Source organism: Choloepus didactylus, chromosome 7 (genome assembly GCF_015220235.1).
Source record: "Choloepus didactylus isolate mChoDid1 chromosome 7, mChoDid1.pri, whole genome shotgun sequence".
Taxonomy (NCBI): Eukaryota; Metazoa; Chordata; class Mammalia; order Pilosa; family Megalonychidae; genus Choloepus; species Choloepus didactylus.
The window spans coordinates 98,743,998-99,897,430 of record NC_051313.1 but is presented as its reverse complement, the minus strand read 5'-3'; the positions used below and the strand labels follow the sequence as shown (position 1 = coordinate 99,897,430).

At 39.1% G+C, this 1,153,433-nt stretch overlaps 6 protein-coding genes, 3 non-coding genes and 3 pseudogenes across 18 annotated transcripts; 6 read left to right on the top strand and 6 right to left on the bottom strand.

Annotated features, from left to right (window-relative positions):
- Positions 1-109,563: 109,563 nt before the first annotated feature.
- LOC119541059 lies at positions 109,564-109,669 on the bottom strand. Its single transcript, XR_005218189.1, has one exon. It is a non-coding gene; the product is annotated as a U6 spliceosomal RNA (small nuclear RNA).
- A 68,158-nt stretch (positions 109,670-177,827) lies between these two features.
- On the bottom strand, positions 177,828-179,131 carry LOC119539843 (peroxiredoxin-like 2A). Its single transcript, XM_037843671.1, has one exon. It carries the CDS (start codon positions 179,110-179,112, stop codon positions 178,456-178,458), a length of 657 nt encoding a protein of 218 aa, XP_037699599.1. The 5' UTR covers positions 179,113-179,131; the 3' UTR covers positions 177,828-178,455.
- Positions 179,132-297,512: 118,381 nt separating this feature from the next.
- PKHD1 (PKHD1 ciliary IPT domain containing fibrocystin/polyductin) lies at positions 297,513-771,042 on the bottom strand. Of its 9 annotated transcripts, none has more exons than XM_037842918.1 (67): positions 770,873-771,042; positions 770,029-770,160; positions 768,448-768,525; positions 767,644-767,788; positions 765,046-765,179; positions 761,320-761,377; positions 758,086-758,164; positions 756,749-756,823; positions 755,645-755,709; positions 753,312-753,351; positions 752,352-752,422; positions 749,447-749,548; positions 747,917-748,012; positions 745,100-745,241; positions 742,738-742,852; positions 741,526-741,804; positions 740,853-740,942; positions 740,675-740,765; positions 739,787-739,929; positions 738,246-738,373; positions 737,280-737,455; positions 734,363-734,501; positions 731,451-731,578; positions 729,052-729,236; positions 727,996-728,118; positions 726,680-726,785; positions 725,901-726,176; positions 716,753-716,883; positions 708,761-708,896; positions 705,136-705,331; positions 703,489-703,556; positions 700,597-702,204; positions 698,519-698,662; positions 693,516-693,735; positions 687,855-688,005; positions 634,165-634,321; positions 612,917-613,129; positions 588,845-589,055; positions 587,653-587,810; positions 585,286-585,477; positions 582,376-582,501; positions 580,180-580,236; positions 579,801-579,934; positions 569,523-569,635; positions 568,161-568,266; positions 563,514-563,648; positions 557,891-558,026; positions 555,352-555,598; positions 543,533-543,710; positions 541,859-542,054; positions 530,484-530,549; positions 525,357-525,485; positions 482,406-482,543; positions 466,877-466,990; positions 463,669-463,756; positions 453,756-453,910; positions 452,284-452,436; positions 449,050-449,928; positions 448,165-448,333; positions 445,926-446,083; positions 356,161-357,178; positions 339,576-339,711; positions 337,959-338,046; positions 330,740-330,847; positions 320,843-321,001; positions 316,062-316,184; positions 297,513-300,108 (listed from the first exon to the last, which is right to left on the bottom strand). In XM_037842918.1, the coding sequence occupies exons 7-67, from the start codon at positions 758,097-758,099 to the stop codon at positions 299,654-299,656; spliced, it is 11,733 nt and encodes a 3,910-aa protein (XP_037698846.1). In that variant the 5' UTR covers positions 758,100-758,164; positions 761,320-761,377; positions 765,046-765,179; positions 767,644-767,788; positions 768,448-768,525; positions 770,029-770,160; positions 770,873-771,042; the 3' UTR covers positions 297,513-299,653. The 9 variants fall into 9 exon arrangements, 8 of the variants coding, with proteins under 8 accessions (XP_037698846.1, XP_037698839.1, XP_037698841.1 ...); XM_037842911.1 differs by having other exon boundaries at positions 765,046-765,154; XM_037842913.1 differs by having other exon boundaries at positions 579,801-579,931; positions 765,046-765,154.
- LOC119541037 lies at positions 301,911-302,103 on the top strand. Its single transcript, XR_005218171.1, has one exon. It is a non-coding gene; the product is annotated as a U2 spliceosomal RNA (small nuclear RNA).
- A 9,381-nt stretch (positions 771,043-780,423) lies between the features above and the next one.
- On the top strand, positions 780,424-888,584 carry IL17A (interleukin 17A). The gene is made up of 6 exons (XM_037844673.1): positions 780,424-780,486; positions 781,018-781,119; positions 885,476-885,581; positions 885,691-885,722; positions 886,839-887,035; positions 888,347-888,584. Exons 1-6 carry the CDS (start codon positions 780,424-780,426, stop codon positions 888,582-888,584), a joined length of 738 nt encoding a protein of 245 aa, XP_037700601.1.
- Positions 888,585-919,758: 31,174 nt separating this feature from the next.
- On the top strand, positions 919,759-922,731 carry LOC119540668 (annotated as a pseudogene).
- Positions 922,732-937,632: 14,901 nt separating this feature from the next.
- IL17F (interleukin 17F) lies at positions 937,633-944,628 on the bottom strand. The gene is made up of 3 exons (XM_037844597.1): positions 944,596-944,628; positions 939,143-939,363; positions 937,633-937,954 (listed from the first exon to the last, which is right to left on the bottom strand). The coding sequence occupies exons 1-3, from the start codon at positions 944,626-944,628 to the stop codon at positions 937,717-937,719; spliced, it is 492 nt and encodes a 163-aa protein (XP_037700525.1). The 3' UTR covers positions 937,633-937,716.
- Positions 944,629-978,049: 33,421 nt separating this feature from the next.
- On the bottom strand, positions 978,050-1,000,875 carry MCM3 (minichromosome maintenance complex component 3). The gene is made up of 17 exons (XM_037843283.1): positions 1,000,660-1,000,875; positions 999,454-999,566; positions 998,836-999,044; positions 998,235-998,365; positions 995,580-995,818; positions 994,976-995,084; positions 993,842-993,995; positions 993,358-993,489; positions 992,557-992,765; positions 990,478-990,652; positions 989,988-990,114; positions 989,085-989,235; positions 982,281-982,421; positions 981,229-981,332; positions 980,675-980,760; positions 980,132-980,201; positions 978,050-978,825 (listed from the first exon to the last, which is right to left on the bottom strand). Exons 1-17 carry the CDS (start codon positions 1,000,735-1,000,737, stop codon positions 978,627-978,629), a joined length of 2,427 nt encoding a protein of 808 aa, XP_037699211.1. The 5' UTR covers positions 1,000,738-1,000,875; the 3' UTR covers positions 978,050-978,626.
- LOC119540667 lies at positions 1,000,736-1,009,834 on the top strand (annotated as a pseudogene).
- Positions 1,009,835-1,016,595: 6,761 nt separating this feature from the next.
- Positions 1,016,596-1,017,533, bottom strand: LOC119540666 (annotated as a pseudogene).
- An 8,242-nt stretch (positions 1,017,534-1,025,775) lies between these two features.
- LOC119541006 lies at positions 1,025,776-1,025,883 on the top strand. Its single transcript, XR_005218144.1, has one exon. It is a non-coding gene; the product is annotated as a U6 spliceosomal RNA (small nuclear RNA).
- An 80,646-nt stretch (positions 1,025,884-1,106,529) lies between these two features.
- PAQR8 (progestin and adipoQ receptor family member 8) lies at positions 1,106,530-1,143,894 on the top strand. 2 transcript variants are annotated; one of them, XM_037843451.1, is made up of 3 exons: positions 1,106,532-1,106,649; positions 1,120,335-1,121,388; positions 1,138,192-1,143,894. In XM_037843451.1, exon 3 carries the CDS (start codon positions 1,138,256-1,138,258, stop codon positions 1,139,318-1,139,320), a length of 1,065 nt encoding a protein of 354 aa, XP_037699379.1. In that variant the 5' UTR covers positions 1,106,532-1,106,649; positions 1,120,335-1,121,388; positions 1,138,192-1,138,255; the 3' UTR covers positions 1,139,321-1,143,894. The 2 variants fall into 2 exon arrangements, with proteins under 2 accessions (XP_037699378.1, XP_037699379.1); XM_037843450.1 differs by lacking the exon at positions 1,120,335-1,121,388 and having other exon boundaries at positions 1,106,530-1,106,649.
- Positions 1,143,895-1,153,433: the final 9,539 nt, after the last annotated feature.

Below are 1,153,433 nucleotides of genomic sequence, written 5' to 3'. Positions count from 1 at the left end.
CATATCAACACACAGGCTAGACCACATATGGCCAGAGAGTAAGCTAGTTCTCACAGTGTAGTACATGCTGCATTAGCCTGCTTCCATTCAACACAAGTAACTATCAAAGGATGAATTTAATGCAATATTCCAACTTGTTGGGATGGTCTTGTCAAACCAGCCATGGGACTGGAATTTCTTAGTTCCATAATTTCCATGTTCCCCAAAGTAGAAAGATTGTGCCCAGTGATGCGCTGATAAATGCTTAACAAGTCAGTTTGTAGGAGAAGAATAAAGCCGTGATTTGTATTGTTTGCCTATTTCTGTGGTGTAAATACTCCTACCATGGCCAGATTCAAGCTAGCAACTTATGTCACTTAATGCAAAGTTAAGAAGAGATGTGCACAATCTGCTCTTTTGAGCTGGGGTTAGTTAACTTCAGCATACCAATGGGGATTCTACAGGTACACAGCTAATAAGAGCAGGAGGCTATATAGCAAAGAGGCTAAGAGCATAGGCTCTAATACCAAGAACATAGGATTTAAATTTTGGCTCTAGTACTTGTGCAACTTGGCAAATTGCCACCCTTGTCTAAAATGGTCATTACGATGGTACCCATCTCACAGAGAGGCTGTGAAGGGTGAAGTTTGAGATTATCCACACAAAGCATTTATCCATTTGTCACAGTGTCTGGCACATGGTTAATGCAGGAAGGCAACAGGGAGGTCAGGGAAGGCACTGCTGGGGCATACGTGAACTGGGGAGTTCTAAGGGAGATTTTTGGGTTTGTTTTTGAAAATTGTTAAACTTTATTGAGAGAATTTTAAGTCATATTTCCACCAGAAGAACAGTCTGCTTGGCTTCACCTTGTCTTCATTTCATTTAAACCTGTGGTTGTCCTTCACCTGTTTCTGGCATTTTAATGGGCTCTAGATTTGGAAGAATCTTCCCCTTGACATCAGGACCATCTCCACATTCACCCCCAGTCTTTGGATAAGCCAGTTCCTGTTGAAAAGCTTCCAGATCAAGCCCTTTAACTGGAGATGTTCCTTCATCTCTCTCTTGACCAGAGGAAATATCCTGACTTCGGATTGGTGGTAGCTCTTCTTCAGGTTGTTCATCACCAGGCTGCTTGGCAACCACAGGTCCAACTGACTGGAAAGGCTTCTATCTCTTCTTCCTCTATATTTGGATGATTTTACTTGCCAATTCATATTTCACATGGTTGAATCTCAGCCCGCGAGAAAGAATCTCTAAGGGAGTTTAAAGAAATTTTGTACTTAAAAAAATAAATAAAAGCTAACTGAAATAGCTGAGTAATATTATAACTATCTTCTCTCATTCCATCTACACTACACATAACATGAAATTAAGAATTCATTCTAGAGAATGATTCTTATATAGAAACAGGCAACAGAAAATGTTTACTTATTTTATAGGAATATTGATAGTTAAAAAATATTATGTAATCAGATCAATAATGTAAGTTTTCTACGGTCCATCTTCTGGGGACTTAGCTATTATTTAGTTCTAAGAAATTTTATGAGGCTTTTATGGATATGTGTCAGTAAAGTCAAGAAAAGGAGAATAAAGAAAGCAAAAAAGTTAGCTCATTTAAGAGCGAAAACATTTAGTGGCAACATTTCCATTTCAACAGCAGACATATTAATTTTAACATATATATTTATCAATACTTTTAAGAGATTCTTTAAGACTCCCTGCAACCAAGAGCCTAGTTGTAGTATATGAGTTTGGATTAATAAAGCTATATTTTCTTCAAAATACTCTATTTTACTGAGACATTTATTTAAGTCGGAATGACCTCACCACACAATAGTATGCCAAGTTTGGGCAAGTTATTGCAGTTTTAGTACATGATATGCTTGAATAAGAGATGGAACTTAGAGTCTTCAGCCTTCTAAATGAGCCATCTTTACCAAAAAACGATTTAAAAATGTTTCAGCCCTGACAGTCTTCATTCTTTCTGTCATACAAGCTTGGAACCTCAACTTGGTCTTTGGGAAAAAAAAAAAAAAAAAAAAGCACTACATATAAGGCTTTAGAAGAGTGCCTGGCATGTGGTAAGCTAGCTCGCTATCCCTGTCTGTCTGTCTGTCTGTCTGTCTGTCTGTCTATCTATCTATCTATCTATCTATCTATCTATCTATCTAATCTATCTATACATCTATTATCATAAATACCATTATAATGCTTCTTCTTGCACATAGATCTTTATTTGTGTTTTCACTAAATTATAGCCCCCCCTTTTTTTCCAATCTGGATTACTGCAGGGACGTTACACTTGTACACCTGGCACAATTCCTCTCCTCCTCCATACTGAGTGTGAAATATAAGAATTTAACTTTTTCCATAGTCTAGATCCAAAATGACATTTTGGCCCATCTTCCTCAATGTAACTTGCCAACTGATTTTCGTGACCATTACCTTTGGCTTTAGCAATTTTTTCTCTGAGCATTTTAAGTGAAATCTTAAAGACAGATTAGAGAAAATGTATGGATTAACCAGATAGGATACAGAAACTAAAAACACAAAAAATAACATCATATTTTTGTCCCCCAAAATTCATTTCCAACTGGTTGTGAAATCTCTAGGGGAATCTAATATTTGTGCCAACCAATTTCTTTTGATTGCTCTTTTTAAAAGACAGGGAATGACACCCACTGGGGTTAAGGAAGTAAATTTGTGCAGTGATTGGAGCAAGGACTTGGACGTCCAAATACGAGGTTCCCTTGTCTCATCTGCTCTAAAGACAGGGAAAACAACTGGGCAAATGAATTGCCATCAATTGAAAAGAACTTAGTTATATCTGATAATCAAGGGCAAGCTAACTCCTTCTATTTACTTATCTAAAAATGAGGAATTGGCAAAGACCCTTACACAATGCCTAATAAAAAAAGAAATGATTGCTCTGAGTCAATCTTCAACTGGTAGCAGTGCTACAAATATTTCAAAAGTGATGTGGATTTCAGCATGTTAACCATATAAAGAAATGAGCCAAAATATCATATTACCTTATAATCAGTAAATAAACCTCCTGATATTTCCCAACATGACAAGTTGTTTCAATTTTCAGAAGACTTAGAGTGACCTTACTCCTCATGGTGTATGTTCTATATAGTTTATTTCACACATTCTAGAAAAAAATATGTTGAATGTACCTAACTTTGAGAGAAGCTGAGAAATTTAGTGAATGCACTTGATGCTTAGACATTTTTTATAAAGTAAAAATTATGTTTTGAAAGCACTAATACGCAACCATATACATATAAAAAAAATTGGAGAAGCCCACAGTATTATTTAGACTTGTAATTTCAGTATCGAAATAAGGTTTTCCTTTTTTTTTTTCATTTCTAAGGGAAAAAGAACCATTTCTATTACTCCGTGTATGGAGGACCAGTTTGTGTTTTGGTAGCAGACACTTGACATTTGGTTTGTCCCAGTTTTGCTCCAGAGTAAAACCATATTGAGTAAGATGACCCTCTTACCTTAGAGGTTACTACTGCTTAACAGATTGCAGATTTTTAACCTGGGGCCACAGCATGAGCTGGAAGAAGCATTTCAAAACCTGTACCCAGAAACACAATCAGTTCTATTATGTGACTTGTTTCATGTTACATCCATGCTTTATTGAGTCCTGCTTTGACACATTTGTTTTAAAGGGATTTGTGTGTTTGCTTGCTTTTTATCCCCCTCAGATGTACATTTCTGGGAAATAGTTTTCTTCCCCTCACTCTCTAAAACATGAGATCAAATTTGGAGATATTTATTTCATGGGCATTACCAGAGTATTCACTTTGTAATGTTGAAGGCCAATTAGAATTCAGAATACCTAAAAACTCAGAGTCTACAGACCCATTCCCTCTCTAGGAAAGGAGAAAGAGAACGTAATATAAATGGCTTTGGGAGAAAGATTGAACTGGTGTAATTAACAAAAGTTATTTTTTCATAACTCTGTGTAAGCAGTTATAGCATTATCTGTAATTATTTGTGTGCCTGTCCCCTTCATCTAGCTGTGAGCTCCTTACCAAAAGAATCCATTATTCTTCTATGTACTATTCTTCTCTGTAGCCTCAGCATTTAGCTGGCACATAGAGGGTGCTCAATAAATGTGTGATGGGATAAAAAGTTTTAAATTATTTGACCTTCTTTGAGCTCTTGAGAGTACAGCAGCATTTGTCATCATGGAAGACATCTACTCCTGTTTGATAACCCCTAACCATAGAGTTATAATAATAATATCATCACTTAAAGCAAGGTTTCCTTTCATAGGCATTGACAGATAATTCTAAAAACCGTTAAGCACATAAAGATGTGCAGAAGCTGAAGCCCACAGTGCTATAAGAAGAGGGTGTGTCCTAGAAAATGCTACCATTGTCCTGCCCAAAAATGTAAGCTAGGTCCAAAATGAGGCAATATTGCCACAAAGTACCTCTAATCCACATCTAATATTCAAAATGATCAACTGAGAAAAGAAAGCAGTGCCAAGCCTAGGACATCTTTCCTTCCTGAGCATTGTCTGTTAAGCTATTGCCTATCCATATAGTTTCTTGTTTTGTTTGTTTTTCCCTTGCTTATAGCAACAAAAGTTTCTGGATTATTAAGTACGAAGTTTGAGTGCTAATGTCCATTGCATGTATCCTCACAGCCCAAATAAAAATGATCCTGAACCGCATGATTTAACTACCTAACGGTTTCTGAGGACAATGTAAATTACACTGAAAAAGTGTTTCATCCACTATCAAAATTCCTACTTTAAGCCTGTCTGTTATTTTCTACTCTTTCCTCAAAAAATGAAAAAAAAAATATCATAGTGAACTTTTATTTCAGCAAGGTATTTAAAATAGCTCCCACATTTACCTGGCCTTGCCATGTTAACCTAGAATAACACCCTGCCTCAAAGGACATTGAGGATGTTTGGGTAGGATCTGAACTCTGCAAACTGCTGACTTTTAACTCTGCTTTCTTCTCTAAGCCCATGACATTTCTCTAGTTAGTTGCTCTAAAATTTTGCCAAGGATTGAGGTAAAGTCAACAAATTGCAGTTTCCAGAATGTCCTTTCTCTTCTTAAAAGCTGGATAAATAGTTGCCGATATCTGGTTTATAAATATCAATAAAGCTTATAATGAAGAAATGAATGAGTGAATGAAATAAGTAGAATTTTGCATCAACACTGTATCAAAGATCCAGTAAATATTGCAAATATTGCAATCTAGATGCAGTTTATTCCTTCTTTCTCTTTGCCCTACTAAATAGGAACAATATAACCTTCGAAAGGTGATGAAAGTTAAATGAAATTTGACAATAAATTAATGAGATTGCATTTTAAACCATGGCAGATATTTACCCAAAAGAACATTGTCTGCTTCTAAGCAGTCATCAGGGAAAGCTAAATATTTGCCATGAAGCTGTTGCCATTGCCCACAATAACAGTTTTGGAACTTCTCTTGCACTATTGCTTTTCCGGACTATGCTGGTTTGAATCTATTATGTCACCCACAAAAGCCATGTTCTTTAATGCAATCTTGTGTGGGCAGACTTAGTCTTTTGATTAGGGTGGAATTTTGATTGAATGTTTTCCTGGAGACGAGACCCATCAACTGTGGGTGAGACATTTTGATTAGATCATTTCCATGGAAGCATGACCCCTCCTATCCAGAAATTAGTTCACTGGAGTACTTTAAGAGATGCTGAAAGAGACATTTGGGAGAGAAGCTAAGAGCCGACACAGACAGAAGGATGTTTGGAGATGCTAACCTAAGAGATGAAGCCCAGAGTTTGCCCCAGAGAAGCTAAGAGAGGACCCCCAGATGCTTAGAGAGAAATGCCCCGGGAGAACAAGCAAAGATGCCCAGGAGCTGAGGGGGAGATTCTAAGAGAGACAGAAGGCTAGATACATTTTGGAGAAAGCACTTTTGAAACCAGAACCCGGGAGCAAGGGACCTGCATACGCCAGCCTTCCCAGCTGACAGATGTGCTCTGGACTCTATCGGCCTCTCTTCCGTGAAGGTATCCTCTTGTTGATGCCTTAGTTTGGACAATTTTATGGTCTTAAAACTTAAATTTGTAACCTAATAAATTCCCTTTTTAAAAGCCAATCCATTTCTGGTATTTTACATAACGGCATCTCTAACAAACTGGAACACAGACTTTTGAATGTCCCCCATATGGAAAATCTTTATTTTCTGGTTGAATTAGATTTCTGGAAATAGCCAAAACTTTTTGAGAGCCAAGGTTGGCAAATGAACTTAATGCTTAGGCAGTGTAATGTCATTTTTGGCTGTTCTGGTATACTATGCCTCAGGAGAATGGTGCCTTATATAATTGTAAATTGTCTCCATTGGGGGAATAATGAGAACAATAATGCAACAGCTGGCCTACTTCCTTTTTCTTCAGAATTCCATCTTTTGTGGTCTGCTGTGCATTGACCTATTTCTACATAGTTAATAAACAGACACTTTTCAAGTGATTTCTTTGGTGGTTGGAATCCCTGTGAAAACACACACACACACACACACACACACACACACACACACACACACATACACACACGCAATCTCTTGAGGTCTTATTTATCTAAGTCTGTTCTTCATGACATCCAGCATGACGTACTGGAAAAAGTGGACTTATAGTCACAAGACTGAGCTCTAGTAGCCTAGCCATTTACTGGCCACTGGGCAAGTGACTGAGCCTCAGTTTACTTATCTGTAAAATGTACATTGTTACACCTGGCCTATACCCCTCATAGTGTGTTTGGAGTATTATATGAGAAAGTAAATGTGAAGGCACCATATACACTGCCGAGCGTGCCCTTTAAAGCTTTGTGTCAATGGAAAAAGATTATTACACTTGTTTCTCTTTTACTATACCGTCTCAATGAAGCCTTTGCTGACTTCTCCCTGTAAACAACGTACCCGGAGAGACTGGAAGCAGCCCCTGTCTTTGGCACTTAACTTACTACATATGTTATTCTTACATCATGTCTGTAATCCTTTACTACACTCATTTTGTTTGTTTGTTTGTTTTTGTTTGTTTTTTCTTCATTTTTTGTTTCTTTTCTCTCTTGCCAAAGAGTTTGAGCTCCTTGAGACAAAGGACTACGCAAGACTCATATCAGTATTCCAAGTTCATATCTTGACACTTAGCGAGAGCTCAATAAATGTGTTTTCTTTGTGGGGGTGGGGCATCCGAATTTATTCTCCAACGAGACAAAGCATCAGCAAGAAAAACTACAGGGATTTCTTTGTAGATCATACATTCATAAGGCATGATTATCCTGACAGTGAATAAATGGGTTTTGTAAATAAATATAGAAATTAATTGTCTTTCTCTCTGGGAAATAAAAAATTCAATTCCAAGGAAATATGCCCATTAACATTTTTACCATTATTCTTGGTTTCGTGGTGACTTTAATTGGTTGGAGAGATGCTACTTGTCTGTAATGTCCTTTTTATTTATTCATTCCCTCAGCAACTTTCTATATAGTTAACCTGTCCATCTTTTTTGACACTCTTTGTTTTCTTTGATTCTGTGTTAGTACACTTTCCTGGTTTTCCTCCTGCCTCATTGGCTGCTCCTTCTCCAACTCTTTTGCTGTTTGCTTTTCCTATAACCACCTTCCAAATGTTTGTGTGTTCCATAGTTATGATCCGGGTCTTCATTTTTCCAGATTCTTCAGGAATTCTGTCTTTTCCTTCATTTCTGTATCCCCAGTGTCTAAAACAGTTCTTGGAACATAGCAAGATGTCAATAAATACTTGTTGAGTCTGTGCGTACATTATTCAGATTCTTAGAAAAAGTGACAGCAAGCAATGTCTCCTTCTCCACCATTGGAGAGACATGACATGAATTTTTGGACTGTCTCTGGACTATTATCCGCTTGCATCTTCCTCTCTGGGTAAGATTACTCAGCAAGTAATTTTATGTGAGTGTATGTGATTGTACACAGAATAAAATAAATTAATGACACACTGACCCATACACAGAAAAAAAAAACAATGGAATGTTAAAAATTACTATGAGAATTTGCTTCATCTTGGCAACTAATATGGATACCTTGGTTTCTAAACTCGTTTTTCTTACCACAGATTATTTTGCAAATTGAATTATACAAGCAACAATTCTAGTTGCAATGTCCCTTTAACAGAACTATACAGTCTAGCTTTCATTTTACTGTGTTGTGCTCCGCCCTCTCCACCTTTACCAAATGGAGAAAGTGCTTTGTTTACAGTGTGTTTTGAGGTCAGGAATGAAAGATCTGCTAAGTCCCTGGCATTACAAGTACAATGTGTTTAAAGTGGCATAAGCCATTTGCACAGGCAAATAACACGTTCTAATCCATTTAAGAGCCTATGTAAGTAGTCAGGTCTCCAACCTCTAATCCATTGCATTATGCCTAGGTAGTGAAGCAAGGAGGGTTAGGTTCCTGCAATTATTGGCTGGTAAGGTACACTGACTACCAAAAGACAGGTTAGGCAATGATACTCTAAAGAAAGCACTCCTAGCCTGTGACCACATGGCACAGGGAAGGTTGGGTTGGGCTGGGCATCTGCTGAGATGGCACATCTTCATGCACAATCTGGTCTGAAACTGCCTAGATTGTCCTTAAGACAAGCCATCAAGTAAGGGTTGGCAATCACTATTCTGGGTAATGCTGGGCATTAGCGATACCCAAAGAAACGGCAGCCATAAAATTTGTACACCCAAATGTTGATTAATACACCTAATGAACTAATTTTTCTCTCCACAGATGGCTGTACTGAATTTTATTTTATTTTATTTTCTTCATCTAAGATCTCTCCCTGGTATCCAGAATTCATTCACATACAGCCTAATTTAAAAGTTTATATTAAGGCGCTGCTGATGACTCCGTGCCACAAGAGTTGAATTGCTCAGTGTCTGCTTGATGGCTGAGCTTGAACTGTGTCTAACATCTCCACAGTGATGGTCCCACCTGGATGTATCTGGAGTAAGGAAAATTCAACCATACAATCTCAACTTTGTATGTCCACATTTCTTTCAATCTAAATTTACCAAACTTTCAATCTAAAATATATGTCCTTATCCTCCTTTACAAATAACAAACCTTGGTTTCTCAGGTCAATATTCCTTGTGGGAAGCAAAATGTGGCAACCGTATTGTGGGTCAATAATATTATCTCCTGGAAAAGAAATCTATTAGGAACTATATGATCTTGTTTACTGGTCTTATCGACCTTTTCCTTTGTGTTTTACTTTTGTAAAATAATTTGTTTCAATCTGATTTGCATGAGGTCACTATAGACCTTGGTCACTTTTTAAAAATACTTCAAGGTATTCACTAAAACTTTATTGGCAATCAAGTATGATCATCCATTTGCTATAGCTGATTGTTTTCCCTCATATATTTAATGGAATCTTACTCAATATTTAGCTCTCAGACATTACTAAAGTTTGGATTAAATTTCTCCATGTCATGGAGTCTAAAGAGTGAGTGAATTCTGGACAGCCGTATCTTATTGCAAATAGAAATTTAAAAGACCTTGTGAATTGTTGTTTCATTGATTTGGTATCTCTTATAATTCAACAATTCTTGGTGTGGAAGTTTGCATTTCTTCCATATTTTCCATCTTTTAACTATGGAACTAAAATTGTAGGCAAACAAATATTATTAATTATAGTGTGGTTGTCTATTGGTTCCTGTAGCCTGGGCGTTTCACTTCTTGGAAAGTAAACATTTAGTTTAACTTACTCTTTGTCTTGTATATTTCAATGTAATGCAACATGATTCAGACTTTTTATTAAATTGAGTTAATTTCCCTCTTCTCCATACATGCATACACTCACACACACTTAATAGGAGTTATATTATAGATGATACTACAAAAGCTGTTTAGTGTGGTCACTAAGATGTTCAAGGCCTCAGGATTGTGTTTGGGTGCATGTGGAGGGGTGCGTTCCAGGTGAGACTATGGGAAGCAAAACAAAGACTTTTTAAAGAAACTTTACAGGAAAGGGTCATAGCATTAAGCAGCTGGATTTGAAGGTTTTTCTGGTCTTCCCCTAACTTCCTGGGAGCTGGCAGCCCACATAGCAGGGATTTTCCCAGCTATCAAGACTTCCATCTCAGCCCTTGAAGCATTTCATTCTTATAAGGCAACTGTACTCTTATGTGCAGAGGTGCAAAAGGATGGTGAGATTGGATATATTAATATTCTACTCTGCCTTAGAGGACTCCTTTCTATCCCACAAAACTTTCCTAACTATCCTGTATATCTGTACATTCTCACAGCTCTCAGGAGCCTCCCTCAAGAGGAAGTCAATCTGGGTGATACCGTTTGCTCCAGATTCCCCATTTCTTATTCCTATCAAAAAGATCTGCTTTATGTCTCATTATATCTTACCATTTGCTAAATTCATTAATGCATCCAAGCAGGTGTGAAGGATCACTGTGCAGTGATGCTCCTTCTCCTTCTCTGATGATGTATATTTAAGAAGGACCTTACAGAGGCAATGGTTGAAGGTTCATGTAACATGACAGGCTGGTTAAAGATCTATCTGAGCAGTCAAGAGTCTCGTCATCCCTCTCACAGCACACTATGTAGGTGTTGGATACCACAGTTTAGTATTGGGCTTGGGAAAAGTCACCACTCTGCCCTGGGTGAGTGCCATTAGCAGCAGAGAGTGCTTGCAGAGGTTACAGGTGGAGAACCATGTCCTCATACATAGTAGTAATTGCACTCAAGGGTTAACCAGGTTAGAATTGTCACTGTATTCAAAATACCAATTAATGGACCCAGAGGTTTGGCAAGAACTTGGGGTCAGCTGAGTGATGCTCATCACCAGTAATCTGGGCAGTGCAATTCATGAGAGAGCACAGTTGAGTGAGTGTCTTGAGTTCAGGTCAAGCTGGATAATCATAGAAGGATTTTGAGCTTACTTGCTCTACTGAACATGTGATAGGAAGGTTGTTGAGTCTATTGACCCCATCCAGTCCTACTAGAATCACAGCACACCACTGAGAATGACCAGGGCCTAGTTCTTCTGGTGACCAAGTTGGCACACAATTGCAATGACAGTTATCAACAGAATGGTTACTGAACTGACCTCGTTCAACTAAGTCCTCCTAATCTATAAAAAGCCAAAATATATTTAAAAAAGAAAAATATTCATCAAGCTAATGGACAACACCCATGAGTTTCTTTTATGGACTGGACTTTTAACTATAGATGGGTAGTGGTTATGGAGAAATGCTAACACTTGAATGAGCAAATAAATGAAAATGTCTAGAGCACTCATTAGCAAAGTTTTCCTTTTATTTCTATAATGCAGACTGATATTATGTTAAGCTATTACATTGTTCCCTTACAAGCTTATTTTTGCCTCCAATATTATTGCCATTTCAATTTATAGTGCATTAGCATAAATGATTATATTATAAAAGGGAGCTATATTCTTTTTTTAGTCCTTGTCCTAGCTTAATTATCCTTTAACTAGGCAGGAAAGCATCATGGTATTAGTAGTACAATTATAAAGACATTAAGTGGAATGTACAAGATGTCTGCATTAAATATACAGAATATTTTAGATGGGGTTTCCATGTTGCATTTTTTGCAGAAAGTGTATTTTCAGACACATCTACCATTGTGGAAAGAATGTTAGAAGGTGGTCATGTTATATTTCCTTACTGCTCACATTCCCTTTGCAATGGTGGTTTTCCCTTGATTCTTGGAACTGCATGTGTTAGCCAACTGACATTTTTACAGATGATGGCAAAGGCCTAAGTCACTTGTTACATACAAATTTTATGTCTGAAAGAGAAGGAAAGAGGTAAAAATAAAGATGTGATCGTTCCACCAAGCCTTTAATAGCATGAGGAAAAATAATATTATTAAGGAAATTTTAAATAAACACAAATGTTCAATATGATAGTTAGAATGTGAAATTTGAAAGCCACTGTCACTTATCATACAAAGTTTATGAAATGAGAAAAAAGTTGAGATTATATCATTTCTGGTTGAAATTTTTCATATAAAAATTGGCAGTATTTCCAATATGCCTACTTTTTTTAGGATTAAAACTTGCTCCCTTTTTGTTATTGCAAATATTTTAAAAATTATGTTACAGCTACTTTGGCTGATCTTACCCAAGAGAGATTTTATCTTATTTGAAAACTGTTTTGAATCCTCTGTAACTTCCTAATGTTTTTCAAAAAATCTTTAAGAGCTCATTGTTTCCTCTAAATTGAAAAAGGGGGAATGCATGGAATAAGTAAGTTCTTATGCACTTTAACATACTCACATACCTAAGATAATGGGAAGAATGTTTTATGAATTAGAAACACTTTTGAAAGGTTTATCTAAATTTAAATGTAAGCCACTGTGTGTTTCTTAGTTACTTTGAAAAAAATATATGAAAATACACATAATTCTGATGGTGGATGCGTAAATTGTAAATCTGCTATAAAAATAGTTTGACATGATTTAGAAATGTTAAAGATATCTATATTAATATGTCCCAGAAAAAATCTACTAAATATTTTTTTTCAAACTTTAATGTGCATCCAAACATCCAAATCATCTGGGGATCTTTTAAAAATTAAAATTCTAATTCAGTAGTCTGGATGGAGCCTGAAAATCTGTGTTTCTAATAATCTCCTATGTGATACCTCTGAGGCTGGCTGATGGATGACCTCTGAGTAGCAGTACCCAGAAGGGTGGTTCTCAAAGTATATTCCCCAGACCACAGCATCCTCATCACATGGGAACTGGTTAGAAATGCAGATTCTTGGGCCCCAACCCAGACCTTCGAATGCTACACAGTAATGGAAAGGAACAAACAACATTTACCTGTAGCCATATGGATGACTAGTGTATACAATATTGAGCAAAGAAAGCTAAATATAGAAGAATACATATATGCAATTCCATTCATATTAAATTCAAAAACAGGCACCATATTTTTAGGGAGGCCTGCACCAGATGTAAAACTATAAAGAAAGTAAGGAATGGCTACCATAAAAGTCAGGAAGCAGAAGGCCTCCAGTCAAAGGGAAGGGACTGTGATGTTGTCATGTGGGGACACATGGGGCTCCTGGATGGCTGGCAATATAACATGTTTTGACGTGAGTGGCAGTTATATCAGTTCTTGTATGAATAGTTGCTTTGTAATTTTTATTCATTGTCAATTTATGTTTCATGCAGTTTAAATGTTGCAAAAATATTAGAGAATAATAAAGCACATTTCTACCAGATCTATTTTTTAATGACGTATTTCTTTGTTAATGATTGAAGGATTACTCTGGAAATTACTTTGCTGTCCACAAAGTACCTCTGTTGTCCACAAAAAGTTATTTTTAAAGCAAATGGAAATTCAATCTTGTTTACCATAGTACAGAATTGAGAAAGTGTATTTGTAGGTTGAAGAAACGCCTATGACACTTAACTATTCAATACTTATTGTTTGTTAGTAATTAATGATAATACTCCAGGCAGTTTTATTCCCCCATATGATTATATTTTTTGCCAAAAATATGGATTAGGAACACAGTTTACATATTAGAGTGGACATCTGAGTCTTGCCTGTACTGCTTCTCTTTGGTTGATGAGCTGTGCTTTGCTTTCCCATGTGGCTCTGGTCGGGCTGTCACTCACAGAGCCATCCTGCCTTGAACTCCAAGGTGCATAGAGTAATCTAGGCCTGGCCAATCATGGTACCCCATCATTCTGCCAGTGTTGAATCCCAAAGAGAAGCTAGTCGGTCTGTTAGATTTGCTGCAAGGATGCTGGAAGGAAAGGGTTCTTTCTATTTATCAGGGATAGTGATTTAGGGGACCTTGGAAGACTGAACACAAATTGGTCATTTTCCTTTCACTTGGAAAGAAGGGACTTGAAAACGCAGTGAACACCAACACAGCAACAACAAAACAAACAAAAAAACACCAGAGTTGAATGATGCTAAAACAAGAAGGGAAAAAAACAAGCAAAAAAGTGTAACAACAAGATTTTGAACTCCTGAATCCAGCCATAATTCAATCCACTGGGTGAGCCAATAAGTTATTGTTGTGGTCTACTGTTTTGTGCTATTGCTTGAGTTACATTGAGTTCAGTTTCTAAAGCTTGCAACTGAAAGACTCCTGGTTAATTTTAGAAACACAATCTAAATATTGCCAGCATTCAGTCCAAAATGGCTAAATTTCTTCATGCAATTTAGCCTTTTGACCAACTTTTTGGAATAACAGAATTAATGCATAATTAATTATGCCAATGAAGATGTTAAAAGATGAGGTAGGTAACCCTGGATAATTGACCACATTAAACATTGCTGTTTCTCTGATAACAGGGATTGTTTTCTCCATTTTAATATGGAATTGGAGAGAGATTAAAACAAAAAGTACTGCAGCATAATGAAATAAGGTGGTGTCCTAACAAGGTTTTCGCATTCTCCTCTCATTCCATAAAATTTGAAGATTTTCTGTTTCACAACCTCACTGAAAGGCTTTGTATATTACTTAGAAGATGTATGTGTTTATTCCATAGGTGGAATTTGTATTAATTATATGGTTCCAAGTAGGCTATGAAGAAAGCTTCACCGAGGAGGGCTCTGAAGGAGTGAATGCACAGTGAAATCACCAGGAGATCCTTAAAAAAACTAATGCTTGGTCCAACTACCAAGAGAGTGTGATTTAACTGATGGGATATGGTCACAGCATCAGGATTTTGAAAGTATGTCTATTGTGAAATCATATTTGAGAAGTGCTGCATAATGGAACTATTGAATCACACAGTTAATTCCTTTTCAAAATCCTGATCCCAACTCACTGGTTTTGACAGACTTGCACTTGTGTTAGTGGAGAGAGTGGAGGTAGTGTATAAATGGCTAGACAGCTACAACTTCTGGGACTATTTGGGACTTATTCTCGGATGGCAGAACTCTAATGATAAGGAATCACTCCTAGGTCTGCTCTCATTTACAGTTTTCTTCTGAATCACTCCCACTACATTTTAACTGCCTCTCCTCAGAGCTCCTTATTCTTCCCTATTCACTATCAACAGAAAAATGAGCAGAAACTGAGAAAAAACTACAAGAGAAGATTCTTAGCCAAAGATTCAGGTACCTCAAAGGGCAAGCAAACCTGACTTGTAAAGATTTTTTAAAATACAATCCCATTCCCTCTCTTTCCTATACCCCATATCTATTTCTTCAAAATTTCTCAACTAAGTTCCACCAGTAATTGTGATCAGCATACCTGATATAAACATCCACTGAGAGCAAGATCCCTGGATGGGTTTCAAAAATTCCATGAAATGACCCCTTCGCCCAAATGGCAGACAACACTTTGAGCTTGTGCCTTTTGTTTGTGAATAGAAATAAATCAATTTGTTTTTAAATTATATTATTGGGATGGTGGAGGAGGAACCTCCAGGAATCAGACACTTCACCAAAACAGCTCTTGAACTAGCAGGAACTGCCTGAACCTTTGAAGCTCTGGAGTCTAGTGGAGCACTGTGCAGCATCTGGGGAGGAGTGGAAGGAAAAGGATGGTAAACTGAGATAAATACCATTCCTGGCATTCAAGGAGATCTTGTTCACATCACTGTCTGGATACAAACATAAGGGATGGACAGCTCAGAGACTAAATCCCAGAGTTAACACTTTAAAATATTAAAATGTATTAAAATGTACAGTGTGCAACAAAAGATAACAAGACAGAAACAGAACATGATGGCTCATCCAAGAAAACAAGATAAAATCCAGAAATCATCAACGAAGAGGACCAGACTTTGGATTTATGGAAGAAAGACTTTAAAAAAAGGATCCTTACTATGCTCAAGGAGTAAAAAGAAAGCACAGAGAAAGAAATAAAGGATATGAGGAAAACAATGAATGAACAATATGGGAATCTCTTTGAGATTCTCAATAGGAACTAAACAGAGATATTGGAGTTGGAGAGCACTGAAATGAAAAATTTGCTAGATAGTTTCAACAGCAGATAAAAGGGGCAGAGAAAAGAATCAGTGATCTCGAGGACAAAACAATTGAAATGAGTCAGTGCATCAAAGGAATTGTTCACCAAAGGATTTTATCATGAAAGTAAAAAGACCCTACACAATTGGAGAAAATATTTGGAAACCACATCTCTGATAAGGGTTTAATATCTAGTACATATAAAGAAATTCTACAACTCAACAACAAAAAAGACAAACAACCCAATTTAAAAATGGGTGAAAAGCTTGAATAAACATTTCACCAAAGAAGAGATATAAATAGCCAAAAAAACAGATGAAAAGAAGTTCAACATTAGCTATTAGGGAAATGCAAATCAAAACCACAATGAAATACCATTTCACATCCATTCAAATGCTTACAATTAAAAAACAGAAAATTACAAGTGTTGAAGTTGCGGAGAAAAAGAACTGCTCATTCATTGACATTGGGAATGTAAAATCGTGTGGCTGCTGTGGAAAACAGTTTGGCAGTTCCTCAGAAAGTTAAGTATAGAATTACCAGGTGACCTGACAATCCCACTTCCAGGCAAACACACCAAAGAATCGAAATCAGGAACTTTAACAGATATTTTCACACTGATGTTCATAGCGGCATTGCCAAAAGGTGGAAGCAACCCAAGTGTCCATCAATTGATGAATGGATAGACAAATATGGTGTATGCAGACAATAGAATATTATTCAGATGTAAGAAGGAATGAAGTTCCTATACAAGTGACAACATGGGTGAACCTTGAAGACATCATGTTCAGTGAAAGGAGCCAGACACAGTGATGTGAAATAATTAGAATAAGGAAATTCATAGAATCAGAAACTAGAATCTAGGTTACCAGGGGTCGGAGTGGAGGTTAGGAGTGAGGAGTTAATGCTGAAATTGTACAGAATTTCTATGTGTATTGATGGGAATTTTTGATAATGGATTTTGGTGATGGTAGAACAACGTTGTGAATGTAATTCACAGCACTTTATTGTATATTTGAATGTCTTTAAAAGGGGGAAAGTTTAGGTTGCTCAACCACTGAATATTAATTGATAATAATCACTAGCCATGCACACTTCCACGGTACTGGGAAGACACTCTGTTTGGGGAAGGTAGAGAACTGTGATTTTACTTAGGTTTAGGCATAATTCCCTCATTGTTTTATTAGAATTTATAGTTTTAAATAATAAAAATATATGTGCTTATAAAATAATTTCAATATAGTTATTCTTAACTACTATCTCTTCTCCCATTTCCTAGAGATGGCCAAGGGGAACAGGCAAGTACAAATGCATACTGTTGGGGTGTGTGTGTGTGGGTGTATTATGTGTAGCATTTTAAAACAAAAATGCTACCACATAATTCAACTTGCTCTGCTCACCGAACAATCTATCTTGGACATTTTTCCAGCTTGCAAGCCTGTGTTTGCTTTTGTAACAGTATACAATGCTATTTTCTGGTTGTATCAGGATCATGATCTCTTATAATGAGCACTCTTTCTATAAAATAGCAACAGCAGTGTAGTTTTTGAATATCTGAGTCAGCTGCTTTTATCCAATCAGGCTTCCCCTTCAGTTTCCTTCCCCCCACACTTACTTCATCGTCCACACCCCTCCACCTTCTTTCATTCACCCAGAAGGCAGAGCCCTCCTCTTGCTCACTCCAGGCAGCCCCTTCAGAAGACTATTGCAGGGCTCTGAGATTGCTTCTTGCGTTTGCTTCTGATACAGATTTCATTGAGGAACTCATTCGGTCAAGTGAGTGTGTTTCTGTCACTGTGTGTGTGTTTTTCCACTGTGAGCAAAGAAAAATCGATTTACCACTAAAAATACACCATCTGTGTCAATGTGATGGTGTAGATTTAAATTTGAGCATGTTTGCTAGTTTTAATTTCAAGACATCTAATGCTGCAGTTATTGTTTCCTCTAGCCTTCAAAAAAAAAAAAAAAAAAAAAGATCTTTCTGGGATCACCAAATTCTTCTTAGAAGTCAGGTCAAAGCATCTGCAGAAAAAGACCTGTCTTGGGTAGAAGCCACCCAGAGCTTCCTTGCCCAGCTTGTTCAATGAGTCTTTACATCAAAAACAGAACTGGTTTAAAGGCTACTAGGAACACAGTTAAAAGTGAACTCTTTTTATCTTCTGTCCTACAAATCCTTACTCTTCTGCCTTGTGCTTTGTATGATGCCTTGTTGCAACACAAATATTTACAATTAGCTCCCTCCCCCACAACTTGATATCCTCTTGTTGAAAAGATTCTTCTTAGTTTGAGCCCCGATATCAGGAATGTGGAAAAGCCAGTGAAGTTTTAATTGGATTAAACTCCGTGTCCCTCCACCCCCAAACCCTTTACTGGCAACTTTCTTGACAGCTTAACTAACAAGATAATATGCAACAAAGAGTTGAGGCATCCAGCAGGCCTCCCGCCTTACCTGGGGGGAATACACCTGGGCCAGCTGTGAGTAGCAACAGAGAAACAGGTAACTGACAACAGCCCCACTCTGATACTGTCACCAACTCTCAGGCTTTGTGCATTTCTGAGATGAAATTCAAACCTGAAATTTTAGCTGCTCAAAGTGAATAGATTCAGCAGGAGCCTCCTGAACTTGCAAGCACAGAGGGGGAGCAAAGCCACTTCCCTGGTCTTTAATTCCCTCGGCCAAGAAAAATCGAAATCTGTCAGTTTGGCACGTTTGAGAGGGAAAAAGGGCAATACAAATTTTCCTTAATAAAATAATGCCAGCTATTAAAGAGCAGTCTTGCCAATGTCACTTGACGCCCTTCTCCTACAGGGCTGGCGGGCACGCGGCCAGGGTGTGGGGAAGTGCGATTGGAAACATTAGTTACACCACCTTAGGTATGGTAGCAAAATAATATTTGATAAATGAAAATAAATCCAGGCAGACACAATTTCCAAATAGTTTTTAGAAGTACCTGTCACTTCCAGCCTTTCTTCTTAAGCGGAACCCTTGGCGAGCGAATCCATTTTACCGCTTCTTCTGGGGAGAAAATTTCAACTTTTCCACACTGAGGGGGACACTCACATTTTCATGAGAATCAGGGCCTCACTATGAAAGCTCTTTTCAGGAAGTTCTTCCTGAAACCGGAGTAATTGGATGTCGGCCCCCTCATTTCAGAAGCCCTGGGAAGAATCAAATGAGCCAAAAATATTGTCCCGACAGACAGAAGTGTTAGTGTCCTTTTTCAGGAAGACACCAATTTCAGGCCTTTAATAGAAATAAAGTTTAATTGAAAATGCCCCTGAGAAGGGTAGCTGTGCTTGAAAATTTTCACTAAGGTGGTGAATGTGCTGTACTTGATCTTCTCCTGAGGGAACGTTGGATAGGGTGGAGAAGTGGGGAATGCAGGGGAAATTGTAAGGAAGAATTTAAGATAAACTTCACATCTTGACTGTGCTTTTATCTAACATGCAAAAAATCTGACAATTTGGGGAAAGTTGGACCAAAAATTACCAAAAGTGGAGGAGGGATAAGAAAATGAAGATAAAAAAATAAAATAAAAATGGCATGGTGGGGCGGGGGAGAGTCTAGTTTTACATAGCTAGAGTTAGGAGTAGCACCATTTTTGACATTTCCATGTTTTGGTTTCACTGTACTCAATGATGCTGAAGCAAATATTATTATCATTGTGCAGGGAACATGATTGCATTAGAGTCAGATGGATGTTGTGGAGGGGAAATGTGCCAGGAGCCCTGAGCTCCAGTCCTAATTTGGCAATTGTGTGATCTGTGGTTAATCATTTAAAATAAAGTAAGTACTCACTATTTTACTGTCACTACATTGAGAACGCCCATCTCTTCTACCTAGGTTGGCCATTGGACCTTTTGTTTCCTCACAATCATGCTCCTTAATTTGAGGACTAAGTTTAATAATGTAAGTAACTGTTTGTTTTGACATGTATGAATCTTATAGTGCTTAACCCTCTATGACTTAGTTTCCCCAGCTGGAACATGTGGATAATAATAGTACCTACTTTATAGGGTTGATATGAGAATATCCATTTTAATCGCTTAGGAAAGTACTTGGCATATAGTCAACAGCAATCATCAATGTTATCAGGGTTTTTCCATTGCAGCTATTTGATGTTGACTAAACACTGCATTCATATAGGGATGAGAGAGTGAGAACATAGATCGAATTCTTTGGTCTATCCCCTATTTTCACCCTTGTCTTCATGAGAAGGGATTTGGTCTCAAGGCCACCTTCAACAGCAGGAAAAGAAACAATGAAAGAAAAGTACCCCATTCCACTGAGGCAGCTGGTGACATGGGTCATCCTAACACAAGATTCAGGCTGGAGGCTCAAGAAAACCAGCCCAAACAACTCATTCTACCTTGAGCTGTCAGAAGAGCCCGTTGCCAGCTTCTACAGATCAGGGGAGAAAAATAACAACATTCCAAAATGGGAAAGGAAAAAAAACAAAAAAAAAAAAATCAACAAATAAAAAATACCAATTCCCACCCTCTGAAAAACAAACCGGAAACAAGATTTTTTACCCCGCAGTACTGAAATCTAAAAAGCCAGGACTTAGTGGAAGGCAATGAAATGGGTTCACAGTTAATATTACAATGCAAGCCTTCTAAAAATAAAATATGAACTTCTAAGACTCTGAATGGTGTCAGTGGATAAAATAAGAAAGAAGGAATGGTCAGAGTAGGAATCATATACCTGTGTTTGTGAACCTGTAGCAGTTGCATGTATTGACTTCTAAGGGTTGAGGAAAACGCTAAAATTATAAGTTTAGTGAGTGTGTATCTACAACTTTTGTATAAAGGCCTTAGAAATTTCATCTGATTATCAAAGAGGCCTGAGACTTCAAAAGAGTTAAGAATGCTGGATTAGGGGACAGTACACTTACACATTTATAAATAAGAATCACTGTCTTCTTTATCTTTATACTGCACACAAAATTTCTAAAGGCACCACACAATAACTTGGCATCTTGGTGAAAGCAATACTAGCTCTCACCTTCTTGAGGGCCAATAGGATTTGGGCGATTGGAGATGCCCCAGGTCCTGGGGCTCTGACCTCCACTGGGGAGTTCAGTTTGCTTTTCTTGTGTTGACCAAGGGTGAGAGCTTTCCTGGCTCTGTCCTACACTCTACACAAACCATCCACAGTGGCCATAATTTTAGCATGAAGGTGATCTGGATTCTCAGAATCACTCCCATTTCTATCCGACCCCTCTCTAAATGGTGGCAAGAGGCCACCAGGTTAGTTTTTCTTTCAATTCATGCCTCAGACCTTACCTTAAGACACTTTGTGACTGTCCCCCTCCATTGGTCCTTAGGAGGTTGGGGTGAAAAAAAATGTTTCATCATGACCCATTCCCATCCTAGAGACCCACTAACAGAGAGTGAAGAGGATGTTCTTTCAAACAGTGCCTCATGTTTAAGGTAGCATTAATACTCTTTCTTAATATTAATATCTCTCATTAGTGAAGGTTTTGTTGCTTGTGCCAAACACTATTCTAGGCAATTTACGGACATTTTCCCATTAAGTCACTATGGCAACCCTGTAAAATTGGTGTAATGATTAGTTTGCAGATAAGGGAGCCAGGCTCAAAGAGGTTAAATAACTTTTCCCAGGTAAAATAGCTATCAAATATTAGAGAAGAAATGCATATCTAAATCTTTAAAACTTTACTACTGGTACAGGGACAGAAATTATACCAATGGAATCAAATTGAGAGTTTAGAAATAAACTCTCACGTCTAAGTCCACTCAATGGGAAAGCATAATTCTTCAAAAAATGGTGCTGGGAAAACTGGATATCCATATGCAGAAGAATGAAGTTGGACTCCTATATCACACCATATCCAAAAGTTAACTCAAAATGTATCAAAGAACTAAATATAACAACCAGAATTATAAAACTCCTAGAAGAAAACATAGGAAAACATCTTTAGGACCTTTTGTTAAGCAGTGGTTTTTTAGAATTTACACCAAAAGCATCAGCAACAAAAGAAAAAAAAATGATAAATGGGACTTCTTCAAAATTAAAAATTTTTGTGCATCAAAGAACATCATCAGATAATATTCAGATTATCTGGTTTAATATTCAGATTATATAAAGAAATCCCACAACTCAACTACAAAAAAAGACAGACAACACAATTCAAAAATGGGTGAAAAGCTTGAATAAACATTTCTCCAAAGAAGATATACAAATGGACAAAATAGCACATGGAAAGATGCTCAACATCATTAGCTATTAGGGAAATGCAAACCAAAATTAGAGTGAAATACTATTTCACACCCACTAGAATGCCTTCTATTAAAAAATGGAAAATTACAAGTGTTGGACAGGATGTGGAGAAATAGGAACACTCATTAATAGCTGGCATGAACGTAAAATGGTGCAGCTGCTTTGGAAGACAATTTGGCAGTTCTTCAGAAAGTTAAGTATAGAATTACCATATGACCTGGAAGCCCCATTTCTAGGTATATGCCCAGAAAAACTGAAGGCAGGGACTAGAACAGATATTCGCACACCAATGGTTCACTGCAGCATTATTTACAATAGCCAAAAGATGGAAGCAACTCAGGTGTTCATCAACAGATGAATGGATAAATAAAGTGTGGCATATAAACACAATGGACAATTGTTCAGCCATAAAAAAAAAAAAAAATGAAGTTCTGATGCACATGACAACATGAATGAACCTTGAAGTCATCATGTTGAGTGAAATAAGCCAGACACCAAACGACAAATCTTTATAACTTTAAATCCAAAGCTGTGACTCCTTTTCTTTGGTAACTTATTTCTTAGTTTAGCTTATATCTAAGTTTATTTGGAAAGAAGTACAACTGTTTTGTTGGAAAGGATTCTTCCAAGCTGCCTGCATGTTTGCAGGAATGAAGAAAAGATACTCCTGTGACTCTAAAGTGTCTGTTACAAGCCCACATATTGACAGTGAAGAGACATAAATAAGTGAAGTAGGCTCGTGGTACTGTGAAAAACTGGCATACATGTTGTGAATTGGTTAGGATCACACTTAACAATTAAGCATCTTTAATAAGACTTTGATTTCAACTTAATGAGAAATCTGTAGGTGAGCAATCCATGCCTGGCATGGTGGCTCAAATGTGTCTAGCCTACCTCTGTCTTCCTTCTTCACCATCCTTAGCCTGTGGCTTCTGTCTTCAAGTCCATAAAATGAGAGCTGCACCTCTAGCCATTGTGTCCATGTTCCAAGAAGAAAGAAGGGAGAAAGAAAGGGAAGAGTAAAGACCAATGAGAACACATGGAGCATGCCAGCCAGTTCTGTCCCCAGATCCAATCACATTGATATTCCTGGTTACGAGACAGACTGGCAATGAGTATCATGGCTGAGCACATCACCATCCCAACCTAAATGAGGCTCTGTTCATAGGAAGGGGATTATAGGTACTGGGAAGACAACTAGCAAGGTCAGCAACACTAAAAAGGAAGCAGACTTCAGGCAGTTCAGAAGCTTTCTTTTTCTCTAACTGTGAGTTAGTGGCATTAGGTAGCTGCATTGCCCATGCCACAAACCCTGGGGTAAAGCCAGGTTGGGGTCTGCATATTGCATGACCCCTAGGTTTCTGCGGAGTACCGTCTAAAATACGATCAAAGGACTCACTAAGGAAACTGGGCTGTGTGACACAAATAAGAAAGTATGGGCTTGGATTCAGAAGACAGAGTTCAAGTCCCTGGTCTTGGCCTTAGGCAAGTTATCAACCTTAGGTTCTTCATCTTTAAAGTGAAGATGATACAAAACTGAGAGAGATTAAGACATTCCCAGATAAGCAAAAGCTGGGGGAGTTCATTACCACCAGAACAGTCCTATAAGCAATGCTAAATGGAGTTCTTCAGACAGCAAGGAAAGGACACAAGACAGTGGTTCAAAGTGGCATAAAGAAATAAAGACCTGCAGTAAAGCTAACCATTTGGGTAATTATAAATGCCAAAATAATAATAATAATAAACAGTAAAAAATAAAGTGAGATGGTAATAATACCTAATATATGGAGTTGTTGTGAGGTTTAAATAAGATGACACAAAACCACTTTATGAAAGTTGAGATTGAATAGCCACTTGATTTGGTCACTTAATTGGTTTTGTTATAGATTTCACTTCATTTCATAAACTTGCATGTAAGCCCTTGCTCTACACAAAGCGCCATGCTATGCACTTGATGTTGTGGAAAGAGAAATAGGGAGACTTGTAGGGAGCATCCATAGGGTGCTCACGTATCACAGTGCCGATTTCCCCTTTTGGACGTGTCCCCATCTTCTTCATATTAGCTCCTCTTCAGGGCTCAGCACTCAGCTCAGGAGCATCTCCCCCAGGGGATTCCCCACCTCAGTGCTCTGTGTTCCTTCCATTCCATTGGCTTCCATAGCCATGCTCTTCTCTGGTTCTTCTCCAACTGTTCTTCCTTGTTGGTTCTGTTTATTCCTTTTGTCTCTCTCATGGATTCCTTTCTTCCACTAGGATGTAGGGACTCTCAGGTTTGGGTCATGCTTCAGCCATGACTCTTCCTAAATGACTAGCCCCACAGTTGGATCCCAGCCACATTTGTGGTTTCTTTTGTTTGAGCATGCTGGTGACTCACTCATCTGTAAATGCCGTTCAGACCTGTGTCTCAAGTTTCAGAACCGTATAACCAAGAGTTTGCAGGACATTTCCTTGGTGGATGTCTCGAACCTCTTTAAGTGCAAAATGTTCAAAGCTGAGCTCTTCCTCGTCCTGGGGACTCTAGCCCTGATCTTCTATTCTCTATTTCAGGTAGCCCCACAATCCACCCAGTTATTTAAGCTAGAACACTGTGAGTCAGTCCTTATCACACTCTCTCTTCTCTCCCCCATCCAATCATTTAACAAGCCTTACCCATTTTAGCTCTTATATTTTTGTCTTCTTCACCTTAATTGCCACTGTTAATTTGGAAGCAAAACTCCTGTCTGGGATAGCATAACAGCTTCTCATCTCAGTCCCAATGTTATCTCACCTCTCATGGCTGCTGGAGTAAGAGTGACCTAATTAAAATGAACCTTTAAACTAGGGACACCCATGAATTCCCCAGGCCCTCATCTTGCGTGGATCCTCTTTATTTTGGCTCGTGTGGATGCATATGTAAAAGGTCATGAGGTTCAGTGTCCCACAGCTCCATATCATCCCCCTACCCCCAAACGTGGGCCCAAGAACCCTCTTTGATTGTCTATGCAAGCAACAGCCCTGCGTGAACTAATTGCTGTGCCCTGAATACATATCTTGTTTCTTACTCTGAGACTTTCCTGAAGACCCTTCTGCTTAGACTATTCTTGTAACTCTCCCTTCCCCATCACTCTTAACTCCCTTCTCCTCCTTCCACCTTGCTCACTTCTGGTCTGTCTTTATGCTTAATCTCAGATGTTACCTGTTCTAGGAAAGAAGTCTTCTCAGAACAACTCCTCCCCCCAAGGCCCCCTCCTAGACTGAATTGATTGCTCCAACTGTCATTATTTCTTGGTAGGTTTTCCACTAGACTTTCTCCATCTCCAGGCAGGTACTAGGCTTTACTTATTCATTTTTGCTTTTTGGCACATAGGGACCACTCAACATATGTTTGCCAAATTAAGAAATAGATTAATTAATTACCAAATAAACTTCATATTTCTATTATACTCTCATCTGTATAATATTCAATGAAATAATCATTGATATTCTATCACTATAGAATATTAAAGCTGAGATAGATTTTAAAAGGCTTGTTTCAGGTGAACATAACTAGTTAGTGGTAAAACAGGGATTAGAACCAAAGTTACTAGATTCCTCAGTCTAGGGCTCAATCTACTGGACTGCACTCATTATTTCATGTCTATTTTTGTCAAATGGTTTAGACTGATTATTTTGATATTATCAGTTAAAATATTTGGTAACATTTTTAACACTAAATTTGTGAAGACTGGATCTCTTCATTCCTCATATTCTATAAACCCTGCATAACGTTATAGAGTAGAGTCAGGTAAGAACATGACAATTAGAAGATTGATCAAAATTCCTGAGTGTTTACAATCCCCTGGCCTCTGTCTCATTTTTTTTCTCCCACTGATGTAGCAGACCCATTAATACTGAAGAGAATAAGTAGTCAGAATTAGTCATTCCCTAAGACTGTGGGTAGGAAAAGTATGTCCTTTGATGTTAACCTTCTTAAATGGCTTAGATACCCTAACTCTACTTATGATGACATCACTCCTTTGTGTTTGTGTAAAAGGGCTAGATTAAGGAGATTAAGAAGAGAGTGGGTCAGAGGTAAAGAGACTGGAGGGGGGCCAGGGGAGCAAATCCCTCCCATTCTCTGAAAATAGGATTCACATCTTTACATGTATCTGGGGCAAAGCAGCAGGTAGACTTCTGAATCACAACCTCTGCTCTGGGCACTGAGCTCAATTTTCATCTCTGGCTTTAGCAATTGGAGGACAAGTGTCAAACCACAAGGGGTCCTGTTTACCTTTCAATCAAGACGAAGGGGAACCATCAGGTCCCACTCACAAGATGATGCCCCACCCCCCCACCAAAAAGCTTATTGAAATGCCTTTGCAAATAGTGAGGGGAAAAAATTTGCTGCCTAAACTTGATTATAAGTCCATGATATATTAAACCACTCCTCTCTGGGACTGACATGCTAATGAACAGTTTCAGCATTCATTTCCCAATTTCAAACAATTAAGTAAAAAGCTATATGTATTCTATACAGTATATAAGAATGATCAGTTTTAAATAATATGTTTTTAATTTTTAAAGAAGTTATTTAAATGTATGGATGGACATCCCTTTACACAGTAGAAGTGTTCCTGTCCAGTTGATGGTTCATTACTGCAGACAATATGATTAAAAAATACAATTCTACCCATAGCCTATTCTGGTTTGAAACCTATCAATATCTATGGAATTAGTTCCAAGCCTCCTGGCTGATGTCTAAAACCATTCACCCTTTGAAATCTGAGAGTATCTTTCCAGGCTTCCTTCCACATTAATTTCCTCATGTATACCTCACACAAGTAATAAGCACAAATACAGCATGTTCATATGGGCACACCCACTCACATATGAACTCATGTACACTTGTGTGCACATGCACAGCTCAACACACAAGGCACACATATATACATTGAATACACATGCAGGAACACCTATAAAATACACATGGGCTCACATAAAAGGTCACGCAAACAATTGTACACACACGTGGTTGAGCATGTATATGGGCATACACATGGGTATACACATTCTCAAGTATGTGTACACATGTATGTACATGGGCACACTACAAATGCACCTGCAGGGCACATAGGCACATCCAAGGACACACATGTGCACACGTGGGCATATATTTACATGGGCATACAGACAAGAACACACATATGGGTGTGCACATGCACACAGGGTTATGGAGACACATACAAGGACACACACATGCAAACATGGATGGACATCCAAAGACCCACACACCCTACACTCTAGCTCATGCAGATTAATCCTTGTTCCTTCCTTGGTCTCACTCCCAGTGAAGTGGTAGTGCCTTTTTTTCTGTTCATGAAATAATCAAGCTTCTTTCTTCTCCCTAGAGCACATTAATGCTACTCATGTTTTAGCTGATTACTAAAACATCTGGCTCTTTCCCTCACCTAGCACATAGAAGTCCTCATCACATATATAATGTGAGTCACAAATATGAGGCACAAATGTAATTTAAAATTTTTTAGTAGCCACATTGAAAAAAGGAGAAATGGGTAAAATTAATTTTAATAATGTATTTTATTTAATCCAACACAAAATATTATTGTTTCAACATGTAATCTTTATAAATAATTAATGAGATATTTTACATTATTTTTAGTGCTGGTCTTAGAAATTCAGTGTGTATTTTACATTTACAGTGTGGTGCAATTGGGACTAAACACATTTTAAGTGTCAGTAGTTGCATATGGCCAGTGGCTACAGTATTGTACAGTACAATAATAGACTTTCCAAGATCTTCTCTGGATAAAGTCACACCAGTAGCAAACCAGGTATTAATGGATAGGGAGCTTAGGGGCAGAAGTGTGGCTCATCTCCAGTAAATGTTTCTATGGAACTTAAAGCATGCCTTTTATGAGCCAACTTACCACCACGATTTACCTTGCTTTCCTCTTTTTATTTTCCGTCTGCCTTTTATTTTTGTTATTTTAAAGTTAATTTTAATGTTTAAATTTTAAGTTATATTTAGCAATACCTGGCTATCTAATATGCATTTTTATGAGCCATTTAAAATCCTTTTTGTTGTTGTTCTGATAATAAGGCCGGTTAAAAAGAATGAAAGTAAAAGAAGATGCTGTAATTTCCTGCACAGCCCTGCCCTTCCATATCTCAGTGATTTTTCACGCTCTTCTCTGGATATAGCCATTCCTAGACCCTTGTCCTCTTCCTTGAAAGATTGGTAGCTACTTGCTTCATGCAATTCAAGGGAGCGTTTTTTGCTCAGTCACAACTGTTCCAATACTACATATACATTCCCAACGATCACAGTGCTATGTAAAGCCACGCAACAAAAAACATATGACTAATGGGAAAAACAGGGTTAGAAGTTATAACATTCAAAAACTTTATCAGCAGCACATTAACAACAACAACAAAATGATAGAAACCCAGTGGAAAAGTAGCATGGTCCTACATATGTAAAATGGTTAAGAAATACATAAATACTACACTTCACCTTGAAAAAGACGTGATGTTTGCTTTTGGAAGTAGGTGTCTGAAGTATAGCTTGTGAATTATTATGAAGTGCTGGAAGGAAGGTTACCTGAACTCTGACAGAAAGTTGAGCACCAGGTGAGGATGGCTGTGGCGCATAACACATGCAGATATGTGTTTAGGTGTGTGTTTGCATGTGTACGTGCATTGTTGGGTACTCCCACACTGCGCAGTTCATCTGGGTACTGTTTTCTGTATTCACCTATTGTTTCACATAGATGAAATCATACTTAAGTAAGCAAATGCAAAATCCCATCATGCTCAAATTATTCTCTAATATTAACAATTGTGTAGGAACAAATTCAAGTATTTAAAACAAGCATTGTAGCAAGACTGATTGTGCCGGTTTGAATGTATTGTGTCCCCCAAATGCCATTATCTTTGTGGTCTTGTGGGATAGACATTTTGGTGCTGGTTAGATTTGCTTGGAATGTGCCCCACCCAGCTGTGGGTGGTGACTTTGGTGGGATACTCCCATGGAGGCGTGACCCCACCCATTCAGGGTGGGCCTTGATCAGTGGAGCCATATAAAACATGCTGACTCAAAGAGACTGGACGGAGTGCAGCTGTGAGTGACATTTTGAAGAGGAGCAAGCTTGCTGGAGAGGAACGTACTGGGAGAAAGCCATTTTGAAACCAGAACTTTGGAGCAGACGCCAGCCACGTGCCTTCCCAGCTAACAGAGGTTTTCCGGACACCATTGGCCATCCTCCAGTGAAGGTACCCGATTACTGATGTATTACCTTGGACACTTTATGGCCTTAAGACTGTAACTGTGTAGCCAAATAAACCCCCTTTTTATAAAAGCCAATCCATCTCTGGTGTTTTGCATTCCACAGCATTAGCAAACTAGAACACTGATGGTAGTTATTTCTATCACCACCACATTTGCATGTTTATTTTTTGGTGCCTTTGTGCCATTCCCTCCACTCTCTTGTCTAGACTGTGAATACTTGGAAGGTAAGACACTCATCTCATCTTTATATCAACTTTGCACCACCTCTGCCTTCCTATCCCAGTGCCTGGCACACAGAAGAGTACTCAATATGTCATTCAAGTTTTGTTAATCTAAATAATATTTGACTGCCTGTATCAAATTTTCAGTTCTTCAGGGGGCAAATATCACACCTTTATGTATATCTTCGACATCTTTCTTATTGGAAATGTAATTTTTGCAGAATCAAATGGAGAGCAGACACGGGCACAGTGGGCACAGTCTCCTGCCTAGCTCGTGCATCAACCACCCTCTTGTCATTCCCTTAGCTGGGGAGACTTCCCCCCATCCTCAGAAAATGTCAGTGACTTAGTCAATGGGTTCAGTGTCTTACGAGAGCAGACTAAGGGGAGCCAAAGCAGGCTACGGAAACAATGGTTGGTGTTGTTTTTCTGAGTCTTTCTCTGGTTCCTCTCCCAGCATGGAAACCCTTCCAGCCTGCCCTCCAGATCAGCCTAAACCCTTACCAGCCCTGTAGAAATGCTTTTGCACAGGACTAAGGTTATAAAACTGGTGAAAACAGCCTTCCTTTTCACATTGGCTAGGCTCTAATCATTCCTCACCTTGGGCACATGGGCAAGGGAAATTTGAGTAGAGAATTTAGCACATCAGGTCATTAAAACACACTGGAAACACCCAAAGGCCTCTAATCTTAAAATCCTTTCTACACCTGTAATTTGCAATGACAAAACAGTAAAGGAAATGTACAAAACAGCTGAATCCAGAAAAATCATTTTATTTTGTTCATATAATACCAAAGAGTTTCTCACTTTTTAACATGTGGTTTTGGAGTCTGAAATAAAACAAATATGAATATCCATGTGAGGGCCATGTGTGCACCATTGCCCTCTACTGGGTAAATTGGGTAATTTTGTTCCCTAATGCCCACACTTTATCATAATACATCAAACAATAGCTTATATTTACCGAGCATCCATCTTTTCATCTTTCAAAATGTTTTCACATGTACTGTTTTTATTTATCCTTATAATAAAGCTGTGCGATAACTGAACTATTTTCATTCCCATTTTACAGATTAAAAAACTGAGGCAGAGAGGTAAATTTATTCAGTCAATATACATCCTTTGAAGTGGCTATATGCAAGGCATTTTGCTTGACAGTTTATAAAGATGAATAAGATGGTGTCTACACTCAGGGAGCTTAAGATATGTTGCAGATAAGACATACACAAACAACTGTAATGAAAATAAAATTGTGAAATGTGAATAAATGAAGATTTACTGAATGTCCATCATGTGCCAAGTTCTCATGTATGTTAATTTACTTTATCCTCATGACAATCGTTTTGGTATGTATTAGGTACTCTGTTTTACAAAGGGCAAAATTGAGGTTGGGTGCTAGGAAGTCACATTTCACATGTCCACAGCCCAAAATGCTAAGGGAAATGAGAAGAGAATTTGCATCTTGTGTGAACTGAGGAAGGCTTTGTGAAGGGGATGCTATTTTAGCTAAAAGGACTTGAAAGATGGGCAAAAAGCAGATGTCATAAGGCAGGTCTGCTCATTGTGGGGATCACCCAGGGGTTGATAGGTCATGCACAGAGTGGAGCTTAGGCTATGAGAAAGGAACTGTTCCTGGTGAAGAAGATCTAACTGAAGGAAGTCTGCCAGGAGCCAGTGGTGAAGCCAGGGCTGGTCCAATCCCCTCCACTGTGCAGTGTGGACGGGGTGCCTGTGAGAGTGGTTTTTGGCCTCACTTCAGCCCCTGTGCTGGATGGAGGCACAGTGCCTGCCTGTGTGTGCAGCGAGGCTGCCAGTTATTAGGCCTGGTTTCTGTTGCTTATGGATGTGGTCACAGGTCAATGGGAGCCTGGCGTAGGAAGCACAAGCAGGCTATGGCAGTTTGTGATGCTGGGAATCAGTAAGGAATGTCGCATACAAGGAGAAATCTGAAAATCATTCACTTTCACATTAGAGGCTGCTGAACTGTGGCACCTCTTCTTTCCTTTAACAATCTGGACCAACGGCCTAAAAATGCAGCACGTAAAAAAATAAAATACAATAAAATTGAAGACACTGTAGCCAATGAAACAGGGCTCTCTTTGTCCTTTGAATGTGATGACAAGCCTCATTTAGTAGAGTACATAGGTGATTTTTGCCTCGAGTTTTCCTTTTATGCCCGACAATTCTGCAAGCCCTCAAGAGTAAACCCTTAACACCTTCCATGTATTCTGTTCCTTGCGGCCTCACAGAGAATCTCAGAGACAGAATAAATGACAGAGACCACTGAGCATTCTCAGGGCTTATAAGGCCCCACTACCGAAGGACTAAGGGTTGGGAGTTGAAAAGAAACCAAAGGAGCAGAAAAGCTAAGTCAGCTTACAGGAGTGGGTTGAATCCTTTGATAAAGAACACGCTGGATTGGAAATTTTTTTTCTACAAAGCTCTTCTATTGCTTTACCTTCAAGACACTGAGAAAGTAAAACAAGAAGGAAAGAAAGCACACAGTTGGACAGAGAGAGAAACAGAAAGACAGGCAGAGAGACATGTGAAGACTGATGTATAGACAAAAATGAACCTGGGGCAATCCTGACGTTGCTTTGACATTTCCTAGGAAAGGACCACTTCCATTGACTCAGTCTTGCCTCTCAAATGGCAGACTGGATTAAGACATTTCATTAGGTCTTTATTCCACACATTTATTGAACATGCAGTGTACCTCTCCATTTATTTTCTTATCAAGAATCTATTAAGTACCTACTGGATACCAGGAACTGGGAGGAGCAGGGAATACAAAGGTAAATAAACAAGGCCCCTTCCCTTAACTAGTTGAGAGAACTTTGCCTCTCCAGGTGCCTGCATGGACGGCAGGTTTAACAAACACTGGATTGAGCTGCTCTATTGTTGCCTCATCTTCAGCAGAGCTGGAACCTCAGAACACCAGTTCAGCCACTTTACTGGCATTACTGAGACAACACATAACCGCAAGTCAGATGATATTTTCTGACTGCTTATTCTTATTAGGCTCTAGCTCTGAGTTTTGAGTTTGGGAGAAAGAAACATAGGTTTGGCATAGAGACATTCAGGCAAAAAAGAAAAAAGTTCTGCTTCCTGCCTCTCTGGCTGAGTCATAAAACACTTCTCATCTGAAAATCACCACCTCATTACCATCTTTTCTGTCTCTGGCCAGACCCATGTGGTAAATGCCTCTAAAAGGAGATAGTATTTTTTCCCCAATATTGACACACCAGCCTTCCCCTCTCCACCCCCACCTGATACCTGATTTGGGAAAGGTGTGGACTGAGCGAGGTGGGATGTGGTTAGTTGACAGCTGCCTTGTGGCTTCATATCATCAGGAAAGGCAAATGGAAGTGGATGGTTTGTTTATCCTTTAAAATAGAAAAATAGACTATCTTGGAGTAACAGTCCTTTCCTTTCAGTGTGTTTCACCAACGGCTTTGCTTGGTTTTCACGCAAGTGGGTCTTCTTTCTTCCCATTGGTTTTACCTTTGTATTCACGTGAGATATCAAAGAAGGGCGAAGTTCCAGGGAGGTGGTAAAATGGGTGTTTTGAGCAATTAGTCAAAAAATGTGGATGAAGGAAAACTGAAAAATGATATAGCGCTAAAGCTTCCAGAATTTTTTTCTCCTTTTAAAAATCCACTGAAAGTTTCCAGAATTTTTCACATTCCCAAACCCTATACAAAGAGTGATCTCAAAATCCAGTTGGCGTCTATTCCATTAGTGCTTCCCAGACTTTGAATTTCAAGGGCCATTTGAAAGAAAAGAAAAGAAATCATAAAAAACTGACATAGAATTACCAATTTTGAATTTACTTTTCTAGGGAAAAAAAAGAGTTTAAAAAATAACAACTGCTACCATAGACTGAAGCCATCATTTCCTAAAAGGATGTTTAACACCACCAAAAGAAGAAGGAAACAAATTCATGTTAAAGGACCATCCCTTCAATTTAATCAATTTAGATTTATGAAAAATGCACCACACTGGCTCTGTGTTTTCATTTTGAACAAACCAGCCTGTGGTAGCCCCTTCCCTGAGCCACAAATTCCAGTGACTTAGAGAGGCAGTCTGGTGGGGGACCAAGTCCAGACAACTTTTCCAGGTAGAAACCTGACTCTTGCTGCAGGAGAAACCTCGGACAAGCTACTCTTGGCTTCCTCATCTGCAAAATGGAGATGCTGCTGTTTGCCCTGGGAACTCTCATGTGCGCTCCATCGCTCAGCGGACTGTGAACCTTGTCCCAGGCCCATGAAGAGATTATCTCCCTTATTTCCTTCCCCTTCTTAACAATAAGACCCTTGTATGCCCTGGGACACCTGGTGGAGGGCCTTGTACTTAATAAAGGATTGTTGAATTGAATTGTATATATGTGACCCACAATGTGGCATTTTATTACAAATCACCTAATTTAGTAATGTTTCTTCTTGTCTCCCTTACAAAAATCTACACACCTTTGGGTTTAGGGATGGTATCATCCTTTTTAACTCTATCATCCTCTTTCCACAGTGCCTGGCATGGTACAGGTTACATCCTAAAGGCTCTATAAATATTTGATAATTAGTCACTGCTTGAAAGGGAACAATCTGCCACTCTTTCTCTGGGTGCACTGAAAGGTCCTAAAAAGTGTGTCAGTGCATGTGTGCATGTGTGCATATGTGTGCACCTGTTTTATTTCTAGAGATCTAGACTTTGCCTTGGAACTCCAGTGATAATTCTGAGTTTGCAGACATTAAACAAGGATGATCAGATTGCACTTTTTGGAAAAAATCTATTTCAAGTGTGATAACTTGTATGCCAAGGGCAAGGATTTTTTCTCTTTACAGACAGCAGGCAGTAGCCCTGCTTACAGTACCCTCCTTTCAGAGGCAAGAGCAGTATTACCTTGTATAGGCAGCCACATTTTACTTACTTAGTGGTGATGTGATTATCTTGTTCTTAAGCATTTTAACTTGGCACTATCCATTCCCACAGAGAGTTGGGCAAAATGAGGAGGGCCTGTGGAAATACACATCTAATTTTATATTTCAGCTGTATTGGTAATTGCAACTTAACCAGCTTTACTGCTAGTTCTGGAGGGAAGGGAAATTACAAAGAATAATAAGATTTTTGGAGAAATGGATATAATACATAATACAAGAATTTCCTTGATGAAATAGCTAATACTAAGTACATATATAGAAGTCTAATAAATAAGTTTTTTATTATGGATAATTTGTTCACTAGTCAATAACAAAGTAATAAGGATGGACTATCCAGAGAGTGTGTGCTATGTCCTTGTTTTATGAATTAAAAGTTTGTCTTTCTCTTTAGTATAGCTTACATGGAAGGGTTCATAGAGACTCACATCCAAAATACTTTTTCTTAATTGAGATGAAATTCACATAACATAAAATTCACCATTTTAAAGTGTCATTCAGTGGCATTTAGTACCTTCACAATTTTGTGCAACCATCATCTCTATCTAGTCACAAAACATTGTCATCATCCTAGAAAGAAACCCCATATCTATTAGCAGTCTCTCCCCTGCCTCCAACTCCTGGCAGCAACTAATATGCCTTCTGTCTATGTGGATTTGCCTATTCTGGATCTTTCATGTAAATAGAATCATAAAATATGTGACCTTATATGTTTGGCTTCTTTCACTTAGCATAATGCTTTCGAGGTTCATCACATTGTAGCATGTATTAGTACTTCATTCCTTTCATGGCTGAATAATACTCCATTGTATGGATGACCCACACGCTTTTGCATGGAGACCCTTTGAGACTTAGAATCTTTATAATGACATGGATCCAATCATATTGATTCTAGGAAATTCTCAGATAATGATCCATGATATTGGTAAGCTGAACTTGATTATTAAGATCAGTATTTTTTTTTTTTTATCTTTTTGGATGCTGTGGCTTGATCAAGGCATTTTGAGCAAAAAACTCAAGTGATTTATAGCACATGTGTTGAATCATTTAAGACCCACCAGGTTTTGAAAGTGCCCTCTGTGGCCCAAAGGAAAAGTAACAGCGTTTTCTATCATTCAGTTCATTGTTCAACATTTACTAAATGTCTGTTAAGTGATAGGTAGTTTGATTCTGTATTACTAATCTCAAAGCTTAGCCCTAGTGCCAATTCTTGCTCACTATATGAGGGGATCAAAATGTAAGTACAAAAAAACAAAACAAAAACAATTATAAGTGGAACCACCAACATAAATCTAATTCCTATTAATGCCTCACTTTGTGGTTTATACTGGGACCAAAGAGCCCTTTCAGGGGAATAGGACTGTTTGTCTTCATGAAATAATTATAGGCATGCCTTGAACCAGTCTAATTTACTATTAACAATTAGTTATGCAACTTCATTTTCAAATTTATCTAAAAGCTTCCTGAGCTTATTTTTACTTTCAGCTCATATAAATAATTGGCATAATAAATTCCACATGTTACCTTATTTTCAGTTAAGAATTTCTTTTCAAACTTCAAGAATTTTCCTCTAAACTCACTATCACAGATAGGGGAAAAAAGACGTCTCTGATCATTGTGCCTCCTTAGTTTCCATCACTTTCAAACAGAAGCTTTGTAATCTTCAGTGCTTGACACTGAAAGTGACAATAACAATATTTTAAAGAAACTTTGCCTTGAAAGATAGCTTTATCTAAATGTTCAATTCGACAGTCACATACAGAGTTAATAGCATAGGCCAGATAAGGGGATGCAAATTAGAATATACAATGTAACTCCTGTCTTGCAGGACCTATCCATCTAGCCAGGGAGACAGAGTATAACTGATATCTGTAAATAATATGTAAAATATTATGGATGGAAACACAGTTGGGGGGGAAATTGCTCCTCAAAAGCAGGACTAGTGACAGCTGCAGAATTGAGGAAACGCTTGAGTCTTGAAGGAAAAGGAAGCCTTCTCTGGAAGATGACTGGTGAAAAGCATAAAGTGCTGGAGTTAATAGCATGTCCTTTCACTCAGACAGAACTGGATTCAACTCATGATGCTTTATATATGTGGAGTTTTTAAAATTTATACTTTTTAAAAGCAAGGTTTCCTCTGAAGTAAAGTAAAGATAATGATGCCTTGGCCTAAAAAGTGTTGTGAGGAACACCTGATATATTGTGTGTAAGACCCTGTAGGGCACAGTGCCTAGCACATTATGAGCATTTACATGGTTGCTATCATCATCATTGTAGTTGTTGTCATCGTAGTCTTCATCTTCATCATCATCATCACTGTTGTAATGATTACCCATTCATCATCACTGGGGCTCATTCACGTCATTATAATGTCATCATAATGCTTATCCAGATAGTTCTAAGTTCTGGCATAATCCTAAGGCTTCAGAGTAAGCATCCCGTTGTCTCTTCTCCTTTCTTGACTCCACAAGAAGTAGGTTCAGAGCCTTGGTCCTACAAATGGTCTTGACACCTTCACTGGAAGCTAGAGGTCTTGGGGCTAAAGCTACTCTGAGAGATATAAGAGAATGTCACAGATCAGTGTTGCTTAATGTGCAATCTGTGTACCCCATATCTGAGTCATCCAGGGCACTTGTGAAAATGCAGATTTGTAGGCTACCCTCCCAACCTATTTAATGAAATTCTCTGGGGATGAGAAGCCAGAGTTTATGTTTTATATGCTCAGGAATCTTTGTTTGCTGAAGGTTTCTCCAAAGACCTTGAGCCCCCTTTCCTCTCCCCACAACTTTCTGCCGAGTCCCATTTCTAATTTCTTACAGTTTCCCTTGAGCACCATCCTACCCTCACCTACAGGTTGGTCTAAGTGATACTTCCAATATTTATGCAGTAGATATTCCATCTTGACTCTCCTGCTTATGAATCCAGCTTAGTCCATGTCTTTTTCTGATCTCTCTCTCTGTCTCTCTTGTAGTCTTACCTTAAGAAGAGTTGTAGATCATGGATATGGATGTGGAAAGGCTGCCTAGCTGCCAATCGCCGTGGTTTTACACATCCTCCTTTCTGTCAAAAGGGGCCATCCACTGGCTAAAGAATTACAGACTTATGCCCCAATCCTTTCTCATATGTAGATATTTTACAACTGTCTTGGTGGTTTCTTGGACTGACAAGTTTTAATCTTTCTAGGAGAGCAAGATAAAAATGTGCAAAATAAATAGATACAAGTACAAAATCAAAGGTGCAGAACTTTAATTTGAGGTCTTGGGAGGAAAAGATAAGGTGTAATAAAGGAAACCTGAATTAAAGTTCAAGGCATTTGGGTCCACCTATCAACTCCAACTGTAATTAGCTGTGGAAATGGGGCAATTCACTTTGCATTTCCAGGCTTCAGAGTCGCTATTTCTATATATCAGGACTTGGACCAGGTGGTGTCCAAGACTCAATCCAGATTTTCATTCTAAGGACATGTAAGTTGATAATTCCTTCCTAGAACACTCTGGGCTCGGAATATGATAGTACAGTGGCTGAAGGACAGATTCCTGATATATGGCCAGGAATGACACCTGTGATTTTATGTATTATTTGTAATAAATAATGTATATTATAATAAATAATTTTATACTTTGTATATAGTAGTACTAACTCATTTTATAGTTTGTAGATTTTTAAATACATTTACAAAACAGCCTGTTAAGATGTGTAGCACAGTTAGTATTGTCTCATTTTCAAATGCGGGAACTGAAGCTAAGGAAGTTACATGATTCGTTCCAAACCATACTGCTCAGATACGAACAGGGATAGATCCACTCCTCTTTCCCCCATGCCACACAACTACTTAGATTTGAATAGAGACGATAACTTCTCTATGGGCCTAGAGTAAGCTGAACAATGGTGAAGCCAAAACTTCACCCCCAGCAGCACCTCTTTGAACCAGATGCTACAACAATGTGTGGCTCTCAGGGTGATGGGCATATCTACTCAGGCTGCTTATTTGTAAGATAAAAATGAAAATATCTCCTCTTTGTACATAAATCTGTAGTTTTCAAAATATACTGAGGTCTATTACTATGTAGAGATTTTTTAAATGACTCAAATTAAACAATGTGGAGAACTGAAGCTTGGAGAAGTTGAATGACTAACCCGATGCCATTAGATAGAGAGTACCAAGGTGGGCTTAGATCTGAGGCTGATCTGATCCTATATCCTAGGTTTTCTGACTCTTACACCCTGGAGGCACTCCACCACACAGGGTGACGCACTGTCCCACTTTGCCCAGGAGGGGTTTCCTCGGACATGGAATTCTCAGTGCCAAAGCTAGAAAATTTCCAGGCAAACTGGGACAAGTTGGTCAACCTACCTCACATTGCCTATATTCTGACACATACGGTCGTAATTCTGAATTTTATCACCAGGCAAGCAATAGTTAAGTGAACAGGTCTCTGGGATCACTAAGTGACCCATCTTGTTATCAAGATGAAGCAGGAATAATAAGGATAATTGTGTAACCAAGATCTTGATTATGATACTAATCAAAACATTTGACATAACAATGTCAATTATCATTAAATACCATTTCCTTACTTACAGTGTGGGAACCAAGCCAACAATATTAATAAACCACCCACGATGGAGTGAGGGGATGTTGCCTTTGTTCTGAAAAAGGACCACATAAAATAAACTCTATAGAATTATTTATAAACTTATGTGATAATTTATTTATTTTTAATTCTTTGGTCCTTTAAGTTTACTCCTGAGAATCCCAAAACAGAAAAGTGTCCACCCAGAACAGGAATTGATTATAAAATGTAGCCATTTGAAGCAATGGCACTCTCTCCAGTCATAAATAGAAAACAACTGCATGGAATTCTTATTTCTGTTTCTTCTTTTCTGGTACTCTATATAGTTACAAAATGTTTTAAAACTACCCTTAGACTGTGAATATATTTTTGTTCCTGTTGTCTCCCAGTTCGGATATCTTTGGTGCATTTATTCCAGTTCTGAGTTCCTTTTACCCGTCGACTTAGATTACGTCAAATTAGTTCTCATTTCAATATTGACAAAGATTTTGTTTGACAGCATGCATGACTTCTGTTTTTCTCACAAGGACATCCTCTTTATCTATAGAATGAATTGCAAGCTCTCTCTGACTCATTGACAGTATTTCCATTTAAATTGATTCAGGAACACAGGGGAAAAGGCTTAACATCATGGCGTAGGACATGTAAGTTAGACAGTAGGAAGCACTGTCTGATTTAATGTTTGGGAAATTCTGGGATTTATTCTTTACTCAAACCAAGGAATCTCTTTAAGTGGAAACTTTGAAGGTAATGTGTAGAGCTAGACTGATTTAGGAGTAGTTCTGACCCCATGTTGTAATGAATGATAAAAGTTTGATTGTAAGGCAAACAATGAAATGGGGTGGGTATGAGACGGTTGTTGGAGAAGAGAGTGGCCACGTTTGCAAAGGTTACGGGGTCATGAGACTATTTCTGTTTTGAATCTAGATTCCTAAAATTGATAGGTGTCTCTAATCCAGCTCCTTTCAAAAAGGCTGTTGAATTTCTCAGCTCTTGTGTCTTTTATATGAGATTGTTCATTGTCTTCTCCTTTCTTAAGACAATATATATTAACGTGGAAAGAACCAAGGAAATTAATTGAATGCTCTCATTTCACAGATGAGGATACTAAGTCCTCAAATGCTTTACCCAAAGCTACACAACTGGGAAGTTGCAGAGCTAGCCCAGAATACATGCTTCTTGTCCCTTTGTTCTGTGCTTCACTACAATTTTTCTGGTCTCATTACTATATTTAAGAGGTATTTTCCCTCACTACTTGTTAGCCTAGTTTTATGCAAGTAATCATAGCAGGTTGGTGAGACTAAAAAAGAAACCATCCGTCCTTACACATTTCCTGTTCTATGTTGGAGCTACTGTCAGCAGCTCTGCAGGTCTCTGTCACCCAAGCTCTCGATGCTCCTGCATATATTTGCATCATTTCATGTAAGCCATGGGGTCATTAGGAAATAAAATGTGTGCCCCCCAAATCAGAAGCAAATAAGGGCTTAGAAGGCAAATTGTGTGCACAAATACAATTATTTCACAGGCAATATACTTGATGATATTAAAATGAAAGAACATTAAGGTTTCATGAGATCCTCTTATTTGTTTCCAGTTTTTTTTTTTTTTTTAAATCAATGACAATTGGACTTTGATCTGAGATCAGGGAGCATAGGCTCTCTAATTGGTCAAATATCTTCACTTTGAGATGGAATTAGATTCGATCACAGTGTCCAGATTTACATATTCTGAATGGCTGGGATAGATATATTTGATTAAAATATATCAGACAAATTAACCATTTCTTATCAACAGTTTATTTGTTAGAAATCCTCCTACTCATCGAGTTTAAGCAGAGTGTTTCTCAAAGAGTTCATGGTGGGCACTTGGAGAGACAGTTTGGTGCTGAGCAGTCTCATGCTTTACAGGGTGCGCGGCACCCTTGGCCATGCACTAAAAGTTGGAGGGCTCAGACAACGGTGTAACAACCGAAAAGTGTGTCACACATTTCCAAACGCCCCTTGAGGGTGGGAGGGGAGGTGCTGCCTCTGGTTGAAAACTTTTGCTCAGATAAAAATAATAAAAATGGTGAAAAAATAGAGTATAGTTTATTATTAATTATGTGGCCTAGGAAAAATTTCTTATCCTTGGGCCTCAGTTTCTTTGTTTGTGTAATGAGAACAATAATAAGAAACTTTATAAGATTATTGTTAATGTGATTATAAGTAATGTGATAATGCATATGAAGTTGCTTGTGAATCATCTCATAAATAGTTGGCAGTTTATAATTAATTTATGTCTGTTTCTTTTTTCTCTTCTTAGCCTTTAATTTTCTTTACCCAAGAAAGATTAGGCTTGATTGCTGGACAGGCAGGGCTAATGTGGTAGATGTATCTAGACACAACAGGCCTAAGAAAGTCAGTTTGGAGATGAAACTGTTCCAGAAATGTTCCATGGTCTCTTTTGCAGATCTAAGCATCTCATTTGGTTGCAAATTATATGCATAGTTCACCCAGCAGAATATTTAATTTTCAGTTGGATAATAAGTTCACCATGTTGTCTATCAAAGTCAAGTTTCCTGTGAATATATTTTACCTGTTTCAGACTTGCTTGTGAAACTTCCTAGGTGTAGCAATAACCTTCATATCTGATTATTGTAAACAATGGCTCTCTATGCTAGGAAAAAAAAATCAGACTATAGATTGCCAGTCATTTCCTAAAAATATTGGGCTTCCAGAGAATAGCAGTCTTAAATAGGCATGCTCCCCTATTCTCACCTATGTTTGTTACTTGGAAGTGTTGTTTATGCAGGTTCTCTTCCCTAACTCTTCATATCTGAGCATGTTCCTACAACACAGTATCACATACAGAAAATCCTGGGGTTTCAATGTTGTTTAGCTTATCATAACTTATTAAAGGGAATGTTTCCTGGAAAGTGTTGGATTCTTCCTCTCTTCAAATCTAACTGCATAAAAATGTCCAAATGGAATTCTACACCCCATACAGCCTTCAATGTCTACTTGGAAATGGGAAATGAGCCAAAGAAGGGAGTGTTCACTACAAGATTTATTGTTTCCAAGATTCAGTAAATACTTATTGAAAAGTCACCATAGGCCACGGAGACCAACAGGAGTAGCATGAACAGCTGGTGAAGTAGGTAACAGCAATAATAATAATGACCATTATAACAAAGTTTATTAATTGCTTATTCAAATGTTCTAGGCAAGGTTCTGAACTCATTAAAATATTAATGAATTTAACTATCACTATATTCCTATGAGGGAGTTATTATTATTTATATCTTACTGATGAAGACTGAAGCCCAGTAAAGTTAAGCAACTCATCTGATGTCAGGTCACACAGTCCAGTAGGGAGCCAGGATTTGAACCCAAGCAGCTTGACTCAAGAGTTTAACCTAGAAGGGAAAGACTCACCATCTAGAGGAGCAGAGAAGACTTCCAAGAGGAGTTGTCCTTCATGCTATGTCTCAAAAGATAAATGTTTTTTTCTAAAAGATTTATCCAAGGAATGATACCCTAGGCAGAGGGTTTAAGAGTTTAAAACATGTAATACTAAGTATGCTATGGCACACTCAAAATAGTTTAATATAGGGACTAATTTAATGGCATGGGTGGAGTTTAGGGAAACCAAAAGGGATGGTGCAGTACCTCAGTGCCAGTGTCAGCACGGAGCATTACCAACCCCAGGCTGAAGGTGAAAAGGGGTAAGGCCACCCAGGACCACTTAGAATAGCTGTATGGAAATGGTAACTTTTATAGAGGGGTGCTGCCAACCCATAGCAACCTAGCAGGGGGTGAGCAGGAAATAAATACTCCAGATTCACTCTTTTCCAACCCTCTGAACTTATATCCATGCTGGCCATTGACTGAACTAGCTAGAGGCCAGAGGGCAAATGAATCCATGGATGCTGTCCATAAGGGTCAGCCTCTCTGGGTGCAGAGCAGGGTGGGAATAGTACAGTGGACCTAGAATGGCAAATGGCCAACCTCCAGAACAAAACAAAACAGAACAATATATTATGGAAGAGTTTCAGCATATTTTTGAATAGTTATGGACAACCTTAAATTTTGAGAAATTTCCAAAGGTCAAGTGTGCTGACAGTGGAATAGCTAGCTATTTCCTTAGAGAAAGAAGATAATAAAACCGTAGTTACTTTTGATGCAAATCTGTTCCCAGATGTTTCTGAAATACAACTCCACACAAATACAGTAGTAACTTAATACTAGCTTATACTGAGCAGGTTCAAAAGCAACTTTTTTCAGTTGCCCCTAATTTAATTAATATTTTCATAATTAGCCAGGAGACTTCCTGAGTGAAGATGAGATATTTGGATACTTTCAGCTATTAGTGAATTATCTGGGCATAGAAACAGTCCTATGTTTCTTTCAGACAGAAAAATAAAATGTTACTTTCATCTGCTTCTAATTCAAACTAGACAGAGTGAATTTGATTCAATGTTATAAAAAAAATCACCTTTTGGCTGAGATCATGCATGGAAAAATTCAACCCCAAAGGACAGAATTTTGGAACATAATATGCAAGACAAAAAAATGGGCTGGGTAAAATGGAAGGAAGAATAGTCTAGTTGAAATCTGTAAATAATAAGAACTTACCCATTAATGTTCACCTTTGCAAATAATCTAAGAAGAGGATTATAGTGCTACCACCAAGGAAGATTGAAGACTTACCCCTGCAGAGAAGCCTAGTAGCGTTTGAATAATTGAACTCTTAAATAGTAATTATAACAGGTAACATTTGTATTTGTCCAGACAGTGGAATAAGCATGCTTATTTAATCCTCTCTCCATGAAGTAAGTTTTATAATTAACTTCAGTTTACATAAAGAAAACCAAGGTTGGTAGAGCTTGAGCGACTTCTCCAAGGATCTATAAATGACATTTTAAATAACACTGACAAGTGACAAATTCAGGCCTTTTTGACTGTAAAGGCCAGCATATGTGAGTTAAGAAAAAGGGAGTGAATAGCAGGGTAGCACTGCAATAGGCATACTGATCTCTAACGAATTTGGTTAACTGAACTTACAGATAGCTGATGGCCTATAAGCTCAGTAGGTGGATATGCTGTCTCTGTTTGCTTTGTTCCTGAACTTCTCTTCTTGTGTATCCTGAATAGAATTCAGAACCACTGGTACAGTGGAGCTGCTGAGATACCATAGGTAGGCTGTGTTTTCCTATGAGGGATATATTAGCAGCCAATGAGTAGCCCAAGGCTGACCTTGAGCTCTGTAGTGTCTTGGAAAAATGGGCCTCGGAAACTTTGTGCAGTGGGACCTGTGCTTTCCCACAGGTTAACAATATTAAAAGTTGGTAAGGCAACTTCTTGGGAAGACGGTGGAGTAGGGAGCTCCAGAACTCTGTCATTCTGCCCAAACAACTATTAAACAGGGAGGAACTGTCTGAAAAAAAAACCCCACAAATTTTAAACTCTGGAGGCCAGAAGAATATTATACAGCATCCAGAGAAGAACAGGATGAAGAGGGTGACAAATTATGGTAAAGAACTATAAATTGCTGTCTCTGCGAGAGGCAGCTAATGGCACCCATCCCCCACTCTAGCTGCAGGCTGCTGTGGGGTCCAGTCCCTGGCTAGCTGCTGGTGACAGAAAAGGATGTAAAAATCCTCTTCCCCAAGAACAGGGATGGGCATGGCCTATTACTGATCAAGGCTTTTGTTTAACCAATTAGAGTCACTGGGTCCCAGCTCTCAGGGCAGCTACTATTTCAACCTGCTTCAGACAAAAGCAGTGGCAGCAACTGTTTCAACCCTGCACTGGACAAAAGCAGTGGCAGCCATTATTTCTACCCTCCCCAGATAGGGTGGAGGTGGTGGATATTTAAAGACACACTGCTTCTTCAGGGATATGGGGTTAGCTGAAGGGCTACATTTGCTGGGCAGGCCAGGAAAGCTCAGCTTTGAGGAGCCGTTAGAGAAGCGTTTGGTTCCTTTCATGATCCTCTCCCCAGGGCACTTTGGAGCCAGTATGTATCTCCTTCATGGGTCCCTGGCCCTGTTTTGGCTGGGAAACACTGAATTGAGAAAGTCCTCTCTGGGGTGACACTTCTCCCAGAATTTTCCCTCCAGGCAAAAGCAATGTGAGTCAATGAGAGGAGTATAAAAGATATACAGAAGTTGGCAGTCTGGGACAAATGCCTGACAGCCTCAAACACTTGGGAGAGAGAGGTCTGTTTCCTGGGAAAAGGGGACAAACAGACTCCTGTAAACAGGTGAACTCCAAAACAACTAACAAGCAAAAGCCCAGGACAGGAGAGAGTTCCAGAAAGACAGGGAAACCTCTGCATACTGCATTCATCTTGGGCAGAACTTCCTGATAGGTTGGCTGAAGCTCAAGAAAATCTCTGTCTTAACACAAGTTTTGATTACAAAACCAAGACACAGACATTCAAGGGAGTAAATCCCAGGGTTAACATTTTAAATATTAAAATGTACAGTGTGCAACAAAAGAGCACAAGACAGACAAACAAACAAAAACATAAAATGATAGCCCATCCAAAGGAAGAGGATAAAAATATGGAAAACACCAATGAAAAAGATGAGAATGTGGACATACTGAACAAAGCTTTTTAGAAAATGTTCTTAAAAAGGCTTAAAGAGTTGAAGGAAAGTACAGAGAAAGAACTAAAGGATATCAGGAAAACAATGAATGAACAATATGAGAGTCTAAATAAAGGTAGACATTTTTAAAAAGGAGCCAAACAGAATGACTGGAGTTGAAGACCACAGTAAGAGAAGTGAAAAATGCCCAGCAGAGTTTTAAGAGCAGCATGGAGCTGGGAGAAGAAACTTGAAGAAAAGACACTTGAAATGAGTCAGGCTGGGGAGTAGGAAGAAAAAGGAAATATGAAAGCAAAAATAGCCTAAGACATGGGAGGGGGCAAGATGGCAGCATAGAGAGGAGTGGAATTTAGTTAGTTCCCTGGAGCAACTAATAAACAACAAGGAACAAGTAAATAATTTGGAATAACTTCTGGGGGACAACTGTGACTGTCCACACATTGTACAACAACTTGGATTGGGAGGAATGCCTGAGATTGCAGCATAAAATCTGTAAGTAAAAACTGTGGAACCGTGCCAGGAGACCCCTCCCCCCCACAGCAGGCTGAGCTGCGAAACTTCACTGTGGTAGAAAGCAGGACTCTCTCAGCAAGCAAATATAGCTCAGCCCAGCTCCAACTGGGGTTTTATTAACAAATGTGGACTGCTGAATACAAGCTACAAACCCCTAACAAGCAGGCAGAGGCTTTTAGTGATGACTAACCTTAAAGAACCAGAAGACTCCTCTGTCCTAGGAGGGGGAGCCCAGAGGACCAGGTGCTACCTCTGGCCGACAAGTGAAACTGGGGAGCTGTGGACTTGTTCTGAAAGGGGGCTTTCTGTCCCTTTTTCTCTCTCTCAACCTGAGGGGCTCAGTGGAGAGAGCCTCAGCCATTTTCAGTTCACAGTGCTCTGAACCAGACATGGTGGAGATAACAGGTTCAGAGAGAAGGAGCTATTCAAATGCAGATGATGACTCCCTAGAGGGTGTACCTTCCATAAGATGAAGAAGGTGGGTCCCAGCTCTACTACTGGTCTTCCCTTCAGAACCAGACCCCAGAGCCTGGGGGAAAACAGCCAAACAGAAACTAAAGGTACCACACCTCCTTACACCACTTGGGAGTAGCAGGCTGACAGTCTCCACCTGCTGGGTGGGTTAGGAAAAGCACAGCAGCTAGAGACTTCATAGGAAAGTCTTTCAATCTCTAAGACCCACCTGCAGGGAGACTTGAAACTGAATCTAACCCCATTCTGAGATCTGAATCTGTTCTGGTCTGGGACAATCTGATTGGAGTAGCCAAGGAAACCAGATGCCTAGGCAACAGAAAACTACAGTCTACACTAGGAAAAATGATGATATGGCCCAAAGGAACAAACTTACACCTCCATCAAGATACAGTTGATATATTGTTTCACATTCATGAAACAATCTATTAAAGATTTTCAAAGAAATATGCTAAATCAAATCAAAAACCAAATCAATGAGTTCAGGGAAAATATGGCAAAAGAGATGAAGGCTATAAAGAAAACACTGTGTGAACAAAAGGTAGAAATTGAATTTGAAAAAACAACTGGCAGTATCTATGGAAATGGAAGGCACAACACAAGAGATGAAAAACACAATGGAGACATACAATAGCAGATCTCAAGAGGCAGAAGAAAACACTCAGGAACTGGAGAACAAGACACCTGAAATCCTACACACAAAAGAACAGATAGAGAAAAGAATGGAAAAATATGAGCAACATTTCAGGGAATTGAATGACAACATGAAGTGCATTAATGTATGTGTCATGGGTTTCCCAGATGGGGAAGAGAAGGGAAAAGGGGCAGAAGCAATGATAGAGGAAATAATCAATGAAAATTTCCCATCTCTTATGAAAGACATAAAATTACAGATCCAAGAAGAGCAGTGTACCCCAAACAGAATAGATCTGAATAGACCTTTGCTGTGATGGTTAAGTTCATGTGTCAGCTTGGCCAAGTGATGGTACCCAGGTGTCTGGTCAAGCAAGCACTGGCCTAACCATTACTGCAAGGGCATTTGTGGCTGCTTAATAAACCAGGAGGCTGGTTTATTAAATCATCAGTCAATTGGCTGCAGCTGTGTCTGATTACATCAATGAAGGGCATGTCTTCCACAATGAGGGAATGCAATCAGCTGGATTTAATCCAATCAGTTGAAGGCTTTTAAGCCAGACAGATAGAGGACCTTCACTTCTTCTGCTGCTGACTAGTGAAGCGTTTCCTAAGGACTTCATCGAACTTGCCAGTTCGTTGCCTGAGGAGTTCCCTAATCACATTCATTGGAGTTGCCAGTTTGCTGCCTGAGGAGTTCATCAGACATCTTCATTGGAGCTGCCAGTCTGCTGCTTGCCCTGTGGAATTTGGATTTGTGCATACCCACAGTTGTGTGAGACACTTTTATAAATCTTATATTTACAGTTATTTCTTGTTGATTCTGTTTCCCTAGAGAACCCTAAATAATACAGATTATCAAATGTCAAAGACAAAGAGAGAATCTTGAAAGCAGCAAGAGAAAAGTGATCCATCACATACCAAGGAAGCTTGATAAGACTGTGCGGATTTCTCAGTAGAAACCATGGAGGCAAAAAGGAAGTGGTGTGAAATATTTGATACTGAATGAGAAAAGCCACCAACCAAGAATCCTATATCTGGCAAGACTGTCCTTCAAAAATAAAGGAGAGTATAAAATACTCTCTGACCAAAAGACATGAGAGAGTATGTGAACAAGATACCTGCAGTACAGGAAATACTAAAGGAAGCACTACAGACAGAAGGGAAAAGACAGGAGTGAGAGGTTTGTAACACAATTTTGGGTGATGGTAGCACAACAATGTAAGGAAGGTTAGGAGCATCTGGGACACCAGAAGGAAAGAGGAAAGATAAAGACTGGGACTCTATGACTCAGTGAAACATAGAGTGCTCAACAACTGTGATAAAATGTACAAATATGTTTTTACATGGGGGAGAACAAATGAATATCAACCTTGCAAGGTATTAAAAATAGGGTGGTTTTGGGGAAAAATACAATCAATGCAAACTAGAGACTATAGTTGACAGAAACATTGTATTATGCTTCCTTTAATGTAACAAAGGCAATATACCAAAGCTAAATGCCTATAAGAGGGGGACATAAGGGAGGGATATGGGACTCTTGGCACTGATGATGTTGTCTGACTCTTTTATTCTACTTTAGTTTAATTCTTTCCTTTTGTTGCTTTTTAGCTGTAATTTTTTTGTCTTTCTTTTTCTTTTTCTTTTGTCTCTCTACCTTCTTTGGCTCTTCCTTCTTTGTGGAAGAAATGGAGATGTCCTTATATAGATAGTGGTGATGGTGGTGAATACATAAATACATGACTAGACAGAGAACCATCAATTGTTTACATTAGGATGGAAAGTATGGTTGGTGAACAAAGCTGTCTTAAAAAAATGAGTTGATGAAGAAAACTTGAAGGCACTATATTGAGTGAAATAAGTCAGACACATAAGGACAAATATTTCAGGATCTAACTGATATGAACTAATTATAATATGTAAACTCATAGACATGAAATATAAGTTACCAGGATAGAGAACAAGGCTAAAGAATGGAGAGTGTTTGCTTATTATGAGCAGAATGTTCAACTAGGTTGAACTTAAGTGTTTGGAAATGTACAGAGGTGATGGTAGCATATTATTGTGAGATTAACTAACAATGCTGAATGGTGTGTGAATGTGGTGGAAAGAGGAAGCTTAGAGTCATGTATGTCACCAGAAGGAAAGTTGGAGGTTAGAAGACGGGAATGTATAAAACATTGAACCTTGTGGTGGACAATGTCCATGTTAACTGTAAAAATATAAGAAATGTCTTTCATGAACTAGAACAAATTGTATGACACAGTAACTAGAAGGTAATAATAAAGGGAAAAAACATACCTAGTGCAAACTATGTACTACAGTTAGTAGTATTTTAACATTCTTTCATCAATAGTAACAAATGTACTATACCAATACTATGAGTCAATAATGGAGGTGGGGTGGTTAGGGGTATGGAAGGATTAGGGTTTTCTTTTTTTGCCTTTATTTCTTTTATAGAGTAATGAAAATGTTCTAAAAATTGAAAAAAATATTAATTGTGGTGATGGATGCACAGTGGTATGATGGTACCATGGGCAAATGATTGTGTACTTTGTGTCTTTGCATAATTCTATGGTATGTGAACAATATCGATAAAATTAAATAAAAAATTCTTTCATGAAGTAGAACAAATGTATGACACTATTACAGAGTTAATAATAGACTGGTATATGGGGAAAATGCACCTATTGTAAACTATAGACTATAGTTAATAGTAATATATTAATATTCTTTCATCAGCTGTAACAGAGTACCACACAAATACTAGGGGTCAATAATAGGGGGGATAAGGAATATGGGATGTTTTGGGTTTTCTTTTTTCTTTTTTGGGGGAGTAATGAAAATGTTCTAGAACTGATTGTGGAGATGAATGCACAACTATGTGATGATACTGTGAACCATTAATTATATACTTTGGATGGATTGTAAGGTGTGTGAATATATCTCAATAAAATTGCATTAAAACAACAACAAAAAATAGCCTAAGACAGCAATGGAACATCATCAAGCACAACAATGTATTGTTATGAAAGTCCCTGAAGGAGAAGAGAGAAAGGGGCAGAAGGAAAAGTCAAATAATGACAGAGAACTTCCCAAATTTAGCAAAAGATGCAAATATGCATATCCAAGAAGCTCAGAGAACATCAAACAGGATAAACATGAAGAAAATACACCCCTGTCATATATTGATCACACTATCAAATGCAAAGAACAAGGAGAGAGTTCCAAAGTCTACAAGAGAAAAACAACATGTTACATACAAGGGAGTCCGAATTAGCCTTATTAAACATTCTGTCTTCCTTAAGCATCAGTCTGCCCTCTTTCTATCTCCTGATAGCCTATGCTCTCAAATTTAATGCTCAGGGTTTGCTCATTATAGTTAGTTTATATTAGAGAGATCATACAATATTTGTCCTTTTGTTTCTGGTTTATTTTGCTCGATATAATGTCCTCAGGTTCATTCACTTTGTTGCATGTCTCACAACTTCATGCCTTTCTGCAGTTCCTCAATTTCCATTGTATGTATATATTACAGATCACCCTTCTGCTCATCAGTCGATGGGCCCTTAGGCCAGCCTCCACTCATTGCAAATTGTGAATAATATCATGTAAACATCAGTGTGCAAATGTCTATTTGTGTCCCTGCTTTTTAGTTCTTCTGAGTATATACTTAGTAATGGGAGTGCAAGATCATATGGCAATTCTAAGCTTAGCTTCCTGAGGAACTGCTGAACTGCCTTCCAGAGCAGCTGCACCAGTCTACATTCCCACCAACAGTGAATAAGTGTACCTCTTTCTCCACATCCTCTCCAGCACTTGTAGTTTTCTACTTTTTTGATAATGGCCATTCTAGTGAATGTGAGATGGTATTTCATTGTAGTTTTGATTTGCATTTCCCTAATAGCTAGTGAAGTTGCACATCTTTTCATATGCTTTTTAGCCATTTGTATTTCCTCTTTGGAAAAGTGTTTATCCATGTCTTTTGGCCGTTTTTAAATTGGGCTGTCTTTTTGTTGTTTAGTTGTAGGAACTCTTTATATATTCTGAATATTAAACCATTTTTGGATATCTAGTTTCTGAATATTTTATCCCATTGAATAGGCTGCCTTTTTACTTTCTTAACAAAGGTGGAGATCCCAATTATCTGTTTCTTTTTTCATTGCTTGTGCTTTAGGTGTAACATCTAGGAAACCACCTCCTGCACAAGATCTTTAAGATATTTCCCTGCACTTTCTTCTGAGAGTTTTATGGTCTTGGCTCTAATATTTAGGTCTTTGATCCATTTTGAGTTAATTTTTGTTGTAACATGTGAGATAGGGATCCTCTTTCATTCTTTTGGATGTGGATAGCCAGTTCTCCTAGCACCATTTCTTAAAGAAACTGTCCTGTCTTAGTTCAGTGGACTTGACAACCTTGTCAAAAATCAATTGACTGTAGATGAGAGTCTATTTCTGGACTCCCAATTTGATTCCACTGATTGGTACATCTATCTTCATGTTAGTACCATGTTGTATTGGCAAATGTAGTTTTGTAATATGCTTTAAAGTCACGAAGTGTGAAACCTCCAACTTTGTTTTTTCTCTTCCAAAATGTTTTTAGCTATTGAAGCACCTTGATGCTCCAAATAAATTTGATTATTGGTTTTTCTATTTCTGTAAAGTAAGTTATTGGGATTTTGATTGGTATTTCATTGACTCTATAAATCATTTTGGGTAGAATTGCCATCTTAACTATATTTAGTCTTCCAATGCATGTGCACAGTATGTCCTTCAACTTATTTAGGTCTTCCTTGATTTCTTTTAGCAATGTTTTGTAGTTTTCTATGTATAGTTCTTTTATGTACTTGGTTAAATTTATTCCTAGATGTTTGATTCCTTTGGTTGCTATTGGAAATTGACTTTTTTCTTGACTTCCTCCTCAGTTGCTCATTACTAGGGTATAGGAACACTAATGATTTTTTACACATTAATTTTGTATCCTGCCACTTTGCTGAAATCATTTATTGGGTCTAGTAGCTTTGTTATAGATTTTCTGGGACTTTCTATACATAGGATCATATCGTATGCAAATAGTGAAAGTTTTATTTCTTCCTCTCCAATTTGAATGTCTTTTATTTCTTTTTCTTGCCTAATTGCTCTAGCTAGAACTTCTAGCACAATGTTGGATAACAATAGTAATATTGGGCATCTTTGTCTTGTTCCAGATATTAGAGAGAAAGATTTCAGTTTTTCCCCATTGAATGTGATGTTAGCTGTAGGCTTTCCATAGATGCCCTTTATCATTTTGAGAAAGTTTCCTTCTATTCCAATCTTTTTGAAGTGTTCTCATCAAGAAAGGATGCTGAATTTTATCAAATATCTTATATGCCTCAATTGAGATAAGCATGTATTTTTTCCCCTTCAATTTGTTGATGTGGTGTATTACATTAATTGATTTCCTTGTGTTGAACCACCCTTGCATATCTGGAATAAAACTCATCTGTTCATGGTGTATAATTCTTTTAATGTACTGCTGGATTTGATTTGCAGGTATCTTGTTGAGGATTTTTGCATCTATATTTTTTTAGAGTGATTAGTCTGTAATTATCTTTTCTTGCAGTTCTTTGTCTGACTTTGTTATTAGGATGATGTTGGCTTCATAAAATAAGTTTGGTAGCTTTCCCTCCTCTTCAGTTATCTGGATGAGTTTGAGCAGTATTGATACTAATTCTTCCTGGAAAGCTTGGTAGATTTCACATGAGAAGCCATCTGGTCCTGGACTTTACTTTCTTGGGAGGTTTTTGTTAACTGACTCAATCTCTTTACTTGTGACTAGTTTGGTGAAGTCTTCTATTTCAGTCAGTGTTGACTGTTCAAGTGTTATAGGAAGTTGTTCACTTCATCTAAGTTGTTTAGTTTCTTAGCATATGTTTGCTTATAGTATCCTCTCATTATCTCCTTTATCTCTTCAGGATCAGTAGGTATGTTCCCCTCTCCCATTTCTGTTTTTATTTATTTGTATCTTCTCTCTCTCTATATATATATTTTTGGTCAGTCTAGCTAATAGTCCATTGATTTTATTGATTTTCTCAAATAACTAACTTCTAGTTTTGTTGATTCTTTCTATTGTCTTCATGTTCTCAATTTCATTTATTTCTTTTCTAAGCTTTGTTATTTCTTTCCTTCTGTTTGCTTTGGAGTTATTTTGCTGTTCTTTCTCTAGTTCCTCCAGGTGAGCAGTTAATTCCTTGAATTTTGCTCTTTCTTCTTTTTTAATATAGGTGTGTAGGGCAATAACTTTCCTTCTCAGCACTGCCTTCACTGCATCCCCTAAGTTTTGATATGTTGTGCTCTCATTTTCATTTGCCTCAAAATATTTTACTGATTTCTCTTGTAATTTCTTCCTTGACCAGATGGTTGTTTAACAGTGTGTTGTTTAGCCTCCATATATTTGCGAATTTTCCAGTCTTCCACCTGTTATTGATTCCCAGCTTCATTCCTTTATGATCCAAGAAAGTGTTTTGTATAATTTCAATCTTTTAAAATTTATCAAGACTGGCTTTGTGACCCAACGTATGGTCTATCCTGGAGAATAATCCATGAGCACCTGAGAAGAATATATATTTTGCTGTTGTGGGGTGCGATGTTCTGTAAATATCTGTTAAGTCATGTTCATTTATCATATTATTCAAGACCTCTGTTTCCTTATTGATCCTCTGTCTAGATGTTCTAACTATTGATGAGAGTGGCAAATTGAAATCTTCAATTATTATTGTAGAGGTGTCTAATTCTCCCTTCAGTCTTGCCAGTGTTTGCCTCATGTATTTTGGGACACCCTGGCTAGGTGCATAAATATTTATGATTATTGTTTCTTCTTGATGGATTGTCCCTTTTATTAATACATAATACTTCTTTGCCTTTTTAACCATTTTACATTTAAAGTCCAATTTTTCTGATATTAGTATAGCCAACCCCACTCTTTTTTGATTGCTGTTTGCATGGAATATCTTTTTCTAAACTTTCACTTTCAGCCTATTTTTGTCTTTGGGTCTAAAGTGAGTCTCTTGTAGACAGCCGGTAGATGGATCCTAGATTTTTTATCCATTCTGCCAATCTGTGTCTTTTGATTGGGGCATTTAATCCATTAACATTCAATATTATTACTATAAAGGCAGTACTTTCTTCAACAATTTTGTCCTTTAGATTTTATACGTCATATTTTATTTTTAATTTTTACCAGTTTAGCTACCCTTCCTGATAATCTTCATTTCTATACTCTTCTCCAAACCTCTCTCTCCTGTCTTTTCCTATTAGCCTGTAGTACTCCCTTTAGTATTTCTTGTAAAGCAGGTCTCTTTTTCACAAACTCTCTCTCAATCTCTGTTTATCTGTGAATATTTTAAACTCTCCCTTAGTTTTGAAGGACAGTTTTGCCAGATATAGAATTCTTGGCATGCAGGTTTTCTTTTCCAATATCTTAAATATATCATACCACTGTCTTCTCACCTCCATGGTTTCTGCTGAGAAATCTTCACTTAGTCTTATTGAGCATCCCTTGTATGTGATGGATTGCTTTTCTCTTGCTGAATTCAGAATTCTTTGTCTTTGGCATTTGACAATCTGATTAGTGTCTTGGAGTAGGTCTATTTGGATTTATTCTATTTGGGGTAACTTGCACTTCTTGACTTCAGCCAAGAATTTTATATCTTGTGAGTCTGTCTTTCAAAAATGAGGGAGAGATTTAGACATTCTCAGATAAAAAAAGCTGAGGGAGTTCATCACAGCTAAACCTGTCCTACAAGCAATACTAAAGACAGAAATGAAAGGACACTAGACAATGCTTCAAAGTAGCATAAAGAAATAAAAACCTGAGGTAAAGGTAGCCATTTGGATAATTATAAATGCCAGCATTATTGTATTGTATGGTATGTAACTCCACTTCTTACTTCCTACAGGTACTAAAATGCAAACACATAAAAAGTAATGATAAATCTAGGTTTTTGGACATATAATGTACTAAGACATAAGATGTAACAATTTCAGAAAAGAATGATGAGGGTTTAGAGGGGTATAGGAAAAAGTATATGTGTATGCTATTGAAATTAAGTTGGTATCAAACCAAATATGATTGTCATATATTTAGGATGTTAAATTCTAACCTCATGGTAACCACCAGGAATAAAGATGAAAAATATATCCAGATAGAAATGAGAAGGCACTCAATATGGTCCAACACCAAAAAGCAAATAAGTATAAAAACCAGCTTTAATGGAACTGAGGCACAAAGACTTACAAAGGCTAACTAGCAAAATGGCAGAAGAAAGTCCTGTATTATCAGTAGTGATGAAGTACTGACAGATATGACAATATGGATGAGCCCTGAAGATGTCTTGAGTGAAATAAGCCAGACACAAAAGGACAAATATTATATGATCTCACTGTTTTGAAACAATTAGAATGAGCAAACTCATAGAGTCAGAATCTAGAATATAGGTTACCAGGCGATCGGGTAGGGATCGGGTATGGGAAGTTAAGGCTTAAAATGTATAGAGTTCCTGTTTGGTTGGAAATGTTTTGGTAATGGATGGTGGTAATAGTGGCATAGTATTGTAAACACAATTAGCAGCACTGAGATGTATATCTGAATGTGATTAAAAGGGAAAATGTTGGATTGTATGTATGGTAAAAGGATAAATTTTTTTTTAAAATCCATGGAACTACATAAACACCCCTAGTCAAAACATGGATTTTAATTAATTGTACCATTATAAAAATATGCTATCACCAATTGTAACAAATGTTCCACACCAAAGCAAAGTTGGTGGTGGGATGGTATATGGGAATCCTGTATTTTATGTATGGTTGTTCTGTAAACTCACAACTTCTCTAATAATAGCAAAAAGCAAAAAAAAAAGTATTGGCCATAATAAAAATATGCCACCCATGTTTCAAAAGGAAAAAAAAGTTGGTAATATTCCCTGGTATTCTTGTTCTCCTTAAAACATGGTGATCAATCAACAGATACAAGTGAAAATATGCATTAAACCTCATAGAATTGGATCAATCACTATAGGTAAAATATGTATCAAATCTATTTTATTTTCAGTCTAAACCATCTCTTGAGGTTAGTTTATTTACATTTATGTAAGTGGTCTGAAACTAGGAACCCCATATATCTGCTGTTCTGGGATTAGGTAAGTAAGTCTTGGGCACATAAAAGCTCTGAAAACATGAATAGTTACTGAGTTATTGACTGGGTGAGGTGAATGAGTCCATGCTCACCTAATCCGTATTTTTTATGGTTAATTGACTTAATTAGCTCCTTATTCAGTTTTTATATTTACATATTGAAAAATGCTTTCAATATAGAAAAGATTTCTGTGCTACTAAAGTGACATATTAAGTCTGTCCCTTTCTTCCCCTTCTTTGTTCTGAAATATTATTCCTAAGTACTCTGAGGCAGTGGGTATGTAATTTGTTTATTCCACTCATGTAAAAAAGATCTGGACACACACCTACAAAAAGATCTAACCTCACAAGGAATTCTGGTGAGAGAGGGAGAGGGCATCTTCTCTCCTCCATTACTAGGAGGATGATCTTAGCATCTTCTCAAGTGCACGTGGCTCCTGGCACTGAGGCCAAGCCCTCCCTGACTATCCGGGAAGTGTGAGGCAATCTGGAATGTGAGCAGATGGTTTGTCCCTGACTTTGGGCCTGCTGGTATTCTGAGGTGCTGCCTTGTCCTTCCATCTGAATTCCCACATTTGAAATTTGCAGAAGAGGAGGCATTATCTCTAGAAGAACCCTCACTAAAAAGTATATTATGCTACCTGGGTGCAAAAGATGGATCAATGATCTGAAAGTAAACATGAGCTGCTTTTCAGGCTGTTGTAGATGACTCATTATCAGGAGTTTGGGAGCAGGGCAGTGTCCTTATCTGGGGGATTGGGAGTGTCTGGAAGGAGCCAAGCAGACTGCACCACGGGAGCCACGTCTGGGATAGCTGGGAGCCTTTAGACCAAGGAACAATAATCGTCACTGGAGACTGTGGATTTGCCATCGTAGGTTAGGAAATAGAAAAGGGACAGATTAATAAAAGAGCCAGGGATATGACTAGACAAGGGGGAGATTCCCAAAGAATCACTGCATCTCTTTTCCTATTTCCCGGTTTCACTTTTGGCCAGCCCCTGTCTGAAAGGATAGTGTGGCCTGTAGCAATTTATGACTAAAAGTATGTTTCTTCATTTAATATTTTTCTAGTAAAAGAAGGTTAAGACAAGAACTCAAGTGCTCTTTCTATGGCCAACTTTAGGACTTTGAGTTTCATCACTCTCTCTGTCTGCATCTTTTAAAATTAAGGTTAACATCTTCCATAACTCACAAGGCTATTGCAATGGCAAAAAATATAAGGTGTTTTAAAAATACATAAAGTGTTATATTAGTGTGCAAGTAAGATAAAAAAACATTTATTCTTTAAATTCTCTAAAGATTGTTTATTTTTAGGACTATTTGATCATTATATATATTTCTACTTTTATGCAGATATATGTGTTAGCTACATATACATATGTACACTACAGATACACATATGCACATATGGTTCTTCTTTCTCATTTTATAAATCAGTTACCATTTGATAGATGAAAAAAACCAGAAAAACATTTCATAAGTACTTAACTATGTAGAAAGAGTTGAAAAAGTACATAAAAAAGTTGGAAAAAGTATGTATAAAAAGAATAAAGACATTATATGAAAAAGAACTGACACAGAAGTGATTTTATCAGGAATATAAATCTAAAGCACTTGTAAGGTATTTACTTTTGGGATTTTAAGAAGGATAACTGTTAGGAAAGTCTCGTCTTCTCACTTAACTTTCTGGAGTGGATCTAATAAGTGGATATAATAAACAGTACTTTTTCTGTAGGTTCTAGGCCCTTTTATTGCATCAGTAGAAAGCTGCCTCACCAACAAAGTAACCAGTTCCATTTTCCCCACCTTAATCTGTTCCCTACTGCAGGGTTGGGGTATATTCCAATGTGGAATCAACATTCCCCTTAGATGTGAGTAGAGTGACAATGGTTTTAACCCAGCTCATCTTATTCTCACCCTGTCTGAAGGGGCCTGTACTGATGTGTGCTGAGCATTTTAGAGAAGTTGCCTCAGAAATGAGAGACTTTTGGGTAACACATAAGTGCATGGAGTTTTTACCTTAAAAAACTAAGGCAGTTACTCTCCTCTATGTGGGACCTGACTCCCAAGGGTGTAAATCTCCCTGGCAATGCAGGCTATGACTCCCAGGGATGAATCTGGACCCGGCATTGTGGGATTGAGAACATCTTCTTGACCAAAAGAGGGACGTGAAATGAAATGAAATAAAGCTTCAGTGGCTGAGAGATTTCAAATGGAGTCAAGAGGTCACTCTGGTGGACATTTTTACACACTATATAGATAACTCTTTTCAGGTTTTAAGGTACTGGAATGGCTAGAAGTAAATACCTGAAACTACCAAACTCCAACCCAGTAGACTTGACTCTTGAAGACGATTGTATAACAATGTAGATTACAAGGGGTGACAGGGTGATTGTGAAAACCTTGTGGATCACACTTCCTTTATCTGGTGAATGGATGGATGAGTAGAAAACTGGGGACAAAAACTACATGAAAAATAGGGTGGGATGGGGGGACGATTTGAGTATTCTTTTTTACTTTTATTTTTATTCTTATTCTAATTCTTTCTGGTGTAAGGAAAATGTTCAAAAATAGATTGGGGTGATGAATGCACAACTATAAGTTGGTACTGTGAACAGTTGATTGTACACCATGGATGATTTTATGGTATGTGAATATATCTCAATAAAACTGAATTAAAAAAATAACCAAGGCAGTTAAAAACAGAAGTATGAATTTTTAAAAAGGACTTACTTGAAATTGGAAGTAGTCTTTACTCTAAATTTGTTTTCTTGGGTTGTGAAAGTAATAACATGCTTCTAGAGATGAGATGAAGCATTCAAATAAGAAATCAAGTATCCAAGGAATGATGAACTGAGTGGTAGGGGAGGTAGGAGTTAAAGGAAAGTAATGACTTAGTCAATGGCCGAGATGTCCCTGTACTGCAGAACCCAAGATGAGATGTGTATTTACTTATACTTGCATTGGCAGAACTCTCTGAAACAGAACTCTTTTGGGGACCTGTGACCCTCAATTAAACTGCACTATAAACTGGGTAACAGGATCTTCCCTTTAATTGCTTAAGTTTATTGACCTTAAATATAACAGGCCTGAGGCAACTTGAATATGGAAGCTTCTTTAAGATTGTGACACATATTTAGCTATGAATAGTCAAAGGATGGGTGGATTACTTGTGTCTGGGCTTCTCAGCTCTTCAAAGTTTGTTAGGTGTCCCTGCTTCAGCCAGCTGGCCTATACATAGAGAGGGCCGATGGACAGGACCCTTATAAAATCCATGTGGATAACACTGCACTGACAAGACCTGCTGAAAAGCACATTGCTTCTCCCCTGCCAGAAAAGAAATCATCCAAACCTCTGGGGCCCATAACATTCCAGAGAAACTCCATATCCTTCTCTGCTGTCAGAAAGGGGAGGAACTATGGATTCCAATTCCCCTCTGTGTCAGTGATCCTTCCCCATTCTTCCCTGTTGGCTCTTGGGGTAACATTAAAACTTGTGGTGTTCTACACTTTTATTGTCTGCCTTTGGGTAAAATCTTAGTTCTTCAGTGGAAAAATAATCTGCTTGTAAATCCTTCTCCAAACTAGAAAGTTAATGCCACTCTGCAAAAGTATATTTATTTATCAATTTGTTACACTGCAGAAATTCAACAACTTCTATAGGAAATCAAAGCTTGTGCTCTATCATTCTATGATATTGGGACTTCTATGGTAGGAAGTCTGGTGGTATCTTAGAGATTGGCTTATGGAATAAGATTTAAATTCTGCTATTTATTAGTTTCTTATTGAGTCAGTCATTTAACCTGTCCAGGACCTGAGGATTCATCAGGGATATGTGAATAACAATACCTCTCTTGGGAATCTATGAGATACTAGTGAATTTGTATTGTTAGCTGTAAAACACAACCAAGCATCAAAGAGTCATTTCTTAATGTCTTCTACTGACCATCTTACATCCTGTAAAGATGTAATATGTCAGTCAAATTTTGCACATTACAAAAGAAAAACATGTTTGTTGCTTTGCTCCTTCTGTTTTATTTATCTTGGGGGTGGTTTAGAACCATTCAGCTGTTTCAACTGTAAATTTAACACACTTTTTAAAAAGCAGATACTCAATTATCATGCTCTGTGACCAAGTTATGATCTTTTCAAATGGTGGCACATAGTGGATTTTCAGTAAATGTGTGCTGAGGAACATTCAGGAAAGAGAGCAACCTGAGCATGTGTTTCTGACTCTCATTCCCTCTCATCTTCTTCAGCATGAGGCATCCACCAGGGAAGGCAGGATGGTAGATCCTGTAGCGTAGGTATGAGTACTTAGATTCCATGGAGAGAGCAGATCCATGATTTGGTTCTTGGCGGGCAGGAGCCAGAGAATAAATTGTAGAAAAGAGGTCTTGCTTGTACCTGGGGTATGAGGAGAAGCCCAGAATTCTGTGCTGCCAGAGATTAGTCAGCTGACATGATGCCTTTCCACGAATGTTGCACTGGCCAATTTTGTGTCATTGTGGGAAGGCTTGCCAGTCCAGCTGACCCACAAATGCATACAGGGCAGAGCGCTGTGGGTGCACTGATACTCCCAGTCCCTGTTATTAGGAGAGGGCTGCTACATGCTCCCAGGAGGTCAGGAAACAGAAATGCTCACCAGAGGGCTATTTGCCAATTTGTTCTCTTATGGTCCATAAGGACGGAAACTGCATTGTCTTTCCCCATTTTCTAGTACTCCATTGCTCAAAAGACCTCACAGTTTAATCAGAATTTGCAGGGTATAATAAGTTGAATCATGACCCCTACTAAGACAGATTCAAGTCTGAACTTCTGGTCCTGTGGACCTGAACGCATTTGTAAATAGGACCCTTGAAAATGTTATTTGCTAAGGTGAGACCAAATTGAATCAGGGTGGACTCTAATCCAATATAACTCAAGTCTTTATAAGCAGAAGGCATTTGGACACAATCAGGAGGAATGGACAGATGGGGACAGATGGCCACATGACAGAGGTAGAGATTGAGTTGAGGATTGCTGGCAAGACACCACCAGAATGTTTCAGACTTCAAAGAAAGCATGGCTCTGCTGATGACTTGATTTTGGACTTCTAGCCTCCAAAAGTCTGAGACAATAAATTCCTGTTGTTTAAGCCAAACAATCTGTGGAACTTTGTTACCACAATGCTGGCAAACAAAGACACAGAATATATAGACCAAAAGGAGACAAAGACAAATCACAACTCATAGGTACTAGCAATCAGAGCCAGGGAGCCCAATATGATTGTCTGGAAGAGGTGGCCCCCATTTAAGTAGAAATAATGAAAAAATAAATTGAGAAATTTAACAAATAATATGAGAGCTCTCAAGCGGGTACAGTTGGAGCACAAATAAAGGAATTTTGCTTTGAATTTAGGAAATATGGCCCATGACTTTAAAAATCCATTGCAAGATCTGAAAAAGAAGATAGACCATATTGAAAAGAGAAGAGGTGGACCAGAAGATCAAGGGAAGAAGCTAATCATACCATAGCACACAAAGGTGTAGAAACCATGAGAGGAAAGTGAGACGCTGGATGGCAGGTTCAGGGCTATCATGCAAGGAGCAGGAGTTTCAGAGAGAGAAAAATAACAGAGAAAGGACATGTAATATTTGTGTATATGAAGAAAATTTCCTTTATGTCAAGAAGGCTTTGACTGAGCAGATTGAATGAGCTGACTTAGTCTCAAGCAGAATTAATAGCAGGTACATAGTCAGGCTATCACTGAATCTAAGGATAAAGAGAATGCATCATAATCTTCCATTAAAAAAGTAATGCCACTTACAAAGAGGAGGGAATCAGACTAGCATCAGATTTCTCATCTACAACGTTGGAGGCCCAAAGATAATGAAGTAACAGTGACTACTTAGAACAAAAACAAAAATTCAGCCAAGATGTCATTTACCTGAGAAATAATTCAAGAAAAGATTCTAAATAATTAACAATGGACTCATAAGAGTGAGGCAAAAAATGATTAGTGAAAATATTGGCAAGCAACAAATCTTACAATACATAATTTAATATAAATGGTTAATAAATTTTTAAAAAGTCATATATTTTTTAGGTAAAGATTTTTTGAAACAGAAGATACATTCTGTTGTGGAAGAAATAAAACTAATAGCCCAGAATTAAGTTTATCTCAACAAAATCTAAGAGTTAGGAATAAGGATGGGAAGCAGGAAAATAACTTTAGAAGTCATATTCCATCTTGCTGGACTGCTGTGTAATGGGGACAAGTTGGAGAGTTACCTCTCATATTCAAATATGATAATAGAGGATTATAGGTTTAATTATAATAGAAATGTGAAAGTAATAACTCATCAAATTAAAAAGCTACTATGCTTTTCCAAATTAAGAGGGAAAAAGGGAATTAATAGAAATTTGATTAAGTCTTACAATATAGGAAAGGGAAAAAAAGGAAACAATATCAAACTAAAATATTACTATACATAACATAAGAGTAAAGTCACTCATGTAGTTATTCCACTAAATGTGAATGGGATGAAATCCTCTTTCCCCACCCAGGATACATGAATGGTGATAAGGTAATATTGACACTGAGCTCTGGCATGGAGACAAGAGCATAAATATTTTGTTGAATGAATGAAATTTATATGTGCAATTTCCTGGGTTTATTTTCCCAAGTTAATTAATGTATTCGCTATGCCATACACTGCCTTTTGTGAGTGTAGGTACGTATTTTTATTGTGTGCCATCTCAACAGCAGGCTACTCTGAGTCTGTCCTTTGCGGCGGACCTTGCTTTTTTTTTTTTTTTTAACTGTTTAAATGTAAAATAAACGTGTGTACTGGACATCAGGCAAGCCTGGATCCAACTCGGTCTCTGCCCTTGACTTGCTGTGTAGTTTTAGGCAAGTGATTTCTCCTTGGTGAGATTCCATTTCCTCACCTGGTGAGACACTGATCTTGAACAGTGGTTGTGAGGAATAAATTTATTAGTGTACCTAGAAATCTTAGGACATTTCTGGCACATAGCAGGCACTGAGTGAGTATGGGCTATTTTACTTTTTCCTCTTTCTGTCTTTCAACTCACCTATACACCTTCTCAAACTAAATTTCACAGAGTTGGATAAGCCATGTTGTTTAGGCTTGACATAGTCCAGAAAGAGTATGGGAAAGAGCACAGATATCACAGAAATGTTACCACACCTTATGTTTTTGTGGCTTTAGTGATGGCAAGGGATAGCAAAAAGTGCACCTGTCTAAACAATGTATTTCATGCCAAACTGGATGTATCCAAAGGCGAAGTTTTTAATTCTGCAGTATCTACCAAGCAATCTTTAATGCTGTCTGAAAATTTTCTGTTTAGTACTCAACTGTATTTTATTAAGTGTAGCCTTGACAATTATGTATATCTCATACTTACATTATTCTCCATATGCCATTCCTTATTAAGATCATTGAATAATAAAGTTTATTAAATTAAAGTCCCTCTCCCTTCTCTCCTTTGCTGTGCCTTTTAGAATTTTCGGCTTGGATTAATCTTTTAAAACCCTGTTTGGGATTTTCATTTTAATTTATTTCAACAAATACATATTGGACACTGATATGCATTGAACTGTATTAAAAGGGGGACTTCAATGGTGAATAAAACACACTCTCTGACCTTACAAAACTGAGGCTATAATGAGTACACAAGCAAGTAAATAAACAAAGAAGTACTAAAATAGAAAGAAACTCAGAGTGTTAGGAGAGTACCCAGACCTGGAGAACTTGAAAGTGGGTGGTCTGTGAGCTTCCTGTTCAAGGAAGAGTTGAATTTAGGCTTATGCAGTGTAGGTGGTGGAGTGCAGTGTTAGGAGGGCTGGAGAAGGAAGACCAAGGCAAGAAGGCATTGTCAACAAAGGAATAGTGAGAGCCAAAGGCCAGGGGTTACAGGATAGCTCTGTAGAGTGTTTGTGAGTGTTAATAAAATAAGAATTCTTACCAGACCCTGGTGCCACTGAGTATCCCAAGGACCTAGGCCTGATGGTTCCTCAGCTCCTTCCTAAATAGGAGGGTCTGTGACAGATTCCATCCAACAAAGTCTCTGGAGGCTTTTCTCCTTGGGGAAACGATCTCCTGAAGTGAGAATATTAGAATCTCTGGGATGGGAAGAAACATGTGCAGTTTTAAAAGAGTCATGTTTGTTATTCTTCTCATTGATGATCACAGCCATAGACTGAGTTCTCAAGGATACATTCCCTGTCTCTCTACAAAATCAGTCACTGAATCGACCCTACACCCCACATTGTGCAGAGTTCATTTTCTTTTCAGGAGTCCATTGAATCCCACTCCATTCTCCTGGACCTGTTTCTCTTGGCCAACTTCCAGTTTTTTTTTTTTTCTTTAAACCCCCCACACTGGAAGCACCAGATACTTTTTCCCACTTGGTTAAAAATCTTTACTATTCAGGGCTTACATATCAACTTACGTAGGGCTATGCTCCTGTTTTCACTGACTACATATCCCCTGGCTTCAACCCTTACTCTCCTGTACCACTGGAAAGCCCACTGAGGACCACAGTAATAGATTTCAGGCCTTTGGACCCACTGCCAGGGCCAGAGGAGCAAAATAGATATGCAATCAGAATGCCCATTGGCCACTACAGATCTTGCCTCCTTATCTTGAGATACCAAAGCTGTTTCATTAAATAATAAAGATTAAAAGATGGGGGGAGGGGAAAAGAAAATCAAAATGGATCTCATTACACTAGTAATTTTACAAAAACTATGTATGCTTTTATCAAAGATAATGTAACATTTTACCTTCAGACTTTATTCATTAAAGTGTGCACGCACACACACACACACACACACACACCCCAAGGCAGAAAAGCAAGCAAACTGTCTTCTAGTATAAGGGAACATTCAAAGTATGGTAACATCATTTGGGCTTTAAAAAGGAAAAAAAAAAAAAAAGGTCTTTTAAAAAGTTGAATATTTAAATTTATTTGCATAACTCTTAGAGCTTTCTTTTCTTTGTGGGAGGAACCCTCGTTTTCTTTCTCTCATGTTTTTCAGCAGTTGTTCACATGCTTTGAAGTATTTGGCGCCTTTATCCCATACATTTTTTTTGCATAAGGAATAGACTAGGGTCAATTTGATCATAATTGAGGAAAATAATTTTGTTGTTGGATCTGCCTCCAATTATTTCTTTCATCTTTTTAATATGACCATAGTTAAGTCTGCAGACCTAAGGCATTAGTGTTGTCGCCTGCAAAGTCCTGGGAGCAGGGTTGATAAGTTCTTTCACTTTCCAAGGAGATATGGTACTATGATTTGATAAAATGGGAGGTTTGCTCCTTTATTCGTCCTGGCTGCATCCACTCTACAAGAAAAGGCAGGAGCCCTGCGGAATTCCAATTTAAGGGCATAGTTTTCTTCTTTTTTATGCCTCAGCCTCACCTGATTTCTTATCTTCCAGCCTTCATTTGTCCTTTCTTTCCTCTGAAAACACCATTGTCTACTCTATGAACAATGGTCAGCCAGCAAAATCTTCAACTGGGTGGCAGACCAACCTGCTCCTAAATGAGCAGTTCAATACCTCACAGTTCTGTAAGATTCAGGTGGCCATTTCAGGGGACAATTTTTAGTGGGTTTACAGGAGATTATAATTTTATAGATTGGCATTAGAGCAGTAAAGCAATGCCCATTCTTAAATGTTGCAAGAAAAGAACTAGGAGTTGCCTTGAATAAGCCTAGATTATTACCACCTTGATTTCAAGCCTTCTTTGTATTCAGAGCCTCTGCAGCTCTCCTGCCACTTTGAGATACATAGTGTTGGAGAAGCTGATGGTGATTGTGTTGATCAATGACAATACACAGGTTGTAGGGGAAAAGTGCTCCTTATTAAAAGAAGGAGTATTTTGGGAATTGGGGAAATCTCCAGAGTCCTCCTAGCCTGTCAAATAAATAACTGAATAAACAAATTAATAAGAAAAAGAAATCCAGGTTGAAGGGCAATTCAGTCAAGCTACCCTAACATAGCCCATATTTTTGTCTATTCAAATGTGTTTGCCCTGGGGCCAAACAGCCAGCTGTGCTCTGCTGGGTGATGTATGAAGCAGAAAGAACACTGTCTAATTTTTATATCCATTTGAGCCTGAAGTACCTTGAGATGGGGAGGGAGGTGGCACATATCACTCCCACTCAGGGATTATCATTCATGCAAGAATCACTTGCATGAATCACTCGTCAGATATCCCCATCTCCATTAACCCTTCCGCCACTGGGTGGTAAAGAAGAGGGACTCGTGATCTAATTAAAATGAATTGGTTGCAGGCCAACTGACGAGGAGCTTTCGGGGCTTTATTTTATTTGGATGGGGGTGGCTGTGTTTTGCTTATTTTATTTTTCTTCTTTAGACATGGGTAAATATCCTATAGCTTTCATCCTATACTTTATGTTTTTTTCACTTTTAATTTGTTTTGGAGCAGACACCTGCATTGGAGTTATGCACTTAAGGAAATGGGGGACTGTCACAGATTACTTATTTAGCCATCTCCTTAGGTAGAACTCCTCACTGGAAGGCCCTTCTACCTGGGCCATTTAGATCAGCCAATATCCCTTGGCTTTTGTGGGATTCTGAGAAGTTGTTGTTTAGGTTTTTAATTTCCCTTTCATCCCACAAAATACCTATAAAGAACGATTTAGAAATGATCTTAGAAATGAAATAATGTGCAGAAAGAATTGAACAAAGGGCTCATTGCCTTTGACAATGACCAAACAGAGAATAGGCCTCTGAGTTCCCAATGTTCAGGGAAATATTAATTATTTTAATATTGCATTTATGTTCTAGGGACTCAATTGAAATAATACCTACAAGGTATCTCTGTAGCATTTATAGGGCTAGAAAGGAGACTGAGGCCATATATATACTATGGTATAATTAAGATTCAAGCACAGTTATTCCCATGCACTAAATCTGCTAAACCAATAAATAGGTTTGCTGTATGCTTGATCCAATTGTGATGCAAGGTACTAAAGAATACGTAAAATACTTAATAGGTACTAAAAATGCCTGTAAATTTCATGGCCATCTGTAGATAAGAACTTGGGAAACTCAGCTGTTAAAAGAAAAGTGACATATGGATTTTTAAACAACACTGCTGCTTTACAGTTCACCTGCCACCAGGGGCCTGGCATGCCCAAGCCATGCCTTCCTCGTGTTAGGAAGTAAATGGCAAAAGGAAGAGCTCGCCATGACTCAGCTTTGTTAGCAATGCTACACATGATCTGAGGAGCAGAACAGGCAGAATCCTCAAGTGAAGTCATAGTTCCAAATGTTTTTTGTATTAAGAAACAGAATGCTACTGTGTTAACCAAGAGTGTGGATTCTGGATCCACATTGACAAATTCCAGTTCTATTTCCATGTGACTTTGGGCCAGTAGCATAACCTCTCTGTGCCTGTTTCATCATCTATAAAATCTTGATAGTAATGGCACCTACCTCATACTGATATCATGAGGATTAAATGAGTTAATATTTGTAAGATGCTTAAAACAGAGCCTGACACATAGTGATGTTATTTTTTTAAACTTTTTATTTTGGAATAATTGATGCTCTCTTAAAAGCTGGGTACATAATACTTTTGTTGTTTTTTTTGTTGCTGATATTAAATCAATATCTCATGCCAAGTAAAATGCCTTTTGCTCATGTCCCATCCCATTTGCGAGGCAGTCCCTATCCAACCCATCTCTCACTAATTTCCACATCTCTGAATTGGAAAGGGAACTAATGTTTGTGTGTATGCACAACATGCTTGAAATTGTATGTTATTATTTATTTCTCACAATAACCTTACAAAGTGGTTATGATTAGTTCCATTTGACAGATGAGAAGACAGAGGAAAACCTAATTTATCTTCTCTTGGTCTTAGTTTGAACAAAGATACTTCCTTCAAAGAATATCCAATTAAAGTGACTTAAAAACTGTAGTCATTTAATCTTAGAGTTCTGAGCAGGAAGTATCAGTGATAGATATATGATCTCACAAGTTCGTCTGGCTCTGTGGAGTGTCTCTGATTCAAGTATGTCCAAACAGTCACTATGTATGGAAGGCACATATAACACATAGTATAAGCCCCTTCCAATCCTGTGGTCAGAGCAGGTTGGGGTATAGTTGACAAGGGCTACCAAGACTTTCTTCTTTGGCAGCTTCTCCTTTCACAGAGGCAGTATTGACTAATGGCTTCTCCACAGAGATTATAAAATGTACCCCTTAAAGGACTTTTGCCTGCAAGCTTAAGTGGAGTGATGTGGTAATCATGAGTTCTGTCCACTAAATATTCCCAGTTATCCTCTCTATCATGTGGTAGGATTAGTACTTGCAACCTTGAAGTTAGGTGTGGCCATGTGACTTGCTTTGGTCTGTGAAATGGGGTATATGTAATTTCTGGGTGTGCCGGTTTGAATGTATTGTGTCCCCCAAATGCCATTATCTTTGTGGTGCTGGTTAGATTTGCTTGGAATGTGCCCCGCCCGGCTGTGGGTGGTGACTTTGGTGGGCTACTCCCATGGAGGTGTGACCCCACCCATTCAAGGTGGGCCTTGATCAGTGGAGCCATATAAAAACATGCTGACTCAAGAGACTGAAGGCAGTGCAGCTGTGAGTGACGTTTTGAAGAGGAGCAAGCTTGCTAGAGAGGAATGTCCTGGGAGAAAGCCATTTTGAAACCAGAAGTTTGGAGCAGATGCCAGCCATGTGCCTTCCCAGCTAACAGAGGTTTTCTGGATGCCATCTGCCATCCTCCAGTGAAGGTACCTGATTACTGATGTGTTAACTTGGACACTTTATGGCCTTAAGACTGTAACTGTATAGCCAAATAAAGCCCCTTTTTATAAAAGCCAATCCATCTCTGGTGTTTTGCATTCCGCAGCATTAGCAAACTAGGACACTGGGTGAAAGGTTAATATATCTCCAACACACGAAGTTCGTGTAGAATCAGAGAGAAATAAACCTTGTTTTTTAGGCTGCTCACTTTTGGGTTGTTTGTTATGATAGCACAACCAAACCTATACTGACTGATACAAGTCGGAAATTTGTTCCTCAATGAGGTATACTTGGAAGTTCTGTTATATTACAGTAGCTACTTTTGAGATCTGCCAGGTCACATCAAGGAAGTGGTCAAGGATAGAAAAAAAGAAGAGAGAGAAGACAGAAAATAAAGTACTACGTATCACCCAACCAGACTTGTAGTGGTCACCCTAGCTTGATAGTAGGTACTAGTTCTTTCTGACAAGCATTTGCTTTTCATATGAAGCCTGATGCTTTTCCTGTAGAAGTTCTTCACATCCTTGTTTTCCCTCCTGCTTGCAAATAGCATGGTAACTCATTTGGAAAAATAAAAGGCCTATGGCAGAAAGTGAGGACACAACTATTAAAAACATGACAGCATTGCAGTCTGGTCATAGCAAAAGAAAGGCATAGAGTGGAACAGTTTCAAACCACTGCTGCGAAAAGCCAACTTAAGTAGCTTTTGATAGGATCAAAGGAACCAAAGTAATTTAAAAGAGACTCTCGTTTTCTCTAGTGTGTCAGACTTAGCTAAACCTTTAAATGTGTAGCCAGTCTAAAAAGAAACTCATAAAGAGGTGGGGAAAGGAAGTCCCTCTGGTGTCAGAAATGGAAAGGGAAATGAAAGCCAGAATGTAAGTCTCCTAAGCCAATATCATCAATGCCCAGATGAATTTCAGACTGGATATAAGCCCTAGGGGCTATGGAATGGGGCTTGGCTTGAGAACCCATATAAGGTCAAGAGATGTGCCCTTGAGCCTGTATAAGTTAGAGAATTTTAATCTACATAAAGCTAGAATAGAACCCTTAAGTGATAAGAGAATTGGAACAATTCTAGATTTCTCCCACCAGCTCAGAGAAGTGACCTGGGTATGTTGTTTTTGTTCTGGGTCATGGGTAAACAAAAGTATTTTCTGAGAAATTGAAAACCCAGGTTTGCCTGCACAAGGTGTAGGAGATAGCTGTAATTTCACTCTGTGCTTGCTACAGGACTTTCCCCAAGGGTAGAAATTAATACAAAAGGTGATCTGGACCAGTTAAATTCCTAGACTGCCACCAAGTAACAATTGTGAAACTTCTCTGTCACAAGACTTCCATAATTTCCAGCAGCCCAGAGGGAAAAACCTTCCTAAGGTGAGCATACATTAAAAATTACAAACCACATGAGGAAATGATGGATGTTAAGGCTTTGAGATATTGGAACAATCCAAAAGAGACTTTAAAACAAGCATATTTTAAATAATTAAAACAGCCTGTAAGCCATAGGAAAAAGAACCCATCATGAACAAGAATAGACAAATTTGAAAAAGACCAAAATAGAACTTCTAGAAATGAAAAATATAGTCATTGAAATTTTATAAAAACTAATCTTATGTGCTAAACATGTGGATTAGATTTTTATAAAGGATTAGTAAACAGAAAAACTATCTAAGACAATTACCCAGAATGCAGTACAGAAGGGAAAATTGGAAAAAAATCATGCAGAGGCCAAAAGACCCAGAAGCTAAAATGATAAGATTTAGAAACAGATAACAAAGTTAGTGGTGACCAGAGCTGATGGAAAATTTACCAAACTAGGTGACAAAATAAGCCTTCAGACTTGAGAAGCACAATGAGTACCAAGCAGGATAAATAGAAATAAATCCACACAAGGCATAGCTTGGAAAAACTGCAAAACACCAAACACAAAGTGAGAAAGGACCTACAAAGGAACATTTATATGCAAAACACATTGCTTGTCAGCAAAACATGGACAAAAAGATAAAGAAAAAAATGTCTTTATCAAGCTGAGTGGGGGAAAAAACTGCATCTTAGAAGAAATCCATTTACCCAAAGACTGAGAGTTTCCCATTTATAGAATGTCACTGAATGAAACTTTTCAAAGTAGGTTATTGTGGTTCCCACTCCTTTTATCCAGTGTCAGGACAGATGAGAAAAATGAGGGCAAAAAGTAATGAATAATAGGGAGGGATGGGGTGGTATGGGATGTTTTGGGTGTTTTTTTTAACTTTAATTTTTATTCTTATTCCTTTTTTGTGTGTGGTAATAAAAATATTCAAAAATTGATTGTGGTGCTGAATGCACAACTGTATAATGGTACTGTGAACAATTGTACACCATAAATGATTGTATAGTTTGTGAATATATCTCAACAAAAGTGAATTTAAAAAATAAATAAATAAATGAAAAGGTAGCTAAGAAGAACATTAAACCAGGAAAGAGAGAGTGAGATCCAAGAAGCAACAGTGAACAGGGACACTGGTAAATTGTTGGTAAATCTAAATAAGCACTAACTTTGAGGAAGCTGGTGAGCCAGAAGACCAATTTGCTGACTTGTCTGGGGCACTATTCATGGGTGTGGGGCTGTGGGGGAATGGGTGCTGGGCACAGATAGAACACAAGCTCTGCCTCATCTCCTAGAGGAGTGGGCCTGAGCAGGGGGAACAGGGAAAGCTCAGCTATCCCCAGGGGATATTGAGCTTCAATTTTCTGGAGGAATTTTTAATTTTGAAAGGTCAATGTCAAAGTCTTGACGTGCAATAAATACCAGAATGCTTGTTTGCTGGAGGTCTTAATGCTCAGCCTTCTCCTCTCCTTTCCTTTGAGTAGGCCCAGTATGAAAGAGTGGCCCCAGGTTACACTCTCCTCTCTGGGTCCTGGTCCCGTAAGACTTGCGAGGCAACAGCAAAGAAAACATGGGTCTTCAAAAGACAGCAGGAAACAGTCCTCCCCACATAGTGCAGCCCACCTTGGTTCTTTACCATCACCTGCCTGCCTTAGTCACCTGTTACCAATGGGACTCAAGGTCATGGTATTTCACCTGTTTGCTGTTGACTGTGTATTGTCCATACCTGGTGGTTGACCTCTCACCTCTGGTTTCACTCTCCTCATTCTTTACTGCCTTGTGGCCCATCCCACCTTCTCTTTCCCTCAACCACATGAATTTAACTTTGCTCTCTTTTGTGGTATTTATACTCCTGAGTCACCATTGACTCAGTTTATAACATTTGGAAACCCTGTATATTCATCTCTGTTCTCCAAGTTCCCTCCACATTTCTCTTGCTTTAAGGTAGTGGTTCTCATACATTAGGGGGCATGAGAATTACCTGGAGATCTTGTTATCTCTTGGCCTCACCCCAGAGTTTCTGATTCAGTCGTCTGAGGGCGGAGCGGTGGCGTGGGGGGCAGGGGGTGGCACTGAGAATTTGAATTTCTGAGTCCCCAAGTGAGGCTTGTGCTGCTGGTCAGCTTAGCATAAATCACTTCTTTTAATTTTTGTTCAAACTATTTGCAGCCCAATATCTGGCTGTTGGGGTTACAGGGAGGCAACTAGCATTGGAAGGTCTAGAAACTCTAAGTTGCTATCCTTGAAGTAGAGTAGGGAGCTAAGAGGAGGTACTTGACAACAGATAGCCAATCTGTTTTTCTGCAATTTTCTGCAAGGCTGCCTTCCATATTCATTCATAGCTGTCACTGCATGCTTAACATATGCTAAACACTATGTTAGATGCTGTAAACATTTAGTGTGTCCTCAAAAGAGTTCCATGAGGAAAGGGACACAGAGAGGTCAATGAACCTGCCTAAATATCTCATGGATGAAATGCCATAGAGCTGGACTCCAAGTGTGGTTGGCCTAACTCATCACCCATGCTGTTAGCCAAAACTACGTTGGGAAGGGCAAGTAGTATTTGCTTCTGGCCCTATGTACTTCCTGAGACATTCCTGGGAAGACTGAGGTCTTCTCAAGGTTAGGGGATAGGAGTTAGGGATTGGAATAAATATTGGACTAATGATGCATCCCTCTATACCCAGAAAGATCCCAAGGCCTTGAGGAACAAATGACACCCATTGTCCATCAATCTCTTGGTGAGGAAAACTTATGGGCTGTTCAAAAGATGATGTTTCTCTGTAAACCTGCATAATGCTGGTAGTTAGTAAATGCCAGCAAATCAGTGGTTTGTGCAATTGGTAATGACAAAATGTTAATACATTCTTAATCACTCCGAGAAGTTTTCTGTGGTGAAAACATCTCCTTTAGTATCAGTTCCAAAGAAATTCATGGCTGCATCATTCTTGATCTGGTTTATTACTAACAGTAAATTAATCTGAGGTCCAACTCCAGGTGACAATGTATAAAAATGCTAAGTGATTTCTGATAGAATTGGGGAGTTATTTTTGACTTGGAACAACATACTTGACATATCCCCAGGATAAACTGCCATGGGTTCCTTTGGTTGGTTGGTTGGTTGGTTGGTTGGTTGGTTGATTGGTTGGTTTGCTGAGCTTCAATCTACTTCCTTTTTTTTTTTTTTTTTTTAACTGGAGGATCTCCTTGGGTTTCTTTTGCATTCATTCAGGATCACTTCATCTCAAGTCAAAGGCCAGGGGTGAGTTACCTAATCAAATAGCATTGATACAAACCATATGTTGGAGAAGTTGAGATCTGTCCCACTGGTTAGAGAAAGAATTACACAGGTCTGGCCTTCATATAAGTAGTTAAATAGTTTTGGAACAGCAAGAGTCCTCGCTTACTCAGATTGCTGATACTTGGCATTTCATTAAGGCAGTGGTTCTCAAACCTGGTTGCTTTATAGAATCATATGAGGAGCTTTTAAAAAATATGAATGCCTTAAGATTCAAATTCAATTAATCTAGATGGAGATATGTATCAGTATTTAGAACAAAATAAAACAAAACAACAAATGCTCTAGGTGATTACAATTGCTTTAAGGCATTTGCCCACTATCTTTTTTTCTTTTTATCTAAAGCACCTGTGGTAAATGTTTCACTGAACTGAGGAACAAGCTGTTGTAGAGGCTAGGAAAGTGTCCTATAACAGAATTGCTTAGATCCATGGTTCTCAAAGTGTGGTCCCAGGACCTGTGGCATCAGCATCACTTGGAAACTTGTTAGAAATGCAAATTGGGCCTGATCTCAGACCTACTGAATCAGAGATTCTGGGGGTGGGGTTTGGCAATATGTTTTTCAACAAAGACTTCATGGCATTCTAATACCCACTGAAGTTTTGAGAACCACTGTGTTATAGCCTTGTAATGCAAAGTGTGTTCCAACCTGGGCATCTTCTGGAAGCCTGTTAGAAATTCAGAAAGGCACACCCCAAAAAAGACTCACAAAATCAGAATCAGCATTTTGACAAGACCTTGTGTCATTTTTATGCATTAAAGTTGGAAAAGCATGGTGTTAGAGGCAGAAGTATGTGTGTTTTATAGAATTTCACTGATCCCTTAAGATACATTAACTGAGGCAGCTATTGTAATGGATAAATTCAGAAATCTGAATGGCTTAACATAATGCAAATATATTTCTTGTCTCTACTTTTCACGAGACGAAAATGCATCACTGAGAGGTTAAATTTTTTTTCCAGGGTCACAGTGCTGGTAGATGCAAGGTTCCCATCTCCAAAGTGTATACTTATTGCAAAATATGACACAGTTATGGCAGACAAACTTTCATGTGTCCTCTATCATCCCTGCCTCTTGACGTACACACCTTTGTACAATCTCCTCCCCTTGAGTGTGAGTAGGACTTAGACTTGTTTCTAACTGATAGAATATTGCAAAGATGATAGGATGTCACTCCAATAATTCTGTTATGTTATATTAGACTCCGTCTTGCTAGTAGACTTGCTAGGGAGTCTCTTTCCATTGCTAGCTTTGAAGAAGCAGCTGCCATGAGTCCCACAGCTGCAAAGAAACAAATTCTGCCAGCCACCTGAGGAAACTTGGAAGTGGCATAGCTTAGCTGCATCCTCTGCTTATAAGGTCTCATAGGCAGCAATCAAGGTACTGGCTAGGGCTGAGTTCTCATCAGAGGCTCAACTGGAGAGGGATCCACTCCAAGCTCCCTCACAGAAACTGAGATCATAAATATGGACTGTTTTAAGCTGCTAAGTTAGTAATAATTTGTTATTATTAATAATTATTATAGTTAATTGTAATTATTGACATGACAGTTCTTCAAATCTCACCAGCTTCACAACCATGCCAGGGATAACTGGGACTTGGGCAAGCAAAATACATCCTATTCTTTTTTAGCACATTTGCTTTGGTTGAGAAATATCTAACAGAGTCTCTTTTCACTTGATCATCAAAAAAGCGTTGCTATTGGGCAAATAATTGTCTCCTGTTTAGGGGGAAATAAGCAAGTATAAGACAGCTAGTTTTGACCTCACCCAGCTTTGTTGGGCTTCAGAGAGAGAGACATAACTGTGCATTGACCAGCAAATTGATGATCTTCAGAATCTTTTCTACTCTATCACACCAGATTATACCCTTGCTCCAGACTACACCAATTATCAAAGATCAATATTCAGGTAAAGGTTTAAGATCCTCAAAGAAGATAGTCTAGGAAGAGTTCTGAAAATTCATAGCAAATGTAATTATTCTTTATATGCCTTTCTGTTGTATTGGAAAGGGGTTTTAAAATTTGTGTCTTTAAAATAAAAGAAAACTCAAGAATGTCATCAACGTGGTGATGTAAGACATCCGCTGTAAAAGTTTTCTACCTGATTTGGCTAACAAAAGGACAAATCCCATTTGCTTCAAATTTGAAGAATGACAGAGACTGAAGAAGGACTCCACAAACACTGAATCAAAGAAAAAGAAAAATAATCTACAAAATCAGGTGGGAAATTTCTATGCCAGACCTACCGATTCATACTACCACCCCTTCACTCGGACCCATGCAGTCTGGGAGTCATGCAGAGGCAGTGGCCCAGATCCCTCCAGCCATGGATACAGACTACAGAGCCACTCACAGCAGTGAGATAGAACCCTATACATATCTAGGGAGAGGACACAAGTCTACAGAGACCCAGGGAAGGACACAAGCCCCTAAGTCTTCCTGCATACATTGGGGCCCCCAGGCTGGGGGCAGGGAGACCACAATAAAACTGTGGTGAAGGGATGCACTTACTAAATTAAGTTTCTATTGGCTGGACCACTTATACACAAAATGGACTTTTCTGGAGTGACCCACCTTGTCTGGATTGACCCCATCTGGCTTCCCAGGGCAGGATACCCTAACAGGGAAGAAATTGGTGACAGAAAAGCCTCATAGGAAAAAAAACACACACACACATAACAGAGGTTAAACTGAACTGTTGTAAGATAGGAGGGTTCCAGAACTGTAAAATATAAGGAAAAGGGGGCACTGAGTGAAGGGGAGAATTTAAACAAATCATAGGAGCTGGGGAGAAGATTCTGCACAAAAACAAATAGAACAGATCAAGATTCCCAGAGAAGGAACGAAGGAAAGGAAGCTTTCTCCTGAAGGTGAAACAACTGCACAAAATGTGCAATCTTTAAAAATAGTACCTCATATCCAGGGCAAGAATCAGATGAAGAAGATCTGGGATAATCTAAGCAGTTAAACACAGGCTACTCTAAAGGTCTAAAATGAGTTGGACCAAGCATCAAGGAAGAGCCTTAACACAAAGCCAATTAAAAATAGCACCCTAGACAAGAAGGAGAAACTGACCTTCAGAGTTAACTCATCAAGTTAATCAGATGCCCAGACATTAGCAAAAACTACAAGCCATGATGAGAAACAGGAAGAATGGCTCAGTCAAGGAAACAAATTAAAATTGCAGAGGAGACACAGAATTTGGAACAACAAATCAAAGAAGTTCAAACAAATCTCCTAAATCAATTCAAGGAGATGAAGGAAAATATGTATAAAAAGCTAAAGGATATTAAGAAGACCATGTAAGAGCATAAACTAGAATTTGAAAGTATAAAAAGAAATATGGCAGAAACTATAGGGATGAAAGGCACAAAACGGATTAAAAATACGCTGCAGGCATACAACAGGCATAAAAAAGAAGCAGGAAACTAGAAGACAGGACAATCAAAATCATACAGGCAGGAGAAAAGATAGAGAAAAGAATAGAAAAATGTAACAGTGTCTCAGGGATTTGAGTGACAGCATGAAGCACACAAACTTATGTGTCATGGGTGCCCCAGAAGGAGAAAGGAAGGGAAAGAGGGCAGAAAAAATATTTGAGGAAATAATGGCCAAAAATTTCCCAACTCTTATGATAGACATAAATATACATGTGCAAGAGGCACAATGGACTCCAAACAGAATACATCCTAATAGACCTATTCCAAGATACATACAGAATGTCAAATGCCAAAGATAAAGAGAGGATCTGAAAGCATCAAGAGAAAACTGACTCATTACATTCAAGGGAGAGTATAAAATAATCACAGATAAGCAGAAACTGTGAGGGTTCATCAACAAAAGACCTGCCCTACAAGAATTATTAAAGGGAGTTCTGCAGGTTGAAAGGAAAAGACAGGAGAGAGTGGCTTGGAGTGTGAGAAATGAAGACCTTCAGTAAGGATAACATAAGGGGTAAATACAAAACACAATAGTACCGTATTCTCAATAAATAACTCTACATTTTAATTCCCGTAAGAGGCAGAATACAACCGAACAAGAAAAAGGCATATTTCCAGATAATGGACATGCAAAATATAAAGTGGGACAACATCAACATAAAGAGAGGAAACAGAGGGGTATAGGAGCAGAGAATGTGTATGCTATTGAAGCTAAGTTGGTATTTTTTCAAATTAGTAGGCTGTAAATTGTATAATATAAACTTCAGGAAAATCACAAAGAAAGTGTTTTAAAAGTATACAGAAACAGAAATGAGAGAGGGACCAATCAGATACACCAACTATACAGAAAAGGAGACTGCAATAAAGGAAAAGAGACAAATAAAGGTATACATGTAAAAATCAAAGGAAAAAATGGCTGAAGTAAGTACTGCCCTTACAGTAGTAATACTGGATGTTAATGGATTACATTCCCCAAACAAAAGACAGATTGGCAGAATGGATAAAAAAGCATGATCCAACTATATGTTGTTTACAGAAGACTCACATTAGACCAAAAGACACTAACAGGTTGAAAGTGAAAGGATGGAAAAAGATACTACATGCAAATAGTAACCATAAAAGACCTGGGATAGCTATACTAATATCGGACAAAATATTAATATTTAGTCAAAATATGTTATTAGAGACAAAGAAGAACACTATATATCAATAAAATGGGTAACCCACCAAAAAGAAATAACCATCATAAATATTTATGCACTTAACCATGGTGCCCAGAATACAAGAGGCAAACACTGGCAAAACTGAAAAGAAAAAGAGATGCCTCTGCAATAAGAGTTGGAGACTTCAACAAACCACTCTCATCAATAGATAGAACTTCTAGTCAGAAGATCAATAAGGCAACAGAGAACTTGTATAATATGATAAATGAACCAGGCCTAACAGACAAATACTGAACATTGCACACCAACCAGCAGGATATGTCTTCTTCTCAAGTGCACAAAACTGTCTCACTTTTTAAAACAGCTAACATTAATTAAACATGTATTTTGTGCCAGGCACTGTTTTGGTGCTTTCCATGTATTAACACACCCTATCCCCAGGGAGCAGCTATATTGTTATTCTAACAATTTTTACAGAGAAGTGAGAAATTTCCCCAAGATCACAGGACATAGGTGGCAGAACGAGGGCTTGAACTTGAGGGATGTCCATAGTCCATATTTTTAACCACTCTCTATTGCCTCTGTGTCTTATTTTTATGATCTTTCTGTGTAGGGAGCCGAATTTCAGTGACTGGATCCTAAGAAGATCACTACTTGGGTGTAAGTAGTGACCTTAAGGATATGTGAAACAGTAGCTGCTAATATGTAGTGATATAAAAGCCCCTAATGAAGAATGTACGCCCATCAGTTTCTACCTACCCTATCCCCAACCTACCACAGTGCCCAAATTCTCACCACTAGGCCCCTCCTTTGGGTTAATGGCACCAAAGGTGACTGGGAAAGTGCAAATGCCACCCAAACTTGGCCCTACTGAATAGGACTGGGAAAGGGTAAGCTTTTTGAGAAGAAAAAAGGAGAAGAAAAGCCCAGTCCTTACATTGCTGCCTATAGGAGATCCAACAAGTGATAATGAAAGAAAGACAGGAAAACCAAAGGAATAGAGCTTCTCATTTTGTTTAAAACCATTTGGTTAGAGCCCTCAGCTCCACTTTTGGCAAAACGTATGGTATCAGTCAGGGCTCTCCAAAGAAACAGAACCAACAATATCAACAGTTTTTATGTGTGTGTGTATATATATATGTGTGTGTGTGTGTGTGTATATACATGTATGTATATATATATGTACATATATAGATCAGATTTACATAGACCAGATTTTTTTAAAGGAATCGGCTCACATGACTGTGAAGGCTGGCAAGTCTGAATTTTTTAGGCAGCCCAGAGACTGCAGACTGGAAACTCAGAGAGGAGTAGATGGTGTAGTCTTGAGGCAAAATTTCTTCTTCACTTGAGTTCTTTGCTCTTAAAGGCCTCAAACTGATTGAATGAGCCTTGCCCACATTATTGAGGGCAATCTACTTTATTTAAAGTCAACTGATTATAGATGCTAATTCTATCTACAAAATTTCTCCACAGCAACATCTACACCAATATTTGGCCAAGCAACTGGGCACTATTGATATATAAATTAACCATCACAACGCTCAAACATTTTGGGAAAGCTGAGCGGGTTTCCCAAGGAATGCTCTCAAGGGTATCTAAAACCCTTTTGAAAAGAGAAGTAATTATGCCCATTTTTTTCTGTCTTAATTCACTTTTAGTTAGGCACACATGCACACACACACATACAATCATATCCATCACATACAAAACCTTAAAAAATGTAGAACTAGAAGATGTTTTGCCCTCCATCAAAGCAGAGCTGTGCTAAAGATTCAAATACTTTTATTTTGAAATATATTTATTTTCTCATGTCTACTTTCATGTCTTCATAGTGTCCCTGGAAACTGGAGCCCATCATGAATAATAATTTTATTGAGTCCTACCTCACTGTGTTTGGTAACTTTTCATTTCAAATCCACTTTAGTTAGGATGAGGTATTACCAGGGAGCAACTCAACACTTCCAAGCAGCAGAAGTGATTGATCTACCCTAATCATACTGACTGCATGTTTTCCATATACTCTGTAAATGGAACTAAGCAACCATTTGCTCTGTACTGCTCATACTCTTGTGGGTTTCCAAAAACTTAGCTTTACTAGTCTTCCTGGTTATGGTCAACTTGTTTGAAGTTTTTGGTCACATCATTAGATTCCTTACCCCAATAGCATTTAAAACATGTTCTTCAATTGTACCACAATTCACAAAAATAAGTGCATGGGCTATGTTTTCAAGGAATGAAAATTGGACAAATTGATTATCCTTCTCTGGAAAGGGCTACAACTTCAAGGGATGAATATTGGACAAATTGATTACCATTCTCTGGAAAATGCAGGGAATGATGCTTTCATAAGCTGATCTGTTTGCACAGAAGCAATTTTTCCACAGGACTTTTTTTTCCACTTGATTGGTTTATAATATCTTAAAATTTTGGCTGTATTTTTATGTATATTTAGTTGTCCCTGGCTTTTGCAATCTGATGTTTAGGTCATCGCTGATCTCCCATATGTACTATTGCGTTTTCTTCATTCAAATATTTATAACAGATACAGAATGATAACTGTTGAATTTTACAGTTACCATATTTCGAATGAACCCAGCATCCAAAAGGGGCAAATGATAATTTGATCATTTGTCAAAATTCCTTGACTCAGATTTTCAACAAACACATGGAAGAGTCTGGTAGTATCTTTTTTCTGACTCCCTGTTGCTGTCCATTTACTTGGACTTCCTTTACTAGCAATATTTTCCCATTATAGTGGCTAATGCAGCAGCTGCATCTTTGCTTTTATAAAATTCCATAGGACACTATGGATCATTGCTTGTATGCTCTGTTATTATTTTACAGCTTTTACAAGGTTCAATTAGACTGACTAACTGAAGTACAAGGGCTTTGGTCACTACTTCAGAGATGTTGCCTCCGTAGGGAGTCTTGTACTATACCCATCCTGGAGGCTGCGGAGGAGACATGAAGGAGGATAAGACCCTGGAGGAAGAGGCTGGGAAAATAGGGAAGAGGAGTTTGGGTTCCAACTGTGGTTGGAGGAGATGAGGACTATACCGAACTTCCACTTCTGTCTCTCTCTTCAGCCTACTCTGGATGTTTTGCTACAACTGGAAGACAGTGAAAGAGAAAGATGAACAAAACAAATTACTGTTTTTAAAGGTAGAAGGCAGAGTCTTCTATTTTCTACCACCAATCAGCTCTAAGCTGAAGTCAGAACTGATGATGTTTATAGGAAAACAGAAAAAAGAAAAAAGGTCTATAAACATTTATACTTTTTATTTTTTAATAGTCTATTTGTTTTGTTACAAGTTTCCATTATAGGATTTCCCTAAATAATACTACATCAGCACACTTACAGGTAAACTTGATTTTTGGATATAAAAACCAAAGGTAAATTCCACTCTGTTTTAGATACTACAAATTTAATTACCAGGATATTATCTGGCCTGAATATAGCACTAAGGTTAAGACCAAAGTGCTTGCCCTGGCTATACCCTTCCCTAATGCATTCCTTCATTAATTCACCACCTGTTGGCAACATGGTTTAGAGCCAGCTTGCTGGTTGATTTTGTAAAAAAAGTTTTATTGGAACACAGTAACCCCCATTCACTTATGTATTGTCTGTGGCTCCTTTTGCACTATAACAACAGAGTTGGAACAAGGACCAAATGGACTGCGAAACTGAAAATGTTTACTATCAGGATCTCTGTAGAAAAGGCTGTGACTCCTGGCCTGGAGGATCAGAGATATGATGCCTGGCTTAGTTTTCTGACCTGATTAATGAGAACATAAATGTCTACATTGTCCAACTTAAAACGTCTTCTCTATATATTTAAAGGTGATTTTAAAATATGAAGTGAAATAGCTATCACTTATCGAGAGCCTGTTGAGTCAGATGTTTTGCTACACACTATATATGGATTATCTCATCAAATCCTCACATCTAGGAGGCAGCTGCTATCACTAGTTCCGTGTGACAGATGAAGAAACTGAGGCACCAAGGACTTTAATTGACATGGCTAGAGTGACATGGCTAGGGCTAAGCTTTGAATCTGGGAGGCCAGTTCCCCAGCTCAGGAAGCTACCAGTCTCACACCCCTTATTTGTATAGAATAAGTATCTATCTCTCTCAGCAGGGCTGGAGTAGGGACTGAATGCAAAAGCCAAAGTAAAAGTCTGGCATAGAGTAGCTGCCCAATAATGCTAGATTATTTTAGGATAATCATCTTTAAGGACTATTTCCCCAGAGCTACCCAAACAATTCTATTTCAGTGTATTTGGACAATTTTTCACTTTGAGTGTATTTATTCTTCATGAGTACTTAGGCCCACTGATATAAAAGATGCCTTAGAAATTATATATAAGTAGTGTAAATAGTGCAAACTCACGTACTGTTGCTGTAGTGTATGAATGTCATAAATTCAGTTACTCAATTCAACCTGTCCTGTGCATCTAACAAAGTCTTAAAGGCTACACACTTTCTGTAGGATGCTCAACATTAAATTCTTCTGTTTCACATGTTCTACAATAAATCCTGAAATGGCATATGCTGTGAAAGATATTTGGGGTTGGGGGGAGGGAGCTGGTAGGTATGTAACCACCCTAAATGATGAATCACTCTCTGTTTAAAAGCTGCTCTGTTAATTCGAGTGACATTTTGACAATAGCATGCTGTCAGTCCAATGGTTTGACCTATACCACAACCTCTAATTATTACTAATTAAATAATTAATTATTCATAGAAGTGCATGCCATTAGCATAGCAGAGATGTGTTGGAATATGAGTTATATGCGGTTTATGAATCTTCAGAAAATAGATTCTTTAATAAATTAATAAAGGGGCTCTGGGGTTTCATTAAAAGGTGGCTGGAGGGTGTGCTTGCCTGTTTCCAAGGAGACCACAGGTGGTTCGTTGCTTTTTTTTTTAAGTTAAACTTGTTTGGGCTAGATGATTTTTTTTTCCACCCTTTTCTCACTGCTCTGTCCTCAGGCAGAGAACGGAACATTTTAATGAAACCCCTGTTGTCTTCATATCACTTTGATCCCCCTGTGTTCTCTCCAGTCTACACATTGGCCAGTCGGATGAAGGGTTTCAGATCTTCCCCCCCAGTATTAAGAACTGTAGCATGCCCTCCATGAATAAACAACGTTGCGGTGGAGACCCAGAGAAAAAGAAAGGCAGAGCAAACAAAGGGATAAAGGAATATGCATAAATTCAAATGACACCTGCTTCATTTACCCACCTAATTACCCTGACTCATGACTCTGTTAGCCACTGTGATTATTTTTCGAGTTAAGCTTTATGTGAATAACTTAGAGAAAAACAGGATCATAATTTTTTCCCCCTCAACCATCTCTTTGCCACATGGAGTTCCGCTTCTTCGTTATCTCACCATAATAATGATCATGGCAATATTAATATCTTCCAGCATTGCTCACACTAAATGGTGATAAAAATAGTAATATTAATGTTTTCTAACATCCATTTTTGATGCTCTGAGGCACATTATAAATTCTGTCTTTGTTCAAACAGTGGGGTACCCACAAAATATCATTACAGTTATCATTAGAACTCAAGGGCACTCTCTGGAAGCTGAAGCATGAGTGGGGCTATGTCAGCAAGCATTCCAGGACCATGGATGGAACAAAAAGAAATGAATAAAACAGAATTTTTTGTTCTGTTTGAACATTTGACCTATTTTGGAAGAGACAATTTTTTTTAACCTGCTGGTTATTCTCATAAAAAAATTGGGGAGCTCATTTTTCTGAAACCTGCCACAATCAGCCCTTTGTAGTCAGTAGGTCCCCATGAAGTTTTTCTCCCACTCTCTTTCCCTTCCTCAGCAAATAGGAAGAGAAAAATATACCCACTCAGCACCCATGATCTGTTTTCCATGGTTCAACAGCTGTGTCACTCTTTAGTTAGGTGGCATTTCATCCAGATGAGGGGTGATGGAAAGACAAGAAAGGAAACTCTCACGTGACTGAGCTGTCAGAGGCTGAAGAGGAAATATTGAGTACATTTTCATTACTAATGGGCCTGCTAAGTGTAAACAAAGCTTTCTCTGGAAACCTGTAAAAGAAAATATCCTTTAGCAGTGGGCTTAGTTTTCTGACGTCTCCTTTACGTTCACCCTCTCCATGTGAAGAACCAGCTGCGAGCTTTAGCATGACCCACCTCTCTGCTCTGGCTGCCAGTCACCAGGAGGCTGAGATCCCTTCTGCACATTTGGGAGGTGGTGGTAGTGCTTGCCCTGGCCTTATCCAAACAACCTGTTTCTTTCTTCTCCTTTTCCAGATCTCTGGCTCTTTTTTTTTTTCTCTGCCTTTGTTTCTCCCTTAAAAAAAAAATCTCTCCCCAGTTCGTCAGACATACTCCTTTCCCCTTGCTTCCTCACTGCCCTCCCCATCATTTTCTCCAAGCTGCCTGCTAAGTGGGCAGTTTTATCTGGCTTTTTAAAAATTCAGCAAAATGTATAGATGGCACCATTAGTTTGTAATATCTGGACTGAAACATACAATGAAGAGAGGTAAAATAATATCAAGCCATTAAGGTTAATTACTAACACAAATGGATGTTCACTAATACTTAGTTTAGGAATAGGAATCATTTTAGGAAAATGTTATCAACCCCATAGGGATCCAGAGCTCCATCCCACCTCACCCACCCACCCACCCCCCCTTTCTAAAAAATGGACTCAGGGAAGATTAAAGCCTTAATTAAACACATACACTATTTCTGTATTTAGTTTTCACAAACGACATCCTTTTAATGTAAAACTGACATTCTGGCATCGCTTACATGCCCAGAAGAGTCAGATAATCAACAACAGTTTATAATAACATTGTGCAAGAATAATTAATAAAGTCTGAAGTTCAATGAAAAGAAATGTGTTTTCCCCAGTAACACAATGAAGAGATATTTGTTTCCATGTGTGAAATTTAGAAGATCTGAAGTTCTAAAAATTAGAGAAAGAAAGGATTTGGGAGCTTATCATGACTTTGGCAAATCTATGCATTTTGATTTCTTATTTTTCTTCACTCTTCTTTTTTTCCCCCTATTTTACTAGATGAGAATAGCTCCTTAAATTCGATGGCTTTTAAAAGTACCCAAGTCCTAGAGCAAATTCAAGCCATGTTACCATCATGAGAGAAATGCCTGTCTTCTATGTTGTGATCTAATGATCACTTACATTCTTAAAGATCAGCTCTAGCTTCTAAGAAGGGACCAGGTGATCTCTTGAAATTCTTCCCAGACTTCCATGTCCATCATTAACTTAAAAACTTCATGAAAATGTCTATGGAAAGCAACTGAATTGCTGTTTTTTTCTGTAAAATCAAAGCAAGAGTTAAGTAAATTTGGTTTTTTCATACAGAGGATTGAAAACATGAAGTGAGCTTTTAGAAACAATATCTTACTTAAAATCATGAATAATATTATGATTCATAGCCATAGTCTTTCCAGCCATCTAGTCATCCATTAAAATTTCATCAAGTGCTGTGAGAAATAGCATTCCCAATCCTATTTGCAAACTTAGAAAATGGAAATGGGAACTTAAAACTGAAACCCCAGTGAGGGTTATAACACTTGATTCAGAAGCACATTTTAAACCCATGAAGGATCTGAAGATTGGCCTTCAAATTTAGCTACCAATCTGCTCTTTACAGCAAATTGTCTTGTTTACAGCTCTACTCTCAAGGCTGCATATGCTGTGTATTTTGTTTTCTGATGCCCATTGGAGCTGCGAGCAGATGGCTGATGGTAAGCAGAGGTCCACTGCTAAGATTTCCCCTCTTGCGTAGATATGAATACCTAACTCACCTCCCTCCCCCAACCCTCCCCACTTCTTTCCCATGTTTTTCATACAGACACACATGGCCATTGCTTTGCTAGCGTGAGACATTCTGAAAGGCAGGCGCTGTGTCTTTTTTACTTCTCTAATGTCAGCATTTAACTCATTGTCTAGCATATAAAAATGAATTTTTGTTGTTGAATGAATGGGTCAAATCAAGTCTATTGAACAATGCAGAATAGGTATTTGTTGGTGCAATAGGGGAGAATTTATTTAAGAAAATATTATCCTTGCCAAAGTCAGACCCAGCCAAAATTTTAAATCAAATGAATTTTACTTCTGACTCCCAAACCTTCATTTTGTGTCTTATTCTTCTTTATCATTATCCCCTACCACCTTCCAGCTTCTAGGTTTTCTGGGTGTGTACTTTTGGACTCCCCCCCACCATTAGCAATTGTCATCTCTCCCGGCCATAATCATGCTCTACTTTCCTAAGAGGACCTGACTTTTCATCCCATGCAATCATATTCTGTATGAATATTCTATATCATACTCTTCTAGACACTCACTCTAGGGCATTTACTTCTCTGGAAAAGAAATTTACTATTCTTGTAAAGAATGTCATTAATAACAATAATTGATGTTTATACATTCATCTACTTGTCTCTAAGGTGTTAATAACTAATAAGTGATAATGTACTGTGTTTCTCAGAGGCATTTGACTTTAAATATGAAATATTACCGTAATAGTAGTGTTCCATATGTAGTGGGGAAAATACTTTTTGACAGTGGAAACTTCAGTGTCTCCAAAATTTTGCTGCATATTTGTCTTGACCTGGTCCCTTCATTAACAACATTTAGTATTTTTCAAGTACCTGTACAGTCAGGTCTTTATTTCCTGAGGGAGTACAAAATCCTTTGAGTGAATCTCAAAGTATTGGTTTCCTATTGCTGACATAACACACTACTACAAATTTAGTAGCTTAAAACTACAAAAATTTATTATTTTTCATCTCCATATGCCAGAAGTTTGACATGAATCTCACTGGGCTATAACCAAGGTGTTGGCAGGGCTGTGTTTCTTTCTGGAAAATCCAGTGCCTTCTCTTTTTTACCTGCTAAAGGCCTCTTGTGTTCCTTGGTCCATGGTCACCTTTGTGGTCCCGTCCTTCACCTGCAAAGCCAGCAGTGTTGTATATCTGTGATCATTCTTCTGTAGCAGTGTCATGCATCAAAGGGGAAAAACTCTTAGTAAAAACCATTCCGTCACACAGATGCAGGTAGCATCCCAAATTGTGACCCATCCTGGGGCCTCCAAGCAAAGGTTTTTAAAGAAAAAGAAGATTATGTAAGTTGTTTGTAAAGAATTATGATTGGTGGATATTTGGAGCTTTCCAAGTGTCCTTCAAGTTAGACAGTTTTCTTTAACTTGTAGTTGGTCTGTGGCATCCAGATGTCCTCAGCAACACTGCTGCTTTTGGTCGTGCATACTTTGGCAGTTTGTGAAATCTGGCTGAGTGGTGCATAAGAGTAACTTCCGGAATGGCCTCCAGGCTCCATTTTTAATCTCTTAGCCATAGTAACTCCATTTTGTTTTATCACTTTTCTCAAGTACAAATGACAAGAATGTGTATTCTGTTAGAGTTTGGAGAAGTGTTTATAAATGTTAATTAAGTCAGTTGACAGTTTAGCTGAAGTCTACTATATTCCTGCTAATTTTATCAGTATATGTTCTATTGATTAGCGACAGATGGGCACTGAAATCTCAAAATATAATTGTGGATTTTTTTATTCATTTTTGATATTTGATAGCATTGTTTGACTCATTATTGGCGTCATAAATACTTAAAATTTGTATGTCCCCTTTATCATTATGAAATAAAATTATTTTGTCTAAGTGAAAAAAAAGAACTATTCCATGCATTGTCTGCTTCTGGATTAGTCATATGTGATATTTTATGGTCAGTTGTTAGTCTTCTTTCTATTTGTCTATGATTCTTTAATGATAACAGCAAACATACTGAGTAGTTATGATGTGCCAGGCATTGTTCTAAGTACTTTACCTGTACTAACCCATTTAATTCTCACAACAACCTTCTGTGACATTTTGTATTATCATCTCCATGTTATAGATGAGAGGAACAGACAGATGAAGGACACTGCCTAAGGTTGCTTTTGAGTCAATGACAGAGCTGGGATTTGAATTCATGTAGTCTGATTCCAGAGCCTTCTCTGTTAATCAATATACCCTGCTGCCTCTCTAGCTCATTCTTTTCTTTCCTTGAAATCTATCAGTTGTGTTTTGAGCAATAAAGAGAAAAAATTGGTGATTGACCATCTGGTCTTGATGCCTAATTGGAAAAAAATAAATGTTAGTGCTGTCAAGAATCCGTCTCTCAAAGGACTTTCAACTTTCTCAATGGCCTTCCAAATGTTTTTTAAGATCAGCTGATTGCCCAGCCTATGAAATATCCACCTTGGACAATGGCAGAGAATCTCATTTCAATGCTGCCCAGGAAAACTAAGGCTAATTGGAGTCAAAGGGTCGTGTTAAAACCTTCAGAAAGTACGTTCTTATGGTCACTGGATCTGCCCTCCTGATTGCATTGATCCACATCCTACTTATTTATTTATTTATTTATTTGGGGGGTTGGGTGGGTGTGCTGCTAAAGGTATAAGAAACCACAAGCACAGCTCCCTACATCTATTTTGTCTTTGCTATACCTCTCCGCCTCCCTGTAACCAGCATTAACACTGGGGGGATTTCATGTGAGATTTTCCAAGTGGCTGGGCATGTTTGACACACTGGATCCTTCCTGAACCCACCCCAGCTCTTTCCCTTCTCTGCCTCCTGCTTCCCTCCTGGTGGAACACACGCCCCTCATCTTTTGGATTACCGCTAAAGGTTCTGAATGGGCCTCTTGTGTAAAAGGAGAGACAATGGTCCTCATTTAATGGGATTATTTACAATAGAAAAAAATAGCTTTAAAAAGAGAAAGCTGGAGAGACAGTTACAGCAAGAGGCTGGACTGTGAAGCCTTTCTTTTATTAGGAGCCTGGCACCCTCCGCACCTTTTCCTGGCCCTCTGCCAACCACTCCTCCACTTGAGAGGGCCCTTGAGTTTTGTTGTAGTTTCCGTATGCTGCTGCAGAAGCCCAGCTCTGCGCTGTGACTCATTTCCGCAGTAAGAGTGCTCCGGTACATTAACAGCTCTGTCTTCATTGATCAAGTGACACCAGGGCATCCGTTCTCATGGCCAGCGCTTTCAGATGATTAGTCTTTTCCCAGGCACACCCGCGTGGAGAACAGAATGCTGGCTGTAGAGGAGGCAGCCGAGCCTGGCTCCGTAGGCAGAGTGTGTGCTAAACAGGAGAAAGGGCAGCTTAGTCCCAAGCCTGCCATGGCCCAGCCAGAACTGTCATGAGAATTTGAAAACCCTGCCCCCTGGGCGGATGATTAGGAAAGGTTGCCTCCTTGCAGTGGGTGCAGCCATCCAGACCCGCAGCTGAGGCCCACACGCATCCTGCACAAATGCGGGACTACAGGATGCAATACCCGTATCAGCCATTTGAGCTTCAGTAACCTTAGAGGGAAGTGGTGTGCTGGCTGGGAGAAGGGACCCACAGCCAGATTATATATGGCCAGACCACATCCCAATAATTCTCTCCCATTATCGAGTAATGAACATAGTGATGCTAACAATGAGTAGTATTGATTGTGTATGTTGAGTGCCAAGCAATGTGCTAACTACTTTGCCCATATAGTACTGTTTCGTCATCCCAACCATCTTCTGAGACAGATTCTTCTATTCCTCCCATTTTTCAGGTGAAGAACCTGATGCTCAGAGAAGGTAAGTAACATAAACAAGGTCTAAAAGCCAACAAGTAGCTCAGGGGGCATTTGGGGAAACCCCTTATTCCAAGTCTCATACTACTGAAATCTGCTTAAATCTGCATAAATTCATGGGCTCAAGCATTTTCCTTCCCTATTTTAACATCCTAAAACGTTGACTCTTTTTTGGAAGCAGAATTCAGAACATTGTGGACCCTGGAGCAGTCAGCTGAACAAATAGGTTGGTACAACTGCTTTATTTACAAATGACATGGAAGTGGTAAACTTATTTAAAATATCATGTCCACAATGGCATATATTAAAAATAAAGCATAGTGCATTGCCCCAACCAAGGAGTAAGAGTAATGGAGGGCAAAGGAATCAACCAGATCCTTTTTAGTTCCTACCAGGTCTCTAAAGACTGTGTGGGGCTCTGGGGGTCATCCCAGTGTCCTTGAAATCAGAGCATTGTCAGCCACAGACAGTTGTGCCTATTTGTAAGCCTCGTTCTGTTCTGTGTCCTGGCTAGGTTTTCAGGTAATACAATATCATTATTATTCTTAACATTATTAGTGTTGTTATTATTATTTTTAAAATGTAGATGCCTTTGTTAATAGATTCATTTTTTTCTCATTCTTTTCCTAAACTATTGTTTCCTTTATCTCCTCCTTATTTTATTTATTCAATTTTCTTCAAATTGCACTTGGCCTCAGGGGGCACTGGCTATTAAAACTACACTAATAATTTTAATTGACTTAAAATGATGTAAGAAAAGCACAGCTGCCAAGAAATACGAGGCCTCCAAATAGGTGCTGCTTCAGGAAGGATACGTTAAACAAAGCAAGGTAGCCTAAGGCTCTGAACCCCCCAGTTGAGCAGTATGTTACTGAAAAAGAGATGTTCTCATCAGAAAGTCCATGTGGGCTCCATTAGAATGCAGCTAAGCTATGCGTAGCTTCTAAGTCAAGACCATTATAGTGGAAAATTTAAGTTTCCAGAACAAATCATTGGGGCTAGGGGTGTTGAGCAGTGTAATTATTCACTATATAAACATTTTCTCCATTCAGTGGATCTCAGCATATTTAAAATCTTAATTTAAAAAATATATTCAGGAGCAATTATTCTAGCATGTGCCTTTGTCATAGCATGAGATGCATCTATACTGGTCCATAATGCTAACCAACCCTGTCCTAATATCAGATCTACCAAATAGTTTAAAAAGAAGAAAAAAGAAAAGAAAGCAAAGGCGGTTGGGGGGCATCTACTTTAGAAAAGTAGCTTATACGTAGGCTGGGAAGTGGTTGAAAAGATGATTGCCTTTCAGATGATATTGGGTAGGCATCTCAACTTCAGTTTTCTTATTTAAAAATATGAGAACACTAAAGCTTGCTTCAGCTACCTGGGTAAGTGGAAAGAAATGATGCATGATAGTTAAATGTTTCAACATCAGCACCCAGCAAGTGGAATCCAGCGGAGACACCATGGCACACAGACAATCCTAGCCATGGGTGATGGCAGCTCAATTTACTTTGTCTTAAGATAAGGCTGGAGAAAAGCTTAGCCATGCAACATGTTGGAAATATTAGAGATTAGTAAATCCATCTCACTTATTTTACATTGGAAAAAACTGAGATCCAGGGAAAAGTAATTACTTGCCCAAGGTAACCATTTACTTACTGGCAGAGGCAAGACTAGAATCAAAGTCTCTCAGTGATTCATTGTATGTTTTTTCCACTACCCTGCAATGTCACTCTCACTGCTTTATAGTTTAGAAGTAGTATGAAGACCCAACTCCTAAACACATTCACAACAACTCCATTTTAGTCAGAATTCATTATTTGACCTCCTTTGGAGGAAGTTGTGCATTCATGTGTAGTATCACATGAGTAGGGTGATAATCCATCCAAAACTGACTCAATTAAATATTAAGCTAGTATATAATGTACGTCTAATCAAAAGTCAACATGTGCTGTCCAATAGATAACTGATACCATGGAAATGCAATACCTTGGGATTTAGATTTTAGTCTTGCCTTTGCTACTATTTTTCAGTCTTTGTCATGGTAGAAAAGACCCATATTCTCCTTCCTAAGACCCTGTAATATTTAGAGCATATGTCTACTAGATTTTACATGATTTCCTCCAGGAAAAGCAGCTGAGATATGTCTAATGCCCAGCACAGTACCTGATTACCTCATAGGTGATGAATAAAAGTGTGATGAATGAAAGATAAGAAAGAATGAATGAATGGATAGATTTGGGAGTTCTAGCCTGTTGAGCTGGGGTTGATGTGAGTTATAAAGCTTGGGAGAGTCATGGTGAGGAAGACACAAGTCTGGATCAAACTAAATTGCTGGCTAGACTAGAATGAAGCTGGGGGATTGGTCTCACAGGGCAAACTGGTAGAATGGACTGAGAAGCACAATTAGGTAAGATCATGTACAGGCATTGAGAAAAATCCTTTACAGGCGCAAGGGTACAAAGGATTTCATCATACCATTCTCGCTTTTGATGTGTGTGAAATTTTCCATGACATAAGGTTTAAAAATAAATTTTTTATTTTGTCTTGTTTTTTAAGAAACTAGGTCTTCAAACAGGTTAGAGCTGGAACAGCAAAATATACGGAATTGGGGGCTAGGGTCTCAGTGGTGGCAGTACGAGGGAGAGCTCATAACAAATGCTGGTGCTTCTCTAGAAACCAGCTGTGGAGACATACTGGTGTTTGCAGATGCTACTGAGACCTTCTCTGATGACTCCTGTGCCTTTGAATGCCATCCTCATTGACATTAGGAGACTCAGGTCCTGCTCCTCCATTCTAGTACCTTGGGTTCATCTGCACCACTTTGTAGCTTTGGTAACTATGGTAGATGATAGCCATAGAACTTCTGGATGGGCTGAGGACTCAGAGTTGGAGGTTTGATCATTTCGGAGTAGGATGAGTATTTTTTCTTCTTCCTTCAGGAAGATCTTCTTTAAGAGAACCTTCCCCTACCTCGGGCCCCTCCTAGGATACTGAGAACTTAGCTCTTGGTTGGGGCCTTAACAACTGGCTGTGATTATGTGACTTTGGGAAGATGACTCTATATCTGTGGTCTCTTTATCATCATCCTTAAAATAAAGTGGATGAGCCTGATCAGAAATTTCAAAGGCATGCAATGTGTATCTCTATTCTTCCCTGCACCCATGGTAGACAAGGCTAATCAATCTCGCTGTTCTTTTGTTTCTGAGCAGAGATTTGCCCTCAAAATCCTTCTCAATGTATGACAACTGATCAAATGTGACATCTCTTCACACGATTTCTGATTATCTTTTAAATAGGTATGGTAAAATACTCCATGCCCAAATTCTGGCTTCTTGTATGTTTCAGGTTGGCCTCTGGTCATAAAATCAGGTGACTGAAATGAGGCAATCTTCTCAATATAACTTCAGACCTGAGTTGATTATATCTTGATCCCCTACATCCAAGTTTTAACCCATGCCATACGGTCTTCCAAAATTATCTATCCATTCATGTGTTCCTTAAATGAATATGGAGTACCCTTACTGTGCATTGTATTTTCCATTTGCTAGATAACTTAAAAAGCTGAGTTAGACAAAGAACTTGCTGTCTGGGAGCTTATAGTTTAGGAAGGGAAATAAGGTAAGGTCTATTAATTATTAAAATATGCTGTGAGATGTGATAAATGACAAAAATTAAAGCACAGATAAAATGTTTGGGACCTTAGGAAAAAAAGAAAATATTTCTCATGGGTGTTAAATATGGAATAAAAAACAATTTAGACATGAGGAAATCTATTAGAAGTGCTTTTGGTCTAGCTGATCTGAGAGTTGACTTCCATAAATGATGACCCAAATCCTACCATTAGCCAAAGAGAGTGATTTGGTGGTCCACCCCCCAAGCCTGGATATGTTTTACTGACTTTACTCCTATTTCCCATAAACTCAAAGGGACAATACTATGTGAATGACCTATTGTGCAAGGTTACTTGCTACAGCCTGAATTATATGGGAGTTGGCATTAGATTACAGAGTAAGCCATACAGCTGAAGAGCAGTTAAATGCAGTACATCTCTTTGACCTCTTATAGACATCCACTGATGGAAAGAGTGGGCATTTGCAGGGGGAGAGGGGTATTTGTGTTCTTTCTGGAAGTGAAAGGATTAGTGCCAGATTAAATCTGACACTTCTATAGTACACATTAAAACTTCTATCACTATGGTATTTAAAAACCTTGACACTAGCTTCATCTATTCAATGAAGAAACACATACAGAAAACTGAGAAGTATTTCTTAAAAACTGCCACTTCTACTTAATAGGAAATCTTAGATCAGAAAGCCACAATCCCTGATTTCCCAAGCTACCCCTAAGTCATCATCTCTTCTATTGCTGTTTAATTTTTTGTCTTTCCATTCACTTAAGTCATCTACCAGAACCCTCCCACCAAGTGACTCAAATCTTTCATACTTTGCAGAAAAGCTTATTCTACTATTATTGATCAATCCACACTGTAAAATATCTGGTAATCCTTGCAAGTGTTGCAATCATTGTACCTGAGCTAAGCCTGTTATTTTGACTGGCTCCATCTCTCCCACCTGGAAAGTTTCAATTATGGGGTGTTTCAAAGGGGCCTCATAACAGGGTGGTTAACAGGGTGATGAATGGCTGTGCTGAACTGAAGGTTGCTTAGGTGCAATTTTAAATCGCTCTCTGTATGAGGTGAACAAAGTAAGACTTAACTAGCTTGCTGGCAGTCTGCTTCTATTTTAATTCTCTTTAAAAGACTGAAAAAGCAGCATGCTAACAATGTTTTTGGAACTGTTTAATTTATAAACTTGATTTCTTGAAGTATGAACATGTTCCCTTTAAAGTACAACTTTTCTTGCCAAGAGCTTAGCTCCAAGAATTGGAGATGGATATCACATCTGATTTCTACATGCCTATGAAAGATTCCCCCCAAACACACACACGCACACACACATACACTGTAACTTCATAAATGTAGATTTACCTAATAGATGTGAAAAGGATGGAATTTACAATTATAAATACACGTGGACGGAAAGCCCCTTTGTCAGAGATAGCATAGAATTCTATGGAATGCACCTGGTGTCTGCTTGGCTGCAGTTTCTGCACCTGCACCCCACAGCCTGAGCAAGAAAAATGCAAATGAACAGGAGGAAGATAATGGGTGTGGCAGTAAAAGGAGTGTAGAAAATGTTTGATTTCATGCCTGCCCTCTAAATAACTTTATTTGCTATTTCTTTTCTTAACATATTAGACAGTGGTAACATTTCTAGAAAAGCAATATAATTGGGCCTGAACTGATAAAAATTGTGTTAAAGGAAGTGGCCAGTTTGTTCTTAGCCTCTTGCTTTTATCTACTGTTGTCTCAGTTCTGTTCTGTTTTCTTCCTTTTGCCTTTGCTTTGATTTAATTTTATCCAGTTCAACAATGCTTACTGAGCATGTGCTCTATGCTGGGCACTGGACTTGGCACCAGACTCTAGAAATGAGTGAGATGCTGCCCATGCCCCTAAGGAACTCATGGCCCAATGAGGGGGCAGCACTCAACACTGCACCGTTAACAATGCAAGACCTAATCCACAAAGGGTTTGGGAATTGAAAGGGGTGATAGGGTTTAGGGTAAGTCTTTCCAGATGAACTGATATATGAAATAAGTGTTCAGGAGTGAAGGGAACTTTTAGGGTAAAAAGGAGGAAACAGTGTTCCAGAAATGCATGAAGTAGGGAGAGAATATAAGTATCTAAGGAAACTGTTAGTCCAGTGAGGCTGTAATGCAGATTTTAAGGCAACAAATATCAAATGATAAGCAGGGAGAGCAATGTGGGATCCAGAAAATGAATAGAAAAAAAATTAATTTTGAAAAGTAGGGAATGCTTTCCTTTCTGTGTTCTCTCTTCAACCCCTCCATCCCTAGTTTTCCAAAGACTGCATTGGACTGGAAAAATAGAAGAACAGAAAATATGTTTTGTTTAATTTTGTGTTTTTCTTTTTTAGGTAGCAGAGCAGAAACAAAGAAAGCCACAGACTACTAGAAAGGCCTTCCGCCAAGTGTAGCAGCAATAGGGATCCACATAACCAACGGATTAGAGGTGTAAAGGTAAGTTAGAGGGTATGATCCTTCTAGATCATATCTTGTGCAGATATTCTTAGGTAGAATTCAAAGTTGAATGAGTGACACATAAGGCTTACACATTTTAAGGATATTTAAGTTGTTTCTAGCATAACCAATAAAAAAGAAAACTTGGGCATGATCTTTCCTCATTACCTATTCAACTAATATGAACTGAGCACCACTATGTGCTAGACACTGTTTTGGGTTCTGGGGATACAACAGTGAACAGGACAGATAAGGTCTTATAATGGGGCTTGAGGGTGGTGGGAAGACTGACACCTGAAGCTAAACAAATAGATGCACAAGGTAGTTTCAGATAGTGATGATGTGATGGAAAGTGAGTGGTACATGATGGGTAATAAATTAGAGAGGTTGGTCAGGGGGCACTTTCTTGGAAGAGATGTTTGTGCAGAAACCAGAATGAAGTGAGGAAACAAGGCAAGACATAGGAAGATCTGGAGGTGGAATTTTCCAGGAACAGGCTGCGGAAGTTGACAAGGCCATAAAGTGGGAATGAGCTTGGGTTGTTGGAAGTAAAGCAAGAAGGCCTGCATTATTTGGGCAAAGTAAGTGAGGAAAAAAGTAGAAGGAAAAGGGGTCAGAAATGTAGGAATGCAGCAAGCCGTTAGGGATTTGTGGGCCTTGGTAAGGAGTCTGAATGTTATCCTCAATGTAATGGAAGCACTGGTTAGTTTATGTGTAAGAGTGACATGATCTCATTTGAATGTTCCCTTTGTGATAAATATTGCTGACTGAATTTATGTACATAGAATCCACACCCATCATCAAGAAATGACAATGTGTATTTAACATGTTCAAAATAGTAGCAGTGTCTCTGAGCATCTGAAAAGATGGCTGCTATCAATTCCTTCCCTCCTTATACACACACACTGCTCCTTATATCGAGAGGCAGAGTCCCATTTCCATCCCCTTGAATCTAGCTGGCCTCAGTGACTTGCTTGACCAATATAATGAAGCAGAACATGATGATCTGGGTCTTCTGATGCTAGATCCTAAGGTATGTGACAGTATTCACCTAGTTCTCATGGAATGCTCCTTCTTGGAACACTCCCTCTCAAATTCCAACTACCACACTATGGGGAAACCTAAGCTACATGGAGAGGCATGTGTATGGCACCCTCCTTATGCACACACACGGCTCCATTTGAGCACCCAGCCAACAGCCAACAACTGCCAGCCATGTGAGTGAGGCATCCTAGATGTCTAGTCCAGTTAAGACTTCAGGTGACTGTAGTCCCAGGTGACATCTGACTTCAGTTGCATGAGAGTCCCAGGTGAGAACCACCCAGGTGGACCAAATCAGCCCATAGAACTCTGAGAGGTAATAAAATATTACTGTTTTAAGCCACTAAGTTTGGGGTGGTTTGTGATGCAGCAGTAGATGACCAGAAAAGTCTCTTTTGCCAATAATTCACAATCTGGTCCAACCATGGTCCTGGTGCCAAATCTAGTCCATTTAAGCAGCCCTAGTCCCTCTCTTCCTCTTTTTTTCTTTGCTTTTTCCTAGATTTCAGAGGTTTTCTTGCAAAATAGAAGCAGGAGCAGTTCCCTCATATACACTTGGCCCAAATTCAAGAATAAGTTAGCCATGCAGTTCTGGATGTCCCAGAGCTGAGCTCAGTGATCTCTCTTGAGAGCCATAAAGAATGCCTGATCAAGCACTCTCTTCCCAGCTCACTCTGACAACACTTCGCCTAGCTTTCTTTAAAAGACTTGCAGTTTCAGGCATTTCATTTAAGTCTTTTAGTGTTATTATTAATTAAGCACTCGGTGACCGATTTCTTGGGTCACCATGATTCTGTAGATATGTGTGTTACCTCTGGATTAGTTAGATGGTCATGATTGTAAGGTATAGGACAGTTCATTGGTCAATTGATCATCACAGACTGAGATCTCTCCCTCATATTGTGTCAAGATGACCCAAGACTGATAATCTCATGTGCTATGCACATATTAATTTAGGTAATAGCGTACACTTAATATTAGAACATTACTTACTGCTTAAATATCTGGTAACAAAAACGGTCATTCATTAATCTCATTCTGAATGAAAAAGTCAGTGAACTTATAGATAAGCATAGCTATGACCATAGTTGTTTCTACCTCCATAAATATGTATAAAGACAGGATTATATAGGACAGAACAAAAATAAAATAAAACCCCTGACTTCACACAATATTAAGATCTTTCTTAGAGAAAGACGGAAAAATAGAATAGATATCCTGTGGAACCTTTATGCATACGAATTCTGGGAGGTAAAAGGCTGAAGCCAATCTCAAATCATGGAAAACATTTTGACTTGGAGTTGCAGTGACTTAGTTTAAGTAAACAAATAGCGCCAGTAGTCTGTTGGCTCAGCAACCAATATGGAAATCAGTACCAATAAATTATTTTCTATGACCTTCCTAATCTAACACAAAGTAACTCTTCATTGTCTATCTGGGCTTTTTTTTTTTTTTTAAAGATGATTTGGGTGGCTCTAAATAGCTATCAATTAGCTTTCTGTTTCCTGTGGTAAAATGTGAGCATTACAATAGTCTTGAGTCACCCACGGTTTTAAGGAAAAATTCAGTTTGGTCCCATGACCTCCTCTACATGGGGCATAAATGTAGCCTTTATATATTATTAATCACAACCACAATGGGACTAATCATATTCTGATATCAAGTTCAATTGAGGAATTAGAAAGTCCTTTTTTATTTTAAGTCTTTGGAAAACTGGATGCAACCCAGAAATGACCCAGAGGAAATCGTCTTTCAAGGGCTTGGGTTTGCCTGAACCAAGTCTGATGAAGACGCCTTCTGTGCTTGGCAGCACACTGGTGTTGTTACACTGGTTGCTCTTGGAAAATATTGAAGTTTGTTTTGAATTATTTTTCCTAATGATGAAAATCAGCTGAAATTAATGAATGTTGTAAATTTAAATTTACACCATCAGTCATAAATATCTCAATAGCAAAGGAGCATATTACCATTAACATTTAAAATGATCAACAAAGCTGCTCATTTTCTCAGCTACATTGTTTACTGGGCAAATTTATCAATTTGAGGTTGGCTCATATCATTGTGCCTTGTTGATCCATTTTATTTGGCTGCAAGATACACCAACATGTTTTGCTTTGAATAACTGCTACTTTTTATAAAGTGATCTATTTTGAAAGGAGGTGGCCAGAGGGAGGAATGAGGAAATCGAGTTAACCTAATTACAATATAATGTTTTTTTCTTTTTAGTAATTTATATAGAAATGTCTTTCTGTAAAGAAAATGTAGCGTTTTTGTTTATCAGGACAAAGTGAAGGAAGATGCTATTTGATTTCAAATGAAATTATTTGGGTGAATCCTCACTTTGGATGTTTGAAGGAATAGTATTCCTATTCACACATAAATAGAACAAGTCAGATCTTTTAAGATTATTTTGGTCAGACCGTCTAAGTTTTATGAAAAAGGCTGGGTGGTGGCAGCCCTCATAGGAAATGCAGGGGCTGGTGTTTCCTTGGAAGTATCTAGCTCTGCCTTGTTCCATGCCAGCCCCTCTCCCTGGAATTCCCTTCCTCCACTTGACACTTTAGTGAAGACTCCCTCGCTTCCATCAACACATGTGCTCGGAAGTAACGTCTTCTGTGAAGCCTTCCCCATATGTTGAGGTTTTCTATTACAGTGCTCCCAGCCTTCCTTGTAGCATAGCTCTAAACTGCGCTTATCTGATAATATTTGCATCTCTTACCCCAATGCCATCCCCATCCCCTTTCTTTAAAACAAGTGATGGTATAGATAGATTGTTCTTCGATTTCAATGTGATGCCGGTTGGCTGAAATGCTTGTTAAAAATGCAGATTTTGATTCAGCAGTTCTTGGGTGGTGCTCAGGCACCTGCATTTTAAACAATCATTCTGGGTGATTTTAATGCTGGGGTTAACAGATTGTACTTGGAAGAGACACTGCTGTAAATGTGGAACTCTCTTAAGCACCAGTGTTCACACATTTCTGTGCACATTGGCGTGATATTTTTTCTCTCCTACAGTTAGAGTATCACATCATTAACCCAAAGTTCTGAACTTTTACTTGCTTATTAACTCCTTGCACTGAATTTATCACTCTGCTCTTATGGAATCATCAGGACAGCCATGGGCAGATGCTCACATCTGCCCACAGTTTACATGAGGCTGGGAGAAAGGGTGGAAACTGAGGTGGCTAACAGTACATGGAGGTTTTGCTTTTCTGTTGTACTGTGAATATTTCTGATTTTTAATGTCTGCACATACTAAAAAGGCACATAAGAGAAATTCCTTGTGAGTCAGCACACTAGTGCCCCTCTTCATGGAATGCCCTCACTCGTATGGCACACAGGGCTTGTCGATTCAACACCCATCCCCTGGCATCCCCCGTTCACTGTCCTGCTTGAAGTTGGTCAATGGCTACCACAGCCTCCAGCAATGAGTCTGAACCCTGAGCCCTGACTTATAGGCTCTTTGTGAGCTGGCTCCTGCCTTCCTCTCCTGCCTTGCCTTATCACCTGCCTCAGATACCTTTTATCCAACCATATGAGACTCCTTGCACTTTCTCTGATTTTGCAACCAGCTCTTTCATAGTTTCCATGTACGTGCTACCTCCTGCCTCAAAGGCCTCCTCAATTCTGACTGCCTGATAATGCCTACTCAGTCGTCACTGCTCAACTCAATTATCATCTCCAATGGAAAGTCTATGGTGGTACAGCCAACCATTCTGATGTGTTTAATTGCTCTATTTTTATATGCTCATCAACTGTCATAATAATAGTTAACACTATTAACAAGTATATTAAATACATATACTTAACACGAGCTAACCAAGTATTTTAACTCATTTGATTCCATTAACAGCCCTATGAGGCAGTTTCCCATTTTACAGATGAGAGAACTGAGGCATTGAGAAATAAGGTAATTTGCCCAAGTTCACACAGCCAACTGTAAGAGTTAGGATTCAAACTGGATAAATCTTGACTCTTGGTCAATACTTTTAACTTTTATACCAGGACTAAATGGTCTTTTACTTGTTTGCTTTCTCTGTTAGATTGGGAAATCCTTGAACACAGGAGCCATATCTTAATTATACTGGGATTCTGATTTCTTAGCAAACTAATACCCACAGCAGATAGTCAATTAATGTATGATTGGATATGTCCTTTAATGGGATCATATGCCTCTGACCAAGGCAAGGATTGTAGGAACAGAGAAGCCACAAAAAGATTTAATTGAACCGCCCAACCAGAGCCCATTAAAATCACCCAGTCATAACCTGCAGAGGCTACACAGAGACTTTTGATTTCTGCATTAAGCTAGAAATTAGTAAAATGCAATAAAATGCAACAGTGGTTTATTTGCACTTGACTTCTAGAGATAGAGATGTGAGTTAGGGATGATTTGTTCTTTCAGTCTCATGTAGCTATTTCTGGATTTCTTTGTGGCAAGGGACATTAGTTTCACCCCATGTGGTGTGGGGCAGTGATGGGCCCAGAGATCAAAGTGCCAATGGTGCTTTGTGCTCAGATGCTTCTGACTGCCTCTCCTTCCTGTCAATGTTCCCATACAGGCCAGCTCAACTTGCCAGCAATTGGGTTTTCCCAGCTCTCAGCACGTGCCTGATCTTGACAATGTCTTTTTGTTCCAGTAAGAGACCAACTTCATCTCTACCCAAGTGCATAATCTATGTTTTTGGGTCAAATAGACCTGGATTAAAAGTACAGTTTTACCGTTTACCATAAATGACTTTGGAAAATGTGCATAGTTTCTCTAAGCCTTAGTTACTTCATCTCAAAAGTGGTATCAATGAGAGTATGCAACTCTTAGAGTCTGTATGAGGATTAAATAACAAAATGTGTATCAAGCACGACTGTATAGGTCACATATCTTAAAAGGCCGTGGCTGAGAAACAAGTTTGTCTGATCCCAGAGCCTGAATGTGTAGCCCTTAGCCTCCCCAAAACTTGCTCAACTTGCTCAAATATATGCCTTCCTTAACCCTGTTGCCACTTCAACCTCTGTCCTTCCACTGCTAAAATTCTTGAAAAAATAGTCTGTCCTCATTGCTTTACATTGTAAACTACTTTTTTTTTCCCCTGCAATGCATTAGACTCTGCCTTCGGTCACCACTACACCACAGCAATTACTCTCTAGACGGTGAATGATGAGAGTTGACGATGTCGATAGTTCACACATCAACTATTCTCTTAAAATGCAGTGTTAAAACTTTGAGTTTATTTCTTGCTCACCTAACAGTGCTGAGTGGTTTTGGGTCAACAAGGTGGCTCTGTGCCACACATTCATTTAGAAACCTAAGCTGATGGAGGCTTTCTTTCATCACTTCGGGCTTCTACTGTGGTCATGTCCACTTTGCCAACAGAAAAGAGTATAGAGAAATACAGGGGGAGAATTCTAAGGGCAAAGCCTAGATACACATCTTCTCCACTCGCATTCCATTGCGAGCACATGCAGACTAACTGTGAAGCTGGGAGGAAGAGGAGAATGTGGGTTTCCTGGCCATCTAGCAACTCTGTCACGCTTACAGAAGAAAGTTAAATTTATTCACTTTAAATTTCTCTAATTATATCAGGTCTCAGTGTATCTCTCCAGCATTTTTTCTACTGTACTATCTTTATCAGACTGTTTGCTCTATCTGAATGTTCCAAATCACTTCCTTTCACATCAAAACCCTTTAAGGCACAGTACAATATCTTCTTTCACTAAACTTTCTCTGTCTTTCCTCTCAGAAGGAGGAGGAAAAGATAGAAAAATTTCTCTAAGTTCATTTAAGATCAAATCATAGATAGATAGGGCTGGAAGAGTCCCCAACAATATTTAGGCCAAATTTTTCTTTGTATGGATAAGAAGGTAAGGCCCAGAGAGCGAGATGGGTTGCCAAGGGCTAAGCCGGAACTAGAACCCAAGTCTACTGGACTCCATTCCTGTCTCTTTCTGTACCTCCTCTTGGTACAGAGCCAGCCCTATAGGGCAGTTTTACTCATTTATGTATTTTTTGGAATTTCTCCAGTGAATCCAAAATGGATATTAAAAACAATAACAATTTGGTGGTTTGTGAAAATAATGCCAACAAAATCTTCCTACTATAGACTGAGAGGTTGAAAGATTTTTTTTTCCCCTAGTTCTGCTGCGTGATCTCATATATTGTGAAAGTTACTTAGTATTTTCTGGTAATTGCTCAAATTTCAGTGAAAATAGATGAATATATATATACATATATATATGTACATGTATCATAAGTCTTGGCAATTAAGTCTAGTGATAATTGTTTTTGTGCATGCATCATAATCACTTTTTAAGCGGCAAAGCCTATTACTGTTACAGAGTGAATTTCAGATGCCCTGCAGATTTGAGTAATTTTGGGTAATGCAGCTGTGTGTGGTAAAAAGATTTTACAATGCCTATAAAATGTTGCCTCATGACATGTTCAGCAGTGAATCTGTGGCACCATATAGCAATTTCAGTGCTTTTCATTAAGTACCAGTTACCATTTACATCGCACAGTTTTTAAACAAGAGCCATTTCTGAGATTAGGAGAATCTACAAGTTGCAAGGCTTTCAGAATCCTGAAATGAGCGGAAATGTCTTGGAATAGTTTTTTTTCTGGAAACCAACACAAAAACAACAAAGAAGCAAAAAACATTACACATGAGAGAATTGTATTTGATCCACAATGGTCTTAGCTACATTTAAGAGTGTTAGTGCTTCTTTCTACTTCTCTTATCTCCCCACAAAAGATGAGAAGATCTGACTTGTAGTAAATAATTTGCCTGAAAATTCAGTTTCCCATGAAAACTGAACCAGAGAAGAACGGGAAACCACAACAGATTGTACACAATTTCTTTTTGGCATTTACAATCTTCTCTCATGGCTTCAACTGCCTTTTACTTGCAGGTAAGTTAACAGAAACAATCATCAAATCAATCATTGATTCATTCAAATCATTTAAACATACTTATTTAACCCCAATATGTGCTAGGTAACCGGGTAGAAGAAACTCAGGATAAGCAAAGGACATGAGAAAACAAGGATGAATTTTAAAAAGTGTCTGCCCTCGAAAAGATCACAGTGTTTTAGCTATACATCTGAAACTCTGGCTTCACATCCAAAGTCAAGACTCAACTGGACATTTTCTTTTTTGAGGTGAAAGTCATGTAACATAAAATAAACCATTTTAAAGTGAACAATTCAGTGGCATTTAGTACATTCACAATGTTGTGCAACCACTACCTCTATCTGGTTCCAAAATATTTTCATCATCCCCAAAGAAAACCCCATATCTGTTAAGCAATTGCTGCTTATCCCCCATTCCCTGCCCCCCACCATAGCCCCTGGTAATCACCAATCTGTGTTCCATCTCTATTGATTTACCTATTTTGGACAATCCATGTAAACATAATCATACAATATGTGAATTTTTGTGTCTGGCTTCTATCATTTAGCATAAGGTTTTCAGGCCAACTGAAAATTTTTCCTTGGATGTTCTATTGTCTCCACAAAATCAACCCATTCAAATATAAATTTATCATTGTTTTCTAAACCAGTTTTTATCCTTGACTAAATAAAATTATTGTATTTTAAAACAACGAAGCACTGTATAAGTGTTTGTTAGTAAAGTTTTCTGTACATCAATATTTCTCTAAGATTAAAAAAAATGAAATTTTGGATGTATCATCATTCCAGTTCCCAAGATCTGTCACAAATTTATTTACAATGTTTCCAGTATTCTCCCTTCTACTCCCCTAACTCACATTTCTCTCAGCCTAAGCAAATCCTTTCTGGAAAATTGGGTTCATTTCTCAATGCCTACTGCTCTGAGTTTGTCTCCTCTTCCAATCCATTATTCTTTACATGTATTCTCTGTTTCTCAAACATTGGGATATCATCCCAACTAGGTCACAGACTCTTGGAATTCAGAGCCTATATTCTTAAGCCTCTATTCTCAACTGTGACGATGACTGGGTATAAGTTTAGATCTGAAACCTGAGTTCAAACCCAAGCCAAAACACGAAGCAATTATGTAAGCTGGTGAAAGCTAAACCACTTTTGAATTTCAGTTTCTGCATCTGTGACATAAGGAGATTAAGTTCCAATTTACAGAGTTGTAGTGAGCATTAAAGAGAAAGTATATTTGACAGTCATTTATATATATATAGTCCCCACACAAATGTACATGATTAAAATATGTCCCATAGTTCCTGACTCAGCATAATAAATATCAGAAGATTTATTTACTGATTCTCAGCTGAGTCTTCCAAATGTACTAATGATCTGCATATTTAGGACCAATTGTTTGCTTTCATGTTTTAGGATGAGCCTTGAAACAGGTCCTTTTGCTTTTTGAGTAATGTATTTTCTGACAAGAAACTAAAGATCTACATCCAATGTTAATTGTGAAGCAGTATTTTCCATGCATGTTCTGGATTTCTACATCATGTCATATAATCACAGAGTTGAGAGTTAATCTCAAAGCTCGGTTAGGCTGCAGGGACATATTAGAAAGAACGCTGACCTTCATTTCTTCATTCACCCTTTTCACCAAAATTTCCTCAAGGTGTATGTTGTTATATGTAGGCATGTATTCTCTGTGCAGTTGATAATGCAAAGATAACATGCAGGCAAACAATTAAAATGCAGTATAACCTACCTGCACTCCTCCAGAACACCTACCTGTATTATTTGCTGTGCATCCATGGGCATGTTGCTCTACCTTTCTGAGCCTAAATTTCCTTACCTGTCAAATGGGGTTTCTGCATAGAGCTATTTTGAAAATTGAGTACACTAACGTATGTCTGACATGCAGTAGATAATACATGAGCATTTCTTTTCCATCCTGATTCCATGTAGCTTAGGCCCAAACTTCACAAGGAGATAAATGTCCCAGGCTGGAGGAAGTGTGCAATCAATGGCCACAGCCAGGGCCTGAGTGGAGGATACAGTTGCATGCTTTGTCCATGAAGCCCCCAGAGGGAAAATATCTGCCTTTCATTGACTGAATACCATGGGTCAGGAGCTTTATATGCATTATCTTCAGTCCTTTTGACCACCCAATATGCAGTATCGATATTTTCTTTGGCAACAAAATAGAAACTAGAAGAGCTTAAGCATGAGTGTTAGGAGAGTGGGCTGTGAAGGCAGGCTGCTTGAGGTGCAAATCCAGTCCCAGCCTTGCATAATATGTGACTGACCATGGGCAAGTTTTGTATCTTCCTTCAGCCTTACTTTCCCGACCTGTAAAATAGGAATAATGAGAACATTAATCACTAATTTTTCATTGGAAACCTTGGAGACAAAAAGGAAGTGGGAAGACATATTTAAAATGCAGACAGAAAATATTACAGTCAAGAATTGTATATCTGGCAAAACCGTCTTTCAAAAATGAGCGTGAGATTAAGGCATCCCAGATAAAAGCTGAGGGACTTTGTCACCACTAGACCAGCCCTACAAGAAATATTAAAGGCAGTTCTGCAAGTTGAAAGGGAAGGATACTAGACAATTGACTAAAGCTATTTGAAGAAATAAAGATCTCCAGTAAGGATAATGACATAAGTAAATATAAAAGCCAATACTATTGTATTTTTGATTTGCAACTTCACTTTTTACTTCCCACAGGATCTAAAGGCAAATGCATAAATGTCATGATGAATCAATGGTTTTGGAGTCATAATGTATAAATATGTACTTTGTGACAAGAACTCCCTAAAGGTGGGGGAGGGGGGGTGGTGAAGGAATATAGGAAGATAGTTTATGTATGCTATTAAAGGTAAATTTATATCAAAGAAAATGTGGTTGTTATAGATTCAGGATGTTAAATTGAAGCCCCATAGTAACCACAAAGAAAAATCTGAGAATATGCAAACTTACAGAGAGAAAGTAGAGTATAGATTTTCAGAGGTAGGGGACAAGGGCAATGAGGAGTTAATGCAAAATGAATGTAGGGTTTCTGTTTGGGGTGAAGGGAAAGTTCTAGTAATTAATAGTGGTGAGAGTACTACAACATTTTGAATGTGATTAATCCCACTGATTGGTAGGTTTGGGAGGGGTTGGGATGAGAAGATTTATGTTCCATAAATGTTTCAAAAATAAAAGAAAGAGAAATTAAAGAGATAATGACAGTTAAATGCAGTACATAACATTGGATCAGATCTAAGAATGGAGGAGAAAAGGCTTCAAAGAACATTATAGGAACATAAGAAAAAAATTATATTTAGAATGTAAGGTTTATATCAATTTAAACTTCTTGAACATGATAACTGAACTTAAGGTGATTGCATAAGTGTGGTGGCTGGGAGTTATGTTCTTAATCTTAATCTATTCTTGTGTGTGAAACCATTGTAAACAAGACCTTTTGATGAGGTTACACCAGTTTATGTGTGGCCCAACTGACTCAGGATGGGCTGTAATCCTATTGTAAGCTGGGATGGGAGGCTTTATTGAGGAGACCACAGAGACAGAAGCCATGGGGAGCCATCACAAGTTGGAAGTTAAGGGAACAAAGAAGAGAAAGAAAAGATGCTGCTATGAGCATTTCCATGTGATGGAAAAGCTAAGGAACCCCAAGGATTGCCAGCAGCCAGCCCCAATAATGCCACAGTCTTCAGGGAGAAAGCATTGTCTTGCTGTCACCTTGATTTTTTTAGTGCAATTTTATTGAGATATGTTCACACACCAGATAATCATCTGAAGTGTACAATCATTGGTTCATGATATCATCATATAGTTGTGCATTCATCACTACAATCAATTTTTAAACATTTTCATTACTCCAAAAAAAAAATACAAATAAAAAAGAACACCCAAAACATTTATTTTTTGTCTTTATTTTCATACTCATCTGTCTGTAAACTGGATAAAGAAAGTGTCAGTCTCAAGGTTTTCACAGTTGCACAGCCACACTGTAAAAGCTATATAGTTCTACAATCATCTTCAAAAATAAGGCTACTGGATTACAGTTCAAGTTTCAAGTATTTCCTTCTAGCTATTCTAATACAGTAAAAACTAAAAAGGGATATCTATATAATACATAAGAATCATAACCTCCAGAATGACTTCTTAACACTATTTGAAATCTCTCAGCCACTGAAACTTTATTTTGTTTCATTTCTCTTCCTCCTTTTGGTCCAAGAAGGTTTTCTCCATCCCACGATGCCAGAGCCAGGCTCATCCCTGGAGTCATGTCCCACGTTGTCAGGGAGATTTACACCCCTGGGATCATGTCCCACTTAGGGTCAGGGCAGTGAGTTTACCTGCAGAGTTGGCTTAGAGTGAGAGATACCACATCTCAGCAACAAAAGAGGTTCTCTGGGAGTGACTCTTAGGCATAATTATAAGGAAGTTTAAGGGCAAGCCCCAAGTTCAAGGGCTTGGCCTATTAAATTGGTAGTCCCCAGTGCTTGCATGAATATCAGGTATTCCCCAGCTGGTGAAGTTTAATATTTCCACTTTTTACCCCAGTTCCTCAAGGGGGCTTTGCAAATACTTTTTAATCTCTGCCCAAATTACTCTGGGATATAACAGGGAATCACACTAACCTGTACAAACCAACATGATCTCACTCCCTATTTAAGTTTCCATGAAATTATGGTGTTTGAATAAACTGACCATACAAGTTAAATTAGATAGTGTGCCACAGAAAATACAGATTTTGTATCAAATAAACTTCTCTTCCTTTCATCTCACACAGAAGTTGAAGTTTTAAAACACAATCAGTGTTGTCCTTTACTCTTTAGTTTGATTTGCCTTAGCCCTAACCAGATCAGCTTTATTCATATTTTAATTGAAGTCTGAGCTCTTCCAACTTTTTAAACAGTTACTATATGGAGTAATGCAGACTTTTATAGCTGCAGAACTCTAGCTCTGAGTCTCAGGTGTCACACAGATACTCAAAGTTCCAGGGAATGACCAGATTATACACAAAGAGCTCAGCATCTCAAAATTTAGAAATAGCAGTAACAATTCATGAATAGATGTGACTGCTGTAAGAGCTTACAATCTAGGAATGTTGACAATAAAACTTCCCCTGATAAACTATGCTCTCAAATTTAATTCTCAATGTTTATGCATTATATTTAGTCCATATTAGTGAGGTGTTATAATATATGTCCTTTTGTTTCTGGCTTATTTCACTCAACATAAGAAATATGGAACACTTCATGAATTTTCATGTCATCCTTGCGCAGGTCCATGCTAATCTTCTCTGTATCATTCCAATTTTAGTATATGTGTTGCTGAAGCAAGCACTGTCACCTTGATTTTTTACTTCTTCTAGATTCAAAACCATGGGCCAATAAATTCTGTTGTTTAAGACATCTTGCTGTATGAGATTTGTCTTTGCAACCAGAGAATTAGAACAGTTTTTGGTATCTGGAAGTGAGATTTGGCTACTACAAATAACTGAAAGTGTGGAAACAGCTTTGGAATTGGGTAATGGGTAGAAGCTAGAAGAACTGTGAGGCACTTGATAGAAAAAGCCTAGATTGCTTTGAAAAGACCTTTGGTAGAAATATGGATGTTAATGGTCTTAAAAGGAAATGATGAATGTGTTATTTGAAATTAGAAAAAAAAGTAATGTTTATTATAAAGTGGCAGAGAACTTGAAAAATTGTGTTCTCATGTCAGATTGAAAGTAGAACTTGTAAGTAGTCCACTTGGATATTTAGCTGAGGAGATTTCCAAGTGAAGTATGGAAGGTGCAGCCCGGCTTCTTCTTGCAGCTTATCGTAAAAGTTGAGAGGAAAGGAATAAGGTGAGAACTGAACTCTTAATCACAGAGAAATCAGAAATTGATTGATTGTTTAGAAAAATTGAAGCCTCTCCAGATACTATGTTCTGACACTAGGGCCAAAAGAGGCTCTACCAGAGGCTTCTCTGAGCTTTCAGGAAGTGAGTCTCCAGAAGACAGGGCTTCATGGGAGGGTTTAACTAAACAACCATTTGCTAAAGAAGATGTGGCTGAACATGGATCTAGTCAGCCATTTCAGTGGAAGTCAGAATTTGAAATGTAATTACTCAGGAAGGGTCTGTGAAAGTCCTATTGTCTGATGGTTTGGACCAATTTGAACTGTAGGCAAAACTGACAAAGTTTTTGAAAAATTTGTATGAGCAAAACCAGTGCCAGCCTGGACTGAAAGAGACAGAGAAGGGACAAACTGAAGGAAGAATGATTTCAAGGGCCAGACCATGAAAGCAAAGGTCTGCACCAAAAAGATGTCCTTGGGCCATGATAGGGAGTCCACTCATGTGTGTGGAAGGGCAGGCCCACCCATATGCTTTGGGGAGATGAGCCTAGTGCCCCATTGTTCAGGGAGAGTGCTGCCACTGCAGTGCTTAGAGAGGGCAGGGCCGGTGGTCCCAGCATTTCTGCTCTTGGAAGGGGTGAGACTGCTGTTCCATCAGGTCCGGAAAACAAAACATCCATTCATAGATGACTCTCAGACTTTGAAATCTAATGGTATATGCCCTGCTGGGTTTCAGAGTTGTTTGGGACCCACAACCCCGTTTTCCTTCCAATTTCTCCCTATGGGAATGGGAATGTATGTCTTATGCCTGTCCCACCATTGTATGTTGGAAGTAGATAACTTGTTTTTCAGGTTTTACAGGTCCACGGACAGAGGGGAATTTTGCCCGAGGAAGGACCACACCCATAACTGATTTTGATGAGACTTTGTATTTAGCATTGTTACTGAAATTACTTGAAGCTTTTGGGATGTTGTAATGGAATGAATGAATTTTGCATGTGGAAAGAACTTGTCTTTTTTTGGGTCCAGAGGGCAGACTATAATGGTTTGGAGCTATGTTCCCTAGAAAAATGTGTTCTTAAATTTAATTCATTCCTGTGGGTATGAACTCTTGTAAAGAGAACCTTTTGATGAGGTTACTTCAGTTAAGGTATGGCCCAGCTGGATCAGGATGGGTCTTAATCCTAATACTGAAGGCCTTATAGAGAAAGTCATAGAGAGGGAAGTCAGTGGGAACAGCCAGAAGCTAGAAGTCTGTGGACCCCAAAGACAACGAAGAAGATGCTATGTGCCTTGTCATGTGACAGAAAAGCCAAGGAACCCCAAGTATTGTGGATAGCTAGCCCCAATAATGCCACAGTCTTCAAGGAGAAAGCCTAGCCCTGCTGACACCTTGATTTTGGATTTCTCTTAGCCTCAAAAATGTGAGTCAATAAATTTATGTTGTTTAAGTCATTCCATTTGTATGGTATTTGCTTAGCAGCCTGGAAGCTAAAACAATAAATGAATATTCTTGTTGGTAGGGAATGTACATGGAAGTATTATATTTTCAAGGAGAACAATGCATGCAACCTGCTTTCAAATGTTCAAAAAATAGCTATATCAATAGATAGATGATAGATATATCAATAGATAAATAAAATGATATGAAAAGGTGGCAAAATATTAAAATTGGTGGTGCTGGGTATCTGAGGGGATGAGAGTTTGTTGGAGTTCTCTGTATGGGATTTGTAGTATTTTTGGAACTGTTCTGTAATTATGAAATTATTTCAAAATAAAAAGTTAAAAATAAAAAGAAAACCTAAGCTGATGTGGATTTTTTCAAGTTCCGGAGAATTGTGAAAAGAATTTCCCAGCCAAAATGTTTACTTTCATTACAAGTAATTTTTACTTAATCTTTTATAAAGAAGCAGGCCCATCTTGTAATATAGTGATTTAGTTTTTAACAGATAATTAAAATGGAAAAACCTCCTTCTGCCCAAATGATCTATGTGAACCAATAAAAGTCACTTTGGGGCCGGGATAATTATCTGGATAATTATCTCAACCCTTTAAACTCAGCTGTTCTGAGCTCATCATAGATGCTCAGTGGAAACTTGTTGATTGATTTGCTTTTGACTATAAAGACTTGACCCAATAATTCCTAAGGCCAAATGCATATTTATTTACTGTTGCTTATCTTAAAATCATAAAATCCTATAGAAAGTAGAAATTACTCTAGTTATAAAAAATGTTTTTTAAAAAGAGAGAATTTACCCAGCCTCAAGTGATGGGAAAGGACACTATCCCTGCTTTGGTAACAATTTTTGTTGACCTATATGCTCCTGAATCAAAAGTTCCCTCTTATATCTTATCTCAAACCACAGTTACTGTTATCATTTTCTGGTTGGTTAATTTAAGTTTTGACATTTCTTTTTCTCATTAAAAAATAAATATAGCGGTGGAGGCGGGGCAAGATGGCGGCATAGAGAGGAGTGCAAGCTAAATAGTCCCCCTGGAACAACTATAAAAAACCAGAAACAACTAGTAAATAATCCAGAATAACTGCAGGGGGACAAACAAGACCATCCACTCATCATACACCAACCTGAATTGGGAGGAATGCCCGAGAACACAGCATAAAATCTGTAAGTAAAACCTGCGAATCCAAGTCACGAGATCCCCTCCCCCATAGCCTGAGCTGCAAAGCCTCGTGGTGCCAGAGAGAAGCTCTCTCCCAGCAAGTGAATATACCTCAGCTGAGCTCCAACTGGGGTTTTAAGTAGCAAGTGTGAACTGCTCACTACAGGTACGCATCCCCAAAAAACAGACAGAGGCTTTGGGTGACGACTGACCTGGGAGAGCCGGACGGTCGTCTTGGACTGGGTCTGAAGGGGACTATCTGTTTCTTTTTCGGCTCAGTGGAGAAAGTCCCAGTCATGTTCAGTTTCCAGGGCTGTGACTCGGGGAAGGGTGGAGACAGCACAAGCAGAGAGGGAGACCATTGAAATGCTAATGACCTCCACCTGGGGGGTCTGTCTTCCCTAGGAGGAAAGGGGTGGGGCCCTTTCCATTCAGAACCAGACCCCAGAGCCTGGGGGAACATGGCCACACCTCCTCACACCAGTCAAGAATTATAGGCTAACAGGCATCACCTGCTGGGCAGAAAAGCACAGTGACCTGAGGCGTCAAAGGGTGGGGCAATTTTCTAAAACACACCCTCATGGAAACCAGATACTGAATATTTCTTCCCTCTGGGACCTGAGCCTGTTCTGGTCTGGGAAAACCTGATTTGGATAACCAAGGAAACCATGCCTAGACAACAGAAAATTACAACCTACACTAAGAAAAACAAAGTTATGGCCCAGTCAAAGGAACAAAAGTACACTTCAACTGAGATACAGGAATTTAAACAACCAATGCTAAATCAAATAAAAAAGTTTAGAGAAGATATTGCAAAAGAGATAGAGTCTGTAAAGGAAACACTGGGCATATATATGGCAGAAATCAAAAGTTCAAAAAAACAACTAGTAGAATCTATGGAAATGAAAGGCACAACACAAGAGATGAAAGACACAATGGAAACTTACAACAGCAGATCTCAAGATGCAGAAGAAAACACTCAGGAACTGGAGAACAAAACACCTGAGAGCCTACATGCAAAGGAAAAGAAGGAAAAAAGAATGAAAAAATATGAGCAACATCTCCGGGAACTCAAGGATGAAACAAAGTACAATAATGTACGTATCATTGGTGTCCCAGAAGGAGAAGAGAAGGGAAAGGGGGCAGAAGCAATAATAGAGGAAATAATTAATGAAAATTTCCCATCTCTTATGAAAGACATAAAATTACAGATCCAAGAAGCGCAGCGTACTCCAAACAGAAGAGATATGAATAGGCCTATGCCAAGACACTTAATAATCAGATTATCAAATGTCAAAGACAAAGAGAGAATCCTGAAAGCAGCATGAGAAAAGAGATCCATTACATACAAAGGAAGCTTAATAAGACTATGTGTGGATCTCTCAGCAGAAACCATGGAGGCAAGAAGGAAGTGGTGTGATATATTTAAGATACTGAAAGAGAAAAACCGCCAACCAAGAATCCTATATCCAGCAAAGCTGTCCTTCAGATATGAGGGAGAGCTCAAAATATTTTCTGACAAACAGACAATGAGAGACTTTGTGAACAAGACACCTGCCCTACAGGAAATACTAAAGGGAGCACTACAGGGTGATAGAAGACAGGAGTGCGTGGTTTGGAACACAATTTTGGGAGATGGTAGCACAACAATGTAAGTACACTGAACAAAGGTAACTATGAATACGGTTGAGAGAGGAAGGTGGGGAGCATGTGAGACACCACAAGAAAGGAGGAAAGATAAAGACTGGAACTGTGTAACTTGGTGAAATCTAGAGTATTCAACAATTGTGATAAAATGTACAAATATGTTCTTTTACGAGGGAGAACAAGCAAATGTCAACCTTGCAAGGTGTTAAAAATGGGGAGGCACTGGGGGAGGGATGTAATCAGCATAAACTAGAGACTGTAACTAATAGAATCATTGTATTATGCTTCCTTTAATGTAACAAAGGTGATATACCAAGGTGAATGCAGATAAGAGGGGGGGATAGGGGAGGCATGTTAGACACTTGACATTGGTAGTATTGTCTGATTCTTTATTCTACTTTGATTTAAGGTTATTTTTCCTTTTGCTGCTTCCTAGCTGTCATTTTTTTTCCCTCTTTCTTTTGCCTCTCTACCTTCTTTGACTCTCCCTCCTGCCTTGTGGAAGAAATGTAGATGCCCTTATATAGATAGTGGTGAAGGTGGTGAACACATAAATGTATGACCATGCAGAGAACCATTGATTATTTACTTGGGATGGAATGTATGGTGAGTGAACAAAACCATATTGAAAAAAAAATGGGTTGATGACAAAACCTCGAGGGCAATATACTGAGTGAAATAAGCCAGACACAGAAGGACAATTATTGCAGGGTCTCACTGATAGGAACTAAGTATAATATGTAAACTCATAGACATGAAATATAAGGTACCAAGATATAGGACAAGGCTTAAGAATGGGGAGTGGTTGCTTAGTATGAGCAGAATGTTCAATTAGGATGAACTTAAATGTTTGGAAATGAACAGGGGTGTTGGTAGCAAGATGTGAGAATAACTAACATTGCTGAATGGTGTGTGAATGAGGTGGAAAGGGGAAACTCAGAGTCATATATGTCACCAGAAGGAAAGTTGGAGGTCAAAAGATGGGAATGTATAAAACTGAATCCTATGGTGGACAATGTCCATGATCAACTATACAAATACTAGAAATTGCTTCCATGAACCAGAACAAATGTATGACAACACAATTAGAAGTTAATAATAGAGGGGCATATAGGGAAGAACTATATACCTATTACAAACTATATACTACAGTTAGTAGTATTTCAACATTTTTTCATAAACAGCAACAAATGTACTATATCAATACTACGAGTTAACAATTGTGGGGGGTTGGTTAGGGATAGGGGAGGATTAGAGTTTCCTTTTCTTTTTTCATCTTTCACTTTATTTCTTGTCTGGAGTAATGAAAAGTTTCTAAAAATTGAACAAAAATTAAGTGTGATGTATGCACAGCTTTATGAGGGTACCCAGGGGCAAGTGATTGTATGCTTTGGATCTTTGGATAATTGTATGGTATCTGAACAATCTCAATTAGAATGGAAAAAAAAAAAAACCACACACACAAAAAATAAATAAATATAGCAATGAGTTTTCAGATTTTGCTTGTATGCTGGAGTCAGTATCTGGAATTCCATGGGGATTCCCAGTGCTTTGGTTTTTAAGAATGTAAAGTGGATATAGTATCTATTATGAATTAAATTAGAGGTGCAAAGATATGTGCTCTCTCTCCAAACTCTAAGTCACAGATCACTTTGCCTGCTCTTGGACGCTATATAAATGGAATCGTACAGTATTTATGCCTTACTTTGGAACATTTAATTTACAAAGCACTTTCATTTTCATTATTCCATTAGACCTTACAGCAACAGGATGAGGCAAAAGTACCAAGATACTAATTTTTACAGATGGGGGCACGGAGGCTCAGAGAGTTTTCATAACTAGTCTAAAATCACACAGCAGCTGCATCGGAGGCAGAATTAAAGCTGGGTGTTCTGATTCCAGATTCGTGACTCCTTCTGCTGAATGCTAGTGGATCCTAGAAAGATATTCAGACTCATTATCAAACCATAATAACAACAGTAATAATTCTTATCATTACCAGGTCTGAATTCTGTCTTCTCCATTTTTTAAGTTGTGATTTGTGGTAAGGTATTTGATTCATTTCAGACTTAGTTACTTCATCTATAAGAGTGGGATTCCCAGATCTTGCTCACTTCCATTTCTCAAGTATCTAACACAGCAACTGTCCCAGAAGTGAGGTCATTAGAAGATCTCTGAACCTGTAACAGGCGGCCAGGAATAAAGACAGGCAAAGTTCCTTTAGTGAAAGGACTGGCCTAAGCCTTGCCTTGGGTCTACCGGACACTCTCCTAAATAGGTCTTAGCAGATGAAAGCTGTACCTCTGTGGTTCATGTTACTCTGACTGCACCTTTTGGGAGAATATTCTTGGGTTCATTGTTTAATAAGAGGGTATGGGAATTAGGATGAGTTTATTTTCATGGCTATGCTACAATAAAAATGGTAAATCATACCATAAATCCTTAAGCCACGGGATGGTGATACAAATCATTTGGAAGTAGAGAGTCAACCTGCCTGTTGGAGTTGGACAACTGTCGGGCCTGAACGGGACCACTTTGCCTCATCTGCATACACTTCCTCAGGTTTCCACCTACTAACTCCCTAGTGATGCCTTTTGCCAACTACCTATTGTTAACTGCTGCGCTGTGGTGGAATTAAGGGAAACAATAATGTCTGCTAATGCTGTCAACACCTTGGCAATATCTGCCTTTCTTCAATTACTTTTGTTTACAAATTACTCCTAATTTTGTTCTTAAAAGCTAGTTAAGAACAAATGCTGCTAGGATTGATGGGAAACTAACTGCATGATTAAGTAATTACGTTTTTAAAGCTTGCCTTACACTAGGACTAATGGTATGTCACCCAGTAGCAGAAACCCCAGATAATGAATGAGAAATGTTTATATGTACTTAGCTGCTTTCAAATCTCCCTTCACGCTAGAGCTGGTGCTATGCATGGGGTACTGGGAGGAAGAAAAGGAGTGATGGCTTAGCCTCCCCAGCCTTTGTGCAGAACTGCAAGCTCCCACGAAGGCCTCTTTTCTGCGCCAGTCCACACTTTATTTTTTGTAGGGCTGAATGTTCAGTTGGTTCACTGAAGAAAATGCTACATCGTTTTGTTGAACAGGGAACTGAATGAATTTAACTAGTAGGTGATTGTCCTTTCACTGCAGGGACCATATTTAGACTTGGGTCTTTTGAGTACATAGAATAAAATTAAGGGTCTGTTTCCCCTCCTCCAGCTATGGACTTCCATGGTGTGGGTGTTGGGGAGTAGGGGCAAGGCATGGGAGAAACGCAAAAGGAGGCCTCTCCACACTTTTATCTAAGCAACCTTAGGTCAGCCATGAGGATGTACAGCCTCTAGACTTGAAAGACATGCATGCATCACAGCTCTTCTGGGCTGCAATTCCGGAGGTAGAGTTGGAAGTCATTTTCCAGTGAGGATGATGCTTCCTCAGTTATAAAGTAGGTTCTCCAATTGCCCAGCAGTTTTCTTTGCCAGGTAAAGATAGTGGAAAAACCATTTTTGCATATGCGTGTGTATAAAATAGCTGTTTTAATATATTCAGGTATAATGTATGTGCAGATTATATGTGCATATATTTTTATGTATCATTTATATTTATATATTAATTATATTTACATATGGCAACATATACATATAAAAAACCTAATGCAGTAAGTACTCAGTAAGGTACTGTAATTATATGTGTACATTTATTATTATAATGTATGTACAGCCATCACACATTAATATACTGGTATATGCTACATACATTTGTACACTATACCCACAAATATACATATGTACATATTGCATGTCTACATACACATTCTCAAAGAAATATGTAACTTACAGTATCTGTTAGGAATGTATAAGTTAATAAGTATGTGATAAGTTATCCATTTGCTATACTGGTTGGTGAGAACAAAAGAGTTCTGCATTTAAATCTTGGCCCATGAGATGTAATTTAAGACACTTGTACACAGCTGCTTGACTTTCTTAATATCTTACTCAGTCTTTTACTTTAAAGTGCAGATTATAAATGCTAACCTTGTTGGATTGCTTTGAGAAGTAAATGAGATTATATATGAAATTCATCCAACTGTCCTCAAATAGTAGGTACTTAATAAATGTTAATTTCCTTTCCTAAGAACTGTTAACTTTGCTCAAACATTGACTAATAGTGACCCCCAAGAGAAGCAATGGACTATGCAATTTTCTCTACTATTGAAATTCAAACTAGTTATCTGACTGCCAAGTAATAATGACTGTAATAAACTAAGGAGAGTTCTATTTAAATAAGTGGATGAGTTTAGCTGACTCTGGAAATGTAAATGGACCCTAATTAACAAATGCCTTAATCATTCCTCCTGTTTTGTCTTTATAGGCACATTATCTCCTGCTTAAGGATGAATACATGGAATGTACACACATTCAGATATGACTACATATATGCATGTACTTTTTCCACGTACCAGCTTTAATTGAGAAGAACAAAGGATATTCATTAATTAGGGATACAAAAATCCATCTGCATCAGAATAAAGATTTTCCTTCCTTAGCCTGGCATATAAGGCCTTCTGAATCTGACTTCAGCTATATTTCATGACGTATTCTATTTCCCTGAGCAACTAGTTCCCACTCTTCTGAATTTCCAGAGGACTTAATCACCTACCACTCATTTGACATTTATGGCTTACTTAAAAGTCTTTTGCTATTACACTTCTCAGAGCAAGGAAACTACCTGTTGAATTTAGTTGATAAAGAATTTTCTTATTCCCTAAAAAATATATCTAATTGTTTCTTCAGTATAAAATAATTCAGACTTTTGACAGAAAATCTAATATATATATTTTTAATAAAATAAAAAATGAAAAGTACCTATATTTTCACTACAGAAATAATACCACAGAGAGATGCTGCTTAAGTTCTTTCAAAGATATTTCCACATTTGTGAAAAATGTAATAAATATTTCTGAATACTTAAATACATATCCCACATATGTTTTTTGAAAATTTAGGACCATGATAGGTGTGTGTGTGTATGTATATATGTATTATGGGCATTTTTAAAAATTATTATTTGGAATATTATTACTAAATATTCTTTGGAAACATTTTTAATGACTATATAATAATTCATCTTATAGGAATACCATAATTAACCTATCGATCTACTGCTGGTTATTTGTTATTGTACATTTTTCTGTTAACCAATAATTGTAAGCTAAATATCTCTACACACAAATCTATATTCCTCATGTCTGTACCATTAGATAGATTTTCTCTAAGTTAAGTCACTATTTTCAAAGAATATAAAGGTTTAAGAGTCCTGACACATATCAAAAAATTGTTTTCCAAAATACTTCTACTTATTTATACCACCTCAAACAATACTTAGTACCTCTTTCACTACCACCTCAATTTAGCATAGCCTGGTATTCCAAAAACATTTTTGGCAACATAACTCATTTTAAATTGCATATTTCTGTTTACTATTATCATAGAATATTTTTCAAATCATGAACTTTTCCAGTCTGGCAAAAACATCTGAGATTACCCTAAATTCATTTCTTTAAAAGCAACTTACTTTTCCCTCTTGACTGGTACTTGGATTTTTTAAAATCATTTTTCCAAAAAAGTTAAAGCTTGCTTGTTGTTGGTTTGTTTTTCTTGATCTTAGTCAGTGATTCCGTTGTGCAGGCACCAGCTCTGGGGACGTTAATCTAGTCAGGAATATCTAAACAATAAAGTGTAATTCTTTTGCTAGATGTCATGCATGAAAAGTTTGAAATCCTTAGTGTGATCCCACTGTCCTTCCTGCCTCTGCCCCATCTAATTCTAGATGCACATTCCAGGATTCTGGATATGAAGAATCACCATATTTCACTCCTGGTCATGCTGCATAATAGATGACAATGGCTCTCAAAGGAGCATCACAAGAGAGGTCCTGGTGGGGTTGAAAACAGAGAACAAAAAACAGAATTCAAGAAGGGAGCAGACACCTCTGAGGACCTGAGTCAGTGGTATCAACCTGAAGCTACATTATTGGTGGTGGAGCCCAATTCTCAGATACAAGTTGCTTTGTTTGTTGGGCTTTGTCTTGAGTAGACATTGAGATTTTGCAATTCATCCCACCCACGCTATAATTGAGAGTAATTCTTCCCTGAAATTGGCAAATTTTTCACCTATATACTTACCTTTCAGGCTTGATGCAACATTACATATTTTTCTGTTCTCAGAATAGATGAAAATGAATTAGGCACATATTTCTAGTTGCCACCATGCCCCTGGTGTTTTTTAAATGGGGAAACTTTTATATTTGGAGAATAACATCATAATGGCAATCATACTTCTCAATCTAGATTGTTGGTTCCTACAGCAAAGAAATGAAATGACCATTCTTCCTAGGATAAATAGATATGTATAGCCTATCTCAGTATTGCTTTTTTAATACTAAAAATTGCAAAACAGAAGTTATCATTTGTTGAGTAAATGTTTAATGAATTGGTGAAAAATAAATTTTGCCAATAATGATTTGCTGAAAAACAACTAAATTCACTTTCACATCCCAATACTAATTGCTACTGGGGCAAATTACTTAAGGCAGATGGAAAATAGTCAGTTACAGTTTTTCAATTTGAAATTCCTTAACCCATTCTCACCTCGTGCACAATCATCTTCTCTCTAATCCTGTAAGCTTACACATAAGGAAAGTGCAAAAATTAGTTCCCATATTCATAGTCCACTATCTTCAGAGCTACTAAAAAAGGTAGTTGCCTATGTTGTGGAATTCCATTTGGCACTCCCAAACAATGAAAAACTCTGTCCATTCATCTATCATTTATTTGTATCTATCATCTATCTATCATCTGTCTATCTCATCATCTAATCTATCTAATCTGTATTTTTAACCTACTTTCCCATGTCTGCATTGTTTTTAGTCTCCATGAGAGACAATGTTTGAAATGTAAATAACCCAGGAACAGATCTAGATTGACAAAATTAAGCTAAAGAAAAGAGGGTTCTTGGATCATTTGGGGGAGACAGGTTTTGACATGAGGAGTCAATCCCAGCAGTCTGTGTCATAATCTTGATCTGTCCCACCACTCACCCACTTCTACACTTGATACCACCACAGCTAAAATGAAAATGAGAAAGTGCATACCCTTTCTATACTATCTGTTTATTTACATCACCTACACATACAAAAGGTAGCATATTTGTATTATTGAATAAACACTTTTGGTGCACTTTTTCCTTTCGGATCCTCTGCTCAAAGTTCAAATTGGGCTGGGGTAAAAGTAACACTTTCTTTCATTTGGGGTTCACAGTGAAAATTAACTTCTAGCTCAAAGCAAGGGCATTTGACCAGACAGTGGTGAAATGTGTTTCCAGAACCATTAAATGACTTGTTGAGTGAGCCAAGCTAATTTGTTTAACCTTGCTTAGCTTCAAGTGCCTATATCATAAAAGTAATGTGGTGTTCATTATTCAATGAGATTTAAAGCTACTAACAATAGAGTAATAAAATATGAAGCATGTATTTTGGGCAGTGTAATTCCTTAGACCATATAGATATAGTTGTTATTATGGTTAGAAACCAATGTCCATTTTCCAGGGTGTTTAATTTTAATTTCATTTCTCTAATACAGTGGTTCTCAATGATTTCTGCATCACCAGAATCACCTAGGAAAGCTTTGACAGCATGCCAATGCCTGCATCCCAACCCCAGGCCAAATAATCAGTACTTCCTGGGACCAGGCCATAGTGATACTAATGGGAAGCCAGGGTTAAGGACCACTGTTCCAATGGCACCAAATACCACTTGCGTTGCAACTCAGATTAAATTGGGGTGGTAAAAATTGGGGAGGGAGTGGGGTTTTCCTAACACATGACTCCCAGCTAGCACTGGCTCTTAAAAATAAGGACAACTTGTTTAAACTAAAGTCAAGTAATGTTAGTGTGAGTCCCTTACTATTTCTCTGGCTATCACAAGCGACATATCTGCTCTCAGTGTTTCAATCCCAAATGTGTTACTGTTTTCATGTCATTACTCCATTCCACGTTACAGAGATCACTCCTGTCAGCGTCCCTTCATCTGGAAGGGTCAGTCCCACACTTACAACCTAAGGTCCCGCCTGTGTTCCTGACAAGTTCTGTCACATAGCGGCTGCCACCAGACCTAGTGTACATCAGCTTCACTCTGCTGCCATTTCACAACATGGTCAGTTGATTGTTAGGATTTTAACTTATCAACCACACCATCTGATGCTAGAACTGAAAAGAAATGCCAAAATAAATTACTTGGAGGAATCAGAGACTGTTGGACTTTTGGCCAAGTCACCCAGAGGTGATTTATAAGACTTTCTTGGCTCTGGCAAATCCCCTCCAAGGCATAAAGCACACAAGCACTTGAGCTGGTAGGGAATCTTTTAGGTAGTCTTGCAGAAATGTTCAGAAAATCACTTGGCTGTTTACTTTCCCAGGTAGGTAGTAAAACTGGAACTTGGGAATGAGTCCAAGGGTTGGGAGAGAAGCCATGCCTAGAGGCATTGTACACTGGCATCCTTCTCGTAATCTTACTTCCACCCATTGTAGGTTGGAGGAGTTGAAGATAAGGAATGACTGTGCATTGTTTTTCCATTTATTGATCTATGTTTTCACAACCCTTGTGGTAGGTAATATAAAATGAAAATTAGAAAGACAATATGGATATTTGCAGATGACATGGGCACCATTTAGTGCCCTAAACTATTTGGGGACAGTCTCATTTTGCTTAAAATTACTTAGGGACGTTTGAGATTCACTTTAAGAAAGACAGCAAGTGTTTCTCCAACAGCAAACCTCCCAAAATCACCTGTTCTAACCATCTGGTGAAGAGTGGCAGCAGATGACATACTCTAGATTGCCCCTATTGAATCACCACTCCAAGAGAAGATTATCCTTTCTTTACATTCTGTCCAACAGTTTAACAAAACCCTGTTGTCTATGAAGTGAACATTTACAGAAAGGTTTACAGAAAGCAGAGAATCACATTGGAAGGGATAGTAACACTTTATAATAGCTATGATATTAGAAATTAAAAATTTTCAATTGGCTTTTTAAAATTAATATGGTCAGACCTGCAGATTCAGTCGAATCCAACGAAGGCCACAAGAATCTCTAATAACACAATAAAAAGTAATACAGGCATACTCCTAAGAGAATGTGTTGAGTTCATGTGGATTATCTGTTCATCTGTCTAATTCTTATAAAAGTTACTATAAGAAAAAAAAATATCAGAAGAAGTATTAATAAACCAAAATACACTTCAAATGGAAAGTTGGAATTTTAATGTATTTTTCATCTCTAATTTCCATAGGGAAGGCTTCTCTAAAATAGCCATGAAAGTCAGTGGGAGTATGTGATTTTTTTTAACAGAAAAACACACCCTGGATATCATGAACTTCTCTGTAACAGTTTATTCGTCATCCTGAAGGGGTTAACTTAAAAGCCTGTACTCAAAGAGTAGTTGCACAAGTACTTACAAGCTGTTAAGGAATAGTTGATTTTTCAAACAATGGATCAATGTGTTCTTACTTAGCTTAATGATCACATACATTAAAATCCCCATTCTCTTAATGCTTTCTCTTTTCTCAATAAGGAAATCGCTTGGGATGGCATGGTAGAATCTGCACAAGCCAAAGCACCATGCTCACAAACGTTGACTTAAACGACCATTCTTATCATGATGCACACACAAATTCCATTTCCACCTCTGCTTGGGGTATTTTGAAAGGAATTTATAAATAATCATAATAATAAAAAGCTGAAAATTTGGAGGCTTACAAACACCAATGCCCCAACACTCTTGGTGTATATGCATCTGGCATAACAGAGTTTCTTGGTCTGGAGAGAGCCAACGCCTCCTGGCAGTCGTTCATGTTCTCTGGGAAGACTCAGCCCCTTCACTGTCACAGTGTTCAAGGACACAAACAAGTGTCCAAGGAGCTCCATGAGCAAACACTTGAGTTTTGTCCACCATTAGGGTTTGAATGTATACATGTGGCAGTCAATTTAGGGGAGAAGATGGGTTCAGTTGAATCCAAACTGCAGTTGGGTAGTAGATAAATGAGGAGGAAAAAATTCACTCTTTTTCAGCATATGTCTGGCAGGGTGGGCTAGATGCAGTAGCAGAGACAGATGGTGGGGACAGAGAAGTGATTCAGGAAATAAGAGACTACTTCTCACCCTCCCATACCCAGCTCCTTCCCTAGGGAATATGTACCCTGCAAAGGGGAAGAACGTGTAGTGAAACACACTGAAAAGACTGATTACTAGGTCCTAGCACTTGGGCTGTTGGTCTCCCTTCTGAAAGAGCTGTGTACCAGAAGAGAATATAATTTCCCCTTTGACCAAAGGAAAAGGTGAACTTCAGAGTCCCGGAGGCTCCCTAAAGAGAGCAGGGAACTCCCTATAGTGCCAGCAGAGAGTGTAAGAAAAAGAGTGAGTGAGAGAGAGACAATGCTGGCAAGCAGATTATGGGACATCAGAGTCCTAGTTTGGGTTACCCATTGGCTGAGCAATAAGAGTGGGCAGTTAAGCCTCAGAAATCCATAGCAAAGTGGTCTCAAAAGTCCTGCAATACAACTGCGGAAGAGCTCTGATAATATTTGAAACACGGTTCCTCTCCTACTCCCCTCCTCCTAGGTAGCCTTGATATTGAGGACAGGTGATGTTGGGGGAAGCTGCCGAGATTCTGCCACATGCTTGAAGGAAATGTTGATTGGCAGACCTGTAGACAAACCGTGAAAGTCACCTTCCCTTGGAATTTAGGGGGTGGCGCCTAGGGAACATTTGGTTTACGCTGTTGGCAAAGGGAACTACAGGCCAAACAAAAACACCTGTTACATTTGATTAGCAGCTTATTTTCCATTGTCTCTAAAATACACGTAGAAATTCCTTGAGTAAGTAATATGCAAGGGTTATGTCCTCACATTAGACTCCGTAGTCTGTGAAGTGCAGGTCTTACTGGTCACTGTGTGCCCAGTCTCTGGCATGGCAGCATGCACACAAGGGCGCTTAATTAATGTTTGTAGAAAGAATGAATAAATGAATAGAGTGATGAATGAATAATCTACCAGCTTGTATGCAGAATTAAGATCCCTAGAGTTACAAATGAAAATACATAACATTTGGCACACTACTTGTATGATATTATTCACCATGTGCAGCACAGAACAAGGAATGCATTTGATTAATTTCAAAATTACACCCTTGTTATGAATGGCTTTCCTAGTAGTCACAGACAGTATGCCTTGAATGCTTTATTAAAGAGCTGTTCCTTGTCACCAGCCAGTGCTAATGCATGTAAATATATACAAGCTGCATACCTTACCTGGGATTGTCAGTGGCCCATTAGGATGTGCAAATGATGTAAAACCAGAAATCCTTCAGTCAACTTCCTTCAAGACTCCAAATCAGGTACAAGATGGTTTGAAAACTGTTTCTGGCCTTCAGGCATGTTAGTACAAAGAAATAAAACCATTTAGTCTTTACTCCCAATTCTGTTTTATGTTCTTCATAGTGAGAGTTGCTAAGACCTTAGGTTCTCAGCTGCGAGGAGCCTGTGTGCATACTACACATTGGTGGGTTAAAAGATGACTTTGTTGTAAGGGGCCTGGAATGAGGGACGTAGCAGGTTTGCAGTTGTTGGTTGCGCGTCTTCTAGATGTTCATTTCATAATGTGTGGGGTCATAGTTCATTGGCGAAATCTAGAGAAAGACCAAGTGGTTTAGAACTACACTGTCCAATACGGTAGCCACTAACCACATGTGACTATTGAGCACTGGAAATGTGCCTGGTCTGAACTAAGTTATGCTATGGGTATAACACACATTGGATTTGGAAGGCTTAGTTTGAAAAGAAAAAGTTTGCAAAATATTGATAACATGTTAAAATGTTAATATTTTGGACATTTGGGCTAAATAAAATATATTATCAAAGTTAATTCCACCTCTTTCCATATTTTTTTAATATGGCTTCAAGAAAATTTGACATTGCACATTTAGCTTACATTTGTGGCTTGTATTTCTATTGAATAGTGCTAGTATAGCAAGTCCACCCAGTCAGGGGACTTGAGTGCTAGTCATTTATTTATGTAATTGATGAATATTTATTCAACTCCTATTATGTGTCAGCCATTGGGCCAGATGTGGATTTAATGGTAAGCCAAACAGACTCAGTGACATGTGGCTCACACTTGGCTTCTGATGCCTCAAGTTCTGCGCTCTCTCAGCTGCTACTGCAAAAAATTTTATCCCTTGCCATCTTTGGCCTCCATCCGGGTTTCTGTGCTCATCTCTTACTCTGTCATTAAGGAAAGAATGCCATCATTTGAGGCATCAGGGGAGGGATCCACAGCAAAGGTATGTGGGCCCTGACAGCCCAGTTCATGGATTTTACTTCCAAGTTCAACCTTTATGGAGTCTGGAGTTTAACAGAGAATTACAGACATTAATCAAATAGTCACACAACTTAAAAATGTGAATACAAACTCTGTTAAATGCTGTGAACTTAATGTGGAGGGAAGCATCAAATATGGTCTGGAGGTAAGCTTTAAGGGATGAAAATAGTGAACCAGGTACATGGGAGTTGGGGATGGAGAGAAATGAAAGTAGAGAAAGAACATTCCAGGTGGAAGATAGAATATATTCAAAGACCTGAGTTGAGAGGTTGTATACCAACTCCCTAGAACGGAAAGGAGGCCATCGTGGTTGGAATACAGACAGCAGTGGTGGGAGGGCTGCTTACAGGTGGTGGACCCTACTGTAGAAGTTCTTCTACGCCCTGTCCACTCAAAGTATCAGCAGATCACCAACCATGGCATCATCTGGAAACTTGTTAGAAATGTAGAATCCCAGGCCCAGCCTGACCTACTGAATCAGAACCTTGATTTAAACAAGATCTCCAGGTGATTTGTATACACATTAAACTTTGAGTGACACTGATCTAAAATTGACTAAAGTTTTTGTCTTAATATTCAGAGGAATGGGAAGCCATGGCAGGGTTTCTACAGGTTGGTGAAATGATCAACTTTATATCTTTTTAAAAGATTACCCTGGAGATGGAAGAAGGTTGTGGCATAGAGAGGAATGGAAGCTAGTTTGTCCCCCTGGAACAACTAATAAACAACCAGGAACAACTAGTAAATAATCTGGAATAACTGCAGGGGGACAAACGTGACTGTCCACTCATTATACACCAAACTGAATTGGGAGGAACGCCTGAGATCACAGCATAAAATCTGTAAATAAAAACTGTGGAACCAAGCCGGGATCCCCCTACCCTATGGCCCTATCTACAAAGCCTTGTAGTGCTAGAGAGCAGCTCTCTCTAAGCAAATGAATATCGCTCAGCTGAGCTCCAACTGTGTTTTAATTAACAAACGTGGACTGTTCAATACAAGCTATGAATCCCCGAAAAGCAAACAGAGGCTTTTGGTGATGACTGGCCTTGGAGAGCTGGAGGCGGCTGTGGAATGGTCCTGAAAGGGGCTTTCTGTTCCTTTTTTAGCTCGATGGAGAAAGCCTCAGCCATTTTCAGTTCCCAGCAGTCTGATCCAGACAAGGGTGGAGATAGCACAGGCAGAGAAACTATTCAAAAGTTAATGACTTCTCCCTAGTGGGGGTATATTCTCTAAGAGGAAAGAGGTGGGACCAAGCTCTATTACCTACCTTCCATTCAGAACCAGACCCCAGAGCCTGGGGGAAAACAGCCACGGGCCATACCTCCTTATACCAGTCTGGAGGTACAGGCTGACTGGTGCCACCTGCTGGGTGGAAAAGCACAGTGACGTTAGAGGTTAAAAGATGGGAATGTATAAAACAGTGAATCTTGTGGTGGACAATGTCTGTGATTAACTATACAAATATTAGAACTCTCGCTCATGAACTAGAACAAATGTATGACACTATAACTAGAAGTTAATAATAGAGGGGCATATAGGAAAAAATACATATACCTATTGTGAACTATATACTACAGTTAGTAATATTTTAACATTCTTTTATCAACAGTAACAAATGTACTATACCAAAACTATGAATCAATAATGGAGGGGGGCTGGTTAGGGGTATGGGAGGATTTGAGTTTCCTTTTTTTGTCTTTATTTCTTTTCTGGAGTAATGAAAATGTTCTAAAAATTGAAAAAAAATTAATTGTGGTAATGGATGCACCCAGCTGTATGATGGTACCTTGGGCAATTGATTGTACACTTTGGATCTTTGGATAATTGTATGGTATGTGAACAATGTCAATTAAAAAAGATTACCCTGGATGTAGTTTGGAAGAATGGGTGGACAGAGTAAAACTAGAGAGAGTAGATAAGAGACCAGTACAGTGAGGTAAGAGACCACAGCAGCAGTGACTGGGTCATCATGGCCTATACAGAGAGAAGTGAATGGACTGGAGAGATGTTGTGGTGATAGAATCACTCACTGGACCTTTGTGGTTAACTGATATATGGATGAGAGAGATGTCAAGGATGATGAGTGCCCAGCTTCCAGCTTACGCATCTTGATGAATGGGAACACCCCTCACTGAGCTAGGAAAAACTGGAGCAGGGCTAGTTATGGGGCTGTTTGGGGGGTGGAAATGAATTTGACTTTGAATATACTGAGTTTGAAGAGTTTTTAAAACACCCAAATGGAAATATGAAGAAGAGAATGATAGATTGGTAGATAGATAGATAAACAGATAAATGGGAAGGAAGGAAGGAAGGAAGGAAGGAAGGAAGGAAGGAAGGAAGGAAGGAAGGAAGGAAAGATTCTCTTTCTTTCCCTCTCTCTCCATTTCAGCCTTCTTTTCATTCTTTGCAGTTGGCACACTTCCTCTGAACTCTAGCATTTGAACATATACTTCCTTATGCCTGGATATTCCATTTTTCTACCTTCCTTCTTCCCCATTCCCACTACTCCTATTTACCTGGTTCACTTCATCATGCTTATGTGTGTATGCATACACCACACACACACACACACACAGACAAGGTCTGAGATGTAATATAAATTTAAGTTTCAGGGATGTGGAAGAGATGACCCACAGGAAGAGGTCTTTAGATGCAAGTCTTAGTCCTGACTCTGCTTGGGACTGAGTAAGTAAACTAAAAGTTTATTAATCTGACAAATAGAGGAGGGATTGTAACAGATGGCTACGGTGCCCAGCTGTTTTGTCAAACACTGGCCTAGATGTTGCTGTGGAGATATTTTGTAGATGGGATTAGGACATACATTCAGTTAACTTTAAGTAAAGGAGATTGCTTTACTTTACTCCAATTAGTTGAAGACCTTATGGGCAAAGAAATGAGGAGAGATCTGAAGGAATTCTACCTCTACTCCTTCCTATTTCTAGCCTAAGGAATTCAGACTCAAGACTTTGATATCACTCTTACTGGAATTTCCAGCCTACTGGCTTGCTCCACAGAATCAAACTTCAAATTTGCCAGCACCCACAATCAAGTAAGCCAATTCCTTATAATTCATCTCTCTCTCTCTCCATACAGTACACATAATATATGTGTATATATAATTTATATGCTATTTATATATATAAAATAGATACATATTTCTGTTTTTCTGGAGACCCTTGACTGATACAGGAGGGAAAAAACAATATATACAAACACACACACACACACTATAAATAAATATAGATAGTGCATGTGCTTTGAAAAGATAAGAAGTCTATTTTAAGACACACTATGCCCAGATATAGTATAAAAAGATATTAAATAAAGTCATCCTAGGGCCCCAGTTTTCATGTCTGTTAAAAGAGGAAGTTAGATGAGATTAGCTTTAAGACCCCTTCCAGCTCAATCTAGGTCTCAGTATAAATCATTTTTTTAATTCTGCAAAAGCATTCTTCTTTCCACCAATTTTGATTTTACAGTATAGAGATTAGGTCCCTGATACTTCTGTAGAAATGTTCAATAACTTTTATTCTTTCTCCTCTTTAGTTGAAGTACAGTTTCAGGACATGGAATGGCAATACTACATGTGCTGTTTTAAAGCAAATTATCAAATAATTATTGAGTGTCTGCTGTGTGCTGAGCACTGTGGGAGGTAAAAGAAGATTTCTCAATAACTGAACTAGCAAAATAAAGCATTAATGTATTAAAATAATGTTATCAAAATCAAATGACAATAAATAGAGATGTATTATGGCAAAACATGATTTATTGCCCAGGTAGAGGGAGAGGAGCTTTTTTTTGCATGGTGTACATGCTTAGAGCATTGAGATCAGAAAAAAGAGTCACCACGGTCAACTGAAATAGTCTGTGGAGATTTCAGTAGCTTTGGGAAAATGTGGCTAAGCCTAAAATATGTGTAAGGTTCTCAGATGAGAAGTGGGAAGGATGTTCCTGGTGAAGGGAATGGTGTATGTAAAGTCACAGATGTGGGAACGTACAACACGTCTACATGATCTGAACAGAAGCCTATGTAGGGGAAGAGAAATGATCCATGTAGGGAAACAGTGAGGAGTCAGGCAAAGCTTAACACATTGCAGACAAAATAGGGGGATTCGCAACTATTAGGATAAACAGTTTGAACTAAGAGACACTAGGTAATTCCCTGTACTTGAAAAGAACAAAGTCTAAACTATAAAACTCACACAACAAAAAAGTAGCCCTTTAAAACAATTAAATCCAAGCCATTCTTTGCATTTACATTATCTAATTTCCCTTTTACCATCGGATGAACATAGCAGATAATTTTCATCATGAAGAGTGTGAGGCTACTGGTGCACTTAGAATTCAGATGGCTATTTAAAGAGAAGAATATATATCATAGGATCCAAATGCCTTCTAATTGTTTGGATGAAGTACCTCACCATCACCAGGTATAAGAGGATAGAGCCAAAATGGAATGGGAAATATGGTATTGACCAGCTCTAGTGCAGTGGTTATGTAAGCTTGCTCTCACGCAGAAAAGCCCTGGAGAACAAGGAAAGTGTTTCCTTCTGATGAGGAAATCTTTTTCTGCACCAGGCAGGAAAGAACATCCTGACCTCTGATGTAGATCCCATACTTTTGTCACATGATGCACCATTATCCAGCCATGTTACCAGGAAGTATAAAATAGCCTCTTTACAAAAGACATTGGCAGAAGCCATTGTGAAACATTTCTCCATGTCTACCCCACCATCCTCTATCTCCACCATCTCCCACAATTATAGATAGAGTCCTAAGACTAGAAGGAAACTGCGTGAGAATAGTCTTTAACTCACCTTTCCTAAAGCAAACTGCACTTAGGAAAGTAACTGTCTGTATTTGGAAAAGAACTCTCTGGGAAAGTTATATGATAATTTGTTTTCAGTGATTCATATTACTTGGCACCTTGGAAGATTCTGTCACTGCTTAGACTAAAATTCTCCTAATATCTTTTGCTTTTGCTTTTTCCACTGTTGTAGGATACCACCTTCTTTCTCTCAGCACGTGAGCAAAGCCACTCTCTCAGTCTCCATTTTACAATTCACACTGGCAATCATAAAAACCGGTTAACTCGACATACATGTGCAACAGACTGACTCTACAACACTGGTCTCTGAGCAAAAGGGAACCCCAAAGAGCACCCTTGTCCTCCAGGGATTTGCAGTTTAGGGGGAGGCCTTTAAATCCATATCATTGATTGGCAGCACTTGGCGGTCTATGTTTCAGGCCAGAGAGAGAGCCTTTAGCCACATGGGCTATAGAAGATGAATGGAGGCTGGAATGATTGAGGAAGACTTCATGGAAGAGCACAACCTTCAAAATAAAGAGGGTATGAATAAGCCAAGAGAAGCAAAGATACTGATCAAGGTTGGTAGGACAAGATGGCAATGTAGTGACTCTGATAAACTTATAAAGAGCCTAGTCTTAAGAGGCTTTCATGGGAGCACCCCTGCAGTGTCAACCCATCTGAAAGCAAGTCTCCTTACCCGGCTTTTGGGCTAAAGCTAACCAGACTGTCTCCTTACACTAAACCATCTCTCCAGTTACATCAAGCTCCACCTAGAGTGAAGATGAGGATGCAATTGTCTCCCCTCAGAGTCCGACCTGCTAAACAAGTGTGCTGGTTTGGATCTATGTACCTCATAAAAGGCCATGTTCATTTAATGCAATCTTATGGGGGCAGACCTACTGTGGGTGGAACCTTCTGACTATGTTGTCTCCATGGAGATATGACCCCACCCAATCAAGGTGTCTCTTGATCCTTTTAGGAGAGCTCAAGGAGAGCGAGAGTTCAGAGAAGCTGAGAGAGACATTTTGGAGAGAAATTAAGATATGTAATCCAGATTGTGCCCCCAGGAGTAGCTAAGGAGAAGCTAAGACAGAAGCCCAGAGACATTTTGGAGAAAGCCATGGAAATCAGAAGCTGAGCCCAGCAGAGAAGCATCAGCAGAGCCAGCCATGTGCCTTCTCATGTGACAGAGGAACCCCAGATGCTATCGGCCTTTCTTCACAGAAGGTATCATCCCCTTGATGCCTTAATTGGGACATTTTCATGGCCTTAGAACTGTAAATTTGTGAACTAATAAACCCCCATTGTAAAAGCCAATCAATTTCTGGTATATTGCATTTTGGCAGTTTTAGCAAACTGAAACACCAAGCAAGACCAAAGTCCAGGAGATGTTTTTACCTTGACCCTCCTTGATCCATGTCCACATACCCACCACAAGTCCAGTCCCTTCCAGGGAACCCCAGTAAGTCCTAAGATTTCCTGGATCTTACACACTCTTGCCAGTTTCCCCAAGTGTTTGATCTCTAACCTGCATGTGACTATATCGATTAAAAAAACAAAAACCAAGAAAATTAAACCACCTCCCCCCAAAAAAAATTAGTTCTGTTAAAATCCTATTGTTCAGTCTGATGCCAAAAGTGAATGTTATTCTCCTGCTGTGCTACTTACTGCTTTTCATTCCTTTCCTCCCTTCTACAGTAAGGACCTATTATAAATTAGAAAACACATGCAAGTGTGCGTACCCACACACACACACACACCAAAATTTGGATTCTGCCTTTTCTAATTACAAATCACCACCTGTGGTAAAATTATTGAAAAACAGATGAGCTTTTCATTCCAGCAATAGCCTTAAAACAAGCAGCAGTTCCAACTGCCAGTGTGATATATAGACACCACGGAGGGCAGATGAGGGATTAATTAGGTCTCTCCTTGCACATTGCCAGGGGAGCACTTCTGTAGAGGTGATTGAAAACTAGAAAGAGTGGCATTAGTCTTCATTGTTGGTTAAAGGCAACAAAAATAAAGATGCAATTGAGTTGACAAAGCTTCAAGGTATGTGGCTGAGTCATTTGGAGGTGTCAAAATGATCAAACTATAATTAATTAGCTAAAGTGCTATATTTAATCCCTCAACTTTAATGAAGAATTCTGCACCCAAGAACAAATAGAAAAGAAGGTACCATCGGTTTCTGATACGGGTTAGGCTTGAAGGGAGGGGTGTTGCGGGAGAACTGAAGTTTTTCCTGGGCTGTAATGATCCACACTCCCTGCTTTTAATCTTATTGTCATTTCCCTTTCTGTTATAGAATAGTGGTGCTGTTCTCTGCATTTCTATGAGGGGAGCGATTATAGGCACACAAGCTTCCTTGTCAGTCTGTAACTTCTTTTTCACAGGATGCTTAGAAGATTGACTGTGGAGTCTCTACCTTTAGACCACTAGCAGACTCCTTGTAACATTTCTACCAAGTAATGAGTCTATTCTAGAGCTTCAGAGACCTTGCTTTGGGCCATAAAGTCATGAATAATTCCTAATTATAACCAGAAAATATTAACTGAATACCTACTATGTGTAGGTTACTACTTCCTTACCGCTAAGAACGTTTGCACGCGGGACAAACATATTATGCAAAATATTGCCCATGAAGATGATGATTTAATTTTTTCCCCTGTTGTCTGTAAATTTTTTTGCCCACATTATTATTTTCTAAATTAGTTTCTGAGCCCCAGGGGAGCAGGAAACAGGTCTGTTTTGTTCTCATTGTATGGGGTCTAACTCAGGCACTTAATGGTTCCTTGATGAGGCTCATGATTCAACCAGTTCTAAGCAAAGGCAGATGGAAATGTATTAATATTTAGTATTTTAATATATTGGCAATAATTTAGCAGATTTCCTCCCTTCTATTAAGTGTAATTTGTGCTTATTAGCTATAATTTAGTATTGGTTACCTATTTTCGAATTTGTAAAGTGCTTTGTTTTCTGTATTATAAATTATTACTCCCAATACTGATTTAGGAAAATCACCACCCTACTATAAAATAAAAGAAACAGAATTAATGACAAGATAATCCACATTCAAAAAAGCTATTTTTTTTAGCTTTTCTGCGAAGTTATAAGACTATACAGAAAACCCTTAGAATGAGAACTGTTTGAAGTGACCTCTAACATAGATTTCATGTACAAATAGTGTTTCCTCTGTCTTTAAGGATCTACAATGAACTCTCTATATTATTAGCTTTTAAAATACAAATCACTATTAAAAAGTGAGGAATTAAACCACATTCATCATTAGGCCTGGGACAAGTATTAGTTCAAATGTATTAATTAATTAAGTAGTTTAGATTTTTAATTCTCTGTAAATGTCTTCTTGCTTAGAGTAATAACATGAAGTCATATAGTAACTAAGGACTCCCTTCTAGTCTCCCTCTCTTAAGTAGAATATGGAAGTTATGCTTTTGGTCCTTGAGAATTGGAAATTTTCTCCTGGAGAAGACAGATTGCTGGATAAATGAAGACAGTTTGTCCTTACCATCAGAAGAAGAAAGGTTTCAAATTTTGAGAATGTTTCCAAAGAGAAACCATTGGGAAGTTAAGTAACAAACAATCTTTCCACTTCTACACTCTTCTTCCCCATTTGGAAACTAACCTTGTTCTGCTCCCCAAGATTTTTTAAGCATGTGACCTGTCTGTGTCACAAAATTTTCTATTCACCTGATGCTTTAGTGTTTGCACTTGAACTGCTCATTTCCACATAATTGTCATCTACCTCCAATATTAAGCCCCTTAGGGGTTGGGATTGTGTTTGTAAAAGAAAATGTCAGCTGGGAAATGTCACAAAATAAGCATTAGGTACAACAAAGACATGAATGCAGAGCAGCATTTCATGAACATTCCACACACCATGTACCCCCTTCAGTGGTTTTCTTTGCTCATGTGACAGAAACAAGCATGGGGCCACATGTAACCTCAAGCACCTAATGATGATAATAGTGGCAACAGCTCCCTTAGCTGCAGAATGAAATAAATGCATAAACCACGTACTTAACAAGGTCAACAGGTGATGGTGGATAGAACAGAATGCACAGGACCCAAACATTTACCGCACTTGCCTGCGTTCCACATCTATGATCTGCCAAAACAATGCACTAGACACTGAGCTGCTATTTAAACAACTAAATATTATTGTTAATGACATCTTGTACTTAAATGCCCCTTTATACTTTTTGAAGTCTTTCATAAGCAATCTCATTTGAGCCTTAACACAACTCTGTATGACAATTGAAATTATTCTGTTTTGAAGGTCCTTCAAAAACAACCTACGCAATTTCTCTAGCTGTTGTATCAGTCAAAAGAAGGGCCCCTTCTCCTTCTATCCATCACTATTGAAATGGAGTTTGGCATTAAACATCTTGCCTTGTTTAAATCCCAAGGGCAATTTCATAGTTGTTGGTAAAGCTATTATTAGAGGTGAAAAGAATTTTGTGAAATCTTGTGATGTGTACAATATATGTTATGCTGTTTGTTTTGTTTTTGTTTGTTTGTTTGTTTTGGAAAGAGTTGAGCCTGGCTGTGAATGTACCCTGTGCAGGGCTGAAAATACCAATTGAGTCTTCTCTTCTCTGCATAGGCAGAGCTGCAGCCATTCTTTGGAGATCCCTTTACAGGCTCAACATTGCTACTTTTGTTTCAAAAAGGACTTGTGCTCTTCTTTATTAGTGAGCTGCAAAGTGCATTTACTACCACTGATGGTGTCTGGGTTAGAGAGGAGGTTGGGACATGGGTATTTCCGGATTACTCATAGGGAGCAAAGAAAGGGTTTTGGACAGGAATGGCTAATCAGTTGGTCCAGATCTAAGAAAAGCTCCTACACAAGGAAAGCCATGGGCTGAAATGACTGGCATTTGCCATTCTCTTGCAAGCAATAAATTCCTGGCAAGAAACAGGGAAGGAAGGAAGCTCGAAAGGGCCTTTCGACAAATGGGTAGAAAATAGGTGACTCTAGCCCATCTTTCTCATCTTCTCCATCCCCTCTTCCTGCCATCCTAATTGCACTTGCATTTTCTCTGACCACTAGCAGAGGCAAAGTGAGGAGTCTGTTCCTTAAGAAAAATGTGAGGTCATAAGGACAACTGTGAGTGTACCGTTTATGGCAATGCACACAAGCAGAGAGAAAAAAATGTCAGTAGCAGATTTCTAGAGCTGACATGTAACAACACACACCTGAGGAAGCTTGGGCAAATTGCCAAGCTTTGTTAATGACAACATTAACTGGTGATCAAGGATCTTTGCAAGATCTTTGTTACACTTATAAGTTTAAATATGGTCCAGAACACTGTGGACATTTGGAAAGTGTAGAAGGGAGTGCCAGGCAGCTTCTAAGTCCAGTTTAACCGGTGTCATGCTCTTGCACAGATGGTATGTCCGGGCCACTTGTCATCTTGGTTTTCTTCCCCTGAGTCATGGAAGCTGTTGTGCAATAACTTTCTTTGTATATTTGCAGTACTTTTCTGTTATTATCTTGATATACTCGTAATAAAGTTTAACTGGTAGTCAATCTTAGAACACTGAATCCATTTATTTACTTGGGATTCTGAAAGGTGCACAGAGTGAGGCAGACATCCTTTATGTTTCTGGTTTCCTCCTTTACTGTTCCACCTCGATTATGCTATGGCTCTGAGTTTCTGCTTCCACTATGGTGTTGTAGCTTTGTGGCTGGATTTCTGCTACATCCATTTTTCCCCCTGGTTTTCTTGGTAATTGCCATGTGATTTTTGCTGTTGTTTTTTAATCAGCCATGGGGCTGTATATTGTTGTTGTGCCTTCCATCTGGAAGACATCAAAGATCAATAGACACAGAATCTCAAAAACTGTAAAATAAAAACAAAGCCCAATCCTCCAGCTCCTGTTTCCAAATCCCAAGGTACCACTAAAGCCCGACATATATAGACAGACCCCTACACAGGGCTTGAAGAGACAGAGAGGAAAGAATGGTTGAAAACAGGTTAAACAACACAAATCCAAGCCCCTTTGCTCTCTGGGAAAATGCCAACAACTTGTTTTCCACGAGTTTTACTTTCTCAAATGGTTTAGGGAGGGAGTGGAGCCTCTAAATCAATAGTTCCCAACTGGGGCAATTTTGTTCCTCTGGGGACATTTGACAAGGTGTAGAGACATCTCAGTTGTCACAATGGGGGGCGGGAGTGGGGGGAGCAGGTGGTGGTGGTACTACTGGCATCTAGTGTGCAGAGGCCAGGGACATTGCTAAACATACCACGATGCACAGGCCAGTCTCCACAGCAAAGAGTTATCCAACCCAAATTGTCAACAGTGCCAAGGTTGAGAAACTCTGCTCTAGATAAATAGATATGGAAATAAGAATTTAAGCAGCCAAGAGAAAGGTTCATCTGTCTTTCATGAGTCCTTCTCTTTTATCCATGAAATGCCAATTGATGAGGCATTGCAGTTAGAAATTTGAGTGCATATATTAGGAAGAAATATGAAAAGACGGGTGAGTGATAGATAAACAAGCTGATTCCGGAAAGGAACTGAGCATGAGTTGTAATGCCATCCAATCACCACTCAAGAGCTGATTTTTTTTTCTTCATAGTATTTATGAAGAAAAAAAAATCATATTATAGAAATACCTTCAGTTTCTTTCTTTACCCTAAGGAAAGGTTTGCCCAAGCATATTCAAAGCATCTTTTTAATTTTTTTTTTTTTTTTTTTTTTTTGGCCTTATCAGTCTTTGCAGTTCCTTGAGTTAAGGAGGGTGAACAACTTCATTCAGAAGTGACATTGTGATGATAAAGAGCTAGTACAAGGTAGTTCATGTTTCCTGATTATATGGATCTTATAAAAAGTAAGAACAAGATTCAGGAGCTCTTGAGTGAGTTGGATAAACAGTCACTGATGCTATAATGGTACTTGGGAGTAAAAGGGGTAATACTGGTAAAATTTGAACCATTTTCTGAGAACTTACTATGTTCCAGCCACTGTATTATGTTCCTTGTTTATCTTTATGTCATCTGTACAACACTTCTAGGTAGATGTTATCACCACTGGTATGGCTGAAGAACAGGCCGCTCGGGGAGGGAATGTCTCGTGTGGAAGGACGGGCAGCAAACAGGCGCAGTGTTTGCATTTGAGCTCTACTCACCGTGATCCCCAAAGCCTGCCTGTGGGTCTCGGGTGAGAAAACTTGGATGCGCCCTCTCTGGAGCATGAAGAGACAGCACTGCTTGTCCATCCGGGAATAAAAATCCTTTTGTATGCTAGAGCTCAGAGACAAAGACTCATAGAACTAATACAGGCTTTAGAGATTTCTTCCCTAAACCCTTTGTTTTACAAGTGAGGAAAAGAGGCCCAGGAAGGAAACCGAGGAGTATTATGCCTCACCCCCAGATCCTCTGTCTCCCCACCTGTACTACCAATTAGTACCTGGCGGCTTGTAAACAAGTCAATGGCAAGACAGCACCTCTTCCAGTCCACCGAGAAAGCAGGAAAAACCAGCCAGCTCCTTTTGCTGAAGTCCCTGATTTGCATTTCAGGGAAGTGGAGCCTTTTCTCTGGAATTCCCTTGCTCTTCCTCTGCTCAGACAAAGCCAGATTTACTTACCTTTAGGCCACAGCACAAAGCAGTCAGTTTAGTATGAGGAGCACACACTTTGCAGACTTTTTTTTTTCCTTCCTTCTCAACTTGGCTCCTTAAAACTCACTAAGTGCTAAGTCATAATACCAATGGGTAACAATTAATTGTGATGTTTATTTTGGTACATTGGCCTCGGGATCTGATGTGTGTTTTCACAAATCTGACCAATAATTTTACCTAGGATACCAGATACTATTCAGCCCCCATTAGCCACGATTGGATTTGAACCAGTGACCTGGAGGTGAGAGGCCCTGCATCACATTACTGATGCCCCGGGCCACGGAGTTTGCTTGCTGGCTGCTTCTTTAATGTAATTGCCAACAGCAAGATCAGCAGTGGGAATTCTCCCCAGTACATGGATCCTAAGGTCTTAGAATTTCAGCATCTGAGAGCTCTTCCTTTTTTTTGCCTTGGAGTTTGGACCTATTAACTAGCAGCATTGCTAGAGAAACTGCAGAGGGATAAAGGATGATGTATATTCAGCACCGTTCTCCTGAAGAAGTAGGATATCAGGTTATAATCATCTGCTTTCTTGTCAGGCTGGGTCATGGTTCAAGTCACCAATGCCCGTGTTAAAGGAAATATTCGAGAGCATTAATGATTTGCCAGTACCAAGAGATGCAATGAACGGTTTAAAAATACTGCCCCTCAATGGGAGAAAATGTATTTCTATTAAGGGACCAGAATTGTGCTACTCTTGTTGGAATTTTTGCTTGTGCACAGGAATTTAGCTCGAGGTCTATGTCTGTCACTAAAATTGACAACTGCCTATGGCTCTGCACAATTGAAACGTAGATCTTAAATTTCACATCATTATCCAAATAAAATGTATCTGCCAAGGGGGACTGGTATTACACAGTTAGAGAACTGTGATACCAGTTGTCTGATTAACATATTGAGAGGAATATAAGAATTTTTCACCTGTTTTCCAGAGGGAGGCTGGCTGGGAAGCTCCCATTAAATGGACTAATTGATCAGGATCTCTGTACTCGGCTCAGAGATGCCCAGCAACGTGTCTGGTCTGTGGAAGCAGGGATTTCCTGTGATGTGTAATATCAGTAATGCAAGAAAAAGAGATGGGAAACAAGACAGACATTTTGCTTAATCCTATCTTCCAAAGAGAGAAGAGGGGAAAATACTAACCCTGGATTACCTGCTCATGGCTTCAGATTTACTCTGTAAAGACTCAGAAGGAAGATTCACAGCCCAATTTGCTCTTCTCAAAGTCTTGTTTTGACAAAGATTTGACACCCTGAGAACCCTGACTTTCAAATATTCATGAAAAATGCCAGAGCCATGGAATATGAAAAATGAATACCTAATTTAATAAAACAAAAAATAATTGGGGTTTACTCAAAGATGTATGTCCCAGTAATTAGCACGTGTTGTGTCTGTTTTTTGCTCTGCATTAGATCCCTTGTGTTTCTTTGGTTTAGGGCTCAATTCCAAAATCTGATGGGTAAGTTAATACCCAAAGACCAGATTTATATTACAGTGAGTTAGCGAATCACAGATATATTAATTCTTTTCAAGCTGGAAGTAACCTTAGTGATCAACATTAGTGCAGCATTTTATTTCCCAGATAAGAAAACTGGGACCAGGAGTTGAAATGACTTATTACCTAATGTCTTAATGACATTTATAACGAGCTTCAAGATCTAAAGACTGGCAAATAAATATTATAATTATTCCCATGGTATCTGAGATTGATTCTGCCTTAGTTTAGCTTTGCAGGGGGTGTTTAGAAGTATCATCCCATGATGATTTTTATTAGCCTACAATCCAGAGTTACTAGTATATCTACAGCATTTCACTCAAAGTAATCTAATGCCATTCTTACAATGGTGATTAAAATCATGCTTCCCGTCTCATTTCTTTTGTACCAGCATAATACAGTTTAGCTCTTGCTCCTTTGCATGGTAGTATATTCAACCATGGTTTAGAAATGTAAGGCTGCAAATTTCAGTCTGATTCTTTTGTTAACTCACTATGAGGCAACTCATTCCATCACTTTCTGCTTTTGCTTCTTGGCAGGAAGTGGAATTTCTCATTCAGTTTTCTGAGTTGTGCTGAGTAGAGGTGAACAAATCCTGTTTCTATATTAGCTTCAGTGACTTTAAAGAAGAAGGCAAAAGGAGACAAAAATATTTTGGATCAGTCTATTCCCTCTGCGTCTCAATTTCCTTATCCAAAAAATGAAAATAACAATGCTATTGTCTCAGGTTAAATTCTGAGGATTGAATGAGAGTGTGGTATATATAAAAGCTCTTGAGACATTGACTGGCATTTAGGGATACTTTAGTATCCTTCCTGTCTAAGCAATCACCTCTACTTTATTTGGGCTGCTATATAATGCATTAAATAACATCAATAACTTTAAATGTGACACTTTTCACAGTATACCTTGTATTGCAGTTAGGGATTGTTCTGGTTTGCTAATGCTGCCATTATGTAAAATACCAGAAATGGATTGGCTTTTATAAAGGGGGATTATTTGGTTACAAAGCTATAGTCCTAAGGACGTAAAAGTGTCCAAACAAAGACATCAACAATAGGGTACCTTCACCAAAGGAAGGCCAATGATGTCCAGAAAACCTCTGTTAGCTGGGAAGGCACGTGGCTGGTGTCTGCTGATCCCAAGTTGTCTTCCAGTTCCTCTCTAAGCTCCTGTGCATTCTTCAAAATGTTGCTCTTGGGACATTTTGTCCTCTCTTAGCTTCTCTGGAACAAACACTGGGCTAGGATCTCCAAAGTGTCAGCAAAAATCTGCTTTCAGCAACCATCTCCAAAATGTCTCTCTTGGCTGCTCTCCAAAATGTCACTCTCAGCTGCTTCAAGGTCCTTCTGTTTGTGAGCTCTTTTATAGGACCTCAGTGATTAAATCAAGATCCACCCTGAATGGGTGGGGCCCATAACTACATGGACATAATGCAATCAAACATTTTGCTCACAGTTGATTGAGTCACATCCCCTTGGAAACATTCAATCAAAGGATTCCAACCTAGTCAACACTAATACATCTGCCTCCATGAGATTGCATTAAAGAACATGGTTTTTGGGGGGACCTAATACATCTAAACCAGCACAGGGATTAATTCCTTAAAATCCTAACCAGATTATAAATTTGTAAATTCATAGGAGATCTAGAATTCTGCCCCATATACATTTGTTTCCCCTTATAGCATTGAGTGCAATGCCATATTCATATCTATGTTCAACACAGTCTTTCTTTGCTTACAAATGAATGGAAAAATAAATTCAGGTTTATTGGACAATAGCTCTTCTAGGTGGTAATATTACAGATGAAGAATTAATTGAGAGGTTCCCCTTTGTATTATATTAACTACAACACTGTATCAATTTTTCTTTGTATCAGTATCAACAACTGATGAGAAACTTTTTCTCCATGCCATGCTTCATAAGTCATGCGATACACAAGGTGTTGGCCAACTGTGGCCCATGGGTTGGCCACTAATGGCTTTTATAAATAAATAAATAAAATCTACATGAAAACACATGTATTGAAATTTATTGTTAGACATTCCACTTTTCTTTATAACTGGAAAAGTTATAAGGTGTAAACAGACATAGACTAAGTTCTTGGAATTTATAAATCACCTGAAGTATTTGTTTATACCTATCTCCCTTCCAACCAACCATTCTATAATTATTTCACACCACCATACATATATTCATGTAGTGAAATCAGATAGAACTGAAAGTCTTAATTGCTTTTGCTTGTCAGGATCATAATGAACAATCTTAGATTTCAGAAACCATGGCCTGATTTCCGATAGTCACAGAGTCATGTGGAAGGAAGCTGTTAAATTGGGCCAATAAAGCAATTCTGTATACAGGTACAGTCTTTGTTTACTCTGAAAGCTCACTGAATGCCATTTGTGTTGTTGCTATAACCTTGGGGATTGTGTGTGTGTATCTCCCTAGAGAAATGTTGGAAGGGTGGGGGCTAAAGAGTTAAGAGAAAACAGAGAAAGTGAGAAATAAGAGAGAACTCCATTCCCTTGGGCTCTCTATTTACTTTGCTTTTAAAAAAATTTTCCCCTGGTCTTTACTGAGATTCATCAGTACTTTTTGAAAGCATAAAGTGTATTACCCTGTTCAGGACCCAGAGAATTTTATAGTACATACAACTTCCCTGTGGGTCTTGAATTTAGTCTGATCAGTATTCATCATTCCTCTGAAGAACAAACAAAAACACAGTCCCACTGGGAAGACAGAGAATCTCAAGCACAAATTGGAGTCTTTTTGTTCTTTTACTCTTTCCTTCCCTTGAATCCACAACCCAGCTCTGTCAAAGTCAAATAACTAGCAAGTGACGTGAAACAATAAAGCATCAGCCATTTGAAACCTACCTAGGAAAAGGAAGGTAGACAGATTGGGAAAAATATAAAATTATTTTCCAGAGGGTTTTGAAGATAATTTTTTTAAGGCATGCTACCAGGATGGAGGAGAAAGAAAGAAGTACGAATGATCAAGAAAAACAAGCCAACAGAGCAAGGATTTGAAACAGTTATAGATTTACCAACTGTATATTAATTTTGGCAACCTTGCCATCCAATCATGTTCATGAATGTTACTAAAAGACATAGTCGAAAGAGGGAGAGAGAGAGACAGAGAAAGACAGAGAGAGACTTGACTGACCACATACAAAGGGTTTTTGGCAGCACAGTAGTTTGCCCTGCCAACAAACTAATTGAAAGATGGTAGACAGAAGTGTCCAGAAAGACTCATTCCCTGTCTCTAATTGTGTTCAAACAAATGCTATTTTCCTTTACCTAGAACTGAAAACAGTAAGACAGCTTGCATTATCCTCTACCCACTACCCATCACCACCCACCACAATTTGGGCAAGAGACTGAGTTGTACGGGCCTGGAAGGATTTAAGGCTATTACAGAATGCAAGAATCCTACAGCTACATTACGAACTCAGCTTACTTTATCATCTCACCTTCAGAATCCTTAGGTAACCCTTTGATTTTCTAAGACATCTTGGGGAAATTACCTGTCCTTCCATAACTGACTAATTTATTGATTTTAATAAGATGGACTCTTTTCAAAGATATACTTTTCATTCTTACAAGCTTCCTTTACACATGCTGCTTGTCTCCTTCCTCTGTTTACCAATGTGTAACCAGAAGCCCTTCAAGAAATATCTCTAGAACTTGCAAGGGGAGAGAAAGATTGTTCTAGCTGGGATCCCCATATTCCTTCCAGCATAGACTAAACATTTCAAAGTAGTCCAGAAGCACACAGTGAGAATGCTACGGTTAAAAGGGTCCTACGACTTTATATGGTTCAACTTTCAACCCTGTTTCTATCATAGCTTTGTTCACAAATAGTAGAAACTCAAGCTAACTTCCATCAAATTAAGTACCTTGAGTATAGCTTGGCATGATGGAAAGGGTACTGGATGGTGACTCAGATTATCTGGTATTAAATCCTAATTTTGCCACTTCAAATTATAGGATGGTGAGCATCCCTTGGATTTTCCAAGACTTAATTTCTTAATCTATAAAATGGGGATAACAATCCTTTTCTTTTCACTGCATAAGATTATCATGTGGACATTACCAAGAAATGAAAGTAGAGGCACTTTGTAAATGGTTAAGTACCATAACAAAAGTAACAGATTATTTCATCCTGCTTGTCAAGTAGCATGGTATATTGAACAAGGAAGTGAGGAAACTGAGTCATGGTTATAAGTGGTGTCATGACTTCCATACAGTAAAATCCATAAAGTCATTTGTGCTACTTACTTGGGGGTGGGGATCAGAAGAATTTTAAACTTAAGTTCCTTCAAGCCTTTTATGATAATTCCAATCTTGATAAACCAAAAAAGTGCTGTTTTATTTTGAACCCAGTGGGCAAAGAATTAGATTTCTCAATCTTATCTTAGAAGAATTTATCTTACCTGGTACCTGATTTCTTTTACATACGTTTAAAGGTAGAGGGTATTTTCTGTAATAGCTTCCACCATGTATAAAAATTGCAGTACCACCTACATAGGACAAGGACCATGAATACAATGCACAGTCATATAAAACTAAACTGAATTCAGAGATTATGCCATTCTTTTCACAAAACTTTTCTTTAGAAAACTTTTCTTTGGAAATTGCAATTGACTCTACATTTAACCTATAAATATATAAAAATTATGAAGGCTGGAGAAAAAATTGAAAGGCAAGCATTGAAGAGCTGGTATGAACAAAGACATAAAATACATATTTTTGGAGACATATTACCTAATTAAATAGAACCACTGTGATCAGAAAGATTGGGCCTCTGAGTCCTCTATTTATCCCCAAATAAATACTGGATAAGAGAACAGCTCTTTGTTACCTAGTCCTGATCTCTGCTATAAACATTTAAATGAATTAGCTAACCTTCCAGGGTTCTGACTGAGCCTGGCTTGATAATGAAGCTAACGCAAAATGTTGAACTCTTAAGTTGCTCCCAACAGCAACAGGGAAACCCAGCTTCGCAAGGAGAAGTCTGAGGGAGAAACAGGTAGAACTCGTGGACATGTGCTAAAGCCACCAACACTCTTGAAATCAGCTAAATAAATTGTGTAACATTATTTACAGTTTTATTTGTTCTGGAAATTTTTGAAGTTTTTAATCCAAACAGAAAATGCAAACAAGAGAAAATCAATAAATACTTCGGGACAATTAAACTTACAATGATATTTCGATTGCAACGTCTTCTGAAGAGACACCACTGCCACATCCGAATTAACTGGGCCCCTATAAAATTTTGATTCTGTCACTACCAATCTCATCTCACTCTAATTCTTGTTTTAAGACATAATTTACAAATCCTTGAATCTTTGAGAAGGACGCCTGGCTCTTAAATGTGACTGCAGTATATTTCTTTCATGAGGTTCATCTTCTCATAAAATTAAATGTACTTGGATCTTTCATCAACCCAAGTCAAGGAGCAAGGTGAAGGTAACGTGGTTAGAAGGTAACACCAACCTGATTGAGGTTGACTTTTGAATTTGAGCCCTGATAAGCCATAAGCAATATTAAACCCCTTAGGTTCAAAGATGAATCCAAACATATTTTTGAACTTCTAGAAACTCACAAGTAACTCAGAAGGCTCCAAACAACATTAGCTGAGAATTTTGTTTGGCCTTGAATCTCTTTCTTGTATATAACTGGCTTTAAGACCTATACTTTATTGCAGTTATATGATGGTAAATAAAATCTAATCTCCAGCTAATGAAAGGATCAATTGATCATTGACAATTTAATAGGAACCAGCTTTCTTGAGCAGAAAATTAAAATTGCCTAATATCTTACTTTATATTCATTTCATTTTGTTTTTTTGTTTGTTTTTCATCTTTCCCTCTTATTCACTCAGCAAATGCCCTGAATGCCAACACCATCTTTCATAGTGCTAGACCGTGAATATCTAGAAGAGCACAAGCTGTTTTTACTCTCCATGAGTTTAGACTTTGAAATAGGAGTCAAATATACAAGAGAATCCTCCTTATCCTCCGAAATCATAAGCCGAATTCTCTCCTATGCTAGGAAAATAAGATGAATTGGGTAAGCTATGGGATCATATGAAGAACGCTCCTCCATATGTTGTATACGGAGTTCAGGGTATGGCTTGACCACTGAGTGCCTTGAGTTTGAAGGGCATGGATGTGGGCAAGATAATGATAAATTAGAGAGGGAATTCCTGCATATTTCCTGGCAAGGGTGACCTTTATAACTGACTCAACAAACAGATCCTGGAGCTCATTCCCACTGGTAGTAAATTAGCTGGTATTTTTGTCTAAAATATAAACAGAAGTTAGAAAACTCATCTCCTTCCACGTGTTAGTGAACATGTTTCTTAGGGAAAGAAGGACTTCACATCACAGCATTTGTTACACAATCTCATTCTCTATGGAATTACTGTCAGGGAGGAAAATTAAATTAACAAAGGTGCATGCTCTTAACCTTGCCCCACCCCCCTAAAAAATTATAGACTCATCAAAGATAGGATTAAGGGAGGAAAAAAGTTATTTTCTCCAGGAACATATCAAAAACTGCCTTTGTGCTGGTCTCTGATGCACGTACCATCAAGCCCTAAATTATTAGCCATTTTCCACATGCATATGGGCCAGAGATGAGAAAGAAAACCCATTATGGGGGAGGATAGACTTTGGCATTACCAAAGCACCTTGCTTAACTCTAAGCTCTGTAAGAGTAAGACTATGTTGTTTTGGCTCATCACTCTATCCTCACCATCCTGGACACATAAAAGGGATATAATATATATTGTTTAAATGAAGGAATAATTTAACCATTTGTGATGATACTTTCCCATATTGTCCTAAGAAAACCACATTAATATACTGTTTTATTTTTAACATCAGAAATACTTTTAGGCAGATGAAAAACTGATAACGTTGAAAAAAATGAAGTTTTACTGCCGTTAATAAAAATCAAATCATTGGTTCTGAAATCAACTCCCCATTAGACTCTCCCATTTCTATTTATAACATAGATATATTTATCATAATTCATTATGAAATAGACTATTTAAAACTTTCTCATTTCTTTGGAGAATTGAACCCAGATGTATTTTGGGTATTAACTAAAAGGGAAGTTTCATCTTGGTTTATATCAGAATCATTACACCAGAAAATAGCTATTATAACATTGTCGTTCATAGACTAATGCCACTAGGATTATTGTTTATTTTGATTAGAATGGATTTGTTATTAGAGACAATATTTTCTCTCAGACCAATTACATGCAACCACTCCCTTTTGGGAAACAGAATGAGTCACTGTCAGGAAGGCCCACAAGTTCCTATTTTCCTGCCTTTTTTGCCTCATGATCATGATAAAGATTTTATTTAGTCTTATATGTGTACTTTCACTATTTTCCAGCAGTTATTGTTGATATTTGCCTTCTCCCAGTTTGGGCTGCTCTAGTCCCTTAAAGCTTTCTATTTCCATCAACTTCAGATTTGAACTGGCTTCCTTCTTTCAAATGGAACTCACCATGTCAACCATAACAACCAACAAAAGACACTCATACATCCAAAAGCTTGCTCATTACTCACTGAAACCTAACAGTTTATTTGTACTAACTGCCATTGTTCTTAAAAACACGCAACACACCCATCCCCATAAACCTGCAGCACTAAAGGATGAAATCCTGGAACGTTTAATTATCTTGAAAGCGAATGGTAATTAAACACTTTTCCTAACACCAAGAAGCTGGGGTGGAGAAGGAAAGAAAGCTAGGGATTGGAATCCATTATGTGGCCGAGGCTTCTGTCTGGTCAATTTAAGCAGATTGAAGCGGAGGCAGTCGCACATCACCGCCTCAGGTGAGGGAGCGCAGTGTTCCTGTGGGGTTATCAAACAGGCCAGGCCTTGAAGGCAGAGCAAAGCCCTTCCATTGGGAAGTTCTTCCTAAGTGCTTGCATGGCATCCGCAGGATTATCCCACCCCACTCACACATCATCTGGCTTGAAACTTCAGCCCCTCTGGCAAAGAAGAGACGAAACATTCTATCTGTCCCCTCCTCCCTCTTATCCCCTGGTTCTGCCTTTCCCATCCTGTTTCTTAGCAGCCGCTGGCTGAGGCCTGCCCTTCTCTGCCAAGCACCGGGCTGGATTAGCTGCAAGCCAATAGCTGGGGGTCAGGATTAAGAGGCCAGGGTGCACTTTAATACAAGCTGCCTATAATTAATGGCATTATTAATAGCTTGACTGAAAAATTCATTAAAAAATCCATTAAAAATAAATACCCTTTACAAAAGGCATTGCCTTGGGTAAGAAAAACAGAAAAAAAGATAAAGGAAAATTGATTGGTGGCTTTCAGTTCACAGAAAGACAGACCATAGTTCAAACTGATTAAAATTGAACATTTTAGATTAAGTACCCTTGCCAAAATATTCTCTGTAGTTACCCAACATGCAAATATTATGGTGTGTCACATATTTATATTTTTATGCATTGAGGGTTGGGATATAAAATATTCAGGTAGCTGCTTGAATTAACTTTCTTTGAATGAATCTTCTTGACCATCGGAATAGCAGAACATCCCCTGAAATACAGGTTAATTGAATCTGATGTACTCAGAGCCTAGATTGCAAACAATCCGTTGAGAAGATAGATCATATGCCCCACAAGCTCACAACTCTGCCCGATTGTTCAGCAATCTGACTATTGCCTGTGCTAGCACAGGTCTTTTTCCTTCTTTTCTTTCTTTTTTTTGTATTCATACCACAGCTCTCCTCCTCCGTGTATCTGGCTCTGTAACTTGGAATCGATCTTATTGAGTTTCGCCTGAGCCCAAGTAAACAGTGTTGATGGTGATTGGAATGTCTGTGGTTCGGATGTTTGCTCAGAGAAAAGTGGAGATGGAATGGGAAAGTCCTGTTGGCTACGCAGCTTTCCCCCTGACTTCTCTGCTATAAAGGTTTGTTTGTGTTGATACTAAATCTGATCTTTTGGGTCAACTTTGCTCTGAGTCTAATCTGCTCATTGGTGTGAGATGAACATTGTCTTCCAGAGGTACAGGCGATCATGCCCTTTCAAAAAAAGATCCCATTCATGAGCGTATTTGCTTGAAGAGAGCTTTTATTCACTTCACCTGTTATGTTGTGCCTATAGAGCACAAAGCCAAGTGGAGATTAGGCAATTATCTGGTTAATAGGATCAACATAGACAAGAAGTTCATTCAATAGGCATTTCTGAGGCACACCACGCACAGCTCAGCCCTTGATGCGATGAGAGGCAGAGGGTGAGCAGAAAATACACCACTGCTTAGTCTGTAACATGATAAAGGAAATGGGCTGTAAACACAGACAACAACTGGTGCAAAACTTACAAGCAAGGGCATAATTGTATAAGATTCTATGCCCCAAAATCATGGAAGTATTACAAGTTAAAAATTACAGGAAGGGTTAAGCCAAGGTAAGTTTCTTGGAAAAAGCAATTCAATGTCTACGTATGTTCAGAGATCTCCAATTCACCACTTTTAAACCTAATAATTTCAGACAGTGTCTTCCCTTTTACCTTTTAAAATGCATTAAATCTCCTTTGTTGCTACTACACCAAGTTCCCACAATTTATACTGAAAATGGTATTTAATTCTTGGCAATACTGAGAAACTTATTTTTATCGGTTTCACAAAGGCATCCACAGATGTTACAACATTAGGTTAAAACTCGGGCATTGTTTCAGCTCTCATTGCCGCCATCCCCACCCCCCCTCCCCTTAATCACCCCTTGGTACTTGCAGAGGTCTTCAGAGTTACCAATGCAATGTGAGCAGTGAGCTTCTCATTAGAAAGATACTGATAAAAAAATGCTCTTGTTTTGTTGATCTCCACTTTTTTTGCTAAAATTCATGGCCCTAAATATCAAGGCACAGAACAACTTTCCAAGTACGATGTGTTCAATTGTCCAGCATGCCCATCCTCTTCTACTCACTTTCCATGACTTAAACTTATGGCGAATTGACCCTGAAGTGCACTATTGCAATTTTGTGAGATTCTGAAACTTAAAAGTAGGTGCTTGGGGGGAGGCTTGTACATGTAATAGTCAACTAATTTTTTACCTCTATCTTAATATGAAAATTCCTTTAAAAATGATAGAAATTTAAAAAATTATGTCAGTTGGCTATTTTGTCCATGTATGACAAGCACATTTGACCAATGTATTTCTGAAATGTCTGCTGATGGAGTCAAACAGTTGTTTTGACCCATGGTGGAGACAGACTGCATCTGGGCAATTATAAACAGAAGAATAAGAGGGGAGAGGAGGGTCTGAGATGAGAGAGGATCTGCAGGAATGAAGCAGGATAGTAGGTGAAAGGCACTTGAGAGGTTATATCTCTGTAAATTGTTTAGCCCTGTCACTTAGCACTTGAGAGATTTTTCATCAGGTGGATTTGGGGTCATAGTAGGCATTGGTTTTGGAAATAAAGGTCTTGACAGTTAGGAAGACTGACAAGGTTGTTAGTTCTCTTTTATTCATGCTGTAGTTCAGATGTCTGAGTCTGGTAGGACTTGATGATCATCTTCCCTCAAAGACAAACCAAATGATTATAGGCATGGGATGCAAACAATGTACCCAAAATGTGGAAAAAACGTAGCAAAGATTGGGAAATGAGAGAGGAAATTTCAGTAATAAATCATCAACCCCTCCTCACTGCCACTGAGGTCAAACAAAACCTGGCATGGTGGATTTAGACAGGCCTGAACTCAGAATCTGGATCTTTCTTTCATTCAGAAAACAAACAAATATCAAGAAATATTTATTTAGCACCTCCTATGTACTAGTAACTCTTCTAAGAACTGGAGATACAGCACTGAACAAAATGGGGAAAAATCCTTGCCCTTGTGAACTTATATTCTAGTGAGAAAGATGAACAGTAAATCAGAAATACAATTAAAATATATAGTATGTTAGTGATAAGCACTAAGAGGAACGAATAAATTAGGGGAGTAAGATAGGAAGTGTCAGAGGGGAATTTCTCACTGAGAAAGTGACATTTGAGTAAAGACCTGAAGCAAGTGAGGGAATGAGCTATGTGGATATCTGGAGGAAAAACATGCCAGATACAGCAACAACAGTCTAAAGTCTTTGATGGTGGAATATAGGAGTGATGACAATGGTAATCCTCTTCACAAAGTTAGGATGTATCTGAGCCCGTTGAATGCCGGCAAAATACCCTCAACTTTAGGCTGCCTCTGAGAAGCAAACGGAAGCCAACGATGAGGGCATGTTATGAATCCAGCCAATTCTGAGAATCATTGAGTCTTCTGTTAATGGGGCTTGCCATTACACTGTTTTCTCAATTACTACAATAAGTTGAATGGGTGTGAGGGCTATTAATTCTAAAACCTCTTCAGCTTTACTAAAAAATAACTGCCAAAAATGTTTCATGTGCAAAATGCTACTTTTTAAATTGAATTCTCTCTCTCAATGTCTTTTAGGTTGTAATTGGTATTGTGGCTTTTTCTCTAGTAAGAATTTTCTCTTGCTGATTATATCATATCATAACTATTGTGTGCTGTTTCAGCAATCTATTCATCTATATGAAGGTGTGGGGATCAGTTAAGGGATCATTTAAGTAGTCCAGACAAGAATTATGCAAGTTTGAACTAAGGTCCTATAAATGACAGTAGTACTAGAAGTAGCAATTGCAGTAAGAATGATGGGGATGTTATGAATATGAGCAATATTTAACAGCTGGAATGATGGGACTTGTTTGAGAGAAAGGGAAGAGTCAAGGATATCCACCTGTTCCTAGCTTAGCCAATCTTGAAGCATGGTGATGCCATTAACTAAAACAAGGAAGGAGCAGATTTGGGAGAAATGCTAAAATAGATTTTGGACAGCTTGGTCTTGACAGATATGTGTGACATCCTTATGGAGAAGCCAAGTCAGCAGCTGGACATGTAGATCTGGAGAAGCAAGATGTGGGTAACGGTGACACATTTCTGTTCAGTACACCTTGATCATATCTCTGATGTTTTGATGATTGACACACTGTACTTAAAACTGTGTATTTAATGCCTTCACTACTAAAGAATGAGCTCTTTGAGAGTGGCAACCACAGCTCCTTCATCTTAGCATCTCTGTTAGGAATCTTCAGCCTGGTTTCCACCTCCACACTAAATGCTGGATGATTCTCTCCTCTATGACATACTCCCATAGATGAACATAAGGAACTAATTCTAAGTTTCCCTCTTCCACTCCGGAAAGTTTACTAGAATACAAGTAAGTGGTATACCATTATTGTTGGAAAGTTTTTGAAAATTCTTTGTGATAAAAATTCTTGGCAACTCTTTCTGAAAAATCCTACTGTATATAAGCAGAGAGCTTGCCTTGTTAACCATTGTAGCCACAGGGGTCAGAACAGTGTCTGGCATAAAGTGACTGCTTAATAAATATTTATTGAATATATGAATAAATACTGAAATGTGGTGAGACACCATGACTGAGAAACATTGCTCTATGGTCTACCAGTGCTTAGCTGCCTGAAAGAGTTCATTTTGGTTGTTGATATAATGGATGAATGAGTGATTGCTATAGGCAAGGTTTATTATCTTTTGTGGCTTATAAGTCATCAAATCTGAATTCTGTATTAAAATAAGAGAATTTGGAAAATGACACTACCATGGAATGTGTAATTACTGGAATATAAAAACGGCTCTTTGGATTATACCATTTTATTTTAATGCCTCTGATTCTCATACAGTTAATCTTATATTTAGCCATACATTTTTCCATTTTTGTCATCCCCTTTTAGGTTAAAGCTGGATGGGGGAAACTTAGAATCTTCTCACACGGAGACTATATGGGTAAAGTAGAGTATTGCCTACCTTGTACAGTTTTAGGGGTCTTGATTAAAACTGCCTCCCCCTAACTACATTTCCTTTTGTTGGTGCCTGAAATTCACAACAACAGTTTCAATCTTTTTTCACATTTTAAAATATCACTTGTGCAATTTGCATTCCTCACACACAACAGTTATCAATCATTTATCCTTTGGTCTGAATTAATACCTAATGCTTAAATGAAACTTTTTGGAATTAGAAGGAAAGAAAAAAAAAATAGAATGAGAGAGAGGGAGAGAAATCATATGGACACAGGGATCCTGAGAGGAACGCTATTGAAAAGAAGAAGGGAAAAGCAAGAACTCTGAAACCCAACGTTTTCCCTGCAGAAGAGCGAAAGTAAAAGACACTTTGGTACACTGAAGAAACCAAATGGATTCATCAAACTAGGCATCCTCCAGATGTGACTTTGTTTTTTCCTTTTTAGCAGCTTAAAACACTCCAAGAGAATATCTCATCATTTCTTAAGTGGTTTGTACTGAAGATTTCAGAGTTTTCTTCTGGGCACAGAGTCCGGGGCCCCTCATAGTATCTCAGCTCTAGGGGACTTGGCTGGGGGAAGGTGGGGGATGTCTCTATCTGAGGCTGGGTGTGGTTTTTCTCTCCTGGATGTGTTATCTTCTTAAGGAACTTTTTACAAGTAAGTGGACAGTTCTTTCTTTCACTGACCTCCATCAACTTAAGCCAGAGCTCTTGTCAGGCCTTGTTCATCAGCAGTACAGTCACAGTAACACGGGCAATATAGAGTGCCAGGTAGGCTTGGGGGTAATCAAACCTGTACTAGGAATTGAACGAGTCAATAGTAGATAGACAACTCCTTATTTTCTCAAAGGCTTTGAATCTAATAGGGAATATGACCCAAATTAACAATAAAATAGCAGCATATGGTGACATTGTGGTGGGAGGTAGTAAGTGGGAGTGAGACTTTGCAGTTTGTGTTTCAGAACCCTTTTCTTGAGGGGTACATATAAATGAATGCAATGAAAATATGCCTTTCTATGAGTTGGAAAAATATCACAAATTCCCAAGGAGAGCAATTTGTTTTTTTTCACTCGGGTCAAAATTTATTTCAAGGAACTCTAAAGGAACTGTCCATATGCCTCTATCAGTTGAGAATTTGGTGGTATAAAGTTTTGCTTAAAATCAGTGGGACAAAACTTACAATATGGAAATCTCTGTGTATGGAATGTTGTTGGAATAGTATTGACAGTTGACCATATAGAGGTGGGCCTCAAAGTTAGTCAACTGTGTCTTGATACAGAGCTGGGGGTGAGGAAGGATAGAGGACATTTTTAGATTCTGGGTAGCCTAATGTTTCTAATCATTGGGAAGGCACCTATATAAAATATATCTGTGGCTGACAATAATTCAGTTCCCATGCAAAGAAAATGATCTTTTAATATTTGACTAACTGGGGGATCAGGACATGCATTTTTCAGGGACTCCCAGAAGATGAACAAAAGACACATGCCCAGTGATTTGTTAAGAGCTTTTAAGGGAAGCAAGAAAAAGCACCCTCTCAACTTAAACATGCTGAGACAAGAGTAGGAGGCCAAGAATGTTGACTTTCAAGTGAAAGTAAGCCAGAAAACTTCAGAAATATGAATTAAATAAACGCTGGCTTGAAAGAAACTGTTATGAAAAGAGCAAAAATTTTCTAATTATTTCGAAACTGGTCATGAAGTTGCCATGTAGAGAACAGAGGGGACTACCTCTTTTCCAAGTGTGAACTTTCCAGCTTGTGGTCCCAAGGCACAGGATGTCAAGAGAGGTTTGCAAAGCAGACAACTTGGCTGTGCTTTGTTTATGCACCACAAACCATTCAGCTGTCTGGCTTCCTCTTTGTAATTGACTCCACTCTACTCTGTACTTGCCAGACAGACACATCAGTTCTGACGGCATGTGCCCTGCTCTGTATGCAAAAGATATCCATGAGTATTAACTAAGTTTGCAAGAGGAATTAGGATCTGTAATAAATGCTTTAGCAAAGAGGCTTTTTGGGAATAAAAATGTTTCTTCAGGCAAAATTCTCATAAACTAGACATCATCTTTGATTTACAGTTTTATAGTATTTTCTTTACTGTATCCAATATTCCCAGCTTGAGGGCCCTGCTCCATGTGGCATGATTGACCGTCCAAGGTGGGAGGGTAGTTCTATGCACTGAAGTTAAGTCAATGGAATTAGAAATTGAGGAAAACACAAAACAAGAACTTTCAGTTTTTAAAGAACAGTTTAAAAAAATCTTTGTCTACTATTTCTTTCACCCAGTAGGAAACCATTTCAAATGTTTGACTCCCGTTTCAGAAAAGGTGATTCCCCACTATCTCATTTGATGTTAGGCTGAAGATGAAGGCCACAATGAGGAAGTTTTCCTATCATACTTTGTCCTGTGGTTTATCAGAGATTCATTTTCTTAGAGTTTTCACACATGGGCAGGAGACCCCTTGAGTACAGATGGAGGATGGATCTTTCAGCTCCTCCAACTCTCCAACAGATCTCACAAGTAAACAACTAGGAAGAAATGAGACATAATTAAACAAACTTGATTTGTTATCAACTCTGCTGAAGGCACCATGCTAGGCACAGTGGATGATAGTTTAAACTAGGTAATTGGCTGTCATAGGGTGTAAAGACAGTCCAGTGTCTTACAATCTACAAGAAGAGACTGTAATCATTAATTAATAAACACATGCAAATGATGAGGAAGTGATCACAAGTGTTTTGCAGAGATTTTGTCTTTTTATTGAGTCATACATATATTCAACACATAGGACCATCAGAATAATTCCCTTAAACATTCAAGAGTATTCTTTACAGAGCCATGAAAATAGGTATATTAATTTTTGGAATAAATATTTAGAGTTATTGTACTAGCAAATGGGTGCATAAGTATACGTGGTTTATAAGTTGCTTAGAATTAATTTATTCAGAGGCAATTAGATGGTCAAAAGCATCTTTGAGCATATTTACACTGAGAATTCAAATGTTATTGCTATTAAGCAATTTCTAAGCTAATGCACAGTTTACTATTAGGTTCCAAAATTATGATCTCCTTGTCCCTCTTTTCTATACCTCAAAAGTTACTTATCATTGGCCAGAAGCCATGAGAAAGCACATGATCATTTCCAACAAGATGTTCTCATGTATGTATGTTATTAAAAAAATGAGAAAAAAGAAGAAAGGTTAGAGAAAAACCTATTGTTGGAAAAGTAGCATCCTGAGAAAATAGAGGTTCTTCCAAGAAACCAATGAATGGTTGGAGGGGATATCTTGCTGTATTTGGGAACTTTGAAAAGTATGCTCCGGTAGCATGAGCTAATGCAGATGGGCAGAACAAAATAGTTCCATAAGGGAATTGCTTAAGCCACCTTCCCAGCCCCACCAGGAGCTGAAAAAATTTTATGGTGGCTTTGCACCATGTTTTGAAAAGACTTATGTGACATTAGTATGTATATTGGTTCCAGATTATCAGCTCTGTTTCTGGATTTGAGTTTTGTCATCTCTCAAAAATGTTCATGAATTCCTGGGAAAATCCCTGCTCTCACGAAATCTGGGTTTTCTATAAAGTGGATATACCAACAACCTGACCAAAATTTAATTTCTATTTCTCCAGAGGACACTTCCTGGATAGAAGCTATTTTTAACTTTCTTTTTCTAACAAAACTGAAACAGTAAAGGGGGAGACACTGTGAATATCCATGTTCAGCATTTACTATTTTTATAATGTCATCATGTTTTTATTCCTCTCATCTATATTGTCTTTTATCACAATGGCTCACAAGTATTCTCTATTTTAAAGAAAAGCTTGAAGCATTAAGAAAAATCAACATATTTGTGGCAAATCTGAGATTAATTAAATGTTGTTTGACACAAAATTTAGCTTCGCCATTTGAAAAAACTTATAGGGCTAAAATTAATGAAGGCAAATATTAAATCTGGAAAAAGAAAAAAAAAAAAGCACTCACTTTTAAGTTTGCACATCCGAAAGTTATGATCCAAATGGATGCTATTGAAACTTTGCCCACTGATTCATTTTGGTATCAAGTTGAGGACAGATGTTCAAGAAATTAGAGATGTCAAGCAGAGTAGATAAATTCTAGTGGGCATATTATGGGTTTTAGAGTAGTCATTTGGGCTTTAGCATGTTTAAGGGTCTAGAGTCCTTGAAACCTTTGGAAACAAATGCGCATATTCATCTATTAGCCCAAGAGAACCTGTGAAAACTATTTTCAAATAATTTTCTAACTCCATTGTTACTATGATGGATGAAAATGAAGAGTGAAAAAGCTTTGTTAGATCATGCATCAAACTCTTCTGTTCTTATCCAGGTGGTCTTCTTATCAGCAGAAACCATGGGGAACCTTCCCTTCATGTAGCATACAAATAGGACTATACAAACTGACTCTAAAAGCCTGTGGAAATGTGTGCGTGGAGATCAGTTGCCCTTCCTTTTTTTCTTTGAGTTTTATGATATGACCAGCAAAGTAAAGGTAAAAGGGTGATGAGGGTTACAAATAATAATGTGTATAAAAAGGATATGTAGAAATTAGAAAAATATGCAAGGTTTCTGCTTTTATATCTGGGTTTGGAGCAATCCAGTTCTCTTCTAATCCCCTCTTCTACTTCCTCTTCCCCCCACCAATTACTCTGGAATACCTACACAATTTAATGAAGAGGAAAACAAGCATATTTTGGAGACATATTCAGAGGGGGTGTGGGTGTGTGTGGAAGGGATGGGCAATCTCAGGACTTTTTAAGAACGTTTGCAAAAGCTATGGAAGTTTCTCCTCCTGGAGTACCGGTTGAGCCCTAAAATAAAGACAAACAGAGTCAAGGATGCAGTTCTGGTCTTTCCAGGCTGGCTTTTGGCCTCCTGTGGAGCAGCTGATTCTGTGAACTTGGAATCAGGAAGGGAGGTGCTAAACGAGGTGCCTCCCCTGTTCGTATTGTGTGGGTGTGTTAATCTACTACCCATGTCAAATTGCCTCAGCACTAAGTGTATTTGAAAGGTTCAGCTTGTGGGGTGGCTGAGGATTTGGGGGAAGGGTAAAAAAAAAGCTTGGCTTTTCTTATCTCATTCAAATTGGTTTGTCCATCGCTGCCACCATGTGTCTCATGAAAATCAAGATGGGTGATCTCCTGGGGGACTTTTAGTCCCTCCCCCTCCCACTGTCAGGGAAGGGTTATATCCTACAATCTGTTCCCTAGCGCTTTATACACACCCATTTAAAATAACTCCAGTAACAGGATCTTTAAATGACTCGGGATGATAGGGAGCTTCCCAGTCTGATTGTCGTTTTGGTTCAAAAGAAAAGAATGAAGTTGATTCTGTGCCTTGTGTCCGAGTAACAATACGTGAAAAGATTCATTTAGTCCTTAATCCTGTGGAGGCCTGAAAGGAGCAGATCGTTTAACAGCCACACAGTGTTCTGCTTTCGAGCTGTTTTTCTTATTTATGTCTTGGTTGTTAAAACTCTAACCATTCCCTTTATTGTTCAGTGAAGAAAAGAAAGAAAGAAAGAAAGAGAGAGAGAGAGAGAGAGAGAGAGAGAGAGAGAGAGAGAGAAAGACAGACAGACAGACAAATTGGTATTAGTAACTCAAGAATTGATGAGACTACATTTAAAAATGAAATCCTCTATAGTCTCCCAAGAAGGAAAAGTTTAATTTGAAATATTTTGTGTCATTAGAGAACAGAGCCTCCTATATAACAGGAGTTACCTTGTGGAGAAATATGGAACAATAAAATTGGGTAAAGGAAAACATCAGCTTTGAGTAAACCTATGCAAATAAAAAGAGCATTTGCCTTTATCTCTCTGGGTCTGGTCTGGCTTATACTATCTTACACAGTCATAAATGAGTTCCAAACCACCATGTGATTGCATAGGTCTAAAGATATTTATAGTGACAATATTGGACTGATTGGCATTTCCGTAAGTAAAAGGTCTTTTTTTTGGAGGGGGGGGGGGGCGCAGTTAAAAATTTTCTTTAAATTTCCATTTTCCCACAACATCCCCAGCAGTAAATCAAACTAAGACTATTTTATTACAAAATTGGAGAAGTGGGAGGTAAGGAAAGTATGCAGGCTAGTTACCTTAAGAAGCACAAAGATTAGTATTTCCTTTTATTCTCAACTAACAGGATTTGCAGGTCTCCATCTCTTATATCATCTGGTGAGCTATGAAAGAATAGCTAAACCAAAACCTCCTTAGATTTCCAAGGATGGAGGAAATGTAGGGACTGAGTGAAAATATGCTAATAAATATAATATTCTCTAATTTTCTCTGAAGTGTGAGTGGCTTACCCACTCAAATCAATGCCGCCTCAAGGTGACAAAGGTTGAGAAACCCAGTTTGGCTGGGATGTGAATTTTTATTGCCATATTGGATCATAATTCCAGATACGTGCATAAGGATGCATACTGATGCAGAGCAGCTCAAGAAGGTAAATATATAAATCAAATCAAAGCAAACAGCAGTGGCATATTTGTTAGAGTGGCACAAGGTACAATGAAAGGAGGGTTAGGTCCAAGGCACACGTAGCAGTTACTAAAAGAACAAAGATGGCATCTAGTGTCCCCCAGAAATCCTGATTTGGAATTTTTATTTTCTGTTTTATATTTTTGAGGGGATCAAAGAAATTTGGCTTTAGCAGTGTGGGAACAAATTTTTAAGGAAATTGGATATCAAGGAAGAAAATATTTACATGCAAAGTTAGTCCTTAAAATCAAATGAAATGACCTGAAAATAAATTCTTAGTCAAAGAAATTCTAAGTTATTATTGAAGTGATTTTGAAAAATGTTGTTAGAGGAGGAGTTATCATCAAGCTATAATTCACCTTGGGGATATAAAGCTCTGCTGCATAACTAAAGATATAGCCAAAGAGAAGAACAGAGGACCATGGTTGATCATAGTCTTTCATGAACAACTAAATGGTCCCATTTAGTTCTTTCCCACAGTAAGATTTGTGTTTTTATTAATTATAAGATTTAAAAAAAAAAAACACTTTTTACCAGTAGTAAGTGCTATTTTCACAAAATATGGAATAGAGGGCAAATAATTCGAATGTAGTGTCTTGTTTATCTTCTCTCATGAATCACCTAAGCTGAGGATGCAGGGCCATGGACCTGCATATGAGTGTGTAGTAAGTGGATCACCTTCTTTCTGGTATGCGTGAATGAGTTTCTTTGAACTGAAACATCTTCCTCATGAGTGTGGGGTACCCCTTGCACTCTGGACTTATTCTTTAAGATGAAAATATTCCTGAGAATCATTGCTCTCCTTTCCTAGGTACTTTTGAAGAAGGTGTTCATCTTTTTCTCCTTCCAAGTTAAACATGAGTAAGATGAAATCACTGGATTTTTAGTGACCTGTCCTAAAATTGGTTGGTGTCAAGAAATGAAGGCTAGGAGTAGGGATGAGAATGTGTCATAACAAGGAGTACATAATTTCCTTTCACACTTAACCTTTGCCTTAGGGGGCCTGCCAAGTCTTTGGTTGCCAAGGAAGAATTGGACAGAGCCTCCCCAAAGGACTGCTCTAATATTTGATTTAGCTAAAAAATTTTCATATCACTGACTCATTTTTTTTGAGCAATGAATTAAATATTTCCTTTATGACAACTTCCCAACTTTCACAGATCACTTGGATGAACAGACCAAAGTTACTCTTATCATTCCTTCAAGAGATGCCAAAGAGAGTCCTTAAGCATAAACCCCGATGAGTACTCCAACGTACAATCCTTTATGATTCAGTTCTCTGGCTCTGGATGTTGACAGTGTTCCATCAAAATATGCTCTAGACACATCCAGTTTGCCATATAATTGCCAGCAACACTGTGCTTTGTAGACATTTAAAATGAAATAAAAAATGAAACATTCTTCTATCTTCAAACTAATGTAACTGTGAGTTTGGTTTAGCTTGATTTTACCCTCAAATCTGAAGCCTCTAAACATGAATTTTTCCAAATGACATCACCAGTTCCTATCAAATATCTTCCAAGTTAATAAAATGATTAAACACTTTGGTAATTTTCCTAAAGGCAGAGTTTTGTCTTAGCCCCCTTTATAACCTTGCATGGTCCCTTTTATGATGCTTTGCACATAGTAAGCTTTCAATATATTTATTGATTTGAGGATTTAACACCAGTTTATAGCATGTAATAATATAATTTTGAGGTAGAAAACCTTCTCTGTAGTTCTGACTAAAGCAATCAGATTTTTCTTTGGGTCAGTTAATATCATCCAGTGAAACAGATGAAGGGAGGCTAGATTGGGCATTAGCAGGAAAATGGATGGTTAGTTTTCATTACCTTATGAAGGTGCAAAAGGCTGTGTCAACATAATGCTATAACTAACAAACAGCAACTTACAAGCAAGGAAGCTTAAAAGCAGCTAAACAATTGAGGCCTAGAAGATACAGCATAGCCAACAGGACCATAATGTCCTCCAGAGGCAAGCATTTTGCCTGTACTCCCACACACCATGCTACCGTTCTAGATCTTCACCTGGCACTACCTTGTTTTCTTTGATTCAGTTGATATCACCTGGCAGGCACAACAGGACATCGTACCACTGCCAACCCAAGACACCCTGTACTGGCAGATGAAGCAATAACAACTAGTTAAGTCGTTTAAGTAAAGGCATCAGAAAAATTGGTTGCCTTATTATTTTTTTTTTTTCAAATCACAAAGACCAAATCAATTGATTGACTTAAGAGCAGCACATGTTTCTGTAATGTCAAAAAAGGTGATTTGCTTCATTACAAGATGGATGAATGGGATCAAAGAAGTCCTTGAATTTCCCAGATGGGCATGCCAAAGATTCCAAAACTGCTGAGATGTTCATCATCACTCTTCCAAATCTAGAATGAGTGCCAGTCATGAAAGTCAGCTCAGATCTAGGGTTGAAAGTTTCATTTTTAGGTAACAAATTGTTTCTTGCCAAGAGCATGATTTATTTTAGTCTTAGTCTAGCTTTATATATAAACTGTAGGTCTTCATCTGAACCAATAAATCTTCATGTTCTTTGAAAATTGTGATGCATTATAAGTTCTTCCTTAGAAGGATAATTAAAAGCTTTTTCTTTTCCAATGTGCATCAAAAAAAAAAAAAAAAAAACAAACAAACAAACAAACAAACAACTACAACAAAAACCCAAAGCCTCAACAACTACAAAAAACAAAACAAAACAGAAAAACCCAAACCAAATGTGGCTAATGATCAGGCTATTAATTATTCAAGACTTGAAGCACATTTTACAAGTGTTAGTCTTAAATAGAGAAAATAAATTAACAAAATGAATGAAAAAAACCCACAAAAATCCAAAACATCAATAATTACTGTTTACATTTCAATAATTATATATATATAAATATGAAGAAACCGTTCAATTCATCAAACATTTTAATCCTCATGACAACCCTGCAATATATATACTGTCATCCACATTTTCAGTTATAAAATGTTAAGTAATTTGCCCAAGAATTCAAACTAATTAGCTCTGACCCCAAGTCCAGTGTTAATTTAATTTTATTTTATACCACAAAGCCACTGTAATAAGGGCTGGAGCATACTAAATTGGGATATGGCAATTAGATTCTTTTGTTGCCACTACAGTAGGCAGAAATAATGGCACCCCAAAGATATTCATTTCCTAATTCCCAGAATCTGCGTGGTTACATGGCTATGGTAAATTATGATTGTAGATGGAATTAAGGTTGCTAATCAGAGGCCCTAAAATGGGGAAATTATCCTGGATTATCTGATTGAGTCCAATGTAATCACAAGGGTCCTTAAGAGTGGAAGAGGGACACAGAAGTGGAGATCAGAGGGAGATCTGTCTACGGAAGAATGGACAGGGAAATGCAATGTGATTAGCTTGAAGATGGAGGAAGGGGTCATGAACCAAAGAAAGTGGGCAGCTTTTAGGAGCTGGAAAAAGCAAGGAAATGTGTTCTCTCCAGAAAGATCCTCCAGAAAGTAATACAGCTCTGCCAACACCTTGATTTTAGCCCGGTGAAATCCATTTCAGACTTGAACATGCCCAGCACAGTGAAATAACAAATTTGTATTGTTTAACCACTAAGTTAGTAGTAATTTGTTGCACATCCATAGAAAACTCATACAGCTGGTGTATGCTGCACACCCTGCTTTATCCACCTCCATCAGCTTTATGTCCAACCCACAGCTTCATTTTCCAATCTGGTCTCCTTTTATCTTTGTCACCTAAGCCTTGAAGTTGGTAGAACATTGAAAGCCAACCTAAGACCATCACTCTTGAATTTCCCCTAGGGGCACTACTGAGGACTTAGCCTGTGATTCTTAGGACACACTCTGCTTTCAGGTTCCAGCCCCAAGGAAGAGTGTAGGACAACTGGACACTAATGGCAGTGCTTATAAGAGTGTAATGCAACATCATTCTAAAGAATGTATTGTGAGCCAGTGATATAAAAATTAAATTACATGTTTTGAAATCTTCGTAGCTCTAAAGGTTGCAAAAGATTTTTTAGATTATCTGGTCTATTAGTCTCATTTCAAATCCTCATCTTTCAGATGAGGAAGCTGAAGCTCAGAGAGATTAGGTGATTTGCTCAGGATCTCACATCCAGTTAGAGATAGATCCATGTCTAGAATGAGTTCTCCTGATTGTGAGTGCACTGCATATTCCTGGCCGTCACTCAACCTGAGTTTGGTCTATAGGCAGTCTTAGAAGACCTGATAGAATAACTTGCTTGTTTTCCCCAGAACTCTGAGGATAGCCTGATTTCCTAATCCTGAAATTCCAGCCCAGCAGTCTTTCCCTAAACCTGCCACCATTAACTTGGCTTTCCCTTGTCTTCCCCTCATTCACCATCATATGTAAACTCTGATTTACATCTGACCAGGAAACAGACTCCAAATATATTCTTCAAGTATTTACCCAACAGTGCCCCAGGCAATGCCAGTAATGAAGAGCTAAACAATCATATATTATATATTTATTGTTGGTTATGGATATTTACTTTATGACAGAGCCTAATCCATTCTCAAATGGTTAGTAAATTCACTGGAACTCTTTACTGGAAGGATTTTAAATTTTCAAATAATTCCCCTTTATCTCAGGCTCACTAAATAAAACCTTCTCCTGGCCTTTAACCCCAACTTCTGACAGAAACTGGGGAGCATTTGTTCTTAAATAATGAAAAGGTTTCTCATTTTAAGTGGTTGTTACCTTCACCCTGTTAATTCAGGCATGTATAAAATTCCTTCCTCCAGTAGCATATTGATTTGAATTAAGCCCAAGATTCTTAGCCCTGATATGGCTCCTATCTTGTTTTCTTTATCTCATTTCCCTGAACATCCCACCTTGGACCTCACTTGCTAAATTTTTGCTAGTTCCTTAACTTTGCTGTAGTAGTTCATGCCTCAATGCCATTGCTTTTGCTGATTATTTTCCTCTAAAATATATTCATCCATTCATTCACATTTCCATTTAGTATAGAATGTATTTTCTGGTATCATGCTGACATGGTCATGAGGAAGGAATGCAATCCATGCACTCAGAGAAGGTGGGGCATAGACAAATAAAATGACAATTACATAAGCACATGCAATAGGTATAACAGACAGAGAAGAATACATCTGCCCTTTGGAGAGACACTTAAGCCTGTCTTGGTGGAGGGAGTCTGCCTGAGAATGAAATCATGGCTTATCCATCATTGTACAGCTTAGGAATGACCAGCTATAATGCACACTCAATAAATAAATGTTGATAGAATTAGTGGAAAGAATTGTGATAAAATGCTTCCAGAGACACAGAATTACTATGATTCCTTTGTTTCCAGTTCCCTTTGCATCATAAACATTCATTGCCTATCTAGGCAGAGCTAATTGAGGAGTGGTAGAAATAAGGTGTCTGCTTCAGGTTTATAAAAACAAAAAGGCTTTTGAGTTGTTTTCCCCATTGATTATCTATATTTCCTGACCAGACTAAATAAAGGCAGTCACTCCAATGATGAATAAAAGTTTTGGAGCTGAACTTACCAGGTTTTTAATGTTTCTGTGTGGCTACAGGCAAGTTATCTAAACTCTGTAAATCCTAGCTGACTAATGGGCATAAGAAGGAGCTCCCATAAGGATTACATGCAGTAATATGCAGAGGAACCGAAACAGTGGCTGCCACACAGTAAGCACACAATAAATGTTAGTATTCTTTGTATTTGCCTTCCCTTTGATGACACGTATTTAGCATAAATATTTGAAATAGCTGATAGTAGATGGAATTACACACAAATAGCTGAATTTCTACTTACCTTTTTGCACAGTACTCAATATCCATATACTAGGCTGAGAAGAATCAAGTATTGGAACTCCGTTATGTAAATGCCCATTCTGTCCCTTATAAACCTCCAACTCTCTACTGAACGATTGGAAAGAAAGGCAAGTAGATACATGATCCTCCTTCCACTCATCTTATTCTATCTTCATATGTAATGGACTGTGTATATGTTGTATCTGGATTTTACAAGTTACATCTCTTTTTAAAAATCATAGTATGATTTGGATATTCAATAAATTGGAAAGCCGATGGTGCAGGATATGTCATAAGGACTCTAACTAGTCGTCAAACCCATTTCCTCTTCTTCCTGGGCCCACAGTGAGACTACATTTCCATGTGACAGAGTTCCAGTCAATGGAATGCAAGTGCATATGACACATGCCACTTCCTGACCTGGCCCATAAAATCCTTCCATGCATGATTCTCCATACCCATACATCTTCTGGCTGACTGGGAAGGGACCAGTCCACAGGATGAGGTTGGGGAGATGGCAGAAAAACAGGATGGCGTGGGCCTGGGTTCCTGAATCTCTACTTGGAGAGTTGCCCAAACAGGTATATCCTTTTGGACTATTTGAGTGAGAAATAAACTTTTGCTATATAAGTTGCTGAGATTAGGAGGTTTCTCTTTTATAGCAACCAGCCTTATTCCTTCCCAATACATGACCTAAAAGATAAAGATTCAAAGACTTATTTAGTTCCAGAACTCTCTTTACCAGCAAGTGGCTTCATTTTACTAATGACCACTCCTTTCAAATAATTAGTTAGACTCTTTAAGGGGATATATAATTTCTTGGTTTTCTTTCTATTCTCAGTTCATAACATAGTGCTTAGAAGATAATAGTTGCTCAATAAACATTTGATAAATGAAATAATTCAATATGCATTTGTTTTTATACTGAGAAGAGTCTGTCTGATATAGTGTTTATGTGCATAAACTCTCCACACAGACAGTCTGGGTTCAAATCCTGTCTAAAACATTTAATAACTGACTTTGGCCCAATTTATTTAACTTCTCAGTGGCCCATTAAACTTGTTATAAAAAGAGTATAATAATAGAAACTTACCTTGTAGTTATCCCCCTCTACTATTGTAGGGGTTGTGCTGGTTTTGATCTATTACGTCCCCCAGAAAAGCCATGTTCTCTTGATCCAATCTTGTGGGGGTGGACCTGTTGTAGGTGGGACGTTTTGATTACATTATTTCCATGGAGACATAACTCACCCATTCAAGGTGGGTCTTAATTAGTTTACTGGCATCCTGTATGAGAGGATAAAAGCCAGAGACATTTTGAAGAGAGCTGAGAGATGCTTAGAGAGAAAACACCCAGAGACATTTTAGAGACAGCTGTTGAAACCAGAACCAGGAGAGAAGGTAAGAAATGAAATTCCAAGTTTGCCCCAGAGAAGCTAAGAAAGGACCCTAGACACTTAGAGAGAAATGCCCTGGGAGAAACAAGCAAGTATGCACAGAGCTGAGGGAGAGAAGCTAAGACAGAAGCCAAGAGATATTTTAGAAAAAGCAATGGAAACCAGAAGTAAACCCTGGGAGAGGCCCAGCAGACTCTGGCCATGTGTCTTCCCATGTGACAGAGGAACCCCAGATACCACTGGCCTTTCTTCAGTGAAGGCTTCCTCTTGTTGATGCCTTAATTTGAACACTTTCATGGCCTTAGAAACATAAATTTGTAACCTAATAAACCCCCATTGTAAAAGCCAATCCATTTCTGGTATTTTGCATTCCTCCAGCCTTAGCAAACCCGAACATGGGTTAAGGAGTTAATAGAAGTTAAACACTTAGAACAAGGCCTTATAATAGTAAGCAGTTAGTTATATCATCCTGCATTGAATATTTTTATATGCCAGACAATGTTCTAGTATTACCTCTCCAAACTCCAAGATTATGTTTTTTTCTATAGCCCACACCTGTATTTTGTGGAGATAAATTGGAATCCTATCTGAGTGTATGCTTTATTAAGAATGGTTTAGACTAGATTTATGAAACCAAGTGCAAGGAGTGAGATTATTTTTTGGAAAAATTATGGAGGTGGAGCTTCATACTTCTAGAAAGTAGTTTTATAATGGAAAAAGCTAACAAGAAGCTGCGAAAACATTTTTGCCTGAAATGGGTCATCCTAACCTAGCTGGATGTTCATATCTTAAAAATTCTTCACAGCTCATCTCAAATGTTACCTCTTCCCTAAAGCCTTAGGTGAGGGCCGCATGAGAAAGTTATGAGTTCCTCCTCAGAGTCATTCATATTATTTATATTTTCTACCTTGAATTTCAGTTATTTGTATGTTTTTATATCCCCTACTAAGACATAAGCTTCTTGAGGTCAGAGTCCATGTCTTACTCATTTTTGCATCTGCACAGTCCCTTCTGGTAGCAACCTTGAGTTGAAAGTATGAATGGCAATGGGAAATTGAACAAATTGGAAATTTCTCATACCTTATAACTTTTAGGCTTTCCCAAAGGAACATCAGAGAAGAATAGCAAAAAGTGTGTTTTTTAATTTTTTTAATTTTATATTTTTTATTATATATTTTTTATTTTATATTTTGGATGTATTATGTTATGATAAATTGTTTAAAGTTGAGAGAGATAAGGATTGTACAACCAAGTGAAAATAATGTAAGAAACTGAACACATAGCTTGGGATAGAATATATATTAAGTGAAATTAGGAACCCACTACTTAATAAATCAAGCCCTCAACCTGTGGCTTGCTCTTGTGAAACTTAGCAAAAATGGGAGGCTGAGCCCTCCTATAATTATGCCTAAGAGGCACCACCAGGGGACCTCTTTTGTTGCTCAGATGTGGCCTTTTTCTCTCCAAGCCCAACTTGGCAAATAAATTCATTAACCTCCCTCCCACAAGGGACATGACTCCCAGGTGAATGAGTCTCCTTGGCGATGTGGGACATGATGCCCAGGAATGAGCCAGGCCCTGATAGTGAGGAATTGAAAATGCCTTTTTGACCAAAGTGGGGGAGGGGGGGTTGGAAAGGGAGATAACAACCTGAGGTCACAGTGGCTGAGAGATCCCAAATAGTTGAGAGGCTACCCTGGACGTTTCTCTTATGCAAGCTCCAGCCAGACATCCCAAATGGTCACAGTATGCCATGCCCTTACCAAAGGTAGTTCCCAAATACCTAAGTCCCTACCTGAGATTCTATAAAATATTCACTCACTAAGTTTTATTTCTCAGAAATGTAAATCCACCAGAGTGTTCCCTATGTCAGACAAATCCTAAAACCCAGAAGCAACAGCTTCTTTAAGAACAACAATCAGCTGCAGCCCCCTTGCCCATACTGTTGACACCCCCTTTCAATATGAACAAATTAGGGTGTTCACTGTCTAGACAACCCTGAAGATGGAGAAAGAGATTAAGTGAGAGGAAGGGGTAGTAACAAACAAGATAAGATTTAACAAAAGCCTATGAATACTGAAACTTTATATATATATATATATATATATATATATATATATATATATATACACACATATAATATATAGAGAGAGATGCTTGGATGTTGGAATAGCCAGAAGGAGGTAAATGACATGGTGGAACTGTAACCTATAGCATCCTTTGAAATTTGCTCTATAGCTATTCATTGAATTGTGCTTTGAAAGTCTTCACCTTTCTCTATATACCCTATATTGCATAATAAGAAAAGAACTGAAACTGTGGAACTGTAACCCATAAACAAATTTTGAAATCACTTTTATATAACTGCTTGTTGAGCTGTACATCAAAAGTTAACACCTTTCTGTAGCATGTTATTTTTACAATAATGGAAATAGTTGAAGTTGTTAAACTGTGACCCATGATATTCTTTGAAATTTGCTCTCTAACTACTTCTTAAATTGTACTTTGAAAGTTATCATTGTTATGTATACACGTTAAAGTTCACAATAAAAAATGCATTAAAAAAGTATTTGGTGGGAGAGGCAGTTCTGTAAGAAAAATTGCTTGCCTTTATTTTAAAGAAATGATTGATGGTGATTTTCTGAAAAGGGGTTTCAAAGATCCGAGTTTTAAAGAACACAAGAATATTTAAAAAGTCCTCCATGAGGTTAAAAAACAAAACAAAACAAAGCAAACTGATGAGCCAAAGACCCATTGCTGTAGGGTCTATGGGAGTATCTCAAAAGACTCTAAGCCCTGGGAAGCATTTTAAAGTCATTTAAAGTCCTTTCCAACTCTGCAGCACACTTACACAGTGGCTGAGGCTTCACAGCCCAGTGCATGCAAGCCAAGTCCCAACTTCCACACCAATGACAGGGATCAATGATTTGTATAAATGCAGTCATCACCAGCCTTGTTTCAGCAGAAACACTTCCCTGGAAGAGAGAGCCCCATTTTCTTTAGCAGGTTCTGATCTGCCCAGCTCACCTGGGTTCTGTGAACACTGACAGTGGTGTGTAGAAGAAAGCTCCAGTCTGGAAGCCAAGAGAGCCCAGCTCTGGCCTTGACCCAGCAGAGGGTCTGGCCCAGACTGAAGGGACAAGCCATTTATCTTCCCTAGGCCTCAGTTCTCTCAATGAAGTAATGAGAGGGTTTGGATCATATTCCTTTTCAGCTGGGTGACTCTTGAGGGTATCCAAGTGAAAGCCTTTACCCCTTCATAATATCCACTTAAAAGACAGGAGGTAAGGTGTTCTAACTCCCTCACTCTCGACCCTCTCCAACATGTGTGCCAGTGCACACCCACATGTACACACACACACGTTTCCTTGTTTGTACAAGGAACCCCCCAAAGAACAGTTTACTGAATCATTCTCTAGGACTCTGTCTGCACACTGCACCTTCCCAAGGGCCTGGTGATGCAGGCAGTGACCAGCTGACTTTGAGTGAGTGGCCTCTGAAGTTTGACACTACTGATGAGATTATCATGGCTGCAGATATCACCTCAGTAGAAACCAGTATAGCCCAGAGATTTCTAAGCCCTGTGAATGCCTGCTTTAGTAATGCCATATTGTTTTGAGAACAAACATCCAGTTAACTTGAACATGCAGCTGAGCCTTTAGAAGTTATTATCCGGCATTTGAGCTAACTACTTCTGATCACCTTTTTCCTTAAATTGAGCAATATCTGGAAGGATCTGTGCCAACTAGCTCTAGAATTCGAATCTGAGTTTTTCTCTAAAGCTTGTCAAGCTGGAGCACTTATGCCTTTGCCAAGTAGAAAAACTAGTGAGATCATAGTCTATTCTTCGTGGTAATGTATCGAGTAGAGAAAGCTGATTAAAAAGCAAAGAAAGAGGGCTTCTTCTCATACACGCGCATGCATACAAAAACAGAACCGCCTCCCTGTCTCCCTCTGCAGCCCCAACTGTGCTGGCCCCTGTGCACATTAGCATTGAGCAGGACAAATGGCCTATTTTCAATCAGCTGGAGTCAGCTGCCTCGCACGTGCCGCGGCCTCGCTGCCTTTTTATTATTCTTCAGACCCCAGCAGCAGGAGGTGGCGGACATGTGGAGCCTCTCTCACCCTCTGGCCCCAAACCCAGGCCTTTTCATCACACCACAGACAGACACTTTCCAAGAACCTGAATGGTGATCCATGACCTCTCCTCTGATTGCTCATTAATCTGCCTGTTCAGACATTCCTCTGCCCCTTGGCTGGCCTTGCCCATGCCCCAGGAGGATATTACTTTGAGTGGAACCACTTCTTGAGAGCAGTAAGTACAATTCAGGAAGGCAGGGCTATCTAATACTATCTAAGTGTTAGCTATATCTTGGGTCCCTAAATATAAGCTCCTAACTGGATCTGGAGCATGTGCATTGCCATGAATAGTAACTTTGGAAGTAGTCTAGCTGAGGCTGCCATGAGCAAATCTCTCTTAGATGCTCGAGGATGATAAACAGGAGGCATTTCAGAGTTATTCCTGGCCTTAAAGAGGAAACGTTCAGAGTTAGTCCTTGCCTTTTTAATAAGCTGCTCTTCTAATTAGGAAGATAATACATGACCACATGAAGAGGAAGTAAATTCTCTGACCCTCTACGGAGTGTAACAGAGAGGAGGGGAGGTGGATTTCCAAGCTGGGGAGCCAGCGAAGTCTTAAGCGAATCCATGGAATTTAATTTGAGCTTTAAAACACTGGCAAGGTTTGCACAAATAAATCAGAGAGAGGGAAAATAATTTGAAGATCAGTGCAGGGAGGTGAGAAAGCACAAGGCATGGGAACACTGGACAGCAACCACAGTGGGAGGACAGGGACAGATGGATGGTGCAAGGGTGAGCTGGTGGCAAATCTGATGTACTGACCAGAGGGAAGTTCAAGAGACCATTATCTTCTTCTGTGACTGTTGGATAAAGAGTCATTGCCTGTTATCTGCTATTTCTAAGGTGAGCTAGGAAAGCCTCCCTTTAGTCCCTTATTATGATGTCATGTGGGTGACTGAGAAGCTGTTTGTAAAACACTTAGAAATAGATAGTCCATTCAAAACAAGAAAGATAGTACTCTATTATTTCAAACTTAGCCCTCTCTATATAATGAAACAGCTTCTTACCTAAGTGGCTCCCAGGTGTTCAGCAGGCAGTTTGGAAAGCAGCATGAAATCTCTGCCAGGCCCTAGGCTACTATTTAGCACACTGAAGCAGCAACTTCCGGTAGGGTCCTCCAGTGTCCTGACAGGGTCCTGTCTCCCTGAGATGCCCATTTGGCTCCCAGGGAAGGGGCTGCCCCACAGTTACAATCAAGCACAATGTGTAAGTTGCTGAGCAGAGCAAGGCACGTCACACAGCCCTTTTTCATTTCAAGGAAGAGAGTAAGTGTGAAAGGGGTCACGCGGCTGGGAGGGCAGAGTTTGCACTGCCAGTCTTGTTGGCGCTGGGAAACCTCATGAGGGAAAGGCAGCGTGAATACATGCTGTATTTCACTACTACAGAGCACCAAAGAAGCATCCTGATTTTGACTGCTCCCTGCGCCGTGTTGCCAGTGTGAACCCTCATATATCCTGGGCAGCCTGGAAAAGGAGGTGCAGATGCTATTTTTTTGGAGATGTGTATGCATATACCTACAGTATCTGCCTTGCTATACCTTAAATATGAGGCCATAGTCTCATCTAATCATTGAAAGCAAAGCAAAGCAAAGCAGTCATATGCACTTACCTCTACACATTTTAAAATGTGATATACGAGGTGATTTCTTCAACATTACTATCCAGTATTATTCAAAGAACCTACGTGGTTTCAGTGGTTTTAACAGGGAAAAAAGTTCACATTTTAGCAGAGCTGGGCAACCATTGTCATTCTAGTTTGGTAGATAAATGTATACTGCTTTAACAGCTTCTTAGAAGTATAAATACCATATCAATGTATGTACACACAGTAGCAGCTCTCTTATTTTTGCCTTTAGATCCAGGAAACACAAGTTTACAGAGGGAGTTCTCCGTAACAACAATCCAAAGAATGAGCAGGGTATCTGTAAAGGCCAGCAGAGAGCATCTCAGAGAAGACATTAGGCAGTTGTAAGGTAAGTCCAGTTTTCCCCCACCAGTGGCCTGGGAAGGGCAAGCACAGGTCTCCCAGGAAGAAAAACCCTCTCTTTTTCTTTTTCCTGCCTCCTAGATTACTAGAGGCAACAGGCTTATTCCCAGGTGCCCAAGGGAATCAGTAATCTGATGCTGAGAATCACCCCCACTGCACATACACACACACACCAATTTTACCATGCGTAAATCTTGGTTCTGGTTACCAGGAAAAAGATGATGAGTGACAGATGGGAAGAAATTATATTATACGAACTTCAAAATGATGACACTTCCTTAACTATCTCTTTTCTCACATCCCTGCTGACAATGAAGATGATGGGGTCCCAGAAATTCATGGACAGAGCATTTGTTTAAAAATTCCTTTATTGGCCTTCTCCGCTTTCCTGTCCATTTACCCCACCAACTCACAATGCTGGGGAGAGAAATATTCAATTATACGCTTTTTAATTCTCTTCTCAAACAGAGAGAAGTCCTCATTGTTAACACTTTCAATGCTTTCCAAGGTGAAGAATAGCACAGATACCAAATAAGGGCAAGAGCTCTCATTTATCAGTGATCATGATTTCCTTGATTCAGTCTCTATGTTTTTCCTCAAAACTATTTGCCTCATGAGGAGACTCTTCTAAAGAGCCATAGTACCCTCTAGTCTGACGCTCAAACTTTGGAAATTGAGCTAAAATCAGACCAAAAGCATCTCCTCAGTGAGTTACCTTACCTGGTTTCTTAAAGAAAAACTTTTGGAGGCCACTATTAGTTTTCCAGAATCCCCAAATAGGCTTAATGTGTTCTGAGGTATTTTGAAATCTCATAACTTCTTCTTGGGCAGTGTTTTTGCAACTACGATGGCAACCCATCAATGGATCTTGATCAGTAATAAATAAAAGAAAAAAATAGAATAGAAAAAATTTTTTTCCAAATGCACTATTTGTAAAGAGGATGTGTATTGCTTTATGAAACTTCTTTTAGTTACATACATTTAGAAACACATGCATGTGTAGGGTGTGTGTATATACTGGGTCATTCTGTAAAATCTGTTCATTACTGAAAATCTCGCTTAGAAATTTTCAACAAGCACTGTTCCGGGGTAAATAAAATGTTCTCAGGGAGCCACAGCCTACAAATGGCCCCCTAGCTCAGTGACATACTCCTACTGGGTCTCAGAGTACAATTTTGTACTCTCTTTGAGTTCATTCAACAAATGGTACCCCAATGTCCCCTAAGGTTAATGACCAAATCCTTTAATCACATATTCTTTATCCACACTGACTCACGCCAAAATCAAGCATTCTCGCTTCTAAGATTTCATGAATGGGAACAAAACCAACCTACATCTAATAATGTTGCTTTGTGAAGAGCTTGATACTCCTTGCGATTAGAGCATCTGCATCACGCTAGAGCATTGGCTGTGTGCCTGCTTGGAGCTAAGCATTTGCATATGTGCTAGGTCACTTCATTTCATTTCAGTCCATGGCAGGGGCTGCAGCGTGAGCTCAACTGCATGTGGTCTGATGTGCCCAGGCACACTGAGAGAAGAAGCAGGGCTGACCCAGCAGAGGACTGTTGGAGGGGCTGGAAAAACATCTGGAAAAGAGCACAGTCCTAGGAAAAGGGGAGTTTGTCCAGACAAACTTGACCAAGAAGCAAATTTGACCAATCAGCTTTAGTCTGAGTAGAGCATTACTGTCCTGCAGCCCTGCCTTTTGGCCATGATAACTACTGAGCCAAGTTTGAATCCTATGAAGCTAGAGAGGTGTGAGAAGAACAAAGAAAACTAACAACAACCTAAAGGAGACAGACTAATTAAAACTCAGTACAAAGCAGCACCGCCTTGGCATCCTTTTAGCAGAGCGGATGGGAAGACAGATATTTTCTGCCATCTCTCCTCAGCTGACCATGTGACTTTGATATCATGAGAATTTTCTATGCTTTGGCAGCAATGTCAAGTAGGAATCTGTAGGCAACACTTCCCAGTGGACAAGATGGTACCCACAAGAAGTGGCAGTGGTTCCTGGCAGGGGCAGTAGGTAATAACTGATTGAATATTTAAGAGTACATGTGAAACACCCACTGGAAACTCCAAAATTTACTTTAAAACTACAACTTTGAAATGATCTGTTGCTCTACACTGGATGGGAAGGAAAAGAGCCAAAGAAATATTGGTTATCCATATTTTATACATAGGTAATAAATTGCAAAAGCATACCATAAATCAAATGTTTTGCTTCAAGTGTCCTTTGGAGAATACAACCTATCATATTTTAGTTATGTGTTTTCCTGAGTCACTAATAAGGACTACACAGCATGTACAAGGAGATGCTCTACATAATTGGAAGCTAGATACAGACACACAGATCAGAGAATCTGGGTCACAAAGGAGAAAAATGCTTCAGACTTCCTGGACATGCACTAAGGAAGATACATTGCTTCAGGCAAGCTTTGGTAAGGAGTTACTAAGGAAAGAAATATGAATCGATCATTTCCAGATTCATTAGTTTACAGCTGACTCCAAAGGTGCACAGAGGTGTCAGAGCGTTTGAAAATTAAAATGATCAAATATTAGCTTTTTAAGCTCTGGCTGCAAGGAATTTCACTAATATAAGATATCAAAAAGTGTTATCTGGTTTCTCACTGCAGTGTTTTCTGTTTATCTACAAATGAGGTGATATTTTGATGTTAAATAACATATATTTTTATTCATTTTTCCCTTGTTTTACTTTAGTGTCATTTCCCATTTTTAAGTGAGAGCTACTTTAATTTCATTTGGGGGACCCAAATGCTATCATTTAAAAAAAAATTTTTTTTTTTTTTACATCTTTGTGTATATGATGAGCTTATGACCCGAAACCATCAAACAGTCTGGCAATTAGGGGGAAATGTTACCTGAACATTAATCTCATTTCCTGATGTTCACATGGAGATCAACACTGAATAGAGATGCTTACCAAAATAAGCATGGTCCTCAGATTTTTCAGACTGGAGAGTGGCATTCGGTAAACTCAAGAAGAGAATTGCTCTTCAGGTTTGTACACACAAGGAATTGGGCCAAAATTTAAAATGCATGCAGGCAAGATTCTTTTTTGATATTGAAAACATCCCTGTTCAATACCATTTATCAAGTGTCTACCATACACAAGGCCTTATGCTGTCTGTAAAACAGGCAAAGCTGAGTCAATATAATTGTACCCTTGGGGACTTGTGATCAGTAGAAACCAAGTAAAATACGCCAACCACTATTATACAGCAAAATATGAGAAATTATGTGAAACTGTTGAAGGAATGAAGGAAGACCAAGGATGAGGGGTAATTGGAAATAGGACTTAAGAATTGGTAAAAGTTGATAAGCAGAGATGGGTGCCTTTCTCTTCAGGGGGGGAGCATCACCAAGGTATGGCGGAAATAAAGTACAGGGAGTTGAAGAATGACTGTGGCAGCTGGCCTGGAGTGTGCAGGAGACGTGGGAGAGAAAGATGCACAGTCAATGTTGGGACTCACCTTGGAAGGAGCCCTGAACTAGCATAGGGAGATTATACTTGAGTTGATAGATGATTGTTTATTAGAAGCCTTCAGAATGAATTGAAGGGGACCCAGTGTGGGTATTTAGAAGGGTATTGCTGTGAACCATATGATAGAGTCCAAACTAGAGCAGTGGCAGTAAAAAAACAGAGAAGAGGACAGATTAGAGAGACGGAGTTAGAATTTGAAGTACACAAAAACTAAAATAAAAGAGAAAATAGGGAGTAGAAAATACAATAAGGGGGAAAGGAACATGCTGTTGCCATTACCAGAAACATGAATGTCAGGAAAAGCCCATTTAAGCAGTGAGCCAAGAATGAGTTCAGTTTGGATATGCAGAGTTGAAAGTCTTGCCAGAATAATTTGATGGAGATGTTCAGAAGGCAAATGGAAAAAATTGTGGAAAGAAGGTCAGGCTAAAGTCCAACATGCATTGCTTGAGGGGTATCCTTAACTCAAACAGCAAGACTCTTAAGAGCTCCAGTACCAAACTCTGACAGTCAGCATCAAACCATATTTTCTCCAAGTTCCTCTCTGTCCTTGGGAACGTAGTTCTGGTAGTAGGGACTCTGCTATATGATAAATACTAGTTCCTAACTTTTACATTCGTTCTGGTTATGTCCATTCTAGTTTATTTAAGTGCCCCACCTTGTGTCCAGTTTATCTAGAATTGAGATCCTTCAAGGTCCCTCCAGGTGGCTGAGGTCCTGAAGACCACTGCCTGTTTGCCTAGATTCCCAGGTATCACCTGCTATAGGACTTCACATCCTCATACTCTATTTTTTTTTTGTGATAAATATTTTTATTATTAGTTCTATCAGAAAAACTTGTATATATAGGTGATTTTAAAAGACAGGATGCTTTCTGATACATAATTTGTTAGAGCCAGAGAGGATCATTTCTTCTAGAAGGACAAACCTCTAAGGTTAGACCAGAAAACAATGGAAGAACAGATTTCACTTCATAATTACCTGTATCAAATCACCCTGGAATACATCAATTCCATCATATGAGTCTTATTTTATGTAACAAGTCATTAATAGAAAACACACACGCCAAAAACCTTATATTCTCTAATCTTTAAGTCAAACATCAATTTTTCTTAATTTTTGAAGGTGTGAACACAAAAAGCATTGCAAACAACAGCATTATTATTGTGATGAGAGCACTCAAGTTTAAGCCAGCTTTTAGCTGAAATAACCCTACTCATAGATTTTTGTCAGGTTTGTTTTGGAGCTATTTTGGCTTATTGAGCCTCAACAGGGTACAATTTTAAAATATGCTAATAATCCATACCGAGAATAAGGTACAAATGGATTCTAACTCCTTAGAGATACAAGTGAAACATTAACTCATCCCATGAACACAGGTGAGTATCCCCAATTATCCCTGAGCTGGGCAGTTTCAATGAGATCAGTTTTTCTCTGGGACTGAGGTCTGTGGTTTGATCTTCCTAGCGGCTTCCAGAACAGAAACTGGGTTTACCTTGTCTCCAAATTCTTTCTCTCCGTGCTCAAGAAGTATGCCCTGCTTTCCTGATCCCAACACAAAAACTCCCCCAAGGATGAAGCCCTCGCCATCCAGGTTTCCGGAGAAGCCTCCATTCCGGGCCCGGAAGAAGTTGTACCAGACATCCAAACGGATAAATCCCATAAACATCATCTTCCGTCTTTGGGGCCCATAGAACTTTTTCTTGTCATCCAGGAAGATTTCTCCTTTGAAGTATGGCTGGAAGTCCTGCACTTCAGTCCCAATCTGCTCCTTCACCACTGCATAGAGGGGGATGCCCAGTTCATGCAACCTGGGCTTCAGGGAGGACATGTCTGCAGCCTCCTCTCGACATAGGAAACAACCTGGCCTCCTGACAGCCATAATCACAGCTCCATTCTTTTCCCAGAGCTCCTTTGCTTTGAAAGTCCTTGGTTCCTTCTCCAGTGTTTTCAGGTCTATATCCTCCAGATACTCCAGCGTTGCTTTCTGGGGCTTGGACAGAAACACGTCTGTGTTGGCCAGAAGCAGTGCCACCGCAGCAGCCCCCAGGGCCCCTGCACCAATGGACCACATCCCCATGGTGAAGAAACTTGGGTCCTGCGCCATGGTGGAACCCGTCTACGCGGACGTCACGTGCCTCCCCTCATACTCTATTGAGATACCTTGGTTATTTCTTGTTAGACTTCCTTCCCACCAACCATACACATTACACAACATACACTCACACAACACTCACAGCTCACCACCAATATCACCTCTACTACCCCGACTGTCCAAATACACACAAATCCTGACTGTTATTTAGTGTCTGTTGACACTAATAACATTTAGTGTCTATTGAACTGACACTACACCATGGTGTGTATCTTATGGACTGAAATTTCCTCTCAGCACCTACAGTTGGTTCTTCTTTCCTAACATCTTAACATCAGGAATAATGCCACGCCCCATCCTCCCTGGTCTGCTCCATCACATGAAATTGACTGGGTCATGTAGGGTCATGACGATATTCTAGGTAAAGATGTTGCAATCATCTGTGTAGATATGAGAATGGAAGGCCATGGGAATGAGTGAAATGTCCAAGTAGTGGTACTGAGAAAGAAGAGAGCAAGAGAGGGAGTTTGGAAATGCCTGTGTTTGGGAGGTGGGAAAAGGAAGAGGAACAAAGGGAAGAGCTCAGATGGAGAGATCAGAATGTATGTAGGAGAAGAACCAGGATAGTGAAGAGTCACAAAAAGCCAAAGAAAAGGTACCTAGAGGATGCTGCGATCAAAAGTTTTAAATGCTTCAGAGAATTTAATGTGAAGGAAAAAGAAGAAAACTACATTCTTTTAGTTGGACTCCATCTCCATTTCATGGATGAGAAAACTGAGACTTAACAGAGTTTAAGTGACTTGCTTAGATTCATGCTGCCAGAAAACGACAGATCCAGAATTTTAAAAGGTCATTTTGACTATAAGGTGTGTATACTTAAGTAACATTGAGGATTACACTGAAATTAACCAGCTAACACTGTGAAGGACCAAGACAATATGGTATATGTGTATGTATATTAACTCACATTATACATATATATACACACACACATAAATATATATACGTTATATATATATATATATATATATAAAGGTAATACACATATACTTTTCCAATAATTCCTCATAGCCTAGAAGCTAGAACAGAGAAAGTAACTAGGGGATTTAACAAGAACGGGGAAATGTCATAATTCAGGATGGAGAAATCTAGAGGGAGTATTGGATGGAATGACTGATCCTGGGTAGTAAAATAGAAGAGCAACAAGAAAAGATGAAGTGATGAAATTGGGTGAATGTATCCTGTGGATGGAGCTTTCCATGAAGTCAAAGAATGAGTTCAATAGGATTGCAAGAGTAGAAAAGATATAATGACATGAAGAATATTCAGAGAGAGAATTTCAGAGTTTAAGATTGCATAGGTGGAGTAGTTGCAAATTAAAGGTGTCCGAAGCATGGACATTCAGGCAGGCAGTTGCTGAAACAGAGTTGAGATGAGTTTACTGATTTTGAAGCACTGAGGCCAGAGTAACAGAAGTGCAGTAATGAAAATCCACATGAGTCATTTAGAGATGCAGGTTAGCACTTACTCTTACACCCAACTAGCTAGGAAGTCTCTTGTTTTTCCTTGGAACAGGCATTGGGGTAGGTTTGGGAATCAAATTGGAGGAATGGAATTCTCTCATTTCTGGTTATAGCCCGTGTACCCCTGACTGGAATGGGAGAATAGAAAAGAATAACAATCACCCATATCTATATTTTTCTTCACCTTTAAATTCTGAGTGATCTGTTTTACCTTATAACTCACATGACCATTTTATATTTTCCATGAATATTTGGAGAAACCCAGACACAAATAGACAAATTTAGGGACACAGGAGCTGCATCCCTTCATGAGGACCCCAGATTTAAACAACTGACCTCATAGCACTTTGTTTCTGGACCTGCCATTAGAGAAAAATTGTTAGAAATAAATAACAACTCAAAGAAGGAAAACAAAACAACATATTGAGCACTTCTTCTGTACCAGAAAATGTGCTAATCACTAAACATTGGGTGATGGCATCTAAAATGGCCCCCAATGATCTCCACTTCCTGTTATTCATGCTCATGTGTAGTCCCCTCCCCTTGAGTCTGGGCTAGAGCTAGTGACTTACTTCTAACAAATACAGGCTGGCAAAAGTGATGGGATGGTATTTCCGAAATTAGGGTACAAAAGACTATGATTTCTGTCTTACACACTGCCTCTTGCCTCTCACTTGCTTAATCTGATGAAGCAAGTTGATATGTAACAAAGAGCCCTATGGAGAGGCCCACATGGCAAGAACTGAGGGTGGCTTCTGGCTAACAGCCAGCAAGGAAGCAAGGCCATTGCTCCAACAATCACATACACGAGTGCACTTAGGAGTAGATGCTTCCTCAACTGAGCCTTGAGGTTACCACTGCCCCAGCCACAACTTGGCTACAGTCTTGTGAGAGATTCTGAGTGAGGGGACACAATTAAGCCATGCCTAGATTCCTGACCCATGGGAACTGTGAGATAATAAAGGTTGTTTTAAGAAACTAAGTTTTGGGGTAATTTGCTATGCAGCAATAGATAACTAATATGCATTTCGGATAATCTTCACAATCATCTTATGTGGTAATTATCATTATATCTGCTTTAGAGGTGAGAAATCTGAGGTTTAGAGGTATTAAATAATTACCCAATGTCACATAGTACATAGTAGAGCTGGGATATTAACCAAAAAAAATGGAACTTTACTCTCTAACAGAATGCTTCACAATAATATAACTAACAGTAGACGGTATGATTGCAAAATGTGCATTTGTAGCAAAATGTTTTTCTGATATTATGCTATTGTATTGCCAATCATGACCCCAGTGCCCCAACAGGATTGAAATAATTCATCTTAAGGAAAACTATCATCGTGAAATTTTTATGGTCCCCAAAAGTCTTCATTTCCATTAAACCCATTTTTGGGACTAAACTGCAATTTCTTTAAAAAGCCCAGAGGGTGTGGTAACCTTTCATTTTCAAAAGCAGTGAGAAATATGTCACCCAATCATCTAATGACCTCTGGTGGATGAATCTAATTGATGATAAATGAAGCTGCAAAATGTTTTCTAGAGTCTTGTCCTATATTTAATCTTTTTCACCTCGAATGCTCAACCCAAAATCTTGAATATTTTTTCTGGGAATTCTTGAGATTCTTCTCTCTGGTCTACTTTCAGATATAACCAGAAAAAGGAGATTTGAGTTCCCTGTGTGTTCAGTCAAGGTTAAATATGCTGTAATCTGTTTCTTTCTTCTAAACTTTGCACTAAAGTATTTTCCTAAAAGCTACCATTTTCCTAAAAGCTACCATTTTCCTAAAAGCTGCTTGCATGGAAACTTGTTATTATATTTCCAGGGAAAATACCTTGCTTTTTTTTTTTTTTAAAGAAGCATAAGAAAATAAAACATACTTCAATTTACTATGAGCAGCAGCTCCTTAGATGCTGGTGTCTGGTGATCATGCTAAGGTTTCTTCAGGCAGTGATGTCAAACATAGAGTGGATGTGAGTATGTGTGAGTGTGGGATGTGTATTTGTGAAGGTATTTGTGTGAACGTGTAAGTGTGTGTGAATGTGTAATTGTGTGGGTGTGTATTAACACTCAGGTACTTCTGCAAACCTATGGCCACGTAGTTACTATCTTTATCTCTGTTTTTGACTAAATCAGTTTCCCTAACACTCTCTCTTATCTTTTATATTTCTTCCCATATCCCCCACAAAATTATAACCCAAAAATTAAAGCTCTAAGGGGACTTAGATAGGCTCTTCTCCCCCAGATTCCAGAAACAAATGAATCTCAGAAAGGACAGGCTAGTGGTATGGTAGGGGAAACCAGAAGTAATAATTGTCATTTATTGAGCACATATTAGTGGCAGGCACTCTTCTAAGAGCTTCATCTGTATGATCTCAGGTACGCATCAAGACAATTTTACCAAGAGATACTAAAAGTATCCATGTTTTATAGAAGAAGAAACCGAAGAACCAGAAACAGGAGAGTTAAGTAACTTGAAAAAGTCACATACGGTCTAAGGAGTGGAGCTAGGATGGAAGGACAGGGTTTGAATGCATGGAAGGCCGTGCTCATATCCTCTCCATTCAGAAACCATGTTAACATCTTTTTCTTCACTATATCAACCACTTTATGTCAATCTAGACATGTCAGTGTTCTCTTAGCCCCAGCTCCTGACTGTGTTTAATCTTGGGGAGGACTCTGGAACACTACCATCTATTCCTTTTCTAACCCAGTGGCTGTATTTGATGGGTTCATGAGAACATATTATAGTTATAAGAGCTTTTGTATAGTACAAGCTAAAATGTCAATCTTAATGCTTAACCTGATCCCTATGGTATAAACATAGATTATGCATTTCTACCAAAGATGTGTACATGGTGTATCTGTGATCCATAAACCACAAAGTCTTTAAATGATGCCATAAATGCCTCACAAAGTAATAAACACAATCATATGTGGTGTAACTGTTCATTTTGAGATCTGTATATCACTTTTCAAAAGTCCGGGAACAGTAAATATTATTTGAAGAAAAAAGCTATTTCAGTATGATCAAAGTTATCTTCATTCTACTAACATGCAATGTATGTGCACATATCATTAACTCCTTTGTTTCCCAAAATGAACCTTTCCTCACCTCTCTCAGGATCACCCATAGCTAGGCTAACAAGTCCTAAAAGCAAATAATATTTGTCATAGATTCTTACAATAGTTTATATACTGGCATCACAAAACTTGACAGTCACAACCTGTGTGATAAGAGTGAGAAAACAGGGTGTATATTATCCAAGAAATCAGAAGAGCACTATGATGACACCACCCCATTTCTATAAGGGATGCTGTGAGTAACTCCTTTTAAGTACATTTCTACTAATCAAATGAGCCTAATTTTCTGATAAGGGGTAGAAAATCAGAATTCATAGCCTCTAAGAATTAATGTGTGAGTGGAGAAAAAAGTGATCCCCTAAATTAAGAGAAGGCAAATGTTTTCTATAAAGGGCTAGATTGTAAATATTTTAGGCTTTGAAGGCCACAGGGTCTCCTTTGCAACTATTTAACTCTGTCCTTATAGTGCAAAAGCAGCCATACACAATACATAAATGAACAGGTGTGGCTGTGTTCCAATAAAACTTAATTTACAAAAACAGCAGTTAGTCATTTTGGGCTATAGTTTGCAGAACCTGCCTTAAGTTACAGGTTTACTACACAATACATTTCAACATCTACTTAGTAAGTCCCTAAATTGTGTAAGGCATTGTGTGGAATATAAGGAAAAAAAAAAAAGCAAGATAATTTCAACCCACTCAATAATATTATACTTTGGTGGCCAGGGGCAGTAGTAGAAGTATAATACCTTAACAGAAGAGTTAGGCAAGAAGCAATTGTAAGATCATATGCATATGTTTTCTTAGACTGTGAGAAGATCATAGGTCTAAAAAATGGTTAGGGACTTCAAGAGAGTTAATCCTTCACTCATTTAGGCATTTCTCAAATATTGTGGAATGCTTGGAATGACATTCTGGAAGGGTTAGAGAGACACAGACAAATTTTAAAGGCATCATGTGGTCCAGTCCCCAACTTCATATAACTCATTATTATTGTGATCCCTATTTCACACTAGTGAAGTGAGGTTCAGAGACATTTCCAAAGTCACCTATTTGGAAGTGATTCTAGAATAGCAGCTTTCAAGAGTAAGGCTATTTTCTTTCCCCAAAACTGCCTCTCTGTGTTGCCATCATTCAGCTCAGCAAAATGAGAGTAATGACACTTTATCCTTCCTACTTTGCATTTTGAATTTGGAAACTGTTTGCCCTGGAAATGTGGACAGTTTTACTATCCATAGTAATTTTATTGCAAAATCATTTACACATTATGGGGACCAGAATCTCCAAGGTTTGTCCTCATGATCAAGTCCACAGAATTCCATTCTTACTTCTAAGCCTGTGTGAATCTAAAGGAAGAGATGAATATTGAATTGCCAATATCCAAGGTGCTCTCTCATTTGGCTGGAGAAAGAGTGATCTGAACTTTAATTTTTAAGCCTCTGGTTTAAAATACACTTGCACACTTCTGATTAGCAACTTATTCATTTTTAGTGCCATTTACTGACACTCTACTGTCATGGGAGAGAAAGAATTAACTTGGAATTAGGCGTAATAGATGTACCCTGTAAATAACAATCAGTCCATTCTCTGGGTTCCAAGACTAAATGCCCTCCCTACTTCCTCTCCCTGGAATTGGAGCAGTGACCAGTTTGTAAGCCACTTGGTGGCTGTTACAGCCATGATACATATTAAAGACAATCTGGCTAATTTCACCTTCCCGTTGAATGGGGTATGTAGGCATAGGGAGAGAGGGTTGGAAGGTTTAGAAACCCTCTGCCCACTGCTGTTCTACAATCTCCTTTCAGGGAGAGGGAGCAGAGAACAAGATGAAACAGCAGCCTGCCAAAAACCAAGCCTGTAACCCAGATGCTCTCATTACCAACTATGAAACTAACCCTCACAAAAGTGTGGTAGCAAGACTTTACCTCTACGCTGGGTCCCAACCCCACTTGAATCACTCCAACCCCAAAGAAAAATAAACAAAGATGAGGGGAGACAGTGTGCAATCAATTACTCACTTACACTTTTCTCTCATTTCCTCTTTTGAAAGTTTGATGTCCTCTTTCTTGGGTCATGGAAGCTGGATGTTCTTTTAGGTCCTTAATGTCATTGTGCATGTGTGACAGTTAAGGAATATCAGGAAGCACTTCAAAAAGGAGAACTTTTGTGTGGATGCCAGAAATATTAAGGAATTCAAAATGCAGTCCGCAGTATTTCCGAGCTTTTAAGCTAACCATATTCCCCTGTAGTGTGGCCATGTAGCAAATGTAAAAATGAAGGAAATACATCAAAACCTGCCCTCAAGTATAATCAAAATGCTAAATTAATACTGGGTGTCTAAAAAACAGAAGTGTTTACGGTAGTGTTCACTTTTTGTTATTCTCTGCATGTATCATTTGTTGTAATAAAGGACAAAGTTGAATAGAATCAGATGGCGATTTAATCCCAATCCTCAAAAAGAAGGAAGGGCTCACGGTGGGGAGAGATTCTGTTTTGTTGTTTTGTTGTTTCAGTTTCCGAAACTCCTGTAATTATGTGCAATTACCTATTATGTCGGAAATTGGTTCTCAAAGATGTAGAACCTACTTTGTATTCTTAAAAAAAAAAAAAGCTACAAAATATGCAATTTAAGAAGGGAACAGTTTGAGTGTGGAGAAAAATGAGGCTACAGCTGTAGGATTTTGTTATGCTTTTAGTACCAAATCACAAAACCCATTAAATTATTTATCCTACAGGCAGGCGTTGTACTGCAAACATTGAATACAATTGCAGATTCCAGGAAAAGAAATGTGTGCATTTTAATTGCCTCTGATTTAAACAACCCCTAATTTCATTAGCCTGAATTTTTCTTTCTTCAAGAAATAAAGAGTTCATTTTTAGTCCTAGGACACAAATGATACTAATATATTTTTTTATTTCTTTTAAAGCAGCAGGCTAGTGAGAATGGAGCCATAGAAGAACACACACGTCCATACATACATGCAAGGAAGCTGCATACACATGCATAACACGTTCTCCCATATATACAATCTGCAATGTGCCCCCAAAGGATCCATGGAGCACCTATCGTATTCTTTGCTCCTCATACATGCATATAGATTGGCTTACTAAATTTCACCCCCATTGTTTCTCCTGCTCCTATGTTACGAATGAGGATATCCTCCAGGAGTCCTGCTCAAACAGCAGACTATTGTTCCCAGATGAAGAAGACATATAAATTTTTCAAGGGTTGGGGTAGCATGGGAGTGGAGCAAAAGTTCTCTCAAGTCATACTTTGGGTTCACTTGAAAATTCCTGGCTTTGCCATCCTCTGTAATTAAAACTCTTCTGTCTTAAGATTTATTGGTGCGGTAGTGAACGCATTTTCAAAATGCTTCTTTACAGCAGCTATTGGAAATCTCTAACTCTGCCTCAGGCAGGATGCCGTGGCTGCTGTACTTTTTGGGTTCTATTCTCCTCATGATAAATGAGCTTAACTTCAAAGATAAGTTACCATGACTCTCGGAGGGGAAACCCTTATTACTGTTAATATACACTACTCTCTATCACTGCATTTCAAATGCTGTTCCATAGAACAGAGACCATACAGGGCTGCTTAAATCTTCTTTTGTCACTAGTCAGGGTAAGCACATGTAGAATTCAACTGAAATATTGAATCATTGTTTCCACCAAAGTTATAGTTATTTTCCTTGTGTGTAGGGAAAACAGTTCATTGAATAATAGAAAATCCAGTTATACCACCTATGTGTATGTGTGAGCAACACCCCAGACATGGGGATAACAGTATTATTTATTATCTTACTCAATCTGTATCATGCAGCCTCGACCAAACTCAACGACCCCTTAAAGTGGGCTCTTTTATTTCATTAAATGGCTGCAGGGGTCTCTAAAAGGATATAGGTGACTTTAATGTGATTACGACTATATCATATTTAATAGTGTATTTTTCCTTTCAGAGCCCTTTTTACTTCCAGAAAATTTTGTCCTCTAGTCCTTTCTCTAAAAATACGCCTCCTGAAGTTGTTTAAACATTAGAATTTAGAAGAAAAAGTGAAAGGTATAGTATTTTTGTGATTTTGGTTTACCAAGTTACTAAGTCTACTCCACCCTGTCTTTCCACTGCGCTCCTCAGTTCAGCGTGTATTTGTTCTCCTTGCTGATGGATTTTTGTTCCTTCTCCTAGGTTGTTAGTAGAGCAATATACAGATGGATGGATGTGTGCACATTGGAGCTTGGCCCTTTATCCTTTGAAAGGGTTAAAGTGAAAAGGGGGCTTGTTGAAACTGGGGAGTCGATAGGGTGGGGGGGGCGTGAGGGATGGAAAGAGGAAAAATAAAAGGTTAGTGTTTTCTGTCCATTAAAGGGAGTATTCTGTTCTAAAACCAAATTGGTCATGCATTCCAGAAGCGTTTCCTGGTAGAGCAGGGTCTGACCGGAGCACCTGCCTCGCTATTGTACTGGGTCTGGGCTGATCTCCTCCAGCCCCTGCCTTTATATGAGGCAGAATCTGTCACTTATTACAGACAGATTGCTCGTGGGCCCAGAACGGCTGTGCACCACTGAGGGAAAGGGGGGGAACACTGTGACCACGTGAATCTCCACTCAAAGCCATCATGCACGTAAAGCTTTGTGTTTTCTCTCTAAGCACTTAAAAATGAAGGATGTGCAGTTCTAATGGCATCATGTCAGAGTGCTACAAATGAAATCATCAGAACGCAGGGTACATATGGGCTAATGTTCCAAAAGAAAGAGAAAGGGAATGCACAGAAAAGGTGCAAGCTGGGGGGTTCAGATTTTCAGGAGGATGGAAGGCAAAGAGGGCCAGCAGGCTGCAGGTGGAATCTATTAGACCCGTAAGGCTGTAGGTAAATAATCGGACTTGCTCTGTGGATCCTGGAAGGAGTTCCCCGGTGTCCCAGCTGTTTTTCTGTGCCACACAGGGTATCTCTGAGGATTTACGCCCTGGACAACCTCAGCCCTGAAGAAGACTTTACCCAGAAATGATGTAATTTGCTTTACTGTGCACGCTTCAACTCGTTACTTTAAAGGCATGTTGCTTAAGAGGCACACACATGGTGAAGAATTTTTTTAATGGGTACTTTAAGGGATTAGTTGGTTTCTCTTTCATCTAGTCATTTTGTTTTCTTCTTCATTCAAGAAATACCGTCATGAACAGAAGAAGGAAAAATAAGTTTTTTATTGCATTCTTCTTAATGTGTGTACATCGAAGGGAACTCGCTGTGATAAAATCCAGTCGTGGATGGTACATATTGCCCTGTTGTGGTTCAGATTAATGAAAGGTGGTCTTTGTATGCAAATCTTCTTACCCTAGGGTCGCCCTTGCTAGCCCTCTAGAACTGTCCTGCTGAACGTTAGACAGAAAGACAGACTTTAATATGTCAGTCTTTACCATCTTTGTTGGACAGATATTAATTATAAGAAAAACAATAGTAGAAATAGAGATGGTATAGAAAATATCTATTAAATTCAATTTTTTTTTAATCTTATTTTTTCAGTCTAGAGGTTTATTTAGGAAGAGCACACAGTAAAGACTTACACAGAGCACCCCTACCCCCTTGTGGCACAATAGCACTTGTGAAATGGAAATTTTATCCTTTCTTATAATTGTTGAAACTTTTGAACTCAGAAGCACCATTGAATTGGACCTTGAAGCACTATGTGTCCTGTTGAAGATCAGAACATGTAAAAAGGTAGATGATGTCTCTGCTCTCAGGAAGAAAGAAAAAGTCTGAGGGACTTTGCTTTTGTGCTATTTTAATTTTTATTTTGTTTCTAGGTTGCAGCATATTAAAATTTATGTATCCTGGTCAAAGATAAAGAACCCATCATTTATTTTTTTGTTCTTACATATTTGGGTCATCCTAGTCATAATAAATATAAAATTCATAGTTCATCAGAAGCTTTTACAACTGTTAATCCATTTGATGATCCCAACCACCCCAGGGAATAGTTTATGGATGCTCTGATTTTGTAACTGAGGTAACTGGGGCTCAGAATGTTAAGGTCTTGCCTAAAGTGATATCATGCTCAACAGAACGTCTTGGGGTAACTGGGCTGGTTGAGGAGGGAGCCAGGAACTGAACCCATGTTATCAGAAGCTAAGGCTCAGATTCTGTGCTACACTACTCTGTATCTTATAAGGTGGTACACAAAAAGGGCTTCACAATATTTAAAAGAAACCCTATGGCTTTATAGCCTGAACCACACAATTTAGCACGTATAACATGGTTCTCTCCACCTCCCCCACCTCTAAGATCTTCACCAATTTCTCTGCCCAAACTCCTGCTCATCCTTGAAAATGAAGATTAAATGTCACCTTCTCCATGAGTCTTTTCTGATTCCCATAAGCCATCAGTTATTTCCCTCTCTGTATTCTCTCTGCATGATATTCATTCCTCTTTTTTTTAACAGTTATCATGTTGCATTGGCATTATCATTTATTCACCTATATCTCCCTCTAGACTGAGTTTCCCCAGGGGAGGTCATGTCTCATTCATGCCTGTGTCTCGACGCTTACTACGAAACCTGACACCAACTGTCAGGAGATGTTTGGGGCTCCATGTGTATAAGTTAGTAATCTATGTGATAAACTGGTTTGCCCTAACTAAGCCCCTGCTTTGCCAATAATGATGGATTCTGGGAATTGTAAAAGAGCCTTTGTGTGGATAAGCTCCAGGATGCTTTCTCAGGACCTAGCTGTTGACTCCTTTGCTTTCCTGCCTTTTCTGCAGCAGACATCAGCTACCCAATGTGCTTCTGGCTTCTATTCATTCACTCACACATTAATTCAACAAATATTGAGCATCTGTTCCAGGGTATTCACAATGCTAAGTCCTGTGAATACAGAGGTTAAAACAACAAATGAAATAAATGGTTTCTTCCCTCAAAAAACTCAAAGGTTGATGGGGAAGACAGCAAACAAATAAGCATAATGATGGAGGTAGGTTGGATACTATGGCTGTTCACAATTTTCTATGAAGGGCAATTTTTAGGGGCAGGAGGTGGGTAGATGGATAGGTAAATAAAGTTTCCTGGAGGAGGCCATAACTGAGTAATACTTTGATGCAGGAGTAGGCACCAATTAGGCAGAGAATAATGGCAGAGCAATAGGAGATGCTAATTTTTCCATCATTGGAAAAATTAGGGGGGATAAAAGCATAGAGTTTATGAGAGAACATAGCATATTCAATGTAAGAGGAAGGTAGTGAGTAATTAAGCTGAAGGAGGGAGAGCTCCCATCATAAAATACTTTAAAAGTCATACCGAGGATATTATTCTGATAATATGAAAGCAACAAGGAGCCATTGAAGAATATTTAAGGAGGTCAGTATCATAATCAAATTTCCATGTTCTGGTAGGGTCACTTTGATAGAAGTGTAGAGAATTCCAGAAAGGTTCAGGCTTGAAGAAAGAGCTGCTGGAGGGAAAGGAAAAGATTGGAGGTGAGGAAAACAATTGGGATGTTACACCAACTTGGGTAACAATCCAGGTAGTAATCCGTGAGAGCCAGAACTAAGAGCACAGGAGCTCTGAAACATTTTTATGAGATCTATTTTTATACTGAGAGTTTAGAGGGCCGTAAAAAAATTCCGGTGGGAGGAAAAAGTTCACAGGGAGAAAAGAGAAAACAAATAGATGACCCACCACTAAAAATAAGGCAGGAGACCAAAGTATAAAAAATCAAGCACTAACAAAACAGAGATAAATTAAACTCAGATAAATTAATTTGATAGAGTATTCTGACAAAGGCTTCAAAATTAGTGTGTTTGGGATTCTCAAAGAGATAAGTGAAAGAATAACTTCTATCAAAAACAAATAAGAAAGCTTGAACCAGAAATAAGTAGAAATGAAATAAAAACTGTTAGGTACCCAACGGGGCCAATTAGAAATCTTATAAATGAAAAATAAAGCCATTGAAACAAAAAATGTAATTTAATAAATGATAAAACACTTTGCACTGGACATAGTTGAAGAAAGGATAAATATGCTTAAGTATTGACCCAGAACCTAGCACCAAGAGATAAAGAGATAAAATACATGAAAGAACTGTTAAAATTTATTGAAGAAAGATTGAATAGCTCCAATGAGTGTCCAATTAGATTTATGGTAGAAGAAGAATAGTGGGTATCACAGAAAAGTAATAGTAAAAAATACGTATCTGAGAATGTTCCAAAATTAAAGACAAATCGACATCAGAACTGCTCTCCTATCACCAAGTAGAATAAATAACAATAAAGCTACATCTAGGCACATCATAGTGAAAGTGTAGTACATGAAAAGTAAGGGAAAATCCACAAAAGCTATCAAGAGAAAAGATAAATTGCTTTAAAAGAATGTAAATTAGATCAGCCGAAGTCTTGCCACAAGCAACAACAGCTGCCAAAACCAATGGAAAGATGGAACAATACCTTCAAAATATTGAGGGAAATTAATTACCAGTCTAGTATCCCATATATTATCATTTAAGCCAGAGGACAAAATAAGACATTTTAAAACATACAAAACTCAAAACTAGGAGAGTTTACCCAAAACTCAATGAAATAACCATTAGAGGATGTTAAACAAGAAGAAAAGTGAATTCAGTTGAAAGGCGAAGGGTAATAATAACGGTGAATAATTATCTAGTATTTACTCTCAGCTGGACATAGTTCTAATTGATTTACATCATCCCAATCAATCCTTACAACAACCCAATGAGATAGACACTATTATTGTTTCCATTTTATAGTTTAGAAAACAGGCACAAGAAAGATAAATAACTTTCCCACAGCTAGGAATTGAGAGAGCTGGGGTTTAAACTTCAATGCCCTGGCTCTAGGGGGCACATGGTTAATCAATAGACATATTGCCCCAATATACGAAACAAAGATGAGCAGAGAAAATGATGGAGCATATTGCTAAAGGTAATCATTGGCTATAAAGATAACCACTTTTTTTAATTTAATAACTTTGTAAAAGAGTTATTAGAAGACAAAGAAGTAGAAACTGAAAAAGGCAACTCTCGCTATATAGGGCAGCAGTTAGAGGGTGATACAGAATAGGATTGGGTTCAGTATCTGCACGCCAAGAGGAGAGGAGGTGGTTGAGGTGGAAGCGAGAACGTAGTTGGAACAAGGCGACAGGGGCAGCAGGTCCTGGCAAGATCCAAGACACATGAAGCCTTCCTTGATTATTTCTGCACTCCTTGAGCTTGCCTTTTTGGATTCTTACAAGCTTTACAATCATATTCACCAACTTTAGCAGTTTATTACAGACTGAAATTCTCTTTGTATTTCCACACATACTATCATCTTGTTACCCCCAAGTGAACTGTGAGCTCTTAGAGGTGAGAAGTTACATTTTAAATTCTTTACCCCTACAGGTGCCTAGCACAATTCAGGGGGTGGAGGGGAAAGGCCTTAAATCATTATGATTGAGTGTTTTATTGTAGGGTGGTAATCCATTCAATAGGAATTACCTTATTATCTATGTATTAGGTGTCTCAAATAAGGAAAACAAAAATTTTCAAATTATTTATATTGTCATAAACCCTACAGATATTTCAAGAAACTTAAATATTTTAATTAATAAAATGGTAGAAACCTTGGAAACACTTATGTTGGGACTGTAGGACTAACCATTCTTAATTCTTTGGGATGAAAGTATTTATTTCCCCTGACAAATGTCTCCAGGAACTATAAAAATGTATAGTAGGGCTTGCTTAAGAAGCAATACCATCTGGTTCTTGGACATTTTCTACCCCTGAGCAGCCTCCACTAACTTGATATAAACCCAAACTCAGAGATCCTGGAAATGAGCCTGTGGAGAATTAGTTCCCTTATAAGAGGTAGGCATTTCTTTCAGTTGAATCACTTACCAAATCATTTGAGAATTTTTCTAAATGGATAGTCTCTTACTCCTCACCTTACATCCCACCAGCATAATCAGCTGTCTTCAAACATATTGATCGCTCTGAAATATTACTGCTGAGTTTGAGGTCAAGGGAATCTGCTCTGGAGGCTTCAATCCAAATGTCTTGGTTCATCTCCCTCCTTTAGAAGAGCCTCCATTCACCAGGGAAAACATATTTCTAATGTGCCAGACACTGGCCAGTTGGCATATGAAGCAAATCATTGATGCTTTTCCTCTGTAACTGAAAATAGACAAATGCAGATTAACCCACCTGACCATAAATCAAAACCTTGATCATCCCTCTTATCCTATCCTTAGGAACTGTAGGATCCCTAGAGCCAAGAGGCCATCCCTTGCAGAGCCTTTTCTCATCCTTCCTTCCTCCTGTCTTCCAACCCTACACACTAGTCATGTCCTGACTCATTCCTCTCCATGAGTGAAGAGCTCTCAAAAAATTTGTTTGGATAAGTGTACACAATCAAACATTGATTGAAAATCTTCTCTCAGTATGCCTGAGGATTATCATGGTATCAACAGTGCTCTTTTATTCTTGTGCAACATTCTTCTAACTTTTAGATTCAGACCTCTGCAGTGCTGAATATAAAGTCTTCCAAGATACCTTACTATTGTCCAGTTCTTTGTATCCCCAGTATCTAGCATAGAGATTGGCATATGGGAGGAAGAAAGAGGGAAATAAGGAAAGAGAGCAGGTGAATTAGCCCTCAAAACACAGAAATTTGGTTTTGGTACAGTTTTTCATTTCTGTAGTGGATGAGTTTTTTTGGTCTTCTTTGTATTTGCATACTTTTCTTTGGAGAACCCTTCTCCTTTCCATGTGGCCATGGTGAATTTGTCAGCACCATCTGTCATCACCACCTATCTGACCTCCAACTCCAGGAATTGGCCCATGCTGCATGAATCAGAAGCAGTGATTGATCTAAAGGCCGCAAAGGAGTCCAAGCTCAACAAATGATAGTCCTTCCCCAGAATTTTCAAAATTCATACTGGAGGGGTTAGTTAACTCTTTTCATGGGTGATGAAGTTGAGCAAAGAGCCTGCCTGAGAACAAAGCCAATATCAGTGAGAAGACAAACCAAGTGAGGGAGAGAGAGCTAAAGCTCTGGTTAGGGCTGCATTTGAATTTCCCAGTTGTAACAACTCATACTCTTTTTTGTTATTGTTTTTCCCTCTAAAGGAAGGATGAGGTGAGTTGCTGTCACTTTAAACTGAAGAGTCCTGACTAATACTTTTCTCCTTCAGTGATGACTTCAATCATCATCCCTTCACACTTCCACCCCAACCTCACACTCAACCGTCACTATTCACACCACCCTCCTTATTCATTCATATATTAGGCCTGTGTCCAAATATCCTAAAACCCACTATAAGTCTGCTGACCACTAGTGCAGGCTAAGGCATCTGCCCATCGTGTTAAATATCAGCTTCAAAGCCCAAAGGAAGACTGAGTTGAAGGAGGCATGGGGGAAGGGCTGCAGGGGCTTGGGGGTGTGAGGGCTCTTTCTGGTTTCCATAAATCACAAGAAGTAAGAAACTGGCTTTATAGATGAACAGTCCATCAATTTTTAGAAACACCTCCCTATCAGTTATTTTTGATTCTCATAATAGCCTCACAAGGGCTGTTTTTTAAAGATGTGATCCAAATGAGAATTTTCTCATAAAATGAAGCATTATAAAAAGCTAAGTGTACCCAGCAAATCAGTGACAAGGTTGGTTTGCATTCTATTTCATTAAGTCAAAGAAATATTGCATATTAGCATAGATTATACCATGAAGATGTGAGGATTGTATGGAAAAGATGATCTCACAAACAGTCAGCAGGTTCCTTTTAAATAAAAGGTTGTATTGAAATTCAAACTAATGTTTCTTGTGTAATTTTTTAGCAAATTTTCAATGGCTTTTTTTCTCTCTCTAGGGAAGCTCTTTAAATTTAAGTAATTTATTAAATTAGTAAATTAAGTGTATCAGTAAACTACAGGGAAAATGGAAAATATCACATATGTGATACTCATTTACCTATAGAGAGTGGGAAGTTTATTTTTTTGACTTAAACAATGACTTGCCATTGACTAACAAGGGAAGTCCCAGGGGGCATTCAAAGGAATCTCTGAATGTCAGGACATTGACAGGAGCTAAAGAAGCCACTTCTTCCAGGGACAAGAAGGGATACCAAAGAGTTTGGTAGTCTGTTCCTATCTCCCGCTTCCCGACCCAGCTGCTAACTAAAAGCAGTTTCCATCTGGCATAAGGCAACTGGGAGAGCCTCTTCATGAAGCCAGCGCTTTTCCCTGGAGCCACTTCCCAAAGTCCAGGGGAGGGGTACCTCTTCATGAAGACTCTCATGGCTACAAGTAAGGTGATTATGTTTTCTAAACACCTACTTGAGACTTCTGATAAGTGTGATTATAAGACAAGGAATTGAGAAACTGTTTTTGAAATTAGGCATTGCACAATTGCTCATTTTATTTCATGTGCAGTTTACTAGTATCTATATAATGTACTGTTCATCAAAAAAATCATTTTGAGTTCTGAATTTATTTTTCTGTAATACATTACTGTCTTATGTAACTCATCAGAGTGGAAGGGGTTATGCTTCTAGTAAATGTGGTGATGCATGACCTCTATAAGCTATCTGCCCCTAATGCTTTATCCCATTTAATTGTCACAGCAATCATATGAGGTTAGCACTTTCAGGGCACTGATTTTACAATTGAGAAGAAACTGAGGCATAGGGAGTTTTAGTATTGTACAGGCCCACACAGCTAGTATAAGGTAATGCTGGGCTGCAGACCTACAAAGCCTGACTCTATGGATCACTTTGACTCCTGTGATATATGGCTTCCATATTTCCTGACTGCTGCATGTGCACTGTACACTCACCATGTTGACCCATATATAAATGCTTGAATATAAGCTACTTTACAGTTTTAGAAATTTGTACAGATGGAATACCCATCTGCAGAGTTCATTGGCCAGGCCACTGTGATTCCAGTTATCATTAGGTCACACAGCTTCTCAGTATCCTGCTCTACAAAATGGTCACAGAAAGAAGCAGTCCCTCATAGGGAGGATAATGATGCGGCGAGTCAGGTTAGCTGGCTGCATAAGCTCTTCCCTGGGAATAAACCAGGTGCTTTTGGAAGCTGAATGGTTTTTCCAGTCACTTAGGACAATTTGAGGCATTATTGTTCCTATGCCCTAAATGTTCACCTAGCAGGCCAGAAGCTCCAGTACCTGCCCATCTCAGGTAATACACAAGAGCCCCCAGCCCTTCTAGCCTCCTGTGGCTATATGTGGGGAGATAACAGTTGCTCAGCAAGACAGCTCATTCTTAAGTTTTTTTTTTTTTTCTCTTTTTTTGACTTCTTAAAAGATAAAGCAACCTAATAAGCATGTAAATTCATGTTATGAACTGCTGGTTTTATTCCACCTCTAATTTTCTGTTTCTAATATTGCAACACATTTTTTAATACTTTATTCATCCACTCATTCAGAAAATATGTGCTGAGAGTATACCATGTGCACAGAAGTATGACAGCTAATGTGAGATTCTGAGACCTCTGTTTTGAGGGAATTGTCAGGGAGGGAAAGCCAAATAATCTGTTTATTTGCAGAAGTTATTAGACAGCCGGTGCACATCTTAATGCATTTTTAATGGAAAGAAGGAAGCTTACAGCTATTGAAAAATTGAAAAACTATCATGGATTACACATTGTGATACGTCTTTTACATATATCTGTTCCTCACTTCAATATTATGAAATTGATAAACTCCAGAAATTAAGATAGCAGGTCCAAGGCCACACAACCAGGGAAGGATGAGCTGGCCAGCTCCAGAAGCCAATGTTCCTTTCCCTAAAGTCTTCTCTTCATTCTAGTAGCTCTGAGGATGAACTGTTTATAATATTTGTCAGGAAGAGCCTCTGAGGAAGTATTACCCTAGGACCCTAAACCACCAAACTTCATATCTTTAGAAAGAACCTTGAAGACAATGGGCTGACGAACAGCCATGTTTTAACCTCCTGCATAAAGAGTGAGTATTTTAGGAGTTAGCATTATGTCTGAATTCTATTCATAGTCAGAATTCAAGGCATAGAGGCTGCCTGAAAGTTAGATCATAATGCTGGAGAGAAACGGGAATCAATGAGATGAGAGACTCATGATTAAATTTAGGAAAATAATTGGATGATAAGACATAATAGGGATTTTGGAGGTTCTCCCACTGAACCTCACTGAATGTAGCACACATCCTCCAGGTCATGTCAGCCTGGGGATAAAAATTCAGCCATAGTAAATTAACCTTTTTGGTTACAGCTTGCATTTGATATTGTGGAAGGTACATAGAAAGAGCTCACCCTTATTATCAGAAATCCTCTTCAAGGACTTTCAACCCCCACTTATTTCAAGGCATCCTGCATGAAGCCTCAGGAAGTTGCCTCCCCACAGCTATCCTTGCCCTTCCCATGCCCAGGCTGCCTCCAGAGACACCACCCCAGGTGGAGCTGCAAGAACAACTGATTATCCAGGAAGAGGGGAGTGGGTCTGGTTCTTAATTCCCAAAGCCACAGTCCCCAGTTGAAAGACTTCTAAGAAATGTTATCAGGTTATGCCCAAGATTGCACAGTGAGTTTCTTTAGTTTGTCTTAGACAAACAAATATGCCTGCTTTGGGTGAAGCTAAGTATCACGGAGAATACCAATATGAGAGCAGACAGCATAACCTTGAAAGTCGGTGTTTACGAGGCATGTGATATTTATCTGTTACCATGGACATAAACCCCTCAAAGACAGGGTACATGTCCTATCTGTCTCTGTATACCCAGAACTGGTTCATAGTATGTGCCCAGTAAATGTTGAGCATAACTAAAGTACAAGAACTTTCCCCGAGACACTTCTTCTGAAGCCTGCTTTGCTTGTCAGTCATTACCATCATATGCCTCTCTTCCAACAATATTCTTCTTAGTGTTTGTCATAGCGAGGAGCGAGTCTCTTTTTCATCATTTGGCAAATGACTCGCCAAAGCCTCCTTTCCAATGCTATAGTGTTTCCCTGTAGCATTTGGAACTCAGGCTACCCTTCTGGAACATTTCACTCATGGCGCTGTGAGGGGCTGATTGAAAAAGAAGGGGAAATGCACATGTATGCACGAGCCCATAACCCTGAAAATTCTTAATCTCCAACCCAAAGAAGTCAGGTGAGGCTAAAAGCAGGGAGGGGCATGAGTGTGATTATTTATATACTGAACAATGGTATGTCAAAGCTGTAAGAGAAAAGACCACCTAAGGAAGAAACCAAAAATGAGCAACTCCAGGGGAAGATTTTGACAGATATGGTTCCTGAACACAACACCCATTATAGAATAACATTTCATCTCCTCCTTTGTAAATCATAACTTATTATCGTGGGAAAATGTGTCTAGAACACCCAAACACAAGGGCTCTACTCTTCCAGCTTTTGCATTACATCCAGGCCAAAGCTGAAGTGAGTCATTCTATTTCTTAGAATCTTCATTTCTTCTTCTGATGAATGCTGCTGATAATAGTCACCTCCCTGCCCTACCCCACAGGAGCAGATTAGCTTCAATTGTGTATATATAAAATAAGGTAGCTACAAACAGCCCCACAAGCTGAGCCTTGCACAACTATAAGAGGTGTCATTTGTTCTAATGTTTGCTCTTGGATTCTAGCTCCTTTCAAAGCACTGGGCAGGTGGGAATCCCCAATTGTACATCAGTTAAAATTTTCCGAGTTTTCTGTTTTAAAACTAGCTCGGTTCATACTTGACAGGTGGCCGTGTTTGGAGGCCGCCTTCTGAGAACGACTTTACAAGAGCACCCCAGGCACCCTCTGCAGAAGTATTTGTGCTAAATTCACACTTTATTTCTTTTCTTTAGAGTCCAGTGTAGTTTACATCTGTTTGCCCCATGAGCCCACTCGTAAAACAAGAGTAGAATTAACCGTTTGTGAGGTTTCTCAGGGACTTTATATGTTTGTGAAAATGAAACTAATTCAGCCTAACTCCAACATAAGTGCTGAGGCACGCTGCGCACAGTGCCCTGCGCACGGTGGGGTCCGCTAAGTGTTGCTGACTGATTGATAAACAAGTTCCGGGCTTCTAAATGGCCAAAACTCTGGCTGCTCTGAAGATATGCTCTTTGGATGGAAGATCCAGCCTATATCATTAAGAAACAAGCAAAAGTGTTTTAGACTGAGGTTTAGAACAAAGGATTGTTCTGTATGGATAAAACATACCCAGCCTTGAAGCCTCCACCAACCCCTGACCCCTTATCCTTCCTGGGAAGCCCCAAGCTTATGTCGAGCCCCTTGGAGGATGCACTTAGACCCTGTGAGGGCATGTTAATAATGTGAGCCCCGAGGAAGGACCCAGGAGGCACCTGGCGAGTCAAGGGAGGGCAAGTTTTAGTCGTAGAAGAGAGAGCACTCAGACTCAGCAATAACTTTGTAAAAGGCTAGACCCTAGAAATGCCGGGATAAAAGATGCATGTCCTATTTTTCAGAAGTTCCCAGTCCAGTGGGGTAAAAGACAAAAAATTATGATACTGTGTGATGAGTGCTACTTGAAATGCCTTGAAGGGTGTATTAGTTTCCTGCGACTGCTATAACAAATTACCACAAACTGGGTGGCCAAATGTATTCTCTCAAAGTTCTGGAGGCTAGAAGTCTGAAATCAAGTTCTCAGCAGGGCCATAATCTTCCCCCAGCCTTTAGGAGAGGAGTCCTTCCTGGCCTCTCCAGCTTCTGGTGGCAGAACTTCAATCGCTGCCTCCGTCTTCACAGGGCTGTCTTCTCTCTGCATGTCTCTGTCTCTGTATCTCTTCTCCTTTTCTTACAAGGACAACAGTCATTTTGGACTGGAGCTCCACCCTCCTCCAGCACGATCTCATCTTGGTTGTCTCGTCTGCTGTCTTGTCTCCTTTGTGGACACTCATTGTCCTATGCCCTCTCTCAAGACTGTGGTGCCCCCACAAATCTGTGATGGTTCTCTTCTCTATCTAGGTCTTGCCCCTAGGGGAGTTCCTTCAGGGCCATATCTTTTAATCCAGTCTTTAGGTTGATGGCTTCTAAATGCCTGTTTTCAGTCTGACCTCTCCCCTGCAATTCCATGTTTGTATATCCTGCTGCTGATTTCATATCCTTGCCCAGATTTTGAACTTAACGTGGCTAAAACAGATTAATTGCCTTTCACACTCCAATCTGAGCCTTTCCAACTCTTCCCGTTTTCAATAAACAGCACCACTAACCACTCAGTTGCTTAAATTAAAAATCTGAGAGTCATCCTTGATTGTGTTCTTTGCCTCACATTCCACAGCTGAATCAAAGGTAATTTCTGTTGGCTCACCACTGAAATCATCTTTTAAATTATTTCTTACTATCTCAGCTTCTGAAACACTGGTCAAAGAACATCATCTCTTGCTTGGATCACTACAAGAGTCACTGAAAGGTTTTCACTCTTGACCCTTAAGGTCTTCTCTCAATATATTTTTACTTATTCTTGCAGAGCAATATCAGGTAACTTTTTTCCTTTTTTAAACTACCCAATGTCTTCACATTGCAATTAGAATAAAACCCAAACTCGTTGCCACAGTCTGCAGGCCCCTCCCTACCTCTCTGCCTCATCCCCTTCACTATCTCCTCAATTTCCCCCAACTCAGACCCTCCGGCCTTCCTTTGGGCCTTCAGTACCAGCCCTTTCCCATCTCAGAGCCTCTGCGCTCACTGCTCCCTTAGCTTAGAGTGCCTTTCTCCAAAACCCTGGAATACCGCTTCCCTTCTTTCAGGTTTCCTGTCACATGCCTCCTTCTCAGACAGGCCTTCCCTGGCCATTGGAGCCACAGCTTTCACCAATACCCCCACTGTCTATCCATGACACGATTTTATTTTCCTCTTAACTTTTATCGCTATCTGAACTTGTCTTCTTGGTTTATTTGTCTACTCATTATGTCACTCTCCCCCATGAAGGAAGGGCCATGTCTTTGTCTGACTCACCTCCTGAATCACTGCTACACAGTAAGGATCTGATAATTATTTGCACATGACCAAGTGAATTCTTTAACCAAAGGCAATCAGTTACGATGGGCCCTTGGGGCGTGTCTACCCAGCCAGGATCACTGTCATTAGATTGTGATGAGCTGAGCCCATCAGATCCTCTCTCTTAGGCATTTTGAACTGTGGATGCTGAGAAGAGAGTAAAACAGTAGGAGCAGGGGCAATAGAAGCAGAGACAGAAGAAATGAGTCACCTCATTGGAGGCACACTGGGGTGGAGGGGAGATAAAATCTGCCACCGAAGAGACAGCAAAATGACCAAATTGTCCAAGTGCTGCAGACCCTACAGTGTCATTTGATTTGCCACAAGACTTTACCCTACAGCTTATGAGCTGGTTTCTTGCTCTTTCTTATTTCTACATTAAGCAAGTTAACATAAATGTATCTTTGTCTCTTGCACCTTGCAAGGTCCTAACCAACAGAGGTAAATTATTTATTATACCCTTTCTTCAGTTATAAGGATGCTGGGACTCAGAGGGATTCAGTGACATGCCCAAGATTGTAGAGTTGGCAACTGCTGAGTCGGGACTTGAACTTTTCTACTATGCTAATTGTCTAATTTCAACTTCACAAATGTGCTATGAAGTAGAAAAGTAATGGTTGATTACCTTGAGATTAACAATCTCTTATCCCTCAGAGAATTTACTTGGAAGCTGGATGATTACTTTTAGGGAATACCATAGTGGATGCCCAAGTTTTATATTCATGGCAATAGACAAAATTGGCCTCTCAGGTAAATTCTATACTGAGAATCCAGGATGTAGCAGTAAAGGATATGGCTAATGCTGGCATGATTTGAGGCATCCAGCAACTCCCTGTAGGTTTGCCTCTTTTGCACAGTCCTTGGGGAAGAGCCACTCATTTGGAGAGCTAGGATTGATAATGCCTCTTCAGGCACTCCAGTCACCAAACATGCTCTTGGTTAAACTTCTGTTCAAGTTACAAGTCCATAGTTTTCTTCCTCATCTGGATTTCTTGCTGTCATTCTCCTTGACAATGAAGTGTCGAACTTCTGGTCCATGAAGCTTTTAGTTACCAACAGAAACCACAATGCCTCAGACTTGCCCTTGTGATGAAAACTGAAATGGTCATTTGGAAGAAGTACAGCAGTTACAGCATCAGTAGGTTCCCTCTATGAGAGGTAAGTCTGTGTTTTCATAGCACAGCAACCTAGCACCAGGGAAAGGTGATTTATACCTTAGCACAGGCCACTCTCAGCCTGGAGCTCAACCCACCATCCACAATCTTACAAAGTCCCATCTTACTGAACTTTCCTCAGAAAGGGTAAACAATGTCTGATCCAATCTAGCCCTAACATGATTCTAAGACCTCCATAATGGGACAGCATATCTCTTTCACACCAAACTATAAAATCTGGTGTGCAGAAAGTCTAAAGATCGGTTTCTGAGGTAGTTATCTTCCATGAGGTGCTGGGAGTCATAGGCAAAATTACTTGATCCTCTCAATGCCTTATGTTCAAAGTATCTGTCATTGCCTATGGAGGATCATATTCTAGGCACAGTTGTGCCTTCTGATCTTTGGGACCCAATGGTTCTCAGAGATTGTAATTGCATCAAATGTGGCAAAGCAACTGGAGACTCCCCCTTGGCAAGTTCTTGAATATATAGACACATGCTACTTGGATATTTCCACAAGCAGACATCACATGCCAACCTACGGAAGGCCCACATACCTGTACTAGGGAGGAGAAACCAGAGTGATAGGTTCAGGATTTTCTCTATTTCTTTTGAGACCTAAACAAGAAGAAATGGGCTCATCAGGTCATACACAGCAGGGATGCAGACTTGATCATCTTCCTTATTGAGGTAGCTATATCTCACAGGACTATTAAGGACTTTTTATACATAAGTTTGACTATTCATAAAATTATTTTGAAGCCACAGCACCTGAACCTGAGAGAAGCCAGCCCAGGCCTAAAAGAAACCTGATAGTAGAATGCAAATATTAATTTAAAGAATGTAATATAGGGCTTAGTGCACTAGACTTGTACTTTATATTAACAGTACTGTTAGATGCACTGGATACTGTGCATTGGTAATCACATTCACTGCCCTGAAGGTTTTTTGAACTAGTTTGCAAAGCAACTAGGCACTGCTGGTCTAGTAAAAAAATTCTGAGTACTCTCTAGCCCAAGGGAACAGCATGGGGGACTTAGAATATTTGTCCTCATGGGATCCTTTCCAGACCTCTATGGAGCCATAGCATTCAAAAGGAAAGGAAAGCAAAATAAATACCAACCTGCATGCATATTCCATTAACAATACTGATCAAGTGCCTTCAAATAATCAGCCACAAAAGCGAGCTAAATGTGCTGCTCCCCCGACTCCCACCCCCACAGCAAGTTTTAAAAAGTCTCCCAGATAAGCACAGAGTGGAGACCTTGAATGTCGTGCGGTAGTCATTCAGTGAAAAAACCACATTAACACTAATTATATTCCAGCTTGCTGTGGTGCAGCCAGTGTGACCCCACAAGGGGAAATGGCATCCATGGCACTAGGTGGCAACATTCTGACACATTTACAGACCATTAGCCAGCGCTAATATCATTTCTAAGGGCTTGTGTCAAAATGGGGAGGGCACCCTTGGAGTGCCCTCAGCCCTGTGTGATCCATGAGTAGAAACTTGGGGCTCCCGATGTAGAGGAAGGGATGGGTTGGACTGGGTGGGGTTGGAGGTTCATTCATGACATACCTCACTCCCTAAATGTAGGTCAGGGAGTGACAGGGCAGGTTGTATCCTGAGGCATCTGAAAAAACTTATAGAAAAAAAATGGGTGGGAGACTTCTTCAGGAAAAGCCCTTGCTTCATTAACTCATGGAAAGGTCCAAGGTCTTTGCCAGTGTCTGAGACTAGTGGCCGTGTGACCCAGATGCTTCCTGGGTGAAAGGGGGAGTTTGCTTCTGTAACTGGGGTTTCAGAATTAGGCCTCCCAGCCTTGCGGCCTTCTAACCAAGGGGTGTGAACAGGTTGACTCACTGAAATAAAGGAGATGCTGGATTGGTGGGGAATTCAGAAAGTTTTTGTAAAATTTAGAGAATTAGGACAGGAGACTCTCTCTAGAATTTATCTAAGCACTTGCTATTCAAAGTATGGTCCAAGGGCAAGCAGTGTGGACACTCTTGGGATGCTTATTAGAAATGCAGAATCTCAGGCCCCACCCCAGCCCTTCTAAACCAGGCTCTGCATTTCAACAAAATCTCCACATGATTCCTGTGCATGTTAATGCTTTAAAAGCACTGATCTAATCTATATTCCTGGAGGCAATGATGCTTTTCAAGAGAGAGGGGATATATCTGTGAATTTTTACATTCAAAACTATTTTATGGACTCAAGACCAGCCCTCCACCAACTTGCTTCTCATATCTGCCTTAGCTCCCATTTCTGCTCCTCCTTCTATATTCCCTGCTCTCTGTTCTGCCCTCTTGGCCATCTGGATGCATCCAGAACACCCAACCTACCACTAACACACATGAAGTGGGAAAAGCACTCAATTTAGAACTGAATATGAGCCTGAATTCTGCAGAATCCTGAAAGTAACTCAGTTTCCATTGCCTTAGCCAGATGAAATGAAATAGTCTATGTAAAAGAACTTTATGAGCTATAAAGCACTAAAGATATGCCTAACTCTTGTTCCTTAAGAGGATTGTATTGAGCACATGCTATTCATTGAGAGCAGTATTGTGTAAAGACTAAGAAGATGGGCTCAGAGCAGATTATCGGGGTTCAAATCCCAGCTCTGCCATTCCTGGGAGACCACATTTGACTCAATTTCCTTTTTAGTAACTGTACTTACCTTTTACCATGATAGGGCTGTCATGAAGAGTGAATGAGTTGATGTGTGTGACATACCTAAACATGTCTCAAGCTATAGCATCAGCTATGATTACTACTTACCCACAAATGTCTATAAATGTCAGCTATAAATACTACAAAGTATAGGACACTCATCTGGGATTTTTACCTGTATCTCATCTATAAGGGAAACCCAGAGATATGGGATAAATGTACAGAGCAGGAGACTCAGAGGCATCCAGTTTGAGGAGAAAAGAGAGAGGAGGAGAGAGTGCCCCAGTGATTCAAAGACAGAGAATGAAAGGCAGGCTTACTGAGAAGTAGTGTTGGGAAGATGAAGGGGTGGACTTTATATTATTCAAGAAAATTAGAGCTTTTGAGAGGTATTTGCAAGCAAATAATTATTTGTCACTAGCAAGTGCCAAAGAATTCTAAAGCCCTAAGTCAGGTGCTTTTCCGCCTGTCTGGATGGAATTGGCATTATTATTTATGGAGGCTATTTATACATAAGTTGTCATCATACCATGCCCTTAAAAAATGAACCCATGTGTGCCAGTTTGAATGTATTGTGTCCCCCAAACACCGTTATCTTTGATGTAGTCTTGTGGGGCAGACGTTTTGGTGCTGATTAGATTTGCTTGGAATGTGCCCCACCCAGCTGTGGGTGATGACTCTGATGAGATATTCCCATGGAGGCATGGCCCCGCCCATTCAGGGTGGGCCTTGATCAGTGGAACCATATAAATGAGCTGACTCAAAGAGAAGGAACTCAGTGCATCTGAGAGTGATGTTTTGAAGAGGAGCCAGCTTGCTAGAGAGGAACATCCTGGGAGAAAGCCATTTTGAAACCAGAACTTTGGAGCAGATGCCAGCCACATGCCTTCCCAGCTAACAGAGGTTTTCTGGACACCATTGGCCATCCTCCAGGGAAGGTAACACTGATGTGTTACCTTGGACACTTTATGGCCTTAAGACTGTAACTGTGTAGCCAAATAAACCCCCTTTTTATAAAAGCCAATCCGTCTCTGGTGTTTTGCATTCTGCAGCATTAGCAAACTAGAACACCATGTTAATAAGAACATAGTTTTATGCAACACAATGAAATGATGGCCACCGCCCCTTTCCTTCAACCCTGGGAATCCCCCTCCCAGACATTGCTCATACCTGCTTACATCTGCTTATCTTTGTCATGATGCCTCTTTCCTGGGGTCTGATCCCTTCTAGTCTTCTCTGTCTGAGAGACTTTTTGATATCTTCCTGGCTTGTGGTTTTCCAGACAGTTGACTCTACCTCTGCTTTTTCAATATCTTTGCTGCATACATTTGTATCCCAGCCCAGTCCAACTCCAGGGCTCTTGCTATTTTTGGCAGTGTGTAGCTTCTTTTAAGTTCCTTGTGCACATGTCCTACTCTCCTGGACATCAGATTAAAGACTATGAGCTTGAGAGATGGTCTCCAGGAGAGAGTTAGGTGGAATCCTGTTGCTTCATAAACGCTCTGAGATGGATGGGATAGAACAGATGGGAAAGTGACAGCAATGATGATAATTAAGGTTTGTCCTATGCAAATTATCAACCAATAGAATTTTAATCTTTGTTCTTCTGATTTTCATCCTTTCTCTTCTGCTGCAGAACACTTCTCTTGATTTTTGAGGTTCTTTTCCCTTCTCCCAGTGTCCTCATTCTGTGCTACATGGAACACAGCACCCCACCATTGCCATCTACTCAAGTCTTCCATTCTCAGGGAAAATTGATCCACCCCACTGGTCTGCCTTGTTGTCTGAAATTCCACCATTATATATCCATTTCTTAATGTAAGTATCCTCACATGAATATCAGTAATTAATCCTCTAATGGACATGGGTGAGAGCTCAGTGAAGGGGATCCAACACATCAAATTTACATTTTGATAGGATAGAATAAAATTCTACAGTGTGAGGAAGTTCCTGTTGGAACAAATGTCATCTAGTTATGAGAGAAAGTAAGTGTGTTACCTAGTCATGACCGAGCCTTAGGAGGCTGTCCTTTGCAATAGATGAGGCATAATGTGAGGGGATTTGGAGACAGCTCCTGCTTCTGTCATTCTACCTAATTATTCTCAGTGATAATTATATCAGAGTCCTCTAAAATAATTGGACATATGAAACCCCATGGATCTGTATTTGAGGCATTTAAAATTTCTTCAGTTCAAAGGACTCTACCCTTCCAATGGGAATTCATTAAACATCCTTGCCCACTGATACCAGGGTGCTGGTTCAAGTATTATTAAAAACCATGTGCTTTGGTAAAGTGCCCGGCGCCTTCTCGCTCGGTTTCACACGTCCTGTCCTCGGCCGGCAAGGAGAACAGAGGGAAAGAGGGAGAGACACAGACAAACTGACACTTGAGGCACACAATGGCAGTGAATGCAAGTCTTTTACTGGAGCCAGGAAGAAAACTTTCTTTGTTACATATTCCACACGAGGCTCTACACTCCGTGGGAGAACAACCTCTATGCGGCCGTCAGGCACGGCTTCCTGCGGGCTGTCTCCCCGAGGCTAGCTCGGGCAATTTCTTATATACAATAGTTACAATCAATGTGCTGGCACTACGAAAGCGTGTACAATAGGCTAGCAGCAACCGCTGCCCCATGCGTCATATGCGGAAACGGGATGCAGGCGCCATCTTGGTTCACTCGATGGGTGGGGGTAACTCTAGAGCAGGTCGCGGCGTGTCCACTAGGCTTTAACTCTAGAGCAGGTCGCGGCATGTCCACTAGGCCCTAACTCTAGAGCAGGTTGCGGCATGTCCACTAGGCCTTAACCCGGAAAGCGGCTCTCCACATCTCCCCCCTTATTATATATTTCAACCCAGTGTCTCCATTGATGAGTGTATTCCTGTGGGTTTGAGTGACCCACTACATGTTTTGGTGCTTTGGGGAGTCTGGACTAGGCCTCTGCCATCTTACGGCGGAACCTCTGGCACCGACTAGAATGCTTACTTCATATAGAGACCGGAGAGCCCGTGAGCTGGAAACGACGTGGCTCCCCCTACAGTACTTCGCCTCGTAACCGGGGAACGATAGTTGGGACAGGAGAGTGGCATCCAGCGTCAAAGGCGTCACTAGGCGTCTCTGTGCAATGGCCAGAGCTCTGTGTGGCCACAACCAGGACCCCGCCTAAGAGACTCGCCTGAGACAAAATTTGAGACTGCTGGAACTATCTGCTAAATCCGGGATATGGTCATGGACTTTGCCGCGAACCCGGCCCCAGAGCGCCCCACCCCGAGTGGCCGGGACGGGGACCGATCAGTCTAGAGCCTGCTGTCTATGTGAGGGGGGAGTAAAAAGGTTAACGGTAGTTCAGCAAGGTGGGGGCTCAACGTTGACAAGGCGTTCAGGCGATTGTTAATGGCTTCGCTGCTGCGGGCTAGGTGAAGGAGAGAGGTTCAAAGTCCAAGAGTTCAGAGAAGCCGGAGCTTGAGGTTGGTGTGATGTTTTGTCACCCGAGAAAGGCCTCGCGGTCGGCGGATGGACCGGTGGCGATGAGGTCGCGGAGGATTGGTTGTCATCTCGGAGGAGAGAGCATCAGAGGTGGCGAGTTGTTGGTAAAAAATAGCATCTGTTTGTTTTCTTACAAGTTGGACGATTTTGCGAATAATGCATGGCCCTAGAGCGAGAGCTAGGATAATTATTATTAGGGGGCCAAGAAAAGGAAGGATATATGGGAGGATGGGGGTGAAGAATAAGAAACTTGGCAGAGCTGTTGGGAGACGAGTAGCTGGCACAGGCTGTGAGATTGGGAGAGTTACTTGAGCGAGGGCGGATGCACTTTCCTGTATAGGAGACTGAATGAAAAGTTAGGGGGACAGTAGAGGTATTCCAATTGCACTCCGAAGGGCTGTCCTCCGTGTTTTCTGAAAAAGAGAGGTTGGAGGCGACTGGCTCATACAGGGGAGAGGAAGTGGAAAAGCAAAGCCAACAAGAAGAGGTAAGATTGGGGTTAGAGGAATTCACTGAGGTGAAGGCCGCTTGAATCAAGCCGAAGAGGGGAGAGGAGTAACGAGAGGGGGGCAGAAACGGTTGGGGTATACGGCTGTGAATGCCCCTCCCCCGGCCCGCCTGCAAGGGGTTTCGGGTTCCGCAAAGGCGGACCATCGCGATTATCGGATTTGGGCACTAGTGGGAGCTCTCGGTAAGGGCCTTTGACGGAACCGCCCAACCAGCCCACCGGAAGCCGCGGCGCTTTTTGTGACGCGGCAACAGGCGCCGGTGGGGCGGAAGGCCGCGTGGGTGGGGCGGAAGGCTCCTCCCAATCAATTAATGGAGGCGCTTCCGCTCCCTCACCGTCACCGCTATCCGATTTTGAGGCAGAGGTGTCCGAGCTACCACCACTCAACTCTGGCTGTTTGCCTTTATGGGAGCCGACCGCAGATGACACCGACTGGGTTTCTTGGAGAGCGTGCCGTACCTCTTGCAAGGCGGAGGACGGACTTAGGCCTGTAGCCGACTCCAGTTCAAGGACCGCGCGGACGGTCTCCCATATAGGGACTAGAATTGGATCCAGACAAACGCCCGTCTGACGCGCCCGGTCTATATCGTGACCAAGCTTCAGCCAAGAGGGCAGACTGAGGCTGCCGGTGGAGGGAAACCAAGGGGCAAAAGTTTCAACATCATCGAGAAACCTCTGTAGGGAGCTTTTCTTAACTGAAATACCCCTCTGCTTCAGGAGGGTTTTTAAAGGAGCCAACAAAGGTGAACTTCCAGACTGCCCCATGCTTGCAGTCGGCACTGTACTTTAACCACTCGGAGAGCTCTTCCGAGTCCCCGGGACCGCCTGAGAACCTACGGGCCCTGACTTTCACGTAAAAGAAGCACTCACCTTCTCGCGCTGATCAGGCGCGGGAAGTCCGCTGCGGTTAGCTCAGTTGGCTAGAGCGTGGTGCCGATAACGCCAAGGTCGCGGGTTCGATCCCCGTACGGGCCACCACTTGCCCGGCGCCTTCTCGCTCGGTTCCACACGTCCTGTCCTCGGCCGGCAAGGAGAACAGAGGGAAAGAGGGAGAGACACAGACAAACTGACACTTGAGGCACACAATGGCAGTGAATGCAAGTCTTTTACTGGAGCCAGGAAGAAAACTTTCTTTGTTACATATTCCACACGAGGCTCTACACCCCGTGGGAGAACAACCTCTATGCGGCCGTCAGGCACGGCTTCCTGCGGGCTGTCTCCCCGAGGCTAGCTCGGGCAATTTCTTATATACAATAGTTACAATCAATGTGCTGGCACTACGAAAGCGTGTACAATAGGCTAGCAGCAACCGCTGCCCCATGCGTCATATGCGGAAACGGGATGCAGGCGCCATCTTGGTTCACTCGATGGGTGGGGGTAACTCTAGAGCAGGTCGCGGCGTGTCCACTAGGCTCTAACTCTAGAGCAGGTCGCGGCATGTCCACTAGGCCCTAACTCTAGAGCAGGTTGCGGCATGTCCACTAGGCCCTAACCCGGAAAGCGGCTCTCCACAGTAAAGGGCAATTTAGTAACATTTGCAGACATGTTTGCCTACAAAAAGTTCTGGGAGGCAATTTTGGACCTGCTGGTCCATCATGTGTGTTATGCACAGTACCATGCCCAGAGGCAGCTGAACACAGTCAGTTGATAATAATGGTTGGAATAAATGATTATTTCTCATCTATTCATGAAAATCCTTTCCCTGAGTGGACTGAGTGCATTTGGATAGTGAGTTCATAAGCAAGACGAAAGGAACACAGGATGAAACTCTGACGAGTGCCTCTCCTTTGGTTCTTAAACAATCTCCAATATCCATTAATTATGAGCACGTGCACACATACATTTCACGGCATCAATATGTTTTTTATTTCAGTCAGATATGTGCCCTCACTGTCTCACTCTGCTGCTCACCTCTCTGTCTCTGACTCTCTTGAATTATTTAATGTTTTTCCCCAGTTAATCTAAATTAGAGTTGTTTTTTTTTTAAGGGGGATGGGAAGAAACTAAAAATAGTCGTGGAAGCCAGGATATATTACACCAACTGCTTTTGCCTCTGGTGGTTACTGGAGTTTCCTTTGTTGTCTTGTTTGATTGTTTCATTTATAAGGCAGGTTAGACAGCAACAGACTTCTGTTATTGCCTTTTCTCAGTGGTGGATTTTTTAGGCTGGATCCCCCGGAGGCAGCCACACCCCATCTGCAGCTGGTGACAAGAGGTGCTGTTGCTCTCAGTACTTACACCTACTGGAGAAAGAGCAACAGAGAGGCTATTAAGTGGCATAGAGTGTCTCCATTTTTAACTGTTTAGGCCTTTGTTGAGAGAGAGAGAGACTGGAACAGGCTGAGAGAGAGATCAGGAACAAATCACATCTTCTGGATTCTTTGCATACTCCTTTCACAGATGTTCGATTGCCTTTTTCTTTGTTCCTCTCTCAACCTCTTCTTTCAGGATGCTCTGACTTTTTTTTTTTTTTTTTTTTTTCTGCTGTCTTTTATTAATCAAACATTATGCAATCAAAGTATGTTAAAGTGGAAGATATTTGAAGGGGAGTTTTCGCAATAGAGTGAAAGTATGAGTATCCTTGGGGCTGTTTTAAAAGTTCTCCCAGGAAACTTTGGGTCATTAGTTATTTTCTAACTTTCTATTACTCTTTTAGCTAATGGAACCACAGAGCATCATCCTTGGCATAAAACTGGGAATGAGGAAATTTACAGAGGGAAAGGAAGTGAAACTTTGGACAATTAAATAGATTGGATGGCTCTGATAAAACTTAAGGCAATAAAGTAGCACAGCAAATTGAGAAGAGACCCCAAAGACTCTTCTCAACACTTGTCTTTTCCAAGCATTTCAGCTGCCTTTTGCTTTCCTTTCAGTCCATAGAGCAGAGACCCAGGGCAAAGAATCTCCAAATATGCATTAAGTATTTTTGGTGTTTAATGGCACTATGAACAAACTGAGGAAGCATAAGTTTAAAGGATCTCACCAAAACTTCAAGAAAGCCTAAACCCAGGACTACCTCAAATACCCACTGTACTTGTAGCACTGAAGTGTATTCTACCACACCCCAAAGGAAAAATAAAAATAATATCATAAAAGAGGGGATGGCAATTATCCTCAAGGAGATTGCAAGAGCAAGGCAGGAGACCTTGCTTTGTAAAGACAATGCAAGTGACAGCTGCAGTTAACTCACAATAAAGACCAAAGCGTCTGGTGTAGTCAGAGATGGCCTGAGTGGGGGGATATTTTAGTTGGGAATTTAAAAATGCATAGGATTTGGATAAGCACAGTAGATGGAAGGAGGCATTTAAAAATTTATCCCTCCCTCTGTCACTACAACCCTATGAGCTAAACTTGGCTCCATCTTTTGGAAGATGGCTGGAGCCCTGACTGTTTCTTCATTTGAATAAATCTGATGGATTTCTGTAAATAATCTGAACATATCCTGTGTGCAAACAGAGCACAAGCATGGTGCTGTCATACCGTAGAACACCACTACAAGAAAGTCAATGTCCTGTGACTTGTATTTAATTTCTAATATTAATTAGTCTATACTGGGCTTTTGTAATTTTTAAAATAGTGAACCCCCTTCACAGAAACATATAATCTTGTGGTCTCCCTGAGTAATTAATAAATAATTTCATCAATAATGTTTCACAAAGGATAAATAAATTTAAAAAAATAAAATGTTTTATTTTAAAACACTATGTAATTCAAGATTGCTCAGTGAAGTACATTCCATATAATATTTAATAATATTTATAACATATAAAATAGAATTTTACTTTTTCCCACTTAAATATACATTGTTTAATTTGCCATTTAATTTTATAAGAAAAACACATTTGTCTACAAATGATTTTTTAAATATGTTGAATTATATATATTTTTAAACAATATATTAAAATTTAGAATGAAATTAACTTACATTTTACATCAGCAAAATCTTAAAAATTCTATTATAATAACCTTTTACAAATTCTTGCATTCTGCACTAAAGTAATTGCTATTCAAAACTATTTTTTGTGTTTTCTAAATGATAAGAGAGTAGGGTTTTTTTGGATGCTATTTGCCTCATGTCTCTGCAAATAATCCATCTGAGGTAATCAAATTGGGCATAATAATTTCTGTTTCTCATACTTGTTTTTAAAGGACTGGAGACAGTGAAATAAGAATCCTGATCAGGTGAAGGTACTATGAGGGTCCCAAGGAGAATTTCCAGAGAGCCAGGACACTGTGATGACTAGAAAGGGGAACCTGGGACCAGGAACCAGAATTTAAACAACCCCTACACATACTTCTAGCTCTGTGACCTTGAGCTAGTGACTTAACCTCTCTGTGTCTCAGCTTCCTCAGCTGTAAAATACAGATAATAAGAGTGCCCACTCCTGAGATTTTAGGAGGATCGAATGACTTCCTAATTGTAAAGCAATTAAAACAGTGCCAAGCAAATAGTGAGTACTATAAAAATGTTAACTAATCATGTATATTTTCCTCATTAACTTGTATTAAAAATCAGTGCTTTTATATGGCCATTTCTTGTATAAATTTCACTGTGATGTCCAAGATTAAAAATGTTTTCAAATGTATAATGGTTAAAGTAATAACAGCGTTTTTCAGCTGAATGGCAACCCCCCAGAGGCTATCCTTCTTTGCCTATGTTCAAGCTCCTCCTTCTTTAAGGGAAAATACTAAGATAATTATTTTTTAATTGAAATTGAGATTGACATCATTACCACCTTTTAAAAGAGAATTTTCCTGGAACATCTTTAGAAACCCCAGGCCAACAGTATCTCTACTATACCTAGTCTGAAGGCAGTTCATAGAATCTTTGGGAAGTGTGATTTCATTTTGGCTCAGTATAGGCGAAATGTTTCCTTCCCCTTCAATCTTGCACATTCCCAGGGTTGCTCTGTACAGCCCTACAGGCTGTCTACTGCACAACTCCAGGGGGCCCTAACTATTGCCTATGTGAATGCTGCCTCCAGAGTTGTGTAACCAGGCAGCCCTGAACACAGTAGTCCCAGTGAGATCCCTTGGACCATAAAGACCCATCTCATCCCTCTACCACACTGTAATCCTTCAAATAATTGGAGATAGTGATTGTATTCTTCTCTTTTCCAAGCTAAACATCATAAGTTCCCTCCTGCTTCATATGGCATATTTCCAAATCCTAAATTTGTTAAGTCAACAGATATTTACTGAGTCCCAACTCTTTGTCAGGTGGTATACTAGGCTTTGGTGATTCTGAGCTAAATTAGACACAGCATCTGACCTCAAAGAACGTGTATTCCATGTCCCAGTTTGTTAGTATCCTCTTATATTCTGTCACTCAGGAACATATTCAGTTGATGAAGTCTAAATTATATCTAGCTTTCTCTAGTGCCACAGCATACGGCCAAGCTTGCTGAGTGCCAAAACTCATGCCCCATGCCTTTCCCTACCTAGGCTTTTGTAGTTTGGATTGTAAAGCTTTACATTTATTCCTGCTGAATTTTACCTTTTAAGACTTAGTCTATCAAGCCCGAGCTATCAAATATTTTAAAGTATGCAGTATATTCACTGAATGATACGGCATTTGAATCATCCTTTAAAAATGCTGGACAAGGCATCTAGGAAAAAGCTCCAACACTATTCCCATCCAAAAACCAATGTCCTCTGCCTTCTGCTCGTTGAACATTGTCTATTTACTTGTGTGCAATCTGTGGTCCTCAAACTTACCCACAAGGCTCTTGTGAGAGGCTTTTACAAATGTTTTCCTGAAGTCTTGCTTCTATATCTATTACATTTCTCTAATTATTAGTCTAAGGATCCTATCAAAAAAGACCTGGAGATTGAAGAAATTGCTTGTTTTTGGTGACCCCATGTTGGTCCTTAATGATCACTACTACATTCTCTAGGGATCTGTAAGCCAGCCCTTTAATAAACAGTCCTGATGATCTGGAGGGGGTAGGAGCCTCAAGTTAAGGGCCTTTGTAGGTTGTTTGCTAAATCTTCCTCTATTCCTCTTATAGTCTGGCAACTTGGGGTCTGCAGTTCTTCTGGCATCTCTCTTGCTCTTTCAGGATTCCTCTAATACCAAGGATCAGAGTTCAGCCACCTGAATTGCAAATATTCTTGGCAGAATTAAAGGTCTGGGTAGAACTCTCCAAAGCTGAGGAAACATCCCTTGCCTCAGACAGGATCATCCTAATTAATGATAATCACAGTAATATCGTGCTTTGCATTTTATCCAGGGACATCAGAATAGCCGAATGCTTTATGAACATTATTTAATTAAGCCTTATGACAACCCCGTGAGAGGAACCAGGAAACTGAAAGATCAGCTTAATCTCTGCATAGGTCAGGATACCTGTCAGGAGAGGCAGGAAAACAGTGCAGGAAGAGACTGGGTAGGAGGTTAGGTAGAGAGACGACTTGATGCCGATGTAAACATTTACATGGAGGAGACTCACACACCCAAATCCCTCTAAAATGCCCTGTGGAGTTTTATGTCTGTCACTCCACAATAATAGCAAAAGTTCTCTGCTCTAGATGTGATTCCAAATTTACCGAGGAGAATGCTTATTCAACCATGTTTGAATTTTCTCTCTCTCTCCTTGGCCACCTCTCTGGTGTTCAGATTGTTGGGGTGCCCCAAGACTGACCAAAGCACAATCAAGTAAAGGGCAATGAACCACGTTTAATGTTAGTGCCAAGCCTAGACCACATTCCATCCCATCTTTTTGGTCTGGAGCCTCAAGGAACATTGCCCAGAGTCACCGTCCACTCTTGCCCAAGAAGATGCCACCGGGGAGACAGTTTGGGGCCTGGGCTGGTGTCTGCTCCTTGCTGGGAAGCTGGACTCTTTAAAGGGCTTGCCCAATCACCTAAGAGAAAAACAGAATGAACAGATCAACCTGTTCTCCGTGTAACTCCCTTTAGAAACAAAGTCTATGTGATATTGGATAATGGAAAAAAGTAATTGGAAACTCACTATATTTGACTAAAGTATAACATGGAGCTGCTTTTATCATAGGAACTTTTGAAATGAAAGTTTTACCTCCCTGAGGAGTATTTGCTAAGCTAAATTGTCTTAACATAGCCCCCAATCAAAAAATCAAGGTGTGCTGAACTGAATTAAAATAAGTTTAGTGGAATGTCCTTTCCCTACTGAGTTTATTTTCTTCCTTTACACTTCACAACCCACCCTAACTCACACCTGAGAACCCTTTTAACATGTTTGCCTGGCCAGGGCTTCCTTTTCCTTTATCCACATCTCGCACTTCTATCTTTATGGCCCAACTAATGCACAAGAAGAAATAAGAGATGTGAATAACTGCTTACCGGGCTAAGCATCGACAATTGACCATTTAGGTTACTATGTACTCTCTGTCGAAAATCAATCAGAGGTGTGATTGCCTACACTATGTGGCAAATTGCCATGATTTTCCTTTTCACCTTTTCTCGGGGGAATAAAACCAGTGTAACAGCCATTGTGGGATTAGGCATATTTAGAACTGTGCACATCTATTTCTTGGTATGAATTCTTCATACATATATTCAAATATGGAGAGAGAAAATGAGCATACACTTAAATGTAGATGGACATAAATGTGTGTGTGCACATATGTGTGTATATGTATTCATATACACACATACATATAAACCACCTGTCATCCATTCACTACTAACCCAAATTGCTTCAGAAGTGAGGAAATGAAATGCTATATTGGCACAAGAGACTCATCTTTACTGCATACTGTCCTGAAAATGACCCAGCCTGCCACCCTTTCAGACCTCAAGGCACTGAAGTGCTGCTTTGTTCCAATACTTACTTTTATTCAAAGTTCGTGCTCAGAGATTAAAATGAGACTCCCTGAGCCAAAAGAAAAGCTTGCCCTGGTGTTGCTGCTGCCTGTGTGTTCTCCCTGCGTCTGCCCTACATGGGAGAAAAAGTAAATAAATTTGGGCTTTTCACAACTAGCTGCCCAATTATATTTTTAAAAAGATGTTTTGCTGACATCTAGAGGCATTTGGGTAATAACACTTATTAATAACGGTTCTTTGCACTTACAGGGAGGGGCGTCTTGCATCGCCTGAGCCCCCAGCTCTTTACACACATTAATTAATTACGCGTCACAGCCACCCTGTGAGATAGAGTAGGTAAGCATTATTATGGGCAAAGGATTTATTGATTTTTCAAAGCAATATAGAGCCCAGGCGCAGAGGGGAAAACCATAGGAGCATGAATTAAGGAAGGAAAAAAGAACAGATACCGTGAATGTAAAAGAAAACAAATTAAACTAGGAGTTGCCCCCCTTGTGCTCTTTAGAAAGGAATGGTTGCTTCACAAGTTCTGAAGGCCTGAACATTAACTAATTTGGTTGTTAGCAACTCATGCAAAAGCACATAGGAAATTGAAGAGAGGGAGTCATCAATGAAAATCCTGAGCCTTCTTTTTCTACTTCCTTCCTAATACTTCCTGCCATAGGTGCCGCCCAGGATTCTCGGGAGTCACTGAGGGGCTATGACACTGGATGGGTTCTTGGATTTATGATGGAGGCATCATTTTGTGTGTTTATGGCAGGGCTGGGGACGTGGGATGGGGTGTGTAGGAAGGAGGGGAGGAGAAATTACAACACAGTTTCTATGGAAAAATATGTTCAGAGGCTGTGGAATTTAAATTATACCACTGAGTACAACTACATAAATTGACTATCTCCTGGAATTCTTCTAGTCTTGTTTTATGACAGTGGATCAACTGCTATTTTTTGAAGTGGTAAGTCTTCTGGGTTCTTATTTTAGGCATAGTTCTTATTTATTTTCATAGAGCTAAAACTTCTGGGGCTTACTATTCATTTCTAAAGCTGAAAGGTAATATTCTCTTTAAAAAGAGAAGTACCATAAAACCACTAGCTTGCAGACACCAAGACATGATAAAAGACTGGAGAAATGCTTTATATTCTTCATATAAGTTATTGTAATGCTTTGTTTTTATGAGGATAACAATAAATTCCTTTAAAACAACTTACTTTGCTCAAAACTCTTACGTTCATTGAGTTTGAAAAAAATGTAATAAGAAAGGAAAGTGAGCACAAGTAGCTCTTGGGGATTTGAGGGTGTCTTCTCTTGTGGGATCTGGACACTGGAATTAAGAATTACAACATGCCCTCTGCCTCCTCCCCCACTATTACTCTTCCTCCACATCTCCAGGTGCATCAGAACTCACATCTGTCACCATCAGTTCCTGCCTCCATCGTGTCATTGTGGAAAATTAAGCCTTCAACCTAGGCTCAAAATTACAGAAGGAGGAAATGCAAACACAAGAAGGGCCAAGTCAGGAGAGCGGATCCCAGGGCACATTTTCTGTTAGGGTCCCTTCTTCCACTCTCTACTTTTTTTTCCCCATTTCATATTGCTTTAAGACTGAAATTCTACCAATTCAAGATTCATTTGCATGAAACATATTCCATTTCTTGTTTTTGTTGTTTCTTTTTAAGAGCTCATACATCTCTGATCTGTTAGTCATTTACTCATTAGTTTGATCAATTTTCCTTCCTACTTGAATCTCACATCAGATGTCTTGGTGATAGCGGGAATTTTGTTTAGAGGGTCCTTCTGAATCATGGGACACTTTGGAGAGGGTCAGGCCTGCAGTGTTATATGATACCAGGCTTTAGATTCCTGGGGACTTGGGAAGAGGGCTGTTGCTTAGAGGGAAAGAGGAGTCTACTGGAAAAGACGGGGGCAGATGCCAACTTAAAAATGTTGCCTGGGTCTGTCCTTATGACTCTGAAAGGGAGAAGAAACTGCTTTCTCCGCCTTCTCCCTCTCTTCCTCCTCCCCATTGAGCTTTGTCTGCTTTCCCTGACGTCATATCTGTGCAATAATTCAACTATGCTTTGGGATAAGGAGGTTTGGGGAGCTCAATACTCCCGAACACTATCAATACACCAAACACTATCAATAATCTTGTTTCTCGGGGAAAACATCTTTAGAGTTTCAAATCACAGGATGCAAACACAGTTTTGAAACTTCCTCTCTACGTAAATTGGGGACTGCTTCATCTTCAAACGAGTGCTAAGAGAGCTGAGGAATCACATATTAATCTATGTGACAATAGGTTTCTTTTAGTTTCAATGCATGAATAGTAGTTCATGAGTGTTGCAATGTATATATTCCTTGTTTTAAGAGACAAAGCATACTGTAAATTTTCTGCATACTATCTTTTCCTACAAACTACTTTTTCTTAGCCACTTACCTAAGATAGCAACAATTTATGTCAGGTGAATATTAACAGATATGTATTTCACTCTTTTTTTATGGTTATGTGTCCCCTGGGTGATGAGCAAGCTGGGTAGTTAAAACATCATCATGCGCTAGTAATATGTTCCTATTTGCAAAGCAACTAGTGGTATGAAAGAGCAAGTGTAAGTCCTAAAAATCAAGGCATTTGCTAAAACGACTCTCTAATTTTTTAGGACTTGCAACTTTGGAGGGTTATTTTTAGTTCCACATTCTTTTAAACAAAATTTTATTCCAAGAAATCTTTGGATTTAGAGGAGTCAGTAAATGGAGGTTTAAAAGGACTCTTTGTTGTTTGGCTTCATCTTCAATTCTGGGGTGATGTAGGGAGTTAGGAGATCCTGAGTAGAGACATGCTGTTAATCCCACACGGGCATCAGCACTGAATGCAGAGTTCAGCAACATTTTTCCCTCTTCACCATCACTGCTGCCTTTCTCACTGCCCTCGGGACTCTCCTTTGTTTTCATGATCACAGCAACAATCAGATTTGCTGTTTGGTTCACTCACCTGACCCTGAGTAGGTATTGGTCTCTGGTTCAAAAGATTAAGATATACTTTTAATATAAGTTTTATTCCTTGTCCCACACTCTCCATTGGTTTTCCATCTCATGAAGAGTAAAAGTCAAGGCCCTTATCATGACCCACGTGGCCCAACCTGGCCTGCCCTGCATTAGTCCTCTGACTTCAGCTACTATCCTATTCCATCATTCACTCCACTCAGGTCTTCTTGCTATTCCTTAGGCATTTCAGAAACTGCCTGCCTCAGGGCCTTTGCACTTGCAGTTTCTTCTACCTGCTGTTTCCCTGCTTATCTACATGGATTCCTCCCTCACTTCTTAAGTGTCACCTCCTCAGAACAATTATCCCTGGCCCTCATCTATTTTTTTAATACTCCTTTCCCTTCCCAACCCCTGCAAACATCTTATCCCCCAGCCCTGCTTTGTTTTTCTTCTTGGCACTCTTATAAACCTAATATTGTTTATATTTTACTTCTCTTCTTTATCATTGGTATCCCCTAACTAGGAAAAAAGCTTCTAAGGTCAGGAATTATTGTTTTTTGCACTGCTGCATCCTCAGGACCTGTAATAGTGCTTGGGATTTAGTAGGTGTGTGATAAATATTCGTTGAATGAATCTTGGGGAAGCTCCTGGGGATCAAGGGTGGAAATTGTTCATAGAAATCTGATGTGTTAATGCTGGGAGCACCAAGCAGCAAGTTTAAGCACACAGAGAAATTAACTTTCTTTAAAGTGGCCAGTTGAACAAATTGAAATCACAGACCAAATTATGCCATCAAGCCTTTAATGAAACTGCACAAGTTCATTCAAGGCCGCTCAGATGATTTCAAAAGCAATGCGGCAGACTGTGTCTATTTCAGAGTGATAAATGCATGTTCAACTGCTAATGTTTCTTTCAGAAATCTTGTGTAGCTTCAGTGAAGCTAATTTATAAACCTTAACTACTGTAGCTAATTTAACTCGCTAATTTCAGACATTGTGTTGAATTAAAATCTGCATTTTATTGTGTATCATTTTGTCTACTGCTAACATTAATATGCATTTTGTAATGTGGAACTAAAAATGCTTTAAATACATATTTATGCTTTAAGAAACATTTGTGTTAACTAGGTTTTTTCTTTTGTACATTTTAGAGGCTATCCTGTCTGATCATACGTCCACTAGGCAAAGTTGCATACGCTTAGAATCAGTCTAGAAAAAAGCAGGAAGGATTCTAGACTTTGAGGTCTAATAGGAACTTAGTAAACTCTTCCTTCATTTGCTTCTCTTCTTTGAAATAGCAAAAGAATGCAGTTTGGAGAAGTATGCGGAAAATATTGTCAACTGGTGTCCACATATGACAATTCAGATTAATGAGATGAAAGCATTAAAGGGGCTGTGTTGAAAAAAAAGAGGGGGTGTCATTGGCAAATGGATTCAAGGCAATGTATGTAACATAGCTGCCCTGTAAGCAATTGTGAAGAGCTGAGTATGTTTTATAGTCCTTTTCTCTATGCTCATTTAAATCTCATTACTGTCCTATGTCTCTATTTATGTTGACAAAATGCTTTAACTTTTCTGCCTCTGTTCCATGTATGTTCATTTTTTTCTTCCTTGAAAGTTTCTCAGAGGAGACTGGAAATTTGTCTGTTATTCTCACACTTTCTTTCCACCCATCAGTATCTTCCCTCCCAACTCACCACCTTCTGGTGCGTAAAACAATGCTCTGTATGTGGAAGAATCCCAATACATTATTGTTTACAGAACAAACAATTTTTAGAGTCATGTTTATGTGTGCTGCACCTGTCCCCTCTATACAGAGACACAGATACAGACATATCACTACAAAATTACCCATATCCCCAGAGTGGAGGTAAACATTTTTTAGGCTGCTTCTACAACTATTCAACTCTTTACTTCTTCAGGGAAAGACCATATCTTTTTATGATTTATTCCCTGCAACTGTGAGCTTTCATGAATGCATTTGGTGCTTATTAGTAGTAAGAACTTGCATTATACCACCCATCGGCACAAGAGTCGTAGAGTAAATGCTGTAAAACACTGGCTCTGTTATTTGCAGGCAAGTGCAGCACCCTATGTTGAAATACAAGAAATATGAAAAGTAACATTCCCTCTCCCACTTCTCTTAAGTATAATTGATATTTCCTTTGAGTTCTATAAAGTATCTTTAAGGGCCTTGCCCAAATTTCAATAAAAGTAATGAACGCAAAATAGAAAATACGAATACATAAAAGATATGATTTCACTTTGAAAGAAGGTAGAAAGGAATAGTGGAAAGGGTATAGGTTTTGGTAAGACAAGCGTGGGTTCAAATCTTGGGTCCACTGTGTACAAAACACGTCGCCTTTAGTAGCTGCACTTAAAACCACCCTTCGAAGTGAGTGCACTATCAAAACATTTTATAGATGAGGAAACTAAGGATCAAAGTGCTTACAAGAGAAAAATTTACTGAAAGTGTCTGCCACAAAGTCGAAGCTTGAAAAAGGTTATCTCCCTAAATATAACAATAGAAATAAGTTACTCACATGCAGCACAACATCATGCCCTCCCGAGGCTTCTCCTTTCCCTCCTTATGGCCATAAGCCAATCCCAACGTAGCTCTGTCAGGATCACAAATGGGAGCAGGTTATTTAAGGTACTTAGAGGGATATTGAGATAGGTTCCTAGGAGGATGAAAAATGTGCAAAGCGAAAGAATCAGCAGCAACTCCTTGTGAGCAATTTCTCATGGAGAACAATGAAGTAGAATCTGTCTGAAATACATGATAAATGTCCATGAAATTCAAAGGCATGGAGCCAAAAGATATGCATCCCGTATAGAAAGTGTCAGGAAGACTAAGAAGGCACATATGTCAGAAGAGCTCTGAACTCCCAGCCACAGATGACCGGAACACTATTTTGTGCTTTGTGATTTCCTTTCACCCATTTGTAAAATTCAGGCCTTTTGTCAAATCTAAACAATAGATGTTTATTGAGCGTCTACTGTGTACAGATTAATGTGTGAAAATTAATGACACACAGGAAAACCCATGTTTTTCAGCTTCCCTTAAATCACCACCAATGATCTCAAGTCATTGGAAAGTGTTCTTTGTTCCAGTTTTCTTAAGCTTTCTAAATTTTTTAAGAAGAGATTTAATGAAAATCAGCACAAATTTTGTCATGATCCATCTGAGGCAAAATGATATCACTCTATCTTTTCTCTAGAGATCTATCTACCTACCTATCTACATATACACACATACATACCCATAAACATAAACACATTCATGCATGCATGTTTATATGCACATACATGTGCATGTATATTTATATATATATATGTGTATAAGTATGATTAAGACTTATTACAAGCCAAGAGGCTTAATTTTATTGCACCAGATAGGGAGAGGCTGCACATATAAAAATAATTCGTGAGTATCCTTTCTTGTCCCACTGTGTTCTCTGCCTCACACAACTCTTGATTGTCTGTCTTTCTTCTCTCTCCCACTCTTCCTCCTCTCCAGTGCCACTTAGCTCTCCCTCTTTTTGCCCTCATTAAGGAGTCTTTGTCTATTTGCCAGAAGCAGGCCTCTAGGCGCTACCCCATGTTCTAATAAAGCAGCCCTTTTGTCAGGGGTGGTAATGATTACCTCTTTTGCAGCTGCCCTTGGTGTAGCATTTTGTAACACGATTTGGCCTCTTTGGGCTCTGGTTAGTCCTATTTAACGTACTGCAGGGGTTCCCTGTTTGATCTCTAATTGATATAATTGACTGGGAATAATCGGGAAGGCTTTATAGATTTTTATTGATAGCTGGTTTTCCTTCATCTATTGTTTAATTCGATAAAAGCATAACCTAATTTATTGTCACTCCAATAGGGATCCATTACCCTTTTGATAAATGCTTCTGGGGCCAACTTGTCAGTAACTGATTTCAAAGAGCTGTTAAACCCACGGAGTCCATCATTAGTTAATGGCAGTTTAGAAAGCTAATGATGTTATAAATTACAATCAATAAGAACATGGAAATCACAGTTGTTGAGCAAGATAACACTATATTATTAAACTAACACTACATTGTACCTTTGCTTAATATATGTGTGGAGTGTTTCTGAATTCATTTAATGATATTCATGGTTAGCAAAAAAAAAAAAAAAAGAAAACATGAATCAGCATGGAAATTGTAGTGCTTGTATTTAAAAGAACATTTCAAAAGGATAAAGGAATTGTACTACCTGATAATGGACGGAATCTGGACACTGACACACAGACACACAAGCACAAACACATACACAGCTCTCCATCTTCTCATATCTTTAATCTGATCTGATCACACTGTCTCACAAATCACATCTTAGCAAAAGTAACACCTTTGGATTTAGTACCATAGATACTTAATTGAAAAACCTTGGAATTTCTAGATAAAGTCATCTAATTCATTCTAAAGATCTGACTGGCAAACAGCAGTTTTCCACTTTAGACAAAACTTCCCTGTTCTACTTCATGTAGCATGGCCAAATATTTTACAAAATAAAAATTTTTATTTTTTTCCCTAAATAGTACCATCTGCCAATCTTCTAGAACTGCTGGTGCTCAGAACTGCAAACTAGAGTAACTGTCTTTCTCAGCAAAGCCAGAATTAATTCCAGATATCACATTGTGTCCCCTTACTTATGCACATGGTGGCCAGGTCTTTCTTGCCTGAGTTCTTGATGGCTGTCACTGGTAAGCCTTCTTAGGCTTATATGCCTATCTAGTTTTTGGCAAAGAGCTTTTTTTTTTTTTTTTTTTTTTTTTTCTGTTTAATTCTCTGAGTCTAGATAGTTCCTGGCAGTAGATTCTCATCTGCCTTAACCACTTGTCTGAGGAATAGAAGAATAAATACTAGTTCTTCCGATCATGCTTTCCACCTTCCAAGTCTATAGACTATAGATTTCCAGTAGGCTCTCCTTTGAGGACAAAAAGTTGTGTTTCATTACTTCCCTTCTTCTCACCTAAGAAGGCCATGGACCTTTGGGACCAGAGGATGGTGACTGAGCCATCTTCAGCAGAATCTAGCTTTTGGCACAAGTACTTTTACTTTTCCAAACTTTTTTTGAAGCCTAAATTATACAATCTAAAGTTAGACAAACTAGTAAGGCCCTATAGGTGGATAAGACTCAGTTTTATGGAATTGTCAACTTCTAGAAAATTAATATATAAGTTCTGATAAATAATGATTCTCAATAATAAGAGAAGACAAAGGATGAAAATATCTCTCCTACTAAGGAATTCATTACCTGAAGAATTAAAGGCGGGATTAAAAATCACATCTTAAGGTGAGGAAAGAAACCTATATCATACCTTGGATGTCTTTATTTCCCAAGAGTCTGTAAAACCTGGATGCAGAGCTTTACTGAATTCTGCCCTTTGAATCCTTCCTTAAAATCATTGAAATAAATGAAGTATGCGATAAATCCAGGAAATAACTTCTATTTTTCTTGTGTGATTTGTTTTTCCCCTACATGAATGTTTCTTATTTTTAAACATGCAATAATTCCCCTGTGAGAAGGTACACATTTTCTAACTAAATCAAAATTATTCTTCATTGACATGTTATTAATTTAGATCTCAGTAAGGGATAAACACTCTTTATAAATGTTACCGAAGTTTCAATTATTTAAAGTAATATTTTCTAAGGCAACGTTTTTCTTTTACACTGCATGTTCTAGTTTGCTAATGCTGCCAGAATGCAAAACATCAGAAATGGATCAGCTTTTATAAAGTGGGTTTATTTGGTTACACAGTTACAGTCTTAAGGCCATAAAGTGTCCAAGGTAAGGCATCAACAATCAGGTACCTTCACTAGATGATGGCCAATGGCGTCCAGAAAACCTCTGTTAGCTGGGAAGGCACATGACTGGCATCTGCTCCAAGTTCTGGTTTCAAAATGGCTTTCGCCCAGGACGTTCCTCTCTAGGCTGCACGTCCTCTTCAAAATGTCACTCTCAGTTGCTCTTGGGGCATTTGTCCTCTCTCAGCTTCTCTGGAGCAAGAGTCTGCTATCAACGGCCATCTTCAAACTGTCTCTCATCTGTAGCTTCTGTGCATTCTTCAAAGTGTCCCTCTTGACTGTAGCAAGCTTGCTCCTTCTGTCAGAGCTTATATAGTGCTCCAGTAATTTAATGCAGACCCACCCTGAATGGGTGGGGCAACACCTCCATGGAAATTATCCAACCAAAGTCATCACCAACAGTTGGGTGGGCACATCTCCATGGAAACACTCAAAGAATTACAATCTAATCAGCACTGATACGTCTGCCCACACAAGATTACATCAAAGATATTGTGTTTTGGGGGACATAATACATCCAAACCAGCAAACTATATAATAGTTTTGATATATTAACATTCAATGATTAAAAATTTAATATGAATGAAACTTATGGGGGAAGAAAACCTGTTATTTGGAGGATGCTCAAAACGCAGGTGACTGTACCTGTGTCCATCCATTATTCCATCCACCTGGATATTTCAGAGAACTTAGCAAGTAATCCTTTCATTTTTTGTTCTGGAACAGAAAAGAGAAGGTAAAGCAAGGCTAAGGGATGTTTGATGTAGATAGAATAATTCCAATGTAATCAATATTTTCTTCTGGATATTGTCAGAAGAGAGACTCAAATCTCAAGACTTCATTCATTCAAATGTTCCATTCATTCCATAAAAGTTTATTGAGTGCTTATTGTGGATGCACTATTGTAGTAGGAAAGGTGGAAAACACAAAAATATTTTCCATAAGGAGATCAGATTCTAATTGAAGAGATAAAACACAGAGTGCTAGAAAAGTGTGAAGACAAAATTTGAATTAATGATATAAATGACAATTTGGGATTTCTCAACCAGAATATACATGCCTCTAGCAATGAGGGATTATCTGGTGCTTGGATCAGAGATGACTTTGTGAAGAAGATGGAACACAAAGTGGGCATTGAAGTGTGGGCAGATTTGGAGAGGAGAAGGGGAACAGAGAAGGGACAAAGCATGAGTAAAGGTGAGGAGATGGGAATGGGTGTGCTATGTCCAGCTATGGGTGTGTAAGGTCCATTAGCCAGAATGGACTTCAGTGAGACACACTGTCAGACTACAGTGACTGTCCACGTCTCACACAATAAGACCTGAAAGCAAATGATATTGTCTAGAATAGAAAGGAAGAACAACTCAGAGCTATTTGGTGTAACTGAATCAGGATTAGACAGAATATGGGATGGGTAAAGAAAAGAAATACTCAAAAAATGTGTTACGGACAGTTGAGGGCCCTTTGTTAAGCTTCGAGCATAAATATATTCCACTTTCTCATTTCTAGTGGTGCCCTAGGAAAGCTGAAATGAACAAAATTATTGTCTCCAAAAGATAAGTCATCAACATCTGACATAGGGATTTATACAAAAAAATATAGCAAATAAATCATATCACTCAGACTTTGGAAGAAAATCTTCTGCATCTTACCCACCCTCACTAGAAATGTAAACTCTGTGGGGACAAGAATTTTTGTCTGTCTTGTTCACTGCTGTATCTCCAGCATTTGGAAGAGTACCTAACACAAAATGGATGCTCAATAAATAGTACTTGACCATATTTGTTGGTGGGGTTTGTCTTGGAGCAGTACTGATTTAAAGCAATCTTCTACCCTATTTACCTCTGTTTCTATAACACTATACATTTCATCTTTTCCTTCATGTATTCAATATTTTCTGAATATTTGGTATGTGCTCAATGAGGACACAACTACAAGAAAACCTGGAAGAGTCCCTGCTCTAGTGGAGAATATAGTCTAATCGGGAAGGCAGATATTAAGGAAGCAATCAACCAAGTAAAATGGAATGACAAACTATGTGGTAAGATCTATGAAAGGAAAGTACAAGGTTCTATAGGTATAAATGAGTTGTGGGTCAGCATGGTGACCTGAGGAACTAAAAGTAACTAAATTATCTTAAACCATGAAAAGCAGAACTTATTATTTGCTTGTCTTTTGGCACAGCATCTAGCTTAAGATTCTGTACACAGTAGTTGATCAATAAATATTTATTGAATTGTTGTTTTCAATTGGTAGTCCATGCATACATTATCATTTGTTAATGATATTATCCAATTAGCTAGTATACCCTATTATGTAATGATTCTAGATAAACAGGTACTAACTCATTTTTTTTTCTGAAAAAAAGAGAAATTATATGCATTCCTCCATAATTATATAACTTTGCATGGTGTATTATGTTAAATTAAAATCAAGGAGTGTGGAAATTAATTGTTTCCTATGCACATGGTTTATTCCCTTAACACATCAATTTGGTTACTGCTTCTTCTATGGAAGGGAGGAGGGAACTCTATTCGATGGTTATGTGTGATGTGGGTGTCGTGCATAATGTCTACTATTTCTCTCTCTTGGATTTTCACTGAACCACTGCATCAGAGAAACTCTTTCTAGCACATTTTTACTGTCCAAAGCATGAACATACTATCGTGCATATTTTATGTTTCCCTGAGGGCTCAATATTCAGCCACATCTCCCAGAATCTCCATTTGGGGGCAGAATGAGGAGTTTGGGGAACAGGACTTATTTCTTTCTCCCTTTCTCACCAGTTCTCTTCTCAGCATCTCTACTCCTTCATTGGTGGCATCAAAGTCATTTTTAGAAACCATTTGTAACCGTTTGTAAACTTGCAGTACTGGATTGTGATGTTGGGGTAGGGATAAAGAGCAGAGCAGATGAAATCTTAAAATAAGTGAAATATTCTGTGTCCAGGCATGGACCATTAACAGTAGGCAAGAGAGGTACGATACAAGTCCCGCAGAGAGAGCGGATCGGAGGAAACTGCTCATCTGTCTTCTGTAAGCCATTGGCTGCTCTACCACTGGGTACTCTTTGCTACTTTGAAGGCACAGCAGAGGAGGTAACAAGTCGAGTGAGCTGCTTGCAGATTGATTTCCTTGCTTCACTAGCTACTAGACATGGCAAAGTTTGGTTCCATTCTGTTTTCAGATTGAAAATTTATACAGAAATGAGAAGAACTACCACACCCAGCAATGAATTAATAATAGCTGCCAACTAGCTGCAAGAGCCATTATATTCATAATGCATCCCAGTGCTGTTCTCATTGCCTGCAAAAGAGAATTTGTCCTTAAGCTGCTTATTTTCAAACTACACGTGAAGGCAACAAATTGTATGGCATGTTTATCCAATAAGGCTTAGCAAGGAAACTAAAGAATCAGATGGGAGGGAGTGAAAAGAAACAGAAATTTAACAAGCAGCCAGCCTGAAATAAAGCAAGTAAGATTATGAGGCACATACAATTCTCCACAGTCCCTAAAGTCTCTTGTGAAAAGGTAGAAATGAACTAATTTATTAGTAAAATCACATCAGGGGCAGTAATTTCATGTTAGTGAATTTACATGTAATGACATTAGGCTCCCAACCTCCATTTCACCAGTGTGGCCCTCTCTGATGATGAATGAGGTGCCTAAAGAAAGATGATAGTTTGATTGTTTTCACAGCAAACAGATCAGCATTTTAATTTCTTGCCTCTGTGTTTATTGCTTATTTGGCCCCTTGCTCGGCTTGTAAAAACTTGGCTAAATGGAAATGAATAAATGTAATTACTGCGGGTGACAGTGGTAATCTGTGTGGGTTTTTCATATTGGCTTTGCCAGCGTTAATCTAATCACCAGAGGATATGTGTCACCGCACAAATGCACTGACAGAAAGCAGAGTTCTCAGTCAGTGCCAAGCACGCACAGGCTGAGAAGCACAGACGCCGATGGCTTGTTCCCCTCTGCTATATGGGCAGAAGCTGCCACAGTATCCTGAAAGGTGGAAGTGTGTGTGTGAAATGGTTTGTGGTTTAGGGGAATCCAAAAGAAGGAAAAACAAATGGTTAAGAGTGTTTTCCCTAATGTGGGGGTGACGTGGCCCAGGGCAAGGGGTGAGTGAAGACTAAGATGTCCATTTCTCTTCTCTACTAAATGGCTGGGAGGGCTGTTTAATGAGTGGCTTCACCTTTCAGGGTTTTGTTTTCCTTCTATGAGATGGGGATGGGACAAGTGAGATTGTTTGATGTTTGCATGGCAGGAGGAACAGCAGGGGGTGAACCAGGCAATCAGTGTGGAGTAGGAAGGATGAAATGAGATAATGTATGTTAAAGTGTCTTGAGAACTACAAAGCAAAGCTAAATGGAGCAGAAGAGAGTCCTCTGAAACAGACTGTATTATTTGTAAGATTTATTTTATCAAAGCGGCAGGGAAGCAAAGGATTATTCTGTAAATAGCAGTCGAATGGCTGGTTAGCATTTTGGAAAGAAAAATAAATCAAGACCTGTAACTCTGAATATTGGTCAGAAGTAATTGCAGACAGATAAAATAATTAAATATGACAACAAAATGTTAAGGAAAACCAGATGAGGAATTTAATGTTCACTAGATGTGGGGGATTTGGGAGAGGATGCTCTACACTGAAAAACAGCAAAAGAAATCATGAAAGAAGAGTAAACAAATTCGATGACATTAAAAGTTACAAACTCATACAGTTAAAAGAGGGTAGCTCAAATGTAAAAACTAATATTTTCAGCAGATAAAGCAACAGCCAACGACTGTGTTATACAAAAAATTCCCCAATGTTTATTTTAAAAAAAATTGGAGGGGGGAGTGGTTAGGGATAGGGATGGGGAGGATTAGAGTCTCCTTTACTTTTTTTTCTGTATTCATCTTTCACTTTATTTCTTGCCTGGAGTAATGAAAAGTTTCTAAAAATTGAACAAAAATTAACTGTGGTGATGGATGCACAGCTGTATGAGGGTACCCAGGGGCAAGTGATTGTACACTTTGGATCTTTGGATAATTGTATGGTATCTGAACAATCTCAATAAAAATGGAAAAAAAAAGTACATTAAAGAATATTATGTACATCAGGAAAAAAAATAAAAAGCAAGTATTTAGTCTGAAAAAAAAAAATGCAATGCATGAATTAAGCCATGATAAGTGACAGGAAACCTGGAAGGTGTAATAGTCAGCCAGGCCTCTCACCACAGAGCATCTCTGTTCTAGGAGTTGAACTTTAAAAAAGCTCAAGGAAGGCCAAGTCAAATAGCTAACTTCCAGAGATAGGACAACAGAGAACTGGGCAGACGTAGTGTTTATAAAATGCCTCTTGATGGTACTTCATTTACAGAAGGGATGATTGTGCATTTTGAATTCCGTCTCCTAGCACACATCTCTTTGACTGCATTTTGAGGAAGTTTAGAAGAAACTGGAAGAAAGAGTCTAAGCCCTGGAATAGAAAGGGATTTTCTTTTGGTTTATGGGAGGCTGTGAAAACATCTTTACTGAGAGAGAGTATATGGCTATTTGTCTAGAGTACTATTCTAGTTTGCTAAAGCTGCTGAAATGCAGATACCATAAAATGGGTTGGCTTTTAATAACGGGGATTTATTCATTTACAAGCTTACAGTTCTGAGGCCATGAAAATGTCCAAATCTAGGAGGCACCATCAAGTTGCTGTCTTCTTCCTGAAGACAGGCTGCTGGCCATCTGGGACTCCACTGTCAGATGGCAAGGCACATGGCGGCATCTGCTGGTCTCTCCCTTCTCAGCCAGGTTTCGTTGCTTCCCACTTCTTGCTTCAGTGGCTTCCTCTCTGTTTCTGTGGCTTTCTCTCTCAGCTTCTGTGTCTTTCTGTCACTGTTTTTCATGCTCTTATAAAGGACTCCAGTAAGAGGATTAAGACCCACCTGGGGGAGGCCTCAACTGAAATAAACTAATCAAGAGGTCCCACCCACAATAGGTCTATACCCACAAGAATGGATTAGCTTTAAGGACATGATCTTCTGGGGTATGTACGACTTCAGCCACCACAGATACGTACACAAGTTCTTTCTAGACCCTGGAAAACATATTCATTAAACACAGGGAGATCCTTTCCCACATACAGTTTTATGGTTCTTTAAGTCAGTGTGCCAGTTTGAATGTATTATGTCCCCCAAATGCCATTATCTTTGATGTAACCTTGTGTGGGCAGACCTATCAGTGTTAATTAGATTGAAATTCTTTGAGTGTTTCCATGGAGATGCGACCCACCCAACTGTGGATGATGACTCTGATTGGATAATTTCCATGGAGGTGTTGGCCCACACATTGGGTGGGTCTGAATTAAATTACTGGAGCACTATATAAGATCAGAAAGAAGCAAGCTGCCATAGCCAAGAGGGACACTTTGAAGAAAGCACAGGAGCTGCAGATGAGAGACATTTTGAAGACAGACATTGAAAGCAGACTCTTGCTCTGGAGAAGCTAAGAGAGGACAAATATCCTAAGTGCAACTAACAGTGACATTTTTGAGGAACTGTAGCCTAGAGAGGAATGTCCTGGGAGACAGCCATTTTGAAACCAGAACTTTGAAGCAGACGCCAGCCACGTGCCTTCCCAGCTAACAGAGGTTTTCCGGACACCACTAGCCATCCTCCAGTGAAGGTACCCGATTGTTGATGACTTACCTTGGACACTTTAGGGCCTTAAGACTGTAATTGTGTAACCAAATAAACCCCATTTTATAAAAGCCAATCCATCTCTGGTGTTCTGCATTCCACCAGCATTAGCAAACTAGAACAGTCAGTGATTTGGATTTTTATCATATCTGGGAACCATGGAGATTGTTTGTTTCCACTGATACCTGGGAAGCTGGAACCGGTGACCTCAGGGGCAGACATTTCAGAGTTCGGAGTTCACCCCATCAACCACCCAACTTTACTGCCAGTGGAAGGAAACAAAGTAGTTTCACTGCCTCTACTTTGAATGTGAGAATTTAAGTACAAACACAGTATTCTTACTTGACAAAAAATAAAGATGGGAAAAGTTTCTTTTATGTTTCAGGAAATTATTACATTTTGGTGAAACGCTTAGAGGTATAATATGAGCTAGATAATTTTCACAGCATTTGATGTAGTGAATGTTGTGGGGCTTTTCCATGACATATAATCAGTATTAAGCCAACATTTATAAAATAAAAAATGAAACCAAGTTTCTCACCAGGAAAATTGGTTTCTGTTCAACAAGATGTCCTAAGGCATCCTTATAATTTTTAGGTTTCAGTGTTTGGTACTCACTTTTACCACAAAGGAAATAAAGAAATTAGGTGTCCCCTAAAATGAAGCATACCAAAATGTTAGGATACTGTCCAACCCTGAGTAAATCAATATTTAATGATATCCATTGGTTTGCACCTTCTTCTGGTTCTCTTTCTATTAGGAAAAGCAACAAATTGCCATTTTCTTTTATTTTTCTCTTGTGAGTAATTTAACAGGTCAACCTTATTCCTAATATTACACAGTATTTAGTATAATTAAATAGATTTTGACTTGTCTGAGGACATCTACATGAATTGATGCTCTTGATATTGTTTAAATTTAAGGCATTGTACAAAATAAATTATAGTATAAGATATAATCCCTGCTCTTTAATAACAAACAATTGAACAGGGTAACTAGAATATATACACTTATAAAACTAGCAAATTTATCAAAAAATGGTCAGCACACCATTTTATCAAATGCATTTGGCATGTTTGTTAAAATGCACGTGCCTGAGTTCCATCCTAGAGTTACTGAGTCAGAAACTCTGAAGGAAGGGGCCTAGAGAGTTGCATTTGATGGAAGCTCCAATGTTTGAGAAATTTCATATTATATGAAGCTATCAAAAGGTATTAAAGACTAGAAATTCTCTAAGCAGGCAGAGGAAGTGGGAAATTGCAGCTAGCTGGGGTGATCAGGAAAGGAAATTGAATATGTGGGATTTGAACTTGATTTTGAATGATGAGCAGTATTTTGGCAGTTGTGGGGAGGAAGGTAACACAAAAGATAAGGGCGTGATATTTTAAAAATGTGGACAGGAAAAGGAAGTCAACTGGTTTGGCTAATGTCAGGAAGCATTTGAAGAAGAAGCTGGAAAGGTAATTTAAAGCTGTTAAATGCTAAGCCAAGATTGCTAGTTAGACTCTCCAAAATTTTTAAACTACTTTAGGTAAATATTTGGATTAAAAGAACGCAATTAAAGTCAGGAAAGTATTGCCTAATTTGAAGAATATAGGCATTTCGGGGTTAGTAGGAGAGAGACGGCATTGTCAGAACACTCACTATCTTAATAAAAGTATTGGGTCCCTCAAAATCACCTTTCCTAAAAGCGCTGTGCCAGCCTGAGAAAAGTTTGTGAGAAATACAAAAATTGCTCCTAAAACTGCCACAGTGGCCAATTGATTCTGTTTTCTACTTACAATTCAAGGAAGCTGATATACATCTTAGTCCTTACCCAAATGAATCTCATCTTTTTCACAGAAGGGGTAAACGGTGCACAAGTGGAAGAGTCTATTCTGACCCTGAAAGCTAAAACTCTTCTTCCTCTGGGAAACAAACTGAAAAGTTAACTGCTTTAAAGCCTGGCACAATGTATGTGCTGTGAATGTATCAATAGAATCTGCTGTGTATATATTAATAGACCAATTCCCACTCCCGCCAGTATCTGGGAAGGTAAAACCTGATACAAGCAGCATCTCCATTCCTTCCAGTGCCCTGCTGGTGGCAGCAGGAGAGTTATAGTACACTTAATTCACAATTATGTGTTAGGCAGAGGGAAGGCGCTGTCAGACCCAGGTAAAAGTACACCATGCTGTTTGAAAGATTTGATCCCTGGGTGAGGATGCCTCACTAATTCTATGAAGGCTTTCTCCTCAGGGGGGCAAACAAGATTTAAGTAAATGAAGGAGGAAAAGAAAAAGAACAAGATCTCAAGACACTCAAGACAAAAAGATCATAATTAAAAATAGATCTTACACAGCTAAGTCCAGCAAGATTTATGTTGCAACAGGAAAGAGATATATGGGGGGGCACGGCTTAACTTACACTTTAGCGAATATATCTTTGCAACTTTTTTCTCAGATCGACATGAAGCATGAAAATGAAGAACTCAAAAGAGATGGTACAAAACCAGAGGCCAAAATTGGAAGTTTAAACAAAGAGGTTAAAGAGGTGAAGAATGAGGATGAGAAGGAACTGAAGGGAACCAGTGAAGATGGAGTTGGTAAAAAAACAGGGTGGGGTTGGAAGGAGGTGGAGAGCCAAGAGATTTCTTAGTAGCTGGCAAAGCACACCTGAGGGAAACACAACAAACACAAATGAAGAAACGACTCTTCAAGCTCTTCTCTCCTGTGGTGTTGATGCCGTTTTTTCCTGCACAAAACGGGTGGGCATCTTCATAGCAAGGTCTTCTCCTTCCACAGCTCCCATTGCAGCTCTAGCTCCTCTCCCTCTTGCCCTTTCTTCCCCCACTTCCTATTAAAACCTGAAATACACTTGCAAATCTTCTGAACACAATTCTCATCTGCAACATCAGGAATGGCAGTAGCAATTATTTTTTTCAGGAAAAGTTATTTTTCAAACATACATGGTCTGGGGAATATTCATCATCATACTTTAGATTGAAATATATTGCCCAAAAACACTGGACATGTTAAGTAATCCCTTCCCTAGATTTTTGCCTTGCATTTCTTTCTGCTGTTTTGTTCACCTATATATCTAAAGTGAATTTGACTCTTCCTTTCTATTCAAGGAAGATTCTGATCTCTTGGGTAAAAATCTCTTGAATTTGTTCCCATTTTCTCTGTGTGACACAGTGTAGATGAGACACCCTGATGTAATAATAGTGCTTTATTGTGTCCTAAAATCTTTCTCAAAATACTGGAATGATTATTATATTATTATGAATAGCAAGAAAAATGATGATAAAAACAAAAATAGTTATTTGTTTTTAGATATTATTATCTAATATATGTGCTTTTCATATATTAACACATTGAATTCTCAAAATAAAGTTAGGAGGTAAAGGCAATCATTCTCCTCATTTTACAGATGTGAAAACTAAATCATAAAGAAGCTAAGTGGTTTGCCTAAGATTACACAGCTAGAAAGTGGCAGAGCCAGAATTTTAACCCAGTCAGTTTGAGTTCACAGCCCCTAATCCTAATAACTTTAAACCTTTTTCTAAAAATATAATTAAATATCGTAAGTGGTTATGGTGGCATTATTCATGATTTGCAATGGATGGAGGTGACTGATCGACTGATGAATGGAAGGGCACATACATATGATGGCTGCAGGAAAGAATGAAGTTACGTGGCATGCAACAAGGTGAATGAAACTTCAGGACATTATGTTCAGTGAAATAAGCCAGAAACAAAAGGGCATATATTGTATGGTCTTACTGATATAAACTAACTAAAATGAGCAAACTCTGAGAATTAAATTTCAGAGCATAGTTTGTTAGGGGATAGAAAGTGGACAGAGATTGGGCAATCAATGATTAAGGAGCACAGAATGTTCCATAAAGCTCATTGTAAAGGTTCCTAGATTGTAAGCTCTTAAAGCAGTCACATCTATTCCTTATTTTTAACTGTTATTTCTAAATTCTGACATGCTGTACTCCTTGTGTATCACCTGGTAGTTCCCTGGAACATTGTGTATCTGTGTGACACCTGAGACTCAGTGTTAGAGTTCCATAACTCTGAAAATCAGCATTATTCCATACAGCAACTGTTAAAGAAGCTGAAAAGAGATCAGACTTCAATTAGAAGTATGAGTGAAATGGATCTGGTTAGAACTAAGGTAAATCAGAATACAGGGTAAAGGATGATATTGTCTGTATTTTAAAACTTCAACTTCTGTTTGAGACCAAAGGAAGAAATGTTTATTTGGTCCACAAGTTAAATTTTCTGTAGCACACTATCTAATTTAACCTGTCTGGTCAGTTTATTTAAACAACCTAATTACATGGAACCTAGAATAGGGAATGAGATCTTGTTATTCTGTACAGGTTAAGGTAATACTCCAACATACTCCAGAGTATTTTGGACAGAAAATAAAAAAGTATTTGCAAAGCCCCCTTGAGTGAATAGGGAAAAATGTGTAACTACTAAACTTCCCCACCTGAGGAATTCTTGATATTTTCTCAAGCATTAGGGACTTCCAATTTAAACACCAAATCCTAAATCTTGAGGCTTGCCCTTATGAAACTTATTTCTGCCATGGTGAAACTAAGCCTACTTATACCTATGCCTAAGAGTCGCTCCCAAGGACACTCTTTTGTTGCTCAGATGTGGCCTCTCTCCTTAAGCCAACTCTGCAAATAAACTCACTACCCAGCCCCCGCTATGTGGGACATGACTGCCAGGGGCATAAGTCTCCATGTCAATGTGGGACATGACTCCCAGGAATGAGCCTGGCCATGGCATCATGTGACTGATAATGCCTTCTTGACCAAAAGGGGGAAAATAAATGGAACAAAATAAAGTTTCAGTGGCTAAGAAATTTCTAATAAAGTTGAGAGTTCATTCTGGAGGTTACTCTTATGCAAGCTTCAGCCAGTTATTGCAAATTGCCACAATATGCCAAGCCCCAACCAATAGTATTCCTGAAAACCCTAAAGAATACCCTGAGCTCTATCTAAGATTCTATAAGTGTTTTACCTAGTAAGTTTATTTTTTCAGGAACTTAATGCCTCCAGATTGTTCCTGTGCCAGATAAGCCCTGAAATCCAGAGGTACCAGTCTCTGCAAGAACATCAACCAGTTTCATTACTCTACCCTAAAAGGTTAACACCCTTTTCATGGTTAAATGGTTATTGCTCAGATTGTCCCTGAAGATTGAGAGAATGATCATATGAGTGGGAGGAAGTGTAACTAAGAAATTAGGATTTAACAAATGATTATGACTCCTGACTCATTACATAGATATTTCGTTTTAGTTTCTAGCTTATTAGAATAGCCAGAAGGAAATACCAGAAATTGTTGAGCTGTAATCCAGGAGCCCTGATCTTTGATAATGATTATATAGCTGTATCGCAAAAAATAAATCAGTTGCCTCTGTTTGTATGGATCTGCTTCTGGATGTTTTGTTCTATTCCACTGATCTATATATTTATTTCTGACAATGCTTTATTTCTTTTTCTGGAGTAAGGCAAATGTTCTAAAATTGATCATGGTGATGAATGCACAATTATGTGATGATACTATGAATCATTGATTGGATACTTTGGATGGATTGTATGATGTGTGAATATATCTCAATAAAATCACATTTAAAAAAAAGCCACACACACAAAAAAGGAAGAAAAAATCATATGTGGGATATATATTTCCACACATCTTCAAAACACAAGCAACAAACACACAGAACATTGTTTTTTACATAAGAGGAGTCTTCATGTGGCCAAGTATAGAAAACAAATTCAATACATATAGTCATGAATGATTTAATAATAAAGAGTTTGCAAGGGCTGTGTGCTAAATGAGTGATGATGGGACTGAAAAGAGCTATGTGTCAAAGTTCATATTAAAAGTCCCAAAGCAGTTCTGGGTCTGGATGATACCCTCTGTATTCCTCACACGGGCAAGCATCAGAATGGAGGGCAAGCTCCAGAAACTCTATGAATAAGTGGGAAGTCAGTATACTTCATATAGTGGATGCCAGTTAACTGGGCTTTGTTTGCCTGAAATGTCTAGAAGACGTCCATTTAAGAAGGCTATTTGGGGATTTCCATGATAACCAGAGTCAAGGCTTGGGTGTCTTTTGAGACCTTCTTTTTGATCACTTCCTGCTCATCCTACTGCCCACCATTGGTTACTTTGCTTTCATGTTTGAGAATGTGCAAGAACTGATCCCAAGAATAAACTCTTGAATTGGTAGTCTATGTCCATTGGCAACTGTCTCAAGGCCTACTCCCTAAGGTTTCATTTATAAAAGATACTGTTAACATTTTATAGGCTTCAATTTAACATCTGCTCCTGCCAGGTTTATTTAATCTGGCCCGGGAGAAATTATATAAGTAACACTTTTCCTCTCCCCTGCTCTGCCTGATGAAATGGAAAATAAAACAGAATGGTGGCAAACAGGGAAATATTTCAAGAGTTCCTTTCTCTTTGCTGGATTAACTATTCAGAGACCTAAAAGGAGAGTGTTAACAGGCTTAAGTGGTAAAGCAAAGTATATCAGACTATCTGATGCACTTTTGTTTTTCTTTAATGAATATAGAGCATGTGGATTATACATCATTCTGTAACTCCAGTTTACACCCCAATTAACAACTGAACTATGGAGGCTAAGTGCAGGAGGCTTGAATTTCAGAAGCAAAATATCAGGAACTAGGAATAAAAAAAATTTATGCAAATAAATATAATATGAAAAGTCAAAGAAGAAAAAATGTCATTAACCCTTACTCCCATTTCTAATACATTTAATAGGAAGTTTTAATGTGTAGCCATTGGAAATAAAGGCAGCAACCCTATGGATGTTAGACAGAGGTGCACAGAAGGGTCTCTTCCTAATTTTGCTGTCTACCTTGGGGCTCACATCGATTAGTTCATATAAAAAGTAATGAAAGAAGAATTGGCAATAAAAGCAGAATTAGCTAAAGAAAGATTTCTGGGATCAAATGTAAGTTAACTTCTTGTAGCTCTAGGAGAAGAATGGGTTATTTGTAATTTGATTTCTTTGTTATCTACCTATAAGAAACTTTGACTTTTTCAAATCATATTTTTTTATTGTGGAATATAATGTATCTACATAGAAGTGATAACTTTCCAAGTACAATTTAACAAATAGTTAGAGAGCACATTTCAAAGACTGTTATAGGTTACAGTTCCACAGTTTCAGTTACTCCTTATTGTGAAATGTAATATGTATATAGAAAAAGATAATATCTTCTGAAGTATGATTTAACAAGTAGTTATATAGAAAATTTCCAAAAATGTTAGTTACAGCACCATAGTTTCAGTTATTTCCTTATTGTGAAATATAACATATATACAAAAAGGTGATAACTTTCAAATTACAATTTAACAAGTAGCTATAGAAAGTTTCAGTGGCTAAGAGAATTCAAAAAGATTCAAGAGGCTGTCCTGGAGTTTACTCCTATGCAAGCTTCACCCTTTGACTTTAAACCATGGAAGTTTTCCCTAACATTGTTTCTTAAACTGTACTTGTTGAAGTAAGTCCTGTACTGGACTAGCTATTTCCTGTTGCAAATGTACAGCTGGAAGGATGGGAAGTGAAAGTGCAAATGGTCGATGAAGATAATGCACTTGATATTCTCTAGAAAATTTACTGATGGGATCATTTTAAAAATCTAGTGTGCAACAGTGAAATTTTAGATTAAGAAAGAGGTTAACATTTTAAAAGAAATGACCATGTTCCTGTAGGCATTCCCCCCAAAAGAATGTCAAATCAGAAAATTCACACTTTCTTGTGAAATTCAGGTTAACTCCTTTTTTAAATGAGAGGCTATAATTAATGTAATTAAATGAGACACTGGCTTACACAAATCGTTACATACGGTTACAATAAAAATATAAACATCAGCTCAGAGAGTGAATTTACTTTAGCTGGTCTCTGTTTAAGTACATCAGTACTAGTTCCTAAATATACTGACAAACACCCATATAAGAATTTGTTTCTAAGTAGGGATGTTTTCCTCATGAGGAAGCAAAGAGAGTACTCACTTGAGTACTAAGCTAGTATAGTTGAGTGCTGGTGAAACATACTCTATACCTATAGGAATAAAAGCACAGTTAGAATATCTATTATTAGCAAGATGATCAGCCAAATTAATACCACTGTAGGAAAGAATTTAGTGACCCCAACATTTTTAAGGTACATGATATATAGAATTATAACAAGGTGAAGTTTGAGTATTTATTTTCTACATAATCAGACAGGCAGACTAAAGCATCCACTGATTTTGTACAGATAAAATAGAAAATGTCACAAGTAATTGAATTTCTCTACATCAGTAGGAGTTGGAAAATGTAATTAAAATAATATTTATAGCAGTATTCCAAAAATGTCAAGGAATAAATCTATAAAAATATATGCAATTCTTTTATGGAGAATCTTATAAACTTTACTGAAAAACATTTAAAAAATTTGATCAAATAGAGATACATACTATGTTCATGAACAAAAATTCTCAATATTGTAAAGTCAAATTTTCCCAAATTGATTAACAGATTCAATGCATTTCAGTCAGAATGCCAAGGAACTTTTTAAATGAAAATTGACTAGATGGTTCTAAGTTTAAATGGAAAAGCAAAGCATTACAAGTAGCCACATATGCCATAAGAAGAACAAAAGGTGGGAGGTGTATGCCATATGCTAACCGGGGGAGATAATTGTTATAAAGCTATTATAGTATTGGCCCAGCAATAGACAAAGAGGCTTGAATAGAAGTCAAGCCACAAAATTGGCCCATGAATATTGGGATCTTGACATATCACAAAGCCTGTTTTGCAGATTGGTCGGTAAAGGATGGACTATTTAACACAAGGTATGGGAAATAAATTATTCATAGGGAAAAGTAAAATTAAATTACTACCTCACACTTTGAAAAAATCAATTCCTGATGGATTAAAGATTAAAATGTAAAGGGCAAGACTTGAAACTATTTTCAAGACAATATAGGAAATACTTTTAAGAACTAGAATGAAGAAAGGGTTGTTAAGCAAGATAACTTGTAAAAGAAAAGATTGGTACATTTAGTCATATTTAATTTAAGACCTATTGTTTAACAAGAGATACCATGAAGAGACTGAAAAGATAAGAAAATACTTGCAACACAGATAATAAAAGGGTTAGTATTCAGAACTTATACAAAACTCCTACTAATTAGTAAGAAAACATGGATAATATCTAGGAATAGAAATTTCACTGAAAATGAAACAAAACTGAATAATAAACATATAAAAAGTTATTCAACCTCAGCAATTATAACAGAAGTTACAAGATAAATAAAAATAAACTAGTATTTCATAGCTTTTAAATTTGAAAACAAATTTTTAAAAAGCATGGCAATATGACACATAAGCAAAGATTAATGCAATACAAATTCTCATCTTCTACTAGTGGCATTATTTAACCATGTTTAATAATTACATACCCTAACACCTAGAAACTCTATTCCTAGGTATACACTTGGAAAAGTACAGAAGAATCTTCATGGCAACATTATTTGTGATAGCAAAAACTAGAAATAACCTAAAAAATCATCTATGTAGAATGGCTAAATTAGTTGTGGTATGTTTATGCACAAAATGTAATATCAACAAAAATAAATGCTTATTCATAAAGTGAAATATTAATGAAAATGAAGAAAGTGAACTACATGTTTTAACATGGAGGTCTTATGAAAATATGATGTGAGAAAAAGGAAAGTCATAGAAAAATGTAGATCAAAAAATGCTGTTTATAGGGTGGGATGGGGGATGGTTTGGTGTTCTTTTTTTACTTTTATTTTTTATTCTTATTCTGATTCTTTCTGATGTAAGGAAAATGTCCAGAAATAGATTGTGGGGATGAATGCATTACTATATGATCATACTGTGAACAGTTGATTGTATACCATGGATGATTGTATGGTATGTGAATATATTTCAATAAAACTGAATTAAAAAAGAATGTTGTTTATATAATGATTTTTAAAAATTGCTTGTAATGATGACTGCACAACCAAGTGATGGTACTGTGAGACACTGTATACTTTGGATGAAATATACAGTATGTGAATATCTCAATAAAATCTGCAGATTAAAAATATATTCCATAAATTCTTCTATTTTTTAAAATACACTTTGAAGTGTGGCTAAGAGAGGACACAAAGTGTCCCTTCCACAGAGAAACTGAGGCACAAGAACTGACCCAGAATAGCAGGAAATGTACTATGGCTTTCTAACTCGTGACTGCTTCTTCCATTAGAACTCCCCCTTGTTAATGACACAAGTCCACAGAATATTTTCTCAAGTACAAAATCCATCAATAAATGTTTTATTTGTTTTTTTTTTAATCATATGCCTATAGCACTTTACAGTTTTACAAATTACTTTTCAAAATAGTCTAGTGGTTAATAGCTCGGTCTTCAGAATTAAATGAATCAAATTTCAAATCTTGGCCCCAACATTTTCTGTGTGACCTTGGACAAGTAATTTACTCTGTCTTAGCATCAGTTTTAGTGCTATGTGGAGTCAGCTCAAACTGGCTTGCAAGCAGATTGTCAGATTTTTTTAATTTTCAGAGCTCTGAGGACTGGTTGTTAAACATAGTCACTGTTAAAAATTAACATCATGTAGCTTATAACAAAAACAAAGTAATAAATAACTCAAAAAAAAAACAACGCAGAACATCAACAAACTTATTTTAGAAATCAGGCAAATATAGTAAAAATATAAATTAAAAGCATTGGCAAGATAAAGCAAAATTAACTCAAACTGGATCAAAGGCATAACTGTAAGAGCTTATTATAAAATAATAATATATATAAAACTATAAAACCTCTTAGAATAAAATACAGGAGTAAATTTTCATAACCCTAAATTTGGCAATGATTCTTAGAAAATATGCCAAAAGCACAAGCAGCAAAAGAAAAAAAACAGATAAATTTTAAAAAATAAAAAGTAAAAAATTGTGTGCAACACATAAAGATATACAACCACAATTAAAACATGGACAAAGGATTAATAAACATTTATTCAAAGAAGATATACATCAACAGCTGAAGATAAAAAAATAATATGATCATGTTAATAGATGCAGAAAAACATTTGGCAAAACCCAATACCCATTCATCATAAAAACTCTCAGCAAACAAGAGTAGAGAAGGCCTTCCTCAACTTGATAAAGAACATCTATAAAAAACCTACCACCAGCATCATACTTAAAGGTAAGAAACTGATGTTTCTCCTAGATCAGAAAAAAGACAAGATTATCCCCCTCACTACTCCTGCGGAACATCACACTGGAAGACCTAGCAATGCAGTAGTAACACAAGAAAGGACATAAACACTATATAGATTGGGAAGGAAGAAATAAAACTGTGTTCAGAGATGATATGATTGTCTGTGTAAAAAATCCCAAACAATTGACAAAAAACTTCTGAAAATAATAAGCAATTATAGCAAGGTTGCAGTATACAAGGTAAATATACAAAAGTCAATTGCTTTCCTACATACCAGTAATGAAAAATTGGAATTTGAAAATTAAAAATACCACACCATTTACAAGATAATGAAATCCTTGGGCATAAATCTAACAAAAATAGACAGATCTATTTGAGGAAAACCTTGTAAAACTCTGGTGAAAGAAATCAAAGAATATTTAAATAAATGGACAGATATCCCATATTCAGGATAGGAAGGCCCAATATTATATGATGTCAATTTCTTCCCAAGTTGTTCTACAGATTTGACATGATACCCATCAAAATCCCAGCAAGTTATTTTGTGGATATCAGCAAACTGATTCTTAAATATATATGTAGAGGCAAAAGACCCAGATCAGCCAAAACAATACTGAAGAAGAATATAGTTGGAGGACTGACACTACCCAACTTCAAGATTTACTATAAAGCTACAGTGATCGAATCAGTGTGGTACTACTGAAAGAATAGACATAGATTACTGGAACACAACAGAGAGTCCAGAAATGAATCCCACAAATATAGCCAAGTGATCTTTAACAAGAGCTGAGAGGCTATCCATTGGATAAAAGATAGTCTTTTTAACTAATGGTGCTGGAACTACTGGTCATCCACATGCAAAAAATATGAATCTAGACCCAGACTCTTTCACAATACAACTCAAAATGGATCATAGGCCTAGATATAAGGCACAAAATTATAAAATTTCTAGTAGATAATGTAGGAGAAAATATAGGTGACCCTGGGTTTGGTGATGACTATCTGAATACAACACCAAAAGCACAATCCATGAAAGAAAAAAAACTGATGTTGAACTTCATTAAAGTTAAAACCTCTCTTCTAGGAAATACAAATGGCCAAAAAACACATGAAAAAATGTTCAGCTTCACTAGCTGTTAGAGAGATGCAAATTAAGACCACAGTGAGTTACTCTCTCACACTAATTAGAATGGCTGCCATTAAACAAACAGGTAACTACAAATGCTGGAGAGGATATGGAGAAATTGGAATTCTTACTCATTATTGGTGGGACTATATAATGTTTCAGCCACTCTGGAAGACAGTCTGGCAGTTCCTTAGAAAACTAGATATAGAGCTACCCTTTGATCCAGCTATTGCACTTCTCAGTATATACCCAGAAGATCTGAAACCAGTGACATGAACAGACATTTGCATGCCAATGTTCATAGTAGCAATATTCACAATTGCCAAGAGATGGAAACAACCCAAATGTCCTTCAACACATAAGTGGATAAATAAAATGTGGTATATACACATGATGGAATACTATGCAGCAGTAAGAAGGAACGATGTTGTGAAACCTATGGCAACATGGATGAACCTTGAAGACATAATGCTGAGTGAAATAAGCCAGGCACAAAAAGAGAAATATTATATGCTACCATTAATGTGAACATTGAAAATGTAAATAAATGATTTATAATGTTACAATGTAGGAGACCTAGCGAATAGATAGCAATTAGTGAAAGGGGAACGATAACTTGATAATAACAGACAAGTTTATCATGGGTAAATTAACTTTCTGGGAATGCCCAGGAATGACTATGGTTGTTAATTTCTGAGGTGGTATGGTAAGAACAAGTTCACAGAAATGTTGTTGTCTTAGGTTATCTGTCTTTCTTATTTCCTTTGCTGGGTTATAGTCTGTATATTTTCTTGGGTAGAGTAGGAACATGTTTGGAAGCAATGTAGTTATTTTAGGTTAGGTGTCTCTTTCTTATTCCCTCGTTTTGGTTTGTTTGAAATGTTTTTTTTATTGTATGTTTTTTTAAATTTTTTGGTATAGTTAATAATTAGGTAAAAAAAAAAAATATGCAGATCCCCCTGAGGAGCAGGGGGAAAATGTAGAGGTGTTGGGCTTCCCCACCTGGATGGTTGCTGATGTGCTCACAGACATAGGGGACTGGTGATTTGGGCTGAACCCTCTATCATGGGACTTGCTCTTGGGAAGCCTGTTGCTGCAAAGGAGAGGCTAAACCTGCTTAAAATTGTGCCTAAGTCTCCCCCTGAATGCCTCTTTCTTGCTCAGATGTGGCCCTCTCTCTCTAGCTAAGCCAACTTGGCAGGTGGAATCACTGCCCTCCCCTCTGTGTGGGATCTGACACCCAGGGGTGTAAATCTCCCTGGCAACATGGAATATGACTCCTGAGAAGGAATCTAGACCTGGCATTGTGGGATGGAGAATACCTTCTTGACCAAAAGGGGGATGTGAAATGAAATGAAATAAAGTTTCAGTGGCTGAGAGATTCCAAAAGGAGCCAAGAGGTCACTCTGGTGGGCACTCTTAAATACAATATAGATAACTCTTTTTAGGTTTTGATGAATTGGAATAGCTGGTAGTAAATATCTGAAATTATCCAACTACAATCCAATAGCCTTGAATCTTGAAGATGATTGCATAACAATAGAGCTTACAAGGGGTGACAATGTGATTGTGAAAGCCATGTGGATCACACTTCCCTTTGTCCAGTGTATGAATGGATGAGTAGAAAAACGGGGGCAAAAAAACTAAAGGAAAAATAGGGTGGGGGGAGGGGGACAGACAATTTGGGTGTTCTGTTTTTACTCCTAACTTTTTATTCTTACTTTCACTTTTTCTGGTACAAGGAAAATGTTAAAAAAAAAAAAATAGATCTGGGTGATGAATGATGATGGTAATCTGATCAATGGATTATATACTTTGGATGACTGTATGGTATTTAAATAAATCTTAATAAAAAAATAAAAACCTCTCTTCTGCAAAAATAGTTGAGAATGAAAAGAAGAGCCACATAATGGGAGAAAAAATTTGCTAAACATGTATTTTATCCAAAATGTACAAAAAACATTTAAAACTCAAGGTAAAAAACAACCCATTTACAAAATGAGCAAAATATTTGAACAGACATCTCACCAAAGAAGAGATATATATGGCAAATAGGCATATGAAAAAAAATGTTTAATATCGTATGTCATTAGGGAACTGCAGATCAAAACCACAATGAAATCACTACACACTCACTAGGATGGCTATAATAGTAAAACAAAACAAAACAAAATCCAGAAAATAAAAAACATTGGCAAGAATGTGAAGAAATTGGAACCCTTGTACATTGTTGGTGGGAATATAAAATGGTGCAGCCACTGTGGAAAACAGTTTAGTGGTCTTTCAAAAAGTTAAATGTAGAATTACCATATGACTCAGCAATCACTCCTAGGTATATACCCAAAGAATTGAAAACAGGTATCCAAACAAATACTTGTACACAAATATTCATAGGAGATTATTCACAATAGTCAAATGACATTCACATCCCAAACGTCCATTGGTGGATGAATGGATAAACAAAATGTGATATATTCATACAAAAGAATATTATTCAGCCATAGAAAGGAATAAAGACTTGATGCATGTGACATGGACGAGCCTTAAAAGCATTATGCTAAGGAAAGAATCTATACACAGAAGTTCACATGTTACATTATTTCATTTATATGAAATTACCAGAATAGGTAAATCCATAAAGACAGAAAGCTGACTGAGGTTCTTCAGGGGCTGAAGGAAGGGTGGGAATTTCCTTTCAGGGTAATGAAAATGTCTTGGAGGTAGACACAGGTAACATTTGCACAATTTTGTGAATGTACTAAATGCTCCTGAATTGTGCAGTTTAAAATGGTTAATGGTTAATTTTGTGGTATGAGACACACACAGAAGGTTAGTAATGTTCTATTTCTTAAGCTGAGTGGAGGTACACAGTGTTTATATTATTATTTCTTAAGCTATATATGAAAGCTATTGAAACTTCATATGTGATATATTTTATATTTTAATTTTTTGTCATTCACATGCAGTGGAATTTCAAATTGAATCTAAAATACATCCATAACTGAGGCTGAAGTAGGTTTGGTGATTTCTGGTGAACTGATCTGTATGAGTAGCTGAGAACTCCTTGGGAAATAATACAGGACTAAAGAAAAGGGGCTAGACATATTACTTTTATTACTGGAAGCAATTATAAAATACAGAGGGGAGGTGCTTTATTTATAGAGGCTAGAGGTCCTGGTAGAGCATGGGATTAACTGTCAGGAAATTTTAGGTTATCTACATGTATTTCATCTAACCCTCATAAGAACTCTTTATGGAGAATTCCATTTTGGAGAAATGAGTTCATAATGTGCTACAAAGGGAGAGGGGCTCAATGATGTAATTTGTTCGATGGTCACACCTGAGTCAGCAGACTCTGTTCTAATCCAGAGTTTTTAATCGAGACCTTATTCTTTCCCCTAACTAAGAATTTCTCAACATCTGCACTCTGGACCTATTGGGCCATATAATTCTTTGTTGTTGGGGACTACCCAGTGCATTGCAGAAAGATGAGCAGAATTCCTGGCCTTTACACAAGAGATGCCAGTAGTACCACCCAGTGTGAAGAGTGTCTCAGGACATTGCCAAATGTCTTCTGAGAGGTAAAATCATTCCCAGTTGAAAACTACTGGCCTACACTATGCAGACAAAGAGACCATGGTTTTATATTTCCATTTGCATCTGTATACAATCTTAGAATAGTTTCTGGAAGCTGGGTTTTCTAGAACCCATGCAGAAATTACCTAGTCCTTATTAATGTTGAAAGTGAATGTAGACAAATCTATATAGAGGTGTGCATAATGATAGATATTTAAGGAAATACCAGATCACATCATGATTTTTAGATGCTGATATAGAGGGATACTACTTCATTCATTCTTTCTTTCTTTTGTTTTTAAATTTCCATCTCAAAAAGTACAGGTCAAATAAATCCAAATCAGTTGCAATAACTCCACACAATATGAAGGCAAACTAGGAAAATAAAACTGGCGGCTGACATACACATTAAATAAATCAATAACTTTATCATTTCTTGATTATTTGTTTTATTTATGGCAATACTCAATTTCACACAAATTTGGAGGTTTTCTCATATCTGTATCTATTGTACCCCAATAATTGATTCAAGATGCTTGTAATTTGTTAAATTGCAAATTGGAAAATGCAGCTCCACGAAGTTCCATGGAAGGGGTTGATCAGGAGAATCTGTCTGGAAATTGAGAGTATAGAAGATTTCATTCCTTTTTTAAAAAATGGTATATATTTAATACTAGAGACTCTGCTTCATATAGGTAGAAATGTGATGAATATATTTTAAGATTAATTAATTCAATGCTGCTTACGAGATAGTGTTCAATCTGTGGGTAAGAAAAATAGCAGAGCGTTTAGGCTGGTTTTGTTATGGAGCAAAAAGCTGCCTTCTTGGGGAATTACGATAACATGCATGTGTTTTGAAGCTTAGAGGAAAACAGACTTTGAAATCTGTTCATGATCTCCTTACACACTGTGCTTAATTAAGACTTTGGCATTGTCATTAGCAGCAGAGGGAATATTTCTCTTTTATCTGATCTCCATACCTGGGCCAATTTTCATCCCACTAAAAGGAGAAGAAAACTGAGAAATATATCAAGCATGATGACACTAACTTTATGTCAGGGATTTCTCTTCATCTGATATTTCTCCAATATGCTTTCTCTATATTTCTGCTTTATTAGTGTACACACAGATACATGCAAGAGTTTTCTGCTGGATTTATAAAAATAAGCTGTCATTATCTGAGGTTTTAAAAATATTAGTAATTGCCTTTATTTCAAGCATTAACTTCAACCAATGTAGCCATCATATTCATAGATGTGTGACTGTGTGGATGAATTTTGTGCAGAAAGAGATGCTATCTATTTGACAAACTGGTGATTTGTTACGTTACCTTATTATTACCAATATGAATACATCTTCCCCTTATAGATCTCAACACTCAGCACATGATATAGATCCCTCTCACTTTCCCAATCTTCTAAATGTGAAGACCTAGTTTTAGTGTCAAAAAATTTGTGGATTCTAAACTCATAATTACATTTTAAGTTTGTACATTAATTGGGAAAGCATAGTCTTTGAAAACTATAGTGCTATGAATTAAGTAATGATTTAAATAAATTTACATTTTATTTATCATAATAACATCTAAAAATATTTGGATATATATGTGAGAAATATTATTTAGTTCATAGAAAATGCTTGGCATGCAAAAGGAGTTTTCAAGCACTCTGCAGCTGCTCAGAGAGGAGTGAACACAAATTGGGAAATATGAGAAAGATAGAAGACACAGAAATTTTTCTCTGAGAACATAGAAAAGACAAAGCTGATCAGAGTCAGAACCAGTAGGGACCTGAGAGACTGTCAGGATGTCAATTTCCTTATGTAAAAACTGGGGTTTGCCTTCAGTATAAGTAAGGCAGAAATTAAAAAGAGTAACAGATTGTTTAATTGAAAAAGAAGCCATTGTGTGTTAAAGGAAGTCTTTTTCTTCTGAACTATTTTAGCCTATGTGACATTTAGTGCTTGGATAGAAAGCTATGTAGAGTGTTTTTAATTGTTTTTGTTGTGGTTGTTGTTGTTCAGGAGTATGTAACTTATGTCCCCCAATTAGATTAAAAATTTCTAAAAGACTTTTAAGTATCCCCAGATAGCCTCTTGCTTGTAAATCTCCAAGCACATCCTGTTTGTAAACTTGATGTCAACCAGCCTCTCCTTGCCTTTGAGATCTAAGTAAACTTGGCTTAAATCTTATTCTTCACAAAGGCTCCTTTGACTTTTTAGGGAGCTTAATTCTCTTTCTCCCAGTTTTAGCTTCTACATGCATGTGTGCATGTGCCTGCTGTTCTGTATTACAGCTACTTCTCCTTTTTTACAAAATGTCTCATCATACAACATACTCATGAATATGATAGGCTTTTACAGAAGGTGTGGGTGTGGAGAGGGAATATACTAGAGATCCCATGATAACCATAAACAACCATGAAGGGAACATTAGGATTTGGTGTTCTTACAAGGTCCTTTACCCACCCCACCATTAGAGAATTTTCAGTGGCTGGTCATCCTCTGTTCCTAGCTGTTTTCAATTTGCAAATTCCTCTCTTTCTCCTTCCTCCTCTGTTTTTGCATTGGTCACCTACTGTGGGGACTCAGGGCCTGGACCCCTCTCCTCCATAGTGAAAGTGAGTTATTATTTCACATAGCTGCCAACTTGACCTGGACAGACGGTAAAGGTCACCAGACCTCCCCAAGGGTGGAAAGAACGTACAAATGGAATTGTAAACAAAGCATTAAATCTCCCCTCCTCTGATCACTGTTGGTAACAAATCTCCATGCCCCTGTGTCCAAGACCCTGAAACTGTTCTCACACCCTATAGAATGTCTTTGCCCTAACCTTTATAAACCATACCCTGGCACCCCCACTCTTTGCAGAGCACTAACTTCCATCTTTCCTGGCCAGCTGCCACTGTGGAACTCTCTCTCCTCTCTGTAAGTCCCGTTAAATTCATGTCTAACTCCATGCCTGGAGTGTTCTTTGGTCTTGGGGCTGAGCTGGGTTGAAACACTTACCCAGTATTCATTTCCATTTTTCCCTGTAAACAGAGCCCCGATTTTGATCAGGTATCCAACCCTCCCTCAGCAAACTCATGCTTTAATTAGATCTGGAAATAGACCAGATCTCCAGCACAACCATTCCCATGAGTCATGTTACCTAAGCAGACCCCATGGTCATTGGCAGCTAGCTTGAAACCATGATGAAGCTGAAGAAGTGAGTGGCAGAGCAGAGAGAGAGAAAAATCCTGGGTCTAGCATTACATGATTGACCACTGAATTTAAACAAATTGGGCACCTGGACCACCTCTGTATTGCTTTTTATTTTTTTCCTTTTATTTATTTATTTTAAATAAGAGAAGTTGCAAGTTTACAGGAAAATCATGTAAAAAATACAGTGTTCCTAAATACCGCTCTATTATGACACTTCACATTAGTGTGGTAACTTTGTGACAATTGACGAAAGAATCTTAAAATAACAGTATTAACAATAATCTATAGTTTATATTAGATGTATTTTTCCCCATATATCACCCCATTGTTAATACCTTGTATTAGTGTCATATATTTGTTTATAATTCATGAAAGAATATTGTTATGCTTGTTCTATTAACTTCAGATTATCATTCACAACAGGGTTCATTGTGTTATACTGTCCCATGTTTCATCTTCTAACTTTCATTCTAGTAATTAGCATGACCAGAAACTTTCCCCTCCAACCATACTCACATACATAATTCAGCTCTGTTAGTTGTACCACAATAATATGCTACCATCACCACCATCCATTTCCAGATCTTTACAATCAAGCTAAATAGGAATTCAGTACAAATTAAGCATCAACTCCCTATACTCTAACCCCAGTCTCTCCTCTGTTAACCATACTCTATGAGTCTGGTTATTATAATTAGTGCATATCAGTGAGATCACACAATATTTGTCCTTTTGTGTCTGGCTTACTTCACTCAGCATAATGTCCTCAAGGTTAATCCATGGTGTTGCATGAATCAGACTTTATTTCTTTTTATAGCTGTATGGTAGTCCATTGTATGTATATACCATATTTTGTTTATCCATTCATTGGTTTCTGGATACTTGGGTTGCTTCCATCTTTTGGCAATTGTGCATAATACTGCTATGAACATTGGTGTGCAAATATCTGTTTGTCTTTGCTTTCAATTCTTCTAGGTATATATCTAGTAGTGGGATTGTTGGGTCATACAGAAATTCTATGTTTAGGTTCCTGAGGAACTGCCGAACTGTCTTCCACAGTGGCTGCTCTATTTTACATTCCCACCAGCAATGAATGAGTTTTCCTATTTCTCCATGTCCTCTGCAACACATGTAATTTTCTGTTTTTGTAATAGGCTAAGAAAGTCTAAGGAAACATTGCCTAACACAACATCCTGAAAATTCTTCCCTACATTTTCTTCCAGGAGTCTTGTAGTCCTGGCTCTTATATTTAGATCTTTGGTCCATTTTCAGTTAATTTTGGTATATGGTGTGTGATGGGGGTCCTCTTTCATTCTTTTGCATATGGATTTCCAGTCCTAGCATTTGTTGAAGACACTATTCTTTCCAAATTGAGTGGACTTGGCAGTCTTGTCAGAAAGCAGTTGGTCATAGATGTGAGGGTCTATTTCTGAACTTTCAAGTTGATTCCATTGGTTGATATATCTGTCTTTGTGTCAGTACCATGCTGTTTTGACCGCTGTAGCTTTGTAATATGCTTGAAAGTCAGGAAGAGAGTCCTCCAACTTTAATCTTCTTCTTAAAGATGTTTTTGGATTTATTTATTTGAAATGAATTTAGTAATAATTGGCTTTCCATTTCTGCAAAGTATGCTGTTAGAATTTTGACTGGGTTGTGCTAAATCTGTAAATCATTTTAGGTAGAATCAACATCTTAACAACATTTAGTCTCCCAATCCATGAACACAGAGCATCCCTTCCATTTATTCAGGATTTCTTTGATTTCTTTTAGCAATGTTTTGTAATTTTCTGTGTATAAATCTTTTACATCTTTGGTTAAATTCATTCCTGCATCTTTTATTCTTTTAGTTACTATTGAAAATGGAATTTTTTCTTGATTTCCTCCTCAGATTGCTCATTACTAGTGAACAGAAACACTACTGATTTTTGCATGTTGATCTTGTCCCCTGTCACTTTGCTGAATTCATTTATTAGTTCTAGGGGCTTTGTTGTAGATTTTTCAGAATGTTATGCATATAGGATCATGTCATTTGCAAATAGGGAAAGTTGTACTTCTTTCTCAATTTGAATGCCTTTTATTTCTTTTTCTTGCATAACTTCTCTGGCTAGAACTTCCAGTACAATGTTGAATAACTGTTGGAGTGGGCATCTTTGTCTTGCTCCAGATCACAGAGGGAAAGCTTTCAGCCTTTTGCCATTGAATATGATGTTAGCTGTGGGTTTTTCATCTATGCCCTTTATCATGTTGAGGATGATTTTCCCATTTTTCTAAGTGTTTTTATTAAGAAAGGATGCAGAATTTTGTGAAATGATTTTCTACATCAATTGAGATGATTATGTGGTTTTTCCCCTTCATTTTATTAATGTCCACATCTGTATTTCTGGAAACATGAGATAATAAATTTCTTTGCTGTCTAATACTGTTTGAACCAGGTTTTTTATTCCATAGAGCTGAAGGTATCCTAATTTATTCCGGCTCTCTTTTCTCTTTCCCTTCCTCTCAGGAACAAATAATTTTTTTCCTTTCTTTTTTTTTAATGCACTTATACAGAGCACTTTAGTGGTCATCCTTTGTTGTTTAGTCCCCTGCGGATTTCCATAAACTTGGAGTCTCACAATCTATTCTAAGTAGCTTATCAACAGAGTTTTCCAAATAAAAATAGGTTCCATTCTAAGAGGAATTCTGGCAACTGTTGTTAAGAAAATTACGGTTACCTCATTATATTTCCATTAATTATTATTTCTTCTCCACTTTGCCAAAGAGCTGAGACAGTCTAGCTTTCCTTCCCAGCTGAAATTTCCACCACTGCTGAGCCTGCCACTTGATCTTCCTACTAGAGCAAACTGAAGAAAAAGGACATCTTTTTGCTCCCAGTTGTTTAGGAGGAACGTCTGCTGAGAAAGCCTCACTCACCCCTTAGCTGTCTAATCATTTACAGTGAGAGTGAATACCCCGGAATCCCTTTTAATGCATTTAGATTGCTTATGCACTGTAGTGGATGCTGTGCTGTGCTGCCCAGATCTTCCTTCTGGTTGAAGGACTTGATGCTAGCTTTGGGGAGCACTGCACACATCCATCACTCTGCTTCCTTCCCTCTTCAGGAATTGTCCTCTGGTTCAACGTCATACCCCTTCAAGGGACAGCTCAGGTCCAAACAACCAAACCACTTATCTCAACTTGGTCAAGTCTGCACAGCCATCTGAGCTTCAGAGCTCCTTATGGATTATGGCTTCAGCACAGCCCAACTTCCCCTCTGCCCACCCGTGAATCCTTCCCTTCCTGCATAGGTGTTAATCCCACTAGTGCTCCCTCATAAACAACCCGTATACAAACCTGACCAATAACAGTTCATACCACGGGTCTGAGAAAGCATGGCTAACATGGAAATCTGGAACTGGTTCCCCTTCTAGCCAGTGGGTATTGATTTCCTCACCACTAGTGGAAAGGGAACAGTGGATAAACCTTATAAAGATAGCTGTGCAATTGTTAAAACTTTCACCTGGTGTGAACTAGGATGGTGTACTGGGGGAAGAAAATATATTTGTAAGTGTAATATATCAGGTATTGGAGAAATGTGGAGAAAATAGTAGTTAGAGGAATATGGAATTGAATATATATTTGGTATGAATAGAGGAGAAATATGGAGAAAATAGTAGTTAGAGGAAAATGGAATTGAATATATATTTGGTATGGAAAGCTTGCAATTTTGAGATATATTCACATACCATAAAAACATCCAAAGTGTACAATCAGTTGTTCACAGTATCATCATATAGTTGTGCATTCATCAACAAAATCAATTTTTTGAACATTTTCATTACTCCAAGCAATAAAAATAAAAGTAAAAAAGAATACCCAAAACATCCCATACTCCTTTCCCCCACTATTATTCATTTACTTTTTGTCCCCCTTTTTTTCTACTCATCTGTCCATACATTGGATAAAGGGAGTGTGAGCCACAAGGTTTTCACAATCACACAGTCACACCACATAAGCTGTATAGTTATACAATTGTCTTCAAGAATCAAGGACACTAGATTGCAGTTCAACAATTTCAGGCATTTCTTCTAGCTATTCTAATACACTAAAAACTAAAAAGGGCTATCTATATAATGCATAAGAACAATATCCAGAATAACCTCTTGACTCTATTTGAAATCTCTCAGCCACTGAAACTTTATATTGTTTCACTTCTCTTCCCCTTTTTGGTCAAGAAGGATTTCTCAACCCCATGATGCTGGGTCCAGGCTCATCCCTGGGAGTCATGCCCCATGTTTCCAGGGAGATTTATGACCCCAGGGAGTCATATCCCACGTAGTGGGGAGGGCAGTGAGTTTACCTGCAGTGTTGGCTTTGAGACAGAGGCCACATTTGGACAATGAAAGAGGTTCTTTGGGGGTGACTCTTAGGCAAAATTGTAAGTAGGCTTAGCCTCTCCTTCGCAGTAAAAAACTTCCTAAGGGCAAGCCTCAAGATCGAAGGCTTAGCCTACTACAGTGGTAGTCTCCAATGCTTGCAAGAATATCAGGAATTCCCCAGGTGGGGAAGTATATTTCCAATTTTTCCCCAGTCCCTCAAGAGGGTTTGCAAATACTTTTTCTTCTTTGCCCAAATTACTCCAGGATGTATTGGGGTTTCATTCTAACCTGTAGAAACCAATGAGTTCTCACCCCCTCTTCAAGATTCCATATAAATATGGTGTTTGAGTAATCTGACCATGCAATGAATATTATATAGCATGCTACAGAAAATATAGATTTTCCACCAAATAAACATCAATTCCTTTGGTCTCACACAGAAGTTAAAGTTTTAAAACGCATCATCATTTTCCCTTTAGACTGGTTTACCTTAGTCCTAACCAAGTCCATTTTGTTCATTTCTCTAATCGAAGTCTGCTCTCCTTTTCAGCTTCTTTAACATTTGCTGTATGGGGTAATGTTGACATTCATAGCTCCTGAAATCTGGCTCTGAGTCTCAGGTGTCACATAGATACCCAAAGTTCTAGGGACCAACCAGGTTATATACAAACAACTCATCACCTCAGAATTTAGAAATAACCATTAAAACTCATGAATAGATGTGACTGCTGTAACAGCTTACAATCTAGGAACCTTTACCATAAGTCTTACCCTGATACCCTATGCTCTCAGATTCAATTCTTTGAGTTTGCACATTATAGTTAGTGCATATTAGTGAGGTGTTATAATGTTGGTCTTTATGATTCTGGCTTATTTCATTCAACATACCGTCCTCAAATATCATTCACCTAGTTGCATACCTCATAACTTCATTTCTTCTTGCTGCCACTCAGTATACACCACAGTTCACCATTCCATTCATTGGTGGATATACCCTGAGGTCACCTTCATCCATTGTGAATTGTGAATACTGCTGCCATAAACACCAGTGTTCAATGTCCATTCATGTCCCTCCTCCCTGTTCTTCCAAGTATATACCCAACAATGGGGATGCAGGACCATATGGCAACCCAAAGTTAGCTTCCTGTGGAACCACCACACTGCCCTCCAGATAGGCTACCCCATTCTACTTCCCTACCAACAGTGAATAGTTACATCCCTCTCTCCACATTTTCTCCATCACTTATATCCTTCTGGTTATTTTTTGAACAGTTTTATTCACATGCCATACAATCCATTCTAAGTAAACCATCAATGATTCCCAGTATAATCACATAATTATGCATTCAGCACCACAATCTATATGAGGACATTTCCATTTCTTCTGCAAAGGAAGAGGAAAAGGAGGGGAAAAAATTGAATAAAAATACAAAATATAGAAGAAAAATAAAAATAAAGTAAAATAAAATGAGAAGGTCAGATAGCACCACCACCACCAAGAAACCCATATCACCCCCTTTTATCCCCTCTTTTAGACATTTAGCTTTGGTATATTGCTTTTGTTATAATTAATGGAAATATCCTACAATGCTAACATTAACTATAGACTCTAGTTTGCATTGATTGTATTTTCTCCCTATACCATCTAATTTCAACACCTTGCAGTGTTGACATCAATTTGTTCTCCTCTTTTAAAAACATTCTTATATTTGTACATTTAATCACCATCACTGACCACTCTAGGGACTGCTAAGTAATGCAATCCCAGTCCTTATCTTCTGTCTTCCCTCCTGGTGTCATACATGCCTCTAGCCTTCCACTTTCAACTATACTCACACTCATCTTTGTTTAGAACACTCAGAATATTGTGCTACCATCACACAGCATTATACTATCCATTTATGGATCTATACAATCAATCCTGTTTACCCTTATGTACTCCTTCAGCATCAAATGCCCATTTTCTAACTATCCATCTCAACTTTAACCTTCAAATTTCACTCATTAATATTAGTTCATATTAGTGAGTCCATAGAGTAGCCATCTTTTTATTTCTGGCTAATTTCACTCAATGTAATGTCTACTCTCTACCATTTTGTCTTTTGGATTTTATATGACATATCTTATTTTTATCTTTTTTCCTCTTTCTTTCTTTTTTACTCTCACTGATAGTCTTTGTTTCTACTCTCTTCTCCAACCCTCTCTCTCCTGTCTTTTTCTATCTGCCTATAGTGCTCCCTTTAGTATTTCTTGTAGAGCATGTCTCTTGTTCACAAACTTTCTCAGTATCTGCTTGTCTGAAAATATTTTAAACTTTCCCTCATTTTGGAAGGACAGTTTTGCCAGATATAGAATTTTTGGTTGGCAGTTTTTCTCTTTCAGTATTTTAAATATATCATGCCACTGCCTTCTTGCCTTCATGATTTCTACTGAGAAATCCACACAAATTCTTATCAAGCTTCCTTTGTATGTGACGGATCACTTTTCTTTTGATGCTTTCAGAATTCTCTTTTTGTCTTTAACAGTTGATATTCTGATATTATGTGTCTTGGAGGAGGTCTATTTGGATCTATTCTGTTTGGAATACACTGCAATTCTTGGATCTGCAATTTTATGTCTTTCCTAAGACATGGGAAATTTTTGGTGATTATTTCCTCCATTATTCTTTCTGTCTTTTTCCCCTTCTCTTCTTCTGTAATACCCATGACATGTATATTCATGCACTTCATGTTCTCATTCAATTCCCTGAGACTCTGCTCATATTTTTCCATTCTTTTCCCTATCTGTTCTTTTGTGTGTAGGATTTCAGATGGTCTTCACTCTAGTCCCTGAATCCTTTCTTCTGCCTCTTTAAATCTGCTGTTGTATGTCTCCATTGTGTTTTTCAATTTTTCTATTATGCCTTTCATCCCATAAGTACTGCCAATTGTTTTTTCAAACTTTCAAGTTCTTCCTTATGTTTGCCCAATGTCTTCTTTCTATCCATCATCTCTTGCCATATCTTCCCTCAACTTGTTGATTTGATTTTTTAAATGAATTAGCATATTTGTTTGAAGATCTTTAATTAATTGTTTCAACTCCTGTATTTCATTTGAAGTGTAAGTTTCTTCCTTTGACTAAGCCATATCTTCTTTTTTTTCTAGTGTGATTCATAATTTTTTATTGTCTAGGCATCTGGTTTCCTTGATTACCCCAATCAGATTTTCTCAGACCACATGGGCCCAGGTCTCAGAAAGAGGGTGTACTCACTATCAGATTTCCAGTTCTTATGCTGTGATCTCAGCTCTTCCACCCATTCCAGACTGTGTACATAGTTTATACTGTCACAGATGTCCCCTAACAGTTGTTACCAACTATTTACTAGTTGTTTCTGGCTATACACTAGTTTCTCTAGAGGACTAACTTATGCCACCATCTTGCCCCACCTCCCTGCTGAGGATATTTGATGCTTTGCAAAATAAGTAATGGAAAGCTGAGAATTAATCTGAAATTAAATGTGAGGTGTGAAATCCAGAAACCCCCTTGGTGTATGTAAAAGACATCCATCTCTTACAATTGAATGTGAGGAAAAGCTGAAGACCAAGCCCAGAATTTAATAATAAGAATGGTAGAACTCTAGAGAACTCCATAGCAGACCTCCTAAGTAGGTCTGCTATGCCAAGATCAAGGACTTGATTAGGAAGGGGTGGGACCCTAAGATAAGGGAAAGGGACATGTGACATGATACACTCAAACGCCATGAATCCCCCAGTTCCCTTAATCCAGGGTTTCTCAAACTTGGCACTGTTGGGCACTTGTGGCCAGATAGTTCTTTGTTGAGGGGTTTCAATGTACATTGTAGGAGGCTCAGCAGCAACTCTGACCTCCTCCTACTAGATGCCAATAGCACCTCCCCTTGTCACTCACTTTTAACCATCAAAAATGCCTCCAGAAATTGGCAAATTTCTGTTAGTGGGTGAAATCCTGGTTGCAAACCACTGCCCTAAACTCTGGACAGGCAGGAGTGGCCTAATTCTCCATGTTAGAGGCTACTATTCCACTGTTATTTGAAGACAATGCAGATTCCTATACTTTGCAAGACAACATGTGTCCCACTCAGGATTGTTACTTCCATCCTCTCTTTGTTCTCAAACAATGATTAAGTTTAAGTCATATTCTAATCCAGCTGTGGAAGTGCTGGGCCTTCTAAGGGAAGAAAAGTGCTATATTGCAAGAGTTGCAGGACCTAGACAGCATACACCATCATGGATCAAGGCCAGCAGGACCCAAAGTTGGGTAAGGTAGAGTTAATCAATTTGGGTGCCCTCTCCCAGGTCATAGGATTAACACCCTGGCAAGTACCCCAGAAATGGTGTTGACATGCTGTTCAGATGGCTCACAGAAGCTTGGAGAAAACTATGTTCCATGCAAAATGAAGTATAAATGCTAGAATTTCCATAGCAGATGGTGGAAGAAGGGATCAAAAGACTCAGACAAGTGGGCATGTTAGAGTGGGTATCAACTGTAAAGCTGAAAAATTCACTAGATGACTATGCTCCCTCAGGAAAGAGAAGGGAATACTTCATTTGCCAAAATAATAATTTAGAAAGTGTGCTTGAAAGGGAAAGCAGTATCAATGAGTAGGAGATGGGGGATGCCCCTTTAGAATAGGGTGCACTGATAGCAATAAGGATGATTGGATCCAGCAATAATAGAGGCAAGAGAGTGACACAATTATCATAATGAGACTTGGATCATCTGGGTGTCCCAAGGAACACCTTACTGGTCCATGTCACTGATGACATCGTGCTACTTAATCTGTATGAGCAGGAAGTGGCACATGCAATATTACACATGTACTCCTGAAGGTGGGAGATAGAGGATAAGAATTTGGCGTCCCACTGCCTCAGTGAAATGTTCATGGATGCAGTGGTCTAGAACATGGAGGATCATCTCCTCTAAAGTAAAGCATGAATTATTGTATTTCTTACCTTCCATCATGGAAAATGAAGCAGAATTCCTGATAGACCTCTTTCAGCTTTGAAGACAGCATTCTCTACAACCGGGAATACTTCTCCAGCCTATATCCCCATGACATGAAAGCTGCCTGGTTTGAGTGGAGCAATGAAAGGAATGCCTTTGCAGTGCAAGTGTCCCTGATGTTTCGGCCACATGACCCATCATACCCTATGGTATTGGAGGTATCTATGGTGGGAAAAATGCTATGAAAGTTTATAGCAAGCCTTAATGGAATCACAATATAGATACCTAGGGTTCTAAAATAAGGCAACTCCATTTGCACTGAGAATTGTGCACCCTTCAAAACAGAGCCCTGTTTTGCCACTGGGCTCTGGTTGACAAAGAGCACATGTCCATGGAACACCAAGTAACAGAACTACCCATCCTGAGCTGGGGGCTGTTAGAACCACTAAATCAATGGTTGTCCTGGCCCAGCAGCAGTCCATCATAATGGAGTGGTGTATCTTGGATTGAACATAAACAGGATCTGAGGTCACAAGTAAGCTGTACAAGCAGGCAGTCCAGGCTCTTATATCATCCATCACTGTTACATTATCTCTCTCCTTCAGAGCACCCTGAGGCCATACAGGGTATGGTCCTTTATGACCAGCCAGCAAAGAGAAAAAGCCAAGTTTGGTTCATGGATGGACTGGCTTAGTAGGTGGAAAAAAGCTCAAAATAGACTTCCACTGTACTATAACCACACTGAGAGATGGACTTAAGGGCCAGTGGTAAGGGGAAATCTGCCCAATTGGGTGGTGTACCTGGCCATCCATTTTGCATGGACTGTATGGCAGCAAGAACCATGCCTGTCTCCTTCAATCCTTTGTCTCCAAGTACCTAAAAGTTTACTGTCAGGAAAGAAGTACTCCATGAATACTTGTTGAATGAATAAATAAATTCAACCAGCCACATAATAAATATTTGGTGACATTAATTAAGATTCTTACTAATGCCATGCTTGGCACAACAGATTGCTTCAAGACAAAATCTGGGGAATGTGAAGAATCAGTATTAAAATGCAATGAGTAGTCAAGAATGTGAGAGATACATGCTAAGGATGGTAGAGCAGAAAAGCAGAAGGGATATGGATATTTTATCAACTCAGGACTTCCTATCTCTGTACCTCTTACAATGTGAAAAAATAAAAAAACATGTAATCCACTGTAGTTGGGTTTCTGCTACATGCATCCAACACAATCCCCACCTGATATGACATCTTGTTTATGTTTCTTTCTTGGTAGATGGGTGTTCTCCCTTCACTTGTCACTGGAGAAAGATGACTGCCCACATATTTACAGCTTATATAACCTCAGTTGATGCAGATAGTCCGTACTGAACTAGAATTTCTAAGACCTAATGAGAACTTCGTTGGTGAATCTGACTAGTCAAGCTGGTCAATCAAGTCTGTGTAGGGTCAGGATAACTTAATGCAAATATGGCTCCCAGGGCCCCATTCCTGAAAGAATTGAGAGAAAGCTTCATCATGAGTAAAGAAGGTAACTCCAATATTATAAACTGCTATCACTGTATTTAGACAGTGAATTAAACCACAGAATGACTCTCCCAATCACTTCTTTTACACATGTGCAGATACAACTGTAGCTTCATGATTAAAGTTACCCTCAGTGGGAGCATTTATAGGTGGAAAGAACTTCCTTTGGAAATTAAATTCAAGTATGCATATAGGATTGTCCTTGGTTTTTCATCAATTTTTCAGAATTTCTGTATGAATGTGTGCTTGTGTGTGTGTCAACTTAAAAACAAGTGCAGGCCAAATTGAATCAGATATTGTCCTGTCTAAACTGTCTACTTTTCAGATGTGCACCACCCATATGCAATGATTTGAAGATACAAGTGATATGAAACATGGTGTCTATCTTTTAGTACTAATAATTTACCTAGGGAGGCAGGATGTATACATAAAAATTAATAGTGTAAGGTTCCAGTTTCTCTGCCCCAAATATGTGATTTAGATCATAGTTGCTATAAGAGATTAGGAGAAGAAGGGAAGATGACCCTTTATCATTAAAATGTGCTCAAAAAATGAGTAATTGAGGTTCTTTTCCAAGGTTAAGCACATACTATAATGAAACAGAAAAATTAAGTGTACATTTTTCCATTGACTGCAGAATGAATGTCTGATAGGGTACATCTAAACATTTATAGATGTAAAGAAGAATAATTCACCAAACTCTTTTGCAACATAGAGTGAAATGACCTCCACTACTCTGAAGCTAATTGATTCCAGTATAATTGATGAGCATAGACCTGGTAACCTAAACTTGCTAACTGTCTCATGAATATGTTAAACAGAATAATGTCCTATGTCAGTTGTACTTCAAAACCTCAGGATCTCTTGGATTTATTTCTGTGAGATATATTTTCTATCACTGGGGTTTACAAAAACATAATAGAGGTGTTTTCTCAACACCTCCTTTTTAAATAGTTTAGACATTCTTTTTTTGTTTTTTAGAATGCAAACTCAATGAAGTCACTCTCATCTTTTTGTATTTAAAATTTTGATACATTGTAAGATCATCATTTAAAATTTGTATCATCCTCCACTGTATTATATTCCCCTGTCATTCATACAGTCACATGTCCTTCAGTCTTCCAGTAAATATTTATTGAGTGCCTAATAAATACCAGGGACAGTGCTAGCCACTGGGAACATGGTAGTGAATAAGACAAACAAGGGTCCTTCCTTTTCAGCAGAACTTGCAGACTCATGGGGAAGACTGACATTAACTAAATAATTCTAAATGTGAAAAATGTTATGAAAAAGCATGTATTCAGGCAGCAAATCTTGTGAGAGGGAGTACTTCTAAGCATTTAGAGCCTTTCCTGAGTGTCTAAATTTGAAGTGCAGGGTTATCAACCTTTGAGCACTATCTCTGATGAGGATCAGACCAGAAACTGCTAATTGCAAAGGAATTTCCATTTTCTGGAATGGTAACTTGGACTATTGCCAACATCAAACCAAAAATAAATAAATAAGCAATGGGACCCATCTATATGCAGCTGTATTGAAAATCGTATTCCATATGTGACAATGTATTATTAAAACAGCAAAATCATAGCTTCCATCTGCCTGTTGAGATGCATAGCATCACTCCTTTCCCTGTAATGTTCAACTTTATTGCATTTGTCAGCAGCATATTCCATTTTAATATTTGATAAATAGATATAGGAGGAATTGTTTCAAGCTCCAATCCTGTACTGCTTTGCTGTTCACCTCCTTTCTGAAACAAACTCTCTATCCTCGAACTAATATCTCCCCCAAAAGGAAAAATCAATTTAAAATGACTGTGAAAATGTGTTTATTTTTCTACCCTCAGGATTAAAAAGCTGAGAAATGATTAATAATAATTTGTCTAGAAAGATAATGCAGGCATTTTAGGGAGGTAGTGATTTTGCATCTTTAATTTTCATCAGTTCTAACATTTTATCATTAAAGCTGCATGAATATATATAAAGAGAGATAAAAGAAAGCGAGAGAGGTGGTAATACCTCACATCTCTTAGGCGATATTTCCTATGTTTCAGATTTCTACATTGTCTGACCCCATTTCAGTCAATTTTCCATAGCCTGCCTGTCTCATATCCACGGAGGGAACACACTAGTGCTGTGTTTATGCTAATTTTATGCTCTCTGAGTTGTGTCTGTTATTCAAAGCAGTTGAAGCAGTTATTGCCAGTAATCTTATTTCTGCGGGAGCCCCAGGGCAGACGAGGCCTCAAAATCAGGCCTGCAGACCGAGGCAGAACCATCACAGCCTGCTGGTAAATGGCAGTTCTTTCCCTCCGAATCTGATATCAGTTACTTCGCAAACACAGTAATAAAATGAAACAAATCAGATTTTCAAGTAAATAAACCAGACTTCAGTGGGAAGCAACAACGGTCAGGGCAACAGGAGTTTAATAAGTGATACATAGGGGAAAATATAAAAGCACCATGGCCTGCTCATCCACCCCCTTCATTTTAAAGCAAGCTCCCCACTGTCCCCAACACTGCAAAAATAAAAGGCGGTTTTAACCCAACAACAAGAGAAGGGGGGAAGTCAAATAAAACAAGCGGCGAAGTTGATGTTGACTTTCTCTTATTTGACATCAAGCAACAATACCAAAAATTGTTTTATTTGCTACTGATGAGTGGCTAGGGATGTAGCATTAACAAAAGATTCACAAAGACAAATGGACTTGTCCGCCCTCCCCAACCATAAAAACTGACAGCCTTTTAGAAATCACAACAAAGTGGAAACAAAGCCAAGGAGTGTGGTTGTCTGATGAACGGACATTTGTCCTGTGGTCATGTAACACAGATGTTTTGTTGCAGCAAGAACAATCATCAACCGAGTTCTCTTTGACAGATGAATCATGGATTTGTGAGATCATTGATTTTTGGCAACGTTTTTGCCAAGAAGTTCTTAATTTTGTTTATTCTAAGCTACTTCCCCACTCCACCCCCCTCTACCTTTCCATTTCTTGTTGACAATTAAAATAGCTGACCAACAATAAACAATAAAATGAGAAGTGTTAAAATCTGACAGCTAAGGTAGTAGTGAACAGAGTTCCAGAAACCAATGGTGAATGTCTTTCATGAATTTGGATCTGGTCATATGTTAATCAACTTACATTTGTATTTTAAAATTTAGTCTACAGTATCTTGCCCTAATCCTGCCCAAACAGCCAGCAGATCCAGTCCCTCATTCCTTCTGCGAACAATTACTATCTGCCTACTTTATGCCAGGCACTGTGATAGGAGCAGGGAGGATAGACTCAAACTCCAGAGCAGAAGGACTTAGAGTATATTAGCTCTGCTCATTCATCTAGTGCTACAAGTGAGGGTAGAAAGAGACTGGGGACACACAAATAGCACTGGTGGTTGGAGATGGGTTTTTGGAAGCAGTGACTTCTGAGTTGAATTTTCTAAGAAGAAAGAAAATTTGTGTCAGGGAAGAATGAGGAAAGCTTTCTCTAGGTAAAGTGCTGAGTGAGTTCATTTGGAGAACATCAAGGTGATCAATATGAATGGGAGAGAGTTCAAGGAAGTGATGCTGAAAAAGTCCAGGAAACTGGATTCATGAAAGACCTACTGTGTCAACTATAAAGCTACCACTGCTAGTACTCCGAAGGGTTTTATGCAAGGGAGTGACATGTCCAAATTTTGGTTTTATAAAGATCACTCTTCCAGTGGTGTGGAAAGAAGAAAAGAGGGGCTTTAGTTGGAAACAGTCTTGTAGTAAACATACAGGGAAAGAAAAGACTCATAATGGAAGCAGAGGAGAGGATATAGGAAGAGATATTTAGGGAGTATGTCCAGATCAACATGGCAGTTTAAGCACATGACTTTAAATTTGCTTCTTCCAGAAAGCACATTAAAATAACAACAAAGGAAGAAAATACTTAAGCCCCCACATCAGCAAAAATAACAGAAAAGGAGACGACAACAGATTAAAAATGTTAATAAAATGTTGAAATGTATAATAGATGCATGTATGTAACTGAATTAACAGAGTAAAGAAAGCTAAAGCCTGACTGGTTTGAGGAAGCCAGCTGATTCAATATCTGCTGCAGAACCTGGGGAAATATCTCGAAGTTGGAAGTCTCAGTATCTCTTAAGTGTGAAATGCAATGTGTGATTCAAAATAAGAAGGATTGATTGAAAGCCTGTAAATGAATAGTTTGACCCTCATATCTCTTTCCCAATCCCAACAGAAGACAGGAAGTTTACTCTCCATAGAGGGTGAATCAGAGAAATTCTGGACTCATCATACAAATACAGTAGATGAATTCAAGAGCTGCATTCCAAATGCTGAGAATTTCTTAAAATCCTTTCCCTACTTCTTACCTTATTTTGAATCGCACATGTATCTCATAGTAGTTTTAATTTGGGTTTTCCCTAATGATTAATGATGTTGAACCTTTTTTCATGTCCTTATTTATCATCTTTATGTCCTTTTTGGTGAAGTGTCAAACCAAGTCTCTTGCACGTTTTTGAATGAGTTGTTTGTTTGATTATTGTGGCATTTTGAGAGTTTTCTATTGTTTTCTGAATAAGTCTTCTGTTGAATATATGATCTGCAAATATTTTCTCTCAGTCTGTATCTTGTGTTTTAATTCTGTTACAAAGCCTTTTATTGTGCAAAGCATTTTAAATTTGATGAAGCCCAATATATCACTATATTCTTTTTTGATTGTGCTTTGGGTGTCATGTCTAAGTAATCCTTTTCTATTCCAAGTCACAAAGATTTTCACTTAATTTTATTCTAACAGTATTATAGCTTTACATTTTACATTTAGGTCTATGATTCATTTTGAATTAATTTTTGCATGAGACATGAGGTATCGGTCAAGGTTAACTTTTTTTGACCTATGGATGTCCAATCCATAATTTGTTGAAAGCTCTATTCTTTCTCCATTGAATTGCCTTTGTATGTTTGTCAAAAAACAAATGACCGTATTTTTGTGGGTCTCTTTCTGTATTCTCTAATTTGTTCCATTGATCTATATGTCCACACTCTAGAAATAATGAGCAGTAGTGTTATTCCTTCAGCTTTATATTATTTTTCAAAATCGTGTTAGCTATTCATGTTCTTTGCCTTTCCACACAAATTTTAGAATCAACTTGTCTTTATCTACCCAAAATCCCTTTAGATATTTACTGGTATTGTGATAAATCTGTAGTTAATTTGGGAAAAATTAACATTTTATTATAATAAGTCTTCCAAACCAAGAGCATTGCATGTCTCTCCATTTTATGGGTCCTTTTAATTTCTTTCATCAATGTTTTGTAGTTCTAAGCATCTAGATTCTGTACATGCTATGTCACATTAATACCTAAATATTTCATTTTCTAAGAGCTACTGTAAATGTTATTGTTCTTTTTATTTTTTTTCAAAATGTCCATTGCTAGTATGTAGAAATATGATTGAATTTTTTGTGCTACTTAGTATCCTCTGACCTTGCTAAATTCACATATTAGAATTTTTTTGGAAGATTCCTTGGGATTTACTACATAGACAATCATGTTGTCTGTGAACAGGAAGAGTTTTACTTTTCCTTTCTAAACTGAATGCCATTTCATGGTTTTCTTACCTTTCATATTGGCTAAGACACCAGTATTTTGTTGAGTAGAATTTTTAAGAGTGGACATCCTTGCCTTGCTCATAATCTTAGGGAGGAAAGCATTTAGTCTTTTACAACTAAATATGATGTTTCCTATAGGTGTTTTATACATGTCTTTTATCAGGCTGAGGAAGTTTCCTTTAATTCCTAATTTCCTGACTTTTAAAATCATGAATTGATATAATATTTTCTCAAATGCTTTTTCTCCATTAATTGATATTATGTTATTTATCTTATTTATATTGTAATATGGTGAATTATATTGATTGGCTTTTGCTTATTAAACCAGCTTTGCATTCCCAGATCAAACCCAACTTTGTCATGATTTATTATTCTTTTTGTATATTGCTGGATTTTGATTTCTTAATATTTTATTGAGGATTTCTGGATCTGTGTTCATTAGAGTTATTGTCTGTAATGTTTTTTTTTTGTAAAGTCCTTGTGTGGTTTTTGTACAAGAGTAGTGCTGCCTTCATAAAATGGGGTGAAAAGTGCTCCCTCCTCTTGCATTTTCTGGGAGAGATTATCTAGAATTGATGTTATATCTACCTACTTACATGTTTGGTAGAATTGCCAGTGAAATCATTGGGGTGTGACAATTTTCTTTTTCAGAAGAATTTAAACTACAAATTCATTTTTACTAATAATTATACTACTATTCAGGTTATCTATTTCATCTTGATAAGTATTGGAAGACTGATTTTAGAGAAAGTGGCCCATTATTCTGTGGTTTTGGAGGAATTGATCTATGTGATTTATTATCCCTTATGTTATAGTACGATATGATATGATACATTACAACATGATATAACAGGTTCTGTAGTAACATCCTCCCATTCACTTTTTTTTTTAATTTTTATTGAGATTGTTCAGATACCATACAATTATCCAAAGATCCAAAGCGTACAATCACTTGCCCCTGGGTACCCTCATACAGCTGTGCATCCATCACACTTAATTTTTGTTCAATTTGTAGAAACTTTTCATTACTCCAGACAAGAAATAAAGTGAAAGATGAAAAAAGAAAAAAAGAAAAGGAAACTCTAATCCTCCCCTATCCCTAACCAACCCCCCTCAATTGTTGACTCGTAGTATTGATATAGTACATTTGTTACTGTTTATGAAACAATGTTGAAATACTACTAACTGTAGTATATAGTTTGTAATAGATATATAGTTCTTCCCTATATGCCCCTCTATTATTAACTTCTAATTGTATTGTCATACATTTGTTCTGGTTCATGGAAGCGATTTCTAGTATTTGTACAGTTGATCATGGACATTGCCCACCATAGGATTCAGTTTTATACATTCCCATCTTTTGACCTCCAACTTTCCTTCTGGAGACATATATGACTCTGAGCTTCCCCTTTCCACCTCATTCACACACCATTAGGCGCTGTTAGCTATTCTCACGTCTTGCTACCAACACCCCTATTCATTTCCAAACATTTAAGTTCATCCTAATTGAACATTCTGCTCATACTAAGCAACCACTCCCCATTCTTAAGCCTCGTCCTATATCTTGGTACCTTATATTTCATGTCTATGAGTTTACATATTATAATCAGTTCCTATCAATGAGACCCTGCAATAATTGTCCTTCTGTGTCTGGCTTATTTCACTCAATATATTGCCCTCGAGGTTTTGTCATCAACCCATTTTTTTTTTAATATGGTTTTGTTCACTCACCATACATTCCATCCCAAGTAAATAATTGATGGTTCTCTGCATGGTCATACATTTATGTGTTCACCACCTTCACCACTATTTATATAAGGGCATCTACATTTCTTCCACAAGGCAGGAGGCAGAGTCAAAGAAGGCAGAGAGGCAAAAGAAAGAGGGAAAAAAAATGACAGCTAGGAAGCAACAAAAGGAAAAATAACCTTAAATCAAAGTAGAATAAAGAATCAGACAATACCACCAATGTCAAGTGTCTAACATGCCTCCCCTATTCCCCTCTTATCTGCATTCACCTTGGTATATCACCTTTGTTACATTAAAGGAAGCATAATACAATGATTCTATTAGTTACAGTCTCTAGTTTATGCTGATTGCATCCCTCCCCCAATACCTCCCCATTTTTAACACCTGGCAAGGTTGACATTTGCTTGTTCTCCCTCGTAAAAGAACATATTTGTACATTTTATCACAATTGTTGAATACTCTAGATTTCACCAAGTTACACAGTCCCAGTCTTTATCTTTCCTCCTTTCTTGTGGTGTCTCACATGCTCCCCACCTTCCTCTCTCAACCGTATTCATAGTTACCTTTGTTCAGTGTACTTACATTGTTGTGCTCCCATCTCCCAAAATTGTGTTCCAAACCACGCACTCCTGTCTTCTATCACCCTGTAGTGCTCCCTTTAGTATTTCCTGTAGGGCAGGTGTCTTGTTCACAAAGTCTCTCATTGTCTGTTTGTCAGAAAATATTTTGAGCTCTCCCTCATATTTGAAGGACAGCTTTGCTGGATATAGGATTCTTGGTTGGCAGTTTTTCTCTTTCAGTATCTTAAATATATCACACCACTTCCTTCTTGCCTCCATGGTTTCTGCTGAGAGATCCGCACATAATCTTATTAAGCTTACTTTGTATGTAATGGATTGCTTTTCTCTTGCTGCTTTCAGGATTCTCTCTTTGTTTTTGACATTTGATATTTGGTTATTAAATGTCTTGGCGTAGGCCTATTCATATCTCTTCTGTTTGGAGTACGCTGCGCTTCTTGGAGCTGTAATTTTATGTCGTTCATAAGACATGGGAAATTTTCATTAATTATTTCCTCTATTATTGCTTCTGCCCCCTTTCCCTTCTCTTCTCCTTCTGGGACACCAATGATACGTACATTATTGTACTTTGTTTGTTCCTTGAGTTCCCAGAGACATTGTTCATATTTTTTCATTCTTTTCCCCATCTGCTCCTTTGTGTGTAGGCTTTCAGGTGTTTCGTTCTCCAGTTCCTGAGTGTTTTCTTCTGCGTCTTGAGATCTGCTGTTGTATGTTTCCATTGTGTCTTTCATCTCTTGTGTTGTGCCTTTCATTTCCATAGATTCTACTAGTTGTTTTCTTGAACTTTTGATTTCTGCCATATATATGCCCAGTGTTTCCTTTACAGCCTCTATCTCTTTTGCAATATCTTCTCTAAACTTTTTTATTTGATTTAGCATTAGTTGTTTAAATTCCTGTATCTCAGTTGAAGTGTACGTTTGTTCCTTTGACTGGGCCATAAGTTTGTTTTTCTTTGTGTCGGTTGTAATTTTCTGTTGTCTAGGCATGGTTTCCTTGGTTATCCAAATCAGGTTTTCCCAGACCAGAACAGGCTCAGGTCCCAGAGGGAAGAAATAGTCAGTATCTGGTTTCCCTGAGGGTGTGTCTTAGAAAATTGCTCCACCCTGTGATGCCTCAGGTCACTGTGCTTTTCTGCCCAGCAGGTGATGCCTGTTAGCTTATAATTCTTGACTGGTGTGAGGAGGTGTGGCCGTGTTCCCCCAGGCTCTGGGGTCTGGTTCTGAATGGAAAGGGCCCCACCCCTTTCCTCCTAGAGAAGACAGACCCCCCAGGTGGAGGTCATTAGCATTTCAATGGTCTCGCTCTGCTTGTGCTGTCTCCACCCTTCCCCGAGTCACAGCCCTGGAAACTGAAAAAGACTGGGGCTTTCTCCACTGAGCCGAAAAAGAAACAGATAGTCCCCTTCAGACCCAGTCCAAGGTGACCCTCCGGCTCTCCAAGGTCAGTCATCACCCAAAGCCTCTGTGCCGGTTTGAATGTATTATGTCCCCCAGAAAAAGCCATGTTCTTTGATGCAATCTTGTGGGGCAGACATAATAGTTGGGATTAAGTTGGAACATTTGGATTAGGTTGTTTGCATGGAGATGCGCCCCACCCAACTGTAGATGATAACTGATGGGATATTTCCATGGAGGTGTGGCCCCACCCATTCAGGGTGGGCCTTGATCAGTGGAGCCATATAAATGAGCTGACTCAAAGAGAAGAAACTCAGTGCAGCTGTGAGTGACGTTTTGAAGAGGAGCAAGCTTGCTAGAGAGGAACATCCTGGGAGAAAGCCATTTTGAAACCAGAACTTTGGAACAGACACCAGCCATGTGCCTTCTCAGCTAACAGAGGTTTTCCGGACACCATTGGCCATCCTCCAGTGAAGGTACCCAATTACTGATGTGTTGCCTTGGACACTTTATGGCCTTAAGACTGTAACTGTGTAGCCAAATAAACCCCCTTTTTATAAAAGGAATCCATCTCTGGTGTTTTGCATTCTGTAGCATTAGCAAACTAGAACAGCCTCTCTCTGTTTTTTGGGGATGCGTACCTGTAGTGAGCAGTTCACACTCACTACTTAAAACCCCAGTTGGAGCTCAGCTGAGCTATATTTGCTTGCTGGGAGAGAGCTTCTTTCTGGCACCACGAGGCTTTGCAGCTCGGGCTATGGGGGAGGGGGGTCTCACGACTTGGATCTGAAGGTTTTACTTACAGATTTTATGCTGTGTTCTCGGGCATTCCTCCCAATTCAGGTTGGTGTATGACGAGTGGATGGTCTCGTTTGTCCCCCCACAGTTATTCTGGATTATTTACTAGTTGTTTCTGGTTTTTTGTAGTTGTTCCAGGGGGACTACTTAGCTTCCACTCCTCTCTATGCCGCCATCTTGCCCCACCTCCTCCCATTCACTTTTGATATTTATATTTTGTGTCTTCTCTCACTTTAATTTGTCAGTTTTGCCAGAGGTTTACCCATTTTATTGATCTTGTCAAAGAATTCTCTTTTACTTTCACTGATTTTCTCTATTGATTTCTATTTTTAAATTCATTGGCTTCTGCTCTTTATTTCATTCTTTCTAATTGATTTGGATTTTTTCTTCTGCTAATTTCTTAAGATGGAAGCTTAGATTACTGATTTGAGACTCTCTCTTTTCTAATATAATCATTTATTACTATAAATTTCCCTCAAGTACTGCTTTTGCTGCATGTAGAAAATTTTGTTATTTTAATTTCAATTTCATTGAGTTCAAAATATTTTCTATTTTCTTCTGATTCTTCCTGTTTGGCCCATGGATTATATAAAATTCTGCTGTTTAATGTCCAAATGTTTGGAGATTGTGAACAGGATCTTTCAGCAGGAGGTTTTCAATGGATCTTTCAATTATTGAGGTTTTAGTTTGCTAAAGTTGCCAAAATGCAATATACCAGAACTGGATTGGCTTTTACAATGGGGATTTATTAACTTACAAACTTACAGTTCTAAGGCCATGAAAATGTCCAAATCAAAGCATCAACAGGTGATGCTTTCTCTGTGAAGACTGGTTACGAGCAATCCTCAGCTCCTCTGTCACATGGCCAGGCACATGGCAATGTCTGCTGGTCTCTGTTCTCTACTGGTCTTGTTACTTTCAGCCTCTGGCTTCAGCGGCTTCCTCTTTGTTTCTGTGGTTTCGCTCTGTGTTCTGTGCGTCCTCTCTGAGCTTCTCTGGCTTTTCTCTCTGAGCTTCTCTGGCTTTTCTCTCTCAGCTTCTCTGGGTGAGAGTCCTTCTCTCTCAGCTTCTTCTAAAGGACTCCAGTATGAGGATTAAGACCCACTGGGGCAGTCCTCACTGAAATAACCTAATCAAACAGTCCCATCCACAAAAGGTCTACATCCACAGGAATGGATTAGCTTTAAGAACATGATCTTTTCTGGGGGTACATACAGCTCCAAACCATCACAGTTGATTTCTAATTTAATTCCATTATGGTCAGAAATCATACTTTGTATGTGATTAGACCATATACATTTAATGTCACTACAGATATACTTAAAGACCTACAGTTTTATTATTTATTTCCTATTTGTTCCTCAGTTTTTGATCCTCTATTTCTCCTTTCCTGCCTTTTTTTTGCATTATTTGAAAATTTTTTAGTATTCAATTTTAAATGAACTATTTTTACATTGACTATCTTTTTTTAGTGGTTGCTCTAGGAATTACAAAATACGTACTTAACTTTGCAGTATAGGTAGAATCAATATTTTACTTCTTCAGTTGGAAGAAGTATTGCCATATAGGTTCCTTTATCTTATCCCTTTTATGCTATAGTTGCTTTATATATTATATCTACATTCATTGGAAACCCCATCAGATATTATAATTTTTGCTTTCCACCATCAAACATGCTTTAAAAAACAAAAGGAGAAGAATGATCTATTATTTTTACCCAGATATCTCCCATTTCTTTTCTCTACCTTCCTGCCTAATGTTCTTAGTTTCTTTCTGCTGTCATTTCCCTCTTTCTGAAGAAATTCCTTTACCAATTCTTTTAGAATTGTTTAGTTTTCCATAATCTGAGAACACCTTTATTCCTGAAGTATATTTTCACTGGATATATAATTGAAGATTGACAGTCCTTTTCTTTTGCCACTTTGAAAATACTGTGCAATTTCCTTCTTGCCTCCTTGGTTTCTGATGAGAAAATCACAGTCATTTGAGTCATTTCTTCTATAGACAATGCATCATTTTTCTCTGGTTGCTTTCAAGATTTTTCCTTTTTTTTTCAGTTTTTAGTAATTTGATTATGATGTGTCTTAATGTGAATGTCTTTGAGTTTATACACTTTGGGGTTCACACAGCTTCTTGATTCTGTAGGATTATAGTTTTTGCTATTTGGGAAGATTGTCACTCTTATTTTTTTCAATTTTTTTTTTCAGAATGTCACTCTTTCTCTTCCCCTTCTAGGAATCTAATGCCATGAATGTAAGACTTTTTGTTTTTGTCCCACAGTCTTCTTAGGCTATGTTTATTTTATTCAATCTTTTTTCTCTGCTTTTCAATTTGGATGGTTTCTATTGATTTATCTTCAAGTTCACTAACTCTTTCCTCTGTCTCTCCATTCTGCTATTGAGTGCATTTACTAAGTCTTTATTTGGGGTATTGTATTTTTCAGTTCTAAAATTTCAGTTTGGTTCCTTTTATCTTATATTTCTTTGCAAATATTTTAACTTTTTTCTGATTTTTTTATTGAGATTGTTCACATACCATACAATTATCCAAAGATCCAAAGTGTGCAATCAATTGCCCAAGGTACCATCATACAGCTGTGCATCCATCACCACAGTTAATTTTTTTTCAATTTTTAGAACATTTTCATTACTCCAGAAAAGAAATAAAGACACACAGAAAAGGAAACTCAAATCATCCCATGCCCCTAACTACCTCCCGTCCATTACTGATTCATAGTTTTGGTATAGTACATTTGTTACTGTTGATGAAAGAATGTTAAAATACTACTAATTGTAGTATATAGTTTGCAATAGGTATATATTTTTTTCCTATATGCCCCTCTATTATTAACTTCTAGTTACAGTGTCATACATTTGTTCTAGTTCATGAGAGAGAGTTCTAATATCTGTACAGTTAATCATGGACATTGTACACCACAAGATTCCCTGTTTTACACATTCCCATCTTTTAACCTCCAACTTTCCTTCTGGTGACATATGTGACTTGGAGTTTCCCCTTTCCACCACCTTCACACACCATTCAGTACTGTTAGTTATTCTCACAATGTGTTACCATCACCTCTGTCCATTTCCAAATGTTTAAGTTCACCCTAGTTGAACATTCTGCTCATAATAAGCAACCGCTCCCCATTCTTTAGCCTCATTCTACATCCTGGTAACTTATATTACATGTCTATGAGTTTCCATATTATAATTAGTTCATATCAGTGAGACCCTGCAATATTTGTCCTTATGTGTCTTATTTCACTCAATATAGTGCCCTCGGGGTTTCTTCATCAACCCATTTTTTAAAGACAGTTTTGTTCACACACCATACATTCCACCTAAGTAAACAATCTATGGTTTCCTGTATAGTCACATATTTATGTATTCACCACCATCACTACTATCTGTATAAGGACATCTCCATTTCTTCCACAAAGGAGGAGGAAGAGTCAAAGAGGGTAGAGAGACAGAAGAAAAAGAAAAAGAGAGACAGAGAAAACAAAACAAAACAGAACATAACAGCTAAGAAGCAACAAAAGGAAAGATAGCATTAAGCTAAAGTAGAATTAAGATTCAGACAACATCACCAATGCCAAGAGTCCCATACCTCTCCCCTAGGTCCCCCCCATATGCATTTAGCTTTGGTATATTGCCTATGTTATATTAAAGGAACATAATACAATGTTTCTGTTAACTATATTCTCTAGTTTGCATTGATTGTATTTTCCCCCAATCCTACCCCATTTTTAACACTTTGTGATGTTGACATTCATTTGTTCTACCTCAAGTAAAAACATATTTGTACCTTTAATCACAATCGTTGAGCACCCTAGGTTTCACTGAGTTATACAGTCCCAGTCTTTATCTCTCCTCTTTCCTTCTGGTGTCCCACATGCTCCTAATCTTACATTCCTGCATTTCATTTTGTCCTTATGTCCTCAGAGATGTTTCTCATATTTTTCCATTCTTTATCTGTTCTTTTGTGTGTAGGCTTTCAGGTGCATTGTTCTCCAGTTCCTGAGTGTTTTCCTCTGCCTCTTGAGATTTGCTGTTGTATGTCTTCATTGTATCCTTCACCTTGTGTGTTTTGCCTTTCATTTCCATATATTCTGTCAGTTATTTTTTCGAACTTTCGAGTTCTACCTTATGTACGCCCAGTGTTTCCATTATACACTTCATCTCTTTTGCTATATCTTCCCCAAACTTTCTGAATTGATTCAGCACTAGTTGTTTAAATTTCTGTATCTCAGTTGAAGTGTAAGTTTGTTCCTTTGACTGGGCCATAACTTCACCCTTCCTAGTGTAGATTGTAGTTTTCTGTCGTCTAGGTATCTGGCTTCCTTGGTTACCCCAATCAGGTTTTTCTAGACCAGAATGGGCTCAGGTCTTGGCAGAAGACAATAGTTTCAGGTCCCCCTGAGGGTGTCTCTTAGAAGATTGGTATACCCTGTGAGGCCTCAAGTCACTGTGCTTTTCTGCCCAGCAGGTGGCATCAGTTGGCCTGTCACTCCGGACTGGTGTAAGGAGGTGTAGCCCGTGGCTGTTTTCCCCCAGGCTCTGGGGTCTGGTTCTGAATGGAAGGTGGGTAGTAGAACTTGGCACCACCTCTTTCCTCTTAGGGAAGATATACCCTTTGGGGAGAGGTCATTTACATTTGAATAGTCTCTGACTCTGCTATCTCCACCCTTGTCTGGGTCTGAGCACTGGGAATTGAAAATGGCTGAGGCTTTCTCCACTGAGCCAACAAAGGGACAGAAAGCCCCTTCAGGGTCAATCTGCAGCCCTCCTCAGTTGCACCTGTCAGCAAGAGACAGGACCCAGTCCTCTGGGCTCTCCGTCCCTCCCAGAGAGGTCCTCTGGCTCTCCAAGGTCAGTCATCACCAAAAGCCTCTGTCTGCTTCCTGGGGATTTGTAGCTTGAGTTGAGCAGTCCAGGCTTGTTAATGAAAACCCCAGCTGGAGCTCAGTTGAGCCATATTTGCTTGTTCAGAGAGTGCTGCTCTCCAGCACAGTGAGGCTTTGCAGTTTGGGAGAGTGCTGCTTTCTAGTGCCATGAGGCTTTGCAGCTCAGGCTGTGGGGGGAGGGGTCTCCCAGCTTGGATCTGCAGTTTTTGCTTACAGATTTTATGCTGCGATCTCAGGCATTCCTCCCAATTCAGGTTGGTGTATGATGAATGGATGGTCACATTTGTCCCCCCCCAGTTATTCCAGATTATTTACTAGTTGTTCCTGGTTGTTTATTAGTTGTTCCAGGGGGACTGACTGGCTTCCACTCCTCTCTATGCCACCATCTTCTTCCGTCTGATATTTTAATTTTGATATTTAATTCAAGTGTGTTTGGGTATTTTTATAATAGTTGCTTATAGTCTTTGTCAAATAATCCTGACATCTGTGTCATTTCATCATGGCTGTCTATTATGTATTCTCACACAAGCTAAGATTGGTTCTTTTTTTCCTGGTAACCTAGACATTTTGAATATTACACGATGAGATGCTGGGTCTTTTATAAATCTGATGGAGAATGTTGATATTTTTATTTTGGCAGGCAATTGACCTCAGTCAGGCCATAAGTTCCAATTTGCCTTCTGTGAGCTATGGTTCCAGTATTAGATCAATTAGATAAATTCCATGTGTGTACCATTCAATGTTTGGTCTAGGACATGAGCAAAGTTTTATCCATTAGCACAACTCTCAAAGTCTTTATTATACTACTTTACTAATAAGAATCAGATCCAGGGTATGCAGTTTGGGGATGAGCCCTGAAGATCATGAATAATATTATGGGGTCACTTTCCAAGTTCTTTTCTATCTCCCATCTATTCCTCAGTACTCTTCATTTCCCTAAGCCTACTTTTTTTTTTTTTTTTTTCAGTTCTCTGGCTAGAAACTGCCCACTTATGCAATTGTACAATGTCCAGTAAAATCTTCGGGAAGACAGAAAGAGAAATCAAATAAGATAACTATAAATTATTGAATGATTAATTGATCATTCATTACAATATTAATAATATCACAGGCACTATTAAGAAGAGTCTGCTTGTCTCAATTTCTCTCAAGATAGTAATATGATGGCGATCAGATCCTACATTGAATGTGAAGCATTTCTCCACCTGCAAAATTTGCAAATGTAATCTATCATACCAGTTTCATGACCCTTGAGCTCTCTACCAGGGACTCCTTGCTCCAAAGAATATTGAAGGATAAAGAGATGTATGAGAAATTTTCTTTAGAGAACTGTTATCATTTAATGAGGCTAAATTTAGGGTTGGATAGTGCCTGCTGATTATAAATTGGCTTTTATGGGACCACTATATACCCTTCAGCATGACCTTGGAGAGCTGGTGCCTGAGTCATGCCTGGTGAGCTAACACAGTCTGGGTAAACATTAGGATTGGGCTATATTTGCAAAGTTTGACTAGGGAAGATATGGATTCATATTTACTGTGCGACTAGATATGGCCATGAAGGACAGAGGGCCAGTGGAGCTTTTTAATTTTACTTCCCAAGAGTGAGTGGGTTCGTACAAGGAGTCTGTATAGGATGGATCCATGGAAAATTAGGCACTGCAGAATGCGTAGGAATCACAAGGAATACATTGTCTATGAGAATGGAGTTACAAGACAGTTTTCCAAAGCAGAGAATTGTGAGGAGCCAAAGAAACTTCCATTAATCAATGATTTTACCCTTAACACAAATTGAGTTAGCCTGCCACAGTTTCATGGATGCTGGTGGAAGACATAAGACTTCTGGGTCAGGGCTAAGAAACTGATTACTTATATCAATACCAGTATTCAAAGTATCAGATTTTCTTGCACTGGTTCCCCAAGCTCCAGTTCCCAGAGGGCAATGCAAAAAGGCCCAGTTGAAAACTGTAGAGGTAGTGGGTTGCATCACAGATGAGGAAACCTGAACTCAAGGAATCCAAATCATTTACAATGGCTAAAGACAAGTCTATTGTTTGCTTTGGAGGAAGGCACTATCCCTGTCTTCCAAAGCTGTTCAGTATACAAACATCCTTGGAAAGATAGTTAAGAACAAAGGCAGTCAGTGCCTCTGCCGATGAGATATTCAGAAACACAAGTGACTCGTGAATAACTGTCTCCTAACACCATCAAAAACAACTTTATTAATCTTCCCAAGGAGAATGGCCCATGGAGAATTTCAATAGTACCTGTTACCTGACAAATAAGTGCACTCTTGTCCTTTCTTTCCAATGCCACTTTGTCCCCTGTAGCTCTTAAAAGAAGGAAAGGATAAGCTGAAGGAAGAAAGCAGAAGCCAATTGTATTCACTTTCTCAAGACAGGCTGTCCACCAATGAAGGCCAGCTGGAGGAGGGGAAGAGTCTTACTTTTGAATGAAGTTAAAATGTTGACTAATATCTCAAATGGGATACCTTTAATTTATGAATCAAGGCTGCATTTCTGTATCAAAATGTGACTACAGGACTATCTAAAATGCACGGAAGGACAGAAAAATCATGTGGTTTACTAAGTTTTCCTCTAGTGGCAGAGAACACTTTTTTTCCCAGCCCATAAAGTTTAAAAGGGTGGTGAAAGACAAACATGAGCTACATTTTGGTTAATATCATGTGATATGCCCTATTTATTGATCACAGTATTAATAATTTCTACCACTTATTGAATCTCATGATGCTTCAGGCACATTCTGATTTCTTTACATAGATTAACTAATTTCAACTCATAACACTCCAATGTGGTAGTAGCTACTACTATCCCCAATTTATAGAAGAGAAAAGTAGGGCCTAGAGAAGTTGAGTAACTTACCCAAGGGTCCAGAGCTGGAAAGTGGCAAAGACTCAAAACCCAATAGCTAACTTCAGAGCCTCCTTTTCAAACCACTAGTTGAGTTACGTGTTAAGTTAAGCATATGTGTCGAGGAGAAATTTAAGAAGATGGGGAAGGGGAAATGTTGCTTTATGGTTGAAATCCATCCAAAATATTGAGTGGTCTAATGATTTTTGAAAGCCACCACCAAGGCTGTATGAGGCTCATTAACCAAGAATTCTAACATTCTCCATTTGCCTCTCAGTTGAATCATGAGTGTTTAATTACTTAGCTTATTTGAGTTTTATTCCTTATCTGTAAAGCAACGGTATTATACCAGGATTCTTAAATTTTTTTAAAGTCTTTAAGTCCATTGGTCTTTGAATCTGTGAAGGAAAATTGAGATATTATGACCTCAAACTTTCCAGAATGAAAGGAGAGCAATTTACTTACCTAAGTACAATAAAGTTACAGAAAGTGGGCAGCTACACAAATAAATGGTATATATGTATTAAGTGATAGAGTGAGGAAGTTGGTACAATTTCAAGAAGGAGCAAAATATATTTTAGTTGGGGTATGATCTTGTCCCTAATGCATATCAATTTGGATAATACATTTGGATAATAAAATTCATGACATTTTCCTCCAGAAATAAATTTTGGATCTTGTGGGAGTTGAGCATACAAATCAAAGGAGGAGAGTGAGAGTTTAAGAGGCCCAAGACTCCACAGCCCTGAGCAAGCCATGAGAACACCCATGACTTGACTTTCTATAGTAGAACAAAATGGATCACCATCATGCCATCCACGGCGGAGGAGTTAATTGAGAATAATTTCATTGCCCTATAACAAAAGCACTGGTGTCTTGGGAGGTTCATGGTCTTAAAGCCAATCTCCAACTTTAGTCAAAACTCAGACAATTTCTAAAATGTCTTACTTTAGGCACATCACTACATTTCTGAGCTTCAGTATTCTGAAAATAGCAAAAAATAAAAACAATGTGGTCAGTAATTATAGCAATAAAATGCCTTACATTGTCTAGTACAGGATTAATAATAGACATTCTACTTATTGAATGGGTTTGATTTTCACAATAGATCTGTTTAGATATTCATATGAGCATTTAGAAAGAGTAACAAGGGGAAAAAAACAAAACATAGGGACAATCTAATTATCACCAGCAGCTGTAACCTGTTGCACTCAGACTACACTATAGGCTGCTTTAACCAAATGTTCAAGCATTTAAAAAGCTTGTTTTGTTTTTTTCTTCTTTCTCCAAAGGGAATTATAGAGTATAAACCCTATATTGGATAAAAGTGTTTTCTGTCACATAGAAAAAATTCTTGCTAACTCATCTCCAGCTAGCTTTGACACTTTTGAATTATGAAATCTTTCACCTCTCAAAAGGTGAAATTCATCCCCAGAGATAGAGAAGTCACATATTTCACACCATGTGGTTCCTTTTCTCTGCTTTATTCTATATCACTTTAAAGAAGGTATCATTGGAGGTAGTCTGGTTAAACAATTGGAATAAACTGTCATGGTATTTCATCAGAGAGTGATCTCATTCCAACCAAGTCCAATAAATGAAAAATTCAGATTAAGGCTTATTATTTGTTTTGTTTGAAAAAATCATAATTTAAAATAGTTGGCTGTCCCAGTACATTTAAAAAGTTTGATTTATCACACATATGCAGTATACATTGTGCTTCTTAAAAATAGCAATTATTTCATGGAGTGAGATTCCTTTAATGATAGGGAAATCAAGTTCCAGTTGCAATAAGTTGTGTCTTTCCCCTTTAATTAAAGCATATCAGAGGTAAATGATCAAAGCTTTTTACAAAAGATTCATTGTATTATGAATAACATTCCATTCTCTTTTTTAAGAGACTTTTCTTCATTCATACAACAGGAAAGGGGTGAGAGTGGAAAGACAGTTGAAAGGGGAAGTGGAGGGAGAGAAAGGAATAAGAGACAGAAATAATTAATATGTCCACAGATTGTTCTCTTAGAGATAATGCAAACAACATGAAAATCATAAGAAATCTCGTCTTCCTTTTTTTAATTGAAATCAATTAAGATTTCTATATCTAGTAGTCTTTGGGTAGAGAAGCCATAATTATTTGTTTCAAAGGATTTATTATGATATTATTAGGTTATCATTCCCCTCTGTTTCCCTGTAACTTCACCAAGGCTGTGAAAGGTTTTGTACAGCGACTTTTTCCTTTTCCTCCCTCCTCATTTAAAATAAAGCTTATTGCCTTTTCTAGCCATAATAAAGCAGAAAAGCTTACATTATTGAGTTTATTTTTTAAAAGAGAAACCCCAAATATTGTGTGTTCAAATGTTTCTCCCCTCACATAGAAACTTGGGAGGAATTTAGTGCTAAATAAATGCTGCCTCAAACCAGGCAAGATAAAACATAAATCATTGCATTAAAGCCTCTAACAAGTCTATCTGCTTTTTGAAATGACTGGGAGATGAAAGAGGAGTCTCATTTAAGAAGGCCCATCGGATCAGTTCTGCATTTATATAGCTGCTATCAAAAGCAATTCATTTGGAGATCAAATAGACTGACAGATAGGATAAGCAGGAGATCACCACTGCCTTCAGGCAGCTCAAAGCCAGGATGGCTTCCCAGGACCATCTCTAACATTGGATCTAGTCAATTCTCATGTTTACTACAATTTCCACTCTCTGCCAGCTGCATGTTTACGTCAATACACTTCTTCTATCACTTTCTAGCCAAACAACTGTAGGGAGAGGAATAATTAGAATGTTTCTCCACCAGCATTGGGTGGAAAACCTCTCTGTTGAACAGGAATGAGTGCAGACCATGTTCGTCTTAACTTAGGACCAAGGTGATAAGTGTTAAGAGAAAAAAAAAGTAGGAAAAAAGAGAGCCTTGCATAGGTGCCTTGGCTTCCATGACCTCTCCAGGGTTTGGCCTGTCTCCCCAGGTCTTCGGAAGATTGCAGACTGTGCTCAAGGGAAACATGTCAGTATTTTGTGAATTTGCTCTGGTGGACATTTTAAAAAGACCTCCTGTGGTTTTTATTTGATTAAAAGTCAATTAATCAACAAATGTTCACTGAACATCCACTCTCCCTCTCATTGGCTAGGACAATTATAAATATTGGTAAATATTTGTTGACAGATATTTCAAAAGCATAGATCTTGCCCTAAGTCTGAGGTAGGAAAACAACTTTTCCTGTATTTACTCTTCAGACATTTGGACCCACTCTTTTACTAAGTCACTGTATTAGGAATAGAGAACTCAATGATACAGGAGATATAGTCCCTGCTATCAATATACTTAGAACCTAGTTGTGTAAAGACACATTCTATAATGTCAACTACCACTCATCACCTATGTATGGCTTTGTATTGTAAATAGGACCACACAGACAATACATTTCAGGCAAAGGGAAGCTCAGTGTGGCATGATACAACTAAGGTAGACCTGATCTGGGTCCTGAAGGATGTATGGGTCATGGTTTGTGGAAGATGAAGAAGGCAAAGTTGTACACGTGAAGAAGACAAGTATTCAATCTTGCCTTTCTCAAGCTTAAAAAATACGACTTTGCCTTGAGATCCAATAAACCCAGTGACTTTTAACCCTTTTGTCTGTGATGCCATTCCTTAAGCTCCTGCACCTCTATCCCAGCAGCACTGAAATGAGTCATTAGAGAGGAGTGGACTGAAGGGATTTACCCTATGACTACTACATTCTTTCCACAATTGGGCCCATAAAGGTATTGTGGTGGTGAGTTACCACAAGAGAGTACTCCTTCCCCAATTCCCAAATAATGCATGGATAGGGTTTGTCATTAATATAGATTTTGTTTCCTACAAAGCCAACCTTGATCACAGACACAGAGAGCCAAAGAGGATATTAGTTATGGTAGGCTAAATAACAGTCCTCCTAAATATATCCATGTCCTAATCCCTGGGACCTGAGAATATATCACCTTACATTGCAAATGGGACTTGTAGGTGTAATTAAGTTCATGCTCCTGAGCTAGAGAGATTATCCAGGGTTATCCAGATGACACTTAATGTAATCACAGAGATCCTTACAAAAAGGAGACAGGAGATCACAACAGAAGCAAAAAGTTGGAATGAAGCAGAGATGGAATGATGTGCTTTGAAGATGGAGGAAGGAGCTATATGCCATGGAATACAGTCGGCCCCCAAAAGCTGAAAAGGGCAAAGAAACAGATTCTCTTCTGAGCCTCCAGAAGGAACATCTTGCCAACACCTTGACTCAGAGAAATTAACATTTGACTCCTGAACCCCAGAACTGTAAGAGAATAAATTTGTGCTGTTTTAAACTACCAAATTTATGGTAATTTGTTACAGTGATAATAGGATACTAATGGATTATTTGCAATGCTTCCCCTAAAATAGTCTTCTCCAGTAATTGTAATTCCCTCTTTAGATATACATTTATTTTGGTTATGACTTGAGAAATGGGTTAAAATGAAAATACCTCTGGTAGGTGTGATATGTTTAATATTACAAATTTAGTGTGAATTATTCTATGAAACTATCTAGAAATTCTGGAAGACATGGGTCACTGTATAGGTAGGTTCAATGGGAAGGATGTGGGAAGGATGTAGAAAGGATAGGTCCAGAGCTCGAGACACATCTGGGGTAAGCACCTGAGATTTAGGGTTGGAAGAAATAAAATAGGGCAAAGTTCAGGGAGAACCCAAAACACATGTTTACAGTTCCACAATTTTGCCTTTATTTAGCCATGTTTTCATGGTTTTTACACATGCAATTTTTACCCATTTCTTAAGTGAGTTACTCTATTTTTAATTATCACACAAAAATGCTAAAAAGGAAGAATATTCAAAAGGTCAAATATATTCAATTGGGTAACAAAGGATTATGGATTCCAAATACAGTCTCGCAAGTTAAAATTTCTACATTGTAAACATATATACTCTGTCCTTGTGCCCAGGGGAGCATGGCCTTTTTTTTTTTTTTTTTTTAGCATGGCTCCACTTTTTAATTCTAAATAATGACACCCTCAATCTCAGAGACTACATTTCTGCTAGAGGAGAAATGATATAGCTCTTTCAGGAAATGAATGTGGTATTTAGTGTAACACTTTGCTTACTTTCTTGGACCATAAATGATGAATGCATTTAGACTGGGTTCTATCTTTTAACCACACCTATTTGCTTACGCAATTATCAGTTGTTTTCTTCCAGCACATTTCTAAGTATCTGAAAAGTATAGATTCCCCTGTACTGCCTCTTTATAACCACATAAGGAAAATTTTTTTTTTAAAAAGTAAAACACAAGTCAAGGAAAAGAGAAGGATAAGAATAGCATTTTCTCACGCATCAACAGTAATTCTTGTGCCTCACACCTTTTGCGATTCTTAACTGTGCCTGCCAAGTTTGGCCAAATCAAGGAGATCCCTTCCAGGTACACCATAAAATCATTTAACTCAGGATCCTTTACAAAAATTACATAATCCAGAGTCCTAATAATTTAATAATATATAAGGAATTATTATTTTATATTATTTATAATGGTGATATAGTAGGATGAGTTACACTATAAAATCATTTAACTCAAGATCCTTTATCAAAATTACATAGTCCAGAAGCCTAATAATTTAATAATATATAAGGAATATTATTTTATATTATTTATAATGGTGACCAAGTTATCCTGATTTGCCTGGGACTTTTGAGGGTTTTCTGGTTTTGGCATAGAAAGTCCCAAATCCATGAAACAACTCTGTTTCAGGCAAATTGGAATGGATGGTACAAATACAGTTATATTCCTGATACAATGTCATTTCAAAAAAATTTTTTATCAATGGGCAAAGGATTTTAATGGATATTTCTTCTAAAAAAAATGGCCATTAATCACATGAAAAGATGTTCAACATCATTAGTCATCAGGGAAATGCAAATCAAAACCAGGATGACAATTTTCTTCTCAACCATTAGGATGGGTATATTTTTTAAGAAAAGATAAATAACAAGTGTTAGCAAGGTTGTGAAAAATAGGAATCCTTGTATATTTCTTAGTGGAATGTAAAATGGCACAGCCACTGTGAAAAACGCTTTAGTGGTTCCTCAGAAAATTAAACATAGATTTACCATATGACTTGGTAATTCTACCTCTAGGTATATACATAAGAAAACCGAAAACAGGGACTCTAACAAATATTCATACACCAATTTTCATAGCAGAATTATTCACAATAGCGAAAAGGTAGAAGCTACCCAAGTCCCTATCAAGAGATATATGGATAAACAAAATGTGGTATATACATACAATAGAATATTAGTAAGCCATAAAAAGGAATGAAGTTCTGATACATGCTTCAACATGGATGAACCTGGGACACATTAAGTTAAGGGAAATAAGTCAGATGCAAAAAAAAACCAAATGTTATATGATCTCACTAATATGAAATACCAAACATATGCAAATTCATAGAGACAGAAAGTAGATTATAGGCCAGCAGGGGCACGGGTTGAGGGTAGGGAAAATGGGGAGTTATTGCTTAATGGTTACAGAGTTGCTATTCAACTAAAAAACGTTTCAGTAATGGATGGTGATGATATTAGCATAATACCGTGAGTGTTTAATACCACTGAACTGTAAATTTGAAAGTGGTTAAAATGGGAAATTTTGTGTTGTATATATGTCACTACAGTATATTTCTTTAAAAAATGTTTTTCCCTACTTAAAATGAGCAACGAAAAAAGATTAAATAATAATTTAAAACGGGGAAATATTTACAATTTTAACTCAAACTGATGTGGATTTTTAAAAGTGAGTTTAGGAACTACATTTTAAAGAATAGAATATTTTATGCCATAATGTTATTGTAATTTTAATTTAACTTATTGGGCAAAATTTTAATTTGTTTTATTTTTACTTCAATGTGCAATCAAAATGTGTTTTTTAAGCTTTTTTTTTTTAAGTTAATCACATTTTTAAGGCTTTGAATTAACATTTTCTCTAAGCACAATCAGACACCACCTGTCAAAACGCCAGACAAGCCAGCAATTGTACATCTATTCATACCCAGAATGAAGCATCTATATTTCTAATGCTATTTCAAGGCAGTGTATCAGATTTAAGATCTTTATTATCTCTGAGACAGGATGGCATGTAGATAAATGGCCTGATGGTGCAAGCTTTCAAAGAATGTTGCCATTTATACTATGGATATGCATCCCTGCACAGCCACCAGACAAGACAGCACATGACACAGCTAAATACAATTCCTTTTTCCCATTCTCTTCTCCTTTCCCTTTGCTCCCCAGATCTTCCATCTTCTCTTTTCTGCTCCTTCCTTCAAAAGTTCATTTTGAAGATATACTTTTCACTGGGATTAAAATAGGGTTTGCATTTAAAATTTTCAGTTACCAAACAGGAAAATATTTTACTCGAAGGGAATGGCATTAAGGAGAAATGATTTTCTGTGTGCCCCGAGGCCTGGCATAGACAGGATTTGATTTGCTATGTTCGGCTGGAATCTGGATTGATACACAGAGATGAGAAGGGGTATTTAATAAAATTTACATTTCATTTTCTCACTTGACACTAGTCTCCTGTCACTCATGGAAATGATGGGAATGCAGCAAATAACTTTTGTCAGAACCTAGTTGGGGACACGGACCGGGAAATAAGAAGACAGAAGGGAGAGGGGGGAAACAATCTAGTTTGTTTCCATCTTGTGGTTTCAGTGATGGAAACAAACCCATGTTGGCTGGAGGAACTGATAACTGGACATCTGCACTCTGGGTGGAGATGTGCCAACGGGAAACTCCAGGGGGAAGCACCTGGGAATGGACATGGCCCAGCTGCCCCACAGTGGGCAGCCAGGTTGTCAGAGGGGAATATGGGGATTGAATGAGGAGTTTCAGCTTCAGGGGGCTTACATGCCTGCTGGAAGAGAGAGCAGGAAACATCCAAGAGACAGTAGCAAAGGCAAGAGGAGAGGATTGAGCTTTCCTTTTCCAGTGAAACCATAGTGTCCATATTGGTTTTCTGTTGCTGCTTAACAAATTATCACAAACTCAATGGCTTAAAGCACACCTAGTTATTAGCTCACAGTTCTGTAGGTCAGAATACAAGGCAGGCCTAACTGGATTCTCTTCTTACATTCTCACAAGGCTGGAATCAAGGCGTTGGCTGGGCTGGATTTTTACCTGGAGGCTCTGGGAAGAATCCACTTCCAAGCTCATTCAGGCTGTTGGGATAAATCATTTTCTTCCGGCTGTAGGACTGAGGTCCCTGTATCCTTGCTAGCTATGATCTGGGGCACACTCTCAGCTCCTAGATGCTACCTGCATCCCTTGTCAGGTGGCCTCCTCCATCTTTGGGGCAGCAATGGGACATAGACCCCCCACACTTGGAATATCTCTGACTTCCTCTTCTGCTACCAACCAAAGAAAACTCTCTTCTTTTAAAGAGTTCATTTGATTATGTTAGACTCATCCAGATAATTTCCCTACCTTAAGGTCAACTGATTAGTAATCTTAATTATATCTGTCTTCTCCCTTTTCCCACTTAGTATAATCAATGATGTAACATCAGGTGGCTGAGATCACAGGGGCCATGTTAGAATTGTGCCTACCACATTGTCCTATGTGTGATCCTTGGGTGCAGCACAAGGAGGCAGGGTGGCACATTGCTGAAGTTAGCTAGGGGCTGCTGAGAAGCCTGTGGACCTAGGTCAGAGAAACATGGCATTTAGCGGTATCTTCCTTAGGATGGTGTCTTAGTTTGCTAATGCTGCAGAATGCAAAACACCAGAGATGGATAGGCTTTTATAAAACAGGGGTTTATTTTGCTACACAGTCATAGTCTTAAGGCCATAAAGTGTCCAAGGTAACACATCAGTAATCGGGTACCTTCACTGGAGGATGGCCGATGGCGTCCGGAAAACCTCTGTTAGCTGGGAAGGCACGTGGCTGGTGTCTGCTCCTAAGTTCTGGTTTCAAAATGGCTTTCTTCCAGGACGTTCCTCTCTAGCAAGCTTGCTCCTCTTCAAAATGTCACTCACAGCTGCACTGAGTTCCATCTCTTTGAGTCAGCACATTTATATGGCTCCACTGATCAAGGCCCACCCTGACTGGGTGGGGCCACGCCTCCATGGAAATATCCTATCATCTACAGTTGGGTGGGGCGCATCTCCATGCAAACAACCTAATTCAAACTTTCCAACTTAATCCCCACTATTCTGTCTGCCCCACAAGATTGCATCAAAGAATATGGCTTTTTCTGGGGGACATAATACATTCAAACCGGCACATTCCACACCCTGAACCCCAGAAAAACATATTCTTTCCAAATACAAAATACATTCATCCCACAATACCACAGAAACTTAAATCATTTCAGTAACAATAGTTAAAGTACAAGATCCCATCAAAATCAAATATAGGTGTGGTCAGTCCTAAGGCATACTTTTCCTTTAGCTTTGGATCTGTGGACTTAGAACAAGTTATGTGCTCCCAATATACAAAGGAGGGACATTCGTAGGATAAACATTTCCATTGCCATAAGGAGAAACAGTAAGGAAAACAGGGTTAACAGGAGCAAAACAGTTCCTAAAACCCGCAGGACAAACTCCATTAGATTTCAAAGTCAGAGAGTCATTTACAGAAAATGTTGCATCCTTGAGGCTTGAGAGAGCGGGAGCCTAACCCTTCCCAAGGGCCTTTTTGGCAGCCGTTTTCTCTCCAAATGCTTGGGTGAGTGCTCCAACATATCCACACATTGGGGAGACCACCTTCTCAGCCCCACCCTCCTCAAACATCGGAGCAGCTCCCGGATTCCCTTCCTTCTCCGGGGCACACGCTCAACCCCTTCAGAACAGTGTGGTGGCAGCCAGGCTCTCCTCAATTCTCTGGGAATGTGCTCCAACCTCTTTGGGACCTGAGGTGGCAAAACTCTTCCAGAGCATCGAGGCGGAAAGCCCGCCCTCGACCTCCAGGGCAAACTTACCCTTTCCATGCGTGTGGGCTGCTCCGCTCTCCCAGCCCAAGACCTCTTGACTCCAGACCTCAACCTCCATGGCTCTGTCTTTGAAGAAATTTTTCCTTCAGTTTGTTCCTTGTCTGTCTCCTCCAGTCCAGACTGACAATGGCTCCGTCTATAAAGATCTCGCAAAAATTCTGTTGGCTTTGCATGAAGCACGCAGGGGTCAAAGCCATCAGACAATAGGACTTTCCACAAATCCTTGCTGCTTAACTCCTTTTCCAATCTTGGCTTGTATTGAAATGGCGGCTGGGTTCCATGTTTGGTTACAACCTCACGTTGGGCTGTAGCTTCTGGGATTCCACCCCTTGGAAGCTCGCAATTTTCCAAGCCATCAGCTTCTGGTTTCTTTGAACCCAAGAGTTCAGTTCTAAGTTTATCTCTTTCCGCTCGTATTTTACTATAAGCTGCAAGGAGAAGCCAGGGTACGTCCTCCACACGTAGTCTGGAGATATCCTCAGCTAAGTATTCCAGGTTGTCACTTTCAAATTCTTCCTTCCATCTGACACCAGGGCTCAATTTTGCCAAATTCTGTGCCACTTTAAAACAAGGATCACCTTTCTTCCAATTTACAACAACATATTCATCATTTCTGTTCAAGGCCTCATCAGAAGTATCTTTAGAGTCCATATTTCCATAAACAGTCTCTTTAAAGCAGTTTTGGCCATTTCTATCAAGCTCCTCACAACTCTTCCAGAAACTCCCCATTATCCATTTAAAAAGCCGTTCCAACATGTTTGGTATTTGCAAACTCAGCAGCAAAAGCACCCCACTTCTCTGGTACCAAAATCTGTCTTAGTTTGCTAATGCTGCAGAATGCAAAACACCAGAGATGGATAGGCTTTTATAAAACAGGGGTTTATTTTGCTACACAGTTACAGTCTTAAGGCCATAAAGTGTCCAAGGTAACACATCAGTAATCGGGTACCTTCACTGGAGGATGGCCGATGGCATCCAGAAAACCTCTGTTAGCTGGGAAGGCACGTGGCTGGCATCTGCTCCTAAGTTCTGGTTTCAAAATGGCTTTCTCCCAGGACGTTCCTCTCTAGCAAGCTTGCTCCTCTTCAAAATGTCACTCACAACTGCACTGAGTTCCATCTCTTTGAGTCAGCTCATTTATATGGCTCCACTGATCAAGGCCCACCCTGACTGGGTGGGGCCACGCCTCCATGGAAATATCCTATCATCTACAGTTGGGTGGGGCGCATCTCCATGCAAACAACATAATTCAAACGTTCCAACTTAATCCCCACTATTCTGTCTGCCCCACAAGATTGCATCAAATATGGCTTTTTCTGGGGGACATAATACATTCAAACCGGCACAGAAGGCATCTGGGAATCATGATGGTATATAGGACTACTGTCAATCCCATATAGAATCTCATATGAAGCTCTTCTTTGTTGACTCTCAGAAATAACAGGGTTTTTTGTTTGTTTGTTTTTTGTTTTTTGTGGCAGAGAAGGCTAAGGTCTTATTAAGCAGATGATGACCCTATTGAGCCAAAAGATATTTGAAAAACAAATGTTTTATCTGTGTCCTTCATAAGAAAAAATGAGATATAGTTCAAATTGCTTTCTGTTCATCAGAAAGATAGTATCAACACCAGTTTGGCCTATTTCTGAGTACTACGTAACTCGAAATGATCCTTCTTTCAATTGATTTCATGAAATAGGCAAAGGAAGAATCTAGGAAAACAGGCCTATGCAAGCCTGTGGAGGCTCAGGACTGTTTGGGCAGGGAATTCAGTCCTGGGCACTCAGTGAATGTTCTACAAGGGGTGGGCATGGTGCGCAGGTGGGCATATCCCTTTGGCTTCACTGTCTCCCCACCAGTGTGGAGGGGTGCTGCTGGGAGTGGGGGAAAGTCAGTGTTCCCCTCTGAGCACAGGGCTCCTGCCCCTCTTGACTGGATCTAATGCCAGTACTGCCTGGGATGCCATAAATCCCTGATCTAAGCTTCATTTGGCATATGAGTAAATGACAAAAGTTAGAAGTCATCTACTCCATGATCTTCCTGTGTACAAATTAGACAAGGGACATAGCATTTTAGTTAAATATTTAAAGTCTCAAAAGAGTAGAATGCTGAAATATTAGTACTATTTACTGACAATTTTTTCTAAGCAATCAGACATGTTTTCCTAATACCTAATCTCTTTTACAGTGGGTGGCCCAATCAAAGTTAAAATCACTTCTACCATATTTTAGTATGATTTCACATGCTTAAAATGGGTTATTAATTCATTCAGCCTTTTCTTTCCTAGATTGAAGAACATTCATTCATTTCATTGTAGAATCCATAATATGGAAATAAGCAACTCTTCTAGTCAAACTTATATATTTCCTCCTACCTTAAATATCCTCTTTTCTATTCAAATCCTGTCTATTCCTCTAAGACTCACTTGAGTTTCCTTCTCTGTGAAGCCTTTATTAATCTCTTTGTGATGATTATTGCTAATGTACAAAAAGACTCATCTATGGACAGAATTATCAAAATGTTTAAATTGAAGTAATGTAGAAAAAAATCCTGTGATCTTTCCAATCATTCCTAGTCAGGAACAAAACCAGACTGGCTTCTGACATCTCCTCTAAAACAATAAAGTAAGAACATATTGGATGATGTTTCCAGAATTTTGCAAAATAACAGTTGTGATTCAAAAATTTTTTACCCAGGCAAGTTGTTTTTATGTATGAAATCCATTTTCTTTGACAAAGGGTCTCAGAAAAGATATGTTCCTTACATCTTCCATGAAAAAATTATTAAAAGACATACATCAACAAATTAATATAGAATAAAATTAGTGGATCATAAATGGGAATGGGTAAACCATAATATAAAAGATCAGTTATGAATACAGAACTTATTAAACATGAAGTTACAGTTATATAGTCAATATATATTTGGTTAAGAAAAAAAGCTGAAAACATTAAAATTATTTTGAAAGAGGAAATACAGAATGCTAAAAGAATAACTTAAGATGACTCTGTTAATGTAATTTGTGGTTGGTTTATTAATCCCATGATCCAATAAAAAATTGGATAGTTGAGACTAGATTGAGGTAGAGGTGTAAAAGTGTGTTGATTATTGCATTAGAAACAATAACAAGATGCCATTTGAAATTTGAAAACCTTTAAAATGTTATGTTTGCACAGATATAGGGAAAACATGCCTATATATTGATGCTATGAGCATACATTTAAGGATTATAGTTTGGCAATATGTAGTAAAAGCCCTATAAATGTTCATGTGCCTTTTCCTCAGTGCCTGTGTGATGGTGGTCTAGTTAAGAGCATGGATTTTAGATCAGAGACCAGGGTTTGAGTGAAACTCTACTCTGCTGCTTACTGAAAAGGTGTATTCAGTGATATAAGAGGAAATAAAGGAGAGCAGACAAAGGTCAAGAAAGAAAAGTGTTCCAAGAGAAGAGCAAAAGAAAGATTGTGTTGGATGCTCCTGAGAGGTTATGTGAATTAAAGACTGAGAATTGTTATTTAGAATTGGCAATTGGGAGGTCCCTGGTAATTGCCACAAGACCAGTTTCCATTCTGTGGAGGGGTCAGAAGGCTTGAAAGAGGGATTGGAAACCAAGGAAATAATGAATGGTGTTAACACAATTTTTTGAAGCAATTTTGTTGGAAGGGGAGAAAACTAGGAAAGAGGGCTGAAGAGGTCTATAGAATCAAAGGTTTTTTGTTTTTTGTTTTTTTTTTTTAAGGTGGGAGCTACTCAATCATGTGGAAATGCCATGGCATTAATCCAGTAGATGGGGAAGAGTGATGCCATTGGAAAGATGTGATTATTGAGGCAGTAGCATCCTTGGGAATAGAATGGAAAATACATGGGGGAAAAAATTCTGTGAGAAAATCTTACATTTCCTTAGTAAGTGTGTAGCAGTTCCTTCTACTGAGAGTCAGCCTTTTGTTTTTCTAGGTTCCAGCACCATATGGTGTGGGTTTAGAGTAAGTCTTTGTTTAGTTGGGCTTGAAGAAGAACACAGTGTGGCACCAATCTGGAGGCAAGGGGTGCCGAGCTATCCAGTGAGGCACTCAGTGCTATGGGATTGCTGTTGGGTCATACTTGACTTAGGGTGAGTTTGTGTTTCCCTTGTGTTTCCTCCATATGAGTGTTAGGAAGGTGGCTCCTCTATAAATGACTCTTACTGAGAGATACTGAGCCCATAGCCACATATGTGGTTTCCTTTTAAGCTCTTCACACAGATAGGCTCCATGACAGCCTGCCCTGTATGCCATTTCAGGGACCCTCTGCTGAGTGAGCAGATTTGGCTACACTCTACCACTTACACCACAGAACACTTCTTTCCTCACTGTAGACTTTCCTTTCATTTTCTTTTATTCCTCCTTGGTCTCTCCTCCCCATCCATCTTCCACTGTCAGCCCTCTTTTTCTTCTCCTTTGTATGTATCTTAGTGCTACAAGGACTAAGAACATTTCTTCTATGCATTTCCTAAACCTGGCTGAGGAAAAAAAGCTTTCTAACACCTGGTCAATCATAAATTGGAGAAATTCTTTTAAAATTTTATTTTCATAATACTGAATTACAGAAGGATGTACAATTTAAAGTGAAAAGCAACCCTTATCCCTGAACATATTGCCTAGAGATAGCCATTGTTTTAAAAAAAATTCTGGGCTATCTCTCCATAATTTTTCTATGCAAAAAAAATTATATATAGAATCATGCTATATATATATATATATTGCTGTATACTTTGCTCTGTTTTCAGCCTAATGGTATATCTTGAATAACTTTACAAAAAAAAAAGTCATTTTCTATAATATAAGGATAGATTACCAGGATCTTGGTTTCTTAGGGGTGCTATAACAAATACCAGAGACCAGTTGGTAAAACAATTGAAACGTGTTGACTCACAGTTCTAGAGGCTGGAGGTCCTAAATCAGGGTGTCGGCAGCCATGCTTCCTCTTAAAGGGGAGAATCTGTTCCATGACTCTCTCTTGGTTTCTGGCAGTGGCTGCCAATCCACGGCATTCCTTGGTTTATGGCAACATAACTCAATGTCTGCCTCCACCACATAGTTGTCTTTCTCTGTCTCTCTCTTACTGAGAGTTTCCAAATTTCCCCTGCTTATATGGACACCAGTCATATTGAATTAAGGGCCCATCCTAATCCAGTTTGGCCTCCTCTTTAATAATGTCTTCAAAGATCCTATTTCCCAGTGGGGTCACATTCATGGCACCGAGGGTTGGGACTTGAACATTTCCTTGGGGGGAACACAATTCAATCTAGAACAACCATTAAATTGAGGAAATTTAAAAAGAGAATCAGAGATAGTTCAAACAAATTTCCAGTTTTGCTGTTGGGCCACTGTAAGAATTATGACTACTGACTCTCTTTCTTCATCTATATAATGAAGAAAATAGTGAGTCTTTCCCACATTTTTCAAAAGGAAATTGACTTTCTTTCCCTTTATTCCAGTTACTAATTTTGAAATAAAAGATATGGTGATAATAATAAATGAGATCATTTTGATACTGAAATAGATGATGTAGAAACAGTCAAGATCCCAGGAAATTCTAGGAAGGCTTACAAATGTAATTAAATGAATCCTCTGTCTCATAACAAACCAGCTTGATGGGCAGAATATACTCTTTTCTTCAAGTGTTCCAAGCAAGGAAATCCCCAACCTTTTTCAAAAACCTTTTCCAGATTTAAAAATACCAAATGCTAGAAGAATATTTTTAAACACCCAAATCTCTATCCAACCACTTAAACCTCATTTAACTTGATAAAAATATTTTTTCCCTTTTTAAAAAATACATTCTGGAAATGCAATTTGCTTCTTAAATTTATCTTTAATTGGTCAAAATGTTGCAGTGTAATTTGAAATCAACTCTTTTACACTCTATAGCGTTTAATTCCTTCTGCTTATAGCTCTTTCAAAATTGACACTGAATACATTATATATTCTGGAAACAAAAATATGGAACAAATGCATGAATTTTAGATGACAGAATTAATTAAAATCCTTTACTGTTATTGACATGTACAATTTTATAGAAGCTTGGTTGAATAATATTTGCATGTGATTTACATTCAATTTCCCCATATTCATTTTTGCATATAGTTTGCATATATTTCAATGTATAGTAATTTCTTACTTTTGCAGTTAGATTGCTAGATGGTAGGGAGTCATTCAACTGAATAGTCTTCAAAAGGGGAGGCCCTGAGGGAGCTAAAGGCTTCCTGGTACTCCTCAGTCTCGTTGAGCAATAACATGTACAAAGTCGGCTGCAGGACACAGCCCTGATCAGACTGGCTCAGTGACTTACTTGGGGAGTCATGAAATTCTGTCAAGGTCTGATACATTCCCTGAACACAATCCCAAGGCATGGAGAGAGAGAGACAGAGTCACAACTACCCTAGGCCCCCTCATACTTCTCTCTCAATTTTGACATACATAAATATTTACAGACATTTTTAAACTCTTTATAGAATCAGCTTTGTTCAGTCTCTTGGGGGAAAGGAGTCTATCATGCCTAGGAAATAAAAAATAGGAGGCAAAAAGAGATTCTCTGAAGCAACACAGGAATAACACAGTTTTCAGTTATTTATTTGGATAAAGGGTAAGGCTAGTCATGGGTTGGAAATATTTACTGGGTGACCCATGTTAACGATCTGAAGAAGCTTAGGTTGACCTAAAGTGGTCCTCTATTTAATTGGCTCATCTCTAGACATGAATTTGCTTCCAGTAATTACCCCATTCTCCTTTTTTTTTTTTTTAAACAGAAAAAGAGGACTAGCTTAACTACTGGGTGAGGATTTTGTTGAGACTTTAAAACTCCAGGCCACATGCAAGAACCCTGCTGTTGTTAAGCCCAATTCTGGCCTCCAGGATCTAATTAATATGTTAATTATGATTTTTCCTAAGTGGAGAGAGAGAATCAAACTTGCTTTTCAAGAAGATCAGTCTTGAAGCCACATGAGGATGGTTAAGGAGATAGTAAAGATTGGGAACAGGGTGAAGAAGGGGTAGAATAGCAGAGTTTACAGTTGAGTCTTTGGAAAGGTGAGCTAGAAGGAGGAAACGAGGAAGCTACAAGAATGGGATAAAGGGCTAATTGTGACAGAGACTAATTAAACTGGAGAAGGCATGTTCTGCCTAAGTCATTCAAATTATTTTTGTTTTGTTATATTTTAAGCACTGCTGGTGCCTAAACAATATACATCTACAAGCATGATTTACCATGCAAGAAACCAGCTTGTTCCTCCAGAGTAAATTTCTATAGGTCAGATTGCCTTTCAATGTCCTCCTTATACACAGACAGCCTGGACTGAAAGCTCTTAAGAGAGCACAGACCTTAGCTACCTTGTCTACTTGTAGCGCTCTTAGAATCCAAAACAATGCCACTGAGAAGACTGCCTAACTCCTTTCATGGGTGGCCTTAAGGCTTGAGATGTCCATGAGACACTTAAAGAATGGACAAAGAGGTTGAGAAAGTCCCTGCCAATTATGTAGTTAGACACACGTTCCCATTGATGCCTTGAGATGGTGGCTTTCTGCCAATACCTCCTATGGGGCTAATTCCAGGGCATCGCTACATAAAATTCAGCAACAGAAGACTCTTTTTCCTGCCTCACTTCCAAATCCGACACAGGCTACCCCTTTAACCTTTCAGAGTTTGGAAAATCCTGTTTAGGGAGAAGCCAAGAGCAAGTTCTTTTTGAAAAATTTCTCCTCCTCTAACGCTGTTGCCTTACCTGCTGGGAGCACAAGGCCTGGATACAGAGCTGAGGACACAGGCAGGCTGCTTAAAGTATCCTTTAGTTTGAACACAGATGGGTCCTGGACAAAAGCATGAATTATGTGAAAGTGCCGTTAGCATCTTTTCCCAACTTTTTAACACCAGTTGATCTTCTGTCTAGTCTCCTTCAGAACTTAGCATAGCCTAGAGAGGGTACACATGACAGGGTCTCTCCCTTCCCTGGACAGCTCTGTGTTATCTTCTCTAAAAAGCACATGTCACTGATGAAAGAGTTAGCTGGTAGTCCACTTGTCCACTTGGTTATCTCCGGTCTTCCAATACACTTTTCTTCTTTCTTCTAGTTGTAAATTTGACCTGGCTACTAATGAGCCAATTGAAAAAACATAACATTTGTCCATGGGCAATTTCCTCCCCAAACTTGCTATCTAAACATCTTTGTCCTTAACTAAAACTCAGCAAAGCCCATAAGAAGATCAATCTTCAAGTGTAAATACTCACCAAGTGCAAACTTAATATGTTTGCACTACTGTGGGCTCCCAATAATGATTGAATTTAGATCATGAAATAAAATCAGCTTAGAAAAAGCCAGGAAGTAGTCTTGTGGTTGGAAGGTTAGCTCTGACAAACCATGGAGCAGGGTCTTCTCTACTCCTTCATAAGTCCTTATAGGATAAAGGAATGCTTTTGCTGAAATACTGCAGAAATAGCTGTAGCTGACCAGATCTTCTCATGAGCCCTTACAGAAAGGCTTTTGGGTGGCCATTGCAGAGGAAGCTGACTAACATCCCCTACTGGTACAAGTCAGTATTACACCATTTTTAAAATAAGGAAATCAAGAGGATAACTGGCTAAGTTAAAAACAAGTGAATAATAAGTATTTGAAAATCTAACTTTTGCTTGGCATTGGACTAAGATCATTGATAGATACAAAAGACATATCAGGCACAGTTTCAGTCCATGAGAATTTATATGAGTGTCTTCCATTTTTAAAGTTGAATAGGGAATAAACAGTCCATATTATCTTTTCTTAGTTATATCCACAGGTCAAACCTGATCTCTTCTGCTCATTATCCAGAAATATTTTGCACATTCTGCCTTTAAGCCCAAATGCTCACACCATTCCCAGATCACAGCTGTTCCTGAATAGTTTCCAGATGTGTTGAATGAAGGCAGAGTGCCTCAGTGGTACCACATGAAGATTTCTTCTCTTGGGAAAGCCCCAAGCTGCCGCTTCCCTTGCTCAGCCGACTCTGACCCTGTAACCGCTGCCTCTCTTGTCTGAGGTCTGGGCAGAGCATCAGCAGCTGATTTTGTCCTGCCAGCTGGTATCTGAGTAACTGCTCTTGAGCCGCCTTCCAGGTCCCAGTCTCCTGCAGGTATATCTGCTGAGCAGGAGAGCCTGGAGCACAGGTGTGCCCATGGGAGGTGACACCAGCCACGCTGGGAGCAGCTGCAGCAGCCTCTTCTTGACTGCGGCCATCCTCTTGGATGGTGCGGCGGCAAACCTTCCTCCTGGACACTCCATTCGATGACTGGTGAGGGAGCTGGCTCAGCTTGCCCAGCATGATCTTCATCCTCAAGTCTGAGGGAGAAAAGAGGAAGAGGAAATAGATTTCATTCTCAGTTGATTGCACATTTTATTTATTTTGCATTCCTGAAAAGATATTGCCAAATAAATAAGGATTGAGTTATATCAGCTTAGCGATTTCTAAATATCTTTGGAAATAATTTTTTTCCTAAGAACACAATGTATCCCATGCCCATGGTGAAAACTCACACTTTTAGAGCTCTGATAGTTAGAGTAAGGAGGAGCTTGCTTTTATCAACCTTCATTATTCATCATCATCTCCCTTAATTCATTTAGGATGCTATTCAAGACAAAAATCAACTGATGCTTATTCATGGAACAAATGTTTATTGAGCACCTACTGTATGCCAGACCCTATTCTTTATCAGGGACTATGGCAGTGAACACGACAGACAAGACCCTCACTCATATGGAGCTTGAACTATAATAAATAAACAAGGAAACATCAAGTAGTGGTAAATGTTGATGAAGAAAAAGGATGGTGAGGACCAGCAGTATACTGTAGATTGGGAATTCAGGAAGGCTTCTCTGAGGAGGTAATTTGTGAATTAAAACTCGAATAATAAGTAGGAACCAAGTATGCAAAATCATGGGGGATAAGAGAATCAGGGCAGAAAAAACAGCTTGGACAGAGGTCCTGAGGTAGAAATCAGAGAGACTTGTTTGAGAAATAGAAGAGTGTGGCTGAGGCTTTGTAAGCAAGAGAAACACAGTTGTTAAAGGCAGAGATAAAGGAAAGATTTCAAACATTCATTTAAAAAATGTTGGCTTTGCTATGCACTGTTCACTGGCTGAGGATTCTGGGGATCCTGCTTGGCTTCATTTCCTAACGGTCCCTTGAATGCCTCCTACCTGCCTGACCGTGAGCTGGGTGCTGTGAAGCCAGGAGGGAAACCTGCCCTGAGGAGTGCGCCCTCTATGGGGGAAGTTCGGTACACAACAAATGAGACCATCAGAGTGTGATGAAGATCCAAGGGAGAGCACAGATCAGGAGAACTCCAGCAGACTGGGAAAGTGGGCGAGTGGGTGGGTAGATGAGGGGATGGGCTGCTTATTGTCTCTCTTACTTCAGAGAGAACCGTTTGCTGAGCAGCCATATCAAATTCTACATCATCCCAGCAAAACAGCCACACTAGAAAATGCACTCAGAGACATGTTTACCTATTCTTTCAAGGTAAATTTGCCTAATGTGTAATTAATCTTAGGTGTTTAATAAAAGTTTCATAATACTACTTCCAGGAAAAACACATTTATGATGTTTATACACTAACAAGGATTTTCAGTGTAAGCACAATGGCTTAAATATAAAAAATGGACATTGTCAGGTCTTACCAGGTGGGTCAGTTCACATCTGTATTAAGGAACATGTTCAAATGAACTCTAAAAAGCTTTCTTATCTGATACTTTGGATTTGGATGTCAAAGTTACAATTTGAACATCTTTTATTTTATAAAAACATGAATATTCACATGTGGATATACTATAAATATACAGATAAACATGTATCCATGTGTGTATGTGTACATATATCGTTGTGTAATAATAGAAGGAACACTGGACTGGAGTCACAAAATTAGAGTTCAAATTCTTCTCCTGCTAGCTGGCTCTGTGGCTTCCATCCTGTCACTTAGCCTCTCTGGGCTTCACTTCTATAATTTTATATTAGTCTCAGGTACTGCTTAATCATTTACTAAAATGTATTTAATTTTAGCCATATTGTTTTATTTATTGTTTTCTTTTTTTGACATTTCATTTGTATTTATTTTCTTATTCAACAGAGTTAAAATTAAATCCAGATCGCTTCTTGCCCATTTGGCTAAGATCAAGTTAGTATCTGTTCTTATCAGTTTAATCTGATCCGTCCTCTATCCAAGGACAATATATTAAACGGAGTTTTGGAGTAGGGAGTTGGAATAGGGGCTTGCTCTGTCACTCCACGCATCGACCTGGTATTGCAGGAAAAAAAAAATTCAGGAGGGAGCAAATTGATATTGACCATGATAAACAGATGATCTGGGCATTTTTGCCCTAATTTGGAACAATTCATTGAAGGAAACATTATATAAGCAATAACATCTCTAGTTTTTAAAATATGTTCATGTCGTATGTAAATGAGATAAATAATGAATACTAACTGAAAAATCAAGGACGCACTGTTCAGAGTTTTACTGTTACAATTAAGTCAAACTTACCAAAATAGTTGTTTATGTCATTAAATACGTGAAAGATGGTCTCTGGAGGTCATATGGCCTACCAGCTAAGAGTACAGGCCTGGAGTCAAGTAATTTTGGTTAGGTTTCCTGCTTGATCCCTTTCTTGCTGATTGAATGCATAAATTTTACTCAACCTCTCTGTGCTTCAGTTTCCTTATCTGTATAATGGTGATAATGATGTTATCTACCTCATAGGATTGTTTAAAGATTAAATAGGATGAAGCATGCCCAGAGCCTGTGATAGTCAGGACTCTATAGATAATAACTATTATTATTCTAATTACTATCGATAGCAAGCATTACCTGCCAGGCACTGTCCTTCATGCTTTAAGCACATTCACTCATTTAATTCTTGTAGCTGCCCCATGAGGTTAGTACTACTGTTGCCTTCATTTTATAGATGCAGAAACAAAGGTGCAGAAGATTAAGTTACCTGCCTTAAGTCGCATGACTTTTCAGTGTAGATATGTAAGATATAGTCTAGCTCAGTGATCATGCACTTAACCACTTAACGTTATTATTAAATATGATTCCACAGGTATTTTTTTACTCTGCTAAAGTTTTTGTTAATATAATGTACCCTTAATTAATAGCTAATAACTGTCATTATCACTCACACACACACACACACACACACACACACACACACACACACAGAAACATTATACAAATTCACATTAAAAGAAATAAGCAAGCAGTATAAACAAGAAAGATCCTGGGTGTCTAATTTTGTTGCTTCCTTTTTCTTCATTCAATTTGCTTATATTTTGCACATATGTTCCATTCTAACAATTTTCTTAAATGCCAGCCTTAGTTTGATTTGCATGTTTTTTGTCAAATATCTTGGGAGCTGAAGGCTTGAAACATTTCCACTCAGAAGTTTCAAAAGTACCTCAGATTCACTATCTCAAAAGAAATCCTAGTCTCTCTGCTTTCCCTAACTCATTCATGACCTCATTTTTCCGCTGCTCAAGCTAGAGAGTAGGAGAAATCATTGTGAGCCTCCATTGATTCTTCATTGGCAAAATTATCCACTTATTCATAGGTTATTAGTTCACTCAACACCTACAACATGGGAGGGATGGGAATAGAGCAGTGAACAAGAGCCAGTCTTAATATCATGGAGTTTATGTTCTAGAGATGGAGGCAGATGTTAAACAAGAAAATGCATGGAGCCTGTGCTGTGTGCTAGGCCCTGGGATGACAAAGCTCCTGGGAACATGTCCCTGCTATGCAAGGGCTCAAAGTCCTGGGGGGAGACAGACCTCTACACCCATTAAGGTTAGAACCTTATGGTAAGTGGTGTAATAGAACTACTGACAACCCATTAGGGAAGACAGAATAGGAAGTGCTTAATCTGCCTAGGAGGTTAGAAAGACTTCATAAAGGAGATAATTTTTGAGTTTTGAAGGACATGATGGTGGGATGCATTACAACATAAGGAATAGCATTTGCAAAGGCAGGGCAGCAAGAATGAACCAGGCATACTGAGGGCCCTGAAAGCAGCTCCAGACACTGAGAAACTACGGTGTATATATTGACAGGAGTGTATATGCAGGGTGGGGGCTGGTATAAAATAATGGAGGAACACTAGACACAGATGATATCATAAAGGGCCTTGGTAACTCTACTAAGGAATGTGGAATTTATCCCATAGAAGAGTGGGAGTCACTGAATGTTTTGAAGTAGGGCAGTGGCATAGTATTTCCATCTTGAAAAGAACAGCCTTTGTATAATGAAGAAAATGAACTGTAAGAGAGTTAGGGAGTTCATGTAGGAAGCTATTGCAATAGTCTAAGCAAGAAATAATAAAGATCAGTAGGCCGGAGTCAAGAAATATGTTTACCAGCAGAATCGACAGATTCTAAGGACCAATTGTACCATATTTAGGGAATGGAAAAGAGATAAGATTTATTGATCATCTAGATATGGGTCATGGATTTTGGTACCCCCCATTTATAAATGGGGAAATAAGGGGTAGAAGAAATGCTGTAATCTAGGGAAAGTAAAAAAGAGTGTATTTCTACTACATCAAAAAACCAAAAACACTCTTGGGTGCACATGAAGACAAACCGATTGAAAATTAAATACTCCTCTTCAGCTGTATTATTGGTGCCAACACAACTTCTTGATAGTCTGCAGGTGCTAATGAACATTTGATGTATGAAAACTATAAAATAACATAAGTATCTGCCTATACTTTATCTGTCTCCCCAGTAAATTATAACCTTTTTGGATACATAGACTTGATCTAAAGTAGGGAGCTTTTTTAGATCACGTATCTGAAAAAATATACACTGATAACAAAGGGATTTGGGGAAAGGGGCAAGAAACTGTTCTGATTTTCCATTCTGGCCTAGTGCTCCCAATGTAGCATTTGTGTATGTGTACATGTGTGTGCATGTGTGTGTGCATGCAACATTCATAGTCACTCACAGAGCAGTGATAAAAGTAAAGTTTTGGAATCTGACAAACCATTGAACCTATATCTGGGCTTACTAAAAACTGTAATTTAATCTTTGACTGCAGCTTTCTTATTGGAAAAATGGGATAACATGATTTGATATCTCATAAGGTTGTTATGAGAACAGATGAGGTAAGACCTGTTAAAGTGCCTTGTAAACTATTAAGGACTCTATAAAGATCAATTGTATTGTGGTTGCATCATGATGATGATGATGACGATGATGATTGATGATAGTGATGTGATTACAGGAGGAAGAAATAAAAGGACCATACATAGGAGTATTTCATGGAAATCTAGTGTAAATGTTGGCTTTGAATAAGCCTTAAATATTACAAGCATTGTTTTAAAAAGTATACTCTTTCCTACTTTTGATATTTTAAAATCCTTTCAGCTAGATGCTCAAATACAACACCTTTGAAGTGTTTTATATATGTACAGTACTTTGTTTTCTGGTTGCATCAGAAACCTGAACATTTTAATTTTTTCCCTTAATTTCCTCACTCCCACCTTTAAGAAGTATTATATAACACAGCCTAGGCCCAAAATATTTTTTCCACCCAAGCTTTCAAAGCTCTCTGCATTCTTTATTCTTCTTGGGAAATATCTTACCTCCTTCAAAAAGTATTCCCTGACTTAGAGTTTCTCATTCTTGTAATATGTTGTGTATTGAGGTGTGTAACAAGTTATTTGTTACATACAAGAAGGTATCATAATCCAACTTTAAAAAATTATTAAATTATAGACTTTTAATAGATTAAAGAAAATTCAAGTTATCTCTATATTGATACCCTTAATCCTTTGCATTCTAATGTGTTTTTAGAAGACAGAACAGATTAATAATAATTTAAAATAACACTCATGTAGCAATAATTGCAATTACTACATATTAGGCACTGTCCTAAATTGATATACACCTGTGTATTATACAGATATAATATATATTCATTAAATCCTTACAATAACCCTCTGGAGCAAGGACTATGTTCATCTCTGTTTTTGAGGTGAGGCAGTTCAGACACAGAGAGATTAAATAACTTCCCCAACTTTATGCAGGAAGCAGTTTCATCTTATTTTATAGAATCCAGAGCCTGTGCTCTAATTACTGTTCCATATTGTGCCAAGTTAAAGCTAGCGAGGGGGAGCTGAGAAGAAGGTTCGGTTAGATACACGCATGGGAGTGTGCCGCACATGTGACTGTTATCTTTCATGTGCCTTCCAATGGATAAAAGATTGAGAACTGTCCTAAGCCCGTAAAAGAACGGTGACAAAACTGCCATCTTCATCTCCTAGGATGGTGGCAATTCTGCCATCTACATTTCCTGTCCTTGCTTTTTTCACATCTAACCATGAAAATCATTAACTATCTTTTATATACAATGAACATGCTAATTTTTCATGTGTGAATTATGCTCCTCTTGATTTATTGAGAGCTGTCTTGGTGGGGGTTAGGAGACAGTAGTCATGTCTGTATCATATTAGAAGAGACAGTATTAGTGGTAAAGGCTACCGATTTCCTACCTCAGTTTAATCTAGCCATAAATAGGAAATGAAGTGAGGAAATGAAAAGGCAATAACATCAGTACATATAAGACAAGTTTGACTTGGAGCAGTATAATGAGATAAAGTAATCATGTTGTTTATATTGTTTCTGTGATGCATCGATTAATGTTCTGCTAAGCCCATGGTAGTCATATCTTCTCTCTCCTTTTCCACAGTCCTTTTGTGTTTTTAGAAGACAGAACAGGTTAATAATAATTTAAAATAACACTCATATAGCAACAATAGCAATTACCACATGTTGGGCACTGTCTTCAGTTGATATATACCTGTGTATTATATAGATATAATATATAGTCATTAAATCCTTTCAACAACCCTCTAGAGCAAGGATTATTGTCATCTCTGTTTTTTGAGGTGAGGCAGTTGAGACACATCTGCCATGACCACCTAACTGCAGGATGATTTTCCTGCTTAGAGCTACAAGATCTTCCAGGTTTCCTGGATTCCCCATGGGATATGTGACCCTTTCTAGAAATGTTCCTTGACAGCTCAAACTACATTGATTTATGCCTCAGTACTTGCTGACCTGTGCAGCTGCTTTTATTATTGGTCACCTTTCCTTGTGTGACAGTCTTGTCTTCCTCTCAGGACTTTGAGTTTCTTTAGGGAAGGAAGTTTGTTTTGCCATTGACCTTACCCCCTCATTGCACCCAGTCCTACGTCAAGCCCTGAGCTTGATATCATCTCCATAACCACTGTTACACCAGAAGGAAAAGACATAGTTTATTGGGTTTAGCAAATAACCAAAGAACAAGAATATTAAATTGTCTGGTAGAAGCAAACTTAAAAAAATTAAAAAAAAGGCTTTGAATTTTTATCCTTTGGTAAAACCAATACCACTTCATGTAGGAGGAATCAAATGCTGCAAATCACCTATTTTCAATCCATTGAAGGTATTGTTATCCTGTTTTTGAGAGATTGTCATTGGAGCTCTTTTCCTCCTTGTTGTTCTTCAAGTCTGCATCTATTCATAAAAGATATCACAGGCATAGTTTTCCTTTGTAGAACCAAACCATTTAAAATCTCCCCATGAATTATTTACATGGCAGCTCCAATCAGCAACACACCTGACAAACTCCCCAGCTGAAATGAAAGCTCCCTGTGTAAAGGTGCCCAAGAGGGTGGCTACCTCCCACTGTGAGGATAGAGACAGAACTAAGTCAGCACACATTATATGTCAGCGCTGACATCAGAAGGAATCAGATCCTTTGATCTTGGACCTCCACAGGGAGCTTAGATCTCAGACAAATTAGATAATAAATGAATTTATAGCAGATATGTGTCCTAAGGCATTCAGCTGAATGCTTGGGTTTTAGGGAAGGAAGGCTAGTGAGTATCAAAGCATATGAATTGGCCTGCCTCCTTTCCACCTCTGCCTTGCTGATGAGTCCCCATTAAAATGCTTTCAAAGTACCCCTCCCTGACTCTTAGAAGGGGAGGAGCTACAGTCTCATTGGTGGATTTAATCAGGTTTTAGGGAGAAATAATTAAAATATCGGGAACATATATCTCTTCTCTACAAAGAGAAGGACTCACTGGTTTCCTCGTGCCCTTCCAGGTTTGCCCACAGTCAGCTGAAACTCCACCAGCTAGCCTTAACCTCTTTTGGCTTCTAAAACTTTCATAGGCAACATATGCGTGCCATGCCTGTGACTTTCTAGTTTGTGTGGCTGCTGGTCACTAATTTCTTTGGCAATGGGAACATTAGCAGTGAATCTGCACCCCTAACCCCTGACTATCTGTATTTTTCTGGCCCAGTCTCATGTCCTGTGTTCACAGTTAGAGGATCTGGATTCAGAAAATAGAAGACACAATATAACTGCCTGGACCTTTGAGCTCAAATAAGGTCTGAAGCAGAGAGATGGACAGCTGATGAGTCGACATAAAGAATATTACTCCACCTTGGCTTCTTATTTGTCAATAAGGGCAACAGTCATGTCCACATTTTGGAGAATGTAGATGCAATAATTAATAAATACTATTACTTGTGACCTTTCTGTATAGATTATTTGTTCCTGTAAGTGAAAAATTGCCATTTCTTTTTAAATAAGTAATACATGACATAGCAGAACTTTATAAAAATTAGATTAAGATAAAAAGAAGGAAAAGTCATGGTTAGTCCAAAATTATATCATAAATAGTTTCCATTTTAGTGGCTTCATAATACTCTATCAGTGGATGTATTTTAGTAAATCTAACTTAATTCATTAATCTATCTACAAATTACTTAGTGAATTTTTTTGCAGTGTGAATCTATATTCATAAATGTTCAAACAGTTAAATTTCTAGCTCCATTTATAGACTAACCCTTCTATTTTTCTTTAGGTTTTATTATCTCCTTTAGCCTATATTTCATTTCTATATCTAATTGGATGTTATATTCAGTTCCACTGATCTGTCTTTATATTCTGGTATCAGTATCACATTGGTTTAAGAATGGTAACTTGAATTTTTCTCTCTGGTAGAGCTACCCATCTCCACGCCCATGAAATCACATTTTTTTTTTCAAAGTTGTCTTTGTATCACTGGTCTGTATTTTCTGATGATCTTTAAAATCATTTTATATTTTCCCACACTGTATAAAATGATTGGCATTGCATTAAAGTTAATTTGGAAATAACTGAAATCTTTGCAATATCAGCCAACCTAATTTAAAACACATAATTCTGTGTGTACTCAAGTCTTCTTCTATAAACAATTTAGGAAAATATTATAGTTTATTTTTTATATAGGTTCTAGGTATCTTGCTAAGAATTTTTTCCAAGACAACATATCCTTTGGTCACTGCTATGTCTTTCATTATGTTTTCTAACTACATACCATTGGTTTATGTTTTTTTTTTTTCTGTAACTTTATATTTGAATGTTACTTATGTCATTTATTAATTACAGCAGTTAATAGTTGAAACTTTTCATTTTGCTAGTAAACAATTATATCATCTGCAAACAATCAAATATTTTCTCTAATATTGTCCTCTTTATTTTGTTTAAAACATGGCTGCATGCTTAGCATTCCAAAATACATTATAAAATGATGATAAGAATGAGTTTATGTATTTTGTCTTCATTCAAGTAGAAATTCCTCTAATATTCCTTTGTTAAATGTGATATTGGATTCTGGTTGCAAATAACATTGGAAAACTTGATCTTCTGTAGCAGGCCTGCTCTTATTCCTGGTTACTTTTTTTTTTCAAGTTGCCTTAAGGGATAAGTGCTGGTTTTTATTCTATGTATTTAAATTAGGAAATGTTCATATATTTTTTTCTTACATGACTTGAACATGGAATGTGTTAATTTCCAAATTTAGCTTTATTTTCCTGGAAACCTGGAACAATTTCTAGGTCTTGGCTGTTTTGCCTTTAACTATCAGCACATCTTGAGGCCATCTGTCTCCTCTCCTCTCCCTGGCAATCTCACAGATTTGTATTTACAAAGTTAAATTGGCATTACTTTTTATTTAAATTAACAAAACATACCATCTATGTAGTCAAGAGAATTCTAAAGTGGAAAGGCAAGAAATTTCTTATGTTGATATTCATAATCAAATGTGCATAACATCTACCCTGTTTTTGTTTTTTGTTCTTGTTTTTTCATGTTTTTCATGTTTTTCATGTTCATTCCCAACAGTAGGAGCATGGATTTCACAAAGAAAATTGGACCAAGGCCAGACAAGGATCAGTGGTTTGGAGATGGCTGCACTGAGGACAGCAGCAGTGGCCAACCAGCAGAGACAAAAGGTGGGCAAGGAAACCGGGTGAAGAAGCTAAAGTAGCCAACAGAAAACATTGCCTGGAAGGAAGTCACATTTCGCCCTTTGTTAAGACCCAAAGATGTGTAGTCATTATCCTGTTGCTGGTTCTGTGAACGCTGGGTAGACTGTCTACATCTTTTTTGGAAGAGGTGAGGGGTCTTTTTTTCCAGCAGTTGTAAAAACTGCCTGAATCCAGGGGTTTCTGGAAAGAGACAGTGGAAAGAAGGGGAGGGGGCAATTTTCATCTCTATTCACATCATTCATTCAACAATAGTTATCAGTCATCTAATACTTGCAAAGCCTTATGATAAAAGTGCTGCTGGAATTAGAAAAGATGATCTGGATAAGAGCCCATCACTTGTTATAGTATATATCAAAGGTGTTACACAAACAGGAGGGAAGTGTTATAAAAGTTGAAAGAAGAGAAGTGCTACTTATAGATGAGGGAATTGTGTATGATTCCCATGAAGGAAAAGCATTTTTATCTGGGATTAGAAGGAATGGGAGACTTTGGATATGTGGATACATTAGAGAAGACATTTCAGAACTGAGAGATCTAGATCTTACATGGAGAATACTGGCCTGGAGGGTAAAAAAGAGTGAAGGAGTGGACCCCCCATAAGGTGTCTGCATTGGAGACGTATATGTGAATGGAGCAGAAATAGATGAAAAATAAAGACATTGCACAGGTAAAATTGATAAAACTTGGCATGCAAGGTGACAGGGTGTTAGAAGGAGAAATAAGAATTAAAGATAACTCTAAGATAGCTAGCCTAGGGGATTGTGTGGGCTAGTACCAAAAGGAGAGACAGTTGAAGAGGAATGAAGCAAAATTGAGCTCTGACAGAGCAAAGCTGGTCTCCCTCTCCTGCATTTCTATGAACCTGAGTTTGTACAAACTGGACAACCAAACTCTTAGCAAATGGGATTTGAAACACCAGAATGTGATTTAGGAGCTGGAGGAACTAAACATGTCACCTAGGATTATGATATTCTTTCCCTCATTTGGCATTCTCTCCCATCTTTAACTTCTTCAAATATGTATTGTTTGCTGTGATCACTTTATACTTAATTGTTTATTGCCTGAAACTGTTCTCTCATTTTCCCCCAAATATTATTCTGGTGTCACAACTACACTGAAAACTCATGAAGGAGAGGGGGCTAGATGTTACCTCTTTGTAACTACACAAAGAAGGCCTAATAAGGTCTATCTGGAGATAAGGAAATACTTATTTAATATTTATTGGGAGTTAAAATAATTGAATTCATTAAATCATCCCAGCAGGCTCTTATTTACATGTTACAAAGACAAGTAACAGCTTCTGCCAGGGTTTCTCAACCTTAATATTATCGCTATTTGGGCCAGATGATCTCTGTTGTGGGGAACTGTTGGCTGCAAGTTTAGCAGCATCACTGACCTCTACCCACAAGATGCCAGTAGCATTCCCAATCCCAGCTGTGACAAGCAAAAATGTCTCCAGCATGGCCAATGTCCTCTGGAAGTAAGGTGACCAAGTTTTCTAGTTTACCTGGGACTGGGAGAGTTCCTGGGACACAGGAACTTCAGTTTTTAAACCAATACAATTCCTGGCATCTCAGGAGGAGTTAGTCACAAAATTATTCCCTGTTGAGAAAGAAAGTCTCTTCAACAAACAGTGTTGGGAAAACTGGATATCTGCATGCAAAAGAATGAATGTGGGGAATGTGGACCCCTACTTCATACCACACACAAAACCTAACTCAAAATGGATCAAAGACCTAAATACAAGAACCAAAATTATAAAACACTTAGAAGAACACATAGGGAAGCATCTTCAGGAGCTTATGTTAGGCAATGGTTTCTTAGACTTTACACCGAAAGCATGAGTAACAAAAGAAAAAATAGACAAACGGTGCTACATCAAAATTAAAATTTTTTGTGCATCAAAGGACTTCATCATGAAAGTAAAAAGACAACTTACAGAATGGAGAATATATTTGGAAACGACAAATCCTTTAAGGAATATATATAGAAAGAAAATATAAAGAAGTATTGCAACGCAATAACAAAAAGACAGACAACCCAAGTAAAAAATGGCCCAAAGACTTGAATAGACATTTCTCCAAAGAAGCCACACAAATGGCCAATAAGCACATGAAAAGATGCTCAATGTCATTAATCATTAGAAAATGCAAATCAAAACCACAATGAGATAACATTTAACACCCACTAGAATGACTACTAGTTTAAAAAAAAAAACAAAACAGAAAATAACAAACATGGAGAAATAGGAACACTTGTTCATCGTTAGTAGGAATGTAAAAATGCTACAGCCACTGTGGAAAACAGTTTGGTGGTACCTCAGAAGGTTAAGTATGGAATTACCACATGATGTGGCAATCCCACCTCAGTTCTGGTATAATGGAACAGAACTGAAAGCAGGGACTCAGACAGATATTTGCCTACTGATGTTCAACAGCGGCATTATACATAACTGCTAAAAGACAGAAACAACCAAAGTGTTCATCAGCCAATGAATGGATAAACAAAATGTGGTATATACATACAATAGAATATTATTCAGTCTTAAAAAGGAATGTAGTTTTGATACATATGGCAACCTGGATGAACTTTGAAGACATCATGTTGAGTGAAATGAACTAGACACAAAAGGACAAGTATTGTGTGGTCTCACTGATATGAAATAATTAGAATAAGTAAATTAATAGTCAGAAGCTATAATACAGTTTACCAGGGACTGGGGGAGGGGGAAAGAATGGGAGTTAATGGTTAATTGGTGCAGAGTTTCTGTTTGGGGTGATGGAAAAGTTTTGGTAATAGATGGTGGCAAAGACAGCACAACATTGTGAATGTAATTAACACCACTGAATTATATTTCTGAGTGTGGTTAAAAGGGGAATTTTAAAGTTGTATATATGTTACTAGAATAAAAAAATTTCAAAAAACCATGGGACTGTACAACACAGTGAACCCCATTGTAAACTAAGGACTATGGTTAATAGATTGATTATAATATTGTTTCATCAATTTTAATAAAGGTAAAAGGCTACTGCAAAATGTTCATAATAGGGAAAACTGTGTGTGAGGGGTGTATATGGGAATTCTGTATTTTCTGCATGATTTTTCTGTAAACCTGCAACTTCTCCAATTAAAAAAATAAATACATTTAATGAAAACAAAATTATGTATAGAAAAAATTGCCTCCTATTGAGAACAACTGGTCTGTGTGAACAGCCAGCCATCCATATAATGAATTCCAAAGACCATAAATTCTGCTATAGAGGAACACAGTCAGGATTCTTCGAACCCAGTGAGGAAAATACTCATCTCAATTGGGCTGGGAGGGATGGGGAAAGGTTTTAGGAAGAAAAGGGCATTTCAGTTGGTGCTTAAAACCCTGAGGCGGTTTTAGCAGGTGAAGCCAAGCAATCCAATTGGAAGAAACTTTGCAAGCAAATAAACAGGAAGATATTAGATCAGTCCAGTGAGCATGAACTAGTTTGATGAGTGTGAGAAGGGAACAGGAGGGTGAAATCCAAGATGAGGCTAGTCAGATAGGATGAAGTCAGGTTGTAGAGGATGTTGACTCTTTAACAACAAGGATAGCAACAACAATAAATAATATGTATAAATACAATATGCCAGGAATTGTTCTGACCTCTTTGGTGATACTAACTCATTTAATCTGTGTAACTAAACATGGGCAATATTATTATGTGAATTTTACTGATGAGGAAACTGAAGGGCGTGGAGAGGTTAGTTAACTTGATTAAGGCCACAAAGCAAGTCAGTAGGAGAATAAGGATTAAACCCAGTCTCTGACTCCTGGGTTCCATGCTCTTAGCGGTTAAATTCTCCTGCCTTTCCAACTGACAATGGAAATTCATTAAAACTTTTAATTAGTGAGTGACATGATCAGATATGAATTTTTAGAGATGACCTGAATGGTTTTATACGACAATAACCTGGTAATACTAATTGTTAGGGATATATGCTCTCCTTTCTTCTTCCCCCACTGCAACTCTCTAGCATCCTTCTCTATATCATGCAATTTGTAGCAAAAACTGTAACATGGTGAGTTTATAGTCTGAATCTACTGGACAATGGTAATGATCATTTAAACAGTTAAATAATCTTGGTTCTTTGGTAGAGTTTAGTGGATGCAAAATGCCAGTAAAAGCGATAGCCAATCACTTTATCAGCAAATGTTGAAAGTTTAAAAACACAGAAGGAAAAGGGAAACTAAAAGACTGTGGAAATAATGGCACAAAACCAAATTTATTTAAAGCTAGCAATTATTAGGTATTTTGTAGCTGGTAATAATTTCCAAAGAAAAGCAGGAGATGCCTCATTATTTGCCTTGGAAATGATGCTCTTAAGATTTGGACAAAGCTTAGAAGATAAGGAAATAAATCTGCTGTGCACCCCCAGGGAGGATTCAGGTAGCACATCTTACCATTTTTAACTGGGATGTCCTAATCAGATGGCCTCTTTGATGCTCCCATCTCTTCAATCTAACCTCTTCCACAGGAGCCCTGTCCCTGCCTCATTCCTGATAATTTATTAATAAGCCCACCACATAAAAAATGTTCCTTAATAAAACACTCAGGCATTGTGGACTGCTTAATGCAATTAATTTAAGCAGGGTAACTGAGATTCATGCAGATAGCCATATTAGATTAGTGGAGAGATTAGCATCACTCCAGCCATTTGCTGAAGAATGCAGCCGAATATGTTGTTCGTCACAGAGCCAGGTTCAGATGACAGTGTTCAAATACCTGTCCTCAATATACATGCAATATATGGACAAAAGCCCCCAAGAAGATCAAAATTCAAACGTCCTTAGATGGAATCTAGAAAGAGTTTGGCCCCCCTCCTCTCTGTCTCCGTTCTTCTCACCTCTTCCCCACCTTGCTTCACATCCCTTGCCACCTTTTAGTGGAGGTCCATGAGTTTGAGTATGGCTAGTTGATTTGATGGGAAAGAGGTTACTCATTTTTTTTTTTAATCGCTTGATTTCCTTCATAAGAAAAAATACGAACAGGCAAACAATCTGACACATACACAATACCAGCACTCATTCAGTTACAGCCAGAACAATATTAGACTGTTATTTTTTGGTTAAACATGCATTCAGAACCAGTAAGACTGGTGTTTCTTCTCAAGCAGGAAATACCATGATAATTGGCTCTTTTACTTGGGAAAAATAGGAATATCCTAGTTAAAACATACGTTCCTAAATTTTCAGACTCATGGAAATTATGTGAATATTTTCTATACACCATAGCCATACTTGGCAAAGCCACCTTGTGTTCAGACCCTTTGTCTTCCTATTTTCTGTGCCTTTAATAGGACCAGGATAAAGCACTGGTCTGAGGCAAATGCTTATCTTTTCTCTGCTTAACAGCAATTCTATTGGCAATTTAATATAACTGGTTAAATCATCTGGCAACATGCACAAAGGAGGCAGATAATACATTTTGCTCAAAGTATGCCTAAACAATAAAGCAGATAAAAACAAAGCTGACTCATTTCTTGAAGGACCTATATTGCATCTAATTTGCATAGCTGGTATTTGGCAACTCTTCTTCCCCAAATTCAACAATGTTGCCAAACTGGCAGCTTTCCAGTAGCTAAGGGACAGATTATATGCTTGGTCTTCATGTTTTCTTTTCTCTACATAACACTCTCAAATGTTAAACCAATAATCTACTAAGGAAAAAATATGTGTGTCACCTCTACTAATTGCTTAATAGCTGAGTGAATCAGCAGGATTTGCATATTCCTGTGTTGGGGTATAATTTCCTTGAGAAGTTGACAAAGACTGAGGAAGAAACTACAAACTGATTGCTTCAGAAACTGGCAGCTGGAAGTAGAGGGATTTCACAGTTCATGCTCAATGGGTCTCTTCTGTTCATAATATGAGTTAGGAATCATTCTCCTTGCCCAAACTCACCTTCTCCCATGACAGGGTGTTCTTTTTCAGTCTCTATTTGTGATCCTTGGTGTTTGGAGGACCCATGGATATGACTCTTGTGATCATTAGTCTGAGATTCAGAAATCTCTTCAGTTTTTGTTTCTGTATTAAAGAAAAAATAAGTCAGTGTTTTACATTTTTTAGAGAAAAACATTTTTATTTGTAAGTCAGCCCTAAAGGAGTTTCTGTAGTGCCCCCCCAAATAATTATGTATACATGCAATAAAATGCATCTACTATATGCAATGCACTGCATAAGAGATAATCAAATAAATTCCCTTATCTCTGCCACCAACCTTAAGTGTTCAAAACTGTGCTGTCCAATATAGTAGCTGTCACATGTGGCTACTGAACACTTGAAATGTGGATAGTTCCCACTGAGATGTACCATTAAGTGTAAAATACATACCCAATTTCAAAGACTTAGTACACAAAAATGCAACACATATAATTAATGTTTTTACATTGATTGCATGTTTAAATGATAATATTTAAAATATACTGGGCTAAATGGATATTAGAAAATTACATATGGGCTTGCATTTGTGGTTCACATCATATTTCTATTGAACAGAACTGGCTTGCAACTTTTTATTTTGAAATAATTACAGATTCACAGGAAGTTGCAAAGAAATATGCAGGGAGGTCCCACGCACTCTCACTAGTTTCCCTCAGTGTGAACATCTTATATAACTGTAGTACAAGGAACGTGGCATTGGTACAAATCCCCAGTGCTCATTTGGATGTGTGTTTTTGATTGAAGACTTTATACCTTCAGTCTATCCTTGGCTGAAGAGATGTTTCATCTTCTATATAGTCATTTATTAAATACATTCATAAAAAGTGTACTTATATTCGCCATGCCAGGCAATGCTCTGGGCACTGGGGAGACAATGATAAGAGAGGCCTGGTCCCTGCCCCTGTAGAGCTTTCATTCTAGTTTGAATAGCATAAAATTAAAAAATAAAAAAAAAAGTGCGCAATATACTGTTAAGTCCTGCCGTGCTCTGGCATGAAAAGGAGATAGTTATGGGGGAGAAGGAAGATATTTTTGGATAGGTTTGATCAGGGAGGGTATACCCTGGGACAAAATCACAGCAAAACAAACTAACTGAAAATACAAAAACAAAAAGAAACAAACAAAATACGCTTGTTTTGTTTAAGGACATACTGGATGAAGCAGTAAAAGGAATTAATTTTACTAAATAAGTATGGCAGTTTTGTCAAGGAAAAGTACCTATGTGATTGAGTTTTGAGTTGGTCACTGATTTTTTCATGGAACACCATCTTTACTTGAAAGAACATGAAAAAATGACTGACGTAAATTATAGCATGATACAATACTTAGGTATTTGGCAGATTTTTTTTTTTTAATGAATAAAGTTACCCTGTAGCTTCAAAGAAACAACTGACAGTATTTGTTTCCAATGCTAAAACTCAAGCTTTCATGAAAAACTTAGAATTTTGGAAAACTTCCATTGAACCATGAGCTTTACAGATTACTAATTCTTAAGATCCATATTAATATTACCAAATTTGATTTTTTAAATTGTTCAATGAAATTTAGAAAACATTTAGAAAATCAACATTTAGAAAATCTGCATAGCCCACTGAAATAATATTTACCAAATGACCAAAGCATAACGCTTTAAAATCATGCATGAGTAAATGATCCATACAAAATGTAAGATAGACCAATGGAATTTAACATAACAGAGTAAAAAGAGTATGCTGAAATGGTTTCAGATTACAAGTTGCAACTAATATTTAAGACACTACCTCTTGTTGAGTTTGGGTGCAGTATCAAAGAATAATATCCACAATTATCTGTAAAGGCTATTAAAATATGCTTTCCTTTTCTATTGTATTTCTTTCTGAGGCCAGATTTTCTTCATATACTTCAACCAAAACAACAGATTGCAACAGATTAAATGCAGAAGCTGCTAAGAGAATTCAGCTGACTTCTATTAAGGCAGACGTTTAAAGAGGTATATACAAATGCCACTCCACAAATTCTTTTTGACAAGTTATTTTCTATAAAAATGTATTAACTATGTTAATATGTAATGAATGTATTATTGTGATTTTAAAATAAACTAATAAGCAGATATTTTTAAATTTTGATTTTATTTCTAAATTCTGATAGCTAAAATCCACATAAACAAAAGTTCTTTGGGGTTCTCAATAATTACTGAGTGTAAAGAGGTCCTAAGACAAAAAGTTGGAAAACTGTGGACATGGACCAACAGCTGAGTCAGAAGATCAGCTTCTATGAGGGAGCAACAGGGAGACCTTCACTGCTTAGCTATGGAAGTCTTCCCATCTGTCTGTACCCCTTAGAAGCTGTAAAAGCCATCACCTCCATTTTGGAGCAACATAGATAGGTAGGAATTCCAGGCTGAAACTCTGCTCAAAATAAAGAGTGCTTATCTGGGTGGAACTGTTGTTTCCAGTATCTGTCAGGCATGCAAGCACAGTGAGTGAAGCACAAGGAGAAAGGAACCAACCCAATCCTTCCCACAGAACAAACAGGAGACAAAGTGCCCTCTGTGCCCAACAGTGCATTAGAGACGCGACCAATGCCTTCCAGAGCCTGCATTCGACATGGCCACAGAATCATGAATGTTTGGACTGTGGTGGAATTTGGAGGTCTGCTTATCCCAACCTCTATTTCACAATTTTGATATAGCAGACTGAGGCTAAACCTCAGTCCCAGATGGTACCCAGACATCAAGGCAAAATATTTTATAACTTTTGCTTCATTTGCCAATGCGTTCCAGTGCCCAAAAATAATCAAGAAAGAAACTTTTCCTTGTGTTTTTACATGTAACTTGAAGAAACTGTTAGCTTCTGGTATTATTAGTCATGTGATGGTATAAGGCAATGTGCTCTGTGATAGGTTCCTTCCAGGCTGCGTGGCTACTGGAAGAGAAAAGCAGACTTTTCCAGCTCTGTCTCCTCTCTGGGTGGAGAAAAGAGCCTACCCTTCCTCAGAGGGGACTCTCCTTATACTTTGAATTCCTCATGGATTCATATAATATGAGTTAGATATGAATGACATATTTCTGAACAGCGAGTCCAAGTTAAAGTCATTATATATGTTCTGTATTACAATCAGTCTCCTAACTGGTGTCTGTGTCTCCAGTTTGCCCTGAACCCCCAATCCATCTTCCACATGGCAATATGAGTGATGGTTTTAAACATATAATTTATATGTTACTACTCTCCCTATTAACTTTTCTGTGCTTTCTCTTCCAAAGCTGAATAGCCTACCCTTCCAGTTTTGTACTCCAGCAATTTGGAACACTTCACAGTTCTCAGTATGTTTTTTTTTTTCTTATTTTTACCTGTGTCTTTGCACATGCTCTTTCTTCTGCTGAGGACCAACCTACCCTGAGCAACCTGAAGAATATGCACTCACTTTTCAAGATTCACCAAAGCATCATCTTCTGACTCTCCCCACCCTCCTCCACCTCACACCCTTCTGGAACATCAATCATCCCTTCCTTTGTGCCTCTGTGCCCCAGGTGTACTTCCAGATGCTGCTGTCACATAGGATTGCTCTTTCTGGTTTTTATCCCTGCCTTCTGCCATTAGAATTTAAGCCCCCTAAGGGCACAGTCCACGACTTGCCTGTCTCCCTCTCTATTCTCTGCACTTAGTGCAGTGCCTGAAATACTATTGACATAATGAACGGGTTAAGTTTATTATAATTTGGAGTCTGCTGTACGTAGGTTGAAAAATGCTAAAAACGTTAACGCTTCCTCCTCACTGCAGATTATACCCGATGAGCACCACTTCTTCCATAAAGGTGTCCACTGGAAGATGAGGCAATGAAGTTAGTCTATTTCCAGGGCTGACACGGTGAGACCCTAAGTGCTAGAGATGCCAGGGTAAGAGCATTCATGGATTCATGCCACACCATCTTTATTTATTTTGACTTTCTTTATCTCTACTCATTTTGCCTCTTTTAAACTCACTGTTGCTTGTATCTTTGATCTCCTAATGTTACAAATGTTTATTCCACTTCTTTGATGGTCTGGGGGGTGAAAGGTGGATGGAGCATGGAATCTGTGGTGCCTGATCTGCTTCTTTCTCTCCCCCACTCTAAGAACAGAGTAGAAAGCTAGAAAGAAGCCTTTTTTACAGAACCTCTTTCTCTCATGACTCTCCACATTGCTGACTAAAAAATGATCTTCTACTTCTGATAAAATGTTCAAAACGTACTCAATTTCTATGCTCCTAGAGAAAAGTCACCAAGTACTCTCTTCCTTCTCCTGAAAAAGAGGATATTTCCCCCTGATTATTTAATTCACCTGGTAAAGGGTCACTTGGGAATTGGACCATAGTAGTTCAAAGAGTGGGATCCAGGGCCAAAATGCCTGCTTTCTTCATGGCTGTGTGGCCTTGGGCAAGCTAGTTAATCTTTCCGTGCCTTACTTTCCACATTCATGACATAGGTACAATATTTATCACCTACCTCATTGGGTTACTGTGAGGATTAAATAAATTCATGCTTCTAAAGTACTTAGAACTTGGTCCATAGTGAGCATTCAACAAATATGACCTTTCATTATTACTGCTATTATTATTTAACATTAAGCACGCTTTGTCTCTACTGCGTAAGTTGAAGAATTAGGCTCCATGGGGTTTATCTATTGCAAAGATTCATAGACATTTATCTTTGGGGAAGAAAAATAATCATTGATTTATTATACATGATAGCATTTTTTTCATTCCCAAAAGACCAAAACCATGTACTTCTGCTTTTGCTTTTCTTAAACCAACAGCACACCAGACAGCACAGAGCCAGCCACGAGACTGCTGAGCACAGAGAGGCAGCCAGAATGACAGTCGATGTCTCAGTCCTGGTCACAGGGAAGATGGCAAATGGCTTAGATCGAGCTGTAAAATTGGCTCCTGAAAAAAAAAATTCCCAATAACGATATATTAATAATATGCTAATATAATAAAATGTATGGGAAAAAATGCTTAGAACAGTGCCTGGCACAAAGTGGGGGTTCAATAAATACTTATTGAAGTGGATGATTAAGCAACAGATCAATGATAAATCTAAGAGTTATATTTCTAAAGAACTACGAGACTCCAGCAATAACATAATCATGCTTCCCCATTCTATTACTGAGGGACAATTATTCCAATTCTATTCTTTTATTCTCCAAACTAACACCAAGGGCTACCTTCTCCCTCAGTGCAAAATTGCAGCTTCAGACTTAATGTTCCATTAATTAGAACAGAAATGCCCTCAGCTCCAAAATGTGTAAAACTACTTGCCCTGACATATGTATCTTACTTAAAATATGGCATGTAACACATCAAAACAGGGACACAGGGACTCATACTATAGAGCTAAGATAATTTCTAATCTCCAAGACTATTTTGTTATCTGGAAAACCGGCAATGGAACAATGGCAGATAGATCTACTTTGGCTACAGACGATGCGGCAAGATGAGGGCTTCCTGTTTAGAGAGTACATCTCTCTAAGAATTCATTTGAAAGTCCTCCCCTTTTTCTTGACTGAAAACCTTGGTTCTCACCCCATTATTATCCATGAAGCAAGGGATAAAAGAATTTAAAAAAGAAACTTGCCTATAGTTTCAAAACCCTGTACAGTCATATTTATAAAAGTTTTATTCTTAATCACCAAGCCCAGAAAAAAAACCAAATGTCCTTCAGTGGAGAATGGTTTACCCAGACAAACTATGGTTTACCCAGAAAGTGGACTATTACTCAGCCAAAACAAAAACATAAACAAACAAACAAACAAAAACAACCCTATTGATAACCCACAATGAATTGAATGAATCTCAAAGGCACTATGCTAAGTGAGAGAAGTCAGTCTCTAAAAGGTACATACAGTATGATTTCATTCATGTGACATTATCAAAAGCCAAAACTGTAGTGATGGAGAACAGCTCAGTGGTTTCCAGGGAATAGCAGTAGCAGGAGGGGAGGTATGGCTGACAAAGCGATACCATGAGGGGGATTTTTTGGGTGATGGGTACATTCTATATCTTGATGGTGGTGGTGGTTACATAAATCTATATATGCACTAATATCCATAAAACTATATACAAATAGGTTAATTTTTTTAAACTTTCTTATAATTTTAGGGTTGACGGATATGTTCATTATCTTCATTGTAGTGATGGTTTCATGGGCATATACATGCATCCAAAGTTATCTAATGGACATCCTTTAAATATGTGCATTTTATCACGTCAATTATACCACAACATAAAAATTTAAAAGTAAAATAAACAAAAACAAAAACTTGCCTATAAACATGATTAGTTACAGCCAGAATTTCTAAAGCAGCTCACTCAAAACAAACAAATCAAAAACCTCTGCTTTTATCTGAATAACTCAAGCAAAAACAGAATCTTTATTTCCTCTTTCTAAGGAAATGCTCTGTTTTCCTTTGCTGTGCTTTCTTTGGGCAGAACCAAATAGTTTGATTCAAAGTCACAGTCAGATCTTCAATCTCTTGACTTTTGATTGACTCAGGCCCACAGTTCCCATAACAAAATTAGCTAGAAATGGTTCTTTCTTGTGTACATCTCATACCTGAGCCATGCTTGGCTTATTTGTTATCAATTAGTTGCTTTTTATGAGCATCTGAACAAGCTCAACCTAGCCTAGAGACAGACAAATGGATTTTACTAGGAATTCACAAAAGTAAAAACAAAATTTCTTTCATCCTTTCATTCATTTTCCAGTGATTGCTCAGTGGTTGTTTGCTTTGCTAAGTGGCTAAGTTACTGTTCCCATCCTGAAGAAATTTATAAATCAGTGCTGGGAAATATTGGGAATTAATGCTGGGGAGTATTTGAAACAAATCTGAGTGGGCATTAAATATCAGGCTGAAGACCCTTGACCACATTCTGGAGGCAGTGAGATGTCATAGAAGGGAGGTTTTTGAGCTGAGAAGTGACATGATCCACATAGTATAGAGAAGATCAGTCCATAGTGGTGTTTAGCCCACACATAATGGCACAGAGGCTGAAGCCAGGTAGACCAGTTTATAAGCCTAAAGTAGTAACCTTGGCCCACAAGTAACGATCATCTTTCAAACATTTTTAACAACAGAACATTTTTTAAAATTCAATTTTATTTTGAATTAATGATCTCAATACATTCACTTATTCATAAACAAATATTTATTTATGCCTATGATGTGCCAGGCTTCCCTGTACCTTGAAGATATACCACTGAACTAAACAGAAAAATTTCTCTCCTTTGGAACTTACATTCTAATGGGGGACACAGCACACGGGTAATAGACAAACAAGCAAATACGTGGATACTATAATGCCAGATTACAAGTGCCTCGAAGAAGACTAAAGTGGCCTAAGAGGATGCAGAATGTCCAGAGGTAGGGGTGGGGTGGGCGATTGGACTGAGTGGTCTAGGGAAGGCTTCTCTGAGGAGGTGATATTTGAGAAGAGATTTGAGTGATCCGATAAGTGAGCCACGTGAATTTCTAGGGGCAGGGTATTCCAGGTAAGGAAAAGACAACTCCAAGTTGATTAAAGTAGAATTTCTCTGGATTAAGTGGAGGTGGAGTCATTCCTGGGCTCCTCAACCACTTTTCAGCCCAGCAGCTGGTCCTCGGAGCTCCTGAGAACTCCACAGCGCCACAAAACGGTTAAAAAGGCAACACCACGGACTAGATCCCGGTAATGATAGTGAATCTGGCAAGGCTGGGTAAGAAGTCAAAGCTGCAAATCTACAGAAACCCGTATATCTTGGCAGTAGTTCAGGAAGTGCAGAAATGAACAAATGAGCTGGATTTGTCACCATATAGGAAAGACCTAGAAGGATTCCTGTAATGGATTAAATGGTGCCTCCCCAAAAGATATGGCCACGTCCAAACTGCTGGAACTTATGAATATTACCTTATTGCACATGCAATTAAGTTAAGGATCTTGAAGTAAGATGATCTTGGATTACCCAGTTGGGCCTTAAATCCAATGACAGGGTCCTTATAAGAGATGAAAGAGGAGAAGATAGAAACACAGAGATTCTTCTCTATCATTTGGAAGATGGGGGCAGAGATTGCAGGGATGTGGCCACAAGCCAAGGTATCTGGGAAAACACCAGAAACTGAAAGAGAAAAAACCTGATTCCCTCTGGAGCTTTAGAGAGAGCATGGCCTGGCTGGATTTCAGAATTCTGACCTCCAAAACTGTGAGAGAATAAATTTCTGGTAAGTTGTTATGGCAGCCACAGGAAACTACAATACAGACACTAGGACCAAGGGTGGTTCTGGAGGAACAGATCTTAAGGATGAGTTTTCTGAATTGTTTGTGGGTTTTCTGGAATTGGTTTTCCAATCTGATTAGATTGAAAAGCACTAATGACCTTATTTCCAGTGGTTAAGAGGGCACTGGTAATCCATGATGTGAGGTGGCAACAGAAAACGTGCAAAATACATACTTGGTCAGATTTAAGTTTTTACTTCTTCAATTTCTTTATTTCTGAAACTATGAATAATGGTTTGTTTCTCTCTCTAAGATATGCAGGAAAGGAGGAAGAAATAATGAAAATGATTGCTTGATGTATCCTTAATTCATGGAAGAATAAAACCAAAGTATTTGAAGATATGAAATATATAAAACTCAAAGCAACAACCACATAAATCAATGCTTGTCACATCTATGTTTTGAAGACTGCCAGAAATATGAGAAATCAAATGTGTGAATGAGGGCTAGTTTCCCAAATGATCCTAGCACTGGAAGTTGATACACCTGGGAGTTCCTCTCAGGGTCTGCACTGTTAGTCAACATGATGTCAATAAGGGGGTACAGAAGTACAGTCCTCTTAGTAAATTTTTCATTTAAAAAAAAATCCTTTATCTACTCTCTTCTAAGTTTACACTGTTGTAAATCTCATTCTGACAGAGCCTTACCTCATGGACTTGGCATTGAAAATTATGAAGAATAATGTAGGGAAAAATGCTATGAGAAAACATTTCAAGATGATTCCTCAGTTAGTCTACTTTACAAGTTATAAGTGGAAACTAGAGTGAAATAGTAGTCCAGTAAATGTGACCACCAAGCCCAGCACAAAATTGCAGGGTTATTGAGTTTTTATCTACAACACATTTTAATTTGATTTTATAATTTATTCTTAAAATAACTTTGATGAAGTATTTGGTTACTCTTAGTTAACCACAGGGGAAAGTAAAGAACATAGGTCTTTTAAAAGTATGACAAATTTGGGACAAAATATTTACCCCTGCATTTGCTACCATTTAAAAACATGTCTGTTCAGAAACACAAGCCTAGGGCAAAATCCTTGGGGATACTGTGGTCATAGAAAATGTTTCTCCATGAATCTGTACTTGCATTAGGACATCTTCATAGGTAATAAAAGGATATTTTCCCTTCAAAATTAATACTTAATAATATTACTTTACTTCAAAAGATATTCCTTTTTCAAGAAAAATGTTCCAGAACTTGGAATTAAGGCAAAAATGACTGCAGATCTTATCAATGTCATATTGAAACATTTTCTAACAGGCCCATTCAAGGTTTATCTAATTATCTGGAACACACCTTTGCTTGACTTAACTATTTATTAATTAGGGTCCAGAGTTGTTCATTCTAGAAGACAGATAAGTTGCAAATGATTTTTGTCCAGTAAGGGATGCAGATGATATCTGTAGACATGAAACCTTATAGGTTACAGTTTTATTTTACCTTATGCAATTTAAAAACTTATTTCAGCATTTCTTCCCTGGTTATATAATCCCTATTCCTCAAATGATCTTTAAATCAACTTTATCATTCTCCTGGTTCCTTCATTAATGAGTTAAATAATTTGTTGATAAGTGCCCATTATACATTTGTATGAGAATCATATTTTTAACTTTCAAAAAAGTATATTATGACAATTTGGATTTAAGTTTAAGAATCCTACTGTCTTTTTTTAAATTTTAATTTTATTTTGAAATAAATTGAAACTGACAGGAACAGTTGCGAAAACAATACAAACCCCATACAAAGAACTCCAGCACACCCCTCCCCCTCCCCCGATACCCTGATCCACCCACTTTAACATCCTGTCACACCACCATTTCTTTCTTTCCCTCCCTCCCTCCCTATCACCCATCATCTATTGCTCCATCTTCTGAACATATGAGAGCAAGCTGCACACATCCTTGAACAAACAATATAATTCACATATACAATTCCCATGAACAAGAACATTCTTTTATGCAATCCCATTAAGCACAGCTAAGAAGTTCAAGAAATTCAACATTGATACAAAGCTTAGATTCTATATTTCCTTTTTTTTTTCTTATGTCCCAACTGTGTCCCTTTAAGCCTCCTCTCCTCCATCCTCAGATCCCATCCAGGATCATCCTTGGCATTTAATTGTCATAATCTATTTATACTGTCTTTTTTTTTTTTTCAATTGTGGAAACATATGTACAGCCTAAATCTTCCTATTCTACCCCCTCCCTAGCATTCCATTAGTGGGATTAATCATATTTAGAATGTTGCAATGCTATCACCTTCCCAACATCCATTACTAGAAATTTCCCTTCACCCCAAACAGAAACCCTACACTCATTTCTTAACTCCCCATTGCCCCTTCCCCCACTTCTCTTAACCCATACTCTACTTTTCATCTCTATGGTCATATTCTCTGATACTTTCTTTGTGTTTACTGTGGGGCTTAAATTTAACCTCTTAATTTAATCTATAACAATCTTGTTTTTCTTTGATACCAGTTTAACTTCAATAGGACACGTAGACTATGTTTCTATACTCCTCCATTCCCCCACCTTTATGTAGTTCTTGTCAAAAATTACGTATTTTACATTGAGTCCAAAACCACTGATTTATCATTACAGTTTAGGTATTTTTGATCCTGTAGGAAGTAAATAGTGGAGTTACAAATCAAAAATACAGTAGTGTTGGTATTTGTATTTACCATGTGATCTTTACTGGAAATCTTTATTTCTTCATGTGATTTCAGTCAATTGTTTAGTGTCCTTTCCTTTCAGCCTGCTCAATTTCATTTAGCATTTCTTATAGGACTGATCTACTGGTGATGAAGTCCCTCAGCTTTTGATTATCTGGGAATGTTTTCTTCTCCCCCTCATTTTTACCCCCCAGTTGTTTGTGAATTTTCTAAGTCTCTGATGGTTATTGACTTCTATTTGTATTCCATTGTGGTCAGAGAATGTGCTTTGAATATATTCAATTTTTTTTTTTTAATTTATTGAGGCTTGTTTTATGTCCCAGCATATGGTCTATTCTGGAGAAAGATCCATGATCACTAGAGAAGAATGTGTGTCCTGGTGATTTGGGATGTAATGTTCTATATATGTCTGTTAAATCTCTATATATCTCTTTCTCCTTTCTTTGTTTCTCTGTTAGTAGGACTCCCTTTAGTATCTGAAGTAGGGCAGGTCTTTTATTAGCAAAATCTCTCAGCATTTGTTTGTGAAAAATTTAAGATCTCTCTCAAATCTGAAGGAGAGTTTTGCTGGATAAAGTATTCTTGGTTGGAAATTTTTCTCTCTCAGAATTTTAAATATGTCATGCCACTGCCTTCTCACCTCCATGGTGGCTGCTGAGTAGTCACTACTTAGTCTTATGCTGTTCCTTTATGGTGAATTGCTTTTCTCTTGCCACTTTCAGAACTTGCTCCTTCTCTTCAGTATTTGAGAGTCCAATCAGAATATGTCTCGGAGTGGGTTTATTTGGATTTATCCTATTTTGAGTTCACTGGGCATTTATGCTTTGTGTATTTATATTGTATAGAAGGTTTGGGAAGTTTTCCCCAACAATTTCTTTGAATATTCTTTCTAGACCTTTACCCTTCTATTCCCCTTCCGGGACAACAATGAGTCTTAAATTTGGACGTTTTATTTTATCTATCATATCCCTGAGATCCATTTCGATTTTTTCAATTTTTTTCCCCATTCTTTCTTTTGTTCTTTCATTTTCCATTCTGTGGTCCTCGAGGACACTGAGTCACTGTTTAACTTCCTGTAATCTTGTATTATGAGTATCCAGAGTCTTTTTAATTTGGACAACAGTTTCTTTTATTGCCATAAGATCTTCTATTTTTTTATTTACTCTTGCAACTTCCTCTTTATGCTCTTCTAGGGTCTTCTTTATGTCCTTTATATCCTGTGCCATGCTCTTCTTCATGTCCTTTATATCCTGTGCCATGCTCTCATTGTTTGACTTTAGTTCTTTGATTAATTGTGCCAAGTACTATATCTCTTCTGATCTTTTGATTTGGGTGTTTGGGTTTGGGTTCTCCATATCGTCTGGTTCTATCATATGCTTTAAGATTTTCTGTTGTTTGTGGCCTCTTGGCATTTGCTTTACTTGATAGGGTTCTTTCTGGATATAAAAAATACAGATCTCTAATTTGTCAGATCTACAGCTTGGTGACATACACTTTCTCTAACTAGCCAGCAGATAGCATCTGCGAGTCACCTATTCCCCTCAAGTCAGTTCTCCCCAACTTTGTCTTTGTGGTGTGTGGGGATCTGATTCTTGTGGGGTTCAGTTGGTGCACTAAGTTTGGGTGTGTTGTTGGTCCTTGTCCACTGTGAATGTGGGGCGTGTGTCTGAGTGGTTAGGGAGGCAGGGCAGCTTTAATAATCAAACCTCCCAGGTGTTCCTGGAGATTCAAGGCTGTTGCTAGAGTCTAAACCTTTATTTCAGTCTCACCACAGATTGTCTCTGCCGCTGACCCACAAGTCCTTGGTATTGGCGTAGGGTCCCTGGGATTTCCGAGCTGGTCCCCCCTCCCAGCTGTGCTCTTCCAGGACCTCTGCTGAGGGAAGGCTGCGCCACGTCACAAGTGTGCACTGGCACTCCAGGGAAGCCCTGGGTTGCTGGGCCGTTCAGGGACGTTCCCAGCCTGCTGTAAAGACAGTTGAATGGGGCGTGTTAATTTCCTCCTTTTCACGCAGCTCTGCCTTCCCAGCTCTGGGACAATTAGCTGTGGGTGCACTAAAGGCCACTGTCCATGGCTGATATTGTGGCATGTGCACAGTGCTGTGGGAAACTCTTCCGGTCACACTGGGTTTCTTGGCATGGCTCTGGGCTATAGCTCTGGCCCTGGGCAGGAGCATTCCCAGCCCTCCGGGGAGATGGCTGCAAAGGGTGTGGTTTCTTTCTCCTTTTGGCTCCCCTCTGCCCTCCCCGGCCCTGAGACAATCAGCAGCAGGCTATCCTCCACACCAGGCACTGAGAGGTTGGCACAGCCCTCTCCTGCCATGCTTCACTGTGCGGTTCTCACCACCATAACCACAGCCGCTCCTGTTTTTTTTTTGTTTTTTTTTTAAAGTAGTCCGTCTCCAAACGCCAACCCATGGTTTCCCCACACTGCAGCATGGCCGCTGGACTTTCAGCCAGCTCACTCACTTGTCTCAGAATGCAGACTCCCGGTTTCACCAAGTGCACGGTCCCTGTGGATTTAGCAGACCTTGTCTGGCTGGTGCATCACTGGAACTGGTGTTCTGGGTCACTTTCTGGCTTGTATCTAGTATTTTTCATGGAGGTGTTTTTTTGCCCTATCTCACCTAGCCGCCATCTTAGGTTCTCCCACTATCTGTCTTTAATTAAACACCTGCTGGTGAGCTTAAGATACCTCACATCAAAACATTTGATTTTATTTGCCATTTCCCACAGCTAAAAGGTTGATCTAATGCATTTTTATAAAACTTTGAATTATTACACCTGTGCACTAACTGCTTTCCACAGTTGTATATCTTAAGTATCAGATGAATTTTCCTGACCAAAATTAAGAACTGATTATAAATATCTACTTTTTAGTTCAAACGGGATGTTATCATTTTTAGAATTATTTGAGATACTCTCTTAAGTAAGGTATTTTTCCTAGTTAGTCACAATAGTGGATGCAATATTTAATTCTTTTCCCAAATGGATAACTCTATGTTCATATCAAAGTTCAATCCTTTAAAAAGAGGATGTCAAAAATTAGACTCTCACCATTCCTCTGTAGGAGAAGACTTGGCTATCCTTTAAGGAAATGGAAATGTAGCATTTTGCATAAGCTTAGCTGGTTTTGAAGTTTAATTGACATGTTAACTACCACTGATTTACTGAATAACATTGCCCTCTAATACAGGAAAAATTGTCAAGAAGACATCAGAAGGGAGAAGATATTTGTTTGCTTGTTTTATGTTTCGTCAGTAAGAGCTGGGTGACAAAAGCAATTTACACACATCTCATGCCTTAAAGGACCAGATTTTGAATAGGTATACTCACCATTTGGGGGGATGGGGAAGGGGGGCTCAAAGAAAAGATTTCACAATATTCAATATCCCATGACTCTTTTTCTCTAAGCTAAATTTTTCTAGTTATACCCCAATCAAACAGCATTTTAAAAACTGGAGCCGTCAATGTGTTAACAACACCTAGAGGGAAATGAACTTTTGAATTCCTGCTCTTGGAGCCTACTGAAGGTTAATTTCTACATGTGCTCTTTCTTTTTACACTCTAATAATGTAACCAAGTGATTATTTTCCTCTAAACTATGATGATTTCTTGTGCATGATAGGAACTATTCCCATTGGGGTGTGTGTGTATTTTTCAAGAGAAACAGATAATTAAAACATAGGCTGGTGAAATTACCTGGAGGGGAAGTGACAGTAAAAATAAAGTGCCAATTTGACCCAGAGATCAAGACTGCCAAATTGGAGAAGCTCACGTAGCCATCTTGAGTTTCTGCCTGAGTACACCCTACAAACAAACACAAAAACAAAAATAAATGTTAGTTTTCTATTCCAGAGTAACTTCTTCAAGTCTTCTCTGTAGAGAGGTGATTGAACAAAAAAGTTAAATGAAAACAAACAAACAAACAAACAAACAAACAAATAAAAGAGGTTACTTAACCCATCAGGCTTTTCTTAGATAAGTCTTGGAACCAAATAATCCAAGATGGGATAATAGTACCAGCTAATCTATATTGAAAGCTTACTGTGCCAAACACTGTTTTTTTATACATATTATCATATATAAACTACACAATAGCCCTATAAAATATGCTAGAATCTATATTCTATAGATTAGGAAACAGGCACATGAAAGGTTAAATTACTTGTCCTGGAGTTATTGCCCAAATCTGCCTGATACCAAAGCTTGTATTCTTAAAATACTATATACAATGACTACTTGATTATTAAATGTCTATCAAATAAGAAATTCTACTGTCTTTCTTGGTGGTCACTGTTTATGGTCTGCCTCTCTTCAAGGGATCTGTGGTTTATGTAGGACAGGGGTTAAATCAGTAGAACTGGACCATATCAATTTATCTAATCATGACTGTTAAGGCTATCCTGATTTAGCAATGCAGAGGGCCTGGGCTTTGGTTTTCCTGAATAACATGCAAAAAACGAAGCTTCTGTCTTCAAACAATAGGCCATCCCTTAGTAAGTGAAGGAAAGTAACTTAACTCAGGATAACAATCAAAATGCCATTAATTTATCTTTTGACTCCACTGCCCTTAAATGACTTTGCTGATTGACAGCTGCCACTTTCACTCTGGAAGTGTCACTATGATTGGTATGCTTAGCAAAGAGTTTGGAGAATGGTCTTAAAGTTTATAATTTGGTGTGAGATCTCTAAGGCTGATCATAAAAATATAATATGCTTAGTGTTACATTTTTCAATTAAATTGCTCAATCCTTTTTGTGAAAACATTGCCTTTCCTCATCAATTTTGCAGAGCTAAAACTTCCTTTTTTCAGAAACATCTTTTCCATCATCTCCTCTGAGTCCCCCAAATAAATGAAATGCCCAGAAAAAAGGAAATAAATAAGGCAAGATGCAAATAAATGATAGGCGCCCAAGATAAATGCTGTTTATACTCTTTAAAACCTATATGCATCAAAATTATGGTCAATAAACTCTTGCAAACAATGAACCACAAAGTACAGATGTTCAACTCGAAATCGTTTGCTGCAGTTTTTCCTTTGACAAACATCCTTATTGTTCCCATCTTTGGAAGAATACAAAGCAGCATTTAATCGAAATGTGTCCGTCGAGCACAGTGAGTTTGCCTTGTAGAACAGCCGCCAAACTGCCTAATGGAAAGTGCTTTATCTCCAAATGGGTTTGCTTTTGTGTTAAATACCAGCTTGCCTTGAAGATCTGTACAAAGATTCCCATATGTATCTATTCTCAGATTTGAAGCATATGTGCCCAAAAGCTGAGGCAGTTGTTGCCAAGTACAGTACATTACTTCAGGGTTCATCATATCCCTGGAATAGCAATTATAAAACATATAAATGCTATTGACAGGCTCTCTGATCAAGTGTACAGACTAGTGGGAACTTGGGATGAGGTGAGGTATTGGGCTTGAAGCAAGATTGAAACTGATTACATGACTACCAGGGAATGCTTTCTGAATGCACTTCTGCAGGGTGTGTGGTTCCTGAAAAGCAATGTAGCCCAAATACCCCACAACTCCTCTCTTCCTCCCCACCACCCCAACCTACATATTTTAGAAAACTGTTATGTAATTTATGTTGAGACCTTTAAAAAAATATTAAGATCATATCTTTTTCTACCACTAGGATACATAATTAAGTGTCAAAAGATCTGGAGGACCCTTAAATAACTGTCTGAGTATATACATTTGGGGGGGTTATATAACAACTATTCTCCAACAAGGATGGTCTACTGAGACAAGAGACCTTGAAGCAAAATTGTAGCATAAAAGATTTAGGTTAGACATATAGTAAAATTTGAAATATATTGAAAAAGATACCCCAAAGGCGAATATGATTTTGCTGTTTTATTTTTTCTCCAGGAAATATTTAAACAAGCTAGATAACCCATCTCAAATGGTTTTTCCTGGAATTAAGGAGAAACATTTCATGATGGCTTCAAGAGAAACTCTCAATCAGATGAAACAGGGTGTTTTGGTGATGTGGGCATTCTAACAACAGAAAACTACACCTGATTTCTTCCCTACTTCATGATACAAAAAAATTGTGTGTATAGAAGATACTCTCAGCCTATCCCTCAGACTTTCCTAATAGATTCTCCCAAGAAAACAATGGTGACAATACTGATCTAAGTGTGTCAGCTGGCCTGAGTGTAGCTTCATGTCAACAAAATAAAATAGCAAATAATATTATGCTTCATTTATTTGCATGGCCACAGTTCGATTCTAAGCTGGTCAATGGTGACATCCTTGAGACAATAGAAAGAAACATAATGAAAGATGCAGTTAAGCATCAGGGATGGGGCAAAGTATAGTATGGCGTCTGGGTAAGGTATGGTATATGAATAAGGTATGGAGTGGTAAGACATAGACTGTGAGTAAGTTACTAGATATGGGTAAGGTATAGCATGTAGGCAAGGTATGGGGTATGTATGGGTTAGGCATGGAGTGTAAATAAGATATGGGGTGTGGGTAAAGTTAGGAGGATGGTAAGGTATGGTGTACATATAATGGTACAGAGTCTGGGTAAAGGAAGGAGTATGGGTAATTTATAGAATAGGAGTAAGGGTATAAAGAGTGGGTAAGGTAGAGAGTATGGGTAAGGGGGAGTTATGTAGTGTGGTAGGGTTTGGAATATGAGTAATTTGTGGAGAAAAGGATAGGGGTAGGTGAGCTTCAGTATCCAGGTGAGGGTATCTGTTGTACATATTACTAGAACATGAAAAAGGCTGAAAGTTAACATTTTTAATGCTGCTGTATGTTTTAAGATGTTTTAAAGTGAGTTATGTCATTTCCTGTGCATTCTCCATACTGAAATGCTAATGGCAGTAAAATGGCACTGAAGAAAGGTCAAAATGATAGCATCAAAACTTTATGTGCCCTTATAATGCAGTTTTGAATTTAATTTTCACATTGGCCAACTTTGGTAGTGTTGCCTACTTTCTTAATGATGTTGCTTGTTCCTGCAGACAGAAAATATTTGGGACTGCTTTCTTTCTTTGGGATTTTAAAAACAAAGAGCTTCAGACTAAGTGCTTGGGTAAAGAAATAACTAAAAAGAGCAAAAATATGAATTAGTGATATTTCACAAACTTTAACCAAAGTGAGCAAAATTTAGATTGTATGAGGGTTCAGTATGGAAAGGCTATGAGGCAATACCCACAAAATATGCAGTATTTTGTGGACCTTTAAAATTAAATTGTACCAAGAGAAACTGAGAGAGTGTTGAGGAGAGCAACAAGAATATGGAAGTTTGTGGAAAATTATTTTTGTGGACAGACAGAAAATATTTCTCAATAAGTAGACAGGCTGGGGAATTTACAGACCAAAATAGTTGCAAGGCAACTATATATAGCTCTAATAAGATCACAAAAAATAAACAAGGTTTAAACAATACTGGTTTGAAGCTATTAAATGTTTAATCATAAGATGTCAATTGTTTTCTCAAGAGAATTTTCAGAAGGGCATAGTTCTGTTTTCTGTAATTGATGAGGTGTAGCTTTGCAGGAGAACAAAATGTGTAAGATAAATAATATGGTGAGGTTAAAAAAAAAATCCTGGGATCAATTCACTAAAAACTATGTGAAATGAGAATTCATTATCTTGGAAACTTTATCATAACACGTTTATATCTTTCTGAATGCAGACATATATAACAAAGAATGAAAGAACAATAATGGCAGGAGAAGTAGGTGTTATATACGAGGTAACAGGCAAAGTTTTAGGCCAAAAGTAAATGCAATTAGCAGGAGGCAAGATTTAACATTTCTGCAACTGACTTATTCTTATACATTTTAGCAATTCATATATTTTAAAGGAGCCACGTGAATGAGCTTAGACTCATAGCCCGGGTGGAGCAAGTAAGAACTGTGATGTTATGGCCTTTTCTTGGAAACCAGTGATTTTGCAGACATGCTGATGTTTGAACTGGTAGATGAGTCATTTCCAAGTTTGGAAAATCATTACAGACAATATAAAACCAACAGAAAAGTCCTAGCTGGTTCATAGTGACTAGGAAATCTGATAACCTGATTTTTTTATCATCAGTGCTTCCATAAATTTGTATAAAGATGGGGATATTTGACCAATTATAGAAAGGTGCATACATACCACAACAATTTAAAATTGCCATTGTTATGAACCTTGTCTTTCATCATTTACTGACAAGCCTAGAAGGACATATCTTTGCCATAACAACAGTAACTGAAAAAATTAGCCAGTGGTTAAAACCACCTTTCTGTTAAGAAGGGATTGCAAAATTAACAAGATTCCCTGTTTCTATCTCTTTTATGATAAGCAAATATCATAGTACTAATAGATAATTGTACTTAAAAGCATATATCTGCTATTTCCTTCTTTTATTTCATGAATGCTGAAATATATCTTTATGAACTCTTTAATACATATTTTGAAAGAAATATTTGCTATTTTCACACCACAACTGAGCTAATATTTAGAAAGTCTTTCTAGTCTAAAGCAATACAAATGTTTAGTTCAGAGATTTGCTTGAATCTGAACTCCTGTCGGAGTTATTAAGCAATTCTGAATTCAAGCAGATGAGATAAACCCATTGGCTCTTTTCTTTTAATTAGATTTCCCGTCAGGATTTTTGATGAGTGCTGTCTGGGAGAGCAGTTGGGGGTGGGGGGTGGGGTGGTTTGAGTAGGGGTGGCGCTAAGTGTCTTCCTTTCTGAGAATATTTTCCATGACCTACCTTAAAACTGATTTTTACTCAGTTTTAATTCTTGGGATAGTTTACTGAAACTAGCTAAAGGGATTAGAGGTATTTAACAGGTCTACTTTTCAGACTATCATAATCTCTGGCTCTCAACTCATAGGAGATGATTTCAGAAAATCCCACTACACCATTCTGTCCTTGATTGCATCTGCTTGATACAAAATACATTTCTCTTCCCATCAGGGAGAAGCTCCAGAATGGAACTGTGATTGCGTGTGACTGCGACTTCCTCAAAGGAAAAGGAAGCACACAATCCACCCTTCACCACAGGAAGAATACCTGGGTGCTATGATGACCACGCAGCTCCTTGTCCAGAGGAGAAACCTTCTGTGTCCTCACAGTTTGAGGCTCTCAAGTAAGATCTGTGTGTTGGGAGATGCCCCTGGACTTCATGCACTAGATGCAAAGTCCCTAGTAGGAACAAAGATTAATCATTTGTGGAGTGGTCAGAAGGGGGGATCAGGTAAGCACACAGCCCTTTTGACTCTTTCTATGGAGCACAAACTATAATAATCACAAACCAGAAAGCTTTCATTTCTGTTGTCTTAAAATTTTCATCACCTATACAAAAAGCACTGTCTTAATTTGGCCCAGCAGCCAGACTGTGCTTGCAGCTTTGTGTTTCTCCTCATCAAAATTCTTGCTTTTTGTTCCTTCTCTAGTCTTTTTTCAGTAAATAATGTCAACATCTCCCCAATACATAAAGTTAAGACTCCTAAAAGTCAGACTTTAGTCCTTGTTTCTCTTGTTTTCTTTTTCTAATCTGTCAGTAAATCCTTTTGATTGTATTTCTAAAGGATACGCTGAATAAATCCATTTTTGATCTCCACCACCACCTATTGCTTGGGCTTCTGCAATCACTTTCCAACTGTTTTCCTACATTCACTCTTGTAATTCTCCAATTCATCCTCCACGGAGCTGAATGGTCTTCTAACCATCAGATCTTGTAACCAAACTGCTATGCATCAATGGCTATGCACTTCACTTAGAGAACAGCTCAAACTCCCCACTGCAGTCTCGAAAGTCCTCTGTGGTCTGACTCCAGCCTATCTCTCCTGGCTTCTGGCTTCATCTCCTGCCTACATCTCCCTCAAGTCATTAGGCTCCTTTTCCTTCTTTCTGTTTCTCAAGCACATTCTCCTTACAATCTTTTTCATGGGTCACATTTTGTACTGTTTCACAATAAAAATAATCCATACCTTTTAAGCTCCAAAACAAAGTCAAGACAAAACAGTGGAAACACCAAGACTTATTCTTGGGGATTCTCAGTTCCTCATCTGAGACAGTCCACTAGGGGACACCTGCATGCACCTTCTTATACCTTTGAGTAGTTTTCACTTCAAGAATTTTCCAGTGGGTCAGGTAGTCAGGAATTCAGAACTCAGAAACCATTCCTCCCATAAAAACCATGTTACAGCTGCTTGTTTCTCTCTAGGTCAGGCCCTAATAACAATTTGACATGCATGTACCTCGTTAGTTTTCTCAAAGAGTATTCTGAATTTCACCTAGAGGTGCATACTAAAGTGCACATTCCTGGGCCCCTCTGCAGAATATGTAGTCAGACTAGCTTGGGTCAAGGCCTCGGAATCTGCGTTTTCCAATGTGTCCATTTTGAGTTTGATAGACAGGCTCCAGGGAAAGTAGCTGGAATTGTCAGTGGTACCAGAATGGAGAAAGAAGGTAAGGGAAGGTAGAGAAAAGTGAAGAGGGGAAAATTAATCCTGAGTGCCTGCTTTGGACCAGGTGCTCTGCATTTATCATCCCATTTATTCTTTACAACATTGAAAACAAGCATTTCTGCTTCCCTATAGAAACCACATTGTATCTGGTGAGAAATGGTCCCAGGGCCAATCCTTGACACTGTACCAATGAAGTATGCCTCGTAGGAGACTGGTTAGTCTATTTAACAAAACTGGGATTTGAGTGAGACCAGTCTAAGATTCCATGCCCTTTTCTTACACCATATTGGGGATACTGGCAAGAAACTGGTGTTCTTCAGACCAGGATCGGGGGAGCAGGAGATGACCCTTAGGTATTTACTGAGATTCTTTCCAAGTCACCTAAGAAGTAGAGTGTTAGAGACTTGACTCTGAGTGCCTAATGGGCTGCAAACATTTTCTGTGCAGATGTGTTAATAGCAGGTCTCTGAAAGCCACAGATACCTACCTTTCAGGACTGAGTCTGATACCCCTTCCAGGGAAGCTGAAATGGCCCAAGGCTCCAAAGGGGTTCCCAAGAACTCCACTCTCCTATTCTGGAAATAATAAAAAAGAAAAGTTGAATTCACACCTTCAGACAGATTTTTAAAAAGCCTATATTCAGTAGAAATAAGAAAGAAAGGAAAATGATAACTCAGTGTTTTCTTTCTTAAGACAAGAATATATCAAAATTAGCTTATTGAAAGCAGAGAAGGGAGATTTCTACAGGAAAAGATGGGACAGGGCAATGAAGAGGAAAAAGGAAAGGTGAGTTTATAGAGGAGGAGAGTGGCATCATATATTAAGGTCAATAAGGAAGGAAAGATTAAGGGAAGAAAGCAGGAGGGATTTGGGTGAGTGCCAGACTAGAGACAAACTGTCAAATTTCCAAAATGTGGATCTCAGTCCCACAGCCTTTTTCTCTGTGCAAACATGTCAAGGGATGCATTTTTTAATGCAATTTTATTGAGATATATTCACATAATATACAGTCATTCAAAGTGTACAATCAATTATTCACAGTATTGTCATACAGTTGTGTATTCAATACCATAATCAATCTTTGAACATTTTCATTACTCCAAAAAATAAAATTAAAATTAAAATTAAAAAGAACATCCAAAACATCCCCTTCCCCTCCTCCCCCCTCCATTGTTTATTTACTTATTTAAATACAGTTTTATTGTGATGTATTCACACACCCCACAGTCATCCACAGTATATAATCAATTATTCACAGCACCATCATACATTCGTGCGTTCATCGCCAGAATCAATTTTTGAACCTTTTCCTTACTCCAAAATAAAAATAAAAGCAAAAAAGAACAACCAAAATTTTCCATCCCCTCCATCCCACCCTATTTTTCATCTAATTTTTGTCCCCATTTTTCCATTCATCTGTCCATACATGGATAAAGGGAGTGCGAGCCACAAGGTTTTCACAATCACACAGTCACATTGCGCAAGCTACATAGTTACATAATCATCTTCAAGAATCAAGGTCACTGGGTTGCAGTTTGACATCTTCAGGTATTAAGGGATGCATTTTTAAAGTAAAAAGTGCAACACCAATTCAACTATCACATTTCACCTTTCCCCTGTGAGTTTGGCAAGTATAGAAAAGATAAAAATAGAATCAAAAGGCATGAAGACTGAAATTAGTATTAGGCACAGAAACCTCTTGATGTTGATGATTTTCTTAACCACATATAAGAGAAATAATTTAAAATAACACAAAACTATAATGCACATAAGACTTCGTAGTTTATATTAGCATATGAAAAGGTTTCTTCAGATATAGTTCTTTGAGAAGGCTGGATTTCAGAAAAAATACAAGAGACCTAGTTCAAGAATTTATTTGAGAAGAATCAGAATTGCATTTTCCCTTTTGATCAAATTCTGAACATTTGTAGAAAACAGGGAAAACAGACTGTGAAACAAGAGAATGAAGAAAGTAGTTGGAAATTATAAGTGTGGCAAATTTCAGACAGTGGGCACTGTAAATGTATATCAATGGTAGAATCTAAAAAATATTCTGAAAACATACTCAGCTCTAAAGAAAGATTGCTGCCCATAAAAATAATACCTGCTTATCCAGGAAAACAAGTTGTGGTTGTACTGGAAGCTCTTTTCCTACCTCTCCATCAGAAGGCTGGATTAGGACTGAGAGAGCATAGGGTCGAATATATATCAAATTTCCAGTTTTGAAACTGCTGGTATTTCTGTAACATGTAAAAATAAAAAGAACACAGTTCTAAGATTACAAATATCATTGCAGTAGCTAATTTCCGTAATATATTATTGCCAGTGAAAATACTTGCATTTGTCTGTGCTTCTAGGACCTTACTCTACTTCTCTACTTTGTAGTGAATGTGACCTTAAAGCAAAGAATAATTATATATATATATGCAATTTTATTGAGATATATTCACATACCACACAGTCATCCAAAGTGTACAATCAATTGTTCGCAGTATCATCATATAGTTATGCATTCATCACCACAGTTTTTTGAACATTTTCATTATTCCAGTAAATAAAAATGAAAATAAGAATAAGAATAAAAAATACAAAAGAACACCCAAAACATCTCATATTCCTTCCTCCCACATTATTCACTTACTTTTTGTCCCCCATTTTTCTACTTATCTGTCCATACATTGGATAAAGGGAGTGTGAGCCACGAAGTTTGCACAATCACGCAGTCATAGCATATAAGCTATATAGTTATATGACTGTCTTCAAGAATCAAGGATACTGAATTGCAGTTCAACAGTTTCAGGTATTTCCTTCTGGTTATTCTAATACACTAATAACTAAAAAGGGATATCTATAAAATGCATAAGAATAACCTTTAGAATGACCTCTCTACTCCATTTGAAATCTCTCAGCCACTGAAACTATTTTGTTTAATTTCTCTTCCGCCTTTTGGTCAAGAAGGCTTTCTCAATCCCATGATGCCCTGTCCAGGCTCATCCCTGGGAGTCATATCCCACCTAGCGGGGAGGGCAGTGAGTTTACCTGCAAAGTTGGTTTAGAGAGAGAGGCCACATCTGAGCAACGAAAGAGGTTCTCTGGGGGTGACTCTTAGACACAAGTATAAGTAGGTTTAGCCTCTTTGCAGTAACAAGCTTCATAAGGGCAAGCCCAAATATCGAGGGCTTAGCCTACTACAATGGTCATCCCCAATGCTTGCAAAAATATCAGGTATTCCCCAGGTGGGGAAGTTTAATATTTCCAATTTTTCCCCAGTCCCTCAAGGAGGCTTTGCAAATACATTTTTATTTCTCTGCCCAAATTACTCTGGGATGTATCAGGGCTTCATGCTAACCTCTACAAACCAACCAGATCTCACCCCCTGTTCAAGGTTTCAATTTGAATAAACTGACCATACAAGTTCAATTATATAGTGTGCTACAGAAAATATAGATTTTCCATCAAATAAACATAAATTCCTTTGGTCTCACTTAGAAGTTAAAGTTTTAAAACACAGCCAATATCATCCTTTTCCCTTTGGTCTGGTTTACCTAGTCCTAACCAAGTCCATTTCGTTCATATCTCTAATTAAAGTCTAATCTCTTTTTCAGCTTCTTTAACATTTGCTTCTTTAACATATGCTGACACTCATAGCTGCCTAACTCTGGCTCTGAGTCCCAGGTGCACACAGATACACAAAGTTCCAGGGACTGACCAGGTTATACACAAACAGCTCATCATCTCAGAATTTAGAAATAACCATTACAATTCATGAGTAGATGTGACTGCTGTAAGGGCTTACAATCTAGGAATCTTTATACAAAGCCTTCCCCTGATAACCTATGCTCTCAGATTCAATTCTCAGAGTTTTCACATTATCGTTAGTCCATATTAGTGAGATGTTATAATGTTTGTCTTTTCTATTCTGGCTTATTTCACTCAACATACCATTCTCAAGGTCCATTCACCTAGTTGCATACCTCACAACTTCATTTCTTCTTGCTGCCACTCAATATTCTGTTGTTATGTATACACCACAGTTCACCATTCTGTTTATCAGTCGATGCACCCTTAGGTCACCTTCATCCATTATGAATCATGAATATTGCCACCATAAACACCATGTGCAATGTCCATTCTTGTCCCTACCCTCAGGTCTTCCAAGTATATACCCAATAACAGGGTTGCAGGACCATATGGCAACCCAAAGTTAGCTTCCTGTGGAACCACCACACTGTGCCCCAGATGGACTGGACCATTCTACTTCCCTACCAATGGTGGATAGGTGCATCCCTCTCTCCACATTTTCTCCAGCACTTGTATCCCTCTGTTTATTTTTTAAAGAGTTTTATTCACACACTATACAATCCATTCTAAGTAAACAATCAATGTATAGTATAGTCACGTAGTTATGCATTCACCTCCACAACCTACATGTGGACATTACAATTTCTTCTGCAAAGAAAGAGGAAAGGAGAAAAAAAATGAAGAATAAAATATAGAAGATTGAAGAAAAATTAAAATAAAGTAAAATACAATGAAAAGGTCAGACAACACCACCACCACCAAGAATCCCATATCACTCCCTTATAACCTCTTATAGACATTTAGCTTTGGTATATTGCTTTTTTTACAATTCATGGAAGCATCTTACAATGTTACAGTTAACTATAGACTTTATTTTGCATAGATTTTATTTTTCCCCTAGACGATCCAATTTTCAACACCTTGTGTGCCAGTTTGTATATATTATGTCCCCCAGAAAAAGCCATGTTCTTTGATGAAATCTTGTGGGGGCAGACATATTAGTGGGGATTAAGTTGGAACGTTTGGATTAGGTTGTTTTCATGGAAATGTACCCCACCCAAATATGGGTGATAACTCTGACTGGATAGTTTCCATGAAGGTGTGGCCCCACCCATTCAGCCTGGGCCTTGATTAGTTTACTAGAGCACTATATAAGCTCAGACAGAAGAAGCGAACTTGCTACAGCCAAGAGGGACACTTTGAAGAACACACAGGAGCTGAGAAGAAAGGAGCTGCAGATGAGAGGCAGTTTGAAGATGGCTGTTGAATGCAGACTTTTGCTCCAGAGAAGCTAAGAGAGAAAAAGTGCCCCAAGAGCAACTAAAAGTGACATTTTTGAGGAAAAGCAGCGTAGAGAGGAGCATCCTGGGAGAAAGTCATTTTGAAACTGGAACTCTGGAGTAGACACCCAGCTAACAGAGGTTTTCCAGACAGCACTGGCCATCCTCCAGTGAAGGTACCCAATTGTTAATGCATTACCTTGGACACTTTACGGCATTAAGGCTGCAACTGTGTAACCAAATAAACCAAATAAACCCCCTTTTATAAAAGCCAATCCATTTCTGGTGTTTTGCAATCTGGCAACATTAGCAAACTAGAACACCTTGCAATGCTGACATTTGTTCTCCCTCTTTTATAAACATTCTTATATTTGTACACTTAATCACCATCATTGACCACTGTAGATTTCACTGAGTTATACAATCCCAGTCTTTATCTTCTATCTTTCATTCTGGTGTCATCATGCTCCTAGCCTTCCTCTTTCACGCTCATCTTTCTTCAGAGTACTTACAATATTTTGCTACCATCACACAGTATTTAGCTATCCATTTCTGGATCTATACAATCAATTCTGTTGAAACTTCTGTACTCCTCCAGCATCAAATCCCAATTTCTAACCACTTTCTATCTTCTGATAACCTGTGTTCTCAGCTATCACTCTCAAATTTTTCTCATCAATGTTAGTTCATATTAGCGAGTCTATAGAGTACCCATCCTTTTGTTTCTGGCTAATTTTGCTCAATGTAATGTCTACCGTATACATTTTGACTTTTGGAATTTATATGTTACATATTTTTATTTTATTTTCCCTCTCTTTTACTCTCATGATAGTCTTCATTTCTACTCTCTTATCCAAACCTCTCTCTCTTGTCTTTTCCTATCTACCTGTAGTGCTCACTTTAGTATTTCCTGTAGAGAAGGTCTCTGGTTCACAAAGCCTCTCAGTGTCTGTTTGTCTGAAAATGTTTTAAACTCTCCCTCATTTTTGAATGACAGTTTTGCCAGATATATAATTCTTGATTGGCAGTTGTTCTTTTTCAGTATCTTAAATATATCATGCCACTGCCTTCTCACCTCCATGGTTTCTACTGAGAAATCTGCACACAGTCTTATTGAGCTTCCTTTGTATGTGATGAATCACTTTTATTTTTCTGCTTTCAGAATTCTTTCTTTGCCTTTGAAATTTGATAATCTGATTATTAAGTGTCTTGGGGTAGGTCTATTTGGATCTATTCTGTTTGGGGCACACTGTGATTCTTGGATCTGCAGTTTTATGTCTTTTATAAGACATAGGAAATTTTCAGTGATTATTTTCTCCATTATTGTTTCTCCCCTTTTTCCATTCTCTTCTTCTGGGACACCCATGACATGTATATTCATGTGCTTCGTGTTATCATCCAATTCCCTGAGACCCTGCTCATATTTTTCCATTCTTTTCCCTACCTGTTCTTTTATGTGTAGGATTTCAGATGGTCTGTCCTTCAGTTCCTGAATACTTTCTTTTGCCTCTTCAAATCTGCTGTTGTATGTCTCTGCTCTGTGTTTCACCTCTTCTATTGTGCCTTTCATTTCCTGAAGTTCTGTCAATTGTTTTTTCAAACTTTCAAGTTCTTCCTTATGTTCACCCAATATCTTCTTTATAGCTTTTGTCTCTTTTGCCATATCTTCCCTCAACTCATTAATTTGATTTTTGAATTGATTTAGCATATTTGTTTGAACATCTTTAATTAATTGTTTCAACTCCTGTATCTCATTTGAAGTGTAAGCTTGTTCCTTTGACTGGGCCATATCTTTACTTTTTCTAGTATGATTTGTAATTTTTGGTTGTCCAGGCATCTGGTTTCCTTGATTACTCCGATCAGATTTTCCCAGACTGGATGGGCCCTGGTCTCAGGAAGTTGTAATCTGTATCAGGTTTCCCTGAGTATAAGACCCAGCAGATTGTCAGGCTTTCTTGTGAGTCCTCTAGACACTGTGCCTTTCCTATCCTGCCCAGCAGGTGGTGCTTGTCAGCCTGAAGTGCTCCACCATCATAAAGAGGTGTCTTGCCTTTAATTCTCAGCAGATTGTGTCCCTACCAGGGGCTGAGAGTGTCAGAAGCCAAGCTTGAGCTGTTTCTGTTTCTCCCCCCACCCCCAGGTCCTATGGCCTGAGTTCTCTGAAGGAGGGCAGCCACTTGGGCTGGGCCCCGCCTCCTCCTTTTATTAGGGAAGATAAGCCCTTCAGAGATTTATCTCCTACATTTGACTTCTTCCTTTGTCTCTCTATCTTAACTCCACCCTTGCCTGGGTCAGTGCTGAGAGGTGAAAATGTCTGTGGCTTTCTCTAGTCAATTACTTAGCATGAGAAAAAAAAGTAAAAAAGAAAGAAATCCCTTTTGCAGAGCCAGTCCCCAGCCCCTCAATTACCAGTCAAGAACCAGAGGTGGTGCCCAGTTCTATGTGCCCCTTTCTTGGCACATAGCCTTTTTTCAGTATTCTGAGCTCAGCCAACTCCAAAGCCTCTGTGTTTATCTATTTATGTACTTTTTTTTCCATCAGCCCTGTGTCCTCTCTGCTAGGAGAAACCTTAGGTTCCTTTCCTGCTTGCTCCAGGTTTATCTGTGCTCATAGCTTGTATTCTGTAGTCCACATTCATTAACTAAAACCACAGTTGGAGCTTGGTTGAGCTACCTTCCCTTCCTCCTATAAGACTGCTTCTTTTTTCTACAGGGAAGTGTTTCAGCTCATCCTGCCATGCCAGTGGGGAAGGGGCGCCAGCTCCGCAGTTTGGGGAGCTTTACTTAACAGGTTCTTATGCTGCGCTCTTAGCTGTTCCACCCGTTCCAGACTGGTGTACGATGTGTGACTGGTCACAAATGTTCCCCAACAGTTGTTCCATACTATTTACTAATTGTTCCTGGCTAGATGTTCCAGAGAACTAACTAAATTCTGTACCTCCCTATGCCACCATCTTGCCCTGCCTCAATAATTACATATGGATTTTGAGAAATATTCTTAGCCATAACAAAGGATGAATTGGGGGTAGGGAGAAATATAAATTATGAATTTAAATTTCATTACTGTTTATTAAGGTCTGCCAGAAAGAGCCTCAATGAGGGAACTTAGACTAAAATACTGAGAGGGCAGAGGCTTATTCAGTAGCATGCTGATAAATCAGCTCTCCAATGAAAAGACACTGATTTTTAGTATTTTCCAATTTCTGTGGTATAAATACTCCCACCATAGGCAAATCCATGTTACCAACATGACATCACTGAGTTGAGAAGTAATGATGAGAGGGCCAGCATGCCTATGTTTTACATGTAATGGCTCATTTAATCCTCAGAACAACATTTTCATTTTGATATTCTCCACACAGTACCTTGCACTAAGTAGGTTCCATAACTGTATAATAAATTGATAAATTTATTTTAATTGCATGAATCCACCTGCAAGAATAATACTTAATATTTACTCAGCATTTACCATGTACCAGGAAATATTCTAAACTTTTCATGTATTAACTCCTTTCATCTTTAAAATGACACTCATATAATCCCACATTAGGTATGAAGAAGCTGAGAGGTTTACGGAACTTGCCAAAAGTTACAACTACTAGGTGTATGACCAAGGGCTGGAGCTGGAACGAGTTACCTTGCCTCTCACCTCATTTGAGCTCATTAATTGCTGGTGTGACTTAGCAATGCAATTGGAATAAATATAAAATAAAATAAAATAAAATGGATATATAATCCATGATACCTCCAAACACCTTTTTTCCAAGTTGTGTTTCTTTTATGACCATGCCATTTTTATTAAAAGAACATTATAAATCACTTGTTCCATTAAGCCTATTGTGTATTACTCATAGTAGGCACACATAGATATTTGACAATTAAATGGAGGTACATAAATATTATATATATATATATATATATATATATATATATATATATATATATATATGTATAACCATAATATAGCCTATCCCTTAGTGACATCCTCAAACAGCCTAGGCCAGATCTAACATGGCTTTGATTAAATGAATAAATAAGCCTATTCTATTCCCAATTAAATAATTAAGTCCACTACAGTCAACTTTATTTTTTTTCTATGTGAGGAAGAAAGGAGAAACTTTTATTTGTCATGAAGGATGCATATAAAGTAAAGGTAAAAATTAGTTCTAAAAAGAGGAAAGAGTGGAAGAGCAAAGAGCAAATACAGTGGATCAGGAAATACAGTGCATCTGTAGGTGGCAATTTCCCTCTCCCAAGAATCCTGGGAAATGGGGGCAGAGTGTGGATTTTTCATCCCAAGGAACCCCTTTCTCATCTGCCAGCTACCTGGCCTTTACCTAGTGCCACCCACTGGGAATTCAACATATACCAGCCCAATCATCATTTGTAAGTTTGCTTAGCCTGAGTGGTTAAGGCTCCTTTCCTTTTTTCAAGGGACCACTTTAAATAGGATTTTTTGAATACATGCTATTTATTCTATCCTTCTAGGGATCCCAGGTGATTAGGAAATTCTAACCTTGTTACCAGCTCTTAATTCTCCCCTAGTCTATGCCTTAAATGCTTTGATTAGGAGACGGGATGTGGCCCAGCAGTAAATGGAAAGACTCCATCAGAGATGCTGACATAAGTACAGTGATGACTAGAGACTCAGGGATGGGAACCAACTGCCTGAACAACCGCTGAAAGACCCTTCCCTGACACACTTTAAAGTTTATTGTGAGCAAACATCTCTTATTAAATGTAAACAGCATCTCACTGGAGGTCAGAGACTTGCTGCTACAGCATATCCCAAGGTAATACCACTTTAAGCTCCACATAAACTCTTAAGCAGTTTCTATCCTAAAACCTGACCGTAGGTGGTACAGTTTTTTACGATATGTTATAATAGTGCAATAAATCTGTTAGCTTAAAATCGAATCTCCGTGGCCTTTTAGAGAAATCATCATTAAATGCAGGGTCCTGTTAATGATGCCATCAAAGTGAAATTGTTTAATCTGCTGAGGGGGTGAAAGGTCACCAAATGAATTTTTTATAATACATCAACTTGACACACAATAGGGAAAACTGTAATAGATAAAAGCAAAGGAAAAGGGCACTGTCTTCTTCTGATAGGTCAATAGCAGCCAAGAGAGTCACTCATCCACTTTCCTTTCACGATGGGGCTCCTTTTGCATTTAATATGGACACCCAATTAATACCTCAGCACCACAGACAACCTCATTTTAGGTGACTTATAGCAATTTCTCCCCCTTCCCAGAAATGAAAGTGATCACAATACATCATAGCATTGTGCGAATTAACGCTAATTGATTCAAGTTACCAAGCAGTGATGGGCCACTTATATAATCTAGGCGTTATTGGGTGCTAGAAGGGATGGAGGGAAGATTAGATTCCAGTGTCCGTTGCTGTGACGACGGGAGTCACCTGACGCCTTGTTAGACAGTTGTAAGGTTCTATTGCTGGCCCCAGTGGGGTCGTCAGTAAACTGGAGTGATGTCCAAACATCATTACATGCTGCTCCGATATTAAAGCAAAGGGATTAGCAACTTATTGCAAGCAACCTGGATTTGTCATTGTGCTGTCGTTATCCAATTTCCAACAGCTAATGTGACTGTAGCCTGCAGGCAGAAGGACCTACAGCCAAACTTTTAAAAATGGGGGAGGAGAGTTCCCTCCAAACCTCCCCAGTTTTCACCACTATTTAACAGCTTTCAATACCTAGTCAGGTATGTGAAAGATTTTTTTTTTTTTTCCTTCAGTATTAAGTGCAGGCTGAAAGATGAGGAGAATGCAGAATTTCCCAGTTTGGCAATCACCACTACCCACTCCAACTCTTGCTTTTTAATCTTCCAAATCCAAAAAATTCATCCTGTAGAGGAGGGGGATATTTCCGTTTGCAAGACAAACTCAGAAAACAAATAAAAAACAAAGCTGGCTTTGCACAAGAGTTATGCAGGGGAGAGGGGTGTTTGAGGGGAATGATTAGTGGTCCCTATTTCTTCTTCAACCTTCTCCTCCTAAAAGGTACTAAGCTGGGTTCCTGCAAAGAGCCTCAGGTTTTGATTAAGAGTTTCAGGGTGTCCTAGGCATTTTCAGTCTCTATAGTTTTAAATAGGGAAGATACGGCAGAATATTTATATGTGCCATGAGGGGACAGACTTGAATTCCAAAAGGGTTTCTAGGTTCTGAAATCTGCAAGAGTGAAATAAGTTTTCTAGTCGATTGAATTTAATAAACATCTGTTGACCTTCCTACTATGTACAAAACATTGTTCAAGGCACTGTGAGATATACAAAGATAAATAAAACACCATGACCTCTGCCCTTCAGGAATGCTCTTCTATATAGTCTATAAGACAAGAATGACTTTCCTTACTTGACATATATCATTTTACTTAAATTTCATTGTCCTTCTGCTCCCTATTAAACCTAGCCAGATGACCTAGTGGCTGACAATTCCTGGTAGGGGAGCAATATCTGATGATCTGGCCCACTGTAAATATCTGAGCCTGGCACACTGTAAACACCCAATAACTGTTACTATTGTAACACTATGCCAAATCAGTACTCATCATGTACTTCTACTCTTAGATCACTAAATGCCTCCTGAAAGTCAGCATCCCTTTTGGCCAACTGCAAGTTCTGGAGCACTCTTCTGTCTATGTGCCCACTGCAATGCTATATTTCTTATTAAACTCTTGTGATTCTTTGGAATTATCCATTTCAAGTTGAGATTTGCATAACCCTAGGTGTAGGTTGCAGTGTGCCAGAATATATAAAGACACAGTATAGTCATGGCACATCTTCCAGCAAGGTCAATTGTAAGCAAAAATTGGGGGGACAGAAACCTAGGTATTTTAGTTGGTAAGTCTCTTAAATAATATTTTATAATAAATTTAGCACAGATATCTTATATAGGAGAATGGAAACTCTGAATGCATTTTTTTTAATCATACACAGAATGTCCAAAAGTCCCATTTGTTGTGGGATGCTGTAGATCTTTCCCCAGAGGGGATTTAACACAAAATATTGGTTACACAGGACTATTAAAAGAGTAGAAGTCAAACATGCTATACTTCACAATTTGAAACAAATATTTAATGAACATTTATTGTTTGTGGCACTATGTTTAGGTACTCTGGGAGATAAAACAATGAACTGAAGCCTTGAGCATGTAATAAACATTGTAAAGATAATAATATAATCAAGTTAATTTTATGAAAAAGGTAGGTCAATGGTTAGATTGGTTCTTACTGAATTTATGATTTCTTTGTAGTAGATAAATCATAGATTTAGTAGATATTATAAATATAGCATATTCTTATTAAACAGTCAAGTGAATGTTTTGCCTCTCCATTAATTTTTAAATCTCTAGATTTTCTCATGAGCCATATAATTTTTTGAACGTAATAGCTGTTCAATTAATTTGGGGAATAAAAAAAACATTGAAATGTAGGCTTCAGATGTCTTTATTATATTTACCTAGGACTTCACCATACGTACTTATAAATCTTGAATTCAAAGATTTATGGTTTCAGGAAAAGAAATCAATTTTGGAATTAGAACTACATGTGCATGAGTGCAGGGAAATGCTGGATACAGCTATGTCAATAGCAGTAATAGATTGCCATTAACATCCTTTTCACAAAGAAAATAGAAAAAAATATAAGCCACAAAACAAGAATCAAAGGCATAGGGATCTGGGGCCATTTAGAATAAGACAATAGTACCCCAGGGCATCACTGAAGGAACAAGCCTATGAAATAAATGATAGTTTTAATGATGACTATGAATCATCAATAAAAATGTGAATGGTCTATATTATCACCCATTTAATAAGGCAGGATAAAATGTGATCTGTTTTTTTTTTTTTATTTAAGACAAGAGTTGAAGGCTTTTTAAAAATGCTAGTGATTAAAGGAACAATTTTCGACTGTATGGAAAGCTTGCCTATGCAGAACATCTCATTCTATCACAAAGCCTCATATATGAAATAATAGTCTGATAATTTTTCCATCCACCAATTCAACCAAGCAGTGAATTTGTATTGTAGTGAAAAGAAAAAAATGAGGTAGAAATGTTATTTAAAGACAAAGCTGTGATTTTGCCATTGGGGAGGAAAGAGACAAGCTGGAAGTTCAGGAATCTCTTTTGGGATTAACATTATGCCAGCTATGGCCTAGCTTGAAAAGAACATCCTCCTGTCTCGATAGAAAGATTTTGTCCTTGCATACTCCAAACTGCTATTTCCTGGAAAGCAGGTGCCCAGAAGGCAAAGGGAGGTTGCAGAAGAGAAAATGCTAAATGAGACTGAAGGCCAATAGATTTGTGTCACCTATTGTCTTCCCTAGTTTTCCTCTCTTCCAAGTCATCTTGATAGGGTGCTCCTCATGCAGAATAAGACTTCAAAACCCACTAATGTGATTAGTACACACACATACACATGCACACACAAAACCAGATATTTTTGGTTTTTGAAACTCCCACAGTTCCATGCTATACCCTAACTATAACTGTTTTCATGACCCAAGGTTCATGGAAAAGTCATAAAAAAGGGCTTTATGTAAGACAGCATGCCAGTCTTTTATTGTTGCATAACAAATTATTACAAACTGGCTCCTTAAAATACACAAATTTATTATCTCCCAGTTTCTATGGGTCAGGAATCCAGATAGGCTTGCCTGAGTTCACTGCTTAGCTGGAGGATTTCAAGAAGAATTCACTTCCAAACTCATTCGGGTTTTTGGTGGAATTCATTTCCCCTGCAGTTGTAGCACTGATGTCCCTGTTTTCTTGCTAGCTGCCAGCCAAAATCTGCCCTCTAATCCAGGGTCCATCTGCCTTCCTTCTCACATGGCCCTTTCCATCTTCAAGCAGCAACAGTACATTGACTTCTCCCACTTTTATCTCTTCGACATCTTCTGGCACAGTGAGAGAAAACTCTTCTCTTTGAAGGGCTCATGTGATTAGATTGGGCCCACATGGATAATCCAGAATTGTCTCCTTATTTTAAGGTAAATTGTGCCAACTGTGCTATACAACATACAATCACAGGAGTGCTAGCGCATCAAATTCATAGCCGCCATCCTGGAATTAGGGCAGCACATTCTTGAAAGGCTATTTTAGACATTCTGCCAATGACACATAGCTTTGTCAACCTAATAGTTAACACCCTATAAGAGATGCACAAATATTTAATTTTACTTTATATAAGAACTGTTTTTCTAATGTGAAGATTAATGAGGCAGTAGAGAGAGAGGGAAGAGAAAAAGGAGAGAAGGACATTCAAGAGAGTAAACTCAGGTTTCCACTAAGAGGGAGGGAAGCAATATAAAATACATCCTTCCGGAATTCCAGGTAAAAGTGTGTAGAAAAGGACTCCAGTTAAAAGCAGAGATAAACATGTGTTTATCTCTGCTTCCTCTATAAACTCCACTGAAACGACTTAGAAGAATAAGAATGATGCAGACCACAAGGGTAAAGAAGAAAAGTGAGGAGACAATAACTGAGAACCAAGTTTGGGAAGACAAAAAAGGTTCATAAAATTGACTGAGCCAAACAGAGGAAACTCAAATCCATATGCCTCTAGAGAAGGCTGAAGATCAGGAGAGGTCAATTCATTCCGCAGAACTGAAAGTCCTGGAAATTGGAGGCATCATACATCAAAGAGCACGGGGATGAGGCTCACAGATGACAATAAAGGAACTGGTTACTTCCTATTTTGAAAGATCGGGGCACAGAAGGGAGAGTGGGAAGAGAATTACATAAGGAAGTACATTTTAACCATTACCCAAAGAAAACATGTTTACTTTTGATTAAATAAAACATATACACATATTATTTCAACATATATAGTTAAAAACCAGAAGAAATAGCTAAACGTGTTGAAAGTAGTTGCTTCTGGAGAGGTAGACAAGGAGTAGTGAGGGACAGCAGAGGGAGTGGCTGTAACTACAATCTAATTTTTAAATGTGAGCATGTAATACTTTGATAAAATAATTGAACAACACTGCAAAAGGAAAGACTTCATTTTACAGGTCACATTGATCTAAATCTAACCTAGCTGTTGCACTGAGAAGCTGTCCAACTTGGACAAGTTGCTAAACTTCTCTGATATTCAGAATTCTTATCTGTTGAAGTGGGGGTAATAATCGTTCCCTCACAGGACAGTTTTACGATTAAGTGAAGTAACATTATTAAAACCTTCATGCATATTTTAATCCTCCCTTTCTTCCATGAATGGCTTTTGCAAAGTCTGAAAAATAAATTAAATAAAACAGTATAGAAAAAGAACTATGACAGAAGGACATATGGGAAAATAAAATGCACACGGAATTAGAGTAAAAGGCAGACTGGGCTAGGCAGATTCAAGAAAAATGGTAGCATTAATTGGGTTTCCTTGACTTTCAATACTCTTAACTTGGGTTCAGTGCTTACTTTAAAAGTAGATGACAACTTAATTTCTCCCCACAAAGAAGTAGATAGATTCTTGAAAATAGGAAGCACTTTCCTTGAAAAATAAGTGCCTGATACTGTCTCAACTTGACGAAATGCAATAGAACCCCATTAAATTAACAAAAGTGAACCTCTGAGAACATCCTCAATGCTTTTCAATGAAAGGCCTGTGTCCCTGTACTCTTCTGCTGTCTCAAGGTCAATTCATTAGCTTGTCAATGTTTCTCTTGTAAGTTCAATAGAAGTCCCAGTAGACTGTGGGGGAAACTGAAAGAAACAGCTTGGCCTTGGGGCCTGTACAGGGTTTTGGGGTTGGTTTTCATACCATGCAACTCTTAGGGCCCCCCAAAACCTTGCTAGTTCTCACTGAATTCCATAAAACGTTGTGCTTCTTATACTGTAGAAATTTATTCAGAAATACTTAAGAAGCAGCATTCCCTCATCTCCAGAAGATTTGGCTTATGTCTAGAAAATCTCTCTTAAAATACTGGAGAAACAGAGAGAGATGGAGATATAATACATCCCAATAGAAAATCTATGCTGTAATATAGATGTTAGGCAAGTTTTTATTAAATCTGAAATATATGAGTCACAAGTGAAAGCATATGGCTATGATGGATGGTAAGTCATAAATAAAAGTGATCTTTTCCCTAAAGCTGTCCCACTTCTTCATGATAGAATGATGATGATGTGTGTCCAAACTGGTGCTGGGTCCATTCTCCTTGCTGATTTTCCTCTACTATACCTCTTGCTTCTACTCTTTGGCTTGTCTTTCCTTCTAGTTAAAGGCTGAATATTCACTGTCTTTTATATATATATAATATATAAATCAGTCATTTTGTAATGATGACTTATTAGGAACACACAGTATCATAAAATCTAGATAAAATTTGGCAATGGTCTAACTCTTTTTTTCTCTAGTTACCCACACATACAATATACTTACAAAACCTCAGTGGGACATAAATGAAATCAGGCAATAGGAAAGAAAATAAATTTAAACATAAACTAAGAAATACTAGCTTTTTTTTTTTTGATTCCTGATTCCATACACTCATACATACTACTGTAAGAATATCACTAACATGGTGAAGGTTTGATGATTAGCAAAAATATCCAACATTTACTAGATTATAAGCAATCATGCCACTATTAGTAATTTTTAATTCTGAACTAACGATTCCCAAAGGCCTTTGTATCAACCAGAACTGAGAAAAAAATTGATTGAATTTTCTTTTCATGTCTTTCATACATATTAATGTGCAATAGGGAAGAAAACCATATATCTCCATTATATATACAAAGATATAATACAAAAACACTGGCTAAGGTTTCATTCAGATAGGTTGCTCTGTGTATAAAAAGGCAATCAATCCATTAGTCAAATATACCCAAAAGTGAGAAGTCATCTCTTTTTTTTTTATTTTATTTTGCCTCAGTTATAGTGAATCCCACATCCATTGGAGATGATTCTATAGAAGTAATTACTATTCATTAAATATTAATTGCTTATTTATTACCACCACCACAATTAAGATAAGAAAGCAGCAATGGCAGTATAATTTAAAAGAATATTTGCATTCTAAAAAATCATTGAGTAAATCATCCCAGAACCTAAATAATTTCACCTATTTCAGAGACCCAATATCAACACAAAATGTACATGCATTTGAGTCTATTTTTTCCAGTGGTGGTGACAGATTTTTTTGGAATATCCATGTTTGCACACCTGAAACACTATAACCAAGCAGCATGCATTTGTGAGATGGTTAGTTGTGTATTTGTTTCCTAAGCATCATGATAAGTTCATGCTGTCTCAGTCTGGAATATCATTTCTAATTCCTTTGTGTCTTAGTTTCCCAGGGCTGCCATGACAAATACCACACAAGGAGTTGGCTTAAACAACAGGAATTTGGCTTCCATAGTTTTGGAGGCTAGAAGTCCAACATCAAGATATTGGGAAGGCTTGTTTTCTTCCGGAATCTGTAGTGTTCCAGCTTTCCTCCATCATATGACAATCTCTCTCTCCTTGTGTCTGCTCCTCTGATTTCCACTGACTTCTGGCTTCTACTTCTGGGTCTAGTTTCTTTGTTATAAGGACTTCAGCTATATTGGATTAAGGCCCACATCATTCAGTTTGCCCACACCTTAGCTAATAGTAACATCTTCACAGGTCCTATTTACAAATTAGTCCATACCCAAAGGACCTGGGCTTAGGAATTGACCCTAACAGGGTCAATTGTTCAGGGGTTGGTCTTTTGTGTGAGACCTGATTCTACCCCCAACACTTTGCATCTGCTATAACTTTGAACTATGATCTTAACAGTGTCAGACTCATGACTGATGTCTTAGATAAACTTGGGCTATTCAATTCAACCCTTGACTAATGCATTCTCTCTCTGTGTACTTCACGTACTTCTTCATTTACTAAACTCAGGAAAACATTCAGGAGTATTTACTTCTGTAATGTGTATTGGATAGCAATCTGGTGGAGGAATTCAAAATACAAGCTTGCAGAGAATCAGGATAACAGCCCAACGTACATTGCAGGGATGACACAGGACTGTGCCATAAAGATAGTTGACAGCAATGGTGACCCTGCCTTACACAGTTCACAAAATTAACCTTCCAGGGGCTTCATAATCCTACTAAATAAAACTCAATCAGGGCCACTGCTTTAGCCTAGTAAATTCCTAGTCATCCCTCCAAAACTTTCTTAAATATACGTTTCCTCCCCAGTCCCTGCAGGCAAAATTATTTCCATCTCCCTCAGTGCTCAAGATAGTAGGTCATAGTTGTGTGGTTTTGTGATAAGTGGTTCTTTTGTCTCCAGAACCTAGCCCACTGTTTAAATTCTTTACATGAATGAATAAATGAAAGAATAAATGCACTGAAAACAAGTTGCTATAGAAAAAATCTCTTTCTACATGCTTTCTACTTGAAGGTATCAAAACATAACATCTTAAAACACCTGGGGAATCATGAAGAATGTGGATTTAATCAAGTACTTAAAAATTGAGAACTTACATTTGAGTGGCTTTTAAAATTTTTATTCCTATCATAATAAGCAAGACATGTTATGTGGTTGACTGACACTTGCGGTATAGGCCCAAGAAACCTGCCCTCATTTGGATGTTGTTATAATTCGTACTTACCCATAGCCAATGTCTGCCTTTGAGTGAGTCACCAGTAAGGCTCCAATAGTCATATTCAGAACATTTTCTAGTACTCCAATCTGGTGAGCAGTGATAACCTTGTAAGCCAAATTCTGTAATTTGTTATTTGATAAGGGCAGAATCAGTCCAGTGCTCCTTACTGTTGGCATATCACCAATTTCAATAACCATCACTTTTGAGAGAATTTCCACAGAAGTTGGCGGTGGGATCCTATCTGAGCTCATCTCCATCATGAGAGGTCTACGTTGACCAAATCTTCTATATTGACTGGCACACGCCACAGTGGGACAATTGCGTTTTCTTTTTGCCCTATCATCAGCAATGGTCTTTAAGATTCTTTCATTGCCAGGCATCTCATAAATAATTCTAATTTGGTCTTGGCCAACCTGCAAAAAGTCAGTTAATTTGTGAAGAATCACTGTTTTCCAGCTTTCTGTCAGGACTGAAAACATCACAGTGAGGGCCAAATGAATGGAAATGCCTGAGTGTATTTCAATAGGCTCCTCTCCTTGTAGAACAACATACAAGAGGTTGTCCATGATGTTGAAGTGGTTGGCACCAAAAGTCTCATTCAGCAATGAAGGAGCTGATTGAATGGGAGTGGGTGGGATAAAATTTTCCCCTATGAAAACATGGGGGCTCTGGAGCTCATGGTAGAATACAGCCAAGAGAAGCTTGGAAGTATTTTTATTCCCCAAAAGGAAAAGTCTCAAAATTTGAGGAGTCTGATCCACGAAACAAACCTTGGTGATTTGATTGGTGGGTAAAATGGAATAGAAAGTAGATACAGGCTCTGAGGTGGTGCAGGGAGTAGGGGTATTCACACCACTGAAGGTGTCCACGAAGCCACCAGTCACAGATACTACTGGATATAACTTCCTCATCACCCAAATTGCATCAGAACTGTCAAGAACGAGGACCACATGATCAGTCTGTTGGCAGATGTAGCCTTGAATCAGTGATTGGTACCTGCATTTCTGTTCTTCTTGAAATGTACCTGCAAAATAAAAGAAAATAAACAAGTGACAGATTAGCCACCAATTCCCAAAGAGATTTGAAAGCCATCACTTTCATCATCATCTGTAACCTCATGAAACAGGTACTGAACATCTAAAGTGCTAGATACTGGAAGCACAAAGTCTAGGGCATAATCCCTGTGTTTAAAGTGCCACAAATCTAGAAATGTATGCCTAAAAAGATACACGGTAGCCCAATTAAATATATTTTTAATGTATATACTGTATAATATATGCTATTTAGAGTTAATAATGCATGTGCTAGTTAAGTGTAACAGGAGTTGAATAAGCGAAAGAATTAAGAAGGAATAATCACTAAGGGTTCCTTAATGAAAGAAGGGAAGGTGAGAAAGGGTTACAATATTTGAGCCAATGGAAGGAGAGGTAGATTGATGAGCAGAGAATGTACAGAGGTTCAATACAATTGAACAGGTGTATTGTGACCAGATTGTGAAGGGACTTGAAGGTTGGAACATATACTTTTATTATACTTTCTCCTTTTCTCTATACATGAACAGTAAATAAATGCAGGAGGAGGAAAAGAAGAAAGTAGGAATTTGGGGAGTTGTTGACATTAAATAAAACCCAAGTTGAGGATGGCCGAGGAATAACAAAACAGTATTACCCCATGGCCCATTACTATTCTCACCTATTCCTAGTCCTCCTCTCTATGAACCTAGGAAAATATTTGTTCTGAATCCACAGGAACATTTTATCTTCCAACAACCACAGAGCTACTTTGATTTAAAATTTATATTACCAACATCATCCTTTGTTTTCTAGATATTTTGAATTTGCCATAGTGCAAGTTCATCAATGTAAACTAAGGATTAGAACAAGAAAATTGAATTATTACTGATGTAGGAAATACTATATTTGAGCATAACCTAGCCTGCCTTTTCATCCTTCCTTCCAAATGATATGATTAGAAATATATGCCAGTATGTGGTAACAATTAATTATCAAATTGTTACTTCAGGGATAGGACACATGGTTTCCTTTTGCCTCAACAAAAACAGAAACATATAATATATATTCAATCATTATTTTTTAATTTGTTTTTATAGCCTATCCTCCTTATAAGAGCATCTTATGTAGATTAATACATGCTTGTATGCAAAAGTGTACAGAAAGGGGTATGGATGAGCCTCCAAAATCTTAAAAGACTTGAAATATGAGGATCCAGCTTCTATAGCACTAACCTAATCACATCCCTCTTCTGCATAAAATAGTCACTGGCTCTCCTTTGCTTCAGGAGACATTCCAAATTTCCTTATTCTAGGTATTCCTCCCCTCACCCCAATATTTGGGCTCAAGCCACATGTCGAAGGTAATTTCCTCCTACTCTCTGTATAGTCTCTAAATTTCCAGCCAACTGGACTTGTTTCTGTTTCTCACATGAGTTCATGCTTCTCTTGCTTCTTGACTTTGCCCATGATGCTCCTTGCACCAGCTATAAAAATCCACATTCTATGGCCCTTTCAAGATACAGGTCAAGTGCCACCCCCTCCCTAATTTTGTAATTATGGGATTTATCTCATCCATAGTACTTCATTCTCTGGTGGCATTTCTCACTTTCTTTATTTTATTAATGAATGAGTGATCTTGCAATTTACCATCCAACTTTGGACACTTAAGAATGAATGAGGTGCTACTGATTATTAAGCAGACAGAGAGACCTATACCAGGAAACTCTTGGGCAAACTGGGATGTATGGTCACCTGAATTATAGCTATTTAGTACAGGTATTTAACCTATGAAGCAGTGAGTTCCTTTGAAACCTGGGTTGGATACCAAGTATGTACTGATTCCCCTCAAACTACTAATGTACTATATAGCTCTCACGATGTTTGATAAATATGTGCTGGATATGGAATTATTGGGAGAAATACCCCAGCTTTCCCAAACATTCACAACTCCACCAACAGGGGTAAAGAAGTGTCCCATACATGTGGAGTAAGTCCTTCTTTCCCCAGTAGGGAACAAGAATGAGTCCTAAATATAGGGAATAAGAATATGCCTCTGCAAGTCTTGTGCCTCTGACAGATGTCAGGGGAAATAACATGTACTAGTACTATTACTCAACGTCCCTGATGTCTAAAACTCCACCAACAGGGGTCAAACGAGAGCCCCTGGCCATCAGAGTAAGTTTACCATTCCCATCACTTGGTCTAGAGCGAGCCCCTTTTATTGGCTTCCTAGGAAGCCTACCTTCTTTCACAGGAGTGAAGTAGGAGCACCAGACATTCATACTCTCTACCTTCAGCTCTCACAGCCTTACCCACCTTGAGCCCACCAGTACTCCTTTTCTTAGTTCTTATGCCCTCTGTCCCAGTTTATGTCATTCACCACAAGACAACCCTTCTGCTCCACCCCACTCTGAATTCTCAGGTCCCAAAGCTTCTCCAGCATTTTAATCACTCTAAGACTTTGAACATCCTGTACTTTCTATCCCAATTCTTTCAACTCTCAAAATGTTTCCACTGAGCTGCCTGGAATTTATCTTCAGCAAAATTGCCTATATCCTCAACTTATTCTCTGAGGTTCCATTTCCTTCCTGCTATAGCAGCTACTGCCTCTGTCATGAGAACACTGCTTCCTGCTACAGCCCTTTCCAAGTGGTGATTTATTTCCTCTCCCTCAGTCCTTATAGTCATGGGTTGGGGATCCTACTTCAAATCTCTCATGTGTCTGAACATAGCTGGAGAAAAACATACTACCACACTGACTGCTATCAATTTAAGTTCATGGTCATGAACCTCAAGCAAGTCCTTCATGTGTCTCACATATACATGGTGTTTCCGTGGTAGATGCTCTCTTCCAGTCAATTTCACATCACCTCTTGGCATATAAGGCAATTTAACATCACCTCGTATCTCCTCAAATCTTAGTCCTCACTTTAATGACTGTGATTCTTACTTTGATGAGAAAACTGAAGCAATCAGAAGAGGATGTCTACTGATACCCGACACAAGATATGGTAATACCTATGTTATCATAATTGGTAACTGAATTGAAATACTTTTTTATTATTTTAATTACAATATAATTACATTTTCTTCTAGATGAAACAAGTATAGGGGAACTTTAAATTTAGAATAAACACATACTACTGGTGCAAAATTAAGTGGGGATGCAGAAGTTAATACTGCAACTGAAGAAGTAAAAAAAAGCAAACTGGCAGAAGGTATGTCACCTAATTCTACCACTTCTAGCTGTGTCACTGACCTAATTCTGAATCTCTCTAAGTCTCATTTTATTCTCATTTTTAAACTAAGGGTAATACTCCCTAATACATAGGGTTGCCAAGAAAATTAAATTATATATTAACAAAATAACTAACAGGGTGCATATAACACAAGCTACTCTCAATAAACTGTAGTTGTTTTCACTTTTACTTTTACATGAGAAATTCAGAGATAGAGATAAGGAGCAACAATAGTTCACATTTATTAAACTAGAGTTTTTAAAAGTCCTCTGTAGGATGAGATCACATAAATTTCCTCCATACCATAGTGTTTCACATCAAAGAAAAACCACAAAAATTTCTAAGCAAAAATCGGATGTTGAGTGGGGTGGGTATGGAAAGTCAGTGTTTCTGTACTTGATACAAGATTTTCAGTGAGGACACAATAAACCCATATTAAAAATAAGTATCCTAAGAATGCAAGTTACAAAGTAACAATTTGGTTGTTTTCTATATCACATTTCTTTTTGTGTACAAATCTTGCTATAAACAGCCTAAAATTTCTTGACTAACTTGTTTACCCCAAGTTCATTGAACCAAAATACTGATTACTAAGGTTGAATAGATGTCCACTGGTGGAATGAAAGCCTATCTTCCTCTTCTCTTAATCCTATCCAAATAATGGGAAAGCTGAAAAGCATGGGCATCAATTTTTTCATTCCATAAAAAGATAAGGGTTTTATTTCTGAGGGCCTCAATTGTCCTTTAGGGCCTGACATTTCTGCATAAAGAGTAAAATGGATGTTAAGAATAAAATAAAACTAATGCTTTTGTCAATGAAATTTTCCTGGATCTCTCTGATGACCTTTGCACTTTTTCATCTTTCATTATATATTTATGTATGAACCTCACATACCATATAAAACTCTCTCCTCCTGGCCACTGCTATTGAAGGACCAGCTTGACTAATATCACTGTCTTTAACTTGTGCTGCTAAGAATCTGGCCACTTTACCTGTGTTGTTTGGGGCCCTGTTCATAAGAGGTTGCTCTGTATTTTTTAGATGATGAATATCAAAAGTTACATTTTCAGATACTTCACTCTAGCTCCAAACTACTGAATCCAGTATCTACTTGAGATCTCAACTGGTTCTATTAAAGGAATCTTAAAATCAGCATATCCAAGTATTAACTTTGCATCTTCCAGTCATGTCTCTCCTCCTGTATTCCCCATCTTAGAAAATTGCCCTGCTATTAACCAGGCTGCTCAAGTAAGGGAAAAAAAAGTCACATACTATTCTTCCCCAGACTGTAAACTTCAGGAATGTTAAGGACTATGTCCCTTATGTTCACTGCCATATATCCAGCTTCCAGCACAATGCCTGGTGTAAAAAGGGTGATAAATAAATATTTTCATTTCTAAAAGGTTAGTTTATTACACAAACTTGGAAATAAGGCAATTCAAAAAAGATATGAGGAGAGTCCCAATGAGCATTCAAGTTTGGGTAGTTTCACAGAAAGGGCTGCACAAAGCCATATATTTTGTTTTAATTTACATCCTAGAACTCATAGGAGCATCTACATTGATGAGACACTTTCCCTATTCAGAGCTGTAAATGAAGCTTAAGTAGAAAAATTATCATTGTGTTGTCTAGAACATAGCTCAATTCTTACAAGCAGCAAAAGAAACTATTACTATCTGAAGTGAAATATTTCTAGCATGAATGAGAACTCCTACTCATTTCATAGAAGCGGAGAGCAAGGGAAATTTTTTTTCATATACATTTGCCAAGATCTGGCTCCAAAGTATCATTTAACCCATGGGGACAGAAATAAAATATAACCTTACAAAAGTGCAAACAATTATGGGTTATCACAACCCAAATTAAGTTTCATAAACAAATGAGTGAAGAAGAGAACTTTGGCATTAGCAAATAATAATAATTAACTTATGAACAGAATATATATATATATATATACATATATATATATATATATATATATATATATATATATATGCATTCTGTAAGGGAACCTGTTCAAGGATTCAGTTAACTAATAAGCATTGAAATAACGTTTGTACATGGAAGGAAAGTACACTGGTAGTATCATCTAGGGAGTTATACTGACTGCTCAGCAACTCAATGGACCCGTACATACTTTTTCAAGTCCAGAAACCTTATTTGATTAGGACATCCAAGGCTGATCCAAGTCACACTAAATAAAAATCATAAATAACTGGCAATGAAACTCAATGTTGATATGGCTTCCAGTACAGATGAGTAAACTCATGCTAGACTTAACACTGTTGTAGAAAACAATGATGAACTCTGGAAAAATAAAAAGAAAAGCAAAAGCACTAAAGAGTAAACAAAATGAAGTAAATTCTGGAAGTTTTGTTGGTCTCTCTTAGCTTGCAGGCCATGCAAGGTAGGAATCACATACATTGGCTCAAACTCTGAAAGAAAATCTGCACTATTGCTGACCTAAGAACCAAAGGCAAGAGTTCCGGGTAATCCAGCCTCCAGCAACAGGACGGGTGAACCCATAAATGAGAGAAACATAGAAGGGGTAACCCCAAATCTGTAGATAAACTCTACACAAACTTATGGTTGACCCTTGAAACATATTTGCATGGAACAAACTCCCACTAAGGATAAGAGAACTAAACTGAGAGTTGAATAGTTTCTCAAGAGTTTTTAGTTGAGTTCAACAAAATTAATTGCCTATTTAAAAATTGTGATGCATTTCAGTGTAATATAAAAGAAACCAGACTGTCTCAACATAACATGAACAATGTCAACAGAAAAGATAATTAATTGAGACTAGTCCCAAGGCTCCTCAGATGTTGGAATTAACAGACAAGAAGTTTAAAGCAGCCACTGAAATGAGACTCCTGGATGAACACAAAAGTATTTCCACACGGAATGAAAAGGTAGGAAATCTCAGCAGAGACGTATGGGAAGGGACATAAAATGGAAATTCTAGAACTGAACAGTGGAATAGCTGAAATAAAAATAATTCAATGGGTAGACATAACAGTAGAACAGTGTTGATAGAAGAAAGAGTCAATGAAGTTGAAGACCAATCAAGAGAAGTTTCAAGAAACTCAGTGAATCACGAGTGGGACATTTACAAAGAAATCCATAATAGGTCTATCAAAGTCAAACTTCCAAAAACTCAACATAAAGAGAAAATTGTGAAAGCAGAGAAAAATTACATATTGCATTCAGGGGGAAAACAACTCAAATTATCACTAACTTCTCATTGAAAATTATAATTCCAAGAACTTGAGGGAAACTTTTTAAAAGAATTCTTACATAAAAGAACTGTGAATCCTGAGTTCTATACTCTGTGAAATAAATATATTTTCAGAATAAAAGAAAACTAAGAGAATTGTCTCTGGCAGTCATGCACTATAAGAAATGCAAACAAAATTTCTCCAGGATGAAGATCAATGATACCAAATGGAAACATGATCTTCAAGAAGGAAAGAAGATCAAAATCACAATAAATGGTAAATATATGAGTAAATACAATATACTGCTTGAACTTCTTTAAGATACATAAAATTTTAAAAAATTATGAATTATTTCATGGGCAATATATCAACACTAAAAAAGGGACCTATATGGACCTATATGCTTACAAGATTTCTAGATTTTACATGAAATTGTACACTATGAATTCTGAGTAGAGTATAAAAAGCTAAGGATGTGTCTCTAGAGCAACTAAAATATTAATGCAAAGAGATGTTGCTATAAGGCCAATAGACAGATTAGAATTTATAAAATATATTCAAATACTCTAAAAGAAAATAGGAAAGAAGAAACCAGAAAACAAAACAAAACAAAAAATACCTCATTCTAAGCAACTGATAAAGTAAACAAAAATCAAAGTTGCATAAATGATTTGAACAATTGCAGAATACATATTCTTCAGGTGCACATGTTTTGTTCATCAAGATAAACCAGAAAACAAGTCTTAATAAATTTAAAAGGATAGAAATCATATAGAATATGTTCTCTAACAATTGTGTTAAAGCAAAAATCAATAATAATAAGATACCTAGGAAAATCACAAATGATTTGAAATTTAAGAACACACATGCAAATAATCCGTCAGTCAAAACACAAGCAAATAATCCATTAGTCAAAATACATTGGTCAAAATCACAAGGGAAATTGGAAAATATTTCAAACTGAATGATGCTGAAAATGTAACATCAAAATTTCTGGGATGCAGTTGAAACGGTGCTTCAAGGGAAATGTATAGTGTTAAATGCTTATACTAGAAAAGAAGAATTGTCTAAACTTAGGTGAAACGTTAATAATTTGGAAAAAGAGAAGCAAAACAAATCTAAAGTAAATAGAAGACAAAAAATAATAAAGCTAACAGCAGAAATCTTGAAGTAGAAAAGAGACCCCCTCCCCCCCCAAAAAAAGAAAGAAAGAAAACCACAAACAAACAAACAAAAACCAAGCAACCAAGCCCTTAGTATTTAAATTGCTACAGGGCTCAACACACTACTTCAAACACAGTAGATGTTCTTTAGTTTGTCTTGGCTGAGTGATATGTAATGTCCTTTCCAAAAATGAAACTCCTCTTTTTCAAATCATTTTTGTATATTTTTTGTCCAATGTCTAGCTATAAGATTATTATCCTTTAGCTTGAAAATATTTGAAGTCAACTCATCACAACAACGGTATTCGAGTACTGTGGGGGCCCAGAGCCCGGGCACTCCCCCACGCATAGTGAAAGTGAGTTATTTGACGTAGCTGCTTACTTGACGGAGACAGACGTTAAAGGTCATCAGACCTCCGGGGGGGTTGGGGTGGGTGGGTATGTACAAATGGTACCATAAACAAAGCATTAAAACTCCCCTCCCCTGATCACAGTTGATAACAAATCTCCACATCCCTGTGTTACAAAACCTTGCCCACACTGTTTTCACACCCTATGGAATGTCTTTGTGCTAACCCTGATGAAACACCCCTTGGACGCCCTCCCCCCTTTTTGTGGAGCGCTAACTTCCATCTTCTTTGGCCAGCCACCACTGGGAAGGACTCTCTCCTGTCCTTAAGTCCTATTAAACTCATGTCGAACTCCAAGCCGGGCATGTTCTTTGGTTTTGGAGCTGAACTGGGTTGGACAAGTATATTACAAAAATTTATTGTGAAAATTGTTCCCCGAATTGATGCTAATATATGATAGCTCAATATTGTAAGAAATACAACCATTTCAGATGAAACCATAAGATCGAAATTATGCCCAACTCTATTTATATGAACCTTTTCTATTCTTGAATCACATAATTGATCTGTTCACAAAAGCTTCTACCGTGATAAAACATTTTTTTCTTGACTGATTCATTCTTTAAATAAAAACACATGTAGGAACATGAGTTTTCCTTTCTGTGCTTCCATTCCTGATGGCAGGTGCCTTACAAGGTTAAAATAACAAAGTGGGAAATTTATGATGTAATTCAAGTATTCTTTTGGAGTTATAAGTGTCTTCAAGACACTCTTCTGGAGTAATAAGCTACAGAGGCCATATTGGTAGAATACATACACCTTCAAAGACATCCAGATGCTGTTCTTTTCATTTACTTATTTTTACCTATTTCGATCAGAAACCAATATACCATGAAGGCTTTCCTCTCAGCCATCTCTGCCCTCAGGATCCAAAGCTCCCTATTCCCCTATTCAGTAGTAGAAACGGATGGAACGGAACATGACTAACTGTCCATGTTGGAAGCTGTCACAGAGGAGCCAGGATCTTGAGGGGGAGAACAGGAGAAGAAATGAGAAAGGGGTTTGAATCGAAGAAGGATCAGAAAGGGTCTGACTGTGAGAGTTCAAAAGGGGCACAATTTCTGCTGAATGTGTGTGTGGTGAAGTCTATGATTTGGGCCCAGAAACAAACTTAGGAATAAGGTATGAAAAGCCACTGTCAAATCTTCTTAACCACTGGAATTTTGTATGACTTGGATATAAACCCTAGAAACTGAGGTAAGGAATGGAATAACCATTTACTGTGTTTCCTTGTGTATGCACAACTGGCCAACAGTAAGATGGTTTTGTCCATTCAGCAATAAGAAGCGAACCACCTTACTGATATTATTAAGAACTGTCCTGGGACTGGGGATTAAAGGCCAGGTACATGAGTCCTCAGATGTGTTAATTATTTGCGTTTAACTTTCTTTCTCGATTTCGTAGGAATTAGTGCAGTGTTAATTGTATGCATTGCTTCTATTCTTAATTCCTTGCTTTTTAATATTTTGAACCTCTGCGGTATGAACATTTTACTATGAAAGGACCACATACATTTTGATTTCTGAGACATTTGGTTGGAGATTTACCACTATAACCTTCAAAAGTAAATAATTAGTATACCCTAATTTAAGAAAAGTTTCAAGAAACATTAGCTATTATAAAATATTCTCCCTATGCCTTCCTTCGCACACACCCACAAAATGGAGACATATACATTTTGATCCAATGAAAGTATAAGGAATATTTAAATTGCTTCTTTGGTTCAGATCTTACAAAATATAAGACAAAACAGGGTACCTTTTCAGCAAAATCATATACTCTACAATTTTTTCTATCCTAGGAATAGCACTATGCAAAAAAAATCTATAAAAAATAACATGTCAATTATATATTAAAGTCATTCAGGTTTGGAAATTATATACTATTTTTTCAGCCCTGTGTCCCTTAGTTGTAACAGCAGAAGTTTCTTTGAGACTTGGGATGTGATTGACCCAACCTCTTTGTGAAGGAGATCAAACTGCATACAAGTAGCATTTACCCACTGGGGAAAAATGATTTATGTAGCGGATACACTGTTTCAGTTAATTAGAAAATGCCTCTTTTATTAAAAAGTTAAACAAATGATCAAAATGATCCCCTCAAATAATTATATTGCCATTCTTGTAGTGTAGGGCTATTTCTAGGAGGAATACCCTATAATTTTGGCAATAAAGATTCCATATAAAGGAAATACCCCACTTTAGCAGAAATGCAGATTCTTTAAAAAAAATCCCTGATTTTATTGGAATAAATTAGTCTGACACTTGAGAATTAACTATAAAAAGTAGCTAATGCACAGCTATGATAATTCAGAGTTTCATAAAATACATTAATTAAAAAAAAAGACAGATTGTTGCATTTCAATACAAGCTGAAGTTCTGCAGGTAAGACTGAACCCATCAAAAGGATAGATTCTGGAGGAAGTGAATGAATGACAAATAAGCTCTTCAGAAGTGTAACAGGAAACAGGGTTCAGAGTCCATTTAAGGAGACAGGTTTTGATAGGTTGAAAGACTCTGTCTCAGTGGAGCAGGAAGGAAGGTAGAGTACAGGTGGGTGGAGATTCACTGATGGAGATTGGAGCTCTCATCTGCTGGGAGGTGGGGACAAAGCAAAGTCAAAAACTGAAAGTCAAGTCAGGGTATGTGATGAAGGTTGAGATGAGGGGAGGGCTATTGGGTGGAATGTTTGTACATTGAGAAAATAGTGTGAAAGGGACGTGGTGAAAAAGGGGTGCATACAGTCTTTGTGGTTTCTGGTGCTTATACAATGCATGTGGACTACTCTATAAAAACAAGTACAAAATTATGAATTGAATATTAGGAATGAGAGTGACTATTATTTAGAATGAGAGGGAAAAATCATAGCAAATTACAAAACTAAAAAGCCTCACACATACCATAAACATGATAAAATCCAGAGACAAAAATATTTTTATTAACTACCAACACACCTCTAAATTACTTTTTTCTTACATTATTTTTTGCATACCCTTCTATTGCTTCTTCCTATATCAACAACATTTCAGTGTCTTCTATAGAGAGAATAGGAAGATAATTCAATTATCTTTCCTTTAGCCTGGTTAATTGACATTTTTTTTTTTTTTAGAAGAATTTCTTTCACCTTTACAACTCATTATTGAGAATGTTGTGCAAATGTTTAGAATTGTTGTCCAATATGGGAATTTTCTTAGCAAGTTTTTTTCCTGTATGAGCTGTAATATTTGAATAAATTTTCACAGACTAACTTTTCTAGCAGTCAATTCAAACCCTGTCATTTTTTTGTGTCTTAGGATACATTCATATCACAGTGTGATCTAGAGTCCGGTTTCTTTGTGTCATAGCATGGGCTAAGTCAATGCAGATGGCTAGTATAGCTTTACATAGAAGTGACACTAAACCACAAAAACCACAGCCTTCTAAACCCAAATCAGGTGTATGTCCACCTCAACTTCCCCTTAGCTAAATCCCAAAACTACCTTTGGCCACTTAATCATCACCCTACCCCAAGGCACTTATGGTGAAGGGAAGAGTGGAAAGTGAGCACCATGATAACCAATTTCAGTGAAATTATACTTTTGAAATTTTTACAAAAACATAGGGCCATATGAAAAAATTGCTAGTACTCCATTGGGGGCCCATGTAAGTAAGGACTCTGAGACCTAAATTTCATTACTTTCGTAGTAAGTCTGCGTCATGGAAAATGAATGAACAACTGCCTTGGATATATTTAGTACGATGGCATGGACAAACAGGAGGGGCAGGTTCATTCAAGGTTGAGTTTCTGACTGGGGATTGAGAAGAAGAGACAGTGGGTCACAGATATTAAAGATACTTGAAAATAACTATAAGGAAGCATAGTAAATCTGAGCTGTGAACAAAGGTTTACATATGGCAAAAAATGAATGTGGCAATGGAGTTAATGTCACAATAAAAGGGCTCTTGAAAAAGTGAGCTGGAAAGACATGAAGCTGTGGTCTGAGAGTAAATGCTTGATTTGAAGATTTTGAAAGCTGTTGTAGTTGGTGATGACAATTTTGATGCTATGACTGTGGAAATGAGTAGTAAGGTAGAGTGGAGAAAAAGCATCCCTGAAAAAACAGCTAACAACTCAAGTATTCTAGAGATGACTCAAAGACTAGTTGAGCAGTCAAGGTTTTGGATAAGTTTTTCTAACTGAATGAGAATCATGGCGTTAGGATAGAGGGGGAAATGGTAAGGCAGCTTCTACAGCCTCGGGGAGTGAAAATCAACAACTAATATGCCATTATAGACACAGCAACTAGCGATAGCAGGCAGTGGTCAGATGGTATCAGCCTTAGGGAAGCAGGGTTTTTACTTAAGGGATATGACACAGAGTATGGGAACATGGAAGGAACATCCAGGTTTGAGGTGGGTGACAATAAAAAGTCTTGGCAGGAAGTTGCATCTTCAGAAGATGGTTAGGTTCCAGTTGACACCAAAAAGTGAGGAGAATGTTCTAAGAAGATAGAGAGCAGTTTGCTGATTCCAACTTCAGATTTCCAGAGACAGTGGGAGCAAATTTTAGAGAAAGGGAGTAGAAGGTTGGATGAGATCACGAAGGAAGCAGTGAAGGGGTGTGTTTCTGGAGATAGTGAGCTTCTAGTAGTAATTGAGGCAAAGAGGGATGTTAGACAGAGCACACGTTGTCCTTATATTCTCCAACAGTATGTGGAGATTAGGGGCTAGCAGTGAGGTTCTGAGATTTCACACTTTTTTTTTTGTCAATAGGAGCTTTGGGTGATTGCTTAGGCAGGTCTTAGGTGATGAGATTGTGGTCACCCCATGGTTGTTTCAAGCTAATATATAAAACTATAACCATCATAATATATAATGGTTGCTTAGGAGAGACAAGAAGCCCATAGCTAATAGGAGGGGTACCTTGAAGAGGTTAAAATGGCAAAGAGGAAGCCTTGGCTTCAATTCAAAGACGCCCTCAAGCCATGAGGTTGGGTCCATCCTTTCTTCCCTAGTTGCTGGTCTTCTTTCCTCTCTCCTTTTCTTCCTCCTTCCCTCTCTCTCCCCCTCCTTCCATCCTTCTCTCTCTTCCTCCCCATTTTACTTAAAATTTCCTAATGGCAAATTTAATTATTTCTAGTTCACAGATTGAAAAATCATGTCAGAAGAATTTTGGCTACAATTACTTTGTAGCAGAAATGAATAAGAGGAGGAAAAGAAAGAGCATGTTTCCAAACTTCTACTAGTGCTTTTGGAAAACGGATGTGAAATCTGATCAACTTCATTCTTAGATTGGATTTAGATGTGAGGTTAGATGTGATGATGAAAACTGTGAAAGAGGTGCCCTAATAATGGGAGTCCTCTCAGCACAAGCTACTAATAGAAACACACAGAAAGGTTTTTGGTTATTTGTCAAAAGACATATTTGGTAAGTGCTCATTTACTTTTTTCATGATTTCATTTGGCCTTTTAAATAATTTATCAGACTGTTCCAGGAGTATAAAGGTTTAGCCATGAATTTAATTTTAAAGTATGGTGAAGTTACAAAGGCAATTGCCTAAATACTATCAACAAATAAAATTAATTATTCAAAACTTGAAATCTTGGTCTTCATAAATAAGAGATTTTATTCTTCTTTCTCCAGAACTTGTCAATGACAAAGAGATAGGGTGGATTGTCAGTATCTTACCCTCCATTTTCCTACTTCATCTTTATAGTTAATCAACTCTTGTATTTTAATTTCAGTGTGAGGAGAAAATAAAACCCAAGTAAGGAATGAATGCATTGGGGTTCCAGGGATGCTAAAGGAATGTAGTTCTTAATTGTGACAGAGAACACAAATTAACTACTTAAGGGAGGGCATGAACACAGCTGACAGACCTCACAATACACCCTCACAGTCACAGCTGGCAGGAGCCCACAGTGACACTCTAGCTTCACTTAACAGCGTTCAATCGTTTCTTCCTTTGGATTTCTTTCCCTCCTGTTTCTCTCAGTTGGGGAAGGTTAAGTTTTGAGTAATGATTATCTTTCTTACTTGTTTTTGTCTTTCCTTTTCCCACTTCTCCAAATGGCCTTATCTGCCAGTCACAATTTTTGTGGTCTGCAATTCTGATCACTTTTAAATGAAACCCATGCTGGCTTTGGTAATCATAATGTCATTTACAATTTACCACTAAACACGTTTATTCAGTTAGCAGCACACTGGAGAAAGAGAACTCCATATGAACTCACCGTGAAAGGCCTAATCTGATTATTTCCTCATGAAAATCCAGGCAGGGGTGCTTGTAAGAGGGGCTGAGAGAAGAAGGAATAAAAAGCAAGGTCTGGCCACAGCTGACTTTCATAATCATTGTGAATAGATAAGTGACACAGCCTGTCAGGGGCAGCCGCCCAGTCACCGCAGGGCATTCCTCTCAAAAAGGCAAGAGTGGACAGGACTTAATAAACACTGAGTGACCAGTGAGCATTGACTTGGCATATGCTATTGCATTCAAGATGGACAAGAACAGTGATAAAGTCCAGAAGCTCTCCTCTAAGTGGGGGAAATTAGATTAAGCAGGTTGTATTTGTGTGTGCATGTGTGCACATGAACACTTGCTTTGTGTAAACTTTAACTTCCTAAACTATCCTACACATGCAAATGGTCTTTCCACCTTTCCCTAGATTTAAAAACCAAAAGTAAGCAAGGAGGTGAGGGGTATACCTTGTGGAGGACGGGAAAGAAAAAGGAAGAACAAGTGTGTGTGTGTTTGTGTGTGTATGTGTGTGTGTGTGTGTGTGTGTGTGTGTGTGTTAGAATACTCAGGTTGCTTCCAGGGTTCTGACAAATATTAACTTTGTGTCAATATTTGTCCTTCCTGTCGTGAAATGAGGATTTTCCACCTCATTTCACGTTTGAAAAGAAAATATGCCAAAGGGGTCGTCTTTGCTAGGGAAAAAAAAGAAAAAGAAAAAGAAAAGAAAAAAACCCAACTCCCATCCTTTACTTAGAAAAATGGGTCAGAAGGAAAGAAAAAAGCATTTTTTTTAAATAAATGTTTTGACTCAAAGGCACCTAGAATCCTTCCATCTTCCCCTTGTCAAGAAAAAAGAAAAATTTATATGTTTAAAACTGAACAAAATATATCAACATTAATGATATTTTTCCTTGAGGTTAACACTATCATTTGCTTCAATAATTTTTTTAGCAATTTTGTGATAGATTTCACAACTCATGGTACAGAGATTTTGACAAAAACAAAAAAATATAATCATTCTTTTATTTTCAAGAAACAAAAACAAATCTTTTACAATTCTTTTCTGTCAAACCACATTTAACACCTCATTATTTCTAATTTAGCCAACATAAATGGCCACAGATCAAATAAAGTGAAGAAAGGTTAAATTTATCCCCATCGTTAAATATTGTCAAAGACCCTCAGGCTATGAGAAGAGAAACTCCAAAATCTCAAAGCTGTGTTCCTAAATATACAAAGAGATCAAGTATAATCTTCCAAAAAAAATTAAAGAAAATATTTTTGGTCATATTGAAAATAATATAGAAAAATAGTATAGTGCTTTAGAATGGGGAATGCTATCTAAAATTGTTTTTACAATTTTAGAAATAATGGGTGGGGGTTAGATTTGTAAAGTGATGGTAAATTGAGAATTATGTTCTTATGAATAACAGATTTAATACAGATGATAGGAAACACAACCTTGCTAATTTGAAATCTAGAATTAGAGGTCTTTAAAATCTATTATGTGACCTTAGGTCATTCTCATCTTTATACAGGAGACAGGGTACTATGCTTGCACATGTACTCATACACACAGATAGGTACCAGTAAGAAAACGTAATTTGAGAAACTTAGAAGTTTATTAAATTGAGAAGGTACAACAAGCATTCAATGTTTGGGTCTTGGACCTTCAAACTCAAGGCATTCTGGGTTGGCTTACATAATTTGTGACAGTGGCACTTAGGAGCACAGCCTCCCCTGGTGTAATTCTGAATGTGGAAGATGGTACTCTAACAGTGACTGGTGTGGGGAAGGAGCTTCCAAAATGCTTGGGAATAAATCTGCGCCATATGCGACCACTGGGAAAGCAGAAAGAGGCCACCCACATTTGAAGGCAGTTCTGAAAACCTGAAGCTACCAGGCAGGAAGAGGAAGTACCAGGAGAGGGGTACACACATCTACGGGTGTAAGGGGCCAGGGGGCATGGGGGGCTAGCTGATGATAGAGCCTGCCACAGTTTTATGAACAGCCTCACCAGAGGTCTTGAGCTTGGGTCTATCTTCCCAAGCATCTCCAAATTAATCAGAGGAAAATGAAAAAAACACATCAAACCAGCTATTACATAAATAAAGGGGTGCCTATAAGGCCTTCTGTTAAATGTCTTTCTGTCTTTACCAAGTCAAGTCTTCTAGGATATTTTGAAATATCTTTTGTCTTTTTATAAAAATTTTACTTTCAGGAAAAAAATAATCAGGAAATGAAAGTAAAAGATGAAGTGATAATGACGATTAAGGGAGATGGGGTTACATATGTATTAAATAGTCCCTTCTTCTGAAATGGTTACATATGTATTAAATAGCCCCTTCTTCTGAAACAACTAGTTTTATTTTTAATATTTTAATAATAAAACTTTTAGTGGTGAAAGTCTGATCAAAGAAATTCCAAGGGACTATTTTATATTATTTTACTATGCTAAAATGCCATATCTATATATTGCTTGAAATAAGTGGCTTAGAAAGTGTTTTTGTATTTTTGTTATTTTGTTGTAATATGATTTGCTCCAGAAACATTGATGGATATGGTCTCAATTATGATTTTTATTCTTTGAATACTACATTGAAAACAGCCAAGGCATATGCAAGTTCAGGAAGTACAGCTTAACGGGTGAGAGATCAGGTTTTCAAGTTAGAAAGATTTGCATTGTGCTCTGGCTTTGCCACTTTCTAGCTGCAAAACCAAGGGCAAGTTGCTTATCTTCTCTCTGGCTCTGTTTTCTCATTTGTAAAAGGGGTGGAGAAGAGCACCCAACTCATAGGATGACGGTGAGGATTAAACGAGAAGATGTATGTGTGGAGCTGGAGATAAATATGTACTAATAAATATTAGCTGTTGTCATTCCCATAATTTAAAAAAAGACTTCATGCCCTCCTTTTGCCTCTCTTGCTCTACCCTCATCTCAAACCAGCATTTACCCGATATTCTAAAACAGCACCCGTAAGTATTGTAAGCATCCATAATGAACTGTGTTGAAAGAAACAAGTTATAGCTGAAGAAAATGTCAAAATACAGGCATAAGTGATCATGTTTTTAGAAAATATAAGCAAAAAGGAAGCACATACAGCACATATGTATGTGTATGTGTGTTTAATAAGTGGCTCTTTCTCCACTGACCAAGGGAAAAAAAAAAAAGCCAAATCCAAGATAGTTTTCCTTTTCATCTAATCTTAACTTTTCCATTCATTCCTTTTGCAACATTCTCCTTCCCCTACCCATCCTTTTCTCTTCCTCTTCTGTCTTTTTTTTTTTTTTGCTAGCAAACTTGCCTGCCAGCTTAAAAAAAAAATCTCATGGGTTAATTTAAAGGCAGGGGCAGCCAACAGCATTCCTTACAAATACGATTGCTGGCGCACTCTTTTCCCAGAATGATAAACTTATCACCTCTCCAGCCCTCAGTTTGAAACTGGAGTAGTAATTCTGTTGGATGCCAAAACTAAAATGAATGTGGCTGTGCCATGCCCTGCTCTAAGCTGTGGCTATAATGAGGTTTGAATGGGAAGCCCCGGACGCAATAAATCTGCGCCATATGTGACCATTTCCTGTGTCAGTTCCTTTCTCATAACCAGTGGAGACTTTTTTTTTCCCTCTCCTGACCCCACACCATGACTCTGAAATCTTTCATGGCTGCTTATGGGCCTCAGGCTTTTTACAGCAGTTGTATAAATAAATGAATTTGACAGCAAACATCATAACAGTTAGCAGTAATGTGTGTTCGCCACAAGTGCCTATACTACTCACTGGAGAAATGGCAGAGGAAACAGCTTGTTTTGTTACCTAAACAAAAGTAGTTTCGTTTGACAAGTGGTGAAAGAATTAGTCAAATAAACTTGAAATCCACTAGGACTATTTTTGCCGACTCTTCCTGCCAGTGAAATGTTCCCAGCTCCTCAATGCCTGTGACTCACAGGTCTTAAGGAGATAAATGTTCCCCCTTAATTCAGAGATAAAGATCTGGGCTGGGAATACATAGCCTTTGACTGATATTTTATATTAATCTTCTTTGCAAGGCAAGACTGTCATGTAAGGGAACTCAGGTTCCACCGGAAGTTGGTGGCAGACAAGCCAGGTGGGAAGGTAGCAAGCTGGTAATAGTGGCCAAATTCACTGATTGTTGAAATTAGCTGAAGCTTATAAGTAACATTTTCTTTCCTTTCATCTTTCTTTTATTCAAGAAAGAAAATCTCTACACTGAAAAGTTGCTGAAATAAAGGGGATTAGCATTATCCCTCTATCTGCATAGCTCCAAGTAAAATGAAGTTGTCTATATTCAGTGAATTTGGGGTCAATTTAGATAAGCAGGAAAAGAGCATAGATTTCCCTAAATTATGTGGATTGCCTGTTTGTAAGACTTTGAAATTTCTTTTTCTCCCTCCCCACCTTTCCCACTGGGCATCTCAGTGCCAATCACACAGTCCCTGCTGTGAAAGATGTTATAGCACAATGGTTATCTTATGGACTCTGGTTATTCATTTTAACTCTGGTATAAACTGCCTAGGTTCAAATCCTGGCTCTGTTATTTACTCAAGTGAGTTAATCTCACTGTGCCTCAATCTTCTCCTTTGCAAAGTGGGGAGGATAACAGTATGGTATCAAGCTCATAAAGTGGCTGTGACTGTTAAATATGCTTTGAAAAGCTCAGAACAGGGCTTGGCACATCAGTTCTTTATTATTATTATTATTATTATTATTATTATTATTATTATTATTATTACTTAAGGGAAACTTGAATATAGTCTCTTTAGCAACACCAGAGCTCTTCTCTATGATAGCCCATCTGGATATTGAAAACATTTTTTTAGATGAAGGTCACTTTTGCTTTTTCTAAGGTGACATTTTTTGTTATAGCCGACTAATCTTTGTCTCTAGAATCTTCTCATATTCCACAGTAATATCACTGATTAGGACACTAAAAGTCGAGAACTGTTATCAAATAATGGCTCTTAGTCCAGGTATATGCTCTGTTCTCTGCTGCATTTTTTAAAATTTAAGGACTAAAATGGACTCACTAAAGCTTCCTACTTGTGTGTGAGAATATATAAGAAAGCATTTTAACATTTTAGAAGGTATGGATTATAATCAATTTGAATAGATATTTCAATTTATAGGGAGCCTATTACCTATACATTAGATTCCAAATGTCTCCATTTGACTAACAGACAAATCCATTTGAATATGCATCTTCCATATCTATTCAGGCTACTACTGTGGAGAAAAGTCAAAAATAGTAAGGAATTGAACTGTATAAAAATAAATGGACTATTAAAATTTTGCTTTCAAAGCAAAGATAATATAACTTCAGAAAGGAGTGTCATCTAACGGTAAAGAACCATGTGACTACAAAACAAAGACTAACTAGAAGGGGACAAAATAGATATATAGTTCAAATGGGGTGGGCTATAAGTTGGGGATAGGGGAGACCTAGGAAACCAAATACATAAGTGACATTCTTTTGCAGTAAAACAAATTTAAGTGAAACTTCATTTATAGTAAAATGGATGCAAATCCCCACTTGCTGTCATTGATCCCAGTGCACAGGCTACACTACTATGTGTAGGAAACCTTTCAAGAATTGGTCTGTGAGAAAATGGCTTTTTTCCCCTACACAATTTCACTGTTGTGGAATGTCATCTGACAAAATGTCTCTCTTGCTGCTTCCAAATCTTTTCCCAACATCTGCTTCTAGGATGCATTTCCTGACTCACCTTAGGACTCCCAAAGGTGAAAACTTAATGCTATGAAAAACTCCCACTATTTACACCAGACGTGGCCACCAAGACTGAATAAACACAGGGCTAAGCAGTATCCTCTTTGCTTGGGCCAACCACTTCGATTGCTTCTTAAATAGCATATGAACATGGTCATCTTGTAAAGTCTATTTTCTGAATTAAAGGGAAAACTGAAGAGGTAGAACATGTCTAAAAGACTGGTAAGCCTAATCAAGCATATGGAGCTTTAAAAATAACTGCTTAGCTCTTTCTTCATTTTTCTCTGTATGTGTGTGAAGATACGTAATATTAGGCTTACCTCAGGAAGTGACAGGTCGGGAAGAATCATTAATTCATCATTAGTCATTGAGCAGAAGTAACAAGTGTTTCTTATGGGCCAGAGAACTTAATTGCCAGAGTAAAACCCTCTAGAGTAGGGGTGAGCAAACTACAGGCCACAGGCCAAACCCAGACCCCTGCCTGTTGTTGAAAATAAAGTTTTATTGGAACACAGCCATACTCCTTTGTCTCTGACTGTTTTTGTGCTACAATGGCAGAGTTGAGTGAAACAGAGTTTGTATGACCCACCAAGCCTAAAATATATAGTATATGGCCCTTTACAGAAGAAGTTTGCCAACTTCTGCTTAAGAGTTCAAAGTTTGTCTCTGAGGTACTGACAAACAGTGTTCAAGATGGAGGCCAATCTCTTACCCTAGGATCTTGCCAGCTGGAAATGGACATGAAGTATAAAAGTAAATAAACTTTTGTGGTTTTAAGATATCGAGATCTGTGGGTTGTTTATTACCACATCCTAACCTAGCCTACACTGATGGATACAGCATCTATGCTAATTTCTGATATATCTTTTTTTCTCTGAACATATATAATATATCCCAGGGCAGGGAACAAAAGCACAAAAAGACTCTTTTTCTTTGTCTTCACGAGACGTGGGAAGAGGACATGAAGTGTTTGATTTGGGATTGGAAATTTTCCCTCTCCAAATATAATTTTCTTTACATAATTTATCCCAATGTTTGCTTCACCTAACATCTGAGAATCAATCAACTCTGTTTAAGCCATCAAAAAAACTAATTTCATGAATCTCTGAAAATTTGCCTTCCCTGCCATTTTGATATAAAGATGAAAATTTCCTCAATATACTGCACAAAGAGGTTATTGAGGTAATTAGTGGAAATATATGGAAATGAGCCCAGAATTGGCACACTGAAGGTTTTCAAAATAAGTTCTTATATTTGAACTTTGACATTTTTAATATGGGTGAAAATGCAAAATGCTGACCATTCTTGCTCATTTTGCAATTCCAGATCTTCTCCTTTTGGGGGAAAAAGAAATAGATCTATTTCTTGGCAGAAAACAACATAGTCCCTTTTGACCTCAAAGAAGGACAAGTTAAGTAAGAGCTGATGGAGAAAATGATGGAGACCATAATGAAAATACTGTGTTCCTGGTATCAGCCATAAGAAAGAAAGCCAAGGGGAATCTTACCAAGAGAAGAGCTGTGATCTGATGAATGGAGATACATTCGAAAAGGTCAATTCCAATTTCTTTTCTTCCTATTCCTGGTCACCTTTGGCAACAGATAGGCTACTATGCACCTCAGTTTCCTTTTATGCATATTAAGTAATACACACGGATATATATCTAATACAGGAAGACTGCATAAAAGTTAATTGCACTGATGTCTGGGAGACCTGGCAGGGGAAATTGGGTTGAAAGAGGAGACAGTCACCCAAGCAATCTGCTCACTGAAGGTAATAAATATGAACCAGGGATGGAAGAGGGTGTGATGCATGGCCAGATCAACCAGATACTGTTTAGTCAATTGGGCAAAATGTTTTATAAGATTCTTACAAATAGGATATTGGCCAGTGACTCCCAGGTAACCTACTTCCACATCATCCTTTAAGTAAGTTCAGTGGTTCCTTCTGAAAACTGTTGCACCACAATTCAGCAAGGTGAAGGGAATTTTTAAGGACAATTTTGAATTTAGCAACAAAACATAGCTAAATTACCAAGATACAAAATTGGCATTGATTATTTGGAGATGGAATGGGTTCATGTAGAGCAAAGGCGTTAGACAAACTATGAGGAAAAGCAGTGGCTGGAGATATAAGAACAAGTTATGACAAAATATGTCTATAGACACCAGTCAGACAAGAAACACTGTCAGGCTCAGGATGCAAAAGAACGCTGCTTAAGCAAAATTTTAGTATAGCTAAACACATACAAGGTGAAGAATTATAAGCAGCTGTGTACTGTTGGCTGAACATAGGGACACTTCGGGATGATCTCTACAGTTTGGTATGAACTCAGAAAATCATGTCATTCTAAATATTACCTTAACACCTCAGATTTTTATGAATTGTGGGGAAAGGGTAGGTGATGGGGAGGGAAAATGGGAAAAAAATCTCATTTTCTAGTTTCTCCCTTATATAGTTCTGATACTTTAAGAATTGATTTAATGCTATTTATTGAACATCTACCCTGATTCTGATAGTGAACTATGCTTTGGGAACACAGTTGTTAAAAAACTGATACAGTGCTGCCTTCATAGAGCTTACTTAGTATACAGCTTCTAAAACAAATATGCTTTCTCTTTTAGAGACAGTGAGCTCATGGGCAATTTGAGAACAGATATCACATCTGTAACTATTTTCTTCTCCCATGCACTTGCTTGATTCCTGATACACAGAGTAAGAGGGAAAGAGCATCAAAATTCCTTGAGTGTACACTATGAGAGTCACTCAACATGTCTTATTTTATTTCATTATCACAGCAGAATTGAGAGGTATTTTTTATTGTTTCCATTTTCCAATTTAAAGAAACAAAAGCCCAGAGAATTTAGATACTTTCCCAAGATTATACAATTGATAAAATACTAAAGCATTGATATAAACTAGGTCTGATTCTAAAATTCTTTCTACTATTACACGAATATGTTTGATAAATGCTTGTTGTTTAATAAACAGATAAATAAATGGCATATTTAACTTATCAGAGTCTTGTCAAATCTGAAACCTCATTTTATTAAAAATAATTCTGTTGGTTGGTGGGAAACTTCATATATATGATAGAGACTGTCTGGACGCTTTCCAATGCTGTTTCTTCTCGGTGAAGACACTGGAAGACTAAATTTCCCAACCCCCTCTGCAGTTATATTGGGGCCATGTAACCGGGTTCTGGCCAATGGGAAGAGGGCAGATATTGCATGATCAGGCCCAAACCCCTATATGAGGTGTACATTCTTTTCCCATTTTTGCAACTGGAACTGAAGGACTCAAAGTGGCAAGCTAGACTTTAAAGCAGCCTAGATTCCTGTGCAAACAGCCAGAGGACAGCTGCCAGGGCAGCCATTCAACCTTCTTCAGATTGAGACGTCAGTGAGAAATAAACTTTTTTGTTGTTAAACAGCTGAGATTTGGAGGTTATTTGTTATCTGGGCTAATGACCCTGCCTCATACAATTTCCATGTTCTACATAAGTAAATGAAGTAAATCTTAAAAGTTAATAAGCAAATGGAGGCAAAGAACAAACTAAGCTAAAGTCCCAGTTTGTTTAGAGGCAAGATTAAAAGGAAAGGCCAAATATGAACTGACCCTGACCTTGACTACAGCCACCATTTAAGGAGGGTCCAAGGGGATCAGTAGTACATTGTTGCCCTCACTTGGGGTTCTTTGGAGCTCTGTGGGAAGAGGCTATAAATGGGCTCAGCCCTCCTAGGCATTCCCCACTTGGTGGCCAGTTCAAAAGTAATTTGGGAGCCCTTGGAGACCACTAAGAATTCAAAGCCTCCCTAAGGACTGGAAACACAAGCTCTCAATTAAGCATTCTACATTGCCAAGAAACAAAATCAGAAGCTACAAGCAACTGGTTGAACTTGGAAGAAAGTTTGGCAAAAGGGCAAAAGCATATTTATGCCTCCCAAGGGATAGCTCATGTGCACTGTGTACAAGGCCAATTTCCATCCACTATGATAGGCTAAGTTAGTTACATGAATATTATGTTTAAAGGAATTCACACATTGGGTCAAAAGCAAAATTAGACTCTATCCATCATTGGGGAGTTTATCATTCCACCAACTACAAAATTCCTTTTTCTTGGACTGGAGGCTAATTTCCCCTGGAACACTGGATTTTCCAGATAAAACTAGCCACTGGTCTTTCAAGAATAGTTTTCCAGGTTAATAGGAGCTGTCTCCTGGGAAAATATTATACCCCATAATGCATCTGGCCAGTTCTTTGGTGCCATTCATATATTAGGGGTAAGAGTGAGAGAATTCTTTTCTGTCCTCTGAGACGATCATTTTATGCCCCAAAGCTTCAACTTCATTATTCTTATCTTACTGCATAATTACAGTGTTATTATTGGTCATAAAATTAACCAGATTTTCCTCTCCTTTCGTTTCCTCTTCAGCATTTGACTCCCCGACCTTCCTCAGCAGAAAAGTCTATTGGTTGATTATACGGTAAGTGTAGAAGTATTTCCTTTTATTTGTTTAAATTTTCCCCACTGCTAATTTCATTTGTGAGTGTACTTGTTCTCGTATTATAAAATGAGGCAAAGAAAAAAGAAAAGGAGGATTTTTTTTTTCACTATTTCTAAGAAATGTGAAAGTTTTTATTCTTGTCTTCCAGTGCTTCTTTCTAAGACTATTCACTTTTGTTACCTGACCATCCTTTGCATTTACATCCATCTACATGGGTACATGGTTTGGCTAATAGCACAAGGCCCCTGTACTCTGTGCACACTTCACTTTACTAAGTTCCAAAGCAACTTCTTTGTTCTAACTAACCCAGAATGGCAAATAGATTCCACTTTGAGGACCACCCTCTGTGGCAGTGCCTGCAAAAGTATTGTCTTAGAAAGGATTTTGAAGTCACATTAGGACAGATTAGGGAAAATGTTGGGATAGATTAGCAGTCTACTGGGCTAAGGGAATGGTGGGGCCTTGACAAAACCAACTGTAAAAACAAACATCACTTCATCTCCTATGCAAACACCTTTAGCACTTATGTCGCTGCCTTACCCAGAACTCCATCCCAATTCCATTCTACAATCCATATCTGATACTTTTAAAGCTTTTATAAAGATTGTTTCTAAGCACTCATTCTGTAATGGCCATTGGCTGACAAAATTCTTTCTATAATTTACTCTAAAACTGAACATCATTATCATCAACTAATGAGGTTCTTTATGTAATGTACTTAAAACTGAAAGTCTTGTCCCAGATAGATGGCAAGTAAGGCTGGCAACACCTAAATCTTACCCGGCCTGAATTTAGAAAAGCACTAAAGATTCACAGTGAGAAGACTTTTGAACTTGCTACATGCTCCGCTAGTAAAGAAGGATGATTGCTCCTCTGCTTCATATGTTAAAAGGGTTAGACTTCGGTGATTTTGAAAACCACACTTACTGGACTGCTTTGCAAAGAACCATGGTGCTCTACCTCTGACCTCATCTTCTCCTACTTTCTGCTCAGGCCACTCCAACTTCTTGCTGATCCTCAAACCCTTCAGGCGCACACCCCATTTGGGGCCTCTGCCCAGGCAGAATCCCAGATATTTGTGTGGCTCATTCTCAGACGTTCTTCCACTTAGTTCAAATGTCTTCCTCTCATTTAGGCCAACCCTGATTAGCATATCCATGCACATACTCTTGTTGCCTCTTACACTGCTCTACATTTTTTTTTCTTTTGTCTATTACACTTACCACTTTCTAACCCACTAGATAATTTACTTATGTTGTGCCGGTTTGAATGTATTATGTCCCCCAGAAAAAGCCATATTCTTTGATGCAATCTTGTGGGGCAGACATAATAGTGGGTATTAAGTTGGAACATTTGGATTAGGTTGTTTGCATGGAGATGTGCCCCACTCAACTGTAGATGATAACTGATGGGATATTTCCATGGAGGCGTGGCCCCACCCATTCAGGGTGGGCCTTGATCAGTGGAGCCATATAAACGTGCTGACTCAGGGAGATGGAGCTCAGTGCAGCTCTGAGTGACATTTTGAAGAGAAGCAAGCTTGCTAGAGAGGAACATCCTGGGAGAAAGCCATTTTGAAACCAGGACTTTGGAGCAGATGCCAGCCACGTGCCTTCCCAGCTAACAGAGGTTTTCCAGACACCATTGGCCATCCTCCAGTGAAGGTACCCGATTACTGATGTGTTACCTTGGACACTTTATGGCCTTAAGACTGTAACTGTGTAGCCAAATAAACCCCCTTTTTTTATAAAAGCCAATCCATCTCTGGTGTTTTGCATTCCGCAGCATTAGCAAACTAAAACATATGTATTATGTGTATTATTTCCTGTCTCTCTCTCCTCTAGAAGTGAAGCACAGTGAGGGCAGGGATCTTTGTCTAGTCTTATACTTACACCCCCAATTACCTAGAAAAGTAACGTGCACATAATAGGTGAGCCCTCCATTAACATATGCAGAATTGAATAAACTTAACTCATCCATTTCTTTCAATTATTAACTCTACAGTTTTTCTGATTCACTCATATTCAGAATGAAGTTTCAAACTGACACTATCTGCTCATTTGTAGCTAAATTTCCTTTACACATGGAAAGTCTAGGTTTGATATCTGCAAGGAAATCTTTCTAAGATGTCCAAGAAGGACTGGGTGTCAAGTTTACCATGTCTTTGAAGTATCAGATATAAACTTACATTCTCTCACATACTCTATTTTCCCTTTGCTTTTCAGAAAAGCTGATGTCCTTGGCCTTCTGAAATCCTAATACCAAAAATGAATATGCAAGTTATCTCATTGTTAAAAATCAGTGAGACGGAGAGGAGCAAACAGGAGGGAAGAGATGGATGACAGTGTCTCTAGTTCCCTCCCTCCATGGAGGAATGGATTAAACATGAGGTAGGCAAAAGGGTCACTAAATTAGGTGGATGGATTTAATCAGGAAGCCTGAAGAAAACGAGTCTGAAGATGGGGAGTAGAGAAAGATTTCTTCAAGAAATGGAAGATAAAAAGGGAAAAAGAAAACTTTACACTTGTATGGCACTTTAAATATCCAAATAATTATAACTCTTACTATTATGTGTTAATAATAGTCCATTTTATGTAACAGATATAGAATATGCATTTTGCATACAGACCTTAAAAACAACCTGAAAGATAATATCTTTATTCTTATTTTATAGACCATTAAACTGAAGGTTAGAGCATTTAAGTAACCATAAACACCCATTTATTCAGTACAGAGTCAGGATTTGAAGCCCTATTATTTTCACCATTCCAGGTATTTTGCCACCATTTTACCTGCCCTCATTTGCCCTTCATAACAACTGTGAAAGGTAGGTAGGGAAGGTGGTATTTCCATCTACCTGATAAGAAAACTGAGTTTCAGATAGTTTAGTACTTGCCCCAAAATAGAATGAATCGATCAAAAATGCTGGTTCCCCGTTTTCTTAGTCCAATTTTGCTACCATACCATGATGCTTTTAGCGTTGGTTATGAAACGTGTCACAAATAGTGGGTACATTTATAAATGAATAAATGAGTCAAGTCTTAACTGTAATCCCCAAAGTGACCTTGAAATTATTTTCACATCATCAAAACATGTGAATTAATGCTCAAAGCATTTTTATTAGAAGGTAACACAGCTCATAAACCACTGGAGTGCCTTCTACAAACAGTATTGCCTTGAGGTCCATCCACTTGAATTAACGAAAAAGTACCACTAATCAACTAGATTTAAGCAAGGGCTAGTGCTAGGCAACGTAACCTTTTTATGTCATATGTCACCTGGATTACATTTTCCCTCTGATGGACAAGTCATTGGTCATAGTAGGTTGCCAGGATTTGACACCACAAATTAATTTGATGAAGTGGTACAGAAAGAGACCTTGTTCATTTCTAAGCATAATCTAGAGTCATTTTATGACACAATGTTTCCAGCTTCTCTGGGAAAATCAGTACTTAACAGTTGCCCTTCATAACATCTGTGAATGGTGTGGCTTATTAAAATACAGCTCCATACAGGGAACAAAGAGATCTGGGCTCCACTAGCAGTTTTCCAAAATTCACTGTTCTTACTCAAGTTGCTTTAGCTCTCAGGAATTCAAGACTCACAATCTTTAAAATTGGAATTAGACTAAATAAATTTTTGCTGAGGTCTCTTTCAACATTCACCATGAAAACAGTTTTATCACTTAGAGATCACTGTGCCAGTACGCACTCTAAAACACCACGCCCTGGCCCTTTTCATTTCTCAGAAACCCTTCTGTCTTCAACATCTTAAACAAGAAAAATCTCCCCAGTCAAACCTTCTCTTTATTTATACTCCTGAAGTGCCTATTCTTTTATTGCACTGAAACATAGGTCTTTTGGTTTCTCCTGGTCTCCCAGTTCAGAGGCTTTCTCCTGCTTCCTTCCATTTCTTACCTAACCACTGCTTCTTTTATCATCACTTCCTTGATCAGCATTCTCAGTCCTTTTAATCTCTCATACCTCATTCTTCTGCAATGTCCACATTTAAAATCCCCAGTCTTTTACAAACCACCCACTTCCATCATTTTTGCCCCTGGGGAGTTTAAGAATTTTGTAGAAAATTAAAATAAAAAAAACAAAAAAAACCCACATAATTGATAACTGTGGCATTTGTTATTAGCACAGGTACTTTATTTCCAACATAAGTTGAGCTTTCACTGCTACTTGATCCATCTTTTATGTGCCCCCTATTTAAATCTCCCCTTTGTTCCAACCTTTGGCTCTCTGTATCCTTCTACCTGCATAACCTCATCACCAACTTTACAAATAAACACATGGGGATTTACTCTCACACTTTTACTCCTAACTTTTTCAAACACTTCCTTTTCTTTGTCTTCTCATCACACACACACACACCTCACCTCACTCCCATACACATTCATGTGATCATGTCCTCCAAACCCATCACCTCTCCTGAACATCAAAACTTTGCCTCCAACCACCCTTCTCTATCAAGGCATTTCCCATCCACTTCAAACATACCTCCTTTCTTGTAGCCCCTCACTCCATGCCTCATTATGAATCACATGCTCATTCTCTATTTTTTAAGAATGACGAAATTTAGGAGACCCAGAAAGTCAATGACTTGCTTGTTCCCTTATTATGTATGCACGTTTACAGGGAGCAATGCTTTTAGAATAAGTTCCAGAATTTATTTAGTACTGATCAACTGCCTGGAAATATGTCAAGTGGTTTACAAGAATTGTAGCTCATCTAATCCTCACAATAAACCTAAAAAGTTCATGCTATCTTTATCTCTATTAAAAGATGCGGAGACAGACGAAAGAGAAATTCGGAAATTTGCTGAACAAATAAGTGATGGAGACAGGAATCCCATGCAGGCCATGTAGTTGCAGAGCTATTCAGGAGCTTCTGCCTCCAGGAGACGATACATGACCTTCAATCAAGGCACTGGATAACAGTGGTATGGCCACTACTGTCTTCTCTCATTGAAAACAATAACAACGACAATAAAAAGAGCAGACAACATGTATTGAGTGCTTACAATGTGATAAGCACTATTTTAGCATATTTATAATGTGATAAGCACTATTTCATTTAATTCTCACAGTAACCCTATGACATAATACAATTATTATTCCCATTTTAAAGGTGATGGAAATGAGGCATTGAGGGCTTAAGCATTTTTTCCTTTTGTTGATAGCTTGTGGAAAGTAAATACCAGGCAGCCTGATTCTAAAGTCCGTGGCTTTGACTGCTATACTCTATGTTCTTGCTATTTAAATACCTGATTATGTTATTCAGAGTAACACTGAGTGCCTAGTGCTATGCATTCCCACTCTCCCCCAACCTTACCTCCTGGCTTTGTCCTGATAATAGCCTTGCCGTTAGGACACCTATTTTCTTTCCCCCACCCTCACTTTTTGTCTTGATAATTTTTAAAAACATCTGCAAGTGTTTTCTCTCTTGGTTTCCAAGAAACCCCACCACATTCTATCTCATCTTGAATAAGCTAATTTTTACTGATCATTTCACAAGCTGCTCCCCCTGCCCCCCCAAAAAAGAACCTCTTGAGACAATTACCATTCTCTCTGTATCTGTAGCCTTCTAAGTCTAGAGTGACCATTTAAGTCATCATTCAAACCAGGATGCTTTTGGGAAAGGGTGCTATTACATTATGCTGGGACAGCAGGTGTAAACTTGCACTGTCCTGGGCAAACCAGGATGTACGGTCATATCACTTCTGACCCAGAGAAGACCATGCAGCTGTACAGCCACACTGTTGACCGAAGAGATTTCCTGGCTAACAGCTTCTGCACTGGCAATGACATCCAGGCTCCTTCCAACAGCATCAACTACAAAAGAATTGGAATTCTGCTGTGACCTTCAAAGAAGAGCAAGCACAAAGAACACAATCTTGCCAAAATTTTAAAATAAAAAATGAAGAATAAAAGAATAAGATTTAAGGCTCTAAGTCCATAATAACCAATGGCAAGTAAAGAAAACTGAATGAAAATGGCCTTTAAAGTATTTAGTAATATTTCTTTAAATCATCAGGGCTTAAAGAACAGAGACTTTACTTCTTAAAGTCTTTTCAATAAAATCCACATTTAATCTCATTGAAAACACTCGTTTCTTGTTAAATAAACATTATCTAATGAACAAAGGATTTTGACAAAATCCTTTCATATCTTGTTATTCTGAAGTATAAATTGAAGCTTTTAACTTGTCTTTATATTGCAACCTCGATCCCAATACTCTAACCCTTCTCCATAGCATTTAATACTGTTACCTCTGAAACATGAGGATAACTTTGCCAAAAAAAAAAAAAAAAAAAAAAAGAGGGGGCGGGGGGAAGAGGAGGAAAAAGAAGAAAAAGAAAAGAAAATGAAATCCTGAAGTCCATTGGTAATGATCAGTACATTATTTTTATCTATCCAGCCTGTTTTTAGAATTCCTTTCTGTAGTTCTGCTTGAAACAATGTTGCATTTACCTGAGTCTCAGGAATTTATACTCTTAACATCTGGAGAAGACTTTTTTTCATAGGTTGTGAAAATGATGACTGAAGGCTTTCTAATACCATTGGTTTAAAAAATAACAGTATGGTATATCTGAATATCTCTGCAAATCATATTAATGATAAATTTCACGGCTTTGAAAGGCTAAAAGGTAGATAAAATTCCATTATGTGACAGTGAATTCTACAATGGAAACATTCATCCCTTCTCTTCCCTGGCCTGTCTGTTGTACATCTAGGATGTGAAAAGCAGAAAAGCAATGATCCAGGTCCAAAGTGAAATTCCAAAGTAGGAAAGTTTGCCTTCGTTGGCCCTTTTGGTTCTTGGAAAAAGAACTTGTCCCACTTTTGGGATCCAAAAACTGACCTCTAGTCTCACCAAAGATGAAGGAATCTGCCATCATTATTTGAATGTTGGTGACTTGTTCTAATAAGTTAGCACACTCAGTTTGCATATTTGAAAAATCTCTGTTGCACAATGAAAGGTCTATCTTTGTGTAAAGGTGTTATAAGTACCAAGTTTCAAGTAGTACCCCAAATTCTAGAAAGGGACCTTCCTGTCTGCAACCCCACGGCACTCTAAGGGCAAGCCTGAGGACAGTCTGCTTTAAAGATTTGGGAGTGAGGGGCAGATGCAAATTTAGCTGAGATTAATAGCTGCTCTACAGTAGTCTGTAGATGCAACATTCTTCCTCTGGAAGGGAAGAAATTGGGCTGAAGTTTCTAGAAGGCTAGTTTCCAAATGATCAGGGAGGGGCCATCTTCTGTCTCAGACTGAGGCCTGAGAAAACCAAATCCCTTCTACTTTACCCTGTAGAACCTACTATATATCTACCTCTTGGTCCAGAACTCTTACCCTACTATTTCCTGTCTCATCATAAAGAGTTTATTTTCAAGATCAGAGTTCAGAGAAAGAGACAAAGCAACTGTACTTCTTGCTCCAAAATCCTTCAAGTTGAGGAATCAGACAGCTAAAAAAAGGATTAGCAAACTAGAAGAACTGCAGTGAAACACAGGAAATTGTAGTCCTGAAGAACTGAAGGTGGGAGCAAGATATCCCTGACTGGTAGGACATCAGCTCCAGAAAGTTTTGGTGCCACTGACAGAAGAAGATAAGCAAAAACTGATGACAAATATTTGAAAACTGTAACAGAGAAGAGAGGAAAACAAAGATTAGCTTCACGGATTTTAAATGATACTAGTAGTAGTCCTCTTGATGCACTGTTTTGCATGTGTGCTTAATAAACATGCTGTGACATAATGGTAACACACATCATGGAATTTGTTAGATTAACATTGCTTTGCAATTTACTCGATTACTATAATAAATACTAAACCTCTATGCCCGGAGTCTGATTTGAGAAGCCCCGTGTGGAAATCCCATCAACACACATTCTGTACCTACCATGTTCAAGACTCAATGCTTGGTGCTTGAAAACCACTTTCTTCACTTCACAGCAGGATTTCTCCACCTTGGCACTACTGACATTTTGGACTGGATGATTCATTGTTGTGGGGGACTGTCCTGTGTTTGTGGGATATTTAGCAGCATCCCTGGCCTCTACCCACTAACTGCCAGTAAGCACAGCTTCCTCCCCCAATTATAACAACTGAAAATGTCCTCAGAGATTGCCAAATGTCCCCTGGGTGGCAAAATCACCTTGGTTGAGAAACCACTATTGTAGACAGGATCTTCGTATACCCTGCCCTTAAATTACTGCTCAAGTGATATGGTTGCCTATGTATCCCTTGAAAACCTCAGCTAGAGCTCTTCTTATAAACAACAAAAAAAATAAGTAGGATGCTTAAATTTCAACTCCTGGGCATTTGCAAAAGGGCTTGTCTCTCACCTGGCATTCATAAAAAATCCTCATTAAGGAGCTATAAATGCTAACTAAGTTGCTCTTGGATCTAGGACAATCCCTATACAGTCAATATCTACCTAGGACATAGGAAAGTAGAAAAGAAGTACAGTACATTATCCAATTAAATTGTCCCATTCTTAAGGAATCACAGGAATCCATTATAAAGATAATGGCACAAAGTAACTGTCTAAAGAGTGACCAAATATTTGGAAATAATTAGCTCTGAGACTGTAACACATAAAGCACTCAACAGCCAGATTGCAGATATGGAGAGGATGATTTTCTTTCTTTTTTTATAAAGTGTGGGACTTCTAGTCGTATACAATCCATTAGATTAGAAGGGATTTTTACCTTACCTAGTCATTCTTGCAGCATAGTAGAGTAGAAAATTGAATCCTTAAGAATTAAATCAAGTGTAGCACAACTTTCCTCATCATCTGAAATCTAACCAGTATGATCAAAATTGTAAAACAAAATTATATTCTAAAAGTACAAAAGAACTTGGTTGAGCTGTATAGTTTATCATCAACCTAGGTTTCTCATCTGTGCCTCAACAATGAGAACGAACCTCTATAAGGAAGATAGAATGAACTTCTATAAGGAAGATTTAAATGTCACTCAAAAGCATCAGATAATTATTTAAGCCAGAAGCAAGATGTTAGACTAGGCAGCCTAATGATCTGATCTAGGATAGTAATTCTCATGGTTCCTAAGGAGCATAAACATCAATCATTTAATAAATACATGGTTTCCAATGGACTCCAGACTGGGTGGAAAAAAAAAATCTCAGCAGTGAGAAAATTGCCCAAGTTTTCCTGGCATATCAATATGCATGTCCCTTACAGCAAGGCTATTTCTAACATAACACATTTCTAATCTTTTTCAAATGCTGTTATATTAAATAATACCAGCATAAGCCCCAGAGGGGGAAATGCATGTAACTGGACAATTAAGTGATGGATTCTAACAAGATCCCACAATTCTTTTTTTTTTTTAATTATAAGCAAGTCTCTGTTTTGATCATAACTATTTTCTTCCTTTTTTAAAAAAATTATACTTTAGCCGACTTTTCTACCTTTCCACCTTGCAGATAACTATATCATGGCTTCCAAAACCTACGTCTCAAGTTATATGTGCCTGAGAAGATATCACCTGACTGTAAGTCTCAGTTGGTTAAACAATTATCTGAATATTAAAGGCTGAGAGATTTTATTTTTTAAATTATCATATGGTAACTTTTATATTTTGTTGTACAGTTCTATGCAGCTTAACAAATATATCGATTCATACAACCACCACCACAAACAGGATACAGAACAGTTTCCTCATTCCAAAAGACTCCTTTGTGCTATCCCTTTATAGTTATACTCTCATCCCACCCCATCCATACCCCTGGCAACTGCTGATCTTTTTTTTTCCATCACTATAGTTTCATTTTTTTTTTGAGAATGTCCAATAAATGGAATCATATGGTATGAAACTGGCTTGAGACTGGCTTCTCTCACTCGACATAATGTCTTTGGGAGTCATCCATTGCACTGTGTGTATAAACAGCTCTTTCCATTTTACTTCCGAGTATTGTTCCATTGTATGAATGTACCACAATTTGTTTATTAACTTGATGAAGTACACTGGGTTGTTTCCAGAACAACAATGAAAATGTAAGTTTTCATTTCTCTCAGGTAAACAGACATGAGTGGGATGGTTGGGTCATATAGGAGGTAGAAGTATAACTTTACAAGAAACAGTTAGACCATCTTCCAGAATGTCTGTATAGTTTTGCACTCCCACCTGCAAGGTATGAGAGAGCCAGTGGTTCTACATTCCTCTCCAGCACTTGGTGCTGCAGGCTGATAGTTTCAAAGAACGCTAGCAAACTTTATTAAAACAAATCTTTAGCACTATTATCAGATAGGACATGCTCAATATAAAGCAGCTATCAATACAATTGGGAAAGAGCATTATTTTATTTTCCAATAAGGTATTTTGAAGAAAGTAAGTTGGTATCAAACCTTTGAAACCATAATAATGGGTTTTAGTCAATACCATCTGGTAAGACCCTATAGAATTTTTCAGAGGGAACTGTAATGGCTCTGAACTATATGTTCAGTTAATTTTGCATCTGTGGTAACTACAAAAATGTGCTCCATGAGTTCTGGGCTATTATAAGAGCCAGAAACAAATTCATTAATTCAAACAAATATTTGGTGAGAGCAATTATGCCAGAGTTAGTTGTAAATAGGACAGATTTGGTGGAGATAAATGATAATAATCAATTACATGAGCAATTTTCCAATCTTCAGTTACATATAGCATTCATCAGCTGGGGATATTGAAACTGGGTCTTTCTTTGATCAGTGCCAGGAACTCACTCATAAGAAGCATACATGGAAAACATTAACTGTGCTTTAATTCTGATTTCATAACAAACAATGAAATCACCAAGCATTTCTGATAAATTAGTGCAAATTAAAAGTTAATTAAAATATAATACAAATGGTGATACCTGAATAAGAACTTTAAATCCAAGGTTCTGGAAAAAGCAAACCTAGAAGGCTGACAGAATGAAAACTGTTACTCAAAAATACCAGAACACTTTTGATAAATGGAGAGAACGTTCTGAATGTCACTGATGGCTAAAACACAGTTCTCCTCTCTGACTGAGGAGTGTGGCCAGGCTCCACCCCACTCCCACCTTCTTTCTCTGAATGGTCTGTCTTTTGTCCTGTTTCCAAGTTTTCATCTCATTATTTCAGATCATCTCAGTATTTTAATTCTCTAGCTAATTCCTCTGGATTAACTGCTCGGGTCTGGATGAGATCTGCAGCTTCCCAGTGGAAGATAATAGCCCATGAGGAAGCAGATCTGTCCCCATCTTGGAATCCTTCAGTGCATCCCATCCCAGGTCCCTGTCCATCCAGAGGGGAACTCACACATTAATGGCTCATTTGTGCTTCACTAAGGAGATGATTATATGTCAGAGCACTTCTTTCCACATGTACTTCATAGTATTCCCTTTGGTAACAAAAAAAAAAAAAAAAAAAAAAAAAAGCAGCCCATTGCAGGGAATTGAAGACCTCAAGCTTATACAAAAGGCTAATCATTTTCTAGGAGTTAAGCAAGTAACTCAAAGAGTTCAACTGCTAAAAAGATTCTTTAGAAATAAAGCTGGCTGAACATAATCAGTTCACCCTAATTGATTGCATACAGTTTCATTACATAACTGAGGGTTTTAAACCTCTAGCCAATTACTTTCTCAAATAGAGGTTAAATTCTTGATTGGTTTATTCAAGGTAGATTTAGGTGAGATTTAAAATACAACCTGCCTTATCCGAGCAGCCAGAAAATGCACTCTTTTTGAAAAGTGAAATTAGTATGGACTTCCTATAACCAAAAGGGAAAGGGAAAGAGACAAGAGAAAAATTCACTAAGATGCTGATATTAAATAACCAAGATATAAATGCTGGGTTATATTTTATACAATGGGATGTTTTTGCTACATGATTGCCTAATTTTTAGATCTCTTTTTTCTTTAATGGTTGGTGTCACCAATAATGCTGCATTTGAAATTCTTAAACTAGAATTATGCAAAAATTAGCATATTTGGCCTGACATATTAATTCAGAGGCACCTCTTAGGCTGTCTGAGTTATCACCTCCAGTCTTTCACAGATGTGGCCTAGAGTTAAGTCTGTCTAGAGATTTTAGCTTTTGTTTCTGAACATATCCTTCAGGGTCTAGTCAAGTAATTTAAAATAATCCTTATTATAAATACTTGTATTTATATTGCATTTTTAGGATTCTGTTAATTAAAATTCTAATGGGATAAGGCAAGGTCTTCTCTCAAAACTGCACGGCTAGAGAAACAAATCAATTAAGTAGTTTTTACTCAACCGCCATTATGCATTCAGCCCTATACCAAGACAAATGAGGTACAAAAGAAGGTTAGACACAGATATAGGTGAGATACAGAACTCACAATTTCAGTGCCCAGGCTAGTGTTAAAATGTTGCATTAGGGAAATATTTAGAAACTAATTGTGTCTTCGATTTATATGAACGTAATTAATAAAGCAGGTGTCAGTAAATTTTTCTGTAAAGGTATAGATAGTAAATTTTTATACTTTGTTGGTCGAGTTCCACAATTTTTAAATGATGACATACAAAACTTTATGGACACCAAAATGTGAATTTCGTATAACTTTCACATATCATGAAGTATTATTCTTCATTTGATTTTTTAAAATCTTTCAAAAATGTGAACACCATTCTAAGCTTGAGGGACATACAAAAACAGGTGATGACCAGATCTGGCCCACAGGCTGTGGTTTGCCAATCCATATTAAAGAGAATAGCAGACCTCTCAAATGGCATATATATATAATTATTTTCAAAGTTTTACCACAAAGTAAAACAGAAGCACATATTTTTAGTTTACTTTATGTTTAAGGTAGCTAAAAAGGAAACATGGTGAAAATCAGAACTTCATGGTGAAATAAATAATCCATTGTAAACTACAAATCAGACTCCCAATCCTGAACTCTTCACTGAACTATGCTTGCAAAGAATGTTATCCTCCAATGCAATTTTTCCCCGAAGGAAATCTGTAGCCAACAAACTAGTTTTTAAGGAAATTTCAAAACACAGTGCTTTGGAGAAACCCCAATGTACATTTTGTCTTACGTTCTGGGCGATGCAGGTAAGATACCCTTTATTCGTCCAAAGAACATAACACTTAATTTGGGCTCACCTTGTGCAATATTTTTGTTCCGCTTGACCTTTTTCAGAGGATGAGACTTTAAAAATCACAAGATGACTCCATTGCTAACATTTCTGAGCTTGTCTGTTGACTTGAGGTATGCTTTATACTTACCATATCTCAGATAATGTATTTGGTGAAAGTAATTGTTATATATTTTCTCCTCTAAGATGTCAATAAAGTATACAGAATTTGAATGTATGAAATTTTCTCTGTGACTCAGAATATCAGAAATTTGCTTTTTGCTTGCAGTTGACATCAATTAAAAGCATTATGAATATCTACTATAATTTTCCTGGAATTTGTGCTAGGTAAGGAGAACACTAAAGCAAATGGCTCCCTTTCTTCCTCCAAGAACTAAAATTCAAGTGGAGAAGACACACAGCCAAACAAAGCACAATGATGGTATGTAATGTATGCTTCAATAAAGTATGCATAAAGTGCTGCATAAACACAGACAGAGAACTTATGAAAATATTGTTGAAGGTTTTTCTAAAGATGTATATTATCCCCTTGTGGTCTTAGTAATAAGAAGACTAAAACTTCTACCTGGGAATAGAGGGCCAGAATACTCGCAAGATCAGGAGAAGAAAGAAAAAGAGGAAAAAGAAAAGAGGGTTAACGACAAAACTTCAGGGATCACTAGCATTGAAGATATGGGTAAAAGAAGAGGATGCAGAATATGAGGGGAAGATAATAGCTGGCTCCAAAATGTCTTTTGAATGGCCTCAGAGAAGAGACATGGTCAGAAGGGGGCTGAAAGGATCACTCACATGGTACATGACTAAGAATAGAGAAAATTCAATTGTCTGTATCTGTGTCAAAGAATGGGGGGATGCAGATGAGCATAACATTCCAACCCTAGACCCACCTTTGAGTTACTACAGTACCAAGAGGTTGGAGAACCAGGAGAGAAAGCATTGCCTTGGAAACTAAAGCAGGACGGGACTGTAAGAATCAGGAAGTGGGCCCAGTATCAAATTCCCCAGAGATCATATACATAAAGACAAGATATCCAGTTAACTTGGCAATTGCTAATGCCTGCCAGTACACTTTCAATGAAGTAATGGGAGAAGAAGCTGCATTGCAATGAAAGAGAGAGTGAATGAGAAGTAAGGAAAAGTCAACAACTGCAGACCTCTTTAAAGAAGCTAAACTATGAAGTGGTGAAGAAGGATACAGCAAAAACCACAGGGGGATGCAGGATCAAAGTGCCTCAGGAATAGAGTAGTTTGAAGACCCAAGTTGAGACTGTCTTAGAGCTACTCCTTGGAATCCTACGTGACATGCCCACAATGACAGCAGCGCAAATTGATGGCTGCCCTTCTCCAGAAAATGTCCCTCCCTAAAGGGCTCCATTTCCATCTAAAAGTCCACTATGAAAGATTCATTTAGTTGGGCCTACAGGCTTTTTACTAGTAGCAATTTTCTATTAAAGTGCAAATACCCAGGTAACAACTGGAAATGAGGCTTGAAGTAGACAGGGGAAGTGAGAAGGTGAATGCCAAAGAAAACCTGTCTTGTTTCATAGCTTTGCCTAAGCTGGCCCTGAATTCAATCACTAGTGATAACAGAAAATTACGTATATTCTGGTACAGGCAGAGAAGGGCATTTCTGATTAATCGTGTATGCCCTGCATACAAAGAGGCATCATGCTCAGAGTATCTATTTCTAAGGATAAAAATTCAACTCAATAAAGCTAACACTAATTTGGATCAAACTTAATTTATCAGGTGATACAGATGGCACTCAAAAATGTTAAATGCCCTGGGTTCAAACTTATTGCAATCATTTGTAATTTTTCCTAAATTAAATCACACAAGTAAAGGAAGGACTTGCAGAAATATAAGTCTATTCGTGGTTGCAAGGTGATTTGCTGCCTTGAAATTTCTCCAACAATTCAAACAATGCACTGATGTTTGTATCTTTTGTGACTGCTGCTGCCTCCAATCCAAGTTCTCTTTCTTCCTGCCATGGATACACATGGACAATATTGTTCTCTCATATTTTGAAGGCATGTTATTCACAATTATGTATGCTCAATCTATATGTGTCTGTTATATACATATGGGCAACTGGAAATAATCTTTTTAACCTATCTAAGAGGATTGTGGTCCCAAGAAGGACCTTTTTGTCTACATCCGACCAAATGTCCTTTCCCATCTCTGTGCAGGATGACTTTATACACCCTCGCTAATTCTCACCTCACTCAAGATCGGCCTATGGTAGAAAATGGATACATGGCTAACTAAAGACAGAGAAGCAAGAGGAAGAGGAGGGGTCATTACACTCTAGAAACCATTTTCTATCCATTCAATTCCTGATACTGTGTCATTTCATCATTTATCCATTCATGCCTTTCTTCATAGTCCTGTCCTAGGCCAAACTCTTACAATAAAAGGCTGGGGAAAGTGTGAATCTGATTCTCTTCTGAAATATAAATGAATTGTACTTTGTTTTTTGGGGGGGGGAGCAGAATGCAAAAGAAGTACAATTAGCTTTATGTGTGATTTTTGTCTTTCCCTTAAGCAATAGGTGAACCCAGCTTAGAGCTGTGGCAGTTGCTAAAAGTTGGACCCCTCAATATTATGACAAACGCTCTCATAATTTATATGAAAACCAAGCTTGGTGTGGATTGGAAAAATACTATTCAAACACGTTAAGTTACTACCTTTTCTAAATAAACTTACATAGCTGCTGTGGTGATTTTTAAAACATGCTCATTTAAAAGAATTGCTGAATATATAGAAGTTTTGTGTCAATATGTATTTTACCAATGTCAATGAACAATGAATGATCACTATTCTGTAGTCTTGTTTTGTTTTATTAGGAGAGGGGGTGGGTCTCTCACTTAAAAAGTTTGGGAATAGCACTAGGAAGGATGCTGAATTGAAAGGATGCTGGGAAGAAACTGACTGGCTTCTTTACCCATCATTTCTGCTTCCTTTTCAAGTGTTCCTATTTCTGTCTACGGCCACCTTTAGCCCAAAGAATTCCTTTCTGCAAATAAGACAAAGGAAGCCCTCAGGTCTGATGCAGCCCCATGCCAGGAAGCATATCTTAGTGAGCAGAGCCCAGGCTGAGTAGCAGACCCAGTTGGCTTCCATGGCAACCAAGCATTCCTCCATCTGTGCTCTGAATCACATATCCTCCTAGTTTCTCAAGTTACATTTCTCCTGTACCTTTACTTTCTTTCTATTGACTTCTCATGAGCCTTTACATCTGTTCAACCTCCCGTAATTTACCAAATCCCTTATTCCCATGTTCAGCTCCAGCTACCATCTCATCTCCCTCTTTTCCCCTCCACCCCTTCACACTTGCTAGACTTCTTGATCAAAACTTTTACTCTAACCTTCTCCATGTAATCTCCTCCCACTTTTTCCTCAACCTATTCCTTTCTGACTTCCAATTCTACCACTTCTCTGAAACTGCTTATATCAAGATGACCAACGAAGTCTGTGTTACTAGATCCAATTGTTTCTTCTTAAGTCTTATTTTGTTTTTTCTAGTTGTAGCATTTGATACTGTTATCATCCCATCCACCTTGGAATGCTTTCATTCCTTGAATTTAGTGACTCTACACTTCCCTAGTCTTCCATCTGTATGTCTAAGCACTCCATCTTAATATTCTACAAGAACTTCTGCCTAGCCATTCTTTCAACATTGAGGGTGGAAGGAGGCTCTTCTTATTCTATACTCATAATTTCATTCAGTCCTTTGCCTCGGTTACTGTCTATATGATGACCTAAAATGTTTGACCTCTCATGTGAACTACAGAGCTGTAAATCTGACTCCCTCTTGGGCATCACCGCTTGGAAGTCTAGAACATACCTCATTTAGCTTGTCTAAAATGGAATTGTTCCTCTTCTCCAAACCTTTTACAACTCCAGAGCCCTACCAGCCACCAAGTTGTTTAAGGTACAACCTGGAAGTCATGCTTCTCACCTTGGCTTTTCTTGTCCTCTACCTCCAATCAATCAACAAGTTCAGTGAATTTCACTTTAAAAATGTCACTTTAATCCATCTATTTCTCATTGCATTGCCCTGGTATATGCTGTCTTATTTCTTCTTTGGATTTTTGCCCTCGTACCTGACTCCTTGCTTCCATGCTTGCCCCCATCCAATCTATTCTCCACAGCCAGAATAATCTTTTACATACAAAAATCTGATCATGGCAGCAATCCTTCATTGATTTTAGGATCAAAGCCAAAATCCTTAACATGGATAAGCATTTCTGCAATCTAACCTCTTGCATCCCAATATCATTTTTCTTTTCATTCAAGAATGAAAAGTACAGTCTCTGGTCTCTGGTCTCTTGCATATATTCTCCCTCCATCTCATATACTTTTCCTACAATTTTTTTCTTTTCCTGGATAACTCATGCATCTTTCAAATCTCAGTTTACAAATCACGTGCTCCTAGAGGCCTTCCCAGGTCCCCTCGATCAAGAATTGACAAAGTACAGCCCACGGGCTTATTATCTATTGTATGACATGGAAACTAAGAATGGTTTTAACATTTGAAAGGATTGTGGAAAAAAAGAGGGAACAGGAGGAGAAGCAGAAGGTGGAGCAGCAGCAACGCAAACCAGATACAGCCTTTATAGTCTAAAATAATGTCTTTGAAAACCTAAAATATTTACTATCTGGCCTTTTAAAGAAAAGTTTGCTGACCCCTCCCATAGATCATCAGCTCAGGTCCCCCAACTGTGTACCCTCTAATGCCCTGTACCTGGACTTCTCCAGTTATCCCACTCAGGTTTTCTTACAATTATTTAACAACTCCTTTCTGCACTAGACTCATAGCCCTGCAAAGTCAAGTACCATGTTCATCTTGATCCCACTTTATCTCCAGTATGTGGTACATAGCAGATTCTCAATAAACATTTGTTGAATGAACTAAAATGAAAATGAAAATAAATGACAGCTTTCATATGGTTGGTGCCCACAAATAGGCTATGGAAGCACTTCCAGGGACTTATGACTAGGAACACCATACATTCCAGTTTTCTCAGGGTGATGATGATTTAGGCTTATTTTCCCAGAAATATTATTAATATATAGTCCCTCTTTTCCTCTCAAAAATTGTCCCACTTCAGAAGAACTTGGGATATTAAGAAAAAGGTCATAGGCCCATCTGCCTGGGAGAGTGACTTCCAAGACCACTAGAGCAAAAACGACAGTGGTCTTTGTATCCAAAAGTCAGAACTCTTTATACAGGAAAAAAATCATCATAACACATGGTTTCATAGTCCAAAAAAAATTAGTAAAATCTGCATTCATGGAACATCATGACTAAATAGACTTTTGTTTGGTGACCTGGAAATTTGCCTTTTTTTAAACACAGGGTATTTAACATAATCATTGTACATAACCAACTTTTCAAAATCAATCCATCCTGAGTTTGAGACAGCCAGTGTAGTTACATTTAATGAGTAACTTTATCACAAGTTCATTTTTTGTACATGCAATATATAATTGAGTCACTCTTTTTTCTTTTGGTATGATGGGGAAATATATATCCTAACTAATCAATATTCAGGAATGATGAAATAAGAGTTATTTTAGGCTATAGAGTTTAATAACTGAAATTAACTCCAAGAATCATCTGGTTCAATACCATTATTTTATGTAAACGGATTTGGAGGCCAAGAGAAACAAATGTTTCTACAGTGTATAATGCTCCTTGGGAATTAGTGACAGACTGGTTATTAAATATGTTTTCATAAACTGAAATTGAAATAAGCATGCTAAATAATCAAATATAAAATTTGAATTGTATTCTGTTTTTCAAAGATTCAGAACTTACTTTAGAATTCTTATGTCTAAGATTTATCCAAATGAATAGAAATCTATATAACACAATGTATATATGTGCCTTGCATATCCAATGGAAGGTAATAAGAATCCTACACTTTTCTTTTTTCCTTTTAACTTTCTTACACCATTTCACCATTGTTCTGAGCTGCAGGCCAAACTATATATGCATATATCTATTACTAATACCACTAATAAAAATAATAATGGGTATTTATTGAATATGTACAATGCAGTAGGCACTAAGTATACATGATATTACAGCAACCAGATGAGTGAAGTGCAATTATTTTGCCTCTTTTAAAAAATGAGAAAACTGAGGGTAGTAGCAAATACCTTGCCCAAGGATATACAGCTAGTAAATGATACAAGTGGGGCCTCATCTCAGATCTCTCTGAGTTGACTATGAACCAGCAATCTATAATAATTATTTCCTTAAGAATTTGTGTTGGACACCTCTTGTGTGCTATTTCAAATCCTATTGGCCCCACCTCTTGCTCCAGGCACTCATGTGGTGCCCAATTCCGTGCAGGAGAAAGCTGATAGTGCCTTGCCTTCTGTCCCTGGGTCTCTCTTATGCTCCACCTGAGATGCCCACATGCACCACTTAGTTCTCATTCATATGGAACCAGGACTAATTGGAGTCATGAACCCATGTAGCCCCCTTTTGCCCCACAGGCAGTATTGAGATACATTTCATAAGGGTCCTCAGAAGGCTTCACCAGGATCAAGCACCTCCTGTAGGTATCTTGAGTTGCTTTCCCTCCTTTGTTTCCACTACTGCAGTCCCTGGTTCCTGCTCCCTGGGATCACCTCTCAAATAAATAACCTCTGCACAAGCCTTTGACTCAGGCTCTGCTTTCACTGGAATCCCGGATAAGAAGAAGCCATTTCCCCCACCATCTGAAATCATCTTGTCTCTATTCCTGAGCTTTATACCACTAATATGCAACAGCTAACATGCTTTATCTGAAGAGGAAATCTGTCTCTGATGGACCTGACTTCTTCATTTCCTGTGAATAGCAGAGCTATCTGGATCTGTCGGGTCTCAGGACCACATTGAGAATATTTGTGTATCTCGGCTAGAAGCCCTTCTGATTAGTCAGGCTCCTTGAGTTGGAAACATAAGGATTTATAATGAAAAAGAATCACACAGTAAAAACAGAAAGAATGAAAAGAAAACAAACCAATAAAGAACCTATCCTATCATAACATTTGAGATTCTGGTATTTGCTGGCTTTGGAGTGAGTTCAAAATAAATGAAAGAAATGTGTATTTTATTAAATGCAAATATTTAGAAGATGTGGAGGAGAAAAAGAAAGATAAAATGCTTCCAATCATATTTGCAACTATGAGGCATCTCTTTTCTCCTTCAAAATGGTTAGATGTTTTCTTTGCATTCAAGCTATCCACTCACTTTGGAAGTAACTCCTGGGACCAACCAGAAAACTGTACCAGGAGTAGCAAAGTTGCACGTGCAAACAACCAACAGAGATGGGCACCATTCTGTGTTCTCAGCCTGACTGTAATACGATAACCAGCTCTTTCTAGCCAAGTGGATGCAGCTGCCCATCCTACTTCCTCTGCAGGAAGAGCCTACTGCTTTTGACCTGAGATAGACCAACCTATAATAAACTCTATCCTTCCCTTGCAACATCTGCAATCGTTAACATGATCTCTGTTTGTCTTAAAGTATAAATAGATCCCAAATTTTGAGTTCAGAAAACACTGAACCGTAACAGCATAGCTTCTTCCTTTTCTTCTTCATAGAGCTTTATCCCTCTCTTGGGTTTTGGAATTCATTTTAAGAACAACAATGTAATAGAATGGAGATGAAGACAATTTGAGAAGATCAAGGATACTTAAAGAGGTCAGAATTGAAGAATTGTTCTCCTGCTTTTGTTTTTCATATACACACAGAAATAGATGCTGACTGTGGATTTGTGCCATGCTCTGTATACTCTTCACACTAAAATTAGGCATTTGGGGCAATCATCAAGATAATTCAAGAGAAGAAACTCATTTCATCATTAATTTTACTTATTCAGTACCCAACATATTTTACAATGACTGAATATAACAACTTTTAATTTTTCTTGAAGAAAACACTTTCTTGTTCCTCATAGTTAGTGTACTTCTTTTCAAGAAGAGATAACAGGCAATTGTTAATCCTTTCCTCTGATACAGATAACTGATAAAATATAGAGCTGACAACCCAGATTCCCAAATCAGTCCTGCCACTGGGGAAACTGGCGTAACTTCTTTGAACCTCAATTTGCTCATTTATAAAATTTATAAATAGTATCATTGACGTATTTAAAAAATAATGCATGTAAAGAAATCAAAGTAGATTGTAAACAGTGGAAAAATGTTATTCATCACCATAATTACTAAGGTATCATTAATAATGTATAATTATCCTTATAATTGTAATCAGTTTATTGAATGAGCTGGACTCAGCAGGTGCAAGGGAAGAAATTTCATCTTTTTCACAAATTCCCATTTAATCTGTCCAATGATTTTTCTTCAGATCCTAGAAGAACCCTAGACAGATCACATAGCTTTTTCTGATTACTTTCAGATATTAAAAACTCCAGTCCAGTCAAATGCAACATAAAATCCTTCTGAACATTCCATCCCTCAGCTTGGGCTTGCCTCAGGCTAGAAAGTCTGTGATGGGGAAAGGGGTTGTGATTGGTGGCTTGGGACCATTTGGCCACCTTGATGCTCTATTCCTCCTGCACCACTTGTTATGAGGCCTCTGGTCCTCCAGTGTTGAGGCTGGGGCCTAGGGTTGAGAAAATGAAAACAATACAGAACAGAAATGTCCTCCTTGACTGAGAACAGTTGTCATCTAGCATTGATGTCCTCTGAGTATTGTGGAGGCCTAAAACTGACTCTTTCTACTCAGGCCCTGCTACCATTCTTCAGAGGTTTGCACTAAGGACCTGCAGTTGCCTGCCTGGCATGGGTGATGCTTGCTACTTAAGACTGATCCAGCAACCCCTGGCATCTAGTGTCTATCCCTCTCTTCAGGTCACCTCACGTCTCCTTGCTGGGTCTCTTTTAAAATGGTCCATTTTATGTCCCCCCTAAAGGGGCCATACTTGTTTTACACTTGGCTAATGGAAACGCATAGCATCTTTGCCCAGCAAGCTGGGAAGTCCATCCCTCTTTACCACAAATGGCTTCAACCAGTGTCTCGTCTGTAGACTCTTCTTTAGCGTGTCAGACAACAGTCCCCATCTGTCTATACTCCTCTTAGGGGTACTCTAAAGACCAAATTATTTGGTGTAAGATTTGAGGGGAAGCATCATGCTCCCTCCTCTATGAGAAGAGATGGAGAATTCATAGCACATTAAAAATAGTCAACCAATGATTCTCACAACAGTCCTCTTCCATCTCCCAATGAATTCTCACCTTCTCTTATAAATTATGGAGGTGCAATATGGACTAATTTTAGCCACTTCCTTTGCAAGGTCAGCAGAGATGGTCTTGGTCTGTGCTACTTAACACCATAGCCACTCACCACATGTGTCTATGTATATTACAATTTTAATTAATCAAAATAAAATAATTCAGTTCTTCAGTTTAATGAGTCACATCTCCAGTGCTCAATAGACACATGTGGCTAGGGCCTACCATACTAGATAGCTTGGATCTAGACAATTTCTAGCATTGCAGAAAGTTCTATGGATAGTGCTTAACTCTGGAACCTCACTTTTGAAGGTGTAGGATTTTGCCATTTATTATTTTGTTTTCAGGCCTTGGGGTCTCTGCTGAAGCTACAGTACAAGAGAGAAAAATCACATTTACCAATGTTATATAATCAGTAAGTAGGTTTTGTCATCTGGGTTCTGGACTAGGGATGTATCAAACCACATGAATATGACTATTTTTCAGGATGCTGAAATCATAGATAAAAATAAAACACTAAATTAGAATTGTTAAGATCAGGTCTCAAGTCTAAAATATCCATTCATGTAGAATAAGCATTTCCACAATTTCTGCCCCCATAATAGGACAGAACAGCTATTACCCTTTATATTTACGGTGTTTTATAGTTTAGCTAGGTAGCATACATGAATTATTTCATTTTTTCCTAAAACTCTAAAAAATAGTCAGAAAAAGTATTATTTGACCATTTTACAAAAGAGGAACAAGCTTAGAGAACATAAACACTCAAGGTCACAGAGCGAGGAAGTAGGAGAGCTAGACCTCAAGCACAGATATCTCCAAGCTCCTTCCATCTCATTACACGGCTTCCTGAGGGGCAGGGAAAATTCTGAAACCAAATTCTTACTAAAACACAAAGAAAAAATTCAGCATTGAATCACTGTGAAAGATGTCCGCAATTTTGATACATCAAACATGTATGTTCTCCTAGATAATTAATATGCCTAGAATTAAAATTCAAGGCCAGTCTATTAGCAGGATGTTGAGATGCATCTGCTCTGATGAAGAACATGAAGGACAATCACTAGAGATTTTCCATATCCCTCAACAAAATTGGGAGTTTGGTTTTGTTTTTCTTGCGCACATTCCCACTTTGTCTTTTTTGCATTTTCTTTCATTTATTCAGCAATACTAGTCAATGCTAGCCCATGTTAATTCCCTGGGAGGACATGAGGAGAAACATATCACCTAACAGGTAGAGCCACAGGAACACAAATCATTGTGATGAATGTCACTGATACTGGTACACACCATGCAGGCTAGAGTTTTCTCACTCAATTTTTGGTAACCAGACTTAATAAAGATGAAAAGTATGAATAAATGCATAGGAATGAGCAACATCAAATTCAAGACAGTTATATCTGGGAGTGGGCAAAGAGTGGAATTCAACAGAATCTGGGACGGGCCCACAGGAGCTTCGAGGTAAATATGCAATGTTTTATTTCTAAAAATGGGTGGTAGGTACAAGGGTATTCATTATGCTATTCTTTATACCTTTTGAAGAATGAATTATTTTCAAAATAAATTGTTTCAAACAAAAAGTAAAGTGACTAAGGGGTAATTTGCTGGAATATAGATTATTTTTATAGGCCTGTTGGTCTCTTTATTTTGATGCAATTTTATTGAGATATATTCACATAGCATACAATCCTTCAAAGTGTACAATCAGTTGTTCATAGTTATGCACTGATCACCACAATCAATCTTTGAACATGTTCATTACTCCCAAAAAATAAAATAAAAATTAGAATAAAAAAGAACATCCAAAATGTTACGTTCCCCTCTTTCCCACATTGTTCATTTACTTTTTTTCACACTCATTCATTGTTTCTTTTTAACTTCATCAAAAAATTAAAAAAAACAAACAATAAAACACATTTCAAACAAGACCAAAACAAAGGAATAAGAAAAAACCAATAACCTAGAACAACTACATTGCTTCCAACATGTTCCTGCCCTACCCCAAGAAAGTAGACAGACTATAACCCAACAAAGGAATAAGAAAAAAAATAAAATAAGTACATTTCTGCAAACTTGTTCCTACCATATCCCCTGGAAATTAACAAATCATAGTCATTCCTGAGCATTCCCAGAATATTAAGTTTACTCTCCATAATTTATCTGTTCTTATTAGATTATCGTTGCCCCTTCACTATTTGCTGTCTATCACTGGGTCCCCTACATTCTACAGTATAAACCATTTATTTTACATTTTTCACAATATTCACATTAGTGGTAACATACAATATCTCTCTTTTTGTGCCTGGCTTATATCACTCAGCATTATGTCTTCAAGGTTCATTCATGTTGTCATATGTTTTACGACATTGTTCCTTCTTACTGTGGCATAGTATTCCGTGTGTACATAGGTGTGTTATTTGCGGGAAGCTTTTCTTTATTTTTCTTTTTTATTTTGTTTATCCACTCATCTGTTGAAGGACATTTGGGTTGTTTCCATCTCTTGGCAATTGTGGATATTGCTGCTGTGAACACTGGTGTGCAGATATCTGTTCGTGTCACTGCTTTCAGATCTCCCGGGTATATACCAAGAAGTGCAGTTGCTGGATTGAAGGGTAACTCTATATCTAGTTTTCTAAGGAACCTCCAGACTGTCTTCTAGAGTGGCTGTACCATTACACAGTCACACCAACAATGAATAAGAGTTCCAATTTCTCCACATCCTCTCCAGCATTTGTAGTTTCCTGTCTGTTTAATAGCAGGCATTCTAATTGGTGTGAGATGATATCTCATTGTGGTATTGATTTGCATCTCCCTCTAGCTAGTGAAGCTGGACATTTTTTCCTGTGTTTTTCTTTTTTTTGGCCATTTCTATTTCATGTTCAGAGAACCATCTTTTCATATCTTTTGCCCATTTTATAATTGGGCTGTCTGTACTGTTGTCATTGAGTTGTAGGATTTCTTTATATCTGAAAGATATCACTCTTTTGTCAGAAACATGGTTTCCAAATATTATTTCACATTGAATTGGCTGCCTCTTCACCTTTTTGACAAATTTCTTTGAGGTAAAGAAGCTTTGAAGTTTGAGGAGTTCCCATTTATCTATTTGTTCCTTTGTTGCTTATGCTTTGGGTGTAAGGTCTAGGAAGTGACCTCCTAATACAAGGTTCTGAAGATGTTTCCCTACATTATATTCTAGGAGTTTATGGTACTGTCTCTTATATTGAGGTCTTTAATCCATTTTGAGTTAATTTTTGTGTAGAGTGTGAGGCAGGGGTCATCTTTCATTCTTTTGGATATGGATATCCAGCTCTCCCAGCCTATTTGTTGAATAGACTGTTACGTCCCAGTTCAGTGGTTTTGGGGGCCTTATCAAAGATCATTTGACCACAGATCTGGGGGTCCATCTCCAAATTCTCAATTCAATTCCATTGATCAATATGTCTATCTTTGTGCCAGTACCATCCTGTTTTGAGTACTGTGGCTTTATAATAAGCCTTAACATCAGGGAGTGTAAGTCCTCCCGCTTCATTTTTCTTTTTTAGAATGTTTTTAGCAATTCAAGGCATCTTCTCCTTCCATATAAATTTGATAACTCTCTTTTCCAAGTCTGCAAAGTAGGTTGTTGGAATGTTGATAGGAATTGCATTGAATCTGTATATGAGTTTGGGTAGAATTGACATCTTAATGACATTTAGCCTTCCTATCCATGAACAAGGAATATTTTTCCATCTTTTTAAGTCCCCTTCTATTTCTTTTAGTAAAGTTATGTAGTTTTCTATGTATAGGTCTTTTACATCTTTGTTTAAGTTTATTCCTATGTACTTGATTTTTTTATTTGCTATTGAGAATGGTATCTTTTTCTTGAGTGTCTCTTCAGTTAGGTCATTTCTAGTAAATAGGAACATTACTGACTTACGTGCATTAATCTTATATCCTGCTACTTTGCTAAATTTGTTTGTTAGCTCAAGTAGCTGTCATGGATTTCTCAGGGTTTTCCAGACATAAGATCATATCATCTGCAAATAATGACAGTTTTACTTCTTCCTTTCCAATTTGGATGCCTTTTATTTCTTTGTCTTGCCAGATTGCCCTGGCTAGCATTTCCAGCACAATGTTGAATAACAGTGGTGACAGTGGGCATCCTTGTCTCATTCCTGATCTTAGAGGGAAGACTTTCAGTCTCTGCCATTGAGTACTATACTGGCTGTGGGTTTTTCATATATGCTCTTTATCATATTGAGGAAGTTTCCTTCAATTCCTACCTTTTGAAGTGTTTTTATCAAAAAAGGATACTGGATTTTGTCAAATGTTTTTTCAGCATCTGTTGAGATGATCATTTGATTTTTCTCTTTTAATTTGTTAATGTGTTGTATTATATTGATTGATTTTCTTATGTTGAACCATCCTTGCATGCTTGGGATGAACCCCACTTGGTCATGGTGTATGATTTTTTTGATGTGTCTTTGGATTTGATTTGCAAGTATTTTGCTGAGAATTTTTGCCTCTGTATTCATTAGGGAGATTTGCCTGTAGTTTTCCTTTCTTGTAGCATCTTTACCTGGTTTTGGCATTAGAGTGATGTTAGCTTCATAAAATGAGTTAGGTAGTGTTCCGTTTTCTTCAAAGTTTTGAAGGAGTTTAAATAAGATTGGTGTCAGCTCTTTTTGGAAAGATTGGTAGAATTCCCGTGAAGCCATCTTGCCCTGGGCATTTATTTGTGGGAAGCTTTTTGATGACTGATTGGATCTCTTCGGTTATGATTGGTTGGTTGAGGTCTATTTCTTCTCTGGTCAGTCTAGGTTCATGTATTTCCAGGAAATTGTCCATTTCCTCTACATTATCTAGTTTGTTGGCATACAGTTGTTCATAGTATCCTCTTATAATTTTTTAAATTTCTTCAGGATCTGCCATAATGTCACCTCTCTCATGTATTATTTTATTTGGGTCTTCTCTCTTTTTGATTTTGTCAGTCTAGCTAGGAGCTTGTCAATCTTGTTGAACTTCTCGAAGAACCAACTTTTGGTGTTATTTATTCTCTCTATTGTTTTTTTTTTTTTTGTTCTCTACGTCATTTATTTCAGCTTTAATCCTTGTTATTTCTTTTCTTCTACTTGATTTAGGATTGGTTTGCTATTCATTTTCTAGCTTCTTCAGTTGTTCCATTAGTTCTTTGATTTTAGCTCTTTCTTCCCTTTTAATGTATGCATTTAGAGCTATAAAGTTCCCCCTCAGTACTGCCTTTGCTGCATTCCAAAAGTTTTGATATGCTGTGTTCTCATTTTCATTCGTCTCTATATATTTAGCAATTTCTCTTGCTATTTCTTCTTTAACCCACTAATTGTTTAGGAGTCTGCTGTTTCATCTCCATATATTTGTGAATTTTCTAAGTCTCTGGTGGTTATTGACTTCTAATTGTATTCCATTGTGATCAGAGAAGGTGCCTTGAATAATTTCAATCTTTAAATTTATTGAGGCTTGTTTTATGTCCCAGCATATGATCTATTCTGGAGAAAGTTCCATGAGCACTAGAGAAGAATGTTTAACCTGGTGATTTGGGATGTAGTGTTCTCTATATGTCTGCTAATTCAAATGCATTTATCATATTGTTTAGGCTTTCAATTTCCTTATTGGTCCTCTGTCTGGTTGATCTGTCTATAGGAGAGAGTGATGTATTGAAGTTTCCCACAATTATTGTGGAAACATCTATTGCTTCCTTCAGTTCTGCCAATGTTTGTCTCATGAATTTTGGGGCACCTTGATTGGGTTCACAGACATTTATGATTGTCATTTCTTCTTGTTGAACTGCCCCTTTTATTAGTATGTAGTGACCTTCTTTGTCTCTCATAACATCCTTGCATTTAAAGTCTATTTCATCTGAGATTAATATTGCGACTCCTGCTTTCTTATGGCTGTAGCTTGCATGGAATATTTTTTTCCATCCTTTCACTTTCAATTTCTTTGTGTCCCTGTGTTTAAGATGAGTAAACAACATATTGATGGCTCATACTTTTTGATCCATTCTGCCAATCTATATCTTTCAATTGGGGAGTTTAATCCATTAACATTCAATGTTATTACTGTGAAGGCATTTCTTGAATCAGCCATCCTATTCTTTGGTTTATTTTTGCCAGATATATTCTGCCCTCCCCCCACTCCCTTTATTTCCTTTAACATACCCTTACTAAACCTCTTTAGTTCTGAACTCTTCTCCGCCTCTCTCTCTTCTTTGTTTCTCTGCTGGTAGGGCTCCGTTTAGTATCTCAACTAGGGCAGGTACCTTGTTAGCAAATTCTCTCAGCATTTGTTTGTGAAGATTTTAAGTCTCCCTCAAATTTGAAGGAGAGCTTTGCTGGATAAAGAATTCTTGGTTGGCAATTTTTCTCTTTCAGAATTTTAATTATGTCATACCACTGCCTTCTCACCTCCATGGTGGCCGTTCAGTAGTCACTGCTCAGTCTTATGTTGTTTCCCTTGTATGTGGTGAATTGCTTTTCTCTTGCTGCTTTTAAAACTTTCTCCTTCTCTTCAGCATTTGACAATGTGATCACAATATGTCTCGGCATGAGTTTATTGGATTTATTCTGTTTGGAGCCCACTGGGTGTCTATGATTTGCATATTTATGTTGTTTAGAAGGGTTGGGAAGTTTTCCCCAATAATTTCTTTGAATACTCTTCCTAGACTTTTACCCGTCTCTTCCCCTTCTGGAACACCAATGATTCTTTTATTTGTGTGCTTTATGTGTCCATAATATCCTTAAGATCCATTTCAATTTTTTTGATTTTTTTCTCCATTCTTTCTTTTGTACTTTCACTTTCCATTTTGCATTCTTCGAGTTCACTTATTCTTTCTTCAGCTTCATCTAATCGAGTACTATGTGTATCCAGAATATTTTTAGTTTGATCAACAGTTTCTTTTATTTCCATAAGATAGTCTATTTTTTTATGTACTCTTGCAAAATTCTTCCTTATGCTCTTCTAGAGTCTTCTTCATGACCTTTATATCCTGTGCCACAATTTTGTTGTTTGTGATTACTTCTTTGATTAATTGCTCCAAGTACTGTATGTCCTCAAATTTTTTGATTTCAGTGTTTGAGTTTGAGTTATCCATGTCTTATGGTTTCTTCACATGCTTTAAAATTTTCTGTTGTTTTCAGCCTCTTGGCATTTGCTTATCTTGATAGGGTTCTTTTAGGATGTGCAGGTTTATTTGAACAATTCTGTATAATTTGTCAGAGCTATAGCTTGGTGGAGTGCACTTTCTCTGACTTACCAGCAGATGGCACCCCCTGAGCCACCTATTATCTTCAAGCCAGTTCTTCACAACTTTGTCTATGTGGCAAGTAGGGATCCAAATCTTGTGGGGGACTAATCAGTGCCTCAGATTTCCATATGTAGTTGATGCAGCCAGCCCTGATGGTGGGGGGTGTGCTCTGTGTAGTTAGGGATGGGAGGTGGCTTTAAAACTCAAATCTCCCAGCAGTTCCTGGAGACTTAAAGCAGTTACATAAGCCCAACCCCTCAGCTCAGACTCCCCACAGTCCCTCTCTGCTGCAGGCCCACAAGTCCCTGGGATTGGTGTAGGGCTTGGGACTTCCATGCAGGACCCCGCCTCTGAGCTCTGCCCTCCGCAGGCCTCCACAATTGGAAGACTGCACAACATCACAGGCAAGCGGAACCCCCAAAGGAAGCTCTGGGTTGCTGTGCCATGCAGGGGCTTTCCCAGCCTGCTGAAAAGATGGCTGTATGGGGTATGGTAATGTACCCGTTTTGCGGACTTCCACCTTCCTAGCTCTGGGACAATTAGCCGCGGGTGTGCGAAAGGCTATCGTCCACCCAGATACTGAGGTGGGTGCCTGGGGCATGGAAGGCACCCTCCCCATCCCCCGCGCTCAACTGCATAGCTCTTGCTGCTGGATCTGAAGCCACTTTTGGGGTTTTTTAATTAATCCATCTCCAAATAACAACCCCTGGTTTCTCCTGACTGCAGCATAAGCCTTGCTCACTCATTTCGAAGCACAGATTCTTGGTTTCACCAGGTGCACAGTCCCTGTGGATTTAGCCGACCTTGTCCAGCCAGTGCAACCCTGGAACTGGAGTTCTGGAGCACTTTCTTTCTTTTATCTAGTGCTTTTCATGGAGAAGTTTTTTGAACCATCTCTCCTAATCTACCATTTTGGATTCTGCAAGCCAGTTGGTCTTAAGTTGTGTATTGAAAAACAACTTTACTCATCTTGTTTGAAGTATTTTTATATAACAAGGCCAACAGAAGGTTAAAAACTAGGGTGCTCTCTGATAAGGCTGGTTTTTCTGAGATGGGCTGATGAAAGGTGAATGTGGAATTAAAATGATTTTCTTTTAATTTAGCTTGATCACGTCATTCATATGAGTCACTAATACAGTGAACCTAGATGGAGGAGGTAAGAAGAGATAAATTAAGTATCTAAAACTATCCCCAAAGAATCAACAACTTCAGCAAAGGGTTCAAAATTAAATAGAGACAGTCCTGCAAATCCAAAAATAGAATGCAATAGTTCTGGGGTATTGATAGGCAGAGGCATAAGAGAGGGGTGCACGGTCCCACTGCACGGTCCAGAAAAGCTTCTCAAAGCTCCTCCTAAGCTGGGTCTCACAAGCTGAGTGTAGTAGACCGTACAGTCATCATTTGGCAGCCTGGCACGTCTCTGCCCCTTTCCCTTCCCCTAATTCTGGAACCAGGCCTCTGGCCACAAGAGTGGTTCTATAATCTAGATCTGGCCAATCATATTTCTCTATTCCTTTGGACCGAGTGAGTGGTTCTGAAAAGGACATAAAGGTTAATTACGAATCATTTGTGACTGATATATCAACATTGGGAGAAAATAATTTCTTTTTCAGCTGGGATTACTAAACTGGGCTTCTGAGACAAGATTCCCATCCATATAGAAAAGGCCCTTTGGCAGCAAGAGAGAACGAGGCCAAGAAGTCATGAGATGATAAGTAGAGACAAGCAAACAAAGAGGAGAGGGAGAGAGGGCTGGCAGCATCGACTCTCAGTCCCAATTCCTTATAGTCCTCAAGGGCCAGGTTCTTCTAACTCTTCAGTTCTGTTAGAGACCTCAGTGTCCTTCCCAGAAGCATAAGCCAAATATTTATTAAGGTTGCTGAATGTACTTATTGCTTAAGGTTCTTAGAGTTGTGCTTCATTTCTTGCCCTAATTATTATTTTGAGTAATTGATCACCTGACAAGCAGGAAAGAGGATTCTGAGAAAAGCATGGAATGGACACAGGCCTGAAAGCATGAAGTAGCATTAGAGAAGAAAGTAGCCTGTGTTCAAGGGCACTGGGTCTGCTAAGAAATAAAACTAGCCATGCAGGCAAAGGCCAGGTCGAAAAGCCTTTTATTTGCTTTGACCCTTGTTGCAACAGGTACCACCACATGTGTCTCCCTTCCAAAGGGTCTTATTTTTAGCAAGGTATCCAGTATGAAAACCCATGGTCAAATGAAACCATGTTAAGTGATTTTTTGCTAATGGCTAAAAATGTTTGCTTCATCTCAGAGCACTAAGATGATCTAACAGAGGACCTGATCAAGAAAAGAATTAATCTTTAATATACCCAATGGATCAGTCTTTTCTGTTAAAACTTAAGGCCTTAGGGCAGGTGGGTTGAGTAGTAGACACTACAGGTTGGAGGGGAACATTCCCAAGGTGCCTTCAAACCAGGCCACATGGACCGCCATCTGCTTAGCCTACAAGTGAGTGTCATCTTCTCTCTACTACGCTCTTCTACTATGTGTACCTCTGCTCACTGCAGTGGGGCACTAATGATGTGGGTCATTCCCCTGTGCTCTGATAACCACACACCACTTATTCTAGGATGCTCACTTCCTCTGAGAAGAAAATGGGGAACAGAGTTGTCTTTATGCAATTGAATCAAGAAATATTGTCACCAGTGTTCACAGCCTATAAATGTGAGCCTAGTCACTGTTGCTTAGGGGGTAAACATTTTAAAGGATACAGAGAAATATTTAAAGCTCCATTTAAGATTATCTACTTGATGTTTAAGCAATAAGGAGGGATTTGAAGTTGAGCACAGAGAGATTATACCGCTACACTATGTTACCATCACTAAATAACATTTATTATCTGCCATCTGATCCATAGATAAATAGAGACGATCACAATGAAAGTGATTTATGGTATTTTCAGCTTCTCTCAAATAAAATGGGAACAACTATAAATGGAGATATAATCAAATAAAAAAGCATGAAACAATGTTTAAAGTTGATAATGCAGTTCAGTGTGATGATAAATGCAAACATACTGCATCAAGACAAAGGGAAATACAAATGGAATGGTCACGTGTTTGGAGTGTTTCTTATTCATGCCATGGGAAATTATCATTTAAGTACTTATAATAGGGAACAGGGGTTATACTTTTTTGTGCTTAAGCTATTCAGACATTTCATCAATTTAACTCAAAATAGAGTCCACACAGGCTCACGTTTACTCTAGCTGACCAGAATGACCAGGTCCTAATATATTGACGTGGCTGCTTCATAGGCATAACCAAGAATCAGACAATGTTAAACCCATATACAGTGTACAGATTTAACTTTAATGTCCATTAAAATATTAAAGCTTCTGAGACAGATAATGTAGGAGCATAAAGAGTGTGCCAAATTAGGAGTCTGATTGTTTTAGGCAATTTTTCATCAACGGTAAAAAAAGGAAACAATAGCATAGAGCAGCTTTCCATTTAGGACTGGATAGTTCTTTATCGTGGGGGGCTGTCCTGTGCACTGTATGATGTTCAGTAGCATCCCTGGCCCCTACCCACTAGATGCCAGAATTAACCCCCACCCCTCACCTGACTGTGACAACCAAAAATGTCTCTAGACATTGCCAAAGTTTCCCTGGTGAGCAAAATTGCACCCTCCCCACCCCCACTCCCATTAAGAACCACTGATTTGGAGAGCTGATGAGGCTCAAAAGAGATAATATATGTTACTGTCTTTATAAATTGTAAATTACCTTATAAATAACATATCTCTTTATATTATAGAGCTTAATTTTCCAATTTTTAATTGGACTAACTGTATTATACCACACAATAAATGGTATTGCTTCCTGATAGCATAAACTTAGCTTAGGTTATTGGCAAAATTCTATTAAAAAAGTAAGGTCTGGCAGTTCTTCAAGCGCAAGATCATGCTTTATTCACATTTGTATCCCCAGAGCCTAATACAGTTCCTGACACATAGCACATCTCCATAAATATTTTGTGAATGAACCAAAAACGAAGTCTTACAGGAGATTTTACTATGCATATTTTTAAGACTGTTTTAACTTTAATGGGTTCCAATGAATTACATGTATTTGGCATTCCAAACATTAGAAAAGCTTTCACATGTATGTGTATGGAAGTTGGGGTGGGGGTCATTCCCAAAGAGGAGAACATTCTTAATCAATTCTATTTTCCAGTCATATTTTTATATCTTTTATTAAATATTTTCAAACATTACCAGAAAATTAACAGATCACCACCACCACCAGAGTAATCGACATCATCATCATTTCTTGGAACTGCTAATTCACCTCTCTCTTATCTACTCTTGCAATGTGCAAAATAGATTTCATCATTCACCCATTACAAATAGAACAAAATCCCATTTTAAAAAAAAATCTCACAAGGTTCCTCATGCTCTCATGCTCTGGCTTTCATCCTCTTATCTAACCATATCCAACAGGCTGCTCATATGCCATGATTCAGTCCCTCTGACCCTCCTTCTGTTCCTTCAATGCCCCCATGCTCATCCTGCCTTGGGGCTTACATGCAAACTGTGCGCTCTCTCTCTTTCTCTCCCTCTCTCTCTCTCTCTCTCTTTCTCTCCTCCTCAAAGGCTTTTCCCTCCAAACATTAGCTGGCCAACTCCTACTCAATGTTTTGGTCTCAGTTCTAACATCACTTCCAAGAGCAGCCATCATTGACATCTGCCTCCCTAATTCTGCATTATAATGCACTTACGGCATTCCTATTTGTCTTCTTTATACCATTTATCATAACTTATAATTATACATTTTCTCTTTTTTGTTTACTTTCCCTAGAAAGGCATGAGGGTAAGTATTATGCCATTTTGCACTTCCTGCTTTTATCACAATACCTAGCAAACAGTAGAAGCCCAATAAATATCTGTTGAATGAATAAATGAATGTGCACATCTTAACATTGACTTTTGGAAGGGAAAGCTAAGGGAGCAAAGATAGCAATTTGAGGCTCAAAAGGAGAAGACAGCATGGGTAGGGGAGGTAGTTGAGGGTCAGCTAGCCCCTGAGGGTACCACTCCCTTCAACCACATTGTATCTGTTCCTATTTCCTCCAGTAATAAACAAAGCTGGCCCAGCTTCTCTTTCCACTGGAGGGCTCTCCCCTCCTTCATCTTTGTCACAGATTATTGTTCTTCCTAAAAGCACCTCAGAACATGTCCAGAAACACAGCAGACAGTGAGAGCTTTAGTCCTACCTTTGTGTCCCCTTGTCTCTGTGACAGACAGTGAAATTTTAGGAGTCACTCATCTGCTCACCCAGGCTTTCAAACAAAGACTCTCCTGACCTAAGATGCCATGCATTCCCCAAAGTTCCAGCTTTGGTTTATTTTCTCTCTGTTTTAGCAATCTTTTTCACCCCATAGTTTCACCTACCACCTCACTGTAGATAATTTTCAATTTTATCTGTAGCTCCAATTTATCTTCCAAGGTCTAATCCCAGAGATTCCAACCAATAGCTGAATACCTGACTATCTCCCCTCCCATACGGTAGCACCCCAAATAGCATTCCTCTTTCTCACTTCCCCATATCTGTTCCTGGAACCTCCGTTCCCTGAGAGATTCTGACTCTGAACACTGGACTCATTGTTGATTTGCTCTCCTCGGTCCCCAGCAGTCAGGAGCTGGAAAACCCTTTCTATTTCCTCTCTTTTGAATTTCTTTGATCTGTACCATCCTCTCCATTTGATTGCTATCAATTTTCTCCAGGTCCTCAGTGGAGTTCCTCTAAACTTAATCAATTGAAACAGTGTCCTAACAAGTGTTTCTATTTGGTCCAGGCTCCAATCCATTCTTCATGCTGCTTCCTGTTGCCTCAGTAATCATTCTTTAGTACAGCTTCTCCTCTATTCTAGATCTTCAAAGTCTCTCCAATAGTTACTGAAATAAATAGAAGTACTCTATTTACTCTCCAAGAATATTGCTCTATCCTCCCTTTCTTGTCAACATTTTTCCCAAAAGAAAAATTGCCCCACACCTTTTAATATCTTTATGTATGCCTGCCCTAAATCTGGAAAGCCCTCTTCTCCCTTAGCCAAAAACTCATCCATCCCTCCACTGTCATCTTCTTCATGAAGCAGTCCACACAAAGTATTGTTTATATATTTAAAAGTGATTTTCTCATATTGCTTCATATTGCAGTTTGTTACCTCCTTGAGGTCCAAGGCTGAATATCACTTACATGTAAATTTCCCAGAGAGTCTATACATGGGAAGGGTCGTGGGCATTTAGAAAAGTACGGACACTAAAGTCAGACAGACCTGGGCACAAGTCCTGGCTTTACCATTTGGTATGTCATCTTAAGCAAAGTCCTGAAACTCTGTAAGCCTAAATTTCATCATATTTAGAATGGTACTTAATTTCCAAGTTATTGTAAGGATATGATATGTAAGGCACCCAGTAGAGGGGAGCTGCTGAACTAGTAGTAACTATTATTGCATAGTAAAAAAGGATCAATACATCTTGGTTAAATTAAGCAAAAATTAGCATTATGAATGTTTCCTGCCTTCCAAGAGGTTATAATCTAATTGGGGAAGGAAGTCACCAGCAAACACTAACAGACTTAACCATTCTACGCAAAATGTAATTTGAATAAATGACATCATGACTAAGCCCCAAGGTTGTCTGAAATAGAAGGCCTCACTTATTGCTGGGGTGCAGGGAGAAGGTGTGACCCCGAAGGACACGCAGGGCCTTCCAACATTCTCTAGTCACTTGGAAAACCCTCAGGGATGAACCTACTCTGAATAGTAAAGGGTTACTCTCATTCGTTTTTTTTTTCTTAAAAAAATAATGAAGCTTGTTTTAAATGAGCCATTAATCATTTATTTGCTTCACTAATTACTTTACTGATTTCCTTTTTAATTACCTTTTTATTAAAAGGCATCCTAATGGAGGAAAAAAAAATACTGGCTTGAAGAAGGGACTGAACGTCCAGTCTAATAGGCTATATGATCTTGAATGAGTCATTCTGCTCCTGGCACCTCCATGATCTCAGTTGTAAAATAGTAAATGTCATGTATGTTTCCTACAGGAAACTTCCAGGAAAGAGTGAGGTGATGAGCCCTATTATACAACAGATTCAAAAGTGAGTTCCTATGGAAAGCCTTTGGAGTTCCTATGGAAAGCTCAACCTCCCATGCCATTAATGTCCCAGCACATATGGCTCCATTTGGAGGGAGGAATATGGGGGAAGGGAGTGGCTTTTTAAATTACCAGGTACTACCATATAGACCAGTGCTAGAATTTATACTCACAAAACTGCTTGCTATTGAAAAACAATTCAGGTTCAAGTGGAACAATTTTGAGAAATGTAGGAAAATAAATTCTTGAGTATGTCAAAGGATGATGATGTACCTACCTTCAAAACTGGAAATGAAAATGTCACAATATTTAAAAGTTTAAAAAAACCAAAACTGAAAGTTAGATATTATTTTCTTTTTTTAATTAAAAAAAATTGAAGACATTAAATCCTGTAAATAAACCCATCTGGCTCTACAAATAATTGTCACAGTCTTTGTTAACATGGTTTCTAAACATTGTCTGTTTTTCCCCCATTTTTTCTTTGAATAAGTTTCTATGCCATAAACTGTGGTGAATCACATGTTTCTTACACTAAGCTGCCAAAAGATGTGAAGCTGGAGAAGTCACCCATAATGGTGTATGAAGACCACCTCCATCAATGACAGGTGGAAAGCCTTAAAATTCAGCTGAATCAGGCTCTGGCAAAAGCAGTTGTGTGTCATGGTTCCATAACTGGATGTTCCCAAATTCTGACGTGGTGATTTCTAGATAAGAAAGATATTTGCATCATTCATTCCCAAGCCCCTCAAAAGAGAAAGGGGAAAGAAAATATCCTTAATCACCTAATCACCTAAATCAGTATTAATCACACAAACACTAAAAAATCTGGGTTTTCCAGATATATTTATGTACAGACAAAGTACAGATAGGTATAGGTATATGTATAGGTATAGGTATGGGTATAGGTATAAGTATACCTATTCTTAGAGTCACTGTTTATGGTATGCTGAATAATGGCCCCCACAATGTCCATATTTAATCCCTGGAACCTGTGAATGTTACCTTATATGGCAAAAGAACTTAGGAAATTAACATTAAGTTAAGGATCTTGAGACGGTGAAAATATGCTGGATCACTCTGGTGGGCCCTAAATGTAATCACAAGTGGCCCTATAAGAGAGAGGCAGAGGGAAATTTGCCTTTGAAGGAGAGAAGGCAATGTGATACAGAGACTGAAGTGATGTGGCCATGAACCAAGAAATGCTGGTGGCTACCAGAAATTCTAAGAGGCAAGGAATAGATTCTCCATTGGAGCCTCCAGAAATAACCAGCCCTGATTTTAGCCCTGCAAGACTCATTTTGGACTCCTGGACCTCCAGAACTCTATAAGAATCAATTTCTGTTGTTTTAAGCCAATAAACTTGTGCTAATTTGTTACAACAGCAATGGGAAAGTAATACGCCATGTAAAATTCAGACAGTCAGGATAGTAGTATAATGGTTCAGATTTAGGGTTGGATCCCTGCTTTACCATTATCTATCTCTACGCCTTAAACTCCATGAGCCTTGCTTTCCTCACCTGTAAATTGGTGACGCCAATAACTACATTTTAGAATTCTAGTGAGGATTAAATTAAATAATGTGAAAGTACCTATTATAGCATCTGGCACAGCATATGTGCTCAATAAATGGGGCCAGATATTACTGAGATAAGAATAAGTACATACCACACTTTCTTCTTGAGCATAATGCAGCTCCAAATCAACTCAATGTCACAAAACCAAATGAACCACATTCCCATTACTTAGCTACATGACACATACGTAGAACACATCCCTCAATTAGCTTCAGCTTTAATTCTACCTTTGATAGTAAGGTCCCACTTTATATCCATCAATACTGAATGCAATGCCACAGATTTCACCATGGCCATTAACATGGTGATAATGTTAACAGTAAGGGGGGCGGGGACACTCCCACCTGGGAAGGAAATAAAGATGACCCCCAAGTGCGAGGTTGCAGGGGAAGAAGGATGAGAGAAGGGAAATGCTTCAGAAGTACCTCTCATGCCATGTGGCTCAGCTCTTCTTGGTTGAAGAATAAGGGAAAGCAGTCCCAAATTAGTAAGACTCCTGGAAAACAGAGGTAACCCTGTGACCTGTGTGCGTTCCTGCAGTGGAAAGGACCCCCCTAACCCCCTCTCCCTAAGTCGGTGAAGGCACTTGGCTCAATCACATGGTGGCTGCCACTGGTGGCTTTCAGGATGTCCCGTGGGGAGAATGTGCACCCACCCATCTGCAATTGGCTCCTGGGTCTTTTTTAAACAGCACTGAACAATTGCTCCTTGGTTTTAAAGAAGTTTGTGTTTCTGTAGCTATTTCCATTTTCAAGGCAGAGAACCTGGTGGATGTTCAGCAATTGAAACCTTGTCCCATTTTGGAAATGATATAACTCAGAGCATTCTCCAAAGGAGTTTCTCATCATGCATCTGATTATGTCCATATTTTATTTGGAGAAATGGAGGGAAAGAGGGAGAGAAAACACAAAGTAAAAAAAACAAACAAACAGAAAACAAGAATATGAAAGCAACAAAGTCCGAGAAAGAAAGAAAGAAAGAGACCATCGGTTGCTTGTGCGTGACTCTCTTTCATATGGAATTAATGGTGGTTTAATGGGGTATGAAAGGATGTTTTACTGGAAACAATGAGGAACAATTGTCTAGCACACGTTTCATTTCACAGGTCATTATTGCATTAAGAAGTAAATCGACCAAGTCCGGTAAATAACAGTCTGTGTATTGCCGAGAGCTTGGAACCAACAATTTTAGCCATCACCAACTAATATCTCTGTCATTTTAACCCTTGCAGCATTGTGCTAGGGGGCTAAACAATTATAGTCTTCACCCAGCTCTAGCAGGTGAGCATAATTCATTGCTCCTCTAGTCCCTTCTTTTGCAAAACCCAGAAGGCCATATTTTAGCATTGTTGTTTTGTTGATGAGCCAGCCTTAGTCAACTGCAGCTTTGGTGGCCTTAAAAAACAACCCCTGCTTTAGTGAATGCTGCAGGCATCTTTAAACAGACTGCTTCCTCTGCAAAATTAATTGCTGCAAAATGCAGTGCTCTCTCCTCTGAGCTTTGCAAGCTCATACTCAGCTATTTGGATGGGCCATAGATGCGTCTGAGAAATCCAGGGAAAATGAGCTCCTTTTCTTTATTATGGGAGGTCACAAGCATCATCAGGCCCTGTACATCCAGGAATTTCTAACACCTAAATTCTGGTTCCATTAACTCAGGGGCAATTGGTGGATGAAGCAAATGCTGGCTGTATTTAGAAGCTGTATCATAATGAATAAACATATCAAAGGTAATTTAAAATAAATAGTCATGTTTAAATACATATAATGCCCCCTCCACATATGTTCATGCCCTAATCCCTGGACATGTAAATATGGCAAAGGGGCTTTGCATGTGGGATTAAAGCTATGGGGAGATTATCATGGATTATCTGGATGGGCCCAATCTAATCCAATGGGCCCTTAATGGCAGAGAACTTTCTCTGGCTGGAATCAGAGATGAAGCAGAAGAGCATGAAGAAGAGATTTGAAGCCTAAGAGGGACCCAATCCACTGTTGCTGGCTTTGAAGATGAAAGGGGCCATTAACTAGGGAATGCTGCAGCCTCTAAAAGCTGAGCACACCCCTGACCTACAGCAAGCAAGGAAATGGGGATCTCAATTCTATTACTGATTGGAAGTGAATTTGGCCAACAACCTGTGTTGGCTTGGATATGGATTCATCCCCAAAGGCTCCAGGAGGGAATGCAGACCTGCTGACAACTTGATTTCAGCCTTGTGAGACTCTAGGCAGACAGCCCAGCCAAGCCTATGAGGCTTCTGACCTGCATAACTGTGAGATAATGGGTGTCGTTTTAAGCCACTACATTTGTGGTATTACTGTCATGGCAAGAATAGAAAACTAGTGCAAGAACCAACCAAGATAGGATGCTCAAATATTCAAGTCATCACCCAAGCCAGAGCCAAGATAAATGGTGGCAGTGGTGGCAAGGGAATAGTAGTCACTAATGTTTGCTTAATGCTTACCCAGTGCCAGTACTTTATATGCATTGCCTGTGTTACAGCTCTAGAATCTGCTCCTTCAATCCTTAAAGTGCTCAAGCAGGAAGAGAGACTATAAGATGTATGTATAGGTTGGTTTCCATCTGAGAAATGCTCAAGAAAAGTTGCATCTACCAATATCAATCAAAAAAGGAAGCAACTGACACATTAAAGAAGTAGCTTCAACTCCCTTTCCCCATGGCAATTATTTCCAAGAACTCATATTCAATTTTCTTTAATATGCATCCTTTGAGGGAGCTAATCAAATGAGAATTGGGTCCAACAAGGAGTCCCTAATTCCATGAAGGCTGGCTTCTAAGGCTAAAAAAATTTCTTTTTTGATATGTCCCATTTCTTGAATTGCTTTATTTAATAGCCAAAACATTTTTCAGGATTTCCAAATTTTCATGTAAATGAGTTTTACTGCCATTATTCTTATTAAAATAAGTAATGCATACAAATGATGTTAAAAAATGGCAACATCCCAATTGCCCCCTCTGGGGATAGTGAAGATATAAGAGGCAGGGGGTGTTTTCTTTATCATAGCATAACTTTTACTATTACATTTATACATTCAAAAAATTCTTTAGGATAAACTCTTGAAAGAGGAGCTGGTGAGTCAAAAATACATGCCTTTAGATGGTTGACAGAAGCCAAGAGGTTTTATCAACTGATATTTGAGAACAAGGTTGAGGACTGTTTCCCCACACCTTCTCCAACACTAAGAATTATCACGCTCTAGTCATTGCCAATCTGGTAAAATAATAATATAAGTAATAAATAAAATATAGTAGCAGTGGTGGATGCTTTTATTGAGTGCCCACTGTTTTCGGCACTCTGCTAAGTAGTTTAAACAGCTTATCTATTTTATACCTTATAATAAACAAAGGAGTATATAATATTAATATCTTCACTTTCAAAAGGAAGAAACAGGCTTAAGGAGAATAAGCGATTGCTTAGAGTCATATATCTAGTAAGTGAATGCAGTTCCCACTCAGGGCAAAATTCTTAACCTGTGCTTTGATTATGAGGCATACTGGGAGTTTTTGTCTGTTGATTGGTATTTGTACTTATTTCTCTGTGAATTGCCTTTTGGAATCTTTGGCATATTTTTTTAAATTTTTCATTCTTAAAAATTAGTAAGTTTTTTGCATATTAAGGAAATTAGTCACTTGTCTATCATATGAGACGTAGATATTTCCCACATTTTGATTTTTATTTCTTCTAATATTACTTATTTTGTAGAAGTTTTAATTCTTACATCAGTCAAGTTTTTCAAATTTTCCCATGTTTTCTCGATTTTATATCATGCCCAGCACGTCTCCCCTCCTCTACTTAGTCAAATTCAATCTCTCTCCCTCATTGATTTAAAATGCATTTGGATCTATTTTTAACTTTTAAAAAAATTGTGTCTATTGCAAAGACATTTTTGAATGATTGCATTCAAACTGTCACGGACCTGCACCATTCTTATTTCTAGTGAGTATGCAAATATATGGAGGAAAAACTGTAAATGAGATCAAAGAATCTTTCAGATCCATAATATTGAGAAGAGAAGATCTCAAGCATGAATTTGCTTAACACCTGCTGGCAAGGCACAAAAGTTTTCTTCTTGATGGATCAGCTCAAGTACTCCCTTCCATTAAACTGTGCACACATACATACACATGTAAACATATATAACAAATAAACAAAATTATTCATCTGCCTTGGACACAAAATAAGTTAAAGTTTGAGTTTCAGCCTTCCAAATTTTTCAATGCTACTGCACCAAAAAGATGAAAGTAGCACTGCAGGTTCCCTGCATCATTAAAATTTAAAGACTAGGAATACAGCTTACTATTTTATGAACTCTTAGAAATAATATAGGGAAAAAAGGAAAAAAAGAAAGGGAAAATGCAAAAGAGAAAGGAGAGAGCAGGTATATTATCATGGAAAAGTCAGTAATTTTCATTTAGTTACAGGTATTCAAAAAGAGCCCCTCTTATGGAACATTGATGTCACTGCTTCTCATACCTCAAAGCACAAAAATGTGAGTGGCCTTTTCAATAAAGGATCAGTAACTTGGATGGTAAAATTTCCAGCCTCAGAAAATTTTGATGCTTTATTTGGAGGCCTGGGTATTTAAACGGAGGTCCTGCTAATGGCAGATACACCAGAGCCAAGCAAGCCTCTTTCTTTCACTAACCAAGTTCTGTGTCCAGAATCAATTAGAATAGTTTCTAATTCTGGTATTAATTTCTAATCCTAGAAATCTAAGTTGTATCTTATGACCATTCACTTATAAAAGTAAAAATGGAATTTAACAAGGCTGAATGGTGTCTAGTGTTCAGATTAAAAAAATCAGTTCTCTAATACATGTCCCTATAGAACAATGAAAAATTATACCACTTGTGCCTACTGAGTCCTTGAAATGTGACCAGTACAACTCAGGAACACAATTTTAAATTTTATTTAATTTCAATTAATTGTAATTAAAATTTTAAAACTAATACACAATTCAGTTGTTGGAAAATGTTTACATGTATCTGTTACAACTTGTATATGTGCATCTATTTTTTCATCTGTAAAGTCTGCGCAATCTAGAGATCAAAAACCTCTGATAAAAAATTAGTTACTGAATTGAAACGTGCTGAAACTGTAAAATACACACCAGATTTCAAAGATTTAGTATGAAAACTGTGCAAAATATCTCAAAAATTTTGATATTATTACATCTTAAAATTATATTTTTAATATATTGGGTTAGATAAAATATATTATTAAATTTTATTTCATCTGTTTCTTTTTACTTTTTATAATCTAGCCATTAGAAAATTTTAAGTTATACATCTGACTCCTTTTATTTCTATTGGGTAACACATTTCTAGATGGATAATGCTCAGTTCTTGGTTCTACATTTTGGGCAAACCACTGACATACTGAAGAACATACTGCATGTGAAAGGCAGGGACAACTTCACAGAGGAGGCTTTACACTGCAACCCAGAGGACACAGCCCTGCATCTGCTCCTTCTAAAAAAAAATAGCTATTCTAGAAAAGGAAGAACTAAAAATATCCATTACATGTTGACTAACTGAAGGAATTTAGAAATTTTATGCTTGAAAGATTCTTAGGCTTATAAAATCACTGTTTTATTATCTTTAAATATGTAAAAGGCTGTTAAATGAAAAGAATTAGATTTATGCTCTGTCACACCAGAAAGCAAACTAGATTACTAGGTAGAAGTCATAGGAAGAAGATCCTAACAGAGCTCTTTCAAAAAATATTGAGTGGCATTGTGAGGAGTGAGCGCCCAATCCCTGGAAAAGTTAAAGGTATAAATAGTCTGTGCATTGAGTTGGAAGTGGAGCTAGTAGTGGAACTTTATGGAACCATCCAAATTAAGGATGCTGAAATCTTGTGATTTCTTTCCAATGGGTATATATTCCTGTGCCCAAGGACTAATGGATTAATATGAGGCAATATTTCCCAAAATGTATTATTAAGTACACTAATTCTAAGAAAAATTAAAGTGTAACATAAGCAATTATTTCCTAGTCAAATAAGTTTGAGAAATACTAGGTAACACAAAGTTAAACATTTTTGAAAACACTTAATTGCAGGACTTATCAGAACCTTTAACATTTTAATGCACATGATAACTCTCCAAAATAGGAATAGAGTAGTCAGGGTTTTCAAAATTTATTTGGTCATGAGCCACTATTTTCACAAAGAATCTCCTGAGGTTAGTGATTGGAAGAACTTTTTTTGAAAATGCTAATCAAATTATGCATTAATTAAATATGGTGTTTACATTGTAGAACATGAATTCTTGACTTATTTCACTCGTTTAATCATCTATTTCTCACTCACCAAACATTTACCAAGCATATGTTATGTTCCAGGAATATACTAAAATTTCAAAGATGTTTGCTTTCGATGTAATCACAGTCTGGTGGAGGAGGCAGACTTATAAAAAGACAGCAGTAGAGTATGGTAAGTGCTATAAGAGAGGTGAATGAGAGGCAAGTGGAGCTTCAGGGGGGCAGATAGTCACACTGCATGTGAAAGACAGTGACAACTTCAGAGGAGGCTTTACACTCCAACCCAGAGGATACAGCCCTGCATCTGCTCCTTCTAAACACAACTCTTTCACTTGCTCTGTCATCTATCCATGCCTTTTAAAACTTTACCCACACATCTAGGCTCTTCTCCATTTCGTATCCTTCCTAGAGCTTTTTCTATATCCCCAACTATACATGATCTCTCCAGTGTACTTTGTGCCAATTTTTTACCAACTACATCTCATACACAGTGTCTTGCTCTCAGTAGGTAGGCGGTAAACATTTAAGTTGTAAAATAATAAATAAATCAATAACTACATGAATTCACTGGGAAAAAGGAGGGCTACAGAACAACAAAGTCTAAAGTAATGTAACGACTGCCATAATAAATGTTTGTCTCATGAACAAACTGTCTACTCCATACTACTCAGCTATCATCACCAAACTTCCATTGGTTAACTTGGAAAAATGTTTGACTTGGACGTGACATAGTCCATTTATTTCATACATAGAGAAATGGCCATATTTTAAAAATAGATAATAGTGTGGGGAAGAAGATAAACTAAATATGGTATTTTGTGGTTGTTATTACATTGCCTTTCAAATTGTTAAAGTAACTGAGAACCATTTTAAAATCTAAAAACCTATTTGCTACCAAGTAAAGTAGAAATATGGGAATTGTTCAGTTAAATATATGTCAACAGAGTCCCACCAGATGATTCAGACTATCCAATGATAATTATTTAGGAGTGGTTAAGGGCCCAAGCTTTAGAGTCAGACAAATGAAGATTTGAATCTTGATTCTGCATATTTAGCTGTGAAACCATGAAAAATTAGTTAACTTTTCTAAACCTCTATTTCCTCAAATGCTGCAAGGGAATAACAATCCTTATATGTTAAGTTTGCTGTAAGGATAAATGAGAATATTTATAAACTGGCACATGGAGTGTTTTAGGAAAATAGTAACTATTATTATTGCTAGCTAGGGTGGGTGATTGCTGGAATAGCACGGTCTCACTTTGCTTTGCTTTATGTAGACAAAGCTTTCTGTGTAAGAAAGGCAGCTCTGAAGGAGCTAAAGGTGGAAACAGCAGAGAAAGAAGGAAGAGAACTTGGAAGGAAGGTACCAGGTATGTGTGGCATCATGCTTAAAACATGAGTCCTATCCTGACTTCTGTTAATTTTATGATTGACTTGGGGTAAGTTACTAAAAGTCTTAGCATCAATTTCCATATCAATAAAATAAGGTAGATCTTGTTGACAGGAGCAAATAAAAGAATTTGTCTAAAGGTCTTAGCACAAAGCTGGGCACGTGGTGGACACTCTATAAGTGTTACTTGCTCTCATTGTTAATGGAAGATCTGAGGAGCAGGACAGTTGCAGCAAAAAAAGGTCTAGATTTAGGAAAGGAAAAGGAAATTGTTCCCATGGATCACATATCTTTTCACATCTTCCTTTACAAATCACAAATGAAAATCATTCTGGCTCACAGTATAGACTCTTTCAAAATGCAATAGAATATTGTGATGCCATTCAATGCCCTGGAGTCCAGGCCAGCCACGTGGGAGTGAGAGAATAAGGTGGAGGAAAGGTGCTCTTTGGGTTTTACAAAGAATCACTGGAGGCTTTATCCTCTTCTGCTGGGGATAAAAATCCCTTGCAGCCACATATCCCAAAGATTCTAGTATTTTCTGAGACTCCACTGTGTCTTTATATTTTAATACCCTGACATCTGGAATCCTAAAAGTCTAATGTTTAACCATAAATATCTGCTGAGATTAAAGAGCTATACACCAAGTTTCAATCTTTGGGGCCTATAATTGCTTGGGAAAAGAGAATGGCATTTCCCCCTCTAGCTAGAAGAAAAAGACCTCTACAAGCATAGATATTGGCAGACAAATTTTCTAACAACCATTTCCTTTCTCCATTCTGTCCTCTCATTTTCTCCCTCCCTCTCCACTCTCCCATTTTATAATACTATCTTGCTGTCATTCCCAGGACAAATGGGGAGAAAGAGAAGCTGAAAGAGCTTAAAGAAGCGATACATTTCAAGATCTAGCAACAAAGAATTGGGAAAATGCTAGCCATGCTATGTTTGTTAAGCGGCTGAGCATACGTCTCCACATTACTTGACTGTCCCATTATTCAGTTAGAAATCACTTCATCACTCTGTGGGCTCACAGTCAAATGCCAGCTTTATTTTCTTTTTTTATCAACCTAATCTTTTATTTTTGATTTGACGCACAACTCTTTGAAGGTCTCCACAATGGTTTATAACTTTCTTTCTTAAGAAGTGTCCAAGAAGTACCACAATTTGAAAAATGTTTCTTACCTTTTTATGGTAAAGAACGGGCAACTTTTACCTGTCCTGAGGGTGGATTGAGTCATAAGCCTGGTCAGACCACAAGACTTTACTGGAAATAATGTCAAGCAAAGTGTGGGAAAAGCTTATCATGAGTTCAGCTTTATAATATAATGATTTAATGCAGAATTTTAAAAATAAACTTAGTATTGAAGCCATTTTTATCCAGTGACGTATTATGAAAGTGATATTTCAAGGTCATTCAACTCATTCCAATGCTAGGAAAAATGATTAAAAAATAAGGCTTAACATATTCTTATTATCCAAAGACTTAAATTAGCTTGTAAAATATCCCTGTATCTCTTTAGTTGACATTCTTTTTCCATTTCAGAAATATATCCAGTGTGTAGCTAAGCAAGTTATGTTTATAACTTTTGGTATTTTGATACAGAGAGCCAAGTTTTGATTATTCATGAGCAATCCAAATTGGCCACTTTTTAAATTAAAAATGTTAATCGTCTTCTTAACATCTTGATTATTTACTTCAAAGGGAACATATAAATCAGTAGCAGTGATTCTCAAACCTAGCACTGCCCAATCACTTGGGAAGGTTTATTTTTCATGTATTTTTTTAAAAAAAAACAAAAATTCCTGGGCTTCACACAAACCTATTGGATCGAAACTGCCCCAGATGTTAAAGGAATTTTTGATGTCCCAGATGATTATGGTGACAAATCAGCTTTGGGAACCGCTGTCCTAAATATATCAAATTCACCTCCTAAACTGAAGGAAGATGGGCAGGAGAAAGTGCATTTTGGTGTCAGGTATGTCTGGCAGTTAACACCATGGGCAAGATACCAATTGCATTTCACATACTAAAGGGAAAATCAATGCCTTCCTTAGAGCTCTATTATGACAATTTAAAAATAATACTTTTAAAAAATAGTTATTTCGTCTATTCCTTACAGTAATTTTGTGAGACTTCATAATTGTCATTAAAGAGATTCAGACCTCTTCCCTTCTTCTCTCTCTCCTCAGATGGAAATCCATGTCTCCGACCTTCACAGCTTCTTTGCTGTGGGGCTTGTGCATCCGACCACCTGTTCCACATCTCCACTGACAGCCAGGTCTGGGGCAGCCTGGATTCCACTTGCAAATCTGCTCTGCCTCCACTTGCAGCTATTTCTTAAAATTGGCAAAAAACATTCTTCAGTTGCTAAGGCCAAAAAACTTAAATATCAACCGTTATTCTTTTCTTGCCTTCACCCTCCAAATCCAACCTCTAAAGTCCTGTAGACTCCTCCGTGAAAATATATCCCAACTCCATACAATTTTTAGCATCTCCACTGCAACAAATAGAAACTAAGTTGGTGCTTTTCAAACTATTCATGGCAAACAAGTAGGAGTTTGTTTCTGTTTTCTGATTGTTTTAAATTTTCAAGCCCATGGAAGAGAAACACTTTTAAAAATACAATAGAAATTATTAGACAAAGTACACATACAAAATATAAGCCCCAACTTCTATTTATTAGATCCAACAGGCATGCAATTATCCTGTCAAATTGCCATGTTTCTAAATACTAATTCTTGGTCGTGATCTCATTGTAGATGGTAACACAGAGTTTTGTGGGCCAGCATATCGTGGAGCAGCACACCTCTCAGCCCCATTCTCTCCACCGGGAAGGCTTCCTAACTGCACTGCCTGCTTCCAGTCTTATTCCCACCCAGCAGCAAGTATGATCGGTTCAGAGAGGGAATCAAAACTGATCACCTCCTTTCTTAAAATCCGCCAACCCCATCTTATTGAATATGAATAAAATCTAAACCCCTTACCCTGACCATTAAGATAGCTGGCTCCTGTCTGCCTCCAACTACTCCACCTCTCATTAACTACACACCAGTCACACTGGCCTTTTTTCCACCCTTCAGACATGCAGAGCCATTCTCACCTCAGCCTCTGCCCCCGCTGGTCCTTCTGCCCGAAAAGCTCCTCTCCCTGCTCAGAGCCTTGACTCCAAACTAGGACCTCATTCAGGTCCCACTTCAAATGTAACTCTATGTCAAATTGCAATGCCCCCACACATGCGTGTGCACACATACCAAGCTAACTCTCTAGCCCCAAACCCTCTTTTATTTTCTTCATATCTGTTATCACTATTGGAATATTTTCATTTATTTATGTATGCATCTCTCTACTGGAATACAAGCTCAGTGAAAGCAGGATCTTTGTCTTGCTCCCCTCTATACTTTCCACACTTAGAAAGGTACTGCTGAATGAACGAAAATGCCAACTCCAGTAATTCAGCACAGAAGAGGTGCTCAAGTAATGTGAGCTTCCATTTTACTGCCGTTCTATTTTCTTTCTTCTATCTCAGCTGCTGTAAAATGCCACTGAAACTAAAGCTCTAACTTCTTTCAAAACTCCCCCAACAACAACAGTTGTTCACACTTATGAACCAGTCTGAGAGGTGAGTTCATCCATTTTTGGTTTGGAGCAGACAGGAAATGAGTAAGAAGTCATGGAGAGCTCTGGTAACTTTCTAGTCCTGCCTAAAAGAGATATTCATTACAAAACTTAATTTTTCTAAATGACTTTGAACTTTCAGATCATCAGATGCATTCATAATCAAAAGAAATCCATTCCAGAATGACATGTAAATGGTTGCTAGAGCATCTCCTGCTTGGGATTAGCTGCCTCACACTCTATTGCCGTGCATTTTTCAAAGTTGGCTGCAAATGCAAACTTACAGATAAGTACAAAACAAAATTACCAGTTCACTTTTTCCCCTGGCTACACACCCTGCATTGCACAGATAGCGCATAACCCACTGGCACTGTGTTCCTCACAGGTGATCCACATGGATGGGTTTTGCTCCTGATGTCAGAATATGTGACAGTATGCTAGGTCCCATGGATATCTAAGTGGGAGGTTTTTGTGTGTGAACTTATATGCGCAAATGAAAGTCTGTTTATTTTCTAATTAAAAATAAACATCAAAGCCCATGGACTCCAAACTGTGTAGACAGGCTTGATAATGAAAAAAGAGCATAAAGTTGTGTCAAACACGATGGCGTTTGGGGTAAATATGAGCTGTGGCTCCTGTGGTGTCCATTTTCATTTTCATTGAACAGATTTCTCTGTTTTACAGAAATGTATAGATTCAGTGCTTGAAGAAGGAATATCCCAAACCCATATTAACTCTCTTGAGATTCAAGTTGCACTTTTCCCATCTACCAGATTATGGACAGGAATTGGAAAGTTAGTAGAAGAGAATGATTTTTTTAAAGGGTGTACTTGAGTAGTAAATGGGGAATCTACTCATATTTTGGAAGTCAAAGGAAAACACTGCCTTCCTGTCAGCACCCAGAAAGCACCATTTACTATGTTCTCTCTCCTTCATTGCAAAGAGGATGCAGATTGTATTTTTAGTGCAGTAAACAGCAGATTCCACTGCAGGAATCCTTGCAGTTGGTACCTATAGCAACCTCATTTAAAATGTTATAAAGCTTTAAAACATCAGGAGCTTAAGGCAGTCGGTCATATACACACTCAGCAACACACACACACACGTCTGTCCATACACTGATAGTAAATGGTGTATAATAAATAATACAACTGCTGGAGCTTTACCATTGAGTCATGTTTCACAATCAAGGTAAAGAGCTGAGAAAAATAAAAGCACTAGTGTGAAAACCAACAGCCAGAGTATATGTGTGCCTAGACAGCATATTACTCCACAGGGTATGCCACCACTCGAGTTCAGCCAAAGAATATTCTTATTTAAACATTGAGCATTCGATGGGCATTTTAGAGTTTCTATTTATAAAAGATGCTGCCAGTGCCACGCCCACATGCTTTTGGCATTCACCTTGCACATCAAAGGCAAAGGTGTGCACAAACCTGCATAGGCAAAGTGTTGGGGACGATTAAGGTAGCATGTATAAAATCCACCCTCAGCGATGCCGGAGATATGCAACATGACCGCTAGGGCTGATGCAATAGCGGCTTAAGTTGCCCTCAGCCTTCTATGGAAGTGATAGCCGTTCGCGCCTAAGATTTGCGCCTAGAGTGCTAGCTTTACTACCTGCCTTCTACCCCAGCAACAGTAGCCACCAATCCTGTGCTAGCCTTACATCTGCCATCCGCCCTAGCAACAGCAGCAGCCAATCCTAGACTGCCACCCGCCTTTGCAGCCACCAATCCTAGGCCGCCACCCGTTCATACTAGCCACTCCCTCTACCTTAGGGTATATATACCCTGCCTCTTCAGTAAAGTTTTGCAGCTTGATCAGAAACCTGTCTTGCTGTCGTTCCTCGCGTCTCTTGTCCCATACCATTCCTCCCTCACAGGATTTGGAGCTTCCGTTGAACGTCCCGCCGGCCGGGACAGCAAAGGAACTGCGTGCAGCTGCCACTCCCTGCTGAGAAGAGTTTTACCTGGTTGAGAGCACAAGTTGCCCATGACCAGGGAAAGCCAAAGGGCTGGAGGGTTAATGTCCCCAGAAGCAGCCCTCAGCTAATAATGGGTGGGGATTTGAAGTATAAATAGATTAACTTCCTCACTGCTTGGTTGCAATAATGCCCCCATGGTCTCTTGGAGCTCCCCATCAGATTTGCGCTCCAGCTGCCCGCAGCGGTAGCTGGCTGGAAAACACACCATTACGACTTCCTTCCCTTCCTTGCCTCACTTCCCCTCTTCCCTACTTGTGTTTCCTGGAACTGTAATCCATTACCCCACAAAATCCACCTGTACTTTGAACTTTGTACTGGGGTTTGTTTCTGGGGCAACCCAAACTAAGACATTATCTTCAGGCTTATTCTTTTTTATTAGAATGAAATGTAGATACCCTGGAACACATATCCCTTGTTACTGATTCCAAGGAAATGTGATCCTCACCACAAACCACAAGTTCAGAAAAGCCCTGCAATTATTCACGTACTTGTTTTATAGTATGAGGATGTTTTGCCATAGCACAAAGTCCTATAACAGTGGGATAATTCTTAAAACCAATTGAAAAATGGAGTTTAGAAACAATTTGGATAGATCTATTAATAAGTAGGAGAGTGGCTGCTTTTTATTTCTTCTCTTACTACTTTCCCAATACTTTCTCATTAATATATGTGCCCCCAAATTTCATTCCTTGTGCAAGAATATATTTTCTACTTAAACCCAAAAGACATAATCAAAATATAAAAATGGGTATTTATTCAGCATGTTCCATCTTCTCAGCAGGACTTAAAAAAATTACTAGAGAAGTTGTGGGGTTACTGAACAATCATGTATAAAATAAAGGATTCCCATACACCTTGCATTGGTGTGGAACACTGTTACAATTCATGATGGCACCTTTTTATAATTGTACTTTTTTTTAACAGCAGTTACCTTTGTTACAATTGTGAAAGATTATTAAAATAGTACTATTAACTATCATTCATAGTTTACATTAGGAGTACTTTTTCTTATATACCACCCTATTATTAGTACCTTGTATTAGTGTCGTACACTTGTTATAATTCATGAAAGAATATTCTTATACATGTACTATTAACTATAACCCATGGTCTACTACAGCGTTCATTGTGTTATACAGTGTTTTATCTTTTAATGTTTATACAAGTTACATATGTCACCCAAAGTTTCCCCTTTTAACCACATTCACCTCTATAATTCAGTGCTTTTAATTATACTCACAATAATGTACTACCATCACCACCATCCATTTCCAAATCTTTACAATCAACTAAATAGAAATTCTGTACAAATTAAGCATTAATTCCCATTCACTAAACCCACTCTACCCCTGGTAACCTGTATTCTAAAAATCTCTGAGTTTGCTTATTTTAATTAGTTCATATCAGTGAGATCATACAATATTTGTCCTTTCACTCTGTACCATGTCCTCATCCATGTTGTCACATGCATCAGGACTTCACTTTTTTATGGCTGAATAATATTCCACTGTATATTTATACCAAATTGTTTATCCATTCATAGGCTGATGGACACTTGGGTTGTTTCCATTTTCTGGTAATTGTGAATTATGCTGCTGTGAACAACAGCGTGAAAATATCTGCTCACGTCCCTGCTTTCAATTATTCTGGGTATATATTTGGTAGCAGGATTTCTAGGTGATATGATAATTCTATAATTAGCTTCCTGAGGAACCACAGTGACTGCACCATTTTCCATTACCACCAGCAATGAATCAATGTTCCTATTTCTCCATATCCTCTCAAATACTTGTAGTTTTCCGGGTTTTTTAGTAGCAGCCATTTTAGTGAATGTGAAACAGCATCTTATTGTGGTTTTGATTTGCATTTCCCTAATAGCTAGTGATGTGGAGTATCTTTTCATTTGCTTTTTTGTCATTTGCATATCATTTTTGGAGAAAAGTCAAAGGCTTTTGCCCATTTTTTAGTTGGGTTGTTTGTCTTTTTATTGTTAAGTGGTAGGATTTCTTTATATATTCTCGACATTAAACCTTTATTGGATATGTGGTTTCCAAATATTTTTTCCCACTGAGTAGGTTGTATTTTCAGATTCATGACAAAGTCCTTTGAGGCACAAAAGTTTTTAATTTTGAGGAGGACCCATTCGTCTATTTTTTCTTTAGTTGGTTGTGCTTTGGGTGTTGTCTAAGAAACCACTGACTAACACAAGATGTTGAATATTCTTCCCTACAGTCTACATTTTCTTCTTGGACTTTTATAGTCTTGGTTCTTATATTTAAGTCTTTGACCCATTTTTAGTTAATCTTTATATATGGTGTAAGAGTGAGATAGAGGTCCTCTTTCATTCTTTTGCTTATGGATATCCAATTCTCATAGCACCATTTGTTGAAGAAGCTATTTTTTCCCAATTGAGTGAATTGGCAGCCTTGCCAAAAATCAATTGGCCAGTGTTTCACCCCTCTTGTCTTTGCAAGAGTGCCCACATGTTCTCCCCCATACATTCTTAATAAATTTTCTGCCTGTTGACTCTATGCTGTGCTGTACCCTTGAATTCTTTCTCACAGCATGGCCTAGAACCTAGGAAGCTGAATCCAGCACAAAGCATAAAGACAAGCCTCAAAATAATTCATCTGATCCATAAGCAATTTAACTGCCACTAGAACAAATTCAATACTCTTGAAAACTCAACAAAACCAAATTCAGACACTCAACAACTTAACACTAACAACATCCAGTATTCAATAAATATTAGACATGTGAAGAAGAAGGGAAATGTAACCAGAAGAAAAAGTCCAGAGAAAGAGACCTGGAAATGACAGAAATGATGGAAATAACAGACAAGATCTTTAAATCAGTTATTAGGAACATGCTCAAAAATCTAAGGGAAAACATGAACATAATGAGGAGAAAATGGAGGCTAAAGAAAGAAACAAATGAAACTTTAAGAGATGAAAAAGACATCTGACATGAAAAATTCAGTAAAACACTGCAGAAGAAAAATCAATAAACTTGAAGACAGGGAATAGAAACTACCCAAACTAAAGGAATGAGAAACAAAAAAGAATGAAAAATAGAAAATGGTGGGGGGTGGGGGGTGGGGTAGAGAACATATCTTTTTTGACCTTTTGGGGTATTATCAAAAGTGTTCTAATACATATAAAGAAAGGAAGGGGAGAGATGAGGGTGGGGGGAGTGAAGGATGACAAAATAGCTACAAAATTTTCCAAATTTCCTGGAACAATAAACCTATAGAACGAAGAAGCAAAAAAAAAAAAAAAAAAAAAAAAAAAAAAAAAAAATTAATTGACCATAGATACAAGACTCTGTTTCTGAATTCTCAAGTCAATTCCATTGGTCAATATATTTATCCTTATGCCAGTACCATACTGTTTGACTCTGTAGTTTTGTAACATGAATTAAAGTCGGGAAGTGTGAATCCTTCAACTTTATTCTTCTTTTTCCAGATGTTTTTGGCTATTCGAAGCCCCTTACCCTTCCAAATAAATTTGATAATTGGCTTTTTCATTTCTGAAACATAGGCTGTTGGAATTTTGATTGCGATTGCATTGAATCCTAAATCATTTTAGGTAGAACTAACAACTTAGAAATATTTAGTCTTCCAATCCGTGAACATGGAATGCTCTTTCATTTATTTAGGTCTTTTTAAAATTTCTTTTTAGCAGTGTTTTGTAGTTTTCTGTGTCCATGTCCTTCACATTCTTGGTTAAATTTAATTGCTTCTGTAAATGGAATTTTTTGTTTTCCTCTTCAGATTGTTCATTACTATTTTATAGAAATACAACAGATTTTTGCATGTTGATCTTGTACCCTTCTGCTTTACTGAATTTGTTTATTAGCTCTAGCAGCTTTGTTGTAGATTTTTGGGAGTTTCTATGTATAGGATCATGCTATCTGTAAATAGGGAAGATTTTACTTCTTCTTTTCTAATTTGGATGCCTTTTATTTCTTTTTCTTACCTAACTGCTTTGGCTAGAACTTCCAGTACAATGTTGAATGACAATGGTGACAGTGGGCATCTTTGTCTTGTTCCAGATCTTAAAGGGAAAGCATTCAGTCTTTCACCATTGAGTATAGTGCTGGTTTGAAGTTGTTATGTACCCCAGAAAAGGCCATATGACCTTTTAATCCATTCCTGTGGGTGCAGACCAATTGCGAATGGGACCTTTTGGTTAGGTTGTTTCAATTGAGATGTGACCCACCTAATTCAAGGGGGATCTTAGTCCTTTACTGGAGTCCTTTTGTGAGAGGCTAAAGGCAGAAAAAGCCAAGAGACAGTGCAGAGAGAAACAACCAGAGAAATTTGGAGAGCTTGGCAAAAAAGTCCTTGAAGACCTGAGAAAGAAAACCCATGGAGATGCAAAGAGAGGACCCACAGAAGCTCAGAGAGGGCCTGTGGCAATGAAAGAGCTTCAGAGCCGAAGGCAATGAAACCTTGGAGTGAAGGACCAGCAGATGCGGGCCATATGCCTTGCTATCTGACTGAGGAACCCCAGATGCCAGTGGCCTTTCTTCAGAGATGGTAACTTCTTTTTGATGCCTTAATTGGGATATTTTCATGGGCTAAGAACTATAAATTGTAAGTTAATAAATCCCCATTGTAAAAGCCAATCCATTTCTGGTATACTGCATTCCAGCAGCTTTAGCAAACCAAAACAAGTATGATGTTAGCTGTAGGTTTTTCATATATGCCCTTTGTCATATTGAGAAAGTGTCCTTCTATTCTTGATATGTCTTGATATTTTTATCAAGAAAAGAGGCTGGATTTTGTCAAATGCCTTTCCTGCATCAGTGGAGAAGATCATGTGTTTTCTCCTTTGTTTTGTTAATATGGTGTATTACATTAATTGATTTTCTTATGTTGAACTACCCTTGTATACCTGGGATAAAACCCACGTGATCATGGTGTATAATTCTTTTAATGTACTGTTGGGTTCAATTTGCAAGTACTTTTTAGAGGATTTCTGCATCTATGTTCACAAGAGAAATTGGTCTGTAGTTTTCTTTTGTTGCAGTATCTTTATCTGGCTCTGGTACTAGGGTAATGTTGGCCTTACAGAATGAGTCAAGTAGTGTTTCCTCCTCTTCAATATTTTAGAAGAGTTTGAGCAGGATCAGTATTAATTCTTCTTGGAATAATTTGTAGATTCACCCATGGAGCCATCTGGTCCTGGGACTTTCTTTGTTGGTAGGTTATGGATGACTGATCCTATCTACTTACTAGTAATTGGTCTGTTGAGGTCTTCTGTTTCTTCTAGAGTCAGTGTAACTGTTTATGGGTTTTTAGGAATTTGTCTATTTGATCTAGGATTTTTAATTTGTTGGCATACACTTATTCATAGTATTCTCTTCTATCTAATTTTCTTTGTCAGTCAGTCTAGCTAAAGGCTTGTCAATTTTATTGATCATTTCAAAGAACCAACTTTTGGTTTTGTTAACGCTCTCTATTGTTTTTTTATTCTCAATTTCATTTATTTCTGCTCTAATCTTTGTCATTTCTTTCCTTCTGCTTGCTCTGGAATTATTTTGCTCTTGCTTTTCTAGTTCCTCCAGCTGTGCAGTTAGGTCTTTGATTTAGCTTTCTTCTTTTTTAATGTAAGAGTTTAGGGCAACAAATTTCCTTCTCAGCACTTCCTTTGCTTCATCCCATAAGTTTTGATAAGTTGTGTTCCCATTTTCATTCATCTCAAAATATTTCCTGATTTCTCTTGCAATTTCTATTTTGGCCTACTGATTGCTTAAGAGTGTGTTATTTAACTTATATATATTTGTAGATTTTCCAGTTCTCTGCCTGTTACTGATTTCCAGCTTCATTCCATTACAGAGAAGATGCTTGGTATAATTTCAATCTTTTTAATTTATTGAGATTTGTTTTTTGACCCAATATGTGGCCTATCCTGGAGAATGATCCATGTGCACTTGAGAAGAATATAGTCCTTGCTGTACTGGGGTGCAATTTTCTGTATATGTATATTATGTCTAGTTTCATTAATCATATTATTCAAGTTCACTCTTTCCTTAGTGATCTTCTGTCTAGATGTTCTGTCTATGATGAGAGTGGTGTATTCAAGTCTCCAACTATTGTTGTAGAGGTGTCTTACTTCTCCCCTCAGTTTTGCCAGTTTTTGCCTCATGTATTTTGGGGACCATGCTTTGTTACATAAATATTTATGATAGTTATCTCTTCTTGGTGGATTGCCCCTTTTATTAATATATAGAGTCCTTCTTTGTCTCTTTTAATAGCTTTTGACTTAAAGTCTATTTTTCTGATATTTGTATAGCTGCCCCAGATCTTTTTTGGTTACTATTTGCATGGAATATATTTTTCCATCCTTTCACTTTCAAGCTATTTGTGACTTTGAGTCTAAGGTGAGTCTCTCATAAACAACGTATAGTTAGATCAGACTTTTTTAATCCATTCTGCCAATCTGTGTATTTTCATTGGGGAGTGTAATCCATTAAAATTCAGCGTTATACTGTAAAGGCAGTACTTATTTCAGCTATTTTGTCTTTTGATTTTTACGTGCTTTACTCCCCCCCCCCCGCCTTGGTCTCTCTTCCTTTATTGCAACCTCTTTTTCTGCATAGCTGAACTTTTTTGATATATCTAACCAATCCTTTTCTCATTTCTATTTCTGTATATTTTTTAAATACTTTCTTTATAGTCACCCTGGGGTTTATACTGTACAATCTGTATCTATAACCTACTAATTTGAAAAGATACCAACTTAGCTTCAGTAGCTTACAGTTCTCTGCTCCCATAACCCTCTGTTCCCCCTCTTTATGTTGCTTTTGTCCCACTTTACTACTTTATATTTTGCATGTTCATTATCAGTAATCTGACTCTAACAGGAATCAAAGAGTAGAATTGCTTATTGGGGTATGATACTATTGAGTTTTGCATTTACCATTTTAGTTACCCTTACATTTCTTCACATGACTCCAAGTCACTCTCTCTGTCTTTTCCTTTCAACCTGCAGAACTCCCTTTAATAATTCTTGCAGGGCAGGTCTTTTGTTGATAAACTCTATCAATTTCTATTTATCTGTGAATATTTTAAACTCTTCTTCATTTTTGAAGGACAGTTTTGCCAGGTAAAGAGTTTGGGGCTGGCAATTTTTCCTCTTTCAGTACTTCTAAATATATCATAGCATTGCTCCCTCGCCCTCATGGCTTCTGATGAGAAATCAGGACTCGGTATTATTGAGGATCCCTGGTATGTGGTGAATCACTTCTCTCTTGCTGCTTTCAGAACTCCCTCTTTATCTTTGGCATTTGACATTCTGATTAGTATGTGTCTTGGAGGTGGTCTATTAGGGTTTATTCTGTTTGGAGTACATTGAGCTTCTTGGGTGTATATGTATGTATGTATGTATGTAGGTATGTATGTATGTATGTATGTATGTATGTATGTATGTATGTATGTGTGTGTGTGTGTGTGTGTGTATACGTCTTTCATAAGAATTGGGAAATTTTCAGCCATTATTTTTCAAATATTCTTTCTGTTCCTTTTCTCTTCCTGGACACCCATGACACATATGTTTGTGTACTTTGTGCTCTCACTCAAATCCCTGACACTGCTCAGTTTTTTATGTTATTTCTCTGATATTCTGACTATGATTTTGATTGTCCTGTCTTCTAGTCCACTGATTCTTTCTTCTACCTGTTAAAATCTGCTGTTGTATGCCTCTAGTGTATTTTTAATCTCTACTATTTTGCCTTTTGTCCCATTAATTTCAGTTATGTTCCTTTTTATATTTTCAAATTCTTTTTGATCACATATTGTCTTCTTAATATCCTTTATCTCTTATGCATATTTTCCTTCATCTCCTTGAACTGATTTAGGAGATTTGTTTGAAATTTTTGATTAGCTGTTCCAAATTCTGTGTCTCCTTTGAGGTTTTAGTTTGTTCTCCTGACTGAACCATATCTTCCATTTTCTTAGTGTGGCTTGTCATTCTGATTATTTTGATGAGGTAACTCTGAATGTCAGTGTTTCCCTCTTGTCTAGTTCTTTATTGTTGATTGGCTTTGTGCTAATGCTCTTCTTTGACACTTGGTCCAACTTATTCTGTACCTTTAGAATAGCCTGAGTTTAACTGATCAGATTTCCTCAGCTCCTTTTCATCTGATTCTTGCCCTGGATATGTGGTAAAATTTTTAAGATTGCACTTTTTGTGTAATTGTTTCACCTGCAGGTAAAAGCTTCCTTTCTTCTGTTTTTTCTCTGGGCATCTTCATCTGTTCTGCTTTCTTTTGTGCATAATTTTCTCCCCAGGTTCTATGATTTGTTTAAATTCGCTCCCTCACTTGGTGCCCCATTTTCTTTATACTTTTCAGCTCTCGGACTTTCTTCTCTTAGAGCAGCTCCATTTAAAGCCTACCTTTTTATTTTTTCTCTGTGAGGCTTCTTTTCTGCCTCTGATTTCTTTTCCCTTAGAGTATCCTAATGGAAAAGAAACCAGAGGCAGAAAAGGCCAGATGGTCAATTCAGAAAGTTGGGTCTCTTCAGAAAAGTCCATTTTGTATTTATAAAATGTAGTCCAGTTGCCAGTAACTGGATTGAGTGAGTGCACCACTTGGCAGTCACCATGATCTCCCCTCTTCCCCACAGGGACCCTTTTGTATACAGTGCTCCTCAGTGGCTTGTGTTCCCCCTGGGTCTCTGTTGACTTGGGTCCTTGTGTCTGGATATGTGTGAAGTTCTACCTCAATGCTGTAAATGGCTTTATAGTCTGTGTCCCACTGCCTCCAAGCAACTTCCAAGCTGTGCTGGACCAAGTGAAGGGGAGGGAAGAGGATGGTGGGTTGGAATGGAAGTTTCCTGCCTGATGTTTTTCTTTTGTAGATCCAACATTTGTGGAGTCCTTATTCAGTCTCTACTATCCTCCAGAGTTCTAATCAAGTGGATTTGTCCTTTTATTCACTGAATTTCAGGAGAGATTTCTTCAGATGTCTTACATCCTCAGCAATACTTTTTTTTTTAATAATTTTATTGAGATTGATTCACATACCATGCAGTCATACAAAGCACAGAGTTGTTCTTAATACCATTACATAGTTGTGCATTCATCACCAAAATTAATTTTTGAACATCTTCATTACCACACACACAAAAATAATAAGAATAAATATTAAAGTGAAAAAGAAAAATTAAAGTAGGAAAGACCATTAGGTGCCTTTTTTTGCCCCCATTTTTCTACTCATCCATCCATACACTGGACAAAGAGGAGTGTGGTCCACATGGCTTTCCCAATCACATTGTCACCCCTCATAAGCTACATTTTTATACCATCGTCTTCAAGATTCAAGAGTTCTGGGTTGCAGTTTGATGGTTTCAGGTACTTACTGCTAGCTATTCCAATTCATTAGAACCTAAAAAGGGTTGTCTATATTGTGTGTAAGAGTGCCCACCAGAGTGGCCTTTTGGCTCCTTTTGGAATCTCTGTGCCACTGAAACTTATTTCATTTCATTTCACATTCCCCTTTTGGTCAAGAAGATGTTCTCATCCCATGATGTCAGGTCTAGATTCCTCCCTGGGAGTCATATTCCACATTTCCAGGGAGATTTACACCCCTGGGTGTCAGATCCCACTTAGGGGGGAGAGCAGTGATTTCACCTGCCAAGTTGGCTTAGCTAGAGAGAGAGGGCCACATTTGAACAATGAAGAGGCATTCGGGAGGAGACTCTTAGGCACAATTATAGGCAGGCCTAGCCTCTCCTTTGCAGCAACAGTCTTCCCAAGGGCAAGTCCCATGGTAGAGGGCTTGCCCATCAAATCACCAGTCCCCAATGTCATGAGCACATCAGCAACCACCAAGGGGGGGAAGCCCAACACCTCTGCATTCTCCCCCAGCTCCTCAGGAGTGCTCTGCATATTTTTTTCATTGTTTTTGTTTTTGATTTTTTTTAATTAACTATTTTTTAAATTAACTATTAACTATATCAAAAAATAAAAAAGTACAAAAAAATTTCAAACAAACAATAACAAGGGAGTAAGCAAAAGACAACTAACCTAAAATAACTACTTTACTTCCAACATGTTGCTACTCTACCCCAAGAAAATAACCTAATATAGTAACATTTCTGTGAACTTGTTCCTACCATACCCACCAGAAATTAACAAACCATAGTCATTCCTGGGCATTCCCAGAACGTTAAATTTACCCATGAAAGCTTATCTGTTATTGGGTTATCATAACCCCTTCATTAATTGTTCTCTATCGTTAGTTCCCCTACACTGTACATTATAAACCATTTATTTTACATTTTTCAATGTTCACATTAGTGGTAGCATATAATATTTCTCTTTTTGTGCATGGCTTATTTCGCTCAGCATTATGTCTTCAAGGTTCATCCATGCTGTCATACGTTTCACAACATTATTCCTTCTTACTGCCACGTAGTATTCCATCATGTGTATATACCTCATTTTATTTATCCACTCATCTGTTGAAGGACACTTGGGTTGTTTCCATCTCTTGGCAATTGTGAATAATGGTGCTATGAACATTGGCATGCAGGTATCTGTTCATGTCACTACTTTCAGATCTTCCAGGTATATACCGAGAACTCAGCACTACTTTTTAAAACCTATACTGTCATTCCCACAGCTTGTTACTCTGTTGCAAATATAAGCCTTCAACATATGCAAAAAATGTTCACACATGAAATTTTGTGGTAATTAAAAGAATTATGTATAGAAACTTTTCTAAATGCCAAGTGATATAAAGTAGTTTGTAGTAATAGTTCAGAAGAAAGAAAGGTGGAAAAGAGTAAAAGGATACTTGGAAATGTCTGTGAGACCAAAAAGTATTACAGATAGATCCTTAAAGCAATGACCTGGAGGCCTCAATTCCTTCTGTATGCCTTTGAATGGTTTGGGACAAAATAACTAATATTCTCCCATCATTAATTCATTCATTTGGTCAGTCAGTCAATAAATATTTATTGAGCACCTACCAATTATATAGCAGTGAGCTGGACAAAATCCCTGCCCTCATCAAGTTTGCATTTGGACAAAGGAAAGAGTACAACAACAAGTAAACAAGTGTAATTATACTTCAGGTAGTGGGGTTCTGAAGGAAAATAATGCAAGGCCATATAGTAAGGCTAGGGAAAAATGGCATCATGATCATTTTACATGTGGTAATCAGAAAAGGCTTCTCTGAGAAGTTATCATTTGAACAGAGGGAACCATATCTGCAAAGAAGTGAGGATAACATATTCTAGGGAGAGGAAATTGCATGTGCAAAGGTACTGAAGTAGGGAGAAGCTTTGCACATTAAAGGAAAAATGAAAAGGCAATGATGAGCAAGTAAAGATAGAGTCACAGGAGATGAGGTTAGAGATGCAAGCAGGAACCAGACACTTCAGGGCTTGTAGGCTTGTGGTTTAGATTTTATTCTGAGTGGGGATGGGAAGCCATGAGAAGGTTAAAAACATCACTCTGGCTATTGTGTGAAGAACAGACTATCAGGTACAGAAGTAGAAGAAAGGAGAGCAGTTAGGAGGCTATTCTCTTGTCAGGTGAGACATGATGACTAGACTTGAGTGGTAGTAGTGGAAGGAATGAGAATTGAGAGATTTTCAGTCAGGAAAATGAATAAATGATTGCTGCTAAGTTTTTACTTAATTGTCCAGGTGAATGGTGGTACCAATTACTGGGGTAGGTTTAGCTAAGCAAGACACAGGTTGTGGATGGGGTCAGAGGTGAAGAATGCCATTTGGGGCATTTTGAGTCTGAGATGCCATTACATTTCCCAGTGGCGTCAGCTGAATATACAAGATCAAAGTTCAGGGCTGAGCCTGAGTGGAGATATAAATTGGAAATCATGAGTATTAGATGATATTTCAACCTCAGATCTGAAGAGCAAGACTAGAGAGAGAAGGAAAGAAGTCTGAGGACACAGCCCTGGGACATTCCTACATTCAGAGCTTAAAAAGGGGAAAGGAGACCAGAAAAGAAGTCTAAGAAGAAACAGCAACTGAGGTAGAGGGCAACCAGGGAAATTCTTTATTTGCAATAGGATTCAGCATGTTATTACTTTTGGAAGTAGAAAAGCAATGATATTTTCAGGTGTCTGGCTATAAACATTTATAACCAAAGAAACTTTGGTTATATAAGCAAGAGGACAAAGGAGTTCCAAACATAGCTCCCTGAGGACAATTAGAAGATGGATAAAAAGGAGGCAAACTGCATGGCATCTACACTATTACCCTCTTCATAGTGAGAACCTTTAAGCCCTAATGAAAGAGAAAGGTAGACTTAGAAGCCTGAGGAGCTGGTTCCATGGCCAACATTGCAAAACTCTCTGCACGAGGAGTGCTGCTTCATGCCCAGGGGCAGAGCTAGTGAGCAGATTGTTCTCCCCACTTGTACATGGAGCTGGGTGTTGGGAATTGGCACCTGTGGCATAGATACAGGAAGTTTCATGAAGGCACAGCAGTGTTGTTGTGAAATCTCTTAATCACTCAACATTTCTGTGTGACAAGAGGGCAGAACTGCAGATTACTACAGACCTACTCTAGAACTCTTTTAGATCTTCTCTAGTGTATTTTCTTTCCCATAGGTAACACAAGTCAAGCTAGTTCCTATACACGCACATTCTCTTTTCAAAAGCATTGCTTTCAGATTCTCCTGACCTGTATTGAAGAAGGATCCAGTCCATTCTCCCTCTGTTTTAGGAAATACAGAGACTGGGGGAGGCAGGCCCAGAGCACTTCCATCCAGATCCTTGAAGAGATATTTGCTTGGACTTTCACAGTCCACTTCAGGGCAGATCACTCCTCCTAGATCTTTTCTGCAAAGATAAATAGAAAGCAATTCTCTCACTCTGTGAAAAGCAGCAAGAAGAAAACATATATTGTTGGTGCTGATCTTGTGAAAAATAAATTCAAAAGGATTTTATTAATAATGTTACATAGATATGAAATAAAGTTCTATATTAAATAAGTTACTTCCTAGTTACTTAGTCAATAAGAAGGGCATTCTTAATCAAATATTCTGAAAATCTGAATATGCAATTGCTAATGTTCTAAGAAACAAGAGAGAATGAAATGCTTCTAACTAATATCTGCTGAACATAATCATTTCTTTATGGTACTTTAGGGCCCTGCAGTATTTTAGGATTATCATTATAAAGACAAATTATATTTGTTCTATATATAAGCAAAGTAAAATTAGATATGCTTATTCAACAATATCTATTGAGAATTTACTACTGTCAGGTGTGGGGAATAAAATAGTGATAAAAATAGATATGGTTCCTTCACTTTAAGAATTTAGAGTCAAGTTGGGTATATAAACAAATAATATGTAATCACAATATTGAATTATAGAGAATTTATTTTCTTTCCCCTGGTCTAATACTTTTAGGTACTTTTAGTAATAATATTAAAAACTTACTGCATGTCAACCATGTGACAGGTGTTAAATAGTACAAAGAATCAGATGTTAATATCATTTAGTTTTATAACTGTTTTAGCCCATAGATAAGATATAATAAAAGGAAAATTAGGCAATAGGAAAAAAATGGCAGAATAACACAAAGTTCATACCTAATCGTGTTTAAGAACCTGAAATGGCTCAGGGATGGGCATCAAAAAGAAAATGGCGTCAGGCAAAATATATGAACTTTTCTAATTAGGGATGATTTCTTTTGATTCTTTTTTTCTAAATAAAGGATTTTTCCCCAATGTTGCAGACAAAAAAAGGTAACTCATTCTCCAGGCTTCTAACTTCCCTACTCCCTTTAATGGCAAAAGAGAATTCCTTATGTAGTTTACGGATCCTTGAATAAAACTCTCTGATCATATGTCCAAGAACAACTGATCTGAGCATCAATATCTGTCTTTAGTTTAGTTTAGTTCAGACTTGCCTGACAGCTGAGACACCTATAAGTCCCTGCACAAGGGCAAAGAAGACCTACTTCTGAAGTCTTTTGCTGAATTTCATTTAGTCAGTCAACACAGTTTTAGTATTTACATATAAAATGTCAAGTATTGTGCTTGGTATTGGGAAACCAGATATAAATAAAACAGTAGAAACATATATTCAGACAGAAAATCCTTACAGTCCATTATAGTTTGTCAGCACTTTGTGTTTTACATATACTGCCTATCTGTACTATATTGTAAGATTTCCTTTAAATAATGGTAAATATTCAGATGAGGGTGACACAAAAATGTTTAACATTCATCAAACTCACCAACATTTAATTTTCTTGGTGCCAGTTAGCTATAGCTGTGTAATGAACAACTATAAGAACATCATGGCATATGATAGTAAGCATTTATTTTTCATGGGTTGTCGGGGCTCAGCTGATCTGGACTGGGCTCACTGGATAGTTCTGTTGGCCTCAGATAGACTTCCTCATGATCTTTCAGACAACTTAATGACCTCTTCTCTAGGTTGGGCTTGGCTGAGACATTTTAGTGAGGACACCTCTGTTCCACATGTTTCTTAATTCCCTTATACCATAAAATCAATAATGAGCCTGGGTTGGTGCATCATGTGACAAAAGGCAGAACTGCAAGAAACATAGGAAGCACAAAAATCTTTTGAGGCCTGGTCTTGGAAGTTGCATTCCATCATGTCTTCCCTTTCTGTTAGCCCAAAAAAGGTCACATAGGTTAGCCAGGTTCAAGGGATGGGGAAATAGACTCTGAATTTTTAGTGAGAGAAATTGCAAAATGTTATACATCAAAGAGCATGGATATAGGAAGGGTAAAGAATTGGGGCCACTGAATCAATCTACATTCCTTTCTAGAAGTAGTCATTGCTATTTCCATTGAGGACTTTGTTTTTATTTCAACATGGTTAGGGATTTGAAAATTGCCAAATTTTTAATAATATGGCTTATTATATACACTAAAATGGTACCTGGGTTGTAATGGATGAAAATAGAACTTGTTTCTATCCTTGATCTTTAGCATCCTGGTCCTCTCTGCTGTTATTGGGTGCAAGATTCCAGTGTTCTCTGCATTTGGCAGAATGCAGACATCTAGGTCATCGCTATAGCAACTCTTCACAAAGCTAGAGAAGGTAACATCTGAAATTTAAAAAAAAATCATAACATTATATCTTATAAACCACCACCCACAATTACATATCGCACAATTAAAAGTTCCAATAATAGTTTATGTCCAGAAGTAAGGTTAAGCTATTCAGGACAGTTCCAGGAGTTTACCTAAACCTTGAATTAAAGTATCTGTAATTCCTCAATACAAGAACTCTGTATGAAAAATAGAAGAATATTTCAATACATTAAAGTCTTAAGAGTGATATTTTTTGTCAGAGACTTGATCAAAATTTGCTTTGTCAAAACAAACTAACCACCAGAGAGACTAAGAGTGAAGGGAATGAATACAAGTACAAAAGGGATCTAATAGAAGATTTTACATAAACTGATTTTAATTCTAACTGCCCCACAAACTACTAATAAACCTCAGACAAGTCACATTTCTGCACCTTCCTCATTTGTGTGATAGGAAAAAATAACTTACCTAAGAGAGTTGTTATATAGGGCAAATTACATAATTGCTGCGAAAGCTCTTCAAAATGTAAAAAGCAGTGACTTTGTAAGGAATCACTCACTGTCATTACAAACCACCACTGTGGTTATCAATGTCCAGCAGGTTGCTAGGGTGGACAGGGAGCACTAGACCACCCCATCACCCTTTTGTTGATATAATTTCAGAATACCACTAAAGATTCAGTGCACAGATGTACATAACTAGGCTGTTCAGATAAACCCAAATGCCCTACCTTGAAGTTTCATGATTCCTGGAATTGAATGACCATTTTTCACTTTGTGCCATGGCTCCTGAGGCCACAGATGTGGTTCTGAGGTGAATCCAGGCCACAGAATACCAACTCGACCTCCTCTTGGATTGGAAGGAGGACGATCTGTTGATGTTGAGTTGGCTGAGCAAGGCTTAACTCTGTCCTCAATGCAGTCAAAAGAGGAGCTCGTGGCCACAATGTGTGACTTCTTAAGCACAATCTGTATGTTATCGATGGAGCTCTTTGGAACAGAAGACACATACACGACTGCCAAAAGACCAATAGTGTTGTCTACCAGAGTGAAGTTCTCTATCTGCACACTGTTCTCAACATGTAGCATGGCACCGTAGTCAAAGTTCTTGAAAGCCAGGAAGCCAGTGATACAGGTGCAGTTGTCAAATTCATCTTCCTTATAGAGATGAAGGCCATGAAGACTTGAATGGGCCACGTTGTCAGACCAAAATGCTTCAGAAGGGGCACACCTATGGCCTTGGATGTGAAAGCCAAGTCTCTCTGATCCTGCTACAACGTTGCCATGGAGGCTGATGTCCTTGGCCTGATTCACTCTGATGCCTGCCATCCAACTGGTGGACCACACTGGCTGTGTCACCAGAACTACAAGGTTACCAGTGAGAGAATAGGCCTGACCCTCCAAATCAATGCCATGGCCAGCGGTACCAAATACTATATTGTCCTTCAAAATGAGGCCATGGCTTGCAGCTGCATGAATTCCCCCACCACAGTTTTGGTGCAGAGTAGAAGATACAATCCAGGATCCCACAGTTACATTAGTGAATTCAATGGATGAATACAATGATGACCCAAAGTTCTGAATTTCTACATTTAAAAGTTGAAGGACACCTGAAAATAAAATTCATTCCATCAGTTACTTTCTTCTTCCCAAGAGAAGGCAAAAGAATAGTCCATTTATAAGTATTGGAATTTGTAGACTTTTAATTAAAATGTAGTAGTTTCTTCTCAGCACCAGCACTATATTTCACACCACTGAGTCTCACTGACAAAATATAAATCATTAGAAATATCATATTAATGCCTGAAAAGATTTCATATCCAGTCTGAAGAATCTGGTATCAGAGGAGAGGTGAGATTGGGAAAAGATCTAGATGTTGGAGATGAGCACAGCTAAGTTTAAACATTCTGTTCATCTGTCTGCAGTTCTGGGTCAAGGAACTGGATGAGAACAAAGGAAATATGAGTTCCTGGCCACTCATCTTAAAGTCATGTCTCCCTCTCGGTGTCTCAATGATCTCATGTGAAAAGACGATCCCCACCTTCACAGAACTATTAAATGAACAAAAACAGTGGCCAACTCTATGAAATGTTTCAAGCATTTCTGAAGAAGAGTATGACATCAGTGCAAAGCTTATTTCTGTTTAGTTTATGTCCAGAAACATGATACTCAATAAGTGCTTCTTGATGAAGACATAATAGAAGTAATAACATTTTTAAATCATTTTAAAGACTTTATGAAATATTTTCTGTATTTTTATCCTTACCATACTATATTCCCTGTTTCATTTTCACAATAATAATATTATTCCAAATTAAACGTTTATTTTTAAAAACGCAAGGGCTTCTAAGTCAGAACTGAAAGTGAATATTACTTCTGCCACTTACTAGCTGAATAATTTTTCTTATGCTTCATTTATTCATTCACATTTATTTAGCAACTAATACTGTGCAGGCACCATGCTAGGGAAACAGAGATGAAAGATTCAACCTTACCCTCAGGGAATTCACGTGCTTATGAAGTTGTACAAATAAACAGACACTTTTATTATAGATTTAGTTTCTTTATTTATAAAGAATGAGGATGAAATGTTTCTCTTGCAGGGATATTGAGGATTAATGACATACAGTAGGTGTGAAAAACAGCACACCTATTCCTGGTCCATAAGAAGCACTCAACAGAGTTCCTCTCCTTCCTCTGGGGATGATTTAGGAAGCCCTGGATTGGCAATGCCAGAAGTTCAGGATCAAGTCAGTCCACTACTGGTTCAGCTCTGGTTTGGTGCTCAGGATTGGACAAGGATTGACTTGTCCTGTTCCTGTGCCCATGCTCCAGTTAGCTAGGGCCCTGACTTGTCCTCCCCTACCTGTTTCTCTGTCTTCATAAACTGCAGGATAGTCTGGTTTCTACAAGACCAAGACCTAGTCTTTGTCTCAGTCTTCTGGGGCAGGGTTTCCCAACCTCAACATTATTGACATTTAGGACCAAACAATTCTTTTTGTGGGGCCTGTTCTGTGCCTCATGGGGTAATTAACAAGCAACCCTGGCCTCTATCCCACTAGATGTCAGAAGATCCCTCCAGTTGTGACAAGCAAAAATGTTTCCAGGCATTGCCAAATGTCCCATGGGGAACAAAATTGTCTCATTTAGAACTTAAGGAATGAGAGCTTATGGAGGTGGAGCTTGTTCTATGGATAAGAAATCCTGAACTTCTGATTTAAGGTCAAAACATTTTCCTTTACCAAACTGCTGCAGTGGATGTGCCAACAAAAAGTGTCCCATCTTCAATATATTTGTGAAGTGGTTAGATCCTTTATTCAAGATCTTCTCAGAGATTTTGCTGTATTGATGTACACAGTGACTTTTTAAGATGGAGCTACAGTGTACAGCCTTTCCCAAATTTATTTGAACAGGAAACAACTTTGGAATAATGTGTAAGGACCACAAGTTTGTGAAACAAAGGCCTAATCAAATAATTTTGCAGCTGCCAAAATGGCTAAAGTTTGAAAGAAATGAGAGAGTTTAAACTGATCCTTAAAGTAGTCTAGAATATGGAAATCATTTTTATTTAAATTTATACTATTGATTTGTAGCATGAACTGATGTCTGCCAGCAGATATAGCATGCTACTGGGAAAGAGTAATAGAAATTCAGGAAAGAGATAAAATTCAAGTGTCATTAAATTATCTATAATTTCAAAGCAGAGGAAATTTCACATCTGTTGAATATGTTTTCTTTGAGGTAAAAATGCACATATGTGCTGCTCACTAGTATGTTATTTTAACATCACACTGATAATTAAGCACAGATTAGGAATGAAAATTCTTTGCATCTCAAAGTCCAAGGAAGCCTTCTAATTCAAACATTTTGTTTTACAAATGAAAATTCTCACAGTTGGAATGTCTGACTATCCTAGATGAATAGGCTCCAATCGGTAACTCCTTGTAACTTAAAATTTCATTTACCTGAAAATTCTTCTTGGCTGGACTTTCTGAAGGACCCCACAAGTAGTCGCCCTTTACATGATGTATCAGGCTGGATTTGTATATTTCGGGTCAACAGTCCAACCTCAGCAGCCAAAGGAATGTATCGGCCATCTTCTGTACGATGGACACTTCCTGGGGCAATAGGAGTAGGAAAAGAAAAAATCTTAAACACCTGTTTCAGAAATCATCAGCTGGGGACCCAGGGAACCTGACAAATGAAAACACTCATTCCCCCTCAGAAGTCGACCAACATTAAGGTCTGCTTTTCCTCGGGCATTCTCTGCAAATGTCAGCTGAGAAATGAAAAGGCTGTTCACTGGTCTCTCTTTGGGATCAGAGTGAGAGTGTTTGAGCAAGAATTCATTTCTTCTCAATAACGGTGGGTACTGGGACGGGCCACTGGTGCAGGGAAGTCAGGGCAGACCTGTCAGTTAGTGGAATCCCCAACCTCCTTTCTTCAACACAGCAGCACGAGACTTCAGTGCTTGGTTGCAACATTGTCCACTGATCCCTTTCTGGGCCTGAGGAATCCCAGATCAACTGGGACAGTGCCAGAGCCAAAGCAGCAATGTATGAAAGTAAAAGGGAAAGAGAAGGAAAAGAGGGGCAGTGTGGAGTGCCAGCTGTGCCCTCTTTTAAGCTCACCACAGCTTGAGCAATCTTCCTCACTAGCAAGAACTCAAGCGCCTTGCTGGTTTATTTCACTGCATTTCACGATGGATCTTACCAGCAAAGATTGTTGAAGACGTCTCTTTGCCACTTTTGAAAAAAGAAGTCATCCTTGGAGGTGTGACTTAGAAATAGCTTTAGATTTAGTCCTCTGAAAACATGTATTTCTCTCTCACATATCAGAGATAAGAAGATAATTCTCTTACCCTTTTATGTCCATGACTTATCACTTATTAGCTATTTCCTGGATGAGATTTATTTATTAGATAGAACCAAGAAGCTTCTGTTTACTTATTAATTATGTGCAATACATTTTAACTGTGTGTAGTATATAAAAATATTCAGTACATTTTTCTTTTAAGAAAAAGGTATTTGCTTTTTTCCCCCAGTGGTAGTCATCAATACATAAAATATACTTCATGTCAGGAAGGACACATTCCTAACTATGGAAAACAAAGTCATTATTTACAATAACTATCACTTTCTAAGCGACTGTGACTTAATGTGCCAGGAAATGAACTAGAAACTCAGTGCCCATGAGTTTTATTCTGGTTTAGCCATGCAACTGCCCAATGACTTTGAACTATCCTCAACCCTCTGCTTCTAAACTTGTCATTATAAATAAGAAGCAAAAACAAATTCCTTCACCTGTAAGTATTCCTTAAAAATTAGGCAATAAAATTAATGAAGGAATAGAAATAAAGCCTTAAAGTAACATCCATTCCTTCTGAATGGCCTTGTAGCTGAACAAATTCTTTGTAACCAACAAACCAAAGCTGTACCTATGTGCCGGTGTTTGAGACGTTCATGGATCCTAACGTGGTGGCCCTTGATTTCTTTCACAGTGAGGACCTCTGCTTCATGAGGCTCATACGAGGAGGAGCTAAGGATGATTTTATCACGTGGTCGCCAGTCTACTGCATCCTTCACTATAATTCTGTAATAACATAAAGATGGCATCAAAAATAGTACAGTGCAACAAAGAATGCCTACTAACTGTAGAGAGAGAAAACCTACTGTGGCAGACAGTTCCCAACAGGGGGAATGAAGTAGAAATAAGACAAGACAGAAAAAAGCTTTGGGGAGAAGTTTAATTCTAATGGAGTCAATTTTTCAGCTTATAAACATATATATTATAGGGATAGCAAAGATATTCCTTAGTCATGAAGTACAGGGCAAAGGAACAAGAAACGAAAAAAAAAAGGTCTAGGGTTTAGAAAATGTCATCTACACATGGTTTCCTACATCACACAGTTTCACAGTCTTCCTCCTTGATTGGGAAACAGTTTGAATAATAAAGGCATTTCTGAAGGATCTTTTTTCAAAATTTCTGAAGAGCTATACTGTCACTTGTTGACAATTTGCTCTCATGGTTTAGGGCTCATACCTTCAGGATCCGACAGACCCAGTTGTGAATCCTGGAGAATTCTAGCATGAATCTAGCTGTGTGACCTTGAGAAGTCAACTTAACTACTCTGAGCTTCATATCCTTATCTGAAAAGTGGCAGTATTTAAGCTTTTCCTCTCAAACAGGCTCCCAGTGTTACTGTTGGGACCAAAGGGGACGTATTCCTTGAGTGTACTCTGCTCCATGCTTTGTGTGTTCACTGCATTATGGAACAATGAATATTTTGTTCATTATTTTTTTTTAATTCCAGTATTCACCATTCCTGGTCCCTGGTCCCAGTTTTCTACCATTACTGTTACTCTGCAACCATTTCAGAAAATCCTAGCTTAATGACTGTTTGCATTCCAGATATATCCCATGCCTTTGAGTAATACTAATGAGAGACCTATAGGCCACAGGGGAGAGGAAAGACCTTTTTTGTTTTGAGCAAAACATAGCTAAAACAATAAACAAACAAAAAATTAAAAGAGCTATTTGCAACATAATTGGACCTAAATTGAAGCCATATGCAAAGAGGGAGGAAATTATGAATAATTCCTATGGAATGGTCCTTAAAGATAACTTTTTAAAAACATAAACAAAATACCAGCACAACTTCCTTTACTCTGCCATTAATATTCTGCCTACTTGAGGGAAAATATAATACTTATTGGTCAAAAGAACATAATTACAAAAAACAAAAAAGAATATATGCTTCCAAATTTGACCCGAGAGTTTTTACAACCATGTATGTATGAGACATTCATATATAAAACCCTACAATTTAAATGAATGTGTTAGCTAAACTTTGGGTTAGATTTTAATGATAATGGCTGTATTCCACCACAGTCTGAGTCTCAGGGTGTACAGACCCCAAAATCTACCATGCCCCACCCAATGCCCCAAGGAATAGGGATGGCTACAGAGTTCTGAACTCTTTACTAACATTGAGGTTCTTTCCTTCTTTTCTTTTCTTCCTTCCTTCCTTCCTTCCTTCCTTCCTTCCTTTCTTTCTTTCTTTCTTTCAACTCCAGTTTAAATTTTTTAGTCAGTGACTTTCAAAAGTAATGACATTCCTCAGTCTGCATTGGAGTATGTTAGGTTTTGAAGAAATGGAATCCTATGATGATGTAGATAAAGATGGTGACAACAATTACAGCTATAGTGCATATCAATTATTTCTCTACCTGATCTTTCTTCTCCCTCATTTCAGAAAATCTACCGCATCTCTTTTGAGAACTGCTCTCCTCACCCACCATACTAAGTGATTTTAGTGAAACCTGCAGATTATAATCCCACAAACTCTTCACCAAAGGGAGGGCATGGGATCCAGCCTGTGTACATTCATCAAAATCCTCCCCCAGGCTTTTGAATTGAAACTAAGCGAAGAGAGTAATTTCCTCGCTTGTGGTGGTGAGGCTGGGAAGAGCTGGAAAGCTCTGGGCTCACTTGCACCCTGCAGAGTGGGAAAGCCATTCTTCAATAGAAACAAAGGAGGTTGAAATATAGAAAGATAAGAGTTAAAGACAGACAGGAGAGACTTGGAGCAATCTCCCAGATGGATTAAGAAGGGTTACTTTTACTTTCAACTAAAAGAATCCTGAACAACACAATAGCTACCATGACTTGCAGGCTTATTAGTGCCAGAAACTGTTTTAAGCACTTTGCAGACATTAATTCATTTAATCCTCTTAACTACTCAGTTAGCTAGGTATCATTATTCTTACATTACAGAAAAAGATACTGAGGCTCAGAGAGGATAATTTACCCAAAATAACATATTTAGTTAGTTGCAGAACTAGAATTATTTTAGTTGGCCTGCCTTCAAAGCTCAGGCTGTTTTACTGCGTAATACTATCTTCAGGCTACCTTCCTTCTTCATATGCCTCTTCTGAGCCTGAAGAGAGAGTAGCCAATCCGAAATTAGGACTTGGTAGTTCATTAGCCAAGAAAGAATCATTTGCCTTTAGAGACTATATGTGATCCTGAGCTCCTGCCAATAAATGGATAAGGCTACCAATTACATATTCTAATACTTGAATTAAAGCATTAAAATAATAAAATTGGAGTAATAAGAAAAATAAATTATAGAAGTTTCTGAAATTAAGATAATTCAAGATTCTCATTTACTAGATAATATGCCATTGAACCAAGAGGCTTACTAAGTTCTGATTTGCAGAAAAGACACATCAATTCAATGTAGCAGGCATGTATTTAAAACCTTCATATGTTGCTGTGTACTAGATGCTAAGTGAGATATCAATTCAATAAAAGATATTTTCTCTCCCCTGTAGAAGCCACTTGGAGGAATAGCACATGCACAACTTAAGCAGTTTAGTCTCATTCACTACAAAGCATATTATTAAAATTATGAATCATAAAATGACATGCTATAACAGTTCAGATGGTAGGAAATCAATGTGTGCTGGAGGGGACAATGAAAACCTTGCAGGAGATATGATGGAATCTTTCAGGATATGTAGGAAGTGAAAAGGAAAAGAGGAGATGCAAGGGTACCTGTGAACCTCTCATTTTATTTATTAAGTATTTAGGGAGCCAGTCCAAAAGCTGTTATACAGAACCATGTGTGAAGTGCTGAGAGTAGGAATTTAACAGAAGGCACCAGAGCAAGAAATATTCCAAAGAATACCATCACTTAGCACAATTTGGTGAGAGTAATTAACAGCTGAATTATGTGTGTGGGTGTGGTTGAAATGGAGGTATAGAGCCAAGTATGTCACTAGAAGGAAAGCTGGAGGATAAAACATGGGACTGTGTAACACAGTGAACCCTGTGGTGGATGACGATGGGATGGTGACTAAGAACAAAGATAAAAATGATCTTTCATGAACTAGAACAAATGTACACCACTACTAGAAGGAGTTAGTAACAGAGTGGCATGTGGTAAAAATTGAACCTATTGCAAACTATTAACGACAGTTAACAGTAACATTTTAATATTCTTTCATCAACAGTAACAAATGTACCACACCAATGCTAAGGGTCAATAATAATGAGATAAGGGGTATAAGATTTTCTTTTTTTTCTTGGAGTAATGAGCATGTTCTAAAATTTGTCATGATGATGAATGCACAACTCTGTGATGAAACCAGGAACCATTGGTTGTAAACTTTGGATGGATTGTATGATATGTAAATATATCTCAATTAAATTGCTTAAAAAGAAAATAAAGGAAAAAAAGGAATACCATCACTAATTAAATATAGGAGATAACAGACTAGATAAAATCAACTATGAGTTTCAAATTAAAGGTCTAAGTCCTAGGAGAAAGGCTGTGGTGACAAGTGAAGATTTGTTCTTCAGTTCAGAGTTACTGCCTTTAAGTAACAGATTAGGTTAATAAATCACTAGAGACACATGGAGGATAACAGGACAAAGAGACTGGATAACACTTTATACACCATCTTTCTTTCGAATAAACAAGATAAGAAATAAGAAAAAAAGCAAGTATTTTCAAGAAAGTTTCCTCCATAAACCTGATCTTCTCCCAGTCTTCCCATCTCAGTAACTGAGGCTACTCCTCACTGAGATGCCTGGGTCTCTTTCACCCAATGTTCAATCCATTGGCAAATCCTGCTGCCTGTCTTCAACATGTATTTAACCACGTTTCCTTCTCCATCACAACCACCCTCATCTAAGCCATCATCATGTCTCTTCTGAAAATTTGCCATGACCTCAAGCAGTCTCTCTACTTTCATGCTTGTCCCTCCACCTCCGTCAATAATTCTCCATGCAGCATAAATCAGATTAAAACATAAAAAATCTTCCAATGGATAGAATAAAATCTAAAGCATTTATCATAGGATTGATTGATAAAATAACCATTTAATTTCAAAGAACACAGAATTACCCTTAAAAGAAGCACAAGTAAAACATTCATGTATCACATGTGTTGGGTAAAAACCAACTTCTTTGCATCTAAAAGTATAACATGTCTTCATTTGTCTCCAGTCCAAACATCCAAAATTTTTATTCAACAGCTGCCCCCTCTCCGCAAAGTCAACTGAAGCAAGCAACAATAAAGAGTAATTTAATTTACAGATAAATGTATATAACATAGAACAAAAGAAAACATTTTTTTCTTCTAAATATCTTGCTAAGCTTGCTTTGGTTCATAGAGTAAGAAATGAGTATAAGTTCATAAAGTTAACAGGACACTTTTCCTCTGAAATAGTTACAAATAAATTATACACAAATAAGTTCAGATCTCTAACTCTGTTGCTGAAAATTCATAAATGGGTCCAAATGAAATCTGACACCATCATAATCATTAGAAAGGGTTATTAAGCTTTTAACATAGGGAAAATTGTAGCATAATGTTTAAAGAAATGGTTTCAATAAGGTTTGTAGCTCAGTTAATAACACTGTATCAGTATCAACTTCTTGGTTTTGATAATGTTCTATAGTTACATAAGATATTGTCATCAGGGAAAACTGAGTGAAGGGTATATGAAGGGTACTAGTTTTGCAATTTCTTGTGATTTTTAAATTATTTCAAAAATTTTCAAAGGTTTAAAAAAGAAATAGTTTGCAGATATCCATAAAATGAATATACTATGCTAATTAAACATCACTCATATAAACTCCAAGTATTTATCCTTAGGATTGATACTAAGAAATTTAGAGTTTTGTTTTTTTTTTTTTAAATATAAGTGACATGTAGAATAAAAGCAATGGAATCAGACAAACCAAGTTCAAAATTCAGCCTCAGGAACTTCTAAAAGTTGAACTTGGAAATGTTGCTTAACTTCCCCAATGCATCTCATTAAAATGCAGATAATGTCTAACTCATAGCATTGAGATTTAAATGAGATAACATGTAAAATGCTTGTAGAGGCCTGACATATACTAAATCCATGTGATAAAAACTCAATAAATGGTAGCTAGTTAATTACTATAGATAGTTCTAATTAATAAAATTGAATTTCTTTCAAAAATAGCCTGTAGCTCTGACTCTGAATGAGGTTTTTAACACATTCTTATAAGAAAAATCTATTTATATGGCTCCTGCCAAATTCCAACTTGCTAATCTTATAATTGTAATTAAAGTTTCTCATTGATCACTGTTAAAAATGCCTACTTCACAAATCCTTTGTGGTATCAGAAAGGCACTTGAAACTCAGCATTACCAAATGTAAATTCATAACCTTTCTGCCAAAACTGAGTCTTCTTCTAGCAACTGATAGTCTCATCCATCTAGGCAAACCAGAAACCAACAGAGCAATGGCCACACTTTCCTCTCCCTCACTCCTCATATCTACTCCATCTTATAGATTTGATCACCTGCCCACTTCTCTCCATTTTTCCACTCCTGCTGCCTACTACTAGTTGCTTAGGACTTAGCAGGAGCCTCCTAATTGGTGTCCCTGAATCCACTTTTGCCCCCTCCAGTTGTCCAAATCACAAGAACAGTGATTTTTTTTTTTTTTTTTTTTTTTTTTTTAGAAACACAAACACAATTTGTATCTCACTCACACTACCCACTTAAAAACCTACAAGAACTTCTTAAAGTAAATACAAAGTTTCTTGGTATTACCAATGAGTAAGGGCCTGATCCCTAACTACTTCTCAGAACCCTCCTCATGCTCAACTCGTGCTCTCTACAACCACCATGGCTTTCTTTCAATCCCTTGCATTCTCTGTTCTGCTTCCCACCACAGAATCACCTCTCTGGCTTTTGCTTCTCCGTTTGTGATGACTCCTCCTCTATCAACTTCTAAAAATTTAAAGGGGCCCCAATCACATTACCAAGCTCCAATATTCTCCTCTGCCTACGTTCTCTCCATCAGTGACATCATCTACTTCCAGGATGGCTCCCTATCATTTTCCCCCCAAGCCCTAAGTCATGTGTCTAATTGCCTTCCAACATTTCCACTGGGTTTCTACTGGTCATATACAACTTAGCATGTCCCAAGCAAGACCCCTGCCACCCTCCACCCTGATAAATCTGTTCCTCTCGATGCCTTCCCATCCCAGTGCATGTTTTCACCTCCACAGGTTGCTCAATCAAAAAACCTGAAACACTCTTCCCTCTAATGCAATTTTCTTGACTCATTACATTGGCTAAAACTTTAATAATAATATTTAATGATTACTGGAATGGATGGTAATAAAAATGTCAATTTTTCCATAAATAGAAAGCTAACTGTTCGAGAGATGATTCTTTTTAATTTAAAGTAATGATTCTTAACTAAAGGCAGAGCCACCCTCTTAGAAAACGATAGCCTTGTAGTCTTATTTACCAAACATTTATACCAAAAATGTTTGTTGAATTTTACTAAATGCCTTTTGTTTCTGCAAAAAAAAATGACTGTATTTTTCATCTTTAGGGATTAAAGTTTTGAGAAAATCATACTAATTGAACCATTCTTGCTTACTTGAACAAATTATATTTTATCATGATTTTCTTCTAAGAAATGTCTATATTTCATTTGTTGCTGTTTTACATAAGATTTTTGTATTATATTTACAACTGGATATTGTCAGTGTTCTTTTTTTTTTAACTTAGCAGTTGTTTTAAAAATAGGTTTTGTGTTTTCTCCCTAAAGTTAATTGAGAAGCTTTACATATTTTCTTATGTTGTGGGATAGACTATAAAATAGGAAATGTCTGATATTTGAATGACTGAAAGAACCTAAGCCAAATCCATTCTTGGCAATAAATCTTTGATAACTTTTTTTCTTTTGCCATTATCGATTCCTTTAATCTTATTCATTTATAGCCAATTATGATAATTTATATTCCTATAATTATTTTTTCAAAAATTTCAAAACAATATATAGATGTATATATTTTTGTGCTACCATTTTCATCTTTTCTATACCTGTCATATCTGAATTCTAAATTCTGATTTTATATATGGTTTTACGTGTATGATTAAAGTATTTAGAGATCAAACTGCTATTCTTTTTTTAAAAAAAAATTGTATTAATTTTATACTTTCTAATTCACTAATTTCTGCCTTTATAGTACTGATTTCATTAGTTTTATTGGTTATTTTGTTTCTATTTTCTCATATTGAAAGCTCAGTTTGTTTATTTCTATACTTTCTTATTCAGTAATGAAAGCATTTGATGTGATGACTGTTCAGCCATGTCTCTTATGCTGGACTTTCATTATTGCTATTTCCCAAGTATTCTGTGGATAAATTTTGATCTCTTCTTTAATACAAATGCTATTTAAGAGAGGGTTTCTTTGCTTTTTCTTGCAAGATATTGATTTATTTAGTTTACATGCTACTTTAATCTCTACTATGTTATATTGTAATATAGCCTACATCGTTTATTTTACTAAAAGATATCAGAGTTATCTATCTAGCTACCTATCATCTATCTGTCTACATACTGTAAATAGTCTATAGGCAGTAAAAAAAAAAGTAAATTCTTTGGTTCTGTAAAGAGTTTGATACATGTAAATTAAATTGTCTTGATTATTTATATTTTTCATATTTTATATTTGTTTTACAACCCAATTAAAAGTTTAAGAACTGAAAGAAATAAGTAAATATCTTTAATTGCAATTTTTGCTTCTGTCAATTCCCTTTCATTTCTTAGAGATTTTGCTTTACGTATTTCTACATTATGTTATCTGGTACAAAAAATCTCATGACTGCTTAAGTCCCACTGGAGAATTCCCACTGGAGATTAAAGTCTTTATTAAAATAAAATGTATCTATTTGACTGATTTTATTTTTTATATTGATTTTTACTTTCTTGTTAATAATGTCGAGGCTTCTACTATCATTTTGATGATTCATTTTTATCTAATATTTAATTTTAATTATGTTCTGAGTTGAGTTTAAGTTTTGCTTTGGTAAAAAAGATATGATTGAATTTTTTGTTTTAACAGTTTTTTTCAGTATAGGGTCATTTCAACAAGCACATTTTATTTCTATAATTGGCAGATTTATTCTTATTCTGTTGTCCTTTGTAGGGTTTTTAAAATTTTTGTTTTCTTAATATTTCATTTACTTTCCTTTTGCTATTTTACCATATATTATATGGTTTCATGCATCTTTTTTCCTATAGTGATTTGGAAGTTATATGTCCTATTTTTTAATTCTGCTAGTGAAAAAATTAACTCATGTTTACTTTTAATAGCACTCTCATGTTCCCTTTACAGTTTTTTATCACTATGGGAATATTTTCAATCCAGATTTTTATCTGAGAATTATCAACTTTTCAAATTTTATGTAGTTTCTTTTTAAAGGACCTTTATTAGAATTTGTCTCATTTAATATCACATTTACAACCATATTATATTTAATTTTTTTTCAAAGCTTATCATCAGTCCTTTATATTATGCTATTATTTTTCTTGAATTCTTAATTAGAACACCATTTTATGTTTTTTCAGTTCTTGCAAAGCGAAGAATACCTTTTTCTGCTTTCACATGTGAATGGCCTTTTAGCAGGTGTCTTTAGTCATAATCTTCTGTCCCCAATTTGTAGATGTTGTACCACTATCTTCCTGTATTTAATGTTGTAGATGTAAATTCTAAGGATAACAAGCTTTATTTCCCTGTTTATCTTTCAATTTTTTTCTTTTTTCTTCTTTTACTATAAGCCTATGTAATAATCATTATTCTAGACATTTATCTGTTCAGATTAAATTTAACTACACTCGGGTTTGCAACGTTTATTTCAGTTACAGTTTTTAACATTCTTTCTGTTGTAGTTATTCTAACCTCCATTAAGGAAGAGCAATTACCTATACATACCTTCCAATTTTCTATTTTCTATTTCTAATACCATCTCTCTTATCATATTTATCTCTTGATCTTGTCTCCTGCATTCAGGTAGAGCTCTGACAGTTTGTTCTTCAGATTACCTGTTCAATTTGAGGTAGTGGTGATTCTGTCTTTTACTGTCTCCAATGCATTATTAAATTCTGTTATTTTCTCTTGAATCCCTTAAGATTCTTCATATGTTTCATCTCATTCCCATTTCATTTCTGCCTCTCCCTCAACCAGCTACCTTTTTACTTCATTGTGTTCTTATCTTTGATCTCTTATCTCAGAGAATCCATATATTTTTAGATTTTATTGACAACAGTAAACAGGTATTATCTAAAATTTACTCCTGGAATAAACTGTGTTTTCCCCTTGCCTTTTACTGGCTCTGTTCTTATGTTACAGAGATATTTTTAATCCCCTTTAGTCCCTTATTTTTCCATTTGTTCATCCTTAAATTATGATTGTTAATCTAAAATTTAATTTCATATTGTAATAAACCTCAAACAGAAGTAAAATAAACTGAAAAAAATCCCTAACTTATTCTTAACCCTTACCTCTCATTTCCTGGGGCAATATCAGTTCCAAGATGTGTCCAGGATTTCTTAGGATAATCACTATGAAGCTGAACTTTCCCATAAACCCCTGAAAACAGAAGGAACAACAGCTGAATAAGAAAATCCTTAGAGATGTTAAGGTTACGTAAGTAAAACTTATTCCAGAGGTTACTGTGCAAAATATTTGATAGAGAAACTGAAATGAAGGTGTTCATCTTAGCAAAAAAAGAAAATTTAAGTGCTCTATTGTACAGCTGGTCAAATACATCTCAGATGGTTATGAAACTCATCCTCTCAGGAACTGTTAAAAAAAATGAATGCTATACCACATCATAATTATTTGAAAACTGGGAAACAAAACGGTGTAAGGATTAACTAGTTAGATACTAGAAATAATCTTCCACTGACTCCCCCATTACCATCAAGTGACTCCAAACCATTTGCAATCCAGTTAGAAGTTAACTAGTTTTATTTTATGATATACATTAGATTCTCCAAGAGATAGGGGGTAATTTTATTTCCTGGAGGAAGGGATTTGGTGTTATTAGCTTTGTTTGCAGTGGTTGAATCAAATATTTTGTCTTATAACAGATATCCAAGGATAGATCTTTAGGCCCTTTGTTTCAAAATATAATTTATTTCAGACTCACAAATTTAAGTTTTACCAGGGACATGGCTTGATACAACCTAATTTTATTCTAGTTTGCCAGGTCTTTCCTCTTACATATTTTACTGCCATTTTCAACCATATTAAGCATAATTCTGTGTCTTCTAATAGTCTAAAAAATGTCTGAACATGAATCCCAGCAGCAGCAAAAAAAAGTTATGTTCATACAGTCCATGTATATTTATCTCTTTTTTAGATAAAGTATTTTAGATAACTATACATATTTATGAATATGCTCATTCATATATATATATATATATATATATATATATATATATATATATATGTGTGTGTGTGTGTGTGTGTTTGAATAGTTCTAATACTTTCTTTCTGTACCAAATATTTGCACATACCCCTGGATTGGTGCACCCCATTTTGTTGCAGACCACTAATCTGGAAATCACAATTCTCAGCAGAAAATACATGAACAAAAGACATAAACACCAGTAAAATATGCAAATAATAGGCCTTGAATTTTCATCCAATGTGGACAAAAAAATTCTCACTTTAGAATTTGTTTACATCAACATCCATGATTTCTTCCACAATCTATTTCATGAAAAAGTCAGAAGATAACATGATTAAAATCTGGCTTAATGGAAATGTAAAAATAAACCCCACATTTAGGACATGTCCTGACGCCATCTTTCCTAGTAGTATATATATGTATGGGGGGGTTCATCTTCATGCTGACAACATTAAAGGTAAATAAGACATCATCACTATCATAAAAATAAAAATTCAGTTTTTTTTACCTATAGGATAAATAAGTTGGGCAGAGAAGGATCCCAAGGTAACTTGGGATAAAAACAGAATAAAAATATTCTAACAAAAAGTAGTTTATTTCCTTAAATCAGCATTACTCCAAAATTCAATTTACCAGAAGAGCAGATTTCTTAATCATTCCTAATCATCAAGGCTTTACTGTAAAATGACACTATTTCTTAACTGTTTCAAGTAAACTGTAATACTTAAAAGGATTAAAATCTATTATTTACATATAATGCCACAAAAAATGTAAGCATGCAGTGAAACAAATATTTCATTCCTTATTTCATTTTAGTATGAGAGAAAATTTCAAAAACACTAGTTTGGCCATTTAGTGCTCTCAAGGGGTCAGGATAGGTTTCCTTGTACCCTCCTAACACAAGGTTTTATGCAATGCAGGCACTCCATAGAACAGAAGACAGCACAGACAAAAGAGATTGAATGTACCTGTTAGGAGCTGTCTAGCTGTCGACTTGAAAAAATAAGGCTTCTTAAGCCTTATGTTACTGAAAAGAAAATAAATAGCATATTTGGAAACCACTTTAGAAACTCTAAAGCACTGTCAAAGTATTATGTGACATTATGGAACTACGTAAACAAATGTCCTACTATCCTGATCTTATAGTTTCCATTTTACTGAATCACAAAAATCCAGGAAGGAGGCTGTTGAGTTCTGATGAGTATTAAATTTATTCTGTATATCTTAATATTAAGAAACTATGTATAGGAAGGCCCTTCCTCTTTTGACACAGCATAAAGTGACTTACCAAAAGCACCCAACCCATCCAACCCACCAATGCATCTCAATCAGAATCCAATAAATTATCCTGGCTACTAGTTCCTGAAACCTATTTCTTTGTGTTTCTTAAAAGCCAAAGACCTGGGAACAAGATCAATCAGACCTTCCTCCCCACGGGAATTCCTGGTCTCTGGGGGTCGGGGCCTTGGGATAGAACCCCCCAGAGGGTGACCTGGGCAGGAGGCCAGAGTTGATCCCCTTCTGCTGCGGGGACTGCATTTAACCCACATGACATCATAAAATTTAAAAGGAAAAATAAAGCACAGTGAATTAAATAATTTCAACTGTTCTATAAGTGAGGGAGAAAAAATAACTAAAAATAACCTAGTTTTTAAAAGATGTAAACATTTTTAAAGAAAGGGAAATAACTGCATGCTAAGAGTCATCACCCTTTTACTTATAAAATTAGGAACACATATACAGAGAAAGTGAGAGAATACTTGAAAACCTATAAACAGCATTATCTATTCCTTAAGGCTGAGTTATTGTGCAGCTCTTAAGTCATGGTTATACAAAGCCAGTTCAAGGTTCTGTGTTCTAATGCAGAGCAACTGTAAAATAGAATTGGATATAGTAGCAATATCAAATGAAGAAACTGTCAACAGTGAATGCTTCTTAGTAATCTATAGATCTATCAGTTTTTTAAATGTAACAATGACTACATAGTATTTATAGCTAATAATTGATTAATTCTTTAGTCCAGACTTTTATGTCTTTGCACTCTGGTTATATACCCAAGTTTTGACAGTCTAAACTTGTGAAAGGTTCTGCATAACATTTATCACCTCAGAGCCTTGGTTTTGACATCTGTAAAATGGGCACTGCTCACAGGAAAGCTAAGAAACAATCAATATAAGTTACCTAGAAGAGTGCCTGGAATCTAGTAGATGTTCTGTGAAGGGTACTTCCCTATCAGAGACATGCACATACAAACACACATTTCATTTTTAATACAAGTTATATAATACTCTTACCAATTGCTCCTGGGTCAATACGAACTCCATTAATACGGTCACAAAACACTCCCTCTGAGGCTCGAAGGAGGATCAGAAGCTTTTGCTCTTTTTCTAAGGGATTGTCTAAGGTACCTGTTTGCAAAGAAGAGTATATATTTAAAGTAATGAGAAATTAAAAGAGAGAAAGGGTAATTAGGATGCAATTTTTTGAATGAAGAAAATGGATGATATAAAATTGATGGTATAGAGAAGAACCAATGGTCTCATGGATGAAATGAGTAGGAAAAAAATGAGGTGTAGTATACTCCTCTGCAGGAGATTGTATTACTGTTCAATAAATATTCTCTCTCCTTTATTCATTAGGACACAGCATACTTTCCTGATCTACTAATATTTAGCCTCGGCCAATGCAGTTGGGTGGAAGTGACAGTATGCCAGTTCTGAGCTGATATCTGAAGGGGCTAGGCAAGTTTCCACCAAACCTCTTACAATACTTTTCTCCACCCTAAAAATACATTCCCTAAATATCTTCTGACCCATGAATGAGGAGACATATGGAGAACACCTGAACAGAATGCACAGGCTGGAGCCAAGACCAGTCAAGTCTAACACAAATATCTGTGACTGCAAGCCAGAGATTTTGGGATTGTTTGTTACACACCATTATTACAGCAAAACCTCACTGGTACATCATCAATGGCTGAATCCCCGAATTGCTATACTTGCATTCTAGGATTTAGTCCACACAACAAACCTGAGAAGTAAATATGATTCTTATCTCAATTTTAAATATTCATAAAGAGGCTTAAAGGATTAAGGGACTTGCCCAAATTCAACTAGCTAGTAAGAAACAGATTTTAACAAAGATCTGTTTAAGTTAACTATTTTATTAAACAAATAATAGATTATTTTCTAAGCCTGTATTCTTTTAGCAGCATAAGAACACAATCCATTAATGCTACAATATTGAAACAACAATTAGGAATTACTTCTGACCTTACTCTATTGATGTAAAAAGTGAATTGTGGTTGCTTTTATACTATGACAATTGTTTGAGGAATTTGTTGAAATAATGAGTATAGACCTAAGGAAGGTTTTTACTTTTTGGAAAATATATGTTAGAGTACAAAAAATATTACAAAAAAAAATCAGTTTTTCAAGAAGTAACTAGTGGAAAGATAATATCCCAAATTATATACTGGATCAAAGAGCTTGATAAAAACATCTGCTATTAGAGGAGACCTTCCAGTTTAGAAATTCCTGAAAAAATAACCAAAAGTGAGGCTGTGATGATATAACTGGTAAACTTAAAATTGCCTGGTTGCCATTTTGGTTAAGTTGTCCTTCAGGCAGCAAAAATCATTTCCTCCAGTTGGCACTCCAAATATACCTCAGTAGCCAAAAGGCTCAATGCAAACTTGTGACTGCTATATATCTATCTTTACAGGTCAGCCTTCACAGGCATTACTCTCAAAGGCACTGTTGAAAGCAAGACTCACAGAAGTTAAGTAAATCTGCCTAGAGTCCAAGCCAATGGGAGAGCAGGAATTAGAACCCACAGCCTGTACACTTCCAGTAAGCAGCTCTGTATACTAAGGTATGTGGCTGCTCTGTGTAGTTAATGCCAATCCTGAGCTAAGCCACTAATGCATCCTCTCAGACAAAATAAAGACGTACTACAGCAGAAAGAAGGGAAGCAGGGGAGGAGGAGAATGTTAAAGCAAATGTGTGGTGTAGCTCTTATCTCGCGGTTATAAGTCAGTCCAGTAAGCTGTTTTCCAACTGTGATTTCATTTATTTCACGGAGGGTAGTTTAGAGGCTTGGGGAAAAAAATTGCCTAGCACTAAACAGATACCAGAGAGAAAAAAGTAGGACAGTTTTTGCCCTAGAGAAATGTATGCAGAGTCTCACAAAAAGAGTTCAGCGTTCCTTTAAAATCAGAGATTAAATCAATTATGCAGCCCAAAACTGCAGCACGTGTGTCATTTTCTTAGAAAGTCTGGGCAAAATTAGTCAGCCTACCATGATCTTTTGGTATCTAAAATGACCAGAGTTTGGCTTCTTTTTGTAACTTGGGGGAAGGGACAGAGTGAAAAGAAGGGAATAGTGACCTAAGAAGAGGAAATTCATGCTATTCTAACATTAAAATGCGATGCTTCCTGAATTTGTAAAAGCTGGTAAAGGAAAATGCTCCTCATTTTATTCTCACATCTAGCAATCAAAGAAAGGTGGAGTGCTCTCTCCAAAATGGCCTTCATTGCTAAGCTAGTGTAGCCACCTGTGAGTGAAGAGTCTCAAGATAATCCAGTTCATCCCTGGTTTTGCTTTTGAAAGCTGCCCCAAGCTGCTCAAAACCATAGCAAGAGGCATTTTAAACCTGGATCAATTTAGGTACTCAAATTGGAAGGGAAAATAATTGTTTCTGTGCCACAAAGACATGGCAAGGGTTCTCACACATGTGATTTCATTTAATTCTCATGACACCAGGATGGCTATTGTTGAGGTCCTCCTGAGGAGACTGAGGCAAAGAGAGGTTAGGTAACTTGTCAAAGATTACACAGCTAATACATGGTGAAAGTGGACCTTAGACTTCATAAATACCATCCTAGGACACGTGGATATGGAAGAATAGAAAAAGCAAAGGGAAGTTGATATCACTTGGTAAGATGGAGGCCAATAGAAGTGAAACAGAATATGTTCCAGATGCTAAAATCACCTGGGGAGATGGAAGAAAATACGTTCTGGTATAGGAAAGATAACCATTATAAGCATTTGGGGAACATAGTTCAAATGGATTCCATGAACTTCAAAAGGTAGGAAAAGGATGTTTAATTATTTCATTAACTCTGCTCGAATCAATTATAAACTTAATTTATATTTAAGCCCACTGCATCAACATGATTCCACACACCTTATAACTAAACCAACCAACACTGAATTATATACCATCTCCTGCACTCTCTCCTCTGTGCCCATGAGATTTCCCAGCCTTTTATATCCTTTACCTTCATGCTCCCTAACTCCTCCTCTCTCAAGACTTGGCTCCACTTCTAAAAGCCATCTGTGATTTTGAACTAGATGCCCCTTTTTTGTGCATAAAAATGCCCATGCTACTTACTGCAGTAATTCTACTTTGAGGAACTTATCTTAAAGAAATAATAGGGCATAAGAACAATGATTAAAGCCCAAAGTTACCTGCTGCAGTGCTACTTACTTATAATCGCAAACATTTCGTAACGCTCTGAAATAGCAGACAATGGAAACAAATTTGTTCTTTTAGAACCCCTTCCTCCCTCTCTAGTCTCCTTGACAAGCTCAACACTTGAGCCACACCAGTTCTTAAGCAAGCTTTGTGCTTCTCGGCCTCTTCTCCCTCTACTGGAACACTCCTATGCCCTTATCTCATGGCTAAATCTTACTTCTTATTTCAAACCCAGATCAGATGCCACTTCTCTGAGTTCTTCTTTGTCAACTAAGTCTGGGTTAGATAGCCCTTTTCGTGTTATCACAACAGCCCATGCTTTACCTCAGTACTTCTAAAACTGTACTGTATGTGCCATGTCCTATTTAAAAACAGAAATTTATTGTCCTACAGTCTTAGAGGATAGAAGTCCAACATCAAGGTATCAACAGGCCATATTTTCTCCCAGGTCTGTGGCCTTCTGGTGGTGACTTAATCTCTGTCTCCATCACATGGTAATCTATCTCTTTCTATATCCCATTGTGGTGGCTTCTCTTCTGGTTTCTCCTGACTGCATCCAAATTTCCTTTGCTTATAAGGAATTTAGCCCTATTGGACTTAGGCCCACCTTGATTCAATCTGGCCTCACAGATAGGATCTTTGAAGGTCCTTTTTTACAAATGAGTTCCCATCACAGGACTCGGGTTAGGGCTTGAACATGTCTTTGTGGGATACTTGATTTAACCTACCACAAAGATGGAAAATCTTTAGCCTGTACGGTCAGGGAATTCCATGCCCTACGCAGAATGGGAATAGCGTGTCTGGGGACAATTTTTAACTTGCAGTTTAGGGAAATATGGAGAAGAAAGCAAGATGAGGTCCCACCAAGAGGAAGATCCTAGGGGTGCCTTCTTGTTTTTCCTCTTCCATCTCTTCCTCTGTCTTTCTCTTTATCTTAATATCTTCCTCCACTTTTTAAACTTTTTATTTTGAAATAATTTTAGACTCATGTAGCAGTTGCAAAAAATAAAAGCAGTGAAAATTCCCATGTCCTCTTCATCCAGCTTCTCCCAATGACAGCATCTTACACAAAAAATCCCCATTTATTTTTATTCCTTCTTTGGGTGTGACATATTTCCTGCAACATTATCCCTTTCATCAAGTGTATTCTCACCTTCCCTTTTTACTATGTCTCCTTCCCCCTCATGGTTTTTCCCCTTCTCCCTCTCCCTTTCTCTCTTTTTTCCATCCTTCCTTTGTTATCCCCCTGTTGCCTTTCATTTTCTGCCATTCCTATTTTTTCCTTAACTGGATATATTTTCAATATTCATTTAATTAGAATGTTTTCTATATTTAGCTTCTGAAATGAACAGTGAGAGAACTGAATGTTTAATATTTCTGGTTTATTGCTTTGGATAATTGATGTTTTCTCCATTTAGACATGATGGATTTCTTCTCTCTAAGAAGTACGGAAGTAGGTATAGATATGGATGATCCAGATTATTAATGTTAGAAGGCATAGGCTTAGGCTTATTTCATGAATGTAGGTTGAAACTCCTCTACGAAAATTTGACCTCAGAGTCTCTTCCCAGATCCTTATTTAATAAACTATGTATTTCCTCAAAGTAGGCTATTTTTTGTTTGGGCATCAAAATGGCTAGCCAGTCATTACATACTCTTGTAGTTTTATCCTGTCAATTGACAACAAATGTTTGTTGAGCTTCCAGAATGTACGAAGTATTCTACTGGGCTGGAAATGAAAAATGAAAAGGATCCATGAAGTCCCTGCCTCCATAGACTTTACAAACTAAGGGAAGAAACAACAGAGTGGTGACTCTAATGTGACTCTTCATTCATGGCTAAGAGAGAAAAGTCCTGAGCAGGGTCTACTGCAGTATTTTAGTATTTTACAGAGCACCCCATGATCTTCAATCAGAAGTCTGCAAAAATCTGCATTTAGCTTCCCACCAACCCCCAAGTCTCCAGGTCATTGTAATCTATTATTTTGTAGATGAGCAATGCCTCCCCTGGCACTCGGGGGCCATGAGAAAGCACCACAGACCTCCTGCTGCAGGGAACTATATGACCAGGGCCCCTGTTGTTAGGCTTTGACCTCCCCCATGCTGCTCCCAGGATTCTAAGGCAGACCTGTTCTTGGGAAACACAGGACTGCTGGCTTTGCTGGACCTTCCTCAGAAGGCAGTCTAGGAGGCTTCCACCCAGCCTTCTCACTCTCTTTCACTTGCAATCAGACTTGCATTGCAGTCTGGTGGCTCTCCCAGCCTTACCTAACTTCTTCCCTATTTCCTCTCACAAAAGTTTTTCACTTAATAAAATCTTTAAGTATTTAGTCACTTCTTGATCTCTGCTTCTCAGAGGACCCAGACTAACCCAGTGCATTCCAACCTCTTGAGAAGAAAAGTGCTCTTTTAGGAGGTAGTGGAGCCTAATTGTAAAGAGTAGGAGCTGCAGAAGCAGAAAAATGTGTCGGTGGTTCCTTCTTCTGCCATTAGCAGTTGTGCTGCCTTGCACACATTCCCACATGTCTCTGGGCCTGTTTCTTCATGCATGGGATGGTGATGATAATAATAAAGACTCCTTCAGAGAAGTGCCATGATGACTGCACGTGCTGATGCCTGGCACAGGGCAAATGCTCAACAAAGGGTGAAGAGCATGATGTTAATTTAGACTTGATTATTCTTATTTGAGACCACTGTTGCTAACCTTATAGCAGCCCTTTCTTCCCAAGAACCAATATAGATAAAAATGCCATATGTTTTGAAATATGAAGCAAGCAAGCTTAGCAATATTGTAATCATCATTCTTGGATTCTGTATCTTTAAATGTAGACAAAACGCCTCAAAACATTTCCTCTCTCAATACCCCTCCTTTAAATTAAAACTCTTATTAAATAGGCTGAAGGATGCTATGAAAAGAATACAGGCTTTGGGGCCAAACAGACTGAGTTTTTGTGTTTAAAAAAAAAAGATAAAATGACAAGTTACTTGGGAGGAATTTTACTGTGTTTTCCCACCCTCTGAGTAAAGTATTTATCAAGGAAATTTGGAGTACCTAAAATGTGCACAAAGCTGTAAGGGATTCAGAAAAAGGGGAAAAAACCCAAATGTGCTTTAAAGAAGCTGACAGTTAATTAGGGAAACAAAACATACTATCAAGATGCTCAGGGTGGCAGTAGCCTTGACTCTTGAAGACGACTGTATAACAATGTAGCTTATAAGGAGTGACCCTGTGATTGTGAAAACCATGTGGATTGCACTCCTTTTATCCAATGTATGGATGGATGAGTAGAAAAATGGGGACAAAAACTAAAAGAATAATGGGTGGGATGGAGGGATGATTTGGATCTTCTTTTTTTTCTTATTCTGATTCTTTCTGGTATAAGGAAAATGTTCAAAAATAGATTGAGGTGATGGACACACAACTATATGATGGTACTGTGAACAGCTGATTGTACACCATGGATGACTGTATGGTATGTGAATATATCTCAATAAAACTGAATAAAAAAAAAGAAGCTCAGGGTGGGGTGAGAGGGGGAATGTTTATTTGTTAATATAAAATAATAGAACATCCAAAAAAAGGAAACTTTTTAAAGAATTGATTAAACACCAAAAAAAAAAAAAATTGCTTTAGATAAATATTTCCCAGTTGCCGTCTGGTGGCCTTTTAGGCAAACGTTTGTCCCTTCACAACCACTCCTTCTCCCGAAGTCCTCCCCCCAGTCATTGATTCTCCTTTCATACAACACAAGTCTTCCCTGCCAGGTCCTTGTTAGAGGATGGAGAAATACAGCTAAGTAAGACATATCCAGTGCCTGCCTGCATGGGGCAGCTAGTCTAGAGAGAAAGACAAACAGTTCATGACATCATTTATAAAGTATATCAGTAATAGAATTTGGATTGGGAAAAACGAATACAGATAATCATAGTTCTACAGAAGTTCAGAACTGCCTTTATCCTTTAGGAAAAACACAAGGAGGAGTGAATTAGTTAACTTAAGCTACTTCTGAGGAAGGCAAGATTAAGGGCTGGACGTTGTGCATTTCTGGCCATAGCAAACCATACAAGATATTCACCTTTTATTGTCATGACAGGGACAAAAACTCTTTTGAAACCATATAGTCACTGGAACCCTCTCTTCTCTTCAAAAATTTCCTCATTCAAATGTAATATATTTCTAATGCATTTTATATTACTGCAATGGAGGATCACAAGTGAAAAAATGCAGTTTGGAAAACACTGATTTAGAAAATATTAAAGTAAAGCTGATTACTGTAAATCTGTTTAGTAGAGACTACCTGAGGTTCAACAGGACAGAAGAACCATTTCTTATGTTGGCGTTTTGCTTAAAAATACATACATATTTAAGGATCATGTCATTTTTTTTCTGTCAAAGAACAAATACCCAGGGAAAATAAACAGACCTTTCTATGCATGTCCTTATTTTGAGAAAAGGATTATTTAACTGTTGACTGCCTGCCTTATTAGGAATTCCCTGAGCAGTAAAATGGAGTTTAGTGTTTCCTGAACCTGTAAAAGACAAAGTTTTAAGCTTTTGCTCTTATAGTTAAATAAATGAGATATTTAAAATTCCTATCCCTCTGATGTCACCTTTTAATTTTGTCAGTCAAATAAGCATGACTTTGATTTGAGAAATGTCAGTGTAAACATAAACTAATTTATTTACTGATGATCCATATTAATTTATAGACCATCTATTTTGCAGATAACTATGCACACTTATACTCAAATTTACACATAAAATGTTGATTTGTCATAGTTAAATTTAGAAAACAAAATTTTAGAATATGTATGCATGCATATATGCATATGTATAAACATATATATATGCATATTTTACTTAAAATATTATTTCTAAAAGAACATAACGACCCACTATTTTCTCTGACTGCTCAATAGAACTGACTACTGGGTGTTATGGCTTTAGGCTGGAGGATATGTTTTAAACCTACACTTTTCTCTGGTTTGTCTCTTTCTTATTACTTAATCAACCAATGAACCTTATAGAACTGTCAGTTTGCAAGGCAATAAACTGTGTATGGATTTTTCTTCTTCTTTAGGATTGAGAAAATCCCAATTTTGAAAGCAATGAAAGAAACTTGCATACACCTAGGACTTAATTTCCTGACAATCAAAGTCATGTGCTAATGATGACCTTAGGCTCCTGGCTGCGAATGTGAGACAGGGCTGACAAATACCCATCACCAGTCCTGCAAAACAATATGTGACAAGTTTTAGGATAAAAACTCAAGTTCCTAGCATAATTACTGAGTGACTAGGCAGTGTACCATCATTGGAGTGATGCAGCTATAAGCCAAGGAATGACAAAGATTGCCAGCAACCACTAGCTAGGAGACAGGTGCGGAATCGATTCTCCCTCAGAGCCTCCAGAGAGAGCCAACCCTTGAGTTCAGATTTCTAGGATCCAGAACTGTGAGAGAATAAATTTCCAATGTTTTAAGGTTAAAAAAAAAAAAAAAATCCACATCCTCTGATGTGACAGGCCAAGGAACCAATGAACTGCTGACTTCGAAAGGTACTGAAGTGTAAGGCATGTCGTTGCTTACTTTAGGGATCAAAAAGGGTTCTGTTAAATTTTAAAGAAATAAATTTATTGCTACTGGTCATCTCTTTCTGAAATCTTCCCACAAACTTACAAGGGAATTTCCATTTGCAATTTCAGATCTACTAGATTAAAAATCAGTCTCCATTGAGTTGAACAATTGGGTCAATAACATGCGACATCACTGATAGCTAAAAAACAAGAAACATATTTAAAAACACAGGAACGATATCTCATCCAACAGGAGACACTGATGAAAGGAATAGTTCAGACAGCTAACATGTCCAAAGAAATAAAAAATATTAAAACAATTAACAAACCAATCTTTTTTGAACAGGCTTTGAGTTAGGTATTTTTTTAAAAAAATGTTTCTGTTCTAGACAGATTGTAAAAAATTAAAATTACTTGGATTTGTATAAGATCACCAACTTTTCAATGTGTTTTATACTTGTATTTGTTCCTTTCATACAGGAAAAATAAACATATTTTTGTCATTTATACATTAACACTATAATTCCTTCTTTATAGATATAGATATTTATAAACTGTTACAAGAAAAAGGCATTGAACTGAAAGATGGAAGATATGTCCATTTATGTATACATATTCAGTCATACAGCACATTATCAGAAGACTGCTATGCAGTAGATACCAGGGTTAAAAAATATTCTGCAGAACCCATAATGTAATGGAGGGAAGACATTCATGGAAACACACCATTTAATAGCAATAAAATAGGTGCAGTAATGACAACATGAATGGGCATAATGGGCCAGAAGAAAAGAGACACTGGAATCTAATGAACGATGATAGGAAAGGTTTTATAGTAAAGATATCACTTGGGTGAAGACTTGAAGGATAAGTATTTAATGTCGCTAAGATAGGTTCTAACCTTGGTCCTGCACTTTACCAGCTATGAAACCTCAGAACAAATCAAAAATCTCCAGATCTCAGTTTCCTTATCTATAAAGTGATGATGATTCAGACAATCTCTGTCGTCTATGAAATCACAGATATAAGATTACTACTGGGGAATTTGCCGGAAATTGTTTGAGTTGCTGCACAAGAATTATAACTCAAGTCTCTGGAATTTCCATATATATGAAAGTCCAAAACTAATTTCCATCTTGTTAAATTCACAATTATGAGACTATCAAAAGCAGCAGTTTAGACAGCAATGCTACCATATCTCAAAATCCAGCCTGAATCATGAAACTCGTGTCTACTGTGCACTATTCTCCAGCTACAGTGGCTGCCATTCTGCCTCACAACCATACAAAGCACATTCCTATCTCAGGACTTCTGCACCAGCTCTTCACTGTGTCTGAAATCTCTCAACCAACTTTGAAGGGCTAGCTCTTTCCTGTCCCCATGGTCTGAGGTCACATTGCCTCTCCAGAAAAACCTTACAGAACATAGGTATTAACCTACGGTGGCCAACACCCAATCTGAACCTCTTTTCAACTCATTCCCATATTTAGTTTCCTTCAGAGCACATATTGCCATCTAAACTTTTTTTCTCCATTTATTTTACTGTTTTATTCTCTGTTTGCCCTGACAGAAAGGATCTTATTAGTCTTGCTTACTGCTGAATACTCAATGCAAGGAAAAATGTCTGTTGCTGAGTTGGCATTCAATGCAAGAGAAGGGAAGGAGAGGAAGGAAAGAAATGAGAGAGGGAAATGAAGGGAAGGAAAGAGGGAGGATCAAATCTATAGATGAAAAAGAAAAATCACTGTATCAGAGGAACTATTCCCTTCTTAATTTCTACTTATTTGCTCTATTTTTATTACCCAAAAGAAAGTTATTCATGAGAACAGTCCTATAAAGGGTTGATGGCATCACTCTTAATTTAATACTGACAACTGTTCACTGTCAAACACGAGACTGAATATGTTCAGTGATACTGAAGACTATATTAAAGCCAAAATAAATATGAAGTTGTTAAAGTATAGAACAATGGTATTAAGCTTATTAAAAGTGACTGCACCTCAAGCGATGTGTGTGGTTTTTGTTTTTTTTTTTTTATTTGTTCAACATGCAAAGTAACATTTTATGTTAAACCTGAATTTTACAACCATTATTGAGGGGAAAAAATACTCAGTAAGATGGCCAAATTTCTGTCCCCATTTCCCCACTTTCTTTGTTTTCTCCACTGTATCTGATACTGCTGACTCTCTCTTTCTTGAAAATTCCCTCCCTTTTTTCTAAGATGTTCTTTTTATTTCATTTTCCTTCTACCTATATAGCTATTTCTTTCCATTCTATTTCTTGAGCTTCGGTTCCTCTACTACCCTTAAAAGTCTGGCATTTCCAGAATTTCAGCTTTGGTCATACTGTCTTACCTATTCAAAACTCTTTTTTGGGCAATTTTATTCACACCCTTGATTTCACACATCATATTTGGGCTGATGACCTCAAATCTACATTTTTAGCACAGACATCTGTCTTGGGCTCCTTTTCCATAAATCCATTTGCCTAGTAAATGTTACCACTTATTCATCCCATTGAAATCTAAGCTTAAGTTGTATGAGTCTACATATTTAACACATATTTATTACATATTATAGTACTGTATATACTTTACATGTGACAGGCACTGTTCAAGCACTTTAACTCATTTAATAAAACTACATGAAATACCCAGTATTATTATTCCCATTTTAGATATAAGGAAACTGAGACAGAGCCCACTTATGTGACTTGTCCAAGGTCATTCAACTAACAAGTGATGGAAATGCGATACATTCAGTCTTGGCACCACCATCAACCCAGATTTCCCAACCAGAAATCTAGGAGGTATCCTAAACAATTCCTTCTCACCTCATATCAAAATGGCCACTGTTCTTCTGATGTTTGCCACCCAGATATTTCTCTGGCTCATTCTTTCCTAACTCCAGAGCCTTAGTTTAGTCCTTTACAATTTCTTTCCTGAAACAACTTAGTAACTCCTTACTTTTCACTGTGCTCTGTCCATTCCAACACATTCAGGTATGACCTTCCTAAAACCACACGTAATTATGTAATTTCCCTGCTTAAATTAGCCAGAGGTTACCCACCAAGGTCCTTAGCATGGAATGTAAAGTCCTACAGCCTCAAGTGTCACCACCATTCCAAATGGCCCTACAATCCAGATACTGCTGTTTCTGACAATTTCTTGATGGTGTAATACTTATCAATAAATACATGGTTTTTCAGATCTCTTCCTTTCTCTTTAAATCTACTCCAGGTTAGAAGAAATGACCCTTCCAATTATATTATTTGTTTGTCACCACTATTTTTATGAAATGCCTCTTGAAAGGTAGAGTTCATGACTTCTGTTTCTGCATATCCAACATCTCCCATGGTGCTTGGCTCGTATTTAGCACTGAATAAATACACGATGAATGCAAGAATGAACACACAAGTTCAACGCTTTAAGCTCATATCAAGTGTTTTATCAGACTAATGAGACAACCACACAGTGAAGAATAAAATTGAGTTTGGCATCTGTGATGCAGCTAAGGACCTGTAAGCAAAGCTTTGATCTTGAACTTCCCTTCCAATTCTAGCATTCTATGACACTACTCTACTTAAAGTCAGTTGATACCTTTTGCCAGCACCAGTTACCTTAAAAGCAGGACCAACAAGAAATGTAATTCCACACTGTCAGGACTGGGATCAAATAGCATTAGATATCAGACATACTCTGGCAGCACTCTGCCCCAATGTCCACATCTATTAAATTTGTTTGGTAACTAGTCTCATTATTTATTTTATGTTGGGATTTCCTTAGGATGTGGTAGAATTGGACAGATGGGTTGAAAGTCTTCCTTCAGGCATATTAACATAGGATTAGGCAGATGGGTTCCAATAAGCAACCTTTAGGCCTGGAACACATGGACAAAGCAGGGAGAAAAGAACACACCATTGTCTAGTAATGGGTAAACATTTAATTGAGAATGGACACATTTTAAAAATAGGATTTGAAATGTTTAAAGCAAAACTGGAAAGTGGCACAGTGTCACTTCCCTTCAAAGGTACAGATTTTCAGGAAAAGCATTTTATATAACAGTAGTAAGTAACCTCAGGAATCTAAAAATTACTTAACAAAAAAAAAAGTACCAACTTTAGCAATAGAAGATGTCAACCTGAAAGAGGTTTTCTAGTAACTAGAGGTCTGGGTCTTATTTAATGTTTCTATCACCTAACTGGATAAAAATTTTATAGAATATTTTGTAAAATGTTTTATAGAATATTAATTAAAATATTAATCTTGGAGGAAAGGATTGGAATCTAAATGGATCTCTCCAGGGTGAAAAAATGAACTGAAAATATATAACAGATAAATAAAAAGTACTGCACATAGGTTTCCACCAAAACCCAAGTGAAAACAAAATAAGCCCTATGCAAGTGCAAGATGTAGAGATACATATCTGAGGTCACACAAATAATAAAGATTAGAAATTAGAGCTGACAATATAGTTGGCAGGAACAATGGCATGACATGGCTGGAACAAAATTAACTTAGTTAATTTCTGTCTGTATTAAGAATTAGTATCTTTTATGGCTGCTGGATGCTAGCTGTGCTGGAGAGCCTCTGTTTGAACCTCCATTTCTACCCTGTGCCCTTCTCCACTCTGCTCGGTGCCCTGGGAGGCTGCTGACCTGTATGCACTGCATCAATGCTCTTTTACTCTGACCTCCAGTTAGATTTCACCAAATGGGAGCACAAGTAGGGGACAAAAGCAAGGAAAGAGAGTGAGGTCAGGGTAATTATTCCCATAGGTCCCACCCTGTAGTTATGGCTGGTTGAGTCCCACCAAACATCCAAATATGTGCCTCTCTATCTCTGAGTCCCAGGAATGACTTTCTGTCTCTATTTTCTTGCTCCTTAAGGGCAAGGAAAGGCAAAGATGCCCTCTTTGTTAAGAAGTCTTGTGTTATGTCCCATTCCACCTGGATTTTTGTCCATAGTCTCTTTACTAAATCTCCTCAAATTATTCAATTTGATATCACATCTATTTTATCAGGCACTCTGGCTGATTAACCAACATTTATTGAATGCCTACCATATGCCAAGCACTGCTAAACCCTTAGCATGAGTGGGTACATTTAATGTTTCCAACATCTCTCTGAGATAGGTTTTATCATTGCTCCATATACTTCGAAGATGAGGAAATGGAGGTGCCCAGAGGATGACTTGTTTAAAGTCAAGCAGCAAGTAGGTGGCCAAGTTGAATTTGATCCCAAGCAGTCTGACTTAGAGCCCAAGCTGTTAATTGCTATACTCATCTCACTCTGCTCAGAATAGGTCATGTCCCACCTGGGAATAGTTCTTTCATCCTGTCATTAGACCTTCAAATTAAACCAAACAGAGCTGTATTTAGAGGAGATTCCAGGAGGAGTGAGGGAACCTCATGTCTATGAGAAATGGGAAGGGGTGCAAATTTGTAAAATCTTTTTGGAAAAACAATTTAACAATGTATAATCAAGAACCTTAAAACATGCTCTTACCCTTAGGCCTGGTAATTCCATTTACAAAACTCTATCCTAAGGAAATAATCAGAGACATTACTAATGATTTATGTGCTAAAGTGTCATTGCACAGCAAGTTATAAAAACAAAATCTGAAATAATCTAGATGTTCAACAAAAGAAAGATGGTTAAATAAATAATTATATTTATGTATGTATATATCCATATATATATTGTGGAATGCTAAGGCTATTAAAATTGTGTCTTTGGAGACACAATGAGTTGGAAAAATTCACATTTTATGTGAATATGTGTATGTATGCATGTATGTATAAGAAAAAATGATTTTAAAATGAAACAGCAAAATATTAACTATGATTATCTTTACGTTATGGGAATATGGGTGGTCACTTAATTTCTCCTGCACAACTTACTAATTGATATTTTCAAGTTTTGTACAATAGACAAAAAATAAAAATTATTTAAAAACATCAATGATAATTTGAACTATGGCCAATTAGTAGGAACTTTATAACCATAAAAGAGAAGGTTCAAGAAAATGAGAATGAAGGGAAGGGAGTTTGATACTCATCCTGCATGGCTCAATTGGCAGAACCTAAACCAACAGAGATTAAAAGAAGACAGGCTTTGGATTAATTCAAGGAAAAGCATCCTAATAGGAGTTCAAAAGCGGGAACAGGCTGCCTGGAAAGGTTTTGATTCTTCTGTCACTGGATGTATTCAAGATGCTTGACCAAAATTTTTAAGGAATTTTCTTACAGTGATTTAAGCTTTGGCCAGGTGCTTGTATCTAGAATTGCCTCCCACCAGTGATTTTAAAATTAATCACTCTTCACTCCAATAAAGAGCTGGCATGTAAATCTTGCTTTCAGGTCTTTTTTTCCCAAAGAATGGCATTAAGACAGCAGGTGAAATTTTATCATGAGTTAGTTGATCAGAAGATATCAAATCCATCCTACGATATCTTCTGAAAGAGTGAGTCACAGTAGATTCTGATACAGAGAACTAGAGGGGAATGGATCTGTAGCATGGAGGAAGCAGAGAGACCTGAAATGGGAGCAGCATAAGAACCCTGGGGCCCAAAACATGGTCTGATGACAGTGGGGTGGACATGAGAGAATGACCAATAAAAGCCACCTCTGCCCATGTCTAACTTGCTCAGTGAAATCAATCATTGCCCCAGCCCTCCCCAAACTCCATTAAGCAACTTGCTTGATATGATACCATTCACTTTCCAGAACCTTTTCTCACAGAGCTCAATTCCCATTTTGCTCTTTACTTACCAACTTTCAGCTCCCCGCCTGCAATAACCATGCATGCCACACTCAGAACATTGCTTCTGTCCACAGGGAATTCTAACGTCCCCATTACATAGAGGCCTTTGAGGAATGGAAGATCTGTATCCACAAGGACAGTCTTGTCTATAGAAGAAAAAGAGATTGCTCAGTTATGCAACCAAAAAAGAATCACCTTCTCCCACAGTGATTTATGCTGTGTATCTCCAAGCAATTCAAGTACTGCCTGAGTTGTTCCCTATACCAGGAAAGATGCAGCAACTGAGAGAACAGTCTACCAAAGGAGAGGCGTTAATAAAAAGACAGCAAACAGGCCATGATTAATAGGTCCTGCCATGGCTTAACACACCAAGTCTTATGGCCAAAAGGCATTGCTTCTGCCCCAAACAAATGCCACAAGCTTACTTCAGCACAAACTCACAGATGAGCCCCCAACCTTGGTCCCTGTCCCTTCACTTCGGCTCTAATTCCAGAGAAGTAGAGAACTGTAGATATACCCTAAGTCTCTGAAGTCAGACCATCTGGATGTGAATCCCAGCTCTACCACTTACTAATTTTGTGGACTAACAAATTAATCTCCCAGGGCCTCAGTTATCTCATCTGTGAAATGGGGATAACAGTAAAATTGCTGCTTCAGCCATAGGTTCTTTTGTGAGGGTTAAATGAGTTAATACTTCTAAAGTGCTTACAAAATGCTAGTAAGTCATTCTCAATTTCCCAATTCCAACTGCTTAAGGCTCAGTGCCTGGTAAGGGTTTAACAAATGTTGGTCATTATAATTACTTGCTTCATGTTATAGAACTCATGAGCAACTTAAAAACCTGCTACTATCCACCTCCCTTCCCGAAAAGCAGTTTCCATATAACCTTAGATGAAATAGTCATGGATTTTGTCTGAAAGTAATACATGAATAGTAAATCCTCATTTAAAACACAGTAAATATTTCATGTATGCTAGTTATTAATGCTAGTTTCCGAAGTTAAGCAGTAATTCAACATGAATTAAAGATATCAAATAAATGTTTCAGCTTAAATCTCAAGTACCATAATCACGGACACGTGCAAAGATTTTTAAGAAATTGTTTTGTTAACACAGACCGATTACTCATTTGGAAAACTATGCACCCTACTGCTCTTAAGGACATGTTCAAGTAAATGAACTTTTCATGAGTTGTCTTTTTTCTAGACATTACCTACTTCCCCACTTACAAGACCAACCATACCTTCCTGTGGCAGAGACTGTGTAGCTGTAAACTGAGCTGATTTCCTTTTCCTCCAGGGACCACGGTAAGACCCTTCCTACCCTGCAGTTAGATGAAGCCATGTGACTGAGTTGTAGCCAACAAACTTATGGCAGGGAAGTGTGACATCCCCAAGCTTGGTCTTTAAACTCTCCTCCATGCTCTCTCTCCACTCCCATGTCTATTTGTTAGATGTACTGCTGTGGTTCTCAAAGTGTGGTTGTGGTCCAGCAGCATCAACCCCACCCACGTATCCACCAAGACCCAATACAAGTGTTAGCTCTCTAGTAAGCCATTCCCAATTGCCCCAATGGCTCCACCACAGCCCCTGTGGAAACAATCTCTCTCTTATTCATGTTCTGATGATACATACATGCTTATATCAAAGCGCTAAAATATATTCTTGTAATTAGGTCTTTCTTCCCCATTGCTTCTTCCTGAAGGGAAGAGATCATTCTTATATTTTTTTAAACCCCCAATGCGTATTGTAAAGTCAGAGAAAAATATTAAACATTGTCCATGTGTGTTGAATTTAGCTCTCCACATACCTTTTAATTCAAAATTTCATTAGTGACTGAAACAAAATGAATGACCCAGTAAAATAGATAACAATAAATACATATACCATAATCCCATCTCCAGCAATTTTCCAAAATATTCAAACAAAAGAGTAAAGTATCTAGAGAATGTTCTAGGTTTAGCATAAATTGCATGAGTTCATGATTTTAAGATGACTTCAAAAGCAGAATAAAAAATGTTTAAAGCGCTTATACCCCAAAGCACAAGCAATGAAAGAAAAAATAGATAAATGGGACTTTCTCAAAATTGAATACTTCTGTGCTTCAAAGAACTTTGTCAAACGGTGAACAGGCAGCTGACACAATGGGAGAAAATATTTGGAAACCACATATCTGATGAGGGTTTGGTATCCAGAATATATAAAGAAATATGCAACTCAACAATAAAAAGTCAAACAACCCAATTAAAAAATGGACAAAAGAGATGAATAGACATTTTTCCAAAAAGGAAATACAAATGGCTAAAAAGCACATGAAAAGATGCTTAGCTTAACTAGCTATTAGGGAAATGCAAATCAAAACCACAAAAAGATATCATTTCACATTTACTAGAGTGGTTGCTATCAAATAAGCAGGAAACCTCAAGTGTTGGAGAGGATGTGGAGAAATAGGAACACTTATTACTGCTGGTGGGAATGCACAGTGGTACAGCTCCTGTGGAAGACAGTCTGGCAGTTCCTCAGAAAGCTAAGTATAGAGTTGCCTTACGATCCGGCAATTCCACTACCCAGGTTATACCCAGAAGATCTAAGAGCAGGGACATGAACAGATACCTGCACACCGATGTTCCTAAGGGCATTATTCACATTGCCAAAAGATGGAAACAATCCAAGTGACTGTCAACAGATGAATGGATAAACAAAACATGGAATACACATATGATGGAATATTACTCAGCAGTAAGAAGGAATGAAGTTCTGAAGCACATGACAACATGGATGAACCTTAAGGACATTACATTGAGTGAAATAAGTCAGACACAAAAGGACAAATATTGTGTGATCTCACTAATATGAACTAATTACAGTATGTAAACTCACAGACATAAAATCTAGAATATAGGTTACCAGGGGATAGAATGAGAATAGAGAAAGGTGAGCTACCACTTAATATGTACAGAATGTTTAATTAGGTTGAACTTAAACATTTGGAAACATATAGAGGTGGCAGTAGCACGTTATTGTGGGTATAATTAATAGAGCTGAATTGAGAGTGGATGTGGTCGAAGGGATAGTTTAGCATCATGTATGTCACCAGAAGGAAAGCTAGAGGTGAAAACATGGGAATGTATATATATATATATACATACACAGTGAATCTTCTGGTGTATGATGAAAAAATTCTCTTATGAACTAGAACAAATTGTATGACACTATTACAAAGAGTCAATAATAGAGGGGTATTTTACCTTATTATTAGTAGTAGTAGTATTTTTGGAGTAATGAAAATGTTCTAAAATTGATTGTGGTGATGATTACCCAAGTATGTGATAATACTGGGAGCCATTAAAGATATACTTTGGATGGATTGTATGGTCTGTGAATATATCTCAATAAAAACACATTAAAATGCTAAAATATTTAAAAACAAGAGTTATATGCATGTTATAAATGGCCTTTAGCTGTTCCAGCCTGATGGCCCTTCTACCAAGTTTTAGCTTTTGGTCCTGATAATACAAAATAATTAAGTTGGTTTAATATATGCTTTCTCTCACCCACAGAGTACTCACTTAACATGCACACATATACATACATATTATATAAGGGCCTCTTCAGAGCACACTTCTCAGTTCCATTAAAATATTGCAATTACACAGAATTTTAAAATTCCGTGCTAAAATAAAAACAAGCATATGCCCTATGAAGATTTTTTATAAAGGAATTCTCCTTCATCACTAACACTCAGAGATGACACCTGTGGTTGCTACTGACACAAGCAAAAACATTCACCCTAATGTGACTCTCAGAGCAGGGCAGCTGCAGGCCCAACTTGACCACTCCCCAGCCATAATGACAGCTTGCAGAGTCTTTCTCTCCTTTCTGGGTGTGGAAATTTGGGACCAATAGGCCACATAATCTAGAATTAGCATCCTTTTCATTTCACAGTAATCACTCAGAAATAGTTACTTGTACAACCCATTTAATAAACATAAATGATGGACCACCTCTAGTTTAACCGTGGCCCAGTGGTTTCCACCTTGCCCTGACTTGGCCACAGTTATTCCATCTTGTTGTGTCAGTGACTAATAAATCCTACTTGAAAGAATGAGCACTGACATATGGAGGGAACCATCTGGAATTTCTGTTGCTCAGTAGGAGGCTGATGGGGGAGCTGATCTGGAAGAGGCTCCAAAAAGAATTAATGAGTTCCAGATGTAATTAAAGACTGCTCTTCCCCCCAAAGGGGCTTAGAACCAACTACACGGTGGTGCCTCTTGGTTCTGAATTATACCCTCTTACCACTTGTTCATCCATCAAGCATTAAACATCCACCATCTTTATCCTAGCATCTATTGCAAAGCAATGTGTTTTTCTGAAATGGTTATATTTTGACAATTAGAAGGAAAAAGCATAAGTAATAATATTTGGATAGGTAAGGCTAAGGAAGAATCACCTGAATTTCCCCATGCACCAAATACAACAACAACAATTAAGCTTTTAGTCTTTTATAAATGCATTAGTTATCCTCAAGACCACAAAACTTGAGCCAAATCAAAAGACAGATGTCTCTGGAAGAGGGCTATATGGGAATAATTTGACTATCACGGTTATAAAGCATTCCATATCATTTCAACAGTAGGTTTAAAGTCATCATTTTTTCCCAGCCAAGTCAGGGAATCAAGGTCACTATTGTGTAGCATTCCAAGAGTCTGACACTTCTCTAAATCCTATTGAAATGAGATCAAGGGCAAAGGGCACAGATCCTGGGAATAATGATGGGGTCACATGAACAGTCATAATTTAGGGCAGGCAGTCCCACTGTCTGTATGGAATTCACTGTATCAGGCCCCATAACTTAGGTGGTGAAGACAGTTTCCACTACAACCCCACTATTGTCAGGACCACAGTCTATACCAACTCTGCATAGCTCAGACTTGTGAGAGGGAGCAATGGCATGCAAAGGCAGAGTAGTATGTACAAGGACCATTTGTAGGCTCACTGTTTTCCATAATTAATGAGTTTACTTCTACTTTGGTCTTGGTCCCAATATTTTCCTACAAACATGAGAACAAAAAGAAAAGTTAATTTTAGTAAAATTTAAAGATTATTTAATGACTTAATTTGCCTTTTTTAAAAGAGAATATTTTTAGCTCAAACATAAGTATTTTAAATATTTGCAATATATATTTTACACAATGATTGGTGGAATTTTTATTTTCCTTTGTGGTATTATTTAACTTTTGGAGAATCTAACAATTTACCTAAATATTCTAGCTATCAAAATTTATGAGGACAACTGATACATCCAAGAAAAGTCCTCCAGAAAAAATGAAAGCTGCCATACAAAAATAGTTCACTGGGATGAAAGGTTAACACGACTGAAAATTAGGGTCAAGTAGCCTAATTTACTGACATGATAGTATTAGATTCTCAGCAGTTCATTCTCTTATAGAAAAAGCTGAACAAAGAAGGGCTAGAAGATCAGAATGCACTCTTTCTATAACTAAACTCTTTTCAAAGAGCTGCTAATTTTATAGCCTGTCATTTTCATCAAATCCACACAGGTGGTGCGCTTATTCTCCTCTGCTTATCTTTTTTTTTTTTTCTACCTATTCTTAAAAATAGGTAGAAGAGGCAGTTTTCAAAAGTCCTAAAGGCACAGGATTCAATACTGGATTCAAGATTCAAGAAAGCCAACTTCATTACACCTTGAAGAAAAAGCATCTGCCTTCCTGGTGTGTGTGTGTGTGTGTGTGTGTGTGTGTAAGTGAGTGTGCATTTGTGAGGATGGGTATGAGAGGGAGGGAGGGGACAGGGAGGGAGAATAGGAGAGGGGACTGGAGGGGAAGGGAGAGAAATGGAGGAAAACAGCTCTATTCATTCTCTCCTCATGGTAAGAGGTCAATTTAAACTTTGGATAATAAATCTCCATCCTATTCCCCACATACACTCTTCTGTGTCTCGGTCTCTGTGTCTCTCTCAATCAGACACACACAATTCCCACAGTACAACCACCATTTTAAATTATATTTTCATTGATCAATAAAATGTTTAACATACAGTGTTTATCTCTTGCTCTAGTCTATACCATCTGTTCTCCAACAGTATTTTGAATCTATTTAATAGTAAGGTTTTTAAGTAAAATTACCAACTGTGTCAGATCAATCCTCTGCATCTCAAACTCTGAAGGGAAAATACAAGAAGGTGCAGGTGTTTTCATAAAAGTGGAAAAGAATGTGCCTTCTCACAACTCAGGCTTTCTTTGTTTTTAATGCAGAGATGCTGTTGTGTTGCTGTTCTTTCCATAAAGCCTCAGAGAATTCACAGTGGCCAACTTCGTGCAACCATTTGGATCAAAGTCCATGGTGTTCTGCTTGCTCACAAGACTCAAGACTAAAAACACCTAGACACAAAACCTTGGAAACCACAGAAGACCGAAAATGAAGAGCATGCATTTTGATAAATTTGAAAGAAAAATGTTAAACTACATTTTGGCTTTATCCATATACTTCCATTACCCCTGAACATTGTTACCAAATCCCTACTTGCCTGAGGTTTGGGAATAAAACCCTTCTCCAACACTGGCAGTCCAATGATACATACATGGAAAGGTATAAGCTGGCAACTCTCAGGTGACACAATTATCAAATTTTTCATGTTGTAGTTAGTGTCAAAACCAAACCAGCCACCAAATTTGTTTTCCTATGTGGGTTTTGTTTTGATTTGTTTCCTTAAGCAAAATATTGAGAACAACTTCTGGAAAATAAATATATTTTCACACTTTTACCCTGAAGAAAAAATTATGATGATCTGTCCAATAAGTGATTCACTCCTAAATGAGGCTACTTAGGCAAAGATCCCTTTAGCAAACATTATAATCAATGAGTTTACTTCCAACATCAGTTTTTTTTTTTTTAAATAAATCCTCTCTCTTTTTGATTCTGCTTAGCACTAGAGAGGGCAAAATGTCTTGAAAACTATGAGTTTCTTTATTTTTCTTTAATGTTATTGATTTTTTTCTCATGTTTTCAATTATTTCTTCTAACTGGAAAAAAAACAAAACAATATCAAATTCTTGAAAGCAGCTTCCTGTCCTACATTTGTTATATCAAATTCCTGAAAGCAGCTTCCTGTCCTACATTTGTTATTAAAAATTAAATGTTTTTTCATAAAGGTGCAATTGAGGCTTAAGTGAGTACTTAGCGAACCATACCTAAGCAATAATTGTTGGAGGCAATAACCTCTACTCTACATTTTAATATGGTGCATCCAAAATTAAAAATTTATGGGCGAACCAAGTTATATCTTGTGTTCCTAAATACATAAAGTGCTTATATTCTATATAAATACAATATTAACTTCTGTAGATATTTTCAATTTTCTTAACATTCCTTATGTTAATGGTTATATGTTTTCAGAAATTCCTGAAGCCTTTGAGTTCTTTGTAAATTCCAATAAATTGCACTTAAGCAATGCAAAGAATTCAAGGTAAAGAGTTCTTGCTTGGGATTTCCAAAATAAATTCCTTTCCTCTTCAATTCAAATACTGTTTCAGGGACCATGAAGATTCCTGTAACTTTTATTCACAATTCTAAGTATCTTGACAATAATATCTGCCAAAAGTCTCAGTACTCTAAAATGTCTCCATACTGGTAGGTTAAGATATTGAAATCCCCATCCTTAAGATTTCATCCTTCTTTTTAAATCAGGGTGTCTAGAAATCCTCTGAGAAGAATGATAGATGAAGAAAAGCATTATCACCAATTGATAAATTGATTCATTCATTAGTTCACTTAGAAAATATTTATTTAGTGCCTACTACTTGTCATACACTGTGATAGGTGCCAACGAAAAAAACACAAAACAAGGCTTCCAGTATTCACAGAGGAGTAAACATTTTTGTGAGATTAACCAGAGGAGTTTTTAGTGGAAGGAAGAAGTAGATCTGGAGTATTTGCTTCCGAAGCCCACTGAATTAATCATGACAAGGCCCAGGCAAAATTTCAAAGTAAGGAAAATTTACCTATTCCTCCCTTCCTTCTAGCACCCATCCATCCAAGCTCCTCATTTGCTCCCAATTCCCTAACGGCCAGAATTCCACTGATGCCTCTACCAACCCAGACCCCATACAAATCCAGGGTCTAAGCAGCTTCTACAGTTCCAGTCACCTGTCATGTTCCCAATTCCTTCAAGTGCAACTCACTGATATATGACTAAACAGAAAGTAAATGTAACATGGACACACTGGTTAATTCATCTAATACCTTTCTCAATCTGAAGGGAATGCTCACCAGATTACAATTCAGACAGACCTAAATTTGAATCCCAAATTGAGTGTTCTTTGGGAAAATTACTTAACTTCCCTGAACTTCTGTACCCCAAATGCAAAACACAGGAAATCACACTTCATGAGTGTTTGTAAGGAATTGTGAAATACCACATATAAAACTATTACAATGCCTGGCATATAACAGCCATTTGAATGTTAGCATTCACCTCTTTCATTTACCAAAAAATATTTTTTGGCACTCACGCTATGCCTGTCACTCTAATGTTTTGTTTTGTGTACCAAGGAGACACAATCCCTGCCCTCTTGAAATTTAAAATCTTATGGAGTAAACAGACATTAAAACATAATCACAACTTTGAAGATTGCATGTTATGTGAATATATCTCAACGAAATTGCAAAAAATATATAATCACATATTACACTGAGAGCCATTGGAATGGATTGTATAGTGTGTGAATAAATCTGTTTAAAAAAAAGCACAATCATACAAATGACTACATAGGTACAAACTATGGTAAGTGTTAAAAAGGAAAATGCATAATACTATGAGAGTTACAGGGTAAAACAATTTGCATTGAGGGATCAAGGATGAAAGGACATGAAACTGAGACCTAAAGGTGCAGAGTTGGGGACAGAATGCTCTGAGCAAAGTGAGAGGAGGGCCAGCACTCCATACATTCAAAAAATGGCAAGGCAGCGAGGGTGTCTGGACTGCAGAATTTGGATGGAGCTGGAAAGGTAGGCAAGGGGGAATACCAGGCAGGACTTTGTAGACTATGTGAAAAATGTGGGACATTATCCCAAGAATGGTGGCAAACTACTAAAGCATTTTGAATGGAGAAATTATATGACCAATTCATATTTTTCAAACATCGCGCTGGCTGCAGTGGGGTGGAGTGGGGGGTGGTGGTGGGGAGAAGCCAGCAAATGGGAGCAAAAATAGGAGAACAGTTAATTGGGTATTCTAGTAGTACCTGTAACAAGCGGTAATGCATACATTAGGGTGGTGAGAAAAAAGATTTAAAAAAAAAAAAAAAGCAGACGTATTTGAGAAATATTTTGGAAGCAGAATACACAAGATTGGTTGAAGTGTCAAGAACAACCCTGAGCAAACAGGAGTGGAAGATGATGCCATGTACTGATGGAAAAACTGGAGGAGAAGCAAGCTGGCAGTTGGGGATGTCAGAGCAGGGGTGGAGGTGGGAGGAAAAGAATAGAAGGTTCCTCTAGGACATTTTAATTTGATATACTTGTAAGTCATCCCAGTAGAGATTTCAAGTTGACAGTTGGACATAAAGGTCTGATACTTGGAAAAAGAAAAACATTTTCTTGGCTTCAAATATTGTCTATAGGTTCAAGACTCTCAAATTTATATTCCCAGAAATCACCAAGGGAGCAAAGACAGAATTAGTCAAGGAGGATCAGTATGTAAAGTAGATGAGGGCCCAAGGGAGTTTTTTTTAATCGTATGGAGCACAGAAAAAGATGCCTGGACACTCATTAAGAAGAGAAAGGAGACAACCAACAGACTGAGGCACCTGAAAAGGAAGAAGAGGATGGCATGCAGAGAACAGCAGGTGAGAGTGACCTTTAAAAGAAGGTAAGACACTTTCTCTGTTACAACAGGAGAGAAGAAGGTGGAGGCAGGAGCACATACAATCTAAATGCACTTGTCTTCTTTCAAAAGGAATCTGAGGATTGGCACAAAGAGCAAAAATTAAAATATTCTGCAAATATTGTGAGCTTGGAGACACACTTTCAGCTCTCTAAATCAAATAATGTAAACATTAGACACCACCTGCCAATAAGCAATCAGGGATGATTTCTATTACAAAATTCTTTGTGTGAAATAAATCAATATATCTGGTGTTTGGATACCTTATTACTTTAACACCATCTGAATGGAGTTCTTTTAAAAGCAATTGAAAACTAATATATGAGAATGAATTACTGCTGTACAAATTTATGAAATAGTTCAAGCAACTAATGCATGTGTGTCTATACATTCATATATCAAACCAAACACGTATTTCTCATATACGGTCTTTTTAGCCACCCGTCCATTCTTAAATAGAAACTTGTCACATGCTACAACATGGATTTATCTTGAAAACATGCTAAGTAAACGAAGCCAATTATATCAGACCACATATTGTATGATTCCATTCATATAAAATGTCCAGAATAGGCAAATCTATAGAGACAGAAAGTGGATTAGTGGTTGTCTAGGGCTGGGTGAGGGAACTGGGGGATTGGGGAATAATATTAAAAGGTGAGGTGCTTCTTTTTGATGAAAATATTCTGAAATTGATTGCAGTGATAATTGTACAACTTTGTAAACATACTAAAAGGCAGTGAATTATATACGTTAGTTGAATGATTCAAATGGTATGTGAATTATATTTCAATGAAGCTGCTAAAAATAATGAAGTACTTTATGTACTAATATGAAAAAATCTTCAGATTATATTTTTTAAAGCAAGATGCAACATGGTATACAGTATATTATCATTTGTAAAAAGGGAAGGGATAAGAATATATATATATATATAATTATGCACTTGTAATTATATATATGAATATTTTTAAAGAATTTTTATTATTCAGCATAGACTATCTCTGTAAGAATACTCAAGGAACTAGTAACATTGTTTCTAGGAAATGAAACTGAGTGTATAAATGATATAAGTGAAAGGAGAATTTTCAATGAATATTCTTTTATGCCTTTTCAATTTTAAACCATGTAAACGCACTGCCTGTTTAAAATTATATTAAACTAAAGTGAAATACAAAGTAAAGACAGGTTTTATTTTTAAAATTGATATTGGCAAAATTTTCAATCTCTCTTGTGTGTGTATGTGTGTGTAATTCTTTTCTTGAATTCTCTTTTCATCCTTGCCAGATTTTCAATGTTCCCTTACTACTAGTTATGCCTGAAGAAATACAATTAGCTGTGCAGTCTCTTCCTACCTAACTTGCCTTTTTTGTCTTCCCTTTTCTAATGTGGCAAGCTTACATTCTGGTAGATAATATTTTTTTCCTATTTTAATTCTATCTTTGTCCTTATGACATTTGGATATTTGTGAAATGTTTCACACTGCTGAGTGTCTGTGAATCCCAGAAAGTCTTGACTCTGCCTTTGTTTTAATTTGTTCTGACTTCAAGTCTTTCCTGCGCTATTAATAGTTGGACAAAATCAAACTCCACTGCCTTATGGAGATTACACTCTCACCAGGGATTCGCATTATTGCAACTTGGTGCCTCCACAGTCACTGGAGATAACTTCCTTGGAAGCAAAACAAAGATTCATGGGCAGGCATATAAGGAATTATAAACACAAAGATAAGCAGAGAAGAGTGAAAGAGAAATACTCAATTATCAATAATCAATTCAATAATTCCAAGAACTGATACTCAAAGACACAAAAAAGAGCAAATAGAAGACTATAAGATGAATATATCTCCAGAAATATTTTAGAAACTACCTCCATGAAAAAAACACAGTTAGGTGCATGGGTGATTGAAAAACAATTGACCATCAAAAAACTGTTTTTAATTGGCAGTTTGAATAAATAGCAAATGGATAGTGCAGAAGTTTTAACTGGAATATCAAGCTAATACATTCTTCCAGAAAATAAAAGAATAAACATATAGAAAATATGAAAAAGAAACATTTTAAGACAATAATATACTTTAAAGTTCTAATATCCATCTACCAAAGAGTTCCAAAAGGAACGAACAGTCAAAATAGAAGGAAGAAAATCATCAAAGAAACAATTTAACAGAGTTGAAGAAAGATACATCCTCAGATTGAAACGGTCCAGTGAATAAGAGAGAATCCTAAAGTTTTCCAAAAATTAAATTACCTACAAAAATAAAAATCACATAAGATTAGTCCTGTGTACTGCAAAACAATATAGCAAAATCTCAAAGTTCTTCGGGTGCTCTATGAAAGAATTACTAAAAGACATATGTCAGCATACTAAACCTAAATCCAAAAAAGAGGAAGATGGGGGATACAAAAAAAATAGGCATGCATAAAATCAAGTAAAATTTACAGAGGAGTCTTAAACAGTTGTCAATGTATAATGCTAACAACACATAATTTCAACTAAACCTCGCCTATAAAATATGCATAATTGTACACACCTAGTAACATAACTGTGAGGATGAAAAATGTTAATGCTTAAAGCACTTATATAGCAAATAGCACGTGCCAGTAAGTTTTCACTTTTACAATGTCTTTAATATGTGTTAATCTGCCCCTCAAAGAAGGAAATTATAAAATGAACATTTCCCTGATTAGTAGTGAAGTTAGAATTTTTTCATTAGTTATTTTATCCCTTCCTCTGTGAATTCCACTTTTGTCTTGGGTCATTTTGATTTATAGGAGTTCTTTATATATTCTGGATATTAACATGTACTATCATACACTGTACATTGCAAAATTTTGTTCTGATGTGTTTTTTTTAATTCATTTTATTGAGATATATTCACATATCACGCAGTCATACAAAACAAATCGTACATTCGATTGTTCACAGTACCATTACATAGTTGTGCATTCATGACCAAAGTCAATTCCTGACACTTTCATTATTACACACACAAAAATAACAAGAATAATAATTAAAGTGAAAAAGGGCAATTAAAGTAAAAAAGAACACTGGGTGCGTTTGTGTGTTTGTTTGTTTCCCTTCCCCCATTTTTCTACTCATCCATCCATAAAATAGACAAAGGGGAGTGTGATCCATATGGCTTTCCCAATCACATTGCCACCCCTCATAAGCTACATCTTTATACAATCGTCTTTAAGATTCATGGGTTCTGGGTTGTAGTTTGATAGTTTCAGGTATCTACCACCAGCTACCCCAATTCATTAGAACCTAAAAAGGGTTGTCTATATTGTGCATAAGAGTGCCCACCAGAGTGACCTCTCGGCTCCTTTTGGAATCTCTCTGCCACTGAAGCTTATTTCATTTCCTTTCACATCCCCCTTTTGGTCAAGAAGATGTTCTCCATCCCACCATGCCGGGTCTACATTCCTCCCCGGGAGTCATATTCCACGTTGCCAGGGAAGTTCACTCCCCTGGGTGTCTGAACCCACGTAGGGGGGAGGGCAGTGATTTCACCTGCCAAGTTGGCTTAGCTAGAGAGAGAGGGCCACATCTGAGCAACAAAGAGGCATTCGGGAGGAGGCTCTTAGACACAATTATAGGGAGGCTCAGCCTCTCCTTTACAGCAACCGTCTTCCCAAGGGCAAGTCCTGTGGCAGAGGGCTCAATCCAAGTTCTGATGTATTTTAAGTTTGCTTAGATTTTCTTTCATGAGAGGTTTTTAATTTTTGTGCAACCAAATCTTTCTATCTTTTCTTTTATGATTTCTAGATTTTCTATCTTGTTCAGGAAGGTCATTCATACTAAAAATATACAAAAATAATCTCCTGTATTTTCCCTTAAATTCCTTTACATTTAATATAGAGGTTTTTAGTCATCTGGCATGGTATGTGTTAGAGAGATAACAGGGTTGTTGCTTTTCTTTGTTTAACATTGTTCCAACATCATATAATGAAATTTACTCTTTTACCCATTGTTTTGAAATGACATCTTTTCCACCAAGTAAACTCTCAGCTATCCATGGGTGTATTTATAGACTATAGGCTGTATTTTATTCACATTCATTTGGTTTGTCTATTTCTATGGCAAAATCACACCACCTTTCCTCAGATTTATCTGGAGTAAGCCACCTCACATTAGACTTTTCTTTAAAAATTCCTTGCCTGTTGTTGTCTATTTGCTTTCCCATAAGAAAGTTAGAATCAGCTTGCCAAAAAAAAAAAAACAAAAAAAACAAAAAAAAAACAGTCTAGATGCAAATTTGACTGTGATTACTTGAATGTATAGCTTAATATAGGGGAGAATCGATATCTTTTCAATATTGAGATTTCCTGTGCAGATATATTGTTCCACTTATTCAGCAAAGTTTTGAAATTTTTTCATAGGGTATTTAATTTCTCACTAAGTTTATTCCTAGGTATTTTATCTTTTCTCTATCAAAAGTAGAATCTGTCTATTACATTTTCTGATTGGTGATTGTCAGTAAATGGCAATGCTACTGATTATTGTAGGTGATGTTCTTTCCAGGTATTTTACTGACCTCTTTTTGTTTAATAGTATTTCACTTGAATCTTATGATTTTTTTTTTCTAGAAACAAGCTAGGTTTACAAATAATCACCTTCTTTCTTTCTAATGGCTTTGCCCTTTATTGTATTTCTTTCCTGTTGAATTGCATTGTCTGGTACCTCAGGTTAACAGGAAGGATGGGGGCATTCTCGTTTCGTTTCTTACTCTCAGGAATGCAATTAATCTTTCACAATTAGTTACGGCGTCTCTTGTGAATTTCTTACAAATACTTTATATCAAGTAAAGTAAAATTCCTTCTATTTCTAGCTTAATTTTTGTCGTTCAATAGGCAATGGAATTTATCAAAAGCTCTCTTCTTGTTAGTAGATATGGGAGCATTTAGGAAAATATCTTACTAAATCCTCTTGATACCACCATGTAACCACTCTTCCTTCTGATGGAAATGAAATGAGTTTAACACACTGTGATTATTAGCTTTTGCCTTTAAGCGAGGCATACAAATATCTCTGTGCATCATTCAAGAGGGAGACTGCATATCTTCCACAAAGAAAACAGAACAGAAAATATCTGCTTAGATTTCATACATCTTTGCTACAGGTGCTTTTGTGAAATACAAGGGGGAAATGTGTCTCTCACTGCTCCAAATATGCTGAAAGATTTGGATTACTTATCATTATGGACCCATGATTTCTGTTTTCAATTTGTCTCCTCCTTCCTCTTCCCACCCATCCCATTCTTCTCTCTCCCTCACTGCCCTAGAAATATAGTTTTCTCTTTCTGCTCACACTCAACCCCTAAAATAGGCAACACTTCCATCATGCCCCCCATGGCCCTACAAGGCTCTGGATCCCTGGGAAGTCTGAACTATTAAAGCAGCCCACCTTCAGGTAAAGAGTCAGGGTAGTGTAGGGGGTTGCTGGCACTTCATTTGATAAGGTGGAGAGAGGGAGTGAAACTTTTTTGGCCTTTCTCTGTCTGTTCATGTACCACATATACCAAAAGTGTTGCCACATTATTGTAAAAGAGAATCAAATGTGCAATCTTGTGGAGAGAGGAAAGAGTTCTAATGTTGCCAGGACGTAGAACTAACCTCTGTTAAAACAATCATATAAAGTTTTTCTCCCTTCATGAATTATGTTAATGGATTTTCTAAAAAACTGGAACCATCTTTGCATTCCTAGGATTAAATCCTATTTAATCATTATTTATAATTTTTCTAAGCACAGGTGCATTTGATTTGCTAAGATTTTCCTTTATGTCACTAAGATTAGGCTCTGGTTTTCTCTATTTGTGTAATCTTTGTCTAGTTTCAGAGTCAACTCTACTTGAATTGTCTTGAGAATGAACTGAGAAGCTTTCCGTATTTTTCTGGACTCTAAAAGCTTTTACAACATGGCAATTATCTGTTCCTTGAATGTATGTCTTGAATTATTTTTAAGAAACCTTTCCCTAGGTGATTTTGGATGTGGGTAGGTGACAGACTACTTTGGGAATCGACCATCCTTGTATCAACCATACAAAAGAAATGCATCCACTTGTACAATAAGGCTGAATATGTTTGCAGAAGGATTGTCTGTAAAAGTGAAAAACTGGAAAAACTAAAGCAAATGTCAATCAATAAGAAAGTAAGGCGGTTCCTTAAATCATGCTCTATCCTTACCCTGGTATGCTATGCAGTTTTAAATGGATGCTACAGATTTCTCTTTACTGATATGGGAGTATCTCCAAGATAAATTGTTAACTTAAAAAAAAAAAGCCACATATGAATAATTAGAACATAATTTCATTGCTGAATTGAGGAACATCTCAGCATGGTATATAAGAGTACTGGGAGTCAGATTATTGGGTTCAAATTTTGTCCCTCCTACCAATTAGCTTTTTGATCTGTCTCATCTTCCTCGACTGATAAAGAGGAATAGTAATAGTGCTCTTCAGGTGGTTGTGGGGATTACAAAAGTGAGTTCATCCATCATGGTTAGCATGGAGTCTGATGTTTAGTAAAGTGCTCAATTAATTAATATTTTAAAAGCAAAATATGATGTAAATAAATATACACATTAAAAAGAACAATTTAATCTCAATTGAGAATAGTGGTTATCCAAGGTAGGTCAAGAGGAAAGGGGGAAAGGGTACTCAGATATTTTGCTGTGTACGTTTTAATACCAACTGTATTAGGACAAAAAAAAATTCATATATTTTCAAAAAAATTTTTACAGGATTAAAGTTACAGAAGCCTGACAATAATTTAAGTGTGACCAATATTCATATGGAATTGGATGTACAAAACAAGTGAAGAAAGTATTGAGCCTTCATTCAGGGACACAGCAGCATGGAGGACAGAATGTTTCAGACCACAGATCTGGATTCAAATTCTGACTCACCCGCTTACTGTCCATGGGACTCAGGGAATGTTACTTAATATCTAAGCTGGGGTTTTTCAAAAACATGGTCTACTGACCCCCGCTTCAGCACCACTTGCAAAACTGGCTCACAACACAGATCATTAGGGTTTTAAAACCATCTCAGTTGACTCCTATGCAAGATAAAGTCTGAGAACCTCTGCTCTCTATCTTGGTGTCCTTGTGTGTGAAGTGGGGTGCCAATGTCATGGTGTGCTTATGAAGATGCAGTGAGATAAAATAAATATTTAACACAGTGCCCGGTACCTAAAAACTGAACTCATGGTATTCTTAATACAATGACAGGTATATTAACGGGTAATAGTAATATCACTACTATTATCTCCATGCTGTTATTACTCTTACTATCATTAAATGAGGGATCTGACATCTCCTCAATGTACCAGATACTTCAAGGGCCTTATATTTATATAATAACCCATTCCTTTTGTTGCCTAAAAAATTTAATTTGTATGTCTCTGCTATTTCCTGCATCATTTTTTGCTGGTAGTGCTTTTTGGGCCTTCCGATTTTAACCCAGTTCCTCTGATGACTAACATTCAAGTTACCTGAGACCGTGCAAAGGCAAGTGCAGCAAATGGCACTGAAAATTCTGACATGGGTCCTTATCAGTGGAATGTGACTTGGGTTTGCTTGTGATGGGAGAGGGTGGGATGGGGATGGGATGTGGAAAAGTTTATAAAAATCTTGGTTAAAGTTTTCTTTTTTGGGATAAGGAATGGACTAAGTCTAGTGGGCTGAATAATGTGCTATCAATAAAACATTCTATTTTCTGCAAACAAACTAGTCACTCCCTCCTCTGTGTTACATGGAAAGCCTTAGGACCAAACTATAAGTGGCTTTGGTCCTGGTTTTCCTTTTCCCTTGGGGAAAAAAAAAGTCTCCATTTCCCATACAGCTTTGGGGAAGAGACTCATAACCATACTTAATTTATAAAAGCTGTGCTGTCCATGCAAACTGCTGCTTTCCCAGAAAAAGTTTAAATCCCTCTTAAGCAGTTTAAAATCCTTAAACTATTTCCCTCCCCGTTACATTTGAACTACCCTCGCAGCCAGCTTGTTCTGCCTAAAGCCTTCCCTAAAGTGGCACTTTTAGATGAATAAGATAATTTAAGACCTGTCAGAAGCCATTTTAATTCATCCAGACTCCCAAGATATCATTAAATACACACCAGGAACATACTCTAAGAGCCTAAAAGACCTATTGCACCTCTCCAATTCCCTCAGCCACAAGTAATTTCCTCACCAATACTAAGATTTAGACTTTAAGTCTTTTCCAAACATCAAAACTTGGGCCCCTTTGTAGTAGCCAGTGTCACAGTTCTCAGCAGGCACCAATGTTTTCTCATCTGCACTTTTCCTTTTCTGATTTCACCAAAAGAGAAAACAAAAACAGGTGCACCAACACTATGCAAATGAGAAAAGGTAAGCTCTGAAATGATTTCACAGCAAACAGAAGAGCCAGCAAGCTGCTCACATGCTAAAACCACAGGAGGTGTGGCAACCACCTAGATGCTAAGCCGCAGGAGGCCTGCAGGCTGGGAAGGCAGTAAATCCCCAGAGAGCTCTAAACTCCTTACTGGCAAGCCACACCAGGCCCATGGGTTCCTCAGGTGCTAAGCCACAGGAGGCCCATCATCTGCTCAGGTGGAAGGGGGAGAGAGGTGGGAGGGGGCAAGCTGTATTGAAGAGGATCTTGAATGAAAGGCCACCAGCTCACCAGGGGAGAAGCAAATGAGAGTCACCTACTGGGAACACTCGAGTTCAGAGAACTTCATTAAGGAAAGGAATGAGCCCATTCTCTCTTGCACAGAGCACCTTCTTACCTGCGGGAAGCACATCTCACAAAGAGTAAGTTCCTGGCCCAGGGATGTAAAATAAATGCTGGTGTCGAGCATTTCCCAGACCAGGTTCTCCACCAGGACACCAGAGCTTCTAAACTTATCCTAGTCAGTTGCTAAGGCTCTTAGGGACTGGACATGCCCTCACCACCACCACTACCACCCAGATTCACAGTGTGGCAATGACACCTCCCCACCTCAGGTTCCAAGCCTAGGGAAAAACTTGAGTAAGGATGGATTGGTCAGTACCATCAACTCACTCTCGCTGATTCACTCAGGCACTCACTGAGTACATGCAGTATGCCAAGCCATGGGTTATGCATAGGCGATATCAATAGTCAAATAAGATATGGTCTCTATCCTTAAGGTGACAAAAAAGTAAAAATAATTACAGAATATGTGACATGAGTTTATAATAGAAATAAGCCCAAAGTGTTGCAGGAACACAGAGGAAGGAAAATTGTATCAAACGGGGAGTCAGGGACACGTTCTGGAAGAGGTGACACTAAATTGAATGTTGAAGGACAAAAAGTAGTTAGTTGGGGTGTAGAAGGGTAAGTAGAACAGGGGAGGGGGGAGGGAAACTTTCAGAGAGAGGAAATAGCAAATATAAGTAATTGGAAAAGAGCCATAGGTGGTTCCGTCCAGGAGTAGCACAGAGAAGAGCACAACTGGGGAAATGATGCGTGCGGAGAAACGGCGGGCTAGGAGACCAGATCAAAAGGGATTTGAGGTTCAAACAAATGCATTTGAAATTTACTCTAAAAGCTTTGAGAAGCCCCCTAAATATTATACAATATCAGTACATGACCAAGGCCTTAAAAAAGTTAAAACCTGCTGCTTTTGACAATTAGTTTTTTCAGATTTTCACAAAGGTCGTTTTTAAAATAAAACCCATGGAAACTCAAATTCTATTTAATTGAAACTCCAGCCTTAGCTCTGGTGATGAAGTCAAATTTCTAAGTGTATATTTTGCCACTTACTTTTTAAATCTTATATAAAATCATATACATATATAATGATGCATACCATATATAGCACTTATTTTACTATCAAGTGCCTTTGAAGGGGACTCTTATTACAATTAATAAACACTAATATGGTACTAAAACTCAAATAAATGATAAGTATACCTTCTTTAGAATAGTAAATATTTAATCATATGTTCCCCATAATACTTATTTATAAATTCATTTACTATAAGTTGATAAATTGCATACAGGCACCATGATACTAACATAATAAATAGTGTGTACATCATAAAACCCATATACAAAAAAAATTTTTCAAAGGCCAGGGTAAAAATAAAGGTAAATAAACGTTCTAACATTTTCTATTGGCACCTCAATCAATTCTGTTTCATGCTCCATTTTGGAAGCCACTGCATTAGACGGTGAACAAATGCCTAGATTTACCTCCCTCACACTCTGTGTATGTGCATGTAGATGTCAACATGCCAGTCATTAAACCAAACCAGTTAAACCAAGAAAAACAGAAACAAGGAGAGTAATGATGATGATAACAATGTAACACGCCCAGGTCCACCTGATGGGCTGTGTGTGGCTGTGAAGTGGCTGAGCCAAGACAAGACGGAAGGTCACCCCTGCCCAGCACCGCAGGGTCAAGGTGAGGGTGAAGGATAGCACAAATTATGAAGCAAACCCTTGATGCCCCTTACAGTAAAGGAAAACAACCTGGAGTGGAGTCAGAAGAATAGAAGTGCCACCTGAGCAGTGGTGGGGGGAGTAATGGGCTTCCAGGATATCCCCTGCTCCAGAAGTTTTGTCCATATTCCCAGAACCCTGAGATCTCAGGAACAGATGCGTTTCTCCATGGGCTAATTTTCCAGCTTCCTCTCATGAGGATTTAGGAGTCAGCAATTTGGGAACCTCTATCAGAGGTATGGGTCTCTGTTTCCTTGCCAGAAGTGCCAATGCTAAGCTTAAATCCTTTTTATAAGATTTGTGCCATCATAAGATCTTGCCTGCTTCTCTTTCACATGTGGTTTTAGTAAGAAAAACCACTACTTGGGTGAGGACTAGAACTACCAATACCAGAATCTGTGGGACGAAACTGCTCTAGACACCCATTCTCCTTTGTCTCGCAAGAAGAGAGCACTTCCACACACAAGCTCCTGCCCCCTGGGGGTGGAGAGGAGAGGAGAGACAACTGAATTGTCAGTCCCAGAGCTCTGATTCAGGACAACAGCCAGCCTCTTAACCATGACGCCAGACACTCCACCCCAAGGCTTTCAACTTCACTGTACCATCAAGAGTCATTACTGCCAATCCATCACAAGTCCATCAATTGTGCCAACAATATGAACAGAGGAGAGAGACTGTGATTTAATCAGCATTCATTCACTCACTCACTCTCTCAACTCTTCCAGAACTGTTCTGGACAATGGGAGCACAAAGATGTGGAAGTCCCAATTAAGGGCCCATAATGTGCTGGCAGACAGCAGAATGCTGCCTGCCGTGTGCACTGCTGACAGAGCCTGGCCAGTCCTGGCACGGTGCAGGATACCCACCACTTCTGCTCAGCCCTCCTCTATGGGCTATGCAGGCACAGTGGCCCTCACTTGGTACGGATGCCCGAGAAATGCAATCAGTGGAGTTAGCCCATGGTCACCAAACCAAACAGACAAAAACACAGCTCAATCTAGGTAGGATCGGTGTTTTTTATCCAGATACTGAAGGGCCATCAGGTGACACTGCTATGTAAACAAACAGAGGCAAACAGATGGCCCAGACTGAATCCAAGGCATGCAGAGCATCACTAAGATCACAAATGAAGAACACTGAGGACAAACCATTAGGCACAGAACCAGCTCTGGAGTGCGCGGCAGCTTGACAGGTAGAATCATGGTCACGCAACATGTCCAGAACAAATGGCAGTCACCACTTGGCATTTTTCATTCATCAAGTGCCATTGATTTCCAGATTTAGGTCTAAACCTCTAAGAAACATGTAATCCTGCATAGACTCTTAACTTTCTCCCAAATACATACTTTACAGTGGTGTTATCTGGATATATCACAATGCCCATCTATATCACAGCCTTTGAAAGGCTCTATTTAAATCCTACCTACATGTTTAAATAGGGTTCATGTGGTAATCCAGGGAGACTCAAGAATCAGGGGTCCAAATTTGAATCTGTGCTGTCTCTATGATTTTTTATCTCTTTCTTGGGCCCTCTTTGGACCCATTTTCCTCAGCTAAAAATGGAGGACAACTGTTGCATAAACCACTAGTTGCCTCTGAGGTATTCATTCTCTCTTTCGTCCTTAGAAATAAGGACTCCAATTTTTACCTGAACACACTGTCACCTAGCCAAAAGACTACATCTCCAACCTCACTTCCACTTGGATGTGGTCATTCACCCAAGTTTTGGCCAGTAAAATATAAGCAAAAATGTCATGTGAGATTTACAGGAGGAGACTTTAAAATAAGGGGCCAACCTTTCTTTGTCACTTTATCCTTCCTGCTGCCTGGAATGCAGTTGCAATGGCTGGAGCTCCAGCAAACATATTGGAGCATATGGTAACTTTGGATATGGAAGCAACACATGGTGGAGCATGAAGATACAAGGAGTCCAAGTCCCTGACACTATGGAACAGACTTCTTTTATGTAAGAGAGAAATTTATATTGCAGGTCTTTGTTACTCACAGAAGACCTAGTCTTACCTAATACAACAGGCTACCTAACTTCATGGAGTGGTTGTATTAGATCAGATTAGGTGTTTTCCTGAAACCCAAGCATAGTGAATGTTCTGTGAATGAAAGAGTTACATAGTCACACATATTTGAAAAGCAAATACACACCTCTCCAATTCCAATTTCCCCCTGTGGAAGTTATAAAATCCATATTATCCTATAAAAAGCTTTGAAAACACCAGATGCAAAGAAATCTGGGTATCTGTACTTAGCCCAGCATTTCCCAAACTTATTTAACTTTACCTTTTTCTCATATGATGCTTATAAGGAGCTACTTTCATGGGAAACACTCTGAGAAATGCAGGTTAAATTCATTATTTGTAATAGTATCTAAACGGTTGTTTTAGCCTTGCAGTATGGTTTAACTAATTGGATCCCTTCTATTCCAGACCAGGCCCCCATGGTATATGCTTTCATTACTCCTTGAATATTTCCTGCTCCACATTTTTTAGTTTTATTGGTTTTTAAGTACATACGTGATTACATTTCTGTCCCTCTGACTAGGCAGTAAATTCTGGATGGGTAGGTATTGGTCACCAATTTGTCCCCAACCTGAGGCAAAGTATCTGGCACATCGTAAGTGATGTTCAGTAGGTAGTTACTCAATAAAAGCATGATTTCTGAACACTGCTTTAATAACAGGCACATTGTGCAAATGTCAGTGATGGAATAAACATAAATCAATTTTCGAGAAGAAGAGACAATACTCACTTTGGAGAAGGGTTTTAATTTCTTTTTAGCTTTCTTGGGTAGCATATGGCCATTAACTCTTACAGTCCCAACTGGAACCCTAATAAACTAAAATTCATAATGCCCCTCTTAAGGAAGCATTATTTAATAGATATATAAGAAATCCTGAGTAATGCTGATCCAGCAATAAAATGGAATATTTTCAATGTTTTCAGATCAAGGAAGGAGAATCTCATCGTCAGCAAGAGCTATTCCTGGCCTCAATTCACCTGGATATTCAAGATGGATCACACACAAAGCCGCAAATTGATGTTAGCTTCTGGATGGAGCCTACCTGGGCTGCTGAGCAGTGGGCCTATAAGTGGCCTTCCCACCTGGTTTGGCTTCCCACAGCCTGAGGGCTGTGCTCTCAGAGGGAGCATCTCAATAGCAAGTGAGACGGTCAGGCAGAAGTGTCTTCCTGGGCATGCCTTCTTGTGACATAGCCTTGTAAGGCCCAGAACATCACTTCTACTGTGTTCTATTGGTCAAGCAAGTCACTCAGACAGCTCAGGTTCAAGGGAAGGGAGGTGAGACCCCACCTTCCATGGGAGGAGTAGCACACATTCCTAGGGAGGGAAGGAAGTTACGACTAGCATCCTTTGAAGTCATGATAGTTATTAGACCCAGCACTCGACATTATTATTTAAAGCTCTAAAAGAAAATCATATATATTACTATATCACAAATTTGATTTTTAATATTTTGATAGCTGTATCAATATAACTAGCTTCTTCTATGACTCTATGTCTTTTATTTCATACATTAAAAATAATATTCTGAGAATGGATCTAGGGTTCCCCAGACCACCAAAGGGACAGAGGGCACATGAAAAGTTAAAAAACACTGGGTGTGTGAAAGTGTGGTACCCCCAAGGGTTGATAGTGAACCACCTGTGCTATTCCTACCCCTGATGGCCCATCTGTACCTATAAAGGCCTTGTCACTTGAGCAAACTTCTTATCTTTAAAACTCTACATCAGAGGAGACTCCAAAAGCCCCCTCAAGAGAGCACAATCAACTAAAGAAATTGCAATTATACCTCAACCAATAAATGGGAAATCATGAATTATTTAATTCTACATTCCAAAAATATCTGCATAAAAAACAGACCATTAAGTAAAGAGAAAAAGAAGTAATTCAATTTAGAACAAGTGAAAAAAGCCCTGGTCTGCATCGAGGGCCTTCATGGGCAGCTGTTCCCTATTGGCTCGTACTTCCCCAAACCCAACCAGGAAGGCAGAACACATGCAATCACTCAGGTCCCCTTTTCTTATAAGAAATGCCTGTGTCTCCTCAAATATTAGTTCCATGAGACAAATGTCTTGGAGGGAAAAACTAGGTAAAGTATAAGTTTATGCTTTCGAGTCAAGGAAAAGTTACATTAATTCTCAGCAAATCTGTTTCAGTACAGATCACAGAATATGGAGTTGGTAAGAACTTTAAAGGTGATTTCTTAATAGAGTGACCAGCTTGTCCTGGTTTGCCTAAGACTTTTCCAGTTATAGCACTGACAGTCCTGCAGCCTGAGAAACCCCTTAGCCATGGTCAAACCAGGATAGTTGGTCACTCTATTTACTAATGATTTTAAAGAGATTAATTTCTAATATCTACATCCAAAAATAAATACCAAAATCTCTGAATGCTTCTTTCAGTATCCCAAAGTTGAATCAACCATGTTCCAAAGGCAAATACTGCCTGTTTCAAACAATACAAACTTAAATTCTTAACTCCAGAATTGAACTCACTGTAAGAGTTATATACCTATATACAAACCCCTAATTTAAAAATATGTATATTTACTATGCTGTTTTGTACTTTTGTAATACAGCACTCCTTTAGGAAGTGACAGTGATATCTCACAAGATATAACCTATTTGGTTTTCCCAGTCAAACTGACTGAGCTGTACAAATCACTCATTTCTGTTGGGCTGAACCTCTAACATGAGCCTATTAATTTAGTAGACTTGGTAGTATTTTAAGCAGAAAGCAAGCAGAGACAGCCATCCTGCCACTCTAGAAGCGCTACTGTCTCATCAAGGAGTAATTGCTTTGAATTTCAACAAAGATATGGGGATCCTTGAGGACACTAATCTTTAAGAGAATTTTCATAAAGATCCAATCCAGACAGGTGAAATTCTAAGGCAAGCAAGTGATATTGACTTAGATTTTGCATATTATTTGTAGAAGCCTCCAGAGAGTATACAGTTGATTCTCAGGCAATTTCTAAATTACTGTCCTCTTAGTCCTCCTTGGAGCATATACCCTGTTGACCACTTCAACCAAAATCTTGGAATCTGTTCTTTGTTTGGATTCTTTTATCCTACATCTCCTCCTGCTTTCCTGGTTGTTCCTCCTTTGATTTCTCTTCCTGCCCCTTGAAAAGATTTTCCTCCAAGGTGGTGTCTTCTACCCTGTACTAGTTAGAGTTCTCCAGAGAAACAGGGCCAAAGATAAGTTCTCCAGAGAAAAAGATATATATGTGTGTGTGTAACAATGTAACAGAAGATATATAGAGAGAGATTTACTATAAGGAATTGGCTCACAGGACCATGGAAGCTGGCAAGTCCTAACTCCATAGGACAAGCCACAAACTGGAAACTCCAGTAAAGATGATGTCGAAGTCTTTAGTCTGAATTCTTTAGGGGATGCTGGCTGGCTGGAAATTTCAGCAAGAGCCAATGTTGACTTTGAGGCAGAAATTCTTCTTCTGATCCCTAAACACTTACTTCTGCCTTTTAAGACCTCACAGTAAATCTTTCAAGATCTCCAACTGTTTGGATGAGGAATTAACCACATTGCTAAGAGCAATCTCCTTTATTGATTGTAGATGCAATCAACTGATTGTAGATCCAATCAGCTGGTAATAGGTACAAATACTATCTAGGAAATACTTTTACAGTAACAAGTAGGCCAGGGTTTGCCCAATAATTGGACACCATAACCTAGCCAAATTGACACATGAAATTAACCATCACATACCTCCATCTTACGTCTCTCTGCAATGGTTGTACCCCTACCTCAATACCCGAAGTCAATTCTTTGATGATTCCCAAATATAAATCCATTCCTGGCTTCCCTACCAAACCCTTGCTCCACATTTCCATTACCATCTAGACATGTTAACTTGAAATCTAGTATATCTATCATGGAATTTTTTACACTCCCTGATAAACCTACTCTTTCCCATGCATCCTCTATTGCTGTTGATGGTACACCTCACCATTCACCCATGCTCAAAAGTCCTGAGGCATATTTTCAGCCTCATTCTCCTTAATTAATAAGTTACCAAAACCTACCAATTCTGTTTTCCAATCAAGTTTTATGATATAGATGTATATTTTTCCATAGTAACCACCACTGCATTTTTGCTACTAGAAAGCTTGTAATTTGTATTACTAGGTCCAATATAGACTTGAATGTCCTCAAGAAAGAATTGCATGGATCCTCTAAGAACCAGGTTTATACTGCATTAAGTATAGGATACATAAGAAGGATGCAAAAAGTATTTGGGAGAAAAAAAGTTGCTGTAATAGCAAAAAAATCACACCTATTCTAACTGAAGAAATACATCATGGATATTTTACCAAGATACCTGTTTTCCTCCTCTCACCTGAAATACAGGTGTCCCACTAGGTTCACACCTCTGGAGAACCAGAGATAGTAGGAGATAAAGCTGTAAAAGTGGTGATTCTCTAGGTAGGGCTAGTGTCAAAACCTAGGTCACTTATCTATTTTTCACCTGCCAATACACACTTCCCAAAGTATGATCTGTACACCCTGTAAAAGTGTGTTCCCTCCTCAAAAATTACCATGAAACTAAGAGTAATCTTTGGATCCCAAGAGAAGATTCTAGGTGAGTTGTAATTAGCCTAGAAAGAAACACTATGACTGAGCCAAGCAGAGATAGACAAATTGAGATTTGGGATAGAGTACCAATCTTTTTCAATATATTTCTTTTCTTATTATCATGTTCCTTTCCTCCCTTGCATAAACAGAAATCTCTGATGTTATTTTTGTTGAGATTTCATTTTTATGGGAAAACATATCTAGTTATAAAAATACTTTTTTAGAAAAGGTCCAACTCCCAGTTGTCCACCCCTGGCAAGCATACTCTGTACCAGGCAATGGACAGTAAGTTAGGGCACTATTCCTATTCATTTGCAAGAAGCCATTTGAATTGTGGTCATTGCAACTAGAAGGAACTTCCTAGCCTCCAAGGGGTGTGTCTCACCAACGCAATCCTATTTTAGGTACAAAAACACAAAACACAACAAATAAAACAACAGTATTCCTTCTTATAAATTTTAGAAGGCCATTTCCAACCCTGGGCTGTAAACAAGGAGATTGAAATTTTACTCTTACCCTTGATTCAAAACAACCTATCAGTTTGAGCAACAATAATTACAAATTTCATAGCATTTTACAATTTATAAAACCTGCATTTATCTTAGCTCATTTTAGTTGGATTATATAGCCACTAGGTTCCCTACCAGCTCAATTACCCTATATATTTGTTTTATACACATATTAATATGAACTTCATATAAGCAAATCCATGTAAAGATATCTCAAAATAAAACAAATAAATTACTAGATAATTATTCAGTTCATCAAAGGACTCCATATTGCAAAGATTTTTGCAGTAAGAGTCCTTTAAATATTTTTTAATTATTTTATATGTGAAATAATTATATTCAATATTTCAAAAATAAACTGTTTGGGGAGGTCTTTGGGAATCTCAGCTCCTTGGAGCCTGAGATCCTGATTTTTCTTTCTCGTGGGAAGGAGGACTTAAAACCCTTTACCATCAAGCAGGTTCACTGAGGTCTATGGTCCCCACTAAGAAACTGCCTAAAAGGAAGGAGAATCATAGAGTACCTAAGATCCTTTGTTTCAGATCATATTTTTGTTTGTTTTTATTTGATAATAACACTGATTAAAGTGTCTTTGCCAAAAGTACCTCTTTAAAAACCATGTTTGCCTGTTCTCTCCCATGAAAGCTTAAAGATGAGCTTCCTCATTCATGTTTTTAAGAGGGTAAAAGAAAGTTTTTACTGTTGTCCCTTTGGAATTTTCATTTGTGTCATGAAAGAAACAAAGTAGTTAAAATATTTATCCTCCATCCCTCCCATCATCCTGTCACACCTCTCCTCCCCAAGAAGAGGTTTCTGGTACTGGTCATGCATGTAAAGATTTGGCCACAGGTTACAACCCTAACATGGCTGGTTGTTCACCCCATTTCAAAGCAAGCAATTCCAGATCAGGGCCCACTTACTTCTTGGAAGAAGCACCACCTTCAGGCACAGCAGGCAGTGCAATAAGACCAAGTATTACTGGTAGTAAAGAATGAAGCGGAGGCGGGGCAAGATGGCAGACTGGTGAGCTGTATGTTTTAGTTACTCCTCCAGGAAAGTAGGTAAAAAGCCAGGAACTGCGTGGACTGGACACCACAGAGCAATCTGTCTTTGGGCATACTTCATACAACACTCATGAAAACGTGGAACTGCTGAGATCAGCGAAATCTGTAAGTTTTTGCGGCCAGGGGACCCGCGCCCCTCCCTGCCAGGCTCAGTCCCGGGGGAGGAGGGGCTGTCAGCTCCGGGAAGGAGAAGGGAGAATTGCAGTGGCTGCTCTTATCGGAAACTCATTCTACTGATTCAAACTCCAACCATAGATAGACTGAGACCAGACACCAGAGACTCTGAGAGCAGCCAGCCCAGCAGAGAGGAGACAGACATAGAAAAAAAACAACACGAAAAACTCCAAAATAAAAGCAGAGGATTTTTCGAGTTCTGGTGAACACAGAAAGGGGAAGGGCGGAGATCAGGCCTTGAGGCGCATATGCAAATCCCGAAGCAAAGCTGATCTCTCTGCCCTGTGGACCTTTCCTTAATGGCCCTGGTTGCTTTGTCTATTAGCATTTCAATAACCCATTAGATCTCTGAGGAGGGCCGTTTTTTTTTTTTTTTTTTTTTTTAAATCCTTTTTGCTTTTTCTAAAACAATTACTCTAAGAAGCTCAATACAGAAAGCTTCAAAGAATTGAAATTTGGGCACGTCAAGTCAAGAGCAGAACTAAGAGAGCTCTGAGACAAAAGGCAATATTCCAGTGGTTGAGAAAATTCACTAAACAACACAACTTCCCAAGAAAAGGGGGGTGTCTGCTCACAGCCACCATCCTGGTGGACAGGAAACACTCCTGCCCATCGCCAGCCCCATAGCCCAGAGCTGCCCCAGACAACCCAGTGTGACGGAAGTGCTTCAAATAACAGGCAAACACCACAAAACTGGGCGTGGACATTAGCCTTCCCTGCAACCTCAGCTGAATGTCCCAGAGCTGGGAAGGGGGAGCAGTGTGAATTAACAGAGCCCCATTCAGCCATCATTTGAGCAGACTGGGAGCCTCCCAACACAGCCCAGCAGCCCAGAACTGCCCTGGGGGGACGGCACTCACCTGTGACATAGCACAGTCATCCCTCAACAGAGGACCCGGGGTGCACAGCCTGGAAGAGGGGCCCACTTGCAAGTCTCAGGAGCCATACGCCAATACCAAAGACTTGTGGGTCAGTGGCAGAGACAAACTGTGGCAGGACTGAACTGAAGGATTAGACTATTGCAGCAGCTTTAAAACTCTAGGATCATCAGGGAGATTTGATTGTTAGGGCCACCCCCCCTCCCCGACTGCCCAGAAACACGCCCCACATACAGGGCAGGCAACACCAACTACACACGCAAGCTTGGTACACCAATTGGGCCCCACAAGACTCACTCCCCCACTCACCAAAAAGGCTAAGCAGGGGAGATCTGGCTTGTGGAGAACAGGTGGCGCGTGGACGCCACCTGCTGGTTAGTTAGAGAAAGTGTACTCCACGAAGCTGTAGATCTGATAAATTAGAGATAAGGACTTCAACTGGTCTACAAACCCTAAAAGAACCCTATCAAGTTCAGCAAATGCCACGAGGCCAAAAACAACAGAAAATTATAAAGCATATGAAAAAACCAGACGATATGGATAACCCAAGCCCAAGCACCCAAATCAAAAGACCAGAAGAGATACAGCACCTAGAACAGCTACTCAAAGAACTAAAGATGAACAATGAGACCCTAGTACGGGATATGAAGGAAATCAAGAAGACCCTAGAAGAGCATAAAGAAGACATTGCAAGACTAAATAAAAAAATGGATGATCTTATGGAAATTAAAGAAACTGTTGACCAAATTAAAAAGATTCTGGACACTCATAGTACAAGACTAGAGGAAGTTGAACAACGAATCAGTGACCTGGAAGATGACAGAATGGAAAATGAAAGCATAAAAGAAAGAATGGGGAAAAAAATTGAAAAACTCGAAATGGACCTCAGGGATATGATAGATAATATGAAACGTCCGAATATAAGACTCATTGGTGTCCCAGAAGGGGAAGAAAAGGGTAAAGGTCTAGGAAGAGTATTCAAAGAAATTGTTGGGGAAAACTTCCCAAATCTTCTAAACAACATAAATACACAAATCATAAATGCTCAGCGAACTCCAAATAGAATAAATCCAAAAAAACCCACTCCGAGACATATACTGATCACACTGTCAAACACAGAAGAGAAGGAGCAAGTTCTGAAAGCAGCAAGAGAAAAGCAATTCACCACATACAAAGGAAACAGCATAAGACTAAGTAGTGACTACTCAGCAGCCACCATGGAGGCAAGAAGGCAGTGGCACGATATATTTAAAATTCTGAGTGAGAGGAATTTCCAGCCAAGAATACTTTATCCAGCAAAGCTCTCCTTCAAATTTGAGGGAGAGCTTAAATTTTTCACAGACAAAGAAATGCTGAGAGAATTTGCTAACAAGAGACCTGCCCTACTGGAGATACTAAAGGGAGCCCTACAGACAGAGAAACAAAGACAGGACAGAGAGACTTGGAGAAAGGTTCAGTACTAAAGAGATTCGGTATGGGTACAATAAAGGATATTAATAGAGAGAGGGAAAAATATGGCAAACATAATCCAAAGGATAAGATGGCCGATTCAAGAAATGCCTTCACGGTTTTAACGTTGAATGTAAATGGATTAAACTCCCCAATTAAAAGATATAGATTCGCAGAATGGATCAAAAAAAATGAACCATCAATATGTTGCATACAAGAGACTCATCTTAGACACAGGGACACAAAGAAACTGAAAGTGAAAGGATGGAAAAAAATATTTCATGCAAGCTACAGCCAAAAGAAAGCAGGTGTAGCAATATTAATCTCAGATAAAATAGACTTCAAATGCAGGGATGTTTTGAGAGACAAAGAAGGCCACTACATACTAATAAAAGGGGCAATTCAGCAAGAAGAAATAACAATCGTAAATGTCTATGCACCCAATCAAGGTGCCACAAAATACATGAGAGAAACATTGGCAAAACTAAAGGAAGCAATTGATGTTTCCACAATAATTGTGGGAGACTTCAACACATCACTCTCTCCTATAGATAGATCAACCAGACAGAAGACCAATAAGGAAATTGAAAACCTAAACAATCTGATAAATGAATTAGATTTAACAGACATCTACAGGACATTACATCCCAAATCACCAGGATACACATACTTTTCTAGTGCTCACGGAACTTTCTCCAGAATAGATCATATGCTGGGACATAAAACAAGCCTCAATAAATTTAAAAAGATTGAAATTATTCAAAGCACATTCTCTGACCACAATGGAATACAATTAGAAGTCAATAACCATCAGAGACTTAGAAAATTCACAAATACCTGGAGGTTAAACAACACACTCCTAAACAATCAGTGGGTTAAAGAAGAAATAGCAAGAGAAATTGCTAAATATATAGAGACGAATGAAAATGAGAACACAACATACCAAAACCTATGGGATGCAGCAAAAGCAGTGCTAAGGGGGAAATTTATAGCACTAAACGCATATATTAAAAAGGAAGAAAGAGCCAAAATCAAAGAACTAATGGATCAACTGAAGAAGCTAGAAAATGAACAGCAAACCAATCCTAAACCAAGTACAAGAAAAGAAATAACAAGGATTAAAGCAGAAATAAATGACATAGAGAACAAAAAAACAATAGAAAGGATAAATATCACCAAAAGTTGGTTCTTTGAGAAGATCAACAAGATTGACAAGCCCCTAGCTAGACTGACAAAATCAAAAAGAGAGAAGACCCATATAAACAAAATAATGAATGAAAAAGGTAACATAACTGCAGATCCTGAAGAAATTAAAAAAATTATAAGAGGATATTATGAACAACTGTATGGCAACAAACTGGATAATGTAGAAGAAATGGACAATTTCCTGGAAACATATGAACAACCTAGACTGACCAGAGAAGAAATAGAAGACCTCAACCAACCCATCACAAGCAAAGAGATCCAATCAGTCATCAAAAATCTTCCCACAAATAAATGCCCAGGGCCAGATGGCTTCACAGGGGAATTCTACCAAACTTTCCAGAAAGAACTGACACCAATCTTACTCAAACTCTTTCAAAACATTGAAAAAAATGGAACACTACCTAACTCATTTTATGAAACTAACATCAATCTAATACCAAAACCAGGCAAAGATGCTACAAAAAAGGAAAACTACCGGCCAATCTCCCTAATGAATATAGATGCAAAAATCCTCAACAAAATACTTGCAAATCGAATCCAAAGACACATTAAAAAAATCATACACCATGACCAAGTGGGGTTCATTCCAGGCATGCAAGGATGGTTCAACATAAGAAAATCAATCAATGTATTACAACACATTAACAAGTCAAAAGGGAAAAATCAATTGATCATCTCAATAGATGCTGAAAAAGCATTTGACAAAATCCAACATCCCTTTTTGATAAAAACACTTCAAAAGGTAGGAATTGAAGGAAACTTCCTCAACATCATAAAGAGCATATATGAAAAACCCACAGCCAGCATAGTACTCAATGGTGAGAGACTGAAAGCCTTCCCTCTAAGATCAGGAACAAGACAAGGATGCCCGCTGTCACCACTGTTATTCAACATTGTGCTGGAAGTGCTAGCCAGGGCAATCCGGCAAGACAAAGAAATAAAAGGCATCCAAATTGGAAAAGAAGAAGTAAAACTGTCATTGTTTGCAGATGATATGATCTTATATCTAGAAAACCCTGAGAAATCGACGATACACCTACTAGAGCTAATAAACAAATTTAGCAAAGTAGCGGGATACAAGATTAATGCACATAAGTCAGTAATGTTTCTATATGCTAGAAATGAACAAACTGAAGAGACACTCAAGAAAAAGATACCATTTTCAATAGCAACTAAAAAAATCAAGTACCTAGGAATAAACTTAACCAAAGATGTAAAAGACCTATACAAAGAAAACTACATAACTCTACTAAAAGAAATAGAAGGGGACCTTAAAAGATGGAAAAATATTCCATGTTCATGGATAGGAAGGCTAAATGTCATTAAGATGTCAATTCTACCCAAACTCATCTACAGATTCAATGCAATCCCAATCAAAATTCCAACAACCTACTTTGCAGACTTGGAAAAGCTAGTTATCAAATTTATTTGGAAAGGGAAGATGCCTCGAATTGCTAAAGACACTCTAAAAAAGAAAAACGAAGTGGGAGGACTTACACTCCCTGACTTTGAAGCTTATTATAAAGCCACAGTTGCCAAAACAGCATGGTACTGGCACAAAGATAGACATATAGATCAATGGAATCGAATTGAGAATTCAGAGATAGACCCTCAGATCTATGGCCGACTGATCTTTGATAAGGCCCCCAAAGTCACCGAACTGAGCCATAATGGTCTTTTCAACAAATGGGGCTGGGAGAGTTGGATATCCATATCCAAAAGAATGAAAGAGGACCCCTACCTCACCCCCTACACAAAAATTAACTCAAAATGGACCAAAGATCTCAATATAAAAGAAAGTACCATAAAACTCCTAGAAGATAATGTAGGAAAACATCTTCAAGACCTTGTATTAGGAGGCCACTTCCTAGACTTTACACCCAAAGCACAAGCAACAAAAGAGAAAATAGATAAATGGGAACTCCTCAAGCTTAGAAGTTTCTGCACCTCAAAGGAATTTCTCAAAAAGGTAAAGAGGCAGCCAACTCAATGGGAAAAAATTTTTGGAAACCATGTATCTGACAAAAGACTGATATCTTGCATATACAAAGAAATCCTACAACTCAATGACAATAGTACAGACAGCCCAATTATAAAATGGGCAAAAGATATGAAAAGACAGTTCTCTGAAGAGGAAATACAAATGGCCAAGAAACACATGAAAAAATGTTCAGCTTCACTAGCTATTAGAGAGATGCAAATTAAGACCACAATGAGATACCATCTAACACCGGTTAGAATGGCTGCCATTAAACAAACAGGAAACTACAAATGCTGGAGGGGATGTGGAGAAAATGGAACTCTTATTCATTGTTGGTGGGACTGTATAATGGTTCAGCCACTCTGGAAGTCAGTCTGGCAGTTCCTTAGAAAACTAGATATAGAGCTACCATTCGATCCAGCGATTGCACTTCTCGGTATATACCCGGAAGATCGGAAAGCAGTGACACGAACAGATATCTGCACGCCAATGTTCATAGCAGCATTATTCACAATTGCCAAGAGATGGAAACAACCCAAATGTCCTTCAACAGATGAGTGGATAAATAAAATGTGGTATATACACACGATGGAATACTACGCGGCAGTAAGAAGGAACGATCTGGTGAAACATATGACAACATGGATGAACCTTGAAGACATAATGCTGAGCGAAATAAGCCAGGCACAAAAAGAGAAATATTATATGCTACCACTAATGTGAACTTTGAAAAATGTAAAACAAATGGTTTATAATGTAGAATGTAGGGGAACTAGCAGTAGAGAGCAATTAAGGAAGGGGGAACAATAATCCAAGAAGAACAGATAAGCTATTTAACGTTCTTGGGATGCCCAGAAATGACTATGGTCTGTTAATTTCTGATGGATGTAGTAGGAACAAGTTCACTGAAATGTTGCTATATTATGTAACTTTCTTGGGGTAAAGTAGGAACATGTTGGAAGTTAAGCAGTTATCTTAGGTTAGTTGTCTTTTTCTTACTCCCTTGTTATGGTCTCTTTGAAATGTTCTTTTATTGTATGTTTGTTTTCTTTTTAACTTTTTTTTTCATACAGTTGATTTAAAAAAGAAGGGAAAGTTAAAAAAAAAAAAAAAAGAAAAAGAAAAAAGACAAACAAGGGAAAAAAAAAAAAAAAAAAGATGTAGTGCCCCCTTGAGGAGCCTGTGGAGAATGCAGGGGTATTTGCCTACCCCACCTTCATGGTTGCTAACATGACCACAGACATAGGGGACTGGTGGTTTGATGGGTTGAGCCCTCTACCATAAGTTTTACCCTTGGGAAGACGGTTGCTGCAAAGGAGAGGCTAGGCCTCCCTGTATTTGTGCCTAAGAGTCTCCTCCTGAATGCCTCTTTGTTGCTCAGATGTGGCCCTCTCTCTCTGGCTAAGCCAACTTGAAAGGTGAAATCACTGCCCTCCCCCCTACGTGGGATCAGACACCCAGGGAAGTGAATCTCCCTGGCAACGTGGAATATGACTCCCGGGGAGGAATGTAGACCCGGCATCGTGGGATGGAGAACATCTTCTTGACCAAAAGGGGGATGTGAAGGGAAATGAAATAAGCTTCAGTGGCAGAGAGATTCCAAAACGAGCCGAGAGATCACTCTGGTGGGCACTCTTACGCACACTTTAGACAACCTTTTTTAGGTTCTAAAGAATTGGGGTAGCTGGTGGTGGATACCTGAAACTATTAAACTACAACCCAGAACACATGAATCTCGAAGACAGTTGTATAAAAATGTAGCTTATGAGGGGTGACAGTGGGATTGGGAATGCCATAAGGACCAAACTCCACTTTGACTAGTTTATGGATGGATGTGTAGAAAAGTAGGGGAAGCAAACAAACAGACAAAGGTACCCAGTGTTCTTTTTTACTTCAATTGCTCTTTTTCACTCTAATTATTATTCTTGTTATTTTTGTGTGTGTGCTAATGAAGGTGTCAGGGATTGATTTAGGTGATGAATGTACAACTATGTAATGGTACTGTAAACAACCGAAAGTACAATTTGTTTTGTATGACTGCGTGGTATGTGAATATATCTAAATAAAATTTTTTTTAAAAAAAAAAAAAAAAAAAAAAAAAAAAAGAAGAATGAAGCTACTAAAATCCTTTGACCAGCCTATCTCCTAGAATTCTACAGTTTCTGTCTCATATAAGCCAACAGAATCTAAATAAAGTCTTCCCAGAGAGAGAAGACAGCACAAAGTTAGCAGGCCCTACAACACTCAAATCTTTTGAATTAAGTCAGGTGCATCTGTTTTTAATTACACACATACATACACATACACATATAAACAATGGTGGTTATAGATAGCTGCTCCTTCCTTTGAGAGGTGGAGCCTGATTTCCCTCTTCTGATTCTGGGCTGACATCAGTAGTTTGCTTGAACAATAGAATGAGATGGCCATGATATTCTGGGGCTGCTAAGAATAGCTCAGAAGGCACACAGCTTCTATCCAGGTCTCTTGACTCCTCACTCTTGGGGCATTACTCTTAGAATGCTCCTTCTTACAAAACAGATGCCGTGCTGTGAGAAAGCCCAGGCAGCTCCAAGAGAGAAACCTATGTGTAGAGGAACCGTAGAGGAACCGAGGCCACTAGCTTACTGCCCTGGCTGAACTCCTAGCCTATAACCAGCATCAACAGCCAGACCTGTGAGTGAGCCATCTTGGCCTGAGCAGATAAATTGAGCCTTTAGATGACTGCAGCAGAGCTACCATCTGACTGCAATGCATGAAAAACCCAACAAGAAGAGTCTGGCATAGAACTTCCATACAAATTTTTGAGCAAAATAAAATGAGTGTTTTAAGCTATTGAGTTTCTTGTTGGTTCGTCAGAACACCTCCCCCCCCCCAACTGTCACCATTCTGCTGCCATGCATTATAAAAACGACCCCAGAAATCCAAGCCCCAAGTTTCTTCCCCTCCCACTTGTTAGCAACCCAGAATAAGTAGAGTGGTGGTCTACAGGACTTTTCCAACCCATCCAAATGGTACAAGACTGAAATTCTGAGAAATAATCAAGCTTAGAAACAACAGTAAGATTTATAATATTTGGTTGCTAATAGGTACTCCAGACCCAAATCTCTATTTATGTGTATCTCATTCTAAATTAGATATGATCTCAGATAAGAAAAGTGTCAAGTCAATAATTCTGTAATCACAACATTTTGTAGAAATTCCTCTCTCTCAAATTTATTTTCTGATTTACAGTCATCTTGCCACATATCACCAACACTAATGCCTTGCAACTTAACAAGGAAATGTGTTAAATATCACCATAACTGAACATCACATGGCTTTGAAGAGCCTCTCTGCAACTTAAAGCACCCGAGTATTGAAAATCAGAAAAAACAGAAATTTGTTCTATAATAAAAGAAAAGCAGTATGCTTTCATTCATCTCTTCAAACAAGGACAGTTCAAAGTAATACTGAAAATGAAACAGTGAATGAAACACCATGAAAAAAAAGCCACACTTGAGGCTACATGATATCATATCTGCACCCTTCAAAACAGAATCCTATCATTTGGAATTTTAACACATTTTCCTCCCATTAAGCCTGCCTTGTGTAAAAAAGGGTGTCATCTTGCCTAGGCTGAAACTCCTTCAGAGAAAGTACTGGAAGCATTTTATACAAATCCTCTCAGGTCAGTTCAGGACAAAATATGGAGTAGAAGCTAGTGGGATCATGTCACCAATTGACTAGCTAGCTGTGTTTGATGAAGGTTTGAGATTTGTAGTATTAGCAAAATGGACATGATTCCTACCCCATAAAATGTCTAGAATACATTTAAATCAATTGTACCAATATTTAGAAGGCAAATATGGTCAAGATATACTTCCTTGAGTGAAGTAAAGTTATCATAAACTAAACAACAAGAGCAAATTCTTCATGATTATCTCAGCTTATTCCATATAATATCATAGAGAAAAAAATTACAGCTCTTTCAAAATTCAATGTCTATAAAGACAGAACACCTCAAAGGAATATGAGACCATACTTAAGATAGTGGTATCTTTTTATTAGTACAATAAAATTCTATTTTTATAGAATAGGATGGGTCTGAGGTCATGCCATAAAATTGATTTTCCAGAAAATGGAAATAGGCAATTTACCCTAAGAATTTTATTGAAAAATTATGCTATTCTATTTGAATAATGATGGGAATGTTCTACACATTTCCTTTATTAATGAATTAAAATATACAAAACACCATAAAATTATATTAGAGGTTCAAAAGTATCACTTAAATCTTCTTTACCAGTCACTTTCATTTTGTAAAATCAGCAGTTCCATTAAAATCGTATTATGTAAAAATGGGTTTTTACTGTAATAATAGTTATTACCTATTTAGCTTCCAAGGATATTGTGAAAATTAAATAATAAGCCATGGAAAGCAAATACAAAGTGCTGCTAATACCAAAGGCCATGAGGGGCAGCCGGATGGAAAAATGAAGGAAAAGAATATCTGATACATTAACAATCACTGCCTTCATCTGTAATTCCATTTCCACCAATGTTCTATGCAGAAATCATGGATGCTGATGTTGTCTCATTTAATCCTCAAAACAGTATGATGTCTTAATTTAGACCTCCTCTTACAGGTGAGGATCAGAAGGATTTAAAATTTGTCCAATGTCACACCACTGGTAAATGTCAGAAACCAAATGCAAACCCATGTTTAACTTCATCAACAGCCTGTCTTATGTCCCCTAATGTACTATTCCCTCCCCTGTATGCCTCCTAACTACCCCCCAAATTCTTTCCTCATCTTTCAAAGTACACTTCTAATGCTTATTCCTCCCCGAAGTCATCTCCCCTCTGTTCACCTGAGACACTTAGATTCAAAACACATTCTGCCTCTTATTATGGCTATTTACTGTACTATTATGTATTATTTATTTTATTAAAGTATTAGGTCACCAACTATGGAGGTCAGGGCTGTATCTTATTTGCTTTTTGGATCCCCAGGTCATGAGCACCTGGTACAGTGCCTTGAACATCATGAGTGTTTGGTAAATATTTGTTAAACTGAAATGGAAAGCCGTGTTATTTTGTATTACAACTGCATTTGGTATAAGATGCAAAGCAAATGCTTTTACCAATGGCTCTTCACCTCTTTTGGGAAGTTTATGTACCAAATGAGGATGTGAGAAGATTGAATTCCTCAGGTAGAGTATCTGACAAATAGTGGGCACTTGTGCTGGTTTGGATGTATTATGTCCCCCCAAATGCCATTATCTTTGATGCAATCTTGTGTGGGCAGGAAACGTATTGGTGTTGACTGAATTGGAGACTTTTGATTGGATGTTTCTGTGGAGATGTGATCACTCAATTGAAGGACAGATCTTTCACTGGATAAATTCCATGGAGGTGTGGCCCCACCCATTCAACATGGGCCTTAATTAGTTTACTGGAGCACTACATAAGCTCAGACAGAAGGAGTGAGCTTGCTACAGCCAAGAGGGACGCTTTGAGGAACGCACAGGAGCTGACAGAGGAACTGTAGTTTACAGAGACATTTTGAAGACAGCCGTTGAAAGCAGACTCTTGCTCCAGAGAAGCTAAGAGAGGACGCCCCGAGAGCAAACAAGAGTGCCGTTTTGAAGAGGAGCTACGGCTTAGAGAGGAACGTCCTGGGAGAAAGCCATTTAGAAACCAGAACTTGGAGCTGACGCCAGCCACATGCCTTCCCAGCTAACAGGTTTTCCAGACACCATCGGCCATCCTCCAGTGAAGGTACCCCACTGCTGATGCATTACTTGCACACTTTATGGCCTTAAGACTGTAACTGTGTAACCAAATAAACCCCCTTTATAAAAGCCAATTCATTTCTGGTGTTTTGCATTCCAGCAGCATTAGCAAACTAGAACAGAACTCAATAAGTAGTAGCTTTTTGTTTTTTAACTCTAAGTGAAGGGAATAACTGAACAGTAAGCAGAGAAGTGTAAATTCAATATAATGTGTAGCCTGATTTGGATGGAGTACGGAGGATAAGTTTAAAAAGAAAATAAATACTGTAAAGAGAAGTGTGGAATCAAACTGAGTTCTTTTCCCAGGTTCTTTACTTAATAGCAAGTTACTTAATCTCTCTGTGTCTGATATTCGTCATCTGTAAAAAATAGGAATAATAATAGGATTCACACATAGGATGGTTATGAGAATTAAATGAAAAATCCAAGTAAAGTACTTAGGACAAGGCCTGGCACACACCAAAGCATTCAAATTATAAATACTACTACAATCACCAATGTCATCATGATCATCATCATCAAAATCATTTCATCACTCAAAGTGGAATTCATTCAAAGGATAAGACATTCTTCTCCAAGGACCTGTAAATTCTTATCATTGTAATGTGTCAAAACCAAAGATGTATTCCTGGAATTAAATTATGGATGGATGCACTGAGGCTGTACACTTCATTCAAGAAACACTTATTCAGTGATTATTTTGGCCAGACACAGATGAGCAAACGTACTGGAGTCAAAGACGACTTGGAATGAAAGGACTGAGGAGGACCAGGAAGAGGTCAAGAGTGCAGAAAGAGACAAAACCACAAGTAGAAACAGAAGGTAGATTCAAACCAAAGTTCCATCAGAAGTAAAAATATCAGTAAGAGTTTGGCAAAGATCAGAAGGGAAAATCAGCCAGAGAGCTTCTGCACATGACCCCAAACTGAACAGAATAATGAATTAAAATTCTGACTGCTAGCGTTTGAAGAGGGCTTGTTAGAGAAGAGGCAAGAGGCAACAAGAAGAAAGCAATGATTCCATGATTCCACTTAATATATATAACATATCTATTTTCACTCATCTATCTTTCCATTTGAAAACAAAAATGATGAACAATAACTGTACTATTGAAAAATCTTAACATCTCTGATTCTCCAATAACACTGAAGGACCAGTTGAGAGAGAACTTATACTTCCAATTCCTGTGCCCCCCACACTTTTTCCAAGCACACTAATTTGTGCTATTTAAGAGCAGCTTAACGGAGAATTCCAACCCATCTTATGAACTGACCATGAACAAAGGAATGGATAATGAAGAATGCCAGGGGCTCCTGGGAGCCGCGGCACATAGCAGATACAGCAAGCTGCAGTGCCAAGCGAATTAGCTAAGATTGCTCCTCACTCAGCATAAAAGCACCAAAGGATACTGAAAAGTTGGCAACCTCCAAAGGCTTCTCTTGCTTCCTGCATGGGGTGGGAGAAACAGCTTGCTTAGTGGGAAAAACCACAGCCCAGGGCCAATCCGCTGGCTAGACTCATCAAAGAGATGGCTGAGACAGAATAGATTTTTCCTTTCCGTATAAAAATGACTCATGAGCTTGTTTATTCAAAAAGTCATACCATGCATTAGGAGAGGTGGATGATGTGGGAACTGGATGATAAAAATAGTTCAAGTTCATATTGACCAGCCCCCCTCTCTCTGTATGTACAGTTAGATTGGACACGTCACCAAGACCCAGAAGATGGGCCTTATATGACTGGCTTCCTTTTCCACTGTAAATAAAGCAGACAACGCAAGTACTCTCTTTTAGTTTGCTCTGACTCCTTTTAGAGAAGGAATGTACTTTAGTGGTTAAGAATAAGGATTCGGAGCCAGACTACCTGGGTTCAAATCCTGACTGCCAAATTGTACACTGAGTGATCCTGGGCAAATTAGTTAACTGCCCTGGGCCTCTGTTTCTCTGTCTATAAAAGTGGGGATAACAATATTACTTACATCACAAGGTTTCTGTGTGGATTAAATTACTTAATACATGGAGAACCAGTTTCCAGCACATGGTTAGTTCTAAATAAATATTTGATGTTATTATTGTTATTAGCTCACAGATGGCCAAATGTTCTTTTTCCATTGCAGTCCTTCTTTTATTCAGTATTCCCTTAAGAGATTCAGATCAAACCATAAATGCAGTTAGGTCTTTAGGAGGAAATATATTTCTTTTATGAAAAACATTTTCTGTTGAGCCAAGTAGATTTTTCTGAAAGTTTTAAGAACTGTCTCTTAAGGAAGAAGGATTTTATAAGGATAGTTGTACATTTTGTGTGTCTGATAAATCATGTTTCTAGATCTAAAGTTCTAGGTAGATGGATGGAAGATAGACAAGTGGATACATAACTGGATATAGATAGGTGGATAGGTAGATATATTAGATATAGGTAGATGATAGATTGATATAGATAGATGATAGACAGCTATAGATACATGATAGTTTTTTCTATTTTATTAATCTGTTCCTCGTCTAGAATCTTTGAAAAATCATGGCAACAGAAGAACTTATTTGTCATTTTTCTCAGTCCTATAAATAAAAGATTTACAAAGGCAAAAGATAAGGAGGCATTTGAAAATTGCTTCCTTCCATATCCTCTGTCTTTCAAACATAGGACATTAGAACTTGCTGTGCATCCAGTAAGTGGATTATTCTAATTCCTTTGGCATGCTGACCAACTATTCCACCTTAATGAAGAGAAGGCTGGACAATTTTCTTTTTGGATTTCACTGGTCTGTGAAACTTGTCTCCTATATTAACACATAAAAAAGAGGTTTGTAGAAAGAAATGTCTACTTCTTTCCATATTCTTTACTGTGTTGTAAAGTTCATTTAACGAAAGATAATTCCCAGTCAGATTGGTTCTGGTGCAGTCTACCTGTGGTCATTTGATTTCACGTGTTGTATTACTCACTGGGTAAAATCAGGACATCATCCCCAGGGCCCGGGATAGTATGGTTGTGTCCTCCCCAGCTCTCTTCAACACCTTGCCAAGTTTCAGGAAGAGACCATTTTAAAGTTGATTCAGATGCAGAGGTAGAAGCTGGAAGACAAAAGGGAAATAGTAAGGATAATATGAAAGTTTGATTCACTATAATAACTTCTAAATTCTATCCTTACTTTCACGTTGATGATTACATCTTTACCTACCAAAGTAGCTGCCTTTCAATATTTTATAAACTTTCATAAAAATCATTTATGAAGTAGAAAGCAAGTAATTATTCAATCCTGAGATTACCTCCACTTCAAGGAAATAATATGTTCGACTTTTGTTATCAAGCATTTGTGTTTTATCTTATTATAATACTACATATGCTTATTGTATAATATTTGGAAAATGCAAAAGAGAAAGAAAAAGAAAACTAATAATTGCCCATAATCTTAATACCTAGAGATAATGACCACTAACATTTTATTGCATTTCCTGCCAGAATTTTTCAGCATTTTCATATAATTGAGATTATATCATATATGCAATTTTGCATGCAGTTCTTTCTTGCTTAACTTAGCAGTTTTTCACATGCATCTTCTAATGTCATTAAAACTCTTTGCAAACATAATTTTATGGCTACATAATATTCTATCATGTAAAAAGTCCATAAATTATTTAATCCCTAATGTTTGGCACTTTATTTTTAATTATAAATAATGTGCTGTCAAATGTATTTATACAAATCTACCAATAATCCTGACTATCTTCTTACAATAGATTTTTAACAATGAAATTACTGAGTCAAAGGGTACTATTCTCTCATGGCTCTTAATACATATTAAAAGCAGGGTAAGAGTTGCAACAACTCTCATTGTAATAACTTCTACACAGTTCATGTATTCCAACTAGTTTTTATTAATTCTGCCTCTGATGATCAAATGGTGTTTTCTTTTCACTGCCATCCATCGGAAAATGAAACCTAAATCTAATGTGGACTTCCCAGTATCACATTGTGCACAACAGCATGCCGAGCTGTACCCATTTGTTCTTTTCTGGGATACAATTGGTAGTATAGAATCAGAAAGGCAGAGAGATTGTCTCAGAAGAGAGGACTGACAAGCCTAGAGGATAGGGGATATCATCCATTACTTTCTAACTTCACAAGCATAAATAATGAGCACCTTCTTTATCAGAACTGTCTTAAATAGGGTAGAGATACAAAATAATAATAATAATAATATGACACCCTTGTCCCCAAGGAGCTAATAGTGTTGTATAAGCAAATACTGGAAGTACAGAGACCTGTACGGGCTTTTAGAGGGTTCTCTTAAATGGTACTTGAGAAGGAGAGGCAGTGAGACTTTGCCAAGGGAGGCGTCCTGGAGGAGCTGCATTTTAAAAGCTTGGGTGTTAAACAGGTAATGTGGAGTTTGTGGTGAGGGCATGGCAGGAGGTTTGCACTCCAGAGGAGCATGAGCAAAGGGAAGAAATGGAAGAGTAAGTGGAGGAACTATAGCAGTTTGGTGCTGCTGAGCCTTAGAGTTGGAAGGAGGTAAGTGAAAAGGCTGGAGAAATAATTAGAGGTCAGAGTCTGGAGGATGACCCCTGGGCTTCCAGTGTGGGTTGATGAATCCAGTTGGGACCATGTAGAATCTGGGGTTTCTATGAGGCCTCCAGGTAGAAATATGAAGGAAGCAGTGGTTGATTATGAGTCTGAAGGATGGAAGAGAACACTGATCTGGAGAGATGGATTTTGGCATCATCAACCAAGAGGTCATATCTGAAACTATCAGGATGGTTGTGATAGCTCCAGGGAATGACAAAGTAATAATAGAAAATGCCTCAGGTCAGAACCCTAGGAAACACCCAGTTGTTTTGTCTACCAGAACCACACTCCCTAGCAGTTATGGTCTATGTAGGGCTACCAGATAAAACCATATGATTGAGATCAAACAGAATTGTAGGCAATTTAATGAGCGCAAAATATACCCACACCATGAGAATCAGGCAATGTCTTGGAAAAAACCTCACTCAGAAAAAGGCTTTTCTTACATTTTGTAAATTCTAAAACTATAATACCTTCTTAAATTTCCAATTTTGCCCCTTCTCAATATTATACCCTAAATATCCTGCTAGGGACAGGGTCTGGGGAATCTGTTCTTGCTGACCACTACTAACGCCACAAAGGCCAAAAACAGATGTTTCCTGATGCTTTACTTCCAGTAAAATTTCAAATGGGCAATGCCAAACTCTTTAAAACCTTTGCTAAACCTGAAAAACCCTTAATTACTTTAAGTTTTATCAAAAATAGTAGAAACAAGCATTCTTCACTTTTCTCACCTTCACGCTTGTTTACAGGAGGTGCAAATGTCTTTAACTAGATAAACTAGACCTTAAGGTAGCTCTTCTAACTGCATTCCTTGGGAGTGAAAGGTACTCGAGAATTTTGTTATATACAAATTTGATAATTCTCCACCATCCTGCTTTAAGAAAACAGCACCTAATGTGAGGGAGGAAATACATTTCACCTTCTTTCAGAGTTATCAAATACAGTTAATTTTCTGCTCCTGTATAACTTATTTTAAATATAAAAGCATGGGTAGAGGAAAAGAAATCCCAAGAGTTAAAGAAGAAATGGTCAGAGACAGAGAGGGAATGCTGGGAAGTTAAGAAATAGAGCGTGTCCAAAGGGCAGAGTGATCTTGTTAATAGCAGAGTCCCAATAAGAGAGGAAATAAGAAATGGCTATTGAATTTGGCAATCAGGACATTGGTGACCCCAGCAAGAGCGATCCCAGTACAGTGGTCTTGGGGGAAACCATATTGCAGTGGTTTGAGGAAGTGAGGAAGAGAAGACATTGGGTCATATCCTCCAAAAAGCTCATTGATGGATGGCCAGCTTTTAAGATTTGAGGCCCCCAGTTTTTGATCTGCCTTCCCAACCTTTAGATAAATTAGACATTTTGAAACTGGGGTCCATGAATTCCAGTCAGGACCAACATTTGTGATGACACCTCACCCTGCTTCCCTGTACAAATTCATTGCTCATAGCAGCCAAAATCTGAAGTTGCCTTGCACTTGGGATCTGAGCTAAATATTTTCCTCTCTTCCTTCACTCTTAATCCACCACAGCTTTTTATGGCTCTGCGTCAAGAGGAAACTAGTCTTTCCAAGAGTTTGGAGGTGAGATATCAGCTAGAGGGGGACTCAGTATTAAAAAATTGTTTTGTTTTGTTTTGTTTAATTGGGAGGCACTAAATAGGAACCAGTAAAAAAGGACTGGTTAACCATACAATTCAAAGAATGGTTCATGGAAGGGGCAAAGTTCTGAAGATGCTGGGAAAGATGGGTGGACATTAAACAGGAGAAGGGTTTTCTGATTCTCAGAGATCAGAGGAAAGGTCACAAAATTAGGTATGTGGCAAATTTAGAGAGAATACCTGATGGTCTGAATATTCTTCTGTGACTGTAGATGCTATTTGCAATTACTCCTTGCTAAAAAAACAACATTGTTGAAAGAAGGTTCTTCAGAAATATTTTTATCTCCTCCAAAGTAGGTTGCTTCACCAATGATCCCCTATTACATCTTTCATGAAGTGTTACGGACACTGAGAGGAAACCAATAAAATCATAATGCTGGAGAAGTATAAAAGCCCTGCATTGTGGTCTTCAGAAACCTGGGCACCATCTTGATTAAATTAGTGTAAATCCTTACCCTGAGCCCACTAAGTATCTATATATGAGAATTGGGCAATTTTCCAAAGCCATATTAATATTTGAAATTTATTCCTTATGGATGGTAATTTACTAATTCTGTTAACTCTCTGGTTTTGGATAGTTTTCCACATTACTCTAGGAATATTGGCTATATATAATCAATTTTAGTCTAACTAGTACATTAACATATGCCAAAAAGTTAATTTAAATACCTTAGAAACTACATAGCTTAGCAGAAAGAACACTGGACTGAGTTGAGAAACCAGGGCTCTAATCCAGGCTCAATCACTGACTACTGAGGGAGTAGGTTAAACTGTTTAATCTCTAAACCTCTATGTCCTCATTTGTAAAATGAGACAATTGGATAAGACGGTCTGTGAAGTCCTTTTCCTTGTTAAAATTTCACAAGTCTATGAAGCATAATATACTCAATATATTGGTAACAATTATTGTAAAGGAAATTTATTAATTGATTGGTTAGTTATTTGATTAACATCCTCAGGAAAACTCTTAGACTCAACAAAGTCAAAGACGTCTCCATGTTGCTCACCATTGTATCCCTCACACCTTACGGAAGAAACACTCAATAAACAACACATTTTGAGTCACTGTAAACGGAAAAAGGAACAAAGGACAGGGGACATTAAGAGAAATAGTTATGAAAACAAACCTAATATCATGTTCTTCATCATCCAATAAGCATTGACTAGTTTACAATTTTAGTTCAGTAATTCTGCTTCATATACTTATTCATTTAAATGGAGGAATTTGATCACTTACAATGAGCATGGACTCTGCTCTACCATAATGTCAAAGTACCAATGAAAATCAAAGGAAAAGTGAGCCTTTGAAAAGATGTAACTAGTTAAATTGACTTAGGATAAACAAAAATGAAGAAGTACATGAGAGGGTGCTTATGAGACACTTCATCTTTGAGAATTTGGCTTTTTTTAGTTAGAAAGACTTCACAGAATCTTCTTACATTTTAGAGGATTTGTTTACTCTGATTTTCTGAAATTACCAGGAACAATTAAAGTTTTGAGATATCCCGAAATTTTCTTTCCATTTAGTGGGTGTCTAATGGCCCATCTGCAGATCTGGACTCTCCTATTTGCACATATAGTCCATAATCTATAAAATGTGCTTCCTTACATATTTCTATTCTTACTTTCCATTGTTTTAAAGAATAAGTGTGTCCTTCTTATATCTTTATTTGACATGCAGACATATATTTAAGTTACAGGGGTGACACAGTAGAGAGTATTGTCAGGCATAAAATCAGTAGGGATGATGCCTGCCTGTTTGTAAATAAGATGTGGAGAAAGAATTTGGAGAAGTATTGAAGGACATTCTTTTTGTACCATGTTTTTCTATTTGGTGGGTTAGCACTTACCTGAAATAGTTGGGGGCACACCTTCCTGCACCTGGAGAGTCACTTGAACTTGACCTTCACCTGAAACTGAATACGAAAAGCCACAGATTGAATATGATGCAAAGATCAATTTAAGATAAAAAATATTCACGTGAGAAAGTTAGCGTTATGCTATATCCCCCTTTCAAAGTTTCAAAATAAAAAAAATGAAGTCCTTGTCAATCTAACAATCTAATAATTGATTTTCAACCTTTTTGATTTTGATTGCTTTTATTTAATTAAACTTAACTGCAATGAGGTCTCTAAGAGAATTGGCACATAAATAATTAGAAAAACAAAAACAAAAACCTTTAGCCATATGTTCTTTGGAGGACAATCATGGCCAGCAGGGCACACCTCGTATCCCATTTCCTCTCCATCCTTTTGCAGGCTCAGCTTTTAGAATTCATGTGTTTTTCACCAACGGAGTTCAGATCACCCATGAAATGTATTTCCTTTACCTTTATCCAAACAAATTGTCCTTTTAATGAAGGCGTTTCTCCACCCCCCTTTCTCCTCCTATCTTCCAAACCAACTGAACACATTTAAAAGGCCTGGGGTTCATTAATTTTAAGTGTTCAATAAATTAGTGGAAATAATCAAAAGGCCTGATTCTTTCTGATAATGACAATTTGATGTCAGTATAAACCAGTAGATTAAGCTGGGAACATATGCTGCTTTGCCAAGAGAGGCTGCTATAATTAAATAGTGAATGTATCTACAAGGTGCTCTCATGCCTGATTAATTAGTAATCAGGTACACGAACTCCACTTTTCAGTAACACCTTGTCTCTTATTGGTTAATTACCTTTCTGCCTTATCAGAAGTCCTGTGGACCAGCACATCCCACCACTGGAGGGCCCAATGCTGCTGGAGCTTGGGGACTCAGGGCCTCAGCCAACCCCCACACTCTCCATTTGCCTTTTCCTGGGATCATTCTATCTGATTACAAAGTGTCTCAGAACATTACAAAGAAAATAATCACCAAAGGGATCGATGATGAGACTTCTTGAGGTTCCTTTTATGCAGGCATCTCCTATTGGTTTCACTACTCTCATTTTCAATTTTTCCCATTATAAAATGCTTTTCTACTTATACTGTGGACATCTTGAGACCACATACAAAGGCCACTATGCCCTTTACATATTCTACTTTTATCTTCAATTCCAAGATGTCACTCACAATGTTCTTTTATCCTATTACATATTTCACCCACCTTTTGACTTAAAAAAAAACACGGCCACCAGTCAAACATCTCGTTTTTTCTATAAGGTCTACTTATCCACTTCTGCTTTACACTGATCTCTGCAGTTCCTAAGGTTGAAGAGCAGTTCTAAATCCACACTGTGATAATTATCCCAAATTGGTTCTCAATTTAGTTAATATTAATTGAACATCAACTGTGAATTTAGGATTGCATCAATAGTTAATCCAATAGATAGCTTTGTCTCCAAATCTTTGAGTGCAGAGTCCATATTGGACTTTTCTGTGTACCTTATGACAGTAGATATTACTGGACATGTAGCTTTTCATGGCTCAATTTAGAAATACTAAATTTTTAATCCTCTACTCTGGATACTCAATACTTAACTGACAATTTAAACACATTCTGACAACTCTCCTAGAGGCAGGAGATAACCCCTGTAGAGGAGTGAAAAAGCAAGACAAAAAAAGAGTTAGGTTTAATCAAAAGAAAAAGAAAATGGAAGAGACGACATCTAAAACTATGCAAAAGACTAAAACAATAGCATATAATTCTATAAAGAAACCAGATATTGTAATAGGATCACACTCTAAGCAAGGTAAAACTAGGAAAAAATCCAGGACACATTTGGAAAGGAAAATCAGATCATTTAAAGGTGTTATAAAAATCAATCTTGTTAATAGTTTTCAAGCAGTTGCAGATTTCAGTAAATCCGTGCTCCCTTTCCTTAAGACACTTCCACTGAGGTAAAGAAAGTAAAACAGACACAAAAAATCTTTTTCAAGGATGCTTCATTCATTCTATAGTGACGAATTCAACACAAAATAGGTGTGATTTATGCTTATAAGAGAGGCATATTTGGGGTTGAGAGGGATGGAAACATTATTCTGTTCATACTAGATAGATGAGGAAATTTCAAGGAGAAGGAAAACAGTCAACATATCCAAAATCCCTTAAGTTAAAAAAGGTGGATGTAAATATCCATGCATGGCAGTTATCACCGTGATGATGAACCCTCACATTGAAGAGACAAACCCTCACACAGCTGACTCCACTGCAGGCTGTTCTGCTTGTTCTTTAATTCCCTTATTCACTCACCCAGGCATGGGATGCAAGTCCAGGCTATCACACTGTCCTTGGTAAACCAAAACTCGCTGGGCCAAAGTTCAGTCAAGCCTGCAACTCTTAACTCTTCACTGGTGCTTCAGGACTGAGGGCCACTGATTTTCTTTGGCCTCTAAACACACACACACACAAATTGTCCCACTTCCAGAGGAACCCCTTCCCAAAACAGACATTGCAAAACTTCGCACACTGAGAAGTCATTGCTCGCTTTGTTAAAGTTGAGTGTGTGAATATCATTCAATCTGAAGAAGGGGAGCAGTTTCAGTACCAGAGAAGACGGAGAGAAGTTCCCCAGAGCAGGGAAGTTAGAAGACTCTGTTTCCCATCCCACCACCTTGTCCTCTGGGGGTTAGCTCTGAGCCCACGGTCATGGTTCTGAGGACCATTTCTTCTCAAACACCATTTCTAGGTCATATGAGATGATAAAGAGTGGTGGGAAAGAATGTGAGTGCTGGGGTCCAGCAGCCTGGATTTGAACCCCAGTTCTTCCAGTTTCTGGGTGTAGGAAAGTTATTTAATATTTCTGAGCCTCATTCACTTCATCTTAAAATGGAATAATTACACTACTTGCCTCATTGGGTTATTAGGAAGAAAAGATGGGATAATCCATATCTAATGCTTAGCACAGTATCTGGTACATGACAATAAATGTTAGCTATTATCAATACTGTTATTATGACATGTCCATTATTCTAGGAGCCAGTTAACAGGACCTGAGAAACATGCTTTTACTCTTACATTTTTTCCAGCTGCACCTAATCATGATGAGCCATAGTATTACAGAGTTGTAAGCAATTTAACCAGATCTGTTAAAGTTTGCTAAGTGCTTTGATTCTATAAACGACAGTGTAAATGTTAAGTGTCATTTCCAATTTGGATAAACACAAAGAGGGATGAAAATTATTTGGGAAAAAGGTAGTGGCTTAGGAAGAATTTAAAAGCCTTACACAAGCTATGATACTGTACATATGTTTCTTCAGTACTTATGATTTCTGATTGTGCATTTGTAATATGAGAATGGTTAATCTGCCTTGTTTATAAATGGAACCCCATTGTAGTTGATCCTTCCCAGATTGTAAGATCTGGTCCTCAAAAAGAAAAGGAAGTATTTGGGTCAATTATTGCCTCGTTATCCTGAAGAGTGCTATATGATATAGGCTTACCAAAAACATAGACATCTAGAAGGAAGAGAAATGTGCTAAGAAAATGGCTCCTGGTAAGAGGAAGGAGATAGAGTTCCCCAAATAGATGTAATACTTCTGCCTACTAGGGTTATGCATTGTGTCTGGCAAATTTTATCCTCACTAGGACAATAAGGAAGAGAAAAACTAATTAATTCTCTCCCTAAGCAGTTTCCATTCTCTCTTGGCATTCTGGAGGTAGAAATAAGTACACATCTATTTTAAAAGGAAAAGAAGTGGCATCTTAATAGACCACAGACTCCCTATGTCATTCTTCCATTCATATTCCTATTCTCACTTTGCCATTGAGATGTATGCACATACTAGGACCTCCCCTTCAGTCCCTCTTTATCCAGTGTCAGTTAGCCACTGGCTACACACGGAGAGGACACCAAACAGCAACTGCAATCCATGTCCGCAAATTTCATCCAGTCCCACCCTGACCCGTGGCTTCTCTCTGACTCCGTCTGTCCCAGACCCCGACTCTAGTTTTGTCCTCATGAGTCAGCGGTTGGATTTGGTCCTCTCTATGGACGTTTCTGTTAGCTTGCCCTATCCTCTACATTCGCCTCTTCTTCCTCTGCATCACACACCTGCATGTTCCTGCTCTATTTCTCCCTTCCTGTTCAGTGAACATGACCTCATGTCCCAGAAGCAGACCTAGCAGGCTTTCTTGTGAGTTGGTTCCTGGGCAGCTGACGCTTGATTCACAAGACCACATTCTGTCTGATTGCAGACTCTCAGAGGTGAGCATCAGACAGTGACAGCCACAAATGTCACCGTGGCCCTTGTAACACATGATCTTTCAAAGACCTTCACAGAAATATTGTGTTAAAATCCCATGGTCACCTTTGGCTCTTCTATTCTTCCTGGTAACATTCATTCATAGAAGGGCATAATCTTTTAAAGGTAAGAGAAAAAAATAAAATGATCAAGATGTTGAGAGATACACATGCATTTAGCACAGTCCTGAGAGTTGGTGCAATTAAGCCTTTTAATTCAAAGAACAGTAACAATGGTTATCCTGTCTCAGAGCAATGTTTACCAAACTTGTTTGGGGCATTTGTGATTTCCTGGGCCCTGCCCCAGACCTACAGAACCAGAATCTCCAGGGAGGGACCTGGGAGCAACATTCTGCCACTTTGCCCATGAGACAAATTTAGAAAACACTGACTTAAGGGGTTATACAACTCCATCATACTATACTCTTGAAAATGTGATTGTTCTCAGGAGCAGATGTTCTCAGCATGTGCAAACAGAGAGATACAGGTGAAAAAGAGATCCCTGTGCTCACAGTTCTTACTTTTCATCAGTTATACCAAAAACTTGCAGACTCCATTATATTCTCAAAATATAAAATGTGAGGTGATGACTTTAAGTGGAAGAAAACTTTTAATGACTATGAATTTTAATGTATATCAGAAAAATCAACTAGTTCATCAATTCCATGACATTTTATAGATATTGTTCAAGAAGAGGTTAGGTTTTAAAACTAAAACAGCTCATTTAAGAAAAATATTAAGTAAATAATAGTACAGGAGACATGAGGATGTGAAAAAAATTGTGAATACTTAAATACTTAAAGTTTAAGAAGCACAGTGTTAACCAATAAGTACATGTTTTTCCTAAAAATAGAAAGGATACAAATAGGTTTATAAGGATAGGGATATAAGCTTGGATTAAAAAGAAAACACACTAGCATACTAGAAAGAGCACTGAGCTTAAAAATGAGAAAAGCTGAGTTTGAATACTGGTTGCAGCAGCTACAACCTGTGTGAATTGGGACTAGCCACTTAGCATCATTAAGACTTAGTCTGCTTCTTAACCTGAGAAATACCTAAAAAAAAAAAAACTCTGGCTTTCAAGTTTTCCTCCTTTCTTTCCTTCATTCCTTCTTCTCTACCTCTATCCATGCATCTCTCCAACCCTCCCTCCATTCATTCCTTCTTCCCTTCCTTTTAAGACATCGCTCCTGTTCATGTTATCTGTATTTTTGCCATAAATGTTAGTGCATTTCCCCAAAGTCCATCCTCTACATTACTAGTAAAAATCCTTGGGGATCTTTGCAGAATGAGTTTTCTATAAGAATGTAAATTAATTTATTAACTAGAATGCTATAGATTGCCTTAGAGGGCTTCAGTATGGGAATGGCAGCAGAGTTTCAGAAGATTATGATTCTACTCTGCCTACAAAATCCTCCCAAAGAGCTTTGGGGAGCCAACTGGGTTCTCTCTCCTTCATAGATCCCAACAGGATTTCTTCCCAAGGAGTTGCACAGTGTCTGCTAGACCAACTGAAGAAACAGAAGAGACTCGGCAGCCTGCTCCATCCCAGGACCCACCCCCCTTTCAGGAAAGGGAAACCCAGGTAGTAACCATGATTTCCAAGTCCCAAACTCAGGAAAATAATTCTCATTTTCAGGATCTCCCAAATTAACAGCTTTGTTTTAGATCCCTCTGTGTGACGACTTGAGTTCTTCCGGGCAACTGACAGAAAATAAAGTCCATCTGTCTTTCTAGCCTCACAGATAGACCATAGCCCAGGCTTCTCGCCAAACAGCCTGCCTTTGTCTTTGTGACGGGGACGTTTGGAGACAAGCATTGACCAGGCCGGCTAGACATGTCCTTTTTCAGTTAGAAGAAGGTGCTATAGCAGGAGCCTCTGAGCCTCCCAGACGGACCTTCTCAGCTGCCACCCCACACAATGTCCCAGCTCGGCTGCCTCTCTGCTGTGTGAGTGGGGGCTGTGTGAACTCCGGAGGGCAACTGTGAATGGCCCAGCATCTGATATGAATTTATCACCGGCTGCTGGTTGGGTGGGGGATAAAGCAAGGAGAAGGGGCTGTGACTGTTTAATGCACCCTGCCATAACCCAACAGTTTGCCCTAAAGAGCCTTTTACCAATATAAAAAGACAGGGTCAAAAGTAAGTTGACCCCTGACAGAATGTACAATTATTAGAAGAGGGCTGTGTGCGAGCAGCTGCTGGAACCCCACTGGCTCCACATCGGGCTTCCAAGAGTCAGAATATGAATAATCAACTCAAGATTGTTTTCTCCACCCCTCTCAACCCACACCATCTCCGCACAGCCTTGTCCTCCTGTTTTGGGCAAGTCCTATTATAGTTCTACAGGAGGAAGCATGGCCCTCCCTAGCAGCTGCAATAATTGTGTTCCTATTGTGGTGAAGACCTCCTCCTGACCACCCCCTACAAGTGGCCATTGTGGAGGGAGAGTCAGTGATTACACGCTCCACCTCATGCTTTGAGGGACCCAGCTGCCTAAGTGCTGACACACGAGCGTGCGGAAGGCCAGAGAGGGGGCTGGTGGAGGTGGAGGCAAGAGGTGGGGGGGGGACACGTCTGTGAGATGGGGCTCTGACATACCAGACCTTCTGCATAAGTCAAGCCCAGAACAAATGAGGCTTTATCGGCCCCAGTGCTGATGGGTCTCATCCCCCTTTGAAGTGGAGCTGAGCGTGGGGCCTAGCAGCTTTTCCTCCTTTGGACCAAGCAAACATCCTTCTTTTGATATGCTGCATGCTCATTATCTTTGCCCCATTTAATGATTTTTGATTGAAGGGTGGCGGCTGGGATGCCTAGAGGATCGTTAGAGAGGCTCCATGCAGCCAAGCCCAGAAGAAAGGCTTTCCTTGTGCCTGGGCCTAAATTTGGAATTTCTTAACAGTGTGTGCTTGTTCTTAGAGGCAGATAAGGGCTGAGCGTGAAATTCTTAATTAAGCAATAAATAGAGAGTGGGGTGTCAGCAGATGTAGCCAGTAGCCATGGCAACGGGAATCACATGCGCAAGAAAGCTGGGACTAAATGTAGGCCTCAGGCCTGGGCCTGATTGACAGCTGAAGAATCCTACAAAGCTTGTAAACCAGATTAATTAGCTGACTAATTATTTCATAGCGTTAATGTAACTAAAAAATAAAAATAGTTCACCATGAACTGAAACATCCCTGGAAAAAACAGCAGGGAAAGAGGCAGTGGGAAACTGGCTCTGTATGGAAGGAACATGAGATGTCAGTGGATTGAATTGGGAAAATGGGAAAATGGGCTTGCTCGATTTTACTCCCAACTTTAAAAACATGAAAGAAGGCTTATTCCACAGTCATACCCATTTCCAAGCATGGTGCAGGAGTCACAGTTTGGAATTGCCATTCATAATAGTTTATTGCATCAGATATTACCACTGCTGGGTCCTAACGTAAATGACAGCATGCAAGGACTTACTTGTGGTTTGTTTTATAAGTAGCTCTTGGGGCAGAATTCTCAGGGGCTTTGGGAAGCTATGTGAACTAATCTCCTTAAAAGGTATTTTTAAATGAGCAAAGGTATATCATTCTGTGGATAACAACTGCAGAAGTAGTATTAAATTTCAATCATGGGAACAAGAAATATATCTGAAATTATTGTGGTTCTCGGCTATCTTACAATACCTGGTGCGAGAAAACAGAACAAGACCTTTTCAAAGGTTAAAATGTGTATATTTAGGATCAAGCCACAAGATATTGTTGATCTTCTTGGTAAAAAAAAAAAGTTCAAGAAAAACAGACTATTGAGAAATTTTTAGTAAAGTAACAAAACATGCTAATTACATTTGAAAATATTTAGGTTTTTGTACTTCATTTCCAAGGGACAAGTAAACATTCTTAACCTAGTTTTATCGATGAAGCCATAGAGGCATGGATCACATATAATGCTGTGTCCCAGGTAAAACTGCCAGGCACTGCTTTAAAACCTTAAGCCCAGGCTATGAGCTTTCCAAAGAACCTGCATTCCATAAAGGCATTTGCTGAACAAAGACAAAACACTTGCCTTGGTGGAGATGAGAAATGCAAGGGCCAAACACTGTATGTGCAGAATTTTTTCTTTGTCACTGGGCATCAGTGAGAGGTTTCCTATCATTACCCCTCTTAGCACCCTCTCCCCTTTTTTGGTCCACCTTCAATGATTACTTAGTGGGCAGCACACTCTAGTGGAGAGATCCATAGCCAGGAGCTAGAATGCCTGGGTTCTGATCTTTTCTTCCATTCAAGATCAGTCAGGTATGTTAAATCACACATGAAGCAGCTCAGTGGAGGAAATGAAGATAATTATGATTTTTTTTAAATTTCCTACCCTATAGGATGTGGTGAGGTTGCAAACAAACAAACCAAAATATGATACACTTAGAGGTGGTCAACAAACAACTACAACCCAGCCAATTGTCAGTGAAACAGCACTCTGTGAATACAATGCCAGCCGGGAAAATGAGCAGCTCTGCCCTAAATCTAAAAGGAAACTTAGTGGACCTGAAGGAGATCAAGCTGTTTTCATAAAACGAAGCAAAACTCGTGAATACGTAGCTCTCCCATGCTTGCATTCCAGGAATATGCCCACGCAGACTGTGAAGTCTTGACATGCTCTCTTCTTGGACTAAATGTATTTTATGTAAGTTATCCCAGTCACAGACCCATAAAGTTACAAAGTCTGAAAACACAATGAAGTAAAGGTGGCAATCTAATCGATACACAAAATGCACCATGCATAACAAGAAGTATACTTCCTGGAGCCTTGTGAGGGCACCAGCTACGACAACTATCTCACTGCCACTAAGGCACTGGGGAGTTTAGGCAGGTCTAGGCAAAACGAGATAACCCAATCACCAACTTCCTAGAGGTTATAAACTTTATGCAGATGATATCCAGCCTCATAACCAAACCCGTGGAATCCGGGGCACCACCAGCAAGGAGCACTGGGAGCCTCCGTTCCTCCTGAGTCCTCAGGTCCCCACCTGTGCCAGCACAGAAATGGAAACAGAAGTGGTTCCAGCCACTTATCAACCCCCACCCTCAGAGTGGACCATAAAAGCTGCTACTCAGACTACTGGGAATCCTCTTCAAGGAACAAAGGTCTCCAGGAATATTAAACATTCAACCAACCCTCTGTGGCTTCCTGTTCCTTTTCTCGTTCACATTCCAAGGTAGAGAAACGAGGATATTCTGATATAAAGACTTTAACAAATTAATAAAGACTCTCTATATAATAGTAGATAGTCATTAATTGTACCTATATTAAAATATTCACCTCCATCATATATTTATATGCACATATAACATATAGATGTACATCTCCATATAAGTATACATAGATAAATACATATGTACATGAGTATATATTTTTGTGCATCTCTAACATATATGTGTATATATAGTATAACAATACAACTTTCTATCAACTTAATTAATTATGTTAACAAAGGGGAAGAAAATTTGTAGCTGTGTGACCAAATTTCTTTTTCTTTTTACCACAAATTTTCCTTTATTATGCATGGCTTATATAAATATCCAAATTAGTTTGCAGTTCATGAACAAAATCTGACCAATGGACAAGACAGGCTCTCCACAACCATGAAAAGTAATAGAAAGAAAGAAATATGAAATTGAAATTTTGTTCCAGAATATATATCAAGTGACTAGCCCACGGATAAAGTTAACGAGAACATTTGCACTTAATTTGATGGCCATAACAAGCTGTAGCAGCAAAACAGTCTTAGGATCTCTGTCCATCCCCAACTTTTCTAGTTATAGGTTACATTTATGGATATATCAAATCAGAAATAAAATTTGAATGGTATATATAATTCAGTGCAGATAACACATACAACTCTTTTGGCAAAGACTTTAAAAATACCATGGAAGCACCAGGTTCTCTCTCTCCTCTCTGGCACTATTGAAATTTAATAGTGCCAGGGTTAATCTATAGATCAGATTTAGTTAACATGAAGCTAGGCCCAAGTGAGAGGACAAAGGAACTCAGTACAATTTCCCAGCCTTCTAAATCCTTAGGACCAAGTCTGGCTTGTGGCAGGGGCTAAGACTGAATGCAAGGGGTCTCCTGAATATTCCCTGAACCATTATGACTGCTTTATAACAAAACTGTCATTCTAGAGACCCATTTTGCCAGATCCGCCTTCTTAGAGACCACACTGAGCTGGGGTTGTTGCACGTGGGCACTGTGGAGCTCAGAGGGATCAGTGATGGTGTGGCATGGGAAAGGAAGATGAGGCAACCTGCAGGAAGTCAAGAGAAATGAAGGGTCCTTTCCCTCACACTGGGTGCCTGTCAAACATGCACACTAAGAAGGTAAGGAAACCTTTTTGCCCTTTGCTACTCTGCAAGCATAGTAGGGTTCCTGGTCCTAGAAAATGAGCATCTTTGTCTCATGCTGACATCCTGACCCAAGACAGACACAGCCCATCCTCAGATGGACCACTGGTCCCCGGGTCACGGCCCTCTATGCCATCTCACCTTCCTGACTTCTGATTCCCTTCCATGGCTTTCCTTCTCTTCTTTAATTAGCTTTAATCTTCATTTGGCCTTTCTCTGTATGTCTTCTTATAACACCTGCTGTTCCCTTTATCTGTGGTCCAAACCAGACATCCTCTCTTTATCTGTGCAGTTGCCCTTTCCACAAATATACTTCCCTAAGGTGAAATGAAAATATTTGTAGCAACCAGTATTTATTAAGCACCTGCTATGGGATAGGCATCCTGCTAAAGAGTTTCATATGTTATCCTTCATTTAATTTCCTACCCTCCCAGGTAGGCAATATTGTTATCCCATTTTACAGATGAGGAGGCTGAGGCTAAGAGAGAAAGAATACCTACTCCATGTCCCGTCGCTAGTAAGCGTGGGAGCTGGGACTTAAACCCAGGCAGTCTGATTTCAGAGCCCATGCACTTAACCTTCACCAAGCTATACCCTTTAGTTCCTCATCATTTCATAGCACAACTGCCTGGAATCAAGAGTGAATGGTGGTTTCTGAATGCACGCACTCAAAATGCTCTCCCAATTATACTTACCAAGGTAGGTGAGTTGCTTCAACTGGCTATTGAAGAACCAGTCACAGCCTCGGTCCTGGCCAGGTGATGGAAGAGACGAAAGGGCCCGGCCCAGTTGACTCCCACACCTTATGAGGATGTGAGAGTAAGACAGCAGGTCTGAGTGCACCAGCAGGAGGTGATTCCCGGGAGCAAAGTTGTCAAATGTTGCCGAGTACTTGAATAGAGAGAAAAGTATAATAGTGCTCGTTTAGTAAGGAAGGCCCTCTGAAAAAAGCCTTAGAGAACACAGATGGAGGTTAGAAATAGGACAGTTCAAACCCAGACTGTTCTTCTCTTGTAGAAAACAGAACAACTTAAAGCCACTCCACAGTAAATTCATAACTGGAATTTAAAAAAGGGTAGAATGTGAGGAATGAAAGATGTCATAGGATCATCTTGATTAATAACCTCAATTAAAGGCATTATACTTTCTCCATGCCTCTATGGCTTCACCTATAAAACTAGGTTAGGAATGTTTACTTATCTCTTGGAATTGAGGTACAAAAACCAAATATTTTCGAGTGTAATTAGTATGTTTTGTTACTTTACTAAAACCAAGACCCAGATAAATTAATTGACTTGTCTCAGGTCACACAAACTGGAAGAGGCAGAGCCAGGTCTAGTATTCCTTTCCAGGTTTTTCCACAACATAGAGAGGCAGGCAATGATGGCATGTCATCGTTCATAACTCGTAACAGCCAACACTGTTGGAGCATATACTCATACTCAATTCTTATCAAGTCGTTCAATCCTCACAAGACCCCCATGACTGCCACTTCTACTGCCCCATTTTACAGATGAGGAAACTGGGGCATAAGAGCTTCAGTAACCTGCCCTGGATCACAAAGCTGGAGCATGTTAAGCTAGGAAAGAAATCCAGGCCATCCAGCTCCAGAGTCACCATTCTTCTGCCTTCGACTTATGGAAATTTCTTAGAACGCTCTCATGGGAACCTCGAAGAAAGGCATACATCCTTTCTGAGAGCTGTGGTGAGAGGCTCAAAAGAGATTCTGCTTTGAATTCCCTGGAAATAGCTATGGCACATGGCAGCTTGTATCTCCCTAAGACATTAGGAGGAATGGGTATGGTGAGATGGGAAGGAAGAAATGTGCTAAAGGAAGAAAATCCACTGGGTTGCTTTTTTTTTTTTTTTTCCCTGAGAAAATGCAACCACTTTCCAGGTGGCTAGTCAAATTTTCACTCCCCCTAAACATCTGACTCCAACCCAACCCAGTCCTTTATAGACCTTCAACTGTAAGTTAAACTTTGACCACAAGGTGGCAGTATGCAATGTATTAATGCCTCATCAAGACATTTTCTCTTGCTAAAAACACATCTTTATAGGGTAAAATTGGCTCTTACCCCATAAGATAAGAATGCAATTCTATAAAATGCTTAGAAACCATTTTTTTGCTGTATTAATATGGTTACATTTTCAGGAAAAACTATTCTGCATTCAAGGTGAGATTTAAACAAATTCTAAAGTTTTCAAATTAAAAAAAAAATCTCACTCAGGATACATTCATTAGTCCAAAATGCTGCTGCAGTTTTCTTTCTCAGGATCAGAAGATGCAAATACATATAATCCATTATTTCATAGAAAGAAAGATAAGAACCCCTTCGGGGATAGACTTGCCAATGAGTCTGGGGTACCTGCAGAGATCTGTTGATCCATGGGGTCTCAAATCGCAATGTGTAGGTCTCTTGATCCAAGAGCAGAGCCATCCAGCCGTATATGTTTGACAATGTGTCACCAACATAATTGACAGTGGTTGTCTTATTTCTGCTGTCAGTCATGGTTAAATCATAAGCAACATCTGGAACGTTAACTCTAGGATGATTTAAAAAAAAAAGGATTTCAAGGTTATTTGCCAATTCTGGATCTAATGCATTCCACTTCCATCAATTGAAAGTCATCTTTCCATTTTTGGCATGGAGGTCTTAAGCCCTCTTTGTACAGGTGTCTACGGAGGTTTAAGCACTCATTCTGTGGGTCAAAACAGATCTGGAGGAAGTTGTCCTCAGATCACTAATGCATTACAGGCTGGCCTGGTGGGCTGCAGGTAGTAACACTCAGTTCTTAGGCCACTAATAAAATCACCATCATAATGAGATCATATGAGCCAGGAATATATACTATCAATTAAGCAAACAAGCATCCATGGCAAGAATTTTGCTAGAGACCAGGCTTATTAGGAGCATAAAACACATTACTGTTGGTAATTTGGTTTTCCTATGGGGAGCAATGAGTGAGACCCAGAACCTGAGGTGCCTGAGCTCTCAGGAGCCAAGTCTGATTGCACAGCAGGAATGGTTTCCTCCCCAGAATGAAGAGGTAATCTGCCCCCTTTTCTGCAGACTTGCACAACACCCAGTAACCACTTCTTTTAGAGCACTTCATTGTTGCTTGAAAAATAAAAATTAAAAAATCACAGCTTTTGAGATCCTTACATTAAAGGTATTTTCTCCTTCCTCTTGGTATTGTCAACCATGGTATAGGGCCCTGCATATAATCAGTATTCTTTGTTTTATGAATGAAGAATGCAAGGAGAGATCTTCCAAAGCACCAGTGCCAGTTTCCTAATTTATATAAAGGGTTTCTAGAACAACTGCATTTTTCCAAATGAGGAAACTGAAGCAGAGGATAGAGGAGGCAATTTTTGAATGCCCCAAGGTAGAACTAGAAATCTGTGGTTCAAGATCCCCAGGTGATTCTACACAGCCCATCCCCCAAAATTATTTTTAAGACTTCACTAGAACATAAATAGCCACATGCTAAGACCCTAAAAGAAAGTCAAAGTAGACATAAAAAAAAATAAAGCAAAATTTTAAAAAAAATCTATACACTTTATGACTGTCCTCCTTTGGTTTAAGTTTTGTGAGAATCTTTAACTGTGATATTTTGCTGCAGGCAAATAATTAAATTTTCAGAGAAATGGGATGAAGAAGGATGTTAAGTTTTCAAAGTGAGGTGTGGCATGAACATATCTAAAGCCAAATTATAATCCAAGAAAGCTTTTTTTTAGTGTTATGAATCTTGGGCTCTGGAGACAAATGGATGTAGGCTGGAAATCTAGATTTACACAAGCAAAGTGTATGAACCTGGGCAAATCACTAACAATCTTTAAGCTTTTGTTTCCTTTTTTTTAAAAAATGGAGGTGACAGTAATATGTGCCTCATATAACTGCTGTGAGACTTAAAGAGATAATCTATGTAAAGTGCTCAGTAATCATCACCAAGACTAACTTTTCCCTACAGCTCACTTAAGGACCTCAGATGTGCCAGATTTATCAGCCTGTACTACTTTTTTTAATGTCTAGAGATTTATCAGGGTATTTGGTCATTTTCAAACTCACCCAAAATCTTTGATGGCACAGAGCATTTACTCTAGCCATGCTGCATTCAATATATATATACATACATTTCTTGCAAGATTAAGTGTTTGTTTCATCCCTTAATTAATGAAATGAAAGAGATGAAAAATGCTCGGGGCACTGGGAAATAAAAGCAATCCTCTTTCCCCATGCAGAAATCTTGGGAAAAAAAAAGTTCTTCCTTTCTTGGAGTTTGAGATACTGAAGTTTTTTTCACATTCATTTCAGGAATTAAATGAAACTAATGGACAATCCTTAACTCATATTCCTAGAATCAGAATGGACAAGAAGGTCATCCATTCTAACTTCCCATCCATTGCAGGGATTCCCTATGATATTTTATCTGGTTCATCTAAATTACTCCAGCTATGCGGTGCTCACATCCTCAAATAGAAGACCATTCCAATTTGGAATGTATTTTAAATTTTAATCTTTAGAAAGCCAAATTTTTCTTCCCTCTCTTTTTTAGCTCTCTCTTCCTCTGACTGAAACCATAAGTCCCAGAGTCCCAGGAGATTGTCCAACACAATTTGGTCCAAATAACATATTTAATAAATAAAAATAAGCTTCCAGCAAATAAATATAAAACAATGTGATAAGAGGAGAAAAGTTGGAACTAAGAAATGTCAAAGAGAGAATGACTTGGCTACAGTAGGTGCCACGGTTGGCATATAAGATGGGATTCCCCACAGTTCAATGAATGATTTGAAATGTTTCAGGTTCTGAAAGTTCATCCTTTTCAGTTTTCATAGAGATATATAGGCTCTGGAAAATGAGTCACACAACATAAATCCAGGAGAGACTCATCGATACAACAGAATTCCCATTTAATGATTTACAGTAAGAAACAAAACTGCCTTTCACATAGTGGGTGTTCAGTAAAATATTTGTTGAATGAATAAATGAGTGTTAAATGGACCAGGACACTCCAACTGGCTACTGAGTCATGTTTCTCCCTAATAGAGAAGCCTACCTAGAAAACCACATGATTGTCAGAAGATTTCTTACAAACCTATTAATCAAAGAATAAAAATAAGTTGATCACAGTGGAACAATGAAGTTATCAGAGCCTGATACAGTTAATCCATATTAATAGAATATCTGCAAGAAGACTGAAATACTTATATACAGTGGTCAGAAACCTTTCCTGGGTACAGACAAGTAATCCATGCTAATAGTGGACTGTGGTTTGGAAAAATGCTAGTGTTCATTTAAGAACTCATATTTCTTCTATTCTAGTCATGTGCTCTCGTTAAACAATCTTTATAAATAGTTTTTTTAGACTATATAAACCAAAGGAAGAATTGCATTTGGTCAAATGCATCCATTGGCTCATATTTAATTCCTTCTGCCTTATCAACCTATATTTTATCACATTTAGATATCATGTATGCCACCTTGACAATTATGAAAATATCAACTCAACAAATTGGATAGCTATTTCCACGAATGTTCTTAATTCCAGCAATGTAGTCCCAAGAATCTTCTAATCATCTGGACATAATTATTTCTTAAACTTCCATTGGTGTCACATTTATAAATCAGTTTTTAGGATGATAATTTCTCCTGATTCAGTCTAGTTTCTAAGGATTGTAATTTCAGTTTTGGAAGAGACCATTTTTCCAATCATTTCCCCAGTTTCAGAAGACTCTTATAAACATGATCACCTCGTCAAACATTTTCAAACCACGAAATGTCAGCGCTGATTAGGTTCTACTGGCCTCTGGAATGTTTGCACATTCCTTTCAATGCCCTTCTCCTTCCAATCAACATCCAGTAATTTGCTGCTAAGCCCTTGGTCAACCAGAGACCCACCATAGCACACTGTGATCCTAAATTATCCTTTCCTCTTCCCACTTTCAGAACTGTCCATTCTCTCAGAGCTCTGCCCCTGCCAAGCCACCCCTGTCTACCTCAACCAAGGTTTATGTGGGATGCAAGTTCATAAGTGCTCATGTGTAGCAACAGCTTTCTGTAGCACAATGCAAGTAGAGAAAGAGGTTATCAAATATATTTTGATCACACATGGTAGGGGGAAGGATCATATGGTACATTCTGAAAAGCAAATCAAAATGTAAAAGACCCCTCTCCCAGTATGAAAGATGTCTTGTATTGACCATTACCTGGGGCCAAAAATTTAAAGTCAACCCAGCTCCCATCCTTCTAGGCCAAATGCCAGCAGTGACAGTGGTGGGCTTTTCTGAAAAGCACCAAAAGGACATCAAGAGTCGAAGAACACCATGAGGAGAATTTACAAACCATAATTACTACAATTTTCACTTGCCCTAAATAGCCACCAATTTCCCAGTGCCCTAAATAGCCACCAATCTCCCTCTCTTTACTGTTAATGAAGCAAAGGAGCACAAAAGTATTTCTAATTTGGAGGAGCCAAGGGAGTCTGCATGGGCCATTAGCAGCAGCAAGTTTCATTACTAGGGGAAGAAGTCTCTCCCTGAACTTCTCGTGGCTTTATGTGCAAGAAATCAGGAGGCAACCAGTCCATTTTAATTATTAACCCTTAGCTCTGCATCAGGAATAGCTCCTGTATGTGATCAAAAAAAAAAAAAAAACAAAAGGATTACAAGCCTTACATGTTGTTTTTTTCTTTTCTAGCAGGTGCCTTAATTTTATTCTTCGTTTTTTTTTTTCATTAACCAAGTTTGTTTTTAATTAAGGGACAATTTCCTTTAGAAATATAGCACTATCACTTGATAAAACTTTCCAGCCAAAGCACCAATTTACCATACTAGCTGCATAAACAGTTATGTAATTTATTATCCATGTACTCTGCAGAACTGTTGAATGTATACTGCCCACAAAGGATTTGTTCACAATCAACAATACCAATGAGAGTAAATATTAACTCCCTGGTTTGTGTTTACCATTAGCTTACTTTTCCTGAGGGTCCGTATCTCTGTGTATTAAAACAAACACTGCATTGAGCTCTAAATGTTCTTAATTTGGAACAATTGTGAAATAAGCCCTTTATAATTACACATCTCCTAAGCCAGACGCGTCATAATAGCCAGCCTCAGATGGTGCTTCAGTAATCCCATGGGTATCAGTGTTTGCCACTGTCATTCTCATTTTTTACTACACAAGGAGGAGAAAATAGAAATTTTGAGAACAGCTAACAAGTTTTTGTAGCACAGTTTTGCTTGAACATCCTTTTAAAATACACAGGGCTCACAATAGTCTTTGTCACAGGGTAACTATCTTACCTGCTGATCTACCACCAGTGATATACTATGTATAGCGACAAGTTTTTCTTGTAATATATATATCCTAATGGGAATCAGAAGCATTTAAATATTTCCCCTCCTCAGTAAGCTAAGAAACCTAAAAAGAGGAAAGAAATCACAACCTTTATTCCCCAAACTTTAAACAATCTTTTAACTCACATACAAAATGGAATTGGTGGCAGATAGACAAGTCATATGATTAATAACCTTTTTTTTCCTGGCAGGTACTCCACCATCACTCCTCCATGAGTTTGCAGATGCATATTTCCGTCTATCTTTTTTCAGGGTTGACTAAAGCGTAATTTATTGTAAAGGAGCTCAGGAATCAATCTGGTTATCTCTTCAAAGGTAGGTTCTGTTTTCAGACTATTGCAGTTTGCAATATTCTTATCTGCTGTCATATTAGGACATTACTCCTTGTTCATTCTATCTTAAGTCATGAAGAGATGCAATAGATGTTCATCACTCTACTTACAATGATCTTTCATAAGCTACTGTATCTCTACTCTTGATCTGCTGAGCCAGCTGGAAAGCTGCCCCAGAACCTAAGACAATCCCTGACAACTATGTATTAGGGATATAGAAAAATAATTTTATGCAGCAGGTAGAGATTTGGACAAAGAAAACTATCTCCCCTTTTAAATAGATGAGGAAAGATTGGCTATAGATATAGATTCAGATATAGATAGATATAGATAGAGATAGAACAGTAATAGATACAGATACAGATACACACACACAGCGTGGTGTGGTGGAGCTAACAGACACTGGGGCTCAAAAGCCCTTTGCTACCCTTCTTTCCAACTCCAGTTTCAGTGATACCATATCAGTAGCTCAAAGTAGGTCATGTGAGAGTATTTTTTACCACAGAAATAGGCAAATATACAAATTAAGGCTTATTATTCTCAAGGACAGTTCTTAAACATTTACCAGCACACCACAGTGTCCCTTTATTATTCATGAAAATTAATAAACATGTAGTATCATCGATGATATTCCTCAGTTTGGAGTTCACTATAATTTTTAGATATTTTTGTATTTTATTTCTGTAATCTCTGCTGCTAAGACAGCATAATACTCCTTGGAATTTTCACAGGGTTTTGCTCTAAGGACTGAAAACATGCCATTAGTGATGCTATTCCTATTTATCCCTAGGAAGGGGAGTGAGGCAGTTATTAAAGGAAAAGCTAGGCCAAAATTTCCATTTGAACTCTTCTTTACTTTTGCATTCACAGAGGCAGGGGGTGCCTCATACTTTGAACGCTGACACATTAAGCGCAGTTACATAGGTAAAAACTGAACGCAAGCACTACAGGAGAGGATATTTAGCAAGATCTAAGAATCAAGGTGATCAAAAGGAACATTAACCTTTTCTTTTCCAGGAGAAGTAGGAAAGAAGAAACAGAGTACTGGGGCACAGTGAATCAAAGACTATCTCCTGAATGACTCCAATTCTGTGACTACTGGCAGGTTTCACTGGATCGTGGGCAACCATTATTGGGAATTGTTCCTTGATTTTTCAAGAATTGAATTGTTACATTTGAACAAATTCAATTCCCTTGCCAGCCACATGTTTCTTGGAAACTTAATAAATGTATACTATTTTATTCAATTAGTAGAATGCCTATGCATTGCTTTGTAAATCACAAATGTAAAATAGAGACTCTTTAAAGCCAATATTTATTGAGCACTTACTATATGCCAGGCAATGACCCTGTGAGTTATATACCATAATGACCATTTTATCGAGAAAACCGAAGCAAAAAGAGGTGAAGTAACTTGTCCAAAGGAATACACCCAGGAAACAGGGATATCAAGATTTGTCCCTACAAATGATTCTTAATTATTACTGCTCTATTTTTCAGTTTTTGAAAATAATTACAAATGCATACTTTTGTTCTGACTTTATTTTATGTACATCCTATAAAAACTCAGAAGAACTAGCTGGTCAGCCTACAACATCTTGCAAGCTACTTCAATTTCCCTCACATTCAATCCAGTCAATAACTGAAAAATGAAATAAAGGTTTAATATCTGGATACATCTATGAGGAGTGAAGGAGCTATAGAGTGATTTAGAACACAAAAAATAATTCACAGATAGTGGTTGTGAGCATTAATTTCTTGTTCTTGTCCATCACACTTCTATATATCTATAAGATCAGGGCAAGAGAGCAATTGGCAAATGTAAACAACTTGCTGATAGAGGAGGGTGTGGAGGGCAATGAGGAGAAGGTGAGACGGGGGTGGAAATGAGGAGGGCTAAATAAATCATCTGGTCAACTGTCAGCCCCAGGAAGGCATAAACCCACAGCATATTATTATGAGACATTCTTAAGTGTTAGATGTTCCTAGGAATTTTATAAACAAAGATGTGGGATAGCATTTTAATCTTGGAACTTATGAAGAAAAGTTAAATGCCCTGGAATCCCCATTTGCATGTCCTAAAAGATAAATGCACAATAATGACACTACAGGAAGATTTGCAGGAGTCTATAATTTTTATTGATATCATTTATTCAACCCTAAATTAATTGAGCAGCTCTGTGCACACTATGGAATGGAGCACTGTAATTCAAAAACAGGGAGAAGGAGAGGGAGAGGGAGAATGAAAATCCTATCCTCCTGCTGTTTACCGTCTTCTAGGAGAGAAGGACAATTTGTTAGGCTACGTAGGAGCCATGAATATTAGTTAGAGCAGGTAGAGAGAGCTAGCACACAGCAGAGATACCAAAACCTGTACCAGAAGCTCAGGGTAGCTTGCCAAAGAAAACGATCTCTGTGCTAAGTTCATAGAAGCTGAACCTTATGAACTGAGGAGCATGAAGAAGTTGCATATGACTGAGGCATAGAGTGCAGGGAAGGGAGGGCAGAATGCTGAGAGATGATGCTGGGATTATAAGCAGGGACCAGGTCATGAAGTATCCATGAGATATAAAGAATGTTGGACTATTCTCAGGAGACACTGGGGGAACATGTTGAAGTGTCTCCATCAAGGAATGGATAGCAAAACCAGGTCTGCATTTACAGAGTTCAAGCACTGGAGCAAGGATTGGAGCAAGGCTACAAGTGAAGAGACTGTTGTGGTCACTGAGGTGAGAGTTAACAGTGGCCTGGACTAGAGAGAAGGCAGTTGGGAAAGAGAGAAGCAGAAAGGCTCAAGAGGAACACATTTTAGAAGAAAAAATGGACTGGAATTGGTAGATGATTTAAGTGGGAAATAAGAAGGTAGGCCAAGGATGACTCCACATTACAACTGGGGGATGTGCTCCAACAGGATTCTGAATACCTAGGAACAGGTTTATGGAGAAAGACCATAAATTCAGCCTTGGCAAGTTGAATTTGAGGTGCCTATTAAATACACTAGTGGAAATATTGATAGTAATGCTATTTAATATAAATATGCAAGTCACAAATGTAAACATATAATTTTAAATTTTACAGTAGCCACATTAAAAAAGTAAAAAAGAAACAAGTAAAATTATTTTAATCCTATATTTGCCCAATAAATCAAAAAATTATCAACAGAATCAATACAAACAATTAATGATATATTTTACAATATGTTTCATACTAAGTCTTCAAAACATGGTGTATAATTTAGAGCACATCTCAATTTGCCCCAGACACATTTCAAGTGCTCAGTGGCCACATGTGGTCAGTGGCTACTGTATCAGACAGTGCAGATCCAGATCCTAAGGGCAGCTGGAAATGTGAGTCTGAGAGTTCAATAGAATGATCCAGACTAGATGAAAAAATCTGAACTCATCAGTAAATGATAACTGAGACTGAAAATAAACCAGATCACCTGGGAGGAATATGTGGCTGGAGAAGAAAAGAGAGCTCCTCACAGAATCCAATAAAACACAAACCAGCATTCAAGGGACAGGGAGAGGAGCCTGCAAGGGAGACCTAGATGGAACACAGAAAATTCTAATGGTAGTATTATTTTTTTTCCATGTAATTACCTATTCAGAAGAAAGATTCATTTGAATTTGGGGTTTGATAAACCCAAAGGCCATATGGGGCACCAGAGAGACATCCTCATGTGACCCCTGGAGAAAAATGGTTGCTGACATTTTTCTGAACTTGGAGGGCCTGTCTTATCTTAGTTGGCTAACACCATCCCTGCCTCATTAGGAAGAATGAGATTGGTAGATCCTGGGAAAGGAGCCCATTCCAGAACGCCTGTGGCTCCTATAGAAAGCACATTTTTAGAACTGGAGAGAGAGAGTGTAATATGAGCAGCACTCATGCTGATTGAGCTTGTTGTCATTATAACAAAACATGAACTAGAGTCTGCCTTTTAGAGGGTGGGAGTTTTCTCTTCACCCACATTTGAAATATTACGACCACCATCAAACATATATATGCTCTGATAACCCAGTGCTGGGATTGAGTCAGAGGAAACCATAAAAGGAGAAGTGCTACAAGTATGAGCACCCATTATCATAAATAAGGCAGTGAGTGACAGAAACAGAAGGTCTCCGATGTCAAACCAAGAACTTAAGAGTGAGAAGGAACCAGAGAGGGGTCCTATCAAGGAAGAAATAATTCTCCAAGGGCTTGGTATTCTGCAGCTCTTCTGCCATGGGGCTGCCTTGTTTATGCAGCAATGTGAGGCCGCACTCGCCTGCCCTCTGGGAATCTCTTGCTGAGGGTGGGGTAAGAGTTGAAAGTGAAGACAGCAGGGCGCTTGTGCCATATCAGATCTCCATCAACATGCAACCCTGAAAGATCATGACTATGAGAGCTTTGTAAATCAATTCTTAGGGTGCTTGCCCCTGGGCAAATAGCACAACAAATTAATCCTTTCTCCATGAAATGCAGCAAAGTTTGTATTCACGCTGAATTCAAATTGCTCATTAGCTCTGACATGTTCCTAATGAGGTTATAATGCTTTGGGGCAAAGATTAAGTCACTGAGCACAAATAGCTGGGGATAGAGTCATAGAAAGATAAAGTTAGAAGGATCTTAGAGCAGTGCTTCTCAAACTTTAATATGAATTACCTGGGAATTGTGATTCAGTAGGTCTAGGGTAGAGCCTGTGATTCTGCATTTCTAATTGGCTCGCAGGTGATGCTGATACCACTGGTCCATGGACCATACTCTTAGACCTTAGAGATTATCTAATCATTTGCCTTAGCCTAGATGTGAGGATACCAAAACTAAGAGATTCATAATTGGAAGCATGCTAAGACTTTCTTGGAGTTTATTTGGGGGAAGTTGAGTATTTGTCTATAGACAAATGAGTCAACCTGAAACATTTTAAAGAGAAGAGTAGGGAGTTGGGTGACCTGACTGGATTTCCCGGGACTGGGGAAGGGGATAGGTTCTAGGATGGGCGACTTTCAGTTGTAAAACTGGGAAAATTGTGGGCAAACCAGGACAAGTCAGTTACTCTACCAGGAGCCTGTGAGGCTACCTACAATATGGCATCAGGATTATTATCTTCTTGCCGTCCTTAGTCCCAGAGTGCTGGGATCATGCCCTGCTGCCAAGGTAAGTGCTTAAATATCCTATCCTGAAAATCTCAAAGATGTTCAGACATGACTGCCTCTGCAGACCTTCTAAAACTACATTGCCAAGTACTTCTCCAAGAGACTGCCAAGAATATCAAGAAGAACACATCAAAAGAAATATCATAGAAATACACAATGTCTTTTAACTACATGAGTCATTATATTTTCCTCATTTGAAAAGTCCATGTAAGTAATAAATCACAAACTTTTCTAAGTATTAAAATACTCATAGAAAACATCTTTAGCAAAATCAACACAATAACAATGAAAATCAGGCTGCATCTCCAAGAATGAAGAAAAAGTCATGCTCTGCACAAGTAAAATGATTAGATGTGAAAATATAACTTTCCATAGTGTAATTTTACTCACTGGAATTGTACCCACTAATATTAGTAAAATAATAAACTGTCTGGAAAGCAAAAGTGGAAATTTATTCAGACTATTAAAAGCTAGCAGCTTATTGCTCAGCCTTCCAAAAGAGAATGCCAAGCTCCTGATTCCATATGCATTTAAAATGCAGAGTTAGTGCAATTCTGACCACACTGACTCTTGCTCTCTGGAGTTCACCTGTTCAAATAAGATGCCAATGTGACCTGGCTGAATCACTCGACTTAATATTCATGGAGCGATGACACTTAAAACAAAGGAAGGAAATGAGAGTGGCTAAATACATGCAATGCATTTGAAATAGGTAAAAGACAGAACCCTAGACACTCAGCAATCATTACCTGGAAATTAAAGAGGGCAGAAGCAATCCTATTATACATAATAAACAGCCCAGCTGCTGACTTAATGGTAGTTTGAGTAGCATGACCAAGGAATCCTTGCTCCAATATTAATAGGAAATGTATTGTACAAATCCAATAGTTCATGAAATTAACAAGGAAAATGGACTGGAGTGAAGCAGCTTGGCAAGTAATAGGAGGCATCAGCAAATGCTTCCCTGCAGCATACTGAACAACTTAAGAGCTTGGAGAATGTACATGTATATAAATGAGAATGGACATTATCGGAATTTTTAAATAATACTTTCAATTTAAATACATTTCAAATTCTCTGTTGGTTGCAAGTCTTTTCAAGAGGAAGCTGCTAGTTCAAAATGTCAATAAATGATTACGGGCTATAAGAACTGGTACACTTAGCTGCCATTTGAGTCTACCTAAACCTACTATAAACTGACAATTTGACAGCTGTCAAAGTCATCCCCATATCACTTCTGTGCAGTACTTTAAATCTAAAAGAGAGAGAACAATTTCCCTTCTATAAGCCTCAACAGCCTGAATGATATGTGCATGCTTATTGGTAAGATAAAAAGTGTAATGAATTCAACTTACAAACCAATAGACATACGATGAAAGAGTACACCTTCCGCACAGACACTGCCATGGACAATCCGACCAAAGCTCGCATTGACCAAACAAGAAGCTGAAAGGGTTTCCATGGAAGCAAGAACATGACTTCTGTTTTTCCCAGACAGAGACCCATCCAAATCTTCCAGAATTGCTGCATGAGGAAATGGAAATGCTACTATGTTTGAAGAGTTTGGAAACTCCAGCTGCCTGGTCTTCACAGTAAATCCACCTATAAATTGGAAGACAGAAAGACTAAGTCACAGATTGCAACTAAGTTTTCAGCACTTGAAATTGCACATTTATAAGGTTTTAAAATTCACTCCTTTGTTTACTCAAGAAAAACAACCTCATCTCCTGGGTGATGACTATCTGCCAGGCTCTGTGACAGTTGCCAGAGGTACCGAGGTAAACAGGAGTGGCATTGGCACACCTTCATGCAGACTGTAGCCTAAGGGTTGATTCTCAACTGGGGTGGTTTGGCTCACCCCATCCGCACCCCAACCCGAGATAGTTTGGGCTGTCACGACTGGAGAGATGCCATTGGCATCCAGTAGATTAAAGCCAGGGATGCTGCTAAACGTCCTACAATACACAGGATGGTTCCCACAACAAAAAATCATCCAGCCCAAAATAGTAATAGTGCTGAGAATCATGAATTCTTGTCTAGACTGAAATAGAAACACTGAACACTAATCTACTAATTACTAAACACTAAAGGGATGATGGTTTAGTCTTTCTATCTTTCTCCTCTGATTTCTTGATAGTGGGTCTAACCCTACCAACAAAACCTCTTATTATGAGGTTTAATACTTCAGACATTATTCAGTCAATCATGTGGGCAAATAGCAACAGTAACACACACTTTATAAATATTAGCTCTAGAGCTACACATCTGGGCAGCCTTCCGCTCATACCTCTGCCATGTGATTCACTGGGACTGCTAGTCCAGTTGCCTAGGCAGAAACTACGGCAGTGGTCTTCTAATTAGCACATCCTTATCATTTTAAAAATGTGAGTACACATCTCCCAGTACTACTATACTGCTGTATAATGTGAGGCTCTACTGTCTGCATTCTGCACTCCAGGAGTTTATGCATTGAATTAAGTCATGCATGCAAGACTCCATGTTCCACATCTTGAAACTTCTGTAGTTCACCTAATACAACAACCACCTACAGGTCTACACTGTGTTTTGTTATTCTCCCCAAGCACAACTTGCTCTTTTGAATTTCTTTTCTTTTCTTTTCTATGCTGTTCCTAATATCCAGAAACCTTGCCCTCCTCTTCTCCCTAGCAAACTTCTGTTCATCTTTCAAAACCTTTCTCCAGAGTCACCTCCATGAAATCTTAGTTGACCCACTTCCTTGATTCCATCACTGGTCCTGTTCAGCCTTCTGGTGTTACTTTCATCACACTGTATTACAATGACTGCTTTAGACATTTCTTTTTGTGCCTAAATCAAGAGCTCCTGAAGAAGAGGAACTACACACTTTTCGTATTTTTACCCTCTGTTCCTTAAACAGAGCCTGGAATAGAGAGTTTTTAAACAAATGAAAGAGACTGGCTTACCCATATCATCCAGTGGGAATGAAATGGAGCTCATAAGGTGTAGTGTGTTGTTTTTGCTTCTGTTTTTCAGTGTCTTGTGAATGATATAAAATAGTGATGCTATTAAAGAACTGAGGAATTGTGGTTTGAAATTATTTCCATAAGGCAGTTTTTATACCTATTATTATTTCTACAATTTTAAATTTGGATGCCATCCAAATCAAAACAATCTTTGACTTGTCTACATAGAAAAAAAAGTAAACTGGAGACTTGTTGGTGATTCATTTAATTAAAAAAACAAACAATTATCTAAATTGGTGATTCAAACCACAAGAGTATATTTACTTGAATTACTTGGTTTGGCTGATTACAATGATCAAATCAACTTGATTGCTCTCTACCTCTTTTCACTTTGGCCCAGCAGTCCTCCAAGGTATTTCTCACCACCTCTGAGATGTGGTTAACAAGTGAGTAGGAATTCATGTTGTTTTTTTCCTGAATAAAACAATCCTTGGGCTGTTGAAAGCATTAAATACCTGAACTATGGCTCGTTCAGAAAAGGTTGTTCTGGGTTAATTCATACCACATATCCATCCATCCAATGCCATTCATTCACTTAATCAGTGAACTGCCCATTAGGCCCCAGGCTCACTGCCAAGCACTAATGATAAACCCCAAGCAAGAGAGAACTGGTCTCTGCTTCCAGGAAGCACTGAGACCAGCAGAGACGCCTGCCCTGTAATGATAAAGTGTGCTAGGTGCCATAGTAGGAGAGGATGAGGAACTGCAGGAGACAAAAAGGGAGCACCTGGCCTCCTTTAGGATTTCTTTTTGGAGATTTGAGCAGCAGTTTCTACTGACACAATCTAATGACTGAAAGAAATAATGATCACAAAGGCTTTGCCAATATTTATCATATTCACTTGAGTACTGGCCTTATTTACTATCTGTCCTGTCTACTCAAACAACTTACCTTGTCCTCGGGAACAGCCAGAACAGGTGCTGATGGCTACACAGTCAGTGAGATCAAAATTAACAAAGATTGTGTTCGAGATCATCAGTTCCCATCTTTTGGGAGTTCTAATCCCAGCTGTCATACACAGGCTTCCCTGTAATTAAAAAAAAAAAAAGGAAAGTAAAATAAGAGAACTGGCCACATGAAATATAGTCATAATAGACTAATAAAAACAAGAGAATGAAAAAAATGAGCTACAGACTGGGAAAAAATATTTATTAATCACATTATCTGACAAAGGAACTTCTATCCAAAATACCCAAAGGACTGTCAAAACCCAACAGTAAGAAAACATACAACTCAACTTAAAAATCAAAACTGAACTTGAAAAGATACCTCACCAAGGAGAATACACGGATGGCAAATAAGCACGTGAAAAAACATTTAACATCATTTTCCATTAGGAAAATACAAATTAAGATAATGATGAACTGCACTACACAACTACTAGAATGGTTAAATTTTAAAATAGTGACAATACCAAGTGCTGATCAGCATGAGAGGCAATGAAACTCATATTTTGCTGATGGGAATGCAAAATGGGACAGTTACTGTAGAAAATAGTCTGGCAGTTTTTTATGAAGTTAAATATACTCATCATATGATCCAGCAAGTCAACTCCTAGATATTTTACCCCAGAGAAATGAAAACTTAAGTTCACACAAAAATCTTTATATGAATGTCTGTAACAATTATATTCATAATCACCATATCTGGAAACAACTCAATGTCCTTCAAAGGATGAACGGACACAATGAAATACTACCCAACAATAAAAGGAACAAGCTACGGATACCTGCAACAACTTGGATGGATCCCAAAGGCATTTTGGAGTGAACTCAAAAGGTATATACACTATACCTTGTGACTCCATTGATAAGATTATAGAAAAGACAAACCTATAGTAACAGCAAATAGATTAGTTACGGCCATGAGTTTAGAGGTGAAAGGAGGATGTGACTACAAAGGGGAACATGAGAGAGTTTTTTTTTTTTTGGAGGGGGGGTGGTTGATGGAAGTGTTCTGTGTCCTGTTTGTGGTAGTGGTTACAAAAAAAATCCATAAATATGTTAAACATAGAACTGTATATCAAAAAAAGTCATTTTTATTGCATATTAATTTAAAAACTAAAAATTATCAAAAAGTCTAAAAAGAAAGAAACTAAAACTGCTTCCAGGATTTTCCACAAAATCATTTCAACAAGCTCTGTCCAAACAGGCTGTTAGTGCCTTACTGTTCCACTCTTAAAAATAATCGTACATCTGAGGATCACCAGTAACTTGATGAAAGCTTCCAATATGAAAGTGACAAAAATAAACAGAGGGAAAAGAACCTTTGGAGACAAAGCCAGTATAGAAATCAGAATTACACTTAATCACTATCATGATTAATTTCCATGAAATAGGTAGTATATTATAACTACAAAACAAGAAGAAGAGGCCTTAAAAAGAATTTTCAGAAAAGAAAAAAAGAACATGTAAGACTCAAAAATATAAGAGCAGGAATAAGAAATTCAATAGAAAAATTGATGAAACATCCTAGAAAGTAGACTGAAAAGACAAACAGATGGAAATCAGAGAGTAAAATTAAAATTAGAAAAGAGACCCAGGGATCTAATATCCAAATAAAAATAGTTTAAAAAAAAAAAAGAATATATAGGAGAGGGAATTATCAAATAAATAATTGATGAAAACTTCTCAGAACAGAAAGATATGATTTTCCAGACTGAAAAGCCCCACCCAACAAGTGGTTGGAACAAAGCCACACCAAGGTATATTATACTGAATTTGCAAAACACTAGGGTTCAGGAAAATATCCTAAAATCTTATCAAAGAGGAAAAAGTAAAAGATTGCATCATAAAACCTAAAATCAGAATGTCTTAAAAACTATTTAACCTCAAGACTAGAAGCAAGAAGACAACAGAGTACTGCCTTCAAAATTTCAAGGGAAAATGAACTCCAACCTGGTATACTATATCCAACAAGGTGGTTTCTATACATGGCTCAAAACATTTATCTTTCATGAACCCTCCTTATTCAGAAAGTTACTAAGGGTGTTGAAGTTCTAACAAAATGAGTAATTTAACCAAAAAGGATTATGTGTGACTCAGGAACAAAAGTTTCAGTACTCAAAAAGAAATCTCTAGGATGTTGGTCAAGAGAAATTCCAGCACACAGCTGTGAAACCTTTCTCACACACTGCTGGTGCAACTGTAAGCACTGTGGATTGTTGTTTGGCATTATCCACTAGGCTAAAGGGATACCCTATGAACAGGAATTTTACAGCATAGCATATACTCAGCAGAAATGCATGAAAGTCCAAGACATGTAGAATAACATTCGTAACATCATTGTTTGCAATAAGCAAAAACTGGAAATAAGCAAACATCCATCAATAGCAGCATAGCTTAAAAGAAATTTTAGTGCAGTCATAAAATGGAATACTACATAGCAACTGAAAGAACAAATTACTGCAACACACAAAAATATAGATGAATCTCATATACAAAAGGTTGCACTAAAAAAAAAAGAATTACATACTCTATATAAAGTTCTGTGTATCTAAAGTTCAAACACAGGCAAAATTAATCTATGATTAATCTGGATAATGGTTCTCTTTAGCTGGGACAGGAGAAAGGGCGTGTTGTATTGTACATGAAGGGGTTTCAGAGAAACTGGTTGTGCCGGTTTGAGTGTATTGTGTCCCCCAAATGCCATTATCTTTGTGGTCTTGTGTGGGGCAGAAGTTTTGGTGTTGGTTAGATTTGCTTGGAGTGTGCCCCACCCAGCTGTGGGAAATAATTTTGATGAGATGTTCCCATGGAGGCTTGGCCCCACCCATTCGGGGTGGGCCTTGATCGGTGGAGCTATATAAATGAGCTGACTCAAAGAGGAAAGAGAGTGCAGCTGGGAGTGATGTTTTGAAGAGAAGCAAGCTTGCTGGAGAGGAACGTCCTGGGAGAAAGCCGTTTTGAGGCCGGAGCTTTGGAGCAGATGCCAGCTGCCTTCCTAGCTAACAGAGGTTTTCCGGAGGCCATTGGCCATCCTCCGGTGAGGGTACCCGATTGCTGATGTGTTACCTTGGATGCTTTGTGGCCTTAAGACTGTAATTGTGTAGTGAAATAAATCCCCATTTTATAAAAGCCTATTCATCTCTGGTGTTTTGCATTCTCCAGCATTAGCAAACTAAGACACTGGTAGTATTCTATTTGGTGTTCTGGGTGTTTATATATATAGTGTTTGCATTTTTCCCCATGAATCTTGTATTTCCCTAAAACATTTATTTTTTAAAGTGGAATACAACAACACGGGAGACGGGAGGATAAAAAAAAGAAGTCAAAGGAGTTTAAGTTCCTTGAATTGCCCAGGTGACACTGTATTAAATTACCAATGTAATTCAGACTTTGTTAAAATAAGCACACATTAAAAATTTAAGGCCAATGAGTAAAATAATCATAACAAAGTGAATAACTTTCAAATGATTAAATATAAAAAAGATACTACTCAAAAAAAAAAAACCAAAACAAACAAACAAAAAATAGATACTACTCAATGCAAGATGATTGAGGTTAGGAAAATAGTAAAAAAGAAACATAGAAAATGGATTGCAAACTGAAGGCACAAGACGGTAAAAATAACTGCAAATAAACAGGAGACATGAGCATGTCGAGGGAATTGAAACCACGAGGGAAAATGAGATCTTTCCCAGGGAGAGTAGTACAGTGAGAAGAAAAGAGGCCCTACAACAGAATTTAGAGAAACAAAAAGATGGTAAGTCCAAATTGAGGCAGATAAATCCACAGGTGAAAATGGAAAGTAACCTCTGGAGGAACAGCCGAAAGAAGGAAGCAACCCTATCAGCGTCTGTCTGAATTCAATACTTTTGAAAGTAGAATCATCTGTTTAAATGAATGCAATATCAAAACAAACATCCATCCTACAGATACTTCCAAAAGTAGGGCAACCACACTTTATGTCCAAATCAGGACATTTTTAAGAGTGTGAAAGAGATTGCTATTTAATAGAATGTTGGGGCAACAGGTATAGCCTGGAATAGTCCACACAATCTAGGATGTATAGTGACGTTATAACACATTTTTTTATATTAAAACCACGCTCACTGAAAACTATTCTACCATCTTGACATAAGAGTAACATTAAGTGTGAGAGTACCTACATTTACACCTACATATATTTTTTATCTAATGATAAAAAATTTTTCCACAAGTATTGTTTGTTTAAAGACAACTCCCTGATGATTGCGTGCAACCAATTACATGTGGGTGGATATATAGTTTAATTTTCTGAAAATCTTAATTCCTAAAGAAATGGCAGGCACAAAAGGACAGGCATAAAGAAGTCAGGCACACTCCTGTTTCTCTTTTTTTTTTAACTGACATAAACACGGTTTCAGATGGCAATAAAGTGGTTCACAAATAAATCTGGGAAATAGAATGCTAAATAAAATGTATAGATAAAGATATTTTGTTTGTTCGTTTGTTTTAACTCTAGGATTTCTCAGAGCCTTTAATGTGCTAAGATGCAATGTAAAATGTGAAGGAATGGGGAGATATGGTAAACAGCCTATCTCAAATTTAACAGAAGAATCCTCTTCTCAGACCCTCTCTGAGGGCTAATCTTCCATGGAAGACACTTTAGGGAATACTGGAGTAGAAATTATTAAAGGCTCATTGCCAAAGCCGTGTTCTAGTGTAAAAGAAAGAGATTTGGACCTGGAGTGGGGGAGGATACGAAAATGGCCCTCACTCTACAATATTGGGCATGAATCTTAGATGAATCATTTGACTTCCCAAAGCCTTCATTTCTTTACCTGTAAATCCAGAAGCCAAAATTAGATCATCTCTTAGGTAACATTTAGCTCTAAATTGTTTCCCATTGGGAGACCTTACTATGCACTTAAAAGACTGAGAAGTCCTCAGCTGTACTGTATTCCTGGTGGATTACACCCCAGGTATGTGATTATTTTTTATCTCATGATAATCATGCTTTGTTCATAATTTACATCTTAATTTATGTGACTCCCCTATTAATTATGATGACTATTTTACACCTATTAAGATTTGGTGACATTAACTTTGTAGAAAACTCTAAGTAAATTTATATTTTCTGATCCTACTTCTCTTTCGGGGGCTCCCTAAATGGAATGATCCCATGAACAATATGTTGCTACAGAAACTTGGCAAATCACAGAACAGAGAGGACAACACAGAATCATCCTATTCTGTACTCCTTTAGAGATTAAAGAAAATTAGCCTAAATCATTAGGTTTATTACTGAATTTTTATGGATAATATTTCTAAATTGCAACCAAATAAGAATTCAGCAATGTGCTTGTACTTCGATGATGTACATGGACTCATAACATTGAAACCTTGCATATATCTGAATTTTTTTCAATATTACACTGTTACAAATGGAAAGCTCCTCCAACTTTTACCTATTAAATACAAGATTTGCTAAGGAATGCTATTAAAATTACGTATCCTAGATCACCAGGGAGCCCTGCACAAATGATTCCATTTTGATGGACAGCCTAAAACAACCACACTGAGGCTCTTACCTTGTGGGCAAAATGGCCGAGTAATAAGCTGTCAGTAACTGAAGTATTTGCATCACTTTCCAAGATGTCAATTCCAAAATCTCTGCATGAATAAACTCGGAAGTTTTTCAGGTGAAGATTGCTACTTCTAAAAATCTATAAAAATAACAGCATATGTTATGGCAAAGATCTGCAGCTTGGTTTTTCTTTCAGATTTCCTGTAGCTTCTTTAATTATTGATCAAGTATAAATAAGCATGCTCTACAATATTTAAACAACTGTTGTCCATCAATATCTTTGCAGATATCCCAAAGTTACCATGAGGTAGTACTAACTAGTCCCCTTTGGTAACACTCCCTCTATCCTTTTCATTTCTCCTCATGATACATTACAAAGGTCAATGTGAATTGCCCACATATCTAAAATAAACATGCAGCTACCAAATCACGCAAAATTAGCAGAAAAAACATAGGACGCAAGAAAGCCAGTGATTAATGTTTTCCTCAGGATAGTAATAACTAACTAATATTGCCAGAAACTTGCAATATGAAAGAAGTAATTCCTCAGAAGATTCACTGTGTGTGGACTCAACATACGTTATGTGTATATGTATTTATGACAACTTGGGTTGTTAGTGTGGCTGAACAGGGATCAAGTATTAATAAAATACCTTGGTAGAGCTGAAAAAATATCACTGGTCAGGGAAACAAAAGCCCTTGGTTTTCACCTAGCTCTGACATTAACTAACTAGTTGGGCAAGATATTTAAACTCTCAGAGCCCAAAGCTCAACCATATTTAAAATCAGGGTAGCAGTTGGGGTTAGCATTTAACCTAACACAATCTTCCCTTTATTCGTTAAATAGGATCATGTTTACATTCATATCTTTAGCTGCAAGTTCCCTGTTAATTTAAGGTCAAAGTATCCTTGATTCGTCATACATGGTCCTTCTACCTGAAAAGCAGTTTTGGTGCTTGGATTTTCAAGAAGTGACTAGCTTGTACACCCCATTATATATTTATCTAAATTTTTTATAAAATGATATTTCATATAAACAGGGTATGATTTGAACTAATGACTTGATGGCAATGTTTACCTCGTTGTAGGCATCAGCCCAAGTTCTGGTAAATATAGTTAACTCCTAGAATTAGCTAGGGAAATTACAAATTTTAAAAGGAAACCATAATACAATAGCAAAGTCCCCTATTTCTGGTGTGAATTCACCTTTCATAGTATACTTTCATCTCTCCCAACATCTTATTAAAGAATCACTCTGCATTTCTGAGACATGGTGAGAAGCAAGTCTTTTTCTCAACTCTTGTTAACATACATGTAGAAGAGTCAGCTGACTGGAGTTGGAATCCAGCAGTTCTTAGCTGTGTGACTTTATCAAGGGTTTTACAATCCTAGAGAGTTTCATCATCTCCAAAAGGAGAATAATAATGGTACACCCTCCCCCATAAAGTTGTTATGTTGATTAAATGAGAAAATGCCCAATAAATATTAGCTATCAGTATCATCAAATAGATAAAAATGCATGTTTATACAAAATAGGAATTTTAACTAATTCAATATTCTGTTCTAGTATCTATTTGCATGACTCAATGTCTAAATGACCGAAATACAGTCAGACACATCTAATAAGGAAAGTTTATGTAATTTAAACCCAGTGTAGTTTTTGATGACTCAGAAGGCACTTCTCGATGTCACATTTCCAGAGACATCATTATCACCACCCAATCTTACTTATTAACAATAATAATAACTGCTAATTTAATTGAGCATTTACAAAGGGCCAGACATGCTTCTAGGCCCTTTATACTTATTAATTTTCAAAACAAACTTATCACTCAGGCTCTATTACTGTCTCCATTTTACAAATGAGAGAGGAAAAATTAGAGGATTTACCTAAGATGGAGGTTACTTTTTAAAATCCCTGCTATCAAAGGAGAGGCTAAACCCGCTTATAACTGTGCCTAAGAGTCTCCCCCTGAGTGCATCTTTGTTGCTCAGATGTGGCCCTCTCTCTCTCTGCCTAAGCCAACTCAGCAGGTGAACTCACTGTCCTCCCCTGCTATGTGGGACCTGACACCCAGGGATGTAAATCTCCCTCGCAACAAAGGGTATGACTCCTGGGGATGAATATGGACCTGGCATCATGGATTGAGAACATCTTCTTGACCAAAAGGGGAATGTGAAATGAAACAAAATAAAGTTTCAGTGGCTGAGAGATTTCAAATGGAGCTGAGAGGTCACTCTGGTGGACATTCTTATGCACTATATAGATAACCCCTTTTAGGATTTAATGTATTGGAATAACTAGAAGTACATACCTGAAACTATCAAACTCCAACCCAGTAGCCTTGACTCTTGAAGACGATTGTATAAACAATGTAGATTACAATGGGTGACAGTGTGATTGTGAAAACCTTGTGGATCGCACTCTCTTTATCCAGTGTATGGATGGATGAGTAGAAAAATGGGGAAAAAAACTAAATGAAAAATAGGGTGGGATGGGGGGATGATTTGGGTGTTCTTTTTTACTTTTATTTTTTATTCTTATTCTAATTCTTTCTGGTGTAAGGAAAATGTTCAAAAATAGATTGGGGTGATGAATGCACAACTATAAGATGGTACTATGAACAGTTGACTGTACACCATGGATGATTGTATGGTATATGAATATATATCAATAGAACTGAATTCAATTAAAAAAAATCCCTGCTATCATGCTTGTTATTGAATTTCCATAAAAAAAAAAAAAAAAAAAAAAAGACAACAATGCTCCAAAAGCATTCTTGGCATTTAAGCCTTTAAATTGATCGAATTTAGAACACAAGAATTAAATTTTAAGTGTCTGTTTTTCCTTTTGCAGGTTTAGCATTTCTGTTTGCAGAACTTGAAAAGACTGGCTTCAATTAGCATCACTTAATATTTTAGGTTTATTTCCTCTAAAACAAGGTCATTCAAGAGCAGAAACACGCTGTCTACTACGGAGTTTAAGCCGCTGCAAGGAGTGAATACCTTCTCTGCATAAGACGGCATTCAACACATATTGCTACTGGCTTTCTTACCCCTATATTCATAGTGCGTAAGGGAAACATAGTACTTTATAAAATGAAACGAGAACAAAATAAAAAATACAATTGGGATTCTTCCTTTTAGCTACCCTAAAGATACACTTTTGGGTTTTCCCCATCCACAATTTTCTTCTTCTTAGGGAGTATATGAAACAAATGTCATTCTCTTATTATGAGTTAATTTTATGTTTTCTGTTCTATTTCCCAATGCCCTATACACATATTTCCTCATCTATGTATTTTAGACTCTAGATTTCTAAGTAACACAGACCAAATGTATGGAATTTTCTCCATACAGAACAAAGCAGTGATTCTGGATATTTATATGTCATTGTTAACAGAGAGCATGTAAAGCTTCCTTGTCAGAAAATCACCATAACAATGAAAAGTAAATGATTTAATATGAACCTTTTTATTTCTTTTGAGGAAAAATGAAAGAAAATTCAGCTCATTTATAAAAGTAAGAATGGCACCTTGTGAAGGAATTTTTGTGTTCCAATGGGGAAGAGCACTTTTTCTTAAGCCTAAAGCTTGTATCATTCAGAATATCAGGGGGTCAAAAGTGCAGCATTTGGAGTCTACCTTCTGCATCTGGTTGTGCTACTAACAACGGCATGACTTTGGACAAGACCTTGTACTCTCTGAGTGGGGAAGGGGGTGGTCGAAGCACAGCTTGTGCCTTTCCTGGACCCACAAATTCACCCTGTTCTCTGGACCAGATGGGCTGGCCTGGAGCCTGGGACAGGTGATGAATGTGGGCTGACTCTCTCCTCTCTCCGGAGCGCCTTGAGAGAAAACACAGCCCCTCGCAGACAGTGGTCTGCCGGTATACTCCTTACCCTACTGTCCTGAGCACATGTAAACATTCACTGGAGACAGGCTGGCTAAGTCATGTCCATTTTGTGGCACCTGGCTCACTCCCTCTGGTGTATTTGTTCTGGGTGGGGAGGGAGCACTAGCTGCGTGTAGAACATTGCCCTACCTTGGCCACAGATTGAGACCCGCTGGCCTCGGGGACCGACACCCATTAGTGAAGCTGGCCTTGCTCTGCCTAGTCTCTAAGCAAGTAAACATCTTTCCAATCAGTGCCTGTGAGTCACGCTTTGCTGGGAACACTGACAGCTGCAAACCATGGAATGGCAGGCATTTTTATGCTCTTTGCTGCCCTCCATGCAGTGAGACCCCTCACCTGGAGGTAGTAATGGGTGTTTCTCTTTCTGACCAACAGCTCAGCACAGCAAGCAGAGTGCCAACAGTCCAACACTGAGCCATACTTTATTATCTCTAAACAGGCATGGGACAGGAGGATGACCTCTGTGATCCCTCCTGGTTGCAAACTTTTATGATTCTGTTGTTCTCTATCAGAGATGATGAAAAGTCACCATAAAGGAAATGAACTAACCGTGGTTTACTGACTGAATTTGTTCCCTCAACAACTATTCCACACACACTGTTTCAATGCGACCCTCTGCTGCAAATCATCTCTGTTTGAATAGAGATGCACAATAAATCACCATGAAAAAACAAATGAAGGTTTTAATAATAATAATAATAATAATAATAATAATAAAAACTAAAGAAACCTTTACCTGGGCACCACCTGTACTTCCCCAAACTGTGAAGTTCTGCAACAGTATGGGGCCAGTGCCATGATCCCATGGCGGCTGAAATTTAGGGTATACAAAGAGACCCCACCTGGAAAAGTGACACAAATGATGAAATTTAGCCAATTTCTTTGTTTCTCACTTCCCAATTTTCTCACTGAAAACCACAAAAGTAAAGGAAATGAACAAGGGAGAGTGGAAATGAGAACAATGACCCTTCTCTCTGACTGCCACCACCCACTCCGTTACCCTCGGGGACTTGCTGCTGGATCCCAACAAGATGCAGCTTACCATGTACCTGCTCTTCCATCAGCCCCCTTAAGATTCCCAGGAGATTGGACACTTCTGTCCAGCACTTCAGGGCATGATCCCCTGCTCTTCTATCAGCCCCCTCTAGGTTCCCCAGAGACAGTGGTGACCAGCACACCTTCACCTTTTGTTCTTCTACTTCAATTACCCTACCATTGCTGTTCTCTGGGTAACTTCCTCCCTCACATTCCAGGCTGCTGAAAGCTGCTGGGTAAAAACTTCATGATCATAATGATAAATTCATTACACATGTTCTAATTCCAGCCTCAGCTTAATGATCTTTCACCACCTTCTGCTCTCCTTATCATTGTCCATACAGCAATATTACTATACTGTTATTATAATAATTATTCTAGCTATCAATTATTGAATGCCTACTATGTTCCACGTGTGCTCCTAGATGCATTACATAGAACATCTCTTATCTCACACCAAACCCTGAATGTAGTTTTGTTCCCATTTCACAAATAAGGGATCTGACTCTAAAAAAATAAAATAAAAAAGGAATTTACCAGGAGTAGAGTCAAGATTTGAACCAGGTCTCACTGACTCTGAAGTATTCCTCCTCCCCATGCTCCTCAAATCCCCTACTCACCCTGCCCATGAACTTAGCAGATGACCTTGCCCCTTGCATAACAAAAAGGACATGATTGCACAACTTCCGTCTATCCCCTCCTAATTATCTGAATCCTCACCCCTCTTCACCTTCTCTTCTTACCTGTGCAAGTCACAGGAGCAAGACCCCTTCAGACCTCAGCTCCCGAGCCCAGGCACTCCAGTCCCCAAGGGGCTCTGCATTGCCCGTTGCTCCCAACATCTTGTAGGCTTAATTGTTTTCTCTATTGAATTGTCCTCCAGAAACAAAAGGTGCACTCTGCCCTGCTACCCTCCCAAGTGAAAGTTCTCTCCTTTCCCCTCCTTTTACCTCCAAACTTTTATGAGCCATAGTGCTTACCCGGGGACATCATCAAATCACACACAAATGACAAAAGCCTAAATAAGCCCTACACCCAAAGTATATATGAATTCCCCAGTTACCTCATACAAGAATGTGCAACGTTCCGAGTGAAGGAGAGAAGAGGAGCTTGAGAAGTTTTGTTGGTCACAAGATGAAAAAAGTAGCCATAACCAGCAGCACACACCCTGTTCCCCTGCAGAAATTAATGTGTTAAAATTTAGTTATTTCATAAGCAATGAGGTAGCTGGGGGAAAAAAGACTAACTTAAACCTTTTTATGTCTTTTAAATGTTCATATAAAACCTAAATTCTCTCCTTGGAGCATATGAGTTTGGAGTCTAATTCTAATCAATGAGATTATCTTGATTAATTATCTCTAAACACAATGAGATTATCTTTATACATTTAATGAAATACCTACAATACATTCATCACTATGTAATATACTCTAGGACAGAGTAGAAAACTGACTTCCCAAAGAGCCTAATATGGTACACAAAAGGATTGTGCTTGGCCTACCCAATATTTACAAAAGCCTTGAATTTTTTCCAACCTTTTTAAATCAAGAGACTTGATATAAAAATCCAGACTTTCAGCTGTGTAAAACACTGGGCTCAAATTCCTGTGTAGTAAACCTGGATCAGCTGGAGCTAAAAGGGGCCTGAATTCTTGGATCATGGATTATTTTGCCATAGTCCCCACTCTACCTGCTTCACTCATTTATGATACCTGCCTAGTCCCTGTATGCATTTGGATTTGTGATGTCTTAATTCCAGAAGTGAAGTAAATGACAAGTTGGCTGTTCTATGGACAGTTCTATATTTCTTCCTGAATTGCACCTGAATCCTCTCAACATTTCAGAAGAGCTTTTGCCTTCTCTCCTCTCTCCACCACCAGGTAGAAAAAAAGTGATAAAAATTGGGAGTCTGAATTAGTTTCCTAGGGATGCCGTAGCAAAGTACCACACACTGGGTTGCTTAAAGCAATAGAAGTTATCTTCTCACAGTTCTGGAAGCTAGAAGTCTGAAGTGAGGGTGTTGCAGTGCCATGTTCCCTAAGAACCAACCATCTAGAGGAGAATCCTTCCTTGATTCTTCCAGATTCTGGAGTCTGGCTTGGGGCATCATATATTAGTCAGATTTCTCCAGGGAAACAGAACCAACTGTATGTATGTACGTATGTAAATATGATGAGATTTATTATAGGAATTGGTTCACATGACTGTGGGGATCAGCAATTCAAAATTTCATAGGGCAGGCCATAAGTTGGGAACGTCGATGAAAATTTCAATAAATTCCCCAGGAAAAGCTGGCTGGCTGAAGTAGAGATAGAAATTCTTCTTTCTGACTGCTGAAATCATCAGTTCTCCCTTTAAGTCCTTCAACCGATTCAATGAGACTTCTCTCATTGCTGAAGGCAATCTCCCTTATTGATTGTAGATTCAATCAGTCATAGATGCAATCAACTGACTAATGATTTAAATCCACAAAATGTCCTCCCAGTAACAATCAGGCTGGTGCTTACATGACCAAATAATTGGATACCACAACCTAGCCAAGTCAACACATGAATACAACCAAGTAACCCTTATAAACCATCCCTCCAGTCTCATCTCCATCTTTGCATGGCTGTCTTCCCAATATAGGGCTCCATTAAGATGCTGCACTGTGGTGATGCTTTTAGTGAGAGGAATGAAGGGGATGAATAGGTTGAGTTGCTGGACTACGTCCTATGTAGTTGTGAGTTTCTGTCTTCTCTCAGCATGAAAGGCTGATCTAAGGCTAACCTGGTGACTACTTGGGATACAGACATTAAGGAATGGGCTGCTCAGCCTGCCTTGGGCCTGTATATTGTGCTACAGGGATGAAAGAAGTCCCAGAGGATCCCACATCATTCATTCATTCATCCTGATCATGGGTGGATGGGTGGGTGGGGGTCAGTATTTGGCATGGCCTAACTGGTGTGGGAGATCAAAAATACCTGGAGTATCCTCTCTGTGTTCCAAGAGCATGTACTATGGGACTAAGAGAGCCCATTCTCCACCAAGGGACAAAGAAAAGAGCATGTAGAGCAGGAAGGATTGTGACATGACATTGTACAACTCAACAGGAATTAAATCTTTCTTTACAAAACAACATTTCAGTGTGGGTAGTTGCCTCTATATGGGGCTCAGTAGGGCCTATGCTATGAATATCCCACTAAAATAGTTTCTTAAACTTCAGTATACATCCGGGTAGACATGCCATATTTAGCAAATAAAAATACAGAATTCCTAGTTAAATTTGAATTTCAGATAACAAAATTTTTTAGTATATTTCAAATATTCCAGGGACATACTTATACTAAAAAAATTTTTTTGCTTGAAATTTAAATTTAACCTGGCATATTGCATTTTATCTGGCAAACCTAAGCTGGGGATATATAAATAGGTAGCTTTCTGGCCCCACCACCAGATATTCTGATTTAGTAGGTGTTAGGAGTGGGAGTGAAGGGATGCAGAGCAGGGTTCTGAGGCAGGTGATATTTTAACCTAATTTTACAACTATTTCTTGAGATATGACTGAGACAGAAACATGAACTGTCTAATCTCCAAGGGTCCTAGGAGATATTTAAAGAAAGGAGAGACGCTGAGAAGACTCCATTCCCTGGCAATTCTGCCATGACCTGCTTCAGGAACCCACTGCAAGTGGAAGTCACTGTTGAAAACTGAAAAAGAATGGAGACCTAGAAAATCAGGGTGGGGAACTTAAGCCAGTATGCGGTAACCAGTGCCGCAGAAAAAGGGTTGCCCAGCTCAGTGAGAGTTATATTCATGTTGAACTTTATTCTTTACATTAGAAGTAGTTATCTTTTTTTAAAAGTTACAACAGAGTAATAATAATATCCATAGTGAAGATTTACTGAGAACCCACTACATTCCAGGTACCAGATTCTATAAACTCGTTTATTTCCACAACAAACTTTGAGTTATTATATTCTTATTACCATTTTACAGACAAAGAACCTGAAGAAACTTAACATCAAAGATGTTAAGCAACTTGCCCAAAGTCTCGGAGCTAAGAGCCAGCCCCATCCATGTCCAAGCCTGAAAATGTCAGAGATTGTAGCCCAGAGTACAGAAATAAAGGCAGAACCCAGAGACAGGATGCCAAACAATAGACACTAAGGGCATAGATGCACAAATAAAGAAAATTTAAACAGTAGAGTATCACGTAAAGTCTTGTCACCAGGTCAAAGGCAGAGCAGGAGGTTTTGCTGCAGTCTCCCCAACTCCCCAGTGGTGGAAAAAAATATACTGAATAACAATACTTTGAACTGTTTTAACTAGGTGACTGGGACTGGGGTCATGTTTGATACTGCCTTATAAACAAGTTTCTCCAAAACTGGAGAGCATTTTTCAGATCAGATCTAACTATGGAATTGCTCTCTTCACAGCAAAAATCCAGAGAATGTAAATCCCATCCATCCCTGCCGCATGGGAAGAACCATGCTCAGCTCAGAGTGCCCAGAGACATATGGGTAAGGATGTGGGTCAAATCCCAATGGCAAACAGGAGGACATGCCATCTTGGAAAGTACATGTAAGGAAAGCAAAAGTCCTGAAATTCCAGCAGTATATGGACTGAGCTTTATAGAGGCTTAGAGGTAAAGTTAATGAAGACCAGCTACTAACCTGTGAATTTGAAACAACTGATGAAAGGACTGAGGTATCTGCAGTTGTTACTTAATATCAATGCCGATAGAGCTATCAGTGTTGTGTAACCCAGCAAAGGGTGAGAATTTAAAGTTCTGACTGCTCAAAGACAGAGCTGTTTTGCACAGCAAAGCTAGCTCAAGGAGTTTTACACATCCTAATGAAGGAAAGATTGAGAGTGAAGACTCCAAGCATATTATTTTAGTTATATCTGTTATCTATTTATGCTTATGTTGAGTAAACTCATTTCATCCTGTGGCATCATTCTTGACTAATACCTTAGCAACTTTAATTCCTAACAGAAAGAACAATTTAGGTATTATTAGAGGTAACCCTCCGAATCTTGGTGACTGCTGGTGGCCATGACATAGCAGTACCCCTTGAGACAACAGCCTGGTACTTTTTGCTTAACTGCAGCTTGTTATTCACTGTGAGCCCCAAGGGCTTTTTCATATTGGGTATTTGTAAATAGCCAGCCATTCCTCATTTCTCACTCAGTCACAGAATGTTTTCTTCCTCCATGGACTAATTTGCCTACTCTCCACTGCACTTCATTATTTTGAATTCCAAGCATTTCTCCAATTTCCTGAGTCCATTTAAAATTCTAATCATGTGCTGTGCCTACCACGTGTTACTTGGCAAAAGTGACTTTTAGATATCAGTGAATGTTAATGTGAATTACTATTCAGGTTGTCAACATGACTTTAAGGAGCCAGAGTCATCTCTAAGACTCTAATTATCTTGGAGTGTCAAGGTCTAGACCAGTGATTGTTAAATGGGGATGATTTTATTCCCAAGAGAAGATTTGGAAATCTCTAGAGATATTTTTGGTTGTCACAACTGGGAGTGGGGGGTATGGAGAGAAGGAAAGAAGGAGGGGGTAGTGCTGCTGGTGTCCAGTGGGTAGAGCCCAGGGATGCTGCCACAGAGAGGACAGCCCTCACACAAAAAATTATCTGACCTAAATTATCAGTTGTCTTGGTTGAGAATCCCTGGTCTAGAGTCTAGACTAGAGCCCTGTACTTCCTAAATAACCCATGCCCATTCTCCAGTATCCCATCTCCAAATTTTGAGGGAAAGAGCAAATATTAAAACATGGTTAATTACAATGAGAATGCTTCAACAATTTTTACTAGGGGGGTTAGTTATCTTTTTAAAATAACTGAATCTGCCACTAGGTTTTCCCAGAATAATATGTGTTAGCATTTAATCAATTACCTCAATTCTTCCCTTTGTGCTAGAAAACAGAACACATACTCATGACTTTTGACTTTAGGAAGAATCAGCATCTGAGATGGCAAATACAAGTGCCCAATATATCTCTATAGCCCTGAAAGATACACAAGAAAGTACCATAACTGTTGATTCTCAGTCATTATTATACAACTTGAAATAGATCCCAGGATAGCACATGTGTAGGTTCACTTTCCAAATAACCTGTACTGACAGCTGTGTCTCTATAAGGCCTGAGAGTCACAAAAAGAGGACTTCTTAAACAGCCACCTTCAAGTATACAAACAATGAGAAAGGTGCACTAGAAGCTAAACTTCATTACTTCATATGGATAGAGGCCTCTAGTTCATTACCAAAACTTTACCAGGAGCTGAAAGGTTCAAACATTTCAAGTATTCCAGGGCTACAGCCTTACTCAACACATTTGCCAGAGCAGGTGCTCAGAAAGCATGCATTTTCATTGAATGAATGGATTTATTCATTCATCTGCACTAGTGCCATTAGTATTTATGGAGTATCTGGGTGATCATATTTAAATGCCTTCCAAATGCTGGCTTTCCCTCTAGTTGAGCAGGATATTACAACATTGGTCCTCTGTTAGCTGATAAGCCTTACTTTTCTTACAAGAAGTAATTGAACAGTCAGATCACTTACTTCCCAGACCTTTTTTACTCAATTCCAATTGGGTATGCTGGAAATGATTCACGAGAAAAAAATACATATTTATGCAGGCAGCCGGCAGCTTGCAGGGAAGGGTTTAAGGCAAGCAGGGAATTTTGTGTGGAAATCAATTCTTTGTGGACGTCAACGTATTATGGGCATTCAAGCAAGAGAAATTCCAGGGAGAAATTAACTGCCCAAGTAAGCCAGCTCCTTGAGGTGTACATCTATAGTCACTGGGGGAAAAAAGTGAGTTAACCCTTCAGGCAGCTCTTAAATACACATTACCTGTTGAGTCGGAAGAGCTAGAGACCTGAAGCTGGGCCTTTAAACACAGAATTCCTTACAAAATTGATTCACCAAACCAGAACAAATTGCCCTCAAATTAAATGAATAGTTCCAAAGATTTCTTCTTCAAGGTTTTTTCGTGGAACATCCTAAACAGGACTGTGCTCATGGGAAATTTCCATGCATATAAATAGGGGATACTTTAGGCCTCCAGAAGTGAACAGACCCTCGCTGTTTGGAAATAGAGACTTTCCAGCTTGAAAGAATTGGAAGAGGTTCACATAGGTTATGTTTTTTGGGAAGCTGGAGCCTCCTGGCAGATAACTCCATAAAAGGAATGGCAGTCAGATGCTGGCATTGTTGAAAGAAGGTAGCCTGGGCAGTGGAGTGCTTGAGAAAGTACAGGGTGATGCATGGAAAAACCACCACCCACCTGTTTTTGGAAAGTATGGCAAAGACCTGTCCAAGGAGTGTGCAAAGAAATACATAAGCTGCTCAAAACAGGGATATCATCTATGATTAATTTTTCACCAGCAAAAAGACACAAAGCTCAGGCTTTGCTTCTCAGAGAATCTGTCCTGGACTTAGCTCAGCTGCAGCCTGGGCAGGGAGGTAGGCAGACTATTTTTAGCAATGGAAACTAAAAAGAAATATCACACTTGAGAAATCCCCTGGCACCATGCAGGGTTGAAGGTGACTGAATTGTAAAGATGACTAACTGGAAGCCAAGGCAAGTTCTTCACACTATGGCTGAGAGTTTGGTCCTTGGCTCTGGATCAGGGAAATTCTGGAGCAATATATAACCACGAATCACTGCTGAGACTTAAGGATCAATTACTTCTCTTACCCAGCCTGCCTGCCAGGTTCACGGCCAGACTTGTGTATGTGGGGAGAGCACTTAGGCTACAGGGGTTGGTTTCCCAGCCATTAGGATTAGGTCATCTTCTTCAAATTCAAATAAAGTCCCTAGTTTAGTTACCAGAATGTCAGTTTCCTGGTTTTGACAATGTCCTATGACTATATATGATGTTATTGCTGGGGAAGCTAGGGGAAGGATCTCTAGGGTTTTTTGCTTTTTTGCAACTTTTTCTGGTAACTTCTTGTGGGTCTAAACTTATTTTTAAATTAAAAAGTTAAAATAACAAAAAAAGAAAAATACCAATTAATCACAGTAATACAGTGACTTTTTAAAAACAATAATTTGCCAGGCTGACAGAAGAGTGAAATGCAAAGCAGGACAAAAGGTAATGAAAACTAAGTGTGCACAGGCTCCCATAAGGGGCAATCCCACTCTGAACCACTCACATAGCAGGACATAAAAGCCACACCCCATGAAACAGAGCATCAGAGTAAGGGAATCTCACTCACATGAATTCCAGAACAACCTGGAGGGAGGCAGGCTTTCCTACCACAACTCTTTCTGTTCCATGCATTATACCATGCACACACACACACACACACACACACACACACACACTTTTATTGCTGTTGTCATAGCCTCCTTATTATCCCTTTGGAATAAAAGTGTATTATTTTTCCAACTTTTTAAACTTTTTAGGTAGTAACATAAATACCACTCAAAATTTCCCATTTTAACCACTTTCAAGTATACAGTTTAGTGGTATTAATTACATCCACAAGCTTGTGCAACCAACATGAACATCCATTATCCAAACTTTTTCATCTTCTCAAAAAGAAACTCTGCACCCATTAATTTAAACAATAATTCCTCCTTCCCCTTATCCCCAGACCCAGGAAACCTGTAATCTACTATCTGTCTCTATGAATTTGCTTATTTTAGGTATTTCATATAAGTGAGATCATTCAACATTTGTCTTTTTGCATCTGGCTTATTTTACCCAAGAAGATGCCTTCTAGGTTCATCCGTGCTGTGGCATGTATCTGAACTTCATTCCTTTTTATGACTGAATGATATTCCATTGTGTGTATAGATACCACATTTTAAAATATATCTATTATTCAAAGTACTCTGTGTCTTGTCCACACAGGACATATTAGATTAAGTTATCACTTGCTAAATAACTGAAATGAACTTCATTGGTTCTAAGAGACAGCAAAAGTTCATAACTTTCAGGTTTAGCTATATATGCCCATTTATCACTTTGGTTTTTAGTAGTGGTACATTTCAGCCAATAGAATACAAAAAAGATAGCATCACAGAAAGCCAGCAGCACAGCCAAAAATCTGGAAGAGACAGCGCAAGATTTAACACTGACAAATGAGTCCAGCAGACTCAAAAAGCTATCACAAATTACATATCTTACTTTTCAGTCATCAAAATGATTCTGGAATCTACTCTGTACTTTCCTCTCCCCCACCTTTGTTTATGGAATTATACCTACATTCATTCATTCTAGTCAGTACATTTTCACTGGGCAAATAGTTTATTACAGACATAGTTGAAGGATCTAAAAGGAGTACTCTAATGGAAAGAGAACTCCAGAATTTTAATTTCAGCAAAGATGAATTTATCAGGAATAGACCTGATGAATGCATTACTAGCTGTCTTAGTTTTTCAGGGCTGCATAACAGCGTGCCACAGACTAGCTGATCTGAACAACAAATGTATTGTCTCACAGTTCTGGAGGCTGGAAGTTTGAAAGGAAGGTGTTGGCAGGGCCACTGTTCCTCTTGAAGGACAGAATCTGCTCCATGACTTCCCCTCAGCTTCTGATGAGCAGCCGGCAATCCCTGACACTCCTTAGCTTGTGGCAGCATAACTCAGTCTCTGCCTCCATCACACGGCCGTCTCTCTCCCTGTCTCTGCCTGTCTGTGTTCAAATCCCCACTCCTTATAAGGACACCAGTCATACTGGATTAGGGACTCCCATATCCCAGCTTGACCTCATCTTAACTAATAACATCTTCAAAGATCCTGTTTACATGTAAGCTCACATTCACAGGACCAGGGGTTAGGACTTGAACATGTCTTTTGGGGGGACACAATTCAATCAACTGCACCAGCTGTGCTGAAACACCATTCTCAGAACACACACACACTGAGTTTCTTTTTCAATTTTGTAAAATAGACAGAAGAGGAAGGAAGTAAATGAATGGAAATGGAAGGCTTATGAGGATGTGCAAAGAACCCATTTTAGACTGTTTTTCCATTTATAACTGGATCTTGTTCTACAGGATGGTCAGCAAAGACTCAGGCAACTCATCTGCTTTTCAGAGGGCCCCCTGGCTCTCTGCACCACTGGCCAGTCCCATCCTCCTTTCTATAGGCCAGCAGCCATCACACCTGTCTGGGAGAAAGAGTGTGACTCACTGAAGAGAAGTCGGTTAGACGATACCCCAGCATTTGGTGCTCAATTTAGATCCATTCTAGCCTCAGGCAGGAAGACGAATTGGGAAATCTTGAGGGTTTAATTTCTTCCAGGTCTTTCAATATAGTCAAGATTATAATACCCAAGAAATCATGCCAAAACGTGGTTCTTTGGGCCGCAAAGTTTGCTGGCATAACTACGTAACAAGCCCTCCAGTTGCCGACATGTTAAACACAGCTCTTGTTTTTCCTGGTCTAGGACTCGATTTCCTGAAATCCATGTAGTTCTGCCTCCTTTCCTCACTGGCATATTAGCTGCCCACATTAGGCACCTAAAATCGTGTATAAGTGCTGTGGTTGGAATAAACTTAATCAAGAGTCTGGAGGACGGTTGAGGAGATAAACACAACTTTTATTAGGGGTTATTCAGCTGAAGGTAATTGAAAACCGATGATCAGAGGGAGACAAAGAAGTTAGCTCTCTCAGTTCCTCAGAAAGTTGGCATAATTGTCACTAAATAATAGATGCCCAGAGAAGCACCTTGAAAGAACTAGGGCCTTAACCCCAGCATAGATAATACACAGGATAAAATACTTGGGAAAGGGCCCTTCCCACTAATCTGAAAAAAACTCCTCACTTGCAGACCAGTGATTAAACTGTAAAATTAGTTTAATTAATTTCCTAAATGTTCACAGAGAAACTTATCAAAAGAAAGACATGTTCAACTGTACAAAATAATGTTATAAAAAACAAGGCCATCAGAGTGCTTTAGCCTCCTGGAATCTGACATGATCTCAGACACATGATGTCAGTTTTGAACTCTCTAAAAGGGCACAATTTAATAAGCAATTGGTATCAGAATCAACACAGACAATGAATACCCACAGTGCATAGTTCAGGATGCTATTTTAGTTTACATTAAACTAAACAATTAGAAAATTATCAATAACTCCTTTGCTTTGTTCCATACATATAATGCTTCAAAGACTGTTCAGGGGAGTTCTGAGAGAAACAATGAATGCATTTATCCTAAAGTATTTGTTTAATATAGAATCATAAATTAATTTCTCAATACTAATTTGCAACAAGTAAAACATTTCATACCATATCACTGACACTGACACTCCAACTAAATATTGGGGTGAACGTTCTGCCCTCTCAGCTCTGACCCCCCCTGACAGAGCTGAAGATCTTACCTCTATCACAGTGGTGGGATTACGGATGTAGATACCAGATGGTGACAACATTTCAGAACTGGAAAGTCCCTCCGTGCCAGAAACGCTGATGATCACATTGTTTCTTATTATATTTCCCTGTTCTGACCAGTCTGCTTTTTTAAAACATAAATCAAAACATGGGATTCACAAACAATTAAAAGTTACACACTCTAGATTCTACTCATAAACATTATAGCTCTACATAATGCATTGCTTACATCTATATGATACATATTTAGAAGACATTTAGCGTGTTCAACAAATTTAAGATTATAACAATGTGCCATCGGGCCCATCTAAAAAATATGTAACAATTTAAATGGACTGTAATAGATTTAAAACCAATTCACATATTTACCATTTTTTCTTCCAGGAACAGTGTCCCAAGAGGTATAGCTTATTTCCATGTATATCCCTGAGAACAAAAGACCAAGTTACCCCATGCTGCCCACAGAGCAAGGGGCACTGCAAAATTTCTACTTTTGGGTAACGGGTTAGGTTTTTTTCATAGTTTTTATCTATAATCCAGACAAGGAGACAATCACATGAACTTTTCAGTTTTAGAGTTCCACGGGTCAGAAGTTCATAAAAAATACACAGAGAAAACAAATACAGAGAGAGAGGCAGAGAGAGAGAGATCCACTTTTTCACTTCTTAAGAAGAGTTCAAGTGACTGTCCCCATGGTCATATGCATACACCCTCATGAGAGCACCAGCCCATCTCTAGCTGTCCAAATTGGCCAGCAGCTGTCTACATACCCCACTCTTCTGGAACATTTGGAATGTCCTGAACGAGAAGGCTGTGCAGTACCTGGGACCCTCGCACCCAAGCCACCGAGATTTTGAATAAAAGGAATGGGCCTTGTTACAGAGTGAGAGATACTATCATTTTCCATGGTGTTAATAGGAAACAGTTCCATGGAACCCCCCGACTGGCTAGGTCTTTAAGTGTCACCTTCCCATGTCATTTCACAAGTCCAAGTCTGCAAATGCATTGTGCATGAGATTGAGAATTTTGTCTGTAATGAGCTAAAAAAAATTCTCTCACTTTCAGGATAATAGATGCCAAGAGACTTCAATTAACAATTTCCAAGCACTAAAACTAAATCCCTCCTCCAGGTTCTCTTCCTTACCTAGTTAATATCTATTCTATATAATTGTTTTCTGCTACAATAATATTGTTAGGTACCTTGCTGAATTTCTGCTCCAGGTTTCATCAAACTTTTCCCTTCCACAAAGTAATCCTTTGTCTTCCCTGAAGCTGTATTCTTCCAATTTGAAATTTTTTCTGCACCTGATCATCTCTTTTGTCCTTAGTTCTTTGCCTTTTAGAGCTGGAGTTTTTTTAAAGCAAGTTTACAAGATCCATATTTCCCCCACTGAACAGTTTTCCTCTCAGGATTAGAGACAACAGTGTTTATCTCAACAGATCATTCTTAAATGAAACACGTATTTTCCCACTAATGACATCACAGAATTAATTTAAATATAAAACACTATTTAAAAATACAGTTTTATTTTTATTTTCAGTGAAAATCTCTGATTTGTTCTTTCAATTTTGGTATAACCAGAGACACTTTTCTCATTAATTCATTTTTTTTCAACAGACACCTACAATGCACTAGTCAGTGCGCAAGAACTAAGCATACAATGTCCTCATGAAGTCTAAAGGTAAAAATAGACATTAATCAGATGATCACAAACATAGTGTGTAAGTTTAAATCAGTAAGTGATGATCGGCGTTAAAAGGGCTTAAACAGAGGGACTTGTCCTAGGAGTGGGGTGAAGGGAGGAGATTGCAGGAGGAGAGTGAGTGGTGAGAACAGAGAGGAAGACCTTGTGCAAAGGCCCCTAAACAGGAGAAAGAACCATTGAAAGAATTAAAATAAAATAGGTCAGTGGCACTAGAGTACACGGGAAGAGAAAAAGAGCAAGGCATGTTTGCAAGGTAAACAGGGGCAAGATCACTGAGGTGTCTTTTAACCCAGGTTAAGGATTTTGGATTGTATTCTAGGAGCAGTAAGAAACTCTTAAAGGGTTTTGAGAGAAGTGGCGTGATGAGATTCGGGATTTTTAACGATCATTCTGGATTTTGCATGGGGAATGAATTTCAGGAGGCAAAAGTAGATGCAGGTGAACAGTCAGGATATTATGAAACATGGACTTCTTCAGCAAGCCACTGGAGGAGTTAAGAACAGAATTCAAGATTTTTAAATCCTTGGCCAACATCCAGGATTGACAATCTATGAGACTGGACAAAGATATTATTTGTGTGATTTCAAAGACACTGTAAAAATTGCTGGTTGTAAATTTAAAAACCTACCCATTTTATATTTATTACCTTGAACTGAAATGTCACTTTTAAGATCAGTTTCCTATTGGTAAAGTTCAGTAAGCCAATCAGTGATGACTAAATTTAAAGTCAGAAATTTGCACTATGGCTTATTTCTAATGATCAGACCCCAAAATTTTTATGAATTGGGAATTCAAATTTTGGAGTTGGTCTATGTGTCTTACTCAAGATACCAAAATCAAACAAGTTCATTTCACTTACCCACCAGCAGAGCATGGCCTAAAATATTATAGAACACATTACTGTCCACTTTCAGGCCTGAGGTCCCGGACATGCTGAGGCCTCTACTGAAGGAGTTCCACACTGAGCAACCCTGAATATAGGAATCTAAAATAGGAAAGAGTAAGGTCAGAATTAGAAGCAGGTGTAGAAGGCTCTTCAGATTCTGTTACTCATATCCAAAGCAAGCTGTGCTATAGCTAAAGGCAACCCCCATACAATAATGAGACTTGGGAGACAAGAAGTTGGAGTCAGAAATCAAATAAAGAAAATGGGCAACTCAGGTCAATTGGCCTCAAAGACGGCTATGACCTAAGTAGGGTTAACTTCAAGGGTCAACTGGCCTGAGGAAATGTGGTCATTATTTATTGGCTGTGAATTAATATTTCTGCCTTGTCAGGCAATGATAATCCTGACCCAAGACAGCCAGAGATTCTCATACCACACTGCAAGCAAAGCCAGAGATTGACCTGAGGAACACGACTCACATTTGATCACAGTAGATTTATAAAGCTAAAGCAGAAGTACCTTCCATCAAGCTAAAAGGAATTGACATTGAGGAAAATCATTACACTGACTCCACAGGCATACTTTATGACCTCCAAATCAGGTTATGTGGTCTGGGTCAGTCTATGAATAAGTATTTACTGAATATCAACCATATCTTTTAGGTTTTGTGCATCGTTCTGGGGATACAAAGATGAACAAAACTAAGCATATTCTGGACTTGTGCATTTTCAGTCTGATGGGGGAAACTGACACTAAAATAATAAAAGACAGCATTATTTGCATAATTAAATCATAACTCCTGGAAAAGGAGTTTTGTATTACTTCTAGGTAGTGAGGGAGATATTATCAGAGATGCCAAATTTGGGGAATATTGGAAAAATTACTTTGGTTTATATAATAATTTAATTTTTCAAATTGGAACTATCCAGGAAATTCTCAATTCTAAGGTCATCATATATCTTGGGCCTCCACCTTACCCTCCATCTCAGCTTCCCTAGTACCTAGTGATCTCACATTACTCACCAAGGATCCACCCCAATAAGGAAACGTATCCATATCCACTTCTGCAGAAAACACTGCCTGCTATAGACTTGTCCTAACTCCATAACATCCTCCTATACTATCATCCCATCAGAATGTGCCTGTCATCTAAACAACCAGTAAGTACGTACAAATGTGTATAACGGCTATTCATGGGTGGACTTCAGAGATTGGTAAACCTTTCAAAGTAGCCTACAAAGATTCCAGTGCCCTCTAATACCAGTGGCTGGTAGACAGGCAGAGCATGAAGGCCTCCAGGGCATAAAACAATAAAAGATCCTCTGGCAAGCAAGTCAGAAGTTTCTAACCTCTGGGTTAATGTGTTACCCCCTCCAGGAAATGCATTTGCATTTTAACTGAGACCTAGAGGGAATAATGTGTTAACTCGGTGGTTTTCAAACTTTTCTTAAAGCACTGTACCCTGTCTTTAAATACGACCTAATAGACAATAATAGATAAAAATACAGCCACTCTGGTTGAAGCAGTAGGGAATGAGGTAGATTAAGTGAATTTTGAGCAAGGGAGGGTTTTGATTATGTTCAATGATAGCTGATAGGTGATTACCTACCCTCATTTATGATGGAGCTAGCCTCCATGCCAAATATTTTGTAGAATTATAAGCACCAAGAAACCAAAAAGTCAGAGAAAAGGACACAAAGCCACTAACCATCCCAATGTACTTAGGGAAGGGTCCATGTTAAGAGCCATCCCACTAAATGAAGACTAAAAATAAACTAAATAAATGTGTGCATGTATGTGAAAGAGATCTGGAAAACTGGGACACACAGATATCCTCGGTGTGCAGATAATTTGAAATAACGGAAAACTTTGCAGTTAACTAGCACCTATTGAAATCCTACCCAAGGCCCACCACCTGCACCACCCAGCATGTCCAGATCCCCTTTGTCAGGCATCAACCTCCGAAACCCTCTAAGGGCCACCCCTTGAGACGGAGACAAAGCTAGAATGTGTGGATGTTGGAGGAACCTGAGGTTAGCAGGACAACTCAGAAATGGAGCTGCTGTCCTCATTACTTAGCATCTGAACCCCAATTCTGCGGCTCTCTGCGTACCAGCTTCTGACATCGGGTTTCACAGTGATCCTCTTTCAACTCACCAACTTCGGTTTCTGAACATTTATCAGTGCATCCGGCCATATTCTTCCTTTCTAGTTCTGATCTTGTTTTTCATCTACTGCTCTCAACTGGATTTGATATTTCCTGACTCCTCCCCATATCTTCAGCTCTGGCCAAGATTTCTATAACCTGCCAGCTACATGTTCCCAAGAAAAGTGCCTAGTCTCAGCCCATTCTCCCCCATTTTCGTAAACAGAAGATTCCTATGAATTAAGACAACTTTACATAAAAGTGCTTCCTGCTGTGTCTGGACTCCCATAGCACTAGATTACGTACACTACTCAATGTTAATTTGCCTGTAGTCACAAAGTTGGTATACAGTAGACGCAGGATTCAAAACACAGGTTTACCTGGTTCATTTTACTCCTGCCACACCTATAACAATAGTTCTCAGATTGTACTCTTTGAATCTCCTGTTTCAGAATCTTAAGATTTCTGTGTAAAAATTTCAGATCCCTAAGCCCACCTTAGTCCACAGTCTGTTGCGGCAGGGTCTCTAACTCTATTTTAATTAGCTCCCAAGTGATTTTTTTAGGCCAACTAAAGCTTGAGAATCACTGACCTAGAGTACAAGCACCTTGAGAATAAACAATATCCATCTCTGAAGCCCATGCCCCTCATACCACCTGCCATAGTCCCCTACATGTTGTGCCTGGAACATGGGTAAGAGAGGAAAGAAAAAGACATCATAAACTTGGACCGCTTACCACTCATAGCTCCCACCAGAGTCAGTGAGCTCAGATGCTTATGGAAGGCTTGCCCCAAGTCCCGGAACTGCACTCCCTTCAACTGGACCCTGCTGGGCTCCTCTGGGAAGGACTGGATGATGACTCTGGCTCCCAGATCCCTGGATCCCAGCATCTTCTCACTCTTGGAATACAAACAGTGCTTCAAATTACCTGAAACACAGAAGGAAGCCAAGGGGACCTGGAGCACAAAGAAACATGCTTCTAGAAAAACATCCCAGTTGGAAAGGCACTGTTCACACAAAGGACAAGCCATTATTGCTTATTTAATTTAATAATACTTTTCCCTTTTACTTTGATTTTCCTCTGTGGAATATTAATTAGAAGATCCCATAACCAGGACATAATATTGCTTTCACACTATTATCTCCCAAAACCCCCAAATCAATCACCTTAATTTATTGTCACAAAGAAGCAGACCATAACCCACAAACCAAAGTTAAACAGATGCTTATTTCAATCCAAAAGATCACTACAGGGTGGGGGATAAAACGATCTCATGATTGATAATTGTAGGGAAGAGATGTGAGCAATGAATTTAAGGACAGCACTCTTCAGTCTTAAGCTGTCCAGTGGGGCTTCCCCTTTATTTCGCTATTTTATAGTTTGGGGACATATCACTAATGGCACTGCAGAAATGACAAGACTCCAGAGACATAAGTGAGCAGCCCCTGCAGCAATTCCTCCTTGCCCAGCTGTGCTGTCAGCTCATTTGAGGGCTAGGTCTGTGATATCGAGAGGATAGCAGACCACACAAACTTAGTGCCTGCAACTACAGTTACTACCAAGTGTTGTGACCACAGGATCCAGGACCCTTTCTACTGACACATGACACTGCATTTTGGAGAAGAAATTATCTCCTAAATTGATTCTTTATTATCCATGCTAATGAAGCAAAGATGAAGTGATACTCATAAAAAACTCTATCATTCCCAAATAATCCCCAGTAAATTTTCAGAGTCCAGCCCTTTGCTAACACTCAGAAGATGAATATAATAAAAGGTAAATGAAAAGGTAAAATATTTGTATGTTTACCATGATTTTGATTACTGATGCCAGTCTTCTACACTATTTTTGAGTGGCCATGCCTTGAATAGATTGATTTAGCCACCTCATTCCCACACTTCAATGCCATACAAAGAAGGGGTGAATAATGTTTTTTTTAAACTAAAGTTCATGAATTTAGCTTTATTTTGAGAATTTTGCAGTAACACTTAAGAGCTATTGTGAAACCAGGAATTTTTCCCATTAGGAGCTGACAGATTCATAATGGCTCAAACCTAGAAACCTAGTATCACTTGCAGCAGAATCAAATGCAATATTTCGCAAAATGTGATCTGAGAACCACTTGAATGAGAATTACCAAGAGAGCTTGACTAGAATGCAGATCCTGATTCGACAGAATTGTTAAGTTTGACAGCCAGTGGATTCTAATCCACTATTATACAAACATTTTTCAGAGAATGATGCATTTATGGGCTGGACGACTGAGGAAGGAGAGGGTCAAAGTGCGTTTGCAATACTAACAACTCTCACACCCAACCGCATTCCAACATTGTCCCCACAGGCACCCATAGGCAGACACATCCCAGAGCTTTATCTCCAGCCCCAACATTTCTTCTAGGTTCCAGACACTACCAGAAATCTCTACTCAAATGCTGACCTGGCATCTCAGTCTCAACATGTACAAAACTAAAGTCATGATCTCCACCCTGCCACCCCCAAACCTGCTTCTCTTTCATCTCAGTAAAAAGCCTCATCATCCATCCAGAGCTCATGCCTGGGAGTCATCCTCGACACCCACACCATCCTGGACCAAAGCTGACAAATGATGTCTTCACAACATGTGAAAGCCTCATAATCTACAGACTAGGAAACCAAAACATAACCTACTAAACTAACCATCCCTGAAATAGATGTTTAATAGGCACGTCAGGGTGATTCAGTACCTGTTATTCTACTAAAAGATAAATTGACTTTTTCCACCACTTCACTAAAGTATGTGGTAGTTCACTCACTTATAGCATGTTATAACATCTAACTAGAAAATTTTATACAACTCTTCAGATTTAATGCTTTAACAGGGATTTGTTTTTGCCCTGGAGAAGTAATTAATTTCCCAAAGGGAAACTTCTGTGTATCTCTTTCACAAAGTCGTGAAGCGACAACTTAACAAAAGCATTATGGAAGCTGAAGATTATTATGGACATGCAAAGATTAGGGTTTATTAATTTTGAAGGAGGTCAAACAAAGCAATGCCATGTATCATTTCACAGTGAGAACATTCTTGTTCACTCATTGGACTTCCCAGTAAAATTACTTCTCTACCTTCTGAAGCATTGGCCTCCTTGCATGAAGCAAAGTGCCTCATCCTCTCATTAGTGAAATTTCCTTGTATGGTGATACTCCTGCTAAGCAGTGCCACCGTGGCCTTTAAAACAAGGTGCTCTCCAGTCACCCAGCTCTCTGTGAAGTCATGAGAATATCTAAAAGAAAAGATAAAGAGATAGAGAGAAAGACACATATGAAGACATCTCACCCCAAAGCTTATTTTAGTAAGCCACTAGATCAACATAATTGTTCATTTGGAGCTGTGCTGGTTTGAATCTATTATATCTCCCACAAAAGCCATGTTCTTTAATGCAATATTTTGGAGGCAGATTTACTAGTCTTTTGAATAGGGTGGGACCTTTTGATTAGGTTGCTTCCATGGAGATGTGAACCAAAGAACTGTAGGTGAGACCTTTTGATTAGGTCATTTCCATGGAGGTGTGACCCTGCCCTTTCCAGGTAGGTCTTAATTAGATCACTGGAGTCCTTTAAGAGAGCTCAGCAAGAGAAAGAGCTCAGTGAAGATGAGAGAGACATTTTGGAGAGAAGCTAAGATACGTAATCCAGAATTTGCCCTGGAGAAGCTAAGAGAGGACGCCCTGGTAGAACAAGCACAGATGAACAGGAGCTAAGAAAGAAACGGTAAGAGACACAGAAGCCCAGAGACATTTTGGAGAGAGCCATTTTGAAACCAGAACCCAGGAGCAAAGGACCAGCAGACACATGCCTTCCCAGCTAACAGAGGTATTCCGGCTGCCATCAGCCTTCCTTCAGTGAAAGTATCCTCTTGTTGATGCCTTAGTTTGGATATTTTTATGGTCCTAAAACTGCAAATTTGTACCCTAATAAATCACATTTATAAAAGTCAATCAATTTCTGGTACATAACAGCAGCTTTAGCAAACCAGAACAGAAGCCTATTTCTTTAGATACTCAAACACAGTGCAGGCTATGGACAAAAGTATGCAGAAATTAGGAACTATGTAATTATTGCATTGACTACTTACTATAAATTGGAAAGTCTATATCTTTAAAACATTTCATGCTTCATAATTTTGTCAAAATTTCTAGCATTAGTCAATGTAATTTAATGTACCATATTTAATATAAAAATAAAAAGATCCAGACTCCAACACAGTTAAAACCTCATCTTCTTCTGTCTAAATTAAGCCAAAAAGACAACTCAGTACCTCAAGGCTGTCCTAAGATGGAGGTCTGCATTGTGCACAGTCTCCACAATGACAATTTCTTCCAGTGGTCTGGCACCCTGGACACCTGTTCCACTGATGACAACAACTTCATCCCCAGGGTACCAGTCCACAGCATCTTCCAGAGCCAACACAGTGTCGTGGGCATGGGCAGCTGCTCGAAGATGGGTGACAATTACTTCTGGTACTGGACCTAAAGGAGACCGAGGAAAACTTGCCTTTAGACATTTTAATGATTTATAAGAAAGTAATGTTATTCAACCAAAGAATCCTGTGAAAGAAGAACCTAGGAATGCAAGCCTTGGGATCAGTAAGCACCAATGCCTTCACTTTTTTGTACGTTGGATTTCTAATCTATAACATAGTGGCAATAATAATAATCTAGGGTAGAGAGTGATGAGATTTGAAGAGCACAGGAACTGGAGACAGAATAAACTTGCATTTGAATCCCAGTTTGCCATATTCTGAATATGTACCCTGGGCAAAATACGTAAAGGTGGGCTTCAGTTTCCTCAGCTACAAAACAAAAGTAGCAATGTCTTTCCTCAGAGGGTTGTAGGAGGATTAAATGAGATACTATCTATGAAACATTGAGCTTGGATCTGGCCATATAAAATAGTTTGAGGATATTTTAGTCTCTTCTCTTCTTTCTTACTTCACACTGTGTTTTGAGGATGAATTTTTCCACCTCTGTCTTATTTCAAATAAAAACAAATGATTTATTTGACTCTCTGACAGAAGTCCATAACTAATTTCCAATCCAAAGATTCAAGCTCACTTCACAAATAGTGTAAATGGAGTAGAAAATCAAGATTACCTTGGAATGATTATCCTAAGTCTTGGTGTATTTAATGATCCCTTCCAACACTGTGTGCAAGAGAGGATTGCTAAGCAAAGTTGAAGGAGGAATTTGTGACTGTAGACATCTTGGTTTGTGTTAGGCTCCAGTGCACCCATCTATTCCTCCCTACACCAACACGCTGGTCCTTAATTGTCAAAGACTGAAAAAGGCAGTATGTTGCATGATTTACTCTGCCCTTTCCAGCAAGAGTCAGGCAAAGGGTTTTTTTGTTTGTGTGTTGTTTTGTTTTGTTTTGTTTTGGTGGAGGGGGTCCAAAGTATTATCTGAAGCAGTATTTCAGAAAACTCATGGCTTACTCTCAACTCCTTCCTCTTTCCTCAATACATTTCCATCCTCCTTTGCAATAGATCATTATTTACCTTTAGCCCACAGCAAGTTACTGTCCTCCCTTGTTGCACTAAAGTAAAGTAATAATACTTGAATTGCTAGCTACAGAGGTGGCCAACAATAAATCATTTTCAAATTATTTTAAACTCTCCCTCTTTATTTATTTGTCTCTGTGGGGAGAGGCAGTGTACTTGTACCAATAATGTTGTTCCAGACCTAGAAAGGTCTCTGGGTTAATGATATAATTTCTGGAGTTTACTTGCACAATAATTTTATCTTGAAAAAATTTACAGAGTTCAGAATTTCTAATTATAGGGCAGATGAAAATTAAGACATAAATCATCCCAAAAGAAAATAATTTTAATTTTATTCATTGTTTGTATGTTTTAACCTTTGGGAACAATAAAATGAAATAAAGTTTATTTATATGTATGCTCATATATATGTGAATTTCTGTGATCCACTATTGGATGCCTGCACTGAAACATCTCTACCAAGCATAGGAAAATGTTTAGCAAAAACAAAATACTATCAACTCGGTGATCAATTGGTCATAATACTCAATCAATATGCAGTCAACATCTACTATGTGTCTACTAGAATGCAAGCTACACATTGCAGAACCAAGATTAGGAATGGCAATGATTATTTCTCGACTTTTCATTCCTATAAATGATAGTGAAGTCAGAATGAATGAAAAAAATCACAGAGAATCTTTGAAGCTCATTTTTTACTATTGACATAAATCTATGTCTTTTTAAATTTTGACAGGGTCTCCAGAAAGCAGTAAAATTATCTCATATCCACTCTCATTACAACAAATGGCATCTCTAAATGTATAACTAAAACATCAAGCCTGGGTATCTCATGAGTGCCAGCCTCATTCTAGCTATGTAGGAGATATTGACACTTGGCTGGCTTCAAACTGAAGACGTCAAAATATGTACTCCTCCACAAACTTGACTCTCCTTTCTATTATTCCCAGTTTACTGATGCCACCATTGTTCAAGACTCCTAACATCTACATCACCCATTAGAGGGATATTACACAACTACTATTATTTCTTTACTGACAATAATTTAACTCTCCTATTCCTCTAAATTCTCCTTTCCATGAAACTCCTACATCATTACCTCATAGCTGGATAATTGGACTAATTACATGAACTAGACCCTCTGCAAACAGCAGAGGAGCTTCTGGATCTTCTGATCCATTCTGTATTATCCTCTTCTTTTAAACTTTGCTAATAACCTGCAGCATCTCCCTACAATACTCTGTAGGGAGTACCCAAATCCCCTTTCTGACTTTCAAGACTATCCATAATCTGGCCCTAAAAAACTCCCTGTTCCAGAAGTCCTCTTCTCATTTAATTGTCCCATTCCTACCTCTACTGCTTTGGCCCATTCTGTCCCTACCACCTGCAGGCCCTCCCTTCTTCCCCTTACCTATCCTCCCAAAACCCAGCTCAAGCCCCACCTCTCTCTTCCACTGAATTCCAGGGAACACTTCAGCCCATGATACATTTTATAATGATGTGGGGCCCTTAGTGAGTGAAAGCTGTATGTACATCTGGGATGTAGGCACACTCAAGCATGCTGATGAGTTTGCAGGGCCAATTTGCTTGAGTAGCTTTGTGCAGAAGAAGCCCACACAAAGGAGAACACAGAAAAGAGGATGACAGCGATGGCATGGGATCTGTCTCGGATATAGGTCCTCTCTCGTCACCACATGGACCCAGGATTGAACACGAGGAAAGGAAGGATGCAAGCAGAACATGAAGACATCCTCCAAGTGGCTTTTGCACCTGATGCTCCCCAACCAAGTACTCTCTCACCACTTTGTCCTGCCTCATTCTTCAGAATGATATTCAACTTGCTTCCTCAGAGAATCCTTCCAAGTACTCCTGACTAGCTCAAACCCTGTATTATAATTTCATACATCATGTCCCTTGCACATAACACAGCCACAGTTTGACCTCTATTACTATAATTATCTGATACAGGTGCTCAATAAACATGTACTAAATGAGTAAAATCATGAATGAGACCTGGAGGAACAAATATCAATGTGTTCAGGTCCAGGTGATCATGTGGGACCCAATGGAGTGCAGAAAGCATTATGTACACACCACCACTCCTCCAGCCTGGGATTTGACAGCCCAGGGAGCACTGGAAGCCAGCAACCTTGGCATCTATGTGTTCAGTTATCTCATGGTGACCACTAGCAGCAGGGACGGGGATGAGGCAGCCCCAGAGCCTTCCTGAACTGAGGACAATGACCAAGAAAGCCAAATTAGGAAGAGCATGAAAGATACCTCACCATGACTGTGGCAGACTGGTTGATAAACTCACATGAGATTGTGAGAACTACAACAAACAGGCAGGAATGTTGAAAGGGCTGGAGGTTCTGAGAGAGTGGAGCAGAGGGGGAGTATATCAGTCAGAGTTCTCCAGAGAAACAGAACAGGACTTACATATATATAAACAGAACCAGCAGTAATTTATATATGTGTGTATATATATATTACAAGATTTAATATAAGAAATTGGCTCACACGATTGCAAGTCTGAATTTGTAGGGAGGCCCAGAGGCTAGAAATTCCTGTGAGAGTGAAGCTGAATTCTTGAGTCTGAATTCGTTAGCCTGGAAACTCAAGGAGAGGAAGGGGGATGTAGTCTCGAGGCAGAATTTCTTCTGATCTCCATAACCCTCAGTCCTTGCTGTTCAGACTTCCAGTTAATTGAGTGAGGTCTGTCCACATTATGGAGGATAATCTCCTTTTCTTAAGGTCAACTGATTTTGTAGATGCTAATCCCATCTATGTAATACCTCCACAGTAATAACTTTGACCAAACAACTGGACACCATAACTTAGCTAAGTTGACACATAAAATTAACCATCATAGGGAACATTCTTGTTATCACTGCTGAAAGAGCCACAGGCTGAGGAAGCTCAGGGAAGAGGCCTGGAAAAACTTGAATTACATAACTTATAGTTAGTGCCATCTATTTAAGTAATAAATTATTCCGTAGTCATTAGAGTACATACGTCTTGTCTCCCCACCCCACCAGTTAGCACCTTGAACACAGGACCGCTGCCTTAGGTTTCCCTAACGTGTCACAATTCCTAATACCATCCTGGACACATAATTAGAATTCAACTCACAGTGATTTAAATTTACTACTTTGACTATTGCTTTCTGGACAATCACTTGCAAACTCCCATCAGATATCCAGGTGAGTAAATAATTACCAATATGAAAAAATAACACAAACATTAAATGAGAATTTAGAATAAGCCCAATCCATGTTCCAATGTTAGGCAGTTTTACTCTGAGGTAAGTTCTTTTTTCTTTTAACAGATTGTACAGATTTGGAAACCAAGATTCTTCAAGGATGAGATTGCACAGTTATGAGATTCTAGCACCAAGTTCTGCAACTAGGCCTTCTGAATCCAGGACCAGAGACCTCGACAAGCAATTGAATTCTTGGCCTCTGTAAAAAACTGTAAATTAATTCTTCCCAATTAGCTTTAATAACAAAAAAAAAATACATCCATTACTTTGTAAATGTTGTTTAAATGTCACACAAAAGTGGTCCTACTGACTTCTCCAATTAAGAAAGCGCTGTACAAATTTCAGAAGCAAGAGAATAATTTTACTGTGCAAAACTCTTTAAAAACTGAGAATGGGCAAATGCCTTCCCTTCTGTTCCACAAATCAGAAAAATAAATAAATAAACTAAAATGCAGTTTAAAAACCTCAATAATTTATGAATATGCTTAAATGAAAAAAAAGACGCTATTAATCTATAATTTCATGCAATGTTTAAACACTTTGGGCTTTCAGAGTTGACCTGTTAACCAACAAACTGTTCATTTACTTCCACTAATGACTTCCACTCATAATTGTATTTCCTACAAATTATTGTTCAAGCATTGCAGTGCCATTCATCCATAATTACATAGTCCAGAGATCCATTCTTACCAAATGGGCATGGAGAAAAAGAAAATAATCTTTGTGAGTTAACACACTTAAAATTCCTAATTGTCCTCTGTTTATTTCATGGGACTTCAATCTTTATTCCAAATGAATAACTGCCAAGACCTTTCCAAACTGTTTGGGCGGGGGGGGGGGGGGAGAAGGGAGGGAGGGAAGGAGGGAGAGACATAAAGGGAAGGAGAGAGATGAAGGAAGGAAAGAAAGAAAGAAATCATTTCATTAAGAAATGTTCACATTAGCATAGGAATATAAAGGAACTCACAAAAGAATGAGAAAACTCAAATATATGAAAATTATTTCCTCCTTATTTCTAGATGTAGCTTCATCAATATCCACTGCAAATCAATGAATGCTGTCTTTTATTAAGTATAAATGAATACTTGCCAGACACAGGTGAGACAGAACAGAACAGAGTCCCTTTCCTCTAGAGCCCATGACTAGTTCTGGAAATAGACAAATACAAATCACAAAGGCACCATGCTAATTGTTAAGACAAGAGAGATACCCAGGGTTTCTGGAAGCACAGGCCTGAAGCTCCTCACCCACATCAGGGAAGGGTTGTTTCAGGGAAGGGCTTCCCAAAGGAAGTGATAACGGAGCTGTGTCTTGAAGGAAAGGCTAAAGTAGGCCAGAAGATGCAGTGGACCAGGGCACTGCATCATAGGCAACAGTGTGCCCAAGGCATGGGAGAACATGGCACATGCAGAAACCTCTCTACATGTGGGATGGCTGGAGAGCAGGAAGCTCAGGAAGATGGTGCCCTGATGGGAAGCCACCAACTCAGGGCACACTGGAAGAGGTGAGCAGAACCCACCCAGAAAGTGCTTTGTATGCCCTTCCAAAGAACTCAGAGGTCATTTGGAAGCCGTCAAAGGTATATTTGGGATAATTCTGAAAAAACCATACTTATGAGACTAGCAATGTTTTATGCCCATAAATGCATACATCAAACTGTGAGGATAGAATCCTTAGCAAGAAAAGGTATTTATTGAATGATGGGGAGAATGTGGAAATCCCAAGCCAAGTCCAGTCAGTGGGGAAAGAGTGAGTTTGATGTGTTCTAGGAGCTAGAAGGAGAACAGTGTGTCCAGAGGACCATAAGTGAGGCAGCATGATGAGGCTGAGCAAACTAATGTGGGGCCTTGTTTGCCTGTTCTAAAGTACCTGAGTCTTATTCTCAATAGAGTTATACAATCAGATCTATGTTTTTTGAAGTCACCATGGATGCTATGTGAAGAACAGATTGTAGGAAAGTGAATAAAAGTAGTAAGGCTTGCAGTAGTTCAAGCAGGAAGTTTTGAAGGTTTGGATCAAAGCTAGGGAGTAGAAATGGAGAGAAAGGTCAAATTTGAGATCTATTTTGGAGAATCAAGAGGACTGGATGATTGGAGCTAGGGTAAGGGAGAAGATGTTGATGATGCCTCATCAGTCCATAGCTACAGCAACATGATAGATAAATGAGACATTTGGGGAAGAAGATGAAGAATCCAGTCAATAAATATTTATTGAGTACCTACTATGTGCCATGTGCCATGCCCGATCCTAGGTGCCAGGAATACAATAGTGAGCAAAATGTCCAAAATTCCTGCCTTCATGTAGTTTATATTCTAATTGCATTCCATTTTAGATATATTAAATGTTAGATAATGATTTTAGACAGGTTAGATTTTAGCTCCTAAAGAGAAAAACCAAGTGGAAAGTTGAGTCTGGAGTTTAGAATAGAGGTTTGAGGCTAAAAAAAAATATATGGGAATGGATGGTATTACCTGGGGGAAAAGTATAAAGTTATAAATGAAGAATATTTGAGACCAAGGTGATGGGAATATCATTTGAAGACTGAGTAGATGAAGAAGAAAAACCAAAGAAGTAGAAGGAGGAAGAAAACCAAAAACAGAGATAGAGGCTTACCCATTAGAAAGAAAAAAAAAAAAAAACCAACAACAAAGAACAATGCAATGGAAAGAAATTCTTGCTCCTCCATGCAACTGCCTAGGGCTTCATTCCTCTCCATCTCCTTGCTATATTTTGCGACTGTTAAAGTCTGGATGCCCTGCCCAGCATCTCCTGTGCCCAAGCCTTATTCAACAGTGCTCATTTCCTCTCTCTGCCAGCAGGAGGTAAGGTGCATAATTAAGAGGAAATGAATTTTGAAGGGAGAGGGATGGAGAGAAAACTCTGTCCTACTGTTCTTCACTTCCCCTTTGTCCCACAGCACCTGGCTTGAATTCTCTGGTCATATACCATCTCTAAGGACAGTAGAAAGTGATGAGTAACCAGAAGGATTAGAGAAAGACTGGCTGCTGCTGATTACCCCCTCCTTGCATCTCAGCTGGCTTTGTCTGCTCCCAGAACACATACTGTGCCAGAACCCCTCTCAGCCAAAAAAGTAACCCTCAGGACAGGACTAAGAGCTGTTACCAATACTAGAGAAGAAGAGAATTGGGATTGCTCAGAGCCTGAATGGAAGAGAGATGTGTTCCTGGCTTCCCAGGAAATGAACCTAGTTCCCCACACTGAATTATACTGAGTGGTCAGCTGCTAGACATAACCTATTAACATTATTAGACAGCTAGTACATTTAGGTGAAAGAAACTTTTGAGGGCTCACCTGGGTGCTCACCATGTGGTTTATCAGCATTTCTTTGAGAAAAAATGTATTCCAAGTTCCAAACTATCAAATTACAAGGGAACTTTTTGATCCCAAACCATTTGTGAATTGGAGGCAGTCCAATTTGCTGTACTTTCAGAAGAGAAGACTGTGACATTAGCATTGCTATAAAGACTATCTGGAAGACCAAGGAGATGGAATGGGGGCATTTTTCACATACCATTTCCCTCTGTCCTTAAAAGCCACTTGCTGTGATATCTCCTTTGGATGAAGGCAAAACGTGATAGGGGAAATCCTGCATGAGCTCAGCTCGGTGTGTGCACTGTGAGCCTCCTGCCTCAATACTGGCTAAACATGTGTCTGCCAGAAGGAGACAGGAGCCAGGCAATCCTCTACAAATTAACAGTCAGCTGGCTGCATCCATCCTTCCACAGCTGATGAGCAAACACTGTGGTGAAAGGGAATTAGGCACAAGCCCATTCCCAATCTAAGAAGCAACCCCACCATCCCCTTGTCACAGGGTTTAGACCAAGGCTAACCAAGGTTATTTGGCTAGCATAATAAACTATACTTTTATTGAAGGCCTGTTCTGGAGACTAACATTTATTTCTACCCAATCTGACCAACTTTGATTCAAAACACGTGACAGAGAAGAATCAAGGAATAAGGCTCAAAATACCGAGGAAATAGTACATTGTGAGATACACGGAAACATCTGGAACAGTTTCTAGCTCCTGAGAGGACTTAAAGCCACATAACAAATGCCATGCTTAGGCCATACAGAACTGCAGTGGAAAGTCTTAACTAGAAGCACAAAAATCACTTGGTAAGAGTCAAAGCTTCTACAAAATGCCCTTAATACCCACTTCTGTCATTGCCAAAAAATATAAAGAGGATTTCAGATATATTTTTGACCAGATAATCATTTTGATAGCCATCACTATGCTTTATGCTTTACAGTGGAGGTGACAGTTAGGAAAGAAAGGGACAATTTTTAATCATAACATATTTTAGGAAAAGCAATAAATGCATAGTGCTTAAAATAAAAAAAAAGAAAGACACAAAAAGAAAAAAATAAAACACCCACGATCCTAATATAACAGGTTAGTTTTTCATATCCCTCCTTTCCTGTGTTCATATACTTATAAAATTTCATTCTTAAAAATTGTATAATATGGTACACACCATTTTTGTAAATTCTCTTCATTTAATATATTGGAAACTTCTTTTGGTTGTATTACATATTGTTTAACAACATGATAGTATCAGACTACGCAGTTTTAAAGATGTATATTTTATATACTAATTGCTTCTTTCCCCACAATGAGTTTGTTTTCAATATTTTGCTCCCATAAACAATGCTGATGTGAACATTTATGAGCATAACTTTTGTGCATACTAATTATCATCTCCTTAGAATGAATTCCCCAAAGTGGAATTGCTATATCAAGGAAAATACCTAGCTTTAAGTCTTTTGATATAATTACTAATTTGCTCGCAGAAACATTGCACACACTTCGACATGCACTAGCAACATATGATTGTCAGTTCCCCCCAGACCTTCTACTTCTTTTTTTTCCTTTTTTAATCTTGGCCAATTTGATAGGCAAAAATAAATTTGCCTTTGTTTCAATTTACATTTCTTTGATTACTAATGAGACGAAGGTAGGAACAGACTCAAAAAAAAAAAAAAAAAAAAAAAAAAAAAAAGGAATTTCTCTCTGTCTGTGAACACAGGATAAACCAAAGTCCTCTTCACAGCTTCCTATTAACCGGCCACTTGCATTAGTTATATCAACGTGTCTATCTACATCCCTCACCAGGCTTTACATTTGCTCTAAAAGTTATTTAAAAAGATGTTAATCTGTATCTATATCATATAAGAATTTAGCATATGATAAAAGTAACATTTCAAATTCCCAGGGAAATGTTGCTGTATTAGTTTCCTATTGCTGCTGCAACAAATTACCACAAATTAAGTCACTGCAAACAACAAGAACATATTATCTTACAGTTCTGGAAGGCAGAATTCCAAATTCAGCTTCACTGAGCTAACATCAAGGTGTCCTCGCCTCTTTCAGCTTGTAGTGGCTGCCTGTATTCCTTTGCTTGAGGCCCCTTCCTCCATCTTCAAAGCAAATCCCTTCAAGCTCTGCTTCCATCATCACATTGCATTCTTCTCTGACTCTGACACCTCGTACATCCTTCTTTTGAGGACTGATGTGATTACATCAAGGCCACTCTGATAATCCAATATAATACCCCCATTTCAAAATTCTTAACTTAATTGCATCTGCCATATAAGGTAACATTCACAGTAATATTCACGGGTTCTGGATATTAGAATGTGAACATATTTGGGGACCATTATTCAGCTTACCACACTTGCCCTGTTGAATAAATAGTGTTGAGAAAACTATCCATTTGAAAAAAATAAAACTAGATAACTGACTAATACACGACATCAAAATCATTTCTAGATGGATTAAAGCAGGTGTTGGCAAATTTTTCCGGAAGGGCCAGACAGTAAATATTTCCAGCTTTGCAGCCATACAGTCTCTACTGCAGCTAATCATCTCGACACTGCAGTGTGAAACAGCTACAGACAATATGTAAATGAACGGTAATGGCTGTTTCCAATAAAATTTATTTACAGAAACAGGGAGTAGGTCATATTTGGCCCATAGGCCATAGTTTGCTGACTCCTGGATTAAAAACACAAATGTGAAGAAAAATGAAATGATAAAAATCCTAGGAATGGGATTGAGAAAGCCTTCTTGGACCAAAAGGGGGAAGAGAAATGAAACAAAAATAAAGTTTCAGTGGCTGAGAGATCTCAAATGGAGTCAAGAGGTCATTCCAGAAGGATGATTCCAGAGGTTATTCTTATGCATTACATAGATAGCCCTTTTTAGTTTTCAGTGTATTAGAATAGCTAGAAGGAAATATCTGAAACTCCTGAACTGTAACCCAGTAGCCTTTATTCTTGAAGATGATTGTATAACTATATAGCTTATACGGGATGACTGTGTGATTGTGGAAACCTTGTGGCCCACACTTGCTTTATCCAGTGTATAGACAGATGAGTAGAAAAATGCAGGCAAAAAGTAAATGAATAATAGGGAGGGATGGGGGGTATGGGATGTTTTGGGTGTGCTTTTATACTTTATTTTTTATTATTATTCTTTTTTGTGTGGTAATGAAAACATTCAAAAATTGATTGTGGTGATGAATGTACAACTATACAATGGTAGTGTGAACAATTCCTTGTACACTGTGGATGACTGTATGATTTGTGAATATATCTCAATAAAATTGAATTTAAAAAAGTCCTAGGAAACAAACAGGTAATTTTATATATAGTCTTTGTGTAGAAAAGTTTTCTAAACATAAAACCTAAGGCAGAAACCATAAAGGAAAATAATTATAGACTTGTCACCATAGAGATCAGAAAACTCCACAGAAATTTTGAAAGGTAAATGATAAACTGTGAAAGAAATAGGATTTTTGTGCCTGTATCAAGAATGTTACAAAGGGAGCGACAAAGAACAAAGCCCCATCTGGGGTCTCAAAACAAACTTAATTATAATTGAGAAGACTCTTACAGAAACCTGGAAGGAGTGTCTTCTGCTTGTCTTTCTTCCACAGGTAAACATGCACAAAATTATAATAAGTCTGCATGTGTCTTAAACCCATGAAAAATGTGGAAAGAATATTAGTTTGCTCACCTTTGGGCCCCAGTTAACTCACCTTTTGGGCCCCAGTTCCACCATCTGTGAAATGAAAATAATAATCCCAGTCCATCCTACCTCACAGGGTTGTTGTGAAAGTTAAAAAAACAAAACAAACAAAAAAAAGGATAGAATGAGACACATCTTTGAAAATTTTAAAGTTCCAGGATGTAGGTAAAATCCAATTCTAACAAATAATGAATATAATTTGCAGTTCAAGGATACTCTTTCTCCATGGCCAGGCTGAAAGCAATACTATTAATAGCACTGCTTTGATGATGCATATGGAAGAATTCTCTTTGAAGGAAAAACCACAAGCTCCTGCTTATGTAATTTTCCATTTACTTAACAAAGTTGAGTTACTTTGGTACTTAAAAATGTAAAAAAAATAAAATAAAAAAATGCAAAATCCTAAGGATCTAGACTACAACACCAATTTAATAAATTAAAAGAAGGGTATTGAGACTAGAGCATGGGAATGGGGTGAGAGATGGGGTACAAGGCAGGAAGTAAGAAGTGTAGGAAGGTACCAGATCAAGTAGGGCCTTATAGCCATATTAGAAATGTTGGACTTTATCCTAGGAACAATGCTAAGTCCCTGAAGAGTTTTAAGCATCAAATGACATAAAGAGATTTGTGTTTTTAAAAGTTTGCTTTGGCTCCAGGGTAAAGAATGAATTGGAGAGAGACACAAGAGTAGCAACTCGAAAGATGAATTAGAAAACTCACACAACAACTCAGGCATAAATCGATGGTGTCACGGATTAAGATGATTGTAATGGAGACAGAGAGAAGTTATTCAAGAACTAAAATCAGCAAGACTTGGTAACGGTTAGTTTTGTGTGTCAATTTGGCAAGGCTGTAGCACCCAGTTATTCATTCAAATTCTAATCTAAGTGTTGCTGTGGAGGTATTTTGTAAATGTGGTTAACATCTGCAATCAGCTGACTTTGAGTAAAGGCAATTACCCTCAATAATCCAGGTGGGCATCATGCAAACAGTTGAAGATATTAAGAGCAAACCTGAAGTTTCCCTGAGGAAGAAAATATTTCCCCTATGGATAGCAGCATCAGTTCTGCCTGGGTTTCCATTCTGCCAGCCTGCCCTACAAATATAGACTTGTCAGCCCCCAAGTTGTTTCTCCAAAGAACCCTGACTGATATAGACAAATAAGGGGAATGATAGAGAGGTATCAAAAATGACTACTAGGTTTCTGGCTGAGGAGTTACTGGAAAAGAAAAACACCCAAAATACACATCCCATCCTACTTAGAATAATAATGATATCCAATTAAATCTGCAGGCATAACAACAACTAATTTTTACTGAGCACTTGCTCAATGCCTCCATAGTGCTAAGTGTCTTACCCAGTTTATTTCATTTAAACCATATAACACCACCATAAAAATGTTCTAGCATCATCTCCATTTTACAGATGTGGAAACTGAAACACTGAAGAGGTATCTTTTCCTGGGTCCACCAGCTAATTAGTGGGAGAAATGGGATTTGGACCAAAGTAGTCTACTAATTCCAGAACCTAAGTTCCAAACACCCATCCCGAGGAAGATAAGTGAGCAAGGTTGAGCTCATCTGGAGAAGATGCAGAATGTCAACACAGGTCCCCACACCGTAGTTGAAAAAGGAAACTATAGAAATCTAAAACAAAAAAAAAATGGGTATTGGAGGTAGTTGTTCCTACTTGAAAAGTTTTGTTGATTTTGTACAAATAGGCTTGATAACTTCCTGGATTACGTATCTAAGATGTGACAGAGTAGGTTATAGAAAGTAGGATCCACTTGGTTTACTTCTTAATACATTTTCACAGGGTCAAAAGAATATAGGGAAAATTTTTGAAACTATAAAGGATTAGACATGAAATGTAAGGCCTAAGGTATTATTCAGTACTATTTTCACTACTTCATTCTATCAGTGCTTGGGATTTTAGAAGGAAGTAGTTCACAGTTTTTTTTAAAGAGCATCTATCGTTCTAATGTGAGAAATAACTTTCCAATTTATCTTCCATGTGTTCTAAAGATTTTATCACAGGACTAATATTTATAACATAGCAGTGACTATACTTTCAACATGAAATAATTTTCTTATCATTAACTAAAAGACATAACTCTCTTTCTCCACCCCTACTGCTCAATCCCACAAAGAGGAAGAGTGTTGTTATAGATTGGTCATTTCTAGGATATGCTTGGCACAGTCCCAAGGATTGGAAAACTTTCTAGAGTTTTCCCAAATGAAGGAGCAGTTCTCTATTTTTACTCTCTTGCCCCTCACAAGGATAAGGAAAACAAAACAGGAGTCAGCTCCCTGGAATCTGCTCCCTAAACTAGAAAGGCCTAAAGTAGGTGGGCCAGATCAGCTCTCTCCTTTACTGTCTTCTCTTCATGGACTGGTTGGTTGGACTGGACTTACCTTCCTTCAAGGGATGAAGTCCCCGACTCAGTTTTGTTTGTTTCATAGGTTAACTTAGGGTTCATTGTGGTGTAGTACAGTTTCATGTATTTTTTTTTATTTTTTATTCTATTACCATATATGCAATCTAACATTTCCTTTTTTAATCACATTCAGATATATATTTCAGTGCTATTCATTGCATTCACAATAATGTGCTGTCATCACCACTACCCATTACCAAAATATTTCCATCATTTCAAATAGGAAGCCTGTATATTTTAAGCCTTAACTTCCCAATTTCCTGTCTCCACCCTGTCCCCTGGTAGCCTGTATTCTAGATTCTGACTCTATGAGTTTTCAGCCTCAGTATAATCACAGGGATAAGTAAGGAAAGTAAGCTAGTTGTCCATTCCCTTCATAGCTTAGACAAAAAGAATTAGCCTCATGATGCATCATTGCTCACTCAAAGTTTTCTTTTTGATCTGGAACCAAATCCTAACACCCAGAATTGATGCCTTTGTCGATCATTGTACTGGAAGTACATACTTCATTAAGAGACTTTACACAAAAAGTGGCCAGCCAAGATCAAGATCCACATGGTCCTGAGTCTAACAAAAAAACTATCTTAAAATCAACCTCATCCTTCCAATAACATTTTCAAGACATAATCTAGGAAGCATCACAAAGTTATTATACATTTTTAAATCCTAATTTTTCTGCTAATTGTGGCAAGGGCTTTCATTTTACTTAGTGAATTGGCCCCTCAGTATTTTTCCTAGCCAAACTATACTTGCTTGAAATATATTAGTGTACAGACTATACAGTAAAATCTTACCAACTTGCACTAACTAGAGGGAAGGCAATTCCAAATTAGTTAAAATGCTCAAAATGTTGGATTGTCAAATATTTAAAAAGTAGACAAGTTATTGTTTTTACCTGCTGTTCTCTTTTATCCTGGTGAGATAGCACTTCGCTTAGTTTAAGAAGCTACCCTCCTTCATTCTCTGACCATGTAGTTCTGGGAGAGTGCGCCCACCCTCTGGCTCTAGCAAAGATCACAGTAGTTGGTTGAGAGATAGGCCTGTGACCCAAATTGTGCCAAAGTCAATCCCAAGACTTTTGCCCAAACTATTCATTTAATTATTCATCCAACAAATATTTCTTGGGTGCCTACTATGAGTCCAAGCGCTGTTCTAGACCCAGGGGATTTTGTAAATGAACAAAACAGGAAAATCCTTGCCCTCATCATGTATATGTTCTACTGGGGGAGACACTAAACACAGTAAGTATGCTCCAATGTAATAGAATTATGTTGAATAAATTCTGTATATGATATTTAATATACAATATCTTAGTGTTAAATGCTAAGGGGGAAAGAAATGCTGGAGGTCAAGAGTGTTGAAATTTGCTCAGTGGTCAAATAGCCATTGGAAAAGAGGTACCCTCTTCCATCTTTCATGGAGGCAAGGCCCCTTTTTTCCTCCGTGAGGGGGGATCTTGCCTGAAAATGAAGCCAACTCAGTGGAAAGCAGAATCAAGAGTTGCAGAGAAACAAAGTCCTGATGTCTCTGCAGCACCTGGACTCAGCTGTGCCTCAAGTTGGCTTTTTGTTTGTTTGTTTGTGCTTTCAGTTATATGACTCAATAAATGCCCTTAATTTTTAGTTCAAACAAGGTTTTGTGTCACTCTCAACCAAAAAAGACCTGTGTAATGCCAACACTTTCAAGTATATACATAGAATCTTGAAGTACTTAACAATGTGTTTCTAAGTGGGGTCCCTGCTGTATTTGGATTATTGGATAGCTAGAACTCATTTCTAATTAGCAGTATACATTTACATGTTAACACCTAAAATCCTAAAGACCTTAAAAACAGCATGTTCAATTAAATGTGGTTTATACTACTAATTTAATGAATTTTTTCTTATAGATGGTACCAAGGTCACTTTTGCCCAGTTCAAGCAAATACAAATTCTAAGTTGAATGAAAAATCACTGAGATTTTACCAGATTTGTTTCTGCCATTGCGCCCCGAATGGTTGTATTTTGGACTTTTTGAGGCATCATTAGACAAAAGAGAAAAAAAATGTCCACCTTACCTCTTTTAGTGGTGGTGGTTATATTTTGTAAGGACAGATAGTCAAGGACCAATCCCTATCTGCTCTAAAGAGGGAAGCAGTCATCCTGTCATTGACGTCCCACCATACCAAGGGTTCCCAATACACTAGATCTATGTTCACTAGCATTAACTTGACTGTATAATTATGATGTCCCCAATATGCCAGCTGACCAGAACCAGCACTATACTGTATCTTGCTTAAATTTAAGACTACAGAAAGCAATTAATGGGTTTTAAATTTTCCACAGTCCTCATTTTCCCATTCCACCCCTTTATTTAATCCTACTTCCCACCCCTAAATGAAAACAAATCAAAATGAAACACAGCAAACAAACAAACACACACATACAAAGATGCCCTCACCTTCAAGCCCCATGTCCCTTTGAATCAACCTTTTACATACACAGCAGGTTGTTGAATAGGATTCTGCTTTTCCAGACTGGACCAGGATAACCCAAGCAGGGGACAAAGAGATGATAAGCACCTCACATTTTAGTTATCCATAAACAGTTAGGGAGTAGGTATCCTCTGGGGATTATTTAAATGAATGAATCTAGCTTTGCCACCACAGCCATTCCTAGAGCAAATCCTACCACAGCCTATATGAGCAACAAAGGTGGGAAAAGAGGAGTGTGATGGTTAGGTTCATGTGTCAACTTGGCCAGGTGATGGTGCCCAGGTGTCTGGTCAAGCAAGCACTGGCCTAACCATTACTGCAAGACATTTGTGGCTGGTTAATAAACCAGAAGGCTGGTTTATTAAATCATCAGCCAATTGGCTGCAGCTATGACTGATTACATCAACGAAGGACATGTCTTCCACAATGAGAATGCAATCAGCTGGATTTAGTCCAATCAGTTGAAGACTTTTAAGCGAGGCAGATAGAGGACTTTCACTTCTTCGGCTAACCAGAGAAGCATTTCCTGTGGAGTTTGTCGAAGTTGCCAGTTTGCTGCCTGAGGAGTTCATCGAACATCTTCATTGGAGTTGCCAGTTTGCTGCCTGCCCTACAGAATTTGGATTCATGCATACCCACAGTTGCGTGAGACACTTTTATAATATTTTATATTTATAGATATCTCTTGTTGATTCCATTTCCCTAGAGAACCTTAACTAATACAATGAGGTTCAAGGGAATCCTCAGAGACGACAGTGAGTAATCAGCTTGGGCAAGCAATGCATTGCCTTTTCCTCTCCTTTTAGATGGAATGGATGAGAGTACTTTTCTCCACTTAAACAAAGAAAGAGAGCTTCAGAAAACCAATCATAGGGCCTGGAGTTGCTGCAAGAAGAGAGCTGGCTTCTCTTTCCAGGTTGGATATCTGCAAATGCAGCAGATTTGCTGGGCTACCCTTGCCTATCTGAGCAGGGGTAAGGAAAATTAAAGAGACACAGCAGGGCAGAGAAAGAGGTGATGACTGGAACATCCTTGATGTGGAAGGATTAGTAAGATTCCCCTGGATCCAGTGGTTTCTGGGGAAGATAGCTTAGCTTGAGCCAACTTGCTGGAATACCACCCAAAAGAGCAGGTCCCACGGTGAAAGCTAAGGGGTTCACAAGCCTAGGTGGAGCTTCCACGTTGGGAAACTGTGTGGCAGGAAGATTCTCTGCAAGGCACCAATGATCTCACTTAGGCATCTCATGAGAAAGAATCAACAGTCAGCCCCTGTATTGTCTAGAGGGGTAGCAACACCTACCAGAGGATACAATTGCAGGGTGAAGTAAATAACCTGTTAAATTTCTTGCCTAAGTTTTCCTACGTGTCCCACCAATAAGAAGGATGGGAAAAAGAGTAAAGGAGTAGCTCTACCACTCCAAGCGCCTCAGGCTGGCCTTGATTGGGGAAGGGGAACATTAAATTAATAGGAGACTGAAGTCTAGGGCTGGCCTTTGAATATCTGATATGTACCAGAAAGCAATGGTGCCCAAAATGTTGTTAAGAGTCAGGAAAAAGACATCCATTAGAACATGAAGGAAGGTAGTGATTAGAGAAAAAGATGGTCTGTTCTACATCAGGCTTCTTCCTGGAAGTTTCAAGTCTCCCAACAGTCCCTAAAAATGTACCACTTTCATTGGCTTAGCCCTATGCCAGAATTACACAACAGCTAAAGCTCCCCATGAAATCTCAGGTAATATTTTGTCATAATAAGTGCTAGTGTTAGAACCTCTTCAATACTGAGAAAACTCAAGAACCCTGGAAAGGAAAAAGGAACCCCATAAGAGATAATAGAAAATTAGATTCCATAAGACCCTGTGATAAATAGAGCTTTTTAGGTTTTTGATAACATTGGGAAGGGTGTCTAATCAGAGCATAAGTTTTCTATTATATATATAGAGTTACCTCTTCGGCTATTTGTTGGGACCCTTCTATGTGCTAAGCTTTGTGCTGGGAACTTATTGGACATTTTGGTTTGCTTGATCTCACATAGATGTTTTATTTAGCCTAAATGCAACCTAAATGACAATGTATTTCAACTTTACACACTGCGTCTATGTAGCAGTAAATACTGTACCACATTTGAATATTTCTGCCTATGGATTTTGCCTTAAAACTTCAAAGACTAAGCTAGAATTTTAAAAACCTGCAATTATAGTTTAACCAGCTTAGAAGGCCCCTAGGGTTTTATCTTTCCAATAATGCTCCCTTCTGGCACTGGCCACCTCCCCTTCTTTCCATGATCTGCTCCCCAACACACACACATGAATATACACACACATGTCCTCAAACATGCACACACCTACCTGATCAAGTCAGAGTGGCCATCTTCTCATATGCCCTTGCCCCCCTGGCCTTGATGGTTGATAAAGGAGTGAAAAAGTGACTTGAGCTACAATGATCACAGTTCCCTAACCCCTGGGCACTTTGTAATTGTCCTAAGCCTGCTAGATACATCAGTTTGCACTTTCTGAGGTCTTCCCTGGTTACTCTTTTAACTAATGATAGAAAAGAAAAGCCCTTTTCTTCTCTGGTAGAAAACTCAAGTCCATGTGAGCCCATCACATGCTAGTGATCATGTGGAAGAAGCCAATAAGGAGAAGGAGAGAGTGAAGCCAATATATGCAGAGATCCAGAGGTGTAAGGCAGAGCAATCCGGGTGGCCCTTGGATCCCTGGATGCATTTGTGCGTGTCCAAGGCCACTTACCTCATGTCCAGCCTGCAGTTTGATTACCGGAGCTCATAAATTCCTTTGTTTTGTCTAAGTTTGCACTGGGTTTCTGTCCCTTACAATCAAAAGAATTAAGAAGACTAATAAAGCTACATAGAGAAACACCATGCCACAGCTATGGTTCATATTCCAGCCCTTGGGCTGAAATGTGAGAGACAGAAGATAAGGGAGAAGTCACGTTCTAGAAGAAACAGATAGGGAGCAGGGGCCAGAAGAGATGTTATGGACAGAAAAGAGACAAGATTGGAAATAATTGATCAGATGGCAAAAGAACAGAGATCTGAAAATATATTGTTGGATAAAGAAGAATTATTAGAAAATGAAAATGAGCTTTGAAAAGTTTGAAAGTTTTATTCTCTGTCAAAGAACAGACTGTATGGAAAATGTCCAGGAGCTCAAAAAGTCTTGCAGACAAATAGAATCATACAGAGAGGCCCTGGGCTGCTCAAAAGGATCCACATCTGACAGCTAAAAGGGAAGATCTAACAGAGTTGCTTTTAATTGTTATTTTTCTTCGAGTGAAATGTTACTTTGAATACCAATATATAATAGAGATAAAAGCAGTGAATGGATTACTTGAACAATTTGAACCTTTATTGCTTGACTCCCAAATACACTGGGGAACCTCTGAAGTTCCTCCAGGAAGCACGGTGTAAAAGTTTGCAGAGCATGCTGTGAAAATCACTCGCCAGGAACCCATTCCTACATGGATGTGCAGTCCACGTGCCCTGTACTGCACTTCAAGACCACTGACACACTTTAGCAACTATAAGAGTGCCAAAATAATATACTTCTAAAAAGTGTGGAACTTAAATTCAGATACTTGGGACTTTTTGAAGGAAAACAGTCCATATCCTTGCTTATTTAGTCCATTTTTTTCTTATTTGTTCCTACTGAATTTTTGTGTGCCCAACAATTGCACTAGTGTTCTCCTCAACCATGTGCCAGCCACTAGTTTTTGTGAGAAATTTCAATCTATATTTAATGCCTGTATCTTGTAATTTCTTGAAAAGGACAAAGACATAAGTCCAGTCAAGGCCATAAGACTGCTTTTCTCCTAAGAAACTGTCAACCAAATTTCTCAGGGAGGAACTAGAAATGAAGTGAGAGACATTGATAAATTTCCCTGCTGAACAATCAATAAAAGCTCAGCGTCCTGCTCAGACTCCCACTGTGGAAGCAAGGGCCGTAATTACATTGTCAAAAATTCAAGCTGCCCAGGCTGACAGTGACCGCTTTGAAAAGTGACACGTGATTGGCACTCAGTCTGGGGTGGAGAGTCTGGATTGGCAGACAGGGTGGTGCAAGCAAAAGGCAGGAGAGAAATTTCCTTATTGACTACAAGTACCCAAACCCCAGGCTGCCACTCTCAAGGAATCCTGAGACTCTTTAGTCATATCAATATATCAAAGCAAGCCACCCACAGAATTTACTAAGCAATCAGAACCATACCAGAGACTCAAAACATGCCCTGTCCAAATCGATCCTCTCCAAAACAGGCAAAAAAGACCCTGCTGTGTGGATGTATGTGGATATATGTACATGTAGCTGTGTAGGTATGTGAGCGTATAAATGAATGAGTTTTTCTACATTAAAAGAAAGACATGAAAAGCGCTTTCAACACCTCTTTCCTCGTGACAGCTGAACAGCAAAGCCTGCTTGCTCAGCGATTCTAATCTATGACAAAAATCAGCTGGCCCCAGTGGGTTACAAGGAGCCCCAGTGAAGAACGAGGTGGAAGGGAGAATGTGAGGAAAGCAAGCTGTCTGACCTGCAGACCCATTTTTGTGAATGCATATAACCCAAACAGGAGCCAAAGTAGAATTCATCACTTCTCTTACTGTTTGATGTTAGGAATAAAATGCCTACAAAAGGCCACATTTGCTGAGCAGTGGTCTGCTTCTGACTATACTGGGGCCAACGCAAATGGCTTCCAAGAGGCCTTTATTGTAACCATATCCAGGAATGGTGATGTTCAAGTTTCCTGGCTGCAAAAACAAATACCATACAAGGGGTTGGCTTAACACCAGGAATTTATTGGCTCAAGGTTTCAGAGGCTAGAGGGCTTGCTTGCTCTCCAGATCAGTATCTTTTGGCTGGCTGGCACTCTTTGGGGTACCTTGGCTTTTCCATCACATGGCAATGCACATGGTGGTGTCTTCTCCTTTCTCTCCTGGGTTCCTTTGACTTCTAGCTGCTGGCTGCTCCCGTGGCTTCTCTTTTTCATGTCTGATTATCTGTGTTTGAAAGGACTTTGGCCATATTGGATTAAGGCCCACCATCATTCAGTTTGGGCACAACTTAACTAATAACATCTTCAAAGGTCCTATATACAAACAGGTTCACACCCACAGGCTCAGGGGTTGGGACCAGAACATGCCTTTTGTGGGGACATGATTCAATCCCCAACAAGTGCTTATCACTGCTGGGAAGCAGTTGCATGCACCAAGTGAGATTAAAATCAAAAGGTGTTCACTGGGTGGTGGAAATGGAACACAAGCTGCCTGGAATATTGTTACTTCATGATCTCCAGAGCAAAGAACTTTCCCTTGCTCTGAAAAAGGAGACAGACAAGAAACATTAATAAGAAGGAAAAAATTCTCTATGTAGATCTGGCCCCATGTCAAAGTTTGCAATAGAAGCACCTCTCCCCTTCCTCGTTCCCAAAGGAAAAACATAGGAGATAATTGGTGTTGGTTACCCAGTGCTTTGGGGGTGGGGAGGAGGAAAGTAATCAAAATAGCAAAAACTAACACTATTGAGGTGCTTACTGTGTGCCTGACACTCTGAGGCACTTAACTGGCACAAAGTCTATCTAATAGAACTGTTTTTTCCTGGTTTTATAGAGATTAATTTGCCCAAGGTCATGACTGACAAGTGGAAGAGCTGGACTGATTTCTGATTCCAAAACTACTGACCACTAAAACTGTTTCTCTAAGTGTGATCAATGGACCACCTGAATCAAATTCCCTTAGGGTCCCATTAACATGCACATTCCTGGGCCCCACACCAGGTCCACTGACTCAGATGTGGGAAAAGCCCCAGAAATATGGATTTAAAAAATCTCCTCAGATGAGTCTTCTGTACACTTAAGTTGGTGAATCTCCTCCCTACATTATCCTGGGAAGCCGAGTGAATGCCCAGTCATTAGGGACTTTCTGGGTGCACAGCCGTGAATCAAGTCGCTCACTGTTTTGTATACTTGACAGCAAAAGAAAATGAGTTTTTCCCTAAAGTGCCAGTTCACAAGACCCACCTTTGGCCCTAGGAAAAGGCCAGCGAAATTACGTAACGATTTTCACCATGATATACAACTGTGCTGGAGGGGAAGTCTGTTTGAGGCCCCAGGTGGCGCCGGAGAGAACTGATGAGCCTCAGGGTGTGACTTGGACTGTCTAACAGCTACATCGGGAAGGGAATCACTCCCACCCAAACGGTGCAGCTCTTTTCTACATATTTCTTTCATATGAATTAAATACAGCATCATCACTTCAGAGAGGAAAATAGCTTGTTTTCACCCATGTTCAATGCATAAGCTTTGTTGTTCCCATAATATCCTGGTAACTCCTATATTGTGAGGACTCTGGGGAATGGTCTAAGCAGTTGTTGATGACAACCTAATCCTGGGAATGGAGAGGAAAGAGGAGAAGGAGCCAAGGGAGATGAGGAGGGTTGGTAGGAGGAAGGCAAGAGGAGAAGCGGAAAAGATGAGAAGGAGGGAAGCAGAGGGAGAGAAGGTATCTGCACTCTCACTATCCAGTAACATCACAGAGCTAGAGTAGCAATACTTCATGTCTTTTGGAGATTGGGTAATTATCAGGAACACACATTTTTGTCTCCCTTTGCTTCATGCTATGTAACCAAAAGCATATAATTTATCCACTGAAAGACACAAACTTAAAGCTCATCACTCTATTCTTACATTTCCTGTTGTGACTAAGGATTATACTGTACACAGTAATTTCCAGAATCTCAAGGAAGAAATAAAAGACCATTGTGCAATATGGAACTAGGTGATCAGAAGGAAGACAGAGTTGGAGCAGAAACACACTGTAGCCTAATCCCTGTTCTCTCCCAGGAATTCATAAACACCCAACCCAACTGTACCAGGATTCTAAAGAGAACTGCAACCAAAATTTGTTCACAGGAGGGGAAAAGAGCAGCAGTAGCAACAACAACAGAATGAAGTTGCCTCTATTTGTGATGCCAGGCTATCATAAACAAAGAGTATACTCAGTAACTGTACAAGGTTGTGCTGTAGTCACAAACACAAATTTCAGTGACTTATGATAAAAAAGGTTTATTCCTCACTCACATACATGACCACAGTAGGTCAGCTGCAGGTCGACTCCATGTTGTCTTCATTCAGGTTCCCAAAGTGAAGGAGCTGGCCCTTTCTGGGAAAGGTTATCCTCAAGCAGAAGGAAAAGAGAAAAATGGCCAACGCATGGCAATGACTCTTAATATTTCTCCTTGGCCATGGCATACGTCACCTCTGCTCCCATTCCACTGACTAAAGCAGGCCCTTGGCTATGCCCATGTTCAATAGAGCAGGGAAGTATGCTCCATCCACAGATGGGTACTGCAAGTCACCTGACAGTAGATGGAAGTAAATAATCCTCTTGCAGGAGGGGGAGCAAATAATTGAAAAACATAGTATAATCTGCCATAGGAATCAAAACAATATGTGTTATTTAAGAAAATAGTGCCCATGTTCTGATTAACTTTATTGTCCCTGCTACTTAAAGTCAAAAGATTTTAAGATAGTTTTATAATTTTCCCCATTGTCCTCACATTGGCAAAACACATTTCCTCTGGTCAATTGCCTCACTTACCATGCAGAGATAGAGTCCCATTCCTCACAGCCAAGAATTTGACACCATATGGAAAGAGAGGAGTAGAGTGGGAACTCCCATAGAGTTTGAGCTGAGCTTTGCCTTGGAAGGGCTTGTCCTCAGTTCCAATCCGGAGCTCTCCACCATCAGACACAAGGATTGAATGAGCCCTGAGTTCAATGGGTTCTACATCCATGAAAATCAGCTTGCCCCCTAATAACCAAAGAGAAATTCATTAGTCCATAGAAGGATGAGGCTCACCTTTTGACTGTTTCAAAGGTTGATGAGATCTTCATTTCTATACTTCTACTAGAATTTTAACTTATTTTATCTTAGCTTCTCTTCTAGAAGCACAGTAGGGTATTTCAGACTAGAAGAGCTAAACCAGCCTAGCTTAGCTATCAAAAAATGGGCAATCCTACAATATGCCTTTCTTCCCAAAGTATTCCTGATAACAATAAAAGGAACCTTACATGGAATCCTCTTTAGCTAAGAGACGATATATGTCAGCCCTCCAAACATAACACAGCAAAATGACCATGCTCTCCCTTCCCTTTCTCACAATCAAATGACCACAAGATACTTTCTACTTATAATCCTCTCTGATAAGGACATAATCCAAAGTATAAAAAGAGCTGTATGTTCAGATACTCACTGCAGATTTATTTATAATGTTTTAAATGATAATAACCTAAATGTTCAGCAATTTAAGGCTGGTTAAATAAAAGATGAGAGAGCACTATTTTTGCCATTTTGCAGCAGAGAAAACACCACTTCTAAAAAGGAAAAACAAAAAAAAAACAACAACCCTGGAAGACAAATGTGCAGGAAACAAGGATAGAAGAAAATATGTGCCAGAAGTATACAAATTATGGTAAAAGGAGGTGTAATTATGGGCAAACCTCATGGCATTTGTGGCATTTTAGATGACTAGCATCTACTGTATGTTCCTTTAATAACAATTTCCTTGAGGAACTGCTCTGCCCATTGAATGCAGTTGAGTGGGATCGTCAATCAAGGCACCCTGTCCTACCACAGCCGGAACCACATGCCTTGGCTGCAAAAAGATTCTGGGGCAAAAATGCAGAGAAGACTGGAAATGTTTAGAGCTCATTAATTCCAGTCATAGCATCCTACTAAGCCTGGGATGAATTCCTGCTTCTGAGACACTAATAATCTTAACTGAGACAGATATAGTTTTGTTCTAATCTCCAAATTTTCTATAACATAGAAATATTATTTTATAACAAAATTATTTTATATTGTGAGAATAAATACTTAACATATTAAAAAGGCACTCTCATCGTTATAATAACTTTTCCTCAAAGGCATTTAGAACATTTATGTCTCACAATGTTTTTCTCAATAACAAAAGAATAATCAAAGTATTCTATATAAATACTTTAACCTGAAGGAGCTAATAAATCCAAATCCTGCGTGTAAGTGATTTGAAAAGCACTGGACTAGACTCTTCCACCATGCACAAAGTTTTCAGAGTTGTGACTTTGTATTAGAAATACCAGGAGCCTGGAACCCCCTAGAAAGAACAATTCTCAGACCAAATTCCAGCCGTGGCTATCGGCTATCTGATCACAGTCCATATGGTCAATCTTTTCTTCTCACAAATGCCTATTTATTCTTATTGGGCTCCAGAAGCTCTGAAAGTCCATCTTAGTTTATGTATCTCCAGATTATCATGTTTAGCTCAGTTCCCAGGATTTCCCACTCTTGCTTCCACTCTCACCAAAGAACCGGACAGAGAAGTAGAGATAAAACAGTCATATAAAATAAATGGATGTAGTCACAACCTGTTGAATATTGACCTTTACTGCTCATGACCTGAGGTTTCTGTGCAGAACCTCTGGATGCCTTATAAATATTTGAGAATATTCAGTAATACTTTATCCTCACTGTCATCATACTTCCCATCTTATGACAAGCACCGATGAAGTACGGCATATGTGCCACAATGGACCTGCCACCTAATTTCTCATTCCATTAAACACTAAGAGTCTAGTACACGGAGATCTTGTGGCCACAAAGCATTCAAGAAGAAAGTAAAAAGTAAACTCAGGACAACTCATTATCTGTCCTTTGAACTATATCTTGCCCTTGTCTGTGGTCATATCAGATTCATATCACCACTATTTCTGGTATGGTGTTTTACACAGAGAAGGTGCTCCTTTAAAGAATGATAAATGAATGGATGTTCTTTGCTAGAGGGTAGTGAAGTAATGAATGGATGTTCTTTGCTAGAGGGTAGTGAAGTAAGGCACTGCAAAAATGTAAAAACCTTAAGAGAACGCTCAAAAAAAAAAAAATTCCAAGGGAATTGCTAATGACAAGAAAAAGGAAAACTTCAAAACACTATAACGAGGTGATGTCCACAAGATGTGAAATAGCTAAATAACAAGGACTACGTGTTGGAAACACATTTGACTTCTTGTAGGAAAAGAGCTAGAAAACAAATTCATTTTTCAACCATTTATTTTGTTGCTTTAGAATTCTATGCTCACAACTGTTGCCTCTCCATATTTAGAGTAAAAACACAGGAGCCAGAGAAGCTTGCCCCATGTCATGTGGGGAGCTGATCATGGATACAATGACCATAGGATTTGTTGCATGAACGGAGACGCTTTTGCAAGTGTGAAAAGAGGAACTATTAACAAATCACAGCAGGACAACAGGCACGGACTAGAACTGTGCCAAGCACTCATAAGCCATCCTAGTCACATGGCTTAGGATGGAATCCAGTCCTTGTGATTCCTAGGCAGGTCCTCTAGTCCTTCAGATCCTGTGATTGCTGTAATAATATACAGGGCAAAATGAAAAGGGCAAATCTCATTTTATGAAAACATAAAATGAAAGGTTGTGCTATTCAGATTAGAGAATGAAACAAGAAAATGGAAATCCCACACGTTTTATTACCAGAGGCAAAACAAAAAACAAACAAACAAAAACACAAACACCTAAGGGACAAAAACAAGTTGGCAATTGCCCAGTTTCTTTAACTAAAGGGAAAGACAATCATCCCTGAACCCAACTGTCTGGAATAAGAGTGCCTCCTTGTGTTCTACTCAAGCGTAGACAGGATTGGGAGCCACGAGGGCACTGGGCATCCACCTCTAGAAGAGAAGCGACCTGATGGAATTACTGTGTCATAATCATCACTTATTCCCTGTGGTGGGAGTTCTACTTACACTTAGCACATACCAGATGCTCAATAATTCTCTAGTGGATAAATGAAAAAACAACTGTCAACATTTACTGTATCATCACATCATCATGGTTTTGGTATCGCTCTATGAATTTATTTCATCATTGTATAAACAAATGTTGTACAGAATCTCCCATCTTTAAAACTCCTCACTTTACCCCCTGCTTCTCTTTATATAAAAATTCCTCAAAAAAATCCATACTCACTGTCTCTTATTTCCTCCTCCCATTCTTTCTTGAATACTGTCAAATAAGGCTGTCTCTCAAGCAAATCTTGTCAAGGATGCCAGTGAAGCCCACCTCGTCAAATCCAACAGGCAATTCCTCAGTCTCCATTTTCACTGAATTATTAGCTGCATTTGACGGAGAGCATCACCCTTCCTACTTAAAACTTTCTTACTTGGCCTCTGGGATAGTGCTTCCCTTACACTCTGCCCTATCTCCCTGGCTGCTCTCTGCTCTGTTTCTTTTTTCCCTCATTTCTCTGCCTTATGTCCTTGCCACTCAAGGTGTATTTCAAATACCAGCAGCGTCGTATCTCATGTAAGCTTGTTAAAACTGCAGCATCTCAGTCCCTATCCCAGATCCCCTGATCAGAATCTATATTTTAACAAGCTCCCCAAGTGATTCCTATGCACATTAAAATTTGAGAAGCACTTCCCTAAAGTACAGTCATAGGACTGCTTTTCTTATCATCTCATCTTGTCCTATGGTTTTAAATACCACCTGGAATCTCATGATGCCAGAATGAATATATCTACCCTTAATTTCTAAACTGAACTCCAAATTCATACATTTAATTGTCCACATGAAAGCTGCACCTGCATTTTTTAATTAAATTTTTTATTTTAAAATAAATGTAGATTCACACGCAGTTCTAAGAAATATAGAGAGGTCACTTGTTCCCTTTGTCCTGATTCCCCCAATGGTAACATTTAGAAAAACTATAAAACAATATCACAACCAGGATAATGACATTGATACAGTCAAGATACAGAACATGTCCATAAGCACAAGGATCCCTTGTGCTTCCCTTTTAAAGCTACACCCACTTCCCTTTCATCCCACCCGCAACTTAACCCCTGGCAACCACTAACCTGCTCTATGTATCTATAATTTCCACATTCCAAGGATGTTATATAAGTGGAATCAGTAGTATGTAACCTTTTGGGATTGACTCTCTTCACTCAGAATAATTCTCTGGGGATTGATCCAGGTTGTAGCGTGTATCAATAATTCAAATGCTAACTTCTCACTGAGATCTTCCCTCTCCAATCTATACAAAACAGCATCCCTAGCCTTTACCCAAATATGTTTTTCTGCATAACACTGAACATCAGGCATATTATATACTTTCATGTTTATTTTTTGCCCTTCCCATACTAGAATGCATTCTTCATCAGGGCAGGGACTTAATCTATTTTGTTCACTTCTATATATCAAGTGTTTAAAACAGTGACTGGTAACTAGTTGGCACGCAACATAAAACTGTTAAATTAATAAATAAATCATTGTATCTTTTCAGAAAATCTGAATTTCCTATTTGCAAACACACATACATAGAGACATTTTCTCAGAGAAGATGTTATTACACTTAATCAATAAGACTGTACATTGTCTCAATGAATGAAAGGTAAACAAAGGATGTGGAGAGAGTGAAGTGTCAGAAATGGCTCAAAAGGCAGTTTCTAATCTAATGTGGAAGGTCTTGATGAGGGACTCTTAGCTTGTCAAATCTAATCCTAAATGCACTGTGCAAAATTATTGAGATGGACTGTCATTGCTGTCCAGAAATCACAACTGGAAGTAAACATGCTCTTACGGAATGAGAGGGAGAGAAGAAAAAGGCAAAGACGGCTTTATTCATTTTTGTTTACCTCCACCATAGTAAGGAGATAATGATCGATAAATGTTTAACCCAATAGCCAAATGTGGAGGCCACTTCATTCTTGACCTTCTGTTCTAAGATTGCCCTTCAGCTTTCCTCATCTCTCTTCATCAAACCTTCGAGTCTCCAATCCTAAAACCCAAACCACACACCATCAGTAATAGTCACAGAATGTTTGCTTGGACGAGACCCCTTAACGTGCTCTTTCATTCCAGCCACAATTTAGAATGACACACCCCATCTGAGTACCTGGTTTCTCCATCTGCAAAATGTAGATGCTAAGAGTCCCTCACTCAGAGAATTAGGTGTGATTAATTGAAATAACGCTTGTAAACCCCTGATATGAGGTTTGACACCTATTAAGCACTTAATGCAATGGTGTCTCCTGCATCCATCACACTCATCATCACACTTCCCCCACTGTTGTGTTACTGCTTGATTGCTACAGTTGCTCCATCACTTTAGCACTAGGCCATCTACTTCCAGCATCACTCAGTTGCTACTCCTGACTTTTCTTCTGAAATATGATATGTAGAGCATACTCTAGAGTAAACTATCCAAGAAGCAAGAAATGATCTTCAGTAATCTCTGGGCTTAATGCCACAGTGATATCACACTGCTTACCACACTTCATCAAACCTGCTGGCAATGTTTGCTTTAAATTTCTACTCCATTGTCAGTGATACATAGAAATGCAGTCAAGAATCCTGCTGGGAACAAGAAGTAAGAAACATGACCTGTGTTGCAGGCCAAATTTTTCATGTTTACTAAAACTATTTCACTCAAAACCAAATGTTATTAATGTCTGAGCTAATTGCATTCAACTCATGGGCCATAGATTTGCATGGCAGAATTTCTCCATCATAAATACTCAGGAAATTAAAACCAATACTCAGGATATACTTCTATGAGCAAGTAATGAAAGCAGGGAATGGAATCGGGGTTCCTTTCTGTATTAGTCAGGGTTCTCTAGAGAAACAGAAGAAATAGGAGATATCTATAAATATGAGTTTATAACAGTGTCTCATGCAACTGTGGGGTTGCAGAAGTCCAAATTCCATAGGGCAGGATGCATGAGTCCAGACTGTAAGGTAGGCCACAAGCTGATGACTCCGATGAATGTCCTCAATGAACTTCCCAGGAGAGGCCGGCTGGCAGGAGAAGAAATGAGAGTTCTCTCTTCTCCCTCGGAGCTATTGGCTCCAAATTATCCTCAGTAAGTCCTGTAAAATTCAGGACCTCACTTTTGATAGCTATCAAATCTGTTCTTCCTAGCATTTGTCTGTTTCCTTATGAGTAAAACAGAAGTAAAACCACGTGCTTGACATCTACATCTTTTAAGTGCAGTCAGATGTACATCTGATACTGATGGAGACATGGAGCTCATGCTTTCCTGACACCCCCTTTGCCATTGTGAACTTTGAATTTCACTTGAGAAAGATAATACATGCACAGTCTGGAATTCAAATAAGACTACAGAGGTAACACAGAAGCTAATAATTACTGACCACCCACCGCATGCCAAAATCTTTTAGACAGGTTGTGGAAACAGTCCTGTGAGGTCGACATCACGCTCTGAGTTGTGGAGAACAGAGAATGTGAGCTCCAGTCCAGGACCCACAGTGTGAGCATTAGAACCCAGGATAGTCAGACGGAAAAGCTCTTCTCCTATTCTCTTCCAAAAATTCTCCCAGGTAGCTTTAACATTCACTAGGGGTCGATTTCATAATTACATTTAAGTATAAACATGTGTTAATCTAAGTAAGTCTGCCTGTGGCTTCTTTATATATGATTTATTTTAATTTTGTTAATGGAGATCTACCTTGCCTCATTCCAAAAAGGATCTGAGGCAAATTACAAGGATTAGTGGATAAAAACATAAACCTGGGCTTTATCCTTTGTAGCAGCAAGCAAAATATTAAATACACTGAAACAAATTTGTAGAAATTTTAAAACAGCATTTACTGACATGACCTAATGACACTAATGAAGGAAGAAAAGCTCAGCCCAAAGAAAATGAATGTTTTCTGTTGGCAAGAGTACTATAAACAAGACTAATTAATTAATACAATAATTGTTATTCCCTGTTGAAAAATATTCCCTCATTTTATCAGTAGTAAGTATGAGGAAATCTATATAAATAGAGTATGAAGAGGAATTCAGCTATTTTTGCCTGTGATATGATAAAAAATGTGCAAGAGTCTCTGTGTGAAAGAATATAAAGTCTGTATTTACTCTAGCTCTGTGCCAAAGCCCCAAGTTTTTCATCCTCACACTTTATTAGCTTAAAATAAATATACAGTGGGCTGCTTTAAAGGATGTTATTTGAGAATGGGGGGGAAGTGGGAGAACTTTATTTCTCTACTTTATAGAGCTTGACCCCATTTCTGAAAGCTGAAATAAAGAGCAGGGCTTAAATCAGCCTTTGGCTGTGACCCTTAAATTTCTTGGTATGACTGTTCATGAAAGCTGAGCGTGTCTGACAAGTGACCTTGGGTAATTTTATAAAAATCAATCAACCATCATTATTATAACTTCCCCTCTAAAACAAATAAATGAACACAACTTTGCATGTAATCACATCTTTCTCTTAAACATGTCTTTTATTTCTTTTAAAGGGAAGTAAGAGACTTTCAGCAGTTAGCTAACGTTTGCAAGAAAAAAAGAAAACATCAAAACTTGCTTTTGGCTAACCCTACAATTAGCCATCCTCTGTAACAACCACAAAATAATTTGTTTGGGATTTTTTTTTTTTTTTTTTTTTTTTTTTGGTAAGCAAAACAAACATACAGTTCCAGCTATTTTCCCTCTTACAGAAAAAAATTAGATGATAACTATTTTAACATACAATAATCCTTTTCAAAAGAGCTGCTGTGCCCACTACTTTCAATTGTTTCCTTCCATCCTCTCTTGAACCCTCCCTGGTAGCAGCTTTTCCTGACCTCTCCACCAAAACTGCTGTGGTCAGGTCACAAATGGCAACCACGTTGCAGAACCTGAGGCTCACTGCTCAATCCTCACCTTTCCTGAGGGGCCATCAGCATTTGATTCACTTGGTCACTCGCTGCTTGAAACTCCTTCCCCCTCACTTTCCCAGCAATGTGCCCTCTTGGTTTTCCTCCTAAACCCCAGGCCCCCCTTCCCAGGCTCCTCTGCTAATCCCTCCTCATAATGCCAACCTCTGACAGTTGGAGTGTCCCAAGTCTCAGTCTTCTGACCACTTTTCTCATCAGCCTATGTACACTGCCTTGGTGTCTCAACTTGTCTTGTGGTTTTAAACATCCTCATATGCTAATTGTTGAGGACTCCAAATTTATACCTGCAGGCCTGACCTCTACCTTCAATTCAAAATTCATATACCCAACCACCTACTCAACATTTCTACTTGGATGTTTCATGGGTTTCTCAAGTTAGCATATCCAAAACAATGAACTCCTCATCTTGCCCCACATATTCTCCCACAATCTTTCCCGTCTCCATAAATGGCCACTTCATCCTACCAGTTGCTCAGTATGAAAACCATAGAGTCAACTTTCACACTCTCTCTCATGCCATAACCAATTACCATCTGGAAATTTTACACATTCTACCTTCAAAACATACCCACGATCCAAGCACTCCTCACCACTTCCATACCTATTTCTGGGATCGAAGGCACTCCCATCTCACCCAGATTACTGTAAAGCTTTTTAATTTGGCTCCCTGGTTCTGCCCTTGCCCCCCGCCCCTAGGTCTATTCTCCTAACAGCAGCCATTGCGATTATTTTTTAAATGTAAATCAGACCATGTCACCACTCTGCTCAAACTTCTCTAGGGCTCCCATTACACTCAGAGTAAAAGCCTACAAGATCTTACAAAAGTTGCCCGTCTGGCCCATCTCTCACTACTCTCTCCTTGCTCACAATGCTTCTGCCACACTGACCTTCTTGCTGCCCCTGCCTCACAGCATTTGCCTTTGCAGTGTGCAAATCCCACCCACCCACCACCAAACATGTACTCGCTATCTGTCTTTCCTGCTGTGTTTTTTCCCATAGCACCAAGCAAATATAACAAATAATATAATTTGCTCACTTATTTTGCTTATCAACTTTCTCCTTCATAGATGTACAATCCACAAGAGCAGGGATTTCTGTCCATTTTGTTTGCTGCTGTAGCTCCTATGTCGAAAACAGGGCCTGGCACACGGGGAGCATGGTATTTACTAAATATTTGTTGATGAATAAGAGTTGAAGCTTTGGAAGTGTATGAAGTCCCCCTAGAAGGACATGTTGAGTGAGAACAGAAAAGAGATAAGGGGAGAAAACCCTGCAAAACACCAATATTTAAAGACTAGACTAAGGAGAGAAAGCAGCAAGATTCCTGAAAATGGGCCAAAGTATTCAAAGAAGAATAAGAAGTTTTGTGGAGACCCAGACTCCAGGAAGAGCTTTAAGAACTGTGAAGGTTATAGGTGATAATGCCAAGCCCTTGATATCACTTTTAGTAGGATCAGGGGAGGAAGGGGGAAGAGTTGGACTGCACTGAGTTAGGACACAAATGAAGGGTGAGTGACTCCATGGTTAAGCAGTGTGAAAGACAGGGATGGCTGGAGGTAAGGCCCATACATTTGTTCAATCTTTATCACCAAACTAGATAATTCATTTACCCAAAGCTTGAACTATCTAAATTTTGAGGTGTAAATTGTCCAATTTACTTATCTACAATTGACCAGTCTCTACTCAGGTTCTTGCGTCAACCCTAAATAATTCCTTAAAAAAAAACTGACAGCCAGTATTTAACTACTTTTCAGTAGCTAAATGGTCAAACACAGTCAGGGGAGCCTGTGGGATTCCCTTCCACTAAGGAATTGTAGACAGTCATGCATTTGTGATGGGCGGTACTGCTCTGCCTCAGTAAGAAGGGCCGCCTGATGGATGGTGGTACATCTGGGGCATGTTGCTGTCCCCTACGCACCGCACTGCACTGGAAGCAGGTGCCAGGAGGACGTGAGGGAGAGGAGAGAAGAACAGCACTCAGGGTGGGCAGCCACAGCCCGAAGCCCGTGTTGTGATGGGGATGCACACAGCGTCCTTTGTTGGCAAGATCTGGATTTGACTTGTGCCTGATCCACTGGAGCAGAGCCAGGGAAGCCTTCGAGGTGGGCTTGTCCCTGGCCAGAGAGGCGGAAAATCAATTTGGCTGGCAAATGAGAGCCCCCAAGAGCTCAGTCCACGCTCCATAATCCTATCCACTAGCAGCTCAGGAAATAGATGCTGGAGCGCTCACATATTCATGGGGGATGTGAGGCATAAATCAGGCTTTAAGGATTGGGGGCAATGGGAATGGACTCTCTGACTGGCTACTAATTAATCAAGCACAGAACACCTAAACCTAGCAACCTGGGACCAAGCCATGCACACACAGGCACAGGCTGCCACCACTGCTTTTCCCACTGTTTTTTTTTTCATTTCAATTAAAATAGATATCAGATGAAATTTTCCCCTTTAGCTGGTGCTGCTTATGCATCCCCGTTCTCCCTTTAATTAAAAAACATGCTTATTGCAATACTTGCCAGAATCACTTTAACGATATTTTAATTGTAATGTCTCTGCCTGATTAAAAAAAGAAAATATGAACTAGAAGGTGTTTGGAAAAATGTTCTCAGGATGCAGGAAAAGAATCATACACCTCCTGGAATGGATGCCACATACTAATTCCTTAATTAGCCTGGTGCTGCAGTCAAATGGGCAATGTAGAGAGAAAAAAAAAAACATATTTGAAATAAAATCACTGAGTTGCAAACAATAGCAGTTGGGAGATACAGTTTTCATCACCTCAAATTTCCCTGGCAGGATAAAGAACCACAACCAACTAAATTGTCATGCTTGGGATAAGCCTATTCAATGTGGCTAGCCAAGTTTCCATTTTTCTTTGCAAAGGGGCACATAGCCTTTTGGAAAAAAAGAGTAGCTGGGCCTGGTGAATTGACTTCCAGTCCTAACAATTCACTGTGGTTCCCTTTATTGTTTTAGGCCAGTGGTTCTCAAACTTGAGCCTGCATCAGAATCACCTGGAGGACTTAATACACAGATTTCTGGGCCCCACAGAGTGGGTCTGGGGTGAGCCCAAGAATTTGCATTCTAGCAAATTCGCAGGTGACACTGCTGATGGTGATCAGGGCACTTAAAGAAACACTGCTAAAGATAAATTAAGTGATTGTTCTATGAGTTCATGGTCTTATGATCTTTGCTCTCATCTAAACCAGGTTAAGAATTATTGGAATTATAGATTAATTCATCTATTCACTCAAACAACATTTACTAATAACATTACTAAAGCGAGGTGCTAAAATAAAGATGCGAAAAATAAAGTCTGCTTCCAGAAGGTCACAGGAAAGCCTAATTATTTTAGATAAATGGAAATACCCTAGATTCAGTGACGTGGCCCCACTTTCCAGATAAACTGAAAGAGAAAAGTTATGGAATCAGCCTTTTACTTTTTCAAAAAAAATAAAACTCATTAAGTTAACCTTGTAAATGAATTAACTCTATACTAATGACCAGGTATATGCATATTCATAGAACACAAAGTATATAGAAATATGTAAAGGAAGTCAAACACTAAGATATAAATACATGCCTTTGCCATTATAGCTACTGTTACCAATTACTATTTAACTAAACCTTGATTTCCTTTCTACCTCCAGAAAACCATTACTTCCTTTTACCAACAATGCTTCCAGGCATTTAAGTGCTCTAGGCCCTCAGCTGTTACATGTATTTCTAAAAAGTCACATATGTCTCCAGAATGAAAGCTATTTCTAAGCAGAAACAGAAAAGACACACACACACCAAAAAAACAAACAAACAAAAAAAAACTCTTTTCCTCAAAATCTGAGACAGGTAAAAATCTTCCTAGCTACCAGGTTACTATCCATGCAAATAATCTTCCTCTTTCTCTTTATTAGAGTTTAATTATCCTTGACCCAATCACATTTCTGACCAGCCTTTCAATTTGATACACCTTTCTGAGTGATACATTTTTTTCAAAATGTCCCAAATATAAATTTTCCCTGAATAACTATAAACACGATTTGACTATCACATAGTTTTAGAAATGAAAGGTAACAATTATTTCCTCATAGAATTCATTTATAAAAAATGAGAATGCCTTTACCCCAGGAGTATTATAGTAAATGACAAATAATAATGCAATGCTGAGTCTTCAATATATTTAAATCTGCACAACAACCCCAGATACCCAGTACCCCAGATTTCCAGCTACACTCCCAGTTCCGAATAAACAAGAACTGGATATTGTGTATTAGCATATGAGGTAGAGAGGACAGGAGAAGTCAAATCCTGACAGACCCCATAAGCCCAGTTAAGGAGTTTAGGCTGGACCTTAATGTCTAATGGAAAGCCAATGAAGGATTTTAAGTAGGGAAGTTCAAAACAGTTATCTTTCATTACCGAAAACATTTTAACTTCTGTGCTAGGAAGAGACTGGTTCCTTTCGGTAGCATTTTTCATGTTACAATATCCAACTTGTCAAGACATAAATCTGTAAATTGTTTAATATCTATCTGTCTGTCTGCCCATCTATTGAAAGCATGTCCTTTCTCACAGCAGTGGCTTATCTTTCATTTAAGGCTAATCGAGTGTGTCTGGGACCGTTCTCTGGCGGTAAATAATGTAAGTCATTGTCTGGTTGGGAAAAACAAGGGGTTTCAGAGCCAAGTGTCCCCCACGTTAAAAAAGCCCTTGTCTCTGATCTCCTGATACACAAATACTAAATGAAATCGGTCATTGTCTGGAGCATTCCACTAACATTTGAGGGTACCAGGAAGGACTCTGTTTACAAAAAACTCTTTGAGTCTAACTCTGCCTCTTCAGGTCAGAAACTCATTCATTAATTCATACATTTAACAACTATTTGAGTGCCTGTTACATGCTTCAAGATATAATGGTGCTGGCAATACAAAGGTGAGCAAAGACAGACCTGACTCATGCCTTCCTAAGCTTATAGCCTAGGTCACAGCTTCCCTAAAGGTAGAGGAGAGAAAGAAAAAACCAAAAAACCTAATATTAATTTTGTAAACAATTGATAAAAAGCAATTCAAGTTACTATCCAATTAATTCTATCAATAATCCACTTAGCTTTAGATATAGGCAAAGCCCCCACCAGTAAAATAAGTGAGTGACACTACACTGTCACCAAGAAGAGCCTGACATACAAAGAAGCATAAGCATAAGGAGCTTAAGAGTGGATTTCAAAAAACGTTGGGTGGTTCTTTCAGATGCTGACTTCTTCATCAGGCTTCCCCTTTAGATTACTGCACAGACCAGCCTGCTTGTAAGGTACCGTGTTTGCAAATATGTGAAGAAGGTTATCAACTTCTTTACTGCATTGCCTCCACAGGGTTGCACACACAAACAATATCAACATCTAGCAGAGGTTTATACATGCCACTCCCCTCTTGCATAGGGAAGAAAATCACCATCATTTCTGTTCTGTGCATTGATTTGAGGACCAGCACCTTACGCTGACCTGAATTCGATGAGCCAGGCCTGTTGTATTGCCTATGTATAATCATCGCATCCCGACCCTGAAGGGTAGCTGTGTGTCAACTGAGAGAGAAAGCAATTCAATTAATTTCATTTTAATGCCAACTTGCAGATAAAGAATTTTTAATTTACTAATTCACAACAAATTTTGCCAGACCACAAACCCTCTCGTTGACCAAGACATTCTGTAGTTATGAGAGAAAGAAATATTAATGCAGAGTATTTCATTTTTATCAAAATTCCAACCCACCTTCATTTGGATTGCTTTTAAATATGAACGTGTATCTGTGAAGCCTTGAAACTGCAGACCCAGTGACTCACACAGGCCTGATCACCAAGAAATCACAAGAGATATCCCAAAGAAGTCCTGTTTCATAGCACTCCCAGACCACTGCATTGTAAAGCATTATCTGAAGCAATGCTGTGATTCTGAGGCTAGTTTGGACCTACCTAGAAGAAACTAAGTGTATAATCCCTGGGATCAAAAAAGACTGTACATGGAACTTTGAATAGGAAGTGACATATGGTAGGTTTGTATAGGTTAGTGTGAAATAGTGACACATCCCAAAGTAATTTGGGCAGAGAATAAAAATATATATGCAGGGGCCCCCTGAGGAGCTGGAGGAAAATGCAGAAGTGTTCGGCTTCCTCACCTGGATTGTTGCTGATGTTCTCACAAACATTGAGGACTGACAATTTGGTATGCCGAGCCCTCTATCTTGGGGCTTGCCCTTATGAAGCTCATTAATGCAAAGGAGAGGTAAAAACTGCTTATAATTGTGCCTAAGAGTCTCCCACTGAGGACCTCTTTGTTGCTCTGATGTGGCCCTCTCTCTTTAGCTAAGCCAACTAGACAGGTAAACTCACTGCCCTCCCCCTTACATGGGACCTCACTCCCAGGGGTATAAATCTCCCTGGCAATGCAGAATATGACTCCCGTGGATGAGTCTGGACCTGGCATCATGGATTGAGTACATCTTCTTGACCAAAAGGGGTATGTGAAATGAAACAGAACAAAGTTTCAGTGGCTGAGAGATTTCAAATGGAGTTGAGAGGTCACTCTGGTGGACATTCTTACGCACTATATGGATAACAGTTTTTAGGTTTTAATGCACTGGAATAGCTACAAGTAAATATCTGAAACTATCAAACTCCAACCTAGTAGCCTTGACTCTTGTAGACGATTGTATAACAATGTAGCTTATAAGGGGTGACAGTGTGATTGTGAAAACCTTGTGGATCACACTCCTTTTATCCAGTGTATGGATGGATGAGTAGAAAATTGGGGACAAAAACTAAATGAAAAATAGGGTGGGATGGGGGGATGATTTGGGTGTTCTTTTTTACTTTTATTTTTTATTCTTATTCTGATTCTTTCCGGTGTAAGAAAAGTGGTCAAAATAGATTGAGGTGATGAATGCATAACTATATGATGGTATTGTGAACAGTTGATTGTACACCATGGATGACTATATGGTATGTGAATATAAATCAATAAAACTGAATTTAATTAAAAAAAAAAAAGACTGTACCAGGCATAGCACTTAATACCTTACTCTGAAACCTAAACACTTGCCAGGGACAAAGAAACTCTATAATGAACCTGATGGTTGATCAAGAGAAGATGTTCCATCTCAATAAACCAAGAACATGTGTTTCTATGCCGTGGAAATCCCAAATATAATAGATTCAAAAAGATCTGAATTTCCTCAAAACTGCATTATAAAAAAAAAAAAAAATTGGAGAAAATGAGACCATGTTCCAAACTGCACCAGGAAAACAAACCAAAAACAAACAAACAAATAAACAAACAAAAAACTGTTTCCACAATGTTGAAGTCAAAGTAACAAGCAGAATGGAGGCAACCAAATGGACAGTCTCTGGTAATTCCACCTATCCCTCCCTCTCTTACATTTGAGAGAAATACACTACCACATGCAATCTGAAGATAACTGAAACAAAAGCAATACACTCTCTCTATTACAAGCTAATTCTTTCAGCGATACAGTTTGCTTTGTATACAGAAGCAGCCATTATCTGTAAATAAAATTATGACTTAGGCCTGATATTCAAACATCACTTCTGTTACCCTGGTGGTCCAAAAGAAACAACTAACGTTATTTGAGTGCTTGCCCTGGCCTTGTGCTAAGGGTTTTAAACATATTCCATCATTTCATATACAAAACATCCATAGGAGATGGGCAATATATTGTAGAGTTGGCACACAATAACAAACAATACATGTTAGCCATCGTGGTCACTGCTGCTGTCATTATAGTCAGGCACTACCATAATGAGGGGAAACCTCGGGCTTATGGAGGGTAAGCAACTTGCCCAAGGTCACAGAACTGGTGAGTAGTGAAGCCCCAATTCAGACTCGGTTCTCCCTGGCTCAAAACCTGCCAAGCATTTAACTGCTTTAGTATATACACCATTAAACCAAGAAATAGAAAATCACATTAAAGGAAACCAGTGCACTATTAAGCAGCAATAGAGACTGGAAACAAATTTCTGCTCAAGCATTTTAGAGAGATGGCATTGTGAACAGTAAGAAACTGCAAAATGTGTTCTTTTTAAAGCCCAACACCAAGGGGAGAGGCATGGCTAGAGTTCCTCTCCCCTAATTAACCCTTTATAATAATAAACTCTGGGCCACTAAAGAACATGAGGTTGCTTGACTGCCCCATCAGAGAGAGATTCAGTGATACATTCAGGAAATTTAAATGCGTCCCCAACGACAAGTCACAAGCTCGAGATCCCTGCCAGGGAAGCCAAACGACTCTGACAAGAGGGTAACATTTCTTCTTTGTTATTATGGCTCATCATAATTACTTGGAATAAAAATAATAAATTTTAATTCAGCAATGCCTATGGCCGTTGGGCATCTTAACATAAAAGAATGAAAAATATAATTAACTAAATCAAGGAAATATGCCTATTTCCATCCCAGCTTATTAGTATTAATTGATTGGGTTAATTCTCTTTGGTGTTTAACAGTACCCCTAAAAAAATAATAAAAAGGGGGGGGAGAGGGAGGAAGGGAGGAAGGGAGGAAGTTGAAACGGTAAGTAGACAAAAGTTCTGGATCCTACGTTAATTACGGCCACAAAATAATCTGCCATTATTCAATAAAGTTCAAGAATCTGTACATATAGCATAAAAAATGGCACAAATGCTGTCTCTGGTGCCATTTCCCAACTACCTCAAAGACTTTTACAATCCTCCTTTCCACTATCTAAGTTGTACTTATAAGAGAGAAATGTCAATTCTATTTTATAGATGGAAATATTAGTTAGGCAAAGAGAGTTCAAGCTTCTTGAGGGTCCTTATGTAGAAGTGCTGGTTTTCCTGATGTAAGAGCCTGATATATTGGGATGCCTGTTTCCACAAGTGGAAAAATATTATAGAGGATGCAATATCTTCATATCGCAGTTCTCAGGTGATCTAGCTTTAACTTTTAGTTAGGCTTAATCCTTTTCAGTGTATGCACACTTCATGTAAAATGTATTATTTGTAATATTGTGAAAATGGCTGAGAAGTTACTTCCACAATAATACTTTATACTTTGTTGATTAAAATGTTCTGAAAAAAGTGTCCTTTGACTTGAAACTTTTCATGCTTATCTCAGCCTAAATCACAGCAGAAAAATGAAGACAATTCCATTCAGCTCTTTGTTTGATACCAGGATTGGGTATGAAAAAGATAAACTGTGACAGACATTCAGACAGTGAATTGCTGCTGTTGATGATGATGATGATGATAATGATTTAATCCTATATTTGAATCGCTCTTTATTATCCTTCAATTGCTTTCACACATATTCTAGACCAAGAGAAGACATTAGAGGTTTAGAGCAATGCAGTATCAACTAGATATTTGAGTGCACACATTTGTCAAATGCCTTTTAGAAAGAGAAAAGTAACTTCCCAATGGATTTTATATTCCTAACAACTCACAATGATATATGCATGCATTTATATATATTTATATATTTATGTATTTGTGTGTGTATATACTAAGTACATATGTGCATGTGTGTGTGAGAACTATTGAGGGGAGTGAAAGAGTGAGAAAGATGATATTTGAGAGAGCAAGGGTTTGAAATATATACTTCTTAAGTTTCATACAGGACCTGAATTCTGAACCATGTTACTGTTCATTCATTGAACAATCAACACTTTTTTTTTTGAGCTCTCATGTGTCAGGCACTGTTCTAGAACCTGAAGAGATAGTAGTAAAGATATTGGTGAAGTTCTTTGCTCTTTGGAACTTATTCCAGCAGAGGAAACAGACCGTCAACAAATAAACAAGTATCTGTATAATGTGGTAGGGGATGAAAAATGCTATGAGGAAAAGTAAAGAATATGAGGATAGAGAGGGAAGTGATTGCAATTTTAGAAAAGATGGACAGAAAGCCTCTCTGATAAGGTGACATTTTCTTAAAGAGCTGAATGAAATGAGTGAGGCAGCCACGTGAATATCTGGAAGATGAATATTCCAAGCAAAGGACATTATGTGCAAAGGCCCAGGCAGGCAGGCGTGTGCCTGTATATTCCGGGAGGAGCTGCAGGAGAGGGAATGAGGAGGAGGGAGCAGAAGACGAGGCCAGCAGAGGAATTGGGAGATAGATCATGGGGGGGACTTCGGATTTTATTCCGTAGGAGAAGTCATGGTGAAGGAGAAAACATTGAGGAAAGAAGAAACAAGATCCAATATATGCTTAAAGGATGCGGACAATAAACTGTTGGGGGTTTATTTTAGCAGAGAACATAAAAGCCAAGCACAGGCTTGTTTTCCAGTCACAAGAAATAACTTCAGAGGTGGGCAGTCTAATGTCGGGATGGCAACTCCAAGTTCATCAGGGTCCTAGATTTTTTTTATTTTTCTGCTTCCTCATTCCTTAGGAGTCACCTCATGGTCCAAGATGACAGCTGAAAATACAGCTACTGCATTTGCATTCCTGGGAGCAGGAAAGAGGAGGAAGGAAGGACAAATATGGGATGCCTCTCATGGGTCAGCTCTACTTTAGGAACTTTCCCAAATGTCCTACACCACACTTCCCCTTACAGCTCACTGGCCATCCCTTAGCCTCAAGGCTATGCCAAGCTACAGAGGAGGCCAGGAAATACAGCATTTTAGCTGAGTACGTTGCTGCCTCCAAGTGAAATTGGGGTTTTGCTTTTATGAAAGATAAATAATTGGAAATAGGGGAGTCATTTGAGAGCCTATTGGAAATGGTCTAGGCTAAAAATTATGTTGGTTAGGACTAGGTTGATGACAAAGGAGATGTTGAGAGAAGAGACACATGTTGAAGATCCAGCCAGCAGGATTTACTGATGGATTGATCATGGAGTGTGAGAACAAGAATGAAGTCCTGAATGCCTCTGAGATTTTTGGCCTTAGTTGCTGGACACATGCAGCTCCCTTGACTGGAATGCTTGACTGGAATGGGGAAGTTCCTTAAACTTTGATTTTGTGTTCCTTAAACTTTGATATCTATGTGATTGAAACTCATCTCAGAAACGAATGATACAATCTTCACCTGGTCCCCACTATCCAAGTTGAATCTCACATCCTCAGTGCCCTGGTCACTCCAGTGCACACTTTGACCTCACTATCTGTAGTACGTATTTTAGAACAAGAAATTTTACTGTCCTATATTTGTTTTCTAATTATTTTCCTTCAGTGATATTTGCATACATTAAAGCATTATTCCTCATTTTTTCTTACACATCATACACAGAATTTGTAGGCCACTTAGTAAGCACTGACGAATCATCTGTTGAACCAAATTTGATCCTTTCCCTGTTCTCATTCTTCCTAGAAGCTGTGACCCGTATCTCTGATAATAATCTGAGTTTCACTCTAGGCAACCCTGCCCCCTGGCAACAACTCCTGTAGTTCATTTGTATAGAAACTGGTGTCCACCACTTACTACCACATTCCTGCCTACTGTTCCCCTCCCCAGGAAAGGAAGGGAATCTTTCAGATAATTCACTCTGCCCTTCCAAATCCACTCCCTTATTCTAAACAATATCAGAGTTAAATATTGCCTTAACCTGGAATATTAACGAAAAACACCATTGGCAGGTGACAGGTTGGGGTTAAGTATTTGGGCTGCTCAGATCTTGAATTCTGTAATAGTGAGTAGCCAAATGTATGTTATACATATGTCCCTGCCTTTTTCCTACATTTTGCTCTCCCTCTGATCTCTCTTTTTCCATCTTCAGTTTCTGGCCCTATCAACACTATTTCTTGATTGGCCATTCAGCTGGAACTACCAGTACATCCCAAGACGCAGCTGGGCAACTTTCAGCTGGGCAACTTCTCCCAAATGATTACATGAATATAAGACAAAGATCCTTGAACTACTGAAGGGCACCCTACCCTCCAGCAGAATTTGACTCCTATTGGTAGATTCCAGATTAAAGTCCTGTGAAAAGCATCTTTTCTCTAAACTGAGGCTTTAAGTCTGTAATTTCCCTTTGACAATGCTATCCTTAGGTAGTTGTTCGCTGTCAGTAAGGCACACTTCCCATAGGCACAGCCTACACACACACACACACACACACACACACACACACACACCAAAGACCAGGGAAGAGCCCAAGTTGACCAATTTTTTTTCCCACTAATGGGCACTAATTAACTGATTTGACTGAAAACTTCTCCTTAATATTAGAAAACAAAGAAGCTTGTAGAATATAGAAAGATAAAATGTCTGATCAGAAAAATCTGATGCCATCTATAAAAGATATCAAAATTGCATCAGTTTATGCTCTTCAAAACTGTTTTATTTTTCCCATATGTATCCATGCTCTTGCTTTAACACGAACAAATGCTTGTGTAATGTTTTAAATATATTTATAGTAAGGAGAATTTTTTTAGTGCAGTTTTATGGATATTCATAACTAATCACATTTCCTAAGCACTTTTCATCTGCCAATAAAGAGAATCACTTTGATAACATACCTTATTATCAGCAACTGAAGTAGAAAATGATTTTTATTCTCATTTAACAAATAAGGAAATAAATCTGCAAAGAAGTGAAATAACTGACATAGTCACTTGGTGATATGGTGGTAGAAGTGAAATTTGAATTCTGTCTCTCAACTTCCTAGACCCTAGAGCTATGCAGCCGATTTTGCAACAAGGAACCCTATTTACATGACTTTCCATGGGACCGAGAAGTCAAAACCACAACAGGGTAAAAGCAGGAAGACATTGCTTTCTTGGCAGGGAATTTCAAAGGCAACAGCATTAACCAATTTCAGGGCATTTTGCTATATTGTGGGGGCTGCCCTGGAGAAGCATGATTACAAAGTGCCTGAATAAAGCATATTCTTTGAGAACACTGTTAACCTTCTTGTTGTGAAAAATTAAAGCAACCAAGCACTGGGCTTATAAGAGTCAGAAGAGAGGGCTTTCCGACTTTGAGCCCTCTGACCACTTCTCCTTCCTTTTCCTAGTAAGATCTCAATTTGGCCTGTGAATAAATTCCAAGTTTTGGAACTTATCCAAAAAGTTTCCCCCAGCTTTCTCCCTAAGAGTGAAAGAATTACATATAATAATGCCACCAATCTTTAAACTTCACAGACCTTTAATATGCAGGAAGTTGAGAATGCTTGTATTGGTGTCAAGCAGTAGAAACTGGCCACTCTCCACCGTGACGTTGTCGCCATCTTGTGGCATTCCTTCAGGAAACCAGCTGTGAGCCCTCGACCATCTCCGGCAGAACTGAAAGGAAATGTTGCCCTGGAAAATAGAGAGTTGTTTTTGTGTGTGTGTGTGTTTGTTGTTGTTTTGTTTTAGTTTTTGTTTTTTTTTATGCAAGATAGTATGGGTGATCAATCAAAATAGAAACTTTTTATAGAAAATAAAATTAATCTGAATGTACTTTCAAATGTCTCAATAAAACCCGTCACCTCTCTCTTCCATGTAGAACTGACACAAACAGGAGAAAATACAGAAGAGGAAAAGTTATGTTTGAAATGTATAACTGTGGCCCCTGGAGTTCTCCAACAACAAGCTAGGAATATTTTTTTGCCTTTTTTTTCCAACTCAGGGCCCTCTTCTACCCAGCAGATAGGTTGATTCTATTTTTTATTTTTACAGACATGTATCGAGTCTTGGACAAAAAGCCATAAATAGCCTGGAATACGGGGAATTAAAATGTTCTGCTTGATGGGTGGCATTTTGCTTTATGTAATTGGTATCATTTTTCACTGGCTCTACTGCCAGTGTTCCTGTTTTATAGGAACATTCCTCTTTCAATGCACTCAGATACATCCTCCCTCTACTTTTTTTCATATGTTGCTGCCTTTTCCTCTGTGCTTGGTACAGCAGTGGCGAATAAAGCCCAAGCACAGGCGAAATGCCGCCTGACTTCAGATGACAGGTAAATAGCCAGAAACCCTCGAGTGAAGGGCGGGGAGCGCGACTGGAAGAGCCCAGAGCAGCAGGCAACCACTTTCCAGCCCGGTCTTCAGTCTCCTTCTCAGAACTTCTGGCTTTCCCTTGAATTTATGATCACATTGAAGTCATGTGTTTTTCAAAACAAGGACTTAAAACCACAGAAAGCAGAACTCAGTTCATGCAAGGGACCAGGAACATGTCTAAATGCCTTGTGCAGTTACAGAACCACAATTATGATAAATATAAGGAAATCAGAGCAAAGAAGCAATTCCTTCAAGGTGGTGCTAACAACATGTGGATGCCTCTTCCGTACAGTTCTTCTTCCCATCCTGATTCCAACCAAACGTGAAACCTGAGTTCCCATAAAATAAGTGCCTCGAAGGTCCCCTTATAGGGCTTACAAGCAGATGGAAGAAGATCATTAAGAAGGAAAAGCATATTTATAATACCAATAAGTACACCTATACAGAGACTAGTGTCTTGGAGTACTTCTGAGAGAGAAAATGGAAAAATGTGTTGCCAGAAGAAGCAGTAGGCTTTCCAGGAGAGCAAACTGACTCCCAGGTCAAAAGTCCCAGTTTTATACTAACCCAATCACTGACAAGGGTTTGGAATAAGGACAGTTATTTTCATTTTCTACATCTACAAAGAAAAAAGAAAAAAGAGATGGAAAGGTATAGTCCTAGTGGGCCAGCTCCTCAGAGTGGAGAATGGGTTGTATACGAGCATCCTGAGCCATGAGAACCAGGCTAACATGATGACTGTCCACAAACTCAACAAGGAGAATTTTAACTCTAGCTGACTTTACACCGAAGCTCATTATAAAGAGGTAAATTTACAAAAAGTGGCTCTTATAAAACTATGCCTTAAGTATCCTTATAATCCCTTAATTCACTCCTGTATAATGCATAAAGAGGAAAGGGAGATGAACAGGAGGAAGCTAAAAGGGAATCAAGTGGTAAGAGGCTGGAAAGACAGAAATGGATATACAAGGTAAAGTCAACTGCAGAGAGTGGTAAAAGAACATTAGCAAGTCAGAGCTGGAAAGGACTCTAGAAGAATCCTATCCCTTTATTTTAAAGGTGACATTTTAGACAGTGTTTCTCAACTTACCGTGGTTTAAAGTGCAGATTCCTCAACACCATCACAAACCTATGAAATCAAAAGCTTAGGAGGTGAGGCCTGAGGAAATACAATTTTAATATTCTATTCAAATGACACTTATGCATCAATGTATAAGGAACAATCCACATGGTGAGCAAGAAACATACAAAAAATGAACCAGGAAGTTTCCTCCAAACCAACACCTAAAGCTTAAGATCTCAACAAAAACTGGTTAAGATGAGTGGAGGGCTGTGTGAATCAGCTATAGGAAAATCTGAGGAATTCAGAAGCACCACTCTTCCTGAGATACTAACCAGGTCATCAGGTCCAGAGCCCAGCCATAACTATGGAGAAAACCAGGGCTCATGACCTCGCAGTGAAAAGATCTGGAATAACTAGACACTGATTAGGTATTTAAAGGGGTCAAAGGAAGACCATTCTATGGTGTCTTTCATTAAATAATTAGAGAATGTTTTACAACTTTTGTAATTAGTATTAATACCCTATTATCTAGTTCTACAAGAACTTTAAGGACTTTCTTTTCTGAAGCACCTGTGTGTGTCATTAGAGGCCTTCACAACATCTTGGTCTGGCTTGTCAACCTTTCAAAAATTGTTATATTCAGCAGGAAGGTCAAATATTGTCATTTCATTATAGTTGATGAAGCAAAGGCTCAGAGTTTAAATGTCATGTCAAAGACAATGGTCATGGAAACAGACTGGATTCAGGCAAAGTCAAGCACCACTTCAGGACTTTTCACATACTGTGTTCTCTCCTGGGACACTTTTCCCACAAATAGCTGCATGACTTACTCCCTTACTTCATCCAGGTCTCTGCTGAAATGCCACATCCTTCCCCATCTCCTTATCTAAAAATAGAGTCCCCAATCATTTCCTCTCCCATAACACTGCTTAATTTTTCTTCATAGTCCTCATCACTATCTAGTATTAGAGCATATAATTCCTTATCTACTTGCTTGTCATCTATTGAGCTCACTCAAGTGTAAGCTCAATGAAGCAGGGATTTTGTTTTAGTCATTCCCATATCCCCACATCCCATAAAAGTGCCTGACATATAATAGGTGCTCAATTAATAATTACTGAATCAATTTAGTAAATGAATCTTCTGCCTGCTAATCCCACATATACATTGATAGATACTACACATATATGTCTCTGCCTGAGACATTAGGTGGACAAATAGAAGATAAGACCTAAAATACTTTAAAATGCTACAATCCTTAGGTTTCCTAATTCACTGGGGATGGCACACTTGCTTTCACATTCCTTTTTATGTCATCAAGCTCTATTTAAACCTAAACCACATGATGACGAGTGCACCTAAATTAGAACTTGAGACTCAGATTGATTCTCCCTATGAAATATTTCACTGATTATTTTTTCACCTTAAGTTTCCCTATTCAAGGTGGTAGAACTCAAATCAATATAATGGTTAAGCATTCAGTTTCAAGAGATCTAAGCTTCTCTGTGCCCAAACTGCTCCTTGGCATAAAAATAAAGGGTATCTTGATATGCAGAAAATTTTTTTTGATGATTCATGGTCTAACATAAACAAACATTAAATACTAAAGGCCTAAAAAAATAACGCCTCCTCAACTAGCTAACCTGGAGAAGGGAAAGAGCAATTTACCTCCATGATTGCAAGTTGCTAGTAAATCCCTGACTACAAGCATGCAACCAAAAGAATTTTGGCTCTTCCACATTTTCACAGCTGACACTGCTGGTGGTATCATTCTTATGTAGAATTCCCAGGCCAATGCCCTTTGAAATTGTGGGGATGGCTCATCTTCCAATATCTTTAACCTCCAATCCCTATCACTTTGATCTAAAAAGAAGGATCCTGATGGCATTGATAAAAGCTTTCCTGTCAATATATTTGAGAGCTTCTCTGTTCATAGCAACATGATGTTTTAGGTGAAAGCCATGCTTTGCATCACCAACACAGTTTATAAGTCAATGCGGGTTTCACTTACAGCTTTCATAAGCTTTTTTTCACCATGGTTCCCAAATTCTCAGCCTTTAGCTTTAATTTTCATCTTTGAGATAAGCAAATTGCTCATTACCATTCTACAGATGAGGAAAAGCAATGCCTCAAGGGCATGAGTTTGCAGGTGGTGGGAGGGGGGGGCGGCATGGACTGTGAATTAGAGATATAAGAACTATCTAGAACAGGTCCTCATCTTTACCTCAGCACATATAACCCCAAATCAACCAAAAAGAAACAAGCAAAAACTCTCCTGCCTCAGGTAGGAAGCTTATGTGATTTGTTTTCTTCTTGCAGCATGTCAGCACTTCTCTGAACTTCAGGGAATGTGCAGTGTCTGCAAATCTTACACATCACCTTAAATGTACTTGTAACATCACTAGAGTTATCTTGAAAGAACTCATCGATCAGCAAGTTGGAACACCAGGCAAAGCAAAGACCTATTTGTGAGCATATGTGGTGAGCTGTAGTGGTGGGGGTTGGGGAGAACGGTGGGATTGGGAGTCTCTCTAGTCACAGTGTCTTATGGATGACAAAGACTCAGAGGAACTGTTTTGACACTTCACCAGAGTTGCTTCTTTCTCAGCATGTGAGTCTTGGAAACAGGAAAAGACAAGTCCCTATAACCACCATTCTCCCCACCCTTTACTCTGCTTTATTTTCTCCGCAGTACTTATTACCACCTGATAACTGTGTATTTGTTACAGTCGGTCAACCCCCATTAGAATAGCTTCATGAGAGCTTCTTGATTTTCTGATGTATCCCCAGTGCCTAGAACAGTGCCTGGCGTGTAGGAAAGTATCCCCAAATATTTTTGAATGAATAAATGGTCAACTGTTGTTTGGACTTGCAATCACTGTGTTGTATTATTTTTAATAACTAAAATAATGTGAAAAGAAGCAGCAAATATCTTCCCAATTTTTTTCTTCAGTGCTCCTTTACATACAAATGTTTTCAATTTTTATGAAACCAAATTTGTTCATCTTTTATTTTGTGACATCCTCCATTGTTTTATGCATAGGATATCCTTCCCTCATTCTAATGTAAATATCAATTATATTTTCTCCCTCATCTTAACACAAATAACACTCATATTTTCTTTTTGATTTGTATAGTCTTATATTTGCATGTTATACTTCAACTCATTTAGTGTTTATGTTGGCAGGAAGTTTTCCATTTTTCTTTGTTTTCATCTTTGCTTTTGCTTTTTCCCCCAAATAGTTAATTGGTTGTCTTAGCTCCATTTATCGAGTAATATTTGCTCTCTTGACCAACACCTCTGGCTATTTTAATAACTGTATCATATTATTGGGTGATATTAAACTTGTTAGCCAATTAAAATTCCAAACCTTTTATCTATCAGCTAGTATAAAGGCATCTCTCCCAGATAAATATGGGAGATATTTATCTGGATAAATAAGATACATAAGAACAAGAGCATCCTTGTTCTTAAGGTGCTCATATTACAATTGAGAAAAAGACAAACCATCAGATAATTAAAGTGTGATTAATTCAACAATTAAAGGCATAAACAAGGAACCATTGGAGTTCAGAAGATTAGATGCCTGAGTTTGACGCAAATTGCTCTACAGGTAAACATGGGTGCAATAATCATCTTTTTAAAAATCTGGACACTACACATAAATTAACACAGGCTGAGATTATGTCAGCTGATTATGAAACAAAAGATGGTCATTGTAAAAAAATCCAACCATGTGCAAATCCAAAATTAAGAATAGAGCCCCTGACCTATAATCTAATAACCCTTTGGGGAACAAAAAGGAAATTAAATTAGTTTGGCACAATTTGTTCTTACTGAGCTCATGCTAGCTTTAAGTCATCACTTTCTTTTCTCAGCGCTTATAAACCATTTACCATTACAAGAGAACATGAGGAAGTCCCTCCTTGCTGCCCAGAACATTGGCTTCTCAGGGAAAGGTCAAAAATGCATTTACCAGGGGCTTGTATCCAGTTCAAATTTACCCTTTGCCCTCCTTAGAAAACCAGGCAATTCATTGGCTTGTCTCTCAGTTCCGTACACTTCCTATACTCCCTTATTTCTCAAAGATTACTGATACTTCATATATATAATATCTCATATGTGTAAGTCGTTTCAGCACTCTAGAGTTTCAGAGGACTATGACAATATGAAAAAAACAAATTTACAGAGTTTTTCTTTATCTCCCCTTCCATTTGAATCTTCCATTTTTCTTCCATTTGAATCTTCAATTCTCTTCTATGTTTCCTCTGAATTTTAATCCAAGAAAATAGTAACGATAACGATAGTTATCAATAATTGAATGCCTCTCATGTCCCAGGAACAATGCTAGACATTTCACTTACAGTATCACAAATCCTCACAACTGAAAACCATAGGTATTACTCTCTGCACTTAAAATACAAGTTTTAAAAAGCAATAATAAAAGCTAATTTTTATTGATTGCACTTAACAGGAATTATCTCACTTCATAATCACAGACCCTTTTCAGATGTGTTGTCTAGAACTATGGAGTAGCTGGATCCCTGCATTCAACAAAAATATTTTGCGTGTCCACTGCCCACCAGCACTGCTTTAGGCACTGCGGATACTACTTTGAGCAAAGCAAGTCCTGGCTCTCAAGGAGCTTATATTTTAGGAAAAGAAGACAGTCAGTAAAGCAGATGAATTCATAAAAGAAATAGTTTGCTATGAGAAACAAAGCAGAGTGGAGATGGGAAGTCCACGGTGGGAGGAGCTATTTTATATCGAATGGGCCGGAGACTGCACCTCTGATAAGAGATTGGAGCAGAGAAGCGGAGCATGAGCCAGAGGCTATCTGGGAGAAGGTCTTGAGGAAGGCGAATGCTTGGAGTATTTCAGATGCAGCAAGGAGGACAGACAAGGTGGCTATAACTGAGAGAGGGAGAAGGGAAGGAAGGAATGCTACACAGCTCTCTAGCTTTTCTGCTGAAGCAGTGGGAAGCTAGTTTTTCCCACTGCATTAAGACATAGGTGGATAGTGAGTCCTTCATATGTCACAGAAAAAAAGAATCAAGTGAAATATTCAGTAGTATACAATACGGATCAGCAAAGTACCATCTGCAGGCCCAATCTGACCTACCCGTTATTTTTGGAAATACAGTTTTATCGGAACACAGCCACACCATTATATACATATTGTTTATGTCTGCTTTCAGTTTGTGACAGAAACTGTACGGGCCCAAAGTCTAAAATACTTGCTATCTAGCTCTTTATGGAAAATGTTTGCTGACCCACAGTTTATTCTAATTCATATAATCAGTATAGAAGTGATAACTGATATTGCTCAAGTACTTATAATATACTCAATGTAGTAAAAAATACACTCCATCAATATTGGAATAGGCTCAAAATGGAACAGCTACCTAAGGGTTCGAGGACTGGAGGCAAACCTTGTTAGTAAAGGATATGTTTAGTACTAAAAACTGGCTAAATTTTCCTTAGTTTCCAGGTTTCTGAAGGCTACATAAAGGAAGTAGAAGTGCTGGGCCAGTGTGTGTGTGTGTGTGTGTGTGTGCACGTGCACACCATGCACATGCACACACACAAGCACACACACATGGACCCACACAAAGCTAAATCAGAAGATTGACACATACATGCTAGACTTTTCCACAGAGCTGACAGACTGCCATTTAACCAGCGAGCACACAGCACGTGTTTCTGTTCCCAGTCACTAGTAAGAGACAAGGTTAACATTTTAAGTGATGGACTACAGCATGTTATTTCCCCATGCAATGGACCCGTGACTGCTCCACCTTTGAAAACACTTAATTTCATTGATTGAATACACCGAGCACACTTTCCCTGCCATGAACCTTTGACAGCTCCTCAGTCTCATACACCAGGGGAACCTTTTCTTTTATTTTTCTCCTTTTCTTTTTTTCTGCCCCTTTAGACCTGAAGGGAAACAAAATGAATATGTGGTGGCAAAGGAAAAATGGGGGAGTTCAGAGAATGAAAACCAGTCTATAAGCATTTTATAGTAGAAGTATTCACTGCCATCTGCTCTAATTACTTCTAATGTTTGGGCTACCATCTTCATACAATAGAAATAATGGTCTCCTTAAGGGCAAAATTTTTTTTTAACAGAAACAAACAAAAGTTGATTATAGTTAGCTCCCAGGCTAAAGGAGCATCAAGTTACTCTGTAGTGAACAATCAGTTAAGAAAGTGGGTAGGTCTCCCGATTAAAACATAAAACAAACGGGATTCCGTAAGTGTTCCCTCCCTTTGCTCCTTTTTCTGCCTCTTTGGAGGAGTCATTCCCCACAGTTCACAGAGGGAAAAGGCAATTTCTAGGGCTGAGATAGTACCACACCAGTTGATCAGAACCAGACAAAGCCATGTATTCTCCAAGTCATGTTGGCATCAGACTCAGCCCAATACTGACAAATACCAAATAAGGAGCTGGGTGTTCTACCAAGACTTCAGATACCCCCATGGGGTAAGCTCCCCAGGGCCACCCCAGACCTGAACCACTCAAAAAGCCTAGAACCAACTTAATCTCACTGAAGTCTCTGGAAACAGAAATGATCCAGCCTGTGTCCATTCTTTGGTAACCAGGACAGCCCAGGACCAAGTGAAATATGTGGAATTCACAAAGATACGAAACAGATCAGTGCAATGCGAGCAAGAGAAGCTTGACTTTCAAAACGGCTATGCCTAGAAACTTCTCAAATCCCCCAATTCAAGCATGCTCCCTGTGCTGAGCAGAATTTTGAGATAGCTCCCATGAATGTGATGGGATATCACTCCCATGATTAGGTTGTGTTATATGGCATAGGTGAAGGAATTTTGCAGATGCAATTAAGGTCCCAAATCAGTGAAATATGAATTAATCAAAAGAGAGATGGACTTCACCTAATCAGGGGGCCTTGAAGGAGCAAATTGCCATGTTAGGGAGGCAACCATGTGGCTAAGACCCTAGAGCAGCCTCTAGAACCTGAGAGCCAGCCAAGCGGATAGTCAGCAAGAAATTCGGGGCCTTATCAAACAGTTGCAAGGAAATGAATTCTACCGACATCCTGAATCAGCTTGGAAGAAGACCCCAAGCTCCAGATGAGAATGCAGCCAGGCTGATGCCCTGATGTCAGCCTTGTGGGGCCCTGAGCCCAAGACCCAGCCACACTGTGCCTTGATGCCTGACCTACAGAAACTGTGAGATAAGACACAGGTGATGTGTGACGTCCCTGAGAGTATGGTAATTTTTTACGCAGCAATAGAAAGTGAATGTATCTGCATAATGGCTGTTCTTTGAAGAGCCACTGTCAGAGAGAACAAGTAAGTCGTTGGATTTTTCTCTTCACTCAAGTTACTCCTCACAAAATCAGATAACAAAAAGGCCAACCAGGATGTGAGTGCTGGGCAGAAGACCAGGTTTCCTCACTGCATAAATGACTCCCCACATGCTGTTCATGCAACACAGAAAATTTGAATCTATGATGCCACAAAGTTTAAATTAAAATCTGATGCAGACCTTTCATGTGCTCATGAAGAGTTAAGACTACTAAAGCTAAACTGTAAATATCATGGAACTTCTGTATCTTCACAAATACTCTCTATTAAGGCTGAAGAATTGCAAACTTTTTCTGATTCTGAATATAGCCAAGAGAGGCATCCTTTGGGAGATATTAAGAATTTTTAAAGCCCATATTCCAACTCTACTTCTGAGAAACAGTATTTGAATAGAATTAGTATTAATAACATTACTCTTTTGATAGCATTGCTTCCTGAGAAGACCTGACTTTTTTATTCCCTCACTAAAAAAAAAAGAAAAAAGACAGGCGATCCCCTGCAGAGAAAGACCAAGCTTAGAAACCAGAGAAATCCATCCTGCATCTGCCATCTGTGCTGGCCTTGACAAAAAACTTTCCTCTAATTCTCTAAGCTTCAGAGTAGAGATTAATGTACATTTTAGGGAGGACAAAGGAAATATTAAGTTTTTAGATCTCCTGATAGCAAAGTAGCATCATGTTTTATCATTAAGCATTCATGCATGTATTGCCTGATATTTGATAATGCACAAGGTCATGAGTTTAAGGCTAATACCAAAAATTATCAGTTCTATTTGAGGAATGAGAAAACCCAGGAAGATTAAATTATGTGTTGATATGTTTCAGAGCTGGGATGAAATCTTAGGAACCTAGAATTTAGGGAACTTAGCTGTCTACTGAGGTTCAGATGTCTTTCTTTTTGTACAGGTTGTGTTGGTTAAAATCATCATCACCATCACGAACACCATCAGGAACATTTACTGAGTACTCACTACAGACCAGGCACCGTAACTACCCTTGGATCCATAAATACATAATTGAATCTCTAAGCTCTTAGGGCCCAGTTTCAAATGCATTGTTCCCTTTAGTCCAAACACATCCGCCACACATTGTCCTTTTTCTGCCAAACCCTGTTTATTGGTTCCAGATGCAATGAATCATCTACTGACTTGAGCAACATTTAGAAGTAAACACCAAGGTTAAAATGCAGAGATAATTGAATAACACCAACTACCAGTAACAGCAGTCCAGGCCACGGAGGAAATAGACCCAGAGATTTCAGATAGAGCAGTCTGATGGAAACCCTCCACTCTCCGGATCAAAACCACATGCCATTTTGACATGATGGAAAATATCTGCATTTTATTTTTCCAAATTTTCACATGCCAGTTATCAATATGGGAATGAGCTAGCAAGCAGGTGGTGACATAATTTAAATGCCCCATGATTAAAAAGAAACATCTCCAAAAATCAACCACCATGTATTTAGTGTATCAAAGCAGTACTTTAAGCTGTTATTTTTTTAAAACATCTAATTTATTACTTTGACTTCTGCTAAATAAGATTAATGAAAATTGTGCTTTCCCCTGTGCAGTAAACTTTTCTTCAGAGACAATCCCATGAAGCAAAAGTTTTCCAAAGCCCTTCCAAAAATTCATAAAGCTCAGTATAATTTCCAGAGAGCAAAATAGCCTTTTAATCATTGGCTCCACAGTCACCTGGAATTCATTGTATACAATCCACATAATGTATAAACATCCACATATAATATATACACATATATTTATACAAACACTTGGAAAACTTCCCTTGTTATGGGTCTTTAAAGGCAGAAAACTCAGAGCTCTTGGTGAATACTAAACAATCCACAGACATAGTTATCACCCAAGAAGTCCCTCAAAGTTTAGAAGTTCATAAGTCACAGAGACCCCCATGAAAAGAGGAAAAGCAGCAGTGACCAACTACCTAGTGATTCCAGGCTGGGAAAATTCAACAAGCAATATTAGAGAGTCATCTGAGGCCAAAATGCCTTTCAGAAGAATTCTCCCAACTTTGGGGAATTACCCTCCTGCTGGAAACCAGGTGCTCACTTTGCTGCAGTTAATTATTCAAGTGGCTCTATTTTGCCTTAAGAAAGTAGACCCTTCTTCTTTCCCCATTTTTCCACTGGGAATAAATATAGCTCCCTGTAAGTCCCTGTATTACTTCAGGTCTAATGAGAGCATAGATATCTAGTCCAATACCTCGTTTTGTAAGTGTGAAACTAAGTGACCACTTTAGGATTTTCCAATGAATTGAGCAGGAACAGAGCCAGAACAAAAAAGCAAATCAAAGTGATTTATCTTTTCCACCAAAAGCTAATTTTTAAATTAACACAGCCATGGCATAAGGAGCTCCTTGAAAATGTTCTTGATGGATCAATCAATATGAATTCCAATAGGTATGAGCTACATCAAGAGACCCCACAAAAAGCTGGCAAGCATATGGCACAGCTTTCTATCATTCCACATTCCCTTCAGCTTGACAACTTCCTGACATACCCCTTTCCCAGTGAAGTTACCCTTGGCTGGGATCTAACCAAAGTAGTTATTGTTTTTGTTTTTAAAAATGAGAAAGATCAAAAAAAAAGAAAAATGAGAAAGACCACTTCATCTCTTTCTCAATTACATGAACCAGAAAGAATTACTCTTTCTTTTATACTGTCTCCTCTTTCTCATTTTACCCAACTAATTGGGGTAGAGGGTAGGAATGTAGTTTTTAAGCTGGGAAGTCTTTAAGCTTTTCATACAGGCAGACCAAAGCAAACCTAACTCCTATTTAGTTTTAAACATTTCTTTAAACCTCTTGGACAAGTTGAGAACATTTAAAGACAACATAATGGCATAAACAATTGAAACCTTGCTTGATTCTCAAAGCAACCAAGATGAAATGAAGGTACCCGGAACATGTTTAGAGGATAGGAGGTGAGGGCAGAACATAAATGAAGCTTACTTGTGCTCTGCAGACTAAGCAAGAGATTCAAATTTTACAGATGGACCACAGGCCAAATTATAATTTATAAAAGAGTTGTTTCTTTGTTTTTAATTAAACCACCAGCATTCTTAGGTTCCCTGGTTCTCTAGACCAAAACAAATGATAAAACAGTAAACTTGACTTCTACAGAACCTCAATTAGAATCAAGGAATTTTAGAATACCCAATGCCCTCATTTTTCAGGTGAAGACATATTGGAACACCAAAGGGTTGAGTGACTTTCTCAGAGTCCCAAAACCAGATAAAAGAGTGGAAAAAAAAAAAAAAAAAAGGAATGAAAAAGAAGATGATACCCCTCAGCATATTTCATTGCCTTGCTGCTCTGGGGAATGTAGGTTGGTTTGTTTTTTTGAGTGTGTGTGTGTGTCTACAAGACCTCCATGCTCTAGTTGCTGTTCTCCTCTCAAGACTACCCCATACTCCTATCCCTCCATGATAACATACAGAAGTCACTTGAACTTTCCCAGACACACTCTGTTATGCTACATCTCCTTGCCTTCATTGGTGCAGATTTTCTCTATCACTTCTATCTAGAAGAGCCTCGTAACCCTGCTCAACCAGACAAAATCTTTCTTCATCTTCAAAACCCAGGGCATTTCCTTTCCCTGTAAAGCCTTCCCTAGTGTCCCTTCACTCCAAAGCTGAGCCGTCCTCCCCTCTTTCTGCTTCCATTGGACTTTGTCCATAATACTATAGGGCTTATCCTACATTACTTCCCAATGTTTGCTTACAAGTGGGTCTCCCCTCTCCAATTGTGAATTTCTTGAGGGCAAGAATTATGTCCCATTCAAATGTGTATACTTAGCATCTAGCAAAGGACTTTATATATAGTAGGTCTTCAATTCCTGCTGGAAGAACATACAAATAAATGAATCAATGAATTGTATGCATGTAGGTACACCTGGAAATCTCTCTGTGTTTTTCTCACCAAAGCTGACTACTCTGTTCTGAAATGGATTCCCTAGGGTTTATCATACAATGACTGTCTCATATTTTGGGCCATGGAAAGAATATTTGGGCCTTGGAAAGAATTTGACTGACCTTTGAGGTGCACATTGGCTCACATACTCTGCACATTAAAAAAAGGGGGCGGGGGGGGAGATGAAGAGATTTTTAAAAATTCATTTGATTTATTTAATTATACATTCAACAAATGGTTATAAAGTGTCTACTATGTGCCGAGAATATGCTATTTTGAAATACTAATAAGCTTGTGGCCCTCAAGGGCCTCACAAACTGGCAGGAAAAATAGATAAATATTAGGTTGAATTATATGAAATTGCCGTTTTTTTCAATAATTTCATATGATCCCACCTCATAAAAAGATCATGAAGCAGCATGCTATATACCATATTTGAGATGTGCAAAAGATTCTATCAGAACACCCAAAAGGGACATCTAATCCAGATGGGGAAGAAAAGGAGCACTTCTTGGAAGGAATGATCCCTGAGCAGAGTGGAGTCATGGAAGCCAAAGGGGAGAAAGCGTCAGTAAGAAAGACAAGATTAGGGTAGCCAGATGTTTTAGGGAGGATAAGAAGAGCAGATACTAAAATAGGTCACCTTTGGCCTCAGAGTTTAAACCGAAGCCCCAATTGCTGAAGATAAAACAGTAGGAGCCAAGTACCTCTATATTCTAACACAAGTTGTAGACCATCTTTACAGAATGTTCAAAGGGTGTGGCCTCAGCCCACTCTGCAAGCTCTGCACCTATCTCCAGCTTAGGTGAGAGGTGGAGCTCTAAGGGACCAAGAGAGGCAACTGCTTAAAAGAGTTGCTGGCATGTTTGGTCTTTTCAATCTCCATTCTTGCTTCACCTAAGCTAAATGAGAGGGGTTTCAAGGGATCCAATGGCAGAGCTAACAGAAAAGGCGCTAGTATTTGATTTACACCTAGAAAGTCTAAACACAAGACTGTGGCTGGACCTGTCCCTGCTCCACAGCGGAGGGAAGAGACAGTACTGGTATGGGAGTGAGTCATATGACACTGTTGGAGGGTCAAAGGTGAATGTGTTCTGGGGACCAGACATGGATCTCATCAAAGGGAAGAGGTATGGGATCATCTTAAAGGAATCTTGTCTAAGAGGCAGATTGGGCAGTTGGGGGAGAAGTAAAGGCTTTCCCCACCCCCAGTCAGATAGCAATGGGCCAGTCAGTCAGAGAGAGTTGAAGGTTTAAGACCCCAGCAGGATTTCAGATGAACCCATAAAAATGCCCATAAGAGAGCCAGCAATTGTGCATGTCCCCCAGAGGGCACATACCTCGGATAACAGCCATATCAGTCACACATGACATGTCCTTTAACCCTAACCCTCTCTTCCCCTGGGCCAGCTCCTAGAGGAACTAGGGAAGCAGATGGAGAGAATAAGGAAATAACCATTTCCCCACCACAGGTTTCCAAGCCTGAAGAACACCTCATCTGGGCTTAAGGGGAAGTTTGAGGTTTTAAAGTTACATTGGAGTGAACTGCAGTCAAGTGATTATTAAGGTCAACCAAGTCTAACACACTCAAAAGCAGTCATAACTTAAGGACTGCAATGTATTCAGTATTTAGTAGGAGAGGAGGAGTGACCTGGGCCAGAGCCACTTCAGTGATGAGTGGAGGCAGAAACAAAGCAGCTCAGGGAGAGGATGAGGTGAGGAACCGGAAATAGCCAACAGCATTACCCTTTCAACAAACATGGCTTGTAAGGAAAGGAAGAAGAGAAATAAAACACTTGCCAGAAGGTCACAGGATTAGGGGGAAGTTTGGGGTTCTTTGTTTAGAGAGTTAGGTATTGAAGAAAATGAGAACAAGAGAGATAGAAAATGCTGGAAAGAGGTGGGGCCACTAATTCAGATGCAGCCAAGGAGGGAGGGACATGATCTAGAACCAAAGGACTGGGGATCAGCCTCCTCCTCTGTCACCCCACAAGCACTGGCAGTCCCCAAGCATCCATCCCCTTCTTTCTCATATGTTCTTCCTGGATAATGTCACCACCTCTCTTGGCCTCTATTATAACCTACATCCTAAGAACTCCAAAATCTGTATTTCAAATCCTGAACTTGCTCCTCAACTCTAAATAACAGGACATCATTTGCATGTTATGTGATGTACTCATGTAACGTACATCTGGAAAACTCCAGGGCACGTGGAAAACTCCATTCATTGTTTTCCCTGCCCCAAGAATTAACTGACTCTGCCACCAATACTTTAAATATTGGTTAATGACACCACTATCCACCAAGTTTACCAAGAAGTTCCCCAACTTTGAAAATACAGTCACCCACAACTCCTCTTTCACTCCTGACAGACAACAGGTCACAAATCGTGCCTATTCACGTTATAGATGCCTCTCAGTTCTTTCTTGACCTTTCCATGTGTAAAATTACGGCCTTAGTTTAGGGGATGCTCATTCCTCCCCTGGATCTCCTTGATTTTAGACTCCCCCGGGGCAGAAAGCATGTCTGTTTGCCCACTTCCAGTTTGGCACAGTACTTGGCACATAGTAGTAGTCTCTTAATGAATATTTATTAAATTAACAAATGAATGTTGAATAAATGACCACTGATTGCAAAAGCTGATATGGTCTCTCTGTTTCCAATCCCTTCATATCCTTCCATTTTCTTCACCACAGCTGATATTCTATTCCTAGGAAAATTAACCAAATGTATTTGTTTATTCATTCTCTCTCTCTCTCTCTCTCTCTCTCTCTCGCTCTCTCTCTCTCTCTCGCTCTCTCTCTCTCCGCCCCCCCTCCCTCTCCCTCCCTCTGTGTTTCTACACAAACACACACCCACCTGACCTGGGTCCATATACAGGTGACGAGATAAAGGAAGAGAGCCGGTTCCTAGAGAATAAAGTCCAAATACATATAAGCATATAATCTTCACCCACAATTGGTCTCCTCAGCCTCATCTCCTGCTTCTCCCCATGCCTCCTCTGGGACATACACCATCCTCAAGCTGTACCAACAGCCACACTGTTTTCTCCACACATAATGGTGTACCTATGCCCATGCTCCTTCTTACCTGGCCATGACAGTCATCTTTTAAAGCCTGTCTCCACTTTAAGTCCCCCATGAGGACTTTCTCAGGCCTGTCTTATTCGTGCCTGCCAGCACTCTGCTCTAACCACTTTCGTGGTCCATATTTATTTCTATGTTTTACCTTGCTAGGTTGTGAGTTCCAAAGGGGCAGAGCCTATCGCCTGTGTATTACAAGTCACTAGAACAGTACCTGACACATAGCAGGAACTTACAAATTAATAAAAATAAATGAATGAATTTGATCACCTTATTGACTATGGGGAACAGGCAGTCAGCAAACAGTGGAGTGCAATGATATCAAAAAGCTTCCTCTTGTCTGAATTCCACAATTTCTTCTTCCTCCATTAAAATTATCTAGCGTGTTTTTCAAAGATTGTAGAAAATACTAATTGTAGAAAATATTACTCAAGGCACAGCTCAAACTGCTGGCCCTAGTACAGCATCTCCAGAACTGCTTCAATAAATTGATAACACGTGTTTGTAAACTGCAGCTTCCACTTGCATGCAAATAATTAATGTGTTAGAGTCCATAAAATTGATTTTTCTCTTAAGTTGAATATTGCACCTCCAATGTTGTTAGTGTATCAATTAACAAAGTTTTACTATTTTCAACCAATAAGCATTTCTTGAGCCAGGTACTGTGCTAGGCCTTGGGGATAGAATGATAAATAACATAATTCCCTGCTCTCAGGAAGCTCACTGTCTAGAAAAGACCAAGGATTGTTGAACAATCCTTTCAATACAACACAAGCTTGTTTCTTTTCTTAAAAGGGCAAAATCGGGATGTTTTCAAGAGAAGTTAGAGAAGACAAAAGCTAAAGGACAGTATTCCTAGGAATACTTCCCAGACTACGATCCCACTCACGGAAATTTCTATTGACTTTTGAAGGAATTCATGCAAACCTTTAATTCTCTGAGTGGTAAGCCCACTCAACACGATGCCATTTGAGCAAACCCTTCTCTGTGAGTCAAATTTTATTGAAATCTGTGAACAATAACTGAACACAGGTCATTTGAAAAATGTAACTAGATTCCTTTAATTTCAAGATGGTGAACTGTTCACAATTAATGGCCTTTGGTAGCACAGCAACATTTGTCCAAGTCAGCTTTTTTAAAAGTCCAAATAAATTGCTTGGAAAAAGTAAAATTCCCTTATTTTGCCCCAAAATGTAAAAGGTCACAAAGATCATAAACCACTGTTTAGGACCTATGCCTGTCCCCATGAGAGTAAGAGGGAATCACCGTAAATCCACAGAGGAAATCCCCAATACAGCATGATCCCCTGATACAAACCACCCCTACACCTCTCCCCTCCACACTCTACCTCTACACTGATTAGGGTCATGCAAAAACTCAATGCAACTGAAGCTCAAATTCTTCAAGAAAATCAAGGCTACAAAATAACCACAAATGTCCATCAATAAGTGAACGGAGAAAGAAACAGTGGTACATACAATGGAATATTATTCAGCCATAAGAAGGAATAAGTTCTGAAACATATTGCACCATAGATGAACCTGAAAAACATCAGGCTGAGTGAAACAAGCAAGGCACATAAGTACAAATGCTGTATGCTTTCACTTAGATCAAATAATTGAGAAACAGCATATTCATAGAGACAGCAAGTAGATTAGAGCTTACCAGAGGAGGGGGAGGGGGGTATGGGGGAGTTGTTGATTAGTGGATGTGACTGTCAGTTTCATATGTCAGCTTGTCTACGTTACAGTGTCCAGTGTTTGGTCCAGCAAGCACTAGCCTGAATGTTATTGTGAAGGCATTTTGTAGATGGATTTGTATCTATATGTAGCTGATTGCATCTACTGTTGAGTGCAACTGCAATCAACAAAGAAGACTGCCCTCAACAATGAGGGAAGTTTCCTCACCCAATCAAATGGAGGTCTTAAAAGCCAGAACTGAGGATTTCAGAAGCCAGAAAGAAGAATGTCTACCTCTACTTCAGCCAGCCAGCTTCCCATGGGGAATTCCCCTTCTTCACCCTCATCAAGTTTCCAGCTTTATGACCTGCCCTATGGAATCTGGACTTGCCAGCCCCCACAGGTCACATGAGCCAATTCTTGTAGTGAATCTCTTAAAATACATATCCTGTAAGTTCTGTTTCTCTGGAGAATCCTGACTAATACAGGGGGTATAGATATTTGCCAACTTTGGGAATTTTTTAAATAAAATTGTATTTTTAAAAAAACTCTGTACCTGGCACACTGCCCTGACATTTTCCCTGGCTCCTAAGCCCCCTGCACCCTTCCCTGAAATCCCAGGCATCACTGACTCAGTGCGCAGGAAGCCATTACAAGATTTAAGAAGGGAGCACAGTAAGGCACATTGCTAGCAAAATCCAAAATCATAAAAGGAAGCCACGTTGATGTAGAATTTGTAATGGGTAGTTTAATTATTAATAGTTTGTTATAGAATTTAACAGAGCAGGCTGACACATGGTCACAACTGCACCAATACATTCAGACCAGGCCAAAAAATTATTTCATTTAATTTTCCAGGTAATTATAGTAGTGAGAACAGGCCAGACTACAAATAATGAGTGTGCTTGCTTACATTAATATTTTAATTTGAAACATAATTATTGTGTAAACAGAATCTACTTTAACATTTATATTCAGACAGGGCTGGAAACAGCATATGAACCCATGATCATATCACAGTGTGTTTCTTTCTCTCAAAGGCTGAACCGTCTGCCTGAGCACTTTCACAGATTCCTCCAGGCCTGCTTCAAACAGACAAAACACTCCTCCTAAAATTCAAAGAAACATCGCAACACCTTTGTAACAGGCCTATTTCCCAAGAGGGGGTGAGGGGGAAGAAGGATAAAAGGACAAGGCAAATTAAGGGAAATGTGGAATATAAACTTGAAACTCACTGTCAATAAAACCAAAAACAAACTTGAAGCAGAGGTGAAGAAAGCAGGGGGAGGAAAAGCAGTGTTAAATGGTCATCTTTCTTCTCGTTTTATTTGAGGAAGTGAAGTTTGCACAGCTCCTTACAAGCTGTCTTTGGCTAAAATCACTATTAATGAGCTTTGACATTTGAAATTTAACTGAGCATGAGCTAACAGCTTCCAGCACTGTACCACCCAAGAAGGCAACTGGAAATATTTTGCTAGGGCCTTACAGTGTGTTTATTGAAAAGACACAGCTTTCAAGGGAAAGTGTTTATAGCAAGCACTTTACCTGCTATCCCTGCCCTGTGATGTCTGTTTGGTTTCAGGATTTTGGGGGGGGGGGGGGGGGGGGGGGGGTCCTCTTTAACTCCTTCTAGTCACTGCTCTAATTGTTTTCAAAGTCTAGCAGGAAAACATTAACGAAGTCTTTTGCTCTGCAGCAACCTGGATTATACAGACAGATTCAAAACCTTGAGTTATGACAAAGGGACAGGCCGCAAGGGAAAAAGAAAGGAGTGCCTAGCAGACTTCAGCTCTAACATTAGCTCATTAGGACAAAATGAAAATAGTTATGTTTTATTGGCAATGCCATTGAAATTATCCTTCCCCAAGAGAGAAAACAGCAAGTGAGCCAATAGGGCTGCAATATTTCACTTCTTTCAATTTTTGTTTTACTTGCTATGAAATTCACACTACTCTTTTCATGAACTTTTACATAACTAATTGTTGAAGTTGTTACCTTCAGGATTACTAACAACTGGAGAGAGGTATTTTTAAAACACTCACACTGGCCACATTGCTCTGCAGCCTTTTTTTCTTTTTTTTTTCTTTGTAATTTTTATTGGGATTGTTCAGATACCACACAATTAACCAAAGATCCAAAGTGTACAATCAGTTGCCCCTGGTACCCTCATACAGCTGTGTATCCATCACCGCACTTAATTTTTGTTCAATTTTTAGAACCTTTTCATTACTCCAGACAAGAAATAAAGTGAAAGATGAAAAAAAAAAAAAAGAAAAGAAAAGGAAACTCTAATCCTCCCATATCCCTAACCAACCCCCTCAATTGTTGACTCGTAGTGTTGGTATAGTACATTAGTTACTGTTTATGAAAGATGTTGAAATACTACTAACTGTAGTATACAGTTTGCAATAATTATATACTTCTTCCCTGTATGCCCCTCTATTATTAACTTCTAGTTGTATTGTCGTACATTTGTTCTGGTTCATAGAAGAGTTTTCTAGTATTTGTACAGTTAATCATGGACATTGTCCACCATAGGATTCAGTTTTATACATTCCCATCTTTTGACCTCCAACTTTCCTTCTGGTGACATATATGACTCTGAGCTTCCCCTTTCCACGTCATTCATGCACCATTTGGCACTGTTAGTTATTCTCACATCTTGCTACTGACACCTCTGTTCATTTCCAAACATTTAAGTTCATCCTAGTTGAACATTCTGCTCATACTAAGCAACCACTCCCCATTCTCAAGCCTTGTCTTATATTTTGGTACCTTACTTTTCATGTCTATGAGTTTACATATTATAATTAGTTCTTATCAGTGAGACCCTGCAATATTTGTCCTTATGTGTCTGGCTTATTTCACTCAGTATGTTGCCCTTGAGGTTTTGTCATCAACCCATTTTTTTTTTTAAGATGGTTTTGTTCACACACCATACATTCCAACCTAAGTAAACAATCGATGGTTCTCTATATGGACACATATTTATGTGTTCACCACCTTCAGCACTATGTATATAAGGGCATCTACGTTTCTTCCACAAGGCAGGAGGGAGAGTCAAAGAAGGTAGAGAGGCAAAAGAAAGAGGAAAAAAAATGACAGCTAGGAAGTAGCAAAAGGAAAAGTAACCTTAAATCAAAGTAGAGTAAAGAGTCAGACAACATCACCAATGTCAAGTGTCTAACATGCCTCCCCTATCCCCCCCTTATCTGCATTTACCTTGGTATATCACCTTTGCTACGTTAAAGGAAGCATAATACAATGATTCTATTAGTTACAGCCTCTAGTTTATGCTGATTGCATCCCTCCCCCAATGCCTCCCCATTTTTAACACCTTGCAAGGTTGACATTTGCTTGCTTTCCCTCGTAAAAGAACATATTTGTACATTTTATCACAATTGTTGAACACTCTAGATTTCACTAAGTTACACAGTCCCAGTCTTTATCTTTCCTCCTTTCTTCTGGTATCCCACATGCTCCCAACCTTCCTCTCTCAACCTTATTCATAGTTATCTTTGTGCTGTGTACTTACATTGCTGTGCTACCATCTCCCAAAATTGTGTTCCAAACCACACACTCCTGTCTTCTCCTATCACTCTGTAGTGCTCCCTTTAGTATTTTCTGTAGGGTGGGTGTCTTGTTCACAAAGTCTCTCATTGTCAGTTTGTCAGAAAATATTTTGAGCTCTCCCTCATATTTGAAGGACAGCTTTGCTGGATATAGGATTCTTGGTTGGTGGTTCTTCTCTTTCAGTATCTTAAATATATCACACCACTTCCTTCTTGCCTCCATGGTTTCTGCTGAGAGATCCGCATACAGTCTTATTAAGCTTCCTTTGTATGTGATGGATCGCTTTTCTCTTGCTGCTTTTAGGTTTCTCTCTTTGTCTCTGACATTTGATAATCTGATTATTAAGTGTCTAGGCATGGGTCTATTGAGATCTATTCTGTTAGGAGTACGCTGCACTTCTTGGATCTGTAATTTTATGTCTTTCATAAAAGATGGGAAATTTTCATTGATTATTTCCTCTATTATTGCCTCTGCCCCTTTTCCCTTCTCTTCTCCTTCTGGGACACCAATGGCACATACATTCTTGTACTTTGTTTCTTCCTTAAGTTCCTAGAGATGTTGCTCATATTTTTTCATTCTTTTCTCCATCTTTTCCTTTGCGTGTAGGCTTTCAGGTGTTTTGTTCTCCAGTTCTTGAGTGTTTTCTTCTGCCTCTTGAGTTCTGCTATTGTACATTTCCATTGTGTCTTTCGTTTCTTGTGTTGTGCCTTTCATTTCCATAGATTATACTAGTTGCTTTTTGAACTTTTGTTTTCTGCCTTATGTATGCCCAGTGTTTTCTTTACAGCCTCTACCTCTTTTGTGAAATATTCTTTAAACTTTTTGAATTGATTTAGCATTAGTTGTTTAAATTGCTGTATCTCAGCTGAAGTGTACATTTGTTCCTTTGACTGGGCCATAGCTTCATTTTTCTTAGTGTAGATTGTAGTTTTCTGTTGTCTAGGCATCTGACCTCCTAGGCCACCCCAATCAGGTTTTCCCAGACGAGAACAGGCTCAGGTCACAGAAGGAGGAAATATTCAGTATCCGTTTTCCCTGATGGTTTTTCTTAGAGAATTGATACACCTGTGCTTTTCTGCCCAGCAGGTGCAACTGTCAGCCTGTCACCAGCAGGTGTAAGAGGGTGTGGCCTGTGGCTCTCCCCCAGGCTTTGGGATCTGGTTCTGGAAAGGCGGGCAGTAGAGCTGGGCCCCTCCCTTTCTTCTTGGGAAGCTATGCCCCCTCCAGAGAGGTGATCTGCATTATCAATAAGTTCTTTGTTTCTCTGACTCTGCTGATCAAAGTGTTTTGATTTTAAAATGGCTGAGGCTCTCTTTACTGCAAAGCGCTGTGGGCTAAAAACAGCTGAGGTTTTCTCCACAGAGAGAAAGGGACAGAAAAGCTCCCAGGTTCACCCGTCAGCCAGAGATAGCACCCAATCCTCTGGGCTCCCTGTCCTGAGACAGATATGTCCCCCGACTCTCCCAAGGTCAGTTGTCACCAAAAGCTCTGTCTGCTTGTTGAGGATTCGCTGTCTATACTGAGCAGTTAACATTAAAATCCCAGTTGGAGCTGGGCTGAGAGAGTGCTGCTCTCTAGCACCGCGAGGCTTCCATGAGGGAGGGGCTCTTGGTTCTCAGCTCTCGGCTCTCGGCGTGGGTCTGCAGTTTTTAGTTACAGATTTAATGCTGCAATCTCAGGCATTCCTTCCAATTCAGGTTGGTAGATGATGAGTGGACAGTCATGTTTGTCTCCCCGCAGTTATTCCAGGTTATTTACTAGTTTTTTGGTCATTTATGAATTGTTCCAGGGGGGACTAACAGTCTTCCACTCCTCTCTATGCCGCTATCTTAGCTCCTCCTCTGCAGCCTTTTGCAACAAATGAACTGAGTGTATCTATTAAACCTTGGAAGACAAACCAGGAAACCAAGACATAAAGATGAAATTCTCATTTGCACGAAATCATGGAATGGCACAATTTGGGATTGTTGATCACGGGCCCTATAAATTGGAGGTGTAGATGTTTCGTCTGAATGTTGACCTTAGATAATTTCTTTTTTCTTTATTAGAGAAGTTGTGGGTTTACAGAGCAATCATGCATAAAATACAAGATTTCCATATACCACCCTATTATTAATACCTTGCATTGGTGCAGAATATTTGTTACAACTAATGATAGCACATTTTTATAATTGTACTACTAACTATAGTCCATGGTCTAACTTAAGGTTCAGTGTTTGTACTGTATGGTTCCATGGATTTTTTAAAGATTTTTATTCTGTTATTAAATATGCAATCTAACATTCTCCCCTTTAGTCACATTCCAATATATACATCAGTGCTGTTAATTACATTCACAATGTTGTGCTATCATCACCACTGTCCATTACCAAAATACTTCCATCATTCTAGTTACAAACCCTGTATATCTTAAGCCTTAACTTCCCATTCCCTATCCTCACCCCAACCCCTGGTCTCTGGTTTGAAATAATTAGAATAAGCAAACTCATGGAGTCAGAGTCTAGAACATATTACCTTTTAAGATATGGAATGATGTCCAAGGAGGGTCAGGAAGCTAAATTTAAAACAAAACACAAAGTATACTTTGTTTTTTTGGTTTGGGTCACACATTTAGTTAAGGGAAGGAGATATTTTTGCTAAATGTCCCTAACGTTTTTAAAATATCTTAAAACTTTATTTCCTGAGATAAGATGGTCATGGATAACTTTTTAGCTAAACTCCTGGTTCACTGAATGTAAGAAAATCCACTGTTAACCAAATCGACCCACTGATTTCTCCAAGGAGAAAGAAATGGAAGGAAGGTGTTCATCTTACTCCTGACATAGAAGGTGCAGGCACACTGACTGAGAAAGGGGAAGGCAGCACAACACTCAGGATGTACTAAATACCACTGAATTGTGCACTTGGAAGTGGTTAAATGGGAAATTTTGACTCATATATATGTTACCACAATAAAAGTTTAAAAGAATGAAAAAGAGGAAATGGCCTTGAAATAAAATGATACTCATACATACCCTGCTCTTGCAAAAATTTACATATTGCCAGTTTTCACCTTCATGATATATTAAAAGAAAGGGGGAGCATCGTTTGGAATCTCATGGTACGGTCCTATGGACACTATTCTGTGTTCAGTGATCAACTACAGATTCTTGACCTTAATCGTGCAAGATAATTCAGAACTACTGCCGTTTCCTGAAGCCAGTGTTATGCAGGAGAATTTAGGAGTATCCTTTGCCTGAGGTATTTCTGGACCAAGGAAAAGCAAAACCAGAATTTATAACTTAATCTGGAATGCCTCTGAGGAATGGAGAAAAAAAATCTCAGTTACAAAGAAGAGGAAGTTCAGAATCTGTGAACTAGAAATAACATTTCAATTTTAGATTTCCATTCACCAAACCAAGATTGGAGTAGCCCTACCATACAAAGGAGGAAATCCTGAAGATGATGCCAAGAGATGAAGCTAATTCAGAGGTTATAACTAGAGAAAGAATGAGGAGAGAAGAGAAAAGGTGGGTTCTTTGTCCACAGATGTTTTTGTTGTTACTAGACATTTTCTCACATAAATTACAAAACTGTCAGATTTTAATTTCTTTTAAATTGCCAAATAGAATCTTTACATTTTATATTCCTTTATTTTCACATGCTCCATGACTTTTAAGTTATTTATAAAAGTTATACAATAGGCAGTAATTTTTTAAATAATTTAGAGTAACCATTGATAGTTATTACTTAATGAATGATACAGGTCACATTAGCAATTTATTTTTAATCTTAATATGCTTCCAGTTATAAAATGAAAAAGTAAATGCAAATTTTAATTGATCAACAGGAATAATTCTGTTTGGGGAATCTGTGTAGCTATAATTGTCTTGGGTCTTATGTTTTAAAAAAAAACAAACCAAAAAAATGTAACACATAGCATTTGGCTCCAGTGTTATAAAAACAGCATATTAGGTCTAGATGGTGATGAGGTACACAGCTGATCTCTCACAGTCTCAGCTGCACAGGTAGCTAATGAGAAGTAAGGGGAGGTGGGAATATAGCACAATATCCATGCATTAAACTCCTGTACTTCAAGACGCACTCAGCATCTATTTAATCTGATTTTGTACACATATCTAATTTATGGTTTTGTTATCTTGTTAGTTGGTTAAAAAGAAAATAGAAGGATCAAGTAGAAGGAAGCGGGGACTGATGACAACAGCCAGATGTGAGAACTGCAGCCTGACAGCAAACAAAGGGACCAAAAAAAAAATCTCAATTCAGTCATGGGCCATTTAGCGAGAGGCGTGCACCTTCCTCAACTTCAATACCAAGGGCAGAGGTATTATTTTTAAATAGTAAAATAACTGAAATTTGTGCTGATGATCCAAAAGCATCAAGAACACATTTCATTTACTACCTACACTCAGTTAAAAAGGCAGAAAAACCTTCACTATGTTTTAGAAGATAATATCCAAAACAAACCTGGCTTGGTATTTTAAGGGAAATGTTTCAGTTGCCCAAAAAATTAACTCCTGTAGTATTTGTCATTCTCCAAGGAAAACAGAAGAGCGAGATGTTACACCACTTTAAAGCTGACAAAATATATGACACCATCAGGAGTTTGGTCCAGGAATGAAATTTGGAAATGTCATTCATTCACCAAAGAGTGGTGTCATATCTACTAAATGCACAGTACAAGTTGCTAGGATGAACCCCTACCCCCAAGGAGCACATAAACTAGGGGAAAATAAGTACAATAGCAGGTACTAGGTATAGATGGGGGTACAGAAGATTTGAGAGCTCTTCAACAGGGCACTCAACACAGCCAGCAGAGCTGAGAAAGTCCCCGGGTTGGGGGTGAGGTCTAGGCACGGCACAGCCTCGGGCTCCAATTGTTCTCTCACTCACTCCGATTCCCCCATTTTGATAACTCATAAAATAGATTGATCTGGATTTGGAAGAGATGAAAACAAGCTGTAAAAAACAGTTGAAAGCACAAGCTGGAAGAAAGAATAATAAAAATGATGAATAATAACAATAATGATTATAAATATTATAATCATTATTCAGGCACTTCACTAACTTAACACTCTCAACAAGCCTGCGAGGGAGCCATCTTATTCTTCCTATTTGCAGATGAGAAAACGGAGGCTTGAAGAGGCAGAGTGACAAGCCCAAAGATAAAATGCTGGAAAATGGTGGAGCACCACTTCAAATCTCTGTTTGCAGACTTCTGAGAGCCAATGCCCTTGAGCAATATAAAAACTTGTCTCAATAATGGCACATCTTTCAGAAATTTGAAATGATGAGAAATATATAGACCGAGAAACAGAAAGATGCTCAGTTAGATTGAATCCCCAGTCAAAAGTTGAATCCAATCAGTTTTCTTCCCTCGTGGGGGTTGGGAGGTTAGTTGTTTTTCTTCAGACCTTTTTTTCTGAAAATGTGGGCTTTTGGATCTTTCTGATTCTGTGGAAGATCTCCAAGTCCCCTAAATCATAATCATGGTTTTTATTTTCCCAGTTGAAGAAAATGAGTTTAGGAGGCAGAGGCATGCATTCAAATCCTAACTCTACCACACCCTCACTGAATGATCTTCAACAGTCACCTAGTTTCCTTGAGGCTCGGTCCCCTATCCATAGCATGGAGGTTTTTTAAAGACTGTTATAATGAGTTAATTAATATATGTAAAGACTAACTCAGTGCCTAATATATAACAGGTACTTAATAAATGCTATTGCCCACTCCTTGCCTTTCTTTTACTTATTGCTAGTAAACTAATTTAAAAAAAAAAAACAAGAAAAAAGATAAATTTCTTAATATTCACTTATTTGCATTATCATTTGTGGTAAAAAAAAAAATTGAAAGCAAACCCAACTTTCTGGGGTGACAAAAATGTCCTACATCTTGATTTTGAGAGTGGGTTTCACAGAATATACCTCTGTCAACAAACTATACACTTAAGATCTATGAATTCAATTATATGTCATTTACATCTCAAAAGAGGCAAATTGTTACAAAAACACTTTCCATTTTTAATATAATATTTCAAACATATTAATTGAGCAAACCAAATTATACAATATATATTTTATGTTGTCAAACTAGAAACTGTTAAAAGCACTAAAAATATGTGTTACATATTTTCCATTCTGCCACAAAACTTCAACCCCCACCTTGCTCCAACTTTAAACAATCCTATGGAAATTTCCAGAACCACTGTCCCATTGCTCTACTCTGAAAATACTAAATTGCAGGCATTTTGGCCACAGTCCATCCAACCACCACCATCATAGACCACTGGAATCCTGTAAGAACTAACAGCTGAAATATGCTTTTGTCCTTTCAGCGAGTTTTCACACCTGTCAACTCTTTTAAATCTCAAAAACTTTGCAGGAAGAGATTTTCAAGCACCACTGTCTGTGTGTGTCTGCAGGTGGGAAATCACGGCCCTGAGAAATTAAGCCACAGACCCAAGGCCTCTTAGCTAGTAAGATGGTGCCAGCAGACACTGGAACTCAAGTCTTCCAACACCAAGGCTTCTGCTCTTCCCATTATTACTCTGATGACTTTGACATATAGGAAAGAACAGCAAGACAAACCCTCCAACGACTACCAACACAAGAGGACCTTGCAAAGCACTGGTTAATTAGAATCAGTGATGGAAGACCAGGGAAACATAGTCCTAAATCCTCTGACCTTAAAAAAAGGATGGAATCTGCCTAAAAAGTACTTCTCTATTCTTTTCTTGAGTTGCTTTTGGGGGCCAATATTTCTATATCAGACATGACTCTTCTCAAGGAGGAGTATTAATGCCATGAATCCACTCCAGATTCCAGGCCCCTTGCCTTGCACCAACATTTCATCTCCTACGAAAAACTCTCGGCGGAAAAGAAAAAACACTAGATTTTCTCAGGTCAAATAGAAAGAAAAAAGTTATAGTAATTAAAGCCATACTCTTTTAGACAAAAAAAGAATTATTTCATTTCTCCCTTCTTTTCTTTTTCCCCTGCAAAACTTGTTTCAAGGCTCAAAGGAGTCAATTAAACTTTTTATTATTGTGAAATAGAATTATTTTGGTGCAGCAATACCGAGAAAAAGCAATTTTATTCCTGCCCTTCCAAAAGTGCATATAGGTACACGTGAAAAAATCTATGCGTGTGTGTGTGCCTGTGTATGTGTGTGCATGTGTGCATGGGAGAGGAAGACAGGAGAGTTTTCACAGAACTGAATTCATAAATCCACTACAAATAAACTAATAATACTATGTTACAAAGGCATATTTTTCCATTATCTAAAGGAATTTTATTTTTTAAAAAATTATCTTTCACTCTTGAATTATTAATATTTTTATAACCAGGATGGGGGACTAATTAAGACCTTATATTTCATGTCTCCTAGAGATTTAAAAAGAGGCTTAATCCCAACAAGACCATTAAAAATGTTCAAGAGAAAAACAAAGAATCTATAACTGCAGCTGCTAAATTCCCCAGCATAGCTCTAGGTCTATCTTAGTTTAAGAGAAGGGGGGAGAAGAAGGGAGGGAAGGAAGGGAAGAGAAGGGAGAAAAGGGAAAAGAGGAAGGGAAGGAAAGAAAAGGAAGCAAAACAGCAATTTCACCTGTCCCATCCATGCACCTAGCAGCCGCTTTTATTGTTATTTATTTATTTCCTCCCCTTTTGAGCTAGATCCTTTTTTCTCATTTAGTCCGACAGAGATTGTCCTCCTGGAGTGACCTTTTATTCTTTTCCTTTTCCTTTACCCCTCCAGGCTACTGCCCTCGTGCCAGTAACTAGATAACACACTCTATCAAAGATTTTTTTAAAAAATCATTGGGAAGGCACTAGGGCTGATAGTGGCATCAATCGTAGGCTGACACAGGCTGGGGTCAACCATTTATCTCTTCGCATAGCCTGTGGTTACTGCAGCAGCCATCTTGACTTGCTACATCTTAACAACCTTGGGCAGATGTTGCCTCACCCTGCACTGATAATATCTGCTCCCTGAGTACTTCTGCTTTCCTTGTTTGGCATATTTCTTTGTTTTATTCCAGTGGACATCTTTTCATACAAAATCAGGGGAGGTCTGAATAAATCCCCTCCCTTCTTTGAGAGCCGTTCCATAGTTCAGGGAAACGGTTTTGGGCTAAAAAAAGAATCTTGCCTTTCCGGGCCAAAATTTACAAAATAAAATTCAAACACTTTTGTTCCTTAGTAAACACAGCCAGGTGCTTGAAGTGAAACTGAACTCACATAATATGGTTCTAATCTTACCAGATACGAGGCTTTATCGAAAGATTTCTTTTCATTAACTCAAATTTATTTTCCATCCTTTTCTACCTTTTTCCAACTTTGTCTTCTCCACACTCCTGAAATACCATTAGCTATCATTTTTAGCAACTTATTCAGCAAGCAGCATGATGGTTAAGTACAAGCTTTAATGTCAGACAGACTGCATTTCAAAATTCCAGCTCCAATATCATTTAGCCATAGGACATAGAACAAGTCTCTCAACAATTCGAAGTGTTAATTTCCATATGTGTAAAATGGAGCTAACAATATCTATGCCATAGTGCTGCCAAAATAATACATTTAAAATACTTACATGCCATGTAACTCTCACACATAAAAGCTCAATATACTTGCGTGGCTATTTATTTCCTTAAAGTTAATGAACAGTCAGTTAATTGCTCAGGTAATGGAATTTGACAAGGTACTAAGCATGGCACACCCAATATACAGAAATCACCTTCACTGCCTATTTTTCTACCATTGTAACTTCATTTAGTTGGGTCTCCAAGAATTCTGTTTTAAAATGCAAATGCATATGAGAAGTTTTAGACCTTATGAGTATAAGGAAGATAGAAACAAAAGAAAGAGAAAATGAAAGGGCAAAGGAAAACTCCATTTATATATGAATTTTGCTCTAAATTTTAATTTCAGCCCTAGCTGCTTTATGATTGATAGTTCAAATGAATGTGAAATGCAAGCATTCCTTTTATGGTACTGTATACACAGTACTATAAAATGCTAAACTATGAGATATCCCCTGGTTAAAATTCACCTTCATCCTTAAAATTCCCATTAGCAGATTCTACTTTCCAAAGGAGGCAATATAAATTAGGCCTCAATATAAGTTTAAAAAAAGGAAAGGCAAATAAGCTGATAGCTGTTAAAGGTAGGTAATGAGTACGTTATACTATTCTCTCTACTTTTATATATTTGAAATTGTCTATACAAAAATTTAAAGAAAAAATAGGCTCTATAAATATATTACTTCAAATATTGAGATGTCCTTCCAATGTACCATAGCAGACTGTAATATCCCAGAGAATAGAGTCAATTCCCCATGATGCTTAAAGAGATGGTTTCTTAAGAAAGAACAAAGAAGTCTTAAAAATTTTCTTGATGCATTTTATGTATAGACATAATTATATAAATACAGATACGGATACAGGTACAGATGTACATGTAGATGCAGATGTAGATGTAGACATATGGTTCCAAGCACTGCCAACAAACTTATTCATTCAAACTACAAAGAATGCCTTTTAATCACTTCACCAAATTCTAACACCCAGTGCCTGTATCATCTCACACACTAGTAAAAATACTGAAAACAGAAGCTCTGAACTCTAAACTCTACAGCTTGAAGGCTGTGGCATGAAGGTGCTAGGGAACCCCTTTAAAGGCTCACAACATCACTGACCAACATTTCCTTGGCCAGGGTCAGGATCAACTGAATACTGAAATTATGGAAGATACTTTTCTGATTATCTCTTTTTAAATTTTCTACTGTAAGCAAGTATCATTTTTGTAAATGATGAAAAGGTGGTTTACCAAAAAAATGTGGGTTGTTTGTACATTAAAGCATTTGGGTAATATGTGGAGAGGCCAGAGTGTTAGGAAGAGAGAAGCTGGAACTGTGGGACATTATAATATTGCCAACACCTAAAAATTATGAAAGCTCCTGAAGCTTTCACATTAGCACCATTCATCCCTATCTTACAAGATGCATTGCCTCATTCCCCAGATGGAAAATTAAACTGAGCATCCCAAAACTACAGAGCGGGTCACCCATTCCTTCACTGAAATAATGGAGCAAAAGAAATTATGAGTTCTCTCTACACCTCAAAGCAAATCATTTGTACTGAATATTGTTCATATTATCAGGACTTTATAAAAGAGTTCAGGAAGATACCATGAAAATTTCCTCCATCAAGCATCTTCCACCTCTGCAACCCACAGGAAAACCCAGCTAGCAAAAGGCAAAACTATTATGTCTCAGAGACCAATTTTCATCCTTTGAAGTGGAAAATCTCTGTAAGCAAAACCACCTTTTGTATAAATTATTTCTTTGGTCAGGGTACAGTTCCTTTTTGTCTTCTAATTTCTAGTCTCAATAGTTTCTAAAAGTTTTGAGAACTGATTTCAACCTAGTGGCCATTAATTTTAATTTTGTTTGTTCATACGCTCATTCAACCAAACTTTACTACTGCAGTAGCTACAGAGAAGATATAAATAGCAGACCCACAATGCATGTTGCACTACCTCACAGCATTAACATGCACACACTTCCACTGAAACCACTGTCACAGGAGAAGGACAGAAAGGAGCAGAAAGTCTCACTTAGAGGATCTAGAACACAAGTAGTAGGACAATGCAGGAAAGGAGGTGGGAGCTGTAGCAGGCCAAAGGTTGCAGCTCTGGAGCCATATTGAAAGCTGAGGTTGAAGTTCAGGACATACATTTTCATACACTTGCACTTTCTCCACCACTGAGGGACCTACTTACACAAATTTATATTCCAACTTGACATACTTATCATGGAAAACATTTGCAAAAGAGAACAGATTTTCTTTTTTCTTATTTTAACTGTCTTTCTTTTCTCCAAAGGGAAAAATTATTAGCAGTAATAATACAGGCTCTGGAATTCTTCTATCTCAGTTTGAGTTCCTCTACCACTTAGCTGCATGTCCTGAAACAAGCTACTATACTTCTCTGAGCAGTTATTTAATCCATGAAATGGAGGTGATAATAATTATCATTTCAGAGTTCTGTTTTGAGGATTAAATGTGGAATCTCAAGTAAAAGTCTTCACACAGTACCCAACAAGAAGCAAGCACTCAGTTATTTCTCCCTTTTTCTATCATTATGATTATTTCTACATATTTTAACAAAATACAGAATATACTCCTCTAGATGACATCATACGTAGTACTGCAAGTTGCTGTTATGGTTTTCGTTCCATTTTTCCCAGTCTTCCCCAACCAACAGTTATATACTTGGTTGTTTCATTTTAGGGTTTGAAGTTTATCAATATATCTAGGTGAAGTTATGAATTCTGTGGGCAGAGACATTAGATTAAAGCAGAAGGATGCAGTAAAGAAATGAAAAATCACTTCCTGTTCCAGTGGTCCCTGGATTGATGGGATGCAGTATTAGGGTGAGTTTAGATGCTAGAATGCTCCCCCAGAGAATTCACACTATCTTCTTTTTGAGAAGCCACCAGTATAGAAAGTTTCAAAATAATTTTACCAAGAGGTGAGGAACTGGACCCCTTGTGTTCTCAAGGCTCACCACAGACGTGGGAACTGCAAGCTTCAATGAAAGGCTAGAGAACTCTGTGGCTCAAATTTCATGCCATGTAGCATGGCGAGACTTGTTTCCAGGAACAGTGCATTGTTAGCATATAAGAAACGTGAACAAATTCCTCTCTCTCAAACATGCAGAAACCTCGCACAAAGAGAGGAGCAAGCTTGTCCTGTTGCTGCACCATTTCAGCACTGGATAAAGAAGGTACAGCCTTCACCACTTCTTATACAATGGGTCCCAGTTCAAACCTTCAGTCCCTGCCTCCATTAAAATTTAAAACCAGATTCGACCCGTCATAGAGTGGCACCAGAGGATTGCAATTTCATCCAGCATGATTTTTATTAGCCTTGCAATTTCTTAATGGGCTCCCCTGAGGGCTGGCTGGTAGAATCCTGCGCTACCAGTCAGGATTTGCTACAGGCAGCTTAATAAACATGGCATCTGCCCCGTAACAATTGTCACAACATCCAACCAGGGTGCAGAAGGCAGAGCTAAAGGTTAACAAAATCACCGCCCCGGTGGCAGGGAGGTGAGAGTGGGGAGCATGTTAGAAATTGTAATCTGAAGGAAAAGGCTGTTCACTGTGTCCTTGGTTCTTCCAGCCTGGCCAGAGTTCTCATGAGCCGAACAGGCAGCTCGCTGCCTCCTGCAATCAGCATGTTTCACACACCTCATCAGTGTCACTGCTCCTGACATCTCATTATGCACCAGAGGTGGAAGTGGGCAGGTACTGAACACCAGAACTTTTACTTTTCTTATTATTTCTGCACTGCACCATAAAGCTGGGAGTTAATTAAGTCCTGTGGGACACACAATCAGTGTCTTTTTTGCTAGGTTAAATTACATTATATACAGATGCAAAACAGAAGAAAAAATAATCTCTCAGCTCTTTCCTGGTTAATAGAATAAGTTAGAAATGTGATGATTCCAAACTGGAAGCCAAAGCTGATAACTCCTTAGCATACAAGGTTTCTAATGAAGTCATGTGACAAATTCCCCAGAGATCTCCTTCCTGAGAGGATCTCAAAGCACCTTTAAGAACATTTTTAAGAATTCTTGCCTCAACTCTGAGAGAAAGTTGATTGGGGGATATAATCAATCCTACATTATAGGTAGGAAAATTCACTCAACCAGGTTGGATGACAAACTTCTTTTGGCTTTCTAAATCCTCAAGCCAAGAAGAAACCTTCAGAAGTAACACGGAATCACAGAAGCAAAGAGTGAGAAGGGACCTTAAAATTATCTAGTCCAAAATTTCCCAGAGTGTTCCACAGGGAAGCAAGAGGTATTGCACAGAAGAAAAAAAAATAAGAAGTTTGAGGAAGGGAAAGCTAGGTTCAAAAGAATAAAACTGTTTTCTTTCCCCCAGGACTCTTCAAGCCCTTTATCTGTTACTGGATGTCTTAACTACCAAAGAGAAATCCAGTCTGCAGCATTTGCCAAACTTATTTGACCACAAAACCTTTTTTTTCTAATGGAATATCCTTTGTTACTAATTGCCCATATAGCACACGTTGGAAAATGCTGATTTAGTCCAATTCCTCACTTCAGATGGGAAAACTGAGCCCCTGAAAGTTTTCCCAAGGACTTGCCTACAGTCACACAGGTAGGTAATACCCAAGCCCAGGTATTAAGACCCAGATCACCCTCTCCCAAACCACAATACACTTACTGGGTATCAAAAGCAGCCAAGAAGAATCACTTACGCTTTGCGGTCCCTCAGGAAGTCATTTGGTGTCTTTCCACCTAAGCTTCAGAATATTCTTTCTCACCTGCAGCTTTAAGACAACTTGTCCTCACCTCAGTAGACACATGCCTGAGCTCCAAAAGAATAGCAGCCTCATGCATTAGACTAACCTAGTGCCAGGCCATGGTTCAGCCAGACTCGCGTTCTGACCCCGATATGGGCCTAAAGGATATTTCATGACACAAACTGGTAGCCCCAAAACAAAGCCTCCAACAGATGAACATTCCCTCCTGGATTAAATCCAGATTCCTTAGTTTGGCTCTCAAGACCATTCATGATGCTTTCCAACCTTCCTTTCCAGTTACTCACTTTACTATTACTCTGTCTCAAACCTTACATTCCAACCAAATAAAATTACTTATATATAAACAAGGTTTTCCCTTAGGCTTTTTAACACTAAGTTCCTTCACCAGTATACTTTTGTTTCTCATCTCTTATCCAATTCCTGGTGGTCCTTTTAGGCCCAGATAAAATACAACACCCACTATGTACTTTTCAAGTGGTTTGTTCAGCTAAAAGATTACTTTGACTTCACCGATCTTCCAGACAGAAATACAAATCCATTGATTAACACATTTGTTACATTCTACTTATAGTATAGTTATTGGGTTTATGTGTTATCTCCCCTGTGACAGTACATTGCACGAAGTTAGGGTTGTATCTTATTCATTTGTAGAGTTTATAGAACCCTAAGACTTTGAAAGTCCAAAGGATGCTGTCTAGTTCTAACATTCTGGATTTTGAATGCAGAATTTTATCCAAGCCCTTCATTGTTTCATAGTTTTTTGTCATCTCTCAATACAATTATCTGAAAATCCTATGCAGGGGCCAGTACAATGACTGGAACTCTCTGAGTTCTCTGTAAATAGTATATGACAAGGATTAAAGGAGGGTGTTCTAGTTTGCTAATGCTGCTGGAATGCAAAACACCAGAGATGGATTGGCTTTTATAAAGGGGGTTTATTTCGTTACACAGTTACAGTCTTAAGGCCATAAAGTGTCCAAGGTAATGCATCAACAATTGTGTACCTTCACCAGAGGATGGCCAATGGTGTCCGGAAAACCTCTGTTAGCTGGGAATACACGTGGCCAGAATCTGCCCCAAGTTCTGGTTTCAAAATGGCTTTCTCCCAGGACGTTCGTCTCTAGGCTTCAGCTTCTCAAAAATGTCACTCTTTGTTGCTCTTGGGGCGTTTGTCCTCTCTTAGCTTCTCCAGAGCAAAAATCTGCTTTCAAAGGCCATCTCCAAAATGTCTCTGTAAGCTGAAGGTCCTCTCTCAGTTCCAGTGCATTCTTCAAAGTGTCCCCCTTGGCCGTAGCTCCTCTTCAAAATGTCACTCACAGCTGCACTGAGTTCCGTCTGTTTGTCAGCTCATTTATATGGCTCCGGTGATTAATTTAGACCCACCCTGAATGGGTGGGGCAACACCTCCATGGAAATCATCCAAACAAAGTCATCACACACAGTTGGGTGGGGCACATCTCCACGGAAACACTCAAAGAATTACAATCTAATTAACACTGATACACCTGCCCACACAAGATTACATCAAAGAATATGGCTTTTTCTGGGGGACATAATACATTCAAACTGCACAGATGATAATATGGTTTTCCTGACACAGGAGTACCCTGCTCTCTCTACTGGTCATATTGCTTCATTCATTACGTCTTCGTAAAGTTATCAAGCAGTGTCCTTCAAACTCATATTAATCAGTGTCAGGGAGAAACAGAACAAAATATATTTGCTTCTGCTTGACTGTGCATACCTTTCCCCTCTGGGAAGGGAAAGGGGTTAAATGGCAATGCTTTCAGATGACCAGTACTGGAGCTGTGAGCCCAAACTGTCGAGGTCCTTGCTTTTGACATTAATTCACGGAGGGGCCTTGGTCAGTTGACTTTGTCTTTGCCTCCCTGTATAAATAGGAATTCATTATACAAGGAAACTCAGAGCTTATTAATTAATATTTGTAAAGTGTTTAGGAAGACCCATTATGAGAAGCAAACACTGTAACAGACCATTTCTTTTCCTAGATTGCTCTTTTCTTTATTATTAGAAGGAGGGTTGCCTCACGTAGAACTGAATGATGAGCCATCCCCATTGGGAGCTGGTACATCATAAAAACAGCTACTGTCATTTAGCATCAGGAAGATGCACATCTCAAAAGAAACACATAACTGATTTTGAGGTCCTGCAGGCTACTGAAGGTATGTGTGTTTTATGTAGTCATTATGCCTTCTCATTTGCTTGTTTGTTTGTTTGTTAAAAGCAAACACTTCTGATTTCTAAGGGAGGTTTACCAAATTCTTTGTTTCCTTTTCACTTACCTAACTCCATGATACAGAAAAGGTGCTTCGTTTTCACCCCTATCAAAATGTCACGCAACAGCAATGCCTTTAGTTATCAAAAAGGACCAGTGAGAGGGATCAGAGGAACGGGGCTCAGTTTAGAGCTATAAAGAGAAACGCAATGCCAATGTCTCCTCAACACCCATTCCCCAACTTCCCACTCTTTTAACAGTCCCAGGATTTCCCTTCCAGGCATCACTACTCCCACCAGCTCTGTGAGGAGGAATAGCTCATTCTAAGGTCCACAATCAGCAAATCCCATCACGAGCCACAGGGTATTCAGGTCAAGTGACTCAAGTTGGACAAATGAGTCAGGAGAAGACATTTGTTGGAAATTTCTGGAAAAGAAACTTCCTCCTCTGAGAAGTTTTTCATGAAAGGCCCTTTTTTCCCCTCCTGAGATGTGAATTAGGAAGCAAAGAGTCCCAGGAGATACTGGCAACCATCTTGTGGCCACAAAGAATGCAGCCTCAGGTTGAATTTGACACTCCAGAAGGTGGGTCAGAGATACGGAACAGCCTTCTTGTTAGGGAGCACTGAGCTGCCTAGACTCAACTCCTAAACATTTCAGTTCTGTGAGCCAATAAAGTCTCTTTATCATTTAAATCCACCTAAGTCAGATTTTTGCTCCTTGTGAACTTAAATCTTCATAACAAGAATTTTAAAGCCCCACAGTAAAATTTAAAGAGAGAAATAAGAGAGTATGAGTGTATGAAAAATAGCTATCAATAGATTGCATAGAGATATATAGAGAAACTATAGGTATAGATATTTGCTATCATTTGAACAAATTTTCTTTTTGTATAATGTTCTGGAGGTTTCTTAGGAGAAAACAAGATTAATCTACCTGAAAATGCCAGAAAGAACCATCTTTTCCCACAAAAACGCACTCAACAGAGTCAAAACAACACTTCAAAAGTTGGTGATAAAATTCTCAGCACTACAGAATTTCACACTCCTTCAGGGCACAGGGAACAAGGGTGGGACGGAAGCACACAACTTCCGCAAGGGGAAGAAAATGAGAATTCAGAAGATCAGAACAGACTGAATGCTATCAGATGTCTAGCTCTTTTCCCCACTAACTCTCATCACTCTATAATTTCTGCCTAATGGTCCCGTCTCATGGTCTAGTCTGTTATACCTCCCATCAAGAATGTAAACCAGGTTATGATCCCATTTGGGCCCACAGAGAAGAATTACAGTCATCATGGGGATGGCAGTGGGTCAGCCACAGTGCTGCACAGTCACTTAGGAAAGATGATGCCATCGATCGGGACTGGCTAGATTATGTACAGTAAAAATCAACCCCAAAGCCTTAGTGGTTCAACAACACGAAAGTTTATTTCTTATTCACAAAAAGCCCACCTACAAATGTTGGCAACTCTCGAGGACAGAACAACTGTTCACCATAAGTTAACCCCATACTCTATGCTGTTTAGTCACCATGACAAAGGAGAAGAGAAAGCTGGAGAATCGAGCGCTACTCACTTCTAAGCAAGCCATATGACATCAAACTTCAAGAGTGGGGAAGTGTAATGCTCTCTTATTCCCCAAGTAGAGAACTGGATATTTCTATCACAGAGGAGACTAACAGCAGAGCTGCTATACATTCGCTTATTTAAAAGAGAGAAACTGTTCTGGAAACCCAGTTAAATATCCAATAATCAACACCCCTGCCTCTAGCCTACCATAACTTTAGCCAAGGACAACCAATGGACCAGAAGAGGTCCAATTTAAATGTCCAATCAGTAAACAAAGCAATCCACAAAAACAGCAGGAACACAGCAACTAAATGAACCATCAATGAGTTGGGCATATGCACTCTTCACTGATCTGCCCAATCAGATTAGTTCAGTCCCCTTAAATCTGAGATGAAACAGTAGTAAAAGATGAAGAAAGTTAAAAAAAAAAAAAAAAAAGCAGAAAAGCCTATCCCTGAGATAACCATTTTATAGAGTCAGTAGCCAGTTAACTATAATTCATCCACACACATTACAATACCATAAAGAGAATCTCAATCTCTAAGCAACAGTTTTTATCTAAAAATAGTTCAATAATCTTTAAGTTCTACCCAACAAGACTATCTCCTTCTGCTTCCTTGTCTTTTCTCCTCTAAAACAACTCCCTGAGAGAAGAGTTCTTTCTCTCTGAGCTAGCCAAATTTTCAGTTTGATTAAGTCAGTTTCCAAAACAATTTCTACATTTGAATAACCACAATTTCCCTCACCCAAAATAAGAGCTATTTCCTTTTCACTGTTAACCAAATTTTTTCACACTCGGGCTCCAGCTACTACTGCAGCTATATAGTCAAGACTTCCTGAGATTCTCCCACAAAGAGATGCATTTTAGGGGCAGCTACTGTGTCCCTTTAAGGAACAGCAGACTTAGGCAAAGGTACTGACAGCAAGGACCCTGGAGAGGAAGACGGACGACTCAGCCAATAAGACTTAAAACAGGACATCGCTGAGGAGAAAACCCAAGTTCTCCAAATTAACCAAACTACTATTGTAGCTCAAGCCGAGATGATTATTTACTGTTGCAAATGGAAATGCTACATTTATTTGACTCAAAACTGATGATATTCCATAACATATAGCAAAATGAAAAATGTGTAACATATCTACTAACAAACCACATATCCAAACCCTTATGGAACGCATATTGCTCCTTCCCCCAACACCTGCGTGCATGCACCATACACACAGACAAAGTACAACTATCTCTAATTTATGAAACCCATTCAACTATTATCCAGAACACTGGTGACCTGGGAAGGGAATCTACTCATAACTGAGTGTTAATTCTTCATCACTCTTCATGAAAATGGTACTTTACTACGATGTCTTCAGGAATTGAACAAATAGACCTCTGAAAAGCAAGATTTTCTCTCACGTGAAGAATTAAATATACTGACTATGTAACAGATTAACACATCATAGTTTTCACAGTCCCATTGCTAAGGCCTTCTATGTAATCCTTCCACATCACCTATTAGGAAATCGTGACATGAGATTACAAAATTGAGGTGTTCATTGTTACCCAATGAGTCAGCAAACAAAAAAATTTAAATGTTGCTGGTTCTTCATTCTCCAAACCTCACTTCCCCTGTAGAATTCAAAGAACCCTAATGTGGGGCCATTCCACCACCAAAAGCAATTTCATAGCACTTCATGCCTATCTGTAGCTAGCTAAAGCTTCATATTTGGAAAAGCAAAGAAGAAATCAAATCATTGCATTCTCACAGTCAAACCCAAAATGAGCCCACGTATTTCTGGATGATATTAGATTTCACTGAGAAAATTCCACGCAGTATTTATTTAGACCAGGAGAGCTTCAATTTACAAAGCTGTACTTTGGAAGAAAATAAGTATGTCAAGTCCCAACGGGACTGCCCTCTGCCTGTCATTAATAGGCTCATTTTCACAGGGTTAATAAAGTTCACTGTTTTCCACTGAGAAGAGAAACTATTATTTTAAAATAAAAGATTAGAAAAGTTTACCTGAGATGATTTAAACCCCTGTATGGCGATGTGGTATTTACCCAGTGATATTACAATATGCAGTAATGACAGGGACTTTTTTAGCCAAAATGTAACGAGGGGTCATTGAAACCATAGCCTCATTTACCATTAAAATATCTTGGTGGGAAAGGAGCAGGCTGATGTCACGAACCCATTTAACAGAGAGAATCCCTGAAACACAGGGAAGCTCAATTAACTTGCTCAGATGAATTTAAGCCTACATCCTGGATAAACATTTTCTGAATTTCCTCATTTTAAATAAAAGCAATAGGGAGAAAAGCATAAAGATGTGGTTCCTAATAAGCCTTTTTACATAACAAGTTCTGTTTATGATAACATCACAAAACTTGGTGTCTAAGAGTTTGCAGTTTTTGGAACATTAATGAATTTATCTTTCTTAATTCCCACAATAACATCAACATATCAGGACAGATTACTAGCCATCATTGAAGATGAAGAAAATGTGGCTTTCTGTCCTTTTAATCATTTTTGTTTGTGTCCACAAGTGTACTTTTAAAATATGAATATTGTTTTACAGCCTGCTATATTTAGAGACCTCTCCATGTCTCAACATACTCTTTTAAAATGGGTTTTTAATGGCTTCCTTCTCTTGCATAGTTGTCCCATTGTCTATTTAATCAAAAATAGGGATGCCTGGTACATTTTGAGGGTTTCTTATGAATGAGACACTATGCTAAGCATTCCACATGCATTATTTAGTTCTGACAATCCTATAAAGTAGGAATTAACAGACTCAGTGAGGCTAAGGAAATTTATCCAAAAGTATACAACAAGTAAGGAGTGACCTCAAGTTCAGTTTTATTCCAGAGCCCAAGTTCATAACTACTAGATCAAATGCTCTGTTTGACTATTAAGTTTCTCCTTCTACCACAATTTTTTTTAATGTATTGTCTTCCTCTCTCCAAAAGCTGGAAGCCAAGTAGTACTAACCTTAATCAATTGAAAGGTTAAGTGACTTGTCACACAGAAGTAAGACAGGGACTTTGCTAGAACTTGAAGCCCAGCCCCAGGAGTCCCATACACCAAGTATCCTATTTGTCTCTGCTGCTATTTGTCTTCCTGCCTAATTACCCTAAAGAGGTAAAGTCCCTTTCAGATGTGAAACCACCTGCCTTCCAAAACCCCCTACCCCTACCCCCACCCCCGGCAATAGGGGACTGGCATACATTAGTGGCCTAATCACTAGCTCAACCCTGCTTTCAACAGCACCTACCTCTGCAGGAAAACCAACCCTGAAGATATGCACAGAATAAAAGAGGTGGTTTTAAAAGAAAGGAAAGGATGGACAAAGAGAAGAGGGGAGGGAAAGAAGGGAAGGGGACAGGAGAGGGTGGGAGGGAAGGGGAGGGAAAGCATTTTGTAGATTTCAGTAATAGGAGGAATAAAAGTGATTGGAGAATGAAAAGCACATTCAAATTTGCCTCTGTGTAGCTATATACATGTCACATCACTGTATTGTACCACTTGCCTAGAAGAGTCTCCATAAACTAAAAGGAAGTATTAAATTAAGCAGGGTGGTTTTGCTTAATCCTGTGCAAATATGCTCCTTCATCCATCATTCATCAAAGATGAATCAAACATGGATCCACCCTTAGGGAGTTTAGTGTCCACCTGAGAGATAAGACATTTAAATAAATACAAGTAATTGAACAATACAAAAAATAAAAAATTCTGTAAGACAAGTATTATAAAGTACTATGAGATTTCCCCAGAGAAAAACCCTAATTTTAAGGGAAGAAAAATTTTTCTGAAGGAGGTATGCATTGAGAGCCATTTCAAATGGTGGTGATTATACCAGCCAAACATAGGGTTATCTGAGGACAATTTTGTAGTCACTAGAAGAATGGAGGGATGAGAGAACTGTGAATCTTGGTCTCATCAAATCATTTCATAGATTAAGTAAGACGCTTGAGGACCACAGCTTTAATCAAGGTAACGTTCACTTAAGAAAACCACCTCTCACACTACAGACTACATGGAAGGAGTTGCCCATCCACAGCACTAACAAGCATCCTTCCTTTCCCTTCCTACTTGTGGTCTTTAATCACTGCCTGCATATCCATATGGCCCTCTTACTCCTTAACCCCACAAATGTCACCGAGGGCCTCCCAAATGCCATAAACTTTTGATATCTCCCACCTTCCTTCAAACTCTCCCTTCTCCAGGGTACCATGACACTACAGCAAGAGTTTTCAAACACACTTTTAGCATTAGAATCCTTTTTCAAATGAGGTCTTGCCTAGAACTCCAATTTACAAAGCACATCAAAACAAGGCTTTATCTGGTTAAGGGAGAGGTGGACCATGAGTAACTCAAGTTTAAAATACATTACCTTGTTTCATCTCTGACTGCCCTGATTTGTCCTTCTGTTTGGTCAGAACTGAATGCTTCCAGGTTCAATCCATGATCCCTTCTCTGCCCTCTTCTACCCCAAGAGGTTATTGAAGCTCTTTGCCACAGTTCTTAACGTTAAAATTTCCAAATTTTTCTTACTGATAGTTCCTCCAAACCTGTATCGTGAGCTCTTATGGGGGAGCCTCTCATATATCTCTACATGATATCTGTACCACTTTAAATAAGTTTTCATTTTCACTACTTAGTCACTCATTCAACAAATATTTATCAAGCATCCTCTATGTGCCAGGCATGGGGAAGATAGCAGTAAATAAAACATGCAAAAACACTGGTGGTCCTCATTTGAGGTAGAGCAGTCATGAAGTTGAGATAAGTTTTTCCCCGGTCACATTCAGCTCTGAGGGTAAAGGAGCAAAACAGACCTAGAATTTAATTTAACCAGGGTTGGGGTTTTGGCAAGTGAGTACTAAAATTATAAGGACAATGTACCTAGGTGATGACCCTTTCCCATTTCATGCCCTGGATTATTTGATGGAGAGTCCCTTTTGCACTGGGTCATCTGCTTCCCTTATTTGATCATTTCCTCAATTCTAAATAATTCTCTGTTGGACATTTTTGGAACTCCTATTGATTTAGATGTTGAACCTCCTGTTTAATCCCCTACTAGTCCACAGGGCAGAAAACCTGTAGCCCATCCCTATTTTTGTTATTTTTGTTGCATTTTCTAAAACAGTGGTTTTCAAACTCCTCTGGAAGGTTTGTCATACACAGATTGCCAGACCCACTTCCAGACTCCGGGATGAGGCTCAAAAATTTGCTTTTCTAACCAGTTCTCAGGAAATACTGATGCTAGTGGTCTGGGAATCATACTCTGATAACCACTCGTCTAGGACATTTTCTTAATTCTATCTTCCTTGGCTTTTTCCTTTTAGTATCCTAGAGTGGTTTCTGATCCCCTGCTTGCTTCTTTTTTATAGATACAATACTTTTTTATTTGATACAATATTTTCTCTTCTCTCCATGCATTTTTTTCTGTTTCTTCTGAGTTTCTTTTTCCTACTTGTATGTACTAGTTTTGTTTGACTAAATTCCTTTATGCTGGAGACTTTCTTAAATGACTAGAGTCTTAGTTTTTCAGGCTGCTATGACAAATACCACACAATGTTGGCTCAGTTTTCAGGCTAGGAAAAGTCTGAAATTGAGGCATCAGCAAGGCAGTGCTTTTTCCCCATAGTCTGTAACATTCTGGTGCTGGCTGCCAGCGATCTTTGGGGTTCCCTGGCATAACCTGGCTATGTCCTCTCCTTTCTGTTCTGGGTTCTGTTGACTTCCATCTTCTGGCTCCTCCCCATGGCTTTCTCTCACTATATATTAATTTGTTCTGCTTATAAAGGACTCTAGTAATCCGGATTAAAGTCCACTGTGTCGGTTTGAATACATTATGTCCCCCCAAAAACCATATTCTTTAAAGCAATCTTGTGAGGGCAGACATTAATCCTTTGACTGAGTGCTTCCATGGAGATGTGACTCAATCAACTGTAGGCTAAATCTTTGAATCAATTATCTCGATGGAGATATGGAGCCTGCCCATTCAGGGTGGGTCTTAATTATCACCAGAGTCCTATTATAAGAGACATTTTGGAGAAGGCCGTTAAAAGCTGATGCTTAGAGATGCAGACAGAAGGACTTTCGGAGATGCTAAGCTAAGAGATGCTAGCCCAGAGTTTGCTCCAGAGAAACTAAGAGAGGTCCACCAGATGGTTAGATGCACAGGAGCTGAAGAGGCTAAGAGAAACAAGCCCAGAAACATTTTGGAGAAAACCCTTTTGAAACACAACCTGGAGCAGCAGATGCCAGCCACATGCCTTCCCAGCTGACAGAGGTGTTCTGGATGCCATCAGCCATTCTTCAGTGAAGTTATCCTCTTGTTGATGCCTTAGTTTTGACACTTTTATGGCCTTAGGACTATAACTTTGTAACCAAATAAACCCCCTTCATAAAAACCAATCCATTTCTGGTATGTTTGCGTAACAGCAGCATTGTGGCTATCAGTAGTTCCAGACCTTCCTTTCCTCATTGAATAGACTGTCAAAAATCAACTGACTATCTAAGCATGGGTCTATTTCTGAACTCTCTTCTCTTCTTTAATCTGCCTGTCCTATGCCAATATTACACTGTCTTCATTACCATAACTTTTATAGTAAGACTTAAATCAGGCAGTGTAAGACCTCCACATTTGCTCTTAGAATAGTGTTGTCTATTGTAGATCTTTGCGTTTCTATAAAAATTTTTAATCAGCCTGGAAATTTCTACCAAAAAATACCTGTTGGGATGTTTTATTGGGATTGCATTGAATCTAAAGATTAATTCAAGAAAACTGGCTCCAACCATGGTTCTCTTTATGTTTCTTCTGCTTTGGATTAATTAAGCCTTTTCAATCTGTAGGATGGTAGTTTTCATCAAATTTGGAAAAATTTTGGCCATTATTTCTTTAAATTTTTTTCTATCCCTCCTACTTTTACTCTCCCTCTGAAACTCCAATTACACAAATATTAGACTACTCAATATTATTCCAGAGGTTACTGAATATCTGTCTGTTTTTTCCTCTCTATTTTCTTTCTGTCCTTCAGTTTGGATAGTTTTGATTGTCCTGTCTTCAAGGTCACTGATCTTATCTTCTGCAGGGTCCAATCTGCCATTAACAATTTTTTAATTATAGATCTTACATCTTTCATTTCTACAGTTTTCATTTAGTTCTTTGAAATAGTTCCCATTTCCCTGATGAGATTCCCTATCAGTTAAGTATGCCTTTTCCTTTAAAACCTTAAGTATGTTTAAAATAGCTGTTCTAAAATCCTTGTCTGCTAAATTCCAACATCTCTATCATCCATGGGTCTGTTTCAACTGATTACATTTTCTGGGTTGTTTTTTCTTTTGTTTTTTTTCCCCCCTCTGGTTCTTCATTGTATGCTGAACATTGTAGCTACTATGTTCTCGAGATTCTGGGTTTGGTTTTGGTAGACAGACAATTTACTGAAAGATAAGCTTTATCCTGTCAGGCCTTGTTTTTAGGCACTATTTGGGTAAATAGAGTAGCTTTATTCTAGGGCTAGAGAATCCCTATTCCTAATGTGTGGCCTTTCAGAGGAGTAAGTGAGGTCTCTCTGCTCTAACTGGGCAATGCATTAAAATCTCCCAGAACAGTGCAAGCTTTGGAATCTACTGTTTTCCTCAAGCTTCCTAGTAGCTTTGATCTGCCAGACCTCACAGAAATGCACTCAATGCATTACTATTTGGCCAAAGACTCAAGGAGACCCCATGAAGATTTTGAGAGCTCCTTCTCTGCATAATTCTCTCCTCTCTGGTATCTTATATTGAAAATTCCATCTGCATCAGCAGACTGAACTCCACCCAGTAAGCCTGCTACTCTCTGTTCAAGTTCTACTTCCCTGTGCTGTATTTTGTATAGTGCCCCCAGACAGAAAGCCAAGGTGAATGTTGAGCTCACCCTGTGAATTTCTCTTCTCTCAAGGATCATAGCCTTGTGCAGTCTGTTATCCAATGCTTGAAATATAACTTGACCAGTTCTATACTTATGTACAGCAGGAGGGTAATTCTGAAACTCATTGCTTTCTCATAGGCAGAACCAGAACTCTGTCCATTCATATTTAAAAGCAATGTACTGTAAAGTTAAGCAGACAATCTACGTAAGTGGGGCTTCATGAAGGCTTTCAAATGTCAGTTATTTGTGGGTGTTTAATCTAGTTTAATCTCTCCAGAGAAAAAACTTCCAGTCTCCTTCCTGGGAGGAGTGGAATTTGGATTGCCAGGATTCAGGAGCAGGGCAGGGGAACGAAGTCAGTGAAGGCTGGGAGATGACCTCTCTCAGAAGCGTGGGCAGACTTCAATTCATCCTCCAGATTTCAGCTGCATGGCCCTCCCCACTCTCCCCTGTGCTTGGTATCAAGCACCTAATTAACACCTTACTAATTCAATTTGTCCAGAAACTATGCCTCTGCTTCCTGGAGAGTGGGGCAGGAGCAGATGTCTGACTGTGTCAGCTAAGCGCACAGTGTCCTAAGGATTGAGCTACCCTTTATAGAGGATTTCCATCAACCCCCTCTTTTTTAGTATCCTGCCTCATCTCATTTTCTGGTACCCAATTTCTCTAATCCCAAAGCGTTCCTCCACCTTGTTAAGTCATCTGCCATTCTTCCATTTACGTTCCATCTTTAGGTAACGTGATTTCTGTTTCCTGATCTCCTTTTATTATACCAAGTTGGAACAGGAGCTTCCTGTCTCCGTCTTGTTAAGACTCCATTCCCAAAAACTGTATTAGGCTTCACAGCCACCTTGCCAAGACTTTTTATTCTGTTTTTACTGTTACGCAGGTTGCTCACCACTGTTTTTTGTATTCTATATCTTCTTCTTTCTTGGATTCATGTTACAGTTTGTTGGAGTACATCAAGTACTTCTTTTTCAGGGAGTACACAGGGATGATAAACTATGAATTTTATATAGATTATATGTCTTTACTTTGTTACTGTCTCAAATAATATTTGACTGAGTGTAGAATTCTAGGCTCAAAGTCATTTTCAGAGAACTTTAATAACATTGTTTCAGACTTCTTTTTCTACTGGTATGGCACATTAGATATTCAGAGAAACCTCTCCAAGTTATCACAACTAAAATTTTGGGGTAAAACATCTGGTTAAGTGTAGTCAAAGTAAAGGGATTCCTTGGAGCCATTAAATGACAAGAAAGCCACTTTCCCCCACCCTTTCTGCCTTTCTGTCTGAGTCTTGCAGAGTTCCAGATCACTTGGGTTTGGCTTAATTTAACATCAGCCTTAAAATCCACAATGGACCAAACTCATCTCCCATTCCCAGGCAATACTCCCTTTTTGTTTCACGACCTGCTCTTAAGACTTCATCTTGAGAGCCACAGATTCAGGAACTCCATGTACACAGGGACAGGGGGAAAGAAAGGGAAAGAAAAGGAAGGGAAATCAACATTTCCCTTGACCTAGAGATTCCCCCAAGCAATTCCTTAATTAATTACCCCTATGTCAGCCCCATCTGACTCTTAAGTTTGGAATTTCTTCCAGAGCTCCACTGAGGAGAATAGATGTAATCTTGAAGGCAATTTTTTCTAAATTTGCTTTGGGTTGTGTCTTTTCTGCTGTGGTTGCTCTGAGAATCCAACTCATTCAGCTATTTTTCCTTCAGAATCTCAAAATCTCTGTTTTACGGCACTCTGTTTTATTTTCCAGTACTCTTTTGGATCTTCTTTTCCTAACATCTTTTATCTTGTTTCAGTGTATCACAGTATATGACACAAAACATATAATCAAAGTTTTCTGAAGGAAAAGAAAGTTTCACATGTGCTAAAATGAAAAGATGACCCCCAAAGTATTAAATCATTTATAAATTCATTCATTCTGTAATTTTTAATGATCACTGTTATGTACTAGGCATAGTTCTAAGCTTTGGGAAAATGGCAGTGACAAAACAAAGCCCCTCTTTTCAAAAGAGCTTACATCCTAGGATGCCATGAAATTTTTAAAAAAGCAAGTATAAGAATAAAATAAATAGCACAATAACATCTTTGGGTATAAATGAGTACATGTATCTATGTGGATGTGTATTTCATTTCAGATATAACCTTCTCAAGATATGATTAAAGACATGACATGTGAGAAGGCTTTTTTCAACTTCTTTTATTTGTGTTTCTATACTGTTCATTCTGAGACTTGATTCATGCTTTGTTCTAGGTGCTTAAGATACACCATGAACAAAGCAGAAAACTTTCTGCCTTCTTGCTGCTGATACTCTAGCAAGAAAAGTCAGACACTAAACAATAAACATAGTAAATTGGTAGCTATGGAAAAATAGAAAGTGGTAAGGGAAATTGAACCTATGATATAAGGAGTGAGGGGTACTAGGTTGCAATTTTAAACAGGGTGGTAAAGGGAGACTTCATTGAGGAAGTAACATTTGAGCAAGACATGAAAGTAGGGGTTGAACTTGAAAGAGGTGGGAGAAGAGTAATTCAGGCAGAGGGAGCATCACATGCAGAGATTCCAGCACGGGGCATGTTCGAAGAACAGCAAGGAGGCCAGTGTGCCTGGAGCAGAGCAAGTAAAGCAAGAGAAGTGAGTGATGAGGTTGGGGAGGATCTGGGGCAGGTGGGGAAGAATAAGAAGGACCATTTGGTCAGTGTACAGACTTTGGCTTTTACGGTGAGAGAATCTGGGAGCACTGGAAGGTTTCTGAGGAGAAGAGTAAAATCATCTAACACATTTTGAAAGGATCATGTGGTTCTTTGAGGCTAGATGGAAGGGAGGCAAGAGTGGAAGCAGGGAGGCAAGTTGGGAGGGCCTGGTCACAATCCAGGAAGAGATGATGGTGACGGGTAGTAGCAGTGGACTTGCCGAAAGTAGCCAGATTCTGGATATACTTTAAAGGTAGAGCAAACAATTTCCTGATGGATCTGATATGCTATTTGGAAGACGAAGGATGCTTCCATGGCTTAAGCAACTGAAAAGATAAAGTGGCCATCAACTGAGTTCAAGAAGGTTGGTGAAGGGCAGGGAGAAGATCGGCTCAATTTACATTCTTTTTAGATATGAGATTTCATTTAGATATCTGAGTGAAGGTAACAGTAGACAGTGAAATACAGGAATCTGAAGTTCAAGGGCTGGAGATTCCAATTTAGGAGTCATAAACATATATATAATATTGTTCAAAATTTTGAAAAGATCATTTTGGAAAGCCTGTGCATAATTTTTCTTTCCAATCCCATTTAATTTTCCATATCTTGAGCAGTTAGTTTAACACAAGTTATCAAGAGTTGACTGTTGTGTGTGTCCCCTCTTCCCCATTCCCTCTGCCACTTCCCTGGTTTAGGCACCATTTACCTCTCATCTGCCTCCCACAGGTTTCCCAACCAAGGTATCCCTCATCCAGCTACTAGATCAATGTGATTAAAGCACACCTGTGACCAGATAAGAAGTCCTCAGGGATTACTGATCACCTGCTGAACTGAAGGACCAAAGGCTTAGTTAGCCTACCATCACAATCTGATGCCAGCCCAACTTTCCAACCCTACAACTCACTAGTCCCTTTCACACACACCATGCTCCTGGTACTTTTCCCATGACTTCCTGCCTTTGCCTTGTGCATGCTCATGCCTCTTCCAGAAAGACCTTTCCTCTGCACCCCTGAATGCCAAACCCTGCCCATTCTTCATGGCTTAATATAAATGCCACCTACTTCAGTAGATCCCAGTTGACAAAAATAATCTTTCCCACCTTTGAGTCTCTGCTCTATGGCAGGAGCAAGCATGGCATGGCAATGTCTCCCAAAGTGAGGGCAGTGGGACAGATACCAGCCCCCAAGAGAATTTTTGTGAATAAAAGGTTTTGTGGACAGCCAATTTTGGAAATAGTCCACACTGCAGCCCTTTATTAGACATTCACAATATGCATCCACATATTAAATGCTTCAAAATCCTTTGGTAGAAGAAAATATATAACTTTGTTTAACCTAGCATTCATAAATGCATTTGACTTCAGAATCCTTTAATCACTGAATACCTATTAATATCTTTTGGAACTAGTCTTCTGAGATTCTCACATTGGGGAATTCTTGGATGCGGAAATGGGCACCTAGATTCTAGTCCCCAGGCTCAAGCCAAGACATTCATCCTAAAACATGTGACATATTTCCCCCGGACTGAGGTAGGGCAACCATACAACCCATAATAGGTGGCGGTTCATCCACAAGCCCAGATAGGATAAACACACATCCCAATGTGGGTGACATATTATCCCAGTGTAATTATTCATGGTATCCCTTTCACCCTCAAAAGCATCATGCTTTGGGTGATAAATCATATGGTCACCTAGTTTGAAGCCTTCCATCTTTAGACATTATTACACCCAATTCCTGAAGCAAACCAGCCACTCTACCAGAGAGGAGCACCTAGAATTAACTCTTGTTAATTACCTAGAATTTTGTCTTGTTTTTCTGGGCTCTGGGCAACCATGTGCCCATGGAGCCATAGCTGTTCCCTGATTCCTACCATACTGATTCAGTCTGTACCAAAGGTCTTGTTCCCGAGACTCTTGTTTCACTCTTTAGGACCCCCCTGGAACTTAAGCTGGTCTTAAACTCAGATGATTTTGCTATAAAGCCCTGCCATTGTCCCTGTTTACTCCTGCTCAAGAGGGCCCTGCTCCCAACAGACTGTTTAAAACTGCCACCTCATTACCAACATCTGAGTGTACTGCTTGTCATACCTGGACTCTACATCTTCAGTGCTCCCTCCACCCTCCTCCTCACCTGCAGGGCTGGAGTTTCCTAGGCACTGTCACCAGCCCAGGAGGTTTTGTCAGACATGCTCTTCTGGTTCCTAAAGAGTAAACAGCTTACTTTCTCAACAACAACTTATGGCTGCATGGCTTATAATGCCAAATAACGGTCTGTATGACCTTTATCAATTCATCTCCCTTTATGGGCCCCAGTTAACCATCTCTCAAACCAGAGGGCAGGTCTGGCTGGTGTCCAAGCTTCCATTCAAATGCGACAAACTTGCTCTACCTGCCCTTCTTAGACCCTCACCTATTTCCATTCATGCCCTTCCTCCCTACTATCTCTTAAAGGGTCTCTTTCCACATTATTTTTCATCTCCTTCAGAGCATGGAGAGGACCTTGAATATGGTTGGAACTCAATAAATAAGTGTTGTATAAATGTTTTAAAGTGAATGAGACATTTAAACCTTAAAAAAGAAAATTCAAAATTAGACTTTGAGATGAGGAAAAATTAAACAATCTAAGAAGTGAAATGATATGATCAAAGCAGCAAGCACTACTGAAAACAATTCCATATCATTTTCGAGCACTACCACTAGCTAGCTGCTACTACCAATAATGGCATTTCCTATGTGCAAGGTCCAGTTCTCAGCAGCTTACATGTTGTAATCCTCACAACAATCCTATTATGTGGATACCCATGATTATCCCCACTTTACAGATGAGACTACTGAGGCACAGAGGGGTTACTTAGGTACCCACAACTACCAAAGGATGTATTCAAACTTGGGCAGTCTAGCTCCAAAGTCCATGCAGTAATCACTGAGATAACCTGCCCTTCCTCCCTTTCCCTGGCATTTGCGCACGTGACCACCCCAACAACACTACATTATTATCTGGACAGATACTGAGGCCTAGGGATGTTTAAAGACTGCTCACTGTCACAAAACTGGTAGCACAGATTCATCTGACCCAGCATCTCTTTCTACAACACAACATCTCTACAGCAGTCCCACTTCACTACCATAAACCTTCAGGGCATCAGTGACAGCTGCCTGTGAGAATGAGCACTGGAGTTCAGAGCAGGCTACAGTCAGGAGACAGGGGTGTTGGAGATGGAGAACTAAAACTGATAGTGAACTGAATAAGAGAGGATTTGGGGAAACAAGGAAGCAAGAAGGGACAGTCCTGGACGGCACCTGGAAGGGAAGGTGAAGGAGAGTGAGGAGCCAGGAAAGGAAGTAGGTCAGTGAGGCCCCAGGGGAGGAGGGGAGGTGGGCAGGGAACAGTTAACGAGGACAGAAAAAGAACGTTATTGTAACTGCATATATTTTTCAACACCAGTCCAAAAGTTATAGAAAAGCATACATCACAAACCCAGGAAGTATAATTTTAGATTGTTCACTAAAACAGCATTCACGAAAGAACCTGGTATAGTGTGTGGCACACAATAGGAACTCAATAAATGTTTGTTCCAAAGACAAGAGACAAAAAGGGGAAAATCTGTGAATCGCTTTCATAAAGGGAAACAGACCTAAAGGGGTAGGTGCTCAATAAATATTATTTTTTAACAGTGTAGAGTGAGAAGTCTGGGGAGTGGTAAAAGATTATCTGATCCATTTCCAAAGAGGCCTGAGCCTCTGATTTCAATTCCAGCAAATTCCTTGGGGAGCCTGTGGAATTTCTCACTGGGGGACTTCTAGGACTGCATTCTTCAATGAGCCACTTGGAAGGGGTAGTTTAGATGATTTAAAAACCACGGAATTGAGGGGCTTGCTTGACCAAATGAACTTGAGGAACTTGTCAGTCCTGATTTCTATATAACCCCCTCAGAAGCTGACATTTCCACTCTGCTCCCCACAGGACAGAGATGAACCAGCGGACCCGCTGACACTGCTGCCCACAGCGCTGAGGATGGCTGAGGGATTTGGAAGCCTTCCAGTTTCTGGGAAGGGCCTGCGTAAATTGTAGGCCATTTATTTCATGAAGAAACAATCTGCAGAGAGCCCCTTTCAAACATGCATGCAGAAAAACAGGACAAAATACTGAGGAGATTATCTGTTCAGAATTTGCTTTAAAAGAGCCCAGGCAGCACTCATCTATTTTTGAGAAAATATATGATTAACCATAGTTAACTATGAATTCAGATGATGTGCATTAGACCAGCTCCTCAAAGTTTGAGAGCATTTAATATTATATATCGCTGCCATTTGGACTAAATTGTTTTTTTAATGTACACAATATTACAAATTTAATTTGAGCTGTTTGAATCAGTCTGTAAAAAAGATTTGATTATACCTGAGTGTTCTGGCCCCAGCGTTTCCGTATCTCAGTAATCTTGGCGGTAATTGGCTGATTAGGCGTCTCACACTCCATCTCTGCCTCAGTTTCCATGGTAATGTTACAGGAGCTATTATAGATGAGAACTTCATCTCTTTCCACTTTAGGGCTGAAACGAGAGGGGAGGTTAAATGGGGTGTCATCAATCTTAATGAAATGCAATTATTTTTACTCTTATTAATCATTGCAAGCCATTAGCTTGTGGCAACTACAGGCCACCATTTGTCAAATTTTGCAAATTTCTGTAATTTTGTCTCCATTCTTTTATTGTTTATTTGTTTTTCTTTTATCTGCAAACCCTGCAATGACAGTGCACGTGGTAAATATCTTTCACTGAGGCTTTTCTCTTTTTCACATCTGTTAGGAACACTAGCAAAGGCTTCTCCAAGGCCAACTTATGCAAAGCACAGACAAAATTTCCAATTCCAAAACTGGAAGCAAAGGTTGGGGAGAGGTGGGGGTTTTTCCCCCTTTCCCTCTTCCTGCTCTTACTCACACTTAGTGTTGGGGGAGTGAATTGCCTGAATCCCTCCAGGGCAGATGGAGAAATTGGAAAACCCACACAACTGGCTAACTGGTCCCTAATTCCAACTGTGAAAAAATGAGCTCATTTAGGCTTTCAATTCCCTCTCCCCAGCTGATGGCAATGAGGCTCTGTTGCTAGCAGTGGAACATTAACTTAGTAAATTAATTAAACTTACTTAACAGCCCAGACTAAGGAGATTCGATATATGTGCCAGTTATACTACCAGCCACTCACTTTAAAAGTCCTCTTGCTTTAAGGGGGGAAGCCAGAGTGGATTTAAAGTGAAAAACAGCAGTGTAGCACTACAGAAAGTCTAAAAATATGCAGTCCAGCAGGGGTGAGAGTATGGATATTGAAGGGTGTCATCTCCAACAGGTGTGATATTTATTCAAGCATAATCCCAGCTTTAGCTAATGCACATTACTTTTAGGCATTGTTGCAACTAATTAAAAGATTATTAGTAAAATAAAATACCTGATATTTTATACTTTTCAACAATTTCATATGTATTATTTCATTTCAGCCTGTAAAATAGGTAGAAGTGTAAAAGATGGAACACGAAGACAACAGGGGATTTGCACTAAGTCAAATACAAAATTATGGCACTGCCAAGATTAGAACCCAGGTGTTCTGTATCCTGGAGCAGTGCTCTCAAATTTTGAGATTCTGACTGAATATCAGTCACCAAGATGGCAGATCCCATGGAAGACCAGGAAGGGTGGAAAAAGGGGCAAAAGGTCATTCTTGGGAACCTACAAATCATGCTGAGCTATAGCATCCTTTTTCAAATCAATGTCAAAATGGTTTCTCCCTCAATTTGCTTGAAATAATAGACAATATAACTATCCCATCTCCCCACTTAATCTTCTCTTCTTCACAATAAAATAGTCGCAGCACAGTGTCCACCTAAGATGGAACTTTCATGTCCACTGTCCTCTAGACCTACTATAGGTTGTCAATATTTTAACACCAGACCACCCAGAACTGAGCACAGTATAGGTGACCACTGGGACTATGGTCTCCCTTTATCTGAACCCTGCCTCCCGTGGTACCTAAGATTGTGTCTGTTCTGTAGCCTCTGGCTTATATGAAGATGGTGCTAAACTCAAAAGTCTAATAGCTGCAGTTTCTTGAGGACTTCACTGTACTGTATTTGTTCAAATTTTCTGAGAAGTGTTAGCATACAAAGGTTGGGCTTGGAATTAGACTAGCTAACTTTGAAACCCACTGCAGATATTTACCAGCTGTGTAACTTTGGAAACATATTCGGTAAGTTTCAGTTTCCTTGTTATAAAATGGAGTTACTAATAATTAAGTATCTATTTCATAGAGGTACCTTTGTTTTGCTACTGGGAAAAGGGATTTTGATATAGTTTGAGATGCTTTCTATGTATATTCTAGTCATAAATCACTTATAACCTCATGAGAAATGAAATTAGATTGGGTTCCCAACCATCATGCTCATTGTCAATTGGTTCTCAGATTATTCTCATTTCTGAGGGCTCATGAACCATCTCATTGAGAATTCATTCTAGAATTTGACATCAAGCTTCATTGTCTAAGTTTCCAGAATCCCCCCACCCCTTTTCCCTCTTAGGTAATCCAGAGAATATTTGCCCATCTCCTTTCTTCTGTTATGTGCCCTCTTCTCCATCCTTCATTACCAGAAGTAATCCTGAATCACATGGCCAAGTTCTTTGTACATAGTATACAAATGATTTGGAACTACACACTTGAACTTAAGGAAAGGAGTGAGGAGTGACTGACTTACTTTGCAAACCTTGGCCTTGGACTTCCATTCTCCTAATGAGCCTCCTTCTGCCCTTTTGAGGCTCATGGCTGGCAAAGATAAGAGTGAAAATATGGTGCTGCCCTCCTTTCGTTTGCCTATCAGCAATATACCCTTCCCTAATCATGTTCTTTCTGCTCTGAAAAGATTTAAACCCCTATATGTTGGATTTGTTCACATGATTTAGCTCATACTTCCTTTTTGTATTTGTCCCTGATTACCTCAGTAGAACTTTTTTTAATTAAAAAGCCATCACCAAATACAGCAAGAGACACCACGATGTCAAAAATAGACCAACATTAACAAAATGTTAAAGTTTCCTAATAGCTGTTATCCCTGTTTTCTCCCACAATAATCCTGTGAATTAAGTAGCACAGTTGGCCAGATTTGAATATAAATATTTGTGTGTGCATGTATATATAGAGAGGGAAGATAACATTTTTTATCCAAGTGCTGGAAAAGATTGTTCCATAACCTACACTTCCTGATCCTCAATCAATTGTTCTTTCAGTTGGTCTGAACAGGTCCTAAAATAATCAGGTAATCTTCATGTATGAGCTCTCTAGGATAGTTAATAGAAACACTTGAAGATATTCCATCTCCCCCACTTAATCTGAAAATTGCCTCCTATGACTCTGAAATCGCACTTAACCCACAGAGCTCAAGGAAGGCTCTCATCCCTGCCGATGACAGTACAGCACATTGCTAAGTACATTGTGAATCAGAACCCTTGGGATCCAGTCCCTACGTTGATATGGTGTGACTGTGTGACTTTGAAAAGTCCCTTAATCTGTACTTAGGATACAATCCAAACTCCTTATTATGGACTTCGAAGCCTTACATTCCTCTCCAAGTCATGGAGGGCCACTTTTTCTTCCTCCTTTTTACACTCCAGTCCTACTCTAAATGGCCCTCTGACAATTTGTAGAACTTGTTGGGTCCTCTGCATTTACTGCCCCCACTGCCTGACTGCTTGGCTGACACCTTCTCCTTATCCTGGCATAAAAGGTACTTCCTCAGAGAAGCTTCCTCTGAGCTTGCTGCTTCAAGTAGCCCCCATTATTCACTACCACTTTGTAGCACCTATCATAACATAAGACAATTTAGTTTATTGTCTGGCTTTCCCCTCTACACTAAAGGCTCTTTTTAAGAGCTGGGACTTTCCTATCATGTTCACCACTGAGTCTCCAGCACCTGGCATGGAATATAATAGGCACTTGATAAATATCTATTAGATGGATGGATGGATGGATGATGGATGGATGGAGCATATTTTTGCTGTACATACGCATGTCTACCTGTGCAAGATGACATCAAACCAATAATGTTAGGGGCTGGCAAGGGGATAAAGCAATAAACGGAAGTGGGTTCTCTGAAAAGGTCCTGCATTCACAAGTATAATCTTAAGAGGAACCAAAATGAGCTATTTGGTGTATGATTTTCTGAATGTCCCTTGTATAATTTATAGTGCATTTTCTTATTAAATTAGTACACAGGACCAGAAAAATAAAAACCCAATAAAAAAAATAAATATGATCGGCACTCCAGCCACCTAAGGGTAGGCAGTGTCAACGTTTTGGAATACATCCTTCCAGTCTTTTTTCTAAGCACCCATTTCACGTGTGTGTACAAATATACATACTATACACAACATTAGGACTAATTTACATGTTATTTTGTGACCTCTGCCTTTCACTTCTCAATATATTGTAAGCATTTCCCTGTTTATTTCAAAATGCTACATCATGATTTTTAATGGTTCCTTGGTATTCTATCATTTGGATACATTCTTTATAATTAAACCCTTATTTCAAATTTTTTTAATTACACCTAAAATTTCAATGAACATGGTTGGGCATAAATCTTACAAATCTCTAACTGCTTTCTTAAAATAAAATCTTAGAAGTAAAATTGCTGGGTCACAGATCATGGAGAATTACAAGGCTCTAAATGCATATTCCCAAATTTTCCTCTAAAGATTGTGCTGACCCACCTTCCCACCAGCAACAAAAAGCAGCACTGGTCTTCCTGCAGCCTCGCTGACACTGAGTATAAACTTTATTTTTTAAACCATAGGACTCATATTTTAATTCTTACTCAAGAAAACACATCCTCTTTTGCCTGATGCAATAGACAGTAAATTGGGCAGCACTTTCAGTGGGGTCTCAGTTTCCTCAACCACCTCCTAGAACAAAGAGGAGGGGCTTGGAAGAACTGCAAAGGAATAGCTTTAGGGATAAAAAGCTTTAGGGAGTAGCTTTAGGGATAAAGCCCCGAACTCAGTAGAGCCAGGAACTGCGGACGTGCACTTCTCAGTGCCTGGCATTAATGAGGTCTGAAATCCAGCTTCACATGAGTCCAACCTCCAGGACCCCATCTCCCATGTGACCTATACAGGGTTCTTCATGCCCTTCTAGAAAGCAACCAGCCAAGGAGTTTCCTCAGTTCACCTGGCTAAACACAAACCTCTGATGGCAAATTCATACTAAATCACAGACCCTCAAGACACCAAGAAGACAGACTGCTGTGGAAAGGGCTGGTTATCACTTTCATTCTGTGTAATTGGTCTTTAGTTTTAAAAAAATGGGAAAATAAGCCTTCATTGAATAATCAGATGTGACCACTCCAACTAGATAAGAAATAAAGGGAGCAGAACAACATTCAGCACTGAGATAGCATACTACACAGGAAAAGAACTGCTGGCTGGAAATTAAGGTCATCCAGAGATGCCAACATGGTCTCACTTTTGTTTGTTTGCTTAAGGAAAAGGGTTCAACCTGGAAAGTTGCAGTATGTTTTTATCTTTTAGTTTAAAAAATCCTTATAAGCTTATGGCTCCCAAATCCTAAATCTACAGTAATTCCATCTGCGCATCTCCCCTTCTTTTGAATAAACACTGTACAATCTGCTGGATTTCTGTGTTACTTTTTTCTTGCTTGTGACTCTGTTTGGAAAGAAAAGAAAAAGGAAAGGAGGAAAAAAAACCTTCTGTTTTTCATAATGTCTAATCTTTTTCCCCATTGGCATTCACCAGATGTTGCTTTGGATCGGAAGATAAATATTAAAATCTAAGCAAGAACAAAGCGAGCTGTTTACTGGGCAGATTTTTCAGATGTTCTCTTGAACACTTGAAAAAGACAGGAGATGCTTTGATATGTAGGCTGGCTGGAATTCACAATGGAATGGCCCCTCTAACGGAAGTTGTGAGCCCTCAGGGCAAGGTCCACCCGTCCTACAGTCCCCGATGGCTCCACTGGTCCATTGGCCATGCATTCCCGGGGTGGGTCAGGGAGGCCAGGGGTACCTGATGAAGAGGCCTGAGAATGTTGGAAAGGCTGGCACTGTCCACCGATCTGGCACAAAGAGGCATTGGGAACTTTCTTCACAAATGTAGAGGTAAGGCCATGATTTGGACAGTTTCTCTGTCCCCATGGTGAAAGTCAAATCACACTGCACGTAGGTGTGGCTGGAGGCTTCACAGCCCTCCTCCTCGTGCTTCAGGTCACACAGGAAAGCCAAGGACACTGCAGGAAATGGTCATCATTAGGTTAGATAAATACCAGGGAAAGATAACCTCACACAGTTTCAAAAATGAAGTCCGTGTGTTCTCACTTGACCAATAGGAAATTGAAGTTATCAGTTTCCTTTGTACAAAGTTATGTCTATCCGATACATACAGAAGAATTTAACTATCATTTTTGTAAACTGTAAATCATCATCATAAAGCTAATTCTTGTGAATCTACGAGCCAACATAAGATCTACAACAGTAGCAATACTCTTGAATCTGTGTTATTCAATACTGCATTGCATGAAAATAGTACAATATATTTATTCTCTTACCAATGGACTTTGGGCATGTCCCAGTTTTTGCAACTACAAACATGTAAAGAATTTTTTTCTAGGGCATATGCCAATAAAAAAAATGGCTTGTTCATAGGATAATGCCATATTCTTTTCCAAAATGGTTGTGCAAATTTACATTCCTACCAGCTATGTGTGTATGTATATGTATGTATATATATATATATATATATATATGAGTTCCCACTACTCCACTCAATTGCCAATGAATGCTATTATTAGCTTCTAATTTCTGCCAATCCACTGTATATAAAATGATGTCCCCTGAGGCCTTAATTTTTCATTATTTTTTAGGTTGAACAACCCTTTATATGTTTATTAATAATTCAAGTTTTCTCTTCTATGAAATTCCTATCCCTATCATGTGCCCATTTTTCTACCAGGCTGTTTTTAGTTTTCTTAATGATTTGTGCTCTTTATATATTCTGGGCACTAATCCAGTGACGGTTATATAGCTTATAATATCTTCCTCATGTTTACGGTTACATTTTTCACTCTCATTACGGGATCTCTTGAATAACAGTTAATGATTTTAATATAATCACAACAATTAACATTTTATAAAGAAGGAAAGCAACTATTTGAAGCCTTTTGATTCTCAGGTCATTTCTTGCTGGGACATAAAACACAATGTAATAAGCATCACCAAGGCAGACTGGCCATAACCTTTAACCAGAACATGGGCCGCTCTCTATGTGAGATGGTTGAAGAGCAGCTCTGTTTGAAAACCTTAAGAAAGTAAAGAAGACAGAAGAAAAATGAAAGTCCTCACTAGTCTGCTACCTCTGCAGCTAGCCTCTCCATAAAGGTATTCAACAAACGTTATCAATGGCTGTGGGTTAGAAACTGGCTGCCCTGCCTACAACATAGTGCTGCAGCAAGAGATAAATGGGACAGTACATGTGAGAGGGTTGTAGCTATTCAATAGCACACAAATATCATTGTTGCTGTCACATCCCAAAGCACCTGACATCTACTAGGCTCTCTGTGAATGTGTTTCCAATGAATTAGAGCCATAAAAATGATCGATAGCGGCACTCTCATATGGATAGACAAAACATGAAAACTTTCCAATTGTTAGCCCTAAGGCAGATTAAAAAAAAAAAAAAAAAAAAACAGGCTCAACACCTATAAAATATGAATTCATTAAGCATGATTGGGTGGATGCAAACTGACAGGGTAGGTTATGAAAAGAACCCAGGACTGGGGATCAGAATCTCCAGTTTTTATTTACTCAAGGTTCTACCACTCAATAGCTGTGACCTTAATCACTTTACTTTTTCATGCCTCATGGAAAAATTAAAGGTTCCATGTAAAAGTCATGTAGGATAATTCACAAAATGCAAGAAATCTGAAGTTCAAAGATCTTGCTGCTGTTTCAACAAATGAAAACTATCACTTTCACCCAACAGGATATTTTAGCAACCCATCATATTAAAAAGTAAAATTCTCCTTTTGTTAGAAGTACACCTTTAAGAGAAAGGTAAAGATAGATGACACCAAAAGCAGCAAAAGAGCTTTTTCAGAGGCCCACTTTTAATTCCCTATGCCACCCTCATGAAAAGAAAACACATTAATGCCATGGCATAGGTACAAGCAAAACAGTAATTAGGAAAGTTTTTGTAAAGCACCCCTCTCTTTAGTATACAGTTAAACTGACAAAACTTAAAGCGAGGGTCAGAATTCAAAGTGACCTTGGTAAATTAGAGAAGTTAACAGAAATAAACAAAAGACCAAAATAGCAAGGCAGTAAACTGCAGAAGAAAAAAGAAATTCTATAAATATAAGACGAGGAAAGTCCAGCTGTGCACAGCCACGCTAGGGGAAAAAATCACCTTGGAATAATGATAGGTAACAGAGAGATTATAAAGCAGCACGACAGTGGTGCACTTTAAAAACAGACACGATACCAGATTGTTTGCAGGATATACTACCCAACACAGCCAGAACTTGCTTACACAGAGGAGCTACCTAGTTTGGGCTTCAAATTAGGAAAGAATGTGGGAATTAAGAAAGGACTCAGAAGAGAAATACCAAAATGTTGACTTGTTAGAAAGTTATGACTCAGTGGGACCCAAGAATTTGCATTTCTAACCAACTCCCAGGTGAGGTCACTGCTGCTTCTGGGGCAAGCACACTTTGAGAATCACTGAGTAGAGGAAATGAGATTATTCAGCCTTCCCAAGGACCACCAGCTGATTTCTCCAGCCTTCACTCAAGGTTGAAAAAAGTAAAGCTGGGGAGAACTAGTTAGGAAGAAAAATGGATTTCCCTGAAAACGGTGATTGTAAAACACTTTTTAGTAAAAGTTGCTGCTGTGAAATCATCCTTTGAAATCATCTTTGAAAATACAGCAGATGCTTAGCTAAGTTGGTTATACGCATTCCTGTCTTAGGGTAAGAGAATAATTTCTGATGATTCCTTTGATCATTTGATGTACATTTTGGACCTACTTCCTAAAAAAAGAAATGCACAATCATCTACTCAAAATGTTTTATCCAATTTCAGGTGGTTGATAGACCCAGAATCCCATCCTGGATCTTAAGTAAGGAACCTATGGAGTTGGATCTTACCAGTTCCTCTCCATCTTTAGATACTGTGAATAAAAGTATTTAGAAAGTTGTGTGTTTTTTTTAAATGAAATAGGAAAATAAGTCAAATTTTCCATTTCCCTAGGATAAGCATGGCCCTTGTAAAATAAATTAGTCTTTAGTGACACCTGGTGGCAGTGTTAAGAGTTACAACTTCCAACGCACATTTTCTTCCTCAAGTCAAAGAATTTTAAGAAGTCTTTTTTGAAAACTTAATCATTTCTTTTAAAATAGGATACTTTCTATTCTTCCCCCTAGGAGTTACCGAACTTCCAATGCCACAATTTACCTGGCTCGTAACCTCACTGATTTTTATTTTGTAGTTCTAATTGACGTATGTCCTGAACAATACCGAGGGGCTTTTAAAAATCTATTAATTTAAGCAATATCTATGTGAAAGCTTTTTTGTAAAAAAAAGTAAAGCAGATTAATTTGCACCTACCCTATACTAGCACTTTCTATGTATAGGACATAGAGCAACGAATGAAACTGATGTCCTCAGCTTAAATCTTCAGTTGGATTTAAGTTTCCTGTTGTGGCATCTTAAGTGGGATGAGACTCTTCCATAATGTTCTGCTTAGTCACATAACGATAATCGGTAACTCAATTTCTAGTATTTCAAATAGGATTATTCTTCTTCTTGTCTGCAAAAATACTGTGTAAATTGGCATTACAAAGGTATTATCCATCATGGAATTATTATCCAAACTCAGATGAAGTGCAACTTGTATCACTTTGTAGATCCTTAGCACACATTCAAGTTGAGGACAAATAAATTAGGAATACAACAAAGCACTACACAGTAAGCACATGTAGTAAACATTTTTTAATTGTACAATTAAGATCTATGATTATACAGACAAGATAATTACCTCACTAAGCTGATCCTTAGTGATAATGGCAATTTCTTCCCTTTTACTTTTTGTTTTGTTTTGTAGCTCAATGGGTAATTACCTTGTTTTGTAATATCCTAACATGGGAATATCAATGCTTTGCATTTTCTTTTCTAATGCCTCACACCCTCCAAAGATACAGCTTGCAGACTGTATTTTAGCTACATGCCTCCAAATAGTGAATGATCCTAGGGTTTTGCTGAGCAAGGGATAAGGTGTCATAGTTTTCCAGACTGTTATGACAAATCACACAATGGGTTGGCTGAAACAACCAGAATTTACTGTCTCACAGTTTTGGAAGCTAGCTATAAGGCTAGCTTCTTCCCAGGGCCGGTAGAGTTCTGGTGCTGGCTTGCCACAAATCCTTGGGGTTTCTTGGTAGTAATCCCTGCTTCGAGTCACATGGTGATATCTTCTCCTTTCTCTTCCAGGTTCCACTGACTCATGGCTTCCAGCTCCTCTCTGTGGCTTTCCCTGATGCTGGCCTCCAGTTTCTCTCCCATTATGAGGCCTCCAGCAATCCAGATTTAAGACTCACCCTCATTCAGATGGGTCACACCTTAACTTGAAATAACATCTTCCAGAGATCCTATTTACAATGGGTTCACACCCACAGGAATGTGGATTAAGAATAAGAACGTCTAAATGGAGGATTATAATTCAGTCTATACCAGGTAATTACTTGGATGTGACAGAATAAGGAAACTGACCCATTAATATGATAAAACATTGATGTATTAATATGGTAAAAGTTATTATAGAACTATTTTAATAGGCAGCCCTATTTTCTAGCCACCATTTTAGCTGAAGAGTAGAGAAATCCTTTTCCCAGGAACACAGAAAAATTGGTAGTCTGAACAGTATTTGTTACTAAAATGGAGGTAAACCAAAAATACCATTAAATAGTAAATATTTATTATTTAATTAATATCAACATTTTAAAACTGCATTTTTACTGACCATCCAGTGGCAGAACCAAGCAGCTGAAGGCAGACACTGTAGCATTGTCCAAGACGTGGCAGGGATGACCACACACAGCAGCTGAGATATTCCCTGGAGAAAATCCTGTTCCAAACACATGCACAAGCCTTCCACGCAGGTAGCCTTTAAACACAAAATTACAAATTCATGATCACAGAAGCAAAGAGCTTTGCCTCTCTTTATCTAACTAAAAATCCAGAGGCTTGCTTTCACATTGCGCTTCATTCTTTCTACCCTCTCCAGAGTCCACACATCTGGCTTTAGGTCCCTGAGCTCCTCAGTTTCGGTTCCATGGCGGCTCTGCCTTCCAGCGTCTGGAGTCCTCATTCTATCAGATCCCAATCATCTTCAACAACCTATTATGTTAATGGAGTTTAAAAACATGTAACAATATGTTTTTAAAAGAGTAATACTTATTAATAATTTTGAAATTTTGTATACAAAAGAGTATAAATGTTCCCCCAATGATGTGTCTCATACCTCAGAGGTAGCCAGGTAGAGTTTCTTGTTAATCCTTCTAGAATTTTCTAAGCATACATATTTTTTTATAGAAAGGGATCATCCTATACATATTATTCTGTAACTTGTCTTTTATAATTAAAAGTGATATTTTAGACATTTTTCCAAGTCTATTAATATAGGTCTAGCTCATCCTTTCAATAGCTACTTAGAATTCTATTACATAATTACACCACAATTTACTTAGCAATTTTCCTATTGATAGATACTTCAATTATTTCTCCTCTTTTGCTATAATTAGTAGTTGCAAAGAACTGTGCATATTTTAAGAAAACTTATGTGAGTAAAGCTGTTACAAATTCTTAGAAGTGGAATTGCTAGATCAAAGGAAAAGTGAATTTTTAATTTTTATGGATTTTGCCAAACTTTCCGCCAAATCAGTGCTGTACTAGTTTACACTCTGACTAGCACTGTAGAAGAGTGCCTGTCTCCACTGGGTAGAAATTTGACAATTCTTAACAGGCACTGAAGCAGATGACATGTTGTGCTTTAGCCTGAGAATCAATAAAGGAAAGTGTTGTTTGTGCCCCACCCTCTCCTGTCTTCTCAGACGTGCAGAAGCCTCTAGCCCACACTGAGGTGCAGCATCCCAGAATTCCACTGCCTTCCTACAGAGTCTAGTGGTACCTACACAGGCCACCTGACAAACTCAAGAATAACTCTTTCTGCTTAAGGTGCATTTCATGTCCCTGCTCTCCCACCAAAAAATCCATGGAATCTTAGAGAGTAGAAAGGGGAACTCAGGGGCCATCCAGTCTAAACCACTCTGTTTATCAAAGAAGGATCTGAGGCTCAGAGATGGAGTGTCAGTGAAGTTAGTGACAAAACCAAGACCCAAATCCTGATTCCCGTAGCCTCTCATCCATCCAAGGGCAGATAAATTTGTTCTACAAAATGGCTTAGTTACTGCCTCATCAGTCTAAGATTGGGCTTCCATCATTTCTTCTGTATTTTCTAAGTCACTTTCAGACTTGAGGTGCTTTAAGTAAATAGAAACCAAAACCACTGGAAAAAAAGGCAAGGCAAATTTCAGTATATCTAAAAGGGGAAAAAAATTCAACCACTGTAATTGTACTATGCAACTGGCTTATTATTAATGGAATATGAATTCATCTGTGAAATATTACAAAATGATAAAAATTAATTCTGTTTAATAGGTTCAAAATAATGCAAATAAGCATGTAGGTCTAAAAATAGGTGAAAGCATTTACGTTCTATTTAAATGATCAAATTATGAGCTCCCACAAATGGTATTATTTAATTTAAATGCAAATTAAATTGGATTAATGCATCAAATTAAAATACAATCAAACACTTAGAGGATATGCACAATTCCCTCAATAAAAAAATAATCAGAGCCTCATAGATGGAACATGGCAAAGATAAGTATCAGGAAGAAGTTGGGACTGTAAGAACCAACGCTTCCTCTTCTCTCCTTCTATCTTTCAGATTGATGTTGACTTCCCACCTTTCAGATGTGAGAGCAGCTATTAATCCACTTGCATAAAGAAAGCGATCTCTCTATTTGCCTGACTTACCAAAGTTCTGGGTCACTGCCCTAATAGCAGCTCTCGATGTGAACACCAGCACAGATGAGGCCCATCCTCTCACGCGGTCATGACCTCTGACTCGGTACTCCCCAGCCGGAAGTGGGGGTACCATGCACTGGAGAGCAGTTTCATTACCAGAGACACCCACACAGGGTGACGACCCAATAAAAATGGCAATGTCCCCAGCTCCTGTGATCTGGGCCACCACAAGAGTCAAGATGCCATTGGTCTGAGAAACAGAGAGTAATTCTGGGGTGAAAGCTTTGCTGTAAGCAATGACTCCCACATGGTACAAAAGTCCATCTATCTGCATTTCCAGGGCCACAGAGCCATTGCCCGCAGGAACAATGCACTGGGTGAGCTCAGCGCTGACATTCACCGTGAGGCAGGCCTGCTGGCCAACGAAGATTAACGTGGTATTGTGTCCTCTCAGGGCTGTGCCTTCTATGATCAAGACGCTGCCACCATGTATGCTGAAATTCTTAGGGAAGTAATGAAACACTTGAGGGGAGATGTTGAAATGTCTGGAAACGTTACCAGAACAGGCATACCCATTCCTTTTATGAAAAACTGACATGTGGTGCAGTCCTGGGGTCAAGTCACTTATCCAACATGCCATGTGGCTTGCATTAAAGAAAGTTACTTCACAAGGAAGGTGATCATCCACAAATGCCATCAGCTCATCAGCTGTGGTCCCTAACCTCTGACCCCTAATCAGCATTGTGGTCAGAGACCCCCTGAGGTTAGTGGTCAAGGCATCCAAGACAGGAGTTGTCTCTTCCCACAAGAAAAGAGTGCAGTTCCCCAGACACTCACTGGTCAGCCCATTGACCAGGACTGTGACGTTCAGGGCAAAGGAAGCTCCAGGCAAGGGGTCACCCACCAAGGTGACCTGGCAGAGGACTGTCTGGTCATCCAAACTCAAAATCACACAAGTAAACGGGCCTGAAAGGTCCACCTGCACTGACCCCCTTCTAGAGTTGAGAGCCACACCCTTCACAGTGAGGACTGTCCCACCACAAACAGAACCTTGTGTTGGGAAGATGGCTATTATCCGAGGTGTCACCACAAACTGCTGCAGCGCTGCAGACATATTAGCAAAACCCATCTGCTTGTGACGTACGTGGAGAGGATAGATGCCTGCCTCCAAATTGTGAAGAGGAAAGGAGCACCCAGACACGCTCACGTTGCTCCTGAGAGCCTGAGTCTCAAGATCACAGTTCAAGCTTCCCAGAAGCATCACTGAATTGGAGATGTTCGTGCCTTCCACATATAGTCTCAGGCTGCTATTGGTGATTTCTCCTTGCACAGCAGTGACCACAGGTGTTGCAGCTGCTTCATAGATGAAGGTAAAGCCCTTCTTCGCTTGGCTTGGTGAAGGTCCATGGGTGAAGGTAATGTTACCAATCCAGACCTCCACAGGGGTAGGGGCAGCAAGAGCGTCTGTGTCAGGCAGCAAGGGGGCTGACGGGGTCTCACACCAGATACTTGCCTCTGTTGAGTTCACGATGCCACAGGACCGGTTGCCCACAAATACCCTAACCAAAGCTGGTTCCCTGCTTAACCCTACTCCTGAGATGCTGAGGATGGTTCCACCTAAAGCATGAGTATTGAAAACAAGATTTTAAAAATGATATTCAGAACTAAGAACCCATAGCACCCGTAAGCCTCAATGTAAGTAAATGGAAGGTGGAATGTTAGTGAAACCCCAACTTCACTCTGCCCCCACCAATGTCAAATTTGTGATCATTTTGACAGGAATTGGATGGGCAGACATTCACCTAACTGTAAAATAATGTAAATTTTTATAGAGAAAGCATGTTTAAAACATATAAAACAAACTTTTTAAGTACCTTTGCATATCGTGGAAGTCCCCACTTCTATGTATACACTAACTATACACTAATGAAAAATCATATTCCTTAGAGTCTTCTACTTATCCACTATATTATTCTATACAACAGTCTAATGTTATATCTATTCTATAATGCATTTTATATATTATTTCTACACACATATACATACACATACATACATTTTATATATTATTTCTATACACATACATATATAATACATATGTATTTATGTATTATATATGTATATAAGGAACATACCAAGAGCCACTAAACACCACTTATGAATTTGCTGCTTTATTCATAAACTTTGTCTTGCTCTGTAGTTGAGGGACAGTCAGATCCCCTCATCAGGACAGAGGATGGAGTAATTTAACCCACAGCATACATGAATCTGTGGTATAGCCAAGAATTTTTAAAAAGGATTTTCCTATACTCTAAAAGATAATGTGCAGTTTCACACAAAATTCCAATGATTGTTCAGATGCAAATATAAAGCTTCCGATTATTTCTGAACATGAGTAGTTTTAGCAATTTCTTTACTTGTCTTGTCCCTACATTTCCCACATGGCATCTCTGTTTCTATTTCTGGGTCATTCATACATATCCCTAAAGGAAGGTGAAAACACCAAAGGCTCATTCCTCCCCTCTGCACAGGCAGTATCTACAAGGCTAAGGCAAAAAACTCTTTCTCCAACCCTCATTTCTCCAATACCCACTCGAGATGTGCTTCCATTAGATGTTTCAGCCTCTTCCATTAGAGAAAAGAAAATCAGGCATATCTTTTTTTCATAAAAATTCTTTAATTTCTAGAGATTACTGAGGTAAGGAATCTCCAAGTTTTCGTACCTTCAAAGTACACTACTTAGTTCACAGAACATGAGAAAAGCTTCTCTCTCTCCTGCCCCTGTCTCCAGCCTCATGAGGGCATAGTTGACATGTTGAGAAGGTTAATTAATCCAGGAACAAAGTATGAATATCTAGTGAATCTCACTGAAAAAATAACAGTCAAATCAGAACCACTCACCCAGAAGGGACCCGCAGCAAGGCCTTATGTCAAAAACTTGTGTGATGTACTGGATATGAAGATCAACCCTACAGAAGATAGGGAGATGGTTATTGTGCCAGTTTGGATGTATTATGTCCCCCACAAAGCCATATTCTTTAATGCAACCTTGTGGGGGCAGACGTATTAGTGTTGATTAGATTGGAATTTTTTGATTGAGTGTTTCCATGGAGATGTGAACTGTGGGTGAAATGTTTGATTGAATTATTTCCATGGAGATATGGACCCCACCCATTCAGGGTGGGTCTTGATTTAATCATTGGAGTCCTAGAGAAGAACTCTCAATCAGAAGGAGCTAAGAGCAGCTGAGAGGGACATTTTGGAAGTGGCCACTGAAAGCAGACTTTTGCTGACACTTTGGAGATGCTAGTCCAGTGTTTGCTCTGGAGAAGCTAAGAGAGGACAAAATGCCCCAAGAGCAACATTTTGAAGAAAGCACAGGAGCTGACAGAAGAGCTGGAACACAGCCCGGGATCAGCAGATGCCAGCCACATGCCTTCCCAGCTAACAGATGTTTTCCAGATGCCACTGGCCTTCCTTCAGTGAAGGTATACTTGTGTTGATGCCTTAATTTGGACATTTTCATGGCCTTCAGACTGTAAATTTGCAACCAAACAAATTCGCTTTATAAAAGCTAATTCATTTCCGGTATTTGCATAATGGCAGCATTAGCAAACTGGAACAGTTATGAAATAAATGAGAATTTTAAAAAAGAGAAAAGAAAGGGTAAAACTAGAGTGAGGGGAGGGAACTTCTGAAGAAATACCGGGCAGAGGAAACTTAGGAAAAAGTGAAAGATGAGGGTGGGAAAGAAGAGATAGTTTGTGCAATAATTGTAGCCCAACTAATAATTTTATTAAGGGTCTAAACCACCAGCTCTCCACCTTTTTGCACAGAGATGCCCCCCTCCCCCAACCTCCACTCCAACTGAGAGTGGTGAACTATTACTCCCGGGAATTCCCCTTTCCACAGGTTGCTTTGGGGATTGAATCATGTCCCCTACAAAAGGCAAACTCAGGTCTCAACCCCTAGGACCTTTAAAGATGTTATTAGCCAAGCTGTGCCCACACTGAATGAGGGTGGGCTTTAATCCAATATGGCTAAAGTACTTATAAGCAAAGGAAATTGGACACTGAGGAGCCACAGGGAACAGCCAAAAGCCAGAAGTCAATAGAATCCAGAAGAAAAAAAAAAGAAGATGCTGCCATGTGCATTGCCATGTGATGGAAAAGCCAAGGAACCCCGAAGATTGCCAGTCAGCCAAAAAATACCAACCCAAGGAGGAAGCAAGCCTTCTGGCCTCTGAAGCCATGAGCCAATAAATTCCTGTTGCTAAACCAACCCATTATAAGGTGTTTGTTTTAGCAGATAGGAAACTAAGACAAGTAGTAAATCAAAGGTTTCTCTAGGGTGCATCTTGGAGTGAACCAGTCTATGGGATTTCAAAGCCTTGTTCAAATTTTATCATTCTCATATCTCTATCCCCTAAGGGGGATATAAACCAACAACAAAACAAAACAACAAACAGACCTATCTCAAAAACCGGAATTCCCCAAATGAATGTCCAAGGCCATCAAACAGACCTAAAATGGCAAGTGTCCACCTCACCCTTGTGAGCAAATGCTGACTCCATTGATGAAGACTGAAATTGGGTGGAGGCCGGCTGGCAGTGGGGGCAGCTCCACTTCTAGGCCCTGAGCCATCTGTGCATAAACCCAAGCCAAGGTGTCCCGGATGTGGACTTCTACATCCAAATCTGTGTAGTTCACCAGCGACGTCATTCCAATCAAAAGGATCTCACCTCCTATGTTGAGAAGAATCCATTAGCCTCTGATGTTGATGTGTGGCCACAACAACAGAGCCAATTCCAAAACTCTTACATGATTAAATACATAGTAAGTCCTGTGCCTAATACTCTCAGAGTTTTAATGCCAAGCCAATTTTTTTCATGAATCTTCTAACCAACTATTTTAACAGAGCTACATACAGCCTATAACTTCAAGTGCATAAAAGCAAAATTATCAGGACATGTGTACTCAAGAAGCACTAACCTATCCCCATGAAAAGGCAAATTAAGAAATAGTTTGGAGGGCTCAGGATCTTCATCACTGACAGACAGAACCCCATGTTCTTTTTTGTCACCCTCCCCTTTCCTATTGTTATAAGTCTAAAACTATATCTTCAGTGTGTGCTGAATCTCATAATGCCTTGTATGAGTATGGTAGTTCACAGTTTACAGAGCACTTTCACATGCATTATCCCATTCTATCCCCACACTATCCTGATGACGTATGGGGGCAGATAGTAGGACTGGCATTTTGCTTTTCAGGAAACCAAGGCTCAGCTGCCAAAGCCTAAAGCCAATTATCAAAAAAATCAAGGACTGAGCCCACTCTTCTGTCTCCTATTTCAATACATTTTGAATTTAATCAGCAATTCTATTAAAATGCCAAATATATTATGAACAATTTAATTCAATGCCTTTTAAATCAAATATTTATTGAGTAACATGAAAAAGATGCCACAAGGGGCAAAAAAACAAGTCAAACACAGATCTTGCCCTCAGAGATCTCAAAGTTAATAAATTAGGTGTCCAATAATTTTAATACAAGACATAGCACAAGAGAGGTGCAAATTAAGTAATGGGTTGTGGTGCTTGAAATCTAATTTGAAAGATAAATACCAAGAGGAAATGATAGAGAAGAAGAAACTCATAATTCAATTCTGAAAACATCATAGTTTTACTCAAAGCCTTTTGTGGCAGTTTCTTATTTAATCATCCAGTGGCTTGGAGAGAAGTAAAGAGAATTGGGTAACTTGCTGGACGACAAGGAGCGTGTAGATAAAGGGGGACTCTACAGGAGCTAGTGCAGGAAAAGGTGATGATAGTTCTGCGGCTAAGGATCAAGAAAACTATTCCTGAGGGATCAATTCAGTGGACAATGGAAAGCATCAAAGGTTTGTAAGCCAGGGAAGGATATGATTGAAGCTATTCTATACAACAAACTGGAGAGACAGGGGAGAGGAAATTCAGTCTGCAGAAAACTGGAGTCTTAAGTGCCTCCAGAGACAAAGCTTGGGCTAAAGCATCTTAAAACTCTTTTAGCCACTAACATTTCAGAACTATTGCAGAACCGTTATCTACAAAACAATGCAGACGATTAGATGAAGTGGAGAATGAAGTTGCTTGAAAGAGTAAAGTCAAAGAAGAGGGATTGTGATATGGTGAAAAGATTGTGAATATGCACTCAAATCCTCAATCTGCTGTTTACTATCTGTATGACTTTGTTTAACCCACTTTGGACTCTCAAAGCCTTGTATTTTTCAGCCATAACTTGGTAATAAAACTTGCCCCATATGATTAATTGTAAGGATTGAGTTGGATATCATGGGAAAGCACTTGGTACAGTATAGCACATAAAAAGGCCTCAATTAACTTCATTTCCTTTTTCTTTCCATATCCTCTTTACTTCTTCATGTCTTCCCCACCTTGTTTCTACTGTGAAGACTGGAGCCTCAATATCTGGCAGAATGGTGACATTCACATCAACAAAGCATTTATTGAGTGTTTATCCCATTGCCAATTCCTGGGATAGGTGCTTTCCCCCACTTCGTCTCCAATTTTCACAATAACCTTGAAAGAATTATTCCCACCTAACAAATGGGGATATTGCAGATAAACGAATTTAAATTCCTGGCCAAGAAGTGGCTGAGCTGGGATTCATTCAGATCCAGTTTTGTCTGACTGCAAAGAGCACACACACGGTCCACACCAAATTCTTCTTCTCCATCCCTCTCCCCTTCTCTTTTTTTTTTTTTGTTTTTTGTTTTTTGTTTTGTTTCTTTGGTTTTTTTTTGTTTGTTTTGTTTTCATCTTGGCTTCATTGTCATCATCAACATCATCTCCTAGATGAAACTATGTAGGACTCCAACTCGAAAGAGACTTTCCAAATAGGCTACCACCCTTTGTGGGTTTTAAAATGTGTTCTTCTTTTTTCTGCCCATAGAACTATTTAAATGCAAGTGTAAACTCTGAAAATAACACATCGCATTGTATACATCAATAACATGAACTTCTTGGACTCTTGGTCAATTGTCAAGCTAATCCTAAATGCCTTTGAGGAACTGATGCAAATGTATTTATTCTTTTCATTATATGTAGGAAATTTTATTAAAAGCCAAAATCACTGAATTCCAAAGAGAAAATGAATTTCCCTCCTTCCTTTCCTACTCGTTCAGAAGAATCTATACCAATAAGGCATTTCACACTCTTTGGTCGCCTGAGGCAGCAAATCCTTTTGCACTAGCCGATCTGAATACTGAGAAGCTGAAGGACACTTCCCTTTATTTATGTACTCCTGAGCAATGGAAAATGAAAACAGTACCAGAAAAATTGAGCCCAGGCCTTATCGTTGAGAAATATGGTGGCCTTTGACAATAAACCCTTACAGATGGCTGCCAAAAACTCTGTTATCTGGCATTCAATTAACCATATTACTTGCTACTTTTTCAACTCTATATGCTATGACATGATAATAAATTGTTATAATTCCATCTTGGCATATCGTCTGAATCATTAAAGAAAGATTAAATTATTTAACATAGTTTGGTGCTACTGAATCCATTCTTTTTATATGTAGCATGTGTCCAGGAAGAAGAATCCTTGTTTAATCAGAACACTCTGTTCTCTAATCATATCGAATAACTGCTCCCACTGAACCTGCTGATAAAAAATGGGATTTTACAGTTAACTATAAGTGGCTATGTACTTGGGATCTGCAAGAAAACTGCTTGGGTTCAAATCCAACCTCTGCTACTCATTGAAAGTATCTTAGGCAAGTTACTTATTCTCTCTGATCCTCAGTTTTCTCACCTGTAAATTTGGGCTAATAATCCTACACATCTGTGATAAGGATTAAAGTCTGTTATTATTATAAGTTATTATATTGTTATTATTGGCACATAGTTGATACTCAATAAATATTTACTGAATTAAACATTACCTCTGAATTCCCACATCATCTTCATGATGAAGCAGCCCCAATTTTACAGAGGGAGAAAGATAAAAGGACACTGATTTCATGATGACTGAGATGAGAAAACTGATCTCTTGGTTGTCAGGAAAAACCTTCCATCCAAAACATAATACTATCTTCAATAAATTCATAGGCTATCCCTTGCCTTTCTTGAAGGAGCAACACAAAACAGGTCCTGCCATGTCATGTACTTTTACCTGCTATGTTGCTTCTGTTTCTACTAAGAGACATGATCACTGGATTTAAGGAGGAGACATATGCAAACGCTGCAGGAAGAATCCAAGGATGTTCCCCTCTTATCACAGTCACATTCACAACGGGTCCGTCTTCCCCCTGAGAATCAAGTTTTACAATCAAACCTCAGTAAATAAGACTCACTTCAGGAAAGAGAAAAAGTCCATATACAATTAGCTTTAAAGGTTAATTTCAGCAAAATTGTTTTCACGGGGCTTATTTGCTACTTTCAAGCCTTGTGCACATGTGCATACTTGCACGCACACACACACTCAAACGCAGTGACAAATACTGGGACTAGCCAAGTACAGTATTGAACAGAAGCAGAGGGACCTGCTCTAGAGGGTAAATAAGAATGATTTGCGAGTAACACACCAATTGTTCCCAAGTAAATGGTTGCTTCTAATGTGTTTGTGAAAGGCTGAAAACAGTCTGCACTCCAGAGAACACAGGTGTAACATTCTCTAAGGCCATCCTTCTCCAAATATAGATTTGTAAAATAAACCATTTCTTCAAAACTATTAGAAAGGTAAATTTCACATTAACCCTCTTTAAACCATAATACATTTCTAATCAGTGAAATCTGAATATAGTTGTATTGTAAGTTTCCTATTTCAGAAAAAAATTAATGAAGAAAAGACATCCTGTTTCCATTTCTTTTTTTTTTTTTTTCAACTCTAAGTTTTTATCATTTGGTAATATAGCGTGGTGGTTTGAAGCTGTATGTACCCCAGAAAGGCATGTTCTTAAACGTAATCCATTCCTGTGGGTATAAACCCATTGTGAGTAGGACTTTTTGATGGGGCTACTTCAGTTAGGTGTGACCCACCTCATTCAGGATGGGTCTTAATCTTCTTACTGGAGTCCTTTATAAACAGAATGAACATGGAGAGAGAGAGAGAGAAAGCCACAGAAGCACAAAGCTGAAAGCAACAAAACCCAGAAGAGAAGGGAGAGACCAGTAGATGCCACTATGTGCCTTGCCATGTGGCAGAGGATCCAAGGATCACCAGCAAGGAAGAAACCATCACTTTGATGATGACTTGATTTGGAAATTTTTCTCAGCCTCAAAACTGTAAGCTAATAAATCCCCATTGTTAAAAGCCAACCCATTTTAGAAAGTGATTAAACTAAAGGAAGGAGTAGCAACAGACAAGATGGAATTTAACAAAGGATTATGAACACTGAATCTCTATATAATTTTCTTCTTCTTAATTGCTAGGATATTAGAATAGCTAAAAAGAAAGAATTGAAATGGTGGAACTATAACCCATAGCATCCTTTGAAATTTGTTCTATAGCTACTTGTTAAATTGTAATTTGAAAGTTATCACCTTTTTGTATATATGATATATTTCACAATAAGGAAATTACTGAAACTATGGTATTGTAACTCATAACATTAACTACTTGTTAAATCATACTTTGAAAGATTATTACCTTTTTGCAAATATATTTCACAATAAGGAAATAACTGAAACTGTGGAACTATAACCCAAAACATTCTTTGAAATATGCCCTCCAAATAATTGTTAAATTGCACTCGGAAAGTTATCACTTCTATATATACATTTTATATTCTACAATACAAAAATGTGATTAAAATAAAAAAGCCAACCCATTTTATGGTATCTGCTTTCAACAGCCTAGGAAACTAAAATGGACAGCCATTCATTATTTTGAGTTTTTAGTAGTATACTGCCCTTCAAAAAAAAGAGAGCAGTTGATTTTTAGGAGTCCTTTCCAGAAGGTCAATGGTTTAATGCAAATTAGCCCAACCACTGCCATAAATATAAAATTGTAATCTTCTATGTGAAAGAAAATCTGAAATATTTAACAGAATCTAAGCTCCTATAAGAAAACTGATATTTTGAATCAGTTCTATACACTGCCCAGTGCAGAGCTGTGTGGACAATTAGTCTACATTTTTTTCTGTAGGCTTTGTGAGATCACCAACACAGTCCTTTCAATCTGTACTCTCCTCCACCCATCCAAACCTCAGAAAATGTAACCAAAAATAAATGAATTTGAAACATTCAAATTAAGAAAAAGGGTTTACAGGGCCCTCAATGCACCAGTATATCAGTTTCTAAATAATATCCTATATAAGTTCCTAAATGTCACTCTCATTCTGTATAAACTTTCTCTTCACCTGTAACCACTTCTACCCATCATCCCTTTCTCTCCCATCATCCAAACTTCTCTTTTACAGAGTCGTCTACATCCATTTTCTTCAATTCCCTCTTGCCATTCTATTTTTAATCCATTGCAGTCTGCCCTAGAAACCTCAGAATCAGCTTTGGTCTCTCTCCCTCCCTCACAAGATACCCCAACTCCCATCATCTCAATCATCACTGAGTTCTTTGTATTTTATCTGATAAAAATTTGCCTATTTAAAATCCACTTTCCCCTTCTCCTTTGCAGCTATAACTTACAGAAGAGACGCTTTACCAAAAAATACATTATAGATTGAAAAGCAAAATAACAAACTGGGATGAAAATACCTGAAATATCTGACAAAGGATTAATGTATTTAATACATAAAAGATTTTACAAATCTATGAGAAAGAGACAATTACTCCAACAGCGGTTGTGAAGAAAGTGGGGGTGAGGGGGGATATGGGCAATAGGCATACACTAGACTAGTAATTCACAAAGGGGCTAAAAATATCCAATAAACATTTGAAAAATTATTCAGATTTCTGATTAAAGATGGGGGATTGGGCATATGTATTTTTCTTCTCTCCTTCTGAAGACCCCACCAAAATGATGGTAAAGAAAAAATACTTCTAATTCACAACAATGTAAACAACAGGAGTAAAGTCAATTTAAATTTCAGAACTTAAACCCAGTTTTGAAAGACAGAAAACAGTTGGAAGGGTAGTAGCTGATATAGCAGGATAGAGAGCGCTTCCTCTTCCAAGACAAAAGGAATCATTTGCCCTGTAGAACACCAGAGAGACTGTGATGAAGCAAAATATAGAGCTGAAGGCGAAATACAGAGCTGAAGTCAGGAATATTACATGAAACAATGAAATGCCCATCCCTCCCTTGACACATACAGAATGTCAGCAGCTAGGTAACTCCTCCAAGGGGTGAGTTTTGAGTGATCCCCTGAGAAATTGAATAGCATTTGAATGTCACCAACAGTGTAGCCAGCTCCTTGCTCAGTCTCCCTAAATGACAGCCCCGCAGTCCACAAGACTCATCCATGTCCACTGAGCTGAGGTCACCCTTTAAGTCCCTCTCTCTTAAACATGAAATCATCCAGCATAGGAGAAGCTGGGGTAAACAGAAATATAACTCTGGAAGACACTGAGGTAATATAGAGAAAGAAGCCAACTTTAAAAAAAGACTAATTGAAGTTCAAGAAGATGTTGCATGAATAAAATAGGAGCAGTCAAAATAAAAACAAACTCTTGGCAAATAAAAATCGTATTGACAAAATGAACTCTTGGAAATTAAAAATAGTATTTCCAAAATAAACTTCAGTAAAAGTCTTGGAAGATGAAGTTGAAGAAATCTCCAATAAGGTAAAGGAACAAAGAGATTGAAAGAATAAAGGAAAAGATAAAAGACATAAAGATTGATCCAAGACATCTGACATCTAACAAATAGGAGTCCCAGGAAGAAAAACAGAGAAACTGAGGACAGAGTAAATTGACAAGAAGGGAGCGAAAGGGAAAAGAACAGAAGAGAGGGGGAGGGAGGGAAGAGAAGGTCTCAGAACTGAAGGACATGAGTCACCAGACTGACAGAGTCCATTAAATGGTCAACATAATAAATAAAAGAAGATTCCTGTCAAAGTGTATCATTGTCAAATTAGAGGTTCCTAGAGCTCCAAAAGAGGAGAATGCAAGTTACCTACAAAGGACTGAAAATTAGAATAACATTGAATCTCAATAACAATATTGATGCTAGAAGACAAAAGAAATATGCTTTAAAAATTCTTAGGAAAAATTATTTTCATCTATAGACTCAACCATTTTAAGCTGCCAATATTCAATCATTTACGACCTGCAAAATATGGCAATTTCAAATAAGTATCTATGCCTAGTTAAACTATCCATCAAGTGTGAGTACTTTCAGAAATGTAAGTACTTATAAAATCTCCCCAACCTCTCAACACATACTCCTTCTTAGGATGTTTCTTAAGGCAATGACCTCAGAAAACAAGGGGGCAACCAAAAATGAGAAAATACTAACTCCAAGAAACAGTGAATCTACCCAGGAAAGCACAGGAAGGACTAGGATGAAATCAGTGGAAGAAACCTAGGAAACAGCCAACCAGATTGGAGCAGGAGAGCAGAGAGCTTCAAAGAAAAACACTAACTGTTATGATAGAACTTTTTGAAAAGACAGAAGATTTTTATAAGACATTTTAAGAAAAAAGTTAGGAACTCCAGAAAAAAAAAACAAAGTATAAAAAAATTATATCTGGCTCTGCCAGCATCATGCAGATAATATAATAACGTAAACATAGATTATTGAGTTAATAAAAATGTTACTGTAATTATATTCAGAAGAATTAAAAGACTCGAAAAAAAGGGGAAAATGGATGGGGAAGCATGATTGTTTCACTATTTCCCTATTAATATGTATCATTTTAATCAAAACCAAAAGTTTACTTTTTAATGTTCATCCTGTCTAGTATAAGAAATCCAAACAGTATAAATTTTATCCATTAAAGCAATGAATATGTATCTCAAAGTGATAATATCCAGTGTCAGCCAAAGTACCAAAAATCAGACACTCACATAGTGATGGTAGGTGTATAAACTGAAAAAGACTGTCAGACAACTGGATACTACATATCATAAGCTTTAGAATTTAGATTAATTTGTCCTGAGAAAATAAATGTGCCTCAAAATATGGTTACTAGGATAATCAAAGCAATGTTCTTTACAGTAGGGAAAATTTGGGAATTATCTAAATATCCAGTAATAGGATCTAATTAAATTATATTACAACCGCGTATGGAATAGCATGCATTTTACATACAAAGGCTAACTTTTCATGACATTTAAGGAACTGGATGAGATAAAAACGTGGGAACAGTGACCAAGGGATGTTCTAAACCCTCCCTCCCAGGGGATCTTTATTTGTTCAGTAGGCAGCCATCTCTTGATTCTGAGAAGATAAACAACATGACTTTCCAAAGGTCCTAATAATCCATAGATTATTGGTTCTCACACTAAGAAGTCTGATAAAGATTTTACATATGACTTTCAGTTGAAAATGAGGCGTTTGATGAGTAGGAAAACATTTTTTTTTTCATTTACTTAACAAACACTTAAGAGTATTAGGCACTATTCTAAGTACTTAGCAAATACTAACTAATATAATAATTTAATCTTCTTAGTAACCCTACAAGGTAAGTAGTACTATTATTTCCACTTTAAGATGAAGAAACACACACAGAAAAGGTAAGCAATTTTCTCCAGGTCACACAGCTTGTAAATAGTAGAGCTAGTTTGTACTCTTAACACTATACCATTCTGTCTCCAAAAGTTACAGAACAATAGGAAGAGGAAAAAATGCTGGAGTGAAAGATGGAAGATGTGACTATATAGAGTCCATAGCTAATAAATGACACCAGCCTTTGAACATGCAAGGGGATGGGAAGAAAGGATTTTTCATTCTTTGCTGATGGGAATGGAAAATGGTACAGCCACTGTAAGAAACTGACAGTTTGGTAGTTTCTTACAAAGCTAAACATAGGCTTACCGTATGATCCAGCAATCACGCTTCTGGGTGTTTACCCAAAGGAATTGAAAACTTTCATCCACACAAAACCTGTACTCAAATGTTTATAGCATCTTTACTCACAATTGCTCCAAATCAGAAGCAGCCAATGAGCCCTTCAATGGGTGATAAACAAACTGTGGTGAATGAAACAATGGGATATTATTCAGTGGTAAACTGGACATTCCAGAAGTTTCTAAGTTCCACCTTTCACATCCCTACCACAAAACAAAATTGCTGGTGAAAACCAAATTATTTGTTGTTTGTTCATTTGTTTGAGAGAGAAGTGAGATTACAAGTTATGCGAATTTTGCAAACCCACACCCAGAACGTGCACTAGATAAATTCATTTATTCTATGGTACTAACACTCACTGGGAATGTTGACTGGGATTACCTGTTTGTCTTCTTTTTAAATGAATTCGCTGATGTTAATTAAAGCCCCATAGGTGGGGTCAGTTTCCCACTTCATAGTAAGACAGGCAATATAAGTAGTATAACAATACTCTCATGATGAGAAGGTTATGTCAGTTAACTTAGTTCCAAGAAGTGATTCACTCAAAACCTTATGCTGTTTTGACTGAAATATACCAGAAATGAGAAGACAAAACATTTTAATGCCTCACTAATATGGACTAACTATAATGTGTAAACTCTGAGAATTGAATCTTGGAGCACAGGGGAAGGCTTACTGTAAAGGTCTCTAGATTGTAAGCTCTTACAGCAGTCACATATTTTCCTGAGTTGTAATGGTTATCTCTAAATTCTGAAATGCTGAACTCTTTGTGTATAATCTGGTCGGTCTCTGGAAATTTCGGTATCTGTGTGACACCCAAGACTCAGAACTAGAGCTCAGCTGCTATGAATGTCAGTACTACCTCATACAGCAACTGTTAAAAAAGCTGAAAGAGTTCAGACTACAATTAGAGATATGAATGAAGTGGATCTGATTAGGAATAAGGCATATCAGGCCAAAGAGCAAGTGACATTATTGACAGTGTTTTAAAACTTCAACTTCTGTGTGACACCAAGGGAAGAGATGTTTATTTGGTGCAGGATCTATATTTTCTGTAACACACTAAATCATTTAACTTGTATGGTCAGTTTATCCAAACGCCATAATTACATGAAACTTTGAATAGGAAGTGAAATCTGATAGGTTTGTACAGATTAGTGTGAAATCCCAATACTTGCCAAAGTAATTTGGGCAGAGAATAAAAATGTATTTGCAGTACCCCACTGAGGAACTGGGGGAAAATGAGAAAATACTAAACTTCCCCACCTGGGGAATCACTGAATCACAAGCATTGAATCACAAGCATTGAAGACTACCAATTTAGTAGGCCGAGCCCTCAATCTTCGGGCTTGCTCTTATGAAGCTTGTTACTGCAAAGAAGAGGCTAAGCCTGCTTATAACTGTGCCTAAAAGTCTCCCCCAGAGAATCTCTTTTGTTGCTCAGATGTGGACTCTCTTTAAGCCAACTCTGCAGGTAAACTCACTGCCCTCCTCCCCTACATGGGACATGACTCCCAGGGGTGTAAATCTGCGTGGCAATGCAGGACATGACTCAGGGGGATGAACCTGGACCCAGCACCATGGGATTGAGAAAGTTTTTTGACCAACAGGGGGAAGAGAAATGAAACAAAATAAAGTTTCAGCAGCTGAGAGATTTCAAATGGAGTTGAGAGGTCATTCTGGAGGGTATTCTTATGTGCTATATAGATACCGCTTTTCAGTTTTTAGTGTATTGGAATAGCTAGAAGGAAATACCTGAAACTGTTGAACTGAAACCCAGTAGCCTTGATTCTTGAAAATGATTGTGTAACTGTAGCTTACATGGTATGACTGACTGATTGTGAAAATCTTGTGGCTCACATTCCCTTTATTCAGTGTATGAACAGATGAGTAGAAAAATAGGAGCAATAATTAAATGAAAAATACGGTGGGATAGGGGGATGGGATGATTTAAGTATTCTTTTTTACTTTTATTTTTATTCTTTTTTTTGAGAGTAATGAAAATGTTCAAAAATTGATTGTGGTGATGAATGCACAGCTATATGATGGTACTGTGAACAACTGATTGTAAACTGTGGATGACTGTATGGTATGTAACTATGCCTCAATACAACTGAATTTTTAAAAAACCTTATGCTGCACATTAATAATTGTGACCCACTCAGAGAGAAGGAGATGCCAAAGGATTCCACTTACCCTGGGTGGAACTTTACATTGAATTCTTTGTGAATTGCTTGTAGTAACGTTGATGGCACAAGCCTGAGAACCAAATAACACCAGGCTAACATCTTCCAAACCAAAACCTCGGATAGTGGCCCAGAGCCCTCCTGTAAAAGATGGCAGGCAAAAATTAATAATCCACAAGAGAAGTAAAATGAAACCAAAATATGAAGCTTCTTAATTTGTTAAAACACAAGGCAATGCTCAAACTACAGGAAAAGAAAATGAAGCTAAATATATAAACTACCATATAAAGAGGAAGAAATGGGGACTAGAGGTCAGAGAGTAGTAGTAATGCATTTCTGGAGATATTTAAGAATAAAACACAGAGGTATAATACTGCCATGAGTCAAAGAAGTAAAGTAGATGGCTTCTGAAAGCTCTTCCTGCCCTAGGTTCTTAAATACCATCCCCGCCAATCATATGAAACTTATTCTTTTCCTGAGAAACCAAGTATACGAGAGCATCATGGTAGGAAAGAGCGATGGGTCCGGAGGGAGGGCAGCAGGTTTCTCTGCCACTGAAAAGGTCTTCAGGCCAAGATCCCTTAGCCTTGGCCCCTCCAGCTCTGTGATTTGATACCACACCTATCATATTCTAGTCCTCACAATGGTACAGAAGTGACTGACATCACAACCCACTGCCATCAGGATTTCTCTGCTGACTGCTAACGAGCAACCACAGAAACCCTCGTTCCTCACTGCAGACGCCAGGAAGAAGAGAGGGCTCCAGCCACACTGGGATCATGGCACACTTTCTCCTTTACAGAAGCAGCCCTCGATATGGCTGCTGAACAGAAAATTCTCCTCATTATTGACAAGGGAAATGACTGTGGTCTGCCGTCTCCCCAGAAGGGGATATAAGAGAGGCAGTGAGGCCCCCACATAGAGAAATGTAACCCCCTCTTGAGAGTGGGGAGAGGGCGCAAGGGCAAGGTCATCTTCCCCAGCACATCAGGGTGAGAAAGGAGAACTTCTACAACCTGATGAAAAGCTCTGGGGAGGATGCAGCTGGTGGAATAATATGCTGCAGAGTCATGGCAAGATTACAACAGACTTCAAAGTTAGAGAATAATATAGAAGAAAAGATCCCAGTTATTGCAGCAACATAAAAGATATAATAGCAGGAAACAACCTAGACAATAAATGCAAGAACATGAAGACAGTTGATATAAACTCTGATATGCAACCGAGGAACTCAAGAGGAAACTTAATGAATAGAAAGAGTGAAAGTCATAAAAATGGTATATCTTTCTAAATTATCCTAAAGTGTTAACACAATCCCAATAAAAATACAGACACAATTTTTTTGTTTAAAGTAGACAAGTTGATTCTAAAGTTCAAAGAAAAATACACACGAGAATAGTTATAAAAAATTTCAAAGATAAGAGTATAGGGAGTCTTCTGTCAGATAAAATTTTATAGAGCAACTATAATCAAAATGTGATATATGTAGTCCAAAGCAGTGGTTCCAGGGCTCAGGTGACCAGAGAAGAACCACTGCAACATAAAAGGAAGAGCTGGATGAAAAAGTGGAGAAACTATGACTGAGAAATAAGGGTGAGTGTACTCAGTTGCAACCACCCCAGAGGCTCATGGCTATGCACTGGTTGGACCAGGCAGCCAAAAAGTGGTGCATTCCTACTTTGGTTGCTGGCTGATGGAGCTAACCCTCTCAATCTTACAGCCTGGGAGTCTTTCCAAGCAGGAATCTAGGAACTACATCCACATTGTACCTACAAGCAGTGTCTTCTCCAGGGTGCACAGTGCCCTCCCTCCCCTGGAGCAGGCAGCCTCCAGTGCACCTGGACTTGGGAGAGACAGGCAGGCCCTCCCTTCAGGAAAAGAGGGAGAAGCAGATTAGTACTGAGCTAACAGTTGGCCAGAAGGGGCAATCCTCTGGGGCCTGCAGCCTTAACTGGACTTTGACCTGATCAGGACCCTGTCCAGTGGGCTGCTGCAGTTGGGGTGATGCAGGGTTGTGGGTAATAGGTGGCACAAGAGTGCCATCTGCTGGGAAGACTGGGAAAGTACAGTCTAGCAAGCTGCTTTTCTTCCGAGCCTCTGAGAGCCTTCTGAAAGGGATGGCACCACCTGCATTAGATCCTGGCCCTGGTTTGGATGGGAATTACTGACAAACTAAGTGTCATGGGACACCTGCAATGCAAATCCAAGCAACTACAAAATTTTAAACAAGTGAGGGAAATCAACTTTCAAAATAATCTTATCAAGATAATCAGAGGCCAAGAAACCAGCAGAAAATCACAAAGCACATGAAGAAACAAGAAATGGCCAAGCCAAGTGATCAAATTAAAAAGTCAGAGGAGACAGAATTTGGAACAACTAATCAAAGACATTCAAACAAATCTCCTAAATAATTTCAATGAGATGGTTAAAGAGATAAAGGATATCAAGAAGACACTAGAAGAGCATAAAGAAGAATTTGAAAGAATAAATAGAAAAATAACAGATCATATGGAAATGAAAGATACTGTAGATCAAATTTAAAAATATACTAGAGTCACAACAGCAGATTTGAAGAGGTAAAAGAAAGAATAAGTGAACCAGAGGACAGACAATGGAATTCAAACACAAAAAGAAAAAAAAATGGAGAAAAATTGGAAAAATTTGAATTGGATCTCAGGGAAATGATTGACAACATGAAGCACACAAAATAAGAATCATGGGTATCCCAGAAGTAAAAAAGAACAGAAAAGGGCCAGGAAGATTATTTGAGGAGATAAGATATTTGAGGAGAAAATTTCCCAACCCTTATAAATGACAAATACGCAAATCCAAGAAGCCCAACATACTCCAAACAGAATAAATCCACATACACCCACTCCAAGACACATACCAATCAGACTGTCAAATGCTGACAAGAAGGAGAGAATCCTTAAAGCAGCAAGAGAAAAGTGATTCACCACATATAAGGGAAACTACATAACTAAGCACTGACTAATCGTTGGGCACCATGGAGGTGAGAAGGCAATGGTAGGATATATTTAAGATTCTGAAAAAATAAAAATTGCCAACCAAGAATTCTTTATGCAGCAAAACTGTTCCTCGGTTTAAAATTTTCATAGATAAACAAATGCTGAGAGAATTTGTTAACAAGAGACCTGCCCTGCAAGAAACACTAAAGGGAGTTCTGTCAGCTGAAAAAAGAAAAAAAAAAACAGTAGAGAAAGGCTTGCAGGAGAGTATAGAAATGATGATTATCAGTAAGGGTAACTAAAAGGATAAAAAGAGAGAAAAATACGTCCATTATTGAGGACATAATGCTAAATGAAATAAATCAGACACAAAAGGACAGATATTGGATGATTTCACTAATATGCACTAACTAGAACATGTATACAAACTCACAGTCATAAAACTTAGAATACAGGTTACCAGGAGATAGAATGAGGCTAGAGAATGGGGACCAGTTATCTAATATGTACCAGATTTTTAATGAGGTTGAACTTAAATGTCTGGAAATGGACAGAGGTAAGGCTAGCTCACTATTGGGAGTATAAGTAATAGCACTGAATTGTAGGTGAATTTGACTGAAAGGGGTTGTTTAGAGTCACATATGTCACCAGAAGGAAAGCTTGAGATTAAAATATGGGATTGTATAACACAGTGAGCCTTGAGGTGGACATTGTTTAAGATTAACACTACAAATACAAGTAGTACAAATGTATGACACTTGTGAAAACAGTTAATAATAGAGTGGTATATGGGGAAAAGATACCTATTGCAAGCTACAGACTATAGCTAGGAGTAATATCTTACTATTCTTTCATCAACAGTAACAAGTGTACCACACCAATACTAAGGGTCAATAATGGGGGGGGGCGGATAAAGAGTGTAGGTGTTTGGGTTTTCTTTTATGTCTATCTGTTATTTTTCTTTTTGGAGCAATGAAAATGGTCTAAAATTGGGAGTGATGATTTCACAACTAGGTGATGATACTGTGAGACACTGATTGTATACTTTATATGGATTATATGGTATATGAATATACCTCAATAAAATTTGCAGTTAAAAAATGTAATGTAAGTGACAAGACAATTAAGTAGGGCAAAGAACAGTCTTTTCAACAAACGATACTGAGACAATTCTCTATCCACAGGAAAAGAATGATGTTGGACCCCTACCTCCTATCATACAAAAGTTAACTCAAAATGCATCAGAGACCTAAGACTATATAGAGCTAAAACTATAAAATTTTTAGAAGAAAACATAGGTGTAAATCTTTATAACACTGGATTAAACAATGGTTTCTTAGATATGATACCAAAAGCACAAGCAACAAAAGAAATAAAAAATAAATTTGACATCATTAAAGTTTAAAATTGGGGGACTTCCAAGGACACCACAAAAAAATGGAGAAGAAAACCCACAGAATGAAATAAAATATTTTCAAATAATATAAATAATAAGAATATAGAATCAAAAACATCTAGAACTCTTACATCCTAAACAAAAAAAGAAAAGACAAACCAGTTTTGATTAGACATTTCTCCAAAGAAGATACATAACTGGCCAATGAGCACATGGAAGATACTCAATACCATTAGTTATTAGGGAAATGCCACCATACACCCAATAGATTGGTTAGAATAAAAAGACAGACAATAACAAATGTCAACAGAATAAGGAAAAATTGGAACCCTGTTATATTGCTGGAGGAAATGTAAAAGGATACAACAATTTTGGAAACAGTTCCTCAAAAGGTTAAACACAAAGTCACCATATGGCCCATCAATTCCAAGAGAATTGAAAATACAAGTTCAAACAAAAACTTCCACACAAATGTTCATGGAAGTATTAGTCACAATTGCTAAAAAGTAGAAACAACCCAAATGTCAATCAATGGAAGAACTGATAAACAAAATGTGGTATATCCATGCTATGGAATATAATTTGGTCATAAAAAGGAATGACGTACCAATACATATTGCAACATGGATGAACCTTGAAAACATTATGTTACATGAAAGAAGCCAGACATCAAAGGCCACATATTGTATTATTCCATTTATATGAAATGTTCAGAATAAGCAATTCCATAGAGACAGAAAATATATTAGTGTTTTCCAGGGGCTGAGGGGAGGGAGGAATGGAGATAGGGTTTCTTCTGGGGGTGATAAAAATGTTCTAAAATTAGATAGTGATAAGGTTTCACAAGTTTGTGAAATACTAAAAACCACTGCATTGTAGACTTCCAAAAGGTAAATTTTTTGGTATCTGAATTATTTTTTTAAAGTTCTTCAAAAATAATGCAATCTTGGGATGGGGGGCAGAAAAAGGCAGCTGTGTATGTTTCCCTCTGCAAATTGCTTTAGTCAAGGCACCATCATATCTCCTCTGGATGACTAACCTAACTGGTCTCCCTAGCCCCACCTTTGCCTCCCTATGGTATATTCCTACACAGCATCCTGTCAGATCATGTCACTTCTCCCATGGCTCCCTTCTCATTCAGAATAACATCCAACATCCCTTCATAGCTGTGTCGGTTTGGCTATATTATGTCCCCCAGAAAAAGCCATGTTCTTTGATGCAGTCTTGTGAGGGCAGACGTATTAGATTTGGTTAGGTTGGATATTGGGATTAGGTTGTTTCCATGGAGATGTGACCCACCCAACTGTGAGTGACACCTTTGATTAGGGTGTGACCTCTTGATTGAATGCTTCCATGGAGGTGTGGCCCCATGCATTCAGCATGGTCCTCGATTAGTTCACTGGAGTCTTACAAAGGCTCACAAATAGAAGGACCTCAGAGCTGCAGCCAAGATTGACACTTTGAAGAACACTCAGGAGCTGAGAATGAAGTTGAAATGCCACCTGGGTGCAAGTGGATGCCAGCCACGTGCCTTCAAGCTAACAAAGGTTTTCCAGACATCAATGGCCATCCTCCAGTGAAGGTACCCTATTGTTGATGCCTTACCTTGGACACTTTATGGCCTTCAGACTGTAACTTTGTAACCAAATAAACCCCCTTTCTAAAAGCCAATCCATTTCTGGTGTTTTGCAAAATGGCAGCGTTAGCAAACCAGAATAATAGCCCATAGGTTATATGTTCTACCCTAGTCACCTCTTACCACTCTCCTGTTGCTCAAACTATTCCAGCCAAAAAAGCTTCCTTGGTGTTCCTAGAGCAGGCCAAGCCCATTCTGACTCAAGACTTTATCTCTAGATGTTCCCTTTCCACAGAACCCTCTTTCCCCAAGAGGTCTCCAGGGCTTGTTCCTTCACTTCATCCATGTCTCTCCTCCAAGGCCAATTTATGGAGAAGACTATCCTGACCATCCTATCACGACCACCTCCTCTGTCATTCACCATCCCCTTTTCTGGCTTTATTTTTCTCCGACACACTTACCACCTCCTCCACAAAGGCAAGGACTTTGTTTTCATTTCCTGTGTTCCCAGCATTAATAGTGCCTGGCACACAGGAAGAGCTAAATAATTGTTGTGTGTTATCATTATTATTGTTGTCATAATCATTAAAAGTCAGAGAGGCAGTGAGAATTTGCCATTCCCATTAGAAAGGTGAAGATCCTCCCAAGGGTCCATGTCTAAGGAGAAGGCAACTCCATCTCAGCACAGAAGCAGGCCAAGGAAGAATGTAAGGCAAAGCCAAGATTTTCCTCAAAAGCCCTTTCAACCACATTATTATATATATTCATTACATACTCAGCTCTTCTGTAAATTCCTTGATGGGAGGCCTTGTCTTGGTCCTCTTTAAATCCCCTACAGTAACATTTCTCAAACTATATCATACATAGAAATTATCTGAGGATTGTGTTAAAATCTGACTCAGGAGGTCTAGAGAGGAGCCTAAGACTCTGCATTTGTAACATGGTCTCAGGGGATACAGATGCTGCTCCAGGATCACACTTTGAGTAGCAAGGTTTTCAGCACAGGATGGCTCAATCAGTATTAACTGATTGAGTGAGTGACAGGTTGATAATAGTTAGGTGGTCAGGCAAAGGAAGGGTTAAATAGGAAAGCTTAAATCCAGTAACAATGAAACGTGCAGCTAGAACTTCTCCCTCTCTCTCCCTCCCTTTCCCCTGAATCTTACTAAAAGTTAATTTGAAGCCACCCAACATTACCCCTTCTCTGGGTCTTCCATCCTTTACTAAAACATACAGGGGCGGTGTACAATCCTCTGAGAACCTCAAGTCCCTTCACTACATATTTATGGTACAGCTTGCCCCAAAGTAAGACCAACTCATCCTGATTCGCCTGGGACTTTCCAGTTTTAACTTCTTGAAGTCCCACATTCCGGGGAATCCCTCAGTTCCAGATCCCAGGGCTGTCCCCGTTTTAAAATGGGAAGTCCTTCATCCAGGGAAACAGTAGGAAAACCGGGACAGTTGGTCAACCGACTTGTGCAAGGCACTCTGTATATGGAATACAAAGATGACCAAGTCACCTGTCTGCCCTTAAAGCGTCTATAATCAGGGGGAGGAGCTACAGAAGGTTTGTGTGGCCTGAATTGCAAGGTAGCTTTATAAGAAGATTGAAGCCCTTCATTATTCTGATAGAGGACTACTATATGACCCTGCACACAAACCAATAATTACAGGGTCATGTACACTGTGACCTCCCACTTCAAGCACCATGTATTAGCTGGCTCCTTCCTTACATCACTAAGAAATAATAGCAAGTGCTGCTTGCTCTGTCTTAGGTGCAGAAACCAGGTGGGATGGACCTCTTAATTCACTTTTCTAAGCCAAGAAAAGGCAGAAACAAACCATTCCTTTGGGCAATTAGTTTGTGGCCAGGCCATACTGCTTTTAAATAATGTTCTAAGCTGCAGGTCTCTACCTATCAGAATAAACAGCAACCAAAAAAAAGTCATTAAGGAAAGGAGTTTCATGCTCTAAAAAAATTATACTTTAGCAAACATAAACATAAGTGTTCCTGTGTGTGATTTTTAACCGGTAGGTCCTCCAGAAAATTGCAAGTCATGACAAGATTCCTGGTTTTCCATAGCACTGAGACCCAATTCCTGGGGCTCAATGTTGGCAAGATCCACTGCTCTCTGTATTCCCTACCACTCAAGACAGTAGCTGGCTTTGCATGCCTATCAAGTAACCAAGCTCCATCAGTTAGCAGGCATTTGTGAAACACTCACTATGTGCAAAACTCATAGTGTCAATAATGTGTTGAATTGTCTCCCCAAATAGGTACATTCAAGTCCTTACCCTGTACCTGTGAATGTGATGTAATTAGTTAAGATGAGGTCATATTGGGTTAGAGTGGGCTCTAATACAATGACTGATGTCCTTAAAAAGGGTAGGAGATTTGGAGAGATAGACATAGACAGATGGAAGACAGCCATGTGAAGACAGAGACAGAAATTGGAGTGATGCAGCTACGAGCAAGGAATACCAAGGACTGCCAGGTGCCATCAGAAGCTAAGAACCGGTAAGGAAGGAGTCCCCCTAGAGCCTTCAGAAAGAGCTGACACCTTGATTTTGAACTTCCAGCCAGAAAAGTGAGAGATAACATTTCTGCTGTAAACAGGAGCTTAGGTGTCACACAGTCCCAGTTTTGCATCCTAGCTCCATCTGTTTCCGTTACGAAGACTTAAGCAAGTCACTCACCTCTTAAAACCACCATTATCTCCTGTGAAAAATATGGATAACAATTCCATCTTTTAGAGGGTTGGAAGCATGTTAAGAGATAAAGGGTGTAAGTGACTAACTTAGAAGAGGTGCTCAGTAACTGATACTATGGCCATCATCATCATTATTAGGAAACTCAGTCCCACAGAAGTAACTGAAACTTCTAAGGTCACGCCTCTGACTTGTGGTAGGACTAAATTGCAGGTGGACGTCCTAACTCCCACACAGAATTGTTTCCACTAGACCAAACAGTCCCAGTGACTCAGTGTCTGATCCAACTGGGCCTGACCCCGCCAGCCAAACTAAGATCCTTTCTTTGGCAAGTGAGTTCATTTAATAGCCCAGATGTCTTATTGCTCATTAGAAGAAATTCTGATGGCAGAAAACAGAAAGTTGTGAATCATAGTGGAGATGGAGTTTATCACATGGCAAGGCTAGATTCCTACACATGTCCAGGCTTCAGAAGGTCAGATGGAACATGAAGACTTCCCCTGATTACCAATCTCGGCAGCTATGGAAGGCTCCACGGCATCCATTCTGGGCTCCACGTTCAAGAAGAGGCCTTCTCCACTGGCACTGATGGCAAGACCAGAGGGTATCACCAACATCGAGATCCGATGCACTCCAACTGGCAGCAAATCCATCTGACAGACCACGTACGTTTGGTTTGAGAAAATAACTTTGCAACTCGTTTGGTTTACCGTAAGCTGCAAAGCCTGCGAGTCACCAGAGAAACCAGTTCCAATAATATAAACCAGTAGGTTGATGTCACCATCTTAAAGGAGGGAGGAAATTTAGAAAACAAAGTCATCTCTCAATCATATCACTTCATGTAAGGAAACTCTCTCTAACACCAAATATTTATTCCCTTTCACATGCCCCTCCTAAACATTCAGAGACGTGATTGCTGATCCAAATATTGGACATCTGCATTTACTACTGTAATACACAGCCCGCATCTGAAATTTTCTCAGATTAGTAATAAGGTTTTACTGCTCAATTTAAAAAAATGAAAATAAAATCCAAACAAAGAAAATTTAGAACAATGAACAAAGAGAATAAACTTTTAAGTCATCAAAATTCCCCTGGTCTCTATTTCCAAATCAAGACCATGTCATTTAGATTGCCCCCAAAACTCCACTTTCTGCTGTCTTATGCAACCCCCACCTCATGAACTGATGCACCTTCTACGTACCACATCATCAGATACACAGCCTCTAACAAAACCATTCTGGGTCTGGGTTTGTGCCCATCTTAGTGCCAAGTCACAAATCATACCGAGGGAACACCATGCAGAATGGACTCGGGGAGTTGACGCTTGGAGATACTGGAAAGAACAGGAGCCTGAGCAACGAGCTGGTACCTCGTTCACCCGAACAACCACCTGACAAACAGCAAAAAAATAAAAACGAAAATATGCACTTCACATCCACAAGGGTTTTCACAAAAGTTGTGCATTTTTCCCAAATTAAAATGTGTTAATGATTTATTAATATTATTCTCATTTCTTTCTTCTATGTTCCCAGTAAAAAAGGCTAATTTGTAATGAATGGCTCAGAACATATTAAACTTCCTGAAAATGATGGTGAGTGTGCTGAAACCTAACATTTCTGCGATTAAATAAGCTACATTCTTGGGTAGATTCTCTCCATGTCATATAAAAGCATATTTAACAAGATTCAAACTGTACGAGGACTTCCTATCACTCTGTATTTTCAACCAGGTACCTACTTTCTGTGTAATGCCCTTTCTTTGCTGGTAAATACCAATGAAACAGGCACCTTCCTTCCACCATCACTAGAAGGATATAGAACTGAAAAACGGTATATTTGGACATTTGGTTGGGGTCTGTTTTGTCCTAGAATGGTGGGTCTCCAAGAAGAGACTAGACGTCTTCCCCTCTCCCTGGAGCTAGTAATCTAGAAGGACTCAAACAATACTCAGAGATGAGGAAGATAAAATAGATACGTCAATTGACTTTTGCATATAAAACTGGATTAAAAGCACACACACACCAAACTGATGTTAGTGTTTTCTTATGGAATGGCAGGGGTAATAAAGAACACCAATTTTATCTATGTTTTATTTTGTTCATAAAGACAAAAATATAAAAATATATATATAAATATATGTCAATCCTTGGTTTGGGTACCCAGGTGTCAGTCTTATTGTTCTTTGTGGGCTTCCTGTTGTGAATTTTTCTCAAATTCAAAGTAGATGATATAACAGGAAGATGGGAAGAAAGAGAAAAGGACATCTTAAAGAGGAAAGGGTCAACCTAGCCCATTTAATTTCCAATGCAATTGTGTGAAGGCACAAACCAAATTTAGTATAAAGGTTCTCTATTTTTGTACCCTAATAACAGCATTAATAATTATGAAAATAGGATGGTGGGTTAACCATGCACTTATGCTTCATAGTACTTTACATTCCCTGTGGCATCAGAAAAAGGACAGCCATACTTGTCCCTGTCTTACTGATTGGAACAATGATGACTGGTAGCTAAATCAGTTGGTCCACATCACAAGACACTGAGGAGCTTGAGTTGGACTTGAAGCTGGTGCTTGCACTCCGGGTGACCCACCCCTTCTCACCTGTGGGTGCTGGTGGGCAGTCACCAACATGTCTCCAAATATGGGTCCAAGAAAAACTCCACCATCATACAGCACACGAGTGGTTGCAGCAGTATTCACTCCAGTTAGATTTTCATTAGACACCTGAGATGGTTACATTTCTGGTCAATTCTGACATGGAAAAGAAATCTAGTCTTGATTAAAACAAATGATAAAAGGTCTTTTTGCATTCTGCTTGAGATCATCAGACAGCTAGAAAAGTGAAAGTGGAGTGACAGAGGAATAACATCTAGAAACCCAACAGTAACTAATGGCTAGTGAAAGCCCTAGTAGACTAGAGGAATATTTATTTGCAAGTGAAGTCGCCTAAAGAGGCATTACACAGCAATCTTCTCTCTAGGTCTTGAGATATTTTGTTCCTGTATGTTTCTCTATCTTATATGTGTTTGCAATTCAAAACATTAAATAAATTGTAAGGAAACAAGTGTTATAAGAGCAAGGATTCCCATCCTTCTTCCGTCTCCACCCAAGTATCTTGTTTGATGACCAGATGATCCACAATACCATGTAACTGGGGTAAAATTTGATCTTCGGCTTCACTTTATAATAACCAAATGCTAGATGATCAGTAGATTATTTTTTAAAACCCTAAATATGCAACAACAGCTGGTTTTGTCATTATCCAAAGACAGCAAATCCTTTTCCAAACTTCCTTCTGCTATGCCATCTGCCTCCATGATAATCTAAGTCAATCACATCTGCTCAAATTATGCAATAACAGATGTAGAATTATTGTATGGTGGACACTGACCAACAACTTCTCTACCTAAAGTGAGTTAGGAAAGGAGATGGTGGGTTTAAATTGCTTCATCAGGGATATGAGACACACACACAAAAAAATTGCTGAAAAACTTCCAGGAAAGAAGAGCAGAGAATTCTTTCTTAAATGTTCCAACAAAATCAACAATTCTTGCTAGCTTCTATTTGTATGATTCTGATTTTTTTTTTTTTTTTTTTTTTTTTACAAATTGCTCCAGAGCACCAAATCCTCACTACCACAAAGGGTAATGTACATACCCTGATGAAATTAGGTAAATCCCCAATCTGGGTGGACCAAGACAGTGTCCACACATGTTCGTAGCAAGAGCTTAGATCTTCCTTCACATTCAAGTCACTGACATTGAGGTACCTAGATGTGAAGTCATCAGCATTGTTCTGCAAGAGCATGCGAAGGTCACCAGCAGAAATATCCACAGGGACACCTGTGAGAGAAGACTTTGTTATATAAAACACAAAACACTAATTTATCCATTGCACAGGCTCTCATTCTCAAGAATAACAGAATAAATGTCAGGGAACCTATTAGAATTTTCAAGAGACTCTCAAGGTCAACCTGTAGCTTCAAAAGAACCCTAAGCCTTAGTTAAACCATTTCTATACAAGTAGATACCCACTTTTTACATCGTGATGCCCTTAATCAGTATCACTGTAGCAAGGAGAACACAGTCACAGACAGAACTTTCTCAGCACTGTGAGTTCAAAATGCAAACCCCACACACCCTGGTAATGACTGAAAGTCTAGTTAAATATTGAGTTTTCCCTGGAAAAATTTAGATAGCCCAGTGAACAGAGAAAAGTTGTCAACCTTTCTCAAGGAGTGAGGGAAGCACATAGCAGATGAACCCATAAAACCCTAGTCAACCCAGCTGAGGAATGCTGGCATTCAATTTGGGTTTCTCTCTTAGAATGTCCTCTAAGCCCAACCACCTGCTTCCCCATTCCATACCCCCTCAGAGAAATAACACCACTCTGCATTTGGATCCTGCTTATTTATGAACCCTGCTTTATGATTCACCAAAAGTTTCCATTTAATTAGCTACTCACAACAGCCCTGTGAGGTGGGTCAGATGGGCATCCTAATGCTTACTTTAGAAGGTTGAAGAAAATAAGACCCAACAAGATTCAGAAGCTTGCCAACCAAATAAGAAAGGTTTAGATGAAAACCCAGGTTGCCTTCTACCTAGTCTAGAGACGTATTCTTATTCCACACTGCCCTGAAGGGTTGATAAAATACCACAATATTTCTAAAATGCAAACACAACCCTCACCCTTCTTAAAAACATTTTTGATATTTATAAATAATTGAGGGTCATGACCATTTCAAAACGCCAAGTTGAGGCTGACTTTCCCCAGCTATTTTGGAGGCAGTGATGTGAGGATGTCAGCAAATGAACACGATGGCAGAGTAAGAATCTCTACAGATAAGCTGCAGTTCTCTCAGTCATGAGAAGGAAACAGAAATATGAGACACTAATGGACTTCATAGAGTCAGGGCACTGTTGGTGATTTCTCAGATTCCAATAACCTAGGGGCCCTCAACTTCTCCTAAATTGACCCATCACTGTAATAACACCACTCCATTCCTCCCACCCAAGAAAATCCCTTGCAAGCCCAGCATCTTTCTGCTTGGGAAGGCAAAAGATTTCTGGACCATGACCAGTTTCTATACAGCCACTCTTGAGTTCTCCTGAACCTCCCTTCTGATTCCCCTGTGTTTCTACCAAATAAATAATATATCATAGTCACTCCTAATCCCTGTTATTTGTAAAATGTGTGTATTCTTGAATATTTGGAAACCATTCTGTTCCAGCAGCATCAGAAGGCTCTTTCTACTATTGTTACGTAGAAATTCTCACTAGGCGTCACCACTGAGTTTAGTTCTGAAGAGCTGTGGCTACCATGGATCTTGGCTCAGGGAACTCTGGAGAAAAGAGGACCGCCTAAGAACCAAATATCAGAATTCACATTCAGACCCTGTCACCAACTATTTGTATGATCTTTGGGCAAGTCTCATTGTCTCATTTAATGGCCTGAATGGTGGCCCCCAAAAGATATGTCCTCAACCTATTCCCTGCAACCTGTGGATATTATCCAATTAAGTTAGGGATCTCGAGAAGAGGACTTAAGTCTCCTGGATTATCAGGGTGGGTCCTAACTGTCATCACATGTATCCTTGTCAGTGAGAGCAGGAGTTTGAGACAGAAGAGGAGGAGCCAATGTGACCACAGGGGCAGAGGTGGAAGTGATTCAGCCACCAGCCAAGGGATACCTCTGCAGCCACCAGAGGCTAGAAGAAAACTGATTCTGCCCCAGAGTCTCTCAAGGGAGCAGGGCCCTGCAAACACCTTGATGTTGGACTTCTGACCTCTGTGAGAGAATAAGTTTCTGTTGTTTAAAGCCACCAAGCAGCCCAAGGAAGCTAATACGCTCAGTTTCCACATCTACAAGATTAAAGGTTGAAATCCTATTAATAATAAGTTCCTTCCAGATCTTTACTTTTAAGTCATTTTCAGGCACTGGAAAATAAACAAAACAGCTTTAAGACTGTCACCCTCCCTGGCAACCTCACAGGACATTGCCTGGGAATGCCCCTAAAATTGTAAATGAAAAGTGTGTACCCCCAATTGCCCCCTTACCAGGTATCACTGTATTAGAAAGTTGGATACGGAAGTGTCCTCCTAAAGGCGGACTTGTCTTCTGTAGTCTCTGTGTTGTCACCTCAACCAGTTTTGAGCCTCCTTCTGTTCCTTCATCTGGCAAAGGACTGCGGCATGTGAAAAATAAAGCATTAACAACAGTAACCATCAAGAAGAGCCACTCCACCTCAAAGATCCAGCAATCCCCCTTGTGTCCCAGCCATGAGCTGGAGCTCCCAAAATTGGGTGTCCCTCTCATATCACAGCAGGAAAAGTGCAGAACAAATACAGAATACTTCAAGAGTATTCCAGCCTTGATCCTGCACTGAGCCTTGGAGCTCAGGGATCCAGAGTGAAGAGTGATGGCTTTGGCCACCACTGTTCTGATCCTGAAGCAGAGTTGAAAGGGAACTGGGTTCTTTCTAATCACATTTGCATAGTCAAAAGGGAAGTCAAGTTTCATGGCTCCCTTCCCCCTCCCACCGTCCCCTGTTGAAACCCAGGCCACTCCATCTAGCAAAGTTCTTATCTAGTCTCTGGGTACAAACACACTGCTTGTGTTTTGTCCCTGATCTTGCTTCTAATATAACAAATGGAGCAAATAAATTGTGACATACCCATGCAATGGAATATGGTTCAGCCACTGAAAATCACATTTTAGAAGGTTGTTTAAAGAAATGGGGTAATATTTAATATATGCTCTTAGGTGAAAAGGGCACTTACAAATACACTATGCAATGTACAGTCACAGTTTGATGTTTAAAAAGTAAATATATACATGTATATTTGCATATAAACTGCTTGGGGAAAAAGCTGTTAGATATGGACCCACCGCTGCATTAATAGAAGATATGTCTGAGCAAAGGGACTACGAGTACTTTTTATTTTCTATGTATTTTTCTGTACTTTCCAAATTTTCAACAATGAATATATACCATTTCTATCACTGATAACATTATTTAATTACCACATATCAACAGACATGCATACAAATGTACATAAACAGACAGTGATACAATCTGGGTTGGGGAGTATGTGGGAGAGGACAATCTGAAGGTTATCCTCTCTTGCTCAAGCCAGTGGCACACAGAAGGAGCTAAGAAACTTGGAGAAAATTCAGAAGAGACCACTCTACATGTGTGCCTGATCAAAGTAACCAAAATTAGCTTCTCTCATTACAGAGTTACCAGTTACGGCATTCGGAGCATAGGACATTTGGCACCTCCATCTCTACCACTGAAGTTCCCATGCCCTTTCCTACTATTTAACAGTGTTTTTTGCTTCTTTTCCATTAAGAGGACACTATGTCAAGGAGAATGAAGCACAGATTCAAGGTTTCTGTGTCTGCCTTTAATACCAAGCCACAAGCATGTGAAACATGCATGGAACATAGTAGAAAGAGATGGAAGAAAGGAAGAAATTTTAAAGGCAGAACATCTCAATCTTCCTATCCTACTGGGCTTTAAGTGAAAAATTAAAAGAATGAATTAGAGCATACGTGTGTTCCAGAAACTCAGAGTACCCTCATCCTTAGTTACTGCTTTGTGAACAGTGGCTAGAGATGTTTGACCAGCAAGCAAAAGCAACGCTTATGGGGCTCTAGTGCCACCTGGTGGTTAGTTCATAGAAACAGCTATTTTTGTTCCTTAGAATTTCATTCTACTTCAAAGGATTCCAAGAAGATTAATACATGGGAATGGAATTAGGAAAGAGGACAGAAAAGAAAACAGCAGTAATGTGAACTTTTGAACAGCATAAAAAAGGAAATATTTTTAAACAATTTCACTAGAAACTTTCATCCTTTAAGCCAGTGGTTCTCAAAGTGTGTTATTAGATCAGCAGGATATTGCCTGGGAATTTGTTAGGAATGCAAATTCACAGGCCCTCCCCCCAGATCAACTAAATAAGGGACTCTTGGGGCAGTGCCCAGCAATCTGTGTTTTAACAAGCCCTCTACCAGCTAGACATACTAAATGGCCACAGTACACCACGTCCTTACCAAAAGTAGTCCCCAAATACCTAGGTCCCTACCTGAGATTCTATAAAAGATTCGCTCTCTAAATTTTATCTCTTAGAAACTTAAATCCACCAGAGTGTCCCTATGTCAGACAAGTCCTAAAACCCAGAGGCAACAGCCTCTTCAAGATCAACTATCAGATGCCACCCCCTTCCCCATACTGTCGACACCCTTCAATATGAACAATCTAGGGTGCTCACTGCCTAGACACCACTGAAGATGGAGAGATTAAACGAGAGGAAGGGGTAGCAACAAACAACATAAGATTTAACAAAGGTCTATGAATATTGAAACTTAATATAAATATATATATATATATATATTTTTTTAGATGCTGGGGTGTTGGAATAGCTGGAGGGAGGTAAATGACATGGTGGAACTGTAACCTATAACATCCTTTGAAATTTGCTCCATAGCTACTCTTTGAATTGTGCTTTGAAAGTCTTCACCTTTCTGTATATACCTTATATTGCATATGGGGTAAGAACTGAGACTGTGGAACTGTAATCCAAAACAATTTTTGAAATTGCCTATATAACTGCTTCTGAGCTGTACATCGAAAGTTAACATCTTTTTCTATGTATGATATATTTTACAATAATGGAAATAGCTGAAGTTGTGGAGCATGACATTCTTTGAAATTTGCTCTCTAACTACTTGTTGAACCATACTTTGAAAGTCATCTTTATTATGTATATGTTAAAGTTCATAATAAAAAAATTAAAAGACAAAAAAACAAGCCCTCTAGGTGAATCCGATGTTGCATAATGGGTTAAGAACCTTTGTTTTAAGCAATAATACAGGCCACTTTCCTTGATAAAATTCCCACCTCTGTGTTCCCCAAAGCCAACTAGCAATCCTAAGGATGGATGGATGAACAAAGACCATTGCTTACCGTGCTCTGATGAGCGGGAGCTCCATGCCACACCCTGCCAACCAGAAGCTTACATTGTAGACTGGAGGGGATCCCACTACAGAAAGTGATTCCACCAGGTTTCCACCTGGGCGAGCTCTTCCAGAATCAGCCTGAGAAACTAGAAATCAAAGTTCCAATAATTATAATTCTTATCTAATTATAGAGATCAACATAACTCAGGATGGGAGACCTACTGTATGTAAAAGCCCAACTGGAGATGCTGAGTTACAGCTCAGCATGTACTTAAAACATGAGTTCCTACCCATCCACTGTCATGGAGAGCAAAGGGAAAGGAGGCAGGAGGGCCCACTACTAGGTTTAGTACCAAAAGGAAAAGGCAAGGTCATGGTTCAAGAAGACAAACATTGATTCCATAGCAAAGTTCAAAAAGCCCGGAGCCAGTCAATGACACCCTTGGAGGCAGTTCTACATGGATGTTCTTTGCAGTAAAGACTGCACCCTTTCCTCCTTTCTTCCCCAAGCTCCCTGGCAACTCCCAGGATGCACAACTGATCCTCCTTAAGAACACTGAACACACAAAGCACATGCTCAAAGTACTTGATTTCATCCACAGTGTGAAGTCCTGCAGAGTACACTATGTGCCGTGGAAAGAGTGCAAGGATTAAAGACAGAACACTGTTCAAATCTCAATTTTTCCATTTCTAATTGTGTAGCCACTTGGCTAATCAACATTCCCTCTCCATTTGTAAAGCAGGGGTAACAATATATAATGGCAGAGTTTGGGGAGATGGGGATGTACAACAACCAGCACAAGAGATGTTAATATCCTTTTCCCCACCTCCTATTAGACAGCTTCTTCCCCAAGACTGGTTACAGTCAAGGCTGTGAACTATTTAAGGGCAACATCTTTATCTTATCCATCTTTGAATGCCCAATGCTTAGCACACCACCAAGGCACAGAGTAGGTGTTCACTAAGCGTTCATTCTCTCAGCTGGGTAGGGAGTCACTGGCAGCTCGGCTCAGCTCTGGTGTCAATGGCCGTATGGTTCCAATCTCCCCCACATCCCAGCTGTGGGATTTGGGGCAAGCTCCTCAACCCCACTAAGCCTGGGGTTTCCTTGACTCTAAAGTAGGGATAACTGGACCACCTCTGGGGTTCTCAGAGCTAAATGAGAAATGGTAGCTATGACTAGATAAAGGAACCTTTGTAGAAGACATTAAGTGGTAGCTTTTAATCAAGTGTTAATGATCAGATAAATAGCATACAATTAATTATGAATATTGAGCCCAATTGTATTTATGTTGACATTTAAAAATCTTCAAATCAAAGCGGGGTAATTAGACAAAGTAGAAAGCAGATTGTTTCAACCAAGCCACCCTGTCTTCTTTCTTATCTCTGCCCTCTTCTTTCCTGCCTTCCTCCTCACCTCCCTCCTGGATAATTCCAGATGCTGGAGGATTTGGTGGCAAAGAGGGGGAGTGGCAATAAGAAAGGGCTCTGGATCCCTGGCTTGAAGGGTTTAGAGGGGCGGCACTGCCTTTAAGGGGGAGAGAGAAAGGGAAACTGCAGTTGTTTTCTAGTCCTGAGTTGTGCAATCAGCGGGTTCAAGGGTATGAAATACTGATCCCCTCAGCCCTCTAGGAATTTGGGCAGGACTAGGGGGTCACCAAAAGCCCCTGATCAGTTGTCTGAGACACCAACAAATTCAGGCAGTTATTCTGACACACCATCCAAATATGGTCAGGAAGTAGTGGCCTGGTCTGATCCAGGTGCTCCACACCCACTTAAGCCACTAAAACAGATAATAGATGAATTTTGATAAGTATCAAAGATGATATGATTTCAGGACTGATAAAGTGTGCCACCCACTCCCAATCTCTCTTGCCCCCAGCTCTGCCATTTGTAGGCAAAAGATGGAAAAGGTGCACATTTTAAAACTGCAATTCTGTCAAAAATGGAAATCACTGTCTCATCCTTTTCTCCATGGAGAGGGAATCTACAAAAAGTAGGAGGGCTGAGCCTCAGAGCTCCAAAGGATTTGATAGAAAAGGAAAAGTGAGCAAAAGTTGGGAGCCTGAAGGCCCTGAAAGCAAAGTGCACCCTTTTGTCTTGACCATGGGCTTCTCTTTCCCCAGGGTAGGTACCTACATGGTCAGCCTCAGAAGAACCCCTGATGGGGACTTTGTCTCTAGGACTTGTGGGCAAGGAGAGCCAGTGGGATGACTGGGCCCAGAAGAGGCCAAGGGAGGCTTGGTGGAGGAAGGGGCTGGGCCGGAGCGCTGAATAGTGGGAGGAGTCTGGATGGGCAGAAAGAGGACACAGGCATTCTCGTGAGGAAATAGTTACCCTCCACACTCTCACCGAGTCTGGGTTGAGGGTTGTAAATCAAACCATTTACCTGTTTCAGGGCCAGACACTGCTGTGTTCCCTGCAGCACTGTGTATGACAGACATTAACTAATGGAGTGGTGGAAAAACCCTGCTGGCCTAATAACAATATTGATAATAATGGTGATAATAGTAATTATTATTATTACTATTCTACCTACTGAGCAATTACTATGGTTAGGAACTGTGATGAGTACTTTACATTATACATCAGTTATTCTTCACAGTAATCTGATGAGATAGGGTCCTTATTATCCCCATTTTACAGATGAGGCAACCAAGGCCTCTCAGCAAGAAAGGGGCAAAATTGGGGTAAGAATGTGGCACCTGATATTACCAAACCTGAAACACAGGAACTAGTAGCAAGAGCAAGCAAAGGGGCTAAGGTGGCACAAACCCAACCCTGCCACCTTTCTAAGGACCAAGGCAGGCAAGACGGAGAATCACCTGCTCCCTCCCCATCAAAGGAACAGCCGCCCCTAGCAGCTAAGTGTGAGGTGGGCACTTGATGGACAGGCAGTAGAGGAGAGTGGATTTGATGATCACCTGTTAGGTCTGTGTCCGTGATAATAATTTCATCCACAAAGAACACGCCCAACTCATGAGCCAGAGGGAAGAGGTCGATCTGATGAACCAGCACTGAGGAACTTGCCAGAGGGGGCTGGAGACACCCAGAAGGACGCACACAAGTCTCCCAGAGGTCAGTGCAAGTGAACTGCCAGCTGAAAAACAAGTGTGGAGCAGGAGGGACCCTCAGTGTGTACCTCCAGGTCCCACCCGTTGGAGTCTGGTTCTCAAACTGGAGACCTGGAGACAGGGAAGCCAGAGGGGAGATTCCACAAACACCTTCACCCAGTCCTGGGTGCTCTGGGCACAAACATCCCACCCAAGGCAGGCTCAGCTCTACTTCTGATATAACATCAGTGGATCACAATTCAAGTCAATCATTCACACCTGACACTAAACGTCAGCAGCATTTTCAAATTGCAATGTAATTGTGTGTCTTAAGTAGATTATATGTTAAGGATCTAACCATGGAGAAGACTGATACTGCTGGGCATTACTGGACTCATTTAGGTTTAATACCACTTATGAGATCGGTAAGAGACAGAGTGGAAAGAGCATGCAAGAATCAAGGGATCAGGAGGCCTGAATTTCATTGCAGTCTCTTTTGTTCATGACCTGAATTAATTTTGGTAAATCACAAATTCTCTGGGCCCAGATTTTCCTCATCTGTAATGTCAAGGAATGTTCTCTTAGGTCTCTTCCAAATATGATGTTCCATGGTTCTTTCCCTGTGAGAAATGCTTGACTCCTATTAAGTATATTATTCTTAACTAACTGCTCTTAAACCTAAATTCTTTGTCAAGTTAAATGTGTTCAGAGCCCGAGGTTTGTATCTGAGACCCAAATATAAGAGACTGTTAGAACCTCGGGTGGACTGTTGACCCCAAGGGAGCTAATAATCAGAGCTGACTGAATTCCAGCCACAGCTCACCAGAGATTAGCTACCTGTCAGGCCTGGTCTTCACGGGGCTCCAGTCACAGGTGACATTCCTCACAGTGGTTTGAAAGTTGGTCTTGAAGGACACGGTCATCTTCAGGATGTTGTCCATGTCGCCTTTGTATGCAAAGCACAGCTATGGACACCAAATAAGTCCTTCAGTTCCACTGGTGCCAGAAGCAGCCATTCGGCCAATATACATAGAATATAGTCCACCTCCCTAGAACCTGGCTACATGATGTGAGATAGCCCAGTTCTACCTGGAGATAACCAGTCTACCTAGAGAGAGGAATAGTTTGATTCAACTGTTATTTATTCAACAGAGAGACAGTAAGTGCTAGCACTGCGCTTGGCAGTGAGGATTCTAGAGTATCTCATTTAGAAAACTCCTGGCCTGACCAAATTACCTGTGCAATGTAGCTAAGTAAGTCACTTAATCTCTCTGAGCCTCAGTTTCTTGACTCTAACTCCCCAGCATCCTTGGTTTCTAATTCGGAATTAAGTGCAAAATTTTTTTGACACAAGTAGACTTTAGAGCAGGATTTTTTCAGCTTCAACACTATTGACATCTTGAGCAGGATAATTCTTTGTTGGGAGAGGGGAATCTGTCCTGTGCATTGTAGGTTGTTTAGCAGCATCCCTGGCCTTCATCCACTAGATGCCAGGAGCAATGTACCCCCTCCCCCCCCAACACACACACCATTGTAACAACCAAAAATATTTCCAAACATTGTTAAATGTCTCTTGGTGGACCAAAAAGCCCCAGCTGAGAACCCCTGATGTGGAGTGAAAGTAGAATGAAGGGCAGTGTCCCTGACATGAACCATTTAGCTCTGGCTGCCTCTGCAACCAGCTAGAGAGGACTTGAAACCACTGCCCTCAGCTCAGCAACCCCAGCAAGGCTCACACTGGTTCCCAAAGGAAAAAATGATCTTCACCTCTTTAATGAAGGAAGGCAAAGCTATCGAAGCAAAGAATATAAGATGTGTTCAAGAGATAGGTCAGTAAATCCATCAATAATAACAATAACTATAATAAAAAGCAATAACCGGACTTCACTGAGTGCTCACCCCTGTGCAAGCACTTTACTAGATTACCTCATTTACTCTTCACCACGATCCTGACAGGTAGACCATATTATTATCCATTTTACAGCCGAGTATACTAAAGCATAGTGCACTCATGGGTACAGGGTATAGAGTCAGGATTCAAACCCAGGGAGTGTGACTGCAGAGTCTGTACTCTTACTCCTGGAGAGCAAAGAAAATACTGGAACATATGTAGACTTCCACAGGCCTCACAGCTAAGAAAGGCCTTTCCGGATAACAACTAACCAGTGGGAGATGGGGGGGTGTCCATTCAGTACACACCTGAGACCACAATTAGGAGGCTTAAAATCTCAGCCTGGGACACATGGGCAAGTCACAGCAATCACTACTTTATCCTTCTGTTTTTCAGCCTCAAACCCAAAGAAATAGTACCAGTCTCTCCCTAATGCCTCACCTTGTCACTTCCTTTCTACTACTGGAAGCACAAGACTGCTACTTACATGTGTGTACTGGTCTAGCTGATAGCCTTTCTGGGCAGCTGGAGGTGTGAGGACAAGGTGTCGAGGCTGACGAAGGCTGAACCTTCCACAGAAGGGCTCTGTGCCACTCGTGAGGTCCCCATCGCAGCTGGCAGCTTGTAGGCCTTGGATGAGGTTTGGATGAAATAGAATGTAGTTTAGATGCAAAGACCAAGAGGGAGGTAGGCACAGACGTTAAACAAGACTGAGTTTCCCAACATGTGTGCAGGGAATTGACTACAGCTCACATGGTATTAGCCCCTGTGCCCCTGGAGGAGCTAGACGGGGCGTGGGGTAGCCAGTGCTCCCCAATGAGAAGGCTCCAGCTATGAGAAACCCATTCTGTCTGCCCCAGAGCACCGAAAACATATTACCATGTCTATGCGTACCACCATGTGGAAAACTGTTAAGAAGCAAGAGACAAGGAATGTCAACTGAAATTTGGTTCACCTTAGTAGTGTTTTAAAAAAACACACCCTCACATTTTAAGAATGTTTTAAGATTCCTCTCCCACATAATAATTCCTTTAGACAAGATGCAAATCTGATTAAACAAGATTTGTATGATTTTACTGTTTCCCATCTATATCTTTTGCCCTCTTCCCAATTTTTGAAATGGGAAGTGGGTTGAGTGGTGCTTTGCTGCACCTAATAGCTCAGGAGGAATGCCCCATGCTTCTGTTGATGTCCACACCAAGCGCCTCCCACCAAAGCGCGTAGCTACTCCCTTGGCCACGCAGTATCCATATCCAGTTTCCATATCTTCATTTTATTTTCTTAGCACCTTAGAGAGGCAGTGAATAGTGTTCCCACTTTACAGAAAAAGGGAGAAGGCAATGAGGGTCAGAATTTGCCAAACCAGGGACAATACCATGTTCAAATCCAAGCCGGAGAAGGACATTAGCTGAAAGGGGTTCCAGTTTGCATTTTACTGCAAGTAACTCCTCAATGGCTGTTTGAATCTATTAAAAAGAAAAACATGCCATGAGTTCATGAATAAAGACCACCCCTAGATCCCCCGACCCCCATTATCTGAAGAAGACCCCCACCTGATGAGCTGTGGCATTTGCAGAGATTGGCTGGCTGGAGACATTGTCCCAAGTAAGCAAAAAGTTCCCTCTGCCAGATACATCCAACATCTAAAAATTCAAGAGTGACCAGATGAAATGAGTATGCTAATTAAACTAGAGAGCCTATCTAGAAACATGTCACATGCCTCCTTGCCTTGCTATTACCTTTTCCTTATAATTTCAGTTTTATAATTTCAAGTGTCAGAAGTGAATGAGAACTTTTCTTGTAATAATATAGTGTCTGTCTCCGTAGTTATGTTATCCCCTCCACTTTTCTTGAGAGTGTGGGACCTAAATGTTGCCGTTGAATGCAAAACATTCAGCCCTTCTCACCAAGTCCTTTCTCTCGGTCCTGGCCACTGGCTTGCCACAGTTCCTCCACGCCTCACTAAATCTCTGCTTTGCTTCCAACGCATTACCTATTGGGTACAATTCACTTTTGCTATGGAATGAGAACTATATATAGCTTTTAATCTCTTATATCACTTACTATTTTCTTCTTTAAAGATTCTGTTCCTTTGGCAGCAGAGTTATAATTACAACTCAGATTTCCAGCCTCCCAGCCAATGATCCTTCTACCTGGCTAAGATGATTTTTCTTCCAGAGTTCAGCTCCGGAATTTAGCCCCATGGAACTGGGAAGAGACACAGACCTGTATTTCAGGAAGCCTCTGGGCATGGACTCGGATCTGGTGCTTCTCCCGGAGGTATGTGCTGATCACGTTGGGATTCAGCCAGGTGTTGTGGATCTGGACACCAATTCTCACCCCACTGCTGGGGGCTATCCCAACATGCTCTACTTCCAGGTAGTACTTGGCTCCACCTACCAACTCCAACTTGGGGGTCTTCCGTTGTCTGGTCCCCTCATTCACGTTCTGCTCCCAGGAGTCAAACCAGTCAGCAAGGCCAACCCTGATGGAGGCCACTTTCATCTGTGCATGAATAAGCATATTAGGATCAACACTAGGAAGCTTCTGGGCTTTCTCAAACAAGAAGTGTCTGGACAGCCACCAACAAGGGAGTTTTGACCTTTTCCACAACGGAACCCTCCCTGAAGGGAACCAAGATGTCTGGTCTTCTTTTCCCAACAAGTTAGCCCAGTCAACCTTGGACCTGTGGTTCTGTGTATGCTTCTCCACCCTTGTCTTTCTCTCTCTCTGTCTCAGGATAAATACTCAAAGGAGGCTGGATGGACCATGTCTAGAACAGGAACAGCCAACCTAAAAGCTCAGGTTTATATGATGCTGAGAATAAAGCAGTAGTAAGCTCTTTGAGACCTAGAATGATTTTACTACATGACATTTTCCCAACCATGCAGCAAAGCAATTTCATAGAAACATGTCAATGTTTAGAGAAAAAATGTTGTGGTTGTCAATGGCAATTGTGAATTGTGGCTGCCTATTAAAGTTATATTCTTTTCTCCTTTGGAGTTGATGGGAATATTCCTTCATATGGCTGGCTACAACCATACCCAAATTCAGTGGAAAAAGCACAAATCTTGGAGTCAGACAAACCTGGATTTAAATCCTAAATGCTCTGTTTACTATCCAAGTATCCCTGGACTGGCTACCCAATTGTTCTAATCCTCAATTTCCTCACCTGGAAGATGGAGATAAATATACATATCTCACAGAGTGAGACAAGGTATATAAAGGTCTAGTATAATACCCGGCTTGCAGTAAGTGCTCAGTAAACAGTAGGTGTCATTACATTCAGCCAAATTCATTTTCAACAATTGAAAATCCCTAATCAACTAGTGGCATATTACAACAATCTGTAGGATGTGAGAGTTTTAGTTTTGATTTTAATTTTCTGGAGTGATGGTTTGGAGACCAAGAAAAGGAAAATGAAAGGAATGTGAATACCTTGGTTCCTGGATTCTCCGACAGACTGAGGTACAGGGAAGCTTGACTGTCTGCCTGGATCCAGAACGTGTAATTATTTGTCTCTGGGGCCACAAAGAACCCTCTGAGCCGTGCTCTGGAAAGCAGAGGAACAGAGTCATGCAAGAGCTACCAAGGCCTGAATCACCAAACCAACAACTGGTTGCCATTGTACTTTGTTTTCCTTAATGTTAGCCAGGAAGAAAAACCTGATTCTCATATCACAATGCAACTGGCCAGAGTACTCTAGACACAGCTATTCCTGTACCACCTGCCTAGTCTCAATATCCCAACCATCCTCATTACCCAGGCCTCAAATTCCTTCTCAGGAATTGGCATGGTCTTTGGGAATGGTGTAGCTGTAGCACAGGACTGTATAGAGGCTTAACAGAAAAAAAAAAAAAAAAAAAAAAAAAAACTAACACAGCCAGTATAGGGCCTGGCCCATGGTAGGAACTCAGCCAACAGTAAGAATTATTCTTATTAAAAATCAAGAGAGACCACTGAGCAATTTGCTCCGAGATACCAGAAACTTCAAAATCTGCAGAGTATATTTTCCAATTAAAAATATCCTGGGCCACAGAGAAGAGTCTATTGAAGGTAACAACAATTTCAAATGTAAAAGCCATAAAATGGAACTTTAAAAAAGATTGCAGGAAATTTTATGGAACATTTTAAAAAGAAGATTATTTATATATATATACATATATGTTTAATTTTAAGATAAATCCTAGTAACATAGTATTAGAGACAGATATGGCTAAGAAACTGATTAAAATACCTGACATAAATATTTTCTGGTTATGTTATTTTTTTAAGTCTTCAGATCATTTATATAAAAGATTTTTAAATTTTTCTTTAATATGCACACGTTATTTTAATCTTTAGAAAGAACTTTATTTTTGAAATTAGTTTTTGAAAATAACTCTTTCAAAGGTCTATCAATATAATAGCATTAATTCATGGGTCCATGAATAAACATCCCTATTTATTTATTTATTTATTTATTTATTTATTTATTTATTTTAAAGAAATAAATGAGAGGGGAATGGAAAAGAAGTTGCTATCCGGTTTGTCACTACTCAGAAGTCAGTTAAAAGGAAGTACCTTACAGATTATGGAGAAACTATTTTGTTCTTTTGTCTTTTAAGGTGGACTGGCACCTCCAATACCTCCTTCCCCTCACCCACTCACCCCTACACAATGAATATAACTGATAGTTTTGCTTTGAACATTAGTAATGGTCTTCAAAATCTGTTGATAATGATGCATTATTAGGTGCTACAAGAGACTACAAGTTTCTGCCACTTTAAAACCATAAATTGGTAGGTTAAATTTTATATATATATATATAGCTGGACTATAAAATAGTACATAGCAGTACTATAATATATAGCATCTAACTAGTAAAATTGGGGGACAATGGAGATGCTATTCTACTCACAGAGTATCTTCCCTACCTTGGCTTCTTCAGCACCTGAAATTCCCTGCACAGAGGACAAAGTCTTTCATTCCACATTTGAGTTGAGTCTTAAAATGCTAATTATTTTTGGAGGAGGTCACAGACTGGCTGAAATTCACACTCAGGGTCATGAGCAGCATACAATCCCCCTCTGAGAAGGATTTAAAAGGAGAGATCTATCACAGAGCAAAGGATCCATCCCTTTATGTAAACATGGAGAGCACACTAATGTGTGCCTGCATAAGTCTCAAACTCTTTGTATTTTTAAGCCCACTTTAGAATTCTAGAAATTTTGGCCACATCCTTGAAGGGATTAAAAAGACTCAAAACAACACTGAACAGGAAAACAAAAACCATAATCCTAATGTATTCACCTCCAAGAAAACAATGTCTCCCAGAGCCCATAAAAGCTTCCCCAGCAATTACGCCAGTCATTAGGTAGATCTTCAGCACTGGATGGTTGTTCTAAAGAACTGTTTGCTGCCCTGACTTTGCTCCTTCATGTGCTCAAAGGGAAAAAACTTGCACCTTTCTTCGGCATCAGCCAAATGTTAGTGTCATCTGCAGCAAGTGTTATCCTGCCCTCTACCAAATCTCCTGGCCTACTCAGCTCAATATTTCAATGGATAGTGGTCTCTGAAGCAGATTGTAAACTGAGTTGTAAAAAATAAAAATTTCACATATTGATCAAAATTTAGTACTGCACCTATAAAAGGTCTACACCAGTTGAGAACACTGGTCAAACTGTTGTTGACTTGATTGGAGTCATAAAGTCTCTCCTAGAACTTTCACTTCCTTACTTATCTCTATCCTAGTTTCATCGAAGCTAGTAAAGATACTTTTGACATGGATTCCCCACTGTTCCTGGGCTCTACAACATACCTGAAAGGTTGCCCTTCCTTTGACCAAAATCCAAATGGAGAACTGGCATTAGGGACAATTTGCCACCAGTACCCAGGGGTGGCTTCATTAAGGTCCAAGTCCTCAGTGGCATCTCCAACTTCAAAAAGAAGCCCTCGATTGCCTGGAAGACATGCACAACTCATAAACATCAGAGGGCATTCCTCCTCAAATTGGGAACTGTTTTACTCGAGATTACAGAGTGAGAGACGATCCAGGTACTGTCTGTAAAAATGGCTCAACCAACGCCCAGGTGGAGTTGTCCTGTAAGAGATTCTATAATAATGTAAATATTCCAGAGGGCAGAAAATGCTCCCTGGTGTAGAATTTAGCCTCCTAGAAAGAGGTAAGGAAGAGGGAGGGGAGAAATATTCTCAGAGGACCAGAGAATAGGGAGCCCTTTTTAATCAGAGTGCACAGGGAAGAGAAAACAAATGCTGTGGGTGAATAAAAAGAAGGTCAAGCACCCATGTGCTGTGAGCTTGACTTGTCTTTGTGCCTCCTGAAGCCAGCATGGACTTCATTATCTTTTAAGGTCCAGTTCAGCCTGAGAATTCTAGTCCCTAAAGCCTCTTTTTCTCCCCAAAATTGACAATCGTATTTTTCACGTGGCTTGGCCCTGTTTGGGAACCTGCACAAAGAGACAATTATGGGTCATCCTGTGATTGTGTGATATTTTAATTACTATGCTTATTAATCTGTGTTTGATATTAAGCACACCCTGATGCCAGAGGCACAGGTGGAATTAATATTGGATACTAACTTGGAGTGGGGGTAAAAGCTCTGTCAAATCCCAGCTCTGCCATTTACTAGAACTGAGAATAGCGCTTAATGCTCCTGTGTCTTCATTTCTCAAGCACCAAAATGAGGATAATCGTAAAAAGAGATAATATACTAAGGTCTAAGGAAGTCTGAAATACACACACAAAGAGTCTGAAATACAGAAAGTGCTCAATAAAGGAGAGCTACCTTAACCATTTTTTTAACTACTACTGTTGTTTCTAGTTAACACCTAAAAAGAGGAAATAGAGAATAAGCAGGAAAATAAGAATATATTTTAAGAATATTACTTTAAACCAGGATTTCTCCACCTCAGTGCACTACTGGCAATTGGAGCCTGATAACTACAGGTTGAGGAGCTGTCCTGTGCAGTGTCAGATGTTTTGTAGCATCACTGGCCTCTACCCACCATGTGCCAGCACCACCTCTCCACATTTGTCTCCAGATGATGCCAAATGTCCTTTGGGAGGCAAAATCACCCCCAGGTGAGAATCACTGTTTCAAACATGGTAATTTGCCCTACTTGCATCGGCAAAAAAAAAGAAAACTTCAAAAGCTCTTCATATAGGACAATTGTTAACTAACTCTCAAAAACAGCTGCATTTAGAAAATTATACTACCACTACCCAAGTAGCTAAAGCAGAAATGCTCAAAGAAGGAGCATTCTATTTCCTGACACACAAAACATGCCTTCTCTCAATCACTGGTTTCAGTAGTTTTGTTTCTCTACATGGGAGCTTTCTCTGAGTAAAAACTGCAGATCTGGGACCTGGAGAATTCTCAAGCTAAAGCTTTGCATGCATTTTCACACCTGGTTGGCCTTTCCTTAGAAAAATTTCTTCCCCAGCAGGGCAACTTTCCTTTCAAGTGCTGAGTCTCCGGAGCTGACTGCCTAAAGTTTAACTATTAAACCAGCCTCTTATGGGACAGGGAAAGAATACAAACTTGCAACCTGGGGTTCTGGGGTGGGTAACAGGCCAACTGCCCTTTGTCCCTAACTACACTGAGCCTCCAGATCTCAGCAGAAACGAGAACTCCAATGTCATGCTCTTAATTTGCAGCCATAAGGTCGAAGCGCAAAACACAGAAGGACAAGCAGAACGTCTTGTCTCCTCCATTTCTGCCCACTTAAGCTGGTGGCAAGGTCACAATACACCCCCACTTTTCAAAGTAGTACACAGCTACTCTAACCGAGAAATTAGGAATTCACAAATGATTATGATTACTGAATCATTATATAGAGGTTTTTCTAAATTGTAGAATAGGCAGAATACCTGAAAATACTGAAACTCAACTAGTCTCACCCTTGTTTATACTTTCTGTTGTAACGATTATCCTAGCCTAGTCTCAGCCCTGTTTATCCTTTCTATTGTACTGTTTACACCCCCATCCCCCCTTGTTTCAATCCATAAACCCTGAACTCCTTAGACTCAAGGAGACAGATTTTGGGGCCACAGGCCATCTGCTCTTCTGCTTCGCATGTAGCATTAAACTCCTTCTTTCTTCAAAACCCCAGTGTCATGGATTGGCTGTTATGCACATCAGGTAGAGAACCCACCGCTTTTGTCCAGTATCATTTCCTGTAAGGGAGAACTAAAATTTAACAGCACCCGTTCTGCCCTGCTCTCAGCTTGTTTGATACCTGTTGTTACGTGCATAGAAGAGCCCACTCTAACGTTCTTCTAGGACAATGGGTACGCGACTGACCCACCCTAGGGAGGGAGGCAGTTCAGGTTTTCCTCCAATAGCACTGACAAGGCCTTCATGAGCCAGTTACGTTTCTGGATCACAGTGTCCACTAACCTTCACTGACCATACATCTGGCTTGGGTTAGGCATGCACAGTGCTGCTAAACATCTGAATAAACCTAAAAGCCTCTCTGGTATGAAACCCATGACAATGGTATCATCGGCCCGGGACTCACTGAGCTAGCCAGTCAAATGTCAAAGACAGAATTCAAATGCTTTCATTTCATTTCTATTCCCCAGCCCCTTGTGGTTAAAAATATAACTTCCTTACCTGCCTGAGGAGCGGTGAGCCTTGCACCTTTTCCTGGAGACCTAGTGGTACACTCAATCTTCCTGGGAGACACACGTCTAATATCACATAGAATGCCTGAAAAGAACAATTTACATATATATAAATATATATATACATATATATATATATGGTACGGGAGGGCGAAAACAGACTGAAGTGGACTGGCCCCTATTCTAAGACAAAGGGCTAGATGTGGATAGTAGAGCAAAAGGTGTCACCCAGTTGATGGAGGGCAAAAAAAGGCAGAGCACAGAGCAGTAGAGCATAGAGCAGCTTGTAGGAATCAGAGAGAAAACAGTGCGATGATACTCACTGAGGATGCACTGAACCTCCTTGGGAAGATGAGGAAGCAAGTATGACAGGAAAGTGTGAGGAGACTTTCTTGCATTCTTAGTGTCAGCATCTAGAGAGGTAGCCCACCTGGCAGAATAAAAGGTCCCACAAAAGGAACTGTTAAGGAGGCATTCTAGAAGAATCTACAAAGCAAGCCTGCCCACTCCTGCTTTTCTATACAGAGGGCTGAGGAGGAGGGTAGGGAGAAGAGTTGCTTTTAGCAAGAGGAGTCCTTTGTGCAAAGGCAGCTGTACTTTTCCCTTTTCTCCTCCATGGGGAAATCACTCAGTTTGCCCCACACCTGCAAAATGGGGATGTGTGAGGGAACTGCGCACGAACTGAGCATGTCTGCAGGAAAAGAAGATTGTTCCCTGTAACAATCAATTGCAGAGTTTCAGAACCTCAATCCCACCTAGTCTCTACTGTGTACGGGTAAAGTAAGGTGGCATGACAAATCTAAAGGGGGCTGTGCCAGTTTGGATAGACTATGTCTCCCAGAAAAAGCCATATTCTTTAATGCAATCTTGTGGTGGCAGACTGATGAATCTTTTTGTTTAGGATGTGATCTCTTGATGGAATGTTTCCATGGAGATTTGTCCCTGCCTATTCAGGGTAGGTCTTCATTAGTTTACTGGAGTCCTTTAAAAAGAGCTAAACAGGCCCAGATGCTTGCTGACGCTGACACTTTAGAGATGCTTGGAGATGCAAACAGGAGGACATGTAGCTAAGAGATGAAGCCCAGAATTTGCCCCGGGATATGATAAGACAGGACCCCCCAAGTACTTAGAGAGAAACATCCTGGGAGAAAGAACCAAGAACACACAGGAGATGAGAGAGGAGCTGGAACACAACCCGGGATCAGCAGATGCCAGCCACATGCCTTCCCAGCTAACAGAGGTTTTCCGGATGCTATCGGCCATCCTTCAGTGAAGGTATCATCTTGTTGATGCCTTAGTGTGGACACATCTATGGCCTTAGAACTGTAAATTTGTAACTTAATAAATCCCCTTTATAAGAGCCAATCCATTTCTGGTATTTTGCACATGGCAGCTCAAGCAAACCAGAACAGGGGCAAAGTTTGCTTCCTGCCCACACCCACCTTATGCTATTGGAGATGCATACTCTCCTACAGCATTTAAAACAATGAACTATTTTCAGCCACTTCAACTTAGTTACCCGCAATTGTAACCTGGGCAGGATTGTCAAAGAAATCTCCTGTAATTGTGATGTCTGTTCTTCCCCCAAGGCTCCCAGTTTCTGGAAACACAGAGAGTATTTCTGCAAGAGAAATAAATAAAAAGTAAGTTTCTGATTATAGACTAGGATGTGACCCCAGAAATAATATAATAATAGAAGTGATCAATAATTTATTTCTAATTATAGCTTTCTAAGACCAGCAACAATAGGAAATTTTCTTTTCTGGTAAGTCATTACAACATATATAATAAGAAAAAGACTATATATATACATATATATATAACAGGATCAATTTTTAAAAGGTTAAGAAAATTACAGAGTCACTCATGGAACCAGCAAAAGCCCCCAGCATACCATGGTACTTTTTTAGGAAATCTGTCTCCTAACCTACAGGACTCTGTTTGCAAATTAGAGAACAAAACTTTACCCCAATTGGAGGAATCAACTTTAAATGCACCAGGTAAGGCCTCAGTTCACCCACGTGAGCCTGCAATTTGCTCTCAGCCAAAACATGTCTTTGGTACCCTTCCACCTCCCCCGTCTGCACCCGCCTTTCCTCTTTGTGCACTCACCACTTTGTACCTCGTTCCTTCACGCTGCCTCCTGACAGTTTTAAAAATCCCTTCCAGTAACTTGCCACATATCCCCAAGAATTTTACTTTTTCTGATGCTTTCCACTCCTTTGATGGAACTTCAACAGTTCTAAGTTTCATTCCCTCAAGGGGAAGACTGATTTTGTTCTCTGATGAACTGAAGGTGCAAAGAGACTAATCATGAATGGTTACTGTTCCAAAACATGAATTTTATGAGAATGTTTCCTATATAATGTTTTTTTCCCATGAGACAAAGCATAAGAGTTATTTGTGAGCAAAGATCAATCCCCTCACACTCAAATATTAAAATCCATCACTAATAATAACAATAACCCCCTTATTTTAACCTGCTATTTTATATATTTTTCAACATTCACCTATGTGGTACCAGGGATATACAGATGAATGCAAAATATCCCCTTTATTTCCTCAAGGAGATCAGTCTAGTAAGGAAAAGCTGGTACAGAAAAATATAATTATATCGCAGGTTAGGGAAAGTAGAGAGAGAAGGTTTAGGAGTGGGGTAGGCATATGGTGAGGTAGAAGAAAACCTTCTAGAGATGGCATCTGAATTAAATCTTAAAGGATGATTAGGAACTGGCCACATAAAAGGAGGAAAGAGAGGACAGAGGCATTGAACGTGAGCAACAGACTGAGTGTGAAGCGGAGAAATTGTACAGTGCATGTGAATGTTGCTGGAATATAAGAGAGAGGTGGAGCTGGAGAAGCAGACAAGGGCATCAAATGTGTGTTCAATGCAGAGTGGAGACAGCTATGTAGAGCTGGGATCAGAAGGAACCACTAATGCAGGATGGGGCCAGGCAAGAGACAATGGAGCCTAAATTAAGGCTGTGGCTATGGAGATACAGTGGACACATCACATTTTAAAAAGGTATGGGAGGTAAAATTGGCAGAAATTGGCGACAGATGTGGAGGTGACGGAAAGAGGGAAATCTTGGAATCCCAAAATTCTTTTTTGTTCATTTATATCTTTCAACAACCCTTGGAAATAGAAGGACAGACTCCACTTTGTCCAGTTTATAGGTATTTAAAACCAAGCTCATTCAACTAGTAATTGAATGCTGGCCTTCAAGGAGCTCAGCCTAAGGCTAGTGGCAGTTGTCCACATCCTCTTTCCATAGAGAGCTGCCTCCTCTGCTAGGAAAATGTTCCGATCTGTGAGTCATCAACCCAAGAAGACACTGGCCCCAGAAAAATAAAATAGCATATGATCAAGACAACCGTTATCCAATCTGGCACACTGAGGTTCAGTATTGATGGGCAGACTCGCAAAGCATCTTGGGAGGTGGGGTGAAGGGAACACTTCACACAGGACATTGGTTAGATGCACTAGATTTGAATTAGAGCTACAAGTTCTGGCACTAGGACCTTTGGGCAACTTGCTTTGCCTCTCTGAGTCAGTTCTCATCTGTGAAATGGGGCTAGCATTACTTTCCTCATAGTTCAATTAATTAAATATTGAGACTGTATGTAAAATACTCCACAAGGGCCTGAAATCCTCCTTCTTGCTGCTGTTACTAACACCACCACCTTAAGTGTGTCATCAAACTAACCCCAAAACAGACTGTTAAAAATAAAGGCAAGGCCCAAAATTCAACTGTTGCAGGACTAGGCTGTTTTAGAGGGTGAATGGCACATGCCCTGAGACCTAGTAAGTTTCCTGCATTTTTGGCAAAGGTAGACTCTGGTGCTTCTGAAATCTGAACATGGTAATACAGACACTTCTTCAGCAGCTTTGTGATCCTAATTAGCCCTAGAATCTAAGTACTATTCTTTAGTAGCCAACTTTGAACTACTGAATCAAGTTCATGATTTCATGCAAGTTTTTTATTTTCAGCATTAGACTTTAAGCATGAAGGTTTACTGACCAGATGGCAATATAAGAGCAAGTTACAAATTGTAGAATGAATGCTCAGAGGTGAAGTGTAAGAATAACTGCAAAAATGTGCTTTCAGATTTTTAAGTGCCGCTGCTTTTCTTTTAGTTTTTGGAACATAGAACAAGGCATGGCTCCTCTTTATTTCATTCAGGCTGTATCAATAAACTGTGTAGAAGTCTATGATTAAGGCTCTTTTAATTCTGTAACTAAAGCGGACACTCATATAAGCAACTCACTGTCACGCAAAACCAAAGGGCCATTCATGTTTGTAGGGACAGTGAGTGAGTGCCTCAGGTGTCATGGGGAAATGGCTGGAAGGAAGAGTTGGACACTGGGTGAGACAAGAGGGAAGCGGGATGGGGAATAAGTACAGTATGAAGGGAAGTAGTACCTGAGTATGTCTGGTACAGGAAAAGGTCCTGTTTGGCACTGATCAGCCAGGCATCCTTATGTATTACTGACCTTCAAAAAAAGACAAAGTTGGTTTTGGGTGAAAACAGCAGCATCTACTCTGGGATTGAATTTTTTTAATTTTTGACTGCTTAAAAGGAAGATCATGGACTAACTGCTAGTGACCTTAAGAATATTTTGGATACCAGCTCTCTCCAATGATTAGAAGCCAATACCACTGGGGCAAAGTTTGTTTTATGATCTGTAAAATTATTGTTAAGGGAACAATAATAATACTTTACAGGGCGTGACAAGCATTAGATGGAATGACGAATGTGAAAAGGCATAGTACTGGGCTTAACCCATAATGGACATGCAATAGACATTCTTTTACTCCTTCCAAAATGAGAGAGAGTCTCCATCCCTTGGGCTGTATAGCTATAGGTAGTAAGTATAACACTACCATCAATATGAAATTAATATCAGCTAGACAATGCACTTTTAAGGAAAATTCTTAGCACATTTTGTAGTGGCAGAACAAGAGATAAGGTCTACAGAAATCCAGAATTCTAATTTACTTCGCCAAAGCTTTATGACATTTGGACCATTTCCATCTTGAAGACAGCATTTCCTGGAAGAGTACAGTGCTTTTCATGGAACTATATTCCACTGAGATACATATGGCACTTCTAAATATAGAGTATTATGGGATCCTCTAAGAGGTCATTCCCAAAATTCTGTACCATTACCAGGTTGACATATTTACATGGACTATAGATGAATGCATAGAAAACAATTACATTCATCCAGGTAAAAGAAATCAAGCAGGTACAGGGAGTTTTATTATACTATTCTGTTTGTGTACATTTAAAATTTTCCATAATAAACAGTTAAAGAAAGGAAGCAAGATTAGAGAGACAATATAAGGTGAAAACAAATTCACCTCCTCCCAGTTACTTACTTTCCTTTGTTAAACACTGAGAAGCTAACATTCTGGGAACCTGTAACAAGAAGAAACAGGCATTAATAGAGGGATCTGCATGAATTGCTGGGCCAGATCTCTCCTACCATAAACCCAAGGGCTCCAGATATCATCAAGTCACTATCTGAATCCATAACTTCCCTAATGGTGCCCAAAATAAACACCTCCCACGCTTATCACCATCAGCAAGGTTGACTTCCAACAATAAAAGGACAAACATTCTAGAGGATAGTGGTTAAGAACCCAGGCTTGGCATTAGATTGAACTTGATTTAAATCCTGATCCACCAATTACTAGCTTCAATTTTCTCACCTATAAAATGAAAATAATTTCACCTACTTCACAGGCTTATTGTGAGAATCAAATTAATTTATATATAAGCTGCTTTGCATAGGTTTTTTCAGGGACTCTTCAACAAATGGTAATTATTTTCATCATATAGAAATGAGAACTAATTCCTGAAACTGTTTTTCAATAACTTGCTCTCCTTCAGTAAGATGCACAAGACATGTTGTCTATGAGACAGAAACTTAAAAACATATGTAGGAATAAAACAATTTTTTAAAAAGGAAGAAGAGCATTTAGTAGTTACATGCTATTTACTAAGCATAAAAATTTTTTTATGTGATTTATAAACTCAATTCTCACAGCAAATCTATACAATATATACTACTCTTCTCCCAGCTTCTCAGATGCGGAAACTCAGGAACATTAGATCTAGGAAACTTTTCCAAGATTGTAAAAAAGTTGGCAGAACTGGGATTTGTATCCTGATGTTCTGACTCCAGAAGTCATACACTTAACACTGGAGCATTTTTTCCCATCAGGGAAGTGCAAATACAAGTTGAGATAATAATTGAGTTTAGGTTTATAGAACAAGGCTTTCAAAAAACTAAAATAGCCACAGCAGAACTAAAATCCAGATCAGAATTAGCTCAGTACTGAAACTCCAAAATTAAGGAATCCTACCTCTTTTTTTATTGTGTTTACTAAATGCTGAGCATTGTTCTATACCCTTTACATTTATTAATTCATGTAATTACAGCAATGCTATGAGTAAATATTCCTTTTTTTTTTAAAAGTTGAAGAATTTTACAGTTGAAAAATCAAAGCATGATGGAGGATAAGTAACTTGCCAAAGACCACATAACTAGTGAATGGGAGGATGTAAGCCAAAGCAGTTCTATATCCCAGGCTAAGAATGTATCTACCATGTTATATGATTCTTTAAGAAAACATAAATATCACTGACTATCTGGAATTTGCAGACAAGAACTACTCTTATTTCATACCTAATTGTGAATCGTGTTCACTTGTTTTTTCTCAAAATATTGTTTCATATTTCAATTACATTATTATATTTTTAGTTTATATGCACATCATTTCACTTCATTACTATAAACCATAACTTCAAAAAAACACACATTTACAAAACAGAAGGACAAATTCTTAAATTTGAATATTCTTTAAAAATCAAACTATTCTGATATGCATTTCATAAATGGAAGGAGTGGTTCATGATTGTAACAATTTTCCATCATGTAAAAATTTTACATTTTTTAATTCAGTCTAAACAAGTTGGGTCATTAACTCATTGCTATTGGAATGAGAAATGCTGTTTTGTGACTTTTCTCAGATATGTTGTCTGTTTTTTAGCATAGTGAATTATTGTATAAATAAGTAATGAACAAATCTCCTGTGGCTTAGGATTCGTTTATCAATAGCCAAAGTCTCAGTGAGTATACTGCTAAAGCTATTTGCCATCCAAATCACTCTCAGTTCCACAAGGATTTGCTTAACTTTTATTTTTTCAGCTGAAGTGGGGTGGGAGGTAGACACTTTATTTGATTACCTCAGAAAATTTTCTCCTTTTTCTTTGAGACTTTGGTTATTGGAAAATTCAAATACCTTATTTGTACAGAAGTAGGTAACTGACTCCCCTAGACGGATTACTGTTCTCATATGAAAAACTGAGGATATTTATCTTGGGAAAACCACCCCCAGAGACATGGAAGGAAGAACACATTCTAGAGTTTTCTAGAAGAAGTCATATTTGAAAACAAGAAGACTTGCCTTTCTGATTCAAGAAAATTTTTCTAAGGAATTTGCACTGAATCCTAAATTGTTCATTTCTAGAAAATGATTTCTATTTTTGTCAATATGGAGTTTAAGAAATAAATATTTTATTAAATGTCAAAAAAAAACGGTAGTTATTTTTATCATCCTCATGAGAACCAATTCCTGAAATTGTTTCTTTCCAGATTCAGAGGAATAAATGGACAAGACTTTAAAATGTTCCTTCTTGAACAGACCGATGTAGTTGCCTTCCACACGGCACTGAAGAGTCCCAAGACCTTGGTACTCCTGGACAGGATAGCTAAGAAAAGAACCAAAAAACTGAGTAAGACTTACAAGACAACACAGTTCTAAAGTCCAGACTCTTTAGCCAGGACAGTAAAGTAAAATAAAATGAAATTAATAAGATAAAATACAAATCAGTCAGAAAAAATTTTGTAGCTACTGAAGGTATAATGAGCTCACTGGGCAAACGCTTAGGATCAGTACTAACTAGAGTTGTCATCACCCTATATGCTACTAGTCAAACCCAGTGTTAGAGACAAAATATGACTTAGTCCTAATCTCCATTCAGTCCTTCCTTTTCAAAATCTATTGTATTGCCTTATGACAAGTGTAGCAAAACCCTCATAGAATAAAAACAAAACAAAAGACTGTTATCAATTGTGAACCCAGGAAAGGTAAATCCTAAGCAAACAAACTGAAGACCCCAGAAAGAAACCACATTATAGGGTATAATTCTTCTGATGGCCTCGGTAGAAGGTCAATTCATTCAGTACAGAAAGAAGTGAAAATCCAACAAAATGCTGGTTATCTGAACTGTGAGCATACACTCAGTTTTTTAATTTTCATTTGTTTTTTCTCCCTTCGCTTAGTCATTACAGTACAGTATAGTAGTTAAGAACATGAATTATAGGGGCAGGTCAGGTCTACCAGAGCTGAAATCCCAATTCTGCCATTTGCTCTCTGAGACTTTGGGCAAGTTACTTAAACTCTCTGTATGCCTCAGATTTCTCACCTGTCAAGTGGGACTAATAATCATATGTCCTTGCAAAGTTATTAGAGACAAACGATTTTATATTTGTAAAGTGTTAGAGTGGGGCTTGGCCTATAGCAAGCACTTAATAAGTATTTGCTATTTGTTTTCAACAGAGGTTTTAGTTCACTTCAATTTGCATTTGAATCAACTCCTGAGTCTTTTCCAGTAAGTTTAAATACAAGGCAGTCAACAGTTACGGGTGATTTCTATTAAAAAATAAATATGTGTCTGTATATGTGTATGTGTGTGTTACACCCATGTGGAAGAACTTAAAAGCAAAGCAAAGAAAAGAAACACTCACCAGCTTCCGGTTTGTCTATTTACAAGAGAACAAGGAGTGACCCATTTGTCTCCTTGAGCTTCCAGGATCAACGGGCTAGGTAAAAAGTAGAAAGAAAAGACATGAGATGATAGTGAAAGGCTCCTGTAAACATTTATGACAAAACTCAGAGGAAACATTGTGATGCACATTCTCCAATGAATTTATGGGGCATTATTTCAGGTAGCAGAAGGCAATCCCCAAGGAGACGTAGAACCACATTCTCGGGCTGAGAAGAGGGCTGTCCAACACTTTAACACTATCCTGGCCCATGCTTTGCAGAGGGAGAATTTCCCTTTCCCAAAAAATCTTCATCATCTCCACACTGGCTATACTGGGTCCACACCAAGCTTTTGTATCCCCTTCAAAGGCTGTGTCCCATGGGACTGAGTAATGAATGCCATATTGTCAAAGATGTATTTAGGGCTTCTGTCTCCCACAGGAAGAGCAATTTTCTTTCAAGACAAGATGACAACATCAGAAATACAGATCCTAAGAATAGCCAAATCATATTTTCTTCAAAATGGGACCGAGTCAGAGAGATGGAGCAGAACAGAGTTGGAGGATGTCCCCACCCTTTCAAGGGTAAACGAAAAACTAGACCCAGTATACAGAATCTACTGAGCTGAGCATACAGTAAGATTATGTTCTTCTACCTTTTAAGTCTTCACTATAATTGCTAAATTATGGAATAATCACAGTTGCTTAGAGCTTCTCACAAACACTATAACTTGGACACTTTTTGACTTGTTCTCTTCTCTCCCTAGCCATTGATGATTTAATAGTACCACTTTCCACGTAATAAGTCTCCATTGAAGAAAATCATGTTGACATCCTCATCAGCCCCAGAAAACATTAAAAACTCAATAGCTTCAGTACTTGCTTCCAGTTTTTTCCTGATCACACTAATAGAATTTCTAAATGCACAAACTAATAACAACCAAACAAGGAAGTTAAGATGGAGTTCAGGTTCATGTACCATTCTGTAAAGGATTTAGTTGAGCTTGGGAAACAATGTAGGAAGGGGTAAGAACAGAAAGGTAAAATCCACAGATGCAATTACAGTACAGTTCATACTGAGCCCAGAGTGACCAGCAAATAAATCAATGAGTCACAATTACATTAACAAAGTCTGCAGAAACCCAGTGTACCAGGGACCGTAAACTGCAAAGAGGAAAGGCAATTCTGTGCCGACTGCTAACAATTTATTGCCATCAGGGAAGCTGGTCCCAGGAAGCAATGCAACAGATTTGAAACTAGTTGAAAGCAAAACACACACACACACACACACACACACACACACACACACACACACTTACCTATCAATATACATGGCATCAATATCAAAGGTTTCCAATCTTCCAGTAATAATCTGGCCATACACATGTATTAGTTCTCCTGTTTTAAGAAGATTTTTTTTAATTGTATGTACTTAGCTCAAACTCTAAATGTATAACATAGCATAAACTGGGTATATCTATCCAATATGACCAAACTAGTCACCACCCAGAAAATAAATGCTTTTCTATATAGCAAGTAAGGTCAGTGGTATGATTCATTGCTCAATATTATACATTAGAAAGGCTAAAATAGCCAGCTATTTTGATCACAGACTTAATCATCTCTAGATGGAGCACAGAAGGAATAATGGGTCTTCCTCACAGTCCTATGAAGTGTGTGGCTTCCTGGAGAGAGGGGTTGGTTTCCACACACTGCCCTGGTCTACTCTCATGGTTCTGATATGAAGAGGCTCATATCACATGATCCTGATGGGTATTCCGGGGCCTAAACTCTTCCATATCTCAAAGAACAAAAGATAAATGTCATGGAAGACCCAAGGGGACAGATCCTAAGGAGGAAGGGCACAAAATAGTCATAGGTTGAAGAGTGGACAATTGGCACATCTCATTCATTCAACAAATATTTCCTGAGCACTCACTCTGTGTTAGGTTCATGTTTAAGAAAGAGCACATTGGGCCTCCCCCAATAGTCAATATCTACCTTACTCTCTGATAAATGGATGACTTCTCCTGGGCCTCTCTGTGACTTGCAGGGATTCCCATTGGGCAGCAACTTCTCCTTAATACTCCTCTATTTTGAGTTCACAAGAATGGGGGTGCAGGCATCAGCCATCCCCTTTCAATAGGTGCACCCTCAGAACCACCCCCTGCCTCCACTGCTCTTAGGCGTTGGGGGGCCTCCTACCAAATATTACATGAGCTGACTTCTTCCACATTTGAAAAACCCCTAAACTCACTTCTGTGGAACTGCACAAAACAAAAGTTTTAAGCAAACTTACCATAGCAAGGTGACGCAGTTAAAGTACACTATACAAACCCACAACCTGGAGTCATGTGCCTTCCAAATAATCAAGGAATTTAATCATCTGTGTTGAATCTTCTAGCATCACAAACAATGTTTAAAGGTGAGAGTACATATGAGGCTCTTAAGGTCACTGAACTCAGAGGACTTTGAGTCTCCTCATGGACACTGAAGGGCCACCAAAGTACGTTACTAATAATCTGTTCCTTTCACGTTGCATTTGTATTTGATTAATAGCAACTGGCTTTCATCTGTGTTCTTTGGAAGCCTTGCACCAAAACAATGGGAACCTTTGGGGTAGTATTACAGCCACTTTACAGGTGGATGGGTAGAAAAAGAGGGAACCTAATGACTTAGACCAAGGCCATAGTGTTTGTGAAAACCTGGAGTCTGAAGTTCTCTGCTCTTGCTAACAACAGGCAGAATAATTCTCATCAATTTTAGCAGAGATGCTTTATCAATTTCTTAGCTTTGTTGGGCATGATTTATAGCATTGATGGTCACAATTTTAAAAACTAATAACAGTTTATAGAAATTAGGAGATCCTGTGACTTTTTATTTTGTTTCTAAATAAAGGGGATCTTACAGAAGTTGACTAATGGCTAAACCAGACTATGGTACCCTGGGATTGTGCATCACAGAGGAGGACAATTAACCACATAGAGGAATTCAACTGCTCCTAAAACCTCATCTCTCCTATCTCCACCACTTCCCTCATCTCCTTGGCTGCTAACTCTGGGCTGGCTTCCCAAATGAAATGAGAGTAATCATCTGGAAAGTGATTGCATGGATGCAGCCATGTGGATCCTGCCTGGCAGGACCACTCCAGCAGGGCCAGCCACCAACTGTTCCCCAAGAAAGTGAGGAGACAATATGCAGAAATCAAACTTGGTGGAAGAAACAGGAACAGGTTTGACAGATCTGGGTGCCAGCTGATATCCCATTTGGTTCCTCTAAAGTCTGGCTTCTTCCTCATCTCTCACCCTAACAAGACTTTTACCATCTAAACAGGAGAAGTCGAACAACACAGCAGTAAGGACCTAAACATCTGCAGGTGATTTTCAAAGACCATGTCTCTCTTTTTTTAACTTTTTTTTTTAATTAGAGAAGTTGTAGGTTCCACATCTCTTTTTAATAAAATACTATCATGTCATGATTATTCAAACAAGAAGGAACAGATTTATGAATAACTTACACTAATAAAATAATGCCAAATTAATATTCTTCAGAATATAATTTAAATAAATATATAAATAACCTGTGTCTGTACACATACAAAATTTATACAAATACTTTTGAAAAAACTCATATTCATTTTGATATTCTTAACCAGGCAATCCATTCAAAACAACTAGACCACATTTGTGCATTTAAACACAACTACGTATAAAAATTTAGCACCATGTGTTCTCACATTTAGGCCATTCTGGAGTCCTGTCTGAACAGGCATAGGAATTTGCCAAGAATTAAACAGCAAATTACATCCATTCAGAGCTATGATCACTATTTAGCTTTAAGGCAGAATTTGCAATTACAGATTCTCTCTTTTAGTTGCTATCTCTTCCTCTTTTTTTGTAAATCCCCCCAGCTTTCTCTTTCTTCTTCTCTTCTGTCCTCCTCATCTCTACATATCTGTGTGCTTTCTAACTCAGAAATAAACCTCCTGGATGAGTATCAGGTATCCAACACTACCCAACCCAGAACGAAATGGTGGATATATAGGCTCATTCTGGATTCTGTCTGGGCTCAAATCTCAGCTGTAACAATTAGCTGTATAACTTTAGGCTCATTTTCTCATCTGCAAAATGGGAACAATAATAGTTCCTACATCATCAAATTTCTGTGCAGGCTATAAGAATAATACATGCCAAGGGCTTAAAACAGAAACTCGCCCTCAGTAAGTGTCAATAAAAGTTTGTTATAATAAGGATGGTTATAACATTAAGAATGGTGATGTTTTCTATTTCCTCATTCTCCTGTATCTCTTGGTTTGATTTTGCTGGCCTTTTTCTTTTCATATTCAGAATACTTTTGTTATCAGTGAAGTAATAGAGCAAAAGTGCCCAGAAGTGAAATCAAACTGGTTAAAAATGAACCATAGGTTCAAAACAGCATAAGAAAAGAAACTAAATTTCCCCATTTCTAAGAGACCACCACCTGGTCAGAAGAGTTTGCAAAAAGTTTTAGCAAAGGGACTCTTAATTATTTTATTTTGATAGAATATCTCTTACCTGGAACTCCACTTGGCGGATTAACTTGGTAAACAATGGGTGTCTGTTCCCTGGAAAACTATTTAAAAAAAGCATTATTGCAAGTGACATTTTCATTAAAATATCACAGCCACAAACACCAGAGATACAAGTAATTCCTCATTACACATTAGTCAAAGGTAGTTAATAGGTAGGTTTCCTCAAATCACCCTGGCATCTATTTCTTTTTATTCTCATAATACTTCTGTGAAGCAGAGATGACAGGTGTTACTATATTTCTTCCATAAATGAGGTAAAGGGAACTTGATAGTCTTAGAGCTCTCTATCTTGAACCATATTACCCCAAACTTTGGCAAGCCTGTTCTACCTGCCCACCATGAACATGTTTTACCAAAAAGAAACACCATGCTTTAGAAGAGCAACCTTTTAACTCCATTATTGTAACTTGACATCTTTGAGTGCTGAAGGCATTTTACTTTCCTAGACAAAAATTAATTGGAAGGATTGAAACTTAAATTATTATCAGCCAGCACCTTGATAGGGATCAGCAAGCTACAAATAAACACACAAAAGGGAAGCTGGGTATGCACATGAGTGAGTTGCTTGGGGAAACGGAAGGTGCCTATTGGGAAGAAAACTATTCAAAGGATCCAAGGACTGGGAAGCAATGCCATACTTCAAGAAGGAGGAAAATGACATCAATGGGAGCGGTGGGGACCTCAAAAGCCCAGGCATGGCACTCCAAATCAATTTGTGACACCTCTCCCTCCCCAAGCACATCAACTGCTAGATATAAGCTCAGTAAAACCTATAGGGACATTGCCTGATTGATTGCTATTGTATCCCTATGCATAGTTTGGTGTATAGAAGACATTGAATGGAGTTGTGCCATCTGAGATGACTGACCTACTGCCTGGAAGCCGAGGGGAGAATGACACAATCTCAGGATTTCCATCTCACCTATAGGCATCTGTGTTAGTCTAATATTAGCACACTGCTCTTCAGAAAGTCACAGGGAGGGTCAGTGTGGAGGAATGAAGAAGCATAAGGATGGACTGACCAGGCCAAGGTTTGTTCCATGAGCTAGTGATTCACCCAGGAAGAGACCAATTCCCCAACACCCCCTCCAACCACTACCAACATCTTCTAGATTCCTAGACTTCCTCCATACTCCACAACCTACAAATGTTTCCCATTTGTGAAACAGATTACAGCAAATTGTTTTGCTTGGTCTGCTTCCATCACCCCAGGAGTCCACCTTCCCAGGGAGAATATCACCAAAGAATAACTCTGTTGTTAATCAACAGCCTTAATCAGACATTGAAAGTCAACAGACTTTTCAACAAAGCAAGTTTAGATATTAGGTATTGATCCATGCAGTTGAACAGTCTGTTATCAAGGTTACTTTTCCTCTTTTTTTAAAAGAAAGTGTTAGAAAATAGTTTACAGAAAATATGTGCATCAGCAGGTCAAAAGAAGAATGCCATGACCTCACAGATTTGGAGCTGGCTCCCATCTCACTAAAAGATAAAGATTAACACAATTCCACCCACACCTGCCAACAAACGATCCCATGCCGCCACCACCCTTTCCCCAACCCCATACTGCACCCAGACCTTCATCTCCCACTGAGAAATCCTCCATACCAATGTTATTTCAATTGGAACTTTATCATGGGAACCTCCTGAAATAGAGCAGTGGTTACTCCCCCAAATCACAAATGCTAGAAACTGAGACAAGTGGAAGAACTGAGTTCAAAACAAATAAGGAAACATTCTTCACAATTTCCAACTTGTAACATGGGAAAGACCCACCACTCAGAAAGTCTGGAATCCTCCTATTGGAAGATTGTAGGGAATATAGCAACTCTTTCATTACTTCCACCCAAGTCCCAGAGAGTGAGAGTAGACTCAGGGTTAAACCTCAAAAAGGGTTTCACTTGTGATTCTCTCTGAGCTGACACAACGTAGTATGGAATTTCATGGTATTTCTAAGAGAAACAGGCCCCTGGTCACCCACCAAGCCAGAGACATGACAAAGTGAAAAATTAATGAGCTTCCAAATCAAGCTTCCCTCACGCTGATCCTTGAGCTGAAGTGAGGTCAGCAGCATCGGGATGGGGTTGAAGAAAAGCAGCAGGTTAGAATGCTAAAGCCACAGCTGCTTGATAAACCTTCTATGAGTTGTTCAAACTTGTCAGTGCCTGCAGCAGCTTCTTTGCAGTGGACTGGTGAGATGAAATTAATTTTTAATACTCATGGCTCACCCTGTCCTAGTCCCCAAAACAAAGACACACAACATGTTTTATTTAGCTTGGAATGTCTCTCATTAACTACACCCCCCGGTGATTTTTCAACAACTCACTAAGACAGTTGAACCATTGAAGGACTTATTTTCTTTAACGTCCAATTTTAGGAAGTGTTTCTCTTCCTTCCGTTCTCTTTCCTTATTGATCTTTTAATAAGTAAGAATACTAGTATCTGGGATGAAAGGAACATCAAAACCCAAAACAGCATGGTGATTAAGGAGCAAGCTTGGTCATCTCCTTTCTGTTATATTCACTGAGACAGTGTAGAAGTGGTAGTGCAGGTCTTAATAAGAAAATATGACTTTTTCTTTCTGCTGCATATGTGCAGAAGCAACATTCAGGAAAATGAGCTTCTTTTAGACTGAGAAACAAGTTGTTACCTGTGGATTGACAGCAAATTCCAAATTTCAAAATTTTCTAAATAAAATATGGAACATATTAGAGATGAATTTAGAGGATGAAGTCTTGCTTTAAAGGGGCACTAATTAACAACTAAATTGTACTCTTTAGAACAGCTTTTAAATGGAGACAACCTATGTAAGGTTCAACCCTGTCAAAAGGAACAATGCCAAATGTGTTTCTCTTATGTAAAGTCTAGGATCTCTTCCATTAGATACCATATTAATGTAAAACTAATATGAAATGGACAGTAGACTAAATCAAACATAAAAGTAAGTCAGAGTATATGCATTCAGGTTCTAGAATAAGTCAGCATTGGCCTCATAAACTCTCTCTCTCTCTCTGTTTTCTATTTGCTCTGAGTTTGAAAGAAAATTCAACCAGCAAAAGACCCTTCAGTCTAGTATTGAAAAGAGCAGCAGAAGTACACCAGGAAACAGCAAGGGCAGGTGGAAGTTGGATGCCTTCACCAGGAAAGTTAGGTGCTGGAGTCCCTTTACCATCCTGAGACTCAGGATACTCTTGGCTGTCAAATGAAACATTGATCCACTGTGGTAATCTCCAAGGCTCCTCTAGGGCCTCAGTTTAGGTGAGGAGTTAGAGTCAGCACAGGTTTGCATCTTAGTTCTGTCATTTACTGCCTGGATGACGTGAGCAAATTATTTAATCTCCCTGAGCCTCAGCTAGCTCATATTTAAAAGCAGGATAAAAACAACTACCCTTTTGTATGACTGTATGGTATGTGAATATATCTCAATAAAATTGAATTATTAAAAAAATAAAAAAATAAAAACTACCCCATACAATTATTGAAGCATTAAACTAGGCAATGTACACGAAGCACCTAGACAGGACTTGGCACACAAATACTCAATGGGTATCTTTCATTAGTATAATCTAAGAAACCCTGTTGTCACCATACACCTTTCTCTTTACCCTGCCAAGGCAGACTCTGGCTGATTAATAATACTCTTGTTGAAAGCACCAGTGCACGCTCAGACCAGGCAGACACAACTTCCTCCTCCATTCTTGGAACTCACCTTGAAAGTACAGTTGTCTTGTGGCTCTAATCTCGGGCTGCTTACCACCTGTCCCCCAGAAAGCACTTCCAGGTGGTACACACCCTTGTGTGCTTCAGACAGCAGGGATCTGAAGGCAGAAAGTGGAAATCCTCCTGAATCAAAATCCACGAATTTCCAAAATGAGCTTCATTGGACCACTTCAAATATCCTCCCTGAGCTTATGAAACAGAGTCAACCAAGGGGACCTACATATCTGCTCATAATTATGAGACATTAAAGACTGGATCCTTCAGCAAAAAAGATGGCTAAAAATTTTGAAAAGAAGTTAATTTTTTTTAATTAAAAGATCCTCAAATAAAAAAAAAAAAGTCCTCTGTTTCTCAGATTCATAGGCACATAGGATTTTAAGAGTTGGAAGGATTTGTATAATCTATTCCCAGTTTCCTTTTAAAAAATATGGCCATTTCAAATAGATTAAGAGACTATGTATATTAATACCATAGGTTAAGGGCAAAATGGGGCTTGAATCCCAGGCTTTCTCATAATAGGGTTTGATTTAACTACTTATTGCCAAAAAAGTCTTGATGTCATAACTATCCAGCTGCCCATAAACCCTTCCCATATTGCATCAAGACAGCAAGTCCTGGATCTTCTCTCCTTCTTTCATGCCTTTGCCACTTCAAGGCTGTCATTCATGTTGACTTTTGTAAGAGGGAGGATATGATGAATTAGGAACTGGATTCAAGAAGTGCTTCCTCTCCACATCTTCTCAGCAAAATCTTTAGTATGACTTCATATATTTAAATCTGCACCATCCAATATGGTAGTCACTATCCACATATGGCTATTGAGCATTGAAATGTGCATAGGCAGAATTGAAATTGCTATAAGTATAAAATACACACTGGATTTTGAAGTCTTGGTACATAAAGAAGGATGTCAAATATCTTGCTAGTAAGTTATATACTGATTATATGTTGAAATGATAATGTGTTGGATATTTGGGGTTAAATAAAATATACTATTAAAATTAATTTCACTTATTTCTTTGACTTTTTAATATGTCTACTAGTAAACTTTAAATCACATTTGTGGTTCACATTGTATCTTCATTGGGCAGCACAGATTTAAAGCTGCCATGGTTGTTTTGGAGAAAGCAGTTATGTCTTCATTCTGACAATAAGTATGGAAATATTTCATTCATGATAAAATGTACTTTTCTTCACACGTGAGTGTTAATCAAACTTGATATTCATCTTCTAATCAATGAGTGCCTTTAAGACAGCAGGGTTTTTCTTTTCTCTAAACAGGTAATATTAAATCAATAGTGCATCTTAAAATCAATAATATGTTGGGACTGAGGATAGGGAATATACAAATCTTCAGAGCTTTGACTGTTTCATGGAAAGTCCTTCAGGAAATACATTCCCAAATATATCATAATTCCTAAGGAAACCTCATAACCCAGTTTTAAAATAAATAGTAGCACTATAAGGAAGTTTAGTCCACCAGATATCTATTGAGCTTCTGCTATTTGCAAGGCCTTGTGCTAAGCACCACAAGGACTACAAGGGTGGGTGATACATATCCCCTGCCCTCGAAGTATTTAATCCTATGAGGATGAATCTGACAAATGGGTAAGTTGGCCTAAGTGCCATGAGAAACATGGAGCCACAGCTCGAGATGAAGAAGTAGGCAGAGACATATCATGGTGTGATGTGCCTTGGTATAAACTGCAAAAAGAAGCCCTCTTCAGGAGAAGGAATTGTGCAAAAAAGTGCATGCACACAAACATTCACAGGCACAGGCACACATACGCCTTGTGGATGAATTTTAAAAGGTGCTCTTTCCTAAAACTGATGAAACCACAGACCGATTTCAGCCCCTGCTTGACCCCCTTTCAAAGAAGGGAAAGATTATATTCAGTTTGATGTTCAAGAAAGTAGTAGTATTTGCAGTCTAGTTGTCGAGAATTTCAGTAGCTAGAGATGGAAGAGGAGAGTCTTCCTGGTAGAAAGGGAACAGAAAACAAAACGAAATTACATTTTTTTTCTCTCAGTCAACAATCCACTTTCATGCAACTTCTCCAAGACATGAGTAAAGAGAGAATGAACTAGTGGACACTTCACAGGCCAACAAAAACTTGATAGGACAGTAGATTACCTAGAATTCTATACAAGTACTTCCTAAAGAGAGGTAATATTAAACTCAGTAAACAAACTGAGGACTAAACCAAATTTCCTATCCAACTGGTTTGGGTTTATGCAGAATCATTATAGTTGTACCTGTTTCAAAGGATGAGTTCTTTGGATGGCAGAAGGCACCATTTATTGAAATATTAATAACCACAAGACTGCTCACAAAGAACAAATAGAAAAAACAATCCGGCCCCTCCTTATAAATAACTCAAAATTCTTCCCCATACTCCCATCTTCCCTGGAGCCCTAGAGGTCTGACATGGACCTTTTAAGATGACTATACACAAGGGAAAATTTTTTCAGCTATAGCTGATAATTGCAATCACAGCACGAGTTGCTCCAATTTTCACCAAGAACTAAAGAGGTATGCAAAAAGCACTCATTCTGTCTGGTCTTCCCATTCTTTGGACAAGCCTACCTGGTCTGGCACATCACCAAAGGCAAATCCAAGAAGACAGGAGATACATCACAGGGGATGCTCAACAGTGCAGGCTCTGCCCTGTTCACCAGGTTTATCTCCAGCTGAGAGCCATTGTTGGGATAAAGGAGACCCATCTCCAAACCTAAGCACAAGGGAAAGAGGAACTCTCAGGCTGAGCAGAGTTGTAATCTACACAGCATCATATAAAACCCTTGGCCACACGGGGGCAATGTGAGCCACTGAGTTCACCTAAGGAATAAACTGATACTTATTTCCAAAGACCTTAATGCTGCTATATAAATACACTTCTTCCATTAAGTCACATAAATCCAGGAAAGCATTTTTACACTCAAAGTTATGCTTTCCCATGGCAGAGATAGTGTGCTAGGTCATGGTTTAGCTGCTCCTAAGTACAGAATTGTCTAAAAGGGAGATAACCAAGATTCTGAGGGGCACATGGTCAAGTCTTATACTGTGCACTTCACACACATCATCTCATCCAGTGTTCCTAGAAGTCCCTTCCTACAGCTTGGGATGAAGAAGTGGACAGGGACATATCGTGGTGCAATGTGTTCTGGTTCTGCAACACTAGTAAGTGAGCATCTGGAAGGACAGAAGTTGCTCAGTCAGTCCATCTCCCTTCAAGCCCTCCCTAGACCCCTCCTCCGGTCAGTCAAGTGTTCCAGATTCTCAGTTTGCAAACCTGTCATAATTAGACAAAGAAGGATACCCAGGATTCATATTCTTTAGGATCATGGGTCAGTAAATTAGAAATTTGCATTTGGTGAGATCCAAACCTACCATCAAAAATGACCGTGATCCACGTTCCCCCCGCAAGGCTACCTTCTTCAGGTTCAATACGTAAACTCAGAACAGGAGCTATAAATAAGTGAGAAAAACACTGGTTTTGAAGGTCAGAATTGATCTACCAGCTCCCCCAGTGTTTTAAAGCAAAATGTAACATATCAGAATCCCCACAGGGGACTGTAGAAACACAGACCACTGGCCCCACCCCCAGAGCTGCTGATCCAGTAGGACCAAGACCCGAGCATCTGCATTTCTCACAAGTTTCCACTTGATGCTGGTGCTGCTGATCTGGGGTCCACACTTTCAGGCTCTCTGTTTTAAGGAAAATTTTGACTGCTCCTCTCATCTTAGTCAACCAAAAACCAATGTTTACCAGGACAATCGAGGATGCATCTGGTTCCTAATTAGCCCCTTTCCTTCTCTCCTCTCTTTCAACTCTTTGTTCAGAGGGCTATATTTATTTAAAATCACCACTAGTTTCTTGTTTTGTTTTTTTTTTCACTTTCCAAAGAGGAGAGACTTCTAGAACGGTCCCTATTTCAATTCTTCTGTTCAGTATATCATTTTCCAGTTTCCCCATCCTTAACGAATGGTCAGAATCACTCCCTTTCTTGAACCCATGTGGATATGAAATTCCCTAATTTGTTGACCACTCCACCTCTATTCTGGAATCTCAGTTCACATCCTCTACTCTTACCTTGCTTGGTCAGAGAGGTGCTTAAGAGTAGATCATTGCTGGAATTTCCTTAAATGAAACTAGTTACAGACCTCATATGCTATGCTAAATTGGGTTCTTCCATCAAGACCACCAGTGAGCATGACTTTAATCAGCCCTCCATCTTTAAAGATTCTCTTGGACATGCACCCACCTTGGCCAAGGTAAAGCCAATTCAAGGAAGCCAGCAAAAATTGGTCTGCTTCCCAATGAGGTCATACTCAAGGAAAGTGTTGTCTACAGAATACTTTTCAGTTTCCAAATTAGGAGCATTAAAGGATAATCAAGGCCATGGTAACTGTGGCCATCCCAGGGCTTCCATATACAATTGGGCAGGTAACACACTGCACACCCAAGGATGGGTGGGGAACCATTTACATCAATGGCCTATCCGCACCCCTCAAAGATATGTTAAATACATCTACCTAGAGAAGACCATAAGCAAATGCCATAAATAGACACAGAGGATAACCAAATTTACAAAGAAAATTGGAGACTTAATTTTAGAAAAGGAGATTTCAATGTAGTCATTAATCAATGACTAAGACAAGAAAAGCTATTCCCTTTGGGAAGACAAAGCAATAAAATCTAAAAAAGAATTGTATTATATAACCTAAAAAAGAAATGTTAAAGTTAAATGCTAAAAGCACTGGACTATAAAAATTTCCACTGGCCATTAAAAATTGAAGTATATATTCATAACTATTAAATGGAAAAAAATTATTAAACAGTGAAAATTTAAACCCAGAAGAAGATACTTCAACACCTCCTCCCAAAATAATAAATTGTCAATAAACTAGCTCTCAAGGTAAACTATTTGGTTCTTATCTATAATCCCTCAAAACACATCCCCTACTCACCTGCCAAAAGTACTACTTCAATACTTATCAGAGAAATCAGCCAGATAGGCATCTTGTCCATGTAAAGGAAACCACCTAGGATTGCTCAGGCATTATTTTCAATTTTGACCGGAGCAGCATAGAGATTGTGCTCTAAAAAAAAATTTTTAAAACGAAGTGAAAATTTGCTGTCATTGTTTTTTACTTAATACTATACTTTGCTATGTTGAAGCTTGGGAAATTAGGAAGGTGATACAGATACGGCTATAGAGTTTTCAAAGGTCATCATTCCAAGCTCTGGAGCAAACAATCATCTAAGAATCTTAAATAAAATCACCACCACTCCCCCACCCACCCCCTTCAACTTATTTTAAGCATGTTTAAGCTGAGTAAATAATAATAACCTCTGTTATGAATCTGTCATAACCAAGCTTAGAACAGTGGAAATAAACATTCAGATGTCGGTTTTCTTAAAACCTTAAGTTCAAACCTGTGCCTTTTCCTCTAGAATAGAGCAATCAAATCAATAAGAAATATAATTTTGCTTAGTGTGATTAATCCATGAATTCTTCCTAAAGATAAACTCAGTTTCCTTTTTTTTCATTAAACCAGAATGTTTCAACCACAGAACAAAATTGTGCATCTGACAAAGTCTTCTTTCTCCTTGTCAATCTCTTCTCCCTCTGCCCTCACACCCTCCTCTTCCTCTCTTCCTCCTTCCCCTCTCCTCTTCTCCCTTGGGACACTGAGAGACGGAACCACCAGGAGGCTATTAGAGATTCCCTATTTCCTTTCTTTCACAAGACTGGCAGGAAAAGCAGCACCTGGAAAACACAGAGCAGAGAATTTCAGAATCAGATGGTACCTTTTTCTGTTTCTGTCTTGTGACTCAAGGGAGAAATTTTCTTGCTCTGTAAAGTAAGGTTGTTCCTCTGTGCGGAGAACCGATGGCTAAATTATCTGGTTAGAGCCCAGCCTGCAGCTACCACGCAGGTAACTCAGTCATGTTGGACTGCAACTCACCTAACTTGTTTGTGTCCCAGCCAAATGTGTGCCAAAGTAAAAGTTCAGAACTGTCCATAGGGCAAGCTTAATGATTAACACAAGCTACTTAGGCTTTTTCCCTCAGGATCCTTTATTAACGACCAAAGAAAAAGTGTCTTACATTTTTCTCCACTTACTGCATATGCCCCAGACAACAATTCTAAGTAAAATTCCACCCACTGAGACAAACAGGAATTCAATGGTTGAAAGAATTTTCTGTCAAGTCAGTGACCAATCAAAGAACCCATGAGAAAGGGCCATTAGAGGGCTGACCTCTATCATGAGCAGTCCCCGGCTCTTCATCAAGAGGAACAACTCATAAACACTATTCTATGGGTTAACACTCATACACTCTAAAGGAGAGAAAAGAAAGGACTTGTTCAAAGTCTTGCTGAGAAAGGCTGACTACCTTCCTTTTGTTTCATTGTCCTCCTTGCCTCCTGACCTTGCTTTCGTGACCAAGAGAAGTCCTTGACTTGCACCCAACTGCCTTCCCGTAGGACTCAGACTGGGTCTCCATCATCAGTTTGATTCTCGTCTGATAAAGAATCAGAGAACCAGGGGACCTGGGAAGGTCACACCACCTTCCTACATATCCCTCGTCTGACTTCTCTGTCCCTGCCCCACTGTGCATTCCAAGTTACATCAGCTGCTTCCTGATCACATCACTCCAGATCCCATGGTTCCTGACTGGGAGATCTTTTCATCTTTTTTCTCATCCTTTTTTTCAGGAGAGGAAACATTCAGCAGAATTTGATAGCCCTGAGTCTCCACCTCAATGGACCATCAGTAGATCTGGGAAAGCATCCCCAGTAAGAGCAGATTTAATCTGCAGAAATACAACACAGCTATTTTGAAAGCAGCAAACCTAACCTCTAGAAAGTTTGGGAACTCACACCCACTCTGTCTGTATACCACAGCTTGGCAACTAGAGACAAGCCAAATGATTTTCATAGCGATGCAGCCTGTAATGGAGAGAGCAGGTGCCCGGCCAGGTTAGGGCAGGAGGAGAGAGAATTGCTCTGCCATCCTGCTTACCCACTGAACCTCACTTTCCAGTGGATCCCACCAATGCAAGTCACCAAGCATCACTTGAACCACACCTGTGTGCCTGGCATATGGGTGATGGGGAGGAGGAGAGAGACCAAGTTTGGGGGAGACAGCAAAATAGAATTTCAGTATTATTGGTAATATTTTATTTCTATAAAGAAAATTATGTTGAGGGATCACTTAGATAATTCTAAATTGTTTTTCTTTTTTTTTTTTTCAAATACAACAGTTTCTGCCCTCAATGTGTTTGAAATCTGACAGGGAATTAGAAACATAATCAGATCATTTTAATATATTATAATAGAGTCTCTTGATGAAGACTCAACCAATGTTTTATTTCTTCCTTCCTTGGCAAGATGGGAATTAACCCCATCTATTCCTGTGTAAATAGACTAAAATGGATATTTATTATTCATTTTGGCAGCCTAGCTTTCAAGGACTCATCATAAAAGCACCCCAATTTTCTTATAGAGATTTACCTCTCCACTATTAACTAAAAAATTCCTAAATGATACATGGTACTCTGGTTCCTGAGATCTAAGAACTTCCTGGTGGGTAACTAAGCTCTATTAAAGAAATGAAATAGAATGAGCCATTTCATGCTCCAAAAGGAGAAGTTGCAGAACTTTAACAGCCAGTGCTTATGCCAAATGGAGGCTTGGGGAGACTCAGGTCTTCTTTGTGAGCTCTATCACCCTCCAGCAAACCTCCAAATATACAATATGCATACAAATCTAAGTAAATACAGTAACCTCTAGACAAAGCTCCCCTTTCCACCTAACCATACTCCAAAGACGCTTCCCATTTATTTAGAACTTAGGAATTCTAAATAAATCCTGAGCTCAGATCTCTGACCCACTGATGGATGAATGCTCTCAGCAGGCAACTGGGCATGGTTCCCCTGCCACTCCAAGGCGGCTAGCCACGCCCATCCCCAGATGTTGATCTTAGCAGTAAGCCTAACTCTTGTCACAACACGTTTCCACAAGGAGCTATTTCCATGAGAGTTTGCTTGCGGCTTATGAAACAAACTCCAGATAGGTCATGAGGAGAAGGTCATTCTCTTGGATCCCAATACCACCCTGAATTCCTGGGAGCTAGTAACTTTGGGAACTGTAGGGGGCCAGGAGAATGTACTTCACAGACCTCCAATTACAGGAAGCATAATTGATCAAGGGCCCTGCAACAGTCTGAAGTCCATTGCCATATTTGGGCCAAGGCCACACTTCCTACTGACTGCTCCCAGTCAAGGACTGAGCATGGCAGGGATACTAAGAGGAAACAGTCTCCTCTGACAGTAACTTTGGCTCAAGTACTCCTTGACAACCTTACTGAATCTTCCTTAGACTACATGGCCATCTAGGAAGCATCTACCCCCTCCCCTTCGCTCAGGGTCAGACCTGCATCAGTATGGCAGCTCTCCCAGGCCTTCCCCAGCTCCCTTCTCATTGTCTCTCATAGTTTCTTCTCCTTATAAAATTCTTGCACATCAAATCCTGTCTTAGCATCTGCTTCTTGGAGGACCCAGACTATCACAGGAACACTGAAAGAGAACACAGTGCCAGTTTGGATGTATTGTGTCCCCCAAAATGCCATGTTCTTTGATTCAATCTTGTAGGGCAGGCATATTTAGTCTTGATTAGGTTGGAGCCTTTGAATTGGGTTGTTTCCATGGAGAAGTGACCCACCCAACTGTAGGTGGTAACTCTGAGTGGATTATTTCCATGGAAGTGTGGCCCTGCCCATTCAGCGTGGGTCTTAATTAAATCACTGGCCCATTAGAAGAGCTCAGGCAGAAGGAGCTCAGTGCCACAGCCAAGAGAGACATTTTGGGGACAACCATTGAAAGCAGACTTTGCTGACACTTTGCTCTGGAGAAGCTAAGAAAGGACAAAGCACCCTAAGAACAACATTTTGAAGAACACACAGGAGATGAAAGAGGAGCTGGACACAACCTTTCCAGCTAACAGAGGTTTTCCAGATGCCAATGGCCTTCCTTCAGTGAAGGTACACTTGTGTTGATGCCTTAATTTGGACATTTTCACAGCCGTCAGACTGTAACTCTGTAACCAAATAAACCCTCTTTATAAAAGCCAATCCATTTCTGGCATTTTGCATAATGGTAGCATTAGCTAACTGGAACAAGCACCATTAGAAAAGACTTTGGACTTCTCACAAGTGGCCCCAGCAGCAGCCTCCAAGGGTGGCAATTCTTCACATGCTTTGCAGAGCATGGATATTAACCAAGGGAAGCTAAAAAAGAAGAGGAAGGACAAGAGGGCACCATCTAAGGAACTCTACAAAAACTAGATGGTAAATTCCTTAAGGACAAGAATTATCTTTATCCCTTTGTACCCCCCAAAACATTTTGCACTGGAACTTATGTAGGTAGGCACACAACAAAATGGACAAGAATGCCTTGTGAATCTATTTGAGGAAAACACACTGGAGTGGCTGAGGGCAGCAAAAGCCAAAACTAGGTTTTAAATGGAAAGTAGGAATTCTCCTGTATTTTTGCCTTTCCTTCTTTTCTTTTCTTTTTTTTCCTTTATTTTTTTTTTCTTTCTTCCATCAAACTAGTTTTATTATAACCTCTTCAACTTGTAGGCATATTTCTGATAGAAGGTGAGTCATCAAAGGAGCGGGACCACTAACACAGTCCTTCCATCTAAGTAAGAATTTCATTGGGCAAGAGGCACTCTGGAGCAAGTTCTTCACTTCTTCTCCGGGTACACCTCTGGTGTGACTAGCCTTGAAGCTATGGTCCAGCTACTCCGCTCATACTTTCTCTATCGTCCAAATCCTCCCCAGGCAATTCACCTTTCACCTCTCTAGTTTTGTCCAACTCTTCCCCCTTCCATTTCCTCAAGTTTCTCTAATCTTCCTTCTCCATGAAGAAACAAAACTAAGGCAATTACATTCTCTCTGGTTTAATATCATATTCCTGTCTAAACTGAGTTCCTGAGGATAATGGATACATGGGCTCAAATTTGGAGGGAAAGCAAATCTGTTCCATGATAGGATCAAAGCTATGAGTGAAATATTTACTTCACAGTTTCTTCAGAAATATTTCCTTTCCCACAAAGCAAAATTATAGAAAGGCAATTTGTCATTATAGCCTCTGTCTTAGATCAGCTTTGCTAATTAAATTGTTTGTTTTGATAACAATGACACCACATATCCAGAAGCCAAACTGTGGTGGCTGCCAACATCCTGAAGAGAGTCCTGGAAACTGACAAGATTCATGGAGTGACACAGGTGGAAATAGCTTACGAAGCCCATGCACTTTGGGAGTAGCATGGAACTAGAGGTAGTTCCTCACTCAGAAGAGCAGATCTGACTGACCAAATCTAGCATCATTTAGTCTGGAAGCAAACAGTGCTATATACCTCAATCATTCCTGAGGGCAACACTGGATTACAACACAACACAGCTCAGGTTTGGATGACTCGGAGTCACCAGGGAGCCATGAAATCAAGTTCACATCTACCTGTAGGGTGACCAACCTTAGGGTGACAGAACTTTCAATGCTAAAACCAGGAACTTGTGGGACAAGGACCAACCAGGACAGCTGGTCACCTACATCTAAGAAAACAGGGAAAAGTGTGACACACTTTAGACAGATTTTATTCTAGAAAAATTAAACATTTTCTAAAACACTTTTAAAGGAGGTAAACTGCAGTTGCTCACAAAATTCATTTACATGGAGTAACACAATTCCTCCAAGTCAGATAAAATAGATCTTTCAATATTTAATTTTTTCCAGACCACAGAAGGATTCTTTTCTTTGAATTTGGAACATCTGTGAGAGAAGTGGGCAAAACAGCATATGTTAGTTTCTGAATTAGAGTACAACTCCTTCTCCCTGGATTTAGCAGAATTTAAAATAAATCGTATCAGCAGGGAGCAACAACACGAAAGCAATTAATTTTTTTCTAGTTTGATGCCATGTTACTATCTGAGTCTAGGAGCCCAACTGAGATTTCTGAAGTGTACCTCATACGTATCTTTAAAATTATGAGTGACATTGAATTCATACACTTCTGCAGCCCAATAGAATGCCTGCTTTAGCTGCAGAAAGCTATGGAACTGTCAAGTTCTATACCTTAAAGGAAACTGTTTTGAAAATGGAAGAAATGTTTGCCCTTTCTCTGGTAAAGTTTTCACAGCTGATAAAACAGCATAAAACCTGATATGGGGAACATAAAGGCATTGAAAATGAGGGGAATCCAAAAATCTAGAAACTGACTGCCCTTGGAGTTAAAAAATGAAAACAACAAGTAATGGATAAAATAGCTCAATAAGACTTGAGGCTATTAATGTATCTAAAGAAAACCTATTTGTGAAGATGGGCAGTATGGCAGTTTAAATTTAAAATGACCACAATAATTTTTATAGTTATCTCATTGAAAGGTTGGGTACATGTCTCCATCCCCTGAACATGGGTGGGCTTGTGTCCCACTCATAACCCACAGAATGCTGCAGAAATGATGTTGCAGGATTTCCAAGTCTGGGTCAGAAAGCACAATGCAGTTCTGCCTTGCGCATTGGAACACTTATGCTTGGAGCTCTGAGCCACCATGTAAGAATCCAACCACCCTGGGGCCACCGTGCTGTGAGGAAGCCAAGCCACATGGGGAGGCCTCGCGGAAGTTACACAGTCAGCACTCCTGGACTTTGCGTCCAGCCAGCCCGTAAACCTGGCACCAGAGTGATTGAGCCTTGAGATGATTCTAGCTCTCCAGGGTCACCTCCAGCCTTTGAGTCTTCCCATCTGAGTCCTCAGACATCATGAAACAGAGACAAGCCTCCCAAACTCCTGGCTTCAGAATCTGTGAGTGTAATAAAGTCGTTGCTCTCTAATGCCACTACTTTACAGTGGTTTATTATGCAGCAATAGTACCAGGAATAAACCATGAAGACCTGGAAATAGGAGAACCCAGAATCTAATATACGTTGAGTCCCTCTAAGAACCACCGCATAGCCCTATTACCTAGTACTAATTCCTACCCATCCTGAGATAATCTCTAAATGACTATCCTAGACACGCTTTCCCTCTTAGACTAGGTAAGCTTCCGCCATTGTATACTCTTGTTGAATTCCTATTGTTAAGCCAACCCACCGCATGGCAGTTGTTTTAACAGCTAGGAAATAGCTACACATCTGATAACAGTCTGGCTTCTGAGATGCCAGCATAAAGGGAAAGCTATACCTGCCAGAACCCTCCAGACCCATTATGGGTTTTATTCTATAAATAAATTAATTAGCACTGGCAGGTAATTCAATCTCTTAGAATTTGATAAAAGTGAACTCACCTGAGGGACAGATCTCCCTTAGCATGCCCACGGATAAGGACTCTGAACCAAGGTTTTCCCAGGAAAGTTCTTCCTCCTTTGAGGATTTGTCTGAGTGTCAGCCAGTCGTCCCCAGGTGGCACCCCCACTCTCTCCATGTATTGAGTGAGCTTTTTCATTTCAGTACGTCATATCTGGCACTTTATAAAGAAAAGAAAAAAGACAATGGATGGGTAAAGTTACAAGCCATGAGCAAGATTCTGGCAAAACATCTGCTGTCTATTGACTATTTCAAGATACTGTGTTGGAAACACCATAATAATGACCTTAAATTTTCAGATCCTAATAATACCTGATTTAGATACTTTTTTTTTTTTTACTTTTTCTGTTTTCTCTCTTTGTTCCCCACACATCGACTCATGTAACCCTTACAGCCCTCTGGATTATTATGCCCATGTTACAGAGGAAAACAGTGGCACCCAGATACATCAAGCAGCCCTTCTAAAGTCTGTAGCTAATTCGTGTGGAGCCAGATCTAGCAATCAAATCTCTGCTGTCCGGCCTGAACAGACACCTTCTACATAGAGCCTAAAGATTGGCAGAGACAAGTGAGATGCATATGGGAAAAAAATCCCTCTCCCCAGGCCCCCACAAAGATCCCCAGTGCACACGGACCCTCAAGCAATGGTTCTACAGAACTGACCCAACTGCTGTAATGTGCTGCCATTAATTGAATTCATTGATTTATCACTTAATGAAGAAACCGCATTAGAAGAAAAATCCATCCAGACTTTGGATTCCAATTTGATCCAATTACGCAAACAAGCAAATGTTGATTAGGCACCTGTTGTGCTGTCCCAGGTGCTCTGACGGCCACAAACACTTACGGAATGTGACCTCCGCCCTCCAGAAGCTTCCAGCCTAGTTGAAAAAAAAAAAAAAAAAAAAAAAAAGTGACTGTAAAGAAACATAAGACAGAACGGGGACAGCATCACAGTAGAGGAACAAGTGATGATGATCCAGGAGCCCAGAGGAAGAGTGGTCACTTCACTCCGAGGTAATCGGGAAAGACTTTGGAGGGCCAGACATCTGTGAGGGATGGGGAAGGACGGATGGACTTTCCACAGGTGGAGAGAGGCAAGAGACTTTTTTTTTTTAAGGAATGGAAATACAAAAGTGCAACTGAAAGGTACATAATGAGAAAGAAGCAAAAAATGCTGCAAAATTAAATTAGAGTCAGCTAGCCTTGGGGAGTTTGTAGTTCCAGGTTTAAAAGTGTGGACATTAGAGCCTGTTGGTGTGGTCTTGAGGTTGAAGCCACAGCCCCATGCTCTATCAGCGATTTCTGTGGTCAAACCAAGAACCTAACTGCCATAACCTTTATGGCTATTTACAGCAAAAAGAAACAAAAGATGTTTGTTTAGAAAAAAAATAAATTTATCCAGCATCCCTAAACAGTAGGTTAATATATAGAGAGACAAGAGAAGACTTCTAGAGTATATATTTTAAAAAGAGGCACAATTTCGATAAAAGCTTTATGCTCTTAGTAGCTCCATCCACCAGAGGCCACAGGCTCCCTCAGGTAAAGTTTTCCAGTCTGCCTTCCTCAGGCTTCATAAACCTGTTCTCTTTATCTGTCTTCTCTGGTTGTGAACTGGTTACCTCAGACCAATTTTCATCCTTCTGGCCCACTCCAGAAAAATGCTGTATTTGGATGACTCATTTTGCCCTGGACCCACATTCACCTTTAGACAGCATCTTTCAGTTCCTTCTTAGCTTCCCACTCTGTCCTGCAGCCAGCCCTACCTACTCTTGAAGAAAGCTGCAGGAAATTTCTTTTAATTTGCTTTCAACTTTCTTACTGACTGCAAAGACCAGTAGCCTTCCCTTAATAAATAAATGATTCCTGCATATCCTTTAGATTTCGATACTGATGCACCAATCTGGATTCCCAAAATAAGTTGAACAAAATAAGTCCATTGTGGGGTAGAAGCAGAGCCTGAGCAGATTCAAAACAGACAAGATTCTGATCAGTGCAGAAGGATCTCCCCACTTTCTAATAATTAAAGAGCAAACAAACGAATTAATCAGGTAGGACATTCAGTAGATTAAGGTGAAAACAAATGGAAAATAGGAGACAGTGGGGTCCCTGCCCACATCAGCTTCTTCAGGTCAGACTTTCCATAAGCACAGGGTCACCTGGATGCCTCCTCAACTTGGTAACACTAATGGTAACTACAGTTATTGGGGTTTTCTCTTGTCTCTACTGTGCTAGGTTATCTCATCTCATCCCCATGACTATACCTTGGAGGTGGCACATAATAATTTCCATTTCACAAAGGGGAAATTGGGGCTGCAGAGGGGTTGATTAGTGCATGTATCACATTTCGGATCACAAAGGGGAAATTGGGGCTGCAGAGGGGTTGATTAGTGCATGTATCACATTTCGGATCTGGGATCAACATCATCACTCCCAGTCTCAGTACCCTAGTTTTTAGACAGTCACTCAGAAATAGACCATTTCTCCACGTAAACTTCTGAGCAAAACTATCACTCTTCACCCATTCATTCATTCATTCATTCAACAAAACCTTAGGGGGTGTCTGAGGAAGGATGAATAGCTCCATATGGCTTTGGGGTGCACTAGGAGAATGAGAATACCAATGGACAGGCGGGCCTGGGTTATGCCACAGAAATGATTTTAGGCCATCAAATCACATAAATAGGCACAAAGGATAACTGTGAAGACTGTGTGGATCAGCAGAGGGAAAACAGATGCAGAAAGAGAAGCAAGGAAGCCTTAGGAATGGTCTGAAGAAAATGGCCTAACAGGGAAATGGTGATAGCCTGAACTCCACCAGCAGCCCAAGACATGGAGAAAAGACAACAAAATTGAAAGAAACTTCTGATGCAGATTCAAGAGGCTTTGACTGAGATCGGGATGTAACAGGGACATCGAAAGATGTACCTGAGGTTTCCAGCTTGGGCAGCTGGATAAATGGTGGTATGATGACTACAATGGTGCGGGATGGCTGTTAATGCCCAGCTCAGGCCTCCTTTACCAGACCGGTGCGTCCATCCCCCAGCTGTGGTGAGTGTAGGTTTCCTTATAACAACACCTTCTCCTGAGAATTGTCCTCAGCAGTGGGAGCTGCCTTGTCTGGAAATGCTTGGAAGATTGCATTCTTCCCCTAAAGCAGCCCAACACCACTGACTGATTGATATGGAGGGCAAAAGTCCAGCCCCTTGGCTAAAGGAGAAACAGCTCTGTGGTATCGTTCATTCTCCAAAGCTTTCTGCAGGATCAAGCTGAGGCCAGGCTTCAGCTAAAGCTCATCTTTGCTTGGTTTCCTCCTCTGCCTAATCCTACTTTCCACACTTCCTTTACAGATTATCTCCTGAGATCACTTCCTCAATAAAACACTTACCCAAGAACCCTTACCAAGGCTCTGCTTCTAGGGAACCTGACTTAGACAGGTAACTAGAAAAAGAGAAAGTTTAGAGGGAAGATGATTGCAGTTTGAGATGCCTCCAGAGAGGCTAATATAGGTATTTTTTAATGGACTCTGAATCAGACAAACATGGATTCAAATGCAGTTTGTACAACCTCCTGGTCTTCTAGTCCAGGACAAGTTACTTAACCATGAATGGCTCACAGACGTGCTTTGGAATTGCTGTCATCAGCACCACTGCTGAGGGGGACCTGGGGCAGCTGGACACCAAGGTCAGTCACATCTGCCTTATACAGAGGTAAACTGCTGTGCCGGCTTGGATGTATTATGTTCCCCAAAATGCCATGTTCTTTGATGCAATCTTGTGGGGGGCAGATTTATTTAGTGTTGATTAGGTTGGAATCCTTTGATTTAGTGTTCCCATGGAGATGTGACTCAATCAGCTGTGGGTAAGACCTTTGATGGGATAATTTCCATGGAGGTGTTACCCCACCCATTCAGGGTGGGTCTTAATTGAATCACTGGAGTCCTATAAAAGTGTTCACATGCTGCAGCTGAAAGACACATTTTGTAGACAGCATTTGAAAGCAGACTTTTGCTGACACTTTGCTCTAGAGAAGCTAAGAGAGGACAATCACCCCCAAGAGCAACATTTTGAAGTATGCCCAGGAGCTGAGAGAGTAGCTGGAAGACAACCTGGGATGAGCAGACACCAGCCACGTGCCTTCCCAGCTAACAGAGGTTTTCCAGATGCCATTGGCCTTTCTTCGGTGAAGGTATACTTGTGCTGATGCCTTAACTTGGACATTTTCATGGCTTTCAGACTGTAAATTTCAAAATAAACAAACCCCCTTTATAAAAGCCAGTTCATTTCTGGTATTGTGCATAAACTGCAGGATTAACAAACTGAACAACTGCCTTATCAGTTTATCTCCAGATGAAGTTCAAATATCATTTTCTATGTGTTTCTAGAAGTGAAAAACTGGGGTAAGCACTGATTAACCTCTCTACAGCTCCAGTTCCTCATCTGCAAAATGGAAATTCTTGTACTTCAGCTCCATGGTCTAGACATGAGGAGGACAAGAGATAAACTAGCTTAGTATTGACAAGAGTAAGCCCCAATCAATGTCATTATCATGAGTGACGCCACCCCAGGGAGATGTCCAGGAGGCACTGCTGCTCCAGGAAAGTCTGAACTGAAGAACCTAATGTGGGGTAGAGGGCTCTAGTCCAAATGCTCATTTCCTTTTTCTCCTTTCTTGTTAAAGGGAAGCAAGAAAGGGCTTGCCAAGTATGGAAGAGTTTTGATTATTCTCTCTGTGACCTCCTGCCTTGCCCTTCTGGGATGACATAAAGGAGGTTGGAGGTGGGAGGGTGGGGAAGAAGTATGAAGCTATGATCTCTCCCTAACATTGTCCTGCACTTCCAGTGTTCTTGTAAGTGAGCCGTGCCCTTCATCTCAGAGCTTTGATGGTCCTGGGCATGCCTTATTTATAGACAACAACTGGTGCAGAACTTCAAAGGGGGCACGTAGCCAAGGCAGAGACACAGAGGGAACACTCTGAAGTGCTAAGTTCTCAAATTCAGAATGGAACGGATGGTACACAATGGTTTCTGGGGTCTGCCCCCCACCCACCCACTGGTGTGGTAGATGGCCAAAGTCCTTTATGTCATCCCAGAAGGGCCAGGCAGGAGGCACATGGGGTCTTTATTAGACTTTCAGCCACCATCTGATATTCTCTCATATTTACTGGATTAATCCATGACCTTTAGAGACCATGGCTTCCAGAAACTAAACACCAAATTCTCACCTTAAATTCTTCGAAGAAATAAAATTAAAAGCCAGTGAGGTCGGCTCAATAATGGCTTCCCAAAGATGTCTACATCTTAATCCCTGGAAACTGTATGTTATCCAACATAGTAAAAAGGACTTTGCAGGTGTGATTAAATTAAGGATCTTGAGATGGGGAGATTATCCTGGATTATGTGGGTGGGTCCAATGTAATCACCAGGGAGGTGGTAGGTCAGAGTCTGTAGTCAAAGATGTGACAAGAGAAGGAAGAGCTTGGCATGACAAGAAGAAGGGACCATGAACCACAGAATGCAGGTGACCTCTAGGAGATAAAAAAAGGCAAGGAAACAGAGCCTCCAGAAGAAACCAGAGCTATCAACCCTTGACTTCAGCCCACTGAGACCAATTTTGGACTTCTAACCTCCAAAACTGTAAGATAATAAACCTATGTTGTTTTAAGTCTAAGTTTGTGGTTTTATGTTACAACAGCAATGGGAAACTAATACAGCAAGGAAATATTGTTACTGGACGCCATTAGAAGTGGTATGTGTTCCTCCTGGAAGACACTGGTGAGGCTGTCCTAAACCATAGAGCATTACTTAGTTTCTAAGTTGTCCCATTAGTACTTTACCCTCTCTCTCCTCCTGCCACCTTCATAAGGACCAAAAATATTCGAGGAGCAGGTTCTTAATTGAATTTCAAATGAAATACTACCAAAAACAGGCTAGAAAAAAATATTTTTTAGGTTTTGGGGGTGAAGTACAAATTTGTACGTACATGTGTAGAAAAGAAAAAAGACTGGAAGGGTGGGAGGATGTACACATCAAAATGTTGATAGCTAACCTTTGAGTAGGAAGATTATGGGTTATTTTTATTTTCTTCATTTTGCTCACCTTTTCTCATTTTAAAACAAGCATGTATTGTTGATGTCATAAAGGTTTTTAAGTGATAGCATATATGATGGCAGTGGTAACCTTTTTTGTGACTTTAAAAGATTTTATTTTGTAAAAACTGTCATTTTCCAAGTTTAGGACAATCACATAGAGAATCTGGGATCTGTCTGGATGCAATAGGGGGTGATATTGAGCCTTTGAAGATGAACATCGAGCCAGACTGCCTTAAGTAAATACTAGTGAGGAAAAGATAGCCACCAGAACTATAAAATTTCAGGCACCTCAGTGTCCAACTATCTACTTCACTAATCTATTTCATGGAGTACCATTAAAACAACTTCTTTCACTTGAAGGAGTTTCAAAAAGTATACTCTATGAAACTCAGTAATTCAGAAAGACAATCCATGAAAAATCAAGCTCTGTGATCATATAAGTTAGGAAAACGCTAAAAGCTATATCCCTTCCTGGAAGAATTACAAAGTATATTAGCATATTAAAGGTTCTGAGAAGGCCTGCAGAAAGAAATCCTATTTAAGTTTGTTAAAATATTCCAAATACTTACTTTACCACAGATCCATTATTCTGCTTAAAACTAGTGTTCCCTGCCATCCTTTGGGAAATTCTGGTTTACAGAATTGACTACAAAAAAAAAAAAGGGAAAAAAACCAACCTGAGAGAAACAATATTTTACAAACACTAGTTGGGATTTTAGAAATTGATTTTTCTGCAGTTTGGACATAGTTCCATCATTTCCAGGACTAGCTATCTGGGTCCATGCTGTTTTATCCTTTTGAATGCTAACAGGTCCTTTATTCACAAAGGAACTTATGAGATGGGTCAGGCACAGAGAGATTTGTTCTCAAAAGTTCTGGCATGTAGGACCAATGAAAGAGCTTAGAGACATCCAGGGAAGTAGGCAGTGGCAATTGTTTCCTATAAGTACAACCAGAAGACTTTTTGTGGGAAACTCTGAGCTGGGGGGACCCCACATGTTTAAGCACACTTCTACAGAGAGGTGATCAAATAAAGGTGTGCTTGCTCCAGTATGGCTCTTCAGATGATCCTTCTCAATCTCACTGGGGCAGCTTAGCAAAGTCATCATCATCAGGTAGCTCATTATCAGGAATCCAAGTCTGAGGATGGGGGCTTCAGAATGGAGAATGGAAGAAGAGCCACGTGTAGCTGGTGGGGGGTGGGAGGGAAAAGGAGCCTGAGGAGGTTGCGATGCAAAAAGCCCAGTCAAGGATCTTTAAATGCAGAGTGACTTTCCACTGCTCCCTAGCCCTGCTAATCTCCTGACCATGAGGCCTTACATTTTGCATCAGAGTATATTAGAATCAGATATCAGATATCAATCACCTGATCCAATCCCCTCATTTCAATCATGAGGAAACAGAGGCCTACAGACAGAAAATGACTTGCTCAAGATCACACTGTTGGTTGGGAGCACAGCCAGGCCCAGCACCCAGCCCCATGGCTTTTCCAGAGCACCTTAACTAACCTACCTTAAACTGGCGTCCTTCCTTATCAGAGGAGACTGATAAAAGGAACTCTGAGGCACATTGAAAGTGATTTTTCTTGTGTCTTTGGCACTGGCTCCTGTTACCCCATGCATTAAGAATGCACTATTTTCCCCCCAAATCTCCATCTCAGGGGCAATGATAGTTAATTCTAATAATTTAGAGAACAGACAAGGAGCAGAGGGTGACAAATCCAGGGCACTTCACTTTGCCCCCAGCCAAACCTCAAAGGTTGGCATCCAGATAAACCTGCCCCCCCTTTAGTTTTGCCCCATTATCCCCAAACGGTCCCCAACATGTTATGTAAGTGACATAGGGATAAAATAATTTCCAAGTTCTGACTTCAATAACTCAACAGCACATGGAATGGGACTTGAAGGGAATGGGTAGAAATGGAGAGGAGCCGTCTCAACTGGCTGGCTAGCCTTGATGATGACAGTCCAGGCAGGGGTAGGCAGGAGTGCTGAGGGTAGTATTTCTACACCATTCCCCAGGTTTGCTGTTGGTGATGTTTAGTCCTAGCTGACTGCCTCCTTGAATCAATGACCATTCTCTTGGTCCTCAAACCGATGCAGCCTGCTCCCCTCCACCCAGGTTTGGGATCTAGGGAAGTCACCCTGATTTGAGTGGGTGACTAGTACCAAAGAGGTCGGACCAGGGTCCAGAGCCACACAGCCTCCTGGGCAGTGATTCAAGGGCACTGAACTATCTTAAGAACTACACCAGATTTGCCTCTGGACGCCCATCTCCAGGCAGCCACTTCCTCCCTCTTTTTCCACCTTCTTGCCCCACACCTTCTCTAGAACAGTCTGACAGCAAGGGCTATTTTCCCAGGGTCTTTCAAAAGATGTGCAGGGATGTGACATTCGCTGAGAACATCTTGAGTTAATGACCTCCTTTTGCTCTATACCATTATCAATGGGACCCTCTTAGGGGACTGATTCTTCCTTGCTTTGAACACAAGGGGGATGGGGAGGCTATTGGGAAGAGCGGAAAAGATCCTGCTTCAGCCCAAAAGCAGGCAAGTCCCTCAATCTCTCAGATTCTTCCTCTGTCATTTGAAGACTGTAATTTATCTGTTTCTTTTGAAACTTAGATGAGAGAAGAATTGTGACTACACTTTGTAAACTGTGAAGTGCCCTCAAATTCAAGGGACCAACCAACTGTACATTTTGAAAAATAAACTTTATGCAAATTCAAAGGATCAGTGTTACTGGAATATTTTACAAAAGAGGATATATTCACATGTAATAGCTGTGATTAAAACAATAGGGATGGGTGGTGCTAGGAGCGAAGGTACTAATTTTATGTTTTAGAGCCAGATGATGATAAGAAAGACAATGATTTCAAACAATTTTAATAAATTATATAAATGTAAATTCGATTTTGCAAGACTGTATTTCAAATGGGAAATATATTGAAATGAAAAAGTTTAAAATGGCAGGAAAAATAAGATTTAAATGAAATAAATAATTTGTAGAAATGTGGGTTGCTAGTGTTTTGATAATTCACTTCCATGTAAAGTTCAGGTGAAAGTTGGGAGAGCTCTGCCCCTCCTCCCGTGCCAGAAGGCCCCCTTTCACCCAAAGGTCTCCTGACTCATCACCTCTCTTCGGAGCCTTCTTATCCCCCACACACACTTGACAGCCATCCACACAGCTTCTCAAGGGCAACATGAGATACCTGAAACGTGATCCCCGACTTGCTATCCGGCGACAGTTGTTCACAGTGGAAAAAATCTCCCTGTGTTATTCAGCCTGATTGGCAACCTCTGCTGAGGAAGGGGAAAAAATTGCAAGGGATCTGGTGACAGCTCATCCTCTTGCCCCACCTGCTGCCTCTCCTCCTACAGGGAGGCAGCTGCCTGTCCTCAGAGCTTGCCATCTCCTGCCCAAGAAATAAAATATCTGAATGTACGCCCAGGTGCTTTTGAGTCAAAAGTTGCCTAGAGAAGCTGCATGCAAGACCCCAGCACAAGCAAGGTATTCATTCATGGCAAACAGCTGCTACCAAGAAACCTGAGTGGAACCAGACTGAATCATGCTAAGTTGATGTACTCTACCAAATTTGAATATAAAACAAAATTTAACAGGATAATCAACTGAACCAGTTTATTTATTTTTATACATATATATATATATATATATATATATATATACACACACACACACACACACACACAAATACCCTTCTACACTGAACTTTTTACAATAAATATGCAATATTTTTAAAGTTTTTTAAATAGAAAAAGAAATAAAAACCCAAACCAAAAATAAAGGCATAGTTTTCTACAACTACTGATTCAAAATAAAACAAAGATATCACAATGTTCACTGAACTATGCATGAACTTTTTTCCCTTTAAAGCACTTCCATTAGTTCCACTCTCTTTTTATTTCTTTAGCCTTCTGCTCCCCTGTTCCCCCATGAACACTGAATGTAAAGGCCTGAGCACAGGTCCAGAAGCCCCAGGAGGAAATTGCTCCCACTCGCAGTTGGGTTGGATGTTGCTCACCATCCCATTAAAGCTCATTCAAAGCCAGGCTGTTTGACGGGGCAGGCCCAGGGACCATGCAGAAGGGAAACCCCAAAACAGAACTGTGTTTAAGACAGGAGTAGTTGTGATGGGAGGGTGCTCAGAGGACTCGGCAGGAAGAAGGGGTTGAAATTTAAGCTCCAGTTGGAGATTATGAGTACACTAGCACTCAATATAGGGATGACCTAGCAAAGAAGTCTTCCCTGAGAGAATGAGCCAATTTTCGATTATTATGCACTCCCATGGCTTCATGTTCTATCTCTGTGATGATGACTCGAATCTGCTGAGCTCCTGACCTGAATATCCCACTGCCAACACAGTATTTCCAGGCAGCTATCTCTTAGACACCCAAAACTCAGCAAGGCCAAAGACTTTGAGCCCTTGATCATCTGCCTGAAATCTCTCCCTCCTCCAGGGATTTCTGTCTCCAGGAATAGAACAACTACTCACACAAACACTCACTAGAAAACCCTGGTTTCATACTTGCCACAGCTTTCTTCTTGGCATCTCACTTCTAAGCCATCACTAAGGCTTATAGATTAGCCTCATAACTGTCTCAATCCACCCCCTTTCTGCATCCCCATTGCCACACCCTTAGTCCAGGCCAACCTCTCACCCCAAAATACTGCAAGAACCTCCTACATTGTCACTGGAAATCATATTTACCCTCCCAATTCATTTGCCCCAAGTCTCCAGAGTGATCTTTTTTTAATTAAAAAGTAATATAACACTGTTCTCCTTGAAAATCATTCAAATCTTCCCAAAAATTACAGAATTTGTGATGGGGCCCATTAGGTCCTCCCTACTTTTTCATTCACTTAATAAATGTTTACTGAGAACTACTGTGCCAGGCACTGTTAAAGCACTGGAATATGGCAGCGAATGAAACAGACAAAAATCCCTGCCCTCTACAATGTACAGTCCTCATAGGAAAGAAAGACAATAAATAAGAAAAGCAAGTAAAAGATATCACAGGTTAGATAGTATCACATGTCAAGAAGAAAAAAATAAAGGAGAAAGGAAGAGAAGAAAGGTCAGGGTAGGGGTTAAAATTTGTGACAAGGGGGTGAGCAAGGGAGGCCTTCAGATAATGAGGGAGCAAGTCCTCAGATATCTCGTGTGAGAGAGAACCAAGAGAGGGTACAGCAGCTGCAAAGAGCCTGAGAGAGGAGCTAGCTTGGTATCGCCGACATTCAGTGAGCAGACCAGAGCGACTGGAGTAGGGTAAGAAAGAATATGAGTCCTGGGAGATGTGGTGGATGGGGGGCCAGGGAGGTGCTGCGATCACATAGGAGACTGAAGATCACCAGAAGTGCAAGATCTTTTTCAGGATAAGATGGAAAGAAGTGAAGGGTCATTAGCAGAAGAGTGACATATGAGCACCACCATGTGCCAGGCACCTTCGTAGGCACTGGCAATGGAACATTAAATAAGACAGTGCAGGACTGTGCCCTTGTGAAGGTTATATTCTATTGGGGGGAGACAGACAATATACAAGTAAATCATAAATGAACATGACATTTTCAGATAGTAAAAGACAATGCTGGAGAATCTAAGATGGCGGCTAGGAGAGACAGGGCAAAAAAACACCTCCATGAAAAATACTAGATAAAAGCCAGAAAAATACTAGATAAAAACCAAACCAGAACATCAATTCCAGCGATGCACCAGCTGGACAAGGTCTGCTAAATCCACAGGGACCGTGCACTTGGTGAAACCAGGAGTCTGCATTCTGAAATGAATGAGTAAGCCTGTTGAATATCTGGCAGCCATGCTGCGGTGTGGAGAAACTGTGAGTTGGCGTTTGGAGGCAGACTAGTTCTTTTTTAAAAAAACCCAAAAGCAGCTGCAGATACGGCAGCAAGAACAGCACAGTGAAGTACGGCAGGAACAGGCTCTGCGAACGCCTCAATAGCTGGTGTGGAAGATAGCCTTTCGTGCACCCACTGCTAATTGTCTCAGAGCAAGAAAGGCAGAGGTGAGCCAAAAGGGGAAAATAACCACACCCCTTGCAGCCATCTTCCTGGTGGGCTGGGAACACTCCTGTCCGGTGCTGGAGCCACAGCCCAGAGCTGTGCAAAAAACCCAATGTGACAGGAATTGTTTCCAGCAACACGCGCACATGCCACAATATTGGGCCTGGACAATAGCCTTTCATGCACCCACAGCTGGGAAGGCAGAGCTGTGCGACAAAGGGGAAATTAACACGCCCCATACAGCCATCCTTACAGCAGACTGGGAACGCACCTACATGACCCGGCAGCCCAGAACTTCCCTTGAGGGATGGCGCACACTTGTGATATAGCACAACCTTCCCTCAGCAGAGGCCCAAGAAGGGCACGGCTTGGAAGAGGGACCCATTCGGAAATCCCCCAGACATTCCCCAATACCAAGGACTTGTGGGTCAGCAGCAGAGACAATCTGTGGCAGGACTGAAATGAAGGTTTAGACTCTTGCAACAGCCTTAAATTTCCAGGAACACCTGGGAAGTTTGATTATTAAAGCTGCCCCCCCTCCCTAACCACTCAGACACACGCCCCACATTCAGGGAGGATAGCACAACAATATACCCAAACTTGGTTCACCAATTGGACCGCACAAGAATCAGACCCCTACACACCACAAAGACAAAGTTGGGGAGAACTGATTTGAGGGGAATAGGTGACTCACGGACGCCGTCTGCTGGTTAGTTAGAGAAAGTGTACACCACCAAGTTGCAGATCTAGACAAATTGGAGATTAGTCTTTGAATAATCCTACAAATCCTAAAAGAACCCTATCAAGTAAAGAAAATGCCAAGAGGCCAAAAACAACAGAAAATTTTAAAGCATAAGAAAAAACCAGACAATATGGATAACCCAAACCCAAATACCCAAATCAAAATATCAGAGAGACACAGTACTTGGAGCAATTAAACAAAGAACTAAAGACAAACGAGAGCATGGCACAGGATATAAAGGACATGAAGAAGAGCATGGCACAGGATATAAAGCACATGAAGAAGACCCTAGAAGAGCATAAAGAAGAAATTGCAAGAGTAAATTAAAAAATAGATGATCTTATGGAAATAAAAGAAACTGTTGACCAAATTAAAAAGATTCTGGATACTCATAGTACAAGACTAAAGGAAGCTGAACAACAAATCAGTGACCTCAAGGGCCACAGAATGGAAAACGAAACAAAAGAAAGAATGGGGGAAAAAAATCAAAAAAATCAAAATGGACCTCAGGGATATGATAGATAAAATAAAACATCCAAATTTAAGACTTATTGGTGTCCCAGAAGGGGAAGAGAAGGGTAAAGGTCTAGAAAGAGTATTCAAAGAAATTGTTGGGGAAAACTTCCCCAACCTTCTACACAATATAAATACACAAATCATAAATGCCCAGCGAACTCCAAATAGAATAAATCCAAATAAACCCACTCCAAGACATATTCTGATCAGACTGTCAAATACTGAAGAGAAGAAGCAAGTTCTGAAAGCAGCAAGAGAAAAGCAATTCACCACATACAAAGGAAACAACATAAGCGTAAGTAGTGACTACTCAGCAGCCACTGTGGAGGTGAGAAGGCAGTGGCATGACATATTTAAAATTCTGAGAGAGAAAAATTTCCAACCAAGGATACTTTATCCAGCAAAGCTCTCCTTCAAATTTGAGGGAGAGCTTAAATTTTTCACAGACAAACAAATGCTGAGAGATTTTGCTAATAAAAGACCTGCCCTACTTCAGATACTAAAGAGAGACCTACCAACAGAGAAACAAAGAAAGGAGAGAGATAAGGAGAAAGGTTCAGTACTAAAGAGATACTATATTGGTTCATTAAAAGACAATAAGAGAGAGAGGGAAAAAATATATCTGACAAACATAAACCAAAGGATAGGATGGCTGATTCAAGAAATGCCTTCACAGTAAGAACATTGAATGTAAATGGATTAAACTCCCCAATTAAAAGATATAGATTGGCAGAATGGATCAAAAAATATGAACCATCAATATGTTGCATACAAGAGACTCATCTTAGACATAGGACACAAATAAATTGAAAGTGAAAGGATGGAAAAAAATATTTCATGCAAGCTACAGCCAAAAGAAAGCAGGAGTAGCAATATTAATCTCAGATAAAATAGACTTTAAATGCAAGGATGTTATGAGAGACAAAGAAGGCCACTACATACTAATAACAGGGGCAGTTCAACAAGAAGAAATAATAATCATAAATGTTTATGCACCCAAAATGAGACAAACACTGGCAAAACTAAAGGAAGCAATGGATGTTTCCACAATAATTGTGGGAGACTTCAACACATCACTCTCTCCTAGAGATAGATCAGCCAGACAGAAGACCAACAAGGAAATTAAAAACCTAAACAATTCGGATAAATGAATTTGACTTAACAGACATATATAGAACAATACATCCCAAATCATCAGGATACACATTCTTCTCTAGTGATCATGGAAATTTCTCCAGAATAGACCATATGCTGGGACATAAAACAAGCCTCAACACATTTAAAAAAAGTGAAATTATTCAAAGCAGATTGTCTGACCGCAATGGAATACAATTAGTAGTCAATAACCATCAGAGACTTAGAAAATTCACAAACACCTGAAGGTTAAACAACACACTCCTAAAATAAATGGTTTATAATGTAGAATGCAGGATGTAGTGATAGAGAGCAATTAATGAAGGGGGAATGATAAACCAATAAGAACATATAAGCTACCGCGGGTAAATTTAACATTCTGGAATGCCCAGGAATGACTATGGTTTGTTAATTTCTAATGGGTATAGTAGGAACAAGTTCACAGAAATGTTGCTGTATTAGGTTATTTTCTTGGGGTAGAGTAGGAACATGTTGGACTCCCTTGTTATGGTTTGTTTGAAATGTTTTTTTTTTATTGTATTTTTTAAAAATTTTTTTTAATATAGTTGATTTAAAAAAAAAAGTTAATTTAACAAAAAAACAATAAAAAAATATGCAGAGCCCCCTTGAGGAGCTGGTGGAGAATGCAGGGGGATTCGGTTCTCCACCTCGATGGTTGCTGATGTGCTCACAGACACAGGGGACTGGTGGTTTGATGGGTTGAGCCCTCTACCACAGGACTTGCCCTTGGCAAGACTGTTGCTGCAAAGGAGAGGCTAGGCCTCCCTACAACTGTGCCTAAGAGCCTCCTCCCAAATGCCTCTCTGTTGCTCAGATGTGGTCCTCTCTCTCTAGCTAAGCCAACTTGGCAGGTGAAATCACTGCCCTCCCCCCATGTGGGATCTGATACCCAGGGGAGTGAATCCCCCTGGCAACATGGAATATGACTCCCGGGGCGGAATCTAGACCCTGCATCGTGGGATGGAGAACATCTTCTTGACCAAAAGGAGGAAGTGAAAGGAAATGAAACAAGCTTCAGTGGCAGAGAGATTCCAAAAGGAGCCAAGACGTCACTCTGGTGGGCACTTTGATGCACAATATTAACAACCCTTTTTAGGTTCTAATGAATTGGAATAGCTACCAGTAAATACCTGAAACTATCAAACTACAACCCAGAACCCATGAATCTTGAAGACAATTGTATAAAAATGTAGCTTATGAGGGGTGACAATGTGATTGGGAAAGCCATATGGACCACACTCCCCTTTGTCTCATTTATGGATGGATGAGTAAAAAATGGGGAAGAAAAAAAAAAGGCACCCAGTGTTCTTTTTTACCTTGATTGTTCTTTTTCACTTTAATTTTTATTCTTATTATTTTTGTGTGTGTGGCAATGAAAATGTCAAAAATTAATTTTGGTGATGAATGCACAACTATATAATGGTACTGTACACAACGGAATGTATGCTTTGTTTTGTGTGATTGCATAGTATGTGAATATATCTCAATAAATATGAATTTAAAAATAAAAGACAATGCTTATTGGCATGGAGTTTCTGTTTGATGATGGGTGGTGGTGAGGGTGGCACAACATTGTGAGTATAATTAACACCACTGAATTGTACATTTGAAAGTGGATAAAATGGGAAAATTTAGGTTGCATAAACCTTGCTAGAATAAAATTTTTAAAAGACAACAACATAGAACTGTACAACACCAAGAGTGAACCCTAATGTAAACTATGGACTATAGTTAATAAAATAATTATAATAATATTTTTTCATCAATTGTTATAATGGGACCACACTAATGTAAAATATTAGTAACAGGGAAAACTTCATGTATGAGGGGCGTATATGGGAACTCTATACTCTCTGCATGATTTTTCTATAAACCTACAACTTAAACTAAGGCAGTTTTGTGTTTTTTTAATAAATAAAGATGATGTGGTAGAGAGTGACAAGGTTCTCTGGCATGTTTAGATGTTCAGGGAAGGTCATTCTGAGTTGGTGATGGTTCAACCCAAAACAAAAGGTCAAGAAAATGAGCCACATCAAGATCTGGGGACAGAGGATTCCACACAAAGGAACAATAAGTGCAAAGAAAGCCAAAAGTGGGCATGAGCAGGAATGCCTAAAGAATGGAAGGAAGGTTGGTGCGGCTGGAGAATAACAGTGCATGGGAGGATGTGGCAGGGGCTGACATGAGGAAAGCAAGCAGGGACCATATTATTTAAGGGCCTTGGAGGCTTTGGGATTTTATTTTAATTAAATGGGACTCTATTAGAAGGCTGTAAACTATGAAACAAAATAATGTTATTTAGGTTTTAAAAAATCCCTTGGCCAATTAGGCACAAACTGATTGAAGGAAGAAAGGGAGGGAAGGTGGGAAGAAGAGTCACATAAGATGTACAATTAATGCCCCATCGTGATTCTAATGACCATTACAAATATCTATATACCTCCTTTTTAAAAAACTCTTCAGTAAGAGCAAAGTAAACCCAAAACAAGCAGAAGGAAGGAAATAACAAAGATTAGAGTGGTGATAAATGAAATAAAGAATTAAAAAACAATAGAGAGAATCAACAAAATGAAAAGCTGGTTCTTTGAAAAGATCAATAAATTTGACAAACCCTTAGCTAGACCAACAAAGAAAAAAAGAAAGAAGACACAAATGACTAAAATCAGAAATGAAAGGCGGGATATTACTACCCAACCCACAGAAATGAGATTATAAGAGGATACTATGAACAATTGTATGCCAACAAATTGGAAAACCTAGATGAAACAGACAAACGCCTAGAAATGCCCAAACTTCCTATAAAGACTCATGAAGAAATGGAATATCTCATCAGACCAATAATTAGACAAGAGCAGTAATAAAAGACCTTCCACAAAGAAAAGCCCAGGACCAGACGGCTTCACTGGTAAACTTTCCCAAGCATTTCAAGAAAAATTAACACCAATCCAGCTCAAACTCTTCCAAAAAATTGAAGAGGAAGGAACGCTTTCTAACTCCATAAGGCCAACATCACCCAATTCCAAAGCCAGATAAATATACCAGAAGAAAAGAAAATTACAGATGAATATCTCTTATGCATATTGATGCAAACATCCTCAACAAAATACTAGCAAACCAAATCCAACAGCACATTAAAAGAATTATACACCATGATCAAGTGGAATTTATCCTAAGTATGCAAGGGAGGTTCAAAATATGAAAATCAATTAATGTAATGTATCATATTAACAGAATGAAAGAAAAAACCCACTTAATCATCTCAATTGACATGGAAAAGGAATTTGACAAAATTCAGCACCACTTCTTGATTTAAAAAAAATATTTAGAAAACTAGGAATAGAAGGAAACTTCCTCAACATGATAAATGGCGTATATGAAAAACCCACAGTTAACATCTACTTAATAGTGAAAAACTGAAAGCTTTCCCTCTGAGATCAAGAACAAGACAAGGATGCAAACTCTCACCACTGTTATTTAACATTTTACTGGAAGTTCTAGCAGAGTAATTAGGCAAGAGAAAGAAATAAAAGGTATACAAATTAGGAAGAAAGAAGTAAATGTCCCCTCATCGCAGATAGCAAGATCCAACATAGAGAAAATCCTGGAAAATCCAAAACAAAGCTACTAGAACTAATAAATAAATTCAGCAAAGTTCCATGGTACAAGATCAAATGCAAAAATCAATAGTGTTTCTATGCACTAGTAATGAACAATCTGAAGAGGAAATCAAGAAAAATAATCCATTTACAATAGCTATGAGTAATAGAACCAAATAGCTAGGAATAAATTTAATCAAGAATGTAAAGGGCTTATACACAGAAAACTACAAAATATTGCTAAAAGAAATTAAAGACCTAAATAAACGGAAGGACATTCCATGTTGTTATTGTTAAGATATCAATTTGACCTAAAGCAATTTTCAGATTCAACACAATCCCAATCAAAATTCCAACAGCCTTACTTGAAGAAATGAATACGCCAATCACCAAATTTATATGGAAGTGTAAGGGGGCCCAAATAGCCAAAACCATCTTGAAAAAGAACAAAGTTGGATGATTTGCACTTCCCAGTTTTCAAACTTATTACATAGCTTCAGTAATCAAAATAGCATGGCACTGATACAAGAACAGACTTATAGACCAATGAAATCTAATTGAGAGTTCAGAAATAAACCTTCACATCTATGACCAATTGCTTTTTGACAGGGGTGCCACATCTACTCAGTGGGGAAAGACAGTTTCTTTGACAAACAGTACTTGGAAAATTGGATATCCATATGCATAAAAATGATGGTGGACCCCTTCCTCAGACTATATACAAAAATGAACTCAAAATTAATGGATCAGAGATCTAAACAGAAGAAACCAAACTTTAAAAATCCTAGTAAGAAACTATAGGAAGGAAATGGAAGAAGATGGTGGCATAGAGAGGAGTGGAAGCTAGTCTGTCCCCCTGGAACAACTAATAAACAACCAGGAACAACTAGTAAATAATCTGGAATAACTGTGGGGAGACAAACGTGACTGTACACTCATCATACACCAACCTGAATTGGGAGGAATGCCCGAGATCACAGCATAAAATCTGTAAGAAAAACTGTAGATCCAAGCCAGGAGCCCCCTCCCCCTATGGCCCGAACCACAAAGCCTTGTGGTGCTAGAGAGAAGCTCTCTCCAAGCAAGTGAATGTAGCTCAGCCCAGCTCCAACTGGGGTTTTAATTAGTAAGCATGGACTGCTCAATACAAGATATGAATCCCTAACAAATATTGATATGAATCCCCAAAAAGCAGACAGAGGCTTTTGGTGATGACTGACCTTGAAGAGCCAGAGGGTGGCTGCAGACTGACTCTAAATGGGGTTTTCTGTCCCTTTTTCAGCTCAGTGGAGAAAGCCTCAGCCATTTTCAGTTCCCAGCACTCTGACACAGACAAGGGTAGAGATAGCACAGGCAGAGAAACTATTCAAATGTAAATGACCTCTCCCTAGGGGGTGTATCTTTCCCTAAGAGGAAGAAGGTGTTGTCAAGCTCTACTACCCGCCTTCCATTCAGAACCAGACCCCAGAACCTGGGGGAAATAAGCCACGGGCCAGTCTGGAGCTACAGGCTGACAGGCACCACCTGCTAGGCAGAAAAGCACAGTGACTTGAGGCCTCACAGGGTGTACCAATCTGTTAAGACACCCTCAGGGAAACTGGATGCCATTCCCTCCTTCCAAGACCTGAGCCTGTTCTGGTCTGGGAAAACTGACTGGGGTAACCAAGGAAACCACATGCCTAAACAACAGAAAACTACAACCTACACCAAGAAAAACGAAATTATGGCCCAGTCAGAGGAACAAACTTACACTTCAACTGAGATACAGGAATTTAAACAACTAATACTAAATCAATTAAAAAAGTTTAGGGAAGGTATGGCAAAAGAGATGAAGCATATAATGAAAACAATGGGCATACATAAAGTAGAAATCGAAAGTTCAAAAAAACAACTGGCAGAATCTATGGAAATGAAAGGCACAACACAAGAGATGAAAGACACAATGGAAACATACAATAGCAGATCTCAAGAGGCAGAACAAAACACTCAGGAACTGGAGAACAAGGCACCTGAAAGCCTACACATGAACAGCTAGAGAAAAGAATGGAAAAATATGAGCAATGTCTCCGGACTTAAGGACAAAATGAAATGCAGGAATGTACATGTCATGGATGTCCCCAAAGGAGAAGAGAAGGGAAAAGGGGAAGAAGAAATAATAGAGGAAATAATCAATGAAAATTTCCCATCTCTTATGAAAGACATAAAACTACGGATCCAAGAAGTGCAGTGTACCCCAAACAGAATAGATCTGAATAGGCCTATGCCAAGACACTTAATAATCAGATTATGAAACGTCAAAGATAAAGAGAGAATCCTGAAAGGAGCAAGAGAAAAATGATCTATCACATATAAAGGAAGCTTGGTAAGACTATGTGCAGATTTCTCAATAGAAACCATGGAGGCAAGAAGGAACTGAGGTGAAATAGTTAAGATACTAAAAGAGAAAAACCACCAACCAAGAATCCTATATCTGGCAAAACTGTCCTTCAAATATGAGGGAGAGCTTCAAATATTCTCTGACAAAGACAATGACAGAGTTTGTGTACAAGACACCTGCCCTACAGGAAACACTAAAGGAAGACTGCAGACAGAAAGGAAAAGAGGGGAGTGAGAGGTTTGGAACACAATTTTGGGAGACAGTAGTACAGCAATGTAAGTACACTGAACAAAGATGACTGTGAGCATGTTTGAAAGAGGAAGGTTAGGACCATGTGGGACACCAGAATGACAGGCAAAAGATAAAGACTGGGATTTTATAACTCAGGGAAACCTAGGATGCTCAATGATTGTAATAAAAGGTACAAAAATGTTTTTACATGAAGTAGAACAAATGAATGTCAACATTGCAAGGTGTTAAAAATAGGGTGGGATTGGGGGGGGGAAATACAATCAATGCAAACTAGAGATTATAATTAACAGAAACATTGTATTATGCTTCCTTTAATACAACAAAGTCAATATACCAAAGCTAAATGCATATGGGGGGGCGGGGAACATAGGGGAAGGGTATGGGACTCCTGGCATTGGTAATGTTGTCTGACTCTTTATTCTACTTTAGTTTAATGCTATCTTTCCTTTTGTTGCTTTCTAGCTGTTGCTGGTTTTTTTTTTTCTCTCTCTCTCTCTTTTTTCTTTTTCTTTTGTCCCACTACCTTCTTTGACTCTTCCACCTTCTTTGTGGAAGAAATGGAGATGCCCTTATATAGATAGTGCGATGGTGCTGAATACATAAATACGTTACTATAAAGGGAACCAATGATTGTTTACTTAGGATGGAATGTATGGTGTGTGAACAAAACTGTATTAAAAAAAATGGGTAGATGAAGAAATCTTGAGGGCACTATATTGAGTAGAATAAAACAGACACATAAGGACAAATATTGCAGGGTCTCACTGATACGAACTAATTATAATATGTAAACTCATAGACATGAAATATAAGTTACCAAGATATAGAATGAGGCTACAGAATGGGGAATGGTTGCATATTATGAGCACAATGTTCAACTAGGAACATTAGGAAATGGACAGAGGTGATGGTAGCATGTTGTCAGAATAACTAACAGTGCTGAATGGTGTGTGAAGGTGGTGGAGAGGGTAAGTTCAGAGCCACGTATGTTGCTAGAAGGAAAGTTGGAGGTTTAAAAGATGGGAATGAATAAAACAGTGAAACTTGTGCTGGACAATGTCCCTGATTAACTGCACAAATATTAGAAATCTCTCTCATTAACTAGAACAAATGCATGACACTATAACAAGAAGTTAATAATAGAAGGGCATATAGGAAAATATATATACCTATTACAAACTATATACTATAGTAGTATTTTAACATTCTTTCATGAACAGTAACAAAGGTACTATATCAAAACTATAAATCAATAATGGAGGGGGGTGGTTAGGAGTATGGGAGGATTTCAGTTTCCTTTTTTTGTCCTTATTTCTTTTCTGGAGTAATGAAAATGTTCTAAAAATTGAAAAAAAATTAACTGATAAATTGTGGTGATGGATGCACATCTGTGTGATGGTACTGTGGCAATTGATTGTACACTTTGGATCCTTGGGTAATTGTATGGTATGTGAACAATCTCAATAAAAAAAGAAACTATAGGGAAGCATTTTCAAGACTTTGTGTTAAGCAACAGTTTCTTAGACATTACACCAAAAACACGAGCAACAAAAGAGGAAATATAAATGGGACCTCATCAAAATTTAAAATATCTGTGCATCAAAGGACTTCATCATGAAAGTAAAAAGGCAGCCTAGAGAATGGGAGAAGATACTTGGAAACCACATACCAGATAAGGGTTTAACTTCCAGAATATACAAAGAAATCCCACAACTCAAACACAAAAAGACAAACAACCCAAGTTAAAAATGGGCAAAAAACTTGAATAGATAATTTTCAAAAAAAGATATACAAATGGTCAAAAAGCACATGAAAAGATGTCCAACATATTAGCTTTTAGGGAAATGTAAATCAAAACCACAATGAAATACCACTTCACAACCCCCTGAATGGCTACTATTAAAAAAAAAAAAAAACTGAAAATAACAAGTGTTGGAGAAGATGAGGAGAAAGAGAAACAATCATTCATTGTTGGTAGGTATGTAAAATGGAGCAGCTCCTGTGGGAAACATTTGGTGGTTCTTCAGAAAGTTAAGGATAGAATTACCATATGACCCAGCAATCCAACTTCTAGGCATATATCCAAAAGAATTGAAAGCAGGGACTCAAGCAGACATTTGCACACTGATGTTCATAGCATCATTATTCACAATTGCAGAAGGATGGAAGGAACTCATGTCCACCAACAGATGAATGGATAAACAAAATATAGTATATATTCACAATGGTGTGTTATTCAGCCATTAAAAGGAATGAAATTCTGATACATGGGAAAATATGGATGAAATCATGTTGAGTGAAATAAGCCAGGCAAAAAGGACAAAAATTGTATGATCATACTGATATGAAATAATCAAAAGCAGTAAATTCATAGAATCAGAAACTAGAATACAGTTTACCAGGGGCTGGGATAGAAGTAGGAAATGGGTAATTAATGCTTAATTGGTACAAAGTTTCTGATTGGGATGATGGAACAGTTTTGGTAATGTATGTTGGGGACGGCTGCACAACATTGTGGATGTAATTAGTACCACTAAATTATGTATTTGAATGTGGTTAAAAGGGGAAATTTTAGGTCCCATGTATGTTACTAGAATGAAAATTAAAAAAAAAAATAGGACTGATCAATACAAAGAGTGAACACTAATAAAAATATGGACTATAATTAATAATATAATTATAATAATACAATTTCATCAATTATAACAAAGGTACCACACTAATGCAAAATGTTAATAATAGAGTAAACTGCACAGGTAACTGGAAGTATATGAGGACTCCATATTTTCTGTATGATTTTCTGTCAACCTACAACTTCTCTAATAAAAAAAATTAAATAATTGTTTTAAAACTCATCAGTAACACCAAGTAAACAAAAGCTCTTGCTGAAATGTGACTTTATTAGTAAACCACCCCTTCTCAACACACACACTGCCCACACAAAAACGCACTATTTACTATTTATGTATTTTGTACCATCTTTCTTTGCAATAAACAAAGGACCCCATAGAATTGGCCAGGGATTTTACTTATAGTCTGCAAGGGAAGAAAATAGAGGCAAATTCTCAGAACTATTTCTCCAACCTGTAAAAAGCCATTTATGATGCCGTACTGATCAACATGCTAGGAAAAATCCCTTGAGCGGCCTAGGGAAGGGCTGCCAGTTTATTTACCTTGCAAGAGGGACACACTTTAAAGGTCTCTTGGGAATGGGAGTCAGCCCAGTGGTAGAACGATCCACCCCGATCACACTGCCTAAGGGAATCCAAAGGAAAGCGCAGCCCTCGGATTTTTTTAAATAGTGGTAAAATACACAAAATGAAAATTTTACCATTTTAACCATTCTTAATTGAACAATTCAGTCACATTAAGTACATTCTACCCCAGAATGGGTGGGCTTAAACAAGGGGAATTTATTGTCTCACCGGAGGCTAGAAGGCTTGCTTCCTCCTGGGGTTGGTAGCCTTCAGGACTGGTTGCTGCAATCGTCTATGTTCCTTGGCATATACCTTCTGCTTCACACCACGGCGATGTCCTCGCCTTTCTCTTCTGAGTTCTGCTAACTTCCTGTCTGTAGCTCCTCCCCTTCCTCTCACTGTATCTGAATTTCTTTCACTTATAAAGGACCCCAGTAATCCAGATTGAAGTCCAGCCTCACTCAGTCAGGCCACACCTTAGATAAAACTAGCATCTTCAAAAGATCCTATTTACAATGGGTTCAAACCCACAGGAATAAAGATTAATATTAAGAACAGGTTTTTTTCCGAGGTACATACCTCAGTCTACCACAGTGTTGTGCAACTATAATCTCTGTCTAGTTCCAGAAAAGTTTTATCACCGCAATTGGAAAAACCCGGTACCCATTAAGCAGTCATCCCCATTTTCCCCCTCCCTCTAGCCACTGGCAGCCACTGATCTGTTCTCTGTCTCTATAGATTTGCCTACTCTGGTTATTTCATATGAATGGAATAATACGATATGTGGTCTTCTGTGTCTGACTTCTCTCACTTAGCATAATGTTTTCTCTCACATAATGTTACTGTATAGGTATTTCATTAATTTTTATGGATGAGTAATATTCCATCTTATGGATATACCACATTTTGTTTATCTGTTCATCAGTTGATGGACATTTGATTTGAGTTTGTTTCTGCCTTTTGACTATTGTGACTAGAGCTGCTATGATTATTTGTGCACAAATTTTTGTTTGAACACCTGTTTTCAGTTCTTTCAGGTATACACCTAGGACTGGAATTATCGGGTCCTATGGCAATTCTTTGTTTAACTTATTGAGGAACCACCAAACTATTTTCCACAGTGCCTGCACCATTTTACATTCCCACCAGCAATGTCTGAGGATTACTTTCCCTTTTTTTTTTTTTTTATTATGGCCATCCTGGTGGGTGTGAAGTTGTATCTCATTGTGGTTTTGATTTGTATTTCCCTAATGACTAAAGACATCCGGCATCTTTTCATGTGCCTTTTGGCTACTTGTATAGTTTCTCCAAAGAAATGTCTATTGAAGTGCATTTCCCACCTTTTAATTGGGTTGTTTGTCTTTCTGTTGTTGAGTTGTAAGAGTTCTTTATATGTTCTGATACTAGACTCTTTGATATATGATTTGCAAATGTTTTCTCCCATTCTGTGGGTTGTTTTTTCACTCTCTTAATATTGTCCTTTGCTGCAAAATTTTTTAAAATTTAGAGGAAATCCAATTTATAATATTTTTTTCTTTTGTTGCTTGTGCAGCCCATGGATTTTTGTCTCCAAGAAAGCAAATCTGAGCTGAGAGTCATGATGAAGAAACCAAAGGGAAACTTATCTCAACTCTAGCTGCCACTCTTTCACTCTCCCACTCTTTGACAGCCACTGTATCTGCATCCACATGCAATTAGTAGTTTGTGCAGCTGCTTTGACAACAGGTTTGGGGCTTCTTTGGTTTCAGCTATCAGCTCAGCTCTATGCAGCCCTCCTATATCTGTGGGGGTTTGGAGGTGTATTACCAGCCACCCCCATCACTGGAATAGCAGATGTTTTGAGTGTAGGGAGGGATGAGATTAATGAGTCACTCTCTCTCCAGACCCTGCCATCCAAACAGCATGGAGTGTCAACTCTGGCTTTCTGCAGGTGTGACCAGAAATAAGCTAGGAAGATGGTCTTACTTGGCATAATAGCATAGTATAGTGCTCCTCATGCTTTTGTTTATTCTGTGATACAGATATATGGGAGTGGAAGAGAGGATCAGTGAAATTCCTTGCAGTATTGTAAAACAAAGATAGTACTGATTCCCAAATCTACATTCAACCAAGTTCTCTCTCTGTCTCTCTTGAATTCAAACGATTTATCTCACATCCTACTATATATTACCGCAACGTGTTAAAATGAACTCATAATCTGCCCTCATCCCCCCTTCGCCCCAACTCTGCAAAATGAACATCTTCCTAAATTTGTCCCTCTCCTTGAGGCTGCTCACTATATCCAATTCTGTTGAGTCCCCTTCTCTCTCAAGCCAAGCCAACTCTCACCTTCACCACAGCCACTTCCCTAGCTTGGTTCCTCATCATCTTTTGATTGAATTATCATCACAGTCTCCCACTGGCCTCACTTCTCCAGCCTTGCCCCCTTTCAACCTATTCTCACCCTGCAGGCAGTGTGGCCTTGGCAAGTACTGGCAACATCCTAAATACCGGAGCACCAACCCTTCAACAACTCCCCAGGGCACTCAGGTTGGAGTCCAGTTTCCAAAAAATGGCATATTTGCTTTCACCTTTAGGCATTTGCCTGGCTATTCCTTGTGTGTGGAACTCTTATCTCCCCACCCTCTTCTCTGTCTCTGGCTGACTCCTCACCTTCTAGATGTCTGTGCAGAGACTTCTTCTAGCAAGACTTCCTCATCCCTCCAGTGTGTAACAAGCCCTCCTATGTTCACCCTTAGTCTTCTCCACTTTTCTTCACTGTCACTGTATTTGCATTGATCAGATTCTATCACAAATGCCCATTTACTGTCTGTATCCTCAGCTCCCAGTATAGAGCAAAATGGATGCAGAGTATTTCTTAAATGAATGAATAAGTAGCCTGCCTATTCCTTATATTCTCCAACATGAGAAAGAGGGGACGGGAGAGAATAAGAAAAAGGAAGGGAGGACGGGAAGGAGGCATTTTAATTCACTAAGCTACTCAAAACAGATACCATAAAATGGGTTGGCTTTTAGCAATGGGAATTTATTAGCTTACAGGCTTACAGTTTTGAGGCTGTGAAAATATCCAAATGAAGGCATCATCAAGACAATGCTTTCTTCAGGAAGACCAGCTTCTGGTGATTCTGGACTCCTGTCATACGGCAATGCACATAGCAGCATCTGCTGGTTTCTCCCTTCTCTTCCAGCTTTTGTTGCTTTCAGCTTCTTGCTTCCATGGCTTTCTCTTTGTCTGAACTTCATTCTCTTATAAAGGATTCCAGCAAGCGGGTTAAGACCCATGCTGAATGAGGTGAGTCACACCTTAACTTAAGTAGCCTTAACAAATGATCCCACTTACAAGGAGTCCCCCCCCTCCACAGGAATGGGTTAACATAAAGTACATTCTTTTCTGGATTACACACAACTTCAAACCACCACAGAAGGGGAAGAGAGAAGGATTCAAGCAAAACATGCTCATCCTGCCATCCACCACTTTCTGGTCAAAATTGACCAGAAAAAGAGAGAAAAAGTGCAGGAATATCATAGCATACCTGAAAACACCTTCATAATGCACCAAGTGAAAAAATGTCCTCCACTTGTACTTGTAATCTCAGCAGTTCCCAATCCCTCATGAAGTTTGCTCTGTCAACCACCTGACTGTGTATTATAATTAACTTGGGTTTTTTTTAAAAAAAAAAAAAACTACCAGTGCTCAGGACCCACCCCAGACCCACTGAGTCAAAACCTATGGAGGTGATGTGCCAGTGGGGTTAATTAACCTGAATTAGGCTTTCCCCTTCCAGTACCCATAGCTTTCTCTTTCTGAGGACTGATCCTGCTCTGCCTGTAAACAGGATCAGATCTCATCTAAACCAAAATGAAACTATTCTTGTCCCTGTGCTCTTCTGTAGCCACTGAACTATGTTTACTTCTCTTCTCATTCAAATTTTCTATAAGAGAAGCTTTTGCTGGCCGGCACCACTCACTCATTGCTTTTTCTGCCCATCCCAACTTCTGCTCCCACCACTCCACCGAATCTGGCCAGATAATGAGCTCCAATAGCACTCATACTGCTGAATGTTCTGGTCTTCCCTCTCTAGAAATCTCTGCTTCCAACAGAACTGAGACAGATACACCCCTCAGGTGACCTCAATGCATCACACCCTTCCCCTTGAGTGTGGGCAGAACCTGCAATTTGCTTTTAACCCATAGAATATGGCAACGGCAATGGGGTGTCACTCCCTTTATTACATTGCATAATTGAAGACTCCATCTTAGCAGAATGGAATGAGAGGCTCTCCTGGTGACCCTGAAGATACAAATAGCTGTATTGTGCTCTGCCATTTGAGAGGGAACTAGAGCACTCAGTCATAGGGCCACACGGAAATGAATTCTCCAGCAACCTGAATGAACTTGGGAGATGATTCTTCTCCAGAGGAGAATGCAGACCGGCTGACACCTTGATTGCAGCCTTGTGCGAGACCCTGAACAGAGGACCAGATAAGCCGTGCCCAGCATCCTGACCTGTGGGACTATGACACAGCATATGTGTGTTGTGTTAAGCCACTTTTTGTGGTAATTTGTTAAGCAGCAATAGAAAGCTAATATGAGCACTGATCATTTACTTCTTCAAACCCTTTATTTCCTTGGCTTCCTACTCTCTGACTACTCTTTATCAATGAGGGCTCCTCATCCAGAGCCTTACACCTTAAATGCTGGTGCTCCTCAGGACTCCATTCTTGACCCCGTCCCTAACAGTTCTTCATAATCTACTTAACCGTCTGTGCTAATGACTCCTAAACCTGACCTCTCCTGATCTGCCTGCTGGACAGATCCAGCAGCATGACTCACAGGTCTATCACAATCAACCTGCCCAAAAGTAATGCTATCATCTTTTCTGCTAAACCTGTTCTTCCTCCATTTTTCCTCTCCCAATTTATGGCCAGAATTGAGTCATCCTGGACCTCTTTCTCTCCTTCACACCTATTCTGATTTGCTAAAGTTGCCATTATCCAAAATACCATAAAGGAATTGGCTTTTAGAAAGGGGATTTTTTAAGTTACAAATTTGCAATTCTAAGGCCATAAAGGTACCCAAACCAAGGCATCAACATGAGGATACCGTCACTGAAGAAAAGTTGATGGCATCCAGAAAATCTCTGTCAGCTGGGAAGGCACATGGTGGCATCTGCTGGTCCTTTGCCCCTGGGTTCTGATTTCAAAATGGCTTGCTCCAAAATGTCTCTGGGCTTGTATCTCTTAGCTTCTTCAGTTCCTGTGCATCTAAGCATCTGGGAGTCTTCTCTTAGCTTCTCCAGAGCAAACTCTGGGCTAGTATCTCCAAATGTCTCCAAGCATCTCCAAGCATCAGCATCTGTCTTGGCTGTTAGCTCTCTTAAATACTCCAGTGAACTAAGCAAACCCCAGTCTCAATAGGTGGGGTCCACACCTCCATGGAAATATCAGAGTTCTTGCCCACAGTTGAGTGGGTCACATATCCATGGAAACATTCAATCAAAAGTTTCCACCCTAATAAAGACTAATAAGTCTGCCCCCACAAGATTGCATTAGAGAACATGGCTTTTGTGGGGATACAATAGATTCAAACCAGCACAACACCCATGTCCAGTCAACCACCAAGACCCACTTGTTTTCCTTCTGTTTCTCTAATGTCTAATGTATCCCATCCTTTCTAAACTACCACCCCTGCCCTGGTTCAGGTTTTTATCCTCTCTCACATATTATATTACAATGGCCTCATATTGGGTCACTCTGCTTCAAGACTTTCCACCCTCAAATTTATCCTCAGCACAGCTACCAGAAGGGGCTATATAAAGCACAGTCTCACCATAATTAAAACTATTCAGTGAATTGCATCATCTAAAGGATTAAAATCCTAGCTCTGTAATATAGCATTCAAGACTGTCCATGTCTGGCCTTTGCCTACCTCTCTAATCTTAATTTCCATCATTTTACTAACCCAAATTTTAATAACTGTATTGAGGTATAATCGACATACAATATACTGCACATATTTAAAATGTATAGTTTGGTAAGTTTCCACATATGTGAACCTATCACCACCAATAACGGAAGTGAACATCCCATCACCCCAAAAGTTTCCTCATGCTCACTCATCTGCTGTCCATCACTATAGATTAATATGCATCTCTAGAGTTTTAAATAAATTATTATTAGTTGATCTAACAAGTGTCCTTTTGATCTGGCTTCTTTCATTCAACATAATTATTTTGACCAAGCATGTTGTGGTGTGTATCAATAATTCATTCCTTTTTATTGCTGAGTAGCACTCTACTATATGTCTATACTACGATGTATTAGCTTCCTGTGACAGCTGTAACAAATTACCAAAAACTCAGTGGTTCTTAAAACAACAGATATTTATTCTCTCACAGTTTTGGGGGCCAGAAGTCCAAAATAAGTATCACCAAGCTGAAATCAACATGGTGATGGTGCCACACTCCCTCTATAGGCTCTAGGGGAGATACATCCTTTGCCTCTTCCAGCTATTGGTGGCTGCCAGCATTCCACAACTGGAGGCTGCATCACTCCAGTCTCCACCACCGTGGTCACATTGCCCTCCCCTCTTCTGTCTGTGTGAACTCTCCTTCTGTCTCTCTCATAAGAAAACTCGTGAATGCATTTAGGGCCCATCTGCAGTATTCAGGGTAACCTCCCCATCTCAAGATCCTTAATCACATCTGCAAATACCATTTTCCCATATAAGGTAACATTCATAAGTTCCAGAGATTAGGATCTGATATATTTGGGGGACACAAACATGCAATGTTTATCTATTCACCTGTTGATAGACAATTGATTTTGGTTGTTACAAATAAAGCTGCTATGGACATCTGTGTACACATCTTTGTAAGGACATATGCTTTGTTTTCCTTGGGTAAGTACCTAGGAGTAAAATGGCTAGATCATATGGAAGGTATATGTTTAGTTTCTTCAGAAACTGTCAAACTGTTTTCCAAAGTGGTTGTACCATTTTACATTCCTACCAGCAGTGTATGGGAGTTTCAGTTTCTCCACATCGTTTCCAAAGCAGCATGGTGACTCTTTTTTATTTTAATCATTCTAGCAGGTAACTCATTACGGTTTTTATCTGCATGTCCTTAATGATCAGTGAGGTTGAACATCTCTTTATGTGTTTATTTGCTATCTGTACTTCTTTTCTGGTAAGCTGTCTGTTCAAATCTTTTGTCCACTTTTTTGAGGGTGGGGGCATTATTTGTTTCATTATTAAGATTTGAAGGGTCTTTATATATTCTGGATAAAAGTTCTTTATGAGATATATAATTCTGCAAATATTTTTGCCAGTCTGTGGCTTATCTTTTTATTTTCACAGAGTGGATTTCAAAAAAAGAGGTTTTTAATTTTGAGGAAGCCTGATTTATCAATAGTTTTTCTTTTATGGATCATGCTTTTGGTGCTGTACATAAGAAATCATTGCATACTACAAGGTCATAGAGATTTCCTTCTACATTTTCTTCTAGAAGTTTTATAGCTTTAGGTTTTATATTTAGGTCTATGATCCATTTTGAGCAAATTTTTATATGATGAGAATATAGATCAAAGTTCTCTTATTTGCATATAGATGTCCAATTGTTCCAACACCACTTGTTGAAAAGACTATCCTTTCCCCACTAAATTGCCTGTGTACCTTCGTCAAAAATCAGTTGTCCATACGTGTGGATTTATTTCTATTTACTCTATTGTGTTCCATTGATCTATCTGTTTATTTTACACCAATACCATACAGTCTTAATTACTGTGGCTTTATAGTAACTCTAATCAGGTTGTGTTAAAGCTCCAGGTTTTTTCCTTTTTCAAAATTGTTTTAACTATTCTAGATACTTACAAATCTTAGAAGCAGTTTTTCAATTTCTACCAAAAAAAAAAAAGCTTACTGGGATAGTGGTTTCATTGAAACTATAGATCAATTTGGGAAGAATTGAAAGCTAAACAACATTGAGTCTTTCAACCAATGAGCAAGGTATACCTCCTCATTTATTAGATGTCTTTTAATTTCTCTCATGAATGTTTCATAGTTTTCAGTGAAATATAACTATGGTGGTCTCCTGGGACTTTGAGCTCCTCTCCACAGCTCAAAGAGTCCCATTGACTCCACTGGCTTCCCCTCCCTGCACTGTAGCTGGGAACTTTCTTAAAATGTTAAGATGGGGAACACTGAGAACTCACCTCATTTGTTTCTGTCTCTCAGGGTTCACTATCTGTTGCCTAATGTTCAGTTCCTTGAAAACCATGGCTTTGTACGTTTTCGTTTGGGATTTTTGTTTGTTCCAGGCAGGAGGGTATATCTCATCCCTGTTACTCCACTGTAGCAGAAGTGGAAGTCTCCATTAAGCTGATTTTATTTCTCCCAACATGCCATTCTGTGTCCTGCTTTTGGCTTTGCTCATTTTATTCCCTCGATTTGGAGTGCCTTTTCTTTCCTTATTCATTTGGGTGACTGTTAAATATTAGCTCCTCCAAACAAGTATTCCATGTATCCCAAGGCTAAGTGAAGCTCTCCCTCCTCATTGTTCTCATATTGTTCTGTGAATATGTCTGCTATGCCCCTTTAACTACTTTATATTCAAATTGTATTCAAATATTCAAATTATCTGTCAATGTAACCATCTCACCTACTTGATTAGAAACCCTTGAAGAGATTACAATCCTTCAAAGAGAGGAGCCAAGGCTTATTCTCTTTATATCCTCATTCCTTGGTAAACACATCTACACATAGTAACTGCTCAATAAATATTTGTTGAACTGACTCTTTGGTACACAAATTATGAATAAAGACATAAGAACAAGCTATCTTCCTGTGCAGATTGCAACCTTCAGGAAGGCACAGATTGTGTCTCCTTTCTGAAAACAACGGGCAATTCAACTTATCACTCAGTGGCATAAGCAGTTTCTAGACGTAGGAATGCTGGGTCAAAGAGTATTGTAAAAGTGGATAGTTACTGACAAAAAATACTCCAAAAGACAGTCAGTAGTGTATGAGAGCTCCCACTTCTTCCCATGTCTCAATTTGACAATCTTATGGGGGAAAATAGTATCTGATTATTAAAATTATATTTCACTGCTCATTCATGAGGCTGGAGAACTTTTAAATGTTTGTTAGATAATTATTTTAAAACTAAGTCCCTTTTATAACTGCTCTGGTTATTCTCCATGTGCCCCAACCCCCATTCCAGGTCCAATCTTGACCCTTCTCTGGACCCTGGGAGGCTCACATGTAATGACCGTCTCACCCAGGTATAGCTCCAGGAGGGAAGCCCCTCATCAAGCTCTCCAGCTCTCTCCAGGCTCTCCAGGCTCCCCAGGGCCCAAGAAGTCATTCCCTCCCCTTATGCCTCCAGACTTAGGAATGGTAATGGCACCCTATTTGTGCTAGTACCTTTGTTGTTTATTTCCTCACCCATGACCACAGCTCTGTAAATGGTCACTTTATTAAACTCTCTTCACTAAAATCTTTTGGATAAGCCACTGTTTCCAGCTGAACCTGACTGATAAAATAACCTTTGGTGATTTTTACATTGCAGTCTTCAGTTTATCTTATAGATTTGTAGGAGCTCTTTATATATTACAGATATATGATCTCTTTGCTGATATATACATTGCAAATATTTTCTCCCAATCTGTGGTTTGCATTTTAAGGTGGTCCTTTTATTTTTCTACCACACAAAAGATTTTTTTTCTATTTCCCCATAGGTTCAGCTTAATGGCTTCAACACTAACTCTGAACTTAAAAAACACGCCCTGACTTATTCCCAGATTTTATTAGAAAACTCTACATCTATCAGTCTTAATTCTTTTCTTGCTGTCAGGTTAGATCTGCTCTGGAGTTAATGTCATCTTGATTACATCAGGCTAATTTAGCACCAAAGTGTTCCCAGCCTTCCCTTCTACTCGTATTTATGGATTCCTTTGGAAGAGTTCACAGACTGCCATGGGCCTTCTAGCTGTCTGTCGCTTCTCTCTTTTTACTTGTTCACTGACATAAGTAGGAAAGAGCTAACTTTCTTGATAGTCTGTAATCTCTGGGAAGACAGGGATCATGTCTCCATTTCACCACTACATCCCCAACTTTGAGCAACAGTGCCTAGCACATAGTCAGTGTGCAATAAATGTTTGTTGAATGAATGACTAAATGACAAGGAAATAGCATTTCCTCTCTGCTTTCCTGCCCTTCAATTCTGTACCATCATGTGACACATCCATACCTCAACTGGGTGATGCTAGACTAAGCAGTATCTCTTGTGGAATGATGCTTTATCACTTCTTTTACTCCAAGGAAAATCCCACAAACAGCTTCTTGAAAATCTATAGAAATGCAATTCAGGGTGGGCACAGGAGGGAGGCAATTAGCCTTCACATGCAGATAATTTATTTCCCCTGTAGCAAATATACTGATGGACTAAAAAGTCATATTTTTGTCTCCTTTTTCTTCATCTTAAAAAGTAAAGGTATCTCCCCTTTAAAGTGGGTATATGTAGGAATCAATTACCCTAAGACAGGAAACAGGAGTGCCATCATTTGGAAAAGACAGCAGAATCAACTTTGAGTTGATTTTTAGTGTGGGAAGGCTAGAAAGAGAGGCAAGAGAAAGTGTGGGAGGAGTGGGAGGATCGAGCGCTGAAACTGGACTGAAGTTTGGAGAGCCAGGCCACATCCTACTGTCATTATAAGTTGAACCACCCAGAAGGTGCAGCAAAGTAACCACAGTGTGAAGCACCCATGTGTCCACAAGCTGTGCTGACCTTAGCAGGCTGTCCATCATGTGAGTAGAGCCACTTATTCAGCAGACACTTTTCTAATCACTTAGCATACATCAGTGAACAAAACATCAAGTTTAGAGTCTAGCCATCATCTTTCTTTGCACTGCAGCCTTTTCTAATCAATCTCCAGATATTGCCTATATGAGTACATGACCCAGGCAAAAGTTCTGCAATAACTAATCATTTGTTCACCTGTGAGGTCAACTCTTGATATACATCACACTTTTATAAACCTTAAGGGGACGGACCACCTGTGGACCCCCAGCAGAGCAGGGAAGGGAGGATGCCCATAAGGGTCTGCTAGGAAGGTAGGAAGAGGGATGTGGACACACCTGTTACATGTTCTTTCATTCTTATAAAACAATTCAAAATAAAATGTAGTTTATTTCTTACCTACAATAATAAATTCATAAAGAAAGAAAGTAGACTCCAAGTTATGAGAGGCTGGGGGCAAGGCAGAGTGGGGAGATGGGGAGTTTATTACTTAATAGGCACAGAGTTTCTGCTTGGCATGATGAAAAAGTTGCAGTAATGGGTGGTAATAATGGTAGCACAACCATGTGAATATAATTAATGCTACTGAATTGTACACGTGAAAGTGGTTAAAAAGGGGAAATTCTGTGCTGTATATATGCTACCACAATTTTTTTAATGAATTAATTTTTTTAAATGCAGTGTTGTTGTTTTTTTTAAGTAGAGTCCTCCATCAACTCCTTTCCCCCAGATCACAGGCTGACGTCAAACATTTACTTAATTCTTTTCTCTTGTTGCCCACATTAGTCACATTTAACCAAAATTCTGACACATTCTTTCAGCGTAGTTAGGGCAGGTTAACGATTGCCTCTTCCCAAGAGAGCTGATGAGGTGGCCCTTCTCAGAAACCACCCTGCCAGACCCTCCACTGAGTACCCAGCTATTCTGCAAAACCAGTGGAATGAGGACAACCTCATGGCTGGTTTGTGTTTACAGTGCCCAAGACCCTTCTCTAAAATCGTTGGGCCTGGGGCCCACTAACCATCCCTTCCCTAACTCAAAACCTTATCTTTCCTGGTCTAAATGCTAATAATGTCCTTCCCTGAGAAGCTGAACTGCCATTTCACCAAGCATTATTTGAGATAAGGCTAGTGTTCTCTGCCAAGGAGAGAGTTAGGAGGGGGCTTCCACATGAAGGCCTTTTGTGCTTTGTGGGAATTTCCTTCTGTTCAACAGGTTTTTATTTTAAACATTAACCAGGCAACATGTCAGTCTTGGGCTCTGAGCACAGGGCTAAGCTGGCGAAACAGGTGGAACTGCTGGTTTCAGTGGAAGGAGGGAGAGCTAGGCAGTTGGCACTCGCCACTCTCCAGTGCCGTTGTGAGGCTCACACTCCCTTTTCTCCTTCAGTTCACTCCCAGTAGCATTGGGGATTTGCCTGGGCTAGTTCAACAGAGGCTGAGAGAGGAGGTTCCAGTTTTTGCTTTGGAGAAAATCAAAGGAAAAAAGTTCCCTTCAGAACCCAGAACCTTTTGTGTGAAGCATGAGGGCACAGAGGGTGGTAACTCTAGAGACAGCTGACAGAGAAGAAGAAATGGGCTTCACCAGTTGTTGCTGAAAAAGAACGAAGGCTTTCTATGTAACCTGAGTTTCCCCAGGACTACAGCATATATTGGAATGTGGTGGCAAATGGGGTGTCATTAACCCAGATGTCACTGGCACTTGCCATCACCTACTTACTCGGCAGAACTTTAGCCTCTTACAATACATTTCCCCAAATTATGTCAAAATTTTGTATACATTCACAAATATATGCACTCATCTACTTGCTGGGCACAAGTGACAGTTCCCTGGGTGCCACCTGACCCTCTAAGCACAATTCTCTCTGCCTGGCACTGCAACCACCCCAGGAGCCCCACAGCCCCTTGTACCTTTTCCCAGTGTGTTTCTGGTCCCCATTGCTTCCCTCTGGCACCACCTCTGATGCATGGGAGTCCTCGAGGACCCAAAGCTGCACAGTGATCCATGGTGAAAGAGAGTAAGGACACCTCTGTTGGAGGTGTCAGGAAGTAGCATAGTTGGGCCCCAAATTTTACAGTTTTTAATTACAAAATTTAAAAACCACTCACAATGTTTACTTACAGCTCCCTCCTCCCACCCTTCCACCATACCCCACTCCCACACACACACCCAGTCACAAGCCCAGGGGAGCTCAAGCTGGGAATCCCTTCAGTAGCAGACTATATGCCGTACTCAGATCACTCTCTCTTGAAAGGCATTACTTCTTGCTCCTCTGGTGCGTCTCCTTCCCTCGAGATGAGTTAACTCCCAGGAGGCTCTTCATTCTCAAGCAAACTGTCAGCTCAGGTGGAAACTTGGACCTCTCTTATGCATATTATCAGCCCCTTCCCACATTCCTCTTACCAAGTCCAAGTTTCTCCTTCCAAACATCCATCAGGCTATTGGTGCCTTTTTGTGGCTTCTTTCCTATTTGCTTCAAAATCATCCCCAATGTTCATTGTAACTTGATTTCATCAGACCATGTAATATGACACCCTGGACCCCCACCCAGGATGGGGTTTGAATGTGAACCTATAAGCAGGGTTTCCCTAAAATACACGTGGAACATGAAGCAGCTAGAGACAGGAATAACATAAACATCATTCCCTAAGTAATGCTGCTTACCCAATAGGCTCACCTGAGGGTCACGTTCATTGTCTGGACATTAATCTCTACACAAACCTCAAGAGGTTCTTTAACTTGGGGCTTTGTAAAGATCAAAGGATTCATTGAGAGCTGGCTGGCTCCAGATTATGAAGTGACAACTGCACCCAATTTGCTAACAATTAACAAAGACCCAATTACCTTTTAAACAAACTACAAATAAATGCACAGTGTGGAATTTGATGTTAACTTTCAACTCCTCCTCTTTAAGGAATTAGTGAAAACCCTTAACCTAAAATGTCTCTGTCTGGTTTCTCTTCTTCTTTCATTGCTCATGCTCTGTATTGTCAATTTATCTCTTTGGTATGCCCACACTGTTTTTTAGTCCCATTTAGGCCATGCTAAAACTGCCATTTCTTATCAAAACATTGAATATTAATTGCAGAGAATTCTAAATCTCTCAGATTGTAGCTACTCAAAGCTCAAACTTCACCAATAGTACATCTATGGATTTAGCTACCTCTTTTCTTAGTTTCATAGAACATACTTCAAAAATGCCATAAAATCTCTGCAGTCTCTTTTACTTGATACCTGGAATAGATTCTCCATGGCTCTCGTCATCTATCTATTTTGAGTGTGATGGTTTCGACCAAGTGTCAGCTGGATGTAGGAGTAGTTATGTTCTTCTTAATAGTGATATCCAGATTGAATGTGGCCTGAAAATAATTACTCATTAGACAAAAAAAAAAAAAAAATGGTTGCCATACTTATTACTATGCTAAGCCATTCTACAAATTTAATCTTTGTCCATTTTACACCCAATAAATACCAATAAAACATTTACATAGGTAGCTAGAAATAGAGTTTATTTATACTATTGTGTGATAAGTCTGCCATGTGGAATTAGTGATATGCGAAACTATCACTCCATTACTGAACAAAAATGTATAAATCAAAATGGTGAAATCCAATCTGATGTTTTGAATCAAGAATGTTTTTAATTGTGATTGAAAAATGTAAAAGGTAGTCACCTGGACTCTTCTTCCATTTTAGATTCCTGTTTTCCTGCTTTTGTGCCCTTAGATATTTTCTACATGAGGGCCCTTATTTCATCATTTTATTTCAATTAAATCTATTGAATCTGTTACTCTCAAATTTCGTAGATTCCAGGTCTGATGCTTTCTTCACTTAGCTCCATGACATAATGGTGTAAGCCATTAACCTACCTGAAGGCTGCCAGCCCAGCGCACTAAAGAAACAACTTCTGGTTCCTCAGCCCGTCTCTGTCCCTACCCCAAACCCCAGCAAACACTTTTCAGTTGCTTAGGCCAGGGATATGAAAACTGGAATAATCCACAGTTCTCTAAAGGGTACAACAATATAGAAAATTCTAGGTAGCCCACTTTCCAGATCCTAGGCTCTCATATATACTCTCCACTAAAACTCATCTCTCACTATTTCAATCCAGTTCTCCCTTTCTACTTCCTTCACAAGCCTCATTCCCCACTTAAACGGAAATACATGTCTTTCACTCCTGATTTTTCCTATGGAAAATTGTCCTGGGGTATAAAAACCTTCAGGATGCCAAATGAAGTGGGAATTTGAAATGCTGTTGTCTACAAAACCTTCTTTGATTAAGGTACCATAAAACTGCAGTAAAACTGCTTTCTTTCTCTTCTCTAATATATTTCTGTTACAGTAAGCATGACATTAGAAATAGGCTATTTGAGCCAGTATCAGGATGTTCTGAATTCAGATATGTGGTAGAATGAATGGGGCAGCAAGAGTGATTAAAATTTTAATTTAATGACTTTGCCTCTTTGATCCCCTAATTATTATTAAGAATACATACATCCTGAGCAAGAGTCACATGAGCCTAGAGACAAATAATAGAATGAAGATATTTTGCATTATCTTTTATTTTCAAACATTTAGATTTGAAAAATAAAACAATTTGTCAATTGAAACTGCAGATATTGGTAGAGATATAAATAACTTTAACATTTTCACACAGTCATCAAAGTTGACTTTGAAAAACCTTTTACAAATTAGCATTGTTTATTGCAAAAGATATGAAAGCATTACATGTTTGTAGAAAAAGTTGTAATATTTGGTGCAATGTTGATAACTTTGAAGATGCTGGATGCCAAGATATAATTTATTAGTTCAATAATTCAGGCATTCATCCATCCAACAAATATGAGTATCTATTATGTGCAAAATACTGTGTGGAGTAGTTAGGATACATTGGGGTAGTTAGTAACAAAACAAATATTTCTGCCCTCATGGAGTTCATATTTATGCAGGGAAAATTAGATAATAAATGTGATTTATACACTATGAAAAATGTGACAAGTTATGTGAAAATAGAAAAGCACAGAAAGTGTATCAGTTATCTATTGCTGTGTAACAAATTACTCCAAAATTGAACTGCTTAACCCAATACACATTTATTATCCCACAGTTTTTGTGGGTCAGGAATCCAGGCATGACTTACTGGATACCATGCTTCACCATCTCCCAAAAGCTGCAGTCATAGTGTCAGCCCAGGGTTTATGGTCTCATCTGTAGGTTAGACTACAAATTCATGCAGGAGTTTGGGGCAGCATTCCATTCCATCCATGTTGTTGAGCCAAGGATCTCAGTTTCAATCTGACTGTTGGCCAGTGGCCCCCTGTTTCTTTCCACATGACCCTCTCCCCCATGGCAACTTAATTCATCAGAGCATGCAAGTTGAGAAGGTAACAGAGAGAATCAGCTAGCAAGATGAAAGTCTTATATAATCTTGCATAATCTAATCATGCATGTGACATCCCCTTGCTGTATTCTATTCATTAGAAGCAAGTTACTCAAGGGGAAAGGATTATACAAGGCTTTGAATATCTGGAGATAAGGAACATTGGGTGCCATCTTACAGGCTGTCTGCCACAGAGGTTAAAAAGGAAATAGGAGTGCTAAACCAGATCGTCAGAGTAGGCATCATTGAAGTGACAATTGAACAAGACTTGGAGGAGAAAGTGCTAACCATATGAATACCTGGGGAAACCTGAAGTGGTGCAAACACAAGTGCAAAAGCCCTAGATTGGGAATAGGCTCATCATGCAGAAGAAACATCAAAGAGGTCAATCAGTGTAGTGAGAGGATTGGACAAAGGGGAAGAGTAGTAGGGGATGGGTTTAGGAATTGGGGGGGGGGTGTTCATGTAGGATTTTGTTTGCCACTGTAAGGACACTGGCTTTATTTTGGGTGAAGGGGCACCATTACAGGATATTCCACTGAGGGACATAACCTGACATATACTTTTAAATGATCACTCAGGCTACTGGGTTGAGAATAAACTATAGTAGGGCACAGATAGAAGCAGGGAGGGCAATTAGGAAGCTCTCACAACAATTCAGACAAATGAAGATAGTAGCTCAGAAAAAGGGAGAGATGGTGGAAGTGGTGAGAAATAACCAGAATCTAGATATATTTTGAAAGAGAGACTACAGGATTTCCTGATGGTTTGAAGATAAAGACAGGAGTCAAGGATGATTCCAAGGATTTCGGTCTGAGCAACTGGAAGGGTAGAGATTGGGCAGGCTGAGGATGAAGCAATTTTGAAGTTGAAGATTCGGAGTTAAGTTCTAGACAGGTCAATTCAAGGTGTCTAGGGAAGATGTGGAGATACCTTGCAGGCAGGTAGACATATGATTGAGGAATTGAGGAAACAGCATTTCTGACATTAAACATTTCTCTATTCAGATACCATTTTACTTCTTTGAAAAGGGAGAAGTTGTTCAGCAGACTGTGGCAAAACTTGCAGTAGACAAAACATCTGCCTTACAAATTGATTAATCCAGGTATATTTCCAATCATACCTAATTAATAATTATGTCCACCATTATAGCAAAAAAACAGCATTACTGTTAAAATTATAATATGCAAGGACTTTTCTAGGTCTGTAACTGGGGAAGTGATTTTCCAGTATTCCTACTACTTTTATATGTGTTGATTTGGGCCTTCTTTGGGAAGAGTGAATAAGAATTTATGAGGCTGCTGCAATACCCAGGCACAGCAGGGTTTCATTGCTCAGATCCCTGCTTTAAATCTTAATTAAACGGTTTTATTCATGAACAAGCTTGGGTTGCCAAAAGGTTGAGTATGTATCTGCATGGAACATTGGTTTTTGCCTTTAAGACAGAAAATATTAGTAAGTTAGGGGAACTGAACTCCCTCTTTTTGAGGAGATGTGTGAAGAAACTAGTACCCATTTATTGTTGCATTCAGAAATGAAATGGGTGCCCCAGAAAGGCATAGTCACATGTTCAGATTGAAAAAAATAAAGACAGAGTAGTGACATTAAAGAATAAATTCATTTTGGCTGATTGGCTTGACCATAAGGACTGGCTTTGCCAATCAGGTTATAATGGTAGACATTGCCATAAATTGAATGAATTAAATCTGTGGGTCTAAGTTCTTGATGAATATATATTTAAAGTACATAAGCAGATTTTTTAAAGTATTTTTTAATATCATATTGACAAAGGTGCATTGAAATTAACAATATTTAGATATTTCCAACTCTTTTAATTTACTATGGTAAACAGGGTGTCTCCAAGTGAAAGAGTAACTGGTATAATTACCAGTCCTTCAGGGAGTCATAGTAACACCTTCTTGGTGTTCTTCCCAGAAATTCAAAGCCTAAATATGTCAGGATATTGAAGGATCTGGAATTTTCCCCTACTTACAAGCTAATAAGCTAGTTTGTTACTGTCTATGTGTGCTGACAGAAGACATGAGACTCCTGGATCAAAGACTAAAGCATTTATCCCTCTCAGCACATCAAGAAGTATGAGTGTGATGCTGGTTTGCGTTGGTTTCTCATGTCCCCTAAGTTCCGCAGGGAAAATGCAGGTGGGCCAAATATATTCTGTATAAACTGTAGATTTGTGTCTCACTGAGCTTTGTGTAGGTTTATATCACACAATGCTTGCTCTTTGTCTAGGGAGAGATGTTACCTCATTTCAAGGTTGCTTGCTGCAAATACAGGCCTGAGAAATGGCCCCAGTAAAATTCAGTAAGGACCCAATATTGACTGTGTTTTAAAACTTCAACTTCCAGTGAGACCAAGGGAAAGATGTTTATTTGGTTCAGGATCTATATTTTCTGCAGCACCCTAAAGAATTTAACTTGTATGGTCATTTTATTCAAACACATAAATGCATGGAACTTTGAATAGGAAGTGAGATCTGGTAGGTTTGTACAGGTTGGTGTGAAATAGTGCTACATCCCAAAGTACTTTCAGCAGAGAATACAAATATATTTGCAGGGCCCCTCTGAGGAGCTGGGGGAAAATGTGGAAATGTTGGACTTCCTCACCTGGGTTGTTGCTCATGTTCTTACAAACATTGAGGACTGGTGGTTTGGTATGCCAAGCCCTGTATCTTGGGGCTTGCCCTTATGAAGCTCGTTACTGCAAAGGAGAGGCTAAACCTGCTTATAATTGTGCCTTAGAGTCTCCCCTGAGTACCTCTTTGTTACTTAGATGTGGCCCTCTCTCTCTCTAGCTAAGCCAACTTGGCAGATGAACTCACTGCCCTCCCTGCTACGTGGGATATGACTCTCAGGGGTGTAAATCTCCCTGGCAACACAGGATATGACTCCTGGGGATGAATCTGGACCCAGCATCGTGGGATTGAGAATACCTTCTTGACCAAAAGGGGGAAGCAAAATGAAACAAAATAAAGTTTCAGTGGCTGAGAGCTCTCAAATGGAGTTGAGAAGTTACTCTGGTGGGCATTCTTATACACTTTATAGATATTCCTTTTTAGGTTTTAGTGTATTGGAATAGCTAATCAAACTGCAACCCAGTAGCCTTGACACTTGAAGACGATTGTATAACTATGTAGATTATAAGGAGTGACAGTGTGATTGTGAAAACCTTGTGGATCACACTTCCTTCATCCAGTATATGGATGGATAAGTAGAAAAATGGGACAAAAACTAAATGAAAAATAGGGTGGGATGGCGGGATGATTTGGGTGTTCTTTTTTACTTTTATTTTTTATTCCTATTTTTTTCTTTCTGGTGTAAGAAAAATGTTCAAAAATAGATTGGGGTGATGAAGGCACAACTATATAATGGTACTATGAACAGTTGATTGTACACCACGGATGACTGTATGGTATATGAATATATCTCAATAAAACTGAATTAAAAAAAAAAACAGCTAGAGCCTCCCCCCCCAAAAAAAAAAAAATTAAATCGGGACCTTGCATTCTTGGGATACTTGGCAAGAGCATGCAGGAACACTCAAAGCCCATGGTGGATTGCCTCTCCCAAAAAATACTGTCATGACTGGATAACAAATTCTTCTGTAATTCACATAGTTTCTATTTCTTAGTTTTCAACAAAATTGAAGGAGAATCTCATAAGCTGTCAGTGATGGATCATTAATTATAATTTTGATAGTAGAACACTGTATGATTTCTGGCATAAAACTCAGATTAAATTCAAAAAATTTTGTTAAAGTGACATAGAAAAATCCGTTCCATTCCCATCTTATTTACGTGAGCAAGAGCTCTCAGTGTTCACGTCTATAAAAGGAAAAAAACAAGAGAGTCAAGATCAAACTCTCACTCTAACACTTAGTAACATCCATCCCTGGATGTATGAATTCATGGAAATATAAAACACCCTATCAACATCATAAGAGATGTATTTCCAATAAACGTTAATCTTTATGTTTAGTAATTATTAACATATGCAATATATTATGTTATTTTGAGGAAGGAAGGAAAGAAAAGGAGGGAGGGACAGATGGATGGATGGAGGGACGGAGGGAGGGACAAAAATTTTTAAACACTACATTCACTGTCTTTCAAAACCAAGCAACTGGGATATCTTTTGTGTTGATTTAAGCACACATTTAACCAAATGAATTTTCCATTGTACCCACCTGTTTCCCAAATAGCTTCAACTGTTTTGCCTTTGACCTGCTTTGGCCCAATCCTATATACAATCTACACTCTTGTAATACCCCCACTTCTGGGCTCTTCCACCACGGAGCTGGCCTTAGCAGCAGCTGGGAAAACCTCCTGGGAACAGCTGTTGCCTGAGGCCCCATCTCTCTGCAGCACCCAGCAATATTAGTTTTCTACACTAATGGGCGTTGGGGGAAACATTTCATTAAAATAACATTTAACATTTGTGTAGCATTATATTTTGACAGATAACTTTCATAATCATTATCTCATTTGTTCTCACTTGGTCTTCAGAACAAACCTAGAAGACTCTGTAACATTATTTATCAGGAGTCAAAAGTCCTGGCTTCAGATCCCAGCTCTGACACATTGGATAAAACTCTCAGGACTCCATTTCCTTACTACAAAATGAGAAAACTAGACTAGATGATATCCCCTCAGTTTACAGTTATGGGCAAATGCCTCAAGCAACAGTCCCCCCACCGAACAACTCCATCTACTCTTGAACCCACTTTCATGAAACTCCAGCAGTCCCCTTATCTTTTTCACACTGCTTACTGCTTACCCACTCCAAAAACAATTAAAGCAAATAAACCAAAAACCATTTGGGGATATTTTGTAGTAAACAAGCCACTTCATTTAATTCTCCCAACAAACATAATAAGGGAGGTAGTTAAGGTATTATTATCTCTAGTTTTTAGATGAATAAATTGAGGGGAGAATCAGTGATTTCCAGCAAAGCACACAGTAGATACCTAAGTCCCACCTTCTAGTACTGAGTAAACCAATCCATCTGGAAACAAAAAAAGTTCACACAAATTTATTGCTAGTCATGGGCATCCAGTTCCATAACACTGATGACTCTCAGCCATTTGGTTTAAAACAGAGTAATGAACTGGAAAAAATTATACTTTATTCAATCTCTGATCCACACAAGCCAATTCATAGGACCATAAATGCCTCTATGTCAAACTTGAAATTTTGAGCAAAATTTTAAATTATTAATTCCTTAAAGACAGGGATGATGTCTGAATTGAAACTTTCACCTCCAACTGGCTCTGTCCTGTGTGTGCCCTGCAAGTCCTTGTTGATGTGTTTCTCTTGTATCGGGGTGGGTCTCTCCTTGACAACTGGGGGCCACATTTAGCCAAGCAGCTGCCCATTGACGTCTAATGCCTGCAATATGTAGTTCTGGCAGCATCTCAAAGGATTTGTTATTATCATCCCATGATTTCATTATTATTATTATCACCCTTATAAAATTCAGTAGCTAAACCCACTACAAAGCATATTTAAAAAATACTTTTTAACATGGAACACTGTTTTCTGCATTCCCCAGTTCCAGTTTCTGCTCACTATTGAAGGGCTCTAAGAGGTGGTCTTCAGCCATAAAAAGGCAGCTCCAGTGTTCACTCCACCACCACCAACTGCCCTAATGGTTACTGTGGGGAGGAGAAGGCTCTTCAAGGGGTTCCTGACCAAACAGAAGACAATTGCAATCTGAAGACCATTGACCTAGGAGTCAAGAAACTCTGGTTCTGTGACCCAAAGCAAGTCTCTTTGCTAACTTGGGTCCTGATTCCTCGTCTGTTAAATGAGGTAACAAAGTGAGATAACCTTAACATTATTTCCTGCTCTGACCAGCTCTTATTTTACTCTTTTCCTGGCTTCAGTAGATTTCCATAGAGAAGTTCTCAAGAAGGGACCTTCCATGCCTTGCCCGCTTCTACTTCACTCATTAACTTGGATTGTTAAAACTCAACCTGGTTTACACAAGACTTAAGGGAAAACAAAATTATCTCTTTATCAGGAAAAAGCTAGGATCCCTAACCTAGAACGTGGAATGGTTAAAAAAAAAAAAAACAGAGCTGATTATGAATCCTGAGACTTAGGTATAATCCCTGCTTTGTCAATAACTAGCAGGCAACCCACAGCAAGTTCCCTCATCACTCTAGACCTTGGATTCTTCATCTTTCAAACTCAGATAGCAATACCTCTTTGACTTACCTACCCCAGATAATCCTGGAGACTCAAAAGTAAATGTGAGGAAATGCCTGAAACTGTTGAACTGCAATCCAGTAGCCTTGATTCTTGAAGACGGTTGTATAACTATGTAACTTTTAAGGTGTGACTGTGTAATTGTGAAAACCTTATGACTAACACTCCTTTTATCCAGTGTATAGACAGATGAGTAAAAGAACAAGGACAAAAAATAAATAAATAATAGGGGGTGGGGGGAGTATGGGATGTTTTGGGTGTTCTTTCTTTCTTTCTTTCTTTCTTTATTTATTTATTTATTTATTTTTGGAGTAATGAAAATGTTCAAAAATCGATTGTGGTGATGGATGCACAACTATATGATGATACTGTGAACCATTGATTGTACACTTTGGATGATGATCAGGTATGTGAATATATCTCAATAAAATTGCATTAAAAAAAGTAAAATGTGCCTGGAAAATTATAAAATATATGTACTACATACAGATAAGTCAGTAAGTTAAATTCAGCTCCCTCTTTTTATCCTAGATAAATCCCAGAAATGTTAAAAGGTTGATAAAAAGATGCTTAGTTCCCTATCAGTAGGGTGGCTCATGGGTTTATACATGTTTTGAAATTTTAGCAAACTTGTTATTCAGTATGATTTAAAAAACATTTATTGGGAGCCCACTGTGTGTTTTACAACATGCTAGATACAAGTGGAGAAATCAAAATAAGTGTAACCTTGACCTCCAGGAATTTATAATCTTGTGAATTCAAGACTTACTCACTCACACACACTATTGTAAAGCAATTTCAAAAACAGTGTGACCCATAACAAAATTCACAATCCAGCCAAGATGGGATCTGAGTCTTCAGAAAGGTAAAGGACTGGGGTTGACTAGAGTTTGGAGCAGGTTGCATGAAAGAGACAGAACTGGTGATGGACTGTGAGTGAGTGGAACTAGCAATTTTCTACATCTTATAATAACAGAACTCCTATAAAAAATAGATGCCAGAAATAAATAATAAAGAGGACTATTTTATATTGGGGGATTATGGAGAAATGTCTCTTTCTGAATCAACAGATTTCAGGTGATAGTTATTCAGATGGTAATGATCAAAGAATCCAAATGCATATGCATTTAAATTGTAGAAACTACATCAACACTATCGTATTATTCTTTTTAAAGGAAGTTACCTGTGAATATGTGGTCTTAAGAAACTCATAAAAATTGAGATCTCTTACACTAGATATTTTTTCTCTAAATGGCTTTGTGTCCAAGACCTTCCGCAGTCTGATCCCAGCCCACCTTTCCACCCTTATCCACAACTCCCCTTCACATAGCACTGGATCCAGCCACAGGTGAATCAATATTTCCTGGACACACTCGGCACATTCCTGCCTCTATGCCTTTCTCCAAGCTGTTCCCCCACCTGGGAAAGTCCTTCCTTTCCATCCCCTCTCCACATACATAAACCCTCCCAATTCTTCAGGCCCAGCTGAAACCCAGCCTCCTCCATGAAACTTCACTACCTGGTCCACTACTTATCAATCTCAGCTTCTGCATACTAACAGTACTTGCCTTCTGTCTATCAGCTTTGTAATTATCATTATATTTGCAGAGAGAGAATATATTTTCCAGATTCAAGCCCTATCCCCGGAAAGCCTATAGGTCTTTCAAGGGCAGGGAACATGGACACTTCTATTTCCTGTGCTTAAATGACATTCTGCAATTTAGTAGGCACTCACTAAATATACATATATACAAACATACATATATATGTATATTACTGAGCATCTAGTTGAGTTCTAAATTGCCCACATTTTCCAAAAACTCTATCACAACCACCCTCCATTGGGAAAATGGCCAAAGTAAGTTATAGACAGGCTAAAAGAGCCACATCTGAGGTGGTATATACAGACACAATCTAAAAGAAAGTCATTATCAAGAGATGAGGATTTATTCATTTGAAAAAAATTTAATGTTCTTTATATAGTGCTACCACTGTCATTTCAGTATATTCTATAAACAGAAGTAGTAATATAGATTTGCCTATCTGAAAAGGGGTTTTGCAAAGGACATTCCTTCTTGCAACATGACAGCTGAAGAGGTGTAATATAACAGCTTTCAGATGCCCGTCACTGTGGTGATTGAGGTAGACAGAAGGCATGGACATGACCAAGGCCCTTAAAAGACACAAACAGGTGGGAGAGTGTGCTGGGGGTGGGCAGAAGGCTGGAGGGTACAAAAAGGAGGAGGCCTGTCCACCGAGAGCAGAGAGAGAAGGAGGCAACAGTGAGACGGCCCAAGGACCAGGCACTTCTAACGGGAGGAGAGAGGATAGGGGAGTGGAGGAAGGAAAGAGGAGAGGAATTGAGGCCAGGTCACAGCTAGCAGGACACAAGACAGAGGTAAAGATAGAACCCGTGATAGAACCTGAAAAGTGAGAGAAAACGGGTAGAGAGGGCACAAAATGGGAGAGGGGGCAGGCTGTCCTGTGGGGCTAGGGAATGCACATAAAGGGAAACTCAAGAAGTCTTATCTATGTGTGACTAGAAGGATACTGATTAAACAGATGGAGTGAAAGGAAGGGAAGTAGAAGGGAAGAGGGAATAAGTGAGGAGACAAAAAAAGTAATAAGTGTACAAATACTGGTCTAAATGCTTAGAAAATCACCAGGCTTAGGCTCGGCTGGAAGAGCCACAGCTGATCCCAAGAGGCAACCATCAGAAAAACAGAGGCAGGCAATTTAAGTAGCTAGCTACTGAGGTAAAAATTAGGAAAAAAAAAAAAATAGAAGATGGAAAAGGTGAGAAACAGGAGAGGGAAAACCCAAAGGAGAAACTGGCCCAGAAACCTTTTTAACTTTCTGTAAGAATCTTCAAGGCCCCAAACTAGGCCAAGATTCTGACTGACATTTCTGAGCTCACCAGCTGCTGTTTCCTTGAGAGAATTCTGACAGGAAGGCAGAGAAATGCAAGCCAACACTGCCAGCTCTGAAAAAGAAAAAAAAAAAAAAAAGAAAACAATCCATACTCTAAACACCTCAGTACCTCAATGGGGGCCGAAGCCTGCCAGGAAAGAAAGCTCACAGAGAGGAGGAGGAACCTGCCTGCAACTTCTCCCCAGGTAGGTACTGAGCTTGTTTTCTCTTCTATTTGTCCTCTGGCCATTCCTGCCTTGCCCATCTGTCTTTATTTCTTTGTGAATTTTTGGGATGCCCTGTGGGCAATCTGCTTCTGTCATCTGGAGCCAGCACACGGTGTCTAATCTAGCAGGTGAAGCTCCAAAATCTGAATCTCAAGGGAATGGTGAGGACCGCCAGACTCGAGTCCATCAGGCAGAGGCATGCAAGGGGAAATGAATGAGAGAAGTCATCTCCTCCCTCCTTATCAGTGCATGAGAACAACTTATCGGTAGTACCAACGACGAACTTGTTTTTCTGTGTGCTGGGGCTTGAAGCAAAGGCAGAGGGAAAGGAGAGTGGGTGTGAAAGACAGAGGGACAATGAAAGGCAGCTGTAGAAAAGAGATTTTACAGTAATCTCCAAAGGCACTGGTCAATTACCTAAAGAAGAGCTACTGGTTCTAGGAGTGATGGATGAGAACCTGACAGCACATGACCTTGAACTTGTTGCTTGCCCTTTCGGGGCCTTGGTAAAATGTTTTTGAATACATCATGAATTTCTCTTCAAAGAAACTCAAAGGAGTATATCTTTAACAAGTAATTTACCTCAAATATCCAATTGCTGAATGGAGATGGGTTTCAGATTACCCCACAGATGTCCCCACTAAGACAATGTCAAGAGTTACATTGTTTTAAAAAATTAAAAAACTAAGTCCCTGAGCATTGTGATTTTTTAGAAAATTAGGACAAGAACTCAATTCTCTTGAATTGTTCCCTGGACCTTAAGCAATCCTTCATCCTCACTCTGTTTAATAAGTGCACTTTAAAAAACAGTAGGATATTTTGACATTTAAAGAGTTTCATCATTATAATGTATTATTACGTTCCAATTCCATTCCATTTTCATTAGAATCTCTCAGCAAACATGATGTGAGGTAATGTGGATTAATGGACCCTCTACCTTCTCAAGGAAAACATTCACTTCAATTTGTATGGATTCTTCATTTATTCTTATATATGGATAAAAATTGAGAGCCAAAGGGATCATTCCCAATACGGTACAACCCCTCTAGCCTGAAACACTTAACAACTTCCCGGACAGGGTTTGCCTTTCTTTGGAGAGCTGGCCTACTGTCTCCACCCTCACTGGCGAAAGCTCCTACAACCACACCTCCGCAAGGCTCACACCTCCCCTAGCTTCTGTTGGCTTTTGCTCCTCTTTCTCTCCACCTCATTTTTAGGAATATAAAGGTAAATTCCTTGCCATCAAACTGTTGAGCCTCAGAAACACTGAAATGGAGCAGAGACTGCAAGGTGTGGTCCCAGACCAGCCACATCAGCTTCGCCTGGGAACTTGTTGGAAATGTAACTTTGCAGACCCCACCTCAGACCTACTGAATCAGAAAGTCAGGGGTGGGGCCCAGCAATAGTCTTTAATAAGCCCTCTAAGTGATTCTGAGGTACTAAATTAGAAGGTTACAATTTTTTAAAAGCACTGTTTCCTGAGTTCCCAGAGCTCATTTCTCCTTGCAGTTGTGTTGCTGATCACCTACAGGGCTATAGCTTCTAAAGGAGATCCTTCCATTCAACAATCTCTTGGTGCCTTCGTTTCCTTCATCCGAAAAGTAGGGATATCTATAAGTTACATGCTACAGCACTTAGAACAGTGCCTGGCAGGTGTAAGTACTTTCTAAGTGCAGTGGTGGTGGCGGTAGATTTTTCAGCTTCACCCTTACTTTCTAGGCCTTTACCAGGTGGGGTGGGAAATCAGAAATGAGGAAGTCGGGATCCCAGCCGTGTAGGAGGGGAAATGCATGCATTACAGGTACACGAGGAATTATACTGGAAGGTAAAATGTGCTGCGTGCCCAAGGATGGCCACAAACAATAGGAACTAAGAAGAGGAAGAGAGTCAACTGTGGGGTAGAAACTTGGCAAAGAAAGTGTCTTTTGAACTGAGTCTTAAAGAAAGCAATTTCAGCAAATGAAGATGAGGCAAAGGAAAAGGAAATTCCAGAGGCTTTGGAAAAGTAAGACATTGGTGTTCATGTATGGACAATGGCACCTGCTCCCTTTTCTGTAACTAATATATTTACTCATATTGCTGCATGGAATCACCCTGTGCTTGGGTCTAACCATTTGTCACCACAATTGCAGCTTAGGAACTTTCCCTTTAATCCAAACTGAATACTTTTCCCCAGACTTCTGAAATGAGTCCCTTCCAGTACTGAAAATCTTATTACTTTAAAACACATATCTCTCTTTCTTGCTTATATTTAAATCAGTGTTTTTCAAAGTCCTCTGACCAGCGACAGACTATCTCAGGGGGAAGGGGTGTACTAAAAATGCAGATTCCTGGGCCCTGGCCCAGATCTTTTAGTTCAGCATTTCTGAGAGAAAGTCAGAAGAATATGCATTTTAACAGGCTCCCTTGTGATACTAACTTTCACTCAAGTTTGAAAACAACTCTCCTATAGCTGTTCTTTTCCAAAGTTGCTGAGCAGAGCTATCTCCTGGGGTGCTGTTTAAAATATGGATACCTAGGCCATTCCCTAGGAAATTGATTCAGTGGTTCCAGAGTGGGGTATAGGGAACAAGATTTTTAATAAGTGTCTCGGTGGCAGTAATGATCAGGCAAGTTTCAGAAACACAACACAGAAGAATGGATGTGTGCTTTGGGTTAGACAGAAACTGCAAGTCATAGATCTGCCATTCACTTAGCTGTGTGATTTTGGCAGGATTCTTAACCACTCTGTGACTCAAAATCTCTTCACCTGCCTGAGACAGTTGCATCCTGTGTAATAAAATTGACCTCACAGGAGAGTTGTAACCATAAATACTTTAAGTTACAGGCTTAGTTTACTGTTGGCTCCCTCTCCTCTCCTTGCTCCATCCTGCCCTGAAGGTCCAGCTCCAGTTCTCCTGCATTGGAAGCAGGACAAGGACAACAGTGATGGCAAAATTCCACCACTTCTCCCCTCTCCTAAGAAAGATGGCAGAACGCCTGCAGGGAGGGAAGGTGGGCTCTTGGAAGCTGGCATTGCTCTTGGCTGCCCCTGAGAATTAAAATGGGGATTCATGCCTGTGATTGAATCAACTTCTAGAACTGACCAGTCTAAAAATAGCAAGACATCCTGGCTGAGTCTCAAGAAAAAATAAGGTCCTCTCCCAACATATGAGCCCATGCTTACCTTAAAAGGAGGGGCCTCTACTTTATTTCCTACCACATCAGCCAGATGACGGTAAGCTTCAAATTATTTGGCTTTTACCTTGGTGAGCTCCAGAACAGCTTGTTTCATGGACAGACACCAAGAACAGCAGCAAAAGATACCAGTGCATAAGGTCACAGGACCTCAGACATTCCCGTGGAGGCATCTGCACAAACCACTCCCCTTGGAGTTGTAGACACCATAGGGCTCTAATCCCCACGAAGCCATTTTTAAAATCGGTTGTTTAAAACTTCCAGGCTTGTACTGGATGGTGGTGATGGTGGCACAATATTATAAATGCAATTGATATCACTGAATTGTACTCATAAAAATGATTAAAGTGAGCAATTTTGTGTTGCATATATGTAACCACAATAAAAATTTTAAAAATGAACAAACTTCCAGGCCCAACTGTGGGACAGAGAAGGGAGAGAGAGATGCCTAAAGAGATTCAGAGAGTGAGATACAGGGGATTTTCCTCCACAGAGTCCTGGTTTCCTCTCGTGTTTAATGAAAGACTGACATTAGCTAAGGTCAGATCTGTCGTCAGAGGGCAAATGCATTGTGGTCAGTAAGGGGACAGTGTGAGCATCTTACCATGTACGCTCTTTCATAAAAGTCCTGAAAATGAGATTGGGGCCCTGGAAATTTAGAACCCACAATGACTCTTGTCAGAAATGATACTGACAGATGCCTTTCTTTAAATCTTTTTCAAGCACATGAAAATATTGAAACTTGTTTTTTTAAATACAGTAGACCAAAGTTGCGGGAGGAAAACTCCTAACCCAAAAACAATTGTCATGCTAATAAAACTCTTTAAAGTCTGTAAAATATAAGGACTTCCTTGCAATGAGTAGTTTCAGTTACTGTATGAATAATAATATTAATAATAGGGATCATATATTAGGCTCCCAACACTGTGTTCCTGGGCCTTTACATAAATGTATCTCATTGAAGCCTCTGATTGAGTAAACATTTTTATTCTCACCTTACAGATGAGGATACTGAGTCTCAAAGAGGTCAAGTAGCTTGCTCAAGTTCACAGAGCCGTAATGCACAGATATCCAAGCCTGTGCTCTTCTCCCTGGGCCACTTTTCCACCAATAACCTTGAATATCGTACTATTTCATTAGTCTGTAATTCACACTTCTTCCTGTCTCAAACTCTCCATCACTTCTCCCAAATCAGAGCTGTTTTCCAAGGATCATTAATGAGAAATCACTATCCTCAGAACTCTAATATTTTGTCAGAGTCATTTATGCTCACATCCTTCTCTGTTCAGTGAAAGAAATAGGAAAAGAATCGTGATTTCTGTTTATGCCATGATGCCACACTTTCACTTTTTTAATTTCTGAACGCTTTTCATCGGTACTTGCTTCCCAGGAACAAGGGATAGGACAATTTGGTTAATTTAAGGCTTTTGAACGATTGTCCAGTTGTAGGGTGCGGTTGGAGAGGGACAAAATAAATCTTCTTTTCAATAACATACTGAGTGACATTTAATGTTGCCATGGGCCTGTTCTCCGGAGAAACTGAAAACCCTCACATGTGTTATCTCATTAATCTTCAGCTTAGTCTTTGATGGGCAAGTAGGGTTTCACAACTGTTATTTATAGTTAACTGGTATGGGATCCAGTACAGGGAGGAGGTACAGAAAGGTGGTAATTTTGCACCTATCACACAGCACACAGGTGGTCTGCTGAGACACCACATCTCCCATCAACACTGGCTACCAAAGTCAAAAGATGTTGGCAAGTAGGAAAATAAATAAATAAAACATCTGATTAAACCTACATCTAATCACCATATCAGTGCCCTCTGCCCTCTGCAAAACTCTGAGATCTAAAAATTTATGTTCCCCATCCTAGATCTTTTCTGTCATTTTTGCCTGATCTGAAATGTTTTGGGTTTGTTGTAGTTGTTTGTTTTGCTTTTCCAACCCACCTTTCACTCCATTTTCTAATCTGTTCCATGAATTTCCCTCCTTGCATCTTAAATTAGATGACCAGGGAAAGTGGGCATGGGTTTAGAGGAGACTTTGTCATAGACATTCCCATTTCAAACTTCCCCTTGGAGTCCAATATTCTTTGTGTGTTCTAAGTTAAGAATTTCATTTCCTGGACTCATGAACTGTCAAGTAATAAGTTATTAAAAGCTTTTGATTTTTCCTGCAGGTTTTGAAATAAACTTTTAAGTAACCTTTTGACAATATAAGATTGGGCTTTTCAAAGACCAAACAGTTCACACCCAAATGTTGGGCAGTCTTATGGGATGGTTAGAACTGCATGATGGTTAGCACTGGGTTGTTTATCGCAAATCATTTCCCTGAATGTCTTTGTCTATGCCTTTTACATTCTTACATTATTTAATTGCCTTCCTCAACCTGGCTCATGAATAGTAAGTCTCTTAAAGCAGGCTTTTTCTAGTTCTTTGGACCATAAAACTCTGTGATCCCTCACATTTATGCAAACCCTCACTCCTGACGACTCACAGGCCAAACACTTTGGAGGCTGGGGCTGACAGATTTAACCAGTTAAATATTTACTCAGCCCTTAGTTGCCTGGTTCACTGAAAGAGATGAGACATTTTAATCTTCTCAAGGGCAGAATCACATCTTCTCCTTTGACACCCTGCCTCCCCATCCCCTCAGCCCCTGACCCCGTGTTTTTGATTGCCCCCCACCCCAAACTTGGAGGAGGACGAGCAGCCCCACATTTGTACTCATATGAAGCTCGCACTTGACTGTGAGGAAGAACTGTATTCCCAGAGCAGAAGTTTATATAGCCATTGGATTGAATGAATTATTGGATGATTTCCAAGATCACATAGACTGATGTTCACTGGGACGCCTAGGGCATTTTCTTATTTTCCTGAGAAAAAAAGGATGGTTTCTAGGCTGCCACCACCACCTCACATACAAAGCTGCAAAGGAATAATTATGCACAGAGCATAAAGCCCATGCTGTTTTATTTCCTTCTTTTCCTCTCAACTCCTATTACCTTCCAACCTTCTCTCCATAGGCTTATCTAAGACTGTCCCTTTAATCCAATTAGTTAAAAAAAAAAACCTAACATTTACACATATACAAATTAACTATTTTCTATGCACCTCATCTGTTAAACCAGATTAAAAACAACAGCCACTTCATAGAGCAGTGAGGAATAAAGGAGCTTACATACATAATGCACCAGAAGCAGTCCCTGTCATAGAGAGGATGCTTGAAAAAGTCAGCCTTTATTTTTATTACTGTTATTGTTAGATTTCCTTAACCACCCTTGTCAGTGCTGTGGGGACCTTCTTTGGCATCCATTCCTTCTCTTGGCATAGCCCTCCCTGCTTCTCGGCAGAGAATCAGATGCCATGAAGCAGAAAACCCCATCTCCCTCCAGTTGGGGTGGCCCTTCCAGACCTCAAGTGGCTCGACAGCTGCCAGTGTCCCTCACGTTCCCCAACTCGGGCCTCACAGACGGACTCTGGGTCACAGATGGACTAAGGGGAGCAGAAGCCGAACAAAGGAACCCTTCCCACAATGAACAACTATGCTTGGAATTCTAGGCCAGCAGCTGCAGCCCATCAGCAAGCACCCAGGACTGACATACAGTAGAAAGTACAGTAGGCCCTGGGTATGTTTCTAAGACTTAATTGATCTCTGTGCACATGCAGAATATTTCTCTGTTTGATTCTTTCTTTTTTTAATTTTCCCTTCATGGGATTCCAAAAATTAAAAAGAATAATATATTGAAATGCATAAAGCAGCAGCTGAAAATTGATTAATAGTAACAACAAAGGGTTTGATAGGTTGTTATTTGCCCCAAAAGAAGCCAGTGAAACATCAGTGCTGGTTATTTCTGAACAGTAGGCAAAGAGATTTGGTTCCCTAAAAGCATAGCCATTCCCAAGAGCAGAAGATTTATTCCTTAATAATAATAACCCTCACCATTTGTTGAACACTTATTACTATACCTCATATGCACTATTTGCACTAAATGAGATCATGTCTCATTGCATTTTCGGAATGGCTCTGAAAAGCTAAAATTAGCATTTCCATTTTGAAGATGATAGACTGGTCTATAAAACTAAGAATCTAGAAGTTAAGACAGTCATGTCTGGGTGAAGAGACTTTCTCTTGGCCATTCTGAATTGTCAACATTTTCTAGAATGAGTACATGTCAGTTTAATCATGGGAAAAGCAAGCACAGGGAAATTGTATAACTTGTTGAGGATCGCATATTATACCATAGCATAGTTGATGTCACATTCCTGCTCCATCCACTACACCAAACTGCCTTGTCTTAAAAACAAATCAGACCTCTTGATTCTTTATGATGAAAAAGCACTTGTACGAGATGCCTTGGAAATGGTTTCAGTTTGTGGAATGAAACTTTATTTTAACTCTTTTCAAATAAATTTTATTCTTCTTTTTTCTTTTTTTTTTTTTTTCTTTTTAGAAAAGTAATTCATGTTCGTTAATAAATAAAAATAAAATAAAAATAGAAATAAAATAAAAATAGAATAAAAAATAAAATCACCCAAAGTCCCACCCAAAGACATTCCATGTTAATATTTTGTAATATTTCCACCAATGCTGTTTTCTATGCCCATAAGTTAATAAAACTGGGCACATGTCTATGAAAGGTATACCTTTTTTTCATACAATATTTAATCACAGGCATTTCCCCAAATTATTAAAAAGACTTTCAAAATATTATTTTAAGGGCTGAATAACATTCCACTATATAAGTGCCTTATTATTTGTTTAAAAGAGTTGAATATTTGTTTCTCCTTATTTTTTTAATATTCTAAATGAAGACTTTCATTCATACAATTTTTTCTGCCTCTTTTATTATTTCCTATGAATAGATTCCCAAAGTGAAATTGTTAAAATATATGGAGAAGGAACAGTTTAGTTTCTTGATGCTTTCCAAAAATGTTACCCCAGTGTTAACCCCCTCAGCAGTGTAGGGGTTCTAGGATAGTTTGGAGGGAATTACAGGATGAACAAGATAAGGTCCCCATGGTCCTGCCTTTGAAGAGTTCCCCATCTAGATGAGGAGGCAAGATGTCAGTGGCCCACAGCTGAGATGCCAGGCTCCACCTGGAAGACGGAACAAGCCAGCCTGGGGCCCACCCTGCTTCCCGAGGCCACATGCTTCTTTATATCCCCATACGGATTACATTGCTATGGAATGTAAGGAAGTGTGTGGTTTTGGCAAGTGTTTCGTCGCTGGTGCCACCCAAGCACAAGCTTGGTGACCGTCCTTGCCACCAGGTGTCTCCCTCACCAACAGAGCACAAAGCAAGAGCCTCCAAATTGTGTCTACACTCCTCACCCCCTTCTGCCCGTCTTGAGGCTTCATCGCTGAGCTCAAGGTTTCATGCCCCTTGACTGTTTTCCCAGAGTTCCCTCTGTGGCCAGCCCCCCACTCATGGCTCCTTATCTCCGCTTGGTGGGCAGAAGCCACATCACTCAAAGGTTTTTCACAGAAATGATCTCACCCTCCTAACCTTCTCCCTCTGGTCACATTGCTCCTGAAATGAGATGTTTCTACCAACCAAACTAAGTCATAATTCCTTTATAACCATTTGTATCGCATGTCTAAGGCAGCTTGCCTGTTTCAAAGTGTTTTCACTGTGAAGGTAGAGCAGGCAGGTGCTGTGAGGCTCAGAAAACTAAGGCCATAGTAAGCAATTTGCTTATTATGTTCTCCTTTCCATTTCACAACACAGCCCTATCACATAGTGATGGTTCTAGATGAAGCTCTTTGAGGAATAGGTTGGAGATCCCAAAATACCGATTCACTTATCTAATTAGGATATGCTTCTTCTTCCCCTCTTCCCTAAACTCTTGCATTCCCAGCCTTGACCCCAAAGGGCCTGAACCCACTCTGAGAAGAAGTTGGACTTAGAGAAGGATTCCAGGAGTGTGAGGGACAGAATGCACCCAGGAGACTGTGGTCTCATGCCATCACCTACCTCAGCATTTCAAGAAAAGGGAGGAGAGATGGCAGGAGTCCCCGGATGACTTTAGACATTCCACATCTCCATTTCCTTGTTTTTAGGGTGAGTGTGTGTGAGATAAGGGCTGGGACAACACTAAAGTTATACTGTGCATTTCTAAGCAGAACCACAAAAGGAAACGCCACAGGATTGGACAGATGTGAGCTGAGGTGCACAGGAGGGGACATAAAATGGAACCAAGCAGGACAAGGACATGGGGACAGGAGGAATGGGTAGGAGGAAGACAGGGTAGCCATGCTTACATGGCAGATGGCTGGCGAATGCTGGGTGACTGGAGATGAAGCACACTGTCCCCTCAGAATCCATAGCATCCAGGGCTGAGGCTCCTACACAGCCCCGATGGGGCTGCAGCATAGAGGGGACCCTACCTAACTACTCCTTCCAGACACTGGGCAGTTGTCTAAACACCTTCAACAGCACTTCAACCTGGATGCTTTCAGGATGGAGGAACTTAGAGGAACATGGAAGAATTATTAGAGGTGGGACACCTACAGGACCAAACACAGAAACTTACATCTTTAGATAAGTGGTTCTCATCTGGAGGCTATTTTGTCCCTTTGGGGACATTTAGCAATATCTAGAGACATTTTTAATTTTCACAACTAGGGGGTTTAACTGGCATCTAGTAGGTTGAGGCCAGGGGTGCTGCTAAAACATCCTACAATGCACAGGACAGTACCCCACCCACCCACCCGAAACAACAAAGAACTATCCTGCCCTGTCAATAGTACAGAGGTTGAGAAATCCTGCTTCAGACAGTGATGTTTGAATTTAAAAGGTCTCAGACATCTGCATATTATGACACATTTTACTTCCTAAAGAAAATTACTGAGCTTTATTTTATGAACTTCGGTTTCCATGTCTGTAAAAAAAGGCAGATACCTTAAAGTCATGCTTCTTTTCAATGACAGCTCTCCCCTTTTCTAAATCTTACCTGCTCTAAAGATAGTTTTATCCTGATGGTTGATTTCTTGTGGCCTGCTCGGCAATTGTGGGCATGTTGTTGGGGGCGTAGGTGTGTGGCTGGGGGGGTGGGGAGATGGTGGAAGAACAATATCCTGAATTGAAGAAATTTCACCAGGAAAGGGTCGACATTCTGACTGATGAGCTGGACACACGTGTTTTTCCTGTCCTGATTTCAGATGGCCTGGCTGCCCCCACCTCCACAGCCACCACCTACCTTGCTCCCCAGGAGGAGCTGGAGAAGAATTGAAGGGCTAGTAAGGGGTTAGTCAGAGAAACATGCTGGCGGCTGGCGCCCTAAGTCACATACGTCATTGGTAGGAAGAAGCGGGAACAGGTAAAATGCCTGGCTGCAGAGCAAGCAGGAGGCAGGCAGCGGAGGAGGGGACTCAGAACCAGAGGATATCAGTACAAGAAAGGAACTCAAACATCACCCCTTACTGAGCCCTGTTTTGTAGTGTCCCTGCTTTCCCACCATCGCAGTGTGCTTTTATCTAGTTGCCCTTTCTTCCGTGCCTTGATGAGTACTTTACTTTCTGGAGTACCTCATTTAGTCTTTATCTGGCAGAAGTCCACTTTGCTGGTTAAACCAGTTCTGCTTTTCCCGATCAGTGGTTTCAACAACGTCAGAGATGAAACGAAAATACCTACAGCTGAAGGAAGGACAGGCTGGAATTGAGAGTGAAACTCTGTCCCTTCAAAGCGATCTGAATTGTGGCATTGGTGCAGTCAGCCTCTAGGACTTTCCCATGACCCCTTACCAGAGCCTCAGTGCTGGGCACCTTTTCTTAGTTGTCTCAAAAGCTTCTAACAAACAGGCAAGGAGGGGATGCTCCTCCACTGTACATACGTAGAAATTGAGGCTTAAAGAAGTTATGTAACTTCCTAATACAAGAGAGCTAATAAAACCCAGGTCAGTGTGACTCCAAACCCCACACTCTTTCCACTTGATTATAATTCTCTTCCTCAGGGAAAAGAAATAAAAAGACAGGTAATGCCTACCCCCAATGGATAAGGGCAGTTTTCTATCACCACTCAGCCTGTTCTCTCTGCCTACCTCTTCCCCAACATGCTCAAATACATCCTGAAGACACCCAGGCCACCTTCCCAGGAGTGTCTCCTTAATCAGCCACCTCCACTCTCTATCACACTTTCCTAGAAATGGGGAGAAACCAGTGCATACCCCACTAGATCCAATGGTTCTCAAACTTTAACTGCATCAGAATTGCCTGGAGGGTTTTTTAAAGCGAAGATTGTGGTCTCCACCTCCACAGTTTCTGATTTAGTAGGTCTGGCGTGCAGATGGAGAATTTAAATTTCGAACAAGTTTCCAGGTCATGCTGATGCTGCTTAACTGGGAATCAGACTTTGAAAACCACTGGTCGAATCATGGAAGGTTCTGGAAATCCTTACTCAGCAATCTAAATAGGTCATTGCCTGGCCTTCAGAACTCATAGAGCACTGTGGTTATGGATGCAGACTGTGGAATGAGACCACCTGGGCAATCCCAGACTCTACCACTTACTAGCTTTATGATCTTGGAAAAGCTACTTAGCTTCTCTGTATCTCTATTTTCTCATCTATTAAATGGTGGGGAATTATGGTGTCCAACTTTTAAGGTTGTACTGAGAATTAAATGAGATAGTGCACGTAAAGTGACTGCTTGTCCCTGACACATAGTAACCACTCAATAAACATTATCATGCTGGGTTTTTTGTGGGGATTCCATAGTGAAGAGCTGCACTAGGAAAACAAACAAACAAACAAAAAAAAAACAGGCTGCCTTGGAAGTAGGGGCCAAATTTATCTCTCAGGAGCTTCCTACAGCTCTTGCCTTTGAATCACTCCTGAATGAAGGAAGCTGCAGCCTGACTCAGACACTGGAGTCTCAACTCCTGAAGAGCCAGGTTGCCTTGAGGGATGCAAAGATAACTCATTGCTGACACTGTCTTACTCTTAGGGTGATTCCATGCAGGTGAGACTATTTCAGCTTTGGGATGAATTCTATCATTTCCCCTTTCCTTACAAACCAGCTCCAAGAATACTTATCTTCAGGGCCTCCTTTAGGAAGATTTTTCTGCTCTTTCTCATGTACCTGGAGATGTGCCTTTGGCAAATGACTTATTATCTGAGCCAGTTTTATTAACTTTAGAAAGGAGATGGTGATGATACCAACTCCTATCATTAACTATAAAGTTGATTCCAACTATGCGTGTATTACTGAACCTCTCGGCTGGGTAGAGGTGGGTTTGATGGTCGCTGATAAGGATGATACGGAAGTCACGTCAAATAACTTCGGGTGCGAAAAAATTTTCTCGAGAGGCCAAATTCTTGAGACCAGATTGGTGTCATTTGGGTTGGGTGTCATTCACCCCTGGTCACTCCACTCTGGCAAGGAGGATGAGGTCTGGGGACAAACATGGCTGCTGGGGCCACCCCCGTGAGCAATAGAGGGGGTTAGTTCACAAGATAAGGAGGTCGTTGTAAACGAGACAAACCCCAAAATGGTCTCCTCCAACATACAGTACAAACAGATCAACCACAAACGAAAGCTTGGTTCCAACCACCAGCTCTTAGACCACTAGAGATGGAAGCAACCACCACAGATTATCTAATCAGATAATTATCTACCTCTACCCTAGTGGAGGAAAAACTTGCTCTGTCTCCATCTTCCAGGGCTAGCAAAGAATATGAGTCTTCATTCTTTTCCCTCAAAGGGAAAAAATTACGTAACTACCCAAACAATGTTTTAGGCTACTAAGTGTTGCTTTTCACTTACAAGGTCAACCTATAAGTTCTTAGACACTGGAATCCAGGCTTCTACTTTCAGGTCTAAAAGAACGACAGATTTCCTCACTTCCCTTGAGAAACTGTTTAGTCACGTATTCTACCCATTTGTCAAACCAAAAAACCTGAAGTCTATTGTCAGGGGGATGAATAAATTAATTGTAATATTTTCACATAAAGGAAAACCATAAAACAATGAAAATTAAACTACAGCTACCACATTAATATGGATATAATTTACAATTATTATTTAAGGTGAAAATATGTCACATGATACCATTATATAAGAAACAAACACTAAATTGTTTAGGAATATATGCATAAATGTTTAAAAACTATAACAAAAACAGAAAGGAAGAAAATCAGGGTGATAGTTACCTCTTGGGAGAAACATAAAGAGATAAATCGAGAAAAGCATAGAGGAGGCTTCAGCAGTATTGGTAAAGTTCTTTTTTAAGGTAGATTGTTGTTCTTGCAAATTGGTTTTATCATTATGTGTCATAACTTACATGTGTATTGCATATATTTTTATAAGAACATCCTATTTAAATAAAAATTATAATGTAAGATATTTAAAGAATATATGCTGAAATGTTAAATTTATTTGGGGAGTTGGGAGGAGGAAGAATTATAGGAAACTTTCATTTTCCATATTCTATAATTCTTTATCATTTTAATTCTTTACAATGCTTATATTTGAAAAACAATAAAGATTAAAGAAAAAAGTAAAACAAAAGTCATGCAATGCAAAATACAAACTGCATATATTTTTCTTAAATCACATGAGAGAACGTTCTGGACAAGGCAAGTGTTCTAGTTTGCTAATGCTGCCAGAATGCAAAACACCAGAGATGGATTGGCTTTTATAAAAGGGGGTTTATTTGGTTACACAGTTACAGTCTTAAGGCCATAAAGTATACAAGGTAACACATCAACAATCAGGTACCTCACTGGAGGATGGCCAATGGTGTCCAGAAAACCTCTGTTAGCTGGGAAGGCACATGGCAGCGTCTGCTCCAAAGTTCTGGTTTCAAAACGGCTTTCTCCCAGGACATTCCTCACTAGGCTGCAATTCCTCAAAAATGTCACTCCTAGTTGCACTTGGGATATTTGTCCTCTCTCAGCTTCTCCAGAGCAAGAGTCTGCTTTCAACGGCCGTTTTCAAACTGTATCTCATCTGCAGCTCCTGTGCTTTCTTCAAAGTGTCCCTCTTGGCTGTATCAAGCTCACTCCTTCTATCTGATCTTATATAGTGTTCCAGTAATTTAATTCAGACCCACCCTGAATGGGCGGGCCAACACCTCCATGGAAATTTTCCAATCAGAGTCATCACCCACAGCTGGGTGGGGCACATTTTCAAAGAAACACTCAAAGAAATCTAATCAAAACTGATAATGTCTGCCCATACAAGATTACATCAAAGATAACGGCATTTGGGGGACACAATACATTCAAACTGGCACAGCAAGGTACTGGGATTTGATAAATACTAATGTTAGTTCTTTCTGTGTGTTGCAGGTTGTGACAACTGATGCGTGGGACATACCAAGTTATCCTCACCGTATCCTGCAGTTACCTCCCCAGGGAGCTGCCCCCTGCTCTGGCTGGTCAAACGGAACCAAGTCCGTCTTCTTGAGAGGTTTGGTCCCCTTCAACCAGCTACAGCAGGGCTGGCAATGCCCAGTCCTTGGAGGAACAGAAGAATGTCACCTGTGTTTGAAATTACCTCCTAATGCTTTCCTTGAAAAAAATGAGCTCTGGTTTTGTCATCATACTCGCATGCTCCAGGAAGGAAGAAAAGGGGAGCCCTAGGTTCAAAAGTAACTCAACATACTCAGCAGAGCTCTATGCCTCCACACCCACAACTCGACCTATTCACATGCTCTTGACACACATAGTCAGTAAAGATTTTAAGGATGGAGTGTGTGCCAGTCCTGGGCCAGCCAGGGGAGAATCATAAGACAGCGAAGAGAGGGCTTCTGCTCACAAAAGAGGCTGAACATATAAATATGGCACAACTCAGTGGTATTGCAAATCAGAGCCTGGCTAGTTCCAAGCCACAATTTTTTTACATAGCATACCAAATAGGTCTGGCACATTACATACCACCATATCTCTACAGATCCATTCAGCACTAGGCAATATATACATGTCTCAGTTTCCTGATCTGTAGAATGGGGATAATAAAAATAGTACCTACCACATTTGGTTTTTGTGAAATGAAATGAGAACATGTGTAAAGGCATTAGAAAGGTCTCGATGAGTGTTAGCTATTATTATGGGGGAGTCCTGACCTATCTATCCTTCTGATTTCTCTTTCAAGATTTATATCTTTGACAATATACCTAGGACTGTCCTGGAAGTTGGCTAGTGCTCAATGAATATTTGCCTTTTAAATGTCATAGCAATGTGTTCATGTACCACACTCTGTCACAAATGTGGTCATGTAAATGCCCAGAGCCCAACAAAGTCACTGCACTGGAGAACGCTGTGCTTTCCTGCACATGTTTTGGAGGCAGGGAGACCTGGGTTTGAATCCTGCCCTTCTTGTGTATTAACTGTGATAAATCCTCTCTGAGCCTCAGTTCACATCATATAAACCTTAGTTTCCTCATCTGTAAAATGGGGATAATGCTACCTAATTCAAAACTGATGTAAGGATTAAGAAAGATAATGTTTGTAAAAAGCCAAATATAAGTTCTCAAGAAATGGTAGCTGTTGTTGTTTTGCTGCTATACATGGCCAGGGCACAAGGAAAATGCTGTGTCCACAGGCAGTCAGACCCAGAAGAGGAAGACAAGATTAAAAAAGGAAAAAATAGAACTCTAAATAAATAAATAAATCCTCACAGGATATTTTTACATCCCAACAATTAATCCCACTAGTATATAGTATGCATTCACCCTAGTATGTATCACTAGTATGTAATAGGATTTAATTTTAAAATATGCTTCACAAATAAGACTGATATTATCATCTTAAAGAAATACTGTATCTGGGAAGCCTGCATTTGTGTGTGCTGACAGAGATGCCATCCTGTAACCATGGGTCTTCCTGAACTTGCCAAGGTTCTCTAAAGGTCAGCCTGGTGTGGAGTTCAGGCATAGGTGCTGGAGCCAGACAGCCTGGGCTCTAATCCCAGCGCCCCCCTCAACATCTGTACCACCTTGGGCAAGTTACTTGAACTCTCTGGGCCTGGGTTTCCTCCTCTGTGAAGTGGGGATATTAAAAAGGGCATCTACTCCATAGGGTTTTTGTGACAATGAAATGAAGATGCATGTAAAGATCTAAAAATAGTGCCTGGGCACATCATAAGCACTCAGGAGGTTTTATCTTTGACAATGTACCTGAAATATTCCTGAAACTAAATGACTGTTCAATAAAAACTTGTTTAATAAATGATCACCTCCTTTATTTTTTTTTTTTATTCTAAATACAGACTATGGAATTATGTCATTTCTGGTTCAACTAGTTCTGCTTATCTCTTTAAATACAATACATTGGTTCAAACCAATGTAAGGAGGGGGTGGGGAGAGCCCTTCAGTTCCACAGGAGGATGGAGATTCCCTGAGGGCTAGGTGGGTGCTGCGGGGAGGAGGGGGAAGTGGGGCAGGGTCGGGGAGCAGAAGCAAGGGTGGTCTGGGAGCAGCCAAGGAGCTCTCAGTCAGCACCTGGAAGAATAGAAGAGTTAATGTGAAAACAAATTATTCTACAGCAACTTCATACATAAGACACACTTAACAGGAGGGACATTTTCCATCTGGGAGGTTAGAGGTCATGCAGGTAAAGATTAGATGAGCAATGCAAATAAAGGTGGTAGGAGAAGGAAGGGCCTGTAGTGAATTAAAATACAATAGGGACTTTTGCACTGTCTTGATGCCTCAGCATCTTAGACCCTATCATTAGGTCCCTCCATGACCACCGGGACACCTGCTTATACAAGATAAAACAGCTTCTCCCTCTTCTCCCAGTGTCCTCCCTGGGTTCCTGTCCTACCCGAGTTCACACCCTGAGAAAGTCAAATAAATACAAACTCCCCAATCCCCACTCTTCCTTGACCAACAGCTACACTCCACCCATAGACGCCGTAAAGGCAAAGTGCCCAAGTCCACCATAACCTTTTGCTCCTACCCGTTTGGTTGAGCCCACGCTCATGAAGTGGTCACATTGCAAGGTCAGCCGCTCCTCTCTGTTCTAGAACCTGTGAGTGCTAATCGACATTCCCTTCATACATCCCTACTGTCATTCCTCAGTCATCCTTGCTGCACCTGACGGTCACTATAAAGAGCCTTACAATGCAGGGCCATTTTCAAATACGGGATTCCATAGCTAAAATGCCTGGGGAAACTGGACAGGACCATATAAGGCCAAGACTAATGAATGTCTTTACCTATGTTAGCGAGAAGCCAACCCACACCCAGTTAGAGTGGGAGGACACGTGGCCTCCCCTCCAGTCGGTCATTTCAACAGCAACCCTGTACCTGCGGTCAGAGGACCGGGTCAGAGGACTCCCTGCGAGTGCTGAAGAACACAGAGTGAACGTGCCCGTGCAAAGTCCTCTCCCTTGCCCTTGACCACGGGGTAGAAGTGGTTCTAGCAGCAGCCTGCATCCAAACTCAAGATGCTCTACTGATGCAGCCCCCTGCGAATACAACTACAATTCAAATTTCTGTTTGATTTTCATAAAGCCAGGGAGAGCAAATGTATTCCTGCTCCGGCACACCACTGCAAAGAGAGGCAGAATCTTTAAGAAAATGTCTATTTTATGGTAAGTTTGAATGTTCTTTATGTCCGTGCCCAAAGGTCCCACAAACTCTTCATTTTAGTAAGGAATCGAACTGAATCAAAGACGTGGGCATCCTGCCCAAGGGCTGCTGTTGTTCATCCTGCCACAGCCCTTTTCAGGGCAGAAATCTAGGTTAGGCCACCCAGTGGGGCATGTGGTTTTGCTTCTGCTGCTGTATCCCTCCGTGTGTGTTCCTGTAGAATTATCACTCTGGTGCCGGTAAGAGGCAGCATACGATGACACGCAGGTCAAACATGACAACATTAGTTTACCTTCACCTTTGAATTGGATCCCACCCCCACTTCCGGCAAGCTTTACCTCTAATAGGGAGAAGAAGATGGTATGCAAATGCCCGAGGAGAATTTCCCCAGAAGGAGTTGATAGAAAATATTACCACCGCTGTATATCTTGCAGGAATTCAGAACAAATAGGAAAATCCCACTCGCCATTCATCAAAGATTTTCTGATGATCATCCCCAGTGCTGGTCGTTGGCAAACAGGGTAACTCTTCCACCGCTAGGGCCACTGAATATTGATACACCCTCTCCAGAGCATAATTTATCAGTACTTATCCATTCAGGATGTTATTATTTTCCCTGCCCAAAGTTCTTCCCTCTATTTATAGCTTGGTCTCCCTTCCTTGGACATTCTTCTTAAATTCACTCCTTTCCCACTCCTTTTAATAGGTTTCCACGAGAGTCTTTCATGACCACACACCACTGTCTGATCTAAATCTAGTGACCCCTTTCTGGGCGTTTGAACTTGTAGTCTGTGAAAATCAGGGGCATATTTCCTTGGAGAGCTAAAATGGAAGGACATGAAGCTTGGCAACTGTATCCGTAGGGTTCTCCAAAGAATCAGAACCAATAGGATATACGTAAGTGTGTGTTTATAAAGAACATGTATAAAGAGATTTGTGTTACAGAATTGGCTTACACAACTTGCGGGTGCTGGCAAGTCTGAAATCTGCAGGGCAGGCAGGGGCTGGAAATTCCAGCAAAGGTTGATATTGCAGTCTTGAATCCAAAATCCACAGAGAAGGCCAGCAAGCTGGAAACCCAGACCAGAAGTGATATAGTAGGCTTAAGGCAGAATTTCTTCTTTTTGGTTCTTTATGCCTTCAATTGATTGGATGAGGCCCAGACACATTATTAGGGTGATTTCTTTAATTTAAAGTCAACTGATTATAGATACAATTCAAATTTATAAAATACCTCCACAGCAACATCGAGGATCAAACAATATCCAGTGTTTGGTCAAACACTGGATATTGACCATAGTCCAGCCTTGTCGACACACAGTAGTAAGTATCAGAGCAACTGTTTCCCGTATTTAGCCCAGGATTCAGTGAGAGAGAAGAATGAATCAATTATTAAGAAGAAGCCAAAGAGAGACGAGATACAGAGTCCTGGAGGCATTTGAGTCCTGGGCCCAGTTGTTCCTGAGGTCTAGTTCCTCTATCCTGTATCCCTTTTAATCTAAGCCACTTAACACTGAAATCCAGTTTCTTGGAAATAAAAGGGGCCTAATTCATACAGCATCAAATGCACACCCACTGACCTAGAAATTTATCCTAAAGATATGCTATTAGTGGCAAAAGCAAAATAACATGATCCATTTTTGTAAATAATAATAATACTGGTACATATATATTGAGAAGAATATGGAAGAATCTAGAACAAAGGTCAATAGTACTTCTAGAGGACGGATTTTTTTTTTTTTTTTGCCTTCTGAATTCTCTAAATTTTGCCCAATTAACATTCCATCCCCTATCCAGCCACCACCGAGGTGTGCCCAGCTGAATTCTGCAAGGAGAGGAACCTGGAGTAGGGTAGATGGGGTCACTGCAGAGTCCGCTCTGTCCAAAGCCCAGTGTGGACTCTGCTCTGACCATCCTATGATCCAAGAAAAGAAGCTTCATGCACATCCTTGATAGATCCTTGCTGTGGAAATTCTCCTTTATGTCCACATAAATCCCCTACTGATATGTAAACCCATTTCCTCTTTGAGTTTTTCTCTGGAGAAATCAGCAATAGTTTCATTTTCATCCACCCCAAAATAATTGTCAGTTCTTTCTTCACAGGCGGCCAATAAATGGGTCTCACGCGCTTGGAGTTTTCAATGGAAATATATGATTTCTTATTCTCTTAATTGTTATAAATTAAAAGTGCATTCAGGAACAGGGATTCAGATAAATATTTATACATGAATGTCCATAGCAGCATAATTCATAGCAGCCAAAAAATGGAAACAGCCCCAGTGTCCATCAACAGATAAATGGATAAGCAAAATTTGGTATAGCCATACAGTGGAATATTATTCTGCCATAAAAGGGAAAGAAACTGACACATGACCTTGAAAGCATTATGTTCACTGAAATGAGCCAGACATGAAAGGACAAGTATTTTATATTCTATTTATATAAAATATCTAAAATAAGCAATTTAATAGAGACAGAAAGTAGATTAGAGATTACCAAAGGTAGCGGGTGAGGGGAAAATGGGGAGTTATTGCTTAATAGGTTCAGAGTTTCTGTTTAGGATCATGAAAAAGTCTTGGTCATGAATGATGGTGATGGTAGCACAACATTGTGAATATAATTAATACCACTGAAGTGCACCCTTAATATTATTAAGCTAGAAAAAAAAGTGCATTTATGGAGCAACATTTATGAATCACAGAAGCACGTGTATACATATCCCCGCCTTCCTGACATTCCATAGCTTGACTCAGAGGACCCAGCCAGAACACATTCTTTGCTAAACATGAACATCCTTCCACAAGCTTCTCTTTCATATAGCAAAGACCCAGTGCTGTCTCTATTTTCTCATAATTCTAGGGGAAAAAATCTATGTGTGAAAAACAACTTTATGTTACTTTTAGATTTTTTTCTTGTTTCTCCCTCTTCCCATGTTAGCCTAGGCACTCAAATTTTTATTGTGGGCATTTTGACACAGCTGTTTTACACCTATTCCATGACTCTTTAAAAACTAACTCTTTAAATGTTCATCTTTCCCTTCTCACCAAGTTACATGTAGAGTCATTTTCACCCCATCCTTGAAGCTTAATCTACCCCAGGTCCCATCCACCCATCCTAGATCCCAGCTCCTCCCTGAGTTTACTCTAATCCCAGACTTTTACCTCTACCTCCAGGTCAGGGGAAGAGAGGTGCAGTGAAGGTGGTGTGGGCATGTTATTTGGTAAGTTCATGGCTCCCTTTTTCGGTTCTCACTGAAATATATCCGTAGCCACATCTCAATGGCTTTTTAAAACATTCCTTCACACACAGACACACACATAAGCTTGGGCTGAAGGTACCATAAGAAGGAGGGCTCCAATGGTATTTTACAGCCCTTACAGATAAAGCTAAATCTGACCACTAGTATCCTCTAAGGAATTTGTATTGTTTTTCCTTTCTTTGTCAGGTTTTGAAGAGAAGGACTCTTCTACACAGTGGCATGAGATCATAGCAATATTCTTACTGGCCTGACCCTGCCTAACTCAGCTGTCCAGCACATGTGGCAGCCCTCATGGCCTCTGTCTCCCCTTTCCCACACCCCCACCCCACCCCACTCCTGCCATATCCTCTTCCCCCAAGACAGCAACTGTGGGCACCTTGGAGAACTAGAAACATGCCATCCCAGAAAAATGACCACCTGCTGACCAGCTTTTGCTGAGTTTCCACACACCCCCAAACCAAGGGTCACTCACTACAACACACTAGCCAGAGTGATCCACAACTCTGCTTGACTTGCCCAAACTAGAGGGCCCCACAGTGGTAAGGTACACATGCCAAAATAAAACACTTGCATCTACAACAAAGAGAGCCTCTCACCACTGCCTGTGGCAGTGAAGACACACACACACACTTTTATAAGGTAGAGAAATATAGTCCAGAGGAGGGAAGAGAAAGGAAATCCTTAATAAAATAAGCTTCTTGCATTACAGACATTCCTTTGGCTCCCAGCTCTTCCAAGTGGCAAATGGTGCTTTCAGTCACTCTCTACTGAAGCTCGTCAATGTGCTTTATTCATCAGCGCACACATGTGTGCAAGGAATGGGGTGTGCTGGGGCATGGGAGTGTGAGACAGGGAGCTATAGAATAGAGAAAGAAAGGTGAAGGAGAGTATGGAGATAATGGGAAATATTTTTTAAATACTAACAGCAAATGCTGTATTCCTGAATTGTATATCTTCCCACAATGTTGTTGCACTTTGGAAAATTTCTAAGCAAGAGGATATAACACCTTCTCAAACTCCAACTCCAGGAATGTAGTGAATTTTTTTTTTTGAACCCACAGAAGTATTTTTGATGAAGAAGGATGCTAAAGGTTTTCAAGGGGAATTGATATAGAGAATTATGGAGAGGTAGAAATTTAGAAAAGAAAAATTCAATGGAAAGGTCAAACTCTAAAATTTCCATGACTGTAACTAGTTTCGGATATTTCTCTGTTACCTTCTTTCCTCCTCCTGCCTCTCTTCACCCCTCCCTGCCCCTCCTTAGGTTTCCCTAGTTCCCTGGGAGGTCCCTACCTTATTTCCACACATTATGAGTGGTCATGGTCTCCTCTCACTGGGCTGGGCATCACCCCTCAATGCCAAAGAGGGGGTGAGCCCACTCAGCCCTCAACCCTTCAGTTATCTGCAGTACTGTCTCCTGAGCCCTCCCAGCCGGAGACACCAAGCTTCAAATGGCTGCAGTAGTGGAGGGAGTGAGACAGCAACTCTTCCCTCTGTGAGTGCTGGAGGGATGGAAGCTAAATAAGGCTGCATGTGGAAGAAGACAAGAGGGTCCTGGGAGTGAGAGCTGAGATGACTAATCAATGGGGCCCATGTAGAGCACCTTACCTATGAGGTGTTCCACAGGCAAATGTGTTTTGTTTATCATTTATGTCTCTCCTACTCAGCCTAAAGCACACATACAGTAGATGCTTTCCATTTGCTGCTTTGAGTCTTCATAAGTGACTCTAAAAGCCCATTTATAATAATAAATAGTTTTGCTGAGATAGGAATTTGTTGTCCCTCTGAGACTGGCGTGTGGAAGCGAGTCACTTAGGAAGTGAGTGAACTCAGCATCTGCCCCTCAGCTTTGGAGGCTCTGATTTCACCCTTGGTCTCATTTGATCTTCCAACAATCTAGCAAGATGGATGTTATTATCTTCATTTTGCAGATGATGAAACTGCAAAATCAAATGCTTTAGTTATATGCTTGAGATTTAGATATTCTCCAGGGTCTGAAGATGCTTAAAGACAAAGTCAGGGGTTATGATCTGAAATACGTGCACAAGGGAAATAACCCGGGACTTGGGAAAAGATGGTTATTGCAGTCAGGCATTAAATTCAGGCAGGAGCTTCCTGGCAGCCAAGGCAAGGGGGAAATATGGCCAAGTTCAACAAACTAAATAGTTTAGCATTTCAATCTTCATGTTATTGCTTAATAAATCATCTGTATTTGTTTATTAGATAGAGACATGGTGACAGAAATTTCTTCAGAGAGCCAGGGTACCATCAGAGTTAGAGCCTCTGTCTCATGGGGTCAATTTCCTCACAGAAATCCAGGGGGCAAATCTCACCTTCCAGTTCATACTAATACATCAATACTTGTAGAACCTGTGTTCTCGTCAGTGAAGTGGGAATCAGTAAATTATTTATTTCAAAGGTTTATCAAAAGGACTACTTTTTAGTATTGTTTTCATAAAAAGAACAAACAAACAAATGAAACAGATTAGAGAGCTTAGAGACAGACTAGTGTATATAGGAAAACTTAATATATGATAGCCCCATAAGTCAATGGGGAAAAGATAAGTATTTAGAAGATGGTGTAGAGAAAACTGGCTCACTATGTAGGGAGAAATAAAAGTTGGATTCCTACCTAACATCACAAATAAAGGTTGACTCCGGATAGATTAAAGGTTTAAATGCGAAAACTAAAGCACTAAATTTAATAGAAGAAAATGTGAAGAACACCCTTGGCAACTAGGTGGGGAAATCACTTCTTAAACAAAATCTTAAGCCATAAATAAATTTTTAAAAAAAGATAGTTTGATTACATCAAAATTAAGGATTTTTGTTCATGGAAACTAACACATAGACAATGGATTCAAAGAAGGTCTTTGCAAAGCATAAAACAGATATTCAGGTATTGCAAGTCTAAACAACCAATATTTATAACATGTAAGTAAGTCAGACAAATCAACAAGAAAAAAAAAAAAAAAAGACAGGAATGCCCAATGGGAAAATGGGTAAAGCATATAAAGAACAATTTACAAAAGAAGAAATCCAAAAGACTGAAAGCCTGAAAAGAAATGTTCAAATTTATTAGTAATCAGAGAAATGTTAATGAAACAACAATGAGATATAACTTGACACCTATTAGATTTGCAAAAAGTTTAGAGCTGACTATAGGAACCCTCCTGTATTTCTGGAGGGAGTGGAACTGGTGCAGTCATCCTTAAGAGTTCCGGCACATCTCAAGAAAGCATCACCATATTTTATGACCCAGAATTTCCACTCGCAGGTAGAAAGCCTAAATAAATTCTCACTCAGGTCTGTTAAAAAGTTTGTACAAGGATGTTCATTGCAGTGGTATTTGTGGTAGGGGCACAGGAATTGGCAGCAACCTAGCATCCATGACAGAGAGAGGAGGTGGGTGAAATGTGGAGGATGCAGGCATGGAGTCAGAAACAATGGCCAACATGTACATGTCACAATTTGTATGGACGTTGACATTGATCTGAGTGAACTGAATAAGAGACAGTGAGTTCTAAAACAATATAGTTTGGGTAAGTTAAAAATACATGCAGACATTTGCACACAGGTGTTTATGGTGGCAGTATTCATGATGTGCAATGGATGGAAGTGGCCTAAGGTTGCATTGACTGAGGAACAGAATGGTGAACTATGGTGTGTGCATACAATAAAATATTGAGCAGCTGCAGGAAGGAAAGAAGTTGTGAGACATGCAAGGAGGTGAATTAATCTTGAGGACAGCATTTTGAGCGAAGTACTCCAGAAATGAGAGGACAAATATTATAATGCCTCTCTAATATGGACTAACTATAATGTGTAAACTCTGAGAACTGAATCTTAGAGCACAGCTTATCAGGGGAAGCCTTATTGTAATGGTCCCTAGATTAAAGCTCTTACAGCAGTCACATCTATTCCTGAATTGTAATGGTTATCTCTAAATTCCAAGATGCTGAGCTTCTTGTATATAACCTGGTCAGTCTCTGGAACTTTGAGTATGTGTGTGACACCTGAGACTCCGAGCTAGAGCTTGGCAGATATGAATGTCAGTATTACACCATACTGCAACTGTTGAAAGAGCTGAAAAAGAGTCCAGACTTCTATTAGAGATACGAATGAAGCAGATCTTGTCAGGACTAAGGCAAATCAGGCCAAAGGATAAAGGACGATACTGAGTTTTAAAACTACAATTTCTGTGTGAGACCAAGGGAAGAGAAGTTTATACATAAAGCAAGATCTGTACTTTCTGCAGCACACTAAATAATTTAACTTGTACAGCCAGATTATTCAAACACCATGATTACATGGAACTTTGAATAGGAAGTGAGATTTGGTAGGTTTGTATAGATTAGTGTGAAATCCTGATACATCCCAAAGTAATAAAATATAACATATAAAAATACAGTTGCAGGGGCCCCCTGAGGAACTGGGGGAAAATGTGGACATGTTGGACTTCTCCACCTGGGTTATTACTGATATTCTCACAAACATTGAGAACTAACAATTTAATGGGCTGAGCCCTCAATCTTGGGGCTTGTCCTTATGAAGTTTATTACCACAAAGGAAAGGCTAAGCCTACTTATAATTGTGCCTAAGAGTCTCCCCCAGAGAACTTCTGGGTTGCTCAGATGTGGACCGCCCCCCCCGCCCCCCGCTCAGCCCATTAAGCAGGTGAACTCACTGCCCTCCCCCCTACATGGGACATGACTCCCAGGGGTGTAAATCTCCCTGGCAGCATAGGACATGACTCCCAGGGATGAGCCTGGACCTAGCATCATGGGATTGAGAAAATCTTCTTGACCAAAAGGGGTAAGAGAAATGAAACAAAATAAAGTTTCAGTGGCTGAGAGATTTCAAATGGAGTCGAGAGGTCACTCTGGAGGGCATTCTTATGCACTACACAGATATCCCTTTTTAGTTTTTAGTTTATCAGAATAGCTAGAAGAAAATACCTGAAACTGTCAAATTGCAACCCAGTAGCCCTGATTTTTGAAAATGATTGCATAACTATGTAGCTTACACACTGTGAATGTTTGTGAAAACCTTGTGGCTCACACTTCCTTTAACCAGTGTACGGACAGATGAGTAGAAAAATGAGGACAAAAACTGAATGAAAAATGGAGTGGGATGGGAGGAATGGAATGCTTTGGGTGTTCTTTTTTATGTTTATTTTTATTCTTATTTTCATTCTTTTTGGTGTAAGAAAATGTTCAAAATTTATTGGGGTGATGAATGCACAACTATATGATGGTACTGTGAACAGTTGATTGTGCACCAGGGATGACTGTATGGTATGTGAATATATCTTAGTAAAACTGAATTTTTAAAAAATGCATGCATGCAAAACAATACACATTTTGCAAGAACACAAACAAGCAAAACAATAAACATTAGACTCATTTTTAATGCTTACCTGGTTTAGAATGGGCGGAGATGGGGAGGCGAAGTGACAATAAAATTAAAGAGTGAAATGGAGAGGAAGAGAGACAAGCCTTGACCCAAACAATGGTAATATTCATTGAATTAAGAATGATTAACTCAATCCTGATACAAAAAAGAAAAAAAATATATTCATGAAGAATCTTGAATGTGAAGATTCCTCATATCATCTTTTTCCCCCTTTATTAGAGAAGTTGTAAGTTTACAGAATAATCATACATAAAACACAGAAGCCCCATATACCAACCCACCACCAACACCCTGCATTGGTGTGGAACATTTGTTAGAATTAGTGATAGCACATTTTTATAATTGTACTATTAATTGAAGTCCATGGTTTAACTTCAGGTTCACTGTTTGTGTAGAGTAGTTACATGAATTTTTTTATTCTGTTATCATATATACAATCTAACATTTCCCCTTTTGTACATATTCAGATCTGTATCAGTGCTGTTAATTGCATTCACAATGTTGTGCTACCTTCACCACCATCCATTACCAAAACATTCCCATCAATCCAAATAGGAACCCTTTACATTTTGATCCTTAACTTCCTTTTCCCTATACCCACCCCATCCATTGGTAACCTGTTTTCTAGATTCTGATTCTATGAATTTGTTTACTCTAACTATTTTGAATCAGCGAGATCATTAAATATTTGTCATTTTGTGTCTGGCTTATTTCATGCAACATGATGTCTTCAAGTTTCTTCCATGTTGTTGCATGCATCAAGATTCATTTCTTTTTATGGCTGAATAATATTCCATTGTGTGTGTATACCACATTTTATTTTTCCATTCATCGGTGGATGGAATTCATTGGGTTGCTTACATCTTTTCGCAAATGTGAATAATGTTCCCATGAACATTGGTGTGCAAATATCTCTTCAAGCACTTGCTTTCAATTCCTTGGGGTATATACCTACCAGTGGCATTGCTGGGTCAAACAGTAGTTCTATACTTAGTTGTCTGAGGAACCACCAAACCGTCTTCCACAGTAACTGCACCATTTTACACTGCCACCAGGAATGAGTGTTCGTATTTCTCTGCATCCCCTCCAACACTAATTATTTTTCATTTTTTTTAATAGTAGCCATTCAAGTGGGTCTGAAATGGTATCTCATTGTGGTTTTGATTTGTATTTCCCTGATGGCAAATGATGTTGAGCATCTTTTCCTGTGCTTTCTGGCCATTTGTGTATCTTCTTTGGAGAGATGTTTGTTCAAGTCTTTTGCCTATTTTTCAATTGGGCTGTTTGTTTTTTTGTTGTTGAGTTGAAGGATTTCTTTATATATACTGGATATTGATCCTTTATCAGATATGTGATTTCCAAATATTTTCTCCTATTGTGCAAACTGTCTTTTCACTTTCGTGATGAAGTACTGTGAGGAACAATATGATGAGGTCCCATTTATCCATTTTTTCTTTTGTTCTTGTACTTTGAATGTAAAGTCTAAGAAACCATTGCCTAACACAAGTTCCTGAAGATGCTTCCCTATGTTTTCTTCTAGAAGTTTGCTAGTTCTAGGTCTTAAATTTAATTCTTTGATCCACTTTGAGTCTACTTTGGAATATAGTATGAGATAAGGTTCCTCTTTCTCTTTCTTTCTTTCTTTCTTTTTTTTTTTTGAAAATGGAGATCTCATTTTCCCAGCACCATTTGTTAAAGACACTATTTTTCCTCAATTGGGTAGTCTTTGCCAACTGGCCATGAATGTGAGGGTTAATTTCTGAGCCCTCAATTCTGTTCCATAAATCTGTGTCTGTCCTTGTGCCAGTGCCATGCTATTTTGATTACTGTGGCTTTATGATAAGTTTTGAGATCAGGAAGTATAAATTCTTCAACTTCATTCTTCTTTTTCAAGATGGCTTAGTTATTCAGGACCCCTAACCCATCCATATAAATTTGATGAGTGGCTTTCCCATTTCTGCAAAGAAGGCTGTTGGAATTTTGATTGGGATTACACTGAATTTATAAATTGCTTTGGGTGGTATTGATATCTTAATGATATTTGGTCTTCCAATCCATGAGCACAGAATATCCTTCCATTTATTTAGGTCTTCTTTAATTTCTTTTAGCAATGTTTTGTAGTTTTCTGTGTACAAGTCCTTTACATCCTTGGTTAGATTTATTTCTAGATATTTGATTCTTCTTGTTGCTATTGTGAATAAGGAATTTTTTCCTTGATTTCTTGTTACAATTGTTCATTGCTTATGTATAGAAACACTACTGATTTGGGGGTTTTGATCTTGTGTTGTGCCACCTTGCTGAATTCATTTATTAGTTCTAACAGCTTTGGTGCAGATTTTTCAGGATTTTCTGTATATAGGGTCATATCGTCTGCAAATAGGGAAAGTTTTACTTATTTCTTTCGAATTTGGATGCCTTTTATTTCTTTCTCTTACCTAACTGCTCTGGCAATAACTTCCAGTACAATGTTGAATAACAGTGGTGTCAGTGGGCATTCACTTGACTTTTTCTTGATCTTAGAGGGAGAGTTTTCAGTCTTCCACCACTAAGTAGGATGTTAGTTGTGGAGTTTTCTTACATATCCTTTAGCATGTTGAGGAAGTTTCCTTCTATTCCTAGTTTTTTAAGAAATTTTATCAAGAAAGGGTGCTATATTTTGTCAAACGCCTTTTCTGTATCAATTGATATGATTATGTGTTTTTCCCATTCATTCTGTTAATTATATTAATTGAATATTAATATAATTAATGGTGAATTCTATTAATTGATTTTCTTAAGCCAAACCAACCTTGAATATCAGAGAAACATTCCAATTGATTTTAACATATAACTCTTTCAATATGCTGTTAGATTCAGTTTGCTAGTATTTTGTTGGAGATTTTTGCATCTATATTCATAAGAGATATTGCTCTGTAGTTTTCTTTTCTTGTGGTATCTTTATCTGACTTTGGTATTAGGATCATGGGGCTTCAGAGAATCAGTTAGGAAATGTTCCCTCCTCTTCAATTTTTTCCAAGAGTTAAAGCAGAATTAGAGTTAAGCCTTCTCGGAATGTTGGGTAGATTTACCCTGTGAAACCATCTGGTCCTAGGTTTTTCTCTGCTGAGAGTTTTTTGATTACTGATTCAATCTCTTTACTAGTAATTGGTTCATTCTACTTCTTCTTGAGTTAATCTAAGTAGTTTGTGTGTTTCTAAGAATTTGTCCATTTCATCCAGGTTATCTACATTATGGCATACAGTTGTTCATAGTATCCACTTGCATTCCTTTTTTATTTCAGCAGGGTCAGGAGTAATGTCTCCCTTTACATTTCTGATTTTTGCTATTTGTATCTTCTCTTTTTTTCTTTGTCAGTCTAGCTAAAGGTTTGTTGATTTTGTTGATCTTTTCAAAGAACCAAGTTTTGGTTTGTTAATTCTCTAAAGTTCTTTGTTTTGTTTTTTTTCTATTTCATTTACATCCACTCTAATATTTGTTATTTGTTTCCTTCTGCTTGCTTTGGGTTTAGTTTGCTGTTCTTTTTCTAGTTCATCCAGTTCTGAGGCTTGGTCTCTGATGTGAAGTCATTCTTCTTTTTCAAAGTAAGCATTTAGACCTATAAATTTCCTTCTCAGCACTGCCTTTGCTGCATCTCATCAATTTTGGTATGTTGCATTTTTATTTTCATTTGCCTCAAGGTATTTTCTAATTTCACTGCTGATTTCCTCTTAAACCCACTGGTTGTTTAAGAGTATATTGTTTAATTTCCACATATTTGTGAATTTTCTCTTTCTCCCTCTATTGTTGATTTCTAACTTCATTCCACTGTGGTCAGAGAATATATATTGTATGATTTTGATATTTTTTAAATCTCTGGCTTTTGACTAGAGAGTTTAATCCATTTATATTTAAAGTCACTACTGGATAATACAGGAATTTCTTCTGCCATTTTGCTCTTCAGCCTTTTTAAGTCTCAAATATTTTTTTGTCCCTCACTTCTATTAAAGACTTTCATATTCATTTGCTTTTTTATGTTGTACCACATTGAGTGCCTCCTCATTTCTATCTGGATACATTCTTAATCTGTTTTCCTTGTGGTCACCATGGAGTTAAAATTTAGCATCCTAAATATATAACAACCGTATTTGATTTGATTCCAGCTTGACATCAATAGCATGAATATACACTATTCTTATCTCCCTCTGGCCCCCAACAATTTTTCATACTTGTTGCCACTTATGTCTTTGTACATTGTATTCTAAACACATAGATTTATCATGACTTTTTATGCATTTGCATTTTAGCATCTGTAGGAAGTAAGAAGTGGAGTTACATACCAAACAATTCAATACAATAATACTGCCATTTATAATTACCCAAATGGTTACCATTACTGCAGGTCTTTATTTCTTTATGCTGCTTTGAACCACTGTCTAGTTTCCTTTCCTTTCAGTCTGAAGAACTTCCTTTTAGTATTGCTTGCAGGACAGGTCTAGGGGTGATGCACTCCCTGAACTTCTATCTGAGAATGTCTTAATCTCTTCCTCGTATTTGAAAAAAAAAATCTTGTTGGATGTAAAATTTCTGGCTGGCAGTTGTTTCCCTTCAGCACTTTAAGTATTTCAACCCACTGCCTTCTTGCCCCCATGGTTTCTGATAAGAAATTGGCACTCAACCTTATTGGGTTGCCCTTGCATACAACACGTTGCTTTTCTCCTGCAGCTTTCGGAACTCTATCCTTGTCTTTTGCATGTGGTATTATAATCAATATTTGATGGGGTGAATTTTTATTCATATTTATCCTATTTGGTGTTCTCTGAGCTTCTTGGATATGAATATTTATGTCTTTTGCTAAGTTTGGGAAGTTATCTGACAAATCCTTCTGCCCCTTTCTCTCTTTCTTCTCCTCTCCCATAACATTACATTGGTATGCTTGATGGTGTCCCATAGCTGTCAGGCTATTTTAGCCTTTAATATTCTTTTTTCTTTTTGCTTCCAGCCTGACTCATTTCAAGTGTCTTGTCTTCAAGTTCACTGAGTCTTTCTTCTGCCAACTCTATTCTGCTCCCGAATCCTCCTGGGCATTTTTCATTTCAATTATTGTAGTCTTCAACTCTAGTAGTTCTGTTTAGTACATTTTGAAAATTTCTCTCTTTACTTAAACTCTCATATCGTTCATTCATTGTTTTCCTTATATTCTGTAGTGCTTTCTCTGTACTTTCCTTCATCTCCTTATGTATTTTTAAGATCATTTTTAAAGGCTTTGTTTGGTATGTCCACATTCTCATCTTCTTCATTGGTGTTCTCTGTATTTTTATCCCCTTCCTTTGGATAGGCCACCATTTCCTTTTTCTTTACTTGTCTTGTTCTTTTTTGTTGAACAGGGTATATTTTAACATTTTAAAATGTTATTTCTGGAATTTACTCCATGGGAGATCTGTTTCCTAGTTTTGTAGCCAACTGGTAGTAAGACAGGGATTTTCTTGAGCTTCAGCTCTGCTATCAGGAAGGTCTGCCTAAAGCTAATGCAGTGTGCAGGGTTTTCCCTGTCTTCCTGGGCCTCTGTCTTGTCCTGGACTTTTGCTTGTTAGTTGTTTTGGAGTTTCCCTTATTGCAGGAGTTTGGTTGTCCCCTCTGTTTCCCAGGGGACTAACCTCCCTCTCCCAGGCATCTGAAGCTGGCAGGGTTTTGTCCAGACTGTACACCTCTATAGTATTTACCTTTTGTTATCTCACACTGCTTTTGCCTGGAGGGTAAATTCTTGGAGGAGGGTTACCCTGGGGAGAATTTCCCAATTCAGTCGTTACCAGACAGAACAGGGCCAAGGACCCATGAAAGGGGTGCAGACTAGCTCCAAAGTGCTCTATGGAAGGAGTCAGGAAGGGTGCCAAAATCTTCTCCAATGGTTCCCTGAAGCTGAGCTTTCCTGGCTTGCCCAGCAAATGCAGCCCTTCAGTTAACTGTCCCCTGCAGCCCTGAGCAGGCTCTGTACCTTTAAATCCCCACTGCTTCCACCCCTCTCCAGGGAGGGTTGAAACAATGGCTGCCACCACCTTTGTCTGGGGTGGGTTGAAACAGTAGCTGTCCTCAGGACTGCAACCAGCAATCTGAATTTGCTAACCAAACATTGTGACTAGTGATTGGACATAAACACACTGTTCTTGGGGAAGAAGATGTTTATGTCCCTTTCTATCAGCAGAGCTAGCCAGGAACTGGACCCTGCAGCGGAGTAAGCAATCTGATGTTCTTTACCACAATTCATCAGCCTCTTCCTCCCATTTCTCCCTGATTCTGTACAGTGTTCTGGCTTCCAGACTTTCAAAAGCATTGTTTCAGACAGTTCCTGCCTGTTTAATAGCTGTTTCGATGGAAGGACCGAGTCCTGGAGCTCCCTGCTCCACCATCTTGCCCAAAAGGCAATCCCTCATACAATCTTCTAACTATTCTTGGTTCCCAGCTATAGCAGCAGTATGTGAAGCAAGAGCAAATTTAGGATTTCTTAAAATGCAATTATGAAAGTAAAATGAAAGTGGATCACTAAAAATGGAATAGTTAAAAAGAAACAATGAAGTTTGGTGAATTGATCAACTGATGAATCAGCCTTCCAGAAACTGACTTTTGGAGATGTGACACAGAGCCATAAAGAAAAACTAAGTTCCAGGGTAATGGACATTGGTGATGGTAGCACAGTATTTTGATATAATTAATACTACTGTGCTGTATGCTTGAATGGGGTTAAAATGAGAAATTTTGTGCTTTGTATCAGTTGCTATAATACGTCAAAAAGAGGAAGAGGAAAAAAAAATCTAAACTCTGATTCTTTCCGACCTACTTTCTTTAACACTTTGGAATGATGTATTTTTCCTGGCCTCAATTTCTGCATCTATAAAATGGAGGTAAACCAGTAAATAGGGGAAAAAATCGATTTTAAAAGTACATAGATAGTAGGACCAAAAACCAAAGAATAAAATTAGATAGTTTTGAATGAAGTGTGTTCTTTCATTCAGTGGCCACAATATTCCTTCACTAGTTACTGGGCACCTACAATGCACTAGGAACTGTGGTAAGAAGGGGTACAGGGTTCAACATTTGAGATAAAACCTGCTACCCAGGACCAAAACTCCCAAAGACCATGTGTCCTGTAAGCAACCAAAAATGTAGCATAAACAAGACAATATGGCATGAAATAAATGAGCTATAAATAAATCTATAATCATTAATGCATTTTGGTAAGCATAAAAACTGCTGGAAACTCTAACACTAATATTGTAGGATTTCTTTTCCTTCTTACTATTTCTATTGAATTAAATCACTCCTCCCCTCCCTGCCCCCAGCACACACAAAAAGCTTTAAAAAAGTCTCAAAGTAAAAGTTTTGGTTTTAAATTTGCATCCTATTCCAGGTATAAAACAAATAATCTTCCTCTTAAGTATTCTCTATGGACAAAGATCTCTGCAATATTTTAAGCATATTATAAATGCAAATTCTAAATATCCCATCAAAGCAACTGTGTTTCAGAATGCCAGGCTGGAAGCATCACACGAGAATGGAGTTTCCACTGCTTCTCTCATGAAAATCAGTGAAACTCTGTCTTCAGTGACTTTCCTGACCTACAATTATTTAGGCATGTTCTCTCTGCCAAATATTCCTCCGGGAGTCCCCAGAAAAGGTCTTTCCCTGTTGTCTCCAAATTTTCTTTTAACCATTACATCCTTTGTAGAACCCGAATCTCAATTAGAAGGCTATTATGCAAAACAGTGAAGAAGGTGATAGTGACTGGGGAGAAGGTCTCCAGTTCCCTCTGCCAAGCACGCCCTCCTTCCCCAGCCCCTCCCACTTGCCCCACCACATGTGGAACCACCAGCACACAACAAAACCTGGTTTGAAAACCACTAATCCAGTCCAATCCCATGATTTTCACGCTGAGGAAAGAGGACCCAGAGAAAGGGAGTGTGACAAATTCAGATGCCTGCTGATGTAAATCTTTGGAACAAGTTATTATTATTAACTAGTTAGCAGTAGAGCTAAAATGCACACCCACATCTCCCACTTCCAGTTTGCTCCCCTCTCCCGGTGTCCACTAGCTTAGCTTAAGTGTTCAACATAAAGCAGAGGCTAAGAGCATGGGCACAGGAATCAGAGCTCCTGAATTGCAATTCTGGCTCCACCACTTATCAGCAGTGTGATGTGTTGCCAGTTACTCAATCTGTCAATGCCACCGTGGGATAAAATGGAGATAATAATGATATCCACCTCATAGGAGTCTCAGAAAGATTAAATGAAACGATCCATGTAAAGCACTTAAAATAGGTCGTGGTCTTCAATACGCTTTCAATAAATATTGGCTATTATTAAAAAGTGTTTGTTTATAATAAATCCTAGTTTTGTCAAGACCCCAATTTGATCATCTGCTCAGGCAAGCATAGTGAAAATACTCAGACCATTTTGCAAAACATAAAAAGAGAAAATTGTGGTTATTGAATATTTCTGCTATTCCTCAAATTTGCCACCAGATGACAGCAGTTGATAAAAGGAAAGATAGTTCAGGCACTAGTTGATTGATGATTCTTCCATTTGGAACATCAGTAACAGAGCATCCTTTAAAAGCCTTTGTTAAGCATACACCTTTGTTAAATCCTGTTAAAGAGTTGGACAATTTCCTTTCCTCTCTATAACTTCTACTCTAAAACATATGCTGCCCACAAGAGTTTAAACCTAGAAGAATATATTCTATTACTATGCATGTAGTTATGAGGCATTTTGAGGAAATAATGCCAACAAACTTAGGAATTATAGGATTTATATTGACCCAGATTTTTCCTTTGGATAAGCTATATACCCAAGCCAACAAGATAATGATTGTCACTGAAGTAATTGTTCACAAAATAAGATCACAAGCATCTAAAAAAAAAAAAATCACAGATTCCAACCCTGCTTGAATTTTAATTAAAGCAGAGGATTGTATGAGCCTGAGAAGAAATGAGTTAATCAGAATCTTGCTCAGTTTTTCCGATCTAAATTATGCTGCCAGTGGCCACATGCAGACCTCAGACGAATAAGAAGGAAAGGGAAAGAGCAGGTTGCTGCAAAGTTAGTATAAAGAAGTAAAAATTTAGCCTTCTGAGTCCTTGAGCCAGAGTTGGGAACTCTGGACTAAGTCCAAGTTTCCACTGGAAAGCACCATTCATGGTGGTACCTAAGCCAGATTATCAACCAAGACCTGGGTTCAAATTCTGGCCCTGCCATTTGTTATCTGGCTGTCTTAGTTTCCCGGTTGCAGTCACAAATACCATACAATGGGTTGTCTGAAACAGCAAGAATTTATTGGCTCACAGTTTTGAGGTTAGGAGAAGTCCAAACTCAAGATCAGTGAAGTGATGCTTTCCCCAAGGACTATGACATTCTGGGGCTGGCTTGGTGATCCTTGGGTCCTTGGCTTTTCTGACACATGGCAATGTACATGGTGATGTATTTTCCATTCTTTTCCAGGTCCCATTGACTTCCAGCTTCTTTTCTTCCCCATGGCTTTCTCTTCATAAAGCCTCCAGTAACAGGGTTAAGGTCCAATCTCATCCTGTTGGACCACACCTCAACTAAACATAACTTCTTCAAAAGGTCCTGTCCAAATTGGGCTCACACCCACAGGAATGGACTAAGATTGAGAATATGTTTTTTTCTGGGGTACATAATTCAATGTATCACACTGTCTTTGTAGAATTTATTTGAACTCTTTAAGCTTTAGTTTCCAGATTTATGAAATGGAAATAATAGTATCTTCCTCAAAGAGTTATTGAAGATTATATTAAATTATTATTAAATTAATGTTAATTTATTTTTTTAATTAATTAAAATTAGTGAGCACTCAATAAATGTTAGTTATTACTAATATTATTTTTATCATCACATAAATACAATATGCCAGACTCTAAGGCTATAGCAAGGAACAAAATAGAAATATATTGTCACAAGGCAGAGATATAGTCAAGCAAACAGACATGGACTGACAACAAAGGTCATGAAAGGAGGGCAGCAGGTGCTGTGGGAGCCCAGCTTAGAAGTAAAGGAAGGCTTCCCCGAGGTTACATGCAGAGAGTCATCATCTTATTACCAGGGAAGAGTCTGGGTGGAGAAGTTGGTCCATAACATACACTTCTTGATCCTTATGCCCTTATGCTTTGAATACGTGAATTGCTTAAACATCAACTAGAACAAGAAGCACAATTTGGCTCAAAATTTCTTAACTCAAATGGTTAAATCCATGCAGTGCAGTAGAAAGAGCACTGGCTGGAGGGTCAGACAACAGGCAGCTCATCCATCATAAACTAGCCTTAGCCTTGACCAAGCCTTTTAATCTCTCCATACCTGCTTCCTTGCCCAGGGTGGGCTAAATGATTCCTAAGATCCATTGACATTGCAAGGTGTCATGATTAAATCTAACGATCAGGGTCCAATCTCCTCCAGATCAGAGAAAAGCCAGTCCACACTCACAGCTTCAGGAAGATAACATCAAGGATGTGCCCTTGGTGACAGAGGGAAGAGAGTATGGAGTGTGTGGGGGAGCACCAGCACACAACCTTTACCCACTGGGAAAACAAGTTCTGCAGCACACATTCATTGCCTGTAGCTCATCAGACACCCCTCCAACACTCACATCCCATTATCTGACCAAGCACAGATATCAACCTGGTCCCCAACCAAACACCCACTAAAAACATTATACTAATCTTGAGACCATTCATTCATCCATCCAGAAAACACGTATTGAGCATATAATAAATATTGAAGATAAGATGCGAGCAAGACTGAAACAATCCCTGCCTTTTGAGAGCCTAAATTCTTGCAGAAGAGACAATTAAGAATGTACTACACCATTAATTAATTATAGTAAAAGGTATGCAGAGAAACACTGGATGTGAAGAGGGCTGTGAGCAGAATCACCCACCTTGTCTAGGTCCTTTCTGACATGGCTTGCTAAGCCAGTGTAGCTTGGTGGGAAAGAAACCGAACTCTGTGCAGACTGGTTCAAAGTCCATCTGTGCATCCTATCAGTGTGACTCAGGGCATGTTGTTTAACCAGTTCATCCTTTCTTTATCTCATCTGAAAAATAGGAATGATAATAATAGTAACCATCTGAAAGGGTAATTGTAAGGATTTAGTGGGTCAATACAGAATATCAATGAATCAATTAGAACACCCCCTGGTAAATAGTGAGCACTATTTCCCAGGTGTTTGCTGTCATGATTAGAAATTCCAATGGATTTTGGAGATCTTTCTGGGACACTGTTTGAGGTCGAGTCCATTTTAAAGAACTTTCTGTACTTAAAGCCAATAGAGGAAGCTTCTTTTGGGGGCCTGAGTCAATTTTCCCACATACTGTGTCCCCTTACAATCTCTAGCCTGCCTCCAGATGGTCCCAGTGGTCAGGAAAGAAACAATTCCTTCCATAAATTTCCAGACACAAAAAGGTAGTTGACAATTCACAGAAAAGGAAAAAGCAAGGGCTAATAAACATAAGAAAAATTACACAACTGTATCAGTGTTAAAAGAAATAAAAATAATAAAAGCATTTAGCTATATAATTAAGCTTTTAGTATAAATTAGCAAGATTTAGTATAAATTAACAAGATTTAGTTGTTATTGATGTCATTGTTGGTTTCTTTTAGTTTAGATTGCTTGCGATAATACAGTGACAGTGTGGCTTCAGTGAAAGAGATAGTTATTCATTTCCATCAGTAAATTAAATAATGCATTACTAGAAACTATTCTTCTCTGCTAGTAGGAGTATAAATCAGAATCTAGGTGTTCAGAAAGCAACTTGACAATGTGTAACACATCTCTCAAAAATGTTCATATCATGTAAATTTCACTTTGAGGATTCCTAAGAAACTAATCCAAAATGGGGACAAAGATTTATCCACAGAGATGTCCCTTATGATATTAAAGCAGAATGCTAGAAATATTCTTATTACTTAATAATATGGAAATAGTTAAATAAATTGTGGTACATCCACACAAAGGAATTTTAGGTAGCCATTAAAATATTTACAAAGATTTTTTAATCATGTGGGGAAACATATATCACACAATTTTAAATTTTAAAAACGTCAGGTAAAAAGTTGTATGTTCAGCCTAACTACAACCACACAAAATAATAGCCATAGAAAGAAGGAAATGCACTGACATATTAACATTTATCTTCAGTTGACAGAGTGATGGGTGATTTTATTATCATATGAATATTTTTCTACAGGTTGCAGTTTTTCAAATTGTGCATGGAAGTGTTATTTGCTTCAACGTTCCTGCAATCAACAAGAATAAGCAGGGGCATGTAACTGGGGACTCTCAGTATTGCAACTGGGGTTTTAAATGTGTGGTACAGGTCACAGGAGCCTCCGATCAAGCCTGCAACCCCAGAGTTTCAGAGCACTTGGTGAAGTCAGAAATTACATCTCCTTTGCCTTTTCAGCACTCCTTTCTGCACCTTTTTCTCACCTCACCATTATCCTCACCCTCCCTTCCTAGTTGTCCTTGGAATATTAAGAAAGGCTCTTTCTTACCAAGTAACCCGCACCATGAGTGCATTATTTAATGTCACTCTACCTTGACATCACTTTCATTTTTAAAGAGAGTTTCAGGGAATGGGCAAAGCTTGCATCGTTGCAAAGCAACTTACAGCTGACAATGGCATTTCAAGTACTATAGTGACTACATAGTGAGAGCAACGTGCAATCGTGTTTGGAAGAAGTTGTGGATTTAGCCTCCAAAAATGCACATATAGCCTGTGCTTTGGCATCAAGAGCTTCAAACATTCTCTCTCCTTTCCCTGTGGGCAACAAAAAGGTTTCACTCACGCTTACAGAAGTCCAACAGTCTCTCTGTTGTGCAGCTTAAAAGGCTGAATGGGACTTGCCTTCACCCAAATGTGGCGTGGCTCTCATTAAAGAAAAACAAACTGTTTTAGTTTTCTTCAACCCACCCCCACTTCAGGCTCCCTAGCACAGCATCAGATCTAAGATCCATGTACCTAATCAAGCACGTCTACAACAGTTTCCACTCATCTGCAACTACATGAAAGTAAAAGTGATGGAGAATGCCTTTCCAAGAGTGTTCCCAGGTTCACGTAACGTTGTTTTTAGATATTCTGATGTCTAGGAATGTGCCAGGTAAATCACAGTCTCTGTAAATCTTAGTCCTTGGCTCAGATGCCTGAAATTGGGATCCAGTGCCATCTGAGGCCTCTAATGCATACCATATAAGAAAGAAAAATTATTCCCCCCTGATCATGCAGGAATGCTGGTACTCTGTGAGATTCTACATCAAAGATAGCTAAAGGACAAAGATAACAATTACATCTACTTTCATAAAAAATCCTTAAAAATTTTGAGAAAAAATTATTTTCTAACTGTCTTTTCCTTTCCATTTATGTTAACTGACATTACTAAATAAATTGCATTTTATTTTTTTATTCAAAAATAATAATAAAATTAATCTTCTATGAATAATAAAATATTTATAAATTATAAATTATTCATAATTTTTCCAACAGTGAAGATTTGACTCCTGTTACAATTACATCCCTTCTTATATTTCTAGCATTTAACTTTGAAACATTTTCCAACCTTTTTTTAATTGCTCTGTTGTTTAAGGCATAAATTCAGCATCACTGCATTCTTATTATTCAATATATCTTTCTCATTACATGTGCTTTTCTTTGATTAATAAGACAATTAACTTTCTAAACTATCCCCCAACTTTTCATCAATTCATATCTTCTTCTTTCTTGTATGAATTGTCAGATTTTTAACTGTTTTTGGGGGGGGACCCATTCATCTCTCTCATCTTGTCAGTTTGTCATTACTGAGTTATAATCTCTTTTCATTTGTATAGTTTCTGTAAGTGAACTTGAAACTTTATTTCCTTAGAAAATGGGTCATAAAATAATCTTAACTGAATCCATCTGTTGTACTAAAATTCAAAGATTAACATGCTATAATGGAGGAGTTTAAATTATGGTTTTAACATAATTTATTAACTCAGAAACATTTGATCTTTCTGCTGGGAAATATAAACTACAGTTTCCTCCTGTCTTAATAATTCAAATAATATCTATTAATAATATAAACAATTGATCCTTCCTCTCCCTGCCCTAATTTAGACTTGATTACTTGAAACCTGAGACATTCTACTCTTGTACCTTGTAGTTTTAATATGGGATTGAATTTACTAATGAATTCTATTTATTTAACTTTGGATTCATTTATTTTTGAAATACCTCTTTTTAAAAAAAATTCCCTGTTTTTATGATATTATGTAGATAGGAAACTTAGGATACATTGTTGCAAGTACTTTGGTCTTGAATGTAATCCTTCTGCCCTCAGATATGATTAATCACAATTCTTCTTAGTAGTCAATGTCTCTTAAATACCTGCAATGAGTTTGCCACATTATCCTCTGTTATAAATTAATCAGTTAAAGCTGGGTACCATGGTTTTGCATGTGTGTGTATTCCACTTTACCTAACATAGATTGTAAAAGAGCCAGGATTTGAACCCACAAACCTGACTCCAATTACTATGAAAGAACATGGGATATTACTGGGAAGATATACACACTGACCCACCCACCTGCACGTGGACAAATACACACACACAAAGTAATGTCAAAATCATTTATTTAAAAAAAAAGTCATGCGTACAATATGTGTTCTTGATTGTTGTGTATATTAGGGATGACTTTGTAAAAGCATCCCAACCTCCTTCTTGGTTAAGAACCACTGCTCTAGGAGGAGTCAGAAATTAGTCAGAGGTTGGGTAGAAAGCTACAGCCTCATGGATTTGACAGGTGACCAAAGAACAGTTAGGCTATGGCTTTGTGGGGCAGGGGTGCTGTAAGTGAAGGACCCCTGTGGCAAACATCAATCAGATATGCAGAAAGGGGTTCAGCTCTCTAACAGCTACCCCCACCATGGTTTCTCATTTTCCAACTAAGTCCCTATCACACTCCCCATTATACAACATCACTTTCCTAAGTTTTATTTCTTCAAAACTGATTAGATTCACATCTTCAAACACATCTTCATGAAAATCTAAAAAGTATGGCAAATAACACATGCAAACAAAAAATAAGCTGAACATACATGATAATGGATATGAAACTTACATAACTAGACTCAAGTCACAGAGTTCTTAATCAACAAAATGGTCTAATATTTAGGTCCCTGTTCCACTTTTCATCTACAAGGACAGTGCTACTTGAAATGATTTCAGAGTGGTCCTGTTAAAAAGAATCTTGGTCCTTTCCAGAATCCAGCTCTTAATCTTTCAATCATGTCCCACATGTTCCACCAAACTAGACAATCACATCCTACCCCCAAAAAATGAATGTTCTGCATCAGCCCAAACCTTCTGTAATTGTCCTAATCTCTGACCTCCTTAAGTGAGAAAAGCCCTTTTCTAACCTGGGCCTAAGAAGTCTCAGGAACTCTGTCAATCTGGAGGTTCTAGGATCACCTGTACAAAGTTCTCCTTGGCAGATTCTCAGGTTTGGCTCAGCCTTTTGGTGAGCCTTGGTTTCTTCAACTTCCCCAGAGCATTAAAGAAAAGACTTTATCACTATGGTGTGGTTCAAAGTGACAGGTTTCATCTTGGCATGGCTCAGTCCCAACTTTATCCTACTTTTTTCTGCCCAGTCACCCACTTAACAAAATGGGTGACTTCTTCCCAAATGTCCTGTGCCTCCTAATGAAAAGTACGACTCTTCCCCCTGAAAAATAAAACACACTTGCACATGAGTCTTTGTATGTATTTTAGTAGAATTACCTGTCTTCTGAATCCCATCCATGAATCTGCTAGCGATCCATGGACCCCAGATTAAGAACCTCTGTCTCAGAACCTGCCATCTTTCCTAGGTTCTGGTCTGAGGGAACCACGTGGTTCCCAGCTCATGTGTAAGCGTAGCTAACACCCACAAATCCCCTCTCCACCTTTCTCTCCCTTTAGAGTTACAGTTTCCCAACCATTTACCTGTACAACAGTCAAAAAGAGAAGGGTTGTCTTGGTTCCACAGAAATAATTTACAGGAGCAAAGATGTGGATGAAAGAATGGAAGTGCTATGCGCAAAAGACAGAAAATGAGGTGGTCAGAGGCAAAGCTGGGAATTGTGAAGGATGGGAATGGACTAGAAGGGCGAGGACACATGGAGGACCATGAGGTAGAACTGAGAAAGTCAGACTTTACCCTATAATAGTTGTACATAGGAAAACCTTTAGGAAGATGGACTGGTTTTGGTGAGCAAGGTGGGCTGCAAGGAGGAGACTCTGGAAGCAGGGAAGTCCACGTGAGGAGGCAATTACTATGACAAAAGCATGAGGTGATGGGGACCAGAACAGGGTGGTTACAGTTGTGGTGGAAAGAATTTCTGCCACCACGTGATAGAAGAACAGCAGAAAAAAAGATCATTAGGACCCATAAAGATTAAAATTGGTCACAAGGCTGAGAAGGAAGGTAGCAAGAGAAGAGAAAAGAGAACTGAGTCAATAACGATGACCAAGTTTTAAACCTAGTTGATGTGTGAAATATTGGTTAAGGATAAAACAAAACAAATTAATTGAATTTATAATTGGGGGAATTAGGTTGGAAATAAGGATAAATTTCCAAGGCAGTTATAACATCTCTTTCTCTGAATGTCCTTAGATAATGCATAGATGCTTAGGCAATTAAAAGTTTTTAAGAACACCTAGGAGATTGATTGGATAAGCTCTCTGGATTATTTCCATTTTTTTCACTCTGTACATCTAGGGCTCTAAAGCAATGTGTACATGGCTTTAGAGGATGTACCTACAGATGAGTAGTGAAAAATTAGCCTATCTAGATATTATAGTATATAAACAAGGTAAATTTGGCAACAAGTAGGCCAAGTGTTCTGATAATCTAGGTTTATCTTTCTTCAGAAGTCTTATTATTTTATGGACACATCCCACTCCAAGGAATCTCCCCCTTAGAGTGATAGTTTTTGGCAGGCAATACTTACCTTCTTTCTACGTGTTCCACAATGCATAAAATTTTGAGCTCCCATAAGAACTCGTTGTTGATGACAAAGATGATTATTAAAAATAATAGCAAAAATATGTATGGCTGTGTCCAAAGACTTTATATACAGTTTCTCTTCTTATCCTTAAAACAATTTATGATGTAGATACTATTATTGCCATTTTAAAGATAGGGAACTTGAGGCTGAGAGAATATTATGTAACTGTATCAAGGTCACATAGCTACTAGGCAACAGTGAATTCAGATGTTTTTCTATTTGTGAACTCTTTGAGTGTGCCTCAGTCAGTGCTCCTTCTAAAACGTGATATTCTCGTTGCTTTATTTTTTTAATTAAATTCAGTTTTATTGAGATATAGTCACATACCATACAATCATCCATGGTGTACAATCAACTATTCATATAGTTACTCATTCATCACTCCAATCTATTTTTGAACATTCTCCTTACACCAGAAAGAATGAGAATAAGAATAAAAAATAAAAGTAAAAAAGAACACCCACATCATCCCCCCATCCCACCCTCTTTTTCATTTCGTTTTTGTCACCATTTTTCTACTCATCCATCCATACACTGGATAAAGGGAGTGTGATCCACAAGGTTTTCACAATCACACTGTCACCTATTGTAAGCTACATTGTTATACAATCATCTTCAAGAGTCAAGGCTACTAGGTTGGAGTTTGATAGTTTCAGGTACTTACTTCTAGCTTCTCATTACTTTTTACACAGCAATCCTTTAATAAATTTTACTAGTTGGATAGATTGAGCACAATGGATGATGGGTGGCTGGATGGAGATGCTTGATGAATTAGGACAATCCGTGAGCAGTTCATCCCCTTTGGGATTCAGGCTCCAAAACAAAGCATTTATAGAAACTTCCTCAAGTATCTCTTTTGGCAATGAGCATAAATGTAGGAGCTGAGTGAGTTTCTCACCTTGGTCAAATGATCCTTCAACTACTTCTTTGTGGCTGTTTCCTCACGACCTCTGGCAAATGCTGTGTTTAGCCCAGATAGGGCCCTTGCTCCCCATCTCTCACTTTTGGGTTTTAAGCTCACCACATTTGGTATCAATGCCTTATGCAGCAGATCTTACCAAAGATGAGCTTAAGAACCACATGGGTTCAGCAGGATCCACATAGACCTTTATAAACCATGTAGCTTTTTTAAAGGTGACAGATGTGGATCTGCCTCCAGCCTTTTTAGACAGGGAGAACATCCTGAATATATAAACCGACCTGTTTCAAGCATCTGGCTTATACACTTCGCACAATGCTAAGAACTATGACTTCAAAGAATTCTTAAGTAGTTTAGGTCTAAATGGGGGTAGACTCAAATATATATATAATTAAAATGTAATATCACGATTAAAGAGACAATAACAACTAGAGGCAACACATGATCCCACACTGGATCTAATAATGGAGGAGAAAATGTGACATTATTGGGACATATGAAAAAACTGGAGTGTAAACTATAACTTATATTTATATCAATGTCAAATTTCTTAAACTTGATAAATGTACTTAAGGTGGTGACATAAGTGAATATCCTTGTTGTTAGGAATAAACATGGAAGAATTAAGTATTCAAGCAGCATTATGTACACAACATATCTTCAAATGTTTAGTAAACATATGCATAGAAAGACATATAGATAGATACATAGATAAAATGATATAACAAATGTGGCAAAACAGAAGTTGGTGGATCTGGGTATTTAAGTCAGGGATATGTTGGAGTTCTCCGTATATGGTTTTGTATTATTTTTGCATCTGCTCTATAAGTTTGAAATTCTTTCAAAAAAAGAGAAGTTTCATACAAATACATATAGTGCCATAAACAACAAGATAACAGCAATAGCATCACTTAGCCTGAGGAGGAATAATAAAGTTCAAAATGTGGAAGCATTCTTGTCAAGATTTGATGGTGTGCCGGTTTGAGTGTATTGTGTCCCCCAAATGCCATTATCTTTGTGGTCTTGTGTGGGGCAGAAATTTTGGTGCTGGTTAGATTTGCTTGGAATGTGCCCCACTCAGCTGTGGGAGATGATTCTGATGAGATGTTCCCATGGAGGTGTGGCCCCGCCCATTCAGGGTGGGCCTTGATCAGTGGAGCCATATAAATGAGCTGACTCAGAGAGGGGGAAATGGAGTGCAGCTGGGAGTGATGTTTTGAAGCGAAGCAAGCTTGCTAGAGAGGAACGTCCTGGGAGAAAGCCGTTTTGAGGCCGAAGCTTTGGAGCAGACGCCAGCTGCCTTCCTAGCTAGCAGAGGTTTTCCGGACGCCATTGGCCATCCTCTGGTGAAGGTACCCGATTGCTGAGGTGTTACCTTGGACGCTTTGTGGCCTTAAGACTGTAACTGTGTAGCGAAATAAACCCCTGTTTTATAAAAGCCTATCCATCTCTGGTGTTTTGCATTCCGCAGCATTAACAAACTAGGACAGATGGTATGGAGGAAAGAAACCACGATGCCATCTGCATACAATTTTCCTCTGTTGAAGGAGGAAATTTAGAGTACACACACCTGTAAGAGTGTCTGCCCAGGTCACACTCCTCTTCTTCAAGAACAGCACTAACCTATCGACAAGGCTGGACTCCAGCAGGTTAAGTTTGTGATACGTGATCCTGCCTGATCCTAACTGATGAAACACAAGACTCAAATTAAAGCCTATTGAAACTTCCTGTGACTATGAACTTGGAACTGAGAGATGACTATCAGAGTGGACTGGAGAATATGTGACCTTGGGGGCTAGGGGCGAGCCGGAAGCACAGAGAAAGGAAATCCAGAGAGAGAGAGGAAAGACATAGTTGAGGGAAAGAGGAAGTGTGAGAGACTGAGAGTAGCTACCTTCCTTGATTACTCGTCTGCTTTTTAACCCTTATTCCATTACTTGCCTGAGTCCTGCTGTAATTCCTGCCCTTGGTTTCTTTAAGGCATCTTTATATCTTTATAATTAATTTCCAATTATTTCTTAAGTTAGTTCAATTGAGCTTCTATTAAAGAAAAAGAAACTATATCATCTTCAAGATTTTAGAAAATAAAAAAAAAACTTAGGCAATAATATAAACACCCTTATTGATCCTATTGTAATAGTAGCTATTTGAGCAAAGATCTAATTAATAGGATATTTATCACCATGTTGATTAATAGTGAATAATTTGAAATTAATTTATTCCGGTAATAGGAAACTAAATAAATTATGATACATACATGCTATTGAATTCTAGTCCAACATTAAAAATGATTCATTCATTGGCGAGTTTTCAAAACATGTTTCTCTTCATCTACTATCAGCATACACTTGGCATGAGGTTCAACTCAATACTGGTCTAATATTCAAAACCCTGCCTCCCACAGAATTTTCCTCCATAGCTAAAACACATTATGACTGTAATGTCCTAGTTCTTCAGAACTAACAGAAAACCGATCTGAATCATAGCCATCATATAATATTCCCCTATATGGTTCTCATACTCAAATTCTATTTCCTCCAATCTCTTTTTTTTCAAGTGAGAGAGAGAAGAAAAGTTAGTGATTTCTAATCCATCCAGGAAATTAAGCAATAATCATATTGCCTTTACCCTCAGGGAAACATACATACACCTCTCTCGGCTCCTCCCTTGTTACTTCTTTTGAAAACCTCTACTTTGAGATTAGTGAATACATATTTTGAGGTTCTCAGTCTAAACACAAGCATAGCATAGGCAAAGATGATTGTCAATAAAACAGAGATAATGGGCAAGAGTAAATGAAAGAGGTTATATCACGAAACAGGTGGGTAAACCAAAGACAATTTTTAAGACTTCAAAAATATCAGAAAATGAGCTGCAAAATATGTTTTAAAAGGTTTTCAATATCAATGCTTTCAGTTTTTCATAGTGAAAAGACCATGGACTTGAGAATCTGTGATATCTGTGATCCATCTCAGGACCACTATCTGTTAGTTGGATGAGCTTGGCCCAATTTTTGAAATCACTACCTCAATTTTCTTGCCTGTAAATTGGATAATAGCATCCCACGGTTTTTGTAGAAATTAAATGAAATAAATATATGAATAAAACAAAAAAAGCATTTTATTTGATGTTACATTATTTATATCCTTGACATTTTTTTGACACCTACCACATGGCAGACTACTAGTTTTCAAACCATCATTAGTTTTCCTGTAGCAATTTTTTTATTGATTTTTTTAAGTGAATATAACATTACCTAGAATTTTTAACAAGCTCATAGATGTCTGTCTACTCATCTTAAGCATTATTTTATTATTATATTTGATTCTAATTTATCTGAGTGGATTACAATACATTACATGCAATTCTTGTGGTTAGGAAAGTATACTCTCCTTATTAAGGCTAATGACATCAGCACCATTTCTATTTATTCTTACCAAGCAAAATTTGGTACGAAAGTATTTTGAACCAAAATGGTCACTCCTTTCCTCCCACGGAAAAGTGAAAAGCAGAAAATTGCAGCTTAGAGGACTCTGAACAAAGAAATACTTTCAATTCATAATTTGTCTGCTGTAACCGTTAAAATATTGCAGCAGATATTTTAGCGGAACACACTACAATTAAACTTCTCATACTACTATAACTACAAAGCAAGCTTTGTTTACCTTACGCATTCTATTGGATTTCAAGTTGCTGTGTTTTTTAATTTTTGAGTTGGAGTTTCTCACTTCTGAGGTCAAGTCATCATTAGAAACAGTCATATCTTTCCAATTTTATGAATTCAAGAAGGTTGCTCTATTTATGCAGCCAAACACTTGTAATTCTCTGGGTCTTTCTCTTTACTTTTGTATCTTGACAATGCCGCTTTTCAACCAAATTCAGTCACTTTGGAAATGTAGAACTAGACAATAATTCTACTCAGCATCCAGGTAGTAGGATTGTTACTACTCTAGGGAGATGACATGGAAAAGGTAAAGAAATAATGAAAACTGGACAGCAGTCAAAATATTTAGCAATAGGCAATGAGTTAAGTGATCTGCTATTTATCCATATATCAGAATGCTAGTCAATCTGTTTCAAAAGTTAAAAAAAAAAGGAAAATGTTTTTAAAATATTGTGAAATGAAAAAAGCAGGCTATAAAACAGTATTACACATGATTCAATTTAGTAGAATAAAATACTTGCAGCATTTAAAAATAGTACTTAAAAAATTAAAATAAAACACATCAAAATGATTCTGTTTGTAAAATAATAGGAGCAATACACTCCAAAGACTCATTTCTAAGTATAAGAATTACTAGACAAATTTTTCTTTCTTCCTTTTGCTTTTCTTTTTTCCCATTATTTTGTATAACAAATGAGCATATATCATTTTCTAGATCAGAAGGAAAACACATACATATATATGTGTGTATATATATATACATATGTATATACAACACACACAGAGAATGGTCGTTCCAGATTAAGTCAATATACGTTAAACCTTGAAAATCCTTTTTGCTTTCTCAGTGCACTAATATACAAATCAGAAAGACAATTTAATAATTTATAGCAGGGACTATTTCCTTCCAGTAAGCAGAATGCTTGAGACCGTTATCCTGATAACTGCTATTCCAAGTTATCTAAGTACCTAAGAAGCCTAATTACTTATTCGCAAATAGTCTGGTAAATGCAGAATAGGGTAGAAGGCCTGGATTATCCCAAATACCAGCTCCTTGTGAGCAGGACCTTGTCTGCTGTGCCCTGCTGTATACCCAGAGCCTAGCACAGTGCCTGGCACGTAATATGTGCTCAAGAAACATTTGTTGAATGAATGGCTATTGCATCCAGGCTATCTTGAAGCCTAACGAACTCTCCCTACTTCCTCATAGACAAGACATTCAAATGAGCAGGACGCAAGTGTCCTTCATACCCAAAGTCTGCCTTTTGTCAAAAAGATTGATAAACCTTGACAGATTCTCATGATCTGACATTCCTATAAATGTCAATAATTTATCAATAGTTATTGAACACAACACATGCCAGACCACATGTATTATCTAATGACTCCTCACAGATATCTATGAGGGATGTACTATTATTATTTCCATTTTGAAGGTACAGAAATTAAGACTCAGATGATGTAATTGTCCAAAGTCACACAAGTTCCACAAAGGTGGAGCTGGGGCTTTATCAGGGAAATGTCTGGCACTGAAAATTTATCTTTAACCAATTTACTAAACAGGAACCTTTTATAAACCCTGGCAAAAATTTTATTTCAAAATGTAATGATAGGAAAAACTCTACCTTGTCTAAGGAATTAGCCAGCTTCTTTCTTTCTGATTTTGTAAAACAATAAGACAGTGAGAACTCTGTAACTTAGTATGTTTCCTTTTTCCCTTTGGCTACCAGGAAGCTCAGAGATAAGTGTAGATCTCAATTGGTCAATCACATTGGCCCTTGTGGACTGTGACTTTTACTCAGACCTTGACTTTTGAACCTGTTTCTATAGTCCTTGGGCCTGATTCTTCTTTCTGTATCACTTTATTACCTGAATTTTTGTTATAAGTCATCACAAATCCTTTGAAGGATTTTAGAATAAAGAAATATAGCAACATTATGCATTGACTTTACCATATTTCCAATTTGCGGGGCAGCTGCTTCACCATAGCATCCTCTATATTATCTTAATAAGTAAAACCAACTAGCAATTTGTTCCAGGTTCACATGCTGTGTCTTTCCTTTTAAATACTTCCTGTGGTTGTCTCTAAATCTTATTAACTTCAAAATTGCTGAAAAGAAAATAAAGCTTGACAACTTGATAGCTCAACCATGGTGTGTGGTTTGGTCTGCTTGTTTAATGGTAGACCTTACTTTTCAGTGACATCCGTTCAGACTTGAAACTTCAGTCCCTTGGTGACCTTAATTCCTAGGGTATCAGATGAAGTCAGCATTACCAAAGGGAAGGCCACCCATAAAACAAATTTGCATGTCCCCACTAACGTAAAGGTGTAGAATTCTAAATATATTTCTTTGCAAAAAATGGAAAGTTTTCTGACCCACTTTAAATCTGTGTTTCAGTAAAATACTAGTTAGAAACCCACATAAGGAAGAGGCTTGTTTCCATGAGGTTTATAGTTATTACTCAAAGGATAAATTGACATAGTCATACGTTCAGCTTGATAGTGGATTTTAATAAGGAATTGGGGAAACACTGATGAATTGCAGTTGTTTAAAGATGATGTGATGTGACACGTCTTCCTTCTGGCACAGCTTTATCTTTCATAGTTTCCAGGCATTATCTCTGTGCTGCGGGGCTGGTGAAGAGGATATGTAACAGTAAGCCTCGTTTACCTTCCTAATAGAGGTTTTACACACTATTTGGAAGTCACCGGGCAACAGAAGGCCTTTCAATCAGATCCCTCATGTGGATAATGGAAAGGCTGTTCCATGTTCTATTGGTCATATAGATTAGGTTTGCTTTTTAAAGACATTCAAACTCTTTTGTGATCTGATTTCAACAGCTAAAAATAGTCTTCTCTGGTTTACACAGGGGCTGCATCAAAAACCAATAATAGAAGGAAAAAAATCGTTATTCAAAGGAGCTGTTCGCAAGTGCCTTCATCAGGAGAGAACAGCCTACTGAGAATGACCAAAAGCCAAATGGAGAAAAAAGATTCTGAAGCTTCCCCTCTCTCACCCTCACCAGCCTGCTAACATCGACCCTGCTAAGATGACCTCATTGTTAATCATTCTTTTAATTCACCATGCCAAATATGCAAGGGCAGTTCCTCCACCAGAGATGCAAAAGGAAGCCTGTATCAACCCTGGAGGGCTCCCGTCCATCAATTCACTGTTCAGAATGGCTCTCATGAGCACAGCCATCATGAATACATAACAGAGTTAGTCTGGCAAGGAATGATACTCTCAGGCTGATAATATGATTGAGATCACATTTTGTATTTAATAAGCCATGATAATTTCATATGTATTAAGTCCTGGTTATTGCAAGACAGCAGCTTTAACTTCATAGCTGACTTCTGCTACTTGTGTTATCAGTACTGTGAAGTTGGCAGTAGATGATTCTAATCCTGATCAACTGGGTCTAAATATGGATCCCAATTAAATCCCAACTTTCTCACATCCCCAAGGCCTTCCATGTGACTCTCTATGGCAAATATTCTCTTCCTTAACATCATGTCTTCATTTTAAGAGTGTGTTATACTTTATTCCATGTGTGCTCGTCCATTTTCAAAATACCACTCCCCACCAGGTTTAAAACCAAAAGAATTCTTTCCAGCTACTCATTATCCCCTCTATATTAGCTCAAGGCCAAAAGGCAAGGAGACTTGTCTAGTGAAGTGCACAAAGATAAGCAAAATGACCCCCACCTCTGAGAATAGTCATTGTCTTTAAATTACAATATACAGAAATCACTAATTGATGGCATGGTGTGTCCTCCTATACAGAGATCACCTTTACTTTTCATGAAAGCAATGCAAGACTGAAATTTAAAATGCATTAGTCTCGCTCTCAGTGTATGGCCTGGAGGATAGCCTGCTGCTGATACCCTTGAGGCCAGGGGAACGGAGGGGAGAGCCAGAAGCTGCAAGAAACCCTGCAGTGCCCACAGCCCAGAGCCCCGCCAGTTGTCCCAGACCTGGGAAGGAGGAACTGTGCGGGGGGGGGGGGTTGAGACACCCCATTCGGCCATCTTTGAAACAGGCTGAGAGTGCCCCTGCACAGCCCAGCTGCCCAGGGCTTCTCTTGAGGGACAGTGCACACTGGTGATGTAGCACGGCATTCCCTCAGCAGAGCTCCTGGAGGATCGCGGCTGGGAGGGGGGGCCTGCTTGGAGAACCCAGGGACGCTACGCCAAGTCCAGTGGTTTGTGGGACAGTGAAAGAGAGGGTCTGGGGCTGAACTGAAATGAAGGTTTAGACTCTTGCAGCGGCCTTGAATCTCCAGGAACCCGGGGGATTTGAATATAAAGCTGCCCTTCCTCCCTGGCCACCTGGACACACCGCCCACATTTAGGGTGGATGGCTCCAGCAACACACCCAAACTGAGTTCTCCAACTGAACCCCACAAGAATCTTTTCCCCACACACCGCAGGGACAAGGTTGAGAACTGACTTGAGGGGTACAGGTGACTCACAGATGCCATCTGCTGGTTAGTTAGAGAAAGTGTACACCACCAAACTGTGTTTCTGAAAAATTAGATTGGTATCTTTTTTTTACAACTTGAAAGAACCCTATCAAGCAAAGCAAATGCCAAGAGGCCAAAAACAACAGAAAATCTTAATGCATATGATAAAACCAGACTACATGGAGAATCCAATTCCAAACACCCAAATCAAAATATCAGAAGAGACACAATACTTGGCACAATTAATCAAAGAACTACAATCAAGGAACAAAAACATGGCAAAGGATTTAAAGGACATCAAAAAGACCATGGCGCAGGACATAAGTGACATAATGAAGACCCTAGAAAAGCATAAAGAAGACATTGCAAGGGTAAATAAAAAAATAGAAGATCTTACGGAAATAAAAGAAACTGTTGGCCAAATTAAAAAGACTCTGGATATTCACAATACAAGATTAGAGGAAGTTGAACAACATCTCAGTGTCCTAGAAGTCCACAAAACAGAAAATGGAAGAACGAAAGAAAGAATGGAGAAAAAAATTGAAAAAATCGAAATGGATCTCAGGGAGACGATAGATAAAATAAAACGTCCAAACTTAAGACTCAGTGATGTCCCAGAAGGAGAAGAGAAGGGTAAAGGTCTAGAAAGAGTATTCAAAGAAATTGTTGGGGAAAACTTCCCCAACCTTCTACACAATATAAATACACAAATCATAAATGCCCAGCGAACTCCAAATAGAATAAATCCAAATAAACCCACTCCAAGACATATTCTGATCACACTGTCAAATACTGAAGAGAAGGAGCAAGTTCTGAAAGCAGCAAGAGAAAAGCAATTCACCACATACAAAGGAAACAACATAAGACTAAGTTGTGACTACTCAGCAGCCACCATGGAGGCAAGAAGGCAGTGGCAAGAGATATTTAAAATTCTGAGAGAGAAAAATTTCCAGCCAAGAATACTTTATCCAGCAAAACTCTCCTTCAAATTTGAGGGAGAGCTTAAATTTTTCACAGACAAACAAATGCTGAGAGAGTTTGCCAATAAAAGACCTGCCCTACTTCAGATACTAAAGGGAGCCCTACCAACAGAACAACAAGGAAAGGAGAAAGAGATATAGAGAATTTTAACAGACATATATAGAACCTTACATCCCAAATCACCAGGACACTCATTTTTCTCTAGTGACTACAGATCTTTCTCCAGAAGGGACCATAAGCTGGGACATAAAACAAGCCTCAATAAAGAAAAAAAAATTTTGAATATACTCAAAGCACATTCTCCAACTACAATGGAATACAAATAGAACTCAATAATTTTTTAATTGTAACTCCACTATTTACTTCCTACATGATATAAAATACACAAACTCTAATGACAAATCAGTGGTTTTGAACTCAACATAAAAAAGTAATTTTAGACAACTATATAAAACTGGGGGAATGGAGGAGTATAGGAACATTGTCTATATGTCCCATTGACATGAAGGTGGTATCAAAGAAAAACAAGATTGTTATGGATTTAAGAGGTTAATTTTAAGCCCCACAGTAAACGCAAAGAAATTATCAGAGAATATGACCATAGAGATGAAAAGTAGAGTCTAGGTTAAGAGAAATGGGGGAAGGGGCAATAGGGAGTTAAGAAATGAGTGTAGGGTTGCTGTTTAAGGTGAAGGGAAATTTCTGGTAATGGATGGTGGGAAAGAGCATTATAACATTCTAAATGTGATTAATCCCACTAATGGGATGCTAGGGAGGGGGTGGAATAGGAAGATTTAGGCTGTATATATGTTTCCACAATTGAAAAAAAAAAAAAGACAGTCTGAATAGATGACAATTGAATGCCAAGGATGAACCTGGATGGGATTGGAGGATAGAGGACAGGAGGCTCAAAGGGACACAGTTGAGACATAAGGAAAAGGAAATATAGAATGTAAGCTTTGTATCATTGTTGAACCTGTTGTACTTCTTAGCTGTGCTTAATGGGATTGCATAAGAGAATGTTCTTGTTCATGGGAAGTGTATATGTGAATTATAGTGTTTGTTCAAGGATGTGTGCAGCTTGCTCTCATATGTTCAGAAGACAGAGCAATAGATGATGGATGATAGATAAGGAGGGAGGGAGGCAGGCAAAGAAATAGCGATGTGACAGCATGTTAAAGTTCGTGGATTGGGTTATTGGGGGAGAGGAGTCAGGGTATAATGGAGTTCTGTGTATGGGGTTAGTGTTGTTTTTGCAACTGTTCCTATAATTTTGAATTTATTTCAAAATTTTAAAAAAATGCATTAGTCTCTAAATGGTAACCCCACCACCTAAGCAAAAGAAATAAAAATTCAGTTTTTCATTGATTTTATATTTCAGTGACAGTCTTAATTTTCCACCACATTGAGACAAAGAGTCGATAATGCTGTCTACTGGGTACAAAATAAAAAATTTTTTTCCTTCCCTCTCATTCTCTACTGTCAGCAGAAAGGTGTTCTGTTCCACAGCTTCATAATTTCAATCAGCCTTGAAAATCATTTCCTAAAATCAAGAACCCCAAAACATTTAACCAGTCCCATCCCTTCAGGTGCATGTTTGGCTCCCAGGAATATTTCTTGGTCTCTATTTGCAGACTTTCTTCCCTCCTCTCCTAGCTCCCAACTTGCAGTCCAATATTACTTGTAGCCATCTGTTTCCCAAGCCCTCAGAGAAGCATGATCCAGTAACTAGAGGACAATCATGAAGCAAAATTATTAACCCCTAATTTACTGTTCATTTTTGTTCTTTCATATTCCCTTTCTTTATAAAGTTATAGACAATTAATGACTACCTGGTTATAAAACATCTTCATTTTACAGAGGATAAACTGAGTCTCAGAAAGATGAAAACCAAAACAAAGGTGTCCTTTCATCCAGTATTCTAGGCTCCCTAATTCTCAGTCGAGCATTTCTTGTACCTTGAAAGACTGGGATCCAAACTTGAGCCACCTGCCTCTGTAGACACATGCGGAGGAAGAAGCCGCCCTCCCAACCTGCACTGATGGGTGGACAGTATGCTTCGAGTTGTTCCAAGCGCTCTTCACTTCTGACTACTCCTCCACCAGCACAGACTTCCGGCTCCAGCATGCATACGGGAATCAGCCCTACTCGAGGCTGGGCACACTCAGGTCCAGGCACCACTTCAAAATAATCATTTTCACGCCTTTGTGAAAATCCACCTTGTCGCTCCATCTTAGTTTTAAAGTAAGCGATGGTAGTTTAAAGGACAGCACAGAGGCTAAATTTCATTGCAGAGGAGTTAGGGATAAGGAGAATAGCTAGTTTCAGCTTCTCTCCTTCATCATCACCTGTGTCCCCTACAACCGAAGGAATTGGTAGCAAGCATATTCTCCTCTGCCTCATTCTTGCCAGAAAACAAGCAAGGAGTTCCCCACTCCAGTACAGTCCAGAACAAGCTTGTCGCACTAAGTTTAAGGACATCAGTATGTAGAATCAAGGCTTTAAACAACACAATATGGTCACTGGAATGCAGATGGGCCCCAGAATAATACACAAGATTCTGAACTTCCCAAATAACATTCAGACTGTTAATCAATCAAAATATTGAACATCTACTATTTACTAGGCACTATACAAAGGAGATACAAAGACTAATAAGATGGTTACCTGTCCTCATGTAGCACACAGTCTAGCAGAAAAGTCAGATATATAAACACTTGACATGCAGTACACGAAAAAATGCAAGAAAGGCTGTGCATCAGAGGAAAGAGAAAGATAAGCCATCTGTTAAGACTCAGGTTGTATAAAGCACTATGTTTATCACCATGGGAGTTACAAAGATGAGTAACATATTTTCCTTGAAGGATTACAATAAAATCTAAAAGAGGAGCTAGACATATGTTTTAAACATATCTTTAAAGCCAAAGAAAACACAGTTCAAGGTGAAGCAAAGTTACTAGGGAGGTGATAGATAAACTGCATGTCATGGGAGCTGTTCATTGCAACTGAGGTAATCAGGAGAGACCTCCAGAACTAGGGTACACCTTAGAGCAGGATCTTGAAGGCAAATAGCATTTTGACAAATTGAGGAAGAAGAAGGGCTTTTCAGAGACAGCATCTAAAGAAAAGACATATAGGCAGAAGGAGATCTGGAGGGAAATCAGGACCCAGTGAACCCAGGTCACAGAGCATGGGGGGAGTTGAGGCTAGAAAGGAAGGGTGCAATCGTGAAGAAACTCCAATACTAACTCAAATGATAAGGGGTTTACATTTCATTCTCTATGTAAGCTAAAGAGGGGAGAAAAGGCACAATCCCATGCTTTGGGAGTCATTGGAGGAATGTTGAAGATGGTTGGTAGGCAGCAATTGGGATGAGCAAAGGTGACCATTAAAACAGTCCCAGGGGGGCAGGAGTCTGAGTTAGAGGAGTGGCCATGGGCCCAAGAATAAGGGGATAGATGGGAAAGAAGCTGCACCTTACTGCGTGCAGAGAATGGACAGGAGGACTCACGATGACTCCATGTCTCCAAGGGACATTGGTGACAACACCAGAACTACAGAAATCAGGAGAAGCTGCATCCTAATTCCCTTTCCATCTGCTCAGCCTCTCAAGGGCACCTACCATCACTACTGAGATTCAGCTGTTCAAGGCCTCCCTCACCACATCAGTCAGGGTCTATCTAAAGAGGAAAACAGAAGAGCCACTCAGACATTTGCAACAGAGGGAATTTAATGCAGGGAACTGATCACATTGGTGATAGATATTGGTGTCAGCAAGAAGCTACTACCATCCCAAGGATGGAGGGACAAAGGGATCAGGCTGTGCTCTGGGAGGTGGAGGGGGAAATACCCTGGCTTCTCCCTCCCGTTCCCCTCTCCCCACTCCCACTCCCACTCCTCTGCCCTTCAATCTTCATTTGACTGAACCCAGCTGGAAGCCAGCTGACAGGGGGCACTGAGAAAGCAGGCTCTGTACTCTGTACTCTGGGTACAGAGTAGAGCAGGGCAAGGAGGAATGGATATGAGAGAGAGCAAACAGGCCCCGCAAACATACCATACACCCCAACTGCTGACTGAGAAATGCTGGTCAACCCCTCCGCTTTACCGTGGAGAACATGAGATGTCAGCTGAGGGTGCCTGGGAGCCATGGTTCATCTAGCTGGAGAGAGGGAGCAAAGAAAGGGGCGCCATGCAGTCAGCCACATCTGTATCCACTGACCTTGTCCTAGTCTTCCATATTCCCAAGGACCTGAAATCCAAGTTCTTTTCACTTAGAGAATTGAGAGAAAAGAAGGAAGGAGAAAGCCATTTCCTTCCCTCATTCTTTCTTATCACCCTTGTTCCTCCTCTCCTTCTTGTCCCTATCATTCTCTACTCTCCATCACCCTTCTTTTCTTCACTTCCATTGCCTTTCTTTGGTCTCAATCTCCATTTTCAATTTCTTTCTTCCTTCCTTTATATGGCTGCATCTCCATTCTCCTCTATCTCCATCTTACTCCTGAAGGATTGTATGAGATTGAACCGCAAAACCACAAATATTACAAATTTCTTGATAACATACAGTGTTAGATATACCTTTAATGGTAAATATTATGTCTCTTACATTCAACTAATAATTGAATGCAGTTATTAATTCCTTGTGCAGAATAGGCATTCAACAAAACAGTTGTCATATTCAAGTAAATATAATATAACCTGTCATCATTAAACTATTTATTCATTTTTGTTTGTTTATATGGCAGGACATTGAGTAGTTTTTGGAATTGTTTCCATGACATCTGACCAGGGAATCTGGTAAGGAAAGGAAAGATCGAAAGGAAATCAGGGTAGTTGACACCAGAAGACTTGTGTGCTATACCAAATTTTTATTTCCTCCTGAGTCATTAAAATAGAGTATAGCTCTTATGGCAGCTTCTTAAACATGTGTAAATAGATATCTGCTCCTAGCGAAGCATTTCTGCTTGACTTCCAACAAGTAATATTTCCTTGAAGAATGCAGAGAGGTCATGGTCTTTGAATCATGAATTTCTTCTCTTCCCATTCTCTTTCAGAACAGATATTACCCATCACCAAGGGGAGGTTCTGCTTTGACCTCATTTGGGGATGGAACTTTTAACCGAAATAGTGTTACCCTTGAACCCACTCTGACGCGCCAGCGTAAGTGACCACAGAAGGAACAAAGCCCTATAAAAAGAGACGGTAGTGCTACACTTTGTCCATCTCACAGCCAGCACAATCACATCCATCTCCAGTTAATCCGGAGAAGCTACAACGTCTTCTGTGAGGATGTCATCTGTGGTGAGTCCTGCACTAACGTGCAATGCTCTCATTAATTTGTACCAGATAATTTTTCTGAATTGCGGGCACAAAATTCTGGATTCTAACTATGGGAGGTCCAAGAATACAGTATATGTAGGGTAGGAAATGAAAGCTTCGATAGATGCGTAAGTCATTGTATAGCATTTTCAAGAACTGGCACACATCAGTTTGAAAGATGAGATTAAAACTGAAAGATAGCTATATTGGGGCTAAACCACACAAGAAGAGTCATATGATGCTGAGTACTGAGAAAAAAATGTTTATTGAGTGTCTATTTTTCTGAGTACAAAGGATTTAATATAATACTCCCATGGCATTTTTAAATCCATAAAAAAATGGGTTACTATTGTTGAGGATTTAAAAGCTTTGACTGAGACCTTTCTTTCCTTTATCAAAATGATTTTTTCTAATTAGATATATGTATAACTGTGTCTTACGGTAAATGGGCTATACATTTTTATACTATTTAACTTAAAGCGTCTTTTTTTTAAATTTGACTATTACAAAATTGATGCATGTTAATTTAGAAAAAGAAAACATGCATAAGAAAATGTAAGGGGGAACTACTTTTTAGTTGGATATTTGTCAGCAGTACAGCATTTCTACATGAATACTGACACCACATGGACTTTCCACTGCCCTTTCTTCCAAGGTGTATACTGGACTTTACATAGGGTTTCACAGAATGCTACAACTGAGAACGATGGTGCAGGAGGACATTTCCCCTAGAAAAGCACGGTTGCTATTCTCCCACTTGAAGTGGCAATGCTGCATGTGCTAACAGGCTGATGATGTGCCACTCATTACTTGTCATTTTTACTAAAATTACTGCCAGCCAATGTATAACATGCCTTTCCTAAGTCAAAAGAATGTTTAAGACTGGTAAAAAAAAAAATTCCATGGTCTTAATTATTCTGGTCATCTAACCAGTTAATTGTTTAATTGATCTAAAGACTATTTAGACTGTTTTAATTTAAAACATAATATGTTTTCTATAATTAGCAATACAGTCATCTTTTTTTTTTTTGCATTTTGTTAACAAAAACCACATTCTAATCTGATCTCACTTCTCTCTCCTTTCCCATTCAGTTCAAGTCACTCCTGCTGCTGCTGAGTCTGGTGGCCACAGTGAAAGCAGGAATAGTCATCCCACAAAACCCAGGATGTCCAAACACTGAAGACAAGAATTTTCCCCAGACTATGAGGGTCAACATGAGCATACTAAATTGGAATACACATTCCAGAAGGCCCTCAGATTACTACAACCGATCCACCTCACCTTGGAATCTCCAGTACGTAAGGGCTCCAGATCAAACCTCTGTATTCTTCAACCCTCTTGTGCATCAGAGACTACCAGTTAAATCACTTTGAGAATTATTTTATTCACTCAAAATCATCAGCCAAACATGGAAGGGCCATTGTGCAAAACAATGGTTCTCAGTTTTTCATTCTACAGACTGGTTTGGTGGTGCAAAGGAAGCCCCTCCCTTCTTACACCCATGTTATTAGATCTCATTGTCACTGACACCAAAGCCCCACCCAACTAAATAGTAGTCATTGTTCTAATACTTTAGAGACCCAATTCTATTGTTTATTAATCCCAGAAAAAAAAATAGATGTTTATCATAGCTGGATTAAGGCTTGAATTCTCTTTATCAGACCTACCATTGAGAATACTTCTTGTGAATAACTAGTAATTAACTGGGATTTTTGCTGAGTTTTTTGGGGGGTGGGGTGGGGCTGCAGAATGGATCATATTAGCATTGGAGAAATGTAGCTTGACTCTCAGTGGAGAAGTATCATGTTGGATATTTCCAAACTTTTTTTGAGTTAGATAAGTGTTGATCTACACCCCCAACACACCCATACTTGTGTGTCCTTTTTTACACCTGGTATTTAGACCCCATCATGGACTAAAAGCAAAATTTATTTTGATAATTTGACTTTATGCAAATAAGTCTTGGTTATATGAAGCCTACAGATTCACCTGACTGTAAGATTTCTTCTCCTTCTCCCCTTACTAGGAATAATTAAAGTAAATCAAACCAAATGTCAAAGTGAATCATTCACTAAGCTAGAGGAAAGAGGAAAGAAAAATTTTCGGGAGGAGAACTTTGTTTCCAGCTCTTCCTATCAGCTTTGAGCTCTGTCCCTTGAACGTACCCTCAGATAAACTGATGATGAATTCCTTGTTTCAAAGACAGCTTCATCAAGCCAGATTCACAGCTATTTTATTCCAAGATAATTCCAAATCCATTCTTGCCTTGGTCTTTTCCATCTATCAACTGCACCCTAAAGAAATTATCCTTTGTGTCAAATTTAAATCCCTTCTGTAGCTTCAGTCTATCTTATTTAGTTCATTCCTCAAAGAAAATGGGAAAAACTGATCATTGTCTTCTTTTCCATCATAGTTCATATGCTTGAAAATCCTTAAGTTTTTCCCACAGTTCTTCTTCAAACCAATATTGTACATGGAGAACTTGCAGTACCTGTATTTTGTCACTCTGTGAAATTGCCTCCCCTTTTTTTCCCCCATCTCGGTTTGATTTCCTTCCTGCTTTCCCAGGAGGTCACTTTCCCTCTGGCTTTTGTCTCCCCTGCAGCCGCAACGAGGACCCTGAGCGCTACCCGTCTGTGATTTGGGAAGCAAAGTGCCGCCACTTGGGCTGCGTCAACGCTCAGGGGAAGGTGGACCACCACATGAACTCCGTCCCCATCCAGCAGGAAATCTTGGTCCTCCGAAGGGAGTCTCAGCGCTGTCCCCACTCCTTCCGGCTAGAGAAGATGCTGGTGGCCGTGGGCTGCACCTGCGTCACCCCCATTGTCCGTACATTGTCCTGAGAGCAGTGCGGCTTTCCGGAGGAATAGACCTAGCGCCTCAAGAGCCCTCAACCTTCAAAGAACCAACCCCCTTCCTGACCAGTCTCGTAGGGTCCTTTAGACAGTTCATCTCAGCGAAGCTTTGGAGCTAACACCCGGGTTCAGAGACGGACTCTGAATTCTCTCTCCCTCTGTCTCCAAAGAGGAAAGCTGAGACTGAGTATCTGTCTTGCTTTTTATTTGCTTTTCTACGGGCTTTTTGTTATTTATGTATTTAATATGCCCCGAGTTAACTTTGGGGCAGAAGATTCCATTTTAATGTATTGCCTGCCTTATTTTGTACTTTTTAAAGAAGGCAAAGTCCCAGGCTTGAGAATTTTATTATTTAAAAAGTGAAACCTATATTTATATGAACTATTTATGGATCTATTTATGTTTCTTTAGTCTTTAGAGGAAGGTGAAATCCTAAGATTTTCTGTTATGCCCAGGGGAATATAGGTAAGATTAAAAGGTGGTTGGAGATTTCTGAGATCTTCCTATATATGGATAAGGATTTCCTCCTGTTTGCCACTTGCATTACCTGGCTGAAAAGAAAGAAAGACTAAATCTAGTTTTGTATTTATTAACTTAATTTTGTAAACTATTGAGATTTCAGGAGAGGGACAGCAAATCCAACTCTCTGTTCAACCTTTGTCATAAAAACACTTTGAAATAATAAAGTTTTGGAAGAACGCTTGCATCCTTATTGTCTCTCATTAAGTTGCTTCTGCAAACTCAACTCTTCACGGTGTGGAGGAGAATGCAAATTGGGTATGTGTAGAGCAAAACAAAGCAAGCCTTTGAGGAAAAAGCCTTTGAGCCACACGGGTTCAAGTTCTCAATATCACCTGCCTTCAGGAAAACAGAGGGCCAAGGCGCTCGGACTATTAGCCTGTGTGGACACAGCATTCAGAAATGAATTAAGCAAGTAAAATAACAGCCCTGGGGAAATGGCATGCTGTTATTAAAGATTGCACAGGGAAAAGGCCCTTCCCAAAATAAAGGGGCATGGAGGAGGAAGTACTGGCAGGAGACATTGCTTTTGGCCTAGGATATCCGGTCTCCCCCCACCAAACTCAGCCTCTCTTTGAAGGCCAATGTCTAGCAAAGATCAACAGACAAACATTTTTCTCTTCCTGAGGCCACACAACCCTAGGACCACCTTCCTTCTTCCTAGCATCCAAGGTCGTGGGTAAAAAGCCATTGAGGCAGCACAAACATGAAGTATGAGAAAATTTCAGCCCAAGTGAAATAAAAACTGAATCACATTCAACTCCAGAGTAGTTTCGAATTTTGAGTCATTACCGTCTTCCCGCCAAGGCCCAGCTGTCCGCCTTACCCTACTTCTCGAGGCCTCTGGAAATTCTCAGGCCACACGCACAGGCTCCCTGCTTCTTGAAACACCGTCTTCTTATCTCCTTCATTCTCTCGGAGGTCTGGCCCCATCCTGAGGTCAGTGGCTTTTCTCTGCTTCTTTCCCAGTTCCAAATCCAGGAGCTGACTTCCCCAGCCCTCTCCTTCTAGTGCTCTTACATCTTGATTCTCATGGCCATCTCCTGTCCCCACCTTCATTCAGGAATCCCACAGGCAGCTGTCCCTGACAGTTTCTACCGGACCTTACACTTTAAAACCTCTCACTAAAAAACTGTGGCTCATTTCCCAGTTTCTCCTGCATGGTGGTGGTAAAAATGAAAATTTGTTTTTGTTTATGGATTTTTTGTTCTTTTGGGTCAGGGAAGGGGCCAAGAGATGGGCACACAAATTCACTATTTCCTACCAGATTGTTTTTCTGAGAATGTGGGGATTGGGGGTAGGGTGGAGGGAGAGGAAGTATTTGCCTACCAGGTCCCCTCCCCCCATATGCTTGACCTTTTATCCCCTATCCTCATTTTCCCCAGTTAGCATTTTCATACCCCCCACCCCATCATCCAAGCTAGAAATCTGTGAGGCATCCTTGACCCTTCCTTATCCCTCTCCCTCCCTCCTAACACTCACACATCACCAAACTTAGGAAATTTCACTTTTTACAAGTTCTCAAATCAACCCCCTGCTTTGCCACCAATACCATGTTGCCCAAGTTCAAGACTTCATCTTTTCTCATTTCCCATCTCAGCAACTGTGACAGCTTTCCAGTTGTCTGTGACTGCCCCTGCTCCTGCTTTATTTCAGGCCACTTCCCCACCGATGTCTCACCCTCCTGCCATAGTGAGGTTCTGGTGGTGACCACCATGCTGTTCCTGACCTCAGTGTCTGTGGCATATTGTTCCCTCTGTTTTGAAGGCCTCTCTGTTCCTCTTTCCTTACCCTTACCCTCTCCCCATTCAACTCTACCCTCCTGCCTCTAGTCCTGCTTTAGAACTCCACTCAGGTATTGTCTCCTCTAAAAAGCCTTGCCCAGACCCATTTGTCCCCATCACCCCAGGTTAGGTCCCTCTCTCCTGGGCTCCAAGAGCATTGTTGCTGTCCTTTATCACTGCCCTTACATGTCCTATATTAGCAGTATCTGTTTAAGTATAGGCTGCCTAGACCAGTTTGTAGTTCCCTCAGAGAAAGGACATCAGCATCTGACCTGGCACATACTAGATGGTCAGCGTTGAACTGAATTTTAAACCAATAGCCCGAGATACCTCTAAGTCCCCAGAGACAACACTAAACTTGTCAGCTTTACATAATACTAGCTCTTCTCACTGCCTTTATTATCTATTCAAATGGCATCACTCTACTTCCCTGAGCCAGAGACCTAAATTTCTCTCTGTCCCTCATCTTCCTCATCCAGTCAGTGAGAAAAACCCTTGTCTGTTTCTCTTGTGTCCTCCCCCTCATCACTAATGCCACAGTTACTGTTATAGTTGCATTGCAACTGTCTCACTGTGTTGTTTCTTATACTGTACAACTGAGTGTCTCTCAAACTGTGGGGAGCCTAGTCAGAATAGGTAATTAAGAGCTGCTGCAACAGACAAAACTCAAACACATAAAGGCACAATTCTTGCTCATGTTACTGTCCAACAGGGGTCCTCTGGCTGCTTTGCTTCACTCAGTCACTCAGGGACCCAGAGTGACAGAGGTTCTGCCTTCTCATAGCAGCATCTAGAACTGTACTAATACAGCATCCACTCACCATGTGAGACTACTGAGCACTTGAAATGTGGCCAGTCCCAGTTGAGATGGGTTGGAAGTGTAAAATACATACTGGATTGCAAAAACAATATAAAAAAATGCAAAACATCTTGTTAATGATTTTTATATAAATAAATTTTATACAGATGAAGGTTGAATTTTTTTCATTTTAGTAATAAAGAATATAAATATAATATATATAATATATAATATAATATAATATAATATAATATAAGCTCATATACAAGAGAAAAATATGAAATAACATCCCAGGAACCGAAATTATACTGACCTTGTATTTTTCCACATCAAACACCAGGAGATAATGAATAAACATCTCCAAAGAACTAAAGGGAGAAACTTCAGCTCAGACATCACCTGTTCAGTCTTCCTTGCCCACTCAATGATAAATTTCTGAAATTTTATTGAGTAATACACTCATGATTTGTGCATTTCTCCATATATATGTAATAGGACAATAAAAATTTTACTTAAAATAAAAGAGCAGGACTTAGCCCATTGAGATCTCAATAAATATTTGCTAAATAAAAGAATAAATGACTAAACCAAGAATTCTATGTCAAGTAATGTTCTGTGAAGTCAACTGAAGACTTTCTCAGGTATGTAAGGACAAACATAAAGTGCTGTGTGAGCACCCTTTTTAGGAAAAAAAAAAAAAACAGTATTCAGAAATACACTTGAGATGATGAGAGATGAGTCAAAGCTAAATCAGGAATGGGTGGTCATGGGGTAAAATGGTCTCTGTTAGCATTGAATCTAGGTACACACACATTGAATTAAGTCTAAATAATTGTTAAGAAAGTTTTTTAAATGAACCCAAAAGCCAAAGAAATTCTTTTAAAAAGAGAGATATCTAAAATTTAGATTAATAATAGTACAATTATGATCATCTAGATTTGCAATCCAAAACTCAGTAAGCCAAGCACAAAAGTGGAGATGGAAAGGAAAGACTGAAGTAAAAAGGCACAAAATTCCTCTGCTTAAGCAGACTGAAGTCAGAAGTTACTGCTCCATTCTTTGCTTTGATAAGTAAAAAATTAAAGTGATCTAATTTGATAGTTAGGCTAAAAAGCTAAAGATAACCATCAGTACATGTAAAACAGAATGTAAGTCCTGTGAGTTTGCAAAGATGGTAAAGATAAACCAAATATTGTTCATAAATCAAAAGCCTAAAATAAAGGGAACTGAAAAACTCAGTAAAAAAATATATATATATAAAGCATAAAACAAAGGACAATATTAAGGAGATGCAAATCAAGACCACAATGCGGTATCATCTCACACCAGTTAGAATGGTTGCCATTAAACAAACAGGAAACTACAAATGCTGGAGAGATGTGGAGAAATTGCAACTCTTATTCATTGCTGGTAGGACTGTATAATGGTTCAGCCACTCTGGCAGTTTGGTGGTTCCTCAGAAACCTAGATTTCGAGTTACCCTATGATCCAACAATTTCATTTCTCAGCATTTACCCAGGGGATCTGAAAGCAGTGACGCGAACAGATTATTTGCACACCGATGTTCATAGTGGCATTGTTCACAGTTGCCAAGACATGGAAGCAACCTAAATGTCCTTCATCATATGAGTGGATAAACAAAACGTGGTATATACACACATGGAATACTACATAGCAGTAAAAGGGAACGAGGTCACAAAATCGTGAAACATATGACAACATGGATGAACCTTGAAGACATAATGCTGAGTGAAATAAGCCAGACACAAAAAGAGAGATATTGTATGTTACTACTAATGTGAACACTGTGAAAAATGTAAAATAAATATTTTATAGTGTAGAATATAGGGGACCTAGAGATAGACAGAAGCTAGTAAAGGGGGAACAATAATCTAATAAGAACAGACAAGATATTGAGGGTGATCTTAATTATATGGGAATGCTCAGGAATAACTATGGTTCACTAATTTTCTTTTGATATGGTAAGAGTATATTGGAAGGAATGAAGTTATTTCAGGATATTTGTTTTTCTCATTGCTTTGGTTTGTTTTTTTTTTGGAAATGTTTTTTTATTTGATAAAGTAAATTTTTTTTTTTAAAAAAAAGGACAATGTGAGTAAATATTTTTTATGTCTAAACAAAGAGTTTCAGATTTGTTTTTTTAAAATCCAAATATACTCTGCAAATAAGAAATATCCCTAAAATCAAATGCCAAAGATAGTTTAAAAATAAAGGAATTGGTAAGAAATATATCAGGCAAATGCATACTAGAAACAGCCAGGGAAAAGGTCATTATCAGGGGAAGTAAAATTCAGAAACACTAAATGGGAAAAAAGTCACTTGATATGGATGAAATTTAGATTAATACTGGAAAACATAAGTTATTAAAATGTATGCATAGGATAACATCCAAATGTATAAGTTACAACAACCTTAAAAATGAAGAGAAACTATATTTTTAACATTGTCTGGAAGTTCTGCCCAAAATGATAAAACAAATGTTGGAAAGGAAGAGATAAAATCAACATAATTTGCAAAGAATATGATTACATATCTAGGGAAAAAATGAACTAATAGATAGGAAAATCATTAGATCTAATGAGAATGCTCAGAAACTGGCTAGCTGCAAGATTACTATATACATTTTAAAAAACAGTTTTCCTGTGTTAAGGCAATAAGAAGTCAAAAAACATAATGGAAAAAAGTATAATTCACTATGGGGAAAAAAAAGCCTAAAGTACCTGGGACCAGTCTTTCTGAAATATGAGAAGGATTATTAAGAGAAAACTATAAAATGCTGATTAATTATTTAAAACAATTTGAGTAAATGATCAGAAATACAATACTCATTGATGGGAAGATTACTTACTTAGAAGAAAACAATACTTTCCTAGCTAATTTCTACATCTAATGCAATCCCAGTCAAATCCTGATAAGGCTTTTTATGGTAATTGTACCAGCTTGTATATATTATGTCCCCCAGAAAAAGCCATATTCTTTAATGCAGTCTTGTGGGGGCAGATGTATTAGTGTTGATTAGGTTCAAATCTTTGGATTAGGCTGTTTCCATAGAGATTTGACCCACCCAAATGTGAGTGACACCTTTGATTAGGGTGTGACCTCTTGATTGAATAGTTCTACAGAAATGTGGCCCCGCCCATTTTAGGGTGGGTCTTGATTCATTCACTGGAGTCCTATAAAAAGAGCTCACAAACAGGGACCTCAGAGCAACTGAGAGTGACATTTTGAAAAGGAGCTGCAGCTAAGAAAGGACCAAATGCTACAAGACCAACATTTTGGATAATGCCATTTTGAAATGCAACCTAGGCACAAGCAGACACCAGCCACAAGGCTTCCCAGCTTACAGAGGTTTTCCAGATGCGGACAGCCATCCTCCAGTGAAGGTACCCTATTGTTGATGCCTTACCTTGGACACTTTATGGCCTTAAGACTGTAACTTTGTAACCAAATAAACCCCCTTTATAAAAGCCAATCCATTTCTGGTGTTTTGCAAAAGGGCAGCATTAGCAAACCAGAAGAGTAATTTAACAAATTTCTAAAACTATTCTGAGGACACATGAGAAAAGCTATTGAAGATTTCTCTTAGCAGATAGTGAAACACAGTTTAAAGTTGCATTTTTAAAGTAATGTGGTATGAGAATAGAAACCTCAATGAAGGAATTAAATAACCTAGAAATATATCATGACATTTATAAAAGATCTAAAATATGGTAAAAATAAAAATGTCATCACAAATTAGTAAAATGGAAATTACTTAGTGAATAAGTTTTGGCTTATTTGTTAATTCTCTGGGAGAGAAATAAAACCATTCTCTATCTTTTTCTCATATCATATATCCAGATGACCTTCAGATGGATTATAGAGTAAAATATAAAATATAAAAACCACAAATTATAGAAACAATGAAAAAAATCTCTTTAGCCAGTGAGATCATAGTTAATTTTTGTTTTCTTCTTATACTTCACTATATTTTCAAATTTTATGAGTATATATTAATTTTAAAACAAAAAGTAACTTTTTAACATTTCTAGTTATTTAAAACAAAATATAATTGACTATCGAACATTTATCAAACATTTGTGCGGCAGAAGATTCATACGCTTCACAGAAATGAAGAAATTTCCATATATACAGGATGGATTAAATACCTAATTTTCCTTCCTCCTGAAACGGCACTAAAATTACAATTTTTTATGAAAAATTTTTTATGAAACACACATAAACCCAAAAGACAACAGCAACGCAATTTTACAGGTGGAAAACAGAGGATAAGTGGTAGTTGAGTCCATGGAACTGAGAGAGAAAAATCCTTTAAAAATCTCACAGAAGGAAGCTGAGACCCAACTCAATTTATACCATAGGATCTCCTGAAATCTCCAGTCTCAGCCGCACCTGCAGCCTCTGGAGCCAGGAAGAAACCAGGAAGGAGGGTAGATTTAAGCGAGCTGGATGAGAACATTAAGCAGCAGCTTGATCTGCACCCACCACACCCTCTCCCCCGACCCCCTCACCGTCCCCCTCCATCCCTTCACTCCCATCCCCCCACCCTGGTTCTTCTGCCCAATCCCCAACTACTGGGCAAATGGTCTGTTTAACCCCAACAGGAAGTTGGAGGATTATCTCTGGAAAGGGTAAAACAGGCTCCTTGGACTGGAGGCCCGCAGCACAAGTGAGGTGTGGTACTGTAACAGTTTCCTGTGGCTGCGGTAACAAATTACCACAAGCATGGTGACTGAAAACAACACACGTATTATCGTACAGTTCTGGAGGCCAGAATTATGTGATTGGTTTCCCTGGGCTGAAATCAAGGTGTCAGCAGGCCTGGTCGCTCCAGCAGGCTCTAGGGGAGACGCCGTCCCCAGCCTGGCTCCTAACTCCCTCCTCACAGCCCTTCAACCCATGGTGTTTCTGCCTTTACCTCCCCTACTTCTGGAGAAAATCTCCCTCTGCTTCCCTTTATAAAGATGCCTGTGATTTCAGTTAGGACCACATCCATCTCAAGATCCTTGACTTAATCACATCTACCAAGCCCCTTTTGCCAAATAAAGTAGCATCTACAGATTCCAAGGATTAGGACCTGGATATTGTTAGGGCCAGGATTCAGCCTAGGGGGTCCCAGGCCACAAACGGAAGGATTAGGTGATCACACAGGTGCTGAAAGCTGAGGATCACCCCACCCTGGGGACTCCCTTCAGGTTCCAGAACTCGAGTAGCAAGATCCTTAACTCTTAACAGGACACTTAGGGATGTGACCAGCTCAAGAGGAGAGACCTAAGGAAACTCAGAGACGTTCCCCATAAATTATCTGTCCCGATCACCCTTTAGTGAAACCCAGAGTCCACAGATTTATCAATACGCTCAGTTTCTGGACAGTTTTTAATCTCAATCTTGAGCAAACATCTGAGAAAATCTAGCATGGAGGACAGATACCAAAACAAACTAAAAAGAGCAATAAGAGGGAACAGAAAATATGTAGGGAAAAAAAATCACTCTAAAAAGTATAATTAATAGTCTCAGATATGTGTGTAGGTATATGTGTATGTGTACCCCTTCACAAATGTATATCTGTATCGATACATACACACACACAGGCAGATATGTGATATGTGTATCACAGGGAATATTGGTTACAATGTGTTAAGGGGACAAGCTCAAGGCTGCTTGTTAAGGCTGTTTGTTGATGATAGCTGAGAAATGGAGACAAACAAAATATTTTTTAAAAAATAGGTGAAATTTCTTGGATATATATTATGAACAATAATGCAGAGAGAAGAAATAAAAGGTCACAAATATGAGTACATCATTGATAAAATGACTTGAAATGTAAAAGTAAGATTTACAGCACCATAACTTATATATGTAGTATACTAGTCAGGGTTCCCCAGAAAAACAGAACCAAAAGGAGATTTTAGTTAGGAAAGTAAGTAGGCAGGTAGGTAAGTAAGTAGTACTGCAGTTTGGGGTGTTTGAGCTATATGTGGTTTCTTTTTTTAAATTCTTTAAATTGTACACGTGCATTTTATTCATTCTCCTGTATATATTATACATTTTAGAATTAAAATTTTTTAAAACTGTGGAAGAAATCACAAAGGAAAAGAGTACAGATTTGGCTACACAATACTGTAAATCTTCTATATGTTAAAAAACATTAATCTGAAAGTTAATAAACAAACTGAGAAAATATTTGTCACAATATAATAATATCGAGGCTGTGAGCCTGTGTACGAGTCACCACCCCTCCCGCCAATTGGGGGCCTTTGTCTTGCTCTTCCCTCTGCTTGGCACATGCTTCCTCTGATATCCTGATGAACTGCTGGTACTCCCTTTCCTACTTCCATGTTTTTTTTTTTCACCATGGAAGTCACCTCCTCCTAATATACTATTTAACTCGTTTATTTTGCACTGTCCTTCTCTCCCCACCAGAATGAAAACTCCATGCAGGCAGAAATTTTTGTCTGCTTTGTTTAATGCTGTTCCCAGTGCCTGGAACAGGACCCAGCACATAGTAGTTTCTCAATAAACATTTGTTGAATGAATGAATGAATATGAAAAGTAGGTGTTAATTGATAGGACAAGCACCAAGAACATCTTTTAAAAGGATAAAAGATATAAACTGACAACTTACATGATATAAGAATCAAAATGCCTTATAAGCACATAGAGAAATTTTTGCTGTCACTAATAACCAAATAAATTCATATTAAACAATTAGCTACCTTTTGCCTTTCAAATTAGCAAAGCTAATTTTTTAACTGTAATAGTTTTGGCAAGGATGTGCTAAATTGAGCAATTATTCACTTCCAGCAAGTGTAGGGTACAGCATTCTGAATAGCAAATTTATAATTTAATTCAAGAACTTTTAAAACGTTCATGCCCTTTTGCCCAATAATTGTACTTTTGGAAAGTTATAATAACAAAATAATTTTAAAATACATACAAAACTATGTAAAAAAGTATGTACAAAACTAACATTATCAGATGTCATTAAACTCATGTTTATAATGTAGTGTGAATACATGGGTAAAAATCAGGATAAGAAAATGAGAGAGAGAATCATACAACTATTTGAAATAAGTCACTAAAAAGACAGGAGGGAAATACTTTAAAATAGTAAGAGAACATACTCTGGGTAATTATTTTTTTCTTTATAATTTCTGATTTTAAATGACCATCTATTTCTTTTAAAATTGGAGGGTGCTTTATGATCTGAAAATTGTCAGCTTTAAAAATAATTTGGTAATTTGAAAAAGTTGTTTCTTTCCTAAAGCAGTATTATAATGTATGGAAAGTGTGAGATTAAAAATGGCTCTAAAAAAGATTCAACATCTGGAACCTCCAAACCAAAAAAACAAAAAAAAGTGCAGGATTCTATGGTTATGGCCCATTGTACCCCCTGGTGGCAGCATACCCAAAAAAGAAAAAGTAAAGTGAGAACACACTCAAGCTGGAAAAACTACATACTTCCCTCTAAAATCAAAGCTTCATCTTCAAAACATCAGGAAAAAGATCCCACATACACAAAGTAACATGGAAATAAACATACACTTTCATCCTTTTTATGTTGTCAGCATCACAGCCTCAGTTCTCTAAGATTAAACACCTGGAGCCATATGCATTGTATTCTATAGCACTAGTAAGCAACCATTAGTGTTGAAGGGCCCGACGAGTCTACTTGTAGGCATAAATTATCCAAAAGGACTATTTATCTTCAACAAATTAGGTGATCGCTGCCACATCCCCATCACACCTTCAGTCTTGTGGTATTTCAGTGAAAAATAAATTCAGCAGGATCAAAAGCAAGGTATGGTGGAGATGGGGAAAGAAAGGAAAATTAGGTGCAGAAGCTTTCAAATATTGAAGTAGTGCAAATTGAAATGCTGAAGTAGTAATAGTACATTCTACCTCTCAAATTGGGAAAGATTTTGAAATATCACAACACCCACTCTAATCAAGGTTTCACACACATAACCTCCCCCCACCATTTCTCCAAAACAGTTTCTGCCACTGTCACCAACTCCACATTGCCAAATTTCATGGTCATATCTCAGTCTTCATCTTTCTCCACCTCTCAGCAACATTTGATACCCAGGAACAATCCCTCCTTCTTTTTCTCTTTTACCCAGCTCCCATTATGTAGCTGATCATTTCTGCCAGCGAGTTTTCATCACGTCAAAAAGCTCTGTGACTACAGCATGAAGGGTAAGTGGAAGGATGAAGTGAAGAAGTCCACATTTACAAACCCTTCTCTATGCCAGGCAAGTGCAAGGGTGCTCCTCGGGTTATCACATTTCATACTCACGACCACCTTTCCTCCGTCTTCAAAGTCAAGAAATGCACACTGGCCATGGATACCTGAGTTATGGGCCTAGCTGACATTCTTTCAACGTTCCTCTTCAGAATGCAGTGTCGGAAGGCCATGTCCACAGGCTCCATCCTACGCTGCCTGAGCAAGGATGTCTGAGCCAATTGCCTGAAAGGAAACTAAATGTCCCACCTGAACCTGGTCCCAGAGACTAAGGAAATCTATGCTTTCCACATTCCTAAGTCTCATACTCTCCCCTTTTACCACAGTGCACTGACTGGTCTTCATGTCTGATTATCTGTTGTCAAATATCTTGGACTCTGAGAGATTCTCAGTATCCATGAAGAAGCCCTGTCTTTTTGACCACAGCAGGACTGTCCTGGACAAAACTGAACAAGATGAAGCTGGCTTCCCTTCTCTCTGTTTAATGATCTCCTTCCCCAGCTGCTTTGTGTCAAAGGCTGCCCCCCACCATTCTGCATACTGACTGGGACCCCCATATCCAAAGGGAAAATACATCAAGACGTGAGATCTAAAAGGGATCTGTGCTCCACTTCTGGGTGGGACAAGTGCTTGGGATAAAAAGGTATAAACCTTCAAAGTGCTGGAATTTTCTGGATAATTTTTGGGAAAGCAGTAATTTAGGAGTGGGGAGCAACAGAAAGAATATTTAAAATTCAAACTGGCCTACACAATGTGAGACAAATGGAACTTCTTCCTATGTTCCATAATCATCCTTTATTTCCTTCCAACAAATCTTTCTATTTTCTCTGTGTCCTTTTCTCAGCTGCATTCAAGAGGGTTTCTAATCCATACTAAGATATGGGTGACAGAAATGAATATGTCGTTGCTCTGGGCACACTTCCGTTTCCAGAGAGAATCTCTGTTAACCCCCAAAATTACTACCCTGGTGGGACAAGTGGAGCAAAGAAACCATTTACCACTCACCAAAATCCAGAGGCAGCAGAGTACATATATATGGTCAGCGGCACTAACTCTGGCTTTCAACTGGCCTAGGTGGCACTGGGCACCTTATTTGCTATCTCAAAACCTCAGTTTTCACATCTGAAAAGTGAAGATAGCAATAGAAACAACCTTCAATTTTGCTTTGAGAATTAAATGTGATAATTCTCAGTACACAGCATGGTGATAGTGCCTCGGATGTAGAAAATGCTCAATTCATGTAAGCAGTTTGTTGTTGTACTTGTGTTTTACATCTGCACTGTGTATAAAAGTGGCCAACAGAAAAGCCTGAGACACACTCCGTTCACTCTATGTACAGACAGGGAGGACCTGGTCTTCCCAAAACAAAGGACCCTCCACTCCCCTCTGCTTGCATTTGTGTATCATTTGGAGTCAGTCTGCACTATAGTTGCTGTCCTCAAATCGGCCCTGATCAAACTCCACCAGAAGGAAGTGGTAGATTTAATGTAATAATGTGTTTAACTAGTTTGATGAATTTTCTCATTCTGTCAAGTATTCATTGGATGCTTAATCTAATTATATCAAAGGACTAGGCCTTTGTAGCAGTGAAAAGTAATCAAAAGACCATATCTCTAAAGGAGATGATCTGACTTCCATTCCTTCTCTCTCTCTCTCTCTCTTTTTTTTTTTTTCAAGAAGGGCAAAACAAACAGTTCCAGAGGTAGGAATAGGTAGATAAGTCCATCTTACAAATTTCCTAAGCCTTAGGCACTCTTCCTTTTAAAGGCCTATAGCACATAAGGCCCAACTGTAAAAATGTACCCATATCCAACAATTAGCATGATTTATATATAATTATGAGTTAAATTAAATTGCAGTTGACTGACATATTTGATTCTATTAAAGCACACACATAATTTAGCTTTTTTATTTTGTCCAATTTCTTTGGCATTTTGGAGATAATTAATTCTTTTTTCCACTTCTCAAACATTCTTTAGGCCCTAAATAGCTTAGATAAGCCATGAGTACAGTGCTCTAGAGCTTAAAGGACAAAATGGCCCTAGCTGGGCTTAAATCCCAGCTCCATCTGTCATTTAGCTATGTGAGTTTGGTTAAATTACTTAAGCTGTCTCAGGTTCAATCACACTTTCAGTCAAGTCATTCAGACATACTTAGCAAGCTCCACGCCCACTGCTTTCATAGAAAAGCAACACAGTAACTAATTACTTTCTTTTCCCACTCAGAGCTCTACAGTGTGCAGAACCCCCAGCCCAGTTATTCTGAACCAAACAGAAGGTGTGGGATAGATTGAGCTTAAAAGTCGCCAGTGTGCATATAGCATCCCCTTCCTTTAAGTTTCAAGGCTTAGTCATGAAGGACCTCAAGTGGACTATACTGAAGGAAAATTCCTTACGAGTAACAGATTTTCTGAGAACCGCTCTTGTATTTGTCTTTATTCATTCCCACTCCCATACTTCAAGCTTCCTGCTTTGTATTATGACACATACACACACATACACACACACACACACACACACACACACACACACACACACACACACACTCTTCCCTACACATTCATGGGGAGCATACACCCTTAGCATCCAAACCTCAGTTGGGGCATGGTGAGGAGCACTAGAAGAGACAGGGGGCAATAAAAGGAGCCAACAGGTAGACCCAGGCAACTAGAGCTGGAACCCAAGGGAAGCATCTCAGAGCATCAGTGGTGGTGGAGTACTTGCAAAAAGGCAGAGAGCAGTTGACTTCATCAACTTGAACAGCTTTTCTGGATTATTCTCCATCAAGACCAACCCTACTGACCAGACATAGTTGATTTTTTTCTCAGACCTAACAACTGTCATCCACAGAGCCATGGATCAAATGCAACCTTGATCAACTATTTTTAATGCAATTTTATTTTATTGAGATATGATCATATAACATACAATCATTCAAAGTGTACAATCAGTTGTTCACAGTATCATCATATAGTTGTGCTTTCATCACCACAATCAAACTTTGAACATTTTCATTAATCCAAAGAATAAAATAAAAATTAAAGTAAAAAAGTGAAAAAAGAACACTCAAGTCATCCCCCCCCAACCCTATTTTTCCGTTAGTTTTTTTGCCCTCATTTTTCTACTCATCCATCCATACACTGGATAAAAAGAATGCAATCCACAAGGTTTTCAGACTTACCCTGTCACCCCTTGTAAGCTACATTGTCATACAATCGTCTTCAAGAATCAAGGCCACTGGGTTGGGGTTTGATAGTTTCAGGTATTTACTTCTAGCTATTCCAACACATGAAAACCTAAAAAGTGTCATCCATATAATGCATAAGAATGTCCACCAGAGTGACCTCTCGACTCCATTTGAATTCTCTCAGCCACTGAAGTTTTATTTTGTTCCATTTCGTGTCCCCCTTTTGGTCAAGAAGATGTTCTCAATCCCATGATGCTAGGCCCAGATTCATCCCCAGGAGTCATATCCTGCATTGCCAGGGAGACTTACACCCCTGGGAGTTAGGTTCCATGTAGGGGGGAGGGCAGTGAGATCACTTGCCAGGGTGGCTTAGTTAAAGAGAGAGAGACAGGACCACATCTGAACAACAAAGAGGCACTCAGGGGGAGACTCTTAGGTACAATTATAAGCAAGCCTAGCTTCTCCTTTGCTGTAACAGACTTTTTAAAGGCAAGTCCCATGATAGAGGCACATCAACCTTCTAGTCCTCAATGTCTGTGAGAACATCAGCAACCATCCAGGGGAGGAAGCCCAACACCTCTGAATTTTCCCCCAGCTCCTCAGGGGGCCCCTGCATATTTTTTTTTCATTGTTTCTTTTTTTAAATTAACTTTCTCAAAAAATTTCAAAAAAAAAACAGACAATAAAAAACCATTTCAAACAAAACCAAAACAAAGGAATAAGAAAAAACAAATATCCTAGAATAACAAATATCCTAGAATTACAAAACCAAAACAAAGAAATAAGAAAAAACAAATATCCTAGAATAACAAATATCCTAGAATTACTTCCATCATGTTCCTATTCTACTCCAAGAAAATATACAGACTATAACTCAAGAGATCAACTATTTTTTAAACTATATTGTGCACCTATTTTTGGGCAAAACATCAGAGAAGGAGATATGGACACAGTCAAAGATAAATGATGGAGTTCTTTTTCTCAAGAAGGCTCCAGTCTAATGGGACAAGGGGGTGGGGATAGAAGATAACTATAAAGAAATAACTGAGGTTTATAGCAAGATATAGGCTAAATGAGTGATGTCAAAGCAGAAAGGCTCCTCACTGTTGGATGGGATGGTCACAAACAGCTTCGCCTGGGAAAAATTTGAGCTGAGTCCCCAGGAAAAGTTTCCGAGTAGCTGGAGAGGGGATTTCAGGCTTAGGAAATAAAGAGGAAAAGCAGGGACAGTATGTGTTTTCCTGATTTTTGACTACAAGGGCTCTGTTAAAACCTGGATTTAGAAACTCAGTGCCTATCATTAAAAAAAGCAAATCAGGAAGGATAATGAAAACCACTAAGAAGTGGTCTGGAGACCTCAAGAGTGGTTGTCTCTCTCCAGGCTCCTCATGTGCTCAAGCATCAGTCTCACCAGGTGTACAATTAGGGCAGATCTGACAAGACTTGTTCTCAGAGCATGAAACTTATTCTTGGTGATGTAGGGGAAGCCCATATGCATCTGTGGTTAAAAGCAAACAGTCTTTAAAGGCTCAGATCAAAGATGACCTGTACCTCGCTTACCTCATGCCAGAAAGCCACAGGTGGGTTATTCTCATGAGTTCCTGGAAGGAGTAACAATGAATAGTAGTGTGCACATACCCAGATATATACCAAATATGGATGACGGTGATAGTGATGATGATTCAGTCATAAACTAACAGCTATTGAGGACACTTGTGTCATTGGTCCTGTGTTAATTACCAGAAAGACAAAGGTGGGAAGGCTGTCTCTTTCACATTTGTCTGCCCATTTTCTTCCAGGAGGAGTGGTGACTTAGATGAATATTAATGGATTGTTATAAGGATAATTATAAAATCATTATGATGGAAGAAATTTTGAATGGTCTTCCAGTTCATTCCTTTGTATAATGATAGGAAAAAGTGAAACTGCATGAGCAAAAACATTATCAAGTGTAGATTTGAAACCAAATATGAAAATATCACAATCCTGTGGTTCATGTCCCCAAAAGATAAGAAGTCCTTTTCATGTCCAATGGAATCTTCCCATCTTGAATTTGCATCACTTAACCATTGTATAAAAATTCATTACAACTAGTATCCCTTTATTGGGGAAGATATTATGGGATATTAAAAAAAGACATAATGATCTTACTTTTTAATTAAGAAAAAAATTGAAAACACATGGATTGATTCAGGAATAAAGCAGCATTGGTCATAATGCCATCATATAAGGATATAATGCTATGTTAAATTGTATTCAGTGAATTGCACATTGCAAAGTGGCACTAGCCTTTTGGTGAAGTCTATGGCAATATGAATGGAGAAAAAACTACAAAGACATTCAAAGCCTTTAATCCAATTAAACTACTTCTGAGAAGTTTCTAAAGAAGTAATTCAAAAGAGGGCAGAATTCTGGAGCAGTAAACACAGCAAGGGGTAAGGGCACAAGGACCACTGAACAAATGGAAAACTCAGCCTTAGCCAAGAGCACAGTGGGGTCATCCAGACTAATAGGAAAGTAGGCAGATCCAGGTAGGTGGGTAGATGTATGGGACTTGTAGAAATTCTCTTCTGGTTGCTTTTATTTTCTGCATAAAATAAGCAAGATCATCTACAGAGAGTGAGGATGGTGATGTAGATATTTGAGGTTTGAGGAGTATATGTCAGGGTAGATTTGGAGATAAGAAGCAAAAAAAAAAATGGTAACTAACATCAGAAGATAAGAGAAAATGTTAAATAATAAGGTTGTAGAGTAGGACAGTAAATGGATGATTGGGCAGATTAAGGGCCAGTGAGATCAGTCAGCAGGGTTGCATGTTTTTCTCCAGCCACATTCACTCCAGGTTCAAGCACAGAGTAAGTGGAGACCTGAATTAAACTAGGGTTGGGTTTTACCAGTTGAATATTACTGAGCTAGGCAAGGGACTGAGGGCATGTGCAAAGGGAGTGATTTTAATGTCGGGCTAGGAATTTAAGCTGAGTAAGGTGTTTTAGTTTTCTAGCTGCCAAAGCAAATACCATGTAATGGGTTGGCTTCAACAATGAGAATTTATTAGGTCACAGTTTTGAGGCTAGGCAAAAGTCCAAATCAAGGCATCATCAAGGCAATGCTTTCTTCCTGAACACTGGGATTTCAGGGCTGGCTGCAGTGATCCTCAGTCCTAGACTTCTCTGTCACATGGCAATGCACATGGGTTCCACTGACTTTCAGCTTCTGGCTGCTCCTTCTGTGGCTTTCTATCTGAATTTCATTCTGCTTAGAAAGGACTCTACTAATAGGATTAAGACCCATCCTGATTGAGTTTGGCCATACCTTAACTGAAGTAACTTCATCAAAAGTCCTACTTACAATGGGTTCACACCCACAGGCATGGATTAGATTTAAGAACATGATTTTGGGGGGTACATAGCTCCAAACCACTACAGAAGGGAAATGAGGACATGGGGACAAGGGACAGTAAATTATAGTGTCTAGTGGGAAAAAGAGGAGTCAAAGATTGTTGGTACTGAGGTACTTGACCCTCACATCTAGTCACCTACTACTATTGATTTTTTCCATTCCACTTGTTCCCTAATTTGAATCATTATCATCTCATCAAAGCTAAATAAATTCAATCTCCTCCTAATTGAAATATCTGACCCTAATCTAGCCTGGAGAGTAATGGATTTCATAACATGAAACATAAACCATTTAGGGGTAAGATGGGGTGAGAGTGGAGGAAAATCAGTTAAGGTTTAGATTCCTAATGTGCAGTTTAGTGAGGAAGCTGTCAAGAGTAGTGTCCAAGATAGAATAAAACACTTGACTAAAAGCTGATACTGCCCCCTTAATAGTAGCTTTCATGTAACAGATAGTTGCTGAATAAATTGGAGGAATGAAATTGAATAGATGAATGAATGGCACTCTCAGCATGGAGGAAGTAATCAAAAAGATATGATTTTCCAAAGGGATAGAGTAAGAAGTATCTTAGTAACAGTGGAAATGATGAGAAGGAATAGACTTGAGAAGTATTAAGGATAACATCAAGACTCAATGGGGTGGTTAGGGTGAAGGATGCAGGGACAGAGAGAGACACAGATGTCACCCAAGTCATTCACTTGGTCAATGGGGTGGATGTAATGTCCTTCATAAGATAAGGAATCGAAGAAAGAAGAAAAAATGGATGAGGATCTAGTGAGAGTGGGGAATTAATTTTGAACATATTGAGTTTGAGATATCTGTGGGACATTCAAGTAGAAATGTCCAGTGAGTGAAGAAAGATATGAGCCAGCAGCTCAGCGGAGATGTGAGCTTGAGGAATTTAGAAGATTAAGGGCCCTCAGGCGACAATAGATGATGTCCAAAGCACAGCAGACCTGTGAGTGATGATCAGAAGCCATGAGCTCAGATGGAGTCTCCTAAAGAGAAATTACAGAGTGAAAGGACCAAACTACTGAAATTGAAGCCTACAGAACCCCAGCATTTAAGGACAAAGAGGAAGAAGAACCCATGAAGGAGACTAAGAAAGAGAAGCCCAAGATGTACAAAGAAAAACTGGAGAGAGAAGCCAACAGAATAGAGAATTTAGAGGGAGGAAATAGGTCAACAGAACAAATGCCAAGAAATGTCAAATAAGTTGTGACTTGAAAAGCATCTGTTAGATTTGGCAAAGCAATCACTGAGCACTAGGGAGATGTTTCAGTGGAGTGGTAAAGGCCAAAGAGAGATTAGAATAGATTGAGGAGTGAATGGAAGAGGAGGAAGTGGGAAATACAAAAAGAGGCTATTTTTCAAGTAGCTATCTATAAAAAGAGAGGTGATAGAATAATGGCCATAGGAATCTGTGACTTATTTTTAGTATTTTTTGTTTTGCCTTTTAAAGTCTGAAGATGATTGAGAAGGTTAATAAATGGAGAAGAAATTGTCAGAGATCAAAAATAGGGGGAGACTTCAGGAGAGTGAAGTGCCTCAAGCAAATGTAGATAGGATCTAAAGCACAGGAAGATGTCCACTTCTTCCCCTGTAGGAAGGATTAAAGGAACAAGGCATGTTTGTGGCTGCCACACTTATTAAAAGGTCCACCTATCCTTGTTTCCTCCACTTTTTCATTACCTAATTCTCTGCATTCTGGCTTCTGACTTCATCACTCTGCTGAAATTGAGCTTTCTAACATCTCAGTCTCCAATTCCAAAGTCAGTGTTATCAAAAGGTGGAAGCTACCTGAGCATCCATCAATGGCAGAATAGAAAAATAAAATGTGGTTTATAAATACAATAGAATATTATTCAGTCATAAAAATGAATGAAGTTCTTATATATTCTATAACATGGAAATGAATCTTGAAGGCATCATGTTGAGTGAAACAAGCTAGACACAAAAGGACAAATATTTGATGATCACACTCAGATGAAATAATTAGAATATGTAAATTTACAGAGACAGAAATTGGAATACAGGTTACCAGGGGCAGGACTGTGGGTAGGGAATGTGAAGTAAATGCTTAATGGGAACAGAGTTTCTCTCTGGAGTGATAGAAAAGCTTTGGTAATGGGTGGTGATAATGGTAGCACAACATTGTGAATGTAATCAACACTGCTGAATTGTATACTTGAAAGTGATTAAAATGGGAAATTTTAGGTAGAGAAATTTTAGATACATGTTACCAGAATAAAAATAAAAATAAACCCATAGAACCAGGAAATACAAAGAGAGAACCCTAATGTAAGCTATGGACTTTACTTAATATAATTATAATAATATGCTTCATCAATTGTAACAGAAGTACCACACTAATGCAAAATGTTAATAATAGAGAAAACTCGGGGGGGCGGTATTTTAAAACTCTATACTTTCTGCATGATTTTTCTGTAAGCCAACAACTGTTCTAACATAAATAAATAAATACATTAATACATAGAAACCCCTTTCCCAAAAATTCAGTAGCATCTTCTCATCCCTCTCCTTCTTAACCCGTGTACAGCATTAACCTTGTTGAACACCCTCTCCTTCTTCCCACAACTCTCTCTTGCCTTGGTTTCTGTGACACTGTGGTCTCCTACCCAGCTCCCTATTAATTTCTTCTGTTTGTACACTTGTTTCATTTCTTTGTCCTGTGCCCTAAATGTGGATATGCTCTCAAGATCTGTGGCTTCCAAAGTTAGATTTCCAATCCCTAATATAGGGCTTCAACTGTCCAAGACTATGTTGTTCTGTCCTCTGTTCCAAGATATTTGTCAAAACTGGGACAGATCAATCAGAAGCAATGGGCACTGTGAATAGCACCAAATCAATAGGAGAATAGAAGAAGTCAGTGATGACTGACCGAAGTTTCCAATATATGACTGTGATTGCGTGACTGTGGCAAGAATATGAAAACCAGCAAATCTCAGCATCACCTGGGGTGGGTTCTGAATGAAGATGAATGCCTCACTACCATGAGATAAGAAAAAGACAAAAGGCAGATTTTGTACTAATGAAGGGCAAAACTGGAACCAGATTACTCACTAAAAGGCAGATGACAAAATGAATCAACATGTTCTGTAAGGAGAGGCTCATAGGCACCCTCCCAAGAGCAGAACAACTGACAGTAAAAGACAGACAAAAAGTCAACTTTTCTGATAAAAGACATCCTCTAAAATGGAGCTACTGACACATGGGATCAGCCTCTTGTGCAAGTAACAATTAAATGAAGTGACAAGTAATTTGATGTAATAAATATTTAAATCAGTACAGTTTGACATGCAAATTAAAACCATATTGAGGTATCCCTACATACCCACCAAAGTTATGAAAAATGAAAAGACTGATAATACCAAGTGCTGACAAGGATGAGAGCTAACGAACTCATAAATTTCTGGTGGAAATGCAAAATGAAATAGTCACTTTGGAAAACAGTTTGGCAGTGCAACATACACTTACCACAGTCCCAGCAACTCTACATGTGGGTATGTACCTAAGAGAAATAAAAGCATATGTCCACAAAAAGACCTATTACTAAATTTGTAGTCGTAAGAGACAAAAACTGTAAACAATCCAAATGTCCATCAACTGGCACACAAGCAAATTGTAGTATATCCGTACAATGGAATACTATTCAACAATAAAAAGGAACAAACCACTGACCCACATGACACGAATGAATCATTATACTAAGTGAAGGAAGCTAGGCACAAAAGACTATATACTATTTTATTCCATTAACATGACATTCTGGAAAAGGCAAAAATATGGGGACAGAAATTAGATAGGGGGCTGCAGGTGGGCTATGATTGAAAAGAGAAAATTGACTTCAAAGGGAATTGGGGGAACATTTTTGGATGATGGAAATATTCTATATCTTGATTGGGTAGTGCTTACATGACAATACATTTGCCAGAACTCATCAAACAATGCATTTTTAAAAGATGAACTTTGTTGTTTGCAAATTATATCTCAAAAAATGACTTTTAAAAATACAGTGTGACAGTTACCTTTTTAACTCCTTTTCCTTTCTTGATCATGGAAATGATCCTGTTAAAATGCACATTCACAGGGTTGAACTAAAATTTTGATCAGTAGTCTTGTGATAGGGTTGTGGAAGTGGAATGGATAGGACCAAGAAATAAACATCTTGACCAGCAACTCAACTGATTCCAGTGCAGTGGGCCCATGGAATATATTTAAGATACTGCTAAGAAAAAAAAAACTGTGAGACAACTTCTGGTTGACCAGCTGGTGGCATAAGACATAGCACAGGATACCATCTCCCAACAGAATCTTTGCACAATTAGTGAAAACTGAAAGAGCCCTCTTCCTCAAAACTCCAGAAAATAGTTAAAGGGTCTCCTAACTAGGCAAGTGCCAAATCAAGAAAAAAAAAGCTTGAAAATGGTAGGTGAAGTTCCTATGCCCTTGCTGGCACCTACCCCACCCCCTCCTTGATGTGGGGTGAGCCAGCCTGCACTCTCATTGTGGGTTCCTGGCCCTATTCCAGAGGGAGCAGAATCATCCCTATGCACATGCTGGGATGCCTGTACATCAGTGTCAATCTATCAGAAGGAATACTGAAAAATGAAACAAGGAAACCTGTCTTAGGCTCACCCTCCCAGAATTTGTCCTGAAGGCAGAGAAGTATCTTGCAGACAGCTAAAGCACTGAAAGAAATAATTAAACCAAAAGGGCCAGGGGCAAAGGCTATCTTCTTTAAATCACACAGTAGATCACGCAGGAAGAAGTGAAAGTCTATTTCAAAAGAAGTAGATGGGGCATTTGAATTTCTCTAAACTAGGAGTTCCTAAGGTTATAAAAATAAGCACAGGAAAAGAGTCAGGTTCCCAGCAGGCTGAGGGATAAGCTCTGAAGGAGACCACCAGACAAAACAGAGCTCATTTCAAAGACCATGAAAGGTATTTTTGCTTTGGTATGCTTGTTTTAGTGCTTCTTGGCACTCAAGGGAATCTCTGTCATATCATAGACTGGATACAAACTTAAGAAACAGACAGCTCAAGGACTAAATCTATTGTTTACACTAAAATATTAAAATGTATAAATATGAAAAGAAAAAGATTTCAAGAAAAACAAGGAAACAGGAAATGATAGCCCTCCAAAGGACCAAGATAAAAATCCAAAAGCCATCAATGAAGAGGACCAGACTTTGGTCATAATGGGCAAAGAATTTTAAAAGTGATCCTAAATATGCTCAAGAAGATAAAGGAAAACATGGAGAAAGACTAAAAAATATGAGGGAAACAATACGTGAACAATATGAGAATCTCTTTGAGATTCTCAATAGGAACCAAATGGAAACACTGGAGTTGAAGACTACAATAACTGAAATGAAAAATTCCCTAAGGGGGTTCAACAGCTTACTAGAGCTGGCACAAGAAAGAATCAGTAATCTTGAAGGCAAGACAATTGAAATGATTCAAGCTGAGGAGCAGAAAGAAAAAAAGAATTTAAAAAAGCAAACGGAGCAGAAGACACCTGTGAGACACTATCAAGAGTACCAATAAATGCATTACGGGAGACTGAGCAAGAGAAGACAGAGAGAAAGAGGGCTGAAAGAATATTTGAAGAAATCATTGTGGAAAACTTCCCAAATTTAATGAAAGACATAAATATGCACGTTGAAGAATCCCAACAAAACCCAAACATGATATACTCAAAGAGTGCCATGCCCAAACACATAGTAATCATACTGTACAATGCCAAGGACAAAGAGGGAGTTCTGAGATGCAAAAGGAAAGCAATGATTTATATACAGTGGAATCACAATAAGGTTAAGTGCCAAATACACATCAGAAATCATGGAGGCAAGAAGGCAGAAGATGAAACATATAAAGTTGCTGAAAGAAAACAATTGCTGACCAAAGATTTTATATCTAACAAGACTCTCCTTCAAAAATGAGAAAAAGATTAAGACATTCCCAGATAAACAAAAGCTGAGGGAGTTTGCCACCACTAGACCTGCCCTACAGGCAATGTTAAAGGACTTCTTCATACTGAAAGGAAAAGACACTAGATAACAATTTAAAGCAGCATGAAGAAATAATGACCTCTTGAAAATTAACCATGTGCATAATTATAAATACCAGTAGTATTGTATTGCATTTTTTTGATATGCAACTCCACTTTTTACTTCTTAAAAGCTCTAAAATGCAAAGGCATAAAAAGTGATGGGAAATCTATGGCTTGGGACATACAATGTATAAGGACATATTTTGTAACAAGTATAAATAAAAGGTGGGGGCACCTGGGGAATAACTCATATTCTCACAAACACTGGGGACTACCAATTTAGAAGGCCAAGCCCTCAATCTTGGGGCTTGCCCTTATGAAGCTTGTTACTGGAAAGGAGAGGCTAAGCCTGCTTATAATTGTGCCTAAGAGTCACCCCCAGAGAACTTCTTTTGTTGCTCATACGGGGCCTCTCTCTCAAAGCCAACTCTGTAAGTAAACTCACTGCCCTCCCCTCTACATGGGACATGACTCCCAGGGGTATAAATCTCCCTGACAACATGGGGCATGACTCACGGGGATGAGCTTGGCCCTGGCATCATGGGATTGAGAAAACCTTCTTGGACCAAAAGGGGGAAGAGAAAGGAAACAAAATAAATTTTCGGTCGTTGAGAGATTTCAAATAGACTCAAGAGGTCATTCTGGAGGTTATTCTTATGCATAATGTAGATATCCCTTTTTAGTTTTTAGTGTGTTGGGATAGCTAGAAGGAAATACCTGAAACTGTTGTACTGCAACCCAGAAGCCTCGATCCTTGAAGATGATTGTATAACTATATAGCTTACACTGTGTGACTGTGTGATTGTGAAAACCTTGTGGCTCCCAATCCCTTTATCCAGTATATGGACAGATGAGTAGGAAAATGAAGACAAAATGCAAATAAATATTAGGGAGGAATGGGGGGTATGGAATGCTTTGGGTGTTCTTTTTTACTTTAATTTTTACTTATTCTTTTGTTGTGTGGTAATGAAAGTGTTCAAAAACTGATTGTGGTGATGAATGCACAAATATATAATGGCACTGTGAACACTGTGGATGATTGCATGGTCTGTGAATATATTGCAATAAAATTGAATTTAAAAAAAAAATATGGAGTAGAAATCACCCTTAAAAATAATCTTATTGTTAAGTTAAGGTTATATAGTAGTATGGCTGAAAATTTTCACTTTTTAAATAAATATATGTATATCTATACATTCGCCAAAAAAAAGGTGACCAGACAGGGGTATTGGAACTGTGTATGTATATGCTATTGAAGTTAAGTTGGTATCAAATCAAATATGATTGTTATAGATTTAGGATGTTAAATTTTAATCCCATGGTAACCACAAAAAATATATTAAAATTGTTTTTAGAAAGAAATGAGATGGGACTCAAAATGCTACAATGCAAAAAACTCCAATAAATATAAATGTAAGCATTAATGGAAGAACTGAAGATCAAAAAGGTTTAAGACTTACAGAGACAAAATAGCAAAATGGCGAAGAAAGTCCTGCATTGTCAGAATTAAACTCTACAATGTAAAAGCAAAGATTAGCAGAATGGATAAAAGAGCATGACCAACTAAATGTTGTTTAAATTCAAAATCACAAGTAGGCTGGAAATGAAAAGATGGAAAAATATGTAACGTGCAAATAGCAAACAAAAAAGAGCTGAGGTAGCTATACTAACATCAGATAAAATAGACTTTAAGTTAAAAACTGTTATGAGGGGAAAAGAAGGTGCCTACATACTGATAAAGGTTCAATTCAATAAGTATATATAATAATTATAAATATATATGCATCTACAGGCAGATCCCCAAAATATATGAAGTAAACATTGACAGATTTGAAGGTAGAAATAGATGCTTCTACATTTTAGTAGGAGACTTCAATACACCACCTTCAATAACAGACAGAGCACCTAGACAGAAGATCAGTAAGGAAATAGAAGACTTGAACAATGTTATAGATCAACTAGACCCAATACACATATATAGAACACTTTACCCAACAATAGTAGAATACACGTTCTTCTCTAGTGCACGTGCGTCATTCTCCAGGGTAGACCATATGATAGGTCACAAAACAAGTCTCAATACATTCAATTCTCAATACAAAAAAATATAAATCATGCAATGTATCTTCTCCAACCACAATGGACTAAAGCTAGAAATCAATAACAAAGGGAGGACTGGATAATTAACAAATATGTGGAAATCTAAGAATGAACTCTTAACTAATGAGTCAAAGAAGAAATCACAAGGAAGATTAGGAAACAGCTTGAGGCAAATGAAAGTGGAAATACAACAAACCAAAACCTATGGGACACAGAAAAGGCAATGCTGAGAAGAAAACGTATAGCTCTAAATGCTTACATTAAAAAAGAAGAGCTCAAATCAGAGATCTAACCTCACAGCTGGAGGATTTGGAAAAAGAAGACCAAACTAAACCCAAAGTGAGCAGAGGAAGTAAATAACAAAGATTACAGCAGAGATAAAAGAGATAGAAAATAAAAAAGCAATAGAGAGAATCAAAACCAACCACTGGTTCTTTGAAAAGATCAATAGAATTGATATAACTTTAGCTAGACTGACAAAAAAGAGAGAGGGCACAAATAACTAAAATCAGAAAAGAAGGGAGGGACACTATTACTGACCTCAAAGAAATAAAAAGGATTATAAGAGGACACTATGAACAACCGTATGCTAACAAATCGATAAACTAGATGAAATGGACAAATTCCTAGAAATGAATTCATAAAAATGAATGAAGTTCTGATATATGCAAACACGCAGATGAACCTTGAAGACATTGTCACGGCTCAAGGGGGCTTTTGCAGCCGAAGGATTAAAGAAGACACCAGCCACATTCTGAGGCCTGAGCTTTTATTCAGGGCTTACTTACAAGAAAATGGAAGTCAGCTGCTCTGAATGGCAGTGTGTTCAGAGCCCAGTGTGTAGGGGCTCCGCACTTTGCGGGGGCTGATGAAGCTGGTTGTAAGGGCTCGACATTCCAATGGGTATGAGAGCACAGCACAGGGCGAGGGTCCTGTGAACATAGGGAGGGATCGACTGTAGTCAACAGGCAAGAGGGGAGGATTATAGGTTATCTTGTGGATACTAGTGTCTCAGGGAGTTTAAGGGAGGAGGTAAGCAACAGATTACATTTAGCATCGGAGGCCTGATATTACTAGGAGAGTAGGTCAAACCTTAACTGACCTAGGTCATGCAAGTTGCTGTGTGCTGTCTTCAAGGCCCTTGGGGAAGGCCCTGGACCTGGGGCTCCCACAGACATCATGTTGAGTGAAATAAGCCAGACAAAAAAGGATGAGTATTGTATGATTTCACTGATATGAAATAATTAGAACAAGCAAATTCATAGAGTCAGAAACCAAAATACGGTTTACCAGTGTCCAGGATGGGGTAGGGAATGGGGAGTAAGGCTTAAATTGTACAGAGTTTCTTTTTGAGGTGATGGAAATTTTTGGGTAATGGATGGTGGTGATTGGAGCACAATATTATGAATGTAATTAACACCACTGAATTATATATTTGAAAGTGGCTAAAAGGGGAAATTTTAGGTTGTATAGATGCTTTTAGAATAAAAATTGTTAAAGAAACCATAGGACTTTACAGCACAAACAGTAAACTCTAATGTAAACCATGGACTATAGTTAATAGTACAGTTATAATAATATTCTTTCATCAGTTGTAACAAATATACCACTCTAATGCAAAGTGTTAATAACAGGGGGGTATATGGAAACTCTGTGCTTTCTGCATGATTTTTCTGTAAATCTACAACTTCTCTAATAAGGGGGTGGGGGGGCAAGGAAGAGAGAAAGAAAGAGAGAAAGACTGAATACTGTGAGGTCACTGCTGGTTCCACAACCAGCCCTATCTAAATTTGTTTCTTCTCTGGAGAAGGAAAACAAAAGAATTATGATTTTTCATCACCCTTGTACATTCATCATTTTATTTTCCTTCAGAAAGCCCTACGAAAAAGTGTCCCATGAAACATCATCAAATGTTCCATTCTATACTTGAGCAATGTTCACCTCTCCTTGACCCCTTTTCTGCCCCATCCAGTTATTCTAAATGTACTCCACGGGAATTAAAAATGGCTCTCCCTTTCTCACTGCCAGTTAGAGGCAAAAGAGTGCTGTCTCCCAGCCCATCCATAGTTCCCATACTCAATGCCAGCAAAGCTTGTAACTAATCCTGGCTGCCAGGTTTCCGAGTTCCCTGGTCATGGCCAGAGCTCCCCCTTCCACCCAATCCCACCCACAGTTTCTCTACCTCCTTCTGTGCATTAAAGAGTGGGGGTCCTGTCAATATCCCCAAGAAGCTGGCTGAGGCCTGCACCTTGCTGTTACTGCCGGCTCCCAATCTTAGGAAGCTGTCCTGCCTGGTTCTATGATTTTCTATCCTAAGAGAATCCTGGGAACCCATCTCAGGGTGTGACACTTAGTCAATTGCCACGTTCCAACTTAAAGATTGAGTGTCTCAGGCAAATTATATCAGTATTTGTCAAACCACGGGCACAAGATTCTAGCCCTTTTCTGTGCCTTCTGCACTCTCTGCACCCCCACAAGTTCCGGGGCCCCTGGACACTGGCTTCCCCTGGTCATGCCTGGCACTTGCCCCATTATCAAAGTTTAACCAAGAAGTTAAGATTTAGCAAATGATTATGACTACTGAATCATTATATGAATAGTTCTTTTTACCTTCCAGTGAATTAGAATAGCCAAAAGGAAATAACTGAAATTGTTGAATTATAATCCATTTGCCTTGATCTTTGATAGCGATTATATAACTGTATAGCTCTCATTTTGTGACCTTGTGATTGTAAAAATCTGGTGACTGACCCTCACTTGTACCCCCTTTATCCATTTATTTTTTTAACTTTAGAAACTTGTAATCATAAAGATAACCCCTTCATGCTAATGAAGGAACATGAATCAGCTCAGAACTAGCCATTGACTTGTTCTTAGCTTGTTTCTAGCACAGTTCCAGTCCTTTCCATTTGTAAATTGTTTTTGCCTGTATTTGCTTTTGAGCTATTGAATAGTAACTCCATCTCCCCTCGTTCTGCTTATACTTGTTATTGAAAAGGTAACAATTCCATGTCCCCCTTGTTTCTGCTTGTGCCTGCTGTTGAGATGGTAATGACTCCATCTCCCCTTGTTTGAATCCATGAAAACCTTGAACTCCTTAGGCTCTGGGAGACAGATTTTTAGGCTGATAGACCATCTGATCTCCTGCTTTGTGTCTAGCAATAAACTCTTTCTCTCTTTGAAACCCCAGGAATTGGTCATTTGAGCACCTTGGCCAGAGAATTCACCTCTTTGGATCAGTAACAAAAGGGCAAAGGAGGGATACTTAACTCACTTAATATATAAGGCCTATGAGGGCAAAAGGCCCCACAGCTTGCCAAAGGAATGTTGAATATTACATGTATGTGGGTACCAGAAAAACAACAAAAAAATGTTTGTCAAAGGAAGAAAATGCAATGAGCAAATAATGAAACATGTGAAGCCAAGGCCCCTGATCACTGAGACAGAAACACACTTATTTTATTTGATCCTTTCTTAATTTGGGATCTTTGTTACAGCAGCCAAACTGATTGCTAACTAAGATACTTCCTTAAGCAATAACAAAGAACACTTGGGCTCCAGGCAATTGCTGGAGAATATAGCATCAAACTGTCTGCTGCCCAAATTTTAGCAAAAGCTCTGTTTTGAGAAATTGTCTTTATATTTGAAAATATGTCAGTGGTGAGTGAAACAATTTTCCCCAAGGACAAGAAAAATAAAATATTTTCAGGCTGCTATTTATTTTACAAAAATTATATATTATATATAATATATATATATGTATATACATACATACTATTGGAAAGTATAACACTGGCAATTGGGCTTAACCATTTATTTAATATTTCTTTAACCAAGGGTTTCAGATTATTTGCCAATGCTTCTAAAATGACATAAGGAGAACACAGTACAAAATCTGGTTTTATCTTTGCCCTTGAACAGATGTCTTTGTTGTTGCTGAGTAAGTATTCATAAAGCTCATCACTGTTCCAGATAACCTAGACTTTTTCTGTGTCACGTGACAGGGGACTCCCACAAGCCCTCTCCTCCCTGAGTTTGGTCTGTCTACCTTATCTCCCAGCAAGCCTTGTGGTTAACCAGACTGTCTACATCCTACTCAGCCCCCAAATTGGTGGCTCACCATAGTGATGCTTACCACAATAAAATAACAGCCCTGTTTCTTAGATTCAGAGAGAAAGAAGGAAAAAACGCACTCTTATTTGCACTGAAGTAGAAATTTTCATCTCAAATAGTAATAATTATGAATTTAGCACCGCAAGGAAGAGAGCTACTCCACTTCTGTTCTCTTTGGAGACTTTTCCCCTTCATTTTAAGATCTTTTATCTGCCCTCAGCATCAGCTTCAGGATGAGGGCGAAAGAAAAATTAAACAGAACAAACTTTTCTCCACTTCCAGCAAAAATGAAAACTTCCAGTTGATTCAACTTGAAACATTCCTGAGCTCTCACTATAGTTGTAATTTTTCTGAATTTCTTCAAACCCAAAACAGATGAACAAGTACAAATAGGTCCTAAGTGTAAGAGAGAAAGACAAGGAAGGAAGGAAAAAAAAGGAGAAAGGAAGGAAGGGAGGAAGGAAGAAAGGTGGAAAGGAGAGAAGGGGGAAAGGGGGAAATGGGAAGGAGAAAGGAGCAAGAGAGGAAGAAAGAAAGGAGAGGGAGAGAGAGGGAGGGAGGAAAGGAGGAAAAGAAAAAGAACTTCCTTGGGGAAACTGCTATTCAATATACATGCTACTTTTCGACATTCATTTTGGATTACTTCTTAAATGCCTGAGAATAAGCTTTTAACAACTTAAGCCTGAGAGAACTAATGTAAAGACAGAGGTCTGCTGAATACTCAGATGTAACCAAAAGAATCAGAATTTAATCACCCATGCTAATGTCAGCAGCACATATTAGAAAATTGGGTCCATCCATCTTAAGAATAAGCATGTCATCCTTCCACTCACTCATTCCTATTCAGATGGAATCAAATAAAAAGGGCACTTCAAGAAAACACCAGAAGGCAGATGACACTTGTGCTGCCAGAGGCCCTGGGGGCCCTGAATAGGAGGCTGGGGCGGCTTCCTGGAGGATTTGGCAGAGGGGTCTGGGGCCATGGCTGTGGCCATGGTCCTGGCTGGGAGGGAATAAAGAAGTGGCTCCCTGTCATCAAGCTGAGCCACTTGGTTAAGGACATGAATATCAAGTCCCTGGAGGAGATCTATCTCTTGTCTCTGCCCATCAAAGAGTCTGAGATCATTGATTTTTTCCTAGGGATCTCCCTCAAGAACCAGATTTGGAAAATTATGCCTGTGCAAAACAGACCCACACTGGCCAGCGACCAGGTTCAAGGCCCTTGCTGCCATCAGGGCCTATAACGGCCACATGTGTCTGAGTGTGATGTGCTCCCTGGAGGTACCTACCATTATCATGACCCTTTCATTCTGGCTACGCTCTCCACCGTCCCTGTGTGGTGGGGCTACTGGGGGAACAAGGTCGGCCAGCCCCACACTGTCCCTTGCAAGGTGACAGACACTGCAGCTCAGTGCTGCTGTGCCTTATGATAGCTGGGTAAGTAGAAAATACCAATATAAGGCTGTAAGTGGAAAATGCTTAGTATAGTCTTCAGTAGCCAATAGAGGGAAAATAAACTATTAAGATCACTTCACTGAAGCAGCCTTGAGTTATTCTAAGCATAAAAAGCCCTTGTTAAAATAAGTTGCTGTTGCTCTAATCTCAACAACAAAAAAACTTATTTTCTGTTCCCAGGAACTTTCCCAGCATTGCCTGCAGGAGGATACGAGGGATGTAGCCATTTGGTCTCATAAGCAATACCTTCTTGAAAAACAAGACTGAATGAGGAGAGGACTTCAGGGTAACAGGAGATTCTGACCAAACAGTTTACTCTCTTCTATTTTTTTCCCCTTTGGCTTTCTTCTGGAATCTGGCCATTTCTTTGTCTGTTTTAGGTTCTAAAAGCCCAAACGACTCTTCTCACTCTGAACTGGTCTTGGAAAGTTTTTTTTTTTACTCCAGTTCCTTGTTGACGCATCTTCAATAAACTCACCGTCTCACCAAAGCAAAGAGACTTGTTTCTCTCTTTGATGTGGGATCCGGTGGGCCTTACTGTTTAGAACCATGTTTTCTGACTGTGTCACTTATCCCCACCCCTACAGGCACTTGCATTGTCTTGGCCCCTGTACCCAAGAAGCTGGTATCGACCACTGCTACACCTTAGCCAGGGGCTGCAGAGCCACACTGGGCAACTGCAGCAAAGCCACTTTCCACATCATCTCCAAGACCTGCAGCTGACTCACCCCCGACCTCTGGAAAGAGACTACGTTCACCAATTCTCCCTATCAGGAGTTCACCGACCATCTCTTGCATCCATGCAAAGGTCCCAGGCCCTGCCGGGTCATGAAGTAAGCTCTCACAGAGAAAAATAAACATTTGGGTTAACTTGGGGGAGGGGTCAGATTTTATATATTTTATACATATATATATATGCATATATACATGTATATATATATGTGCATATATATATGTATATATATATGTATATACAAATTTCAGAGATGCTTATCATGCCTACTCTTACAGAGTAATTTTTTAATGGACAAGTGCTTACGATTGACTTTATATTTTTATAGCATGTAAATTCAGCCAAATGTAACATGTCCAAACAATGTAAATTTAAAATAGACATATATATGAAGTTGAAGTAAACCACTGTTAATAAGCTATGTAGTAAACCCATCAGTATCTTTCAGTGACTCCCAAAGAGGTTCTGTCACTTGAACAAGTTTGAGAACATCTGTCCCAGCAATTCCTTTGTCTGCTGTGCCAAGTTTTTCATTCTCTTCAAGACCCCAACCCCAACCTCACCCTCTTCGCACTTCCCAGATAACCTTCCCAGACATCCTTTCCTTCTGCCTCAGAGGTGTTCTCCCCTGTGTCTGCCCTCACCCCTCAGCACACCCCTTGAGACCATTCATCATTCCCTTTTCTCTCTGGTATCTTTAATCTTCTCCTCTCCAAGGGATCCCTCCCCTATACTATGAACATATTCAAATATCTCCTTTCCTTCCTTCAGTCCTGTTATCTCCTCAAAGCTGCTGTAAAGAAGATGCCCAGAAAATAAACTCGCTGAGAAACGCTGTATCCAGCACAAATGTGAACCAGATAGTGTCAAAAGCAGAGAAGTGACCTGAGGAAATGATGCCCCTTGTCTTTGTTTAGCAGCGGTTCTCACACACTAACAAGCAGCAGCCCACTCTAAAAGATGAGGGACACTTACAAGGAGTTAGTAATAGAGCGGTATGTGGAGGAAATGCACCTGTTGCAAACTATGGACTATAATTAACAGTAATATTTTAATATTCTTTCATCAAGAAACAAATGTACCACACCAATGCTAAGGGCCAATACTAATGGGGTAGAGGGAATATGGGATGCTTTGTTTCTTCCTTCTTTTACTTATTTATTTATTTTGGAAAATTAAAATGTTCTAAAATTGATTGTGGTGATGAATGCCCAACTATGTGATGATACTGTGAGTCACTGACTGTACACTTTGGATGGATTGTATGATATGTGAATATATCTCATTAAAACTGATTAAAAATAGAGAGAGAGAGAGAGGTGAAACCCCCTTCCTTTAGGTTGCAGGGACAGTGTCCACAGCCTGAGTCTTCACAGGTCTCTGGAGACTCTGGAACTGCATTCCCCGAGGCTCACATTGCCTTGGTCACCTCATTGTACAGGTGAGGGCAGCTGGGTCCTTAACCATGAGGAATATACTTGTTTTCATAAAATTGACTGAGTCTCACTGCTTTGTCTAGAGCACCATTCCTCATTCCTTACATAAGTGCTACCTGCGCTAATGTGTCTTTAACCACCAGGTGTTATGAAGGAGCAGTCAGTACCTGCCACCTCTACTTCCTCACCTCCCCGTGCCTCCCAAGCCTTGCACTTGGCCTCTGTGACACAAATGCATTTGAAACTGATGTCTCTGGGATCATCTTGTAATCACTACTTGAAAAAGGTCTTCTCCATTAGTTTCCTCATTCTCCATCTTTGTCCCGTTTGATAGCACCTCTTCCTTCTCCCAGAAAACATCCCCAAGAGTTTGTCTTCAGGTTGGATTTAACAAAATGAAATGTATTGGCTCATGTCCCGTGTATTGGCTCAACTGGGAAGGATAAGGAAGGATAAGGGGACTATAGTAACTAGGGCCCAAGAGCTTCACTGACTCATCCCTCCCTGCCCCCCCCCCACCTCAACCCCAGAATTCTTTCTACATCTGTCTCTCACTTCTGCTTGCTTCTGCCTCTCGGGGTGTTGGCCTAATCCCCTCCTACTGCAGACAAACCTTGTGTGACAGGAAACATGGTCATTTGCAGGTCCAGCTTTGCAATCCCATTGGAAAGAGGGAGGCTCCTTCTCGCAATACCCTTTCAGGCTGGGGCTCTAGGTGATTCCAGTGTTCATACTGCACCAGTGGCCTTTTTTTTTTTTTTCAGAGAATGTTAGTTATATGTGATGTGTCTCTGAGGAAATACTAGCATGGTTGAGTAGGTGATAAAATGGATTACCTCACAAGATCCTTACTGGACATTGGAAACAGCATCAATGCTGGATAGAGGGAGGACTTAGGCTTCCCTAAAGAAACCATCCTTGCTGCACCCATAACAGTCTCATGTCAGGCTGCTGGCAGCCACCTCTTTCCTCCTTCCCATTGCCTGCACCCCTAGGAACCTGCAGAAAAACCAAAGCAATAAGTTAATGAATGAATAATAATGAATAATAAAATAAAAGAACCATAACTTATAAAGACTTCCTTGTAGACAATAGTGATTGTGCCTTGGGTTCCTTGCCCGAGAGAAGCCTTAGGCAAAATCATGAAGTAGAGGAAGTCTTCTCAGTTATTCCCCAGCCCCCATTGCCCCTGACCACATCCTAGTAACTTCATTTGCAGTACAGTTTAGCGCTCTCTTTGTCTCTCTGTTCTCTGCTAAAACAGATCCTCATGGCCTTGGTGTTTGCACCAAATGCTGCCTTTCAAAGTATTTTGCAAACACTTCTACTCTGGGGTGAAATTCTACCACTCCCTTAGGGGGAAAGCAGTTAAGTCAGTCGTGGTTCTAAACAACATTTTCTTATTTTACACCATTGTGGCAAACAATTTCAAAACAGTGTGATAAATGCAGCAATATAAATAGATATGAAGTACAGAATCAAGATAAAATAATGTACCACTGACATTTTTCTGGAACAGAGAGGTGGTCATCGAAGGCTTCCCAGAGGGGCGATGTCAGCGTTGCCTCAAAAGGATGAATAGTTTACCAGGAAGACTGGGAGGCAAAGGGCTTTCTGAGTGGCGAGCCCAGCGCGTGCAAAGGCATGGTGGTGCAGAATAGCACCCAGATTTAGGAAATTACGAGCATTTGGCAGAACAGGAGTGTGAAGTTAGGAGAGCAGCAGAATATGTGACTAAAGAGAAATGGGGACCAAAACATGAAGGCCCTTGCATGTCATGTTAAGGAATTTGGGTTTCATTCTCTAAGTAATGGAGAACCATTTCAAGATCTTAGGCAAAGGAGTGAAATGATTGAATTTGCATTTTAGGGAGCTCACTCTGAAAACATTGTGAGATTGGATCCGATAACATTGAGCTGGTGGTATGGAGATGCCATGCTGAATGCTACTGTTAAAATCCAAACAAGAAATAAGGGGCCCCTGAAATGTCAGTGGTCATGGGCCTGGGGGGAAAGAAAGGATTGAATCAATGGAATTTGGTGATTGCTTATATGCAGTTGAGCCAGAGTATATGGAGAGGTTATGGAGAGGAAGGACTTCATGGTAACTTTCAGGGGTCTAATGGGACCAGTGGGTGGATGCGGCTGCTCAGAAACAAGATGGGGCTATTTGAAGAAGAGCATTTCCCAGCTAGGAGAGACAATGACTTTAGATGTTGACACATTGAGATTTGGGATGACCATGGGTAATTGGATATATTAGTCCATCTTGGTGGAGAAGGGATTAAAATAAAGTCCAGAAATATAAGTTCTAGAGTCCTTGGGATATAGTTGGTAATTGAGTCAATATGATAAACTAGAACAGGGATTCTCAATCTTGGTTGCATAATAGAGTCATCCTGGTGCTTTTAAAAATCCCGGTGACCAACCAAGCCTGAGCCCAACCCAAAGGAATCAGAATCTCTGGAGATGGAACTCAAGCATCAGAAGTTTTTCAGCCCTGCTAGGGGATTCAAAACCACAAATCAGGGAAAGAGTACATCAAAGCATTCATACCTAAGGTGAATTCGTTTTATGAGGTGATTTTTCCTCATTGCCAACTGAGATTATTTCACTGTAAAAGGGAATTTCATTATTAAAAAAAAAAGTAGAGAGGCTCACTTTGGTTTTGAAGATCTCTGATTGTGGCCCCTGTGGTGATGAAAGGCATCCTGAACTCATCGGATGCCTGGAAGATGAGGAAAAGGGTGACAGCAATGGCTGCCCCTGAGAATTGCTTGATGCCAGCAGAGGCTGAAGAATGTTTAAGTACAAGGGTATCTTCCACTCAATGTTAATTGTACCATGGTGCTATAGGGTACATCCCTCCTTCGTGCCACATCTTCAAAGATGTCTGCCACATGCACAAATGCCCCATGTGCTTTTCTCACAAGGCAAAGCATCTAGGTCAGCTCAGAGCAGAACCATCTCACAGGAGGTGGGACATGAGTGACAGCAGAAGACCAGGGACTAGAGGAAACCTAAGATTCCCCCATCCTGAAATCCCCAGAGGGATGAACAGAGGGCTCACTAAATTGCTTCAACCAATTTTTATCTTAATTTCTAAATTTATCTAAATAGGCACAAGGACTCCAACTGACAGGGATTCTGTTTGTTGACTTTTTTGCTCTCTGTACACCACGAGCACTGGAAAGGAGAGAATGGGTGCCTTATTGATCTTTGATTCCCCAGTAGCTGACACAGTGCTGGCTCCTTAAAAAGGTTTTCAGAAGATGTTTAAACACTTGAATCTACCTCACCAGCTCAATGTGTCAACCTCCCAGAGGTATGTATATCTCAAAAAGCCCTCAAATGTTTCAGAAAGAGTATTTCAGCATGGCATAAATATATAAGTCCCTTCCCAGTAGCCTACAAATTGCATAGGTAGAAAATGAACTGCTTTACTAAGCTTGAGACCCAGCTGTTGCTGACATACCTGGAGCCATGTGAGCTCACCACAGAGTCTTGGACAGAATGAATCCATTGCCACCTCTGTCTGTGGTCCAGAGAACGAGAGTGAGTGACCGGGACAGTCAGCCAATAGCAGAGGCCTTGGCACTGAAGAAAACAATCCATTTTAGTCCTAACTTGGACCTTTTCATCACCTGGCAGGACTCTCTGGTGGGAAGAAGAGGGTAGGAAAAAAGAGCAAGAGACCCTGGCAGTGGAAGAAGATTTTCCTAAAGGTGTGAGGCAACATGCACACAAAGACAAATAATTTACCCACTCAACCTTTTTGCCCTAGTGCCCTTCCACGTATCAGATTCAAAGAGTTTGATGAAGCCAAAGAATTTCAAGTAATCTTGATATAAAATATGATTGGCATGCAATGTTTACTTTCATGTGTGTTTAACCCTGAGCCACTATGTGTAGAAGGAAGGTCTTTTGGAGGCTGAAAATATAGGTCAAGCATCTCAGTCTAAGTTCGTGGAAGGAGCACACCACCAACGCTGACTTCCTCCCCCTGAGGTTACTGTAAGAAGTTGTGCGTTTCGGTCAGATGGTGAGAAGCCAACCCGAGACCCCAGAGTGCTCTCCGTGTGTCTCCCCCACACAGGGCATGCAGCAGTCAAACTGAAACAGCATCCTTGTTGCTTCCTTTCAGAATCCACCACATGGGTGAATCAGAGGCATTTCCTGCAGGTTCCTGCTACCAAAGACATTGTTCAACTGGGCTGGGCACTGAATAAAGCAAACTGCCTGGAATACGCTAAAAGGAGGGCCTGAAACACAATGAACCTCAGTTACTGCTCTGCAGCAGGAGACAGTGACACAGAGAGTACAAACGGGTAGATCACCCCTACTCATTCTTGGAGCAAATGCCCTTCCAGCAAATGCTTAAATGCTTAGATGCTTAATCAGGCAAATGCTTAACTGAACGTTCCAGCTGATGAAAAGCTATTCATGCAAGAAGGACTTTCAAAGATGAAACAATCAGATACCCACAGTTGCCTATGACTGTTTAACAAATTACCACAAACTTGGAGGCTTTAAACAATACACATTTGTTCTCTCATGATTTAGAAGTCCAAAATAGTTTCACGAGGCCTAAATCAAGGTGTCCACAAGGCCATTCTCCCTCCAGACACTTTGGGGGAGAATCTGTCTCCTTGTCTTTTCCAGCTTCCAGAGCTGCATTCCTTACATTCCTTGGCTCAAGCTCTTTCCTCCATCTTCAAATCCAACAGCTGAGCATCTTGCTTCAGCCTTCAAATTGTCCTCTGATTCTGTAGGCAAATCCCCTCTGCCTCCTTCTGATAAGAACCCTTGTGATTACATTTAGAATTATAATCCAGGATAATCTCTCCATCTCAAAATCCTTAACTTAATCACATCACATTTTCATTTTTCCATATAAAGTAATGTTCACGGGTTCCAGGGATTCAGATGTGGATATTTGGGGGGCTGTTATTCAGCCTATCACACCAGGCAAGAAAGATTTTCAAAGAAGAAGAAAACAGTCATGTAGTACTCTATTGCAACTGAACCTAATAGTCTCTTGATTATTTAAACATTATCTAAGGTTGCAATCATTATGAGCATCAATTCATCACCATATTCTAGGGGTACAGAAATGCTCACTAATTACAGAGTTCTGGTAAATAAATGAAACCAGAGGCTCAGTTCTAATTGACTTCAGAATAAACTATGCAGAATAAAATAGTTTTTTGTTCAATAGCAGAGTGCCCTAAAATCTTTGAAACCTTTGTGCAAATAACAGAATTTGTAAATCTGCATTTCCAAGAGGCATGCATTTTTCTGCCTCATCCAAGATATGTCTTGAAACCCCCTATTTTTTCTGAGAAATGCACCCGGTAGGGTCTTTTAATTATGCAAATGTAAAAGGGAGCAATTTGGGAGGCTGTGGTCCCTGGGGATTAAACTGCTCTTTGTAAAAGGTGATGTAAAACGTCATCTGTATGGAGTTGCAACTCGGCAGGCTATATCCTGTGTAGAAAAATGCCTTTCTAAGTATGGATATTCTATGTGGTTGTGCACTCTTGTGTTACTTGTCATTCTATAGGTGTGTGTTCGTGTGTGTTTTAATTAGCAGTTGTTGAGATGGCCAAAAAGGCAGCAAAGCCATAAGGACACAATTTTCACCTCCTGTTGGGGGACACTTGGTTCCTATAGCCGTGTGGTAAATTACACCTAAAGTGTACTGGTGTAAAGCAACAACCATTTGATTTTGTTCACAAAAATTCGGGGTGGGCTTAGCTGGGCAGTCCTCTCTTGGGATCTCCCTTGAGCGGGTCTGCTGCACAGGAACATGATCAGTGCAGTCGCATGGGACCCCACTCTTGGTTTAACACTCTGCTTGAAATTCTTAATACTTTTTAAACAAAGGGCCCCCTCATTTTCATTCTGCTCTGGGCCCCACAAAGTATGCCTTGCACTTGAGTTGGCATTCAGATGTTGGCCGGGGACACAGTCAACTGAAGTCTCACCTAGGCCGGACATCCAAGGAAGCTCCTTCACATGAGATCTCCTGCCAGCCATCTAGGACTGTGAGCTGGAGCACCTACACGTGGCCTCTTCAGCATGGTGGCTTCTTACGTGGCAGCTAGCTTCTCCCAGAGTGAGCACCCTAAGGGAACCAGGTAGATGGCTTCTGTGACCTTGCCTTGGAAATCAGATAGCATCACTTCTACCATACTCTATAGGTTGAAGCAGTCATCAGTCCACCCAGATTCAAGATCAGATAACAGACCCCATTACTCAATGGGGGGAGGGGGTGTATCAAAGAGGGGAGCCACTTTTTAAACAGGCTTTCAGGCCATTAAGTTAAGATCACACACCTTTGGGTACAGTGGGGAGTTTCTCCTGAATAGAGACTATATTCCCACTCCTAACTGTCCTCGTAAGAGGCAGATCCTGGAAAAAGTTCAGGAATGGACAAACTCAAACTTAACAGCCTTTCCAATGGCGGGGTATAACCCTGCCAGATGGGAGCACCATGTTGGGGACCTCCTTAAAAGGCATCTGGGCCTGTAGAGTCAAAAGTCACCATTTTTAATAGTATTTAGAAGTTATTTCCCTTTTGCTAACTTTTGTAAATTCTGTCAAAATGTGTAACTTGACCTCAGCTATTTCTGTGGGAGATTGGGAGATGTATCCATGTCCCTGCTTGGGATGTAGCAATAAAGGGGAAGGAGCAGCCTGAGAGAAGGTGGCTGGCTGGGGCAGGGGTTGGCTGTCCAAAGCCAAACAGTTGTCCAAGGTGGCAGGCAGCCCCAGGAAACATTTGAAGAAAATGAGGACGGGCCTCAGAGATTCCCAGAAACCCCTGAGGAGGGCCTAATAAAGACCAGACTTTCTAGAGACAAGCAGGATGATAGACATTATAATTTCAGGTATTTATAGAAGCTGGCCAAGACAAGGATCTATTGGTTACATTCCCACTCAACTTCCCATAAGGCTTAAAATTCCATAATTTTATGACATAGTAAATGTTGAAATTAATATGCTCTCCCTGACCACTCATAAAGAGAATGATCCCCAGAGAAGTTTCAACGGATCAGAAACTGCAGTTCAGGCACGGGATTTGTAGTAGATCTCCTACAATGTAGCTTGGTGATGAAAAGCAGGTGTCTCCCACCAGATGACTATTGTTACCTTAAGGAAGGTACTCACCAATGTGAACTCTGTGAAAAATGTAAAATAAATATTTTATATTGTAGAAGGTAGGGGACCTAGAGATAGACAGCAACTAGTGAAGGGGGAACGATATAACCTAATAAGAACGGATATGCTATTGAGGGTAATCTCAATGTTATGGGAATACTCATATGGTTTGCAAACTTTCTTGGATATGGTAGGAACAATGTTGGAGCAATGTAGTTATTTTAGGTTATTTGTTTTTCTTATTCCTTTGTTTTGTTAGGGTTTGTTAGTTTTCTTGGGGTATGGTAGGGACATGTTGGAAACAATGCAGATATTTTAGATTATTCATTTTTTTATTTCTCTGTTTTGTTTTGTTTGAATTTTTTTAGTTTTGGATAAAGTAAAAAAAGCCTATTGATTTAAAAAATTAGCTTCAATGTAGTTATTTTAAGTTATTTGGTTTCTCTTATGCCTTTGTTGGATTATGGTTTGTTCATTTTCTTGGGGTATGGTAGGAACATGGTGGAAGCAAAATAGTTATTTTAGGTTATTTGTTTTTCTTAATCCTTTGCTTTGTTTTGTTTGAAATGTTGGGGATTTTTTGTTGTTGGTTTGTTTTTTTAATTTTTCAATAATGTTTAAAAAAGATGCAAACAAAATATATATCAGGATTACAATAGAAATAGTGGTGATATTGTTAAATGGATAAATGTAACTATGGCCAAAAAAAAAAAAGAAAGAAAGGTACTAACTCAATCTATGCCTCAATTTTCTCATCTATGTATGAGACTGACAGTTCCTACCTCACAGAGTTGTTATGAGAGATTAAACGAGAGAATCATGTAAAGTTAGTAGAGTATCTGTTCCATTGTAAGCATTCAGCAAGTGCTGACTTTCATTTAAAAGGGTTCCAACATTAATGAGGATACTGGGGAATTCCTTGGTATTCATCTACTGTACATCATTTCTTCACCCAGAAAAACTCATTCTCTTATGATAGGAACTGCAGTTCACCCAAATTCTTAAATCCAAATCATGGTACCTAGTAGAACTTACAAAGATAAGTAACAGATCCAAAAGAAAAACTTGTTTCCTTTTATACTTAATTCTATTTTCTATGTATTTTCAAACACAATAACAAGAAGTTTGGCATCCCTTATGGAGACAAGGCCAAAAGCAAGCAGCAAGAGCAAGCCTTGCTTTCTTACTGGATCGCACATTGAGGTTTGAGTCAACCGCAGAAGGTAATCAGGCATTTGACAAGTGGTCTGTGGGATAATCTGTGTCTTTTTTCTCTCAGATATTGAGAAGCCCAGGAGCAAATGCCCAGGACCTCTGGAAACTCTTGCCGATGGATTAGCATCTCAAGAATTTGCTGTGAGCATGTTGTCCCTTCCGAGGGGCTAGTCCCACCCAGGTCCCACTCCGGTACTCAGCACACATCACCCATCCAAGGCTTGCCTTCCAGAACTGGTTACTGTCAAAGCCATGAAAATGTGGTTGTGGGAAACGGTTACAAGACTTCTGGTGTTACCACCACTATAAACAAGGTCTGATCGTTGCCTTCGGGCCATACAAAGGGCTGTGGTGTGGCATCTACAAATCTCACCTAAGGAAACCACAGAGGTAAGCCAATGGAATCAGAAGTCTCTGGGTTTTGCAACAGCCACAACCCCAGAACAACTCAGAAATCCCTCTTTATTTAATGCATTGATTTACTTGACGCTGAAAACAAGAAGTAAAGCGTGGGAGCATTTATCCACTGGCCTTGCTTAAAGTGACACAGTAAACTAGTAAGTAAGACTAGTAACAACCAGTGTGCACCTGAAATTGCTTTAAATACTTTCCATCTATTATTCCATTTAATCCACACCACAACTTTACAAGGCAGGTATTATTATCATCCCCATTTTACAGTTGAGGAAATTGAGGCTCAGAGAAGTAACTTGCCAAAGGTAAGCTATAGATAAGCCATAGATATGCACACAGAATTTTAACAAGCAAGCCAAAGGTACATATATAAAGACATACACCCTTATGTATCTATTATATAGTTCACAATTCAAAAATAATGAAAACAGCTACAAGCTATATCTAATTTTTTTAGTAGAAATAGTTAAAGATCTAAAAGTAAAGGAATAATTAAATAAATTTTGGTTCATCAGCTTGAAAGAATATTACTTAGACACTAAAAATCATTATAAATTCCATATGGAAATATGGGAATATATAAAATATACTGGTAAGAAAAAAGTTACAAAATATAATTTGCATATATTTACAGTTACAGCCTTGTAAAGTATATATCTCTGAGGCAATTAAGCCAAGGGAAAGCAAAAATATTAAAAGTGCTATATTACTGTGCTGGGATAATAGATGACTTCTTTTTCCTTTTTCAGAAATGGATAAGATACTTACTGACCATGATGGGTACTATTCCAAGCATTTTATGTATATTATCTTATTCTATCCTCTCAAAATCCCAACAAAGTGGGTACTATTATCATTCTCATTTTACAGCTGAGGAAGGGGGAAGTGCAGAGAGGTTAGGTAACTTGCCCAAAATCTTTCGTAAGTGGGTCAGCCAGTAAATGGCAGAGGTGGCATTTCAACCTGGGTGCCTGGCTGCTACACCCATGAGTTCGGTTATTGTCTATAATATTGTTATGCTGTTTGTACAGTTTGAGAGAAAAGAAAAGTGTTCTGCAGGCGAGAACAGCTGAATGTTTAAATCAGGGTCATTCTTTTTTGTTGTTGTTTTTTTTGACCTCAGCTTCCAAATATTTTCTTCTTCACTACTGGCAAAATTCTCAAAATCAGTACCCACTAATTACTTACCAGGGAGCTGGCAGGAGGAAACAATTTTTAAAGCTCACACCCCACATACCCCCTATTTTAGCTTCCTGGGCTGCTCAGGCAAACACCATGGAATGGGTCAGGTTAAACAATGGGGATTAATTTGCTCACAGTATTGAGGCTAAAAGAAAATCCAAATCGAGGCGTCACATGCTCCCTTCCACAAGGCTGATGTTCTGGGGCTGGCTATGGGTGATCCTTGGTCCTTGGGTCCTCTGTCAGGACAATGCACGTGGCAATCTCTCCTGGCCTGTCATTGTCTTCCAGGTTCCCTTGAATATCAGCTTCTTACTTCCACAGATTTCTCTCTGTGTGTCTCAATTTCTTTCCACTTATAAGGACTCCAGTAATAGGATTAAGTCCCATCCCGATTGGGCTTCGCCATACCTTTACTGAAGTAACCTCATCTAGATATCCTACTCACAATGAGTTCACACCCACAGAAATGAATTATATTAAGGAACATGTTTTTCTGGGATGCATACAGCTTTAAACCACCACAGTCCCTATGATAAAACAGGAGACCAAGGTCATCATCTTTTACAAGTAAACATAGGTGTGTTTCTTGAAGGACAGTGAGTAGCAAATTTCCAATGCTCTTTGTATATCAAGAGTTAGCCCTGAGAACTTTCCTGGGAGATATATAAGTAAGATTTTAGCCATTCCTCATTTCCATACAGGAAAAGATTCTGTTGAAGTAATATTAAGTAACTTATCCAAATATATGCAGATGGACTGATTAGATGATAAGGCAATGGGGGATCTGGAGCCCAAGAGAACAGGATTTGGACCTTGATGCTAATATTTACTAGCTCTTGGGCCTTAGACAAGTTATCAACTCCTCAGTTTCTTCTTCTGTAAAATGGGGACAATATTTCCAAATATACCACTCTTGTGAGAACTAAGATCACGCCCATGAAACAACACAGTGCCTGACACTCAGCAAACACTCATGATATGAGCTGCTGTTATTGTTATCATTTTTATCATTTTTAACAACCTTCAATGGGATTGTTGTTGGGTTTAGCTGCTGGATTACATGAATACTACAGACCTGAAAAATAAACTTCTACTGCAAAAGCAATTTAATCCTATTGCAAATATAGGAAGATGCAGAGTTGTGACTTGGTAAATACCATCTCCCTGATTATCAGATTCACAAGTACAAAGATCATACATAAATACCCACTACCATTGGGCCATTACCCATACCTGATCCTCATTAATGGAATTCCATGTTTTCCTGGGCACTCTTTAAAGAGGAAGTAATGGTTCTTTGTACTCTTTTATGACACTTGGAGATGTGCAAGCAAAATATAGAGCCCATTGGCTTCATACGTTACCACTTTTTCAAAGATTCTTTCCTTGGTACCAATGATGTTGCAAAAAAAAAAAATGTCTCAGTGTTTAAGAAAATATGTATTCCTTTGTACCCAGAGGGGAATCCAGCTGAACATGTACCACCCCTAGGACCTACTAAACTAAGAAAAAATGCTTTTCTTCCAATTTGTATCAGTGGAGTAGACTAGAATGAATATTTGGGCCAAAGGAATCCTTTTTTTTTTAATGTATTGAATCTATAGCTTCCTCAATTCTTACACAAATGAATTTAAAGTTGCTTAAACATAAGATCTATACATTATTAGACTATATAACAATTTATAGGCCTTTCATTTAGAACACTCTAAATCCCATGTGTGTGTGTGTGTGTGTGTAGAAATTAAATGGAGAAAGTAAATTTGATAACCATAGGAATAATACAGTTGTTTTGCTTAAGCATAAAGATTGATTCAAGTTTCCTGGGGGTCAAGCAAAATGGAAAACATAAGTTCTGTGCTTCTTGGGACAGTGACTACCAGTTACTAAGTGCCACCATTTCCTGGGTACAATATTAAGTTGTCTACATTTTATTATTTTGGTGACTTTATACACAACTCGTTAAAATATATATTATCCCCATTAATATATGAGGAACCTGAGTCTCACAAATATTAAATTGCCTAAATTCATACAACCAGAAAGTGATAGCACTAGGCTTGAAAGTCAGAACTGAGTATGAATTCTAATTTTTAATACCTCTCCTTTTTATTTTTTCTATCTCTCCTTTTATTAGTGGGGGAGCCCAACTTTCTAAACAGTTTACCCACTGTAAATTACATGTGAAAGTTCTCACATGGAACTTTATAAATATCTCACACTGAGCAATTTGATAGGTGGTGCAGAAAACAGAAGGGGTTTCAGGTGTCCGTTTCTTGAAGCAGCTTAAGGGATGGAAGAGATAGACTAAGCAGGGATAATTATGGAGCCAAGTCAATGATCTGACTTGCTTTCAGGTTAGGAATAAAAGAGAGGGATGAGAGCATAGCCACAGGTGATTTTATCCAGAGAGAGAAAGAGAGATGGAGAGAGAATGAGAATGGTTTCTCCCCCCAGTCAAGCTTTCGTAAATAAGAACTGGATATCTAGAGAAAAGGCTATATGCTTTCAAGTTTCCACAGGGAAAGAAAAGTTCCTCTCACCACACATTATGTTGACAACATTGTGTTTGAACACCTGGATCGCTCAACTTAGGCACTTCTCCTCCAAGGGACCTCCGAGACCCAGAAAGGTGGTAGTAGGCTGAGGAACACAGCCTGCTCATTCTGCCTTAACAGAGTCTCAGGTTGCTGAAGTAGACAGATCCCAGCCCGACCCCATCCCCCAGGCAGCCATTTCCTTTTGACCTCTGCAAGGAATCCAGGAACAAATGGGTGCAGGGTGCCACCTTGTGAGCGGGAGAGGATGTGCACCTTCCCGCAGCTGTAACTGAGGGCCCCAGACGCCAGGGGGCACCCTGTACAATGTATTTTGGTATTGTTGGATGTGGAGATAATTTCTGTACCCTCCCTCAGGGCCAGCCCTAGGCCACATAGAGAAATGATTGAAGTGGATCTTTATTAGAAACACTACAGCAGGCTGCAAAACGAACATGGAAATTCATGAACTTGTAGTTGATGAACCTATTTCTGCCACTACCTGAGTGACCTTGCACAAATCACCTAAGTCCTCTGGACCTCATTGGCAAATGAGAAAGTTTGACCAAGTGATCTACAGGCCATTCCAGCTTTTACAACATAAGTCTACCATTGGAGAGAAATTGCCTTCTCTTGGATCTTCTGACTGGCCTTCAAGTTTTCAATTCCTTTTGCACACTTTTGCACGCTAATACCAGAGTTATGTTGCGAAATACAGCAATGCTTTTATAACTCCTTGTAATAAAACATACAAAACCCTTCACAAGTGGGCCTTTTGTCTGCTTTTCTTTGCCTATTCTCACGTTAATTGTTTAACTCATTCATTAAAGAAATATTTATTATATGTTCACCACTGTATCTCCATGTATTTTATAAGATCCCAGGCACATGGAACTACTACTTATAGTTCTTCTTACACCCCAGGCTTTTTTGCACTCCATGCTTTTCCTTATGCTGTTCCCTGTGCTACAAATGCCTTTCCTCCATTTCCTCCAGACCAACTCATATTCATCTCAGTGCAAAATTCATCTCATCTGGTGAGCCATCGTCCCTGTGTTTTCCTAAACCTTTGTACCTTGATTACAGTACCTAGCACACTGCCTTGAAATGACTTGTAAATATGTAATAAGATGATATCTTGATATACTCAGAGGTATAATTTTTTACCTGCAATTTCCCTTCTCCTCTTTCCCAAGCACTCAGACTGTACAGAAGCCTTTTTGTATCTACTACCCTCAGGGTATGGTTATTATTGAAAATATGAACAGAGAATGGAAGATTCATTGCACAAATTTGAGTATCAAAGTTAGTTTGTGAGATCCATGGCAAACTGATGAAGCTGATAGCTATGAAAGAAAATGTTCTTTAGATTTCAAGAGCCTGGACATTTTAAGTACAAAATTCAATATTTCTATCATAAGCAAAAGATTCTGGAGTGAAAAGATAAATAGCCATACCCCACCATCTTCACCTCCCCCCCCCAACAGTTACCCACACTAAAGAGTTAGAAATGTGTGCAAGGTTCCTGCCACCTGCCCATCCTCAAGCCAAGTCCCAGGTGAGAGTTGGGAAGTGGGAGATCTGAATAGTGAGAACTTAAGCCCCACTTCCTCTCTGGGATGTGCAAGGGATAAGAAATGCAGTTGTGCTGGGGACAGTAACATGTTAGCTGGTAGTAAAGGAGAAAATGGGATGTGGTTTGTCTGGGCCAGAGAAGGATGAGAGAGCCTCTGAGTTTCCCCAGAGTTGCCTGGAGACTATCTGGAAGCTCCTGTATTCCCAAGAACTGGAAAAGATGGATGAAAGACAGGAGTCAGAACAAAAAGGATGCAAAGTGACTGCTGTGGCCGTATGTCCAAAGACTCTGTGGGTTGGCCACTACCAACTTTTCTTTATATTCCCAGGAGCTAGCCCAAAGGCCAATAAATGTTCACTTTATAAAATAAATGTAGCCACAAAGATGGAGAAGTAAACAATTACCAGGCAGCCCAAGTTTTGGTTGCACTATTTTCCTTAACTCTCCATGCAACTCCCAAGTACCATGAATAATGAAATAACTCTAACACCAGTGCTCTGATGAGGAAATATGAAAAACAAATGACAGGCATATGAAGTTCAAAATCTTTAAAGCTACAAGATCTCTGAGTACAAGTTGAGACTGGAAATGAACACCTGGAGTATTTTTCAATCATTCATACTTTATTACATTAGCCCTTGGTATATTAAATTTTCTCCTAAAATTTTATCTAATCAATCAGTCATAAATATAGGGACATTTTCCTTACAAATACAAATATCCAGTAGTTCAGGCCAATCTCCCTATATTTCACAGACATTTAATAAACATATGTTCCAGATCCTGCACACCCCCACCCCCACACTAATACACTGAGTATATTTTCTGCTTTTTCATCTCTACATGGAACAGAGCTCCCAAGGAACAGCTCTTTTCAGGGTGACTGTGTGGCTCAGAGGTCACCAGAGAGCACAAATGGGGTGCGCCAAGGGCTTCTTAACGCTCTCCATCTGTTTTCAGTGGGGCTGGACATTGGAACATTTCAGGATAATGTCATGATTCTGAAGCATCCCAGAATGTTAATACTCTATCTAATACAGAGCTTTGAGAATTCCATGCATATCTTATTAAAAGTGGAGGGAATCAGGCAGCAGACAGGACTTATTGCAGAGTGCAGGGTAAAGAGTGACGTTTCTACAGCCTCTGCAGCTGAGTTGATGTGCAGCTCTCAGGCCACATGGCGGATGATGGGGGTGACGCAGGTGCAGCCAACAGTCACCCTGACCTTCTCCAGCTGGAAGGAGCTGGAGCAGCCCCGGGGCTCCCTCCGAAGGACCAGGAACTCCTGCTGGATGGGTACAGAGTTCATGGAACTGTCTTCCTGCCCCTGAGCATTGATGCAGCCCATGTGCCTGCACCGGGCCTCTGCAATTTCCGAGGGGAACCGGTGGGGGTCCCGAGTGATGCTGCAGGAGGAGCAGACAAGAGCAAAACGATGAGGCTGGGGAAGTGGAGATGGACAGAGGACGCGAGTCCCACAGCCCTGGGTGCTCACCTCCGGGAAGGCTGCAGCCCAGGCCTTGGAACCAGGTGGTCTGGATTCACACACCACCCTAATGCAGTTGCTTCACCCCCTAAGCCTCAGTTTCCTCAGCTATAAAATAGAGACTCACATATATCTCCCGTGAGATTGCAGAGAGCATTCGGTGATACAAAAGTATGTAAAACACCACACTGCAAAATGCCAGCATTCAATAAATATTAGCGGATTTTATTTTATTTATATTTGTGGTGGTGTTATTAGTATTTTATTCATCTTTTGCCTGGAGATTGAACATCTTTAGTAGGTCTCCCAATATACAGTCTACAGGGCTTGCTGCTGGGAAAGGAAAACCAATATCTATTGCCAGAGGATCCCCAAAGCCCTAGGGGGCTGTGAATCCAGAGCCTTCTATTTCTCCTTCAGTAGGCCCGGCTGCCAGGAGGCACAAAGGCAGAAAGTCAATCCAGCCAACCTGCCCTTGTACATGCTCCTGTCATGGAGGAAGCAGTGGGGACAACCCCAGAAGGCCTGGAATCTGTTTCCACACTTACATCTGGAGAGTGCAAGTGAGTTGCTGGTGTTCTGAGAAGCTACACCTTAAGACAAATTCATGAGACTGTACCATCAAGATCTCTACCCAGCATGCCACTTCCTAAACTGGCCTTTCTCCTTCACTTCTCCTTTCTCCCCACTCCTTGAAGATCAAGGTCTAATTAAAGAGGATCTCTCTAAACTGACTTTTCTGGTTCCCACGTATCCCCATGCAGAGATCATTATGTAAGCTGTTTTTAAAAGTCCTCTCAACCAACACAGAAAGTTTTATTAATTCCAACCTAGGACTGCACGAAGCAGAAAAAGATAGAGAGTTGATGAGAACTTAAAACAAAATATTAGGACCTTCAACCACCTCAGGGGGCCCAGCCCAAAACCAAACCAAAAAAAAAAAAAAAAGTAAATTCCCAGGTAAAGCAGGATTTCTGCTTTTTTAAAAAAGCAATGAATGTGAGTGCTTTTATTTTTATTTTTCTGAATTTTCTAAATTTTCTATTTTTATAATTAGAATAAATCACATTTTAAAAGAATGTGAAGATCAGACTCTTTTCACACTTACTTGTAATCCCAGGGGGAGCTGGAGCGGTTCTGGAAGTCATGTGAGATGTGAACCCCCTGGTTTTGATTGAGAATGCGAATGTCAACCCTCACACTGTTGTCCTCCAAAGGAGGACAGGTCCCAGGCTTTTGGGGAGCAGTGTCCCCTGTTTTGAGGTTTTTCCCAGCTGCCACATCCCACAGGAGGGTGAGCTCCAACATCAACAGCAGCAGGGACTTGAGCTGGAAAAGAGAGGAGATGGCTCGGTTAGAAACGCTGGTCATCCTTTCTGGCAAGAAATATCAGAAGCTCCAGCTGAACTTGGTCTTCTTGGCCGTTTTATGGGATCTGAGCTTCTCTCCAAATTTCACGTCTTCACCTGGAAATGGGAGCAGTCACACCTGAAGCTCTCAGGGTGCCAAACTGAGAGCTAAATTCATTGGCCTGATGATCAAAGCTTCTGCAGCCTGAGAGCTCCCAAATGAGACAGAAAGATGTCAGGGCCTTGAAATGGATTTGAATCTTGCTCTGACTTCTTCACTGAGCCCCTGGTTTCTTTTCTTTCCAATAGGATAATAATACTCACCTTGTAATAACATTAACAAGATTAAATGAAATGTTTTATGTAAAGCACGTATAAATCTGCCTGACACAAATAGCACCTAATAAATGACAGCTTTCGTTTTTATTTCCAACCTCATATTCCATGAATGTTCCACAAATCCTTCCTCCTACCCATCCCTCACCTAGAATATACTGCTTCACCTCTGTCTATCAAAATTCTACCCCTCCATCAAGGCCCCACTCGAATGCATTCACCTCCAGGAACTGTCCCTAAGCTGGTTCAATCAGATGTGTGCCTATTACCTTTAAATCTTAAAGCTTTTACAATCTAGCATCCAAGCAGCATTTTTTATTTCCTCAAAATGTAGTATTTGTGTTCATGTCAGATCTACACCCATTAGATTGTAAGTCCTTGCAGGAGAACATCTCAGAGAATGGGTACTCCATAAATACTTTCTGGAATGAAAGAGTGCATGAGAGAATGAATGAACAAGATGATACAGTTAAACAATATAAGTCAAGCTCAATGTGTTAAGAAAAACATCATGCGAAAGCAACTATAGCAAAGTTCCAATTATCCATGCTAATTGAAAGAAGCAGGGGCACTAATGATGCACGACCAAGAATACAGAAACTATTTCTCTTTAGCTCTGGAACATATATTTTTTATACTTAGATTGAAATATCAGGTTATCTGGCGTTACCAAAATGCACGAAGAATGAAAGTGCTCTGTGAAGACCTCCCTAAAAGAACTGAAAATCTCTCCAGCTTCCCTTTGTCATGACCATTGCTTCATTCATCCCACTATCACCACCTTCCCTTACTGAGAAAGGATAACGCCCATAACAGATTCCCAACGCAAGGCAATAGCCAAAGCTGAGCTGCTTTCATTCTCTGGACTCAGAATTGCTCAGGCTCACACTGTCCACAGGTTAAGGTAGGGAAGGTGATTAGATGTGTTGATTTAAAAGGCCCTCCTTTTTATATTTGGCAGATGCTGGAGGCAAGAAATGATAAGCGTAGGCAAAAAGGTCATGGTGTCAACTTGCCATGCTAAGGTAGCTGAAACGAAAAAGAAGTTGAAAGCAAGATTGACCCAGATAAGCTAGAGTGAGGCTGAGTTGCCTTTAGAAAACCAGCAGCCACCTACCTCCATCCCACAAACATTCATTCAAACAACTATTTCTCAACTCTCTAGTATGGTGGTTTGGAGCACAAGCTGTAGAGTCAGATGTCATGGGTTCCTAACACAGTTCCAGGATTCTTAATAGCTATGACTCAGCTTTCTCCACTAGCAAATGTGAAGATTAAATGTGATGATCCACGTAAAGTTCTAAGGGCACTGCCTAGCACATAATACGCAGCTCTTACTAAGTACCCACTATGCGGTCAGCATTGTGCTAATGATACACAGTAGACAATATAGACTGGAATTTGCCCTCATGCACTTCTGTCTTAACAAAATGCTATGTAGGTTTAGAAAACAAAAAGGATGCCTACTAGGTAAGGAGTCTTTAGGAAGCTTCTCACACCTATCAATCACTTCCTTAGGTTTCTTAAGTGAATTCCTCCTTTGTGTTTTCTCTTTCTTCTTCTGTATCATATTCACTGAATCATTTCTAATTTTCATTTCAAAGCTCTACAGTAACCATACCTTGGGGTTACATGATTTGGCAATAATGAACATGGTTCTAACAATTAATTGTTATAACAAATTATATTCTTAGGGTATTTTAGAAAACACTTTCACATCTTTTTAAACACCAGATTCTCACAACTACTTTCTGAAGTAGGCGGAGCTAATATTAATTCTCCTGATTAGACAGATGAGGGAGTTGTGGCTGAAAGGCAATAAATAACTTGGTTGCGTCCTCCAGCCTGTTGGTGCCAGTCTGGAGCCTAGAACCTAGGTGACAGTGGTTCCACTGAAGGTCAATATCATTATCAACATATAGCCACTCATGGTGCTTAGTCTTAAGTTTGACTCATTAGAGGCCCAAGCGGTTTTAAGCCATGCAACAGCTGTATCAGAATTGCACGAGTATTGTTGGTCACAGGGCTCTTTATCAATAAATAGGTGATGTCCGCAAATCACTTGAGTTTGCACAACAAAGTTTTTGATCTAAAACTGTAGATTTTAGAGGTTATGCAAAATAAGGTCGTGGCTTTGATAAGGCTCCTGCCTTCTTTTTTTTTTTTTTTTTTTAAGGTTTTAAAATAACATTTATTTGTTCTCAAACTTTTAATTGTACAATATAGAAAACTGAAAAGTCCAAGAAGCGAAGAAGCAAAAGTCATGCAAAATCACAAGCAGTTTACAGCTTGACATATTCTTCTAGGTCCTTTATGTATACACACACAACTGAGCATACATTTTCATGTGGATGAGAGTACACAGAAAGTATCATGCTTTTTCATGAATTTTTACTAGTTCAAAGTCCCAACGTCATGAGTATTGGGATAACAAAGAATACATGACACCAGCTCAATCAGGGGGGAAAATGTATTCCTGTGTTTCTTGAGAACAAAATTTCATAGAAGACAAAAATGTAACAAGTCTCTATAGATATTGGCAGAGTTACAAATACTGCATTCCCTTAACGCTCAATTTAAAATGAGACATAAAGCAAGAGTACAGTAAGTATAGTGCATCTAAGAGAATTCATTGTCAGATCTATAGTGAAATAATAGCAAGGCATGTTCCCACTGAATTATTTTAACAATGTTTTTCTATGGTACAGCCAAGAGACGTGCATGTACAATGGTTATATCAAAATGGAAATATGAACACAGGTGCATACATCCCTCCTTGCACTTGCTTCTGTCCTTCTGCAGCCAACCTAACAAACAAGTCCTGATGCACACTGCTCAGAGGTGGTTTAACAATTCCATGCAAAGATGCCTCTTTTCTATTAAAAAAAATATATTTATAAATTCATTAATTCACTAGCTCCACTTTAAACCTACATTGTCATCTCAAGATATCTAAAAAGCTTAGGTGTTGTGAAATAGTGAGGAGAGTAATACCTGGGAACTTGCCTTCTTAAAAAAAAAAACAATAAGAATGATACCGTGTGCACTTCTTGGAGGATTCAGAGGATTTTCTAGACTTAAATTTGTATACGCCACCTTAGAGGTAGGTATGTAGGTATTACTCTCCTCTGCAAAATAAGAACTAGAGGCAGGAGGAAACACAAGCTGAAGGTGGGCAATAATAAGACACCAGTTTTGGGTCCAGCTTGGCTCCTCACTCTATGGTGAGTCCACCTAAGATATTGTCTCATCTGCCTCCCAAACCTATCTGCAATCTGTGCTCTCTCCCATGTGGAAGTGGACTCCACAACCTGGTCAGCTTCTGAGGCCAAGAGAATTTGCCTAGACTGCTTTCTGAGGTTGCCCTGTCCACCTGAACCTCCCAACTTCTAACCCTGTTCTGATGCTGTCATGTTTTCTTGCTGACCACCAAATAGATTTCTTCAAAGTAACTAGAAATAGAAATGGCTTTGGAGCACAAAACTACTCAACAGATTTGTTTGGACACAATGGCTTTACATTCAGAAATCTTGCCTCTTAGTCTTTCAAAGAGAAGCATACTCCGCTTGGAGTCAGAAAACCTTGATTCACAGCCCAGTTCTTATGCATCCAGTACCCAGTGATGTAAAATAAATCACTTAGCTTAATTGTACTTTTTTCTTTATGTGTAGTTGGAGGAAGTAATTTCTACCCACTTCCCTGGGTTGAAGGGATAAAAATAATACTAATATTAATATTAATAGTTAACACTTATTGAATCTTTTCTCTGTCCTTATCAGTCATTGTATATTAGAATGGCCAAGTTAACTAAAAACAAAGCATGCATAGATTTGCCATTTCAGATTATAGATTCATCATTTTCTGTTCTATCAATTAATCATTTCAAAAAAAAGAAAAGCCTGAAGGAGACATCATTATTATTCCCACCACATAGATGAGAAAACTGAGGCACAGAGAGGTTAACTTACCCAAAAGCCCACGGTTAGTAAGTGGTTGAACCAGGTCTATCTGACTCCAAAGCCTATGCCCACACAGCCTGTACTCTGCTGCATTTCTAAAGCTCTACTCTATAAAACAACATCTAAATATAAAATTGTGTTATTATCACCACATGCCATAAACCTTTTATGAAATTCATGCTCCTTAAGTTGCATGGATTGTAAAACGAGGGGGAAAAAAAGGAATTATTTAAGCCAATAATACAGTGAGTGATTTCCCAAGCCCTGTTTTCACGCTCCTTTGTGTTAAATTTCTCCCTATCTTAGATGACTAATGCCAGGCAAGATTGTGGACCAAGAGAAGGTAAATTTCCATTACATCAACATCCTTCTCTTCTCCAAGAGGAATAGGATGAAGCAAAAAGTAAATCAGCTTTCAGAAACACGGGGAATGTCCATCCTGGAGGAGCTGTGCAAAGTTCAACACTGGGTGTTTCATTTCCTCCGCCCAGGCCATTCCTTACCTAGTAATAGTCCTGGGGAATCTTTAAAACTCTGTAGGCTCCAGCCTCTTTCATTAAAAAATATATACATCCCCTAAAACACTGCCTAAGCTCCCACCATGAGATAAGACCTTTAGACCAGCCCAACTCTAGAGGGGACCACAGGAGAGAGCATGTCTACTTGTGATGCCAAGAACTGGGCAAGTGAACACCACCTGTGCAAAAAACCACTGGGTGAGGACCTATGTTTTGTACCCCAATAAAACTGCTGGCTATTTTTTCCTTTTTCTCTACCAGACAGGAGTCAAGAATGTCAGCTCTGTTTTTGAAAGAACCCCCCCCCCAAAAGAACCCAATTAAGCCTGATTCCATAGAAATCAGCTTTTCTAAATTCCTAGCAATGACTGCACCCAAACAGCAATTATTGATACTCACCATGGCTGTGTTATGCAGGATGGCCATTGTCATCTGGTTCTGTTTGCTTGCTCAGTGAGTAAGCTCTCTCTGCATATGTGTGACCCTGTGCACGCCTCTGTTGTGTCAATGAGAGTACCTGTTGGTTTTATAGCAATCACTGTCCCTGTTTCGACTGACCTGCTTACTGTCTCTAGGTTGTGGTTGACCAAGAGTTACTGACGAATTCAGATTTTTTTTTTCTATTCCACTTCCTGAAGGAGAATGAAAGGGGGGCCTTAAAAAGGGATGACAGAAAAAGAACCAATTCTTCCTTTTCTTCTACCCCACTTCCACCCTTATTGCCCTGAAATTATAGCAAATTTCTTAACGAATTTCCTGTAGAGATGAACCAAGTTACGAATTGTCGTCATGATCTTTTATGCTCTTCCACAAACTGATGACAACTTTTGTCACATACCATATGTTCTACTTTCCAGTATTCAAGAGTCATGCAATTTGAACCATGATTTAAATGGGAGGTAAACCATCTCATTTAGAGGAACCTTTGTGGTAAACTAGAGGACTGTCTTTTTTTTTTTTAAGATTGAAGAAACACAGTTTATTTTATTCTTTTCTTCCCAAATACAATTTTATTGAGATATACTCACATACCCTATAATCCTCCAAAGTGTACAATCAATTGTTCACTGTATCATCACATGGTTGTGCATTCACCACCACAATTAATTTTTTTGGATATTTTCATTACTCCTAAAAATAAGAGTAAAAAAGAACACCGAAAACATCTCATACTCTTTTCCTGCCTCTATTATTCATTTATTTTTTGTCCCCCTCTTTTCTACTCATTTGTCCATACACTAGATAAAGGGAGTGGAGCCACAAGGTTTTCACAATTACACAGTCACACCTTATAAGCTATATACTCATATGATCATCTTCCAGAATCAGTTTCAGGTATTTCCTTCTTGTTATTCTAGTACACTAAAAACTAAAAAAGGATGTCTATATAATGCATAAGAATAACCTCCAGAATGACCTCTCAACCCCATTTGAGATCTCTCATTCACTGAAACTTAATTTTGTTTCATTTCTCTTCCCCCTTTTGGTCAGTAATTCTTCTCAATCCCATGATGCCAGGTCTAGGCTCATCCCCAGGAGTCATGTCCCACATTGATGGGGAGATTTATACCCCTAGGAGTCATGTCCCATGTAGCAGGGGAGGGCAGTGAGTTTACCTGCCGAGTTGGCTTAGAGAGAGAGGCCACATCTGAGCAACAGAAGAAGTTCTCTGGGGATGACTCTTAGGCACCATTATAAGTAAGCTTAGCTAGAAGAGTATCTTGAGCTGTATTTTATGGGTGGGAAAACAAAATCAAAAAAATGAAGAACATCAATGAGAGAGTCATCAAAACTATTGTAACCTCAGTATGTGGTCACCTGAACTCTTTTTTTAACCCATGGCCGGACCCCTACTGGTGCTTAATAAATAATCATTATTCAGACAACATATAAATGAGCATTTTCTTGGATATATCTGATTGAGAAGGATTTTTTTAACCCAAATGAATTAGCAAGTTGAAGCATTTATGTGCTCTGATGTGTAATTCTAAATGAAATGAGAAATGTTAATTTTTCTCATTCAGTTCAGGTAAACAAATATTTATTAAGCACATGCTATATGTCAGGCATTGTACCCTAGGAATACTCAAATATCTCCAAAATAATGGTAACTCACTTTTCATCTCCAGAAAGATCAGATAAAATTAAACATGCTCTTTTAAAAAGGCAGGGCACATTCTGGCAAGACAGAGTTCTTTCTCTCTATAGCAACATATTTGAACAACTCTGCTCCATTTTCTTTAACTGAAGGAAATAAAAGGGAAGCCACTCCTGGGTTCTTTTAGAAGAGCTTCTGAGATTGATGAAAATTCTTCTGTGATCATGAGCCTTTCATCCACATTGCTTCTCTCCATACCTATGGATTTTTCTCTCCTCTCCTCTGAGACAACCAAAAGTGTAACTCCTATGAGAAGACTTCCGTGAATCATCCTCTCAGGGATCATTTCCTTCCTTGTTACCTCAGTGCTCATATTTAATGTATCTTACTTTTGCTTATATATTGTTTTAAGATGGTTCTCTTGTGCCTTCAAAGATCTCAGGTGACTGGGTCTCCTACACTGATAGTGTCTACTAGACTCCTTCCCCAAATATACAATCTAAATTAAAACATTGTATTTTCTGTGCAGGCTTGGCTCCAAGACAAGTTCCCTAGCCAATCCCTTCCATACTGAAGCTTCTGAATCCATCTTATAAGACAGTTTTTGAGGCTTCATCAGACATTTTCTTCCATGTACACAGTGAAGCTAGCTCCATGAAATCAAGAAGCATGTGTTTCAGCTTTGTTTGCATCATTCATGCTACGAAACCAAAATATGCAATAGACCCTTAACTGCATATTAAATTGAGTGGGTTGAGTAATCCATTTTCTTCAGTGGTCTCCCCTTCTTGCATAACCATACCTCAGTGCATGGAAGAAGAAACAAGTAAATTCACTTTGAATTAAGAGTGACTGATTCCTTACGAGGGAATCTGATGACTATAGGAGAAAACTAAATGACCCCTTATCCAAGAAGGAAGCAATACTGACCCTTACATACAGTGTCACATAGTTTTCCCTCCTCAGAGTAAAAATAACTAAACTATCAGGATGTCAAACTAGTAATGGCCATCATCAAATTTTAATTGAATCAACAGACCCAGATCATTATTTCATCTAACATTTGTCATGCACCTGTTATATTGTAAATCATGCACTAATAATGGGGACACAGTAATGAATATATAATAAATCCACAATTGACTATGGTGGAAACCCTTCCCTGAATGATCTGTACCACCCATGACAAGCTGTCGCCAGTTTGAGACTTTCAATAATGCAAGTGGCACTTTCATTCACTGACCTCTAGGACATTCTACACACAACTCCAAGAGCCTATGGAAAGAGAGCCAGAGGACTCTGTGGTTACAGGAATCAGTTTTACACAGCCTCCTATGCAGTAAAATATCATAGTTGCTCTAATATACAATTCAGCAAGGTTTTCTTATGCCCTCCCATGTGTTTGGAACCACGTTAAATGTTTGTTGGAGCTACAATTATAAGTAAGCACAGTCTTTACCTTAATGCAGCTTAAAATCTAGTTTTGTTGGGGAGTTCTTGCTTAATAGGTACCGAGTTTCTGTTTGGAGTTCTGCTAATGGATGGTGATGACGGTAGCCTAAGATTGTGACTCTAACTAATAAAAAAATCCAGTTATGGAAGGAAGGCACTTACATGTATGTTAACCAAAAAGGTAACAACATGAGATTGTTGAGGATATTACAGGTATCAGCACACACGTTTAACTTTACAAATCCAATTTTCAAGATGTTTTATCATCATTCCAAAAAAGTTAATCTAAGATACGCTGTGCTAACACGGTATACCTGCTGCTAGAAATCGGTGCCTGGAAGTGAGGTGCCACCGCAACAAACAACTGAAATCTGTGGCATTAACCATGGTGGTCGCGTGGCCGGCTATGATGACACTGACAGTGTAGGCTGGATAATGATGATCTGTGTCATGCAACGGCAAAACATTTGGTAAAACTATTGCCTGTGGTACCTTGAGAGGAAGATCTTGTACCTAATAAACTTGTATCTTCAGAGGAAGAGACTGGAAAACAGAATGTTAGTTGTGTGCGTTGGATATTATTTTGTGTGAAGTAACAGGAGAAAGAGATGAGTTTAGAAAAGAGTTGGTAGATTTGCAAACAAAAATGAGATGGAAAGAAAAGAGCCCAGAAATTCAGAGCCCTGCAAGGTTCAAAAAAAAAAAAAAAAAACAATAATTTCTATCCCCCCAAAGTAAAAAGATTGAAAAAGCCTTTGAGGAATAAATGGGGAAAAATATCCAGTAAAACCTTTCAATCAAATAAATTTCCTTGGGGCAAGAATCAGAGTGAATCGTATGGTAAATCCTTTTAATTGTATAAAAGAACTTAGAATACTAAGAGCCTAAGGGCATAGTTCTAGCAATCTACATTAAATTCAGAGTGGGGGGGGGAGGAGGGAAGGAAGGAGGGATTTATAGGGATGAAAAGCAAAGAGAGATGTTCTAGGAATTATGTCTCAAAAACAACTGATTTAGAGAAGAACTTTACTAAATTTTTTAGAGTGCTCTCGTAAATAAGCAGGAACTGCTCAAGACATTAAACAGTCTTCAGTACCCCAACCATCTAAGAGCAGGAACTAAGCTGAAAAGCTACACAGACCCCAAGGAAGGTATATTCACTAACACTATTTCAAATGTGGTTGAAGAAATTATTGGAAAAGAAAAAAACCTCCCAGGAGGGGAAGCCAAGGACCACAGGGACAGGTGACTCCCTCCCAAAGAGCAAACTTCAGAGAATATTCTAATGCCTGGGCTACAGAGACCCCACAAATTCAGCCCAGCAGGATTTCAATATTGCTACCAACCAAAACTGCTGTGCAGCTTTACTTTCCAAATACAAGTAATTATTGCGTTTTTCCTGCCTCTATTCTATCCATCGAGACTTACATAAAAAACTGTAGCATACCCCATGGAAATACTAGACTTTAGGCTAGATATTCTGATTGGGTGGGATTATGGGGTGCTCTCACTTGGGGAGAGAGTAAAGATATTATGAATGCAAGGAGAGTGAACCAAATATTTGTGAATAGAAGGATGGATATGGTAGGCAATACAAATGTTCTCCTCTACTTGTAGGAACACGGATGACTACATTTCATAGTTGAGCGCACTACGTGACTTGCTGTGGCCCATGAAATGTGTATGGAAGTGAAGTGAGTCACTCCCAGGCAGAAAAATCTAAAGCTTGTGTATCATTCTCCACGACCTCACTTCTGGAAATATGTGAGGGAAATGAGGTCATTGTAAGAGGGTAGAACTTTCATCAGTCCAGATCCCCAAGTGAGTAAAATGAGACAAGCCTCCCTGCTGACCTACACTAGACATATAAGCATGATCAAGAAATAAGCCTATATTCTTATAAACCAATGGGATCTGGGGACATTTATTACTGTCACATATCCTAGATCTAAACATTAAAGAATTCTACAAGCTTTCCTGTTCATTTTTCTTTTTTATCAGAAACTGTCCTCATTAAAACTGCTAGTTAAACAATGCTATCAGTGTTCACAAAGAATAAAGTTTAAAAACAGACTGACATTATAATTCACTCTTATTTGCTAAGCAAAAGTTAGTATATAATTTGTTTTAAACCCACTCTTATCTCCCAACGATATTAAAACATTTCCTTCTAATTTCCTGAACTCTTATTTATGTTAAAGTCCAATGCCTCTGAATATAGCTTAAGAACATTGTGTTACAGTGCCCTCCTGCCTACGTGGAACATGACTCCCAGGGGTGTAAATCTCCCTGGCAACGTAGGATATGACTCTGGGGATGAGCCTGGACCCAGCAACATGGGATTGAGGACATCTTCTTGACCAAAAGGGGGATGCAAAATGAAACAAAATAAAGTTTCAGTGGCTGAGAGATTTCAAATGGAGTCAAGAGATCATTCTGGAGAGTATTCTTATGTACTATATAGACATCCCTTTTTAATCTTTAGTATATTGGAATAGCTAGAAGGAAATACCTGAAACCGTAGAACTGCAACCCAGTAGCCTTGATTCTTGAAGGCAATTGTATAACTATGTAGCTTACACTGTGTGACTTTCTGATTGCAAAAACTTTGTGGCTCATACTCCCGTTACCCAATGTATGGAGAGATGAGTAGAAAAATGAGGACAAAAATTAAATGAAAAATAGGGTGGGGTAGGGGGATGGAATGTTTTGGGTGTTGTTTTATACTTTTATTTTTATTCTTATTTTTACCTTTTTTTGAGAAAAGAAAATGTTTAGAAATTGATTGTGGTGATGAATGCACAACAACATGATGGTACTGTGAACAACTGATTGTACACTGTGGATGACTGAGTGCTATGTGAATATATCGCAATAAAACTGAATTTTTAAAATAAGAACATGGGGTTAGAATGGCCTCAATGTTTTGTGGCTTTTATCCTCAGCCTTCAAGCTTCTTGCAACTCCTCTCTCCCTCAAACACAAACAGCCTTCATCTGCTTAGGTTATTCAAACTAATCAAAGATACGGTTTAATTGCCTTTGTATCCCCTAGATCAGTTAGAAAGCCCATGACCCATTCCCTTTCATAACCCTACCTCTGCCCTCAGTTGAAGAAAAACAAAAATGTAGTAACATAATACTATCTGTTACTGCAAGACTACACACCACATAATTTTTCTAATGCAACTATGTTCAGTTTCAGGATTCTTTGTACCTAAGTTAACTCAGCTCTACCTATTTGCTTGAGTCAAATATTCAACCTGTGAGGTACTTGCTAGAATCTCCATAAAATTATACTCTGTAGCAACTGATCCTCTTTTTAAAGACCAACATATTTTCAATATCAAAAGATTTTTAGGAACAAAACAAGTTCATTTTTTGTTTAAAAATTAAGGAGCGAGTTCACATAAGAGGGGACAGAAGGTATAGGAACAGAGTTTGTGTGTACTATTGAAGTTAAGTTGGTATCAAAGCAAATGAGATTGTTTTAGATTTAGGATGTTAAATTTAAGCCCCATGGTAACTACAAAGAAAATATTGGAGTATATGCAAGCTCATAGAGATAGAAATTGGAGTGCAGGTGGTCGGGGTGGGAGCAGGAAGAATGGGGAGTTAAGGTATAATGGGTGTAGGGTTTCTGTTTGGGGTGATGGGAAAGTTTTAGGAATGGAAGGCGGTGAGGGTACCACACTACTGTGAATGTAATTAGTCCCATTGAAGGATATGCACGAGAATGGTTGAGGTGGGAAAGTTTATGTCATATATATGTTCGCACAATTTTAAAAAATAGGGCAACTAAAGAGACAATGACAATTAAATGTAATACATGATCCTGGATGGGATCTAACAAGAGAGGAGAAAAGGCTCAAAGGGATATTACTGGGAAATATGAAAAAATTGGAACATACACTGTATGCTTTATATCAATGTTAAATTTCTTGAACTTGATAACTGTACTTCGGGTGGTTACATATGTGAATATCCTTGTTTTTAGGAAATATATATGGCATATGTTCAAAGAGCATAATGTATACAACCTACTCTCAAGTGTTCAGAAAAAAGGATTGATAGATAGGCAGGCAGGCAGGCAGAAAGACAGATGGATGGCTAGATAGATAGATAGATAGATAGATAGAGTGATAGATAGAGTGATATGGCCAATGTGACAAAATGTTAAAATTGGTGGATCTCAGTATCTGGGATTATAGGGGTATGTTGGAGTTGTCTGTATGGGGTTTGTATTATTTTTGTAACTGTCCTGTAAGTTTGAAATAATTTCAAAACAAAATGTTAAAATAACAACTTTTAAAAAAACTTGAAAGAGTTCATTGTAATGATTATTTGTCAGATGAAAATGCTGGGCCAGGGTCATCGTATGCTGATATTTGTGGGAACAGGAATTACTTGGGGCTCAGGTAAACAAGATTTTTTTTTTTTTTTTAAACAGATGGCTCGCTCTCTCTCTCTCTCTCTCTCTCTCTCTCTCTCTCTCTCTCTCTCTCTCCAAGAGAATGCAATTCCTGGGCTTCTGATGACAAAAATAAAGAACCTCTATAAAGAGTTGTGGGGAAGCAGAGAGATGAGAGAAGAGGGATTGGAAGCAAAAAAAGAGGAAAGGAAGGGGGAAAAGACAGGAAAGGAGTCTCCCCAGAGTGCTACGTAAGAATCTCAGGAGGAATAAAACTGAGGTCCCTGGACAAAGTTTCAGATTGAACAAGGAATGCTGCAATTCTAAATCTACTGTTTAGACCTGTGGACTGTTTTGCCCCAGAGTCTTTTCTTCTTGCTTACAAAAACACCATTTATTGAATAGCCACGCTGTTTGAGTCACTGTACTGGAAATTTAACATGGATAAGAGGAAGAAAAAAAAGTACTATCTAAAAAAAGAAGATGAAGATGACCACAACAGTTTCCTTCATTCAGGAGAGCCATGAACTTTATGTCAGACCAAATGGCACTTCTATTTTGCAGAGAATTGCATTGATGAGTCTCTTTGGAAGTACAAATCCAGAATGAATCCAGAATGAAGACACATAAAATAATATGATTGTTGAGCTACCCCTGGAAAGAAGAAAAGTGGAGAAAGATGCCATAAGAAACCTCCTGCACTCGGTGGCTAGGGTAGAGTCGTGAGCCTAGTATTCAAATCGTTTCCTTATCTATGTTGTGCTTTAATTCCATCACTTCCATGTCTAACACAAAACTCCTTACATACTGAACAGCCTTATGCTCCTGGTGCTTTGGAGGAAACGGAAAAGTGGCAATATCTGACGGCAGCAGAGCTAGGTGAAGAGAGGACAACCTCCGGAAAAAAGGCAGTGAGTGTGGGTCGAGCAAGAATTTGGAATGAGAGCATAAGCTCCATCCACCACCCCATGGGATCTAAGAAGGGTCCTTTGCTTACAGTTGGGTCCTGCAACCAGCAGCATTAGCTTATTAGCACCTGGGAACTTGTTAGAAAAGTGGACTCTCGGACCTCACTCCAAACCTACCGAATCAGACTGAATTTTTACAAGATCTCCAAATGGTTCATATCACATTAGAGTCTGAGGTGTACTGCTTTAGGAAACACTAGGCAAAGGACTGGACTTCCCATAAAATTCCAATGGGTTTCACTAAATGCATTACATTTTATGAGACTAAAAAAAGAGAGAGTCAAGTATCCTTAAAAGGCAAATGGGATAAGAAAACAGAAGCCTTAAATCTCAATTTTCACTCTGTCACAGCTAAGAACCATACCTGTTATCCTACTCCAGAAGATTCTTTGGCAAGTATGGGGGTGAAGAGAATAATAGGAGAGTGAGGTTGTCCTATCTCAAAATTCAGCAGCGGCCGTTTTCTTAGTGTAACTTGGCAAACCACAGGCTAACTGAAGCCCCACAGTGTTTCGTGCAGACTTTCACTTACTCAGCAGTCAAGCTGATTTCCTGCACTGAGGTGGATTGAATTAGTCAACATACTGCCAGAATGGGGGTGACTGGGGAAAGCCCGAGTGAGTGTCTATCAAACACTGTCGAATTTTCCTGGCTTCCCCACCACCACCAAAATTTCTCCTCATTTTGTTTCTACCATGTTTATACAGGTACCAGGAATCAGCAAATTTTGGTCCTATACTTCCCATCAATCATCATACTGGCAACCGATGTAGTTTTGGGGTTGTGGGTCAGCATGGCAAGTCTAGCCTCAGAAAGATAATTTTTTGCTCCATTCTTGCCTCTATGTTAAAATACCAATTCCTTAAGCATTGACCCAAATCTAATGCTTGGCCCCACTTAACATAAAAGCAAGTTACCATCTAAAAACTTCCACTTGTGCCATACTGGTTTTTCAGCTTCCACTCCACAAAATATTTTGTATTTCTGAGCCCTCGCGCTCTCTGGACCAGCTCCTGTATCCAGAAATGTCCATTTCAACTGTCTCTGCTTATTTAGGTTCTACCCAAACTTTAAGCCTCTTCCCTAAAATCTATCTCCTCGGACCCAGAGCCCACATGCATCTTTCCTACTTCTGAACTCTCAACTTAGTCTTGTGGCATTTCATTTAGGAATTAGATATAAGTTCTCTACTGTCCATGTGAACTGCTATTTATATGTCATTTGGATTTTTAATTTTTCAAGTGTTCATTCCTAATTTGCTCTACAAGATCTTAAACTCTTTAGAGGAAACAAGAATCTTGTACTTTTGTGTTTTCTGCCAGTCCCAGCAAAGTATCCTACCCATAGCTGAGGTTCAATAAATATTTTTATCGTTCGATTTAATTTGGTGTTGATACTAGTTTCTTCTTCCACCTAATTTCTTATTACTTCTATTTCTTTTAACCCCCTCTAGTCTCAATCTTAAAATAAAGGGATTCCAAAGTAATTTGGGCAAAGAACAAAAATATATTTGCAGGGCACCCCTGCAGGAGCTGGGGGAAAGTGCAGAAGTGTTGGACTTCCTCACCTGGACTGATGCTGATGTTGTCACAAACATTAGGACTGGCGGTTTGATGTGCTGAGCCCTCTATCATGGGACATGCCCTTATGAAACTCGTTACTGCAAAGGAGAGGCTAAACCTGCTTATAATTGTGTTTGAGAGTCTCCCCCTGAGTACCTCTTTCTGGCTCAGATGTGGCCCTCTCTCTCTAGCTAAGCCACCTCAGCAGGTGAACTCACTGCCCTCCCCTCTATGTGGGACCCAACTCTCAGGGGTGTAAATCTCCCTGGCAACACAGGATTTGACTCCGGGGATGAATCTGGACCTGGCATCATGGGATTGAGAACATCTTCTTGACCAAAAGGGGGATGCAAAATGAGACAAAATAGTTTCAGTGGCTGAGAGATTTCAAATGGAGTCGAGAGGTCACTCTGGTGGACATTCTTATGCACTACATAGATAACACATCCTAGGTTTTAATGTAGTGGAATAGCTAGAAGTAAATAGCTGAAACTTTCAAACTCCAACCCAGTAGTCTGGACTCCTGAAGAAGATTGTATAACAATGTAGATTACAAGGGGTGACTGTGTGATTGTGAAAACCTTGTGGATCACACTCCCTTTATCTAGTGTATGGATGGATGAGTAGAAAAATGGGGACAAAAACTAAATGAAAAATAGGGTGGGATGGGGGAGATGGTTTGGGTGTTCTTTTTTACCTTTATTTTTTATTCTTATTCTGATTCTTTCTGATGTAAGGAAAATGTTCAGAAATAGATTGTGGTGATGAATGCATAACTATATGATTGTACTGTGAACAGTTGATTGTACACCATGGATTACTGTATGGTATGTGAGTATATTTCAATATAATTGAATTTAATTTTTTAAAAAATGAAAAGAAAATAAGAAAATAAAGGGATTCCTCTCTGACTTTTCTAGGGCTGTTTTCCTCTGTTCTAACCCAGTCAGCTCTTTAACAAATTGCTGCCAACCTGGCATGAAATGATTTTATAATATTCTAACATTGTATATAAAGCCATAGTGTTCTCAAATCATTTTTACATGTTATTTATTTGATTCCCACAACAACCCCATAAGGAAATTATGATAAATCTCATTTTACAGATTAAGATATTGAGACTCAGAGTGCATGACAACTGCCCAAAGCCACACATTAAATAGCAGCACTGAAATTCAAAGCCAGGCCTTCTGACTCCAAGCCCAGAGAAGGAAAAATAACTTCTCCCAGATGCAGACTGGAAAGTATTTGGAACAAAGATGACCAGGAATTGGTAGAAACATGAGGGGTTATCAGAGTACCAAACTTGCGGAATGAGCAGCATCTTCTAAATGACGTGTGGGGCTGGAATCAGGACCCCTGCCCATTCTCTGAAGATGACAAGAACTGAAACCAGAGTTTGATTTTTTGACTCCAACCTTTTTTAGCCCCTTATCTTGTACACATTTCTGTATGGTAAGACAAATGGTAACAAGATCTGGCCAGGTGGTTTTTTTGTTTTGTTTTTAATGCAATTTTATTGAGATATATTCACATACCATACAATCATCCACAGTGTACAATTGTTCACAGTATCATCATATAGTTGTGCATTCATCACAACCAATTTTTTTAATATTTTCATTACTCCAAGAAATAAAAATGAAAATAAAAATAAAAGTATGAAAGAACACCCAGAACATCTCATACTCATTTTCCCGCTCTATTATTCATTTACTTTTTGTCCCCTTTTTTTCTACTCATCTGTCCATACACTGGATAAAGGGATTGTGAGCCACATGGTTTTCACAATCACACAGTCACACTGTATAAGCTATATAGTTATATGATCGTCTTCAAGAATGGATTACAGTTCAACAGTTTCAGGTATTTCCTTCTAGCTATTCTAATACACTAATAACTAAAAAGGGATATCTATAAAATGCATAAGAATAACCTTCAGAACGACCTCTCGACCCCATTTGAGATCTCCCAGCCACTGAAACTTTGCTTCATTTCTCTTCCCCTTTTTGGTCAAGAAAACTTTCTCAATCCCATGATGTTGGATCCAGGCTTACTCCTGGGAGTCATGTCCCACACTGCCAGGGAGATTTACACCTCTGAGAGTCATGTTCCCTGTAGGGGGGAGGGTGGTGAGTTTACTTGCAGTGTTTAGAGAAAGGCCAGGTGGTTTTAATGACAGTTCTTAATAAGCCTTACTCTACAGGCATTTTACCTGTAGTTATCAGTGCAAGATTATACGGTAGTGGAACACTGCCTTTCTGCATTTGCTCTGTTAATGATAGGAAGACTTTTTAAAACCACTTTAATAACTCTGAATTCCAAGTACTACTGAAGAAGGTATTCTGCAAGAAGTGCATAGCAGATCTTAAAAATAAGCTTCAAATCTTAACCAGACTAAATTTGGCAATTTAAAAAACAGTAGGGAGGGAGGAGAATGCTATCCAGTGTCAGCAAAGGTATAGGACAAACGGCACTCCTCATACATACTTGTGGGTATACAAATTAGTAATTTAGTGATACAAACCTAAAACTTTAATAATGTTCATATTTCTGGTACAGAAATTACACTTCAAGTAAATTATCCTAAGGAAGTAAAATTTGGCAAAATTCATCCAAAGTATTATTTATAACCCCATTATTTATAGTCATGAAAAATGCATAATAATGGATGTGAAACTATATAGGCACAGAGTGTCTAAAAGACATTGAGCACATGTATGTTTTCTCTGGGTGGCTGGATTATTGGTGTTTTTAATTTTCTTATTATGGTTCCTTTCTAGTGTTTCCCTAATGAAAATATCTTGTTTTTCTAATAAGAAGTTTCCAGAAAAGGTAATTTCCTGGTAACTATAGTGCTTACCATTGCACAAGCTTTATGAGATGATATGAAATAGCAAACACCAGTCATTGCCAAATAGGCTCTCGGGCAAATCCCCGAGGTTGATCAGAGGGCATTACCAGCTACAGGTCCTCAGCTTCATCTCGGAACCAGGACCCACAGACCTTGTCATGCTAGAACTCCGTTCCCATGTCCACCAGGTTCACTCATAGATGCAGCCCTGACCACAATGGTCCCGAGCACTCTCAGCACGTTGAAGCCCTCAAAAGCAGCACACAATATGGTGGTTGGAGCACGGTAGGTAATTTAGAATCAAACAGCCTGGAGTTTGAATCTGGGCTCCACCACTTATTAGCTATGAGACCCTGAGTAAGTTATCTAATCCAAGCCCATTTCCTCTTCTATAAAATTGGGATGACAAAAATCTACTTCATAAGAGTGTAGTGAAAATTTAACAGGATATTTTATAGGGTATTTAGTACATAGTAAGCACTTAATAAGTGACAGCTACTAACAGGGCAACCCCAGCCTGGCCCTCACACCTGCTCCAGTCACTAAGTGCATGAAGTTGTTTCTGGGAATCAGAGTAAAAATTTGTTTGGGAGCTTGGAACCTATACACATCCCTGTTAACTCTAATTTGCTTAGCTTTCTATTATCCATTAGGGTTAAATATGACATGTGAATACTTGCATTTATTCTGCAATAGGACTTTCAGAAATCTGACTTCAAGTTCAAAACATTATTAGTCTCTAAACTCCTACAGACTATTCATTATTAACCTCAAATGCCTAAGCTATAATTTACTGATACCAATGGAAAATTTGTGAGGTGTCACTCTTAAAACTGGTTTTAAAATTCACCAATATATAAATAAATATAATGGTTAATGTAGGGTGGTGATACATTTTTGTACGTGGTCATTCCACACCACCCTGCAGGTATTGATTGACATTTACAATAAATAAATAAATAAAGTGGTTAATGTAGGGTGGTGATACATAAGTGTTACATAAGGTGATGTTTTATTAGTTATAATAGTACTTTAAAAAATAGAACTATGCACATGGTTAAATTCCAACTTTATGCTGCTTTAAAGGACTTCAGATTTGATCAGGCTTTAATATGGCCCTCACTCAGGACTCCATCGACTTAAAGTAATGGAATAGCATCATGCATATGCAAGATGGTGCGAGCTGCCCTTTCCATAGCAAGGTTAAATGCTGGTACTTAAAGGTAGGAAGGCTTGGCTTGCAACCAAGTCCCTGCTTAGAGAACTATTATCAGAACAGTAAATCTCAGCAGAGGATAATATCTTCCTACAAGCTGTGGGAAAATACTCGACTTAAATAGTAAAAATATTCAGGGAAAGAATTTAGAATCTTAATTCTCTCCCTTGAGGAAACACTGAAGAGAATGAGCTAGGATTACATGCTGGTTAATAACAGAGTAGCCAGAACTCAGGACCCATTGCTGAGGCAACAGAGCCAAAAAAGAAAGTGAACTAGGTTTATATTTCAGCAAATTAAAATGAAATTAATCAAAATTTAATTTTGTTCTGAAATATTGAGGAATTCGACAAAATCCCTGGAGATAACGGGAAATATCTTGCAGTTCTGTCCACAAAGTAGAGAAGTGCAGAAATCGTTGCCCTCAAAAAGTATATTTAACAAGATGACAGAAAACTCATTGCTTTTTTTCATTCCTTTCAGTCTGATAAGCCACCCTAAGAAGGTCAACACAGGTTTTGTCAAGTGAAATCAGGGCTAACATTTTTTGTGGGTAGATCTCACACTGGATGCTAAGAGAATCATACTATTACCAGAAGAGACCTCAGAGTCCCTAGTTCCGCCACCTTTTTCCAGAAAAGAAACCAAAGGCACCCCATGGCCCACCTAACTTGGTACAGAACTGTGTCAGAAGAAACCCTCCCAGAGCAGGGCTCATTTCCTCCTGCTAATCTTTTGACTCTCTGATGAGATTACCTGTGTAATCTGTGCAAAGTACTCCTCCTCTCCACCTACTTACCTGGCTCCTGATGAAGATGGTGAAGATGGCAGGAAATCAGAACTCACACAGAGCTGCTTTTACGACTGTCTCTGAGGCACCCAACACTCAGCTGATTTGCTGGACCCCATTTCACGTGTGCCTTAGTCTACTAATCAAACCCTTCGGGTAGATCTTACCTCAATAAAAGCCTGAAATCATTAGGACCACCAATGTCATTTGAAAACTCCACAGGAGAAATAAGGAAATGGCCTAACTATTCTTTGGTCTTTCTCTTCTTTCTCCTACCCCTCATTCCCCCACCCCATGGGGCTGTTGTGAGATTGAGTTAATATTGCCTGCATTAAGCAGAAAATTTCAGTCCTGGGGAGAAACTAACGGGCTAATGACACAAGTCAGATCTAAGAGTCCTCTCTGTAGGAAGTGCTTGTCAGCCACACTGACCAGAGGACAGGAACCATCAGGGAGTGGAAAGGAAGGGGAGTTCAAGAATTCAACATGGGTAAAATCATTCTGGTTTTGCTCGAAGGATCTTTTTTTTTTTAATGCTTATCAAAATGAATCATTTTGTTTTAGCAGAACTAGGAACTCATAGTAGTAACAGAACCATTGTAGAGTAGTTACACACCAAACAGGCTCTTGCCACTGGCCAACACAGTTATGTCTCACAAACACCCTATAATTATTATCCCCATTTTAGAGGAAAGCTCAAAACTTACCTGAAGCTACTTGGTAAGTAGGAACTCAATCTCAGCAATGCTTACCAAATTATCTTTTCTTTTGAAAACTGTTTTCATAGTAACAATTTATTTAGCCAGGAGCATTAAGAAATAAGGTATTATGATTTTTCAAGATGCTTACAAGTTTAAGTTGCTATAAATTGGGAAACTATGCACACAAGTTTTTTTAAATCTCAGTGTAAAGATGCCCTGAGTTCCTGAAACAAGTTATTTTGTACAATTAACATCTATTGTAGCTACTGAATAAATTTGTCTTTTACCTCCTATTCTTTTTTGGGGGGAGTGTGCTGAACATTTTTTTTCTTGCAATTTTATTGAGATAAAGTCACATACCCTACAATCATCCAAAGTGTACAATCAATTCACAGTATCACCATATAGTTATACATTCATCATCACAGTCAATTTTTGAACATTTTCAATTTTCACACCTCCTATTCTTTTGAATTAGCTTGCAGATAGCTGAAAGGGCAAACTTGATATTACAGCTAATTTGGTAATAGTACACCTACTATTAAATGGTAAATAGTACACCTATCTACTCTCCCATTCTGTGCCTTGGTTTCCTAAGGGTGAAAGGGAGTAAGAGTCCTACTAACAAAATATTTGGACTTTCTGGAATGGATTATTTGCAAAGGAAACCCCTAAAAATCCCTAACTTTTCTTTATAACAGACCATCAATAGCTCCCACCCCTCTCCTGAAACTCTTGTGCTCCCCCCGGAGCACTTCCAATAGCTCTTGTGTACCCTTACTGGTATACAATATTTTTACTGTTAATTTTTCACTGATATTAGACACACATGTCCCCAGCCTAGAGGCTCCAAGAACATGAAGTCTTATTTTTTCACCCCCTGCTGCACCTAGCACAATGCCAGGATCATTGCAATCACACTAGGTGAAATTCCTCCTTTGGCAGTACCTGTGCTCTCTAGATCATTTCCAATAGAACTTGGATTTCACATCTGTGAAAAAAAATCACAAAGATGAAACTGAACTCATCAAATTTGCCCCCACTCAAAAAAAATATAATACCTTTACCATGAGAAACCAATACTTCATGACTTGAATAAAGGGGTCCATCCAGGAAAAGGTGAGACAGAAGTGCCTCAGCAATCTTACAGCTGAGAAATGGCACAATCTTTTCCTCAGAGCCACATCGACCACCACAGGGAAGCTTCCAATCCATGTGACCCAGGCCCCCATAATGTCACACATTTGCTGTTATTTTTTCTCTAAATAACCTTAAGTTCTTCGGAAGATACCCAAATCATACAAGAGTAGAAGAGAGGGACTGCCCAGGCCCCTCCACGAACTTCTGTGCAAACAGGTAAGCAAACCCCAAGGGCTAGACACCCAGGTATAAGTGGTCTCACAAGGATTCTGTAAGTGGGAACTCTTCATGGGCAAGAACTTACACAACTCTGAGGTGTCTAACACATCAGAGATTCTTTCTCTATGAAGGGACTTTGCTTCAGAATTGGAAAAGCCAGGCAGAGGGTCAATTCCCCTGGAGTTTCACTCACAGGCCTCCTATGGGCTATTTGGCTATTTCAAACCTGCAGGATTTTGTTTGCACAATTTTAACTGATAAATGCTGGTGTTGCTGAGGCAGGAAGACCTAAGCCCCTACTAGAAAGCACAGCAGGCTGCTGCCACCTTGTGGCGGCTTCGTGTAAATGTGGCAGCAGCAAATCCTGCAGGGCAGGGCTTTCAAGGAAACCAAAATTAAATGTGTGTATAAAAAAAACGCACACAGTGGTAGCATCTCTCAGGGAACCAGGACATGGAGCACCCTGGCTCCTCTTCTAGATCCTCTTGCTTTGGTCCTCCAGTCACCCAACTGCAGAGTTAAATATATTTTAGGAAATTTTACAAAGGATTTAATTCAGATGTATTAACTCATATATATATAAAATTCATTAAAATACAAAAGAAGACCCATGCTTCTGATTCAATCTGGTTGGTATTCTGCCTGATGAATTTCATCCTGGTCCTGCCTGGTTTTTTATGGAATTCCCTGAAAGTCTATCATTATTGCTGTCTACTTGGGAATGGCTTCATTTGCCACTTTCATCTGGAGCACAGTCCTCAGCTATATCAAGTCAATTTACAGCAAATTCTTTTGAAGATAAATAACCACATGGAGGAAAACACCAAACTTCTAGAAAGAATATCCAAGTGGAAACAATGAATCAAAGAAATGTACACAAAAAATGAAGAGGTACAATAATATTCTATCTAAGTAAATGAATTTAAGGTTAACATCAAAACCATTGAAGGGAGGAATGAAATGTTGGGTAACACCTTTGAGTGTATAGAAGCTACCCTACAGAGAGACCAGAATGTAAACAGTCAGGACTTGATATTGGAAGAAGAAAAAATCACAGCAAACCTGAAATGCTATATTTCAGTGACTGCCTCAAATATGTCCAAAGTCAAAATTACCCTTCCTGCAGCTATTATTCACTGAGGCGAAAGCAAAGTCAGAAGATAAAAAGGAATGGAGTGTGGGGGGGATCCAAGACGGCGGATTAGGAAAGACAGAGCAAAATTCTCCATGAAAAATACTAGATAAAAGCAGAAAGTTCTACAGAATAGCAGTTCCAGGGTTCCACCAGCTGGGCAGGGACTTCTACATCCATAGTGACTGTATACTTGTACTTGGAGAAACCGAGACTGTGCTCGGAGTCGTGTAAGTGTTCTGTCCGGAGAGCTGCCAGGGAAATGCAGTCAGAGTCGTGGTTGAGCACTGGGAAGAAACTGTGTGACTGTTGGGAGGCGGATTGCTGTCTGACCCAGCGAGCCGGCAGTGGAAACCGCAGCTCAGCAAGGTGGGGCATGCCTTCCCCGCCCCAGGCAGCCGCCTCAGTATCTGGAGTGAGTGACAGACCTTCGTATACCCACAGCTAAGAGACCTCGAGCCAGGTATAGGCTGCTGAAACAGGCGGAGATCGCAGAAGTGGGTAGTTTCCATACCCCGTGCAGCCATCTTTGCAGTGGGCTGGGATACGCCCCTTTACAGTGCCGTGACCCTGGCGCACACTACTCCTCCACAGAAGCCCACGGCGTGCAGAGCCTAGAGGCAGAGGTACTGCATGGAAGTGCCAGGAGTCCTACACCAATCCCAGGGACTTGTGAGCCCCCGGAAGAGAGGGACTGGGGAATTTGAGCTGAAGGGTTAGACGCCTTCTGCAGCCCTACGGTATTCCAGCTGCAGCCCTAGGAAAGGCTGGGAGTACTGGGTCTTAGAGCCATCTTAAAACTGCACAGGGCATGCCACCCACCCACTGGGCTGGCAGTCCCCACCGCACACAGAAAATTGGTACATTTATTGGACCACTGCATGGTTTGGGCCTCACTCGCTGCAGAGACGAAACTGGAGAAAACTGGCTTGAGGATAAGAGGGGGCTCAGGAGCACCATCTGCTGGTAGGTCAGGGGAAGTGTACTCCACCAAGCTGTAGCTCTCTCAAATTATAGATAATTGTTTAAATAAGCCTGCAAATCCTAAAAGAACCCTATCAAGATAAGCAAATGTCAAGAGGCCAAAAACAACTGAAAATTATAAAGCATATGAAGAAACCAGAAGATATGGATAACTCAAACGCCCTAATTAAAAAACCAGAGGAGGTCAGGGCGGGGCAAGATGGCAGACTGGTGAGCTGTATGTTTTAGTTACTCCTCCAGGAAAGTAGGTAAAAAGCCAGGAACTGCGTAGACTGGACACCACAGAGCAATCTGTCTTTGGGCATACTTCATACAACACTCATGAAAACGTGGAACTGCTGAGATCAGCGAAATCTGTAAGTTTTTGCGGCCAGGGGACCCGCGCCCCTCCCTGCCAGGCTCAGTCCCGGGGGAGGAGGGGCTGTCAGCTCCGGGAAGGAGAAGGGAGAATTGCAGTGGCTGCTCTTATCGGAAACTCATTCTACTGATTCAAACTCCAACCATAGATAGACTGAGACCAGACACCAGAGACTCTGAGAGCAGCCAGCCCAGCAGAGAGGAGACAGACATAGAAAAAAAACAACACGAAAAACTCCAAAATAAAAGCAGAGGATTTTTCGAGTTCTGGTGAACACAGAAAGGGGAAGGGCGGAGATCAGGCCTTGAGGCGCATATGCAAATCCCGAAGCAAAGCTGATCTCTCTGCCCTGTGCACCTTTCCTTAATGGCCCTGGTTGCTTTGTCTATTAGCATTTCAATAACCCATTAGATCTCTGAGGAGGGCCGTTTTTTTTTTTTTTTTTTTAAATCCTTTTTGCTTTTTCTAAAACAATTACTCTAAGAAGCTCAATACAGAAAGCTTCAAAGAATTGAAATTTGGGCACGTCAAGTCAAGAGCAGAACTAAGAGAGCTCTGAGACAAAAGGCAATATTCCAGTGGCTGAGAAAATTCACTAAACAACACAACTTCCCAAGAAAAGGGGGGTGTCCGCTCACAGCCACCATCCTGGTGGACAGGAAACACTCCTGCCCATCGCCAGCCCCATAGCCCAGAGCTGCCCCAGACAACCCAGTGTGACGGAAGTGCTTCAAATAACAGGCACACACCACAAAACTGGGCGTGGACATTAGCCTTCCCTGCAACCTCAGCTGAAGGTCCCAGAGCTGGGAAGGTGGAGCAGTGTGAATTAACAAAGCCCCATTCAGCCATCATTTGAGCAGACTGGGAGCCTCCCTACACAGCCCAGCAGCCCAGAACTGCCCTGGGGGGACGGCACTCACCTGTGACATAGCACAGTCATCCCTCAACAGAGGACCCGGGGTGCACAGCCTGGAAGAGGGGCCCACTTGCAAGTCTCAGGAGCCATACGCCAATACCAAAGACTTGTGGGTCAGTGGCAGAGACAAACTGTGGCAGGACTGAACTGAAGGATTAGACTATTGCAGCAGCTTTAAAACTCTAGGATCATCAGGGAGATTTGATTGTTAGGGCCACCCCCCCTCCCCGACTGCCCAGAAACACGCCCCACATACAGGGCAGGCAACACCAACTACACACGCAAGCTTGGTACACCAATTGGGCCCCACAAGACTCACTCCCCCACTCACCAAAAAGGCTAAGCAGGGGAGATCTGGCTTGTGGAGAACAGGTGGCTCGTGGACGCCACCTGCTGGTTAGTTAGAGAAAGTGTACTCCACGAAGCTGTAGATCTGATAAATTAGAGATAAGGACTTCAACTGGTCTACAAACCCTAAAAGAACCCTATCAAGTTCAGCAAATGCCACGAGGCCAAAAACAACAGAAAATTATAAAGCATATGAAAAAACCAGACGATATGGATAACCCAAGCCCAAGCACCCAAATCAAAAGACCAGAAGAGACACACCACCTAGAGCAGCTACTCAAAGAACTAAAGATGAACAATGAGACCCTAGTACGGGATATGAAGGAAATCAAGAAGACCCTAGAAGAGCATAAAGAAGACATTGCAAGACTAAATAAAAAAATGGATGATCTTATGGAAATTAAAGAAACTGTTGACCAAATTAAAAAGATTCTGGACACTCATAGTACAAGACTAGAGGAAGTTGAACAACGAATCAGTGACCTGGAAGATGACAGAATGGAAAATGAAAGCATAAAAGAAAGAATGGGGAAAAAAATTGAAAAACTCGAAATGGACCTCAGGGATATGATAGATAATATGAAGCGTCCGAATATAAGACTCATTGGTGTCCCAGAAGGGGAAGAAAAGGGTAAAGGTCTAGGAAGAGTATTCAAAGAAATTGTTGGGGAAAACTTCCCAAATCTTCTAAACAACATAAATACACAAATCATAAATGCTCAGCGAACTCCAAATAGAATAAATCCAAAAAAACCCACTCCGAGACATATACTGATCACACTGTCAAACATAGAAGAGAAGGAGCAAGTTCTGAAAGCAGCAAGAGAAAAGCAATTCACCACATACAAAGGAAACAGCATAAGACTAAGTAGTGACTACTCAGCAGCCACCATGGAGGCGAGAAGGCAATGGCACGATATATTTAAAATTCTGAGAGAGAGGAATTTCCAGCCAAGAATACTTTATCCAGCAAAGCTCTCCTTCAAATTTGAGGGAGAGCTTAAATTTTTCACAGACAAAGAAATGCTGAGAGAATTTGCTAACAAGAGACCTGCCCTACTGGAGATACTAAAGGGAGCCCTACAGACAGAGAAACAAAGACAGGACAGAGAGACTTGGAGAAAGGTTCAGTACTAAAGAGATTCGGTATGGGTACAATAAAGGATATTAATAGAGAGAGGGAAAAATATGGCAAACATAACCCAAAGGATAAGATGGCCGATTCAAGAAATGCCTTCACGGTTTTAACGTTGAATGTAAATGGATTAAACTCCCCAATTAAAAGATATAGATTCGCAGAATGGATCAAAAAAAATGAACCATCAATATGTTGCATACAAGAGACTCATCTTAGACACAGGGACACAAAGAAATTGAAAGTGAAAGGATGGAAAAAAATATTTCATGCAAGCTACAGCCAAAAGAAAGCAGGTGTAGCAATATTAATCTCTGATAAAATAGACTTCAAATGCAGGGATGTTTTGAGAGACAAAGAAGGCCACTACATACTAATAAAAGGGGCAATTCAGCAAGAAGAAATAACAATCGTAAATGTCTATGCACCCAATCAAGGTGCCACAAAATACATGAGAGAAACATTGGCAAAACTAAAGGAAGCAATTGATGTTTCCACAATAATTGTGGGAGACTTCAACACATCACTCTCTCCTATAGATAGATCAACCAGACAGAAGACCAATAAGGAAATTGAAAACCTAAACAATCTGATAAATGAATTAAATTTAACAGACATCTACAGGACATTACATCCCAAATCACCAGGATACACATACTTTTCTAGTGCTCACGGAACTTTCTCCAGAATAGATCATATGCTGGGACATAAAACAAGCCTCAATAAATTTAAAAAGATTGAAATTATTCAAAGCACATTCTCTGACCACAATGGATTACAATTAGAAGTCAATAACCATCAGAGACTTAGAAAATTCACAAATACCTGGAGGTTAAACAACACACTCCTAAACAATCAGTGGGTTAAAGAAGAAATAGCAAGAGAAATTGCTAAATATATAGAGACGAATGAAAATGAGAACACAACATACCAAAACCTATGGGATGCAGCAAAAGCAGTGCTAAGGGGGAAATTTATAGCACTAAACGCATATATTAAAAAGGAAGAAAGAGCCAAAATCAAAGAACTAATGGATCAACTGAAGAAGCTAGAAAATGAACAGCAAACCAATCCTAAACCAAGTAGAAGAAAAGAAATAACAAGGATTAAAGCAGAAATAAATGACATAGAGAACAAAAAAACAATAGAGAGGATAAATATCACCAAAAGTTGGTTCTTTGAGAAGATCAACAAGATTGACAAGCCCCTAGCTAGACTGACAAAATCAAAAAGAGAGAAGACCCATATAAACAAAATAATGAATGAAAAAGGTGACATAACTGCAGATCCTGAAGAAATTAAAAAAATTGTAAGAGGATATTATGAACAACTGTATGGCAACAAACTGGATAATGTAGAAGAAATGGACAATTTCCTGGAAACATATGAACAACCTAGACTGACCAGAGAAGAAATAGAAGACCTCAACCAACCCATCACAAGCAAAGAGATCCAATCAGTCATCAAAAATCTTCCCACAAATAAATGCCCAGGGCCAGATGGCTTCACAGGGGAATTCTACCAAACTTTCCAGAAAGAACTGACACCAATCTTACTCAAACTCTTTCAAAACATTGAAAAAAATGGAACACTACCTAACTCATTTTATGAAGCTAACATCAATCTAATACCAAAACCAGGCAAAGATGCTACAAAAAAGGAAAACTACCGGCCAATCTCCCTAATGAATATAGATGCAAAAATCCTCAACAAAATACTTGCAAATCGAATCCAAAGACACATTAAAAAAATCATACACCATGACCAAGTGGGGTTCATTCCAGGCATGCAAGGATGGTTCAACATAAGAAAAACAATCAATGTATTACAACACATTAAAAACTCGAAAGGGAAAAATCAATTGATCATCTCAATAGATGCTGAAAAAGCATTTGACAAAATCCAACATCCCTTTTTGATAAAAACACTTCAAAAGGTAGGAATTGAAGGAAACTTCCTCAACATGATAAAGAGCATATATGAAAAACCCACAGCCAGCATAGTACTCAATGGTGAGAGACTGAAAGCCTTCCCTCTAAGATCAGGAACAAGACAAGGATGCCCGCTGTCACCACTGTTATTCAACATTGTGCTGGAAGTGCTAGCCAGGGCAATCCGGCAAGACAAAGAAATAAAAGGCATCCAAATTGGAAAAGAAGAAGTAAAACTGTCATTGTTTGCAGATGATATGATCTTATATCTAGAAAACCCTGAGAAATCGACGATACACCTACTAGAGCTAATAAACAAATTTAGCAAAGTAGCAGGATACAAGATTAATGCACATAAGTCAGTAATGTTTCTATATGCTAGAAATGAACAAACTGAAGAGACACTCAAGAAAAAGATACCATTTTCAATAGCAACTAAAAAAATCAAGTACCTAGGAATAAACTTAACCAAAGATGTAAAAGACCTATACAAAGAAAACTACATAACTCTACTAAAAGAAATAGAAGGGGACCTTAAAAGATGGAAAAATATTCCATGTTCATGGATAGGAAGGCTAAATGTCATTAAGATGTCAATTCTACCCAAACTCATCTACAGATTCAATGCAATCCCAATCAAAATTCCAACAACCTACTTTGCAGACTTGGAAAAGCTAGTTATCAAATTTATTTGGAAAGGGAAGATGCCTCGAATTGCTAAAGACACTCTAAAAAAGAAAAACGAAGTGGGAGGACTTACACTCCCTGACTTTGAAGCTTATTATAAAGCCACAGTTGCCAAAACAGCATGGTACTGGCACAAAGATAGACATATAGATCAATGGAATCGAATTGAGAATTCGGAGATAGACCCTCAGATCTATGGCCGACTGATCTTTGATAAGGCCCCCAAAGTCACCGAACTGAGCCATAATGGTCTTTTCAACAAATGGGGCTGGGAGAGTTGGATATCCATATCCAAAAGAATGAAAGAGGACCCCTACCTCACCCCCTACACAAAAATTAACTCAAAATGGACCAAAGATCTCAATATAAAAGAAAGTACCATAAAACTCCTAGAAGATAATGTAGGAAAACATCTTCAAGACCTTGTATTAGGAGGCCACTTCCTAGACTTTACACCCAAAGCACAAGCAACAAAAGAGAAAATAGATAAATGGGAACTCCTCAAGCTTAGAAGTTTTCTGCACCTCAAAGGAATTTCTCAAAAAGGTAAAGAGGCAGCCAACTCAATGGGAAAAAATTTTTGGAAACCATGTATCTGACAAAAGACTGATATCTTGTATATACAAAGAAATCCTACAACTCAATGACAGTAGTACAGACAGCCCAATTATAAAATGGGCAAAAGATATGAAAAGACAGTTCTCTGAAGAGGAAATACAAATGGCCAAGAAACACATGAAAAAATGTTCAGCTTCACTAGCTATTAGAGAGATGCAAATTAAGACCACAATGAGATACCATCTAACACCGGTTAGAATGGCTGCCATTAAACAAACAGGAAACTACAAATGCTGGAGGGGATGTGGAGAAATTGGAACTCTTATTCATTGTTGGTGGGACTGTATAATGGTTCAGCCACTCTGGAAGTCAGTCTGGCAGTTCCTTAGAAAACTAGATATAGAGCTACCATTCGATCCAGCGATTGCACTTCTCGGTATATACCCGGAAGATCGGAAAGCAGTGACACGAACAGATATCTGCACGCCAATGTTCATAGCAGCATTATTCACAATTGCCAAGAGATGGAAACAACCCAAATGTCCTTCAACAGATGAGTGGATAAATAAAATGTGGTATATACACACGATGGAATACTACGCGGCAGTAAGAAGGAACGATCTGGTGAAACATATGACAACATGGATGAACCTTGAAGACATAATGCTGAGCGAAATAAGCCAGGCACAAAAAGAGAAATATTATATGTTACCACTAATGTGAACTTTGAAAAATGTAAAAACAAATGGTTTATAATGTAGAATGTAGGGGAACTAGCAGTAGAGAGCAATTAAGGAAGGGGGAACAATAATCCAAGAAGAACAGATAAGCTATTTAACGTTCTGGGGATGCCCAGAAATGACTATGGTCTGTTAATTTCTGATGGATGTAGTAGGAACAAGTTCACTGAAATGTTGCTATATTATGTAACTTTCTTGGGGTAAAGTAGGAACATGTTGGAAGTTAAGCAGTTATCTTAGGTTAGTTGTCTTTTTCTTACTCCCTTGTTATGGTCTCTTTGAAATGTTCTTTTATTGTATGTTTGTTTTCTTTTTAACTTTTTTTTTTCATACAGTTGATTTAAAAAAGAAGGGAAAGTTAAAAAAAAAAAAAAAAAAGAAAAAAGACAAACAAGGAAAAAAAAAAAAAAAATTTTTATTGCCCCCTTGAGGAGCCTGTGGAGAATGCAGGGGTATTTGCCCACCCCCACCTTCATGGTTGCTAACATGACCACAGACATAGGGGACTGGTGGTTTGATGGGTTGAGCCCTCTACCATAAGTTTTACCCTTGGGAAGACGGTTGCTGCAAAGGAGAGGCTAGGCCTCCCTGTATTTGTGCCTAAGAGTCTCCTCCTGAATGCCTCTTTGTTGCTCAGATGTGGCCCTCTCTCTCTGGCTAAGCCAACTTGAAAGGTGAAATCACTGCCCTCCCCCCGACGTGGGATCCGACACCCAGGGAAGTGAATCTCCCTGGCAACGTGGAATATGACTCCCGGGGAGGAATGTAGACCCGGCATCGTGGGATGGAGAACATCTTCTTGACCAAAAGGGGGATGTGAAAGGAAATGAAATAAGCTTCAGTGGCAGAGAGATTCCAAAACGAGCCGAGAGATCACTCTGGTGGGCACTCTTACGCACACTTTAGACAACCTTTTTTAAGTTCTAAAGAATTGGGGTAGCTGGTGGTGGATACCTGAAACTATTAAACTACAACCCAGAACCCATGAATCTCGAAGACAGTTGTATAAAAATGTAGCTTATGAGGGGTGACAGTGGGATTGGGAATGCCATAAGGACCAAACTCCACTTTGTCTAGTTTATGGATGGATGTGTAGAAAAGTAGGGGAAGCAAACAAACAGACAAAGGTACCCAGTGTTCTTTTTTACTTCAATTGCTGTTTTTCACTCTAATTATTATTCTTGTTATTTTTGTGTGTGTGCTAATGAAGGTGTCAGGGATTGATTTAGGTGATGAATGTACAACTATGTAATGGTACTGTAAACAATCGAAAGTACAATTTGTTTTGTATGACTGCGTGGTATGTGAATATATCTCAATAAAATGATGATTAAAAAAAAAAAAAAAAAAAAAAAAACCAGAGGAAACACAGAACTTGGAGCAATTAATCAAAAAAGTAATTACAAACACCAATACCATGGCTCAGGATATAAAGGATATCAGGAAGACCCTAGAAGAGCATAAAGAATTAAAAAATAGCAGATCTTATGGAAATAAGACTGTTCATCAAATTAAAAAGATTCTTGAATCACATAACACCAGATTTGAAGAAATAGAGGGAGGAAAGAATAAACGAACTCAAAAGATAATGTGTCAAAAAGTGAAAGCACAAAAGAACAAATGGTGAAAAAAACTGAAAAATTTGAAATGGATCTCAGGGAAAAGGACAACATGAAGCACACAAATATGAGAATCATTGGTGTTCCAGAAGGGGAAGAGAAGGGTAAAAGACTAGGAAGAGTATTCAAAGACACTGTTGGGGAAAACTTCCCAGCCCTTCTAAACGACATAAATACATAAATCATGGATGACCAATGAACTCCGAATAGAATAAATCCAAATAAACCCACTCCAAGACATATTCTGATCAGATTGCCAAATGCTGAAGAGAAGGAGCAAGTTCTGAAAGCAGCAAGAGAGGAGCAATTCACCACATACAAGGGAAACAACATAAGACTAAGTAGTGACTACTCAGTGGCCACCATGGAGTCGAGGAGGCAGTGGCATGACACAATTAAAATTCTGAAGGAAAAACACTGCCAACAAAGAATTCTTTATCCAGCAAAGCTCTCCTTCAAATTTGAGGAAGAGCTTAAAATGTTCACAAACAAATGCTGAAAGAATTTGCTAATAAGAGACCTGCCCTACAAGAAATACTAAAGGGAGCCCACTGGCTGAGAAAAAAAGAAAGGAGAGAGAGGTCTGGAGAAGGGCACAGAATTAAAGAGTTTTATTAAGGGTACATTAAAGGAAATAAAGAGAGGAAAAAATACATCTGACAAATAAAAAACAAAGGATGGGATGGCTGATTCAAGAACTGCCTTCACAGTAATAACATTGAATGTGAATGGATTAAACTCCCCAATTAAAAGATATCGATTGGCAGAATGGATTAAAAAATATGAACTATCAATATGTTACTTATAAGAGACCCATCTTAGACCCAGAGACAGAGAGAAATTGAAAATGAAAGGATGGCAAAAAATCTTCCATGCAAGCTACAGCCAAAAGAAAGCAGGGGTAGCAATATTAATCTCAGGACTTTAAATGCAAGGATGTCATATGAGACAAAGAAGGACACTATATACTAACAAAAGGGACAATCCAACAGGAAGAAATAACAATCATAAATGTCTATTCACCCAATCAAGGTACCCCAAAGTACATGAGACAAACATTGACAAAACTGAAGGAAGCAATAGATGTTTCCACAGTAATTGTGGGAGACTTCAATATATCACTCCCTCCTTTAGATAGATCAACCAAACAGAGGACCAACAAGGAAACTGAAAAACTAAAAAATGTGATAAATGAATTTGACTTAACAGACATATATAGAGCATTACATCCCAAATCACCAGGATACACATTCTTCTGTGGTGCTCATGGAACTTTCTCCAGAATAGATCATATGCTGGGGCAGAAAACAAGCTTCATTAAATTTAAAAAGATTGAAATTATTCAAAGCACATTCTCTGATCACAATGGTATCTAGAGACAAATGAAAATGAGAGCACAACATATCAAAACTTATGGGATGCAGTGAAGGCGGTATTGAGGGGGAAATTTACAGCTCTAAATGCAGACTTAAAAAGGAAGAAAGAGCTAAAATCAAAGAAATAATGGAACAACTAGAAAATGAACAGCAAACTTATCCTAAACCAAGTAGAAGAAAAGAAATAACAAGTGTTAAAGCAGAAATAAATGATATAGAGAACAAAACAACAATAGAGAGAATAAATAACACCAAAAGTTGGTTCTTTGAGACAATCAACAAGATTGACAAGCCCCTAGCTAGACTGACAAAATCAAAAAGAGAGAAGACGCAAATAAACAAAATAATAAATGAGAGAGGGGGCATTACTGCAGATCCCAAAGAAATTAAAAAACCATAAGAGGATACTATGAACAACTCTATGCCAACAACTAGATAATTTAGAGGAAATGGACAATTTCCTAGAAACACATGAACAACCTACACTGATCCAAGAAGAAATACAAGACCTCAACAAACCAATCACAAGCAAAGAGATTCAGTCATCAAAAAGCTTCCACAAATAAAAGCCCAGGGCCAGATGGCTTCACAGGGGAATTCTACCAAAACTTTCCAAAAAGAACTGACACCAATCTTAAACTCTTTCAAACCACTGAAGAAAATGGAACACTGCCTAACTCATTTTATGAAGCTAACATCACTCTAATACCAAAACCAGGTAAAGATGCTACAAGAAAGGAAAACTGCAGGCCAATCTCCCTCATGAATATAGATGCAAAAATTCTCAACAAAATACTTGCAAATCGAATCCAAAGACACATTAAAAAAATCATACACCATGACCAAGTGGGATTCATTCCAGGCATGCAAGGATGGTTCAATATAAGAAAATCAATCAATATAATATAGCACATTAACAAATCAAAAGGGAAAAATCAAATGATCATCTCAATAGATGCTGAAAAAGCATTCAACAAAATCCAGCATACTTTTTTGATGAAAACACTTCAAAAGGTAGGAATTGAAGGAAACTTCCTCAATATGATAAAGAGCATACATGAAAAATCCACAGCCAGCATAGTACTCAATGGCGAAAGACTGAAAGCCTTCCTTCCAAGATCAGAAATGAGACAAGGATGCCCACTGTCACCACTGTTATTCAACATTGTGCTAGAAGTGCTAGCCAGAGCAATCTGGCAAGACAAAGAAATAAAAGGCATCCAAATTGGAAAGGAAGAAGTAAAACTGTCATTATTTGCAGGTGAAATGATCTTATATTTGGAAAACCCTGAGAAATCAATGACACAGCTACTTGAGCTAATAAACAAATTTAGCAAAGTGGCAGGATACAAGATTAATGCACATAAGCCAGTAACGTTCCTATACACTAGCAATGACCTAACTGAAGAGACACTCAAGAAAAAGATTCCATTCTCAATAGCAACTAAAAAAATCAAGTACCTAGGCACAAACTTAACCAAGGATGTAAAAGACCTATACATAGAAAATTACATAACTTTACTTAAAGAAATAGAAGGGGACCTAAAAAGATGGAAAAATATTCCGTGTTCACAGATAGGAAGGCTAAATGTTAAGATGTCAATTCTACCCAAACTCGTCTACAGATTCAGTGCAATTCGAATCAAAATTCCAACAACATACTCTGCAGACTTGGAAAAGTTAGTTATCAAATTTATTTGGAAGGGAGAGATGCCTCAAATTGCTAAAAACATTCTAAAAAAGTAAAACTAAGTGGGAGGGCTTTGAAGCTTACTATAAAGCCATAGTAGTCAAAATAGCATGGTATTGGCACAAAGATAGACATGTTGATCAATGGAATCAAATTGAGAATTCAGAAATAGATCCCCAGGTCTACGGTTGACTGATTTTTGATAAGGCCCCAAACCCACCGAACTGGGACATAACAGTCTCTTTAACAAATGGGGCTGGGAGAGCTGGATATCCATATCCAAAAGAATGAAAAGGGGACCACTCAAAGTGGATCAAAGACCTCAATATAAGAGACAGTACCATAAAACTCCTAGAAGATAATGTAGGGAAACATCTTCAAGACCTTGTATTAGGAGATTGCTTCTTAGAGCTTATACCCAAAGCACAAACAACAAAAGAAAAAATAAACAAATGGGAACTCCTCAAAATTAAAAGCTTTTGTACCTCAAAGGAATTTGTCAAAAAAGTGAAGAGGCAGCCAACTTAATGTGAGAAAATATTTGGAAACCATGCACCTGATAAAAGACTTATAACTTGCATATCTAAAGAAATCCTACAAGTCAACGACAACAGTATGAACAACCCAATTATAAAATGGGCAAAAGATATGAAAAGACATTTCTCTGAAGAGGAAATACAAATGGCTAAAAAACACATTAAAAAATGTTCACCTTCACTTGCTATTAGGGAGATGGAAATTAAAAACACAATGAACTATCATCTCACACCAATTAGAATGGCTGCCATTAAACAAACAGGAAACTACAAATGCTGGAGAGGATGTGAAGAAATTGGAACTCTTATTCATTGTTGGTGGGACTGTATAATGGTACAGCAATTCTGAAGAACAGTCTGGCAGTTCCTTAGAAAACTAGATATCTCCTTTGATCCAGCAATTTCACTTCTCAGTATATACCCATTAAGATGTGAAAGCAGTGACATGAACAGATATTTGCACACCAATGTTCATAGCGGCATTATTGACCATTGCCAAGAGATAGAAACAATCCAAATGTCCTTCAACAGATGAGTGGATAAACAAAATGTGGTAATATACGCATAATGGAATACTATGTGGCAGTAAGAAGGAACGAGGTCATGAAACATATGACAACATAAACCTTGAAGACAATGCTGAATGAAATAAGCCAGGGACAAAAGAGTTATTGTACGTTACCTCTAATGTGAACTCAGTGAAAAATGTAAAATAAATGTTTTATATTGTAGAATGTAGGGGACCTAGAGATAGACAGCAACTATTGAAGGGGAAACGATAATCTGGTAAGCTTTTGAGGATAATCTTAATGTTGTAGGAATGCTCAGGAATGACTACAGTTTGTAAATTTTATTGGGTATAGTAGGAACATGTTGGAAGCAATGTAGTTATTTCTGATTATTTGTTTTTCTTATTCCTTTGCTTTGTTATGGCTTGTTTTCCTGGGATATGGTAGGAACATGTTAGAAGCAATGTAGTTATTTTAGGTTATTTGTTTTTCTTATTCCTTTGTTTTGTTTAAAATGTTTCTTCTTTTTAATTTTTCGATAAATAAAGTAAAAAAAGAAAAAAAGAAGGAATAGAAAGACTGCTCAGCTAGAGACCAAGAATGAGCAGTTGCAGTATGAAATTGAAGGCCAGAGAAAAGAGCACTCTGATTTCTAGGAAGCAGTCTTAGAGAAGACAGAGAAAGATATGGAAAGAGATCCAACTGAAAAAGAAAATATTGCTGGCTGCTTTGACTAATTGCATTTCCCTCCTGAACTGGGTTTCTCTAAGTGTGTCTGAGAGGAAAATACAGACAAGACTGGAGAACTCTCAGGTGACATGGATACCAAGATGAAAACTCACTGACACAAATGATGGATGATTCACAGACCAAAATTGCCACATCAGAAGTTGAGGATGATCTGAAACAATTACAATTTCAGGTGAGAGCCTTGATGTCCACTAAATGTAACCTGCAAGAAGTTAAAAAGGAATTGGAAGATGACGGCTACTTATTGAGGTCTGTGAAAGCTGCAAAAGAATGCCAAACCCTAAGGCTGAAAGTAGAGATTCTTGACAAAAATCTTTGAGCAGAGAAGGATGGCCACAGAAGAGAAGCTTGAACTGAAAATGTGTGAGCAGCAGGAAAGCCAGAAGCAGCTGTGAGCTACAGAGGAAAAAAGCAAACATTGACTGCAGAGGAATACAAGAGAAGAACTGAAGAAATGGAACAAAAACTGCAGAAAGCAGAGTGCTCATTCAGACAACACATTGTTCTTCATGGCAGCTGGCTCAGAGCTTTGGAGAGAGCAATGGTTGAGCAGACCAGAAAAGCTGCCTACTTGAAACAGAAATTAAAAATAACCAAAAGTAGGAAGAGGAATGCAGGATTAAGTCACCGGTGCTGGGAAGACTTAATGCATAGGACCCTCCACTGTGAGACGCAAGACCTGGTGCAGCTCCCCATGAGGAAGCACAGCTCGGGAAGCTCATTCCCCACTGAGGAGATGGAGGACAAGCAAACTCTTCCCCAAGAGCCTGAGGGCTTCTCCATTCCCATCATCTTTAGTGATGCCTCCAGAAGCTGTTAATATGGCTGCAAACGGGCCCCCTCCTTTCCCAGACTCGGGCTTCATGCACCAGCCCACAGGAGGCCTTCTAACACCAGTGCTGAGATGAGCCACTTCCTTCACCCTGGGGGCCTCTCGGGCCTCACCCCCTGCCTCCACCTCCTCCATTTAGACAATGATTTTGACATCTGAAGAGCCCCTCGGTGGTGGTCAGCAGGCTGTGGCTTCGTTCCCAGAAAAGGTGTCAAATCTTCATTATTGTCTGAAGGTTTTCCCTGTCCAATCCTGCTTCCTTCCCCCTTTTATCTTTCCTAGGTTTTAACCCTAAGAAGGTTCTTACCATCCTAAAAACAACAGGATTAAGGTCATGTGTGTAGTATAAAAATGGTTAAGTTTATTCAACTTCCTGGATATTTAGATCAAAAATACATATTTGGCCTTAACTGGTGCTACTGCAAAAAAAAAAATCTTTCTTGCTTTGTATGACTGGCCCCAAAGCTCTCCACCAACATAGAACACCTAAAGCCTATTCTAGACCAAAGTGCTCTGAGAAGAAAAAATAATAACAATCAGCCAAAAAACACAGAAAGGATGAAGAGAAACAAGCTATGTCCCACCCCCAAAAAACAGAAGTCACATATTATTTACAGAAAACAATGTTTTGGTTAGCTTAGGAATGGGAAGTGAGGAGAGTTAGATTCAGTGTTTTGCAATGAAGATGTAACACTCTTAGTACTTCCCCCTTTTCTTCTCTATCATTACCCAGTGGCAGATTAGCTTCCAAAACTTCCATCAAGTCCTGACTCCGCTTCATCACCAGGCGTCCCTCATTACCAGTTTAATTAAACACTTATTCAGGATATGAAAGCAAAGGCCAGGGTGGAGAAAGACAGGTAGCTCGGGAGAAACTTTTCTTGGCAGAATCCCACGATTCAGAGATGAGCCCTCCTCAGATGAGGAAGATGATGCCTTCAGACACCATGACCTGGTTGTCATCCTGCATTTTGCTCAGCGCAGCCTGGATCTCCACTGAAGAGAACGGCTCCTCTTGGTCCTGATTGATGGATTCTGTGAGGCGATTCATGCCCACTGACTGGGCATGGGCTTCCCGGAACACCTCCAAAAGGGCCCCTTTGAATGCCTTCAACCTGTCCAAGACAAGAGGAAGGGCAAAGATTGAGTAAACAAACGTGAATGCCCTCAGGCAAGATCTTTGTTGGGAAAACCCAAGGTATTAATACAGCATAGGTGCCCCCCAATATTTACGCACACACATTCTGCCTGTGGTGGCTGCTCCACTCTGAGTTTCCCCCTTTCAAAGCCCAAAGTGTTGTCCTATAGAGCTCTATGTACATTGAGAAATGACTTTTTAAAATTAGAGGCCTTTTGAGAGTGTGGGAAATTGGCATTCCCATACATTTTGGTGGAAATGTAAACTGGTATGGTAACTTTGAGGGGACAATTAGCAACTTACTAAAATTTTTAAAGCACACACCCTTTGACTCAGGGATTCCATTTCTAGGAATTTAGAGCTACATTTGCATGAGTGCACAGTGATAAAGACAAGAATGCTTTAATATAAACAAAAATTGTATGGAACAACCTAAATATCCATCACTAGAGAATGCATTAAATTTTGACACATCTCTACTATAGAAACCCTACGTAGTCATTAAAAAGAGAGCTTATATGAAGCTGATCCAGAAAGTACTTCAAGATACATTTTAACAGTGGTCTCTGGGAAGTAGAATTACAATTGATTTTAATGTTTTTTTTTTTCATTAAGTACTTTCAGTTTTCCAGATTTTCCTCAGTAATCACACTGTGGGTATTTAACTGTGGTGTTTAAGGTATAAAAAGAAAAAATTAACCCTAGCTATGGAGTTTCACTGGTGTCCTGTACTGAAACTTTCAAACATGTTTTCTGAAACCCTAGTGATAAATACTTTTTTACCTCAAAACAAATGGCCACAATTTAATAAGGGAAAAATACATATATACACACATATTCCACAGAAGCACTCAGCAGGTTTCTGGATCCTACTGTGAAGAATCCAAGGTTACAATAAGATTCAATATTGTCCCTGTTCTAGGATTCTTCTTCCTGACCCCAGAAGTCCACAAATGATTCAAATTCCCAGAGAGAAAATTATTAATAAAGCAAACAGTTAAATGTACACAATTGGAGATTTCTGGGTACAGGGTATACAAGAGTTCTTTATTCTTGCAACTTTTATGCATGTTTGATTTTATAAACATGTTTTTAAATGTTTTAATGTTATAAATGTTTAAAAAGTGTTTTTAAAATGTTATAAAATGTTTTAAAAATTCTTGGGCCTCCAGTTTTGAGCTCCACTGATAACCAACTTGTTTCCTATTCTCTCCCCAGGAACAGGTCCTTGCCTCAGTGGCGCATGGAACTCATAAAGCAGCAGGAGCAACTTCCCTCCTCACCTGGATTCACTCAACTCCACCTTCTGGGACTCCTTGGTCTCCTGGGAGTCTGTCATCTTTGGAGTATGCACTTAGGAGGATAAATAATAGTTAGAGAGAATGGAGAGACACCAAGATAAGGCCATTTTCACAAACACCAGAGTTATTTTCCCCACCCCTGTCACTCATCGGGCCTACAGAACATCCATGCTTCCTAGGATTCCTATGGGGCCAGACAGAACAAATAGAATAAAGGGAAACTCCTACTGAATGATAAAGGACTTGAGGCAGATAGGAGGCCCTTAACATACATTACTGGGATGCTTATACCAGGTTTGGCCAAAGAGCACAACTCATCAAGGAGAAAGCAAACAACTGAGTAAACCTCACTTTCCCAAGTTTTTACTGTAAGCATCCCATGAAGTTCTCAAGACAAATCTCTTGGACAAGTCCCCAAGCAGGGAGCCAGATGGAAGCCTCCAAGAATATGCAGTGGACACAGCAACTAAAAGATCAGGATTTAAAGGAACAACTGCTCTGATCAATATGAGGATGCTCACTCACCTTGAGGCATTTCCTCCTCTGTATCACTGAAGTCATAGGGGTCATACGAGTCCCCTTCCTTAGCATCTGAGAGGCGAGTCTTCCTCCTAAAATACCCATAACAGTTAAGAAAAAGGCTCTGGGGACCCCTGTCCAATGCCTATGACCACAGGGAAAAGAAAATAGAACCATCTACAATTAAAGTCAAATACTAGGTCTACACCTATACAAACTGCTTTTTCTGAAAGAGAACAAGAGTATGACAATGCAAGATAGGCCCTGCTTCCCAATGCTTTTTCCATTTCACCCACCATTACAAAGTCAACTATAGGCATGAGGGAAAAAAATAATCTTGACAGAATTTCAATAACATATATTCAAACCTTAGTGAGTAGGTTACTATTCCTGCAAAGAGATCAGAAGCATCACATTAAACCCACAGAGAGTATTGCTCACTCTTTCTTTAGTCTACCCTGAAGATGATGTCAACAAGCAGCACTTGATCCCACTGCCCCACCCCTCTCCCCATCTCCAAAATGAACCTTTTAATCTCTCTTCTCTTTGCCCCTTCTTACCTCTTCTTCTTCTGTTCATGGTCCTCCTGACTTTTCTCCTCTTCATCTTCTGTCTCTGATTCGTCTTCGTTTCGCTTCTTACGTTTCTTCTCCTTCTCTAGAACCTAGGACCAATCCAGGTATGGATGAGTCACTGATACTAGGAAACTGAATAAAGGTCTGTGAATAAGCGTCTTCTGCATCTTCAGCAGAAATGACTTCCATGGGTCTAATGACTTATCTAGTTCTTTGCACCCATGTCCCAGGGGCAGGGGATACGGTGCTGTCCATCTTAAAAAAAATGCCAGGAGGTGTGTCAATTCCTTTCTCAGAGTAGGCTCTCAATACATGTTTACTGAATAAAGAAATGAAGAAAAAAAATAATGCCCACTCCATAATGGTTAAGTGGAAAACAATTCAGTTCTTTACAAATCAGATATTTAATTAAAATTAAGGACAGCCCTCACCCTAGCAAAGAGAAAAGGCCAGGAAAAGCTTATGAGACCACAACTAAACTCCCAAAGGGCTACAATTCACTAAATTGAGTAGAGGGGTGGACAACACAGGGAAAAAGGAAAGTCTTCAAGGTTTGCTATCAAAAACGACAGAGATGCAACATCACAAACAGAAATAGGGACACAGAATGAGAGGCAAGTTTGAGAGTTCAACTCTGGACACAAGTTTTTGAGGTGCCAATGGATCACCTGAATAGATTACCAAGAGGAAAGGTATAGAGGGAAGTAGAAGAGCACCAAGGTAAATTCTGGAAACACCTACTTTTTAAAAAGGCAAAGGAAACTGTCTGAAAGTGGAGTACACAGTTAAACCAGAATCTCCAGTGGCCCTGGCATCAGTATTTTAAAGATTTCCAGCTGACTGTCATGTGCAGCCAAGGTTGAGAACCACTGGTACTACATGCTCCAGAGGAAGAACAGAGGTAAAGTGAACAATGGCAGACAAATGCTGCTTTGACAATGTAAATGCAGGTGTCAGCCATGGAGACTGTGAAGGCCGTGCACCAATGATTTATCCAGAAGAGCCTTTCATGGCTGGCCAAGCATGTGAATCCTTACCTTCTTGAAGTAAGCATACTGGACCAACTCCACAGCTTCCTCTGCATCCTGCAGGTCCACAGTCTTGCTCATGCGGGCCTTGGCATGGGCTGTGGCCAATCGAATCAAAGTTTCCAGCGTCCGGGCTGTAACTGGAGATGTCTGTCAAAGAAAACAAGACGATGGCTTATCCAGAATTATTTAGGCATGCCCATCTTTCCCACTGAACAGAAAGGAAAAAATACAGGCACTACCAAGAAAGCTCCAGGAAGTCCTAGCAAAGAATTCAGAACTCCGTAGTCTCTATAGACCCACATAAAGATAACAAAAAATCAAGGAAATATGAGTGTTAGGCAGTTGGGGAATAGGTGAACAGGGAAGAAGACTAAAAAATAGGTTTCTTACAGCTGGGAAGATAAATGCTAGAAAGATTATAGAAGTGAAGGGAGCGAAACAACGAGCAAGAACAGAGAGAAACATCTTTCTCAAAGCTCCAGGAAACAGTTAAAAGGCTGCAGTATCAGGGTGAGTGTCAAATCAAGATAAAAGGTAACTGAGAAGCAACAGATGTCCTGGCACCCTTGCTGGCCCCTCCCCAACCACACTGGCTCAGCAGGGAGCCAGCCCACACTCCCAGTGCAGATCCCTGGTCTTGGTTCCAGGGGGAACAGAGTAAAATTATGAACATACTGGAAGTATGTATGTCTGGCCCAGTCTGTCTGGTGGTGGCCTGAGGGACATGTCATTCCAGAACCTGCCCTGATTATAGAAGGCAGTTTACAAAGAATTCCTACTGAACGCTATTAGAGGGCAGTCAACGCATGCTCCCTGGGGCAAGGGATTACTGGCTGTAGGACATATAGACCAGTGCCCAGGTCCATGAGGAACCTGTCTGCTAGAGAAGAGGGGACATTTGTATCCATGTGAACAGGGGAATTCCTAGGGCCAACACCCATGCCAAAGACAAAATTAGCAGAAAGGATCAGGAAGATCCCTACCCTTTGGCCTGGAACTATTCTCTAAACTCATTGTATGGATAAGCCTTGAAGAAGAGTGCCCACACACACCAATCTGCAAAGACTGGGAAAGGTGTTTTCTCTTTCTCCTTTTTTTTTTTTTTGTTAGCCTGTTGCAGTGCAAGGAAAACTCTGCCATAATACTAAGCTGAATACAAGCTTAAGAAACAGATGCCTCCGAGTCTAAATTCCAGCAATAACATTAAAGTATCAAAATGTCTAGGTTTGAACAAAGGTTACAAAACATACAAAGAAACAGGAAGAAATGGCTCAGGTAAAGGAGGACATTAAATAATCAGAAACTTTTCCATCAGTGAGGAGGATCAAATTTGGGACAGTCCATGGAAAACCTTTGAAAAGATGGTCCTTAATGTGCTCAAAGAGCGACAGGAAAACTTCCTAAAGGAAATGAGGAAAATGATAAACGAACACTAGCAAAATATCAATAGAGAGACCAAAATTATGAAAAGGAACCAAACAGAGCTGAGGACCACAGTAACAGAAATTTAAAAATTCCTAGAGGGGATTATCAGCATATTGGAGCTGGTAGAAGAATCAGAAAACTTGAAGATAAGGTAACTGAAATCTGTCTGTCTGAGAAGCAGAAAGAAAAATGAAGAAAAATGAACGGAGTCTAAGGAACCTGTGGGACAACATCAAGCATACCAATATACACGTTGTGGAAGTCCCAGAAGGAGAAGAAAGGGGCTGAGAGAATATTCAAAGAAAGAATGGTTGAAAACCTGCCAAACTTAACGACATAAATCTACACATCCAAGACACTCAACAAACTCTAAACAGAATAAACCCAAATAGATCATGCCGCAGTACATTATAATCAAACTGTTGGATGCCAAAGATAGAGAATTCTGAAAGCTGCAAGAGAGAAGCAACGTGTCATGCACAAGGGAGCTTCAATAAGATTAAGTGCCCATTTCTCAACAGAAACTATGAAGGTAAGAAGGTAGTGGGATGACATATTTAAAGTGCTGAAAGCAAAACCCTGCCAACCAAGAAATCTAGATCCAGCAAAACTGTCTTTCAAAAATGAGAGTGAACCATATGACAACATGGATGAACCCTGAAGACATAATGCTGAGTGAAATAAGCCAGACACAAAGGAGAGATATTATATGTTACCACTAATGTGAACTCCATGAAAAATGTAAAATAAGTTGTCTTAAAATGTAGAATATAGGGGACCTAGAGATAGACAGAAGCTAGTGAAAGGGGAACAATAATCTAAAATGGACAGATATGATAATGAGAGTGAACTTATTAGTATGGGAAACTGTCAGGTTTCACTGGTTCGTTAATGGGATTATAAGTATCAGTGACACACTGAAGGCGAATATGTTCATAAATGGTTGTTTAAAGGCATGTAACCCACATGTGGCACCACAAACCTTATTAAGTATTAGCATGATATACTTAAAGGTATGACATTGGTATAGAGAGTTAACAGAGCGGCATATGGAAAAACTACCCATTACATATTGAAGACTATATTTAACAGGAATATCTTACCAACACAATACTAATGAATAATTAGCAGCTGATAAGAGCTCTGGAATATACTGTTATAATTGTTTAAAGTTGAGAGTGATGATGATTGTACAAACAAATGAAGATAATGTAAGAAACTGACTGTTTATCTTGGGATAGAATATATATGAAGTAAAATTAGGAACCCACTACTTAATAAATCAGGCCCTCAACTTGAGGCTTGCTCTTTTGAAACTCAGGGTTGTAAATAGAAGGCTGAGCCCTCCTATAATATGTCTGTAAGGCACCTCCAGGGAACCTCTTTTGTTGCTCAGATGTGGCCTTTCTCTAAGCCCAATTTGGCAAATAAATTCATTAACCAACCACACCACGAGGGACATGACTTCCAAGAATGAGCCTAGCCCTGGCAGCAAGGAATTGAAAATGCCTACTTGACCAAAAGGGGGAAAAAGAAAGGTAACAGCTGAGGTTACAGGGGCTGAGATCCCAAATAGAGTTGACAGGATATCCTGGAGGTTTCTCTTATGTAAGCTCCAGCTAGACATCCCAAGTGGCCACAGTAGGCCATGCCCCAGCTAAGGGTAACCCCCAAATACCTCAGTCCCTACATGAGATTCTATGACAGATTCGCTCACTAGGTTTTCTCTCTCAGAAACTTAAGTCCACCAGAGTGTTCCTATGCCAGACAGGTCCTAAAACCCAGAGGCAATAGCCTCTTTAAGAACAACAATCAGATGCAGCCCCCTTCCCCATAGTGTCAGTACCCCCTTCCAATATGAACAAGTGAGGCTGCTCACTGCCTAGCTACCCCTGAAGATGGAGAAAGAGATTAAGTGGGAGGAAGGGGTAGCAACAAGCAAGATAAGATTTAACAAAGGTCTATAAATGCTGAAACTTTATATAAATATATATATATATTTAGATGCTGGGGTGTTGGAATAGTTGAAAGGAGGTAAATGACATGGTGGAATTGTAACTATAACATTCTTTGAAATTTGTTCTGAAGCTACTCATTGCTTTGAAAGTCTTCACTTTTCTGTATATACCATATATTGCATAATAAGGAAAGAACTGAAACTGTGGAACTATAACCCATAACAATTTTTGAAATTACCTATGCAACTACTTGTTGAGCTGTACATCAAAAGTTAACACCTTCCTGTATGTATGTTATATTTTACAATGGAAATAGCTGTGGAACTGGGACCCAAGACATTCTTTGAAATATGCTAACTACATGTTGAATCATACTTTGAAAGTTGTCACTGTTATGTTTATATGTTAAAGTTCACAATTTAAAAAAATGCATAAAATTAAAAACAAAAAGAGGGAGAAATTAACACATTCCCCGATAAACAAAAGCTGAGAGACTGTCACTAGACCAGCCCTACAAGAGATGCTAAACAGAATTCTGTAGGTTGAAAGGAAAAGATAATAGACAACAGAATAAAGCCATATTAAGAAATAAAGATCTACAGTGTCTAAACGGCAAATGCATAAAATGTAATGATAAATTAGTGGCTTTGGATTCATAATTTATGTGATTTGTGACAAGAAATACATAAAGGTAGGGACACTGTTTGTATATCATTGAAGTTAAGTTGGTATCAAAGCAGCTGAGATTGTTACAGGTTTAGGATGTTAAATTTAATACCCAATACAAAGAAAATATTGGGGAATATGCAAGCTCATAAAGACCAATTAGAGTACAAGTGGTCAGGGGCAGGGGGCTTGAAGAACAGGGAGTTAACGCATAATGGATGTAGGGTTTCTGTTTGGGATGATGGGAAAGTTTTCGTAATGGAAGGTGGTGAGGGTACCATACTGCTGTGAATGCAATTAGTCCCACTGAAAGGTATACTTGGGAGTGGTTGAGATGGGAGAATTTATGTTGCACATATGTTCCCACAATCCAAAAAAAAAAAAGAGCAATTAAAGAGACAATGACAATTAAATGCAATATATGATTCTAGATGGGATCTAACAAGAGAGAAGAAAAAGTTCAAAGGGACATTATTGGGACATATGAAAAAACTGGAATATAGATTGTAAACTTTACATCTATGTCAAATTGCTTGAACTTGATAACTGCACTTCAGGTGGTTACATAAGCGAATATCCTTGCTCTTAGGAAATGTATATGGCAGTATTAAGTATTCAAGAAGCATGATGCATACAACCTACACACAGGTGTTCAGAAAATGGAGTGATAGATATCTAGATAAAAACATGGTCAATGTGGCAAAATGTTAAAATTGGTGCTCTGGTTATGGGGCAGGGTAGTAGGAGTATGTTGGAGTTCTTTGTATATGGTTTGTATTATTTTTGAAACTATCCTGTAAGTTTTGAAAGTGTTTCAAAATGAAATTAAAAATTTTTAAAAAAGTGAAGGAAGAATAATCATTTATTGTGGACCTAAATGCACCAAAAACTTTGCTTTTTACATTCATCATGTCATCTGAAGTGGGAAATATTAATACTCCATTTTATAGATGAGAAAAATAAAACTCAAAGAACTTAAAAGTAATTTGTCCAAGAAAGGGGTGTGAAAGAGGAAATCTGAGGACAAATTTTTAACAGTTGGGTAAACTCAATTCTTCTCACAAGGGTATATACAGACATCAATGGGGGTGCTTTTATCTTTTTTAAGTGCTAGTGTCTGAATGGCATCCCTGGCATAATGAATCAGAATCTCTGTGTTGAGGAGCAAGCAGGTATACTTTTTAGGTATACTTTTTAAGTTTTAGGCAATTATGACGTGCTTTTCTAGATAAGCATCCTTGATATTATCCAACTTCTCATCTTATGGATAAGAAAACTATGATCTGAGAGGTAAAAGGATTTGCCCAAGGTCCAAAAGCCAGCTGCAGAGCTGGGAACAAAACCTAGCCTTAGTTCTACCATACCTTCCAAACCTCCACTATATGATCCTTTAGCGATGTGTCCTGGTCATTTCTCCTTTCAAGTTACCCATGCCAATATTAAAAACAAATATCTTCATATTTTAAATAAATTCACTAAATCTTTGAATGATTTAGAAAGCTACCAAAGTTTGGAAGTTATATGTTCCATTATAAGTGCCAATTACTGAATTAACTTAAAAAGCTAATGAAATCCTGGCCTGCAGTAGCAAAACTACAGTATCCAAATTGAGGAATTTACCAATCTCACTAAGAACACAACTACAACAGTGGATTAAGTTCACTTCTAGGTACAGCAAGAGCCTGACACTGTGGAACATGTCACATCAGAAAAGAAAGGGAAATATTTAATCTGGATAAAACAGCTCATCCAGAAAATAAATTATGACTCAGGGTAGAAATCATCAGAAGCAGGTTCAAATGCACTAAATAGGAAAATATTCTAACATTTCAACACAATGATGTACTAGGCATGCTCTTGCTTGGGGTGCTAAGGAAGTCCCACCAGGGATTCCAGAAGGTAGAATCCTTGCTCTGGGTGTGAGGCTGGAGTATGATATGGGATCATGGGACCATGTCTAATAAACCTGAAAGTCTATGTCACATGAGGGTATTGGACTTGGGTCTCTCTGCTGTAAAATCCTGAATGGACTACATCACCCCAACAGGTTTAGATAAATTCAAGGGCAGTTCTAGTAGGTTTCTAGAAATAGTTTTGGATTGGTATCATGGTTGCCAAATTCCTACACATTCATCAAAGTCCATTTCACATAATCATGCTTTCTGGCACATCTTCCCTGACATTCATACTCCTGGACAGTCTGAAGGAAAAATTAATAGCTGTTTCGCATGTACTCCCACATCCCTTCACATGCATTCCTTTTTTATAAAAAGTACCACACTGAGGATTTCATTTATAAATCCATGTATATGTTTGTATTTATGTAAATGCATTTATATAGATACTTATTTGTATATGTGTGTATATATATATACACACAACACAGATACATATACATCCACCTTTCTGCATTACCCTCGCAGATCTGAGTCTTTGAGAACTCTTAATATTTTAACACTGCATGAAAGAATAGAGACTAGTTCCCTGAAGCCATTCCTATGTTTGCTGAATGAATCACAGCTTCTAGAGACCAATATTATTTGAACTAATGAGATAAATGTTATCTCTAGAGTTCTTATTTCATTTTCATTTGTAAAAAGAAACGATTTAATGTGTGTAGCCAGAAGCCCTTCAGACCAGAAAAAAAAGTAACATTGAAGCACTAAGTTAAAAACGCCTTCAAAGCTCCTAGACAGCAGGGACCCCTTCTCCGGCCATATATTTAAGGGACTCCCAGGCCCATCCTTCCCTGGGGACTCACTCTGGCAGTGTCCGAGCTCATGCTGTCTTGGCTGCGCAGGCGTGAGTACTCTTCTGCAATGTAGGTAGCCGACTCTTGGGTTAGGACAGGCTTGATGATTTTGGCCACGTGGATGTACTTCTTCATGAAAGCTGCACTCACCATCTTCTCCCTGGGCCCATACACAGTGAGTCCCGCTTCCCTGCCAGCCACCTGGGTGGTGGCTTTGCCTTGCCTCAGAGAATCCAAGGTCAAATGGCAAAGCAGAGACACGTCCTAGAACCCATTATCACAACTTCCATGTATAGGGAACATTTAGTAGGCCCTTTCACATATTCTTATCAATTCTTACAACCTCATGAGGTAGATAAAGTATTATTTTATAGATGGGAAAACCATGCTCAGAGAAGCTAAGTGAACTCAAATTTCATTTCCTGACACCAGATTTCGCATTCTTAAATGAACAGTTTTGAAGATCATGCTATGACTCCTGCTATACCATGGCCAAAAACAGAGGTAGAGAATTCCACATTTCAGGCTCTGCTCACAATTTCCCTTTATCCAAATCCACTTGCAGAGCCTCCAGTGTTGCTACCCACTGATACTTCACTATAAACTCACCATTAATGACTACATGATATGTGCAATCCTACATATATATCAAGGTGAAATCATACCCCATTATCAGTAAGGCGTGTTGGCAAAATCTTTAGGGAATGATCTGAACCTGAGCTGAATCACTCACAAACATTTTCAAGGCAACTGGTCAGGATAAAGGGTTTAGCTGTGGACCCAGAAAAGAAAACAGGCCCATAGTCATGAATCCAAGCATGACCTCAGCCTAGGCAGCACAATGCCCTTTATAACTGAGCTCAGAAAACTGATTACATAAATCTTTGAGAAAGAGGTATGAGGAATGCTCACTTTTTCTTCCTGGTCCCATGCAGCAGGTTGTCATGCTTCTCATAAATCTGGGTGTCCTGGTGGTCTTCCTGACTGAAGTTGGGATCATCTGTGGCCAGGATATCCACAGCACTACCCAAGGGCATAGCTGGAAAACCCAAGTTAGGAGAAAGGAAAGAGCTTAAATTAGTGGAAATTCCTTCTCCTGTAGCATAGGAAGGGAACAAAGAATCAAAACTCACAAAGCAAGGGCCCAAAAGGAAACAGACACGTGGAACATATAAAAAGGAAGGTGTTACCATCCACCGGGCCCACAAAAGATGCACAGTCAGAAATGAACAAAAAACACACCTTAGGATAATCTCCAGTGATCAATAAGGGGAGGTGACAGACAGGATAGGGCATCTTCAACATCAACCCAGACATTAAAACACCCACCACCAGGTGAGTTGGGCTTGAGTCAACTGACTCTGTTCAGGATCCCTTCCATTAGTCAGTCTTGTGGGCTCACCATCACCATCCTGCTCCCCAGGTGCTCTGTAGCGGTGCATTCTGAGGACGTGGTCCGAGATCTCCCGATCCTGCTCAGGATCCATCTGATCCAGCATGATGAAGAGCAAGTCAAATCGGGACAGCAGTGAGTCCTGCAGCCCAATGTTCTCCATAGGAGTCTTGTACTGATCATACTGTTGAACATAAGAAAAAGGGAAATGGAAATAACATCAGTAGGAAGAAAGGACAAGGAGGCTGGTCTGATTTCTCAAGAGTGGCAATGGAAGGCTAGACCTTAAAAAAAAAAAAAAAAAAAGAAAGAAACTGACAAAAAGCAGAAAAGAAGTATTTTAAACCATTAAAATACTTAATCACCTCTTGTTATCTGCAACCCTTCTCAAACCAAAGCCCAGGTGACTAAACTAAATCAAAGTCCCACCTCCTTCCTTCTAAGCAAATGAAGTCCTATCTACTAGCTTAGGCACCTCTAACAGGCTCTGTATAGGTCTAAACACCGGCCCCCTCTTCCCAAGCTTTATTCTGCTCCTCACATCAACCTTGAAAGATGATTCCCTCAGCCTTGCTTGTTATAAAGACAGTGTAAGGTGGGTAGACCAGAAGCATTCAGGAAACTTGAAGTCCCTTACTCAAGTGGTAATGAGTAAAATCCTAACTAAAATGGTCAACGATCTATAGATCATGCCTTAGGAATCAATGGAGTCATTCCTTAGGATCCAAGAACCCCTATATTCTTTCAATTCTGGGCCTATTGGGCTGATGCCTACCCATCTACATACACTTTACAGTCAGAAGGCCTAAAAATCTTTGGGTAATATTAATAGTAATTTTGGACATGTTCACATTTCAGGAATGAGTTTGCCACTTTCTCCCTCCATTTCCCAATATCATTCTTCAAAATGACTTATTACCATTAATCTATAAACTTACCCAGGCTAGGTATTAGCAGCAACCTGTGGAGCCCTTTTAAACCACAGTTACTAAGAGCCCAGAGATTTGGATTCAGAAACTCTGGGCCGAGACCCAGGCACCACCAAAGCAGATACTTCCATACATTGGAAATACAAACTGCTACAGTACAGCATGGGCTCTGGGTTCAAATCCTGGTTTGACCATTTTCTAGCTTCTCTAACTTATCCGGTGTCTCCATTTTTATCTCTTTCAAATGAGTATATTTACCTATACCTCACAGGAATATTGTGAAGATGAAAGGAATTGATAAATAAAAAGCATTCAGAAATGTTAGTTAATAGAAATATTATAGTACAATCTTATATGAGAGCAATTAGGAAATCTCTACCGAAACAAAAATAGATATAACTGAATCCAGTAATTCCGTTGCTAAGTATTTATCCTAAAGGTATATTCCCAAATGTATAACAAAATAATGTAAAAAAATGTTCATTACAGCTTCATTTGTAAGAGCAAAAAGGAAAAAAAAGGAAACCACCAAATGCCCATTAAATGGAGACACATTAAATAAATTATTATATATCTATACATGGAATAAATACCAGATGGCTATAACAATAATAACAACAACTAAAAGACAAAACTCAGCAAACTGCAAGCAAGATAAATATAAATTATTATACCTAGGCACATCATGGTAATGCTACAAACCAAAGACAGAACATTCTCAGTAAGGAGATAGTGTCTTTGCTGGTATACGCTTTTTGTTTCCTGAAACATCTGAAAAGTTGTTAATGGTTACCTCTTGGGAAAGGGACAGGAGAGAGAAGGAAGGCTTCTACTTTTCATATTCAATCTGTGTTCTAAATATAAATTCTGCTACCACATGCACGTAGTACTGTATGGGTTGTGAGACTGCAGGCCATTTTTACTTTCTTTTCTATATTTTTTTAAAGCAACTTTTAAATAAATAACTTTCCAAGGGATTCTGATGTGTACAAGTAGGTGAAAAACCACTGCTCTAAACCAAGGACAATAACAAGATGATGAGTTTACTTTAGTCTTTGGCCTTTTCCTCTCCTGAGTTCCTGAATAAACTTCTGAGTCCAATTATTCAGCCAAGTCAAAGGAAGGTGAGGACAATGGTTAAGTGCCTATTTCTACTCACCCTGCCATATACGGGGTTGGCAGCTGCCAAAACACTGCAGCGGGCATTCAGCCGAGCATGGATGCCAGCCTTGGCAATGGTAACTCGACCCTGCTCCATCACTTCATGGATGGCTGTGCGGTCCATGTCAGACATTTTGTCAAACTCATCAATGCAAACCACACCTCGGTCAGCCAGGACCATGGCCCCTGCTTCCAGACGGCGCTCCCCTGGGAAGTGAATAGGTAAAATAAATGCTAAGATCTAGGTTGTACAAGACCTAGGGGAGGGATTTCAGCCTCCTTCCAATGCATCTTTCATTGTAGCAAAAGACGTGGTAAAGAGATTCAAAAGAAACTCTGGGTGGGTCACCTTTTCAGCTCTAACCTCAACAATGTCTCCCTTGTCCCACTTTGAAACCCCATAAGCAGCTGGTCTCCTTAAAACTTCCTATGTAGATTTTCTGTCTTCATCCCCATCAAATGATTTCCCAACAAGACTTCTGTTCTCTTTCACTGGTCTTCAAATCTCTTCCTCAAATTTACAAAATACGACAATCTTCATTTTAATTTCCCTTTCAATTTGCCAAGCTATCTCCTTTGAAGCACTTTCCAGAAGACATTCTTGTCAACAGAGGGCCACTGCAAACTTAAATAAATGAATAATTCATCCACTATTGCCAGATACTCAGTCCTCTACAATCTGGACCCAATGAACCTCTCAATTTTATCTTCCCAACACAAGCCAATGCCTAGAGCAAGCTCAAAGAATCTGTCCTCGACCTCACTGTTGGACCTTTGCTAAGGACCCTTACCATCTTACCTGTTTCCTGGTCTGTGGTGACAGCAGCTGTCAGACCCACTCCAGAGGAGCCCCTGCCAGTGGTGGGGATAGCCCGGGGTGCAGTGCAAAGCACATACCGAAGAAGTTGAGACTTGGCAACCGATGGGTCTCCTGTAATTGGATAGGGTCAGTGGTAAATCTCTAGGAATCAGAAAAGTTACCTAACTACTCCCCTGGTAAGTTCTGTTTTTCTAACAAAGCTCCTGGCACAATAGAGACATTCAATAATTGGTTGTTAATATTTCCTTTACTGTTCCCTTTACCATTTGTGAATAATACATTTTAGATATTACAAATCAGGAAATCCAGAAATGGAAATAAAAAAAAAAATTTCCTTTTAGCCTTTTGTTTGATGGGACTAACATACTATCAGGAACAGAATACACAATCTTATAGATTACAGATCCTCACAACCACACTCCACAAGCTAAGACCAAGAGCCTAAAGCAAATCCCCAACATACCTATTAGAAGAACATTGATGTCCCCACGAATGTGGCTGCCATTTTCTAGGTCTCGTTCCACCCCTCCCAAAAGTAAGCAGAGGATTGCCTTCTTGACGTAGTCATGCCCATGGATACTAGGGGCCAAGGACCTGGCCAGCTGGTCAAAGATGTCCTAAAGGAGGGATGACCAACTGAGTGAAAAGCCTACTGACCTTCAGTGGGGTTTGGCTGAGAGCCCACTTTATGCTCTAGCCTATAGACAATATTTGAAGAAATATACAAACATAGACACTGTTCCTAATTGCAGAAGCTCTAACATAAATCACACTGATCAGACCATTAACAGAAAGGCAGCCTGGATTCTAAAACTTGCTTCGAGATTTAATTTTTAGGAAAAAAATTGTTCCCAGATTTAAAATATTTGAAGTTTAATAGGAATAGCTTCAGTACTAACCTTTATCACACATTCAAACATATTGTTTAATTCTATAAATAATGGAGGGGACTATGAAAGGTCTACCACTGCATTTCTCTTCTCATCTTCCAGTGAAATCCCCACTTAAGCCATCCAATACAGACGATTGGAAAAGATTTCTCAAATTGTAAAATCTTGCCTAAGAAATAATTCCAGTATGAAACAAAGCCTCAACAGAAGAAAATCTCAGAAATCCATTCTCCAAAGATATTACAAAGTTGCATTTTGCAAGTGAAAGAAACATAGGAAAAAACAATAAGCTTATCTATCATGTCTTAAAAAAGAAAAAGACAGGAAAAACAAATTGGAGGACTAAAACAAAATACGACAATATTTTAAGTTTAAATAATAATTCAACAATGTCATCAATAATAACTTAAATTGACTCATTTGTACAACTACACACATGCTGATACTTTAAAGCTAATGCTTGTATTTGTATTCGGTCCAATTAGCTACCCAGCAGGTGGCACAATAGAAATACCAAAAAAACAAAAACATCCTTTCACTTGCTGACTGGGACAAAACTGCAAGAAGACAGCACCAATACACCAAAGAAAAATAAATCTTGACTTTCCTCCTGACCCAGTATAAAAGATGGCCATCCACCCCAAACCCATTCCCACCCTCAGATCCCTAATTTCAAGGCATGATGCCTTCTCCAAAGGATGTCAGACCTTGGAACGGGTTTTACTGAACTTCTTGATCTTCGCTATATCCTCAGCAGAGAATGAAGGCTGAACATCCTTGCTCATCTGCTTCACATTACAGGCAATCAAGACAGTCCTAGGACAAAGGGAATAAGAAGCCTGCTATTTCAATTTCTAACATCAGTAGTTACTAGTCACAGTAGCCTTTTAGGCTACTAATCTAGAAGAGCAAATAAGGAAAAAAAAAAAACACAAAAGCTGTTCTGAACTCAATGACTGAGTCTCTCTCAGGTGGTGACCCAAATATGCTAATCATGCTTAACTCTGGAATTTATTCATCACTATTTGACCACAGAGTTGCAGACAGCAGTGTGTATGGGAAGGAGGTAGCAATAAGAAACTTCCAGATAAATCATGAGGCAGTAATCATGTTACCAGTAACTCCCGCTCTTGGCACAAGATAGTTAACACCAACTTTGTCTGTGAGGAAAGAGATATCCCGCCTACCAGGCATGTACAGTGCTCCATCTGTCCCCTATAGCTCTCTGGAATATGGCAAACTGGACAAAGCATACTACCAGAAATGGAAGCTTCCAGCAGCATTCCAAACACTTGACAGTTGACCCTCTACCTGAAGGTCCCTGAGGTATAGCCTCCCTTCTTTCCAGGAAGGCAACGATAGGTCCCCACGACCTGGACTCGGTCACCAGGCTTCACTTTATCCACCAAGTCATCATCCAGAATGACATCCACAGAGCGGGGAAGCTGGCCAGCTGGGGCCTTCTCTGGCATCTCCTGGATAGTGATGGTCTGGTGGTCCTTATACACAGAAAGGCCATATTCTGTCTCAAGGGGATTGTTCTCTTCGTCCTAGAAAGGTACACAGAAAAGTAGTTAACCCAGTCCTGTCTTAGAAATGCCATATTCATCTGTCATGGGAAACATTATTACTTGGATATGACTTAATGAGGTTTTAGTATACAGGAACAACAACAACAAAAAGCCAAATACCTTCTACAACTTTGTCCATCCATATCTCTGTTCTAGTAGCTAACCCTCTAATGGAAGAAGCAATCCATAGTCTGAAAGGACCATGGCTGCAATACCAAATTAAATTAACATAGAACTTAAGACTGCTACTTCTCTTTGTAAAGCCGAACATGACACTATGACACAGTATTTGCATTCTTAATTAATATGCAACAGAAACATTCACCAAAACCATGTACTAGAATGTTCAAAGCAGTACTCCTAATTATAAAGCACTACTCCAAAATTATAAAGTATCCTAATGTAATCAATAGCAGAAAAATCAAATAAATGTAGTATATTCACATGAGGGAATACTACACAACAATGAGAATATGAAGTATATCAACACAACATGTGAATGAATCTCACAGTGTTGAACAAAAGAAACCCAACACAAAAAAGTATTTAAATAAAGTATCAAATCAGGAAAAGTATTCTATGCTGTTAAAAGTCAAGACAGTGGTTACCACTGAGTAATGTGGGAGTTCAAGAGGTAAATCTTTGAGTACTATTAAGGTTCTGTTTCCTGGTTTGGATGCTGATCATACAGATATATTCAGTTTGTGAAAATTCACTGAGCTTTCCTGTATGTATAATAAACTTCAATAACAGCAATTTCAAAGTTTTGCTTCCCTACCGTTTGACTCCTAAAAAAAAAACAGAATAGTGATCTCTTATTGAGTGCTGACTAACATACCAGGTACTGTGCTATTATTTCATGATATCATCTAATGTAATTATCCCAACAACTCTGTAAAGCTGATATTTTTCACATTTTACAAATAGGGAAACTGAGGCTAGGAGAGAGATTAAATAAGTTAGTTCCCTAAGTCACATCGTATGAGGCAGAGCCAGGATTTGAACCAGGTATAACTCCAAAGCCCATGGCTCTTAACTACCACACTAGACTATCTCCAAGAAACCTGGTATAATGTATTTTAGACCTCAAGGAAAGATTGGCCACAGTGATCAGCAGAATGAGTACTATCTCAGCCAAAATATGGGTAGCTGGAGAAGTTCTAGAGCTAAAGTTGGAACCTTAATGAAAAAAGAGGGCAGGATGTCTTAGCAAATGCAACCAGCCTAAAGTAGGGACTACTCCTTAGGGCTTTCATCAACTAGAACCCTGAGAAAATCACTTAACCTTGTCAAATCTCAGCATTTCATTTGGAGGTAGCCTAAATGACTGTTAAAGTAAAATTCCAAGATACTCATTTTTGTTTTAGTTGTTTATATGTTAGATTCCTCCATCGTTTTCTCCTTATCTTTGGTTTTTAGCATGATCATTATGTGCCAAGGTATAATCTTTTCTATTTATCCTGCTTGGGGTTTGCTCCGTTTTGCCTTTTTGTTGTGGTTGTTAACAGTTTCTGATATTCATCCCATTGCGTGAATTTATAGTAACTTACTTAATGAGTCTCCATTTGACCGGCATTTGGTGATTTCTTTTTTTCCCCCTCCTGTTCTTACAAATGAAGCTACAATGCATATAAAGCTTGAAGACAAGGACTATGTTTTATTTACATCTGTTTTCTCCATAGAGCCTAGCAATACTTTGGATAAATAGCTCTCAATTAAAATTTGATGGGGGGAAGGGAGCATTCTTTGATAGGATAAGTTCAGACATCAGGTAATCAATATTAATCGTTTTCTTTTGCCTCATTAAGAAGGCCTTGCATCTTCCTCAACTGAGATCTGAACACTAATGAAGAAGCTCTTTCCTATGCCAGCTTTCTCCCAAACCTACCAAACTGTTCCTAAAATCAACTTCAAGAATGATGGGCTTTCTACAACCTAAATATTCAACATATAGAGGAATGGCTTAATAAAGTGGTGTGTTTTGTCTGATAGACTATTATACACATAGTAAAATAACATTTGCAAAGATTATATAGTAATATTACAGCATAAATATTTTCCCATGTTCAGTTCAAAAAGCATATTACAAAATGATCCATAAGATTTTATTTGTTTAAAAGATCCATGCAGATTGGATGACTTTTTTCCCTTCTTTCAACCTTTTTCAATTTTCCAAATTTTCTAAAGTAAATATTTATTCTTTTTTCAAATAAAAGAACTGTAAACTTTCCATATTAGACTCTGGCCAACAGTCAACCTTTCCTTTGGATTAATCTTCACTTTTCACCTCATCTACTACTTCTAGAAGAAAGACTTTAGATATTAAACAGTTACATGCATGAAAACAGACATGTTTGACTCCAACCCCCAAAGAAGCTCAATCAATTGCCCTCACCCTGGTGGGATAGACAGAGCTGGACGGAAAGGCCACCAGGGTGGTGAGATCAGAGTAACGTCGCTCTATGGTCTTCTTGGTAGCAGGACAGTAGTGGACACTGCGGACAACTTTGGGACGAACTAGAGAGCCTAGGAAGAGAAACATGCATTTAAGATCATCCAGTTAGACAGTGACAGAGCTGTATTCTAAACACTTGCAAGCCTACATTGACTCCAAATACTGTGTTCTTCTGACTAGTACAAACTATTTCAATACTACCTTTAATTTATATACTTTTATATTTATATATAGAACATAACATATCTATGAAAAAATTTAAGTACAATTGACCCCAGCTAAGGAAGAGTAAGGATTCACGGTTGGAACAAGAAGAGTGCTAGAAGCCAAGACTCTCCTCCACCTTTCAGCAGAATTCACCATTCTGCTAGCACAGGTAGTCACTCAAGGTTACCCTAACCATTGTGCACACTCTAAACTCCTGTAAGTTTCAACCATTCACCTTTCTGAAGCCACAAGCCACCCAGTTCTACTCTGCCTTTTTTGCTTTTCAAGCCCCCAAAGTCAATCATTCCTTTAGTCCCCGCTTGAACCCACTCACATTTAGTGACAATGCCCTCTACACAGACTACACAGCTGAGGAAGCAGGAGGTGAGAGTACGGGGAGAGACATGCTTGGAGCCAAAGCTTCCTTCCAATCCTATGTAGAATTCCTCATACTGCTTGGCATAGGTAGCATCAATGGAGGCCACAAAATCCTTTAAGGCCCTCTGGAAGGCAACTAGCTCCTCGAAGGCATTGTTCAGGAGGCTGTACATGTGCAAGAGAAAGAATAATTAGGCAGAGAGGACAGGACTCCAAAAAAGTGACCCTGGAAAAGGAATTGACCATTCTTGGATAATCAAGACTAAGGAGTAGAAATCCAGCACCTCCCTTCTCCTGTCATCCTACAAGACTCAGTAAAATAACATTAAATCTAAGGATCAACTTTATTTCAACTTATCAAAGATGTAGAAATGGTACCTAGTTAAACATTGGAAGGAGAGGCACATGAGAGGAAAACATCCAACACCTACTTTTGGAATTAAATAAAAAAAAAATAGGAGCAGGTGAGGCAAGGAGGGCTTCCAAGTCAATCACAGGTCCTCTCCTGGGGAAGAGGGAGGAGAGCTGTTTCATGGAGGGCTGGGATGTCCCCTTGGACTCCTTTGCCACTCACCGGTTAGCCCTCTTCTCATTTTTCCTGCGCAGGTCATTCACATTGACAATTAGGCGGTAGTGGTTGTCACTGATCAGCTCCCGAACTTTGCTCTGATAAACTCCCTGGTCTTCCTGCAAAATAGCCACCGCATATCAGCACAATCACAAATTTAAAAAATTTTTTTAAATTAAGTTTTAAAACACAAGCAGCTGTCACAGCAAGATAAACAAATCAAAATCTCTGGAGCAGTGCTGAACCCCAAATATTCATTCATCAATTTCTCCCACATTTTCACTCACCAGCCTCAGATTCCAAAAATACCCATTGGGACACTATAGTAATTATAATAATTTCCTCAAGCACAATGGTCCCTGTTATTATTCCTGTTGTCATCAACAGCTTATTAAAACATTTGGAATGCTTTAAGTGGGGAATTAAAACGAGCTCATATGAAGTCTAAAAAGAGGATAAGTAAAAACCTTATTAAACCGTAAAATAAATGAACTTCAGCACATATATTAGAATGCTTTTTCATTTAAAAATTATGTATTTAAATAAAACATTTTATTTCCCAATCTTTTATGTAATATATAGAGTTCTCCTATCTTTTGACCTAAAGGAAGACCTGAAGAGGGAGCCTTACAACCTTTCAACATTCTATAGCTAAGTCTTGGGCGGCACACAAAACCCTCAATTTATGCATACAAAACCCTCCTTAATCTACATAATACTGGGAAGTGGAAAAGAATGCAAATTAGAAAGTCTTTTCCTCCCAGTATGCAAGACATATACAAATACTACAGGTCACTACAGCCCTATAACAGTCCCTCTCCATCCTATCCCAAAAAAAGAGGACATCAATTTCGAAAAGGCCAAGACGGGCTTTGTTATTTTGTTTGCACTTGAAAGAAACCTGTCGCTATTCGCGGGACCTGACCATCACTCGTATTTAGGAGAAAGCTACCGGATCGCTCTGTAAGGGTTCAACTATAAAGAGCCAATTACCTAAGTACCGCGAGAAGTACACATTTCAGGGTGGAAGGTTCCAGTGCCGGCCGTAGGCGAGGAGGCTCGATCAGCCGCACAGGGTCTGGAGGACTGACTGGCCTCTAGCTTCCCGGCTCTCTCGCAGCTTCGGAGAGGTGTTCGGTGCTGCCACCCAGCCCGCCTAGCGTCCCCGGGGGCTCCCAGTACCAGGGCCTCGCGCCCCCGCGCCTCCCTCACCTCGTCATCCAAGAAGTCCAGGTAATCTCTCTGTGCCTCCCTCAGCTCCACATCGTCCAGCACCACTGTCCCGGCCATGCTCGCTGCCTCGAAACTGCCTGCTGAGGAACCGCGCCGAGGGCCTTGGCTGGCTCCGTCTCCGCGCGAAAACTTCCGAACTTTTCCCGCCACCAGAGAGTATCTCGGGGGAAGGGGCGGGGCCTCTGGGAGACATATACTCTCTAATTGGCTACTTCCTCTTCTGCCGGAATACCGAATATCCAATCGGCAGCTTTTCCTCTTTCGACTCTCTGCGCCCCGCCTCGCAGTGGCGGGAAATGCACCATCCGGGAACTCCCCGTAGTTCTCCCCGCCCCGCTCAGCTTCACCAGGGAAAGCAGATTGCTTAGTAACTGGGCAGCCAGGCCAACGGGAGAGACCAGCTGCTCTGCATTCTGGGAACCGTAGTCTTCCGTCTTTTTCCGGTTGTTCTCTGGGCTTTTTTCAGGCTATGGTTCCCTGACTGTCGCTGAGTGACCCAATATAAGCATGCATGTGTATTACTCTGTGGGGGCTTTCGTTGAGAATAGACTAAACGTCAGAAAATGGAGAATTATAATGCAGGGAGGTGAAAAATATAAAAGCAAATTGCTTTAAAAATGTATCCAAATCAAGCATCCTAGATATGTAATAGGCTGGTATCACCTCAGAGAAACGTTATTTAGTTCAGATACCCATTTGCTATCTGTTTGCCTTTGCCTAAGGTACCCCATAACAAAGCCAGGCGGTCGAGAAAGGTGGAGTCACAGAAAAACTTTCTGTACATATCCCACTTCCCAAGTGAAGGACTCATGTGTTATTCAACAAAATTATGTACATAATTACTAGGTCATCTTACTTATAATAAATTGGAGAATAAAATTAGTCACAAAAGGCTTTTTCACTTTATGAAAGGATAACAAGATCCTTTTAAGTACCTGAATTTATTAACAGGTAATTAAATACAAGGGGAAACAAAAACAAGTGTTTCAATTCACTGTTGATTAAGTATCAATGGGTGATTAAGATAAAGCAAATCTGAAGTTAAAATTATTAGAACAATCAAATATCCAAGTTTTTTTGTTTGTTTTTGTTCTTAGTCTTTTATGGTTTGGTTTATTTATGAAGTTATAATTTATATATAGTAAAATGTACAAATCTTAAGTGAACAACCAATGAATGTTTACATATATATACATGCCTGTAACCATCACCCAATTCACTATAAAGAATATTGTCATTGTGGCAACCGGTGGCCTGAGCAAAACAAGCCTGCAGATCTTTGGTGCACAGCAGTCTGCATGACCAGGAGGCTAAATGTTTAACCTATCATCTTTCTAAGCCAGTAAAGAGAAAAAGGGTAAATTGACCTTAAAATGCAACTTTATGGGAAGCTGGCAGGAAATGAGAGGCTCTTAGTCTCACAAAAAGAGCAAAATGTGATTGTTCAAGTGCTATTTTAGTCCTTCCTGCACCACCCCCCAGGTCAAAGTAACCTGTTCCTTTATCTATGCTCCCTCCCACCCTTAGGAAGGCCTTTGTCTTAAACCCTTATAAAAGGCCTGCTGTTTTTTCATTGCTGGGTGGTCTTCCTTGCAAACGCAAGGCCTGCCCAGCCTGAGAGAGCTGACATGATCTCTCCATGACTTCTCACCTTGTAAGTAAGCCCTGAATAAAAGTTCATGTATCAGAAAATGCTGGTTGTCTTCTTTGGCCTTTGAACTGGCATGGCCCTCATGGGCTGCAACAGTCATTGCTGCAGAAAGAGAACAGGAAGCTAAAATATCGGATTGTCCAATATACAACTCTATATTTAAAATTTCAACCAACTGGTTGTTAACTTATGTTTGAAAATCTCCAGGACTGTGGGCAGATAACATGATCCTTAATAAATTTAAAAAAACAAACAAACAAAAAGCCTGGCTGCTTTCTTTTCACATCATATATCTTAACAGGCAAGAAGAAAAAAATTAATTCTAGAATGAGGATCCTGTTTTCCATTATGTAGTAAAAGATAATTGCTTATTAATTTAAAATGCCTTTATGACTTGATTATAACTTTCATTTTATGACTATATTGAAGGCAATATTGATAATATTGTCTGCTCTGGAAACAACTTTGAAATTAACACCAAAAGAACCAGGAACCAGCTTAGTTCAAAGAAGAAAACAAATCAAGTCATTAGCAGTGGAAAGCCCAAAGGAGTAAGAGTCTGGAAAACATATCTTTGACACTAACATCCTTTTCTCTGGGCTTCAATTTTCTAATACATAAAATAAAAAAATTCAATCAGAACTTCTCTAATACTCTATCCCACTCTAACATTTCATGAGCCTATGGCAAATTCCTGTGACAGTTGTGTAAAGACAATTCCATTTAGCGAATGTATCTGTATCTCAGTTTCCTCAACCTTAGAATAGATTCTTTTTTTAAAATTCATTTTTATTGAGATATATTCACATACCATGCAGTCATACAAAGCGTACATTCAGTTCTTCACAGTACCATTATATCGTTGTGCGTTCATCACCAAAATTAATTTTTGAACATTTTCATTACCACACACACAAAAGTAATACGAATAAAAATTAAAGTGAAAAAGAACAATTAAAGTAAAAAAGAACACTGGGTGTTTTTTGTTCCCCACCCCCCGCACCCCATTTTTCTACTCGTCCATCCATACAGTGGGCAAAGGGGAGTGTGGTCCATATGGCTTTCCCAATCACACTGTCATAAGCTACATTTTTATACAATCGTCTTCAAGATTCATGGGTTCTGGGTTGTAGTTTGATAGTTTCAGGTATTTACTGCTAGCTATTCTATTTCATTAGAACCTAAAAAGGGTTGTCTATATTGTATGTAAGAGAGCCCACTAGAGTAACCTCTCAGCTCCTTTTGGAAGAACAGATTCTTTTTAAGTAGAGGACAAATAAACAAGATTTTTAAAGTACTTTTGAGATGTATGAACAAATGAAGCAACATGAATTAACTGTGAGTCACCCTCCAATGTCCAAGTCCTTTTGTACCTGTGAAACTTCTTAAGTTATAACAACTCTATGGTCCAAAACTTTCTTCTTTTCATCCTAGAAACTAATGTGTTCGTAATCATGTTCTCAATTCTTGGGACAAATTGCAAGACAGTGATATAGTTTAAAATGATCTGTCATGTTGAAAAAAGTTTGAAACTGTTTGAGAATCCACTGATATTTAAAATATAGAATAAAATAATTGCTATATAAGACTTTTAAAAAATTAGAATAGAAATAGTATCTACCTCATAGAAAGGTTGGTAAGTATTTGATAAGTAAAAATGGATGTAAAATACTGAGAAAGTGCTTGGCATGTAGTAAGCACTAAGTAAATGTTAACCAATGGTGGTAGTGGTGGTGGTCATTGCAGAGGGGCTGAGGGATGGGGGTGGAAGAGGGGGGAATTGTGGGAAAGTGGAAAGAAGCAACTTGGTGCATTCTGGAATAATTCAGACAGTGCTCTCTCACCCCCACTGAAAGCTTGCAAAAGAACCAATCTAGCCACTGTCTTGAATGAAACTTTCTTTCTGGAAATCCAGTTGGCTAAAGGAACAATACACTCATGGACAGGATATTGTCTCACTCCCCCTGTTTTAGGATTCTGCCAGTGTTTAAAGGCATCAGAAGCCTTTGCTCCACATTTAAGGAACATTACAGAATACCAAGTGGCCTCTGGAATCAGCCACTGAAATCCTGCCTTGTAAAGACAGGAAAGTCCATAGCCTTCCTTTCATCTCACCCCAGCTCCATCTTTTGCTTCCTGGAGACTTGGGTTCAGAAATGCTACATATAGCAGGAAAATCCAGGAGCCAGATGGAGCAGCAGTGATCCTGATTTGCCCATTAAATTTGACAGCACAGTTGCCCCGCCAACAATTTGTGGTTCATTGTCATTTGCCAAGGTTGATTTCAGCAATTGGATTTCTTAGTCCTTGAGAAGTCATCCACATTCTTAAAGGCACAAACCTTTGCTGAGGTTCTGTTTGAACCTCCTTGGAGCCACAGATTTGCAGGGGAAAATTACCAAAAATTTACTGAGTGAATACAAATACAATGTATGAAATTCTTTAATAATAACTACATTCTATAAATCTATCTATATTTGTTCTAAGTGTGCATTTGTAAAGATATAGTCCCTTAATGCTTTAAATTGTGCCAATGTAACACAATTATGACAAGATCTAGCCATATCAATCAAGCAGTCAAATACCATTTGTTGAGCATCTGAATACCTAATTCTATACTACCCTGTCCTATACTGGAGACTTCAGATCAGCGCTGCTCAACAGAAATATAATGCAAGACACACGTGATTTTAAAATTCCTAGTAGCCATATTTTAACAAGTAAGCAGAAATAGGCAAAGTTAATTTAACAATTTATTTAACCCAATATATCCAAAAAATTATCATTGCAGTATGCAATCAATATAAAAATATTAATGAGATATTTTGCTTCTTTTGTACTATCTTTGAAATCCAGTGTATTCTGCACTTATCCACATCTCAGTTCAGACTAACCACATATCAAATATCATTTGCCACACGTGGCTAGTGGCTACCATATTGGACAGTATAGCTCTAGAGTATAAAAATCTATCTCTTGAAATAGCTTGTTATTTAACTTGGAATAATAGCAACCATTTATTGAACATGTATTTGTGCTAAACACTTTGCTAAGTATGTTATCATTCAATCTCATTAAATCTTTACAACAACCTTGTAACGTGGGTATTTCCAACCTGCATTTTACGGATGAGGAGACTTAAAGCTTAAAAGATCCCAATATCCCATGCCATAACAGGAAGATGCAGGATTTGAACCCAGGTCTATCTGGCTCTATGGAATAGTATTTAAGAACAAATAAAGATGTTAAAATCCAAATTCAATTTCTGCCCCATAAGATTCAGTAGGGCTTATTTAAGTATTAAGCAAACAGATATTTTCTGTTTTTAAATATTACAAGTAAGTGCAAAAGACAAGGTACTATATTTTTATCTCAGCTTCTTATAATTGTTCTTATCCATTTTACTGTATAAGGTATAAAGAGCAAGCCTCTCTCTGGACTTAAAGATTGCCCTCTGCTGGTTTGCAGGCAGGCTAGCATCTGCATGTATCATGTAACCCTTGTTTGTTCATTCAGTTAATCAATCAGGTGTGAGCTATGTATGAGACAGTAAATTAGATATTATTTTTAATCAGTTTTTAGTCTATCTTATCCCTCAGGCAAAGTGCACATCATTATTTTTAAGCTTCAGAATATTTAAAATAGTTGTCTTTATTCAGTGAACAGGGCTTTGAGATGCTAATATTTTTTCACACCACAAATGATACTGCCTGCTCATTATATGCAAGGTATTTGGGGGATACAAAGATGAATAAGATGAAAAACTTATGATATAGTATGGAAAATATGGCACAAACCCAAATAACCATGAAAAAAGGCAAAAGATGCTATAAGGATGGCACAAAGTGTCATATGCATTAAAAATGGCAGACATAAATTTACACTGGAATGATGAGGGAAGGTAAAAGAAAGGTAGTATTTGATTTGTGGATTGAAGGAAATTCCCTAGTATTTCCTCTAGGGAAATGCAGCATCCCTGACATTCTAAGCAAAACGTAAAGCTAGCCAAGACCAAGCACTTGGTAAAGACCAGTGTGGCTGGAATGAAGGGTCAGCTGAAGAGATGAGTGCAGGATAGGACTGGAAACATCAGGTACTGCCTGACTGCAGAGGACATTGGCCAGCAGGGTAAGAAGACTGTGCTTCATTTGATAGGCAAAGAGGAGCCAGTGATGGCTTTTGAGCAGAGGAGTGACAGTATCAAAATGGTGCCTTAGGAATCAATTATTTAATCCGGTAAAAAGAAATTAGGCCCAGAGAGGGGTGTTCAAAGAGGGGACAGAAAGGAAAGGATGAATGTGAGACATTTCAGAGGAAAAACTAACAGATCAAAAGCTATTTGGAAGGAAGTAGGAATGAGGGAGAGGGAGTGATAAAAAATTATGCATATTTAGCATAAATTAGACAGTGCTTTAAGGGGTTACAAAAAACATATGGACATGTAACAATCTTTTTTTTAGAATGAACAATCGTTTTGCAGTTAAAACAGAAAGGAAAAAAAAATAAAATAAGATACAACTAAGTCTAACAAAACACCAGTCGTGAGAAGAATACAACCTTGACATTTAGTTCTAAACTTTATCTAGGACGATATGAAAAAGTGAAGGGAATTATATTTTGTTGAATTTAAAAACAAAGTATATTTAAATTATATCTCAATTAAGGAGAGAGCATATAAATTATACCTCTATCAACTTTATCTTAAAGATGTAAGCATCTGATCAGCTGGATATGGGGGAGGGGAGGGGATTTACAGGATGAAAAGCCAGTGCTCTTTGAAGTGAATTGAATATTAATTTTAATTGTCTCCATGCCATTTGCCTAAGAAGCTACAGTTCCTGTCCACACTTATTCACAATTAATTTGAGAGACCTGAAGCCAAGGCTGGGGAAGACTGAATCCATTGCATCCTCTACTCACTGAACATGTGACAACATAGGAACAAAATTTGAAAGGTGTTTGTGAGGCAATGTGGGTACAAACTGTGGAACTAGTTGTATTGATCACTCACCTGCCCATTATGAAAATATAAGATCACGTCGCCTATCCCACACCTTCAGCTCATATCAGCAGTTTCCTTACAGCAATTTCTAACATTCTTCCAGCTCAACTATGGTAATCTTTAGATTAAAAAAAAGTAGAAGCCTTCATTATCTTTCTTACAGCCCTCCCATAATCTGCTGGTTTTAGAGAATGTAGGAAAACACTGACACTCTAATTTTGTATTTTCAGTGCTACCAAATCAAAACAGAAATCTCTGAGAAGCTGAGAGGTTTAGTGTTTACTGCTTTTCCCCAGCCTTTCACTATATTCTTTGATGAAACTCCAAAAAAATCTCCAAAAAAAACCAAGATGGAAATTTTTCCTGGCCTGTGTCCATCTGGTTAGCCACCTGTTCCTCTCTGTGCTAATACAGAAGGGGATATGAGAAAACTGAAGGTGTTGGCTCAGAGCCTTAGAGGCCTGGGGGATAGCTTTTAAATTAATCATTCTTTATTCACTGTCAAGCTCCAAGACTACCTTCATTAATTGGAAATGCAAAATATGCCAACAATCTTTACTAAAGAATAGTTTAATATCAGGATGCATATAGGATTTCAGAACTGGAAGTCACCATAGAGGCCAATTAGTCTAAAGCCCTGTCAGGGATTGAATCATGCCCCCCACAAAAGGCATGTTTAGGTCCCAACTCCTGGTCCTGAGGGTGTGAACCCATTTGTAATATGAACTCTGAAGATATTATTAGTTAAGGTGTGCCCAAACTGACTGAGGGTGTGCCTTAATCTTTTATGGCTGAAGTTTTTATAAGCAAAGGCAATTGGACAATGGAAAAAGAAAGACATGTGGAGGAGAAGAAGCTGGAAGTCAGTGGAACCCAGAAAAGAAAGGAGAAGACACCATCATGTGACAGAAGAGCCAAGGACCATAGACCAAGGATCATGGGCAGCCAGCCCCAAAATACCACAGTCTTCAGGGAGGAAGCATCTCCTTGCTGATATCTGGATTTTGGACATTTCCTAGGCTCAAAACCATGAGCTAATAAATTCCAGTTGTTTAAGCCAACTCATTGTATGGTGTATTAGTTAGGGTTCTCTAGGGAAACAGAATCAATGAGAGATATCTATGAATATAAGATTTATAAAAGTGTCTCACACAACTGTGGGTATGCACGAGTCCAAATTCCGTCGGGCAGGCAGCAAACTAGCAATTCCAGTGAAGATGTTCGATGAACTCCTCAGGAAACAACTGGCAACTTCAGTGAACGTGTTTGATGAACTCCTCAGGAAACGAACTGGCAACTTTGAGGAACTCCTCAGGAAACACTTTGCTGGGCAGCCGAAGAAGTGAAGGTCCTCTATCTGTCTTGCTTAAAAGTCTTCAATTGATTGATTGGATTAAATCCAGCCAACTGCATTCTCTCACTGTGGAAGACACGCCCTTCATTGAAGTCATCAGTCACAGCTGCAGCCAATTGACTGATGATTTAATAAACCAGCCTGATGGTTAGGCCAGTGCTTGCTTGACCAGACAGCTGGATACCATCACCTGGCCAAGTTGACATATGAACCTAACCATCACATATGGTAATTTGTTTTAGTGCTAGGAAACTAAGACAAGCTCTATTTCATAGTATAGACAACTGAGGTTCAGAGAATGTCAGCTACACACTAAAATCAATATATTTAACATAAATAGATTTTTAAGTATAGATATATTCAGGATAGAGCAAGACCCTTAAAGAAAGGTAGATTTAAGAGAATCAAACTTTTAGGATTGAAAAATACAGTCACTTAAAGAACAAGTTAATAGACTAGTTAAAAGAAAATTACTAACTGATTTCACCAGGCTCCCAACTTGGGATTCCTTGCCTTCTTGCCCCTGCCAGGCAATGAAAGCAATGGGCCAAGAGAGCCAGAGCCGGGCTTGGTTGACCTTCAAATCTCGCTGAGCTGCCAAGGCTCTCTTGGTGGGCCAGGAATGATTGGGCCTGGGGTTGGGCCAGGCACTGAAGTGTGGGGGATTTCTTTGTCTCCCCTCCACACCCTCTCCCTGACACATGAGTTCTGTGGAGGGATGGTGTACTCTTGGCCTCAGGTTGGACTGGGGCTCTTGCCCCAAAGTGACCCGGAGACCCCTCAGCCCAAGGGCAAGGCAGGGCCAGGGTTGAGAGCAACTCTGAAGGGTCTCCTCCAAGCCCCATGCTTCCCCCACTGGTGTCGTGAAGCTAGACAAGGAAAAGCTAGAGGAAAACCAAGAGGAGTACCAGGACATCAAAGCTCTGAAGAAAGGGATATGAGGCTCACCCTGAGGGTTTTCTTTGGGAAGGTGTTCAGTCAAATGACCATTTTCCATTTTGAGGCTCTGCTGCTCAGTTTCAAGAACCTGTGTAAGCTAGAGGAGATAGAGGGCAGGGATGGGGGAGAAGGAGGGCATGTGCCTCGGGAACAGCTGGCTTTGGTTGAGACAGTGTTCAACCTGTCTGCCGCCTGCTGTCTGCTGTGAACTTGGCTTAGAGGAAGGATGCTGCCCAAGACTTTGGGGAGGCTGCCACTGGAGACTCAGGGAATCCAAATATTTCTCCAAAAAAAGTACCCTTTCTCATTTTCCATATTTACCCACCCCCTCAACCTCCAAAGGAACAGCAACCACCACAACCACCACAAATGAAATCCTGTAACAAAACTTGAACAATCCAGCCCAAACTTGCAAAAAAAAAAAAAATAGTACCAAGCAAGAGGCAACCTGGAGAACTTGTGCCCCCAAACCCACGCTGCAGCAGGTCAGCCATATCACCCAGCAGCTCAGGCTCAAGAAGGACGTGGTCTGAGTGTGTTTTTGTAACCTGCACCAGGTCAAAAGATCAAGCAGTAGTGCAATGAGGGGATTTGAAACTGCTGGGTCTCTTTTCCCAGGGGAACCAGTGATCTTTCCTCTGGCACCAGAGCCCCATTTTGGCACCCAAGGCAGTGAGGTCATTTCACTACTCTGTATTTCACCACCACCCCTTTCCCTGAGGGTCAAGTTTTCCCCTCTGTCCAGATCACCAGTCTGGGCTCTTCCATGTAATCAAACTGAGATCCCTGACATTCCCAGGAGTGAGGACAAAAGAAAGGGGAGAAGCTAGGGAAATGAGACCCTGGAATTTGTATCAAAGTGTTTGAGATTAAGTTCTTCATTCACTAGGGAAAGAATTGGGAACACAAAGAGGGGGAAAAAAGTGCGTTTTGGGGAAACTAGTTGGAGGAAAGGTGAAGTTCAATGATGCTCTTGGTTTTAATCCCGACGTCACTCATCACTTTGTTCTTATACAAAGAAGCCTGGGACACACACACATACACACACACACACACACACACACAGAGAGAGAGAGAGAGAGAGAGAGAGAGAGAGAGAGAGGAGAGCACTAGAATGAATTACTAGACAGGAAAATGGAACTGAGGAAATTGCCATTAATGCAGGACAGTGAGAGAGATGGCAAATTTAAAGAGAGGTTAAGAGACAAGAATGATAGAATAAAAAGGTTCAAATACATTTAATGGGAATTCTAGAAGGAGAAAAACAGAGTAAATAAAAAAATAATGGCTGAAAACTTTCCAGAATTGATCACAAACAGGAATCCTCAAAGTATCACAATGAAAACCTAAGCAAGGAATATATAATTAAACCCTCACTTAGACACACAGTAGTAAAACTTCAAAGCACTAGAAATATGGACAAAATCTTAAAAGCAATCAAAAAAGAAAAGACAAGTTACCATCAGAGGAACAACATTTGAACTGACTGCAGATTTCTCAACAAGAACAACAGTATTTCTCAACAGAATAGAATAATAGTCTCAAACACCCAAAGAAAATACCCAACAACTTAGAAATCTTTCCTTGCTAAATTATAATTGAAGAGTTAGGAAAAAATAAAAATTTTGAGAATAAAACTCCAGACCTTTGTTGAAAGGACTCCTAAAGGATAAACTGAAGGAAGAAGGAATTGGAGTATAGAAGTAAGAAATGGGATGCATAAAGCAATGATAAGCAAATAAATTGTTAAAAATGAAGATAAATCTTAGACAACATGGACCCTAAAAATCAATACTACTAATAATGAATAACAGGAGGGGGTTAAAAACTAGGTGGAACTAAACAGCATTGTCCATTGGTACTTTCTGTAATAATGGAAATGTTCTATATCTGTTTTGTCCAAGAAGGTAGCCATTAGCCACATATGGCTGTTGAGCACATGAAAGGTGGCCACACAACCTAAGAAATGAACTTTTAACCCTCTTTAATGTTAATTAATTTAAATTTAAATAGGCATATGTGACTAGTGGCTATCATATTAGACACCACAGCTTTAGACAATAATAACATGGTGTTTTCTTTTCTTAGGCTGATTAAAGCAGATACCATGAAATGGATTGGCTTTAACAATCCATTAAAACTGTATTAGCTTACAGTTTGAGGTCAAGAAAATGTCCAAATCAATGCATCATCAAGGTGATACTTTCTTCCCAAAGACCATCTGCCAGAAATCCTTGGCTCCTCTGCCCAATGGCAAGGCGCGTGGCAGCATCTGCTGGCCTCTCCCTTCTCTTCTGGGTTTCTTTGTTTTCATCTTCTTGCTTCCATGGCTTTTTCTCTCTCTCCCATATTCATTTCATTTACAAAGGACTCCAGTAATAGGATTAAGACCCATCCTGAATGAGGTGGGTCACACCTTAACTGAAGTAGCCTCATCAAAAGGTCCTACTTACAGTTGCTGTTCACCCACAGGGATGAATTAGATTTAAGAACATTATTTCCTGGGAAACATACTGCTTCAAACCACCACACATAGCAAATAAGTAGAGTGATCAGAGTTTAATGTTCTAAATTCTTTATATTTTGTGGGAGGAGGATGGACATTTAGAGGCAGTTATTCATGTTAAATCTTAGAGGAAAATAGAAATAGAATGTATAATTTCCAAAGTACTACCAAGGAAAAAAAGGGGGGAATAAAGAAAACCCTATCAATATACAGAAGACAGGAAAGATAGAAAAAAAGAAATCAGAAAAAAAGCATGGTAAATAGAAAGCATAAGAAATGTAATACAAATAGGAAATAAACTTCTTTATTCTTACAATGGAATACAAAAGTTTAATGGAGCTACACGTGTCAGCCTAATGGTGAATGAAAATAATCAGGTAGTAAAAGATATGTACAATAATCAATCTTTTATGTAAAGTTTTAAAATTTCAATACTATTTATCTTTATTAGCACACAAATATAGCAAAATATAACAATATGCATGGGAATGAATAACACAAACCAACTTCAGGATAAGTGATTTCTAAAGGGGGAGGGGTAAGGGTACAGAAGTAGAACTTTCATTGAGTCTAAATATTTGTTTTCATAAAATGATTAGTAACAAATATGACAAAACATTAACATATTAAAAATCTGGATGGTAAGCACATGGGTTTCAAATTATTTTCTTATGTTTAAAGTATTCCATAATTTTAAATTAACATTTGAAAGAAAGACAAAGCCAAACTACCCTGATAACTTTCCTCTTTCCTTTGTGTTGCACTATTCCTATCTGATTCATTTAAATCCTAGGAACTGAACTTGATTTCTTCTGTCTACAAAATAAAGATCTAACATAATAAGCCCTCCTCACAGCAGAGGCCTACGAAGCTTCCCCAGTTCCATGGGGAAGTTCTGTTTCCTTAGCACAGGGGTCAGCAATTTGTTTAACCCTGTGCTCTATTAATGGGGCTAGGGAGTGCCCTTAGGTGGCATTGGGTGGCTGTGGGGGAGGAAGAGAGAAGAGAGGGCAGACAAGGAAAAGCGTAGGGAGGAGAGAAGGGGAGAAAAGGAGAAAAGGGTCTAGGTAGAGAGCTTCCGCTTGCCTTTACTCACACTGAAGCCACTAGCAACATAGTCCTGTAGAAGAAAGCAGAACAGAATGACCTCTTCCTCTTGCTTTGACATATTGTGAATTGGAGCTTCTTTTTATTGTACTGCCATTATTGTTCAAATATCTGCCTTGTCTACTGAACTGTGAACCAGGACCACAGTGCTTCTTCCACTGGTGCTTAGCACAGTGTCTGCCATAGAGTAGGCCTTAATGAATGTCTGTTAAATTAATGTTGAATAAGCAACTTCATATCTTTACTGATTCCCCGGGCTCTTGTTCCGACTGGTGCAGCTTCCATTGTATGGGTAAGCCTTCCAAGCCTTTCTCTTTTGCTTCATCACATTCATGGATTCATCTTTCAGGCTCTGGAAATTTGAAACTGTTAAACTTCCTATTCCCAGCTCTAAGCTGGATACGCAAACCAACTTTCAGGTGACCCACAGGGAGCTTTGCCAAGAAGAAAGGGAACCAGACTTGGGGCAGGTGTCTGGGAGCGAGAAATTTGTCCCAGGTTGAGGTATGGCATCCCATTAGTACTCTCTCTCACCCAGCCTGGGCCTTCCAAAGCCAGCCCTGGTTTTCATGACAATAGTCCTCTCCTCTCAAGAGAAATCAGCTGGTGCTTACAGTTGTGGGTGGTAATGTCTTCACAGAGAAATAAGTCTGGCCAGGCAAGATATTTCTGTCAACTGTGCTATGGGAACCAGTCTGGCTGCCGCAGAAGGGATTTTCCAACAAAGACATTTATTTGACTCATAATGCAAACCGTGCAACCAGTCTGTTGGACTGTGGCTGGCCCCACCGTGAGCCTGCTTCCTCATTGGTCACCCAGCATGCAAGACCTGCAGGTCTTTCGGCTGTGAGCTGTTCAAGAACTGTATTAAGTGGAGGCAAGTAACCAGGAAGGCTGAATGTAGCTCTGATATTTGCACAGACTACCATTAAGACATATACATGAGTGGGCGGAGCCACCTCCTGTGGCTTACTCAGAGGAAGCTGCAGTTTGCTTCAAGAGGGGACAAGATCAACAGGTCCATATTTTCTTCTTGCCAACAGATTGGGGTGGCCACAGTGAACCAAGGAATCTCTTTACCTGACCACCAGTCTTGCTGGGTCATGGACAGGTCTGGGATCTCTGGATGGGTCAGCGTGGGTGGGCAGAAAGCAGGAGAACAACTCTCTGGTTCCGTTCCTCCCTGCCATAGGCTATAGCTTGAGCAAAGTGGTGGCAGATCACAAGGCCCTGGACAAAATCTTGACATGAAACTAGCTAATATTTTGGGTTTTTTTTTTTTGATTTGTGTTTTATGCTGTCTCAACCCAGAAGCAAAGAATGGGTAGGCCTCTGGGTCAGAGCTTCTAATGATTGTAGACAGGCCTTAGCCAAGTTGGGGCAGGCTGGGTAGGGAAGGGAGAAAGGAGAGAAGACTTAGGTCTGACTTTTCTTCATCCCAAGTCCCTTCTGTTATCATTTATGCAGTCAAAAAGCATTTGAGGGTCTACTTTATGCCCAAATGCTATATTAGGTGCAAGGTATTCATTAGTGATAAAAATACATATGTCCCTGCTCTCAAGGAGCTCATAGTTTAGAGAGGAAGACGGTCATTAAATAAACCTGCAAATAAATGATTAGTGCTGTAGAGGAAATGAACAGGAAAAGTAATGGGGTGAGAGTGGGGATCAGACCTACTTGATGTGATCCAGGAAGGCCCCTCTGATTTTGATCCAAATTAGTTGTATATGGGTGCTCAGAGAAAGTCATTCCCCCAAGTCCTTTGTCCAAGTGCAGAGTGGCCCTGGAAATGAGGACATTCTTGCAGTGGGGAAGAGACCAACTCAACCGCAGCCCCCCACTCTGATCACTGCAGTAGTAATGGCAGCAGCAGAAGTGGTAGTAAGTGTCCTACCAGCAAAAACACCCCTAAGATGGAGCAGCCAAATACTGGTTCCTCCAACTCCATGGGGGCAGCCCCTCTACCATCATGGTTACCTCTTTCTCCTCCCTGGGCTCCCAGAAACACAGATTGGGCTGAGGGTGACAGTTACCTGAACCTAGACTGGAGCATTCTTTTGTATTGTGGTAAGCATTTTGTGTCTGAATTTCTTTAGTCTTTTTAAGAGTGATACTATCTATTTTAGTCATTAGGTTCTCAAAGCATCCTTGCTAGCTCATTTAGGATCATGTTGAAAAGAGAATAGGAACTACACACACATACACCTCATAAATGCTCACCTCCAAACTAATCCTTAGGGCTAGGTATTGTGTCCTTCTTCATGGAGGGAAGCTGGTTACCTTTGATGTTCTGTCTCCAAATGATGGGGAAGCCATGTGTGAGGCTTCTTTCCATCTGCATCCTTGACTGTCTCGACCTCTGCTCAATCACTCAACTCTTCCTTCAGCCCAGGGCCTTGCTGTAGCCATGACCCTTACCCCTGGGTAGATACCTGCCTTCCCGTGATTCCAGTGTTAAAAATGACAGGAGACTGAAGATGCAGATCGCCTTCCTTTTTCCCTTCCCCTGCCACCCAACTAACAAGTCTCTACTCAGGAACTGGGGCTGATTCTGATCATCATTCAAACTTGTCTGAGGCCTCAGAGAATGCTGCTGGGTCTACAGTGAACAAGCACAATGACAACATTTCTATTTTAGAAGTGATGCAATGTTAGAGCTAGAAGTGGCCTTGGTGATTACAGTTGGTCACTCTTACTTTACAGATAAAGAGATTGAGGCTGAAAAGATTCCAGGAACTTGGGGTCCCAGTCCAGAGCTTTTCTAAGTTTAGGGTTCATCCAAAGCTTCCCGTAATCTCAACAGAGTCACAACCACTATTTTCACTGCACAGTTATCTTTTGGCAGGGTGCTGGGCAAGTGAAGGCTGAGCCAGAGGTGTGGTTTAAATTATGCTTTTTAAACTAGTAGAACTTTCTAATTGTGATTCATTCACCCTAAAATCCCTCCCCAGCTCCCCAACCCCCATATACCTGGTATGTTTTTCACAGCTAGGAAATTAGGTGATGGAAGGAGGGGAAACTGGAAAAGAGGAGGAGTACAGGGAAACAAACAAAATTACATATGGTTTTGGGGACTGTCTCCCTACACTTTTTTGTATTTTAAATAAATTTATTTTTTCCTATCTTCAGATACACTATGAAATACATGAAATACACTCTAATTATTTATCTCCCTCACTGTTTGATTATCAAATGTGATCAAAACAGTCATACACTCATACATTAATTGAAGAAGCAGTCACATCACAGAAAGGAATCTCTGTGGCTTTTTATTATTGCAATGAATAGCAACTTATTATAACAGTTGAATCATGGAATACCCAAAGTTGTTCTATTTACAATTCAAAGGCTTTCAATCAAACATAACTCTGTTAAAATGAAACATTTCCAGTATAAGTTGGATGGAACTGATAGATCACTGCTTCCCTCTCTTTCTACCGAGAATCAAAGTGATGATTGTCTTTCCAAGCTTCACCAACAAAGAACTCTGCTAAATAAAATGCAGTCTTCACAGCATTAGGTGAATGGGAAATGCCTTTTTCCCCTGCTCATAAGGTGCCTTCTCTGGATGCCACTGGACATAATAGATTGGATATTGATATCCTTCCATTGTTGAAACAAACTCAACATTAACTGTATTTGTAGTTAATACATTGAAAAACTTCTTCAACTTTTCATTTGCTGTAAAATTTGTCATGGAGAGGCTTCACATGTGGAAATTTACAGTTAAAGTCTCTACTACTAATACCAGGAACAAATCACCAGGAAAATTCTGGAACATTCTGCATGCATTGTAGCACCAGTGAACTTCAGTGCCAATGTCATTCCAATAGTATCTGTGTGAGTTAATAAGCATTCTCCACTAACCAGAAGTGAAAGCTCTTCAAATCCAAGGCACATGCCCCACACAGAAACATAGCGTCCATCATTAAAACTCTACAGCCAAGCTGTAAAATATTTTGGCCACTTGAGCATAATCTGAGTCCCTGCGGCTAACACTTCCTCCAGGGAAAAGGGTCCCATTAATAGATTCGAAAATATTTTCATAACCTCTATTTGGAAGATCAAGTCTTACTAGCACAACTCTTGCACCTGCGGACTCCAGATACTTTACATAGGTTGCAGCAATATAGTATTTTCCAAGGTTCTGCATATCCTTTCCATTGCACTTTTGCATTAACACTCCAATAATGGGCTTCTTTGTGAGGCAGGTCAGGGGTGGGAACAGCCATAGGCTCCCAGCTCTATAAAAGAATGGGTCCAGCAAACACAGCAGCTGGCCCAGGCTCGCCATTCATGCTCTCCTTACATTTTTAAAGGAGAGGCAGATGCTACTCCTCCAGCTCTGCAGAATTCCGGTCCACTTTTTACCTCTTACTCCTGAGTGTCTGGCCTGCAAGATCCAGATCTCTTGGAAGGCTGCCCAGAGCCCTGCCTCAGTTTGGATGGGTGGAGTGATGGTGGGCTAGGGAAGACGGCTGACAAGGGCAAGGAAAGGTCCTTGCCTTCCAGAAACTGCAGGGAAGGTCAGGGCAGCCACAGAAACTACATCTCCCAAGAGTCCCTCAGCTTAGCCCACAGAGGGGATGGACAGCTCCAACATCCAATAGACTACTGGGCTATGGTCCTGTGGTGGCCAATCACAAGTAGAAGACTATGGTTGCTTAACAAGAGGAACTTTCTGAGTACTCTTCTAATTGCAAACTCTCCATCTCTACACACACACACACACACACACACACACACATCCTTATGTCCAATTCGGTCTCCAGTTTTCACATATTCCTCCACTGATCTCCTAGCCGGTCCTCCTGCCCTCAGTCTCCTCCCCTTGCCCTGCCTACAATTCATTAATACTCAGCATCATCTTTCCAAAAGTCCAAACTGATCATCTCAGCACTTGCTTAAATTCCATCAGTGATTCCTTTTGGCTATTAGGAGAAAGTTCAACCTTCCTAGTGGAATGCAGGCTCATCATGACCTGGCCCCTGCCTGCTCTGTAAGCCTGCACCCCCCCTCACTCTAGCTTCTTGCTCTCAGAACTACTTGAAGTTCCTCCAAAGTATCACATTGCTTTCACGCTGTGCCTTTTGCAGATGTCACTTCTTGGAGCCCCTTTTGCCATGCTTGTCTTTTATTACTCAGCTCAAGAGTAACCTCTTCTGGATCTACTCAACTCTCCCCAGCTCAATTTGGTGGCCCTCTTCTAGGTAGCCATAATGCTCTGCTCTTAACTCAGTCACAACAGTTCTCTTACTGTTTTTATTGGTTTACTCAGCTTTTTCTCCTGCTGGAATTCCTGAAGGCAAGGACTGTATCTTTTTCACCTTTGTGTACTGAGTACTTAGTATATAGCAGGCATTCATTCATTCATTCATTGGTGATTGAATGATCTCAAGAGTATATACATTGCCCAGGAAGGGGAGACTAGAAGACTTCATGCCTTCAAGTATTCCTAGACAGTTTCAGCATACCAGTATCCTCTCTCAGTTGTCATGCTCTTTATCTCAGCTTAAGAACATAGACTCACAGAATGTCAAAGCTAGAAGGAATCTCAGAACTCAAGGGAAGTAGGATGTGGTAAAAGAAAACCTGACAATAGAAACAAGTTTACAGAGGAGAAAAGGTGCTGTGCTGTTGGCATTGAAGATGGAGGAAGGGGCCACCAGCCAAGAAATATAGGCAGCATTTAGAAGCTGGAAAAGGGGTAGACATGGATTCTCCCCTAGAACCTTCAGAAGGAATGTAACCCTGCCTACATCTTGATTTTAGCCCACTGATACTAATTTTGGATTTCTACCTCCAGAACTGTAAAACAAATAAATGTGTGTTATCTTAAGTCATTAAGTTTGTGGTAAATTCATTACGGCAGCAATAGAAAACTAATGCAGATTAATTATAGTAATAATAATGTTTTATTATTATTGTACGGTGGCAGACATACTTCCTGACTTTAAAGCATATTGCAAAGTTACAATGGTCAAAACAGCAAGGTACTGGTACAAGGATAGATCTATCTGTCAACCAATGGGATCAAATTGAGAGTTCAGAAATAGACCCTCACATTTATGGCCAATTGATTTTTGACAAGGCTGCCAAGTCCACTCAACTTTGACAGAATCGTCTCTTCAACAAATGGTGCTGGGAGAACTCCATATCCAAAAGAATGAAAGGGGACCCCTATCTAACCCCTATACAAAAATTAACTCAAAATGGATCAAAGACCTAAATATCAGAACCAGGACAATAAAACTCCTTGAAGAAAGTGTAGGGAAGCATCTTCAGGATCTCGGGTTAGGCAATGGTTTCTGAGACTTTACACCCAAAGCACAAGCAATGAAAGAAAAAACAGATAACTGGCACCTCCCCAAAACTAAAAACGTTTGTGCATCAAAGGGCTTTGTGAAGAAAGTGAAAAGACAACCTACTCAATGGGAGAAAATATTTGGAAGCCACATGTCTGATAATGGTTTAATATCCAGAATATACAAAGGAATATCACAACTCAACAATAAAAAGACAAACAATACAATTTTTAAATGGGCAAAAGACTTGAATAGTAATTTCTCCAAAGAGGACATATAGCATCAATAGTTCTCAATATGTGTGCCACCAATAGCCCCAGCACACACTGGGAATTCATATTTGGTCTAGAACATCTCTATGACCTCCTCCAGGTCAGGCTGGTTTTCCAGGAGGCACAAAAAGTTCACAGGGATGGCACTGATTACCTCATAAAAGGCACACCCAAAGAGCTTAGCCACACAGCACAGAGGCACAGAGGAGGCCAGCCAATACAGTCCAATGACTCCTTTTGAGGTGCAGAAAGGGGTGATTTCATGTAGGTGACTTCCCTTTGAAGACGTGGGGAAACTTTTCACAGATATAGTAAAATGTCTCCTGAGACATCCAGAAGGTTTGCCTCCATCTGTGGGGGGCAAGTCTGCCTGCTCAGAGGTCCCACCAAAAATGAGATGGCATGGGGAAAGCCCTGGTCCTGTGAGCTCTTCTTCCAAGAGAGCAGAACACAGTGGGCATCTGTGGCTCTATGAGCAGAGAGTGGATGACCTCTTGGGTCTTCTGATAGTGAAGGATGGCTTGATTCAGGTTGACCTACATGGCCTGGGCCAGAGCAGCCTCCTCACTCTAAACAACAAGCACAGCAGCAGTGGCTTGCATTTGCAGGGCAGCTTGGGCAAGAAGTTGCAGCCCCTCCTGAACTTAATCTACGAAGCATGCTTTAGGGGTTGTGGGTGTCACTGAGCTAAGTTGGGTAGAGTGATGTGTGAGTGTGTATGCCTTTCCTAATGGTGGTCATTGAAATTCTTATCCCTTAGGTAAGTATGGGCACCAGAAAGCTCAAGGTTGACTTAGCCGATGAATAGCAAGCCTTCCACCATAAACTGACTGGGACGATGGAGGTAATTACATCTGTATAACCACACATCAGCATCCTCTGTCCATTTTCCTACAGATTCAGTATGAAACACCTCAGAGAAATAAGACTAAGGTTCTTAGTGTAGATATCAGTTTGCTTTCCCCTCTTCATAGAAAGACTTCCTCCCCTTAATGTCTCCTTTCAAAGGACTGTTCATTTCTATTAGCCTTCTGACTCTCTTTATCAGGGAAACACTTTGGCAAAAGTTTATAGAAGTCCCCCCCCCCAAACACTGAAACCAGGGAGTGACCTGAAAAATCAGTTTTATTTTATTTCACCAGCCAGTTTGACTTTCCTTATCATCTGGTACCCCCACAAGGAAGCACATGAAGAAATGGTCAGTTAGGGTTGTTTGGACAAAAAGAAAAGAAGATCCCTTTACCTCAGGCTCCTAGCTTTTATTTGAAGATTTCACTCTGGATTCCAATGTCTTTATTATGAAGAAATAGCTGCTTCACACGGGTGGAAAAAACAAATCGATTATTCCTTAGAGTTTTCGGAATGAACAACTAGAGGGAAGAATAGGCTATAACAGTGCTGGGTATTTCTAGATCTGAGAGTTCAGGCATTGCCAAGTGTTCCAGTTTGTTAATGCTATCGTTATGCAGAATACAAGAAATGGATTGGCTTTTATAGAGGGGATTTATTGGGTTACAAATTTACAGTTCTAAGGCCATAAAAGTGTCCACACTAAGGCATCAACAAGAGGATACCTTCACTGAAGGAAGGCCAACAGCATCTGAACACCTCTGTCAGCTGGGAAGGCACATGGCTGGCATCTGCTGGTCCTTTGCTCCCAGGCTGTGTTTCAAAATAGCTTTCTCCAAAATGTCTCTGGGCTCCTCTCTCTCAGCTCCTGTACCTCCTTGCTTCTTTCTCCCAGAGCATTTCTCTCTCAGCGTCTGGGGGTCCTCTCTTAGCTTCTCCAGGGCAAACTCTGGGCTTCATCTTTTAGCTTAGCATCTCCAAACGTCCTTCTGTCTGCATCTCCAAGTGTCTCCAAACGTCAGCAAGCATCTGGGTCTGTGTTAGCTCTTAGCTTCTCTCTTAAATACTCCAGTGAACTAATCAAGACCCACTCTGAATGGATGGGTCCACACCTCCATGGAAATAACCCAATCAAAGGTGTCACCCACAGTTACGTGAGTCACATCTGCATGGCAGCACTCAATCAAAATGTTCCACCCAACAAGATTGGGTTAAAAGGTCATGGCTCTTCTGGGTTCCATAATAGTTTCAAACTGACACACCAAGTCACTTGGATTGCCCTTATGACCTGCTGTGCTGGTTTGAAGGCCATGTTCTTTTGATTCATTCTTGTGGATGCACACCCATTGTGGATGGGATCTTTTGATTAGGTTGTTTCAATTGAGATGTGACCCACCCAGTTAAAGGTGGGTCTTAATCCTTTCTACAGGAGTTCTTTATAAAAGGATAAAAGACAGAGAGATCCCAGAGAGCTCAGAGAGAAAAAACACCCAGAGATCTTACATAGGAAAGCCTCTGGAGCAGCTGAGAGAGCCACTGAAGCCAGGATCTGAAAGCAACAAAACTCAGGAGAGAAGGAGCGACAGACGCCTGCCATGTGTCTTTTTACCTGACAGAGGAACCCCAGATGCCAGGGGCCTTTCTTCTGAGAAAGTATCTTCCTCTTGATGCCTTAATTTTCACTGCCTTAGAATTGTAAAATTGTAAGCTAATAAGCCCCCTTTCTAAAAAAACAACCCATTTCTGGTATATTGCATTTCGGCACCTTTAGCAAACCAAAACACCTGCCTAGCACTAGAACTAGGAGGCTGCAGAGGGCTTCCTGACACTGCAGAAGCCTCTCCTCATCTGTGCTGCATGCCTCTCCTGCTGTTTCTTTCCTAAGGAAAATCTACTTTAATAAAACATGGCTCTTTCTCTCTGACCTTCTGACCATCCTGGACAGGACTAGGTGCCAGAAGAGGCACTCATCCTAGCTCCACAGGCTGTGCCACTTTAGGAAAATGACTTTCCCTCTCTATGTCTCAAGTTTTTTCCTTGTAAACAGTTAGGTTGGATTCACCCATCCCTAAAGTTCCTTGCTGCTCTAACATGCTTAAGTGAAAGAACCAGATTCCAAAGGATGCCATCTGAGAAGATGGCTGTAACTCTGTATCTCAGAGTTTATTTCTAAGGTAATACAATAAACACATGTGATAAACATTAGGCATTCAGTACATCCCACAAACATTTATCAAGATTTTATTATATGCTAGAAACTACAACAGACACAGGGGATAAAGTGAGATAACCATTATCATACTAAATTCCATGTTAGTTATTGGACCAACAGCTTGGAGAAAGGATATGCAGAATTTAGTCCTCCCTTTCTTGGTAGCTGTTAATAATTGGACAGTTCTGTGCTTGCTGTTGGCTCTTGACTTGGGTAGGACTGAATATTCTGGCACTCAGGCCTTTAATGATTTAGATGACTCCTCTCATGTGGTTAAAAATATTCTTGCTGGATAGGAAAGAATTTATTAGTCAGTACCGCAACCTCTCATTGTAATAGTATTACCAGTGTACCTGTTTGGAAAATTACTCTATTACTAAACTATCTGACATTTTCCTTTTGGAAACGACAATTTAGCCAAACCCACCGATCAAGAAGAAACATATTTCCATTTTGCTTGTCTTGGTTCTGCTTTCCTCACCTTATTTATGATGTCCTATGGTGCAAAGCATCTTCATGATTAGTCTTCAGGAGTACCTCCTCCTGGTCATGTTCACAGCTCTGTGCCAAATGAGTTCATTTGCTTCCTCCTTAGTCATTATTAACTCAAGTTACAACTTAAATATGAGCTCTCTTCACACCTTAAAGTTCCTTGAAGCCGTTCTAGACCCATTTTATTGAACCCCATGAGAAGAGGAGGTGAAGGAGAATTTCCGGCTGATTTCTCCTCACCCCAATACCTACCTATTAGCACATCCTCCTACTGCTAAGATGTTGTTTTCTATTAATTGATGGTAAAAAGGGAAAGAAAAATGAGAGTCCCCAGCCTCCCCTCACTACCACCCCCAACCCCTGCCCAACAAACACACCTTAAAAAAAGGAGAGAAATGGGTGAAGACAATTTAAGAACTTTATTTTTCCCATTTAGGTTTGAAGCTTCTCTCAAGAACCTGCTCCCCAGACCACCTGTACTCTCTCTACTCTCTCCTGAGGTGTGCCCACCACCCCACCCCACCCCACCCCACGGACCTAAGGCGCCTGGCTTGCCTGACTCCCTGCTCAGCTAGGGGAAGCGCTTCTGTTCGCGGATCTTGGGCCGCGGCTGGTTACAGCGGGCCTCCGTGTCCCGTCCCCGCAGCCTCCCGACGGCACCGTAGCCCCGTGGTGGGCGAGGAGTCCACACCCGCAAACCCGACCGCCGAGAGTCCCACGGACAGACAGACAGCACCGCGCCCCGGGGGAGGCGGAGTCCAGCGCCACCGCCCCCTTGGGGCCGCCCTGTCCTCCGCTCGTTTTCCTCCCCCTCCCCGCCCCTTCTCCCTCTCGCTTTCGTCTCCCCTCCCTTCGCCTCGCTTCCTCCAAACCTGCTTTAGCAGAATTACTTAGTCGCTTTACTTTTTATATGATTTCCAACTTACCCAAAGGTTTTAAGAAGAATCCAAGGAACCCCCGACTGTCATTTGCCAGAGGCTTTTAACCTCAGCGCAGGCCCCTCTCTGTCACTCTCCAGGGCACCCCTAAGTATCTCTCCCAGCCATCTGTTGAGGGGCCCGCACTTCCAGGGATGGAGATATGCAGTTGACTTTGGAGTTAATATTAAACTGCAAGGCCCTCCATGGAAGATAACAGTGGGGTATAATTCTTGGACCTTAGATACCTGGGCTACTGACCTGGCTACTATTAACTCTTGTAATGAAGAAGTTTGTCAAACTCCTGTCAAGCTGATGCCCAGCTGGAAGCAGATCCTTCCAGCAGAGAAGGGCTGGTCTTCCGGGAGGGATGCAGGACTGGGAACTTGGCTCTCACCAAAGGAAAGCTGGATAAAAAAGAGAGAAAAAAGAGAAGAGAAGAGAAAGAAAAAACTCCGTAACAAAACAACAAAATACTGCAAGTTTTTTTTAATGCAATAGCTTGTTTTTAATTTTTTGATTGATAAAATAAAAACAAAAAGCTGTTTCATTTAACACTGCAATTTCTAACTTCCCACTTCCTCCCTTTGCAGTTAAGATTTCCCTGATTGCAAAGCAAAATTCACAGAAATGATAGTCCTTGGTGTGTGAAGTTGGCCACTCTTTCAGTTTGCCAAAGCTGCCAGAATGCAGTATACCAGAAATGGATTGGCTTTTTCAATGGGGATTTATTAGGTTGCAAATTTACAGTTCTAAGGCCATGAACATGTCCAGATGAAGGCATCAAGAAGTAGATACCTTCTCTGAGGAAAGACTGATGGCGTCCAGGTTCCTCTGTCACATGGGAAGGCACTGGGCTGGCTCTGCTGATCCTTTTCTCCTGGGTTTAGCTTCTGGTTTCAGTGGCTTTCTCCAAAATGTCTCTGGCTTGTCTCAGCTTTTCTTGTGAGCCTTCTTGCTTCTCCTGGGGTGTTTACTTTCTAAGCATCTCTGAGCTCTTTTCAAAATGTCTCTGCCTTTTAGCCTTTCATAGAGGGGCTCCAGCAAGGGGATTATGACCCACCTTCAATGGGCAGGGTCACATCTCCATGGAAACAACCTAATCAAAAGGTCCCACCCCAATAGGTCTGCCCCCACAAAATTGGATTAAAAGAACATAGGCTTTTCTGGGGTGCATAATAGATTCAAACCAGCACAGCCACCAAGGACTTTGGTGGATAGAGTAATGAATTCTTGAATTCAGCCACTAGTAATATGACTCCAGTTTTGTCAGCAAGGGCTGGATTCTATTCCTGTTGCTTCTACAAGCAAGAAGATTTCCTCCTCTGTAAAGGAGGGTAATGACTAGGTAGTCTGAGTTCCTTTGCATCTGGAACACTGAACGGCTGTCAGAGTTGCAAGCCCAAGGCCGGTGGACTAAATCCTGCCTGTGGATCAGTCTTGTTTAAATTTTTTTAAAATTAGTTGCTAATATTGAATTGTTAGGAGAGTGTTTACCTTGGTAGCTCGCATACTAAAATTGGAACCATATAGACAAGATTATCATGGCTCCTGTTGAAAGATGACATGCAAATTCATAAAATATTATGAGATTCCTTATAAAAATCTGGACTTACAGGTTTTTTGGGGGGAAAAACGAATCATAATTTCCATCAATAATGGACCTCCATTTCTTACGCATCAGCAAAAGCCAGTTGCTGAGGGACCACAGCCCTCATTAGACGCAGTGCCTGCAAAGGCAGATCCACCTACTTGCCAGGTCCCTGTAGGCCTTTGGTGTGCTTTGTTCTGCCTCAGGTCTAACCCTGATGCTACTCCTCCCCCAAGGCTGCTCCTCAGCTTCTCTACCGCATCCAGTCCCGTAACTCACTGGTACTTCTTGGAAGCCCAGTGGAAGCCCTCAATTGATACGAAACCCATGGAAACTGGTTGACCAGAAAGGATGTGAGTTTGGCCTTAGGAAAGATACATAAGTAAATGCCTTCCTTCATCAACACTTATAGAAAGTTTCAGATAACTGTGGATGATGAGAGAAAAGAGTAATTAAACTGATAAAAGAATATAAAAAATCATGGTCATGATTAACACTGAGATCCTGTGCTGCTTTCCTTCTGATCCAGTCTCACAACTCTTAATAGTTGATTGAAATTAATAGTACTAACAGCTATATCTATTGAACACTTACTGTATGCAAGGCCACTCTATGAGGTAATACTGTTATTTTCCCTATTTTATAGATGAGGAGACTAAGTCTAAGAGAGATCAAGTTACTTCAACAGGTCACAAAGCTAGTGAGCTGATGGATATGGGATTTGAACCCAGGCAGTCTGATTGCAGAGTGAGTGCTGTGGTGTGTGAGTCTTACCTTTCCAACTAGATTATGAAAGTCTTGAGGTCAGAGAACTGTCTGCCTTTTTTGTTTCTCCCCAGATAGAAATAGGTGCTTAAAAACTATTGAATGAATGAATGAATGAATGAATACTAGAGGGAGAAGAATAGAGTTATCTTCCAGAATATGTAAAGCTGCCCAATGTTTCAGTGCTCTTCTGGTTCTGATTGATTACCTGGAAATACCTACTCTTTTTTCCATTCCCTATCTTGGTGGTGTCTCCTCTGTGAATCCTTTTCTGACTTGCTCAGACATTAAGTAGCTCCTTGCATCTCACCTGGCTCATTATTGTGTATTTCACACTGATCTGTAATTTTTAACATGTGCCTCCTACACTAGGCTGTGAGCTCTTTGAGGACAGAGTTTCTCAGCTCCTGCCTGAGATTTAATATGGGTGCAAAGTCTATAAATCAATGAATGGTCTTAGTTTGGAGTCTGATCAAATATAGCCATTAACAAATAATACCCTTCTATCTTTTTACTACTCAGTAGCATATACCTTTTATCTGGTTTGAATTAAAATTTGGGTAGCCTACATGGGAGTATTGATAGAGTGCTCCCATTTTATATTTGTTAATTCTGAACTACAAAGTCAGAAAAATTGAGGGGGTGGTATGCAAGACCACAACTTCTAAAGGTAGCCTAATTACTCATTCATCAATTATTAAGCATATACTATGTGAATATCTGAATGGCTTCTAAGCACAAAAGCCAAGAATTAGATGGTATACTATTAACAGTATAAAAGATATGGTCCTTGATGTTCAAGGCCATTTACAATATGGCTATGCATCCTACCTAAGTGACCTAATTACCCCTTTCTATAATTTAGCAATCTTCCCCTTTAAGGCTGGACACCTTCCCCACATCCCATATTCCCCTGTCCCTCTGGTTTTCCTTTTGCTCTTCTCTGACCTGAAATATTCTTTCCTCTCCTTTATCTTTGAAGACCTATTTAAAGGTCCATCTCCTTCATTAAAAATGATTCATTTTACAAAGTTTCTGTTTTGGGTGATGAAAAAGTTTTGGTAATAGATAGTGGTGATGGTAGCACAAAATTGTAATTGTAATTAATGCTATTGAACTATACACTTAAAAATGGTCAAAATGACAAATTTCATGTTATACATATATATATATATATATGTATAACCACAATAAAATAAATGAATACATACATACATACATACATACATACATAAGATTTGTCAGTCGGAACTGTTCAGTATCTTGACTGTGGTGGTAGACACACAAAACTACACAGGTGATACAATTATAGAGAACCTAATACACACACAAATGAGTACAAGTAAAACTTGGGAAATCTGAATAAGATCAGTGGATTTTATCAACGTCAGTATCCAGATTGTGATATTACATTATAGTTTTGCACAGAATTACCATTAGGGGGATCTAAGCAAAGTGTACAAGGGATATCTGTATATTATTTCTTACCACTGCATATAAATCTACAATTACCTCAATTTGTAAAATTGAATGACCAAAAAACATTTTCCATGAAAATGAGGAAATTAAAGTCTTTATTAGCTTTGGAAAAAAAAAAAAAAGATTTTTCAATTTGTTATGAATCTACCTGTTTGCCATTCAGTTGACACATTTACAATTTGTTCATGATAATGAACAAAATGCACTATCTAAATACAAGCGTATCAGTCCTTTACCTTAGCAAAAAGGGAAGTGAGATTCATCTGGAATAATTTCTTCTCAGTGAAAACTTGTTGGCATCTAGTAATTACCTCCTTCCTTTTTTTTTGTTTAAGGATTATACTTTTAGAACTTTTCCCAGGACTGACATCTATGGTTGGAAGAATGAACTTTCTTCCCCTTTTCACAAACTGGAACAGTGAGTACCCATCTACAGTCTTCTGGCATCTCTCTCAGGCTCCAAAGTCTCTGAAAAACTGCCAACAGTCATCTCATATATAAGTTCTGTTGCTACCCCAGCCAGAATTTATCCAAGCTTGGAAACACAAGCTCATTCAAAACTAGGCGTTCTCTTACAATACACCACTCATTTTGTGCTTCAATGTCTTACTACTGAAATTTGTATGAAAAGCGTTCAGCTTCACAAATTTGGAGCAGGAAACCTGGGGTTCTGAGATGGAAGCCAGGAAGTACTAGGTGCAAATCCAGATTCCTCTATTCACTAGCAGTATGATCTTAGGCTGTCCCAGTTCTTTGAACATCAGTTTGCTCATTATAAAATGGGAATAACAATAGCTACTATTATATTAGAAGGTTGTAGTGAAGATTGAATAAGACTAAATTTGTAAGAGTGCTGAGCCCAAACTGATAGTAACAAGAATGCTGCTGAGAAGAATAGATCTGTATCCTCCTAGATGTGTGGATTTCTGGGATTCCAAAGTTGGAAAGGACTGGAGAAGTTGCCTGGTCCTACTTCCCACTCAGTGAGATCAGTACTTGTGATGCAGGCATCCGAGCATGGAACAGCTTCTCACTGTCACCATTTACCATCACAGCTTCTGCTTGATTGTGCATTATTTCATACTGTATTCGTTTCCTATATGTTACTCTTGATGTCTTAGTAAGAAGTAGTCAATTCTTTCAATATATTGGTTTATCTACTATATGTTAAGTAATATGCTCAGTACTCAGGGTGAGTGATGGGTGATACACAGAGGAAAAAATGGGGTCCCTGGGCTTAAGGAGTTCAAGGCCCAGTTGTAAGCGGGGCTTCATCTTTCCTCACTTTTCTTTGACCACCCCCCCTTGCTCCTACCAGTTGCTTTCAGTTCCTGAAATTCACTGAGCTCCTTCCTTTCTATCTTAGTTCTTTTCTAGATGCTGACCCTTGGAATACTCCTCCTACCACCCTTTCCCTGGCTGCCTAACTCCTATCCCTCCTCCAGATCTCTGTTCAAATGTCACTTCCTCAGAGACCTTCCCTGACCACATCCTGCTCCTACCCCCAGTCCATCTAATTTAGATCCCCATTATTAGTATTTCATAGCTTCCTGATGTGGGGTGTTTTTGTGTGTTTGTTTGTGTGTTTTGTTTTTGCTTTTGCAGCACTTATCATTTGAAATGATTTTATGTTTATTTATTTATAAACAGTTGATCTTGCATCATTAGGTCATTAACCCTAGGAGGGTAGAGACCAGGTCTGATTTGTTCACTGCTGTTTATCTAGTGCCAATCACACTACCTGACAGACAGTAAGCATTCATTAGGCATTGGAGAGGAAAGGGCAAACACTCCTAAAACAGTTAAATAGCAATGCAAAAATGCCCAATTCAGTGTTAAAAGGAGTGGTATAGACAGAAAGTGGTTTAGGCAGGCAGAAAAGAGACATGGGATAAAAGGGAGGAGTGGGAGGGGATTCCAAGGAGGAGGAGGGATGTGGATGTAAGGAGAGGAATGGGCTGAGCATTCTGAGTTGGGGGAGCAGCAGGAGAAGCCCAGGCTGTGAGGGCAGGTTTGCTGGTCTGGGGGACAGTGGAAACACCAGCTTGGCTGTCTGATTCCCTCTTGGAAACTGTGGAAGACCAAATTAGACAGGCTGTGCTGTGGAGGGCCTTGAAAGCTGATCTGAGAGTGATGGGGAGCCACTGGCGGGAGGTGTGAGCCATGATGAAAGCAGTGGGTGGTGAACTGCAGGGCAGACGGTGATCTGGGCAAAGAGCAGAGCCCATGTTCAGGGAGATCAATTTTATTTTAAAATGTGAATATTAATTTGCTTGGTAATTATTTGCAAGAAATATATTTAGACTGCTTACTTAACATTTGAAGGTCCAATTTAGGGTTAGTAATTTTGATGATTAAGTTCATGTGTCAACTTGGCCAGGTGATAGTGCCCAGGTGTCTGGTCAAACAAGCACTGGCCTCACCATTACTGCAAGGACATTTGTGGCTGGTTATTAAACCACAAGGCTGGTTTATTAAATCATCAGTCAATTGATTGTATCTGTGGCTGATTATACCAAGAAGGGAGTGTCTTCTGCAAGGAGACAATTCAGTCAGCTGGATTTAACCCAATCAGTTGAAGACTTTTAAGGGAGAAGAGAGTTCATGGATGACCTGCATTGGAGTTGTCAGCTCGCTGCCTGCCCTACAGAATTTGGACTCATGCATCCCCACAGTTCCGTGAGACACTTTTATAAAATCACATATTTACAGATATCTCCTATTGGTTCTGTTTCCCTAGAGAACCCTAACTAATATATTAATGTATATGGACAGTACTCACATTTTACATGAAAAACTGATGTATGAGAGGTGTATATTCTCTGTTGTAGCAATAGAAGCCAACTTTAGCTAATTTAAGCATAAAAGGGATTTAGTTTTAAACTATTGGGAAGGTTATAGAATTTTTCAAGGTGAGAAAACCCAGCTTAGAGGCCACAATAAAGAACTGACATCCCTGAGATAGTTCAAGTTCAGTAACCTCCCAAGTGGAACCAAAGTGTCCTGACTGAGCAAGGGTGTATGAACATCGGTGACCTTGGTGTGAACTTGAAGGATAAAAGCATACTTGGCTGTAAACACGGAAAATTATGGCCTTAAGGTTTAAGTTTACATGATAAATGGTGACCAATATTTTTAATTTAAGTGCAGACACATCCAACATCTTGGAAATCTTACAAAATTGAAGCCACAGGACTTTAAATAATGCATATATCCTATCCAGTATTTGTATTACAGGTTAACATGCCCAATATTAAATAGCCACCTGATTTATTTGTACAAACTAAAAGCTCAAAAACAGTGCCCACAAACTCCCACATTCATTGCAGCCACTTGTAAGAATTTAAAATGGGTCAAAATGGATTACTGGCAACCGCTCAGACACAGGCAAGGAGCCAGCCCTGGCATTCTGGCTGAAAAGCTTGCAGTACAAAAAGGCTCATTAATCCTTCCTCTGACCAGAGCAGAAAGCACCGTTGTCCCCTCTGCAGATGGTTGCTATGAAGTCACCAAGATGCTTTAACTTCGGCTGGTTTCAGGGTTGGAGAGACACGGTGAGAAACAGAAGGAGGTCTTTCTCTATGGCTCCTCAGCTTTGGTCCTGCTCTTCAGGTCTAACTGGCCAGCTTCTCAGGACATTCCCAAGGAATGTTGATACCACCTGGAAGAGCAATTTGATGGTTATTTGCTGTTTGTGAAACCGGAAATGCCTCATTGATGTTCCCCCATTGCACAATCTCACTATTTTTAAGCCAATAAAAGAAGAGAGAAGAGTAATAATAATTTCTAGCATTTACTGAACATGCACTATGTGCCTGGATTTGTGTCACACACATCTGTGCTTTATATCTTTCAGACACAAGAGAATTCTGTGAGGAAGTCACTGCTATGTCTCTGTTTTATTCATGAGGGAACTGAAGGGCTGAAAGTTTATGCAGCTTCTGCAAGGACAAACACAGAGTGAGAGGTAGTCTGAGACTGGAATCCTTAGTGTGTGGTAGCAAAGCCCATGATCTGAACCACCCCACCACCTACATTTCGGTAGGATCTTCAGCCTTTCTTTCCTTCTTAGTAATTTTCCCAACAATGACTGCAGCCTTTCAATACCCAGTACTCCACGTCTGTCTCTCTTTTCTCTCTTAGTCCCGTGACAAAGCCCTGGGAGTCTATAGTATGGCTCATTGGTGAGGCTCTTTATTCTTAATGGAACATTACAGAATTAGCCACAGAAAGATGAAATTTTCTTACTAAGCCCTTAGAGAACTTGGAGGTCTCCAATGCAATCTCCTGCCCCATCCTCTCCAAATTTGTCTTGTGAATGATGTACATCATAAGTTGTTCTGCCTAGTTTGCATTACCTCCTCAGAGTCATGATGAGCTGCTGTCTCTAACCCATCCAACCTCTAGAAAGTAAACAATCAGGGCTGGAAACTTCCCAAAGCCAGGCACATTCAGAATCTATTCCTTTGCTTATCTGATGGTACTCTCCCCTGGCCTCCATCTGGGTTTACACATCCCCTCTATGCCCTCAATCCCTTGGTGCAATCCCCAGTCCTGGCAGAGAAAATGTCTTCCTTCTCAAGTCCTAGGGATGCCTCTCCTGGCTCAGACCATCCTGCACTAACCCTGTGTTTTAGTTTTCTTGGCTGTGCAAGCAAATACCATGATATGGGACAGGTTAAACAATGGGAATTCATTTGCTCACAGTTTGAGGTTGGGAAGAAGTCAAAATCAAGGGTCATCAAAGTGATGCTTTCTCCCTGAAGACTGTGGCATTCTGGGGCTGGCTGCTGGCAAGCATTGGTCCTTTTCTTGTTACATGGCAAGGCACATGGCGGTGTCTGCTGGTCTTGCCATTCTCTTCCAGATTCCATTAATGTTCAGCTTCTTGCTTCCTGTGGCTTTCTCTTACTCTGTCTGCATTTCCTCCCACTTATAAAGGACTCCAGTAATAGGATTAAGACCCATCCTGATTGAGCTGGACTGCGCCTTAACTGAAGTAACTTCTTTAAAAGGTCCTAATTACAATGGGTTCACACCCATGGGAATGGATTCAATTTAAGAACACATGCTCAATTGATGGAATTTAAGATTGTTTCCAAACTTCTATTATTACAAAAACACTGCAGTGAATAACCTTGTAATATTTCATAACTGCAGTGACTGTAGAATAAATTCCTGGGAGGAATAGAATTTCTGAGTCTAAGGAATGTACACTTTTAATTTTGGATGGACTAGCCAAATTTTTCTTCAATGAGGTGGCAATGTATTTCCTTTGTCTCTTTGAAACCAACCTTTTTGATCTTTGCTAACAGGATAGGTGAAAAGTGCTATCCCAATGTGATTTTTGCATTTGAAATTGCATTTCTTTCACTATTGGCAAAGTTAAACATACCTTTGTATATTTAAGAGCCATTTTATTTCCTCTTCTGTGAATTCTCTGTTCCCATCATTTTCCCATTTTTCTTTCAGACTTTGGGTCTTTTCCTTATTCATTTGTAAGTAAATTAACCCTTCGTTCTAATAGAAGTTGCAAATATTTTTATTTCATTTCACTTTGGTAGTTTTTGCCAAGTAGAATTTTATTTTAATATGGAAAAATGAAACTTTGTTTTCATTTTCTTTTATACTTAGACCAATTAAGGATATCAAAAAGTTCTCCTCTCGTTTCTTCTACCACTTTTACAGTTTTTTGTGTGTGTGTTTTTTACGTTTGGAGCTTTGATCCAGATAAATTTTATTTTAGTGTAATAGGTGAGGATTGAATCCAACAAAAGAAGAAAGCCATGTGAAGTTTGGCTTCTCCAAGAGACAGATTCTGTGCAGATTCTCAGAATTCTGAGATTTGAGTGCAGGAAGGGTTTGTTGGGGAGTGCTTTCAGGAGCTACACCTTCAAGGGAGTGAAGGAAGCAAGAATGGGCTACGAGAGAAGTTGAACCAAGATGCAGAGGCAACAAAGCTTCAGCCAATTCCATGCGCTCTGGATCCAGGACAGCCATTCAGAGTTGTCTCACAGTGAGGGAAGGGGGTAGGCATTTGTCCCCCTGCATCAACTGGTTATTGGGTGTGAGCTGTCACTAAGGAAGGGACAAAAACATGGGTGAGGCAGCTCCCTCTGACTAAAGCAACTCCTGGAGATGGACTCAGCTATGAGTCTTCAGCAAAGAGCACTGCCTGCATCTGAAGGAATCACTGCATTGATCCTAACGGGGGGATATGGGTGGCACACACCACAGCATCCACTACACTGACTATTTACCACCATGAATTGACTAATATACCTCTTTGCCACCTTTATTTTATACAAAAATTCTATAATCCTATATATAGAAAGTTCTGAAAAATCTACAACAGAGCTACCAGAGCTAATAAACAAGTTCATCAAAGTGGTGGGATACAAGATCAACCTGCAGAAATCAGTAGTGTTTCTATATACTAGTAATGAACAGTCTGAGGAGGAAAGCTAGAAAAATTCCATTTATAGTAACAACTAAAAAGAATAAAATATCTAGTAATAAATTTAACCAAGGAAGTAAAAGACTTGTACACAGAAAACTATGAAACACTGCTAAAAAAAAATCAAAAAAGACCTAAATAAGTGGAAGGACATTCCATGTTCATAGATTGGAAGCCTAAATATTATTAAGATGTCAGTTCTACCCAAATTGATTTACAGATTCAACTCAATCCCAATCGAAATTCCAACAACTTTTGTCCCTCATAGGACTTCATCATGAAAGTAAAAATACAATCTACAGAATGGAGAAAATATTTGGAGATGAATTATCTGATGAAGGCTTTATATCCAGAATATAAAAAGAAATCCTAAAACTCAACAACAGAAAGACAAACAACCCAATTAAAAAATGGTCAAAAGTCTTGAAAAGAAATTTCTCCAAAGAAGATATACAAATGGCCAAAAAGTGCTTGCAAAGATATTCAACATCATTAGCCATTAGGGAAATGTGAATCAAAATCCCAATAAAATAACATGTCACACCCACTAGAATTGCTACTATTTAAAAAAAATGGAAAATTAAAATGTTGGAGAGGATATGGAGAAATAGGAAAACTCATTCATTGTATGTGAGAATGTAAAATGGTGCAGCCACTGTGGAAGACAGATTGGCACTTCCCCAGAAAGTTAAATATGGAATTACCATATGACTCAGCAATCCCACTTCTATTTTTATACCCTAAAAATTGAAAGCAGGGACTCAAACAATTATTTGCACACTGATGTCCATGGCAGCATTACTCACAATTGACAAAAGATGGAAGCAACCTAAGTCTCCATCAACAGACAAATGGATGAACATAATGTGGTATACACATACAATGGAATATTATTCAGCCATAAAAAGAAATGAAGTCCTGATGCATGCAACAACATGGATGACCCTTGAAGACATCATGTTGCGTGAAATAAACCAGACACAAAATGACAAATATTTAATGATCTCACTGATAAAAAATAATTAGAATAAGCAAACTCATAGAGGAGCAACTAGAATACAGGTTACCGGGGGCCAGGGTGGGGGTTGGGAATGGGGAGTCAATGCTTAATTGGTACAGTTACTATTTGGGGTGATGGAAGAGTTTTGGTAATGGACAGCGGTTATGGTAGCACAACACAGTGAATGCAATTAACACTACTTAATTATATATTTGAATGTGCTGAAAGTGAGAATTTTAGGTTGTGTATATATTAGAATAAAAAGTAAAATAAAAGAAGCATTGGAGTGTATAACACAAACAGTAAACCCTAATGTAAACTATGGATGACAGTTAATAGTATAATTATAGTAATACTCTTTCATCACTTGTAACAAAGGTAACACACTAATGCAAAGTGTTAATAATGGGGAAAACTGTTTGAGGAGGGTATATGAAAACATTTTCTGCATTTTTTTTGTAAATCTACAATTTCTTCTATAAAAATAAAATAAACTCTAAAAAAAAAAAGTAGGATCTGGCCAATTTTGAGATTTCTCAAATTTTCAATGGTCTAAAACATTCTCAAAATAACACAGCCCAATTCTGCCAGGACTTGAGGCTATAGCCACTGAATCCAAGTCCAGTGATCTCTCCAGTATATAATCAAGGTGTTTCTACTTGAGTTTTACTCATCAGAGACTCTTTCAGGTCTCTTCCTATTCAGTTATGGTGGTGAGAGATTGTCTTCCAATTCAAGAAAAAATGTTGTCACTATTTCAAGGAACACTAACATAGCAAATAAACATTAAAAGTTAAAGCAGAATTTTCAGAAAAAAACACAAAGATAATAATTAGATACTATTGCTATTTTAGATTTATTAAAGTACTCGCAAATTTTATAATGATAATTTTTAATGCTGGAGAGATTGTGTTGAAATATTCCTTGATGATAGTATAAATTGCTATATTCTTTTTGGAAGGCAATTTGGTAACTAATACAAAGACTTTCACACCCTTTTACTCAGTCAGATCATCCCATTTCTCAAGATTTATGTAAGGAAGTAATTCAACTCAAGAAGTTAGCCGTCTAGAATCTGAGTGCACAGGTTTGCAGGGGACAGAAAGTGGGCAGAGAATGAGCACTTGATGATTAACAAGTACAGAATGTTCAAATAAGGCTCATTGTAAAGGTTCCTAGATTGTAAGCTCTTACAGCAACCACATCTATTCCTGAGTTTTAACTATTATTTCTAAATTCTGAGATGCTGAGCACATTGTGTATAACCTCGTCAGTCCCTGAAACATTGGGTATCACTGCACCTGAGACTCAGAGCCAGAGTCCAGCAGCTATGAATGTCATCATTACCCCATACAGCAACTGTTAAAGAAGCTGAATAAGAGATCAGACTCCAATCAGAGATATGAAGGAAACAGACCTTGTTAGGACTAAGGTAAATCAGAATACAGGGTAAAGGGTTATATTGTCTGTATTTTAACTCTTCAACTTCTGCATGAGACCAAAAGAAGAGATGTTTATTTGGTCCAAAATTTAAATTTTCTGTACCATGCTGTCTAATTAAATTTGTCTGGTCAGTTTATTTAAACAACCAAAATACATGGAATCTAGAATATCGAATGAGATCCTATTATTCTGTCTAGGTTAATGTAATATCCAGATACATTCCAGAGTATTTGGGGCAGAAAATTAAAAAGTATTTGCAAAATCTACTTGAGGGACTGGGGAAAAATGTGAAACTATTAAACTTCCTCACCTGGAGAATTCCTGATATTCTCTCAGGCACTAGGGACTCACAATTGATTAAGCCAAGCCCTTGATCTTGAGGCTTGCCTTTATGAAACTTATTTCTGCAATGGTAAAGCCAGGCCTGCATGTAATTATGCCTAAGAGTCACCTCCAGAGAGCCTCTTGTGTTGCTCAGATGTGGCCTCTCTCTTTAAGCCAATGCTGCAAATAAACTCACTACACCTCTCCCCACTGCATGGGACATGACTCCCATGGTGAGACTGGCCCCAGCATCATGGGATTAAAAATGCCTTCTAGACCAAATAGGGTAAAAGAAATGGAACAAAATAAAGCTTCAGTGGCTAAGAGATTTCAACTAGAGTGGAGAGGTCATTCAGAGATTACTCTTATGCAAGCTTTAGCCAGAGACTGCAAACTACCACAGTAGGCCAAGTCCCAACCAACAGCATTCCTAAAATCTTAGGGAGTTCACTAGGCTCTAAGTCTCTATAAAAGTTTTTCTTAGTAAGTTTATTTTTTCAGAAACTTAAGGTCTCCAGATTGGTCCTATGCCAAATAAGCCCTGAAATCCAGAGGTACCAGTCTCTCCAAAAACATCAGCCAGTTTCACTCCTCTACCCCATAAGGTCAACACCCCTTTCCAGCACTAAGAAGTTAAAATTGTCATTCCCCTGATATCCCTGAAGACTGAGAGAAAGGTCAAATAAAAAAGAGGAGGTATAACTGAGAAATTTGGATCTAACAAATGACTGCCAATAATGATTCATTATATAGATATTTCTTTTTAGTGTCTAGTGTTTCAGAATAGCCAGAAGAAAATACTTGAAGTTGTTGAGCTGTAATCCAGTAGCCCTGATCTTTGGTAATGATTGTATAACTATATATTTTTAAAAAAAGTCAGTTGCCCTGTTTGTATGGATCTACTTCTGGATGTTTTGTTCTGTTCCACTGATCTATGTATCTGTCTCTGACAATACTACAATGTCTTAGTTAACCCTCCTTTATGTAAGTCTTAAAATTGGATAGAGTGCAATACTAGTGATCAATAAGAGGGAGGGGTAAGGGGTGTGGGATGTTTGGGGTCTTCTTTTTTTTTAGTTTGTTTTATGGAGTAATGCAAAAGTTCTAAAAGTGATCATGGTGATGAATACACAAATATGTGATGATACTGTGAACCATTAATTGTATACATTGGATGGAATGTATGGTGTGTGGATATATCTCAATAAAATTAAGTTAAAATGTATACATACAAGTTATTTTAAAAAAAAGTTTAGCCATCTGTAGGAAAATGTTAATTCCATGTAAAATTTACTTTGTAAAAAATGTTCAAAAATAGAAGAATTGTTTTTAAAAAGTTATGCTACATCAACTGAAGGGAATTTTATACTGATAATAAAATTATAATTTATGGGAAGATATTCTGCCAAGACTACAACATCATCTCCCCTCAGAATTTCCAGCCTCCCAGTCTGCCCTACAGATCTTAGATTTACCAACCCCCAAGAGTTTGAGTCAATTCCTTAAAATAAATCTCTAATATGTATAAAGAAATGTAATAACGAAGGAGCTGTAATAATATATGGAAAGAGTGCTTCATGAGATAGTGTTAAGTTAAAAACTGAACACAAAACTACACATACATAAAGATAATGACCCAGAAGAAAATGCATTTAAATGTAGGCAAGATCTAGGGAGAAACAAAGAAAAATTAAAATAGGTGTATTCAGGAGGAGAGATTGATACAACTGAAAACTGTCCAGGTTGTATTCCCCAGAAGTCAGACTCTGAGACAGAGATTTGCATGCAAGAGGTTTATTAGGGGCACCCAGGATCAACATCTGTACAAAAGTTATGGAAGCAAAAGTGGGTGGAGGGGAAAGTGGGGCTAAAATGCAATCCCACAAGGAGCTCTGAAGTTGGACTGGACCTGGGAAGCAGGAGTGAATTTGGGTGAGGCAGCTCTCTCCAGCCTGGTGGAGATTTGCAAGAGAAAATTGAGTGGGAATAACTACAGTCCCCACCATTGCAGCTAATCTCAAGGCACCACCTAATAATGCTCATTAACTCCATTTTCTACTATTATTAAAAATTCCCCTCACTTTTGCTGGTCTCAGTGGCTTTTCTAGTGGGGTGGCGCAGACTCTCATTTGTTAAGAGCCTGAGCCCCTGGTCACTATGCCCTTCTCAGGCTATAGCTACTACAAACGAGTACCAAATGGATCACCTGGGGCCAAATATATTGTTCCCTGCCCCCATTTTATAACAACAACCCTATCTGCTCCCAGAAGATTAGGGTCGATTACCCCTTCAGGCTTATAACTTCTTTCCCTGCCTGTTGATTTCTGGCACAAGGAGCCTGAAGTGGCTGGTGGCAGCTGAAGCTTGATATTTAATGGGATTCTTGCTGTGTGCCCTAGTGGAATGTCCTTTTGTAGGAGCCAAGATCTCTAAAATTCCAGAGTCCAGAACTGCAGGTATAGGAAGCACTAATTCTCCAAGTGGGAGTGAGGGTAAGCAGGGTCACTCCTACTTCAACCCCTTGGTTCTTGGCCCCATGCATTTTACTTGTTGGGAACTCCACAACATGTAATAGATGTTAATTTAGGGTGCATATGGTAATGTATCACCTCCGAGCTGGTCTCTCAGCTATAGCTCAACAAGCCATTCCAATTCTCTATCTGGGTGGTGCAGCATGTGATAGGGCCTGTAGATCCCGTGGTCAGGTACCCACTGCCACACATTTGCTATAAGAGTGTCTTTTAGTTCAGTGTGATCATATGTAGGATCCCCTTTTAGTGGATCAAACTAATAATCCCCTCTTATTATCAGGAAAGGAAAATCCAGAGCAGGAATTTTTATTGATTTCCAGTCAAGATGAATTTTTGCTCCATCCAGAATGGAAGGGGCTAATGAAGTCAACTTGCCACTAAACGGCTGGTTGGCCTCCCCAAGGGATGACACCACATTGGGGACACAGGGTTGACCATTACTGCTGGCAAGTTGGAAATTATGTAGCAATAGTAGCTGAATCAGTCTTAATGAGTGGGAGCCCCTGTTGTTGGGCCCATGCATATTCTCCATCCTTGCCACCATGGCTATTTTGTTGTAAGAACAGTGGAGTGGTCAGTGACAAAGACTGGCTGATGTCAACTAGCTGAGTCATGCTGTCTGCTTAGTGCTTAGTGCCTCTTCTGTGGCTTAGTCAAGAGTTCTAGGTCTGAAAATTGACTTCGGTCTGGAAACTGGGGAAGGGATTGTGAGTTTTAACCGGGACCACTGCCCTCAGCCTCTTGATTATCCATTCTTGAAAATTTGGATTTGGTAGATTGAAGAAAAAGATGCTGTGTTCTATTAACATCTCCATAGCACTCTATAGGTCACGACCCTCTTGCTGCCTAATTCATAACAATAGTTGCTGCTCATTACAATAATTGATCCTTGCTACTGATGGTTAAACACTGCCATCTGGCCTTTACTAGTGGAGGATATTATCATTCCCATTGCTGTCAGGGAGCCCAGTTCTCTAACATCATCTCTCACCATCAGTTCTGGCCTACAAAGGAAAGAACCAGGGTTTGCACCACTGGAAACCTCAAGGAAAACTCTGGATTCCAGGCTTTAATTGAATGACACCTTCAAAATTGAAATGAATGAAAGTGACCTGGTACTAGAGGCATCTATGTCAGATTACAGTACATTATTTCAAATACTGGTCCAGATTCCTTTTTATCCTAGTAGTAGGTTGGTGTTTTCTCACATCCTTGTCATGTTTTAATTTTTTTGTTTTTCAACATAAATCCATACTACATCTATACACTTAAAAGCAGAAATCTGACTTAAAAGACTGGTTAGCACACCTTTGCAACAGATGTTCTCTGATCCTATAAAATAGTTATACATGATGGAATAAAAGAAGGTAAACCACTAAAAAATAAACAAAACTTACCAAAGCTTCCCTATTGCTTGGTAAATGAAGTATCTTCTGAGCTCTCCCATGGAAAATAGTCGTCTGGTGGGTTTTCCAGTCTTACATAATAAATCCACTCAAACATGTCCCCTTTTCTGAGAATGGTTATTCCTTTTTCCATTGGACCAGAAGTTCTGGCATTTATTTAGCATGACCATCATTTTTTCCAAGTGTCTAAGAGTCATCCTAGCTGTGTGTTAACCCTGAGTTCTGGGGTCACTGCCAGGGTATTAAATCCTGTATCCCAGGAGAATGTTCCCATATCAATCAACATTCCTTTATCTATCTTTTATGTTCTATTTCCCCTTGTTCCCACACCCCCAGGATCCAATCACATTCATGCTCTCTCAGCTCCTGCTAGCATACATTAGCCAGGTCCTGGTTCTTCAGGGTATCAGCCCTTCCCCCTTTGGCAGGCCCAGCACTCCCCTGGCTAGGTTTGTCATGACTTAATGGGACATGTTATTGGAGATAATGTATTGTAATTTATCTAGTGGCCAGGAAGGAAAGTGGTGGCAGATCCCAATGGGACATATGTTGTCTTACAAGGCAGAGGCCTCCGCACTATCCTCAAGCAAGCAGCAAGCCCTAGCCTTTAATGGGGTGGAGTGAGCCCTTTCTGTATGCCCAGAGGCATTGGGGGAATCTGGGGATTAAAAATGTTCAGTGCATCAACCCAAATGCCAGGATTCCATTTATCATGGTTCCACTCTTTCCCAACCAGAGTTTAAACTTTGGTGTAGCAGATGTTGCACTGAGAATTGAACCTTATCAGGAGTTCTACTGATTAAATTATGAGCCTGGTCTTCAGTTTTTTCTGCCCTCCAGCTGTTTGAGATGATAGTTTCTTTGTATGCTGCCAAGGAGGCCCTCTGGCTGTCATGTTTAGCCTTTAAGTGCTGATTAATCACCCTCAAGAGCTTTCTTGGCTTTTTCCAGAACCGCACCCTCCACCCCCACCCCCACCCCAGCAACAACCATATGAATCCATTATCCTCATAATTACTATTTCCTTCAGGCTTCTCAAATACTTGAAAGATAGCTGGAGCCAGTGCATTCCCTTGCAAAGTTATGCCATCCTTGAAAATATTAACTCTTGCACTGCTACTGCATGCCAGACCACTGTGTCTACTACGTTTAAAAATTGTTGGTTGTATTTTTTAATGCAATTTTATTGAGTTAAATTCATACACTATACAATCCATCCAAAGTGTACAATCATTGCTCACAGTATCAATTTTAGAACATTTTCACTACTCCAAAATAAAGAAAAAAATAAATAAAAAGACAACCCAAAACATCCCATACCCCTTATCCCCCTAATATATATATATATATATATATATATATATACACACACACACACACACACACACACACACACATATATATCTAACCCACCACCGGCAATGGGGTCCTTATTTCCAGCTGGCTGGTGGGTGATCCAGCTTTAGCATCTGCTTTCTCCCACCACTCCTGGCACCAACTGTTATAATGTAGGTTTCCTGAGAAGCAGAACCTGCCACAGATTAACACGCAGGAAGTTTATAGAAAGGTGCTCTTGGATCAATACCTGTCGGGGAAGATTGAGAAGAGAAAGAAGTCTGGGTGGGATGGCATCAGAACAAAGTCCTCAGCAGGTTGCATGAGGATCTCGGGAACTGGGAAGACCTTCGAGAATTGCCCCCACATTGGGGATGATGACATACATTGGATGAGGGCTGTGCCTGGGAAAGTGACGCAGCTTTGGATGAAGCAACCCTCCCCCATCAGCCGAGCACATAGCGTTGGCATTTATCCTGTATCCCAGGAGAATGTTCCCGTATCAATCAACATTCCTTTATCTATCTTTTGTGTTCTACTTCCCCTGGTTCCCACACCCCCAGGATCCAATCACATTCATGCTCTCTCACGTCCAGTAGCTGGAGGAATGACTGCATCAGTCCTGAAAGCTGGGGCTGATCCTGGGCAGCAGACCACAGTGTCTACTACAAGCATTTAAAAATTGCTATGATTGTATCTTAATAGTGAAAGAAGTGAAATCGTTTAAAAAAATTCTCAGGAGAAAATGGTGACATCCTGTGTGTTCTTTTGTCCAGGGACTTGGCGGGTTGTCCTGTGGAAGTTTCCCCACCTGAAGAGTGGACCCAGACTTCCCACAATACAAATAAAAACCTGGAAGTGGCTTGGTCAGTGAAGCTGCCAACAGGAGGTCACTTAGCCTTTCATGACACACCTCTCCCCAACCAACCCAACCAGACCAAAAACAGGTGTGGTGGGGCTGGACTTGAGGCTGCCCCAGAGCAGAACAAGCAGGAAACCTGTGCAGCCTGAACAAATAAAGCAGGGCTTTCTTGCTTCTGTGTCGTCAACACCCGTTGCCACAGGGGACTCACACTGAAAAAGAAACATAAATATGACTCCCAAGATCTTGCCTGATGAAAAATTGTGAGGGAAATTTTGTCACACTTCCTAAACACTGTGTACAGTATTTCCTAAAATCCCACGTGGACAGCTCTCTCCTGGGTTTCATCCATCCAAGCTGCTGCTCTCAGAATCTCCCTTTTCTATTGCAGGAAAATCTCCAATAGACCCTTCCCTTGACCTTCTGGATTTATTCCTTTATGTACATCACTTTTTAATATAATAAATCAACTTTTCTCAACACTTTTCAGTCCTCCAATCCTCATTAGCCTCAACAGCATACAAAGGGCAAACCAGACTCCTTAACAGAAAAGGGGGGGGAGAAATAGTAAAACTTGACCCTGTCACGTTTTAATTGGCAAATGTTGTATTTTAAATGTTACGTTTGATGGTAACACACTTCACCAGATAAGAACCTAATAATAAGTTAAAATACATGAGTAGCCTCCTCTTTGAGCTGGCATCTCTTTATTTGTGTGACCACCTATCCTCTCCTCAGTCTCCTCAAAGTCCTTCAAAGGATTTCCATGGTGCTTCTTGTAGGATAGACCTGGATGCTTTCCACCTGTTCTTTTAAAGAACCCTTGTCGATCTGCCTCATAAGGGAGAACATGAGAATGTGAGGGACAGGCTTATGCATATATGTACAAACACAATTTTACATATACTCTCAGCGAGCTTGTGACCCTGTACAAGCCCCAATTAAAAACCCCTTAATGAGAGTTTCCTTGTCTGATTCTCAGTTCCTAAAATTCTGACCCCCAAATTTTAGCTAACCTAATATACTTAGATGCCCACGACAGGATACAAAATCCATTTTCTGGTACTGACTACTGAATACTCTCGGTAAATTATGTATATATATGCTTTACATAATTTACAAAGATTATATAGTGGACTAGAGAAGCCATCTTTTTTTTAAGCCAATATTTTTATTCATTCCTTCTTTCATTAGTTTGCCATTCATTTGCTTAACATTTATTCTTTTGGAGGAATACATTATGTAAAATCAATCCCCAACTTTAAGAATAAAACCAGTTAATGGGAAGAACAAATATGTAAATAGACAATTACAGTAGCATCCTTAGAGGTGTTGTAGGAGCCTGGGGTGGTGGTGGGGGGATTCCTAATTCAGCCTAGGAGTTGGGAATGGGCTGAGTTGGTTTCAGACACTTAGAGAAGGTGCCACAACTGTATCCTGGGAAATTCTTAAGGTTTTCAAAAGAAAACAAGAGTGGGAGAAAGATGTTCTCTCCTCAAAAGGAATAGCATTTGCAAAGACCCAGAGGCAGGAGAGAGTGTGACGCCTAGGAGAGCTTGTCATTGGTTTGAAGGACTGGAATGGAGTGTGGATATGGAGACATCACGAGAGGTGAAGCAAGAGCCAGTTCAGAGAGGGCCTAGAATGCTAGACTGAAGAATTTACTCTTTATCCTCCAGGGAATGCAGAGCCTCTGAAAGCTCTCTAGCAGGCATGATGTAATCAGATTTGCATGTAGCATGGCGAGGGGCTATGGTACTCACACCCATACATGGGGATTGTTTCTATTTCAGTTGCATTTAAAATTTGAAAATAATAAATAATTGAAATTATGAATGACTTGCTTTTTATAAATTAAAACAGGTACCGGATTATACCTTTACTCTCAGCCATTTGCTTTCAAATATGTTATTTTTAATGGAGTTATCATCAGAGCTGCAGAAATAGCATGCATAACACACATTCCAGCTTATCTTTGTCCCAGCCTGTAGAAAGGCACCTGATAGAACTTCTAAACACAATGGAGATTAAAATATTGTAGTGCTTGTTTATAATTTTGTATTTATTTCTGCTTTCTTTTTACTTGTTCCAATGATTACATTTTTAGTTGAAAAAGGAGGGCAAATGTAAATGAAGAAAACATGCATACAGTATCTTTATCATTAAATGGACACTTTACTTACATGCTTATAATATGCTTTTATGAATATCACGCCCCTTTCCACAAAAGTCTGCAGTGCATTTGCTTTACTTACAGGGAACTCTTGGGAAATTGCATCAGAACTAGGGTTAATTCAAGGGAATGGATAATACATGTGAATGTCATCTGTCAGGATGTGTTGCAAGAGAAAGAAAAAAAGCCAAGAAATGCTGGAGTTGTAAAAAAAGAAATCCACACACTTTGGTAACAAATCTGGATTCAAATCCCAACTCTAATGGGGAGTTAATGCTTAATGGGTACAGAGTTTCTCTTTGGGGTGATGGAAAAGTAATCAACACCCCTGAATTTTATACTTGAAAGTAGCTAAAATGGGAAATTTTATTGGATACATGTTACTAAAATAAAAAACTTTTTAAAATCCCAATTCTGTTACTAATAGATAAGAAATGTTGGGCAAACTATTTATCTTCCCTAAGTCTTAGTGCCCTTTATGTAAAATGAAAATAATAATAGTATAAGTAGTAGTAGTAATGATACTGATTTCCTGGCAAGACTGTTATGAGAACTGCTAAGAACATGTGTTCTGTGCCTGGTACACATGTTTAAAAAGTGGTGGCTACTATTAGAAAGGGCACTGTCAAGGTGGTGTGGAGATTGATTCTGAAGCTGGGCTGCTTATCAAGACTAGGTGCAGGAGGCTCATTCAGGAAGCTGGGACAGTTACAAGGAGGAAAGAGAACAATTTTTAGAAATATTCAGAACTGATGATTACATTAGGATAGACTGTCTACCATAATAAACAACTACAAAATGTCAATGGTAAAGTATAATAAAAGTTCATCTTTCCCTCCAGGATGGGAATAGACCTGCAAGTCTTTTACTTGGGGGGAAACAATTGTGAAAGATAAAAGGGAATATATTAGTCATGTTTCTCCAGAGAAACAGAACCTACAGCCGATGATGTGTGTGTGTGTCTGTGTGTGTGTGTAAATACTGAGAAATTTATTATAGGAATTGGCTCACACAACCATGGGGATTGGCAAGTCCAAATTCTGTAGGACAAGCCCCAAGCTGGAAACTCTGATTAAGATGGTTCTGAAATCTGGCATGTCCACATTCTGTAGGGAATGCCACAGGCTGGAAACTCTGATCAAGGTGAAGTTGAATTCCCCAAGAGAAGCTGGCTGGTTGAAGTAGAGGAAGAAATTCTTCTTTCTGACTTCCGAAATCCTCAGTTCTGGTTTTTAAGACCTCCAACTGATTGGATGAGGAGACTCTCCTCATTGCTGAGGACAATTTCCTTTGTTCATTACAGATGTAATCAACTGACTATAGATGCAAATCCATCTACAAATACCTTCACAGCCAGACCAGTGTTTGCTTGACCAAACAACAGGACACCATAACCTAGACAAGCTAATATATGAAATTATCCATCACAGGGAGGAAGCCAACTAGGTGAGGAGGGCCTTCAGACCACAATGTAGTTCTGATACTTGCAAAAGAGAGGGGCAAGTTAAGAGGAGTAGGTGGGGCAAGTCTTGGGCTTCAGCATAGTTGCAAGAAAGGTTTGGCCTGGCCGATGGAGAATTCATGAGTCAAGGTTACCTTTTGAGGACTCCCATATTTCACAGGATGGTCTGAATTAGTACCCCCACCATGCTCAGCCATTGGCTTGGAGCAGCCCATGGAAAGCATTGCCTTGGCACAAACACAATGTTCAATCCAGTAGGGTAGCAGCTGGGGTCATAGTCAATTTTACTCCCACAACAGGAGAGCTGAGTGGCACACTCTCATGGCTGCCTTACCCCCATCACAGTACAAGGCAGATCAGTTTTGAGGGCTGCAGAGCTCTATTGAGTCATTTGGGGACCCATGTGGCTCTGCACTTCTCTAGGTTCCTGGAGTTCTCTCCATTCAGATGGCAGATAAGGAAGAACACAGATGATGTATGTGAAGTTTCCATTGGTTTCACCTGGACTGTGTTCACATTACCTATGTTCATATTTCATTGATCGGAATGCAGTCACACAGCCCCACCTAAGTGCAGGAAGTCTGGAAAACGTAGACCAGCAGCATGTCGCCATAGCCATTTGGATGAGGCAGGTGAGGGACAGAGCAATGTCCCTAATTTCTGGCTTGGGTTACGGTGCCATTCACTGACATAGAAAACACAGGTGGAGGATGCCGGTTTCAGAGGAAGTAGAGCTCTAGCCTGGAGCTCAATCAGGTTAAAAGGTCTCGGTGGAGATAACCCAGATGGAGGTTGAAACTGTGAGTTACCAGAAAAAAAAAGGGGATGGGAATTGGTGGAGCAAAGATCACAAACCTGAAGAAGACCAAAATTTAAGGGACTATGTGACTCAATGTCTATTTTAATCTCCTTCTAGTTGGCTTTCCTGTACTGTCAAGTTGGAAAGTAAAAATGATAGTTCCCAGACTCCTTGCAGCAAGGGTTTCAGATGTGATTCTGTTTCTGCCAATTAGAAACATTCCTGTGAGACTCGAATTCAGAATTGAATAATACAATAAGAGGGGTAATAGACAGGCAGTAGGCATACATTTTGCTGATGTGAAGCGTAGCAATTCTACATCTTGAGTTGGCAGCAGTTTCCTAATTCAGCAGGTACTTCTTTTTTTTTTCCATTTTGAAATTTATTTTTAATATATATTTTTCTACATTTATAAACACACAGGTTTACTATAGTCATGCAGTATTATTTTTCTTTTTAGAAATTCATCTAAAATATTTGATAAAGAAATAAGAAAAAAGGGGGAAATACAGAAGATAAAAAATATGAGAGAAAAGATTAAACCATTTCTTTTGTGTTTCTCAAGTGCTTAGAAACACAAATATTAAAGTCAAGCTTAAATATAATTTTACAGGATTTATGATCATAGGGAGCAGAAAAAGTAAGGTTTATTAGATTTCACAGGTACTTCTCAATTGTGCAGAAGCAGCAACTCCCTTGGAAAGTGTGCAGTGTGGCTTTGTTTCTATAGCTTGGCCTATGGTCTACTTCATTCAACTCCTCCATTGATTGTAAGCCAATTAATACCTCAAGATTATCCCTCTCTGCTTAGAATAGCTAGAGCAGGTTCTGCCCTTTGTACCTAAATCCTGACCAATATAGGCAGAGAAACTGGAGCCTGTGAGAGGCTGAGAAGGAGAGGCCAGAAAAGTAACATCAGAACAAGACAGAATGTTGTCCCTGAAATCAAGGGAGGAGAGAGTTTCGATAAAAGAGTGATCAGTAATTAAATGCTATAGAGAGTTCAAAACAGACACAAACTGTGAGGTGAAATTACTTGGCCAGGAGGTCACACGTATCTGGAAGGGAGCAATTTCCATGGAGTAGTAGACAAGGAAGGCAGATTGCAGGAGGTTCAGGAGAGTCTTCCATTTTATTTTGAATTCAATTTATGAAGTAAGGTAGTCAGGCCCTGAACATGGTTTGAGAGGTGCAAGGAAGATTATTCCATTGCTTATTACCATGCCTGAAAATCCAGTATGGTGTTCTAATCACTCCAGATGTTGTAGTAATTTGTCTGTGGAATAATCTATTAAAGGAGGTTCTAGCCCCAGCTCTACCACTTGTTTGTTTCATGAAGAGGTTCTCTGAAATTCCGTTTCCAAAAGAGAAAAAGTCCCCTTAGATAATGGGCATCATAATAACACCTAGAATGCCTTCTGCGTAGGCAGAACGGGATAGGGGATAAGAGCACAGGATTTGGACTCGGCCAGACCCAGGCCTAAATTCTTGTTTTGCTACTAGTTAGCTGTATGGCCTTGGGCAAGTTACCTACACTGTAAAATAGAGACAGTATCATCAAGTTCACAAAGGGGGTGTGGTGATTAATTGAGAAATGTAAGGCATTACCAAAGGGACTGGCATGTAAAAAGTACTCTGTAAATAGTATTTCTTTTTATAAGTGGTCAAAAATACCTCTTTGGAGATAATACCCCTTGCTGCCTTCTTCACAGGGTTGCTGGCCAATGAGTTCACATACAGCAAAGCAAAATGTAAGGTTTATTATTAGGATGAAAATATCCCATGAGAAAGGTCACACCTTAAACCAGAAATTCACCTTGACAACTAGATTTATGCTACCGAGTTGGCAAGGCGGCAGGGCCAGGGGTAAGAGGGAGCTGAAGATGAACTTTGACTGTTGCACATTTTTTTCCCAGGGATGGATCTTGTCGCAGGAAAAGCCACTCTACCATAAAGGGATGGAGGGTTAATATATGCTTGTCTGGAAAGAAGAAGCTGAGCAAGAAGAACGGGTGAAGGGACCAGATATATTTGCTTGAAATTAGGTGAAATATTCATATATTAAGAACCTCATTCTGGCCAGCTTCAATGCCAAACTTCCCTGCCCTTGCCTTCTCCCTTTGGGTCTCTCTAGAAAGCACACACCAAATCTGTACAAAGTAAGACTCCTAAGTAGCTTACTTGGAGATAAACCACTTGCTTGTCCAAACAGGAAGACCAGGATTTCCAAGAGATGGTCAAGTGACTTCCTCTTGCTTCCCTGACCAGTTCAGCCCACCTCTTGACCTCCCAACTACACAAAAAGAGGTGGAATTAAATTCCATTCTCTCCAGCTCCTTGTCTTTGTGTCGCCTCACAAGAACACATCATTAATGGTTCCCACTGGTAGCCAGAGGGAGTCAAGGTCTTCCCTCATCTCCCCCCAACCCCTACCCCTTTACTTGATCCGTATTCCTGATGGAGACTAAACACAGTCAGGGGAGTGAGTTCTTCACGATGGGTTATTTTTTTTTTTTTAATTTCACAGTTGTTCTAACTCATCTTGCCTGTTGCCTCATTCTATGAGATGAAGAATTTAAAGCCTTGTTAGAGTTCAAAGTCAGGCTGCCTCCTGCAACTGGAGGCCACAACCTGGCAGCCGGGCTTTGCTGACTTGGCTGGTGTCACGGACCCCTGGGGGTTGGTGGAATGGGGCATGTGGGCAGAGGCGATGTGACCAGCTCCACCACCTGCTGAACAGGTGGCGATGCTGGCTGAGTCAGTCTGCTACAAGGGATGGTCCTGGCACCAGCTCAGGGGAGACTGCTTGGTAAATCCCTCCTGATTGCTAACCTGTAAGACCTCACATCCTGTAATTTCCCAAGACAAACCTGTTATTACAAAGGTTCAACCTAATAATCACTCCCCAAGTCCAGGTGCTCTGGGGAAGTGGGGTGTAAGCTTGTATTAAAAAAGAAAACGATAAGGAGCTGTTTGCCCAGCAAAGGCATTCTGGAGAGCTGATAATATGTACACAATGTACTGCCTTCCTCTGCCTTCCCACAGCACCCTACCAAAGTCCCTGCAAGCCACCAAGTTATGATTATATTACAGCTGTCCTTTCTGCAGGCTGTGCTCAATTTTTTTTAAAGCTAATTTAATTCAATTCAATTCACATTCACTTTGGCATCTATTTTATGACTGGCATAAAATAGAGTGAGGGTGAATTAAAACATTGAGCTCTGGCTTGGAGGCACATTCAACAGAGTTAGAAAATGAAGAACTTTTACTGTTTACTTCACAGTGAAGACTGAGGATGGTAGACAGAAGTGCTATTGGATTTGTTTCCCCCCACCCTAGATTTTCTGAAGATCATAGACCTTACTTTCCTCCCTCCCTCTTGCTTCAGAGAAAGAAAAGAATTGAAACCTTTATCTAAGGCTTATTCTTCCCTGGGATTTGAACCTCACAGGGACTCTGCTTCATTGCCAACATTTTCTTTCATTGTCAATGTCTTTCCACTTGTCTTAGAAACATATTCAACCCTAATCCCTCTCTACATTTCTTTCACTACCTTCCTTTCCTCTTAGGATACTGATTTTCTTGTATTCATGCATTAAATCATTCATTAATTTAACAAATGCTTAGTGATGGACACTATGGGCAAGGCCCTCTCCTGGGCTAGAGACATAAAAACAAGTAAGGGCTTCTCGGTCCTTGCCTTTGAGGTGCTCACTTTGTGGCTGCAGGGACACATTTAAGAGGTAAATATTTGTGCCATTTTTATCCTTCTTTTCATTGTCAAACTTCCTGGAAGAGTAATTACCTGTTCATTATTCAATCTCTTTGGTCCTCACTACTCTTCTGAAATAGCCAACGTGAAAGACAGCTGTGACTTCCTAATTGCCAAATTAGCACTCATCGAGCCCTCTTCCTGGATTTGACACCTTGCTGTCTAGTCAGAGCGTGGGTCCCTGGAGGGGGAAGGGGCTTCAGAGACACAGAGGGGCCAGCTCCTGTTCCAGCTGCACTACTAGCAGGGTGGGATAAATCACATAGCCTCTTGAGACTCAGTTTGCCCATCTGTAAACTAAGGATAATGTCTATTGATCAGGGTTCTGGTGAGGATTAAATGAATTATATGAAAGTTTCCTGTCACATGGTATGTGGTAGACAAATATTAGTCTCCTTTCCTTTCATGACACTGTAAATTCATAGTTATTTGTCCATCTCTCTGATTGCTTTACTTAAGATTCCTTTCTCAGATCTGTGTCCTCCCTTCTCGCCTGAATTGTAGGCATTGCTTAGTGTATATTTGTTTTGGGGGAACACCTGGAATCCTATCACCAAAGTTCCAGAGAAACTGTCTGGAGACTCTATACCTTCCCCAAGCTCCAGCTCCATTCCACATTCCCAGTCTGAGTGGTTTTGATGGAGCAGATCTGGGGATGGCATTTGACTTAGGCCTGGCCAATCAAAGCCTTGCGTTATCCTAGGCTGACAGTGATCGGTTTATGAATGGGCCTGATTCTCCTCTCAAATTCACTGAGACTCCATGGGACTTCTGCTGTGACTTTTGGGACTGAAGCAAGCATTTTTCCCCACAGGCTTGAATGTTTGAAGAGCTGAGACCAGAAGTGGCTGCAGCCACCATGCCACCATGAGGAAGATCCAGTCCAGCATTGGATGGAGCTAAACCAGAGGAATCAGAGCCAAGGGATGGGGAATGAAAACCTGGGGCCTGGTGACATCATGTGAGCCTCTGCATCAAGTTATACTTAAAATCAACATGACTTACAGACTTCTTTGGTTAAAAGAACCATTAAGTCCCCTTTTTATTTAAGCAGTCTGGAGTAGGTTTTCTGATACTTGTAGGCAAAAGAGTTCTAACTGTGAAAGAAATATGTTAACATTCACCCCTCATTCATTTAAAAAATGCTTTTTGAGCATCTTCAGTGTACTAGGGACTATGCTAAGACCTGGGGATACAATGGTGGACCAGACCCCATTCCTGCCCTTGAGAAGTCTGTTATCTAGAAAGAGACAAGTAAATAGGTAATGAGAATACCATGCCATTAGAACTACAAAAAGGGGTTGTACATACTATGCTCTGGGTGCACAAAGAAGGCACCTTATTTGGTCGCAGGGAGTCATAGAAGGCTTTCCAGAGGGTGTTCTCCACATGCAGACCTGAAGGATACATAACCAGGCAATGAGACGGGTTGGAGGTGAACAGTGCTCCATGCAGTGGGAAATGGTAAGCAAATGCTCAGAGAAAATAGGAAGTGCATGGCATATTTGGAGACCTGTAAGTAGTTTAATGTAGAGTTCTAGGGAATGGGCTATGAAAAGTCTAGAGAGGTAAGCAGGAGCTAAACCATGAAGGATCTTACAAGCTTAAGGAGTTTGAAGGGAAATTTGAAAGGCTATAAGTGGGGAAGTGTGTGGATATGGCCACCTCCTGCTCCATACACAAACAGGCCATCCAGTCCCACAGCTGTAAATTCCATCTACCTCTAGGTTGATTTCCAAATCTATTTCTCTGGCCTCTATACTGAGTTTCAGATACACAAATCCATGTGGACATTTGTGGTGGTTTGAAGTTGTATGTACCCCAGAAAAACACGTTCTTAAATGTAATCCACTCCTGTGGGTATAAACCCATTGTAAGTAGGACCTTTTGATGAAGCTACTTCATTTAAGGTTTGACCCACCTCGTTCAGGATGGGTCTTAATTCTATTACTGGAGTCCTTTATAAATGGAATGAATACTGAGAGAAGAGAGAGAGAGAGAGACAGACAGACAGACAGAGAGGGAAGCAGGCTATGGCAGCAAGAAGCTGAAAGCAACAAAACCCAGAAGAGAATGGAGAAACCAGCAGACACTGTCATGTGCCTTGCCATGTGGCAGAGGAGCCGAGGATCACTGGCAGCATGTCTTCAGGAAGAAAGCATTGCCTTGATAATGCCTTGATTTGGACATTTTCATGGCCTCAAAACTGTAAGCTAATGAATTCTCATTGTTTAAGCCAACCCATTTCATGGTATTTGCTTGGAGCAGCCTAGGAAACTAAATCAACATCTATGAGAGCTTTCAATGAATCTCTTCATCTTCTTCCTTTCTTTCTCTGTTTTAGTTTCCTGACTGTCAAAGCAAATACTACACAATGAACCCATTGTGAATAATGGGAATTTACTGTTTCATGGTTTTGAGGCTGGAGAAATTGAAAATCCAGGCATCATCAAGGCAATGCTTTCTCCCAGAAGAGTGGCCAGTGATCCTTGGTCCTTGGCTTTCCTGTCACATGACAGTACACATGGTGGCCTCTCCTGGCTTCTCTTCTGGGTCCTATTTGCTTCCAGCTTCTGACTGCTCCCCGTGGCTTCTCTTTCTGTTTACTTTCACTCTGTTTATAAAGGACTCCAGAAATCCAGATTAAGCCCAACCTGAATCATTTGGGGCCACGCCTTAACTGAAACAACATTGTGAAGAGATCTTATCTATAATGGATCCACACCACAGAAATGGGTTAAGTTTAAGAATGTATTTTTTCTGGGGTACATAGCTCCAAGCCACCACACTCTCCTTCTGCCTGGGTCCCCAAATTCAGTTAATAGCATTGTCCTCATCCCAGTCACTGGTTATAAAGCCCTGAAACATCTTTATTTATTCCCTTCCCTAAACCTTTCTCAATGGTTGCCAGGTCTCAGCAATTCTAGTCCCAGAATGTCTCTTTCATTTGAGGTGAACTGAAGGGGCTGTATTTTCAATTTCCCAGAAAATTTTCCTACTCCCCTTCTTCCATTACCTGAGCTGATACCTGATCAGGTTTGGCTGACACAGACGCTGGAGACCATCCCTGTGATCCCTGCCCCTTGGTGTCCATGCCTTTTTAACCCTCTCCCCTTGAGTGTGCACATGGCCTGTGCCTTGTTTCATCCAATAGATTATAGCAAAGGTGATAGGATGTTGCTCCTGTGATTATATTCTGTTATTTAAGACTGTTTTGCTAATAGACTTGCACTCATGTCTTCTTGCTGGTTTAATGAAGTAAGTGGCCATGTTGGAGAAGCCCTCCTGGCAAGGAACTGTGGGAGGCCTCTAGGAATGTGGGAAGCTTCTGGGAGCTGAAGGTTGCCTCCAGCCAATAGCCAGCAAAAAGCCAGGGACCTCAGTCCTACAGCCACAAGATAATTAATTCTGCCAACAACTGAGCAAGCCTGGAAGCAGACTCTGTCCCAGTTGAGCCTCCAGCTCGGTGCTGACCCACCCCTTGACTGCATCCTCTCAGGGAACCCAGTTAAGCCAGGTGTAAACTCCTGACCTACAGACATGGTAAGATAATAAATGCACATTATTTTAAGCCACTAAGTTTGTGGTCAATTTTTATCAGCAATGGAAAATGAATATGGCATCTCATTCTCATTGTTTGGCAGATTTGTTAGTTGCACATCTCCTGACTGTGGTAGGGGATGGTCCAGGTGCAGCCTGTTGCCTTTCCCTGTGACCCACGAATAAACCCTGGGCTTGGGACTTTGTTAGCCTGGTGCTTAGGACCGATGATGAATGAGGGCTAACTCCCTTCTTGTGATCTGTGGAGATAAAACACATCCACCAGCAGACAGTGGCTTGCCTGCCAGCACATTCCTTCCCCTATGGTCCTGAGAATGTGTAAACATTCACTGGAAACAGTCTGGTTAAAGTGGGCTTGTTTTATGACATCCAGCTCACCCCTCACCCCCTGGTGGGGAGCAAGCTTCATGTAGAAGAGCTCCCAGCACCTGCCAGCAGATTCAGACCCACCAGCCATGGTGGACCAACGCTTGAGTGGTGAAGCTGACACTTGCTCTGTCTCTTCTCTCTGTGAGTAGATGTCGGTCCATCCAGGGCCTGGGGGAGTCGTGCTTTGCTGGTGACTCCAACACCTACAAATCGTGGAGTGGGTTGGGACCCTAGAACTACTGTTCCTGGTGGCAGACATTATTATGCTCTTGCTACCCTCCATGCGGTGAGACTCCTCCCCAGTATGTCTCTGATAGCCAGTAGGTGTCTTTCTTTCTGACACAGCAAGCAGGGTACCAACAGCCCAACACTGACCATTTCCCCTTAGGTCCTTTCTGCCAGAACACTAATTGTGCTTAGATACTAGGCACCCTGTGCTTTGCGGACACCTCTCCAAACTTAGGGGTAAATATTGCTTGGTATAAGCCAGTCTTTGTCATTCCATTCACCTTGTCAGTGATTGGCTGAGCGTGGGCATATGACACAATGCTGACCAATGAAATGTAAAAGGACTTTTCCTGGGAAGCTTTTCTCACTCCAAAACATGGTTGCTAGTCAAGGACTTCCATCCTCTAGCCCTAAGCATTGTTATGTGAGGAGATGATCCCTTTGAAGCAAAAGGCAAGAGAATAACAGAGAAGCCAACCTGGGACTGCAACATCATCGTGTCACTGACCTAACCAATATTAACCTGCCTTGGAATTTCTTGTAAATAAATTTTACATTTTCTTGTTTCTTTAAACCACTTTTAGATGGATATTCTGTAGCTCCCAACCACAAGCACCCTAACTAAAACCTTGTAAAAGGAGCAGAACAAAGAGGGGCATGTGGCCAAAGCAGGGCCTCTCAGAGTCAGTCCCTGGGATTGAGATTCACATTCTAGACAAAGATGCTCTCTCCACCCACTAAGCTTGCTCAACTGGGAGAGGAGATGAATCTAGCTAGAAGCTGTCTTCACCACGTTCAGAGGTCTTCTCTGCAGGACAGATGAAGCCAAACTGATGGAGCAAGGGAGAGACACAGAAATAATGAGTTCCCCAGTTACCATCACCGAAATTTGGGTTCCTGCAGTTCATGTCATTTGATTCTCTGAAATAACCTCACATTCTTCCCAACTATGCCAACCAATAAATAACCTCTTTTTCTTACATGGAGTTAAGTTGAATTTCCATCTCTTGCACTGAAAGAATACCAGTTAACACATACACACTCTCTCTCTGCCTCTAGTTCAGCCCTGTGGTATCTTCACCTGATTTACACCTGTCCACATGGTTTATCTCATTCTCTCTCTCTCTCACCCCTGAATCCAATCTTTCTCTGTATTAGATTATGCCATTTCTAAAGCCCCTAGGGCATCTTAGAGAAGGCAGTTTTAAACCAGAATTCCTCATGCTCACATTTGCATTCTTGCTCCAGTCTACCTTTTTACCATCATCTGTTACAGAGCGTCTTAAACTTTTCTCTTTCAACCATCACCCATAAGGACTATTATACGTATGCATATTTATTACATCATGACCATATATATATATATATACACATACACATACATAGATAACTAAAATGGAAGTTTTACAGAACAATATTTACCCTTACTATGTACAATACACTAGATTTTCTTCTTCTTATATTTCATTTATTCTTTTTAAAAATGCAGACTACAGCCAAATTGCTTCCTCCTCGTAGGAGTGAGTAATGCGAAGGATTTTCTCTCTGTCTCACTGAGCTACTTTGGCCACCGCTATGACTGTGGTGGTTTCTGGATGTTCTGTGCCATGAAGAGGGGCCCCGAGACCAGGACTTTTCTTATGGAGTACAAATCTAGAGCGCAGGTAGACTGCTTTCCTGCCACCATATATAAGAAGCTTGCCATTGAAGATGAGACCTGGGCCTTCATCCAGAGCTCTATGAGCCCTGATGGTTCAAAAGTGGATTTAGATGATTAGGGGATAATGTTAATCAGCTTCTCTTGGACAGAGAGTACACCAAGACATGGAGCATTGAACAACTGCTCCTTTGGAACCTCACAACTATTCGAGACAAAGGGAATTCTGGGTGGGGGAGATCAGCTAAGGAATCTACTCCTGAAGTACTAGTTTCCAAAGCAGGAAAGAACCTCAGTTCAATTTACACCTACTTCAGAACCTCCATCTTCCGTGACCCAACAGTTTTGCAAGAAGGTTGCAATGGGACAGTTGTGTTTTTTACCTGGATGGAGAAATCCATTTGGAACAGAAAGCAAGTTTGGAAGGCAGAAAAATAAACATATAAGAAAATTACAAGTGAAAACAAACAAGTGACTCCGTGATTCACTGGATGAAGATGAAGATAAAATACACAGAACCTAAGATGGTGGCTAGGTGAGACAGGACAAAAAAACAGCTCCATGAAAAATACTAGATAAAAGACAGAAAGTGACCCAGAACATCAGTTCCAGCGATGCACCAGTTGGACAAGATCTGCTAAATCCACAGGGACTGTGCACTTGGTGAAACCAGGAGTCTGCATTCTGAAATGAGTGAGTAAGCCGGCTGAATATCTGGCAGCCACAGTGCGGTGTGGGGAAACTGTGGGTTGGCATTTGGAGGCAGACTAGTTCTTTTTTAAAAAACCCAAAAGCGGCTGCAGATACGGCAGCGAGAACCGCACAGTGAAGTGTGGCAGGAACGGGCTGTGCGAACGCCTCAACATCTGGCATGGAAGATAGCCTTTTGCGTACCCACTGCTAACTGTCTGAGAGCAAAGAAGGCAGAGGTGAGCCAAAAGGGGAAAATAACCATGCCCCTTGCAGCCATCTTCCCAGCGGGCTAGGAACACTCCTGCCCAGCGCCGGAGCCACAGCCCAGAGCTGCGCCAAGAAACCCAGCATGACAGGAAGTGTTTCTAGCATCACGCGCACACACCACAATATTGGGTGTGGACAATAGCCTTTCGCCCACCCACAGCTAATTGTCCCGGAGCTGGGAAGATGGAGCTGTGCGAAAAGGGGGAAATTAACGTGCCCCATATAACTATCCTTACAGCAGGCTGGGAACGCACCTACATGGCCCAGCAGCCCAGAACTTCTCTTGAGGGACAGTGCGCACTTGTGACGTGGCACAACATTCCCTCAGCAAAGGCCCTAGAAGGGCATGGCTTGGAAGATGGTGCACTTGGAAATCCCAGGGACCATACACCAATACCAAGGACCTGTGGGTCGGTGGCAGAGACAATCTGTGGCAAGACTCAAATGAAGGTTTAGACTCCTGCAACAGCCTTAAATCTCCTGGAACACCTGGGAGGTTTGATTATTAAAGCTGCCCTCCCTCCCTAACTCCTCAGACACATGCCCCACATTCAGGGCGGACAGCACCAACAACATACCCAAACTTTGTGCACCAATTGGACCCCACTAGAATCAGACACCCACACATCACAAAGACAAAGTTGGGAAGAACTGACTTGAGGGGAATAGGTGACTCATGGATGCCATCTGCTGGTTAGCTAGAGAAAGTGTACGCCACCAAGTTGTAGATCTGACAAATTAAAGATTAGTCTTTCAATAATCTTACATATCCTGAAAGAACCTTATCAAGGAAAGCAAATGCCAAGAGGCCAAAAACAACAGAAAATTTTAAAGCATATGAAAAAAACAGATGATATGGATAACCCAAACCCAAACACCCAAATCAAAAGATCAGAGGAGACACAGTATTTGGAGCAATTAATCAAAGAACTAAAGACAAACAATGAGAGCATGGCACAGGATATAAAGGACATGAAGAAGACCCTAGAAGAGCATAAATAAGAAATTGCAGGAGTAAATGAAAAAATAAACTTATGGAAATAAAAGAAACTGTTGACCAAATTAAAAAGATTTTGGATACTCATAGTACAAGACTAGAGGAAGCTGAACAATGAATCAGCAACCTCCAGGACCACAGAATGCAAAATGAAAGAACAAAAGAAAGAATGGGGAAAAAAATAAAAAAAAGAAGTGGACCTTAGGGATATGATAGATAAAATAAAACATCCAAATATAAGAATATAAGACTCGGTGTCCCAGAATGGGAAGAGAAAGGTAAAGGTCTAGAAAGAGTATTCAAAGGAATTATTGGGGAAAACTTCCCAAACCTTCTACACAATATAAATACACAAAGCATAAATGTTCAGAGAACTTCAAATAGAATAAATCCAAATAAACCCACTCCAAGACATATTCTGATCAGGCTGTCAAATACTGAAGAGAAGGAGCAAGTTCTGAAAGCAGCAAGAGAAAAGCAATTCACCACATACAAAGGAAACAACATAAGACTAAGTTGTGGAATGGAGGGCAAGATGGCGGACTGGTGAGCTGTATGTTTAGTTACTCCTCCAGGAAAGTAGGTAGAAAGCCAGGAACTGCGTGGACTGGACACCACAGAGCAATCTGACTTTGGGCATACTTCATACAACACTCATGAAAACGTGGAACTGCTGAGATCAGCGAAATCTGTAAGTTTTTGCGGCCAGGGGACCCGCACCCCTCCCTGCCAGGCTCAGTCCCGTGGGAGGAGGGGCTGTCAGCTCCGGGGAGGAGAAGGGAGAACTGCAGTGGCAGCGCTTATCGGAAACTCATTCTACTGATCCAAACTCCAACCATAGATAGACTGAGACCACACACCAGAGAATCTGAGAGCAGCCAGCCCAGCAGAGAGGAGACAGGCATAGAAAAAAAACAACACGAAAAACTCCAAAATAGAAGCGGAGGATTTTTGGTGTTCTGGTGAACATAGAAAGGGGAAGGGCAGAGCTCAGGCCCTGAGGCGCATATGCAAATCCCGAAGAAAAGCTGATCTCTCTGCCCTGTGGACCTTTCCTTAATGGCCCTGGTTGCTTTGTCTCTTAGCATTTCAATAACCCATTAGATCTCTGAGGAGGGCCCTTTTTTTTTTTTTTAATCCTTTTTTCTTTTTCTAAAACAATTACTCTAAGAAGCCCAATACAGAAAGCTTCAAAGACTTGCAATTTGGGCAGGTCAAGTCAAGAGCAGAACTAAGAGAGCTCTGAGACAAAAGGCAATAATCCAGTGGCTGAGAAAATTCACTAAACACCACAACTTCCCAAGAAAAGGGGGGTGTCCACTCACAACCACCATCCTGGTGGACAGGAAACACTCCTGCCCATCGCCAGCCCCATAGCCCAGAGCTGCCCCAGACAACCCAGTGTGACGGAAGTGCTTCAAATAACAGGCACACACCACAAAACATTGTGGGATGGAGAACATCTTCTTGACCAAAAGGGGGATGTGAAAGGAAATGAAATAAGCTTCGTGGCAGAGAGATTCCAAAAGGAGCCGAGAGGTCACTCTGGTGGGCACTCTTACGCACACTTTAGACAACCCTTTTTAGGTTCTAAAGAATTGGGGTAGCTGGTGGTGGATACCTGAAGCTATCAAACTACAACCCAGAACCCATGAATCTCGAAGACAGTTGTATAAAAATGTAGCTTATGAGGGGTGACAATGCGATTGGGAAAGCCATAAGGACCACACTCCACTTTGTCTAGTTTATGGATGGATGAGTAGAAAAATAGGGGAAGGAAACAAACAGACAAAGGTACCCAGTGTTCTTTTTTACTTCAACTGCTCTTTTTCACTCTAATTATTATTCTTGTTATTTTTGTGTGTGTGCTAATGAAGGTGTCAGGGATTGATTTAGGTGATGAATGTACAACTATGTAATGGTACTGCAAACAATTGAAAGTACGATTTGTTTTGTGTGACTGCGTGGTATATGAATATATCTCAATAAAATGAAGATACAAAAAAAAAAAAAAACTTCAATGATTCCCTATTACCTTGAATTAAAGTCAAAATTCCATAACATGGCTTACCTAGCCCAGTATGATAAGTATGGTATGGTCTCTAGCCTCATCTTTATCCACTTCCCACCTCAGACTTTAAGTTCTTTCATTCTTTCAGTTTCTAAGATTCTTTCCAAGTCTCTGTGATTATTTCATCTTCCTGAAGCACCTTGCCCCATCACTTCACCTTTCACCCAAATAATTTCTACTGATTCTTCAGGTCTTAGTCTAGATGTCATTTCACAAAACAAGAAAACAAAACAAAACAAAACAAAACAAAAAACACATACTTCTTGACCCCTCCAAGTCTGGACTTAGGACCCTTCCTATGAGTCCAGCAGTACCCTGTACTTCCCCTATCATAGCACCTATCAAAACTGCCTATTTACTTGACTATATTCTCCATTAGACTGCAAACTCCATGAAGGTAGAGATCACATCCTTCATTTATTCCAATTCTCACTACAGCCTGATATAGGGTAGACATGTTACTAAATATTTATTGAATAAATAACTGAATATCATAAATATGGCTTCACAAGAGGAATGACAATTCTGTAATGAACATTAAATGTAAATATTTTTCTTTAAACTAAAAGTAAACCATGTAAATAAAATATAATAAATACAGAAGTTGAGGAAGTGCTCAATATGACACAGATTCTAACCATCATGACTATCTAGAGACCAGGTCAGAATCCTTGGGAAATGGCAAAACAGTAATATAGAGACAAGAAATCATGAGCAACAATATATCTCCAGCTAAGCCTCTGGAAACCAAAAAATTTATCATAGGATCTTTTGAAGCTAAAATTCATTCTTTCAACTCCTGGCTGACTATAAGTTCCACCACACTGAACTAAAAACTCAATGCCTGAAATTCAAACAGACTGAACAACATAGAAGACTACCAAAAAATCAATAAATGTTCATTAATAAATTTATTGATTAATAAAAATTAATAAATATTCTATGTTATGTATATTCTAAAAAAAAATTAAAAAAAAGACTAAGTTGTGACTACACAGCGGCCACCATGGAGACGAGAAGGCAGTGGCATGACATATTTAAAATTCTGAGAGAGAAAATTTTCCAACCAAGAATACTTTATCCAGCAAAGCTCTCCTTCAAATTTGAGGGAGGTCTTAAATTTTTCACAAACAAATGCTGAGAGATTTTGCTAATAAAAGATCTTCCCTACTTCAGATACTAAAGGGAGCCCTACAGACAGAGAAACAAAGAAATGAAAGAGAGACTTGGAGAAAGTTTCAGTACTAAAGAGATTCAATATTGGTTCATTACAGGACAATAAGAGAGAGAGGGAAAAAATATATCTGATAAACATAAACCAAAGGATAGGATGGCTGATTCAAAAAATGCCTTCACAGTAATAATGTTGAATGTAAATGGATTAAACTCCCCAAATAAAAGATATAGATTGGAAGAATGGATCAAAAAATATGAGGCATCAATATGCTGCATACAAGAGACTCATCTTAGACACAGGGACACAAAGAAATTGTAAGTGAAAGGATGGTAAAAATATTTCATGCAAGCTACAGCCAAAAGAAAGCAGGAGTAGCAATATTAATCTCAGATAAAATAGACTTTAAATGCAAGGATGTTATGAGAGACAAAGAAGGCTACTATGTACTAATGAAAGGGGCAATTCAACAAGAAGAAATAACAATCATAAATGTTCATGCACCCAATCATGGTGCCACAAAATACATGAGACAAACACTGGCAAAACTTAAGGAAGCAATTGATGTTTCCACAATAATTGTGGGAGACTTCAACATGTCACTCTCTCCTATATATAGATCAACCAGACAGAAGACCAATAAGGAAACTGAAAACCTAAACAATCTGATAAATGAATTTGATTTAACAGACATATATAGAACGATACATCCCAAATCACCAGGATACACATTCTTCTCTAGTGATCACGGAACTTTCTCCAGAATAGACCATATGCTGGGACATAAAACAAGGCTCAATAAATTTAAAAAAATTGAAGTTATTCAAGGCACATTCTCTGACCATAATGGAATACAATGAGAAGTCAATAACCGTCAGAGACTTAGAAAATTCACAAACACCTGGAGGTTAAGCAACACCCTCCTAAAATAGATGGTTTGTAATGTAGAATGTAGGGGAACTAGCAAGAGAGAGCAATTAATGTAGGGGGAACGGTGACCCAATAAGAACAGATCAGCTATCGTGGGTAAATTTAACGTCCTGAGAATGCCCAGGAATGACTATGGTTTGTTAATTTCTGATGGGTATGGTAGAAACAAGTTCACAGAAATGGAAATTCCCTTAAAGCAATAAGGTTGAGCACCTTTTTATATGTTTGTGAGCAATTTGGATATCCTGCGTTATGAAGTGCCCATTTTTCTATTAGTATTATGTCTTCCTATTATTGATACAGAAGACTTATTTTTATATTTCTGTATATAAGTTTTTTTAATGAATTATATGTGTTGCAGATATTGTTTACCAAAATAATATTGCTTTTCAGTTTCTTAATGGAATTTTTGTAACTATAACTTCTTAACTTGAATGTACTCCAGTGTATCCTTTATAGTTAGTTCTCTGATAAATGTGTTAAAATATTTTAAGGAGCTGGTGGAGAATGCAGGGATGTTGGGCTTCCCCACCTCGATGGTTGCTGATGTGCTCACAGACATAGGGAACTGATGGTTTAATGGACTGAGCCCTCTACCATGGGACTTGCCCTTGGCAAGACTGTGGCTGCAAAGGAGAGGCTAGGCCTCCCTGTAATTGTGCCTAAAAGCCTTCTCCCAAATGCCTCTTTGTTGTTCAGATGTGGCCCTCTCTCTCTAGCTAAGTCAACTTGGCAGGTGAAATCACTGCCCTCCCCTCTTCGTGGGATCTGACACCCAGAGGAGTGAATCCCCCTGGCAATGTGGAATATGACTCCTGGGGCGGAATCTAGACCCAGCACCATGGGATGGAGAACATCTTCTTGACCAAAAGGGGGATGTGAATGGAAACGAAATGCGCTTTAGTGGAAGAGAGATTCCAAAAGGAGCTGAGAGGTTACTCTGGTGGGCACTCTTATGCACAATATGGACAACCCTTTTTAGGTTCTAATGAATTGGAATCGCTAGCAGTGAATACCTGAAACTATCAAACTACAACCCAGAACCCATTAATCTTGTATACGAATGTATAAAAATGTAGCTTATGAGGGGTGACAATGTGATTGGGAAAGCCATAAGGACCACACTCCCCTTTGTCTAGTTTATGGATGGATGAGTAGAAAAATGGGGGAAAAAAAAAAAACAAAAACAATGCAGTGTTCTTTTCTACTTTAATTGTTCTTTTTCACTTTAATTTTTATTCTTATTATTTTTGTGTGTGGGGTAATGAAAATGTCAAAAATTAATTTTGGTGATGAATGCACAACTATATAATGGTCCTGTAAACAATTGAACGTACGCTTTGTTTTGTATGACTGCATGGTATATGAATATATCTCAATAAAAATGAATTTTAAAAAAAAGATAAAATGCAGAATCTCATGCAAAGCACGTAAAGCAAAATATAGAATCAGCAGTTTCAGTTAGCAAAGGCAAATTTTCAAATATGGGTATATCATTCTTGAATTATTTTATTGTCAAGATAATAATCATGAAAATATATCTTTGCACCTAAACATTTTTGGCCCATTTCTTAATGGGGACAATTTGAACCCAATGTTTAACACTCTTTAATCTCAGTACTTTATAATTGAACAAGTGGTACAGAATTATTGGAAATTCTGGAAGCTCATACAAAAACCATTATATAGACCACAATTTGAAATATTGTAATCTTTTAAAATACCAGTATTATTATGATGAAATGGTTCCATGCAATGAATTTTTCAGAAATAGGCCAAACTTTGTGGGATGTGTTAAGTATTTGGACAAAAATAAGTAGGAGACATATCTTTTGAGACCTGGCTAACCATGGGGCATCAAACACTATGAATCTTAAACCTCTTTTCATGAACATGTGTTCTTAGCCCCATCAAGCAATAAAATATTGTGTACCTAAAATAAATAAGTAAATAAACAAATAACAGTATTGCCTATCCAGGAATGTGTCTGTCACTGAGGTAGAGAAAATGCAAAGACTTCAACTTCTTCAGATAAGAAAGGTCCTAAACAGAGCGCTTCGTATAATAGATTAGCACCAGCGTTTTCCACTTCTATATTCAGTCTTTGCAAAAACATTAAGAAATCCAACATTACCTTGAAAAAGCACCAATAGTAATGATGCTCCCCTCCTGCCTTTAATTCAAAGAATCAGTTGTTCAGTGACTTAGACTGAATATTTTTAGAAAAATCTCTGTATTGGTTAAGAACAGTCCAGCTGTTTGGTCAAGTAAGCACTGGCCTGATTGTTACTGTGAGGCTATTTCATGGACTTAAATCATCAGCAAGTTGATTGCATCTACTGCTGATTACATCTACAATCCACTGATGAGATTGCATTCACAATAAGAGAAGTCTCACCTAATCAGTTGAAGGTTTTAAAAGGAAATGTGATGATTTCAGTGGTCAGAAGAGAGAATTTCCTTCTCTACTTCAGTACTATTTCATCTTCTATTGGTGTGCTGGCTTGAATGTATTGTCCCCCAGAAAAAGCCATATTCTTTGATGCAATTTTGTGGGGCAGATATACTAGTGGGGATTAAGTTGGAACCTTTGGATTAGGTTGTTTCCATGGAAATGGGACTCACCCAACTGTGGGTGATGACTCTGATTGGATAATTTCAGTTAGAGGTGTGGCCCCACCCATTCAGCATGGGCCTTGATGACTTTACTGGAGCAGTATTTAAGCTAGACAGAAGGAGTGAGCTTGCTACAGCCAAGAGGGACGCTTTGAAGAATGCACAGAAGCTGAGAGAATAAGTGCAGATGAGAGGCAGTTTGAAGACGGCCAATAAAAGCATTCTCTTGCTCCGGAGAAGCTAAGAGAGGACAAATGCCCCAAGAGCAACTAAGAGTGACATTTTTGAGGAACTGCAGCCTAGAGAGGAATGACCTGGGAGAAAGCCATTTTGAAACCAGAACTTTGGAGCAGACACCAGCCAAGTGCCTTCCCAGCTAACAGAGGTTTTCCAGATACCATTGGCCATCCTCCAGTGAAGGTACCCCATTGCTGATGCCTTGAACACCTTATGGCCTTAAGACTGTAACTGTGTAACCAAATAAACCCTCTTTTATAAAAGCCAATCCATCTCTGGTGTTTTGCATTCCGGCAGCATTAGCAAACTAGAACAACTGGGTAATTCATTGAAAACCTTCACTGGGGTTCTCAGGGTGTGGCCTGCCTTATGGAATTTGTACTTGTGCATCCCCACAGTTGTGTGAGACAATTCTTATAAAAATTTCATAATATTTACAGATAGCACCTATCAGTTGTTTCGCTATAGAACCCTGACTAATACAGTCTCCTTTTTTGTCTTTTACATGTATGAACAGGAAATAAAATAAGTAACAATTTCAATATAAATCAACAAATTTGAAAGTTCAAAATTTTCCCCAAGAAGAGGTCATTTTATAATTTAATTCAAGGGAAGCTGGTAGAAAATGTTCTGTCAAGTTACATGATTTATAACAGATCCTCAAATACTTGAAGTAGAATTAAGTGAATGTGAAGGAAATGTACAGTAGGTTTGACACATCAGGTTCCAGCTGAAATGAGATGTCTGGTCAAACATCCATTTTCTCAGCACTCCCAGCTTCTCCCCTGTTCTGAGCACATTCCTCCATCCTTTCTTTAACTTCTTGTATCCTTTTTCCTTAGACCCTACCAAGCTCAAGCTATCATCTTAACTTTTTATTTTGAGATACTTGAAAAATCACATGCATTTGTAAGAAATAATACAGGAAGATCTCAGATACCATTTACCCAGTTTCCCCCAATGGTAACATCTTGCATAAATACGGTATAATACAACAACCAGGGAATTCACATTGATACAATCTACCATCTTGTTAAAATTTCAACAGTTTTGCATATACCCGTGTGTCTGTGTGTATGTACCTTTAGTTCTATACAGTTTATTATACAAATAGATTCCTGTCACTGCCACAGTCAGCTCTCTCTCTTTCCAACCTCCCTAACCTTTGGCAATCACTAATCTGTTCTCCATCTTTAATTTTGTATTTCAAGAATGTTGTCTAAATGTACATTCAATATGTAACCTTTAAAATTTTTTTATTAGGGAAGTTTTATATTTACAGAAAAATCATCCAAAAAATACAGAATTCCCATCTACCACCCTATTATTAACACCTTGCATTGGTGCAGTACATTTTTTTTTTTGAGAATTTTTTTTTAAACTTCATTTTATTGAGATATATTCACATACCATGCAGTCATACAAACAAATCGTACATTCGATTGTTCACAGTACCATTACATAGTTGTACATTCATCACCTAAATCAATCCCTGACACCTTCATTAGCACACACACAAAAATAATAAGAATAATAATTAAAGTGAAAAAGAGCAATTGAAGTAAAAAAGAACACTGGGTACCTTTGTCTGTTTGTTTGTTTGTTTCCTTCCCCTATTTTTCTACTCATCCATCCATAAACCAGACAAAGTGGAGTGTGGTCCTTATGGCTTTCCCAATCCCATTGTCACCCCTCATAAGCTACATTTTTATACCATTATCTTCGAGATTCATGGGTTCTGGGTTGTAGTTTGATAGTTTCAGGTATCCACCACCAGCTACCCCAATTCTTTAGAACCTAAAAAGGGTTGTCTAAAGTGTGCGTAAGAGTGCCCACCAGAGTGACCTCTCGGCTCCTTTTGGAATCTCTCTGCTACTGAAGCTTATTTCATTTCCTTTCACATCCCCCTTTTGGTCAAGAAGATGTTCTCCATCCCACAATGCCAGGTCTACATTCCTCCCCGGAAATCATATTCCACGTTGCCAGGGAGATTCACTCCCCTGGGTGTCTGATCCCACGTAGTGGGGAGGGCAGTGATTTCACCTTTCAAGTTGGCTTAGCTAGAGAGAGAGGGTCACATCTGAGCAACAAACAGGCATTCGGGAGGAGGCTCTTAGGCACAATTATAGGGAGGCCTAGCCTCTCCTTTGCAGCCACCGTCTTCCCAAGGGTAAAACCTACAGTAGAGGGCTCAACCCATCAAACAACCAGTTCCCTATGTCTGTGGTCATGTTAGCAACCATTGAGGTGGGGTAGGCCAATACCCCTGCATTCTCCACAGGCTCCTCAAGGGGGCACTACATATTTTTTTCCTTTTTTTTTTTTTTTTACCCTTTTTTCCTTTTTAAATCAACTGTATGGGAAAAAAATTTAAAAAAAAAAAAAAAAGAAAGAAAAACATACAATAAAAGAACATTTCAAAGAGACCATAACAAGGGAGTAAGAAAAAGACAACTAACCTAAGATAACTGCTTTACTTCCAACCTGTTCCTACTTTACCCCAAGAAAGTTACATAATATAGCAACATTTCTGTGAACTTGTTCCTACTATATCCATCAGAAATTAACAGACCATAGTCATTCCTGGGCATCCCCAGAACGTTAAATAGCATATCTGTTCTTCTTGGATTACTGTTCCCCCTTCCTTAATTGCTCTCTATTGCTAGTTCCCTACATTCTACATTATAAGCCATTTGTTTTACATTTTTCAAAGTTCACATTAGTGGTAGCATATAATATTTCTCTTTTTGTGCCTGGCTTATTTCGCTTAGCATTATGTCTTCAAGGTTCATCCATGTTGTCATATGTTTCACGAGATCGTTCCTTCTTACTGCCGTGTAGTATTCCATCATGTGTATATACCACATTTTCTTTATCCACTCATCTGTTGAAGGACATTTGGGTTGTTTCCATCTCTTGGCAATTGTGAATAATGCTGCTATGAACATTGGCGTGCAGATATCTGTTCGTGTCACTGCTTTCCGATCTTCTGGGTATATACCGAGAAGTGCAATCGCTGGATTGAATGGTAACTCTATATCTAGTTTTCTAAGGAACTGCCAGACTGACTTCCAGAGTGGCTGAACCATTATACAGTCCCACCAGCAATGAATAAGACTTCCAATTTCTCCACATCCCCTCCAGCATTTGTAATTTCCTGTTTGTTTAATGGCAGCCATTCTAATCGGTGTCAGATGGTATCTCATTGTGGTCTTAATTTGCATCTCTCTAATAGCTAGTGAAGCTGAACATTTTTTCATGTGTTTCTTGGCCATTTGTATTTCCTCTTCAGAGAACGGTCTTTTCATATCTTTTGCCCATTTTATAATTCAGCTGTCTGTACTACTGTCATTGAGTTGTAGGATTTCTTTATATATGCAAGATATCAGTCTTTTGTCAGATACATGGTTTCCAAAAATTTTTTCCCATTGAGTTGGCTGCCTCTTTACCTTTTTGAGAAATTCCTTTGAGGTGCAGAAACTTCTAAGCTTGAGGAGTTCCCATTTATCTAGTTTTTCTTTTGTTCCTGTGCTTTGGGTGTAAAGTCTAGGAAGTGGCCGCCTAATACAAGGTCTTGAAGATGTTTTCCTACATTATCTTCTAGGAGTTTTATGGTACTTTCTTTTATATTGAGATCTTTGGTCCATTTTGAGTTAATTTTTGTGTAGGGGGTGAGGTAGGGGTCCTCTTTCATTCTTTTGGATATGGATATCCAACTCTCCCAGCCCCATTTGTTGAAAAGACCATTATGACTCAGTTCAGTGACTTTGGGGGCCTTATCAAAGATCAGTCGGCCATAGATCTGAGGGTCTATCTCCGAATTCTCAATTCGATTCCATTGATCTATATGTCTATCTTTGTGCCAGTACCATGCTGTTTTGACATCTGTGGCTTTATAATAAGCTTCAAAGTCAGGGAGTGTAAGTCCTCCCACTTCGTTTTTCTTTTTTAGAGTGTCTTTAGCAATTCGAGGCATCTTCCCTTTCCAAATAAATTTGATAACTAGCTTTTCCAAGTCTGCAAAGTAGGTTGTTGGAATTTTGATTGGGATTGCATTGAATCTGTAGATGAGTTTGGGTAGAATTGACATCTTAATGACATTTAGTCTTCCTATCCATGAACATGGAATATTTTTCCATCTTTTAAGGTCCCCTTCTATTTCTTTTAGTAGAGTTATGTAGTTTTCTTTGTATAGGACTTTTACATCTTTGGTTAAGTTGATTCCTAGGTACTTGATTTTTTTAGTTGCTATTGAAAATGGTATCTTTTTCTTGAGTGTCTCTTCAGTTTGTTCATTTCTAGCATACAGAAACATTACTGACTTATGTGCATTAATCTTGTATCCCGCTACTTTGCTAAATTTGTTTATTAGCTCTAGTAGCTGTATCGTCGATTTCTCAGGGTTTTCTAGATATAAGATCATATCATCTGCAAACAATGACAGTTTTACTTCTTCTTTTCCAATTTGGATGCCTTTTATTTCTTTGTCTTGCCGGATTGCCCTGGCTAGCACTTCCAGCACAATGTTGAATAACAGTGGTGATAGCGGGCATCCTTGTCTTGTTCCTGATCTTAGAGGGAAGGCTTTCAGTCTCTCACCATTGAGTACTATGCTGGCTGTGGGTTTTTCATATATGCTCTTTATCATGTTGAGGAAGTTTCCTTCAATTCCTACCTTTTGAAGTGTTTTTATCAAAAACGGATGTTGGATTTTGTCAAATGCTTTTTCAGCATCTATTGAGATGATCGATTGATTTTTCCCTTTTGACTTGTTAATGTGTTGTAATACATTGATTGATTTTCTTATGTTGAACCATCCTTGCATGCCTGGAATGAACCCCACTTGGTCATGGTGTATGATTTTTTTAATGTGTCTTTGGATTCGATTTGCAAGTATTTTGTTGAGGATTTTTGCATCTATATTGATTAGGGAGATTGGCCGGTAGTTTTCCTTTTTTGTAGCATCTTTGCCTGGTTTTGGTATTAGCTTGATGTTAGCTTCATAAAATGAGTTAGGTAGTGTTCCATTTTCTTCAATGTTTTGAAAGAGTTTGAGTAGGATTGGTGTCAGTTCTTTCTGGAAAGTTTGGTAGAATTCCCCTGTGAAGCCATCTGGCCCTGGGCATTTATTTGTGGGAAGATTTTTGATGACTGATTGGATCTCTTTGCTTGTGATGGGTTGGTTGAGGTCTTCTATTTCTTCTCTGGTCAGCCTAGGTTGTTCATATGTTTCCAGGAAATTGTCCATTTCTTCTACATTATCCAGTTTGTTGCCATACAGTTGTTCATAATATCCTCTTATAATTTTTTTAATTTCTTCAGGATCTGCAGTTATGTCACCTTTTTCATTCATTATTTTGTTTATATGGGTCTTCTCTCTTTTTGATTTTGTCAGTCTAGCTAGGGGCTTGTCAATCTTATTGATCTTCTCAAAGAACCAACTTTTGGTGATATTTATCCTCTCTATTGTTTTTTTGTTCTCTGTGTCATTTATTTCTGCTTTAATTCTTGTTATTTCTTTTCTTGTACTTGGTTTAGGATTGGTTTGCTGTTCATTTTCTAGCTTCTTCAGTTGATCCATTAGTTCTTTGATTTTGGCTCTTTCTTCCTTTTTAATATATGCGTTTAGTGCTATAAATTTCCCCCTTAGCACTGCTTTTGCTGCATCCCATAGGTTTTGGTATGTTGTGTTCTCATTTTCATTCGTCTCTATATATTTAGCAATTTCTCTTGCTATTTCTTCTTTAACCCACTGATTGTTTAGGAGTGTGTTGTTTAACCTCCAGGTATTTGTGAATTTTCTAAGTCTCTGATGGTTATTGACTTCTAATTGTATTCCATTGTGGTCAGAGAATGTGCTTTGAATAATTTCAATCTTTTTAAATTTATTGAGGCTTGTTTTATGTCCCAGCATATGATCTATTCTGGAGAAAGTTCCATGAGCACTAGAAAAGTATGTGTATCCTGGTGATTTGGGATGTAATGTCCTGTATATGTCTGTTAAATCTAATTCATTTATCAGATTGTTTAGGTTTTCAGTTTCCTTATTGGTCTTCTGTCTGGTTGATCTATCTATAGGAGAGAGTGATGTGTTGAAGTCTCCCACAATTATTGTGGAAACATCAATTGCTTCCTTAAGTTTTGCCAGTGTTTCTCTCATGTATTTTGTGGCACCTTGATTGGGTGCATAGACATTTACGATTGTTATTTCTTCTTGTTGAATTGCCCCTTTTATTAGTATGTAGTGGCCTTCTTTGTCTCTCAAAACATCCCTGCATTTAAAGTCTATTTTATCTGAGATTAATATTGCTACACCTGCTTTCTTTTGGCTGTAGCTTGCATGAAATATTTTTTTCCATCCTTTTACTTTCAGTTTCTTTGTGTCCCTGTGTCTAAGATGAGTCTCTTGTATGCAACATATTGATGGTTCATTTTTTTTGATCCATTCTGCGAATCTATATCTTTTAATTGGGGAGTTTAATCCATTTACATTCAACGTTATAACCATGAAGGCATTTCTTGAATCAGCCATCTTATCCTTTGGTTTACATTTGTCATATATATTTTTCCCCTCTCTCTAATAATATCTTTTATTGTACCCATACCGAATCTCTTTAGGACTGAACCTTTCTCCAAGTCTCTCTGTCCTTTCTTTGTTTCTCTGTTTGTAGGGCTCCCTTCAGTATCTCCAGTAGGGCAGGTCTCTTGTTAGCAAATTCTCTCAGCATTTGTTTGTCTGTGAAAAATTTAAGCTCTCCCTCAAACTTGAAGGAGAACTTTGCTGGATAAAGTATTCTTGGTTGGAAATTTTTCTCACTCAGAATTTTAAATATATCATGCCACTGCCTTCTTGCCTCCATGGTGGCTGCTGAGTAGTCACTACTTAGTCTTATGCTGTTTCCTTTGTATGTGGTGAATTGCTTTTCTCTTGCTGCTTTCAGAACTTGCGCCTTCTCTTCCGTGTTTGACAGTGTGATCAGAATATGTCTCAGACTGGGTTTATTTGGATTTATTCTATTTGGAGTTCGCTGAGCATTTATGATTTGTGTATTTATGTTGTTTAGAAGATTTGGGAAGTTTTCCCCAACAATTTCTTTGAATACTCTTCCTAGACCTTTACCCTTTTCTTCCCCTTCTGGAACACCAATGAGTCTTATATTAGGATGTTTTATGTTATCTATCATATCCCTGAGGTCTGTTTCGATTTTTTCAATTTGTTTCCCCATTCTTTCTTTTATGCTTTCATTTTCCATTCTGTCATCTTCCAGGTCACTGATTCATTGTTCAGCTTCCTCTAGTCTTGTACTATGAGTGTCCAGAATCTTTTTAATTTGGTCAACAGTTCCTTTAATTTCCATAAGATCATCTGTTTTTTTATTTAGTCTTGCAATGTCTTCGTTACGCTCTTCTAGGGTCTTCTTGATATCCTTTGTATTCTGTACTATGGTCTCATTGTTCATCTTTAGTTCTTTGAGTAGCTGCTCTAGGTGCTGTGTCTCTTCTGGTCTTTTGATTTGGGTGCTTGGGCTTGGGTTATCCATATCATCTGGTTTTTTCAAATGCTTTATAATTTTCTGTTGTTTTTGGCCTCTTGGCATTTGCTGAACTTGATAGGGTTCTTTTAGGATGTGTAGACTAATTGAAGTCCTTATCTCTAATTTATCAGATCTATAGCTTCGTGGAGTACACTTTCTCTAACTAACCAGCAGGTGTCGTCCACGAGCCACCTGTTCTCCACAAGCCAGTTCTCCCCTGCTTAGCCTTTTTGGTGAGTGGGGGAGTGAGTCTTGTGGGGTCCAATTGGTGTACCAAGCTTGCGTGTGTAGTTGGTGTTGCCTGCCCTGTATGTGGGGCGTGTTTCTGGGCAGTCAGGGAGGGGGGGGTGGCTCTAACAATCAAATCTCCCTGGTGATCCTAGAGTTTTAAAGCTGCTGCAATAGTCTAATCCTTCAGTTCAGTCCTGCCACAGTTTGTCTCTGCCACTGACCCACAAGTCCTTGGTATTGGCGTATGGCTCCTGAGACTTGCAAGTGGGTCCCTCTTCCAGGTCGTGCACCCCCTGGTCCTCTGTTGAGGGATGACTGTGCTGTGTCACAGATGAGTGCCGCCCCTCCAGGGCGGTTCTGGGCTGCTGGGCTGTGTAGGGAGGCTCCCAGTCTGCTGAAATGATGGCTGAATGGGGCTTTGTTAATTCACACTGCTCTACCTTCCCAACTCTGGGACAATCAGCTGAGGTTGCAGGGAAGGCTAATGTCCACGCCCAGTTTTGTGGATTGTGCCTGTTATTTGAAGCACTTCTGTCACACTGGGTTGTGTGGGGCAGCTCTGGGCTATGGGGCTGGCGATGGGCAGGAGTGTTTCCTGTCGACCAGGATGATGGCTGTGAGCGGACACCCCACTTTTCTTGGGAAGTTGTGGTGTTTAGTGAAATTTCTCAGCCACTGGATTATTGCCTTTTGTCTCAGAGCTCTCTTAGTTCTGCTCTTGTCTTGACCTGCCCAAATTGCAAGTCTTTGAAGCTTTCTGTATTGGGCTTCTTAGAGTAATTGTTTTAGAAAAAGAAAAAAGGATTGAAAAAAAAAAAAAAAGGGCCCTCCTCACAGATCTAATGGTTTATTGAAATGCTAAGAGACAAACAATTAGGGCCATTAAGGAAAGGTCCACAGGGCAGAGAGATCAGCTTTTCTTCAGGATTTGCATATGAGCCTCAGGGCCTGTGCTCTGCCCTTCCCCTTTCTATGTTCACCAGAACTCCAAAAATCCTCCGCTTTTATTTTGGAGTTTTTTGTGCTGTTTTTTTCTATGTCTGTCTCCTCTCTGCTGGGCTGGCTGCTCTCAGATTCTCTGGTGTCTGGTCTCAGTCTATCTATGGTTGGAGTTTGGATCAGTAGAATGAGTTTCCAATAAGGGCTGCCACTGCAGTTCTCCCTTCTCCTTCCCAGAGCTGACAGCCCCTCCTCCCATGGGACTGAGCCTGTCAGGGAGGGGCGCGGGTCCCCTGGCCGCAAAAACTTACAGATTTCGTTGATCTCAGCAGTTCCACGTTTTCATGAGTGTTGTATGAAGTATGCCCAAAGTCAGATTGCTCTGTGGTGTCCAGTCCACGCAGTTCCTGGCTTTCTACCTACTTTCCTGGAGGAGTAACTAAAACATACAGCTCACCAGTCTGCCATCTTGCCCTGCCTCGTTGCAGTACATTTGTTACAATTGATGAAAGAACATTTTTTACAATTGAACTATTATAAATAATACACAGCCTTCTTGCACATAAGAACACTAGACAGCCCTGAAGAACTACACTTGGGGGCCATTTTAAACAATAAAATAACCAACCAAAAGCACAAAAACTCAAAAACCATGGCAATAAATATACCATGCAAAATACACTTGTTCATAGTATGAGAGCTGAATAAGAAGATACAATGTTGCCTTGTTTAACCTCAGCTGGAAACATGCCGGTTGTACAACTCAGAGTGACTCAAATTTTTTCCTACTCCAGATGGGTCCACAAATGATCGTGAATGCACAGGAAGAATTGATTTGGGGATTACAAATAAATTTTAGTGAGTGGGCAGATTTGCAAATCCAGAATTCACAAATAATGAGGATTGACTGTACTTATATAACAGAAGTGTAAGCTCCTGCTTGTCTGGGATGGGCTGTCTGGGTGGTAGGCCTGCTTTGCATTCAGTTGCCTTCTGCTAGAGAACTCCTCAGAAGAAAGAGCCACCAGCCCAGCGGGGAGGAGCCAAGGGACCAGGGGGGCTGGGGGTGGCAGCTCTGCCACAGTGACATCCAAAGCCCTGTGTGCTTTTCTGTCCCCCTGGTTAGCCTACATATATCAACTTGGGTAGCTGGGCAGAAGCAAGACAACTCTCTGAGTGCCCAACTCCTAGACTGAGAGTCTACTACTCAGTGCCCAGCAGATGCTAACAGCATAATCTTCAACATGTAGGTGGCAACCGCCAAGTCCTACACAGAGGCCAGGCACAGCTTGCCAGCCAGTGGGGGAAGCAAGTACTGGGAGCCAAGGGGGAAGCAGGGGCACAGGGGGAAGCCCTGGTTTGGTCTCCATGGCTCCATGGCTCACAGTGCCAGTCTACTCAAGTGATGCCCCTGAGGGCATACACAGGTTTGACCTGGGGATTGTAGTTTGCTAATCCTTGGCCTAGAGTACGGTAAATTGCTTGGCATTGTTTGACAGACTTAAAGACGTCAGGACTGACATCTCTGTGGTTCTCTTGGTCTTTCCTGCCAGGATGCAAGATGGCTGCTTCAGCTCCAACCATAATATCTGCATTCAAGTCAGAAAGGAGGAAAAATAGAAGGGGCCATGGTTGTCTCCTTTACTAAAAGAAGTTTTCCCAGAACCATCTTCAGCAGATTTTCTTTAAGTTGTATGGGTCAGAACTGGGTCCATGGCCTCTTCTTGGGCAGTCTCTCTCAAAATTTTGATCAATATCCCAATGGCAGCACTGGGTTCACATGGTCCTCACTAAGCAGATGATCCAGAGAAAAGAGTCTCTTTATTAATGATTCCTGCCAGTCCTAGAGAAAATTCCAAGTGGTACAATTTGTGTTGCAAATCTATCCCTGCTGCCAGGGTGATAGGAAACTCTGATTGGCCAGCCTGGATCCATTCCCTAGGAGAGGGGGAGGGGGTAGTGTAGTTCTCAGCACTGCCAGGTGAGGGAGGATGAGTTCCAAAATGAAAAGATGCCAGGCAGAAACAGAGATCCACATGTTTGCTAAATTGAACTGAAGTATGATTAGGGAGTAGTTATATTTAAAGTTTTAATGGACTTATAAATGCTGGTATTCTGGTAGCATTCTGGGTGGTATACAAATTAATTTATACTGTTTGCCATCAAGAAATTTACTACCTGGGATAGTCAATGATAATTTGGCTAGATAAAATTATTTTGCTGACAAATGAAAAAATATTTAACAAACAATAGCATAGAGAAAGCCACGAGATTCTGAATAATAAAGACTCAGAAGTTAAGCAGTGGTATGCTCTTGCATATTTCAGCAGAAATGGAGAAGACTTCAATGATGTCTCTATAGTTGCAATAAGCTAGTTACCAATGTAGGATCAAAATATAGGGTTGTTTCTTTGGGATGGTCAATTAAAACTTCTGAGTTCATCCAGTTTGGAGTTTTAAAATATGCTCCTAGGTGAGAGGTCTTTGTCCTGGCAGACATGGGGAGTTCCTGCACACTGTCATCATGTTTCACTTTGGCAAACTCAAAGCATCTGGCTTGATATTAGGCATTTACAGTACCTGGCAAAACACATGCTACTTGCAGCCTTGCAGGGACTCAGCCAACCAAAGATTATTTCACAACCAGTGATACAAGATATCCTTGATGACTGAAGACATTCTAGGTTTCCTCACTTTTCTTTGCAAAGTTTAGACTAGGACAGAGAATGGGGAAAGTGGCAGTGAGAACCATAATAAAGAGAGAAGAGAGTTACTGGATGGATTATGATATGGTGGAGTTATCAGGTGGGGATGGTCAGAGGGCTTGGCAAAGAGCAGAAAGTCCTCTTACTGTGTCTCAGTAATCTCATTGTTGTCTTTATTTAGTAATTATGAATTAAACCATCATACCATGGGGTGTAGGGATTCCTGCTTGTCAGTCACAGTCAAAACCCTTTAGCAATTCAACAAGGTTCGGTGCAAATTGACCAAACTCCCTCCCTAAAATGCAGCTAGACCCTCCTTATCAGTGACAAAATAATCTGGGTAAATAGTACAAGCATTAATTAATATTTCTCCTGCCATTAAATAATGCAAGCATTTTCCATTTTGCACGATACCAGGGGTGTGAGACCAGGAGTGTTAAAGTGGAAAGACCTCTGGATTGAGTATAAGGAGATGTACAATCTCTGCTCTGACAAATTTGCTTGGTATCAGACAAGTTTCTTTAGATTTCTGCATCAAACGTTCCTCATCCATCAGGTGATGGGGTGATTTCTACATCTCTTACAACATTAGAAAAAAAATCATTTCTGTATTAAAAGTATTCTGAATTAGAATTCTTTTAAGTTACCAGGAACTGAAACTCACTTGAGCTAGGTAAAGCTAAAAAAAGAAAAAAAAGTATATGTATATTTTTAGAAACCCCAGCATGCAAAGAATGAGACATTAATAAATTTTCTTTGACAAACAAAATCTGATTCTAATCCTCCAACCCATTGTGCTAGCAAGAACATGAGGGATGGAATACGTATGTGTGCAGGAGTGGGGAGGTGAGATGCAGGGATGATATTCAAAATATTTAGCAACTGTTACAGTCACAAATATGCTCACTAGCTGAACATAGGCCCTGATGAAAGGGTTTGGGAGTTGGAGGAATGGGGGGGGGGGGTGAGGGAAAAAAGAATAAAACACAAGCAGCTTGTCTCCTTTCTGATTCCCCACCCCACCCCCACCCCCAATAGACAAGGATATCAGTATCTCAGTAGATTATTTCAACACAGAAAGATGTGTGGGCATTTCATGGAATCAAGGGCAGAGGTGGCAGCCAGCCTGCAAAAGTAAACTGGAATCAGTGTTTTGAATGCCATCAAGATTGCAAATCCATCTCTTGTGGCTGTTTTTTGCAGGATGACTTCCACTCTTTTCTTTTTCTAATCTGCTAAGGCTGGCTTTGTCTGCTTCCCCAATTTATATGGCCACCAGTATCTTCTGAATTTACGTCTCCTTTGTTCGAAATATCACATAGACTAAGGCTGAAATTTCTCACAAATCCAGATTTCTCACAATAGAGGTCTGTGTTAGTTTCCTATCACTGCTGTCACGGATTGTCACAAATTTAGTGGCTTAAAACAACGCAAATTTATTATTTTACTGTTCTTGAGGTCAGAAGTTTAAATTTGTTCTCATGAGGCTAAAATCAATTATCAGCAGAGCTTCATTCCTTCTGGAGGCTCTAGGGTAGAAATTGTTTCCTTAACTTTTCTAGCTTCTAGAGACATCTGCATTCCTTGGCTCGTGGCCCCTTTCTCCATCTTCAAGTCAGCAGCATAGTGTCTTCATATTCTTTCTTTGGCTATGATTCCTGCTTCCATTGTCACATCTCCTTCTCTGACTCTGATCCACCAACCTCCCTCTTATAAGAACCCTTGTGATCACATTGGGCCCATCCACATAATCCAAAATAATCTCCCTGTTTCAAGATCCTTAAGTAAATCACATCTGCAACGTCCCTTTTGTCAGGTAATATATTCACACATTATAGGGAATAAGATGTGGACATCTTGAGATTATTCAGCCTACCACAGGGTCTAATTGGCAAAGCCTATTAGCTGAACCATCAACTGTGACCAGGGTGGCATAATCATGTTAGGGAAAAACAGCTGCTGGGAGCCAATTGCTGCTACTACATGGCACAAAATGATATTGAAAACATTTAAAACTGGTAAGATATGGGCATCAACCAATGCCAATGGACACCAGCTATAAATAACCCATTTCAGCTGGACAGGGCATTCTAGTTGGATATTAACGTGGGATGGGGGAGAAGAGAACCAGTTTCCAGAAAATGAGAAATAATTGTGCATTGGGCAGTTAATCCAAGAATGGTCTACTACAGAGTTTTAAAAAAAATAGTCAACTTTAGTATGAAAACAAAGCAACAGTGTTTCTGGAAACTTTAGCAATTATAGGGATTGAGTGCCATTTTGGTTTCTACGTGCCTGTAGAAATTTCATATAGCAGTGTACTAAGTTACTACAGAAAATGAGAAAAATATAGCACAGAACATCCCTTACTCTCTGCCACCAGGACATTTTACTCTGATTTGAGAAGTAGGACCTAGGGAAAATTTCCAGAACCAGGCATTTAATTGTGTAGTACATACAGTGGGTGACACAGGAGTCAGACAAAGGAGAGATTCCTGTGGGTCAGTATAGTCAGGGATGACTTTGGGGAGTAGCCAAGGATGCTGTCAATGGCTCTTGTCAACCTAAAGGTTTTCTAAACTCTATGGGTTAATGAAGGGACCCACCATCTGGACTTTGAATGGTATAGTCAAAAGGTCTGGGAGAGCCTTATAAGTCAAGGATGGGGATCCAAACAACTTTGCTTAGGATTAAATACCAGACTTCTGAATGAAGTTCTGATGCATGCTACAGTATGGATGAAACTTGAAAACATTATGCTAAGTGAAAGAAGCCAGACATGAAAGGTAACATATTGTATGAATCCATTTATATGAAACATCCAGATTAGGAAAATCCATAAGAAATGGAAAGATGATCTGTAGTCATCAGGGACTGGAAAAGGAGGGAATGGGGAATGACTGCTAATAATTATGAAATAATAATAACCATTTTGGGAGGTAACGAAAATGTTCTGGAATTACATGGTGGTGATGGTTGCACAATCTTGTAAATATATTAAAAATCACTGAACTGTACACTTTAAAAGGGCGAATTTTATGATATGTGAATTATATCTAATAAAAACAAAAGCAAAAAATACCAGTCTTATGGTTAGAAATAACTTCTTTGTAGATTGTCCTCTTTGTTTCACTTTATACATTCATCCTACCTGCACCTGACCTATGAGTGTCCAGTGTCCACTTATTCACTGATGACTACCCAATTTACAACACCAGGCCTCTACCCTGGGCTCCAACTGCAGCTGAGCCTCTTCTCTGGAGATCTCTGAGACACCTCAAACCCAACATGAGGAAGATAAAAACTGTTTTGGACTCAAACCTCCTTTTCCTCCTGCACTTCCTCCCTTTGCTCAGAGGTCCCCTACCCACCCAGTTATCTAAGCCATCCATATGTGAGTCATTCTCTCTTTCAGTCCTTCATTTGTTTGTTTATTCATACAGCTGATCTTTTTTAGAGCCCTGTTATATGTCAGTCATTATGGTATGTGCTGGGAACACAGCCACAAACAAGATACATACGGTTTCAGCCTGTATGGATTTATACTGGGGAAGACTATTAAAGCAACAATTTCAACACAATGAGATGAAGACCGTGTTATGGGAAATACAAGGATCTATGTGCATACATAGTGCAGGAATCCAACCTCCTACCCCACATCAGTCACCAAATGCGGGTGTTTGCTCTTCACCCACTGTACCCTTGCCTTCCTTCCAGCCCTCATCAGCTCTTGCCTGAGGGTCTACAACTGCATCCTAACCAGTCTCCATGTCCAAGTTTCTCAAATCTTTCTCCTACACTGCTGCCAGCAAGATCTTTCAAAAACAAATATCTCTTCACATGATTTCCCTGCTTATAATTATGTTGTCTCCTATAGAAACCCCAACACACCTGTAGGTATAACATACTCCCACTGTAACAGGGGCCCAGGGCTACAGTGATTGACATGAAGGGGGGTTGCCCTTCTTCCCTAACTCTGGGGGAGAATCATTGTATAATTCAAGTTCCTTCCTTGGACATGTGAAGCCTTCATAATGTGATTCCAGCTTACTTCTCGAGTTGCACACCTTGCCATGGGTCCTCTGTGTAGGGGAGATGGATTTTCTTTCTCTTCAGCCTCCTCCCAACTCCCATGGGCTAAGCATCATCAAGATGGGAATGCTCCTCAAGATGGAGATGTCAACGGATTATTTTAATACAGTAATTCACATATGTTATGTTAGCAGATGGCTACACTAGGCCACATGAAATGTCTTATAGTCTTTGCAGATACTTGACCCTGAGACAAGTTCTCGGGCTCTATTTCTGACCCACATGATCTGAAATCCCTGACCCAGGTCAGCAGCAGAAATGATTAGAGTTGAGTGACTGACAGCCTACCTAAGGCTGAGCAGAAGAGGTGGGACACTGGGCAGAGCAGGGAGTAGGGGGAACAAAAGAGCTTGTGTTCTGCTTTGCTAATGCTGCCGTTATGCAAAATACCAGAAATGGATTGGCTTCTACAAAGGGGATTTCTTTGGTTACAAATTTACAGTCCTAAGGCCATAAACTAAGTGTCTAAACTAAGGCATCAATAATGGTGCCTTTACTAAAGTACGGCAGATGGCGTCTGGAACACCTCTTGTCAGCTGGGAAGGCATGTGGCTGGCATCTGCTTTTCCTTTGCTCACGGGTTGCATTTCAAAATGGCTTTCTCCAAAATGTCTCTGGGCTTGTCTCTCTTAGCCTCTTCAGCTCCTGTACATCTAACCGTCTAGGGGTCCTCTCTTAGTTTCTCTGGAGCAAACTCCAGGGTAGCATCTCCAAACGTCTCCAAGCATCTCCAAGTGTCAGCTCCCAAGCATCTCTCAAAGTCTCTTTCAGCTGCTCTCTTATAGGAATCCAGTTAACTAATCAAATCTCCATGGAAACATTCAGTCAAATCTCCATGGAAACATTCAGTCAAGAGATCACACCAGAATCAAAAAGATTAATCAATCTGCCCCCACCAGATTTCATTAAAGAATATGGCTTTTTCTGGGGGACATACTATATACAAACCAGCACAGTTTGCATGGCCCAAAGAAATGGGGAAGGAGAGGGGAGACGGAGAGAGCTGGAAGAGGACAGAGGGCTTTCCTGACCTTACTTATACAAGGTGCTGAGCATAAGGCCACTGAGAGAGTTGATAGTAAGTCTTGGCAGTAGCTAGATGCACTGGTGGGGTGAGTTGAACAGAGACAAGGAACTGCACCTGAATTTCTATTCCCCTGAGGTTTTATATGAGTCAGAACATGCCACTGGAACCCAAAGTAAAGGACTGGTTTCATATTCTTTTATATTCTGTATGTGGTTAAATAACTTACAGTAACACTATTTGGCTATGGACTGTACCTTCTCTTCCTTCCATGTCGAGGGGTGTAGCAGGTTGAGTTGTGGTTCCTCGAAAGACATGTCTATGTTCTAATCTCCAGAACCTGTGAATGTCACTTTATTTAGAAAACGAGGATTTGTAGATGTAAATATGCTGAATCACTGTGGCAGGTTTCATGCAAAACTAAAGAGATGGTGATGTCCCAGTTTTTCTTAAATGTGTCGTGCTATCTTTAAGATGATATCTATCTCATCTTATGTAAAGATTCCAGGGCTCCTAACTATATTAAATCACAATTTAAAAATATTTTCTAATTTCTTCAAATTCAAGACTTTAATTCTTTTTAAAGCTCTATTTTAATTGGAATGTTGCTAAATCCATTGACAGTCTTACCAACCATTTTAACAGCCTTTTAATTTGTCATCTAGAAAATTATAACTCTTCATTAACTTTGGGAGACACAGCATTGCAGTTTTGATATATCATTCCTCATTTTATTAACAATCTACTTAATGAAATTCAGTCTTTGAGCAGGTTATGGTGATGTCTACAACTGCCAAGTTGACAAGGGGTGGACTGTGATGGTTGGGTTCATGTGTCAACTTGGCTAGGTGGCACTGGCCTGACGATTGCTGTGAGGATATTTGAGGCTGGTTAATAATCCAACGGGCTGGTTTGTCGGATCATCAGTCAATTGACTGCAGCTGACTGATGACTCATCAAGGGGCGTGCTTCCACAGTGAGAGAATGCAATTGGCTGGATTTGGTCCGGGTGATCAGTTGGAGGCTTATAAGCCGGACGGTTAGAGAACCTTCACTTCTTTCTTCAGCTGCTCAGTGAAGCATTTCCTGGGGAGCTTGTCGAAGTTGCCAGTTCGTTTCCTGAGGAGTTCGTCAAACTTGCCGGTTCGTTTCCTGAGGAGGTTGTCGGACATCTTCCTTGGAGTTGACAGCTTGTTGACGGCTCTGCAGAATTTGGACTTGTGCGCTCCCGCAGTTGCGTGAGTCACTTTTATAATTTGATAATCAGAGACATCTCTCATTGATTCTGTTTCCAAGGAGAACCCTAACTAATACACTGACCCTCCCAACACTAGAGAGCTAGATCCTCTCTTCTGTTCTTCCCTAACACCTGGTGTACCTCTTTTACAGTCTGTAGAGCACTGATTGTAAATATGTCTTCTCTGCTAGACAGGAGGGTGGGGATTGCAGCTTGTTCATCTCTTTAACCCAAGGTCTTAGCAAAGGGCTCTTAGCACCTATGAGGTTTTCACTACATGTTTTCTGAATAAATGAAAGAATTAATAATAATAGAAAAACTGCACCTTATATAATGAATAATGTCCACATGTCCCTTTAGCCCCACACTAAATCTTATTTAGTGTCTTCACACCATCCTTATAGGGTGCTTCTCTTCTACCGACATAATTTGTTGATCCCCTTGTCAGAAATGTAAAGGGATCAGGGCTTGTTGGATTTGTGTGAAAAGGAAGAGAGAGACTTAAAGCAGGCAGTTTCCACCTTGTTGCAAAGTTTGCTTGGCTGTATTTCCATAACTGGGATCAGATGGCATAGTTTCTTCCAGCCCTGGTTTAATAGAGGCGGCTAGAGATGTCAAATGTGCCATTCAAGAGGAGTGTGGGCGGAAGGGAGACTGCTCAGATCTAAAGGAGCCAGTCAAAGGAGCCAGTCTTGCCCATTAGTGGCTGTTCAGACAAGGGGCAATTGCCTATTATATACAGGGTCCCCTCCAAGAACCTCAGATTCCCCGGAGTCTGAGCACAACAAATCTGACCTCCCTGACCACCCTCCTGCCCACTCCCGGATGATGGAATGATTGACAAAGTTTACAGTTGCCTTGAGCAGATTACCTCTGTTATCACCTGTGTTAAAAAGAGAAAAGAGATTCTTATTTGCTGTTGCATGAGCTGAGAAGCACAGAATGCTAACAAAGTGCCCCACACATCAACATCACAATCACTATAATTAATGTCATTATATTTCTGTCCTATAATAATCTACAAATAATTACAGTCCATTAGAATAATACTTACATACATGGCCATAAACAATGGCCATTCATTTATGTATTTATTTTATTAAGAATATTTTGAAAAATATTGAAAATCATAAAAAGAAAATTAACTTCTCCTGGAATATCATCATTTAGAAATAACCACTGCAAGCATTGCAGTGTACAGTTTCCTTCCTTCATATTTTTGTTTTTGTTTTTGCAAAACATATATATCTTTTAAAAATAAAAAACTGGATCACACGGCAGTATCACCTGCTCTGTTCTACTAAACCACAGCACCGTAGGATGAACATTTCTATATACATGTGGTCTGCATCATTTTGCCATCTCATGGGTGGAGCTTAGTTAATGTAGCCAGTCCTCAGCCATCTTATCTTACCATGGGGAATACTTACCTTACAAACTTCCTGCTGGAACTTCTGGTTGGCAGTGCCATGGTTCGAAGGCTCTAGTTGAAATCCTTAGACTTCTAGGAGACTCTCGGAGGCTCTCAGGAACTTCTAGGTGAAGGAACCAATCAGGTTGGAGCTCCACACCCAGACTGGCTTCCAAGATCCTCCCTGGGTGTCCTCAGGACTGGAGGATACCTGGCATGTGGAAAGGGTAATCAGAAAAATTTAATTTAATCAAGAGGAAGAATGAAAGGGAAGGATTTTACTTTAGCCTGACTCTCCAAGATGCCCTCTTAGTGGGTCAAAATCCTGTAATTTCAACACTTAGAAAAATTGAGTGGTCCTATTATTGTAGCACATCCTGCTGGGGACCAGAATTACCTCTGCTCATTCTTTTTCCTTATTTCTCCCAGTCTTTCAGATTGGAAAACATGCTTCTCCTCAATTGCCTTTTCTTCTCTTCATTGTTTTCACCCCCACGGTAGATTTTTTTCTTCTAGTGCATTTATAGATCATTCCATGATAGTCCACGATAAATGATCATAGACCCCTGGGCTAACTGGATTCCGAATATGCTAAGCCTTCACATGATTGGTTCATTCATTCAACAAATATTTTTTGAGCACATAATATGTGCTAGGCCGTGGGATATCAATGAATGACACAAACTCTAGGACTTTACAGTCTAGTGGGGTAGCTAAAAAAGCAAATAGGCAATTACAAGATGATATATAAGTACCAGAAAAGAGGTCAGCTGAAGACGCTCCATCTCATTAGACAAAAGATCAACCTAAACCAAACCTACAACTTTAAACCTGGCTTAAAATCTCGGTCTGTGGGAGAATAAATATGACTGTAAATTTTATCTGCCCCAGTCCTGAGGGCTAGGGCCTAATCCAGGACTTATCTATTCTGAAAATCTTTCCAGATGGCCATATGGGCAGGCCAGTTCTGGACCCGGAGCTCAGCCTTATGCAGTGAAAATAGATTCAGTAAACACGAGCTGAACTAAACTGATCAATTGTTGCACTGAATTTCTTTTTTTCTTTTTAAATAATTAAAACTCTGAAACCAAGCCAGAATCAAACATGAATAATGCAATTGATACTCATCTTGCCCAAGATTGCCATTTTCATCTTTCCGTAGTATTAGAAGGAACTGAGAGCCAAGATAAGTCTCCTTCAGACAGATTTCAACTGAAGAGCTATGGACAGAACACTCTGCCCCTTCTGAGGATTCTGACCCCCAGCTGTGCCTCTGCTCATTAGCCTAGTCCTACATGATGGATGAGAGACTGAAATAAACCAGAAGGAGCTGTGCCTTTCCAGGCAGCTGGGGCTATGGCAAAGTCCAGAGGTTCAAGCCTCTGTTTTCATCTTGTGTAAATTCACATGGCTGTCCTTCTCTAGTCTTAAATCTGAGAATTTTCCTCCCAAAATCTCCCTTTAGAACATGGTCCAAATTGAACTGGAGTTGGGCAAAGTGAAAAATTTTTATTTCTCAAAAATTTTGGCATCACTCTTTAAAGTTCAGTTCCTCTAGTTTTCCACCTCCTTCCCTCTCCCAGGGTGTAATGAATAAGAATCAGGTGGAGAAACAAAGGGAGTGGAAAACTGTCAGGACCTTTGAAACATGGGGCAACCAGGGCCATTTACTCCAGGGCTTTTTAGTTGCAAATTTCTGCTGAAGAATAAGGAAAGGCCTCATATTTTAATATCCACACTCTTATTTGCCATTAAATTAGCATTATTCACTTATACATTGTATTTCCTAAATTTATGTCTTGTGTAAGAATAAGTGTTAACCTGAGACTCAGAGCTAGAGTTCTGCAGCTATGAAAGACAGCATTACCCCAATGGAAATTGTTTAAAAAAAACTGAAAAAGAGATCAGACATCAAATAGAGATAGGAATGAAGCTGATCTGGTTAGGACTAAGGCAAATCAAGCCAAAGGGTAAAGGATGATATTGACTGTGTTTTAAAACTTCAACTTCTGTGTGAGACCAAAGGAAGAGATGTTTATTTGGTACAAAATTTACATTTTCTGTAGCACACCATCTAATTTAACTTGTATGGTTAGTTTATTCGAACACATAATTACATGGAAACTTGAATAGGGAGTGAGATGTTGTTGGTTTGTACAGGTTAGTGTGATGTCCTGATATATCCCAGAGTAATCTGGGCAGAGAATAAAAAAATATTTGCAATGTTCCCTTGAGAGACTGGGAAAATATGTGGAAATATTAAACTTCCTCACTTGGGGAATTCCTGATATTTTCACAGCATCAGGGACTATGAATTTAATAGGCCAAGCTCTCAATCTTGGGGCTTGTCCTTATGAAACTCATTCCCACAAAGAAGAAGCTAAGCATACTTATAATTATTCCTAACAGTCACCCCCAGAGAACTTCTTTTGTTGCTCAGATGCAGCCTCTCTCTCTAAGTCAACTTTGTAGTTAAACTCTCTGCTCTCCTCCCTACATGGGACATGACTCCTGGGGATGAACCTGGCCCTGTCATTGTGGGATTGAGAAAGCCTTCTTGGACCAAAAAGGGGGAAGAGAAATGAAACAAAATAGAGTTTCAGTGGTAAAGAGATTTCAAATAGAGTTGAGAAGTTATTCTGGAGGTTATTCTTATGCATTATATAGGTATCCTTTTTTAGTTTTTAGTTTGTTAGAATAGCTAGAAGGAAATACCTGAAACTGTTGAACTGCAGCCCAGGAGCCTTGATTCTTGAAGATGATTGTATAACTATGTAGCTTTTATAGTGTGACTGTGTAATTGTGAAAACCTTGTGACTGACACTCCTTTTATCTAGGGTATGGACAGAAGAGAAAGAAAACGAAGACAAAAAATAAATAAATTTTTGCACCTTCTCTCTGTTGCCTACAGGTGTTAATTGGTTTATTTCCTGAATTGTTAATTGTTTATTATAAAAAAACAAAAGGAGTGAACCACTCCACATGAAAATCAAATTAGTCTTTACTGAGCACCTACCAATACACCATTAAAGACATCATGTAGACACACACCATTATTCTTACTTTTATTTTTAATCTGATTCAACCACAGTTCATTAGCATCCTGTGTGTGAAACTGGTTAAATTATCATCCTGCTTGTTTCCCCCAGTTAGTCAGCTGAGCAGGAGGTCTAAACAGAAAAGACAAATATGATTGGCTATCTGATGAAAAGTAGGTGTCTGGTGAAAAAATGAATGGACAGGTTTGATCTTAGGGTTAAAAAAATATGGATAACTCGAGTTGCCCCAAATTCCTCTTATACTGTCCACTGTAATAGTACATCCTTTCTTCAAGTAGAAAGAATTGTATCACAAATCCTATAAGCGACCACCTAAATCAAGCCACTGCTTTTTTTTTTTTTTTTATTGTGAACTTTAACATATATACATAACAGTGATAACTTCCAAGGTATGATTTGACAAGCAGTTAGAGAACAAACTTCAAAGAATGTCATGGGTCACAGTTCTACAACTTCTGCTATTTCCATTATTGTAAAATATAACATACATACAGAAAGGCCTTAACTTTCAATGTACAGTTCAACAAGCAGTTATATAGGTAATTTCAAAAATTGTTATGGGTTACAGTTCCACAGTTTCAGTTCTTTCCTATTATGCAATATAGGGTATATACAGAAAGGTGAAGACTTTCAAAGCACAATTCAACGAGTAGCTATAGAGCAAATTTCAAAAGATGTTATAGGGTACAGTTCTACCATGTCATTTACCTTCTTCCAGCTATTACAACAGCTCAGCATCTAAAATATATATATTTATTTATGTAAAGTTTCAGTATTCATAGACCTTTGTTAAATCTTATCTTGTTTGTTGCTCCCCTTCCTCTCACTTAATCCCTTTCTCCGTCTTCAGGTGTATCTAGGCAGTGAGCAACCTAACTTGTTGATATTGAAGGGGGATGGTGACATTATAGAGAAGGGGGTTGCATCTGACTGTTGTTCTTAAAGAGTCTATTGCCTCTGGGTTTTAGGACTTGTCTGGCATAGGAACACTCTGGTGGATTTAAGTTTCTGAGAGATAAAACTTAGCAAATGAATATTTTATAGAATCTCAGATAGGGACTGATATATTTGGGGACTACTTTTGGTAAGGGCATGGCATACTGTGGCCATTTGGGATATCTAGCTGGAGCTTGCATAAGAGAAATCTCTAGGATAGTGTCTAGACTCTATTTGGGATCTCTCAGCTACTGTGACCACAGCTTGTTACTTTTCTTTTTTCCTCCTTTTTGTCAAGTAGGCATTTTCAATCCCTTGCTGTCAGGCCAGGCTTATTCCTGGGATTGCCTTTTTAGAATATTTATCATGTTACTTACCATGTGAGAGGCACAATACTAAGTCTTTAATGTGCATTATTTCATTTAATCCTTGCAATAATTATATTAAATGGGTACAATTAATATTTCCATTTTACAGACAAGGATTCTGAAGCCCAGAAAGGTTTTTATTAACCAAAGTCTACCCAGCTCTAGGTGGTGGTACTAGATCTCAGACTCAGGATGCTCTGACTTTTTCAAGCCCAAGCTTTTAACCACTATGCAAAGTGTCCCTCATTTTTCTTTGCCAAGATGGTGAAGAAATTAATGACCCTCAGTCTTTCCATAAAATATAAAAACAACAAAACAAAACAAAACCCCCCAAAACCACAATCACTAGGGCTTTTAAACAATTCTATTTCTTGTATCAGTTTTCACAAGTAAGTATCTTACTAGGACTTCTTTTCGGATAAACCAGTATCAATGGTACAACTACATAACACTTCCATTTTGCCATTATAAGGCTAACAGTTACTACTCTTTTCCTACGTCACATAAAATGTATGAGGTTCAGTGACATTATGGCCTCCCATGTACTTTGAGCTTCTTAGAAAAGGGATGCTATGGGAACTCAAAGTAGAAATGACAGAAAAAAAGTGTCAGCCTGGTATGTATACAACATAAAATGGACCAAATTATTTCATTAGAGATTGGGACAAAAATAGCTCCTTACCTATTTTTTAAATCATTTTGCACATTGCCTGTGTTTGTTGCTTTCAAGGGCAATCTAGAAGGGAAATGAGTCTTACAGAATGTAGATTGGATTAGCAGTTTAACATTCCCCTTACAGAGGAAAGTCTGCATTTGCCAAGATCTTGCCTGTTTCCATCTTTTGGAGAAACCGTAGGTAAGTCAAAATTCTGTTGCAGCATGGAAGTGTTACGTGGAGGGAGACTAACTGTGAATTTTCATATTCTAAAGCCATCTTGACTGTCCCTTAGGAAGGCTCCAAGAGCCTTTCATTTATAATTCAAAAGTAGCAAGGTCACCTTTTTGTGAAGATGGTGCCAAAAGCAAAGAAGGAAGCCCCTGCCCTTCCCAAAACTGAAGCCAAAGCAAAGGCTTTGAAAGTCAAGAAGGCAGTACTGAAAGGTATCCATGGCCACACACAAAAAAAGAAGATCTGCACTTCACCTACATTCTGGCAGCTCAAGACGGTGCGTCTCGGAAAACAGCCCAAATATCCCTGGAAGAGCATCCCCCAAGAGAAACAAGCTTGATCACTACGCTATCAAGATCCCCCTGACTGGAGTGAGCCATGAAGAAGATTGAAGACAGCAACACACTTGTGTTCATTCATGACTGAGAAGTTAGGATTTGAGGGATGATTATGGTAACTGAATCATTATATAGTTATTCCTTTTTACTTTCTGGTATATTAGAGTACACAGAGGGAAATCTCTGAGCTGTAATCCAGCTGCCTTGATCTCTGATAATGATTGTGTAGCCTTTATCTTGTGCCCTTCTGATTGTAAAACCTTGTGACTCACCTTCACTTGTTCCCATTTATCCAGTTTTCCCACTTTAGAGTCTTGTGATCATTTAAGACAGCCCCTAATGTTTATAATGAAACACCTTGGGTCAGCCCGGAATTAACCCACCACAAGTCCAAAGTTATCTTGATAACCAAAGCTGGATCTAACCAAAATGAGCTTGCCTGACATGCACAGTACTTAGACTTTAACCCACAAGTTACATATACCTCATTATTCTACTAAAAATCACTCCCATCACCATATTAAGGCCGCTGTTTTCTTAAATACGTTCTGTGACTAACCATGTAATCAATCTGTGCATGCTCAATAATTAGATCACCTCTAAGTACATAATCTGGGGCCATTGTGCTCATTATCCTAAAACCTGCCCATCTTTTAATACCATAAAGCTATCAGAATTACTGCAGTTCCAGGAGACAGATTTTTGGGCCAATCAGACATCTGCTTTCCTGCTTTGTGCCTAGCGATAAATTCTCTCTCTCTTTGAAGCCATGGCATCTTAGGTATTGGTCATTTGAGAGCATTGGGCAAAGAATTCACCACCTTGGCCCGGTAACAACCACATACTTGTGTTCATTGCGGATGTCAAGGCCAACAAGCACCAGATCAAAAAGGCTGTGAAGAAGCTTTACACTACTGTGGCCAGGGGCAATGCCCTGATCAGGCCTGATGGAGAGAAGAAGGCATATGTTGGACTAGCTCCTGATGAAGATGCTTGGGATGTTGCCAACAAAATCGGGATCATCTAAAATGAGTCCAGCTGGCAAATTCTAGCTATAAGTTTTTTGACCGTTAAAAAAAAATAACAAGCTCACTTTAGGACTGTTTTTTTCTCCTCCAGTGTTACCAAAATATCACTTTTACTACCCAAATTAAAGTAGGCTATTACCTCAGAGTAGAAAGTGGAAGAAGCTAGTTGAGAACCAAAGTTTGAAGGGGAGAAATAACCAGACTTATTTAGTAGGTCTGGGCAGTGTCCTGCTAAACAGAACTCCTTTCTTGCAGATAACAACTCCTAACAAAGGGTCAGTAAACGTGTGAACACACATGCACACCTACCCTCTAGGTAAAGGGCCAGAGGAAAGGAACATTTACCATTTTCTTAATACGGCACTGAGAAAATTAGAAGACTTGTTTTAAGACAAGTGAATCCTTCTCCACACTCCAGGTGGAGAAAACTCTCAGGGAGAAGAGCTGCAAGAACATAAACAATGCATTTTCAGAGACTCATCCGCTCTCACTTCAGTTGCATTGAACCTGTGGGCATGCCTTCGTGTTTGCTGACCCATAATTTTGCCCCTGGCATGGTAGAGAAAGGAAAAAGACCTGGACTTTCTACCTTGCCATTCGGTCAGCTCCATTTTACAATTAGGATCTGTTGATAAAAAGATAAATCCTTGTTAATATTGACGGCACAAGGTTTTGAGAATACCAGAGAGTTCCCTAACATCTTTGGGGGTGAAGTAGAGTTAGAGGAGGTGGAGTTGCCAAAGGCATCCTGTGACATTGCCACCATCATCTATGTAGGCTGGGTTCAGATACTGTGGGAAGACTAGGCCCCTGAAATGTTTCCTCCTTCTGTAGATGAGGTTCCCCCGCTAGCCCCCAAATCTGGGTTCATTGCTTGGTGCGGCTTCATCGACAGACACACTGAATGGGCTGAGGAGGAAAAGGAGGTTTATTTACACCAGCAGGAGGGCAGGTGTGCCAGTTCAAAACTGCTATGTACCCCTGGAAAGACTTTGTTCTTTAATGCAATCTTAAGGGGGCAGACTTATTATGGGTGGGACCTTTTGATTAGGTTGCTCCCATGGAGATGTGATCTATTCAACTGTGGGTGAGACCATTTGATTTGATTATTTCCATGGAGTTGTGCCCCCCCCCATTCAGGGTGGGCCTTTTTTAGATCACTGGAGTCCTTAAGAGAGCTGAGAGCCTACACAGACCCAGATGCTTGGAGATGCATGGAGATGCGGACAAAAGGACGTTTGGAGGTGCTAAGCTAAGAGATGAAGCCCAGAGTTTGCCCTGGAGAAGCTGAGAGAGGACCCCTAGATGCTTAGAAATGCCCTGGGAGAACAAGCAAAGATGCACAGAGGCTGAGAGAGAGACACTAAGAGAGACCGAAACCCAGAGATGTTTTGGAGAAAGCCCTTTTGAAACCAGAACCCAGGAACAAAGGACCAGTAGATGCCAGCCGCATGCCTTCCCAGCTGACAGAGGCACTCCGCACACCATCAGCCTTTCTTCAGTGAAAGTATCCTCTTGTTGATGCCTTAGTTTGCACACTTTTATGGCCTCAGAACTGTAAATTTGTGACCTAATAAATCCCCTTTATAAAAGCCAACCCATTTCTGGTATTTTGCATAATGGCAGCTTTAGCAAACCAGAATCACTGCTTCCCCATAGTGATTTTTCAATTGGCTTTTATGCACATTAGAGACAAAGAAAGTTAATCATCTTGGGTCACAGGTATCAGGGGTCTGGAGAATTTCAGTGGTTCCTTATCTGTTATTTACTACTTCTTTTAGGATTTTTTTTTTGTTCTTTTAGAAATATATTCTTTTTTAAATGCAATTTTATTGAGATATATTCACATACCATACAGGCATCCAAAGTGTATAATCAATTGTTCACAGTATCATCATATAGTCATGCATTCATCACAGCAATGAATTTTCAAAAATTTTCCTTACTCCAAAAAAAAAAAAAAAAAAAGAATAAAACACACACATACATACATACACCCAAAACATCCCATACTCCCCATACCCCACTATTATTCATTTGCTTTTTGTCCCCATTTTTCTGCTCATCTGTCCATACACTGGATAAAGGGAGTATAAGCCACAAGGTTTTCACAATTACTCGGTCACACCATATAAGCTATATAGTTATACAATCATTTTCAAGAATCAAGGCTACTGGATTGCAGTTCAACAGTTTCAGGTATTTCCTTCTAGCTATTCTAATACACTAAAAACTAAAAAGGGATATTTATATAACACATAAGAGTTACCTCCAGAATGACCTCTTGGCTCCATTTGAAATCTCTCAGCCACTGAAACTTTATTTTGTTTCATTTCACTTCTCCCTTTTGGTCAAGAAGGCTTTCTCGATTCCAGGATGCTGGGTCCAGGCTCATCCCCAGGAGTCATGCCCCACATTGCCAGGGAGATTTATATCCCTGGGAGTCATTTCCTTCAGGATTTACATCCTCTGTGATACCTGGGCATGGTGCCTCCAAGTCTGGGGTGACAGAGGAAAACATATTCACATCTGGGAGCAGACTTTACATTTACATAATGCTCCTCTGTGCAACTAAAGCTCAAATTACAGCTGGCTTCCAGTTTTAAGGTTACATTTAAAAGGCTACTACTACACTTCTGACTCTGACTCAGACCAGCCATTTAGCTCAGAGGAAGTCTAAATGTCTTCATTTACAGAATTGAAATAACGGTACTGGATAACCTAGTTTCTTTGCTTCATGATGTTTTGCTGAGGATTGTGGAAAAAGAAAAACATAAAAAGAACAATCTAGACTTGCTAAGGAGAGAGTTTATTCAAAAGGATTATTGTGATAGAAAGCCTACTCTGACTGTAAGATCAGCAAGCATCTCAAGAGTTAGGCAAAAAGGGTTTTCCTTTTATAGAGAGGAAAAGAACTGCGTATAGGGAAGTGGGATGAAAGGGTGGCAAGATCCGATAGTAGATCAGAGAATATTTTATGCTGAAGCAGCCTATTTTCTGGGAGGTGCCCTTAAAGTTCAGGGGCCTGGAGGAAGGAGAGAAGCTCAATCAAATTTGGTTAACAAGCATTTTGTTCTGACTGATTGGTGGTGACAAGCAGTTTAACTATTCATTTATGAGGCAAAGAATGGGAATGTGGAGGGTCAGTGTCTCGCCTTGTTGTAGATAAACAAGGGGGCATCCTTGTCTCATCTATTATGGGGAAGGGTCAGTTCTAAGTGGTGAGGCATTTTCTGTAAAATGAAAGTGGAATGTAAAAGTGGGGGGTTTCTTAACCTCACTTTTGTTTTTGGTACCAATCAAAGGGGGAGGGGGGTCTCTGCTCGATGCGCATAACAGCCAATCTATGACACCAGGTTTCAACAGGAGAAAGAGTATATTGCTACATATATAGCAAGGAGAACAAATTACCTATCGGCCTAAAATACGCCTCCCAGAACTGTAGTAATTCTGATATAGTATCAAAAGATGAGCAGGTTTTAGGATAATGAGTATAATGGCTGGAGATGATGAAGTTAAAGGTGATTTAATTATTGAGCATGTGTGGATTGATAACATGCTTAGTCACAGAATGTATATAAGAAAATAACTGCCTTAATATAATGATGGGCATGATTTTTAGTATTATAATGAGGTATAGGTCAATTACAGTTTAAAGTTTAAGCTACTGCACATGTCAGGTGGGCCAATTTTGGTTGGATCTAGCTTTATCTAGTAAGATAATTTAGGATTTGGAGAGGGTTAGTGTGCCGGTTTGAGTGTATTGTGTTTCCCAAATGCCATTATCTTTGTGGTCTTGTGTGGGGCAAACGTTTTTGGTGCTGGTTGGATTTGCTTGGAATGTGCCCCACTCAGCTGTGGGAGATAATTTTGATGAGATGTTCCCATGGAGGCGTGGCCCCACCCATTCGGGGTGGGCCTTGATTGGTGGAGCTATATAAATGAGCTGACTCAAAGAGAGAAAAGAGAGTGCAGCTGGGAGTGATGTTTTGAAGAGAAGCAAGCTTGCTAGAAAGGAACGTCCTGGGAGAAAGCCGTTTTGAGGCTGGAGCTTTGGAGCAGATGCCAGCTGCCTTCCTAGCTAGCAGAGGTTTTCCGGACGCCATTGGCCATCCTCCGGTGAAAGTACCCGATTGCTGAGGTGTTATCTTGGATGCTTTGTGGCCTTAAGACTGTAACTGTGTAGTGAAATAAACCCCCGTTTTATAAAAGCCTATCCATCTCTGGTGTTTTGCATTCTGCAGCATTAGCAAACTAGAACAGTTAGTTTGGGGCTGACTCAAGTTCCTTCATTAATAAACATTAGGGGCTGTCTTTTGTGATCATAAGACTCAAAATTTGTAAAACTGGCAAGGGGGTACAAGTGGGGCCAGTCACAAAGTTTTTATAAGATAAAGGTTATAAAGTTATACAGTCATTATCAAAGTTCAGGGCAGCTGGGTTACAGTTCAGTAATTTCAGGTATTTCCTTCTAGCTATTCTACAATGTATTGGAAAGTAAGAAAAAGCCATCTATATAATGATTCAGTCATCATAATTATTAGTCTTAATTTCTCAGTTGCATTTTCCAGGATTACAAGGTTCAGGTAAACTTGACATTATGGGACAGATAAAATAATGGATTTCAAAATGGTTTGAGAGAGACTGGTGAGCTGTATGTTTTAGTTACTCCTCCAGGAAAGTAGGTAAAAAGCCAGGAACTGCGTGGACTGGACACCACAGAGCAATCTGTCTTTGGGCATACTTCATACAACACTCATGAAAACGTGGAACTGCTGAGATCACCGAAATCTGTAAGTTTTTGCGGCCAGGGGACCCGCGCCCCTCCCTGCCAGGCTCAGTCCCGGGGGAGGAGGGGCTGTCAGCTCCAGGAAGGAGAAGGGAGAATTGCAGTGGCTGCTCTCATCGGAAACTCATTCTACTGATTCAAACTCCAACCATAGATAGACTGAGGCCAGACACCAGAGACTCTGAGAGCAGCCAGCCCAGCAGAGAGGAGACGGGCATAGAAGGAAAACAACACGAGAAGCTCCAAAGTAAAAGCAGAGGATTTTTGGAGTTCTGGTGAACACAGAAAGGGGAAGGGCGGAGATCAGGCCTTGAGGCGCATATGCAAATCCCGAAGCAAGGCTGATCTCTCTGCCCAGGGCACCTTTCCTTAATGGCCCTGGTTGCTTTGTCTATTAGCATTTCAATAACCCATTAGATCTCTGAGGAGGGCCGTTTTTTTTTTTTTTTTTTTTTTTTTTTTTTTTTTTTTTTTTTTTAAATCCTTTTTGCTTTTTCTAAAACAATTACTCTAAGAAGCTCAATACAGAAAGCTTCAAAGAATTGAAATTTGGGCACGTCAAGTCAAGACCAGAAATAAGAGAGCTCTGAGACAAAAGGCAATAATCCAGTGGCTGAGAAAATTCACTAAACAACACAACTTCCCAAGAAAAGGGGGGTGTCCGCTCACAGCCACCATCCTGGTGGACAGGAAACACTCCTGCCCATCGCCAGCCCCATAGCCCAGAGCTGCCCCAGACAACCCAGTGTGACGGAAGTGCTTCAAATAACAGGCACACACCACAAAACTGGGCGTGGACATTAGCCTTCCCTGCAACCTCAGCTGAATGTCCCAGAGCTGGGAAGGGGGAGCAGTGTGAATTAACAGAGCCCCATTCAGCCATCATTTGAGCAGACTGGGAGCCTCCCAACACAGCCCAGCAGCCCAGAACTGCCCTGGGGGGACGGCACTCACCTGTGACATAGCACAGTCATCCCTCAACAGAGGACCCGGGGTGCACAGCCTGGAAGAGGGGCCCACTTGCAAGTCTCAGGAGCCATACGCCAATACCAAAGACTTGTGGGTCAGTGGCAGAGACAAACTGTGGCAGGACTGAACTGAAGGATTAGACTATTGCAGTAGCTTTAAAACTCTAGGATCATCAGGGAGATTTGATTGTTAGGGCCACCCCCCCTCCCCGACTGCCCAGAAACACGCCCCACATACAGGGCAGGCAACACCAACTACACACGCAAGCTTGGGACACCAATTGGGCCCCACAAGACTCACTCCCCCACTCACCAAAAAGGCTAAGCAGGGGAGATCAGGCTTGTGGAGAACAGGTGGCTCGTGGACGCCACCTGCTGGTTAGTTAGAGAAAGTGTACTCCACGAAGCTGTAGATCTGATAAATTAGAGATAAGGACTTCAACTGGTCTACAAACCCTAAAAGAACCCTATCAAGGACAGCAAATGCCACGAGGCCAAAAACAACAGAAAATTATAAAGCATATGAAAAAACCAGACGATATGGATAACCCAAGCCCAAGCACCCAAATCAAAAGACCAGAAGAGACACACCTAGAGCAGCTACTCAAAGAACTAAAGATGAACAATGAGACCCTAGTACGGGATATGAAGGAAATCAAGAAGACTCTAGAAGAGCATAAAGAAGACATTGCAAGACTAAATAAAAAAATGGATGATCTTATGGAAATTAAAGAAACTGTTGACCAAATTAAAAAGATTCTGGACACTCATAGTACAAGACTAGAGGAAGTTGAACAACGAATCAGTGACCTGGAAGATGACAGAATGGAAAATGAAAGCATAAAAGAAAGAATGGGGAAAAAAATTTGAAAAACTCGAAATGGACCTCAGGGATATGATAGATAATATGAAGCGTCCGAATATAAGACTCATTGGTGTCCCAGAAGGGGAAGAAAAGGGTAAAGGTCTAGGAAGAGTATTCAAAGAAATTGTTGGGGAAAACTTCCCAAATCTTCTAAACAACATAAATACACAAATCATAAATGCTCAGCGAACTCCAAATAGAATAAATCCAAAAAAACCCACTCCGAGACATATACTGATCACACTGTCAAACATAGAAGAGAAGGAGCAAGTTCTGAAAGCAGCAAGAGAAAAGCAATTCACCACATACAAAGGAAACAGCATAAGACTAAGTAGTGACTACTCAGCAGCCACCATGGAGGCGAGAAGGCAATGGCACGATATATTTAAAATTCTGAGAGAGAGGAATTTCCAGCCAAGAATACTTTATCCAGCAAAGCTCTCCTTCAAATTTGAGGGAGAGCTTAAATTTTTCACAGACAAAGAAATGCTGAGAGAATTTGCTAACAAGAGACCTGCCCTACTGGAGATACTAAAGGGAGCCCTACAGACAGAGAAACAAAGACAGGACAGAGAGACTTGGAGAAAGGTTCAGTACTAAAGAGATTCGGTATGGGTACAATAAAGGATATTAATAGAGAGAGGGAAAAATATGGCAAACATAATCCAAAGGATAAGATGGCCGATTCAAGAAATGCCTTCACGGTTTTAACGTTGAATGTAAATGGATTAAACTCCCCAATTAAAAGATATAGATTCGCAGAATGGATCAAAAAAAATGAACCATCAATATGTTGCATACAAGAGACTCATCTTAGACACAGGGACACAAAGAAATTGAAAGTGAAAGGATGGAAAAAAATATTTCATGCAAGCTACAGCCAAAAGAAAGCAGGTGTAGCAATATTAATCTCAGATAAAATAGACTTCAAATGCAGGGATGTTGTGAGAGACAAAGAAGGCCACTACATACTAATAAAAGGGGCAATTCAGCAAGAAGAAATAACAATCGTAAATGTCTATGCACCCAATCAAGGTGCCACAAAATACATGAGAGAAACATTGGCAAAACTAAAGGAAGCAATTGATGTTTCCACAATAATTGTGGGAGACTTCAACACATCACTCTCTCCTATAGATAGATCAACCAGACAGAAGACCAATAAGGAAATTGAAAACCTAAACAATCTGATAAATGAATTAGATTTAACAGACATCTACAGGACATTACATCCCAAATCACCAGGATACACATACTTTTCTAGTGCTCACGGAACTTTCTCCAGAATAGATCATATGCTGGGACATAAAACAAGCCTCAATAAATTTAAAAAGATTGAAATCATTCAAAGCACATTCTCTGACCACAATGGAATACAATTAGAAGTCAATAACCATCAGAGACTTAGAAAATTCACAAATACCTGGAGGTTAAACAACACACTCCTAAACAATCAGTGGGTTAAAGAAGAAATAGCAAGAGAAATTGCTAAATATATAGAGACGAATGAAAATGAGAACACAACATACCAAAACCTATGGGATGCAGCAAAAGCAGTGCTAAGGGGGAAATTTATAGCACTAAACGCATATATTAAAAAGGAAGAAAGAGCCAAAATCAAAGAACTAATGGATCAACTGAAGAAGCTAGAAAATGAACAGCAAACCAATCCTAAACCAAGTAGAAGAAAAGAAATAACAAGGATTAAAGCAGAAATAAATGACATAGAGAACAAAAAAACAATAGAAAGGATAAATATCACCAAAAGATGGTTCTTTGAGAAGATCAACAAGATTGACAAGCCCCTAGCTAGACTGACAAAATCAAAAAGAGAGAAGACCCATATAAACAAAATAATGAATGAAAAAGGTGACATAACTGCAGATCCTGAAGAAATTAAAAAAATTATAAGAGGATATTATGAACAACTGTATGGCAACAAACTGGATAATGTAGAAGAAATGGACAATTTCCTGGAAACATATGAACAACCTAGACTGACCAGAGAAGAAATAGAAGACCTCAACCAACCCATCACAAGCAAAGAGATCCAATCAGTCATCAAAAATCTTCCCACAAATAAATGCCCAGGGCCAGATGGCTTCACAGGGGAATTCTACCAAACTTTCCAGAAAGAACTGACACCAATCTTACTCAAACTCTTTCAAAACATTGAAAAAAATGGAACACTACCTAACTCATTTTATGAAGCTAACATCAATCTAATACCAAAACCAGACAAAGATGCTACAAAAAAGGAAAACTACCGGCCAATCTCCCTAATGAATATAGATGCAAAAATCCTCAACAAAATACTTGCAAATCGAATCCAAAGACACATTAAAAAAATCATACACCATGACCAAGTGGGGTTCATTCCAGGCATGCAAGGATGGTTCAACATCAGAAAAACAATCAATGTATTACAACACATTAAAAACTCGAAAGGGAAAAATCAATTGATCATCTCAATAGATGCTGAAAAAGCATTTGACAAAATCCAACATCCCTTTTTGATAAAAACACTTCAAAAGGTAGGAATTGAAGGAAACTTCCTCAACATGATAAAGAGCATATATGAAAAACCCACAGCCAGCATAGTACTCAATGGTGAGAGACTGAAAGCCTTCCCTCTAAGATCAGGAACAAGACAAGGATGCCCGCTGTCACCACTGTTATTCAACATTGTGCTGGAAGTGCTAGCCAGGGCAATCCGGCAAGACAAAGAAATAAAAGGCATCCAAATTGGAAAAGAAGTAGTAAAACTGTCATTGTTTGCAGATGATATGATCTTATATCTAGAAAACCCTGAGAAATCAACGATACACCTACTAGAGCTAATAAACAAATTTAGCAAAGTAGCGGGATACAAGATTAATGCACATAAGTCAGTAATGTTTCTGTATGCTAGAAATGAACAAACTGAAGAGACACTCAAGAAAAAGATACCATTTTCAATAGCAACTAAAAAAATCAAGTACCTAGGAATCAACTTAACCAAAGATGTAAAAGACCTATACAAAGAAAACTACATAACTCTACTAAAAGAAATAGAAGGGGACCTTAAAAGATGGAAAAATATTCCATGTTCATGGATAGGAAGGCTAAATGTCATTAAGATGTCAATTCTACCCAAACTCATCTACAGATTCAATGCAATCCCAATCAAAATTCCAACAACCTACTTTGCAGACTTGGAAAAGCTAGTTATCAAATTTATTTGGAAAGGGAAGATGCCTCGAATTGCTAAAGACACTCTAAAAAAGAAAAACGAAGTGGGAGGACTTACACTCCCTGACTTTGAAGCTTATTATAAAGCCACAGTTGCCAAGACAGCATGGTACTGGCACAAAGATAGACATATAGATCAATGGAATCGAATTGAGAATTCAGAGATAGACCCTCAGATCTATGGCCGACTGATCTTTGATAAGGCCCCCAAAGTCACCGAACTGAGCCATAATGGTCTTTTCAACAAATGGGGCTGGGAGAGTTGGATATCCATATCCAAAAGAATGAAAGAGGACCCCCACCTCACCCCCTACACAAAAATTAACTCAAAATGGACCAAAGATCTCAATATAAAAGAAAGTACCATAAAACTCCTAGAAGATAATGTAGGAAAACATCTTCAAGACCTTGTATTAGGAGGCCACTTCCTAGACTTTACACCCAAAGCACAAGCAACAAAAGAGAAAATAGATAAATGGGAACTCCTCAAGCTTAGAAGTTTCTGCACCTCAAAGGAATTTCTCAAAAAGGTAAAGAGGCAGCCAACTCAATGGGAAAAAATTTTTGGAAACCATGTATCTGACAAAAGACTGATATCTTGCATATACAAAGAAATCCTACAACTCAATGACAATAGTACAGACAGCCCAATTATAAAATGGGCAAAAGATATGAAAAGACAGTTCTCTGAAGAGGAAATACAAATGACCAAGAAACACATGAAAAAATGTTCAGCTTCACTAGCTATTAGAGAGATGCAAATTAAGACCACAATGAGATACCATCTAACACCGGTTAGAATGGCTGCCATTAAACAAACAGGAAACTACAAATGCTGGAGGGGATGTGGAGAAATTGGAACTCTTATTCAGTGTTGGTGGGACTGTATAATGGTTCAGCCACTCTGGAAGTCAGTCTGGCAGTTCCTTAGAAAACTAGATATAGAGCTACCATTCGATCCAGCGATTGCACTCCTCGGTATATACCCGGAAGATCGGAAAGCAGTGACACGAACAGATATCTGCACGCCAATGTTCATAGCAGCATTATTCACAATTGCCAAGAGATGGAAACAACCCAAATGTCCTTCAACAGATGAGTGGATAAATAAAATGTGGTATATACACACGATGGAATACTACGCGGCAGTAAGAAGGAACGATCTGGTGAAACATATGACAACATGGATGAACCTTGAAGACATAATGCTGAGCGAAATAAGCCAGGCACAAAAAGAGAAATATTATATGCTACCACTAATGTGAACTTTGAAAAATGTAAAACAAATGGTTTATAATGTAGAATGTAGGGGAACTAGCAGTAGAGAGCAATTAAGGAAGGGGGAACAATAATCCAGGAAGAACAGATAAGCTATTTAACGTTCTGGGGATGCCCAGAAATGACTATGGTCTGTTAATTTCTGATGGTTGTAGTAGAAACAAGTTCACTGAAATGTTGCTATATTATGTAACTTTCTTGGAGTAAAGTAGGAACATGTTGGAAGTTAAGCAGTTATCTTAGGTTAGTTGTCTTTTTCTTACTCCCTTGCTATGGTCTCTTTGAAATGCTCTTTTATTGTATGTTTGTTTTCTTTTTAACTTTTTTTTTCATACAGGTGATTTGAAAAAAGAAGGGAAAGTTAAAAAAAAAAAAAAAAAAAAAAGATGTAGTGCCCCCTTGAGGAGCCTGTGGAGAATGCAGGGGTATTCGCCTACCCCACCTCCATGGTTGCTAACATGACCACAGACATAGGGGACTGGTGGTTTGATGGGTTGAGCCCTCTGCCATGGGTTTTACCCTTGGGAAGACGGTTGCTGCAAAGGAGAGGCTAGGCCTCCCTGTATTTGTGCCTAGGAGTCTCCTCCTGAGTGCCTCTTTGTTGCTCAGATGTGGCCCTCTCTCTCTGGCTAAGCCAACTTGAAAGGTGAAATCACTGCCCTCCCCCCTATGTGGGATCAGACACCCAGGGAAGTGAATCTCCCTGGCAACGTGGAGTATGGCTCCCAGGGAGGGGTGTAGACCTGGCACCGTGGGACGGAGAACATCTTCTTGACCAAAAGGGGGATGTGAAAGGAAATGAAATAAGCTTCAGTGGCAGAGAGATTCCAAAAGGAGCCGAGAGGTCACTCTGGTGGGCACTCTTATGCACACTTTAGACAACCCTTTTTGGGTTCTGAAGAGTTGGGGTAGCTGGTGGTGGATACCTGAAACTGTCAGACTACAACCCAGAACCCATGAATCTCGAAGACAGTTGTATAAAAATGTAGCTTATGAGGGGTGACAATGGGATTGGGAAAGCCATAGGGACCAAACACCACTTTGTCTAGTTTATGGATGGATGTGTAGAAAAGTAGGGGAGGGAAATAGACAGACAAAGGTACCCAGTGTTCTTTTTTACTTCAATTGCTCTTTTTCACTCTAATTATTATTCTTGTTATTTTTGTGTGTGTGCTAATGAAGGTGTCAGGGATTGATTTAGGTGATGAATGTACAACTATGTAATGGTACTGTAAACAATCGAAAGTACAATTTGTTTTGTATGACTGCGTGGTTTGTGAATATATCTCAATAAAATGATGATTTAAAAAAAAAAAAAAAAATGGTTTGAAAAGTGAAAACTCTGTACAAGTATGAGGTCCTATTAGAGATGTTACTGAAGCAGGGTAGTGTCATGAAAAAGTGCAGAGACTCTATCGATGAGGAATTAGGCCTGATTGTGATAGACAAGTAATTATATGAATTATCCTTTTACATTAACATTGGTGCAGGCCACCTTCCCAGGATCTGATCAGTTTCTCTTTTCTCCAGTTACTGAGGGCCACCTTTTTTTTAAAATAGGTTTTATTGCAGTATATTTGCATACCCTACAATCATCCACAGTGTACAGTTATTCACAGTACCATCATATAGTTGTGCATTCATCACCAGAATTAATTTTTGAACATTTTCCTTATTCCAAAAGGAATAAAAGTAAAATAAAAAAGTAAAAATAATAATAATAATAAAAAAAGTTAAAGTGGAATAAAAAACATTCCATCCCCCCATCCCACCCAATTTTCATCTAGTTTTTGTCCCATTTTTCTACTCATCTGTCCATACACTGGATAAAGGGAGTGTGAACCACCAGGTTTCCACAAGCACACAGTCACGCCATATAAGCCAAGTAGTTATGCAATCGCCTTCAAGAATCAAGGCTACTGGGTTGCACTTTGACAGTTTCAGGTATTTCCTTCTAGCTATTCCAATACACTAAAAACTAAAAAGGGATATCTATATAGCACTTAAGAATGCCCTCTTGAGTGACCTCTTGAATCCATTTGAAATCTCTCAAACCCTGAAACTTTATTTTGTTTCATTTCGCTTCTCCCTTTTGTCAAGAAGGTTTTCTCAATCCCGCAATGCAGGGTCCAGGCTCATCCCCGGGAGTCATGTACCATATTGCCAGGAAGATTTACACTCCGGGAGTAATGTCCCATGTAGTGGAGAGGGCAGAATTCACCTGCCGCATGGGCTTAGAGAGAGAGAGAGAGAGAGAGAGAAAAGACCACATCTGAGCAACAAGAGGTTCTCTGGGGGAGACTCTTAGGCACAATTATAAGTAGGCTCAGACTCTCCTTTGCAGTAACAAGTGAAGGCCACCTTTTAACAGCAAAGTCAATTTAATTTATTAATTGATGATCCCATAAGTATATTTTTCTCCTGGTGAAATAACGGAAAGCCTTGTGGGCCAGGAGTAGATCAGGGTCGTGGAATTTCCTTTTCTGCTGCTATGCTTGTGTGTGTGTGTCATTGTTAATAGACCAGCTGTGGATTAAGGACATAGGAGTAGAAGTGAGTTCCTTGGCACATGAGTGTAAGAGGTGCGTTTAGTGGTGCATAGGTCATGAGAGAGGCATGGGTGTATCTCAGGGTGCGGAAGTATGTTATCTGCAACGCCCTGGTTGGTGTGGAAGAACATGATTTCCTGGGCAGAATGACCCTGAAAGTGCCGTTGAGAGTGGTGAGTGAGCATGGGCCTGCGAAGGAAGGCCAAGCTTTAAATCGGTCCTGGATCTCAGATGAAGTTTTTTTCCCCTTCCCAAAAGACTTGGGAATTGGTCCCAGGGATGGGTTCTTGGAAAGAACTGAAGAGCGGTGATCGCGTCGCTTTCTCAATCCGGGCCTTATGCAGCAGAAAGAGTGTGGTGAGGGTCAGAGTTCTGGGTGGGAGGAAAGAGGCATCTGTCAATTTTCTCGGCAGCGGCAGCGCAGACCGCGGTGGGGTGTGAGCTCGTCTGAGCATCCCGCCCCCGGGCGGGGAAGGGGCGGAGCCGGGCCTTGTCCGCCCCTGCTGGTCCCCGCCTCCCCGCGGCTCCTCCCGGCCGCTCCTCCCGGCTTCTCCTCTGTGCCCTGCACCCGGCGGTCAGAGCCGCTCGCGGGAAGCTCGGAGCCCGGGCGCGGGCGCCGCGCGGGCTGGGCCGGCCTGGGCCGGGCGGGGCTGCGCTGGGCTGCCCGCACAGGCTCGGTCGCCGCCCCTGCCGTGAGTACAGCCGCGCGAGGTGCAGACGGGGTGGGGCGCGGGAGGGGGAGAAGGGATCCGGACCGCGATGTTGGGGAGCACCAAAACTTGAGCCCGGAGGTCAGAGGGTCCACAACCGTGTTGTTGGGGAGCCTCGGAGAGCGAGCCCGAAGAGCGGGAAGGGTCACGACCGTAATTTGGGGGAGCCCCGTAACCTGAATCGGGGGGGTGGGCAGGTGGTCAGGACTGCGATATCGCGACTCCCGGGAGACTGAGCCCGGGGTGGTGGGCGGGACGAAGGGTGCTTTGCCCACTTTCTTGAGGCGCTCTCCGCTGGGCGGTGGGGAACGGAACCCGGGCATGGAGTGCGGAGGAGAGGAAGCTCCGCGCGAGCAGGGCGGGAGGGGGAGCCGGAGTGAGGGGAGCCCCGGAAAGGGAATCAGCCAGTGGGTGGGGTTGGGGGAGGCGTGCGGCTCCTCTGGGTGACGATGGAAGGGGCATCTCCGAGTGGGTGGGCGCGGGGAGCGGAGTTGTGCTGAGAGCCAGGGGGCGGTTAGATGAGGGGCCGGGTGGGGGTTTGGAAGAAATGGAAACACAGCGGCGGGAGGTCGGAAGTGCCTGGGTGGGGCAGTGACTCAGTGAAAGGCTCAGTCATGCGAATGGAGCCCCCTGGGTGGAATGGGGTCGTGGATACCTCGGGAGGGTACCCCGTCGAGACCGGGCAACACAAGATGGGGGTAGGGTGGGGACTTGACACTCAGCGAGCTGAAAATGTGGGGCACTTGAAATGTGTATGTGTATGGGGGGGGGCTGTCTAGGTAAGGGCGCACCTCGTGGACCTGGAGGCCGGCCGCAGGGGTGCAGCAGCTTCCTGTGCGGCTGTGAGGGCTCCAGGCACCTACCAAGTGTGGGTGTGTGTGTGGGGAGGAGGGTGTGTGTGTGGGGAGGAGGAGGGGAAGCTCTTTCTCTTGGCCAAAGTTGCATCCCATATTTTTGAGCTGGGTTAGATGTGATTTTGCCTAGAGACCCGATGAGAAGAGCCTTGGCTATACAGAATAGTTATGTAGTGAGATTTCAGATATACAGGTGTGTGTGCCGTAGGCATAACTCATATAAAAAAAATGTGTGTGGGTAATTTTTAGATCCACCTGTGTACTACTTGCTACTCACTCTCCTGTATTCTCTCTGAGTGGCTGTCTCTGAGTAAAAAGTGGAGGAGAACAGGCAACACAGAAACTCTCACAAATGCACTGCGTCTCACAGCTGATTGAACAGAAAGAGATATTGTACACGTTTGCAGAGATTGTCGGTGTAGCCTCCCTTTAATGACGTTACTAAGAAGTTACCTCACTGGAAGGTGGACAGACTGCTGTTGGCTGCTCTCGGCTGCTCTCTTAGGATAGTCCACAGCCTGCACGCACCCCTGAGATTCTTGCTGCACCCTTGACCAGGCCAAAAGGAAGAGAGCGAGGCTGTTGAGAACCTCAGTGGTTGGGTATCCAAGTGTGTGTCTAAAGACAAACAAATGACAAGCATTGTCTGTCTTTTTTTCTGTTGTTTGTCCTGGGTGTACAGCTCTCTTCAAATATTTTTGATAATGTTTACTATATCCCTATCCTGTATGGCTACTTACGCATAGTGATTAGTTTAACTATTTGGTGTAACAATGAAATTAGAAAGACTCAGGTCCAGGAGTCCTATTAAGTGGACTTCTCTTTGGAAGGTTCCTGGGGACTGGGGTGTGGGATGCCCCTGTTTCTTTCTGTGCTGTGCATATTGGTCAGCCTTCTGAGAGACACTGAAATTTGAGCTTCCTGGGAGGACCAAGGACTATTTTGGCAGCTAGCATTTGTTGGGCCAGTTTTCCTCTTAATGAAAAGGGATTCTCCCCAATAATTATGGAAGTTATTGGGAAAGCAGTTTGTTCATTTTACAAGCATTATTCCAGAGCAAGCTTTTTTGTTGTCATTAAGGGGCTGAATATACTTTGTTTGGTGGTCAGAACTTTGGACCAAAACCTGCACTGTCATTATTGCAGGAGAATATTTATTCACTTGGACATAAAGCTAGCTGATTCTTCCAGGCCTTATCAAATGTTAAAATAAATATGCCAGTATTTATACTTTTAGATGAGTATTTCTTCCTTTCAGAAGCTTCATCTTGGCAAGCTGTGTATTGATTTTAATGATGCTGTCATTGCTGAGAATAATTATGGAGCTCCTTCCTTGGAGTTTCCTTTCAAGCTTGCGGCACAGTTACTGAATCTCCTCAGTGAAGGCACACGTTCCTTGGTTGGGAAAGGACCAAACCAGCATAGCGCCAACTCTGGCTTCTAAGGTGGATGAACGAGATTGTAATATGAAGTGTGCCCATTAAAGTAATGAAAGTCCTCTTGAAGGAATGGCAGTTCTAAAAGGGATATCCATTAAAGGTGTTATGTATGTGTTTAGGATTAGAAAATAATGGTTTTGCAGTACAATCTTCATTTGGGTGTTTATGTTCTGTTAGGTGTGTGAAAAAATTTCGGTCCTATCATTTGATGTTATAACTTATGTCCTACTGGGCTGGAGAAAATAAGCCTTCCTTTTCCCCTTCCAGATACTCTTTACCAGGCAGTTTCTATCACTATTGATTTTTACTAAACACAACACAAAACCAAAAACCAAAAGACTAGTTTTCTCTTTAAAAAGGGACCCAGAAACTGCTTACCCAATTCACAGTTAATGCCTGGTACTTGATTTGTGATGTGAAGAATTCACATAGAAGCACAGGGAGTATGATTCCTAGAAGTCCATTTCAACTTTGGGATTCCATGCTACACAGTGTAAATAATGAATTTAATACATGCCTCTCTTCCATTGTTTCCCTAAATTCCCAGATCTTTTCAGTTTATATCATAAAGCGTCATACAGCCATGGCTTTAACCTTGATCCAACTATGGCCTTGAGCAAGTTATTTAATCTCTTTCAGCCTCAGTTTCCTTACCTTAAAATGAAAATGTACCTTAAAATGAATATATACCTCCTGGTGCAGTGCTAAAGATTAAATAAGATCTATGCATGTAGAACACTGAGTTCAGTGCCCAACAATGAACAGTGCTCGATAAATGCTATTTTTGCTATTAGTATTATTTATTGATAGTTTTTATTGAAATTCTTTTGAGGCCATGTACAAATTCATCATTTTTCTAGGAATGATATTCCCTTCAGCTGGCCTTTGTAGATGAAATCGTGAATGAAAATACTTTGCTTTTAGCCTGGTGGCCTCTTAAGACTTTTCTAAAGGGTAACTTTAAAAGCAACCATGATTCTTTACTTTATTTCAAATTCAAATGTTTTAAAAATGAACATTTCTGTTAGGATTATGTATTAGGTATAAGAATTTGGTGTTGTAGTGAAAGGAACTGAAGGAACAAAAAGAGCTTAAAAGCCTCTCCGAAATTTTGTCTTCCTGATCCAATGAAAATATTGTTCTAATGAAATAGCTGCAGTTTTCTTGGCATGTTTTAAAAGGGATGATTCTAGTACACATTTGTTTCAGTTAAATTTGAGTTCTGCTCTCTTTTGTTTTTTAAACAATAGGGAGGAATAGCCTTGCACTAAGTTCTCAGCTTTTCTGTAAATACCAACGTTAATTTTTTTCAAATCTAAGAATTTTATGAAAAGATACACATAAATTAGGAAAATGTGGAAAAATAACTTTATCTTAATTTAATGAAATGATTTGGGATTGCTGTGAAATAGGTAATGTTTTACTAAATGTTCATTATTTATTGAGAGTCTTTGTTTTAGGCAAGTCGGTGACGGAGATAGCAGTACAAGATACAGGCTTCACCTTGTTCACCTAATGTGTTCTTTTAGGATTCTGTATTGGCAAAACTTTTTTCTCTTAATGGTTTATGGGTCTAAGGATTAATATGAATTTCACTGCATGTTCTTTTCCCTCAATTTCTTGGAGAAACCTAAGTAGGTAGGTTTCTCAGTATTCATATTTTTGAGGTGGATTAACTCTTTCGAGATTAGATCCTACTAGGTGCTCAGATTCCATGAGAGAGGATAATGGCTATAAAAGTACACAGTGAAGTGTAAGTTTATACATAACTGTAGGCTAGGGTGGTATTTTTGTTATACTCATGCTTTCCCAGAGTGTTCTGATTATCACTTCTATGGTATTTCGTTCTTTTTCTGTCTCTTTTGAATAGTGGTTTATGTATTTGTGAAGTCACAGGAGACAATGTGGTTTAGACTATAACAGTGATTCTTGATGGTGATAGTGGTGGGAGACTTTTACTTCCAGGGGCTGGTTTGGTATATGGAGACATTTTTTTGGTTGTTCAATTTGGGAGCACAATGTAACTGGCCTCTAGTGGGGGAGAGGACAGGGATGCACCCCCATAACAAAGAATTATCCAACCCAAATGATCAACAGTGCTGAGAAACCCTGGGATCTGGTGTAAGAACAAACCTGCTTTAGCATCCTGGTATCACCTGTTATTAACTGCATGACCTTGGGGAAGTTACTTCACCTAAATATTTATAAAAAAACTTATCAGAAGAGATATTGCGGAATTGATGTATATGAAGTGCTTTGCATACAGCAGGAACCTAATAAATAGTAACTCAGTGTTATGGCTGAGATCTAGGTCAAAATCTAAGAACTATGCTTTACACAGACACAGCTTTGGTTTTTTAACCCATTATGTAGACAAACATGATACCATTCATCTGCTCAGTGGTAGATTCTGCCAGGCAGATGAGTACAGACTGCAAATCTCCAACCAAGGGAACCATGCAGTCCTCCAGATTTCTCTTGTGTGGAGAAGAGATGAGCTGAGGATGGAGGAACTTTCTATTCCATCCAGGCCACACCTGGAAGGAGGGCATAGCCAGGCCCGGAAGCCCCCTCTGTCTGAGCTTATCTCCAGAACTTCAAAAGTCTATGCTCAGTCCCCTATCTAAGCATGTTTAAAAATTGCTCTTCTGGGTGAGGGCTGGCAGGTTTCTCTTTGCAGTTTCTCTCTGTTTTCCCTTAATGCCTTCAACTCAGGGAAATAATTCTTGTAGGTTTTTTAAATTTTTAATTTTTTTAAATTTTTTAACTTTTTATTGTGAAATAATTTCAAACTTACCGGACAGTTACAAATATAATACAAAACCCATACAGAGAACTCAAACATACCCCTGCCTTCCTGCCTCCTAGATAACGCAGATCACCAATTTTAACATTTTACCATATTTGTCATGTCATTCTGTCTGTCCAATTCTATCAATCCATTTTTCTGAATACTTGAGTGTAGATTGTGTACATCATGCTCCTTGAACACATACTTTCCATGTACATTTCCTAAGACCAAGGATATTCATTTATGTTACCACCTTAAGAACAATGATAAGTTCAAGAAATATAACATTGATGTAAAGCTTATAGTCTATATTCCATTTTTTTCAGATGTCCCAATATTGTCCTTTTAAGCCTTTTCATATTCAGTATTATATCCTGTCCTGGATGATGTATTGCATTTAATTGTCATTGTTTCTTTACTTGCTCTTTTTTTTTCCTTTAAATTTTGGAAACATGTAGACAACATAAACTTTCCCATCTCAATCACTGCCAGTGGCTCAGTGAGATTACTCACATATACAGTGTTGCAGTAACCTTACCACCCTCCATTTCCAAACTTTCCCATCACATCAAACGGAAACCCTACACTCATCGTGCATTAACTCCCAGGTCCCTTCCTTTTTAACAAAATACTCCAAATCAACTCCATCTGGGCAGAGAAATGAAGCCTTCCATAAAGGCCAGCCTCCACTTTGATCTCATGCCTCTCTGTGTTTCCTCATGCAAACTGGAGTCACATGTATGATTATCAACTCTCAGTAACAAGCAGATCTTCAGTGCGGTGGGCTGGGGGTTGGGGTAAATTCCAGGTGCCGAGAATGTTTAGCAGACAGGCATGTGAATAAGGCAGAGGTGTTTTCTTTTTGTTATTTTTTTTTTAGCTACCTGTGAGCTAGAACCCATTGGTGCTGTGGTTCTGAATCTTGGCTGCATGATAGAATCACTGGGGCTGTCTAAGAATATGACACCCTGACCCCACCCCAAACCAATGATTTAGATATTCAGTGGGTGGGGCCTGGGAATCAGAATTTTTAAAAGCTTCTCAGATGATTCTGATGCCCCATGGTCAAGGACCAATGCCTTGTTGGGTTATCAAATTAGTGACTGTCATTAAAAAAAAAAAAAAAAAAAGAAGAGAACCAATATTAAAAATATCAAAGTAACATAAGTATTTTGTCAAAGTTTCATCTTAGTGATGAATGTATGCTGGGTTGCAGTGTAAAGTGTGTTTCTTCTACTGGGTCGTGGTAGAAAAAAGTTTGAAAAACATCATTTTAGAATTTTAGAGGTATCTAATTAACATTGATAAATCTGCTTTATTCAGTATTTCTGTGTATCCATCTGGTTGGCAGTTTTCAAAGTGCTTTTATATCCGTCCTGTGAACCATGGAGGTCAGATATCATATTGGGGTTTTCTTTACAGATGAAGGAAACTTGGAGTTATAGGGTAAGAAGTTTGCTCAAAGTCACAATTAGGAAATGACAAAAACAGGAACTCAAACTCAGGACTCCTGATTTGCCTCTTGTGATTTAGCAGACCCTGCAACCAAAACATGAGTCTGACTTCAGTATCATAAAATAATAATAATTTTATTCTCCATGCTATACTAACTCTGTCCAAAGAGTTCATTCCAGGAGTCCCATCTTAGCTTTTCTCTTCCTGTACTTAAGTAAGATAAAGGCATTAACATTACTCCTTTGAGGTATTTTTTTGTTTTTGTTTTTGTTTAAAAGATACTGCAACAAGACATTTACTGAAGGAGAAGTTTGAGTCACAGAGGACAGAATATGTTGGTACAGATGACAGTGACATAGTTATCTGTGCATTGGCTCTGGTGGAGAGGACTGAGTGCAGCTGCATCTAAATTTTGTCGCATGAAAGAAAGTATTAAGCTGTTTATAATTCTGTATTAAGCTCTGATATATCTCATGATCTGGAGAACCGTTGGGTATAAATACTAGCTAAATTCCAAAGGAGGCTGTAATAGTATATCCAAGGGTACAAAAAGACACACAGAGTTATAAAATAGCTACTATGTATTGAGTAATTTACATGTACCAGGCATTGTGCAACACACTTTGCCTCTAACCTCTGTAGCGGCCTAGGATGGAGATACTATCCCGGTTTACAAATGAGAAAAGGGATGAAGTGGCTAGTCCAAGGCATTGCAGTTACCAAGTGTTAGAGCTGGGATGGCACATTTCCTTGTTTGTGAGAGGACATATAGTGGAAAAGTTCAAGGATGATGTTTTAATTCTGGTCTGCCGTAGAGTGCACACCTAGCCTGGAATTGGTCCCGAGTGGGGCTTTCTGTCAGCTCAGCACCCTTAAGGAATTCCAGAAGCTGGGAGTTTCCGGGGCTGCCTCTGAATTTATACAATTGTTCCCTGAACCCACTGAAAGCACAGGCTTTAGCGAGGGGCATCACCAAGCATTTACTCATTATTTCACATGCCTGCAAAAAGCACATAAATTTGTGTTTCAGATGGCTGCGCAGGCCATAAAAACTTGGAAGTGCTTTGATTTTGGCTGGAGGGATATCAATTCAGTTTGGAGCCTATCTGATAGTTGATCTAAAGCTGACTTGGAACTCTAATTTGTGATGAAATATATGGAGTAGTGAATATATAGTGAATACAGTTCATGTAATAAGCTTTCAAAGCACAGAGAACTAATCAATTTAAAAGGGAGCTGGGCGTGGAAAGGTTGGGTGCTGATGGCCGGAGTGACAGTGTGCTGGCCCCAGCATTACCCACGTGTCTTGACCTGTGACCAGTGCCCTCTCTGGTCTATAGCAGGTTACATTTATTGAACACGTGTGCTAGGATTTTACATGTATTTTGCTCTCTCCGTCTCTCTGTCTTTTTAGTTTTCTATTATGGAAAATTTCAAACAGACAAAGGTGGACAGAATGGTATAATGAACGCTCACGGACCCATCCCCGTCCCCCAGCTTTACCAATTACCAACTCATCGCAATCTTCCTTCACAGACACCTCACCCTCAGACTGTTTGGAAGCAAATCCCAGACATCATATCATTATTTGTAAATATTTCAGAATGTATTTCTAAAAGATAAGGATTCTTTTTATTACCTTCTTTAAACATTACAACAACTCTACCAGGTACCGTTTTATCCCTATTTAAAAGATGAAGACAGTGAAAACAAGGAAGTTAAATTACTTGCCCAGGGTCACCCAACCTGAAAGGGCAGAGTCAGGATTCAAACCCAGAGCCTGTCCTGTTAAGCACCGTGTTATATGGTTTTCCCTAAATCCCCCTTCTGAAGCTAATCCTACACTACAGAATTGGGTGCTGGGAATAGAAGAACAAACCCTAGGAACATGGCTGTTGATTTCCATGAATTCAACCATGCTGTCCATTACTGCAGACTGATTCTATTTAGGTACATGGGGTTGGAATGGCTGTGAAAAACCTGGAGTTGACATCTCCAGGAATAAAAGGACTAACCTGAAATATTAATGGATTCTATTTGGGCAGCAAAACTGATAAAGCAGTCAAACCATTATTGTGGGAGTGCTTGAAATGTTGGAGAAATGGGCACTTAAAAGGCAGCAAAGATGACTGTCATGGGATATGGCTGCCAAGGGAATTAAAGGTTTCTTTTGAAATGAATTTCCCTTTGGTTTTCTTTCTTGGCAGAAGGAATCATAGTCTTCCCACTGAGTCTTTTCACTTTGTTTCTAGCACAGCTAATTGTGTTTGTTTCTAGAATCACATGCCCGCCTCCTCCCCCTTGCCTTTTATTCCTAAGGTCTCTGCCTGCTGTGTACTGCTTTCACTGCCAGAACATTCTCCTCACCTGGGAGCCAGTTGGCTGACAACAAAGAATAGATGCTGGGAGCGGACTCTGCCTCTCCAGAGATCTGACCTGGCTTCTGGCGTCCCAGGCCCCTCAGAGGAGAAGAGAGATTATATAAACTGGCCATGAAAGGAACAGTCTCTATTGCCTTCCCCCTTATCGGCCCAGTCCCTGCACAAAAGCCATATAACTGCTGTGGAACAATCCAGCTCCTTCTTAACCCTCCCATCTCTGGAGTGCCAAAGAATGATACTTGTCAGGGTGAGCTGAAGAAGTTCCTAGAAATTATGCCTTTGGCCCTCGTGGGACACACTGGCAAGGAACTCAGTGTCCTTTTTAGTTAGGGAACATGTATTTTCTTTGTACATTTCTTGCTGCAAATATTTTGAAATACTTTTTCATTATGGATACAACTCCTACCTTTTAAAAAGTCCAGTGGGAAAAACACTGGGCCTCAAGGCACTAAACTCGATAGTAGTCAGCCAGGGATGATAAATACATGGCTCTGTGCCACGGCTCCCTCATGAGCCTGTGGCAGATCTTGTAAATCAATCCCAGCACCTTTCCCTCCCAGCTTGGCCTAGGCTTGAACTGCCGCTCAGTACATTACTCCAGGGAGCCTTTTGCAAGCAGTAAGTGTTGCATGGAGGTTGAAATCTATTTGCCAGCCTTGCTGAAGTAAATTGTCTTTCAGGCCTTTTCTACACTAACTTTCTGAGAGCAGCCACCAGGTCCCTAACAGCTAGGGAGCTGTTCTCTTTCACCATGCACCAGATTAAAATGAGGGGAAGTGTTAATCCCCAAGGTTGCTAAACCCTTTCTGGAAAGCAGACAACAAAGAGTAGAATGCTTTAAGAGCTGGTGGTTCAAGGAGAATTTAGAGGTCATGACTCAAAGGAGCCATTAGTGGTTTCTTCAGTGGGTTTGTAGATTGGTTGGTAAGGCAGTAAGATGAAGTACAGTCGTTCTTTTTATAGGACAATGAAATGCTTAATGCTCGGGGAATACACAGGACACCGAAGCGCAGAGCCTGTCCTTAAGGAGTTCCTAATCTGGTATAGCAGCCGTATGAAGTCATTTAGATTCAGTGTAGTTTAATGAGATGCAAAGCAAGAAACTTGGTGCCTGGTTGTAACTAACACTCTCAGCTTACTAACAGTTCTATGTTAGAAGAAATTTGGAGGATATTAAGATGATACCTATGAAGCAACAGGTGACAAGATGGTGTTTTAAATATTCAGGACCATATTGTAGATAATGTATTGGGTGCCAGGAATGGCTTAGGCAGTCATTGGATGCCAGAAATAGTTACCATCTGATAAACACCAAGCAGGCAGAAGCTGCTGGTTGCTCCAGGCCTGGCTGTCTCCAGGAAGATTGACAGAGGATGGCAGGCTGCAGTCTGAGTTAAGATCAGTGGGGGGTGGGTGGGGGGATGGGGGGTGGGGTGAGAGGGTGGTTTCTTGTTGTTTTAATCATCAGTACATTTTTTGTTAAGAAAAAGTCAAACTAAGGCTCATTTTGGAATGCGCTGATTTACCATCAAGGACATGCAAAGGTACTTTTCCATTTCAGAGATCTCAGCTGGTTATTGGAGGGAGAGGAGGAAAATCCATATAGGTCAGGCAGAGCATTAGCTTGGCCAGGTATTTCAAAGGTAGTTTGTAAATTCAGGTAAGATTTAGAGCTTTTTCCCCCATTAAGGGGGAATATTTATTTTAAAATATTTATTTAAAAAATCATACTTAAAATGACCTTGCCTTTTGCACCCTATTATTCTTTTTTTCTCTCTCTCCTTTTTTTGGGATGTCATATAAAAAGAAGCCGAAAAATCATTGCATTTGTTATTTGAAAATGTCTGAAATAATTGAATTCTCTGAAAGGATGAGTGGCGGGTGAGGCTGAAATAGCAAGTTGGGGAATGAATGCAACTTTTCAGTAGATACTATAATCCTTTGTGGAAGGGAGCGCTCAGGCATAGAAAGGAAACTGCAAGTGCTGACCTTGAATTTTCTGGTAACATTAAGTGCTTGTCTCTTCCTAGCCCATATGATCTATGGAACTTGCCCAAATAGCTGGAACTTGCCAGAATAGCTTTCTGGCTGGGACTGTATTCTTTGTTTCTGGAAGCACTCTGGGGACATTAAATTGTACCCTTTTGGCTTTCAAATGTATCTTATTTTAATGCTAATGTGACGGTGAACTTACATAATGTTGATTGCTTGCCGCTGATAAGCTTAAAAACTCGCAGTGATATTTTCTGGACCTGCAGTCAAATCTTGTCTTGCTTGAAACTGTGTGCATTTTTTTTTTTAACTTTAATTCAGAAATCTCAAGTTGTTGGCCCTTATTCTTCTCAGTTTACAGATGGCGCTACTGATTCCCAGAAGGATTGTGGTTTATTTTTGAAGTATGTAATTCATTTAATTTGATGAGAGTAGGACCTGGGCCTTCTGTCTTCCAGCCCACTTTGCCTCCAAGATCAATACAACCTCAAAGAAGAAAAAGTTGTCAATATTGTTATGGTGTTTATAATGGATGTGCCTTGCTGATAGTAAATGGTAGTGTCTCTCCTACAATATAACTCTGATTAATCAAAGTCTTCAATTAAACTAACTTTTACTGACATATTCCACTTTGAAGATAAGTCATAAAAACTCAGGAAAATAAGGTCCCTATTGGAAATGTTGTTTAAGAGCAAATTCCCAGATAGGTCCTAGGATTACCATAGACACAGTCCAGTGTTGACCATCCGTACCACCATTAGCCAAGCTGCATAATGACCCTTTATATCCAGAAGGAGATAAAGGACCCAGGCAATTCTGATTTATCCGACTTTATTCACTTATGCATTTAGGAAAGTGCATTTTATAATGATTTTCAATAAATTATGTTGAAACAGAAAGTATTTCCCAAAGAGCATAGAAATTCAGAGCATGGAACTAGACCACCTGGACACAAATTCTGGCTCCACCACTTCCCAGATGCATGACTTTGGGCCTGGGACTCAACCTTTCTTCTCATCCACATAATAGCTGGAAATAATAGATCCCATCTCATAGTGATGTGAAGAATAAGTGATTTAATACATGGAAAGAACTTAGAAGAGTGCCTAGCTTATAGTAAGCGGTCAATATATGTGTCATTATAATAGTTATTATTGGTGATTGGATAAAAAGGAGCAGAGGGTGAAGGAGAGGGGAAGATTAAAGATGACTCCCTGGTGTCTGGCTTGAGCACCAGGGTGCTGCCGTTTACAAGGAGCAATGAAACAGAAGCAGGTTTAGGGGGGAAGATGGACTATCTTTTTCTTACATTCATTTTGTGGGAACTTTGTTAAAGCTCAACAGAGGTATCAAGTAGATAGACCCTTCTCAAGATGATAACTAAGTTTTCTCTGTGCTGCAGATTCTTTCCTTGGTTTTCCCATAGATTTTTTGTGAGCTCTTCAAAAAACTAAATGCCATATGCTTCAGATTTTCCATCTGAATAATAATAGTTTATAGTAATCACTCAGCAAATATTTATTAAAGGGATATTAAAGACCCTAAGTTGCTTGAATAAAGGTAATGTGTAAATTATAACTATGTATGTACACACACACATATATAATAATGACCAAGGACAGGTTGAGATTTTGACATAGAAATAAGGCAAGTACAGACTAGTGTACTTTCAGTATTTCTTTGTTTTACTCATTCATTCACTCATTCTTACAATGAATGTTTACTGAGCACTTAATATGTGTCAGATACTGTTAGGTGCAGGGGACGGATCAGTGAACAAAGTAGACCAAAAAAAACAAGTAGTACTTCCCTCTGCTGGTGGGGCTTATATTCTGGGCTGCTATGGGGCTGAGAAAGCCAGGCAATAAACATAATATATTAAGTCAGAAGATGATAAGTGATATGGAAAACAAAGAAAGTAGAGCAGAGTAAGGGGGTTCTGAACTGCCAGGGAGGGGCAAGTGCAGTATTAAATCAACAGGGTGGTCAGGAAGTCACCCTTGAGGAGATGGGATTTGAGCAGGCACTGAAAGGAATTGTTTTCCTCTCGGTGGCTGTAATAATCTGTGCTTGAATCTTCCAGGGCCCAGAGTTGATGTGTGGCAATGCCAAGGCAATGATCCGTGGTGTATATCTGTAAGGTTTACATGGAGGACAGCAGATGTAGAAATTGTGGACCTGGGTGATTTCAACTTCGTTGGAAAAACAATCCAGGCACTCAGGTGGCACTTGCACAGATTAAAATCAGATGTCATCTGAGACTTGAGGTTATGTTACAGTAAAAAGAAATGGTTGTTCCTATATTTGGCCCTTCCTAAAATCAAATTCTATAACCTAGAAGCAAAAACCAAGCTAAAACCTTAGTTACTACTAAATCTGCATGTTGTTGTTTAGCCCAAGGAGTCAAGAGAAAAACATTCATTTCCCATAGAAGTTTTAAACTCTCTCACAGGATTAGGGTTTTTAGGCTTCGGCTGACCTTCCTGGGGAGGGTAGGCAGCTCAAGAGTAATTGTTGCAGTTATTTTCTATCCAGTAGGTCATATGGCATGGAATAGTGAGCTGCTTATAAAAATCCGGTGACCTGGACATGTTTTATTAGTAATTTATGAGGCTGGTATAAACAAATATCAACTTGCTGTCATTTAAGCCAATACTTTGTACTCATGAAAAAAGTAAAAAAAAAAAAAAAGGTTTGCAGCATTGGATTCTTGAACTGATTTTCCCCGTCTCACTTTTTTAACTTCATTTTTATAGGTCTAATAAAAAAAGAAGCATAATAAGCATGAATCTCTACTTTGGAATCAGGAAGGAATTGTCTTCTGTCTCCTCTTCACCCCTCCAAACATGATGGGGAGATGAACATCTACAGATGGATGGAAACTTTTGCCTCTCCACCACCCTGTCCCCTGGCCAAGGATTATGAAGTGATTCTGGCAGCCATTCAAAACACACATGGTGGCTTGTGAATCTCAGCCCCCATCTGAAGTTGTAGAATAATTGCCAAGGACAGGGGACTAGGTGGGGGAGGAAGAACTGAGTCCCTCTTTTTAGGTCCTTTTTACCCTGACACAATAAGTATTGGTTGACTGAAAAAGCACAGCACCATTCTTGAAAATTGTCTCCTGCAATTTTTTGTAACATTCTTATCTCCCAATGTCCAATTTCTTTTAGCTCTGAATAAGTTTCTTATAAAATTATTGGCATAAATGCTGTAGGATCTTGGGTATTTTGACAATAAAGGAGAATATTTTCCTTGATCTTTAAGCATAGACATGACCTATGGTCATGTAGCCCCCCAGCTGGTTATAGAGCTCAGGGTATCCTCCTGTATCTCCATTTCTCCAAACATATGATGTTAATGATAGAGAAAGGCTTCTCTATATTGCCATGGTAAAACAGTCATACGTGAGAATGTAACAGTCATAGAAATACACTATTGTCATTAGATATGTGTCAAATGGTGCTAGCAGTACTTTAGTAGCAAAAGAAGAAAAGCTCACGGGACTCAGTAGACATATATTGAGGGTCTACTCTCGGCAGATAGCTGTGCTAGGTTCTGAATGGGGAGGAGAGAGATTTAATACCACATGACACATCCTGGCCCATGAGTAGCCTATGGCATGACATAGTATGAGAAACCGCCCAAACAAACTATAGGACAAAGTCGTATGCAACAGCATCATTTGAGTGATAAAAAATGAAGGTTGCAGGAGAGTGGGCAGAGGAAGATACCTCTTCGAGTGAACTGGAAGGCATGAGAGCGTCAGCATCTGAGAGGCGCCTTGAGAGACGGATGAAGTTTTCTGAGGTAGCGATAGGAGGAGGGTATTCTAGGTAAAAGGCACAGCCTGGACAAAAAAGATACGGACAAAACCATACACTGCAGCCTTATCTGTAATACCAAATAGCTGGAAACAACCTAGATGTCTGTCCATGGGAAGATGGATAAATGAATTGTGGTATAATGACCCAATGGAAATTATTCAGCAGAGGAAATGAATTGACTAGAGACTCATGTAGCAATGAATGTGGAAAAATCTCAAAACACATTAAATGAAAGAAGAATGCAGAATGTTATGTACAAAATTTGTATAAAGGTTAAAATATCCAAAATAATATATTGTTTACACTTGTCATTTGATAATGTTTTTATTATATCATGTGTAATTTTATAATTTCATAGTATTTGCACACGAAAACATTAGCGGAAATGAAAAATACCAAATTCAGTATCTAGTGGCTGCTGCTAGGGAGGGAAGGAAGGGAATGTGTGGACACAGGAGCCTGGATTTCAGTTTTATCTGTAATATATACATTTTAATCTCAAGCAATTATATGTCAAGATTTGACAGTTATTTGTCCTATCATCCTCTATATTGAAATACCTAATAATTTAAAAAAATTAATTATTTTCCACAGTGTACATTTAAGAAATAGCAAATGGTGTAGATTAGTGGATCTCAAATTTTAACATGTCCCTTGATAAGAAATATGTTTTACTTTAGGAAGCAAGACCATATCAATCCTTAGCATGTGAAGTGCTCTCTGACATGTTCTATTTACTCTATTTTGTTCCTCATGAAGTCAAGTAGTGGGTGATGTTTGAAGAAGCAGACAAAGTCATGGAAGGCTGTGAGTGCCAGGCTCAGTAGGGTGAGCTTTAGTTGGCAGAGAAGAGAGGACCACCAGAGGCTTTGGTCAGACTCAAAGCTGAGCTTTAGGCATGTCAAATAAGAGAACTGAGGCCTGAGTCTAGAGGATTCAAGATCAGTTAGGAATTTATCACCATAGTGTAACTGGGAGGGGACATGGGCAGGTGAAATGAAAAGAAGAACAGGTTTTGGTTATGCTATGATTAAAAAAAAAAGAAGGATTTAATAACTGGGATTTGAGAGAAGGAGGAAGGAAAGGAGGCATATTTCACACTGATATTAAGGCTTAGTGACTGGGAGATTGGTCAGCAACAGTAAACATACGGTGTTTAAGGATATAGCAGAGTCTTGGTTGAGGTGAAAAGGCATGCATTTATAATGGTCTCATAATGTTTTATGACTTCCTTTAGCAGTACACTGAACCTGGTGAAGAAAAAAAGTAAATTCGTGTAACTCAAGGTTGGGTTATGCAGGCAGATCCAACAAAGGCATGGGGGTGGGGCTGGGGGAAAGGGGGGTGGAGAGGTGTGGAGTACCTGGCCAGGGTAGGAATGAAATCGCTGGCACTTATTCGGGTTTGTTGTTATGGTAGTGGTGCCAAAATGAGACTAGTGAAGTAAGAGTTAAGAAGGGTCAGGGGACTTGTGCCAGTTTGAATGTATTGTGTCTCCCATAAAAGGCCATATTCTTTGATGCAATCTTGTGGGGCAGACATATTAGTGGGGATTAAGTTGGAACGTTTGGATTAGGTTGTTTACATGGAAATGCGCTCCACCCAACTGTAGGTGATAACTCATGAGATATTTCCATGGAGGCATGGCCCCACCCATTCAGGGTGGGCCTTGATCAGTGGAGCCATATAAATGAGCTGACAAACAGAAGGAACTCAGTGCAGCTGAGAGTGACATTTTGAAGAGGAGCTATAGCCAAGAGGGACACTTTGAAGAAAGCACAGGAGCTGCAGATGAGAGACAGTTTGAAGACGGCCGTTGAAAGCAGACTCTTGCTCCAGAGAAACTAAGAGAGGACAAATACCCCAAGTGCAACGAAGAGTGACATTTCTGAGGAACTGCAGCCTAGAGAAGAACATCCTGGGAGAAAGCCATTTTGAACCCAGAACTTGGAGCAGACACCAGCCACGTGCCTTCTCAGCTAACAGAGGTTTTCTGGACGCCATTGGCTATCCTCCAGTGAAGGTACCTGATTGCTGATGTGTTACCTTGGACACTTTTTGGCCTTAAGACTGGAACTGTGTAACCAAATAAACCCCCTTCTATAAAAGCCAATCCATCTCTGGTGTTTTGCATTCCAGCAACATTAGCAAACTAGAACAGGACTGGAGGTTATGAGGAGCCCAAAGAGGAGGGTATAGCCAAGTGGAAGTCAGGAGTATTGTGATCAGGGAGGAGGAATTTCAAATCTGAATGTTGGAACTAAAGTAATTCTGAATGTTAAATAATCACTACCCATGTAGAACTCGCAGACGACGCTGATGGGTAATAGGAAAGTAGTGGAAATGAAACAAAACGGAAATCAAAACTGTAGCTGTGTGACATTTAATGATCTGAATTGAGTAGGTTAACTTGTCAAATGTAGCTTCTCTATGGAAGAGCTGCTACTTCAAATTGCAGGAAAGGCCACATTGGGGAGTGGAGAGGGGTTTTCAGGGTACCCTTAGGGGAGCCTTTGTGGAATGACTGGGAGAGGAGGCCCTGCTTAACACTCCTAGGACGTCACAGCGAGCCAGGATTACTACATTCTGTCATCAGCTCAGAGGCAGACAGACACCCACTTCTCACCTGGCTCTTCCTTTCCCGTTCCTGCTTGATAGATTTTCTTTTACTAAGACACAGTTGGCTGGACCCTTGGGGCACAGGAGTCAGAAGCAGTGGGATCTGCCCGTACCTTAGTGATGCTTTGTTTCAGGGCTTTAAATAGGTCAGTTAAATTGTTTCTCAATTATTCTCACAGTCAAGTAACACAAACTAAAATTTTTTTTCAAAAAAATGTCTTGATTAACTTCCTTGTGCAACTCAATCAATTTCACAGTTTAATGTAAAGGAAGACATTATAGAGTCAGTTACAGTATCATACTAAAGGGGGTATAGCAGAATGTGATTATTTCTGCTTGAGGCTGTTGTAAAACTTCACAGAGAAGGGTCTTATCTGAGCCTGAACTTGAGAGATGCAGGTTTTGCCAGGCACGGAGGAGGCCAATAGCATTGGAGATTTCAAGTGTGTGGTTTGTTTATGACACTAGGGCAGTCTGTTCTGACTTTTCCTATACAACAGAAATTAAAAGCAAAAGCAAAAACAAAAACAAAATATCCCACAAAAACTAGATCTCAACTCCTGCTCTAGTGTTATTTTATATCTTTTTTTTTTTCCCCTGCTTGCCCTCTCCATCTCCTGCATCTCTGCTTTAGGATTCTTGAGCACAAGCACCAGTGGTAGAAGGAGTTAGGCTGAAAGTGAGCTGATGACTGGAAATCCGATTAGCAATTTAGATATTGTTATGGATACCCCCCAAGTAGATGGACCCCACACAGATAACCATCCAACTGAAATTTTGTTTCCTTTTGAAAAATACCCAGCATTTTCATTGTCTAAGGTCTTATTCTTATCTTTTAGAAGTGGAGAGTGGCAAAGGGAGTCTGATTTCACTTTGTCTTTGAACAATAATCTGTTGACGCATTTTGTCTGATAGCTTGCTGATAGGAGAAAGAAAGGATGAGTCAGTGTTCCTGTCCCAAGGAGCTTGTAACCCGAGTAGGCAGGAGAGGCAAGGTTATACGCACACGGCTCTCAGGTCACAGTGGGTGTCCGGATATTCTGCTTCCCAAAATGCGTGGAACCGGTAGATGAGTGTTCAGGGAGAAAAGAAATCAAGATGACTTGGAGAAGGCTTCATGGCCATGAGAATCTCTAAGGAGAAAATGAGAATGAAGTGACTTGCTTGATTCTTTGTGGCAAATAAGGCGAACCTTTGTCAAATAAGGCCAGAATTCGATGCAGGAGGGATAAGGTTTAATGGCAAGGGAACACTGCATTCTTTCAGTGGTGCCCCAACCCCAGCTTAATTTGTTATCAGATATTTCTGCCATGGAAAGTACATTCCTCAGATTGATTTCCTGCAAGTGGAAATCTGCAGCTCTCTTCAGGGTTCACCTGAGCTGGGCCATGTCCCAGCAGATTTGCAGATCTCTGATGAAGCTTCCTGCAGGCTGGAGGCTGGAGGCTGGCTCAAGCTGAGAGGCTGTATAACTGAAGCCAAACCACATCTAACGAAGCTGATAGTTACACTCCTATGGAAAAGTCCTGGGAGACATCTATCCCTAGGCTTTAATTTAGGTGAATTTTGGACAGCAGAGCTTTACGCTTACCCAAACAAGAAGTCTCTGAAGAAAAAGATCACACTCAGTTGACCTGTTGACTGACCTCCTTCCTTGGACTGCTCTGAAATGTCTTCTAAACTATTCACAGCTCCTCCAAATTCTCCCACCAAATAGATTCATCACAGAAACTATTACTTGTGGAAAGTAAATTTTGTATCTGTAATGATGTTTTGAAAATAGTGCATCTTCAGGTGAGGGGATTAGTTGAGATGTGGGAGATAAAGGAGGTAATAATAAAAAAGATATCAGGAATTCCAGCTATAGGGTTCCTGTAGGGAAAGGGAAAAGGGCACTTGGAAGAAATGTGCTCTGCTCATCCTCCCCAGGGGTGTGGCAGGAAATTAAGGTCGTCTTTTCTTTCTCCCCCTATGAATATTATAGGGGGCTACCAATGAAATTATATTCAGAAGGTGAGCAACATGGCATATCTGTGGTACTCAGGTGTACCTTGCCTTTATGGCAGGCAGAGTTCAGCCACGCCCTGGATCCATATGGCCAGAGCTCTGGGAAGAGTCTTTTGAAAATATTGTGTATACTGGCTTTCCCAGTCTAAAAGAACGTGATTGCTGCATTTAACAAATGTTACTTTTTTTTTCCCTTCTAGCTCCTCTCTCCATGACCATTAGCTTACGTTTATGGCAAGTACAGTTAGATTATTCCTAATGATAACTTAATGTTACTAGGGTATGCTAACTAGTGGAGCTCAAAATCCACAGAATAATGTGAGTATATATGTATTCCTTTAAAATTCTAGGGTGTTTTGGAGGGGGGTGTGTCTTAATACTTTGTTTTTTTTTTGGGGGGGCACCTAATGAAAACCTTTATTCTGCATAAAGGTCTTTGGAAAATAAATGAAGCTGTATTAGGGGCATGTTATAGATGAGGAATGATTTATACATAGTACAAAACTTAATTACAGAATTATTTTCTAGCTATTACCAGATACTCCAAAACTTTCCTAGTCGGTAGAAATTTATCTTGAAATACGAATGAAGCAAAATTAATTTTATAAAATGGCTATTACATCTGCCCTTCAGTTCAGTGTAACATGACTGTGATAATAATTAATATACATTTCAACAATTAATCCTCTTTAACAACTTATTACATATTTATGTAATAAATAACTGTAATAACTTTTTTCCAATTTTAAAAGAAGTACATTTTTTTTACTTTTTTCAATAACCTTGTTCCAATCTTAAAAAAAGAAGTAAATATTTATTGTTAAAAAGTACTGTAATGATAGTACCTACCCCAGAAAAAAAGTAAAATTCTCCCCAATCCCACCGTTTAGCAGTATCTGTGTTAATGTTTTGATTATATATACTTTTTCTGTGTCATCATGTTTATATGTTTAAAAAAATGGGACACATGCTTTTACTTGTTACTGTTCTTTCATTCACTTATCTATCCAACAAATCACTTTTTATTTTTTTATTGAGATTGTTCACATATTGTACAACTATCCAAAGATCCAAAGTGTACAATCAGTTGCCCGTGGTACCATCATACAGCTGTGCATACATCACCACGATTAATTTTTTTTTCAATTTTTAGAACATTTTCATTACTCCAGAAAAGAAATAAAGACAAAAAAAAGGAAACTCCACTCCTCCCATACCCCTAACCATCCCTCCTCCCATTATTGATTCATAGTTTTGGTATAGTACATTTGTTACTGTTGATGAAAGAATGTTAAAATACTACTAACTGTAGTATACAGTTTGCAATAGGTATATATTTTTTTCCTATATGCCCCTCTATTATTACCTTCTAGTTATAGCGTCATACATTTGTTCTAGTTCATGAGAGGGATTTCTAATATTTGTACAGTTGATCACGGACATTGTCCACCACAAGATTCACTGTTTTATACATTCCCATCTTTTAACCTCCAACGTTCCTTCTGGTGACATACATGACTCTGAGCTTACCCCTTCCACCACCTTCACACACCATTCAGCACTGTTAGTTATTCTCATAATGTTCTACCATCACTTCTGTCCGTTTCCAAATGTTTAAGTTCACCCTAGTTGCACATTCTGCTCATAATAAGCAACTGCTCCCTATTCTTTAGCCTCGTTCTATATCCTGGTAACTTACATTTCATGTCTATGAGTTTACATATTACAATTAGTTCATATTAGTGAGACCCTGCAATATTTGTCCTTATGTGTCTGTCTTATTTCACTCAATTTAGTGCCCTCAAGGTTTCGTCATCAACCCATTTTTTTTTTAAGACGGTTTTGTTAACACACCATACAGTCCATCCTAAGTAAACAATTGTTGGTTCCCTGTATAATCACGTATTTATGTATTCAGCACCATCACCACTATCTATATAAGGACATCTCCATTTCTTCCACAAAGAAGGAGGAAGAGTCAAAGAAGGTAGAGAGACAAAAGAAAAAGAAAAAAGAGAGAAAAAAAAAACATGACAGCTAGAAAGCAACAAAAGGAAAGATAGCTTTAAAGTAGAATACAGAGTCAGACAACATCACTAATGCCAAGAATCCCATACCCTTCCTCTGTGCCCCCCCCTTCACAGGCATTTAGCTTTGGTATATTGCCTTTGTTATATTAAAGGAAGCATAATACAATGTTCTGTTAATTATAGTCTCTAGTTTGCATTGATTGTATTTTTCACCCAATCCCACCCTATTTTTAACCCCTTGCAATGTTGACATTCATTTGTTCTACCTCATGTAAAAACATATTTGTACCTTCTATGACAATCATTGAGTACCCTAGGTTTCACTGAGTTATACAGTCCCAGTCTTTATCTTTCCTCTTTCCTTCTGGTGTCCCACATGCTCCTAACCTTCCTCTTTCAACCATACTCACAGTCATCTTTGTTCAGTGTACTTACATTGCTGTGCTACTGTCTCCCAAAATTGTTTTCCGCACCTCTCACTCCTGTCTTTTCCTTTCTGTGTGCAGTGCTTTCTTTAGTGTTTCCAGGTATCTTGTTCACAAACTCTGCATTGTCTGTTTGTCAGAGAATATTTGAAGCTCTCCCTCATATTTGAAGGACAGTTTTGCCAGATATAGGATTCTTGGTTGGTGGTTTTTCTCTTTCAGTATCTTAAATATATCACCCCACTTCCTTCTTGCCTCCATGGTTTCTGCTAAGAAATCCGCAAATAGTCTTATCAAGCTTCCTTTGTATGTGATGGATTGCTTTTCTCTTGCTACTTTCAGAATTCTCTCTTTATCTTTGATATTTGGTAATCTGATTCTTCAGTGTCTTGGCATAGGCCTATTCAGATCTATTCTGTTTGGGGTATGCTGCACTTCTTGGATCCGTAATTTTATGTCTTTCATAAGAGATGGGAAATTTTCATTGATCATTTCCTCTATTATTGCTTCTGCCCCTTTTCCCTTCTTTTCTCCTTCTGGGACACCAATGACATGTACATTCCTGCATTTAGTTTTGTCCTTAAGTTCCTGGAGATGTTGCTCATATTTTTCCATTCTTTATTCTATCTGTTCTTTTGTGTGTAGGCTTTCAGGTGCCTTGTTCTCCAGTTCCTGGGTGTTTTCTTCTGCCTCTTGAGATCTGCTGTTGTATGTTCCATTGTGTCTTTCATCTCTTGTGTTGTGCCTTTCATTTCCATAGATTCTGCCAGTTGTTTTTTTGAACTTTCGATTTCTACCTTATGTACACCCAGTGTTTTCATTATATGCTTCATCTCTTTTGCCATATCTTCCCTAAACTTTTTGAATTTGATTTAGTATTAGTTGTTTCAATTCCTGTATCTCAGCTGAAGTATAAGTTTGTTCCTTTGACTGGGCTATAACTTCATTTTTCTTAGGGTAGGTTGTAGTTTTCTGTTGTCTAGGCATGGTTTCCTTGGTTACCCCAATCAGGTTTTCTCAGACCAAAATGGGCTCAGGACCCAGAAGGAAGAAATAGTCAGTATTCGGTTTCCCTAAGGGTGAGTCTTAGAAAATTGGGACACCCTGTGAGGTCTCAAGTCACTGTGCTTTTCTGCCCAGCAGGTGGAGCCTGTCAGCCTGTAACTCCAAACTGGTGTAAGGAGGTGTGGCCCGTGGCAGTTTTCCCCCTGACTCTGGGGTCTGGTTCTGAATGGAAGGCGGGTAGTAGAGCTGGGCCCCACTTCTTACATCTTAGGGAGGATAGACCCCCTAGGAAGAGGTCATTAGCATTTGAATGGTCTCTCTCTGCCTGTGCTCTCTCTACCCTTGTCTGGGTCAGAGCCCTGGGAACTGAAAATAACTGAGGCTTTCTCCACTGAGCCAAAAAAGGGACAGATAGCCCCCTTCAGGGCCAGTGTGCGGCCACCCTCCAGCTCTCCAAGGTCAGTCATCACCAAAAGTGTTTGTCTGCTTGTTGGGGATTCATATCTTGTATTGAGCAGTCTACATTTTTAAATTAAAACCCCAGTTGGAGCTCAGGTGAGCTATATTTGCTTATTAGGAGAGTGCTGCTCTCTAGCACCACGAGGCTTTGCAGTTTGGGCCATGGGGGGAGGAGGCTTCTGGCTTGGATCTGCAGTTTTTACTTACAGATTTTATGCTGCGATCTTGGGCATTCCTCCCAAATCAGGTTGGTGTATGATGAGTGGACAGTCACGTTTTTCCCCCCGCAGTTATTCCAGATTATTTACTTGTTGTTCCTGGTTGTTTATTAGTTGTTCCAGGGGGACAAACTAGCTTCCACTCCTCTCTATGCCACTGTCTTCCTGTTTTTCAGCAGATCACTTTTGAGCATCTACTTAGGTGCTAGTTGGTCACTGTTTTAAGTGCAGGGGAGAATACAGTGAATAAACAGTGGTGCTTACATGTACATCACATGCATCTTTCTATAACAATAAATGTAAAAGTATATACCTAATTATTTGTAATAGGTACATAGTATTCTATTACATAGATTTATCATAATTTATTTAAACAAATCTCCCATTTTTTGGCTAGCGAGATAGCTCTTTGTATCTGTTAGGCTTTGTTAAATTTAGGGGGAATACGCATTGACTGGTGGTGAATCTGAATCCATGTTAAAATTGTCTCTGCTAATAATAGGATTCTGTTGGTGCCGCCTCTCTTTAAAATAGGACTTTATAAAGAGCGATATGAGACTTGGCAGTCTTGGCTACAAAGATCAGTGTGGGTCCAGTGGTTTCTCCCTTGATGGGTGACTGTGGAGCTCCTGGAGGCGTCTGTGGCTGTTTGCAGCTCCACCTCTGTCTCTGATTAGACCAAAGACTTTGCTCAAAAGCTCAGTGCCAGTTCTTGTAAATGAATGCCAAGCGTTTTGGCTGCTATTCCTTCTCGGCCATTTATGGTAATGCAGGGATATGGAAGGCAGAGCTTCCATGGGTTCTGGAAGCATTTCTTCTGCCCTGTGTAAGGGAATTGCCCCTCTTTTGTTCTCTGTCCAACAACCAGCAGGCCTTCTTCCTGCCATCTATGCTGTTCCCTGTCACAGTGACACAAGGCAATGACACAGGATCTGCCTGCTGATTTTGGCACCCTGCTCAATGTTCAGCACAAAGCAAAATGTAGCCTGGGTGAATTAGAGAATGTTACAGTATTAGAGCTTGTAGCGTTTACACTCCCATTTTATGGACAAATACAAATTTAAAAGAGGTTGAGTGATTTGCTTCAAGTTACGTAATTGGTGATAGGTCTGAAACAGAAGGTCAAGACTTCTAGTTCCTGATGCAGTGCTGTTTGCAGAAAATCAGCTATTCCAAGTTTTGTGGTAGATTCATCAGAGAATACCGTTGCTTTGAATTGCTTCTATTTGGGCTCCAGAAAATATGTTCCCAGTACCAAACTATGTCAGTTTCCCAAGTATGAAGCCTTTTACTTAGTTCTCCACTTTGTTGATCAGGGAGAGGCTTTTTAGGTAGCATGCTACATGTGTTGCAGAAATCAGTGACTGTTCTCAATGTCAATGGGCTTTCCACCAACAGGCTGATAAATGACCTCAGTCTCTCGGTTTGTGATTGATATGTCACACTGCACCAACTCTGCAAGGCCAGCGGTGGTCAATCACATCAGCTTTATGGCCACATTTATTTGGATTACAAACCTACTTGGATTGTGTGATAGATTGCACTCAGGTTTTGTGGGAAGTGTGTTTTCTTCTTTTGAAGAGTATTGGAGCCTGATTTACAAATAAATCAGTGGAAAAAGAATTGAGAATCTTTTTTGTAAGTATGATTATTTTTGAAGGGGCAACTTCAAATTATCTTTGTAAATGGAGCAAAGCAAAGTTAAAGGGGTATATTTGAAATTGCATATCATAAAAATGTATTTGTGTTTAGAGTGCATCTTTCGAGGGTCATGTAGCATAGTGGCTAAGACCCAGACTCTAGGTCTAGCTGCTTAAGTTTGCATCCTGGCTCTGCAATTTACTTTGTAGCCCTGGGCAAATTACTTAATCTCTCTGTGCCTCTGCTGAGTGTTTTTTATGTACTGGATATTATTTTAGACATGGGGATTTCTGCACCTACACAGTCCCTGCCCTTAAAGGAGCTGATGGCTAATAGGGAGATCAGTGGAGCAAACCAATGATCAGTGCCCCAGGAGAGAAGCATACTAGATGAGGCAAGCCCAGGGTACAACAGGAACTGAAGAGAACCTAACACAGCCTGGGAAGGCTTCCTGGCTGGGGGAGTGTTGAAGACAAGCTGGAGTTGGCTGGGTTAGAGGGTACCAAGGTTAGGAGGAGAGTGGGGAATAGGAAGGATTTTCAGAAAAGGGATCATTTTGTGCAGAAACAAAAGGAGAGAGAGCGTGGGGGTGGGGGTGTGCTTTGGAACAACTCCCCTTAAAGTGTAGGGGATGGGCTCCAGAAGAGGAGGCTGAAATGGGAAATTGAGGTCAACTGAAGAAGAGCCTTGTTTACATGCTAGGGATTTTGAGTTTGTGAAAACAGTCAATGGTGAGCTGTTAAGGGATTTAGAGGAGAGGAGTGATGGCCAGATTTTCACTTTAAAATTATTGCCTTGAAGAGGTTTGGAGAATAAAGTGATGATTTGGGGATGTGAGGCAGGGGGGGCATTACTTGGAGAAGAGAGGTCAGTTAGGAGACTGCTGTTTTTGTCAACATAAATTAATTATGAAGGCCTGAATTAAGGGAGAGTGGTAGAAAAGGAAAGGACTAATGGAGTCAAGAAATGTTGAGATAAAATCAGCAGGCATCGATGTAGGGGAAGGGTCAAGTCTGGGCTGGCTAGAGGAGATGTTTGGAGACGTTGAGTTTGAGATGCCTGTGGGACATTCAGATGGACAAATCCAAAGCAGTGGGATACCTGAATCCAAACCTCACATATTTGGGTATCATATGATGGAGGTCCTAGCTGAAGGCAAGGGCACAAGACAAGTACATGTGCGGGAGGCGCTGTACTCCTGGAAAATGGGGCAGATGGTGGGACATGGGACCATAACAGTTGACACAGGTGGAGGGGCCAGAGATAGGAGGCATGAGGAGGCATTCATCAGCCAGCAAGTGAAGCCTGCAGAGAGCTCAGGTGAGATAAGAATTAAAGTGACCTGAAAGCTTCAGGACTGTCAAATCTAAACTCCTTCCACTAGTACTGCAGCACCTATCGTACTAGCTTCCCTATTATTCCTTAGCAGCCCCTCTGCTCATAGACGCATGAAGAAGCCACATCATTCCTTTCCTTACATGTTGCTCTTTCCCTGGAATGCCCCACTCCTCTCCCTTTCACTTGTCTAAGACCTATCCAGCCTTCCAGGCCCAGCACAAGTTCCATTTTCCCCACGGCTGCCCCAGTGTGTCCCAGAATCCTGTCTTCTGTAGAGACTCGCTGTCCTATCTATCCCTCTACTCTACACTCGGTTATGCAGTCTGGTGGTGTTGGTCGTTGTTTCATGAAGTATGTCTCCGTTCTTCGGCTGTTTGAGGAAAGGGGTCTTATTTTGTCTTTCCTTTGTGGCCTTTGTAGCCTGGAACGATAATAATTTTTCAGATAATCCTTGCTCTGAAAAAGCTTTCTAATTGATCAAAATTATTTAGACTTGAGCTTATAATAAGGATCCTTAAGAAAGATTTAAATTTCATTAGAGGGGTTGGATAGCTCTGGAATATGTACTGTGTGCAAAGGAGATGATTCTAAGGTAACTTCTTGGTCAGCTGATGCCCATATCAGCTTGGATAGGAGTACATGGGGACAGAGGTCAGGAATGAGGGAAGGACCCTTACTCCAGTGGCTACTCGGGAAGAAGGGGAGGTGTGTGCTTGCACCAATATCATGACACCAAGGTGTGGTTTCCTCCAAAACAGGCTCCAACTGCCCTTTGAAGTCTGTTTCTGGATGCACTGTCCACTCTTACTTGGTGAAAGTGAAGATGGTCAGCCTGCACTGGCTTCTGAAGTTAATGATGATAAAAAGACCGATCATTCATTAACATTTTGGTGACCGTGATGCCTGCCTTTGGACAAGGGGGGAGTTTCCTGGCAGGGGAATCATTCAGTGGGTGCTAAGGAAAGGACAAAGAACCCTCTCTCTTTCTGACCACAGACTTAGAATTTTTCTTGACCCTGGGCTTCCACAGGGAAATTTGAGTCCTTTTCACCTATAGATAAGAGTTTTGCAATCACCTCCTTGCTGAGGGAGAGAAGGGATCATATTCAGAGTTCCAGGCGATGGTGGTGGTTTCCCTGGATGGCAGGTCCCTCTGTGGCAGTCCAGCTGCACACGTCACTGGGTGGAATTGCTAAGAAGACCTTCAGACTGGGGTGGCTGCATTGTAAAGAGCCTCGAAAAAAGAAGCATCATTTGCAAAGGAGATGATTATTCTGCCTTTTTCTTCTGTGCACCTTTTCCTCTGAAGTTAAAGTTAATATCTTTTTTGTCTTGTACCTCTCTACTTCTCAGTTCTATTAACCTCTTCCTAATTTGTTTTCCATAAGTAAGAGAGAATTAGTAAATCATTTTCTGGAAAGAGTTTTCAAGATAAAACCATTAGGAGGGAAGTTGGTGATATTAGGATTGGAGAGACTCTCAGGGTCAGAGCCCTGCAGACGTGGGTTTCTGGAGACAACAATAAGGCTGCATCACACTTGGCCTTTCTTCTCTCAGAAGAGACAGAATGCCAGTTGGTTCCGTGTCTGAATTGTGCTTGGTTCCAAGCACAAACAAAACAGCAAAACCCAAAGATTTTCATCTTCAGAAATTCAGTTCAGTCATTCGTTTATAAGAACCTGCTGTGTGCTTGACACCCAATTTTATAGGATGCAAAGACGAGTAAGAATTGTGCTATCATGTCTCATTTAACTCTTAGTGCAGAGTTGTCTCAGATTGGCATCGGTGCCCAGAGATGGTGGAAGTATCCGTGATCTTACACTGCAAGGCAAGTGGGGCCTCCTGGGGAGGTCCTTAGGTTTTCCATCTTCTGCAGCCATATATCCCAGTGACTTAGTCTTGATTTCTCTCAACCAGGTAGTAGAAGCTCATATCTAAAGAAAATAGCACACTTTAATTCCCCAGACCTCCAACATGCCCAGTTTTTTAGATTATATGCTTCTCAGTTTAAAAAGTCAGCCCTCTTCCCAGGCCCAGCCTGAGGACCAGTGAACCCTTCCCTGCCTCCTGGCAGAAGGAAGTGAGTGTCCCCACCTGCTCTGGCCTCACTGGCCGCCTCCCTGCACCTTCCATGCCCTGTCATCACCTGCCACCGAGATCAGTTAAGGGAATCTCCCAGAGCTTAACTGTCCGGCCCTTGGAGCCCTCTGCTGGATGATAGCAGAAGCACTGCTTAGCTTTTTCTTATTTTCTGTTTTTAAATGAATTAAGGTATTCTGGTGACCATTCTCTTTTTTTCTCCCACTCTCCCTTTTTCTGTTTCTTTTTCTGGCTAATGCTTTGATTCCCATATTGAGCACCGTTTATGGCCTGTTCATTCCTGTAGGAGGCCATTGTCTGGTTGGTGGTGGCTAAAAGGTTCCATCCGGGTTACTGGAGCTGCAGTAAAGAAGCTACCAAAGGCCCTCCTCTCCTTAGCCATGCCTGCATCTCCTTCCAGCTAAGGTCGCGGTAATGGCAAGCCTTCGAACCATGTACTCTGTTAAACACTTTACAAACGTTACATCATATGTTCCTTACCTCAGCCTTGGAAAGCAGCTTCTCTTTATTGTTTGTTCTGCTTTACAGATGACAGAGCTCAGGCTGGAAGCTAGGAGAGGCTGTTCAGGGTCACATGGCTCATAGACGGTGGCCACAGGGCCTGAGCTCCGTCTCCAGCTGAGATCCACGCCAGTGTGACCCCCTCAGGCTCTCCAGGCCCCAGATCTTGGTATAAGCTCTTTGACCTTGCTCTCTGCCTGGAAACCTCTTCACTGCCTCATCTTCTCTTAGGAATTTGGATTCAGAGCCCCATTTCAAGGGTCACTTGGAGAAGTCTGAGCAGGCCTCTTCTCTTTGGGATGTGCTTGCAGAGGCCACGAGCCTGTGCATGTCTGCACTTCTCACACATTTTTGTCATGTGCCTCTCCTTGTGTGTCTCCCCCAGGATACTGATCTCCTTAAGGCGGAGACCCATTCTTATCAGTCTCTGTACCCCTAGTACTTGGCACAGAGACCCTCTCATGGTAATAAAATAGCAGTGATGCTTAACTTTGCTGAGAACCTATCATGGCTGGGCAGAGTGCTAAATACTTCATTTTTTAGATTCTCTCATTTCACCATCATAACCACCCATATGATATGTCCAATTATAACCCTTATTTCACGGAGGAAGACACTGAGGCTTAACGAGTTACAAAACTTGCCCAAAGTCACCCTGTAAGTGGCAAAACCAGGGCTTAACTTCAGGTCTCCCTGAACTTCTTTCACATTTATTTATTCTCATGCCCTGCATTTTTTTTTTTTTCTTACCTGATTAGATATTTTTCCCCTTTCAGTATTAAGGAGTGTGAGTCGGAAGATTAAATTTTCCTCCCTAAAATCAGTAATGCCCTGAGCAGCACTTGTAGTATCTCTCCCAGTTGAGGGTCTCTGAAGGGGTGGGGGGAAATGGGACATGTAAATAAGTCAACTTTTGAACTTTACTAAGGAAAAGAGCTTGGGAAATACACAGTATGGAAGGTTAGTGCAAATAAGCTCAAAATCCATTTCTTTGTCTAGTAACTTTACATGAAATTTTTCAGCCATTTTATGAAATATTTTATGAAATAGTCACTGCTTATCTGGATGATACTTCAAGAAATTCCAAGTGCAAGTTATTTTGATGCTTGAGATTCATTAAGTATCCATTTAGTTACTTTGAGAAGCATGTACATAATGACTTACTTTCCAGAGCTTAATAGAAAAGACCAGCCTTTGTAATTACAGTTTATAGTAAAATAAAGTTAGACTGTGTTAACTTTTTACAACTGTTAAACCACCACAAGAATATTCACTAAGCTTCAATTTTACCAACCCAGCTGTCCTTTATTAACCTAATTGATAAATCATTTGCTTGTCTTTAGTTTGATGTTCAGTTGATTACTTATATCAGATTTGTAAATAACCAGTGATTTTAGTGGCTAGTTCAGGGTGGTTCAGGATTAGGTGTTAGGAATAGCAATATTTATAATATTTATATGCATTTACGTAATACTTGTAACATTTAATGTTCCTAGATTTGGTTTGATGATTGTATTAATAGCATCTAGAAACCCCAAATGTTTTTAAGGGTAGCCCTTCCTGGATATTATATCCTAGATATTATTAAAATAACAATGTGACTAGCATTCCCATTTTACAATTCAGAAAACTGTCATTTATGAAACATTTTAAGAAATAGTCACTGATCACCTCATCCGGCCGATATTTCATCTAGAAATTCCAAGTGAAAGTTAAGGATTTTTCAGGCTTGAAATTCACTGAGTACAGTTTTTAGTAACCCAGGAGAGGCAAGTCCAAAGTACCTACTTTCCAGAGAATAATTTTAAAAATATATCAACAACAATCTTTGCAATTCGATCTTATTATAAATTTAGGCCATGCATTAATTTTTAGAGACTTAAAATATTTTCCAGAATAGACATTGGTCTTCACCAGCCTAATTGTTCTCTACCAACCTAGTTAAGTCATTTGCTTTGTCTTTATTTTCAGGTTCAGTCAATTGCTTATGTCAGATTTTTGAGTTTTCAGTGAAATTACTGGGTAGTTTAGGTAATATCAGTTCTTATAATTTTTTTATTTTATAATATAGTATAATATTTACTACTGTTAGAGTCAGGCTAATATTACATTTTAATAACATCTACGAAACCCCAAAGCCTATAAAGGTAGTCTTACTTATATTCTAGGTATCTAGTATGGCTAAATTCCTATTTTACAGGACATGACTTTGCCCCACACTGTAGTGGGTAGTAGAGCCCGAATCACAATGTTAGTACAGTAAGGGTCCAACTCCATTCTGCACAGATGAAGAAAATGAAGCTCAGAGAAGCTCTCAGCAGTTCCCTGCTTTCCCTGTTGCACTGGAAAGCCATGTTCTGTTTAAAATACCCACAGTTCCTTCCCTGTCTTAGTTCAGTCCCCCCTCACTGCATTTTTGCTGATTTTACTTTATTTACTTTAGGTTGTACCCCGCTGCCCCCATCCTGACCAAGCTGTGCAGAAACTTAGCCAAGCCATCTGCAGCCATGACGACCGCCATCTTGGAGCGCCTCAGCACCTTGTCTGTAAGTGGGCAGCAGCTGCGCCGCCTGCCCAGGATCCTGGAAGATGGGCTTCCCAAGATGCCTTGCACGGTCCCAGAGACAGATGTGCCCCAGCTTTTCCGGGAGCCTTACATTCACACCGGCTACCGTCCCACAGGCCATGAGTGGCGCTACTACTTCTTCAGCCTCTTTCAGAAACACAACGAGGTGGTCAATGTCTGGACCCACTTACTGGCGGCTCTGGCTGTCCTCTTGCGATTCTGGGCCTTTGCTGAGGCTGAGGCCTTGCCATGGGCCTCCACCCATTCCCTGCCCTTGCTCCTCTTTATCCTGTCCTCAATCACTTACCTCACATGCAGCCTTCTGGCCCACCTGCTACAGTCCAAGTCTGAGCTCTCCCACTACACCTTCTACTTTGTGGACTATGTTGGTGTGAGCGTTTACCAGTATGGCAGTGCCCTGGCCCACTTCTTCTACAGCTCTGACCAGGCCTGGTACGAGCGGTTCTGGCTTTTCTTCCTGCCAGCGGCTGCCTTCTGTGGCTGGTTGTCTTGTGCTGGCTGTTGCTATGCCAAGTATCGTTACCGGAGGCCTTATCCAGTCATGAGGAAGATCTGTCAAGTGGTGCCAGCAGGGCTGGCCTTCATCCTAGACATCAGCCCCGTGGCACACCGCGTGGCCCTCTGCCACTTGGCTGGCTGCCAGGAGCAGGCAGCCTGGTACCACACTCTCCAGATCCTCTTCTTCCTGGTCAGCGCCTACTTCTTCTCCTGCCCCGTGCCTGAGAAGTACTTCCCGGGCTCCTGTGACATCGTGGGCCATGGGCATCAAATTTTCCACGCCTTTCTGTCCATCTGCACACTCTCCCAGCTGGAGGCCATCCTCCTGGACTACCAGGGGCGGCAGGAGATCTTCCTGCAGCGCCACAGTCCCCTGTCTGTCCACATGGCTTGCCTCTCCTTCTTCTTCTTGGTGGCCTGCAGTGCTGCCACTGCAGGCCTCCTGAGGCACAAAGTCAAGGCCAAACTGACTAAGAAAGATTCCTGAGGCTGGCTGGTGGGGCCGTGTGTGGAGATGGCCGGTTGTGATTTGGGAAAACAGTACAACAGTTGGAGGTGACTTTTTTGTTTATAAGGGTTGGCATTTAAATTAACACATATTTCCAAGGATATGCTATGGCCACAGCATTGGCGAGCCAAAGGATTCACGAGTTTTGTTGTTTTTGTTGTTTGTAACAGGACTATTCCTTTTCCCTCTGGCTCATAGCCTTACAAGGCAGAAGAAGGGAAAGGACCTCAGCTAATTAAGAAGAACTATCTTCATGCCTAAAAACATAGCAGAATCTTGACTGTGGACTTGGGGCAAGTCCTAGAACTGAAGGGATAATAAAATTGGACTGGAAAGTAGGTGGCTGGCCCGTAGCCTATTGGAATGGCTGTCCTACTGTTCTCGTCTTTGGTAATTGAATAAATTGGCCCCAAACCTTATTTCATTTGCATTTCAGATCATCCAGGGTAGAGAAGTCAGACTCTTCAAGATGCTTCAGTGAAACCCTGAGGATGAATTTTTCAGTTCATCTGATTTCTGACCCCTTCTCTCTTATCCACTGTAACACTGATCCTTTTCTCAGGATGACCATCTGCCTGGCTGTTCTCTCTGAAATGCTGTTCACTCCCATCTCTACCTTGCATGGTAACATAGAGGACTAAGGAAGTTATGCTTCCAGGAAATGCTTGGATCCCTATGGACATTTAGGAAACTTGTTTGCATATAATACTAATGTAAACAGTACTGGACAGTATAGTGCCAAGTGCTACCAGGAGCTCCGGCCAACAAGTGTGGATATTCTGGTGTCACAGAACCCCTCTCTTTTCCACCTCAGAACTGCTGGGCTTCTTGAGAGCTATTAGGGCTGCCTTACATACAGGCCAGGAGATCTAGAGGCTGCTCTAGCAAATCTCCAGATTGTGACCAGCGTGTTTTAAAAGCTCTAGATAGGATGAATTGCATCTAAGGGTCCCTCTAGGGTTCAAGAGGAACCCAAGATCCAGCCTCCTCAGTAGTTAATGCCCCATGAAGGACCCACATAACTACCCCAGTTTAGGGTCCTTGAGTAGCAGTTCTGCCTCAGCTTAGAGCAGAACTCCTAAAATAATCGAGCTCCAGACAGGTGAGCATGTGTGCTCACTGTGCAGTGGCCCCTGAAGGCTTCTTTAGGTGAGCACATTGCTGCCCAGCAGCTTCTGTGAAGTAGAAGGTGTTTGCGATTGATGTGTTCTGTCCATGCCGCCCTCTCCCGTGAGAACTGAACTTCGCACTAACCCAGTGAAGGAGCCTGCAGAGGGAAGGGCCTCCTCAGAGGTATACATTTCCTGTCAGTATAAGGTCCCTGTTTACTGAGAAGGGAAGTGGTTAGTTTTCATTCCAGTTTGATAACCTCTTCTGTTACTACGTAGCTCTGTTGTCTTCAAGTCTTTGTTTTCTTCCTCTGAGAGATTTACGGAGTTTGTGCCTTATAAATGGAAATGTATGGACATTTTACTTAATTTATGGCCATGTGGAATTTTCTTTTTCCAGTCAGGATAAGAAAAAAACAGTTCATTGCTTTCTAAGCAATGAATGAAGGACACTCCACAAAGCCAGAGTCGCCAGTCAAAAGCCTCTTTCAGCCTGTGTCTGGGCAAAATGGAAAGCAGCAAAAAACATATTCAATGGATATTCTAAAAACATATTCCAGCAAACTTTATCTCAAGAAAGCATGTATGTTGTTAGCAACATTGTTTTCTTTGGATTTCTCCTGTAACTCCTCAAATGCCTCTGTGCTTCCTAAGTGTCTTATACAAGCCTCTGGTGTCTAGGCCAAATGAGTGGCAAATAAAGGTCACAAAACTGAACTGGGTTGAACTGGACAAGGGAAAGGTGGGATTGTGCAGATGTGTTGCAAGAGGAGGGTCTATGCAAAATGGAGCCTAGAAATTGTTTAAAAATTTCCTTCTTATTGTTTCAAAGACTGTTCTTTTGAAAGTTGGAGAGAAGGTATGAGGGAATGAGGTAGAGGGTAGATAGGTATGAGACGAGCTCTTGAATATAACTGTTGTGGTAATGATGGATGGAGATGTTTAAATTAACTCCAAGTATTTTTTAAAAGAGAGAACAAGAGGTAGAACAGTGATGCTCAAATATAGGTTCACAGTCTACACACTGCTAATGTTCTATGACAAGATAATTTCAGAAAGTGGGACTGAACTTTAAGGCATTACATAAAGTTTTCATTCTTAATTTACACAAGTATTGGTCATAGTAATTGGAATTAAAAAAAAACAGTTCTTCACAAATATTTGAGAAGCATTGAGGTAAGGGACTAAGATATGCTCTCAAAATAAAGAGTATCTAATTAGAAATATATAAACACAGGAAGCATATTTTTAACTGATCATACTCTTTAGGGCTTAACATACCCCCTTTAAAATATTTTCCTGAAAACAAGTGTATCAGTAAGGAATAGAACTAGTTTATTTAAAGGAATAATTAAGAATTTGATAAAGATGAAGGTTATCCTGCTCCACCCCAGCATCTCTAATAGTTGACATCTACTGGATATTCTGTTGGTCCTTTCTCTCTCTCACACACGAAAGCTTTCAACCTGTTAAAATGTAAATGCTCTGGAAAAAAACTAAACTATCAGTCATTTACATCTTCTTGGGATTAAAATTTTTGATGGGTTTGTATGACGCTCTACCTGGTGTAGGGGGAAGGGAGAGCAGGATACAGCGAACTGGGGACACCTTTGCCTGTTTCACCTTTACCTAGTGTTTCCTGACCTGTGTTTATGAACAAGCTAATGTTAAGCCTCTTCAGATGCCAGGGTTCCATTTCCCAGTTCTTCTGGAAGTACGATATTCTCAGGAGTCCTCTACTGGAAGCTTGAGTAGGAGAAGCTTAGGCCATGGAATGAAGGTAATTCATTTCTGCCTGTTGCGCACCTGTTTACAAATTGTACATTGATGCTTGAAAACACTGTTCTTTGGTTGCTGTGCTGTAGTTTCAAACGGATCCTCCAGATGGCCCTCGTGTCTTAGAGAAGGGACCGCCGTTATCCGGAAGGCCTCAACCTCCTAATTGTGCTGGTCCTAGTGTTTTGTTTGATTGCTTGGCAACAAAAAAAATGGAACTGTTTTCTTTTTATATAAATCTACTTACACGAATGACCATTAAATGGATTTTGAATATGGATTGTTGTAGTGTCAACAGCTTTGAAAAAAGAGCTACCTTAAGGTCTATCCCAGAGCAAGTTTTATCAAAGCAAGCAATGCTAGAAGGAGGTCAGGACACTATATCCACTCAGAGATAGGAAAGCATGAAAACTTAAAAAAAAAAGTCTCCACGCCCTCTCCTGTCCAAAATCCCCCAAATTCAACACGCACTCACTCATGCACACCAAATCCTTGAGTAGATGAACATATAGCTCCCCCCCCCCCAAAAAAAACCTATGGAGTTAATGTCTCTTGAGGATTTCTGTTTAGTTGAATAAATACCCCTACTCTCCCAGACACTAGTGTTAAAGATTTCAAAACTTTAAATTGATGGACATTTTATGGAATCTCAAAATTATGATATAGTTCCATTATAACATTGTAATCTAATGTATCTGTTGTGAAATGTGGCTCTATCAACCAAATGATTTTGTAGCCCTAACTATTAGATTTAAATAGCTGTGGAAATGGTGAATCTCTAAGGTACTTCGGCTTCAGACTATAGTTTCATAGTAACAGTAAGAAAAGAGGGTTTCTCTGGCTAGAGGCTCCGTTGGTAGAATTATGGGAGTCCCTCTTCCCCAAACCCTGTTTACCACAGGCAGGGGCCAAAGGCAGTTTGCAAATACTTCTGCTGTCACTGTTAATAGTTTAAGCCACTCTTCACCTATTGATGCAGCAAGTTTTTATTGAGTACCTGTTAGCGACAGGTTCCGTATTGGATCTGAGGATACCAAAGTCAGGAAAAACACATGGATCCTGTGTGCAGAGTTTGCAGTCCACTAAGTACCGACTGGCATCTTCACTCCTTGGGCCACAGAAGGGTCCTTTACTCCAGGTCGTGGTGCCAACGACAGCCATAGGGCAAGATGGCCTGGGAAACTCACAGGAAGCTGGTGTCTGCTTTGACCCAGAACCTCCTCCTCTTCCTCCTCCTCAAAAAAAAATCTTTCTCTCTCCACTCCGGAGGCTGGAAACATTTACCCACCAGCAAGGCCGTCACCTCAAAGCCACGTCGACTTTCTCGTTACTCCTGCTTCTTCTCCAACCCCCTTCCCACTGCCCTCTGGTTGTCTTAGTTTAGTCCTGAGGATCCTTGACAGGTCCAGACACAAAGAGAGGACTTGAATTTTCACTATGGGTATAGACATCCCAGGAATATAAAGTCTCACCCCCCAGAAGGGGACATGGAATATTCTGTCTTGAGTAAGGTTCCTGACTTGTTAATAATGTTTTTTAAACAGCATCCACATCCTGGTGACCGTCCTTTAAAAAAATAACCACTTTACTCCTTGTGGAATTTTTATGGAAATTACTTAATATGGGAGGAAAATTATTGCATTAAAAAGTAAAGTCTTTAAATACTAACTTTGCAAGCGTTTCTAATGTCATTCCCGTCACAGGAGGGATGCAGTATATTTTTAGACTCCATGAGGTCTTAACCAAATTGAAGGCTTCAAAATAACACCTCAGGTTTTTTTTTTTATTATTAGAGAAGTTGTGGGTTTACAGAACAATCATGCATAAAATACAGGATTCTCATATACCACCCTGTTAACATCTTGCATTGGTGTGGAACTTCTGTAAGAATTGATGAAAACACCTTTTAAAAATTGTGCTATTAACTACAGTCTGTGGCTTAAATTAGGGTTCACTGTGTAGTGAGTTCCATGGATTTTTTTTTTTTTTAATTTTTATTCTGCTACCATTTATACAACCTAACATTTCCCCTTTTAACCACACACAGATTTATATTTCATCACTGTTAATTACATTCACAATGTCATACTCCTATCACCACCATCCATTACCATCGTTCTACATAAGAACCCTGTATATTTTATGCCTTAACTTCCCATTCCCTATTCCCGCAGATTTGAATCATTCATTATGCTTTCCAAAATACTTTCATATCCATTTGAGTTTCTTAATAGTCGTATGAGGTAAATAAGTTCAAAATATCGCCATTAAACTAGCACAGTACAGAGATTGAATTGTCCAGTCATACATACTTTCCCTTAAGATAAATGAGTTTATAAGAAACATCAACACCAAATATTTGCAGAGCCCTTTACAGTTGATGAAACACTTACTTTACACATTGTGTATATATTAACATATTTCATGTTCGCTCTTGATCCTAAATACCTCATGAATAACCATCATTGTTTCATTTCCTTTTGAGTAAAGTGCTACTCCATGTCTTTGACACCAAATCAAGTATTCTTTGCATCACACAGACTTTTGCAAAAGGTCCCATTGCCCATAGGCCATTGATGGCTTAGGCAATAAGATAAAATCCCACTCTCCAGTCATGGCTTTTTGAAAATACCTAAGAATCCTTGGATGAAAAATTAATCTAGCGTTGGTAATCTTGCCAAACTCCAAGCCCTCACATCTTTCATGGGGATTGTTAGTTCCTCAAATAGTTGGCTTTCCCAGGGATTTTGACAAATGATATGAATTGAAACATGGGATTTTAAAAATTTTTTCTGCCTTACAGAAAAGTTATGCAGATTTAGTAGAAAGCCAAAAATGCCTTATTCATTATTTATCATTTTAAAGTAATATGTGCTTATCAAAGGAAATGAATAAAAGTAGAAAGAAATAATAAAAATAATTCTTGGGCCCATTACTAAACTAAAACCCCTTTAGGGTTTACACAAAAATGTTGTCAATGATTAAAGAAAAATTAGAGTCATGTAAAGCTTCCTGAAAAAAACAGAAATTGGGAACTAGATATTTTTTCCTTGCAATTTTATTGAGATACAGTCACATACCATGCAGTCATCCAAAGTGTATGATCACTTGTTCACAGTATCATATTGTTGTGCATTCATCACCACAATCAATTTTTGAACATTTTCATTACTCAAAAAAAAAAAAAAGTAAAAATGAACACCCAAAACAGTCCATCCTCCCCCCATTATTTACTTTTTTGTCCCCATTTTTCTACTCATCTGTCCATACACTGGATAAAGGGAGTGTGAGCCACAAGTTTTTCACAATCACATGTTCATACCATATAAGCTATATAGTTACACACTCGTCTTCAAGAATCAAGTCTACTGGGTTGCAGGGAACTAGATATTTTAAGTAATCAATTACTTTCACTTTATAAGGTTCAAAATCAACAGTCATTGGTTCCGTTTACAGGAATACCAAGACAGTAAAATTACACTCCCTTCTGACATTACATTTTGTTGGTAATTTGATGACTCTGGTTAAGATACCGGCTCATGAAACAAAGCCAATGATATATTATCTCTTACATTGAAAGAGTTCCGTGAAACACCTCTTCTGAATCAAGCCCTCAGAGAGTATTGAGCTAGAAAGACCTTCCCTGGAGGCAAGGCACAGCTTGTTGAACTGGTATGTGGGTTCATTAACTGTCATTCCACAAACACTGGCCATGTGTGCCAGACCTTGCTCTAGGCCCCAGAAATACAGCAATGAATAAAACCCAAATCCCTGCCCTTATGGAACTTACATCCTGGAATGGGAGAGGCCAACAACAAACAAAATAAATACATAGTATATTAGAAAGTGATTGTGCTGAGGGCACAAAGAAAGCAAGGACGGGCTGGGGGAGGTGTGCACCTTTAAATAGGGTAGTCAGCTAAGACCACTGAGAGAAAGGTGAGGGAACCAGCTGTTCTAGGCAGAGAGCAGAAGCACGAGGATCCTGAGGCAAGAGGAGGACAGCAGGAACAGAGGGAGAAGAGTAGGAGATGAGGACAGATTGTGTAGGACCTTGAAAGGACTTTGGCTTTCACTGTGACTTCAAGAAGGGGCATGTTGGGAAAGAATTCTGTGCAACAAAATTTCAGAGTAGCTGATTATCTATATGGATTAATTAGTAATTGCACTTTGCTTTGCCTTTAGAAAATGGAACAAATTCAATTCCACTCTACATAAAACCAGGTTATCATTAAGTCATTTTATTAATGGGCTTGGCCCCACAGACTCTACTTTCTTATGGGTACATGTTTTTGCCCACACAATCCTTCCCAGAATGTTTAATTTGCCTGGAACGATCATATCCACTTCCTAGACAGGCTCTGAAGACTTCCTTGAATTACTCTGTGAGTAATGAAACATCCAGAGCAGAGTCCATAAAGTGGGAATAATAATATTATTAACAAAACAATTTACATTATCTAGTGCTTACTACTTGCTAAGCACTGAGCTGTGCTGTTTTCTTAGATAATTTCATTTAGCCTTTACAACAACCCTATGAAGTTGATACTATTGTTGCTCTCCATATTACAAATGAGGAAACTGAGACATAGAGGAATTAAGGTAATTTTCCCAAGACTATCCACCTACTAAACACTGGAATTTCACAAAAACTCAAGTCGGTTGAATCCAGAGTCCATATTCTTAACCACCAAAATAAAGTGAAGTTGGAAGGTTCTTTGTTCTAAATTTCTCATGGCCAATTGTGCCAAGTAACAAATGTGTAGAACTGAAAGATAAATGCAATGTACTCCCCCCTCCCCTGATAAAGGAAATAAACTTAAAAATGCATTTCTAGCATTTCTAGACACTTTGGCCAGCTAAAGCCCCTATGATGTTACTGTTGACGTGGTAACAATGATGAAATTCTTAAATGTATTTTGTGGAAGAATCCAAAATGCATGTAGTCACATTAAAAACTTAGTCCCAGAGGTCATCCATAATCGCCTGAAATACCTTTAAGAACTTAAACCAGCTTCAAGTACCACTGACTATCCTCAAATTATTTTTGACACAGATCTTTAACGCATGCAAAATGACTCTTGTGAATGTTTCCTCATCCTCAGGACCTATTAAATATATCTTATTCCTTGTTAAACTGAATTTGAACACTAGCCAAGGCTGAAATAATTTTTTTCTCTGAGACAACTATGGCAACACTCAAAGCATTTATTTCCATTAAGTATTTTTATGTTTTCCAAACAAGAACAAATTATCTTGGAATATGTGACCAATTTTACTGTGAAAAAAAAAAACAGTACAGTGACTGGCTCAGAATTTGTGCTCAATACGGGTTGGTAGCGATAAATATCATTATTATTGTTAATTCTCTGGTGTTATGCCGAGCCCGGATGCTGTGGATTCCATACAAATGCATCCAGCCTCTCTGTTTGTCCTGCCTGAGATGTATCTTTCCAAAGCTTTCGCTGCCCTTAAGATTGATTCCTCTCCATCCATTTTCCCAAGGAAATGGTGGGGAATTCTGTACTTGGTTTTGGTAGATAATTTCTTGCTTCCCTCCTCATTCCTTCTTCAACCCTCTTTATTGTCACAGACTGTCACAGACCATCAAAGGCACTGGGGGAGGCTTGCCCCAGGCCTCTGGACCTGTAGCCATCCACACAGGCCAACAGCACTGTCCTTCCCCACTGTGCCCTCTTATAATCTCAGGCTACGGAAGAAACCCCACTGGTCCACTGGCTCATTTTTTTTACTTCTTGATTCTCATCTCAGGGCCAGTCTCAGTTCTTCCCTCTCTATGCAATTGATCTGATTTGCCCTAACCAGCCAGCTCTTAGTTTCACAGCTTAGCAAACATGGGCAGAAGATGGAACATGAAGACCCCATCCCACTTTCCAAAGGAACTGGTGTGTGTGTGTGTGTGATGGTTATACAGAATTTAGGGGGTAGAGAGGAAGGAGACAAGTCACACTTTCCAACCCTTCTAAATGTTGCAAAGGCTTTAAAATACCCAACACAATTTACCCCCTTTCTACTCTCCACCCCTGTCTTTCTACTGTACTCCATCTTTAATCATCCATAGTTTTCCCAGTCCCCAGTCACTCTCCAAACTGTCCATTCAGAATGCTCCCCCAGGCAATGATAGTAACAAACATGAGCACTTACTATGTGCCAGGCACTACTGTAAATGCTTACATATATTAATTTAGTGTTCACAACAACCCTATGCAGTGGGAATTATTACTTTATCCCTAGTTTACAGCTGAGGAAAGGATAAGACTTCCTCAGGGTCATAGGGCTTGTAAGTGATAGAATCAGGATTTGTATCTAGGCAGCCTGGCCCCCAAGTCCATACTTTTTTTTTTTTTTTTTAATCTTTTTTTAATGAAAATTTTCAAGCACATACAAAAGTATACCAAACCATATAATGAACTCCAATGTAATCACTTCAACAATTATCAGCCCATAGACAATCTAGTTTCATCTAAATTTCATCTATACCCCCACTCACTTGCTCCTTCCCATACTATGTTGAAGCAAATCCCAAACATCATAGGATCTTCTCTTAACCACTGTATCATTCTGCTTCTGGAATGTTAGGACTTCCCATTCCTTAAGATTCCTTGAGAGAGGGGAGAGCTCAATGGGAGTCTTTCCTGGATACACTGGGACTCACTCATTAATGCCATGAAATTATAAGTAAAATCTGTTCATGTCAATATGTCCATTTTTGGGGAGTCAACATCCATAGCTTTCACTTGATTTTCAAAATGATACTGTGACCCCAAAATGATTGATGTTCATTAATTCTGGTTCAAGTTTCCTTCTCATTTTAGTGAAGAAAAAGTTGGAGACTCTGGTAGATAAGATGTCCAAACTCACACAACTAATCCTAACACAGGACAAGAATATGGTACTCAGAATCCTTGACCTGGTGTTTCATTTCCTGTTCCACACCGTACCCGCAAAAGGGGAACAGGAAAGATGGGTTGAGATAGGAGATGGGAGAAATGGTACCAAAAGCATTTCCTCCTGTGCATTTGGATGTATTATGTCCCCCAAACGCCATGTTCTTTAATGCAATATTGTGGGGGCAGATGTATTAGTGTTGATTAGGTTGGAGCCTATTGATTGTTTCCATGGCGATGTGACTCAATCAACTGTGGGCAAGACCTTTGATTGGATAATGTCCATGGAGGTGTTACCCCACCCATTCAAGGAGGGTCTTGACTAAATCACTGGAGCCATATAAAAGAGCTGACAAACAGAAGGAACTCAGTGCTGCAGCTGAGACACATTTTGAAGATGGCTATTGAAAGCTGATGCTGACATTTTGAAGAATGCCATTTTGAAACACAACCTGGGAACAAGTAGATGCCAGCCATGTGCCTTCTGAGCGAACAGAGGTTTTCTGGACTCCATTGGCCATCCTTCAGTGGAAGTACCCTATTGTTGATGCTGCAGCTTGGACACTTTTATGGCCTTGAGACTGTAACTTTGTAACCAAATAAACCCCCTTTATAAAAGCCAATCCATTTCCGGTATTATGCATAATGGCAGCATTAGCAAACTGGAACACCTCCTTTTTTCCAAGTTGCCTTTTACCTGGACTAAAGGAGTTGCGCTTCCTATGCATGCTTGGAATCTAAAACTGTAACCACTATCAATGCCACATCATTCTTACACTTCTTTTTCACCATACTTTTGGGGAGTTTTATTATGCCAGAGATATCTCACAAGCAGGAAGCCAAGATCAATGATCCCTCAAAAGCTGAATGAGGAGTATCTTTTCCAGCTGAGAGAGGATTGAGGCAGAATGAAAGAAATATTTTATTGGGAACGACTCATTAACTAATGGTTCCTTAGTCTTGTTTGGTCTGGGAATTTCTTATCAGTAAAATGACAAGGGTTCTTTATTGTAATTGCTTTCTAAGTTTTTGACTGTGGCCCACAAAAATATCCAAAAGGTGAAAATCTGTGTATATATACATCTTGAAATTTTTTTTCATTTAGCTGTTCTTACCCATACAACATGGTTTGTGCCCTGATACTTTCTATTCTATTCCATTGTGTTTGTTTTGTTTTGTTTTTAAATTCGGGTTGTGGTCATAATCTATTAAGTTAATTTTAGCGATCCACTGGCAGTTTTAAAAATACTTTACCTGTGACCTCTGAGTCGTCATTCATTTATTTGGTTAGTCATTTTACAGCTATTTATCACCTATGAGGTGCCAGGCACTGGGACGGGAGCTGGGAACAAAGAATCTGTCTTTATGGAGTTTACCCTGTGAGGATGTAATGTAATATAACGTAATTCTATGAGGCAACATTTGATAGGCTTTTTCAGAGGGAAAGGAATTTCAACTGAATCAGCTAAAGCCATTTAGTGAGTTTGACTAAAGGGAGGAAAAGGCAGCAGAACTACAGGTTTTGCCAAACCCCAGGCAGGAGCCCCCTGCAAGAGTAAAATAGCCTAAACCCAAGCTGAATGATTTTTGTGGCAAATGAAGATCTCATGTGGGTTCTAAATCTGCTCCAGAATTTGCTTGGAAATCACTGTGGATGCTTATCCTTATCCTATTCCCATACTTTGCAAAGATCAAAAGTTATTGATTGGGTCCTCTTTTTAGATAAGTGATTCCAAACATCACAGAGCTACAAAAGTGAATGCAAGAGAGCACCCTGAGGGACATTCCTGTGGGACGTTTATATCCTCACATTCACACACTCACCGCACTCTCCAGTACTTTCAAACCTGCAGGTGTTTGTTTTTCAGAAACCATGATGTACCATTTTTATCCCAAAGAGGGAAATAGAACACCAATATTTCTACAGAAATATATCCGCACCCACCTCCTCCTCTCCCCCCAGCACATATACACACGCCCACTGTTTGGTATTTGACCTGTGAATTGAGATACTGAAGAAGACTGCTGCAGGGTTAAAAACAAAATCCTGGGGAAAAGCCAACCCCGGGGAAAATGCTAAAAGAGGAGAGGTTTATTTTCAGTGACTCGTCCTGGCCTCTGCTAGTCTTACATCTCCCATTAGGAGTCCCCTGGAGATGTCATCCAACACTAGGTCTGCTGGCAGCCTGACTTTCCAATTTCCCCATTCCCCAAGCTTTGAAATACCTGCTAAAATCATGTAATGTCTCTGCGGTCCTCTGAGTCCAGGCTTTATGTACAGTGTTTGAGTGACAGTACTTTCTATTTTAGCTGCCAGGGATGGTCAGGTTCCCACCCTCTCCTACATACTTAGGATACAAACTCTTAAGTCATACCAAATCTTCTCAGGGGCTGAGCAGTTTTCTGAAGCCCTGCCTTTTCTTTTCCTTTTTCACAGCCCTGCCTGGGTGATTTTGCAGCACTGCCTGGCTTCCCCTCCTTAGAAGTGATGGCCTTTTTAAAAAAATTAAATTCAGTTTTATTGAGATATATTCACATATCATGCAGTCATCCATGGTGTACAATCAACTGTTCACAGTACCATCTTATAGTTATGCATTTATCACCCAATCTATTTTTGAACATTTTCCTTACATCACAAAGAATCAATAAGAATAAAAAATAAAAGTAAAAAAGAACACCCAGATCATCCCCCCCATCCCACCCTATTTTTCATTTAGTTTTTGTCCCCATTTTTCTACTCATCCATCCATACCCTGGATAAAGGGAGTGCGATCCACAAGGTTTTCAAAATCACACTGTCACCTCTTGTAAGCTACATTGTTACATACTGGTCTTCAAGAGTCAAGGCTACTGGGTTGGAGTTTGATAGTTTCAGGTATTTACTTCTAGCTATTCCAATACATTAAAACTTAAAGCGGGTTATTTAAATAGTGCGTGAGAATGTCCACCAGAGTGACCTCGACTCCATTTGAAGTCTCTCAGCCACTGAAGCTTCACTTCTTTTCAGGGTGACGGCATTTTTACAAGGCCTTAGACCAAGAGAAGTTTTCTTTATCATGCATTTCTGGGGTTAGAAAGTAGATAAAACACACTCTGTTAACTATTTAACTAGCATGATCTTCTGGGGGAAAAGGCATATTAGCAGAGGTGGTACTCCTTAAATAGAAACAGATGCCACAGTGGACAATAGGCTTAAGCATGACTCACCCTTTCCAGCCCCCAGGAGCTCCCTCCCTACACAACCCAGGGCATACAGACTCAAGTGCAACCATGCAGTTAGTCAAAAGGTTTATTCAAAGTGTGTTCTCATGCCCTGGGATTTACTTTTATCAGGAGAGAAGGGAGGGAAAGATCAGATCTGTTAAAGAGTTAACTGTTATTATGAAGAATCAGTGAGAATTATAGTAACCAGCAATTCTCGGTGCTCAGCTGAGAGTATGAGTCTCAATGAGGTGGAAGAAAGTGGGAGAAGGACTTTTCTTTGAGACTGAACTTATCTTGACGATTGTCTCAGTAGCTAAGATATAAAGCAGAAACTTATAAAATTTTCAGTAACTTCAGTAATCCATCTTTTGAAGTTTCATTTTGAAAAATATATTAAATAACTGTATTAAGGAAAGCAAATGCCTATGAATGTACCAACAGAGGATGGAGAGGGAAAAAAAAAAGGTGAAAAAGGACAAGAACAGGAAGCAGAAGTAGTAAGGGGAAAGGAAGAGTTAATAGAAAAAAAACTCTTTAGGCAGGGTGTGGTGGTAGATAGCCTCTAATAGTTTCAGGCGCCACTTAGTGGATTCATGCCCTGGGCCCCCTGAATTTCACACTAATTAGTGAAACCCAACAGGGGGATTTGCTCTGACAAGCAGCAATAAAGCAAAAGCTGCTCTCTGTATTGGCAGTAAAACTACCCAAGATACTGAGAAATGTCTATCGTGTTCATAAATTAGCTCATTTTCAGAAACCCCTGTTATCAAAATCAGATTCCTGGGCGCTACTTCCAAATCTCTGGGCCTTTCGGTCTTGTTTCCCTTGTTTTTATTTTTAAGCTTCTCAAGGCTACTGGATAGCAGGTCCACCAGCCTCCCCCTCCACCCTCCACAACCCCACAAAAATGGGTTAGGAATAGGGTTACATTTCTTTTAAAGAAAAGTAATTAAACAAGTTTTATAAAAAGCAGCAAGGGTAAGAAGGCCTATGATGCTGACAATATTTCACCTCACCTAATTTGTTTCTTCCTCATGACTCAGTCTTTTTGTTTGAAGGAGCCGAGTTTCCCCTGAGGTTCAGTTCTTCTCA

Bases quoted from the DNA above. Each gene is read 5' to 3' on its own strand.
- IL17F (XM_037844597.1), bottom strand. From the start codon at position 944,628: ATGACAATGGCCATCCTGCATAACACAGCCATG. The intron at 939,364-944,595 runs GTGAGTATCAAT...TCTCTTTTCCAG, and splicing joins TCCTGCATAACACAGCCATG to CTCAAGTCCCTGCTGCTGTT. The intron at 937,955-939,142 runs GTAAGTGTGAAA...CTCCTCCTGCAG, and splicing joins AGCTCCCCCTGGGATTACAA to CATCACTCGGGACCCCCACC.
- PKHD1 (XM_037842911.1), bottom strand. From the start codon at position 770,089: ATGGACAAGATGCCTATCTGGCTGATTTCTCTGATAAGTATTGAAGTA. The intron at 748,013-749,446 runs GTAACTAAGTTG...TGTTCTTTTCAG, and splicing joins TGCCCAGGTTACAATTGCGG to GCATTCTATGTGATATTAGA. The intron at 739,930-740,674 runs GTATTGTCCCTG...ACCTCATCCAAG, and splicing joins CCGGCTTGGATTTGAACATG to GCCTACAAGCTGCCAGCTGC.
- MCM3 (XM_037843283.1), bottom strand. From the start codon at position 1,000,737: ATGGCCGGGACAGTGGTGCTGGACGATGTGGAGCTGAGGGAGGCACAG. The intron at 990,115-990,477 runs GTGAGCCCACAA...TGGGTTTTCCAG, and splicing joins TGGGGAGCAGGATGGTGATG to CTATGCCCTTGGGTAGTGCT. The intron at 982,422-989,084 runs GTGAGTCCCCAG...TTTCTTTGACAG, and splicing joins TGAGCTCGGACACTGCCAGA to ACATCTCCAGTTACAGCCCG.
- LOC119539843 (XM_037843671.1), bottom strand. From the start codon at position 179,112: ATGGGGATGTGGTCCATTGGTGCAGGGGCCCTGGGGGCTGCTGCGGTG.
- PAQR8 (XM_037843450.1), top strand. From the start codon at position 1,138,256: ATGACGACCGCCATCTTGGAGCGCCTCAGCACCTTGTCTGTAAGTGGG.
- IL17A (XM_037844673.1), top strand. From the start codon at position 780,424: ATGGCTGTTAATGCCCAGCTCAGGCCTCCTTTACCAGACCGGTGCGTC. The intron at 780,487-781,017 runs GTGAGTGTAGGT...CTGGTCTTCTAG, and splicing joins GCGTCCATCCCCCAGCTGTG to TCCAGGACAAGTTACTTAAC. The intron at 885,723-886,838 runs GTGAGTCCTGCA...ATTCAGTTCAAG, and splicing joins CTGTGAGGATGTCATCTGTG to TCACTCCTGCTGCTGCTGAG.